Genomic DNA, 1113051 nt, shown 5'->3' on the forward strand with positions numbered 1-1113051 from the left:
AAGGTCACCCTTGTGTAAATTAGATTATTTTAAATTGTGAAAGATTGCAGTAAAGTGTTTGATAAAGTTAGACTGGAATTATCAGTGTTTGAGTGAATTGTGGCAAGTTACATTCAGAGCACATTTTTAGTATGCAAGTTCACCTTTTTTGTTAATTAAAAAAAGACAGGTGGATATTATTTTTATAAGCATGTTACTCATCATAATTTTTATTGGACAATTACAAATTTCCAATTTCCATACCGAATAAGAAACAATGGAATTGAATGAAACAGATTCATGTTTAAAAGTAAAATAATGGCAAGATAGTTATCCAAATTTTGAGCAAGTACACAAAAAAACCCAGCCATACTCCAAAAAAAAAGGCTAGAAAGAAACAGATGTTGAAAATGCTAATACAATTTCAGTGACTTTGAAACTAAAGTTCACACAAGTCAAAGTTCAACCAAGAATTTTGGTATCCTTGACAACTGATATTAAACAAATATTGTTCTCTGTAACAAATACCATAAAGGTTGTTAAATGCTCTGGTTAGAATTTGGTTTTAAGTCCTATTAGCAAAAAGTGTAATGCAAAACAATTCCTGAGATTAAGCAGTCCCAGAAAGGTGATCCCACTGATGGCAATGAGAAAGTCAATGAAGTACTTACATTTCAATATAACAATTACAGCACGGAAACAGGCCATTAGGCCCTTCTAGTCCGCACCGAACCAAACACCCCTTTCTAGTCCCACCTCCCTGCACAATGCCCATAACCCTCCATCTTCTTCTCATCCATATACCTGTCCAACCTTTTCTTAAATAATACAATTGACTCCGCCGCCACTATTTCTCCCGGAAGATCATTCCACACGGCTACCACTCCCTGAGTAAAGAAGTTCCCCCTCATGTTACCTCTAAACCTCTGCCCCTTAATTCTTAACTCATGTCCTCTTGTTTTAATCTTTCCTCCTCTTAACGGAAATAGTCTATCCACATCCATTCTGTCTATCCCTTTCATAATCTTAAATACTTCTATCAAATCCCCTCTCAACCTTCTACGCTTCAAAGAATAAAGACCCAATCTGTCCAATCTCTCCCCATACTCCAGATGCTTAAATCCAGGCAACATTCTGGTAAACCTTCTCTGCACTCTCTCCACTCTGTTTATATCCTTCCTATAATTAGGCGACCAGAACTGCACACAGAACTCCAAATTAGGCCGCACCAACGTCTTATACAATCTCAACATCACCTCCCAACTCCTATATTCCATGCAATGATTGATAAAGACCAGCATACAAAAAGCCTTCTTCACTACCCTATTCACGTGAGTTTCTACCTTCAGGGAACGATGTACCGTCACTCCTAAATCTTTCTGCTCTTCTGTATTCCTCAATGCTCTCCCATTTACCACGTATGTCCTATTCTGATTCTTCTTACCAAAATGAAGCACCTCACACTTATCAGCATTAAATTCCATCTGCCATTTTTCAGCCCACTTTTCTAAGCAGCCCAAATCCCTCTGCAATCTTTGAAAACCTTCTTCATTATCCACTATTCCACCTATCTTAGTATCGTCTGCATATTTACTAATCCAATTCACCACCCCATCATCTAGATCATTAATGTATATAACGAACAACAATGGGCCCAATACAGATCCTTGAGGCACACCACTGGTCACCGGCCTCCAACCTGACAGACAATTATCCACTACCACCCTTTGGCCTCTCCCTTTCAGCCAATGTTCAATCCATTTGACTATCTTAAAATTTATACCTAAAGACTGCACCTTCCTAACTAACCTTCCATGTGGTACCTTATCGAAGGCCTTACTGGTCCATATAGACAACATCCACTGCGCTACCCTCATCCACATTCCTTGTCACCTCTTCAAAAAATTCAATCAGATTGGTCAAACATGACCTTCCTCCCACAAATCCATGTTGAGTGCTCCTGATCAGACCCTGTCTATCCAGATGTTTATAAATACTATCTCTAAGAATTTTCTCCATTAATTTACCTACCACAGACGTCAAACTTACAGGCCGATAGTTGCCAGGCTTCCTCCTTGAACCCTTTTTAAATAACAGAACCACATGCGCAATGCGCCAATCCTCCGGCACTATCCCCATATCTAATGACATTTGAAAAATTACCGCCAGAGCCTCTGCTATTTCCTCCTTCACTTCTCTCAATGTCCTGGGGAAGATCCCGTCTGGTCCCGGAGACTTATCCACCTTTATATTCTTCAAAAGCCTTAAAACTACACCTTTTGTAATCTCTATATATTCCCCATATTTACCCAATTTGCTTTTTTTATCTCACATCTCCCAATATCCTTCTCCTTAGTGAATACCGAAGAAAAGAAACTGTTCAATATCTCCCCCATTTCTCTAGGCTCCACACACAGTTTTCCACTCTGATTTTCTAAGGGACCAATTTTGTCTCTAGCTTTCCTCTTACCATTAACATATTTGTAGAACTCTTTTGGATTAGTTTTCACCCTGCTTGCCATAGTTTTCTCGTACCTTCTTTTAGCTTTCCTAATTCCTCTCTTAAGATTCCTCTTACATTCAATGTATCTTTCAAACATCTCCTTAACTCCATGCTTCTTATATCTAATGTACGCCTCCCTTTTTCTTCGAACCAAGTTTCCAATATTCCTTGAAAACCACGGCTCTCTCAAACCTTTTGCCCCTCCTTTTAACCTAACAGGAACATAAAGCTTTTGCACTCTCAAAAGCTGATCTTTAAAAGACTTCCATCTCTCTACTACATCCTGCCCATAAAACAAATTGTCCCAATGCACACCGTGCAAGTCCTTTCGCATCTCCTCAAATCTAGCTTTTCCCCAATCAAAAACCTCAATCCTTGGCCCTGATTTCTCTCTTTCCATATGACATTGAAGCTGATGGCATTATGATCACTGGACCCGAAGTGCTCGCCAACACTAACCTCCGTCACTTGACCCATCCCATTTGCCAACAGTAGATCTAACACTGCTCCTTCTCTGGTCGGCACCTCTACATATTGTTGTAAAAAACTATCTTGCACACATTTCACAAACTCTAACCCATCCAGTCCTTTCACAGAATGTGTTTCCCAATCTATATGTGGAAAATTAAAATCTCCCATAATTACAACCCTGTGCTTATCACAAATATCTACTATCTCCCTACAGATTTGCTCCTCTAGGTCTCGGTCCACTCCGGGTGGTCTATAATACATCCCTACAAGTGTAACCTCTCCTTTCCTACTCCTCAGTTCCACCCAAATAGCCTCCGTGGATGTGCCCTCTAATCTATCCTTCCTAGGCACCGCTGTAATATTTTCCCTGACAAGCAATGCAACCCCACCTCCTCTTGCCCCTCCGACTCTATCACACCTAAAACAACGAAACCCAGGGATATTCAGCTGCCAATCACATCCCTCCTGCAACCATGTCTCACTAATCGCTACCACATCATACTTCCAAGTATCAATCCACACCTTCAGCTCATCCACCTTTTTTACAATACTCCTGGCATTAAAATATATGAATTTCAGGGATTTCCCAATTTTTAATCCCTGTTTTCCCTCATCTTTAAGAACAACATTATTTACTTTTCCTGCCAATTGCCCTTCATCTTCTTCCAGAGCATTTCCCTTCTCTATCACCTGCCCATCCATATTCAAATACTTACTACAAACTTTCTTTGTTTGCATTCTAACCTTCTCCTTATTGCTCTGTACTATTTTGTTCCCTCCCCCCAACCATTCTAGTTTAAAGGATCCTGAGTAGCCCTAGCAAATATCTCTGCCAGGATTCTGGTCCCCCTGGGATTTAAGTGTAACCTGTCCTTACTGTACAGGTCACATCTCCCCCAAAAAAGGTCCCAGTTATCCAGAAACTTAAAACCCTGCCCCTTACTCCACCCCTTCAGCCACGTGTTAATCCTCCACCTCATTCTATTTCTATTCACACTGTCACGTGGCACAGGGAGTAATCCAGAGATTACCCCCTTTGCGGTCCTTCTTTTTAACTCCCTACCTAACTGCCTGTACTCACTTTTTAGGACCTCTTCTCTAATTCTCCCTATGTCATTGGTACCTACATGTACCACGACCTCTGGCTCCTGTCGCTCCCACTTTAGGATATCTGGGACACGAGCAGCAACATCTCGGACATTCACATTTAATCTTTGTGTTAATGCTTAGACAGGATAATCACTAGCCCTTTTTCCACTGCCACCCCAGTTTAATTGGCCATGCAGTGTCCCAGGATAGGAAGCTATCCTGTGCTGTTCCCTCTGGGCCACCTTTAACCTGGACACTGACTGCTTTTCCATGAACGTAACTCATCCCCAGGTATCAGAGAGTCTATCTGATTGTTTTCCTTTTCCGCTGGACCTTTAACCAGTTAATTCCCTGTTAATTCCTGGGACGAGGTACCAATGGAAAAGGGACTACTGCTAGTAGCCTTAAAGTTAAAAACTCAAGAATAATCTATCTTCGGTACAGTTCCACTCAAGTGAAATAAAAGTCTGCAGACACTGTGATTGTAGCAATAATACAGACGCTGGAGGAACTCTATGCTACGAGACCGTCACAATCCCACCTAAACCTTCACTATATGAAAACACCCCCTGATAGACACTGCACATATCCGAGTCATCACCAACTTCCAACCAAGAACAAAAGGAGGTAACTGTGTCTACAAATCCCCACGCCTTTTGAATACTAGTCACAGAAGGAAGCCCTCTGGAAAAGCCATCCCACTTTCATAACTACCCCTGCTAGTACATTTCAGGCCCTGATTGTTCAGGATGCAACAGTTGGCCATGTTATCTTTTGTCATTCACTTTCATTTTAGTCCATTTCCGACTCCTCCAAAAAAAGAGGGATTCTCCATATCTACAATGACTGGTTTCTCAAAGTGTAAAAACACTACGCATTTGTCCCAATAATTAAAACATTAATTCCACAAAATACATGGGCACAGTAACTACTGTAAATTTTCAACAAAATGCCACAGAGAATTGACAACAGTGGGCAAAGAAAGAAGAAACAAGAGGCAAGTTCAAGGGATTGAAAAATACAAGTTCAAGGGAGTCTGAATGAGTGAATGTTTCCTCTGTAGAAAAGTCTAGAACTGGAAAGACCAAACTTAAAAAATTTAACAATTCACCTATTTACAGCAGACACTGCAAAATTTCCTCTTATTGGCCTTGATGCATTGGGAGTGTTCTTTAAAAGATGGTGGAAGCAATCTTCAAATATTTTAAGGCAGAGGTTGGAGATACTTGATAAGCAATGGAGGTGAAAAACCAAGAGTGCAGAGTAAGGTTGCAAATAGATCAGTCATGATTTTATTAAACTGCAAGCTGACTTGAGAAACTGACTAGTTTACTGCTCATTGGTATGTTTGAACCCAAATATTTTTACCCCCACTTTGAGAGGCAGTGGTTAAAATACTCTGTTTTCAGAAAGTCCTGAATCACCTTGCTCAATAGTGCTTCCCACAGCCACCTTATGTTACATCCAATAATGTACAATTAGGATCAAGTTCCAACATTGATAACTATGTGCTTGTAAAAAGGAATAAAGTGTAACCCAGGTATTTCATCAAAATAGGCTTACACCAATTTCCCTCAACTTAATCCAACACACAAATGACTGGCAGGCCAGAGGAGAGAGAAATGGGGTGCATCTGCGCCAAATATACCAGCACTGAGAGCATGTGGAACCTGTTGACTGGATTCCTACCAGTGATTTAAAAGGAGCACCACTTCTAAACTCTCAATTTCTGTTTAACCTTTCCCAACTGCTCCAGAAAATATTTGTCACATGCCTCAAACGCTCCAAACTAGATCCCTAGTAATGGGTATTTAGACCTGATGGTGAAGAGGACGGAAAATTGGTTGGGCAATTATCAAAGAACAATGCCTGCTGACATTTATCCATAGCTTGATGAATGGCTCAAGCCTGAAATGTTGACGGTACTGCAGGCATGTCCTCACTCGGTTAGGCAAGCTGGCCTGCCTCTGTACCTGTAGCCTCTCCCCATAAGATCCCCTAATAAAGGCCGAGAGCCCTAGTCTCCTCCCTCATACCTGCCTTGGACTTGAGCCAGCAGCATGTAGAAGCATGTCTGGGTCTTCTGATCAATAAAACCTTTGACTCTTGCTTTGTGTCTGTGAGTGGTCATTGATCTTTATCTTTGCTCCATAAAGTACACTGTTTGCCCTGTTGAGCTTCTCCAGCATTGATTTTTTTTACTCGCGCTTCCTGCAGTTGAATTGGGCCCTAATGCTGACCTCAGAATGATTGCAGTTCCCAATCAATCTGTGGTCTGATCCTGGACCTGAGGAGAATGCAGTGATGCTTTCTGTGTATAGGAAGGCTTTGAACTGAGAGCCTCCTCCACCTGACATCATCATCCCTTTCGTGCTTGCCTGATAGACTCAGCAAAAAGAATACACAAATAAGATAGGGTAGAATGGGCAGTCATGTCTTACTCCCAACTTAATGATGAAGTTTATTGGTTTCTTTCCCTTTGATTTGATCTGTACTTTGAATGCTTGTGTTAGGAAGTTGAATCCAGTTCCTGATTCCCTCCCCAAAGCTCATTTTGAAAGTATGTCCATTATGTATGTCAAACACTCAAACACCTTCTCCTAGTCGAAGCAAATAGGCAGATGCCACCCCTCTGCCTTGCACATAAGCAATGATATCCCTGAGGAGCGCAAGGCTGTCAAGGATTTCCCTACCAAGTACAGCATTGATTTGATTTGGGGTTTATTTTTCTGTGGAGTGTAGGAGGCTGAGAGGCACTCTACTGAGGTATATAAAATAATGAGGGATAGAGATATGGTAGTCTTTTGCTTGATGGTTGAGATTTAAGGAAATATTTAAAGGAGACCTCCCAGAGGGAGGTGGGCATGTGGAACCAGCTGCCAGTGGCAGAGATGAATACATTAACAACGTTTGAATGAGATTTGGATGGATATACGAAGGATAGGTTCATAGGGATATGGGCCAAACACAGGTAAATGGGACCAGTTCAGCAAGGCAACTTAGATGAATTGGGCAGAAAGGTCCATTTCTGTGTTCTATAACTGATTCTAGGAGATCCACTTCCCTTGAATTTAATTATTTTTATTGAGCTTTTTTCCTCACATAGCTTGCTGGGACCATATTACCTGCCTGTGGTACACCCACCACCCTCCCCTCCAATCCAATTTTGTTTTAGGTGAAGTAAACATTAGAAAGATCACTAATCAAATGTGGTTTAAGATTTTATCTTCCCAGGTAATCAGATTGTTAATCTGTTTTTTTAAAAACATTTCATGAATCAATCCTTTTGCCTTAACACTTGAGGAATAGCACAAGCAATGTGCAGGGAATATTTGGAAGAAGTATCAGTTCATTTGGGGTCACATCTGCTGATCAACCTCCTTCTCATTTATATCAATCTTGACAATGGGATGGCTATAAGAAACAAATAATGTGATATTTAGGTTGGAATGGGATGGTAGGTGGGACTGTGTGGTTTTTGCTGCATTGTCACAGTCAACAAAGTCAGGATATTGCATGATCTCAAGTTAAATTATAAATTCAGATTGATTTAGGTCAGGGGTTGCCAAAGTGGTCGATATCAACCCCTGGGGGTGAATGGAACTATCCAACGGGTTGATAAATACTTGGGGGAGTGGGGGTTGTAAAGAGGTCAATAAATGCTGGGGGAAGGGGTCATTTGAACTTTTGCAGTCGAAAGCAGGGGCATAGCTACAGAAGATAGTGCCAATGGCAGGGGTGACCAATCTTTCACGAGAGCTGGCCTTGGTGGCTGCCAGGTTGTATTTAGCTTGGATTTTTAATAAGTTGAGAGCAAACGGGAGGACGAGGGAGGGTAGATGGAGTGGAGACTTTAGGAGGGCCTTGGAGGACCATGCTCCGCTGACCATTGACAGCTCTATCATTGAAGTCATCATGAGTATCAAGTTCCTTGGAGTCCACTTGGTGGAGAATCTCACCTGGTCCCTTAACACGAGCTCAAAACCCAAGAAAGTCCAGCAGCGTCTTTACTTCCTGCGAAGGCTGAGGAAAGTTCATCTCTCACCCTCCATCCTCACTACATTCTACAGTGGATGTATCGAGAGCATACTGTGCAACTGCACCACCGCTTGGTTTGGAAACTGTACCATCTCTGACCACAAGTCCCTGTGGAGGATAGTGAAGTCAGCAGAAAAGATAAGTGGGGGCTCTCTCCCCACCACCAAGGACATCTACAACACTCGATGCAGTCGAAAGGCAATAAATATGGTGAAGAACTCCACACAACCCTTACGTAAACTGTTCTCCTTCTGCCATCTGGTAGGAGGTACCATAGCACTCGAGTCCTCAAGTTGTTTCCCCCCCAAGCCATCAGGTTCTTAAATTCCCAGAACATAGGTGGATAGTGTACCACATAGTGGACTTTTACTGTATATGTCTTAATATTTTATTGTGTTTAACTTTTATTCCAACATATATTTATGTAAATATGCTGTGGTCCTGGAGAAATGCTATCTTGCCTTTACCGTGTGAGCATGGTAAGAATGAAAAATAAAGGTGACTTGGCTTGACTTGAGAAGAAGTGTGTCGATGGGAGGGTGGGGGATTCCATGCCTGGGGATTAATGAAGGATCAAGGATTTCTTGATGGTCTAAAAAGTTTGGGGGCCCCTGATTTTGTAACACATTATTCATTTCTCATTTTCCTCATGTCTTCTGCCTGCTCTGGACCTTTATATTTCTAACTGCTGCTGTGACATCAATTGCATTGACTTTACCACTCCCCTCACTCATTCCAATCTCACTCTCTCAGAACACCTGGCCCTTCACTCTCCCTGCACCAATCTTAACCTCACCATCAAACCTGCAGACAAGGGTGGCACTGTTGTGATCTGGTGCACTGACCTCTTTCTGGCTGAAGCCAGACGATAACTCTCAGTCACCTCCTCTTACTTAGCCCTTCAAAAGAACCCCACCAAAACTCATCAAACCACTGTATCATGCACCATCTCTGAACTCATCACTTCTCCTCATCTCCCTGGCACAGCCTCCAACCTTATTGTTGCCCAATCCACTCCACCCATTTCTACCTCCTACCTAAGATCCACAAATCCAATTGTCCAGCACTCATCGTGCCTCCATTGTCCTGCCCCACCGAATTGGAATCTGCTTACCTCAAATCTGTTTGGTCCCCGAGTCTAGTCCCTCCACACTTACAGCTGGGACACTTCACAAACCCTCCATCACTTCAGATTCCAGTTTCCTGATCTTAATGACCTCATATTTACCATAGACATCCAATCCCTATACACCTCCATCCCCTCTACCAAAGGCCTCAAAGCCCTTCATTTCTTTCTGGACAATCGACCCAACCAGTCCTCCTTCACCACCATTCTCCTCCAGCTGGTAGAACTTGTCCTCAACCTCAATAACTTCTCCATTGACTGATCTCATTTTCTCCAGGTCAAAGGGGTTGCTATGGGCCTCAGCTATGCCTGCCCTTTTGTTGGCTGTGAGGAACAATCTATGCTAAAAGCCTACACACACAAGGGTCTTCAACTCTTTTTCTGCTACATCGACAAATAATTTGGTGCTGCCTCATGTACCCATGGTGAGCTCATTGAATTTATCTATTTTGCTGCCAAATTCCACCCCTACCTCAAATTCACTTGGTCCATCTCTAGCAACACTCTCCCTTTCCTCAAACTCTGTCTCCATCTCAGGAAACAAACACTCAACACACATTTTCTACAAACCCACCAACTCTTCTACTGCACCTCTTCACACCCTGTTCCCTGTAAGAATTCCATTCTCTCAATTCTTCCTTTTCAGTTGCATCTGCACCCAGGATGAGGACCTTCATGCCAGATCATCAGAGATGTTCTCTTTTTTCAAACAACATGGCTTTCCCTCTCCCACCATCAACTCAGCCTTCACTTGCATATCCTCCTTTACCTGCACATCTGTATTGGCCCCTCCAGCCCCACATGCAACAAGGACAGGATTCCTCTTGCTCTCAACTATCATGACACCGGCCTTCCATCCAACATATCCTCCTCTGCCATTTCTGCCATCAACTACGTGATCCCACGAGATAAATATCTCCCTCTCTGCTTTCTGCAGGGTCCACTCCATCTGTGACCCCCTTGTTCACTCCTTCCTCCCCACCAATTGTCCCCTTGGTACTTACACTTGTGACCGCAGGAGATGCTCCACTTGCACCCACACCTCCTCCCTCATCACCATTTTGGGCCCTAAACAGTTCTTCCAAGTGAAGCAATTCATTTCACTTGTGAATCTGCATGGGTCATTGACTGCATCCAGTGCTCCTGCTGGAGAGACTGAGAGATCGCTTTGTGGAACACCTCAGCTCTGTCCGCCACAATAATGTGGATCTCCCAATGGCCACCCATTTCAATTCCCGATCCCATTCCCTTGCTGACATGTCTGTACATGGTCTCATGCACTACCAAATTGAGATCACCTGGAGATTGGAGGAACAACACCTTATCTTCTGACTGGGCAACCTTGAACTGGATGGCAATAACATCAACCTCTCTGGCTTTCATTAAATAACTCCTCCCCCAGCTTCTTCTCCATCGTTTTCCCAACTTTATCTCTTTCCCTTTTCCATCTGTCTCCTTTCATAGAGCCAAAATCAATACTCACCTTTCCTCTTATAATATCCAATTAATACCTTTTGTTGGTCTGGAGCCCCTACCCGCCCAGTCAGCACTGTCTCTATTCTTACCTTTCCTGTTCTTTGCTTATTCTTTAATTATTCCTTGAAGAAGGGCTCAGGCCCAAAGCGCCAGCAATTTTTTCAGATTTATTTCATATTTATTGTGAGAGTACATACATGACATCACATACAACCCTGAGATTCCTTTTTCCTGCGGGTGCAGCAGAATTACCACTCATTGGTAGTACAAAAAATAAACTGTACACAGTGTAAACATATAAAAGAACTGTAAACAGGTAATGAATGTAAACAAACTGACTGGACAATACAGAGGACAAAAGAAAATCAATAAAGTGCATAAGTAAGAGTCCTTAAATTAGTCTCTGAATTTGTCATTGAGGAGTCTGATGGTAGAGGAGTTGCAGATGTTCCTGAACCTTGTGGTGTGAGTGTTGTGGCATCTATACCTCTTTCCTGATGGCAGCAGTGAGAACAGAGCATGTGCTGGATGGTGTGGGTCTTTGATGATTGCTGCTGTCCTCTGATGGCAGTACATCCCTGTAGATGTACTCAATAGTGGGGAGGGTTTTGCCTGTGATGTCCTGGGCTGTGTCCACTACCTTTTGGCAGGTTTTATGCTCAGGGCTATTGGTGTTTCCATACCAGTCCAACTGGTCAGCACACTTCCCCCACACCTCTGTAGAAATTTGCCAAGGTTTCTGGTGTCAGACCAAATTTTGCAAACTCTTGAGGAAGTAGAAGTGCTGACGTGCTTCCTTCATTATGCCATTGATGTGTGGTTTCCAGGAAAGATCTTCTGATTTAGTGACTCCCAAAAACCTAAGTTTGCTCACCCTCTCCACCTCTGATCCCCCAATGATCACTGGATTGTATACTTCTGGCTTTCCTTTCCTGCAGTCAACAATCACTCTTTAGTTTTAGAAACACTAAGTGCAAAGTTGTTGGTGCACCAGATAAAGATAATCTCCTATTGACGCTGTAAGACTGGCTGAGTTCCTCCAACACTTTGGTCTGTTTTTACTGTAATCTCTTATCCTCAAATAAAGGTTTTCACCATAGACTAAGAAATGTTTTATTTTTTTGTCCTTTAACTAAAAATCCCACATCAAGTTTATGTTTTTAAAATTAGTACTTTTGAGACCTAAAAACATTTGAAAGATGATTTAAGACAAATGCTTAGAGGGGAATCATTCTCAAATTTGTTGCTAGAATATTTAAAAAATATAAACACAACGAATGTACACTCAAGAAGGAGAATAAAACCAAAAGTTACTGCATCACAAAAGCAATACATTTTGTTTGGAGTCCTATAATATTGGAATCTTAGAATATGCACCAGTTATAAAAACAGAAAATGTCATCGATATTTATAATTATAATAATACTGAAACATTAACTCTATCTTCATAGATACTGTCTAATTTGCTGAGTATTTCCAACCATTTGCTTATATTTCCAGTTTTCAGTACTGCAGTTTTCTACATCTAATAAACATTAGTGATAGAACAACAAATATTGCACAACTAGCAAAGAAAAATAAAACATCTTGAGCTCAATACTTCAATGTATGGAATGATCACATTTATTTATAAATGCATATAGCAAATGGCAGTGAAACCAGCCACGGAATGGGAATGGAAAAATAAGTTTTCAGTTTACTGGGAAATACACATTTTTTGAAATTACAAAACTCCTTTAAAACAAAATGTACTTATTTTCATTTGGATTAATTAATCTTTTTTAGACTCCCGTATTTTAAAATGATCTTAAATACAGGACATTCCTTTAAGAAATGAATTCAACCTTGTTCAGATGGCATTTCTATATTTACACCAAAGAAAGCAAAATTTACAAGTGTATGGAATACATAATTTGAAGATTCAGTATTTCAGTAGAACAAAATGGACATATATATTTAAAATGTATGTACAAACCAAAAGTAATACTTTATTCACAGAAGTTTCACATTTTATTTTGCCACACATTATCCACTATTTTCCTCCATCTCAAACCTTTCATCACTTTGCCCACACCACCACCAAATTATAAAAACTACTTAAGAAATCTAACACCTAGTCTGACTTAAAGACTCATCAATTTTCCTTTGCTGTTCCTTCCATATCCCTTTCCGCAAGATACACATCCTCAATTCCTTTCTTTAAGTTACATTCACACTGTCTCCACTAGAAATCTTTTATATCAATGATTATTTGCAATCAAATCTCAAAAATGGAGCAAAAAGACATTTTCTTCTACTTTGTTTTCCTATATTAAACCCAGGAATCTGGGGATCCTGGGTACTGATCTGCTCTGTAAGGCAGCCGTGTTGTGGAATACAAGTCAACATAATTAGTTGAAGATTTTAGTCCACGAGGTGATGCGTAATCTGTGACAGGTGGATAATGAATCTGGTCATCAAAATAAGGGTCTTCATAACTCTGAGGAGACTGCATATACAGTCTATAAGCATCATAATTTCTTCTGCTTGAGTCATCTTGGCTATAGTACATCTGTGGATGCTGATAAAATGTTAAAATTAACAAAACTGAAATAGAGCAACTACATATGAACACCAATCAATAATATTTAATAGAGCTGAATAATAAATATTAAAATATTTTTCAGTAAATGCTACTAGTGACATAATATGCAAGTTGTATATGACACTGACCTGGTGCCATACTTGCAAATTCCAAAAATTTGTCTTCCCCTTTCCTTTGTTTTAAAATACATTCAAATTATAAGAACAGTTTTCCTTACAAACTGGTACTTCAGTCCTGCATTTTTAGCTCACAGCCAAAAATAACATTTGACAGTTCTCAAAGTTTTTGAAAATGAGGTGGATTTATCTTCAAAACTTGATCTGATTTCATCTTGTCCAGTAATTTTGATCAACTAGCTATTACACATTCTAAGATAAGACATACCAGGTTAAGTGCAAAATTGAACAGACAGCAGATATTTTTCAAAGAATGCACTTTTGCCAGTGGAAAAACAAACCGAGGGAAACACTTCAGAGATTCAAGAGGTTTATGATAATGATATTTCATAATGAAAATGGGAAAGATCGCCAAAAATAAGAGCTCACTGTTTGATGAACTGCATCGAGGGTCATATACTGAGAGCTTGGTAGAGCATAACAACTAGAAAAGGGAGGGTTGAAATTATGAGAAATTATACATGAAGAAAAGGTATGCTGACAGGTAAAATCAAAGAAAACCAAAAGAAGTTTTCTAAGTTCAGAAAGACCAACAGCATACGAATAGATTCTCATTCCAATGTTTATTTCTCCATAGATGCTGCCTGATAAGCTAAATATTTCCAGGTATTTTCTGTCAGTAAATAGATACACTTAAGGATTAAATAAGGAAATGGGGAGGAGGGGTAAAATTCTGAATGAATAGTTTACAACCCTCTTCAATAAAGGGGGTGATGCGCATAAGTGGCTATGAGAGAAAGTGTGTGAAATTTTGGATGGGATAAACATGGTAAAGGAGGAAATATGAGGGAGCTTAGCATTTTCTCAAAAAAGGAATATATCCCAGGCTGTTAATAACAGAAGGGGAGAACTATGGAAACCCGCATGGGTCTAAGCTCTGGACCAGCCATTCTCAATGAGGGGCCATATGGCCTCCCTGGGGACCACAGCACATTTAAGGAGGCCACGGAATAAAACCAAATTTAAAACAAAAATGCGGTTGGTAGGAGATAAGTGTAGAAGAAACCAACTAAACTTGACTGCTTCACAAGGAAGGGGGCCCATAAACTAAGAGTGCCATCGCTAAAGAATAGTTGAGAATGGTTGCTATGGACAGTCAGGAGGGCGCAGATGCTGGAATCTAAAATAAGTGTGAGCTTTGATAAAAGATTTTAGCGCTAAACATTGACCATATCTTTTCTCACATTGATGCTGCTTGACCTGCTGAGTTTCACCAGCAGAGAGAGGGTTAAGCTTGGATCCAAAATTGACTGTCACTTCATGGATTATGTGCAATGGCCCTTGTTTCAATAGTATGGAGTGATTCGCTCACCTCTTTTTCCAATTGCTCCTTCCTGCTCTCATCCAATACCTACTCCCTTCTTAAGGCAACCACAGAAGGAATGCCTGCCCTTTTACCCTTTCCTTTCTCACCACCAAACATTCTCTCTTGGTGAAGCAAAAATTTATTGTACCTCTTCCAATTCAGTGAACTGCATTCAGTTATTACCACAGGTTCTTCATTAGCCAAGGCACCTCAGTGGTTATGAGGAGAAGGCTGGGCTGTGGGGCTGAGTGGGAATATGAATCTGTGGGGCAGATTCAATGGGCTGAATAGCCTATTTCTGCTCCTATGTCTTATGCTCTCATTAGCAAAAACAAACACAGATTGATCAATTTTCAATGATAACTGAGATTTGTTTAGACTTTGGCCTCAAGCTGTTCAATTAAAACTTAACACAAGCTCAAGAAACAAAATTGCAAGATAACTAGGCTTGTAACAGCCCTGTAGTCTTAACTTAAGAGTTTAACAATTTCCAACATTTATCAAGACTGGCCAATTCTGATAATAGATAATTAACCTGCAATATTAACTGTATCTTTCTCCATAGATGCTGCCTGATCTGTTGGGTGTTTCCAGCATTTTCTGTTTTTATTTATGATCAGTGTCAGCGATTGGGACCTGTGTTCGAATCCCGTGCTGTCTCTAAGGAGTTGGTATGTTCTCCCCATGTCTATGTGGGTTTCCCTTGGTGACTCTGGTTTCCTCCCACCATTCAAAACATACTGGGATTGTAGGTTAATCAGGTGTAATTGGCCGTCATGGGCTCGTTGGCCGAAATGGTCTGTTACCGTGCTGTATGTCTAAATTAAAAAAAATTAATTTCTTTATCCAGAATATGGAGAATCTCTGATAGTTTCAACCCAAACTGTCCAAGGAGATTCAGTCATGCAAGCATATTCAATGCTGGGTTCAACAAGTCAAGGTATGTAGAAAATTATGGCTAAGGAGGTTAATGCAGAAAAATGAAGCGAAATTCAAAGCTCCGACACAATCTGACTGGAATGTAGAACTGGGCCAAAGGGGAAATAACCTACTCCTACTTCATTTTTAAAAATCCTTATAATGGAGTTTGCAGATGATAAAAAAACATGTCCTGGTGATCAACAGTGAGGAGGATATTTTCAACAGCAGGATATCAATTGATAGGTCAAATGTGCAGAAAAGTGGCACAGAATATAATCCATAAGTGCAAAGTCATGCAACAAAGCAAGGAAGTTACTGCAAGGTATGGAAGCTCAGAGATCTTGTAGCACGACAATTCAATAAAATGGTTATTAGAGTACTCTCTTCTATTAGCAAAAGTATATAATTAAGAGCAGGATGTTTATGCCAGAATGGCAGTGTAAGTGAACAAATCTGGTCATCTGACTATCCAAAAAATGAAGAAGTGTAGAGGAGATGCAACATATTATCAGGGTTAGAAAAATTATGGCTGAAGGAGAATTGGATAGGCTGAAATTGATCAGGAGTTGAGGCAAGATTTAATTGAGGTGTCTAAAATTATTAGGAACTTGGATAGAAAATAACAGAATGACTTGTATCACCTCAGCAAAGATATCAAAAATCAAGAGACAATGATTTTATGTAATTGGTAAAAGGACTGGAGGAGTGAATGCTTAAAGAGGACATCCACCTCAGACATTGAGAAGTGTCAATGCAGAAAGGCAGGTAAAGGCAGAAATCTTCATCACATTCAGAATGTCCTTGGATGTGCATTTGCAGAATAATTAACAAGATTGGGATTAAAATGGTAGATCTTTCTTGATCAGCATCAGCACAATTGATCAAAAGGCCTCTTTCTACAATTGTAAATGTTATATGATTCTGTTCTTTGACCCTAAATAATCTACATTTTTTATATGCTTAACCTTGATTCCTAATTCATTCCTACCTCAATTCATAGAAGTCTCAGCTGCTTTAAATAAACTTATTCATCTATATTGGATACAACCTCAAACAAGATGCATCTCTATTTTCTGTAAAGCCATTTCGAGATTATACTCAGAAGTAGAAATTTTCTATTTTAATTTTCCCAATCAATACTTACATGAAGCCGTCTTGATTCCTCCTTTGCTGGTGAAGAATAGGAACCTATGTAAATTGGCGATAATTTACTGGAACCTATAAATCAAGGCATTGAAATTAATCAGTAAAAAAAATTATACAATAATTGTGATATTTCAGCCAAAAACAAGCATGGAAAGTGAAATACCTGGACATGGAAGAGAGGAAAATTTTAAAATTGATTTGTTTTTAAATATTCATCTGGTAAATAAATTCTAAGACCAACAGTACATCTAATAATGACTTATTGTAGGTGAAAGAATGGTATGCTGTACATTAAGAAAGAAAGGTAGCAGAGAATTGAGAATAAATTTACATAGAAAATTATTATAGGAGAAAACAGAACAAGATATTCTGTGTAATTATAACAAATTAATAACTATTTCCCTGTCATACACTATCAAAGTAACAATTTAAAGACATTCCTTTTCACTCCCATGGAGAACAGCAAAATTCTGATAATCCGCAATGGAATTGTTCCCAAATCCCAATGGTTTGACACTGGCTTACCAGGCGCCTTCTCCAACACTCTAATATATCAGGTCCCATTCCCCAAGTTCCCTTTAAATGCATAATTGCCTATGTGTTCACCTCCCTTTAAACTTACTACATTCACTGTAAAATTTATTATGGTGCTGTGTAAAAGTTTTAAAATATGAATTAGAAGGCTTTTTCACACTTGCATCCAACTAACTTGGCCATTCAGTGTCCCGGGATAGGAATGGGGATTTGGCTTTTCACACTTGACCACTCCTAACTGGGACACTGAACCCTTTCACACTTGCAAGGAGCCATCCCCAGGGTTAGGACTGTTCCAACTTCTACCAGTGACGTCAACACAGATTGAGTGATGGACCTGCCCTAAATCCTGATCAATGTATTATAATCTTATATTATAACATAATTAAGCTTTATGTACAGCACAGTATGAGCCTTTCAGCCCCTGTTGTGCTGACCTATATCAACCTTTATAAGGGACAGTGGGAAAGGGCTACCAATAAATAAAGATGAAAAGGAAGGTATAAACTTCGTCATGGGAAAGACGCAGCAGGAGAGAGAGAGAGAGAGTGACAATAATAGCAATAGCGGACAATTTTTAAACAGCGTGAGAAAGTTGGTAGCGCTATAGTGCACATTTTATACAGCGTGGGAAAGTTGGTAGCGGTATCGTGTACAATTTATAAATACCTCGAGGAAAAAGCAATGGTGGACCTGCCCTCCCATAATGCCTGCACCAGAGAAAGGGATGTGTGCATGGCTGGATGCACAGAGTGCTCATGGAAAGGTTTGATGTGATACTTTGCTCTTTCATACACTGCTCCAGTGAAGCCCAACATAAGCTTGAGGTCTCTCATCTTTTTTTTTTTACTAAGAATGCTGCAACACTGGAGACTTGATGTTGAATTCAACAATTTCAGATAAATCTAATTTCCTAAATGTGTCAGATCTGGTCATTTCTGATGCAAGGTTATCCACTGGTAACATAATCTTAAATTTTTCCTTCTCCACAAATGCTCCCTGTTTTTATTTCATCATTACCTTTATTCTTCTTTGGCTTGGCTTCATGGACGAAGATTTATGGAGGGGGTAAAAGTCCGATTTACACTCCTTCAAAGATTATACCCTTGCCCTCTCTCAGATACACCAACTAACTGTAAACCGAAAGGTCGTGTTAGGTAAATTGTCGGGATTAAAGGCAGATAAATCCCCAGGGCCGGGTAGTTTGCATCCAAGAATGCTTAAGGAAGTAGCCCAAGAAATAGTGAATGCATTAGTGATAATTTTTCAAAACTCTTTATATTCTGGATTAGTTCCTGAGGATTGGAGGGTGGAAAAAGTAACCCAACTTTTTAAGAAGGGAGGGAGAGAGAAATCGGGAAGCTATAGACCAGCTAGTCTGACATCGATAGTGGGGAAAATGCTAGAGTCAGTTATTAAAGGTGCGATTGCAGCACATTTGGAAAGTGGTGATACCATCGGACAGAGCCAGCGTGGTTTTATGAAGGGAAAATCATGTCTGACTAATCTAATAGAATTTTCTGAGAATGTAACTAGTAGAGTGGATAAGGGAGAACCACTGAATGTGGTATTTCTGGACTTTCAGAAGACATTTAATAATGTCCCACACAGGAGATTAGCGTACAAACTTAAGGCACACAGTAAGGGAGATATGGTATTAAGGTGGATAAAGAATTGGTTGATAGACAGGAAGCAAAGAATAGGAATAAATGGGTTCTTTTCAAAATGGCAGGCAGTAACTAGTGGGGTTCTGCAAGGCTCAGTGCTTGGACCACAGTTATTTACAATATATGCCAATGACTTAGATGTGGGAATAGAAAGCAACATCTCCAAATTTGCAGACAACATGAAGCTGGGTGGCAGGGTTAGCTGTATAGAGGATACTAGGAGGATGCAGGGTAATTTGGACAAGTTCGGTGAGTGGGCCAAGGCATGGCAGATGCAATATAATGTGAGGTTATCCATTTTGGAGGAAAGAACAGGAGAGAAGATTATTACCTAAATGATATCCGTTTAGGAAAAGCAGAGATCCAACAAGACTTGAGTGTCGCTGTGCATCAGTCATTGAAAGTGGGAAAGCAGGTAGAGCAGACAGTGAGGAAAGCGAATTAATTGTATGTTGGCATTCATAGCAAGATGATTCAAGTTCAGGAATAAAGCGGTTCTACTGCAGCTGTACAGGGCCTTGGTGAGACCACACCTGGAGTATTGTGTGCAGTTTTGGTCTCCTTATCTGAGGAAGGACATCCTTGCTATGGAGGGAGTGCAAAGAAGGTTCACTAGATTGATACCAGGGATGGCAGGACTTACATATGAAGAAAGGCTGGATCGACTAGACTTGTACTTGCTGGAATTTAGATGTTTTTTGGGGGGGGGGGGAATTCTTACAGAAATGTATAAAATTTTTAAAGGATTGGACAGGCTAGATGCAGGAAGGTTGTTCCCGACATTGGGGAAAATCAGAACCAGGGGACACAGTTTACAAGTTTAGTTCCGGGGACGGCAGGATTGACATAACGCTGAAAGTTTGGAAAGATTGGGCTTATATGTGATGGAGTTTAGAAGGATGAGGGGAGACATGATTGAGGTATATAAGATTATCAAGGGTCTAGACAGGGTGAATTTAGATTACATGTTCCTAATGTTGGGAGAGACTAGGACTAGAGGGCACAGTTTAAGAATAAAGGGAAGGCCCTTTAGGACGGATATAAGGAGAAATCTTTTTACCCAGATAAGTGTGGATCTGTGGAATGCTTTGCCGCAGAGGATGGTGGGGGCAGATTCGCTGGATATGGTCAAAAGGGAGTTAGATAAGGCTCTTGAAGGCAGGGGAATGAAAGGTCATGGGGATAAGGCAGGGAATGGATACTGACAGAGAATGATCAGCCATGATCTGAAAAATGGCGGTGCTGGCTCCTCCAGCTCCTACTGTCTTTTGTCCATTATTTTTTAGGACTGAGATGAGAATTTTATTTTTTCTCTCAGAGAATGGTGAATCTGTGGAATTCTTTGCCACAGGAAGTAGTTGAAGCCAGTTCCCTATCCATATTTAAGAGGAAGTTGGATTTGGCCCTTGTGGCTAAAGGGGAGAAGGGAGGTACTGGGTACTGAGTAGATGATCAGCCATGGTGGTGTAGGCTTGAAGGGCCAAATGGCCTACTTCTGCACCTATTTCCCATGTTTCTATGTTTCCAGATGTTGTCACCTGGATAACCTTGTGAAACACAAAAGTCTGTAGACGCTGTGAAGAAGGGCTTAGGCTCGAAACGTCGGTTTATAATATATTTTTCTCCTAAGGACACTGCAAAACCTGCTGAATTCCTCCAGCATTTCTGTGTTTTTACCTGGATAGTCTTGGTCATTACCCTTTCAGAGACATTCTCTTTACTCTCTCCACCTCTTCTCAATCTGCAACTTAAAGCCAACTTCTCTCCTCATTTTCCTGTTCGATGAAATGTCATCATCTGGAATGTTAACTTATTTTTTTAAATCCATTATTTGCTCTGTTGTGTATCTTAGGACTTTTTCCTTTTCAGATTTCCAGCATCTGTTAGTTTCTTTACGTTCAAGTACTATGAAATGGGTTTGATTTTCCTAAATCTGGAATAGACTGAAATCTACAAGAGTATTCTGTGATGTGTTTTAACTCAAAGATGCAAGCAACATAAATAGTTGTAAAAATCATGAAATGGAAAGGATGGAAGAACTCAGGAAAGTTATAACTCAAACTGCTGGAGTTCTAGGTAAATAAATCTCTCAGCCTAATAGACGTCATTTATGGGCATTATGAGTACCTAATGAGAAAACAGAAGTGTTGGTTTTAATTTTCCAAAATTCCCTAGATCTTAGGGAGTTTCTATTAGATTGGGAAAAACAAATATAAGTCCTTTATTTTAAAATGGAGGGACATAGAAAGCAGGAACCTACAGGCAAGCTACTTAATATCTGACAGAGGGAAAATGTTGCAAGTTATTATTAAAAACATTATAGAAGAGCATTTAGAAAAATTCAAGGTAAGCTTGCAAAGCCAAGCCATAGAAATTTACAGCACAGAAACAGGCCCTTCAGCTCAACCTGCCCTTGCCAACCAGCTAGTGCCATTGGCCAATATCTCTCTAACCTTTCCTATCCATGTACCTGTCTAATTGTCTTTAAAACATTACAATTATCCCCACTTCTACCACTTCCTCTGGCAGCTTGTTCTAAGTACCCACCAGGCTCTGTGTGAAGGAGGTGCCTCTCAGGTCTCTTCAACTCACTTTAAATTTATGTCCTGTACTTCCCTGGGGAAAAAGGCTATCTTTCTCCGCCAACCCCCCCACCCCACCCCCCCACCCCAGCCATTTCACCCAGCAGAAAAGTCCCAGCCTCTTAATAATTCAAGCCTACCAGATCTGGTAATATTCCTGTGAATCTTTTTTGCATTCTTTCCAGCTTAATGGTACTTTTCCTATAAATGGATGACCAAAATTGAACACAATTCTCCAAGTACTGACTCACCAAAATCTTGTACAGTTGTAACATGATGTTGCTGACCATGTACTCAATAGCCTGACTGACTAATTCAATCATCTTCTCCACCACCCTATCAACCCGCTTCACCACTTTCATGGATCTTTGTACCTGTACCCCCAAGTCCCTTTGTTGTACACAATCCCCAGAGCCCTGAGTATGTTCTGCCCATATTTAACCTATCAAAACGCAACATTTCACACTTCTGCGAGTCAAATTGCATCTGCCATTCCTTGGTCCTCTTTCCCAGTTCACCTCGATACTCTTGAAATCTTAGATAACCTTCTTCTGTGAAAGGGAGTACATTCTGACCATTTGTTCCGTTTTAAAAAAGTAATGTAAGGTGTAAATAAAGGGGGATTGTTTTTTATATGTAATGTATGAAGGTTATTGTGAAAAATAAAACAAAGTATAGGAGATTATATATTGACATGGATCACATATTAGCTGGCTAAGAGGAAGAGTAGACACAAATGGGTCTTTTTCTGGCTGGCGTGATGTGATGAGTGGTACATGGGCTTCAAATTTTTTACATATAGGATGAAGACATCAAAGGAATGGTTGTTGCTTGATTTATTGATGACACAAAGATAGGAAAATAAGTTGTAAAATGGAGGTTAAAAGGCTGCAACGGTAGGTTATGCGAATGGAGAAAGATCTGGTAAATGGAGCACAATTTTGGAAAAAGTTAATATTTATGGCAGGGAAAAAAAACATGTGAATGCTGAGATTGTAGAAGTCTGGGTGTCCTAGTACATGATTCACAAAATGCTAGAATGCAGAAACATTAACTAGAAAAGTTAATGAAATGTTGTTTATAGTTAAGGGAATTGAATACAAAAGTAAGGTTATGCTCTGGAGAGACCACATGTGGAGGTGTGTACAAGGTCTTGGTCTTCTTAGGATGGATTATTAATGTGTTGGAAGTAGTTCAGAGAAATGTACCAATCTAATTTTTTTATTACAGAGGACCATAAATCTTTTCAGTTCCTTTCCTTAGAGAGCAATAGAAGCACTCTTTGAACATTTTTAAGGCAGAAGTAGGTGCATTCTTAATAATGCAAGTAAGAGGTTAGCACGGAGACAGGAATGTGAATATGATTTTATTAAATAGTTTAACAGGCTTGAAAGGCTGAATGGCCCTACTCCTGCTCCTATTTTATACACTCATATGTTAACTATTATGCCAATCACCATAAAACTCCAGTACTTGAAAAGAATGCTAATTATTTTAATGAATTGAAATTTACAAAGTACACTTCAAATTTCTCAAATAACCTTTTCAGACCAAATTTCAAAAGCTCCTGCAAGACAATATGTGAAACATTTTACATTTATGAAAAAAAATGTTTGTTGTATTCATTCCTTTTCTTACCCATGGTCAAATCCTTGTGTTTTATATTGTCTCCTTGGCTGTTGTAATATTGCACTGAAGCCTTTGTTTTCTCATAATTAGATTGTTGATCCTTGATTCCCAAGAGTGCTGGTGAAGAGGTCGTGCTAGCCACTGTAAACAATACAATAATATAATCAGATTGAATCAAAACTTGCAATTATTTATCAATATTCATGACTTTGACATTGCAAAACACTTTATAGCCTATGTGATATCATTCCAAATGGAAACACATTGACCAAATTATATGTCAAAGTGTAACAGTAACTTAGATACTAGTTTGGGGGGCATGGTTGACGTAGTGGTGAGCGCAATGCCAATACAGCACCAGAAATCGGTTTCGGGTTTGAATCCCATGCTCTCTATAAGGAATTGAACATCCTCCCCGTATCTGCATGGGTTTTCGCCGGGGTTAATTGGGTGGCATGGACTCATGGGATGAAATGGCCTGTACGTCTATATTTTAATAAAATTATAATGTCTTTACTAACAGAAAATTAAAGAGATAATTGTTGAGAGATAACTTTGTCAAGTCAAATAAATTGTTTGAGTAAATAAAATCAAATCAGCAAGCGCACGGGAAGGCAGTGGCCATGAAGGGAACGTAGTGTCAAGATTCCAGATCTCATTATTAAGCACGTTAGAGAAAAGAATGGCGGAAATTTCCTACCTCTAACATTTCCATTTGGCTGAACATATTTACAATTTTAACAATCGTTCCTTTAATTTTCTTCAGATTATAGAGCTGCAATGGGAACCCACATATCCTAACTAACTGCTCTTCATCAAAAATAGTCATGCTTTAAGAAGTAGAAAGTTGTGATAGTAGGAGATTTTAACTCACCACATATTGACTGGGACTCCCATACTGTAAAAGGGCTGGATGGCTTGGAGTTTGCCAAATGTGTTCAGGAAAGTTTTCTAAATCAATATATAGAGGTACCAATGAGATGGGATGCAATACTTGATCTCCTATTAGGGAACCAGATGGTCAGGTGACAGAAGTATGGGAAGTTGAACATTTTGGGCCAAGAGAGCATAATGTTATTAGTTTCTCGTTAATTATGGAAGAAGGATAGGTCTGGTCCTCGAGTTGAGATTCAAAATTGGAGAAAGGCCAATTTTGTGGAAATGAGAAAGTATCTAGAAAGAGTGGATTGGGATAAGTTGTTTTCTGGCAAGGATGTGTTCGGTAAAAGTGGCAGGCTTTCAAAGGTGAAATTTTGAGAATGAAGAGTTTGCATGTTCCCTTCAGGATTAAAGGTAAAATTAACAGGCATAGGGAACCTTGGTTTTCAAGGGATATTGGTGATCTGGTTAAGAAGAATAGAGAGATGTATAGCAAGTATAGGCAACAAGAAGTAAATGAGGTACTAGAAGTGTACAGAAAATTTAAGGATATACTTAAGAAGGAAATCAGGAAGGCAAAAAGGAAAATGAGGATGTTTTGGCAGATAATGTGAAGGTAAACCCTAAGGGTTTCTACAAGTATATTAAGAGTAAAAGGATAGTAATGGACAAAATTGGACCCCTTGAAGATCAGAGTGGCCATCTATGTTTGGAGCCTCAAGAGATGGGGAAGATCTTAAACAGTTCTTTTGCATCAGTTTTACTCAGGAAACTGGCATGGGGCATAAGGATGGGAAACAAGCAGAAGTGTCATGAAGAGATGCTTGCTGCCTTACAACAAATTCCCTGGGCCTGACATGATATTTGCTCAGGCCTTGGGAGACTAATGTAGAAATTGCAGCAGCTCTGGCAGAAATACTTAAAATGTCCTTAGCCACGGGTAAGGTGTGGGTAGTTCATGTTGTCCTGTTGTTTAAAAAAGGCTCTAGAAGTAAACCAGGAAATTACAGGCCAGAGAGCCCAATATCAGTAGTAGGTAAATTATTGCAGGGTATTCTGAGAGATTGAATATACAAGTATTTGGACAGCCAAGGGCTGATTAAGAACAGTCAGCATGAATTTGAGCGTGGTAGGTCATGTTTAACGAATCTTATAGAGTTTTTGAGGAGGTTACCAAGAAAGTAGATGAAAGAAAGGCTGTGGATATTGTCTACATGGACTTTTGTAAGGCCTTTGACAAGATCCTGTAAAGGTTAAAACGTTGTGTTTTTGATTTTTGTTAATTTTATGACTATCCCCTTAAATTTGTTTTTGTAGATTTACCATAGTTACTATGATGTCAAATGTCATAATATCCGGGCGTACAGGGAGCTTGTGTTCAGTCTTCGAAGAACCATGGAAGAGGCGTAAGCATCAAAATACTTTTCTTTGAATTCGTCTTATCTCGTCGTCTTATCATCTTATTAGTTTTAATCATTTCTTATATCGTTTTGCCTTTAAATATAATCGAATGCTTTCTTAACTCATTGTTATGAAAATCTGGATGCGAAGTTATACAAAATGTTTATTTTAACGAATTAGAGGCTACATAAAGCTGCAATTACGAAGTTTGGTTTATTGAAGTGATAAGATTGTAATTCAGAATATGGAGAGGTTGTAAACTGGATTTGAAATTGGCTGAATTGAAGAAGACAAGAGAGTGGTGGTGGATGATTGCTTCTCAGACTGGAGGTCTGTGATTAGTGGTGTGCCTCAGGGATCGGTGTTGGGACCATTGTCTATAAGAATGATCTGGATAATAATGTGGTAAATTGGATCAGCAAGTTTGCTGATGACACTAAGATTGGAGGCCTTTTGGACAGCAAAGGTGGTTTTTAAAGCTTGCAGAGGGATCTGGACCAGCTGGGAAAATGGGCTGAAAAATGGCAGATGGAATTTAATGCAGACAAGTGTGAGGTGTCGCATTTTGGAAGGACAAACCAAGGTAGGACATGCACAGTAAATGGAAGGGCACTGAGGAGTGCTGAGGAATAAAGGGATCCGAGATTACAGATACACAATTCCCTGAAAGTGGCACCATAGGAAGAGAGGGTTGTAAAGAAAGCTTTTGGCATCTTGGTCAAAGTAATGAGTATTGGAGTTGAGATGTTATAGTGAGGTTGAACAAGACATTGGCGAGGCCAAATTTGGAGTATTGTGTGCAGTTCTGGTCGCCTACCTACAGGAAGGATAGCAGTAAGATTGAAAGAGTGCAGAGCAGATTTATTAGGATGTTACGGGGTCTTCAGGAGTTGAGTTACAGGAAAAGATTAAACAGGTTAGGACTTTATTCCTTGGAGTGTAGAAGAATGAGGGAAGATTTGATATATGTTTTCAAAATTATGAGGGGTATAGACAGAGTAAATGCGAGTAGGCTCTTTCCACTTAGATTAGGAGAGATAAATACGAGAGGACATGGCTTTAGGGTGAAAGGGAAAAGGTTTAGGGGGAACATGAGGGGTAACTTCTTCACTCAGAGAGTGGTGGGAATGTGGAACGAGCTGCCATTTGACGAGGCAAATGCGAGCTCACTCTTAGGTTTTAAGAATAAATTGGATAGATACATGGATGGGAGAGGTCTGGAGGGTTATGGATTAGGTGCAGGTCAATGGACTAATGGAATAACATTTTGGCACATTCTAGAAGGGCAGAATGGTCTGTTTTCTGTGCCGTGGTGTTTTATGGTTTCCTTCTTCTCATCCTACTCAAGATCACTTTTGGTAGTTCACTGTGGTGTTGCTTTCCGTTAAGCCCCAGAATTTTCTTTTTATTCCATATTTTTGGAATTGGCAATAGTGGTTGATAATCCCAACAAATAATTAAGTTTTTTTGCTTCCCAGAACCTTTCACCCAACCTGCTTCTGCATTGACATTACCTTCCACCAGCCACTTAAATCTCACTTCGAGCATATTTTTAAGATTTATATACATTTAAATAAATTTTTTTGAAAAATTTAAATGTCGACATACACGGTTACTGGCCATTTCGGCCCACAAGTCCGTGCTGCCCAATTTACATCCAATTAACATACACCTCCAGTATGTTTTGTATGGTGGGAGGAAATCGGAGCCCCCAGGAAAAGCCCATTCAAACATGGGAAGTACATGCAAACCCTCAGACACCGTGGAATTCGAACCCCAGTCCTGATTGCTGGCATTGTAAAGGTGTGGGCTAACCGCTACGCCAACCTCTTGCACTCTTCTCCCAGTTTTGGATTGGAGTTCTACCCATGATGATTTTGTATATTCTTCCATCCTCTGCCTTCTCCTCTTCTCCAATTGCAGCAGAAGCAACATCTGCCTCTTGTACCACTACTCGAAATAATCCAAAACTGAATAAATAATTTGACTATTCTGCTTAATACTGTGCCCGATGTGTGGTTTATCTGATTCAGGAAAACCAAATGCAGATTACAGTGCAATTCTCAATGAAGTGTAAAAAAATTGTTAAAAAGTAGAGGGTATAAATTAAATTGTGAAAATCAGGCACAATATCAGGAAATTTCTTCCCCTGTGGTGGGCAAGTTGATGGAAAGTGTTCTGAGGGATGCTATTTACAAATTTGTGGAGGTACAGGGATTGATAGGGAGTAATCAGCATGGTTTTGTCAGGGGTAGATCATGCTTGACAAACCTGATTGAGTTTTTCGAGGGGGTTACAAAAAAGGTTGATGAAGGGAAAGCTGTGGATGTTGTCTATTTGGACTTTAGTAAAGCTTTTGACAAAGTTCCCCACAGGAGGTTAGGAAAAAAGGTGGAGGCATTAGATATAAATAAGGAGGTAGTGAAATGGATTCAGCAGTGGTTGGATGGGAGGTGGTCAGAGAGTAGTGGTAGAAAATTGTTTGTCCAATTGGAGGCCGGTGACTAGTGGAGTTCCTCAGGGTTCGGTCCTGGGTCCACTATTATTTGTTATATATATTAACGATCTGGATGTAGGGGTGGAGAATTGGATAAGCAAGTTTGCGGATGACACAAAGATTGGTGGTGTTGTGGACAGTGAGGTAGATTACCGTAGATTAAAAGGTGATTTAGGAAGGCTGGAGGTGTGGGCTGAGAAATGGCTGATGGAATTTAATACAGATAAATGTGAGGTACTACATTTTGGAAAGGCAAATTTAAATAGGTCATATACATTGAATGGTAGACAATTGAGGAGTGCAGAGCAACAAAGGGATTTAGGAGTTATGGTAAATAGTACCCTCAAGGCTGATACTCAGGTAGATCGTGTGGTGAAGAAGGCATTTGGAATGTTGGCCTTCATAAATCGGAGAATTGAATTCAAGAGTAGGGAGGTTATGATGAAATTGTACAAGGCATTGGTGAGGCACAGTACTGTGTACAGTTTTGGTCACCAAATTACAGAAAAGATATAAACAAAATAAAGAGAGTGCAGAGAAGGTTCACGAGAATGCTGACAGGATTTCAGGGTCTGAGTTACAGGGAAAGGTTGTGCAGACTGGGGCTTTTTTCTCTGGAGCGTAGAAGATTGAGAGGGGACTTGATAGAGGTGTTTAAGATTTTGAAAGGGACAGATGTGGATAGGCTTTTTCAATTAAGAAAGGGGGAGATTCAAACTAGAGGACATGGTTTAAGATTGAAGGGGGAAAATTATAAGGGGAACATGAGGGGAAATTTCTTTACGCAGAGGGTGGTGGGAATGAGCTTCCGGCAGATGTGGTCGAGGCGGGATCATTGGTTACATTTAAGGAAAGACTGGATCGTTACATGGATAGGAAGGGACTAGAGGGGTATGGACCGGGTGCTGGTCAGTGGGACTAGGAGGGTGGGGATTTGCTACGGCATGGAGTAGTAGGGCCGAACTGGCCTGTTCTGTGCTGTAAGTGGTTACATGGTTATATCTTTTGCATGGAATGGAACTGTGATCATGCCCCAAGAAAGGATTTGACAAAAGTAAGTGGGAAAATGTTGGTACAAATTTAGAAAGCAAAGCTCATTTAAGATATATGAGCAACTATTTTAATTTTCCTTAGTTAATAATGATAAACTTACCAGATTGAAGTATAGGTGACATATTTTGATTAGTTGTTGGTAACATTGGGTGAGAAGTGGAAAATCGTTGTTTGTCACGTTCCAGAGTAGAAATTGGTGTAATAAAATGGCTTTGATTCCATCCATCCTGTAAAAAAATAAAGAAAGTCAGGAAGTAAACACAATAATTAGATTTCAAACCAAAAAATAACCTCTCTGCATTTTTGGTTACCTTTTTATAAATGCTCCGAAGGTCACGGTATTGCCATAACGTATTGAGGACTTGAGCTGCTGCCTTAACGACTTTCAGTGAATATCTTAAAGAGATACAAAATTTAGTGCAAATATAAAATTTGTCATTAATCCGTGACACAAGAACATGAATGCAATTCAGCCTAGAATGATTCCCGAAGAAAATCAAATAAAGATATGTAAAATGGAAGGTTGACTGCATTTTACTTCGTTATATAATTCCTGAGATTAAGATGGCTGTCCTATTGAGAGATTTGATGGAAAATACCAACATAACATTTGGAAAAATTGCAAGGTTATCTCACTGAAAATGTTAATGGACTCAATATTCACGGAGCTGTGTTTATTTCCCTTGCCTGGAAACTATCGAACAATGAGGCTTCATCCACTTAAGATTGAGAGGAAAGATTGAGAACCTGGAATTATTTTCCATCAGAGGGATACTCAGTATTGAATGTAATTGTTCAGCAAGAGTGTAATTGGAGATACTTATGCACAGTAGGGATCACAGGATATGAAAATGGGGTGAGGTACTAGGGCTGAATGTCAGAGAAGCCTCAAGAAGCTACTTGAAAAACACCAATGCTGGGTCTTTTTGATGTGAAACTTTAACAGGATTTGCTTTTTCATTTTGTATTAAATTATCAGTTCTGTCCACATAAAATGCAGTCAATTCCAATTTAACATGCATTGACACTGAACTTCCTGTCACATACCATTTGAATTATCTGCATTACTTCAATGCTGTCCATGGTCTCCAACAAAGTTCAATGAACAGTGTCATCTTTTATTTGGGTATGTAATTGAACTTAACATCAATTTCGGACCAATCAATGCTTCCATTTGGTATTAAATCACGCACGAGGCAGCACAGATTTAAAAAGAAAGGGGAAAATTTAAAAAGGCCCTTATGGGAAACATTTTCACACGGAGGGTAGTGGATATTCGGAAAAAGCTGCCAGAGGCAGATATAATTTTCATGTCTAAAATATATTTAGATAGATACATGGACAGGAAATATTTTGAGGAACATGGGCAGAAAGCAGGCAATTAGGACTAACTTGGCTGGGCATGGACATGTTGGGCTGAAGGGCCTGTTTCTGTGCTGTATAACTCTTACGGTTGGTAATATTTCTCATCTTGCCATTTATAACTTGGAGGCCTCTCTCTTGTTCTTTTAGTTGTTGCAGTACCATTCTCCTCTGTCTTGGCACAATCATTTCTTTTGTCAATGAAAGCACTCTTAATTAAAACACGTTGTACAAGTCTCCTTCAGTTTGCAAAGAGGTTAGGTTCTTAGAGAACCATTTGTTATGTGAAAGTTGACGGAGCAGGAAGTACAGTAAATCCTTAACTGTAGCAGGGCATACCACCTGTTGTGGATGGTGAGAAAAGCGAGTCAATCTTCACCCTATAAAAACTGCAGTAAATCAAAAACAATCTGCTCTTGTTTTGACAAGCTGTAACATGCCAGCTGTGGCTTGCACATTATTCATCGGATAGCTACTGTTACCAGATTAAAGAGCACAGGTTCCCAAGAGAATAGTTTTCCATTTTAAATAGCTTGTTTATTTCAGACTCTTTTCTATTATCTCACTCAAAAAGACTGTTAAATATTACTTGTTTTCACAGTTGTGTGTTCAAAATACAGCTTCCAAATGTGTCTCTTAACTTTGTTGCAGCAAATTAGATTTTTGTTAAATGACAACTGAAATAATGCCCTTTGTTAGAGTGAAGAATCCTTGAACAATGTTCATTAACCTGGCAGAGCTATATCAGCAACATTTTCCAGTTTTGAAAGGTAACAGGTTTGAAAGGTCGACCCTTGCTTTCCCACTCTCTACATATAAAGTTTGACCGACTGAATATTTCCAGGATTTTGTACTTATTTTAATATTCTTCCTGTTTTGGGTGAACATTCCCCACATCAGGTTGTGAAGCAATATGGTGGATAAATTATATTTTCATGCCCTTTTAAAGTTATTCTACAGGTATTAAATATTGCACCTTCATTAAAAAAACAAATTGGTTTTCAGAAGAGCTTTCAGTTCAATCCCATGCACTTAATTGATTCTCAAAAGCAGCTCTCTCCACTCATTCAAACTTTTCTTTTAATAAACATTATATTCAGCTTTTACTACCATCTGCAGCAGACTATTCTATGATGTTAACATTGCTCTGCATAAATTTATTCCTGCTAACCTCTGGAAAAAAAAGTTCAGGTAACTATCTGAAATGTATGCTCTGTTCAGTTACATTTCAGAGTCCAACAGAATCCAACCCATATTTTAAGAATGACAGGCAATCTTTTAAAACATAAAAGAAGGCTTGAGAGGGCAGGTGCTGAGAGGATATTTCTTCTCATGAACAGCCCAGAACTTGGTGCTATAGTTTCAGAATGACAGGTTGCCTATCTAAGACAGAAATGAGAAGAAAGTTCTTTTCTCAATGAGGAGTGAATCTTAATAACTCTCCTATATAGAGGTCAAGTCATTGAATATATTCAAGGTTGAGAAAGATAGATTTTTGAACTTAAGTGTAATTGAGAAACAGCCAAAAATCAGATCAACCATGATGTTCTTGAAAAGTGGCACAACAAAAATTAAAAAAAAAGAAAAGTGGCACAGCTAACTGGGTCATGTGACCAATCTCCGCTCAAATGAGAAAGGGAGAGATATTATGACATAGGGAGAGAGATCATGAGAGGAAGAGATTATCAGAAAGAACAAAATCATGAAGGTGAGATCGATTGTGACAGAGCTCATGATGGATCATGTGTGCATATGAGTGTTTGTGTGTGCGCACGCACGCACGCACGCACGCACGCACGCACGCACGCACGCACGCACGCACGCACGCACGCACGCACGCACGCACGCACGCACGCACGCACGCACGCACGCACGCACGCACGCACGCACGCACGCACGCACGCACGCACGCACGCACGCACGCACGCACGCACGCACGCACGCACGCACGCACGCACGCACGCACGCACGCACGCACGCACGCACGCACGCACGCACGCACGCACATGGAGAGAGAGTAAGATTATTTATCTTTAAAATGATTAAAGTATCATAATTATTAAAGAACCATAGAACATTACAGCTCAGAAGCAGGCCCTTCTAGTCTGTGCCAAACTTGTCCCACTGACCTGCACCCAATCCATAGCCTTCCTTATCCTTCTTCAGCTCTTCATCTGGCAGCTCGTTCCACCACACTCTATGTGAAGAAGTTCCAGCTAATGTTCTCCCTAAACCTTTCCCCTTTCATCTTTAACCCATGACCCATGGTTTGTATCTCACCTATCCTCAGTGGAAAAAGCTCACCGACATTTACTGTGTCTATACCCTTTTATAATATTAAATACATCTATTAAATCTCCCTCATTCTTCTACGATTCTGGGGAAAAAAATCCTAATTTTCCCTGAAATCCAGGCAACACCTTAATAAATCTTCTCTGTAGTCTTTCAATCTTATTGATATCTTTCCTGTAGTTAGGTGACCAAAATTGCACACAATACTCCACATTTGGCCTCACCAATGTCTTATACAACTTTACCGTAACATTCCAACTCCTAGACTCAATACTTTGATTTATGAAGGCCATCTATGAAACTATTCATTTATTCATTCATTTATGAAATTCTCCTTACAGCCCTATCTATCTATGATAGCTTTCTGTTCTACCGCACTCTTCAGTGCCCAACCATTTTCTGTGCATGTCCTACCTTGGTTTGTCCTTCCAAAATGAAACACCTCACATATGTCTGTATTCAATTCCATCTGCCATTTTTCAGACCATTTTTCAGCTGTTCTAGATCCCTTTGCAAGCATTGAAAATTTTCATTGCTGTCTACAACACCTTTGTGTTATCTGCAAACTTGCTGATCCAATTTACCACATTATCATCCATAGATGACAAACAACAATGTTCCCAGCACTGATCCCTGAGACACACCATTAGTCACAGGCCTCCAGTCTGAGAAGCAATCACCCACCACCATTCTCTGGCTGCTCCCGCATGGCCAATGTTGAATCCAGTTTACTATCTCACCATTAATACCGAGTGTCTGAACCTTCTGGACTAACCTCCCACATGGGACCTTGTCATAGGCCTTACTAAAGTCCATGTAAGCAACATCCACAGCACTTCTTTCAACTCTCCTGGTAATCTCCTCAAAAACCTCTCAGATTGGTTAAACATGACCTACCATGCACAAAGCCATGTTGACTATCCCCAATCAGTTCTTGGCTATCCAAATACTAGTATATCTGATCTCTTGGTACACCTTCCAATAATTTACCTACTACTGACATCCAGTTCGGTGTCTTATTATTTTCAAGGTTACTTTTGGAGTTTTTTTAAAATAACGGAACAGCATGAGCTACAGACAATCACTGTTCCCTCTAAGTTGTGTGCGTGTGCATACGTTTTGCAATCACCACAAAGGTTAACTACATAAAATAATGTAGTAATTAATAATTACACTTATTGAAAATAATCTCTTAGCTAACTGTTTCTGTTGACTTGTCAGTTAATTTATTTAGACATTACATCACATATAAATAAGAAATGCTCACTGATGTTTTATTTAATAGAACAACAAACTGAACAAAATAGTTCAAAGGATAGAATAAAATCTTAACTAAATACTGTACATTATTTCAAAGAATCCAATCATACTTGTATTATATTAAAACAAGCCAATACAGTTTTATTAGCCAGGCTGTGCCAAAATGATCTGGAAACAATTTCAAGTTTATATTTGTACAAGCATTCAGTCCACACATACGTGTGTCACGGGAAAAAAATTTGCGCAACATGAGATTTTTTTCACACACTGACTACTAAAAAATTAGAAGGATCATTGTCGCCAATCCTCTGGCACTCCACCCATGGTTAAGGACATTTTAAATATATCTGCCGGAGCCCCTGCAATTTCTACACTAGCCTCCCTCAAGGTCTTTCACTCAGGTAAATGTTTAAAATTTGTGACTGATTCCAAAATGAGGGAAAATTAATATCCTTTGACCTTTATTCCATAACAGGAAGAGGCATAAATATTCACTGATGCAGGCACAAATGTTCATTGAACTCTTCACATAGTGAAGTTGTCTGTATCTGCTTGTAACATGACCTAGGCTGCATATTGGCATATGATAAATGATAATGAGATTGTTGTAATATACATTGTTCAATGTACACATGCACTGAAAGTCTTACTTGCTGCAATGAAAAGATGGGTTCACCGTGCCCATATCAAATAAATGAATACAGGCTTCTTAAAAGGCCCATTTAAAATGAAGAGGTCCTTCAGAGGTTTTTTGATCACAAGATCTCATGATGAATCTTACGAACGCAACTAAATCGAGCAGAGCCACTGGAATTCACAAAGGAATTTGTACTATAATTGTAGCAAAGAGCAGTACTGTGGGGAACTACAAAAAAAACCCTTTACTTTGGAAAAGTGCAAGGAACAAGTGTTCCTGTATCGTGCATTGAAAACACAAATTCAGCAGGGCAAATCAGGAATTTAGTTATGCATCATTTTTATTAAATGTGATCTGCTTAAGAAGAGGGGTGTATAGCAGATATAGGCAACAAGGAGCAAATGAGGTACTGGAAGAGTAAAGAAAATGTAAGAAAGTACTTATAAAGGAAATCAGGAAGGCAAACAGAAGTCAGAAGCTTTGGCAGATAATGTGAAGGTCAACTCTAAATGTTCCTACAAGTATGTTAAGTTCAAAAGGATAGCCAGGATAAAATTGGACTTCTGGAAGATCAGAGTAATTGTCTATATATGGAGCCTCATGAGATGGGAGAGATCTTGAACAGTTTTTTGGCATCAGTATTTACTCAAGAAATTGGCACAATGTACAAGGAAGGAAGGGGAACAAGCAGAAGTGTCATGAAACATGCAGAGATTAAAGAGGAGGAGGTACCTGCTGCCTTACAGTGAATAGAGATAGATAAATCTCCAGTTCTTGACATGATATTCCCTCAAACCTTGAGGGAGACCAGTGTAGAAATTGCAGAACCTGGCAGAAATATTTAAAACATCCTTAGTCATGGACGAGGTGCCAGAGGATTGGCGCATACCTCATGTTGTCCCAGGAAATTACATGCCAAGGAGCCTGACATCAGTAAATTATTGGAGGGTGTTCTGAGATATTGGTTATTCATGTATTTGGACGACAAAGGGCTGATTAAGGAGAGTCAGCATGAATTTACGTGTGGTAGTTCATGTTTAACGAATCTTATAGAGTTTTTCTAAGAAGTTACCAAGAAAGTAGATGAAAGAAAGGCTATGGATGTTGTCTACATAGACTTTAGTAAGGCCTTTGACAAGATTCCACATGGGAGGTTAGGTCAGAAGGTTCAGACACTAAGTATCCATGGAGAGGTTGTAAACTGGATTCAAAATGACTGAATTGGAGAAGATAGAGTGGTAGCAGATGATTGCTCCTTAGTCTGGAGGCCTGTGATTAGTAGTGTCCCTCAGGGATTGGTGCAGGGACCATTGTTGTTTGTTGTCTATATCAATGATCTGGACAATAGTGTGATAAATTAGATCAGCAAGATTGCTGATGACACTAAGACTGGAGGTGTTGTGGACACCGGGGAAGGCTTTCAAAGCTTGAAGAGGGATCTGGGACATCAGTGGAAATAAACAGACAGAGGACAATCTTGATGGGGAGAAAATTCAATCCTCGGAGTTGCAGAGACCTGGGCATCCTTGTGCAGAGTAATCTAAAAGTTAATACCCAAGTAGGATTGGTAGTGAAGAAGGCAAATGCTATACTAGCATTCATTTCAAGAGATATAGTGTTTAAGAATAGAGAGGAGTTAATGAGGCTCTATGGGGCACTGGTGTGACCTCATTTGGATTCTGTGTACAGTTTTGGGCCCCTAACTTAGAAAAGATGTGATGTTGTTGGAAAGGATGCAGAGAAGATTTACCAGGATGATTCCTGGAATTCAGGGGCTGGCGTCTGGGGAATGTTTGGCAGCTCTTGGGTTGTACAGGAGAGTGAGGGGGGATCTCATAGAGACATTTTGAAAATTGAAAGGTTTTGACAGAGTGAATGTGGATAACATGTTTCCCTTGATGAGCAAGTCTAGGACAAGGGGTCATAGTCTTAAAATTAGAAGTTATCCAATTAAAACAGAGAGGAGGAAAAACTTCTATAGTCAGAGGGTCATGAATCTATGGAACTCACTACAGCACAAAGCAGTGGAGGCCAGATCACTGGGAGTATTTAAACAGAAAATGGATAAGATTCTCATTAGTAATGAGATCAAGGGATATGGGAAAAAGGCTGGTAATTGGAACTAGGGGTGAGTTTAGTTTAGCTTAGTGCATACTCACGGAACAGACCCGATAGGACTAGTGGCCTGCTTTTGTTCCATTATCCTGTGATCTGGAAAAATGGGCTAGTGAGTGGCAGATGGAATTTAATGCAGACAAGTGTGAAGTTTTACATTTTGGAAGGACAAACCAAGGTAGGACATATAAAGTAAATGGAAGGGCACTGAGGAGTGCGGAGGAACAAAGGGATCTAGGAATACAGATACATAATTCCTGAAAGTGGTGTCACAGGTAGACAGGGTTGTAAAGAAAGCTTTTGGCATCTTGGCCTTCATTAATCAAAGTAATGAGTATAGGAGTTGGGATGTTATGGTGAGGTTGTATAAGACAATGATGAGGCCGAATTGGGAGTACTGTGTACAGTTTTGGTCGCCTACCTATAGGAAGGATATCAGTAAGATTGAAAGAGCGCAGAGAAGATTTACTAGGATGTTACGGGGTCTTCGGGAGTTGAGTTACAGGAAAAGATTAAACAGGTTAGGACATTATTCTTTGGAGCGCAGAAGAATGAGGGGAGATTTAATAGATGTTTTCAAAATTATCTGGGGTATAGACAGAGTAAATGTGAGAAGGGTCTTTCAACTTAGATTGAGAGAGATAAATACAAGAGGGCAAGGCTTTAGGGTGAAAGGGGAAAGGTTTAGGGGGAACATTAGGAGGAACTTCACTCAGGGAGTGGTGGGAGTGTGGAATGAGTTTCCTTCTGACGTGGTAAGTGCAGGATCAATCTTAAATTTTAAGAATAAATGAATAGATACATGGATTGGAGAGGCCTGGAGGGTTATGGACTGGCTACAGATCAATGGGACTAGCAGAATAATGTTTTGGCACAGACTAAATGGGTTGAATAGCCTGTTTTTTGTCCTGTAGTGGTCTAAAATTCTATTGTGGCAAGATCACAGAGTGAAGGGATCCGTGGAGAAAAGTGAATTTCAATGTTGTCTCTTTATATAATCTGCAGTAAAATAAGGCTTGCATTGGTCAACGGTACAACCTTCTCCATTTGCTCCCAATTATCTTAAACACGAATGCTTCTCATAAACCGTGGTGAAGCTTGCCAGTGGAGACATAAAGAATTCAGGATACTTAATCTATTCAGTTTAAAAGGAGGAAAAAAAATGCATGACAACTGTAACAATATGTTCAGCTGCAGGAACTAACAAAGAATCATATGCATCATGTGACTTGTAGCTCACAGCTTAATTAACCTGTGTATGTAAGGGTGCGTTCTGCGAACTATCTGACAGATAGATAAGGTAGTAGTCTGGGTCATATAAAAATATTTAACTCCTACTGAAATAGATTGAATCCTTCAATCACTCCTGGCTGTCACTTTCTGGTTAACTATCAATAAATAGGTGTCAATAAATCCCTCAAGACAGTGTACAAAAATTTCATACAGGTCACAGAAAGGGAAAATATTTTTTAGCATGAAAATCAATGAAATGTAGTCAACCTCTATCATAGGAGTTGCTACAAATAGTCTTATTACATTTAAAAATAAATAATAAATGAAATAGAACATAAATAATAAGGTGGAATATTTGTTTCCCATTTGTCTACTTGCCTTTCTCCCTTCCCTTTTGTAATGTTAACGAGTTTCTCAACTCCTCCGGCATCAGCTAATGCTTTGGCATTCTCCATATTCTTTATCGTAACCTCGTGTAAAGCACAACACACTGCAGCAACAGTGGCATCAGAAAGCATGATTAGTGTTGGGCCTCCTGGAAGGCGATGCACAAGATCCCGCATTGCATATTTGCCTGGAGGAAGGAAAAAGTTAACATGGAGTTATTAACCAATGTTAATTTTATCAAGCAACTTTGTGCTCAATTACACTGAGATGCTTGATTCTTTCAATTGTAGATATATTTTAAGAAAATGACTTCAATAGTGATGAAACAAAAAGTCACTGTATATGTGTGAAAAAGAAATAGTGTATATCATGGCTAATGTGATTTATGGTGTGAAAAATAAAAAAAAAAATGGGAAAAAAAAATAGTGATGAAACAGTCCAAAATTCTATTAAATCGATATACAGTAACTTTTGTATGTAGTTTCACAAATAAGTAAAGGCTTGTTTGTATGAAGTTGTGTATGATATGGTCTGATTATGTGGTATGTATAGGAAAAGAATTGTGAAAAGAAAATGAAGACTACCCCTCCATTTTTATGACAGGAAATATAAAGTCCATTGCATATAATATTTAAATATTTTGCCAAATCTGGTTTTTTTTTTCTTCCTTCCTTGGAAGGAACTCTTCCACCAGATTGTGCTTTGCTCCAGATTCCAGCATCTACATCTCTCATGTGCTGCCAGAGAAGCTCATCATATCTGAAATCCCCAAACTGCAGTAATACAACTGATACTTTCAAATTAAAAAAAATCTGTGGCTATTAATAAACTCAAAGTAGTCACACGCACATTAGCAGGATTGGAAAGCAACTGACATATGAAGCTAAGTAAAATGTGAAATGATACATTTTTCAAATGAATAGGCAGACACCATGTCAACTAAGTGGAACAATTCCAACCAGGATGCAGAACCAGTGGAGCCTGGGTACAAATCAATGAAGTGGGCAGGATACGTTTAGTGACAAGTAAAGCATATGACATTCTAAGATGTTTAAATCGAAGCAGACAATAACAAAACAGTTATGTTGAACTGATAAACAGCCGTGGAAATTAAAGCTGGAATCCAGTTCAAATATAGGAAGGAAGTCAATATTCTCGAGAGAGTGCAGAGAGAAAACACTATAATACTTTCCAGGATGAGGTATTTCAGCTACAAGGTAGTTGAACTAGAAGGAGAAGTAGATTTGATAGGGGTATACGTTAAGTTAATAGAGGGACAGATTTAAGAGTGGATGTGGGGAAACTTTATTTTTTCCAAAAACACAATAGTTGTAATCTAAACTCACTGTCTGTAACAGTGATGGAAGCATTATCAATTAGGACTTTCAAACGGGATTGTTTTCCCTCAAAAGAGAATTGGAGAGGCATTTGGAAATAATTATCAGGACTTTAGGGGAAAGAACAGGAGAATGGGATCTAAAATATTGTTCTTAGATAACCAGCATTAGTTACATCCTTTAAGATGTCTGAGTCAAATGTGTGGTGGGTTCAAAAAGAAAGGGTTAGATGGCTGGCAGATCTGCAGAATAACCCCAGCTAGTTGCAGTGTGCCACAAATGGAAAGTGTAGCTGCAGCTGATGTCTTGTTTTACCCAAATCAAGTCCAACAGCAGTTTTATAACTTACTGGATCATGAGCTGAGTGTACTGTACATTCCATTTTGTGTCAGCTGTAGCTTGTATCTCTAGCTGGGTGTATCTATCTCTAGCTGGGTGTATCTATCTCTAGCTGGGTGTATCTATCTCTAGCTGGGTGTATCTATCTCTAGCTGGGTGTATCTATCTCTAGCTGGGTGTATCTATCTCTAGCTGGGTGTATCTATCTCTAGCTGGGTGTATCTATCTCTAGCTGGGTGTATCTATCTCTAGCTGGGTGTATCTATCTCTAGCTGGGTGTATCTATCTCTAGCTGGATGTATCTATCTCTAGCTGGGTGTATCTATCTCTAGCTGGGTGTATCTATCTCTAGCTGGGTGTATCTATCTCTAGCTGGGTGTATCTATCTCTAGCTGGATGTATCTATCTCTAGCTGGGTGTATCTATCTCTAGCTGGGTGTATCTATCTCTAGCTGGGTGTATCTATCTCTAGCTGGGTGTATATGCTTGGCTGAGGAGACAATGGTATGAGCCATGGGATTATATCAGAATGTTTCCAAGATAGAAACCCACATAAAATATGTAGTTCTATTCACTTGAATGAGATTACTGACCTTCATTAGAAAAGTAGAATTATCTAGACTTTATGTTTATTTTATTTCACTGTTTGTTTCTAAAAAATAACAGTTGAACATATTTAATTATTTTTTTAAGATATATCACATTGATTTCAAATGTCTGGATTACTGAGCCTTAAATGGAACAGCAATTACCAACCCACCAAATCAAATCTTTTAGATGTTTTTCAAGATAGTGACATAGCACATATTACTGCTGCCTCAGTTCAAATGATTTGGGTTCAATCCTAACCTCTGATGCTTGTGACAACACTGATTTAACATCGCTTACAAACTTGCAGTCTATATGACATATGCACAATTACCTTGTGAATGTACAGCTTTCCCTCTAATCCCCCAATATCTAAAGTGATCAAGTGTGGAATACAAGTGTGGGTGGGCAACAAGAGCACCTACTGGGAGAGGGAAATACAAGAGGAGAGGAAGGATATGATAATACAAAATAACAAAAAGTTGTAGTGTGTTGTGAGCGAGCGCAGCGAAGAGACTGAGACCACAGGTTGTGAGCTCTGGTATCACAACTACTTTATTTTGAATTCTGCGCTGCAGCCTTTAAGCCCGATCTAGGTCCCGCCCCTTATGTCCTGGGACTTGCATCCTGATGCCACAAGCAAAAATGCAATCTTCCGGTCTGGAATGGAAGAAACAGTCCTGCCGCGGCTGCCCTGCCAGTTCGCTGCTACAAGCGTGTGTCGCCACACAAACCACCTCCCCCCCGAGAACTGGCAGTCGAGGGAGAGGTGTGCTGTTTCAGCGGCTGACCTCTACGCACTGCTGGGGGAGGATCTGTACTGACTGGGACAAGTCCACATGAGCTGGTTTTAAACAGTCCAGCGTGAATAACTCCTCCTTGCCCCCAATGTCAAGGGTGAACATTGAAGCTTTTCTGTGTAGCACCCTGTATGGACCTTCATAAGGTCGTTGAAGGGGAGTCCTGTGTGCGTGTCTGTGCATGAACACATACTCACAGGAATACAAGTCCAGTGGATAATTGAAGGGCGGTTGACCATGTCGCAATGGCGGGGGTGGTGCGATAGATCCCAGTTTGTCACGCAGCCTCTCAAGGACGATGGCAGGTCGGCATCCTGTTTAGATGCTGGAGGGAGGAATTGTCCAGCAACTGCGATGGTCTCTCCATAGACTGAGGAGGTCCCGAGGTCGTCTTTTGGCATTGTGCGAATGTCCAGGAGCACCCAGGGCAGTTTGTCCACCCAGTTGGGCTTATCGAGGCGTGCCATCAGCGCTGATTTGAGGTGGCGGTGGAAACGCTCGACTAGCCCATTGGCTTGAAGGTAATATGCTGTGGTATGATGCAGCTGGGTGCCGAGGAGTCTGGAAAGTTGTGACCATAGGGTGGAGGTGAATTGTGCTTCCCGGTCGCTTGTAACATCTGCTGGGACACCGAAATGGGAAACCCAGGTGGTGAGGAAAGCCCCTGGCGCACGTCTCTGTGGAGGCATCCGGCCAGTGAGTGAATCTGTCCATCACCATGAGGAGGGAGCGGGACCCAAAGGAGACAGGTAGGGGTCCGACTATGTTAAGATGGACATGTTGGAACCTTCAGGTTGTGGTGTCGAACTGTTGGAGTTGGTGCCTAACAGTCTGTGCAGTTTTTCACCCACTCCATGACTTGTTTACGCAGGCCATGCCAAACAAACATTGCAGATACTAGCCACACAGTGTGCAGATGGAGGGGTGCGATAAACCATGGTTTAAGTTGAAGGCCGTTTTCCTCCACTGGGTGGGGATGAGAGGGCGGGGCTGGCCAGTGGAAACTTCGCAGAGGAGCGTGGTGTTGTTGGCGTCAAGCGGGAGGTCTTGGAGCTGCAACCCTGTGATTGCCTTTCTGAAGCTGAGTGACTTGGGGTCGTTCCATTGTGCCCGAGTCAGATCATGGCAGTCGATGCCCTGTGACATAGCGTTGACTTCAGGGATGGAAAGAGCATCAGCAACCACGTTGTGCTTCCGACAGGTGTCAGATAGCAGTGGTGAATTCAGAGACGCAGGATCTGTCATTGGGCAGACTGCAGGTCGGAGGACTTCGAGAAGGAAAAAGTAAGCGGATTGTGATCGGTGTAGACAGTGAACGGATGCCCTTCCAGGAAAGTGGCGGATGGCAAGGTAGAGGTAAGTAGTTCCCTGTCAAATGCACTGTACTTCAATTTGGGCAGCCGCAGGTGTCAACTGAACAAAGCAAGGGGTCACTATGAACCATCAATTAACTGTTCCAGGTCAGCGCTTGCGGCTGTGCTGGATGCGTCGACTGTGAGGGCTGTTGGTACATCCATCTGTGGGTGTTCCAGCATCGTACTATGGGCCAGGGCTTCTTTAGTTTGTTCAAATGCACTGTGAGCCTCCTCTGTCCATTTAAGCTCCTTCGACAAGCCCGACATTAACGTGAAGAGAGGGCGCATAACCTTGGCTGCCGCAGGGATGAACCTGTTGTAGAAATTTACCATGCCCACAAATCCCTGAAGGCCCTTCAGTGTTGTCGGTATGGTGAACTGCTGGATGGCATCGACTTTGTCTGGTTAAGGGGTGGTGCTGGCTGGGGTAATTCTGTGGCCCAGAAAATCTATTTCCGTGAGGAACTGGGATTTTTCTGGGTTTATGGTGAGGCTGAACTGTGTGAGGCGAGTGAATAGCTGGTGGAGGTCACCATCCACATCGACTCATGTGCTCTTCAGGCAAGCTGCGGCTACCAGGATGTTATCGAGGTAGATGAAGAGAAAAGGCAAGTCTCTGCTGACCAAGTCCATTAGCTCCTATGCATGCCGCATTTTTACAAACCAAAAGGCATGCATAGAAACTTGAACAGGCTGAACAGATGATGATAGCAGTCTTTTGGATGTCATCTGGGTGCACAGGGATTCCCCAGATTAGGTCGACTTTGGAGAAAAGCTGTGCACCGTGGAGATTCGCTGCAAAATCCTGGATATGGGGATTGGGTAGTGGTCCAGTGTCGTTGTGTTATTGAGACGTCTGTAATTGCCACAGGTTCTCCAGCTGCCATTGGATTTAGGCACCAAGTGAAGGGGTGAGGCCCATGGGCTATCAGAATGATAGATGATGCCCAGCTCCTCCATGCGCCTGAACTCTTTCTCGGCGAAGTTGAGTTTGTTTGGGGCCAGGTGGTGGGCACGTGAGTGCAATGGTAGGCGGCCAGTGGTAGCAATATGGTGTTGGACGCCATGTTTGGGCATGGCTGCCATGAACTGTGGGCGCAGAATGGAGGGATAATCTGCAAAGAGGTGGCTGGACTGGCCGTGTTTGTTCTCAATGGAAATGAGCTGGGTGGATGGTTCACTGGACTTGCCGAGGGGCACCGTGTGGAAAATCTCAGCGTGGACTAGCCGTCTGCTCAAGAGGTCGACGAGTAGGGTGTGTGCCTGGAAGAAATCTGCCCCGAGCAGGGGTTTGTCCATTGAAGCCAGCGTGAAGGAACATTGGAGTGTGCTATCGCCGAAACCTTTTTCCAAAGGTTTGGATGTCAGTGCTATTCGCAGCCTGAAGGGAAGAACCATGGGGTCTCGTGTGCATCTTGAGTGTGGTAGAGGGTATGATTCTAATATTCACCCCTGTATCCACAAGGAATCTGCAACCTGAGATGCTGTCCCAGATGTGGAGAAGGTTATTTGGTCAGACAGCCGCTGTGGCCACTAACAGTGGCTGGCCACATAGTTTCCTGGGAACGAACATGGCTGGCGATATCTGCGGGTGGACGCCCCCCAAAGTTGGTGATAGAAGCACTATTTGGGATATAACCTCTTTGTCCTCTGGCAGGGTGGGGCCTGCTCACGTGGTGGACTAGACTTGGGCATTGTCTTCAGTGGTGGCTGTGAAACACGATTGATGGAGTCTATGGCTTCGCATTTTGAACCGTAGAGAACATTTGCATGCGCCACAATCTTGCGGGTCGTTGAAGTCCGCATCGGCCAAGAAGAACACCTGCTTGAACATGAGGCAGGGATGTGCCCTTCTGCCAGCGTGAGCATCTCATCCATGAGGGCAGAGGGGGCCCTATTGCTAGGCCATCCAACTGGCTGCTCCTTTGCATTGATAGAGGCCATACATGCTAATGAGGAGGTTTTTGGAGCCATGTATATACCTTCCTCCGGTGGCGGCTGAATGAAGTCATCAACTCATGAGGCAGTTTCTTGGTTGAGCGAGCTGACAACGTAGAAGTATCTTGTTGAACTGGAGGTTATCTGTTTTATCTGGTCCTCTACTTGGCCCAACCAAGTGTGGGGCCTCTTCATCTAGAAAGTTGGCAGCTTCAATGCGATCGCAGCTACAGCTACTTGTTGCATCGTGTCGAGTCTTCAGGACGTGGAGACTTGTCAGGGTCACCAATGTAGCATGTTGTACTCGAGACAACAGGCTATGAGTTCCAGTATCACAGCTGCTTTATTTTGAATTCTGCCTTGCAGCCTTTAAGCTTGATCTAGGTCCTGCCCCTAACATCCCGGCACTTGCGACCCGATGACCTTCCGGTCTGGACCGGAAGATACGGTTCCGCGATGCCATTGTTGCTGCAGGTGCCCCACTGACCGTGCGTGACATGCGGGGCTGGTTTGCTGCTACAAGTTTGTGCGTTGCTGGTTTGTGCGTTGCCACAAAGTTATATTTTTTCACATCTTTAATACACAAAGAGAATTTCTGATAAAAATCTACAAGTTAAATTAAATTTTCTGAGCTACAAGATGCTTGATCACAATTTTTACCAATCACACATCACTACAGGTACACAATCCTTTATGTGGCCATCTAAAATCCGGATAGCTCCAAAAACCAGCATTTTTTCTGGTGCCGGTACAGTGGAGAGAGAAAGACAGCAGCGCGATTAGGTTGGGCGGGGGGTGGGGTTGTGATGGCAGCACGACTTGGATGGGTGAGAGGGCAGAGAGACGGCAGCGTGACTTGGGTGGGCAAGGGGGGAAGAGAGACAGTAGCACGATTTGGCCAGGCGGGTGGGGGGTGTTGGGAAGAGAGGAAGAGAGATGGCAGCGCGCCTAGGGCGGGCGGGGGTGGAGAGAGACGGCAGTGCATCTCGGGCGGGCGAGGGAGGGGTAGAGAGATGGCAGCGTGATTTGGGTGGGCATGGGGAGGAGACAGACACCAGTGCAACTCGGGCAGCTGGGGAGGGGTGGGGGGGAGAGACGGCAGCGCGACTAGGGCGCGGGAGGAGAGAGATGCCAGCGTGACTTGAGCAGCTGGGGGGGGGGGGGGGGTGGGAGAGAGATGGCAGCGCGACTCGGGAGGATGAGGGGGAGAGAGACTGCAGTGCGACTTGGGAGGGCGAGGGGGAAGAGAGACTGCAGCGTGACTCGGAAGGGCAAGGGGGAGAGAGACTCCAGTGTAAATGGAAGGGGGTGGATATGACAGCACAATTTGGTGGGCTTAAATCTGGGGCAGCTGTCTTTTGTTCTGAAATACAGACTGTCCCCCAAGGGCTCCGGATAAAGGATTGTGTACCTGTAGTAGTTATGTAAAGGTCCATGATGTTTTTTATGAAAGTGAACATTGAGCTTTTTGGCAATATACAATTCTACTGCAGTCAATCGAGAAGTAGGATAACAAATGATAGCTGCTGGATTTCCAAGTTTTCATGGTGTTGACAGATTCACCTTTATTAAACCAAAAATCTGAGGGCACACCTTTTGACTTCTGAAATAACGTTTGTCACATACCTATAAGTTCTTTATTTCGTACATCGAGGGCCATATTCCTCAAGGCCGTAGCAACAGAACATACAACCCGATCATTATCCATTCTTAGTAGTTCTACAAGGATGGGTAGACCTTTCTCTTTTCTGACTGCAGCGCGTATATATGCTGCCCACTGAAAGAAGGAAAAAGAGTTAGACTCAGAAAATTCTCCTTTATACCATTCTAATCTCAGTTTCTTCTGAAACAGTTTATATGTGAGTATCTCACTTTTTTATTTCTATATCATTTTAACTGTATTATATTCAGGTAACAACTAGAAAAGACTTTTGATGATTGACTTCAGCTTAGTGTTTATACAATTATATTCTAGAGGATGGTGAAGCTATCCTTGATGGGACTCAAAACCCTCTCTGTAAGTGGATTCTGGACTTCCTAAAGAAAAGATCACAGTCTGGGTTGGCAGCAAAGTTACGCGGAGCACTGGCGCACTTCAGGGCTGTGCCTGATCCTGTTCACACTATTGACTCATAACTGTAATGCCAGATCCAGCTCCAACAGAGTTATTGTTTGCAGATGATGCAACAGTAGTCGGCCGCATCAGCAAAACGATAAGTCGCACTACAGAGAAGAGGTGGAAAATCTTGAGAAATGGTGCACTAATAACAACCTGAGTCTCAACGTGGACAAGAGAAAAGAGATGATTGTGAACTTCAAGAAGACCAGGGATGACCACCCTCCATTACACATTAATAGCTTGGTAGTGGACAGAGTAGAAAGCATCAAGAGTCTACTTAAGTAGAGATCTAACCTGGACACACATCTCATCACTTCCCAGGAAAGTGCAACAGAGACCACACTTCCTTAGAAAGCTGAGGCAGGTAAGGCTACCGGCCACCGCTCTGTCAACTTTCTAAAGGAGCTCTATTGTGAAACTCCTGGCTGTAGGGCATTGGATCGGAGGTCAATCCACAGGACCATAAAAACACTGCGCTCTCCCTCCCCTCATTGATATGATTTACAATTGTTTTCTACAGAGGGCTTGTAAAATCATTGAGGACCCTTACCACCCCACGTGCAGCATCCTCCAGCTACACCGTTGGGAAAAAGATACAGAAGTATTGGAGCCAGATCCACCAGGCTGAGGAACAGCTTCTTCCCATAGCAGAGAAACTGCTGAATGACTGTTGAGCTACTAAAACAACACTCCACTATTTATTAATATTAATTTTAAATGTATATATACATTGAATGTACTTGTCTCTATCCGGGACAATGCACTGCACTGTTTTGCTCTATGAACCGAAGAATGTTGTTTCATTGGGTTGCACTGGTACTGGATGATAAATAAACAAACTTTCCATGCCTCCATTCAGCTTTTCAAAGGAATTATTTTGAATTGTCGTGACATGTTCCATGCCACATAGAATGGAAATATAAACTCTTAAGCTCTCTTGTTGTGTGAAGCAGAGCCAATCAACAAGTAATTTTTCCAGCATAAATCCCATGTGATTTCAGTGAACAGTCTGCCAATATATTTAGTGAAGCTTGCTTACATGTCAACAGGTAAATATTACTTTTGTAATTTTGGAGTAGGATAGAAGCAATGAACATGGAAGAAAAACAAATTATAAAATAAAGCTGTAACTGATTTGCCACATGATGTCCTTCCATGTTTTTAAATATTAGTTTTATTTAGTGTTGTCAAAAATCTGAATGTAGACACATATCAGAAATCTGCCATGGGACAGTGGGAAAGCTTACAGCTTTAGTGATATGGGTTCCATTCTGACCTGTACTGCTGTAACTCTATGGGTTTCCTGTTTTTCTCCCAAATGCCAAGTAGGTTCAGGTTAGTTGGTTAATTGGCCTTGTGATAGCATTTGGGTGAAGGTGATAATAGGGAGAAGAAAATGAATGGATACAGGTAATCCCACATTACAGAAGGGCTGTGTTCTTGTAAATTGGCCCGGAACATAATTTTCCTAACACAAAGCCATATCATTAGCATATGTCGAGAAAAGAGATGAAAAAAAATTGCATTAAGTTCCATAAGAGCAATGTTATTCTGCATTTTAATTTTTTTTCTGTTGTAATTCATGAATTCTGCAAGGGTGCATTTCCATTATCTGAACAGCTGTAATATGGGGTCACCTACACTTGCTATGGACTTGGTGGGTTCATGGAACTCTTTCCAAACGATATGACTACTGTATATATTCAAAATAAATTTTCTATCAAGGTGTGATACTCGATTTCAGTCACTAGGTGTTGTTCATGAGGCATATTGTAAACAGTGTGTAATTTGGTTCAGAAAGGGATGTTAATTTCATTCATCAATAAGAGGCAACTGGTTTCTGAGGTTAATGTTTTCTACTGGACCAAGAATTAAATCAGATCAGCACATCTGTAAAGTGATTGATTAAGCCATTAGGAAAATGCATTCTTATACAAATACATTTTGAAAAGAACACCTTTTGTAAAGCCTGGACAGTGCAATACTTTAACAAATAATGGGGGTGAGACTGGATGGGAGGCCTCACAAACAATGGATGGGGACTAACTACAAGGGCCATATTAGTGGCAAGAGTGCTCCATTGCAAATTAGAGGATTAACATTACAATGTATATACTGTATGAATTTGGTACCAAGGATGCCAAAATACTTTGCACTATTTTCACTTGTATATAGCAGAGGCCCACTGACCCCTTTATGAAATACTTGATCCATCATTGACCCCCATGCATGGAATCCTGGCGCTGGACCAGGGGTGGCCACACTGGACAAGGGAAGTACAAAGAACATATACATCTTTTTCTATGCTCAGACTGTCACAAGAGGTTGGCCACCGCTGCCATAGGAGCTATTTTCTGTTGATTTGCCCATGCTTTCCACCGCAAAGGTTCAATCGATTACCCCCCCTCCCCCCTGACCACCATTCGAATCCCTAGCGTTTATTGACCCACTTGGATAGTCCCATTGACCCCTTGGGGTTGTATTGACCACTTTGGAGACCTCTGGTATATAATGTCATTGTAAATAAAGTTTATTTTTGGAAAAAATCTTTGACAAATTACTGCTTCATAGCTCAGACCAAGACAATGAAACGTGGTACATCCACCAGTGCAATAGAATAAATTAAAAAAAATAAAACCGGCAAGATTCTAGATATGTGTCAAATCAAGAAGAATTAGAAATAACTTTAAAATTACTGGGACAGCTAGAATTATAACAGTGTTAAGGTTTGGCATATTTAGGAAGACTTGCAGATACATAAAAATATAGAATGATGTAATGGGATGAGAGGTTTAGACTTTGAAGACAGACAGATTGTTTTGTGAATGCAGAGCTTGAATTGAAGCAAGACTTTGATAAGGTAAATCCTGCAATATTGTTCACAAGGTTTACAACCATCATTAAAAAGAATTATGAGAGGAACAATGATTATTTTTTCTGCTGGGTGTCATGTGATGCAAAATTCCAGAAATACGCTGGAATAAGAGTCTACAATTACTTTTCCCAAGGAAATTACGTTGACTTTAGTAGTACAAAAACTTCATGATGGCCTTATCGCTTAACATTAGCATTAAAAATTGCAAGAATGATAAATGAAAGACAACGTTGTTGCAGAAAGAAACCCCTTGCAGAACAGAATAAAATTTTTGGCAAAATAAACTTTAAGCTCTTATGTGAATGTACCAAACCAAAATGAATTAAAATCTTCAGATACTAAAATAGCAGGATCTCAAATAGTGGTAAACGAAATGTAATGTGTTATAGAAATGACACCATTCACTTTTGATCATTTCAAACTTACACAATAAATAATTAACTATAAATGGAAGTTTGTATTGTAATTCTGGATGTACCTTCCAGGTTCCTGCAGATAAATTCTGTAAGGACCCAGCCGATCCTTCCAATGTAGCTGGGTTTGAACTTTCAGCAAGAAGTGTAAGATAGGGTTTCACTATTGAAGGATGCCACAACATTTCAACTCCCTTAGGAGATTTAGAAAATCCAGGGATTGGGCCTACTCCATCCCACTGAAAGAAAAAGCATCAGTGTGATCAGTAAAGATCGGCAGAATTTCACTTCATCCAATAATGTAGTTATCTTGTATTATTTCATACATTTTTTTATGTGGCTTAATTCAAATTATTTCTGAGTTTTATTCTTATTAATATTAATTGAGAAATCAGGATTACATTGTGGTTGCCATCAGTAACACGTCTATTAAACCTTCCATTGAAAATACCTTCTGGAATAAATTTAAAATCACAATATGTAAAATTTGAGACAATGCACTGAGGTTTTCCATGATTTTTCTTGCAAGATCCTTGTGACGTTTTATATCAAAAAGAAATTGAATTTAGACATAATTATTCCATCCTTCAGAATTTACCATTTAATTCTTTTTGTCTAACTACTCCTTGAGGTAGCGTAAACCACTTTCTTACACTATTTTGGACGAAGTATTTCTCCTGAAACCACTGGTTAATTTATTAATGACGGTCTTACATTAAAGGCCCAAATTCTCCCACAATTCAAAACATAATTCTCCGTGTCTACCCTCTAAGGACTTAGAAAATAGGTCAACCTACCTCAGAGCATTCACTTTTCTAAAGAGCCCCAGCCTTCTCAAACTTCCTAATATATTCCCTCAGCACTGATATAAATTCCTGTGAATCATTTTGCAGTAAATTCAGTCTTTGCTTACTTCAATAGAATGGACATCAGAATTTTGCATATAGGTTATTCAAGCTTCAATATGCTTATTGGACAATCTCTGCTCCTCATTTCCATTCCTCTGGCAATACTTTTATAAGGCTAATTTCCCATGTCTCTTAGATTAAAATTGTCTACCACGACAACATCTTTTTTCTGAACTCCATTTAAATGTTTCCTTCAAATATGAAGCTTTCCATTGATTAACTAGTTTCATATCTATTTTTCACATTTATTGATGCCATTTTGTACTTTGTTGCATTCTTCCACAACTCCCAGAAACTTTTTAGATCCCCAAGGATGCACGAGACAGCAGATGCTGGAATTTAAAGCTTAACACAATTTGTTGGAGGAACTCGGTGAGTCAAGCAGCATCAGTGGGGGAGGGGGCAGGGGGAAACTCGAAACATTGACTATTCTATTTCTGGGTACTAGTCTAGACTAACAATCCAAAGGTCCACTTTCATATCCCACAGTGAGAATTGTGGGATTTTCATTCGTTAAGAACAGCCAGTCAATGATATTGATGACCACTGGATTGTTTTAAAAACCCTTCTTATTCCTCATGATAGCAAATCTCTCATCCTTACTTTGGCCCATCTATGATTCCAGACCCATAGCACTGTGTTTGACTCTGAAATGTCCCAGCCAGCTAATTGGATCAGGGTCAATTAGGGACAGACAACAGATAGTAACTGCCTGCATCCTGAAAAACAAGGAGTTGAAATAACTAACATTGGATAAGAACAACATCAGGAAATTAGAGTTTTATTGACAAACAGTGACAACTGCCCCAAATATTGATAATTGGTGGAGACACTCTCCCATTGTAGCCAGGCCTGCTAAATCAGTGAAAAGAGATGATAGAATTGTTAATTTTCCAGGTCTGATTTTACCACCATGTTGATAAAATTCTTTCCAAACAAATTGCATTCTCTAAAATGGATGACAGCCCGACCAACATCAAGAATTTGCAAATTTTCTGTTAAGTAATTAGATCACAGTGGAGTATTCTTGGAAAAAAAAAGTGAATATGAAGGTCTACAGATTGGAGACACAAAAGAATTCAGATGCTGCAATCTGGAACACACAAACACGCACACAACAAACTGCTGGATGAATTCAGCAGGACGGGCAGCATCTCTGTAGGCTGGTGTTGCATTCTGAAACCATGACCATCCCTCTGCCTCCACAGATGCTGCCTGACCTGCTGTTCCTTCGGTAGTTTTTGCTCAACGTCTAAAAACTCCAGTGGTTGAATCCTTGATCATATTTGGGACTCTAAATTGTATCTAATAGCTTCAGTGAATAGTTAGTTACCTGATCTTCCTGTGGTTCTTTCTTCTTTTTTCTCTTCTTCTTACCCCAGCAACTGGTCTCAGTATCTTTATTGGGAGAGTCATTACCAAGTAATCCATCAAGTTCACTTGTTCCCATCAAACGAGCCTGTGGAACTTCTAGTTCCAAACGATACGACAGGTTTCTCAGGATGCAAACACAATTTTCAACCGTCTAAAATAACAAACATTTCACAGATGTCACAAATTTATTGTATTTTAATTAACTCAATTTTTATTTTCAACAAGCATCCTGAAGGAAAGCAAAAACTCAAGGCAATGGGTTAATGTGGCAACATTTTGACAGCTGATCATGACTCACCTCCACAGACGAGTTTTGCTGTTTGAGCTGGGATAGTAATTGAAGGGTTCTATGGAAACTCAGACCTTTGAGTGCCAAAGTATGAGAGGAGACTTAATGGAGGTATGAGGGGCTTAGATAGGGTAGACAAACAGCATCTTTTTCTCAGGGTGACAACAGAAAATACCAGAGGATATCTGTTTAAGAGCAATGTCAGAGTTCAGATTTATTTACACACAGAGTGGTGATGCCTGAAATGCATTGTTGGGGGTGGTGGTAGAAGGCTAGTACAATAGGGACATTCAAAATCTTAGATAGGCACATGGAAGTAAGAAAAATAGAAGGATGGAAGTGTGAGGTAGGGAAAAATTAGATTGTTGTGGAGTAGGTATACATAGGTTGCACAACATTGTGGGCTGAAGAGTCTGTACTAAGCTGTAATGTTTGATGTTCCCTGGTCTGAAAAAGTACTATGACTACAATGCCATCTATAAAACGACTGTGACCTGGCTAGGCTACAATGAGTGCAAGTCCAAAACTTGTGCCTTTACTACCAAGGTTAAGCACTGCTAGTACAGTGCACTTCACCAAACTGGAAATATTTTGTTGTTTCTTCACTGTCCACTAGTTTCAAATCCTGAACCTTTTACACTAAGAGCATAGTTGAAATATTTTACTAGATAGGCTGCAGTTGTTCAAAAAAGCATTTCACCACCACTTTCTCACAGGCAATTAGGGATGGAAAATAAGTGCAGGCTTTGCTAGAGATGCCTGCTACCTGAAAAATGAATGAGTTTAAAAAAATAGTTCAAGAGGAAATGTATCTATCAGAATGGGCCACTGGTACTTGTAAAAAAAATGATCCTTCTTTTGTCTAGGTGATGAATCTTTGTGGCCAGTACAGGCTCAGGACTGTACTTCCTGTTTGAATTACACTGGACAGTGAAGATTTTGCTACCTGAACATTTTTGGGTGTATTTTATGGATTTTTGGCTGCTGATCACAAAAGAAAATCACCTTAAAAATTTTCTATCATGTACTGTTTTTTTTAAGATATCATCTATTTTTGTGATTTCCTGTCATATTTAAGTCTACTAGTATATTGCCCATAAAGCAAGCTATTTTAGTTTGATCTAAAATGGTTGCATTGTGTACCATCTACAAAAAGGCATTGCACTTACTGCTCCAGGCTACTCCAATAGTACTTCCTAAATCACAGAGCCCAACAATCATGCAGGACAAAATCTGTAAGTGCACAGGACACCATCACTTGTTGATTCCTCTCCACTTTGTGCACCATTTAGAGTTTGAAAAAACTCACCAGTCTTTCATTGTCACCAAGTCCAATTCCTGGAATTCCCTGCCCAACAGCACTGGGGCAGCTGGGCAATTAGGTACAGGAAAATAAAGCCTCTCCAGTACCACTCAGACACTAACTTTTATTCAAAAATCCAAAAACCATGCATCCCGAAAATCCTGGGACAGTGACCATTTGTATTTGGCAATCTGTAATTAAGTTTCAACATTTTCTTTAGCACTTTTATTTTGCTTTAGTGTGGCAAGTTCCAGGTCTCAGGGGTAATGGATATGACAATTAAATTTGTAAGTTTCAATGTGAATGAGATGAACGGAGCAATAAAGAGAGAGTTTTGGTACACCTAAAAATATGTAGGCAGATATACTATTTTTACAGGAGACCCACCTTACAAATCAAGGTGGGTGGGCAAGGTGGCAATGTCCTCTTTCAAATCCAGACCCAAGGGAAAGGCTATCCTGATAGAAAATGTTCCAATGGTGGTCCAGGGTGTGGTCGCTGATCCAACTGGGAGATTTGTGATGATGCATGGTCAAATATACTCTGAATCATGGACACTTATGAATATATATGTCCCGAATATTGATGACAAACAATTTATACAAGATAACAGAGGTGTGAGAATGTCTTGATTGGGGGGGATTTCAATTTTTGTCTGGATCCAGTCATGGACAAGTCAGCAAAGAAAATAACAAGGGGCAAGGTGGCTAAGTCTGGAGAAGGCAGAATCCGAGAGAGAGCGATTATTCCTTTCACTTAAGACTACATGATTCCTGCTCTAGAATTTATTTATATTTTGGCATCAGCCCAAATGGAGGGTAGGATAGTGAGTACACTGCTTGATGACTGTCTGACCATTCACCCATGACTCTGTCCTTCATAATGCCCGATAAGCAGGATAGACAGCATCTTAACTTTGGAAAACTCAAATTTTGTACTTTGTTAGACCTCAGATAGAATTGTTCTGTGAGACGAACTGTCCCTCTACTGTCAATAACTTTCTAATATAGCTGAAAGCTTATTTAAGGGGCAAAATAATTGGATATACCAAAGGTATCAAGAGGGGCATATGAAAGAAATTAACAACTTGGAACAGGAAATAGCCCAATTGGGAAAAAGATTATCAAAGATTAGGTTTGGAAGAAAAATACAAGAATTCAATGAATAAAAAGCTCAAATATAATACAATGCAAACATACAAGATAAAAAATTTGATCTTAAGATCTAGACAACAGTATTAAGAGCTGGGGGAAAAGGCCCATAAAATCTTGTCTTGTTAGCTGAGGGCGGAGAAGGCAAGATTTCACACAAACCAAAGGAAAAAAATTAAACACTTAGAAAGTTCTATAAAGAACTGTATAAATTAGAGTTGGGGGTGGGGGGGGGGGGGTGGGGGAGGGGCTCCAGCTAAATTAGATGATATTTTGCTTACATTGGTGTGGTGAAGTCTGCCAAGCTGCCTGTCTCCCCCCTCTGGCGAGCCTTGCTGTACTAACCTTGGCTGTGCATTATTTCTACTGTTAAGGACACTACCCTCGGATATAACTATATATGTATCTATTGTCTTGTACCATAAATTTCTGCTAATAAAAGTCATAATTATTGTTTGACCATATTGTCTTTGTCTACTTCATCAAATGGCACTTAAATTGGAACGACTAAATTTAGATCAGGAGGATCAAGAGGGGCAGAGTGCCCCTTTCTTTAGAGAAGAGATTGAAAGAACCCTGAGTTCTTTGCAGGCTGGTAAATCACTGGTAGAGGATGGTTTCCCCGTTGAATTTTAATGAAGAGTTCAATGATCTCTTAATGCCCCTTCTTATGAAGGTGGTGGATCAGGCTGCAGAGACACACCCTCTCGGAGTCTTTCTCAACAGCAATCATTACAGTGTTCCCAAAAAAAGGCAGGGACCCATTGAAGCCCTCCTCCTATAGGCCCATTTCATTATTTTTAAATATATTTTATTTATTATAACACAAATATAAAAAAAATGATTTCATACATGATGAGTTTTTTTAATCCCACCTCAAAACCCCTCCCTCCCACCCAACCTCCCCCTGAAGCAAAAAAAATGTATAGATTGATAAAACATAAAATAAATTCTAGGTATAAAAAGAGAAAGTAAAAGAAGAATCTTTGGATTGCAGAGAGATGTCGTGCAGGACAACTCATCAGTTCTAACATAAACATACAGAGGAGAATTCTGTAGGGCTAGAGGGATAAAAAGGATATCACTACAAATTGAATTCCATTATTTGAGTGTACAGGCGCCAGATTTGTTTCTGAATTTATAAGTAATTTTTTTCCAAAGGTGTACAAATTTGAATTTCAGTGTGCCACCTTGGCATAGTTAAAGGTGCATCTTATTTTGAATGCGGATTATAAAATCATAGCAAAAGTATTGGCCAATAGGTTGACAGAATATTTGCCAAATTAATGAATCCAGACCAAGCTAGATTTGTAGAAAAGAGGCAATCAGCAGACAATATAGCTATATTGCTTAATATAGTACATCTGGCACAGTCAGAGGTGGATCCATGCATGGCCGTAGTTCAGGAGAGATTGGAGTGGGACTTTCTGATCAAGGTACTGGAGAAATGTAGATTGGGACAAACATTTATTAATTGGATTAAGACACTATTATAAACCTCGCGCTAAAATTATTACAAACGGGCAAATATCTCCAATATTTCCACTGAGTAGGTCCAGTAGGCAGAGCTGTCCACTGTCCCCAGCGCTGTTCATACTGGCCATTGAGCCACTGGTAGAAGCCAGTCGACGGGATTTAGACATAAAAGGGTTCAAAGTGGGCCAGGAGGAGCACAAAAATCAATATATTGGCCAATGATGTGTTAGTATATTTGACGGATCACACTGTAAGGATTATGGGAAGAACTCTATGTATAAGATAAATTTAGACAAGAATTAAATTATGCCTATGATAAAGGGGGAACCAACAGGGAAGTCAGTTCAAATGGCCACAAGAAGGCACTAAATATCTGGGGATAAAAGTAAACAAGGATTTATGCAACTTATACAAACTCATTTATCTCCCTTTGCTCTGGAAGATTGAAGAGGACCTCGGTTAATGGAGAACTCTGCCTATAACTTTGGTGGGTAGAGTTAACTGTGTTAAAATGAAGGTGATGTCACGGCTGAAATATCTACTTCAGTTGTTTCCCATTCCGTTGTCCCCAGGTCCTCCAAGGGGAGGACCTGGGGACATTCTGAAAAAAAATTACAAAGGTGGATTTTCCACAAGATCCAGAAGTGTACCTTCTGGGAGACATTGGGGAGATGAGTTTTAAAATGTCCAAATACCAAATTCAGTTTGTGAAGGTCATTCTGTCAGTAGCCAGGAAGTGTATAGCAGTCACATGGAAGTCTGACTCTTAACTAAAAATTACACGATGGAATACAGAAATGCAGAGTTGCATTCCGCTGGAGAAAATCACGTACAATTCGTTAGAGTGTTGCAACCTTATCTGAAACACATGGGTATACAGATATAATTTCAGCCCTTCAGAATAAAGGAAATAAAACAACCCATCTCAGCAGGGAAATGACTGGAATCAAACAAGTGCGATGTGGTGCAGTTGACGTGATCTTTTTTTTGTCCTTTTCCCCATTTTATTTAAGTACCTGGGGTTTTTTCAGTTTTTCGCAAGGGTTGTTGACCTCAATAGTATTTGTGTTTCTTTTAGTATTTGTATAATTTATATCATCTTGGGGCATGGAGAGGAGAGGGGGAAAAATGGATTCTGTATGTTCTACATAAGTGTTGAAAAAAGTATTGTCTGAATCTATGAGTCTTTGAAAATCAAAAATAAAATATTAAAAAAGTGTGGCAAGTTCCTGTTTCTGATGTAATATCGCTGCAAGTTATTGTCTCTTTAATTGTCCATGGATGCTTTATTGTGACAATAGCAGCTCCTGTTTCTTATGGGCAGTTCACTGACCACTGATTTTCCTAGTTTATTTTGTTCACGTGGAGTACTGTTTTGTGATCAGGTGAAATATTACATCTGGGCATGGCAGAAGCAGATTCAAATTTCATACTGAAAAATAAAATTGACTCTAAGGATAGTATAAGGAATAGGTGCCAAGATCCATGGCCACACATCTGAAGAGATTCTCTTTTTGCTTCTCTTTCCTGTTTTAATACTGGCCTGGCATTATTTGGCAACCCTTTGTTTGCCTTTGCAGGGCAAGCAAAACAAAACTTTCTATGTATCTATCTTGTGTAGATGACAATAACTTGAATCTGGTCAGATTAAAAATATCCAGAGAAATGGAGGCACAAGGGAATAAACGCATGAGAGTACTAAAGAACCAGCAGAGGCACAAAGGCTGAAGGCCTCCTGTGCTACATCACTAGGCCTCCTAAAGTATTCTAACAATGACTCTCCAAAAGTAATGTGGCTGGTGAAATCAAATCAGCAACATGAGGGCCTCAGGAGAGGATGTACTAGCAGAAAAAACTGAGAACTATGTTTCAAGTGCTTTAACAAAATTTTATTGAAGTTCAATGACTGCTTGCAATTTCTCTGCATTTGAATTATAAGTGCAAATCAAAGTTACAAAAACAACATGCTGTTCAGGGAACAGAAATCACAAACCTTGCTATCATAATCTGCAGTGTTTACACACATCTGGATTATATATAGTAGGGAATCCACCAAACCCTCACAAGATCGAATTTTCCTTCGAGCCTCTTCACCCGCAGAACTAAGATTTCTGAAAGAAGACACGTTTAGTAAAATACAATTTTTCAATATACAGTTCAAGTAAGTATATTGAAATTTGGTTTAAAGTTAATTGGGCAGTTTTTTGCTGTCAGTGTCTGTCGACAACTGTAGTCAGAGTTATGGATGATAAGAGCTAAACACTCTCAGAGAAAATTAGTGAAAAAGATACATAAATATTTTGGCTTATTGTTTAAAAAAGATTAAGCAGAGATTATTAATAATTTTATTTTAATGCCTAATATTTAATAAATGGGTTCCCCATGTAACGAATGACTTTATACAAATTCTTCAATACATTTTAAAAGCATTTGTCAAAGCTGATAATAATAAAATGATTCAAGGTATTAATAAATGACTGGATATAGTACATATTTCATGAGGTGATGATTATGATTTATTTATGGTTAATTTATATCAAGTGATGATGTTATAATAGAAAATGGGTGTTCTGACATGAGAAATTGGCTTACGGGCAGTTCTCAAGGGCAGGACCCTTAGAAAACTCAGGAATTGCCTGTACTTGTTTTAGCCGCATGGCTTTTACATCAAAGCTATGTCTATGGAGTCGAAAGGATACACGAGAGACTGCAGATGCTGGAATCTGTGGCAAAAAAAATCTGCTGGAGGAACGCAGAGGGTCAAACAGCAGCAGTGGCAAAAAAAAATGTCAAGTTTCATGTCTGACCCTTCATCAATACAGAGTGCTGAGGGGAGATATGCAGTATAATGGAGGCAGGGTGGGATGGGTTGGACCAGGGCCTGTCACGGATTGGTGAACCAAGGAGTGATGAAGGATGAGAGACAGATGGAGAGGTGGAGGCAGTTAAATGGAGGATTGAATAGGTAATGCATTTACCTTAGACATCCAGTAGTATTTCGTAATACTAAGGAAGAATGGAATTTCACTTTCCTGTCTTCGTCAAAAGAAGAACTGCTCCATCCAGAATGAGGTATCACAACACTGTTTGTGAGAATTGTTAGAGCATCACGAATAATTGGCATCTTCACTGCATCACACGAAGACAAATTCCAGAGGACTCCTTCAAAAATAAAAGTGTCCATTCATTTTTTCATATGTACAGGCTATATAACTGCAGTTTCTTTCTCAGGATTAAAATACATTCAATCATTCAAAAATGCTTTTAGGTGGCTGAAGTATTTTTCTTGATATACAAATTATCTTCCTTGTCAGGGACAGGCTGGATAAACCAGTAGGTTGTTTCCTATCATTGTTTACACAAATGTTAAAAGTAATTTAAGTTTGTCTTTTGTTATATAGGGTTAAGTGACTAGATCTTTAAGACTTCCCCCAATTCTTTTCTCTCACAATGATGGACAATTTGAAATATTCTTGTTGAAATTATTGGCAACTACTTTGAAATAAGGTTTCAACATTTAATTTGTCATCTTTTCAAAACTTCACTGTGATCTCTGGCTACAAATATTATCTTAAATTAAAAAAAAGGAAATCCCCCATCCAATTTTGCACACAAATCAATTTAGATTACAATTTTATTTTAAGAGTTCTACATTAAATTCTTTAATATCTTTGTAATGCATTCCTAAATGTAACTTAGTTTTTAGACTGGATATATCTGCCACTGTCAGTATCAAAGAGCAATTATTAACTTCAGTCTTCATCACACATTTTGAAACTCAGGTAAGAGTTATCAACCCAAAAAGAGAAATAAACTTCAGTTTCCAATTGACCTCTGAGTGCTTCTGTAAAACTACCTTTCCAAAAGCTTTGCCTTTTCCACATGACAGTACCTTTCAGTAACTTGCCTAAATTATCATTGTTAATGTTTGAACCTAGATAACAAGCATCAATATGAATTAAAAACAGAAAATGCTGAAATTAACACAGCTGTTGCCTGATGAACCAAGAAGAGAAATACAGAAGCTACAGTTTTGGTTGAAGACCTCTCTGGAGTATATATATTCAGCATTTTAATTTTTAAAAAAATTTGGACCCAGCAGGTTTTTTTTATGGCCATTTTAAATACATGGTCTTCAACTGATGTACAATTTGTGATTGCAGACACTGTGTTTGAAAAAAGGTGTGTCTGGTATAATGTCCCATAGTTCAACGTGTAATCCTACCATTCAAATCTAAATAAATCCACATTTAGTAAAACACAGACTAGTGTTTTAACTGAAAAGCTTTGGATCCCGAAGTCCTTGAATTGCCATGGTTATTTCTTTACCCTGGATCATTTAAAGAGGTTTATGTGAAGGGATATCACATAAAAGCATAACGATTGAGCAGAGAAGAAAACTATTTAACCTGCTTCCTCTGCAGGAAATACTGGAACCAATTTGGCATATGTGTTCATGCAATTCATCTTGCTTTCAGTGGGATTAGAGTGCAGATAGAAACTAAAGAATGAGGAATAAGAAAGTTCTCAGTATTGGCAATAATGGCTTCCGTATATCAAAGAAATAGAAAAACAGAAAAAGGCGAGGGGTTGTACATAAGAGAAGAATCTTGTATTTTGTCAAGAAATTAGAAATAAGTGCTGCAAGGACCTCGTCTGACAAGTATGTAAATAATTAATAGAATTAGGCTATATTAAATGTTGACAGATTGTAAAGGGAAAAGTATTTGATGTGATAAAGGACACAAGAGTGAAAAATCCATCTGAGCCAGGAGATACTGAGGTCAGAATCCTGTTGAAGAATGGCTAAAGATGAAGACACAAAAAGGCAAAAGGAATTGTAATTGGTTGGACTGGTAAGTGACAAAGACATTATGACATTTGTAACCTATTTGCAAGATATATCAAGAAACCTTTTTTTAGCATAATGGCAAGTAAATTAATGGTTGCCATTTAAATGATGTAAAAGTTTAGGCCATAAATTAGCAAAAAATCAATTTTATCTTTAGACTTTTTGTAAATTAGCAATTTTAAGATAATGATCATATTCTGCTTCTGCCAAAGAAATCCTGAAACAAAATCATTCACATTTCACGATGGACAATGTATAATGTCTGTAAGATGTATTTAATTTCTTAACCAAAAGCACAATGCAGATCTACATCTTGTTCAAGAAGCCATCTGATAATATCAATTTATAAGAGGCATTTTCTGTGTTCTGAACAATACTAATAACATTTTGGGGCATGAAGATTTTCAATGAACATTAAGGTTAAGAACAATAATTAAGCACGTCCTGTTTGCTTCATTAAAACTGCCTTCTTTGAGTCTTTGAATGCAGACATGTATTCATGAATTTAAAATTTTTAATTTGTTAATTTTCACCTTTGAATCATCAATTTGACTTTGTTAAGAGATCTGACTAGTACCTTCTGAATGATGATATTGAAACATTACAGTACCATTCTCATAATTGGGAAGTTGGATTCAAAACCAAAGGAACTCTCCTCACCAAAAATTTAAATGTAATCTGTCTTTTAGCAGCTTCAATTTTCTCACAGTGACATGGAGTTTTACACGATAAATTTATTTGGGTTTCTGCTAAAACGAAAACCATGAACCGTACTTTTTAAATAGGGATATCAATCCATTTTTTCAAACTATCAAAATAATTTCATGCCAGAGATAAGCAAACAAATGATTCAAGGATCACAAACTTGCCCTCCTTATCTGGCCAGGTGGAGTATTTGATACACGGCATCTTTTTTTTTATAAAAAATGAAAATTTGATTTAAGTTTGTGACAGGACTAACCATTCTTTTTTTTTTTTTTCCGAAACTTTATTTATTAATTTTAACATATGAAGAAAGTAAGTAATTCACGTACAGAAAAAATACAAAATAAAGTAATACAAATACAAAGTAACATAGTTAATACAATACCAATCTCGGCATCTCCCCCTAACAACTAAAAACTAAGAGTAAAAAAACCTATTTTTAACCCCTAAACCCCCCCTCCCCACCCCCACGATAAAGAGTGAAGAATTAATACTATTAGTATAATAAAAAAAATAAAAAATATATATCTTAAAAAAAAGATTGATATATATAAAAAAAACAAAAAAAAAATTAAAGTATTAATTATTAATCAAAAAAATTTTTATTATATAAAAATATATATGAGGACTAACCATTCTTCACTTGACTTTGTAAAATAAAGATATATGAAAGGATTTCAGGTGGATAAAAGTGTAGAGGCATAAGGCCATGGGCTCAAGACAATGAAATGATGTAGCCAGACAGTAAAGGGATGAGATGTTCTGGGGACATCATGGTAAAGGGTGCCAGATCATGTTAGTGCTGAGAAATGATGTGATGGGGGTGGGGATGAGGGGTCAGGCAGGGAATACCTCACGGAGACTGCAACCCTTATCCAGAAGGGAAAAGGTAACCTACTATTCTGTACTGAATCTGAGATTTAGCAGATTAGAAATGATACAACGCAATTGCTGGAATTCAATGGAATCCAGGACGTGGAGTCTACTCTTGGAGGTCCACAGCATTCTCCAACAGTACCAGAGCACCATAGGGCTGTGTTCTCAGTCCCCTGTTCATCTCATAATACACCTACGACTGTGTGGCTTGGTATGACAATAATACTATCTACAAATTCACTGACTATATTCACTGGGTTGTATAAAAAGGTGCGATGAGTCAGCATGCAGGATGGAGATTGAAAACTTGGCTGAATGGTGCACCAACAACCTTGCACTCAATGTCACAAAAACTAAGGAGCTGATTGTTGACTTCAGGCAGGGAAAACTGGAGGTATATAATCCAGTGGTCATTGGGGATTAGAGATGGAGAGGGTGAGCAAATTTAAGTTCTTGGGAGTCACTATCTCAGAGGATCTTTCTTGAAGCCAACACACAAACAGCATCGTGAAGAAAGCAAGTCAGCGCCTTTACTTCCTCAGGATTTTGCGGAGGTTTGTAATTATATTGGAAACTCTGGCAAATTTCTACCGCTGTGCAGTTGAAAGTGTGCTGACCGGCTGCATCACGGTCTAGTATGGGACACCAATGCCCCTGAGTGTAAAGCCCTGCAGAAGGAAGTGGACACAGCCCAAGACATCATGGATAAAACCCTCCCCACCATCAAGAACATCCACAGGAAACACTGCCGTTGGAGAGCAGCAGCAATTATCACCATCCAACAACACACTCTATTGTCACTGCCACCATCAGGAATGTATAGGTGCCACAAGACTCACTCCACCAGCTTCAGGAACAGCTGCTACCCCTCCACTATCAGACCCCTCAACAACAAACTCAATCAGGGACTTATTTAAGGACTCTTATGCATTTTATTGATTTTTTTTTCTCTATCTCTGTATTGCATAGTTTGTTTACCTATGTACATTGAGTTAGTTTTTTTTGCACTGCCAATAAATGGTAATTCTGTCTCACATGCAGGAGAAAGAATCTTAGGGTTGTATGTGATATCATGCATGTACTCTGACAATAAATCTGAAATCATTAGAAATTACACTCCAATCTTTTGCAAGGCCAGGACTGAGAATAAAGTAAGAAATCAAGGGCAAGACAAATGATATTTTAAATTATTAAATTATTTTCTTAAATGTAATGTCAATTATTTTTACACTTAAAGTATTTTAATTAATTTAATTTTTGTGATACATTTTAGTAATTACATCAATTGTAATTATTTTTAAATGTTACCAACACAAGCCAAGTTCTTTCATTCAACTTTATTTTTGCTAACCAAGCCATGAAAGACCCCAACAATGAAGACGCTGTTTACATCCGGTACCGCACGGATGGCAGTCTCTTCAATCTGAGGCGCCTGCAAGCTCACACCAAGACACAAGAGAAACTTGTCCGTGAACTACTCTTTGCAGATGATGCCGCTTTAGTTGCCCATTCAGAGCCAGCTCTTCAGCGCTTGACGTCCTGCTTTGCGGAAACTGCCAAAATGTTTGGCCTGGAAGTCAGCCTGAAGAAAACTGAGGTCCTCCATCAGCCAGCTCCCCACCATGACTACCAGCCCCCCCACATCTCCATCGGGCACACAAAACTCAAAACGGTCAACCAGTTTACCTATCTCGGCTGCACCATTTCATCAGATACAAGGATCGACAATGAGATAGACAACAGACTCGCCAAGGCAAATAGCGCCTTTGGAAGACTACACAAAAGAGTCTGGAAAAACAACCAACTGAAAAACCTCACAAAGATAAGCGTATACAGAGCCGTTGTCATACCCACACTCCTGTTCGGCTCCGAATCATGGGTCCTCTACCGGCACCACCTACGGCTCCTAGAACGCTTCCACCAGCGTTGTCTCCGCTCCATCCTCAACATCCATTGGAGCGCTCACACCCCTAACGTCGAGGTACTCGAGATGGCAGAGGTCGACAGCATCGAGTCCACGCTGCTGAAGATCCAGCTGCGCTGGATGGGTCACGTCTCCAGAATGGAGGACCATCGCCTTCCCAAGATCGTATTATATGGCGAGCTCTCCACTGGCCACCGTGACAGAGGTGCACCAAAGAAAAGGTACAAGGACTGCCTAAAGAAATCTCTTGGTGCCTGCCACATTGACCACCGCCAGTGGGCTGATAACGCCTCAAACCGTGCATCTTGGCGCCTCACAGTTTGGCGGGCAGCAGCCTCCTTTGAAGAAGACCGCAGAGCCCACCTCTCTGACAAAAGGCAAAGGAGGAAAAACCCAACACCCAACCCCAACCAACCAATTTTCCCTTGCAACCGCTGCAATCGTGTCTGCCTGTCCCGCATCGGACTGGTCAGCCACAAACGAGCCTGCAGCTGACGTGGACTTTTTACCCCCTCCATAAATCTTCGTCCGCGAAGCCAAGCCAAAGAAAAAAAGAAGAAAGAAAAATTTTCTGTCAAGGCCTATAAGACCATTCAAAGGAGGAGCCTGGTAGCCTGGATCAAAGAAGATTCAGTCCCATGTACCAAAACCTGCTTCTTTTGAAGCCAATCAAATAATTTTGGAGTGAAGAACTTAAATGACAAACGTACAACATCACTTTGTAAAACATATTGCATTGTTTTGCTCGTTCACTAAAAATTCTGGCTAGATTATAGCTCAGTGTGGTAAATGAAAGAAAATTCTGTAGAAATGCACAAAGTTATCATCCAAGTTTACTAATACACACTGACAGGGGGCACTACACTTTTTTTCCTCCCTCCATAGCTTTCTGAATATATATTTTAATTATTTGAGTTATTTTCATCTTACATTTCTTATTGATTTATCTGTTACTGTTTCAGCATCTTGAAATATACAAATAGAATTTGTAGATCATACAAATATTTGTAAAATCTATTTAATAAACCTGTCTTGCAACCCTTACTTGAACCAAACAAGCCTACCTTTCAAAATTGCTACGAATGCAGTTAAAATATTGCTGATACCTTTTGATTCATATTTGCAAGTTGCCTTTCTAAGGTCCCACAAACTCATGTTTGTCTTTGCATGACTTCTGATTTAACTGCATCTTAAGTGCTATCGAAATTTTTTTTTTTGAATGTAGGATTTTTTTGTCAGTCTAATTTAATTTAAAGTTTTTATTAAAGTTTATTCCCAATAACCATTCTATGATTATAAAATATTTAAAGTTAATTCTTATTTTCCTTCCATAAATTCTTTCTTCATCCAAATGTTTCCACTTATCTCTTCTTTAATTGCACTTTGAAGTTTACTTTAATTGGCAAAAAAGTAACTTGTTTAAGAAACAGATATAATTTTCAATGCAATGGTACGAATATTAAGATCAATGTTCAAAATGAAGTTTGATGCAATTTGTTAAATCAAATGCTGCAATTTCACTTGCTACTGTAGAAGAATCTATTATTAATGATTAAATGTGCATAGGTATGATAACAATTTACATTAAAATATCAAAATGATTAAAAGCATTGTTTTTTCTGATACTTGGAACTTTTATAATGATGGTTCCTTTAAAATTCCATTTCATGGATAAATTTTTTGCAGTACAGATTGCAATTAGACCATTGTAGTTCAAAAAATGACATCTAAATTCTTTCACTGAAGACAGTCAAATTAGTGTACAACAAAATCAGAAAAAAAATTTGATGATTTGATGCTGGAGAATTAATGAAGGCTTACAATCTCGATGGGAAGTCACTTGAAAAACATCAGTTAAAAAGTTGTTAGCAATCTTTTTTTAATCATTATTTATGTAAAATCAACAGTCATCCCCTTTTTCCCTTTGTTAGTTACTCTTTTTTTTCTTGAATGATTTAAACTACAGGACTGACCCGTTAGTTACTCTTCATCACCATTTATATCTCCATTATATCCCATTACTTTCATGTGTAAGTTGTTACTTTAGCATTGCTCGTTTTATTGGATGTAACCAGGACAGGACAGCAGAGCCAACAGCAATGATCTAAAGCAAAGGCTAGTGAGTTAAAAAATATAGCTAAATATAACTGGGCAGTTGAGGTGAGCAGAGAGCTGCAGAGAAATAATGTTGAGCTGAGGCAGTAATAAAAAGCAGGTAGCGGTCACAAGCACAAGCAATGTGCCACAGATTACACTGACCAGGCATCAGAGAGTGTAGCATACATAAAATATATGTTAAAAGATAGATAAAATTAAAAACAAAACTTACCAGTTAAAAAGGTTGAAAAAGAAAATGTCAGATGGGCTAATGCTACCTATATGGGAGAACTGAAAGGCAATGAAAGGTAAGTATAACAGTAATGCAAGCAGGTGTTACAGCATGACTTATTAATTGTAATGTAAGCAGGTGTTATATCAGATATTAGCAATTATAGCAAGTCATGACAAAATCATTATAAAGGATGTGTGACATCAAGGGAAGTGTTCAGTTATAGATGCAGAAATAGTTGAAGCAAAAGTACGTGCAGCAAATCCTGGAAGCACTCGAAGTATGGGTTGCAAACACTGGCTGCTAAGGGTAGAAAATCCATCAGGTGAAGAATCTGCACAATTTTTAACTGGTCTCACTGACACATCACATTAGGTACGCTAAAGAAGACTCCTATTCTTCCAACTTTGTTAGCTGCTGCCAATCGAGCAAAGAATTGACAATGGTTCTGGGAAATTTCTATCATTGCACAGACAAAACCAAAATTTACAGAAGACAATAGAATTATGCAAGATATTTAATTTGTAAGTGGAAAATGCTTAATGCTTAGAAAATAAACTTCAGCAAAACAAAGCAGGCAAGGTACAATTTCCTGTCAAGTGCATTCTTCTGGGCAAAATGCATACCAAAAAATGAAGCCATATTCAAATCATACTACTCAACATGAAATCTTGTTTTAATCAATATGCCCACTGAAAACAAAAATTGGAAGGGTGAAATTCCCTCTAGACCCGAAATTGTTTCTTCTGGGAAATTTGGCAATTATAAAAGTTAAAAGTTAGGTGTTAAAATCACTAAGAAATTTAAAGATTTCTTTAAATTAAAAATGTTCTCCTTTATTAGATTTTGTGAAACAATATTTTACAAGATGGTCCCCATTGACTTTGTCTTTGGTTGGTCATATAAATGCTGTTAAGGTGATAATATTACCTAGATTTTTATACCTATTTCAAACTGTCCCAATTTTTATTCCGAAATCTTATTTTGATAATATTGATTCTAAGATTTCATCTTATATTTGGAATGCTAAGGGGGCCAGATTGAATAAGCTTCACTTACAGAAACCTAAGAAGGATAGTGATATAGCCTTACCAACTTTGAGATTTTACTTTTGGGCAGTTAATATTCACTATTTATTTTTGGATTTATTAATTTGATTGTCCACTCTGGGTAGATTTGGAATTGAATTTTTCCAGAATAATTCCTTATCTTCTTTTTTTGGACAAGCATTACCTTTTAGACCATCTAAAATCGGTAAGCATATTTCTAAATCAATTACTAAATATTCATTACATATTTGGTTTCAAGACTAAAAATGCTTTTTAGACTAAAAAAATTTGCCTTGGCTAATATATATCTTATTTTTTTTACATCATCTGGTCTTGACTGAACCTTCCTTATTTGGAAGATTAAAGGAATTATCTCTTTTGTAGATTTATTCGCTGATGGTGTTTTGATGTCTTTTGAATAACTTTGTACCAAATATAATTTACCATATATGCATTTTTTTTAGATATCTACAGATTAGAAATTTACTGAATATGGTAATATCTAATATTACAACAACCAGATTTACGACACTTTGTTCTGGTTAAACCCCTTTCAGAAGGATTGAATGGGTACTATTTATACTCTTATATTAAATTTGAGATTAGTCCCTAGGGATAAAATTCGACAAACATGGGAATCGGAACTTCAACTAACATTATCTCCTGAAACATGGGCAAGAATTACTAGACGAGTTAATACTTCTTCAATATGTGCACGTCATTCTTTCATACAATTTAAAATAATTCATAGAGGTTATAGATAAACTAGCTCATATCTTTCCTAATACAAGTTCTATTTGTGATTGATGCAATTCTGATGTGGCTTCATTGACTCATATGTTTTAGTCATGTCCTGCATTAGAAAAATTTTGGAAAGATATTTTTAAAACTATCAATGATAGTGGTTATTCATTTAGAACCTAACCCCTTAATTGCTCTTTTCAGAATTACAGATGTAGGTTGTTTACATAGTCCTGCAAATGAAGTTATAGCTTGTTCTATACTATTAGCTAGAAGAGCCATTTTACTTAAATGGAAAGACTGATTCTCCTACATTATTTCAATGGCTTTCTCATGTCATGTTTTTTTTTAAATTGAGAAAAAAAATCAGAAGTCGTACTTTAAATACAACTACTAAATTTGAAGAAATATGGAAACATTATTGATTACTTTAATGGGATATAATTGGTGTTATTCTATGAACTAGCTCTTCCTTTCCAGATGTAATATAATTATTGTCGTTTAGTTATCTGTAGGTGTGGACCGGAGCTATGTTTTAAACTATGTGGCAGATCCTTGGGATAGGCCACTCAGTTTTTTTTTAAATTATGATTTTTTTAAAGTAGATTAGGTGTTTTTTAAAAAAATCTTTGTTTTCTTTGTTAGGAGAACTATTTCTAATATGTCACATTTTCACTCTTTGGAATTTTATATATGATACATATATTATATAGACATATACCAAGTAGACTTGGACATACCATTTAATTGTGTTATTTCTCTTCTCCATATGTTTATGCAGTGTATATTATGAAATATTAATAAAAAGATTGAAAAAGAAAGAAAAGTTAACTTCTCCAGAAGTAAATCTAAATTTATTAAAATTGCGTTGTCAGTAGCCAGGAAATGTATATCAGTAACATGGAAATCAGATTCTCTACTTCACACTGATTGCTAGAACATGGAAGTGCGAAGTTGCATTCCCCTTGAGAAGATTACTTATTGTATTAGGAATAGACATAGTTTGTTCATCAAAATTTGGCAACCTTATTTTGATTAATACTTAAATGCCCAGATTGTATAATTTATTTTGATATTTGTCAATTAGTACACTCCTTATTAGAAATGTAAAACTTTTAAAATGATGTGACTTTGAGATGTTGAACTTTGCTCCTGTTGCTTTTACTTTTCTATTTTCTTTTGTTTTATCTCCCTCTATTTTCTGCTGTCTGTCCCCTTTTCTTTCAAACCTGGAGAGGGGACGCTGGGAGAAGAGAGACTCTCCTTTCCTTTTATTTTTTTCAGACCTTATGAATGGTTTCTATGATTTTATATTCAATATATTATTGTTATATTAATTGAGCCCTATGTTCTGTATTTTCTTAAGACTTAAATAAAATATTTAAAAAATGCCCACTGAAATTTACATCCATGTCTATTCTGGAATGACAGCCCTATACTCCAAAAATATCACATTTGACTCCTAAAAACAAAAAAGTGAGATTTTTGCACTGCAACTTTCCCACACAGAGGTTGTCTGCTACCACAGCAACCTACAAAGAATATTTAAAAATTGAAGCAGAATTAATTATTAAAAATCAAAACAAAACGATTCTGTAAAATTCTGGACCATCAGATACCAATAGATTTAAAAGCCACCATGTCTACATTCTTCTACGATTCGAGATCACTAAAGTAATATTATAAATAACATGAAATCATTTTTACCATTACATTTTAATTGATTACTTCTGCAGTAGAATTATGGAGCATTAACTACAGGTAGTGGTTGATTTAAATATTATATCACTGCTAATCAGTAACTCGTTACCAATTGATTGAAATGAACTGTACGAGAGATAGTTATTGGAGTGAAGGAAAGAGAAGTCAGTACATCAAATAAATTTAACAGTATTGTTTTTCTAATGTAATAATTAGATATTTTTTTAGATTCAAGAAGAGAACTTCGCATCCATAGATCGTTGCCACTCTAAAATGTAATACACACAAACTGCCTCTTAAAAATATAAACATTATTGATTTACAACCACCTTTCAATGGCTCAGAAACCATTTCTTGGTACAGAGCCACAAAAAGTTACTTAGTTTTACTTTATTAACATAGTCAAAGAACTTTTAATAACATACCAACACTTACCAGTAATGAGCTCCCTCATTTCAGCATCGACAGTTTTTCGTAACAAGCGCAATAGAGCTGGGATTCCACCAGCATTCTTCACAGCTATTTTATTGTCATCAGTTGTTCTTCCGTAAACTAGATTGCGCAGGGCACCACATGCATTCTTCTGTACTTCGAGGACTTTATGATCCAGAAGATTAACTAAGTATTTAATTCCACCCAATAAGCACACCTGGGCAAATAAGTTATATAACTCACTTTAAATATTATTGTCAATAGAAAATTAGTTGATATTTCAAAGATAAACCATTAATATCCTTCTAAATCGACATTATCAAACACTCACCATATTATTTAGATCAATGAGAAAGGCCACAGAGTCCAAAATTTAACATTCAATCTCTCTGACCAGAAAATGTAAAATTCATCATTCAGCATTGAGACCATATTCACTGAAATTACTTGAAGGATCAGCAAACTTGGCAGAGTGATTCACTTGCTTGTTTTAGAAACAAATCAAAGAAATTCAGCCTCTCCATGGAAAGGATATAGCTTGTTTTACTTGACTGATAGCAGTCTGATACTTGGGTTGAAAATTGAAAATTATATTTACATGTGTTTTAGTTTATTTTCACATTCTCTCATTCTCCTTTCTAATTGGTTGCATGGTCCAACCCCATTTAGTGATAATCTATTTACATTTTCTTTTCCAAAGCAATAATGAAATAAGCTTACTAGGTAGGGGCCATTAAAGAGCAGATTAATTCATCTTATCCTGACAAACTTTGTCAGAAACAATAGCTTTTACTGAATAACAAAACTTTCCACATTTGGTGTGAGTGATGTCAGAAATCGGCACTTTTGCCCAAAAATATTAACTATTTTATTGAGACTTCTTCAAGCAATCATAGACGGTTGTTTGATGAACAATTATTTTACAGCTAGTGATGTGCTCATTAAGAAGTTTAAATTACTATACTTAATATATGCCAACAGTTATGCTTCAAATATTGTAATGCTGTGAAATAGTAATTTTACTAGGATTAATTAAATACATCAATTTCAAAACTATATTCCCTTTCACCAAATAGTCTATTAAAAAATATTCAGTTTGATCATCCACATGACCAGGAGACAGTACATGGAAAAGGATTAGTATAACTATGCACCATTTCCATTTCTATAGAATAAAAGTAGGCAAATATTCTATATGGCTTCATATTTTTTTTTAACATGAAAGCTTCTTTATAGCATCATTTCAACATATAGAAAATTGAAATGCCAGTCATTCCCACTAAATTTTTTAATGCCAGTAGGTAAATGTTTCAACAAAACAAACCAGTTCACATATTAAAAGGCATGCAAAAATAATTTTTTCATCTGCAAGTGAATAGAGGCAAAAAATTATTTTAAAAAAAGATTTAAGTTGCATAAATGGCGTTACTGTTTGCTTCAAGTTTTAACTTGTAAATTTGTTCGCCCATCCTTAATATAAACTTTAATTTGTAGTGGTTGAACATGATCTTCAGCTTGCCTAAATTAAGTATAGAAGTCAATTTTTGCTAGTTCACACATAAAATTCACTTGATTGCAGCATGTTTATAATAATGTGTAAAAAAAACCCCACCCCTATTTAAAGCAAATAAATTGTATTAACTTCAGCCATGTTTCTTTCCTGTATCTTCCAGGACATTATAAAATCTTAAGATATTAAAATTATATATGTCCAAATGCCAAACAAAAAAATGTTTAATGCAATTTTCCATTTGCCATTAATAACACTGCCAATATATTTTAAATATCCATTACTTTCACAGATGTGCAAGTACAATGAACACAATTTTGCAGCTTTGTTTCAAAGTCTCTCATTATTACAAATTTCAATTTCCTTCAAAGGAAAAAACATGAGGAAAAACATCAAAATGCTATTGCCAAGACGGAACAGGGATATTCATTCCTATCCAGCCAGGATGCTGGTCAATTCCTGTCATTGTACTTGATTCACTTTGGATGGACAGCATAATAACAAATTAGGATTGATCCTGCAGTTTTATAATCAGGGATATCAAGATTGGCAAAAACAAAGCTATAGTTTTTGGTGTCAATTATAAACTCTGTACCTTTTAATCATGATTTTTCATCTTTAAACACAGAACAACCTCTTTTAAATCGTGATGCAAAGAGGGGTAGATTAATGATTTATCTAGCATTTTACAATCATGCAGAATTTTATTCCATCACATTATGCAACTGATGCATTCTTTACTCCTCAACTCCAGCCATACGACTAACTTTTGAAAAAAAATGTTTAAGAACTCGGCATGCAAATCAGAATGTATGTCAAACAGGTAAATCAAAAATCAACATGTATGAGAATCATGCAATTCCACATGTAAGCAATCCCACAATGAGCTCTGTAATTGAAACATTCATCCAGGATGCTGATTATCAGAACTGAATGTCTGACAACCTGCCTAACAGAACACAGGTTGTACACAGATTAGAAGATAGACCTGGGTGTCCTCCAAGTTTAGCGAGAACTTGATCCCTCATCTTCAAGTAGTTGACAAGAAGAGAACAGAATGAACCAAAGAAAGTATGTGCAAGTGGATAACAGAAAAAATCATTTTTCTTGGTTTTATTTTCCCTGAACCCACGTCCTTTATGTTAAAAGCCTACCTAAATGGATGTAAATTAATAAAGATAATTAGCTAGCATGCATCAGGAACATTCTCAATTTACAGAAAGTTTTAATTTAAATTTAGGAACTAATATTAGTAAAATGAAGAATTTTCAGTGGTAAAGACTGAAATTATAATTTGTAGGTGTCTTGCAGTGCACATTGTTCAAATTGCACGAATGATGGTTTGTTTATAATTTAAGTGTTCTATATCTCACTTTGTCTTTTATACCTTGTGTCCTGAGAATTAAAACAGACTCATACCTCTGTTTTCACTTTGTTATCTCCAAAACAGAGGTGCTGTAAATAGGCTGCTGCATTAGCTTGAACTGAAGGAAACTGATGTTGGAGCATATGAATCACTTCTGGTAACTCTGGATCTCGCCAAGCAAACTCCCTGATTTAAAGACATAAACATTAGTAAACTTCTTCTATCAACTTTTACAAATTAGGCAAAATAATCACTTGGTACGACAAAGTTCTTCCTAGCCTCCCATACTTCATACTCTATTGGAATATAAAGTAACATTTTCTTTTCTGATTTGAGGATAACTGATTCTGCAATCTTTAATAATGATCTTCTTGTTCATGGCAAATTGTGTCTACTTGTAATAACTATATAATAATTATTATTTTAAATATATAGTCATTCAGGCTTCTGTAATTTTGATTGGTATTTTTGGTTCAATGTTCCATGTTTAAAAATTCATCATATTCTAAAACTACAGATTTGATAAGCTTGTAGTGAATGCTACAGCAGGGCATTAAAACAAGACACTGATATGAGATGAGTACAATCGATACTAACTTTATTGACAGTTTGCCCTGCCTTTATATAGGCCCACTGGCCTGGTTGTTACGCCGCTTCCGGCAGAAATGATGTCACCGGCTTTCCGGCCATGGATAAGCTGGGGTTCCTGTTGGTGCTCACTGTTTCCTGTAGTGTGGCTGGCAGCCGTGAAAAAAGCTGATTTAGTCGGCGTGGCCTTGCAGGATTGCCACGTTCGGAAGCCAACTTATGTGTTGGGATGCTGCGGGCTGCTACAAGCTTACTTTTCATGCTTTTAAAAATATTTTTATTGAAATTTACAATTACACAAAATTAAACTGCACGGTTATATTTTAAGAAAAAATTGCAGAAGAAAAAAAAAGAAAAAACCATTTGGTCAAAACCTCTTCCATTTAGCAAAGTCAGGAAAAAAAAACCTAACACGTGGATATCAAATGACGACAACTCGGAAACCGACAACACAGCATTAAAGTTTAGATCAGTCTTAAAACTTCAGATTATGGTCATGGTCCATAAAAGGACCATATGTCTTTAAGAAATTAGTATTTGAATCTTTAATGGCATATCTAATTTTTTCCAAACTTAAACAGGATATATCATTCAACCATTGTGTATATGTAGGTGGAGTGTTATCCTTCCATTTGATCAATATTGCATGTCTGACCACCAATGAAGTAAAAGATAAAATTCAGTTTTGAGATGAAGTCAATAAAACATCATCATCATGATTATCCAAAGAGAGCAATTAAAGGGCAAGGTTCCAATTTAACTCAGAGTGTGTGGAAAAATATCTTTCCAAATTTTTTCTACATTAGGGGAAAACCAAAACATGTGAACGAAGGAAGCATCCACAATTTACATTTGTCACAGAGGATTTATATCAGAAATAAAAATAAGCTAATTTAGCTTTAGATAAATGTACTCTATGATTCACTTTAAATTGCAATAAACAATGTTGTGCACAAAGGGAGGTCGTATTAATCAAATTACAAATGGAATCCCAAACCTCCTCAGAAAATTAAAGATTCAAATCCTGTTCCCAATTGCTCTTGATCTTAACTAAAAGGGCTGTTCTTAAATCAAGTAAGAACAATTTGAGAGAAAGTGGAAATCCAAAAGTAAATCAAAAGAATTTGCCTTAGGAAAATTGGAAATCAAAATTAACAAAATGTCTAATTTTTAAATGTCTAAAAAATGTGTATCTAGTAAATTAAATTTTGCCACTAATTGTTCAAAACAAGCAAAACTATTAAGAATGAAAGGTCTTTGAAACATTTAATACCCAACCTATGCCATTAAATCATTAAAAACTGTGTCTTGCAAAGAAGGTTAAAAAAAAAGTGATTAGATATAATGTCTTCTTTGGCTTGGCTTCGCGGACGAAGATTTATGGAGGGGTAATGTCCACGTCAGCTGCAGGCTCGTTTGTGGCTGACAAGTATCGAAATCCAAAAAACCTTCTAAATTGCGCCCACATTCTCAAATTATGTTTATTTATTGGATTAATACTTATCTTATATAAAGAGGAGGATAAACAGGAACCTAAAATTGCTAACAAAGAAGTATTCTTTGTGAAATTCAATTCTATTTCTATCCATAAAGGGCAGTCAACCAAATTATCAAACTATAATAAAAATTACTTACGTACAGTGACCGCCCAATAATACAATTGAAAAATTGGGAAGTGCCAGTCCACCATTCCTTTTAGCTCTTTAAAGATGAGCTTTATTTAAGTGGGGGGGGGGGGGGGGGAAAGCTACATTTAAATTAATGCATTTTTCTTTAAATAACAAGTACTATCCAGAAATATCTTACTCTTTCATCAGCTCATTAAACTCTCAAGTCAAGTTTATCGTCATCTGATGAAACAGCGTTCTCAGGTCCCAAGTGTGAAACATGCAGACACACCACCGGGCACAACACACATGCAGACAAATAATACATATGCAGGACAAGTATTTTAATCTATAAAAAGAAATAAATATTGTTTTGTACAATTGAGAGTCTCGGATGGTTAGTGTGAGCAGTTCCTTTGTTTGTTCATAATTCTCACTGCCTGTGGGAAGAAGCTACAGATTACTCTGGAGAAAATTGCTCCCTTATTTCCTTTTCCAATACTTTGGAAGGCATTAGAGCTACCTCTTACTTTCATTAGATAGATACATCAAATGGGCTTGGTCATTTATAATGATCTTGTGATACACTTGTGTTAAGTTGAGAATGTCAGTACGGCTGGATTTACTGTATCTTCTAATTCAGTCACTGCTATTTATTCTAAATGAACAAATCAAATATAAACGCAATTGTAGTTGGTAAGATGTACATTGTCCCACGTATAGTTCAATAATTCAATCCCAATTACACCTGCCTTGGATCCTTCTGTATGCTGTCAATTGATGGGGATCTTGTTGTAGTTTCATCAGCTGGAATGTTATAATGAAGTCTAGAATAATTAGATTCAGTTGGCCGGTATGGAACTACTCTGTATGGATCACCATAATTGCCCATTGAATTTAGAGCAAAGTTACTTCTTTGGTAAGTCATTGTGCTACGTTGACTGGCTGATCGTTGCAAATTTCCAATGGCTATAAATAAGAAAAAAAATTTGACAAATTAAACTTTTAAACACTGAACAGATACGCCTAAACAAACCAGGATTGTAAACTAATTTTCGACAAAGCAGGAATGTTAGATTACTATTTCATGAAGTGATTAGAATGTATTTAATACATAGAACCAGTTTACAATTATGGCTAATTTGGTGGTGTGGTAACAAGCTACATTGCATGAACTATTTTTATTTATTGATAGAAATTTAAAATCCCCACTTATATGAGTCCTAGATTTCAAAATATATTTATATTTATCATTCACTAATGTATGTCAGACACACTAACAAAGTTCGACATTATCCCAAGTTCTCCAGATGCTACTACAACTATTCTTAACAATGATGAAGTAAACCACATTAATGAAAATACATTCAGCTTGTATCTTTTAAATCCCTTATTTAATTCCACACTGGTTTAAAGACTATTACTGAAGTATCTACTTAAAACACATTAAATTTCAACTGTTTACTCACCAATTATTTGCCTTTGTTATTAAATGCATGCTAGAGTCCAATGCACAAATTCAATGTGCAATATTATATTTGAGAAAAAAAACATTATTCCCTGAATACAATTCCAGAAAAAGTGCAATTTTTCCTGAGCAATATTACACAGTTCTTGTTAAAATAAATGCATTTAATTAGCTAATTACTTTAAAAGAAATTTTCCAACTACAAAATGTTTAGTGATTTTACTTGGAGTTAACTTTTTAAAGAATGTACAGCAATTCCATTCATTTTCAACTTCAGACATTACGAAAGAACAGATGCTGACAGTATTGATACCCATATAGACCCATAAGCCTTGGCCTGGAAAAGTCTATCCCAGGACGTCGTGGGAAGCAATGGAAGAAATTGTGGGTGTACTGACAGAGATATATGCATCTTCCTCAGCTAGGAGTGAGATACCAGAAGGCTGAAGTAATTTACCTTTAGTTAGGAACAGCTGCAAAGACAAGCTAAGGCATAGTTTAAGAATGCAGGGAAGGCCATTTAAGACAGAAATGAGGAGAAATTTTTTTACCCAGAGAGTTGTGGATCTGTGGAATGCATTGCCACAGAGGGTAGTGGGGGTGGATTCGCTGGATAGATTCAAGAGAGAGTTGGGCAGGGGAATTAAGGGTTACGGGGATAAGGCTATTGAAAGGGAAAGATCAGCCATGATTCGATAAATGGCGATGCTGGCTCAACGGGCCAATTAGCCTACTCCAGCACCTACTGACTATTGAATTAGATAGAGGTTACTGGAGGGGATTCTGAGAGACAGGATTTATCTTCATTTTGGAAAGCAAGTACTGATTAGGGATAGTCATCATGACTTTGTGCATTGGAAATTGTTTCTCACAAATTTGTGTTTTTTGAAGAGATTGATGAAGGCAGTTCAGTAGACATTGCCTACATTGACTTTCGAAAGGCTTTTGACAGAAGTTCCATGGGGTAAGGTGGCCTGGAAGGTTGGATCACATGGGATCCAGAGTAAGTTAGCAAAATGAATACTGGCTTTGTGGAAGGAGACAAAGAATGGAAGCAGAGGGTTGTTATTCAGATTGGAGGTCTGTGACCAGTGATGTGGAGCAGGAAGCAGCACTTGAACCACTATTATTTGTTAAATATTTTAACAATCTGCACAAGAATGCTGAGAATGAGAATGAAAAATGTGACTTTCAAAATTACTTTTGGAATATGGAGTTTCCTGGCAAGGTTAGTACTTGGCCCAGCCACAGATATCTGGAGAAATGTATGTGTCGTATAAGATGACTCTGTATAGGATGACCCTTGGAATTTCCACTTAAAACGTTTGAGTGATACCCTTTGTATATGACGCCCTCCCCAAAAAATCTAGCACTTACCGCTGACTAGTGGATGCTATTAAAAGCAAATAACAACATTTTAATAGCTAATTATCATGCAAAGGTTTAAATTTTATTTGGATAAACGAATTTCAGATCCTATTACAGACCATTTATTAGCCTGTGCAGAGTCGACAGCAGTTAGACCGGGAGGTTGGACCCTGTGGAAGAGTGCTGAGACTTCCCCAATAACTAATGGGGCAAGTGCGAGATTGCTTTGGAGCTGCAGGAAGATAGCAGTGGTGTTACAATTTCAGCATCAAGGTAATTTTAGACCCTTTGTACTGGATGACCCCCATTTTAAGTTTAAGATCATTCTACACAACGGCATATATAGTACAATAGCTTACATGGCCACTTCAGAGACAGTTTGGCAGGAATAACAAAACCTGAATCTTGGAAGAACTCATGAAAAATCTGTGCTGGGGAAAGGCATGTAGAACCAAGAACATTATAACATAGAAACAGGCCCTTTGGCTTTTCTAGTCAGTGCTGAACTATTATTCTGCCTTGTCCCACTGACCTGCACCCAGACCACAGCCCTCCACAACCCTCTCATCCATGTACCTTTCCTAATTTTTCTTAAATGTGAAAATTGAGCCCGCATTTCCCACTTTGGCTGGCAGCTTGTTCCACCCTCCCACAACTCTCAATGTGAAGAAGTTTCCCCTAATGTTCCCCCTAAATATTTCCCCTTTTAGCCTTAATCCATGTCCTCTGGTTTGTGTTTCACCTAACTTCAGTGGAAAAAGCCTACTTGCATTTACTTTTTGTATAGCCCTCATAATTTTGTACTGTATATCAAATCTCCCTGCATTCTCCTGCACTCCAGGGAATAAAGTCCTAACCTGTTTAATCTTTCTCTGTAGCTCAGTTCCTGAAGTCTGGCAACATCCAAGTAAATCTTTTCTGCACTCTTTCAATCTTACTGATATCTTTCCTGTAGTTAGGTGACCAAAACTGCACACAATACTCCAAAATTGGCCTCACCATAACATCTCAACTCCTATACTCAATGCTTTGATTTACAAAGGCCAAAATGACAAAATTCCTCCTTCTGATCCTATCTACCTGATGCCTCTTTCAGGGAATTAGGTATCTATACTCCCAGATACCTCTGTTCTACTACAGTCATCAGTGCCCTACCATTTACTATACATGCCCTACCTTGGTTTGTCCTTCCAAAATGCAACACCTCACACTTATCCGCATTAAATTCCATCTCCTATTTTTCAGCACATTTTTCCAGCTGGTTCAGATCCTTCTGCAAGCTTTGAAAGGCTTCCTTATTGTCCACAATACCTCTAATCTGTAAACTTGCTGATCTAATTTACACATTATCAGCCAGATCATTGATATAGATGAAAAACAACAAGAGATCCAGCACTGATCCCAGAGGCACGCCACCAGTCACAAGCCTCCAGTCTGAGAAGCAATCATTCATTATCACTCTCTGACTTCTCCTGTATAGCCAATATCAAATTCAGTTTACTACCTCACCATGAATACAGGACCTTCCTGATTAACCTCCCATGTGGAATCTTATCAAAGGCCCTACTAAAGTCCATGCAGACAACATCTACATCCTTTCCCTCATCAACTTTCCTGGTAACCTCCTCCTTGCGACAACTGCTGACATTTGGGGTTGAGACACTACCTTAGGATGTTTTATTGCTTGCTCAGGGCATTGGAATAATTCTGGGGGTTTCAATGATGTAAAACATTTCAGAAATTCAATTGAACACCATACCAGGTGTGGTGACTGAAGCTCCTCCTGAAAATAAACATGCATGTTGAGACAGTGGTCAAGAAGGCAAATGCAATGCTGGTGTTAATTTCAAGAGGAATAGAATATAAGAGCAGGGATGAGATGTTGAGGTTTTATAAGGCATGGGTGAGAGCTTACTGAGTATTGTGAGCAGTTTTGGGTGCCTCATTTAAGAAAAGATGGAGAGAAGGTTCATTGGGATGATTTCAGGAATGAAAGGGTTATCATATGAGGAGCATTTGACAGGTCTTGGCCTGCATTTGCTGGAATTTAGGATGAGGGGGAATCTCATTAAAATATTTCAAATGTTGAAAGGCACAGTCAGAGTAGATATAAAAAGGTTATTTCTCATGATGGGAGAGTCTGGAACAACAGGGTACAACTTCAACATTAAAGGGTGTCCATTTTGAACAGAGATGTGTAGGAATTTCTTCAGCCAGAGAGTGGTAAATCTGTGTAATTTGTTGCCAGAGCCAGGCCATTGGGTGTATTTATGGGCTTAGAGTTACTACACACACTCTATTATCCAGACTGCATAGGTGAACACCAAAACTTGGTTACCATCAACAGTATTTAGGCTGGATTACTCGCTCAAACAAAGGCCAAGTTTTTCTGTAGTGTCTGTCACTTGTACCTCAGCAATTTCTTAGATTTAACCAAGCTCTACAAATATACATCTGTCTGTTTGACATCGATTTTTTGTGAAAATTAATAATTTATAATCTATGTTAAAGGTTACACTGCTCTTAAGCAGGCCCTAAGAAAGATGATGAACAATATGATGCATTAAGTCAGCATTGTAAACAACTTGTCAAACAAATGACGCACAGCAATACTTCTGGTACAATAGTAAATTATATTTCCGTACAAATAAATAATACTTCAGTAACATATAGGGGTTGTATTTTAATAGCCTCAGCTAAATCTACAATTTCAGCACTAATTTGTTAATAGAGCACATAACAAAATAGGTACAAGAGTTAGCTGCCTGGCCACATTTTGCCTCCACTTTCGAGTCAACATACATTTAAATGACTAGCTTCTAAGATTAAAATTGTTTTCTTCAGTAGCCCACATTATTGAGCACAAAAAAGAAGAAAAAATCTCTACCTGAGCCTGCACGAAATACTGCAGTTTGAGTCCCGTGGTGAAGCTCCACACCTGCATGAGTGGGGCTGCAAAAAACTGGGCTTTGAAGTGTTCTTCCTTCATAGATGGGAGTAATATGCAAATCAGGTGACATAGCAGATCGCAATTCATTTCCCATTTGACTATGCTGACTGGCATATGAACTACGTAATCCTGTAAAACAACAGAATCAACAATGGATTGTTCAAGTAGATTTCATTTGATATACACAGATGATTAAACATGGCCTAATCCTCATTTTGATCAGTACTGTTGTGTCATACAAAGTAACAGACAGTAAATGGGCCTAAACTATAAATAAAATGTTTCTTATCATTAACAAAATATTAGCTAATAAAATACTATGTATCAATGCTAATTGAACTTTACTCTCACGACCAAAAGTTCATGAAACTCAGGAAAAATCCAAACCATCTGATCTGTAAAATGGTCTTCTGACGTCCATAAATTTAATATGGAATTCACGAGAATGTGGATAGCTGAGGCCAAGAGTATTGATAAAGTTAAGGGGAAGTTGAAAGACCCAAGACAAAAAGGAATAGATGACTTAGATGAAGAGGGTGTTACAAGAGACTTGTGTAAATATGAGTCAGCTTTGATCATTTCGCCAATTTCTAAGATGATATCCTAGAAGATATAACTGACATTTGGATTAGTGATATTTGGTGAATAAACTAGAAGGAATACCCCTACTTGAACTTCATCACACTAATCAACAGTTCTTGTGGAGAACTCTATCCTATTATGTGGGATTACAATCTTTCTATCCGGGGTTGGATTCAAAGTAGGGGTCTATGAGGGCTCCATGTTAACAATTAAATATTCACAAAAAAAACTTGTCATGCTAATCTGCCCCAGCTGTTGATCTGCAAGGCATCTGTGGAATCCCCAAAATAGTCTTAGACCTTTATTGTGAGTGTGTGTGAACAAATGGGGTGTCCCTAAATAAGACTGAGAATGACTGCTCTTGAGAGTTGTAGATTTGCAAGGTTATGGCCCTTTTTAAAGGTAAGATGGATAATAAACTCATTTAAATATTGTCATTCAATTAATGTAAATAGTGAGAAATTCAGAAACAAATTAATCAATGTAACTTAAGCAAAATTAATTAGCTTTTAATTAACAAGGGCTAATTAGTTAAAACTAAAGAAAAATTCCACTACAAGTACCAGAGGATTGATTTACAGTCATTCTCAACAGGGGGCCATACATCAAGACAATCATAGAACCACAGAACTACAGCACAGAAACAGGTCCCTTCAGACCTTCTAGTCTGTGCTGACCTGCACCCAGTCCATAGCCCTCCATAACTCTCCCATCCACATACCTGTCTAAATTCTTCTTAAATGTTAAAATTGAGGCTGCATTCACCACTTCAGCTGGCAGCTCATTCCACATTCCACCACTGAGGGAAAAAGATCCCCCCTCACGTTCTCTCTAAACCAGTGGTTCTCAACCTTTTTCTTTCCACTCACATACCACTTTCAGTAATCCCTATGCCATCAGTGCTCTGTGATTAGTAAGGGATTGCTTAAGGTGGTATGTGAGTGGGAAGGGAAGGTTGAGAATCACTGCTCTAGACCCAATTGTTACAGAAATATTTTGCTTTAGAAAAACTGACATTGGTCCATTTCCTTTGGAGTTATGAAACATGCTCATAACAAGTCAAATAGGTATGATTAAAACAGTGATTTTCAAACTTTTTCTTTCCACCCATATACCACCTTAAGCAATCCCTTACTAATCGCAGAGCACCTTTGGCATAGGGAATACACCTATGTAGCAGAAAAAAAAGGTCGAGAACCACTGCCCTAAACTTTTTCCCTTTCACCCTTAACCCATGTCCTCTGGTTTGTATCTCACCTACCCTCAGTGGAAAAAGCCTACCTCTCCTACCTATATTTATTCTATCTATTCCCCTCATGATTTTAAATACCTCAATCAAATCTGCTTCATTCTTCTACACTCCAGGAAATAAAGTCCTTTCCCTTATAACTCAGTTCCTGAAGTCAGGGCAACATCCTAGTAAATCTCTGCACCCTTTCTATCTTTCCTGTAGTTAGGTGACCAAAACTGCGATATATCTCTGAGGGTGACATCAGAACATCATTCAAAAGGGTAAACTCTCGCAAGGCATCAGGCCCTTATGGCGTATCTAGCAGGGTACTGAAAATCTGCGCCAACCAACTAGTCAAAATGTTCACTGAAATTTTCAACCTCTCATTGCGGCAGTCAGAGGTTCCCACCTGCTTCAAAAGAGCATCAATCATCCCGGTACCCAAGAGTAGTGTGGGCTGCCTCAACGACTACTGCCCAGTAGTATTAACTTCTACTGTGATGAAATGCTTTGAGAGGCTGGTCATGGCCAGAATTAACACGTACCCGAGCAAAGATCTAGACCCACTGCAATCTCACAGTCGCTCCACAGAATATGCAATATCACTGGCTCTCCACTCAGCTCTAGATCACCTCGAAAACAGCAATTCATACATAGGGTGGCTCTTCATTGACGACAACTCGGCCTTCATTACCGGTCAAGTGTTGGTCAAGAAGCTACAAACTCTAGGCCTCTGAACCCCACTCTGCAATTCGATCCTTGACTTTCTCATTGGAAGACCAGTCAGTATGAATTGGAAACAACATCTCCTCCTCACTGATTATCAACACTGGCGCACCCCAGGGATGCATGCTTAGCCTACTGCTCTACTCGTTATGCACCCATAACTGTGTGGTCAGACACAATTCCAATGCCATCAACAAGCTTGCTGATAACACAACAGTTGCTGGCAGAAATGCAAACAGCAATGAGGAAGCATACAGGAGGGAGAAAGATTAGCTTGTTGAATGGGGTAACGACAACAACCTTGCGCACGTCAAAAAACAAAGGAGATTATTGTGGATTTCAGGAGGATGACAAGAGAACACGACCCAGTCCTCATCGAGGGCTCAGTAGTGGAGAGGGTCAAGAACTTCAAATTCCTGGGTGTCAACATCTCCAAGGACTTGTCCTGGAGCCTCCACATTGATGCAATCACAAAGAAGTCTGAGGAGATTCAGTATGTGGCCGAAGACTCTTTGTAAACTTCTAAAAGTGTACCGTGGAGAGCATTTTGGCTGGTTGCATCACTGCCTGGTATGGAGGTGCCAACTCTCAGGACCAGAAAAAAACTCCAGAGGCTTGTTAACTCAGCCTGCGATATCATAGGTACCAGACTTCACTCCATCGAGGACATCTACATGAGGCAGTATCTTAAAAAACCAGCCTCTATCCTCAAAGATATCCACTACCCAGGCCATGCTCTGTTCACTCTGCTACCATTGGGAAAAACATATAGGAGCCTAAAGACAAGAACTCAACAGCACAAGGACAGCTTCTTCCCTGCTGCCATCAGATTCCCGAATAATCAATGATCCAAAGACACTGCCATACCTTTTGTGCATTATCATTTTTTTATAGTAATGTTGTAAGATGGTTATAATATGAATATTTGCATATGACGTTGCTGCAAAACACTGAATTTCGTGACTTGTTTAGAACAATAAATTCTGATTCTGATAACTGCATACAATACTCCAAATTTGGCCTCACCAATGTCTTATACAACTTCCCAATAACATCCCAACTTATATGCTCAATACTTTGAATTATGAAGGCCAATATGCCAAAAGCTCTCTTTACAATCCTCATCACTTGTGACGTCACTTTCAGAGAATTATGTATCTGTATTCCCAGATCCCTTTTGTCCGCGTTAAATTCCATTTGCCATTTTTCATCCCATTTTTCCAGCTGGTCCAGATCCCTCTGCAAGCTTTTAAAACCTTCTTCGCTGTCCACAACGCCTCCAATCTTAGTGTCATTTGCAAATTTACTGATCCAATTTACCACATTATCATCCAGATCATTGATGTAGATGACAAACAACAATGGTTCCAGCACTGATCCCTGTGGCACATCACAAGTCACAGGCCTCCAGTCTGAGAAGCAAACATCTACCACTACTCTCTGGCTTCTCCCATCCAGCCATTGTTGAATCCACTTAACTACTTCACCATGAATACTGAGCATATGAACCTTCCTGACCTACCTTCTTAGTAGGCCATTGTCAAAGGCCTTAGTAAAGTCCATTTAGATAACATCCACAGCCTTTTCTTCGTTAACTTTCCTGGTAATCTCCTCGAAAAACTCTATAAGAGTGGTTAAACACAACCTGCCATGATGTTCCTTCACAATGTCTGCTAAAGGAACCTTGTGTCTTCTTTTGGCCTTCCTAATTTCTTTCGTGAAGTTTATCTTGCTTTTTGAAATGCTCCTCAAGTACCTTATTTGCTCCGTGTTGCCTATACCTGCTATACACCTTCTGAGACAGATCCCCAATATCCCTAAAAAAACAAGGTTCTCTCTGGCAACTAACTTTGCCTTTAATCCTGAAAGGAACATACAAACTCTGTACTCTCAAAAGAGTGAAAAACAAAAGTCTGCAGGTGGTGTGATTGTAGTAAAAACACAGATATGCTGGAGGATCTCAGCAGATCTTTTCAGCGTCCATAATAGCAAAGATATATTAATGACTTTTCTTCAAGAAATAAGAAGAATGAGCCAGAAGAAGTAAATCTCAGAAAGTCTCAGAATTCAGTCAGTGCTGGCTGGGAGAGGAATCCAGACCAACAAAAGGTGTTAATTGGATATGATAAGGGATAAGAAAATCTTAGTTTTTTTTGGATGCTGAATAGACCAGTCAAGTTCTTCCAGCATTTCTGTATTCTGTACTCTCAAAATATCAACTTTGAAGGTCTTCCACTTACCTTGCACTTCCTTACCCAAAAACAACATTCTCAATTCCTCAAAATTGGCCTTTCTCTAATTTAGAATCTTAACCCAAGGCCCAGACCTAGCATTCTCCATAATTAACTTAAAACTAATGGCATTATGATTACTGGACTCAAAATGTTTCCCTACCCACACTTCTGTCACCTGATGTGTCTCATCCCCTCAAGGGATATCCAGTATTGCACTCTCTCTGGTCAGTACCTCTATATATTGACTCGTGGGCTGAAATGGCCTGTTACTGTGCTGCAAGTTTAAATTTAAAACATTTAATTTAAAAAAAATTTAAACTTTCCTGAACATATTTGATAAACTCTAAGCCATCCAGCCTTTTTACAGTATGGAAGTACCAGATAATATGTGGATAATTATTTTCCAGAACTCGATAGACTCAGGATTAGTACCCATGGATTGGAGGGTAGCTAATGTTACCCCACTATTTAAAAAGGGGGGTAGAGAAAAAGCGGGGAATTATAGGCCGGTGAGCCTTACATCAGTAGTGGGCAAAATGATGGAATCCATTATTAAGGATGTAATAGTGGAGCATATGACTAGCAGAGAAGGGATCGGACGGAGTCAACATGGATTTACAAAAGGTAAATCGTGCTTGACAAATCTACTGGAATTCTTTGAGATGGTGACAGGTAAAATAGATGGGGGAGAGCCAGTGGATGTGGTGTACCTGGACTTCCAAAAGGCCTTCGATAAGGTCCCGCATAAACGACTGGCTTCCAAAATCAAGGCTCATGGGACTGGGGGCAAAGTATTGATGTGGATTGAGAACTGGCTGGCAGGTAGAAGACAGAGAGTTGGGATAAATGGCTCGTTTTCTGAGTGGCAGGCGGTGACCAGTGGGGTACCACAGGGATCTGGACTGGGACCCCAGCTGTTCACAATTTACATTAATGATCTGGATGAGGGGATTGGATGTAATATCTCCAAACTTGCAGATGACACTAAGCTAGGAGGGGTTGTGTGCACGGAAGAGGGGGTCAGGAAGCTCCAGTGTGATTTGGATAAATTGAGGGACTGGGCAGATACATGGCAAATGCACTACAACGTGGATAAATGTGAGGTTATCCACTTTGATAATACAAACCGGAGGGCAGATTACTATTTGAATGGCAATAGATTAAAAGATGGGGAAGTGCAGAGAGACCTAGGGGTACTTGTACATCAGTCTCTGAAGGCGAGCATGCAGGTACAGCAGGCGGTTAAAAAGGCAAATGGTAGGTTGGCCTTCATATCAAGAGGGTTTGAGTATAGGAACAAGGATACCTTACTGCAGCTGTACAGGGCCTTGGTGAGACCCCACCTGGAGTATTGTGTGCAGTTTTGGTCACCTTATCTAAGGAAGGATGTTCTTGCAATGGAGGGAGTGCAGAGGCGATTCACCAGGCTGATACCTGGAATGGCAGGAATGACTTATGAGGAAAGATTGCGCAAATTGGGATTGTACTCGCTGGAGTTTAGAAGATCGAGAGGGGATCTCATAGAGACATATAAAATTCTGGCAGGACTGGACAGAATGGATGCAGATGGGATGTTTCCAATGATGGGAAAATCCAGAACCCGGGGCCATGGTTTGAGGATAATAGGCAAACCATTTAGGACCGAGACGAGGAGGAATTTCTTTACCCAGAGGGTGGTGAATCTGAGGAATTCATTGCCACAGAGGACAGTAGAGGCAGGTTCATTAAATATATTTAAGAGGGAATTAGATATATTTCTTCAGTGTAAGGGTATTAAAGGTTACAGAGAGAAGGCGGGGACGGGGTACTGAACTTTAAGATCAGCCATGATCTCGTTGAATGGCGGAGTAGGCTCGAAGGGTCGAATGACCTACTCCTGCTCCTATCTTCTATGTTTCTATGTTTTTAAAACCTACCATCACAACCTTGTGTTTCTTGCAACTGTCTGCTATCTCTCTACAGATTTTCTTCTCCAATTCTCATTGATTACTGGGCAGCCTATAATACAACTCCATGAGTGTAATCATACCCATCTCATTCCTTAGCTCCACTCATATAATCTCAGTAAATGAGCCCTCTGGTCTGTCCTCCCTCAGACCAGCTGTGATATTTTCCTTGATGATCAATGTCACTCCTCTCCCTTTCATTCCCCCCCCCCAACCCACCGTTCTATTGCGTCTGAAGCAACGGAATCCTGGAACTTTGAGCTGCCAGTCCTGCCCCTCCAACAACCAAGTTTCACTAATGGTCAGAATGTCATATTTTCATGTACGAATCCACACTCTAAACTCGTCTGCCTTTCCTACAATACTCCTTGCCATGAAATAGATGCGCTTAAGAATATTTCCACCACGTACAACCCATTAAATTCTAATGTTACATGTAATTTTCACATAATCTTTTCCCTTCTCCACTCCTCTATCTGCTCTGACACTCTGGTTCCCATCCTTCTGAATAATTTCGATATATACATGGATGGGAGTGGTATGGAAGATTATGGATGGGTGCAGGGCTTTGGGACGAGGCAGAATAATAGTTTGGCACAGACTGATGGGCCAAAGGACCTGTTTCTGTGCTGTAGTGTTCTATGGCTCTATGATTAATCTGAACAGATAATTGCAGTGTATAAAAAATGCATGTTACTTATGCAATGAATAGGTTGGGATATGAATGCATTCAGGGACATTTTGAAATGATCTGTCAATTCAGGATTCTCATTATTGCACAAATCAGAAACGTTTAAAAATATTCTTGAACAGCTTGGGACAGCCTCATAGTGAGTCTTCATGAACTGCTAATAGACAAAGTAACAGAACAAAAAGAAGAAAATAATATACAGCAATGAAGAGAGAAGGAAACTGACTGAAATTGAAGATGGATATATAGCTGTGTTGCAATGAAGATGCACATTCCAAATAAATGACAGAAAAAACTCACATTGTTCAATAACTGCAGTGTAGCTTTGTCCCCTGTCTGAACAATTCTATCCCAAAAGTACTGAGTTGTTAAAAAGATTATAGACTTAAAAGCCATTTTAAAAAAATGTTATCTTTTTTTCTCACCCCCATACCAGTAAAATAAGTTATCAAATAAAATGATCCACAGATTCAACTTTGGGAGGGTACAGACTTTAACTGGGAACAGGAATCGAAAGGTAAAGTAAGGGAATAGGTGTCATTTATTTAATTAAGATTTCAGATCATTTAACCATCAAAATAACCTCCTGCCTGAAATTGATGAGTTTTCCTTTCATGAAAACAGACCTGCAAGACTGTCTGGCCGTGTTGGTACCATCCTCTCATAGATTTCTGGTGACTGGAGACAATAAAAGTCACCATCCATGGCATGAGACCTTTGTAGAGGTGCCACCATTCGTTGTGGGACAGCAGTCATTGTGGATCTTGCTGGAGATGACGATCCAGTTTGAGCTTGGGGTGAAGAGTTTCCTCTTGTTTGTAGTGCTGTTAAGGCAAGAGGTGAACCCATTCTCAATGAAGATCCCAAAGTTTGATATGGTGATGTTGCTCTGCTGGAATTACTGAGCTGTCTTGTAACTGAACCAATTCGCCTGATTGTAGCTGGTGATGTTGATCGCTGTGTAGAGCGTGGAGAGCCTGCTCTTTGGGCTGGCAATGTTGAGGAGAAATACACTGCAGAACTGTTGGAGCGAGGTTCGGTTAATGCTGGTGAGCCATAGGCACTACCAAGTGACGTTCTAAGAGATCCCCTTGATGGTGACATTCCTGTACCATAAGATGGTGACTGGGTTCTGGATGGAACCGAGCTAACCCTCCTCATTGCCCTATTTGTGGCGGCAGAGATATTCAATGGACCCTAGTTGAAAAAGAAGACACCAAATATTTATTCTGAGAAAACAGATAAAAGCATGCACCACACAGCTGGTCAGAATTAAACAGTGCTTTTATGAGCATATACATTCTATCTTGTTTACACAAATCATTCTCTCTTTGTGCATCTTTCCTTTGACAAGTGCTTTTGGAAAAAATGGATTAAGGGTTTATATTTTATAGTTATTTTATAGAATAGTAATTCAGGGATTAGCAAAGGCACTGTTCTGGAACCTTTTGCATCTCAATTGCTTGTCCAAAGAAGATGAAATTTAAGTGCTGCTTGAATTATGGTGTAAATTATATATCCCTCATGCATATTTGGTGTCCAAATTAGCATACATCATCCAGACTATTTTGCTCAAACATCCCATGGTCTCACCAGTGGTTCTCTCAACCTTTTTATTTCCACTCACATACTACCTGCACATAAACTTCAAAGTAAGCACTTACTTGAAAAGCAAAAATCAGTGCCATTTACACAAGCAATACCACAAAGTGCCAGGTGAAAGTCTAAATCTCAGTTCTGCCAAATTCCTGATCTTACTGTCCTCCCAGTAGGAAGTCACCAACTGAAGATGACATTATTTCACAGGACAACAATAAAAAAAAGACAGAAACGAGGCTGCTCCTCCCAAACAGATTGACAGCACCATTGAGAGAATGCTTAGATGCGTGGAGATTCTGCATGCAAATTGTAAACGACCAAAGTGTAAAGGTTACAATTACAAATCAGTTGAAATCCTCAAAGTTGCTCTTGCATGTCATAAGATTTGTCCAAAACTTTAAATGACTAATGAAGCATTATCAATTCTACATTTTTTTTGTAAAACAAAAACTGCAGCTTCACCAAGTCCATACTTAATTATAATTTCATTCAATGACACACTTTTCGAAAACACTGTAAATGAAGAGCTTGGAACTTCGTCTGTTCTACTCAATTGCAAATAGAACATCCTGTTCACACAGTATTCACTGACTATTTATGATTCTCATCACAAAATTGATATGGCCTGGGGAAAGAGTTCTGAAAATGAGTCTTCAACCAAGAAAAATAATTTGCTGGGTGTTTCCTACATTTTCTGGTTTTATTGCAGATTTACAATATCTGGACCTTTTTTTGATTTTCAATCACTTGAAAATCAGATTTAGTCAACAACTTATATAAATTCATAAAACCTCAAGATGTATGAGGTCCTTTTGGAATCCCCCCATTATGTTGGTTGAAATCAGGTATGATGCTTATAAATTGGTGTTCATCTCAGATATGTTTGACATTGGATAACTTGCCACTTTCTGTTCCAAACATGCTTCCTAGATCAGAGATGGCATAATTGGGAAGAATTCTGTTGGTAAAATATTTACTCACATCTGGCTTGGAATGTGCCCAGTGCCATTTGTATCCGGTAAGATATACCAGGATGCAGAAATCAAAGGGAGAGATCAGCTGGCAGAACCCAACCAATAGGATCTGGGGCTTTCAGAGCAATTGATTTTTCACTCACAAAAATTGACCTGTGTACTTATTTAAATCTTTACTTCATTTCAAGCTATCATGTTTTAACAGAAGCTCCTTATAAGCAGATTGCAGATCATTGGAACTTACATTTCACCTGGGTATGTCTGCAACTTTTAAAAACACCTGCAAGAGCAATGGAACTGAAGTAGCATCCAACTTGAGCTATTATTATGTTTAAAACTATTGTACCTGGCCAACTGTCTGACCCTCTGGCCTAGAATTTCTTATCAGGTGATTACTGTTGATGTTGCTATGAACGGATTCCTGTATATTTCTTGGGATAGCTTTGATCAAATTCTGGCTGCTGTAGTAACTGCTAGTATCCTGGTAACCACTATCAGAATAGGAGTTCATTTGTGTGGAGCTTCGTGAGTTTCCAACAGATCCTGCACAGTTAAAGCAGATAAGTACATTTGGTTATTATAAACATGATCTTGGGAAAATACAGAACTATATTTTGTGGTAAAAAGGATTAAAAGTATGAAAATGCTGACAGACTCGATATTTAAAATTCATATACAACAGACCCTCACTTTCATGCAGAGATGTTTGTTCAGTTCCGAGAATTGGCAATTGTTCACGTCCTGTTTCAATATGAAAAGATGGGGCATGTGAGCTTTCTGAAACTCTGCATTGATTAATTCCTTCTGTTGGTTCTTCTGCAAGAAAAGATGCAAGTTAGAGCTCTTTAAGAATAAACACTTTGCAGAAATGCACCAAATGCAGTATTATTTTCATTCATCAGACTGTATCCTGATAATTTTTTATTGGCCTATTCCTATGCAGAAATGCACCGACTGATAAAGCTCTAAAACAACGAGGAAGGAATCAAGATTAAAAAAAAACTCCATCTACTTGGCCCTACCACCTCACATGTAACATGAAATTCTATGCTTTTTTTTCCTGAGCAGCCTTCAGTAATGTTTATACTGTGCAGCTGTACAAAATACATTTCCAATATTAGCATGCTTATTCCACCTGATTGAAGACAAAAATTGGACCAGATTTCAATGCACCCTAATTAAGTATTTCAGTGAGGTTTCTGCAGGTTGAGGTAGGATTTCCAAGAAGTACTATTTATTTATTAATTTACTTACTTATTCACAACATAATAGAAACAGATTCTAGCTATTGAAACCTGTCCCATCCAATAATACCCAATTAACCTACCAACCGCATATGTCTTTTTGGAGGATGAGAAGAAGCTGGAGCATCTGGGGAAAACCCACGCAGGTCAAGAGGAGAATATACCAGCTCCTCACAGGCAGTGTCAGATTCAAACTGGTGCTGTAATAGCATTGCACTAACTGCTACGCTAAATGTGCTGCCGTACTCATGGCCATCGAAAAATAATTTTGGCCAGGTTTCCAATGTAATTTTGAAAACAGACTCTTCTTAACTTCTTTCTCACGCTAAAAACTTAAATAAGAGGTCTATGTCAGGTAACAAAATCCCTCTCATCAATTGAATAAGATAACTCTCAACTTTTATACCTACAAGTGCCTCATATGAATGAATGAAATGCTACTGTAGTCACTTCTGTGTGCAATTTCCTGAGACAAGATTTGAAAACAAAAGAGAATTGATGGTGCAGGCAAGACATGGTTTGGGAGACAAGCTTTCCACTGATATATACTACAAACCCTCCAACTCCCACAACTACCTGGACTACACCCTGCCCTTCTCTCAATTTCTCCGTTACCGCCACATCTGTTCCAAAGATGAGGTCTTCCAGTCCATAGTTTCTGAAATGACCACCTTCTTCCTCACCCACATCCATTTCCTGTTCATCTGTCCTGGCCCCCTCTGCCCCCAGATGCAACAAACCTAGAATCCCCCTCATCCTCACCTACCACCCCACCAGCCTTCTCATCCAACATGTCATCTGCCGGAATTTCCGACACTTGCTACAGGATCCCACAGACACATTTTTTCCTCTCCTCCCCTCTCAGCCTTCCACAGGGACTGCTCCCTCCGCGATTCCCTCGTGCACTCATCCCTCCCCACCCATCGCACCTCAGGCACCTTTCCCCTGTGACTGTAGGAGGTGAAACACTAGTGCCCACACCTCCTCCCTCATCATGATTCATTAAACCTGCTTTTCTTTTCTTTCCCCTCTCCCTTTCCTGTCCAATTCTTTCACCCATACAACCCTACCATCACCTCCTCCCCCTCATGCTGTTGTCCCTCCCTCCTTTCTCTTTGCTTTTGCTACACGAAGGACACTGTTTGACCTGCTGAGCTTCTCCAGCATTTTATGTTTTTACTTCCACCATGGTGTCTACAGAAGTTTGTGATTTACCTTTGGTTTCAATAGCATGCCAACTTCACCGGAGGAGAGAACACCCTAGATCGAGTGTCCCTGGTCCTTACAAGGCTGCCACTCACCTCCACCTTTGATTCTTGGACCACATAACCATCCTGTTAACTCTGGCATATGGACCGCTAGTAAAGTGAATGAAGTCAGTTTGCAGGGAGATCAGGAAGTGGCAGGGGCAAGGTGCCATAGCAGCATGAAAAACTGCGTTGAGACCATGGACTGGAGCTGTTTCAGAGAGGTGGTCACCTACAATGGCTACGTAAACATCAACGAGTGCATGAGCTCAGTGACCGGCTACATTAGGAAGTGCTTCGAGGATGTTATGGAGATCAAATGCTACACCACCATGGGAACTACGCACGGTTCGACGAGAACAGACTGACTCAAAAGCTCTGTCTCTCCCTGAAGAACAGGCCCCTTGCATATTCATGGCTGAGGCAAGGAGTATCCTTTCCAGGGTGAACCCACATGAGGCAGTGAAACCAGACCATAGGCCTGATTGGGTACTGAAGGACTGCACAGACCAACTGACAGAGGTCGTTACGGAGATCTCCCAGAGCACTGAGCCATTTCAATTTGCCTACAGATAGAACAATGCTATAGCCTTGTACCTTCACTTTGTCTTGACCCACTTGGAGAACAACACCACATACACTAGGCTACTTGCTTGATTTCAGCTCAGTTTTTAATACAATCATACTCTCGGAGGCTGGTGGAGAGGTTGTCCTCGTTGGGACTCAACACCCCTCTCTATAACTGGATTCCCTAACGGAAAGAGCACAGTCTGTCTGGGTTGGGAGCAGAATCACACTGAACATGGTGCACCTCAGGGCTGTGTACTCAGCCCACTCCTGTTCAGGCTGTTGACCCACAAGTGCATTGCCAGATCTAGCTCCAACAGTTATCAAGTTTGCAAATGACACAACAGTAGTTGGCCTCATCAGCAACAATGATTGGTCACACTAAAAGAAGAGGTATAAAATCTCATGAAATGGTGCAAGAATAACAACCTGAGTCTCAACCTGGACAAGACAAAGAAGATAATTGTGTACTTTAGGAGGACCATGGACGACCACCCTCCACAGCACATTAATAGCTCGGAAGTTGAGAGATTGGAGGGCACCAAGTTCCTCAGAGTCCACATAAGAAGTGACCTATCCTGGATACATATCATCTCCTCACTTGTCAAGAAGGAACAATGGTGACTGAACTTCCTTAGAAGACTGAAGAGGGCAAGGCTACTGGCCACCATTCTGTAAATTTTCCACAGGAGCTCTATTGAGTGCACCCTGGCCAGCTGCATCACAGTGTGGTATGCTTGCTGTAGCGCATCTGATTGGAGGTCAATCCGCAGTACCATAAAAATGCTAGAGGTGATCACCGAGCTTCCTCATTGATGTGATTTACTGGGAATGTTGTTTAAAGAGGACTCAGAAAATCAAGGAGGACCCTACCCCCTTCATGCAGCATTTTCCAGCTACTCCTGATAGGAAAGAGATACAGAAGTATTAGAGCTAGAACCACCAGGATAAAGCACAGTTTCTTCCCACGGCCAGTGAGACTGCTGAATAATTGTTGAATATGCTTCAATAATTTTACGAGACTACTGTTTATTAACAATATTTGTATATTATAGGTCTCTCTCTATATAATTTGTGTCTATATGCACGTTTGCACTGTTAGCATGGTGGACCGCAGAATGCGGTTTTGTTGGGATGTACTAGTACAATCATGATAAATAAACATGAACTTGAACAGTGGAAGGAACTTTCCTGTCTTCTTTAAATGGTGGTAATAGATCCTTGTTATACCATTCACATCTAATTAAAAAGCTGGCTCCTCCATCAATGCCTGTGGCAAAATTAATTTCAGTAGTAATCGGACGTTCAAGATGTGGTGAGGAGTATCAGTTAAGAGAGAGTTTAATGTCAAAGTTAATTGCTTTTGTCTTTTCAAAATTTAGTTGGAGGGAGTCAGATGTTGGACATGCAGAGCAAAGTTGATCCTGGGATCTTGAACAAAGAGGAGCTGGAGAAATTCAGTGGCTCAGACAGCATTTTTGGAGAGAAATGGGTCAGTCAATGTTTTAGGTTGTGATGCTTTCTTGAGACAAAGGTAGGAAGGGGCCAAGTAGTGATAGGATACTGGAACTCCCAATGACCAGCCTTTTTAATTCTTCTCACCATTCTCACATTGACCCACCTGTTCTCAGCCTCATCATTGCCAAAGCGAGGTCAAACCTGAAGAACAGCACACCATATTCCACCTGGGTAGCCTCCAACTAAACTGCACAAACATTTAAATTTCCAATTTCAGGTAACCCCACCCCAATCCATTTCTATTTCTTTTTTACTTGTTACTATTTTCCTGGTCATTCCAGCAACATTACCATGAGGAAAAAATAAATACTGTAGCTCAAGAACCTGAAATGTCAAATCTTCTTTCTCGCAATAACCTGACATACATCCCATCAGGATCATGCAATATATCTACGTTGAGATGTAAAGCTTTTAAACACTTTAATCATGATTTTCTCATTTTCAAAGTCGATGACAAGTATTTTTTTTTTAATGTGGCAACATTCTCTTCTCAACTAAAGGGAAATATGAAGTATTCACTTAATACCTCAGACTTAATTCTTCCTATAACTAACATTTTATTGTGTATTTGTAAGATTTTTTTTAAGCTTTCTTTTATGTTTGTCACTAATTTATTTTCATATTTTGTCCCTCACAGTCTCTTTTCAGATCAGGATCGCCTTTTGCTTCTTACGGTACTTTCTGTACTCAGGTTGGTCTGAAGGCTTCCCACTATTTAATTATTTTTAACCACTAAACACAGACTAGATTCCTTTTCAACTGCTCTATTTAAGGACTTCAATGCCTCTTCCTGTTTTCAGTAATCATTTTCTACCGCACATTATTTACTCTGAAATATTCCTTGCATTTGGAGTCAGAGGATGTGTTTGGATAAGGTACTAAATAAGTACTTTGCATCTTCATTCACTAATGAGAAGGACATTGAGGACAGCGATAGGGAGCAGAGCGAAGAGAATGCAAATGTATTGGGACATTTATAGATCGAGAAAGAGATTGTGCTCAGATCTTTGAAGAGTATTAAGGTGAACAAGTCTCCAGGGCCTGATGGGATACATACCAGGTTATTGAAAGAGTCAAAGAAGGATAGCGCTGGGGATTTGACACAGATCTTTGTATCCTCATAGTAACAGGCATGGTCCTGGAAAAATAGAGAAGAGCTAAAGTATCATTGTTCCAAAAGGGAAATGGGTATAATCCAAGAAATTATAGACCGGTGAGCCTCACATCAGTAGTTGATGAACTATTGGAGAGGAAACTTGGAGAAAAGATTTACACACATTTCAAAAGGCATGGTCAGATTAGGGACAGTAAGCATGATTTTGTGAAGGGCAGGTTATGTTTTACAAATTTGATACGATGAGGGTAGGTCAATTGACGTTGTCTATGTGGACGTAAGGAATTTGACATAATACCTTATGGTAGGCTGATCCAGAAGGTTCATTTATTGTATATGGGATTCATGGTGAATTGGCTGGGCCACAGAAGACACAGGATAGCAGTGTTATGCGGGTGGGAGGTCCGTAACCAGTGGTATTCCGCATGGAGCTCAGTTGTTTGTAATTTATATAAATGACCTGATGAGCAAGTATGTGGATGGGTTAGTAATTTAGCAGATAACACCAAAATTGGTGGAGCTGTGAACAGAGCAGAGGGTTGACAAAGAATACAAAATATAGATCAGTTGCAGGTATGGGCAGAAAAATGGCAGATGGAGTTTAATCCAGACAAGTACAAGGTATTGCTCTTTGGGGGTCAAATGTAAGGGAAACATACAGTTAATGTCAGAACTCTTAAAAACATTGTTGTGCAGAGATATCAGGGGTTCAGGTCCATAGTTCCTTGAAAGTAGCCAAGCAAGTAGAATGGTAAAGAAGGCATAGGCATGATTGCCTTCATTGGGTTGAGCATTGAGTATAAAAGTAAGGAAGTCATGTTGCAGCTGTACAAAACTTTGGTTAGGTTGCACTTGGAGCATTGTGTGCTGGTCATCCCACTGCAGAAAGGATGTGGAGGCTTTGTCTGGATTAAAGTGTGTGAACTTTGAGGAGAGGTTGAACAAAGTTGTGTTGTTTACACTGGAGCACCAGAGACTGACACGTGATCTCACTGAAGTTTTTAACATTATGAGTGACATTGATAGGGTCGACAGAATTTTTTTTCCCCAGGATCAACATGCCACATACTGGAGGACATACATTTAAGGTTGGGGGGGGGGGGGGGGAGAAATAATGGTGTGGGAGAGTTTAAAGGAGAAGTGGGTAAGTTTTTTCTAAACACAAGATGGCAGGTGCCTGAAACAGGGCTGCTAGGAGCCAGATTCAATATATGGAATTCTTTGAGAATGACAGTAAAACCCTCGGTTTCTGACACCTACAGGGATTGTGGACACCAGATATGCGAATACCAAATAAAGCTGAGAGACTACAGAGCTTTGAGAAGCAGAGAAATTTGGATGTGCAAGTACATAATTTGCAAAGGCTCAGTTAATAATTAAAAAAAGGTGTCCTTAATTTAATTAGGGAAGGTAATAGAATATTATTATACACTAGTAGATGAATTGAATACACAAGTAGGGATATTATGTTTTAGTTATGTGCAACATTAATGAGACATGTGGTGTACTTATTTAAGGATGTTAATACATTGGAAGCAGTTCAGACTTACTGAATGTCAGCTGAAATGGGCAGGCTGTCTTATGTGGAAAGGTTAGACCAGCTGGGCTTGAAACCATTGGAAATTAGAATACTGCAAGGTGACTTGACCTTAATGCAAGATCCTGTGCCATCTTGACAGAATGGATGTGGAGAGAATGTTTCCTTATGTGGGAGAATCAAGAACTAGGCAACACTCATTAAAAATAAGGGGTGTCCATTTCAGCCCAATAGAAAGCAAATTGTACTTTCCTCTGGGTCACAAAACTTCCTCAAAGGACAGAGGTGCATAGGTTCTTGAAAGGGAAAGTGGTGAGAGGATATCAGAGATGGGTCCTCATGATCTTAACAAGTGACAAAGCATTCTTTAGTGACAAAGCAATCAATTTCTGCTTAAGTTCCTAATATCCAGTGTCCTCAATAAAAGTTGGGACAAATACACATTTTTCCTTTATTTGTCCCTGTGCTCCACAGTTTTTACTTGTAATCAAACAATTCACATGATTAAAGTACACATTCCAGATTTAGCACTTTTTACATATAGACCCCTCATTTCAGGCACCATAATATTTGGGTCAAAGAAACGATATGTATATTAAAGTGGTCATGTTTAGTATAGTACTTTGTTGCATATCCCTTGCATGCAATGACTGAATGAAACCTTTGATTCATAGACATCACCAGGTGCTGAGTATCTTCTCTGGCTATGCTCTTCCAGGCCTCTATTGCAGCCATCTTCAGCTCCTCCTTGTTTCGGGGGCTTGCCCCTTACATTTTCTCTTCAGCACAAGAAAATTGGATTTAGATCAGGTGACTAATTTTCCAGTTTTTTGCTTTGACAGTATGCTTGGGATCACTGTCTTTGTTGTCGGATGAAGTGCCGTCCAGAGTTTGGAGGCACATGCTTGAACTTGAGCAGATAAGATCTTTCTACACACCTCAGAATTTATTTTGCTACTGCCATCAGCAGTTTCATCATCAATGAAGATATGTGCATCAGTACCTGTGCAGCCATAGCACCTCTACAACCATGTTTGACAGAGGAAGTGGTATGCTTTTGATCTTGGGCAGTTCCTTTATGCCTCTACACATTGCTGTTGCTCTCACTCTGATATAGGTTAATAGGTCCTTTCACAATGACAAACTGCTAAATTACGGGGACCAACGGTGTTACTGTCGACGTTACTCATCATTATCACCCTAATTTCAATCTGGCATACAAAACCAGGGAATATTTTTAAGCAATTTTTTTGGGGAAAAACTGGTGGGTCTAACATGCTGTGAAATAAGGCTTGCTGTGCAAAAAGGCACACTGACCCAGAAAAGTGCCCGCTTTGTTCATTTCAGTGCAATCGACCGATGCCAGCATATCCAAGGCTCTTCATATCAGAAAAAAATCATGCAAATCCTGTGTAAAAAAAACATATTTTTTGCTCTTTCCATTCCCTTCCTCTTTAAGAACCTCCCATGCCCGAAAGAATGGTACCAGTGCGTCACTAATGGGTCTGGGTCGCCTATTCACATTGGAGGCGATTTGAAATGGATTGGCAAAGATACAACTTCCCTAGGCAGTTAATTCCCAGGTCAATCAGTTCAGGAGCATTTACACTGGTACATGAAGTGGTAAATTGCCGATTAATTACTGGGTTCAAGTGCCAATGTGAAAGAGGTTTTGGTCTCATCTGCCCACAAGACTTTTTTTTCCCAGAACTCTGCAGGCTTTTTTAAATACTTCTTGGCAAACTTGAACTTGAGCAGAGGCTAACTAATGGTTTGTATCTTGCAGTATAGCTTCTGTACTTCTGCTCATGAAATCTTCAGTGGACAGTAGTTATTGACGCATCAACACCTGCCTCTTGAAGTGTTTCTGATTCGTTGGCAGGCGTTTGGGGATTTTTCTTCATTATTAAGAGAATTCTTCAGTTATCAGCAGTGGAGGTCTTCCTTAGGCTATCAGTCCCTTTGCAATTACTGAGCTCACCAGTACCAACTTTCTTTTAAATGATGTTCCAAACAGTTGATTTTGGGCGCTGTCTCTTACTGTTTTATTCTTATTTTTCAGCCTCACAATGACTTCTTTGACTTTCATTGGCCCAACTGTGGTCCTCGTGTTGAAAAATGGCAACGACTGACTCCAAAGTTGATCAAAAGCTTAGAAGCAAGTCTAGCTCTCTTATACCTGCACCAATGAAGCAATTAAACAGACCTGAGTAATCACAAATATCTGTGAAGCCAAACATCCCAAACATTATGCTGCCCTGAAATGGGGGAACTATCTATAAAGAGTGCTGTAATTTTTACATGGTCAAACCAAGATGTATACAAATAACTTTGAATAAAATCTGGAATGTGCACTTTAATTACATGTGAATGGTTTGGTTATGAATGTAAAACTGTGGATCCAAATAAACTTATACTGGCATCTCAGAAAAAAGTTTTAGTTTTTACTGTGTTGATAGCAAGACGAGCAATTTTATTGAAATGGAAAGATGAATCATCCCCTACTCATATATGATGTAATGTCCTCTTTAAGTTTAGAGAAAATTAGATATAATATTAATATAATACGCAATTGTGGAGCCCATTATTAGAATTATTTTATAAAAAGTGGAGATGAGTCAGCATACAAATGGACGATTGAAACCATGGGCCTCTCCACCCCCTCTGCAACTGGATCCTTGACTTCCTCATCAGAAGAGCACAGTCAGTATGAATTGGAAACAATGACTATCAATGACTCCTCAATGACTATCAACACAGGATGCTTGCTTGCCCACTGCTCTACTCACTATACACCCATGACAATGTGGCCAAACATAATTCCAATGTTCTCTACAAATTTGCTCTGCCATCAGATTCCTGAATGATCATGAACCAAAGATATTGCCTCCCTTTGACTTTTCGTGCACTACTTTATATTTATTTCTGTTAGGTGGTAGCTACGAATCTTTGCATTACATGATACTGCCGCAAAACAACAAATTTAGTGACTTGTTCATGACCAATGACTGTCGGCAGAATCACAACCAGCAATGAGAAAGTGTACAGGAGATGTCACACCAACAACCTTGCGCTCAACATTAGCAAAACCAAGGAGATGATTGTACACTTCAGGAGAAAGTCAGGAGAAAATGAACCAGTCCTCATCGAGGGTGGAGAAGGTCAAGAACTTCAAGTTCCTGGGTGTTATCATCTCCAATGATCTGTCCTGGAGCCTCCATGTCGACGCAATCACGAAGTAGGCTCGCCAGTGGCTAAGCTCTGTTAGGTGTTTGAGGAGATTAGTTATGTCATCAAAGACTTTCAAAGAACTACAGGTGCATCGTGGAGAACACTCTGGCTGGTTGGATCATTGTCTGGTAGCCTCCAGAGGGTTATTAACTCAGCTTGCAACATCAAAGAATTCACTCCATTGAGGACATCTAAAAGAGGAGGGGTCTTAAGAAAGCAGCATCTATCCTCAAGGACCACCACCACCCAGGACATGCTCTCTTTGCTCTGCTACCAAAGGAAAAAGGTACAGGAGCCTACAAATTGATCAATGAACCAAAGATACTGCCTTACATTGTCTTTTTGAGTATTACTTTATATTTATTTTTGTTAGGCAGCTTATATAAATCTTTGCACTGTGATGCTACCACAAAACAATAAATTTTATGACAATAAATTCTGATTCTGCTCAATGACTTCAACCACCTTATCAACTGAGACAGTACAACTCCAATTATCCGAAACCCTTAGTTATCCAAAATTTTTTGGACAAAGAAGTGACATCATTTCGCCTCCAAAAATTTTTGGATAAATGAGGATAGATGAAACAATCAGAAATCCTCAGTTATCTGAAATTTTAATCGGAGCTGAACTGACATTACAGGTTGAAAAAAATGTTAAACCCAGCATGCTCATGTGCATCACTGAGACATCATTTTGATTCCAACGGAGCATTTGAGAGTTTTGCACTAGCAAAGAGGTCTGCAGATCGTACTGTGGATGTGACTAAAAATAAAAAGAGGAAATGTTGATATCTGTCCATACAAAAGAAAGTGAAGCTGCCATTTTTTTGGTGAGAATTAAACACTATTTCATGCTTGAACAGGCATCCCTTGTTGCTTTTTGTTGTTTAAACACTGATACAAGTGACTTGCTGTTGCTATTGGGCTGTTTTTAAAAAATGACCAGTTATCCGAAAATATCATTTATCCAAAATAGGCCTAGTCCCGACCATTTTGGATAATTGGAGTTGTCCTGCACTTTATTTCCAGAATTCACTGTTCTATTCGTATTCATCATGGTCAACAGACTAGAGAGGCTGAATGGTCTGTTTTCTGTGCTGTAACATTCTATGGTTCTATAGCCCTTTTCACACTGGCCAACCAGTAGATTGGCAGTTCAGTGAACCGGTGAAGGAAGCTGTTTTTGTCTTTCACACTTGACCACTGTTAACTGGATCCTTGTGCCCTTTTCTATCCTCCACCGGCGATGTCTGAGTGACGCATCGAGTGATGGTGGACCTGCCCTAAATCCTGATCAATGTATTATGATCTGGTATTTAAACATAATTAAGCATTAAGTAGAGCACAGTATGAGCCCTTCCGCCCCTGTTGTTGTGCCAACCTCTTATAAATCTTTATAATTTTATAAAAGACAGTGGGAAAGTATAGCCACACAATTTATAAACACCGTGGGAAGAGTCCTAGCAGCAATAGCGCACAATTTATAAAGACTGTGAGAAAGAGTGATGGTGGACCTGCCCTCCCAGAATTCCATGAGGCAGGGAAAGAGCTGTATGCACGGAACATCCATGGAGCACTCATGGAGGGGTTCTGATGATGTATGTGTATGTGCTGATTAAAGAGCTTTCAGACTCGGCTCTGAACCAGTAGATTGGCTATCAATTACTGAGAAAAGGTGCCAGTGTGAAAGGGGCTTATGGTTCTAGGTATCGTGCCCTTCATAATGTTTGGGACAAAGACACTTTTTTCCTTTTTTGCCCCTGTGCACCACAGTTTTTAAGTTGTAATCGAACAATTCACATGTGATTAAAGTGCACATTCCAGATTTTATTCCAGGTTATTTGTATATATTTTGAAACAATGATCCCAAACATTATATGCTAAAGCAACAAAGGAGTTTTTCAAAGCTAAAAACTGGAAAATTCTTGAATGGTCAAATAGTCCAATTGAGTAAGCCTTCCATGTGCTGAAGAGAAAATTTAAGGAGCTGAAGATGGCTGCAGTAGAGGCCTGGCAAAACATCACTAGAGAAGATAGTCAGCACCTGGTGATATGTACGAATCAAAGACTTCAAGCAGTCATTGCGTGCAAAGGGTATGCAACAAAATAGTAAACATAACTACTTTAACATATGGTACATACCATTGTTATGTGCCTGAAATGAGGGGACTATGTATAAGAAGAGTTGTAACTTCTACAAGGTCAAACTGAAATGTATACAAATAACCTGGAATAAAATCTGGAATGTGCACTTTAATCAATGCGAATTGTTTGATTACAAATTGAAAACTGTGGAGCACAGGGGCAATTAAAAGAAAAATGTGTCTTTGATCCAAACATTATGAAGGGCACTGTATCTCTTTGAGCTTGCCATCTTGAGTGGCCTTGCATCACACACAGGGAAGGCCATCTCTCAGTAGTTTTTTGTGCTGCCCTTAATCCACATACCCCCTGCCTCTCCAATTTTCTTTTCTTCTTATCTCGAAAAATCTCACTGAAACTTCATGCAGAAATATATTTCCAAAACCAACAATTCCACTCTTGGGGAGGAGATGAACCCACACAAAGCAGAGGACAGATAACATACCTGGTCAGGTGATGAGGGACGGTGCGGACCAGCTGACTGAGGTCCTAAAGGCATCTTCAATACCTTACTCCAGCAGTCCATTATTCCCATAAGATTCAAGATTCAATTTATTATCATAGTAATAAAACAATGTCACCAGGAATTGACTAAATGCCTCTTACAGTCTTACAGTCAGAGAGAAACAAAAGAGTCCCTCCGAGTCACCGAGTGTCTATAGATTTAGTCTCCAGTGTTTCTGCAGCCCCTGCAGCCACACAGAGTCCAGTCCAGACCATTGGCAACCCAAGCTCCAGATCCAAACCTCCAACACCGTCAGGACCACTGGCACCACCTCACATCCCGGTTCCGATATCTAGAACCCCTCCAGCCAGTTCGAAGCAGTCTCCAGCAGTCCACAGCCCGGCGTGAGTCTCCCGTCAGCAGTCTCCAGCAGCCCAAGGCTTCAACAGGTTCCTTGCCATGAGTTTCCAGCAGCCTGCCGCAAGCACTGATTCCTCAGTCGCAGAGCCCCCTCACTGGTCCGCCGCCGTGATCACCATCCTCACGAGTTGTCTCCTCCACTTCTCCTTCTCAGACGGTGCGTAATCTTCCCATCCTCTGGTGCCCTGCTCTAGTTTTCTACTTCTGCAGACCCTTGTGGCTGCTACCAATTAATAGGCACCACCATCTTGAGTGCAGACCCGTGGTCACAGGATTTCAACCATAATCACTGCCGGCTACCTCAATGGACCATTCAAAGCCTGTATAGAGCCATTGGCAGTTGACTGGTTGGCTAGACCTCACAGGAGCACTGCATCACTGCTCCCCGCAGGCCCGCACCAGCGGCAGCGCTGCCGCTACAGCGGCTTTGGCAGAGTTGCCATCTTTACATCAAGGCAGCCACCATCATCGTGGTGTCAAAGAGAGTGACAGTAGCCACTGGACTACCATCCTGTGGCACTGACTGCTAGGATCATGATTTGATCGCGTATAAAAGCACACCTACCAGTGACAATGGACCCATTCCAGTTTGTCTATTGGACAAACTGATCCACAGACTATGCAATAGCCCTGCCCCTGACCCTCCACTCTGTCCTTACCCACCTCATACACCAGACGGTTGTTGATTGACTTTAGCTTGGCATTCAACATAATCACACCTCAGAGGCTGATGGATAAATTGCCCTCATTGGGATTCATTAACCTTCTCTGCAACTGGATACTGGAGTTCTTGATTAAAAAACCACAGTCTGTGCAGATTGACAGCAAAGACTCACACTGAGCACTGGCACACTACAGGGCTGTGTGCTCAGCTCGCCATTGTTCACGCTGCTATATCAAGACTGTACTGCCAAGTTCAGCTCCAGAAGAATCATCAAGTTTGCAGATGATAGATAGCCTAAATGGCAACAATGATGAGTCAGCTTACAGACAGGAGGCTGAAAGGCTTGCACAGATGTACAAGAGCAACAACCTGAGTTTCAACGTGGTCATGACAAAGGAGATGATTATGGTCTTCAGGAGGACGACTAACACCTTCCTATTTCATATCACTGGCTCCGTCATAGAGAGATTGGAGAGCACAAAGTTCCTTGACATCCATTGAAAGGATGACCAATCCTGCACCATAAATACCTTCTCATTAGTCAGGAAGGTGCAGCAATGCCTACATTTCCTAAAGAGCACAATCGAGTGCCTTGGCTGGTTGCATCATAGTGTGGTGTGGTAGCTGCAAAGCATCAGATCAGAGGTCAGTATGGAGAGTGACTATCACTGTGGTCCCCATTCCATCTATTAATAATATCTACAAAGAGTGATGCTTATAGAGGGCACTATCTTCTAGGAAGAGGTACAAGAGCATAAAGACCAGGACTGCCAAGCTGGAAAACAGGTTCTTCCTGGAGGCAGTGAGACTGTTAAACAATCCTAGAAGCACATTTAAGTTATTTTGTATATTGGATTGCTATTGCTATGTATGTATGGTGTACTGTGCGTCTATGTGTTTTCACTATGGTCTGGAGGCAAGCCGTTTCGTCGGGATGTATATTCATATGTACAATCAGATGAAAATAAACGAACTTGATTTGTGAACTTCATCCTCACCTCTGCTTTTAATGACATTATCTTTCACCTGTGAATCCGCAAGGTACAATAATTCCCTGTTCCCTTTAATTCATGAAACAAAGTGAATGGATATGTTGGACAATCAATTTCATGGCTGGAGCTGGATGGCAACAAGCACTTAACCCTCCCACCCTCCAAAAAGGTAGTAGCCTGTTCTTCCACTTTCAGTTTGAGCACACATATCTTCAAGTCCTGCAACTTTAATAAAGAACCGTATTTAATATACATTGACGTTCCCCATTTTACATTACATTTTTCCCACAATAAACTTAATTTCTCATTCATCTATTGATATAGGGACACCATTATCCCTGAGCATAAAGCCCTCCAAAAAGTCATGGACACAGCCCAGGACATCACAGATAAAACCCTTCCCTCTATTGAGAGCATCTACAGGGAACACTACTGTCGGAGAGCAGCAGCAATCATCAAGAATCCTCATCACCCAGCACATGCTCTGTTCCCGCTGCTGACATTAGAAAAAGGTATCGGTGCCACAAGATTTACACCATCAGGTTCAGGAACAGCTGCTATCCCTCCACCATCAGACTCCTCAGCCACAAACTCAATGAGGAACTCATTTAAGGACTCTTACTTGCGCCCTTTATTGATTTTTTTTTTGCAGAGTCAGTTTGTTCACATCCGTTATCTGTTTAGTTCTTTATTGTTTACATGTATACATTATGTACAGTTTTTTTTGCACTACCAATGTGCTAATTCTGCCTCGTCTGCATTAAAAAGAATCTCAGGTTTATATGTGACGTCATGTATGTACTCTTGACAATAAATCTGAAATCTGCCATTAGAATATAAACCGGTCTGTTTATATTCGGCTCTAATCAATGCCTCCTTCACAATTAAAATTTTGTCATTGGCAAACTTACAAACTGTGGCTTCCCCACACTCCACCAAACTCTATCTAAAAACAATGGCTCTGTGACTGATCCCTGGAGAACACCATTATTCACCTTTATCAAATCCAAAGGGCACAATGCTCCACAACTGTCTCAGTCTACTGTTTGTTACTTGACCCATTTCATTTCCACGCTACCAAAAAAAAGTGAAATTCAAAATAAAAGAATAAAATTATAGAGCTCCTGTGCAATGAGAAAGAGTTAAAAGTTAAATGTTAATCTTTCTACAGATGCTGCCTGATTTGCTGAGTGTTTTCATCATTTTTGTTTTATATAATTTATTTGGTACCAATGTAACTTGTTACATGGCTCATATCACAAGCGTTTTGAAAGTCCACATACACATTAACCACCTTACCCTCGTCGTTTTTTTTTAACTTAATTATCAAGATGGTTAAAACACAAGTTGGTAAGCCGGAGTACATCCATACCAACTTGCCTTCTGTCTCTAAGAAGGGTGAAGGAGATTCAAAGAGCCTTTGTATTAATAATGCTTTTAAGGTCATACTTGAATACTCTGATATCTAGAAGAGTTTTGAGGAATGAAATCTACTGCCTTTATAATGGTCTAGTTGAGCTGTGTGTGGAGATTAACAGCAATGTGAGTTAGCTTGTAATTGGTCTCTGAAATAGCCTTGTAAGACTTTCCGATATACCAGAAATCCTAAATTAAAACATGGTAAAAAATAAAACCAGATCATTACCTCTAGTATTCTTCCCTCTTTCTATCTTTTGAGCATATATTCCCCATTAGAAACATTTGATAATAGGTTGGTTGCATTACTATATCAATTGGTTTTGCTCTTCCTATGAACCACTGCACACATGTTCTCTATTACCTCAATGTTCAAATTGCATGTCTTATACACAGTACTGGATGAAAAACAATATTTTCAAATTAAATATTGGGAACGTTTCAAAAATTAATTAGTAGTGGCCGATGTGATGTTCTCGGTTTTCTAAGAGTAAACATACCACAACACTGTAAATTATTTTTAAAAAGTTGCAACTGAAATTGCTGAGTCATTGGAATAGTCTTGACTTGTTCACACAAGGTTATCTGGTATGAGCTCTTTCACGCTGCCACTTAAACGTGGATTGGACCTGGGAATTTAGCAGTTCACCTGTCAGTGTGAACGCTCTGAACCCGGTAGGATACAAATCAACCTGGAACTGATACCACCAAGGAGGTTGAATGGGCCAATATGAATGGGCCACCCACTATGCCAAGTAGCATTAGTCATGTCCTTGACTGCGTGCTTGCATCAGCCTGGTGGGAAACAGTCAGTCTGGCCAGATTGTTTGGAGGGAAGGTCAGTGTTTCAGTATAGTTAAGGCTAGTGTTCTGTTTTTAAAGGTTTTCAGTGTAGCCGTTAGTTTAGTATTGACATGACATGATACATATAGTGTTAGTGTAGTTTTTGTATTAGTGTTCTTTTTTCTTCTTTGGCTTGGCTTCGCGGACGAAGATTTATGGAGGGGGTTTATTGGAGGTATTAGCGTGTAGTACTAGTGTAGTTTTAGTATTAGTGTTGGGATAATGGTGGCCAACTGGGGGGGGGACCAGGAAGTGCAGGAGCTCCTATCGATAAGTGCTGAAGAGGAAATCTCCAAACATGTAACGGGCACTGTGAAGGATGGTTCATTATATGACAGGGTCACCTATAGGTTCAAGGACCTAGATTTGACACTAGGTTTGCCAGATTGTGAGGGAGCTGGTCTGTGAGTTTGTCCTCAGTTTGGACCGTCTGAAGCCCACTGCAGTAGATTTTCCCATGCTCTTTTAAAAATTGTGTGCATATTTTATTAAATTGTGCATGTATTTTCCCATGCTATTTTATACATTGTGTATGTATTTTCCCCACGCTTTTATATACATAGTGTGCTTATGTCTTATTGAATTGTACTGTGGCGATGCACAAGTATGCCTTGACGAACTGGCCCCACTTGTTACGCACGGTCAGCAGGGCAGTTGTGGCAAAGATGGCGACGTACTTTCATCTCTTCTAGTCCAGGCTGGAATTTGGTGTGCACGCTTGAGTCACCATGACGCAAGCCGCAGGACATACGTGTGGTCCGACTGGCAGCCTAATATGCAAGCGCGCGAAGTTTAAATACACATTCTGTTGTGATACCTAAACTAGCAGCCTGTGTCTCCAGTCTGTACAACCGCTCTCTCTCTCAATGAAAAGGACCCCGCAGCGGTAGGCGCCTAAGTGCTAAAACTGCTGACCTTCTGGATCAACTGGCCCCGCACCTGGTTCGGCCAAGCGGAGGCCCTGTTCCAGATTAAGCACTTCCGATTCAATGAGGTATTTCTACGTCGTTAGCTTACTTGACCAAGATACTGCCACCTGCATAGATGACCTCATCCAAGCTCTGCCGGAAGAGGGTAAATATCTTGCCTTAAAAAACCTCCTTATCAGCAAATAAGGCCTCTCCCGGCGTGAGAGGGTTGCTAGACTCCTGCATTTGGATGGCCTGGGGAACAGGATGCCATCTGCACTTATGAATGAGATGCTTGCGCTGGCAGTCGGCCATAAGTTCTGCCTCATGATTGAGCAAGCCTTCCTGGAACAAATGCCAGAGGACATCAGACTTTTGCTCATCACGCCGATTTCAGTGACCCCTTGCAAAGTTGCAGAGAAGGCCGACGTCCTCTACTGCACCAAACGCAAGGCCCACGAGACGGTTAACTGAGTTACTAAGCCAAGCATGAGTCCACCCAGAAGAAAAGCACCCCCGTCAGAACGCCGCCTCTAAAACCAGAGCCAAGCCCCTATGGATCAACACCTGTGTTTCTACTACCTACGCTGGGGCACCGAGGTATGCAAATACTGATAGCCCTGCTCGTTTCAGTGGCCATGGTAGCTGGCTGACAGAAAAGCTATTTCATGTGTGGAACAACATCTCAGGCCGTAGGTTCCTTGTCGACACAGGAGCCGAGATAAGCGTCATTGCACCAACTTCCCTGGAGATGTGCACGAGCTCACACAGCCACACCCTACAAGCAGTGAACAATTCCACCATTAGAACCTTCGGTCGGAAGTGCATACCCCTACATTTTGGGGAGACGAGCGTTCAGTGGCAGTTCATGCTGGCGGCAGTGGACAAACCCTTGCTGGGCATGGATTTCTTTCAGGTGCACTTGTTACTGGTGGACCTGCATGGCAGACACCTGGTCCACACAGAGATGTTTCAGACAGTACCTCTCGGTTCTTCAACCGAGCCAACCACCCGTCTAACCTCTATACCCGTATGTTTACTCTTGAGGTCTCCCTCAAGCAACCTCTACACCCGCCTGCTCAGAGACTAATCCACCACCATTCTACACCCACAGTTCCCCTCAACACAACTGAGACACGGCGCCCAACACCACATCGTGACCAATGGACCTCCCATTCACTCGTGAGCCCGTAGACTGGCGCTGGACCACTCGAACTTGCCAAGGAGGAGTTCACACGCATGGAGGAGCAGGGCATTGTCCATAGATATGACAGCCCATGGGTTTCACTCCTCCACAATGTGCCCAAAGCCAATGGCAGTTGGCGACTGTGCAGCAACTAATGCCATTTGAAGAGGCTACAGTTCCGGATGACTACCCAGTGCCTCACACTCAGGACTTCACAGCAAATCTCCAAAGTTGACCTGACGTACAGAAGACAGCCATCATCACTCCATTTGGCCTTTTTGAGTTCCTGACGATGCCGTTTGCCTGAGGACCACCGTACAGACATTTGAACAGTTGATGGACACGGTAAGGTGAGACCTACCTTTCTTTTCATTTACCTTGACGACATCCTGGTGGCAAGCAGCACGCAGGAGGAACACGTGGCACACCTACAACAATCCTTCACCTGCCTGACACAGGTCAGCCTCACCATCAACCCCACAAAGTTTGAGTTCGGCTGCGAGGAGATTGATTTTTTGGGCCACTGCATCATCAAAGATGGCACAGCGCTACTCCCGGACTAGGTAGAGGCCATCCACCAGTTCCCGAAGCCACCCACATTCAAAGGCCTTCAGGAGTTCGCGGGGATGGTCAACTTTTACAATAGGTTCATTCCTGAGGTGGCCAACATCATGCACCTCCTTTTCAACCTGATGAGTGCCTCCACCAAAGACCTTCACTGGACCGACAAGCCCTCAGCCACTTTCGCAGCTACCAAGGAGGCACTAGCACGTTCAACCATGCTAGTGCACCCATGGATGGACGCACCTTCAGCACTCACGGTTAACACATCTGGGACGAAACATGGAAGCCACTTGCATTCTTAAGCCATCATCTCCGACCACCTAAACCCAAGTACAGCACCTTTGACAGGGAGCTGCTTGCCCTCCAGCTTGCGGTTCGACACTTCATTATTTTCTGGAGGGCTGGACCTTCACGGACTACGCCAACCACAAGCCGTTAACCTTCACCTTCCACAAAGCTTTGGATCCATGGTCCGCCCACCAGCAGAGGTACCTGTCATACATTTCCGAATTTACAACCTCCATTCGTCATCTCTCCAGAAAACACAATCGTCACAAGACAACCTCTCCAGTCCTGCAGTGTGTTCCCTTTCACGGGGCTTTGACTTCTACGAGCCGGTCTGGGCCCAACAATCCAACCTGGACACGAAGTGTTTTCGCATGGCCATCATGGGCCTACAACAGCAGGACCTGCCCTTGGACGATGGCACTATCACCCAGCCAGTGGTACCAGCAAAGTAGCAGAAAACAGTCTTTGACCTCATACACGGTTTGTTGTACGACGGTCCAGATGATTTCCACCCAGTTCATCTGGCATGGCCTTTGCAAAAGGGTCACAGAGTGGTCGAGACCTTGCCTGGACTGCCATATGGCAAAGCTGTAGATGCACACATGAGCGTCTATCCAGCAGTTCGAGCCCGCCTCGCGCAGATTCGAACATGACCATGTGGACATAGTGGGCCCCCTATCTGTCTCGAGTGGTTATTGCTACCTGCTCACCATGGTGGACAGATTCACCTGGTGGCCAGAGGCGACCCCTCTTCCTGACAAGGGCTTTCCTAGCTACCTGGGTCTCCTGGTTCTGTGTCCCCCCCCCACATTACTATTGAGCGCAGCGCGCAGTTCACGTCCACCTTATAGAGCAAGCGGTCCAAACTCCTGGGGACTGAGCTCCATCGTACAATTGCCTTTCACCCCCAGTCCAACGGCCTGATGGAGTGGTTCCATCAGCACCTAAAATCAGCCCTCATGGCACAACTCAAGGGCCTCAACTGGGCAGATGAGCTCTCTTGGGTCCTCCTGGGTGTCTGTACGGCCTCCAAAGGTGACTTGCATGCCTCAACCGCTGAATTGCTTTACGGAGAGGCCCTCGCCGTCCCGGGTCATTCCTTTCCCCCGCCACCAACTCAACACCAAGAGAGCACACTGGAGTGCATAAGGGAGAAGCTGAGGCTCTTTGCCCACCCCCCCCCCACCACCTCCACCCTCACATCACTCATGTTCCCCACAATTTAACATCTTGAGCTTATGTCTTTGTATGCAGGGTAGGTAACAGAGCACCTTTTCAGCATCCCTATGAGGGACCCTACAGAGTGTTCTGCAGAACGGGTTCCATCTTTACCTTTGAAATCTGGGGCAAGAAGGAGCTTTTCACTGTGGACTGTCTGAAGCTCGCACACTTGGACGAAACCCAGTCCCAGTCCAGCAGCCAGCAGCCAGCGTGCAGAGGCAGGCTGCCAAAGGAGCAGGACAGCACTGGTGCTGGCTCTTGGTTTTGGGGGAGGGGGGGGGGGGCGGCGTGGTTGTGTGGCAACACACAAGTATGCTGTGATGAACTGGCCCCGCTTGTTATGCGCGGTCAATGGGGCAAGCGCAGCAAAGATGGAGGCGCACATCCATCTCTTCCAGTCCGGATCGGAAGTTGGTGGGCACGCTTGTGTCAGTGTGACACAAGCCTCGGGGTGTACGCACAGTTCAACTGGCAGCCTAATAAGCACCCGCGCAAAGTTTGAATAAACATTCTGTTGTGATACGCGAGCTTGCAGCCCGTGTCTCCAGTCTGTAAAATCGCTCTCTCACAATGCAGTACAGTGCGGGTTTTTCTCCACTCTCTTTTATACATTGTGCTTATATGTCTTAAATTGTGCATGTTTTTTTCCCCACGGTCTTTCATAAATTGTGCATGTGCTTTATTTCCGTTACGATTTCACTGCATTGCATGTATGCAATACATTACTCAGTACATCACTACTGGAGGTTGCTCCTCAATACCGGACCCGGGATTTCATGGCCCAGTGTGATTAGCCTACCCAGTGTTTCAACACAGATCATTCACACATCTAGTTAGTGGGTTGGCAGTGTGAAAGGGGTTTTTGATTGTGAATTACTGAATGCTGCAAGGGTAATAAAGGTATTTGGAGTGTTAATATTCTGCTAATTAAGCGCAAAATACTAACAGGAATTATGAATTAAATCAAAATTGTGTATAATTACAACATATTTGTAGCCTAAATACTTATAAACACCAAAAACATTTTTTTTTGTTCCAACAATGTGTCAGAAGATGAAATAACTTAAAATCAGAAAAAAACGATCACCATTCCTTCACCTATTGCCCACAACCATCTGAAGAGTACATTAAACTTTGCAAACTACTACTGTACTTAGTTAAAATGAATGCCTGCAAAGTTCCAACAATGCTAAATTTATTATGCAAAGTTATATATTTATATATAAATATACTCCAAGCAGAAAGAAAAACTACAAATTACACTTTGCTAATACCTGTTGGCCTCCAATGGAAGGATTTTTCAGTTGAGCTGCTGGTAGAGGTTGGGGGTAGCGGGGAGAAAAAAAGAAAAAAGATTCATTCAAAGTACATTAAGAGTCGTATTATGGCACATTAACTACACATATCTACATTTCATTATATTGAACAATTTTAATAAGAATTTCTATTGAACAATAAAATGAAGGCTCATTTTGAACATTCAATGGTCTTTTTTGGGATCATTAGGCTTCTACGTCAAGGATTTCAATCATTTTCATTGTTATTCTACATTTGTAAATAAGTACTTCTGCATAATTACAGTAACTCAGAACAATTTAAAAAAAAAATTCCAGAAAGTAAAGTCACAACTTTTCTCCATTTTGCCTTTCACATTTTTGTCACTTGATCTCTCCTCACTTCTATTCAATCATTTCCTCTTTGTACTTTAGGATATGAGAAAAATATAAACATGGAGAAATCCTCAACTTAATTAATGAGAAAAAAACCTGTTGTCTATTCATTAGTCTTTCCTTTCCTCTCTGCATACTCAAAACATCGATTTTTACCTGTTCGAACAAAAAGGTCAACAAACTCTAAACTTTTTTAGCTGTCTAATCAAGTATTTTCTATTTTTATATCAGATTTCAGCATCCACAGTTCTTTGCCTCTATGGCAATATTTTAATATAATTAATTATGTTTAGCAAAAAAATCTATCAAGTGTGGTTAGACGGGCACATATGCAATAGGTCAAAGGAGGAGAGATTTAACAGAGGCGGAGAAAGAAAACCCAGTTGCCAGGGAGCCAATTAAAAGTAAATCAAGTTCAGAGGCTTGATATTGAGAGATTTATATGTAAGTGGTGGGCCCCTTGAAGGTGATAAGCTGGAGAAGGCAATTCCAGAGACAGTAAGGAAGTCAGAGTTTGGGTGTAGAGGAAGATCCAAACAAGAATGAGAGATAATTACTGACTATAGGGCACGAAAGACAAAGTCAGAATAGTAAAGCAATGGAATAAAACCAAAGTGACCATGGGAATAACGAGTAAACAAGATTATCAAATCAATAAGTGAATGGGGAGTATGAAATCAAACAAAAAAATGTCAGAGTTGTGAAATACCGAGTAGGAAGACAACCTAACAGATCAGCGTGAACATATTCTCTACTCCCTGAGGATTCTTGATACTGAATTTTAGATGATGATTTTTGTCTTTATCAATTGTATATTGGTGGTATTTGCCCAATCAAGGAGATGGCAGAGGGTCTCAGCAGGTCAGGCAGCATTTATGGAAAGCAACATTTTCCTCCTTTTCTTGAAGTTTTCTCCCCATCTCTCTCTCCCTTTCCCATGAGGGGAATTCTGTGTAGTTCACAAGATCACAAGATAAAGGAACAGAAGCAGGCCACGGCTCATCGAGTCTGTTCCGCGACTCTACCCTCAGCTGAACTAATATTCACACCTAGTTCCAATTGCCAGCCATTCCCCCATATCCCCTGATGCCCCCCCGATCAATGAGAAACTTATCAATCTCCTGCTTTAACTCTCCCAGTGATTGGGTCTCCACTGCTTAATGCGGCAATGAGTTCCACGAATCCACAACCTGCTGACTAAAGAAGTTTTTTTCTCATCTGTTTTAAATGGATAACTTCTAATTTTAAGACTGTGGTCTCTTGTCCTTGATTCACCCACCAAGGGAAACATCTTATTGACATCCACTTTGACAAAACTTTTCAAAATTCATAATGTTTCTATGAGATCCCCACTCCTATACTCCAATGAATACAATCCAAGAGGTGCCAAATGTTCCTCATATATTAGCTCTTGTATTCCTGGAATCATCCTATGAATCTCCTCTGTATTCTCTCCAACATCACATCCTTTCTATGATAAGGGGCCCAAAATTGCACACAGTACTCCAAATGAGGCCTCATGAGTGCCCCACACAGCCTCATCAACACCTCTTTACTCTTATACACTATTCCTCTTGAAATGAATGCCAACATTGCAAACTTTTTTTTTTAACTACTGATCCAACTTTTAAGTTTCCCTGCACGAGGACACCCTTTGCACTTCCGAGGTTTAAATTTTCTCCCCATCTAAATAGTTCTCTGCCTGTTATTTTCACTACCATAATGTAGAACCATACATTTCTCAACATTGAATCTCACCTGCCATTTTTTTGCCCAGTTCCCTAAACTGTCTATATCCTTCTGCAACTTCTCGGTTTCTTCAACACTTCCTGCTCCACCATCTATCTTGGTGTCTTTTGCAAATACAGCCACAAAACTATTCAATCGACAATCCAAATCATTAATATAAATTGTAAACAGTAGAGGCCCCAAGACTGACTCCTGCGGAACACAACTTGCTACAGGCAGCCAACCTGAACTGGATCGATTTATTTCAACTCTTTGTTTCCTGCCTATCAGCCAATTTTCTATCCAATCTAATATTGTCCCTGTAATTCCATGGGCCCTCATTTTATTATGCAGTCTCACATGTGGCACCTTTCTGAAAGCCTTCTGAAAATCCAAATATACAACATCCACAGCCTCCCCTTTGTCCATCCTACCTGAGATTTCTTCAAAAAATTCTAATAGGTTGATCAAGCAGGATCTACCCTTCAAAAAACCTTGGTGACTTGGACCTATCCTGTCATGCATCCGTAGGTATTTCATAACCACGTCCTTGAGGATCGACTCTAATTCCTTCCCAACCACTGACATCAGACTAATAGGCCTATAGTTTCCTAAGGGGGGCTTTCTTAAACAGCGGAACCACATTTGGAACCTTCCAATCCTCTGGAATCATGCCAGAGTATATTGACTTCTAGAAAATCATCACTGCTCCCCACCCACCACCCCCACATTTTCATCTACTCGGCTTGATGACCACATACTCACCAAGACATTGTGAAATGTTACTCTGTAAATACTGCCAGACCCACTGAATCCTTCCAGCTTCTCAATGTTTGCTTAAGATTCCAGATTCTGCTGTTTGTGTCTGCGATATTGGCTCAGCTTGTTTGTGCTTTTTTCCCCCTTTTATTTCTTATTTCTTCCTCTGGAAGTGGAAGATTCAAGACAATTCAATGTATTTGTAATCATTTATTGACAAATTTCAAAGAATCCTTGCTTGAACATTTCAAGAAAGCCAATATTGATTTTAGAAAATGTATGTGCCACCAGAGATCAAGCCCAAAACAAAGCAATTAACTGCACAGCCATTGTCATTTCTTTCCTTTTCTCAGGAGCAAAGTGATGGATGGACAAGAGCTACTGAACAAAGCAGTTTTGAGTCCCATCTGATAAAAATTATATACCAAATGGATTTAAAAAAAATACCAAATTTTGGAAAATGTGCAAAGCTTAGTAATGAGTTGACCTGCAATCTAATTTTTTGGGGGGTAAGAAATAAATAGCCTTCAGTTTTGACTGAAAATAGCCTACCATGAAAGAGATCTAAAGAAGTTGCACGACATCAGATGTTTTGGGTGACAGAAAACTGACAAATAAATCAAAGCAGAAGAATACAAGAAAACACTCATCATACATAATACAACTAAGGAATGAAACTAAAGGAAAGATGCATTTCAATATTTGACATTCAACACATTAAACAAAGTGCAGTATTTAAGGTCAAGAGGAATGTGAAGATGTATCCAAAACAGCTCCAGGGTTCGTCACAGAAGACTTCAAGTATCATGTCCAGTTCTAGGTTCCAAGACTAGGGAGATATTCTAATATTGAAAGCTATGTAAAAATCAAATGTAAAACTCTGTAAAAAGACAATTTGATAAACTTTATTTTTTAAAATCTTGATTGGGAAAATTCTGAAAACATGATCCAAAAGATTCTCAAGATTATTACCAGAATTCTTGAAAAATCTATAAATTGATGGTAAATTGCAATCGAAACAAATATCAAGATATTTAATTGCACCCAGGGTTCATCATATAGAGAGAGTTTTTACAGCATGGAAGCAGGCCCTTTGGCCCATCTTGTCCATACTGACAAAGCTCATCCAACTGCCTGTGTTCAGCCCATATCCTTGTATACCTGTCCTCTCTATATATCTTTTTAAAATGCTTTGGAACAGCACAATTGTCCTCACCTCTACCAGGTGAGTCAACGTTGCATGTGACGCATGACGTACGTGTGACATCCGGCGTCACTGCGTCGACATCGCCAGTGACGTCATTCACCTGCATCCGAAAAAGCCCCAAACAGAAGGGCAAAATGGCTGTAGATCCACAGATCCTGTTAATGCCAGCATCTCTCCAATGATTCAACATAGTGGTTGATTGCTGCTGGCAAGTAAACATCACTTTGCTTCACATTTAAATCTCTCGCATTGCAAAGTCGCGAGCTGAACACGTCATTGCGCATCATCATGTACATCATAATCATTAGCCCACCGTTGTGGACCACCTGCAATTCAGTTTAGACTGCAGGCAGTCCGCAAAATTGTCTAGGGCTGCCACCGGAAAAATTTCAGATCAGGAATGAGTCACTCATTTCTGTTCTGTACTTTTTACACAGCCTGCATTGTGGGAATTTTGCAAAAATTTCCCGTTATGCAGCAGCTTTGTAAAATCCATAATTGACTTAGATGCCGAAAATTGGACCCAACACCAATCTCTGTAGCACACCACTAGGCACAGGCCTCCAATATGATTAACCATCCTCCATTGCCACCCTATATCTCCCTCTATCAAGCCAATCTTGCATCAAATTGCCGGCTTAATTTGGATCCCATGTAATTTAACCTTCCAGACCAGCCTACCGTGAATGACCTTGTCAAAGGCCTTTCTGCCTTGCCCTCAACACTTCTGGTCATCTCTTCAAAAAACTCAAATTTGTGAAATGCAGAGTGTCCCTAATCAGTCCTTGCTTTTCTAAATGCAAGTGGATCCCATCTCTCAGAATCCCCCTTCAGTAACTGACATTAAGTTCACTAGCCTGTACTTCCCTGGCTTATCCTTGCAGCCTTTTTGATATAAAGGCACAACATTAGCCACCCTCTAATTTTCCAGCACTTTACTCATGCTCAACAATACAAATATCTCTAGAAATAGGGATGAGGTCATGAAGAGGGAATATTGTACTTGAACTGGAGAGGGACCAATATCCTGGCAGGCACATTTGCTAGAGCTGTTGGGGTGGGGGTTGGGGGGGGGGGGTGGTTTAAATTAGTTTGGCAAGGGGGTGGGAATCAGAATGTGAGTGTAGAGATTAGGGTAGATGGACAAAAGCATGATGCTTCTGAGTTGGTGAGGAAGGACAGGCAGGGGACAAAGCATAAATGTAGCCAGTTAGAAGGGTTGAAATATGTCTATTTCAATGCTAGGAGTATTAGGAATAAAATGGATGAATTTAGAGCATGGATCAACACATGGAGCTATGATGTTGTGGCCATTTGGGGAAGGGCAAGATAGGCTGATGCAGGTAATGAGGTTTAGGTATTTTAAATGGAATAGGAATGGAGCTAGAAAAGGGGTGGGGTGGGGGCAGTAGCATTACTTGTCAAGGGTAGTATCATGGCTATAGAAAGGGAGGACACTGCACAGTGAGTTGGTGTGGGTGGATGTCAGAAATAGGAAGGGAAATATCACTGTGCTGTAGCCCTCACGACAATGAGGAGCAAATAAGCAGGCAGATTTTGGAGTGGTGTAGGAAATACAGGGTTGTAGTTATGTGTGATTTCCCTAATATTGACTGGAACCTCCTGATTGCAAGAGGGATGGATGGGGCTAAATTTGTCAGTGGTGATCAAAAAGGATTCCTGACACAGCACGAGAGGAAAAGTGATTCTGGATCTGGTTCTGAGGAAGGAACCTGGTCAGGTGGTGGACCTCGGACCTCTTGGTGGGGGAGCATTTTGGTGAGAGTGACCATATCTCCCTTAGCATCAACCTGCTTATGGAAAAGGATAAAAACAGACAAAAAGAGGAAAGTGCTTAAATGGGGAAGAGCTAATTATGAAGGGATGAGGCAGGAATTAGTGAGAGTAAATTGGAAACAGATATTTAAGGATCAAAGCACAGAAGTAATGTGGAGAGAGTTTAGGGACCATTTGTGCAGGGCTCATGATAGATTTGTCCCACTGGGACAAGGAAAAGATAGTAGGAAAAGGGAACAGTGGCTGGCGAAACAGGTCAGGCAACTAGACAAGAGGAAGAAGGAAGCATATGTTAGAATTAGGAAGCAGGAAACAGGAAGGGCTCATAAGAAATATATGGTAGCCAGGAAGGAGCTTAAGAAAGGATGTAGGAGATCATCAGAAGGCCTTGCATGCAGGATTAAGGAGAACCCCAAGGCGTTCTATGTGTATGTGAAGAACAGAATGATGAGAATGACAGTGGGGCCACTGAAGGATAAAGGAGACAACATGTGCCTGGAGGCAGAGGAGGATAGGATGACACTTCATGTCATTATTCACAAGAGTAAAGGACCTTGATCATGGTGAGGTAGAAATTGAACAGGCCTGTGTGCTGGACAATGTAGAGATTAAGGAAGAGGAAGAGTTGGATCTTCTTAAAAACATCCAGGACTGGATGCTATATACCCCAGAGATAGCTGGGATGGTAGATATGATCTTTGAATCCTCTTTGGGTGTAGGAGAGGTGCTGGAGGATTGGAGAATGGCAAATTTTCTCCCCTTGTTTAAAAAAGGTAATAGGCAGAATCCTGGGAATTATAGACTGGTGTGTAAACTATTGGAGAGGATTCTTAAGGATAGGATCTATGAGCATTTGTTAAAGTACAGTCTACTCAAGGATAGTCAGAATTTAAGGGAAGGTCAGGCTTCATGAGCCTAACTGAGTTTTTTGAGGAGGTAACAAAAGAAATTGATGAGGCTAGGGCGGTTGATGTGGTTTACATGGATTTTAGAATGGCATTTGACAAAGTCCCATAAGAAAGACTAATCCAGAAAGTCATGAGGCGTGGGATCAGTGGAACCTTGACTGTATGGATAAAACATTGGCTTGTAGGAAGAAAGCAGAGAATAGTAATGGAAGTTTTCTGCTTGGAGTTCAGTTGCTAGTGGAGTTCTGCAATGATCTGTTCTGGGACCCTTGCTCTTTGTGATTTTTATATATGACCTAGATAAAGTGGAAGAAGGATGGGTTAGTAAGTTTGCAGGTGATACCTAAGTTGGAGGAATTGTGGATGGAGCTGAAGGTTGTTGAAGGTTACAAGAGGACATAGACAGGATGCAGAGTTGGGCAGAAAAGTAGCAGATTAAGTTCAATCCGGATAAATGTAAGGTGATACATTTTGGAAGGACAAACCAGAAGGCTAAGTGCAGGGTAATGGCAAGAATGTGGATGAACGGAGGGACCTTGGGGTTCAAATCCATACCATATAACAATTACAGCCCTTTTAGTCCACACTGAACCAAGTACTCTCCTCTAGTCCCACCTACCTGCACCTTTCCCATAACCCTCCATTCCCGTCCCATCCATATACCTATCCAATTTTTCCTGCCACCACTACTTCTCCTGGATGATCATCCCATACAGCCACCGCTCTCTGACTGAATAAGTCCCCCCCTCATGTTACTTAACTCTTAACTCATGATCTCTTGTTTCAATCTCTCCAACCCTCAAGGGAAAAAGCCTATCCACGTCAACTCTTATCTCCTTCATAATCTTAAATACCTCTATCAAATCCCCCCTCAACCTTCTACACTCCAAGTAAATTTTCTCTGCACTCTCTCTACCTTGTTGATATCCTTCCTATAATTCGGTGACCAGAACTGCACACAGTATTCCAAATTTGGCCTCACCAATGCCTTAAACAGTCTCAACATCACCTCCCAACTCCTGTATTCTATGCTTTGATTTATAAATGCCAGCATTCTAAAAGTTTTCTTCACCACTCTATCCACGAGATTCTATCTTCAGGGAATGATGCACCATTATTCCTAGATCATTCTGCTCCACTGTATTCTTCAATGCCCTCCCACTTACTGTGCATGTCCTGTTTTGATTATTCCTCCCAAAATGAATCACTTCACACTTCTCAGCATTAAACTCCATTTGCCATCTTTCAGCCCACTCTTCTCGGCAGTCCAAATCCTTTTGCAATCTTTGAAAATCTTCTTCATTTTCCACAATTCCACCTATTTTAGTATCATTCGCATATTTACTTATCCAATTTACCACCCCATCATCCAGATCATTAATATAAATGACAAACAGCAAGGGACCCAATACAGATCCCTGAGGCACACCACATGTTACTGGCCTCCAGCCTGACAAACAATTATCCACTACGACTCTCTGGCATCTCCTTTGAATCCATTTGACTATTTCAAAGTTAATACCTAGTGCTTGAACTTTCCTAACTAACCTTCCATGTAGAACCTTATCAAAGGCCTTACTGACGTCCATATCGACAACATGCACTTCTTTCCCCTCACCGACATTCCTAGTCACCTCTTCAAAAAATTCAATGATTGGTCAAACATGACCTTCTACGCACAAACATGTGCTGAGTATTTCTGATCATTATGATCTCTAAGAATGCTTTCCATTAACTTACCAACCACAGATGTCAAATTTACAAGCCTATAATTGCTAGACTTTCTCCTTGAACCTTTTTTAAACAAAGGAACCACATTATCAATGCGCCAATCCTCCGGCACTATACCCATCTCGAATGGCATTTGAAAAACCACAGTCAGAGCCACTGCTATTTCCTCACCAACTTCTCTCAAGGTCCTGGGGAAAATCCCATGGACCTGGAGACTTATTCACCTTTATATGCTTCAAAATCTCCAGTACCACCTCTTTCTTAATCACTACATTTTCCATAATTACCTTCTTTGCTTCCTTTACCCCACACAATTCAATACCCTTCTCCTTAGTGAATACCAAAGAAAAGAACTTGTTCAAAATCTCCCCCATCTCATTTGGTTCTACACACAATTGTCCCCTCTGATTCTCTAATGGACCAATTTTATCCCTCACTCTCCTTTTTCTATTAACATATTTATAGAAACCTTTTGGATTTATTTCCACCCTGTTTGCTAAAGCCACATTGTACCTTCTTTTAGCTTTCTTCTTTCTTAAGATTCTTTTTACATTCAATGCATTCTCCATGCATGGCCTTTATTCCTTGTTTCTTATATTTATTGTAGGTCTCTCTTTTTATGAACCAAGTTTCCAATATCCCTTGAAAACCATGGTTCTCTCAAACTTTTGACTCTGCATTTTATCCTGACAGGAACATAAAGATTTTGTACTCTCACAATCTCACCTTTAAAAGACTTCCATTTCTCTACTACACACATGCCAAACTCAGCCCCACGGGCCAAATTTGGCCCGTGATATAATTATATTTGGCCCGCAAGATCATATCAAATATGTATTAGAGCTGACACGCTGGCCGCCGCGCCAGTATAGCGCATGCACAGCTAATACTACAAATCCCAGAATGCTTTGCAAATGCATTGGCGCCGGCCCGTCAGCCTGCTAATCGCCCCCACCTCCTCTCTTTACTTTCATTAGCATCTGCAACCTGTCGCCCAACTCACACGTAATAAACCCCTTACGAAAAATGGCCAAACGAAAGACAGAAAACAGGACCTTTCAAGACAGGTGGGAGGCAAACTCTGACCCCAGAGTTTGATGAACTTCCATCTAAGAAGAGATGCCAAGTATCTGGTTTAGACCCAGGTACATCAGAGTAAATCACAGTGTAGCAAGCTAAGCTTGGATTAATATTTTCTTTGGTTAACTTTCGACTGTTCATAGTTGAAAGATTGGATTTACATTGAAGCAAGTTGTTATATTTTTGACTTGTTGGCTTGTGAAAAAAATACATTTAAAAGGAGCTTAAAGGCTATAGAGAAATATTATTTATTGAATATTTTATTTCTCATTTGTTAATGCTTCTTCTGGAAAGAGTTTAACCAAAACTATTATTAAACATTTATTTTAATAAGAAAAAATTTAACATTACATATGATGAAAGAAGAGAAAACATGCAGATGTTGTTCAAAATTTTCAATAAATATTTAGTTTGGCCCACGACTTAGTCCAAGTTTTTAATTTTGGCCCTCTGTGAATTTGAGTTTGACACCCCTGCTCTACTACATCCTTCCCATAAAACAAATTGCCCAAATCCACTCCTCGTAATTCCTTTCTCATCTCCTCAAATCTAGCTTTTCCCCACTCAAAATTCGCAATCTTAGGTCCTGGTCTATTCCTTTCCATAATTTCATTGAAGCTAATGGCACTATGATCACTGGATCCAAAGTGCTCCTGAACACATACCTCCGTCACTTGACCGATCTCATTCTCCAACAGATCCAACACTGCCCCTTCTCTAGTCAGAATTCTATGTATTGCTCTAAAAAAAACTATCCCACACACAATTTACAAATTCCATTCCATCCAGCCCTTTCACAGAATAGGTTTCCCAATCTATATTTGGGAAATTAAAATCTCCCACTATCACAACCCTATGCTGATTACAAATATCTGCTATCTCCCTACAAATTTGTTTCACTAGTTCTCCCTCCCAATTATATAATCTATAATACACCCCTATAAGTGTGACTACCCCTTTCCCATTCCTCAATTCCACCCATACAGCCTTCCTGGACAAGCCCTCTAATCTATCCTGCCTAAGCACCACTGTAATATTTTCCCTGACAAGCAATGCTACACCATCCTCTCTTGCCCCTCCAATTCTATCACACCTAAAGCAACGAAATCCAGGAATATTTAGCAGCCAATCTCATCCTTCCTACAACCATGTTTCACTAATCGTTACCACGTCAAACTGCCAAGTGTCTATCCACACCCTCAGCGCATCCAACTTCCTTTCAATGCTCCTAGCATTGAAGTATATGCATTTCAGAGATTTCCCACTACTTATTCTTTGTTTGCCCCTATCTTTACAAACAACTCTACTATGTTCTTTTTCTATCCTCTTCCTTCTCTATCAACTGCCTATCAACTCTCAAGGTTGCCACATAAGTTGATAGGATAGTTAAGAAAGCCTATGGGGGAGTAAGTTCAGGAGTAGAGGGGTCATGTTGCCACTCTATAAATCTCTGGTATGACCACATTTATTGTGTTCAATTTTGGTCACCTAATTATAGGAAAGATGTTGAAGATTATGGAGAGGGTGCAGAGAAGATTTACCAGGATGTTGCCTGGATTGGAAAACAAGTCTTCTGAGGCAAGGTTAGCAAAGCTGGAACTTTTCTCTTTGGAGCATGGAAGGATGAGAGGAGACTTGATAGAGGTCTACAAGATTACGAGAGGCATAGAAAGGGTGGCCAGCCAAACAGCAAACACCAGACGACACATGCACAAAGTTAAGGGAGGGAAGTTCAGGCGAGACATCAAGGTAATTTGTTTTACAGTTATGGATGCCTGGAGTGCCTTTCCGGGAATGGTGGTGGAAGCTGAAACATTAAGGGCATTTAAGAGACTCTTAGACAGGCACTTGAATGAAAGAAAAATACAGGGTTTAGCACTTTTTTAAAGGAATATATGGGTCAGCACAATATTGAGGACTGAAGGGCCTGTACTGTGCTGTAGTGTCCTAAGAGTCCTCCAATTTTTTTCTCTAAATTTCCATATCATATTACTACTTGAAAAATCTTAATCATCAATGCAAAGGCAGCCAACAAAGCAGTGGACCTTCCTGTTGAATAAACCATTGGCTTTGCTTGCATAAGACAATGAAGATTTTTCTTCCTGAACACTTCTGGGTGTATTTTATGGATTCTGGACTGCTGATCACAAAAATTACCTTAAAGGTTTCCCATCACATATCTTTTTTTAAATGTAACCTAATTTTGTGATTTCCTGTCACATTTTAAGTCTACTTCAAGCAGACAAAACCATGAAGTGCAGTGTGTCATTGAAAATTCATTCTCTGCATTCGTACTTAGACATCTTCCCTGCTGATCTTGGTGCAGTCAGTGATGAACATGGTGAAAGGTTTCACTAGGACAATGCAATTGTGTCAAAGTGGTATCAGGGCAACTGGAATCCATCAATGCTAGATGATGGATTAACACACACCTAAGCAGAATTAACATGTACATAAGTAAAGATCTGGACCCACTCCAATTTGCCTGTCATCACAATTGCTCCACAACAGATGCAATATCATTAGCTCTCCACTCAGTTCCTGAAAACAGCAATTCATACATACAGCTGTTCTTCATAGACTACAGCTCGGTCGGTCTTCAATATCATTATTCTCTTAGTGCTGGTCAAGAAGCTACAAACTCTAGGCCTCAGTACCCCACTCTGCATATGGATCCTTGACTTTCTCATCGGAAGACCACACTCAGCACGAATGTGTCCTACTTACTGATTATGAACACAGGTGCACCCCAAGGATGCGTGCTTAGCCCAATCTTCTACTCGTTATACACCCATGACTGTGTGGCCAGACACAATTCCACTGCCATTTACAAGTTTGCCAATGACACCACAGTTGTCGGCACATAAACAGTAATGAGGGAGATAGATAAGCTAATTGAATGGTGTAACGACAACAGCCTTGTGCTCAACATCAGCAAAACAAATGAGATGATAATGGACTTCAGGAGGAAGTCAGGGGTACACGACCCAGCCCTCATCGGGGACTCAGTCGTGGAGAGGGTCAAGAACTTCAAATTCCTGGGTGTCAACATCTCTGAGGATCTGTCCTGGAGCCTCCACATTGATGCAATCACAAAGAAGGCTCGCCAGCAGCTATACTTTGTGAGGTGTCTGAGGAGATTCGGTATGTCACCAAAGATTCTCGTAAACCTCTACAGATGTACCGTGGAGAACATTCTGGCTGGTTGCATCACTGCCTGGTATGGAGGCACCATCTCTCAGGACAAGGATAAACTCCAGGTACCTGTATTATAAATGTTAGAAAAGTATCCCAATCCCAAAACAGAGCAGGTATTTGTTCACTAATCTATACACATGTCAATTGAATGGCATTGAACTAACTGACTGAATTAGCTGTTCTTTAAAATACAAGTCTGAGAAAAAAATGTGGACTGCAGATCTATATATAATTAAAGAAAATATAAAAAATAAAAATTGAAACTACAATCTCAGGGTAGAAGCATTAAAAAGTAGAAATTGAGCATATATGGTCTTGTTGTACAATATTGGATCTCCCCCTACCCCCCCCCCCCCCACCCGCCCATATCCACGAGAATAGCCTGACCCGTTGAGTATTTCCTACAACTTGGGATTTCACAGCTTTTACCTTCTCTAACTGCTATAGTTAAGCAATCAACTAAACAAATTCAACAGCTTATAACCATGGCAATCTTGGCTTCGCTATCAAGGGCACACAAGACACTGAAGAAACTGGAGCAAAAAAAAAACAATCTGCAGGAGGAACTTAGTGAGTCGAGCACCATCACTAGGAGAAAAGGAATGGTCAACATTTCTGGATTGAACTCTTCAAGACTCAAGCCACTAAGTTCTACCAGCAGACCGTTTCGTACTTCACTAATAGGGATGCTCCCTTTGTTTTATCCATCTCTCCTGCAAGCCAAACTTATTTAATCTTTCCTAGTTCTGATGAAAGGTCTTCCACCTCAAATATGATCCCTCTTGATGTGCTGAGTGTTTCCAGCATTTTGCTTTTAGTGTGATATAATGTGTGATAAAGCGAAAATTTATTGTGATCTTGAAAATATTGATTTTTACACTATTCCATTTACATATCCTACAAACTGACATCTCAGAATCCCATTAGACTGAATTTTTAAAAATATAAATTTAAACTTAAAAATCAGCTAATGTAGTAAAAAAGAATTGCACATACTGCAGGTGAAAAAAATATTTAAGAACAAAAAAAAACATTTCCCAAGAGGATACAAAAACAGAAAATGCTGAAATACTGTGATCCTGTCTTGTTTGTCGGAAGAGCAACAAGGTCAACTTGCAGGCTGAAGATCCCACATCAGAATTAGGAAAGAGACAAAATTAGCTTGTTAATCAGCAGGGACAAGGGGGGAGGAGCATGTCCCTGAAAGAGAAAAGCTAGGATAACCATGGAGATGAACTGTAAACAAGGTCATCTGGTGCATGAGTAAAATGGGGGGGGGGGGGGGGTTGGATTATTAGAGAGCATAGGAACCTTGTAGTAGATCAAGTGGAACTAGTCCTTCACTCTCAGAAAAAAAGAAAAAAACCAAGCTTAGCCATCTTCATAGACGGACAAACTAATGCAATCAAATTAACTAAAGTTATAAAATCCAATATTAAAACTGGAAGGCTGAAACTTCCCTAAACAAAACACAAGGCACTGTTCCTCATGCTCAAGTTGGGCCTCAATGTAACAATACAGGAGACCATAACTGATAGGTTGGTGAGGACATCAGAATTAAAATGGCAAACAACAGAAATCTCAGAGTCAATCCTGTGGAGTGAATGCAGCTATTCTACAAAGTGATCCCTCAATCTGCATTTGATTTCTCCATTTGGAGATTATATCGTGAATACCAATGCAATCCTCTTGATTGGTAGAAGTTTACGTGCTTAGCAGAAAAGACGGCTTGGGCTTGTGGCTTGTGGGAAGGGAAGAAGTGAAGAGATAAATGTTGCATCACCTGCAGTTGCAAGAAAAAATGCTGAGAGATTGAAAATAGGATTCTCAACAAATGGTTATTAAAGTATCTTACGAGGTACAATGAATGTCACAATTTAAACACACAGGTTTTCATTCTGGTCCAAATCTCAAATCTCAAGAAAATTACTTGGAAGCAAACAATTACGATATCACTGAATGAAATTATGAGGCAAGTTTAATAATTCTGGATATGTTTTTTATTTCAAGATTCAAGATTCTTTTTATTGTTATGTAATAAAACAGAAAATATAATATTACTCAAATTTCCTCACCATTAGTATTGCCTGGCACCCCATACAGTAAGAGAGAAAAGGAAGCAAAAGAAAGTCCCTTCAGAGACACTGAGTGTCCATAGATTTTCCTCCAGTGCACTTGCAGTCGCACAGACTCCTATTCAAAGCATCGGCAATCCAAGCTCCAGGTTCAAACCTCCAATATGATACCTTCAGGACCTCTTCTTGCCCTTAGCACCCTCTTTAATCCTGGTTTGAATACCTGGTCGCCATGAGCCAATCACTAGCAACCCATAGTCTGCATGGGTCCTTGAGTCTCTGGGCCCCTTCCTGGTCTTCTCCTCATTTCTGGTGTCCTACACCAGTCTACTGCTCCCACAGAGTCTGGCCACTGCCCAGCATAGGCGTTGCCAACTTGGGCAGAAACCTTGAGATTGTAATATTTTTTAAAAATCCCATCAGCTTGCTCCTTTAACAGGCCATTTAAATCCTGTATGGAGCAGTTGTTAATTAGGAATGGGCCAATGGATCCTGTGGAGGTGTCCTGTGTTTCTGCTCCCTGCATTCCCCGGGTCTGCATCAATGGCAACTCTGCGTTTACAGAAGCGCCACAATTGTTTTTCCCTTGAGAAGGCAAACAGATGGAACCTATTAAAAATTGCCTTGACCAGTTGGATACTTATGCATACCATCTGCTTTATGATGCTGTTTTAAAGAATGGGGACTGAGGAACTGATGAAAGGTGTAGATTTAAGGGATTCTGCTCATGTGAAAAGCCAATCCATCATTTTCCTTGGTAGAAAGTCTTACACTTAAATATGCAATGAAATGCAAACATTTTTCAACCCACTTACTCCCAGATTTGGAATGCTGAAACCATCAGATCACTCTGCACTAAACGCCCCATGAAGTCTAGTGGCAGAGTTCAATGTTGTCTAGATTTCTTAGCCATTATGTAGGGAAAAATAAGATCCAGGATCTCCAAGCCTGTTGCATTCTGTTAAATGCATTCTATTTCTGATTCAAACATTTTTGACAGCTTCAGACATTTCAAAGCCTGCATATCTTAGACAGATGGCAAAATTGGGGCAAGGCTGGAGTCTGGGATGATTTAGGTGAGCTTGATAGGTCCTCTGCATTTGGATCTGCTAATTGTGGGCATGGTGAGACTGTCAATAAGCTTTGGGAATATGATTCTGGACTGTGGTATCAGACAGATTCAAATGTTATTGTTTCAAAATTTGTTTGTGCGAGGAAATACAAGATCCCCTAAATTTCTATTTGACTTGGGGTTAATAAAAAGTACAGTACTAAGAAAATTCATGCAATTGGTGCATTACATACGGTAGAATTTCTTCTGCAGAAACCTACAATAAACACACAGCTTGCCATCTGGCAGTTTTGGATCTGTGTTATGGCTGTTGTGCACACCCTTTAGTCATGCAAAGTATTAAGTTCTGCATTAGTCAATGGCAGTTTAATCTTCATAACAAAGTATAATTCTACATCACAAGTAATAATGCATGGCAAATATTTTACAATGACTGCCAGGCACTTGGCTAATAAGAGTTACAAGAAAATGCTACTAACTTGTCAATGCTCCTTTTGTTAACTGTAATGCCCTTTAGAAGCACCACAAGCCCCATGTAAGACTGTTTCACATTATAGTTTAGGTGTTCAGTTGATCAGTTTTTGCAAAGGACAGGTTTTAATTAGATAAGATATGTTTTTTGGGGTGACGATTCTCAGGAGAATAAAGTCAATTATTTGTATGGTCTGGGGTAAGTAATGTATTTGCAAGCAATTTTCATTCGCAAAATAAGAGATCATTTATAGTGTTGCTTTTAAAATCTGTCTAAACCAGATTTTAAGATGGATGAAATTCTGTTTAAGCACCTCCATGTTTCCCCTACACTGGAATATTCATTACTTAAAAACAAACAAGATCATGACTTCTGCTCAGAACTCAAATTTATTGTATGAGTGATGGGTTAGTATCCTATGTATGGTGAATTCAAATTGATAGAAAACTATTCAGACAATTAAAATTTGACTTTAACAGTGGTAACATATGTAGGTAGTGATATTGATGCAAGATATTTTCCCCTTCCCTCGCACCCCTGATGAAAGTGAAAAATGAACCAAAAATATTGTTTCTTTTGACACATGACTTTTACAGGGAAGAATCAATCAGTGCTGGTACACTCAGGCATCCAAAACGCAATAAAACAAAAACAAAGGCCTGTACCTGATACTGACGCCACTTGGTGATTCAGTTCCCAGCTTGCATCTTTCGAGCTGATTTGCAACAATCTGCCGTTCCAACTCAAGCTCTCTTGTAAGCCTTTCAAACTGGAGCTCCTGCAACAAAGAGAAAAAGGTAGTAAGTTCACAGAGCTACCAGATAAAATACAAATTGATTTGAACCTTTTGTATGCCTGAAAGAGTTTAGGTTTTATGTACTTCAATGGCTGCATCCTACTTTGTCGATGTGAAAACAGTTTATTCCCATTTTGCGCCTCCTCCTTGTTTTGCCTGTGGCAAAATAAATCTCTTCAATAACTTAATTTCTTGCATGCGAATTTTGAGATCAGAGGAAAAGATCAACTATTTCCTATCAATCCTGCTTATATACCTCTCAGTAATCATTCACAGTGTTCCAACAATCACTAGTACTGCATCATGCAGTATATGACATGGTGGCTTGAACGCAGAACTCCTTCAATTCTATCTTTAAATGGAGGAAAGATAATAAATACATCATCCATGATTCCCTAGTGATTTTCCCCATATTTATAGCAATTCAATTTTATCTTATTTCCATGCATAAATTAACTGACATGCCTTTACTTATACCACTGGTGTAAGCAATTACTGTTTTTAAAACATATTTTGACTAGAGGGAGAGAGAGAGAGAGAGAGAGAGAGAGAGAGCAGAGAGAGAGAGAGAGAGAGGGGCAGAGAGTGAGAGAGAGAGAGCAGAAAGAGAGAGAGAGAGGCAGAGAGAGAGAGAGGCAGAGAGAGAGAGAGAGGCAGAGAGAGAGAGAGGCAGAGAGAGAGAGAGAGAGGCAGAGAGAGAGAGGCAGAGAGAGAGAGAGAGAGAGGCAGAGAGAGAGAGAGGCAGAGAGAGAGAGAGAGAGAGAGACCAGAGAGAGAGAGAGACCAGAGAGAGAGAGAGAGAGACCTTTAAGCTCTATTGGCCAGATTCAGCAGCATAGCTTTACATCATAATAGTACCCTTCCCCAAAGCTGATCACATGTAAACTGGGCTTGGAAAAGGCAAATACATAGAATTTGCCATCAGAAGGCACTATTTATGTTTAGTGCTAAATGAGAAGACAATGTGCATAATTTTAATTCATTTTTCAAGAATCTGGTCACATACAAATAAAACTAGGCTTTGGCTCATTATTTAGTAACATTCTTACTACTATTTTTTTGACATGCTAGGCATTTTCATATACATACAAATCCTGGTTACAAATATACGAACATGCAAAGACCAACAACCACAACTGATTCAAGACTAAAATTTAAATTAAATTAGAATATTTTTACTGTAGGCATTTCTTTATTCAGATGATTGATGGGGATGAGAGGGCTGGAATATACCTGGTCTCACCTTTTGCCAATATCCCTGTTACCACAAAAGTGTTTGCTAAGGAGATATCACAAAGTCTGGCTGTGCTGAAAGTAATCATGTCACCCAGTCTAGTTGGAAATCATCTCAATTTGCTTTGATGATGGGAAAGAAATTCCACATCAGACCAATGGCTTGACATTTTATTCCAAATGTCCGAGAGTGATGATTCCAGAGGACAGGAAAAATTCGACAAGTGACACCTTCAACTACAAAAGTTTCAAGAGTATACCAGCGAATTATGGCCAACTTATTGGATGCAGTGAAGAATTATTAGGATTGGAAAAAGTTTGAGTTAAATCAAGGAGGGCCAGCATGAATTTATTAAAGTTTGTTTGATATTTTGTTGAGGTAACAGAAAAAGCAGTAAACGGCATTGCTGTGGATTTTCAGAAGGCATTTGACAATAAAAGTCTGGTTAGGATATTTTGGCTCATGAAAGTGTGATAGCATGGAAAGACAGTTGGCAGGGGAGAACAGACCCTACTGGGGCTTCTGTGAGCTAGCTAACTGTGGAAGCGGGATCCAGCACACAAGGTGAGTGGGTCCCACCCACTCTTGTCTATGAAAAATTGTAAGAAGAAAATACACCCTGAGTAAGTGAGAGCAGGGGCGGAAGATAACTCGTCGGCAGGTAACCTGGTAACTGACACATGGATGGAACAGACAAGGAGTTCGGCAGATAACCCAGTAACTGACACAAGAATGGCCCAGACAATGAGTTGGACGATCAGCATACCCAAGGCTGCAACAGCTGCAGTAGGATGCCAGCTCTAGAGTTGCATATGTGGCTTGGCGAAAGTTACTTCCACTAGAGGCCTGAAAGAAAGGGCAACAGGGACCTCGCATCGACAACTACTTTTTGAGAAGCAGGTCGAGCCAGTCGACTGAATTTCAGCAGCAGGACAAAACCCAAAGTCTGCAATGACATCAATACCCCTGTCCCAGGGGTTGTCATGTGATGACGTAGAGGCAGGATGCAAAATCTTGTTCTCTTAAAAAAGGTTGAAAAAATGAAAAAAAGGGCTTAACTCATTTAAAAGATTGTTAATAGTCTAGAGAAAACAGTTAAGATGTCTCCAAAAAAGGATAAAGACAGTGAAGAAACAACAGAGAGAATGCAAGAAAAACAAAAAGAAAAAGAAGGACCTACCTTGATGAAGAAGCTGGGACCTGAAGTGAAGACGTCTCTTTGCAAGAAGAGAGCCTCCAGGTTGGCCTCCCAGTGGTCAGCAGTGCCTCTACATCATCGATGAACCCAGAAGGGGAAGGTCCCAACTTCGATGCACAAGGAGTTGTACATGCACAGTAGGCAAGAATTGGGGGGGGGTGGCTTTGACGAAATGCTCAGAGGCTCTTCCAAATGGGCTATGAAGACATCGGAAATAACATCCAAGAAAGAAATACAAGAAGAAATTGAAGGGAAAGATGATGAAGGAGACCCAAGCTCAGAAGAATAAATAGAAGGGATAGGAAAGAGAATTTAAAAAATAAGTAAATTTAAAAGCCCTGTTAAAATGATTATGGAGAAGTTAAAATTAATAAGACAAGATATTAAGAGGTCAGAGTTAAAGGTTAATACAGTGTGTGAAATAGTTAAAGAAATAAAGAGAAAACAACAAGAGATGGAAGAAAAAGTTCAAAGTATTAATATGGAGTCTCCAATTTTCAAGAGAGGATGGACAAGATGGAAGATAGTTTGGAGGCAATGATGAATAAACAATTATCTGAGAAAGTAGATTCATTGGAGAATTTCAGCCAAAGAAATAATGTTAAGATTATACACCTAAAAGAAGGGGGTGAAGGTAAAGATATTAAACAATTGTTACAGTGTTGGATCCTTGAGATTTCTGGGCAAAATTATTTTTAAGGAGACATTGAAATAGAAAAGGCCCATAGAGCTCTAAGGCCCAAGTTTTCACCAGATCAGAAACCAAGACCTATTTTGGTGAAATTTCTCCAATAAGAGAAACAATTCTAGAAATGGCAGCAAAGCAATCTAAGGAAAGAAAAGCTCCACTGGAGTTTGGTGGAAAAAGATATTTTTTACCCCAAGTTTTGAACTATTAGAGAGGTTTAATCTGGTTAAAAACACACTGTGGGGAAAAAAGGGTATAATTTTATCTTACATTACCCTGCAACTTTTTTTTTAAATTTTTTATTTTTCACACCATAAATCACGTTAGCCATGATATACACTTTTTCTTTTTCACACATATACAGTGACTTTTTCTCCCCCCCCTCCCTCCTCCCAAGCCACCCCCCCACCCCCCCCTCTCAAACCTGCAACTTTGAAAGTGTTTGGGCAAGGTGGTCCAAATAGATTCTTTACTGATCCAGAAAGTGCTCAAAAATATGCTGACCGGTTACTGGATAGAAGTCATGATTTGATTCAACGTGTAGACACTTGAGAACATTATTATTTTCTTTGGATGAAATATTTGAAACATTTTCAATAAAAATGTTAAAACAAGTTTGAACTTTTCAGGGGAGCCAGAGTTAAGTTGATTAGTTTCTGCCGAACCGTGAGCGTTTTTTTGTGTGGCTTCTGCTGCAACCCATAAAATGAAGGGGGGAGGAGGGGTAGCATTGTCTGGGAAATTCAGGGCAATGTTGTTTTTGTTATGTTGATGCCAGGGAGCGGTGAAGAGAAAAGATGAAAGATAGCAGGGATTTTGGAACAACAAAATGAGTAAAGGGCTAAATTTTATAAATTTTAAGGTAAATGGGCTTCAGAATCCAATAAAGAGGAAAAGTTTTAACTAATTTTAAAAAATTGAAAATGGATGTTGCTTTTCTTCAAGAGATACATTTAAATGAGGAGCATCAGAAACTAAAGAGGGATTGGGTGGGAACAGTAATAGCTTTGCATTTTGATAAATAAGAATTTTCCAGTTAGAATACAAAGTGAAATTCTGGATCCATTTGGTAAGTTTGTGCTGATAAATTGTCAAATTTTCTCTGAACAATGGATATTACTGACTATATGTGCACAAATGTGGTGATGAAAAATTAATGTGAGACTTTTTTTTTAAAAACATGGGCAGTGGAAATGAAAATATTTTAATAGGGGAAGATTTTAATTTTTGTCTAGACCCTATTTTAGATAGATCTACGAGAAGTGTGGTCAAGTCTAAAGCGGTCAAAATAACTATATCATTAATGCAAATTTAAATTTGATAGATATTTGGAGAAGGATACATCCTAGAGAAAAAGATATTTATTTTATTCTAATAGGCATGATTCTTATTTTAGAATTGATAATGTTTTATTGTCAGCAAGATTACAAGGAAGGGTACAACAGATTCAATATAAAGCAGGACTTATATTGGATCATTCACCTCTGCTATTAACACTGCTTTCAGAAGAAGCATATTATAGATGGAGATTTAATAGCGTGTTATTAAAAAGATTTTTGTCAATTTATTAGAAGATAAATAAGACAATTTTTAGACACTAATGTTGATTTAAACGTTAATAAATTTGTTCTTGAAGGCTTATATACGTGGACAAATCATGTTATTCTAAAAATAAAGAAAGATTATACGTGTAAAATTAATAAACTGGAAGGGGGAATAACTAATTTAGAAAAAGAATGACAAAGACAAACATCAGAGGACAGAAGAGGGATACTTATGAATAAGAAACTTCAATATAATACATTACAAACTTATAGAACAGAAAAGACGGTTATGAAAACTAAGCAGAAGTATTGTCTTAGCCAGGCAGTTGAAAGCAGAACAAGAATCTAAAACTATTATTGCATCTAGAGATGAATCAAATTCTATTCCTTTTAAACCACAGGAAATAAATGATAATTTTATTTGAAATTATATAAATCAGAATTGTTACAAGATGAAAATGAAATAGATAAGATTTTTATCTCAAATAAATTTACCCAACTTAAATTTGGAAGATCAAAGAACATTGGGAAACCTTTTCACAGTAAAAGAGATTGAACGAGTGATAGCTACATTACGGTGGGTGAACGGCAAGGGTAGTGATCCCAAAATGGCATTGGCCTTGCTGCGCAGCCAACAGACAGGGACAGAGTGCGGGGAAGGGCATTGTTATGCAGGAAAGTACCTGTGGGCGGGAAACCCACTTTTGTTACGCATGTTGTGATAAATAGGGGTATGGACATTGTGGGCCAAGTGCAGCAAGGGCGGTACCAGTGCAAGCATAAAAGTCGGGCCTGAGTCCTAATAAAACTCAGAGTTTAACCTGACTACACTATATGTGCGCGTCTTCTTTTGAGTAGCGCGTGGCTACACCTTAAGAATTTATCTACAAATGGAATGATAAATTATTAATTGGAGAAACAGACACAAGTTTTAAAACATTTGATGAATATATGGCATAAAACTCACATGCAGATGGGAATTAGGAATTATGGGATAATTAGAATGCCTTTATTATAAAATAAACTGATCCCATTTGCATTGAATAATATACATTTTATTAATTGGTCAAATAAAGGAATTAAAACTATTAAAGATTGTTATCAAGGGAGAAATTTAATGACATTTGATCAATTACAAAATAAATATGGGTTACAAAACAATACAATCAATATCAGTATCAGTGTACTATCAATTAAAAGCAATTTTTTGCGAGAAAAATTGATGACACCATATCTATAACCTAAACAGGATGAGACAGAGACATTGGTATTGAATATAAATATAAAAGAAATTTACATCAGCTATGTATTCATTATTACTAAAAGGTACAAAGAAAGGTTTTCATAAATTGAGACAATCCTGGGAAATGGATTTAGGTGTAGATATAAATGAAAAGAATTAGTCTGAAATTTGTTACGATAGTATGAAAAACACAATAAATGTTAGATACAGTACAATTATTTACATTCATTATATATTACACTGCAAAAACTTAGATTGAAATCTGATTTGTCAGATAAATGTTTCAGATGTAATCAAGAAGTTGGTACCTTTTTATATTCTACATGGTTATGTCCTAAATTGAACTTTTTTTGGACAAATTTAATAAAATTTATTGAACAGATAATAAATATTTAGCTTCCACAAGACCCTATGTTGTTTTTACTAGGAAACAGCTCAGGGATTAAGTCGAAATGAAAAATTAATTTATTTCAGAAAGAATTTCTTAAAATAGCTGTAGCTAGGAAATTTGTAGCAGTTGTGGAAACTGGACACATATTTGGATTTGGATTGATGGCATGGAGAAATGCTTAATTGTATTCCTCTGGAAAATATCATTATAATTTAAGGAATAGATAAGATAAATTCTTAAAAATTTGGTCTCCATATATGCAATCTATTGGTGTTATAAATATATGAATATTATATAATTGTAGTAGTATATAATTATATAATTCATCTTGAACTTCATCTACTCCTTGATACAAAATATATATACACACATGTAGATTTAGAATTAGTTGTTATATTTATATAAAATTAGAGTTAGTCATTATATACTTAATTATATGTAATTAGAATTGGTAGGTATATATACTATAAATTTTAATTTTAAACTGTTGAGGAAGCTGCAAGAGAACATCGAGCAGATTCGGATGAAGATCAAGCCGAGCAAGTACAGAAGCATCTCCCATCATTAAGGGGAAGCTGGTAGATCAATGGTTCTACATGGGCAATGAGACAATTTCAACAGTCCTCGAAAAACCAGCGAAGAGCTCAGGTCAGTCGTATAATGCATCCCTCAAAGATACAGAGCAAGAACATCAGTTCAGGATGCCATCAGTGGCCTTGAGAGCATTGACAGAACTATATTACCTGGCAAGTTGAACCTCTGGTGTATGCAGTTTTGGCTCTTTCCAAGCCTCATGTGGCCACTAACTCTGTATGAAGTTCCAGTCTCAAGCATAGAAAAGCTGAATAGACTGATAAACTCATTCGTGAAGAAGTGGCTTGGTCTTCCCAGAGGCCTCAGTAGCATAGGGCTTTATGGAAAAGGAGTCCTAGAGCTATCCATTTCTAGTCTTTCTGAGGAGTATAAGTGCGCCAAAGTAAGACTGCAGATGATGTTATCAGAGGCGAGTGATCCATTTATAGCTCAAGCTGTTGTCATCCTGGATACAGGGAATAAATGGATTCCATCAGAGGGAACTAAGCAACCAAAGGCAGCATTCAAGCATATGGACATTGTGGGCCAAGTGCAGCAAGGGAGGAACTGTCTTGTTGTTGGGGCAAGTACACTAGCCTGGAACAGGTTGCTCTGTCTCAGAGACCTAGGCTTGTGAATGAGGAGATACTTCAGCAGGAGGCGGTGGCAAGATGCACAAAGGCCATCGCTCAGGCAAAGCAAAGGCAATGGAATGAGGTGGGAGGGGGTAGAGAAAATGAAGATCTCCTGGAAAGAGCTGTGAGAGATGGAGACATAAAAGCGAGCTTCACCATCAGGATTACAAACAATGTCTTGCCGTCTGCTATGAATCTCAGCCGGTGGTATGCTCCCTCTGCCTAACTTCAGCAACACTAAAACACACTTTGGTGGGCTGCAAGACCAGCTTCATTCAAGGCCGATACACCTGGCATCACAACCAGGTGCTACGGTATCTTGCAGCAGTGCTAGAAAATCAGTTGATGAGTGACAATGCTTATCCCATGCTTTATCCCATTGGTTGTTAACAGCATTTGTCCGGGAAGGTGAGGGTCAAACTGGAATCACCACATCAAGATCAGATTCCAGGCAGCTAGGTGGGGCACTTGATTGGAAGATGCAGTGGAGAAGGCCTACGAGCACAAGAAACTGAGGTAAACTGAGTTTGCAGCTGAAGTATAGCAATATGCCTGGAAGGCAAGGGTCCAACCAGTTGAAGTAGGCTGCAGAGGATTTAGAGCCGCATCAACATCAAGGCTGCTCCGGGAGTTGGGAGTGCAAGGAAAGAAGCAGTTAAAGATCTCTCCAGAGCTGCTGAAAAGGGTAGTCAGTGGCTCTGGATGAGGAGAAAGGATTCCCACTTGGGCACCCAAGTTAATGAATGGCATCTAGGGGGAATGTCCGGGAAGCCGGGATTCACTGCTGAACCCTCCGGAGGTGTCGTGGGTATATCAGCAAAACACTGAGGAAGGAGGATGCCCACTTGATAACCCAAAAGATGCTACCACTCACCACCCTGCAGATTCTAGGCAGCAAGTCTCAGGAATGCAATAATGGATATGAACATCTAGTCCTACATAACATACATGGGACATGGGGCAGATTCATTCAAGTACTATAAATAGGGAAGAATTTATCTTCAGATTGGTGGATGATGATAGGAGGACTGTCAAAAAAAGCAGTGGTGCACAGCTCTTGCAGAAGAGCCAAATTTATAAATCAAACTACTTCTAAGAGACAAAACAAATTTTAATCATCACAAACCAGATAGATCTACGACAAGTGTGGTCAAGTCTAAAGCGGTCAAAATAACTATATCATTAATGCAAATTTAAATTTGATAGATATTTGGAGAAGGATACATCCTAGAGAAAAAGATATTTATTTTATTCTAATAGGCATGATTCTTATTTTAGAATTGATAATGTTTTATTGTCAGCAAGATTACAAGGAAGGGTACAAACCGATCTTTTTACTTAATGTGGATGTTAAGATATTATCAAAAGTTTTAGCATATCGGTAAGAGAATATCTTACCAGGAATAATTAATTTGGACTAGACAGTTTTTATTAAAAACAGGCATTCCTACTATAATATTCATAATTATGAATGTATTTTTATCTTTAGTAAAACATAATTTTGGTCCAGGTTTTATCCATTGGATAAAACTTTTATATGCACCTCCAATGGCCTCAATTCACACGAATTCCCAACAATCCAAATTTTTAAATTACAATGAGACATGAGACAATGGGCTACCATTGCTTTTCGTCTTAGTGCTGGAACCACTAGCTTTTTCTTTGCGAGAAAAATCAGGATTTTACACGTTTGTTTTGAGGACCCATTGAACATAGGCTATCCCTATATTTCTACCCTGAGATATCTATATCAAGCATATTGCTGTTACTTCTGCATTTTAGCAGGTTCGCAGTTTATAAACTTAACCTACACAAGAGCAAACTACTACCATTGAAGGGCCAGCTGGTCTTCTATTCTAACTATCCATTCAAAATAGTGAATGAACAATTTAAATATTTATTTAGGTACTGTATTACAATAACCAAGAACCTTAAAAATCTTTTCAAAGAAAATTTTGCAGTCTTAGTTAACCAAACTAAATTAATTCTTACCTGATGGTCATCAATTTCTTTGACTAAGATTAGTCGTATTAATTTGGTTAAAATGAATATTTTACCAATATTTTTTTTATTATATTTATTCCAATCACTACCTATATTTATTTATGTCCTTTTTTTAAAAACACATTGGAATCAATCATTATATCATATATATGACAAAAAAGAAACCTAGACTGAATGAAATACATCTCCAGAATACAAGAAATAATGAAGGTGGGGGGGTGGGGGGGCCTGGCGTTACCCAATTTTAGATTCTACTACTGGGCTATGGACATAAAGAATATGTTATTGTTATTGCAATGTGAAATGGATTGAGATGGAATTTAAATCTCTTAAAACACTTCTTTATGGGTAGTTTTGGGTTCACTTATACCTCTCTCTATTTGAAAACGGACAAAGAATTGAATAATGATACATAGAGTGAAGATTTGGAGTCATCTTAGAAATTTTTTTGGAATTACAGGATTTATAAGCACAAGTCCTATCCTATCTAATCATTTATTTCAACCTGATATTTTAGACGCAGGTTTTCAAGAATGGAATCTTTCAGGAATTAAAAGTTTTAAGGATCTTTTTGGACAACAAAACTTAATTTCTCTACAACAATTAATGATCAAATTTAATCTATTGTAGCCGACCACCACAAAGAAACATGATAACCTCACTCCTTTATTAGCTGGACCATAGTCCTGATTGATGCGTGTGCCAGCCCGTGGATGGAGTTAAAAACTCGTTGCCTCCATGCCGTTGGGACAATAGGTCGAACCTGCCCGGTGGCCACGTCACACAGGAGGGTGGTAGTACCTGTGCCGACTGAAACGTCCAGAAGCCGAAGACCTGTGACAGTGGTCCTGTACTGCAGGATCTTGTCGTCTGGCTGCTGTGCCTCTGCCAGGGCTACAAAGTCCAGACCGTTGACTAGGGAGTGGATGCTGTGTCTTGACAATTTGTTTTTGCCCAAGATGTGCTAGATGTCGGTGGTGCACTCCGAGATGTAAGACAAGTGTCTCTGTTGGTGGGGTGACCAGGGTCAGAGATTTTAGCCAGGGAGAAAGTTGGTGGTTTGTGGTCCGTGAAAGTCCTTCCCTCAAGAAAGTACCGGAAGTGGCAGATGGGTAAGTACAGCGCCAGCAGCTCTCTATCGAAAGCACTGTACTTTAGTTGAGGGGGCCGCAGATGATTGCTGAAGAAAGCTAGTGGGTACCAACTTCCTATCTGCTGCTCTAGGACTCCACCAATTGCTGTTCCTGAGTTATCGACTGTGAGGGCCGTGGGTGCATCTGGTCTGGGGTGGGTCAGAAGTGCAGCTTTGGCCAGGGCTTCTTTGGTTTCCACAAACGCGCGTGTGGATTTGTCGTCCCAGGTCTGGTCCTTCTTGCTAGACATTGGGATGAACAGAGGGTACATCACTTGGGCAACTGCTAGAATAAACCTATGATAAAAGTTTATCATCCCCACAAATTCTTGCAGACCTTTGGTTGTACTGGGCTTCAGGAAGCTGTGGATGGCTTCTACCTTGTCGGGCCTAGTGTGACCCCATCCACTGTAATCCTGTGGCCCAGGAAGTTGATGGTGTTCATGCCAATCTGGCATTTGTCCAGGTTGATGGTGAGGCCGAACTCCTGCAGAAGACTACAGAGATTTCTGAGGTGCTGAAGGTGTTTCTGTTGGGTTCTACTTGCCACGAGGATATCGTCGAGGTAGACGAAAGTGCCATCCAGGTCTCGGCCCACTGCGTCCATCTGTCGCTGGAATGAATGTGCTGCATTTTTGAGCCAGAATGGCATCCTCAGGAACTCGAATAGCCCAAATGGAGTAATGATGGCTGTCTTAGGGATGTAATCAGGATGCACTGTGATCTGGTGATATCTTTGCACGAGGTCCACTTTTGAGAATATTGTTGCCCCGTGTAGGTTTGCCGTAAAATCCTGGATGTGTGGCTAGGGGTAATGGTCCGGGGTGGTGGCCTCATTGAGCCAGCGATAGTCGCCACATGGTCTCCACCCCTAATTGCTTTAGGCACCATGTGCAGGGGTGAGGCCCATGGGCTGTCTGACCGTCGAACAACACCCAACTCCTTGAGCTTGAGGAACTCCTCCTTGGCCAGTCGGAGCTTCTCCAGGGGAAGTTTCTCGCCCTTGCGTGGAAAGGTGGGCCCTTGGTCAGGATGTGATGCCTGACGCCGTGTCGAGGCATCTCTGCTGTGAACTGAGGGGAAAGGATTGCTGGGAATCCTGCTAGCACCTTAGAGAACTCATCCTCCGAGCTGTGGATGGAGTCCAGGTGCATTGCCAGAAATCTAGCGCTCCTCAGTGTGATGGTCTGATAGGTCTCAGTGTGGATGAGCCACTTATCCTTGAGGTCCACTAGGAGGTTGTGGGCTCGCAGGAAATCCGCTCCAAGGAGTGGTTGTTCCACTGCAGCCAGCGTGAACTCCCACGAGAAGTGACTGCCCCCGAACTGCAGCTCGGCCCTACAAGTGTCATAGGTCCGATACTGCGGTTGTTGGCAGCTGTCAATCTGGGTCCCGCTAGTCTGCGCCTAGTGTCCAACCCTGTTGGGGTTATCACTCTGACCTCTGCTCCTGTATCCACCAGGAAACGTCTGCTGGACAGGCAGTCCCAGACATACAGGAGGTTCTCTTGGTGGCCATCAGCAATGGCTGCTTTGTCATTTCCCTGGAACTCACAGGGGGACTGGCATTGGTGGGCCTCGGTGCCCCATCTCTGGTGGTAGAAGCACCATTTGTCGCTGGACTCACTCCTGCCTCTCGTCTGCTGTTATTTGCTTGGGACTTCTCTGGTCTGATTGCAGGACATCTTTACAAGCCCCACGGTAGCTGAGCACTTCTGGTTCTGTTTCCACAGAATGTCTGCCCGTGCTCCAATTTTCCAGGGGTCGGTGAAATCCACATCCGCCAGGAGCAGTTGGATGTCTTCAGGCATCTATTCCAGGTACGCCTGCTTGAACATGATGCCAGGCTACTCATCTCCCAGGAGGGCCACCATCTTGTTGATAAGTGCTGACGGGGATCTGTCTCCAAGACCATCCAGGTGGAGCAAACATGCTCCTCGCTCTTGCCGTGAGAGTCCGAGTGTCTCGGTTAATACTCTTTGAAGGCAATGTAAGTGACTTCTGATGGTGGCCTGTGGATGAAGTTGGCCACTCTGTCTGCAGTCTGTGGATCCAGGGTGCTGACCACATGGTAGTACTGGGTGTTCTCTGTTGTGATGCCCCTTATCTGGAACTGAGCCTCCGCCTGGTCGAACCACACGCCGGGTCGAACGGTCCAGAAGATCAGGAGCTCCAGGCCGACTGCACTGACTGCTGCCCCGTTCTCCATCGCTAGGTTTAGATTCCTTCTAAACTGTCGGGGTCACCAATTGTAGCTGACTGCCACACACCCACACACCCACACACACTATCAGGGCTGGAAAGGCTATACTGTTCAAGTCCCTGCTGTTTTTGCTGATAGACACCCTTTTCAGGTATTATCAAATTCGACATTTTGTTCATACCAAGCTTTCAGCATTTCTAGTCCTTCCAGATCCAAATTTTATTGAACTTTTTGAATTATAATTCCCTCATAAAGCTATAATATCTGCTCTATATTAAAAATCATTGAATATGAAAACAATTTTGCTAATTGGGATTAAAACTAAATGGGAGAATGATCTTAATATCTCTTTTTTAGATGAAGATTGGATGTCAATTTTGGGCTTGATTTAAGACTCATCATTTTGTGCTAGGCATAGTCTGATTCAGTTCAAAGTAGTGCATCAAATACATTTTTCCAAAGTTAAACTTGCTCAGATTTATCCAGATACCTACTCAGTCTGTGATAAATGTAAAATTTACGACACCACTTTGATACACATGTTTTGGTGGTCATGCCCTAAATTGCAAAAAAAATATTTGACTGATACTTTGCGAATTTTCTTCGACCATTTTTTGGGATTAATTTGGATCCGTGCCCGGTAATTGGAATGTTTGGCTTTTCCAGAGACAAACACAAAACTCTCCTCTAATCAAAGACAGGTTTTAGCCTTCTCCACTTTACTAGGAAGAAGAGCAATATTGTTAACATGGAAACAGACAATGGCTATTAGACATTATGTTCCTTTTAAATTTGGAGAAAATTAGGCATAATGTCATGAAAATCAAGATTTCCTTTGATAGGAGCTGGGGTCCATTTATGGATTACTTTCACAATTGGACTAATTAGGTGCGATAATGGTTGTAACTGGGTGTGCTTTGTTCAGATCTCCTGAGGCCATTGCTTGATGTTATCTCTACTTAAAATATGAATTACAACCTTGGTTGGCATTGGTTAGATTTTTTTTCCCTTTTCTTTTTATACAATTCTATGTATAAATACATATTGGATTGGGATTTAAGTCCAAGTACTATTATCACTATAGAATATGCTATTATCTTAAATGTGTAATAGTTTCAATACCATGGATTTATTATACATGTTTTTTTTCTGAGAAAAATTAATAAAAGTAACATTAAAAGAAAGAGAATCCAAATACTGAATACACATCCACTGCAGCTCCTTTGCTTGTCACCACCTCAAAGAATTCCAAAAGATTTGTCTTCAGGTACTCCATTCCCTCATCCTTTACAAGCAACTCCAACCACTGATGTAGGCTAACTGATCTATAATTTCCCTTCTGCTACCTCCCCCCCACCTCCACCCTCCACTTCTTGAATAGAAGGATGACATTTCCAATTTTCTAGTCCTCCAGGACAATACCAGAATTGATTGATTGCTGAAAGATCATTATCAGTGCCTCCATAATCACTACCTTCTTTCAGGACCCAAGGGTGCAATCCAACTGGTCCAAGAGACTTATCCACCCTTAGACCATTCAGCTTTCTCAGCATCTTCTCCCTTGAAATAATAACTGCACACAGAGATAACTTACCTGATACCCTTCAGCATCTAGTATGCTGCTCGTGACTTCCACAATGAAGACTGGTGCAAAATACTCACTCAGTTCCTCTGCCATCTGTCTCCCATTATTATTTTTCCAGTCTCAGTTCTTGTAGTCCTGTATCTACTCTCACCTCTCTTTGAAGCTTTTGTATCCACTTTTATATTATTTGCTAGCCTACTTTCATATTTCATCTTTTCCCTTCTTATGATTTTTTTTAGTTACCTTCTGTAAGTTTATATCATCTATAAGTTAATCATCTATATTCCCACCAATTTTTATTTCCTTGTATGCCTTCTCTTTTGCTTTCACATTGGTTTTGACATCCCTTGTGATACTTTTCCATTTGACTATTTCCTCTACTTTGGTATGTATTTAATCTGCACCTTCCCTATTTCTTGTAGAAACCATTCATTATTGCTCTGCCGTGTTCCCTACTAGTGCTTCCTTCCAATCTACTTTGGCCAGTTCCTCTCTCATGTCGATATTCCTTGGAAATATCGACACATCTGACTGTAGTTAATCCTTAATAAATTTCAAATTGAACTCAATCATATTGTAATCACTGCCCCCTAATGGTTCCTTTACTCTAAGCTCTTTAATCACCTCTGGTATAATGCACAACACCCAATCTAATACAGCCGATTCCCTCATGGGCTCATCTTGTAGGGTTTCTACAAACTGTTTCCCTGAGATCCAGTCCTAACCTGGCTTTCCCAATCTATTTGCATGTTAAAATCCCCCATGACTACCATAACATTGCCCTTTTGACTCACCTTTTCTATCTGCTGTTGTGTTTGTTGTCCACATCCTGGCTACTGTGTCAAGGTCTCGAAAATAACAGCCACCAGTATCTTTTTACCCTTGCCATTTCTCAACCTACCATGATTTTATATCTTCTGATCAAATGCCACTTATTTCTCATGATTTCATCTTGTTCCTTACCAACAGAGCCCCTCTGCTTTCCTGCCTATCCTTTTGATACACTGTGTATCCTTGGACATTCAGCTCCCAATGACATCCATCCTTTAGTCACGACTCCATGATGACCACTACATCATAGTTGCCAATCTGTAACTGTACTGCAAGGTCATCCATTTTATTTCTTTTGCTGTGTACATGAAAATGCAAAACTTTTTGTCCTTTATTTGTTATATTTGATTCTGTTTCCCTGTTGCATTGCAACTCATTTCTATGGCTGCAATTTTCCCCCATCTGCTTGACCTTTCAGACAAACTTCTACCTCCTGTTCCTACTTGCATGCTAGCTGCCTCTTTCTCCTCTATCCTCACTCAAGTCATCCTTCTGTTCTTTATGTCTATAGAGGATTTTTGTGCACTCTTCTGGCTCACTTTCTTAAGTTCCTCCCTGGCTACCTTATAATTCTCATGAGCCATTCCTGACTTATGCTTCTCAAACCTTACACAAGCTACCTTTTTCCTTTTGACTAAATGTTCTACCTCTCTTGTCAACCACAGCTCTTTTACCCTACCATCCTTTCCCCGTCTCAGAGGGGCAAACCTATTCAGATGCTGAAACTTAATGAGTTAGGCGCTAAACGGTGTCTGGTCATCATATTTTAGGTAATATAAATTATCCCAGAGTGTGCAATAAAGGTTTTCTGGCATAGTGCAGTGATTCCAATTTCATGGAGAGCTGGACTTGCTTTCCTAAGTGCAAAGAGGGTTGAACAGAGATTTTCTGGAGGTGTGCAATATCATGACAGACTCAGCTAAGAAATATAGAAAGCTGCTGCTTTCATTGGCAAGTGGTTGAAGGGACCCAAAGTTCAACTGAACATCAAGATACTGCAAATGACAAGAAGAGAAATAATTTCAGAGCTAGTGCATGGCTACTGGACAGACATGGAGCAAAAAGTGATATATCTAGAATAAAAGAAGGATAGCAGGGAAATAGATTTTACTCTACATTGATAAAATGAATCACCATCTTGCTCTGCACAATACTTAATTGCCTTGGATTAAAAGGTTCACAAATGGTTTTATAATCCCACAATCGTATTTAAAGTGCAATTGATTTTTGGTGTCTTCTAAATGGAGCTTGTAACTCCTCAATGCTTTTCATTAAGGTGACATTGAGAATATTCCCTTACTTAGAACTATCCAAACCATTTTAGAAACAGATTATTTTGTTCTATCTGAACACATTAAGTACTTAACAGATAGTAAATTTCATGCCTACAATTAGAAATTTAAATACAGCAAATTACCAACATGGAATTATTTTAGAAGCAACATCCATTTGCAACTAATTGATTTAACTATTTTAATCACATTTATTTTCTAATTACTATACAACAATTACAGCACAGAAAAAGGTCAGTTTGGCCATTCTAGTCCATGCCGAACACCTTCTTCCTCCTCATCCATATACTTATCCAACTTTTCCTTAAATATTAAAATTGAGCCTGTATCTACCACTTTGGCTGGAAGCTCATTCCACACTCCCACCATCATCTGAGTGAAGAAATTTCCCCTCATGTTTCCCCTACACTTCTCTCCCTTCAATCTCAATCCATGTCCTCTTGTTTGAATCTCCCCCATTCTCAATGGAAAAAAGCCCATCCCCTTTTACTCTATTTGACCCCCTCATAATTTTAAATAACTCTTTCAAATCACCCCCAATCTTCTATACGCCAGGGAATAAAGTCCTAGCCTGTAACTTAAATCCTGAAACTCAGGCAACATACTTTAAATCTTCTCTGCACTCTCTCTATTTTGTTGCTATCCTTTGTATAGTTTGGTTACAAAAGCTGCACACGGTATTCCAAATTTGGCCTTACCAATGCCCTATACAACTTCAACATTTCATCCCAACTCCTGTATTCAATACTCTGATTTGTGAAGGTCAACATACCAAAACTTTTCTTCACCACCCTATCCACATGAGACTCCACTTTCAGGGAATTGTGTACCAGAATTCCCAAATCCCTTTATGCTACTGCACTCCTCAATTGTCTACCATTTAACATGTATGACATTTGCTGTTTATTCCTACCAAAATGTAACACCTCACACTTCTTAGTATTAAACTCCATCTGCCATCTTTCAGCCCACTCTTCTAACTGGCCTATATTCCACTGCAAGCTTTGAAAACCTTCCTCACTGACCACAACACCACCAATCTTCGTATCATCTGCATACTTACTAATCCAATTTACCACCCTATCATCAATATATATGACAAACAACAATGGACCTAGTACCGATCCTTGAGGTACTCCACTAGTCATCAGCCTTCAATTTGTCAAACTATTTTTTTTACCACTACTCTCTGGCATCTCCCATCCAACTATTGTTGAACCCATTTCACTACTTCAACATTAATATCTAATGATTGGATCTTCCTAACTAACCTCTTATGTGGAACCTTGTCAAAGGCCTTACTAAAGTCTATATATCCATATAGACAACATCCATAGCTTTCCCTTTATCAACCTTCTTAGAAACCTCCTCAAAAAAATTCTATAAGATTTGTTAAACATGATCTACTATGCACAAAACCATATTGAATACTCCTAATCAGTCCCCGTCTATCCAAATAATTGTATATTCCATTTCTAAGAACACTCTCCATTAATTTACCTACCACTGACATCAGACTCACAGGCCTAAAATTACCTGGTTTACTTTTAGAGCCTATTTTAAACAGTGGAACAACATGAGCTACCCTCCAGTCCTCCGGCATCTCTCCCATGGCTAATGACATTTTAAATATTTCTGTCAGAGCCCCCACTAATTCAACACTAACCTTCCTCAAAGTCCTAAGGAATATCTTGTCAGAACACGGAGATTTATCCACCTTTATTCTCTTTAAAATAGCCAGTACTACATTCTCATGAATCTGTATATTTTCCATTACCTCACTACTAATTTTCCTTACTTCACCTGACACAATATTCCTTTCTTTAGAGCACAAATACTAAAGGAAAAATAATCATTTAAAATTTCCCCCATTCTCTCCGATCAAGGGACCCAACTTCATCCCTTGCAGTGAGGTGCTACACACAGAGCAAATGGAAGAACACACAGACACCACTGTGGGTGGTGCAAAATTTTTTTTATTTTTTTTAAAAAGGCACCACTTTTAAGTCACTTCCTGTGCCAAGCTTCTCAGCTGTAAGTGACATCATTACATCATCCCAGCATTCCCCTGTTTGTAGTCTTTCCGGCCATTGAAGAAATAGACCCAGTGCCATCTTGAGCACAGCTCCGCCCTAACTCTGTGTCTGACATTTTGACCAGCAGTTCGCACGATAGCGGTACCAGTGCCATTACATGTTGCTGTGCCACTACACCCTCACTATTCTTTTACTTTTAATGTACCTATAGAAAACCTTTGGATTTATTTTTACCTTGCCTTCCAAAGCATCCTCATCTCTTCCTCCAAATCAAATTCCAATATCCCTTGAAAACCAAAGCTCCCTAAATTTTCTAATTTTTTTCTTTAATCCTCACAGGGACATAATGACTCTGTACTCTCAAAATTCCCCCTTTGAATATCCTCCATTTATCTGTTGCATCTTTCCCAGAAAATAAATTAAGTTCTTTTGCATCTCCTTGAAATTAGCCTTGTTCCAATCAAGAATCTCAACCTTAGGCCCAGTCCTATCTTTCCCCATAATTAAACTAATGATCACTAGATCCAAAATGTTCCCCAACACAAACGTCTGTCACCTGACCTATCTCATTCCCTAACAGGAGATCCAATACTGCACCCTCTCTAATCAGTTCTTCAATGTATTGATTTAGAAAACTTTCTTGAACTCCAACCCATCCAGCCCTTTTACAGTATGGGCATCCCAGTCAATATGTGGAAAGTTAAGATCTCCTAAAATCACCACCTTATGTATGCATATACTCATATGCTATCTCCTTTCAAATTTGTTCCTCTAATTTCCTCTATCCATTCTTCTTTGGCTTGGCTTCGCGGACGAAGATTTATGGAGGGGGTAAAAAGTCCACGTCAGCTGCAGGCTCGTTTGTGGCTGACAAGTCCGATGCGGGACAGGCAGACACGATTGCAGCGGTTGCAAGGGAAAATTGGTTGGTTGGGGTTGGGTGTTGGGTTTTTCCTCCTTTGCCTTTTGTCAGTGAGGTGTCCATTAGCACGTCTATAATACACCTCCATTAGTATTTTCAGGTATTTCCCATTCCTCGCTTCCCCCCAAATAGCCTCACTGGATGAGCCCTCCAATCTATCCTGCCATAGGACCACTGTAATGTTTACTCTAACAAGCAATGCGACTCCTCCACCTTTTATCCCCCCCTATTCTATCACACCTAAAACAATGGAATCCTGGAAAATCCTGCCAATCATGCCCCTCTGGCAACCAAGTTTCACTGATGGCTACAATATCATATTTCCATGTGTCAATCCATGCTCTAAGCTCAACCATCTTACCGTGCTCCTTGCATTGAAATATTTCACTCCTTTGAACACCATCTACTTTTATTACCGCCTCTCCTTCATTAATTTTAACAATCCGATTCCTCTCTCCCTTCAAATATAGTTGTCCTTCTACCCTAATTTCCATATTCTCATTCTGATTTCCACCATCTTGCCAAACTAGTTTAAATCCTCCCCAACAGATCTAGCAAACCCACCTACCAGGATATTGGGCTCCCTCAGTACAGGTGCAGCCCATCCTTTTTGTTCAGGTCAGACCTTCCCCAGAAGAGTTCAAAATGATCCACAAATCTGAATCCCTGGTCCCTGCACTAACTCTTGAGCCACGCATTCATCCACCACATCTTCCTATTCCTACCTTCAATAGCGTGTGGCACAGGCAGCAATCCCGAGATTACCACCCTTGAGGCCCTGCTTTTTAAACTTCATCCCTAACTCCCGATATTCTTCCTTCAGGACCTCATCCCCACTTCTATCTATGTCATTGGCTCCCACATGGACCATGACATCTGGCTGCTCCCCCTCCCCCTCCAGAATGCTGGGTACTTGATCAGAGATGTCCCTGACCCTGGCACCTGGGAGGCAACATATCACCCGATAGCCTCGATCTCATCCAGTAAACCTCCTATCCACTTGTCGAATCAATGTGTCCCCAATCACTATTGCTCTCCTCTTCTCCCTCCTTCCCTTCTGAACCAGGATGGGGGGGGCAGCCTCTGCACCAGAGACATTACCACCTCGACTTGTCACTTGTAGGAGGTCCCCATCAACAGTATCCAAATTGGTATACTTCTTGTTGTTGGGAAAGGTCACAGGGATACTCTGCACTGTCTGCATCTTCCACTTCCCTCTCCTGTAACTAAGCTACCTGTCTCCTGAATTATAGGGACCACTGCCTCTGCCTCCTTCAAGATCTGCAATTCATCCAACTCCTGATCCAGTTCCCTAACTCAGTTTATAAGAAGCTGCAGCTGGATGTACCTTCTGCAGGAGCAGTCATCAGGGACAAGTACGCTGTCCCAGATTTACCACATCCCGCAACTGGAGCAACCCACTGCCCTAGCTGACTCCATTATTTAACTTTAGTTAAAGGATTAAACTACCTCACTTGGCCTTACCTCTCTCATGGCAAGCAAGCTACCTATTTCTCAGCCTCTGCTCACCAAAGCCTCAAAGATCGACTCCTATACTGAGCCACACACCAGGCTGCTCCACACTGGCCATTCCTTTAGCTACCCCTCCTTTTATTGGTCCCTGCCAATTAATTTAATTACCCAATTACTCACTCCCACAAATCAACATTAATTTGGCTTAACTGTTTGCCCTCGGTGCCCTTTTTAAACCATCTAAGTCACTGGTACTCACCAATCACTCGCCTCACCTCCAAGTCTGTGAGTGAAATGAGAAAGCCCAAGTCCCACAACGCACCTTTTTAAAACTTTCATAATTCGCTGAAAGTGGTGTCACGGGTGTATAGGGTTGTAAAGAGAGTATTTGACATATTGGCCTTCATAAATGAAAGTATTGAGTCTAGGAGTTGGGACATTATGGTAAAGTTGTATAAGACATTGTTGAGGCCACATTTGGAGTATTGTGTGCCGTTTTGGTCACCCAACTACAGGAAAGATATCAGTAATATAGAAAGAGTGCAGAGAAGATTTACTAGGCTGTTGTCCGGTCTTCAGGAATTGAGTTACAGGGAAAGGTTAAACAAATTAGGACTTTATTTCCTGGAGTGTAGAAGAATGAGGGGAGATTTGATAGAGGTATTTAAAATTATGAGGGCGATAGAAGAGTAAATGAAGGTAAGTTTTTTCCATTGAGGGTACGCAAGATACAGATCAGAGGACGTGGGTTAAGAGTAAAAGGAGAATGCATTCCATCAGGATCAAAGTTATCTTTAGGCCCACTAGTTTGTTCATAACCATCTCTATAGTGATGGTTATTGTATCAAGATTCTCACCAATTGTATCCATACCATCACTTTTGGCATATTTAAACATGTCCTCCACTGTGAAGACAGACAAAAAAAAGTCGCTCAGTGACTTGGCATTACACAAGTCCTCCTTCTCACCTTCCAAAGGACCTGAGTTCACTTTTGCCACACTTTTCTGTTTTATACAATTACAAAAAACTTTATTGTCTTTATATTTTATGCAGCTTACATTCATAGTCTATTTCTCCTTTCTTAACAACAGGTATGTGCCGCTTAATGTCCGCAATACGTTCTGTGAAAGTGGGAGCTTAATGTCCACAATACTTTCTGTGAAATTGGGCATTATGTGAAGTGGATATTGTGCGAGCACCCTATTACTGGATATACTTAGCAAAGCTATATGGGATACTGAACTTTCGTTAAATTAAACGGTTTAATTTTCACTTTTTAAAACTTTCCTGTAATTTCTTTCTTAGCCTGTATCACACACAATTTAACAAAGAGGATCAGGATCATCCACGTCACTATTCTCAACTTCCTCAGTGTTCCACTGGAAGAGTTTCAGGTTGAATAACCTCCATTGATGAACCTGTCACTCTGTAATGCCTGAAGGACCTGACTGAGGTTCTTCTTGGGGAGGTGTTTGGCTTCTTCAGGAAGATGTCCCGTGTTGTTTGCCTCATTTGCTGTTTTTCTTCATAAATTTCTTTATATGCAGCAAACACTGAAAAGTGAAAAATGTTCAGTGTCTGGATCCATCTCTTCAGCAAGCTGTTAAGGTCTGTAAAGAACTTGGCTAACCCCTCAACAGTGAACCTCTTCTGCACCTGTTCTGTTCTTCTCCTTCTGCCGTTTCCTTTTCCCTTGCCTCTTCTTCAGCTATTCACTCTTGCTCCAGCAAATCTTCATTTGTTAGTTTCTCAGGAACCACCTCTAGGAGTTCTTCAATGTTCTGATCATCTATGTCTTGGTTCAGGTTGTTGTTTACCATGTTGACAACAGCTCTATTGCAATCTCATCTTTTTCAAATTCCTTAAAGTCATACACATACTGCTTCAATTTTTTTTTTCCATATGCCAATCATGAACTCTTTGGTCATATCATCCCAGGCTCAAGCAAGGTTCTTTATGCAGTAGAAAATGTTGTACTCCTTCCAGAACTGCATCAATGTCTTGCCAGTGTCGTCAGTTGCAGCAACAGACTCGGCAAAGGTCCTCTACAGGTAGGCCTTGAATGCTGCAATAACCCCTTGAAACATTGGTTGGATTAAAGAGGTGGTGTTTGGTAGGAGGGACACCACTTTGATGTTGGGGTAGAGGTCACCAATGAAAGGGCCGGGAGTGGACGTCCTGGAGCATTATCTACAATTAGCGAAATCTTGAATGGTATTCCTTCTTCCAAACAGTGTTTCTCCATTTCACTGGCATAGCTGTTGAGAAGGGAATCCTGAAATGGCATTTATGTCATCCAGGACTTTTTATTGCTCCTGTATTAAACATCGAGTCCACGCTGCTGAAGATCCAGCTGCGCTGGATGGGTCACGTCTCCAGAATGGAGGACCATCGCCTTCCCAAGATCGTGTTATATGGCGAGCTCTCCACTGGCCACCGTGACAGAGGTGCACTAAAGAAGAGGTACAAGGACTGCCTAAAGAAATCTCTTGGTGCCTGCCACATTGACCACTGCCAGTGGGCTGATATCGCCTCAAACCGTGCATCTTGGCGCCTCACAGTTTGGCGGGCAGCAACCTCCTTTGAAGAAGACCGCAGAGCCCACCTCACTGACAAAAGGCAAAGGAGTAAAAACCCAACACCCAACCCCAACCAACCAATTTTCCCCTGCAGCCGCTGCAACCGTGTCTGCCTGTCCCGCATCGGACTTGTCAGCCACAAACAAGCCTGCAGCTGATGTGGACTTTTACCCCCTCCATAAATCTTCGTCCGCGAAGCCAAGCCAAAGAATAAACTGGTAAGGTGTTAATGTTCTTGAAAGCCCTGGGGTTTTTCACTATGCCTAATAAGAAATGGCTTTAACTTGTAGCCAACAACATTATCTCCGAACCATACTGTCACTCCTCTTTAAAAGCCTTAAAGCCTGGCATCAACTTGCCCTCCTTATGGATGAAGGTCCTTTCAGGCATTTGTTTCCAGAGTAAGGAGGTTCCATCCATATTAAAAATTTGCTGGGTCAAATAACCTCTGCCTCTAATTAGTTTCAACAAATTCTTCTGCTGCCTTCACATCAGCACCGCAGTCTCACCCCTCACTTTCACATTATGCAGCAAAGAAGGTTTTAAGTGCCTGAACTACCCAGATATTGTAGTCTGGTCCTGATTTTCCTTTCAGCATCTGGAACAAGCTTTGTGCCTTAGCAATGGTCATCAACGTGTTGAGAGGGACTCGCTTTTGTGTTTGGTCCTCAATCCACTTCATTAGCAATTTCTCCATATCTGATATAGGTCCCGCTCACATTTTCATTAGCCTTGTAGCTTTCAGTGCAGCCAATCATTTAACAGTTTGGAGAATTTTTTCTTTGTTTTTGAGGATCATCGTTATTATTGAGTGCAACATGCCTAAATTGAGAGCAATAACAATCACTGTTTTTCCACCTTTGTGTTGATTAATAACCTTTTGTTTCACATCCAAAAATCGATACTTCTCCTTTGCCTCATGCTGCTGCTATCACTAGCACTGGATTTGCTGCGTTTGGGAGCCATGTTAGATAGAAAGTACAGTACCTATATACATAAGCCTTTGTATACAAAAGACATGAGATACAGATGTTGCATGCGGGAAGTTGTTACGTAGGTCTAGTTATGTTCACTACATCACGTCCTTCAATTGGGATTTCTGAACTCTATTAAAACCTTATGGGACCACGGATGTATATGCAGTTGGACATTGCCTGAATGGACGTTAAACAGTGTATACCTGTATTTACTTCATGGTTCTTTGCTGCTTTTTGAAGTTTTCTGTCTTCCATTTTCCCACTTTTATTGGTGACTTTATACACACAAGCTTTTTTTGCTTGAAGCCTGCCTTTATTTCCTTTGTTATTCAAGGTGGGTTCTCCCATCCTTACTGTCCTTGCTTTCAACTAGAAAATACTTTTGTGGGGCACTGAAAAATCTTTTTGAAAGTGTTCCACTGTTTCTCAACTGTCTCACCATATAGCCTGTGTCCCCAGTCCATGCGAGCCAGTTCCTTCCTCATCCCATTGTAATCTCCTTACTTTATGCTTTTATTGGTTTTGGATAGATCTGTTGGGTGGTGCAGGCTTGTGCGTGGGCTGGAAGGGTCTGTTACATGCTATATCTCTAAATCATTATACCCTCCATTACAAAAATTCAATCATACGGTGATCATTCTTTCTGAGAGGATCCCAAATTACAAGATTCTTAATTTTACCGGTCTCATTGCACAGGACATACAACATAGTCCCTTGTAGGTTCAGTAACTTGCTACTCAATAAAGTGATCATGGATGCATTCTATGAAGTACTCCTCAAAACTGTCTTAACCAACTTGACTCACCCATTGTGTAAGTTAAAGTCCTCCATAACAAATGCAACAGGTATCTCTTGCTTTTTGCTGTTTCACTGTAATGTTATTGGTGACCTATATATACATATCTAGCAGTGATTTCCCCCCCCCCCTCTTTATTATTCCTAATATCTACCAAGATGGATTCAACATTCTGTTTCTTAGATCTTGTACAAAAAACTCAAATACAAAATTAAATGTAATTGAGAAAGTGTACAGTTGTAGCGTCAGATCTAAATCTATTTGTCATTTCATGGCAATATTTTTTCATGCAAAGTGGAAGATTTCAGTAAAGTAGTTCTGGTGACAAGTCCAAATTATAGCCAAATATTATAAAACAAATCCATTGGTTGACCTGTGAACATCATGAAATACCAGCTTGATCATTTAAAACACAATTCTTGTTCAAGGTAGCCAGAGGCAGAGCAGAAATAGAATTCTTGCATCTTTATCACCGATTTTAGTAGCTCTGTTTTTTAAAAAAAAAGAACTGGTGAGAACAGATTCTTGTGAAGTTGCCTGTGCAGAAGGAACTGGAAATGAGAAATAGCAAATGTATTGATGCAGCCTCTTAAGATAGTATTTCAAGCTAGGATTTTGTCAGAAAATAAACTCTCCATCCAGCCTATATTTTTAAAATCAGAAAAGCAGCTTCAAAAAATTGATAATATTAGATTAAAATACCAGCCAAATGTATTTGTAAACTGATCAATAATCAGATACAACAGAAACATAAAAATGTAAGTGAATATAAACACATGTTGGCACCAAACTGTAGAATGCTTATAAATGCTTATGGAAGAACAATGGTAAACAACTGGCAGAGGTAGAGACTTCTTTAAAAAGACCAGTTGTGAAGTCTTTATCCAGGTTGGATGAATATTGAGAAGACAAACATTTTTTCTAAATATTCTTCCAACATTTCTCTATTCCTCCATCCAAAGAAGTCTCAGTTATTTTCTACCCCAGATTTTGCCATCTGCATAGTGTAAAAACAAAGTGTTTGTGAGGGCAAAAACAACAAATGCCAAGTTGTTTCCATGAAGTCACACCCCACATATCCCACCAGATCCATTTTATTGTTTGTATTTAATAAAAGCACACAATATTTCAGGTAAATTTTTCCTTATCATTTGGATGGATCATATTTAAAATACCATGTGTTATCATTAAAATGTAATGTGCTCATTGCCATTTTGTTTCATCTTCCAACATCAGTGTTCAGCACTTGCTTATCGCAATTAAAACATTCCTTGCAGCTAACATGCAGATAATGCGTTTACAGTTAACCATTGAGATAACAAATAAGGACTTTGATGAGCATTGAAAAAGCACAGGGCAAGGTAGGTGCTTGCTTAAGTTTTTTTATTTGGCTAATTAGCTGGAGCCAATAAAGGGAAGAGGAGCTTAAATGGAATGGCCAGTATTAAGAGTGGGTCCATAAGAGCAGGGGTTGAGGACAGAACAATCCTACAAAAGGCCTCAGCAAGAGGGTTTAGGTAAGGGAAGATATTTTTCTCCCTCTATTTCATGGATAGTGGGAATATCAACCAGGGAAGGGATGTGCTCCTTTTTCAGAATGTGGATTGTCAGGAAAGCTAACAATATCCCTGATGACGTCATCTGTGAGAAGTACATCCAGCTACAACTGTGCTAAGGAATTAGAGCTGACATTGGAGTTGGATGAACTCTGGAATATTTGGGAGGCTGAGTAGACAGGAAGTACAGGGAAACAATCATACCTAGGAGAAAGAAAGAAGATAGCTGGATGGGAAAAGGAACAGAGTCATTGCAGGGTGCCTGTTAATAATACAATCTCTATCAGTACCAGAGCATCACAAGGGCTATATTTTTTGCCCTCTGCTACTCACTTTACACCTATTACTGTGTGTTTTGGCATGACAATAACACCATCTACAAATCTGCTGATGACACAATAGTAGTGAGTTATATAAAGAAAGACAATGAGTATACAGGAGGGAGATTGAGAACCTGGCTGAATGGTGCTCCAATGACCAGCTTGCACTCAATGTCACCAAAACTAAGGAGCTGATTGTTGACTTCAGGAAGGGAAAGCCAGAGATATACAATTCAGTGATTGTTGGGGAAATCAGAAGTTGAGAGGCTGATTAAATGCAAGTTCCTGGGAGTCACTATCTTGGTGGATCTTTCCTGGTTCCAACATACTAATGATATCATGAATAAAGTATATCAGCACCTCTACTTCTTAAATCCAATACCTGAATTGTTTAAAACTGCATTAAATAAGTTATTCCAAAAAGGATCTTTGCTTCCATCTTCATATAGGCCAATTTCATTATTGAATACAGATTATAAAATTTTGTCTAAGATATTAACTAGCAGATTAGCTAAATATTTACCTAAATTGATTAATATGGACCAAACAGGTTTTATTAAGAATACAAGATCAGCTGGCAATATGGTTAGATTTTTAAGTTTGTTAAATATGGCACAGAAGAGAAAAATAACATTAGTAGCTTTGGCTTTAGAAGCAGAAAAAGTATTTGATAGATTAGAATGGGACTATTTATTTAAAGTATTGAAGACTTTTGGCATTCCAATAAATTTTATAAACTGGATAAGAGCATTATATAATTGCCCAAAAGCTAAAGAAATTACAAATAGACAAATGTAAAAATCTTTTTTATTGGAAAGATCATCTAGTCAAGGATGTCCACTATCTCTTTTTAGCAGAGGTGATTAGAAGATATAATGAGATTGAGGGTTTTAAGATGAATGATAAAGAACATAAAATTAGCCTTTTTTCATATGATGTAATATATCTTACAAACCCTGAAAGTTCATTAAAAAAATTAAATGTTCGATTGGTGAAGTACAGGTTAATATCTGGTTATTAAGTAAATATTGTTAAAAGTGAAGAAATGCTAATGAGTGAGACCGATTACACTCAAGAGAATTACAAAATTTAAATGGCAGAAGGAAGAGATCAAATATGTAGGAATTAATATCGATAAGAATTTCCATCATTCAAGCTGGAGGTGCTGAGAAACTGGAGAATCTGTCCAAGTTAACAATCATTGTAGCTGCTCTCAGTACTCAATGTCTTACAATAATTATGATAGCCAGGATGTAGCACTGAACCCTGTGTCTCAGAGTTTTCAAAAGCTGCGCTACTCATCACAGCCCTCAGGTTGCCTCTCCACAAAATAGGAACCTGGGCTGAGTCCTTGCCCTTTGGTGCTTGCACAGCAATGAAATAATGATCCTATTGCTATACAGTTCAGTGCTGAGGAGAATCACCATTGTGATGTCCCTCCCTCATTTAAAATTCATCTTTTACCTGCCACATTATTACTACCCAGTTCTGCCTGGTTTGTTCTCGACTCTTTCCCACCCTTCCTCCCACTATATTTTGATAGCTCCAAGAAGTACAATTTGCTATCCAATACCATAGTTTCAAAACAGTACAAGGCTATTTGCTTTCAGAACCAAGAATCCAATGACAGATTTGTAAACTGTCAAAACATTCTTGCCACTTAATTTTCACGCATTAACTTTGCAATAACTTGCATAGCACTACAATGTTGCACATCTATTCTCTGAACATGACTAAATTTCTTGCTAAACTTATTTTCTATAGCAATATGCTCAGCTGTATCAATGTGGTTTAAAAAATTGAAAGCCAGATTATGACTCTGGGTGCTATCTGGAAGACTGAGGAATCACTAGCAATGAGATTCACTGCATAATTTTTCTGTAAATCAGAATTTATTGTCATGAACAAGTCATGAAATTTGGTGTTTTGCGCTAATAACAGTGCACTAAAAGTAAGGCAGTGTCTTTGGTTCATTGATTATTCAGGAATCTGACGGCAGCAGGGAAGAAGCTGTTCTTGTGCCACTGAGTTCTCGTCTTTAGGCTCCTGTATCTTTTCCCTGATGGTAGCAAAGTTAAGTGGGCATGTCCGAGGTGGTGAGGATCTTTGAGGATAGAGACTGCTATTTTAAAAAAAGGTGTCCTTGGAGTGAAGTCTGGGCGTGTGATGTTGCAGGTTGAGCCAACAACCCTCTGGAGTTTATTGATATCCTGAGTGTTGGAGCTTCCATACTAGGCAGTGATGCAACCAGCCAGAATGCTCTCCACAGTACACATGTAGAGGTTTACAAGAGTCTTCAGTGACATACCAAACTGCCTCAGACACTTCACAAAGTGTAGCTGCTGGCAAGTCTTCTTTGTGATTGCATCAAAGTGGAGGCTCCAGAACAGTTCCTCGGAGATGATGACACAGGAATTTTAAGTTCTTAACCATTGCAACTACCGAGTCCTCTGAGGTCTGTGTCATGCTCCCCTGACTCTTCTGGAGTCCACAATCATCTTGATTTTGCTGACATTCAGAGCATGCTGTTACACCATTCAATGAGCTGACAACTATGGTGTCATCGGCAAACTTTTAGATGGCATTGGAATTGTGCAGGGCCACACAGTCTTGGGTGTATAATGGGAGTACACCTTGGGGTGCTTTGATGACCAGGAGATGTTGTTACTAATTTGTACTGACTGTGGTCTTCCAATGAGAAAGGATCCAGTTGCAGAGTGTTATACAGAGGCCTAGAGTTTGTAGGTTCTTGACGGAGGGAATAAATTATATTGAAGCCTGAGCTGTAGTCTATGAAGGGCAGCCGTATGTATGAATTGCTGTTTGAGGTGATCCAGAGGTGAGTGGAGAGCCAGCAATATTGCATTTGCCATGGAATGATTGTGACCATAGGCAAATTGCAGTGGGTCCAGATCTTTGCTTATGCATGTGTTAATTCTGTCCATGACCAGCCTTGAACCATTTCATCATAACAGAAGTTAGTGCTATTGGGTAGCCCAAGCTACTCTTCTTGGGTACCAAAATTATGTCCTTTGGAAGCTGTTGGGAACCTCTGTCTGCCACAATGAGAGACTGAAAACATCCAATGAACACTCCAGCTAGTTGGTTGGTGCAGATTTTCAGTACCCTGTCCCTCTAGTATCAGCCTGATGTTAGCCTGGGGCAGAATCTACACTGCAACCAGAATGATGGTGGTGAACTACCTCAGCAGGTAGAATGGGTGACACTTGATCGCCAGATGTTCCAGGTCAGGGGAGCAGAACTGGGACATGACAAGTCATGTTGCTGCTCCATGATTAATTGATGACACCAGACTCTGGTGTTCAATCAGCGTGATGGAGGCTGTAGCCTTGGGCTGCAGTGCCGTGCCTGATATGTCCAACTTTTGCCATGTTTCCGTAAAACACATCATGCAGCAGCACCCCCTGATCTTGAATTCTGGCTTGGAGTTCATCAATTTTGTTCTCCAAGGACTGTACGTTGGCCAGGAGGATGGTAGAGAGCAGAAACCTCAGGTCCCAGCTTGACCTTCCAGCCTTTGCCACTTCCCACCCCTCCACCCCACATCCTCAATTAATCCACGTGGTTGGGTCTGTGGGTCTGCTGCTGGAGTTGTTGTACCTGCTGGAGCTGTTTAAAATTTCGGAATTGCTGTTGTAAACTGCAGAGTTGTTGAACTTGCGTGAGCTTTTTAAAAGAATCCTCAGGTTGACAGAGATTGCAGATTCCAAGCAAACTTAGGACCACCATACTGTTAGACAAGTTTGATTTTATGTTTATCATGTTTTGTTTGATTTTTAGGAGTTATGAATGGGAAAATTTGATTATTCCCGTCAGAGCTGCTCGCCATGAGTTGCCACTGTAAGGTGCCATTTTGGGGACTTTTTCACAAAAGTTACTTTGAAATTCATTGGATTAAAATCATTCAACAAATTAGCTTCTAAGAAAGCTGTTGTATTGTCCACAATACCAATTCTAAGTTTTAAACCCAAAAAATTCAATGTTTCAACTTTGCTTGGAGGTGGAGGCAAAGTCTACTCAAGTTCAATTAAGCCGATCATTCTGTACTTGTAATGGTGATGGAGGAGTTGGAGTGCTTAGATGTGACACTGATCTCTTTATCAGGATGATTTCCAATTTCAGATTTTTACATTTACAATAAATGAATCAAGTCCAATGCATCAGGTTCACCAATTCTCATAGTCCAGTCTCAGAAGTAGAATGACCTTTCCTTCTCTTGGCTTGGCTTCGCGGACGAAGATTTATGGAGGGGTATGTCCACGTCTGCTGCAGGCTCGTTGGTGACTGACAAGTCCGATGCGGGACAGGCAGGAGTTGCAGCAGTTGCAAGGGAAAATTGGTTGGTTGGGGTTGGGTGTTGGGTTTTTCCTCCTTTGTCTTTTGTCAATGAGGTGGGCTCTGTGGTCTTCTTCAAAGGAGGTTGCTGCCCGCTGAACTATGAGGCGCCAAGATGCACGGTTGGAGGCGATATCCACCCACTGGTGGTGGTCAATTTGGCAGGCACCAAGAGATTTCTTTAAGCAGTCCTTGTACCTCTTCTTTGGTGCACCCCTGTCTCACTGGCCAGTGGAGAGCTCGCCATATAACACGATCTTGGGAAGGCGATGGTCCTTCATTCTGGAGACGTGACCCACCCAGTGCAGTTGGGTCTTCAGCAGCGTGGATTTGATGCTTGCGGACTCTGCCAGCTCGAGTACATCGATGTTGGTGATGAAGTCACTCCAATGAATGTTGAGGATGGAGCGGAGACAGTGCTGATGGAAGCGTTCTAGGAGCCGTAGGTGATGCCGATAGGGGACCCATGATTCGGAGCCGAACAGGAGCATGGGTATGACAACGGCTCTGTACATGCTGATCTTTGTGTCTTTCTTCAGGTGGATGTTTTTCCAGACTCTTTTCTGTAGTCTTCCAAAGGCGCTATTTGCCTTGGCGAGTCTGTTGTCTATCTCGTTGTCAATCCTTGCATCTGATGAAATGGTGCAGCCAAGGTCGGTAAACTGGTTGACCGTTTTGAGTTCTGTGTGCCCGATGGAGATGTGGGGGGGCTGGTAGTCATGGTGGGGAGCTGGCTGATGGAGGACCTGTTTTCTTCAGGCTGACTTCCAGGCCAAACATTTTTGCAATTTCCGCAAAACAGGACGTCATGCGCTGGAGAGCTGGCTCTGAATGGCCAATTAAAGCGGCATCGCCTGCAAAATGTAGTTCACGGACAACTTGCTCTTGTGTCTTGGTGTGAGCTTGCAGGCGCCTCAGATTGAAGAGGCTGCCATCCGTGCGGTACCGGATGTAAACAGCATCTTCATTGTTGAGGTCTTTCATGGCTTGTTTCAGCATCATGCAGAAGAAGATAGTAAAGAGGATTAGTGCGAGAGCGGAGCCTTGCTTCACGCCATTGTCAATGGAGAAGGGTTCGGAGAGCTCATTGCTGTATCTGACCCGACCTTGTTGGTTTTCGTGCAGTTGGATAACCATGTTGAGGAACTTGAGGGGGGCATCCGAGGCGCTCTAGTATTTGCCAAAGCCCTTTCCTGCTCACGGTGTCAAAGGTTTTGGTGAGGTCAACAAAGGTGATGTAGAGTCCTTTGTTTTGTTCTCTGCACTTTTCTTGGAGCTGTACGAGGGCAAAGACCATGTCAGTAGTTCCTCTGTTTGCGCGAAAGCACACTGTGATTCTGGGAGGACATTTTCGGCGACACTAGGTATTAGTGTATTAAGGAGAATCCTAGCGAAGATTTTGCCCGCAACGGAGAGCAGCGTGATTCCCCTGTCATTTGAGCAGTCTAATTTCTCGCCTTTGTTTTTGTACAGGGTGATGATGATGGCATCACGAAGGTCCTGAGGCAGCTTTCCTTGGTCCCAGCAGAGCATGAAAAACTCATGCAGTTTGGCATGCAGAGTTTTGCCGTCAGCCTTCCAGACCTCTGGGGCGGGGGGGGGGGGGGGGGGGGGGGCGGGGGGAGATTCCATCCATACCTGCTGCTTTGCAACTTTTCAGTTGTTCAATTGCCTTATATGTCTCTTCCCGGGTAAGGACCTCATCCAGGTCTAGACTCAAGGGCTGTTGAGGGAACTGGAGCAGGGTGGATTCTTGGACTGAGCGGTTGGCCTTTATTAATGACCTTTATCAATGTATTAAATAATACAACTTGCCTATTCCAGATGTGCAGAAAATGGCAAGGGTATTTATACATCTGAAAGTGAAGGCAAGATTGAAACAAAAACCTTAGCATCAAAACAAATAATTAGGACACAATCCAAAACAAATTATAAATTGTATTTTGACAGATTTGATCAGCAAAAATTCTATCCATTATTAGTCACACTCCTTCATGCATTCAACTTGTTGGATATGTAGAAAACATTTGAAGAGCATTACTCTTTTAACCAATAGCTGAAAGGCAAATATTTATAAATACATACTCTCCTGAACGTACTCAAATACATCTGAAGAAAAAGATATTTCACTGCTATTTTAAACATGTTCTAAATGGAGCCTCAAATGCCTGCTTTTCTTTAGCCAGAGCTCAATTAATAGAAAGCCATTTCACCAGATACTCATCATGTGTCAAGTTAAACAATGTTGCTGCAGGCTCTAAATTATGGTAATGGAATAAATTTTGTTAAAGTGCTACAAATCAATTTTGATAATTTATGTGAACTAGAATGGTTAAAATAATTACATGGAATTTGCTCAATGTCGGTGACACTAAACCTCTGACAGAATATAAATATGTTTTTGGGAGATAAATTGGGGCATACTACAGAGGGGCTGCAGACCTAAAAATCCATTTTACAATTTTCTGTAACCAACACCATTTCCTGTTGAATCCTATTTCATAAGAAGTTATTATGGGATGCTCTCTTCAACTGAGAGGAATTTTCTCTGATGCACATGGTTCACGGATTTTGAAAAGGTTTCAGAAGTGGGATAGAGAGATGGGATGAAGATTGGGGTTCATGGGAGAAAGGTGTTGCTGCACAAGTTCACAGGAGTAATGGGTTAAAGCGTGGTGGCTCAGCAGAAGTAAAGATCAAGGGAAAGAAAGGACTCGGAAGTGACTGCTTAACCAACTGACATAGTATCCACATAACAATGTCCAACCACACGGTGACCAAAAATAAAAATGGACAAATTGTCATTTCTTTAGCATCTTTTATTGTTTTGGAAAGCAACAGATGAACAAACTCGGAAGATTAGGTCCAGAGCCGCAGTCTGAGTGCAGTTGGCTGTTCTAAGAGGGTCGGGTGGTTTTGCAGGTGAGGGCGAGGATTCAGTTCTACAGTTAGGCAGTATTTTAAGTTTTTTGGGGTAGTGATTTGTGAATTCCATAAGGGTGAATTTCTGTTATCAGAATGGTTGTACAGAGGAGTTGCCTGTCCTAACAAGTTCATGGGTTCAAAAGCTATAACATGTACAAGATTCAAGATTCCTTTGTTGTTTTGTAACCATGCATTACACAAATGCATTCTGCCTGCTGTAAGGCAAACAATTGCCATCAGTGTCTCTTGGCACACCTTACAGCAAGAAAGATAGTAGTAAGCCCTTTCAGAGTCACTGAAGGCCTATGGATTAGCTTATAGCACTCCCGCATCCTCTGTGGCCACACAAGCTCCTGTTTGATTAATCGGCAACCCGAGCTCCAGATCCAAACCTCAGCCCCCTCTCAAATTCCAACTCTGACATATCTGGTTCCTATAAGCCAGACTCCAGCAGCATGAAGCTTGTGTGGGGTCCTCTGCTTCTCCCTCTCCACTTGGGAGGTATTCTTCCACTTTCTGGTGCCCTGCTCCCCAGAGTCTGCAACCTCTTGTGGCTGCTGCTGAGCTAGGCACCGCCATCTTGGGTGCAGACCCCAACGTTGCAAGATTTTACTGACAAACACAGGCTTGTACGGAGCTGCCGCCAGTAGGACCAGGCATCCGAATCTTTCATAGCTGCTCCTTCCCTATAAAAAGAGGGAAAGCCCCCCCCCCCCCCCCCCCACCCCCCCCACCATCTTGACATTTTACAATTGAAAATGTCATGTTTAGCTTCTTCATTACGGGGTATGGTAGCGGCAGTGTATCAATCCAAATGTCAAAACAGAGGATCATTCAAACAGCCAAGGTCACTGGAGTCTCTCCTTCTTCTACTGATGACATTGAACAGGTGTATTACTTAAACACAGGGCTCAAAGAACAATCAAGGATCCCTACCATCCAGCACAAAGGATCTTTGACCTACTACCATCAGGAAGTGGTATGGGAGTATCAAAATTAGAACTGTCAGGCTGGAAAATAGCTTGTTTTAGGTAATGTGACTTGTGAATGGTATCCTGTGGTTTTGTCTCTTAAGATTGAAATAAATAAATTATTCTGAAATATTTGTTTTCATTTTATTATATTTTTATCTGTAATTGTCATGAGTTATGTGCACATGTCTAGTCAGATGATAAACTTGAACAGTGACTGAATTTAAAACAGGAAGATTCTGCTGTAATTGGGGTATTGTTGCTCCAGTGTATTAGTAAGGCTGCACTTGGGAGAACTGTTGACAGATTAGGTTATATTTTTATTGTATATAGATAAATTTTAAAGGAGATAAATTGTGGCAGGTTTTAAAAACATTTTTTTAAAAAGTGTAGGTCACGTACAAACATTTCAAAACAGATCTCATTTAAAATGCCAGAGCTCTGCTCAAGCCAGACAGTCCCGGCTTCAGGTGCCTTTGAAAAATGCCTACAAGGACTTCTCAAGCAAGTTAATTGGACATGCTGTGGTGTAATGGATTATTGTTTTGGAAAGCAACAGATGAACAAACTCAGAAGATTAGGTCCAGAGCCGCAGTCTGAGTGCAGTTGGCTGTTCTAAGAGGGTCGGGTGGTTTTGCAGGTGAGGGCGAGGATTCAGTTCTACAGTTAGGCAGCAGCAGCTGGGACTGGAACAGGACAAGCTGGCAAGCTTGTAGAAAACCCCCCATTTTGAAGACAGGCTGCGAGTTCTTACTTCAGCCTGGTCAAAGCCCCTGTGGTCCATATAAGGGAAACAGAAAAGAAACTCTATGGTGACCTGAAAGAAAGAGGTCATCATCTGGAAAACCCTGATGGGGAAAGTTTCTTCCGCAAGACACTGAAATGGCTGATCAGAAGGAATCAGTTGTAGGTGTCCAGTGAGCAACAAATCTCTCTCTGAAAACCGACCAGAACCCTCCTGAGCGGTCACCAAGCATCAAAGCCTGGTGAAATTCATAAATGTTAAATTCTGTGCACAACACAAGAATTGCCTGCAACCAGTAAACTTGGAGGAGTGAGAAGTGAGATTTGTCTGTAAATCAAGGAACTTTTCTAAACTTACATAAACGTGCACTTAGAATTAGAAGGGAGTTAGGTTAAAGTTAATAGTCATAAGTTAGAGTTTTATCCTGTTTTCATGTTTAAAGATATTAAAAGCAACTTTTCTTTAAGTAAACATATGTCTTGGTGAATTTCTATTGCTGCTTGGTTTTGAGGTTCTCTAGGCTCATAACATTACTGTGTGCAGTTCTCATCCTTACTTGAGAAAAGGATATATAGGATACCCTGTATGTTCCAAGTTAGTTCAGTCCTATGGAAAACTGCACTGTTCAAACAACTATTACAATGTATTTTAATGTAATACGTTCCAATCCTAAAAAGGGATATATACAAAAATGATCTTTATTGGCAATAAGTGAACATAATTTATTTAAGAAAATATTAGTCTAATGTAGATTTGCATCAAATCACCCACGTGGCTTCCACTAAAATAAGATCAGTACCACCATGGGATAGTGCAGCCACTTAACTCTATCCTGCAGAAAATTCCAGGGGTTCCCCTCCATACAAACTGGCATTGTTCAGTGGTTTGGAAACTCACTGGTTTGCCACATCAGAACAGAGAGCTGCATGCTGCAGGATGATACAGGGGCAGCAATAAACTTTCAACATAGCCACTCACTCTCTCTATACCTCAGCACCTATACTTCAAATATTTGAAACTAGAGTCTTGCAAAATATTATTAGGTGGTTTAAATAGCAACTTTAATGTTGCAAATTAAAAACTGTGGGTTAGAAATTTCAAACTGTTATAGTAAGTACTTTATTTTCATTGTGTAAAACAATTAATAAGTGCAATTGCGGTGCTCCACAAATACAACAACATACAAAACAATAAAAAAGCAGCATTAAAATAATTGGCAGAGTTTAATTCTCGAATAGCTCTGGGATCGAAACTGTTCTCAAGTCTGTGTTCATCCATGGACCTATATTGTCTGCCTGAGGGCAAATGAAAGCCTGGGGTTTTCAAAATCGTGTTATACAGTCGAGGCTATGCCTGTACAGGTCTTGGAGATTGTGCATAGATGGCTCACCGGGTTGATTCTGGACCATACGTTAAATGGCAGGTGAAATTTAATACAGACAAGTGTGAGTGGTTGCAATTTGGAAGGACAAAACAAGAAAATATATACACAGTAAATGGTAGGGCACTGAGGAGCGTGATAGAACAGAGGGATCTGGGAATACAGATACATAATTCCCTGAAAGTAGCGTCACAGGTAGATATGATTGTAAGAACTTTTGTTATATTAGCTTTCATAAATCAAAGTATTGAGTATAGGTGTTGAGATGTTATGATAAAGTTTTACAAGACATTGTCAAGGGCAAATTTGGAGTATTGTGTGCAGTTTTGGTCACCTAACTACAGAAAAGATATCAATAAGATCGAAAAAGTGCAGAGAATATTTACTAGGATGTTGCCTGAACTGCAGAAACTGAGTGACAGGGAAAAATTAAACAGGTTAGGACTTTATTCTCCAGAACAAAGAATGAGGGGAGATTTGATAGAGGTATTTAAAATTGAGGGGATAGACAGAGTAAATAATAGGTAGGCTTTCTCACACGAGATACAAACCAGAGGACACAAGTTGAGGGTGAAAGGGTAAGTTTAGGAGGAACACAAGGGGGAACTTTTTCAGAGTGGTGGAAGTGGTGCCAGCTAAATTGATGAGTGCAGGCTCAATTTTAACATTCAAGAAAAAAATTTGGACAGATACACGGATGGGAGAAGTATGAAGGGCTATGGACTGGGTGCAGGTCAGTGGGTCCAGGCCAAAGGGGCCTGTTTTTATGCTGTAAAGTTTTATGGTTCTAAATGAGGGGTAGCATTCAGGGAAAGATTAAACAGTCTTTGTCTATAAGAGGGGATCTTATATAAACCAAAAATTATGAAAGGAATAGATAAAATAGAAACAAAGTCTTTCTACAGGTAGTCAAGATTAGAACTTGGGGACAAATCTACTTTCCAGAATCTTGAGATATTGCTTCTTCTAAAGAATAGCAAATCTGTAGAATTCTCTGATAACAATAGTTGAGGTAGTCTCATTATATGAGAGATTTACAATTAAAAATTAAGGGTTTATGGGGGGGGGAAAAGGCAGCAGGCAAGTGGAGCTGAACCCATGGTCAGATCAGCCATGATCTTGTTGAATGGCAGAGCAGGCTCAACTGGCGGATGGCCTTCTGTCCAATTTATATCCTTGCATTTAGAATTAAATACAATCAGAATTACATACATCTATCATACCTGTTCTTTGACTGAAGCCAAAATGGTAGTTGCTGTAGTCTCAGGCTCCATTATTAGATGAGTGGGAGACTTCCCACTTGGGATGCTGTCCCTATTCCATCAATCGTAAGTGGTCTAGAGCTGGCATGTTACCTAAACATAGGAAACAAATTCATTTTCAAACAATCTCTTTTCTTGGTTATAATTATTCACCAAGCATATTATTTTTAGAAAAAGTTATTTTTCCTTCTTGCAGTTGCTTCCCAGCAATATCCATTTCCCAAGACAGACCAAAACAAGTGCCAGTCTGCAGTAATATCCACTTTATTGACATTTCTCTCCCTTCCTCTCTACCCTTCCTCCACCCCATTACAGGATGTTGCTCTCACCAAAATGAACCTGACCCCTTTCTCAACTCCAATTGCCAGGGTCAGTGATAAGTCAACAACCAGAGCAATTTCATCTGCTGAAAAAGCATTCCAACTGGTGAAATTATTTGGAGCACTGTATCCTCGAGTGCTGTCAAAGTTCCAGTCTGGAGCAGCAGTCATGTTTTTAAGTCAAGATAATGTACAACTTGGAGGATAACTAGCATGTAATTATGTTTCCATATGCCTACTGCTCCTGCTGTTCTGGTGAGTGAAGTAACAAACTTTTGTTGGCACTGTCAGAATTAGCTTACTGCAAATGCAACACAAGTTATAAGCCGCTTTTAGGTGTCCCAATGAAGATTACCCATCTGCAGGCGCGGCTAACGGAGTTCAGCTGGCACGTTTAGGTGGCCACTGAATGGACGGCTTTCTGGCACCTAAACGTGCCAGCTGACTGCTAGTCATCTAGCAGCGAAAGCCGGCTACTTGGGACAGTTGCCTAGTCCCGCCCACGCAGCCCTCACGTCATAGAAGTGCGTCGGGCTGATGCACAGAATCGGTAGTATGGAGGACAGAAGGGAAATGTTTATGGGGATGTTGTCTGCTTGTGTGCACGTCCAGGACGAGATACGCAAAATCCTTGAGATCGTGAAATTTGTTGAGGGTTTTATCAACGCCATGCGATCTGAACACGAGCAAGTGAAATCAGTGTACACTTCCTGCAAAGGTTATTGACAAGAGGCAGCAGATGGAGGTGGAAAGGCTTGCGGAGCGTAGGCAACGCAGATGGAGGTAGATATGAATGCTTCATCTCACTCAGCTGGTCATGATCAAAATCAGTCTCTGTGGAGGTTGAACAGATCCCAGGGGGCTGCATTCTGGAGTAATGTCATCACCAAATTTGATAATGACGAGTGGAGGAGGCACTTCCGTATGACGCGGAGCACCTTCAACTTCGTGCTGGAACTCACTGAGCTTCACCTGCAGCCTCATAGACCAGATGGGCTGAATCCATTGGTTCTGGGAATTTGACTGGTTGTGGCCCTGTGGTGGTATGCAACCCCTTGTCAGTATCGATCCATCAGTGCCATCTTCGGGATAGGCATCAACACTGTGTGTAGGGAGGTGACAGGAGCCTTGAAGGGCATTCTCAGTAAGCGTTTAATCTCCCTGCTAAGTGGAACACTCCTCCAGGAGACAATTGATGACTTTGCAGAAAGGGGTGACCCAATGTGTGCTGGCACCATCGATGGATCACATATTCCCATTATCACCCCAATGTGGATCCCGCGGCCTACTAGAATCGCAAGGGTGGCACTCAGTAGTTCTGCAGGCAGTTGTTGACCACAATTTCTGGTGAGTTGCAGCCTGACCTTTTTGCATCACACTTGTCCACGTTCACTGGTACAGGCTACTTTATTCGTTATGTTGCAGCTTCTCGGATGTGCTTGTGGGTTGGTTGGCCGCACACGTGATCCACTCATGCTTGCCAACTCCCGTGTACAGAAAGGAGGAGGAGCAGGGTGTGACGTGACCGGAGTGATAACCCTTACATGCTAGTCGTGGTGACGTTGTTCATGCCTCGTGGGTAAACAGGCAGGTCAGTGAACTAACTTTTGTCTCCACAAGGGTCCTGAAATGTTGGAGTGAAGGTCCCAGCTCATCTTGTGGGAGATACAACATACCCCCTTAGAACCTGGCTGATGAAGGGCTTCACACAGCAGAGTACTGGGTGCAGACCAGCGAAAATTTAACAAGGCACTGAATTACGCTAGGATAGTGGTGGAGAATGCCTTTGGCCACCTAAAAGGTTGCTGGTGATGCCTGTCCAACCATCTTGATGTTGCAACTGCTTTCATCCCAGATGTTGTGTTTGCCTGCTGCATGCTGCACAATACATGTGAACTCCACAAAGCCATTATGTCCATCCTGTAGGGGGGTAGATCTCAGGGGTTGCCCGTGCGACGCAGGTATGTCTTCCACACCCTCCAACCCAACTCCCACCACCCCCCGCCCAAAGGCTGTGACAGGATCGAGCTGCCTGGCCCCAAATTACAGACTTAATGTTTGATCAGAGCAATTACAAAGTAAATGAAACATGTATTTTTTTTTATATAAATGAAAAAATTTGTCAACAACACTTGTAAATTTTTGTAATATACCCGAGATAGATAACACGCCGTAAACATTAAACTTAGTGCAAAAGACTTGCTTTTGTTGCATGGAATGGGGAAAAAACAGTGCAAATCCACACCATGCAGAAGGTAAACAACTAAAGGAGAAAAAAAAACTTTTAAACAACTATAACTTCACTACCCGGCACCCATTAATTCACATTACACTTTAGAGTATTGACAATTTACCATTAAAAGTTACTGGTGACTGGGGGCAGCATTAACAATACACGCTGACACACAACTCATTCCATAAATGAGATGAATGAATGAGGAGGGGGGAGGGGTGCAGAAACACTGCTGCACCCCAACATCTCCAATCTCTCCAGGTGGCCACAACCATGTGATGGTGTGGAACGATATTGTGGTCCACCATCAGGGGGGAGGTACATGGACTGTGATCCATAGGGGTGTGGATACTGGGGTTGACAGGCAGCCATTTGGAAAAAGAAATGCTGCAAGGTGGAGGACTGCCTATCTAATGCTGCACTGAGGTGCTCAATCATGGATGACAGGCACTTCGCCACCTGCAGTTGACTGTCACCCTCTGACCGCTGAACAGCATTTTCGTGGCTCCTCAATTTAGCTACCGACTCTCTCTGCTGCTCCAGAACCAACTCTGCTAGTTGGCAGTCCCTCTCTGCCTCCTCCTGGTCCATTGCTGCCACCATTCTCTGAAGCTCCTTCCCAATGACCTGCACCTTGGATGGCCTCCTCCTCTTGCGTCTTGGACCGGATACTGAGGGTCAAATCATGAAAAGTGCATCAGTACTTAAATAATGCGGTTCAAAATAAACAAATCCTCTTTAATGCTACTATAACCGTGTCCACTGGTGCGAGTGCCGCCTCCCTACTTGCACGGTCAGCGAGTGGTGAATTGGTGACCTGGGTGCCATCCTGGGCTGTGCCACCCGTGTCTTCCACAGACTCCTGCACCTCCTGGGTCTACATCTCCAGTGCCTCTGCAATGCCTCCTGAAGCCTGAGATGCCTCTGCGAAGAAATCCTGTGAAAAGGGACTGTCCATGGCACTGGCAATGCTTATTGGTTCAGCTGAGCAGCTGGACCCCCAGATAGATTGGCATTGCTGGAAGTACTTCCAGTCCATTCTTCCCCTGCCCCTCCTGCGATTGTGATCCAGCACGGCATAAAGTTTTTTTCTTAGGCTTTCATATGTGGGACCATCCCTCACAGTCCCAGTCAGCTCCTTCTCCTGTGCCTCCTGAGTTAAATTATCCAGAAGAAGTCGGACCTCCACATCAGACCAGTTGGAAGCCACAGCTGGTTATTATGCTGGAAAAACTAAACTGCACTGATCACCAAGAGTCCCCAGGCAGCCCGAGACGCTTTCAGCTGCAACAGACGAGACTCCGAGCAGGATATTATACCTCCTGGAGGAAGGTTAGGTAAGTAGGCCTCCTGGCCGGCTTTTCTGGTTTCAGATGGCCACCTGACAGTCGCACAGGAGTATAATGTGCGGCTTTACAGTCGGGCATTCTGGCCATCTGAAAGCGGCTATACTTAGTTGACACTGTCGCAAGGATGCATCAATGAAGAGGAAGCACTGTACTGAATTGGCACCAAATACACAGGCTGCTAAATGCTGGATGGTGTTGAACTCCAAGCAAGAAACAAAGAATTCCACAGCATTCCTGACATGCCTCTATGGAGAGATGTCAGGTGAGTGATTTGGCACAGAATACCTGCACCTCGTCTTCAACTTGTTCTTGTCACTGCAGTCTTAGGTTGAAATAACAAAACTGCTGAAACTACTTAGTTGCCATGGCAGTATCCAGACAGATAAAAATCATTATTCAGCTAGATATTAAGTTAAAATGAAGGAAAACGCATTAATCTGAAAATTTTAATTCCTCTTCCCTCTACAGACATTACCTAACCTGAGTATTTTTCACATTTTGTTTTTATTTCAGGTTTCCAGGATCTATATTTTGCTTTCAAAATTTTTGTGTAATTTAACTTTTGGTTAATAATAATCTTCTTTGAAAGTTAGAGGATTAAATAATGATAATACCATGGAACATCAAGTGATGATATTTATCTTGTTCACAATTACCACTACCTGACACTCTAGGCACAAATGCGGTTTCTCATCTGCCTATACTCCAACGCTTGAGTAAAACTACCTGGATGCATCACGACTCCTTCGAGATACCAATACAAACAAATTACATGTAGTCATGTGCTATTATCACCTTACTTGCGAAGATAACAGAGAGGTAGCCCGAGAACACCACCTTGGAAGCAAGTTTACAACCAAAACAGCCAACAACCACAACCATCTTTCTTTGTCTGAAATCATGAATCCTGCCATCTTAATCGCTCACTTCCTTTGGAAGTCTGCTCCTTGTCCAATTTTGCACAATGATTTGCAGTCAAGTTTTGGCAAAATCAAAACAGATCATTGATGATTAGGTTTCTGTTAAGTTAATGCATCATGTTACAGTCAACATCACATTCCATCATTAAAATGTATGCAGTCTACTGTGTTTTTTTTTAAAATGGGCCAAATGTAACTGAATATTTTTTTTTCCCCTGTTTTGTAGATGCCAGAATTGTAATTCTACAAATTAGGCTAATTGTGCCCATTTCTGGGATGCATGTCTACAGCAGCCATTCTCAACTTTTTTTTGGCTATGGCTCCCTAAGGACTCTGCTCAAAGTTTATGAACCCCCTTCCCTGTGAAGCAGTCAAGTTTAGTTGTTGTTCCCCCCCCCCGGTACTTCTGACTATACAAAAGGAAAAAATATTTAGAATTTCAGTCTGTGGCCCAATCTTCAATGTATTGTGGCACATGGTAGATTTACTTCAAAGAAAACAATATTTTGCTGATATTTAAAAAGAGAAATTATGAATAATCTTTCACAAATTAGCATTAAGCTTCAGCTGTAGAGTGCGTTTAAAAAGTTGTCAAGGCTTTAGAACAATGCCAGAGATTTAAAAAAAAACAATTAAATAGAGATTGGAAAGCCAGCACTGTTCAAAGCTCTAAATGAAGGAGAAATCTAATAATATTTAAAATTATATTGATTCAACAAGCTACAAAACTGTAGTCAACCTCCATGTGCCGATGACAATGGGAAGTAGAACACCAAACGCATGTTGACTTGCTCGCTGAAGGACCATCTTTATGACAAGAGGTCCTCTGCCAACCAATTCCTGCTGCATCACACTGCATGATACTCTAAAAATCATGGAATACTTCCCATATTTTGGTAGCAGTATCTTTGAGGTATACATTCATGATGAAATTCACTTCAAGGAACCAGGACAGCATTTGATCAATCGAGGAAACATTTAAGATCAAGACTTCAGTTGCAACAAATAAATCTACTGGGTTGCTATCTGGCAAATCAGATCTCCAGCCTCTGCCACGGACCTTTCAAAATTACTTCTAAACCTGCAATGCAGTGTCTAATTTAAGCCCTCCTCGACATCACTTGTGTATTCCATTTAGGCATACGACATATAGGGAACATTCAATGTATGTGAACAAACCCCCTCATTTAAGAGTTTGGTAATGTAAAGAGTTATCAAGGCTGTTGTATCCAAGGCATTGTATTTAATCAAAACAGTACCTTGGAACTAATGGCAAAGAAACTAAACAAGGACAAAATTACTCTCACTGTTAAAAAATAAAGTGGATATCAAATATACAAATTCATCAAAATTTTTCAGAGATGCATACTACTGACATGCAAAGATTTATATTAAAAAAGTGGCTTTAATTCCATGCAAAGATGCAGCTCTTACTGCATTACAAGTCTCCTCCAAGTTTATTTTACAAGTTATCAGAATTAGAATTGCTTCATTTCCTGCAAGGTACCTGCATTCTTTTGGTTCACAATAGAAGTGAAAGAAATTAGTTAAGTAAATTCTCCAACCCAAGACTTCATTGGATAATTGCAAAAGTAAATCCATGTGGAAAAAACTGATTTTACAATTCAATTGGAGTCTGACCATCAAGCATCTCCACCTATGCGATACAAACAAAATCCTCTTACCAGTCTTCGCATTAATATCCAATAGACTTCTAAACTCTTGATTCATTCTGCCAAATCCTCTTGCATATTTAAAAAAACCTTTTGAAGTGCAAAAGTATTTCGGCAGCAGGGAAGAGAAGCAAGGAATAAATGGAAGACTAGTACAATTCTTAAAATTTATTCATTCAGCAACTTACTACCACCCCACCTCCCCTCACATTGTAAAAATAGCAGTAAAATATTTCTTGGCAAGATTGTTTTTTTGGTTTATTGCACACAAATTTTGAAATAAATTTTCTAATTTAATGATTTACTTGTCACCTTAATTCCAAAGATATTTGCAGTTAATTGACAAATATACTTGATCAATTATTAACTTAAAAAAAGATTTTTGGAAGGATAAAAGCAAATTGCTCTTGGATTCATGTGATTTATTAGTAATATTAAGCAAATCAATTTTACTCCCAAAAGTACCTACAGTTTAAAAAAAAATACATTACTCTGTATCAGTCATATCTTGCAATGGCAGATTCATTGCTTTGTCAATTTGAACCACCTGTTTGGAGGCATTAAAGAAGGGAAGGGAAGTAGAGGAACTCCAAATATTGCTCAAGGATGCTTTCAATTCTTATAACCATATAACCATATACAGAACAGAAATAGGCCAGTTTGGCCCTACCAGTCCATGCAGGAACAAATCCCCACCCTCCTAGTCCCACTGACCAGCACCTGGTCCATACCCCTCCAATCCTCTCCCCTCTATGTAATTTGCAGTCTTTCCTTAAATGTAAATAACGTCCTTGCTTCAACCACCTCTGCCGGAAGCTTATTCCACATCCCAACCACCCTTTTCGTGAAGAAATTTCCCCTCATGTTCCCCTTATAATTTTCCCCCTGCAATCTCAAACCATGGCCTCTGGTTTGAATATCCCCCACTCTTAATTGAAAAAGCCTATCCACGTTGACTCTCTCTGTCCCTTTTAAAATCTTGAACACCTCTATCAAATCCCCCCTCAATCTTTCTCTGTAACTCAAACCCGGATATCTTGTCAACATTCTCGTGAACTTTCTCTGCACTCTCTCTATTTTGTTTATATCCTTTCTATAATTTGGTAACCAAAACTTGGCCTCACCAATGCTTTGTACACTTTCATAACATCCCAACTCTTGAATTCAATACTCCGATTTATGAAGGTCAACATTCCAAATGCCACTCTATCTACCCGAGTATCTACTTTGAGGGTACTATTTACCATAACTCCCAAATCCCTGTTTCTCTACACCCCTCAATTGTCTACCATTCAATGTATATGACCAATTTAGATTTGCCTTTCCAATAGACAATAGACAATAGGAGCTGGAGTAGGCCATTTGGCCCGTCGGGCCAGCACCGCCATTTTAGATCATGGCTGATCATTACCATCAGTACCCCTTTCCAGCCTTATCCCCATAACCCTTAACTCCATTACCCACAAGAGTCTTATCTAACTCTCTTTTGAACATAGTCAGCGAATCCGCCTCTACCACCCTCTGTGGCAGAGCATTCCACAGATTCACACTTCTCTGGGTAAAAAAATGCTTTCTCATCTCCGTCCTAAAGGGCCTACCCTGTATTCTTAAATTATGCCCTCTAGTCCTCGTCTCCCCCATCATTGGGAACAAGTAATCAGACTTCACCTTGTCTATGATTTTGTATACCTCAATCATGTCCCCCCTCATCCTTGGATACAAGGATACAAGTCCAGTTTTTCTAGCCTTGCTGCATATGACAACCCTGCCATCCCTGGAACTAACCTTGTAAATCTGCGCTGCACACCCTCTATAGCTAGTATATCCTTCCTCAAGTTTGGAGACCAGAACTGGACGCAATACTCCAGGTGGGGTCTCAACAGGGCCCTGTATAACTGCAGAAGGGCGTCTCTGTTCCTATACTCCAATCCCCTCTTAATGAAAGCCAACATTCCATTTGCCTTCTTCACAGCTTTCTGAACCTGCATGCTAGCCTTCAGTGACCGGTGAACAAGTACACCCAGATCCATTTGCACTTCCCCACTCCCTAGCTTGTCTCCATTTAAATAATACTCAGCTTTCCTATTACTTCCCCCAAAATGAATAACCTCACATTTGTTCACATTGAAATTCATCTTCCATTTAGCCGCCCACTCCTCCAGCCTGTCCAAGTCCCTCTGCATTTTCCTTACATCCTCCTCACACCCCACACCGCCACCCAGTTTAGTGTCATCTGCAAATTTGCTCATGTTATTTATAATCCCCTCATCCAAATCATTAACATAAATTACAAACAACTGAGGACCCAACACCGATCCCTGAGGCACTCCACTCGTCACATCCTGCCATTCTGAAAAAGACCCATTTACTCCAACCCTTTGTTTCCTATCTCTTAACCAATTTCCTATCCATGTCAGCACCTTACCTCCAATACCATGCTCCCTGATCTTGCCCACTAGACTCCCGTGCGGTACCTTATCAAAGGCCTTCTGGAAGTCCAAATACACCACATCCACTGGTTCTCCCGAGACCACCCTCTTTGTCACATCCTCAAAAAATTCCAGAAGGTTAGTCAAGCATGACTTACCCTTAAGGAATCCATGCTGACTAGCCCTTATACTATTATTACTGACTAAGTGTTCTGCTATTTCTCCTTTTATGATGGACTCCAATATCTTCCCCACCACTGACGTCAGGCTAACCGGTCTATAATTTCCCGTTTTATCCCTCCCTCCTTTCTTAAAAAGCGGCACCACATCAGCCACTCTCCAATCCTCAGGGACCTCCCCGGAATCTATGGAACTTTGGAAAATGTCGACCAGTGCCTCCACAATTTCCATAGCCACCTCTTTAAGCACCCTAGGATGCAGCCCATCAGGCCCTGGGGATTTATCAGCCCTCAGTCCCAACAATTTACTCATAACCTCCTGCTTCTGGATCCGGATATCCATTAGATCCCCTACCTCCCCAGTAAAGTCCCCCAAGTCTCTTGGTACCGCATGACCACTACCCCCTAACTGACTATAACCTATATCCTCCTTGGTGAAGACAGTTGCAAAGTATTTGTTAAATTCCTCTGCCATCTCCTTGTTTCCGGTAATAATTTCACCCTTGCCCATTTTCAAAGGGCCAATTTTAGACCGAACCAATTTCTTCCTCTTCACATACTTAAAAAAGCTTTTGCTATCCTCCGCAATATTATCTGCTAATTTCCTCTTGTACTTCATTTTCCCGTCTCTTATGGCTTTCTTAGTTACCCTCTGATGTTCTTTGAAGGTTTCCAAATCCTCTAATTTCCCACTCCGCTTCGCTATCTTATAATTACTCCCTTTGAACTTGATAATGCAATTGATTTCCTTAGTTAGCCAGGGCTGCCATTTGCATCTCCTAGAGCCTTTCCTCCACTTTGGAATAAATTTGTCCTGAATCCTGTGAAAAATGTCCATAAAAACCTACCATTTTTCCCCCGTTGTCCTCCCAGCTAGTGTATCTTCCCATTTTATTTTGGATAGCTCCTCCCTCCTCCCTCATAGCTGCAAAATTCCCTTTATTTAACTGAAGTACAGATGCTTCCGACTTTCCATTTCCCTTTCTAATTGCAGCTTAAAAGTAACCATACCATGGTCACTATTCCCTAATGGCTCCCCTACATCAAGGTCACTTATTAAGTCTGCGTCGCTGCACAGCACCCAGTCCAGAATCGACTTCCCCCTGGTAGGTTCCTCCACTAGCTGTTCCAAGAAAGTATCTCGTAGACATTCTATAAACTCGCTCTCTTGTGTTCCTGCCCCCGTCTGATTATCCCAGTCCACCTTCATGTTGAAGTCCCCCATAACTACCGTATTGCTACCACTTTGACATGCCACTCTTAATTCCTGATTTATACTACTACCGATATCGGAGCTACTTTTCGGGGGTAGTGGTCATGCGGTACCAAGAGACTTGGGGAACTTTACTGGGGAGGTTGGGGATCTAATGGATATCCGGATCCAGAAGCAGGAGGTTATGTAAATGACCCCCATTATATTCCTCTTGCCCTTGCAATTTCTTAATTCAATCCAAACAGACTCTACCTCACCTGTTTCAATGTCCTTCCTTTCAAACGCCTGAATCTCATTTCTTTCCAACAGAGCTACCCCACCTCCTCTTCTTAACTTTCTGTCCTTTCTAAAGGACGTGTACCCTGGAACATTTATTTCCCAATCCTGCCCTTCCCGCAGCCATGTCTCCGTTATTCCGACAATGTCATAACCTCCCATCGCCATTTGCGCCTCAAGCTCATCCATTTTATTCCTTACACTCCTTGCATTCATACACAATACCTTGATGCCATACCTCCTTTCTCCCTCCACCTTGGTTCTTGGTGCATTCGTTCTTATTCTCCTATCACTTTTAGCTCCCTTATTCCTTATTGTTTCACCGTCTATCGGAACCACCCCTATATTCTCTCTCCTATCTACTTCCCTATCAGTCCTGTTCCCTTCCCCCTGCCAAATTAGTTTAAATCAGCTCCGACAGCTTTATTAAACCTAACTGCATCAGTTACTAACTGCACCAAAATGCAACACTTCACACTTTTCCGTATTAAGTGTTGTAACTTGTCACGGCATTTCCTTCTGAACAAAGTCATCTATTACTTTCTTATTTCAGAATACATTTTTATTTCACTTCAATCAATGACCCATTGCTTTTTATTTGGAAAATGTAAATCAGCACTAGATGGAGTTGTGAAAGGGTGCAATCAAAGGGTTGCAATGTCAAAGCATTATTCATCTGTCCATTGCTAAATTTTAACTGTTTATGTTTCAACTATTTAATGACCAGGCCAGCAGTTGTCTCCATTTACTCAGCCAGTAGTCAAAAAGTCAGTGAGGTGGTTTGAAGAGACCAAGTCATAATTATCATGTTCAAATCCTAGTTACAAAGTGATTCATAAAAAGGCAGCATTTTCTAGCTTCATCCAGCTTCTTCAAATACCAACCATCTTGTAAGCATTTAACTGATAAAGTATTTTTCTTCATCACATGGACTCTTCTTTTCTCCCACCCACCCCCACCCTCCACTTCGGATCCTCTTTTCTATTTGTGATCTGGAGTTGGTAAATGTCCTCTTTTGGTCATCATCTTGTTCATTTCATTGGTCTCCCTTGTTGATTTCCTTCCTGAGATTTAACATGGAGCTTTTGGACATTTACTTAAACAAGTGAAAATTAAAACCCAAAAACTATAGATGCTGGAAATCTGAAGAAAAAAAATCCCACAAAATGCTAGAAACAATGAAGTTCAGACAAGGACTTCCAGATTTGAAACATTAGTTGTTTCTGTTCCACAGACGCTTCCTGGTCTCGAGTTTGCAGCATTTTCTTTCTTCTTCTTCTTCTTTGGCTTGGCTTTGCGGACGAAGATTTATGGAGGGGGTAAATGTCCACGTCAGCTGCAGGCTCGTTTGTGGCTGACAAGTCTGATGTGGGACAGCCAGACACGGTTGCAGCAGTTGCAGTTGCAGGGGAAAATTGGTTGGTTGGGGTTGGGTGTTGGGTTTTTCCTCCTTTGCCTTTTGTCAGTGAGGTGGGCTCTGCGGTCTTCTTCAAAGGAGGTTGCTGCCCGCCGAACTGTGAGGCGCCAAGATGCATGGTTTGAGGATGGAGCGGAGACAACGCTGGTGGAAGGATTCTAGGAGCCGTAGGTGATGCCGGTAGAGGACCCATGATTCGGAGCCGAACAGGAGTGTGGGTATGACAATGGCTCTGTATACGCTAATCTTTGTGAGGTTTTTCAGTTGGTTGTTTTTCCAGACTCTTTTGTGTAGTCTTCCAAAGGCGCTATTTGCCTTGGCGAGTCTGTTGTCTATCTCGTTGTCGATCCTTGCATCTGATGAAAAGGTGTAGCCGAGATAGGTAAGCTGGTTGTAATGCCTCAATTTTACTTAATGTACTTTTTGTACAAGTCAAAAATCCTTCAGTACCACAATGTGATCCTCTCCTCTCCAGACTAGACCCTTTGTTTGTTTACAATTTCAATCTCAGGGCTTTTCCAATCTATCTTTGAGATTATGGATCCTCTTCTCTTGCACTTGGCATTCAACATTTGTCCATGAAATATCATCACTAGTTTGAAAAGTCAGTCAAAACATCTCCAAATTTAAATTTCAGCAGCAATAGAAATTCACCAAGACAGATGGTTACTTAAACAAAAGTAACTTTTAATTATCTTTAAACATGAGAATAGAATCAAACTATTACTTATCTCTATTGACTTACTTAACCTAACACCCCCTTCTAATTCTAAGTGCATGTGTATATACTGTGTATAAGTTCAGAAAAATTCTTTGATTCACAGTCCAATTTCACTTCTCACCTCTCCAAGTTCACTGGTTCCAGGAAATTCTTGTACTGTGCACAGAATTTAACATTTATGAATTTCACCAGGCTTTGATGATTAAAAGGTAAATGATTACCACTCAGGAAGGTTCTTGTAGTTTTTCTAGAGAGAATTGTTCCAGGACATCCACAACTGATGTACTTCCCATCAGTAACCTCAGTGTCTTGCTGACGAAACTTGCGGCGTCAGGGTTCTCCAGATGATAACCTCTTTCTTTTAGGTCACCACAGAGTTCCTTTCTGTTTCTCTTATTCCAAGTGAAACATAAGACAGCCAGTCCTCTTTTCTTCATTGAGCCACAAGGTCTTTGACCAGGCCATCTTCCAAAAAGCTTTCCACAACGTTACCAGCTTATCATATTCCAGTCCCAGCTGCTTCTGCTGGCTGTAACATTGTACAAGTGATCTGTGTGTCTCTCTCTCTGTGAGAGAAAGCCTGCTTGACTCTCTGCTTGCAAAACCACATGACCCTCTTAGAACCACAGTTCTCTTCCAGACAATCTGCAGCTCCAGCAAGATCTTTCATCTGTTGCCTTTTGTTTAAAAATCCATTAGTAAAGTCTCTTGAGCACTCTTCAAAGCTCTTGCAAAAGCTGTGAGGGCCCGATAGGTCTAGCATTAGCGGAGCTCCAGTATTTCAAATAAGATCAGTTTTAAAGTGATTGTATGTGGCCTACTCTAACAAACCTTTCCCAATTTATCTCCCAAAACATATTCATATATGCGCACTATTTGCACACACTCACTCTGTCAGATCCCCCCCCCCCCCGTTTGTTTTGGCGGATGAAGTACGTGTAAACACATTGTACATTGAGTAACAGAGTTGAGGGAGCAGTGTTCGCAGGCAAAGGAAGTAGTATATAATATACGTATGGGCAATAACTATCATGTGCTAGAGAGATTGGTGGAAGGAGAGACCCTGATAGCATTTAAGAAGTGCCTATAGAAGCTCATAAATCACCCAAGCATGATTAACGGATGGGTACCCACTGGTCAGTGTGAAAATGGTGGCACCGATGGTCCATTTTCATGGCCCAATGTAATCTCAATAAACAACATTCTGTATCAGAGTGTTGTAGACTCTGTATATTGCATTCTGCAACTTCCATCTGTATGAACTGGCTAATTTCACTACAAAGTTATCAATCTAGGATGCTGGCTTGAATTTTCCTCTCTCCAATAAGAGCCTAACCTAAACAGTCTGATAGTCCTGCATTTCATAATATTTATACTCCTTTGCCAGTAAACACTAACTGCTGTTATTAATTTATCTATCCCCAGCACTTATCTCAATGGCTACCCAGCCTCTCCCCATGACAGGTTCATTGTACAAGCCATTAAATCTGAACAGAAGACCCTGAACAACACTTGTTGCACAACAATATTTAATCAGCCCTAACGCTTTGGAAAATTAATAAATCATTAGGCATGGCAGTAACAAGCTATTTGGACTGCAAAGTTACTTCTTCTGACATCCGGTTAGGCAAGTTTTAACTTCTTAATGAGCAACAGCCTGGATAATAGAAATTTTGAGCCACAGATTTCAATACAAGACATTGAGTATTTGCTCAAGGCCGGTCTGGCAGAGACTTTCACATCATCTGCTCAGCCCAGAACAGGTAGCAATTACATTTAGCAACTCAAACAAATTTAACACTTCCAAGATAAATATTTCCTGCACACACACTTGCACTGACAAGACTAGCTTTCAGAACACAAGAATTATATTTTCTTGGCAAAAGGAAAATTTAGTATGGCTGTTTAAATTCAAGACTCATTCAAGTATGAGATTATGAATGAATGAACTTCCTGAACTACTTTGTCTCAAACATCAACCTTCCTTTCAACATTAACAGAATGATTGTTTTTCTTCTTTGATATTGATCATCTGCTATGTTGCAACTTTTAAATGACCAACAATTTTGTTTCAACTTCCCAATCAAAGTTCAGAATATAATAGAACATTTGGATGGTAGTTAGTGCTTCTGCCCTACAGCTCCAGAGATCAATGTTCAATCCTGATACCAATTGCTGCTTGTGTGGAATTTATATACCAGAGAGAATTTGTGACCAAGTGGGTTGCCCTCAGGTGCTCAGATTTCTTGCTGCATCCTAAAGGCATACTGGTTGGTCAAATGGCTACTGCAGATTACACCTACTGTAGCAAAGTGGTCAAAATGTCAAAGGAACATTGGGGGAAAATGAATTGCAGGGTCATAGGGAAATGAAACCATGGAGAATGGTTTACTGGAAGTCAGTATGACTCCATAACAAGACATTTATCACTCATTTAGCATTCTGAATTTGCCATAACAAGTTGTTTTAAAATCGCAGCAACTCAAATTCCTGGGCAATTAAAAAAAATCCCAAAGTTTATGTATTACAGGCTTCCTCCTTTTCCCTCCAGAGATACAGTATGGAAACAGGCCCTTTGACTCAAAGTCTGTGTTGACCATCAGCCGTTCATTGCTCCTGAGGGTGGTTGCATACCTAACCACTTTCCACTCCAACAACTTCCTCCCATCACAAAAATGGCATGAAAATAGTTAAACACGATTGAAAAATATTTCACTGTTTTTAAATAGCAATCAAAAACACTGAAGATATTGGACATCTTAAAAAAAAACCTGAGGTGATACAGTTCAGGCAACATCTGTGGAAAGAATTAATATTTTGCCTTTCTTCTCAAGGTCATCATCCTGAAACTAACCCAGAGGTGTTAATTTTGCAGTTTTTACACATGCTTCCCATCTGATAACTCAGGAATTTTGTTTTATTCTATTTATAACTTGTCAGCAAATTAACACTTACATGCTGAAAGACCAGATAGAGATAAATGATAATTGCCAGGCAAAGGCAAACTTCAAGAGAATTTCTGTTTCTTTCTCTTTCCATCTTTTTATTAGTCATATAGGTAAACAATATACGAGAATAGGAATGCATATCAAGGAAAAATATCACTATATTTACCGCTGACTGTTGAGGAGCTAAGACAACTGACACTCATTCAAGTAACTGCCAAAATGTTTAATCTTGAGCTACACAGCCTTAAAACATTTCTGGCTCAGATGGCCCAAACCAGAAATGTCATCGCGTTATCTGACACTCCCCACAGTTCACGGGCTTTTCCTTTGAGAAGGTGGTCCAGCGCCATCTTTGAGTTGGTCAAAAGTGGCCCCAGAGACCCATCATAACAGGTGACAACTCTGTCTCAAGTTCTCCCCCACTTCTGCCAATACAGTCTTTTTCTTTCCCACCCCCCCCCCCCCCCAGAATTGACATCTGGTTGTACAATTTCAATGTTACTGTTCTTTGGAGGGCGGCCCAGCATTTGGGAGACAGTACCTGCATGGGCTCAAATTTCCACATGTGGGTTTAAGCCTAAATCACACAAACAACTCCTGTGCCCCACCAATGTCCAGAAGCATCGTGGAACTGTTGTTGCGCAGGACCTTGTACGGTGCTTCGTAAGGTTCTTGTAGCAATGTAGCGTGATCGGGCAACGGACAAAGACAAAAAGAGCAGAGTCGAGAGCAGCAGGAACATGTGTAGGTGGCGAACCATGACGAGTGGCTAGTATTGGAATGAGTGAACCCATCTGGTTGCAAAGACACCTCAATTCCTCTGCCATGGAGGGTTTGTCAGAGGTGGATGAAAGGGGAATGTCAGCCGGTACTAGTAGGGGTGCGCCATAAACTAGTTCTGCTGAGGAAGCTTGCAGGTCATCCTTTGGCACTGTTCAAATTACCAAAAAAACCCATGGTAATTCATCTGCCAACTGTGGTCCAGTAAGACTCATCCACAAGGCTTGTTTGAGATGTCAGTGAGATCGTTCTACTACCCCATTGGCCTGCAGGTGATATGCCGTTGTGTAGTGCCACTGTGTACCGCACAGTATCGCCAGATTGAACCACAAAGCTGAAGTGAATTATGCCCCCTATCGGAAGTCAGGTGAACTGGTACTCCAAATCTAGCCACCCAGGTAGCCAGGAAAGTGCGTGCAAGTCTCCGAAGTAATGTCTATCATTGGGGCGGCCTCTGGCCAGCGGGTAAAATGGTTGATCATAGTCAATATGTACCGCTGACCCCAGGACACAGGTAAAGGGCCAACAACATCAATGTGAACATGTTGAAAACTTTGTGTAGTTGGGGGAAACTGCTGCAGAGGGCCTCCGGTGCGGTGTTGAAATTTAGACGTCTGAAATTTAGAGCTCTCCAGCTCTGACATACCAAAAGTAGCGAGTAGGTGTGCCTTGAAAGCGTCATATTGTCCTTTCGTGGGCAGTTTATTAATAAACTCATCTATCTTGGCAGCAGAGAGTTCATCCAGCAAGGCCATCACGTGCCAGTATTTAGTGGCAGCATTGGTAATGTTCCCTAAGTCGAATTGAGCCTCAGCTTGCTGGACCAGAAGCTGCAGAGTTTAACTGCTACTGCCTCACTCACACTGTGCTATGGAGCGGTGCTCTGTTGATGGGGCTCAATTAATGTTGAGCACCCCATCGGGGTCACTAATTTAGCACTGACCTTTGAGGAGCTAAAGAAAGAAGACTGACAATCATTCAAGTAACTGCTAAACTGTTTAATCTCAAGCTACACAACCTTAAAGTCACTTCCAGTTCAGACAGCCCAAACCAGAAATGATGCTTCCACAGTTCATAAAGGTGGCCCAATGCCATCTTTGAGTTGGTCAAAAGTGTCCCCAGAGACCCACCATGACAAGTGGTAATTCTGTCTTCAGCTCTGCCCCTACACATTATATGATGTAACATATTGCATTATCCCACAATTAACAAACATATTCTCATCTCAAACTGAAATCTTAAAATTTATTACTGTACACAAACCCCCACCTAATCTAAAGACTGGGCAGCCTATCCTGAGAATTTAATGAAAATTATTCATCTGGTCTTCAACAAAAATAAATAAAATTAAACATAGTCCAGAAGGGAATTATACTGTCATGTATCAAATGTACGACTCCTAACTTTCTCTAAACTTAAACAACATAATTTGAGAAAACCATTGAGTCAAAGTAGACAGATTAGACTCTTAAATAAGAGAATTTTAATCATCCATATTTAACAGCATCATCATTTCAACACATTTGGAGTTGGGGGGGGGGATGCAGGGACATTTGGAGTTGGGGGGGGGCAGGGAAGTCAGAGTCAAAGTCTTACAATACGAATACAGGCCCAGCCCATCTGGAGGCTGCAGAAAATTAACTACTTGCCACACAATATTTCATTGTAAGATATCATCAGGCCAGACATCCTGTGGTGAGCAATTTACTTCATCTCAGAAACTTTCCAGCATCTACGAACCAGGAGCAGGATAGAAAACTCTCCACGAACCAAGGTGAGTACAGCCATTAAATAATTACATTATGCAATATTCCCTCCACCAGCACCACATCCCCAGAGGACATGCTCTAAAAAATGTAATTAGAGTAAAACCCTTGGTATCCAGCACCTATGGAGATTGGTAGATGCTGGATAAGTTGCTTGAGACTCACTCTTACAATGCTCAATACGCTTACATTAAGAATAAACAGTTAAAAAAAAACTATACTGTACTGGCACTAAAACTTCACTTGCATGAACCTTAAACCATTTTACTTTCACTCACATTCTTTGAAAACATTTAACCATCACTGTATCCTCCCCTCCATGGAGATGGCTGGAAAGCAAACAATAACGTGACAGAACCACCCCCCCCCCCACAAATTTCACAGATAATGCTTACTAATAAACTTAATTAAAACTCTTACTAAGCAGAGAGAAGGAGAGTCACCCCATCGACAAGTGGCATCAACCAGCTCTTCCTCTAGGGCAATGGCATTTTAATCAAACACAATTTTATTCAAACAGCTGATATGAACAAAGCACAACCAAAATATTTTCTCCCCTCTTCCAAGGTTTGTGTTACTTCAGAAAACATTTATAAATTTAAACTTTTTGCCAGTTACTTGAATTCCAGACAACAGGGGGGGGTTTACTGTATTTATTCCAACAGCAATCTTTGCAACAATCAAAGTCAATGGATACAAGCAGTGTGGTTAATATAATGCACATGGATTTCAGTAAATCTTTTGACAAGGTTCCACAAAGGTGACTCTTTCAAAAGGTTAGAGTCCAAGGGATTCAAGATAAGGCAAAGGCAAATCCAAAAATTGGCCCACCAATAGTATGCAGAAGGCAATGATGGAAGGTTAGATTTGCAAATGGGAACCCTTTGTCCAATTGTGTACAACAGGATTGGCACCTTCATTCTTCTGGTTTGTTATACATATTAATGACCTGGATGTGCCTATTGGAGATACGAGTTCACAGATGAAATGAAATTCAGTAGTGGTATACAAAGTAAGCAGGGCAATTTTCTATTGACCAGTTGGCACAATGGGGCAGAGCAACTGCATATGGGATCTAATCACGTGTGGTGAAGCATTTTGTGAGGACTTACATACATTGAATAGTAGGGCCCTCAAGAACATTAAGGAGGGGAATTGCTAAGAGACATGAGGAATAATTGGGTTCATTAGCAGGAACATCGATTAGTGACAGGAAAATGGCACCACTGCCAGAGTTGCTATAATGACAGGTGTTGACCTGGAAGAGTAGGGAGCAGAGATAGAGCACGACTTCACAGGGTCCTACTGCCTAGTCTGAATACTGAAGGCTCCATACACCTTTAAGCTGCCTATTAAAAGAGCCAATGGTTTTTTTTTACTAAAAAGATAAATCCTGCAACCAAGATGGCAGCACATCTGCTGGTTGCATACCATGAGCAGTTTCAGACTCCGGAGGAAGCAATGGACAGGTGCAGGCCATTAGAAATGGAGAGAACACCACGGTTGAGAAGCACAAGAGATAATCCAACAGAAAGATGAGCATGGCATTGGACCAGCAAGGAACTCAGTGGCTGAAGAACCCACACAGGCTGCAGGGAACTGGATCATGGGAACCAGGACACAAGAGGGTGTTGATGGAAAGAACGGCTCCCAAAGGGTCTCAGGCACTGAAGGCATCTGATTGTATCAGAGGTTTGGATCTAGAGCACGGGTTGTCCATGGTTTCAACTGGAGTTTGTGCAGCTGGAGGCAAATTTATGGACACTCTGAGGGACTCTGACTTCTTTATTCTATTGTTTGGGATGCCAGCAATGCTCATGGCGACTGCCTTATAGCAGAGGAAGATTGTAATATGCATTATACATGGCAATAAAATGAACCTTTGAGGCATCATCAGACAAACTTATAAAGCATCGGTTAGACCATAGACAAATTATGTTCATCTCCAATCAGTGTAAAAATGAGAAAAGTGCTGCTGCACTAGAGAAGGTGTAGAGGGATCCAATAGAGAATGCCTTAGGATAGTGCTGCAGTTGTGAGAGCCTCAATAAGCAGAGATGGTTTTTCTTGGAGTACAAGAGGCTGGGTAAGGACCTGAATGATTAAGGAATATAGAATTATATGAAGCACAATTGGGACATAGCAAGAAACTTTTCTTCATGGATTTAAGGGGTCAAAGATTCAGAAAGGATCAGAGGAATATTTCTTTCAACCAGAGGATGGCTGGAGTTTGGGTATGCAAAGGAAACAGAGACACTCAACATTTAACGGGCATTCAGAGAAACATTTAAATCAGCAAGGCATAGAAGACAATGGGCCAAGTGCTGGAAAATAGGATTATACAAGAGTACTTGATAGTCAACACGGATAGGACAGGATGAAGTGCTGGCTTTTGTGGTGTTTGACTCCAAGAAAAAAAACACCTGCAAGTTACACACATTTTGACTTGATGAACTCCCCATTGGTTCCCACCCAACGGCACTGAAAATGCTTCTGATCTATTAGGGGTTTTTAATGCACAAAAGCCACATCATCCCTTTTTTTTTAAAACAAAAGGCAAATTTACCTTTTATGCAGAGGACGGAAAAGGCCGATAGCACAGTCCTCTTGTGTAGGTAGCCCAGAGAAGCATACTGGCTTCTCAGCAGCACAGCCTGGCAGCTCCACCAGCCACTCTGTGACAGCGGGCAAGGTAATAGGGTTGTCAATGTGACATCTTGCCTTCCTGTTTGGAGCCACTTTCAACAGTAATCCTTTTATACAGGAGGTGGAGCGACTTCAATCCACCTCTTTGTGTACCCCACTAGGCAGATGGAAGCTGGAGCAAGTTCGAGCAGACAGTCTGCCTTCAGATCTTTTATGGTGACAAGTGCAATGATGTAAAGACAGAGCATCTTTGTATTCACTTTTTCTTTCCCCCTCCCCTTATAAAAGAGCCCACAATGTTCGAGATCCCTCATCAGAAGGACTGTCAAAGTTCAAATCAGCAGCTTTTTAAAAAAAAATCTTTATTGGCTTTTATAGGAAATACAAGGGAACAAAACTGAAAATACAGCATCAAACATCCATATAAAACTTCAAACAATACAAACTCAATCTCCCTTCACTGCAATGGGTGAACAGGAAAAAAACCCCCAAAAGTATTGTGTGAAAAACCCTCCTAACCTACTCTAATAAAAAGAATCAACAAAAACAGCTGAGCAGCTTATCCTAAGGGTATCATATATTTTGTAGTTTTTGTTTCCTACCGTAAATAAAAAAGGTAAAACTATATCTCATCTGGAAGAGTAAATACATCTAATCACATTAGAAATATTTACATCATTAGACATAAAAGGTTGCCATGTATCTTCAAATTTCCCTAATGAATCAAAACAAGACAATGAGAAAACCATTGAAATACTGTTGGAGGTCAGTAGTGGTTCTCAACGTTTTATCTTTCCACTCGCATTCCATTTTAAGTAATCCGTATACCATCAGTGGTGTGATTAGTAATGTGGGTGGAAAAAAAAAGTTTGAAAATCACTGTTTTAATTGTACCCAATTGACTCATTATGTGCACGGTTTCATAACTCCAAAGGAAATGGGTCAATGACAATTTTTCTGAAGCAAAATATTTCAGTAACAATTGGGTCTAGAACAGTGATTCTCAACCTTTCCTTCCTACTCATATACCACCTTAAGAGCACTGATGGCATAGGGATTACTGAATGTGATATGCAAGTGGAAAGAAAAAGGTTGAGAACCACTGGTCTAGAGTCTATCCTATTCAAATGGAAAGCTCTTCTAGCCAACAATGTAGAGAAGGCCACAGGCCGCTGAACAAGCACCGAAAAATTCCTCGTGTCTGGGTCAATAACCCCGAAAAGAGCAGTTATTGGACTGGGTCATACTTCCACCTGGAGTATAGCTGAAAATATATTAAAATTTTCTTTCCAATAGTTATTTAAAAAAAAGACCAAAACATGTGTCAATGTAGCAATTTGAGATTTGCATCTGTCAAATATACGGTTAATATGAGAAAAAGTACCCAATTTATCTTTGGACATGTGAACACTTAGAGCAGCAGCTTACTATAGTCCAGAGAACTATAGTATTTACCTGTTGGCACACTCATCCACACAGGTCTTGATGAAGTTGGTGACATCTGTTGCATATTCATTCAAGTTTATGGAGGAGTTCTTGAATATGTTCAAGTCCAGCGATTCAAAGCAGTCTTGCAGATGCTCCTCTGCCTCCCTCGACCGCACCTTCATCATCTTCACCACTGGTGCTGTGGTCTTCAGTCTCTGCTTGTACACTGGGAACAAAAGTACAGCCAGGTAATCAGACTTGCTTAAGTGCGGTCGTGGTATGGCTCGGTATGCATTTTTCATGGTGGTGCAGCAGTAGTCGAGTGTGTTGGTTCTCCTGGTCTTGCACATGACGTGTTGGTGGTAGTTTGTCAGAGACTTCTTCAGGTTGGCCTGATTGAAGTCTCCCACAATGATTAGGAAGGCATTCAAATATGCGGTCTCATGTCTGTTTATCAGTGCTATAATGATTATAATATTTTGGTAGAATTTGGTAATATGGTTATATGGGGAGATTTTGGTAAAATTTGGACTAGGTTACATACGTACACACATTTTTAAGCAGATCTTATTTGAAAGACTGAGGAATTCACATTGCAGGATCTCTGGAAAATATTATCCACATTTCACAAGTAGGTGCTAATGGAAATGGCTCATAAAATGCATGACCATTGTCAGAAGGAAGAACTCCTGTTGTTTGCTGGAGAAGGTGGAGGTTTTGCAAGTCACATGCTTTTTACTGAAGTCTCAATTGGAGAGAGAGGGAGGGAGAAAAGAGAAGCCTTCTCAGCTTGTGTGTGAGAGACAGTGCAAGCCAGGAAGAGCTGGTTGAAACTGATGAAAAGTTCCAAAAGCAGTGGATGGCTCGAAGTGTTATCTGACTGATGTTTCTCTTGGAATAAGAAAAACAGAGTGGAGCTCTGTGGTGGCCTAGAGAAAGAGGTTACCGTCTGGAAAACCCTGATGGGGCAAGTTTCATCAGCAAGACATTGAGGTGACTAGTGGTGGTACCTCAGTTGTGGAAATCCTGGAACAACAAATCTCTCTCTGCAAACCCTACAAGAACCTTCCTGAGAAGTAAACATTTACCTTTCAAGCACCAAAGCCTGGGGAACTTTCTGCATGTTAAATTCTGTGCACAGTGTAAAAGTTGCCTGCATCCAGAGAACTTGGAAGTGAGATTAAACTGTGAACCAAATAACTTTTCTTAAATTGACACACATATTACATACACGTGCACTTAGAAATAGAAGGGGGGTTAATTTGGGTTAGTGGAGTATAGAGTTAAGTTAAAGTTTGATTCTATTTTCATGTTTAAAGTTGATTAAAAATAACTTCTGTTTTAAAAACCACTTGTCTTGGTGAATCTCTATTGCTGCTTGGTTTTGGGGTCCTTTGGGCTCGTAACAGTGCTCAGTCCCTCTAGTGCTAGCCTGACATTAGCCTGGAACGGAATGCACACTGCAGGTAGAATGGGCGACATTTGATCGCCAGATGTTCCAGGTCAGGGGAGCAGACTTGGACAAGACCATCACGCCAGTGCACCACAATGAAATGATGGCACAAAAACTGCCTCCCGTGATTTTTCTAAATGCCAACGCGATGGAAGGTATAGCCCTTGGGTTGGAGTGCCGTGTCCGGGATGTCTGCATTTAGCTAGGTTTCCATAAAGCACATCACACAGCACTCCCTAATGTCTCTCTGAAGTTGAAGTCTGGCTTGGAGATTTCCTTGATGTAGTGAAGTCTGGTGCCTGTGATGTCACAGGCAAAGTTAATTCTGGTCTTGAGAGTTGGTGCCTCTATACCAGGCAGTGATGCAATCAGCCAGAATCCTCTATGGTACACCTGTAGAAGTTTAAGAATCTTTGGTGAATAATAAATCTCCTCAGACACCTCACAAAGTATAGCCACTGGCAAGCCTTCTGTGATTGCATCAACTTGGAAGCTCCAGGATAGATCCTCGGAGATGTTAACACCCAGGAATTTGAAGTTCTTGACCTTCTCAACTATTGAATCCTCAATGAGGACTGGGCAGTGATCCCAACTTGCTCCTGAAGTTCACAATCATCTCCTTTGTTTTGCTGACGTTGAGTGCAAGGTTGTTGTCACACCATTCAATAAGCTGATTTCTCTTCCTCCTGGTCACTTCCTCATTGCGGTTTGTGATTCTGCTGACCACGGTGGTGTAATTGGCAAACTTGTAGATGGCACTGGAATTGTGCCTGGCCATTCAGACATGGGAGTATAATGAGCAGTGAACTAAGCACATGTCCTTGGGGTGCACTGGGGTGATCACCATTGAGGAGGAAGGAGACTGTTTCAAATTCATACTAACTGCGATCTTCCAATAAGAAAGTTAAGAATCCTGTTGCGGGATGTGGGGGAGTGGATACAGAGGCCTAGAGTTTGTAGTTTCTTGACCAGCATTTAAGGAATAATGGCATTGAAGGCCGAGCTGTAGTCTATGAAGAGCAGATGTATGTATAAATTGGTGTTTGAGGTCACAATTTCACAAAACTACAATTTCAACCACAGATGTAAGTTTTGTTCACTATAGTACATACATTGCACAGAAGTCAATCCTGATTATTTCAAAAAATCTTACCAGCAAAATACCTGGCAATATTACCTTATTTGATATTTGTATGGTTGGCACAAAGAAATGCTCAAAATGTGTACCACAAGCTCCAAAAACTGCACATGTTAATTTTTCTAAACCTTCTAAGCACATTTCTAGTTTTGCAGTGTTTCTTGGAAAAGCAGCAAGCTGAAACAGGAAAATCTGAATTTGATTGTGGCATGCTTGTACCTGCAGCCACATTCCAGGCAGGAACGTAGTGAAGGGCAAATCCACCTCAACACAAATCAATTTACAACACTAATTCACCTTAGAACATCCAGTATCAAAATTTAACCCTCAAAATAAAATAGAATAAAGTGCATAAAAAGTTGTCACCTTGTCATTTTATTTACAAAAATGGTAAAATGGATCATTTTATTGATGATATAAAGTAGATCACACAATGTTATTTATGACATTACTTTGGGTTTTAAAAAAATGCTCCCTCAAGTTGAATTTGGATTGGAGATTATGCACATTCATGGGGTACAAAAATGGTTTCAAAAGCAAATCTTGAAATGAATCAGACAGACCTGCAGAATTAGCCAAGGAAGACAATTATAATCTATCATTGGGGAAATTGCTAGACTTCATTATTAAGGAGTAAGACCTTTAGAAAATATAAAGTATACAAAATCCTGATAAAAGTATATTAAATTATGAGAAGCATAGATAGGAGTCTTTTTCCCCAGGGTGGACATATCAAATACAAGAGGTCACTGTTTTAAGGGGGTGGTGGGAAGAGAAGGTTTAATGGATACATGCAAGGCAAGTTTATTTAGGTAGACAGAATGGTCGGTGCCTAGAATTCATAGCCAGGGAGGTGTAGAAGCAGATAAAATAGTAACATACAAAAGCATTTAGACAGCCATGTGAATAGGCAGGGAAATAGACAAATGGGATTAGTTAGGTCACACATGTCAAACTCTGGCCCGCGGGCCAAATTTGGCCCGCAAGATCATTTCAAAAATGTATTAGAGGCGGCCCGCTGGCCGCCGCGCCAGTATAGCGCATGCACAGTAATACAATAAATCGCAGAATGCATTGGTGTCAGCCTGCTAATCGCCCCCACCTCCTCTGTTTACGTTGCAGAGTCTCACCGTGGACTCTGGTTTTGGGGCCTGGCCAGTGTCAGGAAAAGCCAAGGCCGCTTCCCAGCGCCCGGAACCGGAGGCCTCGGACCTGACCTCGCCAGGACCGTTGCCCACTCCCCCTCCCTGCCGCAGGCCGATCCGCGACTCACGGTGACGGGGCCACTGATCCGCCGAGATGCCGCCCTGCAGCGGGAGCCGATGCCCCCGCACTGTCGTTGTCCAACCCGATCGCCCGCAAACCCCGCCCTCCCGCACACAGGCCTGAGTAAGTATTATGAACTTTAATCTCAGGATAAAACGATCTTCCAATAGTTTCATGTCACAGTGATAAATATATTCCTGGTTAAAAATGGTCCTGCACCTGGATACAAGCTCATTAGGCATAAAACTTGAAAAGTGTATAAATCAAAGGATATCTGTATCAATGGAAAAAGGGCATGGCAAATAACCCTGCTAGAGTTCATGCCCACAATCAGTCACCCATTTGATTGTTTCAGGAATCATGTTCTTCTTCCACATTCTCAATAGCCCTCAGATTTTACTATTCGACAGCACACTAGCAACATTTGACAAATCCTCTATAGAGAAATATTATTTATTGAATATTTTATTTCTCATTTGTTAATGCTTCTGGAAAGAGTTTAACCAAAACTATTATTAAACGTTTATTTTAATAAGAAAAAGTTTAACATTACATATGTTGAAAGAAGAGAAAACATGCAGATATTGTTGAAAGTCGGTCCTCGACTTAGTCCAAGTTTTTAATTTTGGCCCTCCGTGAATTTGAGTTTGACACCCCGATCTAAATTGAATCTTATTTAATTGAAGACAAATTATTGGCTTTCCTTAAAGTACTGCACCTGTTTAGCCATAGGGAGTGGGGAGAGGGAATAAAGGGTGAGAGATACAATACCTTAGCCTCTTTTTATAGTTCCCTCAATCTCTTCCCCCTTCTGACCCAGTCTCATACCACTATCTCCTCTCCCTAGTTTTGTCTGCTTCTCCCAACCTGCTTTCCCTTTCATGCATTCTTTTCCTTTCCCAAAACAAGAAAACCTGTAAATACTAAGATATTCTGCAAAACACAAAAGGACTGGAGAAACAAAGCAGATCATGCCGTATCTACAGGTAGCAATACAGAAAAATGCTGGAGAACAACTCCAGAGAAGTCCAGAAGGTTTACAATAATGATCCCAGTGAAGAATGGATTGAACAATTGAGGAGTAATTCATGGCTCTACACCTGTCCTTGCCAGAGTCTATAAGGGCAATGGGGGCAAATCTCAGGGAAGCCTAACAAATATTCAAAGGGCCTGATTCTGTGAACATGTTTCTAGTCATGGGAGAGTCTAGGACCAGAAGGCACAGCCTTAGATTAAAAGGATGTATTTAATAGAGATAAGGAGAAATTTCTTCAGCCAGAGGGTGAAGAATCTGTGGAATAAGTTGCCAGAAATGGTTGTAAGGCCAAGCCACTGGGTACATTTAAAGCAGAGGTTGATAGGTTCTGGATCAGCAAGGGTGTAAAGGAATACAGAGAAAAGGCAAAATAATGGGGTTGATTAAAAAAGCCTCAAATTGACTGGCAGAGCACACTCAAAGGGCTGAAAGGCCAAATTCTAGACCTGCATCATTTGTCTTGCATAATTGGACCACATTACATAGCTACATTTTTTTTATCCATCCTGTCATAGCCATAGAAAAGTCAGCGAATATCTAGTCTTTCCACTTCCAAACCTCATGCACCCTAGGGGGCAATGCTTGACTGTCTTTTTACCTCGCCTACAAGCTACATGCTGCCTGCTGGTAATGTCATTACCAGCATTTATTTGCATATAATGAAACTTTGCTCTACCACACTGCTTTTAATCCTTCCAATTTTTCCAGCTGTCAGATTTCTTATTAACATCCAATAATGGAAGAGCAGAAATTTCTTAAAGCCAAATACTGGGGAAGATCACAAATTCCATCCTTTTCTCCAGCAGTTAGAAACCATTGCATCCAATTTAATTTGTGTGTCATTTTTTGATATATTGGTAGCATTGTGGTTAGTGCAATGCTACTGCAGCACCAACAGCCCAGGCTAAGTTCCACCATTGTGTGCAAGGAGTTTGTATGTTTGCCCCATGACTGCATGGAATTCCTCTGGGTGCTCGGATTTCCTGCCATGTTCCAAAGACAAATGGTTAATTGGTCACCTGGGTATAACTCGGGCAGCACAAGCTCATATGTTGCATCCCTAAATTGAAATATCCATGCCATCACCAAAATTGCCCATTTCCAAAGTCCACCTGTAACTGAAATGTCATACATCTTTACTGACAATTACAATTCCCACACATTTGTGGAATGACATTTTCATTCTACACCAAATTCTAGTAAACTAATGCTGTCCACACCCTAAAGTAAAACACAAACTTCTGTAGACACCATGATTTGAAGTAAAAAAAACAATGCTGGAGAAACTCAGGTCAGATAATATACTTTTTACAGGAAAGATGAAGTGTACGTAACACAAATTAGGATTACCTTGATGAAGGGCTCAAGGCAGAAACATTGGTTAAGTTCTGCTCATGATTTAGTTGCTTAACTGTTAGCCTGAGATTTTTAAAAATTTTCATCCATCATCTGATAATCTCTCCACATCCTTGTCCCACTCAATTTTGTGAAGACCTATAACCAACTGACATCCACTCTTGACAAATTTTAGGCCATTAATCTCGCCTCAGCAGCCATTCCTTTATCTGCCAAATCTCATCAGTTCTTCTTTCCATTCTCATGAAAATGAATTTGACCCTTTTGACTATTCACCTTTTTTATTTTGAGGAGTGCCGAATTAATGTTTGAAAATTTTCTATAAAAAGCCTTTGGACATTTTGCTACATTTAAAAGACAGCATATAAATTAAACATCATGTATAATCAGAATTATAACAACCCATGAAATTACAATTTATCATGGTATAGTGGCCATGTTATTGAATTAGTAATTCTGATGCCTGGTTAGTTACCTGGAGATATATGATGGCAAATTCATTCTCGAGCAATTAAAGACAATTAAAATAATCTTATAACCAAACCATAAAACTGCCCAGATACTATCAAAATACAATTTGTTCATTAATATTCTCTTTCTTTTTAAAATATTTTTATTGATTTTAATTAAGTACATATAAAAAGGTACAACTAAACAAGACATTCCATACAACACTAACAAAAAAGGTACAAACTAAACAAGACATTCCATACAACACTAACAAATTGTAAATCATATCCATAATACATATTCTAAATAGTATATACTTTTTAGAAAAAAATAATGCAAAAAAAAAAGGAAATGAGAAAACAGTAAAGGAGAAATACTCAAACCCCTTACCAGATGCTATATATAATTAGCATTAAAAGAAAATCAAAGGTTTTAAATACAAATTTTATTATGAGAACTAGGAAAGGATACAAGTCAATGTAATTATATTGGAGTAAAATTGTAAAGCAATATATTGAGTCATAAATGACCCCCCCCCCCATAACTTCCGGTATCTTGTATCTGAATTATTAATTGAATAACAAATCTTTTCCAAATTCAAACAGGACACTAGTTCAGCTTCCAATTTGAAAGGGGAAAAAATGATATCAGGTGTGCCAATATTTCTGTGGAACAAAGGGAATTATAGTGGTACAAGAGAGGAACTGGTTCAAGTTGACTGGAAAAGCAAGCTCGATTTGGGAGGGGGGGTGGGGAGAATGGCAGAACAGAATTGGTTGATATTTCTGCAAGAAATAAGAAAACATAGGATAGGTATATTCCAAGGAAAAGGAAAATTATGAATGGTACAATGACACAGATGTAGATAACAAGACAGGTTAAAGTTAAAACAAAAACAAAAATTACTGGAAAATTTTAAAAAACTTCGAGACAAAGCCATTAGGAAAGATGAACTATGAAAGGAAATAGCCAAATAACATACAAAAGGATACGAAGAGTTTCTTCAAATATATAAGTAAAAGGGAGACAAGGGTAGATAAAGGGCAGATTGAAAATGAAGCTGGAGAAATTATAATGGGTAACAAAGAGATGGCAGAGGAACTAAGTGGATATTTTGCATCAGTCTTCACTGTGGAGGACATTAGCAATATACCAGATATTCAAAGGCCTCCAGGAATAGAATTAAGTACAGTCAGGATTACAAAAGAAATAGTGCTTAGTAAGATGAATAGTCTAAAAGTAGACAAGTCTCCAGGACCAGATGAGGTGTACCCATGGATTCTAAAGGTGGCAGCCTTAGAGATTGCAGAGGCATTGGGATTGATTTTCCAGAAATCAACAGACTCAGGCATGGTTCCAGAGGATCGGAAGGTCACAAATGTAATTGTGTTTAAGAAAGGAGGGAGGCAGTAAAAAGGAAATTATAGGCCTATTAGTCTGACTTCGGTAGTTGGTAAGATATTGGAATCAATCCTCAAAGACGAAGTTATGGAATACTTCGAGGTGTATGGCATGATAGGTTCAAGCCAGCATGGTGTCATGAAGGGAAGATCCCGCCTGACCAACCTAATGGAATTTTAAAAAAATTTTCACATTATGAACCATATTAATTAAAATACACAAACATTTCCCTCTTGAATATACACAGTGGCATTTTCTCCCCTTTCTACCCCCCTTCCTTTCTGCCCACCCCCCTCCAAATCCTTTAAACATTCAACATATACAATACAATAAACCCATTAAATAATGTCATCACACAATGAAAATATACAAGAAAATTGTGTCATCTAATTTTACACACTGGATTAGATCATTTTGTCTTCTTCTCATTCTACCATTTTAGGGGGTGGAGGTCTGCGGAGGGCCTTCTCTTGTGTTCCATGTACGGTTCCCAAATTTGTTCAAATAATATGACTTTATTTTTTAAATTATATGTTATTTTTTTCCAAAGAAATGAATAAATGTATTCCAATGTACCATTGCTGTACTCTCAGGCTCACTTCTGATTTCCAAGTTGACATTATACATTTTTTGCTACAGCTAAGGCTATCATAATAAATCTTTTTTGCGCTTCATCCTGTTTGAGGCCTAATTCCTTACTTATATTACTTAGAAGAAAGACCTCTGGATTTTTTGGTATATTGCTTTTTGTGATTTTATTTAATACCTGATTTAGATCTTCCCAAAACTTTTTCACTTTCTCACATGCCCAAATTGCATGTACGGTTGTTCCCGTTTCCTTCTTACAGCGAAAAAATCTATCTGATAATGCTGGATCCCATTTATTTAACTTTTGGGGTGTGATATATAGCCTGTGTAACCAATTATATTGTATCATGCGCAACCTCGTATTTATTATATTTTTCATAGTTCCAGGGCATAACTTTTCCCATATTTCATTTTTTATCTTATGTTTAAATCTTTTTCCCACTTTTGTTTGGGTTTATAGCTTATTTCATCATTTACTTTCTCTTGCAGCTTGATGTACAGGTTTGTTATAAATCTTTTAATTATCATTGTGTCTGTAATCACATATTCAAAGCTGCTTCCTTCAGGTAATCTCAATCTGTTTCCCAATTTATCCTTTAAATAAGCTTTCAATTGATTATATGCAAACATTGTACCATGAGTTATTCCATATTTGTACTTCATTTGCCTAATGGAATTTTTGCGGAAATCTCAAGTAGAGTGGACAAGAAAGAGGTTGTGGATGTAGTGTATTTGCATTTTCAAAAGGCATTTTGATAAGGTGCTGCATAAGAGGCTGGTTAATAAGATGAGAATATGTGGAATTACTGGAAAAGTAATAGATTGGGTGGAGCATTGGCTGATAGGCGGAAAGCAAAAGGTGGGAATAAATGGATCCTATTCTGGTTGGTTGCCTGTTACTAGTGGTGTTCCGCGAGGGTCAGTATTAGGGCCACTTCTTTTTAAACAATGTATATTGTTTATGGATTGAATGGTTTTAGGCAAAGTTTACAGATGATACCAAGGTAGGTGGTGGAGTACAGAGTATAGAAGAAATCAAAAGCTTGCAGAGACACTTGGACAGCTTAGGAGAAGAGGTGAAGAAATAGCAGATGAGATACAATGTTGAGAAATATGCAGTTGTGCATTTTAGTGAGGAAATAAGTGGTCATATTATTATTTGGATGGGGAGAAAATTTAAACCTTAGAAGTACAAAAGTAACTTGGGGATCCTTGTGCAAGATAACCTGAAAGTTGACCACCAGGTTGGATCAGCAGTAAAGAAGGTGAGTGCTATGTTAGCATTTGTTTCAAAGGGGATTGTGTACAAGAATAAAAAGGTGTTGACGAGACTCTATGGGGCACTGGTAAGACCTCATTTGGAGTACTTTGTGCAGTTTTGGCCCCCATATCTTAGAAAGGATACAACAAGGTTGGAGAGGGTACAGAGGAGGTTTACCAGAATGATTCCAGGAATGAAAATGATAACATATGAGGAAAGCTTAGCAGCTCTTGGACTCTATTCATTAGGATATAGAAGAATGAGTGGGAATCTCAGAAACATTTCAAATAATGAATGGATTGGACAGAGTAGATGCAAACAAGATGTTTGTCCTGGAAACGCCCAACAGAGGAAGAGGGCACAGTCTTAGAATTAAAAAGTACCAATTTATAAAAGAGATAAGAAATTTCTTGAACCAGAGGATAGTGGATTTGTGGAATTTGTTGCCACATGAAGGCTCATTAGGGGAATTTAAAGGGGAAATTGATAGGGTATCATGGGATATGGGAACAAGGCTGGAACTTGGAGCCAGAAAATTTTTAGCTTCGGGAAGTTTCACGAAGCAGACCCGATGGGCCAAGTGGCCTGCTGTTCCTTTTTCTTGTGAAATTATGTCATGCAACCACAGATCATGATTAGGCAGGCCAGCGATCTTTGATTTAAGTAAAATCGCATGCCATATCAAAAGAAACAGCGCGACTGAACCAGAGATTTAAAAAAAATAATTCCCTCCCATTGTACCAAAGGGTTCAGTGTTAAATCTATGTAGAAAATTTTTGAGAGCAGGATAAACCTCTCCAGTATTTTTATAGACTAGACAAGGCCAGGACATATGAATTAATGATGCTTCTCTGCTCTTACACCTGTCACACCAAGGATTCATATCGGAATAAAAGCGAGACAATTTAGCCTTAAACTAATGTGCTTTATGTACCACTTTGAATTGTAATTGACAATGTTGAGCACAAAGTGAAGAGCTACAAACCAAGAATTGTGTCCCAATCCACATCCAATATAGTCAAATTTAAATCCTGTTCCCAAGCATTTTTGATTTTAACTAACGAAAAATGATTTAAACACCTCATGGACACCGTGGGAAAGGACCTAGACTTTGTGTTAATCTACCTGGATGATATACTGATTGCCAGTCGCCACCGCGAGGAACACAAAGCCCACCTCCGCACTCTGTTTGCTCGGCTGGCAGATTTCGGCCTTACGGTCAATGCGGCCAAATGCCAGTTCGGCAAGGAGTCACTCCAGTTCCTAGGGCATACCATTTCGGCGACTGGGGCTGCACCGGCGCCAGAGAAGGTGGCGGTCATGCAATGTCTCCCCCAAACCCTCCACCCTTAAGAGCTTGCAGGAGTTCATGGGGATGGTGAACTTTTACCAACAGTTCATCCCCGGGGCTGCCCGTACCACGCGCCTATTGTTCACGTTGATGGCCACCAAAGAAAAAAACCTGATCCTGGCCGGAAGAGGTGGACAAGGCGTTCGTGGTGACGAAGGAGGCCTTTTCCAGTGCGACGCTGCTGGTGCATCCACAACCAGAGGCGCGCACAGCACTCTCCGTGGACGCCTCAGCTACAGCTGTCGGGGGAAGGGGGGGGGGTTCTGAAACAATGGCTTGAAGGACAATGGCACCCGCTGGCCTTTTTCAGCAAGCAGCTGCGACCGCCAGAGCTCAAATACAGCGCCTTCGACCGGGAGTCCTGGCGCTGTACTTGGCCATCTGCCATTTTCATTACTTCCTGGAGGGCAGGCCTTTCACAGTCTTCACGGACCACAAGCCCCTCACCTAGGCACTGGCGATGCCCAAGGACCCGTGGACCGCCAGACAATAGTGCCACCTCTCGTACGTGTTGGAGTTCACTAATGACATCAGGCACACGGCAGGCAAGAACAATGTGGTGGCGGACACATTCTCGCGCCCAGCCATCAATACGCTCGCCCCCGGGTAGGACTACACACAACTAGCCCAGGCACAGAGACTGATGCAGAGACACAAGCCCTGCCAACTGCCATCTCAGGCCTCGAACTTAAGGATGTCCAAGTACCCAACAGCCCGGGCATGCTGCTCTGCAACATTTCAACAGGTACGCCACGTCCGCTAGTCCCACCACACTGGAGAGCGAGAGTCTTCAGTCTGATACTTGACCTCGCTCACCCCGTGGTAAAGACAACAGTGTGTATGGTCACAGAACGGTTCATGTGGCATGGGCTTAAGAGGTGGCAGAGCTGGCCATGAACTGTACCAGGTGCCAGACCTCCAAGGTCCACCGGCACACACAAGCTCCCATCTAGGACTCAGTGGCTCGCAGGTTTCAGCACATCCACGTAGATGTCGTTGGCTTCTTGCCAGTGTCCAGGGAGGCACGTTACCTACTCACGGTGGTGGACTGAGCCACGAGATGGCCTGAGGCTACCCCCACCAAGGAAACCTCTGCAGAGAAATGTGCCAGGACCCTGGTCAGCCAGTGGATCGCCCAATTCGGGGTCCCAGCGCACATAACCAGCGACAGGGGTGCCCAGTTCACATCTGCTCTGTGGACCCAAATAGCCAAACTCCTGGGGGTCAAGCTCCACCACACCACAGTCTACCATGCATAGTCCAATGGATTGGTAGAGATGTTCCACCAGCACCTTAAGTCCTCGCTCATGGCCAGACTCACCGGCCAAGGCTAGGCAGATGAACTACCCTGGGTACTCCTTGGGATCAGGGCAGCACCCAAGAAAGACCTGCAAGCCTTGAAGGTGGAAATGGTATACAGCACACAACTCTGGCGAGTTCTTCGGCCCAGAACCCAACACCGCACCCAGGGACACGAACCTGCTGGTGGACCTCCACAAGAGTCTGGCCTTCCTCCCTCCCCCCTAGTGTGCCATGGCACTCGGTTGGCCCACCTCCCCAAGGAACTCTACTCTGCCCAATTCGTGTTTGTTCGGAGACGACCGCTACAGCGCCCATACAAGGTCCGGCGGAACCCTCACATTGGACATTGGGGGAAGGGAGGAACTTTTCATGGTGGACCGCCTGAAGGTGACCCATCTGAACTTGTAGCAGCCGGTACAGATGGCCAGGCCCAACCGACGGGGCCGCCCACCCAAGTGGCGAGATGAGGCTGGTTCTGGGAGGGTGGGGGTGTCGTGTGGCGGAGCACTCGCTCGGCGAACCAGCCCGCTTGTAACGCCACGTGGCAGGGCAGCCCTGGGAAGATGGTGCCGTTGGGGGCTTCTTCCTCATTCAAACCTCCCGCATGGCGCGCATCCCGGGCAGCGATTGTGACCTCATCACGCAGATGGTGACTGAACCAACACTGCCCTTAAAGGGGCATGCGCCAAATTTAAAAAATCCCAGCTATTAACGACCTTCAGCGAGGTGGCTGTGCTCCTTACACTGCTCACCCGCTACACATTCATTATGAGCAAAACTAAGGAGCTGATTGGGAACTTCAGGAGGGTGAAATCAGGAACACAAACCAGTCCTCATTGAGGGGTCAACAGTGGACAGGGTTAAGAACTTCAACCTCCTGGATGTCAATATCTCCGAAGATCTGTCCTGGGGCTTCCAATTCAATCATAAGGGAGGCTCACGAGATGGTTATAGTTCATGACGAGTTGGAGGGGATTTGTCATGTTACCAAAGACTCTTGCAAATTTCTATCTGAGGCACTGCAGAGAGCAATCTGACTGGTTGCATCACAGTCTGGTATGGAGGTGTCAATGCCCAGGACAGGAATAAAAATTAGAGTGATGAACTAAACAGAGTCTTCACTCCATTGATGACATCTGCAAGAGGCAATGTCTCCAAAAAAAAAAACACACTATTGGGAAGGAGGTACAGGAACCCAAAGACAAAATCCTAGCAGCAAAAGGGCAACTTCTCCTCTGCCATCAGATTTCTGAATATATAATGAATCACAGACACTACCTCACTTTCTCTTATTTTGCACTAATTATTTTAAAAATTAATTTATGGTAATATTTGCACTGCATTGCTGCTCCAAAACAATGAATTTCATGACATGTTCAGGACCATAAATTCTAATTCTGGTGTTTCCCTTACTATTCTGGACAACAATTCAGCAAAGTGGGTGACCAGCAAGGTACCTGTACCAAAAATGTCTGTGTTAGTCAATGCCACAGGTTCAAACAAGATACACCAAGCCCTCAAAGCATGTCGAGTCTTCATTTGGTGCCTATGGTGTCTAAATAGGAGTGACTAATCAAGCAAAGTTGAAAAAAGCAGCAACACTGAAAACAGAAAGAGCGTACATAATCCTGAAGAAGACCAAGTTATACTGTTACACTCAAGAGGCATTCCATTACCTCAAGTTAAAAAAGGATAATTCAGAATAGGGTCCAGTAGTTCAAAAGTGAGAACCCAAGGTGATGCTGTGACCAAAACAGATTTGAGTGGTCAAGTTCAGTTCCGTAACAACCTACGACTATGTTCTAACATATTATTTGCTCAAAATACCTGTCCTTTTATGCTCAATTTTCAAGCATTTACAAATTGCACTCTCCATATTAATTTCTATTCAAGCCTTCTGACCAACTCTAGTTCACAGACAGAAGATCACACCAATAGCAGAAGATCCAGCTTTATTTTTTGACATTATAACACATTTGCTGCTAAGCTCGGAGTTTATTATAGTTGTAAAATTAAGTAGATTGGCCACAAAACTTTAAGAACAGATTAGAAGGTTGCCTGATTTCCCTACATACAAGATACATGTGACAATACTCTCCAGCTTCATACAGTAGATGAAACTTCAAGAAAAAAAACAACCCATCAGACTGCAGTATCATCCAACACAAACTTTCACAAATACCACAATTACAAAATTCACACTGCAGTGTACTTCTACAATGGCAGTTCAGAAACACAAGTAATATTCAACCTCTGCCAAATCCAAAAAAGTTAGGATTAACAGACACTCAAATAGATATAAAGTGTCAAAAATCTTAAGACTACAGAAAGAACAAATTTTTATGTCACTTCACTTAGATAAGGGTATTTGTTAAAAACGATCATCTCTGTGCAAGGTCTAACTACTGACCTGTAAATTCAGAGACAGGCATACAACACAAAAACAGGCTATGCTGACAATCAACCATTCATTTACACTCACCCTACAATAATCCCATAATCCCAGAAAAATTTGGAGTACCCAAAGGAATCAGAGAGAAATGCACAAATTCCAGTTAGGGGGACCCATTGATCTTGGATCGCTAATCCTGTCAGACAGCAACTCTACTAGATGCTCCACTTTACTTTCAAAGTGCCTCCCCCGCCTACCATAGCACTGCATTTAAGCCTCTAACTCATCCCCTTGTAAAATAAAATTTATTGTTATTTTTAGTCCTATTCTTAACAATCCTCACTCTACGTCCCCTAGTTCTTGATCCACCTACAGTCCACCTTCTGTGTCCAGACCTCATTCCATCACACAATTCAAGTTCATTATCCCAAAAATATTTTGGTAAATTTCTTTTACATCATCTGTAATGTTCTAAAGCCTTTGTTTCTTTCCCAGAGTGTGGCTCACAGTACAGAACCGAATACTCCTGCTGTGGCCAAAATAGTGTTTTCTGAAAGCTTGCTCATTTACTTAATACTTTTTATAAAGTGTTTTAAATGTATATGGAATTCTAACCACATCTCCTAATCGGTTTCAGCACATTCGACAAATCACGCAGATACTTGGATCGGTTCTTGAACTTGGGACGCAGTTCTGAAAGTTTATTTTCCCTCTCATTCTGCCTATGAAATGCAACATTTCTTATCATTAGCTTTCATTTTGTATTTATCCGCCCGTTCCACCAACATTCCTCCAATTCTATCACACCAAGTCTTTTGTCAAATTATTGAGGATTGTGCCAAGGCTATATACAGAAAGACCTGTATGCAGTACACAATAAAGAGTGAATAACTCATCTTTGAAATGATCATACTATGCATTCCAGTCCATTGATCATGGGATCCTTTCCTACATTTCACAACCAACTTCAAAATTTTGCGTGGAGGACGTGAATAGTTGAGGAACACCAGTTCTGTCTTTTTTAAATTATATTTCCTCTTGATGACATTCATAGGGTATCACATCTGCCCAAACTGATTTCTGTGCAGTTAAATTGAGTAGAAAAGTTGACCTGTCCGTTGGCCTCTCTCCCCTGGGTGATCAACCCAATGACTGATCATCCTTTCTTTCTCTGCAGTTGTTAACCTTTTTGAGAGGAAAGGCCGAATGCACAATTAACCCCCTTTGCAATCTGATCGTCAGAAAGGTACATTTTGAATATATTTATTTTCAACCAATTAAAATAAGCCAGACAATATTTCGTGCGAGCAACTTACTGAGGATACCTGACGAGCAATAAATTACAGAGGGTTCATGTAACTCACGGGTTTCAATAGATTTCCTGCAAATGACCCTTTTGGATTTGAGAAATGACATTTTATTCAATAGTCTAAACTAGAAATATCATTTCAATTAACCCACTCAAATTAAATGACAGTCACTTGTAAATTTAAAAAAATACATTCGACTTGACATTGAGTTCTACACATTGAAACGTTAGGTAATATCGGATTTTAAAATACTACCCAGATAAAAGTTAACCCCCACCCCCGCTGAGATTTGGTAACACCCAATTACCGCACCATTCCCAAGCAGGCATCTCATTCTCGACAGACCAGTCGAGCCAATGCAGTGCACACTAGCGCAAAGGCGCACCACATTCCACAAAGTGATACGAATAGGCGCTCAGATCGCTTCCAGCTGCTTTTTTTTAAAAAAAAACAGAGTGTGTACCTGGGGATCCCGATCGGGGAAGATAATTAATAGGAGAAAACGACATCGAAATGAAAACAGAAAGCCTTGTCGCCACACCTTCACTATCGGAGTGGGCAATGGGGGAAAACCCTTTCCCTTTGCCATTCACTCGGAGAACAATAGAGAATCAATGGGGAGAGAACGGGAAACATTCTTTCTCTGGGGGTGTGGGGAAATAAATAATCACGAAGGCGGGGAATGAACTCAGCAGCCCCGAGCCGGTCTCCCCTGCACTTCCCACCCAAACCCATTGCTCTGCCTCCATTCCACCGGCCCGGGGGCATGAACACCTGCCCCCACCCCCAACCTTCGCCCGCGACCATGCCCACCGCAACACTTACTGCTCTGGCTAACTGTGCAACCGGAGCGGATTTCGCAAGGCACACCACGACAGGCGAGGGAGCAGGAGCAACAACCCCATCCAGCTCTCCCGTGCTCAGAGCTCCCGGATCGCAGCCCGAGGCGAGCCGATGCCGATGCGTCACCGCCCTGGTGCGAGGCACGGCCTGCCCGCATTGGTCAGCCCGTCGGCTCTCCTCCTTCCCCATTGGCCAGTCCGTAATGCCACAATCAGCCAATGGGGAAGGGTGTACTTGGTTGCTATCGCGGCCTCGGCTGTCAACAATCCGCCGCGCTGTGATTCAGTGCCCTGGCAAGGTGAAGGAGGCCGCCATTCCTCCAGCACCAAACCTCCCCCGTGAAATCGACGCGGGCTTCTCTTCTCTCCCTCTCGTCCGTGAGTTGAAATTGGGCTCATTTTAAACATTGAAGGGGATTTTTTTTTTGCCGGTGAATCCCGTCTCTAAAATTGATTAAAGGATGCGATCATTTGAATTTAAAGGCTCGTTAACTCTTAATAGCGTGCCAGCAAATTGATTAAAAGAAGCAGGAGTTCTCCTCATTAAGGTCCCGCTCGCTGAGCTGTTCCACACGGTTGCAATCACTGACATAAAGTTAAACCCAGGCTGTGATTGTAGCTTGAACTAGGAAAGTGCTGGCAAGGTTCGGGTCATTTGACTTTTCGGGGAATTGTGATTACTCGGGTGGTTTTATTGGTGCAGGCTTGCTTCTAAGCTTTTAATTATGGTTGGGGTTTTCATTTTTCAACATGAGGACCCGAGTTGTGCCAATCAAAGTCAAAGAAGCCACCATGAGACTCCTGCTTGTTTGGGGGGCTTGCACCCCCCCCCCCCCCTTAAGTTTTCTCTTCGGTATAATGCTCAATTGGATTGAGATTGTGTGACTGACTTGGCCATTCAGGAATTTTCCAGTTATTTTTTAGCTTTGACACACTCCTAAGTTGCTCTATATAATATACAATAACTTTTTTTTATATAAAACGTGTGGTGTATTTTGGTTGGCATAGGCGTTGAGCCAAAGTGCTTGTTTCCACCCTGTATGACTCTCATAATTGCATATTCCATCATGAAAGAATACGTATGTTCACGATAAAAGTTTTGTAATAATATGTGCCTTTCACTCCTCCGTAGGAACGATGAGTGGAAGAGATCTGAGAATTTTCATTGCAAATCACAGAGCAGAAGATGCAGGTTGTGTATCGCAGTTTCTCCCCTCTACCGAATGATCCGTTATATTTCCAGGCTGCATGTACTCTGTGCTAAATTTAAACCACTGCCATTGTTCTTTTTAAATTCAGCTTTCCCTTCCCTGTTCACTATCTGATGTCATGTTCTTAAACTGCAAATATATAGATAAATTAATCGATTTAAAATGCTTTTACAAATTAAATTGGGCAATAAAAATTGTGGCGGAACTTTTAGGGAGGATGATTAGCAACATCCTTGGAAGAACAAAATTAAGTGTGAAAATTCGTTTAACAAATCAGGAGATTTGATCTACATCTTTTATATCATTGTGTGGATAGCTTTACTAATGGGGATGATTGCTGAGCTCCAGAGATTGGAGGTCTTAGGTTTGAATTTCAGTTCAGTTAAACAATCATGTCTAGAGGGATTATAGGCATTACATTTGGCTTGAAGCAAAGCAAAATTCACTTCAAGTGCTTGCTCCAAATAGCTACAGAATACTTCCTCAAGAAAGTTCTGAACTGCCTGCGTTTTAAGGAAACTTATTTTTCAAGTGTTGCAAAATATAATAACATTCGGACAACAATTTTTTTCAAAAGGGTTCCTTCCTGAAAACAAATTGGAGATTACGATCGATAACTTCAACCTGAACAAAACCTAATTTCAGATTTGCTGCATCACATAGGAAGTTGGAGAAACATTAAATTAACTTTTATTGAATTTAGCATAATGATGCTGACACATTGCATTAGTTCAACTGACCTAAAAAATTTGTACACAGCTTCTGATGCCATTCATGTCCTTGTCCAACAATAGTTGGCCAGCATTGATAGATTCCAGTTGCCCTGATAACCACTTTTCCATGGTCGCATTGTCCTGGTGAAACCTTTCACCATGTTTGTCACTGACTGCACCAAGATTAGCAGGAAAGAAGTCGAAGTGTGAATGCAGAAAATTAATTTTCAATGAAATGTTGCACTTCATGGTTTTGGATGTTTGAAGCTGGACGTAGTTTGGTGCTCCATGCTCTGTAGTCACTAAGAAAATTCTCAACAAGCAGCCCAGGCCTAAGACAACATTTGCTCAGCACCTGTACTGAGTGCAGGCCCAGCCATTGTTGGACTGACCAAAACAGCTTGCTTTTTGTGGGCAATATACTAGAAGACTTAAAATAAGACAGGATATTACAAAAATAGATTATATGTGATAGGAAGATTTTAAGATGATTTTTGTAATCAGCAGTGCAAAATCCATAAAATACACCCAAAAATGTTCAGGAAGCAAAATCTTTGCTTTCCAGTGTAATTATACAATGTACATATGCACAGAAAATTCTCATTAGCTACAGTTGAACAGATTTTTTGTTAAAAAAACCAACCACAATAGTATATGTCGTGCTGGGTTCAGACATGCTCATTATAAAAATGACCTTGAGCCTGGAGTCGCGTTAGAAGATTGCTCTATTTTACCATACACTTAGTGAATATCTACATGCACAGGCTTTTCCCTGCTAGTCCTGAGCCTCTCTCTCCAAGATGCGGAAGTTATTGGCCTGCTTGATGTCCCACTGATAGTGTTACGCAACATCTGATACTTTGTGTTCGAAGCCCCCTTTTATGTGGCTTCGCCCACTACCATCACTACAAGTCTTTCTTGACTCTGGGTGTTTTACAGACTCTACAGATTCAGTGTCTGTGGTCTCTACTTCTCGTCCTGACCTCATTCTTATTATGGTCGGGCGAACTCTACATTTCAGTCGGCAGAGTCTCTGGACCTAACTTTGCAGGAGAGTCCATTTTCGGCAAGTGCTCTTGTTGCTTTTCACCTGGAGACTCTGGTATGGGAACGAGATGTTGGCGATTACATCTCAGTGTCCCTTGTGGTCTGCTAACCATGTATGACCATGGTCTGTGGTGCTCGTAAGTTACTGTACCTTGCTTTTTTGCATCGGAGATCCACACCTCATTTCCTGGTGCCAGCTTTTCCAGGTCGCTTGTTCTATTTCTCTCATTATACCACTTTGCATTCTTAGACCTCTTCTCCCTCTCCTCATTCTGGAGTTATAGCAGGTCTGGGGGTTCCAGCTGCAATCTCTCTGCAAGGGTTGGTAGAGTCACGCGAAGGCGACGTCCCATTAGCAATTGGGCTGGACTGCAGCCGTTGCTCAGCGGTGTGGCTTTGTACGCCAGTAGTGCACTGTAAGGGTCTTTTGCTTTCTTGAGCAGGTTCTTCACCGTTTGTACTGCTCACTCTGCCTCATCATTGCTTTGTGGATACTTGGGGCTACTGGTCACATGTTCTAACCCATAATTTACTGCGAAGGTTTTCATATTTTCTTCAGAGAATTGTGGACTGTTGTCACTTACTAACATCTCTGGGATGCCATGGAAACAATTACATTGGTAGTTCGTGTCAGGCTGAGTGTGCTATTCCTATAAATCTAGAGAAATAGTCCACCACTAATAAGTATGTGTTCTCTCCAAGAGTGAATAAGCCTGTGCCAAGTTTTTGCCATGGCCTGTCAGAATTTATTTGGCATCATCGGTTCTCTTTGTCCTTTCTTGGATGCCCTCTCTGCACCTCAAGACAATCTCATTTATTTGATTTCTCCGATCTGACCACCACACTGTTTGATTGGCACATTCCTGGCACTTTACAACCCCCTGGTGACCCTCGTGTATTTTCTCGTGTATCTTGTTCTGCACGTTAGCCAGAATAACTAATCTCGTACCACACAGTAGTAGTCCATTGTGCAGACTCAGAATGGCCCTCTCTTTCCACTAGTGTTTGAGTGGTCCTTGTAACTGGTTTCTGTCTGGACAGCCTTCAATTCAGTATTTCATGACCTGCGCATACACACTGTCAGCACATAGTTGCTCTCAGAGCTCTGTCAGGAATCTGTCACATGTTGGGAGGTTTTCAATCACTGTCTCTACTTAAGTATTGGTGTCCTCCATGAGATCTTTGTTAGCACTCGTGGTTCTGACTTGTAGAGTGTGTATCGCAGTTGTGTGGTTCTTCCCAGGTGTTTGTGAGATCGTGTATGAGTATCTCATCAGCCTCATCCTGAACCTCTGTATCCATGGTGGCAGTGATTCCAGCGCTTGCCCACCTAGCAGAATCACAAGTGGTTTGTGGGTCATCTCCAACTCGAACTGTAGTCCAAAAATAAAATAGTTGAATCTCTTGTAAGCCCAAGTCAGTGCCAAGCCTCTTTTTCTAGCTGCACGTACCATTGCTCTGTTCCTGTTAGTGATCTGGAAGCATAAGCGACTGACGACCAGTTGTCTCCATCCTTCTGTAGACGTACTGCTCCCAATCCATATGATGAAGTGTGGGCTGATATTTTCAGTTGCCTATTTGGATCATACAACTGAAGTACTGGTGTGGATGATTGCTCTTGCTTGAGGTTACTAAATGTCCTCTGTTACTCATGTCCCCAGCTCCACTGATTTTTCTTGGACAACAGGTCTCTCAGTGGTTTGCCCTTTTCAGCCAGGTTTGGTATGAACTTCCCTAGTTGGCTCACCATACTGAGGAAACTTCTGAGCTCACTAATATTTGTCAGCTCCTTCATGTCCTGCAAAGCTCTTGTCTGGGTCTGGTCTCATGCTGTCTGCTAAGATGATGTACCCCAGAAATTTTACCTGCCTCCTTCCAAACTCACACTTTGCCACATCAAGAGTGACACCTGCCTTTTCTGCTCATTTTAGGATTGCATGGACCTTTGCATCGTGTTGGTCCTTCATGGTCCCTAAAATGAGGATATTGTCCTCTATTAACTCTGAACTTCTCTATTCTTTCAAGCTCTCTCTTCACTTTGCCCATGAATGGCAATGGGGCTTTTCGAGGTCCCTTCAGTGAAAATGGTTTCACATCAGGCTTGAGTTTAATGATGTACGGCTTCTGTACTAGCTTGAGTCATCACAAAGTTTGGGGTATGTCTTCTGACCAGCTCTTGGTCTAGGGCAGGGGTGTCAAACTCAAATTCACGGAGGGCCAAAATTAAAAACTTGGACTAAGTCGAGGGCCGAACTAAATATTTATTGAAATTTTTCAACAACATCTGCATGTTTTCTCTTCTTTCAACATATGTAATGTTAAATTTTAGGATACAACTTTAGGAGGATAATGTTACAGGTCAGGAGTAGGTAGCTCAAGTTCACCCTTTGCTTGACCTGAGGGAAACCTATTTGGTCCCTGTGGAGATGTAGTCAGCATTCACAGGCTGTGTCCATTTTGGCCTGCATCAGGACTCAGCATTTCCTGCTCACTCCTCAGGCTCTAGGCCTCTATTCACCCTCGACCCACCATCCCTCTACCTGACCAGTCCTTTACATGTTTGACATGTGTGGTCTAGGGTGTCCAATGTGGACATTACCTGGAGTCTCTCCAAAGCTGGTCTGCTCAACAGCGCCGCTTGTAAGTCTCTCACCATGTACACTTCTTCTGTGGTGCTCCTCTCTCTGTATGAGAGTGTTTCTTTTGCCGATTGCAGGACCATCAATTTCACTTCCCCTGGACCATAGAGTGGCTTCTGTATTTTTTTGTAGCTTGCCGTCTGTGGGTATAATTCTTATAAGCATTTTCTCGGGAATGGCTGCAACATTGGCCGCTGTGTCGATTTTTGAAGACTACTTTGCTACCTCATACGTTAATGTCTGCCATCCAGGGCTCCTTGCCTGATGCTATTTCTCCAAGGAACAATCTGTCCACGTCCTCTGCTATCTCATCACCATGCGGGTTGACCTACCTGTGATGTCCTGGGCTGCCTCCATTACCTTTTTGGAGAGTTTTATGCTCATAAATATTGGTGGCCCCATACCAGACCATGATGTAGCTAATCGGCATACTTTCCACCACACATCTGTAGAAATTTGACATGGCTTCTGATGTCATACCAAACCTTTTCAATAGAGGCCCTGATATGCTTTCTTCATGATGCTATTAGTAATTCCCAAGAACTTAAATTGGATTACCCACTCCACCTCTGATCACCCAATGATCTCTGGATTGTATGCCTCTAAAGTCAACAATAAGCTCCTTGGTTTTGGTGACGTTGAGTGCAAGGATTTTTAAAATAACTGAGTGCAAGGTTTTCTAAGATAAATGTTACAATTTCATACTATTCTTTTTAAATCTAAGCTAAAGAATTAAATTGAAATTGTAATAGGACAGTATTAATAATGTTTGTTCTTGTAGTGGGTTGTGCGTAAGCGTAGCGAAAAGACTGAGACAACAGGCTGAGAGCTCAAGTAACACAACGACTCTATTTTGAATTTATGAAAATATATATATATATATTAAATATAAATATAATTTTTAAACATCGATGGTTTTGTGAAGCGTCATGGGTGAGGTCTGCTGTTTTGGTGGCCGAACTCTACATACTGGTGGGGGAACCTATACTGGTTGGGACAAATCCAGGTGGGCTGGTTTCAAATGGTCCAGTGTGAATAACTCCTCCTTGCCCCCAATGTCGAGCATAAAAGTGGATGAGTTTCTTTGCAGCACCTTGTAGGATCCTTCATAGGGGGCTCTGAAGGGGAGTCCATCGAGCACCCCTTCGCACGAATACATACTCACAAGAGGACAATTCAGGGGGGTAGCTTCAGGGTGGCAGACAATGTTATGATAGTGGTAGTGGTACAAGGGAGTCCAGTTTTTCTTGCAGCCTCTCTAGGATGACTACGGTGGCTGTGTCCCAACCTATTGGACTTGGGCGTTGTCCTCAGCGGCGGCTGTGTAAAGTGGTTGACTGAGTTTATGGCATCATGTTTGGAATGGTAGAGAATGTCTGCTCATGCCACAACCTTGAACAGGTCGCTGAAAACCACGTCAGCCAATAGAAGTCTGATGTCTTTGGGCATTTGTTGAGGAACACCTGCTCGAACCTGAGGTATGGCTTGTGCCTTTCTGCCAGTGTGAGCATTTTGCCCATAAGGGCGGACGGGGTCCTATTGCCTAGGCCGAGCAAGTGAAGGAGCCTGGCGGCTCTCTCGCGTTGGGAGAGGCCATACTTTCTAATGAGGAGGTTTTTAAGAGCCATGTATTTACCATTTAGTGGCACCTGAATGAGGTCATCAACCCGTGAGGCAGCTTCCTGGTCGAGCGAGCTGACGACGTAGAAGTATCTCATCAAATCAAAGGTTATCTGTTTGATCTGGAACTGGGCTTCTGCTTGGCCAAGGCAGCAAAGTAGCTTCAACGCAAAGGCACCTATGACTGCAGGTCGAATCTTCAGGACCTGGAGACTCACCAGGGTAGCAGATTGTGCGTGAGCACAGCGAAAAGACTGAGACAATGGGCTGAGAGCTCGAGTAACACAACTGCTTTACTTTGAATTATGCATTGCAGCCTTTAAGCCCATCTGTGGTCCCGCCCCCCCCCCCCCCCCCAACTAATGTTCTGGCACTTGTATCACAATGATGCAAGCGGGCATGCACCCTTCCAGTCTAGACTGGAAGAGATGGTCCTGCGACGCCATCTTTGTCGCGGCTGCCCCACTGACCGTGCGTGACAAGCGGGGCCTGTTTCCTGTTTGCTGCTACAAACGTGTGACACCACAGTTTCAACATTCTTTAAATCAACATATCTCTCAATGTCTGAGATAAAGTCATTACCGAATAATTTGACTTCTTAATAACGTACACCAGAACTTTGCATAATTCATACAAAAATATTAGTTACTGATGATAATTTTGGATTCATTTGAATATATTATCGACATTGAACAAAGATTCAAGATTCTGTTATTGTCATGTAAAAGTACAGAACATGCAATATTACATGAAATTTCCTTCTGTCTGCCATAAGGCAAACAAAGAGTTGGCATGAGTGTTGGCTGGCGCCCCTTGCACTGTGAGAGAAAGAGAAGCAAAAGAGTCAGTTCAGAGTTACTGAATGTCCGTGGATTTGCGTTCAATGCTCCTGCAGCCACACAGACTCCTCTTTTATCCATCATAAACTTAAGCCACAGATCTAACCTCCGACAGGATCAGAAAGCCTTGGCACTTTAGGAGCCCTTCTTCTTCTCAGTGAGGAGTGTTCTTCCTGTATCTGATGCCCTATGCTGGTTCGCTGCTCCTTGGAGTACGCAACCCATTGTAGCTGCTGTCAAGCATAGGTGCCACCATCTTGGCCTCAGACCTATTGTTGCAGGATTTTAGTTTAAAAACACTGTTAGTTCCTCTAACAGGCCATTTATTTTCTGTATGATGCTGTCGGCATTAGGACTAGGCTGTTGAACCCTTCAAAGCATCGTTCTATCTCTGTTCTCTGCTCTTGTGGGTCCATATCAGAGGCAGTGCTGCCATGTACAGCACCTCTGACAGCTCTACCATTTTTGTAAACAAAAAAAAGTACTATTATTCAACAATATAATATTTGTTCCAACTACATTTAAAGTACCCTTAAGTATTTTAACATGAGTTCACGTTTTTTCTTATTCTGCTAGTTAAACTAAAGTTGTTTCTGTACTTATATATTTTACTTCAATTCAGTATAAATTACAGAATCGTGAAATAAAAATAGTTATGTATAGAAATTAATTGTCAAGGATATAAATCTATATATTTTTGGTCTAAATACAGAGAGTTTTGAACATTATGTTTAATTTTTTTCCTCTTGGTGGAAAAAAATACTGCATTTCAATTGGACCAAATAAAACAATGGATTCAGAATTTTCCTGTAAACTTAATTAGATTATATTATGGCAAAAACATGTCAGACCTATGTACTTTTTATCAACAATAAAGCAACAAATAAATAATTTGTCTCAGTCAATACAAGACTGAATATCATACTATTATTTTTCTAGTTTTTCTACACAAGATATTCCCTTGCATATCTAGGAATGTATTCTGAATCTTATTCTTCTTATCAATTATCCATTAGAGAAATTGGTTATTAGAATAAAGAATGGTCTTGGAAATCAGAAGTACAAACCAATTGACTACCAACAACTTCAAGCACTTGCTGAATCCAAAAGAATGGCATGTCTTGATACTGACCATAAGGTAAATCAAATTTGATCATTAACCAATATTTTCATGCCAAGCTTGAATGTGATCAAAAAATTAATAACAATGTATTCTCAAAAGTTTTATCATCTTTTGTGGTTTTTAACCATTTTACCTAGGTTTACATTCTTGTGTAGTTTATTAAGAAATTATGGAGTAGTCACCTACCTGCAATGGAGACTATCTCAGGCCGTTCTTGCATATATCCAAACATTTACTTTCAGCAAATAGGGTGCTAGCTTGTCCTTAGCTTGAGAATTTTGCACAGTACTAGATTAAGAGACAAGGATGTAAGTGAAAGAAAAATAAAGTGCATAACAGTTGCAAGAATCTTAATTTCAAACAGACTTGGTTTTTGCATCTTGCTGACTAATTTCATGGAACATAAAGTCTCACGTGAAGTGTTTGTAGAAACTTGAGAAGCATGGGATCAGGTGTAATTGATTGAATTAGTTGACGGAGAAGAAACACAGTAAAGAGTGTAGGATAATGAATGATTTACAATGTGATAAGGGGCAAACTTCAAGGATCAATGCTTGGGACTGAATGTAATCTCTTCAGGCTTGAAATTTCACTGAAATACACAGAATTCTAATGCCTGGACTGACTGGAAACTGAGAAAGTGTGACCCTAGATGTGAAATCTAAAATAAGGGGTAAAAACACAGAAATGCTGGAGTAACTCAGTCAGTCTTGCAGTGTCCATAGGAGGTACAGATATGCAGGTGTATTAGAAATCTAGAACATTAGAGCACAGAAACAGGCCTCTCTGACCCTTCTAGTTTGTGCCAAACCACTTTATTTTTGCCTAGTCCCACTGACCTCTCCCATCTCTTTTGGCTCCATACAAAGCTGACCACTCTGATCTTCAAGGGGACCAATTTTGTCCCTTTTTGCTTTTTTTTTTGAATATTTTATTTCTAATAAGCACATGCAGAAATACAGTTTTCCTATATCAAAGCATTATATATGATGAATGATTAAATACACGTTAATTTTGTATAAGGAAAGAAAAAGAACTAACTAATACACCCTCCCACCCCCCACCCCCTCCCCAAAACCCCCACTACCAAAAAAAAGATAAATTGGCCTTTCTCCAATTTAGAATCTCAACCCGAGGCCCAGACATACCCTTCTCCATAATTAATTTGAATCTAATGGCATTATGATTGCTGAACCCAAAATCTTCACCTCCACATACTTCTGTCACATTCCTTAATAGGAGATCCAACATTGCACTCCCTCTAGTTGGTACTCTATATATTGATTTAGAAAACTTTTCTGAACACACTTGACAAACTCCAAGCCATCCAGCCCTTTTACAGTCCTAGTTTTAACATGTGGAAAGTTCAAATCTTCTACTATTACAACCTGATTTCTACAGCTCCCCACAGATTTACACCTCCAATTCTTCCTGACTATTGGCTGGTCTATAATACAATCCCATGAGTGTGGTCATACCTTTCCTGTTCCTCAGCTCCACCCATATAACCTCAGTAGACGAGCCCTCTGGTCTGTCCTGCCTGAGCACTGCTGTGATATTTTCCCGGTTGAGCAATGCCACACCTCCCCCTTTCATTCCTGCCCCACCCCATCCCCGTTCTATTGCATGTTGAGCTGCCAGTCCTGCCCCTCCTGCAACCAAGTTTCACTAATGGCCACAATGTGCCAATCCACGCTCTAAGTTTGTCTGCCTTTCCTACTATACTCCTTGCATTGAAATTGATGCACCTGATAGCATTTCCACCACATTCAACCCGTTGACTTCTAATGTTGCTTGCAATTTTAACATCATTTTCCTCCTCCACTCCTCTATTTGCTCTGGCATTCTGGTTCCCCTCCCCCTGTAAATCTAGTTTAAACCCACTGGAGCAGCACTAAAAAACTTTCCCGCAAGGATATTAGTCCCCTTCCAGTTCAGATGCAAACTGTCCTGCCGTAAAAAGGCCCCACCTTCCCTGGAAGAGAGTATATTATTATGTGTAAACTTGGGGGAGGGGATATTAATTACAACAGCGGCATGGTTATCATAGCAATGCTGTTACAGTGCCAGTGACCAAGGTTCGAATTTAAATTTTGTAAGTTATGGAAATTAGCTGATTTAAAGTGACATCAATTAATTATTTACATAACTAAGGGCTACAATGATTTTTTTTCTCCCCAAATTACTTTACATTTTGCCTTGTCTTGTGTCTTTCAAACTGAATGCAGGTGTATTACTTGGGCAACTGGAGTCTCAGGCAACTGGAAAATTTGCATGTTCACTATACAAAATCCCTGCAAGTGCGGAACACTGGGGTGGGGTGGGGGGGGGGGGTGAGAGGGAGGGTCCTTCTATCAGATTATTAATTAATCATTTTTCCTTTGTACTTTATTAGATATTAAATAGCTTGTTTCTCTATGGTTATCTGACATACTAAACTTAAAAAAAAACATATCATGGATTTTGTGATTTATTACAAATTTGGTTGCTAGACCAATGAAATAAAATCCACTCTGGCTTGGCAATACTGTTGTTACCCTTCACCTAAAATGTTTGTATCTTTTGTAAGATTATTTGGTTTTTTTTAATCACATCTTAATTTTCCATCTATCTTTTCTCAGTGGCAAACTTAGATATGTTACTCTATTCCCTTTCCAAGTCATTGATATACAGTATATTATGTAGCTGAGACCTTGAAGTGATCTGTGAAACATCTCTGTTGTTGGAGCATTCCATTCTGATAAAGACCCATTATTCCAAGTGCTTTCTAATAAATCCTTTGTTTAAATTTCATTCATTCCCCTACCAGATCCTGCATAGTAATCTTTAATGTGACACTTTATTGCATGCCCTTTAGAAATCAAAATTTGCTACGACCACTGATTCCTCTCTATACTAGTTGCATGTTCAATGAAATGTAATAAATGTATCAAACACTATTTTCAAGTTATAAAACCAGGATAACTCTGCCTAGTCTTGTGATGAATTTCTATGTGTCTTGTCACCATACCATTCATAAACAGATTCCAGCATTTTCCCATAGGCTGATGTTGCAAACTTTTTGTTTGCTCTTTTCTTCCTCCTTTATTCCTTGAGCCTTGTATTACTTTGGAACATCCATTCCAGCTCATCCATATCAACTAAGTTGGTATTTTGGGCTAGTCCCATTCACCTGCCCATTCAAATAGTTCCATTTGGTCCATATCCTTCTAGTCTGACCCTATCCATGTACCTGTTCAAATGTCTTTTAAATGTGGTACCTGTATCTCTGGCAACTCATTTCAGATATGGACCCCCCTTTTAATGGAAAAAAAAATGTCCTTCAGGCCCCTCTTAAATTTCTCCCCTCTCACTTTAAACCTATGCCCTCTCTTCTGGAATTTCTAGCTGGGATTTAAAAAAAGACTGAGCATTCACTTTAACCATGCCCCTCATGGTTTTGCAAAACTCAATAGGGTCACCCCTTAATAATCAGTTAATCATATTGCTTTCTGAGGATTATGGGAGGAGGGAGATATAAAATACAAAATAGACTTTCACCTGTCTATTTGTACTGCCAGAGGTATACTGAGCTAAGAGCAGCCAAACTATTCTTGAATAACTGGATAATTCAGTCAGTACTCGTTCATCACTGAGTAAGAGTAGGACAAGCAAACTGAGGTTACTTAAATATCACAATGTAAATTTCCAGAGAAACACAAGAGCCTGTAGATGTTGAAAATCTTGAGCAAACAGAGGGACTTTGCAAGTCGGACAGGATTCCTGGAGAGAAATGAGTTAGTCAACGTTTCAGGTTGGGACTCTAGTGGACATTAAAGTGGGAAGGGAAGATAACATGCATATGAAGGTTTGGAGTGGGGGAGAGTCCAAGAGGAGAAAGGATATGGAACAAATGAAGGTGTGAGAGGTGGAGACCGATAGGGAAGGTGACGACCACTTTGGGAGAGAGGCAGAAAGGATTTGAGAGAAAAGTGAGGACATGCAGGACAGATGTAAACAGTAGAATTGGATCAGGATGGGGTTAAATTAATTTGGAAAACCCCATGTTCATGCTGTTTGGTTCTAGGCTACCCAGGAGGAATATAATGTGTTGATCCCTAAGTTTTCATCTTGTTTCACCCTGAAAATGGATCAGGATTAGGACAGACACATCTGGGAATGGGAATGGTGAAGGAAATTATAATGTTTTACACTGGGAGTTCCAGCTTGCGCTGAACAAAGTGCTTGACAAAGTTTTTTCCCAATCTGTGTGTAGTCTCACTTATGTTAAGGAGGCCACACTGAGTGCAGTGGATTATGCAAAAATGGATTGGAATACAATGGGTTTCTATTTAACTTAAATTATTATTTTTGATCTGTAGAGCATGGAAAACAGCAAAAAGCATGTAAGAAGACTTAAGTTCATTTAACCAATAGGAACCAATGAACCAATAGGAATTGATGTGTCTTCCAAGACCACTTTACACAGCCAGTACAACTCTGAGTTTGCATAGTCAGCTAACTCACAATTATATACTCAAACTACTCAAATCGCTTTGTAACTTCCAAGTATACATTCTTAATGAACTATGTTTGATCATTCTGTGATTATTCATTATTCTCTGGCTAGTAATATTAAATTCATGGGTTTGTATTTTTCTGCCTTTTCATATTTTCTTTTCTGGAACCCCTTTTGTATAGAATTGTATCAATATGCTATATTTGCCTGTTCTGCAAGTTTATTCACATTGTCATGCAATTTGTTACAATGCTTTTTCATTTTGGTTATTAATTGTTGTTATCTACAAATTTAGGCTTTTTAATTAATTTCCTATTTTGAAGCATTATTACAATAACAGGAATAGCACTGATCCTTGCAGAACACTGGTACCCACCTTCTACTTTGAATAGTTGATCTTCATTTGCACTGATCCTTGCAGAACACTGGTACCCACCTTCTACTTTGAATAGTTGATCATCTTCATTTCTACTCCCAATATTCCATCTTATTTTTTTGACATCTAAATCAGCCATTCTCAACGGGGGCGGGGGGGGGGGGGGGTGTTCAGGCACACTGAAATTATAACTTTTTTAAATTTTTATGTAGTCGGTAGGAGAGAAGTATGGAAGAAACCAACTAAACTTGTCAACTTCACAGGGAACGGGGCCCATAAACTTTGAGCAGAGTCCTAATGGAGCCATAGCTTTAAAAAAAAAAGTTGAGAATGGCTAATCTAGATAAATAACATTCAGTGCATTTTCGTATCCTACTCACTCAGGTACTGCGTTTAAAAAAAATTCAATAACGCTCACCTTGCAAGATTTCCAATATTGAAGTCCATGCAAGCTATTCATTTTACAAATTTTTATAGATTTTAAAAATTCCCTCTTTTACTGAAGATTCAATTATATTTCCTACATCCAACATCAAGCTAACTAGATTCTAATATCCTAGGTATGCTTTATTCTCTTCTTAAACACTGATGCCATGTAATTATACACCAATCCTTTGAATTGATTTATCTCAGCCAGTGCAGCCTCCACTGTCATGTCCACCTTTTCCATTTCCCTGGTAAATCACCAAATGAAATAATGATCTTATATTTCTACCACTCCAGTTATTACCTGTAGATTACGAGTCTATCCCTTCATAGCTCTATTCCCATCTCAATCTTCCTTCTTTAATTGATATGTCTGAAAAAATTTCACTTTGCGCATGTTCCTTGGCATTTTCCAATTCTTCTGAGGTGTCTATATGATGTGATTAATTTATTTTGTCACTCAGTATTAATCTTTGAAGAGCTCAAAAATTCTTACTGACTTCGTATCTGTTCTTTTGATTACATTTTTGTAAATAATTTAAAGCTTTTATCTCTTGATTTTTAATTTCCTATCCTGTCCAGGAAGTCCTGAAGTTGGTTTCCAATTCAGCACCATTTAAAAACAGTGATCAAAAATTTTTATATCAGTACAACTGTTTTTACCCAAAATACAGAAAAGCATTTTATATATTTAATTATGTCTTTAGATTCTACTGACCAATTTTCTTATGCCCTTATGAGATATTGATTACAATTGTGGTTTTTGCTTAAAGAACTGTTTTCATCTCCAATCTACACTCAATTTCTACCGAATTGGGATCTACATTTTTTGTTGAGCTGCATTTACTTTGTAATACTTTTTGTTTTCAAAACATGAAATGTTTATTTATTTGGCTCAATTGATACACTTTCAGGAATCTATGCCCCTTTCCAGAGGTCCAGAGTTTTAAAAGTGATGCTGAAAAATTATTGTAATGATAGATGGATTATCTTTAAAATAATCTTTGGTCATTTCAGCATTCTCACCACCTACCGGTGGTGATAATACTAAACAAACAAAGGAACTGCTTGCACTAACCATCCAGGACTCTTGTATGTACAAAACAACATCCATCCACCCATCCCATCCCATCCCACCTCATCTCATCTCATCTCATCATTTATTTGTATGTATGGCTGAAATTCTTATCCTGGAAATATTTGTCTTTATGTGTGTATGTCATGTCTGGCTGTGTCTCTGCATGATTTGCACTGAGAACTGGAAAACACTGTTTCGTCAGATTTTACTTGTATAATCGGATGACAATAGATTTGACGAATTAGATATTAAACAGTGATCTATCTGCCCTCTCACATGTAAGTAAAAGATCTTGTGATGCCTTTCAAAGATGTGCAAGGATGTTCTCCTGGTTTCCAGAATAATGTTTAAAGTTAACTTAAAAATAGATAATTTCTCTTGCCATGATTGCAAGACCTTGTTTTGTGTAAATTAGTAGCTGCACTACTGTACAATTATGCAACAATTTGTAAGCATATTTTGGTGAGAAGGTATCTTTGAATACTTAGAAACTGATATTGCATTCTTGCTTTGCTGTTAGTAAAACTGCACCTCTTTGTTGTTCTTCCTGATTGTTGAGGTACATTTTTGTCACGGTTTGGAGGTGCCTCTTTTCTCCTTACTTAATGAAAATATTTCTTTGTGGTAAGCATGTTGAATAAATAGAAGCTAGATGTGTTGATGAGGCTATTCTGCACAATTCCTTAATCTGTTAGGCTAAATCACTTTTGATTCAGTTTTCTGATAGTAAGTTGCTCCAAGATTTAAAAGCTGTCAATAACTCATTATATTTCTCTGATGCATTGAAAGTTTCCCTCTTTGATAGGCCAATTCAGAGAGACTTCATCATATTTGGCAGCATCTTTTGATCATCAAAGAAATATAAAACCCAATTGTGTGATAATCAAAATAGTTCTTTATATGGGTTAAAGGTGTGTATTTTCAATATGCTGCCGAAATCTGTGGTTGATGCATCTAAATTACGATGAACTGTCACATTAAATAACAATTGGAATTTTGCTTTTCTTTGACTAAAAGGTTCATTTTTTCTACTTCATTCTAACTGTACATTCAATCCATTAAATAATGCTGATACCATTGATGTTATGAACAAAATAAATTCTGATAGCTGCCAAAATAGTGGGCATAAATATATATCATTCTGACAGACTAATTCCCAAGACCATGGAGTGAAAACCCTTTTGGGATATGACATTGGAAGAGTATAGCCAACCAGGTGGAGAGTTCCACCTGATCATTAAACTATTGATGGTGTGATTTTCTTGAATAAATAAATGAAATTCCTGGCTTGATCAATTGGTATTATCTACCACCAGCATAATGCACCTACATACTACTGGTTGTGAAAATTTAATTATATGACTGTCACGATATGACAGTCACTGGTAGAGCTATTAGAACACAAGAAAGAGAAAATTGAGTAGGCCGTTTAGTCTTTGAGTTGCTTTAAAGAGACCTGAGTGGCATCTTTTTCACACAGAGGATGGTGGTATATGGGACAAGCTGCCAGAAAAAGTAGTAAAGGCAGGTACTATTGTAAATTTTAAGACATTTAGATGTGTACATAAAAAAGATTTAGAGGAATATAGACTGATTGCAGGCAAATAGGACCTGCTCAGGTCTTCTTTGGCTTGGCTTCGCGGACAAAGATTTATGGAGGGGGTAAAAAGTCCACGTCAGCTGCAGGCTCGTTTGTGGCTGACAAGTCCGATGCGGGACAGGCAGACACGGTTGCAGCGGTTGCAGGGGAAAATTGGTTGGTTGGGGTTGGGTGTTGGGTTTTTCCTCCTTTGCCTTTTGTCAGTGAGGTGGGCTCTGCGGTCTTCTTCAAAGGAGGTTGCTGCCCGCCAAACTGTGAGGCGCCAAGATGCACGGTTTGAGGCGAGATCAGCCCACTGGCGGTGGTCAATGGGGCAGGCACCAAGAGATTTCTTTAGGCAGTCCTTGTACCTTTTCTTTGGTGCACCTCTGTCACGGTGGCCAGTGGAGAGCTCGCCATAGAACACGATCTTGGGAAGGCGATGGTCCTCCATTCTGGAGACTTGACCCATCCAGCGCATCCTGCTCAGGTAGACAACTGGTTAACACGGACAAGTTGGACTGAAGGACCCAATTTTATGCTTTAAAACTCTACTGTATTTTCCAGCGCTATCCTCAGATTCTTTGATTTCATTTATATTCAGAAATGGATTAAGATTGTTTTTGAATAATGTCAAAGTTTGTCTCTTCATAGACTTCTGGAGTAGATAATTCCGAAGATTAATCATTCCATTCCAGTATTAAATGGCCTGTCCCTGAGATGTGTTAGAGAGATAGGAATGTGGATACAATCACATGAGTAACAAGAGGTTCACTGGCCTATACTCCTGTTCTTAATGCATTTGTTTGTAAATTTAAAATACCTTTTAACCAGGTATATTAAACACCCAATATTGACTTGCTTGGCTCTATGGTTAAATAATGGTATCTTAAGCACTATTTTGCTCTTGATTCTTTGAAATTTATAAATACTGGTATATAATTATAGTATATAAATTATCTGGACAAAGTATCCACCTTGATGCTATCTTTCTCATGTCATTTAAATTGAAAAATTTCAGATTTAAGATTTATTGTCAGAGTACATGCATGACATCATGTACAACTCATGAGATTTCTTTTTTGGGTGGGTGCGGCAGAATTATTACTAGTTGGTAGTGCAAACGTTAACTGCACACAGTGTAAACATGCAAACAATCAAAATAACTGTAAACCGATAATGAATGCAAACAAACTGTGCAATACAGGGAGAGCAAAGAAAATCAATAAAGTGCGCAAGAGTCCTTAAATTAGTCCCTGATTGAGTTTGTTGTTGAGGAGTCTGATGGTATGTATCATCAACATTATCTGCATCTTTTAAGTTTGCAAAGCTAGTTTGTTCATCTGGGTATAGTGCCACAAGCAATGCTGGGATTAATGGAACCTTCCACTTACAATTTACCTTTAACAATACTTGTGCATCTAATGACCTGTGCCTATTTATCAAATGCTAAAACTTGATTAATGTTTTCTTTGGCCTGTGACTTCCTGAGTATGATTTATTGACACTTTAATGACTCAAAGTAGTTTTGAAGTTTTAAATAACAACTTAGATAAAATAACTTTGTTTTGCACTGTCTTTGTATAATGATGGTAGTTAATGCAGTTGTTTAGTGCAAAGAGGGTGTTGTAGGGCAACATTTGTTGGAAGCAAGTATGATGTTATGGCGACGCACTCGCTCAGGGCGAACCAGCCCTGCTTGTAACGCCTCGTGGCGGCACAGCCCTGGGAAGATGGCGCTGTCGGGGCTTTCTTCCTCAGTCAAACCTCCCATGTGGCATGCGCCCCAGGCAGCGTGGTGACATCATCACGCATGTGGTGACTGAACCAACGCTGCTCTTAAAGGGGCACACGCCAGATTCAAATAAAACAGTCGTTAACCCTCAACGTGGTGGCTGTGCTTCTTACACTGCTCACACCGCCACAATGTCACAGTTTTGAGTTGTACAGTATATAAATAGGAAAGTTTTTCAGTCTACCATGAATATATTCCCTATTGTACCTATCTACACTAATCCTATTTACCTGTTATGAGAATATCTGCTTCCTTTACCTCTTCAGGCAGTGCATTCCATTCTCCAGGGGAATGTATTTTCTTAAGCATTGTACCTCTTACCACAAACCTCTGCCCTCTTGACGAGATGCCTGTCACTTGAACTAGTTGATCCTACATGATATTAAACTATTTTTAAAAATATTTTATTTTAGTTTTCACAGACTTACAAAATCAATTAAACAAAGCCATTCATATACATATGCATACCCAAAGTCCGTATTTCTCCCAAACACCCCCCCTCCCACCATAGTAAATACATTCCAAAAACTTCTCTCGATCCCATTCATCATATGGCACACGACCCCAATCAAGATGTGTAATGAAAAAAAAACTCACAATGGCAATGCCATTCAAAGAAAACACTAAAAAAAGAAAGAAGCTTAAAAGAAAAAGAAAACTAAGGACCAGGAAAGAAAAGGGCAGGTGCATCGTCTGCACCAAGTCCTATTGACATTAAACTACTTGAGTGCTTTTGGAGCTTCACTTACCAAAGCAAATTGTAGAAATTCCATTAGCTGCTAACTTGTAGATGCAAAAATCAAATATAAAGAACGGTCAGCAGTGCCACCTCACGAGATTTATTTGTAGAACTGATGGTATCTCACACACTTGACATGTAGCAAATGTTGATGCAACCTGCTGTTATTTATATGCACAATGAAACTGGACCACAAATTTCTAATTGCTTATTATTCCTGGACCCTTGGGTTTGGTGAGGAAAAACTCTCTGCAGATCGAAAATGAGGTGGTAGCCATTTTTTTTGAATATTCATTCTGGGTGTGGTAAGTTTACAAACATTTCTCTTTAGTTTTGAATCAAACTACTTTAGGCAATTTGTGATTATTGCAATTATGGTGGATAAGTGATTGCAATGTTGGGCATTTCTTTCATTGTCTTTCTGGTAATAATTGCTTTGTGAGGTGTGTGTGTGTGGAGTGGGTATGTGTGGTTATGTACGGGGTGCAGAATTGAAATGGTTGACCCTGGGAGATCTGTCACTAATGCGGACAGAGCAAAGATGATCAGCTAAGTGATTTCCCAGTCTGTGTCCAGTCTCTCTGATGCAGAGGCCTGAGCTATTGGTCAGGAATGTGGAGTTGTTCTCCAGCATTTTTCTGTATTGCTACTTGTAGATACGGCATGATCTGCTTTGTTTCTCCAGTCCTTTTGTGTTTTGCAGAATATCTTAATATTTACAGGTTTTCTTGTTTTGGGAAAGAAAAAGAATGCATGAAAGGGAAAGCAGGTTGGGAGAAGCAGACAAAACTAGGGAGAGGAGATAGTGGTATGAGACTGGGTCAGAAGGGGGAAGAGATTGAGGGAACTATAAAAAGAGGCTAAGGTATTATATCACTCACCCTTTATTCCCTCTCCCCATTCCCTATGGCTAAACAGGTGCAGCACTTTAAGGAAAGCCAATAATTTGTCTTCAATTAAATAAGATTCAATTTAGATCAGGGGTGTCAAACTCAAATTCACGGAGGGCCAAAAGTAAAAACTTGGACTAAGTCGAGGGCCGAACTAAATATTTATTGAAAATTTTCAACAATATCTGCATGTTTTCTCTTCTTTCAACATATGTAATGTTAAACTTTTTCTTATTAAAATAAATGTTTAATAATAGTTTTGGATAAATTCTTTCCAGAAGCATTAACAAATGAGAAATAAAATATTCAATAAATAATATTTCTCTATAGAGGATTTGTCAAATGTTGCTAGTGTGCTGTCGAATAGTAAAATCTGAGGGCTATTGAGAATGTGGGAGAAGTACATGATTCCTGAAACAATCAAATGGGTGACTGATTGTGGGCATGAACTCTAGCATGCCCTTTTTCCATTGGTACAGATATCCTTTGATTTACACACTTTTCAAGTTTTATGCCTAATGAGCTTGTATCCAGGAGCAGGACCATTTTTAACCAGGAATATATTTATCACTGTGACATGAAACTATTGGAAGATCGTTTTATCCTGAGATTAAAGTTCATAATACTTACTCAGGCCTGTGTGCGGGAGGGCGGGGTTTGCGGGCGATCGGGTTGGACAACGAAAGTGCGGGGACATCGGCTCTCGCTGCAGGGCGGCATCTTGGCGGATCAGCGGCCCTGTCACCGTGAGTCGTGGGTCGGCCTGCAGCAGGGAGGGGGAGTGGGCAATGGTCCTGGCGAGGTCAGGCCCCCCCCTGAGTTTCTGCCGGACCCCCCTTGACCTGCTGAGTTTCTCCCGGACCCCCCTTGACCTGCTGAGTTTCTCCCGGACATCCATTGACCTGCTGAGTTTCTCCCAGACCCCCCTTGACCTGCTGAGTTTCTCCCGGACCCCCTCCCCTTGACCTTCTGAACTTCTCCCGGACCCCTCCCCTTGACCTGCTGAGTTTCGGACCCCCCTTTGACCTGCTGAGTTTCTCCCGGATCCCCCTTTGACCTGCTGAGTTTCTCCCGGATCCCCCTTTGACTGCTGAGTTTCTCCCGGACCCCCCTTGACCTGCTGAGTTTCTCCCGGACCTCCCTTGACCTGCTGAGTTTCTCCCGGACCCCCCTTGACCTGCTGAGTTTCTCCCAGACCTCCATTGACCTGCTGAGTTTCTCCCAGACCCCCCTTGAGCTGCTGAGTTTCTCCCGGACCCCCTCCCCTTGACCTTCTGAATTTCTCCCGGACCCCTCCCCTTGACCTGCTGAGTTTCGGACCCCCCTTTGACCTGCTGAGTTTCTCCCGGATCCCCCTTTGACCTGCTGAGTTTCTCCCGGATCCCCCTTTGACTGCTGAGTTTCTCCCGGACCCCCCTTGACCTGCTGAGTTTCTCCCGGACCTCCCTTGACCTGCTGAGTTTCTCCCGGACCCCCCTTGACCTGCTGAGTTTGTCCCGGACCCCCCTTGACCTGCTGAGTTTGTCCCGGACCCCCCTTGACCTGCTGAGTTTCTCCCGGACCTCCATTGACCTGCTGAGTTTCTCCCAGACCCCCCTTGACCTGCTGAGTTTCTCCCGGACCCCCTCCCCTTGACCTTCTGAATTTCTCCCGGACCCCTCCCCTTGACCTGCTGAGTTTCGGACCCCCCTTTGACCTGCTGAGTTTCTCCCGGATCCCCCTTTGACCTGCTGAGTTTCTCCCGGATCCCCCTTTGACTGCTGAGTTTCTCCCGGACCCCCCTTGACCTGCTGAGTTTCTCCCGGACCTCCCTTGACCTGCTGAGTTTCTCCCGGACCCCCCTTGACCTGCTGAGTTTCTCCCGGACCCCCTTTTCTTTCCGTGCCGGTGTCCCAGGACCTTTCCAGGGCAGTCTCCGCGCTCAGGAATGTGCTGGGATCCCGGTCAGCGGTGGAGGAGCAGGTGAGCGCAGCTAATCCCGATCCAGCCCACGCCACTCCCGAGATTGGCGGGGGGGTTCCACCCTACCTGCCCGACCAGCCTCGCTCTCCACGTGTACTCCGGGCACCCGCCGCTGGTCCGGTGGGAAGGCGCAGGGCGGCCAGCGCCCCCATCGCCCGGCGGGGATCCCCGATCTTCCCTCCGGCGTCCCGACTCCATCTGCAGCTCTAAGGAACGCTGTGCCACTGGGGTTCCGGGCGCTGGGAAGCGGCCTTGGCTTCCCCTGACACTGGCCAGGCCGCGCTGCGGTGGGGGGGGGGGTGGGTGGGGGGACACGACAGCGTGTTTATAAAACCACCCACCACTACTTTTCAAGGATCAGGATTTTTTTCTCTCTCTCTCTCACCCTGGGACACTGCGGTTACTGTGCATGCGCTATACTGGCGCGGCGGTCAGCGGGCCACCTCTAATACATTTTTGATATGATCTTGCGGGCCAAATATAATTATATCGCGGGCCAGAGTTTGACATGTGTGGTTTAGATAATGGCTCAAGGGACTTTATCAACTGGCTTTTGAACGTTGATATAAATAACATACACTGATGTACCCCTCCCTGCTCACTGCTTCATTTGTATTCAAGTAGATTTGCCAGACACAATGTTTCCTTTATTAAGCTGCATCAATTTCTCAGGTAAGAGTACTTGAAGTTTTGGTTAGGCCATTCTAGAGTATTGGTTTTTCTTTTGCCTTGCATCCATACACAGATGAAAGGAGCACTTACTTGCGATCAAAACCTTTTTAACTATCTTGTTTTCCCTTTCATCTTGTGTCATTTATAAGGATTTTATTGTTTTCTGTGATTATAAGTCTTAATAATGACTTGATTCAGTCAGGTTCTAAGTTGTGCATGTACTCCGTTCCCAATGAGAGATCTTACTTTTTTCATTATAAATATAGATACAGAAAATTTTACAAGTAGCAAAAGTTAACAAAGAGAATACAATGATTAAACAACATCAACAGACATGGTGGCAGGAGCAATCAAGACTATGGAAAGCTAGGTAAGATTTGTACATGAAATGTTCCTTTGAGAGATATTTGTAATTGAAACAAAAGTATATTACAATAAACATATTTATGTCCTTTGATTTATGATACAATGTTACTGAGTATTATTTTAAAGTACATATCAATAATCTCCCACTGTCTGAATTCTGAATTGTCAAATAGAAACACATTTACTCAGAATCTATTGGACTATTAAAATGAAACCAGGTACAAATTTACACAAAATCTGAAAATTATAATCTTGGAAATGAACTATTTCAAATATACAAAACAACAACTCCTAACATAATAATTGGGGTTTTTACATGACTCTTCCTTATTCATCAGAATTAGGTTATACTAATTCTATTTTGTTTTACTTTATCTCTTTCAACCATATTTTCTGTCATTTTTATCAAGGAAAACACAATCTTTTGATTTCTTTCATACATGCAGATTTTTGTTGGTTGTTGACTATGTAATTTAAGTGTATATCATTTCGAGATGTATGTTGACAATTAGTCACTGTGTGTTTTATAAACTCAACCAAAGCAGCAAATGTGGGAACTAATTTTTTTTTTCTCATTCCACTCTGGAGTGTTTTAAATTTAAAAAAAAAATATAACATGTGGATATTCTATGGCAGGTGATATGGTTCTGAATGTTAAACTGTGGAGTTTCAGTAGATTATATCCTGTTGCTTCGACAAGTATATAAAAGGAAAAGAAGACAAATGTCGATCCCTTATGGTCAGAAATGGGATAATTTATCATGGGGGGCAAAAGAATGGCAGAAGAATCAAGTAATTACTTTGGTTATGTATTTAAAGAGAAATATACAAATAACCTTACAGATATGCCAAGGAACCATGAGCCTAATGAAAAGGATAAACACTTTGTAAGTAAAAACACAAGACAATAAGACATTGGAGCAGAAATAGGCTTTTCAGTCTGCCCTGCCATTCAATCATGTGCTGATCCATTTTCTCATTCAGCCCCACTACCTGGCCTTCTCCCCATCATCTTTGATGCCCTGGCTAATCAAGATGATGAAGAAATTAAAGGGACTGAGAGCCAATAAATCTCAAATGCCTGACAAGATGCAGGTCGAGTGCTAAAAGAATGAGTCAAGGGAATAGAGAAAGATTTGTTTGGCATCTTTCAAAATTCAATCAATTATAGGACCATTCTTACAGATTGATGGGTGGCAAACATAACTACTTTATTTGTGTGTGGGGGGGGGGGTGGGAAGGAATAAAACAAACATTGATCAATTAATCTAACGTTGGTAGTAAGAAAAAAACCTGGCAAATATTATAAAGCGGGGTGGGCAACCTATGGCCCACAGGCAGAATCCAGCCCACGATCCAAATTTATCCGGCCCGCAACCCAATGCAAAAGTCTTTTCCTGCGTTATCACCTGTCAGTGCGCATGTGCACCACAGCCAAGCAACAGGGCTCCTACTATTTTGCAAGGGTATAAACAGTAGAATGGACGGGCAGGCAGCTGCCACAGCTTTGGCAAGTGGCAATGTGGGCTGTCCGAGCCCAGCTTCAGCAGCGCTGGAGAAAATCACCTGGAAAACCACGCCAACCTGGCTCAATTTCAAACTGCACAATTCACTGATAGATTCTCACAGACTTCTGGAATATTTTATTACAGCGTGGATGCCTTTTGCTTTAACTTAAGTTGTTAATTCTTTTAGACAAATTGTACACCGTGCCGGGGATTTTGTACTTCCTTCAGCACGAGTGGGCATGTTTCAAGATGGAGTAAGTGCAATAGGAAGCGGGAAAAGCCAAGCCGCAAGTAAGCAGGGGGAGGAGGGGAAAACATTGAAAATAAACTGCCCTGATGCACCCTGGCTTAACCCTGACCTCACAGGGGATCGATTGCTGAGGTAAAGCAAGTTTAAAAACCTATGTTATGCAGAAGAAACACAGCAGTATATTTTTTTTTACCTTCTATTGTGGTGTGCTGCCATCTTGAATTTAAAGATGCCTTCCCCTGGTTATGTCATCAGCCAAAAGACCCCAGGCAAGAAATCATTGAAATTACTGTTTTTTAAGTTATTGGTACCATCAGTATGGCCTGCTGTTTAACCAGTGACACACCATTCTGCCCACATATGGTAAAAGGTTGCCCGCCACTATTATGCAGGATGTGATAACAGGACATTTAGGAAGCACCAATAGGATTAGACAAAATCAAAGTTTAAAAATGAAATCGTGCCTAATAAGTCTACTGAGGATGTAACTAGCAGAGTAGATAATAGTGAACAGGTAGAATAAAATATGGATTTTAAGAAGGCCTTTGGGTAGGATATTAATAGCAGCACATGAAATTCAAATTAATAGTCTGTTATGGATTGAAAACTAATCGATGGACAAAAAAAAAACAATGTGCAAATAAATGGGATTTCTTTGTGATTCTCATGACTCATTCTTTTAGTACTCTGACCTGCAGTGTCAGGCACTGGGGATTTTGATGGATATTAAAATCTCTAGTTCAGAAGAAGAGAGAAGTGTATAGCAGGTATAGGCAAAGTGGGGATACAAACACAGGGGCATCAAGCAAACAATAAGGCAAACGGTTGTAAAGCATACTCTCTGCAGACGATGCCGCTTTAGTTGCCCATTCAGAGCCAGCTCTTCAGCGCTTGACGTCCTGTTTTGCGGAAACTGCCAAAATGTTTGGCCTGGAAGTCAGCCTGAAGAAAACGGAGGTCCTCCATCAGCCAGCTCCCCACCATGACTACCAGCCCCCCCACATCTCCATCGGGCACACAAAACTCAAAACGGTCAACCAGTTTACGAGATAGACAACAGACTCTCCAAGGCAAATAGCGCCTTTGGAAGACTACACAAAAGAGTCTGGAAAATCGACCAACTGAAAAACATCACAAAGATTAGCGTATACAGAGCTGTTGTCATACCCACACTCCTGTTCGGCTCTGAATCATGGGTCCTCTACCGGCATCATCTACGGCTCCTAGAACGCTTCCACCAGCGTTGTCTCCGCTCCATCCTCAAAATTCATTGGAGCGACTTCATCCCTAACATCGAAATACTCGAGATGGCAGAGGCCAACAGCATCGAGTCCACGCTGTTGAAGATCCAGCTGCGCTGGGTGGGTCACATCTCCAGAATGGAGGACCATCGCCTTCCCAAGATCGTGTTATATGGCGAGCTCTCCACTGGCCACCGTGACAGAGGTGCACCAAAGAAGAGGTACAAGGACTGCCTAAAGAAATCTCTTGGTGCCTGCCACATTGACCACCGCCAGTGGGCTGATATTGCCGCAAACCATGCATCTTGGTGCCTCACAGTTCGGCGGGCAGCAAAGAAGACCGCAGAGCCCACCTCACTGACAAAAGACAAAGGAGGAAAAACCTAACACCCAACCCCAACCAACCAATTTTCCCCTGCAACCGCTGCAACCGTGTCTGCCTGTCCCGCATCGGACTTGTCAGCCACAATCGAGCCTGCAGCTGACGTGGACTTTTACCCCCTCCATAAATCTTCGTCCGCGAAGCCAAGCCAAAGAAAGAAGAAGATTATAACAAATGTTCACTACATTGATTCTTGGAATGGCAAGACTGTTGTATGTCCAAATCTGTATTCATTTGACTTTAGAAAAATGAAAAAGAATCTAATAGAAACATACAAATTTTAGACAGGGGTTAGCAGACTGGGTGATTTCCCTGTCTGAGGGTCTACAATGTGAAGATCGCAGTATTAGGATTTGGAGCAAGGAAATTATAATTTTGTGAGGGAAAAATTTCTTAATTCTTCAGGTGACGAGTCTCTGACATTCTCTGCCACAAAAAGTGGATGGAGCTAATTTAAGGTATTGTTGTATACACTTCTGTACAAATGATTGGGGTGAGAGTGGGAATATGGTACTGAGGTAGATGATCAGTTATTGTACAATGGAGCAGGCATGAAGGGCTGAATGCTCTGTGCCTGTTTCTATTTTGTGTTTATAATTCCAGGTTCCATTTTATCCTTTCTCTGATTTCCCTCATTTTCCTATTACTATACAAGTACTTTCCTTGAAGAAAATTTTTCTGTGATTGACAAAATATGGCTCAATAGAGCTGTGAATTGTTTTAGTATGAATTGTTGCCTGCATGAACAATTGCACTGGTGAAAGACTGTGCATTTCATCCATCAGAAGTCTACAAAAATGAGATGTGATGCTTATCACTGATATTAAAACTTACATCCACTTTACTTACGAACAGAATTTTTTTCCTTTGGATGTACGTGACAATGGATTGCAGCTAGAGCTGGACCATGGCAAACAATCAATTCAGCTGCACAGAGCGGGATCAGGAACATCGACGGAGCAATAGTGATTGGAAATGCCACTGAATTTTTCCCATTAACTGGGAGAAAGGTGGCTACCAAAGTCAGTCCTCTGATTGGTATTGGGTCATGTGCAAGAGCAGAAGGTGGCTGATGGAGTATATTTGATGTCAAGTGTGAATTCTGACCTTCAGGAAGTTGATGGGATAGTCATCAACAAGCTGAAGAATTTTAGAGACTTCAGTCTCTGTTTGGAAATGACAAATTGGATAGAGGTATTTAGGGTAAATAAAATGAAATTAGTGCAGCATTAGTGCTGATGGTGTTTGATCAGCATGGTCCAAAAGATCTTCTTCCATGGTTTTTGATCTCTGTGACCAATCCAACCATACTGTATTGCTTAAAATTCCCCAGCTCAGTCTTTTTACTCTTATTTTGTACTGGCTATGTCACAAAACCACATTAGCTACCATCTTCAACAACACCATGTGTCTCTAACTTCAGTATTTTGTATCTCCAGGTCTTTGATAAAATGTATTATTCTCTTCTTCACCACTGCTTCTCCATGGGAACTTAAACAGGATGACAAGGGAGTGAGAAATATGAATAGATGTGAAAGAGAACAAGGGATTGTATTTTTTTAAAAAAAGGAAAGCAGGGAAGTCAAAGGCAAGCGACTAGTAGGACAAAAGAGAAAAAAAGTAAAATGATTAAAAATAGCAAAAACATTAGCCAAAAGACTTCATAACTTCAGACTTAAAACAATAATGAGATAAATGAACTAATAGAAATAAACTGATAGCCATTGTATTAACATGGTTTCAAAAGAATTAAAACTACGATCAGAATATTGAGGGATACTAAGTATAGTTATGAAAGATGATGTAGGTTCAGAAGCTGTTGATTCCAATTTGGAGGAGGTTAAAAAATAACAAGGAAAAAAAAGACACTGGTGGGAGTAATAGATAGACTCCTAACAGAAATTACATTGTTGGGAGGAGTATAAATCAACAATTAATGAGAGAATGCAAACAGAACAATGCAATAATTATGGGAAACTAATTTTCACATAGATGGGATTAATCAAGTTGAAGATGGCAGCTAGGAATGAGTATATATATATATATATATATATATATATATATATATAAAAACAATTATGGGGAGCCTGTAAAAAATAAAATTGGGTGATTTTAATCTTTGTGTAGATGAGGATAATGAAGTTGAACAGGATAGCTGTAAAAACAAATTTACAGAGTGGATTTGGGATCATTTCCTAAAGCAATATGTTATGGAGCTCACCAGGGAATAAACTGTCTTGGATCTGATAATGGGTAATGAGGCAGGTTTAATTGATGCCCTCAGAGTAGAGCATCCCCAAAGAAGTAATTGTAACAAGGTGCAATTTTGTATTCCGTTTGAGAAAGAAGTGTTTAACTTAAATAAATGAAATTACAAAGGCATTCAAGTTTATTGACACATGTACCAAGGTGAAGTAATAGAGACTGTTGATGAGTATTGTGAGATAGTGATTCATGAGTGGAGTCTTGTCTAAATGGACAGCAGAGTTTGGTAGGAAAGCAGTGGTAGACATTTAAGGAGGCAATTCAAGACACTCAGCAACAATATATCCCAATCAAGAAGAAAAGATTGGAAAGAGGGATGAACATACAGAGGCATGAAAGTTAAGGAGAATATTAAGTTGAAAGAGAAAACCTATTAGATGGAAAATGTTAACAGTAAATCTGATGACTGGGATAACCTAAGAATCCAAAAAGGTCATAAAAAGAGAGAGAGAAAATAAGCAATGATGGCAAACTGGCAGGAATATAAAAAGACAGCAAGAGTTTTTTTTAGAATATTAAATATTACGGTTCAAGTGAAAATAAGAGAGTGAGCCTTGGGAAATAAATATGGGGAACAAAGAAATGGAAGATGACTTAAACATATCAGAAGATGCATATCCATGTGATAGAAGATGAGATGCAAGAGTCTTAAAGTATATTTAAGTGAATAAGTCCTCAGGATATTGTGGGGCATGCTGGGAGAAATTGTTGAGGCCCTGGCAATGATTTATGCATCATCTTCAGTCACATGAGGTACAAGAAAACCAGATAGAGGCTAATATACCTATTTGTTGGGGCTGCAAACACAAGCCAAGGAATAACAGACCAATAGTAGGGAAATTTGCTGGAGGGGATTCTAAGAGTCTACCAGGATTTGGTTATGAAAGGATTCGTTAGGAATAGATACCATGGATTTTGCTTGGGAAGTCATGTTTCATGGATTTGTGTGAGTTTTTTAAGAGATGACCAAGTCAATTGATAATGCCATAGCATTTGACATTGTCTACATGGATTTTATCAAGGCCTTTGACAAGGTTTCGATTGCTAGACTGATCTGGAAGGTGAGTTCCCATGGGATTCAGGGGTGTGCTAGTCAATTGGATTTAAAATGGACATGAAGGAGTCAGAGGGTGGTAGTGGAAGGCTGTTTTTCAGATTGGAGGCTTGTGACCAGTGGTGTGCCATGAGGTAGATGCAAACCCTCTGTTGTTTGACCTATATATTAATAATTTGGATGACAATGTACTTAATGTGGTTAGTAATGTTGCAGATGAGTAAGTTTGGTGTTATGGAGCCAGATAGCTGAATTACACAGAAACAGACCCTTCAGTCCAAGTCATCCATTGCCAATCAAGATGTCTTCCTAGGCAAATTCTACTTGCATTTGGCCCATATTCCTTTAAGCCCTTCCTATCTGTCTAAACAACTCTTAAATATTGTAACTGTACCTACCTCTATCACTTTGTTTGATATACCCACCATCTTCTATGTGGTGGGGGGGAGGGGGGGGGGAAACTTGCCTCTCAGGCCCCTTTTTGAATTTAGTTTTAGACTCCCTACCCTGGGTAAAAGACTGACATTCTCATCCATCTTATTGTTTCCCCTCATAATTTTATAAATCTATAAGGTCACCCCTCAGCCTCCTTCACCTCAAGGAATACAGTACCAGCTTATCCTGTCTTTCCTTATAGGTTAAGCCCTGGAAACATCCTTTCCTGCACCCTCTCAAGCTGAATCAGCATCAGCAGGTGTATGGAATAATAACTACTTGTCTGCATTCTCAGGCAGGTCAATGCTATCCAGGAGGGGGAAAAAAAAGGTTCACACTCATGCACTCCACTATCATATTTTGGCTGCTTTCTCAATGCTTACAAGTTACACTGCCTGAATAACTGCAGCTCAAACCACATTACTAGAAGGACAAAAATAGCAGTCAGAGCATCAAGTACAGAAGTTGTCCTGTTTTGAGTTTGATGTCTCTCTACAACAGGCCACATATTCCATGTACTTCGGGAATGACACAGTCATGCCAGTACCAAAGAAGACCAACAATGGGCCTGATATCCAGCATCATGAAGTGCTCTGAGAAGCTCATCATGACTCGCATCAACTCTAGCCTTCCAGCCAGCCTTGACCCACTTCAATTTGCCTATATATATATCCATTGCAGGTGCCATCTCCCTGGCTTCCTATTCATTGTTGGAACACTTGGATGCCAAGAACACCCAAGTTAGATTACTGTCCATAGACTACAGTTCTGCCTTCAGTACCAGAGTTCCTAGTAAACTCTTCCCCAACCTTTAGGATCTCAGCACATTTCCCTTCTCTTCTTGACTTCCTTCCTACAATCAGTGAAGATGAGTGTAATGACGTCTCCTCCATGATCACATTCCACACCGGTGGCCCTGAAGGATGTGTACTAATTTCCCAACTATACTCCTCCAACACCCACAAATGTACAGCTAAATACTGTTCCAACCCCATCTTCAAATTTGTCAATGACACCACAATTATTGGCCATGTATCAAATAACAAGATGGAACACAGGAAAAAGATTGGAAGTCTAGTGGCATGGTGCCAAGATAACCTGTTAATGTGATGAGATGATCATTTACTTGAGGAGTGGGGGCAGAAACCACATTAATGGTGCAGAAGTGGAAAGAGAAGATTGCTTCAAGTCTTTGGGCATAAAAATCTTCAATGACCTGGCCTGAGATGAGCATGTTGACATGATCGTCAAGAAGGCACATCAATACCACTACTTTCTTGGAAGGATACGAAAATTAAGTATGCCCTCATCACTTCTACAGGTGCACCATCGAAACCATTACAGGGTGGTATAAGGATTGCTCTGCTCAAGATTTCAGAAGGCAGTGAATGTGGCTCAAACCATAACGAGAACTTTCTTCCCCCTCCTTGGACTCAACTGCATCTCCTGCTGTCTAGGAAAGGCAGCCAACAAACAAGCCTATCACAATCTGGATGCACTCTCTTCTCCCTCCTCCCATTGAGGAATAGGCTTATGAGTATGAAAGCATGCACCAAGAGACTTAAAGATAGTTTCTTTCTTGCAGCCATCAGGATCCTGAATGAATCTTATAACAGTGATGCCCTTGCTTGGTGCTAATTGATCTTTCTTTTCATTGCAATCATATATTCCGTAAATTGTGCTGTTTATATACTGTACAAGTGTTAGTGATAACACTTTTCTGCTCGCAGAAAAATACTTCTCACTTTACTGGCACTAGATATTTTGTGATAAACTTACTAGAAGTTGATGTACATTAGTGACATTTTTAGACCAACAGGAAAATAGGTGGGAAGGCGAGATGTGATAAGATACTATCATGTTACATGTACTAATTAACTAGAAATATCTTCAGCAAAAAGGGAGACTAAGAAAGTGAGCACATAATGTAGCACAAAATTGAAGATTAATGAAATGTTGGCCTTTGTATTTCAAGAGGTTGTAGAATGACACACTTGAGACTACATTTAGAGTAGTGCAAGAAGTTTTGTTCCACCTTTTCAAGGAAGTGGGCTAGAAAAAGGTTCACTAAGATGGTTGTGGCATGGGGGATGTCATGCAAGGAATTATTACATGAATTGGCATGACTCATTGGAGTTTAGTAAAATGAAAGATGATCTAATTGAAACATAGACAGTGATGAGAGAATATTTGCTTTCATGGTAGATTCCACAACTGAGGATTTTGGCTCAGAATTAAGACTTAAATGAAGAGGTATTCCTACCCCCAGAGGATTTTGAGTTCTTGGAACTCTTTGCCACAGAAGGCTGTAGGGGGAGGGACATGTATGTTTAAGATTGAAAAAGATAAAATTCTAAACAGTAAAGAAATCAAGGGTTTGGGAGAAAGGGTAGAAGTTGGTTTGAGGATTATCATATCAACTGTGATCATCTTGAAAGATGGAGCAGGCTTGGCTTGAATGTCTGGCCCTGTTCTTACTTCCTTTCATTTGAAGATAGTCTTTGGAGATAATGTTTCCATTAAATCTGTTCAAATATAGATAGCATAAGCTTGATATATTTTTGTTACTTGCCTGTATATTCACTTCCACAATCCACGAGTCCTTTTTTTATTTGACCACTCCTAATCCTCATTGCTGGTTCCCAGCAATGTTGCAATAAAATTGTGAGTAAGATTCCTATGTATTCATGCCTCTCCAATCTTTACTTTATGCCACTTGTGTTGCCTGACTAGCCAAATGATTAGTTGGTCAAGGACATTCCTTTAGTTGACCATACCAAGTAGAATCTCAATTTCAGGCTAAACATTTTGAGTGTTTCATGATTAACCTAAGGCTGACTTTCAACTCCAAATCCTACAAACAATAAAGATTGCATATCATTTTAGCTTGGCTCGCCTTGCATAATTCTTGCTTGTTCTTGCAAGTTAAGAATTGAAAAGCATGTTTTGAACATATAATCTAGGCCTGACTCTTCTGCACAATATGAAGGGAGTGCTGCACTTTTGGAGATTTTGACCTTTTTTTCTGGATTAAAAAGTACACAATTGGTCTTTATAAAATGCAGTTGCATGCTTTAGCGTAGTACACAAGTTGTTTTTTATTTTGGGTTTTCTTTGAATATGGTGCATATACAATTAGTCACAGTTATGCAAAATGTGACCAAGCTTGCAAGTTGTATGAAAGGGTCCTTGCTTTGTGGACACAGTATTGGCTTGCCCACATAAGGCAGAGGGTGGTTGTAGATAGTTTGAGTTCTGCATGGAGGTCTGTGACCAGTGGTGTTCCACAGGGGTCTGTTCTAGGATCCCTCCTCTTCGTGATTTTTATAAATGATGTGGATGAGGAGGTGGAAGGGTAGGTTAGTCAGTCTGCAGATGACACGAAGGTTGGTGGTGTTGTGGATAGACTGGAGGTTACAGAGCGACATTGATAGGATTCAGAACTGGGCTGAGAAATGACAAGTGGAGTTTAACCCAGAAAAGAGCGAGGTGGTTCACTTTAGGGATCAAATTTAAAGGCAGAAAATCATGTTAACAGGAGGACTCTGACGATTGTGGATAAAGTGAGAGATCTTGGGGTCTGTGTCCATAGGACATTCTAATAGTATTGTTAAAAAAAAAAGCAATTTGATTCATTTAAGCTGGATGCATATTGATTACCAACCAAGAGAATATTTATCACCAAGAGATCATTCACACATCTGAAATTCTTCTTTTGTTCTAATTTTTTCTAAAAGTTTCAAAATCTTTCTTTTCATCATCTTGCTATTTCTTGCTATGCTCTTTTACACAGTTCTCTTCCATTTACAGTTTAGGTTGCTTTCTATTTTGTGTTAATTTTATCTACTCAATAATGGTATAAATGTTACTATTTAAACAACTAAATTAAACTTAAATAAGCTTTCAATATTTGTTCTGTTAATAGGGAAAAAATAGAGCTACATCTTCAGACCTTACTTGAAGGGGGAAGCAATGAAAATGAATTCCGTCTTGAAATAAAAAAATATGGTGCGTATCATCCACATGTGGTTCATTTTGTTTGCGGAAATTTCTAGAACCAGAAAGTAGCGGTTACTGTTATTAAAGCATTGTTTTGAAATTCAATGGAACATTTAATTTCTCACTGGAATTGTGGTGAGAAACGTGTAGAATTCTTTAAAAAATGTTAAATATTGCTGAAAGCCAATAGAATCCTGTATATTTAAGGTCCTATTCACCTTTTTGTTTCAATTTCATTGGTTGATGTCTTAAAACAAAGTGCTAATTCTGGTAAGGGCTCAGCAATATTATGTTATGAATGGATAACCTAAACTGACCAGAATGATCTTTGCTCTCTGATTCTCAACTACAGGTATTCATTTGTTCTTACTCAGTAATTGATATAAAGCTTTAACTTCCTTATTTATTCCTGAGAAAGAGTGAGTGCTTTGTGAACTAGCACCTGAAAAGTTAGAGCAGAGGGGTTGAAACTAATTAACAAATGAAATTTGAATACCACAGTCATGAATGGAGAAGAACTTGCCACCTGATTGGATCAGGCGTGTCTCCAGTGTACTGTAGCATTGACTTGAAGTATTAACTAATCTTGAGTAATAAATGCAGCCTTCCAGCTTTACATAGATCAAAGTAATAAATTATATTCTTAATGAGAAGTCAACATTATAAAATTTCACTTATGAAGAACAATCCTTTGAACAAGGTTCTAGAAGATGACTCGTACTGTATCCGTAAAAGCAGAGTTGTGTGGGGGAATGCAAAGATTGTGGGGAAAAAAAGCTCAACTGTTATCAGTTAGTGAGGGGAAAATTTGCATGATTTACTGCTCATTTCCCTTCTCCACTTATCGATCCTGTGACTTTTAAAATGGGAATGGCAAGGTGTCGTAAACTTGTATGGCATTAGTATTGCAATGCAAATTCTGATATCATTGCTCTTAGGGTGTAATATTTTGGGGTGTGGAAATAGATCAGAGTTTTGTCCAGGGACATGTTATCAGGAGTGATTTATCATGAGTGCATGCCAGAACAATGTAAAATTTTGAAAATAATATTTAAATTGGGATTTCACACTTGGTAGAATACTTTTACTAAAATTGGTCAATATTATTATAAAACTTTGGCACTGTTTCAAAACCTATATCCACTATAAACTTTAGTACTGAGCCCAGCATTCAACGTGACAAAAGTTTAATGATGAAGTTTCAAAGGTGTATGCTCACCTTATGGGTATTTTGTTTTCTGACTGTAACTACCAGAATGTAATATTGATGGTGGAGAAGAAGACCATGTCGAGGGCTAGACTATTTTTGGCTGATTTACAAACCAATGCATTGTTGCCTTCCATGATCTGGGGAGATTTCTGTGGATTCGAAGAATGAGCGCTATATTACATCGAGCCAACCTCACACGTCACAGCTCTGCCTTTGTGCACTATTTAGCTGTCTCGGATAATATTAAAAATGTACTCCAGTTTGAATACATCATGATAGCAAGAGCATGATCAAGACAGAATACTTTTTTTGAAAATGAACAGAGCAATGAAAAATAAGATTGCACTAGATTTTTACAAGCAGGTTTTATCTGAGAGGAAGTACTTTGAACCTTCTCAGTCTTCAGTTCAGATTTCTGGCATCTGCAGTATTTTCCTTTCATATTTTCTTTCGGATGTTTTTTGTGATTGAGATGATGTGTAAAATGATAAAGAAATATATTCCTGTTTTATTCCACAATTATAAAATAATTATGGGAAGACGGGGAATGTTTTTTGAATAGTGGTTTGGACAGAGGTTCAAGTTAAAATGTATTGTCAGGGTATATACATGACATCACATACAACCCTGAGATTCTTTTTCTTGTGGGCCAGGCAGAATTTCTACTTATCAGTTGTTTAAATTGTACTCAAAAAAGATGCATACAAAAAAAAGAGAAATGTAAACAAAGAAAGAAATGTACACAAACTGCAAACACAGAATATATTCAGTCATAAATAATGTGCAAAATAAGAGTCTTCATTTGGGTGTCTGTTTGAGCTGTTTAGGAGTCTGATGGTGGAGGGGTAGCAACTGTTCCTGAACCAGGTGGTATGAGTCTTTTTGCACATGTACCTCCTGCCAGATGGCAGTAGCGAGAATGGAACGTTGTGGATCCTTGATTGCTGCTGCCCTGCATCAGCAGCGTTCCATGTAGATTTTCTTGGTGGTTGGGACAGTTTTGCCTATAATTTACTGGCCTGTGCCTTTTACCTTTTGCAGGGCTTTAGGCACAGAGATATCTTGATTATATGTATGTCAATCAACTATTTTTTTTTCCCCATTGTGTTACACCAATGGCCAAAGAGTTAAGCTCTTGGGTATTTACTATTTCTGTTAGTGTTCTGATTGGCAGCAGAATTAATGCCCTGAGGGCTTTCTGCTTCATGGAAGGAAGAGGATCTCATACCATCGATCAGCTGCTCCTGGGCCTCCAATAGAATCTGCTGCACTGTCAAAGCATTCTCTTATCATCTGTTTATTCTCAGAAGTTAATTCCAGTTTAAAAAAATTTTTTAAGAAGTACCAGTGGCCTTAAAACAGTTTAAAATAAAGTCTGATTCCCGTGGCCTCAAAAAAAAATACAGCCCAAAATTAACGCAGAGTAAATTTGGCTTTAGACTCAATTGCACAATACCAGAGATTAAACAAACTGGAATATAATTTACAATCTTTTTCATCTGCATGTCCAGTTTTGGCTTGATTCAAAATATATTTTTGTTATTTTATTCTCATTCATTTCTGAGGTGTTTCAATAACTAGGATTGCTCTTTAATAAATAAATTGATTCAAATGACCTGTGTTTTACTGAGGGTCTGATCTTGGCCCTTTGGTACCGCTCAGAATTCAGAACTTTGAGGCCATTGGTGACCCAAAATCCTCAGTCTAGGCTAAGAAAAATAACCACATTTACCTCATTAATGAGACTGGGAAGTTACTGGCATGCATGATTCTTCCAATTTTCAAGTTTCTTTTTTTTTGAGTCCATGTCAAATTTTTGAATTAAATTTGCTTAATTCAATGTGCACATAATTTATCATGGTGTGGCAGCTCACCACTAGGCAGGCGAACCAACCCCGCTTGTAAGCCACACGGCGGGGCATCCAGCCAAAATAGCGCCATTGGGGTTTTTCCCTTCCTCCCAGCCCGGGGCTCAGAAGCCCGCGCTGGCGGACCACGTGACGCCCGGGTGACATCAGTGCCCTCCAGCGCGGTTCTCAGCCAGGTCCAGGCTGGGAGAATAAGTGCAGCCCAGCAGCCTGCAATAAACGAGTCTGCTCACTGGGCTCAACCCATCTGGTTGTGTGTGTTATTACAGGAGCAGAGTAGCTGCTGCTACAATGGAACAATTATGCATTGGTTTATTTGAATGATTAGATCTTAGGATGACAAAAGAACCCCATTCAAGATTCAATTTATTGTCATGTCATTAAAAAATGTCATATCACACAAAATTGCTTTTGTCTGGTGTAAGGCAGATATTCGCCATTGACAAAATTTGCCTGAAGCGCCTCTTACAGTCAGAGAAAGAGAAGCATAAAAGAGTACCCCCATAGTCACTGAGTGTCCATTGATTTCCCACAGAGCACCCGCAGCCTCCGCAGCCCACATAGAGTCCAGTCCAAACCATTGGCAACCTGAGATCCAGATCTGAACCTCTGACACAATTAGAAACCCTTCAGCACCTTTGGCACCTCTTGCATCATGGTTCTATACCTGGTATCTTTTTAGCCAGTTTTGAGCCAATCTTCAGGAGTCCAGGATAGGATTTTTTTTAGAAAACATGCAGATCTATTTGCGAGGTAATTTGTTTTGTATATAAATCAACAACATGTGACATAATTCAATAAGACTTGACATTAAAAGAAGGTGCCAACTTGTAAAATAGGATACAATGGGGTTAGGCACAAAGGACTATTAACAAGTCAGTGAAGATGTCAGGCATCAAAATAGTGGGTCATTTTTTCCCAGTCATCTGCTTTCTGGAGTGAAGTTGAAAGTACAGTTCTGATGTTCATAGACACCATGTCCTATCCTAGCATTCTCTGATAAGGCATTGGTTTCTAATACTTTCAAATCTGTGATTCCCAATCCAACATCTTAATACAGAACAAATGTTCTGGTCTCCTAAAGTCTACAGCAGCTCAGGCCATTAAAAGTAATTTCAAGTGCTGAAACTTAATTCCATTTGGTGCCATAGCTGGTGTCTTGATAATGCTAAGAAATAATTTAGATTCATAGCAACTTTCATATCCAAGGGTTCTCAGGAAGCCTGCAAATAGTAGATTATTTTTTTCATTTGGCTATTATTGTGAGGTAGTCATATGTGATAGGCAATTTGTGCAGTACAATAAAAAAAAATCTGATAAATTCATGATCATTTCACTAGCATTTGGGTAAATAAGAACAGAGATGTGTGGTATCACAGAGGTTAAAATAAAAGGTGAAAAAGAATGTCTTAAAGCATGACACAATGGTGCTACTAATACAGCTGTTGCCTTACAGCTTCAGCTACCTGGGTTCAATCATGACCTATTGATCTGGAGTTTTCAAGTTTTCCCAATGAACACATGGATTTCTTCTGTGTATTCAGGTTTCCTCCAAAGACATACTTTTCTTCACAATAAATTCCTGTATTTGTAATATTGTTTGCAATTGACGCACAGTATTAGATGAATTTGATTTAGCTTTGTTTTGGTAATTGTGTTTTAAGGAGAATAAATAACATTCCTGAGGATGTACAGTTTCAAAAGAACCAAAGGACTGTCAGAAAGAGGGTTGTGTTGGGAAATAAAACAATAATCAATTGAGAAATTATCAGGAATATGTGTTGATGGTATGTTGACATCCGATGAGAGAATAGAGAAAGGCTTGTACCCAGGGGATGATGGGTCCTTTAATATGTTGATTCTTCTTCGTAGGCAGCAGAGGATGTAATGTAGACAATGGAGGAGAGAAAAATAAAAATCCTGAGATAGAAACTTGACATTGTGTTCTCTTTCAATTTCTATAAGGCTGAAAATATTTAAAAAGCTGCAGATGTAGGGAAATGGAATTAAAAATGAAATAACTTGAAACATTCTCACTTGTGAGGTAGTGTCTCTGGAAAGAAAAACAGAGTTAAAGTTTCAGAACAACATGGAAAAGTAAGAGAAATATTTATAAATTGTAGGGAAAGTAGGGATGAATAGGGCAAAGATACTATCTCTGAAACTTAATATCAAAGTCCTGTAGCACACTTTTTCTGTGTCAAAATGGTTTGTTCTACTGTAAGACTATCCATCCATAACATTTAGCTCTTCAGATAGACTGCTGGACATTTCCAACATTTCTCTAAATCAGCATTAGCCTGCATTTCACAAGTTTCAAATGCCCCTTTGCTTTTCTCTCTCTAAGCACCATTATTAATCCATCAATCAAGTAGCTTAGTAAATGGCCTTTCACTACAACAACCCAGCCTTACCAAGACATATTCCCAGTGAATTAAAACAGCTTGCAGCTTGAATGGATGTAGCAGACGCTGTGGAGATTTGTGGGGGGAGTGGTTGGTGTGGGTGAGGTTTGAGATGGGGGTAGGAGGAGGGGCGGGAAGATTCATTCTGCTTGTACACTGTCCAGTTAAGATAACTCTCCTCCCTTATTTTCTAGTAATTCATTATGTAACCTATGTGTAAATGTTGCTTGGCAGAGGCTAGTTATTGAAATGTTTAGAGGAAATAAATATTTGAGTTGTTCCTTTTACATGGAGTTTGCTGATGCTTTATTATGGAGTGATAGGGTGTAAATTGAAGGGCTCAGTACTAAATAAATTACTTATAAATCTTATGTTTAAACTTTATTTTACACTGCAGTGTATCAACCTTATTATTTTTAAAAATAACCTTATTTATTTGATATTTATTAAATTTTGTTGGACACAGGCATGTTGTTGCAGAGAAATCAAGAAGCATTTAAAATGGCTGCAGTAGAACCGATCTTACAGTTAAAAGAAGATTTAAATCTAAAACAAATTGAAATGCAGCATTGCCTTTTACAGCAAAACTCCAAAAATGGCCAATTTAATTCCGATCAGATATTACAAGAGGTATGAAAATGCTTCATTTGACTGTTTCCACTTAAATCTTCATATGATTTGAAATTTGTCAAAAAACAAGAAATTATTTAATCAGCTTCACAGACATTGGTTTCCATTAATGTCTATCTTTTGTATCATCTAGATTGATACTGAGAAACCATGCAATAAAATAATATTCTAATTACTCAAGCTCAAATGTGACACTAAAATACAGGAGTCATTATTATTTAAATGGGTCAATTGATGTCTATTTGGTGATATTATTGACGTATCACAGTACTACAACCCACAAGGATTCTCTTATTGATTCCTTTCCTGTTTGCAATCATTTAAGTGCCCTTTTGCCATTTTTCTTGCAGCTTAAAGTCCTTGATTAGCTTTCTCACCTCAGCATAACATTGCTTTTTGTTAGAGACTGGTTCCTAAAGTTGATGATCATACTTAAACCTAATCTTCAGCATGTATTCATAATGCATTTGTTGTATTCCCTGCCATATCTTATCATTCTTCAGTTTTCAATAATGCACCCACTTCATTAATCGTATGATGTTCATCTTATTAATACTTCCTTGAGTGGAGCTGAATATTGAGTATCATAGTCCCGCTTCAATTATTGTTAATGATCTTGTACTGCATAACTCCTTTTTTAAAAAAAAAGTTATCACCATCTCAGATTATTCAAACTAATTGGATTAGTTATTTTTGTGTGAAGGATAAATATTTGCCAGAACACTCAGGGAAATTCTATTGCATCACGATTTTTTAAGCCACCTGAGAAGGCTACAAATTAACAAATTTTCTGAAAGGCAGCATCTTTAATAATTCAAATATCCATTTAACACTGTAATGAAATATCAGGGTAAATTATGTGCTCATCCCTAGAGTAGGATTGAACCATTTGTCTTCAAATTCAGTTCTTAAAGGCATTTATTAAGATCAATATAAAAACATGATAAAAGGTAATCATATGGTTTTTTTTAGAAACTAATTATCTGGAAGAGATAATGATCTTTCTGGACTTTGATGCTATTGTCCTTGAGAGAAATTTTACTTTTTTATATCACTAGTGAAATCAGAGCTTGATTACTCTTAACTGCCAAGTCCTGAGGTTAGGACCTGAACTTTCTAGAATTCCCAAGCGTGTTCCATCACTCAATAAAATCAATAAAAGAGCTCGTCGAAAGAACCAAAGACTTGTTGATCCAAACCAAGGCTTTTATTAGCAAAAGACAGGAGCTCTTCACAGGTGGCCGACCTGTCCGGAATGATCCGACCTGGCTAGGGACACAACCCTTTAAGGCCCAGACAGTAGGCGTGGCTAAGCTCTCAACCAATCGCTGTAAGCACAGTCATTACACTCTAGATACTGTAACTATATACATTGGTGATAGGTCTGTACTATCACACTCCCTCTCCCACTTCACATCATAACTCTTGAAAACTTCCAAAAATATATTAATCTATGACCTAAAGATTTAAATCATTTTGCACTATTTGAATGAATGCTTGGTCATATTTCAACACAAAATGCAAAATTCTCTCAAATAGAATTTTTAATGGATGTGTTTCTGTAACTGGTTTCATAACAAATTTACACATTCCAGTTTGTACTTGCTTCTGTACTATTAATTTCACAATCCATAATCTCACCGAAGACTCGATTGCCCTATTCACTCAGTCCCAAAAGCCTAATTTCCCTTCATGTACTGTTAACAAATGTACTGTTAATAAAGCACACAACAATTGTTAAAACCAAAATGAAGAGCAAGTTTAAAAAATCTTCATCTAATAAAGAGGTCTTAAATATCAGGAAGACTTTACCAAGTTTACTAAATTTCCTATAAAATATTGCATTTTACATGATCCCGAGGGGAATATTAAACATTTTAAATATTTAATATTCTTATACTATTTGCACAATTTCTATGAAATCAGGTGGAATACATGAAAAAACAACAGAAGGGCATAACAGACAAGCTTGAAGAAGAGAGACAAGCCTTAGAAGAAGAAATAAAAATGATTGAATTAGAGGTAAATGATTTTTCAAATAAGAGTATTAAATTGCAAAAATCTACCTTTAGGTTTCAGAATTGGCACTTTTCAATAGAAAAATTGTACAAAATTAGCAGTAAAGAGATGTTTTGATATGCATGCCATTTCTTTGGTGATTGCCAGTTTTCCTCAGTTACTGTCATTATGCATGTTGTTAGGTCTGCTTTGTTCATGAATGAGTGAGACAAACACCAGACTGAGTCGAAATCAGGGTTCTTTGTTCTTTATTACCGGATTGTAACACTTGCGACTAACAATGTTAGTCGGAGAATGCATTCTGCCGTTATCAGCAAAATGGTGATTTTTTATACCCTTGGATACATGCTTAGAACATCATCATATCATTACTTGTCCAATGACTAAAACTGTTGCTATCCTTTCCCTGCTAGCTTCCTGCCTCTCAATCCATCAATGTCTCTCTTATCTTGTAAGTACAAGGATGCATTCACATCTTGTTACAGCCCTGTACAGGGTAACTCCTTACACATTCCCATCTCATGATGTTTTACCTTACAATGTGGGGAACTGCAAATAATGGGTGGTGATGGAATCTTTGGCTCATTGCCACATTTAAGACAACCTTGCTAATCTACACTAATCAATTTGCTTTCATTGGGTTCATATCCTTCTATCACTAGCCAATTTGAATGCCTGAATAATGTCTCTTAAATGTAGTGATTGTCTCACCACCTACTCTGACAGAAAGTTCCAAATATGTGCATTAAATAAAACCTTTCCCCTCAAATTCCCTTCAAGATTCTTTCCTCTCGCAGAAAACCAATGCCTTCTTACGTATCATACCCCTATCATGGGAAAAAGACTGATTATCTGCTCTGGCTATGCCTCTCATAATATTATATACCTCTATTGAGTCCCCTCAACCTCCTTCTTTTCATGGCCAACAAACCCTACCTAAACAGCCTCTCCTTATAGCTAAACTAAAGAAAACCTGGTGAAACTGATGCAGGATCTCAACCTAAAATGTCAACAATTGCTTTCCCACAGATGCTGCTTGACCCACTGATTCCTCTAGCCGTTTTTACCTTCCAGCTTCCAGCATCTGCTGTTCTCTTACCACCTCTCTTACCCCCACTTTTATCATATCAATAGCATGTGTATCCTGGAAAACTGAACTGTCAGTTACCCCTCCTCAGCCATGTTTCTATTATGGCTATAATATCGTAGTTACATGTACCACTCCATATCTTTAGTTCCCCTGCCTTGCCTGGGAAGCTTCATGCATTAAAATAAAAGTATTTAAGTCTACTGGATCTCCCTCCTTCCCTGTCTTGACCCTGCTGGTCCTGACCACTGAAATAGCTAGCTTTAATTTCTATACTTGCTTATCTGTAGACCTCTTAGCTCCCACTACCCTGCCAAACTAGCTTAAAATCCTTCTGAGAAGCACCAGCAAATCTTCCTATCAGGATGTTGGTTCCCTTTCAGTTCTGCCCCCAAAGAGATCCCAATGGTCCAAGAAACTGTATCCCTCCCACCAGCACCAGCTCCTCAGCTTTGCTGCCTCATTCTCCTATTCTACCCTCACTAACATGTGGCACCATAAACAATCCAGAGATTACAACCTTTGAAGTCCTGCTTTGTATCCTCCTGCCAAACCATTTATGATCACATTGTAGGACTTCATCCCTTTTTCTACCTTTATCATTGGTACCAATGAGTATAATAACCTCTGCCAGCTCACCTTCTCCCTTGAGAATGTCCTGAAACTACCCAGATTTCCTTGACCCTATTACCTAGAAGGCAACATATCATCCTGAAGTCTTGATTGCAGCCTGTCTTCCACTGAAACCCAACACTCACCAATGTCCACAGTTTGACTTCTATAGCCGCACTTTAACTCATAATCGTCACAAAGTGGCCAGACTCGTATGATGTAAATGAGTTTAACTGTTTCACTTTGTAATTAACTTAATATTTGAAATTTTTTTGTATATTTTTGATTTTATTCCAGACTCCAGCAAATCCAATAAACAAAATATTACATTCTCTCTCCAAATAATATGATGTACAGTCCTTATTACCCCCTCCCCTCCCTATCGCTTAAATTACACAAATACCAAAATATAAAAAACAAACAAACATGCAAAACCCACCTAAATACCAACAAGACAACAATCCTCCTTGAAGCTAGAGGACCTCAGGTTAGGGCAAAAACATACGTCAACTGCACTGCCTTCCCCATTTCATACTTTTAATCCTTTAACTACTGGAACAGATTGTTTCTTTTCTCTTATTCAGGTGGGGAAAAGGGGGTGTGAATTATATCTGTGCACCTATGTGCCTCAGATATGGTTGCCACACTTCAACGAATAGGTCATATCCCTTCCATAAATTGTAGGTGATTTTTTCCAGGGGAATGTAACACTGTATTTCCATATTCTATCGTGCGATATTTAGCTGGGAGTTGGACTTCCATGTAACCACTATACACTTCCTGGCTACTGACAAGGCAACCTTCACAAACTGAATTTGATGTTTGGACAGTCTAAACTGTACTGCCCCAATGTCCCCTAGAAGGTACAACTCCGGATCCTGTGGAAAAATCCACTTTTAATTTTTTTTGTGTTCCCCAGTCTTCCCAGAAGGATCTCACCCTTGTACACAACCAGGTGGAGTGGACAAAAATTCCTACTTCCTTACTGCACCTAAAGCACATTTCTGAAATTTCTGGCTTTGACTTGTGTAATTTTATTGGTGTGAGGTATAAATGATGTATGGAATTACATTGCACTGGCCTGTGTCTGGCATTTACAATGCTCATCAGGCTATTCAAACATAAATGTTCCCATCATCGTTCATCAATTGTTATGCCCAAGTCCAACTTCCATCTTTCCCTTGACTGATGTAAGCCCAGTTTCGAGCCTTCACTGTGGATTATGGAATACATCCTAGAGATAAATTTACACACAATTCCTTTTTGAATTAGAGTCTCCATATCACTACAGTCAGGCAGAGTCATTGTTAGTCCCAGTTTTTCCCTTTGGAAAGATCTTGATTGCAGAAAGCAGAAGAATGTTCTATTCGATAACTTGTATTTAGTCCTCAATTGTTCGAATGACATGAGCTGCCCTTGATAGTAATAATCCTCGATACACCTGATCACCTTCCATCAGCAGGTATCCAGGATCTTATTGTCTGCAGTCATGGGTATTAAATTGTTCTGGGTCAAGGGCGTTTTAGGAGATAACCCCACCTTTAATCAAATACATCAATTTATTCTTTGCCACGTTTGGCACACATTTTATTATGGGGTTAGGGTTTTCTGGAAACTAATTTGGCATCCCATTTGTATATAAATTCTCCTGATACCTTTTCTCCTACCGCATGTAACCCAATTTGTGCCCAAGAAGGGGGAACCCCCTCCCTCAAAAAATGATGGCCAGTAATATTTTTAAATATCTGGCAATTTATAAGCCCCTCAATTTATATTCCCATGTTAACTTTTCCATGGAGAGTCTGACACATCCATTGAGCATTTTTTTTTAAATACTGGGAGAATGAAATGGGCAGTATTTGAAAAAGATATTCTAGTCTTGACATCACCTTCATTTTTAAACAGTAAACTCTGCACATCAATGTTATGGGCAGAGTTTTCCATCCAGCTAGACCTTTGATAATCTTTTTCCAATTGAGCTATGTCCTGTTCCAAATTATTAATTTCCTTCATATCCCCTTTTTATCCCTTTAATGTATCCAATTATCTTCCCCCTTAAATAAGCCTTCAACATGTCCAAAATTTTTTTAAAAATTGTTATCAGTAGAGGGGCAGTTCATCTCACAGAACAGTTCTGAGTTCTGACAAAGCTGCAAAATCCCGGCTTTCCCAACAGCAATGGATTTAGGCACCATCTATATGCCGTAGCCTGTTTATCTGGCATTACGACGGATAAAGCCAGGAGTGAATAGTCTGACAGCAGCTGAGCCATGTACTCTGTCTCCACCATCTTACTTTCCAACTTGGCTGATGCCAGAAAAAAATCAGTTCTAGTGTAGGAATCGTGTCGCCTCGAGTAAAAGAAATAATCTCTTTCTCTCATCCATCTCTAAGTGTCTATGAGATTAAAATCTTTCATGAAGGCCAGGGTGGATTTAGCTGCCTCGGACCCCGTCATCTTCTTGGCTGACCTCTCCATGACTGGGTCCAGACAAAAATTGAAATCCCCTCCGATCAGTATATTCTCACTCCCCTCAGATATATCGTATAAATTTTTCATCATAAAAATTTAGGGTGTATATATTCATAAATGTCCAGGATACTGAGTATATTTGACAATGCATCCTCACGAACCTCCCTGCCAGGTAGTGACCACCCGCTGGACCATTACTGGAACATTCTTTCCTATTATGATTGCCACTCCCATGGATCTACAATTGAAGGAGGAAGCTGCTACCTGACATACCCATCCTCTTTTCAATTTGGAATGTTCCTGGTTTGTCAGATGGGTTTCCTGCAGGAACATTAAATCTGCCTGCAGCTTCTTAAGGTGTGCTGACTCTTTTTCTCTTAATCTCCCCACTTACATTAAAACTTATAAACATAATTGTTTTATCCATCTCACCAGTGCCTCTCCATCTTCCCCTTCCCTCTCCCTTCCTGTCCTCCAATACTTATCTTCTGTCCCTTTTGTCTTGTGTCGACTTCTGGTGCAGATGCTCTTGTGCAAAATGGAACCTAAACAAACTGACAAAACCAAAACCAATAATTCAGAAGAATACATAACCCCCCCCCCCCATGATCCTTTCTCCTTCCCCTCTTTCCCCCACTCCACTCCTACCCTTCCTGGCACCCTATCCCCTACACAGGTGCCAATTCCCCCTCCAATCTGGAGCATGCCTGTGGCATCCAAACTTCCCACCTCCTCCACCACTTCAAAGCTCCCTACATATCTTTCCTTTTTAAACTTGCAACTTTTGTGATAAATGTGTAACCACATTTTGCCCCTTTTTAAAAAAAATAATATAATTATTGTATATAATATACACACACACATACAGCCAGATCCCTTCCTATCATTGACCCACCATCTCTATCTTCCTTAGGAATCCTCCTGGGCTGTGACTAGATTCTTAGCAAACCTCACTGCCTCTTTAGCTTCTGGGAAAAACTTCTCTTCCCCCACCCGATCCTGCCACCACAACCAGGGACACTTTTAAAGTCGCTGGTCATAGTAATGCGAACCCAATACTTTTATTTTTGTAAAGGTTTTTTTGCCATATCAAATTCCTTCTGTCTTTTCACCAATTCTACCCTTATATTTGTGGGGGGGGGGGGGGGTGATAAATAACCTCTTCTGCCCTCAATTTCAAGCAGGGCACCTCTTTGCTTCGCACCTGTCACCACTGCGCGCAGGATTCGTTCTCTATCTTGGTATCCCAGAGTCTTATGAGGTTCGAATGGGGTCTCTGTCCCAGTCCTGGTTTGTGGAAGGGGGACTGATTGGCCCCTTCCACCTGAAGTTTCTCTCCTCCCCTTTCCATTTCCAATATTTCAGGGATCCATCTTTTAAAAAAAAATGGAGTGAGGTCTTTCCCCTCCTTAAGTCCTACAATTTTTATATTACTTCTCCTATTAAGATTTTCTAACATATCTAGTTTATCTCAAATCTTATATATGTCCTTTACCCTATGTCTCTATCATTCTCTAACCTTCCTACACTGTCCTCCATCCCATTCACCCTTTCTTCCACTATATTCACCCTTCTAGATACCACCTCCATGACCCTCCTGAATTCCCCTATTTCTGATTTTAAATTTTTTAAAACATTCCTTAGTCTTTTTTTGGTCACAACCACCATTGCTTTCTTTCTCTCCTCCCAGTTTTGTTGCTCACTCTCAGTCGACTGCTCTTCCTTTCTCCCTCCATGTCGCTCCTGACACATTGCCACCACCTCGCAGCCACTGCTGCCTCCAGGATGCAGGTGAGGCCATTCTCCTGGCACACCCTGATCCTCCACCCCCACTTCGGGATGCACGGACAGAGGTCGCCCACCTTCTCCACAGTTTCTCCCGCACTGCCTCTCTCCACCCACTGCCCGAGGGCCCCTTTGCCAATTTCACTGTTGCTGCCCCTGTCCTACAACTTGGCAGCTTGAGCAGGTAGGTCGTCCTTCACACAGGTGCCTCGAACAGGCCCCGCCATTTTCTTTGCCACGAAGCCGCCTCTCCTGATCTTCATGGTGCACTGGGGTCAGTGTTTCTTTTTGAATTGTTTGATTTTCTTTCTTCCCCATATTTATGTTTTAAACTTCTTCGAGCTGTTTTCTTTGCCACTTTTCTGTCATTTTTCTGGCTTTTTTAAAACTATTTTCACTTGTTATCTTGGGAACTCTACGTCACGTGACTTCCCTAATATTTGAAACTTGAAGAATTGAGGAGAAACAAAATTACAATGTGTTTGTATATGGTTAGCAGTGAGGCAACAAAAAAATATGACGAGCAATTCATCCAATCCTACCTCACTATTTAGTGTAGTGATTGCCTGCCACATTGACCACCGCCAGTGGGCTGATATCGCCTCAAACCGTGCATCTTGGCGCCTCACAGTTCTGCGGGCAGCAACCTCCTTTGAAGAAGACCTCAGAGCCCACCTCACTGACAAAAGACAAAGGAGGAAAAACCCAACACCCAACCCCAACCAACCAATTTTCCCTTGCAATTGCTGCAACCATTCCTGCCTGTCCAGCATCGGACTTGTCAGTCACCAACGAGCCTGCAGCAGACGTGGACATACCCCTCCATAAATCTTCGTCCGTGAAGCCAAGCCAAAGAAAAGAAAAAAGATGTTGAATTTCTATATTTATATATCTATGGGGGTGGATAGACAAGTGGTTGAGAAGAAAAATGATCAGTACAGTGATGGAGGGGAGATGATTGAAAGAAATAATAGAGTTGACTGTAAAGATAGGAACAAACAGAAAGATGTGTGAAATCTCTGAAATGCATTTACTTTAATGCTAGGAGCAATGTAAGGAAGGTGGACGAGCTGAAGGTGTGGATAGACACTTGGTAGCGATTCATGAGAGATGGTTACAGGAGGGTTGTGACTGGCAGCTAAATATACCTGGATTTCATTGCTTTAGGTATGATAGAATTGGAGGGGCAAGAGGGGGTGGTGTAGCATTGCTTGTCAGGGAAAATATTACAGCAGTGCTGAGACGAGATAGATTGGAGGGCTCGTCAAGGGAGGCTTTATGGGTGGAACTGAGAAATGGGAAAGGAGAAGTTACACTTATAGGGGTGTATTGTTGACCACTTAGTGGGGAGCGAGAAATAGAGGAGGAAATAGCACAGGGTTGTGTTAGTGGGAGATTTTAATTTTCCTAATATTGATTGGGAAACACATTCTATGAAAGGTGGGATGGATTGGAATTTGTAAAATGTGTGCAGGCTGGTTTTTAGTCAGGTACTGACTAGAGAAAGGGCAATGTTGGATCTACTGTTGGGGAATGAGATAGGGCAGGTGATGGAGGTGTGTTTGGTGAGCACTTCGTATCCAGTGAACATAGTGCCATTAGTTTTAATATAATTATGGTCCAAAGATTGAAGTTTTTGATTGGGGAACAGCCAGATTTGAAGAGATGAGAAAGGATTTGCGAGGAGTGGATTTGGATAATTTGTTTTATGGGAAGGATGTAGAGGAGAATTGGAGGTCTTTTAAAGGTGAGATTTTGAGGGTACAGATCTATATGTTCCTGTTAGGTTAAAAGGTAGAGCCAAAAGTTCGAGAAAGCCATAGTTTTCAAGGGATATTAGAGAAAAAAAAGAAAGAGGAAGGATATTAGAAATTTGGTTTGAATAAAAAGGGAGGCCTGCATTAAATATAAAAAATACAGTGTAAACAAGATGATTGGAAAATACATTGATTGTAAAAAGAATCTTAAGAAAGAAATTAGGAAAGTGAAAAGAAGGTACGAGGTGGCTATAGCAAATGGTGAAAATAAATCCAAAGGGTTTTTACAAATATGTAAATAGCAAAAGGAGAGTGAAGGATAAAATTGGTCCCTTAGAGAATCAAGGCAGACAACTGTGTGCGGAAGATGGGGAAGATATTGAACAAGTTTTTTCTTCAGTATTCACTAGGGAGAAGGATATTGAATTGGGCAGGATAAGGGAAGCAAAAGGGGTAATTATGGAAAATGTAGGGATCAGGAATGAGGGGGTATTAAGTATATTAAGGTGGATAAGTCTCTAGGTCCCTATGGGATTTTCCCCAGGACCTTGAGGGAAGTCAGAGAAGAAACAGCAGAGGCTCTGACAGTCGTTTTTCAAAAGTTGTTAGAGAGGGCCATAGCACCAGAGGAATGGTGTATTGCACATGTGGTTCCTTTTTTTAAAAAGGGTTTGAGGAGTAAGTCTAGCAATTATAGGCCTATAAGTTTGACATCAGTGGTCAGTAAGTTAATGGAAAGTATCCTTAGAGATAATATATATAAAGATCTAGAGAGACAGGGTCTGATCAGGAATACTCAACATGGGTTTGTGTGTGGAAGGTCATGTTTTTTTCAAATCTTGTTGAATTTTTTGAGGAGGTGACTAGGAATATTGATGAGGGTAGAGCCGTAGATGTTGTCTATATAGATTTCAGTAAGGCCTTCGATAAGGTTCCGCGTGGAATGTTAGTTAGGAAGATTCAGGCATTAGGTATTAATTTTGAGATAGTCAAATGGATTCAACAGTGGCTAGAAGGTAAATACCAAAGAGTCATGGTGGATAACTGTCTTCAGGATGGAGGCCGGTAACAAGCGGTGTGCCTCAGGGATATGTTTTGGGTCCCTTGTTATTGTGGTAAACTGGATTAGTAAATATGCAGATGATACAAAGATAGGTGGAGTTGTGGATGATGAAGAAGGTTTTCAGAGATTGCAGAAGGATTTGGAATGCTTAGAAGAGTGGGTTGAAAGATGGCAGATGGAGTTTAATATTGAAAAAATTTTGGAAAAAATCAAAACAAGACATGCAATAAATGGAGGGGGCATTGAAGAATGCAGAAGAATAGAAAGATCTAGGAATAACGGTTCATCGTTCTTTGAAGGTGGAATCTCACGTGGATAGAGTGGTGAAGAAAGCTTTTGGTATACTGGCCTTTATAAATCAAAGCATAGAATATAGGAGTTAGGAAGTGATGTTGAGACTGTTCAAGGCATTGGTGAGGCCAAATTTAGAATACTGTGTACAGTTCTGGAGACCAAATTATAGGAAGGATGTCAATAAATTAGAGAGGGTGCAGAGAAGGTTTACTAAAATTTTGCCTGGATTTCAGAATCTAGATTACAAAGAAAGATGGAATAGATTAGGTCAATATTCATTGGCATCTAGAAGGTTGAGGGGGGGATTTGATAGAACTATTTAAAATTATGAGAGGGATAGATAGAGTAGATGTGAATAGGCTCTTTTCGTTGAGGGTAGGTGAGATTCAAATAACAGGTCACGAGTTAAGAGTTAGGGGGCAAAAGTTTAGAAGTAACGTGAGAGGGAACTTCTTCACTCAGAGAGTGGTGGCTGAGTGGAATGACCTTTCGGAAAAGGTGGTCGTAGTAAAGTCAATTTTATCATTTAAGGAAAAGTTGGATAGGTATATGGATGAGAGGGGATTGGAAGGTTATGGGCAAAGTGCAGGTAGGTGGGACTAGAGAAGATCACTTAGATCAGTACGGACTAGAGGCGCCGAGATGGCCTGTTTCCATATGGTAATGGTTATATGGTTATATCAATTTAATGAACAAGCATTTATCAGACTCTCCCTTGTTTGTTAATCAATTACCTTTGAATTGCCTTAAATCTTGTAGTATATGAAACCTGGCAACAATTTGTATGCAGCAAACTCCCACAAACAACAATATGATACCAACTGAATAAACTTTTTTTTGTTATGCTAGTTGAGAAATCAGTAATGGTCAGTCCACTTGAAATAATTTATCTTCTTCAGTATAGTGCCCTGGAGAAACACCAGTTAATTTTATTTTACTGCCAATATTTTATTCTTTAAATTTATTTTCAAATACTCCATGCTTGATCTATTACTCATTCTGAGAAAATAAACAAAATTCTACCATTGAAATGGTTTTGTTAAAATAAAGCCTCAGGTTCTGTGACTTCATGGATGTCTTTGGTTTAAAACTTACCAAGGTTGAAGAAATGGAGTTAACATCAGCAGTCAACACAAAATAGGAAATTACCATCACCAATTTTTCTGTCACAATGCAAATAAAGCTGTATTCTTTCAACCATTCTGAAAGATTTGCCAGGAAATCTGATTTGTTGGAGATCTGCAGTTTTTCAGCCCTTATTTACAGGTTCTGAGCTGATCACATTATAATGAGTTTATTTCGCATAGTATTAGACATCGGTGTTATTGTGAGGAAAATAAACACCGAAAATATTACTATTCATTATTTTTCAATTTAATCAGGAAGAAATTCCCCCTCATCTCTATGAAATTCCAGAAGATATACATCATTTGGAGTGTCCTTATCCTGACTTAAAGGCCTCTGCCCTAAAGGAGTTCCAGAATATAAATGCAAAGTACAAATCACAGCTAGAAGAACTCAATCATCAACTTGTGTTTGGAGACAGGTAATTAATGAATATTCAAATAACTTGTCATGAAGATAATCCACAAATAATCTTCCTGTTATATGAATGGTTAATTCATGAAAATGTAATGGATATCATTTTTTTTTAAAAGTGAAATTGGAGTCAATTTTCATTTGCCATTTTGGTTGAAGACAAGTCCATTGTTCAACTTTCTTTTAAAATCTCCTCCAGATGTTCTAAAGCTTCTACTTTAAGATAATTCCAATATATACAGTATTTAATTAATGTCTTACAATGAGTTTTGTATTAGGTCTTCAGAAAAATGTAACATTTGTATATTGCCATATTTTTATGTATTTTTCTGAAGATGTGGATAAACTGGATGTCATTTAAAGAATTCAAGATTACTTGGTACTATTAAAAACAAAACAAAATACTTGCCATGTTGGATTTGTTGACACTTGAAATAATATTTAATTTAAATAAAATACTACAAGGTCAAAATAGAACTTGAAAACAGCCATAAAGTAAATGGCAGTTTCAACATGGTGAAGAAATACAATATGCAAAAAAAAAAAGCAGCTGTATCACTGTAAACATGCAACAAATAGAAAGTTAATGTTGGGATTTTAGAAAGAAGTCAATTAGTCTCTAGCATATTCCACATAATATCAACAAATGGCTGAGAGCTCTGGCTATTTGGGTGGAATTGAAGAATGGGAAAGGGATAGTTACACATGTAGGGGTGTATTGTAGACCACTTAATGGGGAATGAGAACTAGAGGAGCAAATTTGTAAGGAGATAGCAGATATTTGTAATAAGCACAGGGTTGTGATTGTGGGAGATTTTAATTTTCCAAATATAGATTGGGAAACCTATTTTGTCAAAGGGCTGGATGGATTGGAGTTTTTAAAATGTACACAGGATAGTTTTTTACAGCAATACGTAGAGGTACCAACTAGAGAAGGGGCAATGTTGGATCAACTGTTGGGGAATGAGATGGGTCAGGTGAGGAAGGTATGTGTTTTGGAGCACTTCGGGTCCAGTGATGATAGTGCCATTAGCTTCAATGTAATTATGGAAAGGGATAGGTCAGGGGCTAAGGATGAGGTTTTCAAGTGGGGAAAAGCTAGATTTGAGGAGACGCGGAAGGATTTACAAGGAGTGGGTTGGGACAATTTGTATTGTGGGAAGGATGTAGTAGAGAAATGGAGATCTTTTAAAGATGAGATTTTGAGGGTACAAAATCTTTATATTCCTGTTAGGTTAAAAGCAGGGGCAAAAGTTTGAGAGAGCCTTGGTTTTCAAGGGATATTGGAAACTTGGTTCGAAAAAAAGAGGAAGATCTGCAATAAATATAGGAAATGAGGAAAAAAGAAATGTTAGGAGAATACATTGAATGTAAAAAGAATCGTAATAAAGAAATTAGAAAAGCTAAAAGGTACGAGATGGCTATAGCAAGCAGGTTGAAAATAAATCCAAAAGGTTTTGACAAATATGTTAATAGCAAAAGGAGAGTGAAGAATATAATTGATCCCTTGGAGAATCAGAGCGGACATCTGTGTGTGAGCCTAAAGAGATGGGGGAGATCTTGAACCATTTCTTCGGTATTCACTAAGGAGAAGGATATTGAATTGTGCAGGGTAAAGGAAGCAAAGAGGGTCATTATGGAAACTATAGTGATTAAGAAAAAGGAAGTAGTGGAGCTTTTGAAGCATATAAAGGTGGATAATTCTCCAGATCCCGCTGGGATTTTCCCCAGGACCTTGAGAGAAGTTGGTGAGGAAATAGCAGAGGCCCTGACAGTGGATTTTCAAATGTCATTAGAGCTGGGAATAGTGCCGGAGGATTAGTGTATTGCTAATGTGGTTCCTTTGTTTGAAAAGGGTTCAAGGAGCAAGCTTAGCAATTATAGGCCTGCAAGTTTGATGTCTGTGGTAGGTATATTAATAGAGAGCGTTTTTAGAGATTGTGTGTGTGTGTGTGTGTGTGTGTGTGTGTGTGTGTGTGTGTGTGTGTGTGTGTGTGTGTGTGTGTGTGTGTGTGTGTGTGTATATATATAGATATATATCTGGAGACAGGGTCTCATCAGGAACACTCAACATTGATTTGTGCGTGGAAGGTCATGTTTGACCAATCTTGTTGAATTTTTTTGAGAAGGTAACTAGGAAAGTTGATGAGGGTAGAGCAGTGGATGTTCTCTATATGGACTTCGGTAAAGCTTTCGATTATTGAAAGGTTAGTTAGGAATGTTCAGTTGTTGGGTATTAATTTTGAGATAGTCAAATGGATTCAACAGTGGCTGGAAGGGAGATGCCAGAGAGTCGTAGTGGATAACTGTTTGTCAGGCTGGAGGCCGATGACAAGCAGTGTGCCTCAGCGATCTGTATTGGGTCCTTTGCTGTTTGTCATATACATTAATGATCTGGATAATGGATTGTTAAATTGGATTAGTAAATATGCATTTTAAAATAGGTGGAATCGTGGATAATGAAGAAGGTTTTCAAAGATTGCAGAGGGATTTGGACTGCTTAGAAGAGTGGGCTGAAAGATGGCAGATGGAGTTTAATGTTGAGAAGAGTGAAGTGCTTCATTTAGGAAGGAATAATCAAAACAGGAATCGCGTAGTAAATGGGAGGGCATTGAGGAATGCAGTGGAGCAGAAAGATCTAGGAATAACGGTGCATCGTTCCCTGAAGGTAGAATCTCATATGGATAGGGTGGTGAAAAAGGCTTTTAGTATGCTGGCCTTTTTAAATCAAAGCATAGAATACAGGAGTTGGGAAGTGATGTTGAGACTGTTCAAGGCATTTGTGAGGCCAAATTTAGAGTACTGTATGCAGTTCTGGTCACTGAATTATAGGAAGGATATCAACAAGGTAGAGAAAGTGCAGAGAAGATTTACGAAAATGTCACCTGGGTTTCACAATCTAGATTACAAAGAAAGATTGAGCAGATTAGGTCTTTATTCTTCGCAGCGCAGAAAATTGAGGAGGGAATTTGATAAGAGATATTTAAGATTATGAGGAGGATAGATAGAGTTGATGTGGATAGGCTTTTTCCATTGAAAGCAGGAGAGATTGAAACAAGAGGTCATAAATTAAGAGTTAAGGGGAAAAAATTTAGAAGTAACATGAGGGGGTACTTATTCAGTCTGAGAGTGGTGGCTGAGTGGTGGCAGTGTCCATTTTGTCATTTAAGGAAAAATTGGATAGGTATGTGGATAGGAGGGGAATGAAGTATTATGGGCATGATGCAGGTAGGTGGGACTAGAGGAGAGTACTTAGTTCGGTGTGGACTAGAAGGGCCAAAATGGCCTGTTTCCATACTGTAATATTTATATGGTTATTCAGCAAAGACTGTAGACCAGACATCATTCCCAATTTTATTCTTGAGATTTCTCCTCCAGAATTAGCAATGACTCCAGCCAACAGTGGCATCTGCCCGACGATGTGTAAAATTGTTCAAAAATATCATGTTAACAAAAAGCAGGACAAATCCAATCTGACTACTTACAATCCCCATCAGTCCAATCTGACTACTTACATCCGCATCAGTCCAATCTGACTACTTACAATCCCCATCAGTCCAATCTGACTACTTACATCCCCATCAGTCCAATCTGACTACTTACATCCCCATCAGTCGAATCTGACTACTTACAATCCCCATCAGTCCAATCTGACTACTTACATCCCCATCAGTCCAATCTGACTACTTACATCCCCATCAGTCCAAACTGACTATTTACATCCCCATCAGTCCAATCTGACTACTTACATCCCCATCAGTCCAAACTGACTATTTACATCCCCATCAGTCCAATCTGACTACTTACATCCCCAGCAGTCCATTCTGACTACTTACAATCCCCATCAGTCCAATCTGACTACTTACAATCCCCATCAGTCCAATCTGACTACTTACATCCCCATCAGTCCAATCTGACTATTTACATCCCCATCAGTCCAATCTGACTACTTACATCCCCATCAGTTTAATCTGACTATTTACATCCCCATCAGTCCAATCAGACTACCTACAATCCCCATCAGTCCACTCTTGACTACTTACAATCCCCATCAGTCCACTCTTGACTACTTACATCCCCATCAGTCCAATCTGACTACTTACATCCCCATCAGTGTGGCTGGAGCCATACATTGCATGGAGAAAGGTAGTTGTGGTTGTTGGATGTCAATTATCCCAGCCCCTAGATATTATTAAAAAGCACCCTCAGAGAGGTGTCCTCAAGCCCAGCCATCTTCAGTTGTTTCATCAATGACCTTGCTTCCATGATAGGATCTGAAAGGGGTAGGGTTCACTGATCATTGCAACTCCTTTGCGAATGAAGCAGCTCATGTCAGCATTCAACAAGACCTAGCTAACAGTCAGGCATTTTCTGACGAAGGGCAAATAACATTCACGCCAAAAAAGTTCAAGGTAATGATCATTTCCAATAAGAAGTTCAAGGTAACGTTCATTTCCAATAAGAACATAAGATAAAGGAGCAGAAGTAGGCCACTCAGCCCATCGAGTCCACTCTGCCACAACCTCATGAGCTGATCCATTTCCCCACTTAGCCCCACTCACCTGCCTTCTCCCTATAACCTTTGAAATCTTGACTATTCAGATACACCCAATGAAGGCAGTGGTAATAAATTCCAGAGGTTCACTACTCTCTGGCTAAAGAAACTCTGTTTTAAGTGGGTACCCTTCAATCCTGGAGTTCTGCCTTCTTTTCCAAGAATCCCCTACCATGGGAAACAACTTTGGGACATTCAAGATTAGAACAGATCCATGTTGTTGCTCAGACAAGAGCTGCTATGCTTCAACACCAATCTCTCAAAACACTTCACTGTGGATGTGAGTGCCACTGGTTGATAGTCATTTAGGCACTCTTCTTGTGCACCAGTACAATTGAAACCTGTTTGAAACAGATGGGTACCACACCCTGCCTGAATGAGATGTTGAAGATATCTGTGAATACATTGGAAAATTGGTCAGTACATGTTTTCAGTACTTGGCCGGGTACTCCATCCAGACTGGATGATTTCCTTGGATTTATTCGGAAGGCAGCCTGCACATCATCCTTGGATATTGACGGTCGAGGATTATCAGGGGACATAGGGGTGCTCAGTGGTTCTACCTCGTTCTAGTGGTCAAATTGAGTGTAGAAGACATTATGTTTATCTGGGAGTGATGCTTTGCTGTCTCCTATCACACCAGATTTGGTTTTGTAGCAGATTATGTCATTTAGGCCCTGCCACAGCTGATGGGTATCCTTCGTTGTTTCCATTCTCATCCAGAATCTCCATCACCCCTGAGTTCGTTATTGTCAGAGTACATACATGACATCACATACCACACCAACATTCTTTTTCTTGTGTAGTGATCTGGATCTCTACAGATCTCAGCAGATCTAGATTTCATTGTTCATCCAGGGCTTCTGATTGGGAAAACACCAAATGATTTGGTGGGGACACACTTGTTCACATCTGTTTTGATAAAGTATGTAATGGCCCTGAAGATCTTTAGCTGTGTTCTTGAACACCACCTAACCGTAGAACCATAGAATGCTACAGCATGGAAAACAGGCCATTTGGCCCTTTTAGTCTGTGCCAACCATTACTCTGCTAGTCTCAATGACCTGCTCCCATTCCATAATTCTCTATACCTCTCCCATCCATGTATCTATCCAATTTATTCTTACAACTCAAGATTGAGTCTGCATTCACCATGTCAGATGACAACTTGTTCCACACTCCCCACTCTCTAAGTGAAGAAGTTCCCCCTCATGTTTCCCCTAAACCTTTCCCTTTTCACCCTAAAGCCATGTCCTCTCATACTTATCTCCCCAAATCTGTGGAAAAAGCCTACTTGCATCCATTCTGCCTGTACTTCTCATAATCTTGTAAACCTCTATCTAATCTCCCCTCATTCTTCTTTCCAAGAAATAATGTCCTGACCTGTTTAATGTTTCCCTAGAACACAACTCCTGAAGACCTGGCAACATCTTAGTAAATCTTCTCTGCACTCTTTCAATCTTACTAATCTTCTTTGGCTTGGCTTCGCGGACGAAGATTTAAGGAGGGGTAATGTCCACGTCAGCTGCAGGCTCGTTTGTGGCTGACAAGTCCGATGCAGGACAGGCAGACACGGTTGCAGCGGTTGCAAGGGAAAATTGGTTGGTTAGGGTTGGGTGTTGGGTTTTTCCTCCTTTGTCTTTTGTCAGTGAGGTGGGCTCTGCGGTCTTCTTCAAAGGAGATTGCTGCCCACCGAACTGTGAGGCGCCAAGATGCACGGTTTGAGGCGATATCAGCCCACTGGCGGTGGTCAATGTGGCAGGCACCAAGAGATTTCTTTAGGCAGTCCTTGTACCTCTTCTTTGGTGCACCTCTGTCACGGTGGCCAGTGGAGAGCTCGCCATATAACACGATCTTGAGAAGGCGATGGTCCTCCATTCTAGAGATGTGACCTACCCAACGCAGTTGGATCTTCAGCAGCATGGATTCGATGCTGTCGGCCTCTGCCATCTCAAGTACTTCGATGTTAGGGATGAAGACGCTCCAATAAATGTTGAGGATGGAGCGGAGACAACGCTGGTGGAAGTGTTCTAAGAGCCGTAGGTGATGCGGTAAAGGACCCATGATTCGGAGCCGAACAGGAGTGTGGGTATGACAACGGCTCTGTATACGCTAATCTTTGTGAGGTTTTTCATTTGGTTGTTTTTCCAGACTCTTTTGTGTAGTCTTCCAAAGGGGCTATTTGCCTTGGCGAGTCTGTTGTCTATCTCGTTGTCGATCCTTGCATCCGATGAAATGGTGCAGCCAAGATAGGTAAACTGGTTGACCGTTTTGAGTTTTGTGTGCCCGATGGAGATGTGGTGGGGGGCTGGTAGTCATGGTGGGGAGCTGGCTGATGGAGGACCTCAGTTTTCTTCAGGCTGACTTCCAGGCAGTTTCTGCAAAACAGGACGTCAAGCGCTGAAGAGCTGGCTCTGAATGGGCAACTAAAGCGGCATCGTCTGCAAAGAGTAGTTCACGGACAAGTTGCTCTTGTGTCTTGGTGTGAGCTTGCAGGCGCCTCAGATTGAAGAGACTGCCATCCGTGCGGTACCGGATGTAAACAGCATGTTCATTGTTGAGGTCTTTCATGGCTTGTTTCAGCATCCTTCCTGTAATTAGGCATCCAGAACGGCACACAATATTCCAAATTTGTCCTCACCAATATCTTTAAAAACTTCAACATAACAGTCCAAACTCCTTTTTCTACACTAGTCTCCCTCAGGGGCTGAGGGAATATCATATCCGGCCCAGGGGATTTGTCTACTTTTATTCGCTGTAAGGCTGCAAGCACCTCCTCTTTAATTTCCATATGTTCCATGACACTTCTGTTTGTTCCCCTTCCTTACTTATGCACTATGCCACTGACAGGCAAATCCTGTAATAATTCTTCAGCTTCCTGCAGCTGCCTTCAACTCTCCTGATCTCTGAGACCTCTCTTTTTAGGTTCTCTCTGTATAAAGAAAGAAGGAGCACAGCCTGATGATCTGACTTGCAAAAATGTGATCTTGGGAAAGAAGGATAGGCCTTTCTTATCTTAATGTAGCAGTGATCATGTGTGCTGGGACCTCTGTTACATAAAGTTACGTGCTGGTGGTAATTGAGCAGGGTTTTCTCGAGACCGGCCTGGTTAAAGTCATAAACTATGATTTGTAGTGTGTCAGCGTGGCCATCTCTTTTTTTACTGACCACATCATGCAGTTCCACAAGTGCCTGTTTGTTATCAGCTTCAGGAGGGATATAAATGGATGAGAATCGCTGATGAGAACACTCGAGATAGATAAAAGGGTCTGTATTTAATTGAAATGTTCTCTAAAGCCATGGAGCACAAAGTCGACATGACCCCAACATCTGTGCACCAGCCAGTGTTAACTAAAAAGCGCACACCACCGCCCCTTTGCCAGATCCATTCTGAATAGTGAAACCCTCTGGTCTGATTGCAGCGTCTAGAGTGTTCTCTGTTAGCCAGGTCTCAGTTCAGCAAACAACCGTGATTTGTCTCACCTGTCTCTGGTAAAGCACCTTCGCGCCAAAGTCATCTATTTTCCAATGACTGAAATTGGCCAGTAGTAAGGATGATAGGGGAGGTCTCCGCCCCCGCCCCCGCCCCCGCCCCCGCCCCCGGGCTTCAGGTTTGGATCCTAGCCCTTGTACCACATTTCTGGCTTTGACCTTGGTGGTGGCCTGGCCTTTTAAGGTGTCTGTATTCCAGCTGGCAAAGATCATTAATTTGGTTCAGCTGCTGTATGCTGTTGATTGCAGTGAAAGGAGGTCAGAAGGTGAGTATTTAAAGGAAGAGATAGTATAGATGTCTGCAGCCTGCGGAAATTCACTGCTGATTGCCGGTACCATTTTAAAAAATGCTATCCAATCATTAACATCCAACGTGAAAAGAAGTGGCCCCAACATTGACCCCTGTGGAATACCAATGATAATCAGTAGCCAATCAGAACCAGATCCCTTTTTTCCCCACTCTGCTTCTGGCCAATCAACCAATACCATACCTATGCTGATATCTTTTTAGTAATTCCATGGGCCCTCATCTTGCTTAGCCACCTCATGCGTGGCACCTTGTCAAAGGCCTTTTGAAAATCCAAATGTACAACATCCACTCCATCTCCCTTGTCCAGCCTGCTTGTGGTTTCTTCAAAAAAATTGGAGTAGGTTTGACAGGCAAGGTTTTCCATTTGCGAAACCATGCTGACTTTGACCTATCTTGTCATGCACCTCCAGGTACTCCGTAACCTCATACTTGATAATCAACTTCCCAACCATCCATATGAAAGTGACCTTTTCAATTTTCCACTCCTTCAGAACCATGCCAGAATCTATGAAATCTTGGAAGATTGTTATTAATGCCTCTACATTCTCTATCGGTACTCCTTTCAGAACCCGAGAGTGCACTCTATCTGGTCCTGGAGACGTATCTACCCTTAGACCATTCAACTTCCCAAGCAATTTCTCTCCGGTAATCATGCCTGCACTTGCCTCTCTTCCCTGACACCCTTGAAAGTCTGGTATATTGTGAATTTCTTCCACAATGAAGACTGGTGCAAAATAGTCATTCAGTTCCTCTGCCATCATCTTGTCTCCCATTATAAATTTTCCAGCATTATACGAAGTTCATATTTTCCTTCCTACTGGCTTTCCTTGTTGTCTTCTGTACGCTTTGAAATGCTTCCCAGTCCTATCTCTTCCCACTAATTGTTGCTTCATTGTCTGCCCTTACTTTTGCTTTTACTTTGGCTCTAACTTCTCTTGTCCGTCACAATTCTCTCATTTTATTTTCCTTTCAAATATTTCTTCATTTTTGGAATACACCTGTTCTACATTTTCCTTATTTGTCACAGAAACTTCAGCCATTGCTGCTCTTCCGACCTCCCTGTAAAGGTTAAAACCTGTGTTTTGCTTCTAGCAAATTTGTGCCTATCCCTTTAAGGAATAAGAATTGCCCGTAGTGTTACTATAGTTACTATATCATCTTAATCATCTCTTATTATCATTTTATATCATTATGTTATTTAAAGTAGCCAAATGCTTTGTTTATTCATCATTATGAAAACCTTGATGCAAAGTTACACAAAATATTTATCCATTTATATCAATGAGTTAAAGCTATATAAATCTGCATCTACAGAGTTTGATTTGTTGAATTGATAAGATGGTAATTTGGAATATCATCGCTTATGTTTCTGTGAAGATGACATGTTTTGAAATTAGCAAATAATATAACATGGAAAGTATCATCTATACTCCCTGCTAGTATGCCTTTCAAATCAACTTTTTCCAGTTCCTTTCTCATAGCCCTCATTATTTCACTGGTATACTGACACATCTGATTTTACGTTCTCCATCTGAAACTGCAGAGTGAATTCTATCTTATTCTGATCACTGCCTCCTAAGGGTTCCCTTGCCTTCAGCTCCCTCATCAACTCTAGATTACTACACAATACCCAATCCAGAATTACTATTTCCCTGGTTGTCTCAGCAACAAGCTGTTCTAAGAAGCTATCCTGATGTCATTGGATAAATTCCTTCTCTTGGGGATCCAGCTCTAATCTGATTTTCCAAATTAACCTGCATATTACAATTCCCCATGATTGTTGTAACATTGCCCTTTTTAAATGCCTTCTCTATCTTCCTGGCCACATCCTGGCTACTGCTTGCAGGTCTGTATACAACTCCCATCAGGGTCATTTTGCCCTTGCACTTTCTTGATTTTACCTATATGGATTCTCTATCTTCTGATCCAATGTCTCCCCTCTCCAAAGTTTTAATTCCATTATTAACCAGAACAATCCTACCCCTTCTGTCTATCTTCCTGTCCTTTTAATACACTGTGTATCCACGTTATTTAGTTCCCCACTATTGCCTTTTTTCAGCCAAGATTCAATGATGGCCACAATATCATACCTGCTGACTTCCAGCTACTCTACTAGATCATCAATCTTATTTCTTATATTGTGGGCATTTAAATACAAGACCTTCAGTGCTGCATTCATCACCCTTTTCAATTTTGTTTCCGAAGTATCCCCAGTTAAACCTTTAATCTTAAACTTACAGTTTTGCCCTATTAGCTGCCCATTCTTCCTCACAGTCTTGCTGCATAGTGTATCTACTTGTGTAGTTTCTGCTCTATTCACTGCTCTGTCATTCTGGTTCCCATTCTCCTGCCAAATTAGTTTACTACCCCCCCTACCCCTCCAGTTATAGCAAACCTGCTCACCAGGATATTTCTCCCCCTACCATCTGCAATCCTCCTTATTGTGCAGAAGAGATCCCAATGATCCATGAATCGGATCCTCCTTCCCTGCACCAAAAAAAGGAAAGTGTGTCCATCTATCCTTGACATTCAATGGTTTAATCATTGCTCAGACTACTAATGTCACCATTGAGCAGAAACTCAACTGGACTAGCCACATAATTACGGTGGCTGCAAAAGCAGGTTAGGAGGCTGAGTATCTTTCTGATTCTCAAGGGTTGGGATGGGCAACCTTTTTTTAAAAACTCACATTCCACCTTAAATGTTCCCTATGCCATAAGTGCTCTGTGATTATTAATGGATTGCTTAAGGTGGTATGTGAATGGAAAGAAAAAGGTTTGAAAACCACTATTTTAATCGTACCTAATTAATTCATTGTGGTATGGTTTCATGACTCCAAAGGAAATGGGCCAAAGACAATTTTTCTCAAGCAAAATATTTCAGTAACTATTGGGCTCTTAACCTTCCCTTCCCACTCACATACCACCTTAAGCAACCCCTTTACTAACTTACTAATGTGAGTTTTTTTTAAAAATAAGGTTTGCCATCCCTGCTCAAGGGCTTTCAATAGGTTTCAATTCCGGAGCATAATGGAATACTCGGTGCTTGCTTCGATGTGTGCAGTTCCAACAGCTACCACATTCAGGATTAAGCAGTAAGCTTGACTGAGATCCCACAAGTGCTCCTTTCCACCCCCCACCCCCCAACCAAGCATTAATTCCCTCTACCACCAATGTAAAATGGCTGTGGTGTGTGTAATGATCCATAGTACAATGTTCTCAGCTAATAGGATGAATAACATTGTTTGTGAAATAGAGAGGTCATTGCTAAAAATTACCACTGAATTTAGCAGAAAAAAGCATTGTGCCATATTTGTAGATTTAATGCAAAGGTAGTTTATTGATCTTTGCAGAGAAGAAAGATGAAGACTTGGCAAGTTCACCCTATTATGTTTATGTGCATTATCTAAAAGCCACACTTTGTTAACCCTTCTCCAGTAATCGTTTTATGCATTCATTCTCTGTTTGCCCTTTAAAACATCTTCATCTGTTCCCCTACAATATTGGCACCTGTCAATTTCTTATAATGTCATGCTTTTTCTCATGATTGTTCAGTGTGCATTAGTACTGTTACTCAAGAATCTCTTTTCCTGTGCCTTATGGAAAAAGATAACTGAGAAAATGAGGGAATGCTGAAGTCCTTGAGATCGCCCTATCATCTGTTCAGAGGAGTGGCAGTGGACATTACTGGAATGTTACAGTAGAGACACATGAGATTGCAGATCCTATAATCTTGAGAAAAAAAATCAAACTGCTGCAGAAACTCAGGGTCCCAGGTAGGATCTGGTTTGGCAGAAGGATGGTTATGTTTTAGATTGCATCAGGAAATTTAGATTACTTGCCTGTCAGAGGTGAAGAAATGGGGATCTATCTGATCATTAACTGATAGGTTATACAGCATGTAATCAAGCCCTTCAGCCTAACTTGCTTAGGCTGACCAAGGCATCTTCCTGAGCTTGTCTCACTTGCCTGCATCTGACCCATATCCCTCTTAACCTTTTCCATCCATGTACCTGTCCAAATGCCTTTTAAATGTTATGACTGTACCTGCACTAGCACTGGTATCTTGTCCCAAATACTGAGCACCCTGTATGGAAAAGACTTGCCTCTCAGGTGCAAACTGGTGTCCTTTTTCCCTGAGTCCTGAGAAAAAGACTGCAACCTTTCACCTTATCAATGCTCTTTATGATTTTACAAACATCTATAAGATCACCATGATAAACAGTCCCAGCCTATTCAGACTCTTCTAACAATCCTGGCAACATCCTTCTGTATATTCTATAGGAAATATTAATAAGGAAAGTGAATGGGAAGTTCATTTATGATGCAATTATATCAGTACAACCCAATGAAACAGCGTTCTCTGGTCCTCAAACAAATGATACATATGCACAGTACTTGTATACAAATATTTGTATAAGCAGTTCATCTGTCGTTCAGCAGTCTACTGTGCGTTGAAGAAGCTGTTTTTCAGCTTGGTGTTCTCTCTCTGATACTCCTGTAACTTTTTCCCGACGGGAGTAGATGAAAGATGGTGTGAGTGGGTTGGTAAGAACCCTCACTGATTTTGCGAGCCCTCTTTAGACAACAATCCCAGTAAATCCCATTGATAGGGGGCGGGAAGGGAGATCCTAGTTACCCTCTCTGCGGCTCATAATCCTGTGGATTAACCTCCAATCTGATGCTCTACAGCAACTATACCACACTGTGATGCAGCCAGCCAGGATGCTCTTAATAGTTGACTGGATAGTAACTAGTAGCCTGCTTGTCTTAGTCTTTTCAGGAAGTGCAGTCGCTGTTGCACCTTCCTACCAACTTAGAAGATATTTTAGGTCATTTCTTAAGTGGAATCTGAAGAACTTGGTGCTCTCTACACTCTCCTCTATTGAGCTGTTATGTGTAGTGGAGGGTGGTTGGCCCTGATCCTCTGTGTTGAATCCCAGCAAGAACAGCTTCTCCATGAGATTCAGGGGTAAGATCGTATTAAACGCCGCACTGAAGTCAATGAAGAGCATCCTGCTATATGTGGCACCTTTCTCCAGGTGGGACAGGATGGAGTGGAGAAACAAGGCAAAAACATCATCAGTTTTGTCTATAAGTGAATTATATGGGTCCAGTGCCTCTGCAAGGTGCATTTTGATGAATTCCACCATAAGACGCTTGAAGCATTTCAGAATGGTGAAGGTCAGTGCCACTGAGTGGAAGTCATTGAGGATTGGTACTGTCACCCAGGATAATGGTAGCTGTCTTGAAACTCCCAGAGACTATGGTCTGCTGCAGTGACGTGTTACAGATGTCCATAAGGACTTCCATGAGTTGGTCTGCAGAATCCCACAGTACCTAACTGGGTATGTTATCTGGTACTGCTGGCTTATGGGGGCTTACCTTGGATAGAGTTCTTACCTTGGCTATGGCTATGCATGGAGCATGTTCATCAGGCGGAGATGAAACTTACATTGGCTTCAGCGTGTTCTTCACAGGCATAGAAGGTGTTCAGTCTGTCTAGAAAAGGGCATCATTGTCTTTGAATCACAAGGTTGTCTTGTGGTCTGTTATGGTCTTGATCTCTTGCTGGTGTTATACAACTGAATATGGATCTTCTGTGCTTACTGACATTTTGCCTTCCAAATTACACAAGAGAGTTCAGCCCTAGCTGATCTTAGTGCCATCTTGTCTCCTGTTCTGTGTCCAACGGTGGTTTCTGTTTAGTCTTGGTCATGTAGCATTTAATGTTCGTGATATCCTTGATGCAATTGTTAATGTAGCCAACACTAAGCTCATGTACTCCTTGATGTTTATGTGGCCATTGTAGGTGGCAAGTCAATAAATTTAATTGGTGTTCCCATTGTCCAGATGTAGTAGATAAGGTTGTCCATTATCTCCAGCCCTTTTCATCCTGGCTATTGAACTATTAGCTGAATTTATCCACCAAGATCTAGACACAAAATAATTCAGGGCTAACCAGGAAGGACATAAAATCAATATTTTTGCTGACAATGTTCTGAAATATATGATAGACCCAGTGAGTTCATTACAAAAATTGCTATCTAAATTGGAAATTTTTGGACTTTCTCAAGCTATAAAGTTAATTGGGATAAAAGCAAAGTTATGTCATTTACAGGTGGGAATTATGATCATGTTAAAAGAGACTCAATTTAAGAGGACCCCAAAACCCAGCAGCAATAGAAACTCACCAAGACAAATGGTTACTTAAACAAAAGTTGCTTTTAATTTTCTTTAAACATAAAAATAGGATCAAACTTTAACTTATTACTATTAACTTAACCCCCTTCTAATTCTAATCACACATGTATGTAATGTGTATATGTTCAGGAAAGTTCTTTGCTTTAATCGTTCACTTCTCCAAGTTCACTGGTATCAGGCAATTCTTATACTGTTTACCAGAATTTAACATTTATGAATCTTCACCAGACTCTGGTGCTTAAAGGTAAATGGTTACTGCTCAGGAAGGTTCTTGTTGGTTTCAGAGGAAGATTTGTTGCTCATTGGACACAAACAAACTGATTTCCTCCAATCAGTCACTTCAGTGTCTTGCTGAAAAAACTCGCCCCATTGTGGGTTTTCCAAATGATAACCTCTTCTTTCAGTTCACTACAGAGTTCCTCTTGTTTCAGGAGAAACACTATAGCCAACCATTTCCTCTTGTAAGGACTACAAGGATTTTGAACAGGCTGAACTCAGAACCTGTCTTCAAAATGGAGTTTTCAACAAGCCTGCCAGCTTGCCATGTTACAGTCTAAAAAGCTTCTGCAGAACTCTGTTCTCTCTCTCTAAGAGAAGAATCCTGTTTTCTTTTCCTGTTTTCTTTCCTCTCTCTCTCTCTCTCTCTCTCTCTCTCTCTCTCTCTCTCTCTCTCTCTCTCGTAAAAACCAGAACCCCTCCCAAGGCTCAAAATCTCCAAATCCAATCCTTGAAAGATCTTTATCAGTACTTGAGCCTGGACTTTGTTCCATTTGCACCTACTTCTGAATTTTGCAAGACTGGTGCCTGCATGTCTAGCTTTAGCAAAGCTCTTGCATTTTAAATGAAATGTGAAGTATAAGTATCTGTTTGTGAAGTGACCTACACTAAATTCCCCACAATCTATCTCTTTTAAAAACATTTTTATATAATATATAATATTACCTGTAACAAATGGGATAAAATATTTAAGTGTTAAGACAAAATTTATACAAGTTGAATTATCTTCCCTTGCTTTGGAAAATTTAGGATGATTTAAATAAATGGAAAACTCTTCCTATTACTTTGATTGGAAGGGTCAATTCTATTAAAATGAATACATTGCCTAAATTACAATATCTTTTCCAAAATCGACCTATTTTAGTACCACAACAATTCTTTAAATAAATTTATTAAGAAGTTTCCCAGTGTCTCTATTGATAAATTAACCTGGAACTGGTCCCAGACTTTAAAAAAAATTATTGTCTGCATTTCCCTCTTGATGCATGTTCCTTTCCCCATACCTGTTAATTTTATAATTGTTAGATTCTGAGTGTTCACAGTATCTTGCTCTTTGTACTATCAAAATATGCAATTTCTAGGAACTTGAATTAATTACAAACTGCACACCATTAACCTGATGGCAGATTTACGTGACTATGAACCTCTAAAGGATTTCTATTTTCTTACTTCTAACATGTTCAAGTCACATCAGGACGTGGTCAGAGGAGTCTCTTCAAAAAATAATCTTATGAGGCTTGAGTTAATTGTCAGCAAATGTACCTTTAACTCATGGTAAATAGCCCTGACTAATATTTTTATCTCAATATGCCATAAGGAATTGAGAACTTTGAAATTAATATTCCAAATAGATGGTGAACTGAAAGGAAATGCTGAAGAAGCAGTTAAATACAAATAGAAACAAAATGCAGTTTGAATGTAACTGTATTCTTGCTTTCTGTGATGTGTATCAGTATGATTTATAAGCCAACATAATTTTTTTGAATTGGATTATTTATTGTCATGTGTTATAATAGAGTGAAAAACTTTTTTGCATGAGGCTTGAAGTGAAATTATATTGTCATGGTAAATATCGGTACATGTGTTTTATAAAGGTTTTCAGAGAATGAAGCTATTATGAAATTTCAGCACCTCTTGGTTAATTTCCCTGACATGTACAAACTCTTCAATTGCTGCTCAGCTCTCACTGGTTGGTTTCATAAAATATGTGGACTGAAATTGAATCATAGAATCTATGTTATGATCACAATACCCAAATGATTAATATATGGTACTGTAGTCTTTTTATGAAATATCTGTTGCCTGCAGCAAATAAGAATATATATATATATATATATATATATAAAATGACAATGAACTTATAACAATTGGTACAATCTATGTGACAATAAATTATGATTGTCATATTAGAATTGACAGCATGGTACAAACATTTGATGGCTGGAACATTTATATTGCTTCAAGATTTGTCTTGGACCTGGTATAGGGCATAACATCTCTATTGTAACAGGTGCAAATTTAGAGCAGTCAAAAAAACTGATTTCTGATATTCTTTGCATTGAATAGATGGACCTTGGGTACTGATACCTAACCTCTTATTCATGAATTAGGGTAACAATTAAAAAAGAGCCCTCCAGAAAATTAGTGCCTCTTTTATTTCAAGAAGTTGAATCAGAGATTTGGGCTGAAAGCCTTCCATTAGCAACAGATTGAAAACCCTGGTTCTGCTACCATTACTGCAGCACAAGTTGAGTTTCTATGTTCTTTCCCAGATTAAAGACCTTATAATATAGTTGGCATAGACTTGGGTTACAATAGATCTGGGTTAACTTACAACTCCAAATGAATCCATTATTTCAGGAACAATGTATATATTAATATGAGACATTACAATTGGAAAAATCTAATTCAGTGATTTTCAAACTGCCCCCCTCCCCGCCCAAACTCACATTTGCTCACAATCACTAAGCCATAATTGCTCTGTGATTAGTAAGGGGTTGCTTAAGGTGGTATGTGAGTGGAAAGGGAAGGTTGAGAACTACTGCTCTAGACCCAATTGTTACTGAAATATTTTGCCTGAGAAAATTGTCATTGGCCCATTTTATTTTGAGTTATGAAACCATGCACATAACGAATCAATTAGGTATGATTAAAACAGCGGTTTTCAAATTTTTTCTTTCCACTCGCATACCGCCTTACTAATCACAGAGCACCTATGGCATAGGGAATACTTAAAGTGGTATGGGAGGTTATGGGAGCAGTTTGAAAACCACTGATCCAATTTATCCATCCTGCCTCCAAAAATTGTGTTGCTTTTTACATTCTTAAAATCATTTTCTGCATTTGGAAATCAACACTCAAAAAAGTTGATTTTTTTTTGTCAGAAACTTTTATCACCTCATGGTAGCCCCTCTGCCCCAAACAACCAAGCATAAATCTTACAGGGCAAAACAAGAAAACTTGAATCTTGAGGATTTTGATTGATCTCTGCAAATTTTTGCAGAAGAAACTTGGTAGTCACTTCACTGGAAGATTAAAAATGTGTGAAGGAACCCAAGCAAAGTTTCTTAGAGACATACAGGGATCAGAATTAACTGAGAATCTCTCTGTGGAAAATTTTGCCGATTGTCCCATGGCTCCTATTTACTAAAAATTGAGAAAGTACACGTTGATTGTTTTCTTTTGCTATGTTATAGTTATAATTAAGTATCCTTTTGCATTTACAATAATTAGCATATCTGTATTTTAGGAATTGCGGTTGGAATGAAGAAGAACATGGGACTTTTCAAGTTGTTGTGAATCAGTATTCTCACGAGACACAGAATCGAAACGTGCTTTATCTGGACATGATGATGAGGCTGCTACCACATAAATCTAAACAAGATATGGTTAGTCGTTTAGGAGAAGGAAGATATCTGTATGGTTTCAAAATATTATTTAGAAATAGTTTTCTCTTTATTTGGGTAAGCAGTATGCAATTGCTTTAGTTCCCTAAATTGTCAAATTTTCAACAAATGACTAGATTGGAACACAGACACAAGAGACTGCAGATGCTGGAGTCTAGAGCAAAAATCAAACTGCTGGAGGAACTCAGCAGATCTGTGGAGGAAAAAGGAATTATCAAAGTTTTGGGCCCAAACTCCTTGTCAGGACTGAGAGTGCAGAGGGAAGATGATCAATGTAAAGAAGTTAGGGGGATGCAGAGACTAGTAGGTTGAAAAGTGAAGACGAGGGAAACTCTTCTGATTGGAAGCACAAATTGTGAGAGTAGAAGTCCTGGAAACAGAGGAAATGCATGAGAAGGCTTCTTTGACCATGTTTTCTGAAAAAGGAGGACATTTCAGATGTCCTGGAATGGAGGGCTTTGAGATCAGATGTGCTAGAGATGGAAAAACTGGGAGAAATGGATGGGATTCCAACAAGAGATAGGATAGGATATGTAGTCTAGGTTGCTGTGGGAGTCTGGGTTTATTGTAAATGTTAATGCACAGTTTGTTTCCTGAGAAGGATGCAGAAACATCCAGAAAAGGAAGAGAAATGTTCAAAATGATCCAAGTGAATTTGAGAGTGGCATGGAAGTTTGTAGTAAAGGTGATAAAATTGCTGAGTTCCACATAGATGCAGAAAGCAGCACAAATGCAGTTGTTGAGTTGGAGAAATGGTTAGGGAATAGTCCCAGAGAAGATGGTTCCACATAACCAATGAAAAGACAGGCATAGCTGGGGCAAAGTCATTGAAACTGAAGAAGCAAGCAAAGATCTATAAAACCAAATTGGCTTAACCAATTGTGGATGAAACTCTAAAGTGGTATAAAAAATAATAAATAGTGATATAAAATTGCAGTAAATGATTTTGAGAATAAAATCTGGAGGTTTCTATCATTGCAGCATTTTAACAATTTCACTGTCTCCAAACTGTTGCCAAGCACAGGGATCGTGAGATTAGCACCATTTCTAAATTCCAAGTTGACAAGGAAACATATAGCTGTTCATTCACCTTTGCTGGATCTGAATCTTGAAATGCTGTGAGAGGGCTTTGAACAGCAACAGTTGAAAAGACGGTTCCTCATCACCTTCCAAGGGCAACTGGCTTTGGGCAATAAACAATGGTCTTGTGGCAACATTTGTGTAAAATAATTTTAAAAAATCAATTTATTACTGGCCATATATAATGGAAGATTTATGTCAGAACATTAAATTAGAGCTTACACATTGTTTAAATCACCCTTTGACGAGGTGTGCAGTTTTGGTCACGAAGATACAATGGGAGATGGAAATTCGGAAGATAATGCAAACCCTGATGCTAAGACTTTCTCTTTTCATGGTTAAGTGGGTCAAATGAGCATGTTTCATCATTTGCTGAATATAATAGTTCTTATGACTATCCCTAATCTGAAACATTTGAACCCTCTTTTTGTTTTACTGATTGTTGCTGTTGTTTCATTGATAAATGTATTGCAACCATATCACATCTTATTGGCTGACTGAATGTTTTCGAAGGCATTTTGTCACTGCACTCCTTTATCATCTGCATGTAGCCTGGTTGCTTAATATATTACTAAAGTAGTCCTGGATAATGTCTACTGTAGTGATCAAAGGATTGTTATACCTGATCTGAGCATGTTGGCATGCAAAGGCTCTGAGAGAACAGGATAAGAAGGCAGAATTCATATTTACAAAAGTAAAATTTGAAACTAATCTCAAATTGCAAATGTATTTGGGAACACTAAAAAGAAGTCTTGATTCCTTTTAACATGAAATTTGCTGTCAAAATGACTGTGTTCTTTAAAACCTCTAAGTTGAGGCAGCTAATTCCTACATTAGCAATATCTATTTTACATTATTATATCATTAAATCATAGAATTGTTCTGGCATGGAAGATCATTGATGGTATCAATGTCAGCTGGGAGAGGTAAGCAAGAAAATCTGCAAAAGGTGGGGGTCTAGTGCAGACGGACTCAGGCCTGAAATATTGACTGCCTATGGATGCCACGTGACCAACTGAATTTCTCCAGCACCTTTGTGTATTGCAGCTCCTGATGGAGCAATCCCATCAGTCTTATTCTCCCTAGTCCTAGGAGTTATTTTCCCTCAAGTTCCTGTCCAATTACTCTTTGAATGCATTGATTAATTATGTTTACACCACCTTTGCAGGAACTGATTTCCAGATCCTATTACCTTCTGTTAACAATATATCCTCACATCTACAATATCTCTTTGTCTAGAATTTTAAATTTGTGTCACCTGGACTTGGTTATAAAAGGCCAAGAATCCCCATCCATGATAAATTAAATGCTTTAAGCCTGTGCAGCAATCTTTGTTTCACAGTTGGTTTGTCACTTTATTAGCTAATGAAGTTAAAAAATGGCCTGTGTTTTTACTCCTGGAAAGCTCTGCAATGAATTTATGAAATGAATTGATAGACAGAAGAGACCAAGATAAGGCTAGTTTTCTTTGTAGTGGCATAAACTGGATCTGATATGTAGTAACATAATGTGGATCTAATCTCCAGTGCTCTATTTATAATCTATGATCAGGATTGAATCCAGATCACTGGAGGTATGTGATAGCAGCTCTTCTTGCTACACCACTGAGTACAATGTGCAGCAGATACATGGTAGACCACAGGTTTTGGGCTTGAGGTCTTGATTTCTGGACATTCTTTTCCTCAGTTGTGCTTGTTCAATTGAGGCAATGGTGAATTCCAGATATTCAGTGCTCTCTGTGGTTGGGGTTGGGGGGGGGGGGGAGTGGGGCGGGAAGGGGGGCAACCTCCACCCAATTTAAATATCTCCTCTCTCACCTTAAACCTGTGCCCTCTAAATCTAGAAACCCGTACCGTGGAAAAATAATTCTATCTATCCTATAATTTTATAGATCTATATAAAAACACGCTTCCAGCCTATTCATCCAATATGTAGATTCACTCCAGCAAGAAACCTATTGGAGGTGAGATACAATAGTATGTTGCAATAAAATTTGAAGAGGATGGAGTGATTTATTTCACTGAGAGGTGAGTTTTATTTGATTTGTCATTGGGAAGATTTGGTCTGTAGTGCCATGCAGCAGAAATTGAATGGTGATTAATTTTTTTTAAAAGGATGCTTACAGTTCCTCCTTGGTTAAAGAATATTTTGTAAGATCAAATAAAGGCTATATATTGTTAATGCTGGTCCCTACATTTTCCTTGGAGTTTTTACATGGTGGCAATCGTATTGATGGTCCTTTTTGATGGATGGAATCCATTCTGCAATTTGGAGAACAACTCTTTAACCAAAAGGAGGTTGTTGAAGAGGATCTTGGTTATGTTTTCATTGTGGCAGATGACAGGGACTTGGTATAATTGGAATTGTCTCATTTTTGGAAGGTGAACAGCATTATACAATCTCAGGCTTCCCAACACTTTTCTCTTTGCAGTAATAGGGGATAATGTGAATTTATGATTGTCTAACAAGTGTTAGAACTTAACCAGGAATCCCATCTGCTCTTGAGGCCTTCTTATTTGTCAGTTAACATTTTGGTTTGTAAATCTAGCTTGTTATAAGATGAGATTGGTTAGTATGCTGTGAGATGAAATCAAGGACAACTTCATCCAAGTCAGTGTCTCAGCTGGGGAATGTTTCTCATTCCTTGATAAGTTCACTCTGTTTTTGGCTCACAGTGGGTTGGGGCCTTGGTTGCTTGACCACAGACCTTCACAGCACTGGAAAATCTTCACGTCATATTTATCAGAGATTTGCAGGATCTTGAGTGTTCTTTCCACCACTATATTTTCATTAGGTCACTGTTGTTTGTGATTGCGCCTGAATGTTGCCGAGGTCATGCTGTTTCTAGATATACTGCCTCATTTTCTGAGGAGTTGCAAATGAAATTAAACTTTGCATAATCATCAACAAACCCCTCAGCCCCAAATTTATGATGAAAAAAACGTTGAAAATACTGCTGTCAGTTGTGTCTTGGGGCTATTATGATTGACCAGCAACAACCATAATTATCTATTTTTTGTGTGCATTATTTTCAATCATTGGAGTGTTTTCCTCGATGCTCATTGATTTGGGCTCCTTGATGTCAAGCAACGCCAACTGGTGACTTGATGTCCAGACCAATTACTCTTATTTCTCCTCTACAATTTAACTTTCAGGATAGCCTACACTTCCTAAGGTTGGTGAGGAGGGAAAGACTACCAGCACTCATCTTTACAAGGGTACAATTGAAAGTGTCCTGTCTGTCTGCAATATTGTGTAGCTGCGAAGCATAAGACTGGACATTTGTACAAAGGATTATTAAAAAAGTCAAGTGGATCCCTTTCCTCTTGATGACATTTACTGGAAGTGTTATCTAAATAGGGCCCAAGGAATTATTGAAAACCCTTTCCATCTAGCGCATTGTATCTTCAACCCACTACCATCAAGAAGAAAGTACAGGAGTATCGAAAGCAGGACTATATATATATATATTATTTGAATAAAGCACAATAGAAGTTGTCTATGAGCTGAACCAACAGAAATGTTTAATGGAATCTTCACAGGAGTTTAAATAATGGCAGTTGGTGTGCTATCACAATCACCCGACCTCCAAATGTCACACACCTCTCAGAGTTCTCTGTGCTCCCCGGCCACTGGGAACTCCTGATCCTATGGGGGGACCACAACTATAGATGCCAGTTTGCTAATGGAGTGGTGTGGTTCACCACATAACCCCCCCCCCCCCCCCCGCAAGAATCAGAGTTCTGAGTTGACACCACAGTCTCACCTATACGGCTAGAATGGGCTGGTGGATCCCCCCTGCACCGGGAGCATACCATCCATACTGGCTGATCTAGGTCCACATGTGCCGGCTTAAGGTGATCTACAGAAACTGTTTCTTGGGTGCCGCCAATGTCTATAACAAACATGAAGCCATCATTCCATACCACCTTGAAAAGACCTTTATATGGCCATTCCAACAGCGTTCTATGCATATCCCTGTGCAGGAATACATAAAGATAGTCCTTGAGTTCAGGGAGAATGTATGAAGTTGTAGACCCATGCCAGGTGACTGGGATAGGCACCAGTGTACCCACCTTTTCCCTTAAGCATTTGAGTACTAAAGTGGGTGATTCCTGCTGCTCAAGTGCTGCCAGAACCAATTCTACGGAGGACTTAGCTGGATCTTCCTTTGGTGCAGTACGGATACCTAAAAGTACCAGATCTATCCAAACTGGTCCCTTAAGATGTGTCATGAGAGCAGTTTTCATATGCCGGTGTAAACGTTCCACTAAGCTATTGGACTGGGGATGATAGGCCGTTGACTGATGCAATTGCGTGTCCAGCAACTGTGAGATTATTGACCATAACTCAGACGTAAACTGAACTCCTCTGACAGAGGCATGGGTAGTCCGAAAAGTGCTATCCAATTGGCAATGAGGGCTCTTGCACAAGCTGAGGTGGAGGTGTTGGAGAGTGGGACATCCTCTGGCCATCTTGTGAACATGTCTTCTACTGAGAAGAGGTGAGTAGCGCCCTTGGATGGGGGCAAAGGGTTGACGATATGCACATGGATGTGATGAAACCTACACTGTGTGGATGCAAAAACCTGTAGTGGGACTTTGGTATGGTGCTGAACATTTGTGGTCTGGAACTAAATGCATGATCTTGCCCAGGTGCTGACTTGATTGTGCAGGCCATGCCACATGAATTTACCTACCACGAGCCTCGTTGTCATCCTAAATGAAGGGTGAGCCAAACTGTCTATGGCATCAATTACTCAATGTCATCATGCAGTAGGTAGAATGGGCCTCAGTTGGCCAGTGGATACATCACAAAGTAGGGAGGCATTTGCTGGACCAAACTGTATGTCCTCCAATTTCAGTCCTGATATGGCAGTGCGATACACAGCCATCTCTTCATTTTCCTGCTGAGCTGTTGCCAAAGCCGTGTAGTCTATACCGGGAGCAGGCGAATGGAGGGAAACGATGGTGGTGTGGGATAGCATGCCGGCAACCAGATTGTTCTTCCTGGCATTGTGTTTTATTGTGGTTGTAAACGCTGAAATGTTGGAGAGTTGTTGTTTTGCTGATAATGGATCTGACATCTTGGCGAAGGCAAAAGTCAGCGGCTTGTGAACCGTATCAACCATGAAGCCTCTGCCCTCTAGGAAATAGTGAAAATGCCATATGGCCAAGTAGAGGCCAAAGAGCTCCCTGTCAAAAGCACTGTACCTTTGCTCCGGTGGTTTCAAATGACATTTAAAGAAAGTTGGGGGTTTCCAGATGTCATTGATGAGCTACTCCAGGGCCCAGCTTACCGCAGTGCTTGACACATCCACTGTCAGAGCTGTTGCCACATCAACCCTCAGGGGCTCGAGCTTAGTATCTCTTGCTAGCGCTTCTTTGGCAGTCTCGAATGCAACCTCAGCCTTGTCATTCCATTTTAGTTCCTTGGGATGTTCAGACAAGAGTTTTAAAAGAGGCTGCATAACTTTGGGCTGCAACTGGCATAAAATGATGGTAAAAGTTAATCATGCCAACAGACTCTTGCAGTTCTTTAATGTAGAAGGTCTTGGAAATTTGCAAATGGCCTCAGCCTTGGAAGGTAATGGAACCACTCCATGCTGATATGGTGGCCGAGGAAATCGATTGATGTGAGGCCAAACTGGCATTTGGCCAAGTTGATCGCTAGCCCATGGTCATCTAGCTGCTGACACAGTTAATGGAGATGGGCCCAGTGCTGCTGTTGTGAGTGGCTGGTGATAAGGATGTTGTACAAATAAACAAACACAAAATCCAGGCCACAGGTAACTGTGTCCATTTGGCATTGAAATGCCTGGGCTGTTTTGTAAATTGGAAGGCATACAGAGGAATTCAAATAGCCCAAATGGGGTAATCAAGGCAGTCTTAAGAATGTGGTCTGGGTGAAATTGGATCTGATGGTACCCAAGCACCAGGTTGATTTTGGAGAAAATCTTAGTGCCATGAAAGATTGCAGAGAAATCTTGTATATGGGGAACTGAGTAGCGATCTGTCACAGTGATGTCTTTCAGTTGCTGATAGTCCCCACAAGGTCTCCACTCTCCAGATGCCTTGGGTATCCTATGCAGCAGGGTTGCCCAAGGGGTGTTGGAGTGAAAATCCCCATTTCCTCCATGTGTTGGAATTCGTCTTTAGCCAATTGTAATTTAGCTGGAGGTAGCCTGGCGATTGAGCATGCATGTGACGTCTATGAATTGGAATGTGGTGCTGTACTCCATGTTTCGGCTGGGCCATCGAGAACTGCAGAGTAATAATGCTGGGAAATTCTACTAGGATTCTGGTGTATTCAAAGTCTGAGAACATCACCAAGTTGAGGCAAGTGTGGGCTATGCCGTGGGGTGCGAGGCGAGGTACTCAAAAGTCTTCAAATTAACTAGGCAGCAGCCCTTTGAGATCTACCAGAAGGGAATGTGGTTGCAAAAAATCATCTCCCAGGAGTGGCTGTGATACATCTGCAATGGTGAAGGACCAGCTGAACCATGACGAGCCGAAATTGAATAGCATTGTCTGTGATCTGTATGTCCGCATGCAGCTGTTGTTGGCGGCCCTGAGAGGAAGGGCCTTCTTTCCTGAATGTGTGTCTGGGCCGGAGAAGGGAAACACGCTAACCTCTGCTCAAGTGTCGACTGAGGACCAACAACCTGAGTGTTGATCCCAGAGGAAAAAGAAGTTGTTCTTGTGGCTGGCTGTCACTGCCACTACCAATGGCTGGCCTCGGCATTTCCTGGATGCGTGTAAGGGGAACAGCAGCGGCAGGCTGCAGGACCCCATCTCTGATTGTAATAGAACCACTGCTCTCTGCGCTGCGTCCGGTCAGGTCTGTTGCCGCACCACTATCCGGAGTGGGCAGGGTTTGCAGCCTTTGCTGAAGGACCGCTACATGCCCAACTGAAAGTCTACCATGCTGCTTACTTGTCACAACTCATCAGCACGGGCTGCTAAGTGACAGGGGTCTTTAAATTCTTCATCTGCAAACAGCAAATAGATGTCATCTGGCATTTGCTTGAGGAAAAAGTTGCTTGAAAAGCAAACAGGGCTTGTGTCCATCCATGAATACCAGCATCTTGTTCATTAGTTTGGAAGGAGTGCGGTCATCCAGGCTGTCCATCTGGAGAAGTCGTGCTGCCCTGTTGCATTGGGAAAGACTGGAAATACATATGAGCAGGACTTTGATAGCTTCATACCTTTCGTTAGCTGGAGGCTGGTGAAAGAAATCAGCAATGCGCCCCATGGCGGATTGGTCCAGGGATGCAATGACATAGTAGTACTTACATCAGAGGTAATCTGGCATAAATGGAACTGGGCCTTGACCTGCTTGAACCAGACCTGTGGCTGTGAGGTCCAAAATACTGGACGTTTGAGCACAACGGTGTTCTGTGCATCCATAGTGAAGTCCAAAATGTTGTTTGGATCGTCAGCGCCACCAATGTAGCGAGTGGTGCAGTGAATAAAGCACAACAGAAGTTGTCTGTGAGCTGAACCAACAGAACTGTTTAATGAAATCTTTGCAGGAGTTTAAATAATGACAGTTGGTGTGCTATCACAATCACCCGACCTCTGAAGTCACATGCCTCCCAGAGTTCATTGTGCCCTCAGCTGCTGGGAACTCCTGATCCTGTGGGAGCCCGCAACGATGAATGTCGGTTTGATAATGGAGAGGTGCAGTTCACCACATGATCATTATTTACAATGTTTTATGTTTTTGTGTGTGCATGTGGTTTTTAGAGATGCTGTTTCATTGGGTTGTATATGTACAATCAGATGATAATGAACTTGAACTTGTCATGATGTCTGAAGTTAAATGGTCATGGTGAAACTAGCTTGAGCATCAGTGAGGAAGTTGGTGGTGAGTTAGTGTTCATGGATAAACTGTTGATGGCATCTATTGATGGAATGAGTGGGAAAATAAACATTTTAGATTTATCATACCTTCTGTGGATGGATTGTAACTGTGCAATTTTTCAGTCTCCTATAGATGCCAGTTTTACAACTGTACTGGAACTGTTTGCCAACAGCCATGGTTAGATTTAGTGGCAATCTTCAGCACCATAGCTGATTTATTATTTAATCCCACAAACTTTGCTGTATCTTGTGCTCTCAGATTTCTCAATGTGACATTAAATACTAATGAACAAGGCATTAATTTTTCCCTCAATGCCTGTATGGTAAACTACTGTTGCATATAATTGTCTGGTCAGGCACACCTATTGGCCGATTGTACCTAGGGTCCCTCCCCATAGACTCCTGTATAAAGGTGACTGTCCCACAGCCCCCTCCTCAGCGCAGGACAGTTGAACAGAATGGATGTGCCTTTGTTCCTAAGTGAATAAAAGCCTATTGATTTCTCAACATCAGTCTTTCAAGTAATCGATGGTGCATCAATTTTATTCACCCAAGAATTTTTTTTATAATGAAGCAGATCCTGAATCCAGAAAAACTAGAGATTGACCTTCAATTGCTTGAGGCATCCACCAACTTTGAGCTCTGGCTGCACTGTTCTGAAGTATTCCTACAGGCTTCCTCTACCATTGTATGATTTGAGACCAATAAGCTACAAGTACTACACTCCTGGGTTAGCACCCTGATATATTCCATGATCAGTGATTCTACATCGTACCAGGAAACCATGGACATACTTAAAGGACAGTACATGCTTAAGATTAATGTAGTCTATGCCAGGTACCATCTTGAGACCCACAAACACTGAATATTTTCGGGCCTTGTGAGCACTCAACATAATTTTTAAAAATACAGGAAGATTTAGAGAGTTGGAAAGAACTATTGTTAACTTTAATAGGAAGAGTAAACTGTATTAGGATGAATGTGTTCCCACGAATAATATCTATTCCAAACGTTACCAATTCCCCTGACAATTTTTTTTTGCAAAACTGAAGAAAATAGTACGGAAATTTTTATGGAAAGGTAAGAAATCAAGAATAGTGCTAGAAAAATTAACATGGAGTTACAAACAAGGGGGGCTACAGCTACCAAACTTCAAAAAATTACTACAGGGTAGCACAGTTAAAGTACTTATCAGACTTTTATCAGAAAGAAGAAAACCCGGTCTGGACTAAGATAGAATTAGAAAAATTGGGAGAAAATATCCCAGAACATGTACTTTATAAATGGGATGAAGAATTGGTGCAATACAACAATTCACCAGTACTACATCACATACTTAAATTATGGAAAAGATTACACCTGGAAGAAAAAAAAGATAAATTATCAAATACCAAAAATCTTATTGGCCCAAAATCCATTAATCCCCTTTCCAATAATCATATAACCATTAACGGAGCGGAAACAGGCCATGTTGGCCTTTCGAGTCCGCACCGGTTCACTGATTTTGTGCGTTGATAAGTATAGTTGGGAAGGGCTTGCGTATTGTAGTTTGAAATCAGCTTTTGAACTTGTATAGATAATTTATTTTTCAAGGAATAGGATAGAAAAGGAATCAAGAAAATAGAAGATTGCTTTTTGGGAAATAATTTATTAACATTTGAGCAAGTAAAAGATAAATATTGAATAACACAAGGTACAATGTTTACATATTACCAGTTGAAAACTTATTTAAAAGATAAACTAGGAAATAGCTTGAGATTTCCAGAAAGTAGCAGCTATGAATATTTAATCCCAGGCACAATGATAATTTAAAATTTATTACCCACATGTACATCAAATTGCAATATAAGGAAGAAGATGAAACAAAGTATAAACTGAAACAAAGTTGGGAGAAAGATTTAAACATGGAAATAAAGAACAAAACATGGGAGGAGCTATGTATAGGAACACGATAAATACTAGATTGCATATGATACAATATAAGTGGCAACATAGATCATATATTACTCCTCAGAAATTAAAAGAGTGGTATCTAACACCATCGGATAGATGCTCTCGCTGTAAACAAGAGACTGGAACAATACTACGTGCAATTTGGACATGTTCAAAAGTAAAAACTTTCTGGGAAGATCTAAACCTAATATTAAACAAAATCACAAAAAATAATATACCAAAGATCCAAAAAAATTTCTGTTAAATAATATAAGAGACAAAAAATTAGGACTAAAATTAGACAGCGCCCAAGTAAGATTTATTACGATAGCACTAGCAAAAAAATGTATATGACAACCTGGAAAATGGAAACAAGTCTTAAAATACAACAGCGGTATACAGAAATGAACAAGTGTATTCCATTAGAAAAAATTACATACCATCTGAAAGACAAATATACATTATTCGAACAAATGTGGGAACCAGACATAAAATATGTCAGAATGCCGACAACAAACCTCCATCTCTTAAAATGGCATGATTATGAGCACAGTAAGATTTAAATATGTGAAAGTGGACAATACGAATTCTTTGTTTTTTGTTATTTCTTTGTTTTATGTGTTTTATTATTTATTGGTTTTTGAATGGGGTGGAGAGGGGGAGAGGGATGAAAGTGGGAAAAGGGGGGAAAGAGGAAATGTCAATGTTGTTATTGATATGATTCATAGTGCAAGAAATAAAATTATTTTTTAAAAAAAACAGGGCCTATGAATACAAGGCCATGTCTGCCGCAGAGTACACAGGTCCTGATCCGGGACACCTACGTCACACAGATCAGATTGAACTACATCTGACAGAGACTCTTGGAGCACGGGGAGCTCAGTCTGCAAAGAGAAGACGAGCTGGCAGGTATGCTGGAGGTGGCTCTCTAGTACATAGAGGCCTACTCGACCGACAATGCGGCCACCTCCTGGTTACCGCGGGTGCTGCCATCTTTGGATGCACTGCTACCCTTTTGCTCCATTAACGACTCAACCATGGCACAGTGCTCTGCCATCACCTCCCACCGCCTTCATCCGGCTCAGGTGACGACCTGTCCACAGCCACTGTGCTTAGGGAGCATCCAAAATGCTACTTCTGTGGCCTTGGCAAGCATCAGAGGAAAGGCTTCCCAGAAAAGGATGCAACTTGCTCCAGCTACAGGAAGAAGGGCCACTATGCCAAAGTATGTAAGTCAAAATCTCTTCCTAGCAGTGTTGCATCACCTGGGTCTAGCAGCGCCATGTGCAATCCGTGGGGCTCGTGATCTTGGGTGGTATCTTCAGGACCCAGCAGTGCTGCCTGCAAACCACGAAGGCTGCCATCTTGGGCATCATCTTCAGGATCCAGCACCGCTGCATGCAGGTCCTGGGGGCCACCATCTTGGACACCACTGCCATTCACAACAGCAGTGTGCAGCAACCCGATACTGGCCTCCATCACACTCGAACAGGACAGCCCACATCAACTTGCCAGGTCGATGATGGATATTCAGATAAATGAGTTGCTTATTCGATAGCGGAAGTATAGAGAGCTTCGTACACCCAAACATAGTGTGGCGCCTTTCCCTTACAGTATCGCTGGTGAACCAGAAAGTCTCCTTGGCATCTAAGTCACACACAGTGGACATCAGGGGCTTCTGTGCAGTAACTCTTAACAGTGTGGGGTACTGAATATAAAGACTTTAGACTGATAGTAATGTTGCAGCTCTGCACATCTCTGCTATTGAGACTGGATTTTCAGTGTCACCTTAAAAGCTCAACGATGGAGTTCAATGAGCCCCATCCACCCCTCACTCTATATAACTGGCAAATTTTGAACCAACAATCCAACCGCTCACCACGCTTGTCCTGCAGGCTCTCCACACTTAAAATTACCCTCCATCGTTATTCACTAACCTCATTCCTGACTGGAAACCCATCGCCACTAAAAGTAGGATGTACAGTGCTGGGGACAGGGCCTTCATCTGGGCAGAGGTACAGTGTTTATTCAAGGAGGGGATTATTGTAGCCAGCACCGGTCCTTGGAGAGCGTAGATAGTGGTAGTAGGAAATGGGGAAAAGAATTGGATGGTCATTGACTGCAGTCAGACCAGCAACAGATACATGCAATTGAATATATACCCCCTCCCGCACATCGCTGACATGGTCAACCAAATTGCCCAGTATCGGGTCTTTGATCATTGACCCGAAGTCGGCATACCACCAGCTCCCTATCCACCAAGAGGGCCACCAGTATACGGCATTTAAGGTGGATGGCCACTTCAACCACTTCTTGTAGGTCTCCTTTGGAGTCATAAATGGTATCTCGGTCTTCTAGCAGGAGATGGACCACATGGTGGATCAGTATGAGATGTGGGCCACTTTCCTGTACCTCGATAACATGTGGCCATCACCTGTAGGACCATGATGCCAATTTCCAGAAATTAACCTTACATATAATAAGGCCTGTCTGGCCATCCTTGGCTGTTTCAATGGAGTCATTGGCCTGGACCCTGACTGCATGCAGCCGCTCCTGGATCTTCCCCTTCCACACAGCCTCAAGGCCCTGAAGAGGTGTCTTGGGTTCTTTTCCTATTATGCCCAATGGGTCCCCAATTATGTGGACAAGGCCTTCCCCCTCATCCTTCCCCCTGGTGGTGGAGGCTTGTGCAGCCTTCAATCACATTAAGGTAAATATCGTCAAGGTCACAATGCATGCTGTGGATGAATCCACCCCATCTCAGGCAGAAAGCAATGCATCAGACTTCATCCTCACAGCCATCCTTAACCAGACAGGCCAGTCGGATTTTTTCATGTACCGTGCAGTGCCCCGTGATTCAACACTCCTTGGTTGAGAAAGAGGCCCAAGCCATTGTAGAGGCAGTGCGGCACTGGTGTCATTACCTCGCCGGTAAAAGATTCACCCTGCTAACTGATCAACGTGCAGTTGCTTTCATGTTTAACAATCAGCAGCGGGATAAAATAAAAAATGACAAAATATTGAGGTGGAGGATTGAACTATCCACCTACAATTACAATATTTTGTACCGGCCAAGGAAACTTAATGAGCCTGTCCTGCGGGCCCTGTGCCAGTGCACAGATCGACCAGCTGCAAAACCTCCACAACAATCTGTCACCCTGGAGTTGCTAGGTTTTTTTCATTTTGTCAAAGCACACAATCTATCGATAAAATTGGGTCCATGGAAAAGAACTGCCAGGTCTGCACTTAGTGCAAGACGTTCTCCTACTAGTAAGATAGGGCACAATTAATTAAAGGACCCCTGCCCTCCACTGATTCCAATGTGCATTTTCTTAACATCATTGATGAATACTCTTGTTTTCCATTTGCCATTCCCTGCTCGGACATGACTGCTGCCACACTCATCAAGGCCCTTTACAGCCTCTTCACTCTGTTTAGCTTTCCCAGTTATATCCACAGTGACCAGGGGCCTTCCTTAATGAGCTGTGCTAGTACCTGTTGGCCAGGAGTATTGCCATGAGCAGGACCACTAGTTGCAACCCCTGGAGTAACAGGTAAGTAGAGAGGGACAATGCTATGGTTTGGAAGGCAGTCCTCCTAGCCTTGCAGTCTAAGGGCCTTCCAGTCTCCTGCTGGCAAAAGGTCCTCCCAGAGGTTCTCCACTCAATTAGGTCCCTGTTATGTATTGCCCCAAATGCCACATTGCATGAATGTATGTTTTCCTTTCTCAGGAAATCTGTGACGGGGACCACACTAGCGACGTGGCTGATGTCCCCAGGGCTCGTCCTCCTCCAAAAGCAAGTGAGGAGCCATAAGTCTGACCCCTCTGGTCGAAAGGGTCCACCTCCTCCCTCAATGTGCCTACATGGCAAACCCTGACTGACATGAAGACACTGTCTCTGTCAGGGACTTGGTTCCCTCAGGGGCCCTGGAGACCACAGTTGATCATCTCACATCCCCCTCACCTTTGAACACACACTATGCACCTGACCCCTGGGTACTCTGCCTCTGCCATGAGGGAGAATACACCGGCCTCATTGGCACCTACCCACCAGCACAACACTGATGAATCCGTACGGGGGCTCGAGACTGCCCAGGACCCTGCCACTTCAACCAGTACTACAATGGTCCCAGCGAACGACCAGATAGACTGAATGTATGACTTTTGAATTTGTAACTTTGCTGGACTCTTTTTAAAAACAAGGGGTGAATGTGGTAAACCACTGTTGCATATAATTGTCTGATCAGGCACGTCTATTGGCCAATTATACCTGTGGTCCCTCCCCACAAGCTCCTGTATAAAGGTGACTGTTCCACAGCCCCCTCCTCAGAGCAGGACAGTCGAATAAAAGCCTATTTGTTACTCAACAACAGTCTTTTAAGTAATTGATGGTGCTTCAACCTGTGCACTGGAAAATCTCATGAATAAATTCCCCTGCCTCCAGCCTTTTTTTTTGTAAGTGGTTATTTGCTCTGATTGAAATCTTCTGCAATTCATTCACTAAATCAGCTTCAGTGAAATTGGCAGTTTTGGTGTGGTGAGCATAGGGCAAAAATGACCCTAATATGATATTACTTAACATGACTTGTAGAAAATATTAAATTTTATGTGGTGTTATAATACAGCTTTTCTGGGAGTGGGATCATATTATTGAAGTAATGTTAAAGATATCTGACCCTGGGTGAAATACTACAAGTCATTATGTATTATCGAACTTCAACCCTAATTAATGACCTGATTTCTAGGTAATTCAGTACTGTGTTAATGTATCCCTTTAAGGTATTATTTTTATTTTTGCATAACAGAGTTTACAATAATATCAAGTGATGAGGGAAAAATAGTGAGGTAAAAGTAGAATTTTGCTGGGAAAATAATGAAATGTTTGTTCTAGATTGATCATTGGAGATTATGGGATGCCTTTCAATATAAGAGAGAGCGCTGGAAGATCCTGATACAGAGTTGGGCCCGAGACAAGAAAGACCTGTTGATAAAGATGACAATTATATTTGCTGAAGCCTGCATTGCTCATGAGGCTGAGATGATACAAACACATGACAGACAGAAGCAGCAGAAAATCTGTGCAGAGTTAAATCAAAAGGTGAGTCAAAATATTGATTGAAACATCAAAAATCTGGTTATAGAGAACTAAACTGAGAAATTAGTGTATGTTTAGTTTACAAAATTGTGCAATATAATTTTATTCTCTGGTTTTCTTGTCAGTGTGCCTCCCAATTCATCATTCCTTCTGTAGTGGGAGGGCTTAACTAGGCAGGAATGCTTACAATTCTTGCCTTCAGTGTTATGATGGCTTCTTAATGGTGAATAATCAATAAGGTTTTAATGTCTTTAATTTTAATATTATCAATAAATATTTATACCTGATATGAAATAAAATACTTGGTTTAGAAATTCCTTAGCACATCTCTAAAAATAAATAATGCTGTGCAGGAGAAAATTGACTTAACATGAACCAAACACTTTTTTTCTGGGTATATTGGTGCTTCATAGGAAATATGTCTTGACTTATTAGCAAGATGTTCATTTGTACAGATATAATTTTTCTGATATAAACCTTGCCCTAATGATGACAACACAGATTAACAATAAAAATTTATCTCCAGTATGATCATAAATTTTACAAATCTGAAAATGACAGTAAACATGTCTAAGTACTATAGGAGAAAAGTAATTTTATTTTTTTAAACAATATAGCACAGTGGAAGGTCCTTCTTGCCCATGAAAATCATGTAGCCCAATTGCACTCAATTAACCTACCAACTTCATATGTTTTTGGAGGGTGGGATGAAACCTGAGCACCTGTGGAAAACCCATGCAGATCATGTGGAGAACATACAAACTCTTTACAGTCAGTGCTGGATAACATGCAAACTCTTTACAAACAGTGCTGGATTGGAATCCAGGTCACTGGCTCAGTAATAGCTTTGCACTAATTGTACCGCCATTTGTAAAATATTAATATTTGAGAAATTCATGTGACTGAGAGGTAATAAATTCTCATGACGTGATTTGATAAGTTGCATCCTTGGACTTTGACTGTGGAGAGAGTGCATCCACTGGCTATCACCTTGCAAAATTTCATAGATTCAGAATAGTTCCCATAGGTTGGAAGATAACAAAAATAATCCAATTGCCTTAAAAAGGAGGGAGAGAGAAAATATGGAATGACTGAGCAGTTAGCCTGGCCTCAATAGTATGGAAAATACTTGAATCTATAATGAAAGAGTAGCAAGACATTCGGAAATGTATTTGGTAGAATCAATATATATTTATGAAAGGAAAATCAGTTTTGACTGATGTTCTGGAATTGTATGAGGCAGGAGCTTGCTGAAAAATTGCAGGTAAAGCAGCTGATGTGGTGTATCTAGATTTTTAGAATGGGTTCAATAAAGAGCACATTAGAGTTATTGAACTAATTTTGATTGCATGGTATTGTATGAACGAAGAACTGGTTAATGGTCAGAAAACAGTGACCATGAATAAATATTGTATATATGCTTGTGATAGTTGAATTTTGTTGACCAATTTTTAGGCTAAAATTTAAGGAGTTGACTATTACTGTGATAAGTACTTGTGTCGTTCAAGGCATCAGGAGCTCGGCTAGGCAGGCGGACAACTGGGACCGAGTGGCAAGTTGGCTCTTGGGGCTTCATGAGCTGTCAGCTGGGCAAAGTCTAGGTGAGAGTCTGTGGGAATTCGGATGGGCAGGAGGCTGAGGTCCACGTGAGAGCCCACGGATGGGGCTCGGGAGCTCGGATGGATGGTGGCCGGGGACCAGGAAAGAGTCCACAGTTGGAGCTTCAGGAGCTCAGATGGGTGGGTGGCCAGGGCCTAGGTGTGAATTTTCAGCCAAGGTGTGAGGAGCTCTAGTGGGTGGGCAGCTGGGGCCAAAAATAGGGGGGTTGGGGGATGGAAAAATGGCAGCAGAAGAGGCGTAGTGAGGTTGGAGAGCTCCCTGATAAAAGATTAGAAAAGAGAGGTTAGGGTATAAGAATCCACAGAGGATAGGATAGTTTAGAAACCAGTGAAGTGACAGAGAAATGGGGAAAAAGACAAAAGTAGCATGAGGAGAGAATGAAAAGAGCTTACCTTGTGGCAGAGAGAGCAAGATCAAGTATGGGCCTGCCAAGAGGCGCTTGAATGGTGATGGCTACAACGTTGGCAGTGACCTTCCATCAGGAGGAGAAAGGACAGGAGGAGAAAGCACAGGAGGAGTTAAGTGAGGGCAGCCTGAGAGAGACTAGCCCAGGAAGGCACCCAATGAAGACAGCGACTGAGGAGCCGGAAGTGCTGTCGGGCTGGAACGGAGAGGTCGGCAACAGAGATAGTGGTGGCCTCGGTGAGGACAGGGAGCCTGGAGGCTCAAGGTAAGGGGACATGGGCCGAGAAGGAGAGGGCAGCGGTGGCAGGAGACGCAGAGACACAAGGGCAGTGGATACAGGCCGAGGTTGGGATAGCGGCAACGACATCAGTGGAGTAAAACCTGGAGGCATGACTGAGGTGGAGTCCGCAGTGCATCAGCAGTGGCGAAGAAAAGGAGTCCACAGGCTGGTAAGAGAAGTACCAGGGAAAGCGAGGATGTACCCTGTAAGATTGCTCCAACCGGCAGGCACAAAGAGGTCAGGTCCAAAGCGTCAAATGACAAAAGAGACAGAAGGCTTGATGTCCTTTACCAGGGAAGTACTAGAGGCCATTGGGAAAATAAAAAAAGACTTTGAGTACACTGGTGGTATGGCAAAAGGCAATTAAAGAAAGATTATACAGCTTAACATAAAGGGTAATGGAAACAGAGGAGGTAATTGAAATGGTAGAGGAAAGATTGGATGGGGGGGGGAGAATTAAATGGTTGCATGGGAAAGGGATAGGGTAAAGATGTGGGAGAGAATAGATATGTAATAGAAGGAATATGATTAAGTTTGTGGAGGTGAAGGAGGGTAAGGAGGAGAGTTCCTACAAAAAATGGATACTGGGTATATTAGTGAGGGGAAAAATTGGAAACAGTTTGGTAATAGCGTGGCCCACTGGTCTCTTGCCTCATACCCAGGGCTGCACCAATGGCCACGCTCTATCCTGGTGAGACTCCTGTGCCATCAGGATACAGAAAGGATTTTGAGGTCAGCAGTGCTGGGGGCAAAAGCAAGGGGTTCCAGTGGAATATGAGGGGGGTGGGAGGTCATATTCTATCTGGACATAAGGGCGGCGTTGTTGAAGCACAGGAGGGAGTTTGATTTGGTTTAAAAAAAACAGTTTGGAAAATAAAAGGAATTGAATTGACCTTTTTTCACCTTGCAACATTGAAAATAGTAAGGGTGAGAGGGGAAAGGAGTTTTTTAAGGGGCAAAAGGAACCAATGTACTTTGTCACTACTACAAGAATAAATGTAAATGTAAATAAATAAAAGAGAAAGAGGGATTCAGGGGAAGAATGAAGTGTAAATATTGAAAGTGAGGGGACTATGGGAGGCCTATGTTTTTTTTATATAGCGTTTGAAGGGGGATTGTATATGTTAAATAAAGAAGAGATATGAGGAACTCACAGGAAGGGAGGGAAGTATAAGTGGAAGATTGAAGTGTTGGGGGCACTTCTCAAAATAGGGGGAGATTGGTGCTAATAGCTTGATTTTTGGTACCAAGGTGGGTAATGGCAAATGGGGGGAAGTGGGAGGAGGAAGAAGAGGATTTTGTTTCCTGGAGGTGTAGCAAGGTGCACTGATCCACAAGTGAACCAGGTCATGGAGGTGTAGGCTTGCACTGGGCTGACATCATAATGGTCCTGGTGGGAGGAGACAAAAAGGATTATGGGAGTTGGGAGTGGGGCTGATAAGATCTTGGAGACTTTCAGTAGAGTCATTTGGTTTGTTCAACTCACTCACAGTTTCTGTGTGTTTTTTTCTATTGTTCGCTGGATAACACACCAACCACAGAGGGCTTTTTGTTTGGTTTTGGAATATGGATTTTTGTTCTGTTAATTTATTTAGTTTTTGTTTGGAGCATAATTGCCTGTGCCAAGGACCTATGGAAGAGAATCAGGATGGAGGGTAAGTATCAGGGGAGAAGAAAGAGGGAGAAGGGCATAATGGAGTAGTCCAAGGATAATGGATAAGTCAATTAAATTCATGTTTTAATATAAATGGGATAAACAGAACGATTAAGATAAAAAGAGTCTTGGCTCACCTAAAAAAAATGCAGATGGACCCATCTTATAGAACAAGTGCATTTAAAATTAAAGGGGGGTGTGGGTGGGTCAGGTGGTGATGTGCTCCTTCAATTCCAGGGCCAGAGGAGTGACCATTTTGATAAGAAGGAATGTTCCAGTGGTGGCCAGGGATATGGACTCACTGGAGAGATTTATAATGATACATTGGTAAATATACTCAGAATCCTATACATTTATGAAAGTATATGCTCAGAATTTCAATAACGAAAAAATGTATACAAGATATATTCTTGAAACTAAGTGAAGGGTGTAAGAACATCTTGATTGGAGAAGATTTTAGTTTTTGTTTGGATCTAGTCATGGACAAGTCAGCAAAAAAAGAAACCAGGGTCAGGTCAGCTAAGTCTACCCTGACTTTTATGAAAAAGTTGAATCTCATCGATGTCTGGAGAAGGGTGAATCTGAAACATTGATTTATTTTTGGCGTCAGCCAAATTGGAGGGTAGGATAGTGGAAACCGAGTAAATGGCATGGCTAGTGTTGGACCACTCTTCCTTGATTTTATCCAATATAATACCAGATAGGCAGGCTACAATGTATAGATGGCACCTGAATAAGCTGCTGTTGGGAAAACTGGAATTTTGTAGCTTAGTCAGGACCCAGATAGAATTGTTCTGTTACACATATTGCTCCTCTACTGAGGATAACTTCCAAATAAGGGGCATATTACTTACTTACTTAAGGGGACATATTAAATACTTACTTAAGGGGACAGATCATTGGATATACCAAAAGCATTAAAAATGGGCACATGAAGGAGGTTAACACCCTAGAACAGGAGGTGGCTCAATTGGAAAAGGATTATCAAGGAGCAGGTACAGAAGAAAAATACAAAAATTTGGTGAATAAAAAGCTCAAATATAGTACTTAACAAACATATAAAACAGAAAAGTTGAGTTTAAGATCTAGACAGAAGTATTATGAGCTGGGAGAGAAGACCCACAAAGTCTTATCCTGGCTGGTGAGGGTGAAGAGGCCTTGAGAACAATTAATGCAATTCGAACAGAGAAGGCAAGATCTTATAGAAACCAAAATAAATAAATGATACATTTGGGAGGTTTTTTTCACAAAGAATTGTTTAAATAGGAATCAAGGGATGATCCCACCAATATAGACAATTTCCTGCTTTCATTGGGCCTACCAAATTTGGATCAGGAAGAGCAAGAGGGGCTGAATGCCCTTTTCTCTAAAGAGGAGATTGCAGAGACCTTGAGCTCTTTGCAAGCTGGCAAATCACTGGGAAAGGATGATTTCCCTGCCAAATTTTATAAAGAGTTCAAAGATTTGCTAATGTCCTTTCTTATGAAGATAGTGGATCAGGCAACGGAGACGCATACCCTCATGGAGTCTTTCTCAACAACATTCATGATGATGATACCCAAAAATGGCAGGAATCCATTGAGCCCTGCCTTGTGTAGACCCATAATAAAAACATTATAAAATCATTGGAAAAGCATTAGCTAACAGCCAAAATTAGCAAAACCAGATCAAGCTTAATTTGTAGAAAGGAGGCAGTCAGCAAACAATAGCAAGACTGGTACAGTGGGGGGGGGGGGGGGGGGGGTGGGGGGGGTGGATCTGGGATGGTCCATATCTCTGGATGCAGAGAAAGACTTTAACAGACTGGAGTGGGACTTTTTGTTCAAGGTACTGGAGAAGCAAAAATTATTACAAATGGGCAGATGTCTCCAATGTTTCCATTGAGTAGGAAGGGCTGTCCATTGTCTCCAGCGCTGTTTATACTGGCAATTGAGCTGCTGGCAGAAGCCATTTGGCGGAATCCAGACATAAAGGGGGTCATGGTGGACCAGGTGGAGCTCAAAATCAACCTTTTTGCTGATGATATGTTAGTGTATTTGACAGACCCCGAGGGGGTCCACACTGGAGGATTATGGGAAGGTCTCGGGGTATAAGGTAAATCTGGACAAAAATGAAATTATCCCTTTGATGGATAGAGATTATATCAACAGGGTAGTCAGTTTAAATGGCTGCAGGAAGGAAGTGAGTATTTGGGGATAAAAATAGATAAATTTACACAACTTGTACAAACTTAATTATCTCCCTTTGGTCTGAAAGATTGAGGAAGACCTTGATAGATGGTGGCAGAATTATCTGTGTTAGAATGAGGGTAATACCAAGACACCAGTATTTTTTCCAATCGTTTCCCATTTCATTGTCACAGGGTTTCTTTAAGAAGGTTCTGGTGGAATGATAAGGTGGCTAGAATCTCCATGTCATGGGATTACATTTTGAAGGGTTAAAATTACCAAATTTCAAAAAGTGTTATTAGGAAGCCCAGGCTTCCTAAAGAATATCGCCACATTTTTTGACCCCCTCCCCTGCCCTTCCTGGGCCTAAACCGGACTACCCGCGGTAGGTGAATAGATGGCAGGAGAATGTATATATAAGTGGGATACAAAATTAATTTTAAAGAAAACAGATATACTAAAGCATATACTTCAGATATGACAAAGAATAAATCAATGTATTAGATGGAAGGTGGGGATATCTCCTAAAATGCATTTGACCCAGAATGTTAATACCTTTGACTCTGGGTAATAAGATTCTGGGCATCTGGTGCCAGAAAAGGATCAGGTATATCGAGGATTGTTATAAACAAAGGCAGCTCCTGTCATTCGAGCAGCTGAGGAACAAACGATTTGTCCAATAGAACATTCTTCTGTTATCTGCAAATAAGTTCTTTCTTAAGGGGAAAATTAGGACCGTTTATGACCCTACCTTGACATAGTAATGTGGAGATTCTAATTTGACTGGGGAATGTATGTAAATTTATTTCTGGAATGTATTACATTATTACATATTCCAAAGTGAGGGCCTGAAGCCAGGCTTACACAGGTTGAGGGAGAGATGGCAGTCAGATGTAAACATAACAATCAATGAAGAGTGGTGGAAAGACATGTGTCTGGACAATGTGACTGGGGTCATTAACAACTTCTTACACCAGCTGTACCTCACACCACAAAAATTACATAAATCAAAGCCAGAAATTTCAGAAATGTGCTTTAGGTGTGGTGTGGAGATTGGAACCTTTGTCCATTCACCTGTACAAAGGTGAGATCCTTCTGGATGGACCTGGGGGACATTCTGAAAAAAATTACAAAGGTGGATTTTCCACAAGATCTGGAGTAGTAGCTTTTGGGAGATATGGGGGATGTGAGTTTTGGACTATCCAAAAATCAAATTCAGTTCATGAAAGTTGCCTTGTTGGTAGCACTATAGTGTATAGCGGTTATGTGGAAGTCCAGCTCTCAATTCAATGCCACACAATGGTATATGGAAATGCAGAAATGCATTCCCTTTGGAGAAAATCACTTATAATCTGAGGAGGAAATATGACACATTCGTTAAACTGTGGCAACCCTATTTGAAATGCATGGGCATCCAGATTGACTAGTTCCTCCTCGCTTTGAAATATGGACAATATAAAAATCTGTCCCAGCAGGAAAATGAAGTGGGTCATGGCACAGGGGACATGCATTTTTTTAATTTAAATTTTTAAGTTTTGTTTTTTAGTCTTTTCTTTTTATTCCTTACCTTTGTTATTTAGTTAGCTAGGTGGTTTTTTCTTAGGTTTCGATGGGGGCTGTGAACCCCACTAGTATTTGTATAACCTGGAAGAGAAACTAATGGGACTAAAGCCAGACAAATCACCTGGTTCTGATGATGTGCATCCAAGGGTTCTGAAGGAAATGACAGAAGTTATAGTTGATGCATTGGTGGTCATAGACCAAAATTCCTTGGATTCTGGGCAGGTCCCGGCAGACTGGAAGACAGCAAATGTCACGCCACTTTTTAAGAAGGGATGTAGGCAGAAGACTGGAAATTATCAGCCAATTAGCTTGACGTCTGTAGTTGGAAAAATGCTTGAAGCCGTCATTAAAGATGAAATAGTGAAACTTTTGGAACGTAAGGGTTCAATCAGGCAGACGCAGCATGGTTTTAGAAAGGAAGATCTTGTTTGACAAACTTGTTAGGGTTCTTTGAGGATATAATGGGTGCAATGGATAGAGGGGAACAGGTTGATGTTGTATATTTGGATTTCCAGAAAGCGTTTGATAAGGTGCCACACAAGAGATTTATCAGTAAGTTACAGGAAAGTGGAGTCCGGGGAAGTATATTGGCCTGGATTGAAAATTGGTTGTCTGACAGGATGCAGAGAGTTGGGATAAATGGGAGTTTTTCAGGTTGGCAGAGAGTGGTAAGTGGGGTGCCGCAGGGGTTAGTGTTAGGCCCACAACTGTTCATCATTTACATTGATGACTTGGAGGAGGGGACAAAATGTGGTGTAGCCAAGTTTGCGGATGACACCAAATTGAGTGGAAGAGCAAATTGTAATGAGGATGTGGAGAGTCTGCAGAGGGATATAGTTAAGCTGGATGAGTGGGCAAAGGTCTGGCAGATGGAGTACAATGTTAGTAAGTGTGAGGTTATCCACTTTGGCAAGAAAAATAAAAGAACTGAATATTATTTAAAGGGTGAAAAACTACAGCATGCTGTTGTGCAGAGGGACTTGGGAGTGCTTGTGCATGAATCGCAAAAAGTTAGGTTGCAGGTGCAGCAGGTTATTAAGAAGACAAGTGGAATGTTGGCCTTCATCGCTAGAGGAATTGAATTCAGGAGTAGGGAAGTAATGTTGCAACTGTATAAGGTACTGGTGAGACCGCACCTGGAGTACTGTGTCCAGTTCTGGTCTCCATATTTGAGGAAGGATATACTGGCTTTGGAGACGGTCCAGAGGAGGTTTACTAGGTTGATCCCTGGATGAAGGGGTTGACTTATGATGAAAGATTAAATCGTCTAGGATTGTATTCGCTCAAGTTCAGAAGAATGAGAGGAGATCTTATAGAAACATAGGATTATGAAGGGTATGGATAGGATAGATGTAGGAAGGTTTTTTGCGCTGGCAGGGAAACTAAAACGAGAGGACATAGTCTCAAGATTCGGGGGAGTAGATTTTGGACAGAGATGAGGAAAAATAGTTTTTTCCAGAGAGTAGTGAATGTTTGGAATTCTCTAACCAGGGAAGTGGTTGAGGCTGCCTCATTAAACATATTTAAAATTCGGTTAGATAAATTTTTACATGATAGAGGAATTAGGGGATATGGGAAAAAGGCAGGTAGGTGGAGTTAGGTCATAAATTAGATCAGCCATGATCGTATTGAATGGCAGAGCAGGCTCGATGGGCCATTTTTGGCCTACTTCCTATGTTCCTATGTATGATTATATATTTAAGGGTAACAGACTCTATATGTTACATGAATGTTGAAAAAGATTGCATGACTGTTTGAATTGCTTTCAGTGTATAAAAAAAAAACAAAATAAAATATTCAAACAAAAAGGGGTCAACTTTTACACATAATAAATGGAAAAGAGCAAATTTTGGGGTCAAAATTTTGGAGCCAAAAGTTGGGGTCAGCTCTTACAAGGTAATGACTATTGCACACATATGGTAGGTGCTTTTTAGACAGTGCTGTGATCAGGCTGCAGGGATCAGTGTTGTGCCCTCAGCAGTTCAAAATCTACATCATTGATTTGGATAAAGAGATCAGGTGTCACATGTGTAAGTTTGTTTTTTTTTAAATTTTTTATTTTTCACACCATAAATCACATTAGTCATGATACACACTTTTTCCTTTTCACACATATACAGTGACATTTTCTCCCCCCCACCTCCCTCCTCCCAACCCACCCCCCCCCTCCCATCCATTTTAGGTATACAATCTAGGATACATTAAACCAGTCAGACAATGTTGTCACTCAACAAAAATACACCAGAAATTCTACTGAGTCCATTCTTTTCTTTCCTTCTCCTTCCATCAACTTAGGTAATGATTGTTCCCGGTAGGTTTTCGCTATTGTATTTAATGTAAGGCTCCCATATTTGTTCGAATATTTCAGTATTATTTCTTAAACTATATGTTATTTTTTCTAGTGGAATACATTTATTCATTTCTATATACCATTGTTGTATTTTCAAATTATCTTCCAATTTCCAGGTTGACATAATACATTTTTTTGCTACGGCTAGAGCTATCTTAACAAATCTTTTTTGTGCACCATCCAAATCAATTCCAAATTCTTTGTTTTTTATGTTACTTAGGAGAAAGATCTCTGGATTCTTTGGTATATTGTTTTCTGTTATTTTATTTAATATCTGATTGAGATCTTCCCAAAATTTTTCTACTTTCTCACATGTCCAGATTGCATGAATTGTTGTTCCCATTTCTTTTTTACATCGAAAACATCTATCAGATACTGTTGGGTCCCATTTATTTAACTTTTGAGGTGTAATGTATAGTCTGTGTATCCAGTTATATTGTATCATACGTAGCCTCGTATTTATTGTATTTCTCATCGTTCCAGAACATAATTTCTCCCATGTTTCCTTTTTTATCTTTATATTTAAATCTTGTTCCCATTTTTGTTTAGTTTTACCATTTGTTTCCTCATTCTCCTTTTCTTGCAGTTTAATATACATATTTGTTATAAATCTTTTGATTATCATTGTATCTGTAATCACATATTCAAGGTTACTTGCCTCTGGCAAACTCAAACTGCTTCCTAATTTATCCTTCAAGTAGGATCTCAATTGGTAATATGCCAGCGCTGTATCTTGAGTTATATTGTACTTATCTTTCATTTGTTCAAAGGATAAGAATCTATTTCCTGAAAAACAATTTTCTATTCTTTTAATCCCTTTTTTTTCCCATTCTCTAAAGGAAAGGTTATCTATTGTAAAAGGGAGTAACTTGTTTTGCGTCAATATTAGTTTTGGTAATTGATAATTTGTTTTATTTCTTTCTACATGAATCTTCTTCCAAATATTGAGGAGATGATGTAATACTGGAGAACTTCTATGTTGTACCAATTTTTCATCCCATTTATATAATATGTGTTCAGGTATCTTTTCCCCTATTTTATCTAATTCTAATCTCGTCCAGTCTGGTTATTCCCTTGTTTGATAAAAATCTGATAGGTATCTTAATTGTGCGGCTCTATAATAATTTTTTAAGTTTGGCAGTTGTAAGCCTCCTTGTTTATACCATTCTGTTAATTTATCTAGTGCTATCCTCGGTTTCCCCCCTCTCCATAAAAATTTCCTTATTATTTTCTTCAACTCCTTGAAGAATTTTTCTGTCAGTTGTATTGGCAATGCCTGAAATAAGTATAATATCCTTGGAAAAATGTTCATTTTAATACAGTTTATTCTTCCTATTAGTGTTAGTGGTAAATCTTTCCAATGCTCTAAATCGTCCTGTAATTTTTTTCATTAGTGGATAATAATTGAGTTTATATAGTTGGCCGAGATTTTTGTTTATTTGTACACCTAGGTATCTTATTGCCTGCATTTGCCATCTAAATGGAGATTCCTTCTTAAATTTTGAGAAATCCGCATTATTCATAGGCATTGCTTCACTTTTATTTACGTTTATCTTGTAACCCGACACTTCTCCATATTCCTTCAATTTCTTATATAATTCTTTTATTGATAGTTCTTGTTCTGTTAAGTACACTATAACATCATCCGCAAATAGACTGATTTTATATTCCTTGTCTTTTATTTTTATTCCTTTTATATTATTATCTATTCTTATCAATTTTGCTAGTGGTTCTATAGCTAACGCAAACAATAAAGGTGATAGTGGGCATCCCTGCCGCGTACATGTGTAAGTTTGTTGATGAAATAAAGTTTGTTGATGAAATAAAATTTGGTGTCAGTGTGGGCTGTGGGGAGGATGCAGAATGGCTCCATAGAGGATAGATAGGCTAAGTGAATGGGGAAGAATATGGGAGCTGGAAAACATTGTCAAAAATATGAGATTATCCATCTTGGCAGAAAAAATGAAATGGTTTAAAATAGTGTGAGATTGAATGGTGTTTGTATTCTTGGGTGTCCTTCTCCATGAGTGATTGACTGAAAGTTAATATTCAGGTTCAGCAATTAATTAGAATGGCAAGTGGTATTGTGGCTTTATTGGTTAATGACGAGCTTAAGAGCAGAGTTCACAAGATCACAAGATATAGGAGATGAAGTAGGCCCATTGAGTCTGCTCTACCATTCTAATCATGAGCTCATCCATCCGCCCATTCAGCCCCACTCCCCAGATTTCTCCCCGTAACCCTTGATGCCCTGACTAATCAAATACCTGTCAATCTCTACCTTAAATACACCCAATGGCCTTACTTCCACAGCTGCCTGTGGCAATAAGATCCACAGACTCACGACCCTCAGCCTAAAGAAATTTTTCCATCTGTGTTTTAAATTGACACCCTTTTTTCCTGAAATTATGCCCTCTTGTCCTTGAATGACCTACCATGGAAAACATCCTTGCCATATCTACTCTGTACAGGCCTTTCAGCATTTGAAATGCCTCTGTGAGGACCTCCCTCATCCTCTATACTCCAAGAGTACAGCCCAAGAGCTAACAATCAATTCTCATATACTAACCCTTTTATTCTTGGTATCATTCTAGTAAATCTTCTCTGAACCCTTTCCAATGCCAGTACCTTTTCTCAAATACAATGCCCAAAGCTGTACACAGTACTCCAAGAGAGGTCTCACCAGTTCTTTGTAGAGTCTCAGAATTCCTGCTCTTGTGTGCTATCCCTCTAGAAATGAATGCCAACATTGTATTCACCTTATTCACCACTCACTTAACCTGGAGATAAACCTTTGAGGTCTCCCAAGTCCCCTTTCACTTCAGAATTTTGAATTTTCTCCCTATCTACATAATAGTCTACCCATCTATTTCTTCAATGAACATACATGACCATACACTTTCCAACATTGTATTTCATCTGTCACGTCTTTGCCCATTCTCTCATCTACCCTTTCAGTATCTTCAATACCACTTCCTCTACCACCTATTTTGGTATCATAGAACCATAGAATGCAGAAACAAGCCCCTTCGGCCCTTCTAGTCTGTGACAAACCTTTTTTGCCTAGTTCCACTGACCTGCACCCAGTCCATAACCCTCCATACCTCTCCCATGCATGGACTTTGTCCAAATTATTCTTAAATGTTAAAAATGATCCTGCATTCACCACCTCAGCTGGCAGCTCATTCCACACTCTCACCACTCTCTGTGTGAAGAAGTTCCCCTTCATGCTCCCCTTAAACTTTTCCCCTGTCACTCTTAACCCATGGCCTCTGGTTTGTATCTCACCTACCCTTAGTGGAAAACCCCATCTACATTTATCTGTCTATCCCCCTTATAATTAAAAATACCTCTGTCAAATCTCCCCTCATTCTTCTACACTCCAGGGAATAAAGGCCTAACCTGTTTAACCTTTCCCTGTAACTCAGTTCCTGAAGTCCGGGCAACATCCTAGTAAATCTTCTCTGTACTTTTTCTATCCTATTGTTATCTTTCCTGTAGTTAGGTGACCAAAACTACAAAGGGTACTCCAAATTTGGCCTCACCATTATCTCTGTTTCTTTGTGTTTTGTGTTTATCATTCTTTTCAGCTTCTTTTCTGTGACTGCAATTCCCCTCCCTCCATTTCTTATTTCATTTCAACTTTTTCGCTATTGCTTTATTTTTCTTTTTTGAGCAGCTTCTAGTGTAGCTATTTTCTTGTGGTTGTCAATTCCCATATACATATACAGGAGGATAATTTTAAGTCTGTTTTTCTTTCTCTCTCTTTCGCCTCACAAAATGCTTCCTGACCTGCCGTAGTGTTTCTTGCATTTTCAGTTCAAGTTCACATTTCCAGTATTCTATCTGTATTTCTTTTGATTTTCAATAACTAGTAAGCTTATTAGAGAACAACAGTATTATTAACTTCACTATGGATAAATAATGATCATATGTAATTAAGATCAACTATAAAAAACCCAGGATAATCTATACATTCTATACATTGTACATCGAAACATAATTACTTACTGAATTTGAAGGAAGGTGTCATAATCTCTGGTTATAAAATGCAAATATGCAATTTCTCAAATCACACTTGAACTGGTGACGTACCTTTGATGCTGTTTTTTCCCATTTGCTGAATTCAAAATTGAGAGGAAAGTGATTTTTAATGTGAACAGTCAAGGTATGTCCATATAATCAATATTGCTGTTCATGACAGATATTATTGACTGATATTTGTATTATCAATAGTACAATGGCAGTTCTCTTCAGGTTCAACAGATGCGTGCACACCAAGAAGAAATAGCACGCCTGGAAGCTGCTATTGCTGCCCAGAAAACAGAGAGAGAAATAGAGCAATGTAAAAAAGAAGCAGAACAGGAAATGTGCCGTAGAGCCAGAGATAGAGAAAAGGTAGGTGATCTATATATTGCAAATTATTAATTGGCCACCGTGCTCCTTCCTTCCATTTTTGTCATTAATGACAATAAACTGACATGCAGAGCCGGTTTCAATGTGCATCTTCAGATAGTTAACGTCCACAATATCTGAGTATTTCAAACCATTTATCAAGAATGATAAACTAAGTTGTTTTTATCTGTTTGCAACTCAGCTCATGTTTCCATTGTTTGTAGTCCCTACAAATTGATATAATATTTCATGCAGTATTTATACACTGAAAGACGAGGGAGAGATCCAAACATTTTTAGACATCTTTTTTATTCAGGAGGGTTTTCACTTTTTTTGTAAAGAAAAAAATACTTCATCTTCCTAAAATTAAAAGATCCATTATTTTGCCATTAGATAAACCAGTGCCATACTGAGAAGCAACGTAGGAGGGAAGAGTTAGAACAAAGGTACCAACAACGACTAGAAGAATTGAAAAATGAAATGGCTGAGCAAGCAAAGAAGGACAGGGAGCGGTAAGGATGAATTTCATTTCTTTTAAAAATATTTTTATTGATTTGGTAAAGAGAAATATTACATGTATATATTGTGTACATATTAGTTACATAACTTTTATATAATGCAATATAGAATATGAATCAGAAGTGATTTATATATTGTCTTATATACAATGCTCTAATAAAACGGAAATTCCCTTATGTCCATTCAAACACAAAAATGCAAAAAGTGGAATGAAAGAGAAAAATAAATTGTTGGAAATACTCAGCAGAGCAGATGGCGTATCCAGAAAGACAAACATATTTGATAGTTTAGATCAAAAGATCCTTCTTCAGGGAGGGAGCAAGAGGATATTCTAAAAGAAAAGATAGATAAAAGTAAAATGTGTCCTCTTTTTAAAACAATAAACAACCAATATAAAAGAATAATTAAAATGTGAAGTGGTACAGTGGCACAACTCATATCTGTGTTGTCTTACAGCTCCATGATCTCCAGTACTCCATGTAAGGAGTTTGCTAGCTCTCTCTGTTACTGCTAGTTTCCTCTGGGTACTTCATTTTCCTCCCACATCCCTAGAATATGATAATAAGTTGATTAGTTAACTACTGTAAGTTTAATTTTAATATTGAATTTAATTTTTAAATTTAGAGATACAGCACGGTTACAGCTCATTTCGGCCCACGAGCCTGAGCCGTCCAATTAATAACCTCCAGTATGTTTCAAACGGTGGAAGGAAGCCACACAGACAGGGGTAACGTACAAACTTCTTTTAGACAGTGTGGGATTTGAACCCCGGTCTCGATCTCTAGTGCTGTGTCAGCATTGCGCTAAATGTTACTCTAACCAGGCTGCCCCTAGTGTTTTGATGAGTGATAGAATTTTGGTCAATGAGTGGAAATGTGGGAGAATACAATAAGTTTGGTTACTATTGGTATAAAATTGGTAAGTGCAGATGTTTTGCTGACAGATTTGTCTCCCATCCTTCAATAATTCAATCATTTTTTTAAATAGGAGGTTGGCGGTATTTAAGGCCTATAGCATTTATTTGCGCTTGTCCTTTCGCTGGAAGTTTCTATAAAATTCAGAGGCTTATTAAAATGAACACTGTGAACTTACTACAATAATTGCAGCCAACTTTACTGAAAAAAAATCCAATCTATTGTTTGAAGCTGTCAATAGGCTATGAGAAAACATTTTGGAGGCTGGTACTACCCATCACAACTAGGCTCCTTTGATCAATTTCAAATCCAGTAGAACAGCTGATTGGTAATGTAACTATTGCCATGTTAAACATCTAACATATATTAACAATGGTTTATTTGTTTACACTATTTCAATAGTATGCTGTTCTACAATTCAGCCATTGTGTTGAGATTTTTTTTTAAACTCCCTTCATAATAACTCACCACAAGAAGGGATTTGTGTACAATTGAAAGTAAGAGAAGACAATTTAGGCATCAGCTCCACACTGGGAGAGGGCAAATAGGTCCAAGTGGCCCAAAGCACTGTCATTAACAGAAATAAATAAGAATCATTAGATTTCATCTGACAGTGCTACTTTCTGACAAAATATTAGCAATTGTTTTTATCAGACTGGAGAGATGACATGCATATTTTACAAGTAATAAGCTTGGAGACATTTCCTATAAACAGAAACAAATGATCAGAGAAGGGGGAAAAAGTAATAAATAGTTATTCCTTTTGTATAATTCCTGTATCTCTCCTTCCTTCTGATGATTGTGTTAACTGTTATAGATTTATTTAAATTTAAACTAAGATTGTAATTTAGGTTCTATTAGCTGACATTAGTTCATCCTTATTCTATCCTTTGGGTCTATGAGGTGGGTTAGCTGTCTGCTCTAAATCTGTTATTTGTCTCTTCCATTTTCTCTAATTATGGTTTGCATGTGTGATCGTTTATTTAGTCACCCCTCCTTCCATATTCATTACTTGCTCTGAGGTACTGTAAGCCGGGTCCCTGTTGAAACCTCTGGTGCAATTTGAGATTGTTTTGCACTCTGTCTTTTGGAGGATCCTGCAGGCAAAGAAGAGCACAAGAAAATAGTGTACCTACACAAATAAAGAAAATTAACCTTTTTGTGAAATGTATGATAATATTGCAGTTGCAAATTGCAGTTCCTAGAAGTAAATATTAATGATCCAAATGTCCAAATTTGCATTTTATCCTTCTGTTTATACTCACATAATTATCTACAATTCAAGCCATTTTAAAACTATTTTATCTTCCACAGTGGGATTATTAATAGACTACAAGTGTAGACTAAATGTTGGATTGTAAATAGGGTGAAGTACAGACAAGAGATGTTGCAGGCACGTCTCCAAGAAAAGAAGGCAATCATTCTGAAGAAAATGCAAGAAGCCGAGGAACATCAGAAGCATCTGGATGCTTATTGGCAAAAGGTATGATGCTTAAAGGTAATTCGTGACCATATAATTAGGGTTAGTGAATTTTTTTGTGAATTTTGTTTCATATTTGAGCCATTAAGCAATGTTGTGCAGAATTTAAGCTGATTAATTTTTAATAAATTTTTAGAAATCATTCGTTTATTCAGTGAAGCATCATTAAGGAATTAGTAATTAATTTAAATATATTAATAGTTTTTCTTTGATCTAAAACATTCTAAAATACCCAGTTAATGCTATTCCACTCTTGTAAGTCTGACAACAGTTTCAATGAGCAATAGTGTTTCAAGAATTTTACCTAGGATAATTCTGCTGAGTGTGACCAGTATATCAACGTGTGGAAAACAATGTCAAGCCTAGCATTTCCCTGCTTACTATTTAAATTTAAATTTAGACATACACACAGCATGGTTACAGGCCATTTCAGCCCACGAGTTTGTGTTGCCCAATTTACATTCAATTAACCTACATCCCCAGCACATTTTGAATGGTGGGAAGAAACTGGAGCCCCATGCAGAAACGGGAAGAATGTACAAACTCCACAAAGACAGTGCAGTCCCAATTGCTGGCGCTGTAAAGATGTTGCGCTAACCACTATGTTAACCGTGCCATCCTAATCAAATAAATGTATTATTTTAGGTTTTATGATTTGGATCACTTTAGCAATCACTGTACACTGAGGAACTCTGACCTCAGTCTAATTTGGCTGTCATTTGAACCATAAATCAGCCTCCAATTTCCACAAACAATAAGCCCCATTATTTGCTCTGGAGGGCACATAAAATGAATATTAGGCACATAACCAAAGTAATGTGCACACATTGGATTGAATATTTGCTTATTCCATGCCGCATTGAATCCTTCATTTGAAAACATTTCCTCTGCAGCATTATTATATGGCGAAATCAAATACTTAAGGACTTAAATGAATAATATTTACCATCGAGACAATTCTCTTAAACTTCTGTATTTATACAACATCATACTAATCTTAGACATTTAATTTTATCTTTTGTGCTTATTTCATAGTTTGCTGTTACAGTGGAGGCTGATCCTGTCAGGATGATGGGTGACACAGAAGCATCCAAAGCTCGGTTTGGAGTTGCAGCACAAGAAGACATTTTGCTCCAAAAGCCACCATTTCATTTATCTACATACACTGATAAACAGGTGCGATGTGAATATATTTGCTTCATATTAAGGTTTAAGTTTCAATCTTAATTGTCACTTTATACATAATACAGTGAGAAGGGTTCTTCATTCAGCAGACTATCAGGTTGTCTTTAACATTCGTACAACCCTGTAAATAGTCTAATTTACACAGTCTAGGATTTCAATGAAAAGAAAGATCAATTAAACCCACAGCAAGGACACAATGTTGTGATGTTCTTTCAGGAACATGATGGCTGAGCAGAAGAAACTGTCCCTAAGCCTGTTGTGATATGTTTTCATACCCTTAAGCTTGTCCCTGATGGGAGGAATGTGTACTTCATTATGTTGGCAGCAGAAAATGTAACTGGGATTCATGGAGAGAAGGAAAGTTTACAATATTTTATGAGCTACATTCACTTCTTTCTGTAGCTTCTTTTTGACCTTGAGCAGAGTAGCTCCAGCATCAGGTGCACACGTAGAAGTTTTTCAGGAACAACCGGAACATACCATCTTCTAAAAAGGTCTAGGCGTTGGGGCACTTTCTTTACCGTATCCATTATGACATTATGCTTGTCCCAGATCAGGTTGTTAGAGATTCTTATTCCCAAGAACTTGAAAGATATCGATGCTTTCCACTTTAGAGTCATTAATGTGGAGAGGATGTATTCTAACCTCTCTGCTGAAGGAAGTGAGAGTTAGTTATCTTCAGACCATGCCACTTGACTTCCAATCTCTTGTATTCTGTCGTCTTGCTATTTGATAACTGTGGTATCATTGAAAAATTGAAGATGGAGTTGGGACACTATTTAGCTCTGCAGTTATGGTTATAGAGGGAATATAGTAAGGGACTGACTACACATTCTTTTTTTTTAAATTTTTAAAAAATTTTTCACACTATGAACCATACTGACCAAAATACACACAAACAGTTCCCTCTTGAAAATACACAGTGTCATTTTCTCCCCTTTTCCCCCCCTTCCTTCCCTCCCTCCTTCACCCCCCCTCCCCACCCACTCAACGTTCAACATATATAATACATTAAACCCATTAAACAATGTCATCACACAATGAAAATAAACAAGAAATTTTTGTCTTCTACTTTTACATACTGGGTCAGTTCATTTCGTCTTCTTCTCCTTGAGGACAACCAGTGTTGAGTAGGATCAAGGAGGATAAGTCATTACCCCTCTTCATTGATTGTGGTCTGTTTGACAGGAAGTCAAGCAACCAGTTGCAGAGGGGTGTGATGAGGTGTCGGTCCTTTGCTGAAGGCTTCCTTTTCCTGTGGGCCATTCAATAAAAATAAAAACGGGTATTGTTTTCAAAATTTTGCAGTGTTTCTTTTTCATGGTATCATCAATTTGTTGTGGTACAGAGGCTAGATGGCCCATCAGCCTATTCTGGTTCCTGATAAAGAAATTCTGCAAGTTCTATTCCCTTCTCATTCCCCGAGAAATTATTTTCTCTCAAATGCACATCCTATTCCCTTCAGATGATTCTATTTTCACCAGTCAGATGAGAAGGTAGAAGTAATGCCACAGGCCGATTTAAAAGGGAACAGTGAAGTGGATGAACATCTTCATAAGAAGATGTAGATAAGTGTACCACTGTTTACACATTTCCTAATCTAACAAGTTTATTGAACTTTCTGAGATACTGAAACTCTGGAGCGCAAGATCACGTACCTGCTTTTGGGAACCTGGCTGACTTCTGAGAATCTTATTCCTGGTGCCAGCTGCAGGCTTCTTCCTCACACTAACTGGAAGATTATCTTCTTGCATGTCCTTTTAACCTCCAGCATATTGTGAGTTATTTGTGAAATGGGTGGCAGCATTGATGCACCTTCCATTTTGTCTTCTACTTTGCAGTATAATTACTGTATCTCCAAAGTTAATCAAATGTAATGCTTGCATTGTGCTTTTAAATATGTGTGCCCTTTCTTCCTAATTAATCAGGCCAGGAACAAATATGTTAGTAAAATAACTACATTAAAGCCATTCCAAAAATTAAAAAAACCCCAAATATTTGGCCTCCAATGCTCAATTGACTGCCTCCCAATCCCACTCCAAATGAATCAGAGTTAAAATTCAATCCCAAGTTTTGTTTTCTATGAAATAGGCTTTTTGCACTGTTATGTACACTGGTAAATACTTAAATTCAATGCTAGATACATGGCATATTTATGATTGGATGAGAAGGTGAGAGGTCAACTTAAACATACAATCATGGAATTGGCTAATATCACCATACATATTATGTATTCAATATTATCACTGCGTTTAATTACCATAGACAGAGCTTCTGTCTTCTTACTGTCCTGTGATACATCGTGGCCATTTTTGTCTGTGTATATTTAAGCACCTAGATGTGCCAGTAGTAGCATTTGTCAACTTCATTCAAGTGAAGTGAGTCTCCACTGACCTGATAGATGCTGCCAAGATCTTGCTCCATGAATTTATGACTCAAATCATTCTTTGGTATTATTCCAACTTTAATATTTAATCATGAACCAAAATAAATTTATTTCTGTGCAGATAGTAGCTGATCCTCGTGTTCGAATTGAACATGCACTTCGAGAAGCAGGACTTCACAATACTTTTTATGCAAGAGAAGTTTTATCAAAGATCCCTCCAGCAAAGCCTCCGAGGAGAGATATGGAATCTACTATTTTTAAGGACTGATTTTCCTTAAGGTTTGCCTTTACTTTCAGCCTAACCATTTTACTACACAAAATAGAAGTTTGTAGTTTTTTACTTGAGTTAAACACAATGAATTATTTTGTAGACTGCAAGGAAACAAAATAAATGGAATTTAATGGAAATGTGAAGCTAGTGGGAGAACAGAAAACAAAGGATAGAGATAAATGTTGCTATTAATATGGAAGTGTATAGCAATTAATTTTGTTTTCTTTTTCATAAATAACATAAAAATTTTCCTATATATATAGATATAGATGGATTATAGATAGATATAGATATATAAATAAAACCTGATCTTTACAAAAAAAAACAACCCCTGCCCCCTCCCCCTCCAAAACTGTCACATTATAAATCACACCGTCACATTCATGCTGAGAAGCGACTTGCATTTATCCTACAGCAGCATTTATTATTGTTCCTTTTATTATTGTATTTATAATTACAATTTGTCCCCTATATGATCTGAATGTGGCTGCAAAATATTAATAAATTTGTTATATTTGTTCTTTAAGTTGTAATTTTTTCCATAGGTGAACAACTATTCATCTCAGCCGTCCATTGTATTATTTGTCGAGAGGAGTCTGATTTCCAACTAATTGCAATACATTTCTTAGTCATTGCAAAGGCTTTCTTAACAAATGAAATACGGAATTTAGTTTGTTTATTAATTATTTCAATAAAGTTGCCCAAAAGATAAAGCTCTGGGTCACCTGTGAAGGCCACCCCTGTTATTTCTGTTAATATTTCAGTAATATCCTGCCAGAAAGGTCTCACCTTCATACACAGCCACCGAGTGAAAAGCCCTGCAAAAGGCCGTGGACTCAGCCCAGTACACCACAGGCAAAACTTTCCCCACCAGAACATCTGCATGGAACACTGCCATCAGAGAGCAGCAGCAATGATCAAGGATCCACACCACCCAAAACATGCTCTGATCGCTCTGCTACCATCAGGAAGGATGTACAGGTGTCAACCAGACTCGTACCTCCAGGTTCAGGAATAGTTGCTTCCCCTCAGTCATCAGACTCCTGAACATCAAACTCAATCAGAGACATATTTAAGGGCTCTTACTTTGCTCATTATTTATTACTGAACATTTATATTCTCGTATATGCACAGTTTACATTTTCCAGTAATTAGATATTCTTCCTGGCCTGCAGAATAAAGAATCTTGGGGTTGTATGTGATGTCATGTGTGCACTCTGTTGTCTTTACCCAAAATGTGCCTTATGTCGGTGGTGCACTCTGAGATGCAAGACAAATGTCTTTGCTGGCGGGCTGACCAGGGGTCGGAGACCTTGGTCAGGGCTTGTGGTCCGTGAAAGGCTTTCCTTCTAGGAAGTACCGGAAGTGGCAGATGGCTAAGTACAGCTCCAGTAGCTTTCTGTCGAAAGCATTGTACTTTAGCTCAGGAGGCCGCAGATGTTTGCTGAAGAAAGCTAGCGGACACCAACTTCCTTCTGTCTACTGCTCTAGAACTCCACCAATCGCTGTTCCTGAGGCATCAACCATGAGGGCTGTGAATAGATCTGTCCTGGGAGTGGGCCAGGAGTGCAGCATTAGCCAGGGCTTCCTTCGCTTCCACAAACGCTCTTGCAGAGACATTATTCCAGGTCAAATCCTTCGCCTTGTCAGTCATCAGGGTGAAAAGTGGGTGCTTGGTTCGAGCCGCTGCGGGGATGAATCTGCAATAAAAGTTGACCATCCCCACGAACTCCTGCAGTCCTTTGGATAGCTTCCACCTTGCTAGGTAGTGGTGTGGCCCCGCATTTTGTAATCCTGTGGCCCAGGAAGTCAGTCGTGCTCAGTCCAAATTGGCATTTAGCCAGGTTGATAGCAAGGCTGAACTTACGTAGGCTTTGAAGGTGTTGTAGATGTTCCTGCCAGATTCTGCTCGCTACCAGGATATCGTTTAAGTAGACAAAGGTGCCGTCCAGGTCTCGGCCCACTGCGTCCATCAGTCATTGGAAAGTCTGTGCCACGTTCGTTCTTGAGCCTGAATGACTTCTCAGGAACTCAAACAGCCTGAATGGAGAGATGATGATTGTCATGGGGATGTCGTCAGGGTGCACCGCAATTTGGTGATACCCTTGCAGCAAGTCCGCTTTGGAGAAGATCATCACTCCGTGCAGGTTTGCCGCAAAGTCCAAGATATGCGGCACAGGGTAACAATCTGGAGTGGTGGCCTCGTTAAGCTGACAGTAGTCACCACATGGTCTCCAGCCCCAAGATGCTTTAGGCACCATGTGCAGGGGAGAGGTGGACCCTTGGTAAGGATGTGATGCCTGAAGCCATGTCAGGCCACCTCCACCATGAACTGAGGGGAAAGGATTGCCGGGAACTTGGGCAGCACCTTGGAGAACTCCTCGTCTGAGCTGTGGATGGAGTCCAGGTGCAATGCCTGGAGTCCAGCGCTCCTCATTGCGAAGGTTTGGAATGTCTCCGCGTGCACAAGTCTCTTGCCCTTGAGGTCTACTAAGAGGCCGTGAGCCCGCAGGAAGTCTGCTATGAGGAGTGGCTGTTGCATTGTGGCCAGCGTGAACTCCCACGAGAAGTGACTGCCTCTGAACTGCAGCACAGCCATACGCGTGCCATAGCTCTGTATGCTGCTGTTGTTGGCAGCCCTCAACGCAGGGCCCGCTTGCCTACATATAGTGTCCAAACCTGTTGGGGGAATCATGCTGACCTCCGCTCCTGTATCCACCAAGAATCGTCTACTGGAAAGGCAATCCCATACATACAGGAGGCTCTCTCAATGGCTAGCCACCATGGCCATGGCCTTGTAATTTCTCTGGAACTCACAGGGCAACCACCATCAGTGGGCCTCGGTGCCCCATATTTGGTGGTAGAAGAACCACTCGTCCCTGTCTCTTGCCTGCCTTGGTCTGGTTGGAAGACTTTGTGATGAGCCCTATGGTAGCCGAGCACTTCTGTTTCTGCTTCCACAGAATATCTGTCCGTGCTGCAACTTTCTGGAGTCACTGAAATCCTGCGTCAGCCAGGAGCAGTTGGATGTCCTCGGGCAGCTGCTCTAAGAATGCCTGCTTGAATATGATGCAGGGCTCATGGTCTCCCAAAAGGGCCAGCATTTTGTTCATGTGTGCTGATGGGGTTCTCTCCCCTAGCCCATCAAGGTGGAGCAGCCATGCCCCTCTCTCTTGCTGTGAGAGCCTGAAGGTCTCAGTTAATAAATAGCTCTTTGTAGATGTAAGTGCCTTCTGATGGTGGCCTGTGGATGAAGTTGGCTACTGTCTTCAGTCTTTGGATCCAGGGCGCTGACCACATGGTAGTACCGAGTGGACTCAGATGTGATGCCTCAAATCTGGAACTGAGCCTCAGCCTGGTCGAACCACATGCCAGGTCGAACTTTCCAGAAGGTCAGGAGCTTGAGGCCGACTGCGCTGATCGCTGCTTCGCTATCCATTGCTGGGTTTAGGTGCCGTCGGGGTCACCAATTGTAACCTACTGCTACAAAGAAACACATACACACTCACAGTGTGAGAGGTTAAGCTCTGAGATTTATTGAGGCTGGAAAGGCTCCTTTTATATAGTTGGTGTTCCCGCCGTTTGTTTGATTGGTTGACATCAGCTGCATGAATAACAATAGCGGGCAGGAACATTCTTGCATATGATACCCTTCTTCCCCAGCCTGTTATTGATCTGTTAGCTGGGCAGCCTGGCCAGTGCCATTTTAGGGCTTGTACTGTTCCAGCTTTCAACTGCGCCAGTTATGCTGCTGCGCACATGATATGCCGGCACGATTTCCGCAGTGGCGGACCACCACAAATGCATCATAAACTATCCAATCAAGATAAATTTAATGAACCATTTGATGGAGAGTACTGAAAACTATCAATGAATTATAGTAATACCAAGTAGGTACAATTAAATGGGAATAAAATTAAAAATTATTTTGTATGTTAAATATGAAATTTCATGTGTTGTTCGTGGAATCTTAAATTACATTTTGAATCATATTATAAAGTAATACGAGGCTATTCCATTTATCTGACAAAGTTCATAGAAAGCTGGAATTCTATTCTTGTAAATTCTTGTAAATGATTTACTGTCTCCTTATACTGACATACTTCAATTCTATTTTAAAAGCCCAAGCTGTTTCTGGATGAACATTGACACCATTTTCTTTGGACACATCTGGTACTCGAACAGAACTTCATGTGGTCACCATCAATCTAATTTAGTAAAGTCACACATACAATAGCAGACAAAAGGGAAAAATAAATTTAGTAATATGCATCTCACTTTTAAAATGTTGACTTTCTCAGAAGGTAAATGTGGAATATATTTGTATTATTGATGTAAGCAATTGATCATTTTGAGGCTTTGCTGCTTCTGGGTGAATTTGAGTCATCTGAGTTCAAAGTTAATGCTACGGTAAACCCTTGCAATTGTGGACTGTGGTGCTGAATGCAATATCTCTCAAACAGATCCTGCAGGAGGTGCAATCAAGAGCTGGGGATAATTGCAAAGGGTCGACTACAGTCGCAGAGTCTCATGGTAACAGGCTTCAGTGCTGCACCAAGAATGTTGACAAAGACCTTCTCCGATCCTAGCATCTATCTGTTGGAAAATGATAAAGCTCTACTGTTGGCAGACAAGGGCTCAGCAATATGTGATGTGTTGCAGTGACCTTCAGAAGACAGCAACCTTCAATTCGCCTTGCCCCTGCCAATTCTTCAGCTGTTACAGTGTTAAGAGCAAAATGCTTCAGTTAAAATTCCAGTTCTTATCTGCTGCTATGTTAGACATTCTGTGCTCATGATAAAAATATTCCACTGTATAACAAATTTGTACCAGGAATGTGGCACAAAGGTTAATCAGCTGACACTCTTTACATTGTCTGCCTGAACATCATGTGCTTCTGAATAATTCTTCTGTGACACAATCTAAACTTTAGTAAACAAATATTTGATAAATATAGAAAATATGTTCAATGAAAGCATTTTACAAAAAGGAATCAAAAGATATTTCAGATGAAACTAAATGTAAATCCCCAATTTAAGTGTACATCAATACATGAACATTTTTACGCCTACTTCAAAGGATGGAAAAAGTAAAGAGCAAAATTCCTGTTATCTGAAAGTATCACTCTTTAAGATGTGTTTTGCATGAAACTCAGGGTCCCGTAGTACTTTGGTATTAGATGAACCAAGCTCTTTGAATTTTGAGATGAACCTGAAGCTCAGTGGGAAACAATTGCACAAGCCAGCCTTCCCAATTCTCAGAGCTTCCTGTCTGCAGTGCACATACCCACCTGGAGTGCAACTAAAATCAACCTTCATGGTGATGTCAGTAATGGTGAAGTCAAAGCTTCAGTTGCAGTTGTTCAAGAGCCAAACTAAAAATTGCTTTAAATTTAAGTGTGCAATTAGGGTTTCTGTTTCCTCCAAGGATGATTTTCACATTTCCTTTTGATCTTTGGAATTAAATTTTCACTTTGATTTAAATTGCTTTTTCTATAGATTGATGTCAATGTAACAACAAATTATACAGGAAGTTTTAGATGTTACAATCACACTGTTCTGTAAAATAAAACAATAATAATTTAATGAGCCGTTGAATTGGAATTGAGGAAAAATTAATCACCAAACAAGATTTTTTTAAAAGTGCGTTTACAAGAATTTAAATATGATCATCTTTAAATATTTAGAATGTAAAGTTTATTTCATTTTCTTGAGATAGCAATTAAAAATGTGCCATCTTATTCTTACAAATTTTGTACCTTTAATTTCACAACTATGGCACATTGCAGCAAAGACAGTGGACTCCATTTCTATGTTTTTAACACCAGCTCTATAGGCTTTTCTCAAATACTCCAGTTTCTCAATTTTTTTTGCATTAATGTGCCTGTCCAAGTGTCTTTTAAATGTTCCTATGGTACCAATCTCCACCACCACCCCTGGCAATGCATTCCAGGTACCCACAACTCTGTGTTTTAAAAAAAAACAACAAAACTTTAAACTTTAGACGTCCTCTGGCATTTGCTACTCCTGCCCTGGGAAAAATGCACTCACTGTCTTACTTATCTATGCCTCTCATAATCTTGTAGACTTCTATTAAATCATCTCTTATCGTTCTTCATTCCAAAGAGAAAAGCTCTAGCTCTAAGAACTTTTCCTCATAAGACACATTTTCCAATCCAGGAAAATCCTAGCAAGTCTCCTCTGCACCCGAAAGCTTCCATTTCCTTCATGTAATGAGGCAACCAGAACTGAACACAATATTCCAAGTGTGGTCTAACCAGAGATTTAAAGAGCTGCACATGACCTCTCGACTCATGAACTCAATCCCCCTACTAATGAAGGCCATCATACCATAAGCCTTATTAACTACCCTATCAACCTGAACAGCCACCTCGAGAGATCTATGGATTGTCCCTAAAGTCCCACTGTTCTTCCACATTATTAAGAATCCTGCCATTAATCATATACTCTGCCTTTGTTTGATCTTCCAAAGTGCACCATTTTACACTTATCTGGATTAAACTCCATCTGCATCCTGTCTTATATCCTGTTGCAACCTACAAAATTCCGCTAGACACTGACCTTCAGGCAGAATACAGTCCATCTACTATTGCCCTCTGCCTTCTGCAGGCAAGCCAATTCTGAATCCACACTCTCAAAGTTCCATGGATCCCATTTCTCGTGACTTTCTGAATGATTCTATCCTGGGGGGGGGGGGGGGGGTGGGCGTCCTTGTGAAATGAAATGCCTAACTACAATCTGTATACACCTTATCTACCACCTTACCTTCATTAATTTCTTTTCTTACTTCCTTAAAAAACATAATTAAGCTCATGAGGCATGACCTGTCCTTCACAAAGCCACGCTGACTGTTCTTGAGCAGACTATACTTCTCTAAATGCTCAAAAATTCTGTACCTAAGAATTATCGTCAATAATTTGTACACCACTGATGCAAGACTCACTGGTTTATCATTCCCAGGATTCTCCCTATTACCTTTGTTACTAACTAACAACCCTCTCAATTTTGTTAGGGACTAAAGAGACTTCAGGTTATGGTAAATTCAAAATAAGTTTTTATTAAACCAATAATAACATGACATTTCTTACTTGTCTGTAACTTAAACCCCCATTATGCACAATTGTGTATGTGTCTTAAAATCCCAAACTCTCAAAAGTCAATTTTAAAACGTCAGCATCATTTTGGTCTTGCTTTAAAATCTTAATTTTTCAGTTCAGAAATAATTATGAAGTGCCTTTAAACATCATATCTTCAGGACTCATTAACTCAATTCTTTTGATGATTTGTCTTTTTCAGAGATTTTCTTCACACGAACATTTTCTTCTCTTGAATAAAAACTTTGGAATCTGTGTTCCAAATGATAAAACTGCCCTCTTTATCTTAAAGAGACAGTCAGAAGTAGGCTTACTTATTCTGTGTTCCCCATTTTCAGGAGTAACATAGGAAGCTTTTTCCCCCTCTGCAGGAAATATTCCTGCTTTCAATCCTGTCTGAACAGGACGAGGAGTTCCCTTAAGCTGCCTCTCATTTCGATAATATATTTCTTGCAAATCTCTCATGTCACATGGTATGTGACATCATTTCTGTCTTTGAAGTTCATAATGTCTCTTCACACTTACATGCTAGAAGTCTCTGTCCACTTACAGATTCAAAGTAATTAACTTTGTTTGAAGTTTCTCCCTTGTTTCCAGGCTGTCTGGAATTTACAAACAAAATGGCTTCTTGTATACTCAAGTAAACAATCCATTGTTCCATTTATCTCAAAAACATCATAAAAATCTTTCATCTCTTCACCTTGCAATGCAACAGCAGACTCTTCAGCTTTCAAACTGGCTTCTGTGGTCAATGGTGTTTAAAATGAAAATGCATTTGTTGATGCTGAAGCCAGCTACTAGCTGCAAAAAAAGCACGTGTGTCTGTAGAATGTAAATGATCCCTGTCCACCCAAAACTAACTTTTACATATATGAAATATAATTTTAACATTAGACTAATGATTAATCATAGCACATACGTCACACCTTTTTTTAAAACAAGGGGCCTACATTTGCCATTCTCCAATCCTCTGGTATCTCTCTGTGGGCAGGGAGAATGTAAAGATTATTGACAATGCACCCTTACTTTACTGTAGTAACGTGGGATATTTCTCACCTGATACCAGGACTTATCAATCCTAAATTTTTAAGAAGCTCGTGCATGTCCTCCTCCTTAACCTCAACTTGCTTCAGCACATATTGACCTTATACTGACCTTACATTATCCAGGGTCCCCCTGTCTGATGAGAATGGAAGTATTCATTTAGGACCTTCCCTACCTCTTTGGTTTCCAGGCACACATTGCCTCCTTTATCCTTGAGCAGCTCTACCTAGACGCTAGTCATCCTTCTGTTCTTTGCTTATCCATAGATAAGCTTATCCTTAATCTTACTTGTCAAGGCTTTCTCATGCCTCCTTCTAGCTCTCCTAAGTTCTTTCTTCAGATCCTTCCTGGCTGCCATTCCTGTCTTTTGCTTTCTATACCTTATGAATGCTTCCTTTTTCCTCTTAACTAGTTGTCCTACCTTTTTTGTCAATCATGGTTCCTTTTTCATACTCTCTTTTTTTCTGTCTCAATGGGACAAATCTATCCCAAACTCCACCCAAGTGGTCCCTCAACATCCTCTGCATTACTTGTATGCTTTTGCTGAGAAAATATCTGTTCCCAATTTATTCTCCCTACTTCTTGCCTCATTCAATCATAATGAACCCTTCCCCAATTAAACACTTTACCATTTTCTCAACTCCTATCCTTGTCCATAGCTATTCTCAAGATCAGGGAGTTGTGGTTACAGTCACTGAGAAAGAAGTCTGTCACCTGGCTAGATTCATTACACAGAACTAGATTTAGTATTCTCCCTTGACTCATCCCACTTTCTCCAAGTCAAAGGAGTAGATACAAGTACCTGCATGGGTCTCAGTTATGGCTTTTTCTTGGCTTTGTTGAGCAATCCATCGAGTAAGCCTACACAGGCAAGGGTCCTCATCTCTTCCTCTGCTACATTAAGGATGACATTGGTGCTGTCTCATGCACTCATGATGAGCTTGTCAACTTTATTCACTTTGCTGCTAACTTTCGCTCCAATCTCAAATTCACTTGATCCATCTCTACTAGATTACTAGTGAAATTGTGCTAGGTAAATTGAATGGATTAAAGATTGATAAATCTCCTGGACCAGATGAGGTACACCTGCAGGTATTGAAAGAGGTGGTTATGGAGATTCTTCCAGAAATCAATAGTCTCTGGCATGGTTCCAGGGGATTGGAAGGTTGTGAATGTGGTTCCATTGTACAAGAAAGGTGGGAAACAGAAAAAAAGGAAACTATAGAGCTATAAGTGTGATGTTGGTGGTTGGGAAGATATTAGAGACGATCCTCAAGGATGAATTATGAAATACCTGGAAATGCATGACAGGATAGGTTCTAGTCAGCATGGTTTTTTTAAAGGGTAGATCCTGCCTGACCAACCTATTAGAGTTTTTGAAGAAATCTCAGATAGGATAGACGAAGGGGAGGCTGTGGATGTTGTAAATTTGGATTTTCAAAAAGGCTTTCGATAAGGTGCCTCATGTTAGGCTGATAAATAAGATGAAGGACCATGGAATTACTGGGAAGCTATTAGACTGGATAGAAAATTGGCTGATAAGCAGAAAACAAAAGGTTGAAATTAAGGGATCCCATTAAAGATCGCAGCCTGTAACAAATGGTGTTCCGCAGGGGTCGTTTTTGGGGCCACTGTTATTTACAATTTCTATTAACAATTTGGATTTTTTAGCCAAATTTGTGGATGACAACTACGATAGGTGGTGGAGCAGGAACTGTTGAAGAAACCATAAAATTGCAGAAGGATATGGACAGACTAGGAGACTGAGCAAAAATATGGCCGATGAAGTACAATGTTGAAGTGTTCAGTTCTACAATTTGGCAGTGGAAATAAACAGGCAGAGGACTATCTGGATGGGGACAAAATTCAATCCTCAGAGGTGCAAAGAGACCTGGGCGTCCTTGTCCTTCTAAAAGTTAATGCCCAGGTGGGATTGGTAGTAAAGAAGACTAATGCTATGCCAGCATCCATCTCAAGAGATATAGTATATAAGTGTAGAGTGGTGTTAATGAGACTCTATGGGGCACTATTGAGACCCCATCTAGAGAACTGTGTACAGTTTAGGGCCCCCTATCTTCGAAAGGATGTGATGTTGCTGGAGAGGTTGCGGAGGAGATTTACTAGGATGATTCCTGGAATGTAGGGACTAGTGATTAGGGAGCATTTGACAGCTGTTGGGTTGTATTTATTGAGGGGGGGGAGGATCTCATAGAAACATTTTGAATATTGAAAGGTTTTGACAAAGTGAATGCAGATAAGATGATTCCTTTGATGAGTAAATCGAGGACAGGGAGGTCATAGTCTTAAAATTAGAAGTTGACCAATTAGAATAGAAAGGAGGAAGAACTTCTTTAGTTAGAGGGTCGTGGATCTGTGGAACTCACTGTCGCAGCGGAGGCCGGATCACTGAGAGTATTTAAACAGGAAATGGATAAGTACCTCATTAGTAAGAGTATCAAGGGATATGGGGAAAAGGCTGGAAAATGGAACTGGGTGTGAGCACAATTCAGCTTAGTGTAGAGTCGCAGAACAGACTCGATGGGCCTTATAGCCTGCTTCTGCTCCTTTAACTTGTGAACTTATGAATACCAACAAGTTTGTCAAACAAGACTTGCCCTTTCCGAATCCATGCTGCACCTACCTTTTTGAATGCCTTCATTCGAAATTACTGTCATCCTTAATGACAGCTTTAAGAATTTTCCTGATTACAGATGTTAAGCTAAGTGGATGATAGTTACCCACCTTCTGCCTACATCCCTTTTTCAAAAGTGGTGTGACATTTGCTGGCTTCCAATCTGCCAGGACCTGCCCAGAGTCCAGAGAATTTTGGTAAATGACTCCTCCCCTCTCTGCCTTCCATAGGGAATGCTCCCTCTGTGACTTTCTCATCCATTCATCCTTTTCCACTAATCGTCCCCTTGGCTCCTTCCCCTGCGACTGCAAGAAGTGCCATGCTTGTGCCCACATCTTCTCCCTCACCACCATTCAAGGCTCCAAACAGTCTTTCCAAGTGAAACAACACTCCACTTGTGAATCTGTGGGAGTCATCTACTCTATCTGTGGCTCCCATTGTGGCCTTATCTACATTGGAGAGACTGGACACAGACTGGGTAATTGCTTCACTGAGTACAATAACAGGAATCACCCAGTGACCAGCCATTTGACTTCTGTGCCCCACTTCTGCCCCATCATGCACTGCCAAACCAGGGGCATCTGTAAATTGGAGGAGCAACACCTAATATTTTGTCTGGGCACATACCAATTGGATGGGATTAACAGTTTCTGCTGGAGAAATCTACATTCACCCACTGTTTTCTATTCCTGTGTTTCCTTTCCTCCAGCTCTCCACACCCTTCCCTCTCTGTTCACAATGGTATCTCCCCCCCTCCCCCACTATTTTCTCTTGTGCCCTCCCTCCCTCCCTTATCCACCTATTACTTCTTGCCTGTGGGCCTGTGCTCTTCCCCCTGTCCCTTTCTCCCACCATTTATTTCAGGTGCTTGCCTACATTTTACCTTTGAGGAAGGGATCAAGCCTAAAATATTGGTTGGTATCTTCAACTTTGCTACATAAAGTACATTATTTGACCTGCTGAGTTTCTCCAGCATTGTTTTTACTTCAGTCACGACATTTGCAAACTTTCGTATTTTACTCAATATATCTTTTGTATTTTGATGTAAAACTTGTTCTCTGGTAGAAACTTCAACAATCCTGCACTCTCAGAATTTCAGTGGTTGCAGATTGGCAAATTTTGCAGACAATTGGATGTTATTCCCTTAATTGTCTAAGACATTTTTACTTCATTTTAAAAACAAGCCTACTTAAGAGAGTAATAATTTTTTCCAGTGAATCCAATACGTTTAAAAGGGATACAGGAAATGGCCAATTAATCTGGGGATGTGAGAAACATCACTTAGTAAATTACGCGATAGCAGATTATACTATAAATTTCGAAAGACTGCCAACATATTTTAATGTACAGTACCTTCATAAGAATCATGTGTGCACATGGTGTTTCCAATGGATAGTTAGCAATCCCTCTACCACAGTTTAATAATTCTTGTGCCAGATCCTTGTCCAGTTCGGTGCTTCGAGTAATTACTTTTCCCAGAACAACTTGTTCAAACTAGGCCTCAAGAATGAATCAACTACTGTTCATGTTATAACCACTCTTCCAGGATCTAACCCTGCAGAAATACATTAATTCTACAATAAAATGTCATACATGTTACAGTTAATATTTCAAGATCATTATGTCATATAATTTCCACAGGTTCAATTTGTTCTCCATGACAACCCCCTCTAAAAAAGAACATTGCTCAGAGGTAAATTGTTTCTGTTATCTTTCTCTAATCTCAGGAGCTTCATGCTATGTGCTTTGCCTAAAAATTATTCTCATGTTTTGTGGGGTAAAAATCTATCTCTTAATATCACTTGCTCAGGCAAGTGTCTGTCAACAAATTACAATTTAAGTTGTCATTTTAATACAGTTTTCTGTCAATATTTAATGCAGATTTCTTAATGTGAACATCTACCATTTAATATTTTGTGATAGATATTTGCCTGTCATTATCTTGAGTGGTTGAATCACTCAAAATATTAAAATATCCTCAACATTTTCACTTTTAAAATTTATGGTCCAAAATAAGGATGTAAACATTAAAGACAGCTTATATATATTTGCTGGGGCCAAATGTGAAGAATTGTGTGCAGTTTTGGACACCTAACTACAGGAAAGATATCAATAAAATAGAAAGAGTACAATGAAGATTTTATTAGGTTGTTGTCCGGACTTCAGGAACTGAGTTACAGGGAATGTAGAAGAGTGGGGGGAGATTTGATAGAGGTATTAAAATTATCAAGGGGATAAATAAAGTAGATGTAGATAGGCTTTTTTCACTGAGGGTAGGTGAGATACAAACCAGATGACATGGGTTAAGAGTTAAAGGGGAAAAGTTTAGGGGAAATTTCTTCACACAGAGAGTGGTGGGAGTATGGAATGAGCTGCCAGCCAAAGTGGTGAATGCGGGCTCAATTTTAACATTTCAGAAGAACTTGGACAGGTACATGGATGGGAGAGATATGGAGGGCTATGGACTGGGTGCAGGTCAGTGGGACTAGGCAAAAAAAAAGGCTTTGGCACAGACTAGAATGGCCAAAGGGCCCGTTTCTGTGCTGTAATGTTCTATGGTTCTAATTTTATAAAGCAGTGATTGTAACATATAAAATATGAAAATTCAGTGTTTATTTATTGCCTTTTTGCTTTTCTGTGATGTTCCCATTTGTACCACCAGCAGCTGCGAACACTCACCTTACAGTCAATACTTTTCATTGTCAGTTGATATATTTAGAAATTTGCAGACATTATGAGAGATTGGGTCAGTTGAATGATCCATTTAGCCCTTTCAGTCTAGACCATCTGAAGAATAGTTGTGCAGGCATTTTCTAGTTCTTAGTCTACAGCCTATGGTTCTTGAGGTACATTTAGAAATACACCCAAAAGCTGGTGCGTGGCCCGAATTCTATAACCCCATTAGCCATTGAATGAGAAATGTATTCAAATAATTATATTAACTATTTAAAATCTATAACCATCTATTATTAAGATCTTTATTGATATCTTTCTTATCTAGTTATTCCTCTCTTAAATCTTCTGTTGACCTCCAATATGCTTAAAAAAATATTCTTAGCTTCTCGCATTTTCTGTCCTGGCATTAAATAATTGTACTCGCCCAAAATGTTATCACACCTTTCCTACAAGCTGATGACCAGACCTGCTTGCTTTCGTCTAACTCAGTGGTTCTCAACCTTTTTCTTTCCACTCACATACCACTTTAAGTAATCCCTTTGCCATAAGTGCTCTGTGATTAGTAAGGGATTGCTTAAGGTGGTATGTAAGTGGGAAGGGAAGGTTGAGAACCACTGCTCTAGACTCAATTGTTACTGAAATAATTTGCTTGAGAAAAATTGTCATTGGCCCATTTCCTTTGGAGTTATGAAACCGTGCACATAACAAGTCAATTAGGTTTGATTAAAACAGTGGTTTTCAAACTTTTTCTTTCCACCCACATATCGCCTTAAGCAATCCTTTTCTAATCACAGGAACACCTATAGCATAAGGAATACTTAAAGTGGTATGTGAGGAAAGAAAAAGGTTGAGAACCACTGGTCTAATTAATAATTTATAATGTTCTGGTGTTATATAATTTATAATGTTCTGGTGTTATATTCAATGCCTCAGATAATAAAACATACCATTTCTTTTTTCTATCTATTTGTCCATTTCATTTTATTAGCTTGTGGATGTTCTCTGCCAGGCACCTCTGTTCCTCTACATTTCTCAGTATTCTAACATTTAGTGCATGTGTCCTTTCATATGTCAGGATTATTTTTCCTCTCAAGTCCCAGAATTGGTTCTGATGTTACTGCAGTCTCCCTCTATGGTGTGAATATGGTGCCAGATTGACAGACTGCTTAAGAGACAGTAGGGACCTAGTGCTTGACTCAATGGTCAAAACCCTTTATCAACATGTAGCTCTGACCTTCTCAAGTCTCAAGTCACTCTTAGTAACATCCAGAAATTGATAACACCCTATTTTAATTAGAATGTGTACTTCTGCATAAGTATATGGTCAGTATTAAGGATTTTCTCCAAAACTTAGCTCTTTCAAAACTCCAGACTGCAGATCTGTAGGATTTATCAGTGTTGAATTTCATCAAATACTCTATTAGGGTTTTTTGACTATTAATTATTTCAGTTCCTCATTCTTACTAGATTACTAGAATGTTGGTTTTCAACTATATTTAGCATAATTAGGGTTTCTCCTGTAAAGACAGATGCAAATGGATTTTTTAATTCCTCTGTCATGTTCTTATTCATGTCTCTTATATATTTTGTTACCTATTTTAAGAAATGCAAGATTCTCTAGTGGAGCATTTCTTGCTCTCATAGTTCCAACAATTTCATGGCCTTGGAGTTTATTTAGGCTTTTCTCTGACATTGTGAGAGATTGGCTCAGTTGAATGTACTGGATCCACCTTCTGTCCCATTGACTCACAGGTGACTTTGCTCTCTGTTGCATGATAAATTTCATCTATTTTCTGAAATGTCAGGTTAGTTTCTTCAAACCAATTGTTTTACAGTCTTGGATCTGCACAAACACGTCTGTCTCATGATTTCTTCTGGCATTACTGCATGAAAGTTAAATGTTTGATGAATTGTCACTTCTACTTTGATCCAATGATTCAATAGTATCTTCATTTCACATTTTCAGTTTGGACCCTTTGAAGGAAATGCTTTTTCATATTTGGCAGTATGAAAGAATTAATAATAACTATCATTTATTTATTTGCCTCTTCAGCTCCTTCCATCCTCATGACAAAGGTTTTCAACCTGAAATTATCCCTGCTTCTTTATCCATTGACGCTGCCTGACCTGCTGAGTGTCTTAAGTGTTTTCTGTTTATGCTTTTGAGTCAACTTAATGTGTTTCTACCCATTTTACAATAAGAAGTGTATCTTCCAGGGGATTTGTTATGATAAGGATTCTATGTTTATCATAATTTTACCAAGTGGAGCTAGTATCCTCTGATTCTCTGAAGTATTTCCCTCATGTTTTCTGACAATTTGTACTTATTGAAGCCATCATACACAGATTCTTGTTTCGGAGCAACTTTCATACAGTATTATCAGCTCCACATTGTTTACAAAAAACAAGAGTTGCTTTAAGGAATAACCTCCCACCAGCATGTATAAATCCCATTTAATCCATAAAGATATGCAAGATTTATATGAAAAAGAAAGCCGATTTTTTTTGCATGGAATGACCCCAGTGCCATACTGTTTATCCCTCCCAGAAGGGTGCCTCATTTTCAGCCCTCCTGAAGGAGGGCTCAGACCCTAAACTTCAACTGCCTTTTACATCCTATGGATGCTGTGTGACCTGCTGAGTTTCTCCAGCACTTTTACGTATTCACTAGACCCCAGCATCTGCAGATTTTGTTGTTTACCTCAGATGGATAACTTGGTCTACATGGATGAGATGGCTGAAGTCTGCAGTTGCTGTCACTTTGGTAAAAACACAAAGTAGCTGGAGGAACTCAGCAGGTCTCACAGCGTCCAATAAAAATATATTTACCTCCTATGGATGCTGTGAGACCTGCTGAGATCCTCCAGCATTTTTGTTTTTTTTTAACCAATGGGCATAATAGCCCAATATTTAACTCTGACTATAGCTTTATGAGATTGTGATCAATTGGGACTTATTGCCAAATATACAATCTTTTGAGGCTAATAGTTTAGTGGAGGAAATTGACATTTTCAAATTTAAATGGAAATCAAACTAATTTCTGGCATTGATTCTGATATCAGGTTAAATATTAAGAAAACCAAGTGACCCAAAATAATATTATGACAGTGTAAAAGGTAAGAAGATTGCCTGTAATGAGATAAGAGTGAACCAGGCAAGGACAATTCCACTAACCACAATGATGGATGAGAAACAATACATGGTTGCCTTTACGGAGGCTGAATAAAGTGAAAGTCAGTCAGAATTGTAGGGCAATAAGTACTGATGTGGGAAGAGTCAAATCCAAAAAATTTGGAGTGAGAAGAGAGGTTGGAGATGGGATTGTCGTCTGCAGTTCAGGCAAGAGTTGCAACCTTTGAGGAGCTTGAGTTTAAAATGAGCAGAATGATGAAAAACAGTCATACATAACAGTCACCTAACATGGGAACAAAAGAGATAAAGTGTGGTTGTTGAAGGAACAGTTGGCTATCATGGCTGTGAATGTAGATGTAGATGTTTGAAATTGATCACTTTTGTTGGGATATGTGAAATGCATACATGCATAAAGTTTAGGTTTAGTATTCATCAGGTTGACAACACTGCCGTGGGACACACACTCCTGCATGAGTTCTTTGCATTCATTCCTGTTTAGAATTAACATTGGAGAAGAAAGGACAGAAAGCTTGAGATTTTCTTTACATACCTATGCCACCCGATGTTCCCACGAGTATGAAGGCGACATTATGATACTTGGCATGGTAACTTGAGTTTATGAGCATGGTTGATATAGATGGCATGCCCATTCTGTGCTGCCACAAACAAAAAAAAAGAATGAATCCATGTTATTTCTGGTATTGTTGGTCTCAATATTTGTCTGACATTAGCATAATCCAGCTACTGGCCTGGCTGGAAAACCTTTTGTGTTATCCAATAGTTGAGTCTAGATAAATTGACAATGAAACGCCATTTATATAATGCTGTCCAGAAGATAAAATGTGCCTTTCCATCACATGATCAAACAGCAATTCTTTTTGGAAGGTTGCATGTGAGAAGGCACTTTGTATCAGACAAGTTGCTTTTTAAGATGTGATCTGAAGATGCATGCTTACACATTCAATATAGTTCCCCACTGGAATTTTAATCCCCAGTACTAATTGGAAAATGCCCTCCTGTGTAGTTCACAACTGAACACACAGCATTTCCTAAATTTACTGACATTTTCTCCAAATAATCAGTAAACACACGTTGAGGCTATTTTTATTGAGCCCATGCATCAAAATACCCAAATTAAATTTGCCCTGCTGACTTATTTCTCTTTACATCACAAAATAAAACAATAACTTTTCTGCAGAAAGATCTATTGGTGGCTCACCAAAAATCTCTCATTGAATTGCAGCTTCATAAGGTAGCCATGGCTTAGGGTCACAAAGTAATCCCATCATGATGTACACACATGTTATAGCCTATTTGCCGAATCAATTTCCCAAATACAAAAACCTTAAATATAGTAGACACAACAAACACCACATCGGACAATAAATTCATTTTTACCTTGGTTGCCATGGAAATATCACTAAAACAATTTAGAGGCAAAAGATATCTGGTCTCCTGACGACAATTGTGCCTAACATAATAGCAATATAGTAAAATAGAATGGAGTTATTTATATAGTCTGAATGGGCAAGGATGTATTTCTATTAGGAGCCATAGACTGGTAATTGTTCCCATAGTAGTCAGGTCAAAAAATACAAGGAATGCCTGAAAACAGCCTAAAAATATGAAGTGAAACAGAAAATGATGGAAGTAGTTGGAAGTCAGGCATCATTGTGAGGGGTAATTATATGGAGTAAAACGCCAAAGTCTGCAGATGCAATGATTGAAATAAAAACACAATGCTGGAGAAACTCAGCAGATCACACAGCAAAGATATGCATGATCAAGTTTTGGGCTTAAGCCCTTCATCAAGGTATGAGAAAAATGTAGGTCAGTGCCTGAATAAAATGGTTTGGGGGTGGACGCACCCAGGCAAGAGGAAATAGGTGGTTAAAGGAGGGAAAGCACATCAGAAAATGGGGTGGGGGGGGGGGAATAGCTCTGTGAATGGAGAGGGAGAGGGGTGGAGAGATGGAGGAAAGGTGACAGAGGGATGGGGAAGAGAGGGAGAATGGGAAGTGGTCGAGCAGAAACTGAAGACAATGTTAATGCCATCCAGTTGGAGAGTACCAAGACGGAATACTAGGTGTTGCTCCTCCAATTTACGGATGGCCTTGGTTTGGTAATGCATGAGGCCATGGACAGACATGTCAACGCATGAGTGGGGTGCAGAATTAAAATGGTTGGATCCAGGGAGATCCCTGTCAATGATGCGGAAAGAGCAAAGGTGCTCAGTGAAGCGATCTCCCAGTGTCTTTGATGTAGAGAAGGCCTCAACAGAAACAATGTAGTTTCTGTAGTAGATATAGTAGATGTGCACATTCACAAGTGAAGAGTTTGCTTCACTTGGAAGGACTATTTGGGGCCTCGAATGGTGGTGAGGGAGGAGGTGTGGGTGCAAGTGTGAAACATCTTGTGGTCACAGGGGAAGATGCTAAGAGAGCAATTAGTGGAAAGGGATGAGTGGACAAGGGAATCACAGAGGGAGAAGTCCCTATGAAAGGCGGAGAGGGGAAGATGTGTGGTGGTGGGATCATGTTGCAGGTGATGGAAATTGTGGAGGATAATATGTTGTATGTGGAGGCTGGTGGGGTTGTAGGTAAGGAAAAGGGAAATTCTGTTTTTGTTGTACCTAGGGGCAGAGGGGTCAGGGTAGATGTACGGGAAATAGAGGAGATGTGGAAAAAGGCTGAGTTCCAGATGGTAAAAGGAATATAATCTTTACAGGTGACTGGGTGTGAAGTGTAAGTGAGGTTCGGGGTAATTACATCTATCATTTTGAAAATTGCTTAAAATCATAATTCCTGTTACAATTTTTGCAAATAATTTTGTCAGTATTTAACAATAAAACTGACTTTGTGAATAGTTTGTTTTCATATTGCCTAAATTACACAATTTTTTTGAAGTGATTAGTCACCATGTGGACTAATCAAATAGTTTGGTATGTTTTTTTGCATGACCAATAATTGAAATTTCTTATGTTCAAAGCAAAATGTTAAACCTTTAAAGTGCCTTTGCCAAATTAAAAACTGAAATCATAATTTTAATTTCAATTTTATTTTACACATGAACTTTCAAATTCATTATTTCAAAGTTCAAATTTATTGTCAGAGAACATACATGACATCACATACAACCCTGAGATGCTTTTACCCACACACCAGGCAGCATTTCTACTGTACTCATGAAGAAAGATATCCTAACAAAAGAAAAATGTAAACATACTGACACTGCAAATACAGAAATATAAATATTCAGTAATAAATAATGAGCAAAGCAAGAGTCTTTAAATGAGTCTCTGAATGAGTCTTTTGTTCAGGAGTCTGTTTGTTGAGGGGTAGCAACTATTACTGAACCTGGTGGTACCAGTCCTGTGGCACCTGTACCTCCTTACTGATGGCAGCAGGGAGAACACAGCATGTCCTGCGAGGTGTGGATCCTTGATGATTGCTGCTGCTGCTCTCCAACTGCAACATTCCAGGTAGATTTACTTGATGGCGGAGAGAGTCTTGCCTGTAACATACTGGGCTTTCTGCTTCGAAGTATTGGTTCTCCCATATGAGGCCATGATGCAGCAGGTCACCACACTTTCTGCAATACGTTTAAAGAAGTTTACCAAGGTTTTCGATGGCATGCCAAACCTCCACAAATCCCTGAGCAAGCAGAGATGCTGACATGCTTTCTCCACGATGACGCTAGAATGATGAGTCCAGGCAAGATCCTTGAAGATAGTGGCTCCCAGGAATTTAAATTTGCTCATCCTCTCCACCTCTGATCCCCTAGTGATTACTGGATTGTACACCTCTGGTTTTTCTTGGTTTTGGTGACATTGAGTACGAGGTTGTTGTTAGTATAACATCCAGCCAAGTGTTTAATCTTTGTCCTGTATGCTGAATCGTAGCCCACTTTTATACAGCCCTTTTTGGTGGTATTGTCAGCAAATTTGTAGATGCTGTTGTAGTCATACAGAGCCATATAGACATAGGTAAAAAGCAAGTAGAGCAGAGGGCTAAGAATGTAGCCCTGTGATGCTCTGGTTCTGATGAATATTGTGGAGAAGATATTCTTGCAATCTAAACTAACTAATCTGGACATGAGGAAATCCAGGATTCAATTCCACGGTGGGATACTGAGACCCAGGCCTTGGAGTCTGCTGACTTGTTTTGAGGGAATGATGGTGCTGAACCATAAAGACTATCCTGATGTATGCATCATTGCTGTCCAGGGCTTTGTGTTGATCCAGTGAGATGGCATGTGCTACAGTAGGCAAATTAGAACAGATCCATGTCACTACTCAGTCAGGAGCTGATATGCTTCAACACCAGCCTCTCAAAATACTACATCACTGTGGATGTAAGAGCCACTGGTCGGTAGTCATTTAGGCAGGTTATCACTCTCTTCTTGGCCATCAGTATGATTGACCGCCTGTTTAAAACAGGTGGGTGCCACGTCCTGTTAGAGTGAGATGTTGAAGATATCCCTGAATATATTAGCAAGTTGGTCAGCACAGGCTTTCAGTACTCGACCAGGTACTCCATCTGGATCTGATGCTTTCCTTGGATTCACCCTCAGAGGGCAGCCCACATATCATCCTCAGATATTGACAGTAGAGGATCTTCACTGGACATAGGGGTGTGCAGCTGTTCTTCCTTATTCTGGTGGTCAAATTGGGTGGAGAAGGCATTGATCTCATATGGGAGTGAAGCTTTGCTGTCTGCTATTGCACTGTATTAAGGTTAGTAGCAGGTTATTCCATCTAGGCCCTGCTATAGATGTCGGAAATCGTTTGTTGTTTCCATTCTCTTCCAGATTCTCCTCTTCACTCAGATCACACAGAACCTGCTCCATGTATAGTGTTCTTGATCTGGCTCTCAGCAGGTTCCAAATTTCATGATTCATCCAGAATTTCTGGTTGGGGAAAACCCTGAATGATTTGGTGGGGAAACATTCATCCACAGCTGTTTTGATCAAGACTGTGGCAGCCCTGGTGTAATCATTCAGATCCTCAGCTGAGTTCTTGAACACCACTAACTCAATGCAATTCTGTCATCATTCTCCAGCCTCCCACAACCACCTTCTGGCTGTCGAGATCCCTGGAGCCTCATTTTTTAGGCACTGTCTAATAGCAGGAGCACTGCCAATTGATCTGACTTACCAGACTGTAGTCTTTGGAAAGATCTATAGGCTTTCCTTATCTTAATGTAACACTGATCAAGTGTGATGGGACCACTGGTACAGGAGGTTATGTGTTGGTAGTAATAGGGCAGTATTTTCTTAAGCAGGCACATCATGCAACTCTGCCCCTCTCTATTTGCCAGAATTTCTTGCAAATAATGGTACTGGAGTGATCTATGGCAAAAACGTTTTTAAAACCCTTTTGCTTACTGCAAGTTAAATCATAAATCAAAGTAAATTAATTAATTCATACTTTTATCTTTGCAGTGAAGAAAATGTCTGTCAATTTGAGCTGTCTTTTGAATATGATCACTGCAATAAAAATTATGGAACAACTAAACCATGTTTATTTTCCAACCTTATGCAAAAGATACATTTCAACTATGCTTTGGAGAACCCTTCCACGTTTCCTGATCCCAATAGCTAACTGGTCTCTGTTTCTAGATTTCCAATACTAATTCTCCTGAAGTTAACACTGGGCCATCTTTTCATGTGCTCCAAGCACCCCTGGGATCTGAGACCCCCATTTGCTACAGGCAGTACTCTTAGATAACGCTGCATCCTCTGATCCTCATGACCTGAACAATACCACACAGAACAAAACTATCATTGAAGTTATCTACTTCAATGTCCCGGTTTCATTAGCTTTGTATCACCCAACGTTTGCTTCCCCTGTCATTTTTTATGCTCCAGACTAATCAATCTACTACTTTCTAAATGTCAATATGTTTTGCTATTTAATTATAAGTCGTGGAGAAATACCAAAAATAAAATCTAATTTAGGAAAGAAATTAACTCTAGATGTTTTGTTTCAATTCATTATCTGAAAATTAATTATGCAGACCATTAGCTTATTTATCCATGACCATCAGCTAATACCAATGTAAACAGATGAATTGCCCAAAGAAAATACTTTCTCTTCCTTCTTCAAGGCCAGTGATTCAAAATACAGGCTCTGCAAATCTTAAATAAAACAGAAAATGCAAAAATGATCTGAAAGTCAAGGAGCATCTGTTGAAAGAGAATCAAGGTTTAATTTTTCAGGTCAATGCTCTGAATTACACATAGACTGAAGTCAGTGGAACTGAAGGCTTTTATTCGCAAGAGATGGGCAGCATCCCTTATGTTGTTGGCTTTCCCTGACCCGGACTCAGACTGGGGGCAGGATTGTGGCATGACAGCCTTTATGAGAGATAAAGAGGGAGTCATGAGCCAGCCAGTGAGAGCAGGGACAAACATAAAAGGTCATATCATTTATAAATATAGACAATAGAGGTTTTTACCACATGGCCTTCATCAGGGTAAGTGATAGATGGCCATTTCTGGAGAGCTGTAGAAACATGAGGGAATATAAAAAAAGCTGATTAAACATGGAATTTAGGCAGCAAATATACTTCTTCATTACTCACATTTTACCAGCACAGAAAGCCAGAAACAGCAAGAAAGATCACCTGCACTATCTAATCTGTATTACTCTGTATACTTACACTTGGGACCACATAGGACCAGTTTTGGACATGCTAAATCTGTCCGTTCCTACATAAATGTCCAGAATGCCACTCCCACTTCCATGTAATCCAAGTTCTGTGTGCATAAACTGTGTAAAAGCTTGGATCAGATTTGCACCTACTGTGAACACAAACAAACGGAAAGATACAAGTTACAGTGCAGATTTTCGATTATGTTCATTGGATATTATTGTCGTTCAACTCCACTGATAATTTCCTTGCTGCCAAATGACTTGGTACATTGAAGGACCTATGTTCTGACTTCATTCTTGGACAGGATTTCCAGTGCCAGCATCTGAGTGTGAAATTTGAATATGGAGTATAGACAACACTTTCCTTATTATAATATCCTAATTTCAAAGTATCATCTTCCAAAGTGTGAGCTGCAATATCCCAAATTTCTATCTCTTTAATCCAACAAATCAAACTCTGTGGCTGTACCTTTATGTAGTTTTAATTCATTGATAGAACAAATAAACATTTTGCATAGCTTCGACACAAGTCTTTCATAATGGTGAATAATAAAGCATTTACTGTGTACAAATACAAAGATATATAAAAATATAAAAAGAATATAAAGATACAAAATCTTAGAGATACAAAAATCCAAAGAAAAATTTCTAGTTAATGAAAAAGCAGGATATTTGTCCATTTGTCACCAGTTTAGCAGAAGGATTTTTATTCAGTTTTAAACCAACCAATTGATCCAAATCCAAATTTTTCTAACACCTTAAATAAATAACTCCATTCTAATCTATCAAATGCTTTTGCAGCATCTAATGATAAAACCATTGCTAAATCGGATTTCTTCTGAGAAATATGAATTAAGCTAATTAGTTTAGCTATATTATCTGCAGAATATCATTTTTTAACAAATCCAGATTGATCTAAATGGATTAAATTCAGTAAATATTTAGTCAATCTATTTGCTAAAATTTTAGCTACAATTTTATAATCAACATTTAATAATGAAATTGGCCTATAAGATTCAGTCTTTAACAAATCTTTATCTTTCTTAGGTTTTATTATTATAATTGTATTAGAAAAGGATTGCTTGTTTCAATACCTCCATGAATGGAGGTGTTAACAAATCTTTAAATTTCTTATAAAATTCAGATGGAAATCATCTTCACCTGGATACTTACCATTTTGTGTAGTATTGAGGGCATTAATAACTTATTTAACTGTAAATGAGGTATCTAAATCTTCACAATCTTGACAATTTAAAGATGAACTTCAGATAAAAAAACATTAATCTTTACCTCATCATTATTGGATTGAGATATACATAAATTAAAATAAAAATCTCTGAAAGAATCATTTATATCTTGAGTTTTATAAGTAGTTTTTGCATTTCTTTTCATAGCATTAATAGTTTTTGAAGTCTGTTCTGTCTTCAATTGCCAAGCCAATGCCTTATGAGCTCTCTCCCCAATTCATAATATTTCTGTCTAGTTCTCTCAATTAATTTCTCTGTTCTATAAGTTTGTATTGAATTATAATACATACTCTTATTTATTAAATCTTATTTTTCCTTTCAGACAGGACTTTCTGCAAAATTTTCTTTAAATTCAATTTACTCCAATGTATCTACTTCTTTAAGATAAACTTTCTTAATTTTAGTAGAATAACATTATTTTACCTCTCAAACAAGCTTTTAAAGTGTATCATAGAATAAATTTATTATCAACTGAATCAATATTAATATCTAAATATTCCTGAATTTGATTTAATATATAATTACAAAAATTAACATTTCTTAATAATGAAAAATTAAACTTCCATCTATAAAATGAATTCATTTTTTCAGAATCTGAACATGAAATCAATAGAGGTGAATGATCTGATAAAATCCTGGCTTTATATTCTGTGTGTATAATTCGTTCTTGTAATTGAGCTGAAATAAAAAATCTATTCTAGAATAAAAATCAAACCTAAAAGAATAAAATAAATAATCCTTTTCCTTCAGATTTAATTTTCTCCAAATATCAACTAAATTTAAATCTTCCATCAAAGTTAAAATTCTCTTTGCAGTTTTTGTTCTAGTTAATGATTTTTGTGATTTATCCAATAATGGATCTAAGCAACAATTAAAATAACCATCAACTATCACATTATCATGTGCTTCTGCAAGATAAAAAGAATCCTGAATAAATTTCTCATCATCTACATTATGTACATAAATATTCATAAGTGTCCAAAATTCTGAATAAATTTGACAATTCACTAAAATAAACCTCCATGCAGCATCCATGACAGTAGATTGTAATTTAAAAGGTAACTTCTTATTAATTAAAACACCAATGCCTTTTGCCTTAGAATTAAAAGATGAAGTGATAACCTGACCTACCCATTCTCTTTTTAATTTTTGATGTTCTTTTTCAATCAAATTAGTCTCTTGTAAAAAATGCAATATCAACTTTTAATTTTTTTAAATACAAGTTAAAATCTTCTTTCTCTTGATTGTGTTATTGAGCCCATTCACATTATGTTACAAAATTTAAATTATTTAGCTCCATGTTATAAATCTAAGAATAAATAACTCTCGCTACTTATCCCGCCAGATCCCAGCTTCACAGCAGTTTCCAAAAATAAGTAACATCACCTAATGAAAGATAGTAAGAAATTCCTAAAAAAAAAGAAAAATTACACCCCCACCAAAATAAAGTATTGATTAAAAAAAATACCAGTACTACTTCCTTCTATTATTTGGGAAGTGGCCTTTGCCACTAAGTGACATGTGGCTGCGGAAGCAGAAGACAAAAAAAGTCTGTCTCCCCCGGAAAGAATATAAAATCATATTTCATTAGTCCATCAAGTATGATAAGCTTCTTCAAGATCCTTGTTTACTTGATCATCGTCAATCTCGATCGATTCTCGAAGCTCCCGCATCGGAGATCCATCTCGAATTTCATCTTGACTCAATTTAGTTTGATGAAAAGAATAGCTTTGAGTAGCATCTTGTTTATTCTAATATATCCTAATTTCAAAATATCATCTTCCAAAGTGTGAGCTGCGATATCCCAAATTTCTATCACTTTAATCCAACAAATCAAACTCTATGTAGTTTTAATTCATTGATAGAATGGATAAACATTTTGCCAAGCTTTTCCACAAGACTTTGATAATGGTGAATAATAAAGCATTTACTGTATAAAGATACAAAGATATATAAAGATATAAAAAGTATATAAAGATACAAATATCATGCTGACACTTCCTTCACATCTTGTAGAAAAAGCCGTTAGCCTGCACAGGCATTACAACATATTACATCATGGTCACAATGGCGACACTACAAACAATAGTTCTCTTAAAGAGACAGGCAAAAAATTAAGTATAAAAAACACAAGGTTTTAACCTTTATACAGAGGACCCTTGACTGAATTAATTGTGAATGGTGGCGATCATTACTGTGCACTGACAGGAGCAAAAATAGAAGAGCCATCCCTTTCTCCAAACTTATCACCAAGCTGTAACCAATTGTCAAATCAAGATGCTTTGGCAAAGATGATCAGGACTTCATTGCAGAGGAAATTTGGCAATTACTTTTAGAAGGCATAAATGAGACGTGCATACAGCAGCAAAAATAGAAGAGCCATCCCTTTCTCCAAACTTATCACCAAGCTGTAACCAATTGTCAAATCAAGATGCTTTGGCAAAGATGATCAGGACTTCATTGCAGAGGAAATTCGCCAATTACTTTTAGAAGGCATAAATGAGACGTGCATACAGCAGCAAAAATAGAAGAGCCATCCCTTTCTCCAAACTTATCACCAAGCTGTAAACCAATTGTCAAATCAAGATGCTTTGGCAAAGATGATCAGGACTTCATTGCAGAGGAAATTTGGCAATTACTTTTAGAAGGCATAAATGAGACGTGCATACAGCAGCAAAAATAGAAGAGCCATCCCTTTCTCCAAACTTATCACCAAGCTGTAACCAATTGTCAAATCAAGATGCTTTGGCAAAGATGATCAGGACTTCATTGCAGAGGAAATTCGCCAATTACTTTTAGAAGGCATAAATGAGACGTGCATACAGCAGCAAAAATAGAAGAGCCATCCCTTTCTCCAAACTTATCACCAAGCTGTAAACCAATTGTCAAATCAAGATGCTTTGGCAAAGATGATCAGGACTTCATTGCAGAGGAAATTCGCCAATTACTTTTAGAAGGCATAAATGAGACGTGCATACAGCAGCAAAAATAGAAGAGCCATCCCTTTCTCCAAACTTATCACCAAGCTGTAAACCAATTGTCAAATCAAGATGCTTTGGCAAAGATGATCAGGACTTCATTGCAGAGGAAATTCGCCAATTACTTTTAGAAGGCATAAATGAGACGTGCATACAGCAGCAAAAATAGAAGAGCCATCCCTTTCTCCAAACTTATCACCAAGCTGTAAACCAATTGTCAAATCAAGATGCTTTGGCAAAGATGATCAGGACTTCATTGCAGAGGAAATTTGGCAATTACTTTTAGAAGGCATAAATGAGACGTGCATACAGCAGCAAAAATAGAAGAGCCATCCTTTTCTCCAAACTTATCACCAAGCTGTAACCAATTGTCAAATCAAGATGCTTTGGCAAAGATGATCAGGACTTCATTGCAGAGGAAATTCGCCAATTACTTTTAGAAGGCATAAATGAGACGTGCATACAGCAGCAAAAATAGAAGAGCCATCCCTTTCTCCAAACTTATCACCAAGCTGTAACCAATTGTCAAATCAAGATGCTTTGGCAAAGATGATCAGGACTTCATTGCAGAGGAAATTCGCCAATTACTTTTAGAAGGCATAAATGAGACGTGCATACAGCAGCAAAAATAGAAGAGCCATCCCTTTCTCCAAACTTATCACCAAGCTGTAACCAATTGTCAAATCAAGATGCTTTGGCAAAGATGATCAGGACTTCATTGCAGAGGAAATTCGCCAATTACTTTTAGAAGGCATAAATGAGACGTGCATACAGCAGCAAAAATAGAAGAGCCATCCCTTTCTCCAAACTTATCACCAAGCTGTAACCAATTGTCAAATCAAGATGCTTTGGCAAAGATGATCAGGACTTCATTGCAGAGGAAATTCGCCAATTACTTTTAGAAGGCATAAATGAGACGTGCATACAGCAGCAAAAATAGAAGAGCCATCCCTTTCTCCAAACTTATCACCAAGCTGTAACCAATTGTCAAATCAAGATGCTTTGGCAAAGATGATCAGGACTTCATTGCAGAGGAAATTCGCCAATTACTTTTAGAAGGCATAAATGAGACGTGCATACAGCAGCAAAAATAGAAGAGCCATCCCTTTCTCCAAACTTATCACCAAGCTGTAACCAATTGTCAAATCAAGATGCTTTGGCAAAGATGATCAGGACTTCATTGCAGAGGAAATTCGCCAATTACTTTTAGAAGGCATAAATGAGACGTGCATACAGCAGCAAAAATAGAAGAGCCATCCCTTTCTCCAAACTTATCACCAAGCTGTAAACCAATTGTCAAATCAAGATGCTTTGGCAAAGATGATCAGGACTTAATCGCAGAGGAAATTTGGCAATTACTTTCAGGAGGCATAATTGAGACATGGTGCATATCACCATGACAAGCCCAAGTGGTAGTAGGGAAGGATCCTACACAAGAAGCGAATGTGTGTGGATTATTCACAATCAATCAATCAATACACTTAATTGGATGCTTACCCCTTGCCAAGGATTGACAAAATGGTGAATGAACTTGCAAAATGTAATGTACTCTCTACCTTTGACCTACCACCAAGTGTCACTGAAGGAGTCAGTTAAGTATATGTCTTTTGAAGCTAATGTACGTTTATACCAATTTTGTAGGATTCCATTGGGAGTCACAAATGGGGTAGCTGCCTTCCAGCAAGTTATGGACAAGTTAGTTAGAGAAGAAAAACTGCAAGTTACTTTGCTTGACCTTGATAATATCACTATTGGTGGACGTGCACAAGAGGGACATGATCAAAATGTAAAGAAATTCCTAAAGACCATTAGTCAGAGGCACCAAACACTTAATGATTCAAAGACTGTGGAGTCTGTGAATTCCATTTATGTCCTTGGATACTGTGTGGGGAATGGTATCACTATATATAACCATATAACAATTACAGCATGGAATTAGACCATTTTGGCCCTTCTAGTCTGCACTGAACTAAGTACTCTCCTCTAGTCCCATCTACCTGCATCCTGCCCATATTTCCTCCTATCCATATACCTATTCAATTTTTCCTTAAATTACAAAATTGACCCTGTTGCCATTACTTCCCCCAGAAGCTCATTCCATACAGCCACTACTCTCTGGGTAAAGAAGTTCCCCCTCATGTTACTTCTAAACTTTTGCCTCTTAACTCTTGACCTCTTGTTTCAATCTCTCCTAATTTCAATGGAAAAGGCCTATCCATAACAACTCTTATCTATCCCCCTCATAATTTTAAATACTTCTATCAAATTCCCTCTCAACCTTCTACACTCCAAAGAATAAAGACCTAATTTGCTCAATCTTTCTTTGTAATCTAGATCCAGATCCTGAGAGACTTCTCCCACTATAAGATCTTCTTCCATTAGAAAATTTATAATCCTTAAAAAGGGCACTTGGGATGTTTGCCTATTATACCAATTGATTCATGGATTTTCTAACAAGATTCAACCAATGGTAAATACAGAGGTTTCCGATGGAGGAAAAGGCCCTCAATGCCTTTAACTCACTAAAGAGAGTTGGTGGAAGCCACCCTGCAAACAGTGGATGAAAACTTACCCTTTGAGGTAGAGTGTGATGCATCTGAAGTGGCTCTTTCTGCTGTCTTTAACCAAGGAGGACAGCCTGTTGCATTCATGTCAAAGATGCTACAAGGAAGTGAATTGCACTACCACATTGTAGAGAAAGAAGTGACTCTCATCATTGAGGCAGGGTGCAAATGGAGCCACTACCTGGCATGGTGCCACTTTAGCTTGGTTACTGATCAGAGGTCAATGGCCTTTATGTTCGACAGTAAAAAGTGTAAAAAGATGAAGAACGCAAAGATTTAGATTAGAGGCTGGAACTTGAAACACAATAAAGTACCGTCCTGGGAAAGAGAATGTTGTCCCTGACACATTTAGTTGTGTGCACACTTGTTCAGCCTTTACTACCTCCACACTGGCTGACATTCATAATGGACTTTGTCATCCAGAATAACTTGGCTGCTGCATTTTGTTAGAGCAAGGAATCTCCCCTTTTCTACAGAAGGTGTCAAGAAGACTTGTGTTTCATGCAGCGTCTGTGCTGAATTAAGGCCTCAGTTCTATCACCCACCAGGAGGAACTCTTATCAAAGCAACAAAACCTATGGAGTGGCTTAGTATTGATTACAACTTTGCGTAACCCATATCTACTTACAGTAATTAATGAATACTCACATTTCCCCTTTGCCTTTCCATGTCCCAATATGCATACTACATCAGTGATCAGATGCCTGGATCTGCTATTTAGCCTAAGCAGAATGCTAAATTACATACATTCTGATCTAGACACCACCTTCATGTTTAAGAATCTGAAAGATTATCTCTCCCTGAAGGGGGTTGCCACAAGTCATACTACCCCATATCCTCCAATTGAGAATGGACAGGTAGAGAGATTCAACGGCATCATATGGAAGGCAGACCATTTGGCCCTCAGATTATGTAACCTCCCCGAGAAGCATTGGGAACTGGTGCTTCCTGAGGTACTACTCTCCCAAAGATTGCTGTTGTGTACAGAAACAAGAACCACACCCTATGAATGTATTCCAACGCTACTCATCCCATGAAAATTCACTGCCCTCCCTAGACACATACTACTAAGAAGGTTTGTGAGGAGTAACATGAACGAACCACTTGTAGATCAAGTTGAACTCCATGACAGTAATCCAACATATGCAAACATCAGGTACCCAGTCTGTTCATGACTTGGCACCATGTCCAGAAGCCAGACAATCCTCACATCTCCTATTGTGCAACAATATTAAAGAAATTTGGTGGTACCAATACTGGAGGAGGAAGAAGATATGACAGTGTGAAAGATGGTGAAACAGTAGCTCCACAAGATCTAAGGAGATCCGGTTATGTACCAAAACCTCCCACTTGATATGGATGGGAATAGTCCCCGAAAGTGTTGCTTGATACCGCTTGTGTTTTCTTTTAGGAGGGAAGAATGTAATATTACAAAGTTATTATCTAATTGTTAATGAGCTTGTATTTCTTATTTAGTTGATCCTGGCTTCTGCTGTTCCTCTGGTCACCTGACCACTCTTGCTCCTATCAGCTTCTTCCTCCAATAAGCTTTTAGCTGCTACCTTGTGTCTTTTGAAATTCTAACTGCAGCCATACTATTATCTTGGAAAGCAGCCACCAAGTTTTTCCATTCTCACAACAATCTCATTCTTGGTGTGCAGGTATTGAGCCCTGTGCCACCTCACAAGCAGTCTGCTGATCTGAATGCATTTCTGGTTATTGTTAGTTATAGACTGGGCAATTTATTCAAACTCAGCTAAAACAAAAGATGTATTTTGAACAATCGTTGAATGTATATTTGGGATCTGAAATTTGCAATGATCAACCAGTGTAAATTAATGCTGTCATTAATTACCAATTAAAAGCAGAGAGCTGGAATACCATGGGGGGGTGGGGGGGGGGGGTTGTTTTCTGGTTGGCAATCAGTGGTGAGCATTGTGCCACAGGTGGGCCGGCACCTGTTCACGATATACATAAACAATATGGGAGGGGACAGAATGTAGTGTATCTACATTTTCTGATGACAGGCAGCACTCTTAGATTTGATCATCCTAACCCTAAATTGAGTGGAAATGCAAATTGTGCAGAGGATAAGGAAAATGAGCAGAGAGATTATAGATAGGTTAAGTGAGTGGGGAAGGGTATGGTAGATGGAGTACAACATTGGTAAATGTGAGGTTATCCACTTTGGAAGGAAAAATGGAAGATCAGCGTATTATCTAAATGGCAAGTGATCACAGCACACTGCTGTGCAGAAGGACTTGGGAGAGCTTGTGCATAAATCACAACATGTTGTAGCATACTATCAAGAAGGCCGATGGAATGTTGGCCTTCTTTGCAAGAAGGATTGAATTTAGGAGCAAGGAGGTTATACTGAAACTGTGCCAGGTTCTGGTGAGGCCACATCTGGAGTACTGCGTGCAGTTCTGGTCTCCTTACTTGAGGAAGCCTCAACTGGCTTTGGAGGTGGTGCAAAGGAGGTTCACCAGGTTGATTCCAGAGATGAGGGGATTAGCCGAGGAGGAAAGATGGGATTGCCTTGGAATTTAGAAGAATGAGAGGGAATCTTATAGAAACATAAAATTATGAAAGGCATAGATAAGATAGAGGTTGGTAAGTTGTTTCCATTTTTACATAGCAGGGGATTTAAAGGATATGGGGAAAGGCAGGTAGGTGGAGATGAGCCTAATATCAGATCAGCCATGAATGGCAGAGCAGACTCGATGGACCAGATGGCCGACTCCTGCTCCTATTTCTTATGTCATTGTTGGCATCGGCAGGAAATATTTGTCTGTACTGTAGTTATCAGTCACTGTAATTTCATTGGAATCAGTTATTTTTCTTTGGCTTGGCTTTGCGGACGAAGATTTATGGAGGGGGTAAAAAGTCCACGTCAGCTGCAGGCTCGATGCGGGACAGGCAGACACGGTTGCAGCGGTTGCAGGGGAAAATTGGTTGGTTGGGGTTGGGTGTTGGGTTTTTCCTCCTTTGCCTTTTGTCAGTGAGGTGGGCTCTGCGGTCTTCTTCAAAGGAGGTTGCTGCCCGCCAAACTGTGAGGCGCTAAGATGCACGGTTTGAGGCGTTATCAGCCCACTGGCGGTGCTCAATGTGGCAGGCACCAAGAGATTTCTTTAGGCAGTCCTTGTACCTTTTCTTTGGTGCACCTCTGTCACGGTGGCCAGTGGAGAGCTCGCCATATAACACGATCTTGGGAAGGCGATGGTCCTCCATTCTGGAGACGTGACCCATCCAGCGCAGCTGGATCTTCAGCAGCGTGGACTCGATGCTGTCGACCTCTGCCATCTCGAGTACTTCGACGTTAGGGATGAAAGCGCTCCAATGGATGTTGAGGATGGAGCAGAGACTAGTCATCATGAAAACATCAGTTTAGTTTCCCCCCCCCACTGTGGCAGAATACTTTGCAGGTCTGGCAGCAACTTGGGGAAAAAAAACAAGGGTGTAGCCAGGTTCTGAAGTCAGGGAGAGCCAGAGCACATTAAAAAGGCAAGCACTATCGGGATTGGGGGGGGGGGGGGGTGGGGGGGGTGGACAGTTATAGGTAACAAAGTTGTAGATACTGTAAGGTAAAACATCATGAGATGGGAATGTGTAGGGAGTTACCCTGTACAGGGCAGTAACAAGAAGGGGAGGTGTCCTTGTACTCCTGTTAGGTAAAACATCATGAGATGGGACCGGAGAAGGAGTCACCCAGTACTAAGGAGTAACAGAATGCATCCTTGTACTTACAAGATAAGAGAGACATTGATGGATTGAGAGGCAGGAAGCTAGCAGGGAAAGGATAGCAACAGTTTAAGAGAGACATTGATGGATTGAGAGGCAGGAAGCTAGCAGGGAAAGGATAGCAACAGTTTTAGTCATTGGACAAGTAATGATATGATGATGTTCTAAGCATGTATCCAAGGGTATAAAAAAATCACCATTTTGCTGATAACGGCAGAATGCATTCTCCGACTAACCTGGTTGGTTGCAAGTGTTACAATCCGGTAATAAAGAACAAAGAACCCTGATTTCGACTCAGCCTGGTGTTTGTCTCACTCATTCATGAACAAAGCAGACCTAACAATACATAGAAATGATATTAAGAGAATTCTCTCGTGGCATTAGTGTCCCAGAGAAGAGAACTGACGTTGAAGATTAAAAGCGAATGTTAAGAGAGGATCTGGGAGAGAGCTTCTTTTGGTTGTAATCTGATATGCGCTGCCTGAGGAGATGATGGAGGCAGGATCTCTCAGTTTATTTAAGGAACTTCTGGGAAACAGTTGCATTTTCAGGAGGTTGCTGGCTACGTACCTCAAGGAGGCAAGTGCGATTAAGTAAATGTAAACAAAGATGGAGACAGTTTTCATTTGCTGTAAGACTCAGAGATTTTCTGAGTTATCATGAATCCATAAGTGACATTATATAGACTTACTAGGGCTTCAGAGACAATGCAGAAGCACACAGGGTGGAGATCCAACCAACAGCATACACACTCAGGAAGGAGGGTGCCCACTCCTGCCCTCCAAACCCCAGAAATCCAACTCCAGGCTGTCGCAGAGTGACAACTCCATGGAAGTGAAGGCAAGCAGGGTGATAAAGAAGATCAGGGCAGTGATGATCAACTTGGGCACAGGTTACTGCAAAGTTGGCTACACTATACCAGGCTTCCCCTGCCCTCAGTGCTGCACCCCTTGGTGGTAGGCAGACCCATGCAGAGGAGCATCATATCAGGCAACAACCACCAGGAGAACTTTGTGGAGGAAGACCTAACCAAACTGGTGTCCACGCTGGGGCTGGTCAGCCTGCTGAGGCACGGCATCGTGGGGAACTTGGACGGGGTGGAAGCACTCTTGCTTACATCTTCCAAAGGGCCATGAGGATCCTCTACAAGGAGCACGCCATGATGGTGGCTGACCCTCCCAGCCTGGCCAATAGCAGGGAGAAGATGGCCAAGATTCTCCAAGACTTTCAGCACCTCCACCATGCATATCACCTACCAGTCTGTCCTCTCCATCTACTGGCTTGGTGGTGGAGTGCAGCCACGGAGTCACCCACATGGCGCCCGTGCATGAAAGCTCATCATGCATCGTAACGGCCAGGGCTGACTACGGTGGTGCTGACCTCAAAGACTACCTCCTGAAGCTGATCAATGAGACAGGCCAACAGTTCACTGAGAGCGTGGTCCACATCATGGAGGACATCAAAAATAAATGCTGCTACAGGTCAGTCAGCTTCGAGGAGGATCTCAGCCTGGATGTGAATGAGCACCTGGTGGAGTATGACAAGCTCCTAGATGGCTACATCATCATGCTGGGCCAGGAGAGGTTCTGCTGCCCAGAGGCACTCTTTAAGCCCTCCCTAATGTGCTCCAAGGAGTCCACTCTCTGGTTTTGCACAACTTGGAAACATGCGACAGCAACCTCAAAGGCAACATTTACAGCAACATCCTTCTGTGCAGGGGCTCCACCATGTTGGACAGCTTCTCTGATCACCTACAGAAGGAGATGGACAACAGAATGAACACCATCATGTACTGCTGAAGCCCTGGTGCTTTGTCAGGAACCGCCAAGGAAGGACCAACTGGGCTTATTGCAGCCAGTGGCAATAAGGGGGGGTGCAGGGGGAGCACATTTTTTGGCGGGTCAGAATGGAGGGTAGCAGCAGCAGAGTGGGGGGGGTGGAGGGAGGTGCCACTTTTGCAAAATGTGCAGTCTCTCCCCCTGAACCCATCCCCCCCCCCCCATAGTTAAGTCACTGAAAAGAACAGTCAGCATTTTGCACAAAGGTCTCCAGGCCCTGGCAGCTCTGATGTATGCTGCAATTGTATTAATGCTTTCAATATCTGTCAGTTACCATTAGGCTTGTATTCTTAGAACACCACTGAAAACCTGGGAAATTTAATCTCACCTAGAACCTCTACAAAATACCATGATAGCAGTGAGTGAGGAATGCACCAATGTTACCTGTCCATTTTATTTGTGGCACGAGCTCCATCTTTGGTTCTACAACTTATACTGTCTAGGGCTTGTTTTCATTATTATGTTCAGTGGAGTGGAGTAACCAGAGGACCTCCATTAACCTGGAACTGTATGTCATCATGAACATTGTTTTCAGTGGAAGAGGAAAAGGGAGATACCTGGCTGTGAACGGGGAGTGTCAGTTTATCAGTAAGTTAGAAATACAAGCAGAGAAGCAGTCTATTCTAGATTATTTTAAAATTAGTTATTGAATCTAAATGAATGAATTAGCCCATCATTTGAATTAAGTTATCCTAGTAACATAATTGTCCAAATGTAGTGCTAAAACACAATTGAGAAACACAAAAGCTGTGAGCAATTCTTAGTCTGACTAAAATATAATTAACAGGTGATTTGAATTAAGCAATCATACATGAAGACAAATGGACTATTCCAGAAAGTAAAAGTTGCACTTTCAGGAATCCAGTGCAAATTCTTACAAATATAAATTAATCTTACACGGAGAAGTTAATGGTTGGATAGTTTACATCTGTGCCTTTTAAATTCTATTTCAAAAACTGCAAGAACTACATTAAATAAAACAAGAAAGCATGGCTGGCATACAAGAGTAGCATAATCAATGTTGAATTAGAAGTTCTTAGTAATACTGATTAGGTGAGAGATCACAGTTGTCATCTATTTTTCTCTTGTACTTGACTTTGTCCATTCATTATAAACCATGGATTTCTTTAGTCATTCTTCATTTAATAAAACATTAAGGAAATGCAAGCTTTTTTTTTACTGCCTCTGCAGCCAGCTGTATTCTTGGCTCTCCAAATAACTCCCTACCTTTACATCTTCAAACATTGCTTGAAGGTCATGTGCTTTTGTTCAGGCATCAGGCCAGGTGAGGATTTTCAATTCACACAGTCCCATTTCTGGATTATAAAAAAGCCTCAGCTCATAATTTTTAATTCTATCGATACATATTGGAAAATCAGTGCATTGCATTTTTTAGAATTAACCGTTTCACAGCATTGTTTAGCTCTCCATAATTTGATGATTTTATTTGCCATTTTAGGGCAACTTCAAAAATGAGAAAATATTCTTTCACTTCAGAATGATTTGCAACAATTGATTCCATCCTGAAATAATCTGCAGAACTTTAAAATCAAAATTTACCAAAACAAGGGCTTAAAGTACATTGCTTCTAAATAGAAAAGTATAAATGGTTCAAAATGAAATAATTTGCAATAATCTCCAGTTATCAGATCAGAACATAAAACAGTTATTCAAGTACAATATAAATGTAATGTTTTAAACTTCTGGAGTTTGAATTCTGGATGTTCTTCCTTCCTTTAAGGGTTAAAATTTCCCACTACATCTTCTCAATAATATTATGATAGTAATCCACTCAGTGAACTTTGCTTTGGTAAGTTGGGTTTTTTTTCTACTGGCCACTTGTGTTTTCTTGAATATGTGGACCTGGTAAAGACTGACAGGTCCATGGCAGACAATTCAAAATAAGCATATAATTTCATGTGTAGTTGAGAAAAAAGTATCCAATGTAATTACCATCAGGTTTAATTTTAAAGTTGTACACTATTGGAAACAAGGGCTTCAGCCCTTCGAGTCTGTGCTTGCTGTAGTCAAACAAATAGTCACTTTCCAAGTTGACATTATACATTTTTTTGCTACTGCTAAGGCTATCATAATAAATCTTTTTTGCGCTTCATCCAGTTTGAGGCCTAATTCTTTACTTCTTATATTACTTAGAAGAAAGAGCTCTGGATTTTTTGGTATGTTTTTTTTTGTGATTTTATTTAATACCTGATTTAGATCTTCCCAAAACTTTTCCACTTTCTCACATGCCCAAATTGCATATACTGTTGTTCCCGTTTCCTTCTTACAGCGAAAACATCTGTCTGATACTGTTGGATTCCATTTATTTAACCTTTGGGGCGTGATATATAGCCTGTGTAACCAATTATATTGTATCATGCGTAACCTCGTGTTTATTGTATTTCTCATAGTTCTGGAGCATAGCTTTTCCCATATTTCATTTTTTATCTTTGTTTAGATCTGAGAGTACAGCAATGATACATAGAAATGAATAAATGTATTCCATTGGAAAATAATAACATATAATTTAAAAAATGAAGTCACATTATTTGAACAAATTTGGGAACCGTACATGGAACACAATAGAGAGAGGCTACCGCGGACCTCCACCACCTAAAATGATAGAATGAGAAGAAGACGAAATGAACTGACCCAGTGTGTAAAAGTAGATGACACAATTTTCTTGTTTATTTTCATTGTGTGATGACATTGTTTAATGGGTTTATTGTATTGTATATGTTGAACATTTAGTGGGTTTGAAGGAGGGAGGGAAGGGAGGGGGGAAAGGGGAGAAAATGACACTGTGTATATTCAAGAAGGAAATGTTTGTGTGTATTTTGGTTAATATGGTTCTTAGTGTGAAAAATAAAAAATTTAAAAAAATAGTCACTTACATTAATTTTATCTTAATTTTTAAAAATTCTTACTTTTTTAAACTCTGCTCAAGAGTCTACTACTACCTATCTACCTACACATGGGGGGAAATTTACAATAGCCAATTAACTGACCAAACTACGTCTTTGGATGTGGGGTGAGACTGAAGCTTCAGGAACAAACCTATGTAGTCACAGGGACAATATACAAACCCCTCACAAGTGTTAAAACACAATACTGCAGAAACTCGCAGGTCAAACATCGAACAATACAGCACAGTAAAGGCCTTTCGGCCCTCGATGTTGCACTGACCCGCAAATTCTTTCCAAAAAAAGTACTAAGCTCTCCTTACCCCGTAACGCTCTATTTTTCCTTTCATCCATGTGTCTGTCTAAGAGTCTCTTATATACCCCCAATGTTTCAGCTTCCACCACCATCCACAGCAAGGCATTCCAAGAACCCACAACTCTCTGTGTAAAAATAAAATTACCCTGATGTCTCCGCTAAACTTCCCTCCCTTAACTTTGTACATATGTCCTCTGGTGTTTGCTGATCCCGCCCTGGGAAACAGGTGCTGGCCACCCTATCTATGTCTCTCAAAATATGTCTCCTCTCATCCTTCTATGCATCAAAGAGAAAAGTCCCAGCACTGCTAACCTTGCCTCTTAAGACTGGTTTTCCAATTCAGGCAGCATCCTGGTAAATCTCCTCTGCACCCTCCCCATAGCTTCCATATCCTTCCTATAATGAGCTGCCAGGAACTGAACACAATACTCCAAGTGTGGTCTCACCAGAGATTTGTAGAGTTGTATCATGACCTCTCTACTCCTGAATTCAATACCCATGAATGAATCCCAGCATCCCACAGGTCTTAACTATCCTATCAACCTGTGCAGTGACTTTGAGGGATGTATGGATCTGTACCCCAAGGTCCCTCTGTTCATCCATACTCTTAAGTAACCGACCATTAACCCTGTATTCAACCTTCTGGTTAGTCCTTCCAAAATGCATCACTCCCACTTATCTGGATTGAAAGCCATCTGCCACTTTTCTGCCCAACTCTGCATCCTGTCTATATCCTCATGTAACCTTTGACAACCCTCAGCTCCATCCACAACTCCTCCAACCTTCATGTCATCCACAAACTTACTGACCCATCCTTCTGTCTCTTCATTCAGGTCATTTATAAAAATCCCAAAGAGCAGAGATCCCAGACAGATCCCTGTGGTACTCCACTCATCACCGACCTCCAGGCAGAATACTTTCCTTCCACTACTACTCTCTGCTTTCGTCCTACATCAAGCTCGACACATTACCTTTGCCCACTGTTTCACCTGCTGAGTTTCTCTAGCATTTTGATTTTACTTCAAGCACAGTCTGTAGACTTTTGTGTTTTACTCCTTACAGAACACATGAAGTCAGGATTCATCCTGGGTGTCTGGTGCTGTAAGGCAGTAGTTCTATAAGCTGTGCAACTGTCCCAAACCACCTTTGTACGAGACCATGAAAATAGGATCACTTGACAAGCCGATGGTCTTGTATTTCAGATCCTTGAATGTGCATTGGATAATTTTAGGTGGAGCTAAATGAGAACATGCGCAGGCATTGTGATTGTAGTAGAAACACAGAAATGCTGGAGGATCTCAGCAGGTCCCACAGTGAATAATGGAGGATGTAAAATATGAGTCTGAACCCAAGAAAGTATGTAAAGTTCAAAATTTGTAAGACTTTATCTTTGTGAAATGGGAAATCTAAATGATTTATGGTCCCTTGCGTGTGCTTGGGCCAATTGTGGCATTCTGAACTCTCATTTGGTCTGAAATCATCTATTTATTTGACAACTTATGATAAACAATATGTTTTAATGAGCAAGAGTAGCATAAACCTATAATGAATATAAAAATTATCTCAAAGAAAAGGCTCATTAACTGTTCCAGAATGAGAGTTTTAGTCTGTCAAAGCAGCCAATTTGATTTAGAATTAGCAGTCTCGATATTTGCTCATTTGAATAAAAATTCAAAAACAGTAAAATGATTAGATGCTGGCTAAAGAGATAAATCCCATGCACGCAGTTTACATAAAGAACATAAAGCACAAACCAGAAGCAAGCTTTTAATTTACGAGAGTTAAGCTTTTCATTTCTGATCTTTTTGGAGGATGTTGTGTATTTGGATTTTCAATAGGCCTTTGAGAAAGTGCCACATAATAAGCTGCTATGGAATTACAGGAAAGATATTAGTTTGGGTGGAGCATTGGCTGAGAGGCAGGAAGCAAGGGGTGGGAATAAAGGGATCCTGTTCTGGTTGGTTGCCGGTTACTAGTGGTGTTCCGCAGAGATCCATGTTGGGACCACTTCTTTCTACAATGTATATTGATGATTTAGATTATGGATCAAATGTTTTTGTGGTTCAGTTTGCAGATGACACCAAGATGGATGGTGGAGTAGAAAGTATTTAAGAAACCAAAAGGTTGCAGAAAGACTGGGACAGTTTGGGAGAGGGGGGGTGGGGGGGAAGAAATGGCAGATAAGATACAATGTTGAGAAATGTACAGTTGTACATTTTGGAAGAAAAAATAAACAGGCAGATTATTATTTGGATGGGGAGAAAATTCAAAATTTGGAAGTGCAAAGGGACTTAGGGGTCCTCGTGCAGGATAACCTAAAGGTTAACCACCAGGTTAGATTGGCATTAAAGAAAACGAATGCTATGTTGGCATTCAAAAGAGTGTATAAGAGTAAAGAAGTTTTGATAAGGCTCTATGGGATACTGGTGAGACCTCATTTAGAGTACACTGTGCAGTTTTGGGCCCCTTAGAAGGGATGCAGTGATGTTGGACAGAGAACAGAAAAGATTTACCAGGATGACATATGAGGTCTTGGACTGCATTCATTGGAGTATAGAAGAGGGAATCTCATAGAAACATTTTGAAAGTTGAAAGGATTGGACAGAGTGGATGTGAATAAGATGTTTCCCTTGGTGGGTGAGTCCAGGACAAGAGGGTACAGTTTGAGAATTAGAAGTACCCATTTAAAACAGAGATGAGGAGAAATTTCTTTAGCCAGAGGGTCATGGAATTTGTGAAATTCATTGTCACATACAACTGTGGAGGCCCAATCATTGGGAGAGTTTAAGGGGGAGATTGATAGGTATCTAATTAGTCAGGGTATTAAGGGATATGGGGAAAAGGTCAGAACTTGGAACTAATGTGAAAAGTTTAACTCAGGGTGGAGTTGCGGAGCAGACTCAGTGGGCCGAATGGATTACTTCTGTTCCTTTTTCTTATGATCTTATGAATTAGAAAAAAATGACCAGTGTTGATTCAGAAGATTAAGGCATATGGGATCCATGGAGACTTGGTAGATTGAATTCAAAATTGATTTAGCCATAGAAGACAACAGGATGCTACTCTAACAGGAAGTCAGTAACAAATCATGTTCAGCAAGTTTGCTGGGACCTCTGTTATTTGTAATTTAGATAAATTATTTGATTGAAAATGTCTGATTAGTAAGTTTGCAGATGAATTGTGGCTAGTGAGGAAGGTTGTCAACCAATTCTGCAGTGTGTAGATCAGTTGGAAATATGGGACAGAGAAGTGGCAGATGGAGTTTAATCCAGGCAAATGTGAAGTGTTGCACTTTGGAAGTCAAATGGAAGGGGTAAGTATTCGGTAAATATGAGGACCTTTCAGAGCACTGATTAGAGAGATCTAGTGGTGTAAGTGTATGTTTCTCTGAAGGTGCAAAGCAAATAGATAGGGTGGAGAGAAGGCGTAGAGCACACTTGCCTGTATCGGTCAAGGTTTTGAATATAAAAATTGGAAAGTGTTAGGTAAAAACATCATGAGCTGGGAATGTAGAGGGAGTCTCCCAGTGCTGGGCCGTAACAAGATGCAGTTGTGACCTTGTACTCTCAAGATAGGAGTGGGGATGACAAATTGATGTGCAGGAGGCTAGCAGAGAGGGACAGCAACAGTTTATTCATTGGACAATGTCACGGTATGATAATTTACTAAGTACGTATCCTAAGGTATATAAAAAACACCATTTGCTGATAACGGCAGAATGCGCCTTCTCCAACTAACACTGTTAGTTGCAAGTGTTACAATCCGACAATAAAGAACAAAGAACCTTGATTTCGACTCAGTCGGGTGTCTGACTCACTCATTCATGAACAAAGCAGACCTAACAATTGTCATGTTGCAGCTGTATAAAAGTTTAGTTAGGCCACGTTTGGAGTATTGTGTATGGTTCTGGATGCCCCCATCTTAGAAAGATGTGGAGGATTTGGGAAGAGTGCTGAAGAGGTTCATCAGGATGCCTGGATTAGAATTAAATTAGATAGAGAGGTTGGACAAATTTGAATTGATGGATGTTGATGGGCGACCTGGATAGAGTACGTAAATTTATGAGACATAGATAGGAAAAAATACTCTATCAGACCTATGTGACAATATCAAGAATTGGAGGGCATAGGTTTAAGGTGAGTGGGGAAAGTTAAAGGTAGGTGACTACAGTATGCTGTCAGGCAAAGTGGTGAAAGCCTTTATAACAATGGTTAAAAACCATTTAGACTGTCATATGAACAACAGGGAGTGGAGGGATATAGATTACGTGCAGGCAACTTGAATTAATGTTAATTGGCATCATGGTCAGCACAAGTTTTGTGGACAGAAGGGCTTGTCCCTCTGCTATATTGTACCATCTTCTATGCATATTCTCTCTCTGTATTGCAGTTGGTTTTACATTCGTTATCTGTTTACATTTCTTTTGTTTACAGGTACTCCCCGACATATGACCGTAATTCAGACCGAAGGATCAGTCATATCTTGGAAAGGATGTATGTCAGAATTGTGTACTTACCTTGTTAGTCAGTGTCCTGAGGTCCATAGGCTGGGTGTGGCCATCTTGATTCCTGTGCCCATGCGCAAATGTTAGGTTGGCGCATATGCGGTGGGTTCACATATTGGAGTTCGGCTGGCGCACGCATGAGAGTTAAGTGTCCTTACGATATTGAATTCACAAAGGAATCAGAATGGCTGCACTCAGTCTACGGACCCCTTGCCGAATAACAAGGTAAGTACTTATATTTTAGCTCTTACATGCCCTGTATCCCTGTTAGAGTTTGTCAGATACTACACAAACAGCATAAATTTTATACTTTTTAAACAATTTTTCGGTCATATATGCGGATGGACGTATGTTGTATAGATTGCAAGTCAGGGAGTATCTGCACATGTTTACGCTGTGTACAGATTATATTTTGCACTACCAATTAGAGATAAATGAATCTCAGGGATGTCATGTATGTACTCTGACAATAAATCTGAAATCCTCACATTAAATTAGACCTGCTGTTTTCTAACACTGCAACTTTATTTTCCATGACTTATCATCAATTCTACTTTTATGGTTAGAATTTATGATCTTTTTTCTTACCAGAGTGATCCAACTTCTGTTTGAAGAAATTAATTGCATATCAAGGCATTTAACTGGTTGTCTATTCTGTGGTATGTGCCTTTCAGTCTTGAGGTAAATACAGCATGTCATATACGTGGAAATAATAAAGTCCATAAGCAAATGCTTTCTCATAGTATTCGCTGCTGACATTTTGAGTAGAATAAACTCGTTTCCTAGAGATGATTGGGGGAAAAAAAGCATGTTTAAAAACAGTTGTCTTTTAATATCTATACATTTTTTTGCATTATAATTTTTCCTTTGTCTCCTTAGTTCCAAATTAATGTTCTATGAGTCTCGCTAACTGGACCTGCAAAAGTGGGCATTGTTCAGTTCAGCTTGGGTGGTGAATGAAAGACAATTTAATCAGATGAAATTTGTTGCCCTGATACTCTCCTCACCTGATTTCCCATTGAATGCACTTGCAACACATTCAACTGAAAAGCTTGGGGTATGTTTTTTTCTTGTATTCTGCCTAATGGTGTGTGTGCTAATGGAGTTTTTAAAATTAATTATATGATTAATGCCAGAATTAATCATTTAAAGCAGTGGTTCTCAACCTTTTTCTTTCCACTCACACACCACTTTAAGTAATCCCTATGCCATCAGTGCTCTGAGATTAGTAAGGGATTGCTTAAGGTGGTATGTGAGTGAGAAGGGAAGGTTGAAAATCACTGCTCTAGACCCAATTGTTACAGAAATATTTTGCTTGAGAAAAATTGACATTGGTCCATTTCTTTGGAGTTCTGAAACCGTGCACATCACGAGTCAATTAGGTACGATTAAAACAGTGGTTTTCAAACTTTTTCTTTCCACCCACATACCACCTGAAGCAATCCCTTACTAATCATAGAGTATCTGTGGCATAGGGAATATTTAAAGTGGTATGTGAATGGAAAGAAAAAGGTTGAGAACCACTGATCTAAAGCATCCAGATGCATAAATTATAAATGTTGAGGTCATCTTTACAGAAGAGAGCCTCTGGGTGAAAAAGACTAAGTTAGATCCTAACAGTTGTCACTCCTCTGATTTGGTTTGAAAGGAAACAACATCCTTCTCACATAGTCTTTGGAAAAGTTCAGAATCTCCATGGTCTATAAATTGAGAGGTGCATTTATCAGTGGTCAGCATACATGCTGCAATGCTTTACATTTGGAAAAATTAGAAAGAAATCCATGATTTTATTATTATGCAGAGCTCCCTTTAAAACTCTTGAATGTTTGACATTCTACCTATTGATTCTCAGCCAAAATACCATCCTGGGAACAGTTGCAAGTAATGAAATCGATTCTCGGAGATTGCAAAGGAACTCTGGCTCAATTAACTGGTGAGGAAACAGTTTGAATCAATTTAGTATAGGACAGTAAAAATGAGAAGTTTTATCTGAAAGTAGAATGATATAGATTTAAGTGGAAATCTACCTGAAGTATTGAAGATGAAAAGGAGCAAAATTAATAACATGCTGGCAGGATCTGTAATTAGATTGCCCACCTCTACAATCTAGGAAAAAATGTGTTCCTTCTCTAAAGTTGGCATTCAATGTTTGTGCTGGACTCCTCTACGCAATTTGAAATTGCATACAAGATTTCTGACAACCTACCCTTATTCCAAGCATCTTACTGTGCATAAAATGGCGGATTTATTGATTCCCTAATCGGAGTTGTTTGCAGCAGAGCTTATGTTTGATCTTGCCCTTTGCAGAATTGATATCTAAACTACCCTATTACCTGAGTTGGTTGTAGGCTTGTCATACCAGGTAAATGATTGAAGATCTTACCTCTTCAATGTTTGCAATGTCAGTAACAGGGAGACCATAAGAGCCTGGGCTGTGGTTTTTGACTTCCTGAAATTAGAAAAGTGTGGACCACTGCAGGGCTTATTGTTAGGCTACAAGAAATAGATTTCAAAAAGTAGATCATTCATCCCCTTATGCCAACCAATTAATAAGCTCATAGCCTATGTCCTTTGATTGTCTTAATATATAAAAATTTGTCTATCTCAGGATTCTCTGTTCTAAGTGACTTTTGGTCTGAAAGTTCAGAAGTTTTATTATCGTCTAGGTGAAGGAATTTCTTCTCAACTTTATTTTGAGACTGTTAACCTTTGCTCGAGTCATCCAAATCAAAGGAGCATCTTGGGAGAAAATCCTGTTCCTCCATTATTACATTCATTAATTATGATCAAGCACTTGGGATCATTACATTTATGGCATCATATTCAGGCCTTTGGATTGTGACTGTGGATATTGACTATCAAAGCACTCTCCTCCAACTGGATTCATACAGTATGTCTGGACAGTGTTCTGGATTTGGGTGGAAATGGGCCATCTTTCATTCTTTCTTCTTTGAAATTGTGAAGTCAGCTCCCTCCCATGTAAGAATGAGTTCCACAATATCTCCCCCAGTGTAGATTCACTGTAGCATTATTGCTGATAATAAACAGCGTAGCCAGTGTGAGCCGAATAGATCATCTTGTAAATGCAACACAAAGATAGTCTGTGGCCTGCAACAAAGGCAAAAACCTGGATTAATCACACATCATGATTCCTCCACTTATTTTTTAAATGTCCATTTTAACCTTGGTATTTCAAACTTGAAATGCTGCCTTAGATACTGTGCTCAAACTACTGTTTGGATCTTAAATTCACTTGATCTCAGTTGAAAAATAAATCATATTAGGTATGTTCAATGTGTACTTGAAAACTTCCTGCCAATGTGGCAAATGAAAATTGAATGCACTTTCTTTTGACAGAGCTGCTACCTGCTGGTATAAAATGAAATCTTTGTATGTGTAATATGACTCCTGGGGTGAAGCAACTTGGTAAAAGGGTTTTACTGTTGCACCTGCAACATTCCTTTCTGTTTACAGCATTTTGTAGCTTTAAAAGCTTTGTAAAGCCTGATGCCAAATTTTATTTGATATCTTCCTGTCGTGGGATATTAAAGGCACGATATACAGTGCCCTCCATAAGGTTTGAGACAAAGAGTCTTTTTCCTTTATTTGCTCTTGTGCTCCATAGTTTTAAATTTGGAATGATTACAATGTATATTCCAGATTTTATTCAAGGTTATTTGTTCACATTTTGATTTGACCATGTAAACAAATAACTTCATTTCAGGGCACCATAATATTTGAAACAGCAACGCATATTAGTCATGTTTTGTACTTTGTTGCATATCCCTTGCATGCAATGACTTGCTTGAAGTCTGATTCATAGACATTACCAGGTTCTGAGCATCTTTTCTACCAGCCATCTTCAGCTCCTGCTTGTTTTGGGTGAGCTCGTCGAAAGAACCAAAGACTCGTTGATCCAAACCAAGGCTTTTATTAGCAAAAGACAGGTGGCCGACCATTTCGGAATGATCCGACCTGGCTAGGGACACAACCCTTTAAGGCCCAGACAGTAGGCGTGGCTAAGCTCTCAGCCAATCGCTGTAAGCACAGTCATTACACTCTAGATACTGTAACTATATACATTGGTGATAGGTCTGTACTATCGCAGGGATTGTCCCTTTAAGTTTTCTAGTCAGGAGAGGGAAGCTCAATTGGATTTAGCTCAGGTGACTAACTTGACCATTCAACAATTTTCCAGTTTTTAGTGTTGACAAACTTCTTTGTGCCTTCAGCAGTATGTTTGGGATCATTGTTTTGCTGTGGATGAAGTGGATGAATGAGTTTGGAGGCATTTGCTCCAACTTGAGTAAACACCTCAGAATTTTGCTACTGACATCAGCAGTTACATCATCAATGAAGATAAGTACACCAGTACCTATGGTAGCCGTACATGCCCAAGCCACAACACCTCACCACCATGTTTCACAGATGTGGAGTTATGCTTTGGATCTTGGTCAGTTCTTTTACTTCTCCACACTTTGCTCTTGCCATCACTCTGATACAGGTTAATCTTGGTCTCATCTGTCCACAAGACCCTTTCCCAGAATTCTGCAGCTCTTTTAAATACTTCTTGTCAAAATGCAATCTGGCCATCTTATTTCTGTGGCTAAGCAATGGTTTGCATCTTGCAGCGTAGCCTCTGTATTTCTGTTTATGAAGTCTTCTGCAGATGATGGACATTGACACATCCATACCTGCCTCCTGAAGGGGATTTCCCTGATCTGTTGGACAGGAGTTTGAGGATTTTTCTTCATTATGATGAGAGTTCAATCTTCAGCAGTGGAGATCTTCCTTGACCTACCTGTCCCTTTGCAATTACTGAGCTCAGCAGTACAGGTTTTTCTTCTTAATGGTGTTCCAAACTGTTGAATTTGGTAATCCTAAACTGTCTCTTAATGTTTTATTCTTGATTCTCAGCCTCATAACGGCTTCTTTGACTTTCATTGGCATTACTCCATTCCTCATGTTGAAAAATTGCAATTACAGACTCCAAAGATGATCAAAAGCTTAGAAGCAAGTCTTGCTCTTTTACTGCACAAATGAAATAATTAAACATACCTAAGTAAATACCTAAATGTCCAAAACGTTATGACACCCTGAAATGGGGAGGATTATGTATAACAAGTGCTGTAATTTCTACATGGTCAAACCAAACTGTATGCAAATAACCTTGAATAAAATCTGGAATGTACATTTTAAATCACATGTGAATTGTTTGATTACAAATTTAAAACTGTGGAGTACAGGGGCAAATAAAGGAAAATAAGTATTTTTGTCCCAAACATTCTAGACAGCACTGTAAATCAATGCTGCTGTACATTTCAGTCTGAAGGAGTTGTGGTGCAATATATAAAACTGCTAGATAATTTTTTTTTAAAAAGTAGGAGAAAATCTATTTCTGAACAAATTGTTCTATCCCTAAAAAATTAAGGACATGATTATTGTGGGCTGATCCAATTAATTGGAATCCTTCTGTATTTTTGAAATATTTAAGTGTTGCACACTGATATTCACTGCCAGGTGTATTTGGCTACTGTCTATAAGTTGAATAATTTAATAAACTCAGCAAAGCGATTGCTGAGAAATAATAATCCTCTCATGACTGTCATTAACCTTTTGCAAAATAGTTGGAAGGTTAAAAAAAAATCTGATGGGAATTATGATTCTCATAGTTACTGATATATGTAAAACAACATTTATTTTCTTTTGAAGGCAATTTGATTATAATTAAAAATAATCATTTAGTTGAAACACTCTCATTGATTACATAGAGTCTTGTTTTACTTGAAAAGTTGAGGAATCCATGCAGAGTAGCAGAGCCTACCTCACTGACAAAAGGCAAAGGAGGAAAAACCCAACACCCAACCCCAACCCACCAATTTTCCCCTGCAACCGCTGCAATCGTGTCTGCCTGTCCCGCATCGGACTTGTCAGCCACAAACGAGCCTGCAGCTGATGTGGACTTTTTACCCCCTCCATAAATCTTCGTCCGCGAAGCCAAGCCAAAGAGAAGAAGAGCAGTGAGTAATCGAATTAAAACTGAAATAGAGCAATTTTCGAAGCATCACTAAGGATACGTGGAGAATGATGTTGAACCAAACTTAAAAGAATAAATTATTCACCATTCATTGATGCAAATTCATTCTTTGCCTTAATATTGTTGTCAAATTAGCAAAGGATGTACTTTTAAAGAAACTTTGGCAAATACATTATGGTAACAAGAAACATGAGGCACATGTGGCAGTGTATTTAAACCATAACTGACATATAAGTCAATCTTGTAGGTTAAGTGATAATGATACCTTCCTTTCTGACAGGTTGAATACCTTCAACATACAGGATGATGAGGAAAACTAGGTCTCCCCCTGAAGAACAGGCACCTGTTGTGTTCAAGAATAGTTTTGGCAGGTTCAAAGAAAATCAAGGCTGGACACGTTATGAACAAATAATGGTCTTTATTTACACACAGAGGAATTCACAAAAAGGGCACACACTCAGACTTACACCCACCACCACAAGCACGGTATACCAAAAAACAAGGGTTTAACTTGTTCAGCAGCCACCACCCACAGGCACAGTAAACTGAGAAATGAAGGAAACATAAGGTTGTGATAGTAGGAGATTTTAACTTTACACATATTTGACTGGGACTCCCATATTGTAAAAGGGCTACTTGGCTTGGAGTTTATCAAATGTGTTCAGGAATGTTTTCTAAATCAATATATGGAGGTACAAACAAGAGAGGATGTAATACTTGATCTCCTATTAGGGAACCAGACAGGTCAGCTGACAGTAGTATGTGTAGGAAAACATTTTGGGTCCAGTGACCATAATATCATTAGTTTCAAGTTAATTGTGGATAAGGAGAGGTTTGGAAAAATGGCAATTTTGTGGAAATGAGAAAGGATCTAGGAAGTGTGGATAGGGATAAATTGTTTTCTGGCAAGGATGTGTTCAGTAAGTGGAAGGCCTTCAAAGGCAACATTCTGAGAGTTCAGAGTTTGCATGTCCTTGTCAGGATTAAAGCAAAGTTAATAGGTGCAGGGAACCCTGGTTTTAAAGGGGTATTGGCGATCTAGTTAAGAAGAAGAGAGAGGTGTGTAGGAGCAAATGCCATGCTAGAATAGTCTAGAAAATGTAAGAAAATACTTAAGAAGGAAATCAGGAAGGCAAAAAGAAAACATGAGGATGCTTTGGCAGATAATGTGAAGGTAAACCCAAAGGCTTTCTACAAGTACATTAAGAGAAAAAGGATAGTAAGGGACCAAGTTGGTCCTCTCTAAAAGATCAAAGTGGTCATCTATGTGTGGAGCCTCACAAGTTGGGGAGAGATCTTAAAGAGTGTCCTCAGAAACTAGCATAGTGGACAAGGAAGGAATGGAAACAAGCAGTAGTGTCATAGAATATATAGAGATGAAAAAAGAGAAAGTGCTTGCTCCCTTACAGTGAGTAAAAGTGGATAAATCCCCAGGGACTGACATGATATTCTCTCAGACCTTGAGGGGGACTAGTGTAGAAATTGCAGGGTGAGGTGCTGGAGGAAATGGAGGGTAGGCCATGTCATTCAGTGGTTTAAAAAGGCTTAAAAATAAATCAGGAAACTACAGATCAGTGTGCCTGACATCAGTTAAAGGTAAATTATTGGAGGGTGTTCTGAGAGATTGGATATACAAGTATTTGGACAGCCAAGGGTTGATTAAGAATAGTCAGAATGGCTTTGTGTGTGGTAAGACATTTTTAACAAATCTTTTGATGAGGTTACCATGAAAGTATATGAAGGAAAGGCTGTGAATGTTGTTTACGTGGACTTTAGTAAGGTCTTTGACAAGGTCCTACATGGGTTAGTTCAGAAGGTTCAGACACTAGTATCCATGGATTCAAAATTGGCTGAATGGGAGAAGACAGAGAGTGGTAGTGGATGATTGCTTCTTAGACTGGAGGCCTGTTATTAGTGGTGTCCCTCTGGGATTGGTGCAGGGACCATTGTTGTTTGTTCTCTATATCAATGATCTGGATGATAATGTAGTAAATTGGATCAGCAAGTTTGCTGATGACCTAAGATTGGAAATGTTATGGATGGTGAAGAAAGCTTTCAAAGCTTGCAGAGGGATTGGGACCAACTGGAAAAATGGGCCAGAAAATGACAGATAGAATTTAATGCAGACAAGTGTGAGGTGTGAGCATTTTGGAAAGACAAACCAAGGTAGGACATAATGGTGGGGCACTGAGGAGTGCAGAGGAACAAATAGATCTGGGAATACAGATATATTCCCTGAAAGTGGCGTCACAGGTAGTCAGAGTAGTAAAGAAAGCTTTTGGCATCTTGGTCTTCATTAATCAAAATATTGAGTATAGGAGTTGGGATGTTATGGTGAAGTTGTACAAGACATTGGTGAGGCCAAATTTGGAGTATTGTGTGCAGTCTGGTCACCAAACTACAGAAAGGATATCAGTAAGATTGAAAGAGTGCAGAAAATATTTACTAGGATGTTGCCAGGTCTTCAGGAGTTGAGTTACAGGGAAAGATTAAACAGGTTTGGAGTTTACTCCTTAGAGCATGGAAGAATGAGGGGAGATTTAATAGAGGTTTACAAAATTATGAGCAGTATAGACAGAGTAAATGCGAGTAAACTCTTTTCACTTAGATTAGGAGAGATAAATATGAGAGGACATGGCTTTAGGGTGAAAGGGGAAAGGTTTAGGGGAACATTTCACTCAGAGAGTGGTAAATGCAGGCTCATTCTTACGTTTTAAGAATAAATTGGATAGATATATGGATGGGAGAGGTCTGGAGGGTTATGGACTGGTAGCACATCAATGGGACTAGCAAAATAATGTTTTGGCACAGACTAGAAGGGCTGTTTTTTTGTGCTGTCGTGTTGTATGGTTCTAACCTGTTCCGCAGCCACCACCCACAGGCATGGAATACCAAGAAACTAAACGAGTACATACTCATGAACCTGATTTCCAGTGTCACCGCTGCTCAGGATCCAGGATGGGCCCATTGCAGTCAGCCCTCTGGAGCTGCCCATGGTTCACAGTCTGGAGATTCAGGAATAGTCATAACTAATGAACACATAGAGAGCAATAATGCACAAATAACTACACACAGATGCAAATAAATCATGCTAAACAATCTCAATTCCTGATTGGGAACATGAAAGCTAAACACACAGTATCCACCTACTCTCTCTATCTCTAGCAGACACAGCACATTAACAAACAGTAAATTAATGACAAATAACAAGTATATCAAATTAACCTAGTTTCCAGCATTGCCTATGGCTCAGGATTCAGAACAGGCCCATTGTACTTGGCTCTCTAGAGCTGCTCATGTCCGGAGTTCAATGATGGTCTCCATGCAGCAGCAAGAGAGTGAGAGTGTGAGTGTGAGAAAGAAAGAGAGAACCTGCATGTGCTCGGCTTTTATCAATGCAGGATCCATCCACTTGACTTGTGAGGACTGCTCACCCATCACCCTCACCTGTGGGCAGTTCTAGAACCATTGATTGGCACCTGGAGGACCAATCACACATCAGCTGATAGGGACAATCATGCATCAGTCTCAGAGGTGGGCAGGTCTAATCTTTGACTGCCAGATGAGGTGACGTCTGACTATGCTCCAGCCAGAAAGGTCACATGACTCTCCACAATCAACATTCCCTCCAGATTCCTGACAGAAAGGCCACATGGCTCTCGACAATTCACACTCCCACCAGGTTCCAGATGGAGAGGCCACATGACCCTTCTCAATCCATACTATAGCACCCTGAATAGCTGCAGTTGAACCCACAAAAAGTAGCAGGTCCAGATAACATACCTTGAAATTCAATATCCCCAACCCAGAAAACTAAATGAGACAGTAACGGAAGGTCAGTAGGAAATCTTACTTGAAACTAGTCTCCCTAAAATCAAAAAATTGAGGCCATTTAAACTCCTTAAGACACTTGAATGGTTGTATTTTCCCTTAAATATTACAGGAGTATCAGCATTCAAAATGATATTCAATTAAATTTAAATCATGTTTATTAAGGACATTCTAAATACAATTTCTTCCATATGTTCATGCTCATGTCAATATTCTTGTATTTTAGAGAACCCTGATGACAAATTATAGAACACATACATTCCTTAATGTCTGTTAAAGCAGGAGGAAATCCATGTTTTTATTACTGAATTCAACTTAAATTGTTCGAACAATTTTCACAAAATAATCATACTTTAATCAAACATTTAACAATGCAATAAAAATTTTGTATTTAATGAATATATTCAGTTCAAATATATAGCTGATATTACATCAATAGATAGAACTTGAATTAATTATTCATATTTATATATTATTCACTTATTTGAAATATCAATCAGATGGCAACCCTAAAAAAATCTGTATTTCAAAAATATGAAGCACTTTTGCATTAATTTACTCATTATCTACCATCAGAGTCCTTCACTTTTCAGGCAAGAGCAATTTCAGATTGCACACGCTTCTCCACGCTCCTTGGAATATCTTTAAGCCTAGCATGCAAGAATAAAATGTTATAAAACTGAGCATCAAGAATAATTGCTTACCTTAAATAATGTTTTAGCAAACCGAGCTTCATATTTAGTTCACATACCCTTTTTGAGCCTGGATGTAATTCTGCTTCTTCTTCTTTCCCTGCCTTCCCCAAAATAACAGGATGAATAGTTGGCTAATTTATGTTTTTTTGTTGACCACATATAACAGCACATTCTTGAAGGTGTGACAGACACCTTGTGAACATATTTATATAAATTTAAGATGGTACAACATTACTCTTTAGCTGTTCAATTGTCTATGGCATTTATGTGGCAGAACTGCAGAGGTTTGATTTCATCAATGTGTTATGGGAGCACCTAACTCCTCTTCCTGCTTTTTGTCCCCTTTGTTGTCTGGGCTGTTTTGTTAGATTGCCATCAATTTTTAGGAAAGCATGATGCTGCTCTTGATGTGTACTTCGCACTAACCCATGGTTTGTCTGCTTCCTGACTTGATGGTATTGTCAGGCTCAGGAAAATGCTGAATAAAGAGGTTACAGATTGAAGTGAAATCCAGATAATTCTGCAGTTTTCAGTGCTGAATTCTAAATTGCCAGACCTTTCCTGAATTCACATTTAAAAAGGTGGGGTGGATCAAGATTTTTATTGAAATCCTTTTGAGTCGATGGCTAACCAGACTCAACCATAAATAATAATTAGATAGGAAATTACCTGAGAATATTTGGCAGATTGCATTGCACACATTAAACAAACATGCAACATTAATGTAACACAACATGATGGCAGTGGCATTTGTATTTAGACAATTTTATTTTTAAGGAGTAAGTAGTGGCCATTTGTATCACTGCTCTTATAGAAAGATAAATGTGCCACAGAAACAGATACCCTGCTGAAGACAAGATCAAATGGGTTATTCCTTGTGTTGGCTTACTTATCTTGAAAAACTTTGCCTGGCAGTAGGTCCTAAAGGAGTCAACCATCTTAAGTTTGTGATGGTCCCATCAAGCTGCTTTTAGTGCTGGATTTTGAGTGCCCAGCTCACAGCAAATTCTGTGCAAGTTTCATAAAGGAAATTTGCACAAAACCAACTTGAGCGGGTGCATCAACAAAACATAAACAAAGCAGGAATTTGCCAAATTGTGCCCATTCTGTCTCTTTTCTCCCAGTATCTGGATACAATTCTTAAATATTGGTTGTTCAGAGATAAACTTCTCACATTTATTCTGTTTAAATGCCAGAAAGTTTGGGAAGTATGCTATTTTGAAGAAATCCTGAACATTCCTAAAAGGATTTGGACCTGAATCTCTTTGCTTGTCCTACATGGGCTCCCATGATGGGGAATGGACTTGCTGATATTTGCTAGCAGTAATGCTGTGGAAAATTCTCACATATCCAGTTCCTGGTGGAGGATCCGAAATGTCATTGATTTTATTGATGTAGGATTATAGTGGCACCTGGATGATAGAATTGAGCCAATTTACAAGGCACAATTACCTCAGAAAAAGGATGACAAAGAGAAATTGAAATTAATTTGATGAAAGAGACCAACACAGAAGTCTTGTAATTACAACTGCTAGTTTTGTTCAAGTACTTAGAGATTGATCTGTGGCTCAGCTTGGGTTCAAAACCAAGAGAGGCTGGTCCAGATACAACACATGCCCAAGAACTAGTGATTTTTTTTTCTGGACCCTACCTGACCCAAGCAATGTTTCTCTCCCTGACCCCAACCATCTTCTCTCAAAGACTTACACTGCCTACCAACCCCTTTCTTTGCATGGCACATCTGCATCCAAACCCAATGAATATAGTTGGGTCCCCATAAGCTTCAATTGGGTAACCAGGCTCTGCAAATACTGACAAATTCATTACTTTCAATTGTAATTATAGACTGATTTTTAAAATAAATATTTACAATAAAATGATAATGTTTTACTGTATTATCACATTTTGCAAATGATTTTTAGAAGTTTATAATTTTAGATTTGTGGAAATATTTAAATAATGTGATGGAATATTTGTAGATGTTCTTAGGAGATAAACTGGTAAAATTAGAGTAAGTTACATACATATACACACTTTAAAACAGATCTTATTTGAAATACTGAAGAATTTATATTCAGTAACTTTACAGAAATTATGGAGAATGCTATGCACATTTCACAAGTAGGTGGTAATTGAAATGACACCATTAAAGCAATAAACAGGAGACACTCTGGCTGTTGAAAGCTCTTTGCAAGGAGTTTGACAGAGTGCACAGAAAGCTCAATCCTGGGTTTTGTTTACCAAAAACAACAGATGGGAGCAGAAGACTAACTCCTATTATTTGCTGGAGAAGGCCAGGGGTCTTGCAAGTGAGAGTCACATAGCTTTTTGGCAGTTGGTACCTCAGAAGAGAGAGAGAGAGAGAGCTGAACAGTGCAAGCCAGGAAGCTTGTTGGAACTGAAACAGGAAACTCCAGAGGGGCAGATAGCTGGAAGTGCCATCTGTCTGATGTTTCTCTTGGAATAAGTGGAACAGAAAGGAACTCTGTGGTGGCCTGAAAGAAAGAAGTTATCATCTGGAGAACCCTGATGGGGCAAGTTTCATCGGCCCCAACACAGACCCTTGCGGAACACCACTAGTAACCGGCAACCAACCAGAACAGAATCACTTTATTCCCACCCTTTGCTTTCTGCCAATCAGCCAATACTCCACCCAATCTAATATCTTTCCTGTAATTCCATGGGCTCTCATCTTATTAAGCAGCTTCTTATGCGACACCTTCTAGAAGGCCTTTTGAAAATCCAAATACTCAACATCCACAACCTCTCCCTTGTCCATCATACTTGAGTTTTCCTCAAAAAATTCCAATTGGTTGTTTAGGCAGGATCATCCCTTCATGAAACCATGCTAGCTTGGACCTATCATGTCATGCACTTCGAGGTATTTCATAACCTTGTGCTTGAGGATCGACTCCAATGACTTTCCAACTGCCGACGTTAGACTAATAGGCCTATAATTTTCTTTTTTCTGCCTTCCTCCTTTCTTAAACAGCGGAACTACATTTGCAACCTTCCAATCCTCCAGAACCATGCAAGAGACTCTTGATTTCTGGAAAATAAATTCCAATGCTTCCACAATCTGTAAAATCACCTCCTTCAGAACCCGTGGGGGAATCTCGTGAGTTGTGAGCGATCTGTTTCAAGGGAGGCTTTCTTTTTACCAAATGGATAAGTGAGTCGTCATGTATTGGCTGTCATACCTGAAAGAGAAAGGGCAAAGAAAATGAAAAATATGGGCCTAAACCATGACAACTTTCCTGTAGAGAGGGGGTTAGTTGTACAATGGTGTGTTCAGTGTGACATTTTTCAGTTCAAAATTATTTTGAATTGACTGACCTCTCACAAGAAGGGGGATTCTATCAACAGTCAGTTCGATATATGATCCTCTAGGAATATTGGCACCTGAATGCCAAGAAGATCCTGCAAGACTTATGCAGGAAAAGGATTGGTTGGGATGATGAGATAACAATCCATTGTGCAAGAATGGATGTGTTGGATTCAGGATCTTCGTAAGATGGAAGACTTCAAGATTGACAGATACTTCAAACCCACAAATTTTGAAATGTGACATCTGCTCAATTGGATAATTTTGCTGATGCATGTGAAGAGAATTATGGAACTGTTACTTATTATTGCATGAGAACCAGGATCAGATACATTGTGGATCTGCAGTGGAAAAGTCCAGAATGGCTCCATTGAAACCAGTTACTATCCCTTGAATGGAGTTGACGGCTACTAAGATAGCAAGCAGAATGTTGAAAAGAGAGTTGCAGATGGAACTAACAGTCTCCATATTTTGGACTGATAGCACCTCTGTGCTTAAATACATCAATAATAAAACCACAAGGTTTCAAACTTTCACGACTAACAGAATCACTGAAATTGATAAAGTCTCACTTCCAATACAGTGGAGATATGTTAACGCAGTTAACAATCTTGCATATCTGGCATCCCGGAGTTTGACAGTCAAGTCTTTTATAGAGAAAGAAATGTGAGTGTCCAGGCCTCCATTTATTCTATAGCATCAGAAGGAGTGGCCTCAAAATCCTGATAAATTAAAAGAAATTGTACCAGGAGACCCTGAAATCAGGAGTAAGACTGCAAATGCTGTTCAGATAATGTCTGAACAAATGGATACAGTTACCTGCTTAATCCATTATTTCTCATTCTGGAATTGTTTGAAAAAGGAAACTGCATAGATGTTCAGACTTAAAAGACTGCTTTTGAATTGTAGCAGAAAGGAAAAATAAACAAGCAATGTTTCTGCTCAATTTCAATTGGATCTAACACAAAAAGAGACAGGAAATCTTGAGACTCAAGAAAATGGTGGTCTCACAGTTGAAGAATTGGTTAATGCTGAGAAAGAGATAATTTGCTTTTGCCAAAGGAAGAGTCAAGTCATCTTTAATTGCCATTCATACCATAACTGCTAATGTAAGGGCGAGATAGTGTTTCTCCAGGATCATAGAGCAAATCATAGAGCAAATAAGAGTTAAATATTAAAATACAATAAAAATCCATGATGTACTAGTGCAAGTATGTTTTAGGAATTGAGGAGCCTGATGACTTGGGGGAAAATATTGTTGCACAATCTGGACACATGGGCCTGAATCCTATGGTACTTCCTTCCAGATGGCAGAAGGGAAAAAAGTTTACAAGAGGGCCGTGAAAAGTCCTTCACAATGTTATTTGCCCTCCGCATGCATCATATGTTGTAGATATTCGTCATGGTAGGAAGAGAGGCTCCAATAATCTTCTTCGCTGACCTCAGTATCCTCTGCAGACTCTTACGGTCTGAGATGGTACAGTCTCCAAACCAGCCTGTGATGCAATTACTCAGAATACTCTCAATACAGATGGTAGCTTTGCCCCTGGACAGATTCTCTCCTGATAAACTTCCATTTACATATGTTGGAGTTGATTATTTTGGACCCTTTGGAGTAAAATGTGGAAGGAGTGTCATGAAATACTATAATGTTATTTTCACATGTTTAGCCATAAGAGCAATTCACATTGAAGTGGCATTATCACTTGACACAGACTCTTTCATTAATGCCCTGTGGTGTTTTATTGCCAAGCATGGTCAGGTAAAAGAACTATGATCTGACAATGGTAGTAACTTTGTGGGGGCTTAAAATAAATTGAAAAAAGTACTTTTGGACTAAAATCAGGATTAGATTCATGTTGAACTACTCCAGAGAGGAATCAATTGGATCTTCCATCCCCTTCTGGCTCTCTATGGAGGTATATGGGAAAGATTGATTAGATCAGTGCGAAAGGATAAAAACCTTTATGAGGGTCTATGTGAAGTTGAAGCTATGCAATCATTAAGACTTCTACAGATCCAAATGATCTTGAAGCACTTATCCCAAATTACCTTTTGCTTCTTAAGCCTTTGTTGCCACCGGGGCAGTTTCAGTAGAAAGACTTATGCATGCCACAGGTGGAAGTAGGTGCAATTTATATCAGATTTGTTCTGGAAAAGATGGGTTAAAGCAGTGGTTCTCAACCTTTTTCTTTCCACTCACATACCACTTTAAGTATTTCCTATGCTATAAGTGCTCTGTGGTTAGTAAGGGACTGCTTAAGGCAGTATGTGATTGGGAAGGGAAGGTTGATAATCCCTGCTCTAGACCCAACTGTTACTGAAATATTTTGCTTGAGAAAAATTATCATTGACCCATTTCCTTTGGAGTTATGAATCCATGCACATAACAAGTCAATTAGGTATGATTAAAACAGTGGTTTTCAAACTTTTTCTTTCCACCCACATACCACCTTAAGCAATCCCTTACTAATCACAGAGCACCAATGGCATAGGGAATACTTAAAGTGGTATGAAAGTGGAAAGAAAAAGGTTGAGAATCACTGGGTTAAAGAACATCTTCCATTGTTGCAAGAGCAACGGAAATGGTCTAAGACAGGCACAATTTCATGCCCAGGGATGTCATGATCATCATGGACAATTCAGCACCTCGAAATTCCTGGTTGATGGGGAAGATTGTTGAAACCATCCAGGACAAAGGAGGACTTGTACGTCAAGTTCGGATCAAGACTAAAACTAGCTTTCTGAACAGACAAATTACCAAAATTACTCTTTTACAAGAGGCAAAAGCTTTGATAATTATATTTTATTTTATTTTAAAATTTAACCTATGTTTGATTTTTTTTTCTTTGTAATGTTAATTATTTTTTTAAACATAATAATTAGGGGCCAGTATTTTAAGGGTTAAAATGGATTGCAAATTTGCAAGCAGACCTGCTGTGGCTTTTTAGTTTTGATGCTGTCCCCTAGTAACATCTTAGATCCAAGGTTACAGCTGGATTCTTGACCATGTTAGAGAGATTACATGTGTTAGTTCAGTTCTTTTGTTCTGTGAAATGGACAGATCGGAGAAGTTCTGACAATTTCTATTGACCATCTAACAAAGTTTTAATGGCTTGTAACACATAATAACAACTGATAATAACATTAACAATGTTTAATATCATTTAATAAACCTTGGAAAACTCAACTCAACTTTAGTACAAATTTGTTTGAACGAGTCATAGACAATAAATTTTCTGATATCCTCAAGGCGACTATAATGGAAAGTAGTCGCTTCATCGTGAATGGTCATATGACAGTTTCCTGCTTCCATTTTAGGCTCTCTTTACTTTACCCATCGCAAGCTTATTGTATCAGCAAATCCATCTTGAATGCTTTTTTTTGCCACAATAAGTCAAGATGAAATCTGCATTAGCGATATCATGCTATTTATTGTCATCTGTAGGCCAAAGAGAGCAGGCCATTCTTTACCTTCAACCTACAGATTCATTGTGTTCAATGTTGTTGGCAAAGAAGAAAGACCAGTACAATAACCCTTTCACAGTAGACTTGAGAAGTGTAAACCCACTTCAATTCACCTCACATAACAATGTGGCTCTGACAATGTCCTGTATGATAGCCTGAATATTTGAACCTTAAAACCAGCTAAGTTTAATTAAGACATAAGTATATCCCATACACAAATAACAGGACAAATTCTAAATGATTAGTTTCATTTTTAACTCCTCTGATGTAAAGGGATCAATGCTAACATTTTACCCTGGAATTAAAACAAGGGTTGTGTTAATGTGGGCATGTATTATTTGTGCTTGTTTTTTGTGGGATTCAACTAGAGAAAGCCAAACATTCTCTCCAAAATCTTTGAATGTAAATCTGTCAATTTTTGTTGTTAAAAAAAATGATAAATGACAGCACGGCCACTCCCAAACAGCTCCTTCAAAATGGCCATTCTGCTACATCTACTCTCCTTTTATTAGCTCGTTACAAAGAACCAATCACACTCTAGGTCTGCCTCCTCTCTGCCAGAGGTTTAGATGGGACAGAATTTGTTAAGTGCATCCAGGAGGATTTCTTGATGCAGTAGATAAATAGTCCAATCTGTGAAGGGGGCCATACCAGACATGGTATTGGAAAATACCATGTCTAAAGATTTGAGATAATTATGAATAATGAATGAGCCTAGTCCTCATGGGAATATACTAAATTGGGCAAGGACGAATAATGACATTTTTATGCAAGATCCAGGGAGAATTAATTGGGAACAACTGTTATGAGGCATGTTCACAAATGACAAGTGGTTGTTGTTCAAGGACCAACTAATTATAGTCTCGGACTGGTATGTTCTAGTAACAAAGAAGGACAGGATGCAAGGATAATGAGAGAAGTCATGAGTCTAAAAGAAAGGTAAACATATGCAGGATTTAGGAAGCTAAAATTAGACAGGGTCTGGAGGAATGTAAGGACTGCAGGAAAGAGTTCAAGCAGAGCATTAAGAATGCTAAATGGGGACTTAATATAATTGACAAGGATTTAAGAGAATACAAGGCATTTTATATTTTCATGAAATATAAGAGGACAACTAGGGAAGGGAAGGATTACTCAAAGACAGGTGACATACTAAATGAGCATTTTGCAATAGCATTCACCAAGGAGAAGGGCATGGTGAATAATGAGAGGTAGCATAGTGTGTTTGGGCATTTTGATATCGTGAAAGAGAAGGTGCTGTCTTTTCATGGGCATTAGGATTTTAAAAAATTCCCAGGGCCTGATGGGACCCTAGGTTATTGGAAGAGGCAAGTTAGTAGTTTTGACAAAGATCTTTTTATCTTCATCAGCAATAGGTCCTAAAGGACTGGAGAGTGGCTAATGTTAAGGAAAATAAGGATAATCCAGTAATGGTTAGGTTGGTGAGCCTTGCATCAGTGGCAGGGAAACTATTGGAAAGGCTACTTGGGGATATTACGTGCGCACATTTGGAAAACCCAGTCAGCATAGCTTTGTGAGGGGAAGGCAATGTCGGAGTTTGAGTTTTTTTGTGGAGGTGACAAAGATGTTTGATGAGGGCAGGGCAGTGGATGTTGTCTACATGGAGTTTAATAAAGCATTTAACATGGTTCTTCATGGTAGGCTGATCCAGAAGTTACAGATTCATGGGATCCATATAATTTGATAGTTTGGATTCAGAACTGGCTGGCTCAGAGAAGACAGAAGGTAATGACCATAAGACTTAGCAGGATTAAGCCATACACCCCATTAAATATGCTTTGCCATTCAAATAATGGCTCAGACTTTTTTCTTTCAACCCCATTCTTTTGCCTTTCCTCAGGAACCTTTGACATCCTTACTAATCAAGAACATATGAACCTCTGCTTTAAAGTGGTGAAAAGGTCTTTTTCTTGTTGAGAGCTGTGAGCAGTAGTCTTCTGCAGGGATCAGTGATAGAACTTCTGTTATTTTTGATATATGTAATGACTTGGATGAAAAAGAAGGTGTGTAGTTGAGTAAGTGTTTAGATGACACCAAGATTGGTGGAGCTATGGTTAGTGTCGAGGGCTACCAAAGAATACATATCAATTAGTTACAGTTACGACAGAGAAATGGCAGATGGAGTTTAATCCAGACAAGTGGGGAGATCAAATGTAAGGGGAACCTATAAAGTTAATGGCAGGATTCTTAAAATCATTTTTGTGTAGAGAGACATGGGGTTTAAAATTCATAGATCCTTGAAAGTGGCTACGCAAACAGATAAAGTGGATAAGAAGGCATATGGTATACTTGACATCTTTGGGCAGGGTATTGAGTATAAAATTAAGGAAGTCATGCTTTATAAAACATAGGCCAGGCTGCACCAGGAGTGCAATTCTAATCACCCCTTTACAGGAGAGATGTGGAGATTTTCAAAGCACGCTGCTTTGAATAGAGGGTACAAGGTATAGGGAGAGGTGAAACAAACTGGGGTTGTTTTCTTTGTTGCTTTGGAGGCTGAGGGGTGACCTGATGGAAGTTTATAAAATTATGAGAGGCATAGATAGAGAAGATAGTCAGTCTTTATGCTAGAATCCCAGACTTATCACATCCTACAGGACACAAGATTGGGGGGCCGGATTGGAGGTGGGGAGGAAGAATTTGAAGGCGATATGCAGGGCAATTATTTTTTCCACACAGTGGTAGGTGATAGGTGCCTGGATTATGCTGCTTCTAATGGTATTAAGAGGCTTCTAGATAGACATCCAAATATTCAGGGAGTAGAGGGATGTATATCATATGAAAGCAGTAGAGTTTTACTTTAACTTGAGCATCTCATGTTCAGCATGGACACATGCTCCTGTGCTATACTGTTTTATGAAAAATTTAACAGAACTTGCCACTGTGGGCTTGCTTCATCACTACCCCCTGCAAGTTTAAAACCTTTCAATATATTTTGATGAATCTCTCTCAGGAGCAAAGACCTGATGATTAACTACATCTCTTACGCAAGCTAAAATCATTACCTACCCCACAATTTGTCTGAAGATTACTGCTGAGGTGGGGGCAAATGCTGCCAAATTGCTTTTCTTGTGTTGAGCTGACTATTGGCGCATAACACTGCCAATTATAGATGTTGCTAATTCCTAGTGATCCTCGGGCACATTCATTCAATGCAAACAGCTCTTGCATCAATTGCTGTTAAATGTAATTGTAATGTGAAGAAATTGCTTTCAATTAGATTGATCTGCTAGTTTTGAATTGCCAGCAATTTTGTCGTATCATACTTCTATTAATATTCGAAAGCCACTTATCAATGCGAAGAGGACTCAGTGACCATAAAGAGACATTGTGGGACAAATCTGATTGGGAACACTTCCTAGTTTAGGGAGGCAATAAACTCGAGCATCAGTCACTGAATGGAAGTTTTTTCAGGAGTTCGAAGCTATTGATTGTACTTGTGATAGATAATTATATGGGATTGTTAATTTGCTTTTTCTTCTTTTTGCATTTTTATGCTCATTATCTACTAGATTAATTTTTACCTGGGGTGAGTCTGATGGAAGGTGGTGTTTGAGGTTAAATGGGATTGAATGCTGATAAAATAAATGCTAGGTAATTTTTTTTCTAATTAAAAAATTGAACAATTTCATTGTTTCTTGAATTTATCTGGTTAATATCAACAAATTAGAATTGTAATTGTAATTTTTGAATTTGCATAAAATTAATTACATGGAAATTTCAATTGAGGTTGAATGCATTTAATGGAACAGAAATTACCAACAGATCCAGCTGAGGTTTTGTAGCAATGGGAAATCTCATCACACTTTAAAATGCATAATGCAAGTATGAACAACTAAGCAAGTGAGATTTCCATGAATATTCTAGTCCCATCACCCAGTGGAAGCAACTTTCCTGCATCGATATTATCATTTCATAATTTTATATGTTTCTATAATATCTCCTCTCATTTTTCTGAATTCCAATGAGTATATTCCCAAGTGACTCAACTCCACATAGGCTAACTCCCTGACCTCTAGAATCAACCTGGTGAACTTCCTCTACACCATCTCCTGTTCTTAAAGACGGGATCTTGCCCGTGGCACAACACTAGATCATGCTCTGAATCTGTGCCTTGACATTAAATCATGAATTTTTATGACTGCTGAAGCAAATGACTGGTTCATTTGGAATTGATAATGAGACCAACATGCATTTTGAAATATTTAAATGCTGAATTCAAAATGATATAGTCTTCGAATGGCATTATCTTTCATTGTCCCCAGATTGCTGACTGTTTGCTTCTTGGCTGCATTGTTTGCTTTAGCCTGACCCAAAGCACAGCTTTCAGCCACATCCCAGCTCCCAATACTTTTACATAGCCCAGCATAGCATAGGGACTGTCTAATACTTGCAGTTGGCTGGACTATGAAAATATTTAGACAGTAGAGAGGTTTCATTGTCTGGTTCACAGTCTATTAAAGTTGTCATTCTGATTGGGGGGCTTGTTGAATGTTTATGAATGATTTGGACATTCAAATACACACAGGAACATTTGGATCAAACAAATAAAATAACCCTTTTTAAAATAAAAGTATTTATAATGGCATCCACATACTAAAAAAAATTGAAATATAAAAATAATAAATGCATAGCCACTTATTTTTCTCCTGGGGTAATGTCTCCTAATCATTTGAATAGGGCTGACATGCTTGTGCAAGGTTTAAAGTGATACAGGCTGAGCAGAGAAATTTCCCAGCATGGAAACTGGGACACCTACAAAACTCTGCAGAAGTCAACACACTGGACACAATGAAGGGCTTTTTACCAAGATATGCAAGTAATTTCCATCTTTTTGGATTGACATTAAGGTTGAATATCTACCCCCATACCTTTGAGATACTGCAGAAGGATACATCAGAAAATGAGAAAGATGGAGAAGTTGGCATGTAGTGACAAATCAATGCAAATTGTACTTAAACACCTAGAGTGGCTAATGCCAGTTAGGCTGGTCAGCAATAATCAAATTCAGTGTTGAATCTCGAAGGCCAGGTTCTCTTTGACCTAAATTATGCTGGAAGACATGACACGGCTGGTGATTTGGAGCAAATCCTTAAGACAAAGCAACAACCTCCCGTAGAAGGCTGACACAGTAGATGCCAATACCAGCATCCAACCCGTAGGACGTGGATCCAGCACAGGAAGAAGTAGTCACTTCCTATGCATGGTCTATGTAAATGAAAACAACTTCACTTCTTAGCATTAAATGTGCCACTAAGTTTGGAAATAATAGCTGAGAATTTGCCATCAGTCACTTTCCCATGCTGAAAGGTAACATCTAGACTTCATCTGAACATTTTGTTTCCATTTTTAGTAGGGATCTTCTTGGTGAAAGCAGTCATATCTTCAGTGAAGTCAATAAAGCAGCAAGCCGTCTTTGTGAATCACGAGCATGGGAGAGCAGTGCAAGCCCAGCCCACCAAAGAGCAAAGCAACATTTCGAGAAGTGGCTGTGGCACAGTTTTGGACTTAGCAATATGTCAAAATCATTAAAACTACTTCAAATCCATTAAAAATTAAATAATTTAAAAACATTTAAGGCAATTAAAAAATTAAAAAACAATTAAAATATGTAAATTTTCAAAGAACTGAGAACCTAAAAACATTGAAATAAACTTAACTAATTACAGCAAAATCTAGAAGTACTAAACCTTACCTTAATTCCATGCAGCAGACCTTGTCTGCTTACATTAATGGACCAGATCTGACAAATACAAATTGTAGTAGTGAATCCTGCATTGTAAATGGTTTGGATATGCCCCCATTTTATGCTCGTCTACTGAAATTCACGTGGAACCAACGTAGAAGTGTAGTTGCAAAAACCAAGTTATTTACTGCAAAATCTAGCCTTATGTTCATATGTCCCTTTGTACACTCATAAAGTACACCCAGTTACAGGGTTCCAATATTGCTATTCATAACTCTTGTTTTACATCAACTGCTAATTAATCAACTATGGCAGTCAGATCATTCGCTCCATTTGTCTGTACTTATACTTAAAAATAAATGACAAAGCTGGCTTTAACCACATTTGCAACTGTATAATTGGAGCGCTGTCACAAAAATAAGCATGTGCATACTTTGCTTGACAAAGGGCTCAGGTCTGAAATGTTGGTTATCTCTTACTTCCTGTAAATGCTGAGTTTCTCCAGCACTTTTGTGTGTTTAAACTAGTTAGTTAGTCATCAAGAATTAATCTCATGTTAGTAATATTTAGTAACATTAATGTTAAAGATCTGACAAAATAAATGGAGAAAATATTTTTCAAATTTCTTAAATTTTGTTACAACAAATTTACATTGATGAGATTTGAAAGCCAGAAAAAGCACATCTTTTCAATTGTAAAGTTTTTGGGTTTTACGATATAGCTTGCCTGTGTTCGCCAAAGATTTTGAAGAAGGATTCACTTTCTGGAATAGCTTTGTTCTTCCCACATGCTCTGATCCCAGTCATCCTTTTCCCTTGATATGTGGGATGATTTCCCTCAAGCAAAACGTCTTCTTTCACAGCAACCAAATGCTCTTTTTAAAAAAAACAGATCCAGAGATTAGGAAGAATATAGTTTGCTGCTCAAATATTGCACATTATGTTTAATATTTATGCAATTTTTTTAATGCTTGAAAATGAAAATACATGTAGTAGGGGAAAGAATTTGTCTTTAGAATTTGAGAAAGTTTCCTCAGCTTCTCATTGCAACTCTACTGGAAATGCAAAGAGAAATGGTTACACCTTCATCTCCAGGAGAGGTTCTTGAAACATCAGCTGAGATTCTCCTCTTGGGAGTATTGAAGCCAGATTAATTTCAAACTGTGTTACTTCAGCTATGTCTGCCTTTTTGTTTGCTACGTGGAGCAATCCATGCTACAAACCTACACAGGCAAGGCCCCTCAAGTCTTCCTCCGTTACATTGACAATTACTTTGGTGCTGCCCTCATGCACCCATGATGAACTCGTTGACTTCATCCACTTTGCTGCTAATATCCACCCTGACCTCAAATTCACTTGGTCCATCTATAGCAACACTCTCCCTTTCCTCAATCTTTCTATCTCCATCTTGGCAGACAAATTCTCAACAGAAATCTTCTACAAATCCACCAACTCCCACAGCTACCTCGACTACACCTTTTCACATCCCGTCCCCTGCAAGGATTCCATTCCATTCTCTCAATTCTTCCGTCTCTGTCGCATCTGCAGTCAGGATGAGGACTTCCATATCAGATCACGAGATGTCTTCCTTCTTTAAACAATGTGGCTTTCCCTCTACCACCATCAACTCGATGCTCACCCGCATATCCTCCATTACCCACACATTTGCCCTGGAGCCCCTCTGTTCCCACGCACAACATGGACAAGATTCCTCTTGTCCTCACTTACCAACCTACAGATCCAACACATCCTCCTCCACCAATTCCACCACCTACGATGTGATCCAACTACTAGACACATAGTCCCCTCTTCTCCCCTCTCTGCTTTCCACAGGGACCGCTCCCTTCTTAACTCCCTCGTCCACTCCTCCCTTCCCACCAATCGTCCCCTTGGTAGCTACCCCTGTGACCACAGAAGATGCTCCACCGGCGCCCACACCTACTCCCTCACCACCATTCGGGGCCCCAAACAGTCCTTGAAAGTGAAGCAACATTTCACTTGTGAATTTGCAGGGGTCATCTACTGCATCCGGTGCTCTTGCTGTGGTCTCCTCTACATTGGAGAGACTGGGCACAGACTTGGAGATCGCTTTGTTGACCACCTCAGCTCTGTTGGCTGCAATAGCATGGATCTCCTAGTGGCCACCCCTTTCAATATCCCATCCCATTCCCTTGCTGACATGTCTGTCCATGGTCTCATACACTGCCAGACTGAAACTACCTACAAATTGGAGGAACAACACTTCATCTTCTGACTGGGCAACCTCCCACCTGATGACATTAATATTGAGTTCTCCAGCTTTCATTAAACCCCTCCCCACCCCACTTCTGAAAGCATAGAATATGACAGTTCTTGCACATCCACTATGAAGTTCCTAATTATGGAAATATATTTTCACACGACTGATCAATTTTGATACTGTACCCACCCATATTTTGCTCTTTGGTGTTTTTCGCATCCTGGCATTCGGAAAACCAATCGTCAGCATAGCCAAAACGAAGCAGCTTCTGCATGTCAACTGGTGGTTCCTTTCTACGTGTAAATCTATTGCTTAAGAAAATTAAAGACAGTATCATTACAATACAGCTTTCACTAAAGAAGATATCTTATAGACTTGAGGCAAAATTAACTTGCATGCTTTTCAGAGTCCATTTTAAAAGTACACTTTCTGCATAAAGAAATCATATAACAGCTATTGACATTCCATTTATTTTCCAGTCTCACAGTGGCTTGTCACATTGCACAAGATCAAGCACTTTGTAATTGAGTCGACTATAACCATTATGCATATTTATTTAACATATAACAACCATATAACAATTTACAGTACGGAAACAGGCCATATCGGCCCTTCTAGTCCGCACCGATTTACGTGAAACTCTACTAGTTCCACCTACCTACTCCCTTGGCCATAACCCTCCAACCTCCTCACATCCAATGTACTCATCTAACCTCCTCTTAAATGACAGAACTGACCCTGCCACAATTACCTCTTCCAGAAGATGATTCCACTCAGCCACCATCTCTGGGTGAAGAAGCATCCTCTTATATTACTCCTAAAGTTATGCCCCCTAACCCTCAACTTATGACCCCTTGTTCCATTCACATCTACTCCCTTCATAATTTTAAATAGCTCTATCAAATCCCCTCTCAACCTTTTACACTCCAATGAATAAAGTCCCAGTCTACTCAATCTTTCTCCGTATTCAAGATACTGCAATCCAGGCAACATTTTTGTAAACCTTCTTTGCATTCCTATTTGATTTATTTCCCCTACTTATTTCCTTGTGATCTATTCTCTCACATTTGCCCATCAGCTGCACACTTATCCATGATTCTGAATAAGTAAACTTGTAAATAAAATTTTGCAAAATTTCTAAAACGAATAAATAGTGCTGCTGAGTTCAATGATACAGCACAGTAACAGGCCCTCTGGCCCAGGAGCCCACGATGCCCAAATACATCCATGTGACCAATTGACCTACTCATCCCATACATCTTCAGAATGTGGGAGTAAACCAGAACGTCTCGAGGAAACCCAAACGAATATAAAAAAATACAAACTCCTTTCAGACAGCAGCAGATTTGAACTTAGGTCGCTGGTGCTGTAAGAGTTTTAAACTAAACACTACACTAATTGTAGAAGAGGAGATGCTGGAGTTCTTAAAACACTTGAAAGTAGATCAATCCCTGGGGCCTGATCAAGTGCATCCCAGTATACTGTGGGAAGCTAGGGAAGAAATTTCAGGTGCTTTATGTATCATTGTTAGTACCAGAAAATTGAAGGATGACTAATGTTGAACTTTTATTTTAAAAATGCTACAAGGACAAGCCATGTAATTTAAGTCATGGATAGGTAACTGGAGGGGATTCTCAGGGAAAGGATCTACATGGATTTGGAAAGGAAATGAGTGATTAGAGACAGTCCGTGTGGCTTTGCTCATGAAAAATTGTGTCTCACGCATTTGCATTTTATTTTAACAAAGAGGTGACCAGGAAAATCAACAAAGGTAGGGCAGTAGATATGATCCACATGGTCTTTAGTAAGGCCATGGATAAGAACCTTAATTGTCTGGAAGATCAAATCACGTGGAATCCAGGGTGACCTAGTCACAAAATTGGCTTGATAGTAGGAGTCAGAAGGTGCTATAGAGAGATGTAATTCAGATTGGTGTGGCTCAGAGATGTGTTATTTGTTATCTCTATTAACAATTTAGAAAGTTATAAAGTTAGGGTTATAAAGTTTGCACATGACCCGAAAAATTGGTGGTATAGTGGACAGTGAAAAAGGTCATCTAAGATTACAACAGGATCTAGATGAACTGGGTAAGTGAGCAAAAGAATGACAGATGGAATTTAATACAGACAAGTTAAACCAGGGCAGGGCTTACACAATGAATAGTGAGGCGTGGAAAGTGTGGTATAACAGAGACTTGGGAGTATAGGTACATAGTTCTCTTAAAGTGGCACCAGAGAAAGACAAGGTGGTGAAAAAGGTGTTTGGTATCCTTTGATCGGGTCATTGAATATAAGAGCAGGGATGTCATGTTGCTACTATACAAGACACATGGAGTACTTTGTAGATTTCTGGTCACCTTGCTATAGGAAAGATATTAATCTGGAAAGCATGCAGAAAAGACACATAAGAATGCTACCGGATCTGATGGTCTGAAATTATAAAGAGAGGCTGGATAGTTTGGGACTTTCTCCCTGAGGCATAGGAAACTGAGGGGAGGGCCATATCCTTTGGCTTGGCTTCGCGGACGAAGATTTATGGAGAGGTATGTCCATGTCTGCTGCAGGCTCGTTGGTGACTGACAAGTCCGATGCGGGACAGGCAGGCACGGTTGCAAGGGAAAATTGGTGGGTTGGGGTAGGGTGTTGGGTTTTTCCTCCTTTGTCTTTTGTCAGTGAGGTGGGCTCTGCGGTCTTCTTCAAAGGAGGTTGCTGCCCGCTGAACTGTGAGGCGCCAAGATGCATGGTTGGAGGCGATATCAGCCCACTGGCGGTGGTCAATGGGGCAGGCACCAAGAGATTTATTTAAGCAGTCCTTGTACCTCTTCTTTGGTGCACCTCTGTCTCGCTGGCCAGTGGAGAGCTTGCCATAGAACACGATCTTGGGAAGGCGATGGTCCTCCATTCTGGAGACGTGACCCACCCAGCGCAGTTGGGTCTTCAGCAGCATGGATTCCATGCTTGCGGACTCTGCCAGCTCGAGTACTTCGATGTTGGTGATGAAGTCATTCCAATGAATGTTGAGGATGGAGCGGAGACAGCGCTGATGGAAGCGTTCTAGGAGCCGTAGGTGATGCTGGTAGAGGACCCATGATTCGGAGCCAAACAGGAGCGTGGGTATGACAACGGCTCTGTACACGCTGATCTTTGTGTGTTTCTTCAGGTGGTTGTTTTTCCAGACTCTTTTGTGTAGTTTTCCAAAGGCGCTATTTGCTTTGACGAATCTGTTGTCTATCTCGTTGTCGATCCTTGCATCCGATGAAATGGTGCAGCCGAGGTAGGTAAACTGGTTGACCGTTTTGAGTTTTGTGTGCCCGATGGAGATGTGGGGGGGCTGGTGGTCATGGTGGGGAGCTGGCTGATGGAGGACCTCAGTTTTCTTCAGGCTGACTTCCAGGCCAAATATTTTGTCGGTTTCCGCAAAACAGGACGTCAAGCGCTGGAGAGCTGGCTCTGAATGGGCAACTAAAGCGGCATCGTCTGCAAAGAGTAATTCACGGACAAGTTGCTCTTGTGTCTTGGTGTGAGCTTGCAGGCGCCTCAGATTGAAGATATGAAGGTTTATAAAATCACAAGAGGAAGAGATAAGTGAAATTGTCCTATTCTTTTCCCCAGTTTAGGGAAGTCTAAAACTAGAGGACATAGATTTAAGAGAAGAGGGAAAAGATTTGTAAAGGGACTAAGAGCCATCTTTTGTTTCTGTACAAAAGGGGGTGGTTATATTGGAGAAAGTTACTCGAGTAAGTGGTACAAATGTAACATTGAAAATACATTCACACAGGTAGATAGATAGGAAAGGTATAGAGAGCATTGAATGAAGGCAGGCAAATGGGACTATCTTGGGTAGGCATCTTGATTCATAAAAAGAATGATTTAAATATTGCATTACTGATATATTTTTCCATTTACTAATTGTTGGATAGCAGTTTTTGAGTTATCTCTAAGGGAAGTGACTCATTCCAAAAATAATCCACGAGTCAGTAAGTCTTTGATACATAATCTAATCACTAACTTTTCACTTGTTAGGGCCACTGTTCTAGCTGGATTTCAGAAAGGTCCAAGTCCCCCCACATCTGCACCAATCATGAAAAGTTATTTCTGACTTTGTTTAACCAAGAATAAAGAGTTCATCTTAATTATTTAAGAATGAACACGACCCATCATCCTCTTCATATTGGCATCCATGCTAAGTGCACTAATATCTGAATTAACACTTCAACTGATGGAATATTCTACATAATCTGACTATTTGTCAAAAGCTTAGAACAGGAAAAGGACTGCTTAGTAGTACCCGTTATGGTTGCTATGACAATAAATTTCATGTACAAGGCTTCTTCCAAGAATTTGTACTCTGCTTTTTTAGGGTTGCATTCACTCTTGCATTTCATTTTGATAGATTTGAATACATTAATTTTTCTCTTGATGAAGCAAGAGTTGCAAAGGTGACAAGTATCCCATAAAGTGGATGGGACTGACCACATGATATTGGAGGACATTGCATGTAAAATTAGAGAGGAATCACAACTGATAAAAATTTCTGTTCCCCTATCAAGATTACTGGATGTTAAAGTTATTCACTGACCACATGCACCAAAAGACAGCACATGTAAAACAAATGCTTAATTGCCCCTTGTGAATGCAGTGATCAGTCACCTACAACTGAGTCACTTACTAGGCCATTTCCAAGGACAGTTTGGTGTGGGTCTAGAATCACAAATAGTCCAGATCTGGTATGAATGTCAGATTGTATTAGTAAACTGGGAGGGGAGGGGTGGGTCTATGCATCAAGAAGGGCTCCCAAAGGGCCTCAGGCACAGAAGGGTTCTTGATTAGAGGCTTGGACCTGGAGCTTGGCTTACAGGAGTCTGTGCAGCTGCAGCGGCTGTGGGAGCACTGAAGGCAAATCCGCAGACACTCAGTGTTTCTGAAGGGACTCTTTGGTTTCTCTTTCTCTTAGTGATAGGCCTGAGTTAAAATGAAAGATGGGGTGGGGGTATTGGCAGAAAGTGAAGTTCATACGACTCCCTTCCTCAAATTACCCACCTCTTTCCTTTCCTTTCCTATGCTATTTTTCTCAGCCCTCCCTCCACTCCTGCCATCAACCTCTTTATTTTCTTCCTCTTCCAACTTGTATTCACCTCCCACCTGCTAGCCTGTACCCCTCCCCTTCCTCCCACCTTCTTATTCAGGAATCTGCCTCATTTTTAGCACACCTGAAGAAGGGCTCTTGTCCAAATCGCTGAATTTGCTTTCCATGGATGCAGCATGAACGGCGTGAGTTTCTCTCCAGCACCTTTTGTGTACTGCATATGGTTTTCTTTACTTCCTACACCAAAGCTTCCAGCCACATGGTCGAGGCCACTGTCTTCTATATTCTGTAAAGTGCTATCATTTTCACAGTGAGTCGTAACCTTCATTCAATCGGAACTTGTGTTAGCCAATTTCATAAATTAGGTCTGTGCTGAGATACTGACCTATTCAACAACAAGACTAAGTTCTGAAGTTATTGTAATAAGCAAGCTACACAAATGTGTTATGCTATTTGGAAATGCAGCAGGTTAATCAGACATCATGTTCCCTACATTCATTTTCTTGACTGCTTCCTTTTAGATCTATTATTTCTAATATTATATGCTCCCTCATTTGTTATGGAACTATAGCTGAGATTATATCTTGGAATGTCTGGGGATTGAAAATATATGATCATTTGACTCAGAAGTGAGCATGCTATCACTGAGCTAAAGTCCATACTTTCACATTTTAATTTTTTTTCTCTTGTTCTTTCTTTATCAGATTCTCTTTGGAAACATTCATTCTTTAATTTTTCACTTGGATACTTTTCATTTCAAACATAATAATAAGTGTTGGCTTTATAATCTCACAACTTGTATCAAAAACAATAAAAGCAATTGAAAATATGTTCTTTTTCTCATTCCTCAAAACACATATCCCTCTCCTTCAGCAATATTACCAGAGTAACAGAAACATAGGAATGAAAAGGAATGCTGTAAAAAAGGACAAATTGATCAACAATTGGACTTGCCAAAATTATGGATGTCTCCATCTTCAAAATATTTGTTTAGGATTTTTTTTTACATGTATACTCTTCCATTAATAAAAAGCAGCTACTGGGATATGAACTACCAATATAAACAAGCATGGTTATGCAATATGCCAGATGACATGTTGCAATACTACTTTTACTGAAAAGTGAAACCACTGCACTTAAAAAGACAATGAGGGGTACCACCAACAACTTAAGAACCCCACCTGACCACCTGTGATTGCCATCCCTGAGTCTGTTAACATATACAGTAGGGACTGTAATTATGGGAGATTTAAAAATCATCTCAAAAGGCTGGTCATAAAATATTGTTTCTGCTCGTTGCTTCAGATTATGGAAGCACCATTCATCCATCCACCTCTGCATATCTTGTTTTCAGTGAATGAAATGTTACCCTACTTTGGTGAACCTCCTCCAGCAGAGCTGCTAACCAACTGCCATCTACTGCTGCAGCAGTTATTAGAACAATGTGAATAATTTGACAACTTACTTTGCTACAGCTGTAACTTGTCTTTTAACTTCTCTGAATCTTTCAGTTTATGCCCTGCCTCAGTTTTGAAATGGTTCTAATCAATATCATTAATAAGATTGTCTGTCATGGTGACAAAATTACTTCATTTCTTATTGATATTCTCAACCTACCTTTAGAATCAGAATCGGAATTTATTGTCATGAACAAGTCATGGAATTTTACTTTTACTGTTTTACTTCACGAAATTCATTGTTTTATGGCAGCATCACAGAACAAGCACCTTACAAAAATAATTAAAAATAATGTACGAAAATTCAAAGTAAGGCAGTGTCTTTGGTTCATTGATCATTTAGGTATCTGATGGCACCGGGAAAGGGAAGAAGCTGTCCTGATGCCACTGAGTGCCCTTCTTTAGGCTCCTGTACCTTTTTCCTGATGGTAGCAGAGTGAAGAGGGCTGCTTTCTTAAGACACTGCCTCTTGTAGATGTCCTTGATGGAGTGAAGTCTTGTGCCTTCAATATCACAGGCCGAGTTAACAGTCCTCTGGAGGTTTTTATGTTTGTTCTGAGCATTGGCACCTCTGTACCAGACAGTGATGCAACCAGGAGAATGCTCTCCACTGTACACCTATAGAACTTTTTGAGAGTCTTCAGTGACCTACTGAATCTCCTCAAACACCTCACAAAGTATAGCCTTTGGCAACCTTCTTTATGATTGCAAATGACATGGAGGCTCCAGGACAGATACCTGGAGATGTTGACACCCAGGAATTTGAAGTTTTTAACCTCTCCACTACTGAGCTCTCGATGAGGGCTGGTTCTTGTTCTTATGACTTCCTCCTTAAGTCCACAATCATCTCCTTGATTTTGCTGATGTTGAGTGCAAGTTTGTTGGTGTGACACCATTCAACAAGCTGATCTTTGTGATTCTGCCGACAACCATGGTGTCGTTAGCAAATTTGTAGGTAGCATTGGAATTGTGCCTGGCCACACAATCATGGGTGTATAGTGAATAGAGCAGAGGGTTAAACACGCATCCTTGAGGTGCACCTGTGTAGATAGTCAGTGAGGAGGAGACGTCGTTTCCAATTCGTACTGACTGTGGTCTTCCGATGAGGAAGTCAAGGATCCAATTACGGAGGCCCAGGGTTTGGAGCTTGTTGACCAGCACTGAGGGAATAATGGTATTGAAGACTGAGCTGTAGTCTATGAAGAGCAGCCATTGTGTAAGAGTGGCTTTTTTCGAGGTGATCCAGAGCTGAGTAGAAAGCCAGTGATATTGCATCTGGTGTGGAGCGATTGTGACCATAGGCGAATTGCAGTGGGTCCAGTCCTTTGCTTTGGCATAGTTGACTATACCATCTTCCTTCTTTTCCAATGCTCCTCTGCCATTATCACGTTCAGCTAGACCACACATGCCTGAGACTATTCTTATCTATCCAGTGGTAGTCAAATAATTACCAGGAATAGATCATCTTCCTGAGTTATTTGTTATTATCATTGCTCATGTCCTCAAGGGATCATTCTTTGGAGTCTAATTATTTCTCATTTACTGTTTGAAAAATCATCCAAAAACACAGCATCAGTTTCCTCATCCATGCTGATGATACCCAGTGCTACTTTACATCCAACTTTAATCCCTCCATGTGTGAATCCAGTGGCGCAAGATAGATACTAAAAATATCCAACATCAAATGTAACTAATTAAACTATCATTGTCCTTTGTTTGTGCCACCAACTCACATTTTTTTCTGGAAAATGTCTGGAACTAAATTGAATCATTCACCATCAATTAATGTTCTCATTTCTATGCCTTCTTTAGAATCTCCAGTAATGTCACTATTCCTCTCCTTACTTAGCATATTTGTGGTGGAAACCTCTCCAGACTGGATTCTTAACACATTAATAGCTGATTCGAACCCCTGAACTGTCTTTAATCTTCTATCCTACCCCTTCTCCCCTTATTCTACCCTCTGTGAATCTAGTCATCCAAAATTCTGCTATGCTTGTCCTAACCAGCATTAAGATTGTTTTTCCAGAGTAATTTTGTTTATTAGATGTCCAAACTCAGATCAGTGTCTCATGTTACATCGCAGACCAGCAGCAATAGAAATTCACCAAGAGACCATTATTGTTTTTAATTTAAAACAATATATTTATTAATAACCACTAATAATAACACCTTAATTAACTTAACCCCAAATGTGTGTGTGAGTGATTGAGTGAGATAGATAGATACTCAAATAATTTCAGCTTGGGCACATTTCTGGAAAGTTAGTCCAAAGTTTAGTCTTAGAAATCCTGTGTTGAAACGCACTCTTAAAATGATGCACAGAAGTAATCACAAAGGTGGTGGGAGAGACTGAGGAACCAGACTGCTGAAAACCCAGGAATCCTTGACGAGTTGCTTGCTGAGAAATATACATTCAGACGAATGGTTGTCACAACTCCCCTCTTCCTTGCTTAGGGGAAATGAAAGATGTGACTTCCACTATGCTTCCAAAAACCCCAGCACGGGTCTGTCAAAGTGATCTTTCCTTTGGTCATGGTGGGGTTCAAGAATTCCCCTGACAGCCAAATTGTCCATTTTACACAGATTTGCTCCAGCCCAGTGTTCATAAGATGACTGCTGATCACCAAGTGTGCTGTTCCTTTAAATGTTTCTCTCTCGCCACCTGTCCCTGGATAAAGCAACAAATGTTCTATCGCTTCCTCCAGAGGATCAACTTTGGGCACAGTCTGAACTTGGTTGTTGCCATTCAGTTCTCTCCGCAGTGGTGAATGGTCGCAGCTGGTACTAGTCCTTAAAGTGACAGTCACTAAATGAAATGGGAGCTCATAAGACTCATAATGCATAATATTTATTCTTCCAGCATCATGACATGCGCTTTGCAAGTAGAAAGTAATACATCTAACTTTACAGTCATTCTCTTTTTATTCTTGCAAGATACAACTTTCCTTTCTCTTTTGAAATAAATGTTTTTAAAATTTAACTGATGATCCATTTGTTAATTAAATGTAATATTCATATTGAAAAAATCTACTCACAATATTAAAGCAGAATATAACCATATAACCATAACCATATAACAATTACAGTCTGGAAACAGGCCATATCGGCCCTTCTAGTCCACACCAATTTAAGTGAAACTCCACGAGTTCCACCTACCAGCTCCCTGCCCGTCACCTCCATCCTCCTCTTAAATGACAAAATTGACCCTGTTGCAACCACCTCTTCCAGTACATCCCAAAGTTGTTGGCTGTCGTCATTCTGTTCATGATGAATTTCTGCATTGTTTTGTTGCTATCAATTTTGTTAGTTTTGTTGCTGTAGATATTTCACCCACTGCTTGAGTGAAACCATTGCTAGTGTTAATATTTCCTATTCAATCAGCTTTGATACAGGTCAGAGATTTGGTTTCTGATGACTGTATCAGTCTGGATTATGTACAATCTTGGCTATTAACTTCACTGCTTATTTAAAGTTGCTGCTTTTTTTCCATAAATGAATATTGATGTCATGGTTGCTCCTTGTCACAACTTGGGTAATAATTTAGTTGAAAGAGAAACAGGAAGGACTTAGCAGGTCAGGCAGCATCATTGGAGAGAAATGGACAGTCTATATCTTCTTTTTCTTGTGCATCTTTCAGTTGCTATCTGACTTTGTTGTCTTACATGTTGCATCATTCAGTGGCTTGGCTCTTTATTTCAATTCTCTGTTAACTATCAGATCCATTTAATCCATGCGCATGTTTGGCTGTGATATATAGTTTGTATCAAACTCTGCTATCTTTCATGATGTCTTTGTTCTGGTTTTTATTTGTTTCTTTCTTCACATTTGTTCCTCCATTTTTTTTTCCTGTATTTTTTGACTTTTAATTTGTACCATTTTTGCCCAATGGCTAAACTGCTACGTAATCTGCAATTTGATCTGGATGCAGGACAATTCTTTGTTCATTGTGAATTTATCTGCATGTGGTGCATAATCTTCTTTTAGTCTTAACCTTATTCTTTTTATTGGAAAATCAAACAGTACCTCACTAAAGCTGGTGTAAACACAGCACTGTTGCTGGTGCGGACCCTGGGGAGGAGACATAGTGGCCCCGCAGGGTCCTACTGCTCTATACAGGCATTAAATGGCAAATAAAAGCAGCTGACGGTATTCTATTTATCTTTCTGAGGTGTATATAAACATCATATCTGCTCAAGTTCGAGCAAATGTCTCCAAAATCATTTTCATTCTACAGCAAGACAATGATCCCAAACACAATGCTCAAGCAACAAAGAGTATGTCACAACTAAAAATTGAAAATTCTTGAATGGCCAAGTCAGTCACCCGATCTAAATCCAATTGAGGGTGACTTCCACAAGCTGAAGAGAAAACCTAAGGAGACAAGATCCCGAAACAAGCAGGAGCTGAAGGTGGCTGCAGTAGAAGTCTGGTAGAGTAGCACCAGAGAAGATGCTCAGCACCTGGTGATGTTTGTGAATCACAGACTTCAAGCAGTCATTGCATGCAATGATATGCAACAAATATGACTACTTTAATACACATACCATGGCTATGTCCCAAATATTATGGTGCCCTGAAAAGAGGGGACTATGTATTAAAAGTGCTGTAATTTCTACATGGTGAAACCAAAATGTATACAAATAACTTTGAATAAAATCTGGAATGTGCACTTTAATTCCATGTGAATTGCTGGATTCAAAATTTTAAACTGTGGAGTAAAGGGGAAAATAAAGAAAAAAGTGCCTTTGTCCCAAAAGTACGTGAGCTATTTCACCTTGTATTTGTATGTGTGAGTTCTGAAACAACACATGGATAAAGGAAAAGGTTCTTTGTTTTAAAGTTGTTGTAAACAGCACCATGAGGCATGCCATGCGCCTGCAAGCTCCCCTGCTGGCAGCCAAGTATAATCAAACAGTAATTATAATCAAGGCCTTGCTAGTGGCTATGCAAACATGACCACTATCATATCTTCCTTTCTTAAAACAAAAGTAGTTTACTTTAACGAACATGTTTTATTTGTATAAATCTGCAATTTTAACTTTAACACCAGGAACTTACATTTGTATCATTATCAACACGGTTAACATGTTTTAAACTTGTTTTGTGTGTTCACATTTATATACACTAAAACTTGAAGTGCAAAAAAGATAAAACTACTTCATTCTACAACAGGAATCTTTAAATTTGCTCAATGAGTCTCTTAGGAGGATTCACGTGTCTTGACAATCTCCTGATTGATTGTCCTTGAATCTGAGTTGTTGCCTCAGATGATCTCTTCTCAGATGTGTATTCAGGTTATTCAACTGTACCCGTCTTTCCATCTACTGTGGCTGGTCTCATTTGAAGATTTTGACGATTTCTTTGCAGAACAGCACCTTCATCTGTCTGAATGGTGTATGATCTTGGTTGGACTTCACTAAGGACAGTTCCCTTCTGAGTCCATAAGTTTGTTTCATCTTTTAGCCTTACTTGGTCACCAATGTAGACATCTGGTAGATTTTTTTGTTCCTCTGTCAAAGTAATATTTTTGCTTTTCTTTCTCTTTTTCTTTGAACTTCCTCACTTTCTCCCCCTCTTTTGTTTTTAGGAGATTCTCCTGAATGGGTAGGTTTGATCTTAGCCTACATCCCATAAGGAGGTGTGGCGTTTTGCAGTATGCTAGCATGCTCTGGTAGAAGTCTGTTCCACTGTCTTTTGCCTTGTTCATCAGTCTTTTCACTGTCTGTACTGATTTTTCCACTAGACCATTGGACTGTGGAAAATGAGGACATGATGTGGTGCGTACAAAGTCTCACTCTTTGGCAGACTGTCAGAACTTTGGATTGCAAAACTGGGGTCCAATGTCTGTGAAGACCTCGCTTGCCATGCCATGACTGGAGAATTGGCTTTCATACCTGTTATTATAGCATCTGCAGTAGTGGTGTTCAGTCTACACACCTCTGTTATAGGGAGTAATAGTCTGTGACTACAAGATAGTCCTTCCCTTGACATTTGAATAGGTCAGCGCCTACCTTCTGGTAAGGTCTGTGTGGTGCAGGGTGTGGTTTTAGTGGTTCTGCGGGATTGCTTGTTTGATATTTCCAGCATATTGTATAGTTTGACACTTCATTTGTTATATCATTGTTGATTCTTGGCCAGTACTCGTGCCCTTTTCTTACACTTTTCAATTCTGAGATGTCCTTCATGGATCCTTTTTAGCATCTCTCTTCTCGGAATCTTTGGGATGAGGATTTTACTTCCTTTATAGATGATGTCTTCAACCACTGATAGTTCCACCCTGCAGTTCCAGTACTTTGCAACGTCAGGTGAGCAGTCCTGCTTCATGTTGGACCATTCATCCAAGATGTTTTTTCTCAGTTGTCTCAGTGTTTCATCTTTGTGTGTCTCTGTCTTTATGAACTCCATTTTTGCATCTGATATGGGCAGTGCACTTGTGATCGTGTCCACGAAGGCGTTCAAGTTTTCATCCATGTTGGTGTTTGCGGGCTCTCTCATGTCAACAGCTCTAGACAACGTGTCTGCTGTGTACATTAGCTTACCTGGAGTGTACACCACATTCTTTGTATTCTAAGTGGACATTCATTTAATGACTTTTGGAACAATCAAATCGAGTGTTAATCCTTTCAATGATTGCTTGTCCTAACACAAACTGATGAAATTTTTCACAGGCGTATGTGATGCTGAGCAGCTCCTTTACAATTTGAACATACCGCGTCTCCGCGTCTGTCATTGAGCGTGATGCATATGCAATGGGCACCGAGCCCACAATGTGATGCATCTGATGATATCTTGATGGGTCTCGCTGGGTTGTAAAACCTCAGAACTGGTTCCTCTGTGAGCAGTTTCTTTAGTTCCCTCCATGACTTTTCATGCCTATGATACCACTCCCATTCTATGTTCTTTTCTGTTAGTCTCTCAATGGAGCCATCTTTTCTGAGAGGTTGGGTATGAATTTACCCATATAGTTGAGCGTTCCATTAAATCTCTGTATGTCCTTTTTGCCTTGTGGCCTTGGCATGTTCCCAATGGCAGACACCTTTCTGGGATCTGGTCTGATGCCCTTACTGCCAATAATATCTCCTACAAATGTTAGTTCTGTCACCCAAACTGGCATTTCTCTCTTCAGCTTCATGTTTGCTTTCCTTGTTGTTTCCAGCTCTTTCCTTAGTCTCTCATCATGCTCCATTCTTGTGGTTCCCCATACTATGATAGGCAATAGATGCTGGAGTAGGCCAATTGGCCTGTTAAGCCAGCACCGCCATTTTTCAGATCATGGCTGATCATTCTCCATCAGTTACCATTCCCTGCCTTATCTCTATAACCCTCAACTCCTCTGCCCACAAGAACCTTATCTAACTCCCTTTTGAACATATCCAGTGAATCTGCCCCCACCACCCTCTGCAGCAAAGCATTCCACAGATCCACACTTCACTGGTTAAAAACATTTCTCCTCATCTCCATCCTAAAGGGCCTTCCCTGTATTCTTAAACTATGCCCTCTAGTCCTAGTCTCTCCTAACATTGGGAACATGCAACCTGAATTCACCCTGTCTCGCCCCTTGATAATCTTATATACCTCAATCATGTCTCTCCTCATCCTTCTTAACTCCATCACATACAAGCCCAGTCTTTCCAACCTTTCAGCGTATGTCAATCCTGTCATCCCGGGAACCAACCTTGTAAATCATTGAGGTGTCAACTCTGTCCAGGTGCTCATAGTTTTGTGATACTCTTCAGGAGCTGAGGCAATTCTGAATGGTAACCTTAGGAATCTGTATCTGCCAAACGGACTATTGAACGTGAACAGTCTTGAACTTGTTTCATCCAATTTTAACTGCCAAAATCCTGATGATGCATCTAACTTGCTGAAAAACTTTGCATTTACAAACTATGACATAATTTCTTCATGTGTGAGAAACTTAAAGTGTTCTTTCTTTATTGCTCTGTTTAGATCTCTTGGATCCAAGCAAATACTTTTTGTCCACAATGATGAGTGAACTCACCCACTCCATTGGCTCATCTATCGTCTGAATCACGTCCAGGTTTCCATCCTGTCCAACTCTGCCTTTAGTGGCTTTTGAAGTGCAAAACTGTTCTCCTTCCCTAGGAGTTCGGCATCGGGAACCATGCTGCTGGTCTGGCACTTCTCTGCAGACGTGTTAGGACCCACAAGGCGAACCCACTGGTTGAGGAAGTGTATCTTCTGCATGCAAACCCCCTGTACGCCTACGTACAGTACCCTGATGGGCAAGAGGACACAGTGTTCTTCTGGAACCCATTTCAAGAAGGGGCTCTGGCAGAGGAAGTGCAGCCAGAAGCCCTTGTCAGAGACCAGCTGGTCCCTTCTACTGTCCAGACAAACGACCATTTGAACCCACCACCACTACCCCTTCAGCCTCCACCCTCACCACCCCTACAACCACAAACTGAACCACCAACACACCCACACCCCCCAGAACCCATTCGGACCAACACAGTTCAGCCCCCAGACATTCAGCACTCTATACAGGTCACCGTCCCACAGGAGCCAACGACACAACTGGCATTCTGGTGATGGCAGCAGTGGATAAAGCCATCAGGCCAGCTGAATCTATGAATTATTAAAGACTGCATGACCAGGAATGACAGACACCGTCCTGCTTTACCCCTCCAGACTTTATCTAAAAAGGAGGGATGAATGTGGTGGAACACGGTAGTGCCAGTGTGACCTCACTAGTCTGTATAGGCTGACCTGTCTCTAACCCTGTATCTCCTCCCTGTAGATAGCCAATAAAAGCTGATAAGCCTTAGTCTCCTCCCTCCATACCAGCCTTGGATCTCGGCCAGCAACATGTAGAGACAAGCCCGATTTTTCTCTATATTAAAGCCTTAAATCATTTGCTTTGTGTCTGCTTGTGGTTATTGATCCCACCACAGACACTACTCAATGAGCTGATCTATCTCCCTCCTGTACGGTCCCTTGTTGCCGTTTGTGATTCTGCTAGCAATCACAGTGTCATCAGCAAATTTGTAGATAGCATTGAAATTGTGCCTGGCCACAGTCATGGGTGTACAGTGAGTAGAGCAGTGAACTAAGCTCAGATCCTTGAGGTGTGTCTATGTTGAGAGTGAGGAGGAAACTTTTGTTTCCAATTCGTTCTGACTGTGGTCTTCCGATGAGGAAGTCAAGGATCCAGTTGCAGAGGGAGGCAGAGAGGCCTAGAGTTTGGAGCTTGTGGACCAGCACTGAGGGAATAATGGTGATGAAGGCTGAACCGTTATCGATGAAGAGCAGACATAAGTATGAGTTGCTGTTTCCGAGGTGATCCAGAGCTGAGTGGAGAGCCAGTGATATTGTGTCTGCTGTGGAGCAATTGTGGCGATTGGCAAATTACAGTGGGTCCAGTCCTTTGCTTAGGTACATGTTAATTCTGGCCATGACTAACCTCTCAAAGCATTTCATCACAGTGGATGTTAGTGCTAATGGGCAATGTCGTCGAGCCTCTGGAATTGCCACTTTTTTTTGCAGAGATAGCCTTCCATAGGTCGTACTTGGACTGCTTGTAGAGGTCGGGATCCCTGACCTGAAATGCCCTTGATCTCGCAGGTTGACCTCAGCAGGTTGTGAATCCTCTAATTTATACAGTGCTTCTGATTGGGGAACTCCCAATATCTGTGCGTGGGCACACACTCATCTATGCAGGACTTGATGAAGTCAGTGATCCCCAATCTTGCAACATATCAGACATTCATGACAGTTTCGTCTTGTTGCTGAAACACATTTTATGAGTGGCCCATACTCCTCAATTCCAGTGAAAATAATGCCCAACAGGTTTGGAGGTTTAACTGTGATCAATTGTTATTTTTGGAAGCATTTGGCTATTAAAATCCAATGCAATATTTTATACAGCAAGATACTGCAGCAACATATTTCCCCCAAACATACAAAAGTACCTCCAGTTTCACCAAAATGGTGCCACTGATTTGAATATATACTAGTTCAGATTTTGCCAAAAAGAATGAGGGAATTTACATTTTAAAAAAAAATCACACTCTTAGATTGGTATCTTATTATTCAGTAATAATCTATTGCACTTACTTCATTTGGTTAACTGGTATGGGAGGCTGCGTCATTTGTTGATTTGTTTCAGTACTTAATGTCATGGTCTCCATCTGAAGCAGAGATGGTTTATTTCTATCCCGCTGCCTTCTAATATCAATTTCAGGGGTTCCTGACTGAACACCAGAGAAAAAAAAATGCATGAATGTTCTTGGAAATGACATTGGTGTTCTTATTATATTTGTAAATGTAAACAATTATTTTATATTAAAAACATAGTATCTCATATTGAATGCCTTTACAACTTGCAATGCACAAAAATGCTGGTAAAACTCACCAGGTCATGCAGCATCTTGAAATAAAGGATGACCAATATCTGAACCCTTTGTCAAGCAAGGTATGAGCAAAATGAAGGCAGGTATCTGAACAAAAAGGTGGCGGTGGAAAAAGGAGAAGGCGGTAGGGAGAGCAGCACAGGCTAACAGGTAAGAGGTAATAGGTGGATATCGGGGAGAGGGGAGAAAAAAGAAAAAACTGAGGTGATGGGGGAGGGGGTATCTCACTGAGTGGAGAGGGAAGGGGTTGGGGAACTGGAAGAGACAGAAGAATAGGAAATGAGAAATACTTAGGGGAGGGGTTTAACAGAAACTTATAAATGCAGTCTAGTTGGAATAGAAGGTGCCTTTCCACTAAATTGTGGGTGTCCTTGGTTTGGTAGTGCATGGGGCCATGGATAGACATGTTGGTATGGGAATGGTGGGTGGAATAAAAATAGTTGGCCCTTGGTAGGTCTGTGTTATTGCAGCAGACAGAGTGAAGGTGCTCAATGAAATGATCTCCCAGTCTGCATCCAGTCTCTCTGATGTAGAGAAGGTCACAACAGGAGCACTGCTTGCAGAGATGACCCCTGCAGATTAACAAATGATGTGTTGCTTCATTTGGAAGGAATGTTTGGGGCCCCAAATGCTGGTGAGGAAAGAGGTGTGAGCACAAGTGTAGCATTTTTTTCAGTCACAGGGGTAGGTATCAAAGGGGCAAATAGTGGGAAGTGATGAGTTGAAAAGCAAGTCCAGGAAGGAGTGGTTCCTGTGGAAAGTGCAAAGGGGAGGGAAGGGAAGATGTATCTGTTAGTGGAATCACATTCTAGGTGGCAGAAATTGCAGAGGGTAATATGTTGAATGCGGAGGCTGGTGGGATGGTAGGTGAGGACATGGGATATCCTGCCCTTGTTGCATCTCAGGAAGGAGGGGGCTCTTTCATCTTGTATTCATATGTGAGTTCTTAGACAACACATGGATGAAGGAAAAGGTTATTTACTTTAAAGTTGATGTAAACAGCCACCATGAGGCTGCAAGCCTCCATTACAGATCGCTCCTACAGCAGTCTCCCCTTCTGTGTCAGCCCCTGCTGGCAGCCAAGTATATTCACATAGGAACTATATCCTTAAGACCTCACTGTATATGTGTGAAAAAGAAAAAGTGTACATCATGGCTAATGTGATTTATGGTGTGAAAAATAAAAAAATTTTAAAAAAAAGACCTCGCTAGTAGCAAATGCAACCATGACCACTATCATATCTCCCTTTCTTAAAACAAAAGTAGTTTACTTTAACGAACATGTTTTATTTGTATAAATCTGCAATTTTAACTTTAACACCAGGAACTTACATTTGTATCATTATCAACATGGTTAACATGTTTTAAACTTGTTTTGTGTGTTCACATTTATATACACTAAAACTTGAAGTGCAAAAAAGATAAAACTACTTCATTCTACAACAGGAATCTTTAAATTTGCTCAATGAGTCTCTTAGGAGGATTCACGTGTCTTGACAATCTCCTGATTGATTGTCCTTGAATCTGAGTTGTTGCCTCAGATGATGTCTTCTCAGATGTGTATTTAGATTATTCAACTGTATCCGTCTTTCCATCTACTGTGGCTGGTCTCATTTGAAGATTTTGACAATTTCTTTGCAGAACAGCACCTTCATCTGTCTGAATGGTGTATGATTTTGGTTGGACTTCACTAAGGACAGTTCCCTTCTGAGTCCACAAGTTTATTTTGTCTTTTAGCCTTACTTGGTCACCAATGTAGACTTCTGGTAGAATTTTTTGTTCCTCTGTCAAAATAATACTTTTGCTTTTCTTTCTCTTGTTCTTTGAACTTCCTCACTTTCTCCCTTTCTTTTGTTTTTAGGAGGTTCTCCTGAATGGGTATGTTTGATCTTAGCCTACATCCCATAAGGAGGTGTGCTGGTGGACATACCACACATGGGCGGCGTTTTGCAGTATGTTAGAATGCTCTGGTAGAAGTCTGTTCCACTGTCTTTTGCCTTGTTCATCAGTCTTTTCAGTGTTTGTACTGATTTTTCCACTAGACCATTGGACTGTGGAAAATGAGGACATGATGTGGTGCATACAAAGTCTCACTCTTTGCAAACTGTCAGAACTTTGGATTGCAAAATTGGGGTCCATTGTCTGAAAAGACCTCGCTTGCCATGCCATGACTGGAGAATTGGCTTTCATACCTGTTATTATAGCAGCTGCAGTGGTGGTGTTCAGTCTACAGACCTCTGTTATAGGGAGTAATAGTCTGTGACTACAAGATAGTCCTTCCCTTGACATTTGAATAGGTCAGTGCCTACCTTCTGGTAAGGTCTGTGTGGTGCTGGGTGTGGTTTTGGTGGTTCTGCAGGATTGCTTGCTTGATATTTCCAGCATATTGTATAGTTTGACACTTCATTTGTTATATCATTGTTGATTCTTGGCCAGTACTCGTGCCCTTTTCTTACACTTTTCAATTCTGAGATGTCCTTCATGGATCCTTTTTAGCATCTCTTTTCTCAGACTCTTTGGATAAGGATTTTACTTCCTTTGTAGATGATGTCTTCAACCACTGATAGTTCCACCCTGCAGTTCCAGTACTCTGCAATGTCAGGTGAGCAGTCCTGCTTCATGTTGGACCATTCATCCAAGATGTTTTTTCTCAGTTGTCTCAGTGTTTCATCTTTGTGTGTCTCTGTCTTTATGAACTCCATTTTTGCATCTGATATGGGCAATGCATTTGTGATCGTGTCCACGAAGGCATTCATGTCTTCATCCATTTTGGTGTTTGCGGGATCTCTCGTGTCAACAGCTCTAGATAATGTGTCTGCTGTGTATATTAGTTTACCTGGAGTGTATGCCACATTCATGTATAGCATTCTTCGTATTCTATGTGGATATTAATTTAGTGGCTTTTGGAATAATGCAATCAAGTGTCAGTCCCTTCACTGATTGCTTGTCCTGACACAAACTGATGAAATCTTTTAGACGTATTTGATGCTGAGCAGCTTCTTTACAATTTGAGCGCATCACGTCTCCTCGTCTGTTATTAAGCGTGATGCATATGCAATGGGTTGCAGAAGAACTGCTCCAAGACCACAATGTGATGCATCTGATGATATCTTGATGGGTCTCGCTGGGTCGTAAAACCTCAGAACTGGTTCCTCTGTGAGCAGTTTCTTTCGTTTGCTCCATGACTTTTCATGCCCATGATCCCACTCCCATTCAATGTTCTTTTCTGTTCGTCTTCTCAATGGAGCCATATTTTCTGAGAGGTTGTGTGTGAATTTACCCATATAGTTGACAGCTCCATTAAATCTCTGTACGTGCTTTTTTACATTGTGGCCTTGGCATGTTCCCAATGGCGGACACCTTTCTTGGATCTGTTCTGATGCCCTTCTGCCAATAATATCTCCTACAAATGTTAGTTCTGTCACCCCGAGCTGGTATTCCACTCTATTGAGCTTCAGGTTTGCTTTCCTTTGTCTCTCATCATGCTCTATTCTCGTGGTTCCCCATGCTATGATGTCATCCATTGAGGTGTCAACTCCGTCCAGGCGCTCATAGACTATATGGATAGTTTTGTGATACACTTCAAGAGCCAAGGCCAAATGGACTACTGAATGTGCACAGTCTTGATTCATCCAATTTCAACTGCCAAAATCCTGCTGATGCATCTAACCTGCTGAATAACTTTGTGTTTGCAAATTGTGACATGATTTCTTCAGGTGTCAGAAGCTTAAAGTGTTTTCTCTTTATTGCTCTGTTTAGATCTCTTGGATTCAGGCAAATTCTAAGCTTTCCATTCATTTTGTCCACAATGACAAGTGAACTCACTCACTCCTTTGGCTCATCTATCTTCTGACTCACGTTCAGGCTTTCCATCCTGTCCAACTCTGTCTTCAGTTGCTTTTGAAGCGCAAATGGAACTTTTCTGTATGGATGTATTATCGGTGGCACACGTTTATCCACTCTGATCGTGTGTTCTCCTGGAAGGCAGCCTAGACTCTGAAATAGGTCATTGTACTCTTTCGTGAGTTCATCATAGACGGTCTCTCCTTCACTTTCCACAACAAGGACTTTTTTTTTTTTTTTAATCAGATTCAGTTTCTCACAAGGCTGTTAATCCTGGTGTGGCCTGTACATCTTTTGGTACCACGATGAATGAGAGCATGTTTGCCTCAAACTGTTCAATTATTTTTTTTCCAATTTCATTTTGTCTCCTTCAGCAGCAAATGTGAAGTTATTATACACCACCAGAGCTTCATCACCCACAGCATGTAAGAAAACTGATGCTTTCACTTTATCACTTTTCCCGACAGCACTGATTGCAACTAAATACAATTCAAAACATTGTTTAAATCTGTTCCAATTTTCACTTCATTAGTTTCTCTTCACTGTTCAGTTGCTGATTTTAGATTTTTCCTTTCAAAATATTTCCTTCATCCTACTTCTGACACCATGTTTCATCTTTTATTCAAATGTGTGAGCTTAGACAACACATGGATGAAGGAAAAAGTTCTTTACTTTAAAGTTGTTGTAAAAAAAGCACCATGAGGCTTGCCATGAGGCTGCAAGCCTCCATTACAGATCTCTCCTACAGCAGTTTCCCTTCTGTGTCAGATCCTGTTGCCAGCCAAGTATAATCAAGCAGGAACTATATCCTTAAGACCTTGCTAGTAGCAAATGCATCCATGATGACTATCATGACAGGGGCCAGGGCAGATTTACAGGAAAGAGGGATATGGGCCATGGCTGTGTTGACAGCTGTAGAGGGGAAGCCACAGTTTTGGAAGTAGTAGGATATCTCGGATGTACTGGAATGGAAGACTTTATCCTGGGAGCAGATGCGATGGAAGAATTGAGAGAAAGGAATAGAATCCAGGGCGTGAGGAGGTTCAGTTGAGGTAACTGTTTGAAGAAAATAGCTGCAGAGAGTTTGTCTCCCGAGATGGAAACAGAGATTAAGAAAGAGGAGAGTGTTGCCAGAGATGGACCAAGTAAATTTGACATCAAAATGAAATTTGGCAGCAAAGTGGACAAAGTTGACACAAGCTTATTAGGACAGCACTAATGTGGACACTGATGTAGCAGATGAAGAGTTGAGGAGCCTTCCTGAAGACTTATATCATGGATTGGTCCACATAGCCAACAACAAGGCAGGCATAGCTGGGACCCATGTGTACCCATGGCTATCCTTTGGCTTGGAGAAAGGGGGATTGGTCAAAGGAGAAGTTATTGAGGATGAGAACATATTCTGCCAGGTGGAGGAGTGTGGTGGTGGAGGGGGACTGTTTGGGTCTTTTACTGAGAAAAGACATAGGAGATGAAGGTATAGAGAGATTGGATGTCCATAGAATTAGAACACGTTTCATTGCCATTAACACGTGTCACTAAATTTGTTGTTTTGCAGAAGCAGTATTGTACATTACAGGGACAAAATTGCAATAAATTATGGTTCTGTAAATACAATATTTAAAAATAAATAGTGTAAAAAGAGAAAAAAAGTGAGGCACTGTCTGTAGGTCCATTGTCCATTCAGAAATCTGATGGCAGAGGGGAAGAAGCTGTTTTTGTAATGTGGGTATGCAAATTCAGGCTCCTGTACCTATTCCTGATGGTAGCAGTGAGAAAGGGCATGCCTTGGGTTGTAAATATCTTGATGATAGAGCACTGCCTCTTAAAGATGTCCTTAATAGAGTGAAGACTCTATGACTCTATTGCCATGATGGCAATGGCCAAGTTTACAACCCTCTGCAGCCTTTGCTTGTCCTGTGCATTTGCACCTCCATACTCTATACCAGACAATGATGCAACCAGTACACCTATAGAAATTTTCGAGTCTTTCGTAACATAGCTAATCTTCTCAAACTCCTCAGGAAGTGTAGCTACTAGTGAGCCTTCTTAGTGATTGCATTGACATGGAGGCTCCAGGGTAGATCTTTCAGAGATTTTGACATCCAGGAAATTGAAGTTCCACTGCTGACCCCTCAAAGAGGACTGGTTTGTGCTCTCCTGATTTCTCCCTCCTAAAAGTTTTGTTGATGTTGAGTGCAAGGTTGTCGTTGAGACACCACTCAACTAGCTGATCAATCTCACTCCTGTACGCTTCCTCATTTCTGTCTGTGATTCTGCCAACAACTGTGGGATCAGCAGCAAATCTGCGTATGGCATTTGAACTGTGCCTAGACACACAGTCTTGGCTGTAGAGAGTAGAACAGTGGGCTTGAGTGAGGTGTGCCTGTGTTAATCGTCAGTGAAGAGGAAGTTCTGTTACCAATCCACACTGATTGTGGTCTTCCAATGAGGATGTCAAGGATCCATTTGTAGAGGTCCTGGTTTTGAAGCTTGCTGATCAGTACTAAGGGGATAATAATATTGAAAGCTGAGCTATAATTAATGAAATACAGCCTGATATGTGTCTTGCTGTTGTTCAGATGACCCAGGGATAAGTGGCGAACTAGTGAGATACGAGCCATAATGAAAATGTCGCAGTCTTGTCCAGGGAACTGGTAATTGTTGGTGATGGAGAGCTATGAGGTATTGTAGGTGTAGGTAGGAAGGGTCTGGACAAGGGGGGGGGGGGGCAAAATGGAGATAAGATGAGACCAGTTTGATGGAGCAAGAGCACGAGGAAACAATGGGTCTACTGCAATGGTTCTCAACCTTTTTCTTTCCCTATGTGAGTGGGAAGGTTGAGAATCACTCTGCTCCAGACCCAATTGTTACTGAAATATTTTGCAGGGTAAAAATTGTCATTGGTCCATTTTCTTTGGAGTTATGAAACCGTGCACATAACAAGTCAATTAGGTACGATTAAAACAGTGGTTTTCAAACTTTTCTTTCCACCCACATACCATCTTAAGCAATCCCTTACTAATCACAGAGCACCTATGGCATAGGGAATATTGTGGTATGTGAGTGGAAAGAAAAAAGTTGAGAACCACTGGTCCACTGGGACAATTGGATTTGTGGATCTTAGATAAGAGATAGAACCAGCCGGTGTGGGGTTGGGAAACAAGGAGGTGTAAAAGCTATGGGATGGAGAGAACCAGAAGTGATGAGGTCAGTGATGGTGCATGAGACAGTGGCCTGATGTTTTTTGGTGGGGTCCTGTTCAAGTAAGAGGAGGTATCTGAGAGCTGTCATTTCGCCTTGGCAAAGCAGAGGTCAGTGTGCCAGACCACAACAACACCACCTTCGTCTGGTAGTGAAGTTGTGCAGAGAAAGTGGAGGGTAGTGCATTCCAAGGGGGTAATATCTGAATCAGTGAGGGAAGTGATGAAATCGGGACAGTTAATGTCTTGGCAGAGGTTAAAATAAAAAGATCTAGACCAAACAGGAAGGGCAGAACAGGTTGTCCAAGAGGAGGAAGAAGGATTAAAGCGGGAGAAGGGATCTTGAGTGGGGAATGGAGTATCATAGTTCAAGAGGTTGGTACACAGATGACAGAATAAGAGATGTGGCGTATTGTGACGTGTGGAGAACTAGAGATGTGGGTGAAGGGGGACAAAGGCGAGGCTTCTACCGAGAACAGAGCATTCTGTTTCGGGTTGGGGGGGGGAATGTCAGAGGGGAAAGTGAAGATCTTGCAGAGGTTACCATGGAGGATGTCGAGGGGGGTGGGGGCAGAGGAGGGTTTGGAGAATGGGGGGGGGGAGATGGAGGGAATTTGAGGGTTGAAGAGGGTCAGAAGATTGAGTTGGAAAGTTTTTACAACTTAATCTGTTTCTATCATTTTTAACTTTCTACTCCATGTATTATTTTCATTGAAAAAGGCCATGAAATTTTGTTCCCAAGTGGTTGAGGATAACCACTCAATGGATGAATGTTAGAATTTGGCAGTGGCCTAAAACAATTGATTTTCATTCATTACCAGTATGAATTGTACACAAAAAGTACAGCTAAAATCTGAAAACAATTCAACAGGAACAAGGACAGGAAATACTGGCTTTAAATTTCTTTTTGGAGCAGATTCTCTATTTTAGCTGAATTGTTTAAAAAAATTGAAAACAGTATTTAGTTTAAGTACACAGCTCTGAAAAGGACTACTTGAAAGGAGTTAGTGAGGTGCTGGTATAAGGGACAGTAGTAGCTGAAATTCCAAAGAGATCCGAGGCATCTCTTGATTGTATCTGAAAATAAAAAAGATATAGATGCTGGAAATCTGCAATAATAATAGAAACTGCTGAAAATTTTCGGTCAGAACTCCACTAAGTTTTTTCTCGCATTTTTTCTTTTGATTGATAGCTGTTTTGATTGGACTTTAAGGCCTGTTACTTCTTGGGATACAATTTCCAGTCAGAACAATCAACAACCTACCATTTCTTCTTCTTTGGCTTGGCTTCGCGGACGAAGATTTATGGAGGGGTATGTCCACGTCTGCTGCAGGCTCGTTGGTGACTGACAAGTCCGATGCGGGACAGGCAGGCATGGTTGCAGTGGTTGCAAGGGAAAATTGGTGGGTTGGGGTTGGGTGTTGGATTTTTCCTCCTTTGTCTTTTGTCAGTGAGGTGGGCTCTGCGGTCTTCTTCAAAGGAGGTTGCTGCCCACCGAACTGTGAGGCGCCAAGATGCACGGTTGGAGGCGATATCAGCCCACTGGCGGTGGTCAATGGGGCAGGCACCAAGAGATTTCTTTAAGCAGTCCTTGTACCTCTTCTTTGGTGCACCTCTGTCTCGGTGGCCAGTGGAGAGCTCGCCATAGAACACGGTCTTGGGAAGGTGAAGGTCCTCCATTCTGGAGACGTGACCCACCCAGCGCAGTTGGGTCTTCAGCAGCATGGATTCGATGCTTGAGGACTCTGCCAGCTCGAGTACTTCGATGTTGGTGATGAAGTCATTCCAATGAATGTTGAGGATGGAGCAGAGACAATGCTGATGGACATTTATAAAGAATATAAAGAACAAGGCATCTTTTACCGATTTTTTCAATCCTCTCATTTTTGTTTTCTAAAGTAAAATGTTTTCAGATTTCCATGTTGCTATAAATTCAATTTTCATTGTTCTCCCACAGGGATGGGAGACCACAACTAATTCTGCTAATGAGCAGTTGCATTAATTTAAAAGAAATGGTATTGCTTTACTTTGAGACAGTGATATGAAATAGGCTGACCAAATACACAGCAATTCCCAAACACACAAAAACAATAATGATGAACACTTCAGTGGAAAGTAATATGATGAGATAAGTGCAGTGAACTGGGATTCACTGGTAATGAGTTGTGCTGATGGCTGGCTCCGATCCCATCTGCTCACATATAACCCTGGTTTCCCACCTAAACCCAGAACCCTTCCAAAGACTACTGTGAAACTCTACCCATAGTTATAAGCTAATAAAAGCATTTGTTCTCCCTCCAGTTGTGAGAGCTTTTAATCTCACTACAATTTTATTAGCTTATTCCCTAAACGATGGAAGTGCTTCTCAAGCCTGCAATGCTACTGATGGACCCTCTGTCCCTCGATGCGGTTGAGGAGTTCACGTACTGGCTCGACTGCTTTCAGGCCTACCTGAATGCAACCAGAGATGTCTACCACACTTATGAACTCAGGAATTCCGCACTCACTTCGAGGGTAGGAATGAAAGGATATGCAGTCATCAGGGACTGCACTACATATGATGCTGCCATCAAGGCGCTGATGGCAAGATATCTGAAGTCGCAAAACGAGATCCTAGTGAGGCACCGACTCGCTCTACGTCACCAATGGCCAGGAGAGACCGTCCTGCTGGATCTGTGGACGTTTGCCAAGAAGAGCAGGTACGAAGCAGGTATGCACCACGTTCATGAGAAATAATAGGTTCAGGACACTCTAATCGCGGGGGTCCACACAAGGTCATGGTCCACACCATGAGGCGGTAACTCCTTGAGTCGGGAAAGAAGGTCCTGGCTAGTCATGTTGAACTGGCCAAATCGTTGGAACAGGCCAAGCTCGAGAACGACTATCACAAAGCCAGCGAGCTCGCTCACCCAGGTGACTCCTTCCAAGGACCGGCTGCTCCTGCTATCCCAGCCCTAACGGCTGCCACTACCCATGCAAGGTAGTGCTTTTTCTGCGGCAAGAGCTAGCATCCCAGATTTTGTTGCCCGGCTAAAGACTCCGTGTGTTCCAGGTGTGGCAAGAAAGGGCATTGGGCGAGGGTTTGCTGCGCGAGGGGAAGCTTGGGGAAGTCCGTGGCCTGCACTGCTCCCGGAACCGATTCCAGCCCCAAGCCATCTGCCCCAAATTCACGCGAGCTCACTTGCTGCAGGTACACGCCAATGGAGGGTGACAGTGGCAGTGATGAAATGGCATGAAAAGGCTTGGTGGCCATCTTGCCATGATCCAAATTCAAACTCGGCGCCATTATCACCATCATCAGAAGAAGGAGGGCGGCCATTTTGCCATGCCACGAGGTCGATGCCATCTTACCCATGCAGGGCAACCCTGGACAGTGGGAGCCACTCAAGTGATGAGTATGGAGTCTCCGGGGTCCTAGCCTTGATGGTCCTAGATCAGGACAAACCTCACCAGCTCAGTAACTCCATAGTGACTGTGAAGGTAAACAGACATTCCACTAAATGCCTAATCCATACAGGGTCTAATGAAAGCTTCATAGACTCATAGATTGTGCAAGTGTACAACCTAAAGATGTATCCTTCCAATTATTGCATATTCCTTGCATTCCATTTGCATTCAACAACATTTTATGGTACATCTGTTGTTTCAAGGGGAGGAATTCTGCAAATTTCACCTGTATATACTTGATGAATTGTGTGCTCCGGTGTTGTGTCTGGCTGGTAGGAAATTTACACTCCTCACTGACCAGTGCTCGGTCGCATTCATGTTTAATAATGTCAAAAGGGGAAAATCAAAAATGACAAGATTGCTAGGTGGAGGATTGAGCACTTATGACATTGCCTATCAGCCATGAGCTCTTAATGACCCTCCAGATGCCTTATCCAGAGGAAGTTGTGCCTCTGTACACACCGGCCAACTGCGGTCTCTGCATAATGAGCTCTGCCATCCAGGGGTTACCCTCATGGCTCATTTTGTCAAGGCATGCAATCTGCCCTACTCCATGGAAGACGTCAGGAAAATGACCAGGTTTTGCCAGGTCTGCACGGAGTGAAAACCGCACTTCTACTGCCCCACAAAGGCGCACCTGATCAAGTCATCCAAGCCCTTCGAATGGCTCAGTGTTGATTTTAAGGAACCTCTCCCCACCATGAACGGGAACAATTTCTTTCTCTCTATCATGATGAGTACTCCGCTTCCCGTCCACCATCCCACGTCCAGACACGCCCACTTCGTCAGTCATAAAGGCCCGAGATTTGATTTTCAGCCTGTTTGGGTATCCCAGTTATATTCATAATGACTGGGGCTCATCCTTTATGAATAACGAGCTATGTCAGCACCTGCTGGTGAGGGGCATTGCATTCAGCAGGACTACTAGCTACAACCCCCAGGGAGAATAGGCAGGTTGAAAAGGAGAACACCAAGGTCTGGAAGGCTGTCAAACTGGCCCCGAAGTTAAAAGGCCTTCCAGACTCTCACTGGCAGGAAGTCCTCCTTATGGTGCTCCATTCCATCTGGTTGCTACTATGTACCGTGACCAACACTACTCCTCATGAGCTCTTATTCAATTTCAAAAGAAGGTTGGCATCAGGAACTACACTCCCAATCTGGCTCACCATTCCTGGTCCAGTCCTTCTCAGGAAGCATGTGAGGAGAAGCAATCCCCCCAAAACCCCCCAGCGGTGGAAAGGGTAAAATTGCTCCACGCCAATCCTACATATGCCTATATGGAGTACCTGGATGGCAGGGAGGATATCGTCTCCATCAGGGACCTGGCACCTGCCGGAACAGAGGGTCCGTTGCCTCAAGTGCCCTGTGAGCCACGGCGCTCATTCTCACCTCTGGGGATCTGGTTTAGGAGGAAAGTGCATCCCCTTCCACCATTGAGCCATAGACCCAGCCTGCCTCTCCTCCCTCACAAAGGGAGTAGGAGACCCAAGGAATCTAAGGTCCCCCGGTGCTAAGGCACTCCACCAGGATCTCAAGACCCTCAAACCACTTTAATTTGTAAATAACTATATATTTTTCAACTTTTTTTCTGAACCCATGTTCTCTGTTTTCATTCACAGACCCTAAATTCTGCAGGAAGGGATGAATGCAGTGAACGGAGATTCACTGGTAGTGTGTTGTACTGATGGCTGGCTCCGCCTTCATCTGCCCAGATAGAACCCTGGTTTCCTGCCTAAACCCAGAATCCTTCTGAAGACTACAGTGAAACCTATCCATAGTTATAAGCTAATAAAAGTGCCTGTTCTCCCTCCAGTCGTGAGCTTTTATTTGTGCTATAATAAGTTAATCCTACAGATAAAATAATAGTAATCATAAACTGAAGATACATTTAAAAGTTATTTACAATAAGTTCCTGTTTCCAAAACCTTCTGAACCTTGAAATACTTAGTCCCAAGTGAAACAATGAAATCCTAGTCTGTGCAGGATGTACTGTGTAGTAGATGAACATGAAAGAAAGAGTGATGTTAGATTATTGTAAGTGATTTCAGTAGAAGTGACTCGATACCTGTTCTCCAAGGATAATTTAAAGTGTCATCTCTTGTTTCTCTCTGTTGTACTTGTAACAGATCGGTGTTAATATTAATCCTTAGTTTAATGTTGAAACTATATTTTATCTAGATATGGTTTAATAAGTTATGGCTTATTTGCATGCTGACGTGGACTTTTACCCCCTCCATAAATCTTCGTCCGCGAAGCCAAGCCAAAGAAGATTTGCATTCTACAGACACATGGTCCTTTACAGCTGTTAGCTGGCTTCAGCATCAACAAGTTTATTTGCATTTTAAACATCAATGATCACAGAAGTCAGTTTGAAATATGGAATGGCTGCTGATTGCAGATGAAACGGAAGAGATTAAAGGATTTATGATGGTTTTTGAGATACTGAAAATAGATGTTATTTCAGAAGCACCTGTATAAACACATGGCCATTTTTCCCTTGTGTGAGCAGACATCATGGAGGCAGAAGTGAAAAGACATTATGAACATCAAAGACAAAAATGATATCACATGCCATGGGACATGAGATCAAATTCAGACATTTTTAATCAGTTTCAGAAGCTATAACCTGTTGGAGCCTTGTGAAAGACCAGGTTGAACTACAGTAACCAGAATAGGTGTTGTTATGTGTTACTCCTAATAGAAGGAGAATACAGAAAATAAGTAGATTTCAAAAGGGAAATTATTTTTGAAAATAAAGAATGGAGCTTCATCGTGGAAGAAAACTCCATGGCTTAAGAAAAATACTGAAGAAAATTTGGCCTCCTGGAAAGAAAGGACTGTATTATCCTATTCACAGAAGATACAACAGAAGTGGCTTTTAAATAAAGACCGCTTCTCATTTGTGGCCAGAAAAATGGTCACTCCTAGATGAGGGAAAATCTCTATGAAAGACAGCTCATCAAGAGAACCATGAGTTGAAAGATATCTGAAGATATGATGCTTCAAAGCACTTTACAATTATTTCTGAACTGAAAATTTAAGACCTTCAAGGAATACCAAAATGAGGCTGAAGTTTACGTTTGCGGGTTTGGGACGCACACGCATGCATGCACACACTTGTGCATAGTGGGCTTTCAGTTAGACTTTAAGTTCGAGATGAGTAAGGAATGTCATGCTATTATAGTTGAATACAAACTATTATTTTGAATTTACTATTGTCTGGTGAATTTTCCATTGCTCTTCCTTTGTTAGTACTAATAGTCTCTCTAGTCCTGAACAAAATTAAGAGGTTGTTTCTTCGTGACATACTACTTTTTCTTCTGAGTTTGGGCTTTATACTTATACAAGTGATCATGCCAATCTTTTTTGAACCATTCTAATACTCTCATGACTTGCCATTTGCATGTTGATTGCATTGGATTAATTATGTGACAGATGGATAAGATGGCAATATTAATGAAAATCTAGTGGAAATGTATTCTTTCCACATGGCCATGGCATGACTGGGTTACAGCAATGTAAATAGTATGATGTTTCAAATGGAATATTAAATTGAGGGCTCATGACTCAGAAGGATATACTGTAAAATATCGATGCTTCAGTCGAGTTCCCATCATATACTGGTCAATTCTTATTTCTCAAATAATACCAATACAACGGATTATCTCAACCTTTACCTTAGATGCTTTATCCAAATTGACAGCTGTAGCTTCTTGCTTTACAATTTTAAAGGAATTAATTAAATAACTAAGAAACCCTTTCCCTCATGATATGAAAAGTGCAGCATCTTTGTTTTCACTTCATGTATCGCAGGTGGAATCAAACTTAAATACAAGTGCTGGTGATCAAACCTGGTCCGAATTATGTCCAGATTGTACGATAAACACAATAAATGTAAGATACAGATTGGAGCAATGTAACTTTCCACACCAGCCATATCTAGTATCACAAAAAAATAAATAAATAAAAATCAGACATTTTGGATCAACGCTTTAGGTGCAGTGAGGAGATGGGAACTTTTTTTAACCTTCAATTTGGGCATGTTTCAAGGTAAGACCCTTTTGGGAAGATCTGGGAAAACTCAGAGCAAATGATCAGAATTCAATTTCCACAGAACCCAGAACTATTCTTACCGGGAAATATTGCCAGTGTAAGACCTAAAATGAGATTGTCCCAACATCAAACAATATTTGTCAACATCGCATTGGCAGTGGCCAGAAAATGTAAAGCGGTTACTTGGAAGTCTGATTCATATCTAGGTATAGCCCACTGGAATGCAAATATGCATAGCTGTGTTCCCCTTGAGAAGATTAACTATAACATAAGAAATAAGTATGGCATGTTCTTAAAACTATGGGAGCCATATCTCAAAACATAGATGCAAATATTTAATTGTGCCCCATCTCACCCATGAGTCCTAAGCTAGCCTCCCTTCGAGATCCAAGTAAATTTTGAAAATGTGAAATTTGTGGGGTAGATGATGAATCCCTGACAATCTCTTTTTCTCTCTTTCCTTTCCTTTTTTTCTCTTTCTTCTTCTCTTCATCTCTTTTCTTTGGGATTTTTTTCCTTTATTAACTTTTCATGGGAGGGTGGGGGATTATAGCCATCATGTATCATAGATCGTTATTTTTACTCTGTATTCAATTTTCTTTTGTTTTTGTTGATTGCATGTTTGGCTTTAAAAATGTAAATAAATTTTAAAAAAAACATAGCATGTCTTAATGGTCATAATTCCAGCGAGCTGACACTGAAATAGAATTTTAGGTAGCTACAAAGCAGATGATGAGAACCAACATGAAAGTGGAACATGAGACCATATCTGGAAATTTAAAAAAAACTTTAAATGCTCCTTTCTGGCTTTGGATTGTTTTTCCACTGTCTTATTATGGCTTCCATGTTCAACTCATGGTTAAAATTAAAGTAAGCACTGAAATTATCTCTATTTTTGAATAGAAATGCTGGAGGCTCCAGTTTGTCTACTCATTATCTGTTAAAAAGTGCAGGTTAAAACATCTGCTTTACATGCCAGTGATGAGAGAATATAACAATAAACTTCTTTGCCACAGAATCCATCTTTTCAACATTGATCTAGCATTAGAATCAAAGCCATATCAGCTCAATGATATGAGCTCAAATGATATAGGAGACAGACCATCCCCAAAAAATTGAGTTGAGAAGGTATTACATTCAAAATACTATTTATGAATTTCAACATAATTATAAATTGCATTATAACCTTAATGTTTTGTGACTCTCGATTTTCTTCCTTTTCACATAACTGTTGGTCAGCTGCCTCAGTGGGTGAAGAGTTGTAGTTTCTGCCCTCTGATTCATCTTGGCTTGTATCTTGAGAACTGGAATCTGAAAGCCTTTTCTGTATTATCCTGCAAGAAGATAATATAATGAGCATTACCCCAATCTCTGCAAGTGCATTTTGAATGGAGATCACAGTGTCACGTTAAGTAGCTTTGTAGCTCCTCAAATTGGGTTTAATCTTGATCTACAGTGCTGTGTGTGCGGCGCTTGGATTTCCCCAAGTGCTACAATGTCCTCTTACATTCCAAAATTGTACTGCTTGTTAGGCTCATTGCCCAGCTCCAAGAAAAGTGCAAAGAACAAAACAAAGGTCACCTTTGTTGACCTCACCAAAGCCTTCGACACCGTGAGCAGGAATGGGCTTTGGCAAATACTAGAGTGCATCGGATGCCCCCCAAAGTTCCTCAACATGGTTATCCAACTGCACGAAAACCAACAAGGTCGGGTCAGATACAGCAATGAGCTCTCTGAACCCTTCTCCATTAACAATGGCGTGAAGCAAGGCTGCGTTCTTGCACCAACCCTCTTTTCAATCTTCTTCAGCATGATGATGAACCAAGCCATGAAAGATCTCAACAATGAAGATGCTGTTTACATCCGGTACGGCACGGATGGCAGTCTCTTCAATCTGAGGCACCTGCAAGCTCACACCAAGACACAAGAGCAACTTGTCCATGAACTACTCTTTGCAGATGATGCCGCTTTAGTTGCCCATTCAGAGCCAGCTCTTCAGCGCTTGACGTCCTGTTTTGCGGAAACTGCCAAAATGTTTGGCCTGGAAGTCAGCCTGAAGAAAACTGAGGTCCTCCATCAGCCAGCTCCCCACCATGACTACCAGCCCCCCCACATCTCCATCGGGCACACAAAACTCAAAACGGTCAACCAGTTTACCTATCTCGGCTGCACCATTTCATCAGATGCAAGGATTGACAACGAGATAGGCAACAGACTCGCCAAGGCAAATAGCGCCTTTGGAAGACTACACAAAAGAGTCTGGAAAAACAACCAACTGAAAAACCTCACAAAGATAAGTGTATACAGAGCTGTTGTCATACCCACACTCCTGTTCGGATCCGAATCATGGGTCCTCTACCGGCATCACCTACGGCTCCTAGAACGCTTCCACCAGCGTTGTCTCCGCTCCATCCTCAACATTCATTGGAGCGACTTCATCCCTAACATCAAAGTACTCGAGATGGCAGAGGCCGACAGCATCGAATCCACACTGTTGAAGATCCAACTGCGCTGGGTAGGTCACGTCTCCAGAATGGAGGACCATCGCCTTCCCAAGATCGTGTTATATGGCGAGCTCTCCACTGGCCATCGTGTCAGAGGTGCACCAAAGAAGAGGTACAAGGACTGCCTAAAGAAATCTCTTGGTGCCTGCCACATTGATCACCATCAGTGGGCTGATATCGCCTCAAACCGTGCATCTTGGCGCCTCACAGTTCGGCGGGCAGCAACCTCCTTTGAAGAAGACCGCAGAGCCCACCTCACTGACAAAAGACAAAGGAGGAAAAACCCAACACCCAACCCCAACCAACAAATTTTCCCCTGCAACCGTGTCTGCCTGTCCCGCATCGGACTTGTCAGCCACAAACGAGCCTGCAGCTGACGTGGACATTTACCCCCTCCATAAATCTTCGTCCGCGAAGCCAAGCCAAAGAAAGAAAAATAAACTGTACACAGTGTAAACATGTGAACAAATAAAAGAACTGTACACAGATAACAAATAGAATCAAACTAACTGCGCAATACAAAGAGAATAAAAAGAAAATAAATAAAGTGCACAAGAGTCTTTAAATGAGTCTCTGAGTTTGTGGTTGAGTCTAATGATGGAGAGGTAGCAGTTATTCCTGAAGCTGGTGCTTTGAGTCTTGTGATACCTATACCTCTTTCCTGATGGCAGCATCAAGAACAGTGCATGTGCTGGGTGGCGTGGGTCTTTGATTATTGCTGCTGCCATCCGTTGTACTCAATAGTGAGGAGGATTTTTTGCCTGTATTGTTCTGAGCTGTGTCCACTACCTTTTGGAGGGCTTTATATTCAGGGTATTTGGTGTTCCCATACCAGACCCTGTTGCAGCCGGTCAGCACACTTTCCACCACAGATCTGTAGAACTTTTCCAGGGTTTCTGGTGTCATACAAAACCTCCACAAACTCCTGAGGAAGTAGAGGCGCTGACATGCCTTCTTCACGATGCCAATGGTATGTTGGGTCCAGGAAAGATCCTCTGAGATAGAGACTCCCAAGAACTTATATTTGCTCACCCTCTCCACCTCTGATCCCTGAATAATTACTGAATTGTACACCTCTGGCTTTCCTTTCCAGAAGTCAACAATCAGCTCCTTTGTTTTGTGACACTGAATGCAAGGTTGTTGTTGGGTCCAGGGAAATAAGCAGAGAAATGGGAGAGAAGGGATTGTTCTGAGAGCTATTGGCTTGAGTGGTCTCCTTTCATGAAGTATGAGAAATACAAGAATGGTTCAAGTAACATTTCTTATGGTAAACCGAGTGGCCGAACCTCTCGTGCAATCAGGAAGGCAAAGTGTGGAAAGCTGTGTGACATTGGCAACACGAGGCGCATGTGGCAAGGGATCAAGACCATAACGATCACAAGATAACTTTGTGAGTTAAATACAATGGTGCCTTCCTTCTGGACAGACTGAACTCCTTCTACTCACAGTTTGATGAAAAGAACAGCTCCATATTCCCCCTGAATAATGGACCCCTTGCATAGCTGTGGCTAAGATGAGGAGAACCCTATCCAAGGTGAACCCACACAAGGCAGTGGGACCAGGAAACAAACCTGTTCTAGTACTGAAGGACTGCACAGATCAACTAGCAGAGGTCCTTACAGACATCTTCAGCATGTCACTACTGCAGAACATTGACCCCACGGGTTTCAAGACAGCCACCATTATCCTGGTTCAGTAAAAGGCCTCAATGACTATCGGTCCATGTGTTACAGATTATAGATATGTTTTTGGGAGATAAATTGGGGCAGGCTTTTTAGTGTAGGTCACATACAAACACTTTAAAACAGATCTTATTTAAAATACTAGAGCTCTGCTCATGTTAGACATGTTGTCTGTGTACAGTTGGCTGCAACCAATGAACTTGGAAGAATGAGAAGTGAGATTGGACTGTGAATCAAATAACTTTTCTGAACTTACATTACATACACATGTGCTTAGAATTAGAAGAGGGTTAAGTTAGGTTAGTTAAGTCAATAGTGATAAGTTAAAGTGTGATTATGTTTTCATTTTTAAAGATAATTAAAAGCAACTTTTGTTTTAAGTAATCATATGCCTTGGTGAATATCTTTTGCTGCTGGGTTTTGGGTTCCTCCGGGCTTGTAACACGTGTCATTAACCTCCACTATTATGAAATGCTTCGAGCGTCTGGTGATGGATCACATGGAAAAGCACCTTCCAGAGACAATGGACTAATTTTAATTTGCCTATAAATGAAACCATTCCACTGATGATGCTATAGCCTTGTCCATCCACTCCATTATGACTCAGCTGGAGATTGACGCCTCATATGCCAGACTGCTACTAATTCCCTTTAGCTCTGCCTTTAATATGATAATTCCCAGAGTCCTCACTAGGACTCATCATCCCTCTCTGCAACAGGATTCTGTACTTTGGAGCAGAAAGACCACTGGGTTGGCAGGAGAACATTGAGCACCGTCATGCTGAACACTGACTGGAGAACCTCAGGGCTGTGTGCTCAGCCCACTCCAGTTCACGCTACTGACCCACGAGTGCAACACAGATCCAGATCCAACGTAGTCATCAAGTTTGTAGATGACATAACAGAAGTTGGCCTCATCAGAAACAATGATGCATGACAGAGAAAAGGTGGAAAATCTTGTGATATGGTGCAAGAATAACAACCCATATCAAAATGGACAAGACAGAGGAGATGACCAGGAAGGAATACCCTCCACTACACATTAATAACTTAGTACTGGAGAGAGTATACAGCACCAAGTTCCTTGGAATCCACTTAACAAGTGACCTATTGTGGACACATAGCACCTCCCCACTTGTTAGGAAGGCGCAGCAGCAAAACTGCACTTCCTGAGAAGAATGAAGCAAGGAAGGTTATCAGCCACCTTTCTAGAGGAGCTCTATCGAGAGTATCCTCGCTGGCTGCATCACAGTATGGTACAGTTGCTGCACAACAATGGATTGGAGGTCAATCCAAAGAACCATAAGAGCAGCAGACAGGATCACTGGTCTCCTGCCTGCCCCCCTCAACCTACCTGCATCGTTGTATTAAGAGGGCATACAAAATTGTTGAGGAACCCTACCACCCCACACAAGCATCTTTCAGCTACTCCCATCAGGAAAGAGAGTATCAGAGCCAGAACCACCATGCTGAGAAACAGCTTCTTTCTATGGGCAGTGAGACTGCTGAATGAACTGCTCACAGTAAACCCTTCAAGTTTCTAGTATTTATTGAACAATATTTATTTATTTTTATATATGTACTGCATATGTATTGCTTGCCAGTATGTGTGTTATGTCCGGTTGTGTGTTTGCATGTTTTTGTACCGAAGACCGGATAATGTTGTTTTGTCAGGTTGTACTTGTACAATAGGTTGACGATAAACTTGAACCTGACAATCTAACATTGAAAGTGGCAACCAGGTTCTCACTGGAGCAATTGGTAAATTTCTGAAGATATTAGAGGATAAAATGGTTTGGGTAGTAAGAGAAGTATGATGCTTATTTGTGACCAGATTACTCAATGGAAAAAAAAGAGCAGGAAAAGGTGAGTGAAAAGTTTCAAATATGTAAATCTGAAGGGTGAGTTGGGGCTTGAAGTATCACAGATATTATTTGGTCTCTGATGACAATGTTTAGATTTTCAAAAACGCTGTAGGCATGGATGAGCAATTTTTAAAAATAAATTGAGGCAAGAATAAGTGCAGAAATTGTACCCGTGTGAGCTCATATCGCTTTAACAAGAATAAATCACAAATCCATCACAATAATATGGCATGGTTGAAGATTACCTCCTATTCTGATAGAGGAGTGGTGAAGAGTGAAGGCAGGAAAAGGGAGCATTGCATAGAAACTAATGATTTTGGAACAGGACTGTGCCATTCTGCTTGAATCTCAATCATCATTTAGTAGTTATCTCCAACCAACTGTAACATCAAACCATATTCTAATCCACCTATTTGTTCATTAAAAATCTGCCTTGGAAAAACATTTAAAGGCTCTTTCTCAAGATTGCAGATAGCACGGAGTTCCAAAGACTCTCAGAGCAAAGATTTTACCTCATGTCTCTTAATTTTGAGCAATGACCACTAGTTCTAGATTTCTCCACAAGAAGAAGCATCCTCCACATCTGACCTGTCAAGATTTTTGAGGTCCTACATTTTTCACACAAGTGTCTTCTAAACTTCAATGGATAGGTTTATCCTCTTCAACCTTTTCTTCGAAGACAACCTGCCTTTTTCAAGTCATGGTCCAGTGTATTTTCTTTCTTTTAACTGTTTCCAATGCTTCAAAATCCTTCCTTAAATAAGGAGACCAATACTATGTACAATAATAGATGAGGTGTCCCAGTGTCCTATATAACTGAAGTATAGCATCTCTATGTATGTTTTTTATTTTCCTAACAAAATGTTATCATTTATTGTTGGGTAAAAATTAATATATACATAGAAAAGCTATCCTTTTCATTAGCTTAAATAATTACTTTGCTGTACCTGCACACTAGACTTTTGCAAACATGCTCCAGATGCCAAGATGTGTGAATGTGTCTCAGAGCTTGTCAATTTCTCTCCATTTAGGTAATATGCTTCTTTTTTCATTTTTCTTGTCAAATGGACAATTTCACATTTACCACATTACAATCCATTTGCAGATTGTTTCCCGCTTATTTAATCTAATAGTATTACTTTGCTGCTTTCCTGGATTCCTTTCAAAATCCATTTTTCCTACCTATCTTTGTGTAATGAGTGCTACAGATCTAAGCAGGGGAAACATATCCCTAACATGCAGGTAATATGTGTGCATCCCTTTTTCAGCACCATTTATTGCATTGTTTTTTGGGAAAATTGGTACTTCATTTTCATATTTAAAATCATATGTTAGAAAACTTATCCATGGAAGGATAACAGAAACTACTGCCAGAATGCACTGCCTAAATGGCTATTGCCCAGTAACATTGACATTAACTGTGGTGAAATGCTTTGAGAGATTTGTCATGGCCAGAATTAATTTGACCCAAGACCTGGACCCCAACAATTCACCCACTATCACAATCACTCCACAGCAGATGCAATCTCACTGGCTCTTCTCTCAGCTCTGGATCTCCTTGAAAACAGCAACTCATACATCAGGCTTCTTTTCATCAACTACAGCTCAGCTTTCAACACCATAATATCCTTAGTTCTGGTCAACAAGCTTCAAAACCTGGGCCACTGCACCTCTCTCTGCAACTGGATCCTTGACTTCCTCATTGGAAGACCACAGTCAGTACGAATTGGAAACAACGTCTCCTCCTCACTGACAATCAACACAGGCACAACTCTAGAGTAAGTAAGGCACAGGCTGTACTCGCTCTAGACCCATGACTGGGTGGCCAGGCACAATTCAAATGCCATCTATAAATTTGCTGATAACACCATGGTCATTAGCAGAATCGTAGACAGCAATGAGGAAGTGTGCAGGACCACAACCTTTCACTCATTGTTGGCAAAACTAAGGAAATGATTGTGGACTTCAGGAGGAGGTAACCAGGAGATCACAAAACAGTTCTCATTGAGGGGTTAGCAGTGGAAGTTAAGAACTTCAAATTCCTGGGTGTCAATATTTCCGCAGTTGTATCTTGGGGCTTCCATGTCGATGCAATATCAACAAAAGTTCACCAGTGCCTATACTTTGTGAGGAATTTGAGGAGATGAAGTATGTCACCAAAGACTTTTGCAAATTTCTACAGATGGAGAGCATTCTGACTGGTTTCATCACTGTCTGGTATGGAGGTGCTAATGCACAGGACAGGAAAAGAATACAGAGTTGTGAATTCAGCCAGCACCATCATGGGCATCATACTATACTCCACGAAGAACATCTATAAGACTAGGTGTTTCAAGAAAGCACCCTCTATCCCCAAGGACACTCACCACCCAAGCCATGACCTCCTCACAATCCTACCATCAGGAAAGAGGGACTGGAGCCTGAAGACACCCCACAGTACAAAATCAACTTCTTCCCCTCTGCCATCAGATATCTGAATGGATAATGAACCACAGACACTACCTCACTTTCTCTTATTTTGCACTAATTATTTTAAAAATTAATTTATGGTAATATTTGCACTGCATTGCTGCTCCAAAACAATGAATTTCATGACATGTTCAGAGGATCATAAATTCTAATTCTGACATTTGTGTAGATTCACATTGAATATCAACAAGGTCTTATGCACAGCAAAACTCCTGTAATATAATAAATCTTTCATTTTCATCTCCATTCATTTTTGCAGATTGGGAAAATAATGGGTCTCATGCATGAACACATTGTTCAGCTACTTACTGCCTGTTTCCTTGGAATGAAGATTCAGAAGTCAGCCAGTCTGGTCTGCTGAAGGAAGCACATGTTGGCTCTGTGGACACGTCACCAAAAGTCAATAAGTCTGAAGTGAAAATGACAGAAAAGCATTTAACTTGGTGTTATGATTATTGCCAAAGTATAACTAAATGAAAAAAAAGATTTTTCTCTCCTGTTGACAATTTAGCAATGAAGCAGATACACTTCTGCATTTGCGAATTAGGAATAGGTCACTCACTTCAGAGTATTGTTGGATCATCACACCTGATAGTTTTGTGTTATTAGCTAGTCTGATTACCAAAAGGACAGGAATTAGCTGTCAAAACACCCCTAATTGCTAGGGTGACTATTACAGCATTTTACTTACAAATGCACAGCACAGAATCACTGACTAAAAAAGAAATAACTTATGTCTTAAGTGTTGTCAATTGGTAAAGCAGAGATGGAATGAAAGGTAGAGAAGAAAGGATGAGAAGCACGTAGAGGGAATGAAAACACAAAACACACAATGTGGTTGCTAACAGTTTTGTATGGAACAGAGCAAGATTAATTTAAATGGAAAATGTAACAGTTGACCAAATTAATTGAAATTTGCTTCTGAGAAATTTACCTTGGACAAACAAAATTATGAGTAAGATACTTCGACCTTGGTTGCCTCCACCAATAATTTCATATTCTAGAAAGTCCCTTATTACAGTTCTGAAATACATTTATACTATTTTGACAATGGTGAAAAAACTCAATTGTTGCATTTCTCCTCCATGCCACACAGCTTGCATAATGTTAATGAGACATGTCAGGCCATACATCCATTACGTCAGACTGAATGACATCACAAGTCAGACTGAATGACATCACAAATCAGACTGAATGACATCACGTCAGACTGAATGACATCACGTGGTTCTGCTAGTTAGGCCATGGTCACCACATTCTTTATCTGTCCAACAAAAATTTACCCAAACCACTACACTATACTCTACAACATTTCCCAGCAGTTGAAAAAGCTCAGTCATTAATTTTCAGAGGGAGTTTATTATATCCATCACTCTTCTGCAATATGCTATTCGTTAGGATACTTTTGTACATGTTTTTAAGGTGCTTTCTCTTTCTAATCAACCATATCACGATAAATTATCATCTCCATACTGCACCTAGTTATAGGTTATTTGCAAGTCTAATACAGATTGACATTATGTATTTCAACTGCAGAAAGTAATAGAGAGTTGTATGACAACAAAAAGCTTGGAACAACTTCCAAGGGGACTGTGGTTCAGAATATAGAACACTACAGTACAGTCAGGCCATTCAGCCCTCGATGTTGTGCCAACCCATATATATATATATATATATATATATATATTCCTTAAAAAATACTAAACCCTCCCTACCCTGTAACCCTCTATTTTTCTTCTGTCCATGTCCCTATCCAAGAGTTCCTTAAACGCCCCTTATGTTTCAGCCTCCATCACTATCCCTGTCAAGAAATTCCAGGTACCCACAACTCTGTAAAAAAAAACAAATCCCTGATACCTCCGCTAAACTTTGTACATACGACCTTTAACGTTTTTGCTATTCCTGTCTTGAGAAAAAGGAACTGGCTGCCCACTCTATCGATGCCTCTCATAGTTGTGTAGACCTCTATTAAGTCTCCTATCATCTTTCTAAGCTCCAAAGAGAAAAGTCCAAAATCTACCAACCTTGCCTCATAGCATATTTTCCAATCCAGACAACATTCTGGTCAATATCCTCTGCATCCTTCTTATAACGAGATGACCAGAACTGAACACAATACTTAAGTGTAGTCTCACCAGAGATTTGTAGAGTTGCAAAATGACCTCTTAATTCTTGAACTCAATCCCCCTATTAATGAAGCCCAACATCCTATACACCTTAATTATCCTATCAATTTGCGGCGACCTTGAGGAATATATGGATTTGGACTCCATGATCCCTCTTTTTATCTACACTTTTAAATAACCAACCATTAACCCTGTACTCACATTTATTGAACTCCATCTGCCACTTTTCCGCCCAACTCTTCATCCCGTCTATATCCTTTTGTAACCTATGACAACCTAAAAACTTGTTGACCCATCCTGCAAACTTACTGACCCATCCTTCCGTCTCTTCATGCAGATGTAGATGTATGTGGAGGAAGTGTGGCTTCCCTGCCTATTGCTGGTGGTCATGTGGCCTCCCTTTCTGAAACTCATTTGGAAGTAACATCATCTTGATAATTACAAAAAAAGTGTTATTTTTCTTTCATTGAAAAGAAATAAAGTTACCAGCTTCAAAACAATCTTCTATCATTTTAATCCCCATTTGATCCCATATCTTTAAAAATTGATTATTAACAGTAAAAGGAAAAAGTTTATTTTGATATAAAGGTGTTTTACACAAAATCTTACCTTTCCCACCTATATAATCTATTTTATTTTACAATTCAATTAAATGTTTCAGTATAGGTGGGTCCTTATTACCAATAATTTCTAGTATAGATTTTTCATCTATTTTAGTTAATTCTATCTTAGCTCATGTTAAAGATTTATCTAAGTCAAACATTCCATTAATAAATTTCAAATGAGCAGCTTTATAATAATTTTTGAAACAGTGGAAGTTGTAAACCTCCTAATTCAACTTTCTAAGTTAATTTCTTTAAACATAATCTTACCATTTTACCTTTCCACAAAATTTTCCTAATTATTGACTTTAAATCTTAAAAAAAAAATAGAGGTACATTACAGGTACACAATCCTTTATATGGAACCCTTGGCAGGACAATGTGTTCCGAATTTCGATTTTTCCGGATTTCAGAAAGCCAGATTTAAGCTCACCTGAATTGTGCTGCCTTATCCACCCAACCCCTTTCCAGTCGTGCTGCCAGTCTCTTCCCCACACCCCCCTCCGCCCACCCGACTTGCACTGCTAGTCTCCCCCCTCGCCCGCCCGACTCGCACTGCCGGTCTCTTCCCCTCGCCTGCCTGACTCGTGCTTCCGTCTCTCTCCCCACTTGCCGGATTTTGGAGCTTTCCAGATTTTAGATGTCCGGATACAAGATTGTGTACCTGTACAAGGAATAGATTGAAAGATATTGAATCCTTGGGAAAATATTCATCTTAATACAAATCACTCAACTTATTAAAGTTATAGGTAAATCATTCCATCTATTCAAATCCTCTTTAATTTTTATTAAATAATAGTAAATAATTCAACATATAGATTTTCCTAGACAATCTGAAGTAGAAATTTTGCTTATTAAAGGAGGTATTAATAAATTTATTTCAGAAATGTATTAACTACTTCAAAGGAAAATGTCCAAATTAGATATTCATAAATCAAGATTAAAGTGGGAAATTGATTTAGGTAGAAAAATAGATCAAGATGATTGGAGAATATTATGTAAAGATAATATGACTAAAATTATTAGTGTAAGATATAGATTAGTACAATATAATTTTTGTACCAATTATATTTAACACTTCAAAAATTAAAAAGATTTATTTTAATTTCTTCAGAGTTATGCTTTAGATGCCATAAAGAGCTTATTTTTTTCACTCAACATGGCAGTGTATTAAGGTTAAGTCATTTTGGACACAAATCAAAACATTTTTGGAGAAAGTGTTAAAGGTTAAACTTCCATTGGATCCAATGTTATTTTTGTTGGGAAATATTAAAATGTTTAGTTTAAAATTAAGATTAACCATGTATCAAATTGAATTTTTAATGATTGGCTTTAGCTGTTTCAAGGAAATCTGTAGTTATGACTTGGAAGTCTGATATGAATTTGGGGATGCAGAGATGGCATATTGAAATGACATCTGTATTGCTCTTGAAAAAAAAAATAACAGTTTATGTGATAAATACCACTTCTTTTTGAAAATATGGAGCCCATATCGACAATATCAAAAAGGTTTGAAAATTTAGACTCTCAATCGCTCATCCTGGTGGCGGTTGTTGGTTTCATGGCGGTTAATTTGAATCTATATATTCATTTGCAATCTTCTTTCTTTCTTAGGGGTACTTGGGAGGGAAGGGGAGCTGGAGAGGGAGGGGGGAATTAGGTTGTACACCACATATATTTTCTTATATATAATTCATTACTAATTGAATATATTGTGGTTTTAAAATTTTAAATAAAATATTCAAAAAAGGAAGTAACATCACCTGTCAGTACATGGTGTACATTTTATTTCACTCAAAGTTACAAAGTTGTAGATAAAGTTATGGTTCACAGGTGGAGTGTCAGTTAAGATCGGGCTCAGACCAATCTTAACTGACACTCTACCTTGCCATTGGCTTGTTCAAATCACCCAGCATCCAAATTGGCTAGAGTCCTATATTTAGCACCAGAACAAAGGACAATCGCTCTCTCTGCCGTGTGGTGATAGCCCCGGACACTGCTCCATGCCAGGTCACTATTGCAGACACCACTTGGAAGGGTCGTGGGTAAGGTGCACAGTGCACTGAAGTTGAGCCGTGGTATTGCTATAACTCAAATTGCTATAGATCAATATTGGCAATAGAGTTACCGCTCTCAACTGAACAGGGGTCCAAGAGCATGCGTATACCCCTGCATGTACAATGGTACCAGATCCACCTCCTCTCATTCAGGGGTCCGGGAGGGTGTGTGTAACCCCTGCTTATAGTGTGCAAATATCTGCATCACCTGTGTGAATTAATGATTGTGTACTGTTCAACATTCTCCCCATTTGTTTCCCGTCACAAATTTTCCCATGTTCTTTATTAATTGTGCGCATGTTATGATTCTTTTCCACGCTCACCTATAAATTGTGCACATCTGTTCCCATGCTCTTTTATTAATTGTTGTGTTAAAGTTATATTTGATTACAAATCCTTGTATCCAAACTCGTCTCTCTTTGAACCCACTGAACCTGACACTTTATCAACAAATATTTGGTACTGTGAGCAGGGTTCACTGGACACGCGTGGAGTTTTAACCATGTTGGAGTGGGAGGGTGGTTTAACTGGTGGAGATTGTATTGATTACTGTCCTATCAGGTGAATGATCTATTGTGTACCTGCTCATTAACATGGGTAGCAGCAGGCGACCCACAATTAGGAAAGGGACCCTGGGGTCGGAGTATAATATTCCCGGGTGGACCGATGACCGACAGGAATTCGGTGGATTGGCGGTGTAACGCGACTGAGAACACTCAAGACCAGAATAAGAATAGCACGCATGGTCTTTGGACTGAACTGGCGTTTTGGCAGGGATCCAGGGTTTATATCAGGATATGTGGGGGTGGAGTCAGGGGAGGAGCCAGTCCTTAGAACACCACACCAGTAGTTGGCAGTTGTTGGTCCAGTCAGGTAGATCCAGTATGGCCTCTCCTCTTGTCGGCTGGTCCACATACTGTGTAGGAATCCTTCAACGCACCGGACACATTCAGTCCCATCTATCCCACTTGCCATCAGGAAGTGCCAGTCAATATCAGAGAAGCTAAAATCTCCCATAACAAAAACTCTATTTCCTGCACCATTCCAAACTCTGTCTGCTTGTCTGCTCCTTGGTGTCCTGGAGGCTATTTGGGAGCCTATAAACTACTTCTAGTACAGTGATTGCTCCCTTCTTATTTCTGACTTCCATCCACACTGTATCAGTAGACATTCCCTCTGCATGATATAGAATCTTCCACCAGAGCAGTTGGAAATACTTTCACCAAGTTTTCAAGACTTAGCATGTTCTATTTGACTTATGACCCTCTCCAAGTCTGTACTCAATGGGATGAGATTAAAACAGACAACATTCAGGAGGTCAGGTGCCATCTGTGTGATGAGAAAAGGAGTTAACGCTTTAGGTAGAAAATCCTTCCTTGCAGAGAAGGTGAAAGGATACATAAAAATTGGATTTGAATCGTGAATAAATTGAATCTTAAAGGGGATATCAATAATTGGGTGAGGCTGGGGATAGTTATGTAATGTCGATGGTTAATAGCAGCAGTCACAGCATGTATGTACAGACAAAGGAGTGGAAAATATCGTGGAATACAGGTATATTGGATATACCTCGCTTGTCAGACTATTGTTAATATGCCTCGCTTGTCAGACTATTGAACAAATAAACTGAGCTAATATCACAGGTTGATGGCTTACTGTGGAATTGGACAGTTCTGACAGATGCAGATGGAGCAAGTTATTTGCAGTCATAGGATTTGATATTAAGACCGCAAGACTGCAAAATGCCCATTCGGAAGATAGGCTATTGTTTCTCAAGCTTGTTTTGAGCTTCATTGATATAATGCAGAGAGCCATAAACAGACAGGGCATTGTAACAGTGGAATAGGGAATTAAAGTGACACAAAACAGGAAGTTCAGCATTGCACCTACATGCTCAATGCAGATACTCCACAAAGTATTCATCTGGTTTCTCCAATGCTGAAAAGACCATGCTGTGAACACTGAATGTAATACATTATGAATGAAGTCTGCCAAACCTATACGTCCTCCTGTGTATTTCCAGTATTTTTTGATTTTCATATGTCCAGCATCTCCAATTTTTATTTATTGCCAGTGGGATGCAAATAATTTTTTTTTAATGTACAGCAAAGTAATAGGCCCTTCTGGGCCATAAGCCTGTGCCACCCAAATACACGAATTAACCTACAAACCCCTACATTTTTTTCTGGAGGGTGGGAGGAAATCCATGCAGACACAGGGAGAACATTCAAACTCCTTACAGACCGCACTGGATTCGAACCTGGGTCTTTGGCATTGTAGTAGTGTTGTGCTAGCTGCTATGCTAACCATGCTGCTCTGTGCTAAATTATTTTATCCTCATGACCATTTGGCTTCTGAAAGGCATTGATCGTAGTGCAACTATAGTAATATTATTTTAATACAAGAGCAATACCTGACAGGCCCCCTCTCTTTGCCAACTTCACGTAGTCAGAATCAGAGTCAAAAACAATACTTCGTCGTCCTCTGAATCTTTCCTCTCCAGTTGACATGTAGCCAAGACCAGGCATCAGTGAGGTTTCCCTTTGTTTATTATTAGAATTGTCTTCTTTTACATGCGACATTGATTTTAATTGATCTGTACAAAAAAAAGCAAAGCACATTTTCAAAAAGCTTAAAATGTTAATCATGTGACATTTTGCTTGTCAGTTGCTTGGCTTAAAGTTACACATAGCATTTATAATCTAGCAAAATTCCTCTGAAGACTGGATTAAACAATAACAGTATCCAACTTTTCTGTTGATATTTAGGCTGGATTTAAAATTTTTGGGAATCCTTCTTCAGTGCTGGCTGATTGAGAAGTCTACCCAACCAATCCCTGTGTATCTGTGATTTAAATAACTGCCTATATTGGGAAATACACTCTGGTCAAGTGAGAAAATCTTCAAAATAGATTTTAGGCAATTGGAACTGCATAGCAACTGCATGCAAGAATCCTTTTCTCTTCATAATTGCAAATTCATTTATTAAAAAAAATAAGTTACCTTTAATTACTTGAATAGTTTGCTAACACTCTAATCATTAAGGATGTAATAGATATTAGTATGGTTCATGGGTTGGTGCCAGATTTGCAACGATACATGGAACAAATAAGACATTTTAGTTATTTGACCATGCCTACACAGATTTGGGTTATACATTCAATATCTACATCTAATCACTTCCAATTGAAATACCCAGAAAATATCACAGGAAGACAGCACAACAACATCAAACAAATTAACAACATGGAACATATTTCCAACCTCATTCTGCTAGACATGGGAATAGGAACATTAATGTCATTTAGAATGGCCTTAGGGGTGAAACAACAAAGTGCTTTCAACTCCTGTGTTAATTATTCATTCCAGTAAGATAATATTATAAATGGGGAAATCAAAGAGAAAAATAATGACATTAAATACACAAACTTGCAGTCTATTAAATAGTTCATTTTGTGGCTGAAGTGATTTGAATGTATAGCAAAATTATGAAACCCCCCAAGGAATTCTTTTATTTTTATTACATTACTATTGTTTCCTCATACCCATATTAGCTGTTAGCCGGAACTGATGTCAAGAAACCCATTTCATTCACTGGATCTATATGCGGAAAAGGAAAATGCTGACTTGCAAGTAATGACTGAGCAGATTTTCAATACTTGTAAATAAAACAGATTTGAAATGAAAGAATACTCAACTTACTAATTCTCCCATTGATTGTCAGTATAAAAAAAGACTGATACAATCAGTGGACAGCAGCAAAGAAGACCTAATATATAACATGCAATCTAATCAAAGAACATTACAAAATATAGCTTTTCCTGCTGACTTTACTGTAGAATTTGGAGTTTTAAAAATCAATTGGGACATGGATGGTTTATTTTCTACTTACAGGGATGAGGGCCTGGCTTTAGAGACTATAAATTCCCAATGCTCATGAAATTCTGAAGCTTTGTTTGTACTCCAACAGATTATAGCATATACCAATCTAAAAGATGGGAGAACAATGACACATTCTCTCACAAATAATGTGAACAGTCTCTTTTTAATGCCTGGATTTGGATAGTCCAGTCCAGGCACCACCAACAATAGAAAATAAGTACACTGTCAGCACAGTGACTGTGTTGTTTATGGAAAATAGTCATCACAGACACTTGCCAATTTTACAAAAAAAAATTAAAAATTAAAAGTTAAGAATTACATTTGTTTTAGTTCCAGTACAATTTTCATAACATCAGAAAACAGAAACACATGGTACAAAAAGAAATAAGAGCAGGAATAAGCCATAATTCCCCCTTGAGTCTACTTTGCCATTTAAAGGGTCAAAAGAAGCTGGCGCTGGCTCAAATTTTGAAGGTTCCCAGCTGCTCCTAGGTATGTAAATCCAAGACATGCAAATCTAGGAGCCATACATGCAGGATTCCCTAACATTACATTCAGAGGCCGACAAATTCCACACACTATTGTGCATTTTGAAAGTGGATTGGAAAGCATGTCCAATGCCTTGCAGCTTTCATTGTCTCCATTCTTTGTACTTGTGAAGATGTATGCTTTTACCTCTCGCCTGTTTGATACTGTGAGATAAGAGATATATTAGGTTAATGTAGTGGAAATATAAAGTGGGATTCATGCAGTAACCTCATGACTAAATACTAAAGGCAGATGATGAAAGGGAGGATGTCATTTCCATACTTACTAACTTCCCTGTCTGGGCAGAGAGGTTGCAGAGGGATCCTTAGGAGAATCTCCAAACAATAAAATTGGCACATCCATCCTGCCATCGACAGCTGTCAACCATTTCCTCCTCCTATCTGGTCATCCCTATCCTCCTTCCGTAAGGCATCGAGCAAAGATGAGCCATCCTAATGACAAGCTTGTGAGTATATAACAATGATAAAATTTCCAACCTTCTCTAGAGATTATGGCCAACAATCTCTGGGCTATTGCAGGGACTCATTTCCATGTTGTATCTCTCTATGGGAACTAAGTTTGAATCTCAAGATTATTCTCCAGGTGGTCCTGGTAGAAACCATTAGAAAGGAGTTCAATTGCATTTGGTAGAACATAGAATCAGGAAGGAGACAAAAGATTTTATTCTCCAAGATCCCACCATCCATCCTCACATTTTCATTTCCAACAGACCAGTTTTTGAAATATGATGGGCAATGCAGCCTGCCAAAAAAACAAATTATTCAAACTTCCCTTGTTAATGGCATTGACCATGAAAGAATTTTAGAGTTTAGTTACATGCAGAATTAGCAATAATCTTTGAATTGATGTACAACTTTATGTCCTTAAAGGAGCCTGTGGAACTAAATGAGTGCAGCAGCCAGAAGTTAAAGGCTTTGAAGGCTGTAGCTGACTGTGGGTCGATATCAAGTTTTTCTGGCCGAGTTAAACGCTCCATCCCTTTCAAAAAAAATTCTTTTTGCTAATAAAATTGTAGAGCTCATCGAAAGAATCAAAGACTTGTTAATACACTATTATGTATTAGCAAAAGACAGGAGCTCTTCACAGGTGGCCGACCAGTCCAGAATGATCCGACCTGGCTAGGGACACAACCCTTTAAGGGCCAGACAATAGGCGTGGCTTAGCTCTCAGCCAATCGCTGTAAGCACAGTCTAGATACAGTAACTATATACACTATGTACATTGGTGATAGATCTGTACTATCACAATTATTCTATGAGCTTTCACAAAATCTGAACTTCTCAAAAACTTGTATTCCTGCTCAGCCTCTTTTCCCTTGAGACAAAGTCTTTTCTCTTTGAATTGAGAACAGTAGTTTCCCTGGTGCTGTGATGTACAGCAAATTATTAAGTAGATCAGTTATTGCAATCTTGAATGATCTAGAAGAGACTGAAAAGAATTAGGTGAGAGTGACCTTGACCAAAGCTGTCCAGGCATAGATGCCTTCAAAAGCTAGCAGATTTCTGTCACCACGGTTTTAGAAAATGCTTGCTTGCAAAAGCATGCATTTCCTCAGAGAGATGAAGATAGCAGATTTGTCCCTAAGCAAAAGGATTGTGTCTACAGACATAAAATGGACTTCTCTTCCCTTGGAGATCCCAGGCCCAACTGTGATGGCTCCAGCTCATTGCGCAAGTTCAACACAAAACTATTTCTGTCAATGTTAAGAAATGGTAGTACACCTCATCCAAAGCAAATGAAGCACTTAACAAAACTTTCTGAATGACCATTTGGATAATTAGCATCAAATAACAGAGAAACCCTTTAAATAGCATGCTCAATCACTGAAATTTGGTCCTCAGTGTCGATCTTTCTGAAACAACACATGTCTAATTCAACTTGTAAGACTCCAAGCGAGCATTTCAGTCTGATAAATGCACAACTTATGCATTAAATTTCTGATGCCTCCTTGTGCAAAGCACAACTAAAATTCCAGTGGAATTTTGCAAACTGGTGAATCAAGTAGAATAATAATGTTTTGGCTATTTAATAGAGTTGCATGACCAAATTTCTAGGCATAAAATTGTCAAAACAAAAAGCAAGAAAAATTGAAGAGGTAATAGTTTAAGATATGTCGTGGATAACTTTTGCTTGGTAGTCACCATGAAAATTAAACTCTGCTGAGGCCGATGTCAGGAAGAAGGAAGCATGAATGTAAAATCTCCAAACAGCTACATTTTATATTACTGGATTTACTGTAAAAATACTGTATGGCTAAAAACAAAGCAAAGGATTTTTTTTTTGAAATGTCAATTATAATGGCATCTTTTCAAACCTGCTGAAATTTAATTATTATGACACTTCCTCTCCTAGTATTAGTATTAATCCACTATTAAACAAATAAAGGATTAAAGGCTAATTGACAAAATATGATAATTAGAACATTTACAAAGTTAATTAATTTTTTTAAATGTTCTATTTTATATCAAATTATGATACAGTACAGATTTACTCATTCCAACAAAAATTGATTCACTGCAAATTGTTAATAAAACTGAAATAGATATATGAACTACTGAATTCTGACACTACCCACCAGATTGGTCAAGGTTTTTACTTATTCATTATTCTCCTTTAGTTTTTTTTTTAAAATTTACAACACATCACAACTCTGTAGTGGAAAGAGTGGAGAGCACCAAGTTCCTTGGAGTTCACTTAACTAGTGAACTATTGTGGTCACACATCTCCCCATTGGTCAGGAAGGCATAACAGTGACTGAACTTCTTGAAAGAACGAAGTGTGCAAGGCTACCAGTCACTATTATGTCAACCTTCTGCAGCTCTGTCAAATGTAGCTACACCAGGACCTTGAATAATTGAAGCAAGATGTTCTATTCACATATTCAAATTATCTTGTAGTGAAGGCCAGTTTACCATTTCCCTTTCAATTTTTTGTAATATCTTAGAGGTACATGCACACACACAAAAAAAATATACCCATCTGAATGCTGTTTGCGGTTTAAAAAGATTCCAGTTTTCTATGGTTTCTAACAAAGCATGATACTCCACTTTCCATTTTCTTGCCCATTTTACTTAGCTTGGCTATATTCCTCTGAAGCATCTCCGTATCTTACTCACATCGCACACTGCCACACAGTGTTTTATCATCAGAAACTCTGGATATATTTTACTTTAATTCCTTATCCAAATCATGGATATGGACTGTAAACAAGTCAAGATCCGAATACTAATGAGCAGGAATCTATTAGTCGGAGCTTCCTAATCTGAAACTTACCCATTTAGTCCTACTCTCTGTTTTCTATTAACCAGTCCTCAATTCACACTGGTATTAAATCTCAAATCCTTTGAAGCCTCGTTTCATTTAATCACCACTTGAATAGCAGCTTATTGAAGTTCTTCTGAAAACCCAAATTAACTATGCTTTTTATTAATTTTCTGTATCTGGCTAGTACTGGCTAGGCCACCTCTTATTGTCCATCCCCAATTACCCTTCAGAAAGTCGTGATGAGCTACCAACCCAAGCAGCTGCAGTATTTCTTGTGAAGAAAATCCCAGGGTGCTTTTGATTTTAGAACCAATGACAACAAACTTAGAGGGGAACCTAAATGTATTCTTGTGCATCAACTGTTCTTGTCCTTTTTTTTTTTAAATTTTTCACACTATAAACCATTCTGACCAAAATACATAGACATTTTTCTCTTGAATAGATCAAGGGTTGTATTGTTGTCAGAATAGCTTGGGCAAATAGCTGCAGAACATTTTACAGATGATACACAATATGGCCAGCACATGCTAGTGACAGAAAGAATGGTGGATTGTGGATCGTACCAGTTAAGAAGGCAGCTTTATCCTGGTTGATGCTGAGGTGTTTGAGAGTTGTTGAAACTGCATTAACAAGCAGAGATGAGAATATTCCATCACACTACTGACTTGTAGATGGTGGAAAGGTACTGGAGTGTCAGGAGAGCCACTTACCTTAGGATATCCAGACTGACCTGCTCTTGTCAGAGTATTTACAGTATTTGGCTAGTCCATATATTTATGGCCACTAATAATATGTACAGTGAGGGGGGGCGGAATACAACAATTGTAATGTTATTGAATGTTATGGGGAGTTGGTTAATCTCTGTTGGAAATTATGGTTAGGTGGCACTTCTTTAAATGATTGTTACTTGCCATGCCTACATTCCATGTAGGTCTTGCTACCTGCAAGCAAAGGCTGTTTCATTTACTGAGGGGTTAAAAATTGCACAATTTTAATCTTTTGATGAAAGGTGCTGAAAGAGGTTTACCATAGGTGATTGCACTGAGGAGCACTTGCAGGGCTAGAAGGATTGACCTCCAACAGCCATCTTGGCTTGTACAAGGTGATGACTCTGACCATAGAACACTGCAGCACATTTAATTCATACCAAACTATTCTTCTGCCTTATTCCATTGACCTGCACCCAGACCATAGTGCTCCATACCTCTGCCATCCATGTACCTATCCAAATTTTTATTAAATGACAAAACCAGACTACATTCACTACTTCATCTGGCAACTTGTTCCATACTTTCACCCTGAAGAAATTCTCACTTATGTTCCCCCTAATCATCTCAACTTTTACCCTTAACCCTTGTCCTCCAGATCTTGTCTCACCTAACCTCAATGGAAAAAGCCTGCTTGCATTTACCCCTCAATTTTATATGTTGGGTATAAGCCCGCCCTGCTGCACATCATGATCTCCATGTCATGATGTCACCCCTTTCTTATGTCAGTAGCCATGTTAGCCTGATCATATTAAAGAATGAGAAGCACCACGTCACCAAGTCCTATTTGTGTAAGTGCTTACGCAACAGTAGCGACAAGGAATGAAACGTACACGTGCTCCATGCACCAACCAGGAGAAGGAAGCAAAAGGATAAAGGTAACAAGCTCCACGAGTTCCTGCCAAAAGATCAAAGTGAAAGCACACCAAGATGGTGGAGGGAAAGTTTGGAGAATTCAACGAAGCAGATGAAAGTTGGGGTAATTACGTAGAATGGTTTAACCACTACTGAATAGCCCATAATATTAATGAAGCCCTGGTAAACTGAAAACGTGCCCTCTTCCTCAGTATAATGGGCAGCAGAACATTCGATCTCCTTAAAACCTTGCTGGCCCTGGAGGACCCTGGGACAAAGACATACACTGAGTTATGCACAGCACTGGGGAACCACTTAAGCCCCAGACCACCAATTATGGCAGAGAGGCAGCAATTCTATGAAAGGAAACAAATGTCATTAAGTGAATACCTGGCAGCGTTGCGTAAACTGTCCAAACACTGTTATTTCGAGCAGTTTCTAACCAAAGCACTAAGAGACAAATTGGTGAGGTTGACAGACTGCCAGGCAAAGCAGAAATTACTGGCAATGAATGACGAAGTAACTCTCAAGATTGCTTATAGAACTGTCTGCAGTTCAGAAATGGCAGACAAAAATTTAGATGTGGGCCAACATGACCATCTGGTCAGGAGATCTTCCCACCAACAGTGTTTCCGTGGTGGGAAGTACAACCAATCTCCCAGAAAACTGTTTCTTCAAAAATTTCAAATGCCACTGTTCAAACAAAAAAATACCAAAGCTAGATGTCTGCCAATTAAAGTAACAGTAAAACGCAGGTGGACTCCAAATCATGAAAAGCACCCAGCCGAGGTCAAAGCACTGGAAGAGATAGAGAGCAGCCATAGCAACAAGGATAGCAACAGCTCTGAGGATGACAAAACAACAACTGAAGTCTTACACATTCGAGAGCAATCTATATTCAGCTGAAAATAAACAACGAACCTCTGAAAATAGAGTTTGACACAGGGGCTGAAGTGTCTCTAATGCCATTACACTTAAAGCAACGCTTGCTACCACACCTTCTGATGAAAACAACTGGAGTAATACTGAGATTTTGTCTCTCGTAACAGATCTAAGTGTTTGGAAAATGTACCGTTAAGGTACAAGCACAACAACCAAAAACACTATCTCTCTACATCGTGAATATCCAGGGACCAGCACTTTTCAGAAGAAACTGGCTACCACACATTCCCCTAGACGGGCTGGAAATCAATTCAATACTAAATGTAAACCACGAAGGCAACACCCAGCCAGAACTCAACCAAATCCTCAACAACCACACAGCAGTTTTCCAACAAGAATTGGGAAAGATCAAAGGGGTTCAAGCCAAACTGCAATTAAAAGAGAATGCGAAACCAAAATTCATCGAAGCCAGACAGTTCCATTTGCAATGAAAGGAAAAATTGAAACTGAGTTAAATAGACTAAAAGATGAAGGCATATCAGAACCAATAGAACACAGCGATTGGGTAGCACCCATCGAACCTGTACAGAAAGCAAATGGTGAGATTTGCATTTGCAGCAATTACAAAGTCACCATCAATCAGGCACTAAAAAAATACCAGAATACCCCATGCCCAAAGCAGAACTATTCCAAGCACTAAATGGAGGGTAAAAGTTCACAAAATTAGATTTGTCACAGGCATACCAACAAATAGAGTTGGACAAAGAATCAAGAAAATATGTGACAATCAATATCCACCTGGGACTGTTCACCTATACACACATGCCATATGGAATCTCAGCAGCACCTGAGATTTTTCAAGCTACAATGGACAAATTGCAACAAAAAATAGCAATGGGATAGTACCTTGATGATATCATCAATCATGGGCTGAAACGACTACAACAAGCCAATGTACGACTATGACAAGATAATTGTGTAAGTGCATATACAACATTATATACCTCTATCAAATCTTCCCTCATTCTTCTAAACTCAAAAGAATAAAGTGATAACCTGTTTAACCTTTACCTCAAGTCCCGGCAACAACCTTGTAAATCTTCTCTGCATTCTTTCAATCTTATTGAATCTTTCCAGAGGTTAGGTGATGAACACCTCAACAGCAAAGATGTAAACATCAAGGTGTTTTTTTATTGACTACAGTTCAGCATTCAACACCATCATCCCCTCAAAACTAATTAATAGGCAAACTCCAAGACTGGGCCTCAATATCCCAATGACTGAATGGATCCTAGATTTCCTCACTTCTACCACAATCAGTGAGGATTGGCAAGAACATCTCCTTCATAATAGCAATCGGTACTGGTCCACCACAGCCCTCTGCTCTACTAGCATTACACCCATATTATGTGGCTCGGATGTGAGAGGGTGCCTGTGGCACTGAAGGGTTCCTAATCACGTCAGATGTTAGGATCTGGACCTCAGGCTGATGATGGTTTGGACTGGACTCTGTGAGGCTGCAGGACCACTGGAAGTGAATCCATGGACACACAATGACTCTGGGAATTTCTGCCAATGGCGAATCTGTTGTCTTACAGCAGACAAAAACAAATTTTCTGTGATGTTGCACTGTCTTTACTTGACAATAAATTGAACCTTCAATCTCTTGATACAGAAGGAATGTCCACATATACATTAAAACTCCTAGTATCTATAAAGATTGGTAAATGCTGGTTAAGTGTATTTTCCAGTTGCTTGTTGCACGAGGGTGTAAATTTTAAACTTTCAGATTTTTTACCTATTTATTTTCTGCAATATTTTTGCCGGTTGCTTGAATTCTGGGGATTTTACTGTATTCATTTTTATTTTTACTAAGTTTGATAATATCAACTCCTATGGATGGCTGCTCAACAGCCAACCAGGCTTTTCCTCTGTCATACTTCATTGTGATACAAAGAATAACATGATGCTAGGACTTTCTTATCATTCTCAGGCTGACCCTGTTTTAGCAATGTTTATATTGCCACACTAAAAAATGTGACAGCAAAGTAAGAAAATTAGAGAGGCTGGAAGAATAAGAAAAAGGAAAAAAGGTGCAAACTAGAGAGTGCACACATTAGATTGTTATGATTGCCTCAAATTGTCACATAGCAAATAAATCAAGTAAGTAATTGAAGCTGCTTTGTTACATCTAATTACAATTACCTAGACATTATTGTTTCCTGTGGTGGAACACTATTATTGATAATACATTGTACTGGTTGGTCCGCCCCTGATACTGCAACTCCTTCCCCTCCTGGATTCCTAATACAGGAAGTATTGCCCAATCCCCACCCTCAGTACTGCCTTGGAATCGGGCCAACAGCATGCAAGATATGACTGGAAGTTTATAGTGATTAAAGCCTATTAATCTGGTCTTTCGGGTCTAATTGATAGTGCCACATTACCAAAAAATACCTCTTTAATGGGGATTAATAAATCCCATGGAAAGATGAAAATGTAGCCAAATAGTATGCAAGGACATAATAAAAATGAACATAGTTTATTTGAAATCTATATTTCTTGAGATGAGATCTACAACAATAGCATTATTTCAAAAGCAAAGATACAGCATTTTCAATACAAATGTTTTATTTTAGTTTAGAAGGCAGAAATTCTAATTAGCACAGCTTGCATAAGACACATACCCTTTACCTTTCAACACTATTTGTGCACAGCCTTCAACCCACAAAATGTGTTGAAATAAATAACGCAGGAATGTTACCCCAAGGTATTAACCACAATATACATAAACATTATTTTCTTAACCCTTATATTCATAGGGCTCAAGTAATATTTTATTATTTTCTTGGTTAAAAAGTACTTCAGTGTACCTTGTGTTCCTCTTAGTGAGACCCGCATATTCCATTTAATCAGAGGCATTTTGAAGAAGATGGTGCCATCTATCAGTAGAATGTTTTAATGCAATATATTTGGCAATACAGATTAGTATAGGTATTGATATTACCCCAAGTAGACTAATTTTCTGCAAGACCATTAAACTCTTAATAATTTCTTGCTAATTAGCCATTGTTCCTAAACATTCTAGATATTAAAGTTCATGAGGAAGGTCACAGCATAAAGCATCAGCTTGGTAACACAGAAGAGAATGCATTTTAAAATGGTTATATGGTATAAGAAAGGTGCAGATAATTGGTGTTTTCACTTGGAAGATTGTCAAATTCTTTACAGAAATCTCTGCACAGAGGATTGCTTGATTTCTACCATTTTAGCCATATGAGTAATATGGAATATGAAATAAATAATCTGGTCCTGTTTGTTTACCACTAATGGTCACTCTGTTTGCCTTATGACAGGTAAAAGTTAAAGTATATCATAGATGTTAAATATATATTGTGTGACCAAAAAAAAGGAATCTTGAGCAAGTTAGATTGAAATGATACCCTTGGCCAGTTTTAAAACCTGGGTCTGTAATTGTGGTACCATCTGTACACAGAACTAAAACAGGGTAGGCTGTTAAATCCCACAAATGTATAGACTTTGAGACACTCACGCATGAACAAATAAATAATATCCATAAATAGTATCCTATCTGCTACTTCTGTTACCTCTTCATTAGTTTCCTCAGCATGATTTACCTTGGTATTTTGAAGGGGTATTGCAGTGAAAATTATTATATTTAGTAATTTCCTATTTACAGTATTATGTGATCACCAATAAATTAAGGCAAAAAACACACTTAACAATCTTTTAGCTGTACCACCAATAAATGTGTTAATTTTTTTAACCATAAATGGTTTTAAATTCATAATATATTACTTATATAAAAACTGTTCAAAGTCTTTTTGCACTCTTGGTGTTGTATCCATACATTTCCATCACTGTACTTTATTACATTAATTTTATATTTAGCAGCATTGCCACCACTGTGGCACTTTGTTGTCACTCCTCCCTCTGTCACTTAATGTTCAGTAATGGGACTCTGAACTGTGGTAGTTCCCCACAGCACATTTATGTTGGCTGCACCAAGCCTCAGTCCATCCCTCAGGATGTATTACTGCAGCCTGGAATATGCCAGTTGGCAACATTCCCAACAAAATACTGAAAGACAAAAAGATGCAAGAGCAGGAGCAGGTTTTTCAGCCCATGATTCCGCTCTGCCATTCCATCATGAGCTGATCCATTCACCCAATCAGCTCCACTCCCCTGCCTTCTCCCAATAACCTTTCATACCCTGACTATTCAGATATCTGTCAAATCGCTGCATTAAATACAACAACCTGGCCTCCACAGATGCCCTTGGAAGCAAATTCCAGAGGTTCATCTCTGGCTAAAGAAATTCCTGGGTATCCCGCACAAAGACTTCCAGGTCCCTTTGCACCTTTGAATTTTCACCCCATCCAGATAATAGTCTGCCCTTTTATTGCTGCTATGAAAGTACATGACTGTACACTTTCCAATATTGTATTTTATTTGCCACTTCTAAACTTTTAAATGATAATTTGTTATTAAAATATTGCAATTTACTTTTAACATCAACTGGTCAGCAGTAAGTGCCAGATTTTTGGGGGTGGTTGGGGTGGGGGGGGGGAAAGAGGGGGGAAAGAGTTGTCTCATACCAAGGGTATAGCTCAAAATCATAATTCTAGGTGAAAATTTCAGGGTCATCCTTCATGAGTCATCCTATACAATGGCATATAGGGTACTTCTTTCAGAACCCAACAGTGCATTCCATCTGGTCCAGGAGACTTACCTACTCTTAGACCTTTCAGGTTTCTCTGGTGATCGTGACTGCACTCACTGCTCTTCCCTGACACCCTTGAAAATCCGGTATGCTGCTAATGTTTTCCACAGTGAAGATTGATGCAAAATTGCTTTTTTGAGATTGGTTTTAGATATGGCCAGAAAATGTTTGGCAATTACTTGGAAAAATGAGTCTAATTTGAGTATTCAGAGATGGCATTTGGAAATGAGATATTGTATTCCATTGGAAAAGATAACATATAATTTACGTAATAATTATTCTTTTTTTGTTAAAACTTGGAGCCCATATTTGGATTATATTGGGTTGAATTATTAATCCCCTTCCCACACATTAGAAGTGTTGTTCTGAACCATGGTAATTAATTGATGAGTTTTATGTTATGTGATCTCCTCTTCTTTTTTGAGGGTAGCTTAGAGGGGGGTTGGGAGGGTTGTAGGGGTTATTATTTACATTTAAAAAATCATGTATGTATTTTGTTTTTGCCCAAGCTGTATTTTTTCATTGTATGTTTTATTATGATCAATAAATAAAATTTTCCAAAAAAAATGATGCAAAATAGTCATTCAGTTCTTTTGCCATTTCCTGGTCTCTGATTACAATTTTTCCAGCATCATTTTCTATCAGTCCTATATCTACTTTTGTCTGTTTTCTTTACTCTTTCTGTATTTTAAAAAAGATTTTGGCATCCTTTTTGATATTATTTCCTAACCTCCTTATAAAGTTCATTTCTTTCCGAATGACTTTCTTGGTTGCCTTCTGTTTGCTTTCAATAGCTTCCAAGTTCTCTGTCTTTACACTAATTTTTTGCTTCCTTGTATGCCCTTCTTTGATTTTATTTTGTATTTGACTTCCTGCTCAGGTACAGAATGTCTCTTGAGCAGGTGCAGAATATTCTTAAATGGGAAGGTGAGCAGCTAAAGGTCATGGTACATATTGTTATCAGTGACATAGGTAGGAGTGGGGTAGAGATCCTACAAAGTACATATAGGGAGTTAGGAAAGGGCCTAAAGAGAAGGACATCCAAGGTAATAATCTCAGGATTATTCCTGATGCCACAAGCTAGAGAAGATCGGAATAGGAAGAAAGTGCAGACAAATTAATGATTGAAGAGATGGTGCAGGGGGCAGGGTTTCAACTTCTTGGATATTGGAAGCTTTTCTGGGGATATTGGAAGCTTTTCTGGGGATATTGGAAGCTTTTCTGGGGATATTGGAAGCTTTTCTGGGGATATTGGAAGCTTTTCTGGGGATATTGGAAGCTTTTCTGGGGATATTGGAAGCTTTTCTGGGGATATTGGAAGCTTTTCTGGGGATATTGGAAGCTTTTCTGGGGATATTGGAAGCTTTTCTGGGGATATTGGAAGCTTTTCTGGGGATATTGGAAGCTTTTCTGGGGATATTGGAAGCTTTTCTGGGGATATTGGAAGCTTTTCTGGGGATATTGGAAGCTTTTCTGGGGATATTGGAAGCTTTTCTGGGGATATTGGAAGCTTTTCTGGGGATATTGGAAGCTTTTCTGGGGATATTGGAAGCTTTTCTGGGGATATTGGAAGCTTTTCTGGGGATATTGGAAGCTTTTCTGGGGATATTGGAAGCTTTTCTGGGGATATTGGAAGCTTTTCTGGGGATATTGGAAGCTTTTCTGGGGATATTGGAAGCTTTTCTGGGGATATTGGAAGCTTTTCTGGGGATATTGGAAGCTTTTCTGGGGATATTGGAAGCTTTTCTGGGGATATTGGAAGCTTTTCTGGGGATATTGGAAGCTTTTCTGGGGATATTGGAAGCTTTTCTGGGGATATTGGAAGCTTTTCTGGGGATATTGGAAGCTTTTCTGGGGATATTGGAAGCTTTTCTGGGGATATTGGAAGCTTTTCTGGGGATATTGGAAGCTTTTCTGGGGATATTGGAAGCTTTTCTGGGGATATTGGAAGCTTTTCTGGGGATATTGGAAGCTTTTCTGGGGATATTGGAAGCTTTTCTGGGGATATTGGAAGCTTTTCTGGGGATATTGGAAGCTTTTCTGGGGATATTGGAAGCTTTTCTGGGGATATTGGAAGCTTTTCTGGGGATATTGGAATTGACGTAACCTGCACAAGTGGAACAGATTGTACTTGAACTGCAGGGGAACCAATATCCTGGCAGGGAGGTATGCTAATGCTAATTTCAGAGGTGGGTGGGAACCAAAATGAAGAGGCAGAAAAAGAGGTGTTTGGTAAACAAGAAAAGACTGCTGTTAGGGAGTTTTTGCACATTGGGCACAATTGCAGCCATTGGGATGAGTTGCAATGCAAATGAGACACAGTTAAAAAAAACTTAATATAGGGCTAAAGGTTTTGTATATAAATGCATGTATCATAAGATATAAAGAGGAGGATCTTGTACAACAGCTACCGATTGGTAGGCATGATGTTGTGACCATTGTGGAGTTGTGGCCAAAGAATGGGTGACATTGAGAGCTGAATGTCCAAGGATCCTCAGTGTATTGAAAGGGCAGGCAGGTAAGCAGAGGGGGTGGTGAGGCTCTGATGGTAAGGAATAACATTAAACAATTAGAAAGAGGTGACTTAAGATCAGAGGAAAAATAATCATTGTGAGTTAAGGAATGGCATGGGTAAAAAGACACTGTTGGCACTTATATATAGACCAAACAGGAAATGGAAGAAGGGCAATGTTATGTTAGTCATGGGGAATTTTAACATGCAAGTAGATTAGGAAAACCAGGTTGGGACTGGATTTCAAGAGAGAGAATTTGTAGAATGCCTACATGATGGAATTTTAGAGCAGCTTGTTGTTAAGACCATTGAGATTGGCTATACTGGATTGGGTATTGTGTAATGCACCAGAGGTGATTAGAGAGCTTAGAGTAAATGAACCATTAGGGGACTGTGATCAAAAATGAATGTGTTTAATTTGAGGTTTAAGGAGGAAAAACTAATGTCAGAAATGTCGATATTTCAGTGGGGGAAAATATTGCTTGACAAACTTAATGGAATTCTTTGAAGAAGTGACAAGCAGGCTAGATAAAGGAGATGTGTACAGGGTTGTGTATTTGAATATTCAGAAGGTCTTTGACAATGTGCCACACATGAGGCTACTTAACAAGAACCCATGGTATTACAGGAAATATACTAGCGTAGGAAGAGCATTGGCTGATTGGCAGCAGGAATCAGAATCAGATTACCAGGATCATATTCAAGTTGGCCACCAATTGCTAGTTGTTGATCCGCAGAGGCTGGTGTTGGGGCAACTTCTTTTTATGTTGTCTATTAATGATTTAAATTATGGAAGAAATAGTTTTGGGTCAAGCTTGCACATGATACAAAGAAAGATGGAGGAGCATATAGTGTTGAGAAAACAGGGAGGCTGCAAAAAGATTTAGACCGATTACGAGAATGGGCAGAGAAGTGGCAAATGAAATACAATGTCGGAAAGTGTGCAGTCATGCATTTTGGTAGAAGAAATAAACGGGCAGACTATTTTCTAAATGGGGAGAAAAATGAAAAAACCCAGATTCAAATGGATTTAGGAGTCCTTAAGGTAAACTTACTGTAGATGTTGAATCAGTGATGAAGGCGGCAAATGCAATCCTGGCATTCATTTCACGAGGAAGCAGAGATGGGATGTGGAGGCTTTATAAGGCTCTGGTGGGATCTCACTTGGAGTATTGTGAACTGTTTTTGGTGCCTCATTTAAGAAAAGATGTGTTGGTGTTGGAGAGGGTTGAAAGGAAGTTTCAGGGAATGAAAGAGTTATCATTTGGGGAGCATTTGATAGCTCTTGGCCTTCACTCATTGACAATTAGTATGGGGGGGTCCTCATTGAAACATTTCAAATGTTCAGAGGCATGAACAGAGTAGATGTAGAAGATTCCCTTGTTGGGAGAGTCCAAGACAAAACTCTAGGACCAAGGAGATGATTGTGGACTTCAAGAGGAAGTCAGAAGAACATGATCTAGTCCTCAATGAGGGCTCAGTAGTGGAGAGTGTCAAGAACTTCAAATTTCTGGCTGTCAACATCTCCAAGGATCTGTCCTGGAGCTTCAATGGCAATGCAATCATGAAGAAGGCCCGCCAGCAGTAATACTTTGTGACGCATTTGAGGAGATCGGTGCATCACTGAACACTCACAAAAACTTCTACAGATGTACCATGGCGAACATTCTGGCTGGTTGCATCACTGTCTTGTACGGAGGAGTCAACACTCAGGACAAGAAAAAAAAACTCCACAGGGTTGTTAACTTGGCCTGCGATATCACGGGCACCAGACTTCACTCCATCAAGGTCATCTACAAGAGGTGATGTCTTAAGAATGCAGCCTCTATCCTCAAGGACCCCCCCACCATCTAGGCCATACCCTCTTCACTCTGCTACCATCAGGAAAAAGGTACAGGAGCATAAAGACAAGCACTCAGCAGCACAAGGACAGCTTCTTCCCCACTGCCATCAGATTCTTGAATGATCAATGAACTTTGTCTTTTCGTGCACTATTTTGATTTATTTTTATAAATCAAATGAATGTTTGTACTGTGATGCTGCTGGAAAAAATGAATTTTGTGACTTGTTCAGGAAAATAAATTGTGATTCTGATAAATTTATGGAATTTGTTGCCATAGGTGGTTATGGAGGCCAAGTATTGGGTGTAGAGATTGATAGGTCCAAGGCATCAAAGTTTAAGGGAAGGCGGCCAGAGAGTGGGGCTGAGTGGAAAAATGAATCAGCTCATGGTTTAATAGGAAGGCAGACTCAATTAGCTTAATAGTCTACTTCTGCTCCTATGTCTTATGGTCTTGTCAGCTACAGTTGCGCCATTTTTTGCATTAAAGTGTTTTCTTTGGAATATTCCTGTCCTACATCTTTCTCATTTCTTGCAAAAACTCCAGCTGCTGTCTCCTTCTGCTGAGTTTCTCCAGCATTGTGTTTTTACTGCTGTCCTCCCTGCTAGTATGCCTTTCTAACTAACATTTGCCAGTTTCTCTCATACCTCTTTAGTTCCCTTTATTCCACTGGCATACTGACACCTCTGATTTTAATTTCTCCCCCTCAAACTGCAGGGCAAATTCTATCATTATGATTGCAGCCTCCTAATCATTCCCTTATCAATTCTGGTTCATTGCACAATATCCAATCCAGAATTGCCATTTCCATGGTTGGCTCAACCAGAAGGTATTCTAAGAAGCCATCCTGAAGGGATTCAATAAATTCCTTTTCTTGGGAGCTAGCACCAACCTGGTTTTCCCAATCCACCTGAACATCGAAATCCCCCCATGGCTATTGCAACATTGCCACATTTGCATGTCTTCTCTACCTCCCTCTGTTGTTTGCACACCACATCCTGGCTATAGTTTGGAGACCTGTATACAACACCCATCAGAGTCTTTTTACCTTTACACTTCCTTAATTCTACCAACAGGGATTCTCTATCTTCTAATCCAATGTCTCCTCTCTCCAAAGAACAAATTCCATTTTTAACCAGCAGAACCACCCCATATCCAAGGATATTTACTTGCCAGCTGAGATTGGTCATTTTACAGCCACAACTAGATGATTGCCACAATGCCATAACAGCCAACTTCCAGCTGTGCACAAGATCATTAACCTTATTTCTTATATTATGGCCATTTAAATTCATTGCAGTATTCATTATCTTTTTCATTGTTGTTTCCAAAGTATCCCAAGTTAAATCCTTCACCTTACACTTGCACTTTTGCCCTATTGATTGCCTGCCCTTCCTCACAATCTCGTCACACAGTGAATCTACTTGTGAATCTTCTGCCCTATTCACTACCCTCTCATTCTGATCCCCTTCCCCCTGCCAAACTAGTTTAAACCCTCCCCAACACCTCTAGCAAACCTCAATGACATGGCACTGGTAGCAATCCAGAGATTACTGCCCTTGAAGTCTTGCTTTTTAGCTTCCTTCCTAACTCCCTATATTCCCTTTTCAGGACCTCATCCTTTTTTTAATCTATGTCCTTGGTACCAATGTAGATCACAACATCTTACTGCTCACCCTCTCACTTGAAAATGCTATGGACTGGATTTGAGAAGTCTCTGACCCTGGCACCTGGGAGGCAATGTACCATTTGTGAATCTCAATTTTGTTCACAGAACCTCCTATCTATTCCCCTATTGAATCCCCAATCACTTCTCTTTTCCTCCCTTCCCTTCTGAGCTGAAGGGCCAGACCGTGTGCCAGAGACCTGAACACTATGATTTGTCCATGGTGGATTGGTTCCAATAGTATCCAAAACAGTGTACTATTGGTGAGGGGAATGGTATTAGGAATGCGCTGTGCTGACTGCCTATTCCTCTTCCCTCTGCTTACAGTCACCCAGTTATCAGTCTCTTGCCTCTTAGGTGTGACTGTCTCCTTATAGCTTTGGTTTATCACCCCCTCTGCCTCCCAAATGATCTGGAGTTCATCCAGCTCCATGTTCCCTAACATGGTCTGTAAGGAGCTACAGCTGGATGCATTTTTGAAGATGTAGTAATTTGAGCAGTCCCAGATTTCATACATGCTGCAAATACAGCATACTACTGCCCAAGCTGCCACCTTCACGCCCGACTCTGGGTTATTCCAAAACGATCTTACCTGTACATGTAAGCACATCCTCAACTGCTGCTCGTTGAAGCCACTCGAGCCAAAGCCTCAAACTCTCCACTCCTACACTGAACTTGAGCCAAAGCCTCTAACTCTCCACTCTTACACTGGACCACTCATACACTTGGTGCTCTTTTCTTCACTTTTATTTGTTCCTACTAATAAAGCAGGATTTGACCGGTCTGCTAAAGTGCCGAGCCCTGCGAACACTTCTTTAAAATCTCTTCTCCCTGATATGTTGATGACTCTTTCTCCGAGCAAATAATCGATTGGTCCACTAAGACCAACAAGTTTCTGGGAGCCCAAAGGATGTCTTTTACCTAGTTGATGGTCTTCCAGCAGTTATGACTGTCTGTTTCTTTGTGCATCCCCAAGAACAGCCAGTAAATCAGGGAGTCCTCTGTCACGTTGCTGCTGGGGATGAACTGTGACAATGACCCTTGCACCCTTCTCCACACACACTCTATTCCAGTCATCTCCGGGACAACTCGCATTGTGGGTGATGTTCCGGTTCTACAGAAAGGATCTGAACAGGAAGGCTCCTCTCACCACCAGCCATGCTAAATCCTGCTGCTTGTTCGCAAACATTGGCGATGAAGCATTCCGCCAAATGACCTGGGTGGTCTGCTCAGGAATCCATCCCACTTTGTTCATCGAGTCCTCATCTCTCAGTGTCTGTCAGACATTCTGTGCTGACCACTGCCTGATAGACTGGAGGCCAAAGTTGCTCGAGTGGAAAAATGTTTCCACAAAAGATAGGTGGTGTGGCAAAGACCAGCTGACTGAGACATTGCACAGCAACAGGGTCAGGCCCATCCTTTGCAACACATGTACCAAGTAGAAGTGCATAGCGGCACCTGGTGCTCTCCTACTTTGGTTCCAAGAACAGTCTGATGCAACCACACACAAACGTTATCATTAGGATGAGGGCTACATTGTACACACGGTTGCCCCTGTTGTATGGTGACTTGTAGATGGTAACCCTTCAGAGTCTGTCTTGGATCCCCACATAAACCAGAAGACTGCCCTGATGACCACCAGGGCAGAAGTGAAGCAGATAGGCCACACCTGCATTACATGCAGCATTACCTCATTCTGTATATAGCATTACCAAGAGCACCTCGCACCTGATGACCAGGTTCTTCCCTGCTACTGAGAGGGAATGCCATGCCCACACACCCAATTTCTGATGCACCTTGGCAATCCCCTCCAACCATTTTTTGTGTGTGCCTCAACCCCTCCATGCCAGATCCCCAAAACCTTCAGGTAGTCAAAACTGACTGAAGGAGAGGGGTAGACCATTTGGACCAGAGAGCATTGACCTGGTGGTTAGTGTAGTGGTCCTCGTCACGTTATGACAGCACCAACGACCAAATCTAGCACTGTCTGTAGGAGTTTGTTTGTTCTCTCGGTATCTGCTCAGGCTTCCTCCTGGTGCTCTGGCCGGGGGAGGGGGGGGGGGGGGTCTAGGTCAATTGGGAAGCACAGGCTCAGACCATGCTGTATGTCTAAATTTTTAAAAATTTAGACAAAATTGGTCCAGTTTACAGTCTCAATGGACTGATCGGGTGTCTGTATGGATGACATACAGGAAGACTTTGTTCTGAATGCCTCTACCCTCGTCTATCCTGATAGATTGAGCAAAGTGCCCTATGCAGCACGTAGACCTCTGAGAGGTCTATGACCAGTGAGAGGCTTTTAGAGATTTTTCCTGCCTGGAACCGTGCAGGTTTGGTCTGGGTGGACCTCCTGTCCCAAGGCAGACTGGATTCGATTGGTATTAGCTTTGCACAGGCTCTTGTAGTCCATGGGATGGGCTCCCCAATTCCGGACCTCTCCCCCTTCGGTTTGGAGACGACGGCGTGGACTCCCTTCCTCTTGGAGTCTGGCCATGTGGAGCCGTGTTCAACTCGACCGCTAAGACGTTGCTTCCAGGAGTTCGACTCCACCCAAAGGAATGGATCGAGCCCATCAGCTTCCCCGGGGCAATTGGCTCATTCCAGCCGTTGTAGCTTTTTAACGCAGATAATCTCGGCCCATCTGCTGACAGCTCGCTTGCAGCTTCCTCTCTCCAATCCCCAGTCCTCGATTTAAATGCCAAACTTTGCACGGACCCCACCCCCTCCTTAAGGGCGAGAAAGCCCCCAAGCCCCAGAAAACCCCTCATCCACGGACCCCGCACAACCGACTCAGAACAGGCTCAGAGGCCGGGCTTTCTCGTCTCTCCCGTTTAGGCCGAGGGTCTTCCCACCGCTGGAGAGGCGAATGAGTAACGGGGCCTACCCATATATGAGCGTCCGCCTCCCTTGGCTGAGCAATCCGGCCCAACGGTCGTCCGCTCTGGGATCTGGACCGACGACTTCACCCAAGCTTTTCACGGGCAACGGCGCGGGCTGTCGCCATGGCAACTCCCAAACCGTGACCTAGGCAACCAGAATCCATTTACGCCGCCGGCCGGATCACGTGGTTCGCTCCCTCTCGCGTGAGGTGATCCGGGATGCTCAACGTGAGATGAATGAGGTGCGTGCGTCCCCTCCCCCCTCAGCTCGTCCCCTCCCCCTCACCTCGTCCCCTCCCCCTCACCTCGACCCCTCCCCCCTCACCTCGACCCCTCCCCCTTCACCTCGACCCCTCCCCCTCACCTCGACCCCTCCCCCTCACCTCATCCCCTCCCCCCTCACCACGACCACTCCCCCCTCAGCTCGTCCCCTCCCCCTCACCTCGTCCTCGACCCCTCCCCCCTCACCTCGACCCCTCCCCCTCACCTCGACCCCTCCCCCTCACCTCGACCCCTCCCCCTCACCTCGACCCCTCCCCCCTCACCTCGACCCCTCCCCCCTCACCTCGACCCCTCCCCCTCACCTCGACTCCTCCCCCTCACCTCGACCCCTCCCCCTCACCTCGACCCCTCCCCCTCACCTCGACCCCTCCCCCTCACCTCGACCCCTCCCCCTCACCTCGACCCCTCCCCCTTCACCTCGACCCCTCCCCCTCACCTCGACCCCTCCCCCTCACCTCGACCCCTCCCCCTCACCTCGTCCCCTCCCCCCTCACCTCGACCACTCCCCCCTCACCTCGACCACTCCCCCCTCAGCTCGTCCCCTCCCCCTCACCTCGTCCCCTCCCCCTCACCTCGACCCCTCCCCCTCACCTCGACCCCTCACCTCGACCCCTCCCCCCTCACCTCGACCCCTCCCCCTCACCTCGACCCCTCCCCCTCACCTCGACCCCTCCCCCTCACCTCGACCCCTCCCCCTCACCTCGACCCCTCCCCCTCACCTCGACCCCTCCCCCCTCACCTCGTCCCCTCCCCCCTCACCTCGACCACTCCCCCTCACCTCTCCCCCTCCCTCAGGTTCTCGGTTTTTGGCCTCACTTAACTCTCTTTTAGTGTGAACACATGGTGGGCACTTAGTCCTTGTGAGAATAATGGAGATCTTCTTTTACAAACAAGGTCTTGGGGTAAACAGAGCATCTTAGTGAATTAAACCATTCAGGATGCAGCAAAACATAGTGAAACATGAAAGTCTGCAGACAGCGTGATTGAAGTAAAAACGTAGTAGCATATTTGTCTAAGACAATGTTGTCTTAAGTGGTAAGTCACATTTTCACCTGTGCCACTGCCAAAGGAGTAATTCCAACCATCTATCTTTAGTATTTAATTTCATTATTCTCACCAAGTCCCCCTGGGGATCAACTTTGAATTTAAATTCAATTAGATTAGCTGTAGCGGCTGTGTAGCGAACCATCGCTAGTTTGGCTCACCAGCGAACATGTAGAACCACGGGCCAGACCGCTATGCGCTTACCTGGGTAATGGACCACATACACGTGGTACTGTGAGCCGAGCAACGGCATGCTGGATTGATATGCCTCCTTCTAGAGGCACGGGACTCCCACAATGTTTACTTTAAACCCGCCAGCCCCACGGATTGGCGGCAAACACTTAGTGATGTCACCACCCTGTCCCGTGGAGGCCAGGATGGGAGGAATATAAAAGAAGCATGGCAAACTCAAATGAAGTCTGGTTGACTAACCCCGAAGTGTGAATCTGTGAAATGCTCTGCCACAGAGGGTGGTAGAGGCAGATTCGCTGATTATGTTCAAAAGAGAGTTAGATAAGACTCTAGTGGGCAAAGGAGTTAAGGGTTATGGGGATAAGGCTGGAAAGGGCTACTGATGGTAGTGATCAGCCATGATCTGTAAAATGGCGGTGCTGGCTCGACGGGCTGAAGGGCCTACTCCAGCTCCTATTGTCTATTGATTATGAGTGTTGATTTGAAAGCTCTACCGAAGTACAGCTTCAATAAGTTGTGCCAGGAGAAGCAGAGCAGAAGTTAGGTAACCTGCCACAAGAGATTAAGCTGCTGATGCATCAAAATATTCCCACCATCTTGGATAGACCATACTGGAGCATGATAGAATACTTTCCACCTGCCTGGATGAGTGATTCCAGAAAGTTTACACCATGAAGATAAAAACAGCTCATTTAATGGGCATCTCATCCTTCACTAAATAGTCATATCATCCCTCGATGCAATGCTACTCCAATAGCATTTCACAACCTCTACAACTGTCACCATTAGGAAGAACAAGAGCAGCAGGCACACAAGAACACCACACTGCAGGCTGCCCATGTCACACAGGACCCTGACTGGAAAATGTTTCACTGTTTCTTCATCATTACTAGCTCCAAATCCTGAAGCAAAAGCTTTGTTGGAGTGCCTTAGGGTTATGGGGTAGGGAGGGTTTAGTACTTTTTAAGGAAGGGATATACAAGTCGGCACAACATAGAGGTCAAAGGGCCTGTACTGTGCTATATTGTTCTATAACCTTAACCAATAGTTCTGCACCAACATCAATGGCAATTAGGGCTGGAGCTAGAAATGCTGGTCTTGTCAACAGGTGCTTGCATCCTGAAAAATAAATTACAGAACCATTGGTATATGCTGGATTGTAATGATTATCAGTTCCAGCCAAATGCAAAATATATCCACTGTAAAAAGTAAAAGCATGTGGCATTCTGAGTAGATATATAGAATCTCAATATTTTAAAATTATGTGGTGGGATTTAAGATGACTTTAGCACCAACCCTCTTTTCAATCTTCTTCAGCATGATGCTGAACCAAGCCATGAAAGATCCCAACAATGAAGACGCTGTTTACATCCGGTACCGCACGGATGGCAGTCTCTTCAATCTGAGGCGCCTGCAAGCTCACACCAAGACACAAGAGAAACTTGTCCGTGAACTACTCTTTGCAGACGATGCCGCTTTAGTTGCCCATTCAGAGCCAGCTCTTCAGCGCTTGACGTCCTGCTTTGCGGAAACTGCCAAAGTGTTTGGCCTGGAAGTCAGCCTGAAGAAAACTGAGGTCCTTCATCAGCCAGCTCCCCACCATGACTACCAGCCCCCCTACATCTCCATCGGGCACACAAAACTCAAAACGGTCAACGAGTTTACCTATCTAGGCTGCACCATTTCATCAGATGCAAGGATCGACAATGAGATAGACAACAGACTCGCCAAGGCAAATAGCGCCTTTGGAAGACTACACAAAAGAGACTGGAAAAACACCCAACTGAAAAACCTCACAAAGATAAGCGTATACAGAGCCGTTGTCATACCCACACTCCTGTTCGGCTCCGAATCATGGGTCCTCTACCGGCATCACCTACGGCTCCTAGAACGCTTCCACCAGCGTTGTCTCCGCTCCATCCTCAACATCCATTGGAGCGCTTTCATCCCTAACGTCGAAGTACTCGAGATGGCAGAGGTCGACAGCATCGAGTCCACGCTGCTGAAGATCCAGCTGCGCTGGGTGGGTCACGTCTCCAGAATGGAGGACCATCGCCTTCCCAAGATCGTGTTATATGGCGAGCTCTCCACTGGCCACCGTGACAGAGGTGCACCAAAGAAAAGGTACAAGGACTGCCTAAAGAAATCTCTTGGTGCCTGCCACATTAACCCCCGCCAGTGGGCTGATCTCGCCTCAAACCGTGCATCTTGGCGCCTCACAGTTTGGTGGGCAGCAACCTCCTTTGAAGAAGACCGCAGAGCCCACCTCACTGACAAAAGGCAAAGGAGGAAAAACCCAACACCCAACCCCAACCAACCAATTTTCCCCTGCAGCCGCTGCAACCGTGTCTGCCTGTCCCGCATCGGACTTGTCAGCCACAAACGAGCCTGCAGCTGACGTGGACTTTTACCCCCTCCATAAATCTTCGTCCGCGAAGCCAAGCCAAAGAAGAAAGAACAAAGAGCAATGCAGTATTTTAATTTTTCAAATTATCTTGATTCTTATCAACTCCTAACTAGGAAAAGCTTCATTTGTTTTTTTTTGGCAAATACAAATACATTTTATTCATTAATGTAGTTTGTTGCTTCAGCAATTCTTCCTGTAGTTCTTCACCAAAATTAAAAAAAATTGTATATTAAGTAAAAATAAAACCAAAATATTGCAAAATTCCACATCTGAAATACTAAATTGTCACTTGCCTTTAGACAATGTTCATGACTTATGCAGGAAGAATACTACCTTTTTATTAAAAAAATATTTACCTTAAAGGACCAAAAATAAATTGGTTAATTGAAAGGCAATGTTTAGATTTCTGTTCACTGTATGGAATGCAGGAAATGGCGACAGTTGGAGATGTCTGAATTCAATGCAGGAAAAGGCTTCTGTTGAATGCTTGTTATCAGATTCTGGATTTAGATAAAATCTCCTATCCTTTACTAATCCTTTATAAAAATATAGTTAGTTTGTAAATATCCCATTTTCTTAGTGAACAAAATAAATAATACAATTGTTCATTCCCTCATCTATTCTTGAAATGTTGCTGCATGTAGGAAATTTGCATCAAGATTAGATATACAGCCACTCCCTCCATCCTATTAACATTTATTGTTACTTAGAAACCACCAGCTCTAAAAGAACTAATTGACAAATGTAGTGATCTCTTAATCAGTGAGACACAAGTGTTTTAAAAGATGCATTTGAATTTTTGTTCTAACACAAGGAAAGTAAAATCTTCATGCCCAAAATGAATCTGGTAACCTGGTACATTAATTCAAGGGAGAGAAAGCATCTCTTCTGGTTCATAGTTGTTGCTGACCTAAAGCTATGCCGTTGCTAACTAGCAGACGGTCCATCCCTGTTTCATTTATTATTGTATCATTGATTTCTTCTCAGGATTCAGGATTACTAGTTTTCACTCAAGTATTGTAGGTTCTGAAGTGGCTAATGAGGCCAATGCAGGAACTGCTCTCACTTCCAAAGATGTGGCGGGAGGGGGCTGGCAGCTGAGCATGTGGGTAACGTGCATTGTGGTACATGCCAGTGCTACATACATAGAGCTTCTGTGTGTTCTCAGTATCATCTTGAGTGCCCCTTCACCCTGAGCAGATAAACCAGAGGTTCTCAGAAATCAGTGGGAATGTTTCACATCATGAAGCTTCTCTGTCCATTAGAGCTTGAAGAAGAGTCTGATTTGGGAGTCTGGTGTTGGGCATGCAAATAATGTGATCAGCTAATGTGGTGAACTACAAGGGCTGGGTGTATTAGCCTGGGACAGACAAATCAAAAAGGCCCTATCCCATCAAAATTAACAAGGTCTTGAGAGCAAATTGCATCCCTGCAGAAGTGCTTCAGAGAGAAATCCACAATCTCCTCAGAATGATATACCAGGGAAGCTTGCATCGCAAACACAACAATCTTCCAGAAAAGAGGCAAGTCTGACTTAACTACAGAGTACTTCTCAATCATCTTCTCCCTTGTTTGTAAAGGTGCTCCCCGAATCATGATGTCGATTCTGTCATCTAGAGGTGTAGTGAACATGAGCTTCATGATATTACAACTCCCCAAAAATGCAGGGAGCAGTAGTAGCTACTAAATATACCCTTGATTTCACCGTAGCCTTTGATTCCATGAATTGGAATGGGACTGTGGCACACCCTCAAATTTGGGTCTCCCTAGAATTTGACATAATTTTGTGTTGCTCTGCAATCACGTGCAAGCTAATTTCCTTAAAGATTCCTGTCAAATGCTATATACGGTAAATACCCTACTTTTCTCACCTCATTGTTCACCTCACTTTCAATAAACTTTCTATGGGAGTAGAGCTAATCTTCAGAACTACTGGGAAACTGTTCAACCTGCAGCATTATATCCCACAACTAAAACCTCCTAAAGTTCAGTCGTGGAGCTGCGTTATTTCCATTGACTCTACCTGTCAGCCACGTTATCCTGCAAAGAATTCATTAATGTCTTCTTCAACCTTCAATTGCCTCATCGACTCTTCTCAAGAGTTAGTTAACAAATTATTGTTCAATAAATTATTTCCTGTAATCCTTTTCAATTTCCCCACACCAATTTAATTATCAAAAAAGCACTTCCAATGTACGATTTTGAATGTGATTTGAAGGGTGTTTAATAGATTAAGAATGCATGCTTCTGAACATCAGTGACATCATTCATAATGAATAACTGTCTCTTAAAAAAATCTACTCTAATTTCACAAGTTCACTTTATGAATTGTTCCCATCAGCAAAGGATTTCATTCCAGTTTTGAGTGGATTTCCTCATTTATCCTTTTCATAATAGTGTGCCCTCTTGTATAGTCATACATCATTTTTATGATTCATAAACCTCAGAGAGAATCTTACCCTAATACAAGTAGCAAATCCCAGCAAGTTGGAGGTCAATGCTTCAAAGTCATCAGGACTTTAACTTCCAGTTCTTCCTCACTCTATGACAGTCATGGCAATTTCAACAATCCTGCCCTGCTGAACTACTCTGAATCCAATTTCAGAGCACACTTGGAAACAATTTAACACAGTAAGTTCTGGATTTCTTCATTTGTGTGTGCTCATGCATGGACTCCAAATTCAGACATCTCCAACTGTCGCCATTTCCTGATGCAAAATCCACTAACAGCCACAGTTGTCTCATGACAGGAATTTGTTTTTCTTCGGTTTTGACAAACACACCAGCATCTTCATTCAAAACAAATAGCTCATTCATCAAAAATAGCATTACAGGCTACATTCAATGTATTTCTGGTGACATTTTATCCACATACATTCCAATTCGATGGAATAGCTCACAAATTGGAGCAACACTGCTTTGCACCCGCATTTCCCTTTCGGACAGGTTGTACCCATACTCTCAACGCACAGTTCAATTTTTAAAAATGTTACGACATCAAGGAAGGCCCCCTCTCTCCCTGAAGACCAGCCACCCTGTATAGCCATGGTTGAGCTGAGGATGATTATATCCAGGGCAACCTACACATTTAAAAAAAAAATCAGGACCAGAGAAAATACCTGGTTGGGTGCTGAAGGACTATGCAATCCAGCTGATGGAGGACCTATGGACATCTTTATAAGTCACTGCAGCAGTCCACTGACCCCATAGGATTTAAGGCAGCCCTCTATCTGCCAAGTGGTACTGACCTCATCAATCATGAAGTGCTTTGTGCAACTGGTAATAGAATGCATCAAATCCCACCTTACAGTGGCATTGGAACTGCTGCAGTTTGCTTACAATCCAAACTGGTCCACAGTTTTGACCCTTCACTCTATCTTGTCCCATCTAGAGAATGATATGCCATTGACTTCCACTTGGTGTTCAACATGATCATTCCTCAGAGGCTGGCGGATATACCATCCTTGCAGGACTCAACACCACTCGCGGCAATTAGATCTTTGACTTCTTGATTGAAAGACCCACCAGTCCGGGTTGGCAGTAAAATCTCAAGAGTCATCAAACTGAGCTCTGGCATCCTCAGGGCTGTGTGTTTAACCCACTGATATTCATGCTACTGACTCACAACTGCATTGTCAGATTCAGTTCAAACAGAACCATCAAGTTCGCAGATGATCATACAGTAGTTAGCCTCCTTGGCAACAAAGGTGAGTTGCCTTACAGAGTGGAGGGTGAAAGGCTCATCAAATGGTGCAAGAACAAACCAAGTTACAACACTAACAAGACAAAAGAGATGACTGTGGACCTCAGAAGGATGAAGGCCGACCATTCACCACTGCAGATCAGTGGCTTCATCATGAATAGAGTTGAGAGCACAAAGTTCCTTGCTATGCATATAATGGAAGGACTATCCTGGACTTACAACACCTCAATAGACAGGAAGGCACAGAAGCACCTACAATTCCTGAGGAGGGAAAGGGTACTGGTCCCATTTGACCACATTTTGCAGGAGCACAACTGAACATGTCCTGTCTGGCTGCATCATTGTGTGGTACGGTAGCTGCAAAGCATTGGGCCAGAAGTCAACATAGAGAATCATTAAAATGGTCGAGAAGATCACTGGGGCCTCCCTTTCTTCTATTGATGACATTCACTTAAATAGTTGCTTAAATAGGGCTCAAAGAATTTTTGAGGATCCCAACTATCCAGCACACAGTTACCCACTACCATCAGAGAGAAGGTACAGGAACATCAAAATCAGTACTGCCCAGTTACAGCTTCTTCCCGCAGCCTGCGAGATTGAAGAACAGAATCCTGCAACTGATTAAGTCAACCCAAAACATATTTTAAATTATGTACATTTGTGATAATTGTGTTGTGCATTGTGTGTGTATGGACCATGGTCCAGAGAAACATTGTTTTGTCTCATAGTATACGTTAACAAACTTGAACTTGATCTCTGCAATCTCTTTATTTTGCATTAAAGTCTTACAAATAGCCCTGAATAAAACAGCTATAAAAAACCAAACCCTAACAGCTAAAGGAAAACATAAAAAGTTAATATATTTGTTGTTTATAAAAAAGACCAATTTCCCTTATTGCAAGTAACCACAATTGTGTAACTCCAGTAAATATTGCCCAGTGGCAATACTGAGCTCCCCCATGTGGCAAAGATTTGACCAAACTCATCATACACAATTAAAAGAAAATTAAAGAACTGTAGATATTGGAAATCTGAAGTAAAAAACAAAATAAATGCTAGAAATACCCATGTGAGGCAGAAGTTTGGGAAATAAAAATAATTTTAGTTCAGGTCTAAGACAAATTTTGAGAAAAGATCTTGGACCTGAAATATTAACTCTAGTTTACGCACGATAAGCCATAAATGAGGGAAGAAAAAAAAAGACTACTCAACTGCCTAATTCCTTTTTCATCATTCTGTCCTCATTCTTTTATGAGTAAAACCCCACAGAAATGCTGGAGGAACTCAGCTGGTCTTGGAGCATCTATAGGAGGTAAAGATATATTAACGATGTTTCAGGCCTGAGCCCTTCTTCAATGAATAAGCAAAGAACAGGAAGGGTCAAGAGAAAAGAGACTGAAGACTGACCAGGGAAGAGTCCAGGCCAACAAAAGGTGTTCAATGGCTATGATAAGAGGAGAGGTGAATGTTGTGTATAACCCCACCCTGCTGTCCAATATGTCATCTGTGTTTCAGTAGCCACGTTAGTCTGATGGTATTAAAGAATCAGAAAAGCACCACATCACCAAGTCCTATTTGTGTAAGTGCATACACAACAGTGGCGACGAGGAATGAAACGTACACGTGCTCCATACACCAACCAGGAGAAGAAGGAAGCAAAGGGATAAGGTAAAAAGTGACTACCTAACAAGCTCCACAAGTTCCCGCCAAAAGATTAAAGTGAAAGCGTGCCAAGATGGTGGAGGGAAAGTTTGGAGAATTCAGCAAAGCAGATGAAAGTTGGGGTAATTATGTAGAATGGTTTAACCACTACTGAATAGCCCATAATATTAATGAAGCCCTGGTAAACTGAAAACGTGCCCTCTTCCTCAGTATATTGGGCAGCAGATCATTTGATCTCCTTAAAACCTTGCTGGCCCTGGAGGTCCCAGGGATGAAGACATACATCGAGTTATGCACTACACTGGGGAACCACTTAAGCCCCAGACCACCAGTTATGGCAGAAAGGCAATGATTCTATGAAAGGAAACAAATGCCAGGGGAGGCAGTAAGTGAATACCTGGCAGCGTTGCGTAAACTGTCCGAGCACTGTCACTTCGAGCAGTTTCTGACCCAAGCACTTTGAGTCAGATTGGTGATGGGGTTGGCAGATCACCAAGCAAAGCAAAAATTACTGGCAAGAGACAACAAAGCAACTCTTGAGATCACTTATAGAACTCCCTGCAGCTTGGAAATGGCAGACAAAAATTTGGATGTGGGCCAACAAGACCTTCTAGTTGGGAGGTTTTTCCGCCAACAGTGCTTCTGTTGCAGAAAGTACAACCATCGCCCAGAAAACTGTTCTTTCAAAAATTCCAGATGCCATCACTGCAGTAAAAAGGGACACATCAAAGCAAAATGCCCATTGAAAGAAACAGTAAAATGCAGCTAGACTCAAAATGCTCATAACCACCCAGCTGCGGTCAGAACACTAGCAGGGAGAGAGAACAATCCTGACAATGACCATGGCAACAGCTCTGAAGAGGACAAAACAACAGCTGAAGTCCTACATATCCAAAAGATAAACAAAATAAACACAGTGATTTATATTCAACTGAAAATAAACAAGAAACCTCTGAAAATGGAGCTCGATACAGGGGCTGAAGTGGCTCTAATGCCATTACATTTAAAGCGACGCTTGCTACTACACCTTCCGATGAAAACAACTGGAGTTGCACAGATCTGTTACTGGAGACAAAATCAAATTGTTTGGAAAATGTACAGTCAAGGTACAATACCAGCAACAACAACCAAAAACACTATCTCTCTACATTGTAGATACCCAGGGACCAGCACTTTTCAGAAGAAACTGGCTACAACACATTCCCCTAGACTAGCTGGAGATCAGTTCAACACTGACTTTAAACCATGAAGACAACACCCAGCCAGAACTCAACCAGATCCTCAGTGACCACGCTGTGATCTTCCAACAATGGTTGGGAAAAAACAAAGGGGTTAAAGCCAAACTGCAATTAAAAAAAGAATGTGGAACCAAAGTTCATCAAAGCCAGGACAGTCCCATTTACAATGAAAGCAAACATTGAAGCAGATTTAAATAGATTAAAAGATGAAGGTGAAGCGGCAGCTACACTACTAATGTCTTCTCTTCTTTGGCTTGGCTTCGCGGATGAAGATTTATGGAGGGGGTAAATGTCCACGTCAGCTGCAGGCTCGTTTGTGGCTGACAAGTCCGATGCGGGACAGGCAGACACGGTTGCAGCGGTTGCAGGGGAAAATTGGTTGTTTGGGGTTGGGTGTTGGGTTTTTCCTCCTTTGCCTTTTGTCAGTGAGGTGGGCTCTGCGGTCTTCTTCAAAGGAGGTTGCTGCCCGCCGAACTGTGAGGCGCCAAGATGCACGGTTTGAGGCGATATCAGCCCACTGGTGGTGGTCAATGTGGCAGGCACCAAGAGATTTCTTTAGGCAGTCCTTGTACCTTTTCTTTGGTGCACCTCTGTCACGGTGGCCAGTGGAGAGCTTGCCATAGAACACGATCTTGGGAAGGCGATGGTCCTCCATTCTGGAGACGTGACCCACCCAGTGCAGCTGGATCTTCAGCAGCGTGGACTCGATGCTGTCTACCTCTGCCATCTCGAGTACTTCGACGTTAGGGATGAAAGCGCTCCAATGAATGTTGAGGATGGAGCGGAGACAACGCTGGTGGAAGCGTTCTAGGAGCCGTAGGTGATGCCGGTAGAGGACCCATGATTCGGAGCCGAACAGGAGTGTGGGTACGACAACGGCTCTGTATACGCTTATCTTTGTGAGGTTTTTCAGTTGGTTGTTTTTCAAGACTCTTTTGTGTAGTCTTCCAAAGGCGCTATTTGCCTTGACGAGTCTGTTGTCTATCTCGTTGTCGATCCTTGCATCTGATGAAATGGTGCAGCCGAGGTAGGTAAACTGGTTGACCGTTTTGAGTTTTATGTGCCCGATGGAGATGTGGGGGGGCTGGTAGTCATGGTGGGGAGCTGGCTGATGGAGGACCTCAGTTTTCTTCAGGCTGACTTCCAGGCCAAACATTTTGGCAGTTTCCGCAAAACAGGACGTCAAGCGCTGAAGAGCTGGCTCTGAATGGGCAACTAAAGTGGCATCATCTGCAAAGAGTAGTTCACGGACAAGTTTCTCTTGTGTCTTGGTGTGAGCTTGCAGGCGCCTCAGATTGAAGAGACTGCCATCCGTGCCGTACCGGATGTAAACAGCGTCTTCATTGTTGAGGTCTTTCATGGCTTGGTTCAGCATCATGCTGAAGAAGATTGAAAAGAGGGTTGGAGCGAGAACGCAGCCTTGCTTCACGCCATTGTTAATGGAGAAGGGTTCAGAGAGCTCATTGCTGTATCTGACCCGACCTTGTTGGTTTTCGTGCAGTTGGATAACCATGTTGAGGAACTTTGGGGGGCATCCGATGTGCTCTAGTATTTGCCAAAGCCCTTTCCTGCTCACGGTGTCGAAGGCTTTGGTGAGGTCAACAAAGGTGATGTAGAGTCCTTTGTTTTGTTTTCTGCACTTTTCTTGGAGCTGTCTGAGGGCAAAGACCATGTCAGTAGTTCCTCTGTTTGCGCGAAAGCCGCACTGTGATTCTAGGAGAATATTCTCAGCGACACTAGGTATTATTCTATTTAGGAGAATCCTAGTGAAGATTTTGCCTGCAATGGAGAGCAGCGTGATTCCCCTGTAGTTTGAGCAGTCTGATTTCTCGCCTTTGTTTTTGTACAGGGTGATGATGGTGGCATCACGAAGGTCCTGAGGCAGTTTTCCTTGGTCCCAACAAAGCTTGAAAAACTCATGCAGTTTGACATGCAGAGTTTTGCCGCCAGCCCTCCAGACCTCTGGGGGGATTCCATCCATACCTGCTGCTTTGCCACTTTTCAGTTGTTCGATTGCCTTATATGTCTCATCCTGGGTGAGGACCTCATCCAGCTCTAGCCTTAGGGGCTGTTGAGGGAGCTGGAGCAGGGCGGAATCTTGGACTGAGCGGTTGGCACTGAAAAGAGATTGGAAGTGTTCTGACGATCGGTTGAGGATGGAGATCTTGTCGCTGAGGAGGACTTTGCCGTCTGAGCTGCGCAGCGGGCTTTGGACTTGGGGTGAGGGGCCGTACACAGCCTTTAGAGCCTCGTAAAAACCCCTGAAGTCGCCAATGTCCGCGCTGAGCTGGGTTCGCTTGGCGAGGCTAGTCCACCACTCATTTTGGATATCCCGGAGTTTGCGCTGATGATGGCTGCATGTGCAACGGAAGGCTTGTTTCTTCTCTGGACAGGACGGCTTTGTAAGGTGAGCCTGGTGGGCAGCTCGCTTCTTTGCCAGCAGCTCCTGGATTTCCTGGCTGTTATCGTCGAACCAGTCCTTGTTTTTGCTGGAGGAGAAGCCCAGTACCTCTTCAGTGGATTGCAGTATGGTAGTCTTCAGCTGATCCCAGAGGGTTTCAGGGGATGGGTCCATGAGGCGGATTGCATCGTCGAGCTTTGCTTTGAGGTTTGCCTGGAAGTTTCCTCTCACTTTGTCTGACTACTAATGTAAGAACACACAAATAGATGGGTTGAGCTCAGTGAGCAGAATTGATTTATTTCAGGCTGCTGGGGTGGACTTGTACTCCCAGCCCAGACCAGGCTGAGAAACGCGCTGGCGGGCGCTGATGTCACCCAGGAGTCATGTGGTCCCCCAGCGCAGTCTTCTGAGTCCTGTGCTGAGAAGAGGAAACCCCCGACGGTGTCAATTTGGACGGCTGCCTCGCCATGTGGATTACAAGTGGGGCCGGTTCGCCTGCCTAGTGGTGTGCCGCCACACAGCCCCCCCAAAACCGGTGCCAATGTCCTTTTTAGCTGGGCGGCCTCGCTTCTTGCACTGGGCCACAATCACTGGTTCGGTGGGGTCGAGGTGCGCTGGCTTCAGCCTGTCCACAGTAAACAATTCCCGCCTGCCGCCGATGTCCAGCATGAACGTAAACCCTGAATGCTGGACAACCTTGTATGACCCCTCGTAAGGTCTCTGCAGAGGTGCCGTGGACGGGCCCCACCGAATAAAAACGTACTATGCAGAAAGCAGCTCGCTGGGGACGTGAGATGGCCATGTGCCGTATCTGGGTGGCGGTAGGAAGGAGTCCAAGTGGGCCCGGAGGTGGGGAAGCAGCTTGTGTGGCGACCTCTGGGGGTTGTGAGGCGCGTTGATGAACTCACCAGGAAGTGCCAGCGGTGTGCCGTAGACCAGCTCAGCTGATGACGCCTGCATATCCTCCTTGGGCGTGGAGCGGATGCCCAGGAGCACCCAAGGCAGTTAGTTCACCCAGTCAGAACCGGTGAGGTGGGCCATAAGTGCCGAATTAAGGTGGCGGTGCAGATGCTCGACCAGCCCATTGGCCTGTGGGTGATAGGCCATGGTGCGGTGTACCTCGATCCCCAACCTGTGGAGTGCAGAGGTGAACTGGGTGCCCTGATCGCTGGTGAGGTGATTCGGAACACTGAACTGGGCGACCCAACAGCGTAACAGCGCTCGGGAGAAGGAGTCCATGGAGGTGTCCGGCATCGGGATTGCCTCGGGCCAACGAGTGGTGCGGACCACCACCGTGAATAGGTAACGGTTGCCGCAGGAAACGGGTAAGGGCCCGACTATGTCCACGTGAATGTGGCTGAACCGTTCCCGGACATGCTCGAACTCTTGCACAGGCGCCCTGGTGTGCCTGTGTACCCTTGGACATTTGGCAATGGGTGCATGTTCTGGCCCAGCCTGCGATCCGCTTCCGCAACCCGTGCTAGACAAACCACTCTGCCACCATCTGGACCATGGACCTGATGGATGGGTGCGAAATGTCATGGATGTGATGGAAGACTTGCCTGTGCCACTGCTGGGGAAACCACTGGCCGTGGGGTGCCCATAGAGACATCGCACAGGACAGTGCTTCCGCCGCTCGGAGTTGGGAGGTCTCAGAACTGCAGGCCCGTGATGGCAGTCCTGAAGGCTTGCATCTCCTCATCGGACTTCTGGTCCCGGGCGAGCTGGTCAAAGTTGAGGCCAGGCATCAGCGCGCAGATGGCATGTCGCGAGAGTGCATCGGCAACCACGTTGTCCTTTCCCGTCTTGTGCCGAATATCGGTGGTAAACTCTGACACGAAGGAGAGGTGAGGCTGCTGGCGGGCCAACCAGGGGTCCTTCGCCATCGCGAGTGCTTGGGTGAGGGGTTTGTGGTCAGTGAAGATGATAAAAGTCCTCCCCTCCAAGAAATAGCGGAAATGCCGCACCACCAGGTACATGGCCAGTAACTCACGGTCAATAGCACTATACTTGCGCTCTGGTGGGCGGAGAAGCCGGCTGAAGAATGCCAGCGGTTTCCATTGTCCATTCATCTGCTGCTCCAGGACGGCGCTGACGGCTGTGGCAGAGGCATCGACAGAGAGCGCCATATGCAGGTCGGTGTGTGGGTAGGCAAGCATGGTAGCCTTCGCGAGGGCGTCCTCGAATGCACTCCAGGCCTCTGGGGTCCAGGTGAGCGATTTGTGCTTGGCTGTGATGAGGGCGAATAGCGGCTTCATGATGCACGCAGCTCCCAGGGATGAATCGGTTGTAGAAGTTGACCATACCCACGAACTCCTGCAGCCCCTTGAGATTGTCCGGACATGGGAACTCCTTGATAGCGGCAACCTTCGTAGCGGCGAGCGTGGCTCCCTCGGCCGTGATGGTATGGCCTAGGAACTGCATGGACTCTTTCCCAAACTGGCACTTGGCTGGGTTGATGATGAGGCTGAAGTCGGCCAGCCGTGAGAAGAGGGTGTGCAGGTGGGCCTTGTGTTGCATCTGATCCCTGCTGGCATCGAGGATGTTGTCTAAGTAAATGAAGACTAAGTCCAGGTCCCTGCCCACTGAGTCCATGAGGTGCTGGAAGATCTGAGCGGCATTCTTGAGCCCAAATGGCATGCAAAGGAATTCGAACAAGCCAAAGTGGATGATGATGGCTGTCTTGGGTATGTCCTCAGGGTGCACTGGGAATCTGGTGATATTCGCACATCGGGTCAACATTGGAGAAAACCCTTGCACCATGCAGGTTGGCCGTAAAGTCCTGTATGTGAGGGATGGGGTAACGGTCAGGAACTGGTGCCTCGTTGAGCTGTCGATAGTCTCTGCAGGGTGCGCCAAGGCTTTCGGGACAAGGCGGAGCAGCGAGGCCCATGGGCTGTCAGACCACCGAATGCTCCAACAGATGCAAAAACTCCTCCTTCGCTACCTGGAGCTTGTCAGGCGGGAGCCGGCATGCCTTGGCGTGAACCGGTGGGCCCTGGGTGTGGATGTGGTGGAACACCCCGTGGTGTGGTGAGGCAGTGGAGAACTGTGGCTTAAGGAGGGTTGGAAACTCGACCAGGATTCACTGGAACTCATCTCTGGGCGTGCTGATCGTGGTCACCTGTGGCTGCTCTGTGCAAGAGGCATCAAGGCAAACGGCCTGGAAAGTACTGGCATCCACCAGGTGCTTACCCCGAATGTCTACCAGAAGCCTGTAGGTGAGGAGGAAGTCGGCACCCAGGACGGTGGTCGGAGGGGATGTGATGGTGAACCTCCACGAGAACTTTCGTCGGCCGATCTGGAAGTGGACTGTCTTGTCTCCATACGTCCGGATCTCTGTTGCATTGACCGCAAGGAGGGGAGGTCCTCGAAGTCGATTCCTGGACTCTATGGCCGGGATGACGCTGATCTGGGCCCCATTGTCGACGAGGAACCACCGGCCGCTGACTGAGTCCCACAGGTAGAGGAGGCAGTGTCCTTGGCCAGCCGCCGCAGCCATTAACAGCGGCCGGCCTGATCATTTCCCTGGAACGAGCAGAACTGACGACCCTTCCGAGCCTTGGCTCTCCAGCGCTGGTGGTAGAAGCAGAGGCCTGGAGCGGATGACGTGCCCCTGGTTATGCTCTTGGTGGCCCCTGTAGGGGCCAAATGCTCTACCGCAGCACTAGGGGTGGGCTTGGTGTGGTCACGCCCGTGCCTCATGACCTGCTGGACTGCCGAGCCCTCCGGGAATCGCTCGAGCCATAGATCTTGGGCCTTCTGAGCAACCTTCCTCGGGCCAGTAATGGCCAAATGGCCAGATGTCCTCAGGCAGATGATCAAGGAAAATGCTCTCGAAGAATGGGCAGTTGGTGTGATCACCCATGAACTACTTCAAGCACTAAATGGAAGGCAAAATTTCACAAAACTAGATTTGTCACAGGCATACCAACAAATAGAGTTGGATAAGGAATCAAGACAGTATGTGACAATAAATTCTCACCTGGGACTGTTCACCTGTACACACGTAGGCCATATGGCATTTCAGCAACACCTGCAATTTTATAAGCTGCAACAGACAAATTACTACACGGAACACCAGTGAATGTTACCTTGATGATATTATCATCACAGGCCGAAATGACAGAAATCCTTGAAAAGCTCCTAAGCAGACTACAACAGGCCAATGTACGATTTGAATAGGATAAATGTGTCTTCATGCTGCCCTCAGTGACATACTTGGGATTTACAATTGACAAGGAGGGGGTACGAATGGATCCGGCGGCCACAGAAGCCGTTCACAAAGCTCCATCTCCAACCAACAAGTTGGAATTAGTCTTTTCTCGAGCTTATCAATCACTACCGGAAACATATCCCTGACATGTCTAAACTATGCAGATCCTTAAGCCGCTAACTGAAGAAAGATCAAAAATGGCCCTGTGATACGGAAACTGAAACCACAGTTGGTCGACTAAAAGAAATATTAACTTCAACAGACGCGTCCACTACAACCCAAACAAGGAAGTGGCTCTAGCCGTTGATGCTTCATCAGTAGGACTGGGAGCAGTATTATCCCAAATCACAGAGAAGGGTGAGCAACCAGTGGTGTGTGCTTCGCAGACATTAACTGCAAGTGAACGCAATTACACACAACTGGTAAAGGAAGGAGTAGCAATAATATTTGTGTAAAAAGATTTCACCAATATCTCGACGGAAGAATTTTCCCTGACAACACACCTCTAAGTTTGATTCTGGGCCCCCACAAAGGAATACCAATATTAGCTGCAGCCAGAATTCAAAGATGGGCCATGCTACTAGCCGCATACAACTCCGAGGTAAAACATAAACTGGGAACACTCAACAGCCATCTGGATGCCTTCTCATGCTTACCACTACCCAAAACAGAACAAAAAGAAGAAATTATTAAATGGACTGCAGAAGCAGCAGCTATCAACCAAGAACCAATACAACAACTGCCCATTAGAGCCCAGATGATCAGCAAAGAAACCCAAAAGGAGGCAACATTAATGTCCAGTAGTGTCGCATATGAAAAACAACAAAACCAATTCTACAATTGAACTTCTACGGGCCACGTTTGCCACATACGGATTACCTCATGAATTGGTCACGAACAATGGACCCCAGTTTACATCAGAACCTTTCAAGAAATTTATGTGCGACAACAATATCAGACCTATTTTGTCGGCACCCTATCACCCAAGTCCTAAAGGATCGACAGAATACTTTGTGCAAACATTCAAAAAGGCAATGAAAACCAGAAAAATCCTAAATGCCTCCTGAACTCTCAGAATTGCAGATTTCCTATTGGGGTACAGAAACACACCACCTTCTACCATAAAACTCACCCTAGCAGAATTGATGTTTGGCTGCAACCTGCAGACGAGGCTATCCACAGTTCACCTTGATCTGGGCCTCCATTTAGAAAAATCCACATCACCACAAACTTCACCAAAACACTGGAGGTGGGTGAGAGAGTACTGGTACAAGATTACAGACAAAATAAAGACCCATGGGTGGTAGGTGTGATCCTACAAAAGTTGAGCCCCTACTCATACTCTGTTATACTGGGAGACAGACTGTGGATATGACACATTGGTATCAGACAATGGCATCAAAGTCCACAAACTACCTCATGACCCATAGGAGGTAGAACCAGACCTGCCACAGTGTTCCAGTCTGCATCCAGTCTCTCCAATAGAGGAGACCACAATGAGAGTAATGGATGCAGTAAATGACTCCTGAAGATTCACAAGTGAAATGTTGCTCCACTTGGAAGGACCATTTGGGGCCCCAAATGGAAGTGAGGGAGAAGGTGTGGGCACAAGTGGTGCATCTCCTGCAGTCATAAGGGGTAGGTGCCAAGGGAGGGAGGAGTGGAGGGAGGGAGCACTCCCTGCAGAAGGCAGAGAGGAGAGGAGAACATGTGCATAGTTGTGGTATCACATAGTAGGTGGCAGAAATAGTGGAGGAGAATATATTTAGTGCTGACATTTATTAGGCCAGAGGCATTGTGTTTTGAGCCCAGAGGACCCCAAAACTCAGCAGCAATAGAAATTCACCAAGACAATGGTTACTTAAACAAAAGTTGCTTTTAATTTTCTTTAAACATACTAACAAGATCAATCTCAACTTATCCGCCTTCTAATTCTAACTAAGTGCACATGTAATGTGTACATGTTCAAGAAAGTTCTCTGTTTCACTGTCCAATCATTCACTTTTCACTTCTCCATAGAATTCAACATTTTTAATTTCCACCAAGCTCTGGTGCTTAAAGTTAAATGGTTACCGCTCAGGAAGGTTATCGTTGGTGTAAGATAGAAATTTGTTGCTCATGGAGGAAATCAGTTTGTGTGTCCAATCAGTCACTTCAATGTCTTGCTGAAGAAACTTGTCCCATCATGGGTTTTCCAAATGATATCCCCATCTTCCAGGTCACCACAGAGTTCCTCTTGTTTCCCTTATTTCAGGGGAAACACTCTAGCCAGCCATTTCCAATTGTAAGGACAACAAGGGTTTTCAACAGGCTGAACTCTGAACTCACAACCTGTCTTCATAATGGGGTTTTTCTTCAAGCCTGCCAGCTTGCCATTTTGCAGCCTCAACTGCTACTATAGAACTGACTTCTCACTCGCTCTCCAAAAGAGAAATTACCTGCGTTTTTCCTCTGCTTGTAAAATCCATACGACTTCTTACAGGGCTCCAAACACAATCTTTGAAAGATCATATCAGCATCTGAACCTGGACTTTATTCCATTTGCACCTCCTTGTGAAGTTCTTTCCAAAGCAGCTCCATTGTCTCTGCAAAGTCACTGGTGACACAATGTCTCACCTCAGCAAAACTCTTGCATCTTAAATGAAATGTCTTTTGTGAAGTGTTACTCTGTGGTGTAACCTAAACACCCACAATCTCTCTCTTTTAAAAGACATATTTTACCCATAACTATTCTAACATACCACGTAACACTCTCCCCAACAAAGTAATTTTAATTCTAGAGTTAAAATTCTGTTATAACTAAACCGACTTTACAATCAATAGTGATAATACACATGATAGAACACGATGCCACACAGTGCAACAATGTGTCCCAATCTTGAGTTTATATTTTTACATGCTCATTTTTAACATCTAGACAATCTGCTATTACATTATTTGTACCTTTGATATGATTAATTTGCAGATTACATTCTTGTAATATTAAAGTCCAGTTTAACAATCTTCTGTTTTTATTCTTCATTTTATTCAAAATCATCAGAGGATTGTGGTCAGTAACTATCACAACTAGTTCATGAGTGGTTACCCAGATACACATCAAAATTCTGCAGAGCAAGTATTATAGACAACAGTTCCTTCTCAAAAGTATTATAGACAACAGTTCCTTCTCAAATGGAATAGTTCCTTTGATGAACATTGAATTTTTTCAAAAAGTAGGTAACTGATGGTCAATTTCATCCTGTTTCTGTAACAAAACTGCTCCTGTTTCCCCCTCACTGGCATCCACTGCTAAATAAAATGGTCTGTCAAAATCATGAGATTTTTTTTAAACAGGGTAAATGGCATAGCATCTCTTTCAAATTTTCTAAAGCTCTCTGACAAAATTTCGTCCACACAAATTTCTCCCCCTTCAAACGTTAAATGTTTAGGTTAAAGGAAGAGCAACTTCCACAAAATTTCTTATAATATTCCTGCCATTCCTAAAAACCTTCTCACCGCTTTCTTGCCATCGGGAATAGGAAATTCAGAAATTGCATGAACTTTAGCCTGATTAGGTGCAACTTTTCCATGACCATTTACATGTCCTAAGTATGTCACAGTAGCATGTCCAAATTCACTTTTAGCTAAATTGACAGTTAAGTTTGCTTTGGATAATCTTGCGAACAATATTCCCTCAGATGTTCTTCTCATGTGTCACTTTTTGTGACAAGTCATCATCAATACAAGCATCTGTATGTGTCAAACCTCTGATTACCAAATTTATCATCCTTTGGAATGTTGCAGATGGTGTCACAAATTCAGAAATATCCCTTCCACCTAAGTAAGAAATTTTATTTTCCCAATTTCATCAATACAATCATCAATTCTAGGAATAGGATAAATATTCATTTTAGTTACTGAATTAACCTTCCTGTAATCTGTACAGAACCTAATATTTCCATCTGTTTTAGGTACCAGAACAAAAGGAGAACTCCAATCTGAGTTGGAAGGTGTAATAATATCATTTTTCAACATGTATTCCACTTCCTGATCCATGATTTTACTCTTCTGAATGCTTATTCTATAGGGTGTTGTTTTATGGGACTTGCTTCTCCCATATCCACATCATGACAAACCACTGATGTCCCTTTTGGCACATCAGGAAACAAATTAGCATATTTCAAAAGCAGCTGCTTCAACTGCTTCTGTTCTTGTGATTTAAGATGGCCTAACTTTTCCTTCAGATTTTCCAAAATTGTTGAGTTAGATAGGTGCACAGGAACTATGGTTTCTTTAAGGTTACCCTCACAAGATTCTGTTTCAATGATCTTATGATCAATAACTTCCTCAACCCTGTCAACAACTAACACCTCTGATACAGACTATTCTCCACTACCTTTATCATCATAACAAGGTTTCAACTTATTAATAATAAAAACCTGAGTTTTGGTGTTTATCACATAGTTAACATCATTCAGTTTTGATCTCACTTCATATGGTCCAGAAAATGTTGTTCTAATAGGATTATCATGTGTTGGGAACAAAATTAACACTTTACTTCCTGTCTTAAAATTCCTCAACTTGAGCTTTCCTGTCAAATAATCGCTTCATTTTACTGAGCCATTGTTAAATTATCTTGAGCCAAAGACCACACTTTTTGTAACTGATCTTTAAATTTAGAAACATGATCCAGCAAGTCCAAATGTACATCCTTATTGACCCATTGTTCTTTTAACATTAAAGGTCCTCTAACCTGACGTTCATACACAATTTCAAAAGGGCTGAAACCTAATGAATCTTTCAAAGACTCTTTTGCTGCAAATAACAGTAAATGAACACCTTCATCCCAATCTTTCCCATTCTCCAGACAATAAATCCTCATCATATTTTTAACAGTAGAATGAAATCTTTCCAAAGCTCCCCGAGTTTCAGGATGGTACGCAGATGAAGTGATCTGTTTAATTCCCATCTCATAAACCAACTGCTGAAACAACTCAGACTTGAAGTTAGTTCCTTGATCACTCTGGATCTCTTTAGGCAACCCAAAAACTGAAAATTTTTCCAAAGCTATTAAACCACTGCTTTTGCTTTCATATTCCTCAATGGTAATAGCTTCTGGAAATCTGGATGCCGTACACACAATTGTTAACAAGTACTGATTCCTAGCTTTTGTTTTAGGCAGGGGACCCACACAATCCATAATAAACCTAGTGAAAGGTTCTCCAACAGGAATAGGTCGCAAGAGAGCTACTGGCAGATTCTGGTTAGGTTTCCCCAGAACCTGACAAAGATAACATGTCTGCCACCAATTTACAACATCCTTCCTCAAACCAGGGTAGAAAAATAGTTTCAAAATCTTATTCATGGTTTTCATTACACCAAGATGGCCACCCAAACCTGTACTGTGGGCTAGATTTTAAATTTCATTCCGGTAAATTCTAGGACCTCTGACCACCTGATGAATAACCGCCCACTCTTCATTTGCAGATGTGACTACCGCCACTGTCATCAAGTCCTTGCATAACCTTTTCATCCTCTTCAGGTATCCAAGTTACATTCACAGTGACCAGGGGGGGGGAGTCTTCATTTATGAGCGAGGAGTTGTGCCAATACCTGCTGGCCAAAGGCAGCCACAAGTAGGACCACCAGCTATAACCCCTGAGGAAATGGCCAGGTGGAAAGGGAGAACAGCATAATTTGGAGGGCAGTCTTCCTGGCCCTCATGTCAAAAAGGCTGCCCATCTCCCAGTGGCAAGAGGTCCTATCAGAGGTACTTCATGCCACCAGGTCCCTCTGTACAGTGAGAAATCTTTCCCCAGGAGATTGGTGTCTGGAACAACACTGCCTGTCTGGCTGATGACCCCAGACCTGTGCTACTCCAGAGATACACCAGAACCCACAAGGCAGACACCCTGGTTGAGAAGGTCCACCTCCTCCATGCAAACCCCCAGTGTGCCAGGATTGGCAAAGGGACACTGTCTCTGTCCAGGACCTTGCTTATCTGGAGGCCCTGCAACTGAAGCACTCGATGAACCAATCAGCACACCACCCCCCCCCTTCCTGACAACTAGCAGAGACACAGCCCATCATCAGCACCGCCCTAATCTCAACCCACACCCCCTACTCTGAACCAGCCCCAACTGATTCTGTTCAGCCATCTGAATCACAGCTGATCACACAGAGCACTGCCCAGGAGTCTACAGCCGGCACTGCAATGGTCAGTTCAACAGACAAAACCACCAGACAGGCTGAACCTGTATATAGATTCTGAATGGACTCAACACTTCACCCCACCAAACTTTATTTCAAAAGGGGTGAATGTGGTGGAAAACTGTATTGCAGTCATTGCACTGGTTGGCTTGCACTGGTACTGTGAGTTTATAGTTAGTAAAGTCTGTCGGGTCTAATTGATAGCACTACACCAAGTCAATTGGATCTTAAAGGTCTGAGAAAATGTGTGGTTCTGCATCCAATACCTTGAGTCCAACGGTAACCACCGATTCAGAGGCAAGATTGCTATCATCTAGATCAGTGGTTCCCAAACCTTTTCAGGCTGCCACTCCCTTGGCCTCCAGGACATATCCCATACAACAGCACTGGGGGGAGGGAGTGTTAGCGGCAAAGTTGAGCAGGGGTTTAGGTGGTGGCGCTGAGCAGGGTGAGGAAGGTAGATGACGGCACTGAGCAGGGTAGATGGTGGCGCTGAGCACAGGGGCGGCTGTGGTGGCACAGAGCGTAGGGGTAGTGACACTACTACAACATGGAGGACACCAAGACTAGCTCCTTGCCACCATTTATTTTGCTCACTACTGCCACCTCCTTTTCCCTTACCACCACCTTAGATCTTTCTACCCCCCACTTTGGGAATCACTAATCTAGATAAAACTGACACACATTTATTGTTAATTTAATCCATTTACATTCCTTGTATGTTTGATGTTAATCTATTTCATGATTAGATATTACAAGAACTTAGAAGTATATTTTTCTGCATCATCTACCTATCCCAATTATAACTAGGTGATTTTCAGAACACTGCAGCAATTTCACAATACAACTCTTACAGTATATCTTGATATTATTGCATACTCTATATTCAAATACAGATAATAAATGTGAATCAGCACTTATGTAAATTCTTGTATCTCATTTTGCCCTCATTGTGTTATAACAACAGCTAATTTAGGAAGTGCAGGCAGGCAAAAAAATATATAATATCATTAGTGCTAATTGTATTTTGCCACTAAATTAACTTAAAATTATTTTCATGTGGAGAAATAAGCTTCCTAAGATTCACAAGAAGTTTGAACCATCTTACAACCAATAAATTATTTCAACTATTTTGGTAAAACATTTGACATTTTTGCACAAGGGCAAAAAAAATCAAATGAATAAGGGATGTTGTAGCAGTCCATGCTCGGAGATGCAGACCAGCCTACAAAATAGCCAGCAATCGTGGCAACTGCATGGACCTGGGGGTGACACCGGCCATCGTCCTAGGTGACCACCTGCATGGCTAGAAGATGGTGAACTGTGGTGGGAACACTGGTCAATCCCAGGCCAGCACCCTGATGACACTGTGCCCTGACGTCAGTGCTTGGGATACATATAAACACAACAGCCAGTGCAATAAACTAGTCTCGACTTCAAGGCTTTGGTGTGAGTGCCGTTCTTCTCCACGCCTGCGTAGCATGAACACTACAATGTTCTAAATAATCTGTTTTTGGTAATTATGGCAATGGAAGGAACTCTTTTAAGAGACTGCAAGATCCTGTTTTTATTTTTAAAAATGGGTGCAAATGTGATAATATTAAAATTGATGGCAATTCATCTATGCTTACCAGATAGATGCTGATTTCTTGATTCAGATTAGGGGGCAAGTGACCCTAGAACCTGCAAGTATTCAATATCAACATAATTAAACTAACGAAATGTATACATATGAAAAAATGTTTTGTTCATGCCAGTTTATAAAGCGTAGCTGTATAATTTAAGGTTTTTTCCCCATTTTGCAGAAACTTGATATACACTGTGTAGTGAACTGGGATACACTAGAAGTGTGCTGTACTGACGACTGGTCCCGCCTCCTGGCTCCTCCCCCTGGGGCCCGTATATAACCCCGGTTTCCCGTCTAAAGCCAGATCCCCTCTGAAGCCTGTTCATGAACCCTACCTGTGTTGTAAGCTAATAAAAGAGTGTGTTCTCCCTCCAGTCGAGTGTGAGCTTTTATCTACATTACACAATGTTATATCTATAGAGACATTTAAATTTAGACATACAACATGGTAACAGGCCATTTCGGCCTACAAGTCTGTGCTGCACAATTTACATCCCATTAACCTATATCCCCAGTACATTTTGAAAGGTGGGAGGAAACCTGAGCCCCCCCACCCGAGTAAATCCACACAGACACGGGAAGAACGTACAAACTCCTTACAGATAGCACAGAATTTGAACCCAGCAGTCCCAATTGCTGGCGCTGTAAAGACATTGCACTAACCACTATACTCACCATACTGCCCAATGTTTGATGATAAAGTCAGGATCCAAAGTCACTTCCCAGAAAATTCAGTGACAGGAAAACCTGCACAGTTAATTGAGCATTGCAGGGATTTGATTGCATTTGTGGCAACAGTGAAGGAAAATTCACATGGCTAATTAAAATATAGGATGTGTCCTATTAAATACTGCAAGAGGCTGTTGTAGACATTTTTTGCATAAATGGGACCTCAGATGATTTGAAGAGTATGTAAATTCTTGTGAATGTAGTGGTAGTCTCGAGGGGGAAGCGAAAGAATGAGACTGCACACTGTGAGTCAGTTTTGCTTCCAAAGGTTTAATTCGAAAAGCCCGCACTGCGCCTTACAAGGTGGACGTCAAGTCCCACCCCTGCATTGGCGGTGATGTAACGACGCAGCCGAGTGCACGTGCGCGGCCCCTCTGCCCACGAGGGAAGCAAAACCCGGTAGCGCCATCTTGACGTGGCTGCTCCACTGCCATGACAAACACAGAGGCAGTTTGCCTGCATTGCGATGTGCGCCACCACACAAACAAATCCCCCCCCCCCCAGACTGGCTCTAGTGTCCCATTGTCCATGAGCACTGTGGGGTCATAGCTTTAGGTGGTTACCCCCAACCTTTGGGCTGTGCTCTGCTGCTGCAGCCATGACAAACACGGAGCTGATTTGCCTGCGTCTTGATGCACGCCGCCACAAGTATGTAAATTCTTGTGAAGTAATGGGGAACCAAAAGATTGGGCAGTGACTGTGGAAGCAAAGATTTAGTTGTTATGCTACATTTGCAATGTGTTAACCTGCTGCAGATATGGAACCCAATACATACAGGTTAAGTAAGTATAATATATCACTGGCACTCAATCCCTAATGATATTGGACTTCTTTGTCTTTTCCCTGTTCCAGCAGATGGGGTGATGATTATTCATCATTTTATATTTAGTAAATGCAAGGAGGAACAGCTTCAATATTAATACCCATTCATTGACAGATGGTTCAGGGATGGAGAGGAAGGTTAAATAATAAATGAAATCTCATCTCAACTCAACAACCAACTTCTTTCCCCACCCCCCACCTCCACTTCAGCCTTTATAGGTGGTCAAGCATCATGTGTCCAAATGAGTAGGAATTGTGAAACAAATGCAGTTCCTGATTCTTCATATTGAATGACGCTTTCACTAGTTCAAGTGGAGCAAGATTTTAAAATTTAGACATATAGCATGGTAACAGGCCCTTCTGGCTCATGAGCCTGCGCTACCCAAATACCCCAATTAGCCTACAACCCCATAGTTTTCTCCACAGGCTCCCAGTTCTTTGTCCCTCTTACTGAAGTCCTCCCAAAGACACCAGGGTATGACTTCCTGCCATCAATGTTCACTACAGCTTGCTCATTCATCAATCTGACCATTTAACTGGCTGCTGGGCAGGCTAAGAAAGTTCAGAATGTTGATAATGTTTTGAGTGCTTCTGGCCTTGCCTAGTTCTTTGATAATTTACAACACAATTCTTTACAATTATTGGAGCTTTTGTTTTTGAAAATGAGGATTTGGGCAGCAAAAACATAATCAAGTTGTCTGCTAGTTGGAATTGAAGGCTTCAATTCACCTGTAAATCTGAAGAGGTTGTCTAATTGCATCCAGTGCTCCCATTGTGATCTCTTATACTTTGTAGAGACTGGATACAGACTGGGACATCGCTTCATTGAGCACCTCAGCTCTGTCCACAGTAATAATGTGGATCTCCCTGTGGGCACCCATTTCAATTCCCTTGTTAAGACTTCTGTCCATAGTCTCAAGCACTGCCAGACTGAGATCACCTATAAATTAGAGGAACAACATCTCATCTTCTGTCTGGGCATCCTCCAACCGGAAGGCATTACATCAAATTCTCTGGTTTCCCCCCTAGCTTCTTCCCAGTCTCCTTTCCTCTAGCACATGGATGCGCTCTCTCTCTCCCCCCCCCCTTCCCATTTGCCTGTTTCAATGCTCAACTTTCCTCTCATCATATCCAATTAACACCTTTTGTCTGTTGGTCTGTACTCGTCCCCCTCCCATTCGTCCCCCTCCCATTCGTCCCCCTCCCATTCGTCCCCCTCCCATTCGTCCCCCTCCCATTCGTCCCCCTCCCATTCGTCCCCCTCCCATTCGTCCCCCTCCCATTCGTCCCCCTCCCATTCGTCCCCCTCCCATTCGTCCCCCTCCCATTCGTCCCCCTCCCATTCGTCCCCCTCCCATTCGTCCCCCTCCCATTCGTCCCCCTCCCATTCGTCCCCCTCCCATTCGTCCCCCTCCCATTCGTCCCCCTCCCATTCGTCCCCCTCCCATTCGTCCCCCTCCCAATCGTCCCCCTCCCAATCGTCCCCCTCCCAATCGTCCCCTCCCATTCGTCCCCCTCCCATTCGTCCCCCTCCCATTCGTCCCCCTCCCATTCGTCCCCCTCCCATTCGTCCCCCTCCCATTCGTCCCCCTCCCATTCGTCCCCCTCCCATTCGTCCCCCTCCCATTCGTCCCCCTCCCATTCGTCCCCCTCCCATTCGTCCCCCTCCCATTCGTCCCCCTCCCATTCGTCCCCCTCCCATTCGTCCCCCTCCCATTCGTCTCCCTCCCAGTCTTTAATCCAGAGTTTTGACTATACTTTGCGGAAGGGCTCAGGTCCAAAGCGTCGGTAATACAGTACACCTTTACCTCCATTGGACATGGCAAGTGTGGCCAAGTTCCACTAGCATTTGTGATTTGAATAGATTTAATACACCTAGCTGTCAGAGCACTCCTGATAAAACAGCTCCATCTTTAATCAGAAATAAATGTATTTGTTCACCTTTGGAATGCCCAAAAAGCCAAGGTCTTGGATGTGCATGCGTGGATGCCATGTTGTTGTTCTGATGCAAAACTGGATACTCCATCAAATTTTCAGGTCTGTGTTTGACAAGCATCAGGTTCAGTGTGTTCACAGAGAGAGGAATCTGGACACAATTATTACAAGGAAAGACAAGTTTATTAAACACATGGGAGACAAATAGGGGAAGATGTCAAACAACACATAATAATAATCACGTTGATCCCAGGTTGAACTCTGATACCAGTGGCCATCTATCTTCTCTATGCTCTGGCTCATGTACACACTTCACAGTCAGTAACTTTCCAACACACTCCCAATTCTTTGTACCAACAGGGACTTTCCAACATACTCCCAATTCTCTGTACCAACAGGGACTTTCCAACACATTCCCAATTCTCTGTACCAACAGGGACTTTCCAACATACTCCCAATTCTCTGTACCAACAGGGACTTTCCAACACATTCCTAATTCTCTGTACCAACAGGGGTGCGGCTTTCTGCCAACACTGCAGTACTACAGCTCAACTTAAGTGTAAAGCACACCATACCCATGATTCTTCCAGCAATGTCTACAGTAGTGACTTGGTGTGGAGAGATGTCTGGGACATGGACCAAGAGGCAGAGAGAAAGAAATGTGGTATGCATCGATGTTTTACACTGTTCTCAGCTTGGCGTCTGCCCAATGAGGACACTGAATCATTTAAATGAGCCAGTGGCAAAGTGTGTACTAATGGATGGCCAGAGTTCAACCTTGATTGGCAGGTGATGCAACTTCTGAATAAATTTCAGACAGGGAGGTCATTTGGCCCTCCTCAATCCACAATGTTCCAGACAGGGAGGCCATGTGTTCCTCCACAAACAACATAATAGGATCTACCTGATGACCCCACTTTATTACTCCTCTTGCAAATTTGTTCACCTCAAGTTCTTCTATTTCCCATATTTCTCATGTACATATTGCTCTTAAATTACATTTTTCCAAAATATTTCAGATTTAACATAAACTAGCAACAAATACTCTATCTGTGCCACTTGAATTAGTCTTATTTGCCATATAATTCAGTACTGAATATGTAAAAACTTCCTTCAGCTTTGGAATGCAAGAGGCTATTTTACCTTTTGTTCATTAGACCATCGATGTTCCTCCACTCTTCAAATATTGGTTGATGTATTTTTCTTCTCAACTCTATTCTCTTCCCCATAACTTTTGACATCCATGTCCCTGCCATGAGCTCTGTTTCCTGGCCTTGCAGTCTATCCAGATCCTGTAGTTTACCATTCCATGAACTACAAAATATTCATCTACTCCAACATCAAAGTACCCTACTACTATCTCCAGATATTGTTGGGTTTTATTTCAGCTGATCTAGTGTTGAAAGCTTCACCCAATATCTTTACTAACTCTGTGCAACTATACTTTTGGTCACCCAGTCCATCTCACATCTTCTACCAGATGTAAATCTGAACTTATCCAAACTCTGATACTGATATGCTAACTTTAAACAAGTCACATTCACCCATTTGCTTACAGGTGTACATTATCTCCTCAGCCAGCTTTCTCCAATGTATTTCCCCCTCTCAAGTCTCTTACCCCTTCTAGCCCAAATTTCTCCAATGTATTTCCCCCTCTCAAGTCTCTTACCCCTTCTAGCCCAAATTTCTCCAATGCATATCCCCTCTCAAGTCTCTTACCCCTTCTAGCCCAAATTTCTCCAATGCATTTCCCCCTCTCAAGTCTCTTACCCCTTCTAGCCCAAATTTCTCCAATGCATATCCCCTCTCAAGTCTCTTACCCCTTCTAGCCCAAATTTCTCCAATGCATTTCCCCCTCTCAAGTCTCTTACCCCTTCTAGCCCAAATTTCTCCAATGCATTTCCCCCTCTCAAGTCTCATACCCCTTCTATATAAACCAATGAGATGTTTGTGCCGTCAGCTGTTCAGAGCATGAGATTTGCAATTCACCCTGTCGCCAATGGATTTATTGTCAATTGTTCAGTAACTTTTAGCTCTTTATATGTGGAAAATTTTAAGTGAATCAGAGTCTGATTTGGTGTTCCAGTAGAGCATCTTGCTCCACATTACATTGTTTTAGTTAAATTCAACATGTATTCAAGCTCTTGATTTTTTTTCCCTGTTGAATATCCAGTCATGCAGGTATGCACTTTTCTAAGTTCATTTAACCCTTTTTTTGTTACAGTGCCTCGAGTTCTAATTCATTTGTTATTGCCTCCAGCTGTTCTAGTTTCAAAAACCCCATTACAGTATTTATTCCATTAACCATTTTGCATTCTTATCTTCTCAGTCTCAACTGCTGTTAAAACCTAGAATGTCACCAACAATATGTGTTAAGTAATCCAAAGTAGGCATAAAAAGTCAGTGGAACAAGTTGCATTATATTCAAGTTCAGTTTCCCTGCAACAGGATTGTTTGAAACAGAGTAAATAATTGTATAACCAGTGAATGTTGATTGAATGACTATGTTTGCATTGCTGCTGAAGCTCCAAAACCCGTCATTAAAGCATATGCACAAGTGCTAATGCTCCTGTTTGGATAACTATTTGACAGTCTACAAATACATGAGGTCACTTATTGTTAATGGAGTGCTATTTCATTCTAGTACGTACATGGGGAATTAAAGTCATTTCTGAACTTTCTCTCTTAATGTGGTAGCTGAGTATTTCAATTGTTAGCACAAATCAGATCTACCCATTCATACAGCATAGTAAACAGAAAAATTAGAGCTGTATACTTCATCTAATGCTAGATGCACCCTTCACCTAATTTTACTGTGAAATATTTGTTGATTTGTAAACATTGTTCAGGAAAATTTTGAAATCTTAAATTATAATTTATTCAAGGTGGTTAAAGCCTTTCTGACTTTACAAATAAGATTATGGAATGTTTGATTTTATCTAACGGATCAAATCTAACACCACTAACATTGAAACCACCGACACCACTTTCCTTTCTAGATGCATGCATTTCCCCTCTAAATGCCTCCGTTATAATGGGCAGACGTTACCTTTTTACCCCTCCACAATTTCCTTCAACATTTTCCCCCCACAGTTGACTGCACACTCTTTCCTCCAGTACACCAGAAGGCATTCCTCTCCTCTTCCTTTGTCTAAAGCAGAACTACTGACAGCTGCTGCCTCCTTCCCGATATGTCTGTTTTCTTTGGGTGAGGAATTCCTGAGAATTAGTGAGATGTGTCTAGACCAGGAATTTCTATTTGAAGAACTTTGCAACACAATTCCAGAAGGATGCAGAGTGGCTATCTACCATGCAAGAGCTATCAATTAAGTATCATTGATTTATTTGTGCAATTATTTGCTTTGTTGACTGTTTGAAGCTCCAGAAGAAAGCAGGGGATATAGCTCTGTCTGGCTAGTCAGAGTTTCTCCCTCATTACTTTTCTGTCTTGAACTTGATTGCTGATGCGACTGAGAGATTCAATATCTGACAGATTTTCCACAAGCCAGTCATCCCATGAAGTTACAAATAATAAACCCCAAAAAATAACGTGGCCATGTCTATTTTTTGCAGCATTGAAATAGCAAGCAGCAGAACATCCCTGTTTTGGGTTGAAAAGTCAGATCGAGGGATTTCACATCATTGGGTTTGGGGATGAACATTTGTTTGAGGGGCCCATTGCGACGCAGGTTTGTATGAAGTCAATCAGTTGATGATTTTATTCTCAACCTCAGTCTCCATAGCAGCTTTTGTTTCTCATTTGCATTGTCTCTGATCTCAGCCTCCTTATGCATCTACCTGCTTATCTACTGGATCTTGCTGTCCTGTCACACATATCTAGAGATCACTTAAATCTTTAGAATCAACAATCTGGACATTAATTATTTCCTCAACTGCCTTTAGCCACTTCTCCTAGAGAGCAGCATAAAACCTTTATCAGTCAAATCTCGATGCAAAAGTTTTATAATATTTTAAAGTGGTTATTTTCAAGTGCACACTTCTTTCTTTTATGGAGAGGGGAAATTAATATAGTAAAAGTTTTTTAAAAAATCAAGATATATAAATTCATTAAAATTCCAAAAGTAACTATTTCGTGATAGGACACAATCCAAGTAATTTTGTATCTGCTGTTTTATCTGAATTGACATTTCATGAAAGCAGAACATTGTTAACTTTGATGATTTCATGAGATCATTTTTTGGCACAAAGTTAGTGTTCCAGAAATATTTTAATCTTTATGAAGCAATCCTCTTGGCGTCACGATCTGGTTTATGCATATCATTAAAATACTTCTTAGCTACTAGTGAGGAGAATTTATTTCCAGACCATTTTCTCTCTCAACTATGCTGATTCCCAACACTCCCCACTCATAGGGCAGCCAGATTCTATGATGCCCCACACAGTCTTGTCAAATGGACATATCTCTTTGTGCAACCAAATGCCGGTGCTTGCATCCACATTGGTTCAGATGCTTTGGATACCTAACATAGCTTGGCTAAATAGAAGAAACAAGCAGGAATTCTATTTCTCCATTTGCAGTAATGGCTTTGTTCAATCACCCTACAATCTTCCTCCTCCAGTGTTGCTAAAGAGCTAATACTCTTCATCTTTATTCTTTGGAGCGTAGAAGGTTGAGAGGGGATTTGATAGAAGTATTTAAGATTATGAAAGGGATAGACAGAGTGGATGTGGATAGACTATTTCCATTAAGAGGAGGAAAGATTAAAACAAGAGGACATGAGTTAAGAATTAAGGGGCAGAGGTTTAGAGGTAACATGAGGGGGAACTTCTTTACTCAGAGAGTGGTAGCCATGTGGAATGAGCTTCCGGGAGAAATAGTGGCGGCGGAGTCAATTGTATTATTTAAGAAAAGGTATATGGATGAGAAGAAGATGGAGGGTTATGGGCATTGTGCAGGGAGGTGGGACTAGAAAGGGGTGTTTGGTTCGGTGCAGACTAGAAGGGCCTAATGGCCTGTTTCCGTGCTGTAATTGTTATGTTATGTTTATGTATTTTGAACTGTGGTAAGGAGCTGGGGTAAAATGTGAGTTTGTAGTTATTCAAAGCCATTGGTTTACAGAAAGAACGAGATAGCCACTGAATATTGATTTATACAGCTGACAAAAATCCAACAATACCATATAATAATAACACAAATTTGGCTTAATAAGGCACTATATCAATGGCCTGCACTGTAATAGTTACAGACTGAAGTAAATCACCGTGATTGAAGTAAAAAACCCCCACACAAAATGCTGGAGAAGCGCAGCAGGTCAAACAGCGACCTTTATGTAGCATAAGATACATAACCGATATTTCGGGCTTGAACAGTTCATCAAGTGAAAACCTTTATTGCTGGGCAGGCAATAATCCGGGATATCTGCCAAATCCCACAACTATTAATCAAGCATTCTTGCAAACAAACCATCACGGATGTTAGTTTTTAAAGTTAGTTCTAAATAATCAAGCACGTTTCACTCAGTTTGAATACTTCATGCTTGGTTTAAATAAAAGCTTCCTACTACCTTCAGGCACCTGAAGGTATCGGACTGGAATATTTGAGGTTGAAAAGTTGCGTCTGGATTAGCTTGCTGAAATTTGCAACAGAGGTGGAAGGTGCCGTGAAGTCCGAAGAGATTTAATTGGTCCGAGATCTCAGTCCCCATCTTCCTCACCCCAGGTGTCTGTATCGGGGATTTGGACAAAGAGGAAATGCTGTGGTCATGTTAATTATAGTCTAGGAGGGATTCGATTCTCTTATCAAGAAGGGGGGTGGGAAACAAACCCATTGGAGGGTGGGCTTGTCAGCTTTTCATTGCTTCACTCGTGGAGCCACGCAGTGATCGCCATAACCGCTTCCAAACTTGGAAGAAGCAATGCGGGAGAAATGTAGTTGATCCAACTGCTTCGCACTGTTTCAGGCGGCCGGCTTGTTCGTCTTCGATGGTCGAACGGTGTTTTCGGTGGTGGTAAAGCTCAGTTGCAGGGCTTGCATTAATGCCGGGGCACTTCGAAGAGGAAAGTTGACCTCCGAAGAGGTAGGTAAAAACTTTGTAATAAATCCGATTTCTAGGATTGATCGCGACTGGGGGCACCGAGAGATTTTTCACTTAATCGCCAGGTAACTTGGAGGCGATTTATTTTTGTAACCGGGTTGTTGGAAAACAAGTTATTTCCACCCCCTTCCCCCATTCTGATACCGTGGGGTGGCTTTAAAAGCTGGAATGCTGGTTTACTTGTAGCAACTCCAGGCAAGTGTGGACACAGCTGTTGCGCATTACAATGTCTTCAACGGGGTGGCTGAAGGAGCGTGGGGACCATCGGTGATTTTCTCTCTCTCTCTCGTTTAAATGGCAGGTTGAGGTGTTGGATTACATTTACTTGCCCTTTCTATTGCAGGGCTCGAAGTAAATGTCTCCTCAGACCAGGTCCAACGTCTCGTCATGAATTATTGACTTTTCCATGTTTTATTTTTGTACGTAATATCACAGGCTATTACTACACACTGTGATTAAATAACATGAGCCTTGATAGTGGAAGCAGAAGGCAATTTTTCATACTTTTTCTCAAGTTGAACAAAAGTTCTCGCTTGAAATATTCACTTTAAACAAACTGAGCCTGCTTTGGTCGGTTTCCTCTCCATCTGTCCTATAAACATACGTTTCTGTTTCTTGTCCAGGGGCTTCAAGTCCGACCTCGATAGCCTTAGTTTGCACCGCGTTCTGAATTCAGTACCGCTCAGTTCAAAACATACCCCTGTTCTCAGACAGCAATCCCGATAATAAGTTAATGTGAGAATTACTTCCCAGCTGAAGTTTCATGGAACAGCACCTTCTTGTTGGGCCGAAGGACCATGATTCAAAGCCACTTGGCCATTTGTGCTGTGGGGAGGATACAAATGTGGAATGTGTAGTAGGTTGCGTGTGTGGGCAAGAAAAATTCTGATGGAATGCCATGTGGCAAAGTGCAAGGGCATCCTCCTTGGTAAAAGAAATAGAAGGGCAGATTTTTTTTGAATGATTGAAAATTACAAGATATTGGTGTAAAAATTGACCTTTTTTGTATGTCAATCAGTAAGTGTGAACAAAGAGGGCAGAACAATAGAGCATAGGACAGGCCTTTTGACTCTTTTGTCTGTACCAAATAAGATATCCAAATCAAACTAAAAGGCTGCTGCTCGCACCTGATAGATATCTCTCCATCCCCTTCATATTCAAGTTGTCAATTTGATTTGCTGTTCATACCATGCTCACACGGTATAGATGAGATAAAGTTTCTCCGGGACCACGGAGCATATTTACGTAAATATAAGTTAGAAAAGAAGTTAAGCACATTAAAAATATTAAAACTTGTACAGTTACAGTCTATGATACCCTATCCCCAAATGTTCTGGGAGTTCAGGAGTCTGGCTTGAGGAGACGTAAGGGCCCAAGTGCTGCAGTACCTCCTACCAGATGGCAGAAGGGAGAACAGTTTACTTGCGAGGTGTGTGGAGTCCTTCACAATGTTTATTGCCTTTCACCTGCATTGAGTGTTTTAAGTGTCCTGCATGGTAGGAAGAGAGCCCACAATGATTTTTTTGTTGATTTCATTGTTCTTTGTAGGATATTGTGGTCAAGGAGGGACAGCTTCCAAACCAGGTGGTGATGCAGTTGCACAAGATGTCGTGAGGATGGAGGGTGGGTCTATCTGGAAGCCTCTTAAATGCTAGTATTATATCTGCTTCCACCATTACCCTGGCAGACCATTTCCAGGCACCCAGCACTCTGAAATACTTGCCCTGCACATTTCCCTTAAACATTCTCCCTTTCACCTTAAAACATGACCTCCGTTATGATGCTTCAACTTGGGGAAAAAAGATTCTGACTGTTCTCCCGATTAATTCCTTTTATGATTTTATAAACTGCTATATCCATCCATCCGTCTCCGCTCCATCCTCAACGTTCATTGGAGCGACTTCATCACCAACATCGAAGTACTCGAGATGGCAGAGGCCGACAGCATCGAACCCACGCTGCTGAAGATCCAACTGCGCTGGGTAGGCCACGTCTCCAAAATGGAGGACCATCGCCTTCCCAAGATCGTGTTCTATGGCGAGCTCTCCACTGGCCACCGTGACAGAGGTGCACCAAAGAAGAGGTACAAGGACTGCCTAAAGAAATCTCTTGGTGCCTGCCACATTGACCACTGCCAGTGGGCTGATATCGCCTCAAACCATGCATCTTTGCGCCTCACAGTTCGGCGGGCAGCAATCTCCTTTGAAGAAGACCACAGAACCACTGACAAAAGACAAAGGAGGAAAAACCCAACACCCAACCCCAACCCACCAATTTTCCGCTGAAACCGTGTCTGCCTGTCCTGCATCGGACTTGTAACATAAACAAGCCTGCAGCTTACGTGGACATTTACCCCTCCATAAATCTTCATCTGCGAAGCCAAGCCAAAGAAAAGAAGAAACTGCTATAAGGTCTCCCCTCAGTCTCCTTTGCATCAGAATAAACAGACCAAATTTGTCCAATCTCTCTCCAAAACTAAGACAATATTCAAACAACATTCTGGTAAACCTTTTCTTTACTCTTTCCAAAGCCTCCACATCATTCATGTCATTGCACAGAATTCCAACTGCAGTGCAACCGAAGTTTTGTATAGCTCAAACACCACTTCCTTACTTTTGTACTCAGTACCCCACTCATTCACATACCATTACCATTCATGTACCATTCACCTTCCTTACCACCCTAGCTACTTGCATGGCCACTTTCAATGAGAAGACTCTGTCTTTCTTAGACAGTTAAAGAATTTCATGTATGTTACATTCTAAATGTAATATTACAGGACAATAATGGAACTTTTACCTCTGCTTTTTGTAATTGTGGCCTTTCTGTTGTGTTGATGATGTTCTTTATCTGACCTACTCTGCAATGTTTGGTTCCTCTATTCTTCAACTGTCCTTTTCACATTTTTAAAACAGAATGTTATAACTAGCACTTTTAACCAAGATGTGTGATCCTCTTCTAACAATCTGTAGATTGCAATCTGGACAGAAAATTCTGGAGATACTTACAATTAGCCAGGATCTGCGGGGAGAAAAAGGGAACCAACATTTTGGATAATTTTATTAAATGGTCATCTCCCTGAAATTCTTTACCATTCATTCAACTCGTGAATGTCGTAACGTTTTCCCAAGATGTACATCATTTGTCACTTTCTTGTATATGTGTTTATCCCATTTAAATCCCTTTGCAGATTTTTTTGATGTCTGCATATAGGTCACTTATTTATTTGATTTATCAAATTGGCAACCTTTCGCCTTGATTATCAAAATAAATTGGGGATAAATTGGGACTCAGTTCTGTATATCCATTTATAACAATGTGACATGCTGAGAATGACCCTTTGGCTTTGTTTTTTAACAGTCCTGTGTCCTACCCATAAACTGTGTCAACCCTTTATGCAGAACAGCTTTTATAGGACATTATCCCAATACCTTTGTTGATATCAAGATTTTCCCAATTTATCTCCCAAAAACATCTCTATATACTCTGTCACACTACCGTTAAAATTCAAGGAGGAAGCTATAAGGTTTTTTCCTGCTTTTATGTACCCATGATTTTCCCCAGATCTTTAGTGACATTAATTGAATTCTTCACTGTCATTAGAACCTTGGTTCTCATCCACTTTTAAATTATCTCCGCAGTAATCCAAGATATTAAATATTTGTTTGATGTTTCATATCTTTATTTCCCATTTTAATAATCTCAATGAAATTAGTTTTTTTTTGGTTTGCGGCTCTTGATATTTCATGTAAATTTACTTTTATAACTTTCTCAAGATGGGGTCTCTGGAATTCTCTTTCTCCCCCCACTGCCAATGAGTTGTGGAGGCTGGATCATTGGGGATATTTAAGGAAGAGCTGAAAATTATAAAACAATTGGCAGTTTAGGCAGCATCTTTGGGAAGAGAAGTGATTGAATTTTCCAGTTAATGACACTTTTGTCAGTCCTGGTGATCCATTAACACACTTTCTGGATTGATTTGTTCAGCATGAAATGGCAATGATGTATTTCCAAAATATTTTTGAAAATTCTGGGAATTGAGGGCAATAATACAGAAGAGGAGCTGAGGCCCAAGGAAGGTTAGTCATGATTATTTTGAATAGTGGGGCTGGCTTGAGTGAGCCAGGTGGTCCAGTCCTCCTTTCTGTGTGTCTGTGTGTACCAGGCTATTTGGCTTGACGTACATATTCTATTATTCTGTAACATCACAATCCCACAATACTGCATTAAATCCTTGCCTTTTAATGAGTAACTTGTCTGTCTTCAGTATACAGGTGTACCCTTTTTGCGAAAGTAGAGCGTACCTATGAAATCTTTCATAAGCCAAAATGGCATAAAGCAAAGACCTATTCTCTACTATTGAAGGCTATTTTCATAAAAGCGAAAACCCATTCAAATTTCTTTTGGATAGTGAATGCGGGATTCTTCGTAAAAAGCAAATTTGCATAAAATAAGTATTTGTAAAGCACGTATACCTGCACTTGGTGTTTTAGCCTCCACGGCTCTCTTGCATTATTTCCAGAGATTCACTATCCAGTGAAATTTCTCCCAACTGATCAGCATGCTATTTTTGATCTGAGACTCTATAGATGTTTTATATACCCAAGCCAGATGGAAACAGTTCTTTATTTGCCCATTATAGCACCATAAGAACTTTGTGCATTTCAGTATGATCATTCTTACAAGTGTAACAGAGAAACGTAGAAGCTGCAGATGCTGGAATCTTGAGCTAACAGAATTGATGGAGGCACTTGCGAGTAGAAATGATCAGTCAACATTTTGTGTGAATTTATTGAATATAAAATAGGTGACAATACATCTATAAAGAAGCTGGCTGGAATAGGGGCCCAGAGGTGATAGTATAGGACAAGAGGAGCAGAGACAAGTAGAGGGAGAAACTGAGGATATATTCTGCTTCATTTCTCTTGGGTTGGCAAACCTTTTGTCTCAAGAATAAATCTGGTGAACTCACTCTTTTGCCAATAGGAAAAATAGATCTCCAGTATAGTCTCAACAGCTCTCAATATAATTGAAGCAAGTGTCTTTACTCATCCTGTTTTATTAAAGGCCACTATAAAATTAATTGCTTACTGTATGTTCTTATTAACCTTTAGTGATAATAGCCAGATTGCTCTGAGCATTAACTTCCTTCAATCTCACACAATCCCCCTTTTTATTTTTTTTCTACCAAAGTGGATGAGATTGTATTTTTTCACCTTCTAGTTCACCTGCCTACATCTCATCTAGTCTTAGCATTTTCCTTGCAGTCCACACCGGTCTTCAGGTTTGCACTGTGAGCAAACTTGGTTATCAATGCTTGATTCCCTCATCCATATTATTGATGAACCTGAATGGCTGTGGACCCAGCGCTGCTTCCTGCAATACCTCATTGGTCACAACCTTCCATCCTGTAAAAGACCAGTTTATTTCCACTATTTTTCATCTGTTAACTAATTTTTAATTCATGCCAGTATATTAACCCCAATGAGCTTTTAAAATCTCTTTGTGGCACCTTCTGCAGAAGAACTTGTGCAAGTTCATATAAATCGCAGCAAATAATTTGTTTTTATTTCTTCAGTAGGGTATAATGTTTTTAGATTTTTGTCAAACTTGACTTTTTTCCTTCTGTAAATCCTTGTCTCTGCTCAGTGCTCTTGCTGTTTTCTGTGTGTGCCATTACCTCCTACTTCATGAATTCCAGCATTGATATTAGACTAACCTATTTGTAGCTACTTGCTTTTCTCCCTCCGTCTTTAAATTTACATGTGCTATCTTCCAATTTGTGGAACATTTTTAGTATGAAGGAAATTTATGGATGCTGATGTACCCATCATTTCCCACGGCTACCTCCCTCAGGATTCACAGAATCATGGATTGGATCCTGAGAATTTATTTCCTTTTGGCCCTTCTAATTTCTCTTTACGCTCCATTCATGTAATCTATCAGTCTCTGCCATTTCCAGTGAAATTTCTCTCTCTATGAAGATGCAAACTATTAATTTCTCTGCCACTTCTATATTCCTTCGAATCAATTTCTCTGTTTCGGACTGTAGGAATCTCAGGTTAACCTTATTAGCTAATGTTTTCCATGTTTGGGTATCTATAGAAGTTGCCTTTGCTTCTTGCAAGACTGATCTTGTATTCTGCTTTCTTCTTGCTTAATGACCCAAAAAAGATGCTAATTGAATCCTTTTCTCTGTTTTTATTTCTGTTTTTCACTGTATTTTGGCAAATATTTTCAATCTAATTTTACACTCTATCGTGACCATTGCATCTTTTGTATTTATACAGTTGATATTCTCATTGCATAAAATTCTGTTGTAACGTAATCAGCCTTCCCTCAGGAATCACTTTAATGAAATTGCTAATTACATTCCATGAGGTCAAAGATAGCTTTATCTCGTTTTTGGAACTTGCTCTTCTTACTGTCACCAATTTGATTTGCCAATCTATATGAAGATTGTAGTCCTCTGTGATAATTGTATAACCTTTACTACAAGCTTTTTATTTCTTGTCAATTGTTTTATGTAGCTAAAGTGGCTGGTGTGATTGGGAGGGGTTTGTTGTGAACCCTTCCAATTAATTTATTTTTGATCCTGGTTATCCTTTCATTTGAATGCCTACTGAATTTTAATACAGGTAGTTTGTCTGATTAAAGACAATTACTCATTATGAGTATTAAAGCAGATGTTCTAAATCTGAATTAAAAGCTGAAAATTATAAAACAATTGGCAGTTTAGGCAGCATCTTTGGGAAGAGAAGTGATTGAATTTTCCAGTTAATGACACTTTTGTCAGTCCTGGTGATCCATTAACACACTTTCTGGATTGATTTATTCAGCATGAAATGGCAATGATGTATTTCCAAAATATTTCCAAGTTTATTACCCATAACGTTCAATATGTAAATTCACATGATCACAACTATTTTGAAATCCAGTGTTTTACTAATTTCAATCATGTAATTTTACTTAAACATTTAGCACAATCAACTCAGTGATTAAAAGTGAGAATGCTTCAGGAATTTAATCCAAGTTATAAATAGTATTAAACACTATTTACATTTCATAGGACTATTATTACCATTTACTGAACTCTAGCCTTCCTATATATATATATATATATATATATATATATAGTTAATCTAAGTAGCATTATTATATCTTCCAACAATTTGGATATGTTTACAATGTCCTACAAATACATTTAGCTTTTGATAGATGGGGGTTTTGATTCTTTTTTATCAGACTGTTATAAGAGTTTGGTTGAGTTTTTTTTGGCAAATGCTTCTCAACAGAATAATTATTTCCTGACAAGTTTAAGACCATTTTCAGCATTTCTATTTTTTTTTTGTATTCACAACAATTATTCTTGCTGTAAAAGTTTGTGATCTTGGTTCTTGCATGATCATAATGTATTCCATACAGAGAATTGTTGTTTAATTTTGGTTAAATTATTGCAGAAATATTCTCAATCTCAAATACCTTGTTGATTGTGATTAACTTTGAAGTGAAATTGTATTATATTTCAGTACTATAAATTTGTATTACTTTCATTTCAGCCTATAATCTTAATATCTTTATCCTTTCTCAGCTTTTGGAAAGTGAGTATGGCTTTGAAGGGTTGCATGAACTAGTAGAGTATAATTATTTGTTCAGTGCCCTGATCGAAAATTGCATTATTTCATTTCATCCTTGTAAATAACCAATGGCCATTGAATATCTTCTCTGGTGGGGGTGGCGCATTGGGAATGTTGATATGGCTTTCATATATTCTTCATTTCAAGCAATATAACTTCATTTCTACAGGAATGCTTTTGTGAGGACCAACAAAATGATTAACCCATTTTCCCGTCGCACCATTTTCTAAGTCTGTTAAAGAATTAGTCTGGAATTTAAAAATTAAGAATAACCCATGTACTGATCATTAACTTCAATGCTTTCCAGTCTCCTTCCTACATGATTAAATGTGACCAAGCTTCAATTTCTCAAGATAGTGTTTATCTGTAGATCTTTATTGTTTATTTTTGTCTAGGGCTATGTTTGTTCAATTCTTCTTAAGATGTAGGAACTATTCTGTGTCTAAATGTTGACGCACTGTTTTTGCATTTAAACATGTATTTACTTCCCATCACAAGTGCTTAAGCTTCATATTGTACACCAATTATGAAGCAGAAAAGATTTGCCATTTCTATGACTACAAGGTTAATCATCAAGATGGATGCAAGTGACTGCAGATGCAGTTATTGAAAGCAAAAACTGCTGGATAAACTTGGAGGATAAGGCAGCATCGGTGGAGGCAAAGGGCTACCTTGACAAAAAGCTCAGACCTTTGCTTTCCGTAGATGTTGCGTGACCTCCAGTACATTTATGTATTGCACTCGACCCCAGCGTCTGCAGGCTTTGCTTATCAACAAACATTTGTTACCATTTAGGATTGAGGCAGAGTTCATCCAGCAATTGGTTAATAAAAATATATAAGCCAGGAAAACCCTACCATTGATAAAACATTAAGCACAAAATTGAAATACAAAGTTACAAATTATACAACTTTACTACCAATCAACCACAATCAGACAGAGAGTTGTGATTAATAGGCTTTAATCACCTTAAAGTGTCAGCACAACTTGCATGTTGCTGGCCTGCTTCCAAGGCAGGTACTGAGGGAGGGGTTTGGTCATGACACCCTTTATGGGGATATTTGGAAAGGAGGAGCCACAGGTTCAGTGGGTGGGCCAGCACATAGATACATCTATACACATAGTGGTAGCATCACCACAACTTTAATTATTTCGGGAAAAGACTACTATGCAAATTTTTGGGAAATAGAAGCAAATGGATTACAGGGACACTGGTAAGTGAAATGATTCTGAGATTTATAAATGATTTTCTCACAGGACAGAAAAATACAGTGACCATAAAACATATTACAGATTTTTAAAATACGTGTGTGATGGATATTTTTATTTGAACATGGGATTTAACAAGCTGGTAGAGAGATGTTGATTGTTGTACATGATTTTGCCATGAACCTTTGTGTTTCATGGAGCTGAATTCCCATATTTTATGGTTTGAGAATGACAGGCTAGGTTAATGGAAGAGAATAATGATCTTTGGATGTGACTTAGCCAGAGGTTTGTGATGTGGAGATTGTAATAAAACAGAATTGTAAATCAAGTTGATGAATATAGAACAGTACAGGCCTTCCGGTCCTCGATGTTGTGCCAACCAATATATTCCTTTTTTAAAAAAAAATACTAAACCCACACTACCCTGTAACCCTCTTTTTTGTACATCCATGTGCTTGTCTAAGAGTCTCTTAAATGCCCCTAATGTTTCAGCCTCCACCACCATGCAGGCACTCATAACTCTGTGTTTATATTAAAAAATCTTGGCTTGATTCTCCCCTAAGCATCCCTCTCTTCACTTTGTACATGTATCCTTTGGTGTTTGTTATTCTTGCCCTGGGAAGCAGGTGCTGGCTGTCCTCCCTATCTATGGCTCTTATCATCTTGTAGACCTCTATCAAGTCTCCTCTCAATCGCCAAAGGGAAAAGTCCCATTTCTACTAATAAGACTTGTTTTCCATTGTAGGCAACATCCAGGTAAATCTCCTCTGCACCATCTCCATAGCTTCCACATCCTTCCTATAATGAGGTGACCAGAACTGAACAATCCAAGCATGGTCTTACCAGAGATTTGTAGAGTTGCAACATGGCCTCCCTACTCCTGAACTCAGTCCCCCTATTGATGAAGCCAAACATCCTATAGGCCTTCTTAACTATTCAATCAATCTGTGTGGTGACCCTGAGGGATGTATGGATTTGAACCCCAAGGTCCCTTTGTTCATCCACATTCTTAAGTAACTGACCATTAACCCTGTACTCAGACTTCTGGTTAGACCTTCCCAAATGCATCACCTCACACTTAACCAAATTGAAGTTCATCTACCACTTTTCTGCTCAACTCTGCATTCTGTCTATATCCTCTTGTAACGTTTGAAAGCCTTCAGCTCAATCCACAACTCCTCCAATCTTTGTGTCATCTGCAAACTTACTGACCTATTCTTCTGCCTCTTCATCCAGTTCATTTATAAAAATCACAAGGAGCAGGGATCCCAGAACAGATCCTTGTGGCACTCCACCTGACATTGACCTCCAGACAGAATACTTTCCTCCATTATGACTCTCTGCTTTCTTCCTGCAATTTTTTTATCCACACGGCCAATGTTCCACTGATCCCATGCCTCATGACTTTCTGGATGAATCTCTTGTGGGGGACATTGTCAAATGCCTTGAAAAATCAATGTAGACAACATCTCCCACCCTACCCTCATCAATTTATTTTGATACCTCCTCAAAAAACTCAATTTGGTTAGTGAGGCACAATCTTCCCTTCACAAAGCCATGCTGATTATCCTTGAGTAGACTCCAAATGAGCATGCTCATAGATCCTATCCTTCAGAATCCTCTCCAATAGTTTGCACAACACTGGCATAAGATTCACCAGTCTAGAATTCCCAGGATTTTCCTTATTACCTTTTTTAAACATTTGCCATTCTCCAATCCTCTGGCGCAGTCTCTGTAGCCAAAGAGGATTTAAAGATCGTAGCTACCGCCCCTAGCTATCTCTTCCCTCACTTCCCACAGCAACCTGTAGTATGTCGCATCGGGCCAGGGAACTTGTCAATCTTGATGTTTTAAAGAAGATTCAACCCTTCCTCTTCCTTAATCTCTACATTATCCAGCACATGGGCCTATTAAATTTCAACCTCACGATGATTAAGGTCCTTTTCTCTTGTAAATACTGAAGCAAAGTATTCATTTAGGACCTCCCCAATCTTCTCTGCCTCCAGGCACATGCTACCTCTTTTATCTTTTAGTGGCCCCACCTTCATTCTTGTCATCCTTCTGTTCGTCACATACGCATAGAATGCATTGGGGTTCTCTTAAATCCTACATGCCAAGGCCTTCTCATGCCCCTTTTGAGCTCTCTTAAGTCCTTTCTTAAACACTTTCCTGGCTGCCATTATTTTTTTTTTTTTTTTTTAAATTTTTTATTTTTCACACCATAAATCACAATAGCCATGATATACACTTTTTCTTTTCCACACATTTACAGTGACTTTTTCTCCCTCCCCCCTCCCTCCTCCCAAGCCACCCCCCCACCCCCCCCCTCTCATCCATTTTAGGTATACAATCTAGGTTGCATTAATTCAGTTAGACAATGTTGTCATTCAACAGAAATACACCAGAAATTCTACTGAGTCCATTCTTTTCTTTTCTTCTCCTTCCATCAACTTAGGTAATGTTTGTTCCCGGTAGGTTTTCGCTATTGTATTTAATGTAAGGCTCCCATACTTGTTCGAATATTTCAATATTATTTCTTAAACTATATGTTATTTTTTCTAATGGAATACATTTATTCATTTCTATATACCATTGTTGTATTTTCAAATTATCTTCCAATTTCCAGGTTGACATAATACATTTTTTTGCTACGGCTAGGGCTATCTTGACAAATCTTTTTTGTGCATCTTCCAAGTCAATTCCAAATTCTTTATTTTTTATGTTACTTAGGAGAAAGATCTCTGGATTCTTTGGTATATTGTTTTCTGTTATTTTATTTAATATCTGATTGAGATCATCCCAAAATTTTTCTACTCTCTCACATGTCCAGATTGCATGAATTGTTGTTCCCCTTTCTTTTTTACATTGAAAACATCTATCAGATACTGTTGGGTCCCATTTATTTAACTTTTGCGGTGTAATGTTTAGTCTGTGTAACCAATTATATTGTATCATACGCAGCCTCGTATTTATTGTATTTCTCATCGTTCCAGAGCATAACTTCTCCCATGTTTCCTTTTTTATCTTTATATTTAAATCTTGTTCCCATTTTTGTTTAGTTTTACCATTTGTTTCCTCATTCTCCTTTTCTTGCAGTTTAATATACATATTTTTTATAAATCTTTTGATTAACATTGTATCTGTAATCACATATTCAAGGTTACTTCCCTCTGGTAAACTCAAGTTGTTTCCTAATTTATCTTTCAAGTAGGATCTCAGTTGGTAATATGCCAGCGCTGTATCTCCAGTTATATTGTACTTATCTCTCATTTGTTCAAAGGATAAGAATCTACTTCCTGAAAAACAATTTTCTATTCTTTTAATCCCTTTTTTTTCCCATTTTCTAAAGGCAAGGTTGTCTATTGTAAAAGGGAGTAGCTTATTTTGCGTCAATATTAGTTTTGGTATTTGGTAATTTATTTTATTTCTTTCTACATGAATCTTCTTCCATATATTGAGGAGATGGTGTAATACTGGAGAAGTTCTATGTTGTACCAATTTTTCGTCCCATTTATATAATATGTGTTCAGGTATCTTTTCCCCTATTTTATCTAATTCTAGTCTCGTCCAGTCTGGTTTTTCCCTTGTTTGATAAAAATCTGATAGGTACCTTAATTGTGCGGCTCTATAATAATTTTTGAAGTTTGGCAATTGTAAGCCTCCTTGTTTATACCATTCTGTTAATTTATCTAGTGCTACCCTCGGTTTCCCCCCTCTCCATAAAAATCTCCTTATTATTTTCTTTAACTCTTTGAAGAATTTTTCTGTCAGTTGTATTGGCAATGCCTGAAATAAGTATAGTATCCTTGGAAAAATGTTCATTTTAATACAGTTTATCCTTCCTATCAGTGTTAGTGGTAGCTCTTTCCAATGCTCTAAATCGTCCTGTAATTTTTTCATTAGTGGATTGTAATTGAGTTTATATAATTGGCCTAGATTTTTGTTTATTTGCACACCTAGGTATCTTATTGCCTGCGTTTGCCATCTGAATGGGGATTCCTCCTTAAATTTTGAGAAATCCGCGTTATTCATAGGCATTGCTTCACTTTTATTTACGTTTATCTTGTATCCCGACACTTCTCCATATTCCTTCAATTTCTTATATAGTTCTTTTATTGATAGTTCTGGTTCTGTTAAGTACACTATCACATCATCCGCAAACAGACTGATTTTATATTCCCTGTCTTTTATTTTTATTCCTTTTATATTATTATCTCTTCTTATCGATTCTGCTAGTGGTTCTATAGCTAGCGCAAACAATAATGGTGATAGTGGGCATCCCTGCCGCGTTGACCTGCTTAAGTTAAATTGCTTTGATACATGTCCATTTACTGTCACTTTCGCTAACGGTCCCTTATATAATGCTTTAATCCAATTAATATACTTCTCCGGTAAACTGAATTTTTGCAATACTTTGAACAAGTAATTCCATTCTACTCTGTCGAAGGCCTTCTCTGCGTCTAAAGCAACTGCTACTGCCGGTGCTTTATTTCCTTCTACTGCATGAATTAAGTTAATAAATTTACAAATATTGTCTGTTGTGCGTCTTTTTTTGATAAATCCAGTTTGGTCTAAATTTACCATTTTCGGTACCTGTTCTGCTAATCTGTTCGCTAATAGTTTAGCTATTATCTTATAATCTGTGTTTAGCAGAGATATTGGTCTATATGACGCTGGTGAGAGTGGATCTTTCCCTTGTTTTAGTATCACTGTAATTATTGCTGTTTTACATGAATCTGGTAAGTTTTGTGTCTCATCAATCTGGTTGATTACATCCAGGAGGGGCGGTATTATTAGGTCTTTAAATGTTTTGTAGAATTCTATTGGGAGTCCATCCTCTCCTGGTGTCTTATTATTTGGTAAATTTTTTATTATCTCTTGTATTTCTACTGTTCCAAATGGTTCTGTTAATTTATTTTGTTCCTCTATTTGTAGTTTTGGTAGTTCAATTTTAGTCAAAAATTCATCTATTTTCCCTTCTTTCCCTTCGTTTTCGGTTCGGTATAATTGTTCATAGAATTCTCTGAAGTTTTCCTTAATTTCTTTTGGATTATATGTAATTTGTTTGTCTTTTTTCCTTGTTGCCAATACCATTTTCTTAGTTTGCTCTGTCTTAAGCTGCCATGCTAAGATTTTGTGTGTTTTTTCACCTAGTTCATAATATTTCTGTTTTGTCTTCATTATATTCTTCTCCACCTTATATGTTTGTAATGTTTCATATTTTATTTTTTTATCCGCCAATTCTCTTCTTTTGGTTGTATCTTCCTTTATTGCTAATTTTTTTTCTATGTTTATTATTTCCCTTTCCAACTGCTCTGTTTCCTGATTATAGTCCTTCTTCATCTTGGTTGCATAACTTATTATTTGCCCTCTAATGAATGCTTTCATTGCGTCCCATAGTATAAACTTATCTTCCACTGATTCCGTATTTACTTCAAAGTACATTTTTAATTGTTTTTCAATAAATTCTCTAAAATCCTGTCTTTTAAGTAGCATGGGGTTTAATCTCCATCTATACATTCTTGGAGGGATGTCCTCTAGCTCTATTGCCAATAACAGGGGTGAGTGGTCCGATAATAGTCTAGCTTTATATTCCGTTTTCCTAACTCTCCCTTGAATGTGGGCTGATAACAGGAATAGGTCTATCCTTGAGTATGTTTTATGTCTAGTCGAGTAGTGTGAGTATTCCTTTTCTTTTGGGTTTTGTTTCCTCCATATGTCCACAAGTTTCATTTCTTGCATTGATTTAATTATAAATTTGGTTACTTTGTTCTTCCTGTTAATTTTTTTCCCCGTTTTATCCATATTTGGATCCAAATTCAGATTGAAATCCCCTCCTATTAGTATGTTCCCTTGCGTATTAGCTACCTTCAAAAAGATATCTTGCATAAACTTTTGATCTTCTTCGTTAGGTGAATATATATTAAGTAGATTCCAAAGCTCTGAATATATCTGACATTTTATCATAACATATCTCCCTGCTGGATCTATTATTTCCTCTTCTATTTTAAATGGCACATTTTTGCTAATTAATATAGCCACTCCTCTTGCTTTTGAATTATACGATGCTGCTGTTACATGTCCTACCCAATCTCTCTTTAATTTCTTGTGCTCCAATTCAGTTAAGTGTGTTTCTTGGACAAATGCTATATCTATTTTTTCCTTTTTCAGTAAATTTAGTAGTTTCTTCCTTTTAATTTGGTTATGTATTCCATTAATATTTAGAGTCATATAGTTCAGCGTAGCCATTTTATATTTTGTTTATCTTCTCTTTCCATTTTTCCATCATTACCTTTCCTCCTTTTCCATTTCTGTTTTCTTATTTTCAACTCTTTACCAGACAACATTCCTACAACATCCAACATTTTCCTTATTCTCCTATTTCTATCTTCTTTATCCCCAATCTCCCCTTCCCCTCCTGAGTTGCCCTTTATCCCTTGTCGGACAACCACATCTCCCCTCTCCATTTGGATTTGCGAATCCACTCGCAAGCGTCAACTGATTTTGCAGTGGCCGCTCTTTTCCCCCACCCAGCCCCCCCCAGAAAAGATTTCGCTTTTTATATGTCACAAAGGTCACTCTTTTAATTCCCTCCTTATTCTCTCTATTCCATTACCTTCTCTTATTAATTCTTGTCTATACTCTCTATGTTTTCCTCTAATTACAGATACTTTCACATATGCCCATTGTCTCTATTCACTCTTATACCTCTTTACCCGCATACATATCAATCGTGGTCATTTTTACCCTCCTTACCCGTCTTCATCCCTCAGTCTATTTTTGTCTTTACCCACATACATATCAATCGTGATAATTTTTGCTCTCATTACCCGTCTTCATCCCTCAGTCTATTTTTGTAATTGTTCTGCAAATTTTCGTGCTTCTTCTGGATCCGAGAATAGTCTGTTTTGTTGTCCTGGAATAAATATTTTCAATACCGCAGGATGCTTCAGTGTAAATTTATATCCTTTCTTCCATAAAATCGCTTTTGCTGTATTGAACTCTTTTCTCTTCTTTAGGAGTTCAAAGCTTATATCTGGATAAATGAAGATTTTTTGCCCTTTATACTCCAGTGGTTTGTTGCCCTCTCTTACTTTTTCCATTGTCTTCTCCAGTACCTTTTCTCTTGTAGTATATCTTAGGAATTTTACTACAATAGATCTTGGTTTTTGTTGTGGTTGTGGTTTAGGGGCCAATGCTCTATGTGCCCTTTCTATTTCCATTTCTTGCTGTAGTTCTGGACATCCTAGGGCCTTAGGGATCCATTCTTTTATAAACTCCCTCATATTCTTGCCTTCTTCATCTTCCTTAAGGCCCACTATCTTTATGTTATTTCTTCTGTTATAATTTTCCATTATATCTATTTTTTGGGCTAGTAATTCTTGTGTCTCTTTAGTTTTTTTATTAGATTCCTCCAATTTCTTTTTTAAGTCTTCTACCTCCATTTCTGCTGCTATTGCCCGTTCTTCCATCTTGTCCATTTTTTTCCCCATTTCTGTTAAGGTCATATCCATTTTATTTATTTTCTCTTCTGTGTTGTTTATTCTTCTTCTTAAATCATTGAATTCCTGTGTTTGCCATTCTTTAAATGACTCCATGTATCCTCTAACAAGAGCAAGTATATCCTTTACCTTGCCTTTCCCTTTATCTATTTCACTGTACTCTTCCTCTTCTTCTTCCTCTGGGTTGACCATCTGTTGTTTCTTTGCTGCCCTTTCCTCCTCTTCTTTCTTGTTTCCATTGTCTTCTGTGGTCTCTTCTTGCTGCAGGTGTTCTGCAGCTGTCGTTGCCGGCTGTGGAGATCGACTCCCCAGCTGGTCCCCCCTCCCGTCGGTGTGTTTTTTTGCATGCGCATCGCGCATGCGCGAGGAGTCGCGCATGCGCGGTTGCGCACTTTTACTCGGCTCTGTGAGCCATTGTTGTAGTTCTTTTTCTACCGACCTGAGGTAGTGGGGCCCTCTCTCCACAGCGGGCCTCTTCGGACAGGTAAGGCCTTCACCTTTTTCCTCCGTTGTCTTCTCTTCCTCTCTTCTTTCCGTTGATTTTGATTTTTCTCCTTTTGTCTCCATCTTCTTTCCACCTTTATACTCACTTTTCTTTAACTTGTATTTCTGTGCCTTTGTATTTTCTCTTGTTTTTCCCGACTTTTCTGGAGAGGGCTGGAGTTCACCGTCCGGCCACTACTCCATCACGTGACTCCTCCCTGGCTGCCATTATTTAAGTGAAATTATTTCAGTTCAAAATTTGATCCACTTCTGCCGAATTACCCAGTCTTGAAATGGAGAGCAAACAGCAGAAATTATAGATACAGAGAAATTTGGGTGAACAGGAAGTCTGCAGATGCTGGGGAACTAGTACAATGCACAAACCTGCTGGAGGAACTCAGCAGGTTACTCAGCATCCATGGAAAGCAGAAGGCAGGCAAGTTTTTGGGGCTTGATTCTTGTTAAACATTCACCAGTGCAGGCTTTTGTTTTTGCCTCTTTCATTTGTTCTCTTTCCTCTGAACATGCACACCCACAAAATGACATTTAGGCTTTTACAACTATGAACAGGAGGACCGAATTGGTGGTCAGATTTTTGAGCCTGCATTCAGGCTTAATTTTGTTCCAGAGGACTGAATCTTTTGAACTTTTGAGTTAGAAGGTTGTGGATACCCTTTTGTTGATTATATTTAACTCTTTTTCCCTTGCAACCGCTGCAATCGTGTCTGCCTGTCCCGCATCGGACTGGTCAGCCACAAACGAGCCTGCAGCTGACGTGGACTTTTTACCCCCTCCATAAATCTTCGTCCGCGAAGCCAAGCCAAAGATTTAACTCTGAGATTGAATACAGTAGCATGGAGGATATGGGGAATTTGACAAGAAATTGAAACATCCATATCAGTCATTATGTGGAATACCATAACAATGAACACCATGTTTCTTGCTGCTTTGCTTTCTCGTATTTTGTTAGGAACAATACTAGTTTCATTTTAATTTCAGCATGAGTACTTTAAGGTGAAACATGATTGTCCTAAGCTGTTAGCTTGCTCTGGAGTTTGAAGATTAGATGTGTGCAGTCGGGGTGGGGGGTGGAATACTGAAGAATTGTGGTTTCGTATTATTTGATTGTAGCCTTTTTTCAGGAGGAAGGGAAAAATGTGTTCACAGCATAATGTGGTTAGATAGAACTGTTGCTAAAAGAGTGAATAGGCCTACTGTACTTGTCTGTACAATTTGTTTTTGAATGTGCATTTAAATTTTTATAGCTTGATAGTATACAAACTATGCAGTCTTCATTTCAAAATGGTTTTCATGGCCAGGTAATCCTCCTCCAACAGTGCTAGGTTCTAATGTTCAGGAATATCTGGCCCTTTCAGTTCTGTTGCTGATAAACAATACCATTTCCTGACCAATTTTGCGGTTGAAAGTGGAGTTTGCGTGATTTGAAAAATAACTGGTTTTTGTCTTTTTTAAAAAAAAAAATCTTTAATCTGTATTTTCAGATTGGATTATGTACAAGTCAATGGAACAGTGATGTGTCCAAAAAATCTGCGCAGAATGATTTAATAAATGGAAATTTTAGGAAGCTCTTTAGATCATAGTTCTAAACTTCCAGACAACATTGTTCGTGACACAAATTATAGAATAATTTGTGAACGTGAGGTCAGTAGTTTGTAGTGTATTTTTGGACAGGTGAAATGAGCTTGGCCCTCTAACCTCATTTTGTACCAATCACATATACCAAATGATCTTTTCCAATATTTTTTGTTTAAAAAGTGAAGCATTCAAATTCTTCTTAGAACCTCCAGCCCCTCAGTTCAATGAAAATGAATGCAAGTCTCCACTCAACCATGGGGCCCATTGCAACAGAGCCTGAATTTTTTGCATTTCAGAAAGTTGGATAGTAATTGTTGAGTAGTAGGTTTGAATCTTGCACCTGCTAGACAATGAAATAATAATATTAGATTTAATTGTACTTTTTGTGTCCTCATCCTGAAATATATTTTTCCTGAGTAAAGTGAATTAGTGTGATCTCCTGACTTCAATATGTTTATACTTATTTTGAAGAATTTTATTTAAGTAGTATCTTTTGATGTAGGAAAATGCCCCAAAAATTGATACAAATTATGTAAGAATGGCTTACAACTTGATGGAAATGACTGAATCTATTGAGGTTTTTTTATTAAAGATGAGAATATTAAAATTAAAATATTAAAATTAAAATGTTATAATCAGTGGGCCAGAAATCATTAGCGAAATAGGGTGAGCATGGAAGTGGGATGTAGCAGAGTCCTGAGTGAGTTATCAGGGGTACAAGATGAGAGGGGGTCTTTAAGGTAACGAAGGGTGACTAAAGGCTTCTGTATGGGATCATTTGAGGTAGGGGCGGGGTTTGATGCTATAGAGAGATGTAATTAATGTAGGTGGTTGGAGTCTGCTTTAGTTTTGGAATCTTGTTGAGAAGATGGCTGGATGAAGTACAGGAATGGTATTGTTTATTGACAACAGAAGCTGAAGGGCCAGATGTTCTGTGATTCCCTACCCCCTGTGTTCACCAGTCGACTGTCCTGGTTTTTTTCCAATTTTGTTGGGTATAGTCCTCACTCATGGTTTGATGATTCTGACCCTTTACTCCTGGGAGGGCCTTAACACTGAGTAAGGCTTTGTCCTCATGATTGCCAGCTGTCATCTAAAGTGAATGTTTTGAACTAATTAAAAAAAAAAAAATTTCAGCAAGACCAGAACTCTTATTTATTTTTTTGGGCGGCAGGGTTAGCGCAATGATCTGGGTTCGAATCCAGCACTGTCAATAAGGAAATTAATTTCTCCTCATTGTCTGTGTGGATTTCCTCCCACTCATTTAAAAAAAAAGTCCAAGGGTTGTAGGTTGATTGGTTGTAAATCAGAATTAAATTAAACGTAGGGCTGGTGCACATAGATATTTGCACATATTTAAACTTTCAATAAGATGAGGTTTTCTTTCCTCGTATTTCAGTGGGCATTTTGTATTTTTATCAGGTTCAGAGGGCACTTTTCCTGATTAGAGCTGTGAAACCGAAGGGAGCACATTCTGCTGACCTTTCTTAACACTGAGGCATCACCAGTATAGATGCCCTGTGGATGTAGTTTGCTGTGGTTGAGGCAAATCCCAGATAAATTGATGTTTTTTTTAAAAAAAGTTAAGGCCCGCCTCAATATCTTTGGACTACTATTATTTAACCTTGCTTAACCAGAAATTTCTGCATATCAGTGTGAGATGTCACACATAAAATTAGATGATTTTTTGGCATGTATAAGAGCACAGAAGAGCTCCTGTTAACCAATGCCTTGAACACAATCTATTCTTTTGTAACTGACCCTTTTTGCTAATGAAGATCTTGAATTATACTGGTGTTGGAAGTACTACAATAGTTGTTTAATTCAATGGGATTTGAAATGAGTTTCTCTTTTCAAGTCCTGTGGTTTTTTTAAATTTTTAAAAAATTTTCACACTATGAACCATATTAATCAAAATACACACAAACATTTCCCTCTTGAATATACACAGTGTCATTTTCTCCCCTTTTCCCTCCCTCCTTCCCAACCCCCTCCAAACCCATTAAACGTTCAACATATACAATACAATAAACCCATTAAACAATGTCATCACACAATGAAACTAAATAAGAAAATTGTGTCATCTACTTTTACACACTGGGTCAGTTCATTTTGTTTTCTTCTCATTCTATCATTTTAGGGGGTGGAGGTCCGTGGTAGGCCCTCTCTGTTGTGTTCAATGTATGGTTCCCAAATTTGTTCAAATAATGTGACTTTATTTTTTAAATTATATGTTATTTTTTTACAATGGAATACATTTATTCATTTCCATGTACCATTGCTGTACTCTCAGGCTCTCTTCTGATTTCCAAGTTGACATTATACATTTTTTTGCTGCAGCTAAGGCTATCATAAATCTTTTTTGCGCTTCACCCAGTTTAAGGCCTAATTCTTTACTTCTTATATTTCTTAGAAGAAAGATCTCTGGATTTTTTGGTATGTTGCTTTTTGTGATTTTATTTAATATCTGATTTAGATCTTCCCAAAATTTTTCTACTTTCTCACATGCCCAAATTGTTCCCATTTCCTCCTTGCAGCGAAAACATCTATCTGATAATGTTGGATCCCACTTATTTAACTTTTGGGGCACGATATACAGCCTGTGTAACCAATTATATTGTATCATATGTAACCTCATATTTATTATTTCTCATAGTTCAGGAGCATAACTTTTCCCATGTTTCATTTTCTTTCTCTTGCAGTTTGATGTACATGTTTGTTATAAATCTTTTAATTATCATTGTGTCTGTAATCACATATTCAAAGCTGCTTCCTTCTGGTAATCTCAGTTTCCTTCCCAATTTGTCCTTTAAGTAGGTTTTCAGTTGGTGGTATGCAAACATTGTACCATGAGTTCTTCCATATTTGTACTTCATCTGTTCAAATGATAATAAATTATTTCCCAAAAAACAATTTTCTATTCTTTTAATTCCTTTTCTTTCCCATTCTCTAAAGGAGAATTAATCTAATTAATCCAAATTAATCTATTGTGAAAGGGATTAGTTGATTTTGCGTCAATAATAATTTTGATAGTTGGTAATTTGTTTTTTTACTTTCTATGTGAATCTTCTTCCAAATGTTGAGTAAATGGTGCAGTACTGGTGAGCTTCTATATTGCACCAGTTTTTCATCCCACTTATAAAGTACATGTTCTGGTACCTTCTCCCCTATTTTATCTAGCTCTGTCTTGGTCCAATCTGATTTTTCCCTTGTTTGTACCATTCTGTTAATTTATCTAGCGCTATCCTCTGTTTTCTCCCCCTTTCCATAAGAATTTCCTTATTATTCTCTTTAGTTCATTGAAGAATTTCTCTGTTAAGGGAATTGGTAACGATTGAAATAGGTATTGTATCCTTGGGAAGATATTCATTTTAATGCAATTTACCCTTCCTATCAGTGTTAGTGGTAAATCTTTCCAATGATCTAAGTCATCTAGTAATTTCTTCATTAGTGGCTGATAATTTAATTTGTATAGATGGCCTAGCTTATTATCTAGTCTAATACCTACGTATCTGATTGCTTGTGTTTGCCATTTAAATGGTGATTCTTTTCTAAACTCTGTGTAATCCGCATTATTCATTGGCATCGCTTCACTTTTATTTGCGTTGATCTTGTTCCCCGATATTTCTCCATATTCCTTCAATTTCTTATGTAATTCTTTTATTGATAATTCTGGTTTTGTTAAGTATACTATGATGTCATCTGCAAATAAACTGCTTTTATATTCCTTCTCCTTTATTTTTATCCATTTATTTTATTTTCATTTCTTATCAATTCTGCCAAATGGTTCTATTGCTAAAGCGAACAGTGAGGGAGATAGTGGACATCCCTGCCTAGTTGACCTGCTTAATTTAAATTGGTTTGATATATATCCATTTACTGTCACCTTCGCCATTGGTCCCTTGTATAATGCTTTAATCCAATTAATATATTTCTCTGGTAGGTTGAACCTCTGTAATACTTTGAATAAATAATTCTGCGTCTAAAGCAACAGCCACTGTTGGTGCCTTATTTCCCTGTACTGCATGGATTAAGTTAATGAACTTACAGACATTGTCCGTTGTTCGTCTTTTCTTAATAAATCCAGTTTGATCTAGTTTTACTATTTTTGGTACACAGTCGGGCAATGTGTTTGCTAATAGTTTTGCTATTATATTATAATCTGAATTAAGTAGAGATATTGGTCTATACGATGCTGGTGTTGGTGGATCTTTCCCCGTCTGTAATTATTGCTGTTTTACATGAATCTGGCAAGTTTTATGTTTCTTCTATCTGGTTCATTACTTCCAGGAGAGGAGGAATTAATAACTCTTTAAATGTTTTATAGAATTCTATTGGGAGTCCATCCTTTCCAGGCGTTTTATTGTTCGGTAGCTTTTTTAATATATCCTGTATTTCCTCTATTTCAAATGGTTTTATCAATTTTTATCAATCCATATATTCCACTTTCTTGTTGAGATGCTTGCCTCAGTTTGTTGGTTTTTTTTTCCATGGCTTCTTGATGTTGGTCCTCTTCTTCTGGGCTAGTTATCTGTTGGGCCTCCTGCTTCTGTTTTTCTTTCTCATCCCTACCTTTCCCATTGCCTTCCTTTTCTTCCAGCTTGGAGCCCTGCTCTCGGTCTCTCAGCTGTTCGTGCTGTGTAGGTTCACTCCACAGCTGGTCCCCCCTCCCGTCGGTGTTCTCCTTTTCCTTGTGTGCATTGTGCACATCTGTTTGGCTCACTGAGCCATTTTTGCAGACCCGCGGTCGGGAGATCGCGACCCTGCGGGGTCTCCACTAACCTCGGGGAGTGGGCTCCTCTGTCCACGGCGAGTCCCTGCTTCTTCGTGCAGATTAGGCCTTCTCCTTTCTCTTCCGGCAACTTTCCTTTTTTTCCCGTTTTTGGTTTTTCTTTCTTAGGTGCCATTTACTTTCTTTTCTCCAAACCTTTATCTTTTATTTGTTGCGTTTTGTGTATCTGGGGCTTTGCTTTTCCTTCACTTTTTTTCTTCTTTTCTGGAGAGGGCCAGTATTCTCCTACCGGCCACTACTCCATCACGTGACTCCTCCCTCAAGTCCTGGGGTTGAAGTCCCTATTTGTGATAAGAAACTAATGTATCTCTTTCAGTTGAGGTCCAAATCTAAACTCTATTTCTTTTAATAGATATACAGCACAGTAATGGGCCATTTTGGCCGATGAGCCCGTATTGCCCAATTACACCTAATTAATCTATAACGTTTCAAATGGTGGGAGGAAACTGGAGCCCCCAGAGAAAACCCACACAGAGACGGGGAGAACGTACAAACTCCTTAGACTGTGTGGGATTCAAACCCCTGTAACAGCGTTGCGCTAACTGCTATGCTAGCTGTGCCTCCTATTTGAGTTGAGACCATTTATCAATACTAGATCTACATCATTCCCGGTTAGCAATTTGATTTATTCTTGTTGACTTAGCTTTTGGAACAAATGGAAATAAGTGAAGTGACTGGATGCAGCTTGTGCTATTGAAGGGCTTGCTTGACTGCTTTTTGAAGAATAATTTGAAGTCGTGCAGCAAAAGGAATGAGCAGCTTCATGCTAATTTTTGAAAAAGCTTTGACTTAATTTCCATCTTCTGTTTGATGTGGCATATTGCTTAATATTTAAGGTGGAAAGAGGATTTTTAAGTATGTAGCTTTGCTGACAACATTTCTTCCTGAATGTTGAACTGCCTTCAAGAGAAGCGCTCTGAGTGGTAGAAAATTATTTCACTGGTTACACTCTATTCTGTAAAAAGCTAGGTTAAGTCTGAATGGGACATGGAGCATCTTCCATGGAGCAGTTTGATGAGAGGTGCAAGTTGTGATTGGCTGAGAATTTGCATTGAAATTCAATTTGCTTTTCTGCACTCGACATCCATATATTCCATTCCTTGTCCACATGGTCTTTGAATTCAAGCAGACATCAGGAGGTTACAATATAGATGTCAAATCACCCGGGATAACTGACACTTAAGTATTATGTAATGCTAATCTACCTCTTGTGTTGTCAGTCAAGTGTCTACAAAACGTATACTAGTCCAGCAAACTCTGTTCTTTGCTTTGGCCGCCTGTTCCAGACATTGTCTATCCATAGTTCTTCACCATTTTTTTCATGCAAATGTACAAAAATACAGTTTAATTTTGCATTTGAAAATTACCATAGGTCTTAACTTTGTCTTGTCAGTCATGCACGATAACACCACGGTCAACCTGGTCCTTTCGTGGCCTATACTTCTGGTTTGCAGTTTTAACATCTTTCCATTTTATTGCCTATCATGTCAAAATTCATGGGGATTTCATCCAGTTTTCTGATATTTGCCAATGCAAACTGGTGTTTCTGGTTATATATTATAAACTGGTGGAAACTTTCAACTTTATGATCAAGATCTTTTGGTAGTTTCAGTGCAATTTTTGTTTTTGGCATAATACCAGATTTTTCCTGTTCATGAAACTGTTGCACCAATATACTGTAGCCTCAGAATCATCATTAAGGTCTGGGTGTGACTTGGCCCACTGTCGTGCAAATGTTCTTATTTAATTTCAGGTGATTGTAGCAATCTTGCCTCTATTAACGTTCCCATTCTGCAATGTGATTTTCCAACTCTGGCCAACCAGTAATTCCTTTTCTCAAAAACATTGCCTTTTTGGTATTTTTCTTAAAGTCTCTTTTTTTTTCCTCCAATCTCTTACCAACTTCTCATATACATCAATTTTTTTTTGCAGAAGCACAGTTGTTGGGTTTTTTTTGGCCATTTCTATCACTTTAAACTCAAAGCTCGCTTCATATTTTTGGCACGTGTTGCATTGTGTCGATAGACCCTCCATGATAGTAATCACCTCCAGCAGATCAACCTGCATGATCTTAGTCTTAGATATTGCGATGTTTTGAGGTCAACTTGTATGCCGGTCAATGGGGCACCTCAGGCAGCCAGAAAATGGGGATCAACTTAAATGCCAGATATGCCATAAAATCCTTAAAATGAGGCTGAAAAAGGGCGGAGGGGTTGTATGCTAAAATATACGGTATGGGTTATGTACTTTCAAAATTTTTTTTCCATATTCATGTCTCAAATGGCTTTACTCACCATGTAAAATGGCAAACCTCCAGCACCTAATTTATAGCCAGGGTATTTTAAAACTGCTTCCAGATTACAAGAGTTGTTTTCATAATAGGAGTTGTTGCATTGTTTCTTTTAATACTTCAATGTTTTTGGAAGTGGTTACTTCTTATTAACTGGTAAAACTATCCTATTTACAGAATAGACAATAGCTAAAATTATAAACCCAAGTTTCTTCCCACACAAACTGATAATCCGTTAGTAGCTTCTGTTATGAAAAGATGCCTTTATTAAATTTTTTTTAATGGGTTGAATTGAAACCAGTTCTGGTTTTGTGCCTGCAGACCCTATTTTCCTTGTCCAATGTAAGCTGAAAATCAAGATTGAAACAGCTGATTTCTGCAGTTGGATGTCTATCGTGCATTGAGACCTTAACGATGATGGCCTTGAATGAACCACTGAGTTTTTGCATTTGGAATGCCAGAATGGTGTTTGACAGGAAACAACTGAGGCAGAACCTGCTTTCTGTTGAAACTTGTCAAGCCTTTGTAACAGATTTTAAACAATAGTGCATTTTAAAACAAATTTAGCCTTTAAAATAAGATGCTAAAATTGTTGTAAAATATAAAAAATATTTTATTTATTTTAATGGTTTAAACTTTAAAGTAAAATAACTTGCCTTTTCCACATAATTTTTGATTGGTATGTATAATGTGTTTATGAAAATGCATATAGTAGATGTTGTACACTTAACTATTCATGTGCTCCCAAATGACTCATGTCTCCAAAGATTATGATAAGCATTCTTGCTTGGTCTACCAGTCTACCTTATTGACCAGCACTGAAATGCTCTACAGTTGATAGGGTAAGGGAAGGCCATTCAAATGAATGGATCACTATTCTGGCTGGCATAGCTTTTAGTACTAAGACACCATTGTTGAACTGCCACATGTTGTATGTACCAGGATATTTTAATCAGCATGCCCACATTTACTGTGTAGATCTGAGAATTATTTACCTATGACTGAATGATTTTGTTCCCAGTGGAATCTTGATCTTGTCACTGTTTTGGCATGCAACATACCAATGTTTCTTTTAATAGCTTTATTTTATATTTGCACAAGTAAGTAATCCCAAGTCTCTTCTAGAATAAAAAAAGGACATTCTACAAATGGCTGTACTGCACCAATGTCTTATTATTTCATTAAAAAACCGACTCGAAGCAGTCTGTTTATTTCTGTTCTCCTATTGCATGTCCCTAATGTTGTAATTGTGTAGATGGCCATTGTAAGGGTTAAAATGAATTGCAAGTAGTCTGTGAGTAGCGATTGTTTACATATTCTTTTGAGTGCCACTCAGCGACATCTTTAAGCCAAGGATTTGTGGCTTATTTAGAGATAACACATATTAGTTTTTTTTCCTGTTTTAGGAAATGGCAAGAAATTTAGAATGTTCTGAGAACTTTTATTGCTGTTTAAGCATCATTTAATTATTGTCTAACAAAGTTTAATGGCTTGTAACAATGTTCAGCAACTGATAATAATGTTTATTAAACCATGGAAAGCTCAACTCAACTTTAGTACAGATTTGTTTGAATAAGTCATAGACAACAATATTTGAATTCCTGTAAGCAATTATAAAGGGAAATAGTTGCTACAGCCATTATGTTTAATTAACAATTGCTGACTATGCTTTTGTGAAAGAAGTTCAACATCTGTTATTGCCTCATGCACATTGCTGTGGACCTCCATTTGCAGGTTCTACTGCATTTATAGCAAAGTAGATCGTGACAAAAGCAAAGCTTTGCAAATACTTGAAATTTTTACCTGCTGCAACTGAACAGGTACTTGTAAAGAAAAGTTATAATAATAAACTAATTAAATTAAAAGGGTCAATGAATGCATAAGATAGATAATAGTAACTGTGCAAAAAGAAGTGATGTACAATTTTGCAGACAGGGCTCTGTGCTCACAGAGCAGTTCATGAATAGTGAAGCAAAAGGGAGTTCAAGAGATTGATAGGTATGGGGGGGGAGGGAAGAACTTGAACTTAAAGGTGCTGGTTTTCAGGCTTTTGTACCTTCTTCCCAAAGGTACCAGTGAGAAGTTTTGACTTGGGTGATTAGGGTCCTTTATGATGGTTCTAATTCCTGAGTCTAAAGCTGTGGTTCATCTTTGAGGAGTTGGTGCAGTACAGGAATAGAAATATGCTTCTTTGCGGGCGGGGAAATTAAAAATTAAAAAAAAAATTGCAAACCTAAAAGCTGCATTTGGTTACAGCCTCTCCAGGTTCACCCTTCCCCATCTTCAACCCCAGACAGTAGTAACAAAAGTCTAATTTGCTTTGAGAATTGAGATTCTGAGTTGGCCACAGTTTCTAAAGACTGAGTCACGTGTAGCCCAGGCAAGCACAATTGCCTTGACTTTTGACATCATGTTTCACTTGAACAACTCAATTTTCAGGATTTGTATCTGCAACAGAAAATCTAGTTGTAGAGAGTGAGAACTTGAGATTCCCACTGGATGCATTTATATAGAGCTAACCGACACAGGCAATAAAGGTTGCCTCTTGTATTAGTTTGTGGAGCTCATCAGTGACTGAGTCTCAAGTGATGTGTAATTTGAATGGAATGTACCACTGAGCTGACTGTCTCTGCTTCCACAGTTTGGCCTTGGGAACACTGCCACTTTTCCTTTTTAATAAAGGCAAGTAGGGTGATTGTACCCAGCAATGAAATGGATCTTTCTTCATCTTGCTTTGTTTTTTCCAAAGTGGTTACTTGAGGATATGTTTAAATACGTTCTAGTCTTGGCTCCATTTTTAGGCCTTTTGTGGTTGATGTTGTAAAATCTGTTTCTCTTTCAACACTTCCTCAGTCAAGTGACAACCATCTGAATGCTGACTGTTTTCAAGCCTTTGGCCAGCTTTCAGCTGTCTAAACACAGTGTTGGATGGAGCCACATAACCAATTTGAGGAAAAAATCACATTGTGAAATATGCAACTTAAAGGTTAAGTAGAATTGTGGTTTCACAAATACCCTGGAGCTAGGGAGTGTTTGGACTGCACAAATATGATGCCTATATCTATATTTGTGGATTGTGATTGATTTCTTCTTCCTTGGGCTTTTTTGAGTGGGGGGGGGGGAATCATCGCTATATAAAAGTGCTAAAATTATTTATCCTTGTAATTTGTTTTTTTTTTAGTTTTACGATGTTAACTGACAGAATGATTTTTACTGTGTTGATGACACTGGCCTTTCCAAGTGCTCACTGTGAAGGTAAGGCATAATAATTAACTGCAGTTATTAAAAGTGTATTAAGGACATGGTGAAAAAACTCACACTTAACCGTGTATTTGATCCCTCTAAATCACAGCATGTGGCTTCTAGGAGATTGGATAAACCAAGCATCATTTGGATCACTTTGTGAAGCACTTGAATTCAGTGCACAGCAATCACCCGAGCTTCCCGTTGTCTGCCATTTAAATTCTCAATTCCACTCCCACTCTGAGCTTTTTGTCTGTGGCATTCTGTGTTGCTGTAACAAGTGTGCAAGTGTGAGAAATCTGAGTATGTTGTAGCCTTCCATTCTTTATCGAATTCAAAAGCTGCAAGTCATTGGCTTTTCCTGTCAATATCAGGACTAACTATGTGTTGTAAGTAATTGATTGGTGATATTAACTTGCGCTCTCTATTAGTATACAGCCATGCACTTTTAACTTTTACATTTTATTTATATTCTCACAAACTACCTTCCATTTCATATCTTTTATTACTTTTTCTCTCTAACTGTGTTGTTGATTCTCTCACCGCTCTGCGCCTTCATCAGTTTTGATTCGAAACTCTTTATCAGGCATCCCTCGAAACATCAACAATTCTTTCCTCCTAAAAAAAAAAACAATTCTTTCCTCCTCTTGTGTTGTTTGACCCCTGAGTTTCTCAGGCAGATTGTTTGTCTTCAGATTCCAGCATTTCCAGTTACCTGTGTGTCTAGTCTCTACCACATGTCCATATGATGGCCTTGGCCTCACCTGATCAGAGGGTGTCCTGTCTCACTTTCTCTGAAACAGCAATCTAAGTTTTTTTTACTCATTCCTAATTTTTACAAAATGAAATGCTAGTTATTTCTCTTTCCATAGATATGACTGATGTGGTGACTGTTTCCAGCATTTTATTTTTATTTCTGACTAATAGCAACTATATTTGAACTTGCGCATAAGCAGATGTTGAGGATGACTTAAAAAGCTATTCAAACATAGATTTTTGATGGAAAACCAAGAGGAAAGAATGGAGTTCACTTTTTGCTAATAATTGTGGTGGACTGTATATATATATATATATATATATATATAAATAAAAAAGAATGCATGCAAATGGGCAAAATTGGATCAGCACATTTCTTGGTTGTTTATAAGGCTGGAGGATTTAAAGGGAGAGGCGTGACCATGAGGAATTGACAAAATGCTAGGCAATCTTGGAAACACGCTGCTCCTTGATGAGGAATTGACATGGATTAGCAAGTTCAGCAATGACAAGTGAATGATACTGGAGATAAATTGTGACAAGGCTTGGTTTACAGAGTAAATCAAAGTCTTGGTTTGGATTGCAGCGAACAATTACTTCTGAAGGGAAATAGAAGAGTTTGATTTTTGCAGGATAAAAGGTATTACCTGCATTTTTTTCCTTGATGTATACTTGGTTATAGAGTTCTATAGCATGGAAACAGGCCTTTAAGACTGACTTGTCCTTGCTAACCAAGCTAGATACATTTATTTGCATTTGGCTTGGATCTCTCTGAATCTTTCCTATCCAGATACCTGTCAAAAAGTATTTTATTTTATTTTAAAAATATTTTTATTGAGTTTATTGAGAACATATACATGATAGGTTCCAAAAGAACTGAATACAATATATAAATATTGATTATTGTATTATGCATTAATGATAGTGCATGAAATCTCAATCAAACCCAGAAATATTTATTGTCCTGAAAAGAAAAAAATAACTGACAAGAAAACCAATTACTCTAAACCTTCCTCTTAAACAAGATTGAATTAATAATATTAGCAGCCTTGGAATCGAGCAGCAACCTCCAGAGGTTCAGCAAAGCATACCACTCTTCCGCATCCATGTACCTTAATTATTCAAATTGTAGTAATAAAGCATAAATGGACCCCATGTCTTATCAAACGTGATCTTAATTTTCTTGACATTATGTCTAATTTTCTCTAAACTCAAAAAGCACATTTTAGTCTGTGACCATTGCAAGTGGGTCAGTGGAAACTAATCTTTCCATTTTAACAGGATTTTTCTTCTGGCCAGCAATGTAGAAAATGCTATGACTTGTCTTTGTTTATATTCTCATCCTTGGAGAAACCAAATATCGCTATTAACAGACAGATATCCTGAAAATATCCAAAAAGGTTTTAAAAACATCTGTCCAAATTTCCTAATTTGGCACATGCTCAATCCCTGTGTTTCAAAGAGGCTTCAAAAAATCTTGCATTTAGCACAGAATGGATAGATATCAGGATAAATTCAAGACAGTTTAATTTTAGAAAAGTGTACTCTATGCACCCCTTAAATTGAATCGGACTGTGTCTGGACATAGAGAAGAATTGTTGATAAGGCCTAAGATTATGGATCAATCTTCATCTGAGAAGGATAAATTAACGTCGTTCTCCCATTCACTTTTGATTTTAATTAAGGCAACTGTCTTTATATTTCAATATTTTATAATATAAAGAAGATAATTTATGTGCAAAATGTAGTTCAAAAAGTTCATCTGTAAAATTCAGATCAGGAAGACATTGAAATTCTGGAGGTCTAATAAAATGCCTAATTTGGAAATACCAAAAAAAAAGCCTATTTGGCCAATTAAATTCCATTATCAATTGTTGTAAAGATGCAAAACTTTGAATAAAAGAAAAATCTTTTAAAGGTTTTAATCTCTAGCCAATTCCATTCTTCATAACCTGCATCTAAAATGGAGGGCTGAAAGACAGAATTGGACTAGTGAACAAAAATCCCAAGATAAAAAAAAATATTTTGAATGTCACAATTGCCCCTACTCTCCTACCACTTCCTTTGGGAACTGGTTCCATTATATCCATCTCCTCTGTGAAGACTGTGCCTCTTTTAAATCTTTCCTCTCTCACCTTCATTCTGTTCTCTCTAGTTTTGTGTTCTACACTGGGGGGGGGGGGGAGGGGGAAAAAAGGTGATGCCTCCCATTATTTTGTAACTTTACAGTTCCCAACCCCCCCCCCCCCAACCTTAACCTTCAATAATCCAAGGAGAAGTCCCAACCGGTCCTTGTAACCTGGGCATTGCCCCCCAGGTGAGGTGCTGTGCCCCATATGGTCACTGTAAGGCCTGCTCCCCCCTCCCTCCTGTATTACTAGCATGTGTCAGTAGTGTGTAGTGACACTTGACGCAATAAAAGCAGTGCTCTCCTCACCTACATTGGAGAGGTGAATGGTGTTAACGTTCATTGGCAGGTAGGTCCCAGCATTCAACAGCAGCTACCACCTCCACTGAGTGAGTTTATGAGTGTTCCACTGTGCCTCCCTCCCCGCCCTTAACACTATAATGACCCTCTCTAACACTTGTTCTGGCGCTGACCCTGAGCTATCTAGTTCCAGTAACATTCTTGAGAATCTTTTCTGCATTGTTTCCAGCTTAAGGATATCTTTCCGATAGCTAGGCATCCAAAACTGCACACAACATACTCCAAGTGCAATCTCAGCAACAACTTATTCAGTGGTAACGTGATGCCCCTGCTCCTGTACTCAATTCACTAACTGATAAAGACAAATATTCCAAACACCTTCACAGCCACTCTGCTTTGCTACTTCTGTGGAACTATGCTCCTGTATCCTCAAGGCTCTTGATTCTGCGGCAGCCCACAGGGCCGTGCCATTCATTCAAAGTCCTGCCTGGTTTAACCAACCATAGTGCAATTATAAGAGTTAAATTTGCATCTGCCATTCCTTGGCCCACTTTCCCAGTCCATCTGGATCTTCTAGTAATTTTAGATGACCTTCACTGGCACTACATCAATTTTAGTGTCATCTGCAAACTTATTAACTACAATGCCACTCGGGTCATTAAGCAAGATGGCAAACAAAAGTGGACCCAGTACTGATTGCTGTGGGACACCACTTGTCATAGATCATAAATCTGAGTAGAAATCCCTAGTTTCCTACCATCAAGGCAATTTAGTATCCAATTAGCCAGCTTGCCCTGGATCCCATGCGATCTGACCTTCTGAACCAGCGAATCTGGGACACCATGTGGAACTTTGTTAAATGCCTTGCTGAATGTAACCTGGACAATTTATACACTCCTACCCTTGGTCTTCAGATTTCAGATTTATAGAGTACATATGTGACATCACATACAACCCAGAGATTTTTTTTCTTTGAGCAATGCTGAATTATTACTTGTTAGTAGTGCAAAACAAAACTGTACACAATGTATGCATGTAAACAAAGAAATATAAGCAAACTGATTGCAATGCAGAGAGGGCAACAAATAAAGTGCATAAGTAAGAGACCTTAGATGAGTCCCTGCTTGAGTCTGTTGTTGAGGAGTCTGATGGAGGAGGGGGAGCAGCTGTTCCTGAACCTGGTGGTGCGAGTCTTGTGGCACCGAGACCTCTTTCCTGATGGTAGCAGCAAGATAAGAGCATGTGCTTCATGGTGTGGATCCTTGATGATTGCTGCTCTTTAATGGCAGCTTTCCCTGTAGATGTCCTTGATGGTGGGAGGGATTTGCCTGTGATTTCCTGGACTGTGTCCACTACTTGTTGCAGAGCTTTACACTCAGGTGTATTGGTGTCTCCATTGCAGACTGTGATGCAGATCGGTCAGCACACTTTCCACCACACATCTGTAGGAATTTACCAGGGTTTCTGATGTCATAAAACAAACCTCTACAAACTCCTGAGGAAGTAGAGGTGCTGACGTGTTTTCTTCTTGGTTAGCTCATTTAAAAAAAACCTCAAATTCGTGAGACACTGTTTCCCATGTACAATGGTTTGTTTGGAATGTTGCATCATTTTTGGGTTAAAACTTTAGAAAAGAAAGACTTGAATTTGTATTTATGCAGTTAAAAATGTTCTAATGCACTTTATACCAAGGAATTACTTTGAGGTGTTATCAATATTGTTAAGTATGAAATGCAAATTTAATAAGTGAATAATTTGTAGTGGTAAAATGGTAAAGCTCTGATAATGAGGCATGCTTGGGATTTTGCTGGATTGGTAGACCTTCTGGACAATTACTTTTTACTAATGTTTTAATTCACTTTTTTTAGATTTTATTCAATATTACAAATTTACCAATGAACCAGGTGAGTAGAAAGGAACTAGGATCTAAGAGGGTGGGAAGGGAATGTAAGAACTGGGGTTGTAATACATAGCTTGACTTGTAGGTGACATTTGCCAATCAAGATTTATGAATAGATCGGTGGATTTGCAGTATAGATTAAGGGATAAATTTTGTCCCAGGGAATCATGGACAATTATCTTGTCCTTCAAAGACCATACAGGAATCCTGTGCATGTACCTGACAGCAATTAGATGTTAATTTAAAGTATGAATGAAAAGCAAGTATTTTTGTATAGTTTTATTCCCTAATGCCTCCTTGCAAACTTTGTCAATTTTTTTTTCTCAAATATCTGGCTGTGAAGCTTGAATTTCCTGTTTTCCATTTTATATTAATGGGCTAAATCACTTGCAGATAAATGGAGGAAATATCAAACTATTGCAATGAAATGGGCAGTTGAACTTCAGCAAAGGTGTTGTATTGAGCTAGACTGGATGAAATTTTATTTCAGCTATCTAACATAAAATGCTTGAGTTTACACCAGTTCTTCATTTTTAATCAAAGTTGCAGTTTAGGGTAAAAAAAAATTAGAAAATTAAAATTCACTCAGAAAATTGAATCAGTTTTTTTAACATTCTGTAAAAAGTCCAATAATTATCTTGATGAAAAGTAGTTAAAGATGTGTAATGGTGGGGATTAATATGGCAGATGGACATTATTTTCACATAAAGATTAAAAGAAACAAACAAATAATTTACACTCAGGTGTATTGGCATTGAAAATTGTCCTCGTGGTTCATTGAGATTCTTTTGCATCAGGTGCATGTCAAATGGGAAAAGTTTAGTTTCCATCCATCTTGTGTTTTATGCTCTTGGTTTATAAGTTATTGTATCCCTAAATTCTCTGTGGGTTTATATGATCACAGCTTGAAGTCTCCTGGTAGCTCACTTTGTTGAATTTTGTTTCATAGATAAGGAAGAAAAGCGCAAGACCAGTCACTATAAATGTGTGTGTGAAGGGATGTTTTGTGGAGGAGAGGACCAGTGTATTGGACAGCAGTGCTTTGCTTCACTGAGCATAAATGATGGGCATCCTGTTTACCAAAAAGGATGTTTTGAAGTATATGAACAGAGCAAGCTGACATGCAAAACTCCACCATCAGCAGATCAGACTGTTGTGTGTTGCCAGGGCTATTTGTGTAATATGAATATCACAGCTCAACTGCCTCCAAAAGGTAATACTTAATGTAATCTTTCTGTTTACCAGAATACTGATTTCATATTGTAGTTGCATTTACTTGTGCCAACATATAATGAGATCATAAGACATAAGAGCAGGTATAGGCTATTCAGCCCGTCATGTCGCCCTGCCATTTAATCATGAGCTGATCCATTTTTCTACTCACCCCCACTACCTGACCATCTCCCCATTACTTCGGATGCCATGGCTAATCAAGAACCTATTAATTCCTGCCTTAAATATACCCAAGGATTTGGCCTCCACAACTGCCTGCAGCAATAAATTCCACAGATTTACCACTCTCTGGTGAAAGAAAACTGACCTCCTTCAATCCTGAAATTGTGTCCTCATCCTAGTCTCTCCTATCATTGGAAACAACCTTTCTACAGCTACTCTGTCCATGCCTTTCAACATTCAAGATGTGTCAATGAGATGCCCCCTCACTCTAAATTCCAGTGAGTACAGACCAAAAGCTGTCAAATGCTCCTTCCTCATTGATAACCCTTTCCTTCCCAGAATCATCCTTGTTAACATCCTCCAAACCTTCTCCAATGTCAGCATATCCTTCCTTAAATGAGGAGCCCAAAACTGCTCACAATACTAAGTCAGGTTTCACCAGTGACTTATAAACCCTCAACATCATATCCCTGTTTTTACATTATATTCCTCTTGAAATGAATGCTAGCATTGTATTTGCCTTTATCTCTGACTCAACATGCAAGTTTTACCTTCAAGCTATGGGGACTCTCAGGTCCCTTTGCATCTGGGTATTTTCAATTTTCTCCCCATTTAGGAAAGTCTGCCTGTTTATTTCTTCTTGCAAAATGCATGACCATATACTTTCCATCATTGTATTTCATTTGCCACTTCTCTGCCCAGTCTCCTAATCTGCCCAAGTCGTCTTGCAGCCTCCTTGTTTTTCAGCACTATTTGCTCCTCCAATTACCTTTGTATCATCTGCAAACTTAGCCACAAAGCCATTCATTCCATCATTGATCCTTAATGTACAACATGAAAAGAAACATCCCCAACACTGACCCCTTTGGAACACCCCTAGCAACTGGCAACCAACCCGAATATTATCACTGTATTCTGACTCTGGTTCCTGTTAATTAGCCAGTGTTCTACCCATGTTGATATGTTTCCTGTTGTACCATGGGCTGTTACCTTCTTAAGTAGCCTCAGTTATGGTACCATGTCAAAGACCTTCTGAACATCCATTCCTTTATCCAGCCTGCTTGATGTTTCTTAAAAAAATTCCAATAGGGTTCTCAAGCAAGATTTTTCACTTAAGGAAACCATGGCCTATCTTGTCATCTGCCTCCAAGTACTCCATAATTTCATCCTTGGAAATCATCTCCAACATCTTCCCAACCACTGACATTAGGCTAACTGGTCTATTATTTCTGCTGCCCCCATTATCCTCCTTTATGGTCCTTTTTAAGTAAGTTGATTGGGATAATTCTGCTCTATTGATTTAATCTTCCTCTTTAGTTGGCAAGTTAAAATTCTATTGAATAATACCAATATTGAATAATACCTGAAAAAAAATAATAGTTATTTGTATCCTCATGCTCAGCAGACAAGATTGCATGTTTAAAAAAAAAATTTTTAAAATGAGCAAGATTTTCTACACTTTATCCCTGTTATTGGTTTGTCTTGTTAATGCAGGTAACCGTTCCCCTTCTGTTTCATCAATTTCCTTAGATAAGCTATATTTATTGCCTACTTTGGGTCACTAGTGGACAAAAACAACTAATTATCTGTGTGTCATTCATGTCCGTTCTGTACATCCTATTCTGGTCCCTTGCAATCATGTCAGTTTTATAGAATAATATTCAAATATCTAAATAAGGAAGCTATGATCCAATTCATGTGAATATATTTCCAATTTAAATGCTTGTGGCTTATAAATAATGTTTGCTTTGTCATCTCAACACTTAGTTTTATCAAAATATTTGTATCAGACATTCTTTACAAATATCTACTGTATATTCTCGTGTAATAATTGAATTTTGGGTAAAATTGAGGGGATCGACTATTACACGCATACTATTTTTGACCACGATAAGTACATCAGGAGCTTAAATGGGCGGGCGGCTCTGGCCAAAAAAAAGGAGTCAACTTTTACACGTTATCGACTATTACACACATGTATAGATTTAGATATGGTATACTTTTACTGTTACCTCTTTTGACTTTAACTATTTAGAAGTCTTGAGGGAAATTTTGAATGATTATTTTCATTGAAGCAAAACTGGAGAGTGACCGGAACGTTTAGAAGATGAAACCCTTGAAAAGGTGTTCATAGGAGAATAAGGATTGTGAAATGTTGAGGAGGCAAGTCCCAATGGACTAAATGAAGATGGACAAACATAAAAAGAATTTAATAGGGCATAACCTCCAGTTGGCAGTGAATTGGATGAACTGGTGTTTATAGTGGACAAGAGTCTGGTGATGAAAAATGATAATTTTTGACAGATGAACTGAAAACTTCAGCTTGGGGTAAAATACACAAATTACTCTCTTCTGATTTTAGGTTGGTGGCAAAAGTGAGGGATTAATTGATGGGAAGGGTCAGGTGTTTACACTTTAGGGAGGGGAGTAGCGACGGCTGGCTTTCATGTTCACAATGCTTAATTGGAAAATTAGATCTTTCCAGAGCTGGATGCAAAACCAACAATCTCTCAAGACCAGCTAAAAAGCAAGTTGGGTGATTGAGTAGAAGTGGGTGTCACATGAAAATGGAAACCAAGCCTAATCCGATATTAATGTTTGCAATTTTTGTTAGTTTATACTTTGCAATACTTGCATGTGTTCATGTGTAGTAATTATATCTCTCATTATATCAACATGTGGTTTAATATCTGCACAATACAGGATTCTTTAATATTTAGCAATGCCTGTAAGTATTTTAATCTTAAGGAAGGTGAATAGATCATGCTCTCTGGAGAGGAGGTGCCATAAACAAAGTTTTCAGACTGTGTAAAATGGATTCAGGGAGTCTAAGCTCACCTTTGGTATAATTGTTTCTGCTAATTGTGGTATTGGGAAGGGTTAATATTCTTTGGCATTAGTTTTACAACATTGGATTGGGTATCTCAGTCAACTCCGCTAGTTTCTGGTATTGGATGATTGGGTCTGCAGAAAAGTTATAAATTTTGGCTACATCAGGGCTCCCTAGATGTCTTGCTATCTTCGCACCACTCTATGCAAGTTGTATAATTTCTACTTCTATAAAGTTTAAGGACAATTGATGTGTAGTAGGACCCATCTTTCATAATGGTACCATTTCAAGTACTGTGTTGTGAGCTGTTTGGTATTGATCTGCATTTTGACCTAATGGGGCATTTGGTTCAACTTGCCAAATGTATTGAAAATATCAAGCTTATCCACTGAAGTGAAATACTACTCCTCTGCGACTTGGCTCTTATGTGAAGATCTGCTTCTTCCTTTGAAGTTCTATTAGCAGTTACGTTGTCTATTTTTAAAAACAACCTGGTTAGCAAGGCTATAAATTAATTGTTTATATTGTGTTATTGTAGAGATTTTAATATTTGTAAGCTAACTTGGTCTTGGAATATGAAAACCTTTGGTTGTGGATGTGCAGTTGTGGACGTGCAGCTTTTATTGCATTTATTAAGAAGGGCAAATTTGTCAAACTTTGTCATCATTATGATGAGTATTTTATCCAGCCTCCTGATTGCTCTCAGACTCCAGGCTTCTGGATCCATTCAGTTTATTGACGATGCAAATTCCCAGACAGTAGGGCATCACCAGTGTACGATTTTGCATCCTTCATTTTTCTGCTGCTTGAAGGACGTGCCATGAAAATCTAATTATGCTGTTTTTCTCTTCCCCACCTTGATTGATTTTAGTTTCCATATTTATCCTTTTCCGAAATGGGAATGTAAACTGCTGTATTTAAATTCTGCAAGCTGAAAATAAGATTGGAATATTATTGACATTGATGAGACTAGAAAATACAGGAGGATAAAGTATTGGTCCTTAGTCCTGCTCTGCAGTTCAGCAAAATCATTTACCTTGGCACAAAATCCCATATTAATCTTGTATCATTAGATTCTCTTAATATTTAGGGTGGCATAGTGTGAAGCTCAATGTTATTATAGCACCAGTGACCCGGGTTCTAATCTGGTGCTGTCTGTAAGGAGGTTGCATGTACTCCCAGTATCTGTGTAGGTTTCCTCTGGGTGTTTCGGTTTCTTCCCACCCTTAAATGTTCGGGAGGGGTTGTAGGTTAATTGGCATATTTTGGAGGCATGGTAGGGCCTGTTACCATGCTATATGTCTAAATTCTAAGTCTAAAATAATACCTTCCATATACTCAGCATCTGAGTATAGAAAATTCCAATGGCTGGTGACTTTCTATCTTTCTCATCCTGAATAGACAACATATTTTTTATTTTCTAGATTGGGACTCTGTTCTAGATGCTATGGCCAGGCAAAGCATAATTTCCCCCCACCACCCATCAGGTTCAGCCCCGTACAATTTTGTGCTTTTCCATGAAAATGCCTCTCCTGAAGTGGCTCAATCCATTCAGTACCTCTTCCATGGGATGATCCCGACTCCCCACACTAAATTTTCTCAGAACCAGAAATTAATTGGTGAGTCTTGGATGCACTTCTTCTGTTCATTACATGGGCAAAGTCCAAATTATAAATGAAGCTAAAAAGAACAATGTGAACTGAAATTCTTGCTTGCTACAGCTAAACAGGTGCACCAACAACACGAGTAAACATGACATTACCCTCTGTATTGAAAGGGATGATGATCATAAAGGATAGATGAAAAAAGTGATCTCAGGAGTACAGACTGGTCTTTTCGCGGTCCCAAGGTGGTTTAATGTTAAGGGGACATAATGAAAGGTAGCCTGACACTATTGGATTAAAAACTATCCTTGAATTTGGTGCTGGGCTTCAGTACCATCTACAGCACCGTACAGAACCTTTGGTCCACAGTGTTGTGCCAGCCTAAAAACTGGTCAGATTTTCCCCACTGTATGACCTTCCATTTTCTAATCTAATCGTCTTTTAAGAGATTCTATTGTGTATGCACCTGCCTCCACCACAGTTGCTGGCAGTGCATTTCATGCACCCACCACTTTCTGTGGGAAAAACATGCCTCTTTCATCTCACCCTTCTACTTACTCCCAAGCACCTTAAAACTCTGACCCCCTTTGTGTTAGTTATTTCAGCCCTGGGGGAAAAAGCCTCTGGCTAGCCACATGATCAATTCCTCTCATCATCTTGTACACCTCCATTAGATCATCCCCACCCTCTGACACTCTAAGGAGAAAAACACTTGGTTTACTCTGTTTATCGGCATAAGGCATGCTCTCCAATGTAGGCAATTTCCTTGTAAAATACCTCGGCACCCTATCTGCATTCACATTTTTCCCCATAGTGAGGTGATCAGAACTAATCACTCACATTCCAATTGGGGTCAAATAGAGATTTTGTATAGCTTCAGTGTTACCTCGTGGCTACCACAATTAATGAAGCCCAACACACACTATGCCTTCTTAACAACCTAGTAATATCAACCTTGAGTGCCCTTTGGACATGGACCTCCAGATCTTTCATTTTATTCTACCTTCAAATTTGTCTGCCTGAAATGCACCACTTCACACCTTGCCACTTCTCAGCCCAATTCTGCATCCTGTCAATGTTCCTTTATAACCTCTGGCAACACTCCAGACGATCCACAAACACCACCACAAACATTTGTGTCATCCGCAAACTTAGTAACCCACTCTTCCACTTCCTCATCCAGGTTGTTTATGAAAATTGCAAAGAGGAGGTGTCCCAGATCAGATCCCTGCGGAACACCTCTGCTCTCCAATTTCCGTGCAGAAAACAAACCATTTACAACCACTTTGTGCTTTCCCTGGGCAAGCCAATACTGTAACCACAAAGTATGGTCTCCTTGGATTCTGTGCCTCCTTACTTTCTGAGTGAGCCTTGCTTTACTGAAATCCATATAAACTAAATCCACTGATCTATCTTCAATGTTCTTTGAAACATCCTCAAAGAATTTAATCAATCGTAAGACACAACATTCCCCTGTCAAAGCCATACCAACTATCCTTAATCAGATGGTGCCTTTCTAAATGATTCTAAATCCTGTCACTCAACATCTTCTCCAACAGTTTGCCCACCACTGATGTAAGACTCATTGGTCTATAATTTACTGGGTTGTCTCTATTCCTTTTCTTGAATGGGGGAACATTTGCAACCCTCCAATCCTCCAGTACTTCTGTCCCCAGTGACAATATGAAGATCATCGCCAGTGGCTCAGCAATCTCCTCCTGCATTTCCCACAATAGCCATGGGAAAATCTTGTCCTGGTGATTTGTCTAACTTCATCCTTTTCAAAAACTCCAATACATCTTCTTAAAGTCAACACTTTCAAGTCCTTCAATCTGCTTTAAGTCATCCTCACAATTGCTAAGTTCCTTTTCTCTGGTGAATACTGAAGCAAAGTATTCATCAATGTCCTCCACTACCACCTCCATCTCCATGCACATTTACACTATCAGACATGATGGGTCCCATCCTCGCAAGAAGGCTGCAACCTGAAGTTACCAGTGGGAAGAAGTTGTGACCGGGGTGATGGGGTCATTTATGATGTTGGCTGCTTTCTTGAGACAGCACCTCACCCAGATGTCTTCAGTGAATGGGAGGTCTGACCTTGTGATGGCCTTGGCGAAGTTTGCAGCCTTCTGCATTTCTGGGTGGTCGAATTATCAAACCAAGCTGCGATGCAAGCAGCCAATATAGTTGTCACAGTGACCAGTAGAAGTTTGTTAGAGTATTTGACAAAATGCCAAATCTTCTCTGACTTAAAAAGTGGAGATGTTGGTGTGCCTTCTTCATAGTTGCCTCTGTGCTGGCTTCAAGAGAGTTTCTCTGAGGCGTGGACTCCCAGGAAACTGAAGGAACTAACCCTCACCACTGCTTTCCACCCTATGAAGACAGGTGCATAGTTCCTTGGCCTCCCCTTTCCTTAATGAGCAACTCTCCAATCCTCCATAGTTTTGTTGATGTTGAAAACAAGATTGTTGTTCCAGTTATATTCTTGATTTCTATTCTGTATTCTGATTCATTATTTTCAATTCTTTAGCCAAAACAGTGCTGTTTTCAATTAAGTTATAGATTGCGTTGGAGTTGAACTTGGCTGTGCAGTTATGTGTACAGGTATTAGAAATGGAGCAAGTGACCAAGGAAGATTGGTATTATCTCAGTTGTAGAATAAGAAGTGATTATTCAGAATTGTTTGTTCATTGTTAATTTTATTTTTCTGGCTGCTTGATCGTTTTGTTTGGAAAATCGCGTCCAATTTTGTGCAGCATAACTCTGTGGTCATTGAATACCATACTCCCTGCCACCACACCCGACCTTTGTCCCCTGCTGAATCGTGGAGCAAAGAATTCGCAAGTAATTTCTCAACGGCATCCTCATTGATATTAGTTAATTTGGTGTGGACTAGCATTTGGCCTCTGCTTTAATGCAGTTATTCATGGTTTATTTTGTCAAATTTGCTGTATGACTATTGAAAATGTTGAGTGACGTCAATTAATGTACATTAATCTTTACTACAAAATTATATTTTCATCTTTTTGTTCAATTAATGCATCAACTCATTTCTTCCTTCTCAGGGGCACCAATAGGCTACAGCGCGAGAACCCTGACTTTTGTCATTGTTGCTTCAATGCTAGTCCTGATCGTAGTCACCGTGGTAACAGTAATAATAATGCGAAAGCTTCAGCAAAGTCACTTGCAAAGATTAAATCCTCGAGAAGCTGAGTATGGTGCCATTGATGGACTGATTGCCTCAAATGTCGATGATAGCACGCTAGCTGTAAGGATTTTAAAACTTCTCTTGCCTTGTGTTCAAAGTACTATTGTCAAACATGACATCACATACAATCTTGAGATTTTTTTTTCCTGCAAGCCAGGCAGAATTTCTACTTGTTGGTAATGCAAACTGTGCACAAGAAAAAGGTGCATCTACATGAAAGAAATGTAAATAAACTATGTAAATACAAAAAAAAATTAGTAATAATTAATGTGAAAAGTAAGAGTCCAAAAATGAGCCCCTGAGTTTGTTGTTGAGGAGTCTGATGGTGGAGGGGTATCAACTGTTCCTGGTGGTAAGAGTTGTTGTACCGATACCTCTTTCCAGATGATAGTAGTGAGAACAGAGCATGTCCTGGGCACTGCTCTGTGACTGCAGCATTCCACATAGATTTTCCCTGGTAGGGAGAGATTTGCTTCTGATGTACTGGGCTGCGTCCACCACCATTAGCAGGGCTTTCTGCTCAGAGGTTTCGGCTCCACCATTCCAGGCTGTGATGCAGCTAGTAAGCACACTTTCCACTATGCATCTGTAGTAGTTTGCCACGGTTTTCGATGTCATACCAAACCATCACAAGTTCCCAAGGAAGTAAAGACACTGATCTTCTTTCTTTTTGATGACATTAGTATGTTGGGTCCAGGAGAGTTCTTCTGAGATAGTGACTCCTAGGAACTTAAATTTGCTCACTCTCTCCACCTCTGATTCTCTCCCCCCCTCGCCCCATGATCACTGGACTGTATTAAGTCCACAATCCGCTTCTTGGTTTTGGTGACATTGAGCGGGAGGTTGTTATTAATGCACCATTCTGCCAAGTTTTCAATCTCCCTCCTGTATACTGACTCATTGCCCCTTTTTATACATCCACTACTGTGACATCATCAGCAAGTTTGTAGATAGTGTGGATTTTGTGCTCCGCCACAAAGTCATAGGTGTAAGGCGAGTGGAGCAGGGAGTTAAGTATACAGTCCTGTGGTGCTCCAGTACTGACAGATTGTGGGGGAGATGTTCTTCTTGCCAATCTGCATTAATTTGGGTCTGGAGGTGAGGAGATCGAGGATCCAATTAGACAGTGGGGTATTGAGACCCAGGTCTTGGAGTTCGCTGATAGGTTTTGAGATTGTAGTCAATAAAGAGCATCTGATGTATGGATCTTTGCTTCCAGGTGTTCCATGATTTTATGTAGAGCCAGTGAAATGGCATCTGTCTTAGACCTGTTGCTGCTGTAGGCAAATTGGAATGGATCCATGTTGCTGCACAGACAGGAGCTGATCTGCTTCAATACCAGCCTTCTAAAACACTGGTAGAGCCACTGGTCAGTAGTCATTTAGGCAGGTTACCATGTTCTTTTTGTGCACAGATATGCTAGAGGTCTGTTTGAACCAGGGGGGTGCCACACTGCTGGAGTGAATGTTGAAGATATCCGTGAATACATTGGCTAGTTGGTCAGCACAGATTTTCAGTACTTGGCCAGGAACTCCACTTGCATTGAATTTACTCTCCTAAAGGCAGTCTTTGTGTCGTTTTCAGATAAGGACACTGTGTGCACAGTGTTTCTTCCTTGTTCTGGTGGTCATATCTATCATACAAGTTGGAGTTCACCTGGGAGTAAAGCTTTGCTGTCTCCTACTGACCCAGATTAGGTTTTGCAGGTGTGGTGTCATTTAGGCTCTGCCACAGCTGTTGGCTATCCTTCATTGTTTCCATTCTCTTCTGTAATGTCCATTTGGCCTGGAGATAGATTTCTGTAGGTTGTATCCTCTCCTTGCGTAGTTTTAAAGCATTTTCATTTGTTCATGCTTCTTCTGCATGTAAACTGGAGTAAGTGGAAGTAGTGGTAACTCTAATCTGTTTTGGGAAATTTGTGTTTTTTCCACCCACAAACTGTACATCTCATTTGTTATTAAGAGGCTTGGAATTTGCAAAGATAAAATTATGGAGGAGAGCCCTCTAATAGAGTTCTATCGACATTCACACTGTACCACTCAGTTGGTTCCAAGAAACTGTTATTTCAATGAGTTTGCAATTTTAGAACATGCATCCGAGCACAAGAAAATAAGAGGAGACCATTTGGCCCCTTAATCTTCGCCAATATTTAATGCATTTGTGGCTGATATGCCCTCGGCTTCATGTCATCTTCTGTGTCTGCATCCATAGCCCTCAATTCCCTGATATTTCAAAACTTCATCTATTTTTTTAAATGTCCCCAGTGATAGAGAGAAGACAAGTTTGCCACTCTTCATGAGAATTGGTTTCTGTATGGCTCAGGACTACACTCAAATTTTGTAGCTATGAATCTCAAATGAGGTTCTTGTGAAAACATTTTGACTCCTGCCTCTTCAGAATCTTGTGTGTTTCATGTAAATCAGCACTAAATTTTATAAACTCCAAAGGAATATTGAATTAATTTCTTTAGCTGTTCATCATTGGGAAATACTTCCCTTATGGCTTTATGCATTGCATACTTCAAGTGAATAATCTGGTGTAACTATATTTGGAGCTTTTGACTTCCTTCACCAAATGACTCCAGATTGAAAAATCTTGTTTGCCTTTTGAAAACCAGTAATTGTGGTTCACTTTGTTACATCATCTGTTTATCTCGCAGGATCTGCTGGATAATTCCTGCACATCAGGTAGTGGATCGGGTCTTCCCTTGTTCATACAAAGAACAGTGGCTCGGCAGATCACCCTGGTAGAATGTATTGGTGAGTTCCTATTTGTTTACACTGGTTGAGCAAGCTTGTATTTTGTAAGGGGAAAAGTCTTATTTTCCTCATACCATTTCCATTTGGGGTTCTGAGCTACAAAAGAAGTCAGCAGATTATGAACTTCCATGGGTGATTTTTCAGGGACAAAATGCAATGAGTTGCTTGGGAGAAGAAGTTAAAGCTCTATAGCAAATTGGAAGTGATCTTTGATGACCTGACACTGATATTTGAACATGAACCACAGCTAAAACAAAATTGATCATCTGGTTTTGAAATAATATATTTTGAAAACTTAAATTTACAAATTCCATGCCCAAGATTTGCCTTTCCGCATTCAATCTGAAGGTTTTAGTTATTTACTGGAGCTTAAACTTGTTTATGGAACCTCTCAAGTTTTAAGTTGTTTTGTTTGAGCATTAAAACTCCTAAATATTGTATTTTTTGTCAATTATAAATTTTGTGACTGGATTGCACAGTTTGAAGTACAGTACAATTCCAATTAACTGAAATGGTCAGGACAGGGCCCATTTCGGATAAATGTTTTTTTCGGAGAACCAGTAATTTTTTTTAAAAACAGCCCAGTAGCAACAGCAAATCACTTGTAACAGTGTTTAAACAACAACAAACAACAAGGTAAGGCTTTTTAAGCATTAAAATAAGGTTCAGTTTTCACCAAAAAATATTGCTGGCCACCACCGACAGTTCCCCACCGAGGACCCATTTGTGCTGTGACCCCGAGGTCCCATTCCTGCCGCCGCCAGGAGCCTGAGGTCCGCTGCTGCCACCGCCAGGGGCCCAAAGTCCGCTTCTGCCAATGTTAGGGGCCTGACATCCCTGGTCAGTTCAGCTCTGAAAAAAATGAGGATTTCGGAGAATCCAATTTCAGACTATTGGAGTTGAACTGTATTTTTTATTAGCTTATAAACTTGTTCAATATTCTGTAGGTTAGTTGAAGTAACTGATCACTTTTTTTTTGAAATGCTGAAGGAACTCAGCATATCTTGCAGTGTTCATAGGAGGTGACGATGTATAACCTCCATTTCAGGCCTGAGCCCTCCTTCAAGGTATGTTCAATTAGGGGGGACGTGGCAAGATGGCGTAAAGGCAAGACGTGTATTCCACCTTCTCCCAGCTGGAACATTAAACGCCCGACTATGTTGTTTAAAATTAGTTAAAAATAATATTTTTAATTTTTTAAACAATAGTAAATTACTATGGCAACTGATGTGAAAAAAATCTAAGGCTCAGCTCCAAAAGAAATTGCTATTTAAAAGTACAGAAGAATTGAAGCCTACCTTTACAGTGGAATCCTCTGAGTCGATTTTGGCAATTCCCAAGGCCAGAGGACCCCAGCTTGGCCGATCTTGACACTGGCGCCGACCTTGTTCCTGCAAGATGGTGCCGGCACCCTGGTGAGTTCGGCTGTTGCCGATCCACGTGCACGTGAAGCCGTGCGGACGATAGAGAGAGCAGCGGCCCCGCGATCTTGCCGGGCAGCCTGGGGTCGCGTGGAGTAGCGTCGGAAGATGACATGCCCCGTGGCTTTGCCCGGCTTCCGTGGAGCGTCACTGGTCCGGGAGCTCCTTGATAAGGTGTGGGCTGCAGGGGAACTCAAACGCTGGCGCCTCAGAGGTCAGGGTGTCCAGACCCACAGCCGCACTGTCAAGGCATCTATACTGACAGAAGAGGAATTACTTACCTTTGCAGAATACGTCCAGCAGGGGGAGCCAGCAACCTATGAAGGTAAACCTCAAAAAGTGGAACCGGAACCTGGAATGGATCCAGTGTTTACAGTTCTGGAAGGGATTGCCTATCAGATGGGTAATATGTCAAAACAAATATCAGATCAAATGAATCAAGGATTTATGGAGGTGAAAATGAAGATGCATACTTTATGTGAAATGTCAAATATGCAGCAAAATATGAATGTAGTCAAAAGTGACATTAATAGATGTATAAAATCTGTTGATACTGTACAAGAAAATTCTTAAGAAAATTGAGACAGCTTTTTCTGAGTGTCAAAGTCAAGTGGAGCGTAATAGTGAAAAATTAGAAAGAGTGGAAGGATCTTTCGTAGATTGGGGAATTCAAAAAAGAGACTTATTGAGGAAGACTGATTCTTTGGAAAATCAGAATCTGAGAAATAATGTGAAGATAGTTGGTCTTCCAGAAGATGTTGAAGGCTCTGATCCTATAAAATTCTTTAAATGCTGTATCCCAGAAGTTTTGGGTAAAGAGATCTTTCCTGAAAGTTTGAAGTTAGATAGGGCTCAGAGCTCTGAGAAGAAAACTGCTTCCAGGACAACCACCGAGAGCAGTTTTGATTCGTTGTTTAAAATACCAGGATAGAGAAATGATTTTACGTATGGCAGTACAAAAAGCACGACAAAATCAATCTCCATTAATGGTTCAAAACAACAGTGTTCTTTTATGCTGATTTGAGTCAGGAAGTTATTCGTAGACAGCAAGAATTCAATACGGCTAAAGATGTTCTGTGGCGAAAAGATTATAAATTTGCTTTTCGTTACCCTGCAATTTTGAATGTTTTTTATGAAAACTTTCAATCTCAATTTTTTTGAAAATGATCATGATGCCTTCGTTTTTGCTAACTCTCTGCCGGAATTGAGAAGAAATAGTCGTTCTCCACCTTTGTCTCCTAAAAGGAGATTAAATGGAAATGGAAATGGCAGTTGAAATGGAAAGAAAGAAGAAATACAGAATCCTCTTAATATCGAAGATCCAGAGCAATAGTTGGGTGTGGAGTTACTGGGTTGAAGATGTGGACTACTAAAAACTTTGCAAGTCATCTGCCACCAGTGGGTTTCCCACACCCAGTTTTTTAGGGTAATACTGCCTTTGGGTGGTTTTTCTTTTGAGTGTTTTTTTATTTTTATTTTGATTTTTTTTTTAAGAGGGTTTTTTCCTCCTTTTATTTTTAAAGATTATAAAGGGGAGCATTATTTTATAGAGTTTAATTTTTTTGGGTGTGTGTATTTACTAATAGTTAAAATTATGTCTAGATTGAACTTCGAAACTTTTAATCCAATAAAGAGAAAGAGAGTATTGGTATATGTAAAAAAAAAGATGAAAATTGATATTGCTTTTTTTTTTAAACAAGAAACACATTTGACTGAGAAAGAACATTTGAAATTGAAAAGAGACTGGGTTGGCCAAATTTTTTATTCTTCTTTTAATTCTAAAGAAAAAGGAGTAGCGATTTTAATTCATAAGAACTTACCATTTGAATTGGAATCTACTGAAGGGAATGCTGGTAGAGTTTTGAGTTAATTGTAAAATTTTTGCAGAATTTTGGACACTGCTTAATTTATATGCACCCAATACAGATGATGAGCAGTTTATTTCAGAAGCTTTTTTTCTTTTTAAATCAGGCTAATGAGAATATTTTAGTGGGTGGTGATTTCAATTGTGTTTTGGATCCTTTATTAGATAGAAATCTGAAGAGTATAAGGAAGTCAAAGATGGCAATACAACTTAATGCATTAATGCAAGATTTAAATTTGGTAGATATTTGGAGAAAAGTTAATCCTACTGAGAAAAATTTTTCTTTTTATTCTTCAAGGCATGACTCGTTTTCCAGAATTGATTTATTTTTGGTATCAGCATATCTTCAGGGTAGGGTATTGCAAACTGAATATAAAAGTAGAGTTCTATCAGATCATTCATTATTAATTTTCTCTTGTGAAAGTTCGGAGATAGTACATTCAACATATAGATGGAGATTTAACACAATGTTATTGAAAAAAGGAGTTTGTTACCTTTGTAAAAGAGCATATTTCTTTATTTTTGACCAAAAATATTAATTCTGTAAAAAGTCATTTTTTAGTATGGGATGCTTTAAAAACTTATTTGAGGGGACAGATCATTAGCTATTCTACGAAAGTTAAGAAACAATATATGACAGAAAGTTTACAGTTGGAAAATCAGATTGCTGAACTAGAGAAGGACTTTCAGAAAGATATTAAGGAAGATTTAAAAAAAAAAAAGCCCTATTAACGAAGTTAAAGTTACGGTATAATACTTTACAAACTTACCAGTTTGAGCGCTTAATTAATAGATCTAAACAATGTTGTTATGAGTTGGGGGAAAGGGCTCACAAGGTTCTTGCCTAGCAATTGAAAACTGAACAGGTGTCTCGGACTATTAATGCTGTTAAAAAGAATTCAATAATAATCTATAAGCCTCAGGAAATTAATGACCAGTTTTATTTATTTTATCAAAAATTATATACTTCTGAGGGGAAACAGGATAATAGTACTATTGATTCTTACTTATCTAAATTAACATTACCAGTACTCGATGAGAAAGGTATTCAGGAGTTGGAATCTCCATTTATGGATTTTGAAATCGAGGAAGCTATTCAGGTAAGTCCCCTGGAGATGTTGGGTTTCCTGTGGAATTCTATAAACTTTTTTATGATGAATTTTCTAATATATTTGGGGAAACTTTAAATTAAGTTACTGAAGATCAGAAGTTACCAAAAACGTGTTTGAGTGCTTTAATAACTGTTATCCCAAAGAAAGACCAAGATCCTTTACAGGTATCTTCATATAGACCTATTTCTTTATTGAATGTAGACTATAAAATTATGGTGAAAGTATTAGCTAAGAGACTTGCTAAATATTTACCTAAATTAGTACATATTGACCAAAAAGGTTTTATTAAGAATAGAAATGCCTCAGATAATATACTTCGATTGCTTACTTTGATCAATGCTTATCGGTGGCAACCTAATCATCCTATGGTAGTTGCATTAGATGCCGAAAAAGCTTTTGATAGGTTTGAATGGGACTTTTTAATTTAAGGTATTAGAGAAATTTTAATTTGGCCCTTTCTTTATTGGTTGCGTTAAGTCCTTGTATATGAATCTGATTGCTAGGGTGGTGACAAATAGACAGACATCTTTACCTTTTAAGTTGACTCGATCAACTTGTCAGGGATGCTCATTGTCACCAGCCCTATTTGCATTGGCTATAGAACTGTTAGCACAGGCTATTAGACAAAATGAGGATATTAGAGGGATGAGGATTAAGGATGAAGAATGTAAAATTAATCTATTTGCAGATGATGTGTTGATATATTTGACAGAACCTGAGAAATCATTGAAACAGTTACAGGAATGTTTATTGAAATTTGGAGAACTGTCCGGATATAAAGTTAATTGGGATAAAAGTGAAATTTTGCCAATTGGAGTAAAAGATTATTCTGAATTTAAAAATATTACAAAATTAAGATGAACGAATAAAATCAAATACTTAGGTGTGTTTGTGGACAATGACTATCAATCGTTATATCAATTAAATTATGTACCTATATTGAGGCAGATTAAAGCAGACTTAACTAAATGGAAAGATCTTCCATTAACACTAGTTGACGTGTTAATTGTATTAAGATGAATATATTTCCTCGAATTCAACATTTATTTCAATCAATACCTTTTTGCTTTCAAAGAGTTTTTTTCAGGCTTTGAATAAAGCAGTACGAGAGTTTTTGTGGAAAGGTAAATTAGCTCGAGTAGTGTTGCACAAACTTGCTTGGAAATATGCATTGGGTGGCTTACAACTGCCACATTTTCAAAATTATTATGAGGCAACTCAGTTGAAGTTTATTAGTAGATTGATAGATTTGGATCAACCTCCTAGTTGGGCTAAGGTGGAGATATCATGTCTACCTAGCACGGAGATGCATGAATTTATATTCTGTTGGAATTTGATTTTATTGCAGGAATATGATATGCCAATACTGAAACATTTATTAAAGATTTGGATTAAAAAAAAAATTTAGGGTCGAAAGATAAATTACCAATTTTAACTCCATTATTCAATAATCGGCTTATTCTTTTTTCAGTGTTTAAAAGTTATTTAAAGATTTTGAATTCTAAAGGTATTTTATCAGAGGGACAATTTCTTTCTTTTATCCATTTGAGAGAACAAATAAATTCTTTATTAGTGTTTAATCAGGTTTAGGGCTTTGGCAAAGGATAATTATGGTAGAGAGGTGTATTTACCTACTTTGTCGAAATTTCAACCTTTGATTTCTACTATATCAAAGAAGGGTTATGTACAATTTATTACAGGACAATGTGGATAAATCAGATTGGGAAAAATCTAAACTTAAATGGGAGACTGATTTAGTGTTTACTTTTCCTGAAGATGATTGGGCGAACATGTGTCAGGACAATGTAATTAAATTGACTAATGTAAAATACGGTATGGTCAATTATAATTTTTTATATTAATTGTATTTATATTAATTGTATTTGACCCTGGAAAAGTTTTAAAAAAAAATGGGTTTAGTAATTCAGATTCTTGCTTTAGATGTGATTTATCTATTGGTGCTTTTTTTACATGCTGTTTGGACCAGTGTGAAAGTCCAACCATTTTAGCAAGAAATTAAAATAGTTTTGGAAAAATTGTATAATTTTAAACTACCTTTGGATCCAATGATATTTTTGTTGAGAGATTTATATTCATTAAGGGGAATGGGTTTGGATGAAAGTTCAAATTGCTTTTATACGTTTGGTGTTGTCGGTAGCGCGTAAATGTGTTGCTATTTCTTGGAAAGATGATGTAGAAATTAATATATGCTGGCATAATGAATTGAAAGCTTGTATTGTTATGGAAAAAATTACTTATAATTTACATGACAATTTTTTTTTTGTTGAAAAGTGGTCTCCGTATTTGAGATATATGCAATTAGATGTATTTTGAACTGTTATTAACATTTATATATTTTATAAAAAAAATTGTCATGTAAATTATAAGTAATTTTATATATATATATATATATATATAAATTATTTACATATATATAAATATATACACACATATAATTAATTATATATATATATTTGATTTACATTTCTGGCTTCCCCTAAGGGAGCTAGTGGAGGGTGGGGGGTGGGGGAGAGAGTTTTTTTTAATTTGTTTTTTCTTTTTTTTTAATCTATAAATCTTTGTAAAATTACTTTGTTTGAATATTTATATTGTATGTTATACTTTTTACTTACCTTTTTTAAAAAAAAACTTTATTTAAAAGATATGTCCAATTAACATCTTTTGTCTATTGGTTTGTACTCCTCCTTCTGCCTATTCTTCACTCCCAGACTTTTAATTTGGGCACCTACCTGATTTTTCTTTATGCCTTGAAGAAGGGTTCAGGCTTGGATCGTTGGTTATATATCTTTACCTCCTAGAGTTGCTGCGAGACCTGCTGAGTCCCTCCAACATTTGTGTTTTTAACTACAATCGCGGTGTCTGCAGACTTTCATGTTTCACAAATTTCTTGAGACAGTTTTCAGGTCAATCTACTGGTGTGTTGAAAAGTATGTTAAGTGAAGGTCCCACTGCATAGATAGTGGTGTATCTCCTGTGTTCTGTTTCCTAGGAAAAGGGCGCTTTGGAGAGGTGTGGCGGGGTCAGTGGCAAGGAGAAAATGTTGCAGTGAAAATATTTTCTTCCAGAGATGAAAAATCCTGGTTCAGAGAGACTGAGATCTACAACAGTGTGCTCTTGAGAAATGAAAACATTTTAGGTGAGTGAGTTGTTATCATGTAATTTTCAAATGATATTATTAGAAAAAAATAATTTGGTACTGCCAATTAATAAAATTAACAACAACATCTGGGATTTGTTAATCTTAGAAACCTGATGCCTCATTGCACGATGCTCTGTCTGTTTTCACAGATGCATTAAGCCCAGAATGTGATTTATTTATTTTTTGTTATGAACTTCCATTTTCTTACCATAAAGATCCTAGGAAACATTAAACTTTGGAAGAGACAACTGCATTTTGAAGGTGTGCTGAGATATAATTACTGGGGAGTATCCAATCCAATCCTGCATAAATAAATTAACTTTACATTTTTAGTGTTGACAGAATGTCTGGACAATTCCAAGATTTAAAAATATTTATTTAAATATTACTACATTTGAGGGTTTTTTTTAGCTTGGACAGTGTGACAGGACAGGAACAGACCCATTCTGTTATTGGAATCAAAAAAATTGAAACTTAATACAATACAATCTTATAAAGCACACATGACAGAAATATTATGGAATTAGGTGATAGAGCCCTTAAAGTTTTAGCATGGCAACTCAAAGCAGAGCAATTATCAAGAACAATAGTAGCAGCAAAAAGTGAAACTGGTCAAATTACATATAAAATGCAAGAAATTAATGATGATTTTAGGAATATTTGTAAACAATTATATCAGTCAGGATCTTTAAAGGTCGAGGAAAAAAAAAGATGAATATCTATCACAAGTTACATTGCCTGAATTAAATGTCGATGTAAAAATTGAATGGTGAAACCCTCTGATCAGATCATTGTATCTGGTGGGTTCTCTGTTAGCCTCTGTGCGTACTCGAACAGTAATGACTTCATGTTGACATAGTGGAAACAGCAGGGGCGAGTGAAATTTGCCAATTACGAGTGGTTTTAACTTGTGTTCCAGTCTTGTTAGCACAAAACAGCAATGTCGCACTATCTTTGCATTGTTTGAATCCCTCATGTCAATGGTCATCATTATTACAAGACAGCAAGTGGTCTTGGTGCAGCAAACAACTTAACTTTGTCTTACCTGTTTCTGATAAAGCAGCTTTGCCCTAAGATTGTCAATTTTCTTTTCTAATGAATGGTCAGTAGTATGAATGGTAGGGGAAGCCTCCCTCCAGTCTAGTTTGTATCATGGCCCTTGCGCCACATTTCTAGCCTTGACCTTGGTGGTGGCCGAACCCTTTAAGACCTCTGTATTCCAGCCCACCTGGAGACTTGAAATTGTTAGTGCGGTTCAGTAGCTGGTCATTGAGTGCAAGACAGCTTGCTACTGATTGCAGTGGCAGGAGGTTGAAAGGTGAGTGTTTAAGCGGACAGACACCATTTTTTTTTGACTGTCCAACTAGTGGAAATAACTCAACATCTACCTTGTCAAGCCTCCTTGGATGGTTGTATGTTATAGTTCTTCTAAACTCCAAGGAATGCAATCCCAAACAATTTAAATCCTCTTAATAGGTCAGCCCTCTTATCTCAGGCATTTTGAGGTTGCAAATCATAATTTAAAATTTTTTTAAATTCAGACATACAGCACAGTAACAGCGCATTTTGCCCCTTGAGCCTGTGCTGCCCCAATTGCATACAACTCCTGGTATATTTTGAAGGGTGGGAGGAAACTTGAGCTCCCGGGAAAAACCCATGCGGACACAGGAAGAACATACAAACTTAGTGTGGGTTTCAAACCCCGGTCCCAATCGCTGGTGCTGTAACAGCTTTGCGCTAACTGTGCCTCCCTTATTTCCAATGCTGCCATCCTTTTTAGGTGGGGATTGAGGGCTAAAACTGTACACAATATTCCAGTTGTGATCTTGCCAACACACTGGTATAACTGTGGATAATTTTGCCTTTCTTAAATTCCAACCCCTCTGCAATAAATGTCATTTGTCTTCTTAACTACTTGTTGAACTGTCTGATAACTTATTATTCTGTGGAAATCTATTTTAACCATCCTTTGCTAGCTTTGAACAATGAAGTTTCTCCTTTGATCAGCTGGTCAAACTTCTCTGCTTGAGCTATTCTTTCAGAATAGGCCTGGAAATTGGAAGGCTTTCTGAACGTGCTTGAAGGAACCACTCATACAGGGAGTCATCGAGGCTGACATCCTTGGCTGTCTTCATGTGGATTTGACTTTCATTCTTGATCGCGCCAAGTGCGTGAAGCTTGCCCTTCATGGAAAAAGTTTTGCGTTTTTTAACGGTACATTCCATTTTGGAAAAAAAATCACTTCCAGAAAGGGGGGTGGGGTTCCAAAGGCTCATTGTGTTATATCCAGATTTGCGTTAAATTGGGACGCGTTAAATCAAAGTTCCACTGTATCTAATTGCTTGAATGGTCTTGTGAAACTTTGGAATTGCACGGCCAGCATTTAATCCCATTTTCTAATTGGCTTCACCTATTACAAGGACACCTACAAGCTTTGTGGTTAAGCTACTCCCTAAGTATTATAAATTGAGGATTTTGACCCAGAGACCATTTTTGAGGGGCTTTTTTGTTTTCAATAGAGATGATTGAGACCTGGAGAGAAATAAAGGGAGGAAAGTTTCAGCGAGATACGGGTACTTTTTTTTTCAACAGAGTTGTGGGTGCCTGGAATGCCTTGTCAGGGATGGTGGTGGAGGCTGAAACATTCGTGGCATTTAAGAGATTCTTAGGCATGTGGATAAAAGGAAAAATAAGGCCTGTGAGGTAGGAAGGACTTAGTTTTATTTTTGGTAAGAATATATAGGTCAGCACAACATCAAGGGCTGAAGGGCCTGTACTGTGCTATAGTGTTCTATGTAAAGGGACTTAGTGACATTATCATCTGTTACTGCTTCCATTTGTTGTTGAGGAAACCTTGGTCACTCAATAGCTTTAACGTATGGTGTTGGTGGGTAACAAAGAACGATAGATGAGGTGCCAATTAGATAGGAGTACACAAAAATCAAAATCTACTGATGAAATTATTACTGCACAGCAATGTTTTTATATCTTTTGGAGGTTTAAAATGATTGGTCTGAAGAAATGTCACTTTTTTTAAATTACACATTTAGTTTTAATTGACATGATGTCACTGCTATTGAAACTCAGTGTGGAAGTGTGCCTTAGCAATTGAAACTCCATGTTTCTTTTTTTTTCCATAGGTTTTGTAGCCTCTGATATGACATCCAGAAATTCTAGTACACAACTATGGCTAATTACACATTATCATGAACTGGGATCCCTGTATGACTATCTGCAGCATACTGCATTGGATACTGTTGGTTGTTTGCGGATATCATTGTCCATTGCTAGTGGCCTAATGCATTTGCATACAGAAATAATTGGGACACAGGGAAAAGTGGCAATTGCCCATCGAGACCTTAAAAGCAAAAATATCCTTGTTAAAGAGAGTGGGCAATGTTGCATTGCAGACTTGGGTAAGTAATTTTATTCATGTTTGTTTTCTTAATATTGCTGAGTTTAGAGATTTGTTAGTAGAGATTTTGATTTTCTGATCCATGTTGGGAATGGCTTTGTAATTTTTAAGATCTGGTATTTTTTAATCACTTTAATGATCAACAACTTAATTTTGCGCTCTTTTTGATGCACCAAACCTTTTTGTTTGGTGTTGTCATTCATTCAAGACCCTGCATTAAATTAGGTCATGCTTTAAATGTGGGGGGAAGTGGTGGTTATAGTGCAAAACATGCACTAAAACAGGACTAATTGGGATGTGGATGATAGCCAGGAGACATGCTGGTTCAATCACAATATAATCTGAAGGATATATTTTTATCTGGCATGAGAATCTCCACTCAGTCATCGTTTTAGAGCATGGAACAGATTTTTCAGCCCAGCTTGCCCTTACCTGATCTAATTCCTTTTGCTTCTGTATGGTTTATATCTCACTAAAGCTTTCCTGTCCAAATATTTTTTTTAAATGTATTTGCCCATTCCATGCATCCACCAGTCCCATTGTGAAAATGTGGCCCTCGGGTCCCATTTAAATCTTCCTACTCTAACCTTCATTCTATGCTCACTAGTTTTAGATATCCCCTACCCCAGGAAAAAAAGTTTTTGCCTTGTCTCTATCCCTCATGATTTTATAAACTTTTTAAGATCCACTCTATGTTCTAAGGAGAAGAGTCCCAGAATTTCCAATCTCTCCTTATAATTCAGGGCAGTCAGTTCTGGCAACATTCCTGTGAATCCTTTCCATGTTTAATCAAAAATGTGTATAATACTCTGCCTCCCTAAAGACTTGTATAGTTGGAAATGACATGCTTGCCATTTTACTATATGCCCTGACTGATGAAGGCAAGTGTGCTAAATGCTGCCTTCACTACCCTTGTCTACCTATGTTGTCACTTGTAGAACTGCACCTGGTAACCCTCAGTCTCTCTGTTCCACAGCACACTCCAAGGTAAACCCTGCCCTGTTTCAGCTGACCAAAGTACAGCATCACACACTTGTCAGAGTTGAGTTCCATCAGCCATATCTTGGCCCACTTTCCTAGTTTGATGGAGTAATACACAAATTTTGTATTTAAAAAAAAAAAAAAGTCTGAGGGATGCATTCTGTGAAAGTCAGTTCCATCTGATCAGTGCAAGTGGGATGTGTATTATTAAATGTCTTTTGAGTTACTTTGCCAGATTATTGGTGGACCATATTGATAATCATGGACAAGAACAACTGGGTTCCTTTGACTGATTTCGGTCTCCTTACTGGGCACAACTGTCCATCAAAGTTCTATGCCCTTTGTGGTCAATCCCTGCCACGTGGATAATGTGTAAGGACATCAGTTGATAACTGTCCTTGAGTTTTGTTGTCTTTCTATTGCAGCAGCTGTGGCCTTTGAATAGGAGTGTAGCAAATTGTAAACCACAATTAAGTCTCTTTGTCATCTGGGTATGTGCTGATTGATTTCAGTTCAATTGATTCACTTGGTGCAAGTAATGTGGTTTTGATTGCAGTTGACCAAGTTTCCTTCAATTGTTGATCTGTGCTTCACACTGTGAAACTGCAATTTGGTGTTGGGGCTGAAGAAATAGTTGTCCTTGATTCTGCACAGACCATCTCTAGCCAGTGATGGTTGATGAAGACGTTTTGGGGTTGTCTTTTAGGATGAATACTTTTTCCTGGAAATGTGGCAATGATCATGAGTAAATTCAGATGATCCACAGTATGTGAACGTTGAGCGGTAGAAACCTTTTCTTGTTGATGGGAAATGTCTGGGATATTAATTGGAACCAATATCAGCAATTGAGAGTTGCCATTAGTTTCCTATGTGCGTGAATGATGGCAAAATGTAGGTATTTAAAGGAAGTAGATCACTTCATGGGGGAGGGGGGAAAAACGTCAGGGAATTTAGGGCTGTATGAAACTGGCATAGGTGAGATGATCTTTGGGACAGATCAACCATGATTTGGAATGGCAAAGCAAGGTTAAGGTGTTGAGTGGCCTGCCGGTGTGCCCATTTTTCTTTTTGTTCTCGTTACAGAGGTGCTAGCTGGTCATCACAGAAATAGAGACTAGATTAAATAGTTTAAATGAGAATGCAATTCTTAAGTGATAGCTTCAATTAAGTCAAGTTTATTGTCATCTGATTGCACAAGTACAACCCAATGAAAAAGCGCTCTCTAGTCCTAGCTGCAAAACATGCAGACACATACAGACGAACAATACATATGGAGGACAAGTATTCATGTATACAAATAAATAAATATTGTTTCATGAATATGAGCATCTTGGATGGTTCTTGTGAACAGTTCCTTTTGGTCATTCAGAATTCCTCATTGCCCGTGGGAAGAAACTACCTCAGCCTGGTGGTGCTGGCTCTGATACTCCTGTATCTCTTTCTTGAAGGGAGCAGCTGAAAGATGCTGTGTGATGGGTGGAAAGAGTGCTTAATGATTTTGCATGCCTTCTTCAGACAATGATCACAGTAGATTATGTTGAAGGGAGGGGGGGATGGAGAAGAGGGAAAGGCAGTGATCATCTCTGCTACTCCTGTGGTCCTGTGGACCTCTAATCCATTTCTCTGCAGCAAACATACCACATTGTGATGCTCTCGATAGAAGTCCATTAGAAGGTGGACATAATGGTGGCCGGTAGTTTTGTCCACTTCAGTCTTCTCAGGAAATGCAGTCAGCGTTGTACCTTCTCTACAGGTGAGGAGATGTTTGTCCATGTTAGGTTATTAGTAAAGTGAACTCCAAAAAACTTGATGCTCTCTACTTTTTCCCCTACATTGTTGATGTGGAGGGTGGTCATTCCTGGTACTCTTGAAGTCCACAATCATCTTTGCCTTGTCCATGGTGGGACTCGGGTTGTTACTCTTCCGCCATATTATGAGATTTTCCACCTCTTCTCTGTTGTGTGGCTTATCATTGTTGCTGTCGAGGCACAATTAATCTAGCAGTAAGCAGCAAATTGGCAAAAATAGCAGAGAATTGTTGCAGCTGCATGGAATGATCCCATGAGAAGGAGATTTGTAGTCAATGTGATGTCCTCTGGAGAGTATGGCTGGAAAAAAAAACTTCCTGCAAAATGTCCCAAGTTTTGATAATAAATTCCTAATTAGAGGGAGTCAGCTTAAATCACATCCATGAAATTTCCAAAAGTTGGCACTTCACCAGTGGCGCGACGGCCTCTTTCCTGAGGTCTCAAGTAGTCAGTCATGGGTATAATGCTATGTTTATTCTGGAGTCATCATTGAGGCTCCGGTTGAATATTTTAGCAGTTGGTTGCCAGAGAGCAGGCTCCCAGATGGGTAGAGCATGGTATAGACTTTTGGCACGTGAGCAGCCTGCATTTACCTCTTCAGTTAACAACAAATTTTCCAATGTTCTTCATGGGCTCCTTAATTGGTGATGGCAGCAAAGTTGATTCCCAAAAATGACTCTCCTTCATATCACAGCACTTCAGAAGTGATTTTCATTGTTGGAGGATGATCATCTATTTTGTGACACAATTGTTGGAGTTCCTCGAGGCAATGATCCGGCTTCTGTAAGATCACATGCTCACTGATGATGCTTGATTGCATTTCCATTCATGAAACAATCTGGAATATTTGCTATCTCCACCATTGTCAACTTGTCAAATTTTATCCAAGGTACAAAGGTTCCTTGACAGCAGCTCTCAAAACTGCAATGCCAAATACCCAGTTGAATATGTGTAATGCCCAAGTTGAACACTATTTTGCTTTTTTTTTAAATGCTTTGCTATCTTTTACCAAGACAAGGTCAAAATCCTTGAAGTCCTTCTGCTTGGGTAGGACCTCCATGATAAGGACTGCATTGCTTCAAGAAAGTCGGCCACAATTTCCTGTTAATTTGTGGATGGACAATATCCCTGTCATTAAAGTTCATATCCTGTAATGGGATTAAATTGCTTTGGGAGACCATTTATATAAAAAAAAGTATATAAAACATGGTTGATTTATTTCCATAGTAGGATAGTGCACCCTAGCTTGCAATTCCTGTTCCTGATGTTTACTATAAATTGAGGAGGGAAAGTCCAGGGTAAAGGGTAGTGATTATTTTCTAGGGAAAAGAATGGACTTGTACTATCCCATGGATATCTTTTAACTTTCAAATTAATAACGATATAGAGTGTATTTTGTATTAATTTTATATATTTTTCTTGTATGTTATCAGTGAAAACACCTATTTCATATCTTTGAGTACAACAAAATTTTCAGACTCTTAAAACCCCATCATCCCACTAATTGTCATGCTGTTATTTTACAATGCACTCCTGATAGCAGGTTTGCCTTAGAGTTAGAAAACAACGTCTGGTGTGTTTATATGCACCTTTAATTGGTTGCCAGAACTTTGAGATTCTCAATCCCCACAAAGTACTTTTTTTTAAAAGTAAGTCAATTTTGTAATGTAAGCAATACCACAGTAAATTACCTGTTTATCAATTTGTTGTTGTCTGTGAGATCAATATTGACTGAGACTTTTGGTACTTTGATTTGGTACTTTGATTTGGCACTTTGATTTGGTGCCATGGAATTTATTATAGCTGCCAAAGATGGCAAACAGGATTCTGCTAAACATCCAAAAGGAACCCAAAATATTTATTCAGTACTGCTCTGAAGTGTCAACTGGAATTGCGTTCTCTCATCTCTGCTGTGCTCGCTATGAATTTCTTATTCCTGTGACTTGATTGCTGATGGTAAGCTAAGACTGATATCTGATGATCTCTGGAGCATTCAAAATTCCATGTCCTAATATGTTAAACATGCTTCAGTTATCTCGTTTTTGTGCAACATTCCTCTTGTTCATTGGTCCCCTGACTAATGTGAACTGCTTCCTGGTTGCACACATGTTGCATCTTGCTGCCTTGTATGGATTCCAGTCTCTAATTTGTTCTGGAACAGATGAAAATTAAACCTCAAAATAGGTGATTCAGTCCAACCAGTGTACAGTAGTGGTTCTATTCCAGGCAAGGAAATGATTTCAATCATACACATCTTGTACAATTGTGATGAATGCCAGCAGATCATTCCATACCCTTCTCATTCTTTTATACCCATCAAATCTGCTTTTGATTTTTTTTAAAACCGTGAACCAAAGGGATAACTTGCAGTAGCCAATGAACTACCAGAATGTCTCATTCATTAGGATTTTGGAGGAAATGTGTGTGGTCACAGGAAGAACTTGACACGTCATTGGAGGTTGAGATCAAAGTAGAAGCTTTGAGGTAGCAGTCCAAGCTTTGTGTCAGCCAGTAACCATAGATACCAATTCTAGAGTCTTAGTACATGTGTGTGGGGAAAGCATTCAAGGTGGATGTTTTGTCAGTGGTCCCAGCTTCCAGAGATTTTGGCAACTCATAACATTTCTTAATAATGTTGGACAAATATTTCCAGTATTGTGCTAGCAGGGGAAAAAAATATATAAAAGTAGGGAATATAAAGGCTTGTATATAATTGTGTAGTTTTTGGTATTGCTCACAGACCAAAGAACCAGTGTGGTATATTTTAACTTTTTTTCTGAAGTTTTTCATGCAGTTTACTTTGTTTATTGGTGGTCACTACTCTTTAATCATTCCCTCATCTTAAGGCTGATGTCTTTGTTAAATTATTCCTCCTTTGCAGTGCGCCTGCTCTTTGGTCATTGACAAGATTAAAACGCTGACATTTTCGAATGCTGAACTGGTTTTGCTCAGCATATTGCATGAAAAACAAATTAAGCTTGAAGAATTAGACACCATAAACTAAAAATAATTTATGATATTAGTATCCCAAGAAAGTTGCATATTTCAAGTCATGAAGATTTTTGTCATGCGATTGTACAATCCAATGAAACAGTGTTCTCCGGTCCTCGGTGCAAAAGCATTGTCATAAAGCACATACAGACAAATAATACATATGCAGGACAATATTATATCCTAAAAAATAAATAACTATTGTTTTGTACAAATGAGAATCACGATGGTTAGCGGGAGCAGTTGCTTAGGTCATTACGCATTCTCACTGCTCGTGGGAAGAAGCTGTTCTGCAGCCTGGTGGTATTGGTTCTGATTCTCCTGTACTTGTCTTTCATGCAACTTTTTTGTCATTTTGCTTTTCTCTTAGGTCTTGCTGTGATGCATTCACAATGCACTAACTACTTAGATGTGGGAAATAATCCCAGAGTAGGTACCAAGCGATATATGGCTCCTGAAATATTGGATGAATCAATGCAGGTGAATCTCTTTGATTCTCATAGGAGAGTTGATATCTGGGCCTTTGGTCTAGTCCTGTGGGAAGTGGCAAGGAGGACAGTGAGCAATGGTAAGTATTTGGAAGGTACTTTGAGTTTAAATTGTTTTTTGAAGAGAATTATTAATGATTTCTTTTTTTCTTTTATGGATAGCCCTTTCAGAATCTTGTTATTAACCACTATTAACTTCAAGTGTACAAAAACACATCGAGGAAATAATTCCAAATGTGGAGAACAAAATTTCCAATGTTTCCATGTATAAAAATGATAATCTTAATTTATATTCATTAAAATACGAAGAACATGAAAATGGAGCAGAGTTAGTTGTGGCAGATTTTGAAATAACTTGGGGTAAGGATTTATTGTGGAGGTTGCAGGTTGGTTGTTGAAGGAGGTACTGGAAGTGGAATTTGGGAGATGGTGAGATAAGTGATGGGGAGAAAGTGATAAAGGTGAAAGTAGTGGAAAATATGGTGTAAGGGATATTGGTGATTACAATAAAGAAAACCACTTTGATAGGATTTTTTAACCTATATTTATATTGTTTGCATTTCTGATCCTGATCACAGTTCAGACTGAGGAACCATGATGTAAAAGTCTTCAGATGGCGGTCAACCACCATTTGTGTCCTTTGAAATGGATGAGTGGAAAGTGACTGCCCAAGAAATATAAGAATGGAATATCCTGAAATAATTCAAGAGTTGCCACAATTAAATGTGTCCCAAATATTTGATATATTCCTACATGTAGATAATCTTTTAACTGTCTTTTGGGTGTGTGCGTGGAACTAAATAATTCAAGCATTTGGGGCTCTGAAGTATGGAAATAATGAGTTAAAGCATATGCCTAAGGAGTTTGAAGTTGAGTATTATCTTCTGATGAATTCACAGAATATATATTCACCTCTTAATAATGTACATTCATATTTTACTCCCTGCAGCTATTGCACACTTTCATTTCTGTGCTTGTAGCATGGGATTGAAAATCCCAGTTTCTTATTGGTAATGCTTTTACATCAAGTATTTTAATGACCTTAACTAAAATTAACTGCCAATTTTATTCACCTGTTTCTGTTGTAAACAAATTCAACGTAGACCATTTGCCATTTTCAAATTCCGGGGAGGGAAAAGTAGGGAAACTAGAACACAAGATCAAAATGGAGAAAGTGGGTAATGAGTTCAAGAATCTCGAGAAAATAAGAAAAGGCTTTTTCCACTGCTGAGACTTTAATGAGAAGGCAACATTTTAAAATGAAAACAAAATAAAAGGTAGGGAGAATTTACTTTTTGGTAAATTTTGTTAATGATTAGAGAGAACAGAGACTGCAATTTTTAAAAGCATGGAGAATGATGAAGCAAGATTGTCTTTATAAAGAGAGCTGGCATGGGCGTCGAGTTGATGAGCTTATTTGCTGTGCTGTCCAAGTTTGAATGGAAATGACCCAGATCTTCCTGTGGTAGGGCATCTGTGTCTGCTCATAGTTAGACTTGCTCTTGTACTTTTTTTGTGTTATGTTGTTGAAAGTGCAGTCATTAAAAATTTCCATGACATAACTTAGGCATCTGAACTCTGATCAAACAAAGCACACAGTTTTATCTCCACAGAAGATTTGAGAATAGATTGGTAAGTAAATTCAATATCAAATTGAGCAGAAAATGTTTTTTTGAGAAGTGTGAAGTATGGTAAAATTTCATTTTTAAAATGAATCCCGTTCAATGGAGAGTGCATTTGTTTGATCTAAAACCAATGTGTTGTGACTAAGCAAGGTAGACTTCACGGGACAGAATGAAGAAAGAGTTGGCTAATGTAGACTGGGAACATACTTGTTGATCTGCTCTGCATGTTGCTGCAGATAGCATGCATCCTCTCTTGAATGCCCAATTTTGCTCTCAATCTGGAGAGGTGAGACTGTAGCTGCTAGAATCTGGAGCAAAAAATATATTGCTGAAAAACAGCTGGCAAAGCAGCATCTATGGTGGCAAAAAGGATGCGTCAATGTTTTAGGTGGAGCTCTTCATTGGATCCTGGTGCCTTTTACCTCCACAGATGCTACTTGACCCACTGAGTTCCTCTAGCAGTTTATTTGTTCCATGTTTTTAAAAAATCTACTATTTATCACAATGGTGTTACACACAACCTAATAGAGGATATCTTCAGTGTGATGATGGAACATATAATCTCCACAACCAGCTTTGGTTGCAAACTGCAGTACAGGCCCATGGTTCAGTAGTCCTTTTTTCTCCTCTTGGTGAATAATAGGACAGCCAAAGCCCAGCCTGACATTTGTCTGTCAGGATTAAGCCATTTTAATGTATGGTGATGCGACAGTCACTCCTCAGGATAGATATGAATTCCTCTCCTGTCACCCAGACTATGTTTTGCATTCCTGTCCTTTGGTGATTTAAAGAAAAAGTTTTGAAGCAATGGGAGAGAAATTAATAGTAATCAGAACATGGATTTGACCTGATGCAATCGGATCCAGAGTAAAGATGGTGTCATCCAGGTCCTTCTCCTCCCAAATTGTGGTCATTGAGGTATCTCAGCAAGAGGACTTTGAGTGCTGGAGTTCCTTAGTTAACCATCCTTGGCTGCTTTATGAATAGCTTTCCCTCAAATTTAGGAGAGAGAATTTTACTTTTTCTAAAGATTCTGGTGATTTGTAGTAAAATTTGTTGTTTTGAGTTTAATTTCAGTAAAGCATTCCATTTAAGGATAAACAAGACTTGAGCTGAAAATTGATTGCTTTGCCAGGGCTAGATGAAAATAGCAGATGTAAAATATTCACTGCACTGCTATTGATAGCTTTTGTGGGTTATTTCTCTGCTTTTCAAAAGTTGTGTGTTTGCACTTAACTACAATGCTTGGATGGCATTTTGAGGAAAGTTCTTTGGTTTCAGTGTTTAGCTTTTTTTAAAGTTTGTATTGTCTTTGAAATTATTTTAAGTCATTTTTATCTAGTTAATGCAATTTTGAAAAGATATTCTTGATTTGAACTATTTTAGAAGCATTTTCAGGCTTAAGGTGGTCTGTTGTTGAAATACAATGACACATCCAGTGTGGCAATTCAATTGTTACACAGCTTGTCCTATTTGTTGACAAGAATGTGACCGTGTCATTTTTGACTCCCATCGTACTGTGCATAGGTACAAGATTTTTGACCTTGTGGTGCTAAAGGAAATAACACTGGACAATAAATTCTTTCAAAAGGTTTGCTTCTGGGGTGGGGAGGGGGGAAAAGGGGGATTATGACAACTTCAAGATGATAATTTGAAATTTGCTGTATCTCGTAGGAAGTAGGAGAAACGTTAAGTTAACTTCTATTGAATTTAACATTGAATAGCATAATGATGTGGATCCAAGCTCTCGGGTTGACTGCACATGTTGCACAACAAAAGTAAAGGAGCCCAGGGTTTGTCTTGGTCACCAATGTTAAAACCGAAGTAGAGGTGGTAGGCTTTCCTAAAAAATGCAATTGTGCTGTATCTTTGAGCCTCAAGCCACAAATCTAACAATGTATTACGGCTGTTGCAACATTAACAAGACATTTCTACTGAGGTGATGAAAACAATAAATGCTATTGTTAAATGCATTCACTATGCTATTGCCTGAAGATCTTGTGCATCAACATGTGTTCAATCTATAATCAACGTAATGCATGGCATCGGTATATGAACTGCTTTTGTAGACTGTCTGCATATATTCTGACTAAGCATGCTCAGGCCAAAGACAACATTTGTATTGCACCTGCACCGAGTACGTGCCTAGGCATGCTTGGACTGACCAAAACAGCTTGCTATGTGGCCAATAGTTGAGCTAATAAAATATGACCAGTTAGATCTTAAAGATTTCCTATCGCATACTTTTTTTTTAAAAAAAAAAAGGTGATCTTTGTGATTGGCAGCTCAAAATCCATAAAATACATCCAAAAGTGTTCAGGAAACAAAATCCATTGTTATTTGAAAGTTATTGCAAAATTAGTTCCCAATACTTTTTGGATTAAGTAATTTTAGTAAAGGGTCCCAAGGTTAATTTTCCCATCAAAAGAGCAAAACAGAAAAGGAACGATTAAAATTGTTTTCCTACCTAGAATCTGTTTACTCAGCTTCACTCTTTCATCTCAGCATTGCCATTGCTTGAAGGAGTACTTTCCATTTATAAATGCCTTTTTCAAATATATTGCAGATAAATTGTCAATGTTAACTTGCGCACAAAATAATATTTTCATTTGTGACATGTTCTTGCAATTATTATTTTTGTTTAGGTATCGTAGAAGATTATAAGCCTCCATTTTTTGATCTTGTTCCTAATGATCCTGGATTTGATGATATGAAAAAAGTGGTTTGTGTGGATCAGCAAAAGCCAAATATTCCCAACAGGTGGTTTTCCGATCCAGTGAGTATTTAATAATCGAATTATTAGTTTTACATCTGGAAAATATAATATTGAGGGCACAAATTCAGTTTTTAGATGTGTATTTAAGTATGTGTTCAGTTCTAAAATGGCAATCAATGGAACTGTCCTTTTTTTGGACATTTCCAAATGCTATTTCAGTAGAGTTGCTTGTGCGTGGGAGATTGCCACATTTTCTGACTGATCAGTCAACTGATTGTTTTTGGGTCCTGATGGACTTGATCCTCCCATCCAAAAAGAAGTGTTTTTTTTTTAAAACTTGCCAAAGTTTGTGAAAAGCAAATTCTTTTTGATGCATTTACATTCATTTGGAAAAGTGTAACTATCAATGTACCAGAGGGATTGGTATTCAGGCCTCATCTTTTGACAAAGTATATTATTTATGAAATAAAAATGGGATGCCTGCTCTGCAGGAAAATTGTGGCTCATCTCCTTGATAAATCGACCTCTTAAATAAAAACAATGCTGGAGAAACTCAGCAGGTCAAACAGTAAATCTTTAACTTTGCTATGTAAAGATGCACTGGTTGATCTGCTGAGTTTCTCCACCAATGTGTTTTTACTTCAATCAGTAGTCCCTTTCACACTTGCAAATAGTCCCAGGAATTAACGGCCAATTGGCCTAAAAAGGGTCCAGTGTGAAAGGAAAATCTTCTCAATGCCAGCGTAAGGTGATGTCATCTCATGCCACGGATAGACTGCCTCGGCCCTTAGTAGAATCCCTGGCATCTGCAGATGCCAGCGTTGTAATCAGGCAAGTGTAGAACAGGCAATTGCATAGGATAGAAATCACCCAAGTTTTTGCGTGAGTGCAGGAATGTGAAGGAAGGTAATTAAAGTGAAGGTATAAATTTTGCTGTCAGAAAGTCGCAGCAGGGGAGAGAGAGAGGAAATAAATAACATTAGTAGATAATTTTTAAACAGCGTGGGAAAGTTGGTAGTGCTATAACTAACAATTTATAAAGACTGTGGAAAAAGCGATGGCGGACCTGTCTTCCCAGAATGCTGTGTAGCAGGGAAAACCCCTCCATGCATAGAGCCCATTCAGGGAGGGCAGGCCACCATTGCTTTTTCCTGTGGTATTTATAAATTATCCACAATAATGCTACCAACTTGACAATGCTGTATAAATTGTAGGTGATAGTGATATCAACTTTCCCGCTATTGCTAGCACTTTCCACAATCCCTTAAAGGTTTCTATATATTGGCACAACAACAACAGGGGCTGAAAGGCTCATACTGTGCTGTATGTTATTAGACATAATAAATTTTGTTCAAGTACAAGATCATAATACATTGATCAGGATTTAGGGCAGGTTCACCATTGTTTGATACGTCATGACATCACCGGTAGGACAGTCCTAACCTCGGGGATGGCTCCATGCAAGTGTGAACGCATGCAGTGTCCCAGTTAAGAGTGGTCAAGTGTGAACAGCAAAACTGCCATTCCTATTCTGGGACACTGGATGGCCAATTTAATGGGATGCAAGTGTAAAAGGAACCAAGTGTCTTGCGGTCTTCCATGTTTTACTTCAGTTTTAAATAAACTGTGATTAAGCTCTCAAACCTTGGGGTAGAGAATTCTTTATGCATCAACTGTTAAGAAATTTCTCCATCTCTATTCAAAACCACCTCCCCTTTTATTCTGAGGCATTAGTTATAAACTCTTCAACATGGAAGCATCAAGCTTGTCAAGCCCTGTTTTTTTTTTAAAAAGCTTCAATAAGATCTCCTGTCATTCTTCTAAAGGCTAGAGAATACAGGCCTAATTTTCAGATTTTCTTTCTATGCAAACTTGCCATTCCAGGAACTGATGGAGTGAATCTTTATTTCACCCAATCTATAACTCGCACTTTTAATACAGTCGGAGGAGACCAAAACTACCAAAACGTTCCAGGTGCAATCTCATCAAAACTCTGCACAATTGCAGTATGTCTTATGTTTTTCATTCTTTTTATAATAAAGTCTAATGTTTTTGTACCTAGAACCATAGAAAATTACAGCACTGAAACAAGCCCCTTTGGCCCTTTTAGTCTGTGCCAAACTTTTTTTTTTGCCTAGTCTATAGCCGTCTCCCATCCACAGGCCTGTCCAAATTCTTCTTAAATGTTCAAATTGAGCCCGCATTCACCACTTTAGCTGGTGCTTGCTGGTTTTCAGTGGTTTGTGTTCACATTCATCCAGGTTTCTTTTTGATCATCAGGATTTCCTAATCTTTCAACATTTATATTTAAAAAAAAAACACTTTGCTGTTTTTATTTCGTGCATTAACACGATGACCTAATTTTTCCACCCTGCAATTAACCTGCCTTGTTCTTGCCGCTTCATTCAGATTATCAATATCCCTGCTGAAGTCTCTTTGTCCTTCCATACCCACAATTTCACCTATGCCAGTGATTTGCATGAAGGTGTCAATGGTATAGTTGCTAATTTGGTAATAACTCAAATCGATGAGAGGAGGATATAAGGAGGTTGCAAATAAATAGTTTGAGTGTCAAAGATCCAGCAAATAAGATATCATGTTAATTTTTATTTTTGCTGGAATAATAAAGCATCTGGTAAAATATTATAGCTCTTGGATGCTGAGACATCTGGGTATTCAACATTCTTGTTATGACATCACATACAATGCTGAGATTCTTTTTCCTGCAGGCCAGGCAGAATTTATAATTATTGGTAACTGTAAACTGTTCTCAAGATGAAAGAAATGCATACGTTGAGAGGCATGTAAACAAACTGCAAATACAGAAAATAAATATTCAGAAATAAATAATGAGCAAAGTTTGTGTCCTTAATTGAGTCTGAGTGTTTAGGAATCTGATGATTAATGGGTGACAGCTATTCCTGAACCTAGAGGTACAAGTATTGTGGCGCCAATACCTTTTTCCTAATGGCAGCAGTGAGAACAGACCATGTCCTGGATGGTATGAATCCTTGATGGTTTCTGCTGCTCTTTGATGGCAGCATACCATGTAGATGTTCTTGATAGTGGGTAGAATTTTGCCTGTGACAACTAGCTTTTGCGGGGCTTTCTGCTCTGAGGTATTTATGGCCTCATACAAGGTTGTGATGTAGCCGGTCAGTGCACTTTAACCATATAACATATAACCATATAACAATTCCCTGACACTTTTGTAGAAATTTACCAGGGTACCTATCAAACCTGTGCAAAGTCCTTAAAAAGTAGAGGCGCTGATGTGCTTTCAGGAAAAGTCCTCAGAAATGGTGACTCCTGGGAATTTAAAGTTGCTCACTCTCTCCACTCTTTCCCCCCCCCCCATGATTTTTCCTTTCCTAATGTCTACTGTTGCATACCAGACAACAGCGATTTTTAAATTTTTTAAAATCCCAGATAGTGTTATATTTAAAATAATATTTTAAATTATTAATCAACAATAATGTAACACCTCATCCAATTTATTTTCACTTTTCTAAACTTATCTAACTTGACCCCCAATTATGTGCGAATATACTTGTGTGTGTGTGGACTACCCCAAGCCACTACAGCTCAAGGCCCAATTCTTGGAAGGCAGTTAAAAGTTCAACTTCAGAAATTCAGTGTGGCCACGGAGGATTGAAAATGGTGCAACACACAGGCTTTAGATGAAATTAGCAGTTCATGAAGTGGGTGAAAGAGACCAAGGTGACAGAATGTTGATTAACTCACAAAACCTTTGTTGTGGTGCTTCACCGAAATGCCCTTTGTAGACGAGTGCCAACCAAAACTTCCATCTTCTTTGGAGTAGGGGACATGAAGCAAGTGATGCTCACAAAGTTCCCAGAACCCTTTTCATGGGTCAGCTGAACTCAAGTGACTCTCATTCTGGTCACCATCCAAGCACAGTATTTCTTTTGCAAGTTGAACCCTTTTCATGGGTCAGTCGAACAAAAGTGACCTTCACTCTTTTTTGTCATGAAATGGTTTTCTCATTCCTATATAACAGGAGGAAATCAGACAGGTTGTCAGTGTACTCATCCATGTGGGTTTCTTATTCCCACAGAGGTTGAAGAGCTTTTCACTCTTGTGCTGCCTTCTTAAAATGGTCTCTGGAGCAAACTGCGCACAGTCTTTACAATAAGCTGGTCTCATGGTCTCTACACCTGGCTTCTCCAAGGAGTGAGTGAGGAGAGGGGCCTAACTGAAATTGGACAAGTTAATGTTAGTACCACCTAGTTGGAGAATGCCCACTTGTAGTATTAGGTGGTGTTCCTCCAATTTGTGGGTGTCTTTGATGGTGCATGAGGCCATGGACAGACATGTTGGTGTGGGAATGGGATGTGGAATTGGCCACTGGGAGGTCCACGTTATTGCAGCGGACAGAGCGAAGGTGCTTAATAAAATATCTCCCAGTCTATGTACAATCTCTCTGATGTTGAAGAGGCCACGACAGGAGCATTGAATTCAGTAGATTCACAAGCGGCCCAAAGTGAAGTGACATTTGTGTATCTACAGGGGTCATCGACTGAATCTGGTGCTCCTAATGTGGCCTCCTCTACATTGGAGAGTCTGGCTGCAGAATGAGAGATTGTTTCATTTGGCTCTGTCTGCTGCAAGAACAGGAATCTCCTAATGGCCAACCATTTTGACTCTGTGCTTGTGCAAACCTAGGCCAACACCGAATATTCCATCTGTACACTCTTCAGCCATCAGCATCTGTCTTGGTCTTCTTTCCTCCCCCATCACCAAACTATGATCTGTGCCCTGTGCTCCTTCCCCACCCTCCACCTTTTTTTCATCCAGGAGCATTTGAGTTTTTTGCTTATACCTTGACAGAGCCAAAACATTGTTTAGCTATCTTTTGATTCCTCTCGATGCTGAATTATCCAGCACTTTTGAGTATTGCAGAGAGGATGCAGATAAATAAGATACTGGAGAAATCACATGTGGACACTTCACCTTGATGGTAACCTTGTTTTAGGAAAGATGTTAATGCAGTGAAACAAATTCTGAGAATGTTTACTGCCTGAAAAGGTGTTGTCTTGAGGCAAGGTTGTAAAGGTAGGCATGCATCCACCTGAAGATTGAACAGGAACTTGATGGAATCTAAGATCTTGGGGGATCCAGAGAGGGTGAATGTGGAGAAGGAGGAAAACGAGTTGCCCATTTAACAGCTAGGGTTTTCTTTGTTGAAAGTTTGTGAAACTTTGTTTCTACTTTTCTTTGATTGTTTCTACTCAAGGCAAAGTTAGGTCAGTGCTAAACAAGCTGCTGGAGGAACTGAGCAGGTCAAGCAGCATCAATTGGGTTGGTCCTTGATTAGCAAAGGGGCAAAAGGTTACTGCAAGTAGAGTGCAGCGTTGATTTGAGGTTGTAGTTGTGATGTCGCTCAGTGCCATTAACTGTTTAACTTTTAGTTCGTATTTAGTATTTTAAATTAATTTATTTTAAATCCTCATGTTTCTGAACATTCAAAATTTGAAAATAGTTGGTGAATCATGAGTTTAACAATAGACTAAGTATATAACACTGCTGTGAGACCAGCTGTCAGTTTTTCATGAGTGGGACTTGTTCAAGCCTACTCAAGTCATGGCATTAGCCTTATCATCTACAGTCAAATTCCTGGCAGCAAGTTAAGTCTGGTGGATCTAAAAAGACTAGCTTGTAATTAAAACATAGTTCAATGGGTTGCAAATTTTGGCTCAATAAATTCTGTCTGTATTTTCTACCCTTAATGCTTGTGTGTTCTGCATTAATTAGTCATGGCAAATGTAGTTTGGTAATTTGCAGAGGTGTTTTGATGAGGCTTAATTGTTTGTTCAAAATTCCTCACCCTCTTATTTTTTAAAAATTCTAATTCTGTTGTTTTTATTCACATATTGGTCTTAACTGTTCATAGACACTGTATATTTGGAAATGTATTGTCTGATATTTCATAACTGGATTTTTACTTCCACTTTCTTTTCAACTGAATTCAGATATTTGTGGGCAATTTTGGGTTTGTTTTTTTAAAAATGAAGTTGGAATTCAGTGATAAAGTGCATAAAACAAGCCGGCTTCCACTGAACAGACCACTAGGACATTGTAGGGTGTGTATCTGGGGAAAGAAAAGACCACTAGGACATTGTAGGGTGTGTATCTGGGGAAAGAACAGACCACTAGGACATTGTAGGGTGTGTATCTGGGGAAAGAACAGACCACTAGGACATTGTAGGGTGTGTATCTGGGGAAAGAACAGACCACTAGGACATTGTAGGGTGTGTATCTGGGGAAAGAAAAGACCACTAGGACATTGTAGGGTGTGTATCTGGGGAAAGAACAGACCACTAGGTCATTGTAGGGTGTGTATCTGGGGAAAGAACAGACCACTAGGTCATTGTAGGGTGTGTATCTGGGGAAAGAACAGACCACTAGGTCATTGTAGGGTGTGTATCTGGGGAAAGAACAGACCACTAGGTCATTGTAGGGTGTGTATCTGGGGAAAGAACAGACCACTAGGACATTGTAGGGTGCGTATCTGGGAAAGAAATGCCATTTTATATTGGAAAAACTATATCTGAGAACATGAATCAACATTATCACTCAATTCATTTTCCTTTTTCATGCAATAAATCACTTTTTGGGAGCAAGAACATTGTTTTAAAGTTATTTGCAGAATCACTGATGGAGTTTGAGTGAAATGTAAATTTACTTCCAGTTTAAAATGTCATTCATGTAAGCATGATTGATCATAGTTGTTCTGTCAAACAATTTAACTTGTTTCTAGACAGTCATAAATAAAAGTTAGTACAAATATACACAATTTATCTCAAAATTGTAACCAACCATCTTTGAACTAAACTTGAATCATTTTTGGCCAAATAATTTTTCAGTTTTTATCATCCAAAATTTCCCTAACCTGCAAGATTAGTATGGTTTTGTTAACATTTGAAGTTGTAGAGTGAGAAAATAGTATGGAGTAATTGTCACTGGCTTCAGAATGCTCTGAAGAACATGAAAAATGTTTAATGATGCTCTGCCACCTTTCTCAACAGACATTAACATCTCTTGCAAAGCTGATGAAAGAGTGCTGGTATCAAAATCCATCTGCAAGACTTACTGCACTACGGATTAGGAAAACTCTGTCCAAAATTGACAACTCTTTTGATAAGTTTAAAATAGACTGTTGAATATAAACTGCTTAATAGGCATGTTTGCACGTAAAGTGATTCAGTGGACCACAAAAAATAGTTGCAGTTTCTGGGTTGCAGCTTTGTAAGACGCGAAACAATTTGATACAGAAAATGCTATTGGAAGATGAGATGAACTTTTTGGATGTATACAGTTGCCAGTCCATGTGTCCTCGAAAGATACTTTCATGGAAAAAATTAATATTGCATCAGTAACAAGGTTGATAGCTAGTGGAAACTATGGAGAACCAGCATATTATTTTAGCTGATTAACTTGTAACCAGAAAGGAGGCTGAAGATAATTTAAAAATAATAATTGCAAAAGAAATATTGGGTCAGTGAAAGACAAATTTACCCACTGCCATAAAATCATTTTTCTTTGCTTTTATGTTTCCTTGGTGTAATATTTATATTGCATATGCTATTCTTTTTTCCTTTCCATTATTATTTTGCACTAGCAACTTTTATTTTCCTCGTGAACACTTAAAAAAAAAAGGTTTAAATGCCTAAAACAACCTACAAGCCAAATTTTAACTCCTAATTGATGGCAATTGTGTATTTTAAGTGTTGAGCTACAATTAATTGTTCTTGCTATGAGTATATGCAGTTTGCACTGATGTTGCCCACTTTCAGATCCAAATAATTCACACCTAATTTTGCAAGTTTGTTATTTATTGTAGTGAGAGTACTAACAATTTTTTCCTATTGTAAAATGATACAAAATTTTGATTTTTGTACAGGTAGATTATCTGTACTCCACAATATTTTTGGAAATATTCTGCCTGAAACCTAGATTATATATTATCAAAGCCTGTATTTTGTGCTTTATGCATATTATAAATGCTGTCTCAGAAGCAAGAATAATTTAAGTGCACTAAACTTGAATTTTTTAAGTGATGCAATATCATTTTTTGAAAGGTTTGTGGTATAAAGTGTTATCTATAAAATCTGTTGTAAATTTTACCAGAGTATTAACTACTGTATATTATTGTATCTAAATTTTATACGTTTTCAGTCACTTCTATAATTTAATTAGAACATTTGCAAATCCAGTTGCATGATGTTTGTGGTTATTTTCTTATGGTACTGGTTTGCATTGCTCTTTTTTAATCTATGTTCTGCTCCATGTGGTACAGTTGATTAGAAATTGGAGGATGTCTACCATAATGTGACTTGCCATGTGTTCTTTTTCTCCCCCCTTTTTTAAATCTTTTACCATATTGGTTCCAAGTGAGGAAAAAAAATCAAAGGCTTTGGTTTACTCTAACATCTTTTTGCTTTTTTAAAACTTATCATTATGGAATCCTTCTTAATCCCCAAATTCTATTTTCAAAACAATGGCAGTAGTTTTTTTTGTTACAATCCCATTTCTGTCAATTAGCATGATGAACAAGGAAAAAAATCCTTTTGAGTCCTCACTACTTTTGAAATTTGTTGACTAAATCAAGGGTAATGCAAATAGGATTGCCTTCGAATGCCAAATAGACAAATTTGGCCCAGAGTTCTTTAACAATTGCTAATATAGAAGGACGTTTGAAAGCAAGTTGGGAGCATTTTGCCACTTGAGATCTATTCCCTTTCATCTTGGTCCCAGTATTTAAATTTTGTTTTAGATTTGCATTCACAACCTTTTTTTGGTTTCCAAACAGCAGGCTGATGATAAATAAGTTAGCAAATGTCAGAAGATCATTGGATACCAAAGCTTGAACTCCAAGCTTACTATATTTTTAGTGCGAGTTAGTCCAGAGTCAAAATGGAAACTTGGGACCTTGTGATGTACTGTGTCCTCTGGAAATGAATCATAACCAACTGTATTTTGTACAAGCAATATATGAGAGAAACAAATTTGCATTTTAATGCTATTGTTCAAACCAAGAATGTTTAAGTGATTTGGGAGGAAAAAAAGTGTTTGTAATTTACAGATCCAAAATCTTCATTCACTATTTGAATAAATAGATTAACCTACCATGTTTAGCCTGGCCAGTTGGGTAACAGAAAGTTCATTTGTTTTGAAGTATTGCACTCCTTTTCCCATGAAGGGCAACTTGTTTTAGGTATCATTTCCATGTGATTTATTCTATTTCAGCAACATTTAATAAATATAATCTTTTAAAAACCCTGGTCATGCTTTTTAGAGTTGTTTACTAGTGAGCTGCCATAAGCTATAAATATGTCAGTGCAAATCTTTAATGTTAATTTTTGATTCCTTTGTCTCTTTGGAATATCTTCTTTTTAATCCTAATAGATGGAGTATATTATTTCTGTTTAAACATTTTAAACTTCAGTGATTATAGAAATATACAAAGTTGTGAAGAGGCACTTCTTACACTTTTCTTTTCTGGATACTTCATTAGTGTAACTAGGATGTGGAAGCTCTATGGTAAAGGTGTAATTTGGTGCTCTGTACAATTTGTAATCCTACAAAAATTGCAAGACAACACAATTGTGCAGCTTGCAAACTTACTCCCACATTATCTTTGTATCTGCCTGATTCATGACCTTTCCCAATCCTCAGCGCCCAGAGACCAACTCCACAGTGGCACTGCTGAATGCCATCCTGCGAGTAGTGCTTGATAGGATGCAATTAGTGTTGACTTTGGTGAGGAAAAGAAGAGGGGTCACTTATGCAGATCACTATTTCAGTGTGACTTTACATGACCTGGATTGTTTGGTCCCAAGATGGGGATATGAGACCTGGAAATATTCCAGAGGTTGGCATTCACTAAAGACTTAAACTATTAAAATTTCTATTGACTTCTATTTGAGAAGTTCCAGAATGGGGGGGCGGGGGGGGGGGGGGGCGTGGTGGAATGCTTTATAGTTTTATTCCAAATTGCATACCTATGATTGAAATTTAATATGTGAAAATTAGATTTATAAAATCTTGACAAACACAGATAAAGTAAATATATAGTCTTCTTCCTCATGGTTGATTATTCCAGAGGTTCACAGTGAGAGGAAAAAGATTTAAGAAGGGCACTCAGTGGTCTGTATCTGGAGCAAGTTTCCAGAGGAAACTGCAGAACTGGACGCATTTCTGATTTCAAAAGGCATTTGGACCAAATGCCTAGATCGGAAGGGCCGTCGAAGGGTATGACCCGAATGCCAGGTCGAGGTAGGAAGGGCCGTCGAAGGGTATGACCCGAATGCCAGGTCGAGGTAGGAAGGGCAGTCGAAGGGTATGACCCGAATGGTGGCAAATGAGACAGCCCAGTATGCTAATTTGGTTAACGTGGACAGGTTGGGTTGAAGGACCTGTTCCTTGTTGTATGACTTGATTTGCCCTGATCAGTGCCATTTGCCGCAAGGAGTCTGAAACAAGGCTTCTACTCAGCAAAGCCCCACCGAAGACTTGTTCTCCTGAAGTCCCACAGGCAACACACCTTCTGAATTTAAAGTATAGTGAAATTTAATATGATTAAAAATTCTTACCTTAAATAATGTCAACAAGTTGAAGTTGAAAAATTCATTTTAAATATAGAAGAAAAGAGCAGATAAAGAGTAATTGACCTGAAATGCTAAATGTTCCTCTCTTCATTAATGGCAGTGGTTCTGAATGTTTCCAGGATTTTCTGGTTTAATTCAATTTACATGAATCAACTGCAAGGAGAACTGCAGGAACCTAAGTTTTGATTATTACTTCCACCAATATATATTCTGCTCTTTTTGAATATGCAAGTGACCTGGAGGTCTTGGGTCACGCAAAGTCCCTGATCATCAGAGCCCAGATGCGGTGGGTGGGGCACGTCATCAGAATGGACGACCATTGTATGCCTCGCCAGCTGCGCTGTAGTGAACTTAAGACTGGAAGGAGACCGCAAGGTCACCCACGCAAGCACTATAAAGATGCTGCGAAGGAAACCCTACACTACTATGACATCCAGCCAAGAGAATTAGAAGCTGCTACTACGGACAGATCCCATTGGCGAGCCCTGTGCTATGAAGCCTAGACCAGTTTGAAGACCGATGCTGCCAAAAACTGATGGAAAACCGCAGAGCAGCAGCTACACTTATTACAGAAATGGGCTTCCAGTGCCCCCATTGTGCTAGACTCTGCGCTTCCAGACTGGGGCCCTTCATGTCCACTTCGAGCCGAAGGATGACCAAAAATAATAATAATGTTTATCAATGCATTTCATTCAGTTATGCTAAACTTGCAAAATATTGTTTATAGCTTTCAGCATATGATAATATCAAATTGTCAAGACTTGTATGCGGCACAACATTTTTGGGATCTGCCTGTTGCTGGTAAAGCAGTGCCCCTAATTGCCCTGGTAATGTGCTGTTGCTTTCCTTAAGCTAAAAATTAAAACCATTCATTTGCATTTTTAAACATGTAATTTAGCCTATTTTTAGTTTTCTGTTACAAGAATGCAATTGCCATTTCAGTCCAAGATCAAAAGTTCCATAGTCATTTTTTAAAAATAATTTGGTTACATAAATCTGCACTCAGATGTGATTTTAAAAAGTATGATTGTAGACCAGTTCGTAGTTGTGTTCAGAAGAATATCAGGTTCGGAGGGTTCACAGAGAGATGAGTCTAGATGTGCTACAATCACAGGTAACTTTAATGAACACATAGGAGACAAACAAGAGAACATCAAACCATACACGATTTCTCTATTACTAAACAACACTAGGCATTCACATCGGATACCAGTGGTCGCCTATACTCGCTCACACCTGTAATGGGGGTGCGGCTCTCTGCAGATACTGATCTATCACAGTACCACAGCTCAGCTTAAGTGTAGTGCACACCTTACCAGCAACACTTCAGCAATTTCTACAGTAGCGATCTGGCGTGGAGCAATGTCTAGGGCTCTGATCACAAGACCGAGAAAGAATGTGCTCTGCATTGATGTTTTATACAGTTCTGATCTGCACATCTAACAAAAATGGCCCTGGGTGATTTTAAATTAGCCACAGCAATATGTGCACTAATGGGTGGTCAGAGCCCAACCTTGATTGACTGGTGATGTAACTTCTGAATAAATTTCAGACAGGATGGACACGTGACCATCCACAATCCACAATATTGCAGACAAGCAGAGAAGCCATGTGTTTCTCCACAATCTATATATAATATTCCACCCCTCAGAAGCCACATCACTGCAATCACTACGAAGACCATCAATAACTGGTCTCTATACAGTCCGAGCCCCAGACACCGCTCCATGCCAGGTCGCTACTGTGGACGTCACTTGGAAGGGTCGTGGGTTAAGTGTGTACTGCACTGAAGCTGAGCCATAGTATTAATATAAATCAATACTTGCAGTAGAGCTGAACCTCCCAACGATCAGGGGTCCAGGAGTGTGTTCATGCCCCTGGAGCCACCTCCTGATGGTCAGGGGTCCGGGAGGGTGTGTTTATATTTTAAAAAAAAACCCCTGCTTATAGTGTGTGAATGTTTGCATCACCTGTGTGAATTAGTAATTGTGTACTGTTTAATGTTTTTCCACACCCTTTGATAAATTGTGCGCATGTGCTATAAATTATAGTGTTAATAAAAGTTGCATGTGATTACAAACCTTTGTGTCCACACTCATCTATTTATGAACTCACCGAACCTGATACTCTTTCTCAACACAATAATTGACACTGTGAGCAGGGTTCAAAGAGTTAAGACTGGACACACGTGGAGCCTTAACCATGTGGGATTGGAATATTGTTTTAACCGTGGGTAGATTATATTGATAACTGTGTGGGGGGTCCTGTCGGGTGCATGGTTTATTGTGTATCTGTTCACCTCTGGGGGTAGCAGGAGGTGACCCACAAGTAGGAAAGGGAACCCAGGGTTGGAGTTTAAAATCCCTGACTGTACTGATGACTGTCAGGGATTCAGCTGATTGGCAGTGTTGCTGGTAAGCCAAGCCATGCCAGTATATTGGAATGACAGGTTGGACCCCCATGGGCAGAAGATGGGTGTGATGTGCTGTGATGCAACAAGCAGCCACAAAATCACGAGAAGACTACTACAGGCTTTAATCAGCTTAAACTCTGTACACTCCAGTCTTAATATCTTTGCTGGCTCCACATGTCTGACTGACCCCGGGAGGGGCCAGCTCAAGTCTATATACAGGCTGGTGATGACAGCTGGCCAGGTGGGGCTAGCCTCCCAGGTTGCCCCCTGCAGTAGGCTGGTAGGAATGTGGCCAGCATAATAGTTGTATCACTACAATGGGGCACCATGTGGTCTCTCACCTGGAGTTACTTGGCTTTCCTGAGGCCATGGGGGGGGGGGGGTGGTGGTGGGGGTCGTGGGGCAGCCCTATGTTTACTGATATCCCTACTCAGGCATCCGTGGGATATCATGTCTGAGTTGTACTCCAGTAGTTCTGGATATCAGAATGTCTGCATCACTGATGTGGGCTAGGTGGAGGCCTTGTTTCTGATTTGACTCCTGCAGATTTTTTATTCATAATACTGGAGGTGGTTTGTATTCAACAGGAATCTCAGTTCAGCTTTGCAGGAAAAATAAATTAATTCTCTGAGCTGTGCTAATTCCCCCGGAGCAACTTCAAATTCTTTACTGTGCTTCAGTTCCTGCTTATCCTATTGTTTATTCATCCTTCAGGAAATGGATTGACATTGTCCAAATCATTTAATACGATGCCCCCAGAATTGATGAGCTCAAACATTAATTCCTAAATATACAGTACCTCCAGGGCAGAAAAGTGTAAGGTTATTGGATAATTCTCTCCACTACATAATTTTTCGTCTTGGCATTGGTGCGAAGTCTGATGTTCTCATATCATTTCATGATAGAATTTGATTCATCAAATGGTCAGTTTTCTTTGATTAAGTAGGGAGCTAGGATAGGAAGTGAGAGAAATTTGGAGAAGATCTTCAATTTTTCTTTCCTAATTCTCACCCAACCAACACTGAATAAGTTGTTTTTTTTGCCTTTCTCAGAATAGTACATGGAGCTAAATTGGAAGGGATTGTTTTAACTTTACAGTATAGGCATTACCTCTGTATGGAACGTACTACATAAACCAGTTGGCCTTTTTCTTTGAATCCTTTGTCCATTTGTTATATTAGTTAATTTTCATTGTGTTAGGTCTGAAATACTCACACTAGTTTTGTGAGAGAAAAATCACGTTCAAACAAATGGCTTCAATCACTTTATTCATGGTAAAATTGAACGCTGTAAGATCTGTTTACATCGGCCAGTTCAAATTCCCGAACCATCTGCTGTGACACCAGTTTTGCAATGATATTGATCTATAGCAACCCTATGTATCTTGCTCCCAGATTTAAAAATCAATTTGGCAGATATGAATTAGCATAGTTGCATTTTACATGATTTTATTTAATATGTAGGATTTATTCAAAGATTTGCATAATCTGCTTTGATTCTTATGCTTCAGTTTGAGTTGCCTATCTGCTGTTTTGTAGAGATTTTTTAAAAAAATCCTTTCCTACCTTAATTTCAGAGGGCATCATCTTTGAATAAATCCCTAATGTGACTGACTGGCAAATGCAGAAGATGGATCCACCAAGTAACATTGCCCTTTGGAATCTGCTGGTGTTAACTGGTGTTATTAGATGTGAAAGAGTGATCAGTCTAAGCTTTAGTTGATGTCAGGGGTGGCCAAATGCGGCCTGTTGCCCATTTTTAAGTGGCCCGTTAGAACATAGTCTCTAACAATCAATTGCACTTAAGTACATTTCACTTCTTTGTTTCAACACTAGATGTCGTTACCATTTTGAACAAGTAAAGAGTTTTATCGTACTTTTGAATCTTGACCATGGATCGTAGGAACAAGCTGCTAGTGAGGGGGGAAGCAAGCAGGTTCCAAGCAGTTAAATAGGCGGCAGGATCGGTAAGTGTTCTTTAGGATCTCTCCACTGGCCAATGAGCTCCAGCCAATGAGATAAATTTAAATTAAATTTGCAAAGGGATGGGGTATCCGTGTCAGAGTGCATAGGGGAATGGAGGAGGAAAACCTTGAAGTGAAGATTGCAGGTAACGTCCAAAGTCAAAGGGTTGTGCGTGGTGGAGATTTTCTATAGCTGACAGCTACAGGAAACAAAGTTGTGATAGGAGGAGATTTTAACTTTCCGCAAATTAACTGGACTCCTATACTGTGAGTCGGCTTGGAGTTTGTCAAATGTGTTTAGGAAAGTTTTCAAAATCAATATATAAAGGTACTAACTTGAGAGGCAGTAATACTGGATCTGTTATTAATGAATGAGGCAGGACAGGTGACAGGAGGGTGTGTCGGGGAACGTTTTGGATCCAGTGATCATGATGCCATTAGTTTCAAGTCAATTATGGTGAAGGATAAGTCTGGGCTTCAGTTGATATTCTAAGTTGGAGAAAGGCCGATTTTGAGGAAATGAGAAAGGATCTAAAAGTGTGGATTGGAATGTTGTTTTCTGGCAGGGATGTGTGAGGTAAATGGAAGATCTTCAAAGGTGAAATTTTGAGAGTACAGGGTCACATTAAAAGCAAAGTTAACAGGCATAGGGAACCTTGGTGCTTAAGTGATATTGGGGATCTGGTTCAGAAGAAGTTTTGAGGTTCCTTTATTGTCGGGTAATTAAGACAGTGCAATATTACATGGGTTGTGGCAGTCGGATTCGCTTATGGGCAGAAATTCTCTGAAGCATCTCAAAGAAAACAAAGAGATTCCCCTCAGAATCACCGTGTGTCCATGGATTCACCTCCAGTGCTCCAGCAGCCACAGAGTCCATGATCAGGAAACTTCGGCAACCTGGTTCCAATACTTGGTTTCCCTTCAGCCAATCTTGAGCCAGTCTCTTGCAGTCCACAGCCTGATGTGAATTCCCCCTCGACTGCAATTGCCCGCAGCCTGCATGGGTTCCTCACCTCGAGACACCAACAGCCCATTGACTGTGTGGTCTCCAGCTGCAGATCCCCTCACTGGCCCGTCAATGTGGTCACGGACCCATGGGCCATGTCTGCTTCTCCTTCTCAAGTGGGGGGTGCTCTCCCTGTTTTATGGTGCCCTGCACCAGTCCTCTGCTTCCCCGGCATCTGCAACCCTACGTGGTTGTTGCTGATCAAAAACACCACTACCTTGGGTGTAGGCCCATGGTCACAGAATTTATTAATAAAACCACCATTGGCTCTATTAACAGGCCATGTGAAGCCTGTAGGGAGCTGATGGCAGTTGGACCCAATGGGACTGCGGTGTCTCTGCTCTCTGTGGGTGTCCTTCCATTACAGCAGCTCCAGCATCTCCACCATTTTTTCTGAGAGGGGTATAGCAGGTGCAGGCAGCACGGAGCAAATGAGGTACTGAGGAGTATACAAAAAATATGCAAGAGAAGACGTAATAAATCAGGCAGGCTAAGAGAAAACACAAATGAGAAGGAAAATCCTAAGGGTTTCTCCATGTATATTAAGAGCAAAAGGATTTTAAGGGGCAAAATTGGACCCTTGAAGATTAGAGTGCTCAGCTGTATATGAAGCTAGAAGAGATGGTGGAGATCTTAAATGGGTTTTTTGCATGACTATTTACTCTGGAAACTGGTACCGAATCTAGGGAATTAAGGAAAACAGGCAGTGAGGTCATGAAACCTCAACAGTTTAAAGAGGAGGAAATGCTTGCTGTCTTAAAGCAAATAAGGGTGGATAAATCTCCAGGGCCTGACAAGATATTCCCTCAGACCTTGAGGGAGGCAAGTGTAGAAATTGCAGGGGCTCTGGCAGAAATATTTACAATACCCTTAGCCACGAGTGTGGTGCTCAAGGATTGGAGGGGAGCTCATGTTGTTCTGTTGCTTTTTTTTGGGGAAAAAAAAAGCTTTGAAAGTAACCCTGAAAATTATAGACTGGTAAGCCTGACGTCAATGTAGGTACATTATTGGAAAGTGCTCCAAGAGATTTATGTACTATGAATTATGAGCAACATTTTTGTTTTCATTTTTCTGCAGAGGCTGTGAGATAGTCTGTGTTACTACCCCATGATTGAAGGTGCTAATTGGCTAAAATTACTAACCTTAAAGGTGATGGGTGCCACTGTCCTTGCGTTGCTTGACCGCCTCGCTCTTAGCTTCACCCCCCCCCCCCCCAAAATCTAGCTCCTGATGTTGCAGCAGAGTTCACCGGAGCACCACTCTGGCATCTGATTGGGCCGCTTCACAGCGATGGCTCAATACTGATGCAATGGCCGTCTTTGTTACCCATAATCCCCCATGCAGCAGGAACCACTCTACATTTCCCTAGTGCTGGCAGAGCGGTTCCCGCTGCATGGGGGATTATGGGTAGTAAAGACGGCCATTTCTCCTGCATTGAGTCAGCCGCCGTAAGTACATTTTGTTTTAACAAAGTGTGCAAGTACTTTTTAACAGGGAGGGGAAGGGGGCAATTTCAGTGCATGTGCAAAATGTGTAAGTAAGCTTTAACGGGGGCACAATTTCAGAACTTGCCATAGGCACTAGTTCCCTATGACACTGGTAACACTGAATATATAGTGATCTGAGCAAGCTAGCATCATTTTGTTAAGGATAATTAAGACTTTCAAACTTTCCAAAATGGACACGCAGAGCTAGCGTCGGAAACACAGGGGTGGGTGGGGCTAGTCACTCTTCCATCTCATTGCACAAGTGCCAGCTGGCACAAGTTAGGGCCCCTTTGAAATAAATGCTACGGGCCTCGCAAGACCTTAATCCGCCTTTGGGTGGAGTGTTCAAAATAATGAGTGCCTGGTTGAGAAATTCCTCCACATTGTTTCTTTTGTTAAAACGGCGGTGTGGTTCAGCCAAAAGCTGTTTGTGAAAAGTCGTGTGGGATAAGAATTTTAGTGTTGCCTGACTAATGCCATGCTGAAACTGAGGTGGTCAGTTTTCCACTGTGGAAAATTGTACAATATGATCGTGTTATGCAAAGTTGTGAATGAACAGAGCCACTAGAGGGCAGGTCATAGTCACTGCAGAGAAAGAAAACTTCAAGTTCTTACAAACCCGTTTTATTATTAGTGTTAAAACGGCATTATGATAATGTAGCTGAATATGTTTATTGTGAAGACCATTTGAAGATCTCAATGGCAGTGCAGTTTTTAAATTTTCATGTTTTGCTCAAATCTAAGCACAGTTGAAACAAAGAAAATCTTGCATAATTTGTATATACTGTACGAAGCAAACATGTATGGCAGTGATATTAAACGGTTAATCTGTTTGGAACTGACAACTTGGAGGGGGGGGAAGCAGATTCAGAAATCAAAACTGAAAAAAATGAATTAATACTTGAAGTCAAAGGTTGTCTAGAACTGACGGTGCAGACATGGAGAGGGAGTATCTTTCTTCTCATGGGCGAATCTTTTCTTAAAAAAACCTGTTCAGTATTTGATGAGGTGGATTCCTTTCCCTGAAAAGGCAATTACTCTTTGGAGCTGCCTCGAAGGTTAGGAAAAACAGACTATGTAAGGATTGTCAGAGTTATCCAGTGTGGAAACAGGCCCTTTGGCCCATCTTGTAAATGCTGATCAAGCTATCTGCCTTCCTTTATCAGTCCAAATATCATTTAAACCACTTAGACTAATCTAGAAAATATATTCTACTAATTAATCGAATAACATATGGAAAATGCCTTCACCCTGCACTGTCCTTTCAAGTCTGCTGGGGCTCCATTTTGACTCTTCCCTTTTGGGTTTCCTTTGTGCATCACCCTGGCATCTCCCTTTCAGATCCGGGAGCCTTCGCCTTGCACGATCCATTTAATTTTCACCCCTTCGGGTATGCTTGCGTGCCTTTCACGCCTGCGAGGCACTCACCCTGTATGGTCCACTTGTGCACCTCCATGGCTTGTTCCTCTCAGATCTGTGGACCTTCACCATTTCAGGTCTGCTTGTACACCACCCTGGTGTATTCCTTCCAGGTCTGCAGAGCTGAACTCTCCAAGGCTCATATAGTCTTTCCTGTATATTTTTGTGAGGCAGGGCTAAATTAGCAATGAGATAATAGATTACTGGGAGGAAGTGGAGATGTTGATTACAACCACAGTCTTATTGAACGGTGGTGCAGGCTCAAGGTGTTGAATAACCTGTTTCTGATCTTCACTGTAGGTATTTAATATAGGTATTATTGGAAAGTCCAGAATTTATCAGCCCAAAGTGGTGGTGAGTTGCCACTGCAGTTGATGTGGTGTAAGTAATCCAAACAGGGCAATTAGATATATTGAAGGAGTAGTAATATATTCCTGAGGCCTTTACACCTGTTTTAGTTGGTAGAGTTTGTGTTTTGGAAGGTGCTCGCAAATGCTGTGTCCTGTAATCATTGGTAAGTGTTACTGACCTTGCATTATTTTCATTAAACTTTCTTTTTAATCTGTCATTCTATACACTGCACTTTTGTTTTATTTTGTTCTTGAGTATGGGTTGACTAACCCAGATATCATGCAAAAAAGATTTTCACTGTTTCTCGGTACACATGACAATAAAGGAATCAACAGTTCAATTGTTGCTGTACATTTTGTTGATGGTGCAAAGGTGCCTCTCTACTTGCGATGGTCTGGCATGATTTTTCAAAGTTACGATAATACAATAGCGTGACTGTCATTATGTACTTTCATGTAATATGTCAAAGTAATCGCAAGCATTATGGATTTTTCCAATAAATGCTGATAATTCCTTTCAGGTGAATTCTTTACAACCTCCTTGGTCAATCAGTTAGTTCAGTCAGAAACATTGCAGGGACTGATACAGCACTGTCAGGAGAGAGCGAGGCAATGAGATCAATGTGGGGACTGGTAGTGCTGTCAGCAGAGAGTGGGGTGGTGGGATCAGTGTGGGGATTGATAGAGTGCTGTCAGTGTTATACAAGATATACCTGTATTCTTTTTTGACTAGGTTTGCCAGAACGCAATCCTATTGTAAGTTGAGGAGCACCTGGATTGCATCTATACAGCTAACAAATGCTCAAGGTGGTTGATCAGAATCAGTAGATTTGACTGCTTGGTCTGGAGGGTGTTGAATTTCTTGTTAGAACTGTATATACTTCAAAGGAGAGGATGATACTTTGCAGTCAGCTGCCTCTACAAAGAGCTCAGCCTTGTACCTGCTTCAGTAATAATTGTCTTTTCACTATTGACTCCCATGATATTGATGATGAGGAATTCAACTATAGTCTTGATATGTGGTGACACGATTAGCACAGCAGGTAGCGTAATACCACTACAGTGCCAGTGACTTGGATTTGAATCCGCCACTTGGTGCTTTTCAGCTACAGCACCCAGGTAGCCCTCCTGGGATCCAGGTGCAATTAGTGGGGCAAAGGTGCCTCCAGCATCTTTTAAGCTGAGGGGGGGATAGCCCCAGTAAATCACCAACCCGGCGATTTAAGGAGGATCCCACCCCCAAGATGATGCGGTAAGTGATGCATCACGCAAACTAGTCTCCCCGTGCCCCCACCAGCTGTCGGTCACCATCAATCATACTCCTTTCTTCTTCCACTTCTCTCTCCCCCATGGCAGTGACCTCTCATCACCACCCCCCCCCCCCCACCACTTCTCCACCCTGGGCTCTGGCAGCGACTCCCCCCACCCCCAGTCACCACAGACACTTCAGTCTGGGTTTCCCTGTGATGCCAGGAGTAACTGAATTGGCTATTTGCTGTTCAGGCTGCAGGTTGACGTGTCCTGGGTTCCCTGACTACCTCCGAAGTAGGGCAGGGACCTGGTTGACATTGGATGACCAGGTCAGACTCTTTTAAGCTGCCTTGTGAGTGGGACGCTAACTGGACAAATTTCCCCATTTTCCAAGGCAGTTTGAAAGCACCTACTGTCTGGAAGGGGTTTGTACGTTCTCCCCGTGAAGGGGTTTCCTTTGGGTGCTCCAGTTACCTTTTGTATTCCAAAGTCATACAGAGTTCATCAGTTAATTGGTTATTGGGTTAATTGGTTATTGGCTTGTGAGCTTGAAGGCCTGTTACTGTGCTGTATCTCTAAATTAAATAAAAATAAAGGAAATGTGTTTAGACTTGCCATTTTGATAAGGAATGATTTGTACCCTACTGAGTAGATTTAGCAAATATAATAACAAAGAACCTTAAAGTGCATTTTCTTTTTTTCTCTGAGAGAAAAGCATAAGAATGGATTGAGCTCAAGATCCATGAAACTGTGAAGTTCGCTCATGGAGTTCCTGTGCTTGGCTCTGTTGGTGACAGTTTTATTGAGACAATACTGTGCCTGTGTGAAAACAAAGCATAATGAAGATGCTGGCTGGAGGCATTTTACAGCAAGGAGCACAAATTTACAAATCTGACGGACGCTTTGGGCTCTGGTAGATCGATAATGGGTTAACCATAAGAAAATTTTTGTGACACACACTGCAATCCCCTCTTATGTAAATATTTTTCTAATTTTTTTTTAGTTAGTTAATTTTTTCAATAATTATCTTTGGATCTCATTTCAAAAACTGATATTTTCCTGTGTTCAAGGTGATAGTTACTAGTGGGCTAAATGGGAACAAAACTCTTGTCAAAATAATTTCATAAAATGATCACACCTCTGAATTCTGTGCAAAGTTGACTGGTTTTGTGAATAGATATGGCTAAGATAATATCCTCCAATGAATGCAAGTTTACTTTTTATTTTCTGTCAATAATTTTTTATTTGTGATCATCTGCAGTAGATTTCACCATGAGAATCTTAATCATCTTTGGCTTGGCTTCGCGGACGAAGATTTATGGAGGGGGTAAAAAGTCCACGTCAGCTGCAGGCTCGTTTGTGGCTGACCAGTCCGATGCGGGACAGGCAGACACGATTGCAGCGGTTGCAAGGGAAAATTGGTTGGTTGGGGTTGGGTGTTGGGTTTTTCCTCCTTTGCCTTTTGTCAGTGAGGTGGGCTCTGCGGTCTTCTTCAAAGGAGGCTGCTGCCCGCCAAACTGTGTGGCGCCAAGATGCACGGTTTGAGGCGTTATCAGCCCACTGGCGGTGGTCAATGTGGCAGGCACCAAGAGATTTCTTTAGGCAGTCCTTGTACCTTTTCTTTGGTGCACCTCTGTCACGGTGGCCAGTGGAGAGCTCGCCATATAATACGATCTTGGGAAGGCGATGGTCCTCCATTCTGGAGACGTGACCCATCCAGCGCAGCTGGATCTTCAGCAGCGTGGACTCGATGCTGTCGACCTCTGCCATCTCGAGTACCTCGACGTTAGGGGTGTGAGCGCTCCAATGGATGTTGAGGATGGAGCGGAGACAACGCTGGTGGAAGCGTTCTAGGAGCCGTAGGTGGTGCCGGTAGAGGACCCATGATTCGGAGCCGAACAGGAGTGTGGGTATGACAACGGCTCTGTATACGCTTATCTTTGTGAGGTTTTTCAGTTGGTTGTTTTTCCAGACTCTTTTGTGTAGTCTTCCAAAGGCGCTATTTGCCTTGGCGAGTCTGTTATCTATCTCATTGTCGATCCTTGCATCTGATGAAATGGTGCAGCCGAGATAGGTAAACTGGTTGACCGTTTTGAGTTTTGTGTGCCCGATGGAGATGTGGGGGGGCTGGTAGTCATGGTGGGGAGCTGGCTGATGGAGGACCTCAGTTTTCTTCAGGCTGACTTCCAGGCCAAACATTTTGGCAGTTTCCGCAAAGCAGGACGTCAAGCGCTGAAGAGCTGGCTCTGAATGGGCAACTAAAGCGGCATCATCTGCAAAGAGTAGTTCACGGACAGAGCTGGATGAGGTTCCCACCCTGGATGAGACATATAAGGCAATCAAACAACTGAAAAGTGGCAAAGCAGCAGGTATGGATGGAATCCCCCCAGAAGTCTGGAAGGCTGGCGGCAAAACTCTGCATGCCAAACTGCATGAGTTTTTCAAGCTTTGTTGGGACCAAGGTAAACTGCCTCAGGATCTTCGTGATGCCACCATCATCACCATGTACAAAAACAAAGGCGAGAAATCAGACTGCTCAAACTACAGGGGAATCACGTTGCTCTCCATTGCAGGCAAAATCTTCGCTAGGATTCTACTAAATAGAATAATACCTAGTGTCGCTGAGAATATTCTCCCAGAATCACAGTGCGGCTTTCGCGCAAACAGAGGAACCACTGACATGGTCTTTGCCCTCAGACAGCTCCAAGAAAAGTGCAGAGAACAAAACAAAGGACTCTACATCACCTTTGTTGACCTCACCAAAGCCTTCGACACCGTGAGCAGGAAAGGGCTTTGGCAAATACTAGAGCGCATCGGATGTCCCCCAAAGTTCCTCAACATGATTATCCAACTGCACGAAAACCAACAAGGTCGGGTCAGATACAGCAATGAGCTCTCTGAACCCTTCTCCATTAACAATGGCGTGAAGCAAGGCTGTGTTCTCGCACCAACCCTCTTTTCAATCTTCTTCAGCATGATGCTGAACCAAGCCATGAAAGACCCCAACAATGAAGACGCTGTTTACATCCGGTACCGCACGGATGGCAGTCTCTTCAATCTGAGGCGCCTGCAAGCTCACACCAAGACACAAGAGAAACTTGTCCGTGAACTACTCTTTGCAGATCTTAATCATAACTTTTCTCAAAACCACAAACATACTGCAACCAAAAGATCTGTTGCCTTCTGCCCTTTCTCACTTTAGTGTTCTGAGACCCTTGGCTCTTTAGCCATTTCCAGTCATGCATTCATTTCCACACATTCTTTCTCTTCCATCTATGACATTCCAGTTGTTTTTTGTTATTGATTACTGCAGATTTCCCTAACTCTACACTTCATTTGCTCCTGTCACCCTCCCCCCTCTTGGTGTCTGTTCTACTGTCTTTCGATGTTTTCGACAGAACTTTAGAGTTTGAAGTGAGCCTTTATAACTGTTGTGTGATAATTATTCCTGTGTGTTCAACTTCAGGATGAGGAGCAAACTCCAATGGATGTTTTACATAAGTTTGTATCTTGTAGAATTCAACTCTTGTATGAAGACCCATTTATCCCAAAATGTTTTTCTGAATCTCTGGCTCACATCAAATTACAAGTACGTTATTCATTGTGGAGCAGCTCAGCTGCTAAATATGGGAAGCTTGTAATATTTTTAAATTGTAATCTTATTTGTAGATTTAGACTCATTTGATTTGGCTTGAGATTAGAATACTTATTAGGATTTACCCAGCATTTCAAATATCGAGGTTTTACAATTACATTGTGGTCACTGCAATGCATCTTGTAATTGCCACTGCGTCAATATGTATTGCCATTCTCTAAACATTATTTTCAACAAATCTGTGAGCGATTACCATTCTGCAGAGGCGACCGCTTTTTAAGAAGTGTCTTAATCTTGAAATGATGGCACTGCTCTGTAGCACTGTCCCTCCTCGCCTGTTTGGGCAACCGTTGTTTGAATGATGGTTTTAGAATTTTTGTCTGCTTTGGATCAAAGAGAAGTGGGTCATTTTGTAAATTCTTGATCATGGGAATAGATCATGACAAATTCCAAATGCCCCAAACCAGTCAACTTTGCACAGAATTTAGGATCATTTGTTGTTGCAGCCATATCTTGTGCTGCAGAAGTTCTTGGCTAATTTTTAAACATTTTGAATTAGATGCCTGTTAATATAGAAATCTTTATTTCATCATTCTCTTTTTTATAAATTGTTTTTATTACAAGTAATCTATATAAACCTCTGGTTTCCGTAGGTCAGATGGGAAGAGCAGTAATTTGAAAAAGTCTCCTCTTCTCAACGATATAATGATCATTTAAGCATCGTGCAGCTTTAAATATTTTAATTTTTAATGATTTGTAATTTGATGGCTAAAGAATGTATGAAGGGATGAATCACACAATGCTCTGTAGGTTAGACTTGCACACTTTGCACTTCAACCCGAAGTTTTATTTTGCCCACATAATCCTGTGGGAGCTTCTGCCTCAAGGTGTCAGAGAAGCGGGCTCAGTTGTGACTGTAGAATTTGCATATTCTCTCTTTTACCATGTTTCTTCCGGGTTCTTGAATTTATTTTTCTCTTATCCCAAGGAAATGTGGGTTAGTCGACTACAGTAAATTGCCCCAATGGGTAGGTGAGTGGTAGAACTTGGGGAGAATTGATGAAAATGCAGTAAGACTTCAAAAAATGGGATTAATCCAGGATTAGTGTAAATGGTTGGTTGATAGTCTGTCTGTGTTGTCTCTTTATAGACTTTTTCAGGTGTATTCTACGCTAAGAATGCGCCTGAAGAAGCAGAAGCGGCCCTTTAAATTGCCGTTCAGGTGGCAGCGTTTAAAGCGCAATGCTGGCCACCTAAAGGACACAGCTGTATTGGATGTGGCTCTGAGCACACTCCGGATCCCACCCAGTGTCAGCTGTGATCAGCAAGCAGCCTGACCCTTTAACATCCGCTTTCAGCCAGCTGCATTCAGGTGGCTGGGGGAGCCGCTGAGCTAATTATCCCTCTTGGAGGAGGGTTACGTAGCTCGCCTCAAGAGTGCCTCCTACATATTCAGGTGGCCTCAAAGCAGCCACATATTGCCTAAACATGTGGCTTTACATGTGGGGCAATTGGCCACCTGAAATATGACAGTTATTTGCAGGTGATGGTATTCTAAAATGAAAATGGCCAAGTCATGACCCTCAGAGTTTCACATCTTAAAAATCATAGAATATAAAACACGACCAATGTAAACCTACTCAACAACCTAAATCTTCCCTACTTCTGCATCCATGTGTTTGAGTCTTTTGAAAATCCCTATTTTACCAGCCTCTGCCACCACCCATGCAACCACTACTCGATATAATAAAAAAAAACTTTCCCCTAATGTTTTCCCTAAACTTTCCTCTCCCTGACCTTGTACAGATGTCCTCTGGTACTTGCTACTGTCGCTCTGGAGGATAAAAGGGGCTATCTGTCCACCCTATCTATGGCTCTAATAATCTTGTTCTTTCTTTGGCTTGGCTTCGCGGACGAAGATTTATGGAGAGGTAATGTCCACGTCTGCTGCAGGCTCGTTTGTGGCTGACAAGTCCGATGCGGGACAGGCAGGCACGGTTGCAGCGGTTGCAAGGGAAAATTGGTTGGTTGGGGTTGGGTGTTGGGTTTTTTCTCCTTTGTCTTTTGTCAGTGAGGTGGGCTCTGCGGTCTTCTTCAAAGGAGGTTGCTGCCTGCCGAACTGTGAGGCGCCAAGATGCACGGTTTGACCACTGGCGGTGGTCAATGTGGCAGGCACCAAGAGATTTCTTTAGGCAGTCCTTGTACCTCTTCTTTGGTGCACCTCTGTCATGGTGGCCAGTGGAGAGCTTGCCATATAACACAATCTTGGGAAGGTGATGGTCCTCCATTCTGGAGACGTGACCTACCCAGCCTAGTTGGATTTTCAGCAGCGTGGATTCGATGCTGTCGGCCTCTGCCATCTCGAGTACTTCGATGTTAGGGATGAAGTCGCTCCAATGAATGTTGAGGATGGAGCGGAGACAACGCTGGTGGAAGCGTTCTAGGAGCCGAAGGTGATGCCGGTAGAGGACCCATGATTCCGAGCCGAACAGGAGTGTGGGTATGACAACGGCTCTGTATACGCTAATCTTTGTGAGGTTTTTCAGTTGGTTGTTTTTCCAGACTCTTTTGTGTAGTCTTCCAAAGGCACTATTTGCCTTGGCGAGTCTGTTGTCTATCTCGTAGACCTCTATTAAATCACCTCTCATCCTTCTTCACTCTAAAGAGAAAAGCCCTGTTAACCTTGCCTTATAAGACAAATTCTCTAATCCAGATGACATCTTGGCAAGTCTCTGCACCCTCTCCAAAGCTTCCCCATTCTCTCTCTAATGAGGTAAGCAGAATGGAACACAATATTCCAAATGTGGTCAGACCAGAGTTTTATAGAGCTGCAATATTCCCTCTTGAACTTAATCCCCAGACTAATGAAGACCAGCATACCATAAGCCTTCTTAACTACTAATTTCAACTTGTATGGCAACCTTGAGAGATCTATGGAATTGGATCTGAAGGTCCCTCTGTCCTTCCACACTGTTAACCTTCCAAAATACATAATTTCACACGTATGTGGATTGAACTCCATCCACCACTTATTCATCCAGGTCATTTATAAAAATCACTATGAGCAGGGCTCCCAGAACACATCCATATGGAACTCCACTAGTCACTGACCTCCTAGGAGACCATGTTGCACTACTATCTTCTGCTTTCTGTAGGCAAGCCAATTCTGAATCCACACAGTCAAGTTTTCATGGATCCCATTCCTCATGACTTTCATGAATGAGTCTACCATGAAGGACCTTGACAATAGCCTTACAGAAATCCTTTTTCCGCGTGAGGGCAGAGGGGCCAGGGCAGAGGGGCCAAGGCAGATGTGCGGGTAATGGGTGAGAGCTGAGCTGATGGTGGGAGAGAGAAAGCAAAGTTGTTTGAAGAGGGAGGACATCTCTGATGATCTGTCATGGAAGTCCTCATCCTGGGTGCAGATGCGATGGAGACGGAGGAATTGTGAGAAAGGAATGGAATCCTTAAAACGGGATGGGGTGTGAAGAGGTGTAGTCAAGGTACCTGTGGGAGTTGGTGGGTTTGTAGAAAATGCCTGTCAAGAGTTTGTCTCCCAGTATTTTTATTGGGTTATATTAAGAAATTGAGTTTAGAATTAAAGTTAGATAAGTCTCGAATTGCTTTTTGAGATTGGCTCTAGCTGTGGTTAGAAAATGTTTGGCAATTACTTGGAAAAATTAGATCAATTTGAGTATTCAACGGTGGCATTCAGAAATGAGGTCTTGTATTCCATTAGAAAAAAAATGTATAATTTACGTAAAAATTATCCTTTCTTTGTTAAAGTTTTGAGTCTGTATTTGAGATATATGGGTTTGGATTTATGATTTTTTTTCCCCACAGTCACTGGCATTGCACTAAACTATGGCAATTGTTGTTGGTTGTCATGTAAGTTGATCTCTTCTATTCTCTTTCTTTCTTTTGGGATAGATTAGAGGGGGGTTGGGGTGGATGGATTAGGATTGGGTTGTCGGTTGCTTGAATTCTGGGTGCCAGAAATGTTGCTGTATATAGAAATTGGTAACAACAAAAAAAAATTGTTTCATTTATACAATCTTTTTGGTCTTTAGTATTTCCTCAATCTGTAGTGTTAACCAAGGCTTTCGATACGGTCAGCAGAGAAGCTTTGTGGAAGATCTTGGAGAAGTTTGGTTGTCTCAGCAAGTTCATCACAATCGTCTGGCAGTTCTACGACAGTATGATGGTAAAAGTTCTGGATGATGGCGACAAGTCGGAGGCCTTCCCAGTGACAAATGGCATCAAACAAGGCTGCGTTCTTGCCCTGACTCTGTTCAGTATGGTATTTTCTGTCATGCTGACAGATGCCTTCTATAACTACGAAGAAGGAATCTACATCAGGTACAGGATTGATGGCAGGTTGTTCAACCTCAACTTCCTGCAGGCAGTTACTTCTTGTTTGCTGATGACTGCGCACTCAACGCCACCACAGAGCAGAAGATGCAGCATGAAATGGACTGCTTCTTACAAGCTCACGACAACTTCGGTCTCACTATCAGCACCAAAAGGACTGAAGTTATGTACCAGCCTGCCCCAGGAAAGCTTTACCAGGAGCCACGCATCATGGTGAAGGACCAGAACCTCCAGCCAGTCGACAACTTCACCTACCTGGGCAACATACTCTCTCGCGCAGTGAATATAGATGCTGAAGTCAACAACAGGATTGCCAAAGCCAGCGCCACCTTTGGGAGAACTGTGTCAGGGCAAGCGCTCAGTCGGAGGGCATAAGAAATGTTACAAAGACTGCCTCAAAACGTCCTTCAAAGGCCTGGGTGGCAACATTAGCACATGGGAGATGCTTGCCCTCAACTGTCCAGCTTGGTGTTAATTGTACATTATATGGAGTAATGGATAATTGTTTTGGAAAGCAACAGATGAACAAATTCAGAAGATTGGGTCTGGTGTCGCAGTCTGCCATGTCATTTGCTGTTCCAAGAGGGTATGTTGTTTTCTCAGAGAGGGAGAGAGGAAATTCAGTTCTACAGTTCAGCAGCAGCAGCTGGGACTGGAACAGGACAAGCTGGCAAGTTTGTGGAAAACCCCATTTTGAAGGCAGGTTGTGAATTCTTATTTCAGCCTGTTCAAAGTCCTTGTGGTCCATACAAGAGGAGGTGGCTGGCTGTGTGGTATTTCACCTGAGATAAGGGAAACAAAAAAGGAACTCTGTGGTCACCTGAAAGAAAGAGGTTATTATCTGGAAAACCCTGATGGAGCAAGTTTCTTTGGTAAGACACTGATGTGGCTGATCAGAAGGAATCAGTTTGTGTCCAACGAGCATCAGATCTTTCTCTCTCTGAAAACTGACAAGAACCTTCCTGAGTGGTAATCATTTACCTTTCAACCACAAAAGTCTGGAGAAATTCACAAATGTTAAATTCTGTGCACCGTATAAGAATTGCCTGATAACTTGGAGGAGAGAGAAGTGAGATTGGACTGTGAATCAAAGAACTTTTCTGAACTTGCAAAGAATTGGAAGGGGGTTAAGTTAATAGTAATAAGTTAGAATTTGATCCTGCTTTCATGTTTAAAGATAATTAAAAACAACTTTTGTTTAAGTAACCATTTGTCTTGGTGAATTTCTGAGCTCATTTTAGTAAAATACAAAGCCAATGAAATACAATTAGCATCCAACCAGGAGTTTTAAAATAAAATAGTGCTATTAGCAACTTAAGAGACACTACACTCTGTCCCTTCTTCCAGATCATTAATGTATATCATGAACAATTGTGGACCTAACACCAACTCCTTCAACACCCTGCTAACCACTGATCGTCAACCAGACAAACACCCCTATATCCCAACTCTGCTTTCTATTGGTTAACCAATTCTCTATCCGTGCTAATGCATCACCTCAACTCCAGGCATCCTTGTATGTCTTTTATGCATCACCTTATTGAACGCCTTCTGGAAATTCAAGTAATCAACGTCCACCTGCTCTTTTCGATCTACCATGCTCGTTATATACTCAGAGAATTCCAAATGTTCATCAAACAGGACCTGCCTTTGCTGAATCCATGCTGCATCTGCCTGATAGATCCATTTTGCTCCAGATGCCTCCCTATTCCTTTTTCAATGATAGGTTCTAGGATTTTCCCAACTATATCCTTTTATAAATAGTGGCGTGGCATTTGGCATCTTCCATCTGCCAGGACCTGCTCAGCCTCCAGAGAATTTTGGTAAATCCTCAACTATAATGTTCCTTTTCCTTCAATACACCATGATGGATTCCATCAGAACCAGGGGACCTGTCTATCTTTAGATCTACAAGTTTGCTCAGTGTTATCTCTTGAGTGATAGCTATTGCATCCATGTCCTCACCTCCCATAACATCTGTCTTTGGCTTGGTTGACGTGTCTCCTACCATGAAAACCAATACAAAATAGTTATTCAAGGTCTCATTACCCAATATCAATTCTCCTTCTCAACCAATATTCACTTTAGTCACCCTTTTCCACTTTACATAATTTTAAAAACTTGCTGTCTATTTTTATATTTGGTGCTAATCTTTTTACATTGTTTGCTTGCTTCATGGTTCCTTGTTACTTTTTAAAGTTTTCTCAATCTTCTAGTTTCCCATTGCTCTTGAAAACTTTGTACACACAAGCTTTTAATTTGATACCTTCCTTTATTTCTTTAGTTACCAAGGCTGACTGTCTCCACTTTTAATGTCCTTTCTTTTAACTAGAATATTCTTCTGTTGAGCACCGTGAAAAATCTCTGAAAGTTTTCCACTGTTCCTCTACCGTCTCTCCACATAGTCTATGTTCCCGGTCTACCCTGGCCAACTCCTCGTAGTTTCCCTTATTTAGGCATAAAACTCTGATTTTTATTGTACCCTCCATTTGTTTGAGAAGCTCATTCATACTATGATCACTATTTCCAAGAGGATCTCTAATTTTACTTGTCTCATTCCCTTGTAGGTTAAGTAACATGCTGTTCAAGAAAGCTATCTTGGATGGATTCAGTGAAGTCCTCTTCAAGGTTATCTCAACCAACCTGATTCACCCAGTCTACGTGCATGTTAAAATCTCCCACGATAACTGCTGTTCTCTCGTTACATGTCTCTGATATTTCTTGGTTTATTTCCTGTGCCACTGTAATGTTATTATTGGGTGGCCTATAGACATATCCCACCAGTTCCCCACCATGACTACCAGCCTCCCACATCTCCATCGGGCACACAGAACTCAAAACGGTCAACCAGTTTACCTACCTCGGCTGCACCATTTCATCTGATGCAAAGATCGACAAAGAGATAGACAACAGACTCGCCAAGGCAAATAGCGCCTTTGGAAGACTACACAAAAGAGTCTGGAAAAATAACCACCTGAAGAAACACACAAAGATCAGCGTGTGCAGAGCTGTTGTCATACCCACGCTCCTGTTCGGCTCCGAATCACGGGTGCTCTACCGGCATCACCTACGGCTCCTAGAACGCTTCCATTAGCGCTGTCTCTGCTCCATCCTCAACATTCATTGGAATGACTTCATCACCAACATCGAAGTACTCGAGCTGGCAGAGTCCGCAAGCATCGAATCCATGCTGCTGAAGACCCAACTGCGCTGCGTGGGTCACATCTCCAGAATGGAGGACCATCGCCTTCCCAAGATCGTGTTCTATGGCGAGCTCTCCACTGGCCACCGAGACAGAGGTGCACCAAAGAAGAGGTACAAGGACTGCTTAAAGAAATCTCTTGGTGCCTGCCCCATTGACCACCGCCAGTGGGCTGATATCGCCTCCAACCGTGCATCTTGGCGCCTCACAGTTCGGCGGGCAGCAACCTCCTTTGAAGAAGACCACAGAGCCCACCTCACTGACAAAAGACAAAGGAGGAAAAACCCAACACCCAACCCCAACCAACCAATTTTCCCTTGCAACCGCTGCAACCGTGCCTGCCTGTCCCGCATCGGACTTGTCAGTCACCAACGAGCCTGCAGCAGACGTGGACATACCCCTTCATAAATCTTCGTCTGCGAAGCCAAGCCAAAGGATATGGCCCTCCCCTCAGTTTCCTTTTCTCTTTTTTAACTTTTGCTTTTAATTTATTTGTGCTTTTCTCTCTTACTTTCTCCATCCCTTTCTGATCTGTTGAACCCATCCCCCGACTATTTGGATTAAAGCCTTGTCCACAGTCCTAGTTATACAATTTGCCAGGATCTAGGTCCTATCACGGTTAAGATGGAGCCTGTCCTATTTGCACAGTTCTTTCCTTCCCCAATACTGGTGCCAATTTCCCATGAATTGGAACCCACTTCTCCCACACCAATCCTTGAGCCTTGTATTCTCGAATCTTCTAGACCCTGTGCCAATTTGCACGTGGGTCAGGAAATAATCCAGAGACTACCACCTTTTTGGTTCTGCCTTTCAATTTGGTTCATGGCTCCTCAAATTCCCTGAGCAGAACCTCTTTCCTGATCCTGCTTTTGTCATTGATACCTACATGGGCCAAGACAAATGGATATTTCCCTTTCCCACTCCAAATTCCTCTGCAGGTCAGATAAAATGCACCAAACCCAGGCACCTGGCAGGCAACACAGCCTTTGGGATGCTCTATCTCTGTGACAAGAGAACTTTGTCTATTTCCCTAATTATACAATCCCCAATTATCACTACATTTCTCTTCTCTCCGCCCTCTCAAGGAAAACCCCAAAGCATGAAGAACATGAAGGATAATGAGTGAAGATATGGCTGCTTGAATATGAAGGAGGGAACAAATGCCTCGATGTAGGGGAGGTTTTAAATTAATACCTTGCTTCAGTGTTTACCACACTGAAGGATCTTGGTCAGTGTGAAGTCTGTATAGAACACGTTTGTGTGCTGAAGCATGTTGAGGTTAAGAAAAAGGAAGTGCTGGATTTCTTAAAAGTATTAAAATTGACAAGTCCCTGAGACCAGATGAGATGTATCTCCGGTTACTACAGGAAGTGAGGGAAGAGATAGCTGGGGCATTGACAATGATCTTTGTGTCTTTCCTGGATGCAGAGGAAGTACTGGAGGATTTGAGAATGGTACTAGAGGTTTAAAACATGTTTGTTTTTGCCAAGGCAGATAACCAGGGCAAGTTTGATAAGATTATTGAGATGTTTGATGAACACTGCTCACCAAGGAGAAACAAAACATTCGGGAGGTACATGTTTCGCTCGCGTGTGCAGCTGCAGGCAGAGAGCTTTGATACTTTTTTAACGGACCTGAAATTGAAAGCAAGAATGTGCAATTTTGGATTGCTGCAAGATTCAACGATCCGTGATCAAAATTGTGTTCGGAATTATTGACAAGAAAGTGAGAGAGGTTGCTACAAGAGATGGAGCTTACCTTAGCTGGAGCTGTGAAGATATGCCACACCAGTGCATTAGATCTGCAGCATGCAAAAAAGTTTGGTGAGAGTGAAAGGGCCGGTGAAAATGAAGGCACAGACATAGCCACAGTGTCTGGAGGCACACATAAACAGAGAATGAGACATAGGAAACAACAAAAAGATGGAAAGACATTCAATTGTAAATGATGTGGCACTCAACATGCACCAAAACAATGCCCAGCCTATGGAAAAGTCTGTAACAAGTGTAAAGGACAGAATCACTATGCAAAGCAATGTTTTTCCAAAGGGAAACAAAACAGAAGTGCAAATGTGCCCTCAGTGATGCTTTCTTTGTGGGCATGGTAATGCAGGGAGTTTTTAAAACCAACAGACACTGAACAGCCAAGCATGAACAGAGTTGAGCAGGACAAATGGATGGTCCCTTTGCATGGAAATGGAGCCAATTTGATCTGTGAGCACGGCATCAGGGCAAGAAGATAAAGCCATACATCCATCAAAATTCTGTTCAGATCAAGGCCTACAATGGACAGTGCCTTGACACAAAAGGCACATGTAGACTCAAGGAGAAAGTTAAAGGTAAAGAGAACTACCTCATGTTTGCAGTAGTCCCAGATGGACAAGATTTACTGCTTGGTGACAAAGCATGTGAAAACATAGACCTAGTCAAGAGGGTGTGCCATATTAACAGCACCAATGCACAGAACAACGTAGAGGAAATACTGGATCAATTTCCAGACATTTTCAAGGTGATGGTGTTCTGCCATTCACCTATAAGATACAGTTAAAGGAGAATACATAGCCAATAGTGGATGTCCCAAGGCAAGTTCCAGTGCTACTAAAAGGCATGCTCACAAGGGAAATTTCCCACAGGGAATCACAATCACTTAGTTCACAAACATTGGATACAACCTGAACAAGTAATATCTATAATCCATGCTAGATATTGACACATAGGAAAATGCAAACAGTACCCACCATTCCTTAACCTAGTGCAGGTACAGCACCCAAATTAAATAAGGAAAAATGAAGCACATGATGATGACAATTAAGCAATGTGCTCCACAAAGCTTCACACCTGTTACTGGCACACCTTGGTATCGATTCTCCAATGTCGGCTCAGGCTTGTGGCCTGGAGGGGAGCTCAGGTTTGTTCTTTGGTGAGAAAAAAAGAGCCGGCAGCTCCATATGTTGGGGTTTGTGCCCCTCTGAAATCCTTTTGTTATGAGACACTGCCATCTTTTTTTAATACTTATCAATGTTTGACTTTGATTGATGTTTTGTACCAATTGGCTCATCCTGGGTTCGTTTCTTGGTCATGGTTCTCTTATCACTTCTCCTTGCGCTACACTTATCTTCTTGTAACTGGCCTGTTTCAGAATAAATCACTCACCACTACGGTTCCTCTACTTTACCCTGTCTGATGCCTCCTATCTGATTTCCTGTTACTTTCCCTATCTCATCCTGTTTGATAGCTTGTTCTTCTGGTGCCTGTAATCGCTATTATTTTCTTAGATTTGAATGTATGACCTTGATGTTTTCTCTCTGGACTTAGGTTTTAAAAAGCTAGCAGGCTTTGGAGTCAGCAAATTCTACACATACTATAATCAGCCAACTTTTCTACATACTGTGGCTGTTACTTAATTACATGAATATTTTCCTTAAACAGTGAAGTTGAAATACATTGTAAATTATTTACATAGTATTTGATTCATGAATAGTTCTATTTCCCATACCTCCAACCAGTTGACATTAACATAGATTTCTCTGGCTTCTGTTAGTCCCCCCTCCCCCCACCCCCTTCAATCCCCTTTTCTCCTTTCCTCCAGCCCTGCATTTACAGAGCCACCCCCTCCCCCAATCAATTCTCACCTTTCCTTTGCTGACCTCTCTCCGACCAATTATCAACCTTTTTTTCTGTTTGTCTGTGCTCCTCTCCTGTTCTTTCTTTCATTCTCCCCAGTTTTCTAATTCAGGTGCCTGCCTGCTTTTTACTTTAAACCTTGAAGGGCTCGGGTTAGAAACTTCAGTCATATATCTTTGCCTCCTAAGGATGCTGCAAGAGCTGTTGAGTTCCTCCAGCAGTTCTTTGGTGCTACTACAATCATGGTGTTGTGACATTTGTGTTCCACTCAGTTCACTAAATATTGGCCAGGTTTAACTAAAATATTTATAATTACTGTTTGATGTTAGCAACTCTGCACTGGGGTGAAAGGTATGGAATGATTCTGAGCCTTAGTTGTAATTTAAGAATAAATGTATCCATTTCTTGAGATACAAATTGTTTACCTATGTTAAATCACATCAATTAATTGGGCCTATATGTGTCATTACATTATAAGATCATATTCACCTTGACATTTAAAGACTGTTGATCTTGTAAGAATATACTCTAAGGCCATGACAGAAACATATTAGATCAAATTCTAAAAATGCAATGCATTATCTATTGTGTTGGCATTTTGCTTTGTACAGTAGGGCTACTTGCTGGTAATGAATCTTACTCTAGAATTTAGATCTCTGATAAACTATTGATACCGTTGTTACAGTACAACTCTGATTCACTGAAATCCTCATTTATCCAATCCAAAACAAATCAGAAATCCTCATTTATCTGAAATTTTTTGGAGCTGAACTAACCTCACAGATTGAAAAAAAAATTCACTCGATATGAAATTAGAGTGACGATTGTCCTCATATCGGGTAACTCCCTCCCCTCTCGCGTTCAATTTCTTCTTTACCTTCCCCTATTGACTTTTCTTTCCAACTCTCCCTCTAAACTGTGTGCCACTGTCTCCCATCTGCAAGTGGTCAGAAGAATCCCTTGTCCCAGCGCCATCAAGGAGAGCGGCTTCCCGAGCAGGAGCAAGACCTCGGGCTCAGTGGCATTCCCTCCCCTCCCATCCTCTTCCCAATGCCAACTCTGAACCCTCCCCTCAGGTTACTACCACGCACTCACATCAGGGAGTCCCAGTGTGCACTAATAGGCCGAGGGGAAGGCTCCGACTCGGGAGCTCCGGTAACTGGGGAGACAGGAGCCGGCCGACTCACCAGTGTGTTTTCCACTGGCCTGGGAAGCCTCCCTGGGGATCAGGCATCAGCAGTGGGGACGTTTTGGGGAATTGGCGGTGGTGGCTGGGAGGTCTCGGTGATTGGCGGTGACGTTGTGGCCATCATTTATTTTTGGTGAGAATTATATATATTTTAAAGCTTAAAAAGCCTTCCCCTGTTGTTTGTTGTTGTTTAAAAAGTGATACAAGTGATTTGCTGTTGCTACTAGGCTGTTTTTAAAAAGAAAATTGACCAGTTCTCCAAAAAAAAAGTTTATCTGATATAGGCCTGGTCCCGACATTTTGGATAGTTAGAATTGTACTGTATCTAGAATCTTGGGTTTAATTGTCACAAATTACTTTGTACAGCAAGAAGGATTTGTATCAATAGGCGAACATTATATCTAACAATCATACATCCAATTTGTGGAGTCTCAGACTGCTATGAGAAAGGAAGATCAATTGGCACCAAGGGGAGCATGTTGACACTGTTGTGAGGTTCATTCAGGAGCTTGATAGCTGCAGGAAAGAAACTCGTTCAGCCTCCCAATTCATGCTTTCACATTCTTGAGGCTTTTCCCTAATGGGAGGAGAGGCTGGGGTGTGATGGGCTTTTTCATTATGTTGGCTGTCTTTACTAGACAGCGGGAGATGTAGATGGAAGGAGCAAAGTTCTGAACTGCATTCACTACCTTCAGTAGCTTCTTCTGACTTGGAGCAGAGCAGCTCCAATGCTACACTGGGAGGCATCCTGCAAGTGTCCTTTCAAGGTTGCACCTGTGAAAGGGGTTGCGGGACAAAGGTGACATACTGAATTTCCATGCTAAGGAAGAAGGGGCTTTGGTGTATTTTCTTGACCATTGCAACAACGTGCTTGTCTCTGAGCAGGTCATTGGAAATATTTATTCCAAAGAAGCAGCTATTTACTTTATCCACTTCAGGGCCATTTAATGTGGACAGGGATGTGGACTCTGCCCAATATTGTTTCCCTTTTTCTGATGTTCTGTTATTTGATACCTGGGCCTCTACTATCAGTGACAAATTTGAAGATGGTAGAGTGAGTATAGTCCACGTCTTTGAGCGCTGGTGTTGAGAGGGATCATGGAGGAGATCTATTATTGCTCAGTTTCATTAGACAGAAAGTCGTGGCTCCAGCCTCGAATGAGATTAAATACCGTAATAGATTAACCAATAGATTTTATTATGTACTTGAAACAAAATGGTTGTAGGTTCTCTTTCATATGAACACTGCTTGATCAACAGATCAAAATCTATGTGTGAACCACATTGTTCACTTCAACAAAAAACGTTTTAAAAGGCACCAGCTGTTTTTAAGAAATCATGTGTTAGAATAATTTTCATTTGTTTTCTCATTGTCAAGTGACAGTTGCTCTACACTAAAATGGAGTTGACCATTTTGCCATTGTCATCAACCACACACCCAACTTTTAAATGGCTCACATATTGTGATATCTGCTCAGGTAAATAAAATCATTTTGTGACGGTTCATTGAAGATCTTACATTTGTGATAGCATGAATGCATTTTACCAAAAATTGCATCTATGATCTAAATACAATGCATTTTGCTTCCAATTCCCTGTGTTTAAGCTGCCATACAGGTTGCTTTAATACATATACTATATTTTCATATTATTCATAATTATTACACTCAGCATTCTTCACAAAGAAGTAAACCAACCAAAAAGAGTGTTGAAAATTGTACAAAATCATCCCGACTTAACCAATGGATTTTATTATGCTCTTGAAACATGATGGTAACCAGGTTGGAGTTGCAGGTCAGTAAAAAATTCTTCAGTGAAAATTCCTTGGCTGGATAAACTGATTGTGTATGTTCCAATAATAGGGCAAGGCAAGGGTTGGGAAAATCCTGTAAGTTGCACAGATTTACCATTACACAGGTGTGTAGGGTACAGACATACCCTTGCCACTGTTTGTCTCTGCAGAGGAGATAAGGCAGTGATGCATGGAGGGTAGGATTACTCTGTTAATTGTTGGATGTGCTGACGGAACTTTTTATTTCCCAATCTTCAGTGTGGTTATCAGTGAACTCTGGCTTTTTGCCGTTAAAAACAGACTTTGCACAAGAGTCTACTTAGGTTTTTAAAAAGACCCTTAACCTCAAATACAGTTTCATAATTTCTCTAGGTCTAACCCTATCCCCCTCCACCCCCCAAATGAATATGTCTAAATAGTCATTTTCAGAATAATGTTTCAAACATGTTTCCCTCCATTTGGAAGAATGTGGATTTAACCCTTCCTGACCACACTAATTTTAATTAATAGATCAGTGCATTAATGCTGGTGTTTGGTGCTGTCGTTTGGATAAAATGTTCAACTGAGATCCTGTCGCTTTGGTGCATATTTACTTAAGGAAACAACTGAATGTTTATTTCCAAAAAGGTAAGATCACTAGGATGGGGGTTGTTGATATGTTAGTAAGGAAAAGGTTATTTAGTAGTCAGAAAACAGTAATTTCTGCACTGTCGTGTGGTGGAAATCAATTAAAGATGAATAACCTTAGAGCTAAATACAACTTTTTCATTTTAAAAAGGTACATCATTACTGAGGAAAATACTTTGTTTTATTTAATTATTGTGATCTTAAATTGTTAGTGATTAGTCTTCACCAAAAAGTAAATGGAAAACAAAACAATTTTCTGTTTTTATGCTCTGGGTGTGTCCTGACCACACACTTCCTGTGTGAGCTGAGCAGAAGCTGCAGTGCTAAACCTGAAGAGGTTCCATTGAAATAAGTTTTAAATCCTGCCTCATTACTTTGATATTGGTAAAGATACAAGTTACAATTTCTGTATCAGTGTTTTGCTAATTGAAGCATATCTGGAAATGCAAACCCTAATGATTTGGGAAACAAATTAACTTCTTCCTTGTTGTTTAGTAAACAGAAATGGTTGTGATTTGCTCAGTATATCCTTTAAGAATAAAACCATAATGGTATGAAATAAAATAAATAATTTCTCACTAATCAGGATGTGAATGTATCCCTATGAACTCTTCCCCAATTCCTTAAGGAGCTGTAGACCAGAGAAATAGTCCATAAATCTATCTGCATTAGGCCATTAAACTTCTTTCCTGAACAAGTACCTGCCCAAATTACATTTAAAATTGTGATGGTTAAACTCCTCTACTCTGGTGGGGAGAAGGATTCTATCTATGCCTAATATAATCTTGTATATCTCCATCAGGCTACCTTTCATTCTCCTGCGAACCAGTGAGAACAGACCCAACCTATGCAAGGTATATAAAGCTCTCCATTCCAGGCAGCATCCTGGTGAATCTCTTCTGTCCTCTACTTAATAACCATATAACCATTTACGGAGCGGAAACAGGCCATGTTGGCCTTTCGAGTCCGGACCAGTTCACTGATTTTGTGCGCCCTCTTCAGGCATTGGTCCCGGTAGATCTTCATTCAATAACGATGGGCGAATTCAATGCAGGTGGAATCAGTCGTAGAAATGTTTGTGAAACGTGCAGTTCAATACTTCTGGGCACATTCAATACAGGGTCAACTAGTCCGAGAAATGTTTTGTCAAGGTGTTAAAATTGATTGTGTATAAAAATACTTTCAAAATTGATTGACTGTATTATAACATGTTATATATATATATTGTGTATTTTCTCTTTAGTGATTTTTAAGACATGTTAGTTATAACTGAATTTTAATTTGAGTTAAAATTCCCTTTAAAGGAGGAAGACTATTTAGAGTTAGCATGCAGGAATTGCTAGAGCAGCTTGCACACACACCTTTTGCAAATACATCTGTCCTGTAGTGTGATGACCAGAGCTATATGCATTTGATCTGCAGCTATGCATTGGGCAAAAGACTTCTAATTCTATAACTGGCATCTTGCATCAGTGGAGTTCTGAAGTTCTGCAGACACTGGTTTAAATGGAGAAACTCAACAGGTCACACAGTATTGATAGGAAGTAAAGGGTACTTTTTGTGTCTTTTGTTTATACCTTGATGAAGGGCTCAGGCCTGAGCTTCTCCAGCATGTAATTTTAAAGCAAATAGCTTTAAACCAGCAGTTTTCAAACTGCCACCCCTAAACTCACATTGCACCTTATGCAATCCCAATACCATCAGTGCTCTGTGATTGGTAAGGTGGTATGCGAGTGGAAAGGGGAGGTTGGCTCTAGATCCAATTGTTACTGAAATATTTTGCTTAAGAAAAATTGTCATTGGCCCATTTCCTTTGGAGTTATGAAACCGTGCACATAACGAGCCAATTAGGTACGATTTAAAATGGTGGTTTTCAAACCCTTTCTTTCCACTCATATACCACCTTAAGCAATCTCTTAAGGTAGTATCTCACTGGCGGAGACATCGCTGCGACTGATCAGTCGCGGCAACTCGGCGACCAAAACATGGTTTGCGTTCTCACCAAGGCAACGTCTCCATCAGTTGCGGCGACTAATATTGTCTGCGACTGGGAGACGTCTCTGCCACCTCTCCGCGATGTTGCCGCGACCTCTCCTCAGTCTCCTTGGTCTCCAGCAGGTCGTGGCGACGTTGCGGAGACATCACAGAGAAGTCGCGGAGACGTCTCCCCAGTCGCGGACAACATTAGTTGTCGCGACTGATGTAGACGTCGCGGAGATCTGCTGAAGACTGGAAAAAGTCTCTAGAAAAATTGAACATGTTTGATTTTCTGGCGACTCCCCAGAGACCCGGCTAGTCACCAGGAGACGTCGCGGAGACTCGAGTCGCCAGCAGGTCTCCACCTAGTCTCCAGGCCAGTGAGATAGGCCCTTTACTAATCACAGAGCACCTATGGCATAGGGAACACTTAAGGTGGAATGTGAGTTTAACGGCGCAATTTAAAAACCACTGATTTAAAAAAGATTGTGCAATGTGGTGATGGATTTCTTTATCACCATTCTCTCCCAAAATGCTAAAGGTTGTCTTTCAATTAGAAAATAATAAAATAATTTTTTGATGTGTATGCCTTAAATTTAAGATCTACATCAGAAAAGCATTTGCTTATGTGAAGGTTTCAAATTTAGTCAGTCACTAGGGCATGAGCTAATGATTTTAAATGTGATTATTGTTTGTGGCTTCATTTACTGGAAAAGTTGTAATTTCTTGTTAATTTATTCAGCAAATTCACATCCAATCGACAGATGTAAAACTCCTAGAACAGGAAATTAAAATTACTGTGAAACAAGTCAAATTATTGATATACTTCAGTATTTCTAAAGCCAACTTTAATTTTTCTTGATTTATAATTAAGGGTGCAGAAGGCCATGTTGTCTTGAGTATCATCTGTGCAAATACTTTTTATTGTCTGTTTGTATGTTTAATGATTCCATTTCTCAATAAATATTTATCTTAATATTGGTGTGTAGGTTGAACAATTTCTCTATTTAAATTTGAATTGAATCTTTAACAAGAATCCATAAGAGCAGAATTAAAAGCAAATTGCTGAAGATATTCAGCAGGTCAGATTGCACTTGTTGTGAGAGAAACTATTTCAGGTCAATGACCTTTTATCAGAATTGGAAAATTGACGAACCCTGTTTTTCTCTTCACAAATGATGCTTGACCTCTTGAGCATCCCAGCTCTTTTTGCATTTTAATTAAATTTCTCATGTCTGCAATTTTTGATTTTCAACCATAACAGCAGCTGGTGGATGATTTAACATTGTGTAGATAGGGCTTCATACTTGGCTTCCTGTTCTACTCGCTTTACATCTACGTCAATGTGGCTTGGTGTGGGTGGGGACAAACACTATTGAGGTGGTGCACATTGAGATGCAGGAGAAACGGCTCCCCACTGTTATGGCCGTGGCAGCAGAGCACCCGTGTCAAGATGGCCCCACCGAGCGCATCCTCTCCCGCGCATGAACTCGGCTTTGCCCGTGCGTGGGCAGAACTTATGGGGGCTTATAAGGCGCAGCGCGGGCTTTTTAAAAAACAATTGGAAGTGCGAGTGACTTGCAGTGTGTAGTCTCCTTATTTCACTTCCGTTAGTAGCTACCGTTACAATCGGTGACCCCGACAAGCCCAGACGATTCTGGACTCTACACCATGGACGCTGCAGCAGTCAATGCAGTGGCTATGAAATTGCCAAACTTTGGGATGCTTTGGTTTGGGCAAGCGGAAGTGTAATATCACCTCCAACTCGACAATGTTTTAGCATGCTGTCATCTCCCTAGAACAAGAGACTGTAGCCAGAGTGGATGACCTGAAACACGACCACTGGAGGAAGGTAAATACCCAGCTCTCAACTCCTCCTGAGTACTTTTGGCCTGTCCAGAGGACAGTGAGCTACCAGGCTCGTGCATTTAGATAGCTTAGGTCACAGAGCACCCTCTGCCCTTGTGGACGAAATGCTCACACAACCAGAAGGCCACAATGTTTGAGCAGGCTTTCCTGGAACAGATGACATATAACTGTTGTTGGTCGACGAAGATTTCTCAGACCCACGTAAGGTTGCGGCCAGAGCAGATGTTCTGTGGCACACGAAACGCAAAAAGCGAGTCCGCCATGAACCAGTTGACTCGTCCCCACCCAGGTCAGCAGGCCGAACCCCAACTCAATTGAGCACAACCGCGCCCCAGCAAATCAGCAGAGGAACTGAACACTAACTGGTGTTTTTATCACCAACGCTGGGAGGCGCAAGCACGAAGATTCAGGCAACCCTGCTTGTTTTCGGAAAATGCCCAGGCCAGCCATTGCTAATGTCTATGGCAGCTGGCTACACCTATAGCCTATTGCACATCACCGACAAGGCTAGTGGCCAATGGTTCCTGGTTGACACGGGTGTCATCCCGCCAACCACCCTGGAGATATGAACACGCCCAAGAGGTCCCACTCTCCGGGTGGCAAACAATACCACAATCAAAACCTTTGGCATGCGCAATGTCCAAATAAATCTCGGCAGAGAAAAGTTCCGGTGGAATTTCACACTAGCTGCTGTGGACACCACTCCTTGGTGCAGATTTCCTACGAGCACACAGCCTGCTGGTGGACGTGAAGGCCAAATGCCTGGTCCATGCTCAGATATTCCAGACTGTCCAACTCAAAGCAACCAACGCTTGAAATACAAGTGTGGCCACGATAAGCAGCCCAAAGGATGAGTACAGTTGCATCCTGGACGAATTCCCATCCATCCTCAGGTCACAGTTTACCTCCATTATGCATACATCCTAGCCAAGGTCTCCCACTCCATGCCAAAGCCAGAAGGCTCCTCCCCCCCGGATAAACTGCAAATGGCCAAAGAAGAATTTTTTCGAATGCAATAGTCCAGAGGTCCGACAGTCCATGGGCATCGCTACTTCACGTGGTCCCCCAAGTCCTTAGGCAGGTGGCGGTTCTGCAGAGATTACCACCGCCTTAACAATTCCATAATGCCCTACTGCTACTCAATCCTGCATATACAAGACTTCACAGCAACCTGCCAGGTGGGAAGGTTTTGTCAAAGGTCGGTCTAGTGCATGGCTATCACCAGATTCCTGACCACCTGGACGACATTGGGAAGACGGTCATCATCACTCCAGTCAGACTCTTTGAATTCTTCCCCGTGCCATTTAGCCTCAAGAATGCGGCACAAACCCTCCAGTGCTTGATGGACGCAGTGGGCAGAGACTTGGACTTAGTGTTCATCTACCTGGATTACATACTTATTGCCAACAAGGACCATAAAGAGCACTAAGATCATCTCCGCAGACTCTACACACGCCAGTCTGACTTCGGCTTCATGGTCAACTTGGCAAAGTGCAAGTTCGGGAAAGACTCCATGCAATTCCTGGGCCACACTATCACTGCAAAAGGGAAAACACCATCAATGGTAAAAGTCACAGCCATAATGCCAGTTTGCCCACACTAACAGCCTCAAAGGCCTCTAGGAATTCACCAGGATGATTCATTTCTACAACTGCTTCATCCCAGGGGCAGCATGCATCGTGCACCCCTGTTCGCCATGATGTTGGCCAAATGCAAGATTCTAGCTTGGACAGAGGAGGCCGATACGGCTTCACTGCAACTAAGAATGCCCTGGCCAACACTACCTTGCTGGTACACCCCAGATCAGAGTGCCCACGGCCCTCACCATTCAGCAACAGCCATTGGGGGTGTCCTCGAACAATCCGTCAACAGTCAGTGGAGGCCATTAGCCTTTTTCAGTCATCATCTGTGCCCCCCAGAGCTTAAATGCAGCACATTTGACAGGGAGCTCCTGGCATTCCACCTTGCCATTAGACATTTCCGCTATTTTCTGACCACAAGCGCCTCACGCACACCTTCTCTATGGTCAAGGATCCCTGGTTAGTGCGCCAGCAACGCCACCTATCGTACATATTGGAGTTCACCACTGCCATCCGGAACCCCTTCAGTAAGGACAACATTGTAGCCGACACCCTCTCTCGACCCACCATCCAAACCTTGTGCTCCGGGATGGACTACTCCTAATTGGCACAGGCCTAAAAAGTGGATGGAGAAATGCAGGTTTTCCACACAGCCATCAATGGCCTCCACTTCGAAGACACAGCCTACCTGGCACACTGCTGTGCAATGTTTTAACTGGCTCACCACGTCCGGTTGTACCACAGGAATCCTGTAAGATATGACTGTAAATTTGTTGTGATTAAAGCCTATTAATCTCAACTTCTGGCCTGTCAGGTATAATTGTAGCGCTATCTTACATGCTGTTGGCCCGATTCCAAGGCAGTACTGAGGGAAGGGGATTGGGCGATACCGCCTTTATTAGGAATCCTGGAGGGGGAGGAGTTATAGTATTGGGGCGGGCCAACCAGTACGACTGCAATACAGTGTTCCACCACAATGTACAGCATGATGTAATTCTTGGTGTTGTTGAATGCAGTCTAATTGCAATCTGGGATTGGCAGTATCAATCCTCTACATTTTATTTTCCTTGCATTAGCAAGGATTTGTCCTTTTTCTTGAATCTCTCCCAAGAGTTAATGCTACTGCTAATAAAGGGAGGGGAAAATGATGCAGCAAGGAGATCTAAATGATACTACCTGGAAGGCTGTAGGTTTGTACATTGAATGACAGTCTGGATTGTCATCGTAAACCTAGTTCCATCCGTACCCAGGAAAGCCTCACGATCACAAGTGAAAAGAGAATGGGCAGAAATTATTTCTGATTATTCATATTACAAGTGTATCTTCTAAAGAGTTATTTCTGCTGTTCAGAGGAGGGTGCAAAATGTAATTTGTGTTGATTTCTAACTGTATAAATCCCAATTGAATTGGCAATGTATTTATTGGGCATTTGCCCTGTGTCATCGTGACAACTGAGGTCAGCAGTTTGCAGGAAGTTAGCAGAATGCTTCTTCAGTCAGCAACCTGCCTAGCTGTGAACTCCCGAGTGATAGAGATGAGATACAAAATGCCCACAAAACCAATTCACGTGACCTGAATTTCCGACTTGACACTTACTGTGTAGGATGCTGAAGGTTTAGTTTTGCTCAGTTACGAAGAGGTAACTTTGCTGCAATGAGACTCAGTGATCTGACAGTTTAGCCGTGATCTTCTGAAGTCCTCTGTCGCTGAATGGTAACATAAGTTAAATGGCAGCGAACTCTTTGTTACCCTGTAATGCCTCCTATTGTGAGAACTCCAACTCTGGAGAAATAGACAACAGGCAGCTAGACTCATGGACTCTGTCACGGAGGCACAGACAGGTAAGTGGGCATCTCCAGGCACATTTGCAGTTCAGTTTTCAGAAGTAGTTAAAGCAAAAGCCTTGCTGATATTTCAGTATTATTGTAGTAACAAGTATTGTTCTTGGGATTTTCCTTCTGCATGGTTATGGTTCATAGAATATAGTTTTGAATTTTTAACTTGCTTCCTGTAGAATCATGTCACAAAATACAAAGTTGACAAGATAATAGGGTATTGAACAGTATTTCAGTATGTGTTTGTCTTCATTAAATAATTCAAGTTTCTAGAAATGGAAAAAAGTTGAAAATTTCTACCTGTACAAGATGAAAGGGACTTTGGTTAAACTACTAGTGACCTGGTTTTGCTAAGTGTAATAAATTAGATCACTTACTATAATAAAAACTCAAGCTTTGAAGCGAACAATAACATCCACTACCTCCTTTACAGCTTGCTTTGACCAGATCAAACTCTTTGGCAGATGCTTCAGATTTTCAAAAGTAAGATAGATTTATCAATTCCTTGTTTAGAGATGTTAATGTTAGAAAACAAACTGAACCCTGGAGTTGAAGAGTGTCTTGGTATTGGAAAGAAAGTTCACATTGCTAAAATTTATTTCTATATTTATGTCTATATATGGGTATATTTATTTTTAAAAAGTAATATAAATCTGTAGAAGAGAAAATGAGTTCTAAAAATGTCTGCTATATTTTTCATGTGGGAGAATGGTGAAATCTTTCCGAGAGGTCCATTTGAATAATATAAACAGATGCTGGAAAATTTAGCAGATCAGGCAACCTCTGTCAAAAGAGATATAGGTTTATTGTTTGAGGTCAGTGTTTTCAACCTGAAATATTAATTCTATTTCTCTATCCACAAATAAATGTTTTCCACAATTTTTAGTTTTATTTCAGATAATACTTGCATGAATGTATTTCATTTTAAAAAGAATATAATCAGTAAAATAGTATTAACGTCTGTTTTTTTTCCCCCAAGTAGAACAATGATTGTTATAAATAAACAAGATAATGAATCTTTTGGATTTGAGATTCAGGTGAGGAATTTATTGTACAACGTATATTTTTGGAGAAAAAAATGAAGACAAATGTTTAGATTTTTTTTCAATAATTGCCATTATTATGGTTTTCTTTAGACCCTTGGAATGAACCAGCAAAATGCTAATACAGCGGAGAGGTACACCTATGTCTGCAAGGTGCATGGTAACAGTCCATCTGACTGTGCAGGGTTGAAGACTGGTAAATAATCACCTCTTCTCTTGATCTATTTGGTTCTGCAATTATTTATTGAAGGTCATTATAAAGTTTCCTATATTTGGGACAACAACATTCTGAATTTGAATCATAGGTGATATGCTGATAAACATCAATGGAACAAATGCTGAAGGTTTTAGTCACCAAGAAATTGTCAATCTAATTAAGTCCTCTGGCAACACATTAAGGTAAGCATCAAATGTAAAGGATTTTTCAAACTTTCAAGGACAATTTACCGCTTCTGTTACCAACACCAGCTGCAATTTTGCCCTCCGTTCCACAAAGCAAGCTCCGCACCAATAGTACCATAAGAATGAAAGCTGATGTAATTGTGGTTGCTGAAGTTAGCCATTCATAATCTTACTCAGTCTGTTAATCTCATGTACTAAACTCCTTACCTTAAGCTAAATTTTGAAGTATCAATAGGACTGATAATTACAGTAGGTTACCTTCATCTTGGTAGATTTCATCCACATCTGTTTTCACATTCTTTTCTGCCATTGTCACTGCACATGAAGTTTTCTTCTTCAACTCTCCAGCAACTGGCAGCAATCATAATTTACCATCTGCTCCACTCGCTAATTCACAACAAAATACACGATCATTCACCTTTACTGGCAGACTTCTGAATGGTTGACACTGAAAAGTCACAATAATATCCTCAATATTCTCTTTCTGTCACGGAAAGTGTATTTGCTTCAGATATTGCATACTTTCAAAATAAGCATATCACGTTTCCTTTCACTGCCATTCGGTTTCACCATGTGTCTTATCAATATGTCACACAAACTTGGCTTTGTGGTGATACACCACCGGCCTACTGCAGGGAGCAACCTCTGTACCTGCAGGAATGTAAGGGGACAGAACAACACCTGGCTGGCTGTCAATCAGTCGACCTGAATGGATCAAGCCCCACCTGGTCGGGTGTCGATCACCCTCCAGGATATAAACCTGCACCGTCCACCCAAAGCCTCACTCAGAGTTGCTGCAGCCACAGCCAGCCTGGCTCTGTGGAAGTCTGTTGTACAGTCCTTATCTTTGTGTGTGTCTGATTCTGGCTAACAGTGCACCACACTCTTGAATGATTAAAGATACAACCTGTGCATGCTTTGATCAAACTACTGGCTTACTTCTATCTATGAAGGTCTCTTGGGGAGTATAGAGTAGGTGTAGAGAACTTACACTGGAGAAGACTCAACTGGGGAAGACTCAACTCAAAAAAGTGCAGCAAATGTGGTGCTTTTACTCCAGAAGGGCAACAGGTGTAAACCTGATAATCACATGCTCCTGAATCTAATGTCAATGGTAGAGAACTATTCCAAAATAATTCTGAGACAGAATTATTCTAGACTTGGAATGATAGGGATTAATCAGTTATTTAGAATGGCTTTGCTAGGGTGAGAACCTGTCTAAGAAACTTGATTGAATTTTTTGAAGACAGTAAGGCCTTTGACAAACCCCCAATTGGGAGTTTATTTTAGAAAGTTAGATGCTATGAGATTTAGTGCCAGTTGGCAAATTGGATCTAAATTTGACACGATAACAGGGTAGAGGGTCAGGTTTGTGCTTGGAAGCCTGTGATTGGTTATGTACTGAAGACATCAAAGTGCTATGATCCTTTCTGTTTGTTAGATATAGAAATATTATGGATGTAAATGTAAGAGGTGTGAGAGGTTTGCAAATGACACAAAAATTGGTAGTGCGTTTAATATGGAGTTTAGTTTATTGATATTGGGGAACTACATCAGCTAGAATTTAACTCTGATGAATGTGAGGTAATGCATCTCGGTTGGCCTAACAAGGCAAGAGCTTTCGTAATGAATGGTAGGGTCCAAGGAACTTGATGTATAAGATCCCTGAAGGTGGCAGTACATCTGACAAAGAATGTAAAAATTAATTAGAAACAAGTTGTACAGCACAGAATCAGGCTCTTTGCCTCATGTGCATGCCAACTATTGAATGTCTATTTATAGAAAGCTCGTGTCCAAATATTTGGCCCATCTCATTTGGCGCCTTGGCAATTCAAATGGTCATGCTGATATTTAACTCTGCCTTAATTGCCAGTCTCCGTCAAGGCATTTCAGACTTGTCCTCTCCAGGAGGCAAAAAATATTCCATGCCATTCTCTGGCTGCAGAGTGTCTTGCTCAGATTAAATTTAGAGGTGGAAGAATATTTTTCATCCCAAGGGTGGTTGGAATCTGGAATGTATGATCTGAGGGGCTGATTGAAGCAAAGACCCTGACATTCAATATGAGCACTGGAATTGCCAAAGCATTGAAGATTCCAGGCTAAATGCTTGAAAATGTGATTTGTGTGGATGAGTACTCAATAGTTGGCATGGATTTAATAGTTGGAAGGGGCTGCTTCTGAGCGACATGAATTTGACTCCTGTTTCTGGATTATATTCCTTGTGAGATGGACTGGTATTAAATCCATCTATACCCAGTGCCACTACTTTGCCGATACTTTACCACCACATTTACCCTCATGGATGGAGCCACTTGTACTTGAAACAGCTTGAAACAAGAAGCAATTTCATGTGGATCATGGTTCCAAGGTTCGACCTGTGGATATGTCCACAGAAATGCTGATATTTTATGACTTGTAATATAAAAGGAGGTCATTCAGCCAGCTTCCAGAGCAATTCATCTGACCAATACTCCATTAACCTCCCTGGTATTAGTAGTTCAGAACCAAACCTAGGTTATACCCTCCCCTGCTATACAGAACCTGTTGTGCTATCACTTTCCATGTCTAAGTTATTGTAACTACAATCTGTAACTCTGGTGTGAACTGGTGCCTTTTTGAGCTCATCTGACCAGTTGTTTGTCTGCCTAGGACTTATATGAGTGGCTGTTGGATCTCTTCACGGCCCAATGACATGATCCTTTCACAAATCATGTTCCCTTAGCTTTATCAAGCATCTGGGAACATTAGGCGTGGGCCTAATTAGCTCTGTGGCCAACCCACAGATTGGTGGGCCCTTCCTGCATATGTGCTCAAAACGTATATTTTGCACTACCTCAACAGGAAGTGGTTGAGGTATTTCTGATTTACAGAAGATAGTTCAACTTACTGTGCACTGACTTGCCGTCAAAGTTGATGTACGTGTTATTTTCTCAATCAATAATTATCTTGTCATCTTCCTCAGTCGTGCGATGGATGTTGTTCAGATACCCTTTTTTTTTTACCCCCTGTTGTCTGACTCTAACATGTGTATGATACCCTCAGTGGGAGTGTCATCATTCTCAGTAGTTATTCCCTTCAGTGACGTGGGCCTCCATAAAATATACCCCTTCTGGTGACAAATGTAGCTCTAGCTATCTTGAATGAACATTGTGTGCTGGTCATATCCCTGGTAACACACCTATCTTCACCTTCCACGACATCCAACCTCCACTCCTTTAGGAGTCAGATGAGCTTTTGGTCCCCATCTGGCCACCCATTCCCAGCCACACCTGTTGCCCATCTCTGAAAAAAAAGTTCAAACCACCATTGCCGCTTCTGTGAGCTTGATCCCTAATTGTGCCTTGCAACTTGTCTGAGGGAAACTGCTTGCTGATGTCTTGTACTTCTCCAGGCCCACTGCTAGCAACAGAAATTACTTTCACACCTTCATTGCTCTATTCTGTTGTCCTTCCCTGTGAACTTGTAAGCACCATTCTCCCTCAGGGACAGTTCCCCTTCCCTTATGCGGGGCATATGGTGGAGACCACTTGAATCTTGCGAGTTAACCATTGCCTGCCATCATCACTGTTCTACCTGGGGAATCCTGTTTTCTATTATAAATTTTAAAAATAATGAAAAGTGTCATCACCTCAGGCATTACCAGCACAGTAAGAGATGGAAACAACGTTTCAGCCAGTGGCCTTGCCTCAGTTGATGAAAAGTCATCAACTTAAAGCAATAAACTATTTTTCCCAGATGCTGTGTGACCTGCTGAGCATTTCCAGATTTCTCTTTTTATTTCAGATTTTGAGCATGTGTAGCTTTTTGTTTCACTTCTCTATTAACTTTGCATTGGCTTATTGCCAAGCAACTCCCTCATATAACAATGTCCCAAACTGAGCACATGTGTACTATCTCTTGGTTCTTTAGTGTTTCAACTTACCATGGTACATTCCATTTTTTTTACCACTTATAAGCCAATTTCTGAATGTTACCTTGATTTTGATACATGCAGGTATGGACTCTTTCATTTGTTAAGGAGTTTTAAATTTAAATTTAATTAATTTTTTTTTACCACATACAGCACGGTAAAAGGTCATTTCAGCCCATGAGTCCATGCCACCCAATTTACACCCAATTAACCTACACCCCTGGTACATTTTTGAAAGGTAGGAGGAAACTGGAGCCCCTGGGGGAAACCCATGCAGACTCAGGGAAAGTGTACAAACAGCGCGGGAGTTGGACCCCAGTCCCGATCGCTGGCGCTGTAAAGGCATGGCACAAACCGCAACACCAACTGTGAGGCCCAGTTGTAGAATGGAATTAAACTGTAGAATCATGAGCAAATAACCCCACTTTTGAACCTGGGATGGAAGTGATGAAGCAGCAAATTACTGCTTTGATGTTCTGGGGTGAGGATGATTGACTTGAAACTGCCCTCACCACCTGCCTTTGTGTGAGGAATAATGGGAGAGTGTTTTCCCCTTAGCATGCATTGACAGCCATTTTATCAGTTTTCCTTGGTTCGAGACTCCGTCAAATGCTCAGTTGTGGCAAGGGAAGTCACACTTGCAACTTGTCCCTGAAATTCATCTCTTTGTGTGTACCATGTGATATGGTCTGGAGAAAGGTGTTGGCAAAGCCCAAAATCGGTGAGAAGGTTAATGGTGAGTGCTGTTTGAAAGAATTGTTGACGTCCCTTTCATCATTTTGATTAGGCAGCCTGAGAAGTGAATAGCTGGATTGGACTTATCTGACTTTTTGTGGACAGGCTAGAGCTTCCAGATCAGCTGATAGAAGATGGTGTTGTAACTGTACTGATTGAGGGTGACTAGAGGCAAGACAAGTTCCAAAGTAAGTTTCATTTTTAGAGTTAATTGTTTTCAGCTTCCAGAGCCTTTGCTGAATCCATGGCCCTCACCTACTTCTGGGTGAATTGAATTGGCTGAAACCTGGCATTAAATTAGGTGAGAAAGCCAATATGGATCGTGCACTTAACAATTCTGGGCTTGCATTTACACACTCATTTTGGGCCCAACCATTGTTGAGTATAGGGATGATCTTAGAGCACACATGTCAAACTCTGGCCCGCGGGCCAAATTTGGCCCACGATATAATTATATTTGGCCTGCAAGATCATTTCAAAAATGTATTAGAGGTGGCCCACCCTGCAGCGAGAGCCGATGCTGTTTTTTGGTAATGTCACTCCCACCATCCTCCCCCTTCATTGCACATCCTTCCCCATTGTAACACGAGAAATTGTAACACGAGAAATCTGTCGATGTCATCAGCCGGCAAGCCAGTTGGAACCAGTCACTTCTCCCATCTGTCGAGCGGTGCGGCGGATTGGCGAGCGCCTGTGATTTCCAGTCGGCGCAACGGGCATGGCAGGTTGCGCACGGCCCCCGGGCAGCGCGAGACCCCGCACGACTGGCACCGGACGGCCCTTCCACAGTGTGAGCGCACTTCTCCCGGTCGCCACGGCCTTCAGCGCTTGCACCCTCGCGGACCCCAGGAACGGCTGATTCGGCCCTGCACATGAAGAGAGAGATGGTGGCTGTCTGCAAAGGCTGATCGGCAGGGCGCTGGGCCTGAGTGGGTGGGTAAGCAGGGGTGGGCAGAGGGTGTAGGTGAGGAGTAATGGGCAGGGGAAGTTATGGTGGTGCGAGGGGCAGTTAGAGGGAGGGATGAGTAGAAGGAGGGGTGGATAGGGAAGAGGTAAAAGGGGAGGGGCAGGGCGAGTAGGGGAGGGGTGATTAGAGGGTGAGAGATGGGTAGAGGGAGGAACAGGTTGAGGGGAGAGGCAGTAGAGGGGCGTGTATAGGATGGGGTGGGTAGAGGCAGAGCGAGTGGAGTGAGGGGTGAGTAGAGGTTGGGTAAAGGACTGGTCAGGTAGAGGGATGGTGGGTCGAGGGTGAATAGAGGCCTAGAGCCTGAGGAGTGAGCAGGAAATGCTGAGTCCTGATGCAGGCCAAAATGGACACAGCCTGTGAATTCTGACTACATCTCCACAGGGACCAAATATGTTTCCCTCAGGTCAAGCAAAGGGTGAACTTGAGCTACCTACTCCTGACCTGTAACATTATCCTCCTAAAGTTATATCCTAAAGTTTAACATTACATATGTTGAAAGAAGAGAAAACATGCAGATGTTGTTGAAAATTTTCAATAAATATTTAGTTCGGCCCTCGACTTAGTCCAAGTTTTTAATTTTGGCCCTCCGTGAATTTGAGTTTGACACCCCTGTCTTAGAGCATCTTCGTCCTGCTGGCTGTTTAATTTTCTGTCACCAAGTTGAACTGGTGGGTTTTGATCTGATCCATTAGTTATGGGCTGCTTAAAGCTCGGTCTCTTAGCATGTCGCAGTTTCACCAGATTGGGATTTCATCATTAGATATATCTGGCATGCCCTTTCTTGCTCACGAAACCAGACTTGGTCCTTGCCTTGAATATTATCGCAGCGTCAGGCTTGAGAGATCATGCTTAGATTAGTGATAACAAGATCAAATCTATACTGTCTCTCGTGACAGACAGAGATACGTCTTCACCATGATCTAGCATGGTGTTGCGAAGTTTCTCTTGATGCAAGGTCTTCTTCCCAAAGTACTTTTTGTGTCCTTCAATGAAGTGTTGATAACTAATATGAATACCAGTGCTCCCTTTGTCCTATCCGTTCCTCCTACATTTTCTTTGCAACTTAAAACTAACTTGTGTTCTATCTTTCCTGGTTATGACAAGGAGACTTTGACTTGAATTATGTTAACTCTGTTTCTCTTTACTCACTTGTTTCCTGGTCCACTGAAGGCCAGAAGTTTGAACCTGTAACAATGACCAGTCTCAAACAGGATAATTCTGCTTCATAAATATATTTGAACATGATGGTGTTCCTTTCCTGTTTCAGTTTTTTTTCATATACTATTGAAGGGACTGCTTCATTGCTTCCAGTAGAATGTGTACATTGGGCATTAGATGTCAGTGATGACGTGTACATCTTAAGTGCAAGATCGCATCAGATAATGGTGTATTCACACTTAAACTTTGGGGTTTTTTTTTGCAGCCTTGTGACCATCAATAAAAACGCTGTTAAAAGATGTGAACTGGAAACAAGATTGTATTTTTTAAAGGTATTTTTCCCAATCTATTGCCATTAGCTGAGTTATGAAATAAGTAAATAGTTAATTCAACAGGATGTTTATGATATAAAAACTGAAAGCTGCATGAGTTAATCTTCTTTGAAAAGTCAGAGAATGTGTGAAAGACAGACAATTTAAATATTTTTTTGACAGAAGGGTCACTTAAGTTTAACTTTCCTGTTGTGTTTCTTTTTCCTGTTAAAATTATTCTGAAATAAGCCATCCATTCTGCAATTGTTTGAGATCAGTGATTTTCAAACTGCCCTCCCTAAACAATCCCTATGCCATAAATGTTCTGTGTATGGTAAGGGATTGCTTAAGGTGGCATGTGAGCAGGAAGGGAAGGTTGAGAATCACTGCTCTAGACCCAATTGTTACTGAAATATTTTGCTTGAGAAAAATTGTCATTGACCCTTTTCCTTTGGAGTTATGAAACCGTGCATGTCTATTAAGTACAATTAAAACAGTGGTTTTCAAACTTTTTCTTTCCACTCACTTACTACCTTAAGCAAGCCCTTACTAATCACAGCACCTATGGCATAGAAAATACTTAAAGTGGTATGTGAGTTTAGGTGGGCAGTTTGAAAACTACTGTTTTAGAAAATACCAAAATACTCTGAAAAGCAGAAAATACTTAAAAATTGTCCTTAATTTAACAGTGCCATGTGAAGCTGACCTTCCACTGTTACATTTGATGCTAAAGATGTTGAACATACAAAAATAAAAATGCACGTGATGGAAATATAATCAGAAAATTAATAGGAACACTAAATGGGCAAGGCAGCATCTGTGGAAGGAGAAGAACAATCTGTGCTTTCAGTTGAACACCCTTTGACAGTGTTGGATGTGAACCTTTAACTCCGTTTCTCTTTCGACAGACAATGTTTAGCCTGCTGAGTATTTCCAGCAATTTCTGTTTTAATTTAAAATGAATTTTCTATAGTTTTGAAGCTTTAACATCACATTATTGTTTTTGTTAGCTTGTGAATGATTTAGAGTCATTTTAGCACGTTATTTTGTCATGTTTTCAATAGCTAAGCTTCAGTCATTAAATAACCAGTTAGGATGTCACCATTTGGTAGTTCTTGGAAAATTACAGAAGCATCTACTGAAGCTGTGATGCTGCAAGTTTAAAATAACATTACAATTCAGCCTCCCTGTAGATAACTGACATATTTCTAGTATTTAGTAACTGTCTTCCTGTTTCTCATAGAAAACACTTCAAGAAAAATGGATGGAGTACAAATCACTTTCCTTACAGGAACAACGGCTAGTTCACGGTAAATTTGTACTGGGAAACCACAATGTAACATAATTCTAATTGTAGCATAAATTTTAATTCTGCATTGAAACCATTTTATTGAATGAGATATTTAAATTAAAAGATTAGAATATTGTGGGTCAAATCTCGTCTGTATTTTTATTTCTGATGAATTTGAATTGAAGATGGGGGATCTCCACATTGATGAACCAGCAGGATTTCACCTCTTATGGAGTGTGCAATTTGTGCATCTCAACAGGCACATGGATGTAAAAAAAGAAGAGGATTAAGGGTATGAGGTCAGGAAAAATTGAATTGTTGTGATTTCCCTAGATTGCAGAACATCATGTACTCTACTGTTATGTTCTATAATCTAGCATAATCCCTAATATTAAAAGCATAGGTTCATCAATCTTCTCTTACAATGTGACCCATCTCCAGACTTTCAATAACACTGCTCTTGGCCCAATTTCATCAACTACAGATTTTATAAATTATATAGTTTATAAATCTATAAACTCTAGATTTTATAAACTATTTTGCTCACTAATTGCCGATAGGTAAAACCTGGCAGGATGTGTGAGGAATTGTATAAACGTTTTACCCCCAAATATTTATCAGCTGGAGATGGTGCTATTATTTGCATTAGATTAAAACTGAGGATCTACAAATAAAAGAATACTTGTTGCCCTTTTTATGCCCTAAATTCGTGTTAGTGTGGGGTATGGAGTGATTTCTTGATTTCCATGACAGTTTTGTAAGTCTCCTGTTTTCTTTAAACTATAACCGTAGACAATTTAAATTGTTTTCAATTAATTAATTTATCATATTTGCCTGCATAGTATTAGGATTGGCATCTGTCTAATTCTAAGTATTAATGCGGAGATTCACAGCTAACTAAAAGATCGAGAGCGGTTTGGATTGCTTTCTTGAAGAGATGTTTTCCATGTGAGTGATGTGATGCTGCAATTTAATAGCTTTCATATTTCTGCAGCTATGAATAAGTGATGGGAGGATTGAAGTTGAGCAAAAATGTACTTTTTGGATCTTTAAATGTGGGTTAATGAACGTAAGGCAATACTGATTAAGTTTAATAATATATCTACACTTCTATTTTTAGGATTCTTGAGGAACAGGAACACAACAGAATCTTCCAACTCTTTTCTCTATGATGATGTAGCAATACTTGGGTCAACAGCACGAAACCAGGAAAGGTTTTCCAGTGACAGTAGCTGCAGGAGCCATCTTAGCCTAATGACTGACGACAGCGAGGATGGAGTCTTCCATCCTGAGATGTTTAATGACTTGACCATTGGCAGCCATTGCAGACGCAGCAGTATGGATGAAGATTGCGTCTTCCACAGAGATATGGAAACTTTTACACCAAAAAGCCAACTGAGTAGGAGTAGGAGCATGAGTATGACCAGCAATGGGAGTGGTCAAATGTCACCATCGTGGGACTTGCACCAAGGCTGTGGGACAATACCTCGAAAAACCAGGAAACCAAGTGTTAGGAAGCGCCTCATGAAATTCATTCCAGGTTTGAATAGAGCAATGGAAGAGGATGAGAATCACTTTTAGATTTGCATATAAATCATCCAATAATGATCCTGCTAGCTTCAAAATAGCATTAAGGAGCAATAATAAACTGTGGCATTAAATCATTCAACTATTTCTGGTACAGACTGGATTTGTGTATTTTAAAGACATTTAACAATTTCTCAAACAAAATGTATTGGAATTTAGATTCTTGGTTTTATATATTTCTTTAGCCAGCAATCGATTTGCATTTCATATGAAGCAGGAACTCTAAATGTGTGACTTGAGAAATCATGAGCTATGGCCATATTGTAAATATACTGCTATGCTCTATTTACAACTACCTTTAGTTTCAGAACCTTAAAACACTTTTCCAGGGATCTCTTGAAAACCGGTTGAATGATCAGTTAAATAACACAAAACTACTGCACACATCAATGTGCTTGAGAAGAATGACCTGAAAAACTGATTTTGATAGATATGAGTGAATTGAACAAGTTTAAAATGATATCAAAAATTCAAATGATTTCCGGAAAAACATCTTCATTGTCACTAGGTGCTGCGAGGAATTCTGGAAATATATCATTCATATAAGCACTGCTTTTATTAAGCAATAACTTCTCTGAAGTTTCCAGAAGCACTGGAGGAAAATTAAAAGTCTGGCTTGGAGACGATGGTTGCCGGAACCATACAAGTGCATCGATAACTGTCTGCTTCAACCATGCAGAATATCCAGCTCTTCATAATCAATAGAACATTTTGGGCTAGAAACTGGAGAAGAAAGAAAAATTTGAGGCTTGTTTGCATATATGAATCATTCATGAAAAACATTCTGCACATCTCTTTCCGTTAGGATATTGGACAAGGTACTTCCTACAGGCGCTCACTCAAACACGAGTGTCATTTCTCATTAGCATTTTGTCCTGAAGATAATGTCATAATTGTGTATATTTAACTTGCAGAAATTTGATTGAAAGATTGAGAGACCTTCAACCCACATTTATCACCCCTTGGCTAAGTAGGAATGAGGTGTAAAGTGTTCCTACTGAGACATGTCTATCATCCGTGAGTCCCCAAAAATGTTGTCTTGCTTGCATTTCAACAAACATAACTGAAAAGAATTACTGCGTCTGTGCACTTGAAGACAAGGTGATGTTGATGGCTAATGGCTCCATCACATAGCATCCAAATGGACTGCCTTTTTAGAGCATGGGGACCCTATTGCACATATAAACACCACACTCTATATTTCCTCCTCCTTCACTGTATTTTGTATCTGTGTGTCCAACTGCATGTTTAAGAATTTGATGCATTGTTGAACCAGACGTTGCCACTGGTTGGAAAGTTTGTCTTCAATAAAGGATGATTGCAACTCTCCTTTGAGTGTGAGATGGCCTGTGATAAGTGGTGAGCCTCAGGGATCAGTGCTATTTGTTTGTTATCTATATCAAAGATCCGAATGATAAGGTGGGAAATTGGATCAGCAAGTATGCCGATGACACTAAGACTAGAGGTGTTTTGGACAGCGAAGAAAGCTTTCAAAGCTTGCTGAGGGACCTGGACCAAGTGAACAAATGGGCCAGAAAATGGCAGATAGAATTTAATGCAGACAAGTGTGAGGTGTTGCGTTTTGGAAGGACAAACCAAGATAGGACATACACAGTAAATGGTGGGGCACTGAGGAGTGCAGAGGAACAAAGGGATCTGGGAATACAGACATGTAATTCCCTGAAAGTGGTGCCACAGGTAAACAGGGTTGTAAAGAAAGCTTTTGGCATCTTAACTTTCATTAATCAAAGTATTGAGTTCCGGAGTTGGGATGTTATGGTGAGGTTGTACAAGACATTGGTGAGTCCAAATTTGGAGTATTGTGTGCAGTTCTGGTCACTAAATTACAGGAAGGATATCAGTAAAATTGAAAGAGTGCAGAGAATATTTACTAGGATGTTACCAGGTCTTCAGGAGTTGAGTTAAAGGGAAAGATTGAATAGGTTGGGACTTTATTCCTTGGAGCGAAGAAGAATGAGGGGAGATTTGATAGAGGTTTACAAAATTATAAAGGGCATAGACAGAGTGCATGCGAGTAGCCTCTTTCCACTTAAATTAGGGGAGATAAATATGAGAGGACATGGCTTTGGGGTGAAAGGGCAAAGGTTTAGGGAGAACATTGGGGGAACTTCTTCATTCAGAGAGTGGTGGGAGTGTGGAACGGGCTGCCAACTGATGTGGTAAATATTGGCTCACTCTTAAGCTTTAAGAATACATTGGGTAGATACATGGATAGGAAAGGTCTGGAAGGTTATGGAATAGGTGCAGGTCAGTGGGATGAGCGGAATGATGTTTTGGCACAGACTAGAAGGGCCGAATGGTCTGCTGTAGTTTTCTATGATTCGATGTTGCTGCATGAAGAGTAGGAAGGTATTGATGGTGTGAAAAATTACGAGAGAATCCTTTTTTTTCAGTAGAGCAGGCTGTGGCAATGGTTTGTGTGAAATAGTAATCTCTGCCAATTTCCTTGTATATGGAATGACTAGAAATATTCTAGTACAGAAGCAATGAAAATTGGTAGTGGTAGCTGTCAACAGTGGAGGGAGCCTCATTGGATGAGACTGCACAATCCTTGACTATTCATCGTCTCTGAAGGGATTTTAGTTCTTTATCCTTTTGTCCTTTTTTTAGTAAAATGGCACTGGATTGTCACGACTCCTTTAGCCTTAGAATGGCAGACAAAAGAAAGCTTTTCACTACATGTGAAAATAATAAAACAGTTGATATTGTTAAGGTCCTGAGGAGAGCTCAGAGTAGGGCAACAAAAACTATGGGCAGGATGATTTAAGAGCATACAATGAAAACCTAATAAATATCTTGTGCCATGACACCAGGAGGGACTTTCAAGTAGTCTTTCCATCTGCCGAGACGGTTTACTGGGGTGTGGCCACTGCACGTGCTACAGCTACTTGGAGCCACGGATGAGAATTGAGCATCAGGTGGGGACCAAAGGTGGATGAGCTGCCCGAAAAGGCAGTCGAGGTGCTACCTCTCCCTAGACAACCCAATACACCCCATTCAATAATAAAGATAATATTTTATGCTGATAATCTTTTGTCAGAAGTGCTTTGACTAGTCACTAACTTGAAGCCGATTCCGAACTTCCTTTGTTCGCAGATGCTGCCTGACTTGTTGGGTGTTAAAATGATTCTCTGCTTTCATAAGCTTAGTCAACGAGGACAAAATGGGCCCAAGGGCATGTTTCTGTGCTGTAAACTTTATCAATCTGTGATTCTGAGTTCTAGCATCTATGTAGTTTTATTTTGGCTTCATTGACAAAGTTATTTTTGAAGTCACTATCTTTGCACAATGTTATTTAAATTAGGACATGGACTGTAGTCTCAATTGAAAACAGGATGTGGTGAATGTGGGTTTGCATTCTCAGGTATAGCACCTTTTTGCAATATAAAGCTTAAGATGAACTTGCTTTTAAGACCTTTACCATGAAAGAAAGAAACCCATGAAAAATGTAATTTTATAACTAGCAAATGTGCCTTAATGTAAACAGTTAGCCTTTGACAAGAAAACAACAAAGCTGAGAAAGGTTCAAAAGTTAGATCAAGAAACAATAAGCTTAATCTCAGAATTCTACAAAACTTGGTAGTTTAGTTGCCACAATGCAACTCAATTTTTGGAATAAACTTGAAGAAAGTTCAATGCCCTAAACTCCAAGATCCTAAATGCTTGATTTGGTATAATATGAATAACCAAATAAGAAATGATTCTAGCTGTTTCAAGCAGCATGGATATTGGAACTTCAATAATCAATAGTTTAATCATAAGCTGATTTTTTTCAAGTTAAAATTTTGTCATAAATTATTCTGAGAAAGGTCATTGACTTGTAGTATTGTAGTAACCCTTTCTTCTCTGATATAGAAGTGTTTCCAACAAAATTTATTTAAATGTCCATCTTGTCTCTTACTCCTTTGATTCATTTGGTTTTGACCTGTATCGTGTCAAATTCAAGTACCTGCAGCACTGCCCCTTGAGGTTAAACAACACAGAGTTTAATCAGGAAACAATTCTGCTGCTGACGGAAGTTAATACTATATAATCATGCCCCTCCTGATCTTTCTCTTTTTACAGTTTTGAATGATGAGCTATGGTTTGAATCCCACCCTTAGAAGGCCTTCTGAGTTCTGAATTATATTAGATGAAAAATTACCTGTTTGGACTTTTGGTGCATTTATATATTGTACAATGTATATGACAATAAACTCTATCATTATCATTTTCATGTGCAGTGACATCAAAAGAAGGGAATTGTATAGATGTCTGTAAAATTAGTTCCTACAATAAAGGCTCACAGGTGCAAAGACCTGCCACACCCTTTGCAAGAACTGAGGTCTATTTTTATTCCCTTAATAACCTGTTCTTTTATGTTCTGTCTTCAATTCATTCATTGACTGACCCTCGATACTTTCCTGGGACAGAGAATTTCAAAGAATTCAGTACCGTCAAGGAAGAAAGCATTCCTCAGTCCTAAATGACCTTGCCTTAATTCTGAGACTATGACCCTTGGTTCTAGATTCAGGCTGGAGAAATCTCCTCCCTTCATCCACCTTGTTTGGTTCTGTAAAAATATTGTCAGTTTATGTGAATTCACTTCTCATTCTTCTAAACTCTAGAAAATACAAGCATTCATGACAACTCCCTTCTATAATCTTTCCTCGGATTGGCAGATGAGATATGTATAGCATATTCCAAATATGGTCTGATTGGAGCTTGAAGTAGTAGATGTACACCTTTCCCATGTATTCAAATCTTGTTGAAATAAATGCCAACGTGCCATTTACCTGCAACTGGATCCTTGACTTCCTCATTGAAGACCACAGTCGGTACGGATCAGTAATAACCTCTCCACCTCTGTGACAATCAATGTTGGCTCACCTCAAGGATGCGTTCTGAGCCCACTGCTTTACTCTGTCCACACTCATGACAGTGGGCTAGGCACAACTCAAATGCCACCTACAAATTTGCCATAGTTGACGGCAGAATCACAAGCACCAATGAGGAACCGTAAAGGACTGAGATAGATCAGGTGGATGAGTGGTGTCACAACAACAACCTCAAAATCAGAATTTATTGTCATGAACATGTTACAAGATTTCTTGTTTTGTAGCAGCGTCACAGTACAAACAATTACCTTACAAAAACAAATGAATATAATGCATGAAAAGTCAAAGTAAGGCAATGTCTGTTGTTCATTGTTCATTCAGGAATCTGACTGCAGTGGGGAAGAAGCTGAGTGCTCATCTTCACACTCCTGTACATTTTTCCCAATGGTGGCAGAGTGAAGAAGACATGGCCTGGGATGTGATGGTTCTTGAAGATAGAGGCTTACTTAGCCTCTTGCAGATGTCTTCAATGGAGTGAAGACTGGTGCTGTTATATTGCAGACTGATATAACAACCCTCTGGAGTTTTTTCTTGTCCTGAGCATTAGCACTTCCACACCATGTGGTGAGGCAGTAAGCCAGAATGCTCTCCACAGTAAACATGTAGAGGTTTTCAAGAGTCTTTGGTGACATAATGAATCTTCTCAAACTACTAACTAAATATAGCCGCTGTCAAGCCTTCTTCATGATTACATCAACATAGAGGCTCCAGGGCAGATCCTTGGAATTGATCCTCTCCATTGCTGACCCCTCCATGAGGACTGGTTTATGTTCACCCCATTTTCTCTTGAGGTCCACAATCATCTCCTTGGTTTTGCTAACATTGTGTAAAAGGTTATCGTTTCTTACTTTTCTTCAGTCCCTGGGAAGATGTCTTCCTCCTCAACCCTGTCAGCGTTGTCTCCTTCCTCTTTCTCTGTAGAAATCGATGGTAGTTCCATCTATTTGCAGGTTTTAGATCTTTCCCTCAATGATCCAGAATTGCTGAGCCAAGAGAGATCAACCCACCTTGTGGGATGGAATGAACTTTGCACAGCGCACATGCGCAAAGTCCCTCCTGGTCTGGAGGAAGATGTCTTTGGGCTCTGGCGCCATCTTCCCCCATGCTTCTTATGAAGTAAATAAATTAGAAAGGGAGATAGAATGTTTAGAAAAAGATTTACAACAGAATTCAACAGAGACTAAAAAGATACAATTGATTAAGAAATTACAGTGTAATTAATTACAAACTTATACATTTGAAAAATTGTTACAAAGAACTAAACAAAGATATGATGAGTTAGGGGAAAGAGCCCATAAGGTTTTAGCTTGGCAATTAAAGATGGAGCAAGTTTCAAGAACAATAAATGCTATTAGAAAAGATTCAAAGATTACATATCAACCTCAAGAGATAAATAATGTGTTCAAGGAATTTTATGCAAAATTATATACAAATGAAGTGGTAAAATATAAAGTCAAAATTGATAATTTTTTTATCTGAATCACTGTGGTGAATGTCTGACAAGCTGCCTGTCTCCCCTCTGGCGAGCCTTGCTGTACTAACATTGGCTGAGCATTATCTCTACTGTTAAGGACACTCCCCTTGGGTATAACTGTATATGCATCTATTGTCTTTCATTATTGTACCATGAATTTCTGCTAATAAAAGCCATGATTATTGTTTGACCACATTGTCTTTGTCTACTTCATCAACTGGCACTTCAATTGCATTAGTAGAAATGGATGCAGCATTCAAGCCAGAGGGGCTGATAATCGACCAGTCTGCCCCGAGGGCCAGAGAAATTTTCAACCACTGGATTGTTTGTTTCGATTACTACATGGCTCGAAACAATGTGGTCGATGAGGTGATACAGTGGGGCCACCTGAACTCTCTGCTGGGTGAGATCCCTTTTGCCGTAACGCAAGGAGCTACCACTCTGGCCATAGCCCGGGAATGTCTGACTGCTAACTATGGAGCGCCACGGAATGTGGTGCTTGCTTGACATCAGTTGCTGACTAGACGCCAGAAACCTGGGGAAAGTGATGCTGCCTATGCACTGGCCTTCGACGCACTGGCAAACGAATGTGATGTTGGGGCAGTCAATGTGCTACAACACCGCAATGCCTTGAAGCTGGATGCTTTTGTCAACAGGATTGACTCCAGTTACATCCGACAGAGGCTGCTGGAGACGGAGCCTTTAACCTGCGACCGTGTAGTCACTCGAGCCAAAACATTGAGAAGTGCCATGCAGTCCAGTGAAATGCTAGAAACTGAAAAGGAAACATCCAGGAGTGCTAGAACCCCGAAGGAAAGAAAAGGGCAAACTCCTGAAAAAATGCTACTTCTGTGATAAGAGCTGGCACCCCAGACAGAAGTGCCTAACTTGATTTGCCATCTGCAGCTATTGTGGGAAACTCGGCCACTTTACTAAAGCGTGTAAGGCGAAAAGTACTCCCACTGATAAGAAGAATAAGAGAAGCACCAAGAAAATGCATCCTGGAGCTGCAGGAATGGAAGACAACTGTGAAAAGGGGAAATCTTCAGACGAGCAGGCTGAATCGACTTCAAGTGACGGCGAGGTGAGATCCTCTGTGATAGCTCAGTTGACTGTAAAGCTTGGGGGATGTTACGGACTGGAACGGTCGACTATGAAGGGGGAAGGTGAGTGATGAGACTCTTGATTGACTAATAGACTTGGGGAGTACTGACAGCTACATCCACGAGAAAGTTGCCAGAGCCTTAAATTTGCGGACATATCCAGCAAACCAAAAGATATCGATGGTTTGTAGTGAACTTACCAAAACAGTATGGGACAAGTGTAAAGTTACTTTGAATTTGCAGGGACATTGCCTTGCTGATGTGTGCCTCTTTATTATGCCAGAGCTCTGCGCCCCTGTGTTACTGGGGTTAGGTATTCAATTTCAGATGATCAGTGTAGTGTTAAATTTCGGCGGGCCACTACCCACACTTACCATCCCCTGTGCTCGTTACTGCCAACTGTCTGCATTAAAGATCAAAGTTCCTTCCCTTTTCAGTGACTTACCCTGAGTGTCAGCCAATTGCCACTAAGAGCTGTTCTTACAGCAAAGAGGATCGCGAGTTTATCAAAGTGGAGACCCAGAGACTGCTTAAAGAGGGAGTAATTGAAACTATTAAGAACCTGTGGTGGGCCCAAGTGGTAGTCGTGAAAAATCACACTAAGAGACGACTGGCTATTGACTACAGCCATACAAATAACAGTTACACTAACCTGGATGCCTACCCCCTGCCACGCATCAATGAAATGATTAATCAGATAGCGCAATACAAAGTGTACTCCATTATCGACCTCAAAGCAGCTTATCACCAAATCCCCATTAAGAAAAGAGAATGGCCCGATACGGCTTTTGAGGCTGATTGGGGGTTATACCAGTTTAAAAGGGTACCTTTTGGGGTCACTAATGGTGTGTCCGCGTTTCAAAGGGAAATGGATAAGATTGTTAGGATGTATGAATTACAGGGTACGTTTCCCTATCTGGATAATGTCACTATCTGTGGGAAAACACAGGCTGAGCACAACAACAACTTAAAGAAATTTTTAGCAACAGCTAAAGAACTCAACCTTACATTTAACGAGGGCAAATGTGTGTTCAACGCGACAGAGCTACCCATTCTGGGCTACATTGTCTGCAAGGGCAAAATCCACCCTGACCCGAAAAGAATGGCCCCCACTTAAGAAGTTACCAACCCCAGACTCAGCAAAAGCCCTTGAACGGTGTATGGGATTCTTTTTCTACTACTGCAAATGCGTTCCAGACTACGCCACGAAGGCATGCCCTCTGACACTAAATCTTTTCCTCTCTCTCCAATTGCCTTGAAGGCTTTCGTGAGAATTAAAGCTGATATTGCCAAAGCTGCACTCTCGTCCATTGACGAGGATGTCCCATTCCAAGTGGAAACTGATGCCTCAGATTGTGCCTTTGTAGGAACCCTTAATCAAAAGGGCAGACCTATGGCATTCTTCTCCCACACGTTATGCGGACCTGAACTTAAACATCCTGCCATTGAAAAAGAAGCCCAGGCTATTATTGAAGCTGTTCACTACTGGAGACACTTTCTAGCTGGCAGAAAATTAACTCTTGTCACTGATCAGAAATCAGTAGCCTACATGTTCAGTACTAAACACAAAAGTAAAATCAAGAATGATAAGATGGCACGCTGGCGAATAGAACTCTCAACTTATAATTATGAGATCCAGTACAGACCGGGCAGGTTAAATGATCCCTCTGACGCATTGTCACGATCTGCTGCTGGTGCTCAGCTGGAGGGGCTAAAAGAGATCCATAGCAGACTGTGCCACCCAGGAGTCACGAGGTTCTTCCACTACATAAAGGCTAACAACCTTCCTTACTCTCTGGAAGAAGTCAGGAAACTGACTAAAAGCTGTCCTATTTACACAGAATGCAAACTGCAATACTTCAAAGCTCCAGAGGCCACTCTCATCAAGGCAACCCAACCTTTTGAGAGGATTAGTTTAGATTTTAAAGGACCGTTACCTTCCAATAACAAAAATGTATGTTTCCCTACTGTAATTGATGAATATTCCAGGTTTCCCTTTGCAATACCCTGCCCTGACGTCTTGTGAGCGTCTGTCATTAAATGATTTGACAGAATTATCAGCATTTTTGGTTTTCCCTGCTATGGAAGGGGATTGCCACCAGCTGTACCACAAGCTATAACCTGCAGGGCAATGGGCTAATGCTACACTCTGGAAGACTGTTAATCTTGCTTTAAAAACACATGGTTACCCTGTTACCCAGTGGCAGGAGGTGCTGCCTGAGATGCTACATTCTATCCGGTCATTATTGTATACTGCAACAAATCAAACATCTCATGAACGTAAGTTTGCATTTCCAAGGAAATCAGGAACTGTGATGGACTGGCCAGCCTGTTTATCTGAGCCTGGAACCGTGCTGCTGAACAGCCACACTCAGGTGTGTGAAATAGACCCCCTAGTCCAACCAGTTCACCTACGGCATACCAACCCCAACTACACTCATGTTAAATTCCCAGACAGGAGTAATGACACTGTACCCCTAAGAGATCTGGCCTCACCTGGTTCACCCCTTCCTCACACCCCTATTCAGAATGTGCCTGAGAGGTTGGACTCACACCCCCCCCCCCCAGCCTGTGACCCCTAGTAAGCGTTCAGATGGCCATGCTGAGGCTCCACTGCCTCACGCCTACGATTCTGAAGCAGGTCCAGAAGCCAGTCCTTCCCACACTACAGACCGAGGAACTGTACCAGTTCCCAAGCTTGCAAAGGAGCCACCTGTTTTGAGAAGAAGCACCAGAATTCGTAAACAACCTGATAGACTGACATATTCCTAAAACATCTAATTATATTTCGATTGCTTGCAAGATACTGGCATAATTTGGCTGTCAGAGTATTCTCAATGCCAAACATGGTATCCAAGTATCGCTTGCTTCAGTCTTTCCTAGCAGTGTTCTTTTGATTTTAACCCTTCTTCTGCTGGGGGAGACGGTGGTGAATATCTGCCAAGCTGCCTGTCTCCCCTCTGGCAAGCCTTGCTGTACTAATATTGGCTGTGCATTATCTCTACTGTTAAGGACACTCCCCTTGGGTATAACTATGTATACACCTATTGTTTTTCATTATTGTTCCATGAGTTTCAGCTAATAAAAGCCATGATTATTGTTTGACCACATTGTCTTTGTCTACTTCATCAACTGGCACTTCAATCAGTTACCTTCTTTAAGTAATCGGGAAAGTAAGGAATTGGAAACGTCTTTTACTTATAAAGAAATTGTAGAAGCACTTAAATCAATGCCTAATGGTAAATCTCCAGGTGAAGATGGGTTTATGTCTGAAGTTTGTAGGAAATTTCAAGATTTATTGAGATCTTTATTAATTGAAGTGCTTAAACAAGCCATTGAAGTTCATTCTTTAGCAGAATTTTTTTTCTCAGGCAGTTATTGCAGTTATTCTTGAGAAAGAGAGACCCTTTGAAAACAGGTCTTATAGACCCATCTCTTTGTTAAATGTTGATTATAATATTGTAATGAAGGTTTTAGCTAATAGATTGGCAAAATATTTACCATCTTTGATTTATGTAGATCAAGCTGGATTCATTAAAATCCATTATTCTGCAGATAATATTGCAAAATTGATTTATATTTCTCTGGAGAACTCCAACTTACCAATGGTCTTATCATTAGATGCTGAAAAAGCATTTGATAAAGTAGAATGGAGTTTTTTATTTAAATTATTGGAAAAAAAAATTAAGTTTTGACCAATATTTATTAGTTGGTTTAAGGTTTTATATAAAAATCTTACTGTTAGAGTTGTAACAAATAGACAGATATCATCATCATTTATATTAGATAGATCTACTAGACAAGGTTGTTCTTTGTCACTGGCACTACATGCACTAGCTATTGAACCTTTGGCTCAATTGATAAGACAAAATAGTATTATTAAAGGTATTAAAGTAAAATCTGAGGAGTTTAAAATTATCTTGTTTGTGGATGATGTTTTGATTTATTTAACAGAACCTCAGGAATCCTTAAAATGTTTATTTGACAGGTTGGAGCAGTATGAGAAGTATCTGGTTATAAAATTAATTGGGGAAAAGAGTGAAATTATGCCATTGATTGATGCCGATTATATTTCTTGGAAGAATATTGTTCAATTTAAGTGGTCAGATAAAAATTAAATATTTAGGTATTAAAATAGATAAAAAAATTTGATCATTTGTATGAATTAAATTATTTTCCTTTATTTAAAACATTTAAATGATTTGTATCAATGGAAAGATTTGCTGATAACATTTATAGATAGAGTTAATTGTATTACATGAATATTTTTCCCTGATTACAATACCTTTTTCAATCTATTCCTTGTAAAGTTCCTCCAAAATTTTTTAAAGATTTGAATTTTAAAGTCAGTAAGTTTTTATGGAAAGATAAAATGGCAAGAGTGTCTTTACAAAAATTAACTTGGAAATATGAATTAGGAGGTTTACAACTTTTGAATTTTCAAAACTACTACAAAGCAGCATAATTAATGTTTATTAATAGAAGTTTGATTTTGCAAATCTATTGATATGGGCAGATATTGAATTAAATGAAATTAATAAATGGAACTCTAAGTTATATTGCATTATTATAATTCACCTATTTTGATGCATTTAATGGAAGTATAGAATAAGATAAATGAGGAAATAGGTATACAAGGGAAAATTTCAAGTAAGAAACCATTATATCAGAATAAATATTTTCCTTTTATGTCTAATAATTAGCTTTTTGAAAATATGGGATCTGAAAGGAATTAAAACTGTACAGGACTGTTATGAGGCTGGTTATTTTATTTCTTTCCAGAGAATGAAAAAAAATATGAAATACCATCAAATAGATTTTTTTGTTATTATCAAGTTAGGGCCTTGTAATTGGATAATTTTGGGGATACTTTAAGTTTACCAAGGCAGACCAAATTTGAAATTTTACTTACAGAAGGTGGGAAGAAAAGGTTTATATCTGAAATGTATACATTATTACAGAATAAAATGCCAAAGTTAGATTTACAAAAATCTAGATTAAAATGGGAAAAAAGACCTAGGGATATCAATTTCTCAAGAAGATTGGAGAAACTTGTGTAAAGATAGTATGACTAAAATTGTCAATGTGAGATATAGATTAGTTTATTTTATATATATATATATTTGACTCCTGAAAAGTTAAAGAGATACAACTTAATTTCTTCAGATTTATGCTTTTGATTTCAGAAAGAAATAGGTTCCTTTTTACAAAGGAGTTAAGGGTTATGGGGATAAGGCTGGAAAGGGGTACTGATGGTAGTGATCAGCCATGATCTGTAAAATGGCGGTGCTGGCTCGACGGGCCAAAGGGCCTACTCCAGCTCCTATTGTCTATTGTCTATTGTGACAAGGTAAAACCTTTTTGGACATGGCTTAAAGAATTTTTAAAGTTAAATTTTCAATATTTTTGATAGGTAATATTAAAAAGATATGTTTGGAATTAAGATTAACTAGATTAGAAATTGCATTTTTGAGATTAGCATTAGCAGTAACAAGAAAATGAATTACTATTATTTGGAAAAATGAAACTGATTTGAATTTACATAGGTGGCATATGGAATTAAGATCTTGTATACTAGTGTAAAAAATAACGTATAATTTACATGATAATTATCTTTTTTTATTGGAAAGCTTGAATTCTTCAACCATGTTGTGGTGTTATTGGTCCAATCCATGGTAATTAATTATGTTATTGTAGTTTATATCTTTTTTTCTTTCTTTCTTCTTTTTCTCCTTTTATCCTCTTTTTTGGGTGGTAGGTTAGAAGGTTAGGTGAGGTTTAGGGAAGGGAATATGGGGAGATGGTGTAGAGGGGGAGGTTTGTAATGATAGTAGGGTGGATTAAGGGGGTTTTGTGGTTATATACCATGTATTCATTATTGATAATATGTATTATTTGCTTTTTTTAAAAAATGTATGAACCATGGTTTTAAAATTTTGAATAAAATATTAAAAAAAACCAATGAGTGCAAAGATGTTGTGACACCATTCAACTAGATGATTTATCTCCCTGTTTGTTTCCTCACTGGTGAATGAGAGTCTGCTGACAACAATAGTGTCATCAGCAAATTTGGAGATAGCATTTGAATTGTGCCTAGCCACACAGTCATGGTTGTAGAGTGAGTAGAGCAGTGGGCTCACCTTGCACTCAATGTTAGCAAAACTAAGGAACTGGTTGTAGACTTCAGGAAGGGAAAACCAGAAGAACTCAAAGTAGTCTTCATCGAGGGGTCAACAGTGGAGAGGGTAAAAAACTTCAAATTCCTAGGTGTCAACACCTCTGAACATCTATCCTGTGGTCTTCATATTGATGCAATCATGAAGGCTTGCTAGCAGCTAGACTTCATTAGGAGTTTGAGAAAATTTGGTAAGTCATCAAAAACTCTTGCAAAGTTCTCCAGGTTTACTGTGGAGAGCATTCTGACTGGTTGCATTGCTGTCTGCTCGGGAGGTGCCAGTACACAGGACAAGAACAGGGTTGTGAACTCAGCCATCACCAACATGGGCATTAGTCTTCACTCCATTAAAGATGTCTACAAGAGGTGGTATCTCAAGAAAGCAGTCTCTATCATCAAGGATACTCACTACTCAGGCCATGACCTCATGGCTACCATCAGGAAGGAGGTTCAGGAGCCTGAAGGTGAGCACCAATGTTACAAAATCAGCTTCTTCCCCTCCGCCATCAGATTTCTGGATGGACAACGAACCACAGACATCACCTCACTTTTTCTCTTCTTTTGGTCTAATTTATTTATTGTTTTTAAAATAGTGTATTTACAGAAATGTAATTTATCACAATTTTTCATACCTGAAACACACTGTAATGTTGCCAAAAAAATGTAACACGTCTTGGTAATAAATTTTGCTTCTGACTTTTCTCATTGTTTTCTGAACGAACGTTTAACGATTTGTGTAAAAGGTTACCTAAATTCCTCTCAATCTTTTTTTTAAATAGTTTACTTAACTTTTTTTGACTATAAAATTAAAAATTGCAAGTACAAATGCAAATCCAGTATTTACTCCATGATGATTATGCCCCAACCCCCACCCACCCAAGTAAAAACCCTAAAGAAGAAAGTAGATGCAAAAAAAAAAGGAAGAAAAGGAGAAAAAGTTAAAGAAAAATAGGAGGAGGAAAAGAAAGCAGAAAGGATTGCTGAAAAAGTGCCACACACTCCACGGATCATAAACTGATGTTCTATTTAATTTTCTTTGGAGAAGATCTACACAGGTCTCAAGGGTGAGGCAGAACACAATTAAAGATTTACATCTGAAATTAGTAAAATATGGATGCCAAACTTGTAAAAATATGTCGTACTTATTTCTTAAGTTCGAGGTAATTTTCTCACAGGGAATACAACTATGTATTTCCGCAATCCTTCGTGTCATATCTAGATGTAAATCAGACTTCCATGCAACTGTTATGCATTTTCTAACCACTGCCAATGCATTTTTAACAAATTCTCTTTGATATTTAGATAGGTTCAATTTAGATTTTATCCCTATCACAAGGACCTCTCAATATGTCACTTTTGCCGAAATGTATACCACTTTTCTCCAGCTTTTTTTTACTAAAATGGATGTAGTGCAATCAATGACCAACCACAGACACTAAGTCAGGGCCAAAGGCTTTATTGATCTAAAGATCCAAGCATGCTTCAGCATGCCGCTGGCTCAAATCCAAGGGCAGGTATGAGGGAGGAGACTAGGGCTCTTAACCTTTATTAGGGGTCTTAGGGGGAGGGGCCAGCCTGCCCAGCCCAGTGGGGAATGTGCCTGCAATACCATGTTCCACCACAATGGATGACCTCTTCATATTTCACTTGCTAAATTATAAGAAAATTTACGATTCTCATCCAAATAAATGAAATTAGTTGTGAGTAACTGGGGTCAACATATACTTTTCTATGGCATTCCACTGGTCATAAGCCTCCAACCTAAAAATTACTGATTTATTTCTACTCTCTCAACACAACTATGCACATTAATTTTACTTAATTATCTCTTGTGTGACACATTTCAGAGGTCTCTGAGTGTACAAATATGTCACGTTATCTGGTTCATCTTTAACCATGTTTTTTTTTTACTACCTCCTTCCTTAAGGAGTGGGGTTACATTTCCTATGTTCCAAGTTGTGGGAACTATGCTAATATCTGTGACATTTTAGAAAATATCTTCCAGGTCTATCCACTATCTCCACAGTCACATCTTTCAAACCTCTGGCATGCAAGCAATATTATTTGTGGATTTATTGCCTTGCAGTCCCATTAATTTCTCCAAGACTAGTTTTTTTTTTGCTAATGTTAATTCATTTGAGATTCTCATTCCCTTCAGATCTCTAGGCCTCCACTATTTCTGGGAGTACATGACTTCACATACAAACCTGAGATTTCTTATTCTTATGGACCAGGTAGAATTTCTACTTAACAGTTAGTGTAAACTATACTCAAGAAAAAGATACGTATACAAAAGGCAATCTGTGGCAGCCTGCCACCGCAGAGATCGAAGCGGAACATCGCGCAGTGCCAGTGGGAGTAAAGAGCAGCATTACACACTATTCTTTGGCTTGGCTTCACGGACGAAGATTTATGGAGGGGTATGTCCACGTCTGCTGCAGGCTCGTTGGTGACTGACAAGTCCGATGTGGGACAGGCAGGCACGGTTGCAGCGGTTGCAAGGGAAAATTGGTTGGTTGGGGTTGGGTGTTGGGTTTTTCCTCCTTTGTCTTTTGTCAGTGAGGTGGGCTCTGCGGTCTTCTTCAAAGGAGGTTGCTGCCCGCCAAACTGTGAGGCGCCAAGATGCACGGTTGGAGGCGATATCAGCCCACTGGCAGTGGTCAATGTGGCAGGCACCAAGAGATTTCTTTGAACAGTCCTTGTACCTCTTCTTTGGTGCACCTCTGTCTCAGTGGCCAGTGGAGAGCTCGCCATAGAACACGATCTTGGGAAGGCGATGGTCCTCCATTCTGGAGACATGACCCACCCAGCGCAGTTGGGTCTTCAGCAGCATGGATTCGATGCTTGCGGACTCTGCCAGCTCGAGTACTTCGATGTTGGTGATGAAGTCGCTCCAATGAATGTTGAGGATGGAGCGGAGACAGCGTTGATGGAAGCGTTCTAGGAGCCGTAGGTGATGCCGGTAGAGGACCTATGATTCGGAGCCGAACAGGAGCGTGGGTATGACAACGACTCTGCACACGCTGACCTTTGTGTGTTTCTTCAGGTGATTGTTTTTCCAGACTCTTTTGTGTAGTCTTCCAAAGGCACTATTTGCCTTGGTGAGTCTGTTGTCTATATCTGTAGTAACGTTGCTCTAACCACTATGTTAACCATGTTATCCTTAGAAACTTTTACAGTCTCTTTTGCATGTTTCTTGCTCTTGTATTCCTCTTTCCCTTTCCTTGTAAGTGATTTGGTGCTCCTTTGCTGAATGCCTCAGGCTTACTCTTTTTGGTGGCATTATTTGTCTTTTCCTTTGGTTTAATATTTTTAATAGCTCATCATCCATAACTGGATATCATCTCCAGTATTTGTTTGAACAGAGACATATGTCTGGTAGACTTCTTTACAAGTTAAACATTGTTTACTGTCCTGCCTTTTAATTTACTAATCCAGTGTACCAAAGAAACCAATCCAATGTGATTTGCTTCATTCAAATTTAAGGTTTCAAATTAAAATACCTTTTCTTTATACAAATCTTTATATTATTATGATTATTGTTTCTTAAAAGTCTTTTTAGTACCAGATTCTCAATTAACCTTTTTATTTCGTAGAATAAAATGATCCCTTCCCTCAATGCTTCTCCATTCAGATCATGAAAACACCTCATCATCTCAGTGAACTGATCCTCCACTCTTACTTGCGATTGTTCACTCTGTGCAAATTAAATTCCCTTATGATTATTATATATCCTTTTTTACACGTGCCTCTCATTTGCCTCTCATCAGCACTACTCTCGAGAGGCCATTACACCACTTTACTGCCCATTGCTGTTTCCTTCCTTCACAAAAATTGATTCTCTTTGCTTTTATGAGCTATTTTGGTGGCTATGGATTGGTCTAGGTCACTGGCCAGGAATGGGAAGGGGCGCCTGCTGTTGTATTGTGACGGGGGGAAACTTCTGAATGCAGGATGAAGGTGGGGAAATTTTGAGATCTGCCAGTGGATGTTCCCCCTAACTGGACAATTCTGGAGTGGAAAAACACAAAGACTGAAAATGCTGGAATTTTAAGCAAACAATGAGAAGCTGGAGGAGCTCAGTGGGTCAGACAGCATCCATGGTTAGAAATGGTCAATGTGTTGGTTATTAAGATCAAAGTAAAAGGGCAGTGATTTGTGTTTATAAAGTGAGAAAGAGGCTGGGGGAGGGACCAAGAGGGTATTGGCCACCTTGTACATTTTAATTGATTAGATCTCTTCTTGCTTTATATGAAAAATTATTCATATATTTGAACCTGATCAGCAGAAGAAATAAAACTTTAATGGCACAAATTTGCCTGAATTTTTTTTTAAAGTAAAACTCAACAAATTGTTGTGGTGCACAGGGAATGTATGACTCAATAATAGAGTTTAATTGGAAAAAATATGACAGAAAATGTATAGCTTAAAATAAATGAGTTGCAGAAAAGGGATTTGTACAAGACTTTAACCAATTTAGATATAAACTAATACGCAAATAACACAGATAAAATATTCCACTCTTTTAATGTGAAATTATTTTATTTAAAAGAAAATGTAAAATCAATTATTAAAAAAGTTTTTGTTGAGAATGTATTTGGATCCTAACAGATCTCTGAGGAGATCTTATTAGATTGAAAACCATTAGGAATACTGCTGACTGCAAGGGAGTTTTAACTAATCTTTAGCTCAGATTGCAAGAGCCATCTAATATCAACAATTGTAATAACATAATGCCAAGCAATTATTCAGCTTGAATTTTTTTTTCAGTTGAAAATGAGAAATAATGAATTAGATAGAATTTAGAGCATAAAACCAGTCTGTCCGGCAACAGTACCGCATGACTTTCTCTATTTTGGCCTTTTCCATTATATTTAATTCAATTTTTTTTTCAATATTTAATTTTTTTCTTGTTTTAGTTTTAAATTGTTTTTATTATTTAGACATACTGCTTGGTAACAGGCCCTTCAGAGCATGAGCCCATGCCACCCAACTAACCTACAACTCCCCTATAATTTGAATGGTGGGAGAAAACCAGAGCACCTAAAGGAAACTTATCAGACACACGAAGAACGGAGAAACTCTTTGCAGAAAGCACTAGATTCGAACCTGGGTTGCTGGCACTATAAATGCATTGCACTAACTGCTACACTAACCATGCCAACCCTTCTCTTCTCCTTGACTTAACTATCTGCTTTATCGTAATGATTTGAATGATGGAGTGGTAAATTGAGTGAGTAAATATGTGGACGATACAAAAATTAGGGGAGTTATACATAGTGAGGAGGGTTTTCGGGGACTGCAGAAGGATTTGGTCTGCTTGGAAGAGTGTGATGAAAGGTGGCAGATGGAGTTTAATGTCAATAAGTGTGAAATACTTCATTTTGGGAAGAATAATCAAAACAGGACATATGCAGTGAAGGGAGGGTGTTGATTAATGCAGAGGAACAGAGAGGTCTTGGGATTATGGTTCATTGTTCTTTGAAAGCGGATTCTCATGTAGATAGGGTGGTGAAGAAGGCGTTTGGTATGCTGGCCTTTATAAATCATAGCATAGAATATAGGAGCTGGGAAGTGATGTTGAGACTGTTCAAAGCATTGGTGAGGCCAAGTTTGGAATATTGTGTGCAGTTCTGGACTCCAAATTATAGGAGGGATATCAATAAGGTAGAGAGGGTGCAGAGAAGATTTACTAAAATGTTGCCTGGATTGCAGTATCTAAAATACGGAGAAAAATTGAGTTGACTGGGTCTTTATTCATTGGAACGTAGAAGTTTGAGTGGGGATCTGATAGAGGTATATAAAATTATGAGGTGAATATATAGAGTAGATGTGAATAGGCTCTTCCCCTTGAGGGTAGGATAGATTGGAAAGAAGGGTCATAAGGGTTAGGGGGCAAAACTTTAGAAGTAACTAAGAGGAAGCTTCTTCACTCAGAGTGGAGGCTGAGTGGAATGACCTTCTGGAAGAGGTGGCTGCAGCAGGGTCAATTTTGTAATTTAAGAGGAGGTTGGATCAGTATATGGATGTGATGGGGTTGGAGGGTTATTGGCAGGGTAGGTGGTACTAGTGAGGTTCACTTAAATCAGTGCAGACTAGAAGGGCCATATTGCTTGTTTCCGTACTGTAATTGTTATATGGTTTTATATATATAGTCAATGTTTGTGGTGGATGTACTTCTCAAAATTCAACGTGGGTATGTATGTGCTATTCCAAGTACGATGACCAAAGTGCACACAGAACTTGGTTATGTTTTGCTTGGTTAGATTTGTAGTTGAAATTGCTTAATATTTTTCTGCTTATGAGTATTGTGGATTCCTAACATGGAATTAGGCTTTCATTGTGTTACTGATATCCTAATTAAAGGAATACTTGGCTATTTCTCACTTCCACATTGCTTTGGAAACTGCCTGAGGGGCTTAAATCCTGCTTCAGTGACTTGTGGGTGATGACCTATCATTTTTCCAATTATTACTTCTTTGGCATGATTGGATGATATAGGATAGATTTTAGAGGGTGGAAAAAGCTGCGTTGGGATATTCAAATTGGTCTTGGAGTATGTGCAACAGAGATTTACCTGGATGACATCTTGATTCCAAGGATTAAACTATGAAGTGAGATTATATGAACTCTATTTATATTCCTATGAATTTAGAAGGTTAAAGGGCAAAATTATAACTACCAAGATGCCAAACAAATTATTAGATCCTCTCTGTGTTCTATTTCTATCAGGTGAATTCATCTAAAGAAATAGAAGCCAGGTCAATTTGGAGTTCACGTCAGTACACAAGTGTGTAGTGGAAGTTTTCACATCAGTAATCAACACATTTGTTCTAACCAAACATATCAAGGGATGTTTTCCAGAGAAAATTCAAGGCAAAAGTTGCAATTTAGTTTTCATACAAGATAAAAACAAAATAGTTGATTACTGAGGGATTCAACCTCAATGATCTGACACAAAGGTTTATGGACAACATCAGCAAACAAAGTAAACTTCCCACAGAAATATAGGACATTATTACAACGTACTTTTGAATCTACCTAAAGCAAGACCCCATCAGCAGCCTGTGATAGGTACAGATTCTATCACCAATGTGTATATGTAGATATGTACAGATTGTAGTGTAGGATGACTGTGATTGGCTGAGAGTGTAGCCACACCTACTGGCAGGCCTTAAAGGATTGCTCCTAGCCAGACCAGGTCATTCTGGACTGGTCGACCTACTTGTGATATGCTCCAGTCTTTTAGTTAATAATAGCCTTGGTTTGGATCAATAAGTCTTTGGTTCTTTCGACGTGCACTACACAGCCACATCTACTCTGCCACACACATTTTCTGCCTTCCACAGGGACCATTCACTCCACAAATCTCTTGCTTTTATTTTGAATATTTTATTTGTAGTTTTCAAAATTGAATTCAACAGTTTACACACGGCATTAACAGTTTTTACAAATCTATGGGAATTTTCTGTCAAGTTCAAACCTAACACTCCTTCCCTTTTCTCCCTCCCCCCAGCCCATTCCTTCGACCTCCAACACTTAACACTTAGACAACCAAAGAAAAAACATTTAAGACATTAAAACGTGCAAAATACAGGAATTAATATATTGTGGGTCTAGCCTGGCCCAGCAGCCAGAGATTGGGCTGATTTTCCTTTGTTTTCCAGACTTTTCCTGGCTGGACTGAGGCAGACCCCTGTTTTCCCCTCCCCCCCACCCTCCAGAGATAGGGGAGGAATCTGGGCGAACCGGGCCCCGAGGCAAAGTTATCTCTTTCACAACCATGCGCCTCCTATATGGCTCAGGTACGGTTGCCAAATTTTTTCAAAGGTGCCGTACCTTCTCCTCAGGTTATAGGTAACTTTCTCCAGGGGAACACATCTCCTTGGTCCATTGTGCAATACTCAGGCAAGAGTCGGATTTCCAGGTAACCGCTATGCACTTCCTGGCCACTGCCAATGTGATCATAACAGATTGAATTTGGAATTTGGACAGCTTCTTTGTAAGTCTTATTTCCATCATGTTACCCAACAGGAACAACTCAGGATCCTGGGGGAATTCCTTACTTACGATTTTTGTCAGGCAGCCTGGGACCACAACCTCTTCCAGAATGGAGTCCTTCTGCTGGGCAGGCTGTTCTTTTGAAGTGGTGGTTTCTTCTTTGAAATTTTCTTTCCTTTAATTTTCTCTCTCTTTCGGGAGCTCTGGGATCATGCCTTCTACCCTCTCCACATCACATGCCCTCCCATGACTCTCTTGTCTGTTCATCCCACCCTACCCATCTCTCCAACATCACAAAACTTCTCCCACAGGTGCATAACGTTCAACACGTGAACTTGCACTTTCTCCCTCACCACCATCCAGGGACCTGAATAGCCTTTCAAGGTGAGATAGAGATTCATATGCACCTTTCTAACCTCATACACTGCATTTGGTCTTCAAATAGGTAACTACAAGCACAATCTTGCCAATCATTTCAGAGAGTACCTGCATTCAATCTGCAATGGCCATCCCAAGCTCCCAATTCATCTTTTACTTATCTATCCTTGGTCTTCTCCACTGGCAGAATGATGCCTAATGCAAAGTTGAGGAATAAAATCTCATATTCCACCTGGATGGAATATGAACATTGAATTTTCCATTTTCAGGAAACTCTCTCCCCTTTCCATTTCTGATCTACTTCTGGTCCTTCATCTTTTATGTCCCCTTTCCTACCACTCCCCCAGTCTTCCTTTTTCATCTCCTCTTCCTTCTGCTTCCATCTACCTTGACCCTCAAATTTAGCCCACTGGATCCCTTTCCTCTTGTTAGTCTGGTCCTATCTCCAGATGGTTTCCATTGCCACCATGATCACCTTCTTTACTACCTAGATTCTAGCAATGGTCACTGGTAATCTTTGTCCCAATTGTCACCCACCACCACTTGTCTGAACCTTCACCTTCTTTAGCATATCTTGCTGCACCTCTTTTTTTTCCATAATCTCTCCCTCTCCCTCTTCCTGGGCCCCATACCATCATCTGCCTCTTGTCTCCCAACCCCACCTTTCATTCACTCCATTGGTCCATCATTTTTCAGCCCTCCTGGTTTACCAATCCCTCACAGGCCCTTGTATCCACCCTCTCATCCTCGTTCTCTATATTGCCTCCACAATAGCTTTTTTGACCCAAAATATCAACTATTCCCCCCTCCCCCCCACTGATGCTGCTTGACTCATTGAGTTCCTCCATCAGTTTGTATTTTTGCTTCACAAGCTATTATAGAACATAGAATACTACAGCACAGTACAGGCCCTTCAACCCTCAATGTTATGCCAACCCATATATTCCTTACAAAATAAAACATACTAAACCCTTCCTGTCTCGTAACCCTCTCTTTTTCTTTTATCCCAAGTGCCTGTCTTCATTTCCCTATACTCTCCTGCTTTTTCCTTCCCACTCACACCCAATCTAATCTATATTCTTTTCCAGATTCTTTGTTCCCTCTTTGCAATTTGATAACCTACCTACTGGGTACTATCAGTAAATTTAGCTGAATTGTACTTGGTTCCTTCATCCATTAATATAAATTATAAATACTTGAGCACCCAGCATTAATCCCTTGACACCCAAGGAGTCGGATTGCCCATCTGATAATGGCCCATTTCATTATCTTGACTCTGCAAAATAAAGCCAATCACTGTCCTATTTTCTGTAACTTGAGGTACTACATTTTATTACTTGAAACATGCTGAGTTTTTTTTCTCTGAATGACGGCAATTGGTATTCTGAGCAGTAGTAAGTCTGAGAAACTATCTTTCTGCATTGGTTATTTCACCGTTCGCAGGAAGTTTGTGGTCATTAGAATGTTGGTAAGATTGAGGAAATCTTGCACTATCGTGAAGCCAAAATTTCCATTGCAGAAAATTGATAATTGCTGTCTCTTTTAAGACGTTAAGTAAAGCGATGTTCTAAAACTACCATGCTTTGATTCGTCAATTTTCATGCTTCACATTGCATTTAGTTTGCAAACTATCTGATATGCTTTTTGAAATAAAATCTGAAAATATTCCAGTCATTTGATTATCTGCAATTATTTTAATACATATTTGATGTTAAATATAAAATAAAATATAAAATCTAATACTATATTACTAAATACTGATTAAACTGCTTAAGTTAACCACAGGGATATTGTAGAATTTTGATGAGTACTGGTCATTTTGAATTAGTATATTTCTTTTATAAATAGCTGACTTATTGTATTCACAATTCATTAAAACACAATTGTAGTTGATTTTAGGGACATGTCATTCCCTCTCTAAATCTTTCAATCTGTCTTCTTCTATAAGAAGCTTTTTAAAATTGGTTAAAAGGGTTGTTTCATTTGATTATCTAATCCATTATCACCTTACTATGCCTGGTGTCAAATTTTGTTTGAAAATATCCATATGAAGTTCCTTGAAATATTTAACTAAAGACTTAACATAGTCATTTCTTTGATTTCTATCACAAATTCTGATATTCCAATATAGATATTGCTTGCAGTTTACAGAAAGAAAGATTTGGATTTGTGCTACAGGCAGTTCCAGGTTTTAAAAAAAATAGTTTTGTTACCTAGGTCTGACTTTAATTCGGATTTGTATTTAAATCGGAACAGGTACATATGATCCTTATTTAGCATCAATTAGTCAACATCGTATGTATTTTACCTTTATATGCAGATAAAACACTTCCCAATACACTAAAACACTTCCCAATACACTAAAACATCTCAAACTTAATAAGGTAGTACATAACAATAAAAGTAACATACAGTCATAAGATCATGATTAAAGGTTAACACGCACAGGGGAAGATGTTGAAGAGATAGCTACACTCTTGCAATGCTGGATGATGACAGCACCCCCAACCCCAAGGCCCTTCCGCATCTTTGCTCCTTTCAATCCACGCCCGGCTCCTTTGCTCGCTCCCTCCTCCTTCCCTCTCATTCGCACCTTCCTCCCTCTATCTCTTTTGCTCGCTCCCCTTCCCTCCCTCTCGCTCGTCCCTCTGACCCTCTCGCTCGTTCTCTCACTCCTCCTCCCTCTCGCTCACCCCTCCCTCCCTTCCTCTCACTCACCAACCCCTCCCTCCTTCTCACTCGCTCCCCCTCCCCACTTGCTCACTCCCTCTCCCCTCGCTCGCTTCCTCCCTCCCCTTCACCTGTTCCCTTCCCCTCGCTCACTCCCTCCCTCCCGCCTCCCTCTTGCTTGCTCCCTCCCGCTCACTTCCCCCTCCCTCCCACCTGCTGGGTGATGGCAGCATCACGTGAGAGTACTATACAGCATAACCATGCTCAGACCGGAAGTTCACGGCATTCTACTTCTGCTCAGATTCTTGGTATGCAAGTATCAGTTCTTCATAAATTGGGAATTTTCAAACTGGCAACTGCCTGTAGTATGTTCCTTCAGCAGATTTGAAACATGGTATTATGACTATCTTCCTTTATAATCACTTGGAGAGACTTGAATGTCGTTGTTCATGACTTGTTCAAGAAAAAGTCTGTACTAAAGTTGAATTGAGTTTTTCCAAGGTTTATTAGCTACATTATTACAACTTGTTATACAGGGTACTAAAACTATGATAAAACTATTAAATGATGCTTAAAATGATGAAAACAGTCAATAAAAGTTTTTGGACTAATTCAAACCCATCTATCTTCGCAGAACAAAGAAAACCAAACTAAAAGTTATTTCAAAGTATGTAGAAAGTTAGCCATTATCCTTGAAGCTGGCTGTTACTAGGAGACACTCAAAGAATGTGTAAACAATATCTACTAGCTGCTTGCAGAATATGCTTGAAAGCCCTTACAATACCAATCCCTAATTATTATATCTAAAAAATTAATTACCATTACAAAGAAATAAAAATCAAACATAGTAGTGTAGCGGGGTCACTACAGTTATAGCTTGAGGGATAATGGGTTATAGCTTCAGGTTGAAAGAAGACATGGACCAAGGGAGTGTAATCGACATTGGCTTCATTGGGCTGTGGCTCTGCCTTTTATCGGCACCTGGCTGTGTCACCACTGGGGTGTGGCTTCAGTGAGGCCAGCTGCTGATTGGCTGTCCCTGATATGTGAGCCCAGATTGGACCCCCCTGTGATTCTCTGGCAGTGATTGTCAATTTGACCGCTATTCTAGCGGCCTATGGAAGCAGGCGTCTCATCCCGTGTGCTGTCTACCCGGCCATCATGTTTGATAGCTGTCTGCTATGTCAGCCCACGGAGCGGGCCGCGGGCTGCTACATGACCTTCAAACCACCCCCCCCCCGAACCGGTGATTGGGACACTGTCTTTTGGCAGCTCATCCCTGTCCCTGTGAGTAACTGACTGGTTATTGTTCAAGTGGGCTGGTTTCAGCTGGTCGACGGTGAAGGTCTCCTCCCTGCTGCCAATGTCCAACATGCTGGTGGAGCCATTGTGCCTGATGATGCATTATGGCCATTCATAAGGCCGTTGAAGAAGTGGCTGGTGGCCCAATGTCAGACAAATATGTAGTGACAATCTGCAAAGTTCTTTAGGACAAAGGATCTGGCTTGCCTGTGAGCTCTAGGCTTAACTGGGGCTAGCGAGCCCAGGCCCTCATGCAGTCAAGACAATGTGGCCGCTGGTAACTCCACCAAGTCCTCGAAAGCCACCATGAATTTGCCTAGGATGACTAGGGGCATGCCATAGACCAACTCGGAAGAGGATTCCTTGAGATCCTCTTTTGGGGTGGTGTGGATGCCTAGCAGGACACAAGGGAGTTTATCGGCTCAGTTCGGTCCAGTGAGTCGGGCCATCAGAGCTGTCTTCAGGTGCTTGTGGAACCTTTCCACCAGCCTGTTGGCCTGTGGGTAGTATGCTCTGGTATAGTGGAGTTGAGTCCCCAGGCCATTTGCTAAGGCGGTCCATAGGCTGGAGTGAATTGCCCCCCCCCATCAGATGTTAAGTGTTTGGGGACCCCAAAACGTGACACCTAGGTGAACAGTAATGCCTGTGCACATGTTTCTGTAGAGATTTCAGGTGTTGGCACTGCCTCTGGCCATCTATTCATCCAGTTGACCATGGTCAATAGATAAGGTGCCCCATAATGTCTATGTGCATGTGGCTGAAACAGCAGTGTGCTGGTTTGAAAAGCAGCGGAGGGGCTTTTATGTGGGTCTGGACCTTGGATGCTTAGCCCTGAGTACATGTTTTGGCCTCTTTATGGAGGCCATATCAGACATACCTGTTGGCCACCATTTTAACTGTAGTCCTGATAGTGGGGTGAGCCATATTATGGACCGAATTGGAAACGCGCCTCCTCCATGCGACTGGAATGATAGGGCATGGTTTACCAATTGAGGTGTCGCAGATCAGCGTGCGGTTACCTGGAGTAATCTGGATGTCCTCTAGTTGCAGGCTGGTATGTCAGGGTCTGACTGCTGCACATCTGCTAGGGCTGCATAGTCGAATCCCAAAGTGGGATTGTGCACTGCTAGGAGAGTCGGATAGGATAGGACATCGGCTACCACATTGGACTTGCAGCGATATGTTCAATGTCTGTCGATTATTCAGATATATAGGGCAGGAGCCACTGTTGCCTGGGTAACCACAGTCTGACACCTTACTGAAAGCAAAGGTAAGTGGTTTGTATAAATTTTGAACTTCCTGCCCTCCAGGAAGTAACGGAAATGCCGAATTGCCAGGTATAATGCTAACAGCTCCCTATCAAAGGCACTGTGCTTGAGCTCTGGTGGCCTGAGATATTTACTTAAAAATGCCAGTGGCTGTCATTGTCTGTTAACCAGTTGCTCAAGTACATCCCCAATCGCTGTGCTGGAGGTGTCTACCGTGAGGGTGGTCGGGGCATCTCTCCTGGGATGCACAAGGAAGGTGGTTTGGCTAGGGCATCTTTGGTTGCTTGGAAAGCCTCGGACACCTCCTGTGTCCATTGAATGTCTTTACTGGGCCCTGTCATGAGGGGAAATAGCTGCAGGTATGAAGTGATGACAAAAATTGACCATACCTGCGAATTCTTGCAGTCCCTTCATGGTCGTTGGTCTGGGGAAGGAATGAATAGCATCCACTTTTGCAGACAATGGCCTGGCCCCATGTTGGTCAGTGCGATGACCCAGGAAATAAATTGTCTCTCGGCCAAACTGGCACTTGGCCAGATTGATGGTGAAACCGAACTCACAGCCTGGAGAACAATAGTCTAAAGTGAGCAGCGTGTGGCTGTGTGGCTAGCTATTAAAATGTTATTGAGGTAGACAAAAGCAAAGTGCAGATCCTGGCCTATTCCGTCCATTAACCTCTGTAAAGTCTGAGCCGCATTTTTCAGCCCGAATAGCATGAAGAGAAATTTAAACAATCCAAAAGTGGTTATAATGGCAGTTTTGGGAATGTCAACGGGGTGGACTGGGATCTTATAAACCCCTGATGAGATCCATAAACCCCATATAACAATTAGAGCATGGAAACAGGCCATCTCGGCCCTTCTAGTCCACACCGAACCAAATATTCTCCTCTAGTCCCACCTACCTGCACGTTGCCCATAACCCTCCATTCCCTTCCCATCCATATAGCTATCCAATTTTTCCTGAAATGTCAAAATGGACCATGCTGCCGCTACTACTCCTGGAAGCTCATTTCACACAGTCATCACCCTCTGAGTGAAGAATTTCCCCCTCATGTTACTTCTAAACTTTTTCCCCTTAACTCTTAACTCATGACCTCTTGTTTCCATGTCTCCAACCTTCAAGGGAAAAAGCCTCTCCACGTCAATTCTATCTATCCCCCCTCATAGTCTTTAATACCTCTATCAAATCCTTTCTCAACCTTCTTCACTCCAAGGAATAAAGACCTAATCTGCTCAATCTTTCTTTGTAATCTAGATTTTGAAACCCAGCTAACATTTTTGTAAATCTTCTCTACACTCTCTCTACCTTGTTGATATCCTTCCTATAATTCGGTGACCAGAACTTCCCACAGTATTCCAAATTTGGCTTCACCAATGCCTTGAACAGTCTCAATATCTCCCAACTCCTGTATTCTATGCTTTGATTTAAAAAGACCAGCCTTCTTCATCACCCTATCCACATGAGATTCCACCTTTAGGGAACGATGCACCTTTCTGCTCCACTGTATTCTTCAATGACCTCCCATTTAATACGCATGTCCTGTTTTTATTATTCCTCCCAAAATAAAGCACTTCACACTTCTCAGCACTAAACTCCATCTGCCATCTTTCAGCCCACTCTTCTAAGCAGCCCAAATCCCTCTGCAGTCTTCGAAAACCTTGTTCATTATCCACAATTCCACCTATTTTAGTATCATGAGCATAATTACTTATCCAATTTACCACCCCATTATCCAGATCATTAATGTAAATGACAAACAGGAAAAGACCCAATACAGAACCCTGAGGCACACCACATGTTACCAGCCTCCAGCCTGGTAAACAGTTATGCACTACGACTCTCTGGCATCTCCCTTCCAGCCATTATTGAATCCATTTGACTACCTCAAAGTTAATACCTAGTGCTTGAACCTTTCTAACTAACCTTATCGAAGGCCTTACTGAAGTCCATATAGACAACATCCACTGCTTTCCCTTCATCTACATCCCTAGTCACCTCTTCAAAAAATTCAACCAAATTCGTCAAACATTACCTTCCACGCACTAGCCCATGTTGAAATTCTCTAAGAATGCTTTCCATTAACTTACCTACCACAGATGTCAAGCTTGCAGGCCTATAATTGCTAGGCTTGTTCCTTGAACCCTTTTAAACCAAGAAACCACATTAGCAATATGCCAATCCTCTGGCACTATACCCATCTCTAATGACATGTGACAAATCACTGTCAGAGCCGCTGCTATTTCCTCACTAACTTTTCTCAAGGTGCTGTGGAAAATCCCATCATGATCTGGAGACTTATCCATCTTTATGTGCTTTTTAGACTGCGTCAAAAGAATCAAAGGCTTGTTGATCCAAACCAATGTTTTTATTGACTGGAAGACTGGAGCGTATCACATGTAGGTCGACCAGTCCAGAATGACCTGGTCTGGATAGGAGCCACCCTTTAAGACCTGCCAGTAGGTGTGGCTACACTCTCAGCCAATCACAGTCTGTACATATACACATTGGTGATGGAATCTGTACTATCATATGCTTCAAAGTCTCCAGTACCTCCTCTTTCTTAATCACAACATTTTCCATAATTACCCTCCTTTCTTCCTTTAACCCCCCCCACATCTCCATCGGGCACACAAAACTCAAAACGGTCAACCAGTTTACCTACCTCGGCTGCACAATTCTATATCCTTCTCCTTAGTGAATACCAAAGAAAGTAACTTGTTCAATATCTTCCCCCATCTCATTTGGCACCACAGCTAGTTGTCTGCTTTGATTCTCTAATGGACCAATTTTATCCCTCACTTTCCTTTTGCTATTAACATATTTATAGAAACCTTTTGGATTTATTTCCACCCTGTTTGCTAAAGCTACCTATTACCATCTTTTTGCTGTCCTAATGTCTTTCTTAAGATTCATTTTACATTCAATGGTTTCTCCATGCATCTCCTTTATTCCTTGTTTCTAATATTTATTGTAGGCCTTCCTCTTTTTACGAACCAAGTTCCAAATATCCATTGAAAACCATGGCTCTCTCAAACTTTTGACTCTACCTTTTATGCTGACAGGAACATAAAGAATTTGTACCCTCAAAATCATCCCTCTAAAAGACCTTTCATCTGCAAAGAGTAGTTCACGGACCAGTTGCTCTTGTGTCTTGGTGTGAGCTTTCAGGTGCCTCAGATTGAAGAGACTGCCATCCATGCAGTACTGGATGTAAACAGCATCTTCATTGTTGAGGTCTTTCATGGCTTGTTTCAGTATCATGCTGAAGAAGATAGTAAAGAGGATTGGTGCGAGGGCGGAGCCTTGCTTCACGCCATTGTCAATGGAGAAGGGTTCGGAGAGCTCATTGCTGTATCTGACCTGACCTTGTTGGTTTTCGTGCAGTTGGATAACCATGTTGAGGAACTTGGGGGGTGGGGGCATCCGAGGCGCCCATTCAGAGTCAGCTCTCCAGCGCATGACGTCCTGTTTTGCGGAAACTGCCAAAATGTTTGGCCTGGAAGTCAGCCTGAAAAAAACTGAGGTCCTCCATCAGCCAACTCCCCACCATGACTACCAGCCCCCCCACATCTCCATCGGGCACACAAAACTCAAAACAGTCAACCAGTTTACCTACCTCGGCTGCACCATTTCATCTGATGCAAGGATCGACAACGAGATAGACAACAGACTCGCCAAGGCAAATAGCACCTTTGGAAGACTACACAAAAGAGTCTGGAAAAACAACCAACTGAAGAAACACACAAAGATCAGTGTGAACAGAGCTGTTGTCATACCCACGCTCCTGTTCGGCTCCGAATCATGGGTCCTCTACCAGCATCACCTATGGCTCCTAGAACGCTTCCATCAGCGCTGTCTCCGCTCCATCCTCAACATTCATTGGAGTGACTTCATCACCAACATCGAAGTACTCAAGTGGCAGAGTCCGCAAGCATTAAATCCACGCTGCTGAAGACCCAACTGCGCTGGGTGGGTCACGTCTCCAGAATGGAGGACCATAGCCTTCCCAAGATTGCGTTCTATGGCAAGCTCTCCACTGGCCAGCGAGACAGAGGTGCACCAAAGAAGAGGTACAAGGACTGTTTTAAGAAATCTCTTGGTGCCTGCCCCATTGACCACCGCCAGTGGGCTGATCTCGCCTTCAACCGTGCATCTTGGTGCCTCACAGTTCGGCGGGCAGCAACCGCCTTTGAAGAAGAGCCCACCTCACTGACAAAAGTCAAAAGAGGAAAATCCCAACACCCAACCCCAACCAACCAATTTTCCCTTGCAACCACTGCAACCGTGCCTGCCTGTCCCGCATCGGACTTGTCAGTCACCAACGAGCCTGCAGCAGATGTGGACATGCCCCTCCATAAATCTTTGTCTGCGAAGCCAAGCCAAAGAAAAGACCTTTATTTCTCTACTACATCCTTCCCATAAAAAAGTTGTCCCAATCCACTCCTCCTAAATCCTTTCTCCTCTCCTCAAATCTAGTTTTTCCCTACTCAAAAACCACAAACTTAGGTCCTGAACTATCCCTTTCCATAATTACATTGAAGCTAATGGCACTATGGATAATCATGTTGAGGAACTTTGGGGGACATCCGATGCGCTCTAGTATCCAACTGCACGAAAACCAACAAGGTCGGGTCAGATACAGCAATGAGCTCTCTGAACCCTTCTCCATTAACAATGGCGTGAAGCAAGGCTGTGTTCTCGCACCAACCCTCTTTTCAATCTTCTTCAGCATGATGCTGAACCAAGCCATGAAAGACCCCAACAATGAAGACGCTGTTTACATCCGGTACCGCACGGATGGCAGTCTCTTCAATCTGAGGCGCCTGCAAGCTCACACCAAGACACAAGAGAAACTTGTCCGTGAACTACTCTTTGCAGATGATGCCGCTTTAGTTGCCCATTCAGAGCCAGCTCTTCAGCGCTTGACGTCCTGCTTTGCGGAAACTGCCAAAATGTTTGGCCTGGAAGTCAGCCTGAAGAAAACTGAGGTCCTCCATCAGCCAGCTCCCCACCATGACTACCAGCCCCCCCACATCTCCATCGGGCACACAAAACTCAAAACGGTCAACCAGTTTACCTATCTCGGCTGCACCATTTCATCAGATGCAAGGATCGACAATGAGATAGACAACAGACTCGCCAAGGCAAATAGCGCCTTTGGAAGACTACACAAAAGAGTCTGGAAAAACAACCAACTGAAAAACCTCACAAAGATAAGCGTATACAGAGTCGTTGTCATACCCACACTCCTGTTCGGCTCCGAATCATGGGTCCTCTACCGGCACCACCTACGGCTCCTAGAACGCTTCCACCAGCGTTGTCTCCGCTCCATCCTCAACATCCATTGGAGCGCTCACACCCCTAACGTCGAGGTACTCGAGATGGCAGAGGTCGACAGCATCGAGTCCACGCTGCTGAAGATCCAGCTGCGCTGGATGGGTCACGTCTCCAGAATGGAGGACCATCGCCTTCCCAAGATCGTATTATATGGCGAGCTCTCCACTGGCCACCGTGACAGAGGTGCACCAAAGAAAAGGTACAAGGACTGCCTAAAGAAATCTCTTGGTGCCTGCCACATTGACCACCGCCAGTGGGCTGATAACGCCTCAAACCGTGCATCTTGGCGCCTCACAGTTTGGCGGGCAGCAGCCTCCTTTGAAGAAGACCGCAGAGCCCACCTCACTGACAAAAGGCAAAGGAGGAAAAACCCAACACCCAACCCCAACCAACCAATTTTCCCTTGCAACCGCTGCAATCGTGTCTGCCTGTCCCGCATCGGACTGGTCAGCCACAAACGAGCCTGCAGCTGACGTGGACTTTTTACCCCCTCCATAAATCTTCGTCCGCGAAGCCAAGCCAAAGAAAGAAGAATGGCACTATGATCTGTGACAGAGTATATAGAAATATTTTTTGGAGATACATTGGGAAAGATTAGAGTAGGTTGCATACAAACACTTCAAAACAGATCCTATTTGAAATACTGGAGAATTCATATCCAGAGCGACTTTACAGAAACTTTGAAGAGTGCCTATGGAGACTTCACAAGTAGGTGTTAATTGGACTGATGTTGTGGAATAAATGGACTATTGTCTTTTAAAGCAACAGAGGAGACATAGAGGCTTCTCACACCTTCTTGCAGGAGCTTTGACGAGTGTTCAGAGAGGTCACTGATGGGTTCTTGCTTACCTAAAAGCAACAGATGAAAGAGCAGGCTGGTGCCCTATTGTCTACATAAAACTTGCTGTTGTAAGAGGGTCATGTGTTTTGCAAGCAGAGGTAGTCAAAAAGGTTGTCTCAGTCTCAGAGTGTGTGTGTGTGTGTGTGTGTGTGTGTGTGTGTGTATGAGAGAGAGAGAGAGAGAGAGAGAGCAGAGTCAAGCAGCAGAAGTTGCTGGAACTGAAACAGAAGCTCTACTAGTCTCAGCCCTTGTGGTTCATGCAAGAGAAGAGGACTGGCCGTCCAATGTTTCACTTGGAATAAGAGAAACAGAAAGGAACTCTGTGGTGATCTGAAAGAAAGAGGTTATCATCTGGAGAACCCTGATGGGGCAAGTTTCATCAGCAAGACACTGAGGTGACTGAGGGAAGTACCTCAGTTTTGGATGTCCTGGAACACAGGTCTCTCTGAAAACCAACATGAACCTTCCTGAGTGGTAACCATTTACCTTTCGAGCACTAAAGCCTGGTGAACTTTATACAAGTTAAATTCTGTGCACAGTACAAGAATTGCCTGCAACCAGGTAACTTGGAGGAAATGAGAAGTGAGATTGGACTGTTAACCAAAAAACTTTCCTGAACTTGTATACTCATTACACACACGTGTGCTTAGAATTAGAAGGGGGTTAAATTAGGTTAAGTAAGTTAATAATAGATAAGTTAAAGTTTGTTTCTATTTTCATGTTTAAAGATAATTAAAAGCAACTTCTGCTTATGTAACCATTTGTCTTGGTGAATATCTATTGCTGCTGGGTTCTCTGGGCTCGTGACAGATCTCTGGATCCAAAGTACTCCCCAACCCATACCTCCATCACCTGACCTATCTCATCCCCCAACAGTTGATCCAATACTGCCACTTGTCTAGTCAGTACCTCTATATATTGCTCTAAAAAAACTACCCTGCACTCATTTTACAAATTCCATTCCATCCAGTCCTTTTACAGAATGGGTTTCCCAATCTATATTTGGAAAATTAAAATCTCCCACTATCACAACTCTGTGCTTATTACAAATATCTGCTATCTTCCTACAAATTTGCTCCTCTAGTTCACACACCCCACTAGGTGGTCAATAATACACCCCTGTAAGTGTAACTACCCCTTTCCCATTTCTCAATTCCACCCATACAGCCTCCCTGGACAAGCCCTCTAATCTATCCTGCCTAAGCACTGCTGTAATATTTTCCCTGACAAGCAATGCTACACCACCCCCTCTTGCCCCTCCAATTCTATCACATGTAAAGCAATGAAATCCAGGAATATTTAGCTGCCAGCCACAACCATCTTGCAACCATGTTTCCACTAATTGCTACCACATCATACTGGCAAGTTTCTATCCACAACCTCAGCTCATCCACCTTCCTTACAATGCTCCTAGCATTAAACAGAGATTTCCCACTACAGGTACATAATCTTTATCTGGACATCTAAAATCCAGCAAGTGGGGAGAGAGATGGCAGTGCGAGTTGGGGAGCGAGAGATTGGCAGTGCAAGTCGGGCAGGCAAGGGGGAGAGACCGGCAGCGCAAGTCGGCAGGCGAAAGACCGGCAGCTCGAGTTTGGTAGGCGAGGGGGAGAGACCAGCAGTGCGAGTTGGGCGGCAAGAGACCGGCAGTGCAAGTCAGGCAGGCAAGGGGGAGAGTCGGGTAGGCAAGGGGGAGAGACCAGCAGTGCGAGTTGGGTGGCAAGAGACCGGCAGTGCAAGTCAGGCAGGCAAGGGGGAGAGTCGGGTAGGCAAGGGGGAGAGACCAGCAGCACAAGTCGGGAGGGTGAAAGACCGGCAGCGCAACTTGGGCAGGTGAGTGGTGGAGACTGGCAGCACAAGTCAGGTGGGTGAGGCGAGGGAGGGGGGGGGGGAGATGGCAGCGCGACTGGAAGGGGGTGGGAGTGGTTATGGCAGCACAATTCAGGTGGGCTTAAGTCTGGCTTTCCGAAATCCAGAAAAATCCGAAATTCAGAACACATTGTCCCCTAAGGGTTCCGAATAAAGGATCGTCTACCTGTACTTGCTCTCTGTTTGCCCCATCTTTACGAACAACTCTATTATATTCTTTTTCTCTCATCTCCCTTCCATCTTCATGCAGAGCATCTTCCTTCTCGATCACCTGCCTATCCACTCCCAAACATTGTCTACAAGCTTTCTCTGTTTGCAATCTAACCACCTTCTTGCTGTTCTCCTTTTCTTGGTTCCCACTCCAACCATTCTAGTTTAAAGTCTTCTGAGTAGCCTTGGCAAAATTCCCTGCCAGGATCCTGGTTCCCCCTGGGATTCAAGTGCAACCTGTCCGTTCTGTGCACCTTAGAGAATAATTGTGCCCCTTGCAGATTAGCGGTGAAGTCCTGGATATGGGACACAGCCTACCTGTCAGGCATAGTGGCCTCATTTAGGAGGCGGTAGTCTCTGTACAGTCTCCAACCTCCCGCTGCCTTAGGTACCATATGGAGGGGGGAGGCCCATGGGCTATCAGAGAGCTGCACAATGCTGAGTTCCTCCATCTTTTGAAACTCTTTTCTAGTCTGGTTGAGTTTCTTGGGGGGAGGTGGGAAGATGCCATACCTTGGCATAGAGGGGAAGGTCCTCTGTAAAAATTTGTTGTCTCTCCCTGTGTTTGGGTTTTACTGTGTTGAAATGGGGTGTAGTGATGGAGGGGAATTCCACTAAGACTCGAGTGAATTCGTTGTCAGCAGTACTCAGTGCGTGTAGATGGAGGTTAGTAAGTCCGGTGCGAGAGTGTCTGAAATGTCTGGCCGTGTACCAACCGACACACCTTAATGTCCACCAGTAACAAGTTGGCTCTCAGGAAATCGGCACCCAGGAATGGTTGTTGTACGGCCATCACGAAGAAAAGGTTGGACAGGTATATGGATGAGAAGAAGATGGAGGGTTATGGGCATTGTGTAGGGAGGTGGGACTAGAAAGGGGTGTTTGGTTCGGTGCGGACTAGAAGGGCCTAATGGCCTGTTTCCGTGCTGTTATTGTTATGTTATGTTATGTTATGTTAAACGTCCAGGTGAATTGTCTGCTCCCAAAGTGGAGAGGAATTGTATGGGTGCCAAGTGTCCAAATGTTGAAGCCATTTGCTGCTCAAAAGTCTTGGCCCTCTCACTGCTGCTGCAAGCCTCTATGCTGGATGTGATGGGGGGTGGGGGGCGGGGTGGGGGGGGGAGAGAGAGAATGTGTCGTTATTAACTGTACTGTGCCTTGTGTCCAACAAGAAAAGTTGGCCCAACATGGAGTTTTGGATGTGGAGGAGGCTATGCAGTTGGCTGTTTGTCACAGCCATCAATGACGCTAACCTTAGCATTTCCATGGAATATGCATTGATGGCCCTTAGTATCCCACCATTGATGATGGAAACTACTGCTCACCGGTGGAGTCCGTTGATCGGTCTGTCAGATGGACGGTTGATTGGTGTGCTTCCTGGCTGGGTGTTGCTGACAAGATGCACAGGTGTCCCTCTTCGCCCATAGCACATCTGCTCGGGCAGCCATCCTCCTGGGGTCATCAAAGTCTTCCTCCATGATGAGCAGCCGGATCTCTTTAGGCAGCTGCTCCAGGAAGATTTGCTGGAACAGCGTGCAAGAGATGTGGCCATCATTGAGACCGAGCATGTTGTTCATGAGGGCGGAGGGGCCCTGTCCCCCAAACTGTTAATGTGCAGCAGTCAGGCCGCACGCTTGCACCTCAAGAGCCCAAATGTGTGGGTTAATAGCTTCTTGATGGCCACATACTTCCCTTACTCGAGAGGCTTCTGGAGGAAGTTGATGATGCGGGCTGTGGTGTCTTGATGGAGGGGTCTGACCACATGATAGTAGTGTGTGTCTTCTGCAGAGATCCAGCAAATGGCGAACTGTGCCTCACCCTGCTGGAACCACACCTGTGGCCGTGACATCCTGAACCCCGGCAGCTTTAACCCTGCAGTTTTGATTGTAGGGTGTTCCTCAATCATTGGGTCCAAAATGCTGTTTGGACCAGTCAGGGTCACCACTGTAGCAGGGTCACTACAGTTATAGCTTGAGGTTGAAAGAAGACTCACACATCAAGGGAGTGTAATCGACACTGACTTTATTGGGCTGCAGCACTTCTTTTTATAGGCAGCCAGCCATGTCATCACTGGGATGTGCCTTGAGCGAGGCCGGCTGCTGATGGGTTGTCCTGGATGCGTGGGCCCGGATTGGAACCCCTGCGATCCACCAGTCAATCCAACCGCTATTCCAGTGGCCTATGGGAGCGGGAGTCTCATCCCGTGTGCTGTCTACCTGATCGTTGTGTTCGACGACTGTTCGCTGTGTTGGCCCGCAGAGTGGGCCGTGGGTCTCTACAGTAGTCTGTATTGGTTAAATTTTCAAAAGAATGGAAAAGTCAATTATCATTGCTTTCTGCTTCTTGAAAAAGACAGATTTTGGTAATTGGTCTGTTCAGAAAGTCAGTTTTAATCTGCTTGCAAATTTGTCCCAGCCCTATCCAGTACTTGAACACAATTCTTCATTTCCAAAGCATTGACTTTTCTGAGGGCATAAGATGGATCTTTTTTTTTCCCTGTAGCTTTGGATACAATTTATTATCTCTTGTGCACCTTGTTGATCCAGCTTTGGTTGGTCAAGTGTGGCATATGATACTCATGATTCCAATAGAATTTAACCTTCACAACCTTCTTTCTCTCCTGTGTCGTTATTAACTGGGCTTTCCTGGTACATTCTTGATTTCCATAGTCTGTTGTCTTGTGTTATTAAATGATGACTTGTTCTCTTACAAAAAATGCATCTCCTCTTCCAACTTGACAAGGCTAAATCCTTTTTTCTTCAATAACTACTTTCTTTTCTTCCGCTTGGTTTTAAAAGTTCTATTTACAATTAACTCCCAATTCTTGTTAACTGCTCTCTTTTTTTTCCTTTTTGTCACTTTCAAAACTGAAGAATCATCAGATTCATTCCCATTTTTCTCAAATTCAGTTTTATTTCCAAGTGCAAAGTTAAAAACCTTTTGGTCACTGTTTTCTGGAATATCCAATATTTTCAAGTCCTTTGTCAGCATTTTGTACTCTGAAGTTAGTTCCACCATATTGTCAATGAAATGCTCCTTTATACCATCAGTGCAATTTTCTGTGTTGGCTTTTTTTAAACCACACTGCACGATTTCTTCATTAATCTTGTTTGCTGGTGCATCTGGACTACAAAAGCTACTTCCAGATTTGTTCCCAGACATTTATTTCATTCCTGCCCCGAATTGAGCTTTGCAGAAATAATCTCCAGCAGCATTTGCAGCATCTTCTAAAACTTCATTTTCATCCATTTTTAAAACAATTTATTTAAATTTCTGTACATGTATTAATATCCAAATTCAGAAAATAACAATCATCTATTTCAAATCAGTTATACATACTACATATTATGCCCCAATGAAATCCACCAAACCCCTTCCCCGAATAATAATTCCCATAAAAGAAAAAGCAAAAGAAATTAAAAAAAAAAGAAAAAGATAGAAATTAGAATACAGAAAAGTAAAGAAAATGAAAAACAAACCTGGTTACCAAAATATCACCACCATTCACAAAACTTTGCCTTCTCAATATCATAATTTATTTATCCCAAGGAGTTAGCAAGGTTTCCTGAGGTTCAGGGAAAGCTCTTTATAAATTAATACCTATAGTACATAAGATTGGGCACCAAATTTTCCAAAAAGTATCATATTTATTCCTTAAATTATATGTAATTTTCTCAAGGGGTGTACATCTATATATTTCTGCATGCCATCTTTCCATTCTTAAATGGGAATCTGATTTCCATGTCACTGCTATACATTTTCTTGCAACTGCTATTGCAATTTTCATAAATTCCTTTTGGATAAAATTCAACTTCAATTTTAATCTTACCACCAAAATATTATTTGAATTCATTTTTGATGAAAACAATTCCTTCTTTACTGGTTTAGAATCTTTTGATTTATTTTTGTCAGCAAGATTTTCTAAGTACTCTTTGTATTCTTTCAGGGTTTGTTTGGCCATTATTGAGGTGTTCTGGAATGCCTGTCTTGAATGGTTGTTTCAATGGTTTGTTGAGTTTCACAACAGATATGATATTGTCACTTGTTGACTGCTTCGGAGCAATATCATTCTTTCTTCCTAATGGTCCATTGATTGTCCATCCAAGCATAGTTATCTGCAATAGCCCCAGAAAGACCATTTGTCAATACCAAGGCTTCAGCACTCTTTTCATCTGCTTCTTTCCTTGTCACTAGTTCCTTTTCCATATTCTTCTTTTCCTGGAGGGTATGTAGTATTTTGGGATGCTTTCAAATACATATGTTGCCGCTGAGTCACTCCTCGCACATTTTGCTAATGTGTCCTTTACACAGACAGCCAAACATACTCCATTTTCCTTCAAAGAAGCGATTTTCTCATTAGGCGTCTTCCTTTCCATCTGTGCACACTTTTCCAAATCATGTTTATCATTACAGAACAAATATATCTTTACAACGATGTGCAGTAAATTCACCAAAATCAATTTACTGATGGAAAATTCAGTTATGTCAATTCTCTAATGAAGTAAATCACCAACCAAAAAGTTACCTCAAAATACTCAGAAAGTTAACCATAACCTTGAAGCTGGCTTTTACTAGGAGACACTCAAAGAATGGGTAAACAATATCAACTGGCTGCTTGCAAAATATGCTTGCAAGTCTTTTTAATTCGTACACATACTGTAGCTCACAAAGTACTTGTGATACAATGTAAGAAAATGTAACAACCAATGTGTGCATGAGAGTCCCCAAGTAACAATGTGATTATAGATAACTAATCTGTTTCTTTAAAATATTGGTTTTGGGAAATAAATATTAACTACTCTGCCAAAGTAATGCCAAAGGGAGAGATTGCTGGGCTCCAGAAGAGATTTTTACATCTTTGATGAACAGACGTGGTGACAGGAGGATGGCAGGTATGGTCTCCCTTTTTAAGAGGGGAGTTGGGAAAAGCCTGCTAATTACAAATGTGTGAGTCTAACAACAGTAGTAGAGAGGTTATTGGAAAAAAAACTGAAGGATAGACTTAATGATCATTTGGAAATCAAGGACTGATCAGAGATAGCTTGCGTGCTTCGTCAAGGGCAAATGTCAGGTAACTCTGGCTGAATATTTGAGGTGGTAACAAACTGTGCTGATGAGGGCAGTGCCATAGAAGTGATTTCCAAGGAATTTAACAAAGGCTTCAACAAGTTACCAGATGGAAGACCAGCTCAAAAAGTTATAGCCTATGTGACTGAGGATCCAAAATTGCTTTGGCAAAAGGAGATGGTAGAGAGCTGTTTTTGTGGCTGAATGCTTGACTCAGATCAGTGCTTGGATCCTTCCTGTTTTTAATATATGCGAATGAATTGGAAGTGTCTGTAGGATGGATGATCTGTAAGGCCAAGGATGACATGAAGCTTGATGGAATTGTTAACAGCATGGAGGACTATCATTGGCTAGAAGGGGATATTAATAAATTGGTGAAATGAGCTGAGAAATGGTAGGTGGAGTTTAATCCTGGTTAATGTGAGGAGATATATTTTGAGAGTACTAATGAGGCCAAGGAAGCATTTAGAAATACACGAACCTCAGCATACAAGTCCAAAGATCCTTGAAGGTGGCAGAAGGGGTGAAAAAAGATGGCCTTCATTAGTCTGGGTTGATCCCCTATAAATCTTTTTACCCCTTAAAGAGATTTAGAGGGGATCTAAAAGGGAGTTTTTTTTCACCTAATGAGTGGTGAGTACCTGGAAATCATTGCTGGAGAGACTGGTGAAAGCAGTGTCTCAACGAGCATCACATAAGGCAACAGTCAAGTTCTGGAAGGTAGGATTAACATGGATGGCAATGATCAACATGGTCAAATATCCTGTTTTCATGCAGTATGACTGAATCTATATCTTTATTTGGGACCTTTGCCTTCTGCTTGATCGAAGCCATATTTTCATTTTAATATCTCATCCAAAAGTTGACATCACTGACAGCGTAGTAAATCCCTTTCTACTGCCCTCGAGAATCAGTTCAGAGTTTTATCCTGAGGTTTGGAGTGCAACTTGGACCGAATTGCCAATGTGGAGCCAAGATTCGGTCAGTTGAATCACCTAAAATTTCTGTCACTTCTACAGAACTTGCATCACTTGAGAGATCTTTACCTACCCTCCCCTTTCAGTGACTCACTTTTTCATCTACACCAAACACTTTTTCTCACATAGATGCAATGTCTTCTCTTTTGCCTCGTCCTTCCTACCACCCAGTGGCCCTTTCAGGTAAAACAAATGATTAATTCTTACTTCTTCCAATCTAGTGTCATAATGTGGTCTCTCTTATAATGAAGAATCCAAATGCAGACCATGACGTCCTTGTGGAGCATTTTCATTTAGTCCTCATGAGTGATATGAGCTTCCATTTGCCTTGCCCTTTAATTTTCCACTCAACTTTCAATCAGAAATATGTCCCTTTAAACTATATGTCCAATAAAAGCCATTTTAGATGGAAGACCAATGCACTCAAAGATTATGTGAGCAAAAAAGCTTGAAATTTTTGTTGATAATTCTGTAGTTTAAAATTTTGAGTTACAAATTATTTTAATTAACCTTTGTTTTCATTTTCCAGAACTGTATGTACTTTAAATTAACTCAAAATGCCTGGAAGAAGCGATGTTAATAATCCTGAAAATCAATTATGAACTAGAATTTATAATCATTTACGCAGATGCAAGTTCTGAAGGGATCAAATGTTAAATGAGATAAATAAGTGTTCATGAATAAAATAGTGAAATGTGGTACAAGTGAATCCTGTGCTATTCCTAAGAATCCTGGATTGTGCAGAGATTGGCAAGGCTGCAGATCATTTGTTTATTTCTTTGTACCAGGAGCGAAGAGAAGCAAGCAGACACTATTAAAGTGCCAGGGTCCCAGGTTTGAATCCAGAGTTGTCTGTAAGGAGTTGTATGTTCTCCCTGTAACGTGTGGGTTTTCCCCGGGTGGCAGTTTCATTCAACGTTCCAAAACGTATGGGGTTATAAGTTAATTTGGTGGCACAGATTTCAATGACTGGAGTTGGCTTTTACTGTATTGTAAATAAATGTCTCTTGCAGCATCTTACTGAGAGTGATGGAGAATTATTACTGCCTCGTGCCCCATACTGTGATCCATGGAAGTCCAAAGCAATAATCTAGTGGATCTATTGATTGTGAAACAGATAGTGAAGCAAGGAAGAGTACGTTAGTCAATTTGCGGATGACATGAAGGTTGGAGGAGGTGTGGATAGTCTAGAGGGTTGCCAGAGATTACAGAGGGACCTTAATAGGATGCAGACCTAGGTTGATAAATGGTAGATGGCATTTAATCCAGAAAGGTATTAAGTAGTTTAAGTTGGTATGTCATAATCCTTTAGTGTTTTTGAGTAAAATGAAAAATAAAAATAGACGATTGTTAAACTGGAGTTTAATTTTGCAAGAATATAATTTAATTATAACTCATATTACAGGCAAAGATATAATTGTTGATTGTCTTTTAGATGTTATATTTGCAATGTTGCTGAAAAAAATGTTATTTTTCTGTGTTATATCATATAAATTAGAATGTGATTTCTGCAAGAAAAAATGTAGATTACAATTTAAAATTTTGTTCTAAAAAAGATCAATTTTTCTCCTTTGGAAGGAGGTGTTACAAAATTCAACATGTTAGAACAGGGGGAATAAAAGGTGGAGGAGCTGCATTGGTTATTGGAGAGAACATTACAGCAGTGCTGTGGCAGAATGGTTTGGTGGGATCATCCAGCGAGGAATTGAGGAATGGCAGAGGCATGAATACATTAATGTGGGTGTTATAGACCACCAAATGGGCTGAAGGAATTAGAGGAACAAATTTGTAAGGAGATTGTGTATATGTGTAATAAACATAAGGTGGTAGTTGTGGGAGATTTAACCACATTAACTTGTATAGACACAACTAATTCTGATTTAATCAAGCATATTTCCACATTAAAGTTCCTGTTTAGTTATTTGTAGACTAAAGCTAATACAGGGTTCCAAAGGTCAGAATATTTCAGAGTCCTGGGTTAATAAAGGATGAAAATAATGTGTTCGATTACACAGTTCTTATCAAAGAATGTGAATTACCACTCCGTTGGGGATGCTAATAAGAAGACTGGAGTTCTACTAATGCATGAATGGCTGGGAATTTTAATCTAGTTTTTTTGCCCAACACTGAGATACAAGTGGTTACTCATGAGGAATTAAAGATTTAGAACAATCACAGCATTTTTCAGGGGTCAGGACACAAAGAGCCATTATAGTTTCCGTGAAGGCTGCTGTTTACCAATCGGTGCAGTGAGGAATAAGAACAACCAACAGGCGAGACCTCAACTCCTAACATTGTGCATTAATTAAACTGCAAAATGAATCTTTCGGCTCATTGTGCAATCTGATGAATATAATTAGGCATGTGATTGACGATTGGCTTCTTTGTTCCCAGTGAGAAGAGAGTCCTTCACTGGGTGGCCTTTTACCTATCAGTCTCTGATAGGATGGACAGATTTTAAACAACTTGGCATACTTTGGGATCAAGCTTCTTTTTCTAGCCTTTGAATTTGAAGAAAACACTCAAAAAAGGTGAAATTTGTTTCCAAAGGGGAGCAGAGAATGGCGGAACAAAACTCCTGTTCGGTTGAAACTGATAAAACAATAATGAGTGTACATCAACCAGAAGTGGTCGATATTGAGGCGGTCACAAGAGATAATGTTCCATTAATGGAAGAAAAAATCCTAACAGGTGTGGGAGGCAACTTTCTTTCACCTGAAGATGTTACATCCAGTGAAGGACCAAAATCAATCAGAGAAGAAAGTAATTCACCTTCAAGAGAGATCATTACAAGTGGCAAGACCATTACAAGCACTGAGGAATCGATTCCATGCACAGGAGAAACCATTTCACAGAGTGAAGAGAATAGTTCAACATTAGAAATCATCCCACGTACTGAAGAATCTCGTTCAGCTATCAAACAAGTTATTTTAACTGCTAAGGAAACCTGTTTATCTTCAGAATTGGCCTTGCCATCTGTCCAGCAAATTCATTCTACTGCAGATGAGACCATGTCTTTTCACAACCAAACCAATGTTCCGAGAGAACAGACTGTTGTTACTCCACAGAAAACAATTATATCAACCGAGAAAATACATCAGCCCTCAGAGGAAACAATCTTAGCTACAGAAAATGTTACATCATTCACATCAGGAACTGTTATTCCTGAAGTAATATCTATTCAGAGTTTGGGTCCAGAATTTGAAATAATATCTTCAAGTTCTATGATAGAAGAAGAAATAATACCACAGAGCAGTCCATTGGAAAACTCGACTGATGGTGAACTAAGTGAAGCAGGTAAAAGAGATCACAGTATTTATCTTTTGTTTTTTTGAGTTTTAGTTCATTGTTTATACTTTTGTTTTTCAATGAAAATATTTGAAATTATAGCATTTTCACTGTGTGAAGAGTAGTAATTATCAGTGAATGACATTGTATTTAGAAACTGTTTCTTTCTTACCTAGATTAAATAATTCAAATTTAAGACAAATCCACTATCTTAATGCAAACTAGTTCAACAACCAGTTAAAATAATTCGCACTTTTGGACAGAGTGAGCTGGAATATATTCCAACCAACTATCTTCTGTTTTCAAAGAAACACTAAACATTTTTTATGTGGCAAATTTAGACTGGTTATACGCAGGTTCACGAGAATGTTGACAGGATTTCAGGGTCTGAATTACAGGGAAAGGTTGTGCAGACTGGGGCTTTTTTCTCTGGAGCGTAGAAGATTGAGAGGGGACTTGATAGAGGTATTTAAGATTTTAAAAGGGACAGACAGAGTCAATGTGGATAGGCTTTTTCAATTAAGAAAGGGGGAGATTCAAACTAGAGGACATGGTTTAAGATTGAAGGGGGAAAATTATAAGGGGAACATGAGGGGAAATTTCTTCACGCAGAGGGTGGTGGGGATGTGGAATGAGCTTCCGGCAGACGTGGTCGAGGCGGGATCATTGGTTACATTTAAGGAAAGACTAGATAGTTACATGGATAGGAGAGGACTGGAGGGGTATGGACCGGGTACTGGTCAGTGGGACTAGGAGGGTGGGGATTTGCTACGGCATGGACTAGTAGGGCCGAACTGGCCTGTTCTGTGCTGTAAGTGGTTACATGGTTATATGGGTATGGACCGGGTGCTGGTCAGTGGGACTAGGAGGGTGGGGATTTGCTACGGCATGGACTAGTGGGGCCGAACTGGCCTGTTCTGTGCTGTAAGTGGTTATATGGTTATATACTGCCATACTACAATAAATGTTTTTTTTAAAAAAAAGCACTATGAATACAAACATCAGAAAAGGAATTTATTCCCCTTCTTATTACAAAATTGTGTAGTATCACATTAATTGCCTGTTGTATACCCTGTCAATTATTTTGTTTAATCAAATGATGTAGATGGTGAAGCAATACTTCCCATTTTGTGCTTCTGTACAAGATGAATACCCATTCCAATATATACTTGCAAAAAATGAACCAAATTTTAAAACTAAAATTCTCATTTCTTTGATCGATATTTATGTATCTCGCACATAAAAGATTAGATTAGATTGTGCCAAGTGTGACAGATTATGTTATATTTTATATTGTATATAGATATGCTTTATAGGAGATAAATTGTGGGAGGTTTTTTTAAGTGTAGGCCATATACAAACACTTCAGAACAAATCTCATTTAAAATGCTGGAGCTCTGCTCAAGCCAGACAGTCCAGGCTCCGGGTGCCTTTGCAAAAACTTTGAAGAATGCCTATAAGGATTTCACAAGTAGGTGTTAATTGGACATACTGTGGAGTAATGGACTATTGTTTTGGAAAGCAACAGATGAACAACTCAGAAGATTGGGTCCATTGCCACAGTCTGAGTACAGTTTGCTGTTCTAAGAGGGTCATGTGGTTTTTCTCTGACTGGGGGTGGGGTGGGGGGGGGGGGGTGGTGAAGAGAGAGAATTCAGTTCTATAGTTCACAACCAAACCAATGTTCCTAGAGAACATTGCCAGCTTGTGGAGAAACCCCATTTTGAAGACAGGTTGTAAGTTCTTAATTCAGCCTGGTTAAAACCCTTGTGGTCCATACAAAAGGAGAGGACTGGCTGCATAATGTTTCACTTGAAATAAGAGAAACAAAAAGGAATTCTGTGGTGACCTGAAAAAAAGGGGTTATTATCCTGATGGGGCAAGTTTCTTTGGCAAGACACTGAAGTGGCTGATCTAAAGGAATCAGTTGCGGGTGTCCAGTGATCAACAAATCTCTCTCTGAAAACTAAGAAGAATCTTCCTGAGTGGTAATCATTTACTTTTCAAGCATCAAAGGCTGTTGAAATTCATAAATGTTAAATTCTGTGCACAGTATAAGAATTGCCTGCAACCAATAAACTTGGAGGAGTAAGAAGTGAGACTGGACTGTGAATCAAAGAACTTTTCTGAACTTACACACATATTACATACACGTGCGTTTAGAATTAGAAGGGGGCTAAGTTAATTGTAATAAGTTAAAGTTTGATTCTGATTTCATGTTTAAAGATAATTAAAAGCAACTTTTGTTTAAGTAACCTTTTGCCTTGGTGAATTTCTGGGCTCATATTAGTAAAATAGAAAGCCAATGAAATACAATGAGCATCCAACCAGGAGTTTAAAATATAGTGCTATATACAAATAACTACATGCAAAACAAGCACACTCAGTAAGAAGATAATTCTAGAAGTACTAACAGTACAACGTGAGTGCAGTACCACTCAGCGCTGTGATTTAAGGTTCAGCAGGGTCACGGGCTTGGGGAAAAAGCTCTTCTTGAGCCTGTGGGTTCGAGAGCGAAGGCTCCTACAGTGCCTACCGGATGGAAAAAAGTGTCCATAGTTCGGGTGTGATGTATCCTTGATGATGCTCTTCGCCCTGCCCAGACAGTGTTCCTGATAGATGTTCTCAATGGTGGGGAAATGAATGCTGATAATCCGCTAGGCAGTTTTCACCACCCGCTGAAGTGCTTTATGGTCTGATACGAGACAACTGCCATAACACATCACTGAGATGCCATAGGTAAATAGGCTCTCAATGGTACAGCTTTAAAAATCTATCAACATCCTGGAACAGAGGTGTACTTGCTTCATGCTCCGCAGAAAATAAAAGCGCTGTTGGGCCTTTTTGATCAGGATGGAGGAGTTCAGGGACCAGGTGAGATCATCAGAAATGTGGACACCAAGGAATTTAAAGCATAGATACATAATTTAATGAGCGTTACAACTATGTGAGTACAAGTTAGATGAGCATGACTTTATTCAGATTTGTGAAGGCATTCTTGCCCTTACTGGATAAATAAAATGCAAAGATATTACAGGTATACCTCTCTTCATGAAAGTAGAATGTTCCTATGAAATGTTTTGTAATCCGAAATGGCGTAAAGCGAAGACCCACTCACTACTATTGAAGGCTATTTTCGTAAAAGCCAAAACCTATTCAAATTTCTTTCAGATAGCAAACACAGGTTTCTTTGTAAAAGCGAATTTGCGTAAAGTGAGTAAAACAGGGTATACCCGTATAGCTAGTGGATTACCTATTAAAAGTACGAGCATCTTGGCTCAAGCAACCAGAATCCATGAAGCATAGAGGTTCCAAATGTCAGAATTTTTCAGAACTCTGGCTTAGAAATAAATGCTGAAAATAACGTGTAAGATCACGCAGTTCTTCTCAAAGGTCGAAAAAACAACTGAAGGAATAGCTATTTCTCTATAAAGGTACACTGGAATAGAACTTTTTCTTGGGAATTAATGTATCATGAGGTTGGAGAAGAGTGGAACAACACATTGGCAGCCAATAATAATTTCCACCAATAATTTGGTTCCACAAATTTCAACAGAGCTAAATAATGAATAGGATGTATAACAGAGTATACTACATGTTTTATGTTCATGTCCAAAGAAAATTTCTATAATCTGTCTTTAGCATACATTTGAGATTAGAGCAACTGATTTATAAAAATATCATAATTTTGTCTGTCTCATGATTAACAAGTTAGCACAACGAAATATGAGAATCAAAATTATACACACAAAAACATCTATCAAAACATTAATATTTTATATTAATTTATCTATCCTTTTACATTTGTCCCTTTTTCTGTCTTTTGCCATATTGTGGTATGCATATTTATTGTTGGTATATTTTGCATTCCTATGTGGCTGAAGCATATAAGAATTTTGGTGCATCTGTACATTGTACTTGTGTGAATGACAATAAACTCTCTACACATACTCAAGCATTATAAATATTAATTCCTTCAGCAGAGCAGGGGATCCTGTTACCACCTGAAGCAGCCTTTGAGAAGGAAGGAGAAGCAGACAGAAATGTAAGAAATAACAGAACTAATAAAAATGATGATGATATGGAGGCCGATGAAGAAATTTACTTAGAAGAATTCCAACAGAGAAATGACTTGGAGCCACCTTCAACGAGTCCCCTTCTAAGTTGTCAACCAGAGTCACCAACTAATACCGAATGTGCTGAGGAACAATTAAGATCTTCAAAGAGATCTGAAATAACCAAGCACAGCTATTCCAGGTACAATACTGTCTCTTATCGCAAGATTAAAAAAGGAATTACTAAACAACGTATTGATGAATTTGAGTCAATGTTACAAACAAATTAAATGTAACAACAAATTTGAAATGATATTTAATGTCTCATCATTACATTTAATTGAATTAATTGGCCTAGAAATTGAAGATTGGCTGTTAGAGCATGGAGTGGTATTTGGTTGGACAATAAACATTTTGCTTGAGGGCCCACCATTGTGTGGAATGAAGCCAGAGGAATTTTAAATTTGGACATACAGTATGGTAACAGGCCATTTAGGCCCACGAGGCTATGCCGGCCAATTAACCTACACTCCCGCTATGTTTTGAATGGTGGAAGGAAACCAGAGCCCCCAGGAAAAACCCACAAAGACATGGGGGAACATACAAACACCTTACAGACAGCATGGGATTCAAACCCTGGTCCCAATCGCTGATGCTGTAAAGACATTACGTTAATGGCTATGTCCACCATGCAGATTAAGCCTTACATTTGCACATGAAATTGGATAAATTCTGGAATTGGATAATGGTGGGGCTTCTGAAGGAGGTAGCTATGGGGGGGACTCAGGGAAAGATTTGAAAATATGATGGGAGACTAGTTAAGTTCTCGGGTTGGGATCTGCCAAAATAAAGCACAAACCTTATAAGTGTGGTGCAGTTCTGCTTTAACATGAGAGGCCTTTGCCATCTATTGGTCTTATGTTTTTGATCTAGAATCAGTGATGCAGCATTTGGGCTGAAGATTCATTTAAAAGATAACCATATAACCATTTACGGAGCAGAAACAGGCCATGTCGGCCTTTCGAGTCTGCTCCGGTTCACTAGAACAACTCCACTAGTTCAAACCTCCTGCTCTCCGCCAATAACCCTCCAACCCCCTCACCTCCATGTACACATCCAACCTTCTCTTAAATGACAGAAGGGATCCTGACGCAACTATTTCATTTGGAAAAATTGTGGATTTGTAGAAAGTACACTAAATCCTTATGAATGAATTTTTTAAAAGAAATTGAATAGTGTAAAGCAGAAAAAAACTGGATTGTACAATTCAATTTCTAGGCCATTTATTTCACTTTTTATTCTATATATTGCAACTTATAATAACTTAATTGCAAGAAATAAATTGCTTATTGAATGAAAACTATCAATGAATAACATTATTTACAGCAGTAATCCAATGAAAAATGTCTCTTGTGTTGTCTATTTTTAACTTTGTAGTTTATAATTACATTTTTGTGTATCACAACTACTTTCATTAGAGGCTGGACAACAAAACTGCCTTTTAAAGGAAAAATGCTAAATTAATCCTATGGACTAAACAAATGATTTATGAAGTAGTGAATGGCACATTAAGAATCAGTATGTTTCTGAAAGTTCGTGAACAACTGTGCTTTATGCTAGTGGATAATCTGAATTAAACCTTAGTCATTTCATGTGACCACCATTAATTAGGTCAAATGGATATTGTGGTAATCACTCATGTTGTTTATTAAAGTTTTTATATTTTGATTTGTCTTTATAATCTTGTACTTTTTTGTGAACAAGACTATTGCAATTAGTAATTTAGTAATTATTATTATGTGTAATTACGAGTTGGTATTTTGCTTTGATGTTTGTTTTAGATTTTGCTCCCCTTAAATAATAAATCAATGCACCAAAAATCTTGAACAATTTTGTTGACCTTTAATTTTTGGTAACATCCTGCTTTCATTGAATTATAAAATGAAGATCCATTGATATTGTAGTGCTAAGAATTTCAACATGTGTTAGTATTAAACAAACTTGTTAAACACACATATTGTTATTGAAAATGTTTTTCTTTTCTGTCAAAACTTTGTTCTATCAAATGGCCTTAGTGCAATGAGTTTATTGCAGGAAAATGCTTCAGTGTTACGTGGATCAGCTGTAGGGACTTGTGCTGCTATCTCAATGGCACTTGTTGGTCAGGCACCTTTAGTTCTCTGAAGGTTTGGTGCTTATGAGCTCATAAAGCTGTTTACTAATATTTAATCATGGGTTAAAGTTTTAAAATGAGAAAGGAACATATTTTGCTTTCAAAATTAAATAAAAATTTAAGTTTAAAACCATTTGTACAATCATTTTTTCTTTTAAAAGTTCAACCCATACTGAGTTTTTTGAATTATATTCAAATTGGTGACATTTCAAGGCCCTACCACTTAATGTTTTACTTAATACAGTAGCTGTGTTGATGCATATAGTCTACATAGCTCTAATATAATGTATCAAAGACTGCTTATCTGGTAATAATAGACTAAATGTCCTTGAGAATGTGGCGATGAGTTGCTTGATACTAAATGTTCTTGAAAATATGGCAATGAACAGGTGTAATCCTTCTGAAGAAGGTATGACTGTTCTTTGGAAAGAAGGTCCAGGATGAGATCCAATGGTGAAGGAATAGGCAGTATGCTTCCAAGTCAGAATGGTGTGTGAGTGATTTGGAAGGCAATGTCACAGAAATTAACTCAAAGTTGGAGACTTTAGATTCGCTCTGAGTTTATTAACTAGATATTGTGGAGAGTCTGCAGCAGGTTTCACTGGCATCAGAACTCTAAATTGCAGCAGCTACCAAATTCATTATTTATACAGGAAAACCGATAAAATGTGATTCTTTCTTACTTTTCCTCATTCAGTTTCCAATAAATCTTTCAATATGTACCAGAATGGTACCAGAGTCTTTTAGCACAGTTTAACAATTTTTTTCTAATCTGTGTTATCAGGATCCAGGATGTACTCCAGACACCCTCTCTTCTGGTTCCCAGAGACATCATGCCCTGTTTACTTTGATCTCTTGACCCCGCGTTTAAATTCAACTTGCTTCTGAATGGTCAAGAATTCCATCATGCACTCATTTAAATCATTTCTACCACAGGCAAGTTGTAGAGTTTTGAAGATGGTTCCTTGGATTCTGACTTTACATGGATGTGACCAACAAGCTCGATTAGAGCAAAAAAAAAATTACATTGACCCGTCTTTTGTGAAGAAATTAACATTTCATTCCAGTATTTCTCGATTCGGAGTCAATCTAGTGGCTTGTGATTGTACTTGCTTATCATTCTTCATTTAGAAATGTTTGACTATGTTCTGTGTAAAGCTGTGCTAATCTTTCACTTTGCATGCTGAAGAATCTGGATGAACAATTCACACCAGATTCGGTCTGTCACAAGAACACCGCCTCTATTCTGTTGGGGACTTATGTATCAGATAATTTCAAATTTTGTTTTGCAGTTTTAGTTTGTAAATCCTTAATTTGTTTGTAAATGTTCTTAGTTTCTTAATTTTAATTTCTCCCTCACAGGTTTAATAAATTGATTGCTTTGGAAGGCTCATAATGCTTTGAATATTTTTAAACATCAAGAAACATTTACTGTCTTTGATACCTTCATCACCAGGCTAAGCTGGCTGACTCAACTTAAATGCATGCCAAAGTCTTGCTTGATATTTTGGCAGTAAGGGTTCGTTCGGCTCTTCTTTGGGTTGGAGTCGTGCCTTGAAAGGCCTTGTTGCTGCACAGGACTCTGCTGAGAGGAATGCAGGCATTTCCATACAAGACATTTATCTTCGGCAATCTGAACTAGGCAAGTTCAGAGCAGGAGTCCGGGATACATTTTGTGTTTTTTTTAAAAAAAGAATTAATTTTGTTGTTCAGTTATAATTGGTACTTGGCTAAATGGTAACTACCATTTTGCACTTAACAATCTACCACCAATGAAGTTATTAACCAGTTCTACTCCATCTTATTTATATTTTTAGTTGTTGGAAAAAAATACCAGTTACCATTGCAGGTGGACTCTTTACTCTCTGAATATTGCTTGTCCTTGGATAGGTAATATATTGGCAGTGTAGTTTATACATGTGTGCAGAAAGAGGTGGGAAGATGACCAATATTCAAATTTCTGAGTATGTCATACCACTGGGGATAATGTAATTTTAAAAGTAAACTTGAGTCTACTTAGGTAAGGTTTCTGAATTTGGAATGCCCAATTTCTAGTAAAACATGGCTCTCATCACATCATTTTATGCACACTACACATTGTGCATTATGTGCAAACAATTGATAGCTTAATTTTATTTCAATCCTGAACAGAATCCATTAATAATTTAATTTACACCCCCGCTATCAGAAAATACAACATTCCTATGAAACCTTTCGTAAGCTGAAATGGCATAAAGTGAAGAAGCAGTTACAATTAATTTATATGGGAAAAGTTTTCGAGCATTTCCAGACCCACAGGCTGCTCTCAATCCCCACGTTAATCCCGTTGCCCCGCACTCTCCCAACAGCCCGCTCTCAGTCCCCACACTAACCCCATTGCCCCGCTCTTCCCTGACAACCCACTGAACACTATTTTCACTTTTGCCTTTTTTTTTGTAAAAGCCAAAATCTTCTTCTGATTTAGTTCAGCTCGCAAGAAAAGGTACTAATGTAGGACTTTCATAGAAGCGAAGAGGCCTAAAGCAAACTTTTGAAAAGCAAGGATACTTGTACAGTGAATTTAAGTCATAATTTTCAATTTAAGAAGGTTTATTCACCGCCAATATGTACGTTGGGTCAGAAGTTTGAGCTCGTAATTCCCTAGGTGGCAGTTCCCAATTTTACTCTCAGTGAGGGTAGATTCTTGACTGTTCAATGCCTTTCCCAATGGTAAATTTCAACTATCCAAGACAAATGCCCTTCGTTATGATGCTGCCTCCAGAGTAATGACAAAAGCTTGAAGCATGCTCTTTGCACATCACTTGAATGAAAACAATTTAAGATGACAAAAATTAATGATTTTGTAAAACCATTATTGTCTAAAAAAACACCAATGATCAATGATCCTGACAATTTGAATCAGTTTTTTTCCAGATTGAATGACAAGAATACATGAAACACAATAGCAGTCAAAAATAAAGTGGGACTCAAAACTATTTTCAACTTGGGGCTTGAAGTAGAAAAAAGTATGTCCTGACTAAAATTTTAAGCAAGGAATCACCACTGAGACATTTACTGTTACATATCAAACTATTTATTTATGAAACAAACTCTTTTTGTCTCAAATCCTCCCAAATGAGGAGTTTGTTTAGTATGAAAGCTGAATCATTAACTCCCATTTAATTTTGTCCTTTTTTCTTGCCAAGATAAATGAATCTGTTCTCTTGTAGAATAATCATGTGAGTCATTTGATCAGTCGAGGAATTTACAATTTAAAGCAACTAAATTAAATAAAAGTCTTTTATTTCACAGCACTGCCAAAATATCTAAACATTGGACATTACTCTGTAGGCAATGTGGCTGGATAGTATTTGTAATTGAAGGGTGACCTCCTCTGGCATCCAAAGCACATAACCACAAATCGTGCTGGAAGCCTGAAGTTCTTTTGTAGTTTTTTTTTGCTTAATTCAATTTTAAACTATCCATTATATGTCATTTGTGAATATCAAAAGTAAATACCGGTACTTATATAACAATTTACTGTGGATTAAGTGAAATAACCCTTAATATTTCTTCTAAAGTGTAGCCTAGTCTGAGCAATATCTTCTCATCCCAAAAATCAATGCCATAATTTACAAAATTTTGATATTCCATTTCCTTCACTGTTATCAATCCTTTTGTTTGTGACAAACTGTTCCTGTACTCATTAATTTGATTACTAGTTTAAATTATAAGTTGCATAGAGCATGCAGGCCTGCAGTTGATTTCCAAACTTTTCTAATGAAAATTCCTCAAAGTATATTGTTCAAAATACTTGGACTCTTATGTTTAAAAAAAGTTTTTTGAAGACTGAGAAACCAACATTTTACAGTAAACTCAAACGGAATGTCTTTTTCATAGTTCAACTAAACAAACAAAACAAAAACATAAAAATCTAAAAGTTATTTTCGCAGATCACCCCATCTTGTCACTTAGTTGAATATTTAAAAGCCATTTACATTTTCAACATTAAAAAAAAAAGATTTAGACAAACAGCACAGTAACAGGCCATTTCGGCCCATGAATCCGTGCCGCCCAATTTATTCACTAACCAAGTGGTTAGTGAAGCCCCCAGAAAAAACCCACGCAGACATGGGGAGAATGTACAAACTTCTTACAACAACGCGAATTCGAACCCCGATCCAGTCCCAATCACTGGCGCTGTAAAGGTATTGCATTAACCGTGTCGCCAACCGTGCTGCCCTAATAGATATTAAAGTATAATTTTAAAAACATTCAATATCATTTGAAAAATGTCCAAATTACATAATTTCACAAGTGATTTGTGTTTTCTATTTTGATAATAAATTAATTTCCACAGTTTTCTTAAAATAGGAAAGAAATTGCATCACATTAGATGAAACAAAGTAAGGTTTAATTTTTCTGTAAGAGCAGAAAAATATTATTGTTCATGCGTGAAGCCAAGTATTGCTTTTTGCCCTGTATTCTAGTTCTTTCTAGTGCCCACTTGGAAACATTTATCTTTAAAACTTGTTTTCAGGTTATTGACAGTGGACTTGCATGTTTTTTGTTCCATGTGATTGGTGTTGGCACCATCTCAAACAAATAATGTTTCAGTCAGCCCCTTAAAATGCTTGGATCACCACAGGCTGCATTAAAAAGTTACTTCCATCAATCCTTGTAATAGTTGGTAAATTTCCATTTCTGCCGGGGATTAGCTGGATCACAAGAGTTTAGCATCAAGACTTTTCCAAACAGATTACCTTCTAAACACAAAGGAAATTGAGAAATCTCCCAAATGATATGGTCCGTCTATAAAATAAAAAAAAAATGTTTTACTTGGCATGTATGACTAACGCAGGACTTATTCTGTACTTTTTTTTTAATAACACGAAGTTTTTGAGATTATATGCATGCATTGCTTTGTTTTCCACAATTTTTTCCAGATCAGCTCTATCTTTCCTAATGTTTTATCTTACAGTGCAGGTAAAAATGGGATTAAAATTAAAGGAAAAAGGGATAAAGCTAATTGTAAACATGTCAAGACTTCTTTCAGACTACAAGGTGGACCAATTAAGTTGGAGTCACCCGTTTCAGAGCTGCTTGTAACTTTTGTAGTCCATGTCTCATGAAAACCATTTTCCCACTGAGTAGCTGCTCTGTTCGTACTGAGCTAAAAATTAAACAGATGCTGATACAGCAAACTGATATTTGAAAATAAAATTGTGGGGGTGAACTTCCCTCCAGACCCAGAATTGTTTCTCCTGGGGAAATTGGCAGTTATAAAAGCTAACTTGCCCAGAAGTAAATCTAAATTATTAAAATTGCGTTGTCAATAGCCAGGAAATGTATAGCAGCAACATGGAAATCCGATTCCCTACTTCACATTGATTGTTAAAACATGGAAGTGCAAAGTTCCATTCCCCTTGAGAAGATTACTTACAGTCTTAGGGATAGACAGCAAAATTTGGCAACCTTATTTTGATTACTTAAATGCCCAGATTGTATAATTTATTTTGATATTTGTCAATGTCAATTAGTGTACTCCTTATTAGAAATGTAATACTTTTCAAATGATGGGACTAAGGTGTCGAACCTCATTCCTGTTGGTTTTTTTCTTTTCTATTTTCTTTCCTTTTATCTCCCTCTATTTCCTGCTGTCTTTCCGCTTTTCTTTCGAATCTGGGGAGGGGCGCTGGGGAAGAGGGACTCCCCTTTCCTTTTTATTTTTTTTCAGACCATATAAAATTTTTTCGATGATTTTATATTCAATGCAGTATTGTTATTATTTTAATTGAGTCCGATATTCTGTAGTTTCTCAAAACTTAAATATTTTTAAAAATTGATATTAAAAATATTTAATGCAGATGAAATACTTAATGCAATCATGAAAACTGCACTGCAGTATTTACAATTTTTTTTATCTATAATCTACGTCTGTGTACTTTCATTTCAGCTTTGATTAAGTTACTGAAGGACATAATATGAAAGGATGGCAAGATTCTACTTACATTATCATTTATTACAATAAGTTAATTCACTTTAATCAAATAGAGTGTAAGTGATTCAGATTTCAATTTACCTAATGGAAAACAACTTCACAGTATTGTAAGTACTTACTAGTGTTGATTCAGCTGTAAATGACTGATGGAGCCACCTCAAATTATTGCTCTTTTTATCACAAGGTTTCATCCCGATTTCCTGTTTCATGTCCAATAAAGCAACGCACAAGTCCATGTGTTGAATTAACCTTAACCATGAATGGCTAAAATGCCGACTCTGTCAAGAAAATAGATATTTAAAACTCTTTTTCACAAGAGGTCCTTCAAGCCTTTTGCAAAGCTTTAAATCTCCCCCTTCCACCTCGAGTTTTTGCCCTCTTGTATTTGACATTCACCCCTGAAAAATTTATGCCTCTCATAATTTTACATAATTCTATCGTCAGCCTCCAATTCTCCAGAGAAAACAATCCAAATTAGTCCAAACTCTCCCAATATTAGCTAATACTATCCTCCAGACAACATTCTGCTGAACCTCGTCTGCACCCTTTCCAAACCTTCCACATCCTTCCTGTAATGCAGTGGTTAGAAATGCATGCAAATATTCCAAGCATGGCCCAAGCATAGTTTATACAGGATGACTTACTAACATCTTATGCTTATTGTCCTGACCAATGAAGGGAAATATGCCACATGCCTTCCTTACCATTCTATCTTCGTGAGTTGCCATTTTCAGAGAACTATGGACATGTACTTAAAGGATCTTGCTATTTACTATATGCTTTCCTCTCACATTTGACCTACCAAAGTGCCACACCTAACCATCTGTTTTTTTAAGATGATGCTTCATCTGCCATTTATTTGTCCTCACTTCCAATTCATCTACATTCTGCTTACAACTTTCCATCATGTCCATAATTCTGCCAATTCTTTTGTTGTGTGAAGGAATATAATCATCCCATCTACAGTTCTGTCCATATCTTTCATTTATAGGTGACAAACAACAGAGGCCCCAGAATTGATCCATGCAGAACACCAATAGTCTGTCTGGTCAGAGTAAAATCCTCTCACCATGACCCTTTGTCTTCTATTGTCACAAAATTTTATATTCAATCTACCACATCACCATCAATTTAATTTACCTTAATCTTTCAGACGGACTTATCATGATCTTTCTCAACTTCAAATTATGTGTATAGTCTCCAAAATGTTTTAACTATATTATTGCCTTTGATGAGACAGCTTATGGTCTCAAAAACACAAAAATAAATGCAGCAGGTCATTATAGACTAAACTAATAAATTACATCATAGAAATATAGGAAATAAACAAACTGCACTCATGACTTGGTTCCATTTTTTGAAACAACAGCCTTATATCTAAAATCCTGGTTAAATCGATTTCTCTTTGCAGAGATATTGCCTAACTGGCTGAATACTTTCAGGATTTTCTGTTTTTATTTCAAATCTCTACTATCTTCAGTTTTTCTGATTTTTATCAAAAAAATCTTCAACCTATTTTATCAAAATAACTTGGGTAATGTTACTTTACATCTTTACATAGATCCAGAAGAAAGCTTAAAAGTAAATTCAGAAATATTAATATTGGGGGAGTGGCAAGATGGCGTAGAGTCTAGACGTGTAATCTCGACCTCTCTGGCCTGACTTTTAAGAACCCGTTTTTAATTCTTTGTTTTCAGGTTTAAATTTTTTTAAACATAGTTTAAAGTATCAAGGAATTGTTATGACTATTAATGGTAAAAAGATTAAACTTCAAGTACAGAAGAAACTACACTTTCGGAGTGTTGAAGATTTAGAGCCTAAACGGCCTCCTACGACTTCAGGTTTAGTTTCTTTCAAGTCTAAATCATGGAGATTGCCTGTGGGAGCTGAAAAAATGACTACTACTCACCAGGAGAAGGACATCACTGGAATTACCCGTTCTCAGGAGGAAGGTGCGTGTGCCCCTGATGTGCATCCCAATCCTGGCAGCCTGCCAACTTTAACTTTAATGGAGGGGGCACGCAAGAAGATGATTCCATTGTCTGAAATACCCCAGGATATACTTAAATCTGAATATTTTGGTCCTTTTTGTGAGTTTTTCCAACAACAACGGGTTGCGGGGGGAGACCAGCGTCGACTCCCTGAGGAAGTCGGGGTGCCGTCGCTGGGAGTCCAGACTTGCAGTAAAACTGTTAAACTGCCTGTTGTTGAGATGCAGCAGGAGCTGCGGTTACCTGGTTCTGCCACTACGTTAGAGAAAGCAGGGCTGAGCTTTTCTGAATTACAATGTAAACAGCTAAGCCTTATCATTCAGCCTATGTTGAATGAAATGTCTCAAAGGCTCAGTTTGGGAATGGATACAGTTAAGATACGTTTGGAAGCAGTTTGTGAGGATTTTAAACAATTTCAGGCTGCTTTTTTGAAATGTCAACAGCAAGTGGCTTCTAATACAGAAAAAGTGTTGGAGGTGGAAGAATCCGTTAAAGAATTGCGAGAACGTGAGAGGGAGTTAGAGAGGAAAGTGGATTATTTGGAGAATCAAAGTAGAAGGAATAATGTGAAGATTGTTGGTTTGCCAGAAGGTACGGAAGAGCAAGATCCTCTTTGTTTTTTTACCAAATGGATTCCACAAATACTGGGGCAGGAATTTTTCTCTGGAGGTCTCGTATTGGAAAGAGCTCATAGAGCCTTAAGAAGAAGACCACCGAAGCCCATGATAATTCGATGTTTGAATTACTTGGACAGAGAAATGATACTTCGTTTAGCAGTGCAAAACGCGAGACAGCGACAAGCTCCATTAATGATTCAGAATAGTAGAGTTTTTTCTATCGTGATTTGAGTCAAGAGGTTATTCAGCGTCGGCGTTGATTTAATTCAGTTAAAGAAGTTTTGTGGCGTAATGGTTATAAGTCTACTTTTCGTTATCCGGCAGTGTTGAAGGTGTTTTGTGGAGACTTTCAATCTCGGTTTTTTTGAGAATGAGCGTGAAGCAATGAGTTTTTCTGACTCGTTGCCAGATGTAAGAGGACAAAGACGTAGCCCACCATTGTCTCCTAAAGAAAAGTCTGGTTGTTCTGGAAATGGAAGAAACGGCAGAAATGGGAATGGAAAGAGTCCGCTCTCTTGAAATGGGGTCGCTGAGACTGGAATCCCTTGGATGAATAGAAGAACTTTTTTATTTTTACTTTCCTTTTATGTCATTATGATATTTTGTTGTTATTCTTTGTTTGGCTGGGGAGGGAGAGATTTGCTCTATGTTCTACTAGTCATCAGCCACTGGTGGGTGATCCACACCCAGTTTTTGTTTAGGGATTACTACCTTTTGGTAGTTTTTTTTGGGGGGGGGGTTTCTTTTTCCTTTTTATCTCTTTTTTATTTTCATTTTATTTAGACTTTAATTTGTGGTTTCTTTTTCTCCTAATGGAGGGCCTATTTACATTGATCTGAGTCTTTATATATTGATATTATTAGCTTTTAGTAATATTAGTGGATATGTCAAATTTGAAGTTAGTTTCTTTTAATGTCCAGGGTTTAAACAATCCGATTAACCGTAAGCGTATTTTTATTAAGTTCGATCTTTGGTAAAACATGTGTTCGGTAGAGATATGATTTTATTTGAAATGATTAAATTTGAGAATTTTCTTATGAAGGTACCAGAGAAGGGTTATATTTTAGTTATGTATCAAATATTGCAGGATGGTATGGATAAAAAGGGTTGGGATAAATCTAAAGGTAAATGGGAAGTTGATATTGGTTTTATTTTTTCCGAGGATCATTGGTCAGATATGATTTGTGTTCTAGATGTGGTAACGATGTTGGAATTTTTTTTCATGCGGTTTGGGATTAGATAAACTTTAATTTGCTTTTGTGTATTTGGTGCTATCTGTAGCGAAAAAATGTATTGCTAGTACGTGGAAAGATATGAATATGATTGATATTAATAGATGGTATAAATGGTATAATGAGATGAAATATTGTTTAATAATGGAAAAAATACATGGGTTTCGCGGATAACTATAGTTTTTTTATTAATAGGTAGTTGTTATATTCAGAATATTTACATTTTGATTTATATTGACTAGATTTTAATTTGTATGCTTTACTTTTCTTTATTTTTTTCTCTCTTTTCTTTCTCCTTAGGAGAGTTGGCTGAAAGGGGGGGCGGCTTTCTTTTTTTTTTCTTTCTTTTTTTATATATATATATATATATATAAAATAACGTTCATGTTTTGTTTATTGTTTTATATGTTACTTATTATCTGTATTTTGAACGAATAAATAAATTTTTAAAAAAAGAAATATTAATATTGTGGCGACTCGCCCACACAACTGGCAAGTCCGCAACAGATCTGACTGTGAAAGCTCTGGGTGCAGGGAAAGCCCACAGCCTGACATCATAAAGGTCCCGGGAGTCGTAAGCGTTAATGGATTCAAGGGGATTTAAGCGCACGTGAGAGTTCTATTAAAGTCAGTTGCTTCAACTCACTTTTGACTCTGCGTGGTTCTTTTGCTCACTGCGTGCCTAGTGTGACTATATTGATGACCCCGACAGTCTAATCGGCATTTGGACCCAGTGATGACCGACCCAAGCAGCAGAATGCAGTTTCACTGTGCAGGTCTGGTTTGAAGAGACCAAAGCCCAATTCTAGGTCAGGCAAATCATCTTGGATGCCACAGAGTACTACCATGTGGTTGGTTCACTCGACCAGGAAATAGCAGGCCAAATATTGACTTCTTACACCAGCCACTGGCTGTGGACAGGTATGAAACAATCAAGGCACTCCTAATCTGTACATTTGGTCTCTCCTGCTGTGGGCACACAGGGCAGTTGTCTCATATGGACAGTATAAGTCACTGTGCACCATTGGCCTTAAATAACGAGATGCTGGAACCAGTTGACAGCCATAAGCCATGTTTACTGTTCAAACAAGTCTTTCTCAAGCAGATGCCACAAGATATCCACCTCCTCATCACTGACTACAATTTCAGTGACCCACGCAAAGTTGAGGCCCATGCAGATATCCTGTGGCACACCAAGCAACATGGCAGGGCCTCCATCAACCAAGTTGCTGCATCTCGCCCCAAGGCCTAGGGCTTCCCCATGCCACCAATGGAGACGGTGATGCCCACATCAGGAAGTGGGACAGTTCAGACCATTGGTGTTTTTAACCACCAAAATTGGGGTTCATTTCTGGGAAACGTCAGGGCCAGCTGTCGCTAATGGCTACGGTGGCTGGCCACCGTGATAGCCTCCTTTACTTATGGGTCCGACACTCTGAGTGAAGGTTTCTCGTAGACATGGGTGGAGGTTAGCATTTTTCCCCCTTTGAGCCATGATACCCGTGCCAGGAAGTCAGGACCAGAGCTTACTACTGCCAACAGAGCACATATGGTTCCATCCCACAACAGTTTGGTTCCAGCTGTTTCACCTGGTCATTTACACTGGCAGCAGTCTCAGTCTTTATTGGGTGCAGATTGCCTCCAGGTGCACTGCCTCCTAGTGGACCTCAAGGGTCAGCACCTTGTGAATGCCAAGACCTTCTCGCTCAGCAAAGCCAACTTACCGGCCCCATACCTGGACTCTGTGACTTTGTCAGGCAACGAATTGGCCAGAGTACTAGTGGAATTCCAACCATTATTATGCCGCAGTTCTCCACAGACAACCCTAAGCATGGTGTACAACACCATATTCCCACTCAAGAACTACCGCCACATGCCCGGCCATGCAGCCTCCCACTTGTCAAACTCCACCTTGCCAAGGAGGTGCTCAAGAAAATGGAGGAGATGGGGATCGTTTGGTGCTCAGACAGCCCATGGGCCTCTCTGCTGCACATGGGGCCCAAGTGGGCTGAACAATGGAGGTTATGCGGTGACTACAGAAGGCTCAATGATGTCACCATTGCTAACCACTACCTAGTGCCCCACATTCAGGACTTTATGGCCAATTTGCATGGGCCACACATCTTCTCCAAGGTCAACCTGGTCCACGGCTATCACCAGATTCCCGTCCACCCCAGTGAGGTCCCCAAAACAGCCCTCATCACCCCATTTGGACTATTCAAATTCTTGTGGATACCTTTCAGACTCAGGAATGCAGCACAGATGTTCCAGAGGCTCATGAACTCAGTGGGGTGTGGCTTATTTCTTCATCTACTTAGATGATATCCTGATTGCCTGCTGCTCACACCAAGAGCATTTGACGCACCAGCACCAACTCTGCCACTTCCTGAGTGAAGATGGCCTGGCCATCAATCCTGTGAAGTGTCAGTTTGGTTGTTGGCCATTGATTTTCTTGGGCACCACATAGACCAGCATGGAGCGGTTCCCTTGCTGGTGAAATTCGAGGCCATACGCCAGTTTGCCAGACCCAGTACAGTCAAGAACCTACAGGATTTCGTGGGCATGATCAACTTTTACCACTGATTCCTACCCTCAGTGACTCAGATCATGCGACCCCTGTTCAGCCTATGGTTGGCACTGGCACAGTTACTTGGGACCCAGCTGCACCACCCCACGGCAGTCCAAAGGCCTGGTAGAGCGTTTCCACAGGCACGTAGTTGGCCCTGATGGTGAGCCTCCAAGACTCAGATTGGGTGGATGAGTTCCCATGAGTGCTTCTTGGCATCCACACAGCTCCCAAAGGAGACTTAAGAAGACTTAAGCGCATGTGAAAGTTCTATTAAAGTCAGTTGGTTCAATTCAGATTCAACTCTGTGTTGTTCTTTTGCTTGCTGCATTAGTGTGGCTACAATATCTATTTAATTAAAAACATAATTTTTTGAAAACTCATTTGCCTTTTACTTTTCCTTCAACTTGTGTTCAAATTTAAATTATAGCAGCATAAACATGCAAGTTGGCACTAATTGCATTGATATTTTACTTGATTCATATCTAACAATGCTACATATTGAGCATATTTACATCAAGTAAAGAATCAATGATCATAATCAAGTATATACAAAGAGATTAATTTGCTTCAGTGGTATATACAAAGAGTCCACGCTGCTGAAGATCCAGCTGCGCTGGGTGGGTCACGTCTCCAGAATGGAGGACCATCGCCTTCCCAAGATCGTGTTATATGGCGAGCTCTCCACTGGCCAACGTGACAGAGGTGCACCAAAGAAGAGGTACAAGGACTGCCTAAAGAAATCTCTTGGTGCCTGCCACATTGATCACCGCCAGTGGGCTGATATCGCCTCAAACCGTGCATCTTGGCGCCTCACAGTTCGGCGGGCAGCAACCTCCTTTGAAGAAGACCGCAGAGCCCACCTCACTGACAAAAGACAAAGGAGGTAAAACCCAACACCCAACCCCAACCAACCAATTTTCCGCTGCAACCGTGTCTGCCTGTCCTGCATCGGACTTGTCAGCCACAATCGAGCCTTCAGCTGACGTGGACTTTTACCCCCTCCATAAATCTTCGTCCGCGAAGCCAAGCCAAAGAATTTGCTTCAATGGCTGCACCACAAAATCAAATTGAAATTCTGTAGCTCATATTGCTAGAAATATATAGAAAATCTTTGTTGGAAGTTGCAGACATCAGTCCTCAGAAATTGCATTAATTCATGAATGATTAATTAGAATCATTCCGAAATATAGAACAAATTCAGAAAAAGTAGCATGCAGAATTAATAAGGCTCTTGGCCAGAGCCAGAGAGACAATCAAACTGCTGGTTGAGTTTTAAACTTGACAGGCAACCTATGCTTTTCTGGTGTCTATTTCAAGCTCCCAGCTGGTAAGGGTGGGAAATCTAGAGGTCTAAAAATGAGTTAAACCAGAATAAGATGAATTTGGAGAGGAGGGGGTGTCAACAGCAGACATGGTGCAGTGCAATCCATGGAGAATATAAACTACCTCAATCTAAAAAATTGCTCCAAGAAGCCTGCAGAATCCATGTAGTTTCAATAGTTTCCAAATGGTAGTTTGACTATGTTACACTATGCTGTTGGGATGGGCCTGATGTCATTGGAATTATGGCTTGCATAGTTTGATCACCATTTATTCATACAAAATTCTATTGGGATTCTGTGCAACAGAAGTTATGGCACCACAATTTAAATACATTAGTGAGCTCCTTCTATGAATGCAAAAGCATTGGTCATTTACTTCAAGACTTGCTCCAAAATAGGGGCAGGTGTAAAGAAAGTGGGAATAAAAAGATACTTTCTAAAAACAGGATGATGCAAAGTTTCATGTCACTTAGTGAATGTCTTACCTTTTTATTAATGTCACATATTTCAAATGAAAACGTGCCATTCTCAGAAGCAAGACATTTCCTTGTACCCACGTTAAACAGCTAAAAAATGATCACAAATGTTAATCACATACAGAGAAGGAACCATATTGTTAAAGTGCTGTTAATATACGGTAAAACATTAAAATATTAATTTTCACCTATCTATATTTTAAAAGTACTGCAGTGACTGCAAATGAGAAATGCACTAATGTAATTATCAACATGAGGTTGCACAGTTAATCTTCAGAAACTTTTGTCACAAAGTGAAAACTAAAGACCTCTTTGGTGATGAGACAAACCAAAAATTCCCCGATTATGTAACTACCCTAAATTATGCAAAGATATCTTACTTGAAAGAATTGGATGACATGATAGTTCCAGACAAAAAGTATAAAAACCTTTGTCAAATTACATCTGGTGCAGAATTTTAGAGGTATAATTTCTAATAAACCATATAACCATTTACTGCACAGAAACAGGCCAGTTTGGCCCTACTAGTCCGTGCCGAACATCTTTTCCCACCTAGTCCCACTGACCCACATTTGGCTCATAACCCTCCACCCCTCTCCATTCATATACCTATCCAACCTTTCCTCGAATATTAACATCGATCTCGCTTCTACCACCACTGCTGGAAGTTCATTCCATACCCCCACCACCCTCTGCGTGAAGAAATTTGAATATATAATTTAAAATAAGAAACAAGGTGCCAATCAAAAAAGTGTTTTCCTACTTCAGAAGAAATCCATGATGCATGCATGTGGTATTAATCTATAGTACTGTAAATTTTATATCAAGATTCAAATTAATTACACAACAATCAAATACAGAACCACTGAAAATATTTTTAGTCATTTTGCTACACATTTTGTTTTCTATCTAATAGTTTTGTCAGCATTTCCTGCACTGTTACAACATAAAAGACCTAATAAATATTTGAGAAGCATCATATTATCTTCTTCTGGGCTCATTGCAGCCTTCAGATCTCAATATTGAATGCTCCAATTTGGGTAACCTGCTCTTCCTTTTTGTCCATACCTGAACAGCTATTCTATTTTCCTCTTTGCATAGTCAACATATTACACAGAGTTACATAATCTGCTACTTAACTGCCAGATTAAGTCATTTGGTCTCTACTCACCGATTTCTCACTTCCTCTGCAACTGGAAGCCAGCATCGAGCCTGCTCCGCCATTCAATAAGATCATGGCTGATCTAATTTATGACCTAACTCCACCTACCTGTCTTCTCCCCATATCCCCTAATTCCTCTCCTTTCCTGATGAAGGAAATGTAACCCATCTCTTTCCACATATTTCAGTTGTTTAACAAGCAAAAATTAGAGGAATGTGGACATCTTGAAGGGTTATAGATAGGGACAACGTAATAGAGGAATTTTAAAACTGAGATAGTTCTGAACCAGGCCAGGAAATACAAGTTGATGAGGAAATGGGATGATGTCATTCACTCATGGGCAGCAGAGTTTTTGATGAACAATAAAACCAGTTCAATTCCATTCAGAAGTGGGGGGGGGGGGGGGGGGGGGGGACTTGGAGGAGAAAGGCATTTATCGCAAAGGTTGCACATAGATTGTTAAGAATGAGATGTTCTTTTAAGATAATTCTATCATCTGGTGTGCATCTCCTGCTCCAATTTAATTATGTCACCATTGGAGGATGCTTAGGTTACATTCCTATAAAATTTCATTAAAAGTCTAGATAAGAACCGTTTTAGTTACAAGGCAGACATAAAAACACTGAATTCCAAGGAAGTTGAGCATGAATTTGAATCCTACAAATTATATTAGCTTTCGTGTTTTCTTAGATTTCTTAAATTTATAAGGAACATTTTTTCATAAGAACTTACCAATCCATCAGACCTCACTAAAGATATTTGTATATCAGGATATATGTTTTCTAAGTACCATTTGAAGCTCTTGCATTGAAGTTTTTTCCGGAGTTCTTTTTGCTTGCTTAAGTCTCCAATTTTAAATTCTATATTATTTGTGTTGAGAAGATGGTGGTAACCGTGACCATAGAAAACATCAACATATTCATCCAGCCAAACCTCTGCCACACGAGCCAAGTTCCGCTCTACTGTCTTGATTCTATCCTTTGGAAATGTATACGGATTACCATCACGAAAAATATGACCCACTCTTGAACAAGGGATAATCTCAATTTCTCCTCCACACATCCAAACCTACACCAGAAACATGAAAAAAAAAACAATGGACAAGTAGATTTATTTCAACAAATATATATTCCAAATCTGAATGAGTTTTAAGTTAAAACAGATTATGAACATTAAAAAAAACTTCAGGAGTAATTAGAAAGCATTTAATGCAGTGTCAGAATTTTCCTTTGAGTTAACATTGTTGAAGAGTGTTAGAGCAAGATCACTACTCCAAATGACTCTGGCACCATTCCTGGTGAATGTTCCAAAAAGAGCAAAATTAGAACAATGAACAATTCTTCTGACCACATAAGGTAGTAAACGGGACCTTTGATTTTAAATACCCACATCAGGTTTAAAGAACATGTAATTTTTGGTAGTGTCCTTAAAAAAAGAGGATGCAGGCAATAAAGCTGTGCCAAGAGGCACAATTAATAAGGCTGATATTGAAGGCCTTCTGTTGAAGGCCATAAGTGAAAATGTGAAGGGAAAAGGATAGAACTGAGAGGTCGGGAATAAATTGAGGGATGAAAATGTTAAACAGTAAAATGATGTGCAAGGGGTTCCTCCTACACTCTGATCAGGTCTCATGATGTGATTGGCCTGGTGCCATAATGAGAATTGGGATTAAATGTGACCTTCAGCAGGACAGCTAAGGGAAATGAAATGGAGACTAAGTGATGGTAAAAATCAATTTCTTAGCAGGGGCACATTCAATCACAAATTGTTCCAGACTTTCTGAATGATTTGCTTCTGGTTTTATTGTGAATGAAAAGCAACGTTTGTAGATAGTAATATACTGATCCACTTTCTTACAGTAAACCAGAAAGAAATGCTATGCATGTCTTTAAATGGCCTGAATAAAATGAGACATGTCTCATTTTCTGACGGCCAGGTTTTCTGACAGAAATGGCACAAACACTACCAAAAGTGTGCAAAATGGTTTTAATTAAAGATTTACAAATAAACAACAGGAATAATTTTTCCCCAAATCCAATTTCTAGTTTTCCCACATCCTGTCCAGTTTCCATCGCTTATCTCCATGTTCTATGCCATGAATAATTCTATTCACCCTTATCCACTGGAAGCTCTACAAGGGATACAATGGGGCATAGAAATCATAAGTTTTTTTTTATTGATAGTTGTGTGAAAAATAATCCAAATTGTTGAAGCAATTTAAGTGATGGCAAAGCAGTGGTAGTTTCTTATTTGTATCTGCAGAAAAGCAGGAGACTTACGATATATTGAATGTCGGCCCAGAAACAAAGATACTTGGATATTGGTGGAAATGAATGTTCAGAGATATTATTGGAGTTGATTCCTTCTCAAAAATTTAAACAAAAAATTGTATCACAGAATTTTCATCGTCCCAAATTTCTTCACTACAACAATGCAAACATTTTACTCAACCATGAACTACAGGATTTATTATCTTGATTTTACATAGCAGAAACATTTTTTGAAAAACTTTATTAAATATTTAAAGCATAATCTTCCAATTTTCAATCCATACTTATTGAATTTTAACAAGCTGCAATTTTCCCAGGAGTCTTTCATTTCCAGGTCTTATAGCTTTTTTTAATACAATAAAGATATTATTGCAAATAATCTAATATAGTTGATGATTTACTAATGTTAGATTGTTTTGGTGCAATGATTATCATTATTGCTAGCTTGTCCTTGAGCTCATATGCTGAGAAATTGCTACAAAAGAGAAACGACATGGATTGACCATACCATAGTTTTGTAGCAACTGTGTCGTAGTGCGAAATGAACAAGAAAATGATCAGACGTAGTCGAGGCGAAGTTCAGTAAAAGTAGTTTACTCAAAGTCATCTGGAGCTTTTGAAAACCCCACATGTTCCAAATGATGTCATTGCACTGTGACGTCATATGTCACTCGGAATCTTCCGAGCCGGTTCGATTAGGTCTCTGGTGAACACCCTCTCCACCCCACCCAGAACCGGTGGTAAGGGGCTAAACCTCTGGTGCCAATACTGACCACTGGTCTCAGGTGGTCGTCTGCGCCATCACATCAGGGGTTGTGGCAAAGGCCAGTCAAGATCGAGATGAGCGTCCTTTAGTCAGTCAAGTGTAAATGTCTCTGGATGTCCCCAATGTCTAGTACACAAGTTGTACATTTGTTTTGTAGCATTCTGAAGGGGCCCTCACATGGGGTCTGTAAGGGTGGTCCATGTCCACCTCTATGCACAAGCATAAACTCACAGTCCTAGAGTTCCTTTGGGATGAAGGGTGTCATTGTTTCATGCCCTGACGTGGGAACTGAGGTCAATTTTCCAAGACGCTCCAGCAGTCTGCCTAAGATTTCAGTTGGTGGTACCTCCTGTCCACGGGCTGTGGGCATGAACTCTCCAGGTACAACGAGCGGGGCTCCATAAACCAACTCGGCTGATGAGGAGTTGAGATCCTCCTTGGGTGCTGTTCTTATTCCCAGGAGGATCCAGGGAAGTTCATCTGCCCGATCAGGTCCCTGGAGATGGGTCATCAGTGCAGCCTTCATGTGCCTATGGAACCGCTCCACCAGGCTATTCAACTACGGGTTGTAGGCTGTCGTTTGGTGGAGCTGCATTCCCAGCAGTCATGACAAAATGACACAGATTGTGGAGGTAAACTGTGGGCCTCTGTTGGAGGTGACTGTGTGGGTAGGACAAACTGAGATACCCAGGCTGAAATAAAAGCTCTGGCGCATGAATCAGTTGATGAGTCTGTCATAGGAACCACGTCTGGCCACCTAGTGAATCTGTTGATGACCATTAACAAGTACCTAAATCCTTGTGATACCGGAAGCGGGCCGACAATGTCAACATGCACATGGTTGAGTAGCTGGAAAGGCTAAAGCAGCGCCTTCACGTGCCTTTGCACTTTTGCAGATTAGCGGTCTGTGCATGTCTTTGCCCAGTACGTGGCCTACTTTTTGAGTCCATGCCATACAAAATTGTCGGCTATCAGGCAGTTCATTGCTCGAATTGAGGGGTGGGACAGTCCGTGAATGGCATTGAAAATGCAATGTCTCCATGCAGCAGGAACGATAGGGTGAGGTTGACCTGTAGAAACATCACACAGGAGAGAGGTACTTTGCAGACCAAAGGCTATATCCTTGAGTTGCAGGCTCATGACAGCAGTTCTATAAGCCGGGAGTTTCCGTCCTGATGTTGAGTTTGGCGAACGCCATGTAGTCTACACTTGGAGAGAGGACATGAATTATTTGACCGGAGGAGCGGGACAAGGTATCAACCATCACGTTACTCTTACTGGAGATGTGTTTAATCCTGGTTGAAAATTTGCATATGTAAGATAGGTGGCATTGCTGGCAGGCTGACCAAGAATCTGATAACTTCATGAAGGCAAACATTAGTGGTTTGGGGTCAGTAAAAACCATGAAGTCCCTGCCTTATGAAAAATAGTGGAGGTGCCTGACCACTAGATACTGCGTCAACAGTTCGCTATTGAATGCACTTTATTTTGTTTCCGAAGGGCAGAGGTACCTACTAAAAAATGCTAGAGGCTTCCGTTGTCCATTGGTATACTGTTTCAAGAGCCCGCCTACTGCCACATCAGACACGCCTATCATCAAGGCAGTTGGTGCATCCATATGTGGATGGACCAGCAATTTTGCCTTTGCTAGGGCATCTTTGGTCTGCTGGAATGCTACTGTCAACTCCTTTGTCCACTTGAGTTCTTTGGCATCGCTGGACATGAGGTCGAAGAGAGGTTCCATATGTGCTGCAGAGTGTAGTTAGCGACGATAGAAATTGACCAGCCCACAAATTCCTGGAGTCCTTTGATTGTATTGGGCCTCACAAAATTGAGGATGGCTTCCACCTTTGCTGGGCAATGGAACAACACCCCGACCGCTGATCTGATGTCCCAAGAGGACTGCCCAAATTTGCACTTGCCAGGGTTCACAGATAGCCCGAACTCCTGTAGGCGGCGGCAGAGTTAACACAGACGAATTTGTTGTCCAAGTATACGAAAAGGCTGGATTGTTTGAGCAGCATTTTTGAGCCCTAAAGGCATTCTCAAAAATTCAGAGGCTGAACAGTGTTACGATGGCAATCTTGAGCACATCCTCTGGGTACCCACGGAACCAGGTCAAATTTAGAAAATATCCCAGTCCCATGAAGATTAGCTGTAAAGTCCTCTATATGGGACACAGGTTAGCAGTCTGCAATAGTAGCGTCATTGAGATGCTTGTAATCCCTGCAAGGTCTCTAGCCTCCTATGACTTTGGGCTCCATATGTTGCGAGGAAGCCCACGGACTATCAAATCTGTGAATAATTCCAAGTTCCTCCATTTTGTGGAACTCTTGTTTTCCAAGCCGCAAATTTTCAGGCGGGAGGCATCAGTCTCGGGCATGTAGAGGAGGTCCTTGGGTGAGGATGTGGTTTGTGAGGCCATGTTTGGGTGTGACAGTGGAGAACTGGGGAGTGACAATGTCCAGAAACTCTCCATGGCGTCTAAGTGCACGGCAGGTCGTTTGGGTTTTCCAAAGCAGAAAGTCTGGAATGTTATGTTCACCAATCGGCGCCCTTTTAAGTCCTCCATCGGTGAGTGGGCTCTGAGAAAGTCGGCAGCCAACGACGGCTGGGACATAGCAGCAAAAATGAACTTCCATGCAAACTTAATGTTGCCAAATTTCAGGGGTATAGTCCATGTGCCGTACATATGAATTGAACTGTTATTCACCGCCGTGAGCGTCGGACCCTTAAGGAGGAAAGATACTAACCTTCGCACCCTGCTCGACTAGAAATTTGCACTGGGAGAGTTCATCCCAGACGTAGAGTAGGCTGTTAAGGTGGCCAGCAACCGTAACCATTATCACGAGGTCATGCTTGCCTGGGAGAATGTGCGCCCTCGTCGCCGGTACTCGTGGAGCCTTGGTCTTAGGGTGTGACGCAGCACTAATTTCAGTGGGCCTTGCGACTTGCTGTTTCATGTGCCATAGAATGTCTTCATGTGCTGCTACTGTTTGAGGATTATGAAAGTCCTCGTTAGCCAACGTGAGGCAGCTATCTTCTAGCATATGCTCTAAAAACAACTGCTCTAAGAGCAAACAAGGCCTATGGCCATCTGCCAGCGTCAACATGTCATTCATTATCTCTGACAGGGCGCGGACCCCCAGGCCATCTATATAGGAGCCGTGCTGCCTGCTCGCATTGTGAAAGCCATAAATCCAGAGAAGGGGGGCTTCGTACTTGCTGAGAAGTGCAGGGTCCCAAAGGAAATCCACTTCTCGACCAGCCATGTCTGGTCGAGGGAGCTTACCACATGATAGTACTTAGTGGTGTCCACTTCTGTTTTGTGAATGCAGAACTGTGCCTCAGCCTGCCCAAACCAAACTTCAGGTTGAGTGGTTCAAAAGACAGGCAGCTTGTGCAAAATCGCTGCATTGTCCATGTTGGGTCCAGAATCCACTTGGGCCTGTCGGGGTCACCAATGGAGCAACTGTGTCACAGTGTGAAATGAAGAACAAGAAAATGATCAGACATAGTCGAGTCGAAGTTCAAATAGTCACACGCAGCTTTTTAAAACCCCATGCGTTCCAAATGACATCATCGCATTGTGACGTCATGACATCACTCGGAACCTCCTGAGCTGGTTCCATTAAACCTTCTGAAGGCTGCTAAAATTTCCTGAATCTGTGAATACTAGAATTGCTCCGTATTTAAATATTTATCCTTCTCCAGTCTATGATATTTTAGGCTGAAAGCTTGTTGTATATTTAGCTAATATTCTAGTTGTCAAAATAAGAAAAGCATAATTCTTATGAAATTTTAGCAAAGTATTTTCATCTCCCCAAAGTTTTATGAGTATTTCTAGCTCCTGATTTAAAAAAAAACCTGTGAAAATACCTTAAATGACAGCTCCATGTTTTCGCCACCCCAGACTTCCAAGCCTGTATCGTAAGTACCCAGTTCATAAAAGTATTTCTTATCAATTGAAAATAATCCTCCTGCCATTATTGGACATCTAGAAAAAAAGTTATGAAGTATCAATAGAAAATGCTGAATCAGAAATCAAAGCTTAACTTTGGAAAATACACAAATAGAACATTTAAAGCAGTGTTCTAGGAAATGATTTCAATCTAACTTGGGCTATGGGATTGTTCCTAATTTATGGCTAAAATGTAATTGGAACAAAGTAATCCTGATGCAGTAAATCATTGAATTAGGTGAGAAATTGATCATGTGGGTTGGGAATAGATCTAACAACCTAGATAAACAGAGTAATAACGACTAGTACCTGTAATTGAAGGTCAAATGCACTGATAATTTTACCGTTGTGAACTATCGTTCAGCTACACAAAACAGGCCAATAAACTCATATCAGACATTCAACAAGTAAAATAGACAATATTCAAGTAAATTTTTATTTCTAAATCAGATTTGAATTTTTGCTATAAATATAGCATAAATTGTTCATATACATGCAAATGTGTATTTATTAACAATAATAATCTTTTGTAAGTCAACTCACTTTATTGGGTCCATTTCTGTTAGATTGTGTTTTTTAATAATTTCATCAGGTATCGTCTTCCATCCAAAATTCATGGGCCAGGTAAATACTCCTCGTAAAAAGCCATTCACCCCAATATAACTAAATTCAAAACAAACAGTTTCAAACAATTGCAAGTATCAATTATATAAAGCGAAGAAATTTCCAGAAAAAATATTCAATAAGCAGCAAATATTCTGAAGTTCACAAGAGGTAAGAATTTAGGAGACCATAAAAGATGGAAGGGAAAAAAAAAACTGAGGAAAGAGAAAAGAAAAATGATGGGAGGTGAGAGAATGAGAGAAAAGGTGGGACGGGGAGGGGGGGAAAGAAAGAGCAATCATGACCAGAAGAAAGACAAGCTATTTATCTATAATGCAGCAGGAGGAAAATAAATTTTTGTAGTTAAATTGCTTGGAGTTAATTACTGTTATTTTATAGTACACAAGTCAGATTAGTCTTCCTCAGGATGGAAATACAGCTAAGAGGATGAACTTCTGGTATGCCGAATACCAAAAAGTCATCAGGATTGTGTAACAGTTGATTACAAATATAAGTCATCTGTGCCTCGGGATGCAGAAGTTCAAGGTAATTTAGCTGTTAAGTGAACTTGATTACTAAATATTATGACTGCCTTTCAGTCATGATTCCTTAAATTTGATTCTTTTCTTTGGCTTGGCTTCGCGGACGAAGATTTATGGAGGGGGTAAAAAGTCCACGTCAGCTGCAGGCTCGTTTGTGGCTGACAAGTCCGATGCGGGACAGGCAGACACGGTTGCAGCGGTTGCAGGGGAAAATTGGTTGGTTGGGGTTGGGTGTTGGGTTTTTCCTCCTTTGCCTTTTGTCAGTGAGGTGGGCTCTGCGGTCTTCTTCAAAGGAGGTTGCTGCCCGCCAAACTGTGAGGCGCCAAGATGCACGGTTTGAGGCGTTATCAGCCCACTGGCGGTGGTCAATGTGGCAGGCACCAAGAGATTTCTTTAGGCAGTCCTTGTACCTTTTCTTTGGTGCACCTCTGTCACGGTGGCCAGTGGAGAGCTCGCCATATAACACGATCTTGGGAAGGCGATGGTCCTCCATTCTGGAGACGTGACCCATCCAGCGCAGCTGGATCTTCAGCAGCGTGGACTCGATGCTGTTGACCTCTGCCATCTCGAGTACTTCGACGTTAGGGATGAAAGCGCTCCAATGGATGTTGAGGATGGAGCGGAGACAACGCTGGTGGAAGCGTTTTAGGAGCCGTAGGTGGTGCCGGTAGAGGACCCATGATTCGGAGCCGAACAGGAGTGTGGGTATGACAATGGCTCTGTATATGCTTATCTTTGTGAGGTTTTTCAGTTGGTTGTTTTTCCAGACTCTTTTGTGTAGTCTTCCAAAGGCGCTATTTGCCTTGGCGAGTCTGTTGTCTATCTCATTGTCGATCCTTGCATCTGATGAAATGGTGCAGCCGAGATAGGTAAACTGGTTGACCGTTTTGAGTTTTGTGTGCCCGATGGAGATGTGGGGGGGCTGGTAGTCATGGTGGGGAGCTGGCTGATGGAGGACCTCAGTTTTCTTCAGGCTGACTTCCAGGCCAAACATTTTGGCAGTTTCCGCAAAGCAGGACGTCAAGCGCTGAAGAGCTGGCTCTGAATGGGCAACTAAAGCGGCATCGTCTGCAAAGAGTAGTTCACGGACAAGTTTCTCTTGTGTCTTGGTGTGAGCTTGCAGGCGCCTCAGATTGAAGAGACTGCCATCCGTGCGGTACCGGATTACAACATCCTCAAAAGCATACGTTAGAGCAGAGCCATGACATTATTGAGAAGCAAGGAAAACAAGATGCAGCCATGGTGGCAGGGAGAATGGGGGAGTTTTGTGCTGATTATGGACAAAAAATTGAGAGATCTAGGTTATATCCTGCCAGGTTGTCTCCTTCTTCAAGTACTTTGGCCAATGAAGAGAAAATCCCATATGAAGAAAAAAAATCTCATATGCCCAGATAATCCTAATTAATCATAAAACCATAAATGAGATCTTGTGGTGAGGTCACTATGGCTACAGCTGGGTTATAGCTCTTGGTGATAGCCCTAAGGCTGTAGCTCGAATCTGAGGAGAAGAAAGACACACACACCAGTAGAGTGTATTCGACACTGAGTTTATTCAGCGGCAGCTCTGCCTTTTATAGTCAGGTCGGCTGCATTACTTGAGAGGACCAGCTGCTGATTGGGCCCCTTGCAATCCACCGCTGGTGATTGGCCAGTTTCACCGGTCTGTCGGTGGCGTATGGAAATGGGTGTTTCAGCCCGCACGATGCTTTGCTGGTTGCAGTGTTCGACGGCCATTTCCTGTGTTGGCCCAAAGCATGGAACGTGGGCCACTACACGACCGCCCCCCAGAACCGGCAATCAGGACACTGTTTTTTAGGAGGCCGACCCCTGCGCCTTGGGGTCGGGTGAGAGATGGGCTGGCCAAACTCCAAGTTTGAACTGGTCAAGTGTGAAGTCTCTTTGCTGCCGCCAATGTTCAAAACACAGGGGGAGCCGTTGTGTTTGAGGACATGGTATGGCCCTTCGTAAGGCCGCTGTAGAGATGGCCGGTGAGCCCCGTGCTGAACAAACACATATTTACAGTCAGTAAAGCTCTTTGGGGCGTAAGTGGAGGGTTGGCTGTGTGTCTAGGTTTAGCAGGGGCCAGGGTGCTTAGGTGCTCACATTGTCAGGACAATGTGGACGCCGGGACCTCCCATAAGTACTCAGGGGCTGTCATTAATTTGCCTGATATAACTAGGGGTACGCCATAGACTAACTCAGCAGAGGATGCCTCGAGGTCTTCCTTGGGTGCGGTGCGGATGCCTAACAGGACCCAAGGGAGTTAGATTGGATAATCTGTGCCATTAAGGCTGCCTTAAGGTGTGAAGCAGTGATAAAAGTTGACCATATCTGCAAACTCTTGCAGTCCCTTCACTGTCAATGGCATGGGGAAAGAGCGAATAGCATCCACCTTAGTGGGTAACGGTCTGGCTCCACGTTGGTCAATACGATGGACCAGGAAATCAATAGTTTCTCGGCTAAACTGGCACTTGGCTGGGTTGATGGTTAAGCTGAAATTGCTCAGCATGGAGATTAATTGTTTTAAGTGGGTGGCATGCTCAGTGTGGGTATGGCTAGCGATTAAAATATCATTGAGGTAGATGAAGGCAAAATGCAGATCCCAGCCCACTGCATCCATCAGCCTCTGGAAAGTCTGAATTGTGTTTTTTTTTAATCCGAAGGGCATGTGTAAAAATTGAAACAATCCAAGATGGCAGTTTTTGGGATGTCTTTGGGGTGCACCGGGATCTGGTGATAGCCCCTGATGAGGTCCATCTTTGAGAATATCCGTGCCCCTTGCAGGTTAGTGGTGAAAAGTCTTGGATATGGGGCGTGGGATATCTGTCCGGTATGGTGTCCTTGTTAAGGTGGCAGTAGTCTCCACACGGCCTCCAAACACCCGCTGCCTTGGGGACCATGTGGAGAGGGGAGGTCCAAGGACTATCGGAGTACCGCACAATACGGAGTTCCTCCATTTTTTTGAACTCGTCCCTGTCTAGGTAGAGTTTCTCAGAGGGAGATGGCATGCCCTGGCGTGGAGGGGAAGGCTCTCTGTAACGATTTGGTGCCTCGCCCCATATTTGGGTTCTATCGAATGGAAGTGAGGTGTGGTGATGGAGGAAAATTCTGCTAGTACTTGAGCAAATTCATTGGTGGCAGTACTCACTAATTACAGGTGGGGGCTGGTGAGTTCAGTGCCCTTGAGTGAGAGTGACTGAAATATCTGGGCGTGCACCAGCCATCAGGAGAGAGTTGGCCCACAGGAAATCTGCAGCGTGTCTCCAGGCTGGTCGGGGAAATGACGCTGTATTTGTGCCCCAGTATCCATCAATAAACATTGGCCTGACAGGGAGTCTTGAATGTGTAGCAGGCTATGCAGTTGGCCGGTCATCACAGCCATTAACAATGCCTGGCCTGGGCGTTTCCCAGAATGCACAGGGGGAACGGCACTGACGGGTTCAGTGATAGAAACAGTACTGCTCACAGGTGGGACATGGCATTCAGTTGGTCAGTCGGTCATATTTCTGGCTGGGCGCTGTTGATGCGGTGCTGTCACCTTCTCGAGCGAAGTGCAGACATCTCTCTTCACCGCTCATAGCAGGTTTACTCAGGAAGCCACCTTCCTGGGGTCATTGAAGCCTTCCTCCACGATGAGCAGCCAGACATCCTCGGGCAGCCTCTCCAGGAAGATCTGCTGGAACAGCGGGCAGGATGTGTGGCCATCGTTGAGAGCGAGCATGTCGCTCATGAGGGTGGAAGGGGCCCTGTCCCCAAAACCGTCGATATGCAGCCCGCAAGTGCGGGTTAACAGCTCTTTGATGGCCACATACCTTCCTTGTTCCGGTGACTGCTGGAGGAAGTCAATGATGCGGGCTGCGGTGTCCTGATTGAGGGCGTTGACCACTTGGTAGTAGCGCATGTCGTTGGCGGAAATCCGTCGAATGGCGAACTGCACCTTGGCCTGCTGGAACCACATCCATGGTGACAACATCCAGAAGCTGAGCAGCTTCAATGCTACAGAGTTGATTGCAGGTTGCTCTTCCATCTTCGGGTTCAAAGCACCGTTTGGACCAATCAGGGTCACCACTGTAGTGAGGTTGCTATGACTATTGCTGGGTTATAGCTCTCAGTAATAGCCTTAAGGCTATAGCTTTAATACGCAGGAGAAGAAAGACACACACACACCAGATGAGTGTATTCGACACAGTTTATTCAGTGGTAGCTCTGCCTTTTATAGTGAGCTTGGCCGCGTCACCACTGGGGCATAGCTTGAGGGGCTGGTTGCCAATTGGTTACCTCGGATGCCCGGGCTCCATTTGGCGGTGATTGGCTAGTTTCACTGCTCTGCCGGCAACCTATGGAAAAGGGCATTTCAGCCCACACAATGCTTTGCCGGTCGCCGTGTTCATTTCCTGTGTCGGCTAGAGTCATGGGTCACTACAATCACATTTTTTTTCTGTATTTACTCAGGAAGCAGGCACAGTCCCTAGGGAAGTGTGGCAAATAAACAGTGAGGTCATGAAACCTATACAAATTAAGGGGGAGGAGATGCTGGCTATCTTAAAGCAAATAAGGGTGGATAAATCCCCAGGGCCTGATAAAGTATTCCCTCGGATCCTGAGTGAGGCCAGTGTAGAAACTGCAAGGGTCTAGCAGGTGTATTTAAAATGTCCTTAGCTGCAGATGAGGTGCCAGAGGATTGGAGGCTTTTCCAATGTTTAAAAAAGGCTCCAAAAATAACCCAGGAAATTATTGGTCAGTGAGCCTGACATCAGTATTAGTTAAGTTATTGTAAGGTGTTCCAAGAGATTGGATATTCAAATATTTGGATATCTTGGGGCTGATTATGGATAGTCAACATGGCTTTGTGTGTTATAGTTCATGTTTAACCAATCAATGAGGCTACTGGGAAAGTTGATGAAGAAAAGGCTATGGATGTTGTCTATGTGGACTTTAGTAAGGTCTTTGATAAGGATCCACGTGGCAAGTTAGTTGAGAAAGTTTAGCTGCTCTGTATTCATGGTGAGGTAGTAAACTGGATTTGACTTTATGGGAGAAGCCAGAAAACAGTAGGGGATGACTGCCTCTCAGACTAGAGGCCTGTAACTAGTGCTATGCCTCAAGGATCAGTGTTGTTTGTCATCTATATCAATGATCTGGATGATAATGTGGTAAATTGGATCAGCAAGTTTGCAGATGACACAAATATTGGACGTGTTGGGGACAGCGAAGAAGGTTTTCAAAGCTTGTGGAGGGATCTGGACCAGCTGGAAAAATGGGCTGCAAAATGGCAGATGGAATTTAATGTAAACAAGTGTGAGGTGTTGCAATTTGGAAGGACAAGCCAAAAAAGGACATACACGGGGACTGGGGAGTGTGGTAGAACAGAGGGATCTGGGAATACAGATACATAATTCCCTGAAAGTGCCCTCACAGGTGGATAGGGTTGTAAAGACAACTTTTGGTATATTAGCCTTCATAAATCAAAGTATTGAGTATAGGAGTTGGGATGTTATGGTAAATTTGTTTAAGACATTGGTGAGGCCAAATTTGGAGTATTGTGTGCAGGTTTAGTTACCTAACTAGAGGAAAGATATCAATAAGATTGAAAGAGTGCAGGGATGTTGCCAGGACTTGAGGAACTGAATAACAGGGAATGGTTATACATGTTAGGACTTTATTCTCCGAAACATAGAAGAATGAGCGGAGATTTGATAGAAGTATTCAAAATTATGATGGGTATAGATCGAGTAAATGAAAGTAGTCTTTTTACACTGAGGTTAGGTGGGATACAAACCAGAGGACATTAGTTAAGGATAAAAAGGGAGATGATGAGGGGAACATTAAGGGAATTTCTTCAGAGTGGTGAAATGAGCTGCTATCTGAAGTGGAGAATGCGGACTCAATTTTAACATTTAAGAAAAATTTGAACAGTTACGTGGATGGGAGGAGTATGGAGGGATATGGACTGGGTGCAGGTCAGTGGCACAGGGCAGAATAATAGTTTGGTACAGACTGAACAGATTTAAAATATGTGAATACTCTGAGTTTTAAAATGTCACACAAAGTTTGGCAACTTTAGATTTACACAAAGAGGGAAGAGAGATGGAGAGAGAGTGAATGAAAAAGGATATTAAAAGACTTTGGATGGTTATCATCTCTGCAGGCAAGAAATTTGGACCAATCCTAATTAAGTACCAGGACACAGGGCAAAAGATATTATTAAATGTGAAATAAAGTTGCAGGTCATGATGTTTTAAGGACAAAAGGGTTAAACCAGAAAGTCTGCAGACACTGTGATTGCAGTTCAATACACAAAAGTGCTGGAGAAACACAGTGTCCTTTACATAGCAAAGGTAAAAATACATAGCCGATATTTCCAGCTTGAGGCCTTTATCAAGTGATGCCGCTTTAGTTGCCCATTCAGAGCCAGCTCTTCAGCGCTTGACGTCCTGCTTTGCGGAAACTGCCAAAATGTTTGGCCTGGAAGTCAGCCTGAAGAAAACTGAGGTCCTCCATCAGCCAGCTCCCCACCATGACTACCAGCCCCCCCACATCTCCATCGGGCACACAAAACTCAAAACGGTCAACCAGTTTACCTATCTCGGCTGCACCATTTCATCAGATGCAAGGATCGACAATGAGATAGACAACAGACTCGCCAAGGCAAATAGCGCCTTTGGAAGACTACACAAAAGAGTCTGGAAAAACAACCAACTGAAAAACCTCACAAAGATAAGCGTATACAGAGCCGTTGTCATACCCACACTCCTGTTCGGCTCCGAATCATGGGTCCTCTACCGGCACCACCTACGGCTCCTAGAACGCTTCCACCAGCGTTGTCTCCGCTCCATCCTCAACATCCATTGGAGCGCTCACACCCCTAACGTCGAGGTACTCGAGATGGCAGAGGTCGACAGCATCGAGTCCACGCTGCTGAAGATCCAGCTGCGCTGGATGGGTCACGTCTCCAGAATGGAGGACCATCGCCTTCCCAAGATCGTATTATATGGCGAGCTCTCCACTGGCCACCGTGACAGAGGTGCACCAAAGAAAAGGTACAAGGACTGCCTAAAGAAATCTCTTGGTGCCTGCCACATTGACCACCGCCAGTGGGCTGATAACGCCTCAAACCGTGCATCTTGGCGCCTCACAGTTTGGCGGGCAGCAGCCTCCTTTGAAGAAGACCGCAGAGCCCACCTCACTGACAAAAGGCAAAGGAGGAAAAACCCAACACCCAACCCCAACCAACCAATTTTCCCTTGCAACCGCTGCAATCGTGTCTGCCTGTCCCGCATCGGACTGGTCAGCCACAAACGAGCCTGCAGCTGACGTGGACTTTTTACCCCCTCCATAAATCTTCGTCCGCGAAGCCAAGCCAAAGAAACTTCAAAGAACACTGTTAGACCTGTTGAGTTTCTCCAGCATTGTGTTTTTACTTCAATCATGTTGACTACACAGATTTCTGTGTTTTACTTAAAACAAACCCAGAATTTTGTTTAACCTAGAATTTTGTTTTCCCCGTTTTAAGTGTACGTTCTTTTGTTTTTCTTATCTCCCCCCCACCCTTGGTTTGAAACTTCTAATTTAATATAAAACAATTATAATCTGAAACATTATGAGAAGACACATGAATTGAAATTCCATATATTAAAAATGGCAAAAATTTCCCACAATATGAAATTTCCATTGACTAAAAATGGGCAATTAGTGAATTATTTTAAATGGTATTTTGGGAAATAATGCATAATTTGGTGTAATTACAAATATTATTTTCTTCAGTGGTCTTAAATTAACAATGAACTGCCAATTATAGTTTCAAATGTTATTTTCAATTTCGGACTCAAAGTATTCTTTGGGTGAGTGGTAAAAGTAAAAAAACACAATGTGAAAGAATATTGTATCGTATTCATATTCACAATCCATTTATTGAAGTGCTTCTACAGTGGTCGCAGTTGCAAAGAAATTAAATGACAACTGTTGTTTAATTTTTTTTGATGGTGATTAATTGAACTCCTGGACTCTTATGTAGAGTGAGAATATACACTGTTCTTTATAAACAAAAAATAATGGCTTTTGAACTGTAAGAAGTTCAATGAGAGATCCAGAAGCTGTAAGAATTTAAGTACTGGTCTGAAAACATCATATGTAGCCAGTATCTTCATACCTTGGGTGTAGTCAGTTTCTCAAAAACTGTTCCCCTAAAATGTTGAAACCAAGCTTGAGCTTTCTCCAAGAGAAAATAATTAACTGTATATTTTAGACATTTCAACAAAATCAAACCATGGCTGTTGGTGAATTAATACATGGATAATTTAGTGCAAATTTTAGAAAACTTATGGAGTAGCTTCTCTGATTATGATTGAAAATATTCGAAGTGTGGCCAAAGTGGAAGCCACATGCCACTTCCCCAGGCTGGCCATGGAATTTGTGGGTATCGTCAATTTTTACAATCACTTTCATTCCAGCTGCTGCTAAGATCATGTGGCTGCTTTTCGCCATGATGGCTGTGATGAAGAAAGACCTAGTATGGGACGACGAGGCCTTCCAACAAACCAAACACACTCTGGCCAATGCCACGTTACTTGTACACCCGAGGACGGACATTCCCACCACCCTCACAATCAATGCATCTGCTACTGCCCTCGGTGGGGTACTCGAGCAGCTAGTAGACAGGCATTGGAAAACTCTAGCTTTCCTCAGCTGCCATTTGAGACCACTGAAACTCAAATATAGCATTTTTGACAGAGAACTGCTAGCACTTTACCTCATGGTGTACCAATGAGGGGAGGCCATTCATGGTATTCACTGAACACAAACCCTTAATGTTCACCTTTTCAAAGGTTTCAAACCCCTGGTCAGCAGTGCTACGACTTACATCTTTGAATTCACCACAGACATCCGACACCTGTCCAGCAGAGAAAACATCGTGGCGGATGCCCTATCCAGGTCCACAGTTCAAATGTTAGCACCAGGCCTAGACTACCCAGAACTTGCACAAGCACAGGAAGCGGATGCCAAGACTTGCACTCTGCGCACCATTGTCACTGGCTTGCAACTACGGGATGTCCAACTGGTGCAGAATGGAAAGATAGTACTCTGCGAAGTGTGGGGGTGGGCAATCCCCCACCTGGTGATCCCTGCTCTATGGAGGCGCAGGGTTTTTAACTCAATTCATGGCCTTTCCCATCCCTCCATCAAGACAACAGTATGCATAGTTGGTGCTCGTTTCATCTGGCACAGCCTGTGCAAGCAGGTCAGTGAGTGGGCACGAAAATGTGCGCACTGCCAGACCGCCAAAATCAACAAGTAAAAAAAGGCTCCCATTCAGCTGTTCAAGACATTGAGTTGCAGGTTCGAACATATAAATGTTGACATCATGGGGCCCCTTCCAGTCTCCTGGAGTTATCACTACCTCCTCATCATTGTCAACTGCTTCACAAGATGGCTGGAAATAGCTCCCATCAGTGAGACCACAGAAGACGCCTGTGCTAGACCACTGCTCTCCGTATGAATATCCCACTTTGGAATCTCCACACATTAGACCGAAGTACACAGTTCAATTCCGCCCTATTGTCAGAGTTGGCTTGCCCACTCGGCACTAAACTGCACACACGACGGCCTACCACCCACAATCCAATGGCCTAGTCGAACGTTTTCACAGGAACCTCAAATTGGCTCTTATGACCCAGTTGACAGGCCCCGGACGAACTACCCTGGGTCCTCCTCAGGATCTGCATGGCCACAAAGGAGGACCTCCAGGTATCATCAGTCGAGATGGTGCATGGGTTCCCCCCACCCCCACACTTCCAGGCAAATTCCTGCCACCAACAAGCGACCAGGAGCCAGAAAGCACCTCGCACCACCCCCACGTGTCCACCACAGTCAGAGCGCCTCCTCCGTACCCAACGACTTAAAAAATTCTGAACGTGTTCATCTGCAGGGGTGCCTACAACCCTCCCACCCCTACAATGACCTTATGAGGGCCATTACAGGCTAATCTGCAACAATGGCTCTACATTCACTTTGGACATCGGAGGTAGAGAAAAACATTTCACCACTGATCATTTGAAACTGGCCCAAGTGCAGGGGCAAACCCCCCCCAAATTAAAGGCCCCTCTATGTATGTACACTGACACTGGGGGGGGTGGGAGGGGAGTTGTGTGGTGGTGCACATAATTGATAGACAGGCGAACCGGCTCCGTGTCACACACTTGTCAGTGGAGCAGCCACATCAAGCATGGCTCCACGTGTTTGTCCCCTCTGGTGGAGGCTCTGGGCCCGTATACGAACAGACTGCGTGATGGCATCACAAGAACGCAGCTTCTGGCGTAAGGCCGGGACCTTAAGTGACCTTGAAGCATAGTGCACGAAAGGAAAATAAACGTTTGAGTGAAGACGAGCCCGCCGACTGCTGGTCTCTTTTGTTCACTTTGCTCGCGCCCCGTTACAAAAGTACTATTTCATTTTATTCTGAAGCTCCTAAAAAGGTTATTGGCTTATACAGTATTTCCATGACACCTTTAAAATTTGTAGTTGCTAGCAGTTACCTCTGACAATTTAAATCTGAAAATACCTTCATGTGTCTCATTTCACCATTTAAAAGCACGCTACTGAAGAAACACACAAAGTTCAGCATGTACAGAGCCGTTGTCATACCCACGCTCCTGTTCAGCTCCGAATCATGGGTCCTCTACCGGCATCACCTACGGCTCCTAGAACGCTTCCATCAGCGCTGTCTCTGCTCCATCCTCAACATTCATTGGAATGACTTCATCACCAACATCAAAGTACTCGAGCTGGCAGAGTCCGCAAGCATCGAATCCACGCTGCTGAAGACCCAACTGTGCTGGGTGGGTCACGTCTCCAGAATGGAGGACCATCGCCTTCCCAAGATCGTGTTATATGGCGAGCTCTCCACTGGCCACCGAGACAGAGGTGCACCAAAGAAGAGGTACAAGGACTGCTTAAAGAAATCTCTTGGTGCCTGCCCCATTGACCACCGCCAGTGGGCTGATCTCGCCTCCAACCGTGCATCTTGGCGCCTCACAGTTCGGCGGGCAGCAACCTCCTTTGAAGAAGACCGCAGAGCCCACCTCACTGACAAAAGACAAAGGAGGAAAAACCCAGCACCCAACCCCAACCCACCAATTTTCCGTTGCAACCGTCCCTGCCTGTCCCGCATCGGACTTGTCAGTCACCAACGAGCCTGCAGCAGACGTGGACATACCCCTCCATAAATCTTCGTCCGCGAAGCCAAGCCAAAGAAAGAACTGCTGGTCTGAATTAAATAATTAATCTTTGATATGTTGTAACACCACAGAATTAACTTTAAAAAAAAATCAAGAATTGATTATTAGCTTAGACTACGCCTTGTGTGTTTTGTCCCAGAAAATGTCTTTGAAGGTGTTAAGTACAATCTCTAACTGGCAAAGCCTTAAGTTCAAATTTATTACTCTATTTATCTGATGTTTTTAGACCAGAACTTAAATTCTTAAGGCTCCTAGATTCTCATCGTACTTCTTGCAGTTCAAAAGCCATTATTTAATACCTACGTAAGAGTCCAGGATGACAATTAATCACCATCAGAAAAAATATTCAAAATTAAGTAAGACGTACAAAACAGCTGTCATTGAAAAGGGTTAATTTCTTTACAACTGTGACCACAGCGGAAGCATTTCAATAAATGGATTGTGAATGCGTTTTTGAATTTTACCACTCACCTAAAGTATACTTCTGGAATCCTCCCAAATTGAAAAGAACATTTGCAATTTGTAATGGGGTATAAACATTTATGAAAAAACACTGAATGATTTTTTTATGTGTCTACTTTTGCAATGAGAGTTTTTAATTTTCTTTGTTTGCTTACGTTACTTTATTATAGAAACTATCACATGATGCAGTAGTGACCAAACCTCGATAATACTAACTGAAGAGTGGTGAGTGACAGGGCATTTGATGGGATAATAGCTGTACAAATTCAGTGAATGTCTTGAAGCAACCAACAATGCAGATGGCAACTGATTCACCTAGATAATCAATAAACATTTATTAAAGCTAACCAACCATCATGGCAGTGCAGTATGATAGAAAATTAGGAATCTGAATGAAAATTTCAAAATAAATTGTGGCTATTGGAAATCTGAAATAAATCCAGAAAGTTATGCAAGCGCTCAGAAGATTGATTGGAAATTGTGAAAAGAAAAAGAGTGTTAAAGTGTCAGATCAAAGACCACTCAAACTGAAAAATTAATTTTGTTTTTCTCTCCACAGAAATCTAACTTGGGTCCATTTGAACAAATATGAATGACATGATAGATTAGGAAGCAAGGAGGGATTTTTAGCTGTATCCCAATGGCTGGTCCGAGTAGAAGAATAAACCAAGCAAGAAGGATGTGTAATGGAAGATTTAAACCGTGTTTTTTTTACTTTTGCACCCTTTGCTTCTGCAAGGCTGAGAACCTGCGTGTTTTAGAATCAGCAGACATAAGCTAAATTCCACCGATGGGCCAGAGATGCTGTTATCTGACGAAAGGACATCTGTGTACCAAGAACATTTAATCTTCCTGCTTGTTTTGGTCACAGACTGTCAGAGGCCTAGCCTTAATGCAAAATAAACCATTGTATTCAAAGTGATAAGCTGAAAATTACGTTATTCGATAGCAGCCTAGGCATGCTAGCTTGCTCGCTTATCTTTCTTATTGTGCTGGGAATAGGTGCTTGGGTAAGCAGTTTTTGGGTAATATATGCCATGGTCCCGCTGCTGAAGTTTGAGACTCTCCGAGGGGGTGGCAACATCTCTCAGCAAGAAGAAGAACTTCTAGAGTCCAGGCAACGTCCCGGTCGGGGGAGGTGGAGAAGCTGCTACCGGCGCCCCGACACCTACTACAAGTGTGCAGTCGTTGCCTCGCTTCGGCAGTTGGGACCAGTCCAGGCATTGATAAGTATAATTGGGAAGGGCTTGCATATTGTAGTTTGATATCAGCTTTAGAATTTGTAATAAAGATTTGTATAAACTGAAGTGCTCTCAGCATGTGTGTCTGTTTTCTTTCATTAGCTCAAACACTGTGACCAATCTAAAATGAACAAAGTGAGAGGTACAAGTTTACCCAGGACAAGATGTAGCATGAATGTGATGGACTGATCTACCACTTGATGTATACAAAGTCATATTTTGTTTTAATTGAAATGAGGAGAGAGTGAAATGTACCACAGAAATTTCAGGTGCAGCTCCAATTCAGGTTTATTGATATTTTCAATGCACTCTGTCTTTGGCCACCACCTCTTTAATTTGTTTCAGCTACAAACTGTGGAATGCTACTTAATTCTAATCACTTCTCTCATTTTCTCTATCATAAAGGTTGCCTTTTATTCTAATATCTCATGATCTCCCTGAATGAAACTGTATTTGGTTATTTTTCTGTCTAGTGCCTTGGGACATTATTGTGTTTAAAGCATGAGATGAAAGAAGCATATCCTCAAGCATATATTTCAAACATTATCATCAATTTTAGTTTTTATCATTGTAAAAACTGAAAATACTAAGAATATATCTGGCAATTAATCTTCAGCAAAAAAACTCAATAAAGTTATGAACATCATTAAATGTATTAAATTACATCATTTTATGTTTTATGTTTAATTTGGGATGGAATCTGGCCATACATGTCAATTAAGATTAAAACGGAGGTTTCGTAAAAACTAAGGATAAGGAAGTCAGAGCACAAATTGAATATAATTCACATGTGGACTACATGATTAACAGGTATAACGTAAGGTCGTTTCACTTGTAAAAATATCCAATGTTGCAGCTAATTCTAAATTTAATTTTAAAAATATTCATGGCAGCTGATTGGGAGAATGCCTGGGGAAATTCCCAGAGCCATATTCTAATACTGATTATACTAACTTTAGATTACTGAATCAAGCCAAAGTTAATGTACTGTAAATTATGATTATGTGAATTTACCTCATATCCTCATCACTGATAACTTCTATCACTGGACAAGCTACTTTTGTTCGCTTTAAATGGATCCTTTCCAAGAGTGGCTCCAGCCAACCAACATTGCATTCAACGTGAGAATCCAAAAATGTTAGAACGTCCCCTAAAAATGAGAAAAAAATTAGTTTTACATTCGAATGGTGCCTAATTTCAGCCAATGTGCAGGCAATTAATTGTATAAAGGTGATCTCGTTCTTTTATTGTTGCCCCACCTCAAGTAGAGCAGAAACATCCTATTCACACATAAATTGGCCTTAGAAAATGGTTCTGATGAAAAAATGGTGGTGGAATGGCCATTTCCTGATGATATCATTAAATGCAAAAATTTTAAATGTATGTTAGTAATTCAAAAACAACTGATATAGAAAGTTTTAACCCAATTACTGTTGGACTTGCCGTCCTTTTCTAAGTTTTCTGTTTCTACTGTATACTTATTTTATGCAAATTTAGAAAAAACTAAACATCTTCTTTACAAAATTATTAAAGCTATGCCTATACTTTAAGCTTATGTTTACTGTGCAAACTAGGATGAACGAGGTAAACTGCAAATTTAGAGAGATATTCTGTGGATATACATACTAGTTTGTCATTATTAGGAGTCCACCTGCATCTTCATTAGGCTTAGTTGGCAATTTTTTTTAACATCACTGTAGAAGTTGATTCTGGGCTTTGAAACATACCGTCCGGTTACACTCAATTCATCTTCAATCTCATACATTTTGGAGGGTGAGAGGAAACCAGATCACCTGGGGAAAACCCAAGCAGGTCATGAAGGGAACGTACAAACTCTCTGTAGACATTACTGAACTCAAACCTGGGTCATTGGCCTTATAATAGCATTGCACTAACTATGCCAAATTTTTGCTCACAAGACAACACAATCCTCTTTTGGCACAGTCTTGTGCAAATGGTAAGGTAATTGAGAGTGTTAAAGGGTGTGGATGGGAAAGGACTAGAACCATTTCTTGTTGCTAAAGCTAGCAATGTTTCTAACATTCAGAAGGGTTCAAATATGTTGCAAATATTTCACTTCAAAAGTATTATCATTGTCCATTATCAGAATTCCCTATTGACTGAAAACAATTGATCATAATTTTGTGGAAAGTGATACCTGGTACAAGTTGTTCAAGTGGATTCTTCATAAATGTTGTTGGGAATTAATCTTTTTGTCTTTATTGTTCTATGATGAAATCCATCTATCAGAGGACAAGGAACCTCGAAGAAATGTTACTAAGTGAAGTGATTTCTGCATTCATGCATCAGCAAGCAAAAATCTCAAACCCGATTGCACTTTGGTAAAGGGAGACAAGGAGATGGCAAAGGAATTGAAGAGGATGGCATGATCACCAGGTGAATGATCTAAGTGTAGATAAGTCTCCTGGAGCAGATGGAATGCATCCTCAGGTTCTGATAGAAGTAGCTTTATAGATTGTGGAGGCATTGGTAATGATCTTCCAAGAATCAATAGATTCTGGCATGATTCCAGAGGGCTGAATAATTGCAAAAAATTGCGGAAAATAAATTATAATCTGTTATCCTAACATCGGTTGTTGTTAAGTTGTTGGAGTCAAGTGTCCAACCTGGAGGTGCTCAATGAGATAGACCAAAATCAGCATAGATTCCTTAAGGGAAAATCTTGCCTGATAAACCTGTGCAATTTTTTGAGGAAACCACAAGCAGACTAGACCAGCCAAATTGCTTTTGTGGTTAAGTTTGCAGATGATATATTGATATGTATCTGAATATCAAAGGTTACAGGAAGAAGGCAGGGAAGTGGGCTGAGTGGAAAAATAGATGAGTTCATGATGGAATGTCCTGCTTCTGCTCCTATATCTTATTGTCTATTGTCTTTTACAGGCAAATTGCTTTGATTATGTACAAATCTGCAGGCATTTCTCAGAAAAAAAAAATTGATTCAATTAATTGAATCCATCAAAGAGGAGAAAAAAAGACTGTTGCAAACTGCCTTTATTCTTACGTGGAATTCAGCTCTAGTTTCACACAGAAGAGCAAGTATACAAATGAAATAGATTAGGTAAGGGAAGAGCCATCACATCATACCTGTTGCATTTGCTGCCCCCACAAGTCTAGCTCGGATTAAACCATGGCGCTCCTGTAGATGAATAACATGAACTTTTGGGAACTGCGACATATATTTGTCTAAATTTTCTTTCAGATATTCTATATAGCAAAAAGAAAAGTAGAATTTGTTAACTTGATTTTTCCAATAAATAATTATCTTTACATCAAATAGATATTAAACAATTAAGCCTTGGATTACACTTAATACATGTTATCTTACTTCAAAAGGTGACACATAATCAAGGTTTGAACCAGTCAGTAAAAAGATAGAAACTAATTATATTACTACATCTTCTTCATTAACGGCCAATGCAGGCAGGGGAGTGGCAGTTCATTACACTGCATATATACAGAACAGTACGATACTATTGTAATGGATCTTAAATCTTTCACACACAACCTCTAACCATTCCAAATATTTAGTAGAGATTTCTGGGTATTCCTTAGAATAATGCAAAAATGGAACCTTCATAGATAACTGACAAAATGTTCCCAGGAAAAATTCTAAGTTTTGCACAAATGCAATCAAATTTTTTTTAATAACATGAAATAGAAGCAGGAGTAACCCATACAGTCTTTCAACTACTCCTTTATTCATTGGAATCATGGCTGATATTCTTCAAGGGGTTCAACTCCACATTCTTGCTTACTCCCCATAACCCTTGATTTCCCTGCAGTTCAAAAATCTGCTCTTCAGTCACCATAGCTCTTCGGTGTTATCCTTCTCCTATAAGCTCATTGAAAATGTGATATCCACTGTCCTGTTCCTAAAATATGACAGTAGTACAGAAGAAAGGCAAATGCACTCAATTTTATTGCCATCAGCCATGCCACAATCACAAATTGGTATATACTGTAAATGATAGTTTTATTTAAAATATTATGCACTAAATGTACACATTCTTGTATTGTATCCAAGATTAACAACAGAATTTTTCTGAAGGCCGAATATTTTTAAATTCTGAGATACAGCATGGCCCACAAGCCCATGTCACCCAAATACACCAATAAAACTTACAAACTTCGAATGTTTTTGGAGGGGGTGTTGGAAACCAGAGCACCCAAAGGAAACCCATGCAAGTCACTGGGAGAACATACAAACTTCTTACAGACAGCATTGGATTTGAACCCGGGTTGCTGGCGCAGCCGGCATGTTGCGTTAACCGCTACGCTAATTGTGCTGACCTACAGTCAATGTGAATTAATGATGTTAAATGGCATGAACAAATATTGTTGCATCCAAATTGAGGAGCTACAATGGTTTAGAGTCCTCTACACATGCTGTTCTCACACTCCCATCAATGTTTATGAACCATTGGATTTCTGATCTATATTTCCAGTGCTTCAGGATGCTATTGCCATCCAAAATACTGACCTGCATGGTTTTATATCATTATCAAGAGGGAAAGCATAAGATGTACAGGGGCATCTGCTGTCCCCGACCTTCCACCTGGTGTTGGCGGACTACGAAGATCGTATCAACTGTTGATCTCTTTGCCCTGATGCCGTACTGAGATTTGGGGGAGATGCGATCAGTGAGGGTTTGCAGTCAGGTTGAGGCAAAGATGATGCAGTTTGAATTCTCTTTCCAGCATCTTGTAGAAGAGTCCAATTCTTATGCACCAAGCATTACACTGCTCCAAAATGGTCTTATTATTCACCATGGCAAACTCTGTGCTCAGCTGAAAAATAGTATTAATAAGAGACATTGATGGTGCTCACCGACCAATTTCATTGTTGCTTTGCCTCTTCCAGTCTTTTTAATAATAAACTGGATAGATACATGAATGGGAGAGGTCTAGAGGATTATGGAATGGATGCAGGTCAGTGGGACTAGCTGAATGATGATTCAGTACGGACTAGAAGGGCTGAATGGCCTGTTTTCTGTGCTTTAGTGTTCTCAGGTGGACTTTGATGATGAGGTCAAGAGGGGGTCATGTTGTCTGGGCGGCGCAAGCCCTCCTTACACTTTGCCCTGGCATGCGCCCTGGAGAGGTCACTCTAGTCTCACCATGCAGTGAGAGTGCAAAATGAAAGACAGCTCTTACAGGTTCTAAGTCCTGTCTCAACTGGCATAGAGTTGGACACCATGGGTTGTCTTCATCGGGTGGAGGGGCCATCGCGACCCACCTTAAGCCGAGCTGCCCTTGGCCAATAAGGTGGTGACCTGCCATGATCTGCCTATTTCAGTGGGTGTCTGAAGCTGAGAGTCTCAGCGCGTGACAAGCAGATTGCCAACCTTAAACCAGACAAACAACAAAAGAAAACAAATTGCAAGCTGGAACATGAGAACTATGCGTCCAGGATTGACGGATGACCTCGAAGCAATCAATGATGTCCGTAAAACAGTGGTTATTGACTTTAAGCTGCACAGACTAAAAGTGGACATAGCAGACTTGCAGGAGACCAGACTCCCTGACAGCAGTACCCTAAAGGAGGAACACTATGCCTTATTTTGAAAGGGAAAGAGCACAGAGGAGTCCAGAGAGCACAGTGTTGGTTTCATCGTAAGGAACTCACTAGTCTGTATGGTTGAGCCTCCAGCAAATGGAACAGAGCGAATCACCAGTCTGCGTCTCTCCACCACACAGGGACCTGTGAACGTCATCTGTGTTTATGCCTCCACACTGTGCTCAGCAGCTGAAACCAAGCACTAGTTCTACGAGTCACTTGGTGTCAAGGTCAGTAGCATTCCCAAGTCAGAGCATGTTATCCTCTTGGGTGACCTGAATACAAGAGTCAGTGCAGAGCAGGAATCTTGGCCATCTGTTCTTGGACATCATGGAATGGGGAAGATGAATGGAAATGGACAGAGATTCCAGGAGTTTTACTACTACCACAACATGTATGTCATCAACATCTTCTTCCAGAACAAGGCATGCCACAAAGCTTCATATAGACACCCCAGGTCAAACCACTGGCACCAGCTGGACCTGGTCATCATCAGACGCGATTCACTGAACAGGATTGCCAGCACCAGAGCATGCTACAGTGCTGACTGCCACGTGAATCACTTCTTCATCATCTTCAGGGTGAAGTTCAAGCCAAAGAAACTCTACCGTACCAAACAGAAGGGCCAGCTGAAAATCATCAAATGGTATCCAGAGAAAAATCTAGAGTTTATTGAGCTACTTAACCAAACTCTTCCCAGGGACAGAGATCAGAGTGCAAAGGCAACCTGGGCCTCCCTTTGTAGTAACAACATATGGTAAAAAAGAGTGGAAGAACACTGATTGGTTTGAGGTAAACATCACCGAATTGCAGCTAGTAAATGAAGCGAAATGGACCGTGCTGACCAACTACAAGTGTGATCACAGCCAGAAGAATTTGCAGGCATTAAGAGCTGGTTGCAACAAGGTCCAGTAAATCACGTGTTGCTATGCCATCAACTACTAGCTACAGCTGTGTTCAATGAATCAGAGCACCTCTGACACTGGATACACCAGAGGCAAGTACAAGGGCATCAAGTGAACCACTGGAATACCAGCGAAGAAGTCAGCCCCACTGAAGACCAAGACAGAACAAATCATCATTGATCAGGAAAAGCAGATGGGGGGATGGGTTGAACACTACCTGGAAATCTACTTCAGAGAAAAATTGATCAGTGAGCACCATCAATGTCTTTTATTAATACTATTTTTCAGCTGAGCTCAGAGTTTACCATGGTGAATAATAAGACCATTTTGGAGCAGTGTAATGTTTGGTGCATAAGAATTGGACTCTTCTACAAGTTGCTGGAAAGAGAATTCCAACTGCATCATCTTTGCCTCAACCCGACTGCAAACCCTCGCTGATTGCATCTCCCCCAAATCTCAGTATGGCTTCAGAGCAAAGAGATCAACAATTGACACGATCTTCATAGTCCGCCAACACCAGGTGGAATGTCGGGGACAGCAGATGCCCCTGTACATCACCTTCATAGACATCACCAAGGATTTTGACCTCGTGCGCAGGCATGGACTATTCCAGCTGTTGGGGAAGATTGGCTGCTCTCTAAAGCTGTTCAGTATTATTACTTCCTTCCATGATAACCTGGCCCATTAGAAAGCAAAGAGCAAGACATGGCGGGCTCTCATCAGAAAGCACTACCCTCCCACACAGAAGGGCAGCTACAGGGGTTGATCGGAAACTTTGCCAAGACCTGCCAGGAGTTCGGGCTGACGATCAGCATCAAAAAGACCAACGTGATGGGACAAAATGTTGCGATCCCACCAACAATCTGCATTAGAGATGAAGAGCTTGACATCACTGACAGCTTCACATACCTGGACTCCACCATCACCAGCAACTTTCTCATTTGATGCTGAAATCAACAAGGCTGCCACTGTGATGTCCAAACTAAGCAAAAGAGCGTGGAACAACGAACAACTTACAGTCAACACTAAGCTCAAGGTGTATCAGGCATGGGTCCTCAGCAGGCTGCTTTATGCTAGCAAATTATGGACAATGTATGCCAGGCAGGAGAAGCGGTTTGAGAGCTTCCATCACCCATGCCTTTGACACATCCTGTAAAATGTCCTGGCAAGACAGACTCACCAACAGAGAATTTCTGGATAAAGCTGGTTCTCTCAGCATGCACCTCCTGCTGTGTCAGAGACGAATTTGGTGACTTAGCCATGTACACCACATGGAGGATAGCTGCATCCCAAAATATCTGCTGTACACTTGTCTGGCTGAAGGATCTTGACCCACCAGCCAGCCACAGCTGTGGTCCAATGATGTCTGCAAGTATGATCTGAAACTTGCTCACGTTGATGTGGTCAACTGGGAGCCCCTTTCTGATGACCGTGGCCACTGGAGAAGTGCTGTCAGAAAGAGTGTGAAGAGCGATGAGGAAAAGTGGACATGCCAGCTAGAGGACATGGAGGAAGCAGAGACAATGGAGCCAGTCAACAACAGCCCATTGTTCCAACTTTATCTGCAGCAAGTGTGGCAGAGACTGTCAAGCCAGAGGGGAGCTTATGAGCCATTCAGGACGCTGCTCTGAAACCTACTGACTATCCATGGCATTACCATGTCTTCCAAGACAAAAGGATGCCTACTATTCTATATTTCTAATGGTGCCAAGACATGAAAAAGACTATCTTTCATTGACATGATTATCTTTTCTAGAGGAAGTTCAAAGAGTCAGAAATGCATGCTAGTCTTTCTGAACTGGAACAAATATCACAGATTGTTAACAGACAATTAATAAATATATCACTAGACTTAAAAGATCTCACCACAAAAAAAATGGTAAGAATGTCATATTATGGTATTTTACCAATGATTACATTGTCTCTTGAGGAACTCTAAAGAAAATATAAATGGCATTAAGCTCATCTGCCCTTTAAAACTGTTCCATCATTAAATAAGATAATGGCTTATCTTTTACCACTGCACCACTTTCCTCATTTCCTTAGTAACCAAAGAACTATCAATTTCTGATGAATCAACTCAGTGACTGAGCCTTCATGACACACTTACCTTAAGAATTTCATTGACTAACTATGCTCCAGATGAAAAGATTTCTTCTCAACTCTGTTCATAATAGCTGAATCTGTTTTTTCATACCATGAACTTTGGTTCCAGATATGTCAAATAGAGAAAATATCATCCCTGCATCGAACCTACACACATCATTGAGATCGCCTCTTATTCTCAACTCAAGATAGCATAAGCTCTGTCTGCATAATCTCTCTTCACAGGTCAGACCCCAACCCACCGGCCCAATTTCAGGAATCTATCCAATGAACCAGCATTGCATTCCCTCCATCACTAGCACATTCTTCCTCATGCAAGGAATTATATACTTTTCCAGATTTCAGAAGGCTGAACATATTGCAGTAAAAGGTCTTTACTCTTGTAGTCAAATCCCCTTACAATTAAGGCCCACGTGCTATTAAGTAATTGGAATACTAAAAATTTAAAACAAAAAAAAAGTTGGAAAACACTGCAAGTCAAGCAGCATCTGTGGGGAAGAGGGTGGGGAGAAATAGAATCATCAATCCTCTGATTTCAAATTGTTTATTTTTTTTCTCTTTAGTCTCCAGTTATTGGGTTTAAAGTAGTTGTTAGTTTGATAACTTATGTCTCCAGTTCCTTCATTTTTTTTTTCCATTTCTCCCTCTCTGCAACTTGTTTTCTCACTTTTTTTTAGGTTTACAAAAATTCTTCCTGATCTCCAAATCTATAATTCCCCAAGAAAGGGTACTCCATTTCCAGGCAATCATTGATTTCAAATGGAGTTTGAGGTGGAGGAAAGATACATTAACATCTATTACTTAACATTCCTAGATTTACACAGGGTCCACACCCTCCTGAGAATGGCTGATCTCCAGAGATTCCCTCCAGAACTGCAGATCACAGTTAGCACCATTCAGTCCAAAGACTTGCATGAAAAGAAAGAGTGCAAAGCACATTTGATGACACAAATGTCAGGGGAACAGGAATGTGAAATGATGGAAGGGGTGGGTAGTTGATGGAGAAGTGAGCTACGAAGATGTCACAACAAGCTTAAGTGTGCAGATAGATGTGATACACACTTGCAGGATGAAAAAATGTATTTTTTTTTAAAAAGGCATGAAAAGATGATACTGAGATTTGAGGAAAATCAGAAAACTTGGACTGAACAAAATGTCTAACTTGTAGATATCTAAAAAAGTTACAATTAGAAAGATTAAAATTGGTTGATAATTGTTCGAAAGAGGCAAAGTTATCTTGAATAAAAAGATCCTTAGAACTTTGGATACCTAACCCATCCATTCCTTGAAAACTATGTCCAACAAAGACAGCTGAAAAAATGAATATCTATAATGGGACTTTTTTCTTCTTTGGCTTGGCTTCGCGGACGAAGATTTATGGAGGGGGTAAAAAGTCCACGTCAGCTGCAGGCTCGTTTGTGGCTGACAAGTCCGATGCGGGACAGGCAGACACGATTGCAGCGGCTGCAGGGGAAAATTGGTTGGTTGGGGTTGGGTGTTGGGTTTTTCCTCCTTTGCCTTTTGTCAGTGAGGTGGGCTCTGCGGTCTTCTTCAAAAGAGGTTGCTGCCCGCCAAACTGTGAGGCGCCAAGATGCACGGTTTGAGGCGTTATCAGCCCACTGGTGGTGGTCAATGTGGCAGGCACCAAGAGATTTCTTTAGGCAGTCCTTGTACCTTTTCTTTGGTGCACCTCTGTCACGGTGGCCAGTGGAGATCTCGCCATATAACACGATCTTGGGAAGGCGATGGTCCTCCATTCTGGAGACGTGACCCATCCAGCGCAGCTGGATCTTCAGCAGCGTGGACTCGATGCTGTCGACCTCTGCCATCTCGAGTACTTCGACGTTAGGGATGTAAGCGCTCCAATGGATGTTGAGGATGGAGCGGAGACAACGCTGGTGGAAGCGTTCTAGGAGCCGTAGGTGGTGCCGGTAGATAATGGGACTAGCCAGGGAAAAACTATTAACCCCAAAGAATTTTCAAAATTGAGCCCCACATTCTCATTAATGGATTATGTTTCAATTTAGAAATGGTAAAAAAAAAGATCCTAAAATTGCCAACATAGAAGATTTTAGGAAAACTTCAGTTCCATTTCTACCCAAGAGGGGTGATTCCCCGACTTATCCAAATGTAATAATAAAAGTAAGTTACGTATATTCATCGTCCAATAATAGAATTTAAAATCTGGAAGTGATGACCCTCCATTCCTTTTAGAATTTTGAATGTTCTGGAGATTTGCTGTCTGATGCCTGGAGGTCGCTATCCAATCCATAATTTCCCATTTCTTTTTTGAAAGGTTACCTCGATTAGAGGGAGGGGGTAGATTAGATTTAGTTTTTAAAGTTTTTTTTTCTCTTTTTATCAATTTTCATTTGGAAAATATGGGTTTCAACATGGTTTTCATAAATTCATTCAATAACTTGTTTCTCATGTGGATTAAGGAACTGTCTAATGCATCCTTTTTTGTATATTTTAATATATATGAGATGGCTTGTTATTTGGTTTCCTTAAATTTTGTATGCAAGTTTATATGTTAATAAAAATATTTAAAAGAAAAAATATGATACTAACATACAGGGTAATTATGGTTCAGAAGGAGCAAAGAATAAACAGCAGATGCAGCAAGAAATTAGGAAGGGCAAATCATGTTCGATTTAAACTTTAGGAGATAGAGATTTATCTAGAATGGTTTATCGGTATTCCTCGCAGATACTGATGAAGCTGAAGTTACTTTACTTAATACTCTAAGAGTTAATGAATTTGATAGAGGTGTTCAAAACACCAAAAATCTAATAACAATAAATATAGAGAAGATGTTTCTAGAGGAATAAGTGTTGGAATCTACCGATTTAAAATTTTAAAATTTGGTTATCTGTACAAATGAACTGAAATACATATCATTTTAATATTGTATTTTAAGCAACACCTTCAGAGCTTAATAATGACATTACATTTTGAAATGCCCTAACTGTAAATTGTTTGGAAAACAATTTCAGTTTTACTGAAAGTGTTTAGGTTATTAAGAATGCATTGTGATATTTGCCACGAGAGAGATTACCTACAAAACTTGAACAACTGCCTCATTTTGATGGCACGTACCAATCTCTTACAGCTACTAAATTAATATTTTGTTCAATGTATTTTCAGATTGCTGACTCACTTCTTGCAAAGATAAAAAAATTTTCTACTGATGGCTTCAAATGATAAAGGGTAAACAGCCTAAACCTTTCTTTTGGCTACGACCCCCTCAGGATTCAGCTCAGTTTCCTGCAAAGTAGTCAAGTTTAGCTGGTTTCTTCCATATTTTTCTCCTACCAACTACATAAAAAAAATTAACATTACATAAAGTGAAAGGAAGGCTTTTACTCTGAGCATAACAACCATGGTTTGTGATTCCAGAACAAATAGGAAATCCTTCTTATTGAACATATAGGAGAGAAAAACAAAAAGAACATACATACTACAAAAAAATTTAAATAGGCTTCTTAGAATCAGAATTTATTGCCATGAACAAGTCATGAAATTCAGTGTTTTGTGGCAGCATCGTAGTACAAGCATTCATATTATAAGCCATCTTACAACCATAAAAATAAAAAAAAATAATAGTGCACGAACTATGGTTCTTTATCTATTCTAGAACTTGATGGGAGTGGGGGAAAAGCTGTCCCTGTTTACAACGATATACACCAAATGAGTCATGAGGGTACCTTAAGTATAAACTCAAGGATGTGAACATTTAAAGAAAAACTATTTTACAAATATAATTATTTTAAAATGAAAATTTAGTGAGACCCTTGAGCTTGATGTCCCTGTGCATTTTTTGAGGTCAGGCTCCAAACTGGATAGTGATTGTCGAAGATCACCTCTTGTGATATCAAGTCCATTTCTGGATTTTGTCATGGAAACTACTTCGCTGAACTCACATTCATCTAAGTACGTTGAGGGAAAGGCAATGAAAAATATTTCGACCTTGGGGACTCCCCTTTTTCAGGATTTCAGTCCATGCCACCCTTTAAATGTGCTGTATCCCCCGGGGGGTGGGGGAACCATATGGACCTCTTTTGAGAATGGCGGGCCTGTGCAACTAGTGGGATTTCAGTCCATGGCACCCTTTAAGTGTGCTGTATCCCCCAGAGGGGGGGGGGGGAAAACCATATGGTCCTCTTTTGAGAATGGCAGGCCTGTGCAACTAATGTGAAGAGCCACGGTCTACAGGGAATCTTCAAATAAAGTTCAAGATTGAGAAGAACTTTTATTTTCTTTCCCTCCCTGGTATTTTGAAGTATACATCCACAAACTCCCAGGACAGCTAATGCTGTGCAGTTTTATATCTCAGGAATCAAATGAAAATGTATTTACCCTGAAGATTAGTTCACATTTGCAAAAGTTATTACTTTTCTGTTAATCCCACAAGAATAAAGAAGAAATAAATTGCTTACTTAAGAGACTTGCTACTTTAAGTTTCTGGCTGTGGAAAATTTAAAAGATTTCAAACTGGTTTTTCTCAATAAAAATTCAATCTGGATATCATTCACAAAAATAAAAGGAGAGTCAATAGGATCTTATGGATTTATAAGTAATGTACTATGTTATGAGCCAATTTGAAAAGTCAGTGCATCTAAATACAGATTAAGACATTCCAAATGCAAACATCCGCTTGATGTAATAAATGGCACAACAGCTGACGGTGCCTTATTTAAACAAAATCCAAAGAACTAATTTGAACATTCCAAGAGAGGGGAGAGTAATAAATAACTGGTCTTATTGCTTTCAATTATGATCCAATAGCCCCCTCTACACTTGTGTTCCAGTAAATCAACTGTTCAGTGTCCAGGGATAGGAATGGCATTTTTTGCTGTTTACACTTCACCACTCTTAATCAGGTCACTGCATGCATTCACACTTACAAGGAGCCATCCCCAGGGTTAGGACTGTCACCTGCTACCGGTGACGTCATGACACATCGAGCAACGGTGGACTTGCCCTAAATCCTGATCAATGTATTTATGATCTTGTATTTAAACAAAATTAATCATACCTAATTATAATATAATTAAGCTTCATGTACAGCACAATATGAGCCCTTCAGCCCCTGTTGCTGCTGTGCCGACCTATATAAACCTTTGTAAGGGATCTTGGGAAAATGCTAGCAATAAATAGCAATAGCGGACAATTTTTAAACAGGGTGGGAAAGTTGGTAGCGGTATAGGACACAATTTATAAAGACCATAGGAAAAAGCAATAGCAGACCTGCCCTCCCAGAATTCCGGGCAGCAGAGAAACCCCTCCGTGAGGGCTCCATGCATGCAACCATGCCAGAGATTAGTGAATTTGTGGAATTTTCTGCCCAAGGAAGCAGTAATAGCTGTCTCTTAAATACTTAAATAAGACAGTTAGTTAAATTTTGCATAGTAGTGGAATATGGGGAACTGAATCCACAGACAGATCAGCAAAGATTTTATTGAATGATGCAGCAGGCTTGACAGGCCAGATGGCCTACATCTGCTCCTATTTCTTATGTACTTAATATACAACTTTTAGCTACTTAGCTGCAAAGTTGTCACATATTATGAATTACCCTTCTACAGCTTGATTTTTCTTACCCTTCAAAACACAAAAGAACTGAAGATTTGTCGTTCACAGAAGACGGCATGAAATGAATCGGAAGAAAAACAAAAGGAAGATGCAAGGAGAGAAATCTTAGGAATTTGGCACAATGGCTTACGGAAAAAGAGGGAGCTGCTGTGGCAAATGACCATAGAGCCTCAGTGTAAATTACAAGGAAGCTATGAGCTGCTGAGGTTTGTAATTATTTTATTTATACATTTCAAACCACAGTAAAAGTTATATTACATTCAACTTCAAAAATTATTCCTTAAAAATTATACATGCGGTATATATAATCCCACCCTGCCACCTCCCTTCCCCCAACCCCTAAAAAAAAAGAAAAGAAAAAAACCAGAGGATGCCAAGAGATTAAAACATTTATACCATAAAGTCTATATTGGAGGTTACCAAGAAGTGAGGTCTTCAGAGAGTCTAAACATGCAAACCCAAATTTTGTAAATATGGGCACCATATTTTCCAAAAGACATGATATTTATCTCGCAGGTTATAAGTAATTTTCTCTAATGGTATACAACTACGAAGTTCTGCATGCCATCTTTCCCTACCTAAATCAATTTCTGACTTCCATGATATTGCTATACATTTCCTAGAAACTCCTTAAACAATTAGCACAAATTCAGTTTGAAACATACTTGATTTTAATTTTGATCTTATAGTCTTGAATATTACTCAATAAAAATAGCATCAGATCCTGTGGGAATTTGACTGCCATAATTTGTTCCAAAAGATTATCTTCCCCTAACCAAAAAATATCTAACTTTAGGACAATGCCAAATTGAATGCAAGGAAATTCCAATCTCAGATTTACAACTAAAACATAAATCAGATATAGCAGGGTTTAATGTTTGTGGATTCAAATATTATTGATGTAAAAAATGATATTGGAATAACCTATATCTTAGATTTATAATTTTAGTCATATTACTCTTACATGAACTCCACCCAATCTTTTTCATTTATTTGTGCCCATAAATCTACCTCCTATCTTAATGTTGATTTACGCACCTGAATTTTGGGGTTTACATTCAAAGTAAATGACATGTTGCTGAAATAAAGTTATTTACAGTAGTATTTGTCGGGAATTCCTTTGAGATTTTTCTTCAGTTTGATATCATTACTTTGGTGCAAGACAGGAAGAGAGACAAACAAGGCACCCAAATGTGCTTTTGGCAAAATACATTGTTTCTGATAGTAGTTTGGTTATCCAGGAAATAGAAAATAAATCAAAGTAACCTTAGATGTAGTCAAATAAATAAAAGAATTTATAATTTAAAGGTGGAACTTAAAAGAATCATATATAGAATAGCACTTCATTCAGGTTACAGGACAAAATAGACTTTTTTCTATTTCACTCCTATTTGCATTAAATACTATACAAACATTTCAAGAACTCATGGGGATTATTGATACTGATAAAACTATTCTGTTCTTACCTCTAGTGCTAAAATCATCTACAAGGATAACTTCTTTAATGAGATGAGCAGGTGATCTGTTGAAGATGCTGTGAACAGACCTTAAAAGTGTAGACCACACTTCATCCACAAAGCACAAAATAATGCTTGTTGTTGGAAGGTTGTTATGAACCATTTGGTTGGGACACCTGTAACACATACACAGAGATATAAAGATTAAACATTTATGAATCATAGCATATGCAACGTTGTTTAAACTATAAATGCATCTTGCACATACCGGGTTTATTTTTACATTCCTCAACTTCGTTTGAGAAATGGGGAGCATTGGAAGGGGTAATTGAAGTACAGAAAACTGCAAATGCTAAATATCCAAAGCAGAAAATTCAACTGGATCAGCTGTATGAATATTGAGATTACAAAAGTAGACCAGAGACTTGTTATCCTGCAGTAACGAACTTGGCTCCTGACATTCTAAACCTTGCCATCATCAACTATGTGTCAGGTGTGTGAAAGGAACACTTTTGCTTGAATGAGTGTAGCTTCAACAATACTCAAAAGGCTCACCAGCATTAAGGACAATGCATATCACTTGAAATCCCATCCACCAGAATAACCATTCATTCACTGCTATACTTGTCTGTGATATACTACATCTAGAAGATGGACTGCAGCTTCTCAACCATGGCATATGCAACAATGAATAGAAGTCCATTTGTGCAGGGAAGGACTACTACTTAAATATTTCTTCCAAAACACACGTGGAACTATAGAATTATTTTCCCTTCTGTGACTGGATCTAGATCCTGGAGCCTGTTATCTAATAGTACTGTGGGAATAAGACCCACAATCATTTGCCATGTTCTTATGGAAATTTGGACATACCATTGAAAAGGTTTGAACAATGTTGAGCAAGGGTTTAGAATAGACCAAATTGTTTACTTTTCCTCCCTCCACAAATGTAGTGTAAGCTGCTATATATTTCAAGGATTTTTTTGCCTTGTATTTTGAGGTATTGTCATTTTATCCAATGCAGGCCTTCCATACTCAAATTATTGACCCCTGGGTGTAAGAATGAGTTGCAATGTTTGGGGTTGGATCAAATCAAGCAGAGTGGGAGCACTGAGCACACTCATTCGCTCAGTCATCGAGTCAATGAGATTCACTGGTGGTAACTCTTCCCATGATGCCTGCTCACTCCGGTATCAGTTCCTTCTGTTATCTTCTACCACCCAGCTTTTATTTCAGGCTTATGAAAAATTTGTGTTGCGAATGGTTTTCAGATACGGAACTCTTGTAACTCGAGTACTGCCTGGACTTTCTCCTACTTATAAATCTAAATTTCTTAATGATAAAGTAGGTGTGTGGGTTAGAAAGTGTGCAGTTGACACATAGAATGGTGGACTTGTAGACATTGTGAAGGGCTATCGAAGAATACCACAGGATATAGATCGAATATGGGCAGAGAAATGGTAGATGGAGTTTGCTCCAGGTTAAGTGTGAGGCATTAATTTTTAGAGGTCAAATGTAAGAAAAGAGTATACAGTTAATGGCAAGACTCTTAAAAGCATTGATGTGCAGAAGGATCTGGGAGGGTCCAGTTCCATGGATGTTCAGTATGATTGCCTTCAGGCTATTGATTACAAGAATAAGGAAGTCAAATTGCTGCTACATAAACTTTGGTTAGAGCACTTGAAGCATTATGTGCAATTCTGGTTGCCCCCATTGCAGGAAGGACATGGAGGCTTTGAATAGAGTACGGAAGAGATTTACCAGGATGCTGTCTATGGTGAGAGGTTGGACAAGCTTGGGTGGTTTTCTCTGGAGCTTTGGAGGCTGAGGGATGACCTGATAGAAATTTATAAAAATATGAGAGGCAGAGATAGGGGAATTTTTTCCCAGGGTAAAAATGTTGCATATGTGAGGGCCTGTGTGTAAGGTGGAAGGGGTGGGGGGGGGGGGGGGGAGAAGGCAAATTATTTAGTTGTACTGTTTTATGTTCCCTGGATTATGTACATAATCAATATGCCCTATATCTATATGACAAATGAACCCTTGTCTTTATTATTCGCTGGACAGTTTATTATAAAGTGACTATTGTTTTATAAGGAACTTGAGTGCATCCTGACCATATTTAGGCTTTTCGTTAACAAGATTAGCTTTTCTATTCAACTTTCTCTGCAAATATTTTCTCACAAATCTGCACAGTGTACAAAATATAAAAAGGAGAGAACTGATTACCAGCAAATACAGGCGATGTTACATTGACACGGATAAAGACTGGCTGGCTGACTGGAAACAGAGATACCAGGTGCTTGAAACTTCAGCCTTTTCCACGTGATGCAAAACAAAATTGTGGCACTGCCGGAGCACATGCAACGGCAGTCCTACTGATGATTCGGACCTGGGAAATCGGAGAGCACAGAATGGAGACATAGGACTGCCCTGCAGAGTCCTACTGCCCATTCCACATCTGATGGTTATTGTTACGAGTTCAGAGAACCCCATATACCAGCAGCAATAGATACACCAAAGCAATGGTTCCTTAAACAAAATTAGTCTAATTCTCTGAGTATAGAACAAGATCAACACTTAACTCATCAACACTAAGTTATTTACACAATCCCTCCCCCCAATCTAATCTAAGTGCATGTGTGTAATGAGTTTTCAAGAAAGTCCTTTTTACTGGTTAATCTTCCACTGTCCACGTTTTCAAGGCTAGTTTTCAGAAATCTTCAATCCTGTGCACAGAATCAAACAGTCATTGCATTCAAGCAAACTTCAGTGCTTTACTGAGAATTACCAGGTAGGAAAGTTGTGGAGGGTTACAGAGAGATGGTTGTTTGTTGGACACCCCAAACAGGAGTGTCTTCCAGAAGAAATTTGTCTTCTTTCCAGGTTCTTCTCACAGAGTTCTTCTCTTCGCCACACTGGGAAGACTAGCTGCCACTCCTGATTTCCACAGAGACTGCACTCAGGCTACCATATTAGAATTCTGCCCAGACTTGTAAAAGGAGCCTTTTCAGCAGACTCCTCTTCTGTCCAGCCCCCTCTCAGACTGCCTCCTGCTAACTCCTTCTCTCTCATTCTCTGCCCCTCCCCTCCTGATGTTCCAGCACTTCTTTTTGGTTTCAGTTTGCAAATATTGCAATTTCCAGGCTTTACAAAAAACACATGGCCCTAACTCCCTGCAAATGTTTCAGTTTCTGGGGTGTGCTTGCAAATGTTGCTAATGCCCAGAACCTTCTGTTTGTACCTGCCCTTGGACTTTACAAGGTACTGTTCTGCCTGTAAAATGCTTGCAACCTAACAGCTAACCCAATTCTAATCCCTTTTATAAGCATTATTTAAATAACTCATTGTGTCACACTATGTAAGGGTTTTTATCGGCCTATTTAAATCCTGTAATCTTATGGTCTGTGTACAAGATGGTCTGTGTTGGGCAGCAGACCATGAGGGGTTGCAGACTCTCGGGGAGTAGCAGACCAGCGCAGAGCACTAGAAATGGGGAAAAAAGAAGGAAAAGCATAGGAGACAATCCTACAGGATGATGACCACAGCAGTGGGCCAGCGAGAAGCTCAATAGCTGAAAAACAAAGCTGCGGGCTGTTGGCAGCGTGATCAAAGGACTCACACCTTGCAATGGGCTGTTGGAGACTGGCTCATGGGAACCAGGTATCAGAACCAGGATTCAAGAGGGGTCCTGAAGGGCCTTAGGCACTGATGGCTTCCTGATCGTATCAGAGGTTTGGATCTGGAGCTGAGGATACTGATGGATTGAACTAATCTGTGCGGCTACAGAGGCTGTCGGAGCATCTGAAGGGAATCACATTTGCTTCTCTTCCTCCTATTGTTAGGGGCATTGTGCAATGCTCATGGCGACTCTGTCTTACGGCAAACAAAAATTAAAGTTCATCATGTATATTACATTTTTGATGTATTATTACTTGACAATAAAAGGAACCTTTTAACCTTTAATGGGTGGTGTGCCAAAGGGACTGGTCCTGGGAGTTCTCAATTTGTACACTTTATGCAAGTGAATTGACTGAAGGTACTTGTCAGAAATAAAACTTCTCACACATGAGTCTCTTTAAAACTGATGACACGACAAGCTTTATTTACAAGTCTGCAGAGTTGGACTCAACCCGATACATACAGTGCATTGATTTTTATACCCTTATTGTTTGCCCTTCCCCTTCTTATTAATACTGTTTTAATTGGTTAGTATTGCAAAAGCATTCTAAGTATAACTGCATTTTTAATTATCACGTTCGTTACGTACGCTGCGAACTCTACATACACTAAATTCTGTTTCTCACCCTTCTTATCAATCTTTTGTCTCCTGCATGTCTCTCACTATGACCATGAAAAGATAGGTTTTAAAAAAAACATATCCAGCTGAACCTTTTGTCCTTGGCTGCTAGTAAGCTCCCTGTCCGTTCTGGCTTCCCTTTTTATGATTAATCATCACATTTTAACTTAAGTCATTTTAACCTAAATTCTCTATATAACAATCCACCCCTTTCTCTCTTTAAAATGTGTGTATTATATATAGATATGAATGGCGATTTTAACCTGGGGAAGAGAAACGTTTCATGATACATTAATCTCGTGCTGAAGTAAAATTCTAACGGGGTCTCCCAGTCCCCCTGGTTGCATAGCCTGTTGGACCATGGAAATCACCAGGCTGCGTAGACAGGGAATAATACAGGGCAAAACAAGTAGGAGGAATAAAATACCTCCGATGACCCACAATAAGGTACGCCACCAGGTTCCTCCAAACCATTTGTCTATCCAATTTAATTTTGCAAAAGGATGCCAGGTTTGAACCGGTACATGGGACAAAGTACGAATATTATCAGCGATTTTTCGAATGGCTTGGCCATTATCATCAATCTGTAAGCAGCAGTTAGTCAAATTAAGCTTTCCACATACACCTCCTTCCGTGGCTAGGAGATAGTCTAGGGCCAGACGGTTCTGATACATAGCAGAGCGCATTTGACCTTGCTGGGATGCAAGTAATTGCAGGGCTAAAGCTGTTTGATTTGTAACAATTTCAAGGACTGCTTGCAAGCGAATAATGCGATTTAACATATAAATAGGAGTACGATAACCCCAGGATCCATCTTGAGCCCATGTAGCGGGACCATAATATTGAATTATGCGTTCTGGAGGCCAATCATCTCCTCATTGTACCAAATGTACCGTGCTAGAGCGGGGCTGACGGTGTAATGTATCAAAAACCTTTACTCCTAATTTATGACCGTGATCGTGGGGTAGGAGGAAAAATTCTGGGCGGATTATTCCTAGGAAACAAGTTCCACTCCACTGTAAGGGGAGACGAGTATAAGCTTTATTACCACATACCCAGAATAATCCATTTGGGGATACTCCATACCCCCTTTCCCAAACTCTTTTAAGAACGGGGTAGACTTGTAAATAAAGCTTGTCGTGTCATCAGTTTTAAAGAGACTCATGTGTGAAAAGTTTTATTTCTGACAGTACTGATAGTAATATTGTTAAATTTGATAACAGTATTAGCTAGAAAATGAGGTTAGAGTGCATTAAGAATATATCTAGGGATTAAAAATTAGGTTAAATAAATGGGTAGAGATCCGTCAAATGGATTGTGACATAGGAAATTGTCCATTTTGTTTGTAAAATATTTTAAACAGTATATAATCCAAAAAAGTTATAGATTGCAAACTTCTGAGATGCAGAGGGATCTTGGTGTCGTAGTAAATGAATTAGAAAAGGCTAACGCAGGAGATAATTAAGAAAGTTATTAGAGTATTATCATTTACTGCAAGGGTAAATTAAAATATAAGAACAATAAAACCCTGGTATGTGGCAGCTCTGTTGATAAGTGAATTTTCCGGTTGTTTGAGATTGACGAACTAATGGTGAGGCATGCCAATTTTAAACTTCCGTATTTTTTACCTATTTACATGACACATGGAGGAAGCCACACATTCGCACCGAGAAAATGCAAACTTCTCACAAACAACATTCGAGGTCAGGGATTGAACTCGAATTTCTTGTGGGCTGATGCAGCAATTTAATTAGCACCAATTTGTAGGTCTGTATGTTCATAGTAGAGCAAAGGAACTTCAGAGAAAATAAAATAAAATTTCTTTTCACCTGAAGAGGCCTTCAGCATGGGCTTCAGAAGAAAGTAATACAACAGGAATTAATGTATGCAGTTTATTCCAAGCGGTTGATAAAACAGATCAGCTGGATTATGAGATTAAAAACTCTAAATTAGTTTTGAAATTTAAGAAAAAATAAGATAAAGCAGCATATCAAGAATAATTTGAGAATATATTTTGAATCAACAGTACATTTGTTGTGTCAATGCATAAGCTGACCATTGAGATCTAATGTTTGTATGTAGATCTGAAAGTTTGAAATGTTAAAATGTAAAAAAAAAAGTAGTTACTTGTATAAGTGGAAACTGTAACCATTTAATGTATTGACTGAGGTGAAATCTGGCTAGTTCCTGACTTGTCTTACATAGATCGTAATTCAAAGAAAACTCCAGAAATACACAGCAGGTTAGTCAGAACTTTTGGAAAATACAGGTTGATACTTTAGATTAATGGTTCCCAAATCTTTTCAGGCTGCCGCCACCTTGGCCTCCAGGCCACATCCTGAGTCCCCCCCCCCCCTCCATATAACGGTGCTGGAGGAAGGGGGGGTTAGTGGCGGTGCCAAGGATGGTAGTGGCGGCGCTGACAGGGTTGGAGGGTTAGTGGCAGTACTGAGCAGGGTTGGGGGGTAGTGACAGCACTAGTGGAGTTAGGGGGTAGTGGCAGTGCTGAGTGGAGTTGGGGGGGGGGTTAGTGGCGGAGCTGATGGGGTGGGAGGGTTAGTGGCAGCACTGAGCAGGGTTGGGGGCTAGTGGTGACGCTGAGTGGGGTTGGGGGGGGTTAGTGGCAGAGCTGAGGAGGTGTAGCAGCGGCATTGAGAGGCGGTGGTGGTGGCGCTGAGAGGATGGTAGTAACGCCAATACAACATGCTGGCTACCGAGACCAGCTTTCGAGAGAACGCCTTGTCACTGTTTATGTTGCTCACTACTGCCACCCAGAGACTGGACAGAAAATTACTGCACTGGCTTCTTCATTATTAATATCAAGATGGAAGGATCAGACCACCTCCTTTTTTCTCACCACCCCCTTGGATCTTTCCACTGTTAACAGGGGAGGGGGGGCAACAGTGCCCACTTTGGGAATCACTACTTTAGATGCAAGACTTCAATTCAGAATTGTAACTAAAGATCAATTGAAAATAAAGAGGAACAGAATGAGTTCATTCTCACTCACATGTTTGGGTGTTACAAGGCTCTCTATGGAAAGTATTTTTTTAGTTCTCAGGATGTAATTCTATTTTATAATGCCCTCAATGTTACCCTGCAGAGATATTCTAATGTGATTGCATACTCCAAAATTTGAGCAAAAGATGAGAAAAGATAATGGTGTTGATGACAGATGGGGATGATTAAGCTTTTTACATCTTTTGAGATTCTTGATCTCATCCTACTATGCGAGCATGGTATGAACGATAAATAAAGTTGACTTGACTTGTTCTAGACTTGCCCATAAACGGTGGCAGAACTGGCCTTCAATCACCAGGCATAGCCAACACAACTTGGAATTTCAAGTGACAAGTTTGATTTTGTGCACTGACATGAACATGGAGTGTTCATGGACATTTTCAATCTCTCACTGCTAGTCAGATGTTCCCAGAGCCTGAGCTCTCTCAATGATCGTCATCCAATAGTATTCACATCTACTGTAATGAAATGCTTTGAGAGGTTGATCATGGCCAGAATTCCTACCTATGCAAAGACCTGGACCTATTGCAGTTTGCCCATTACCACAATCGCTACACAGCAGATGTAATCCCACTGGCTCTCCATTCAGCTCTGGGTTACCTGGACAACAGCAAAACCTAAATCAGGCTGCTTTTCATCAATTATAGCTGCGCAGCCCTCAGCACCCAACCAGATAAGGTGCCTGGTCCCGCTGCTTTGTGTGGGTTCACCTGGGATGGGGTTCACCTCACCTTGGCTGCATTTATGCAGGGGGCCCATTCATCAAGGGGATTTGGAACTTCCTTTGGTGTCAGCCTGTACTTCTTGTCAAACCATGCTTAGATACTCAGTCTATCCAGAAGGGAGGCATTTTTGGCTTTGACTTGCAAGATTGTCTTGTGGTCTGTTATAGTTTTGATCCCTTGCCACATGTGCCTTGTACTTACAAAATTATAAGTAAATAAAGTTATAGCAATTATACACCTTGTTCTGCACAAAACTGCTGCCACAGAATAACAAATTTCATCCACATATTCGTGACAATGAACCTGATTCTGATTCCAATTCTGACATCTGATATCAAACAATGCCCATCTCCATCAATGTTTCATTTTTTTTCCCTCAAAGTGCAACAGTACTACCACTGTATACACAGCAATCATCCAATTTTTGGGGCCAAAAAAAAGAGGGGGTCAACTTTTACACGCGTCATTCAAAACATCAGGAGCTTGGATGGCCAGGACGGGGTGGTAAGTCCGTTGGAAGCTTGGATGGGTGGGCAGCCGGGACTCGGGAGTTCAGGTGAGTGGGAAGCCTGGGGAGGGTCTGCTGTTGGAGTGTCGGTAGCTCGGATGGGTGGGCACTCGGTCCAAAAATAGGAGGGTCGACATTTAAATGGGTCATTTAAAAAAAAAGATTTTTGGAACAAAAGAAAGGCGGGGGGGGGGGGGGGTCAACTATTACACAGTATTAACAATTACACAAGTATGTATGGTACTTTGGAGAAACATTGTGAACTAGAAGGGCCAATTGGCCTGTTTCCGTCCTGTAATTGTTATATGACTTGATTTAGACTGTAATAACATGGACAAGTCACTAAAATACCAGGTTTGAAGCAGCATGTTGAATTCATCAGTGATATTATGATCTAATTTCTCAGCAAAGTCATTACTTCATCTCTGATGCTCAAATCTATATATGAAAGATGTTTTATAAAACTTGAAAGCTACCAATATGTACCCCTGTCAAAAAGCAGAAACTGTTACATCACTGAATAAAATTGCATAAAAACCAGCCCTTTGGCTCAGCATATCTATAACATTTTACCTATCTATACCAGTCATGATTAATAAGACTGTGAGCCAATTGCAAGTAAATGTTGTGAGAATACTGCTTCATTACATATGCAGGCTCCACATCTGAGACTTTGTATGAGAAAAAAATCTTCTTCACTTACTCTGTAAACTTCCTACAACCTACATCTTACCTTATTCTTATGTTCTCCTGTTTTAAACATCCTCATCATGCAATCTATTACCCACATAGTTTTGAATAACTCTATCAGACTTTGAATACCTCTATCACCCTGCTGTGACATAGGGTGTTACTGCCTGTTGCTGAAGTAATTGGCTCCATACAGGCTTTAACCAACCTGCTAAAGAAGCTGATGGCATTTTAAAAAAATCCTGCAACCAATGAGGATTGTGCACAAGATGGCAGCAGACCATAAAGGGTTGCAGACTCCAGGGAGAGGCAGACCGAAATACAAGAAACGAGAATATCCCATGTTGAGAAGAAGCATGAGAAGTGACCAGACAGAGGAGATGAGCACAGCAATGGACTAGCAAAGAGCTCATAGGCCTGCGGGCTGTCGGCGACTTGCAATCAAAGGACTCACAGGCCGTTGGCGATGCGACTGAAGGACTCACAACAGGCTGCGGGCTGCTGGAGATCGGCTCATGGGAACCAGGCATCATAACAAGAATTCAAGAAGGTGCTGAAGGGCTCCAAAAGAGCCTCGGCCGCTGAAAGCTTCTTGATCAAAATGGAGGTTTGGACCTGGACTTCAGGTTGCCAATGGTCTTGGCAGTTGCAGAGCCTGTGGGAGTGCTGGAGTTGAATCAACAGACACTCTCTTTCACTTCTCTTTCTCTTATTGTTAGGGTCGTCAGGTAATGCCCATGGTGACTCTTTGTTTGCCTTACGGCAGATAGAAGTTTAAGTATATTACATTTTTATGTTATTATTACATGATAAGAAAGGGACCTTGAAGTACTAGCCCAGGACAATGCTGTTTGATATCTACAACACAGCATTTTTTAAATGTCATTTGGAAATGTACTCATCATATCTCTTACATTCATATCCATGTCGGTAATGTTCCCAAATTGTTCCAAAAAGTACACCATGCTTATAATTATCAACACCACTACACTCTGTTTCCTATTACCAATTTCCCAGCTTGCCTTGCATCCATGGGCTATCATCTTTACGACTAACCTAACATACAGTTTCTTAGGCCAAAATAAAGTCAATATAGACATCTATTGCATTACCCTAATCAATATACTTAGTTACCTCTTTAAATAAAATTTATCAAATTAATGACCATCTAATTTATGACTGCATCCTGACCAGAATAATTGAAGTCCAGGGCTGGTCACAAAAATCATTCAGAACTATCGTGACAGTTTATTATGTAATGACAAGAACTTATGAAGCCCTGCCTGTAAGACGACTGTCAGCTGAGAAAACTCAGGATATTTCTTCTTTTCTCATGTGTTTGGTGCATTTCTAGAAAACTGTCCATATATTGATTTTAAATAATGAAAACTTACCAAAAAAATTGACACAATTCTTTTTCTGTCACACTTTGTGTTTATCGCATTACATTTTTTTCACATAAATTCCATAAAGAACAATTTTTAAAATCCATATCTCTAATTTATGGATGTGATTTATGATTTCCGTAAAGGCAAATCTCAATTACCTGAATTGCCTTAACAGGGGTAACACTATATTTCTTTATTGATCTGTTTGAACAATGCTCAAGTTCCCTTAATAGAGGTCTGGAATGAGGTTAGAATGGAAATATGCAAGCTCATTTAATATTCTTCTCCCTTTGAAACCTATACCCATCAGCATAATGAATAATGAGAAACTACTTCCCAGTACTTAGTCAAGAGAAATTAGATTCTCTACACTGGATCCATTTCTTGTTGATATCCCTTTGCAAGCATCATTTACATTAGTCTTTGTTTACAGATTGCTCTATCAGAGGGCATTATCTGGTTCCTCCAGAGCAGAATTGGTGGAGCAAACTCATCCTCCAAGAGGGTGTACAAGTTATTCTTTCTTGACCTGATTACATTCCACTTCAAGTGTGGGGGTCCCTCATTACATTCAGGCCTCAAAACCTACACTGTGCACTCTTGTACAGTGATGACAGAGGAATGAGATAAAGAGGTCTGCATTTGAATCAAATGGAATAATACTGGAGTTTTAAAAAAAGTAGAGTTCATAGGGAAATATTTCAGGTGAGCTGACTATTGGATTTGCAATCCTCCCATGCTGATGGACAATACAACTATTGACCCTGTAATCACACAAGCACTAGAGCCTGAGAGATAGGAAAAAATATGCTGCTTGTTACTACAACAAAAAAAATAGTGCCGGCAATCAACAATGATTTTCTACAGGTTGCAGAGATTCCTACTACCTTCTAGCTAAATACTCACCTTCCAACCTCCTTGCCATAGTTGTAAAAACTCCTAATTCCCCTTCAGAATGACCACTAATGCAGAATTGTCAGAGAATCATGTAAATGTACAATCGAGGAGCCCATCTGGCTCCTTGTAACAATGCTATTTCCTGGCTCGTGGCTCTTCAAGTGGGTGTCCAGTGACTTCTTCAATGTTCTGAGCATTTCAATCTCTCTCCTGCAATCAGCGGCATGCACTGTTCTTCAAAGAACAGCTTCCGAAATGCATGACAGTCTTCAAATCTCCAGGGCCAACGGCTTAGTGGGGCTGGCTGAAGTGGGCCAGGCCACCACCAAGGACAAGGCCGGAAATGCGGCGTGAAGGCTGGGATCCAAACCAGCCTGAAGCACAGGAGACTAAGATCTCCCCTACTGCCCATACTACTGGCAAACGTCCAGTCATTACAAAATAAAATTGACAGCTTCAGGACAAGGCTGCTTTATGAGAGGCAGATTAGACAAATCTCAGTTGTTTGCTGCACCGAGACCTGGCAAACAGAGAATAAACTGGATGTGGTTATCCAACCAGAGGGTTTCACCATTCACAATGGGTCAGAACTTGGATTCTGTCAAAGAGAGAAGGGGTGGTGTGTGCCTTCTAGTTAGTTTAGTTTTAATCCTGCTGGTGCATGGATTTTCGATCATATCAGCCTCCTGCTCCACTGCCTTAAAGCAAGCCTTGATTCAATTCAGACCTTTATATCTACCCCGAGAGCTCTCATCACTGGTTCACACCAGAGTTTACATCCCTCCAAATGCTGATTACAACCAGGCTCTTGTGGAGCTGCATGATGTGGTCAGCAAACAAGAGATGGCCCACCCCAATGGACTACAAACCAGGTCTGTCTCAAGAAAATCCTGCTAATTACCACCAGCATGTAACCTGCTGTACCACAGGTACCAGCACACTTGATCACTGCTATACCAAGATAAGGAAGGCCTACTGTTTTTTCCCAAAATGGCATTTCAGCAGATCAGATCACCTGGATGTGCTCCTTCTGCCTACCAACAGACAGAGACCAAACAGAGAGGCTCCAGATATCAGGACTGGGAGAAGGTGGATGTGGGAGGCTGAAGAATGATTATAAGACTGCCTCGATAGGGCAGTTTTCAAGAGAAAATCAGGGCCTTTACAGAATTTATCAAAACAGCTGTGGACAAGTGTATCCAAATCAATTCGTTCAGGGTTTTCCCTAACCAGAAGTGTGACAAATAATGTTATATTTTATATTATATATAGATATGTTTTTGGAAGATAGATTGTGGGGTTTTAGTTGGTTACAAACAGATACAAACACTTCAAAACAGATCTCATTTTAAAATGCAAGAGTTATGCATAAGGTGATGCCAACAAGTCTGCCAAGACAATAGACTCCTGTGCTGGAGATTTTTTCACAACGAGGTGCAAATGGAAGGGCCCATCTCAGGAAACTGATAAGATCGCTCATGAATTGATGTTGGAAGACAGAAAACTGTTTTGGTGGAGTTTGCAGTTTTAGGAAGGTCACGTGGTTTTGCAAGCAGAGAGAGTTAAACAGGTTTTTCTCTGTGACAGAGAGAGAGAGAGAGAGAGAGAGAGAGAGAGAGAGTGTTGGTTTTCTGCAGTGGCTTTTGGAAGCTTTTTTGAAACCCCATTTTGAAGATGGGTTGTGAGTTCTGCCCGTTCAAAATCCTTGTGGTCCATGCAAAAGGAGATGGCTGGCTATATAATGATTCACCAGAGATAAGGGAAATAGAAAAGGAACTCTGTGGTCACCTGAAAGAAAGAGGCTAGCATCTAGAAAATCCTGTTGGGGCACGTTTCTTCGGCAAGATACTGAAGTGGCTGATTGGAAGGAATCAGTTTGTGTGTGTCCAACGAGCCACAGATCTCAAGACAAGAACCTTCCTGAGTGGTAACCGTTTAACTTTCAAGCACAAGAGTTTGGTGAAGATTCATTAATGTTAAATTCTGTGCACAGTATAAGAATTGCCTGATACCGGTAAATTTGGAGGAGTAAGATGTGAAATTGGACTTTGAATCAAATAACTTTTCTGAACTTATATACACATTACATACATGCGCACTTAGAATTAGAAGGGGGTTAAGTTAGGTCAAGTTAAAATAGTAATAAGTTAAAGTTTGATCCTGTTTTTAGGTTTAAAGAAAATTCACAAGATCACAAAATAAAGGAACAAAAGCAGGTCCCTAGGCCCATTGAGTCTGTTCCATGACTCTACACTAAGCTAAACTATCTTCACACCTAGTTCAAATTTACAGCCTTTTCCCCATATCCCTTGATACCTTTACTAATGAGATACTTATCCATTTCCTGTTTAAAAGTAACTTATGTTTAAGTAACCATTTGTCTTGGTGAATTTCTCTTGCTTTTGGGTTTTTAGGATCCTCTGGGCCTGTCACAGAAGCCCAGGATGAACAATGAAATCCAGAACCTGCTCAGAGCCAAATCACAGGCTTTCAAGTCTGGAGATCCAGAACATTTTACAAGAAGCAGGTAAGAACTATGAAAAGTTTACTAGAACAAGAAAGAGCTACTGTGCACCCCCACATCCCCAGATGATCCTCTACTGTCAGTATCTAAGGATGACATGCAGGCTGTCTTCAGGAGAATGTATCCAAAAAAAGCATCTGGTCCAGACAGAGAACCTGACCGAGTACTGAAAACCCGTGCTGACCAACTTGCCAATGTATTCATGAATATCTTCAACATCTCACTCCAGCAGTGTGAGGTACCCACCAGTTTCAAACTGCTCTCAATTGTACTGATGCTCAAAAAGAGTATGGTAACCGGCCTAAATGACTACTGACAGGCACATCCACAGTGATGAAGTGTTTTGAGAGTCTGGTGTTGTAGCATATCAGCTCCTGAGTGACAACATGAATCTGTTCTAATGTGCCTACTGCACCCTGGAACACTTGGACAACAAAGACACCTACATCAGGATGCTCTTTATCGACCACAGTTAGGCATTCAACACCATCATCCCCTCAAAGCTAATCTTCAAATCAAGACCTGGGGCTCAATACCCCACTGTGCATTTGGATTCTGGATTTCCTCACCTCCAGACCACATCAGTGAAGATTGGCAAGAACATCTCCATCAGTATCAGAACACCACAGTGCTGTGCTTAGTCCCCTGCTCTACTTGCTTTACACCTATGACTGTGTGGCTTGGTACAACAATAACAAATTTACTGATGATACCATGGTAGTGAATTGTTTAAAAAGGGCCAATGAATCAGAATACAAGATGGAGATTGAAAACTTGGCTGAATGGTGTCTCCAACATTAAGGAGCGAATTGTGCACGATAAGAGGGGAAAACCAGAGATGTACAATCGAGTGATCATTAGGGGATCAGAGGTGGAGAGGGTGAGCAAATTTAAATTCCTGGGAGTCACTATATCAGAGGACCTTTCCTGAACCTCAGAGGATTGCAGAGGTTTGGTATGACATCATAAACCTTGGCAAACTTCTACAGATGTGTCGTAGAAAGTGCTCACTGACTGCATCACTACTTGGCATCACCACTGAGCAGAAAGTACTGCAAAAGTTAGTGGTCATAAGGAAAACTCTCCCCACCACTGAGAATATGTACATGGATTTGCTGTCATTTGAGAACAGCAGCAATCATCAAGGATAATTCTCACAAAGAGTACCACAAGACCCGTACCACCAAGTTTAGGAGCCATTCCACCATCAGACTCCTGAACAACAAACTCTATCAAAGACTCATTTAAGGACTCTTGCTTTACACATTATTTATTATTAAATATTTATTTTCTGCATTGCAGCTTGCTTACATTTCGCTTTTTTATATACGCATCTTTTCTAGAGAACAATTTTTATGCACTACAAATAAGTAGAAATTCTTCCTGGCCCACAGGAAAAAGAATCTCAGTGTTGTATGCAATATCATGTATGTACTCTGACCAAAAAAAATCTGAATTTAGAATTTACTATTGCAAATAATCTTCTCCCAGAAAGTGCAATATGAGTATTTTAATGTGAGTGGATTAAAATGCTATTGTGGCTAAGTAGTTGCAAGATGTGCGTGAATGATATAGCCTTTGAAGATAAACACAGAATCACAGATTGATTACAGCATGGACAAGCCTTTTTGGTTTAAGGAATCCAAAGTGTGTGACTGCATAAATGGTTTTTGCAACAGTTTGGATTCTGCCAGCTTCTACAAACTCAATCACAAATCAATATTCAAATATTTCTTTAAGAAATAGAATTAGGTCCACTGCGCCCTGGTTTAGGTGCTGATCTCCCATGCTGGGTTCATCTCAGCTCAAGGGGGATCTCCATAACCTCCTTCTTGTGCACCCCTGATGGCTCTTGACCTCATCAACAAGAAATTGAAGATTGATAGACAATATCAGGGTGCAATACCAGGTATTCCTCTCAGTAATATTTCCTATATCATAGATTTGGTGGTCGTCTCTGTCTTCAGCAATCAGTGAGTACTAAACAATGTCAACAAATACATGATACTCATGAGCTTATTTTAATGTTAGCTGTCTGAATTGATGCTCCACGACCTAATGAGTCCAGAGGGAAATGAACAGCTTGATTTAGTCTTCAAATATGTGGAATTGGAGGTCCCTAATCTTGTTGAATCAACTGATCTCATACACAATGCAAGCACTGACAAACTGATGAATCCTGTGTGAAGATGTGTTAGCCAATGCTGAGATTCAGTTTATTATAGAGATGTTGCACATCTGATGTTGTGCAAGTGTTCAATATCTAGACTTGACATGAAAATTATTTTCACGAAGTATTAAAGAACTGCACATATAAAAAGCTATCCCATGCCTATAGATAAGGCAGAGGGGTTTCGAAAAGATACACTATTTTTATAAGTAAGAGCTACAGTAAAATATAAAAAAAATGTTTAATTTGATGAAGAGTTGGATTTTAAATTTGACCTGGTTTCTTTACTTTTTACTTTGGTTTCAGACAGGTAGTTGACTAGAAATTTCTAAACAGTGGTTATTAACATTCACACGTGACAGAAACTCCAACAAGCCCAGCCCAGATGTCTTAATGGTTTCCAAAATAGCTTCCACAATAATGTCTTGTCTGAAGTATTAGGATCTGTCAACTTTTCACTTATCCCAGCCTAATTTTAAAGATGACTAGCAATTTCCCAATCTTGTTTCTTCCTAATCAAAATGTTTGTAAAAATTATGAACATTCGTGACCTCATCTTTAATCCTTGTGGAACATCCATGTAGCCTAAACCCTTTAAACCTCAAAACCATTTCTTAATTTGCTATCCATTCTGTTTCTGATCTATCAATGCATGTTCCAATCCAAGACATTCACATGTAAAGTATAAACATTATAGACCTTCAGTGAATCTACATTTAATATGTCTCATGTCTAACTTTGCCTACCTTATCTGATGGTTTTATAACACATTTTTTGTTCAGTATCCCAGATCTTTGCTTTAATATTTCATGCTGTCTCCTTATTCTGGATTCTCCACTGAAGGAAACACCAGCATAAATGATTTCTGCTTGGCTTATCAAAATGCTTGATCATCTTAAACACCTCAATTATAGAACCCCTTTAATTTAGAGTTGTGCTATCCTTGTTCACAAACTATCTTAAGTATTCCTTTACTTACAGTGGACCACCAGGTAGGGAGGGACTGGTGAACTCAAGCTCCTTTCCAGCCACTAAAAAAAAAATCAAATTTTCAACCTTGTTTTACATATTACCTGAGAATTATATCTATAATATTTGTATTCTCTGCATCAGGGCAGACTACCTGTAACAGTAGTCTACAGACCACAAGTTGCAAAATACTCTCTTCGTTTACTATACCCAAAAAAATATGTCTTAATAGCCTTTTCGCCAAGTATCGCAAACCTCCCTTGTAAATCTTCATTTTGTTATCCATTTCTTCAAAAGTAACTCTCGACTCCACCATCCTTGTAAAATACTGTTCCATTTCTCATACACCTTTCGTTTCCAAAAGTCCTTGCTCTCAAATTCATCTCTAACTTACCCATTAGTCTCCTTATTCATATTTCTGGTCCTATCACAACTGTAGCAGGGTTCTCATAAAAGTCAATAACGGTATCCTATACAACTTTGTCAGAAGTATTCCAACCATATTTTCCTTTTCCACCAACGTCAACCACAATTGTTTGGGTAATTATAATCAATCTACCTAAAAGCCAGGTAATCAACATGCACAACTGTGGATATCTTCAACCTCTTATTTCTCTTCTATTGCTGCTTCTCAATAAGCTGATAATACTCCACTTGTACTGATGACATTCAGCCCTGTCTATCTCTCCTCCACTATCTAAATGCTTAGATTGCTCATCCAATGTACATTCCTGATGCCCAGAAATTTCTTCCAACTAAACATCAGAAAGCAAAAAGCAGAGGTCTTTCATTTTCATTAGATTTTCAGATTTATTGAAAGAGTTCATACATGATATCACATACAACCCTGAGATCTTTTTTCTGCAGGCATTAATTGGTAGAGCAAAAAATAAACTGTACACAGTGTAAACAAGAACTGTAAACAAACTGACTGTGCAATACATAGAATAAAAAATATCAATAAAGGGCACAAGATAGAGTCCTTAAATGAGTCCCTCATATGAGTTTATGGTTGAGGAGTCTGATGGTGAAGGGATAGCTGCTGTTCCTGAATCTGGTGGTGCGAGTCTTGTGGCACCTAGACCTCTTTCCTGATGGCAGCAGCAAGGACAGAGCATGACCTGGGTGGCGTGGACCCTTGATTGCTGCTGCTCTCTGATGGCAGCGTTCCATGTAGATGTTTTCTAGAGTGGGGAAGGTTTTGACTGTCATGTCCTGGGCTGCGTCACTACCTTTTGGAGGGCTTTATGTTCAGGTATATTGGTGTCCCCATACCAGACTGTGATGCAGCTGGCCAGCACACTTTCCTCTACACATCTGTAGAATTTGCCAAGTTATCTGGTATCACACCACATCTTCACAACCTCCTTAGGAAGAAGAGGTGCTGACATGCGTTGATTACAATTAGTGTTTTGGGTCTACGAAAGATTCTCCAAGATAGTGACTCTCAAGAACTTGAATTTGTCTACCCTCTCCACCTCCAATGATCACTGGATTGTAAACCTCTGGCTTTTCTTTCCTGAAGTCAACAATCAGCTCCTTAGTTTTGGTGATAATGAGTGCAAGGTCGTTGTTGGAGCACCATTCACCTAAATTTTCAATCTCCCTCCTGTAGGCTGACTCATCACCTTCCTTTATATAAACTACTACCGTGGTATCGTCGGCAAATTTGTAGATGGTGTCATTTATCATACCGAGTCACACAAACCTTCTTTCCTAGCAACTAATTTCATCACATGACTATTTGCACAAGCCTGAACAAGTTCGTTTGCAACTCAGGTGTCAAATTTGACCTGAAAATAAGCAACATCAAAAAAAAGTATCTGTGTCATGAGAAATTTCCTCCATGATGTCATCCAATGACATTTAATTCTTCAGTGAGTGAAACACTCATTCAATTCATCACTTCACAACTGCAATACCTTGCTGCTTTCCCCTTTTCAAATAAGTAGGTTAAAACTTCTACGTTTGCCCTAAATCATAGAGTTGTATCCGTCATTATCGTTGCATTTGCTGCATTACAGCAATGCCTCCTGGTCAAGCAATGGCTCAAATTACAGAATTCTGATATGTTTTCTCATTTTCTCCATCTTCATGTTCTCACTTCCCTTTGAATGGTGTGTCAGGTTTCAGAAACTCCTCCCATTTTCTCATGTTTACATTCTTCTATGTCCTTGATTCTACCTATATTTACAAACTCACCTGAAGTGGGGAAAAAAGTGAAGATACAACAGGTATTTCATACTTCCTGTCCTAACATAAACTGTCTCTTTTGTTCTCTCCTTCCTTTTACCCAGAAAAGGTCTGCTGAAATATTCAACAGGGCAGTCACAGAAATTGACTATTTCAAGATTCCAGCATCTACAATATTTTACTCCTGCAAGATAGAATACACAACCTTTTCCAAAGAAAGTCTTTGGTCATGTGAAAAAAAAGCATACCTCAAAAATTATTCACTTTTGGTTATACTCTCTTACTTCAGTTCAATTCTCACCAGGGAAGGTGCATTGCTGGTATGCTCTGAAGTAAGATTATTAACAATAAGGCTGTGAAACAATTATCAAATTCAATGACATATTTCCACCATAAGATGTAGAATACAAATATAAATATCCATGGTTTTTTTTCCCTCTATATTATCTGTAGAAGCTGTAACAGAAAGCCACATTACACGTGTGGCAAACGCATCAAGGTGAAAATATGCATGGTTCTGGCCATGTCCAAAATGTGTGCAAAAGTTCTAATTTTAAGAAAGGTGTCCTTATTTCTGGATTTATTGTTACTTATGATTTATGCATCTCATTTATTTGTCAATGCAGTTGCAATACAGATTCATTTATATAGCTTAAGAAATTAGGAGTGCAATGATATTAATGAATTATTGTTAATATTAAATTCCTCCCTATCTTCAAACTAATTTGTTAGCATGGAAAAAAAGTGTTCAAACAAAGATTGTCACAGGAAATTAGAAACACAGAAAATAGGTACAAAAGGCCATATACTCTAAAAACTCTCTCATGTTCAAAACTCTCAGAATACCATGATTTTACTTGTGGTAATAAGCCAGTCTATTTCTAACCTTACTCAAAAGTTAAATAATGATCATTAGTACCAGAAACTAGACAAAAGAACAAATAAAATGCAAAATGTTTTATGACCATAGACAATGAATGACTTATTACCAAAAAATGAGAGCACTGTTATAGAAGTTATCTCACTTAGAAAATTATACACAAAAATATTTATGCAGAACTTTACTGCTAATGGTAACCTCACCCTTTTGGCCTTGTATCTGGGACACCCCTATCCAGTGGGATCATGTTACTGAGATGTACATTAAAATGACCCTCCTTCCACTTTTCCTTTGCTCGTTCTTCTTGTTCCTTTGGCACAGCCGCTGGCTGTCCAAATTGACCGGCGGCTTCGGGGTCACGTGGAGATAGAGTCCTGTCAATGGACAGAACTCGATGCACTCCGACAGCGGATTCCAGATCAACGACTGAACGCTTGGAAACGTTGCCATCGGTCCGCTGATCATTCGTTGCATTGCTTTGTGCAATGATATTTTTCACCAGATTCACCGAAAAGCCTCTTTTCTCAGTTGCGCGTGTCGCGTGTTTATATTCGGAGTTGTTTATAGCCGTTTTGAAGTTGATCCCTCCGTTGGCCAGGTTGATTAAAGACATATCATTAACTGTGTTTAGTTTTAATCCAACATTCTTTGTGTTAAGAGCATCGACAAGTTCACCCGGTGTTCCCTTCCAAATCTTACTACGGACAGAAAATTTATTATCCGCAATGTTGCCAAGTTTGCCTTTTACTCCAGTCCCCGCGTTGTCACCGACAGGAATTTTATTATCCGCAATGTTGGCAAGTTTGCCTCTTACTCCAGTCCCCGCGTTGTTACCGACAGGAACTTTATTATCCGTAATGTTGCCAAGTTTGCCTTTTACTCCAGTCCCCGCGTTGTCACCGACAGGAACTTTATTATCCGCAATGTTGGCAAGTTTGCCTCTTACTCCAGTCCCCGCGTTGTCACCGACACGAATTTTATTATCCGTAATGTTGCCAAGTTGGCCTTTTACTCCAGTCCCCGCGTTGTCATCGATATGAACTTTATTATCCGCAATGTTGCCAAGTTTGCCTCTTACTCCAGTTCCCGTGTTGCCACCGACAGGAATTTTATTATCCGCAATGTTGGCAAGTTTGCCTCTTACTCCAGTCCCCGCGTTGTCATCGACAGGAACTTTATTATCCGTAATGTTGCCAAGTTCGCCTCTTACTCCAGTTCCCGCGTTGTCACCGACAGGAACTTTATTATCCGTAATGTTGCCAAGTTCGCCTCTTACTCCAGTTCCCGTGTTGTCACCGACAGGAACTTTATTATCCGCAATGTTGGCAAGTTCGCCTCTTACTCCAGTTCCCGTGTTGTCACCGACAGGAACTTTATTATCCGCAATGTTGGCAAGTTTGCCTCTTACTCCAGTTCCCGCGTTGTCACCGACAGGAACTTTATTATCCGTAATGTTGCCAAGTTCGCCTCTTACTCCAGTCCCCGCGTTGTCACCGACAAGAACTTTATTATCCGCAATGTTGCCAAGTTTGCCTTTTACTCCAGTCCCCGCGTTGTCACCGACAGGAATTTTATTATCCGTAATGTTGCCAAGTTTGCCTTTTACTCCAGTCCCCGCGTTGTCACCGACAGGAACTTTATTATCCGTAATGTTGCCAAGTTTGCCTTTTACTCCAGTCCCCGCGTTGTCACCGACAGGAACTTTATTATCCGTAATGTTGCCAAGTTTGCCTTTTACTCCAGTTCCCGCGTTGTCACCGACAAGAACTTTATTATCCGCAATGTTGCCAAGTTTGCCTTTTACTCCAGTCCACACGTTGTCATCGATAGGAACTTTATTATCCGCAATGTTGCCAAATTTGCCTTTTACTCCAGTTCCCGCGTTGTCACCGACAGGAACTTTATTATCCGCAATGTTGCCAAGTTCGCCTCTGACTTCCCTCCAGACTTCATCGATCAGCACGGAACCAACCCTCCCACCGACTGCCCTGTGAGGAGTCCAGGTCCTCCGTGCCGCCTCTCCGCCCGGCGGGGACCCCCGCGAACCATCTGTCGGCCGGACAGCGGCGGCCGACGTCCCTGCCCGCTCGGTGCTGCCCTTGCTTTCGGCCGCTTTCACGCTGTGCTCCCGTTTCTTTCCTGCCCACCCGGTCCGGTTCACGCCATGCAGCGAGGCGCCGATGCCCGCCCCGGCCCCGCGCACTTTCGCCGGGCCCGCCGAAACCATCCGCCCGCGATGCGCCACTGTTGCCCGGCCGGCGGCGGCTCGGCCCGCGGGCTGGAGACTGCGTCCCTTCGAGATGATTGCAGGCGGGTGGAGGGCGTCCGCTCGGGTGCGGGGCCCGAAACCCCCCGGCTGCCGGCTGAAGGTGGCCGCGACCCCCCCGGCGCCGGGCCTTCTCCGGAACATTTCATGCAGCCCTTCTTCGTCCTGCAGCCCCTTCGACCTGAGCCGCTCCCGCCGCACGGATCCCCCCCTGGAAAGTTTGCTGTTGATCTCGGTGAAGGAAAACCTCAGCGCTGCCATATCGAAGACCAGCCAGATAATCGAAGCCGCAAAAATCAATCCGAGGATCCTGCCGCTGCCTCGAAACAACTTCCTTATTTTATTCATCGTGTCTCCAGCGATTTGCCTTTTTGCCGGCGCTCATTCCGCCCTGCCCGATGCTGCAGCCGCTCCTCGCTCCGCCGGCCCCGCACTCCCAGGCAAGTGGTGACCAAGCCGGTGCTGCCTGCGTGGCATCTTCTGCCACGGCCCGGAAAAAAACTTCCCCGGACCCATTGTGCGAAGGGTTCGCTGATCACGGGCCACCCCGCACCTCCAACCCAATGAAAGATTGACTCACTCTTGGCTTTGTTTGCCCTTTCAGGTGCGCCGCGCGTCCAAGCCAGCGTGGCATCCTGCGGGGCGAGCCCGGCCCTCTCGGGATGGACTCAAACTTTGGTATCTTTATCAAAACTGTGACTCGAGTTGATTTATCAGTGGCAATTTCATCAGTGCTGGTGTTACTTGCAACAGAGGTTCAATGATCAAGTCCCCAGGGAAATTGATGTTTTAGATTCCGTGCATTAGAGTTTTAATTTATTAATCCAAGACAATTGCAGACATAGAAAGACTTTTCTTATTTGCAAAATCTTTCAAAATAACTTCAAAGTCAGTGGCTTGAGTAATGTCATTTTCCAAATTGTTTAGCCTCCCTTGTGAAATGGTGTGAGTATGTTTTAATCAGTTTTACTTTTGAAAAACGTCTTGTACCCGATGTTAAGGGCATTGTTAAGCAAATCCTCAGAGCAATTAAAAAAAAAACACGAGGAAATGCTGTGAATCGATTGTTTACGACCAGGTATTCCAACAGAGCTTGAGGCTTAGCGACACTGAAGGGAAGAAAAGTTTTCAGAGCTTCAAATTCTTCGGCCTACATCCACGTCTTTAGTTGTTGCAGTAACGACCCCTCCATCAGTGCTCTGTTTTAGTATGGTGTCAGTTAAAACTGCTTCAAGGTCTGCAGTGAGTTTCCTTATTTCCGCCTTTTGTAAGCTCTGAACGTTATTAAAAAATCCAAATCATTTTACATGGCTTTTAAGCTGCTTAAATCTAGACTCTAAAGATTGAATAGCTTTGTCTAGCACTAAGCTGAAGCACTGAACTCTTTGGATCATCTAAAGCTTGATCTTTTGCCTCACGTGAAAACATTCTCTTCCTTCTACGTAGTTTTTTTTTCTTGAAATTGTCTAAGCTCCAATGGTAATTCAACAGCTTCAGCCAATTCATTTGCGCCTATTCATTAAAACTGCCCTCTCTATAAATTCTTAGCCATGATAATAGTTTTTCAAATGACTCTATGCCTTCATCAATGTCCTTTGCTTCACCTGGTAGTTCCTTGCTTAAATAGTTAACTTTAAAAAGTACTTCATGCCAAAATATCAAAGAAACTAAAAACTTGTAGTCTTTTAGCTGGTTTGCTAAAGATTCAGCTTCTGCTTTTACCTTGAGCTCATCTGTTACCTCTGATATTTCCACAAGTGCATCATATACTTCTCCAACCTGTTAACGAATAGCTTTAACACTATCAATCTGACACTCCCACCTTGTGTTGCTCAAGGGTTTCATTGATAACCTGGGTACATGTTGGTTAAAAACTGCCCACCTCTTAGTTGATGCAGAGAACAATATGTAGATCCTTTGCAAGATCTCAAAAAATGTTATAGCTTCTGGACAACACTTGGCTACATCTCCGAGTAAAAGGTTATAATTGTGACATGCACAGGGTACAAAGAAAGCTCTTGAATTATCCTTGAACATTCGTGCTTGTACTCCAGATATGTGACCTTTCATGTGGCTACCGTTGTCATAGCCTTGGCCTCTAATGTCCTTCATCTCTAAATTTAATTCCTTCAGTATGTTTAATAATGTTTTATATAAATCTTCTCCTGTGCTGCTTTCAAACTGCATAAACTTTATGAAATGTTCATAAACACCTGAAGGAGCCAAGTTACCATCAGACACATACCTGATCGTTAGAGACATTTGCTCTTGGTGACTCGTATCAGGTGTGCAGTCTAAAATTATGGCGTAGTACTTAGCTGCTTTTACGCGTTTCAGTATCTCATTCAAAACAGCTGTAGCCATAATGTCTAGTAGTTCATTCTGAGTATCTTTTCCTAAATAGTGATTATGAATTTCATGGGTTTTGACTTTTCGCAAATGTTCTTCAAGAACAGGGTCAAACTTTCCAAACAGCTCAACAAGACCTAAAAAGTTTCCATTGTGTACACTCTCATTCCCAACTTTTTCCTCTGTTCCTCTAAATGCTAGATTGCTACTATCCTTTTGAATACTTGTTGCCAGTGCTTTGCATGTTCATTGACGATTATTTCAAGTTCTTTGTTAATTGTCTGTCCACTACAAAGTCTTTGGTGTAACTCCCAGAAACTCCATGTGGCTTCCAAATGGTTTTTAGAATTTTCATGCTCACACAACCTTGTATGAAGATTAGACCAGTTGTTGAATCCACTTGTTGATAATGCACAGGTTGTGTTCTTACTAAAAAGTTTACAATAAAAGCAATAAATTCTATCAGCAGACTGAGAGTATATAATTCAAGGCCTTTCAACGCACTCCCCATTTGAAAGTTTTCTCTTACAGTGAAATTTTGAAAAACACACTCCCTTTTCATTTTGTGGAAAGTTGTTCACTGTAAGAGGACTTTTCATTGTTAAATAATCTCTTACATTTTGATTTATGTATGCTAGCCAGTTGGCTGGGTCATCATAAATGTTAATTACAACTGTACTCATGGATGATCCATCATTGCGTGATGTTTGGGCTTGGTCTTTTTCGACTATAAGTGGACTTTCTGTTTTGGCCCTGTCTTCTGGTGTATTGAGATAGTCTTCAATTTGATTCACAGCTGCGTCATCCTATTCTAACTTGTTATCAATTTCAACATTGTATTCAACAACTGTAATTGGACTCAAGGCTGTATTGTCATTTTCTGAATTGTTTTTGTTTTCTTCATCCTCAATACATGGGCACTTCAAAGATGGAGTGACAAGGAATTTTATGATATCCCCTCTATGTTTTTCATTTTCACCTACCTTAGCCTTGGCCAGTGCTCGTTTCTGGTTGCCGCTTAAATACTTATGCCCTTTGTCTCTATCTCTGCTTGTGCTTGCCATGTAAAATAACATACAAATTTTAAGCTGCTAATTCTTTGGGCTATATTTTTAAGGTAAAAAAAAGTATATTTTAAAATGTTTAGACTTAAAATTACACAAAAAACTTGACATTAGCAACTTGTTATAAAATTGGACTCGACATCCCTGATAACGTGTCTACGTTGATCCAACAGTGGATCAATGTTGTCACCGTCGTTGGTCCAACGTAAGAAACCAATGTCAATCCCACGTCATTTTGCTCGTTAGCTTTACATTGTTCCAACGTCAGTTGCTGACCTTGGATCAACGCACCCAACTCTCAACTTGTGAACGCCACAGAACAGCAAAACAAGCGACCGATTCTGGATTTGTTGAATGACGACAACTTCGAATAAGGTAAGAAATGCCTTTTTTTTAGTAACAGTTAGGTTAGTTAGTTAAGGTTACATTCCAGAATGGGGGGACGCACTTTAATTTTGCCGTTTTGTTTAGCTGATTTTCTAGTCAAATGTCTAGCGTTAGTTTGTCGCTAAATATTTGACTAGAAAATTGGCAGAAAAACTGATGCGTGTAATGGATGAAATTTGCCCCTGAAGAAAACAATTTCAGCATGGTTAAGCTAAACTGCACCTGTTTCAAATCACCAAAAACATGAAATAGGCTATATTAAGCCCTGTCAGTGGAATAGCATAGTTACTAACAGTAGCCTAGTACTATTTTGATACTAAATCAAACCACTGCAAAATTATGAAACAATAACAGAGGCAGCTTTGCTAAGAATATCTGGATCTTGTAAAGTTGAGTAACCCCGAGATGTACAGTACATGCCCCTATAGCTGAATAACCTTGTAAACCAGCTCGTAAAGATGTAGGCTATAACTCCCACAGAAACCTAGCCTAGTAAAGATCAACTTAAACTAACCTACCTTCGGGGTTATTCATCTTTACAAGACCCGAATATCCTAACCAATTCCATCTACATTTGCTAACATTATCAGAAATTCTACGCTTAGGGCTTAGGCTATTTACGTTCAGACTAACTGCTTAAGCCTAGGTTATAGGCTAGGCCCTAGGCTAACATGAAGCTATCTCAATCTCATATTAAAGTACAAGTTCTCTTATTGACTGGCCTATAGCCTGTTTTATCTTGATAATAATAAGAGATGCTTCATCAGCTCCGGAATACATCTATCTTACTGGGTCAAATGAATACGAAACATGAAATTTTTGGCTAGGGAGACAAAGGAGGCCTATAGCCAGTAGTTTAATCGGAGACATATTTCCTAAAAGTATTTCACTGAGATAATACGATCAATTAAGGGCAATAACTTCACGAGTTCATTGACAAATCCCTCAGTTTATAAGACCTGTAGTATTATTATTTTCTTACCAGTTTAAACGAAGTCCGTCACAGTGTTCTCTGCTCAAGGCCTGGGCTCAAAAACGTGCGCGGGGCCCCCTTGAGGCGCAGGGCCCAATTTGATCAAATTGGCTTAAAACCGGCCCTGGATGCATGCAAAGTATCCATTTACTTTCCCATTCAACTGAAACATGCTCGTGGATTGATTGGCTGCAACATCAATAAAAAGCAACCCACCCGGAGCCATAGTGCAGTATCATTGGTTGTTAGTTGCATCTTCACGCCAATCAGATTTGAGCATTTGTTCACTACGGTGCTGGATCTGCACTGATCAAGTTAGAACATGCTTGTTCTTGATTCCTTCTGAATGACAGCACTGGTTCAAGATTCCTTTATTGTCACGTACACAAAATGCCTTTTTCCTTTGCCCTTTAAAGGCACACAAAAAAGACTCCAGTGACCCTATCAAGCTGAGAATGGGAAGCAAAAGGAGTTCCTGGAGAGTATCCATTGATCCTGCCTCTTCTGATGTTTCTTCTGTTGTCTCCCTCAGTCTTTTTATTGAGTTTATATTACAAGCACACATTGTATTAGAGAACACAAGGTTAGAAAATATGAAGAATATTAGTACATTTCCAAAAAAGTACATTCTATGGTTTAGTGATAAACCATAGAATGTTGTCAGGATGACAAAAAAAAGGACTCTTACCCCCACTACCGAAAAAAAAAAAAAAACTGGGATGTTTTGACATAAAATTAAAGGTAATATAGTTTTGCTGAATCTATAAAACATTCTAACTGAGGGAAAAACCATGTACATAAATAAATACATTCAATGATCAAGACAGATTTAATGAGCATGAAAATAGTCCATAAAAGGACTCCAAAAATTTTGCAAATTAGTGTTAATATGCAATGCAGAACACCTGATCTTTTCTAAATTAAGGCAAAACATGACATAGCATAACCACTGAGCACTAGTGGATGGAACAGGAGCTTTCCATCTAAGTAGGATTGCTCTCCGTGCCATGAGTTGTAAATAGTATGACAACGATCAGATGAGGAAAATAACTTGTTAATGTCATCTAATGCTCCAAACAAAGCCGTTAAAGGATGAGGTTCGAGATTAATATGTAATATTATTGATAAAACATGAAAAATCTCCCTCCAGTAAGGTTCAAGAGCTCGACAAGACCAGAACATATGTATCGAGCCACTTCCCTGTTGTTATATCTGTCACCCCAGGGATTTAGATCAGGAAATATATGGGATAATTTGTCTTTAGACATACATATAACCTTGAACTGAATAAGAGAATGTCGAGTACATAGTGAAGAAGTGTTAACTAATTTAAGAATCAAATCCCAATTTTTGTACGAGATAGAAAACTGTAGATCATGCTCCCATCCTCTTTTAATCTTATCGAGGGGGAGTTGTAATTTGAAAATTACATCCAGCATGTTAGATTCACAAACCATGGGAAAATTTAATAATTGAACCAGTAAAAAATTTCTGATCTGCTAGTATCTAAAAAAAAAATGTGAATTTGGTAAATTGAACTTCGGTGATAACTGTTCAAAAGACATAAGACAACTGCCAACAAACAAGTCTCGAAAACACTTAATACCATTATCATACTAACTGCCAAACATTGAATCATTTTAAAGAAGGAGGAAATACATAATTATATGATATAAAACTTGACAAGGAAAAAGCTTTTAAATCGAAACTTTTCCTGAATTGAAACCAAATACGCAAGGAATGTTTTATTACAGTGATGTATATCATTCTGTTAACTTTAGCTAAAGAAAATGGAAGTGCTACTCCTAAAAAGGATAAAACTGAAAACTTCTCAGCCAACTTCAATTCCAAAGAGACTCAAAGTGAGCGGACCAATCCATTAAAATATTGAATTTATGTAGTGTGTATAAAAGCTTTCACAAGTGGAAGGAGAACATGCAATTTTATTAGCTTATAATTGAGGGTAGGGTCTTACAGCGGTCTTCAGAAGGGCTCAGGGTTTAGGCGGGAACCAGGGTTATATATGGGTAGATGTGGGAATGGGGGAGTCAGCCATTAGTATAATACACCACCATTGAATCTCAGTTCACTGCATTTACCTCTTACTGCACAATTTAGGGTCTGTGGATGAAGACAGAGAACATTGATTCAGAAAAAAAATCAAAAGATATACAGTTATTAAAAAATTTAAGTGATCCTGGTGGAGCGCATAAGCATGGGAGGGCCATGGTCTCGGTGAGTCTCCTAGTCCCCTTGTGAGGGAGGAGTGGCGTGCGGGGTCTCCTTCTCTACGGTGGAGGGGGATGCACTTTCCTCCTGAACTGGATTCCCTGAGGCCCTGACTGGGAGTGGCGAGAATGAGCTTCACGGTTCGCAGGACACTTGAGACAATGGACCCTCTGTTCCAGCAGGTGCCAGGACCCTAGTGGAGATGGTGTCTTCCCTGCCATCCAGGTATTCCACATAAGTGTATGTGGGATTCACATGGAGCAGTTTCACCCTTTCCACCAGGGCTTTGGTCTTGCTTCTCCTCACGTGCTTCCTGAGAAGAACCAGACTAGGAGTGGTGAGCCAGATTGGGAGTGTAGTTCCCGATGCCGACATTCTTTTGAAATTGAATAGGAGCTCAAGAGGAGTAGCGTTGATCGCTGTACATAGTAGTGACCAGACCAGATGGAATGGAGCATGAGTCTGGAAGGCCTCTTGACTTGAGGATAGTTTGATGCCTTCCAGATTGTAGCATTTTCCTTAAACCCAATAATTAAATTAAGATTATACCAAATATTTATTATATGTTGTAAAACAGGCAATTCGAATTCTTGTAACAATAAAGGATTCCATTTATAAATAAAATGCTTAATATTAATTTCCAAAATCTGATCGATCTCTATCTTTGCCCACCTAGGAGATTGTTCAGTATCAAATAATCTATTCATAAATTTTAACTGTGCCGCTTCATAATAATTGTAAAAACAAGGTAATTGCAAGCCACCTAATTGATAACTCCAAGTCAATTTTTGTAAAGAAACTCTTGATAATTTACCCTTCCATAAAAATAACCAAATTGCCTTATTTAGTTCCTTAAAAAACCTTTTTGGTACTATACATGGAATAGAAAGAAAAAAAATACTGTACTCGAGGATAAATATTCATCTTTATACAATTCACTCTTCCAATTAACAACAATGGTAAATCTTTCCATTTATCTAAATCAATTTTAATCTTATTTAAAAAAGGTACATAATTTAAATTAAACAATTCATGAAAATTTTTATTTACAACTACTCCTAAATATTTAATTTTATTTGACCATCTTAATTTAGTAATTTGTCTACAATCTTTATAATCTTCCTCCGCTATTGGTAAAATCTCACTCTTTTCCCAATTAACCTTATATCCTGATAATTTTCCATATTTATTCAATAAATTTTGTAATGACTTTAATGAGACTTTTGGATTAGTTAAGTATATCAAAACATCATCTGCAAAGAGACTAATTTTATATTCATTTTCCTTCACTCTAATTCCCCTAATACCCAAATCTTGTCGAACCGCCTGAGCTAAAGGTTCAATCACTAAAGCAAATAAAGCAGTGAAAGAGGGCAGCCTTGTCTTGTAGAATGAGATAAATTAAAGGATTTTGAAATCTGATAATTCGTTAACACCATTGCTGTAGGTCCCGCATATAAGGCCTTAACCCAACCTCAAAAAATGGGCCAAAATTAAATTTTTCCAATACTCTAAACAAGAATTTCCACTCAGCACGATCAAATGCCTTCTCAGCATCTAAAGATACAACCATTGGTTGATTATTTTGTTGTTTTGCTGCATTAATTAATGAAATCAACTTAACTCTGTTGTCTGCTGAATGCCTACTTTTAACAAAACCTACCTGATCAATATGAACCAATTTTGGTAAATAATTCACTAACCTATTAGCCAAAACTTTCTCCACCAGTTTATAATCAATATTTAATAATGATATCAGTCTATGTGATGATACTTTTAAAGGGTGTCTATCTTTTTTTGGTATAACTGTAATCAGTGCTCTTGAGAAAGATTCTGGAAATACACCTGTTTCATTTGCTTGTTTCAAAACATTACAGTAAGGAAATATACATTTTTGTTGTTGGAAGGTAATGGCTGTTTAAAATCTAAGCTAATCCTCTCAAAAGGTTGGGTTGCCTTGGTGAGAGTGGTCTCTGGAGCTTTGAAGTATTGTAGTTTGCATTCTGCACAAACAGGACAGCTTTTAGTCAGTTTCTTGACTTCTTCCAGAGAGTAAGGAAGGTTGTTAGCCCTTATGTAGTGGAAGAATCTCATGACTCCTGGATGGCACAGTCTGCTATGGATCTCTTTTAGCCCCTCCAGCTGAGCACCAGCAGCAGATCGTGACAGTGCGTCAGAGGGATTATTTAACCTGCCCTGTCTGTACTGGATCTCATAATTATAAGTTGAGAGTTCTATTCGCCAGCGTGCCATCTTATCGTTCTTGATTTGACTTTTGTGTTTAGTACTGAACATGTAGGCTACAGATTTCTGATCAGTGACAAGAGTAAATTTTCTGCCGGCTAGAAAGTGTCTCCAGTAGTGAACAGCTTCAATAATAGCCTGGGCTTCTTTTTCAATGTCAGAATGTTTAAGTTCAGGTCCGCGTAATGTGCGGGAGAAGAATGCCACAGGTCTGACCTTTTGATTAAAGATTCCTGCCAAGGCACAATCTGAGGCATCAGTTTCCACTTGGAATGGGACATCCTCGCCAATGGACGAGAGTGCAGCTTTGGCAACATCAGCTTTAATTCTCTTGAAAACTTTCAAGGCCATTGGAGAGAGAGGAAAAGATTTAGTGTCAAACAGAGGGTGTGCCTTTGTGGCATAATCCCGAACCCATTTGCAGTAGTAGGAAAAGAATCCCATACACCTTTTAAGGGCTTTCGCTGAGTTTGGAGGTGGTAACTTCTTAAAGGGGGCCATTCTTTCCGGGTCAGGGCGGATTTCGCCCTTGCGGGCAATGTAGTTCAGAATGGGTAGCTCTGTCGCGTTGAACACACATTTGCCCTCGTTAAATGTAAGGTTGAGTTCTTTAGCTGTTGCTAAAAAAATTCTTTAATTTGTTGTCGTGCTCAGCCTTTGTTTTCCCATAGATAGTGACATTATCCAGATAGGGAAACGTATCCTGTAACTCTTACATCCTAACAATCTTATCCATTTCCCTCTGAAACACTGACACACCATTAGTGACTCCAAAAGGTACCCTTTTAAACTGGTATATCCCCCATCAACCTCAAAGGCTGTATGGGGTCGTTCCTTTTTTTTAATGGGGATTTGGTGGTAAGCTGCTTTGAGTTCGATAATGGAGTACACTTTGTATTGCACTATCTGATTAATCATTTCATTGATGCGTGGCATGGGGTAGGCATCCAAGTTAGTGTAACGGTTGATTGTTTGGTTGTAGTCAATAGCTAGTCATTTCTTAGTGTGAGTTTTTACAACTACCATCTGAGCTTGCCACGGACTCTTACTGGGTTCAATTACTCCCTCTTTAAGCAATCTCTGGGTCTGAGCTTTGATAAACTCATGATCCTCTTTGCTGTAAGAATGGCTCTTAGTGGCAATCGGCTGACACTCGGGGGATAAATCACTGAAAAGGGAGGGAGCTTTGATCTTTAATGTGGACAGGCCGCAGTAACTAGCACGGGGGATGGTAAGTGTGGGTTGTGGCCCACCGAAATTTAACACTACACTGTTCATCTGAGATTGAATATCTAACCCCAGTACCACAGGGGTGCAGAGCTCCAGCATGATAAAGAGCCACACATCAGCCAGGCAATGTCCCTGCAAACTTAAAGCAACTTTACACTTGTCCCGTACAATTTTTGTAAGTTCACTACAAGCCATCGATATCTTTTGGTTCGCTGGATATCTCCGCAAATTTAAGGCTCTGGCAACTTTCTCGTGGATGTAGCTGTCAGCACTCCCCAAGACAATCAAGAGTCTCACCATTCACCTCCCCCTTCATAGTCGACCGTTCCAGTCTGTAATGTCGCTAAGCTTTAGAGTCAATTGGGCTATTACAGGGAATCTCACCTCGCCATCACTTGAAGTCGATTCAGCCTGCTCGTCTGAAGATTTCCCCTTTTCACAGTTGTCTTCCATTCCTGCAGCTCCAGGATGAATTTTCTTGGTGCTTCTCTTATTCTTTTTCTTATCAGTGGGAGTACTTTTCGCCTTACACGCTTTAGTAAAGTGGCCGAGTTTCCCACAATAGCTGCAGGTAGCAAATCGAGCCAGGCACTTCTGTCTGGGGTGCCAGCTCTTATCACAGAAGTAGCATTTTTCAGGAGTTTGCCTTTTTCTTTCCTTCAGGGTTCCAGCACTCCTGGATGTTTCCTTTTCGGTTTCTAGCATTTCACTGGACCACATTGCACTTCTCAGTGTTTTGGCTAGAGTGACTGCTTGGCCGTAGGTTAAGGGCTCCATCTCCAGCAGCCTCTATCGGGTGTAACAGGAGTCAATCCCGTTGACTAAAGCATCCAGCTTCAAGGCATTGCGGTGTTGTTGCACGTTGACTTCCCTGACATCACATTCATTTGCCAGTGAGTCGAGGGCCAGTGCATAGGCAGCATCACTTTCCCCTGGTTTCTGCCGTCTAGTCAGCAACTGATGTCAAGCAAGCACCACATTCCGTGGCACTGCACAGTAAGCAGTCAGACATTCCCGGGCTAAAGCCAGAGTGGTAGCTCCTTGTGTTACGGCAAAAGGGACCTCACCCAGCAGAAAGTTCAGATGGCCCCACTGTATCACCTCATCGACCACGTTGTTTCGAGCCATGTAGTAATCGAAACAAGCAATCCAGTGGTTGAAAATTTCTCTGGCCCTCGGGGCAGACTGGTCGATTATCAGCCGCTCTGGCTTGAGGGCTGCATCCATTTCTGCTAATAAAATTGAAGTGCCAGTTGATGAAGTAGACAAAGACGATGTGGTCAAACAATAATCATGGCTTTTATTAGCAGAAACTTATGGTACAAAAATGAAATACAATAGATGTATCTACAGTTATATCCAAGGGAAGTGTCCTTAACAGTAGAGATAATGCTCAGCCAATGTTAGTACAGTAAGGCTCTCCAGAGGGGAGACAGGCAGCTTGGCAGACATTCACCACAGCTGCCATCTTGATTATAGTGCTGTCCCATGTGCCAATACAAATCTCCACCACTTTACGAAGATTGTAATTTCTTAAACGTGCTCTTCCTCAGTTCTTGTCTTTGCACTGCTCTCTTCCTCTTCAACCTTTTTTTTAACTAAGACTCTCTACCACAGTCACATGACCTTCCTCAGAACTTGTCTTTGCCACATGAACATTGAATTCTCCAATTTCAGGTGATCTGAAACTCCTTGGTTCCTTCCTTCCTCCCACTTATCCATCCAGGTCCTCTCAAACACACCCCTCCCCCTGGCCACTATTACCCAGTTTTCTTTCCCCTAACCCATGAGGGTTCATCTCATCACTCACACTCTCCTCCCACTGTTTCTCCTATATCCCCACCCCTACGTTCCCATATGCCAACCATCTCTCCCTTATCTTGAGCCTCTCCCCCATCACTTCACAGCCCTCTGTGTAGGATGTTGACATAGATGTTTTGCAGTGAACTCGGAACTACTGCTCTCAGGCCTTTCATTATGATTCTGTAATCGATGAGTAATTCGTCTCAGAATGTGAAGTAGGGTTGCACTTCAGGTGGTCGACTGCGTTGCTTGTCAGGCCAGCCTCCCTTGATAAAAGTGCTTAGGGTCCTCAAAGTTGTATCTTCAACCGTGTGCTGTATCAGTTCATCCAACCTGGAGGAGGAGATATGTATTATTGTCATTACATCAAATGTGTCAACTTCCTCAGCTTGTTGGATCGTGCATTTTCTGGGAACACGAGATAGCGGATTGCCTAAGAGCATTTTTTTCTGCATTTGTAATCTAAAGTCACATTATATTTCTGAAGCCTGAGCATCATTCTCTGTAATCGTGCAGGGGCTTAATAAATTGACTTCTTCAGAAATGTGACCAGAGTTAAGTGATCAGTCTCTATTGTCACTGGTTTGCCATAAATGTAGTCATTGAATTTTGAGCAGGTAAAAATTACTGCCAACAACTCCTTCTCTATTTTGGTCTCTGTGGTGCTGAGTGACCTGGATGCGTAGGCCACTGGTTTTCCATCCTGCAGGCATGCCGCACCCAGACCGTACTGTGATGCATCATAGGTTAGCATGACTGGTCTTCGTACGTCGTAGTACAATAGAACAGGTGGGCATGACACATGCCATGACCAAACCATGTCTTTATGCATCAACTGCCTTAGCGGGGCGGTAAGATCACTGGTGTTCGGAATGAACTTGCTCAGGTAGTTGACCATGCCCAGGAAATGTGTAGTGCTGTCACATCTCTTGGAAATGGCATTTTACTAATTACTCTAGTCTTTGAAGGGTCCACCTTCAGGCCTTCTCCTGTGAAAACATGGCCTACATAACCAACCTGGTTCAGCCGAAATCTGCACTTACGGGGTTGAGCTTAAGATTAAGCTTCTGGGCTTTGTCAAGTACCTTTTTAAAATTTGTGTCATGTTCTTCCAGTCTTTGCCACCTACAAGTATGTCATCAACAATGATACCCTGCAAAGATTTGCTCTATTGATCTTTGAAATACTTCGCTGGCTGAATTGATTCCAAATGGCATTCGCAGGAATCTGTATTGGCTGAAACTCGCGCTGAATGTGGTCAGCAGTGATGACTTGTAATCAAGTTTGATTTGCCAGAAGGAATTCTTTGCATCCAAAACTGAAAAAATGCTTGCATCAGCCATCTGCGCAGTAACTTCCTCCACAGTACGCATTGGATGGTGTGGTCGTTTTAAAGCTGTATTGAGGTCTCTCGGGTCGAGGCAGATCCAGATCTCCTGTCTGTCTTTTTTCTTAGCAGCCACCATGGAGGACACCCACTCAGTGGGCTCGAAGACTGGGGTAATCACACCCATGTCCTGCATCGTGTCCAGCTCGGCCTTAACTCTGTCCTTCATTGCCATCGGTATATGGCGTGCTGGACGAACCACGGGCCTCACTTCTGGGTCAAGCCGCTTGGAGTACGTCACAGGCAGTTTTCCCAGTTCTTCCATAATAAGGTCACTGTACTCAGAAAAGATTCTGTGCATCAGATCATCTTCAGCTGGATTTATCTGTTGTACCTCTCTGCTGAATAGAACAAGACCTATGTCCATGCTTGCGCTCAGGCCCAGCAGAGGCAGGACGTTTTCTTGAACTATGATAAAAGCTAGCACGTGCAGCTGTCCTTGAACATAGCACTGCAGTCACACTGTGCCATCGGTTCTAATATGCCACTAGACTTGTGGTCTTGGAGCACGGTATGACCCGTTCTGACTTCCTCAGTAGGTTAAAAATTCTCCGTGACGTGACTTTGCACTTGGCTCCAGTGTCAACTTTCATGTCGGTTGCTTTACCATTGATCTTCATTGTTACAAATGCTTCCTTGATCCTTCTGATTGTTGTTGGGTCTCCTGCCATCTGCAGAGTCAATCCATCTGAGTTGGTTTATCCTTGCTCAGGTTCCAAATGGTCAACCATCCTTCTGTATCTGGGTCTCGGGGTGAGTTGCTGCCAGGCTCTGCAGCATCTACTTAAATGGTTCCATTTCTGGCATGCTCTGCTTTGTTGGCCGAATCCCGGGCACATCTCGTGTCTTGCCACATGGTCACCGCCGCAGTTGTCACACTCTGTCCTGGTGAGAGTGTAGCAGGGGTTGGTTGGCTTCGTCTTCTTCTGGCTTCTGCCCACTGCCTGTTCGCAGGTCCTGCCTGGACTGTGTCTGTGCTTGCAAGCATTCTGCTGTTCTCTTCCCATGGGATGATAGGGCGAGGCTGACCTGTGGAAATGTTGCACAGGAGAGTGGTATCTTGCAATCCAAAGGCTATAATCCTTGAGTTGCAGACTCATGACAGCAGTTTTATAAGCTGGGAGTTCATTGTCCTGGTGCTGAGATTTGCCGAGCGCCATGTAGTCTATACCTGGCGAGAGGGCACATACTGTTTGAATGTTGGAGTGGGACAGGGCATCGGCCACCACATTACTGTTACTGGAGATATGTTTAAGTTTGGTTGAAAATTCGGATACGTAAGATCGGTGGCATGGCTGGTGGGCTGACCAGGGATTGATGCCTTCGTGAAGGAAAACATTAGCGGTTTGTGGTCAGTAAAAACTCTGATGTCCCTGTTAACGTGCCCAGAGGAATCCAAAACCCGGCAGCAATAGATATTCACCATGACAAATTGTTACTTAAACAAAAGTTGCTTTTAATTATCTTTAAACATGAAAACAGAATCACACTTTAACTTATCACTATTAACTTAACCCCTTCTAATTCTAAGCGCACATGTATGCAGTGTGTGTGTAAGTTCAGAAAAGTTCTTTGATTCAAAGTCCAATCTGACTTCTCATTCCTCCAAGTTTACTGGTTGCAGGCCATTCTTATACTGTGCACAGAATTTAACATTTATAAAGTTCACCAGGCTTTGGTGCTTGAAAGGTAAATGGTTACCACTCAGGAAGGTTCTTGTCGGTTTTCAGAGAGAGATTTGTTGTTTGCTGGAAACCCACAACTGATTCCTTGTAACCAGCCACTTCAATGTCTTGCAGAAGAAACTTTCCCCATCTGGGTTTTCCAGATGATAATCTCTTTCTTTCAGGTCACGACAGAGTTCCTTTTTATTTCTCTTATTTCAAGTGAAACATTAGGCAGCCAGTCCTCTCCTCTTGAATGAACCACAAGGGCTTTGACCAGGCTGAACTAAGCCCTCACAACCCGTCTTCCAAATGGGGTTTTTCCACAAGCTTTCCAGCTTGTCCTGTTCCAGTCCCAGCTGTTGCTGCTGACTGTAAAACTGCAAAACTGAATCTCTCTCTCTCTCTCTCTCTCTCTCTCTCTCTCTCTCTCTCTCTCTCTCTCTCTCTCTTAGAGAAAAGCCTGTTTTGCTCTCTCTGCTTGCAAAACCACATGACCCTCTTAGAACAGCAAGTTCCGCTCCAGGCAGCATGCGGCTCTGACAAGTTCTTTCATCTGTTGCCTCCAGACTCTTGGGCACTCTCCAAAGCTTTTGCAAGGGCTCTTGGAACCGGCCTGTTTAGCATGAGCAGAGCTCCAGTATTTTAAATAAGATCTGTTTTAAAGTGTTTGTATGTGACCTACACTAAAAACCTGCCTCAATTTATCTTCCAAAAACATATCTATAATCTGTCACATCCCTGCCTTTCAAAAGATAGTGGAAGTGTTTGACTGCTAGGTACAGCGCCAGCAGTTCCCTATCGAATGTGCTGTATTTTGTTTTCGATGGGCAGAGGTGCCTACTAAAAAATGCTAGAGTCTTCCATTGTCCATTGGTGTACTGTTCCAAGACCCCGCCTACTGCCACATTGGATGCGTCTATCATCAAGGCGGTTGGTGCATCCATTTGTGGATGGGCCAGCAATGTTGCCTTCGCTAAAGTGTCTGGTCTGTTGGAATGCTACCGTCATTTCCTTTGTCCACTTGAGTTCTTTGGCATTGCTGCAGAGGGAAGAGATCAACGATAGAAACTAACCATCCCCACAGATTCCTGGAGTCCTTTGATGGTATCAGGCCTCATGAATTTGAGGTTGGCTTCCACCTTGCTAGGCAATGGAACGACACCCTGGCTACTGATCTGATGTCCCAATAACTCGATAGAATTTGCACTTGGCAGGGTTCACAGTTAGCCTGAACTCCAGTAGGTGGCAGCAGAGTAAACAGGGATGCTGCAGGTGCTCTTTGTGAGAGTGGCTGGTGATGAGTATTGTCATCCAAGTATATGAAAAGGAAGTCCATGCCATGCCCCACTGCATCCATCAGTCACTGGAATGTTTGTGTGGCATTTCTGAGCCCTAAATACATTCTCAAAAATTCAAAGAGGCCGAATAGTGTTATGATGGTGGCCTTGGGCACAGCCTCTGGGTTTACAGGTATTTGGTGATACCCATGCACCAAGTCAATTTTAGAAAATATTCTGGCCCCATGAAGATTAGCTGTAAAATGCTGTATATAGGGCACAGGTTAGCAGTCTGCAGTGCAATCTATAATCCCCGCAAGGTCTCTAGCCTCCCGAGGCTTTGGGCATCATATGTTGCAGGGAAGCTCACGGGCTATCAGACCTGCGAATGATTCCAAGTACCTTCAATTTGTGGAAGTCTTGTTTTGCAATCCGCAACTTGTCGGGCGGCAGCCATTGAACTCGGGTGTGTTGTGGTGAAGATGTGTTGTGTGACGCCATGTTTGGGAGTTCCAGTGGAGAACTGGGGAGTGACAATGTCCAGAAATTCTGCAAGGAGCTTGGCAAATTCATTGCTTGAGTACTCCACTGTGTCTAAGTGCGGGGCAGGTAGTTTGGTTTTTTCGAGATGGAAAATATAGCAACAGTGCGAAATGAAGAACGGGAAAATGATCAGATGTAGTCTAGTCGAAGTTCAGTAAAAGTCATTTACTCAAAACAGGTTTTCAAAACCCCATCATCACATTGTGATGTCATGACATCACTCGGGACCTCCTGAGCTGGTTCAATTAAGCCTCCAGTGAGCTGCTACAATATCTTTTCTTCCTCTTCCTTTGACTTGCCTGACAAGGTAGTTTTGATTTTAGGATGTTGTCTTTCTGTTCATGGCCATCGTCGAAGTATAGATTGGCTGCAAAGATTCCATTTTGGGCACAGAAAGGACACCTGTTTAACTCTGATTTCTTTCCTTAATTAAAATTGATGACAAAACTGCATTCAACACCCTACAAGACTGCATATAATGGAATTTCTCTTTAAAAAAAACCATAAAGAGAATTATTCTTGCTGGATAGAATGGGCTCATAATAGTGCATTACAGTCAAAGAATTACACAGCACAGAAATAGGCCTTTCAGCCCAACTTGTCCATGCAAAGCAAGGTACCAATTGAAATTAATCTCATTTGCCTGTGTATGGCCCATATCTCTATAAACCTTTCCTATCCATGTTCTGTCCGAATGTCATTCAAATTTTGTAATTGTAACGCTTTCTGCCACTTCCTCTGTTCAAGTTAATTATCATCTGCTTGTACATCTACAACCTGACAAACAGGCCTTCTAACCTACTGCCCATGATCCATATTTATCTGGCCGGTGTGCAGCTGCCCCCTCGGTGGGAGGCCCCCTCCTGTGTGCACAGCTCCCCCTCTGTGCATGACTCCCACCTTCGGTGTGTGGCTCGCTCACTCTCAGTGCACGGCTCCCCCGCTGTCTGTGTTGGAGACCCCCCCCCCACCTGCCCTCTGTTATGGATACACCCCCCACCCTCTGCACTGCACACCCCCCCACCCGGGTCCCCTGCACTGGAAACTACCCCCCTGTGCTGGAGACTCCTGTCCTCTACACAAGATCCCCCCTGTGTCATTCTGCACCCCAGAAAATGTAATCTATAGAGGAAAGGAAGAGCCCCCAGTGATCCTCTCAGCTGTTTTAATGATCCTCTGTATCGCCTTAGGTCTGATACTTTGCAGTTATCATACTAGACAGTGATGCAGCCAGATAGATCACTCTCCATTGTGCTCCCTTAAAGGGTTGTCAAGATGGGGGCCAGTAGCCTAGCGCTCCTCAGCCTCTCAAGAAGAATAGGTGCTGCTGTGCCTTCTTGAATAATGAGGAGGTGTGAGTCAAGGCTAGATTGTCCCTTATGTGCACACCAAGGAAGTCGGTGCTATCCACTCTTACCATATGGAACCGGGGATGTGTAGTGGAGAGTAGTTGAGTTTTGTTCTTCTGAAGTCCACAGTCATCTCCTTTGTCTTTCCATGTTGAGACTCGGGTTGTTGTTTGAGCATCATTTTAACATCTTCTCTGTAATACGACTCATCATTCTTGCTGATGAAGCCAACTACTGTTGTAGTATGACAGCTTGATCCATATACACATCAAAAACGAATCTCTCAGATCCCCTTTGAATGTTTCTCGTCCAACTTAAACATATGGCCTCCAATTTTAGACTCCCTGACAATGGGAAAAAGACTGTGACTGTCTACTCTATCAATGATTTTCTAAACTTCTTTAATGAAAACATGAAAGTCTGCAGACACCATGATTGAAGTAAAAACACAATCTGGAGAAACTCAGCTGGTCAGTTAGTGCACTTTATGTAACAAAGATAGAGGTACATAACCAACATTTTGGGTTTGACCTCAAGTCTGAAATGTTGGTTATGTATCTTTATCTTTGCTACATAAAGTGCACTGTTTGGCCAGCTGAGTTTCTCCAGCATCTTGAATCTTTTCTTCACCATATCTAATGTACTCACATTCTTTCTATTCTTTTTCTTTCTTTGGCTTGGCTTCACGGACGAAGATTTATGGAGGGGGTATGTCCACGTCTGCTGCAGGCTCGTTGGTGACTGACAAGTCCGATGTGGGACAGGCAAGCACGGTTGCAGCGGTTGCAAGGGAAAATTGATTGGTTGGGGTTGGGTGTTGGGTTTTTCCTCCTTTGTCTTTTGACAGTGAGGTGGGCTCTGCGGTCTTCTTCAAAGGAGGTTGCTGCCCGCCGAACTGTGAGGTGCCAAGATGCACGGTTGGAGGCAATATCAGCCCACTGGCGGTGGTCAATGTGGCAGGCACCAAGAGATTTCTTTAAGTAGTCCTTGTACCTCTTCTTTGGTGCACCTCTGTCTCGGTGGCCAGTGGAGAGCTCGCCATAGAACTTGATCTTGGGAAGGCGATGGTCCTCCATTCTGGAGACTTGACCCACCCAGCGCAGTTGGGTCTTCAGCAGCGTGGATTCGATGCTTGCGGACTCTGCCAGCTCGAGTACTTCGATGTTGGTGATGAAGTCACTCCAATGAATGTTGAGGATGGAGCGGAGACAGCGCTGATGGAAGCATTCTAGGAGCTGTAGGTGATGCCGGTAGAGGACCCATGATTCGGAGATGAACAGGAGTGTGGGTATGACAACGGCTCTGTACACGCTGATCTTTGTGTGTTTCTTCAGGTGGTTGTTTTTCCAGACACTTTTGTGTAGTCTTCCAAAGGCGCTATTTGCCTTGGCGAGTCTGTTGTCTATCTCGTTGTCGATCCTTGCATCACATGAAATAGTGTGGTCATAAAAACTGTTCATAATGTTCCAAGTGTGGTCTAATTAATGTTTTGTCACCACTGTAACATGTATCCCAACTCATGTCTCAATGTCATAGCCTATGAAGACAATACATCTTCACCAGCACATCTACCTGTGTTGCCACTTTCAGGCAACTATATACTTGTACCCTGAGGTCTCTCTGTTAAACGGTACTCCTCAGGGCCAAGGATCCTGCTATTCTGGTACCCAAAAGGAGCAAGATGACGGCCCTCAATGACAATTGGCCAGTTGCATTGAGGTCTACCGTGATGATCTTTTTCAGGCTTTATGGAATGAATTGCCTCCTATCTCAGGAAGGACCAAATTCAGTACATTTGTCATCACAACAGGTTAACAATAGATGCAATCTCAATGGCCCTTTATCAAGTTGACAAGTAATTCAGGGTGAGTCACACTGATGTAACAGAAAATGGCGGTGCTGCCGCTGAAGCAGACCTAGAGAGTGTGAGGAGCAGAGCACAGCGCTCCTCCGCAGGGTCCAATCACCCAGTCCTAATGCCGGTGGCTCCGTACTAGCTTTAAATTGCCTGTTAAAGGAACCAACAGTGTTTTTTATTTAAATCCAGCAACCACAGAGTCTGTACCCAAGATGGCAGCACTCGTGCTGGTAGCGACCTTGAAGTGTTGCAGACTCTGGGGGATTAGCGGACCAGTATAGGGCACCAGAAATGGGCAGAAACACCCCCCCCCCCCCCCCAGTTGAGAAGGAGACGAGCATACAGGATGGTGACTATGCCAGTGGCCGGCAAGGGACTCAGAAGGACTTATATAGGCTGTGGGTTGCCGGTGACTTGCAGCTGGAGACCAGCTCATGGGATTTAGGTACGAAACTGGGATTTGAGAGGGTGCTGAGGGCAAGAAGGGCTCCCGAAGGGCCTCAGGTGCTGAAAGCTTCCTGATCGTATCAGAGGGTTGGATATGGAGCTCGGGTTGCCAACGGATAGAAGTGATGTGTCCCTGGTGCTGCAAAAACTGCAGGAGGCCTGGATGAAGATTCATGGAGACTCAATGACTTTAAAGGGAAACTCTATTTCTTTCTATAAGGGGCCCTGGGTAATGCTAATGGAAACTATTTGACTGCCTTATGGCAAACTAAAGGAAATTTCATGTACTATTACATTTTCTGCTTTATTGCATGGCCATAAAAGAATCTTGAATCTTAATTACGATATCCAACGAAAAGTCCAATTAACCAGTACCCATAATGCCAGTAAGAATGTTACCCATTTTTTAGACTTGTGACATCAATTGGATATATTCCTTTCTACATCTCAAATGGATGAAACACCCATATTCTAATTATTCTGCAAGACCAAAATCACTCATCTTCTAAAGTTCAAAATTCAGATATATTGTCAGAGAACATACATGGCATCAAATATAACACTGAGATTCTTTTCCTGCAGAATTTCTATTTGTCGGTAGTGCAAAAAACTGTTCTCAAGAAAACAAAATGCATATAGAAGTACAGAAAAAATTATTCAGTAATAAATAATGTACAAAGTAAGAGTCCTTAGATGATTTGCTGATTGAGTTTGCTGTTGAGGAGTCTGATGGTAGAGGGGTAGCAACTGCGCCTGAACCTGATAGTACAAGCCGTGTAGCAATTGTACCACTTCCCTGATGGCAGCAGCGATGACAGAGCACGTTCTGGGTGGTGTGGGTCCTTGATAATTGCTGCTGCTCTCTGCTGGCAGTGTTCCGTTTAGTTATTCTCGATGATGAGGAGAATTTTGCCTGCGATGCCTGTGTGACTTTGTCCACTACCTTTTGCAGGGCTTTTTGCTCAGAGTATTGGTGCTCCCATACCAGCCCATGTGGCAGCCAGTCAGCACATTTTCCTCTTCACATCTGTAGAAGTTTGCCAAGGTTTTCGATGTCATAGCAAATCTCCACAAACTTCTGAGGAACCAGAGTCGTTGATGTGCTTTCTTCATGATGACATTAGTGTGTTGGGTCCGGGAAAGGTTCTCCGAGATAGTGACTCACACAAATTTAGATTTGTTCACCCTCTCCTCCTCTGATCCCCCAATGATCACTGGATTGTACACCTCTGCTTTTTCCCTTCCTAAAGTCCACGACCAGGGCCCAAACAGGAACCTCATTTCTTTCCCTTTCCCAAGAGAATGACATGGAATCAAATCACAATCCAATCTCCCCACTCTCTGAGACTGGGTCTTGATACTTGAGATCTTCATCCTCCATATCTGGGACCCATCCATCTACAATGCAAAATTTTTTAAAATTAAAATAAAAAAAAATTTAGACAAACAGCACAGTAACAGAACTGTGCCACCTAATTACACCCAATTAACCTACAACCCCTGTACGTTTCGAATGGTGGGAGGAAACTGGAGCCCCCGGAAGAAACCCATGCAGACACGGGGAGAACATACAAACTCCTTATAGACAGCACTGGATCTGAACCCTGGTCCTGATCGCTAGCGCTGTAACAGCATTGCACTAACCGCTACATTAACTGTGCTGCCTTTGGGCATCATCAGTCAATGGGCAGAAAAACAGAGACAGTGAAAAATTTAGAATAGTAAATGTTATATTACGTGTCACTTTAAAAGTTTTGCATTATGGTAAATAATTCACTTTTAATGACTGAAATTATTTGACTGTTGGTGTGCATTGAATAGCCAATATCAGAAGCCATTGCCAGGAGACAGAAGGAATGAACTGTTGGATTGGAAACATAGTGGGCCAGTATTCCTTCTTGATGGTTACACGTCATCCAGATACCATTCTAAGAGACACACTCATTTGTAAAGCTTCCTTGATGTCGATAGCTTGGAGAGCAAGAACCATTTTGTTATTTTACTTGGTGATGAACATTTCTTTGGCTTTAGCCACTAATCTCAGACAAGTTTCTTAAATGGTTTAGGCTGTACTGCTGCTAAAGCCATGTATTTATTTCCATCTGAGGCCCTCGCACTGAAACAGTAACCCATTGTTTCCCACTGCATTTTCCAATGGAACATTCTGGGTTAGTTTTAATGCACTTTATAAAGTATTACTTAACCATATGTAATATACTGCATAGTTGTGTATTGAGTGCATGTAGATTGCTTGAGTATATCCTAATGAAGCCTCTTTAGCTTCTCTTTTGCCTAACCAATGTTTGTCAACATATGCTCTTCCCAGTGGTTATTTCTATGTTAACTCAGGCACAGAAACAAATCACTGCCTGCCTTTGTAATAGTATAGCAATGAGAACTGAAGAATTGGACCTGCTCTATGACCTACCATACTTTTAGTTTAACAGTAAGGGCAAGCATCAAGGTGGACTTTTCCTTAGTAAAATTAGGGGTCCACGAGTCTTTATAAATAGTTAATTGAAAACAATAGAATACGACAAACTTATGATTAGAAGTCATTACACTCTGTCACAAACTGAAAAAGGCTAGAAAAAAGGCAGAATTGCAGTGACTGAGGAAAAAAAAAACCTTTAAAAGCCAATAGTTAAGGAATTGCTTTATTGATTAAACAAGTAGAATTGAATGTCAGTGTAGATTCTTTGTCTCTTGTTTGGTTCACAAATTGACGATTAATGGATCATTCATGGAACACATTTTCCACATTCATAATGCAACCATGTTCAACTCTAGATAACCCCGTGCTAAACTCATTCTTTTGGAGGAATTCAGCAGATTAGGCATCGTCAGGATGATATTTCAAGTGAAACTTTTTATGGTAAAATGTAGTAGAAAAGCCAGTGTAAAGAGGACAGGGTGGAGGGATGGGACAGAGGCCTCATGTGGGATGGGTGAACCAGGTAGAGGCGAAACATGATGTAGTACATTGGCCGATGCCAGACAAAGGGGGAGCGAGGCAAGAAAAACAAAGGGTTAAGGTGGAAGAAGATGAGTCAACAAGGCGGAGTGGATGATTAGAAAGCAAAGGCTGCCCATGTTGGAATCTGATAAGGTGAGAATAGAGGTATAAAGAGAGACCAGATAGAACCAATATGGTTGAGGAGGTGGGGGAAGAGAGTGGAAAAATCCAGTGGGAGAATGGGGATGGAACCAAAGAGGATGAATAATGAGGGGACTGGATGGGAAAGGGGACAAAGAAGGGGATAATGGGGAAGAGCAGAAGGAGTTCAGAAGAATTGAGAGAGAGAACTTATGACCTGAAATGAGAAAGTTCTGGTTCATACAATTGGGCTGCAGAATTCCTCTAGTTTACGTTAGGCCTCACTCTGCCAGTGGAGAAGCTCTAGGACAGGCAGTTTGTGTAAAATGATTATTTAAAAATGTTAAAAATTAAAAAAACAAGAATAAAAAGGTGCATATTAAAATTTTGAATGCAATTATATTGATTTCTCTCACTTAATTCAAGGTGTGCTTTGTGCCTCTGAGGTCTAATCTAGGACAGATTCAGCAGGCCCAATACTCATTCTGGGAAATGTCCATTTGCAGGTTATTCTGCTGGTAAACCCAGAAAACTTGAAGATCTGCCCTAGTATATGCCTGCAAATTAACTGAACACTAGATGGCTAGTAGAATATTCTAGCAATTACACTTCATAAATTCCAATGATACTGAAGGAAAGGATATTCTGGAAAATCTGGATGTTAAAGCCATTTTTATGCTCTCATCAATTCTCAGAGTTTTATTGGCAGAACATTGTATCTTACTTTGGCCAAACAGTAATGGCTCGCTATAGTCAGGAATATTTTGAAATTCATCTTTATGTTTTAAATCGCTTTCAAATAAAGAAAATAGGGATTAATGGTCTTAGAATTTCACAGGAACTTCCTTTCTCCAGAACTAGCAATAAGTATAGTGGGGGGCTTCTGGGATGAGGGAATGGACCCCAGGAACCAGTGGAGAACATTTTAAGATAGGGGGTTAAAGTAGAGCAAAACTTTAAAATACTTTGGCTATGTTATTTTCCATGATCTAACCAAATGCATTAGAATAAGGCAGTAGTCTGTTTAATTAATTATGTCAGCAAATGTGTCAAACCCACCATGACTCTCTGCCATGTGTGATTTTGGTGAGTAAACCCACTCTTAGCTGAACTGAATTTCTTTAAGCAAATTTCTCCAGGTAAATCAGTTCCAGAGTTGACTGGTGTGGCTTTCCACAATGCAGACTGCAAAAAACACACTGCTTCCACAGAATTACTTTGAGAGCTGGTTAAAAATGCTTTTAGCTTAACTGCAATCAATTCTGTCACAAATATCAAATATTACAAATAATTTAAAAAGTCTCTTTTTTAGAATTCCCAAATTTTAAAATAAAGTGTAAAACTCTTAAGATACCAGATATTTATGAGGATTAACACATAAAAAATTCAAAAAAGTAAATGACCTTATGCTTCCTTAACTTTTTCTTTGTAGCTATGCCTTTCCATTCAAGTGTGAACTTGTTAATCTGCACCAGATTTGACCTGCTACAGTAGCAGCATGCACATTTTCCAGCATTCTTGTGCAATGGTCCTGTATGGAAATTGTCAACTTTCACCTTGCTGCACACTTGTGGAACTTGCAGACCTGAGCAGTGGTATGAAAATAAATAGTCTTCTATTGAATTTTCTATTATCAACTCAGTCTTTTTTAACTTTGGAAAAGTTGTCTCTGCAGTGAGTGACATCGGCCGACTATTCATTCTGGTGTCCTGGTCATACCCTTGGTGCAACCCGACATACTAGTGTCCCAATCAGGTCCTCAGCACGCCTTCCTTGTGCTGACAACCAGACTCACCTCCACGCTAGTGTCCCAGTCAGGCCCTTGGTGCACCTTCCCCACACTGACGACCTGACTTACCTCGACGCACCTTCCTTTCATTTCGAACCCCATTCACGAGTGCTATAATACCATTGCACTAACCACTATGTTAACCGTTCCATAGTCATAATAAACCCCCCCCCCACCCCACCACCCGCCGCAAGCTCACTAAAGCCGTACTAATATACTTAATACTATACTAATAAGGACAAAGACTCTTACCAGGCAGGGATGGGGAGACACTTTGGGAGAGTCACCCCAACGGCAAGTGGTACCGTCTGACTCTTCTTCCTGGGTGCTGCCATTTTATTCAAACATGACTTTATTGAAACTTTATTCAAACAGCAGACAGGGCACAACTAGGGCTCTCTGCTGTCTCAGTGTTTGCTCCCAAGGGGTTGTGTGTTGCCTCGGAGAACATACACTTTTACAATTTTAAACTTTTATTTAAAACTTAATTTTAAAATGTTTTTATTATTATTTATTTATTTCCTCAATTTTCTTTTTGCTGGTTGTTTGAGTTTGCAGTTCATTGAATGTCGGATAATGGGGATTTTACTGCACCCCAATTAATCTACATCCCTCGTACATTTTTAAAGGGAAGGAGGAAAGCGGAACACCTGGAAGAAACCTACACAGGCACGTGGAGAACATACAAGCTCCTACAGACAGCTCTGGATTCAAACCCCCCCCACTAGCACTGTAACAGCATTGTACTAACCTCTACGCTATCTGTGCTGCACAGATTTGTATTATGAACTCTATTGGTCAGAATATACGCACACTATTTGTTGATAACTTTGTAATTTTAATGTTACAATTGTGTTCTAATTCCATTATTTATATTTAATTTTCTTTTAGAAACGTAGCATGGTTCCTGTCCCCAATTAACCTACAATCCTTGTACATTTTTGAAGGGTGTGAGGAAACCGGAGCACCTGGAGGAAACACATGCATACATGGGGAGAACATGAAAACTCCTTACAGACTCGACTCAGATTCAAACCTGACTCTTTGATACTGCGATAGTGTTGCACTTAACCGCTTCACTAATCGTGCAGGATTAGAATGAATCTTCCTAGGACGATACAGTTAATGGGTTGGAATTTCTTTGAGTTTGTTTAACTTTATAGTAAACGTAATAAAATCTCTGTTTACAGCACTTTCGGAGAATATATGTGGTAATGTGGAACCAGCATCCAGTAAACTGCTTTAATGCATTGCATTAAATTCTGGGTCCAGTTTGGAGTTCATTTAATTATTTTGTCACACACAACAATTTAATGGAAAAGAGTGTACTAATAGATAAAAAAGTTAAAACCGAATAATTGTAAACAAAGAAATGCAGCCTAAAGACAAACAGTCATTAAGATCAGAATTTAAAGCAGTCTTTGCAACCTTGTAAATCTCAAAGGACGTTGATTAATTACTTCAAAGTGCCATCTGAGTACAAGTATCTGGGGGATACAATATTTAGGGAAATGCCACAATACAAAGTTTGTTCACTTCTGTCCGTACTGTGTAACTATTATGATTTTTTCACTGCCCTTTTGTTCCGGGACATTTTCTCCTTTTTTCTAGAACGCCTGCTGTGTAGAAAGCACTGAGACGGAATGGGGGAGGTCATTCCAGCCCTGTCTTTTTTCCACAAAGGGACCTAGTAAATGTAAATGGCACTTCTGTCATTCCGGGACCAACTCAGGTAAGTAATGTGATGTTTTGTAGTGTTAAATGCGCAACATTTCTGTGGTGATATGCTGCAGTACATCACTCGGCCAACAGGTGGCCTAGAGACACAGCACCTGGCCTAATGACTTTCCACCACCCGGTGGGCCCAGAGGCCCATGGTATAAAGCCGTGGTCTCAACCATGTGCTCTCTCTCTCTCTCTCTCTCTCTCTCTCTCTCTCCCCCCCCTTCTCTTCCATTCCCCTCCCCACTCCCTCTCAGCACAGCTAGCAGCCAATTAGATATTTATGTGAGTGAAATAAAGCTGTGTTTCCCCAAACAGTATTGTGCCTGTGTTTTCCTTTGGTGCAGCCTGCCACAGTTTTATCGCATGATTTGAAAATTTGAAACCAACAGTCAGTCTGTTCTCAGCATCCAACAGCCAACAGTTAACTATCAGTATCCAATGACCACGATATTTTCCAAATGGAGTGATTCTGAGATCCCCAAGCTCCTCGCCACCCATGCAAAGAACGAAATAAACCACCACATGATGGGCACGGTGAAGGATGGGCCGATATTAGACAGGGTAGCTCAAAAAATGAGAGGTACATGATTTACTCAGGGCAATTCCCAGATCATTGGCAAAGTGAAATACCAACAGCTAAATGACCACAAGGACAGGGGGCTGGCTGTATTTTGAACTGTGCTATGCCATCTGGGGCACAAGCCATTCAGCACACCTAGTTGCACTATGGTGTAACATGGAGGACCCGTCGTCCCCTGAAATTGTTCCAGCTGCATTCCCCCTCCTCCAGCACCAGTCCTGATGCTGGAGTCCCGTATGGCATGGAAACTGAGCCCAGCAATTCAGGACCTACACCTCATGAGCAATCAGGTAAAAACTTATTTCTTTTGTAAGTGTGTCTGCCCATAAGGAGTGGTCTTGCTGACGTAGCTTGTGCTCCATTGCTTGTGGTACCAGCTGCCTAATAAGAGTCAGAGACCTACCAAGGCACAGATGGTGACCCTGGAAATGAGGGAGATACTGCACTTAATGGACCGTGATGATGTGGAGAGGGCCCATGAGGAGAGAGGCACAGTGAGGTGGACAGATATACCCGGTCAGAGGAGATGACAGGGTTGCACAGATGGTGACCCTGGAAATGAGGGAGATACTCCACTTAATGGACCGTGATGATGTGTAGAGGGCCCATGAGGAGAGAGGCACAGTGAGGTGGACAGATATACCCAGTCAGAGGAGATGACAGGGTTTGGACAAATGTTCAAAGATTTCCTACAGGAAATGCAGATCTAGGCCTCACTCATGAGGGAGATGATTACGCTAATGTCATCCTTTGCTTGGCAGCATCAAGCTCCCACTGCACTGTAGCAAACTCCTGTATGACACACCACACTCAGCAACCTCATAGCCAGTATTTCTCACGTGTACCACCGCAGAATGACTTCATGCAACACTCCGACAAGGCATACAAGTCTTTTTAACCACCTCCTTCCTCCAGCTGCTGGAGTGATGTGACTTTTGTAAAAGGTTATTGCACAGTTGTAAATAGTTAAATGCAGTTGAATTAAAAGTTTTTATTTTCATTTACGTCTCCTGTTCACTACTATTCTTTGACAAGTGCACTATATACATTTACTAAAAGCTGTCATTTACTATCTTAAATTGCTTACAGAAGGGACCTAATTGCCGCACGGATTGCCTGGTGACTGGGCTTGTGCACCCTGATAAGCAACCCGATCAGGGTTCAGGGTAGATTAGTGTTCCACTCAGGCAAAAAGTGATCCTTGTTGATCTCACATGCATTGTGTAGAACACAGCAGGCAACAACAATGTCTGATACAAAAGTGGTACAAATATCAAGTCACTTGGCCAGGCACCTCCAGCGAATCTTGGAGACGTTCAAAAGCATTTTCCACCACCATCCTTGCCAAATTCAAATGGAAGTTAAAGCTACACTACCATTGATCGAGTGCGTGATGGTTAGAGGACCCCTTCGTCTGCCTCTTCCTGAGGTGGTAAGTTGGGTCTCCAATTAGATGCATGTGGATTTTCACTCCGTTAATAATTTTGGATTTCTGTAGGCAGAGCAATGGAGCCTCTGAGAACGACACATAAATCACTTTTCAGTGGGGTATATTAACTTACTTCATCTGAGAAGAGGTCCCTTCCCCCCCCCCACTTGATCTCGGGCTTTCTGCAGATGGGCGAGTTGGTGTGACCAGGCCAATCCAGGTACATATCTATGAAGCTGGAACAACAAAAAGTCTGTGTTTAGATAGACATATGAAACACATTAATTGATAAAATGCTATAATTGTAAATCAGGGCATGATCCTTGCCAGTAGTTGTGGTCTACAACAGCCTGAAGAACAATGGAGTGCCAGCCTTATCAACTGTAGTAGGTTAGAGGGTCTTCATAGGGAGCTTTGATGGGAATATCTGTGCCATCAATGGCACCAGCATATATTAGATATCCCCGTTCTGCAAATTCGTCCATTGTCTCCACTCAGCAGGTCAAATAGGGTTTAAATAGGGCCCTCTTCGATGCTCCAGTAACTTGGCGTACCTACACACATACAGTCGCCACCCTGACACCAAAAATACAATCTATGGATGGATATTCACATGGGGTATCATACCACCACAAAGCAATGGTGAGTCTAAGCTGAGCTTCCTAAGGCTGTCACCAGTTTGTTATCTTGCATCTCAGGTGTGGCTCAATGAGTTCCAATACAAAGTCAAAAGTGTCCTGACATACAGAAATGACCCCTCCATTCATCTTCATTAAAATTGTTTAGGGTATTAGACCAGAAAATGGGCCCGTGTCATCTCCTCCATATTTTTCTATCTGACAGCAATGTGAATTGACACACAAGAACAAAATGTCTCCGTCTAAGGTCCGCGTCTCAAACTGCTCCCCGCTTCTCTTCAAATTTTCCTCCAATGTGTTTCTGATCACACAAATACGTTGTTCACAAAGATTCATTAGCCTGCGCTCAAAGAGTGGTATACATGTTCACAGCGAGTACTATGAGCACATCAAGATTAACCGCCATTTTATTTTGCTTTGAAGGATATGTCCGATGTGCATGTTATACCTCACAGTAGATCGAAGCATTGGAGTTGCATGTCCTGCCTCTTTTGCTCCCGCAATGATGGTTTGCTATGTAAAAAGCCACACTGACCGAGAAAATTGCAGGATTTGCTCATTTCATTGTGAACGACCAAAGCGAGCATATTGACGGGTCTCCATTACGGAAATATCGTGGGATTTCTGTGTAAAAAAAACATATATGAATCTGTTTCTTTACCTCATTAAAAAATGCCAAATGCTTGCTCTACCTCTTGGTTGCCAGAAAGTGGCAGTATAGTTATGAGTTTTATTGGTTGCAACATTTGATCTGTCTGCTTTTACTGATATATTTTTCTTGGAAAAAGTAAAAATACCAAGTCCCTATTTTCATTTGACATTTTCTGCTATATAAAACCTTTCAACTTAAAGGACCTATAAGATGAACAAAAATTGTGCAAAATTCTGAAATTAGGAATGCAGACAACAGAATATTTCCACTTTTGTCACATTCGCCCATATTTGTTGACTTATGACTTTGGGTGTAAGTTTCAAATTAAATCTGAAATTGTAAATTGTATTGAGATTATTCAGGTCGGAGAGGTAACAGGGTTGGTATAAATGGTCCTGTTTACATTATGATCATAATAATGACTTTGTATTATTAGTTGTCAATTTAATTTTAACTGAAGGTTAACACTGACAATGAAGTGAGGGATAAAATAGCATCATAGGAATATTTTACTTATTCTTACACTCATATTTTGTGCAGTTATATCTGAATTTTGATTATTCTGCTAAATGGAGAATTCTAACTTAAGAAATTAAAGCACTTCTTCGTTAATAAAAAAATACAAGTTAAAAAGTTACTTTTGATCATTTTAGTAGGAAGATAAGTTATTCATATTTTGTTTACAAGAGAAAAATAGAAGTGAAAATAGTAAAAAAAATTCAAACTGGCACTGACAAGATTTATAAAAGACACATTAAACACAAAGGGCTAATAAAATGCAAAAAAAAACAACAAAGAAAGGGGAATATATGTGAACAAGCATTCTTATTTCTTCCAATAATGATATTATTTTGGATATAATGTATAACCATTAGTCTGTTAGCTCATTTTGGGATCTAGTGTAACATCTGCTTTCACCAAAAGCCATGCTGTTTAGAGGATATTTGATCCTCAAAAAGAATGTGAATTCCTGTGACCTTAAATACAACTTCACATGCATGTCTTGAATGCTTTGCCCATTGAACCCCAAGTCACAATCACAGTCAAATTTTTCTTTCTGAATAAATGTTGTGGGATCAACTGAACATTTCCAGCATATTTTAAAGTTCCATCAGTAGCAATGTTTTGCTTTGCACCATTACATTCTTTTTTAAAATTTTTTAAATTTTTCACACTATGAACCATACTGACCGAAATACATACAGACATTTTTCTGTTGAATATATAGTGTCATTTTCTCCCCTTTTTGCCCCCTCCCTCCCTCTCCCCCCTTCCCATTTATTCAAAGTTCAATCTATAAAATACATTAAACCCGTTAAATAATGTCGTCACTTAATAAAAATAAACAAGAAATTTTTGTCCTTTACTTTTATATATTGAGTCAGTTCATTTCATTGTCTTCTCCTTCTGTCATTTTAGGTGGTGGACTCTTAATGACCTTCATCAGTCATGTTTGCAAGTTTAAAATGGCGAACCATGAGTGGCAGCTGAAATCCTGCAATCCTGATGCAAAGAGGTTACCATTTGGATATAAGATCATGAGCAGCAAAACATAAGCAAACCACATGAAGATTTCTAACGGTCAAATTAACAGAGCCTCTGGGTAGGTTCGGGGAAACAATAGAGGGATGAGTGGGCTGAAGACCCACTGCTGGGACCTGATGAGAAATTGATCAGATCTCATGGTTTAGCTTTTAATTGAAAGTTGCTGCCACTATGTCTTATATCTGTAGTTGCTGGGACCAACTCTGAGATATGGTGAGATTTTTGAGGAAACCATTAGCAACAATCATTGTTGAGAAACCATTACTTACAGATGAGTTACCAGAAAAGTTTAAAAAAAAACATAATGAAAGCATGAACAGTAGCATGGAACTTGGAAAAATTCAAGGTAATCAGGCAATGTCAACTTGGTGAAAATTAAGTCATGTTTACTGATTTATCGGAGGGCTTTGCATAAGTAATATTTTCTGTTGATAAAAGGAAACTGGTACATGTACTACACTTAAATTTCCAGAAGGCATTTAATGTAATGGCATAGCAAGGATCTTGGTGAAAATAAAAACCCGTTCTGAAGTAGTCGCGGAACGAAAATTGGCTGGGCCAATGTGAAACAAAGAATAGGCACAAATGTTTCTTGTTTGCAAGACTTAATGATTGGCATGCACGGATTGGTGCCAGAGCCTCAAGCTTTACAATTGATATTCAGATGATTTGGATGAAAGTACCAAAGTTTAGTTTCTAAATTTGCTAACGACAGGTCTTTTGGAGTGTGGGAAGTAACTTGAAGAATGCTTTTTAAAAACACAATAGATCACTTGATATGGTTTTATAGTTTATGTGAATAATACATCTTCAAAAGATTCACAATCTTTCCATTTTCAATTTATGCTAATAACAGCTTGCTTTCAGGTGTTTATCCCAAACCATCACTTGCATTATTTTACATTGCTTAAAGGCACATGCTATGGATCTATAATTGCATTTTCGGAAGATGCACATCATATTAGCCCATTTAAAAAAAAACTTTTCAGGTAATTCATCTGTAAGTACTGTTTTCACAAAAATGAATGGGCTTTGTAAATCTCAACCATAGTAGTAGTCAGAACTCTGGGAAAAAATATCTGAGGTTTTTATTTTGCTTTTCACAGATTTGGCTGCACTTGCAACAAAGGGATCACTTTTATTTGGGATATCTTTGGATGGAGAAGGCATCTTGTTAGTGTTATCATCTGTGAGTACCTGGAAAAGGTTGACCTTCTTTGGCTTGGCTTCGCGGACGAAGATTTATGGAGGGGGTAAAAGTCCACGTCAGCTGCAGGCTCGTTTGTGGCTGACAAGTCCGATGCGGGACAGGCAGACACGGTTACAGCGTAAAATTGGTTGGTTGGGGTTGGGTGTTGGGTTTTTCCTCCTTTGCCTTTTGTCAGTGAGGTGGGGTCTGCGGTCTTCTTCAAAGGAGGTTGCTGCCCGCCAAACTGTGAGGCGCCAAGATGCACGGTTTGAGGCGTTATCAGCCCACTGGCGGTGGTCAATGTGGCAGGCACCAAGAGATTTCTTTAGGCAGTCCTTGTACGTTTTCTTTGGTGCACCTCTGTCACGGTGGCCAGTGGAGAGCTCGCCATAGAACACGATCTTGGGAAGGCGATGGTCCTCCATTCTGGAGACGTGACCCATCCAGCGCAGCTGGATCTTCAGCAGCGTGGACTCGATTACTATACTATTATTTAATAGCTTAATAGACCACATCTTCAATTTCCAAAGTCTTTTTAAGATTTTCACCAGTTCTCCGCTGCTCAGCACGTTTTGTGCTGTAAGCTTCAGCTATGTATTTATCTTGCTCTCAATTCTATGTTCTTTTGATCATCCCTGTATTAGGATTTTTGATTCTAGTTATTTATTCAAATCAGCCTTTCCTTACCTTTCTTTGTGTATGGCAATAAGTTTTTATTTCATTTTTAATTTGTCTATCCATTATAGATCATGGTGGCTTGACAGGTTCTTCGTTTAGAAATTTGCTGAATACTTTTCATTAAAATAATTTCATTTGTCCTTGGACATTGAAGGAATACAATGCCATCTACTTTTCTCTTTCTTGCCTGGACAGTTTATCAGTGTTCAGAAGGCTGTTATGTATAGTATTTGAATGGGAATAGTACTCAGATATCCTTATAGAAATTTGAACTGATCTATCAAAGGACAGTATTTACCAGAAGCTGTGACATTTTTGCCAACAGAAAACTTTTTCCTGGAATCAATCATATGCTGCAGTTATTTTTTTCATTAATGATGTGCTGGGGGTGGCACAGTTGGCATAGCGGTTAGCGCAACATCTTTACAGCGCCCGCAATCAGGACCCCGATTCGAATCCCGCACTGTTTGTAAGGAGTTTGTACATTCTCCCCGTGTCTGCATGGGTTTTCCTCGGGGGCTCTGATTTCCTCCCTCCGTTTGAAATGTACTGTAGCTTAATTGGGTGTAAATTGGGTGGCACAGACTCGTGGGCCAAAATGGCCTGTTACTGTGCTTCAATGACCTCAGATTAATATGCATATTTAAAATGGAGTAACCTCAATTTTCCATCAGTTGTATATCTTCTCTTCTAATGTTAATAATTATTATCACATTGCGAATCTATAATTTGAAATGATTATGATAATGTTTATTATTATTTAATATTGTACAATGTACATATGCACCAGAATTCTTACTTGCTGCAGCTGAACAGGTACTTTGTAAAACAAATACTAAAAAACAAATAAAATAGTTTACTTAATTGAATTAAAAAGAGACAATAAATACAAAAAAAAGTAATATCTCAATAGTGCACACAGTTCTTTTGTGGTGTCATTGTAGTGTAACGAGAAGGTTCAAGAGCATGATGGTTGGTGCAAAGAAACTGTTCTTGAACCTAGGTCTTCAGGCTTCTGTATCTTCGACCCAAAAGTAGTAGTGAGAAAAGGTTGTGTGTGGACTGGGTGACGGGGGATCTTTACAATGTTGCCTGCCTTCTTGATGCAGCGTCTCACCTAGATGCATTCATGGATGGGAGGTCGGAGCCTGCCATTCATTTTTATTTGGAAATAAAAACCTGTGCAAAATAACATCTGCAAAAATTATATTTAAATTAAATTATTCTATTTTACTTGCAAAGTCAACAAACTGAGGGAAAGTATTGTTGTATGCTTCCTTCAGTCATCAAATAGCCAACCTGAAATTAGGTTAACCTTTACTTCCATTGGATGCTGAGTTTCTCCAGCACACCAGCATCTGCAGACTTTATTGTTTAACTCTATTACCGGGGTATTTATGCTAATGCTCCACTGGTCACTGAGGCATGGTTGATGAACTGTTCTTAACTTTCAGTGGAAGAATCTGCAGATAGTCTTAGAGAATGACCTCTAATTCTCATTCATAAGAGCATTTATGGATGGCCTGCTCTCTTCCTATCAGTTCATGTCGAAACACAGAAATGCTGGATGAATTCACCAGGTCTCGCAGCTTCTGTAAGAGATAAAAATATATAACTGTCATTTTGGGCTTGAGCTCTTCTTCAGGGGATGATTTCTATTTCAGGGTACAATCAGTTCATGTTATCTCCAGTGGTGTGTTTCCTTTATTTCCTGAGTGAGAAGGATACATTTTATGAAGTACCAAACAATATCTTGGAAGGTATGGTTGTGTTGGGCACTATCAGTAGCCCCAATAATTGCAATGACAAAGACTTGAGGGGAATGATAAGCTTTATTGTATAAAAGACTTGAGCTGGCCCGGATCCAGACTAGGGAAGGGAAAGGTGGCCCGACTTTTATGGCCTGGGTCCCAGGGGAGGAGTCCAGGTAAGAGTGTCGTCAGGGGGTGGGCCAGCCTGAGCCAATTAGCATATACAATCCATACCATTACAGGTTGATTAACAGGAAATTGGTGTAAGCTGCTAGATTTGGGAGTGAGGCTTGCAACAATGGCAGATATATGAAAGCAGGCTGAAGCATATGGATGTCAGCATTGAGTCTTGTCTGGAAGAGATTATTGTTGGATGTAGATGGGTTGTGATATGTTGGGCACAAGGCTGCAGGTATTTCTTTTCTTTGGCTTGGCTTCACGGACGAAGATTTATGGAGGGGTATGTCCACGTCTGCTGCAGGCTCATTGGTGACTGACAAGTCCGATGCGGGATAGGCAGGCACGGTTGCAGCGGTTGCAAGGGAAAATTGGTTGGTTGGGGTTGGGTGTTGGGTTTTTCCTCCTTTGTCTTTTGACAGTGAGGTAGGCTCTGCGGTCTTCTTCAAAGGAGGTTGCTGCCTGCCGAACTGTGAGGTGCCAAGATGCACGGTTGGAGGCGATATCAGCCCACTGGCGGTGGTCAATGGGGCAGGCACCAAGAGATTTCTTTAAGTAGTCCTTGTACCTCTTCTTTGGTGCACCTCTGTCTCGGTGGCCAGTGGAGAGCTCGCCATAGAACTTGATCTTGGGAAGGCGATGGTCCTCCATTCTGGAGACTTGACCCACCCAGCGCAGTTGGGTCTTCAGCAGCGTGGATTCGATGCTTGCGGACTCTGCCAGCTCGAGTACTTCGATGTTGGTGATGAAGTCACTCCAATGAATGTTGAGGATGGAGCGGAGACAACGCTGATGGAAGCGTTCTAGGAGCCGTAGGTGATGCCGGTAGAGGACCCATGATTCGGAGCACGCTCCTGTTCGGCAGGTATTTGTATTGTTGTTTAAAATAGCATTTGGAAATGCATTTACTTACCTTGAACCTCTTGTAACACCACAACCAAGTATTTGGGATTTAATCACATAATAGATGATTCAACTGATTGAATCCACGTTTACCAATTAGCTATGTAGTTAGTAGCATAAGATTCATATGAATATGTATTCTGAAAATTGATGTAAATGAGCCAGAATAGCTCAACCCAAATGGAGATCAACCACCTATTTTGCTGACTGGAATACTTTTAATATTATTACAGTAATAATAAAGTATGTCTTAGTTTAAACAATTGGAAACAATGAACTTGAAGTTAAATAAAAGCATATTGATAATCAACTGATGTTAGAATGATTATTCATAGTATAAGGATTAAGCCGCAGTCCATTTAATTTATTTTCTTCCTGATTTTTGCTGAAAGTAATTGCCCCCTGAAAGGGAATATGCATTTAGTAACAGATCTTTTTCTTGTAACTGAGTCGATCTTTCTGCTTGTGTCCATTTGACTGATCACAAATACTTGCTATTGACAGTGGTAAAGTGTATGCATTGACAGTCTTTCTGTTGCTTGATCTTCATGCACATTGTTCTCACTTCCTCATTGTCAGTACAATCTCCCTGTCATGAGTCATATTTAGATATGACAGTAGTTCCCTTAATAGCTGATAAAGTAATTTAATATTAGTCATGTGCAAACAGTGTTCAGGAAAAACAAACATCTGATAAGTGGATACTGAGGAAGTATCAAGGAGGCGAAATCTCCACGTCGAGACCAGGTACATCCGGGAACATTTGTAGGAAAGCAGTAAGGATGTTGTTGTGCCCTTGTTGACATTTTTTTAACTCCTCACTAAGGACAAGAGACGTTCCAGAGGACTGGAGGATGGCAAATGTGGACCTGTTATTTTAAAATGGCTGTAAGCATAATCTGGCTAATTACATCCCTATTAGCCTGATATCAGTGGTAGAGAATCTGTTGCGGGTCTTCAGTTCAGCATTATTTTGGCACATCTAACTTAGACCAGAACTTCTCGTCACTATATCAATCCCAATATTCAGCAGTGAACTTAAAAAAAACCAGGAAAATATGAATCTATGGTAGATTATGGCTTCTATCAATCCAACGGAATAGCACATCGAGTTGAACAAGGTGGAAGAAGGATTTTGTTTCTAATTATGTACAACAGACTTAAGACACATGGGCCTGATCCTGTTGTGTGGACCACCCCTATTCAACCTTTGACCTGTGTGATGAGTACAAATTTATCTTTTTTAATTGTGAAATGCAAAAGGATTTAAAGGATGGAGCTGTGTCGGGATAGGGAATCAATAAGCCAATTTTATGAAAAGACTGCTGTCTTTCGCTCAACTGATAGTCAAAATTGCGAATACTTCCTTGAAATAATTAAACAAAAAAGAAATAGAAAATTTAAACAATTAACAGCATTTAACTTTAGCGTTATTTTAAAAAAATGTAATTTTAATGTAATTATTAATTTAAACGGACAGCATAGCAACAGGCCCGAGTGGAACATGGAAGTCTGCAGACCCTGTGAATGTAGTTAAAACATAGAAATGCTGGAGGAACTCAGCAGGTTTTGTAGCGTCAATAGGAGGTAAAGATATGTTACCAATGTTTCGGGATTGAGCCTTTCTTCAAGGTGAAACGGTTTTACTTCCCACTGATGCGACTTGACCTTCTGAATATTTACAGTTTTCTGTTTTTGCTTTCATTATCTGTTTTTGTTTAAATTTTCACTTATGATTAAGGACTGAAGTCATCTCTTATCTTTAGTAACAATTAAACAGTAAAGAATATGTTATTTCAAAGAAGACTCCTGCTGGAAATTACTACCTTTCCCTTGGCTGGACGCATTGAGGTATGTACAAACACAGTGAATCTAACATGAACAGTGGCTTTTTGTCACTAGAAACCTGCCACTTAAAAGTCCATGGTGTAGTGAGTGGTTCAATGAATAAACCACAACCAACAGAGTAAAGCTGAGCCAACTGAACTGTTTAATGGAATCTTCGCAGGAGTTTAAATAATTACAGTTGGTGCGCTATCGCAATCACCCGATCTCTCAAGTCACGCACCTCCCAGGGTTTTTTGTGCCCCCCAGCCACCAGGAACTCCTGATCCTGCGGGGGCCCGCCCACAATTACAGATGCTGGTTTGATAATGGAGTGGTGCGGTTCACCACATATCCCCACTACCACCCCCACCCCCCCCCCCCCCCGGAGTTCAGAGGTGACACCACAGTCTCACCTATATGGTTAGAATGGGCTGTCGGGTCATCTGTACCAGCTGATTCAAGTCCACATGTACTAGCTTAAGGCAATCTACTGAAATCATTTCTTGCCTGCCACCAATGTCTATAACAAATCTTGAGCCGTCATTCCATATGACCTTGAAGGACCTTCATATGGCCATTGCAACAACGTCCCGTGCATATCCCTGCACAGGAATACATAAAGGCAGTCCTTGAGTTCAGGTGGAATATATGAAGTTGTAGACCTATGCTGGGTGGCCGGGATAGGCGCCAGGGTACTCACCTTTTCCCTTAAACATGTGAGTACTAAATTGGGAGATTCCTGCTGCCCATGTGCTGTGGAATGAAATCCACTGGAACCATTAGTGGGGCTCTGTAAACCAAGTCTGCGGAGATACAGCTAGATCTTCCTTTGGTCCAGTCCGAATGCCTAAAAATACCCAAGGCAGTTCATCTATCCAATCTAGTCCCCTAAGACATGCCATAAGAGCTGTTTTCATTTGATAGTGAAAACGTTCCACTAAGCCAATGGACTGCAGATGATGGACCATAACCCAGGTGTAAAGTGAGCATATCTGAGGGGATATGCATGGGTAGACCAAAACGCAGTATCGAATTGGCGATGAGGGCTCTTGCGCAAGATGAGGCAGAGGTGTTGGAGAATGGGACAACCTCTGGCCATCTCATTGTGAAGAAGTGAGTAGCGCCCTTGGACAGGGGTAACGGGTTGATGATGTCCACATGGAAGTGATCAAACCTGAGCTGTTTGGGTGCAAAATCCTGTAGTGGGGCTTTGGTGTGGCACTGGACGCATGTCCTTGCCCAAGCGCTGACTCGCTTGTGCAGTCTGTGCCATGTGAATTTGCCCGCCACAAGCCTCATTGTTGTCCTAATCGAAGGGTGAGCCAAAATATGTATGGCATCAAACACCCAACATTGCTATGCAGCAAGTACAATGGGCCTCATTTGGCTGGTGGATGAATCACAAAGTAGGGAGGCATTTACTGGACCAAAATGTGCATCCTGCAATTTCAGTCCTGAAATGATAGTGCGATACGCAGTTATCTCTTCATCTTCCCAAGAGCTGTGTCGTCTATACCAGGAGCAGACGAATGGAAGGAAGCAATGGTGGTGGGGGATAGCATGTCGGCGACTAGATTGTTCTTCCCTGCGATGTGTTTTATCGTGGTCGTAAACTCTGAAACAAGTCTTCGCGGACGAAGATCTGGGCAAGAGCAAAGGGGAGGCGGCAGCCCCGGCCTCGGTCGAGTGAGGCAGGCGCAGGTCCCGGTCCGGGCAGAAAGTTGGAGGTGGCGGCCCCAGTCCGGGCACAGGGAAAGCAGCGGCGGCCTCAGCCTCGGTCCGGGCAGAGGGTAGGCGGCGGCGGCCCCGATCTGGGCAAGAGCAAAGGGGAGGCGGCGGCCCCGGCCTCGGTCGAGTGAGGCAGGTGGAGTCCCCGGTCCGGGCAGAAAGTTGGAGGTGGCGGCCCCAGTCCGGGCACAGGGAAAGCAGCGGCGGCCTCAGCCCTGCTCCGGGCAGAGGGTAGGCAGCGGCGGCCCCGATCCGGACAAGAGCAAAGGGGAGGCGGCGGCCCCAGCCTCGGTCAAGTGAGGCAGGCGGAGGTCCCGGTCTGGGCAGAAAGCTGGAGGCGGCGGCCCCAGTCCGGGCACAGGGAAAGCAGTGGCGGCCTCAGCCCCGGTCCGGGCAGAGGGTAGGCGGCGGCGGCCCCGATCCGGGCAAGAGCAAAGGGGAGGCGGCAGCCCCGGCCTCGGTTGAGTGAGGCAGGCGGAGGTCCCGGTCTGGGCAGAAAGTTGGAGGCGGCGGCCCCAGTCTGGGCACAGGGAAAGCAGCGGCAGCCTCAGCCCCGGTCCGGGCAGAGGGTAGGCGGCGGCGGCCCCGATCCGGGCAAGAGCAAAGGGGAGGTGGCGGCTTAGGCCTCGGTCGAGTGAGGCAGGTGGAGTCCCCGGTCCGGGCAGAAAGTTGGAGGCGGCGGCCCCAGTCCGGGCACAGGGAAAGCAGCGGCGGCCTCAGCCCCGCTCCGGGCAGAGGGTAGGCAGCGGCGGCCCCGATCCGGACAAGAGCAAAGGGGAGGCGGCGGCCCCAGCCTCGGTCGAGTGAGGCAGGTGGAGGCCCTGGTCCAGGCAGAAAGTTGGAGGCAGCGGCCCCAGTCCGGGCACAGGGAAAGCAGCGGCGGCCTCGGCCCCGGTCCGGGCAGTATGGACCGACCTAGGAGGGGAGGCAGACCCCTCCAGCCCGGGTAAGAAACCTGCATAGGAGAAGGCCACTCCGATATAAAACCTACGACCCAAGGACCTCGCTGCCACGTCCCAGCTTGCTTGGCCACGGCACACGAACCATGGGTGTAAAGGGTGGGGCCAGTACTGCGCGCACTGCACTCCACCTAAAAGCTCCTTTGCGCAGACCCGAGGACAGGTCCATGTCCTCCCCCTCCACGTCCTCCCCCTCCACGTCCTCCCCCTCCACATCCTCCCCCTCCACATCCTCCCCCTCCACGTACTCCCCCTCCACGTCCTCCCTCTCAAACAATGCTCACAAACTTAAGCTAGCATGCTGGAACATCAGAACCATGCTAGACAAGGCTGACAGCCACCGACCTGAACGTCGGTCTGCCCTCATTGCACATGAACTCCTCAGACTTGACATCGACATAGCCGCTCTCAGTGAAGTCCGCCTGGCAGATATAGGCAGCCTCCAAGAACGTGGTGCGGGCTACACACTCTACTGGTCTGGCAAGCCTTTGGATGAACGATGCCTATCTGGTGTAGGCTTCATGGTCAAGAACTCCATTGCCTCCAAACTCGAAAACCTCCCGACAGGCCACTCGGACCGGATCATGTCCATGTGACTCCCCCTTCAAAACAAACGTCGCATCACCCTCATCAGTGTCTATGCTCCAACCCTCCAGGCGGAACCAACAGAAAAGGACAAGTTCTACACTGACTTGCGCAACCTCATTCAACACACCCCTACAGCCGACAAGGTTGTCATCCTTGGCGACTTCAACGCTTGCGTCGGCAAAGACTCAGAAAACTGGCCAGGAATCCTGGGCAAGCATGGTGTCGGCAAATGCAATGACAATGGGTGCCTCCTGTTGGAGCTCTGCGCAGAACAGTGGCTTGTCATTACAAACACCCTTTTTCAGCAGAGGGACAGCCTGAAGACTACCTGGTTGCATCCCCGATCCAAACACTGGCACCTCCTGGACTACGTCCTGGTGCGAGAAAGAGACAAACGAGATGTGCTCCACATCAGGGTCATGTCCATGTGTCAGAATTTGTCTTTAGCCAATCGCAATTTATCTGGAGGTTGCTTATGCATTCGAGCAAGCAATGGATGCCCATAAGTCAGAATGTGGTGGTGTACTCCATGTTTCCATCGGGCCATCGAGAACTGCGGAGAAATAATGCTGGGGAATTATGCTAAGATTCTTTCATATTCATAGTCTGAGAGCGTCACCTAGTCGAGGCGAGTGTGGTCAATGCCGTGGGGTGCAAGGAAATTGACTCGAAAGTCTTCAAAATAACTAGGCACTGACCTTTGCGATCTACTAGAAGGGAGTGTGCTTACAAAAAAATCAGATCCCAGGAGTGGCTGTGAAGTACCATCTGAACCGTGATGAGCTGAAATTGAGTGGAATTGTCTGACCCATACATCCGGATGCTGATGTTGTTGGTGGCCGTGAGAGGAGGGCCCTTATTTCCTGAACGTGTGTCTGGGCTGGAGGAGGGAAACATGCTAACCTCTGCTCCATTGTAGGCCAAGAACTGACGGCCTGAGTGTCGATCCCAGAGGAAAAGGAGATTGTTCTTGATGGCTGGTCTCAGCGTTTCCCAGATGCATGCGGGGGTATGGCATCAGCGGGCTGTAGTTCCCCATCTCTAATGGTATAGCATCACTGCTCTGTCTGCACTGCATCCGGTCGAGTTTGATGCCGCACTGCTAACTGGAGTGGGCAGGGATCATGCCCTTTGCTGAGGCCCAACCATGCTGCTTAGTGTGTCAAAACGCATCAGCATGGGTTGCTAAGTGTCGGGGGGTCGTTAAAGTTTTCATCTGCAAACAGTAAACGATGTCTTTTGGCACGTGCTGAAGAACAAGTTGCTCGTCTATGAGTGGCAGTATCTCGTTCATTAGTTCGAAAGGAGTGTGATCACCCAGTCCATCTATCTGGAGAAGTCGTGCTGCCCTGTTGCGTTGGGAAAGGCCGAAAATACGTATGAGCAGGACTTTGATGGCTTCATACCTGTCGTTGGCTGGAGGCTAGCATAAGAAATCGACAATACGTCCCACAGTGTCTTGGTCCAGTGATGTAATGACATAGTAGTAATCTGGCATAGATTGAACTGGGCCTCAGTCTGCTTAAGTCAGACCTGTGGCTGTGAGGTCCAAAATACTGGAAATTTGAGCGTAACGGCATTCTGTACATCAATAGTGAGGTCCAAAATGTAATTTGGACCATTGGGGTCTCCAATGTAGTGAGTGGTGCAGTGAATAAAGCACAACAGAAGTTATCTGTGAGCTGAACCAACTGAACTGTTTATTTTTAAAAACTTTATTTAAAAGATAAGTAAAAAGTATAACATACAATCTAAATATTCAAACAAAGTAATTTTACAAAGATTTATATATAAAAAATAAGCACAACAAACATTAAAAAAAAACAAAAAAAAGAACAATAAACCCCGCCCACCTACCCCTTCAACTAGCCCCCTTAAGGGGAGCCAAAAATATAAATCATATATATTTTAAAAAATATAAATATTAATAACAGTTCAAAATACATCTAATTGCATATTTCAAATACGGAGACCACTTATCAACAAAAAAAATAATTATCATGTAAATTATAAGTAATTTTTTTCCATGACGATACAAGTTTTCAATTCATTATGCCAGCATATTATATTAATTTCTACTTCATCTTTCCAAGTAATAGCAACACATTTACGCGCCACCAACAACACCAAACATACAAAAGCAATTTGAACTTTATCCAAACCCTCTCCCTTCTGAAATAAACCGCTCATCATCTGTATTGGGTGCATATAAATTAAACAGTGTCCAAAATTCTGCAAAAATTAACTCTTAAAACTCTACCAGCATTCCCTTCAGTAGATTCCAATTCAAATGGTAAGTTCTTATGAATTAAAATCGCTACTCCTTTTGCTTTAGAATTAAAAGAAGAATAAAAAACTTGACTAACCTAGTCTCTTTTAAATTTCAAATGTTCTTTCTCAGTCAAATGTATTTCTTGTAAAAAAGCAATATCTTCTTTATATACGCCAATACCCTCTTTCTCTTTATTGGGTTATTTAACCCCTGAACATTAAAAGTTGCACATTTCAATCTAATAATTTTAATTATTAGTAAATACACACACTAAAAAGTTAAACTCTATAAAATAATGCTCCCCTTTATAATCCTTCAAAGATAAAAAAAAGAGGAGGAAAAAAAACCCTAAAAAAAAACAACACATGCAGAAAAAAAACCACCCAAAGGCAGTATTACCCTAAAAAATTGGGTGTGCGAAACCCACTAGTGGCAGATGACTAACAAAGTTTTCAGTGTCAGCCACCCACCCCCACCGCCCCCCCCCCTGTAGCCGGATACATATTTATGATAGAGATAAACACATTCAAATATAGTCTATGTCTTCAACCCAGTAACTCCACACCCAACGATTGCTCTGGATCTTAGATATCAAGAGGATTCTGTATTTCTTCTTTCTTCCCATTCTTTCCATTTCCACTGCCATTTCCATTTAATCTCCTTTTAGGAGACAAAGGTGGAGAACGACCATTTCTTCTCAATTCCGGCAGAGAGTTTGCAAAAACGAAGGCATCATGATCATTTTCAAAAAATTGAGATTGAAAGTTTTCATAAAAAAGATTCAAAATTGCAGGGTAATGAAAAGCAAATTTATAATCTTTTCGCCACTGAACATCTTTAGCTGTATTGAATTCTTGCCGTCTACGAATAACTTCCTGACTCAAATCAGCATAAAAGAACACTGTTGTTTTGAACCATTAATGGAGATTGATTTTGTCGTGCTTTTTGTACTGCCATACGTAAAATCATTTCTCTATCCTGGTATTTTAAACAACGAATCAAAACTGCTCTCGGTGGTTGTCCTGAAAGCAGTTTTCTTCTCAGAGCTCTGAGCCCTATCTAACTCCAAACCTTCAGGAAAGAACTCTTTACCCAAAACTTCTGGGATACAGCATTTAAAGAATTTTATAGGATCAGAGCCTTCAACATCTTCTGGAAGACCAACTATCTTCACATTATTTCTCCGACTCTGATTTTCCAAAAAATCAATCTTTTTCAATAAGTCTCTTTTTTGAATTCCCCAATCTACGAAAGATCCTTCCACTTTTTCTAATTTTTCACTATTACGCTCCACTTGATTTTGACACTCAGAAAAAGCCGTCTCAATTTTCTTAGAATTTTCTTGTACAGTATCAACAGATTTTATACATCTATTAATGTCACTTTTGACAACATTCATATCTTGCTTCATATTTGACATTTCTTCACATAAAGTATGCATCTTCATTTTCACCTCCATAAATCCTTGATTCATTTAATCTGATATTTGTTTTGACATATTACCCATCTAATAGGCAATCCCTTCCAGAACTGTAAATACTGGATCCATTCCAGATTCTGGTTCCACTTTTTGAGGTTTACCTTCCTAGGTTGCTGGCTCCCCCTGCTGGACGCATTCTGCAAAGGTAAGTAATTCCTCTTCTGTCAGTATAGATGCCTTGACAGTGCGGCTGCGGGTCTGGACACCCAACGCTGGCACCCCGACCTCTTCGGGGCGCCGGGGTTCGAGCTCCCCTGCAGCCCACACCTTGTCAAGGAGCTCTCAGACTTGTGACGCTCCACGCAGGCCGGGAAAAGTCTCAGGGTGTGTCGGAGCATCTTCCGACGCTACTCCGCACGTCCCCAGGCCCCCTGGCAAGATCACGGGGCCCCGGGTGCCTTTGTCGATCATGTCATCCACACGCATGTGAATCGGCAGTGGCCGTGCTCACCAGGGTGCTGGTGCCAACTTGCGAGAACAAGGTCGGCACCTGTGTCAAGATCGGCCGAGCTGGGGTCCTCTGGGCCTTGGGAATTGCCAAAATTGACTCCGAGGATTCCGCTGTACAGGTAGGCTTCAATTCTTCCGTACTTTCAAATAGCAATTTCTTTTGGAGTTGAGCCTTACATTAGTTGCCATAGTAATTTACTATTGTTTAAAAAATTAAAAATATTATTTTAAACTAATTTTAAACAACTTAAAGTCGGGCGCTTAATGTTCCAGCTGGGAGAAGGTGGAATATGCGTCTTGTCTTTACGCCATCTTGCCACAACCCCCCCAACGCAGAAAATGGAATTTTCGCAGGAGTTTAAACAATTACAGTTGACGCGCTATCACAATCACCCGACCTCTGAAGTCATGCACCTCCCAGAGTTCTTTGTGCCCCCGGCCACCGGGTTCTCCTGATCCTGCGGGAGCCCGTAACGACGGACGCTGGTTTGCTAATGGAGTGGCGTGGTTCACCACAATGGATCAATTCAAGAAGAAAATGCTAATATTTTCCAATGAACCATTTTCGTTCATATTAAGAAATTAATTATTGAAAAAAAAACTGCATTTATTTATTCTTACACAAGTCAAGAAAAATGCCATTTAGTGAGTTATATAATACAAAGAAAATCCCCAGAGAGCACTCTTATAATCAAAGGTATCAAGGGAACTCCTCTGGCTCAGAAGAGAAATAACTGTGAAATGAAAATCTCTCCTCAAGGTGGCAGTGTGATAAGAGAGTTACCCTTTCAACAATAATGCCACTTCAAGAAAGAGGCTGGACCACTCTGACTTGTTTGCACGAGAATGATGTAAGCAAGGGAATGCAGTTCATAATTTGCAAAGTAAAAATGTATTTTCGACAGCTTAAAATTTTAATGTTAAAAATGTAATATTTTAAAAACCATTTTAACATTGAAAATCACATGACAATAACCTCCATATAAAATAAGTTCATAACCCTTTTCTTGTTTGAAAATGATTGCCTCAGGACTAATTATAGCTGAGTATGTATTCACTTGTGCATCATTTAATAAAACGTGGCATTCTGCATTTACAGAATAAATACAAGAATCCTGAAGAATTAAAAAAAAATTAGTTGAAAAACTGTGGATTGAAGTTGCATCCTTTGATCAAAGATCTTTGTACCTTTACTTGATGGCATAGAGTGCACAGAAGGGAATCTTTGAAATTTACAGGCTTATGATGTTGCCAGCTTGGGCAATATCATCTCAGGAATATTTCAAACGAGTGTTTGAAGCACGATACACTCAGATTTACATGAAAGGAGCAGCAAATAAAGAAGCTGTGACTCAGGACCTGCCTGAAACAGCATAAAATCAAGATAAATGATTTGATTTTGTTACTTGTAATGTTTTCTTCTATTTTTATTTATGGAGAATTGGGGGACAATATTTCCTGCGACAGGCCTTCCAGTTATCCACTACAGTCATGAGGGTGATCATGGAGCGATTGTAGAAATTTATTTTTTTGGTTCCTAATGTTCCATAAAATGGAGGGATGTGGTTGCAGTTTTCTTCCAAAGGCCTGTCTGCAGGGCAGGAAAAATTATCCTTTCTCATCATTTGCTCTCTTCATATAGTCTATGCCAGTTTAGATCCAGTGCTTTTCCTCCCTTTCCATCTTTACATACCCATCCTTATTTAGAATGGATCACTTCATATCTCTTTGTGCTTGTACATATATGATCAAAGATGGCTACTGTCCCACAGCTATTTTCTCCTATGGGCAACAATTACTCTCATCATTTATGGTCCTATATGCAATGCTATGTTACCTCATTAGCTTCAGAACCCTCAGCAGATCATATATTAATCCGCTGAATCATCTTATTGCAACAAAGGAAGAGACCATTCAGGCCATTGGGTCAATGTCATCCTTAGCAGAGCAGTCCTGTAAATCCCATTGCTCCTCTTCATATTTTCATTTATTCTTGTAATTTGCTCTTTTCCATTTGATAATCAACTCCCTTTTGATCTTTTTGCCTGCACTGAGTGTATTTAACACTAGTGTATCTTTGACATGTGAGAGGAAACCTGGGTTGAGTTGTAACTGCAATGTCAACGTATTATTAAATGGCTACGCATTTTCCATTACTTTATGATGAAATCTAGAGGTAGAGCTCCAGAAATGTAAGAAGGATACAAAGATTGGGAGGTAGCAAGGAAGATAGCTGATTGATAAGTAAGCAAAAGGGAGTGTTGTGTCAAAAGGAATCATTAACATTACCCTTCATCAGGACAAATAGAAGTGCATTCATTTTGATTGAACATACATAGAAATATGTTCATGCATTCTCCTTTATTGTACATGTATGGCACTTTTATTCATATTCAGAGCATCCTACAACATTTTTATCCAATGTATAAACAGATTAACACAGAACCAATTAGATAGTGATGAACATGCTGACATTGCTGGCTCTATGCGCCTGTAATCCTATTTTCACCAGGGTCTAGGTCCAGTTCAATGGGAATAGAATGTTCTATGCAGCCATGATTGAGTGCTGTACCAGAAAAAGGCTAGCAACGCTACTCTCAATTTCCTCACAGGGGCCTTGGGAGTTTTGTTTTTACAAATACTGGGCTCTGCTTTTGGGTTCTGGCACACTGACCCCTATCTGGCTGAAGCCAGACGACAACTCTCAGTCAGACACCTCCTCTTTCTTACCCCTCCAACAGAACCCCACCAAAACTCATCAAACCACTGTATAACGCACCATCTCTGAACTCATCACTTCCGGTCATTTCCCTAGCATGGCCTCAAACCTTATAGTTTTAAAAACCCCATACTACTCATTTCTACCTCCTACCCAAGATCCACAAGCCCAATTGTCCCAGCAGAACAATCTTTTCCACATGGCCCTGCCCCATCGGCTCCTTTTTGTTCCTCCTGGTCCAGTACCTCCCCACCTACAACCAGGATACTTCACATGCCCTCCATCATTTTGATAACTTCCAGTTCCCAGAATTTGACCGCCTCATCTTTTCCATGGTCATCCAATTACTATACACCTCCATCACCCATACCAAAGGCCTCAAACCCCTTTGTTTCTTGCTCAACAATAAACAAAACCAATCTCCCTCTACCTCTGGCTGGCAAAACTGATCTTCACCCTCAATAACTTTTCCTTTGATTCATCCCACTTTCTCCAGGTCAAAGGGCTAGCCATGAGTACCTGCCTTTTTGTTGACTAAGTGGAGAAATCTATGCTACAAGCCTACACAGGCAAGGCCTGCACCCATGATGAGCTCGTCAACTTTATCCACTTTGCTGCCAACTACCACCCTGACCTTAAATTAATTTGGTCCATCTTCAGCAACACTCTCCCTTTTCTTGATCTCTGTGTCTTCATCTCTGGAAACAAACTGTCTATAGGCATCTTTCACAAACCCACCAACTTCCATAATTCTGTTCCATAGTTGGTTACACCTCTTCACACCTGGTCCCCTGTAAGCATTCCATTCCTTTCTCATAATTCCTCCATCTCCGTCATATCTGCTCCCAGGATGAGGTCTTCCATGCCAGATCATTTGAGATGCCCTCCTTTGCAACAAGGACAGGATTCCCCTTGTCCTCACCTACCACCCTCTAAGTTCCGCATCCAACATATCATCCCCGGTCATTTCCGCCACCTACCATGTGATCTCACCACCAGACACATCTTCCCCCCCTCTCCACCTACCGCAGGGACCACTCCCTCCATGACTCCCTCATCCACTCCTCCCTTTCCTACCAATAGCTCCCTTAGTGCCTACCCCTGTAAATGAAGGAAGTGCTGCACTTGTGCCCACACCTCCTCTCTCACCATCATTGGGGGCCCCAAATAGTCCTTCCATGGAAAGCAATAATTCACTTGTGAATCTGCAAGGATTGTCAAGGATTGCTTCCGGTGCTCCCATTATGGTCTCCTATACATCTGACCTCTGCAATAACGTGGATCTCCCAGTGGCCACCCACTTCAATTCCTGGCCCATTCCCATGCCAATGTGGCTAATCATGGTCTCATGCACTGCTAGATGAGACCACTCAAAAATTAGAGGTGCAACATCTCATATTCTGCCTGGGTAACCCCCATCCCCCCAACTGGATAGCATTAACATCGACTTCTCTGATTTCGATAGCAACCACCCCCACTCCCTATCCCTATTTTTCCATTGTTCTAGCTCCATCTCTCTCTCTCTCTCTCTCTCTCTCTCTCTCTCTTTCTCTCTCTCTCTCTCTCTCTCCCTCTCTCTCTCTCTCTCATTCCTTTTCCCTCTGTATCCCTTCCTCCAGCTCTGCATTCACAGTCACCCCTTCCCCTGATTAACTCTCACCTTTCCTCTCCCATCTTCCTATGTCCAATTATTATCCTTTATATGTTGGTCTGTGCTCCTTCCCCTGCACTTTCTTTCCTTCTCCCAGCCTTTTAATTCAGATGCCTCCCTGCTTTGTGGCTCGCACGTTGAAGAAGGGGTCAGGCCCCAAACATCAATTACATATCTTTATCTCCTATGGAAGTTACGAGACCTGCTGAAGTTTTCCAGAATTTCTGTGTTTTTACATCCCCAGTAGCTGATGGTTTGCAAAAAAAAACTGGTGAAAGAGACAAGAGATAAAGTGGAGTAATCTTCCAAAAGTCCTGATTTTGGAGAAATCCCAAACTGCCAATATAATTATAGGCATTTTAACCTAAGGTATATTATTGAAAAATGTTAAAGTTAATTATCAGCAAGGAAATAATAAAACATTTGAAAAGTCATTGTCTGATCAAACAGAATCTACATGACCATGAAGGGAAGTCATAGCTGTCAAATTTATTAAGAGCTGTTTCAGGAACTATCAGTCAGAATGGATAGCGAGGAATCAGAAATATATCTGCATTTATAAAAAAAAGTTTCTTCACAAGTTAGGAGCTCACAGTGTTATATTAGCATAATTAAGAGAACTGGCTAACTAGGAGGAAGCAATGAGTAGGTATAATAGGGTCCCTTCAAGGTTGAAACCTGGGGGTGCCATCGTGCGTGCAGGGTGGAAGGGGTCTTCCATGATTTTGCGCACCCTCTTCAGACAACGATCTTGGTGGATCTTGTTGATGAGGGTGGGGGGGTGGAGGGGAGGTGGAAGGAACGCCAGTGATCCTCTTGGCCACTCTTATGGTCCTGTGGATTGACCTCCAATACATTTCACTGCAGCAACTGTTCCACACTGTGATGTAGCCGGCCAGGACACCCTTGATAGAGCTCCTATAGAAGGTTGACATAATAGTGGCCAGAAGCCTTGCCCATTTCAAACTTCTCAGGAAGTGCTGTCAAAGTGGTCGCTGCAATCTCGAGCACTACCATCCTGATCTTTATTGGGGGTTTAGACGAATGACAGATAATCTTTTTTGAATCTAAGATTCTTATGGACTTTTCTTCACAGGATAAATGCTAAGAATATTTCCTCTTTCAATAGTGAGATGATAAGATTTTTATTTCATGGTAATTGTTAACATTATTGTAGTTTGTAGGTGAAGGCTAGTGACCATGTTACATACAAAAAGTACAGGTTTTGCAGTAAAAGGAGAACATGTGGTAGGAGCTGGAAATGTAAATAGACCATAGAAAAATCTCTGAAATTAGCCACACAGATTAATAAAGATCAAAAAGAAATCCAAGGTTTAGTTCCAACTTTGAAAAATTGAGGTGATGCTAGATATGTATTGAACTTTCACCTGATCACTGTAAAAAGAAAAAGGAAGAAATCTAAAAGGATGCAATTAAAGATCCATAATGCTAATCCGGTGAAATTCTGATTAAGAGCTGTAGGCCTGAAACGTTGACTATTCCCCTTTCCATAGATGTTGCCTAACTTGCTGACATTTTCAGATTTTGCTTCAGCTTTCCAGAAACTGCTTTTTTTTTGTTTTTTTAAGACAGGATCTCCTTTCTTTTCAAAGTCAGGTTGACCAAATAGATGTATTTGTGATTAAGTAATATTTGAATAAGGTATATGCTTGAGGAAGTATTCCCGCATGGGAAAGATGAAAGCTACAGACTATCAATATGGTGTCAAAAAATCAAATAGGGACTTAGAAATAAACTTTCCAACCAGAGTGTTTTCTGGAAAATGGTGAAAATATGGAATTTGCTGAGAATGGGAGTACAAATAGATATATTTAACAGAAAGCTAAAAAAGGAGAAAGGAATTGAGAATTACCTTTACAGAGTTAGACAACATTTTAGATTCTTTTTCCAAATAGCATCCTTGTGAATTTGTATAGAACTTTCTCTGAAACCTCAAATATCTCAAAAGCTCACCTACAATAAATGATCACTTAACAAATGGAGTGCAATCATACTCAATAAATATTACTAGAAATATCATTAAGAATACATTTTACGGTATTTAATTTGATGAGGAGTTTTTCCTCACACTGTCAACTTAAAACTTCAAATACTCATGATACAAACATGAGGTGAATTTTATCCTTCAGCATTAATGAACATTTTTTTGGATATCTAATCAATGTCTGAATATCTTGGGGAAGAAAGAGAATGAAGTGACACATTCTTAATTCTTCACATCTTTTCTGCTTCAGAAAATACATTCTAACAGTGTCCCCACAGTTATTCCACCCCTCCCTGAGTTCTGTTGTTGCTGCACGTACTCCACTAAGTAAGAGATAGAAACGGCGTAATTTGCATATATCTTTGCAGTTCTTTGAAAAGTCATCTTTAATAGGCTTATTGCCATATGGCATGGAAACAAATCTTTCAACCTAATAATTCCAAACTGACCATCAAACACCCTTTTAATCTTCCCCTGAACCCACTTTATTCTCCCCATCTTCCCATCAACTACAAATTATAGAATTGATCTATATCAAACTGGTTACTTACAAAGGCCAATTAAACTACCAACCCATGTATCTTTGGGAGAAAACTGGAACACTCAGAGAAAATATATGTGGTCACAGAGAGAGCTTGAAAACTCTAGGCAAGTATGTGGATAGAAAAGGTTCTGAGGATGCGGGCCAAAAATAGGCGAACGAAGGTAGATAATTTGTTGAAGCAAATCACGAAAATCTGCAGACACTGTGATTGTAGTAAAAACAGAAAAATGCTGGAGTAACTCAGCTGTTCTTGCATTGCCCTTAGGAGGCAAAGATATATTAACAACATTTCAGGCCTGAGCCCTTCTTCAAGGTATGGGTAAAAGCAAGCAGCGCTTGAATAAAAGAAATTCAGGGAGTGGGGTACAGACTCTCAGACCAAAGGTGATAATTATAAATGGAGAAGAGGCCAGGCAAAAAGAAAAGTGAGAATTGATAAGGGAAGGTGAGGAATGACACTGTGAATGCAGAGCTGAGAGAGAAACAGCTACAGGAAAGGCAGGTTCGGCACCAATGGGGGGCATCCACAGGCATTGCCCCCCCCCCCCCCCCAAACGAGGTGCTGTTCCCCCTCGTAACGTCACGGCCATCCTTGGCTGTCAGACCTGCACCACTCCCTCCCGTGTCAGTAGCATCTAGGTTGAAGCAAGCTAGCGACTCTCCACTCGCCCCTGGCCACTTCACTAGCATGTGTCAAGCTTGACGCAATAAAAAGAGCGCCCTCTTGGCCCACATCAGAAGGATGGCCTCAATGACAGGTCCCTGCCAGTGTTGTTTAAAAAGAGTGGAAAGGATAGCCAAAACAATTGCAGGCCATTTAGTTTAACCAGAAGTGGGTAAATTATTGGGATCCATTCCAAGTGACAGAATAAATATTTATTTTGAAAAATCACACTCTAATCAGTAACAATCATCATGAATTTGTTGAGAAAAGGCCACACATATTACAATTGATTGAATTTTTTGAGAAGTTAGCAAGGAGAGTTGATGAGGACAGTGTTTGATGTAATGCACATAAATTTTAACAAAGCTTTTGTTGAGGCCACATATTGCTGGTTAAAGAATGTAATTAAATTCTATTTGATCCAGGGGAGAGTAGGAAATTGGACCAATTTTGATTGTACCTGGTGCATTCTTAATAGAGATTATATCTAGTTGAAATTACACCAGATGTGAAACTCGATCAGGTGCTTCTGTAATCTATGTTGGTGCTCCAGAAAGTTTCCAGGTATCAGACAAGTCCCAAATGATTTCATAATTCATGTACTTTGAGTTTTTGTCAGTACTAACCTCAAATGGAGCAGAAATCTACATACTACTGTTACAGAGTTAAAATGGGTTTTAATAAGTTCTATTCTCAATTCTGTATTTGTGAATTTTATCTCAGTGACTTACATGTATTTACTGCCATTTTAATAATCTTTCCAGTAGGAATAAGTTCGGCTGGGCACACCTCTTGTGCACCTCCTAAGACCCTCTCTTCCTGTCTCTCACACTGCTTGTTACCTTGCTAAGAGAGAAAAATGAGCAGAAAGGGAAGAAAACTCAGAAGACGGTGGTTGTGTTATTTTGTCTTCTAAAAGGGAACGAGTAAATGCTGGAAAACATCACCGTGAGTTGTCCCTTTTTCTATGTTACAGTGCCACCGTTGTGGAATATTCTAAGTAGCATTGGAACATATTATGCCAGATTATTGTTTTCTTCATTTTTTAAAGGGACACCTTACTGATATCAGGAGACCTACCTATGTACTCTAAGTTACAAGGATGGTTTTTGGCATTTAACTCACTCGAAAACTGCCTCATAACTGTCAATACTCTTTACGAGAGGCATCGTTATGGCTCTCCAGGCCTGTCACTGTGGACGGCCTTGGAGATATTGCTAAAAACATGGCCGTTAGCATAGAGATGACCTTTGCCAAAGCCGTCATCACATGTGGTACTGATGAAAGACCTTTATCCACACTCCCGTTCCTGGATTTCGGTCTCCAAAGATGTCCAAAACAAGTTGATTTTGAACATTTGTCACAGAATAATGATGATCAATATCCCTGGAAAGAGATAAAAATTGGTTAACAAAATAGGAAATTCTGGAAAATCTCAGCAGGTCAGGCAGCATCTGTGGGGAAAAAAAAGCTTACATTTAAGATATAATAAGAGTCTTTGTTGGAACTGAGAAAGAAGAAAAGCAAGTTATTCTCAGTGGCAGAGATTTACAAAGGTTATGTGTGGAACAAAGGGAATGTCTCAAAGGGAATATTTGCAAGGGAATGAAATGATGTAGTCATTGAATGGACAGGTAAACATCTCTGTCTATGTAATATACAGTATTGCCAATGTTTTGCAGTTTGGGTTTTGTTGTTTTGTCTGGCTCCCTGGTACATGGTGAGCAGGCCAGAATATATATACAAATGAAAGAAAGAAGAAATAAGGAGGGCAAGCACAATGACAATCCTGATACAAACAAAAAGAAAGAGCAAGTTCTCCGAAGTTGAAGAATTCCATGTTGACTCCTGTAAGCTGTAACATGCCTGACAAAAAATGTGCGCTGTTCCCATGAGCTTATGCTGGGCCTCTCTGTAAACGTACAGGAGATCACAGACTGACAACTCAGCATATGAGTAGAATGGTGTTTGATATAATGTAAAGGGTAGATAACTGAAAGCCCTTGCAGACTGAGCATAGGTGAAACGCAAATAATGTGATCGTAGTAAAGACACAGAAATGCTGGAGGATTCCTGTCCCCCACAAGAGTGGGGATTTCCCAATGGCCTCCCATTTCAATTCCCCATTTCATTCCTTCACTGACATGTCTGTCCGTAGTCTCATGCACTTCCAGACTGAGTTCACACATAAGATTCTTTACCCATCCCCACATCTGTCCCCATGTTTTCTTTCCTCTAGCTCTCTCTCTCTCTCTCTCTCTCTCTCTCTCTCTCTCTCTCTCTTTTCCCTCTGTTTTTACTCATACCTTGAACAAAGGCTCAAGTCCGAAACATTGGTTATATACCTTTACCTCCTATAGATGCTGCGAGACCTGCTAACTTCCTCCAGCATTTCTGTGTTTTGATTGAGAGCAGGTGTTCTGTTATGGGCCCAGAGGACCCCAAAACCCAGCAGCAATAGAAATTCACCAAGACAAATGGTTACTTAAACAAAAATAATTTTTAATTTTCTTTAAACATAAATACAGGATCAAACTTTAACTTATTACTATTAACTTAACTTAACCTAGCTTAACCCCCATCTAATTATAAACGCACGTGTATGTAATGTATATAAGTTCAGAAGAGTTCTTCGATTCACTACTCACTTCTCCAAGTTCACCGATATCAGGCAATTCTTATACTGTGCAGAGAATTTAACATTTATGAATTTTCACCAAGCTCTTGTGTTTACAAGTAATTGGTTACCTCTCAGGAAAGATCTCGTTGGTTTCAGAGAGAGATTTGTTGCTCGTTGGACACACATAAACTGATTCCCTCTGATCAGCCAGTTCAGTGCCTTGCCGAAGAAACTTACCCCATCAGGGGTTTCCAATTGATAACCTCTTCTTCTGCAAGTCACCACAGAGTTCCTTTTTGTTTCCTTTATTTCAGGAGAAACACTGCAGCCAGCCATTTCCTCTTGTATGGACCACAAGGGTTTTGAATAGGCTGAACTCAGAACTCACAACCCATCTTCAAAATGGGGTTTTTAAACAAGCTTCCAGCTTGCAATGCTGCAGAAACCAGTCTCTCTCTCTCTCTCTCTCTCTCTCTCTCTCTCTCTCTCTCTGCTTGCAAAACCACATGACCTTCTGAGAACAGCAAACTGCATTCAGACCGATTGCGGCACCGGACCCAATATTCTGAGTCCGTTCAACTGTTGCTTTCAAAGAAAAATTCCATTACTCCACATGTCCAATTTACACATACTTGTGAAGTCCTTATAGGCATTCTTCAAAGTTTTTGCAAAGGCACTCAGAGCCTGGACTGTCTGGCTTGAGCAGAGCTCTGGCATTTTAAATGAGATCTATTTTGTGAAGTGTTTGTGACCTACACTACTCCCACAGTCTATCTCCTTTCAAAAGCATATCTATATTCAGTATAAAATATGATAAAATCCTTCACAGTTCTGCAAAGCCATCACCCAACCTAGTTTTGGTATATCCAGTGTGGAGAAAACCACATTCTGAGTACAGAACATAAAACATAAGACTTGAAGAAGTACAAGTCATCACTTTCTCTGCCACAAACTAACTTGTTTTCATTCTTTCTCAGTTCTGAGGAAAGGTCTTCAGATTGGAATGTTAACTGTTTCTCTTTCCACAGATGCTGCCTGAACTGCAATTTCTGTTTATATTTCTTTTTTTTCTTTTCTTTTATTATAAATAGCTTAGAAGAGTGTGCAGAGATCTGTCAAATGGGATATAATGTGAGAAAATGTCAAATTGCTTATTTTGACAGGACATATGGTGAAAAATTGAAGAGCTCAGATACAGAGGGATCTGGGTATCCTGGAGCATAATTTTCAAAGGCTATTGTGGAAGTATTTGGAGAGGAAACAGCAATATCATTTATTGTTTTGGGAATCGATTTCAAAAATATGGTAGTTACACTTCAGTCACTTGGGACACTGGTGAGCCAAAGCACCTGGAATAGTTCCAGATCTGATTAAAGTAAGAGTGTTAACATTTCGGAAACAGTTCAGCATAAGCTTATTTGTACAGTAATACCTCTGGTATCTGGCACCTATGGGGATTGGTAGATGCCGGATAAGTGTATTTTCTGGTTGCTTGAGACTCACTCTTACAATGCCTAACTAATAGACATAGATTCAGAATAAACAGTTTAAAAACAAAAATACTATCCTGTACTTACACTGAACAAACTTCCATTGTATGAATATATAAACGTTTAAACATTTTACTTTATTTTCAATCACATTCTTTGAAAATATTTAACTGTTGTTGCATCTCCAGATTCCTCCCTCTCCGTGGAGCCGCCTGGAAGAGAAACAATGACATTATAGAAAATTAACCCCCCCTCCCCCCCCCCCACCAAAAGTTTGCAGATTAAGCCTCTGACCGAGGTGATTTTGGAAACACTTTAAAGAGTCACCCAATGGCAAGCAGCATCAACCACCTCTTTATCCTGGGTGATGCCATTTCTGTTTCACACAACTTTATTCACACAGCTTCTATAAGCAAAGCATTACCAAGGCCCTCTGCTGGCTGAATATTTGCTCCCATCTTCACCAAAGGTTTATTTGTTACTTCAGAGAACATTTACTTTCACAATTTTAAACGTATAATTTTTACCAATTATTTCCTTATTTTAATTTTTTAAATTTATTTTCCTTTTTTTTTGCCAGTTGCTTGAATTCAGGATACCAGAGGTTTTACTCTATATGCAATTGACAGGCTGGTTTATAAAGAAATATTGGACAGACTAGGCTGGTATCACAGGTGTAAAAGAGAACTTATTTGAAACATATAAGATCCTGAGGCTCTTGACAAGGTGGATGGGGAATGAATGTTTTCCTTAGTGGGAGAATCTAACTACATGGATCTCTTTTAAAAAGGAAACGGGTTCCTGTTCAAGATTGAGATGAAGAAAATCATCTCTCTCACACGGTTGAGTCTTTGGGATTTACTTTCTCGAAGGGCAGTGGAAGCAGTCTGAATACTTTTAAGGCAGAGTTAGATAGACGAGTAAAGGTGTGTAAGGTTATTAAGGGTTGTGAATACCATCAATTTAGCCAAAACCTTATTAAATGGTGCCATAGTGTTAAGGGACTGGGTGACTTGCCACTGCTTTTTATTGATATATTCTTATGTTTATGTGTATTTCAAGCGCTTGTAGCAGATTTTTTCCATCTTTCCCAATATGCTGCTTACTTCGACTCCAGAGAAATTACCCACGAACTCTGTAGGCAAAAGAGTGATGAAGTAATTTCATATACCTTGCTTTCAGTGAGCATCAGGTGAATTGAGCACTGAACTTGCCTGAATTGTCTTCCTGAGTGTGACCTCTATTTCTCATTAGAATTTTTTCGTAACCCACGCCCTTTTGTGAACTCACTCAGTGCGTTATGGATTACAATAATTTCTTCATGAGCACATGACCCTTTAATCTTGTATGTGGTCATGTTGCAGATGTTTGCAGTGATCAGAATTATCCAGGAGGATGAATCCTGGGGAATAAGAGGCATCTGCTATATCCCTGGCTCGCAAACCTCCCTATACTACTGTGACCCTAACTGGTACTTCCAGAAGATCAATTTATACCATTGAAATGCCACCTTTTTTCCTGGACTAACTGCAACTGTGAATATTTATCTATCTTTTTATATTTATTATCTCTTTTTTTCTGCCTCGACATGTCCTAGTAATTTAATCTGTATTATTGTAGTTTGTGTATCTTACATTTCTGTATGGCTGGAGCTAGTAAGAATTTTGGTACTTGGTACAGATGTACATGACAATACACTATCATATACAGTCTTCAAACTAGTATGCTCTCTAAACACTAGAGCTAAAGCCGCTTTCAGGCGCTCGGACGCAGATAATGTGCCGGCAGATGCGGCTGGGGGAGTGCAGCTGGGACGTTCAGGTGGCCGCAGAGAAGACGCCTTTCTGTCACCTGAACGTGCCGGCTGAAGCGAACACGACTCCTGTGGACTGTGACCGTGGTCACTGCTGCATTCCCTTCCCCTCTCCAAGCCCTGTATCTCTTTTGAGATATCTTCAGACCTTTAATTTTGACCTCTTATTTATGTCAGCATTTAATTGTGCCAACTTTGGCAGCCCTGCCTTCAGCTGTCAAGGTTCTGAGTTTTGGAAGCAATGTACTATTTTTTACCGAGCTTTTGGTTATGTAATCTAATGCCCCAAAGTAGTTTTATTTAAAACCGAATAAACGCTTTGCGACGTTAGTCACTAACTAAACATAAGGTGCTGTTGTTAAATTGTTACCTACCTGATGACAAGCGAAACAATATTTAATAGGATATTAAATCTTATATTAAATATCTTGGAAGGATTGTGTCTTGGGCTGCATTCACAATGCTGCGTTCAGACACAATGGGGGATGCTCCGAGCCAGAGAATATACCTACCCGAAGAGGGGTAGGTAAGTGCTCCTCAGGGCCGGGTTCTCTACTTTCAGGTGGCTACCTGACAGCCGCATTGGGGTAGAATAGGCGGGTTTACAGTCAGGTATTCTGGCCACCTGAAAGCAGCTCAAGTAATGACACAACATGAGCCTCACATACTTGAGGACTGCAGATGAAAACACTTGTCAATTTGCTGGAAATGAAATATTTTTGTTGTCTGAATCATTCCAGGGTTGAAAGTATAACCAAATAGATATGCTGCCTTCATGGTAGACTGCTGCATTCTGTGCAATATTGCTACTCAAAGATAGCGCCAGCATTGTAGGAAGAGCTTAATTGTCATGAAGCAAAGTTTAGAAATAGCAGAAGCACAAGGGAAAGAATGAGAAAGCCACTATGGTTAGTCACCAGAGGGTAACCTTCCTCAATATCCATAGCCACATCATCCAGTTAAACAGAGGAGGTGATTCTACTATTGTGATAGTACAGGATACTATCACCAATGTATATTTATATGTATTTGCTTATAGCTGTTGTGATTGGCTGAGAGTCGTAGCCACGCCTACTGGCAGGTCATAAAGGACTGCTCCCATCCAGACCCAGGTCAGTCTGGACTGGTCGACCTCGATGTAATACACTCCAGTCTTTTGTTGATTAAAGTCTTGGTTTGAGCTAACAAGTCATTCGATGTGCTACAACTATAATGAAAGAACCCCTGCTCCAATTAGTTAAATGCTTTGTTCTTCTTTCTTTGGCTTGGCTTCGCGGACGAAGATTTATGGAGGGGGTAAAAAGTCCACGTCAGCTGCAGGCTCGTTTGTGGCTGACAAGTCCGATGCGGGACAGGCAGACACGATTGCAGCGGTTGCAGGGGAAAATTGGTTGGTTGGGGTTGGGTGTTGGGTTTTTCCTCCTTTGCCTTTTGTCAGTGAGGTAGGCTCTGCGGTCTTCTTCAAAGGAGGTTGCTGCCCGCCAAACTGTGAGGCGCCAAGATGCACGGTTTGAGGCGATATCAGCCCACTGGCGGTGGTCAATGTGGCAGGCACCAAGAGATTTCTTTAGGCAGTCCTTGTACCTTTTCTTTGGTGCACCTCTGTCACGGTGGCCAGTGGAGAGCTCGCCATATAACACGATCTTGGGAAGGCGATGGTCCTCCATTCTGGAGACGTGACCCATCCAGCGCAGCTGGATCTTCAGCAGCGTGGACTCGATGCTGTCGACCTCTGCCATCTCGAGTACTTCGACGTTAGGGATGTAAGCGCTCCAATGGATGTTGAGGATGGAGTGGAGACAACGCTGGTGGAAGCGTTCTAGGAGCCGTAGGTGGTGCCGGTAGAGGACCCATGATTCGGAGCCGAACAGGAGTGTGGGTATGACAACGGCTCTGTATACGCTTATCTTTGTGAGGTTTTTCAGTTGGTTGTTTTTCCAGACTCTTTTGTGTAGTCTTCCAAAGGCGCTATTTGCCTTGGCGAGTCTGTTGTCTATCTCATTGTCGATCCTTGCATCTGATGAAATGGTGCAGCCGAGATAGGTAAACTGGTTGACCGTTTTGAGTTTTGTGTGCCCGATGGAGATGTGGGGGTCTGGTAGTGATGGTGGGGTGCTGGCTGATGGAGGTCCTCAGTTTTCTTCAGGCTGACTTCCAGGCCAAACATTTTGGCAGTTTCCGCAAAGCAGGACGTCAAGCGCTGAAGAGCTGGCTCTGAATGTTACAGCACTTGTGTAGTTCAAGATGGAGTGACATATCACTTAAAAAAAAAAATTAAGTCCTCTGAAGAAAATATTGTTTTTCCTTGACGATGTGCAGAGGTGCAGATCATTATGACTTATTTTGTGACAACATCATTTTTTTTTCAGCTCTGGTCGATTTTGTGGGGATTTTTACTCACAAAGAAGACTGCTGTGGCCACATTCTGTCAGGATCTTATTTTGGTTGTCCTGGTAAGACTCCTGACGCTTGGCTTCCTCCTGACAATTCTCTCATTATCAGGACATGCATACCCCTTTGATAGGGGAGTTCTTTTCCTGCTCACCATTTCCTCCATGGCAGGCAAAGTTCCCATGGGTAGGCCTTTTAGAACCATAAAAGAACTGAAGCATAGAAACAGGCTACCTTGGCCTATCTAGTCTGTGCCAAACCTTTTTTTGGCCTAGTCCCAAAGATCTACACCCAGCCCTCCATACCTCTCCCATCTATGTACCTATCTAAATTCTTAAATGTTAAAATGGAGCCCGCATTTTCCACTTCAGCTGGAAGCTCATTCCACACTCACACCACTCTCTGTGTAAGGAAGTTCTCCCTTATGTTCCCCCTCAAGTTTTCCCTTCTCCCTTAACCTCTGGTTTGTATCTCACATACCCTCAATGGAAAAAGCTGACCTACATTTACTCTGTGTATCCCCCATATAATTTTAAAGACCTCTATCAAAACTCCCCTCATTCTTCTACGCTCCAGAGAATAAAGTCCTAACCTGTAACTCAATTCCTGAAGTCTGGGCAACATTCTAGTAAATCTTCTCTGCACTCTTTCCATCTTCTTGATATCTTTCCTTCAGTTAGTTGACCAAACCTTTTAGAGCTGATACTTTCTCTGTTGCAAGGTGAGATTCCTGGAGGTGCAGTTTTACTGTTTATTTCAGGGTACAGATAACCCTAAAACCATTCTAATCTGTATTTTGTCCTATTTCATGATTTTTGCAAGATACCCAATTGGATGTTTCTACTGAAAACAGCACACCAAAAAAATAGGCATATCTCAGTTGTGTACTGTATAAAAACCCTCTAAAGCTATTTTGAGGGAATGGATGAAAGTTATCCCTTGAGTTATGGTCAACACTCATTCAAAATTATTTCAACAGACTATCTCATTCACTCCTTCGGCTTATTCCCATGCCTTTCAAAAAGTTAAGAAATCAAAAATAATAAACACATGTAAAAATCCCCCTCTTATTTCCTTGTAACCCTGTGATTTATTCTCTCCCAACACCCATCTATTTGACCGTGATTCATTTGCCATTTACCTTTGCCAAGGGACCATTTATAGTAGTCATTTTATCAGAGTTCCATTTTGTGGTATGGAGGAAAGTGGAGCGTTTGGCAGAAATCTCTGCAGATACATGATCCTTATTGGGTACTTCAATTGTAAATTGTTTCTGGTGTAAGTGGATGGTAGGACATTGAAGGAATTGATGAGAATGGGTTACATGGAAATTTACTGGGAGAAAGTTGTTTCTTTGTGATTTTGCATAGACTCCATAGGCTGAATGGCCTCCTGGGTTACAAGGAAATATGAAAATATGGGTAATTTATTTTTATGAGATCTTACTTCATACAAATGGATGTTGGGTATCATATATTACAATTATGGAGGCATTTCAAAAAGTACTTCATCACCTCAAAATGAGTTGAGAGATGCAGAGGTTAAGTGTTGTGTAACCTAGTGACACCAGATTGCCTGAAGTCTCCTTGCAGCTTCTTATTAATGAGATGAGTGAGAAGAGGAAGATTTCATATTTCAAGACAAAGCCCTCAAGACCATGGTAAAATACTGGAAGTGTTTCAGTGAAACAGTAGAGGAATGGATGGAAAGATTAGTAGCCAGACAAGCCATATAAGCTTTCCACCACCTCTGCTGAGCACAGAGGAGGAGCACCTCATAGAACCATCTGAGTGGATAAAACTTCTATTAAGGAAAATCTTCAAGTTCTTTTTGACTTCTTGTCACCTCTTTGGACAGCAATGAAACAACTGACTCAAGTCAAGAGAACATTACTTTAATGCACTTGTGAACTGCAAATGGAACAACATGAACAAAAATATGGGCCAATTGAACAGTCGCTGGTAAATGTTGATCTCCTGGTTTATGAATTAGTTGGTCTAGCTGCAGGATGTTGTGTTCTTTAAGGTAGGCAAATCAAACTCTACTCTTCTTTGATCTTTTAGAAAGTGGACTATCAGCTCACCTTTCTGAGTACGACTATTGCCAGGCAGCTCGTTCTCATCTGTGGTGCCCTGTGCCAAACTGCTGTAAGTCCAGGCCGCTGTTTGATACCAGTCACCTGAATGTGCTTGGGACAGTCTCAGCTTCTTTTGTAAATGGATTCTGATAACTTTATTTTTTCTTGTCCACTTCCTTTTCATTGGGTTTATAGGATTAACACCAGAATTTTTTTATCTCTATGTGACAGGTATTAACAGGAGAATGTGAACATCCCTGATGTTTGGAAGTCTCTGTTTATGGATCTTGATTTTGTTGATGAAGTATGTGCAGATGAATCCCTTCTGCTGCTTGTAGGTGCTATTCATTGACATAACATTAGTACTATCCCTATTTACCAATGTTAATATGAGTCTCTTAAAATTCCTCTTTCAGAGCAGAATCCTCTTTTGATTTCAAGTTTAGGGTAGTAACATTTCTCTATGACATTCTTTGAAATTAGAAACGAATCTTAATTCACACATAGCATGGTGACACTGCAAACTCCCTTTTCCACTGAGCTCTATAAATTCTGAAAATGAAGTCTCGATTTGTTACGGCATGGACTAGTAGGGCCGATCTGGCCTGTTCTGTGCTGTGTGGTTATATGGTTATATGGTTATGGAGTCCTCCTCCTTGAGTTGCACGCACAATTCTAATTTGTAATTTAGCAAACAACAAACTTGGATAAGTTGTTTTGACACTACATTTGGCACTCTCACTGATTTGTACATATCTTGATTATAACTTTGAAATTACTACGACATTGATAGTTTGTCAACAATTCAAATTTCTTCCATGTCTTTCAAATTTTACTTGTATATTTTGCATTAAACTGTTGTGTCATTTAACATTTAAACAGCGTTTTACAGATTTGTTTCAACATTACAATATATTTACTGTATGTTCTTTTTCTTTCTTTCTTTGGCTTGGCTTCGCGGACGAAGATTTATGGAGGGGGTAAAAAGTCCACGTCAGCTGCAGGCTCGTTTGTGGCTGACCAGTCCGATGCGGGACAGGCAGACACGATTGCAGCGGTTGCAAGGGAAAATTGGTTGGTTGGGGTTGGGTGTTGGGTTTTTCCTCCTTTGCCTTTTGTCAGTGAGGTGGGCTCTGCGGTCTTCTTCAAAGGAGGCTGCTGCCCGCCAAACTGTGAGGCGCCAAGATGCACGGTTTGAGGCGTTATCAGCCCACTGGCGGTGGTCAATGTGGCAGGCACCAAGAGATTTCTTTAGGCAGTCCTTGTACCTTTTCTTTGGTGCACCTCTGTCACGGTGGCCAGTGGAGAGCTCGCCATATAATACGATCTTGGGAAGGCGATGGTCCTCCATTCTGGAGACGTGACCCATCCAGCGCAGCTGGATCTTCAGCAGCGTGGACTCGATGCTGTCGACCTCTGCCATCTCGAGTACCTCGACGTTAGGGGTGTGAGCGCTCCAATGGATGTTGAGGATGGAGCGGAGACAACGCTGGTGGAAGCGTTCTAGGAGCCGTAGGTGGTGCCGGTAGAGGACCCATGATTCGGAGCCGAACAGGAGTGTGGGTATGACAACGGCTCTGTATACGCTTATCTTTGTGAGGTTTTTCAGTTGGTTGTTTTTCCAGACTCTTTTGTGTAGTCTTCCAAAGGCGCTATTTGCCTTGGCGAGTCTGTTGTCTATCTCATTGCCGATCCTTGCATCTGATGAAATGGTGCAGCCGAGATAGGTAAACTGGTTGACCGTTTTGAGTTTTGTGTGCCCGATGGAGATGTGGGGGGGCTGGTAGTCATGGTGGGGAGCTGGCTGATGGAGGACCTCAGTTTTCTTCAGGCTGACTTCCAGGCCAAACATTTTGGCAGTTTCCGCAAAGCAGGACGTCAAGCGCTGAAGAGCTGGCTCTGAACGGGCAACTAAAGCGGCATCATCTGCAAAGAGTAGTTCACGGACAAGTTTCTCTTGTGTCTTGGTGTGAGCTTGCAGGCGCCTCAGATTGAAGAGACTGCCATCCGTGCGGTACCGGATGTAAACAGCGTCTTCATTGTTGGGGTCTTTCATGGCTTGGTTCAGCATCATGCTGAAGAAGATTGAAAAGAGGGTTGGTGCGAGAACACAGCCTTGCTTCACGCCATTGTTAATGGAGAAGGGTTCAGAGAGCTCATTGCTGTATCTGACCCGACCTTGTTGGTTTTCGTGCAGTTGGATAATCATGTTGAGGAACTTTGGGGGACATCCGATGCGCTCTAGTATTTGCCAAAGCCCTTTCCTGCTCACGGTGTCGAAGGCTTTGGTGAGGTCAACAAAGGTGATGTAGAGTCCTTTGTTTTGTTCTCTACACTTTTCTTGGAGCTGTCTGAGGGCAAAGACCATGTCAGTGGTTCCTCTGTTAGCGCGAAAGCCGCACTGTGATTCTGGGAGAATATTCTCAGCGACACTAGGTATTATTCTATTTAGTAGAATCCTAGCGAAGATTTTGCCTGCAATGGAGAGCAACGTGATTCCCCTGTAGTTTGAGCAGTCTGATTTCTCGCCTTTGTTTTTGTACAGGGTGATGATGGTGGCATCACGAAGATCCTGAGGCAGTTTACCTTGGTCCCAACAAAGCTTGAAAAACTCATGCAGTTTGGCATGAGTTTGGCAGCGACAAGATCTCCATCCTCAACCGATGGTCAGAACACTTCCAATCTCTTTTCAGTACCAACCGCTCAGTCCAAGATTCCGCCCTGCTCCAGCTCCCTCAACAGCCCCTAAGGCTAGAGCTGGATGAGGTTCCCACCCTGGATGAGACATATAAGGCAATCGAACAACTGAAAAGTGGCAAAGCAGCAGGTATGGATGGAATCCCCCCAGAAGTCTGGAAGGCTGGCGGCAAAACTCTGCATGCCAAACTGCATGAGTTTTTCAAGCTTTACTGTATGTATACTTTCTGCATATAAATATCTGTAAAAAAAAAGTCAACAAAGCTTTGAAAAACAATGCTCGAGAGAATCTTGAGACTAATTCAGCGTAAGTATTGAAATAAATTCTGCTTCATTTTTGGCAAATGTTGCAACATCTCATTACAGCAGGTTTATTGGTATATGAATTCTCGACATTTCACTTTTTTGTTAGATTACCTTATTGAACATTTATTAAATGAAACGTGTGAAATGTTGATGAATGACAATTAAATCTTTAACTTTTTGGATGATAACTTCTATTGCTAACAACTACTGGATGAGAACGTTCCCCAAAAAATGGAACCAGAATGCTGGAGGCTTACATATATCTTGTTTTTCCACAGATGAAAGCTTTGCCTCCTATGAATTTGGGAGGCTTACATATATCTTGTTTTTCCACAGATGAAAGCTTTGCCTCCTATGAATTTGGGAGGGTGCAGCATGGTATTTAGTATTTTATTTTATAATAATACTGAATTATAATATTCAAAATGATATTGGGATATTTGAATCCAGATTTCTAATTTTATACATTTTGACCATATTTACAGAAACATAAAAGTGTCTGTGATGCACGTCGAAAGAATCAAAGACTTGTTGATCCAAACCAAGGCTTTTATTAACTAGAAGACTGGAGCCTATCACAAGTAGGTCGACCAGTCCAGAATGACCTGGTCTGGCTAGGAGTAATCCTTTAAGACCTGCAGTAGGTGTGGCTACACTCTCAGCCAATCCCAGTCATCCTACACTACCATCTCTACATATGTACATATACACCTTGGTGATAGAATCTGTACTAGTTGACCTACTTGTGATATGCTCCAGTCTTTTAGTTAATAAAATTGTAGTGCAGGTCGAAAGAACCAAAGACTTGTTGATCCAAACCAAGGCTTTTATTAACTAGAAGACTGGATCATATCACAAGTAGGTCAACCAGTCCAGAATGACCTGGTCTGGCTAGGAGCAATCCTTTAAGACCTGCAGTAGGTGTGGCTACACTCTCAGCCAATCCCAGTCATCCTACACTACCATCTCTACATATGTACATATACACCTTGGTGATAGAATCTGTACTAGTTGACCTACTTGTGATATGCTCCAGTCTTTTAGTTAATAAAATTGTAGTGCAGGTCGAAAGAACCAAAGACTTGTTGATCCAAACCAAGGCTTTTATTAACTAAAAGACTGGAGCATATCACAAGTAGGTCAACCAGTCCAGAATGACCTGGTCTGGCTAGGAGCAATCCTTTAAGACCTGCCAGTAGGTGTGGCTACACTCTCAGCCAATCCCAGTCATCCTACACTACCATCTCTACATATGTACATATACACCTTGGTGATAGAATCTGTACTAGTTGACCTACTTGTGATATGCTCCAGTCTTTTAGTTAATAAAATTGTAGTGCAGGTCGAAAGAACCAAAGACTTGTTGATCCAAACCAAGGCTTTTATTAACTAGAAGACTGGATCATATCACAAGTAGGTCAACCAGTCCAGAATGACCTGGTCTGGCTAGGAGCAATCCTTTAAGACCTGCCAGTAGGTGTGGCTACACTCTCAGCCAATCCCAGTCATCCTACACTACCATCTCTACATATGTACATATACACCTTGGTGATAGAATCTGTACTAGTTGACCTACTTGTGATATGCTCCAGTCTTTTAGTTAATAAAATTGTAGTGCAGGTCGAAAGAACCAAAGACTTGTTGATCCAAACCAAGGCTTTTATTAACTAAAAGACTGGAGCATATCACAAGTAGGTCGACCAGTCTAGAATGACCTGGTCTGGCTAGGAGCAATCCTTTAAGACCTGCAGTAGGTGTGGCTACACTCTCAGCCAATCCCAGTCATCCTACACTACCATCTGTACATATGTACTATCACGGTGTACATATATCATTAGCCATGAGATATGAAGTAGTTGTGCTTTACCACAAGAAGAACTACAGTTTTTAAAAGTGTCTCACTAGAATGTTATTTAAAAAGTTACATTTTTGAATCAAACTATTTCTTATATATTTCCACCTTTTCTTAGTAAGTGACAAGAAGTTGAATATGTATTTGTTTTGTGGCAAAGGAATGAATAAAATGTATTAAACTTAAATATATTATTCATCTTGATTGTTCTTTTCATGTTATAGGACTTTGTTCATAGAGCTTTAGTATTTATGATGATTCTATCGTATCACATGGTGCAGAAGTATGATATGGTAATTTAAAATTGGATTTAAGTTGTAGCTCAGTGTGAATTTTATGGAATTTCTGCCTTTGGTATCTCAATGAACAAAAGACAGTAATTTAAAAACAGAGAGTCAGCCTTAGCTCTAAATGAGCACTTGTAAGATTATTGTCTTAGGATTATACAAAAAGCCGCTTTACAATAGGACAATATCATAATGATTTGTAAGAAACTGACAGCATCAACTTAAAGAATAAAGAGTTAACTAATTCCCATCAGCTTCTTTGTAAAGATGGTCTATGAATAATTTTTAATTCATTCACATTGACAGAATAAAGACACAGGATTTAAAGGTTTGCATGATTCAATTCTGTCAGATAAATGTCAAAGTATCCAGTTACAATCCACAAAAGTAGAAGAATACGTTAATGACCTGTAAGTGCTTGCAGTTACATTCGTTTGGTTACTGTATTATTGCACAGAACTATTCTTTGCAGATTAGATGAGTTTCAAGCTTTCATCTTTTAACTCCTGCTTAATGTCTCTAGCATTCTGTAAAATATAGTTTTGTTCCACATTCTTTGACATCCTGATGACTATACAATAAAATATTAAAGTTACAATGAGAATAGTATATTGAATGGTCACATATAAATAATACGAAGATACAGAAGTGATGCAAAATATTACCCGTGTAGTCCAAGTTAGGATCACTAAATTGATACCTGTATTAGATTTTCGAAGGATATGTATAAAGCTCCTTTTACGGTACATCTAGTGTTAACAGTAGTGACTGTTGGGGGACTGATTCTGAAAGAAAATACTCAAGCTTCTTTTGGAGAATATCAGTCATAAAAATTTAACCAATACACTCTTCACAGAAAGTTTCTATTGTATTTCATAGGAATCGTTTGATTAGATTTAACAGTTCGATTTGAACTCTGCAACATCCTGTAGATCGAGAAATCATTATTACCCATATATTTTATACTGTGAATTCTATACTGTTAATAAATAAGTAATCCTGATATCTGGTATATGCAGAATGTTAAATTTTCATAGTTTTTACAGTATGTATAGTAATGACTTCAGTTTTATGCAGCTTTTTTAATATGTTATAAGATCACACAAGGATGTTCAATAGTTGTGTGATTAATTCCATCACAGGGAGCTTAGGAACATGCTAATCAGTGTCTAGAATTAAAATAACAACAGTGAATTGGTGTCATTTGCATAGAGGTCATGTTTTTTTCGAATATCTGTCTTGTAGTAACAGTCAGCATGTAAAAGAGGCTGGTAAAATTTGACCCGCTGACATTTTTAAATTTCAAATTATGCATAAAGTGTGCATTAAATTAATTAGGGAATTCATTAAGAAATAAAGGTACAAGAAACAGACTAGCAGCTTGTAATATCTTAGTAATGTAAAGTCATTTAGTATAATTGTTGAAGTCAAATTGTTTCATAAAAAATTGTTCATTGTTAAATTATTATATTAGTCTACAATTTATGAAGCTGATTAACATTACTATTAATTACTAGTTAAAGAAGACAGTAGATCTATTAGTGATAATAAAGTGTTCAGCCAGATGGTTAAAATTACAAGAACATATTCATTGTAAATGTGCCCACATAGTAATGTAGTGATAGACTGCAATATGGGAAATTCACAATAATAGTTGTCTGCTTTTCTTGTTTTAAATATTGACCATCATCTATTTGTTATAATTCCAGAAAGATTAATGGGAGCATAACAGGGGCAGGTATATTTTGCAGAAAATGACAGAATAATTGGCATTGAGTAAATACTGCGATTATCAATAGGTCAAGGCATTGGATTAAAATAATTATTACATGATCACAGATCAGACCGTGACATCCATAATGATCAGTTTAACTCGTACAACATTTGTTTAGATGTCAAATTCAAGAATACACATCAGCCGGGAGAAAAAAAAGTTTTCCACTGCTGCCATTTATTTCAGTATTGTTATTATATGAAACGAACTAAAGTATTTTGAAAAATATGCTGATAAATAGGATTTTGAGTAGGCAATGAAGGTTGGTTTGCAATTCCATACAATTGCTTTCTCTGATACAATGACATAATGAGCAAGGAAGTTGATGACTGACATCAGACAAAGTTGCTGTGTCCAACCAAAGCACTTGAGCTCTGGCTCTCCATAATTCTATTCCCAGATAAACTCTGTAGTCATTAAGGTGCTGTACTTTTTTTCTAATTATGATCTGTAAAATTTGGGATTTTAAGGTGATATCCTTGAAAATGCCTGGTTGAATGAGATAGTTTCCCACTAAAAGGTTGCTAGAAAATAGTAGAATTTTATTGTTGTAATAGAATAACCACTTGCTCAAGGAAGGTTCTTATGCAGAAAAAAAATAGGATCTGGAGACTTTGAAAATTATTTCTCTTTTCTAAATAGGTACCAAGGGGATGTAATCTTCCCAATGAATTGAAAGATGCATTGCTATTTTGAAGCTCCTAGGTGTAATTGAAAATCCAAAGCAACCATAAAATTTCTTCTTTAATGTTGTTGGCAGAATTTTAATGATGCATTGTTGCTGTGTTTAATTTTTTTAATCAATTTGCTAGTTCAGCCAGTTTGATTTTTGCATCACTGCAATTTCTGATTTTATTTCATTTTACTTGTATAAAACCTTTTTAGTTTTAAATGTTCTATTCCTAGGATATAAATGTTAATTTTAGCAAGACATACAATATAATCATTTTATCTCAGTTAACTACTTAACCAACTAATAATCTAATAAAGACAATCTTATTGTCTGGAAGAAAATTAATGTTTAGTTCTTTGGGTGAGTACATTTAAGAAAATTGCATGCTAACATTTTCTCATTTGAACGATTTTGCAGCTATTAGTTTGTTTTCAAGTTTTACGTTTTATCATGTTCCAAAGTATAGTAAGAAAAGTTCACTTTGCATCCAATCCCGCCAGTCAAACTATATGTTGTCATAGAGTCATACAATGGAGAAACAGGCCCTTTGGCCCAACTTGGCCATGCCAATCAAAATGGCCCACTCGCACCAGTCCTACCTGCCTGCACTTGGCCTTCATCCTTCTAAGCTTATGCTAAACATGTATCTGCCCGAGTGTTTCTTAAACATTGCAATAGTACTTGCCTCAACTACCGTCTCTGGCAGCTTGTTCCATACCCATCATTGCTCTGAGTAAAAGGACAAAGAAAACAATAAGTACACAATACCGAGTTACAGAAAGAAATAAGTTGGAACCGAGTAAGATTATTTCATGAGTGTGAGGTTTTATCAGGAGCCAGATAACAGCAGGAAAGAAACTGAATGGTGGCGAATGATCTCCTATTCATGAATATTTATCTCAATGAGAGACGATGTGGCCAGGGCAGGATAAGTCTTTTGATACGATGGGTGCTTTTCTGAGGTAGCGGAAAGTGCGGATGGAGTCGATGGAGGGGAGGGGGATTTGTGTGATGACCTAAGATGAGTTCACAACTCTCCACAGTTTATTGCAGTCTTGGGCAGAGCAGTTTCCATTGTTTGCAAACTATAAAATTATCTCTTTACCTTTTCAGAAATGTATTTTCTGAAAGGATATTGATGTGAAGATATGTATCACTTCCTCATTACCAAGGAAATTAATTAATGATTAACTGTACTTTCTGGAAATTATTGTAAACATTAGCCTTTTCTGAATAATCAGGTGATAATCATGTTTGTAGCCACCCAGAGCACTGAATAAAATCTTGCATTGACCAAAAGTTTACTTTATTCAATGCACCTATTTTTGGACAAATGTTTAAATTGTGTGATTGAATCAAAGTTGGCATTACACTTTTATTTTTGAAATTCATACTGCTTCCCCATTAATTAAGGCAATGAAAACCTGGTTTACCTGGTTTAAATGCTCATTGATCAGTTGTATGTTTGATACTTCAACAATGAAGCTGATTTAATATTGGCAGTATATTAGCTGCTGTGAAATGAGATTGATGTATGACATCTATTGCGAAAGAATTTAGAAGATAACAACCAAACATTGAATTATAATTTGAAAATGTTTATTGCTTTTTTTGTTCATGTGTCACTTTAAAATGTTAGCTGTCTTATGAATAAATCAAGGAAGAAGGACTTTGTTTGAAAGTTGAATGCTTTTGTTAAATTTGTATGAAGGGAATTCACAAACAAATGATTTATATTATCTCATTATTACAAAAGGGAGCTGAAACGATACTATTCAGATTAACTTTTTCACAAAATGAAATCATTCTTTTCTTTATGTTACTTTCATCTGGCTTTGGTCTTGTTGCAGAATCTTTTTTCTATTTCTCTTGCAGTCATTTATTGTGCCCTTTCCTTGATCTGATAGCATTAAACATATAATTAAGTCATAAAGGAGTGAACTGATGAGTATAGCAGATGGTAATTGCCTCCTACATTTGAATTAAATGATATGCATTGCTACAATTTACAGCCCTTGCCTCATATTTTATTCAGCAAACCTTTTATCTCTTTTCCTGCAGAATTATTCTGCAATAAATTTAGACCATCTTATCAATAACTCTACTGATAACTCAGCAGTAGAAATTTAGCATAACAGAAAGAAAAATGGAACCTGTACATTATAATGCTGGTTTAAATAATTTTCCATAATAATTGAATTATCAACAGATAGAAATCTCAGTGCTTTTACCTTTTGAGTAGGCTGGGTGGAATAAAGAAAGGAAGAGAATTTTTTTTGCTGCAATTAAAATTGAGGAAACAACATTAACATTACTTTGATGTTTTGTATTTGTTTGCACACACTGGGTGAATGTTGTACTTTATATGTTTTTTATTTAAAATCCTACCCATGGGAACTTCTCACTCTCAAATGATGCTTCCAATAAATAATATAAGCAACTTAAAGCAGGAGAATGTTAAGGTGGATGTCGTCTTGTTGACTGCATGCAACAAGAGTACAAATCAGAATCAGGCTTGAAGATCGACAAGAAAACAATTTGCCTTCACAGACTGTTCTCAAAAATACGTAACATAGGGCAAAATTTGGAAATATTATTAATAAAAAGTAGAGTCACAGTGAGTTGTTTTAGCGTCATTTAGCAGCCTCGCTGCCCGTGGGAAGTAGCTGTTTCTTGGCTTGGAGGTTCTGGCGTTCTGATACTTCTGACCAATGTGAGCATCTGAAGTATTTAACAGTATTCTCATCATAAGTAAGTTCACAGCATATACTATCTCAAAGTTATTTTTAATATTGACAAATCATCATGATCCAGGCAAAATAAATCACAATAATGTTCAGGTTTGTAGGTCATAAAATCATTCATTGGACACACACTATTGTTGTGATCGTCTCCAGTATTAGAGCATGCAGGGGAGCAGTGGGAGTATATAATTTGCCTAGAGAGCAGGTGTTAACTAAATAGATTTAGAATCCATTCAATACCCAGAACTATTCCAAGTGTCTGCAGAAATTTTTACTATGATGCCTTTAACCTTAGATTATTATAAACTTTCTTAGAAGCTAAAATATCTGTAACCTTGAGATGTCGCTTAAAAGCTTGGAATTCACTATTACATTATAGAAATAAAATTCAAATAACACCATGAAACAAATAAGCGATGTGTGGGGAAAGTAAAATGATCCTCTGAACCAAATACTCTGGAGTTGCAGATATTTAATGAGCATTCTTAATAATTTTAATATGGTGCTGTTATGCTATTGATTTGTGATAATGTTCACATTCAAGTATTAAGGGTGGTGAATCCATTGCAGAATATTTATCCAGAAAAAAATGGAATTCAATGTCTGGGAAATTCTCCAGCATATATTAAATGCCTACAACTACTTCCCCTGTTCAACTTGATTTAGTTAGTTACTTGCATGTATTTTGGTATACTCCCAATGGCTCTCATAAAGAGTTATCCCAGGCATATTTTGTTGTTCTATTCATATTTATGAACAAAGCAAAAAAAATGTATTTCTTTGTCCTTCTCTGTTTTGTTTAACATGCCTTTTCCTGAGCTGTCTGACTTTGAACATCAGGAGTGCCATGATATTGGACCACAAATTATGTTAAATGCGCTGGCACTGTACCAGTTTTGTGCTTTGAGGAAGAGAGCAGATAGTTGATTAGAGGTTAGCAGAGGTGAGCTAAATTTTCTGTTGAATGCCCTATTCAAGGAAAAATGTTTCTACGAAGAAGATGGTAAATTATAATGAGGAATTCAACTGGGGAATTATCACAAATCAAGGAGGCAAGTTGCTTTCTTATGGACTGGAATCTGTAATTATGCGGGCAAGATATGTATATACAATGAAAATCCTATTAGCACATCACATGACTGCATCTTTCACCTACTTTAAAAAAAGTCGAAGATTTGACCTTTAGTCTTGAAGACACCTTTAAATTACTTCTCATGTTACAGCTCAATTGACTAACAGAAACATTCATTCTAAAAGGATTCCATTGTATATTGTGAATTTATCATTAAATAACTTGAGTTAAGTTATAATAGAAAATGCTCAATTAGCAACAGATATTGGCCTTGTAGTTCATACTTTTTTACCTGCTTCATTGGCTGATTTTTAGTATAAAATTGATTATGAACTTTCAACTGCACATTTCTTTGCAAGTAGCAAATCTATGCATGAGCATATAAAATAATGCACTGGATAACCTAATCCAAATGCAGGGTCCAGTTGATATGTGCCAAATGATTTTCACAAATGCATTGAATTACCAATATGGATCAGGGACAGAAAACAAGGGTGAATAGTGGGGATGCCTGAGTGTTTTTAAAGGGATGTACCTATTGCATGTTGATTATTAATGTTGAGAAAAGATCACTTTTTTCAAGAGGAATGCATTCTGGAAATTGAAGTCACAGACAGAATTTGGTAAACACATAGTTAAAGCTGGCTTTTAATTCTAATGTATTTGAGAGCATTTTTTAAGTAGTCCCACCAAGGCAAGAGTGTAGGAATAACAGGCAAGGCAGACTTACCAGAGGAAGAGGAATAGATGGATTCTAGTTAGTAATATCTTACCCCTCTCACCTTAATGTTTTAGATTCCCCAAGTCTGGGAAAAAGATCATTGCCTTATTCATGCCCGTCATGTTTTTATAGAACTCTAAGGTCACCCCTTATCCAAGCTGAAATTCTGCCCTCAGATCATTTGGTGTTAATCTTACAGCGCACTTCAAAGAGCGTTCTCATACTTAGCTGTCATTTGTATTGTCCATAGTCTGGCTATTTGAAGAAAGGGGAAGGCAACAAATTGCATCAAAGGTAAAATTGTGAGACTATTTGAGAATCCATTCCACTGACTCAGGGCACAATGAAAAAGACTATCTGTATTTAGATGGGGAATGATCTTAAATTTGGACATGGAGTGATATAAGGCATGAAATCATTGTGCCAAGCAAAGATGGTAAAACAAGAATGTCTGCAGACACTGTTATTGTTTTTAATATAAAAAAAGGTGATGGAGAAACTCAGCAGGTCCCACAGCATCTATAGGAAACAAAGATATATGACAAACTTTTCTGCCCTGAGCCCTTTGTCAAGTTATAAAGAAAAAGCAGACAGACACCTGAATAAAAAGGCAGGGGAGTGAGAGAAGAAGCACAGGCCCACAACCAATAGGCCAGGAGAGAAAAGGTGAGAATTGATCAGAGGAGGGGGTAGCTCTGTGAATGCAGAGCTGGAGGAAAGGAGGCAGAGGGAGGGGGGAAAGAGAGATAGGAGGGTGGGGGAGGGGGTAGCCTAATAAAAACTGGAGATGTTGATGATAATGCTATCTGGTTAGAGGGTGCCCAGATGGTGTATGAGGTGACATTTCTTCAATTTGTGGGTGTTCTCAGATTGGCAGAATATGAGATCATGGACAAACATATTGGTATGAGAATGAAGCGGGGAATTGAAATGGTTGTCCACTATTGCAGTGGACAGAGTGAAGATGCTCAATGAAGTGATTTGCCAATTTGGGTTCAGTCTCTCTCGTGTAGAGAAGACCACAATGGGAGCACTAGATGTAGTAGATGACCTGTGTAGATTCACAAATGAAGTTTTGTTGTGGACTTCTTGGGACACCGAATAGCATTGAGAGTGGATGTGTAGCATTTCCTGTAGTCACAGGGGTATGTACCAAGGGGGCGATTGGTGGGAAGGGATGAGTAGATGAGGGAGTCACTGAAGGAAATGTCCCTGTGAAAAGTCAAGAGGGGAAGTGAGGGGAAGATGTGTCAGGTGGTGGAATCATCTTGTAGGTGGTGGAAATTGTAGAGGATGATATGTTGGATGTGGAGGCTGGCTAGTGGGGTGATAGGTGAGGACAAGGGGAATCCTGTCCTTATTGGGTCAGGGGTGGAGGGGGCCAGGGCAGATGTGCAGGAAATGGAGAATATGCAAGTGAGGCCTGAGTTGATTGTATTTGAGAGGAGGCACAGTTTTTGAAGGAAGATGACCTTGCATGGAAGACCTTATCCTGAATGAGCAGACTGAGAAAATGCAAGAAAAGAATAGAATCCTTACAGAGGACAGGGTGTGAAGAGGTGTAGTCGAGCTAACTGTGGAAGTTGGTGGGTTTGTAGAAAATGTCTGTCAAGAATTTATTTTCTCAGATGGAGGCAGAGAGATTGAGAAAGGGAAGAGTGTTTCTAGAGATAGACCAAGTGAATTTGAGGTCAGGGTGGAAGGTGGCAGCAAAGCAGATAAAGTTGACAAGCTCATCATGGTAGCACCAATGTAATTGCCAATGAGGCAAGGAAGAATTGAGGAGCCTTCCCATTTACAGCTGTAGCATGGATTGCTCTTCAAAGCCAACAAAAAAGCAGGCATAGCTGGGGTCCATGCGGGTACCCATGGCTACTCCTTTAACTTGGAGAAAGTGAGATGTTAAAAGGAGATGTTATTGATGGTGAGAACAAGTTCTGCCAGTCAGAGGAAGGTGGTGGTGGAGGGGGACTGGTTGTGTCTGTTATTGAGAAAGAAATGAAGGCCTTTGGTAGGGGTCTGGAGGTGTTTAATGATTGGATGTCCATGATGAAGATGAGGTGGTAAAGTTCAAGGAATTGGAGGTTGTTGAAGGGACTAGGGACCTGTGACATATCACGGATGTAGGTAGGGAGGGACTTGATCATGTGGCACAATCAGAGTCGAGGTAAGCAGATTCCAGTTCAATGGAAACCATGAGTCTACTGGGACAATTGGATTTGTGGATCTTGGGTAGGAGGTAGAACCGGGCAATGTGGGGCTGGGAATCGATAAGGTTAGAGGCTATGGAAGGTAGATGACCAGAAGTCTGCACCTGCCTCCTTTTTGCTCATACTCTGGATGAAGGACTCAAGCCCGATACATCAGTTATATATCTTTGGCTCCTATGGATGCTGCTGGACCTGTTGAGTTTCTCCAGAGGTTTCGTGTATTGGGCTAGCAAAGATAATTTGCTCTGACTTTTTTAATGGACATTTTGGAGAACTAATATTGACAATGCATCTAATACCATTAGTTTGTGTTAAACATTGGTTCATACATTACTGTAGTAAAACATGAAAGTCTGCAGATGCTGTGATTGAAATAAAAACACAATGCTGGAGAAACTCAGCAGATCAAACAGAGCATTTTATATAGCAAAGATAAAGATATATAATCAATGTTTTGGGCTGAAGCCCTTCAACAAGGTATCAGCAAAATGAAAAAGTGTTAATTGATATTGGGAGTGCATGATGTGGCTGCCAAGGATGAATGATGGAAGTGTGGAACTTGTGGGATTAGATGTGGATTGGGGTGGTGCTATTGTATGATTGTAGAAGTGTAGCAATGCATAGCTTGGTAGTTTTGAGCTCATCTCCTTAGTCACCTCTTCCCATTGCTCTTGTTGAATTATCCCTTCTGTAGGACTTCCCTTTCTGTGACAGCTAGAGGTTAGCATCAGTGAAATAGGATTCCCACTCTAGGGCACGTGTAACTGTGTCATTGGCCCTGGAACTATTTAAGCCCCACAATTACTTCCAACACAGGCCGATCGAAAGGTCAAGAAGTGCAATATGTTGTCAATGGGCACTGATAATTTTTAGTAGGTGCATAGGAATCTTGAAATCCTTCACTCAATGTGAATACTTTTGGGGAAAAGATCATAATTGACAGCTCCTGAGCATACAAGTTCTTGAATGAAACATGCACTCAAAAGTCATACATTCACAGTACGAAGGGAACATTTCATTATTCATCAATGTAGTGTGGGCATTGCCACTCCAATAAGCATTTGTCGCCATCCTTAAATGGTTAATTATACCTGAGGAGGTAGTAGTAAATCAATTCATGAATATGCTGTAGTGAGTGTGGTGAAACTATTGCCACCCTGTTTTGGGTAGAATTCCAGAATTTTTACACAGTGATGATAAAGAGACAGTGATATATTTCTCAGTCAGGATATTAAGCGATGGCGTGTGGAATGTTTTCACTCCCTTTCTGCTCCTGCCTTTTGCAGTACTGGAGGTTCCTTACTTGGAAGGTTAAATTTTAATTTATTTTTAAAAATTTAGACATTCAACACAGTAACAAGCCATTTGACCCACAAGTCTGTGCCGCCCAATTTATGCTCCATTAACCTACACCCCTGGTGAGAGGAAAACTGAACCCCTGGAGAAAACCTACGCAGACACAGGGAGAATGTACAAACACCTTATGGATAGCGCGGGGTTCGAACTCCAGTCCGCTGCTGTGAAGGTGTTGCGCTAACTGCTACACCAACTGTGCTGCCATAAAGATGCCTTGGTATGTTGTTGCATTGCATTTCATAGATAGTAGACATTATAAGTATTGTACTACAAAGATCAAAGGTCAGATTTACTGATAGAGTACTGTTATGAGTCCAGAGGACCCCAAAACCCAGCAGCCATAGAAATTCACCAAGACAAATGTGTACTTAAACAAAAGTTACTTTTAATTTTCTTTAAAACATAAAAACAGGATCAAACTTTAACTTATTACTACTAACTTAACTTAACCCCCTTCTCATGTATGTAATGTGTATATGTTCAGGAAAGTTCTTGGATTCACCGTCTAATCTCACTTCTCACTCCTCCAAGTTCACTGGTATCAGGCAAATTCTTATACTGTGCACAGAATTCAACATTTATGAATTTTCACCAGGCTCTGGTGCTTAAAGTTAAATCGTTATCACTCAGGAATGTTCTTGTTGGTTTCAGAGAGAGATTCATTGCTCATTGGACACACACAATCTAATTTACTTTCATCAGTCACTTCAGTGACTTGCCAAAGAAACGGGCCCCATCAGGGTTTTCCAAATGATAACCTCTTCTTCCAGGTCACCACAGAGTTCCTCTTGGTTTCCCCTTATTTCAGGAGAAACACTCTAGCCAGCCATTTCCTTTTGTAAGGAACACAAGGGTTTTTCAACAGGCTGAACTCAGAACTCACAACCCATCTTCAAAATGGGGTTTTCAACCAAGGTTGCTAGCTTGTCATGTTGCAACCTCAAAAGCTACTGCCGAACTGAAATCTCTCCCCCCAAAGAATCATGTTTTCCTCTCTCTCTCTCTCCCCACATGACCCCCAAGGCTCCAGACCCAATCTTTGAAAGATCTTATCAACCTCTTGAGCCCAGACTCTTCCATTTGCACCTGCTTTTGAAATTCTTTAGCAAAGCAGTTTTATTGTTTTTGCAAAATCACTGGTGCCTGAGGGTCCAGTTTAAGCAAAGCTCTTGCATTTTAAATAAGATCTCTTTTGTGAAGTGTTAATATCTGTTTGTGAAGTGACCTACTCTAAACCCCCACAATATATATCTTTAAAATACATATTTTAATATATAATATAAAATATGATATAATCTGTCACAGTGCTTACATATCATCACATGAGATTCTTTATTCTGTGGGCCAGGCAGAATTATCTGTAACTGTAAACTGTACAGTGAAAGATGGTGTGAATTTTTGGAGTGGAAGCTTTAGTGTCAATCAATTTAGAGTATTAGCTATCAAGGGATTTGGTTTTGGTGCAGTGAAGTAAAAGATTACCAGTCATTGAATGATGGAGTGGGGCACAAGGGGTAAAATCTTCATCTTCTATTTCTTACATTCTTATCTGGGCCTCCTTCTTCTCGTCGATGTTGAATTTCTTGAATGTTGGAGCTGTACGCTTACAGGCAAGTGCAGCATATTCCATCAAGATCCTGACTTTGTTAGATAAGTGGTGAAAACATTTTTGGGAACTTGGAGATGAGAGACTCTCCCATCCTCTAAGCTGCTCTTGTCGCCACAATATTTATGTAGTCAATCCAGTCAAGTTTCTATTCAATAGTACCTATTTACTTCCAACACATACAAGACACTGAAGATTATTAAACATAATGCATAGTCATGTTTAATGCAGAGGGCAGTAAGTTTGTGTTTTCCTTGTTCAAGATCATCAATTTGGTACTTTTGTGACGTGTTACTCATCACTTATTGCCCCATTTCTGAATGTTTTGGGTTTGTTGCATGCAGGCATTCGGTGCTTCATTATCAGAAGAATTGAGAAGTGAACTGAAGCAATCATCACCATAAAACCCTGGCTTTACAAATGGAATATCAGTGGTAAAGCAACAGAAAATGGTTGGACTTTGGGCATAGCGATGAGAAATTACAACATCAACATCCTGGGGCTGATATAACTGAACTCCAACAATGCAGATCATCTTTCTCTATACTTGGTGGGACTCCAGCTGGTGAAGAGTTTCCTCTTGAGTTCTATTGACCTCAGTTTTACTAAGGCTACTGATGCCACCCTGCTAGCTTGATGTCAAGGGCAATTACTCCCACTTCAATTCTTTGATTCATATTTGATCCAAGGGTATAATAATGAGGTTGGGAACCAAATAATGAGGTTGGGAACCAAATGCCCTCTGCATTAAACATGACTATGAAATCGGAACTGACTATCAGTGACAAGGCTATTGTGAGCAAGTGTTAGTTGATAACGCTCACGACAAATATATTAGCTTGCTGCTAATTAGGACAGAAATTTATTTTACGAGGCTTGGCTTTATTTTTCTGTCCAGGACAGGATACATAATTTTCTATATTCTCAGATAGATGGCACTGTTGTAGTATTACTGACATGCTGTGACTGCCCTCTGCATATTTTAGAATATGATTTCATGGGCCAGGATGTCTTATTGCATTAATCATTTACCCGGTAGAAGAAACTATTTTCCAGACAAATCTTTCGGATGAAAAATACCATTGAAAAATAAGGCCAAAAAATAATCTGGAAATTAAATTTCTTAATGATTTTTTTCAATGTTTTAAGCATTTAAAAATAGTTTCTTTTCCAGGGTGAAACATTCAGTTGTGGATCACTCCTGTAACCTTTGAGCAATTTCCACATTGGAATGTATGTGATGATCTCATTCCCGTCATTTCAACCATCTTCATTTCCTCCATCCCGCAATTATATAACAGGTCCAACTCCCAATCCTATTTCCTAGGCTGTGGATGATCAGGAGTAGAGTACGAGGTGACACATTTGCCTCTGTTGCCTTGCCATTGACTCACAGGATCTGTGTCCCTCAGGCTTGGAGGAACAATAATCTTCTCAGATGATGGAGATTTAAGGATTTTTTTTATCCATTGGTCAAGTTGCTAGAAAGTCAAAACTTTTCGGGGACCTGCTTTCATATTTTTTACTTTAAGCAACGGTAGAATTTTCAAAATGTGTAATGATTTGTCTTCTAAAACTTGCTTGAGCAAAATTCAAAACTTAGAATAATCACAAGCTTCCTACATAAAACAGAATGCTTTTGCAAACATAAGTAATTAAGGAAAAAAAATCAGACAGTAATCACCTTGATTAATTTAACTATGACATTAGTTTGAGAATAAACATATAGTATAGAACAAGACAACTTATTTCTCAAGGATATTGTGAATGTTTAAAATAAGATGTATGGATATAAGTACATAAGAAATAAATGTAAGAAATCAGAGGGGCCGTGATGTTTAAATGTCAAAATATTAAAAACAGTTATTTAACAAATGTAGAGAAATATTTTGAGTGGAGTCCCTGAAATTAGATAAACATGAGTTGGACAGGGATAAGTGGAAATCTGAAGGATACATAATAATACCAATGTAAGTGGTCAAACTATTTTAGATGTAGGCCTATTAGTTGATTGCCAGGTTAACACATACAGTTTGTTTATGGATTAGAGCCCATTAGTTTCAATTCGACAAAGCAAGCAGTGCCTCCTACAAGTAGCAACAAGCAAGTGCAAGTGATTTTAATGACACTGCTTAGTTACTGACTTCCTGGTGGCTTTGCTCTGGGACAAGGAAGATGGTGGACCATACATATTGAAGAATTATGGGTACTCTTGGCTTGGTTGAAAAAAGTGATGTAACATGGATTAGTTGATGCAAAGCTTTAGAAGAACTAACCTGATATATATGTATCATGGAATCAGATGCTGCTCACAGAACTGTGCACATATAGCCTGCCTCACCCCAACCCCCATCATCCTACCGTAAGGAATTGTTTGAACTCACTAGCCATCACATGTCAAGGAGCGTATGGAATCGAAGTTTCTTGAATTATTCAACTTGGATACAGTAATTCCCAGAAGGAATGGTACAAACAAAGTCTAAAGACAAGGGAGTGAGAGGGAGGAAATTGTTTCTAGACACGAGTTCTTAGACCTTCGCTTTCTGAGTGGCTCAAATCTGATGACAAGGATTAGATGTGCACCAGAAGAGAGGAAATTAACCAGAATTAATTATTTTTACAAGCAAGGACAGAAAAAAATCAGGAAACTTTAGGGCAAATGGATTATTATTTATGGTGACAGAACCTTTGGAATCTTTTATCAAAAATAACATTATTACACTTTAAAATAAAATTAATCAACAACTACTAATATGTGCAGTATTTCAATGTTGATGTATCCGATGGTGGGGAGGGCAGGGAGGGTGGCCCCAGTGATTCTCTCTGCCACTTTTATGGTCCTGTGGATTGACCTCTGACCCAAAGCTCGACAGCAACCGTACCACACTGTGGTGCAGCTGGTCAGGACGGTCTTGATAGAACTGCTGTAGAACATTGACAGAATGGCAGTCTTGCCCATCTCAGCCTTCTAAGGAAGGGCAGTGGCTTTTGTGCCTTCCTGACAAGTGAGGTGATGTTGTGTGTTCAGGATAGGTCAATTCTTAAGTGGACTCTGAGGAACTTGGTGCTCTCCACTACCAAGCTATTAATGTGTGGTGCAGGGTGGTCATCCCTAGATCTCCTGAAGTCCACAACCATCTCCTTTGTCTTGTCTATGTTAAGACTCAGGTTATTATTCTCACACCTTTTCACAAAATTTTCCAGCTCTTCTCTGTATTTCGACACATCGTAGTTGCTTATGAGGCCACCTACTGTCATGTCATCTGCAAACTTAATGATTCTGTTGGAAATGGATGTGGTGATGCAGTCATGGGTCAGTAGCATAAACAGGATCAGGCTGAGCACATAGCCCTCAGGTGCGCCAGAGCTCAGCATGACGCTGCTTAATGTTTTGCTGCCAACCCAAACAGACTGTGGTCTTAGGAAGCCCAGATTACAGTTACAAAGAGGAGTGTTGAGTCTTAGCAAGGGCAGCTTCTCCACCAACCTCTGGGTAATGATTGCTTTAAATGTCGAGCTGAAGCCAATGACGTCTGAGGCATCATTCTCCAGGTGAGTCAGGATGGAGTGGAAGGACAAGGCTATAGGATTGTTAGTGCACTGGCAAATTGAAATGGGTCCAGCAAGGTGCACTTTGAAAATGTTCCATCACCAGATACTCGAAGCATTTCATAACAGTGGAGGTCAGTGCCACTGGGTGGTAGTTGGTGAGGCCTGTTACTATTGCCCTCTTTGGTAATGGGATGATGGTGGCAGCCTTAAAACTCCTGGGAACAATGGACTGCTGCAATGACATGTTGAAAGTCTCCATTAGAACCTCCATCAGTCGGTCTGCACAGTCCTTCAGTACCCTTGTTATCCATATCCTTCTATTTCCTGCATATTCATGTATCTTTTGAAAGCCTCTTAAACCCCATTATAATTTCTTCTTCCACCAATACCCCGGCAGATAACAATCTTTTACACTTTCCCCTTCCCACTTTAAGTGATCTGACTGCTTACCTCTAATATGTCTCCCATAACTTTATAAAATTCTATCAGTTTCCCCTTAGCCTATGATCCTCCAGGAAAAAAAGTAGATGTGCCACAGCTCAGTGTTTGAACTAATGGCTGGAATGCCAATCAAGTGAGCCATTTTGTCTTAGACGATGTTGTGTTATTTGAATGATTAGAACATCACCCATCTCGGCAAGTGAAGAATATTCCATATCACACCTACTGACTTATCAAGTGGAGTTGAAAATGCTTTGGAGAGTCACTAGGTAAATTGTGTCTGCATCCACAATATTTAAGAGGCAGGCCCATTTTTTGTAATTGACTTGGAAAATCAAGGCGTTAAAATCTGAAGAAGGATAGATGTTAGTTGTTGTTAACATGCTGACCATATTCTGGACTCATTCTCGACTCCCTCGGACAATTGTCTTCTTTTGTCAGTGGCCTTTTATATCTGCCTTCATACTGGAGGAAGGGGAGAGATCAAGCTTGGAAACTTCATCCTTATGGCTGAATGGGGTTTGCCAGAATTGTGGCACAGACATTTTAGACATTATTATATTTAATTTTTGAGTGTATTGATGCCATATAGAAAAGTACCAAGGATAATAAATCACAACATTTAATGGGCCATCTGTAATGAATAGATCCAAGCATAATAAACTGTCCTCTATAAACTCCTTTCCTTCTCGAAAAATCAAATATAGAGAAACGCTGTGGTGAATCATGTTGAGTAATGTAACTTATCCTCCACAAGAGGCAGATAAAGAGGGAAATGGAGTACAGGTTGGTAAAAAAAATTAATTGTTATTAGTCAAGAAATTGTACTGGAGAAATTAATGGGATTTTGAGTCGGCAAAACACTGGAGCTACAGTATGAGCTGAGACACTGCCTATCTCTCTACCTCCTCGGATATTGCCTGACCTGCCAAGTTCCTCCAGCAGTTTGATTTTCACTTCAGAAATTATTGGGTGTACAACATCTGCAGACTCTTGTGTCTCAAAACTAATAGTCTTAAACTAATAGCCTGTCATAAATCATGAAGAAAAGGTGAACTGTTATTTTCCAGAATTCCTAGCATTGGAAATGCTCCCCAGTTGTGGTGAGAAAGCAAATTTATTATTGCAAATGAAATTATAAACAGAGAGCAAGAGAAAATAGGCCAATTAGACAAACACGAATATTAGGAATGTTACAACAATATTACACAGGAAAGCAGCAAATTAGGGGAAGAGCAACCACGAACTTAAGAAATGGAAATTGTATATGATATATCTGATAAGAGTTACGCCGCCAGCAGAATAGTTAGGGGAAAGTCTGTGGATGTTGTGTACTTGAATTTTGAAAAGCATTTAATAATATGTATAATTGAAGATAATATAGCTGCATGGTCTGAAGGTTGGTTAATGGACTGAAAATGCTTTTGCATGGGAAGTTGTGACTTATTGGATGGCGTAAAGGTCACTTTTAACTAAAACTTTGTGCCACCTTACATCAATGACTTGAGTATTAAAGTTAGCTAATAATAGAAAACTATGAGGGAGAGCAACTTCAGAGTGGGGATGCAAATTGGTGCAAGGTGACCAGGCAAAAAGTGAGGAAAAATATGAAAAGTCACCCTCTTTGATGGGAAAAATCAAAAATCAAAGAAGCTTTTAAAGGTGAAGTGCTGGAGACATTGTAACTGATGCTGACATGAAGAGATATTTGGATCTGTACACCTCTACATTTGAAAGAGGAACCTATACATGAATCACAGAAAATTACATGTCGATGCAACAAGTAATTGGGAAAGATGATTTATAAGACTCTTTATTAAACTCTCATTAATAAAGAGATCAGAATGTACATATAAACAGAGAAAACTGTGCTAAAATGAAATGGTAGAGAAGGGCCACATCAATTTCCACCAGGGCTGGGGGTAGAGACTTTTATCTGGACAACATGCAAGCAGGCATGCTTTCAGTATTGCAAATCTCAGGCCTCAAGCATATAGCTGATTTAAAACTGATAAATTAAATGATGAGTGTGAAAAGGACTATTCACTGAGAATGTCTATTTGGGCGTAGAAGTAGGTTCTCCATAGCTCCTGTGTGAGATTGGATATTGTGGCATTGAAGTTGTTAACTAGGGAAGCCAAAATAGTTGGCAAATCCCACAAAGAAAGTAGAAGATCCACCTGAAGCATCAAACATCTGTTCATCAAAGGTTTATAGTCTTCTGTGGATCAGGTAAAATAAAAATGTTTAAAATTATACTCAGGCTGCTTCTTTTTAATAGGTCTGCTTCTCTGACATGTGTGCATGTACCAACATTGCAATCTTATGTTGTAAACTTCTGCATGCTTGACAATTTCTGTGTGCAAAGTTGAAAAATGTATGGAAGCCAGCAATTGAATTTGATCATGATTGCAAGTGCTTTGCAATCAACACTGTACTTACTTTCAGTCTCATAACAAACATATAATGACATATAATTGGTTGTCTAGGCCAAGGTGTGCCATTTATTATAAATAACAGGGACTTGTTGAGAGCATACCTGGAACACTACGTTCAGTCGTAATCTCCTTTCCCAAGGAAGATAATGTGCTTTAGAGGAAGTGCAATAAAGATCCACAGGACTGTTTTCTGAGATGGTGTATTTTTTTAATGGCGTGATTGAGGTAAATGGCCCTTTATTTCCTTAATTTTACAAGAACATGAATCATACATGAATACCTAATATCCTCAACATTGCTAGTAGCTGGCAACTATACCCCGGCCTGGGACTTGAACTAGTATGCCGTCTCAGATAAAGGGTAAACTATTTAAGATTAAGATGTGAAGAAATGTCTTCCTTCAAAGAACTCTGGATTTTGGAATTTCTTGCCTCAAATGTCCAATGGATGAGTATTTTCAATGCTAAGAATGATAGATGCTTGGATACTAAAGAAATTTACATAGAAATAATACTGGAAGCTGGAAGAGAAATAGATCATGAATGATATTGAATGGTAGAACAGGCACAAGGGGCTAAATGGCCTGCTGCTATCAATTTGGAATGTAAGAACTGAGATAAGTAGAAATTCTGCCTGGCGCACAGGAAAAAGAATCTGAGGGTTGGATGTGATTGTATGTACTCGAAAAATGAACCTGAACTTTAAACTTTGAGATATGTTTTGTTTTACTCTGTGGATACTAACTGTACTTATTAAGAAATTGGGTATCTGAGCTAAATATAACCAAATAGCTCATTGCAGGCTTACCTTCTGTTTAGCTATTTCAAGAAAAATATATAGTTTGATAGTGTGCTAAATTTGGACAATTTTTCTCCCTTGTACAAAATATCCAATTGGGCTGATAATAAACCAACATGAATGAATTGTATTTATTTCATGCAAACCATTTTCTTGAAAAAGTACGATGCATTTTATTTGGGTTAAACCTTTTATTCAAGGTCAGTTTCACAAATCATTTAGTATAGAAAGGCATCTTCTCAGTAATTTTCCCCCCACTTTCTCTTGCCATATAGGACTCATTTTCCCAGGATAACCTTGTTCATTTAAATTTAATGTTATTCAAGCATTTTGGATCTTTGAAATGACATTGTTGAAGACAGGGAATGGAAGGGGAGGTGGATGTGTTTGTGTTCTATACTTTCATTTTATTGAGCTCCCAATTTATTCCTCATGATTTTACTTCACTCTTTGTTTCTGCATGGAAAACCTCATTACAACACCGTTTAAAAAAAAAAAAAAAAAAAAAAAAAAAAAATAGATAAATAAATAATGATAAAAAAAATATATATATATGCTGAAATTTCAATACCTGGAATCTCTCAACTTAAAATGTCAACTAGTATAATATATAGTATAGAAATGACCTAAAATGACAATGAGATCAGAAGAAAAAGGATACTGCCCTTCTGTGCACAATGTGTAAGTGCAACTTCATTTAATACTCTTTAAACGACTATACGTATCACCTGGACATGAAACTCAAAAGACTGCAGACACTGTGATTGTTGGAAAAGCATAAAATTGCTGGTGGAATGAAACACAAAAATCTACAGATGCTGTGATTGTAGTAGAAGCACAGAAATGCTGGAAGAACACTGCAGGACTTGCAGATCCATAGGAGGTAAAGATACACAGCTTATGTTTTAGGCCTGAGACAGAGGGAGACAGAGCAAGAGGAAAATAAAAATAGGGAAAGGGGAAGGGAAGAGACAAGGAAGGGACTAATAGAAACTGAAGAAATCAATATTAATGCTAGCTGGTTGGAGGAGCTTCCTCCAACCCCCCCCCACCCCGCCGTCACTCCTCTTCACCTATCCCTAGGTCTCTCGTTCCCCTTCCCTCTGCCTCTCCAGCTTAGCATTCACAGAACCACCCCTTATGATATCAGTTCTCACCTTTCCTCTCCTGTCCTCCTATCCATGTCCAATTATCACCTTCTGTCTGTTGGCCTATGCTCCTCCCCCTGCCCTTTCTTCCCTTCTCCCACAGCCTATTTATTCAGGCACCAGCCTGCTTTTTGCTCATACCTTGAAGAAAACGTCAGGCACGAAACGTCGTTAATATATCTTTAACTCCTATGGACGCTGCAAGACCAGTTGACTTCCACCAGCATTTCTGTGCTTTTACTATCATCTGGCCATGAACTCATTCAAATTGACACAATGACAGCTGCAGTAATCAAAATGGTAAAATGGGACACTATACTGGTAATTACAGTAATACCTTCAGATTAATCCATTAGATTTCAATAAAGCAAAAGTTATTACATGAGAATTTAATTGCATTAATGGCGTCATAATCACTGTCGGCCTTTGCACTGTGGCCACAGGAAAAAAAATGTTTTTAGCTTGATCAGTCTGATATTTGCTGCACTTAGGTTGAAAAATGAATAAAGATCGATAGGTCAGGTACTATAGATATTAAAATAAAACTGGAGCAATATTCATATGATCTTTTGTGCTCCAATTTAAAAAAAAATAAAATATAAATCTTTGTTTCTGGTTTGTAATGTAGTTACGGGCACATAACTGCATCAATGCTGTTAAATTATATTGCTTAGACCACAATCATACCTTGTGTATGGGATGGGCAACACAAAGAATTCTAATTTTATAACGTGTATTTTCTGTGGCATAATTCCTGGTCAGCAGCTTAATTGTAAAATATGCAGCTTCTTAAGCGGCTTCTAAATAGACACTTGAACATGCAGAGAATAGAGGGATATGTATCATGTGGAAATTTGGACATCCTCTTTCTTGCAGACACACGAGTCGAAGGGCCTGTTCCACTGTTGTACTGTTTTGTGAACACTATATCGACCTTTTACTGTTACTGACTGGGGATATATTTTTAGGCAATCATTTTGTCCTTCAAATATTAATCTACTCATCACCATCCACCCTTGTTATTTTCTTTATCTTTCCTTCCCCTACCTGGCTTCATCTACCCATTAGACCCTCCTCACGGGAGTGGGAATTAAATAATCCTGACATTCTATTTATTAAGATAGAGAGTAATGGGGTAGAGTGGAATGATAGCAAAGGATTCTGTTATAGCGCAGGAATGTGAAGGGAATTGTGCTCAGACACAGAACACGGGCGGCACAGCTGACATAGTGATTAGCGCAACGCCTTTACGGTGCTAGCAATCGGGACTGGGGTTTGAATCCTGCGCTGTCTGTAAATAGTTTGTATGCTCTCCCCGTGTCTGTGAGGGTTTTCCCCAGGATCTCCGGTTTCCTCCCACATTGGAAAATACCAGGGTGTAGGTTAATTGAGTGTAAATTGGGTGGCATGGACTCGTGGACTGAAATAGCTTGTTACCGTGATGTATGTATGTATTTATATTTGCAGACGAAACTGGGAAGTCAGTACATAATCAATGGATAAAACCAAGATAGATGTGTTCAAAATTTATTGCAAAAACCAAGTGAGCAATAATATTAAGTGATTTTACACAGGCACACCTCTGGCATGCTTAGCCCATTTCTCTACTTTCTCTACACCAATGACTGGGTGGCTAGACACAATTCAAATGCTATCTACAAATATACTGATGGCACCACGATTGTTGGGTGAATCACAGACGGCAATGAGGAAATGTACAGGAGTGAGTAGATCAGCTAGTTGAGCGGTGTCAGAACAACAACCTTGCACTCAACATCAGCAAACCTAAGGAACTGATTGTGGGCTCCAAGAAGGGAGTCCAGGAGAACACAAGCCAGTGCTCATTGAGGAGTCAGCAGTGAAAAGGGGAAAGACTTCAAATTCCTGGGTGTCAACATCCCTGAAGATCTATTTGGGGTCTTGAAATGTAATCATGAAAAAGGCTTGCCAGTGGATATAATTCTTTAGGAGTTTGAGAAGATTTGATATGTCAAAGACTCTTGCAGATTTCTATAGGTGTTCCATGGAGAGCATCCTGACTGGTGATATCACTGTCTGGTATTGAGGTGGCAATGCACAGGACAGGAAAAGGCGATGGAGGGTTGTGAACTCAGCCAGCCCCATTATAGGCATTAGTCTTCACTCCATTAAGGACATCTACAAGAGGCTGTGTCTCAAGTAAACAGCCTCTATCCTCAAGGATACTCACTACCCAGGCCATGACTTCTTTTCATCAGGAAGGAAGTACAGGAGCTTGAAGATGAGTACACAATGGCACAAAAACAGCTTCTTCCCCTCTGCCATCAGATTTCTGAATGGCCAATGAACCACAGAAATGCCTCACTTTTTCCCTACTTTTGTATTTAAGGAAATGCAATTTATAGCAATTTTGCATCTGTAATGCACAAAAATGATGTTGCAAAACTGCATTTTCATGACACATGTTCATGACAATAAATTCTGATTCTGAATTTTGATTCTTTTAACTATTTCTGTATTCACTCGATTAAAGGAAACAAAACAACTCGGGATGTGAGGGTTTATTGTTCTTTTAAATTTGTGTAGTAAAGTGGTACTTTTAACAACTGATCTGCAGATTTTCTTATGTCTCCTCTCTCTGCCATTATCGGTCTTTATTCAGATGCCTTCCTGTTTTTTGCCTACACTTTAAAGAAGAGCTCAGGCCCAAAACATCGGTAATATATCTTCATGTCCTATGGATTCTGTGAGACCAGCTGAGTTCCTCCAACCTTGTGTGTTTTATTAATATCTGGGTACTTCCAGCATTTTATCCACTGGTAATTGTGGAATGGTGATCCTTGTCCAAATCAGGATGATTTGAAACCTTGAACATTTCTGAGATTCCCAAGAAATTGTTTTATTCCCAGGCACTTGTTGATCCTTGTTCTTCATAAGGAACCCGAATGGATGTCTTTGCAGTTATGTGATCAAGAACAAATTCAAAATTTGAAGTATTAAACACACAGCCAAATTCTCATAAGGATTTTTTCACTCTTTTTGAGAATTTTATAAGACAATGTATAATTTATATATTGTTGCATTATATAAAAGCTATATAATTAATTAATATCTACATATATGCTTGAAATATTTCTCTCTATCAAATTAATAAAGATATTTTAAAAAGAAAAGAAAATCAAACACACACCCACATCCACCCACACACAAAGTAAATTGTTCTCAATCGTATATAACGGGGAGGAAAATGGTAGAATAGTTGAGTGCAAATAAAATATGAAAGAAAGAACTTCATATGAGATAAAAAGCAGTCTGCAACATGATAAAAGAATAAAAACAAAATGACAGAAAATTGGTGAGGCAGCTTCTGGTTCTTCTTTCCAAAGGTGTAAAAGGAAGGGAACAATAATGTTCGCAGAGGACAACAGTTGTGGACATGGTGCAAACTCATTTAAATTTAGTTCTGTAAATTAAGAGATTCAGGACAATAACAGGCTCCTCTAGCCCTTGAGCCTGTGACATCCATTTGCACTCATATGACCAATTAACCTCCAAACCCATGAACCTTCGGAACATGAGAGGAAATCAGACAATCTGGAGGGAACCAACATCCTGGGAAATCAGTTCAGGTAGGTCCATTTTAGCAAAATGTTGACCTCTTCTGCAGTTCTCTCTCTCTCTCTCTCTCTCTCTCTCACTCTCTCTCTCTCTCTCTCTCTCTCTCTCTCTCTCTCTCTCTCTCTCTCTCTCTCTCTCTCTGTCAATCTCCAACAGCATCCTAGTCACAAAACTACCTATTTTAATTGCTGGCCCTATTCCCAGAGCTGAACCTATAACCACATCCTCCGGCACTCCCTGAATTGTGCACCAAATCCCCTTTTGAATCTTCATCCTCTCTCTGCAATGGCAGAATAAAGTTGTCTGAGTATTAATGTTCAAATTTTATTCTTTAACACTCAACGACTTGAGCCTTTTGTGCTGCAGAATAATGCACTAGGTTGCTCATTGGTCCACTCTGCACCATTGATTTATTGTGCTTTTACAGGTGACAAAGATTTTCTAGGCCACTGAGTTGGATTCCGAAAGATAAAAGAAATTAAATTTAAAAATTGATATTTTCTTATGAAATGATAGAGGAGGTGTGAATGTAGTTATAACGGGAGAGGAATTGGATTAATTGATAGAAGGATTTGATTATAAATTGGAAAATAATTAGCAATATTCAAAGAAAATAAATCTGGGACTTAATGGCATGCATTCTCGCTGTTAAAGGAAGGCAGAAAAGAGGTAACAGAAGCACTGGTCACTATTTTTCAATCCTTCTAAATTATGCAAATTGTTCCATTGAATTGGACAGTAGCCAACTAACACCTTTGTTCAAGAGGAAGAAAAGCTCAAAATGGGTAATTACAAAACCTGTTAGCCCAATGTCAGTTGTAGGAAATTTTGTAGAATCTGTAATTCAAGAGAGGTTAGCAAGTAAGTTAATCAATTGTATGACATTGGTGAGGGAAAGTGATGTTTGGCAAATTTGAATCGTGGAATATATAAGTGGAATGAAGGATACATTAAATGAATTTTAAATGTAATAAGATATTGCACAAGGGAGTCTGTTGGATATAAACAGGAAAGTAATGTCATGGATAGCATTTGTCTTCCACTCCACCCCTCTACCCTGCACCCTGCTCCACCATCCTTCACCTCTCCTTGGTCCACCATCACCTACTGGTCCCTTCCCCCCTCCCCACCCCTCCTGCAAGTACTGTCTTAAATCCTTTCCCCCACAGATACTATTCGTCCTACTGAGTTCCTCCAGCAATTTGCTTTTTGCTCTAGGTTCCAGCATCTGAAGTCTCTTATACTTTCATGGACAGAAAGTTTGATGCTAAGAGATTAAAAAGGGCAACTGCATTCAATACTGCCTGAAAACAGTGTAGGGAAGCTCACGGACAATTAACCCGGATTCATAATGTTCAATGAAGGTAACAATTTTGTATCGCTTTAATTGTTTTTTATATTTACAAGAAAGATACATTCCTGTGAAGCAATTTGTTATGCAGAATTTTGCAAATTGATAAGAATGGGCATTTTACTACAATATATTTCAAAACGAAAAGAGTAATCTCATGATGAAAACTATTGATAAATCAATAATATATCCATAGGATCAATGGAATTATAATTAAATTCTGCAAATACGCCCCATGATTGCTGTTTCAACCAGTGCTGGCCAAGCACTTTTTTTGGTTGAATGGCTAAGCAGTGGCTCAACATTGTGAAGGGTTGGCACCACTTAAAGCAGGTCTGCACTACATAAAAGGGAATGCATTGTAGCTGAAGGCATTGCTGGCAAGCATTATGCAACTGGAGCAGATTTGAGTAAATATAAACAATTTGAGACCAAGGAGGAGTGAAAGATGCAAGACAGGTGCAGAGTTGGAAGACAGTGTCTATTCATGACATTACACTTCTGTTTAGATCCAATAGGGTTCTTCTACAATATTTTATTATTTTTAAAATCCATTAAATATATCTCTTGTACATTCAATCTTTCAAATTTGGCAAACATCTTGCCAATGTTATACATTGATTAGCTTGCTTGTTAACCTCTCTTGAATTAGAGATTCAACTAGATTTCTTACATCTTAGGACAGGATCTGGCTTTTCATGGAATCACCTCGGTGCCGGAGATGGAATGTATGAGATCTGTTCTTTTTCTGCACACAACAAGGCCTCTCCAGTCAAGTTGTGCAAAGTAAATGGAAGAACGTAAGTTCAGTACTTAGTGGCAGAATTCAAGCCACAAGGATTTGGACATGGTATGACCAAAAGTTCAATAACCTCTCATGTGCTCAAGGCCATATTTTACTTATTTTAGCTTCAGGCATTTTTAGTGCACAACATCCTCATTACTACCTATACCTTGTCCACAGAGTGCAGTAATGAGTTTTGTTAAAGATATACAAGTTTGACAAATAATGAGTGTAGAGCACGTCGAAAGAACCAAAGACTTGTTGATCCAAACCAAGGCTTTTATTAACTAAAAGACTGGAGCATATCACAAGTAGGTCGACCAGTCCAGAATGACCTGGTCTGGCTAGGACCAATCCTTTAAGACCTACCAGTGTGGCTATGCTCTCACCCAATCACAGTCATCCTACACTACAATCTGTACATTTACACATTGGTGATAGAATCTGTACTATCACAATGAGGTTGTGAAATACTTTAGGAAGGTGGGAGACATGAGAAAATTGTATAGACAGAGAATTACATTTAATGTGGGTAAGTGTAAACATACTTTATACAAGACTATTAGCTTAGAAATATAAAACACAAGAACTCAACAGAATAAGAGCAGGATAAGGCTGCGGCCCATCAAACATGCCCTGCCATTCAAATATGATAATGGCCAATTTATTTTAGGTCTTAACTCATTTTGTCTGCCAGTTCTACGTAGCTCTCAATTCCTCAATCTTTCACCAATTTATCTACCTTCATTTTATGTACCTCCAGTGACTTAGTTGTCACCTCCTTTGTGGTCCCCATGTAGTTTATGGTTTGGGTAGTTTGGAGAGGTTCAAGAGCTTGATCATTTTTGGAGGGGAATAAAAGTTATTGAATCTAAAGTTGCCTGACTGCAAAGTACCTTCTGCTTAAAGGGAGAAACAAGAAGATGTTGTGTCCAGGGTGATGGGGGTCCTTTCTGATGTTGGCTGTCTGCTTGGATGGCACACCAGTAGCCACGATGGACTTGGTTACTTGAATTTCCAAACCTTTATTCAACCAATCAGTACACTTGAAGAAATTTCCAGTATTCTAAAAGAAGGATATCTGAAAATTACACTACTTTATTCATTGGGAGGATCCCAATCTTTAATTAAAAAAAATAATTTACAGAACTATCTTCATATTAGAATCAATTAGAATTTTTGCAGGAAAAAAATTATTGAAAACATAGATACTCAAAATGTTAATCTTTATGGCCGTACTTCAACAAATCATTGTGGCTTCCAATGTTGTCGTTCATGAATATCATTTTTCCATTGAACAGTTCTTTACCCTTTAGGTTTCTGGTAAAGTCTCAACAATTATTTAAGAGCAATACTTTCGCTCTTCACTATGTTTGCTTTATGAGAAAAATAGATAAAGGGAAACACTTTCCTTATTACAAAATATCTTCTTTAAAAGATTTTTAGAGTTCAACCGCTCAAAGTTCAGATTTATTATTTTACATACATACTTTTCTTTGGCTTGGCTTCGCGGACGAAGATTTATTGAAGGGGTAAAAGGTCCACGTCAGCTGCAGGCTCGATTGTGGCTGACAAGTCCGATGTGGGACGGACAGACACGGTTGCAGCGGTTGCAGGGGAAAATTGGTTGGTGGGGTTTTTCCTCCTTTGTCTTTTGTCAGTGAGGTGGGCTCTGCGGTCTTCTTCAAAGGAGGTTGGTGCCCGCCGAACTGTGAGGCGCCAAGATGCACGGTTTGAGGCGATATCAGCCCACTGGCGGTGGTCAATGTGGCAGGCACCAAGACATACATACATGACATACATGACATTACAAACAACCCTGAGATTCATTTTCCTGCGGGCCAGGCAGAATTTCTAATTATTGGTAACTCCAAACTGTACTCAAGACAAAAGAAATGCTAATAAACTTACTGTGCAAATACAGAAAATAAATATTCAGCAATAAATAATGAGCAAATATGAGTCCTTCAATTAGTCTATTATTCAGGAGACCAAATAACAGACACATTTACGGGCTATTCCTGAACCTGGAGGTACATGTTCTGCGGCACTTTAACCTTTCTTGAAGCAGCAGTGAGAATAGAGCATGTCATGGGTGTTGTGATTCCTTAATGATGACTGCTGCTCTCTGACAGCAACGTTCCATGTAAATGTTCTCAATGGTGGGGATAATTTTGCTCGTGATGTACTGGGCTGCGTCCACTACCTTTGGCAGGCTTTCTGCTCAGGTATCGGTGTCACCAAATCAGGCCACGATGCAACCAGTCAGCGCACTTTTCACTACACGCTGTAGATGTTTGCCAAGATTTCTAAACCTCCACAAACTCCTGAGGAAGTAGAGACACTGATATGTTTTCTTCAAGGTGGCATAAATATGACCCAGGAAAGATCCTGTGAGATAGTGACTCCCAGCAATTCAAATCTGCTCACCCTCTACCTCTGATTTCCCTCAATGTTTCATGCACCTCTGGTTTCCTTTCCTAAATTCTACAATTAGCCCCTTTCAAATTGTAGCACCTGGGTAGCCCTCCAGGAACCCGGGTGTGATTACTGGGGCAAAGGTGCTGGAAGCACCTTTCAAATCACCCAGTGATTTAAGGGGAATCAATGATGCGGTGTATAACGCACTCACCGGAAGTACTGCCGGAAGTTAAGAATCAATGTCCAAATGGCAAACAGGAAGGATGTTCAAATGCTGGCTGCCACAGTGACGCATGCACTGACGTTACCAGTATAAGCAGGTCGGTCATTTTCCTTTACAAATTGGCCATGGACAAAGCTTAGATTTACTGGGTTCCTTAAGGTTGGTCTGGGACCTGGTTGGGATCTGACAGGGTTGACCCAGATGGACCCTTTCAGACTGCTGCATAACTGGGGCACTAACCATGCAAACCATTCTATATGGCAGTTTGAAAGGGCCTAGCGAGTTCAAGGTTGTTGTTAGTACACCGTTTTCAATCTCCCTCCTGTTTGCTGACTTATAGCCCCTTTTAATAGAGCCCACTATGGAGCTATTATTAGCTTATTTATATATGGTGTTGATGTCTCACCGAGACATACCAATTGCACAGTGGGTTATTGAGGCCCAGATCCTGTAGTTTACTGATTAGTTTTAAGGAGATGCCAAACTACTAGCCAATAAAGAGGATCCTATGTATGCATCTTTGGTGTGCTAGGGTTTTGTGTAGAGCCAGTCAGTTGGCATCTACTGTAGACCTGATGCTGCAGCCGGCAAAATGAAATGGATCTATGGAATGAATTTTTACCACGCAATTCCAAATTTAGGACATTAAGTAAAGAGAAACCTGAAATAAATTGTAGTGTTATGGTGCACTGTTAGCCAGAATCAGACACTCACAAAGATAAAGACTGTACAACAGGCTTTAATCCACAAAGACTTCCACGGAGCCAGGCTGGCTGTGGCTGTAGCAACTCTGTGTGAAGCCTTGGGAGGCCGGCACAGGCTTATATCCCAGAGGGTGATTGACACCCAACCGGGTGGGGCTTGATCCATTCAGGCCGACTGATTGACAGCCGGCCAGGTGTTGTCCTGACCCCTTACACTCCTGCAGGTACAGAGGTTTCCCCCTGCAGTAGGCCGGTGGTGTATTACCACATTCACCCCCTTCTTTAAAATTGTCCCGGGGGGGGGGCAATAACAAGGATCACACCCACTATGTACATACAATATTTACAGGTTGAGACAATCCGGCGGCTGCCGGGGTCTCTGTAACCGTTGCAGGACTGGCTCCTGGTCACTGGTCAGCGAGGAAGTGGGTGGGCTGGCGGCGGAGGTGTGTGTGGCTGGTGTGGTGCCACACGGAGGGGTGGCTGGGGGGGCGGGGTCGACGTATGTGGGTTGTATTGGATGGATGGGGGGCGGGTTCGTCTCCTAAGGCTGAAGCGGGCCCCTGGTGGTCAAGGAGGCCAGGTGTGCCCCATAGCTGCCTGGGGACAGGGATGTATGCCTGATCAGTGTCATCCTGGGTTGGAGGGTGGCATGGTATGGTGGGTGCTCCTGCTGGTGCCAGGTCCCTGGTTGAGATGGTGTCCTCCCTGCCACTGCCGAACCTAACGTAAGCGTAGTTATGGTTTGCATGAAGGAGGAAGACCTGCTCTACCAGGGCTTCGGCCTTGTGTGTCCTTACATGCTTACGCAGAAGCACCGGTCCCGGGGATGTGAGCCATGCTGGGAGGGACATTCTAGTCGCCAACCTCCTGGGGAATGCGAACAGATGTTCTTGAGGGATCTTGTTGGTAGCTGTGCACAGCAGTGACCGAATGGCATGAAGCGCCTCGGGCAGGGCGTCCTGCCAGTACTCAATGGCCCATCCTTTTGACCTGAGAGCCAGGAGGACTGCTTTCCAGACCACCCCATTCTTGCGTTCCACTTGCCCGTTGCCTCTCGGGTTATAGGTTGTTGTGCGACTGGTCACGATGCACCTCGCCGTCAGGTACTGGCGCAGCTCGTCGCTCATGAAACTAGACCTTTGGTCGCTGTGGATGAAGGCGGGGTAGCCAAACATGGTGAAAATCTTCCCCAAGGCCCTGATGATGGTGGCTGTGGAGGTGTAAGGACAAGGGATGGCAAAAGGGAAGTGTGAGTACTTGTCCACTACCGTGAGAAAGTAGACGTTTTGCTTCATGGAAGGCAGGGGCCCTTTGAAGTCCATGCCGAGACGCTCAGAAGGCCAAGTAGCCTTTATAACGTGGGCCTGGGGGGGGCAGAAGAATCAGGGTTTATACTCCGCACAGACCCGACAGGCCTCGGTCACGTCCCTGATGTCCCTGATGGTGTACGGCAGATTTCAGGACTTAACAAAATGGTACAACTGGGTGATGCCCGGATGGCAGAGGAACTCTTGCAATGCCTGCAACCTGTTGTCGTGTATAGACATGCAGGTGCGAGAGAGGGCATCATGGGAAGTCGTTAAACTTACCGGGGCAGTACTAGATGTCATAGCTATAGGTTGCCAGCTTGACACTCCAGCGCAGGATCTTGTCGTTCTTGATCTTGTTCTTGTGGGTAGTGTTAAACATGAATGCCACAGCCTCCTGGTCTGTGAGGAGTGTGAATCTCCTGCCGGCCAGGTAGTGGGGCCAGTGGCGGACCGCTTCAACAATCGCCTGGGCCTCCTTTTCAATGGCGGAGTGCCCTAGCTCAGAGCGGTGGAGGGTCCTGGAGAAGAAGGCAACAGGGAGCTCCCCTTGGTTGAGGGTAGCAGTGAGGGCCACCTCGGAGGTATCGTTCTCCTCCTGGAAGGGGGAGTCCTCATCCACAGCCTGCATTGTGGCATTCATGATGTCTTGCCTGATGCGGGTGAAGGCTGCCTGCGCCTCAGGTGGGATGGAAAAAATTGTGGCTTGGGCCAGTGGGCGGACCTTGTCCGAGAAACGAGGGACCCACTGCGAGTAATAAGAGAACAGGCCCAGGCACATACAGACGGCCTTTAACGTGGGGGGGAGGGTTAACTCCATTAATGGGATCATCCTTTCCAGATCTGGGCCGACGACTCCATGGGTCATGATGTACCCCAGGATGGCAAGGCAGGTGGAGCTGAACACACACTTCTCCTTGTTGTAAGTGAGGTTCAGCTCCGCGGCCGTCTGGAGGATTTTTTCCAGGTCAGCATCGTGGTCCTACTGATCATGGCCGCAGATAGTGACGTTATCCAGATATGGGAACGTCGCCTTCAGCTTGTGCTGGTCTACCATGCAATCCATCTCCCGCTGGAAGACGGTGACCCCGTTCGTGACCCCAAAAGGAACCCGGTGGAACTGGTACAGGCAAAGACGGTGTAGGGCTTGTGCTTTGGGTAGATAGGGATTTGGTGATACGCCGACTTCAGGTCAATCGTGGAGAAAGAGAAAACCCGGAAGCGGGCTATCTCATTGACCATGTCGGCGATCCTCGGCAGGAGGTAGGCATCCAGCTGGGTGTACCGATTAATGGTCTGGCTGTAATCCATGACCATCCTCAGTTTACTTCCCCCTTTGACCACCAGGATTTGGGCTCTCCCAGGGCTGTTACTGGGCCCTATAACACTTTCCACCAGGAGTCGCCGCAACTCCGCCTTGATGAAGTCCCTGTCTGCAGTGCAATAGCGCCTACTTCTGGCGGCAATCGGCTTGCAGCCTAGCACAAGATGTGGGAAGAACACCAGTGGGGTGATGCGCAGTGTGGAGAGGCCGCAGGTTGGCCGGGACTAGTAGGTTGGCGTGCTTTGCAATGTGAGTGGAGGTTGGGGGCCTCGAAGGCAAGGGTGACACTCTGCAGGTGGCACTGGAAATCTAGTCCCAGAGGAGTGATACGCAGAGTTTGGGCATGACCAGGAGCCTGAATTCTGTGTAAGTCTCCCCTCCCACTGCTATATCGACCGAGCAGCTCCTGAGGGTACCAACAGTCTTATCCTTGGCGGTGAAGGCAATTGAGCAGGTGGTGGGGTGGAGATTTAACCTTAGGGAGTGGGCCACGCTTGGTGAATGAAGCTTTCAGCGCTGTCACTATCGAACAGGCACTTTGTTACCTGCCCATTGACTCACACTTCCATTATCGAGCGCCTGAGGTCGTGGGGGATGTCCCCGGTCAGCGTGGTGGTGGCCAGGACCATCTCGGAGTTGGAGTTGTTGCTATCCGGAGTGTCGATAGGGTGGCTTGGCCATCACCTGTGATGACCACGTTGACATCGGTTGTGAGGTGCAGCGTGCGGTAGCTGATGGCCTCCGTAGGTGTGGGGAGCGTTGGTAGGACATCCTGGTCATCGCCCATGTTGACCATTTTGTTGTTGGTCGCTGGGTGCGGCATGCGGCAGCTGATAGCACCCAGAGGCGTGGAGAGTGTCGGTAGGGCGGCTTGGTCATCGCCCATGTTGACCACATCGTTCTCAACGTCACAAAGACTTCCACAGAGACAGGCTGGCTGTGGCTGCAGCAACTCTGAGTGAGGCCTTGGGAGGGTGATTGACACCCGAATGGGTGGGGTTTGATCCATTCAGGCCGACTGATTGACAGATGGCCAGGTGTTGTCCTGTCCCCATACATTCCTGCAGGTACATAGGTTGCCCCCTGCAGTAGGCCGATGGTGTACCACCACAAGTGTGGACTGACATTTCATTATCATTGAATTATAAAGTTAAATCATTTTCCCATACATCTCATTAGATTTCATTTTTCATAATTATTAAAATAACCCTTTAACTCATTGACAAGATAAAGAATTTTCATTTTTCATTATGCTCTTCAATGGGGTAATCTCAGAGTTTTTTTTAACCTACAAATAAGTCTTTCAATATTTCTAAATTATTTGTATTTCATGTTAATTAATTACAAAATAAAGAAAACATCATCCATTTCTTTGCCAATCTCAGAAAGAAAAATGCAGTCACTGAAAATAGAAGTCTACATTTAGATTATGCATTTCACAACCTTTATACTTGACAATAAAATTATTTTACCAGCACAACTTATAAAGTAGGAAACAAAATTGCATTCAGTACAGTTACACAATCAGCAATATAAAGATGTCAAGTAATCTGGAGGAATAGTGAAGTTGTTGATGGATAAGTATTGGCCAGGACGCTGGAAAAAATTGTTCTGCTCTTTATGAAATAGCGACATGGAATCTTTTAAGTCAACTGGGGAAGGCAGTTGAAACATTCGTTTAACGTTCAACTGAATGTCTCAGATATCAGAGGGAACTTGAACATGTAACTTCATGACTCAAAAGTCAGAGGACAATTACCGAGTCAAGACTGACACTGGTTACATAGGACAACAAAGATTTTTCTTCCTAACACTGTACATAGGACAACAAAGATTTTTCTTCCTAAACACTTTTGGGTATTTTATTTTGTGGATTTTGGGATGGTTTTCACAAAAAAATCACCCTAAAATTTTTCTATCATAACCTATTTTTGTGATTTTTAATATGCTTCAAGCATACAAAACGATGAGGTACAACATGTTATTGAAAATTTATTTTTTGCCTTCGCACTTGGACGTCTTCCCTGCTGATCTTGTAGCAATCAGAGACAAACATGGTGAAAGATTTCACCAGGACATTACGACCATGGAATAGTGGTATCAAGACAACTGGAGTCCATCAATCCTGGCTGGATATTGTTGGAAACTGACAGGAGGGGCATCAATACAAGCAAAAATGAGCAGCAAAACATTTTTAGGTAGTTGAACTAATACAGTGTGTCAGCATCGTATGGCAATTAAATGTACTAAATCAATAAAAATTATTTTAATGTTTCTCCAACTTCCTCCATGATACCAGCAAATCTGAAATTATCCTCGTGTACGTCTTGAAGTTGTCTATCATAATCCTCTATTTTTCAGGAATTAAACTTAATGGGAAAAAAAATTGTTTTCCTGTGTTATTTTTCTTGATGCATTGGCTCCAAAATTCTGGTCCCTATATATAAATATGTGCCTTGGATCAAATTAATCTCATCCTGCTCTTACTTTCTTGTGCACTTTAGCACTTTTGCTACTCAGTCATCATCCAGAGTGCATCACCTCATTCTGCTTCATCAATGTGAGAAGAACTGCCCTTGGACTCATTCCTTTCCTAAATCCATCATTCTGTGTCTATAAAAATAATTCATTCTTTGGTGGCTTTCTCTGCTTCTGGTTTTATGTTAACTTACATGATTTAGACATGGTTGAGCAAAAGGCTTCTGATAAAATTTTGAATTAGGCATGCTGCAGGTAGATGTAACAAGGCTGACATTCATTGCTATTTTGACAAAGATCTCTTCTGGTTCATTGAAAGAAATGCAATGTCTATCTGCCAAATTTTGTAATTATCATGGATAAGTATTAAAACCCCAACCATCACCTCAAACATTCGCTAACTTTTCCATTAGCATAATGCAATCTTCAATCATACAAGATGCACTGCACATCATTTTCAAAGCTTCTTCAACAGTACTTCACTTTCCGACCACCTCCAAGATCCCCTTTGGTCAGATTTAGAAATACATCCTCATCCCTTCATTGACACTGAACCAAAATATCAGAACTTATTGTCAACAGAATCTTCACACTAGGAACTTCAGCAATAAAAGAACATGTCTCTGTTCTGACAAAATCAATTTCTCTCTTTTAATTACATTAGCTATCCTCTCAGAGTGTCAATTAGGGTCCATTTCCTGCCTTGCAAATCTGCCTTAAGCATTGGGATTGGGGTGGTCAACATGATTGTTGATGCTAACTGTTTTGTTGAGAATAAATTTGTTTGTAAATCAAAGGTGGAATCCATCCACACCATTTTTAACAGTTAATTAAAAAAAAAGTGTAGACATCGAGCACGGTAACAAACCATTTCGACCCACAAGCCCATGCTGCCCAATTACACCCAATTAACCTACAACCCCCAGTATGTTTTGAACAGTGGAAGGAAACTGAAGCCCCCGGGGAAAACCCATGCAGACGTGGAGATAATGTACCAACTCCTTATAGACAGGGCAGGATTTGAACCCTGGCCCAAATTGCTGGTCCTGTAAGAGCATTATGCTAACCACTACATCAACAATGCCGCCCAGTTGTAGTTGAAAATCTAGTTATTCCAAAATGTGATTTCAGTGTGACTATATCAGGTGACAAACCCGTCACTTTGATCATTACCCTTTCATTGTGCTCTGAGACTGTTTACATGGAAGGTTGCTCTGTCTTGTGCCACTTGTCACTTGGATGTTGTACCCTCTGTGAAGTTTTCCTTAAACATTTCACCTTTCACCTTAATCCATGTCCTCTAATTCTTGGCTCATCCAACCTCAATGGAAACATTCTGCTTGCATTTACCATATCTGTACCCCTCATAATGTTGCATGGATCTCACATTATTCAAACATTACAGGGAATTTCCCAGACAGCTATTTTTCACAGTGGGAATTAAAGTGAGCCTGAGGCTTTTAATCTCCAGGCACAGTCTAATGTCTATTTATGCTCCAAACTCCATTCAATTGCTCGGCTTCGAGATCTCTGACCAGTGGGACTCTTTCTCCCTGGATATATTAGCCCTAATGAACCATAGAACACTACAAGCACTTTGACCTATGTAGTCCATGCCAAACTATAATTCCACCCAGTCCCAACAATGTGCACCTGGATCATAGTCCTCCATAATCCTCCCATCCTTGTACCTATCCAATCTTCTCTTAAATGTTGAAATCAGACCTATATCTACCACTTCCACAGGCAGCTTGTTCCATACTTTCATCACCTTCTGTGAAGTTCCCCTCAATGTTCCACAAACATTTCACCCTTCACCCTTAATCCATGCCCTCTAATTCTTGTCTCATCCAACCTCAAAGGAAGCACCCTGCTTGCATTTACCGTATCTTAAGTCCTTATAATTTTGTATACCTCTATCAAATCTCCTCTAATTCTTCATTGCCCCAGGAAATAAAGTCCTATTCAACCTCCAACTTGCAATATTTTAATTCCAGGACCAAATGTCAGTAGTGTCTGGAATCTGACATTGGAAGCACATCTCTGGTATAATACAATAGACTAAGTCAAGTCAAGTTTATTGTCATCTGATTGTACAAGTACGACCCAAAAAATCAGTGTTCTCCTATCCTCAGTACAAAAACATGCAGACATACAAACAGACATAACTTACATACAGGCAAACAATACGTATGCAGACAAATATTTAATCCTTACAAATACATAACTAGATAAATGTTGTTTCATGAACATGAGAATCTCAGATGGGTTAGTGTCAGCAACCCCTTTGGTCATTCGGCATTTTCGTTGCCCGTGGGAAGAAACTGTTCCTCAGCTTGGTGGCGCTGGCTCTGGTTCTTCTGCATCTCTTTCCTGACAGGAGCAACTGGAAGATGCTGTGTGCAGAGTGGAAGGGTCCTAAATGATTTTGCGCAGCCTTTTCAGACAACGATCCTGATAGATCACACTGATGGCGGTCAGGGAGGCTCTCTGCCACTCTTATGGTCCTGTGGATTGACCATTTCCCTGTAGCAACCATACAATACAGATACCCCTCCATGAGTTCTACCCACCTCAATTCACAATCTCTCATCCTCATTGATTTTCTGGTTGGCGTGCTCAGCTGATGATTATCTGCCCAACTTTGTCACAACCACCAATTTCCCACAGGGCTACCCAAGTTTGCTTGTTCCAAATCCCAGATGCTGGCTCCCCTAATGATGCTTAGCACTTGATACCATCGCTTTCTCTGCCCACTGAAATTTTTACTAATGGGAAATGGATTTATATCATCACAAAAAACAAACTGGAAGAACTCAGCAGGTGGAGCAGTGTCTAAGTGGGTTGAGCAGTGACTGTACGGGGAAAGAATTGTTCATGTTTCAGATCAAAATCCTGCTTCAGAGACTTCTGCGTATTTGTTAATAAAATGATAGAACAAAAACTGTTGTTAGGATTTTTAAACATCCTCTCACATTTTTTTTTAACTTTTAATGGCTTTCAGATAAAGCATTGCATAATACGGGTGCAAATGTCAAAGAAGAAGCTGTCAGTATGTTTACCTCAACCAATCAGAATAAACGCTGGAGGCCAACAGACAGAAGTAAGTTCAACAAATCACAAACAACCTTAAAAAATATACATCATGACAAAAGGCAAGTTCCAATTGAATTCTGGGTAGAATGTGGCAGTTTGACATATCCGATTTTACAATTCAACGTTGTCACCAATCACTCTGGTCAAATTATTGTTCAAAATTGCTGAAGAAAAAATGAGAAGCGACTCTATGATTTGTTTTTTATTTTATTCACTTCATAATATCAAAATTAATTGTCAGTGAGGAACTACCAATCAAATGATATTACATGCCAAATAAAATATGTCAAAAAATAGCTGTGTTTTTTACAATAGATGTTCTGGTTAAATGGGATTCTTTTCTACAGAACATCTTTGACATCAAAATTTAACTAAGTGATTCTAAAGATGATATTGCTTCATCTTGAAATGAATGATCTTTCATAGAGTGGAATTGTACAAAGATTTCTGGACACAACCATTGCATTAATATATTTGCAAACATAGGAGTGGCTGAAACCCTGTGAGGAGTTAACGGAGAACAATACAACGATACATCATGTGGCATTCTTTCTTCAGGCAATTTCTTTCTGACTTTGTTAAGATCTTCAGTGGTCTAAAAGAAAACCAAATAATATTAAGTAAATAAGACCACAAACAGGTTTTTACAAGTACATGCAGAATTTTCATTATTATTGATGCTTGACAGCGTTTCTTTTCTCGTCGGTAATAGATTGAAAAATGATAATGTGACTTATTGATCAGTAAGAACAAATTTCATTTGTAAATTCAATAATGGTTTACATCTGACAGACCTTAAGGACAAAATTTATTTTTTACCTTTGAGTTAATAAATGTTTTTAGTGCTTGGCAGATGTAAAGCAATTCTAACAGTTTTTTTTGTTACTTCAGGCACAGATCACATAGTATTGCAAACAATCAGTACTTAAAGTTAATATATAGCACACAGAATGCCCAGAGGTTACACCTGCCAAATGGAACCAGTTTACAGCTTATTAAAAGGTAGCATATTGGCTAGTCTTTGCTTTGTTTCTGTGCCGATAATGAACATTTCAGATATGGTTAAATATATTTATTATTTTACAATTTAATCCATTACTAATGTTAGCATTATCTAATAAAAAGCTCTTTAAATCTCTGAATGAATCATGGAAAAAAGACCATTCCACTTGGTGGTTCCCAACATGTGGATTATATTTAAGGATATTGCAGTACAATAATTTACAACTTTAAAGTAGTCTGAAGTATTTTATTGCTCAAGAACTAGCTTATGTCAGAACTCAGAAATGCAGTGCCAAAGTCCATGATAAAATTGGCAAATTGCAGAAGAAGAAATACTTTATGGATTAACATGGTAGACCTCTATCATTATGCAAATCCATTTACTGGAATCAGTATCACAGTTGCATCCTTATAAATGAGCAATTTGTGTTTGAAGCTCTTTTGTTCATTGGAATGTCTTTGAAAGATGTTTTGGTTAGCTATTTGGACAGGAATCTTTCCATTAACTGTTGCTACATTGACCTAATCATGTAAAGTTATACATGTTTTGCAACTCAAAGGGTATGTTGGGACAAAGACAGAAAATTACTTCTCGGGAATACAAAATCTTTATTCCTCAGATGACTATGAGAAGCAATTCTCCAGCTACCAACCAATAGTAGGAATGGCAAGGTAAGCATAATGGTTAGCGCAACGCTGTCACAGCGCCATTGATCGGAACTGGAGTTCGAATCCCATGCTGACTGTAAGGAATTTGTACGTTCTTCCCCATGTCTGCATGGGTTTTTCTCACAGCTCTGCTTTCCTTCCACTGTTCAAAACGTACCAGGGCTTGTAGGCCAATTAGGTGTATTTGGGTGGCATGGGCTCTTGGCCTGAAATGGCTTGTTACTGTGCTTTATATCTAAATTTAAAACGTTAATAATTTTGATGGAATCTCTTGCAGTAATGTACCTGAGATCAAGACAACACTCAAATCACAACTTCTATTTGTACAGAAGCATTAAAAAAAATCAAAGGTATGTCTTAAAGATATTGTTAGTCAAAATCAGTAGTGAGTTGTTAGGATAAGTTTGCCCGGAAACTTTGCCTGGGAGGAAATCTTCAAATCTGGGTGTTTTTTAAATCTTTCCCTAAACCTTCCATCTCATCACCCCTTCTTATTGGTTGAAGGGAGAATGAAGCCTTAAAGGAGGAAGAGGTGGTGAGATGGTTACAGGATCTTGTAGTTCCAAATGAAACATGCTCAATTTGGCTAATATTTGTTGCAGACCAATAACGTAATGGCTTAAATTCATTCTCCCCAATGACAATCAGAGAGCAGTTGTACACCATGGCTGCCATGAAGAACAGAGAGGCTGCAAGAGATATGGAAACAGAGAAGGGAGAGAGGATTCAAAAGTCTCTCACAGAACATGATGATGACAGTTTAATGTCATTCACCTATGTACAAAGGCATTGAAATTCATCTTGCTTGCTGCAGTTGTACAGGCACGAGGAATATACTTCAATTATACTTAAGTATAATTAAATGACCGCACAAAAGAAAAAAACTGATAATAAATATAAAAGGATAGATAAATATCAAAATAGATAGATAAAGTGTAAAGAAAAAAGTTGAGCCAAAGACTAAGTAGAGTGTCCAATATGTCCTGTATGACAATGAGATTTGATGTTAAGCCTGTCAGGAATTGGCCAAAACAGTCTTCTCCCTGAGCAAGAATCTTCTATACGATTGAACTATGGAGCAGCCCAATAAAAATGCCATAACCTTGTTATGTATTATAAGGTGACCTCCAGACTAATATCCTGTCCTCTCATACTTATTTTTAAATGCCTGCTCCACTAACACAGACATTTAGATGACATAATTGATGACTTTGTGGCCAAGTTTGCGGTTGATACGAAGATAGGTGGAGGGGTAGTGTTGAGAACAGGTTGAGAGAATGGGCAAAAACGTGGCAGATGGAACAGATGTAGGAAGAAAGAAGTAGATTATTTTCTAATTGGTTAGAGAATGCAGAAAACAGAAGTCCAAAGGGACTTTTAAGTCCTAGTGCAGGATTTTCTAAAGGTTAACTTGCAAATTGAGTCAGTAATAACAAAGGCAAATGCAATGATACCATTCATTTCGAAAGACTAGGATGTAAAAGTAAGGATGTACTGCACATGTTTTATGAGGCCACATTTGGAGTGTTGTGGGTAGTTTTGGGCCCTATATCTAAGGAAGGATATGTTGGTGTTGGAGAGGGTTCAGAGAAGGTTTACAAGATTGATCCCAGGGAAGAGAATGTTTGACGATTCTGGGCCTGTGCTCGCTGGAGTTTTGAAGGATGAAGGAGAATCGTATTGAAGCCTACCAGGTATCGAAAGGGCTGTATAGAATGGATGTGGAGAAGATCTGTCCAGTAGCAGGAGAATTAAAGAATCTTGATAGGGTGGTGCATATATGGAGGTTGAAATGTTCTTGATTAGTAAGGGTGTTGAAAGTTTTAGGGAAAGGGCACAAGAATGGGGTTGAGAAGAAAATACATCGGTCGCAATTAATGGGCTGAAAAGCCAATTCTGCTGCGATGACTTCTTGTTTTCCATGACACATAAGTATTTAAATCTCACAAACATACTTAATCTCTGTCTGTCTGCCTGTGTCTCTCTCTCTCTTTCTCATTCACACACACACACACACACACACACACACACACACACACACACACACACACACACACACACACACGCACACACACACACAAATTTGGGCAGCATCCATGGAAAGAAATGGTCAGTCAATATTTAGGATTGGGACCCTTTATCAAGATTAAACTGGGAGAAGGCAATAACAAGGTTGGGGATAGACATTTGAAAAGTTGCTGAACTAGTTGAATTGCGTGAGTGCTCCACCTTTGCCTTTATGGTTCAACTGTACAAGTTTAGCAACCAGAATCAATACTCAAAACAGTTGGGGACTTTGCCACAGACTTGAGATGGATTGCTGACTACCATGGGGATGGTACAAGATTGGGTCTTCTGTTTAAGATGGGGATGGTGGGAGGGTTTGGAATATTGTGTGCATTTCTGATCACCACACCATAGAAAGAATTGTGATTGTATCAAGAGGATGAACTATTTCTGTTATCAGATAAAAATGGATAAGGTGGACTTTTTTCCTTGGTCTAGAAGAAGCTGAAGAGGAATGACACAGGAGGAATAGATAGAGAAGATACTGATAAATTTTCCCCAATAGCATAGGTTTAAGGCATGGCCAAGTAATTAAAGTTTTAGAAAGATTTATTTTCATTTGGAAAATGGCATGTAGATTAGATTGCTGTCCATTTAGGATTTGTCAACCTACTCAGGTCCAAGTTTGGAGGTTGGTGTGAGTGCCTGCAGACTAAGGCACCCTTGTCCTGGGTATTTGATTTCTGAGAACCATCTGGAATTCAGCTTGAGAACATTGATGTCTCCCTTCTTCAATGCACATCACTCTGGTACCAGGATTATGGATGCATCTCAAGCAATCATCCCAGAGTGTTCCTTAAATTGTCTATGAGCAGTCATCTCAAGGCAGACAATTAAAGGGCTTTTCTCTATCAACTAAAACTGCAGATTCAAAGGAAAATATAGCAGCTTTCCAGCAGATGGCAGCCATGTGGTGGTGAGGAAATAGTCAAAATTCAATTGAAGTAAAAAGGCACTGAGTTTGCAAGTAAACATTTTAAACATGCAAAATCAAAATTATTTCCAATATTATATATGTTTTTCTATTGTCATGAACAATTCTGAAAACATGAACCTTTTGACAAGTAGTCTTATTTAGGGTGAGTCATTTAATTAATCATAAAGAGATAAATGACAAGTGTGGCTGATTCTGCCACACCACAGCTACATAGGTAAAGGTTCCATTATTGTCACATAATTCTTCATGTAGAATGTATCATACATGAAATGAAGTACTAATGTGGTGCTAGCAGTGTCACCACTGAGGTACACTTGGAATAAGCACGTCAACAACGAAATGCTGGAGAAAGCATCCTCTTTAAATGTTAACATTTTAATCCATGGGTATTAGAGCAGCCTGCTTTAGGTTCTGAAACTGCCAAATGAAAATAAGCAAAATTTCTCTTCAATAATAAAAGCAAGAAAGAACTGTTGTCTCGTGTGAGCTCAAGATTTTTTGCAGGTTCTTTGAGCTACAATTTCGTAATGGCGGTGAAGTGTATTACAGGAATTAAGAATGAAAGACAAACTGTCCCCAGTTTGGGAATTATGATGGCATTAGATGAATGTCTGATGATGGAAAAATGTGAGGCACACTAATGTGTTAAGTAGATTTTTGTACAATTCGTGCTTAGAAAATAGGCCTAAATTATCTTAATTTCTAAGCATGAGTGACATGGCTGACTCATTGATTTATTTTCAAACTCACTTTGCTTGATTTTGTCCAATGAATGGCATACTGGGCATATCATTTGTGTTATTAACTAATGAATAAAATCAATCATTATCAACATTCAAAATTAATAATTAGAAATTACAAAATCTTGTTGTAAAATAATATTAAATCTTTATTTAACTGCAAGTTGAAAGAAAGTTATAAATGACCTCTACATTTTCAATGTTATTTTACCACAGAAAAACCCTATTTCAAACCATAGTACACAACAGATGGTATAGAATGTCTCTGCCAGAAATGCATTAAAAAATATTTTTTTATTAATCACAGGACTTGGTGCCAATTATGTTCCGTGAGCTTGGACTTGTGGGCTGTCTCCTTTCTCTGCTCCATTCAAGCAAGTGAAATGTGCAAAATCATCTCAATTCCTGGTGGGTAAGGACTCACACCTCTGAACTTTCCTTGCAAATTGACAGTTTCACTTAAGAGAAGCTATTTATGCAATCCATTTAACTCAAGAAGGAGCTGGACTGAAATGACCCATTGGCAGACAGGTCTTTTACAGCTGATTGAAAGTGAAGACATATTCTTTATTTTTGCTGTTGTTGGGTAAAGTGTTAATAGTTATGAAGCAAAGATGTGTGATAGAATTGTATGAGCAGTGACAGAATTGATAGGTAGTAAGGGACCAAAAACTGTTCTCGTTCCAACATTAGCTCCTATTGTATCACTGATTTTAAAAAAAATGTATTGCTTCTCTCCTCTTCTTTTTACTTCATTTTCCCATTTTTGTGTCTTTTGAAAGTACTGTCCATCCTTTAACCTTTGTTACTGATGAAATATCACCCAAAATATCTCAGAGGGTCAGATATCTAACAATGGTTCTTTTACTTATGGGAAAGATCTAGGGGCTTATGGGTCAAGACTGAGTAAAGTGGAAACAGCTCAGGTAGACATCCTGGTCAGCATGGACGAGCTTGGTTGACGCCCTGCTTCTGTGGTGTATAACTATAATTCTCTCCCCACTTTTCTTCCTCCTCTCACTCTGGACACCTTTTAAAAAATGATTGGTGGCCACCTATATTAAAATGAGAACAATCTGAAAGTCAAGGCTGTGGCTGGCTCAGCTCACCAGCTAGTGTGACACATGTTTCTCTGTCAGTCTTCCTCTTTCTGTTCTATCTTAACCAGATACTCAGGAGAATTTCCCTTCGTATCTCAATCCACCATCTTCAGCAAGGTCTGTTTCCCGATATCACCATTCCCCTGGCCACTGCACAGCTGAAATAAATCCAATCTTCATTGACATATTGTGGTTATATTTGTGGCTTCACTCAATCATTGTCCTGCTGCCGCATACTCATCTCGACATTGCATCATGAAACAGTAATGGAAAATGCTAACAGTTTTAGTTCCATGTTCTATTCTCCTCTGCTTTTCTCCCTGTAATTTTTATACCAATTTTACAATGTACTTTTATTTGTATGCATTTATTTTTTACTTTAAACATGCTGAGTAAAAACATTTTTGTATCATGTTTCAGTATTTTTCTCCAATTATGTGCCTTTTCTGCTTTTACCTTGTGTCTTTATTGTTTTGATAGTCTCATTCATATTCAACTTTCTCTATTTGTTTATCCTGTTGGAATAGCTTTTTTTACAGTGACTCTAAAGCACTTTCAGCTGGCCAAAATACCCTGATGCAAAGCCGCTTATTCTACCCCTATGCGGCTGTCGGGAGGCCACCTAAAAGAGCAGGAGGTGCCTCCGAGGTGCACTTTCCAACCCTCCTCCGAGAGGAATAATCACCGGAGCACTGAAGTCCCCCTAGGCACCTGAATGAAGCTGCCTGAAAGCGGCTGCTAAGGGGATGACAATTAGCTGGTGAGCACCTGACAGCCCCCCTCCCGGCTGCCCCTGCCCCCCGGAGCGGGACGTCAGGGCAGGGGCAACCGGCGTGGGCTGACAGCTGTTAGGTCTGCTTTGTTCATGAATGAGTGAGACAAACACCAGACTGAGTCGAAATCAGGGTTCTTTGTTCTTTATTACCGGATTGTAACACTTGCAACTAACCATGTTAGTCGGAGAATGCATTCTGCCGTTATCAGCAAAATGGTGATTTTTTATACCCTTGGATACATGCTTAGAACATCATCATATCATTACTTGTCCAATGACTAAAACTGTTGCTATCCTTTCCCTGTTAGCTTCCTGCCTCTCAATCCATCAATGTCTCTCTTATCTTGTAAGTACAAGGATGCATTCACATCTTGTTACAGCCCTGTACAGGGTAACTCCTTACACATTCCCATCTCATGATGTTTTACCTTACACAGCTCTGGGGTGGCTGGCGCGGGATGTCAGCGCTGGGGCAGCTGGCATGGGATGTCAGCGCTGGGACGGCCGACGCGGGATGTCCGCGTTGGGGCGGCCAGCATGAGATCTTGCACACCGGCCGCCCCAGCGCCGACATCCCATGCTCCGAGGCGCCTCTCCTGCAGCTGTCTCTTTCAGGTGGCCAGCGCTGCGCTCTTAGTGCTGCCACCTGAACGACCATTCCACAGGTCTGAATCCGCTTCTGCAGGCGCATTCTTGCTCGAGAATGCACCTGAAAGTGGCTTAAGAAGAGATGCTAGGGACTCTGATAAATTTCAGTTAAGGCAAGTTTTACTGGGAGAGGGAACGGCGTTATGAATTGATATAGGCATTGCCTGAGAATGTACTTTTTCGTTTGTGCATTTTGTCTCTTGGGAATTGGATAATTACATCACATTTAGGCGTGGGAAGAGACATTTGGGAATCATGAAATATAGGGGTAGAAAGGTGAGGAATTGTGTAACTGGAATTCAGCTTGGTCACAGGCCCCATGATGTGCATTGTACTGTAGGTTGAAAGAATATTATGAGGAGATGGAGGAGTTGTTGTTGTTGAAGCCCTGGTTTTAAGAACTTCTCTGATCATTTCTAGAAGTGTGTAGTGAGCTGGCTGAAGAAGATGTTGTGATGGTTGTACCTCAGGATCTTTTTTTTGGATGTATGTTATTAATATGGGATTGTTCTCATGTAATATGGAGTAGTGATCAACTCTGAAACAAAACTGAACAAGATGACTAATGAAAAGTTTAAAAAAATAACTAGTTAAAAAAGAGAAAAAAATACAAAGGCTAAAATACAAGAAATAAAGAGAAAGAAAATTCACCAATGACTCAATTGGAGAACAGATTTGTCAGCTCAACAGTTAGGACAGAGACAACAGACTTAACAGGTACATTGTTTACAAGATATTCCATTACTAAGATACATATCTTAGTCTTTCTGTCAAGCAAAGAGAGATTTTGCAGCAACAAATCAAATGTAAACTATGGCTGAAAACTACAGGGATTATAATAAAAGTTTTGCTGTTGCCACAGTCTATCAGTCAAATACAGCAGTCATTTTCACAGTGGGCACTGAGGTCACTTCAGAACTGTGCAGCCAAAGTCACCTGAACGTTATGCGTTTGGACAGTATTTTTACAGCAAATAATAAAAAGCAAATCAGATTGCCACAGGCCTGGCTTTTGAAAATGGTGTATCACATTATTAATTAAAATACAAGTCAGCTTTTTGCAGCGGTTGTAGCCTGTGGGTATCCAATGTACTGCAGTTGATTGAATCAGGTCCTGGCAGCACAGGCATTTTCTGTTTTGTGCTTGAAGGGAAAAGAAATTTAGAGCTGTGTGCTGTTACTTCATTTGTAAAGAGAATTATTTTTTTTAAAATGTGAAGTTGAAACATCCAAAGTAGGAAACAAGTGTAATCTAGAATTTACAACAAATAAATCCTGTGTGAATCTTAATTATTAAAAAGGTCAATATAGTTCATTTCACTTAAGGGTACACACCTCATAAATCTATACAGTTTGAGGAGGGAAGAAGGAGGTCAGTGAAAAACCTTTTCTAGCAAAATGCTCAATTGCTGCCAATAGTTTCGATGCATCAGTAACATCTCTAAGATACTAATGTCATCAGGATTTCAGAAGATAAATAAAATGTACATGAACTGAAACTGGATTTGTTCAGAACCAGTAAACCAGCTTTCCCCAACTCCCATGGCTGGTCTGCATTGATCACCATTGTCCACCATCAGTTATTATCCCAATTATTTGACAAAGTCCCAAGCAAATGCAGTCTGGATTTTCCAGACTTCAACCCCACCCCATTGTGTAATTGTTTTGTCCAATTGTCCGAATCATACCTACCTATATGCCCTCAGAGCCTCTAGGCCTGTCTGTGATAGGCAGGATATCGATTTAAAGAAGCCTTGCAGTTAAATTTAGCACACCACATTCAGCTTGGTTTCCCGACCTCACACAATTCCTTTAGATAGAAACAGTATCCAGATTAAATATCCAGGATATGGTTTGTAATCCGGTATGATATTGAGGGAAGTCAGCAATGCTCAACAGATGGCTTTCCAAACATTAAAACAGATCTTAGGAAAATCCTAGAAAGTTCTCATGCAATATTTTAATTTGGATTGTCAGTATACAAGGCTTACTTAAGCTTATCAAACTGATCCAAGCTAAGCAATTTTGGCTACAGTTAAGATGTACAATTGACATCTCTGATCAAATTAAGTTTAAAATCAGGTATTTCCTCAGACTTCAGATTTATTGTCAGAGAACATACATGACATCACATACAACCCTGAGATTCCTTTTTCCTGTGGGCATGCTAGAATTACCACTAATTGGTAGTGCAAAAGATAAATTGTATGCAGCATAAAACAGACCATGTGCTGGGTAGTGAGGGTCTTTAATGATTTAATCTACAGTTCCCTGTAGATGTACTCAATAGTGCGGAGGGTTTTCCTGTCCTGGGCTGTGTCCACTACCTTTTGGGGGGCTTTACGCTCAGGGGTATTGATGTTTCGTTACCAGACCGTGATGCAGCTGGTCAGCATACTTTCTACCACACCTTTGTAGAAATTTGCCAGGGTTTCTGGTGTCATTACCAAAATTCCAGAAACTCCTGAGGAAGTAGAGGCACTGACGTGCTTTCTCCACGATGCCATTGGTGTCTTTGGTCCAGGAAAGATCCTCCAAGCTAGTGACTCCCAAGAACTTAAATTTGTTCACCATCTCCACCTCTCTTCCCCCAATAATCACTGGATTATAAACCTCTGGCTTTCCTTTCCTGAAGTCAACAATCAGCTCCTTAGTTTTGGTGACATTGAGTGCAAGGTTGTTGGTGCACCATTCAGCCAAGTTTTCAATCTCCCTCCCGTATTATGACTTATACCCTTCCTTTATACAACCCATTGCCGTGGTATCGTCAGCAAATTTGTAGATGGAGTTATTGTTGTACCGAGCCATGCAGTCGTAGATGTAAAGTGACTAGAGCAGGGGGCTAAGAACACAATCCGGTGGAGATTAGATAAAAATCTGAACAAACGAGAGTCAGCTATTCTTTACAACGCTCTTCCATGGCCATGGCACCAGTGGTAACCTACTTCATGAAGCTAATTATTCTTATTATGCTCAGATGTAAAATTAACTACTATCAGTGCTGAACAGGTATACCAGAACAGTTTCTCCCACTATATCAGATTACTAGAACCACCGTGCATCTTGGCGCCTCACAGTTCAGCGGGCAGCAACCTCCTTTGAAGAAGACCGCAGAGCCCACCTCACTGTCAAAAGACAAAGGGGGAAAAACCCAACACCCAACCCCAACCAACCAATTTTCCCTTGCAACCGCTGCAACCGTGTCTGCCTGCCCCGCATCGGACTTGTCAGCCACAAACGAGCCTGCAGCTGACATGGACATTTACCCCTCCATAAATCTTTGTCCGCGAAGCCAAGCCAAAGAAGAAAAGAAGATCCACACCTACTGCTAAGACTTGCCATAGAAGCTGAACTCTCTCAATTATTTAGATAACAACCTGTGAGAAGCTGTGACATGCGAGTAAGTCACTGGGGTGAATTTGTGAATTTAATTCAGAAGCCACCAAGTATTTCAGTTTCCAATTTTCTTGGAGGACACTAGAAATGTGCATACTTATACATATAGTACTGTGGAAAACACAGTTCTCATTTTTTTCCAAAGGCTTGTGCTCTTTATAAATGATCAGTTTGTTAATTGATAGCATTTTTGCATCCTCCTTTTCATGCATGGCCTGGGCAAGTGTCAGCAGAAAAGCTGCATGCTGAAGTATTGAATTCAAGAGTAGGGAGGTTATGATGAAATTGTACAAGGCATTGGTGAGGCCAAATTTGGAGTACTGTGTACAGTTTTGGTCACCAAATTATAGGAAAGATATAAACAAAATAGAGAGAGTGCAGAGAAGGTTCACGAGAACGTTGACAGGATTTCAAGGTTTGAGTTACAGGGAAAGGTTGGGCAGACTGGGGCTTTTTTCTCTGGAGCGTAGAAGATTGAGGGGGGACTTGATAGAGGTGTTTAAGATTTTAAAAGGGACAGACAAAGTAAACGTGGATAGGTTTTTTCAATTAAGAGTGGGGGAGATTCAAACTAGAGGACATGGTTGAAGATTGAAGGGGGAAAATTATAAGGGGAACATGAGGGGAAATTTCTTTACGCAAAGGGTGGTGGGGATGTGGAATGAGCTTCTGACAGACGTGGTCGAGGCGGGATCATTGGTTACATTTAAGGAAAGACTAGATAGTTACATAGATTGGAGAGGACTGGAGGGGTATGGACCGGGCGCTGGTCAGTGGGACTAGGAGGGTGGGGATTTGTTACGGCATGGACTAGTAGGGCCGAACTGGCCTGTTCTGTGCTGTAAGTGGTTATATGGTTATATGGTTAAGTTTGAGAGCCTATTGATGACATCCAGACAGCTAAAGAGTGCTTCAGTCCGTACTTGATATGTAGGCTCAAGACAAGAGCTTGCCACGTGGCTCATTAAGTTATACAGTGTGCAATATTTCACAACAGCTCGCAACAGTCCGCTGCTGCAAGACACCGAATTTCATGACTTGTTCATGACAGTAAATTCTGATTCTGATATTATTTTGCAGTTATTTGACAATTATTCCAGTTTTATATTAAATATCCACATCCTTTTTCAGTTTATTTTATTTTCAAATGATTGTTGACTTTTTTATGTAGATGCATGTCCATTCTGACCACAAAACCTGAGCAGAGCCCAAGTGTTGGTTATACGTAGGTGCAGTTTAATCTGTTACGGTTTCAAAGGTCAGGAGTATTTATTTAGCAACCAGCAGAGGGAGCGGTTGTACCTAGGCTGAACTTTCCCTACAGCCAGAGTAACACTGCATTCCAAGACCGTAGGATATAGTTAATGTGCATTCTGTTTCTCAGATCTAAATGATACATTTTACTTTTAGCTAGAATCTAATGTTAGGGAGAAGTCTTTCCAGACATTACCTGCCTGATGATTCATTGATTCAAACAATGACATGGGGAGAAGTAGGTCATTGGCTGAAGAAGGAACTCTTCTTTACCCTCTCCTGTAAATTATGTTCTTCTGTTTTGATTCTTGTCACCTTTTTTTCCATTCAAACAGTGAGTACCTTTGATCTGGAATGCATAACATGAAAGGACGGTGGAAGCAAATTAAGTGGTAATTTTCAACCGGAAATTTGCTAAACATACAAAAGAAAATAAGTTATGGACTATAGCAGTGGTTCCCAAACTTTTGCGGGCTTCTGCCACTTTGGCACCCAAGCCACATCCCTAGCGATCCTCCCCCTCCCCCACACACCACACATACATCTCTTTCTTGGTATTAGGTCTACTGCAAATTTAAAACAACTGTTGTGTCTGTGGTGAATGTCTGCCAAGCTGCCTGTCTCCCCTCTGGCGAGCCTTGCTGTACTGACATTGGCTGTGCATTATCTCTACTGTTAAGGACACTCCCCTTGGATATAACTGTAGATGCACCTATTGTCTTTCATTATTGTGCCTTGAGTTTCTGCTAATAAAAGCCATGATTATTGTTTGACCACATCGTCTTTGTCTACTTCATCAACTGGCACTTCAATTTTATTAGCAGAAATGGATGCAGCACTTAAGCCAGAGCGGCTAATAATCGACCAGTCTGCCCCGAGGGCCAGAGAATTCTTCAACCACTGGATTGCTTATTTTGATTACTACATGGCTCGAAACAATGTGGTCGATGAGGCGATACAGTGGGGCCACCTGAACTCTCTGCTGGGTGAGGTCCCTTTTGCCGTAACGCAAGGAGCTACCACTCTGGCCATAGCCCGGGAATGTCTGATTGCTTACTATGCGGCGCCACGGAATGTGGAGCTTGCTTGACACCAGTTGCTGACTAGACGCCAGAAACCCGGGGAGAGTGATGCTGCCTATGCACTGGCTCTCGACTCACTGGCAAATGAATGTGATGTCAGGACAGTCAATGTGCAACAACACTGCAATGCCTTGAAGGTTTTTGAGAGAATTAAAGCTGATATTGGCAAAGCTGCACTCTCGTCCATTGATGGCCACTCTCATCAAGGCAACCCGACCTTTTGAGAGAATTAGCTTAGATCTTAAAGGGCCGTTACCTTCCAACAACAAAAATGTTTATTTCCTTACTGTAATTGACGAATATTCCAGGTTTCCCTTTGCGATACCCTGCCCTGACGTCTCGTCAGTGTTTGTCATTAAGTCACTTGACAGAATTTTCAGCATTTTTGTTTTCCCAACTACATTCATACCGATAGAGGTTTAGCATTCATGAGCGCTGAAATGCGGCGAGCCCTGCTACGAAAGGGGATTGCCACCAGCCGTATCACAAGCTACAACCCGCAGGGCAATGGGTGGGATGAAAGAGCTAATGCTACAGTCTGGAAGACTGTTAATCTTGCTTTAAAAACACATGGCTACCCTGTTACCCAGTGGCAGGAGGTGCTGCCTGAGGCGCTACATTCTATTCGGTCTTTATTGTGTACTGCAACAAGTCAAACACCTCATGAACTTAGGAAATCAGGAACTGTGATGGACTGGCCAGCCTGTTTATCTGAGCTTGGAACCGTGCTGCTGAAGAGCCACGCTCGGGCGCGTAAAACAGACTCCCTAATCCAACCAGTTCAGCTACTGTATACTAACCCCAACTAAGCTCATGTTAAATTCCCAGACGGGAGTATTGACACTGTACCCCTAAGAGGTCTGGCCTCACCTGGTTCGCCCCTTCCCCACAACCCTACTCAGAGTGAGCCTGGGAGGTTGGACTCACACCCCCCAGCCTGTGACCCCTAGTAAGCTTTCAGATGGCCATGCTGAGGCTCCACTGCCTCACGCTGGCGATTCTGGAGCGGGTCCAGAAGCCAGTCCTTCCCACACTACAGACCCAGGACCTGTACCAGTTCCCAAGGTTGCAAAGAAGCTACCTGTTTTGAGACGAAGCACTAGAATTCGTAAACAACCTGATAGGCTGACATATTCATAAAACACCTCATTATATTTCGATTGCTTGCTAGATACTGGCGTATCTAAACATGGTATCCATGTATCGCTTCAGTCTTTCCTAGCAGCTGTCCTTTTGATTTTAACCCTTCTTCTGCCAGGGGGAGACAATGGTGAATGTCTACCAAGCTGCCTGTCTCCCCTCTGGCGAGCCTTGCTCCACTAACCTTGACTGTGCATTATCTCTACTGTTAAGGACACTCCCCTTGGATAAAACTGTAGATGCATCTATTGTCTTTCATTATTGTACCATGAGTTTCTGCTAATAAAAGTCATGATTATTGTTTGACCACATCGTCTTTGTCTACTTCATCAACTGGCACTTCAGTGTCTCACCCTTGAACTTATAGATAGAGAAGACATCACCTTGTTAATCGATGTGCCATGTCTGCTTGTCAAGATATGGGTGGTAGGTACTGATTGTATGAACCCACAAATTAACAATGGTATCGATTCGTAAACTTGTATCAGAACATTACTGGATTGCATGTGGGGGGTGGGGTGTGAGGTGGTGTGTGTGTCTCCTGTTGTGTAATGGTGTCTTGTGTCAATAAAGTTCACCATTTTGTACTGACACATAGCGAGGATTGTCACTACTTGAACCCTAAGAACTTGTTTTCCTACCACAGATTGACACTATGAGAATGGTTCAAGGGAAAACAACCAGGCAATTGGGTGGGAGTGATGTTCTGGCAAAAGGCTAAAATGAAGGGCCCCACATGTACAGGTGACAGAGTATCATGGTCAATTCAAGATACTGCTGGGTTCAACAGTTTGGGCAGCTGATGGAATGGTCAGATAGTGTGAACTTGTAAGGGGAGGAGATTGGCCAAATCTTGTGTTCCTCCTTAAATAATCGAAGTTCACGGGATGTAAGGGGTCATTAGGCTGCTGACAGCCTTCCTGCGGCACTGACACGGACTTGTGATGAAAGGAACGTGAGGTCACCTGGTTCAAATCTGAGGTGTAAACACTAGTGTAGTTTTGCTCCCAGATGGGGAAACCTGGGCCAGAGAGAATAAAGGCACAGAGCTAGTGTGTAGGCTAGTTAATGAACTGTAGTTTGAGCTGTGGCCACATGGTGGCTCCAGATATGGGACGCAGTTGGTACCAGAGTGAGCATACCCTATCAGAAGCAGGTATCTGGGTGGGTTGTCCAGTCAGGGTGTCCATCTGAGGCTGTGAGGGTAACACATCCCTGTGGGTCTGGGAAGCTGCTGCTGTCCAGGTGACAGGTTCCTCCTTGCTGCAGTGGGTGTTACAGTCGTGGGCAGAGTGGCATATGGTAGAGGATGTAATTGAGGACCTTAATGACTGGGCTCTAATTATTGAACTACAACTGGTGCTTGGGCTCCCAAAGGAGTTGTTGATTGCAGACAAGTTAGGGGAGTGGTTCTCGATGGTTTTTTACCCCACTCCTATGCCACGGATGCTCTGTGTTAAGTAAGGAGTTACTTCAGGTGGTGTGTGGGTGTGAAAAAAGGTTGAGAACCACTGGATGCCTGGCAATGAATCCCCTGAGGGCTTTGGATTACCACCACAATGGTGGGACACTTGGTTATCACCTTCCTTCACTATCTGTAGGAGATTGTGCTGTCTTTAATCTGTCCAGCAGTTGGTAAGATGATGAGGGAGACTGCTGGAAGGGCTGGAATACTTGGAGAGGGCTGTGCATGTTCGGGCCTGGAAGGTAGAAAAGAATGTGGGGCTAACTTATGACCGGATCAACGCAATATTCACCTCGCTCTGTATGTAATCTGGAAGGAGCACTGTGCAGGGTCAATGAGAGTTAGTTGTAGACCCTAACTCAGTGGTGCTCAACCATTTTTCCCACCCACACACCACCTGAAATAACTCCTTACTTACCACCGAGCACTTGTGGCATAGGAGTGGGGGGAAAAAGACCATCGAGAACCACTGCCCTAACTAGTCTGTGATCAGCAACTCCTTTGGGAGCCTAGGCACCAGTTGTCTGGTTAACCACCCAGACTAAGTGCTGTTTAAAGGGGCTGTCGACTGGTTACTGATCTGTTAAATGATTGTTGTTGGGGAACAATCTACTGGTTAAGTATTCAAATTCATAGCTAGTTAACCAAATAATGCAATATTAGATGCATGTTGGTACAATGTTAAATATATGTGTTATATACAGTGTATATATTAGTGACTAACAGATTAAACTATTTATAAAATTAGCAAATGGTTATTTGAAATGTAAGGTTTGGTGACTTCCTAATTACATGAAATTTACAGACTTTTTTGTGGAAAGGTTACTAACCAGTCAAACACAAGACATTGATAAATTAGATTTGGTTGATAAATATGAAATTGGTTAATACTTTTGATATATTCACATAAAATTGTGGTTGTTGAGAGAATATGCTAATGTCCCCCGCTGTCTCTAAGGAGTGTGTACGTTCTCCCCGTGTCTGCGTGGGTTTTCCCCGGGGACTCCAGTTTCCTCCCATCGTTCAAAATGTACCAGGGCTGTAGGTTAACAGGGTGTAATTGGGCAGCATCGGCTCATGGGCCAAAATGACCCCCATTACTCTGCTGCCTGCCAAAAATTAAATTTTAAATTTTAAAAAGTGAGAGACTTTAAATAAAGACGTAACTAATTGCACACTGAAACCTAATAAATTACAGCTGGTACATAAGGGTTATCAAGACAACTGGGCATGTTATTGCAGATGTGAACTCCATGGAAGGATTTGGTGGGACAGGACTTGATCGCTCTTGCTAAAGGGTAGTAAATGTTGTCAGGTAGTTGGAATAAATGCAGTTGAGATCTCCGATCGGGCTGGAGGTATCTATCCTGTATTCTTTTCCTGAAAAGAAATACATAAAAATGTATTATTGAATGTTATTTGTCCAAACATCAAGACAGGAGTTTCTGCCGGCACATAGTGTTGTCAAATAAAGGAAACTGTTCCTTTAGCCTGACCAGTTTTCTCTATGTGAGAAAATAATCCTAATTATATTTTCTAACCCAGTTTCTTCAATCCTCTTCTCCATCTGCAGATCTTTTCCACTGAATGGAACACACTTACGTCAGAATGCAAGTACAGCTCTTACTTGTTTTACCAAAATATAAGATTGAATTGAGTTGCCACATTTTAGCCCTTTAGCCCATCCAATTGCAGATTCCTTTGATCTTCTAACTAGTTGACATTATTTTTGGCATAATTTGCAACTTTCATCATCTTTTCCTTTTGATTTACATTCATATGCACAGAGGTGGTCCCAGAACAGAATCGCATGAGATGTTTCCAATCACTCTTTACCTCTTCAGAATCAGAATTTATTGTTATGGACAAGTCATGAAATTCATTGTTTTGTGCCAACATCATTGTGCAAACATACATTATGACCGTCTTATAACATTACTGTAAAAATTAAAATAATGTAATAACAATAAGAGAGCACGAAAAGCAAGGCCGTGTCTTTGGTTCATTGATTATTCCGGAAGCTGACGAAGCTGTCTTTGTGTCTCTGAGTGCTCGTCCTTAGGCTCCTGTACCTTTTTAACCGATAGTAGCAGAGTGAAGAGGGCATGACCTGGGTGGTGGGGGTCTTTGAGCATAGAGGCTGCTTTTTTAAGACACCACCTCATGTAGATGTCCTCGATGGAGTGGTCTGGTGTCTTTGATGGAGTTTATTCTTGTCCTGAGAGTTGGCGCCTCCATACCAGGTAGTGATGCAACCAGCCAGAATGCTCTTCACAGTACACCTGCAGAAGTTTACAAGAGTCTTTGGTGACATACCGAACCACCTCAGACACCTCACAAAGTATAGCCGCTGGTGAGGTGATTGTATCAACATGGAGGCTCCATGACAGATCCTCAGAGTTGTTGACACCCAGGAATTTGAAGTTCTTGATGCTCTCCACTACTGAGCCCTCGCTGAGAACAGAGTCGTGTCCCTCTGACTTCCTCCTGAAGTCCACAATCACCTCCCTGGTTTTGCTGACGTTGAGCGCAATGTTGTTGTTACACCATTCAATGAGCTGATCTGTCGCCCTGCTGTTCGCTTCCTCATTGCCGTTTGTGATTCTGTTGACAACTGTTGTGTCATCAGCAAACTGGTAGATGGCATTGGAATTGTGCCTGGACACACAGTTCAGTGGAAAAGATCTTCAGATGAAGAAGAGGATTGAAGAAACTGGGTTAGAAAATATAATTAGGATTATTTTCTCACATAGAGAAAATATATCCACAAAGACTGGTCAGGCTAAAGGAGGAGTGGGCTAAGCACACGTCCTTGGGGTGCATCTGTGTTGACGATCAGTGAGCAGGAGACGTTGTTTCCAATTTGTGCTGAGTGTGGTCTTCCAATGAGAAAGTCAAGGATCCAGATGCAGAGTGGGGTACAGAGGCCTAGAGTTTGTAGCTTCTTGACCAGCACTGAGGGAATAATGGTAATGAAGGACGAGCTGTAGTCTATGAAGAGCAGCTGTATGTACGAATTGTTGTTTTTGAGGTGATCCAGAGCTGAGTGGAGAGCCAGCGATGTTGAATCTGCAATGGAGCAATAGGCGAATTGCAATGAGTCCAGATCTTTACTTAAGTATTTGTTAATTCTGGCCATGACCAGCCTCTTGAAGCATTTCATCACAGTAGAAGTTAGTGCTATTGGGCTCTGGCAGCTCACACTTCTCTTCCTGGCAGCTCACACTTCTCTTCCTGGGTACTGGGATGATTGATGCCCTTTTGAAGTAGGTGGAAACCTCTGACTGCACAATGAGAGGTTGAAAATGTCTGTGAACACTCTGGCTAGTTGGTTGGCATAGATTTTCAGTCCCCTGCCAGGTATGCCGTCAGGGCCATGACACCTTGTGTGGGTTCACCCTCCTGAATGATGTTTTTACGTCGCCCTTGGAGACAGATATCACAGGGTCCTCAGCATTTTCAGGGATTTTTGTAGGCATTGTTTTTAAGCCAAATTCTACACCTCTTTACCTTGTTTAATTACTTTAGGGCATGGGTTTCCTGAAATTCATGTACAATCCAGCAAATAATATATTTTTCCTTGAAGAATTTGCTCTTTTTTAATCTTTAAAACTGCTATAATTTACACAATTTTAGATTTTTACCCTTTAAATTTTCTTTTATAAAAACATGCACAATCTTTCATGCCAGTAAATGCCTCCAATGCATCTTAGCTACCAAACTCATTGGCATCTGGTGAAATTTAACCAGAGGATTTCATGGGAAATGCTGGCATTTCCGACTGGAATTCATTGCACATCCCTGCATAATTTCCAGTACATGCAGATGCAAAAGCTCAGAGATTGCTGGATCTCAGGGTGTTTATCAGCAGGACTGGAATTTGTGTCGATGTTCTATCACTAATAGTGGGGTAGCCACTCAAACAATATGTGTGCCAGGTAGTCCTGGCACAAGGGATTCACCTCCAGTAATTTCAGTGAACGAGAGCAATCATGAGGGATTAAATGCTTTGATTTTTTTTTGTAATCATAAATTTACTTGAATGTTTTCAAGCATTTAAAGAGTTTACTATTTCCTTGACTATTGATTTTCCCCATATTTTTAAAGACCAGTTCATTTTTAATACCTTAAAATGCCTTTGAATGTGTTTAAATGTAAGAACATGGCTTCATCAACAGTCAGAACCTTTCTCCATTTTTGTGGGTGGGGTTCGCTCTGGCTCCCGTTTGACAGAAGGCCCTGCTGCCTCACAAGAAATGCTACATTGCTTTACTTAAGACATTCAGTAACAGGCCATTTCAGCCCACGAGTCCGTGCTGCCCAATTTACACCCCTGGTACATTTCGATTGGTGGGGGGAAACCGGAGCCCCCGGGGAAAACCCACGCAGACACAGGGAGAATGTACCAACTCCTTACAGACAGCGCGGGATTCGAACCCCGGTCCCGATCGCTGGCGCTGTAAATGCGTTGAGCTAACTGCTACACCAACTGTGCTGCTTTATCCAGCAGTTTTCTGCAATGGAATGAATGAAGCTAAGTTGGAACTCAGTCCAGTGACCTGTGATGAGTAAGGGTGGTTTTCTGCTGACTGAAAACTCCTTGAGAATGGATGTCCCTTGCGAATTGAATTCTGGTGACCCCAATTTAAAGAGAAATACTTCCATATCTGAGATGGTATAAAATTGGCATAGGCTTTTGTTTCTACAGTCTGTTTGCATATTATCTTGTGTAACCATTTCTAAACCATTTTCTGAAGCCAGCGCCTTTTTCCCAGGGCGGGAGTAGCAAACACCAGACGACATCTGTACAAAATAAGGGAGGAAAATTCAGGGGAGACATCAGGGGCAAGTTTGTTTACACAGAGAGTTGTGGATGCCTGGAACGCCTTGCCAGGGATTGTGGTGGAAGCTGAAACATTAAGGGAATTTAAGAGACTCTTAGACAGACACATGGATGAAAGAAAAATAGAGGGTCACAAGGTAGAAAGGGTTTAGTTTTTTTTGGTAGGATATATCGGTTGGCACACCATTGAGGGCCGAAAGGCCTGTACTGTGCTGTAATTTTCTATGTTCTATATTAACCTTATTATCAGAGATTATGAAAAGACAATCACTAACTTTGTCCCAAATAGGGTCAGCGATGGAGTTTGCTGCATCATACATATTATCAAAAGCACATTTGATGTCTTAAAAGATAATGCAACATTAGCCATTATTTTGCTTTACTTAATTCTAGCCAGCAGACTGAAATAAAATAATTGTATAAAGAATTTCAGTAATATTCAATTGTTGGGGATCATATGGTCACAATCCCTGCCATCAACCTAACACTTCTAATAAAATTAAATGCTATTTGAGATATTGAGATCAATATATTCTGAAAAAAGGCAACCTGATTTTACATTTTTATTCACCGCTAGGCTCTGTGATGAACATAAAAAAAAATAATTCTTATAATTAAGATACCATCGGCAAGACATAACTGCCAGTAACTTTGATTAAAACCAATAATTTACAAGTCTACTCGTAAAACTCAGGAAGATGGGCTTTGAAAATAGGGGTAGGCAGTTAAGTAAAATGCACCAATGCAAGTTCAATCTACTAACCATTTAGTTTTATTAGCAACATATAAATATTTACAATCAATGTTGTATGTAAATTCTGAACTGATAATATTCCCTTTAAATCAGATTTTGCTGAGGGTGAAAGGATGTAGGCTAAAAGATGCAGGCACTTCCATTGGGGTTCAGTTAATGCGTTAACTCATTCTCTGCTGTTAATGTCTTGTGGTAAGAGACTTTGTGGTTCATCATCAACTGAATATACATGGTCATGGTGTATACCTTTTTAGCTGACTCTTCATTCTCATCTGTTATTTCCTAAGAGCACATAGTTTGGCAATTAATTAATATTTTGAAAGATTGTTTCATGTCATTCTTTGAGACTTATGTGATGTGGGTGATTAAAGTGTAAAAAATGGAAAACTGCAGGAGAAGAATAAAAAGCAGGAACCATTATTAAAATGACAAATTGCATATTGTCCTATTGGATTACTAACAGGCCATTCCCCTTCAAACCTGGCCACAGGATTATAAGATAAACTTGGACAATGCCAGCTGATCGCTGGCAATACCACTTATTGTTAAAGCTGCTGAAGGGTGAACTTCAACTTTGTGTGCTCTTCCTTGAACCCCAGGCCAGTTACAGCACAATCACCAAAAACTTTCCAGTAGAATGGATTTGCACATATAAGTGATGTTGACACAGTTTCAACATCACTTATACATGCCTTTCCTCAGACATGTATGCCAGCATATATCACAGCGTGTAGAACTAATGGTCTTGTAATGCATAAAGGACATCCACGAGGGTATAAGCAATGCTTATAATATAGAATGCCCAGGCAAATTAGCAAGCCTTGCCATGAATCAATGGTGCAATTGTGTTATGGTTTTCATTCAGTGTTATCCAATTATTCCCCCTTCCTAAACTGTGGAGCCCAGAACTGACTATACGAATGAGGTTCCTTTGAAAAATAACTGAAATTAAAGCAGTTGATTATTTTCTTTATCAGTATTTTTATGAAATTATTTTGTTTTTATTTAAGTTTAACTTCTTTTAGAAGAGCAAAAACTTGCTTGTGAATCAGCAGAATCAAATGAATGCATCTGTTTAAAGTCAACAGTAATTTTACATAACATTGAATTGAATGGAGAATAAAGCTGGTTAATTCTTTGAATTTAGAATTTTGTAAACTCCTACGATGGTAGAAGAAAAGGCATTTTTCATTGAAGTTAGAAAATGATTGATTTCGAATATTAGTACAAACTGCATGTACTTCAGATAATTAGCAATTCGATATGCCTTAGTCTTCTTGCAGTTTGATGCTAAAATACGAGGATTATCAGCTCAAATCTCAGTGTCAACTTCCACTGAAATTCATTGTCTTTACTTGCAAGAAATGCTCTCGATTCCTGGGGAGGCTTTCATTTGCTTGGAAAAAAGATAAAGGTGATTGTGTCTGTTTCTTTGTTGGCTGAGAATGTGTCAGACTGAAGAGAGGGGATCTGATTAATAATTAACAACATGAGAAGATATAAATGGAAAAGTGTCCATGACATAAACAGTTTATGGTAATTGTAAAACATGACATCATGTTTCCATCATTGTTTGTAGTTGGGCACCATCTTCCCTATTTTCTCAGATTGATATTTTTATCCAGAATAAAAATACTATTATTTTGCAAATAATATATAAATAAAATGCATATTTTAAAAATGGACACAGAGCAGTGGATCTAAAATTCAGGGGAAATCACCTTTTGGAATATTAGAAAAAATTTTGGGTTAATTCTTCATTAATTATCTTTCCTTTTGGGATGAAGTGAGTAAATTCAGCTGTCACAAGTATTGAATTGACTTTATTGCAGCAAAGAACTGTTTCAGGGATAATTTTCAATGGTGTCTGTGATGCAATGTAGAATGGCTTCCAGGAATATAGTGAGGCAGAGAAGGTGTGAATGCCCTGCAACTGGAAATTTAGGAATTGCATTCTGACACAGTTAGTGTAGCGGTTAGTGCTATGCTGTCACAGCGCCAGCGACTGAGACCAGGGTTGGAATCCCGCGCTGTCTGAAAGGAGTTTGTACTTTCTCCCCATGTCTGCGTGGTTTTTTTCCCACTGTTCAAAACATACTGGGTGTAATTGGGCAGCACAGGATTGTGGGTCAAAATGGATGGTTACCATGCTGTACGTCTAAATTTAAATTAAAAAAAATTATAGTGGACTTGTCCAGGAGGCTAAGTCATGTTTCTGAAACTCATATCTTGAATGGCACCATTTATTTGGAGACTTGTAACTTTGAAATGATTCAAACTCTGATCTCGACTAAAGTCAAAGTTGACTAGGTTTTAAAATGACACTTTGCTTTTTATGCCGACCTTGAGAAATAATGTCAGTTTTGCATCCAAATGTACCATGAAAATTGGGTTCTTTAATGTGTAATCTCTGCAGTAGAAGAACTACAGGAATTGTTCTATATTGACTGGGTGTTTAGATTTGTAATTTGCTACCAACAGGGTAAAAGATAGTGTGCATCTCCATGTTCACCTTTGGGATTTCACCAGGAGTCATTCAAAAATCCACAACTCATATAACCATAACCATATAACCATTTACGGAGCGGAAACAGGCCATGTTGGCCTTTCGAGTCCATACCGGTTCACTGATTTTGTGTGTCCCGTTCTTCTTCTTCTTAACCAAGGTCTCAATATCTCTTGAAAACCAAGGTTCCGTACACCTTCCGTACATCTTACCTGTAATTCAGATCCTTTATATAAAAAAAGTTAGACAGAGTTTAATCATTTGCATTCTTTCAAGCAAAACGCTAAGAATAAAACTGGCAAAGTCGATCAAATAACATCATTATAACAATAAAATTCTATTCAACTGGTACTTATTAAAAACACAAATAGCACTTCTCATAACAGTTGCAATATGTTTAATCTTTAAAAGGAGTGAGAAAATAAACTAACTTTGCACAAGATAAAGATATGAATGATTTGAGGAAAAGGAAGCCTACCCAAATTCCTATATCAGTCCAGTAAACAAAATTCATATTTATACTTGGTGTAGGATCAATTCAACTTGCGTAGATTGGGACTAGGTCAAAATGTTCTGGGATTTCCATCATCAAGGAATGAAACAATGCATAACTGAATGAAATTCTTTAAACTGATGTTGAGAAAAGAAGTTTGCAACCTCCTTTAGAATAATGCATTTTTTCATTTTGTCTAACTGGTGAGAGACAAAAATGACCTGTTAAAATCAAGTCTGTAACTCAGTATTGCTTCCTCATTTTTTGGTCAGTCCTGTTCTTTTCTTTCCTAATTATATTGATATTTTGTTATTTGTCTGTGTGCATCATAGCCAAGCAACTAAGTGCGGCTTTGGTCTTCACATGTAAGGAACCTTCTATACGTGGAATAGGATGATGCCAAAAAAAAGCTCGAGTTGCCTTGATGAAATGGCCCTACTGCATAGCTGTGGCCGAGGTGAAGAGAACCCTATCCAAGGTGAACCCACACAAGGCGGCAGGACCAGACAACATACCTGGTTGGGTACTGAAGGACTGCGCAAACCAGTTGACAGAGATCTTCACAGACATCTTCAGCACCTCACTGTAGCAGCCAATCATTCCCATAGGTTTCAGGACAGCTACTATCATCCCAGTACCCAAGAGAGCGACAATGACAGATCTCAATGACAACTGCCCGTGGCACTGACCTCCACCATTATGAACTGCTTCGAGCATCTGGTGATGTAATGCTTTAAAGAACACCTCTCAGGGATGCTGGATCCATTTCAGTTTGCCTATAGAAGAAATCATTCCACAGATGATGTTGTAGCCATGTCACTTCACTCCGTCCTGGAGTAGCTAGGCTACTGTTCATTGACTTCAGCTTGGCGTTTACAAGAGCCTGGTGAAGAAGCTATACTCGCTTGGACTCAACACCCCTCCCTGTAACTGGATTCTGGTCTTCCAGTCAGAAAGACATCTGTCCAGGTCAGTAAAAGAACATCAAGCACCATCACACTGAGCATTGACTGTGCGCTCAGCCAGCTCCTTTTCATGCTACTAACCCATGACTAGATCACCAGATCCAGCTCCAACAGTGTCATCAAGTTTGTGGATGACACCACAGTAGTTGGCCTCATCAGCAACAATGAAGAGGTGAGAAATCTCGTGAAATAGTGCAAGCGTATAAACCAGAGAACGTGGACAAGATGAAGGAGATGATCGTGGACTTCAGGAGGACCAGGAATGACCATCTTCCACTACACATCAATAACTCTGTAGTAGAGAAAGTGGAGAGCACAAAGTTCCTTGGAATTTACTTAAGAAGTGACCTCTCCTGAACACATAGCATCGCCTCACTTCTCAGGAAGTTGCAACAGAGACTGCACTTCCTGAAAGGACTGAAGCGGGCAAGGCTACCGGCCACCATTATGTCAAGAGTATCCTGGCTGACTATGTCAGCGTGTTGTACAGTTGCTGCAGAGAATTGGATCAGAGGTCAATCCACAGGACCATAAGAGCGGCAGAGAGGATCACTGGATTGTCTCTTTCCCCCCCCCCAATCCATGGATCTGATCTACTGGGATCATTGTCTGGAAGGCATGCTAAATCATTGAGGACCCTCTCCACCCTGCACAGCACCTTTCAGCTGGTCCCATTGAGGAAGAGATAATGGAGGATCAGAGCCAGCACGACCATGCTGAGGATCAGCTTCTTCCCATGGATAATGAGAATGCTGAACGACCAAAGGACCTGCTCACACTGACCATCTGAGATTCTAATTTGTACAAAGCAAAACATTTATTTATATGTGTAGATGTATATTATTTATATATGCATATGTGTTATTTGTCTGTGTGTGTGTATTGTCTGGTTGTGTGTCTGCATGCTTTTGCACCTAGGACCAGAAAACGCTGTTTCATTCATTTGCGCCTGTCCAGTGAGATGACAATAAACTTGACTTGATAGATTCACCAGAAGATAGATATCAGAGATGAAAGCATTGATGAATGATGGTTGAAGGCTCATCCACACACACTGGAGTTAGAAGAATGAAAGGAAATCTCATTGGGACGTAAACAAATTCTGAGACGGATTAGCAGGTTAGATCTCAGGAAGATTACTTATTCATGTGACGATTCTAGAAGCATATAATTGAAGCACGTGAAAATTGATCAGCAAAGTGGACAAAAACTGAATGGTAGATCAATCTTGCCTTCTAATTTTTAGGATTTTATTGTTCTTTTAAATCAGATGGCATCTTACGTGACTGCTTTGAGTTGATAGATTTGTCCTTATTCACAAACCCATCAACCAACCTTAACGAATAAACCACCACTGTCACAAACTCCATCAGCAAGTAGGTGGAGAACTGTATGTCACATCGAGCAATCCATGTGTTTCCCAACAGGAAATTGTGGCTGTACATTGAGTTCAATTCACGACTAAGGCCAGGAATAAGTCAGGAGAACCAGGTCTGTGCAAGAAATCTGGGTATAACCTGCTCCAACAGAGATGGCTAGAAGTACCGTAGATGGAACCAAACTTCAGTCCCAGTTGTACCTCACAGATGCCAGTTGCTTGTGGTAGGGCATGCGTTCCATCACAGGCTGTAAAACAAAACTGAGCGGAAGACCAAAAATCGGGGTGCCCCTCCTAGTGAATTTCTTCAATGTTAGGAGCACCCACATGATGGTCACCACTGCAGACTCAGATCAGCATTCCACAGAGTAAGCTAATAAAAAGCAACTGACCCAGATGGAGTCCTCGATGTTATTCATGCCTGTGCAGACCACTTGGCGGGAGTACTCAGAGATATCTTCAACCTCTCTCTCCATCATCCTGTTTCAAAAAGCCACCATCATCCCTGTACTGAAGAACATATTGATGGGCCTAAATGGCTATTGGATGGGTTTCTGATAAGAGGCTGGTTAAGGGTCTCATTAAATCCAGTCTTCTGGTCACCCTCGATCCACTTCAATTAAATTCAGTAGACTCTGCTCTGACAGGTCTACACAGATCCCTGACTTTGTGTTTTTACTACACAGATGCCGTCTTCCTGACCTTGTATCACCTGGACAACAAGGATATCAACATCAGACTACTATTTATTAACTATATCTCCACCTTCAACACAATTCACAAGATTAACAAGACAAAGGAACAGAAGCGGCCACTAGGCCCATCGAATCTGTTCCTAAAATCTACACTAAGCTACTCTACACTAGGTCCAATTTCCAGCCTTTTCCCCATATCCCTTGATACCTCACTAATGAGATACCTCAAATACTCCAGTGATCTGCTGTATGCGGCAGTGAGCTCCACAGATCCACGACCCTCTGGCTAAAGAAGTTCTTCCTAATCTCTGTTTTATATGGATAACTTCTAATTTTCAGACTATGATCCCTTGTCCTCGATTCCGTCACCAAAGGAAACATCTTATCTGCATCCTCCCTATCTAAACCTTTCAAAATACAAAATGCCTCTATGAGATCTCCTCTCATTCTCCTATACTCCAATGAATACAACCCAAGAGCTGCCAAACGCTCCTTAATTGTACCACCAAACAATATTCAAGATTCTTTTATTGCCATGATACCATCAGCATGTAGTAAAGCACGAAAGTCAGCGGATGCTGTAATTGTAGAAAAAAACACACCGAAATGCTGGAGGAACTCAGCTGGATTTGTGGTGTCTGCAGGAGATTTATTGCCAGTATTTTGCTCCTGAGCCCTTACTCAAGGGAAAAGCAAAGCCCACTGAGTTCCTCCAGTACACTTGATCTCTTCTACACCAAGATTAGGAATGTGTACCGTTCTTTCCCAAGACTGCATTCTGGAAAGTCAGATCACCTGGTTGTACTCCTTCTGCTGCCTTCATACTGACAGTGCCCAAAAGAGAGGCTCTCGAGATGAGGTCAGCGAGAAGGTGGGTCACAGGAAACTGAAGAACGGTTACAGGACTTCCTCAAGTCAATGGATTTGGCGGTGTTCATGGACTCATCTGAAGGTCTGAATGGTTACACCAAGGCTGTCACCGACTTTATCAAAACAGCTGTGGATGTATGTTCCCCCACCAAATCATTCAAGGTTTTCCCCAACCAGAAGCCCTGGATGAACAATGGAATCTGGAATCTGCTGGGGCCAGATCACAGACATTTAGGTCTGGAGATCCAGATCACTACAGAAGGAGCAGATATGATCTATGGAAAACTATCTCCCAGGCAAAATGAAAAAAATGAAGGATATCCGACAGCTGTGGCAAGGTCTAAATGACATATCCTGCTACAAAACAAATCCGATGTGATAGGAGACAGCAAAGCTTCACTCCCAGATGAATTCAATGCCTTCTCTGCCCGATTTCACCACCAGAACAAGGAAGAACCACTTCACACTCCCATGTCCCCTAATGATTCTCTCCTGTCCATACCCGAGGATGATATGCGGGCTGCCTTCAGGAGAATGAATCTGAGCAAAGAATCCAGTGCCCAGCCGAGCATTAAAAACCTGTGCTGACCAACTTGCCAAGCTATTCACGATATCTACAACATCTCACTTTGGCTGGTCATGGTACCCACCAGTTTCAAACAGCTGTCAGTCGTTCCGGTGCCCAAGATGAGTGTGGTATCCTGCCCAAGTGACTACCTATCAGTGGCACTCACTTGAAAGGTTGGCATTGAAGCATATGAGTTCCTGTCTGAGTATCAACATGGATTCATTCCAATCCGCCTATCGTAGCAGCATTTTGGAGCAAAGGCAACATCTCACTGGCTCTACACAAAATCCTAAAAAACCTGGACAGAGAAAATGTATACATCATGATGTTATTTATTGACTGCAGTTCAGCATTCAACACCATAATTAACTCAAAATCGATCAGTAAACTCCAAGACCTGAGATTCAAGACCTCGCTGTGTAATTGGAACCTGGATTTCCTCCCCACCAGGCCACCATCAGTGAGGATTGGTAAGAACGTTTCCTCCACAATCTCCATCAGTACTGGAGCACCACAGGGCTGCGTTCTTAGCCCCCTGCTCTACTCGTTATATACCTATGGCTGTATGACTTGGTAGGACAACCACAACATCTACAAACTTGCTGATGATACCAGGGTTGTATAAAAAGATGCAATGAGTTTTTTCTTTACAGGCGTACATTGAGTACAGTTGTTTTTCACTACCAATAAGTGGGAATTCTGCCTCGCCCTCAGCAGAAAGAATCTCATGGTTGTACGTTCTCTGAAAATAAATCTGAAATTTGAATCTGATTTTCTATTCCACAAGTTGCAATCTGTGAGAATTGGTGGCAACACCTCCTCCATGATCATCCTCAACACCAGGGCTCCGTTGTGAACTCAGCCCCCTCTATTCTCCCTTTATACCCATGACTGCATGGCCAATTTCACCTCTAAATTCACAGATCACTCCCTCTTTGGCAGAATCTCTAACAACAATGAGTTGGAGCGCAGAAGGGAAATGGCAACTAGTAGCTTGTGGCCACAATAACAAACCTCTTCATCAATGTCAGAAAGACCAAGGAGCTGCTAATAGACTTTGGTAAGAGGGGTTGAGCTTGCTCTCCTGTCCAATTTAACAGTGATGAGGTGCTGATAGTCGACAGTTATAAGTTTCTACCTGAAAACATCCCCAGTTATTTGACCTCATTCACCCACGTTGGTTCAAGGGCCAAGAAAGTGCACCAGTGCCTTGATTTCCTCAGAAGCCTGGGAAAATTTGGTATGTCACCTGCATCCCTTAACATCTTCTATAGCTGCATCTTTGAAAGTATCCTGTTAGGCTTCATTACTGAGTGATACGGAAACTGCTCTGCTCATGATCGCAAGAAGCTGCAGAGGGTCGTGAATCTTAGGCCCATCATATATATCTGGCCCTTCCCTCTATCAGCACCACATCTGTACCTCCTGATGCCTTGGAAAAGAAGAGAATATATTGAAAGACTCATTGCACTCTGGCCACACTCTCTTCATCCCCTTTCTTTGGGAAGATTTCTGAAGGTGATATCACGTAGCAATGGATTCAAAGACAGTTTTTTTTTCTGCCTTTATCAGATTCTTGATGAAGCTTACAATGGTAAAATTATGTCGTCTTTGCTCTGAACCATCTGATCTCTCTATAACGCTGCACTTCGGTACAGTACCTTACTTGCTGTATTATATATGCTGCACTATGTATGAGATGTCTTGCTGGACTGCTTGCAAAAAAAAAACTATCACTGGACCTTGGTACATATATTTATAAACTTGTACTTGAACTTCATTGGGATCTGGGAATTGCCAGAAAGACCAACAATAATTTGTCCATCACTGATTTCTCTTGGGAAGCTGTGGTGAGCAACCTCCTTGATCTATTACTCTAGCACTGTTGGACAAGGAGATCCAGGATTCAGATGCAGCAATTATGAAATATTGGTACTGGCAACATATTAGCAAATCAAGATAGTGTGTGACTTATTTAATTAAAAAAATTAAAAATGCAGCACAGGAAAAGACCCTTCTGGCCCACGAAACCCATGCCTCCCAATTACACCTACAAACTCCATGTGTTTTCTTGGAGGGTGGGAGGAAACAGGAACACCCAGAGTAAACCACATGCAGGTCATGGAGAGGAAGTATAGACTAGAATCAAACCCTTGTCATGTTGCCCTTGACATTTTTGATAGTAAAGGCTGTGGTTGTGAGAGGTGCTTTTGGAGGAGCTTGAACAGGTAATTGGAGCACATTTTGTAGACAGTGTATATTACAGCTCCAATGCAGCAGTGACAGATGATATAAATATTTAGGTAAAACACAGGATTCTGTTGACCTCGTGGTTAAGTGAAAAAAAACATACAAATGCTGGAGAATCTAGGCAGGTCAAACAGTCCCTTTATACAGCAAAGGTGAAGATACATCACCAACATTTCTGGCTGGAACCCTTCCCTTTATATAGCAAAGGTGAAGATACATCACCAACATTTCTGGCTGGAACCCTTCCCTTTATATAGCAAAGGTGAAGATACATCACCAACATTTCTGGCTGGAACCCTTCCCTTTATATAGCAAAGGTGAAGATACATCACCAACATTTCTGGCTGGAACCCTTCCCTTTATATAGCAAAGGTGAAGATACATCACCAACATTTCTGGCTGGAACCCTTCCCTTTATATAGCAAAGGTGAAGATACATCACCAACATTTCTGGCTGGAACCCTTCCCTTTATATAGCAAAGGTGAAGATACATCACCAACATTTCTGGCTGGAGCCCTTCCCTTTATATGGCAAAGGTGAAGATACATCACCAACATTTCTGGCTGGAACCCTTCCCTTTATATAGCAAAGGTGAAGATACATCACCAACATTTCTGGCTGGAACCCTTCCCTTTATATAGCAAAGGTGAAGATACATCACCAACATTTCTGGCTGGAGCCCTTCCCTTTATATAGCAAAGGTGAAGATACATCACCAATATTTGGGGTTGTGGATGGATGTGGTTAAGTGAGCTGCATTTTTCTGGATGGTGTCAAGCTTCTTGAGAATTGTTGACATTGCATATGTCCAGACAGATGGGAAGTATTCCACATATTCCCACAGTCAGAGTTTTACAGCACAGAAATAGACCCTTTGTCCACACTAACCAAGTTAATCCTATCTACCTGTTCTTGGCCCATATCCTTTAATCCTTTTCTATGTGCCTGAATAACTGTATTTTAAACAATGTTATTGTAAATCTTTTCTGTCCCCTTTCCAGCTTAATGACTTTTTTTCCTATAGCTGGATGAGCAAAACTGCACACATTACCAAATTGCTTCAAGTGCGGTCTCACTGATGTACAATTGGGACATGATGGTCCTGTTCCTATATTCCAGTCCTGACTGATGAATGGAAGTGTCTTCTATGTATTTGTGCTCCTACGTTTCTCTATTGGACAAGTCTCTCCAGAGCTCTAGCATTTATTGGATAAATCCTGCCCAGATTTAACCCAACAAAGTGTAACTTCTTGCAGTTTTCCAACTTAATTACCATCTGCTATTCCTTAGCTCACATTCCCAACTAGTCCAGATCCTATTGTAATCTCAGATAAGCTTCTTCACTATACACAATATCACCAATATTGGAGTAATCTGTAAATTTACTAATCATGTTAACTACATTGTCATGTAAACTGTTAATATGTGAGCAGTGGACCCAGTACCAATCCTTATGACACACCACTGATGATGGGCCTCCAACCTTCCACTATTACCTTATGACTCCTAACTTTCAAGTCAATTCTGTATCTAAGTGAGCTGCTGGATCTAATAGAGTTTGACCACCCGGACTAGTCTACTGTGTTGATTTATACCTTGGATAAGGAATTGGGGTACCAGGTGATATTCAGCCTCTAACCTATTCTTGCATATGTGACTGGTCCAATTAAGTTTTGTGTCAATTGGGAGTTCCAAGATATTGATGCTGGGGAACTCGGTGATAATAATGCCTTTGAATGTTTAGAGTAAATGGTTGAACTCAATAAAACCCAAATTAACTTCTAAGATCAATTGTTAACCAGATGGTTTTTATCTTTTGTAAATTCTATGAACATAAAGAAAAGTGCAAATGAACAAGATGTAAAAAGCAAGTTAATTCATCTCTTCAGAACTGAGGGAAATATGTTATTATTTTTGCCAGCAAGCGGGGACAACATTTATTTTTAATTCAGCTCTGGTCTGAGAAAACAAATGGGACTTGGTTTTACTTGTGAGAAATGCTTCTCTATAATGCTGAGCTTGCAAAATAAGCACATTTTTTAAAAATCATGTACACAATTTACTGTACATCGGTCATGCTGAAGATTGTAAACAGACGTTCAAATGAAATAAGAACAAGGCATTCCTTAATTCACTGTATTCTTCGAATGGAAAAAAATACAATTGTGCTGTTTCTAAAACATTAATGCTGCCATCAATAACAGAATATTGCTGACAGTTGGAATACCTGCATCATTTATAATCAGTGGCTGAACATTTTACCCCTCACTTCTATTGTCTTGAGCAGAATGGCTTGTAAGTTTAAAGACTAATACTCCAAGATCCGACAGAAAAAAAAGTGAAACCAAACTTTAAATTGTTCAAAATTCCCCAACTCAAAATTAACTTTTGCTGGCTTATTATCTAACGTTGATTTTAATCTTGGCATATGAGTTTTGGAAATAATCCCACCATAAATGTCACGCTAAACTGTGTCTCACCCATTTAGTTTTCTAGCTGGTATAAAGGAAAGTGCCAAATTTGATTATTCGTTCATCATTATTTTTTCAACACTTTCTGCATCATGACCTTTTTTAATACAGCACATTATTTCTTTTTAATTTTCTGAATTGTTCTGTATATTCCATTAACACTTATTTTAAATCAAGCTTTGGGATCTTTACCTGTTTCATGATCACATTCTTTTATCCTATATGCATTATGTCTCCCACACCCTGGTGCCACATTTAGCATAGTGGTTAGCGCAACATTTACAGCACCAACAACTTGGGTTCGAATCTGGAGCTGTCTCTAAGAAGTTTGCGTGTTTTCCCCCATGTCTGCGTGGGTTTCCCCCGGGTGCTCCAGTTTCCTCCTACCTTTCAAAACGTACAGGGGGTGTGGGCTGAAAAGGCCTGTTACCAGGCTGTATGTCTGAATTTAAATTTAAACTTTGGCCTGAGCCCATCAACAAGGTTTGAGCAAAAAACAGACAGGTTTCTGAATAAAAAGTTGGGGTGAGGTGTTGGGCAGCGAGGGAAGAGAGGAGAGGAGGGAGGGAGCAGGGGGAGGAGCACAGATTAGTAAGTAAGAGGCCCGAAATGTTGGCTACCCTTTACTTCCTATAGATCAGGGGTATCAAACTCAAATTCACAGAGGGCCAAAATTAAAAACTTGGACTAAGTCGTGGGCCAAACTAAATATTTATTGAAAAATTTCAACAACATCTGCATGTTTTCTCTTCTTTCAACATATGTAATGTTAAACTTTTTCTTATTAAAATAAATGTTTAACAATAGTTTTGGTTAAACTCTTTCCAGAAGAAGCATTAACAAATGAGAAATAAAATATTCAATAAATAATATTTCTCTATAGCCTTTAAGCTCCTTTAAATGTATTTTTTTTCACAAGCCAACAAGTCAAAAAAAAAACCAACTTTCTACAATGAAAATCCAATCTTTCAACTATGAACAGTCCAAAGTTAACCAAAGAAAATATTAATCCAAGCTTACCTTGCTACACTGTGATTTACTCTGATGCACCTGGGTCTAAACCAGATACTTGGGATCTCTTCTTAGATGCAAGTTCATCAAACTCTGGGGTCAGACTCTGAGCTGAGGAAATCCTCAGGACTGAATGAAGGTGCTCGTCAGTAAGACGACTACTGTGTGGTGTTTTGTTTATCTTCATCAAAGAGAAGTTGTTCGCCGAACATTGACAGCATTTGAGCAGCTTGTGCACGGAGTTGGGGCAGTGTATCAGGAAGGAACTCTGGGAACTGCACAGCACCGACAGAGTCATACTTTGACTTGAGCATGTCATTACACTGGAGCTCAATCAGCTCCATTTGGAGGTTGGTTGGAGCGCTTGTCACGTCAACCGCAAATAAATTGCTGAGTAAGTTCAGATCTGCATTTCTGGGCTTCAAAGTCAGCAAATCATCAGGAAAACGGCAGGTGAGATCTGTTCTTTCATAATTTGGCAGCACAGAAAATGAGCCATGTTTCCCTGCAGCATCTGAGTCTCCCACAAGCACAACTTGGTTCTAAAAGCCCTCACTGCACTGTACATGTCTGTAATGACGGGCCCTCGTCCCTGAAGCTGCAAGTTTAGCGCATCGAGATGGCTCACGATGTCACACAGGAATGCCAGCTCACATTGAAACTTTTTATCCCTGAGCTCTGTTGTGTCTTTGCCTTTGCTCTCCATAAACAGACATATTTCTTCACGCAGCTCAAAGCATCTCTTCAGTACTTTTCCTCAGCTAAGCCATCGCACCTCTGTGCGATAGGGCACGTCTCCGTATTCTGACCCTAACTCCTCCAGAAAGGACTTGAACAGGCGGTGATTTAAACCTTTGGCTCTTATGAAGTTAACTACTCGAGTTACAGTGTTCATAATGTGCTCCATTTTCAAGGCTTTGCCACACAAGGCTTCCTCGTGGATTATGCAGTGGTAAACTGTAAGCTCACCTGCGTGATTCCCCCGCATCTTCTCCCGAATCCTGCCCATCGGTCCACTTTTCTGACCGCACATCGCGGGCGCACCATCTGTCGTTAGTCCCACAAGTTTATCCCAAGGCAGCATCATTTCATTGAGACATTTGGACACCTCCTCGAAGATTTCTTTTCCTGTGGTTGTGCCATGCATGGATTTTAATCCTAAAAGTTCCTCTGTAACGGAAAGTTTCGTGTCCACTCCACGGATGAATATTGATAGCTGGGCAGTATCTGATGTGTCGCTGCTCTCGTCTACAGCAAGTGAGTATGCCATAAAATCTTTCCCCTTCTCCTTCAGTTGTTCTTGTAGATTAGTAGCAAGCTCACAAGCACATGCAACCACGGTGTTTCTGCTCAGGCTCACATTTAAAAACGTTTGCTTTTTATCTGGGCAAATGACATTGCAAACTTTGAGCAGGCACTTTTTCACAAACTCTCCCTCCGTAAAGGGCCTGGCTGATTTGGCGATGTCTACGGCCACAATAAAACTTGCCTTTGGGATTCTGCTTTGGTGAACATAGTTTGCTGTAAAACCAGACTTCTTTTCATCTCCTCCACCTTCTGGAGCTTTTGCTTCTCGTTCAGATCCTTATACCTGTCCTGGTGTTTCGTTTCAGAGTGTCGTTGTATGTTATATTCTTTAACTACAGACACGCTGGCTCCACACACAAGACAAACGGGTTTGTCTTTTAAAATGATGAACATAGAGTCTGCCTCCCACCTGTCTTGAAAGGTCCTGTTTTCTGTCTTTCGTTTGGCCATTTTTCGTAAGGGGTTTATTACGTGTGAGTTTGGCGACAGGTCGCAGATGCTAATGAAAGGAAAGAGAGGAGGTGGGGGCGATTAGCGGGCTGACGGGCCGGCGCCAATGCATTTGCAAAGCATTCTGGGATTTGTAGTATTAGCTGTGCATGCGCTATACTGGCGCGGCGGCCAGCGGGCCAGCTCTAATACATATTTGATATGATCTTGCGGGCCAAATATAATTATATCACAGGCCAAATTTGGCCCGCAGGCCTGAGTTTGACATGTGTGCTATAGATGGTGCATGGCCTGATGAGTTTCTCCAGCACAGTTACCACAGTGTCCTGCAGCTTTTCTTCTTTAATTTAAACTGTGACAAGATTACAGGAAAATGCAAATGCCAACATAAATTGGATACCACTAAGACCAGTTGTGACTGTGTAATTCCTAGGAGTACGCTAAGATTTATTTGACTGTCACAACATGTGGTCAGAAGATGAGATGTATGTCGATGATTACCAAATTCAATTCATAACTCTTTAATTCATGAGGTTACCTGTGTCTGCATGTAGCAGCTAGGCAACATTCAGGCATGGGCTGTGACAAGTCACATTCACACTGTACATGTGCCAGGCATTTGCCATGTCCAACACATGATGATGCTGGGTGCTCAGTTACAGTAATAGCCTTTGAATGCTAAAGGGACAGTTGTATTTCCTTCAAGGATAATATGGTCTGCTTTGAAGAAAAATTGATCAATGTTTCAAATTTAAACTAACTCAGCATTATTGTTCACTTTTGCATTACTATTGACAAATGGGAACAACACACATAAATGCCAATAAGTAAGCATTGGAGGAGTTAGAAACTTATTAGATTTATCAGACTTTCAAACAACATCGAGCATATTATCAAAGGCAATCGAATGTTGAACTGTACTTACAACCAAATTGTGCAGGCAAAGGAAGGTGTAATCAAGCTCTACGTTGCCCTTATTGGACCATGTTTTTTTTCCAGTGTCCAGTTTTGGCAATCAAAGTTGTTACAAACTAACAAATTTTGTTACAAACTAACAAAAGCACAGCAATGGAAAATTCACCAGACAATGGTAAATTCAAAATAATAGTTTTTATTAATAACATAGCATTTCTTACTTAACTCTAAACTTAATTCTATCTTAAATCCCACTATGCGCAAATGTATATATGTGTCTGTGTGTGTGATTAAATCCCAAACTATTACAGTTTAAACTTGATTCTGAAAAAGTCAATTTTAAAGTCCAGTTTCAAACTTGTTATTGAAATTGAGGATCTTTTTAAATTGTGGTTCAAAAGTAATTATGAAGCAAGAGTGAAGCATTTGATTTCTTTTAATTGATACTCAAAAGCAATAATAAAGTATTTTGAAATATCAAATGATTAGATTTCTTTAAAACTCACAAATTTATTTTGTAGAGTTGTTTTCAAAACAATTTTCCTTCATATACAAGCAATTTTTCAATCCTCCAAACGAGTGATTTTCCACAAACTTCCTCCTATTTTACTCTGTATCTTTCACGATGATTTCAAACTTCTTAATCAGAAGTGACCATTCCTCTGGACACAAATGAGGCTGCCTCTCTTTCCTTAAAAGAGCAGTTGGAATGGTAATTTTCTTTTAAAATACCACTGGTGTTCCTTCTGTTAATAAGAAGAACACGTATCCTTTTCAAAGGATTTTGAAGCTTAACTTCTTCCCTTGACAGGAAAAGCAACCCTGTATTCACAGGAGGTACAATTTCTTCCAACCAACCCAAAATGTCTGATTTCTTCAGTAATATCCTTTCTCAAAATCATGTGACATGACATCATCACTGATTCAGTTTCATTTCCTCAAACACATCTGACCTTATCTTAGTCCAAAACTATAGGTGGGTGTTTCCAAATCATCTGCACAGACCTCTCAAATGGGACTTGAGTTTTGAAACAACTGTCAGCATAATGCTGAATGTACACAAAAATGCCTTTAAGAGCCGCTCATAGTACTAGAGTTTTCAATTAAGATCACTTCAATTCTTCTGTAGCTCTGCCTTTCCAATACATGTCAACTCTGAAAATGACCTCACTTCTGAGTGTATTGCAAATGTGATGTGACTTGTGTTTGACCCTGTATCCAACTCACAAACTAACTTTTCTAAGAAATATATATCTTATAACTAGAGATGAACCCAAATCGATTACAAAGCACGAGTCACACAAAAAAAGCCCAACAACTTTGTGTTGTGGTCCAGGTTATGATTTTTGGAACATGACTACCATGCTTTTAAAACAGTTATATGAAAAGTTTTTGTCTAATTTCCACTTGATTTCTGCCGAAGGCTGTTGCACAGCCCATCTGATTCAAATGAGAGCTATACATGCAGATGAAGATTCAATATAGTCTGATAGATCCTATTAGGATTTCAATTTCTAATTTAGGAGTGAGCCCATGGTGGATAATTAATCAGTAAAATATGGAATAGAAAAGAAAAATCATAAAATAAGTCATAAACCACATGTTGGTGATGTTACAGATAGGAAGGAATGTTATCTCAGGCTATAGAGGGATATAGATCATAACAGAGAATGTTAGTAAGTCATTTTTCATGAATGGTGTTGAAAAATGATAAATCAGTACTGATGTGATTTCCAGTCAGCCTCAGAACAGGACTGGTAGATAAACTACTCCATTAATCTGGTAATTGGTCCTTGGAAGTTTCACACTGGGTATTTGAACCACTTCCCCTTTTGATGGGACAGATTGATCTGAATAATCGACATTGGGTGTTTTAAGGGATATCTGAAGAAAAACACATTTCCCAACAATCATGTCTTCCAGTTTCATTGATATGAGTGTGAAAGAGGACTTGGGAAGGGATTCTTTTCACTGTCTATTTTTGAAAGCAGTTGCTATGTGCTTGCATTCTTTCCAAGTTGCTACCCCAGTGCTACTGCTCTGTAAATCAGGCCACCAGCATTCTTGAGAAGGTCCTTTTAATATGTTAACATGTTGGTTAGAGTCAACTGAGGACTGGCTTTTAAAATTGTGATGACCTATTCACCATTGAACTGGGTTACCCAGCTGGCCAAGGGCAAATTCCCCAATTGTGTCTGTGTGAAATAATAATTTCTTGCACACCAGCTATGCTACTGGGTGCTCTGAATAGGCAGTAGGATTTGGGTAATCTCTCTGTCATCCTGCTGGTACATTATTATCTTCATTTTAATAACAAAATTGTCTACTTTTTAAATGAAATTATACTTTAATGCAACATTATTTCAGTTTAAGAAAATTGACAATAGTCCATTGTATTAGTGAACTTAATCTCACTCCTAGTTGTTTGATTGTTTCCTTAGATAATGCTAATTTATAAATGGTCTTCCAAATGGGATGGGGGAGGGGGGAGGTGGATGGGTGGGGAGCTAGGGGGTGGTGGAGGGGGTGGGGAGCTAGGGAGAGGGGGTGGGGAGCTAGGGAGAGGGGGTGTGGGAGGGGTTGGGAGTAGCAGGTGGGGGAGGTGGAAGGGTTGGGGGTGGGGGAGTGGGTGGAGGAAGGGAAAAGGCCAATTTAGGTTAACAAAGACCGATTAAAAAAAAGTTATGAAAAAATTGTAAATTTTTATTGTATATTTACTTTAAATGAAGTACAGGGAACCCAACTCACACAAATTTATTATTTAAATAGTTAAGATATTGAAAACATTTTCAAATTACATGATTACTTTTTCCAACTTGTGCAAAGATGAAATCCTGCATAGATTAGGATTCAAACTCATTTATGTTTCCTGCATAGTTAATGATAGTTCAGTTTGTCATTATTTTCCAAGGAAAATAATTGTTATTATAATTTTTTTGATGACTTGCAGTAATTGTAAAATGTTAAAAAATAGGAAGATGTAGCATGAAACAATGGGAAAATCACTTTCATCTGTTTGCAAAACAGTAAAGGAAAATGCTGAGATAATTGTTGGAATCTGAACCAAGCTATGACATCTGTATTAATTTGAAACCACTGGAAAAAGTTTGTGTTCTGGCAGGAGAATCTAGGGGACTCTCTTACGTCAAAGAAATCCTTCAAATTGCAATCCCGCCCAGCGTCAGGGTAGGAGGCATTTGATGTGTCATTGTTTGCCATAAAATACTGGAAGAAATTCTTTTCTTGATGTTAGAAAATGTTAATTCCATGTAAGTCATTTTATAATATGAAACATACCAAGCTCTTGCATCACTTCAACCAACAGGAGTGGATTAACTTTTAAACTGGGAAGTTTAAACCAATGTTGTAAAGAATGTCGGATATGCACATAATTTCTAGCAGCTGAACTGAAACTATTTGCCTTGTGGCTCAATTAAACGTATGAATTAGCTGTTCAGCTTGTTAAAGGTGGAAAAATATGGATAGACATCACACTAACTCAAAACAAAACATTACAAAACACTTTTTTATTAATAAAAGTTTACTTGAGAATCCTTCAAACATAGGAATTTTGCCATTTTTCCTTATCACTAGTTAAGACTATATAGTATGCAATTTGTCATAACAATTAAAGGAGAAAATAATAGATTTAAATTACTACTATTATATGCTGGTTAAATAATTCAGCCAACGTGCTAAAACTAAAATGTCATCGAAACTTTTGTTTCATGAAGTTAGTTAGATATATCTTGTAGTGAAGTTATCAATGTAAACTGCAACTAACGTTGACGAAGAAAGGTAAATGAATATTATGCATCCAGGAATAAACTTGAATTTGTTATTTGAAATGATCCTGGGTCTCCATATTTATCATTGTTATCTAACAATCAATCATATATATATCAAATTCCAATTAATAAACATATTATGTTGATTTATTGTGATTACCTAGCCAGAATATTTTAAATCAAAATGTTCTTTGTTCAAGATGTATATCTAAGAATGTGTTAATGCTTCTTAATTGTCCACCTTCTATGAGGCACACAAGAATACATTGTAAATTCTTGAGGATGACTTGTGCATCTTGGATCTCACAGAATTAGTTCAGTTCTATTACAAAATTAGTGTGGTAAACAGCAGGGATATTGTTATTATTGGACAGATAATCATTTATAGTCGTTGAATATTAGATTCCAAAAACCTGGAGTGATTGCACACCCACTGTGTAGCTGCTATCAACAGAAGAGGTACAGTTGTGACATGCATTTGAATGCTCATTAGTAAGCAAAACCTTCTTTGAAACTCCATGCAATTTACCCCAACGCTGAGTACAAAAGTTACTAGATGACGCTAAAGACATGACAATTAAGGGCTGGATCAATAACCCGTCGTTATGTCTTGCAGCTGCAGAGAATTATCTTAATAGGAAAATTGAATGCAATCAGAGGAATACTGAATCACAATATAATATTTTCATGCCAATGTCTGCTTAGTCAGTTCTAAAAGAAAGTGAACATTCATGAGTAGGTGACATCTATTTGCATGGCCTCCATGCTGCCTATAGATGAAAGCTTGTTGAACAAGAATCTGATTAAAAAGCTCTGTAAAATATTAGAAATAAGCACTGGTTAAAGTGTGCATAAAGTAAGTTAGAACTGTTCCCAGTAGGAAACAGCTTAATGCATGATCTGTATTGAAGATGAGTGGCGTATTAAACACCAGGCTTTAAGAAATTAAGTCAACAGTAAATTAGAGGAAACTTTAATTTCCAAAATGTTGGGTGCAGGAGCAAGTGGGTGTAGCACAAGGGGAGACCCAGTTCATATCAAGATGCAGTCATACATGGGCAGCGACTCATCCACTTGGAAAGAGGTTCCAGGTGGCAATCACTATATAATACTGAGAATCCTGGAGATTGAGCCATTTATATTGTGTTTTTTTTTTGGTGTGTTTCACAGCAATGGAAGCTTATTTCAGTGCTCTACATTTTGTTATCTTTCCTAGATCTATGGGGAGCTCCTTAATTTATGCAATTAAAATATATTCAGGAAAGATGAGTGGAAGAACCAAAGAGGCCCTCAGAGGAAAGTACTAAATTATTTTTATGGATCCATGAGGAGCAGCGCTCCATTTGGATAAAGGTAATGGTAAAGGTTCCATTATTGTCACGTAATACTACATTTAGAATGTAACATACATGAAATTCTTTAATTTTGTCTACCATAGGGAAGTCAGTCATCACTTTGTCCAGTGCCCCTCACAGAAATGTGGCCCCAGCAAGGAACAAACTCACGACCCTTGGTTTACAAGACCAGTGTTCTAACCATATAACTGTAAATCCATATAACAATTACAGTATGGAAACAGGCCATCTTGGCCCCTCTAGTCCGCACCGATTTAAAGGATCTCCTCTAGTCCCACCTCTGTGCTCCTTGTCCATAACACTCCAATCCCCTCACATCCATGCAGTTATCCAACCTTCTCTTAAATGACAAAATTGACCCTGCTGCAACTACCTCTTCCAGATGGTCATTCCACTCAGCCACCACTCTCTGAGTGAAGAAGCTTCCTCTCATGTTACTTCTAAACTTTAGCCCCCTATCCCTTAACTTATGACCCCTTGTTTCCATCTCATCTACCCTCCAAGGGAAGAGCCTATTCACATTGACTCTGTCTATCCCCCTCATAATTTTAAATATCTCTATCAAATCCCCACCTCAACCTTCTACGCTCCAATGAATAAAGACCCAGTCTACTCAATCTTTCTTTGTATTCTAGATACTGCCATCCAGGCAACATTTTAGTAAATCTTCTCTGCACCCTCTCTACCTGGAGCTATCAGAGCCTCTCCATAGATAATTTAGTTTTCCAAACTCACCCCTCAATGTGATCACCAGAAACTCTCATCAAGCCTCTGACTCCTAACAGACCAGTGCCCTTCAATCTTTTTCCTAGCTGCGTAACTGACTTTTGCTCAATAATGCCTTGGCTTGAAAAAGTCTTTCAAGTTGTTCCACAGTCATTCATCTCATTGTACTTTGATATCGTCCTCCAACTCTACAAACCTCTGCCATCTTAATCATCTTCCAATTCGAGCCAGTGCAACCTCCATTTTAACTGCTCTTTTATTGGGATCAGTGCCTTCAGAACCTGTCTAGCTCCCTCACTAAATTTCTCCGCTTCTCTGTTTCTTTTAAAATCTATCTTTATGACCAAGGTTTTAATGTCATGTACTAATTACAGAGGTTGGTGGCAACATGTCCTTGTGAGTGTCTTACTGTATTAAGGATGAACATTGTTGTACCAGGTTACCACGACGATATTTTATTCACAACACAGCAAAAATACAGCTAAGGTTCTTTTCCAGTTATTTAATCATGTCTGCATTAGTCACATTAGTTATTTATTTATAAATAAGGAAAGTGACTGCGTCTCAGCCATACTTCTTCTGCAGCCTGCTATATGCTAAAGCTGCTTTGCAAAGCAGCCAACGGCAATTTTGAATAGCTTGTGCTGGCTTGTACCACCATGCTCCCCAATTGGCTGAGGGACCTTGATTATCACTTGAGACTGTTGATGGTCTATTCAATCTCAAGCTTTATTATTGTCACTCTTCAGCTCTTGTCCAGGGTTCCTCAATGGAAGGAGTAGCTTTGGCTACAGTGGCTGATGTCATTTAGTATCAATTTATTCAGTCCTTGGGCACTTCTAATAATGGTACAACCAGAGATTGTCATGGAATGAATTAATCATGGTAACTGCCAGGCGAGCTTAGAGTTAGGTGTATGATTCAGTACCTGTCATCGCAGACCAGCTGCACATTAATAGAGTGGAATGTCTTTCTGTTCATGAAAAGGGTGGCACAGGAGGCAGAGATCAAATATACGCCATCAATTATGCACTGCACTTTGGGAAATCCAGCCAGACAGGCCACAGAGAAATTGATAAATTGAAAGGTCCAAACAAACAAGACTCTTATGTGACTTGTTTGATACAAATATATATTTCTGGCTTGGAGATTTGGCAGACAATTCTGGCTCTTGGTAACATAAAAATTGATAGCCACCGTGACTTTAACAATGTCAGACACCACTATCAATGTGGTCAAATTCTTCTGCAGGTCTGACTGCAGATGTGCGCACAATATGGGTAAATCACAGTCTCTGCGTGCAAGTTTAATTTGGCATGCTTAAAAACAGAGAACTAGTCATCTTGTGCTGGCAATGTAATGGCAGGTTTTCATTAATTTCTTAAGCTAACTAACCTGCCCCCTTTGATCCTCTTCTATAAACTCCATATATATAAGGGACAAGCAGAGGGGCAGCCATGATCCTTCCTCGGAATAAAATAGAATTAACAAACAACTTTAAGAAATCCTTAAACATCATCAAATGTTTTGTAATCTTTTTTTTTGACCAAGATAACAATATAGCATAGAGCAGTAATTTATGATTACATGATCTCATGGAGCACGTAATTTATTGGCATCAAACATCTGGATTACTCTTCAGTGCTCTCCACTTGAACATAAAAATATGCCCTTAGACTCATTGTTCAAGATCTTAACAAGCCAATAGATCACCAACTTTAAAATTGACAAATTGGTCTCAATATAGTGAATGAGGTGAGAAAACCTACAGCTTTGGTTATGCCAGCTACCATTTTTATAAAGGCATCGATAACACACTGCTGTGGTACTATGGTAGGTGATTATTACTATAAACTTTTACTTTACTGACTTTTTCCAAAGAACAGCAAGAAATCTCGCAGCCAGAAATGCATGCTTTTATTTGGTACTGTTGCCAGTAGGTAAAGTAAGTAGTTTCACTGTGCAAGACTGATTCGTAGCTAAAAGAGAGTTCCTCACACCAGTTAAGTCTTTCCTATCCTTACAACCCTGAACATGCTTTCAACAGTAATATTTTAAAAGCAATTATCAACTATTTCCAGATTTTTTTTATTTTGATTGTCTCTAGCTACTATTCTATAGAGGTTTAAAGTTTTCTGGGGAAACAAGAAGTGCAGAGGTTAGAATCCTGAACAAATCATGAAAGTTCTGGACCCATTATCCAGATCCATGTGTTTGAATTCATCATAGCAGCTGAGGGATTTAAGTTCAAATAATTAAATACATCTGCATCTTAAAAATAAATCTAGTCACAATAACAGGAACCATGAAGTTACCACATTCTTGGAAAAATCCAATCCATGGAATGCGGTTTATAAACTGACATGGATTGAAAATTGGTTAATTTCTTTTTATCTCAATGCCTGATCTCTTATTTTGAGCTTGCAACCGTTGGTTCTACAAATGCCCGCCAAGTGAAACGTTATCTCTATATCTAAGCTGCCAAATCTAGTAAGTATTTTTCCACTTGCAGTGGGAATATCTCTTATTTTACTAAATACTAGAGTTTATGTATAGACTGTTTGAACTCTTCTCAAACTCCCTTCAAAGGACTTTCTCTCCATCTGACAAATCAATCCATGCAATTCCCTTTATGGCACCCTCTTTTTGTCTAGTATATTGTTCCTTAGGTAGGCAGACTGGACCTATGCATAATTTTCCAGGTGTGGACTCACCTGAACCCTATTCAACCCTATGCCAAGGTGGATAACTTCCCATTTTCCATCAGCCATGACTTTGCCCATTTTTTTAGACTGCCTATAGCTTTTGAAGGTATTTGCATCCTGAACACACACTGCCATTCGGCTTTGTGTCATAGATTTAGTTCCTTCTTATCTAAATCTTTGATATCATTGATCTTTGCAGCACCGAACTGTTGATAGAGCTTTTCACCTTCCTGATGTTTCCCAACTAGAGTACGATCAATATCCTTGCTATTTTCAGTACATTTTCAAGCATTTGTCAACAAACTGGATACCTCACGAGTTCAGAAGCCTGTTGAGAACTCAAGGAAAGTGTGCTGTTTTGACTTTGAATGAGCCACATGGAGATGGAGTTGTTGATGTGAGCATTCTTTATCAACCTAGGGCAGCACGGTTGGCATATTTCAGCACCAACGATCAGGACCGGGTTCAAATCCTATACTGTCTGTAAGGAGTTGGTACATTCTCCCCGTGTCTGTGTGGGTTTTCCCCAGGGGCTCTGGTTTCCTCCCACTGTTTGAAACATACTGGGGTTGTAGGTTAATTGGGTGGCACGGGCTCGTGTGCTGAAATGGGCTGTAACTGTGCTGTATGTCTAAATTAAAAAAAAAATTAAAATATAAAAATTTTAAATTTAATTCAGGAGGAGACTTAGTGGAGGACTTTTCTGGGAAAATCCCACAGTCATATTTCTGGAGAATCTCATGGAAATCAAAGTACATTGAGGTTTTATATTCTTTATGCATTAATCAATTTGGGTTTGGCCAAAATGGTCCATAGAATTAAATATTTACAATAGAACACATGTCATTTGACAAGAATACCTATATTCAAGTGACATTTCTGAGGAATTCAGACACACAAGTAACTTTATTTTGCTTCTGTACTGCTCTTTATGCAATGATGTGTATTCATGGAGCTATCCTGGCCATAGATTGATTTTTAAAAAATGGGCAGATACATGGATAGGGTGGGTTTAGAGGGAGTTCGACAGTGACAGGATTTTTAAAAATTATTCGACTTTAAATTCCTTGGGATTTTTGATGGGATTTGAACACATGGCTCTGGACAGTTGTTCTTGATCTCTGAATATTCATCCAGAATCTTAACCAGGAGCAACTATTTTGTGTTTGGTACAGGGTAATCCACTCAGTTTTAATCTTCTTCACTTATAAAGTTGTGTTTATGATGTAAAAAAATGTCTTACTAAGTCAATTCAGAACAACTTTTAAAGTCATAAATTCCCCTGCCATATATGTAATTTCACCTTTTATTTCAGTCTTGATAAAGGGTTCCTACTCAAAACATTGACTTTTTCTACCTTTGGATGCTGTCTGACCTGTTGAGCTTCTCCAACAATTCTTTATCAAACATTAACAAACTAGACCTGCCCTGGACTCGTGTATCCTACCCGTGTGGGCCCCTGCAGCCCCTTACACACTGAACCCTAAATTGTCTGGTTGAACAGTGTCTGGGCAATTTAAGGGTGCTCCCGTCCCTTTGGTGACACAGTGAGCGACGTGTCACCCAATCACTGCATCGCCAGAGGCCCCACAAGGAATCCCTGTTCATTTTGTTGACTTCCAAAAGGTAAGTGGCCGAGGCGGGTGCGGAATTGGGGTGGTGCGGGGGGGTGGGTTGGTGTTGGGGCCGGGGTGAGTGCAGAGTTGGAACACTATCAGGACAGGGCAAGGAACGCAGATACGTGGCCGGGTGTGTGGGGGGGTGTGGAGCAGAGTTGGGACAGGACCAATGACCGTCCATCTTACCGTAATTCCCCATGCTGCTGGAACTGCTCTGGTGTTCCAGCGGCATGGGGGATTATGGGTAAGGATGACAGCCATAACATGCAAGCGCTGACATAATTTCGACCTAGGTAGCCAAGATTGCTTACAAATTGACTAGCAGCAGCTACATGGTGCATGTACACAGGTCAGCAATCCACCTCCAAGGTGGTTTGCCTACCTGTGCAGTTTTTAAAAATCCTACCCACTAATTGGCCTGTACATGGGCAGAAAACCTGCCAAATTAGCAGATTAAACTAATTTTACAATCAATTTATAAATCCCTAGTGGTTGTATGTTGGGTGCATGCATGTTAAGATCAAGTTTCTCCCTGCTTCTGACTCAAGGATTCATTCTGTGTTGGTGCTGGACTCTGCCCTGCCCCTTGACAAATCTGCCAATGAACACTGCAATTCATTTTCCACTTCATATGAGTCATCTGCCGAAAGATTCACAGCTCACTTGCATGCTACTGAGCTGACACCTGCATTATTCTTCATGCCTCTTGGCTGCAGTCCACTCTTAATACACATTCAAGAAATGCAGATCATGTCATCAAATGAATTACGCCAAGAGCTGACAAATGAAAATGTCAGTGAGTGGCCAGGTACCTTCACTCTTGTGTTATTCTTTCACTACCACATTATCGAGATCTGAAAGAGAAAAGCACAAGGATAGGGTTTGCAGCATTTGGAATTACTGTGGTATGAGGAGAAAGTAAGATGTTCACAGAGAACTAGGTATGAGAATGCTATCAGCTTGTTTTTTTGTGTATTTGGTCAGTCCAGTGATGAAGAGCACTTCTCTTCTCCACGGATTAGGCTGATGCTCCCTTGTCTATGGTCAAAAAGGTGAAACCGAATTGTCTATCCCCTACTCTTTGTGTGGCCCTTGGTGCATTTACTAACAGAATAAGAGGAACCACATTTCAAAATCTAATGCATTGTATTATTTGACCATTGCTTATATTTTTAATAAAATATTTCTGTCTACAAATGTTGTTTTCTGAGCATGAGGAGCATTTTCCTGTCCATGTTTTAGAACTCCAAAACATCTGCAGTTTTCCTCTTTCAAACAAATGTTTCTTTATTATTTATTCACTCCCCCCCCCCCCCCACCACCCCCCGAAACCTGACAATTGTATTCCATGAATGCACACTGTTTAAATTTAATGCCACTCCTCATCTGGAATTTCTCTGAGATGCACATCGATTTAGACTTTTACCCTTTGTCCATTCCTGTCAATCTGAACAAGGTGGCAGGAGAAAAGTGGGGGGATGTGATAAGCAGTTGAAATCAATCAGAAAAAGTGTAGGAAACGGAGTGGAAGAAGGTAGTGGGGTGGGCTGTGGTATAAGTGTTTCTGCTTCCACCAGCACAACTGAAAATTTAATAATTTATTTACAACTCTGTAGAAACCAATTCAGGCCGTTGAAGCCCATACTGCCCAATTTCATCATTGTGGTCCCACCTCAGCAGAAGCATGAGACAAAAGTGATCCAGGTTTCACTTGCATACTCAAAGTCCATTTCCTCCATAACCTGGGAATAATGTCAGTAATACTGTTAGTGGTGGGTGTCAAAGTTCATGAGTATGATATTTAGAACAATGGTAACAGAACACAAGAATTAGGCTTGAGAACATAGAACCATAGAACTCTACAGTACAGAAAGCAGGCCATTCAGCCCTCCTAATCTGCCAAAACATCATTCCTCCAGTCCCACTGTCTTTGTCTTATTAATAATATACAAATATTAAAAACCTGGTACTCCCATAATGAAGAACATGCAAAATGATGCTAATTTGGGCATCTGACCAGTTCTTTCTATTCCTGATGAAGAGTTTTTGGCCCAACACAACAACTATCTATTGTTTTCTACAGGTGGAAACAATGAAGGACACCCAGCAGCTGTGGCAGGGCCTAAATGACATAACCTGTTACAAAACTAGATCTGGTGCAGTAGGAGATGACAAAGCTTCGCTCCCAGATGAACTCAATGTCTTCTACGCCTGATTTGACCTTCAGGACAAGAAAGAATCACTGCACACCCACATGTCCTCTAGTGTCAGTATCTGAGGATGACGTACAGGCTGCCTTCAGGAGAGTGAATCCAAGGAAAGCATCCAGTCCAGACAAAGTACCTGGCCGAGTATTGAAAACCTCTGCTGACCAACATACCAATGTATTCAATGATATCTTCAACGTCTCACTCAGGCAGGGCATGGTACCCACCTGTTTCAAGCCAGCCTCAATCTTACTACTTGTTTCGTGTGATCAAATCAGGTTCAGTGGGTTCACAGAGAAATTGACTCCAGACACAGGCTAAACAAACAAAGGATGATTTTTATTGCACATACAAGGAAATAGTAATGGGAAAGACACCAAACAACACTCAGTACTTTAAATAATGTAAGTAGTCACAATGGATACAGTGATCTCCAATACCAGTGGCTGCTCACTCACACCTGCGCACTAATATCTAGTAACTAGCACACGTTACTCTACAGGGACTTCAACATGCCCTCCCAGTTCCCTTTTTTTTTAACCTCCTATCCTCCCCCCCACTTCCCCTCCCTCATCTTTTTACTCAGGCATCTGCTTGATGTTCCACATTTCTGGCCTGCCTTTCACACGGGAACACGGATTCTGTGTGACGTGCTGTGTTTCTCCAGCATTTTTGTGCATTGCATCTTCTTGTGTGAGATTGGTTGATTTAGAACGGTCTCTTTTTTTAAGGCTTGTATGAAAATAACTCCTCAGTCCTAGAATGGACTAGATTCCCTCCAGGCCTGCTTTCATGCAGAATTGATGTCACTGGTTCCTAAAGACGCAATAATGTTGGAAAAACTTGTGTTACAGTTCCAACTGGCAGGTTTCCGGTTTCCCATTTGGAACTTTTGTGCTTCAGCAACCCTGGTTCAGTTAGTTAACTGAGGACTGAATACCAGAAAACAACTATATAGGCAAGGGGAACAGTGAATAAAGTTCCAAGCCAAGGATTTAAGGCACTCACTTGAAGAAGACTCTGTGCTTTTGGAATGAATATAACCAAAGGATTATAACCACTCTGGCAGTTGACAGCTTGATTTGATCAATGTTCTTAAAGAAAAGAAGCCAATTTTCATCAAATCTTTCAATCTATGCAACTGTCTCTTGGCGATCAATTTAAAGCTCCCGAATAAAGCCTCAACAAGATGAATTCAGATATTATTGGTATAGTGTAAGTCATACTTGTCTAGTGAATAATCATTAAGGAGAAACCACTGAATTTAAGGTGGTTAGTTATATAGAAATCATGGACACACAGAATCAAGAAACAAATTAAAACTGACAACCCTTCAACAGGTCATGATCTGCTCTGATATAACCCTTTGACCTCCAATTATTTGAAGCACCTCATCTCTGATCTTGATCTCTCCTGCACACCCCAGTCTCACAGTGCTTGATTCAGCTTCTCAACCCAAACACGTGTCAGATCTCTACAGCCAACACTTACCTGATCTTTCATGGCTTTCTTTTTAGAAGTCATTCCCACCTCACAGGTGTGCACACAGTGTTGGACAGGCTAGCTGCAATACAGGCAATCATCTTTCCTAAAAAATCATTACTTGGAGTTAAAGGTTCATGGCATTCACCTGTAATCTTCCCTGTAGCTTCAGCAAATAAATATTGGAATCCATGATATTATGGCCTAGTACTGGACTTTATGGTGCTCTTCGAGTAGCTGAATCACTCCATCACAAGCTTCAGACTCCGGACCTGCATTAATCATGACCCTTTTAAACAGCAGGTGCAATACCTCTCCTGCATCACTCCCAGTATCAGTCTGCCTCCTGACTGACAAAAAAGCCAACTCAGGAGTGCAGGGTGCTGTAATATTGCCCATATTCAAGAAAAGAGACAAGTCCAACTATGGCAAGAACAGAGTGGGATTTGAGGATCTATTTGAAGTGGAGAAATGGGCAGCACAGTGATTTCACCCTCCGCTGATTCTGCCTGACCTTCCCTCAGCTACAATATCACTCACATGCTGAAACCAAAAGACCCTTTTTCTTTTGTTGTAGAATCAAATAAATTCTGGACGATCACAACCAAGGCATCACCAGCCCCACATGACACTTAAATCATTCTAAGCTTTTATCCCTATTGCTTTGGAGAATAGTGCAATGGCAAAGGTCCTTCAGCCTAACAAGTCTGAGATGATTATCAAGCACATATTTACACAAATCCAACAATAATCCCATCAACTCCTTCCCAGATGTGGAGGATGACTCTGTGGGTGGCACAATTTCATAATGTCATTGGGATGCTGTCTCCTGTGACCAGGTTATTTTGGAGTGGGATATATCCTACTTGTCAGTCAGGGCCAGAAGTCTGGGTGAATAGGTTGAATGGGAGTCCAAAACACTGGCATATGTACATACATGGTGGCTGAGGAGATCATCAAAGTTTTTCTTCCAGCAGATATTCTCTGTCTTTTTCTGTCTGTCTGTCTGTCTGTCTGTCTGTCTGTCTGTCTGTCTGTCTGTCTGTCTCTCTCTCTCTCTCTCTCTCTCTCTCCTGAACTGCCTCCAGAAGGAATCTCAATGCACTGGAAAAATACCATGAATGGTGTCACCACAAAACCCTCCTAATTCAAATGAAGGATAACAAACCAGGTGTCAGCATCCTCTCCGAGGCCAACATCCCCAGCATTATGGCTATGCTGCACAAGCCATATTGTCTCCATGGCTGACAGTAGACTCCTGAAACAGACAGTCCATTGTAAAATCAGTTGTGGAGGAAGATTGCCAGTGGATAGAGGATGCACTCAAAATCTACTGAAAGAAGTAAAATATCTTCACGTACTTCTCGGAACCTGGAGAGAGAACATTCAGAATGGTATTGAGAAGCTCAAGACAATGCACTGAAAACACACTGAAGCCCTGCAAAGAGGCAGAATCAGCCCTCTGCCCTATCTATGGAAGAGTTGGTGGTTCCCACATTGACATCAGAACCCACAAGATAAAAGTGAATGCAAGTCATCCTTGATCCTGGGTAAAGGAATAAGAAAAATCCCACAATTTCAGTCCATTCTTCCATTGTGAAAACAGGCACAAAGAGGTTGAAATTGTAACTTGCAGCAAGTTTTGGTTTTTGCCCCATATGTGTCTTTATTTATGTGCTTTAACTTCTTGTGGTGTTGAACTGTCCTATTCTGTATGCAAGAAGGCACACAATTAAAGTAGTGACATCAGTTTCTGAATACCTGTTTTTGACACCTTCCCTGGTACAGTGAAGTGGTAGCACATAAAGTACATAATGACGACAGGACAGTATGAACATTACTCAAACTTCATTGTTATCCTAAAGTTAGGATTATGATATGTTTAATAAAGCTACAGCACAAAGTAATATTCTTCACCTTATTGTCATTTTAAATCTACTGACTAGTATTTTGAATAAGTATTAAATGAACTGAAAATAAGTAAAGCTAAATTGAAATTACAATTTAAACATAAGAATAATCTTCCTTTACCATTTTACATAAATCAGACTCATCAAGTTTTTTTTTAACCACAATATCTATCATCTGATGACATCTTCTCTCGATTGCTTGAAGGTGTTAAGTGTTCTTCTACATTCAGCTGGAACCCCAGAAGAAGTCATTGCAATAATGTGATGAGCACAGTTGTCTCAAGATACTTCTCAAACGTTCAAAGGATTAAGAACCTTTATAGTGAAATCCAAACGTGGTTCTTGTTGTACACTTTATTTATGACATAGGACATGGTTAGCGTAGCGGTTAGTGTAATGCTGTTACAGAGCCAGCAAGGAGTTGGTATGTTCTCCCCATGTCTGCATGGGTTACCTCTGGACACTCCAGTTTCCTCCCACCATTCAGAATATACTGGGGTTGTAGGTCAATTGGATGTAATGGGCAGCAGGGGCTCGCTGTGAGCCAAAAGGGCCTGTTACCATGCTGTGTATCTAAAATTAAATTTTGAAAAATTAAGGCTATTTGACTCAACAGGTTCATGTCAGCTCCTGGGAAGGAATCCCATTAATCCCATTCCCCCTCTTTATTACTCCTGCATCTTATTTTTACACTCATGCTGTTAAATTCCCTCTTTGATTAACTGTGCTAGTTAATCAATTTAACTTTGGAATGTGAGAGCCAACCAAAGCATTTGGAGGAAACCCATGCCATCAGAGAATGAGCTTTGCACAGGTAGCAGCCGAGGTCAGGATTGAACACCTACTGCGAGAACTCATGGATTGATGCAATCCCAGCTCATTGGCATTGATATACTGTATCTGTGGAACTGTCACCTCAGATGGACTGAACCAGTTTTCAGGTTCTTTCACTGCTAGATTTCATTCTTTTCAGTATGTGATTTCATTCCATCAATGTAGTGAATCAGAAGCCTGGCTTTGCACACTAGATAAGACATCTTAGATTTTGTCGAGGTACCTAGACATAGCATGGTGCACATTCCAGAAATTAACGTAGTTCAGTAACCCAGCAAGATTATTGCTGCTTTTGCTTCAGTGTCTGCTACTTCCTGCACAAATGTGATGAATCTCCTTTTCCGAATATGGTTAGATTTATTGATAGTCATTCTGATCAATTAGCACAGAGGGAAAGGCACACGCTATTAATTGCACACCATTGGATTTGGTGCTGAAAGTAAAGGATTAGTTAACCATAAAAAAATTAACATTGCTTCTATTCTTTCCACAGATGAAACATTATTGGGCAGTCTCAATAATAAATGAGAAGCTTTGAGTGGCTGCATGGGCATGGCTGAGTTCTGTGGGGATCAAAAACAGTGAAAATTGGTATAAAAGTAAAAGCACACATCATTCCAGCAGTAAATGATTGTGATCTCAAGTATTGCACGATCCTAACCTTGAACACCATTTCTTGCCTTCAAAACTCTACAAGGTGTCAGTGCCAGGAGCAGAGCACTCAAATTAAAAGGGATGCACTGTCAAATCCCTTTGAACCTCACTAATGATACTTCCTGTTGATTTATCACAGATGAGATTTGATGGCACTCACTGGAGACATTTGCTCGTTATGGCAGCTGGCCCTCCTGGCTAAAAGAAAGAACATAGAGCAGGTCGTAGCCATGGAGATCAAAACCAAAGAAATTAGAAGGAACCATAAATGTAGAAAGATAAACTATTGGACTCAAGCAGTCTCATGAGTTTGATTGAGGCCTCACAAATTTGAGTTATTTGAAGAGGTGACCAAGAAGGCTATAATGAGGGCAGTGTGGTAGATATTGTCAATGTGGATTTAGGCAAGGTCCTGCATGGTAGGCTGGTCCAGGGGGCTAACTCAATTAGAATTCAGAGTGAGTTTGCCAAATGGATGCAAAACTGACTTGCGAGTAGCATCGGAGGGTTGCTTGTTTAGATTGAAGCCCTCTGACAGTGTTGCGCTGCAGGGATTAGTGATGTTTTCACTATTATTCAAGTGTTGCTGGCACGGTTAGAAAATTTACAAATGACTCTAAAATTGATGGCCCAATGTGCAGTGAAGAATGTCATCTAATATTACAATGGGATCTTGCTCAACAGCTTAAGACTGATGGAATTTAATTCAGATAAGTGCAAGGTGCTGCATTTGGTAAGTCAATCCAAGGCGAGACATATATTGTAAATAGTAGGGCCATATGTTGGACAATGTTATAGAGCAGAGAACCCAAGAGGTGTAGGTACATAGTTCCTTAAAAGTGATGGCATGGGGTGTAGAGTGATGAAGAACTTAGTTGACACACTTGCTTTCATCAGTCAGGGCAATGACCACAGAGTTTGGATATCACATTATAGCCAAAAGGATGTTGCTATTCGGAATATTTGTGTAATTCTGATTGTCCTACTATGGGAAGGATGTCTTTAAGCTGGAAAGGTACAAGAAAAGATGAATGAGTATGTCACTGAGAGTGGAAGATTGGAGGACAGGGGTTATAAGGAAGGTTGGATAGGCTCGGACTTTTTTCCCTGGAGCATAAAAGGTTCAGAGGTAACCTTGAAGAGGTGTAAAAAATCAAAAGGGGCATGCAAACATGAATAATCATAGTCTTTTCTCCAGGATCCCTTGGACAGAGGGTTCTAAAACAGAGACCATAATTTAAGGTCAGAGGGAAAGATGGAAGTGAATATAAGCAACAAGTTGCCCGAGGAAACTGTAGAAGTGGGTATACCTTTTGAATAGGAAAGGTTTAGAGGGATATGGGCAAAATGAAGCCATATGGGACTAATCCATATTGGTTGTGATTGACCAACTGGGCCAAATGGCATGTTTCTGTTCTGTGTGGCTCTATGGCTCTACCTAAGAGTGCATCAATGTTTGAACCTTTTAGGGTTTTTTTTTCTCCACACAGGGCATCTCCTTTGGATCTCCATGGTTAATTCTTTAATTTAATGTCTCTGGACAATTATTCACTTTAGCTTTGATTGGTTAAGACAACATGGCACCTTGGTATACTCAACAATGAACACATTCTTGCTGGTATCAAAACTACTTCATGCCAGATTATTCCACATGAATTAGAGGCTGATCTATTAGTTTAATATGTAAGATAAACAGTATGTGTTATGTTTTTACCTGGACTTATGGGTTGAAATCTCAAGGAGTTCACTTAAGCAGCATAATGAGGGGTTATAAAATAACATTCCTTAGTACAGTATATGTTTATGATGCTGCAGGAGGTGGCAGCATGCATCGTGCCTGAGGCATTAATATCAATTCATGTTCCCTTGCTCTAATTTTGCATGTTGGTGGTGGTGGTGGGGGTCATCATAAGAGCAGCAATTATTTAAGATCTAGGCCATCAAATTTTCTTTAGTTTCCCATGTAAACTAAATACCTGTGATTGTATATTCCAACTGGTTGCATCACTTTCTGGTATCGAGTTGCCAATGCACAGACCAGGAAGCCAGTGCCACCATGGGCTTTGGTTTTCACTCCATCAACAAGAGGCGGTGTCTCAAGAAAGCAGCCTCTATCAGCAGGGCCCTTTACGACCCAGACCACACCCTCTTCTCACTAATACCATCAGGAAGGAGATACGGGAGCCTGCAGACGAACACCCAATGGTACAAAAACAGCTCCTCCCCCTCCGCCAACGGATTCCTGAATGGATAATGAACCACAGACATGACCTCATTCTTTTTCTCTTCTTTTGCTCTGTATTTTTTAAATTGTGCATTTAAGGAAATGTAATTAATAGCAATTTTTTTCACCTGTAATCCACAAAAATGCTGCTGCAAAACAACAAACTTCATGACCCATGTTCATGACAATAAATTCTGATTCGGATTCTGTGGAGTCTGAGCTGCAATAGCCCTTGGCCAATAACTTACATTTCAATTCTGGATCAAGTTCATTAATTTAAACTTGACTAACCAGTGATCTCTGTGCGCTAAGGTTGATATGGATATGTGCACCTCAGTAAACAGATTACTATAATTAAATTTAGTTAACTTTTAGATAGCTAAATAAATCATTATTAAATCTCCACGCTTCAAGATGTCATCATGAATGCATTTTTAAGTTTGCAAATGTGACATTTAAACCGTTGTAAAAAGAGAGACATTTTAATCTCTTGTAACCAAAGGCAAATGATAAGCAGAAAGTAATGAATCATTATATCAGGGTGTGCCTTTGTTAAAATATTTAATCAGGGTAATAAATAATAGAGTACCCATCTCAGATAATTGTTCTTCTAATATGTAAGTAATTGGTTCAATTGTAGTTGGAAACTCTGGGGAACTATACAAGATTTCAGTTGTGTTAAACATGGATCATCCATTGTCTACAAAAGTAACATCAGGCAATGACATTTTTCAGGTACAGGTTATACCTGCAGCAAATCTGAAGCGACATTTAAATTTATCTAGGAATAGTCTGAAGCGCACACACGTGTGCATGAAACTGAATAATGAAGTGAAGCTTTTCTTTTACAAGAGGAGAGGTTGTGATCTGTTGTAGATTTACAGATTCGATCCTGGATTCCTAGGGGAAATAACTCCAAAAGATAGCAAGTTGGAGAGTTAAGTCTATAGTGTTATAATTCTATAATTTGTGACTTCTTTGAATGTGATTCCTTATTACCAAGCACATGGCCATTGAATTGCTCTCAACAATTAACCAACATCATTTATAATAAAATTCACTTGGGTGTCCCCTCTTTTTATACACACAGAGGTCACTGGTTACACAGGATAACAAATGCTTTACAAAAGGTTTTACTTTAAAAATTTGTTTTTCTGAAAACAAATCAGGGATTATGATAGACAACTTCAAGATGAATACAAAAATAATTTCCGATTTTCTGTATCATGTAGGAAGTTTGAGAAAGTTTAAATGAACTTTTATTGAATTTAACATGTTTAATTGCATAATGATGCTGACACCTTGCGAGGTTCAACTAGCCTAAAAATGTTCTGCTGTTGATTCTCATTTGTACTCAGCATCTGATGCCTCTCATGTCAGTGTACGACAATAGTCAGCCAGGATTGATGGATTGCAGTTCCCCTGATACCACTTTTCCATGGTTGCAATGTCCTGGTGAAACCTTTCACTATGTTCGTCACTGACTGCACCAAGATCAGCAGGGAAGACGACCAAGTGCGAATGCAGAAAATGAATTTTCAATGACATGATTCACTTTATGGCTTTGTATACATGGCTTTGTATACTTGAAGTAGACTTGAAATATGACAGGATATCAAAAATATAGGTTATATTTAAAAAATGATAAAAGATATGAAAACTTTAAGATGGTTTTCATGATCCGCAGCCCTAAATCCAGAAAATACACCCAAAAGTGTTCAGGAAACAAAATCTTCATTGTCCACTAATTGGAGTGCACCTCTACATGCTATTCATATAAACACATTGAAAATTTATCTAACCATTATCATGCCAGAAGTCAGGTTACAACCAGTTCTGCACAGTACATCACAGGCAAAATTCTCCCCACCATCAAGAACATCTACATGGAATGCTGCCGTCGGAACGCAGTCAGTATAAAAAGATCATAATGGGAATGAGAGACTCATTCTCAATCCAAAATTTTACCTCCTCTGCCACCCCTAGATATTTTTATAGAATGCCTGCAGTCTAAACTGAACTGCAGGTGATCTGCAGCAATGGGCTAATGAGTAGGACATATTGATGACATGTAAAGTGCGCGATAATGCAACACTCTTCTGTCTGCAGGATAGTTCACTGTAGGTTATATGTCATGGTCTATGTTGATGCAATGGCGTCCCACGTCCAGCCTACGTAAATACTGCATTCTGTCTAAACTCATGATGTGATATAGATATTTGGAGTTTTGTGTGAACAGCCACTCAGAAGGTAGGGAGACATTTCAGAACGGAAATAAAAACTTAAGTTCTATGTAAAAAACATTAAGGATCCAAACCACCCAGGATATGTTCAGTTCTCACTGCTGCCATCAGGAAAGAGGTCAGATACCACAAAACTCATACCACTATGTTCAGGAATAGCTGCAACTCCTCAACCATTAGACTGATGAATTAATAGACTCATTCAGAGACTCATTTAAGGACTATTCCTTTGCTCATTATTTATTACTGAATATTTATTTTCTGTATTTGTACAGTGTGTTTACATTTCCTCCTTCTGTTTATTTTCCTGTTTTTTGTATACACCTCTTTCTTCTTGAGTATAGTTTACAGTTCCTGATAATAAGAAATTCTGCCTGGCCCGCAGGAATAAGAATCTCAAGGCTGTATGTGATGTCATGTACGTATAATGACAATAAATTTGAACTTCGATGTTCAAGATTTCTTTATTGTCATATAAAAATACACAACCACAACATTCGTCAACTTTTGCTTGCTGTAAAGGCATGCAAAGAGATGCCACTAACCTAGCATCCCCACCAACAAGAGGAAGAGGACCAAGAGATAATTCCTTCAGACTCATCATGGATTCACCTCCAGTGCTTCTGCAGCCTCCTATCTGCTGCTTCATCCAACCCAAGATCCTAATTCGGCCCGAGGTCCTTCAGGAACCTCCTCATCTTCAGCATCCTCACAAATCCCAGTCCTGAGACCTGGTTTTGGCAGGTTGTACTTTCTTTCTGTGACTGTCTGAGAAGGAAAGAAAGAGCAGAGGAGCATAAACCAACAGATAAAAGGTGATAATTGGACATCGATAGGAGGACAGGAGAGGAAGAGATAGATGGGGGGGGGGGGGGGGGAGGAAACCAGAGAAGTTGATGTTAATGCCATCTGGTTGGAGAGTTCCAATATCCAGATGGAATATGAAGCGTTGTTCCTCCAATTTGCGGGTGGTCTCAGTCTAGCAGTGCATGAAACCATGGACAGACATGTCGGCATAGGAATGGAGTAGGAAATTGAATTGGATGGCCACTGGGAGATCCACACTATTGCTGTGGATAGAGCCAAGATGCTCAGCGAAGCAACCTGCCAGTCTGTGACCAGTTTCTCTGATGTAGAGGAGACCACAACAGGAGCACCGGATGCAGTAGATGACCCCTTTAAGTTCATGTGAAGTGTTGCTTCACTTGGAAAGACTGTTTGGGGCCACAAGTGGTGTTGAGGGAGGAGGTGTGGACTCAAGTGTAGCGGGTCCTGCTGTTGAAGAGGTAGTTGCCAAGGGGACAATTGGTGGAAAGGGAGGAGTGGACAAAGGAGTCATGGAGGGAGTTGTTGTTCCCAGCAGGATGAGTAGCAGGAACAATGGTTGCAGGAAAATAATGAAGATTACAGAGGCTACCCCAGCATTACACTGGCAGCATCATCTCTAAGTAGATTGGTTTGACTCCGTGGGCAGCACGGGATTCTCTGTTAGAGAAATGTGGTTCCTAAACAGCTTGCAGATTTATAATTTTCAACCCAACAAAGTGTCCCTCTCCACACTAAAATTATTAGCATGAATAAAAATCGGCCTGGTGAGCCCAGATGACGCAGTCGTTCCTCACACCAGACTGTGCAGTATCACTTGCACTCTATAAAAAAAAACTTGGACTGAATAATTTCCTGACCAACTCATTCCAATGGCTTGAGATCAATGATCTACATTTCTTGATTATTGGCAACTTGCTTAAACAACTGTAACCTCCACACACAAAAAAAGCACTTCCTTTCGATTACATCATCTCTGCTGATGCAAACATTGGTCACGCTATTGACCAAATACCTTGGTATCAAAATCCAGAACAACCTACGATGGAATGATTAGCTGTATCGTACAACAAAGGCTTAAATTTTCTGAGATCCAACTTCCATCATTGTTCATCTTCTGAGAAGGAGAGGTCGTACATCACCCTCGTCAGACCACATTTGGATTACGCAGTGGCTGCATGGGACCAACACACAAATAGAAACACTACTCCCATCGAACGAGTCCAGACACAGGCAGCCCAATTTGCCACAAATATATATGGAAGAGAAGCGAGTGTTACAAAGCTCTTGGATTCATTAAAATGGAGCTCCCTCCAAGACAGACATGAAGCACACCGCCTGACCTGTTTTTTTACAAAATGCTAAACTGCCCGCTCGATATAGACTAACGATCCTACACCGAACCCAAGCCTACTAGGAGCAGACGAGGGCACACAACCCAATTTGTAGAGCCATCTTCCAAGACAGATGTGTACAGTAATTCATTCTTCCCCCGTACAATTAAAGCATGGAATAATCTTCACCCTATCATACACACAACAATTAAATCTCCTCCTTACGTACACTCTCCAGTTTAAATTCCATACAAAATATTTTCGACGATGAAGAACCAATCACCAAAAACTGCCTTTATTGGCTCATCACCAATGTATCCACAACATCTGAAATTAATCTACCTCACAACATAGTGATTCGATTGTCAAAGGGCCCAATCATTTGGAAGTTTTCATGAGACTCCAACTGAGGTTCATATTAAGACACTGCACCAGGTTCATGGATTGGGTATGAAGTAGAGACACTGCTTTTCAGTCAGTGTGGATAGTGGTGCGGCCTCACACCTCTTGAGCCTGACTATGTTTCTGGCCTTGAGTATTGTCTGTGCAGTGTTTGCATATTCTCTTTGTGACTGCAGGGGTTCCTCTGTGTTTGTTTCCTTGTTGTTTAATTGGCGACTGTAAATGACCGTTTAGTATATGAAAGAAATTAAAAGAGATGACATCCGTGTACACGAGAGAGGGTAAATCATGACTTGCACTTGACTTGGATTAAAGTGAGGGAGAGATGCGCAGGTCATCAGCCTCACTCTCTCACCCTGGCCTATCTGGACCCAGTGGCAAGACATAGACGAGACGGCTGGAGACAGGTCAGGATGCAGTGGATGGCCAGCAATGTTCTGTATGTGTCTCACTATGCCCTCTTAGCACTCCACGGCGCATTGCTGAGAATCACCTTTCTGCCCATCTAACCAGTGTGATGGTTTCTTCCGCACAGTGCACCAAATCCAGGATTCACACGCTAGGTAGACAAGCCCTGAGTGTTGTGGGTCCACGGCAGTTCTTGCGGCATGCTCACAAGCCTCCCTACCCATTGTTGGGCATCCTCATCCACCTTTGCAGTCGTAGGGAGATGTTTCCTTTTCCGCCTGCTCCGCCGTTGGGATGATCACCTAGTGATGTAGTAATGACACCACCCCTTCACTTGTTTTCGCTCGCTAGCTGAAGCGGTTTCTACGGTATGGCACAAGGAGCCAACAAGTGAGATATTTTGGAGATGAGTGAGGTCCAGTGATGCCTACCATCCCCACATTAGTGAGGTGCAGCTATCAGCACCAAAGGTACTCCCTCTCCTCAGAGCTCCCTACATAAGAGAATGTGCTATAGGAATGCTGGAAAATAAGAAGAGAGGGAATGGAACAAATGAGAATGTACCCAGGAGCCAGCCTGGACTTATTGGGCCAAATGGCCTGATTCTGTGACATTGTAAATATCAAATAAGAAATAGATCTGCCAATGTAGTTTAATACTTAACTGCACTGTCGATTTTACCCATTCTCCATAACCTTCAATATTTGTTCTTTTCAACTAATTAATTCTCATTTAAAAAATTGGACATCAGCAATAATTTGTGACAAAGAACTCAAAGACTAGAATTGAAAATGAATTTCCTGAACAATGAAGTAAGAAATCCAAGGGAAAATGAGGCATTGAAATAAATCTCTTATTTTTTTCATCGATTTATTAAAAAAAGCAATTTATGCACGTCCAATTGCTTAACTGCAACCAGAACCATCAAATTGGGTATATAGGACAAATGTTCAGTTCCAATGGATAGCTTTCACCTTGAGAATGTACTGCAGTGAACCCCATTCTTTACATCTATGACTGTGTTGCTCGGTACAACAATAACACCATCTACAAATTCGCCAACAATACCATGGTAGTGGGTTGGAGGAGAATGAAAACTTGGCTGAATGGTGCACCAACAATGACCTTGCACTAAATATCACCAAAGCTAAGGAGCTGATTGTTGATTTTGGGAAAGGAAAGACAGAGGTATATAATTCAGTGATCATTGGGGATTAGAAGTGGAGAGGGTGAGCAAATTTAGGTTCTTGGGAGTCACTATCTTGGAGGATCTTTCCTGGAGCTAACCAACCAATGGCATCATGAAGAAAGCATGTCAGTGCCTCTACTTCCTCAGGAGTTTGCAGAGGTTTGGTATGACACCAGAAACTTTGGCATATTTCTACAGATGTGTGTTAGAAATTGTGCTGACTGGCTGCATCACGGCCTGGTATGGGAACACCAATACCCCTGAGCGTAAAGCCCTCCAAAAGGTAATGGACACAGCTCAGGACATCACAGGCAAAATCCTGCCCACCATCGAGAAAATCTATATAGAACACTGCCGTCGGAGAGTAGCAGCAATCATCAAGGATCCACAACATCCAGGACATGCTCTGTTCTTGCTTCTGCCATCAGGAAAGAGGTAGAGGTACCACAAAACTTGGACGAGGAAATAGCTGCAATTCCTCAACTATCAGACTCCTGAAAAGCACTCATTTAAAGACTCTTATTTTGCACATTATTTATTCCTGAGAATACTTCTTGTTTCTGTATTTGCACAGATATTTTAGAACAATATAACCATGAAACATTACAGCACAGAAACAGGCCCTTCACCCCTTCTACTCTGTGCAATCCATTTTTCTTCCTAGTCCCACGGACCTGCACACCATACCTCTCCCATACATGTACCTGTCCAAATTCTTAAATGTTAGATCTGTAGCCTACGGCTACAAAGAAACACACACACACACACACACACACACACACACACACACACACACACACACACGTAGTCTCGTAGTATGGGAGGTTAAGCTCTGAGATGTATTGAGGCTGGAAAGGTTCCTTTTATACAGTTGGATTCCCGCCATTTGTTTGATTGGCTGACATCAGCCGTACGAATAATAATAGGGGGGGGGGGCGAACATTCTTCCCCAGCCTGTTATTGATCTGTTAGCTGGGCAGCTTGGCCAGTGCCAATTTAGGGCTGCTGGTCTTATCCTGCTCCAGCTTTCAACCGCACCGGTCTGCTGTGTTAAGGGACGCTGCACCATTTCATCTGATGCAAGGATCGACAAAGAGATAGACAACAGACTCGCCAAGGCAAATAGCGCCTTTGGAAGACTACACAAAAGAGTCTGGAAAAACAATCACCTGAAGAAACACACAAAGATCAGCGTGTACAGAGCCGTTGTCATACCCACGCTCCTGTTCGGCTCCGAATCATGGGTCCTCTACCGGCATCACCTACAGCTCCTAGAACGCTTCCATCAGCGTTGTCTCCGCTCCATCCTCAACATTCATTGGAATGACTTCATCACCATCATCAAAGTACTCGAGCTGGCAGAGTCCGCAAGCATCGAATCCATGTTGCTGAAGACCCAACTGCGGTGGGTGATTCACGTCTCCAGAATGGAGGACCATCGCCTTCCCAAAATTGTGTTCTATGGCGAGCTCTCCACTGGCCACTGAGACAGAGGTGCTTCAAAGAAGAGGTACAAGGACTGTTTAAAGAAATCTCTTGGTGCCTGCCCCATTGACCACCGCCAGTGGGCTGATATCGCCTCCAACCATGCATCTTAGCGCCTCACAGTTTGGCGGGCAGCAACCTCCTTTGAAGAAGACCGCAGAGCCCACCTCACTGACAAAAGACAAAGGAGGAAAAACCCAACACCCAACCCCAACCAACCAATTTTCCCTTGCAACCGCTGCAACCGTGCCTGCCTGTCCCACATCGGACTTGTCAGTCACCAACGAGCCTGCAGCAGGCGAGGACATACCCCTCCATAAATCTTTGTCCACGAAGCCAAGCCCAAGAATAGTGTGTAATGTTGCTCTTTACTCCTGCTGGCACCGCGCGATGTTCCGCCTCGATCTCCGCGGTGGCGGGCTGCCACAGATTGCCTTTTGTATACGTATCTTTTTCTCAAGTATAGTTTACACCAACTGTTAAGTAGAAATTCTACCTGGTCCATAAGAATAAGAAATCTCAGGTTTGTATGTGAAGTCATGTACATGTACTAAGACAATAAATTTGAACTTTGAACATGCTGGGCTGAATGCAAATGCACCTTCAGATGTTACTTGTGTTTTCACCTGTATTTCTAGGCAGTAATTATTCATGTGAATCATATGATGACTGGCAGCATCCAACCCTGATGTTTACTCTGATCTCTGTGCCACCTTCATCTCTCTATGTGGCGGCTTGCTACTCATCCATAGCTCTGCACGATAGAACAGTGCCATGGTATTATAGGACCAGCCTCATAGGTTCAAATCCGCTGCTGTTTGTAAGGAATGTGTACATTCTGCCCATATCTGCACAAATTTTCTCCAGTTTTCTCCCGTGTTCCAAAGATGTATGGTACTGGTAGGTTAATAGAGGTGATAGGATAGGCTTGTGGGGCAGAAGGGCCTGTTACATTGCTGTGTCGCTATGAAACTATGAAATTTTTAATCCATTTAAACAAGCAGATGCTGGGATTGAGTGCAATTCACAAATGTGCTGAAGAAAGGGCCCAGGTTGGTTACCTTTCACTTCCTGGGGATGACTGCCTCTTACTACCTATGGATGAACTGCTAAACACTTTTATGTATTGTAGAATTTCAAATGCACTCACCTTTATTGCGGCATATTCCAAATTGATTTCTTCCTCCTTCATCCGAAGGCTCATTATCCTTTTTCCCTGTTTTTGCCTTCTCTTCAATGTCTCCAATTAATGGATGCCACCCAAGAATATTTAACATACTGTAGCTCACTTTCCTTTCACTTCCATTTGGTACTCTTGTTTTACCCCTTTCCAGTTCAGAATCAGAATCAAAATTTATTGTCACAAACAAGTCATGAAATTCAGTGTTTTGCGGCAGTGTCAAAGTGCAAACGTTCATATTATAAACCATCTTACAACAATAATATAAACATTAAAAATAATAGTGCACGAAAAGTAAGGCAGTGTCTTTGATTCACTGATTATTCAGGAATGTGTTGGCAGTGGGGAAGAAGCTGTCCTTGTGCCATTGAGTGCTCCTTTTGAGGCTCTTGTACCTTTTTCCTGAAGAGGGCATGGCCTGAGTGGTGGGGGTCTTTAAGGATAACGTTTTAAGGCACCTTCTCATGTAGATGTCCTTTACATGCTTTTATTCCACTTTTTTTTAACATTTCTCACCAACACTTTCAGTTCCTCACACCTTTGTTCAGTGCATTGTAAAACTGACATGCCTGAAGAATAAGCAATGAGCTCTTTTCACACTGGCCAACTTGTAAATTGACAGTTCAATGAACTGGTTAAACAAGCCATTTTTGCCGTTCACACTGGACCACTGTTAACCGGTTCTCTGCATCCTTTCACACTCACCACCAGGCATCCCCGTGGAGAGGGGTGCCTATCCTCCACCGGTGACATCTGAGTGACACATCGTGCTATGGCGGACCTGCCCTCCTGGAATTCCATGCAGCAGAGAAACCCCTCCATGAGTGCTCTGTGCATACAGCCCTTTCTCTGCTGCATGGAATTCTTGGAGGGCAGGTCTGCCATTGCTCTCTCTCTCTCTCTCTCTCTCTCTCCCTCTCTCTCTCTCTCTCTCTCTCTCTCTCTCCCTCTCTCTCTCTCTCTCTCTCTCTCTCCCTCTCTCTCTCTCTCTCTCTCCCTCTCTCTCTCTCTCTCTCTCTCCCTCTCTCTCTCTCTCTCTCTCTCCCTCTCTCTCTCTCTCTCCCTCTCTCTCTCTCTCTCTCTCTCTTTTTGTCAGTCTCTCTTTCTCTCCCTTCCCTTTGTCTCTCATAGACATATCTTTCTCTCCTTGATTGTTGTATATACCCACTTTGTTTTGTGTGTATATGTGTGTGCGTGCGCGCGCGTGCATGTAATTTCATCCCACTACCACATTCCCATGGTCCTTTATAAATTTTTTAAGGTTTATATATAGGTTGACACAACAACAAGGGCTGAAGGGCTCATACTGTGCTGTACACAATGCTTAAATTATGTTATAATTAGGCATGATTAATTTTGTTTAAATGCAAGAACATAAAACGTTAATTGGATTTAGTAAATTGAATACAAAGTTTATACCTTCTTTTTAATCTTTTGTTTCCTTCACATTCCTGTACTGACACAAAAACATGTCACTCCTTTGTCCCTGGATAGTCCATGCCCCTTTCCCATGGGTTAATCAGCATGCAGGCGTCAGATGGCCCTGGGGATGATACACCCTACCTAGGCAGTCCATTCCTGGGGTGATTTTATGCCTGTGCCAATTTGCGAGTGTTCACACTGACCATTTAACTGGTATATTGGCCATTAATTATTAGGATGTGGAGGCACACCACTAGGAAGGCGAACTGCCCCTGCTTGTAATCCACGCAGTGGGGCAGCCAGCCAAAATGGCACCGTCGGGGGTTTCCCCTTCTTCTCAGCACAGGGCTCAGAAGCCTGCGCTGGGGGACCACGTGACACCCAGGTTACGTCAGCGCCCCCCAGCGTGGTTCTCAACCAGGTCTGGGCTGGGAGTATAAGTCCAGCCCAGCAACTTGCAATAAATCAGTTCTGCTCACTGAGCTCAACCCGTCTGGTTTTGTGTTCTTTCAGTAGCCGCTACAAGGATAAGGTGCTAATGTGAAAGGGGCTTTAGAGGACCATAGACAAGACGGGTTCAAATAGTAAATCATGGTAAGAAAACATTACACATCTTCTGTGCTCTCAAGCCACTTTGACTGCCTCTCCCAGTCTCTTAATAATTGTGAATAAGCCTGAGCCTGTTTCCCTTGAGCTGAACATTCTTTATAATGATCACCATAATGTTCATAATCTAATTAGCGACTGTGCAAATTGCCTCATTCTCTCTCCTGCCAACAAGTCTTCATACATTTGAATACAATGTCACAAGATATAGGAGGAAAAGTAGACCCATTGGCCAATCGAGTCTGCTCTGCTGTAAGAGATATGTTTTTAAACCTGCGGATTCTGGAAATCTAAAACAAGCAATAGAAAATGCTGGATATACTCAACCTGTCAGACCACTTATGTGGGAAAAGAAATAGTCAACATTTGTCAGAATTGGGAAAGAGACAGGAGAAGTTCATTCACTGCAAGAAGGATGGGGGAGGGGTGATGTCTCTGATAGAGTAAAAACAAGGTGATCATGGCGATAAGCTGTGAACGAGATTATCGGATCAATGAATGAATGGGATATTTTAGAGAGAGCAAGACCATAGACAAAAGAACACAGAAAAAAAATCTGCAGATGCTGAAGATGTGGAAATTACAAAATGCTGAATGACATACCCAGTAGCTTAAGATGAGAAAAATAAAATGAAGAAAATTGGAATAAAAGCAACAAACAAGCTGAGCCAAATTCACAGAAGGACGACTGATACCGACAGAAGTCAAGCTACACAAAATTGGAGATCTCAATATTAAATCCAGAAAGCTGCAACATACCCAAACGGAAGATGAGTCAACTGTTCTTGAGCTAAGCCTGTATTCGACATCATTAGTCCCTTTTATAGAGAAAAAATGGTGAATGTTGCTGTAAATGTGCCAAATGTTTGAGCTGTGCATGCATTGTGTGGAATACAAGCTTCCACCTCATTAGACCCTGAGAGAAACGACTGACACCAGTGTTCTCCCAAATCCAAAGAACGAACCCTTTTATTTACAATTAGAGAACTATTTATAGTATTTACAATGCCCTTGGTCCCGAGGGAACTCTCGTGAGCCATCTCACACATGTAACTGGATTAGTTGATTGATGGCTCAAGTCCCAAGAACTGCTAATGCCCACTCCTGGCGATGATGGGGGAGTCGCTCTGTTTAGGGCATCCTAGCACCTCCATTTCCATTTGCTACCCATGGTAAGGAACTTGTTGAGTAGATGATGGTTTTTATTCATCTCTGGCAGAAATGAAATGACCCAGGAGTAGTGTGGACACATCTCTGGGTGCAGACATGCACTTGATAGCGTCAGTGTTTTGTGGATCTGGTACGTGTGCTCCCATTACCAGGATGTTATCTAGGAACACTGCAACTCCTGGATCATCGTTCAACATTGTGTCTATAATCAGTTGAAAGATAGCTGGAACCATCTTCACTCTGAAGGGTAGATGTGTGTATCTGATCCATCCATGGTGTGTGTTGATAGTTAGCAATTCCTTGGATTCATCATCAACCTCCAACTGTAGATAAGCCTCTGCCAAGTTGATCTTCACATTTGCTACCATTCAGCTTAGTGAAGAGGTCATGGGTGTCCAATACTGGCTTTCAAACCATTTGAGAAATCAGCACTCAGACGTATGGAGTCATTTGATTTTTTCACCACCATGATAGGTGCAGCCCATAATGAGTAGTTGACCTGTTCAATTACTCCTTCATGTGGCAGCCATTCCAATTCTCGCTCTACTTCTTACAGAGCTGCGTATGGGTCAGGTCATTTTGGCTTGAAAGTTGGTTTCACGTTTGGCAGAAGACAGAGCTGTTTCATCTTGTATTCATATGTGTGAGTTCTTAGACAACACATGGATGAAGGAAAAGGTTCTTTACTTTAAAGTTGATATAAGCAGCACATGAGGCTTGCCACAAGGCTGCAAGCCTCCATTACAGATATAACATACTGCAGTGCCCTGCTCTGTGTGTCAGCCCACTGCTGGCAACCAAGTCTAATCAAACAGTAATGATAATCAAGGCCTTGCTAGTGGCCATGCAAACATGATCACCATCATTACAAGGGTTTTGCCTTCATTTTAGTGTGCACCGTCCGTAGCCTTCAGAAAGTACCATTGCATGGCATTGCTTTAGCTGTACCAGCAACTTTTTCTTCTCGCTGTTTAAGCTGATGAAACAGTCAACTGAACCTAACAACTCCAGGATTCCCTCATAAGCATTCTGTGCCATGTTTCCATTTGGAGTCACCTTTGGCTGACCAATCAATTCCCCCATTTTCTTTGAAGCCTCACTGTGATGCCATTCATTTGGACTTTCACATATTTCTTGCATTTGGCATGAGCCACCTTGAAAGTCGATGTAACAGGTTTCACTTTTCAGGGTGAACCGAACTTATCAGGTGTTTTCCATCTTCCAGCTCTACAGCACTCTGCTGTATACCCCAGGCACTTGCATTTACTGCAGCATTGACATCTGTACAGGCCGTGCCACTCACTGCAGTTCCAACAGGCGCTGGGTGGTTGTGCTGGGTGGATTGGCTGGGCGGGTCACTTTTGTTTTGTCTAGTGTAGTTTGCTGACTTGATTGTCTGGACACAACCACTTGAAGATGAGTGTGCCACTGCCACCATTTTGCTGACGTGCTTCAGATTAATTAAGATGTTAATCTTTGAAGAGTCATATCTGACTCCTACTCAATCTTAGCTAGCAAACGTGTTTTGAGGTCAGCATCTTGGTGCGACTGCATTCACGCTACAAAAACTGGACACTTAAATTGGTCTTCAGTCGGTGAAGGGAGTTTAAAACACTCGCACTGTCGATTCACCATACCCGCGTATGTCACAAAATTTTCCATATCTTTCTTAGTCATTTTGAGGCACTGATACTGAATATTGAACAGTGATGTTTGCTCACCGAATATCTCTGCCAACGTGTTAAGTGTTTCGCTGAAGCTGAGCTCACGGGGAAGTTTGGCAGAATGAAGTTTGTGTAGTGCCTAACATCCTCAACAACAGCCAAATTTTCCACACATCATTGAACTTGGCAAAGTCAACTGCAAATAACTCTTCATACTTTTTGAACCAAGTTTTAAATGTGCTTGACTCTGGGTCAAATGAGAACTCAGTGATAGAGCTCATTAAAGCATCTGCTGAATTTGAATGAACTTCAGGCTCACCTTCTACAATGGCTGGAGTTCCAACGGACATTTTCTCTTCCAGCTGGTATTACTTCAAAGTTTTTCTGCTGCTGCTTGAGGCCAGCCTGCAAATGTTCCATTGTGACTGACATTGTTACCTCATCATCAAGATGTTGTAACTGTGCCGAATGTTTGTGCTGTGCATGTGTTGTCTGGAATACAAGCTTTCACCTCGTTAGTCCCAGAGAGAAACGACTGACACCAATGTTTTCCTAAATCAAAAGAACAAATCCTTTTATTTACGATTAGAGAATTATTTATAGTATTTACAATGCCCTTGGTCCCGAGGGAACTCTCATGAGTCCTCTCACACGCAGGTGACTGCATTAGTTGATTGATGGCTCAAGACCCAAGAATGGTGGGGTGCTCTGTTTAGAGCATCCTAGCAAATGTAAAAACAGATATTCTCCAACTTTACATTGCTGCACTTACCTCCATAAAAGGTCTGAAGGCAGATGGATTGCTGGAATACGGTCAGCTTCCATTTGCCTAAGGAAGTACATTTAAAGGTGGAGTGTAGTCTGCAAAGCGGCTGCAAAGGGGAGGGCTGATGATGTCATGATGACGCTGTCACGCCGTGACCCAGGAGTGCAATTTAAAAAAACCCATACTGTCAATAGAGGCTATTACATTGTGTAGGAGATCTGCCTGAATCTTAAGACTGTTGCACAGATCTCCACTCGTGCTCTTATCTGCTCTTTGGTCGCCATTGTTGAGTATAGGCCGCTTTCCCATACATTTGATGTCACGGTGGCGGGTGGCGCTACTGCATCTCTTGCCCCGTCTCCTTCAGCTCTGGAAACCGGCTCCCGACTCAGATCTGCATAAAGGCACTGCAGGATCCTCATTATAGGTTGTCACCATAAAAGGTAAATTTGCCCTGTTTGTTTTTTTAACTTGAGATGGCTATAATGTGGAGTTTCACCATAAAAAAGGCCTATTGCTATACTAGGCCGCAGACTGATAACCAACGTGGGTAAGGGAAGGAGAATTAAAGTGGCAATATTTGTCAGAAATATCATTTTCTGGTTATGTTTACCACTGGCAAGATTGACCTGTGTTTGCCAGGAGTGAGAGAACATTTTCTTGAAATGCTTCTTTATACATATACCTGACAAGCATACAGGATCCACCTTACAAAGACCTTGGGAATCTTATCACTATCTTAAGCTCAGGAGAGATCTGGGTTCTTGCTCTACATTCACAGTGACTCAACCATCAGGAGGTATGTTTTCTCCCTCCTAGTGGGTCTCCATTCCAGTTTTCCTTTGATACGGAATGGTAACAAAAGTAGGCAAACAAGGAAGAATTAAGCTGTCAGCTTTTTAAAAAATATGCATATAACTTAATTGTCAAATTATTTTGATAAAATTTATTGTGGCTGTGTGGTACTTTTGGAAAGACCATATTTCTCTTTGCTTAGTTCTTTCCATAAATAAAACTGTGTAAAAAGGTTGCAGGCAAATTTAATGAGATTATATGATTTTGTTGCTGCTGGTGGTTTCCTTATCATGTTTGCTTCAAGACTAATCAGGGTTGACTGAGCTCCATGTTCAATATTCAGCATCGCCCTGGGATCAAACAATGAATAAGCCATGGACGTAACAAAACTGAGAGGGATACATAAAATGTCACAAACTTCATGTTGTTCAGACTAACTTGGGAGAACCTGGATTTGTGGGATATTCATAAAGTCAAGAGAAGTAAATGATCTCACTTAGGCTTTTCTCTTCAAAGTCATAACTCAGATGAATAGATAAGTTTTATCTCCCCACCAATTGTTAAAACTTCCCAAGATTTATTCTGCAAAAATCTGATCCATTTTAAGAGGACCACAGGGAAAGGTAGTAAACAGCAAAATAGCTTTTGTTAGTCTAATGTACAATTTTTTTTCAAGTATTAATACTGACTTTTCATTATAAATAAATAGATGCAAATTTTTCAAGATGCTTTAAGGGTGCTCCTTTCTTGAGCAATTTCTAAAGCACCAAACATAAGGGACAGAAATGTTTATCCATTAAAAACAATGAATTAGTCATACTTAAGTGAAAACACTGGAGACGTGCAACTGATTTCAAATTTCAGATTTATTGTCAGAGTACATACATGACATCGCATAAAACTCTGAGATTCTTTTCCTGTGGTTGAGGCAGAATTAGCACTTAATGTGCAAAAAAAAATTATACACAGCATATACATGTAAACACATAAAGAAATGTAAATGGATAAAAAGATATGTAACCAAAAGACAGGAGGAATGTGAACAAAGGAAAAAATGTAAACAAACTGAATGTGCAATACAGAGGGAATAAAAAATACCAATAAAGTGCACAAGTAAGAGTCCTTAAATAAGTCCCTGATTGAGTTTGTTGTTGAGGAATCTGATAATGGAGGAGGAGCAGCTGTTCCTGAACCTGGTGGTTTGAGTCTTGTGGCACCTATACATTTTTCCTGATGGCAACAGCGACGACAGAGCGTGTGTTGGGTGGGGATCCTTGATGATTGATGCTGCTCTACAACAGCAGCGTTCCTTGTAGATGTTCTTGATAGTGGGGAGGGTTTTGCCTATGATGTGCTGGGTTGTGCCCACTACCTTTTGGAGGGCTTTATGTTCAGGGGTATGATTGTCCCCATACCAGACCCTGATGCAGCTGGTCAGCATACATTCTATCACACTCTGCAGAAATTTGCCAGGGTTTCTGCCGCAAACTCCTGAGGAAGTAGAGGCACTGATATGCTTTCTTCACGATGCCTTTAGTGTGTTCAGTTCAAGAAAGATCCTCCAAGATAAAGACTCCCAAGAACTTAAATTTGTTCACCCTCTCCACCTCTGATCTCCCAATGATCCCTGGATTGTATACCTCTGGCTTTCTAGACTGAAGTGAACAATTAGCTCTTTAGTTTTGGTGACATTGAATGCAAGGTTGTTGTTGTTGTTGCACTATTCAGCCAAGTTTTCCATTTCCCTCCTGTATGCTGACTCACCACCTTTCTTTATACAACTCACTACTATGGTATTATCATCAAATTTGTGGATGATGTTATTGTCGTACAGAGCCAACAATCGTAGATGTGATTTGAGTAGAGCAGGGAGCTAAGAACACAGGTGGAGGGGATGTTCTTACCAATCCTCATTGACTGTAGTCTGGAGGTGAGGAAATCCATGATCCAGTGGGGTGTTGAGTCCTGGGTCTTGGAGTTTGCTGATCAGTTTTGAGGGGATGATAGTGTTAAATGCCAAACTGTAGTTGATAAAGAGCATGCTGATGAATACATCTTTACTGTCCAGGTGCTCTAGGGCTTTCTGTCAAGCCAGTGAGATTATATCCGTCAAAGACCTGTTGCGACAATAGATGAACTGGAACGTATCCATCTCACTGCTCAGACAGGAGCTGATCTGCTTCAACACCAGTCTTTCAAAACACTTCATCACTGTTGATGTAAGTGCTACTGGTCGATAGTTATGAAAGCAGGTTACTATACTCTTGGGCACTGGAACAATTGGCTCCTGTTTGAAACGGATGGTATCACACCCTGCTGAAGTGACATATTGAAGATATCCCTGAATACGTTGTAAATTGGACATCACAGATTTTTAGTTCTCCACCTGGGCTGGATGCTTTCCTCAGATTCAGTCTCCTGAAGACAGCATACACGTCATCCTCTGATATGGACAGGATGGGATGGAGAGTGTCATCAAATCAGGCTTGGAAGGCATTGAGTTCCTCTGGGAGCGAAGCTTGGCCATCTGCTACTTCACCTGATTTGTTTTAGTAGCAGGTTATGACATTTAGGCCCTGCAACAGCTGGCGGGTGTCCCTCGTTATTTTCATTTTCATCCATAATCTCCTCTTCATCTGGGAGATAGCTTTTCGCAGGTCATACATGCTCATTCTATATTGATCTGGATCTCTGGACTTAAATACCTGTGATCTGGCTCTCAGCGGGTTCCAGATTTCATTGTTCATCCAGGATTTCTGGTTGGGGAAAACCCTAAATGATTTGGTGTGGACACACTCATCCACGCCTGTTTTGATAAACTCTGTGACAGCCCTGATGTCCTCAGATGAGTCCTTGAACACTATCCAGTCTGCTCACTCAAGGAAGTCCTGTAACCATTCTACAGTCTCCTATGACCACCTTCTAGGTGTCCTGATCTCTGGAACATCTCTTTCTAGACTCTGTCTGTTTGAAGGCAGAAGGAGCACAGCCAGGTGATATGACTTGCCAAAATGCAGTCTCAGGAAAGAATGGTAGGACTTGCTTATCTTATTTTAAAATTTTTTTTTTCACACTATAAACCATATTGACCAAGATACATACAGACAATTTTCTTCTTAAATATTTACAGTGTTGTTTTCTCCCCCTTTTTCCCCTCTCCCTTCCCTCCCTCCCTCACCCCCTTCCCCATTTATTTGAAGTTCAATCTATCAGATACATTAAACCCATTAAACAATGTTGTCACTTAATAAAAATAAACAAGAAATTTTACTGAGTCAGTTAATTTCGTTATCTTCTCCTGTCATTTTAGGTGGTGGAAGTCCATGGTAGGATTCCTCTATTGTGTTTCATGTATGGCTCCCATATTTGTTCGAATATTGTAATGTTATTTCTTAAATTATATGTTATTTTTTCTAATGGAATACATTTATTCATTTCTATATACCATTGTTGTATTCTCAAGTTATCTTCTAATTTCCAGGTTGACATAATACATTTTTTTGCTACAGCTTGGGCTATCATAACAAATCTTTTTTGTGCTCCATCCGAATTGAGTCCAAATTCTTTGTTTCTTATATTACTTAGGAGGAAGATCTCTGGGTTTTTTGGTATATTGCTTTTTGTGATTTTATTTAATATCTGGTTTAGATCTTCCCAAAATTTTTCCACTTTCTCACATGTCCAAATTGCATGAATTGTTGTTCCCGTTTCCTTTTTACAACGAAAACATCTGTCTGATACTGTTGGGTCCCATTTATTTAACTTTTGAGGTGTTATGTATAACCCGTGTATCCAGTTATATTGTATCATGCGTAACCTCATGTTTATTGTATTTCTCATAGTTCCGGAGCATAGCTTCTCCCATGTTTCATTCTTTATCTTTATGTTTAGATCTGTTTCCCATTTTTGTTTAGGTTTACCATTTGTTTCCTCATTCTCCTTTTCTTGCAGTTTGATGTACATGTTTGTTACAAATTTTTTAATGATCATTGTGTCTGTAATCACATATTCAAAATTACTTCCTTCTGGTAACCTCAGACTGTTTCCCAATTTGTCCTTCAAGTAGGTTTTCAGTTGGTCGTATGCAAACATTGTATCATGAGTTATATTATATTTATCCTTCATTTGTTCAAAGGATAATAATTTATTTCCCAAAAAACAATTTTCTATTCTTTTGATCCCTTTTCTCTCCCATTCTCTAAAGGAAAGGTTATCTATTGTAAAAGGGATTAGCTGATTTTGCATCAATATTAGTTTTGGTAGTTGGTAATTTGTTTTATTCCTTTCTACATGAATCTTCTTCCAAATGTTGAGCAGATGATGCAATACCAGTGAATTCCTACGTTGCACCAATTTTTCATCCCATTTATATAGTATATGTTCAGGTATCTTCTTCCCTATTTTATCTAGTTCTAATCTGGTCCAATCTAGTTTTTCCCTTGTTTGATAAAAATCTGATAGGTATCTTAATTGTGCGGCTCTATAATAATTCTTAAAGTTTGGTAGTTGTAAGCCTCCTTGTTTGTACCATTCTGTTAATTTATCTAATGCTATCCTCGGTTTCCCCCCTTTCCATAAGAATTTCCTTATTATTTTCTTTAACTCCTTGAAGAATTTCTCTGTTAAGTGTGTTGGTAATGACTGAAATAGGTATTGTATCCTTGGGAAAATGTTCATTTTAATACAGTTTATCCTTCCTATCAGTGTTAGTGGTAAGTCTTTCCAATGCTCTAAGTCGTCTTGTAATTTTTTTCATTAATGGATGGTAATTGAGTTTATATAGATGGCCGAGGTTTTTATTTAGTTGTATACCTAGGTATCGCATTGCTTGTGTTTGCCATCTAAATGCCGATTCTTTCTTAAACTTTGTGAAATCCGCATTATTCATTAGCATTGCTTCACTTTTATTTACATTGATCTTGTACCCCGATACTTCTCCATATTCCTTCAATTTCCTATGGAATTCTTTTATTGATATTTCTGGTTCTGTTAAGTATATTATAACGTCATCTGCAAATAGACAGATTTTATATGCCTGTCCCGCATCGGACTTGTCAGCCACAAACGAGCCTGCAGCTGACGTGGACTTTTTACCCCCTCCATAAATCTTCGTCCGCGAAGCCAAGCCAAAGAAGAAGAAGATATTCCTTCTCTTTTATTTTTATCCCTCTTATTTTATTTTCTGTTCTTATCAGTTCTGCTAGTGGTTCTATAGCTAACACGAACAGTGAGGGTGATAGTGGACATCCCTGCCTTGTTGATCTGCTTAAGTTAAATTGTTTTGATATATATCCATTTACTGTCACTTTCACCAATGGCCCCTTATATAATGCTTCAATCCAATTAATATATTTCTCTGGTAGGCTGAATTTTTGTAGTACTTTGAATAAATAATTCCATTCTACTCTGTCAAAGGCCTTCTCTGCGTCTAAAGCAACCGCTACTGTTGGAGTTTTATTTCCTTCTACTGCATGAATTAAGTTAATAAATTTACAGATATTGTCTGTTGTTCGTCTTTTTTTAATAAATCCAGTTTGGTCTAGATTTACTATTTTTGGTACATAGTCGGCCAATCTCTTTGCGAATAGTTTAGCTATTATCTTATAATCTGTGTTAAGTAGAGATATTGGTCTATATGACGCTGGTGCAAGTGGATCTTTCCCTGTCTTTGGTATTACTGTAATTATTGCTGTTTTGCATGAATCTGGTATGCTTTGTGTTTTATCAATCTGGTTGATTACTTCCAGGAGGGGAGGAATTAATAAGTCTTTAAATGTTTTATAGAATTCTATTGGGAATCCATCCTCTCCTGATGTTTTATTGTTCGGTAGTTTTTTTAATATCTCCTGTAATTCTTCTATTTCAAATGGTTTTATTAATTTATTTTGCTCCTCTGTTTGTAATTTTGGTAGTTCAATTTTAGTTAGAAATTCATCTATTTTGTCTTCCTTCCCTTCGTTTTCAGTTTGATATAGTTGCTTGTAGAATTTCCTGAAGTTTTCATTGATCTCCGTTGGATTATATGTAATTTGTTTGTCCTTTTTCCTTAATGCCAATACCATTCTTTTAGTTTGTTCTGTCTTAAGCTGCCACGCTAGAATTTTGTGCATTTTTTCTCCTAGTTCATAATATTTCTGTTTTGTCTTCATTATGTTCTTCTCCACCTTATACGTTTGTAGTGTTTCATATTTTATTTTTTTATCTGCCAATTCTCTTCTTTTAGTTGTATCTTCCTTTATTGCTAATTCTTTTTCTATATTTGTTATTTCCCTTTCCAACTGTTCTGTTTCCCGATTGTAGTCCTTCTTCATCTTAGTTACATAACTTATTATTTGCCCTCTGATGAACGCTTTCATTGCGTCCCATGGTATAAACTTATCTTTCACTGATTCCGTATTTATTTCAAAGTACATTTTAATTTGTCATTCAATGCATTCTCTAAAATCCTGTCTTTTAAGTAGCATGGAGTTTAATCTCCATCTATACATTCTTGGTGGGATGTCCTCTAGCTCTTTTGCCAATAACAGGGGTGAGTGGTCCGATAATAGTCTTGCTTTATATTCCGTTTTCCTAACTCTCCCTTGAATGTGGGCTGATAACAGGAATAGGTCTATCCTTGAGTATGTTTTATGTCTACCCGAATAATATGAATATTCCTTTTCCTTTGGGTGTTGTTTCCTCCATATATCCAAAAGTTGCATTTCTTGCATCGATTTAATTATAAAATTGGTTACATTGTTCTTTCTGTTAGGTTTTTTTCCAGTTTTATCCATGTTTGAGTCCAAATTAAGGTTAAAATCCCCTCCTATTAGTATGTTCCCTTGCGTATCTGCTATCTTCAAAAAGATATCTTGCATAAATTTTTGATCTTCTTCATTAGGTGAATATACATTGAGTAAATTCCAAAATTCTGAATATATCTGACATTTTATCATTACATATCTCCCTGCTGGATCTATTATTTCCTCTTCTATTTTGATTGGTACATTTTTATTGATTAATATAGCTACTCCTCTGGATTTTGAATTATATGATGCTGCTGTTACATGTCCTATCCAATCTCTCTTTAATTTCTTGTGTTCCATTTCAGTTAGATGTGTTTCTTGTACGAATGCTATATCAATTTTTTCTTTTTTCAGTAAATTTAACAGTTTCTTCCTTTTGATTTGGTTATGTATTCCATTAATATTTAAAGTCATATAGTTCAACATAGTCATTTCATACTTTGTTTATCTTTCCTTTCCGTTTCCTCATCACCACCTTCCCTTCTTATCCATTTCTGCTTTCTTTTTTTGAACACATTATAAGACAACATTTCTAAAACATAAAATATTTACACTATTCTCATATCTAAAATTCCTTTAACCCCAATAGTCCCACCCCTTTCTGAGTTGCCCTTTGTCCCTTGTCGGGCAACCACATCTCCCCTCTCCATTTGGATTTGCAAATCTGCTCGGAAGCGTCAATTGATTTCGCAGTGACCGTTATTCTTCCCCATCAGCCCCCCCAGAAAAGATTTTAATCTTCATATATAACGAGGTCACTCTCTTAATTCCTTCCTTACTTCCTTTCGTCCCTTTCTTTCCCTTCTTAGTTCTTACCTATATATATATATATATATATATATATACACATACATATATATACATATACATATATATATATACATATACATATATATACATACACACATAGTTTGTTGTCATTTTTGTTCTTGTTACATCTCTTCATCTCTCTGTCTGTTTTGTAGTTGTTCTGCAAATTTTCGTGTTTCTTTCGGATCCGAGAATAGTTTGCTTTGCTGCCCCGGAATAACTATTTTAAGTACCGCTGGGTATTTGAACATAAATTTATAACCTTTTTTCTGTAGGGTCGTTTTTGCTGCATTGAACTCCTTCCTCTTCTTCAGGAGTTCAAAACTTATATCTGGATAGAAAAAAATTTTTTGACCCTTGTTTTGGTCTTCTCTTATTTTTTTCATTGCCTTCTCCAATATATTTTCTCTTGTTGTATATCTTAGGAATTTTACTAGAATGGATCTTGGTTTTTGTTGTGGTTGTGGTTTAGGGGCCAATGTTCTGTGTGCCCTTTCTATTTCCATTTCTTCCTGTAATTCTGGTCTTCCTAGGACCCTGGGATCCATTCTTTTATAAATTCTTTCATATTTTTGCCTTCTTCATCTTCCTTCTATTATAATTTTCCATTATGTCTATCTTCTGAGCTAACAGCTCCTGTGTTTCTTTAACTTTTTTTATCAGATTCTTCTAATTTCTTTTTTAAGTCATCTACTTCCATTTCTATGGCTGTTTCTCATTCTTCCACCTTGTCTACTCTTTTTCCTATATCTGTCATGATCATCTCTAATCTATTCACTTTTTCTTCTGTACTTTTTATTCTTCTTTTTATTTCACTGAATTCTTGTGACTGCCATTCTTTTACTGTTTCCATATATTCTTTAAAAAAAATATCCATGTACTTGCCCTTCCCTTCAACTTCCATTTCTCTGTGTTCTTCCTCCTCTTCTTCTGAGTCCACTCCAGGATCTGTGTCCTTTACCTCTGTCTCTTCTGGTTTTCTTGTTGGGTTGTTTGTTTTATTTTGTTGGGTATTTTTGGTCTTCTTATTTTTATTAAAAGTGTCTTGGTGTTGGTCTTCTTCCTCTGGGTTGGTCATCTGTTGTTTCTTTGATTTCCTATTTTTATTCTCTTCCTTCTTGTTCTCGTTACTTTCTATGTTTTCCTGTTGAGAGTCTTGCTGTTGTGTTGTAGTTGTCTGTTTCAGCTGTGGAGATTTACTCCTCAGCTGGTCCCCCCTCCCGTCAGTGTTATTTTTGTCTTGCGCATCGCGCATGCGCGAGGATTCGCGCGTGCGCAGTTGCGCACTTTTGTTTGGCTCCGTGAGCCATTTTTGTAGTCCCGAGTTCGGGGTTTCCACTGACCTCAGGGAGCGGGCTTCTCTCTCCACGGCGGGCCTCCTCGTACCGGTAAGGCCTTCCCCTTCCTCCTCCGACATCTTTCCTTCTTCTTTTCTTCCCGTTGTCTTTGGTTTTTCTTTCTTCGCTGCCATTTTCTCCACACTTTCACTTTCACTTTGTTGTGGTTTCTATCTTTGTGCCTTTGTTTTTTCTCTATCTTTTTTTTACTTTTCTGGAGAGGGCTGGAGTTCCCCTACCGGCCACTACTCCATCAGTGACTCCTCCAGGACTTGCTTATCTTGGTGTAGCAATGATCGAATATGCTGAGACCTCTGGTGATAGTTGGGCAGGGTTTTCTTGACATAGGCCTGGTTAAAGTCTCCCACTAAGATTTGTAGTGCATTGGACTGGGCTGTTTCTTGCTTACTGACCACATCATGCAGCTCCACAAGTGTCTGTTTGTAATTGGCATCGGGAGGGATATAAACTCTGGTGAGAATCGCTGATGAGAACTCTTGGGGTAGATAGAAGGTTCTGTATTTAATCAAATTTGCTCTAAGGCAGTACCGCAGAAGGTCAACAGAACCCCAAAGTCCGTGCCCCACCCAGTATTAACAAAAAAGCACACACCACCCCCTCTCCCTTTTCCAAAATCTGAGTTCTAATCCAGTTTAGGGTATGGTGAAACTGTCTGGTCGGTTAGTGGTGCCCGGTGTGTTCTCTGTTAGCCAGGTCTCGGTGCAGCAGACAACTGAAATTTCTTCTTTTACCTGCCTCTGATAAACCAGTCTTGCCCTCAGGTCAACAATTTTACTTTCCAGTGACTGGACATTGGCCAGTAATATGGACGGTAGGGGAGGTCTCAGATCCCTGCGCTTCAGTCTGATGAAAACTCCATTTTGTTTGTCATATTAATAGTCGCTGGCCAACATTTATGTTTTCACAAATGTGTGGAAAATGATTATATATGAACAGGAGAAGATCTGATTTTAACACAATACTTTGCTGGAGAACAGGCTTATATTAACATTCTTGCTGAAAATTAATGAAAATTTCAGACCAAAAATTATTTGAAACAGATGTTGCATGGATATGATTTCATAAATTTATGAAATCATAAATTCATAAATGTCAGAGATCCTTTTCCTGTGGGCCAGACAGAATTTCTTCTTAACAGTAGTGCAAAAAATAGTAATTTATCCAAAATAGAGAAATGTGAACAAAGGAAAAAATGTAAACAAACTGTTTGCACAATACTGACAATAAATTCAGTAATAAATAATGTGCAAAGTCCTTAGATGACCCTCAAATTCAGTTGTTGTTTAGGAGTCTAACGGTGGAGGGGGAAGAAACTGTTCCTAAACCTGGTGATACGAGTCTTGTGGCACCTATACATCTTTTCTGATGGCATCTGCGAGAACAGAACATGTCCTGGGTGGTGTGAATCCTTGATGATTGCTGCTGCTCTCCGACGGCAGTGTTCCATGTCCATTTTCTCGATGCTGGGATGGGTTTTGCCTTTGATCTACTTTGTGCGGTGCTTTCCACTCAGAACTATTGGTGCCCCCATACCAAGCCATGATGCAGCCGGTCAGCACACTTTGCGTTATACATCTGTAAAAGTTTGCTAAGATTTTTGTTGTCACACTGAACCTCTGCAAACTCCTGAGGAAATAGACGTGCTTTCTTCAGGAAGACATTATGAATCTAAATTAGAAGTATTTGAGTATTTGGAGCAATATAAAACAGACAATAGTTAGCCTTGGCCACCAGAAATACTATTTCCATTTATTTAAATCAGATTTTTCATTAAAATTAGAGACAAATAGAAAATATAGGACTTTTTGATGGCTGTTTGGCTGTTTGGTAAGGCAAGTAACATTCTTGTTCAAAGGAGTATTTCAAAGGAAAGCTTCTTCATTGAAGAAGAAAAGCATTCAATTAAAAATAGTGACTCGCACAACAATGTACCAGAAGTCATATCATTCAATACCCATAGTTCTTGAAAGTTAATGCACAGATAGAAATACTATATTGATTTTCTTTTATTAAACAAAATAACAAATTATTCTGGCAATGACTAAACACCTATGTTATTTCATACATTATATGGATTTTCCTATTCTGTGATCCCTTAGCTTGTGAGAGAGGGTGTGGTGGAACCACTGTTAATGCTGTTAGTATGTGTATGGCTAGCCTGCCCCTTGCTGATTGTACCTGTGGCTCCTCCCCCTTGATTCCCTTAATAAAGGGCCATAACCTCTCCCCCAGAACAAGCCCGGGTCTCAGGTCATGAGACGTGCCTTCTGTTTATGGTAATAAAAGTCTATCAGTCAGGTAACTTCTAGTCTTTGGAGTTATTGATAATGCATCAGAAGGTTAGTTCTTTCAAGTTCTTGGAGGTTCTTCCTGGAGCCCATATATCAAAGCAATCGTGACGAAGGCACCTCAATGCCTCTATTTTCTAAGGAGTTTGCGGAGATTGGCAGATCATTGAATACTCTATAAAATGTCTACTGATGTATTGCGGAAAGTAGGCTGACTGGTTGCTTCATAGCCTGGTTTGGAATGTGTACCCAGGAATGCAGAAGGCTACAGAAAGTGGCAAACCTCACCAAGTCATTCAAGGGCACCAACCTCCCATTCAGTGAATACATCTATGTGAGATGGTGCCTCAAGAAGGCACCCAACATCATAAAAGACCACCATCACCCTAGTCACATCCTCTTTTCTCTGCTACCATCAGGCAGAAGGTACAGAAGATTGACATTCAGCACTTCAAGGTTCAAGCACCATTTTTATCCAATAGCTACCAGGCTTTGAACCTTCCCATACTAATCTAAACCTAACCATGAAATAGTCCAGAACTGCCAAATGATCTGTTTGTACTATTGAAACATCACCTCAACTGTGAATATTTATCCATCTTTTTTTCTTATTATCTCTTTTTCCATAGGCATATTTGAATCATTTAATTTTTACTGTCATAGTTGGTGTATCTAACATACCTGCTCAGCTGCAACAAGTAAGAATTTTGGTGCATCTGTATACTTCTATATCTGTCAATAAATTCTCACTACTTATTACTCCCCAATTGTAAGTGTTCCTGAAGCCTGCTTCAATGGATTATCTTCATCTGCAAGTTTCACAACTACTTGATTTTGGTCTTCATTGCCTCCTAATCCATTTTATATCCCACAAAGCTGAAACATAGAACCATCTCCCTTACTTAAATTCAGGCGTCCCCTGTGCTTCAGCTTGGAGCCTATAAGCCTTGTTAGGTGCTATCTGTAGTCCCAATAACGACACAGACAAAGACTGAGGGGAATAATAGGCTTTATTGTTCTAGAGACTGCTGGCCCGGGTCCAAGGTTAGGAAATGAGCAGGAAGGAGAGGGGACTCGACCTTTATGGCCCAGGGTCACATGGGCAGGACCAGGGAGGAGTTAAGGACAGGGTGACACCCGGAGTGTGGGCCAGCCAGTGCACATAATCATGTCACCACAAGCCTGTAATTGTTTCTCACCCCACAGCCATGGTTTCTGCTGGGTAATAACTTGCGAAGATGACTCAATCTACTGACTGAACCAAGTAAATAGTAGGAGTAATGCCAAAACCTTTCCACAAAAGAGCAAAGGTTTTTAACATTAGTTGGCTTTTCTGTATCCAGTAAAACCTTCTTCACCATTACCTGTAATGGGTTTTATCCATTCTAGTCAAACCTAAAGCCCAAATTTAAAAAAAATTTCCAGGCTGCATAAATATACATTTGTTCCATTTCAATTTAGTATTGTGGTGCTCCAGTCAACTAAATATTTCTTCCAGAACTTTCAGGTGCTTACGTTTGGAGGACTTGATTGCCTATGTATCTCAGAATCCTGACAACATTTTGTCCCTGATTAACTTAAAAATGTTTGAGGTTGACAATTTCTTTCGGTGACATTGTAACCCCTTACTTTTCTTAATGACGTTTAGGTGTGTGAGGCAATGGGACAGGCCCAACTCACTGAAATATTGAGAAGTTTGCCAGAAAATCTTGTGGACAGCTGCTGCATTTTATTGTCAATGGTTCTCGTCGGAGAAATCTTATTCCTCCATAATTCCACTATCTTCACTGCTCTGGTGACCATCAGCAATGGTGTTGATCAGACAATATGCTCAGCCTTCACCAAAAGTCTATTCTCTTCTAACATGTATATCTCCTCACTCACACTACAGATTGTAAGTTTGAGGAATAAAGTTTCAGCCCGAATGCTGGACTAAAATGAATGTAAGTCTTGCACCCAATAATGAGTTGATGAATAGGTGCTCAAACTATGTCAATACTGTGAGTCTCTGAGCATATGTCATATGTAGCCTGTTCTAGGTAATGATTTGTTTCTTCATTAATATTTGCCAGGTTGAATAATTACCCACAATCGTTTTTATGTCCTCTGCCAGACAGTGCATAACAATTTATTCAGAATTTGCAGAACGCAACACAGAGCTACAGCTTCTAATGGACACATGCCAGTCAACTGTTCATATACAGTATATCACAACTGCATCCATGTGAACAACTGGTCTCTAGTGATGTCCAATTGGTTTTAATCACCACTTGGCAGTAGATCTACACCTCCAGCTGTGAATACACAGTTAATGTTTGGGGATACCAGATTTGTTTGCCAAATCCCAGCCTCTGGGGCACTCCTCCACGACTGCCTTCTGCTATAGTTGTCCTGGTCTTTCCTGCCTCTGGGGCTCTTCTAACCTTTTACTTTTCCACTAAAAACATAAAATGCTGGAAACACTGATCAGGTCAAGCAGCATTTGTGAACAGATGTTTTAAGTTGAAAAACCTTTCATTTTGGATTATTAGCAAATATAAATTTATGATTTGGCACGAAAGTAACAATGTTGCAAAGGAAAATACAATGTCATGACCACTCTGTTGCATGGCTGACACTGGATTACATAAAACTGCCTCATATTTAAAAGTATCATATCCATAGAAAAAACCAACATAAAGCCCTCTGCATCAAAGATCTTCATCTGGATTCTCTTAACATCCAATCCACACATGAAACAATCCCATACTTCTTGATCTTAAAAAATCTTGAATGACATCTCTTAAGCAGTGTTTTTAGTCTTCCACAAAGTCATTGATGATTTTAAACCAGATGGGATTTTGAGTAAGGAGAAGTAAGAGAAGGATGTTGAGATGCTTCAAGGGGATATAGACAAATTTAGTGCGTGGGCAAGGAGATGGCCTATGGAATCTACGTAGATAAAACTGAGATCTTCACTGTGCACAAATTTTTTAAAAATAAGAGTATTTTTTAAATGGCAAAAGATAAGAAGAGACATTTTTAAATGGTGAGAGATCTTGTAGGGTTAATAGATGTGATGCATTTGCTTTTTTCAAACCAAAACACAGGTTCAACAAGTGATGAGGAAGGCAAGTGGCATGTTAGCCATTATTATATTTAAATAGAGGAGTAAGGAAGACTTATTGTATTTATACAGAGCATGAATGAGATCACAAAAGGCGTATTGTCAAAATGTGGTTTCCTTATTTAGAAAGGATGTACTTGTCATAGAGCGAGTGCAGCAAGGATTTGCTAAATTTAATGGTAAGTTTGCCTTGTGAGTGGAGATTTAGTAGAATGTTTTCCAGAGTTTAGAAGAATGAGAAGCAAAAATCTCACTTAAAGACCTTGGATTCAGGGTGGATGATTCTATTATCTGAGGACTAATTAGAAGAAGGATGAGAAGAACATTTACACTCAGAAGATGGAGAATCTTTAAAATTCTCTAGCACGGAGCCCATGAAGGCCCAGTTGTTGTGCATTCAAAACAGAGATTGATAGATTTCTGGATATTAAGGGGAAACAAAGAATATAGGGATAATACAGGAAAATGGTGCTGAAATAGCCGATCAACAATAATTTTGATGGATGAGAGCAGTATAGAAGGCTGATGGCCTACTCCTACTTCCTTATCTGTTAAAATAACTACTGGTTTAATTTCTGGATATGACTGCTAAATTGGTGCCTCTCAAGAATCTCTAAAGGTTAAATTGCCCCTTCAAACATTAACAATATCCTTGTATGACACTTCATGCTTTGTAATGGTAGCAAATTTGCCAAATGTCTCATTTATATCTGTGGTGCGCTGTTAGACAGAATCAGACACACACAAGGTAAAGACTGTACAACAGGCTTTAATCCACAAAGACTTCCACAGAGCCAGGCTGCAGTAACTCTGAGAGAGTCTTCGGAGGCTGGCGCAGGCTTATATCCCGGAGGGTGAATGACACCCAACCGGGTGGAGCTTGATCCATTCAGGTCAACTGATTGACCACCGGCCAGGTGTAATCCTATCCCCCTTATACTCCTGCAGGCAGAGAGGTTGCCTCCTGCAGTAGGCTGGTGGTGTGCCACCACAATATTAATATCAATTATTTAAATTAAAATGTCAACTATCCACATATGACCTCTATAACCTCACACTTGACGCCTGCCTTGCTTCTTCATCCAGAATGCACCACTGTAGCAGTCAAGGCATCTTTTACCTTGCTGTTCCCATAGAGCTTCCAACTCAACATGCTTTAAATAAGTCAAGCAACATTCAGTAAACAGCAGCAACTAATACTCAAATGATCAAATGTCATAGCACAGGGTCCCTGCACACTCATGGACATGGCCGCATCCTCACAAGAATATTTGCAGCATATGATTTTCTTATAAAAATAGCAAAACCATTTTTTTTAAAAAAAGAACGTTCGTCTGGTTTGATCTTACTTTGCATGTTATGAAATGAGACTTGCTGTTTGATGCTTCATGGAGTATGACTTCAATTCAGTGTTTAATAGGGTTTAACCTTACAATACTGTAGGTTGGGTTCGTTTCATCCCTATTTATTCATTATTTCAACCACTCACACACATCTCCTGAAGAAAAATGCACAATTTCAGCTGGACAGCAGTCAGGCAAAGTAAAGTTTCTGTCTGGCTAGAATTTAATTGGTAGTGACTTGTCTTTGCAAGTGTGCACCAAAGTTATAGCAAGAAACCTTGGATTAAGGAAAGGGTGATTAGGTTGACCAGTGATATTTCTATAAACGATAATAGAAAATTTTAATTGAATGCAATTAAGTTGAACTTTCTGGAGAGGAAGCTGAAACTTCTCATGGACTTCAAAAATAAGCTTGTAAAGATAACCTTTCATTATAGAATATCTTCCCTGCCAAATAGTAAAAGGTCTGCCCTCAAAAGAATTTTATAAATCACAGTTTCATAACTTCATCTTTAATATTGAGAGTAATTTGTTTTGTTAAATTGTTTGCTTTTGATTTGACTTGTCACTGGAACTCAGTGCAATGTTGTAATCAGAATTATTATTTTTGTGGCATTACACATTGATAAGCAACTCATCCACTTGAAACACGAAATAGAAAGCCACGCAATCTCGATTTCAGACGATCATTTCTTCCAGGGTTGGGCATCCCCAATTCTTAATTTCATTAAAAAAGTCAATTTCTTTCAAAATGGCAGTTTCCTAAAGGTATAAAACTGATTCTGTGAGACACAGCTCTTTACATAAATCATCCAGTTTCATTTTTTTAAATCAAAAACAATGTTAATCATGGATGCACCATGAAAAATGAAATTGTTTTCTGTTTAGGTGTGGAGTAGATGTGTGAAGTAAATTTGTGGCTCCCAGGGCCTTCAAGTGTTGGAGATGAAGTCATTCCAATGAATGTTGAGGATGGAGCAGAGACAGCGCTGATGGAAGCGTTCTAGGAGCTGTAGGTGATGCCTACGTTGGCGACTAGTGTCATGTATAACATACTGTATTTGACGGCATGTTAGACTCACATTTCTTTCCTAAAAAATGGCCAGTTAACACACAACAATGAATAGAAGAGCGTGGCAGGAAAATAGTAGTGGGAATAAAGCATACACGAGCACAATTCATAAAGGAGCGTGGGAAAATATGCGTACAATTTTACAAAGGAGCTTGGGAAAATCTGCTGCAAGTATTGATCTAGAGCAGTGGTTTTCAACCTTTTCCTTTCCACTCACATACCACTTTAAGCTATCCCTATGCCATCGGTGCTCTGCGATTAGTAAGGGATTACTTAAGGTAGTATGTGAGTGGGAAGGGAAGGTTGAGAATCACTGCTCTAGATCCAATTGTTACTGAAATATTTTGGTTGAGAAAATTGTCATTAGCCCATTTCCTTTGGAGTTATGAAACCATGCACATAACAAGTCAATTAGGTACAATTAAAACAGTGGATTTCAAACTTTTTTCTTTCCACTCACATACCACCTGAAGGTTAGAAAGACTGGAGACAGATAATGAAAGATAAAGTTGGGGGCTTTAGCCTGTTCAAACTGAGGACAAACCCACAGACCAGCTTGCTAGCAGCACACTTGAGGGCACTTGAGGGCAGCTGAGAGTGGGGCTGTGGGGTCAGTTGGGGGCTGGTCTTTTATCACAATGCCACTCCCTAACACTAATCTCCTCTCCCTTAATATCTGAACATCAATGACCGTCTTTTTTTTAAATTTAAAAAATTTTTCACACTATGAACCTTACTGACCAAAATACATACAGACATTTTTCTCTTGAATATATACAGTGTCATTTTCTCCCCTTTTTCCCGCCTCCCTTTCCTCCCTCCTCACCCCCCTTCCCATTTATTCAAAGTTCAATCTATATTAAACCCGTTAAACAATGTTGTCACTTAATAAAAATAAACAAGAAATTTTTGTCTTACTTTTATATACTGAGTCAGTTCATTTCGTTGTCTTCTCCTTCTGTCATTTTAGGTGGTGGAGGTACGTGGTAGGATTTCTCTATTGTGTTTCATGTATGGTTCCCATATTTGTTTGAATATTGTGATGTTATTTCTTAAATTATATGTTATTTTTTCTAATGGAATACCTTTATTCATTTCTATGTACCATTGTTGTATTCTCAAGTTGTCTTCTAATTTCCAGGTTGACATAATACATTTTTTTGCTACAGTAACATTCACACTCTCCTTCTGTAGAGTTCAGATTCAGTACCCTTTGATACATACTTTTTTTAATCTTCAAGCCCTATTTTGAAAGACCAACAGGCATCCCACATCTGTTCTGTCAAAACCATGAATTATATACTTGTGAATTAAATCATCTCTCATTCTCCTCCCAGCAACACATCAGTGCTTCACCCACATAACAAAATGACGAGTCAAGTAGAGGATGTATCACTATTTGACCACCATCTCCTGCTCCAGCCATTCCATCTATTGCTCATTTCAGACTTATGCATTTATGGGAGCATGCACAGACATCCGAGATGGACTAAACCTCAAGTGTCTGCCGGTCAGGTATTCCCTAGTGAACTACTCGCTGTCAGCCAGATCGACTCTGCCTTTTACCTTTGCTGTATAATTGCAGCTCAATCTGGCAGACCTAGGGTCAAATCAATGATGAACTGGGAATGATATCTTGCTGGGTTGGTGCTGGACCCAGCCACATTTGTGATTTCCCTCACCCCTCTCCATGAGCGGCACAAAGCAACAAAAAGCAGGCAGTGGGCCACCAGGAGAGAGCCGTCAAATACAGTATGTTATACATGACATTAGTCGCTATTATTACTATAAAGATTTTTCCTGTTCTCCTACTTGCATGTTTTGTCCAAATTTTAAATGCTTACCAGTAAATGCACCAAAAAAAATACAATATACAAACACATCCATTCTCATTATGGTGCCGGAATGGCAGATCGCCCCTTTTACACAGATGCCATTCTGGCACCATAATGGGAATGGATGTGTTGTGTATTGTATTTTTTTTCAGTGCATTTACTGGTAAGCATTTAAAATTAGGGACCCTACCATTCAGTGTCGGTGCTTTTTAGGTGTGGTGTAAAAAAAAGACGCAAATATCCCGGCTTGAAGTGGTTGTGTAAATAGCATAATTTATTATCCTGTTCCTACTCTTTTTTTTGCTTACACCACCATCCTTTTAATACCTTGCACAATAAACCTAAGTTATTTATTACTGATGATTGAGGGAGAAGAAGGATCCTTTTCGTGTTACTGATGAATATAACCAAATAACCATATAACAGAACAGAAACATATCGGCCTTCTACTCGGCACCGATTTAAGTGAACTACACTAGTTCCACCTACCTGCTCCTTGTCCATAACCCTCCAACCCCCTCACAACCATGTACTCATCCATCCTCCTCTTAAGTGACAGAATTAACCCTGCTGCAACCATCTCTTCCGGAAGGTCATTCCACTCAGCCACCACTCTCTGAGTGAAGAAGTTACCTCTTAAATTACTTCTAAAGTTTTCCCCCTAACCCTTAACTTATGACCCCTTGTTCCAATCTCCCCTACCCTCAAGGGGAAGAGCCTATTCACATCTACACTATCTATTCCCCTCATAATTTTATATACCTCTATCAAATCCCCCCTCAACCTTCTACACTCCAGTGAATAAAGACCCAGTCTACTCAATCTTTCTCCGTATTCTAGATACTGCCATCCAGGCAATATTTTAGTAAATCTTCTCTGCACCCTCTCTACCTTATTGATATCCTTCCTATAATTTGGAGACCAGAACTGCACAAAATATTCCAAACTTGGCCTCACCAGTGCCTTGAACAAATCAAATCAATCCCAAATACTGACCAGAATATTATGAAAAATCAACTATTTACTAAATTACAATTTACTAAATAAAATGCAATAAAATAAATTCAAATGTAACCCCAAATGGGTGCATCAAAAAAAAATCAATTCCATAAGGTAACAGTGAAATGGTTAAATGCTTTGAGATAATTAGGAAGCCGAGGTTTATAACTAATGCGAATGAGAATTTCTATGGAGTAGATAAGGAGATAATGAAGTATTTCTACACAGAGAGCAAAGATGATTCATTGTTACTAACTGTAATAGCTCTAATACTTTAAATTAAGTTGCAAAAATTAAACAACTTTATTTTTGTCATGCAAATATTTTCTGAAATCTTCTTTTAAATTATGCATATCAACTTTCTCTAGCTATGAAAAAATATCCTCTGACTTGCAGCCTATGGACTGCTGGTGAGCATTCTATCACAAATACCACTTTGAACTAGACGTCAGAGATATGAACTTATCAATGTCACCTTTATGTCAGCAAACAGGTTAAAAGCTTATAATATCCAGTATATAATGGCATTCAGCACTGCAAAGATCACATTTGTGATAGCATATTAGATACAGTTGTAAGCTTGTGAAGAATAAGACTGCCTAAGAGAATAGTCTTTTTTTTACTTTAAACACAATCTATTTTCCAGTGTAAATCACTTGTCATTCTATGGCAAACGTAACTGTGTTATAATCTGGAGAAAAAAGAAAAAAGTATAGATAATCTGTCTGGTTATTTCACTGGCACAGTCACACATCTGAGACTGACAGGTCCTTGATTTGAGTGACAGGTGTCCTTTCAAATGCCTGTGAATCAGTGTCTGTTCATACTGTTGAAATGCATATTTGTATCCTTATCATAAAGGCATGGATGGCCCAGATATGTACTGTTAACATTGCAAATAGCTCCAGAATTATTCATTGTCGGCTTGAGGCAAAGAATAGGGGAAAGTTTTATTATTCACGACACACAATAGAGGATGCTTAATGATTCTCAGTTACCTTGGCAGAATTGTCTGTCGACTTCAGGCTCCAGCGTTTAGTGACACAGGTCCAGCCAAGTGTTAGAGCAAGATCATACATTCCAAACCTATTTTAATTTATAATACATTAATCTTTCCCTCACAGATGCACAATGAATATTCCATGGTCTCTTGTTTGTCAGAGGCTGTCTCTCTTTCATCTATTCAGGTGGTTTCATTGACTGTGAAAGACTCGTAAATAGGCCTGATCAGTCAATGACAACTGTCTCACAATAGCATTGAGTAATGTGGCCCTTTTTTCCTTTCAGGCATCTGATAGACAACTTTGACACCTGGTCTCAGGGGACCTGAAGGAGTCACTCACAGTCCTTTGGAGACTACCCTTACTTTATCATTCTGGAAAGAATTGTTGCAGGTGAATGTATCGCAGTTTCTCAGGAACTGAACTCTAGCCCCTCTCCATCGTATATGCACCCTGGGTTCCATACCTGAATTGCAATGGACTGAAATGGCTTAATGCTATGTTACAAGTGGGCGGCAAACAGCTTGCTATTCTTTTTTTAATTTTAAGCCATTGTTCGGTGTTTTAATTGCCATTGTTTTAAGCTTATTATCCCATCTTGCACATTGCTGCTAGTGAGGTGCTAATGCATGTAAACGGTGGCATTACTTTTGCATATGGTGACCTAAATGGTTGTTAAATGTAGTCTATGTCATTGTGTGACAACAACCCCTCTGTTCAGCAACTCATTCTATTTTTTTTTATTTACTTCTACCCCAACTCCCAGAAAATTGCTCAAATTGCAGTTCTGATATTTAAAATGTTGAATTGCCTTTCATATTTTATTTCATTTTACAGGATTGTCGCCCCAACCATGTGTGCTCATCTGCAATTCAAATATTTTACTGGCTTTTGACCAAATAGTAATAAAATTCAAAAAGGTAATGTACAGAAATCAGGCCCAGCACAGTTAACAAAGGAATCTCCCAGGTACGTAGAGGAAGATAATACAGATGGATTCATACCTCATTTAATTAAATACACATGCAGTAGCAGTGACATTTACAATACTTAACCTTCTATCTATATTTACAGATAAAGAGTAAATTCTGAAATAAAATCAGAAAATCTTGAAACATACCACAAGCCTGCTGGTAACGATAAAACAAAAATACGGGTTAACATTTTCGTTGTAAATGTTTCATTAGAATTGTTCAGAGTTTGTTTAAAAATCTGCATTTGCCAGTTCTCACAGGGAATCAACACCCTTCTCTGTAACTGGATTCTGGACTTCCTAACGGAAAGGCCACAATCTGCCTGGGTTGACAGCAGAATGTCGAGCACCATCACCCTGAGCACCTTAGGGTTGTTTGCTCAGTCCACTCCTGTTCACGGGTGAAAATCTTGAGAAATCGTGCGAGGATAACAAGCTGAATCTTTGCATGACAAGACTAAGGAGATGATTGTGGAGGTTGGAGGACCAGGGACGACCATCATCTACTGTACATTAATAGCTGGGTAGTGGAGCAGGTGGAGAGCACTAAGTTCCTTGGAGTCCACTAAACAAGTGAGGAATCCTGGATGCTCATCTACTCAGTTGTCAGGTGGATGCACATTCTTGGAAGGCTGAGGCAGGCAAAGGCTACCGGCCATCATTCTGTCGGCTTTCTGCAGGAGTTATATTGAGATCGTCTTGGCCAGCTGCATCTCAGTGTGTATGGTTGCTGCAGAGAAATGGATCGCATGTCAATATCGGAACATAAAAGTGCAGAGAGGATCACTGGGATGTCCCACTCCTTCCCCAAACCCCCCTCCATCCCATCAATATGATTTGTTTAAAAAGGGCTCACAAAATCAGAGAGGACTCCTACCACTCCACAGAAAGCATCTTCCAGTTAGTCCCGATGGGAAAAAGTATTCGAACCAGGACCACCAGGCTGAGGAACAGCTTTTTCCCACAGGCAGGGAGAATGCTGGTGACTGTTAAAACAACTCTCTGTGTCTCTAATATTTATTATTGATATTCATTTTAATATATGTACAGATGTAGTGTGTATATGTGTCTTTGTCTGTATGTGCATTTGGCACTGTTCTGCACCGTGGACCGGAAATGCTGCTTCATTGGGTTTTTATGGTACAATCGGATGACCAATAAATGAACTGAACTGAACTGTTGTCCTGAAGTAAAACACGAAAATATGCAGACACTGGGCTTCAAGTAAAAACACAAAGCTGGTGAAGAAATTTAGCAGGTCAAACAGTGCACCTTATATAGCAAAAAATTATGGATAATATACAGATTAAGGTAGTAATGGCTATTTTAAAGAGAAGTGGCTGGTCTATGTCATTACCTGCAACTTCCCTTGTATGATTCATAAAACTCCCAGACATCTCAAAGAAAGCTACGGTTTTTTCAGTCCCAGTGGTCGATCTCTCCCGAGACTCATCCACTTCCAAAGGCCAATATCCACCAGCACTGACTGGTGATCTCTTCCCTCAGTCTTAATCAGAGATCACTCTGGAGGTGGCAGGAGCCCACTATATATAATTCTAAGTCTCAGGCCCCAGCCAATGGTTTCTGATGTGACCCATACTGACCAGGACCTAGGAATAAGGAATCATCAGTTTGGTCTTTCAAAAAAACTCAAGGGGATAGATAGGCCACTCTTCATCGACTACAGCTCAGCTTTCAACACCATTATACCCTCTGTTCTGGTCAACAAGCTCCAAAACCTGCATGTTTACAATCCCACCCCCACCCCCCCAATTGGATCCTTGACTTATTCATCGGAAGACCACAGTCAATGTAGGTGAATATCAACATGTCCTCCTCATTGACCATCAACATAGGTGCACCTCAAGGATGGATTCTTAGCCCACTGCTCTACTTGCTGTACAACCATAACTGTGTGGCTAGGGACAATTCAAATGCAACCTACAAATTTGCCGTTGACACCATAGTTGTCGGCAGAAACCACAGATAGCAATGAGGAAGTATTCAGGATTGATATACTCAGATAGTGGAGTGGTGCCACCACAGTAATCTTGCACTCAACATTAGCAAAACGAAGAAATGGATTGTGGATTTCAGGAAGCAGAAACCAGGAGAACACAAACGGTCTTCATTGAGAGGTCAGCAGGGGAGAGGGTAAGGAACTTCAAATTCCTAGGTGTCACCATCTCTGAAGATCTGTCCTGGGGCCTCCATATCAATACAATCAAGAATACTCGCTAGTGGCAAAACTTCATGAGGAGATTTTGCATGTCACCAAAGACTCTCAATAATTTCTACAAGTATACCATGGAGAGAATTCTGTCTGGTTCCATCACTGTCTGGTATGGAGGAGCCAATGCACAGGACAGGAAAAAAAACTCCAAAGAGTTGTTAACTAGGAAAAAAAACTCCAAAGAGTTGTTAACTCAACGAGTGACATCATGGGCACCAGTCTTCACTCCATTGAGGTGATGTCTTAAGAAAGTGGCCTCAAGGACCCTCAACACACAGGCCATGCCCTCTTCACATTGCTACCATCTGGAAAGAAGTACAGGAGCCTGAAGATAAACACCTAGCGGCAAAAAAAAGAACAATTTCTTCCCCTCTTGATCATCAGATTTCTGAATGGACAATGAACCACAGACACTACCTCACTCTCTCCTCCTTTTGCACTTTTGTTTTATTTTTAAATGTAATTTAGAGTAATATTTGCATTGTACTTCTGCCAGAAAACAAATTTTGTGACATGTTCATGACAACAAATTCTGATTCGACTGTGAGAAACCATAATGGAAATGTCCAAAACCAAAAGCCTTGGGTTTAAGGCGAGGCAAAGGAGATTAAGAGGGGATTTGTGGAAGATTATTTTTCACCTAGAGCATGGTTAAAATCTGGAATGCACTGTTGGAGGGGAAGGTGGAGGAAGAGACATCTCAACATTCAATAAGTACTTAGAAGAGCACTTAATACCCCTGAGCAGATTGCTGGAAATTGGTCTGCAGGGTCACTATAGGCCAATGAGTTTATTTCTGTGCTGCACGACTCTGTAATTCTCCACATTATAATTTCATTTCATGTAAACATGCCTGTGGAGCCAAAGTTCCTCCTGGGAATTTCTGCTGCACAATGTAGGTAGTTGCAGTCCTGCCTATAAACTCTGTTCAGAGCAAGATCTAAGTATAAACCCATCAAAGGTGCCACTGTAGTAGGTTGTATAAAACGGGGCGATGAATCAGCATATGGGAGGGAGATTGAAAACTTGGCTGAATGGTGCATTAAAACAATCTTGCACTCCATCTCACCAAAACCAAGGAGCTGATTGTGGACCATGGGAAGGGAAAATCAAGGTGTATGATCCAGTGATCATTGGGGCATCAGAGATGGAGAGGGTGATCAAATTTATATGCCTGGGAGTCACTATCTCGGAGCTAACTCACTCATGACATGATGAACAAAACACATCAGTGGCTCTACTACTTCCTCAGGAGTTTGCAGAGGTTTGGTATGACATTGAAAACCTTGATAAATTTCCGCAGATGTGCAGTGGAAAGTGTGCTGACTAGCTGCATCACGGCCTGATGTGGGGGAACCAATAACTGAAAGCCCTGTAAAAGTTAGTGGACCAAGCTTAGAAAATTATAACATGCTTTTTATACCATTGCAATGAATGAACAATGCTAAAATGAAAGCTTCGCGCAGGGATTCAAGATATCATCTGACTGAGCATAATGGTATTACAGAGTATACATGGCAGCTCAAGGATCAAGTCTGAGCATTTCGTTCTATGCTGTGAAGATGCTTCGGGAAATGACACACCAATTACGATGGGACAGCTTATTCACACCTTGCATGTTGCAGTGTATGCGGAAAGCAGGCATTAGTCTGGATAAGTGTGTCTCCATGATGTGTTACTGGAAAGAAAATCAGGAACCAATTAAAATTGACAATAATTCTCCACATCGAAAATGTTCAAGTAGAAAATAAAAAGAACCAAGATTATTTTAATTATTATTATTATTTTATTTTATGACAATTGCTTATAACATGGTTAATAAAAAAATAGAAAAATAACATTCCAATGGAATGAAATGTTGAATCCCTGAATGAACAAAAGTAAAATGCCCATGTGCACCTAGATTTTTAACAGTTGGAAACATTTTATTCCTTTGTTGCTTATATCAACATTTTTAAATAATCCCCTCTTTTCAGTAAGTATTCTAATACTTCACCTGTTACATGGTCTTAATGATATCTCAATTACTTCACCTGTTATATGGTCCCAAGGCAGTCTTGATGGGTATCTTCTGCCCCATTATCCACTCCTCCTTCAGTGAGTCTACCTCTTCTTGCCTTAAGACTGCTGCCAGACCGCAGCTCAATCAACGTCCAGTGTATCATCCAATAGATGCTGAAAAGACCATCTGAGTTCCTCCAGTATTTTGGCATGTTTTTATTACAATTGCAGCATCTGAAGATTTTCATGTTTCACCTCGTGCTTCTGTCATCCCTTCAAACCAGAGTGTTATCATCTGAGATAGTATCAAGGGTATCAGACTCAACGATGCGCCCTGGCCGTAGTCATTATCAACATTATCGCTACCCTCCTTCCCTTCCAACATCAGATCCTGGTCAACATGCATCTTGTTTATTTTCTCCAGAACACTGCTGAGAGACAAGATTGCAGATCATTCCAAGTACCAACTACTATTCTAGTGAAGCAGCACCACAGATGGTCATGAGAGCATCTATTGCCAATCAGATCAAAGGGGATGTAGAAATCACAAGCAATCATTATTATTGAGTAAGAGAGGAGTGGGGAGGATGGAAAGTCTGTGTGTGTGTGTGTGTGTGTGTGTGTGTGTGTGTGTGTGTGTGTGTGTGTGTGTGTGTGTGTGTGTGTGTGTGTGTGTGTGTGTGTGTGTGTGTCGGTGCCTGTGCATGTGCGCGTGTGCACATGTGCTGTGTGTGCATGTGTGTTGTGGGTGCGTGCGCACATGTGCGTGTGTGTGCTGATGTGCACATGTGCATGTACGTGTGCATGCATGCGTGTGCATGCTTGCTTGTGTAATTATAATTATTGGTTGGTGATATAACATCAATAATCACAAAAGGTTGATACTGTCAAACTAACAAGCTTTTATTATCTAAAGACTGGAACAACCATCAACCTTATTGACTGATCAAAGCAAAGAGAAAGGGGAACATTCAAGGGACTATGAGTAGGATCGATTTAGGGAGACGTGTCCAGCCGACAGCAGCCAATCATGGCATAACAGTGGTTTGCCACATTCACCCCTCCTTTTTAGGAAGAGTCCTGCGGGGTGAGAAAAAAAGAGAAGTTGAAGCAATTATACAGGTTTAGTCTATCGGGTTTGGGGGGGGGGGGTCTCCTCTGCCACAGCGAATGACATGGCAATGGTTGGGGCACTGCTGCAGTGACCTGAGCAGATTGTAAGGTTGGCCTGTTAACAGTTTGTCAAGGGGTGGGAACAGATGGGGTGGTCGGGGAGTGTGGAGCTGGTACATCATTGATGACAAGAGTGGCCAGGGATAGGGGGTGGTCAGCTACAGGTTACAGGACCCCTAAGGTTGAAGTTGAGGGTGTCTGTTGAAATTCAGAGGTGGTTGGGGAGGTCCCTGATGGAGCAAAGTCCCAGATCAAGACCGTATCTTCGTGCCCATCAGGGAAGGCAACGTAGGCATACTGGCGGTTTGCATGGAGAAGGCAGACCAACTTGGCCAGCATGTCAATCTTAGATTACCTGACATACTTCAGGACTGGTCCTGGGTAAGTAAGCCAGGCGGGCAGTGTAGTCCCTGATGCAGACTTCCCAGGGAAAGCAAACATCTATTCATGAGGAGTGTTGTTAGTGGCCGTATATATGTGACTGTCCGGAATGAAGTGTGCCTGGGAAGAATTCTTGCCATTGGGAGATGGAAACTCCATGACCTCAGTGTCAGGAGAATGGCCTTCCATACTATACAACCCACTACCGTGATATTGTCAGTGAATTTGTAGATGGCGTTGTTGTTGTACTGAACCACACAGTCATGGGTGTAAAGCCAGTAGAGCAGGAGGTTAAGAACACAATCCTGTAGTTCTCTGGTACTGATGGAGAATGTGGAGGGGATGTTCTTACTGATCCTCACTGGAGATGAGGAAATCCATGACCTATTTGCAGAGTGGGGTATTGAGTCGCAGGTCTTGGAGTTTGATGATCAATTCTGAGCAAGTTTCCAAGCTGTTAAAGTGTTATATTTTTGACTTTTTTTTTCAAATTACCACTGACATTGCATCTTAGTCTTGGATGTACAGATTTTCCTGAGGCTGATCTGAACTGACAAAACTGTTTAGAGTGTTTGAAAGAAACTGACTGGAGCTAAAACAATCTCCTGGAGGAACTCTGCAGCCCAGCAGCGTCATAGTTAGAAGAACAGCTGATGTTTCAGCTTGTAACCCTTCATCAAAGAATGCAAACTTCATTTAGAGTACATTAATAGGCCCTTCTGGCCCATGAAGCTGTGCTGACCAAATACATCCATGACCAATTATCCTTCCAACCCCATACATCTTTGGAAACTAGATGAAACTGGAGCACCCGAAGGAAACCCACGTGGCCATGAGGAGAGTGCACAAATCCTTTTAGTTAACACAACAGACTCGCCAAGGCAAATAGCGCCTTTGGAAGACTACACAAAAGAGTCTGGAAAAACAACCAACTGAAAAACCTCACAAAGATAAGCGTATACAGAGCCGTTGTCATACCCACACTCCTGTTCGGCTCCGAATCATGGGTCCTCTACCGGCATCACCTAAGGCTCCTAGAATGCTTCCACCAGCATTGTCTCCGCTCCATCCTCAACATCCATTGGAGCGCTTTCATCCCTAACGTCGAAGTACTCGAGATGGCAGAGGTCGACAGCATCGAGTCCACGCTGCTGAAGATCCAGCTGCGCTGGATGGGTCACGTCTCCAGAATGGAGGACCATCGCCTTCCCAAGATCGTGTTATATGGCGAGCTCTCCACTGGCCACCGTGACAGTGGTGCACCAAAGAAAAGGTACAAGGACTGCCTAAAGAAATCTCTTGGTGCCTGCCACATTGACCACCGCCAGTGGGCTGATATCGCCTCAAACCGTGCATCTTGGCACCTCACAGTTTGGCGGGCAGCAACTTCCTTTGAAGAAGACCGCAGAGCCCACCTCACTGACAAAAGGCAAAGGAGGAAAAACCCAACACCCAACCCCAACCAACCAATTTTCCCCTGCAGCCGCTGCAACCGTGTCTGCCTGTCCCGCATTGGACTTGTCAGCCACAAACGAGCCTGCAGCTGACGTGGACTTTTACCCCCTCCATAAATCTTCGTCTGCGAAGCCAAGCCAAAGAGAAGATTCAAACCCAGCATGTTGGTGCTGTAAGAGCATGGCACTAACCACTATTCTATTGTAATTTTATGGACTTGGACCACTGATCCGCAGAGCGTATGGCAGCCAAATAATTCATCCATGGTGGACGACATCATCCAGTGCTCTTAGATGCCATTTCCATTGGCAATTTTATATGAAAATTCAAATGTTCCATTTCCCAAGCTTTGCACAATTTGTTCGTCTATTAGTCCACACAATAGCCTATTTTGAAGGGGATATTTACAAAAAAAGTACCAAATTGAAACGCATGGATAAATTCTTCACTATGTCTGATTTTTTTCATGTTTTATAAACATTCAACTATCCTGTACAGCTTTTTAAAAAATGTTATCTTGCAGTTTTTGTGGACTGTTTTGAAACAAGACTTGTATGGTGTGAGAAGAATTGTCAAGGTGCTGAATTGTTCTAGCCATGAGTTGGACAGTGTTTTTATGCTTGTGCATCATTTTGCTGTGGATTCCTCATTACACCCACGGACTTTCAAAGCTGAAATTCCAGGCAAGTAACTGTATAAAAACTCAGTAAAAAAAAATTAGTTATATTGCTCAAAATCACCTAAAACTTGCAACCAAGTGTCATCCTGTCCCTCTGCCCTGAAAGAAGCACTACTAAACATCTTATTCCCAGCGTCAATTTATGACAAAAATTATACATCAGAAGTGCCTTTTCTGCAAGGGTGAACACTTAACCCATAAACATTAAATTTTCAACGTTTATTGTACAAAATATCTGAGTCTGCATTATATTGCTGAAAAGCAGGCACGTCACAGGGCTCTCCCCTGTTCAAATGGATCACAGTATTTCATTACCTCCCCATAACCTTTATATTTTGGCACCTACGTGCAGGGTCAGAGCCAGAACGAGTGTTGGGGGGGCATTAGGGTAACTGGGGATGGGGGGGGACATCTGACAGTTGTAAACTTGCTCAGCAGGGGTGGGGGGGGAAGTGCTAGTGGCCTCCCTGCTGAACAGACGTAAACTTCCTCTGTCTCTCTGACTTTTAGCAGCCGAAAGCACCTCTTTTATTGCGTGCAGAGTCACAAGTGTGCGCTTGTGGCGTGGGCTCGGGTGAGTCTGACGGCAAGCAATGGCCGCGAACGTATATGTGGGGGGGGGGTGCAACACCTCATTTGGGAGGGCAATGCCCATTCATGCCCCCTCTTGGCACCAAACCTGAGTTTGCTCATACCATGATGAAGGGCTTAGGCCTGAAACTTTGGTTACTCTTTACGTCCTTATAGCCACTGGGTGACTTGCTGAGATTTTCCAGCACTTTTTTGTATTGCACTACAATCCCAGTGTCTTTAGACTGGAGGTTCTGAACCTTTTATGCCCTAGGACCCACTTTAATTTTTCAAAAATACGTACGCCCCACCATTAGCGGAAAAAAGTTATATAATTCAAAAGAAGTTTTAATTAAATCATTTACTGCAAGTGTATTTCAATGCAATTAACATTGGATATACACTGGAATACATATTCTTATTCAACTACTACTTCATTATATCAACCATTTCAAACACATATTCAGCAATTGTCGTCACTTCAGTGGGAACCTTGCCCCTGACGCTGGTTGCAGATTTTTTTGATTAAAGGGACTAATTTTGATTGTTTCAATCTTAAATCTCCACGTTTTGTAATTTCCAGTCGGTTTCTCTTAGCTTGTAGCAAATCACTAACGGCACTGACGCCACATTCTAGTAAATAAGTCGATGGAAAATGTATCAATAGTTCTCTTGCTAAAGTAGTCGAGTTTGGGTATTTCTTTTCGATCTCGTTAGACGGCCACATCGTGGTTCCTTTAATTTTGAACAGAATTTTCACAGATTATGGGTTTTTCCAGACTCTTTTGTGTAGTCTTCCAAAGGCGCTATTTGCCTTGGCGAGTCTGTTGTCTATCTCATTGTCGATCCTTGCATCTGATGAAATGGTGCAGCCGAGATAGGTAAACTGGTTGACCGTTTTGAGTTTTGTGTGCCCGATGGAGATGTGGGGGGGCTGGTAGTCATGGTGGGGAGCTGGCTGATGGAGGACCTCAGTTTTCTTCAGGCTGACTTCCAGGCCAAACATTTTGGCAGTTTCCGCAAAGCAGGATGTCAAGCGCTGAAGAGCTGGCTCTGAATGGGCAACTAAAGCGGCATCGTCTGCAAAGAGTAGTTCACGGACAAGTTTCTCTATTGTCTTGGTGTGAGCTTGCAGGCGCCTCAGATTGAAGAGACTGCCATCCGTGCGGTACCGGATGTAAACAGCGTCTTCATTGTTGGGGTCTTTCATGGCTTGGTTCAGCATCATGCTGAAGAAGATTGAAAAGAGGGTTGGTGCGAGAACACAGCCTTGCTTCACGCCATTGTTAATGGAGAAGGGTTCAGAGAGCTCATTGCTGTATCTGACCCGACCTTGTTGGTTTTCGTGCAGTTGGATAATCATGTTGAGGAACTTTGGGGGACATCCGATGCGCTCTAGTATTTGCCAAAGCCCTTTTCTGCTCACGGTGTCGAAGGCTTTGGTGAGGTCAACAAAGGTGATGTAGAGTCCTTTGTTTTGTTCTCTGCACTTTTCTTGGAGCTGTCTGAGGGCAAAGACCATGTCAGTAGTTCCTCTGTTTGCGCGAAAGCCGCACTGTGATTCTGGGAGAATATTCTCGGCGACACTAGGTATTATTCTATTTAGTAGAATCCTAGCGAAGATTTTGCCTGCAATGGAGAGCAACGTGATTCCCCTGTAGTTTGAGCAGTCTGATTTCTCGCCTTTGTTTTTGTACAGGGTGATGATGGTGGCATCACGAAGATCCTGAGGCAGTTTTCCTTTGTCCCAACAAAGCTTGAAAAACTCATGCAGTTTGGCATGCAGAGTTTTGCCGCCAGCCTTCCAGACCTCTGTCTAATGAGTCACAAAACAACATCTCTTCTTGAAACCCTTCCTGATCAATATATCTCACGTATGCCAATATATCTCACTGTCCTGTATGGTAGATTCATCCAAATGTGTTGAGAACTTTTGTGATTTCAACTTTTCAATAAGCTGTTTTTCAACATCTTGATCCATGTCATCTATTCTGTTGCAGACAGTACTATTATTCAATGGCATTGCTGAGACTGTCATCCATTTACAGAACTGTTTTGAGAAACAATGATATTGTGGGTTTAATCAATTCATCCCCAATCGTATGATTCTTCTCATGTTTTTCTATCGGCAGATCAGTTTCATAGCTAGCTTTAGGGGTACGATTCAGGTCTGTAGTTTGTGCAGTGAACAATGAAATGATTGTTGATATAATTTCAAACTTTTCTTTCAGTGATTTAAAATATTCCAGTTTCAAATTGACATGGTTGGGATGTTTTACCCTCAAATAAGCTTCAAGATGGCCTGTGTGCATTAATTTATTTGTCGAAGTCTGTTGGCATAAAAGGCAAAAGGGTGAACAATCATCATGTTGCAGATATAAACCCAAACTTCAAGAACCCCACTGAATATTGACGAACTTTCTGCTTGCTTCATCTGCTCAGTTTGAATATACAACAGCGCGAGCTCCTTGAAACAGATTAATACAACAGCGCGAGCTCCCTGAGGAACAGATTAAAACCACAGCGCGAGCTCCCTGAAACAGATTAATACAACAGTGCGATTTCCCTGAAGCAGATTAATTCATATTTAATTATGTCTTAGAATTGAAAAATGTAATAAAAGTAATGATCGAATCAAAGGAAGAAAACTGACCCTAAAATAAACATGAAAATAACCCTAGCGCAATTTCTGACATTTTTTTCTTGCCAAGAGGGCATCAAAACTGCGCTAGCCTCATGCTTTACTTTCTGTGGTCTCTATTTTTTTTTCTGATTTTGGCGTGCCTCTCAGGTTGGCGCCTGGGGAGAACTCCACTGTACCTTCCTCCCCATCAATACGTTAGTGCACAAAGATACCTACAGATACAGGTCTCACTTACCACTTAACCTAAAAAGTAAAGGGTAACGGACCCTTGAGATAATTTGAAATCCACCTCGCCAATGAGATAATTTGGAATGGATGATAATAAGATTGGTCAGAAAAAATATAATTATAATGTTAACCAAAGATGACAACAGTTAAAATAAGAGAAACAATGGTGAAACAACAGAGAAACATCAGAAGAGCAAAACCACATGCTATGAAAATAGAAAGAACAAAGTGATTTTACTTGCAAGTTACCACAATTGTGTTGGCAAGTCACATCTTTCACACCAACATTACGACTTCATTTTTTCGAGCCAACTTTTTAATTATTTCCCAAAATATTCCAACACTCCACTAAAATAAGCCCCACACCCCACCAAAATATTCCCATGCCCCGCCGGTGGGGCGTACACCCCACCTTGAGAATCTATGCTGTAGATTTTCTTGTTTAACTTTTATTGCCCACCTATTTTTTTCTGTGTAGGGGTCAACTCCAATTTCTTAGTGTTGAATCAGATTGTCACTTTCAATTCAATGTGCATAGAACGTTGGATTTTTATTAATATGTTTGGATTGCAAAGCAAGCTGAAAACACTTATACAAGTTACTTTGCCCTTAAGGCAATCAATTTGAAGTAACACATCCAATTAGATTTGTGTTTAGCGTTTATTAGGTGGCTTAGACTGAATTCAGGTTTTGCTTCTGGTATGAACTGCAATCGAGTGGCAGAATTTCTGACTGCAGGGGATGATTCGCAAAGTGTTTCTGTAGAAGAGATTGATGGACTGCTCTAAGCCTATTTCATCACTCATCAAGATGCAGATTTAAAGCTGTCATGATTTGGGCCATGGATTATTCAGAGAGTTAAGAAAGCAACAAATGAAAATGCCGGTGACAATTCATGATTTTCAGTCACTGCATTCCTTTCAGATTAGCAGATATCATACATAAACCAAACAGAGAATAGATGTCTGGTGAAGTCCACTCTGAATCTGAAACCTATGTACTGCACTACACAAGTTACACAGATTTCCACCTTACGCTAGCAGGACGGGATTTTAATAGGTGCTGCAGATTTCGCACTGAATGTTTCACAGCGATCTCATTGCCAAAAAAGTAGTTACATCAGGTGCGTGGACATTGGCTTTGATTCCTCAAAGAAATGAAAGTCGTAAGATATTAAAACGATAGTTGGAATGAAAATGAGTGCACAGTAATTTTTGGAAGTTATTTATGAGTTTAAACATGTTACATTTTAGACATATCTGAGTTGATCAAGAGAAAAGAGGATTAGAATTTTTGATAGGCCTCATGTATCTAATTTTCATTATTTCCACCTTTAAACTGTCCTTGTGAATTTGTATCGGTTTGAAGGGCGCAATTTGTTCAGATTCATTTATCAGAGTGTATGTACTTTGTTAAATAGTGCTGCTAAACTATGATTCCTAGTAGATTACAGTCAATTCATAAAGCCTTTATAACTTCACTATACCATATCAAAAGAATTAGAATGTAGAGCATAGGTCAGTACAATAAAGAAACAGCCCCATCAGCCCACAGGGTCTGCATCAACCAAAATACAAATCTAAATGAATCCCGTCTACTGGCACATGGTGCACATCCCTCTTTCCCTGCCTGTTCATGTGTATACCTAAATATCTCTTAAACATTGCTATCTTGGCAGTGTCATAGGATTTTTCAGCAAAGAAAAAAGTACAGAAACAGAGTTTTATAGCACAGAAACTGGCCCTTCAGCCCAACTTGTCCAATGTTGACCAAGTTGTTCACCCAAACTAGTCTCAGTTTTCTGTGTTCAGACCATATCCTTAAATATTTCCTATCCATGTATCTATCTCAATATCTTTTAAATATTACAATTGTACCTACATCTACCACTTCCTCTGACAGCTCCTTTCTTAAATTTACCACCCTCTGTGTGAAAAAGATGCCCCTCAGGTTCCTTTTGATTCTTTCCCCTCTCAGTTTAAAACGCTACCTTCTAGTTTTTGATTCCCTACTGTTAGGTCAGCTTTGTTCGAGAATGAGTGAGTCAGACACCAGACTGAGTCGAAATCAAGGTTCTTTATTACTGGATTATAACACTTGCAACTAACAGTGTTAGTTGGAGAAGGCGCATTCTCCTGATATCAGCAAGTGGTGTTTTTTTTTATACCTCAGGACACGCACATAGTAAATTATCATACCATTACATTGTCCAATGAATAAGCTGTTGCTACCCTTCTCTGTTAGTCTGCTGCACATCATCTTGTTATTGCCACACTTATCTTGAGCGTACAAGGTCACACCTGCATCCTGTTACTCCTTAGTACTGGGTGACTCCTTCTCTGGTCCCAACTCATGATGTTTTTACCTTACAATCCCTCCTTTGTCCTCTTTAGAGGACAATCTTGCCCTGACTATGCTACCACCGCGTTACATTAGTTCGCCTATTATTGCCAAGTTCTATACGGGTTCTGTTCACGGGGTTTTTTGGCTGGTGGGCGAGGGCTCCCCCCAACCCTCTTTAGCATATACCCCCCATCCGTTTCCCCGATCCCATTGCCCGTTTACAAGTTTCCTCCCCGTTTTCCCCCAAGCAAATAACTGGCTATCCCTTCTAAGCATTTGTAATTAGTTAAGATAAAAGTTAACATTTGTGCTACAATCTATTTTATAATATTTGTTCTACAATCTATTTTATAATCCCTCCTCCCTGTTGCATTCTCCATCAGACTCCGGATCGATCTCAGCATTTTTTGACGCCTCCTGTGACGTGAGATAGTCCCGCTCCGTAGCTTGTAGAGCTTGATATTTTGGAGGCAGCTCATCGCGGTTGGCAAAGGCTCTCTCAATGGTCCTCGTGACCAGTGTTTGAATGCATGGAATACAACAACAGCGACAAGTGATAAAAATGGATACAGAAATGAACAATCCTAGGAAAAGTTGTCCCATTTCCCAAACACTCCATGTAACCAGGACAAAACAGGGTTAGAGACTCCAGATTGGGCTTTTAATTCCTTCGCCAATGCCTTAAGTTTTGTCAGCCCCTTAGTGAGTGACCCATCTGGCCCTGTGTTATTAGAGGAGATAGAAGTGCAGCATAGATCTCCAAACATGGCACACACTCCGCCTTTTTCCGCCAGGACCATATCAATCTCTATCCTATTCTGAAGCGTCATAAGGGAAGTTTCTGACTGTTGTTGGTGTACTGCCTCAATAACGTCCCTGGTCAAATTTGTAAGGCGCTGGACATTATAGTAAATTAGGTTGATCCTATTTACGTTTTTTTTGCTGTGATGGGAAAGATTGCACTAAATATAGGAAAGTTTTCAAACCCAGCTGCAATCTCATCAGCTAGTTTAAATTCGTCCGGTATATTCCGGGCTTGCCCAATTGCATCAATCCACACCCTGTCAGGGTTCCTTCCTTCTGGCCCCAGGAGTCCAACACTCCTTCTTCTTCTCCACATCCAACCCCCTGTGTGGTGTAGATCTAGGGCATCCTTGTCCCCCTCCTGCCTTTCCACAATCAGGACTGGCGCATTAAGCGTTACTAAAGCACACCGACCATTCCAGTTAGAGGGGAGCCATTTATACAGCACTCTACCTCCCCAAAACCACCAAATATCTGCCCTAGCCTGGGTCAATTGGGTAGCATTTCTGCTGCCCGTGAGATCAACATGAGTCCTGCACGAGTCACTGGGTAGCCAACCCCTGTGGAAAGCATGTGCCGCTGTGTTGTTATTGGCGAAGCTAGTAACATTACTTATGCCCATGGATCTAAAGATAGCGGGGGTCACATTGGCCGGAGCTATGGGAAACGCCTGTTCCCATGTCAGACACCTATTCAGTGGGTTAGACTCTGACATTAGGTTCAAGGCACAGTCCATAGCATCTGTCTCCTCAAAAATCGATCTGCTCATCCGTAACTTTGGCCTTCCCCGGGCACAGATCCAGCAGTTTCCATACCTTGCCTGATCCGCATATTTACCCATCTGTTCTATCCAGGAGTTTGTCTCATCTATACCTGTCTCAATTGCTATCTTCTCTCCCCTGGACAGCTTCTTACTATCAAATTTTCGCACTACCTCCTCTGTAGAAGTGGATTTGGGTATGTCCTTTGTGTAGGTTTGTCAGTCAAACCTCACCACTCCCCAAGGGTCTCTTCCACTTCCAGACACTCTAATCATTAGGTAGAGGAGATCTCTGACTCCAGGTTCTCTCCCTGTGCCCCCCTCGCATGTCTTAGAGCTCCATCCCTTCATATTCCACGGATTGTTCAGCCCCGCTTTTATTGCCAAAATCAGGGGATTTTTGCCTTTCATAGTATGGGTAACAGCACCACGTATCAGGGAGACCTTAGTGAAAAAATTATAAAGGGGTCTGCTGGACCCTTTGTTAAGGGGCTTTCTTATCCATCTAGTGTCAGGTCCTGTCCACCACCAAACCTCATCCCAGGACGGACATACATGTAGGCCCCACTCCGGATATCCTCTCTGAAAGTTACACATGTACACATCATATCCTCTCCAGGACGCCTCATTCCTACCACACGCTATTACACTGCATAGATCGAACTGGAAGGTGCTATCCTTGTCTTTATCTATCTTCAGAATAACTTTGGCCCCGCATGGATCCGAACTACTCTGTTGGCTTCTTTGGCAACCCATCAGCAGGAATGCCCATAGGGCCCTCGGCATTGTCCACATGAGTCTCATCATATTTTCCAATACTCGCTACTTGTTGTTTTGCCTTGGAGCAAAAGGCAAAATGATGCCAATTATTATCCCCTGGTTTGTCAATTCTTACCGACCTATCTGTCACGGTGGTAACAGTGTATGGTCCAGTCCATCTAATTTCAGTCCAATGTACCTTTCCTGGTTTACGGATATACACCAGGTCTCCCTCCTTCATTGGAACTCCTTCAGTGTCCGGGTTCTCCTTATTTGCATTTGCCACCTGTTGTGAAACTAAAGCAACCCTATTACCCAGCATCTGCATATAATGGTCCAGTTCCACTTCCCTTTCTTCCCAATTCTTTACTCAGGCTGGATCAGTCTTTGGACCGGGCATGGGTCGACCCGTTAGAATCTCGTGTGGTGACAGGAAGGTATCTTTGGCCTTCTCTTGTCGCATAGACATCAGTACTAATGGTAATGCCTCGACCCAATTCAACCTGGTCCCACCCAAAACCTTTCCTAATTTGGATTTTATCGTCCTGTTTGCCCTTTCTACTAGCCCCTGGCTCTCAGGCCTATAGACACTACCGAAATGGTGTTTGATCCCTAAGTATTCTTCAACCTATCGGATCAACTCATTCTTAAAGTGGGACCCATTATCAGAGCATATTCTGCAGGGGACCCCGTAGCGGGGTATCAACTCTCGCGTCAGCCAGCCTATTACACTATCCGCATCCTCCCTCTTCGTTGGGACAGCCTCCACCCACCGTGAGAACCTATCTACCGCCACTAAGAGATATCGGTATCCTTCCTTTGTCCTAAGGTCAGTACCCATATCTCTATAGTCAATATAGATCTCTTTCCATGGGGCTGTCGGTACTGTAAATCGTAAAAGCGGGTGGGGTAAGGTGATCCTTTGGTTATGCCCATTGCAGATAGTACATTCAGCTCTAAAGTTGTCAATGTGCTCGCGTAAGTGGGGATTCCACCAATGTTGTTTAAGCGTATTATAAGTTTTGGTGGCGCTAATGTGAGTCGGCCCATGTGCTTCTTCAAATAATAGCGGAAGTAATTGGCGGGGGGCAACTATCGTACCTATCGGGGAGCGCCAGACATGTACTGTCCGATTGTCATAGATGATCTCCTGTTGTGTAGCACCGCGTTTCATCAATTCCTCTTTCTCACTTGGGCTAGCTTTTTCCTGTATTTCTATCAGGTGTTCAATATTTGGTGGGGGTCCCTCTCCCTCCTTCTCTTTTTGGTCACTCAACTTACTACTATTTTCTCTTCTCTCTAATTCCTCTTTTTTGCCATGGGACCTCAGAATCATCCCCTGTATAGGTTCTTGATATCCAGTAACCCGTTTGGCTGCTCTGTCAGCCGCCGTGTTTCCTTTCCCTTCCTTTGTGTTTTGTAGGGAATGGCCTGCCACCTTAATTAGGCTTAGAGCCCGGGGAAGCATGACTGCCCTGACAAGTCTCCGTAAAACCAGATCATGTCGGACGTTTTGTCTGGCTGCAGTCCGAAAGTCCCTTCTTATCCAGCCTGGTGCTTCACTATGGACTGCACTCCAAGCATACGCAGAGTCAGTATAAATGTTAACCGATTTACCTTCGCTCAGCTCCAATCCTCTTATGAGCCCTATCACTTCTGCCAATTGTGCTGATGCCGGTTGGGGGATGATAGAGGACTCTACTAGATAGGGTGCATCATCCACCCATCCTACCACTGCATATCCCGCCACATTACCCTCTGAACTTTTATGGCAACTTCCGTCTGTAAATAACTCCCAATCCACCTCCTCCATGGTTTCCTCAAATAGCTTCTCCCTCAGCTTGGAATCTATCTTGACTCTTGCTACACAGTCATGCGTCTCCATAAATCCCGAGTTCAATCCTCTAGCCATGTTGGAATAGTTGTCCCTTGGCGACCTGAAGGTGATGTGAGGACCCTTAAGGGCGTCCTCCATCTTAATAGATCTGTTGGCCGAGAAGCTGAAGGCACTAGACATTAAAAGGGCTGAGACACTGTGGTCTGTATTAATAACCAGGGGATGACAGAGGACAATATGTGCGCTGTTTTGTATCGTTCTAGCTACTGCTGCGAGATATCGGAGACATGGGGCCTTTCCTCTTTCTACATTGTCTAGTCTACAACTATAGTAACTCCATACCTTCCTTCGTCCTCTATCCTTCTGATACAGAACTGAGCTAACAATGCCCCCAGTTTCAGCCACGTCCAAGTGGAATTCTTTACTATAATCCGGATTAGCCAGGCTGATCGTTTTCCCCAATTCCTGTTTAACACGCAGGAAAACCGCCTCGCGTTCTACATTCCACCTGACTGGTTCCTTAAGCCTTCGGTGACCTATCTCCATGACCATTTCCCTCAAACCCTGGGTCAAACTCACATATCCTGGGACATAAGTTCGACTGTATCCACAGAGCCCTAAAAATGCTAACATGTCTTGTACTGTTGTCGGTTTTCGATAACCTAGTATCGTTTCCCGATGTGTCTTGGACATGGCCGTACCATTTTTACTGACGAGTCTTCCTAGGAAAGTTACCACCCTCCTTCCGATCTGACATTTCGACCTCTACTTTAAACCCTGCCTCACCTAGGCCCCTGAGTAAAACTGCTGTCCCCATTAGGCACCCATGTGCCGTTCTTCCTGCTAATAGCAGGTCATCTACATACTGAATCAGCGTAACATCTTCTGGGAGCTTCAATTTCACTAGGATTTCACTAAGGGCCTGATTGAACAGTCCTGGACTGTCCTTATAACCCTGAGGTAATCTAGTATATGTGTACCGATTCTCTTGGTAAGTGAAAGCGAACCAGTCTTGGCATTCCTCGGCTAATTTTAAGCAAAAGAATGCGTTTGCCAGATCAATGGACTCAGAGCCCTAAGTGCAACGTATGGGTCTGGGACTGGTCTCCCGATGGTCTTGGTAGCAGAGTTAATTTCCCGGAGGTCGTGTACCATCCTCCAGTCTTTTCTACCTGGTTTGGGGACAGGCATGATGGGCGTGTTCCACATGCTGTCTGGTGCTGCCCTTAAAACCCCCGACTCCATTAACCCTCCTTTCGTTCCCCTAATACCCTCCTCCTGGCTGGGAGGCAAACGGAATTGTTTTTTCCATATCGGTTTCTGCCTGGGGTTGGCTAATTCCAGAAATACCTCCCCTTTTATTGCTCCCACATCATAAGGCCCCGTTGTCCATATCTGTGGGCTCAGATCAGAAAGATATTTGTCTGAGTCCCCGTGATCAATATTTTCTCTTTCTACTTTTTCATTTACTTCCCGGTCCCATGCGTCAATATTCAGTCTGACAAATTTCCCTCCCTCCGAGGTGGAATATCCCGGGACTTCCGTCTGCCTGTATTCACACCCCATTGCCTCCTTCACCATCGGTCCCAACTGTCGGGCGTGGTGATCTTTGGCAATTCCCAAGGTTACATGCGGTACACTTTCTACTCCTAAGTGGGACCACTCCATTTGTTCTTCCGACAAGATAACCATAGCAGCTATTCCCTCCTTTCCCACAAAGATAAATGGACAATGTATCATTTCTGTCTTCCCTTCTTTTAGAGAGTCCCACCTCTCCTCATACTCCAGGTCCGGGTGGATGGCATAGTTTAATGTTACATGCATGGGATCCAGTGGGTATTGGTACTCCCCATACTGGGGAATACTGGCCCTCCGCTCAAAAAACTGTTTAATCAGACCTGGGCCTGGTTCTTCTTACAGTAGTCGACTTCAGAAAATAATAACCTCCGCAGAGTCTTCTGAAGCATTGGTTGGGGTCATTAGTACAAACTGTCCTTCCCTCTGTATTGTGTCCCCTGGGCATGTTAACCGAAGGCCCTTCTCAGAACATTGTCAGAGGGTCAGAGCACTAGGACAGGTGCCTGAATGTTTTGCCTGAATATGTGCTCCCTGGGGGTTGTTTAATTACGGTCGTTACTGCTGCCCCTGTGTCAATCATAAATTCAATTTTTTCTCCATTCACCGTCCCCCAAATTTTCGGTGGCTCCCAGGGAGGCGTGATTTTTGATTCTCCAGGGCCCCGTCAATACTCTAATTCAGCACCTTCCCAAATATCGTCGTCATACTGGGGTGCCTGTACTTGTTGGTCACTCTGCCATCCCCCAATTTTCTGGGGCCGATCGATGTGTCCACCCCTACCCCTTGCTTGTCCTCTTAAATTTCCTCCTCTTCCTCTATTACCTCTAATAGAGGGTAATCCTATGCCCCTTCCTCTGGACAGTCCCACTGGTAGTGTCCAGGATTGTGGCAGTGCCAGCATAGGGTATGTTCTCCTCTATTCATGGTACTTAGTGGTCTTTCCCAACCATTCCTTTCTTGGGGTCCCGGATTTATCACTGGCCCCATGGCCTGTGGGACTATCTGTTGGGCCGCTAGTTTTATCCCTATTTGTTCTATGACTTTCATCAATTTATCGGTTGTCTTGTCCACTCCCTTCTGGGATGCACTTTCTGACTTAGCCTGTTCTGATTGACGATGTCGTTTGAATGCATGTGTCAGGTGTCTTTTCCACAAGTCCTCTGGCATCGTCTCTAACCCCACAATGTCCCTTAATTTTGCTTGAACTGGACCAGGTAGTCCGTTTATTGTCCCATTTCGAAAATGAGCATTTCCTAGGGGGCTATGGTCCGGTCTTTCTCCAGTCCCAGTTTCCCATAAGTCCCACGCTCGAGAGAGGTACTCATGCGCACCTTCCCCTTCTTTTAGTTGGAGGGTTACCAAGGCGTCCAGACTATAGGGTGTAGGGAATGCTTCTCTAAGTGCTCCCCAAAATCTATTTCGAAGTGGGTCAAATTCTATTTCATCCCCCAATTTTCCGCTTTTGAGTGTTCTCTCTATTTGCTTCAGGGCTCCTTCTGCCTTCATTTTTATCATGATAGTTCTGACATCTGCAAGTGCTAATTGTTCCTGACAGGTTTCTCGCTCGAAACAAGAAATCCATGGACCAGCCCCATTACTTAATGGAGGAAGTCTTTTCATTAGACTCCCTAAGTCCATTCGTGACCAGGGTACATACTTTTGATTTCCCCGCCCCGTGATCAGCAATGGGCATTGATATCTCAATTTTGGGGATTTCTGTTCCATCTTTACTCTTGGAATACATCTATTTTGTCCTCCCTGTTCAGACACCTCTTCATCACTACTGTCACTGTCCCCGTCAGGTCCTGATGTCTCAGAGTTGGAGGTATATCGTTCACGCTTGTCTCTAAGATAATTTCTTCGGTCATTGTCTAGTGGTTTCACGTCTTTCTCTTTCGTCCTAACTATGTCCAGGCGGGCATGTCTACTCTTCTCCTTCCCGAGTTCTCTTGTGCTACTTCCCTCCCATGGTGGGCCGTATCTCGCTTCCTCATCTGTACTACACTTTTCGTCCTTTGCTCCTATTACTGTTCCTCCAGCTTGGAGTCCTGCTGACAGTGTTGGAGTTATCTTTTCCATTTCTCTCAATACATCTACCATTAATTCATTTTGTTCCTTACTTATCTGCCCTAGCACAATCGCATCTTTGTTTAAGTTTTCAACGTTATCCTGAACCTTTTTCATGTTTCTTTTCTGTGTATCTAAGTCTTCTTCTATTTTCTTGGATCCTGCGGGGGTCTCGATGTCTATTAATCCCCCTTTTATTTTAAGTAAAGGGGCCTGTATCTTGACTGACGTGTCTCCATTCCCGATGTTCCCGTCATGTCCCAGTGTTTCAATATCTGGATATAAGGGACGTGACTCCTGGGTCCCATCTGGGGTGTCAGGGGTACCTTGTGACTCAACGTATGCATAGGGTGGGGGTCTACAAGCTATTTCTACAGGGGCCATAATAGGTGGGTTATCAGGGAGACTAAATTCCTCGAATAGAGCTAGGACATCGCGGTAACGCATCTCCTTGTCTCTCATCTTTTTTTGTGCAGACTCTCGATTAAAGATTTTCCTTTCAATGTCTCGTTTTGTTTCTTCCAGCTTATCTAAGACCCTACGCTTTAGAATTTTGTTTCCCTCACCTGTTGGGAACATCTCGGCGCTCCCGGGTAACCACCCCATCTTCCTCCAGTGATCTACACATTTTCGGAGAATTCTTTGTTTCTCCAATGCCTCTTTACTGGTATTTCGCTTCTCTAATTCCTGATTAATTTCCCTAATAACTTGGTCAAAGGTCTTAGCAGGCAATTGTGCAGCCATTGCTGCGGGGTCGCTTCCTAATGCCTCTCTTAATTTAGGTTCTTGTCCGTTTAGAGGATCTATGTTAACAAAAATCGCCTTTAAAAATGTCTCTTTGCAGGCCGGATGACAAAAGTTTTTTAGTGAAAGAGTCTCCAAGTCTGGTCCTCCGGTGGACCTCAGACTGTCCTGTATACTCTGATTGCTCATCTTCCACTCTCTGTTTTCCCAAAGAAGTCTGAAAGTTAGGTTACAACTAGTAAACCAAGTTTTTGGGCTATATTTTTGTCCAGTTTCCCTATACCAATCTATGAATTTACGTAACTTTATCTCCTTGGTGATGCTGGGAATACCTTCATTTAACTTGTCAAAAATATTTCGAATAAACCGTGTGTCTCTTAAGATTCTGTCAACTTTTTCATTGATATCTCCTACCTGATCCGGACACAGCTTTTGCAGTCTTTGGTCGTCGCCCTTGTTCACCAGGCAGGCATCTCTGAGTACTCTTTTTGTCGTCTCAAGGTCTCTAATGTCCGCTGTGGTATTCCACCACGGCGAATTTGGGAAATAAATTCTTAAGTTTTCAAGTGTACAGACATTATCATACCTACCGGACATTTATAAGCGAGTCTTATACAATGGAGACCAATAAGCCTGAACCTTTGTTTTCTTTCAAAGCCCAACCTTCACGTGGGAGATTTCTCTTCTTAATAACCGGTTTAGGGCAGAAAACTCAGGTCCCTAATTGTTCTTAGACCACCTTCTCACTCTATTGGACTTTGCAACGTCACAATAAAGAGTTTTTAAACTCTAGTAGTTTGTCGGCGAAGCACTTATCAAATGTCACTAAAACACCTTAAGGACTTTTATAGTTTTGTCTGTAAACACTTACGTGTTACAATCCTGGCAGGTGACGACCTTCAATTATGATCGTCTAACTTGTCCGATCTCCAGTTCTTACTGACAATCATAAAGATTTTAAGAGAGAGAGAATTTTGTTAAAACAGGCTTCTCTGGACCTTTTTGTCCACCGGCTGAGATGATTGTCAAGAAAAACAGAAACCGTCGTCTAGTGTCCACTCACCCATCACGTCGGGGTCACCAAATTGTTAGGTCTGCTTTGTTCGAGAATGAGTGAGTCAGACACTCATTGAGTCGAAATCAAGGTTCTTTATTACCGGATTGTAACACTTGCAACTAACAGTGTTAGTTGGAGAAGGTGCATTCTCCTGATATCAGTAAGTGGTGTTTTTTTTATACCTCAGGACACACACTTAGTAAATTATCATACCATTACATTGTCCAATGAATAAGCTGTTGCTACCCTTCTCTGTTAGTCTGCTGCACATCATCTTGTTATTGCCACACTTATCTTGAGCGTACAAGGTCACACCTGCATCCTGTTACTCCTTAGGATTGGGTGACTCCTTCTCTGGTCCCAACTCATGATGTTTTTACCTTACACTACCCTGGTTAAAATCTCTGACTATTTACCTTATCCATGTCTCTCATTATTTTAAAAACTTTTATAAGGTCACCCCTGTAGTGCGTGTCGAAAGAACCAAAGACTTGTTGATCCAAACCAAGGCTTTTATTAACTAAAAGACTGGAGCATATCACAAGTAGGTCGACCAGTCCAGAATGACCTGGTCTGGCTAGGAGCAATCCTTTAAGACCTGCCAGTAGGTGTGGCTACACTCTCAGCCAATCACAGTCATCCTACACTACCATCTATCACTACATTGGTGATAGAATCTGTACTATCACAACTCCTAGGCTTCCAACATTCCAAGGAGAAAAGTTCCAGCCTCTCCTTATAGTTCAAGACCACCAATCCTGGGAATGCTCTTGTGAATCTTTTCTGCACCATTTTCAGTTTAATGATGTGACCAAAATTGCCCACAATAGTCTAACAGTGGTCTCACCAAAAACATGTACAATTATGACATAACAACGGTAACCATTTATCTATCAACGCTTCAATGTTCTGCCCAATGTGGCAAATGCCTTCTTCACCACCCAGTCCATCTGTGTCACCACTTCCATGGAACTATACACCTATACAGACCACATGCCATTAATAGCAATAATCAAGAAAAATTACAATGAGAATCCAAAGATTGATGATGAAACTACAATGTTATGACTTTGAATTGGTGTACACACCAGGGAAACTTATTGTGTTAGCTGATGTGTGATCCAGGGCAATGATGCAGAGTGAAGCACATAATGAGAGTTCCACAGAGACAGATGTGAATCTCCACGTGAACCTGATCACTGAATCTCTTCCCATGTCTGACATGAATCCAAGCAGATCACAGCTGAAACAGAAAAGGACACAGTTCTATAGAAGGTCATCAAGAATCAGAATGAAGGATGGCCTAGAGGTAAATGTCAGCCATACTACAACATTAGAGCTGAGCTGAGTTTTGTCAATGGTCTTCTACTGTGACAGAATATGTTGTGTTTTGTATTGTATATGGATATGATTTTGGGAGATAAAGTGTGGCAAGTTTTTTGTTAGTGTAGGTCACATATAAACACTTCAGAACAGATCTCATTTAAAATACTGGAGCTCTGCTCAAGCTAGATAGGGGGCTCTGAATACCTTTGCAAAAGCTTTGGGGAGTGCCCAAGAGACTTCACTAATAAATTGTTGTTTTGGTAAGCAACATATGAAAGAACTAGAGCATTTGATTCGGAGCTGCAGTCTATCTAAGTGCTGCTTGCTATTCTAAGAGGGTCATATGGTTTTTGTAAGCAGAGAGAGTAAAACAGGATTTTCTCTGAGTGGAAGACAGAGAGAGAATTCAGTTCAGCAGCAGCAGCTGAGATTGGAACAGGACAAGCTGGCAAGCTTGTGGAAAAACCCCATTTTGGAAGACAGGTTGTGAGTTCTTAGTTCAGCCTGGTCAAAGCCCTTGTGGTCCATACAAAAGGAGAGGACTGGCTGCATAATGTTTCACTTGAAATAAGGGAAACAAAAAGGAACTCTGTGGTGACCTGAAAGAAAGAGTTTATCACCTGGAGAACCCTGAGGGGGCAAGTTTCTTCAGCAATACACTGATGTGGCTGAGTAAAAGGAATCAGTTTTGTGGGTGTCCAGCGAGCAACAAATCTTGCTCTGAAAACCTTCTTGAACAGTAACCATTTATCTGTCAAGCATCAAAGCCTGGTGAAATTCATTAAATCTTAAACTCTGTACACAGTATAAGAATTGCCTGCAACCAGTGAACTTGGAGGAGTGAGAAGTGAGATTGGACTGTGAATCCAAGAACTTTTTTGAACTTACATACACATTACATACACATGTGGTTTTGCAAGCAGAGAGAGTAAAACAGGCGTTTCTCTGTATATGTGTGTGTGTGTGTGTGTGTGTGTGTGTGTGTGTGTGTGTGTGTGTGTGTGTGTGTGTGTGTGTTTGAGAGAGAGAGAGTGTGTGAGAGAGAGAGAGAGAGTGTGTGAGAGAGAGAGATGGACACAGAGATCAGTTCTACAGTGTTTCAGTCAACAACAGCAGCTGCGACTGGAACAGGACAAGCTGGCAAGCTTGTGGAAAACCCCATTTGGAAGATGAGTTGTAAATGCTTTGTTCAGCTTGCTCAAAATCCTCTTAGTTCATGCAAGAGGAGTGGACTGGCTGTCTAATGTTTCACTTGGAATAAGAGAAACAAAAAGGCATTCTGTGGTGACCTGAAAGAAAAAGGTTATCATCTGGAGAACACTGAGGGGGCAAGTTTTGTCAGCAAGACACTGAAGTGGCTGGGTGTTCAGCGTACATCAAATCTCTCTCTGAAAACTGACAAGAACCTTCCTGAGCTGTAACCATTTACCTTGCAAGCACCAAAGCCTGGTGAACTTTATAAATGTTAAATTCTGTGCACAGTATAAGAATTGCCTGCAACCAGTGAACTTGGAGGAATGAGCAGTGAGATTGGACTGTGAACCAAAGAACTTTTCTGAACTTACACACACATTACATACATGTGCGCTTAAAATTAGAAAGGGGTTAAGTTCGGTTAGTTACGTCAATAGTTTATAAGTTAAGGTGTGATTCTGTTTTCATATTTAAAGATAATTAAAAACAACATATGTTTAAGTAGTCATTTGTCTTGGTGAATATCTATTGCTGCTGGGTTTATGGGTCCTCTGAGCTCGTAAAGAAATGAATACTGTATTAGTGTGTCATGTTGTTAGATTAAACATCTCAAGGGAAGGTGATTAAATGGTAGAGTGCTAGTGTTAATCCTGAGCACTAGAGGAAGTCAGAGATGATTTGTTGCAGCTATGAGGAGATTCAAAATGGATGCCTCCATGAGGTCGTGAGTATTGTAGCTAATAAAATATAGTTGTTACAAAAGAACCCAAGTTTCTTTATTACAATAAAAGAAATGTCACAATATGGACAAGGCATTTATGTACATGGCTGATCCAGTAAAGATTTTGACCTATGAGATTTGATGGCCAAGGATTTGGTAATGGCAATGTCATTGACTGTCAAGGTTAGGTAGTTGGAATTTTTCTTGTTGGAGACAGTCATCACCTGTCATGAATGTTACTTGCCACATTTGCTCACATCTGAATATTTTCCAGGACTTGCTGCATTGGGACTGTAATGGGCCCATGGTATGATGGATGCCCTGCCATCGCCAGTGCTATATCCTTCCACATGATTAAGGATAAGCTTCACTGGGTTTGCTACCCATGATGATAGTTTAATCCATAGAGTTCCAGTCATTGAATTCCTCTCTCATATTTTTACATCACAGCTGAGGCAGAAATGGATTACCTTCTTTTCCCTTCACAGGTACTGATTGGCTCAGAGGCTGCTTAGTGCCTTTTAAGTGCATACAGATCATTAATGGTGGAATTATTATGTTCTCAATCTGACCTTGCTTGAGTTTTCCTCCCTCCACCTCTCCAATGTATCTGGGATGTCCTTGGATATCCTGCTGCTCACCATAATTTGCTTTATGCTGCTGTCTGAGTTTACCATGGGAGGAGAACATGCTCTTCACTGGCTTTGTGGTAACCCCAATGGTAGGCATTGGTAAAAGTCTCACATCCAAGAAGAGCAGAGGATTTCTCATTTCTTCATTTAAAAAAATTAATTTGTAGAGATAGCAAGAGATCTTTTGCAAAAGGATTCCTCTGGAATATGTTTGATTTTATCTTCATTTTGTTGTTTGGAACTCTTCAGGGGGAAATGTCCTCTCTATCTCAAGTCTACTAAAAGAAATGTTCCATCTGATGATAACTGTTTTGCCAGTGTAGGACACATGCGGACACTGGGAAATTTCTGCTAGGTTTCTGTTGGACGAGCCTCGAATAACAAATAATGTAGCTCGTTTCAGTTTTAAAATGGGTGATAATCTTTCCTGTTTTGTTTTTGTCCATCAAATTCAGGCAAGATGCACAATCATGCTTGTTGGGAGAAAGCCAAGGCAGTTGGTTCTGCACATCTGTAGAGACAGACGGAACCAGCTCGGAAGAATATTGTTGGCTATTACCAACAGTTAGCAAAATCAACTGAAATTTGATAGCTTCACTTTGAGCTTGATTGAGAAACCAAAATGTATAAAGAAAGCATTTGCATATATAACTGGAAATTGTGTTTGTGCAATTTCTTTCCGACCGTTTACTACTTCTTCCAAGACCGCTTGCTCATTTTCTCATCTTCGTCTACTTTAAACATCCCTTTGGAGGAAATTGCTTTTTGACTTTTTGAGGTTCCTCCTGATGAAATAGGTGGCTCCAGAAAGATAAAAGGTAAACAGAACAAGGTGAAATATCACAGACACTCATAAGATGACTGAGAAACAACAACAATAACCCCTTTCACCCTTGCAAGTGGTTCCAGGAATTAACGGCCAATCGGCCTAAAAAAAGAAAAATTTTCTCAATTCTGGCATTAAGTAACATCATCTCATACCGGGGATAGACGGCCTCGACCTCTAGTACAATCCCCGATGTCTGCAGACGCCAGTGTTGCAATCAGGGAAGTGTAGAATAGTCAATTGCACTCTTGGATAAAAATGACCCAAGTTTTTGTGTGAGTGCAGGAATATGAAGGAAGAAAAGATTAAAATGAAGGTATAAACTTTGCCATATGAATGACGCAGTGGGAAAGAGAGAGAAGAAATAACTAGCAGGAAATAACAATAGCAGACAATACTTAATGCGTGGGAAAGTTGTCAGTGCTATAGCGCACAATTTATAAAGAACATGGGAAAAAGCGATGGCAGACCTGACTTCCCAGAATTCCGTGCAGCAGAGAAATCCCTCCATGAAGGCTCTGTGAATGCAGCCGTGCATACAGCCTTTTCTCTGCTGCATGGAATTTTTCCCACTGTATTTAAATGTTGTGCTTAATAGGGCTACCAACTTTCCCACCCTGTTTAAAAATTGTTCATTATTGCTATTCATTGTTAGTACTTTCTCATGGTCCCTTATAAAAGTTTATATAGGTCAACAACAATAGGGGTTGTTGACCTCATACTATGCTGTACATAAAGCTTAATTATGTTATAATTTGGCATGATTAATTTTGTTCAAATATAAGATCATAATACATGGATCAGGTTCACCATCACTCGGTGTGTCATGACGTCACCAGTGGAAGGTAGAACAGTCCTAACCCCCGGAGATGACTCCTTGCAAGTGTGAAAGCGTTCAGTGTCCCAGTTAAGAGTGGTCAAGCGTGAACAGCAAAAACGGCATTCCTATCCTGGGACACTGAATGGCCGATTTAGTGGGATTTAAGTGTAAAAGGGACTAATGTTGTGCTGTGGAGTAATGTGAATTGGAAACTGGATCAGGACTGTTTAGTATATGTTTAATTTTTAATCATTCTTTGGAAGCTCTAGGAATAGAAGATCATAACTCACTCAGGAATTCATGGATTCAAAACTTTGTCTCTAAGGTAATGAAAATCAAAGAATCTAATACCGAAAATCTGAAATAAAAATACTCCTTCCAAGTTCTGACTAAAAATCTTCAACTTGAAACATTAACCATGTTTCTCTGACTATTTTACACTTCATAACCTGCTCACTTTTCCTCTCAATGGTGAATTATTTTTTGACTGCTATGACACCCACTTCCTAAACCAGTACTTTTCCAATGTTATGAAAGCAGAACATAAAACCAAAGGCACCTTTAGTATATGATGTTCTGCACGTGATTAAATGCCACTAATCTATTAAGTATTTCACAAAGCCAGGATACATGATTTGTTATGTATGGTATTGTTTTCTTTAAATGTTTCTCCTTTTAGATACTGTACTGCGTGAAGTGGTCCTTGGACAAAGGGTTTATTTTCTGTCATTGGGTCAAAATACTTGGCACTTTTCTTTTTGCTGTGCACATTGTAGTTAGAAAGGAAGCTGAAACTTCAAAAAATATTTTCATGGATATAAACTGATTCCAGCCATTTAAACCCATGTTACCCTTATACCTAAATTAACCTGTTCATTTTTGGAGGGAGAGGAGGAAACCGGTGCAACCAGAAAAACTCACGAAGACATGGAGAGAGTATAAAAACTCCTTCCAGATAGTGTCGGATTTGAACATGGGTTGTTGGTGATGTTATTCTTCTTCTTTGGCTTGGCTTCGCGGACGAAGATTTATGGAGGGGGTAAAAAGTCCACGTCAGCTGCAGGCTCGTTTGTGGCTGACAAGTCCGATGCGGGACAGGCAGACACGATTGCAGCGGTTGCAGGGGAAAATTGGTGGGTTGGGGTTGGGTGTTGGGTTTTTCCTCCTTTGCCTTTTGTCAGTGAGGTGGGCTCTGCGGTCTTCTTCAAAGGAGGTTGCTGCCCGCCAAACTGTGAGGCGCCAAGATGCACGGTTTGAGGCGTTATCAGCCCACTGGCGGTGGTCAATGTGGCAGGCACCAAGAGATTTCTTTAGGCAGTCCTTGTACCTTTTCTTTGGTGCACCTCTGTCACGGTGGCCAGTGGAGAGCTCGCCATATAACACGATCTTGGGAGGGCGATGGTCCTCCATTCTGGAGACGTGACCCATCCAGCGCAGCTGGATCTTCAGCAGCGTGGACTCGATGCTGTCGACCTCTGCCATCTCGAGTACTTCGACGTTAGGGATGTAAGCGCTCCAATGGATGTTGAGGATGGAGCGGAGACAAGCGTTCTAGGAGCCGTAGGTGGTGCCGGTAGAGGACCCATGATTCGGAGCCGAACAGCAGTGTGGGTATGACAACGGCTCTGTATACGCTTATCTTTGTGAGGTTTTTCAGTTGGTTGTTTTTCCAGACTCTTTTGTGTAGTCTTCCAAAGGCGCTATTTGCCTTGGCGAGTCTGTTGTCTATCTCATTGTCGATCCTTGCATCTGATGAAATGGTGCAGCCGAGATAGGTAAACTGGTTGACCGTTTTGAGTTTTGTGTGCCCGATGGAGATGTGGGGGGGCTGGTAGTCATGGTGGGGAGCTGGCTGATGGAGGACCTCAGTTTTCTTCAGGCTGACTTCCAGGCCAAACATTTTGGCAGTTTCCGCAAAGCAGGACGTCAAGCGCTGAAGAGCTGGCTCTGAATGGGCAACTAAAGCGGCATCGTCTGCAAAGAGTAGTTCACGGACAAGTTTCTCTTGTGTCTTGGTGTGAGCTTGCAGGCGCCTCAGATTGAAGAGACTGCCATCCGTGCGGTACCGGATGTAAACAGCGTCTTCATTGTTGGGGTCTTTCATGGCTTGGTTCAGCATCATGCTGAAGAAGATTGAAAAGAGGGTTGGTGCGAGAACACAGCCTTGCTTCACGCCATTGTTAATGGAGAAGGGTTCAGAGAGCTCATTGCTGTATCTGACCCGACCTTGTTGGTTTTCGTGCAGTTGGATAATCATGTTGAGGAACTTTGGGGGACATCCGATGCGCTCTAGTATTTGCCAAAGCCCTTTCCTGCTCACGGTGTCGAAGGCTTTGGTGAGGTCAACAAAGGTGATGTAGAGTCCTTTGTTTTGTTCTCTGCACTTTTCTTGGAGCTGTCTGAGGGCAAAGACCATGTCAGTAGTTCCTCTGTTTGCGCGAAAGCCGCACTGTGATTCTGGGAGAATATTCTCGGCGACACTAGGTATTATTGATGTTATAGCATTGCACTAAATGCTAATTTAATCCATACGCTTCATATATTTGAATTAATCTATCAATACAGGGATTATGTTTACTTTTTGAAGAACAAAGAACTAAATGTGTTTCACTAACAGTATAACTTTGTTTAACAGTTGAATTTCTCCCTTTTCTGATGTACTGAACAAGGGATGCATATGACACCCGAACAGGAAATAGTGTCATTATCCAAGTTGTGTTAAAGCAAATGCTATTGTTGTTCGCAACCAGAGTATGCTTTGAAATGAGACTTGCGCTGTTTCACAATTTGTGCAGCTGGAAATATTTTGTTGCCCACCCACCCCCCCCCCCCATTTGGAGAGGGGCACCAACCCCTCATGTCGCTGTGGATGAATGTTGACGTGGTGGGTGAGCTGCCAGGAAGGGAGGTGACAGGCAGTATGAAGGGGCCCATCTCTCATCCCAGACATGAACCATGAATCCATGACCATCAACCCAGAGGGCCTGCAGGTTTCTTTACTGGGGAATTGGGAATAATCCTTACATCGGGCAGATTGGCTCCCAGTGGAGCTGTCACCACAGTCCCATTCTCCTGCAGCTTCTTCTCTCTAACATGCCCATTAACTTCCTTTTGACTGTTTTTGCTACTTGCCTACATTAAGAGGCAATTTACAGGAGCTAAACTGGAACACTCAAAGGAAACCGACAGAGTCAGAAGATGAACGTGCTAACTCCTTGCAGACAGCACCTGAGGGCGGGATTGAACCTGGGAACCTGGAGCCACATCATAATGTTGATGGCCAATTCAGCTAAAAGCTGGCACAGAGCCGTAGAGAGGCTCCATGAAGTCATGTTTCTTTTACACAGCTTCACCATAATCCACTTTTGGGTCCAATCACTGGTATCTGGGAGTGGGTCAAAGCTCTTCAGGAATAGAGATATGGTACCAGGATGAAGCATGTCATGAACAGACTTTATTTCTCAGAACATAGGTTGCTGTCTACGAGCAGTTTGCAGTTCCACAGGAGCAAAGAATCCCACATGTAAGTAGCTTGCTGTCCCACTTGAACAGAGCAATGGCACATGAGCATTTACCCTCCTGAATAAACAGATGGAAGCCAGCTGGGATCAGATTAAATTCCAACAGCGTAGATAAATGGATTATGGGTTTCTGACTTTTTTCCACAGGTGCAAAAACCTGCTCAGCATACACCTGATCCTCATGATGTCAAGCTGAGTCTGTGCAGATTATGGAGAGAGGTGCCGTTTGTTCTGACCAGACACTTTTCCTTCAGGTCTGTTTAAGCAGATCAGGACTGAGTCTGGAAGTAGCATCCCAGCAGGTCATTGCACCAGTATCTTGAGAAGTTTGCTGGTGCGCAGGTTCAGGATATTGAAATCTTCCTTCACAAGGCCACAAAGTAACCTCCCATCACAGATTCCCTTACAGTTCACATCCATGCCACACGCTGGTTATTCCAGATGCTCCCTTAATTTCTAATTCATTGGGAAAATAGTGGTGAACTACTGGATCAACCCACTGCTGTCCTTTTGGAGAGGGTCTCCCAGGGAGCCTACAAGTCTATAAACCTATAAGCAAATGATTTATGACAAGTGATGATGAAGAAACGGTAGTATAGTTCTCATTGAAGATGGTGCAATTGGCTGTGGGCAGGAGTTTTAAACTAGTGCAACAAAGAAAAGAGTTTCTTTTAAGCCATCAAAGACATTCAAACAAATTTGGGAACCGTACATGGAACACAACAGAGAAGTCCTACCATGGACCTCCACCGCCTAAAATGACAGAAGGAGAAGAAGACGAAATGAACTGACCCAGTATGTAAAAGTAGATGACACAAATTTCTTGTTTATTTTCATTGTGTGATGACATTGTTTAATGGGTTTAATGTATCATATAGGTTGAACGTTGAGTGAGTGGGGAGGGGGTGGGGTGAAGGAGGGAGGGAAGGGAGGGGGGAAAAGGGGAGAAAATGACACTGTGTATATTCAAGAGGAAATTGTTTGTGTGCATTTTGGTCAGTATGGTTCATAGTGTGAAAAATAAAAAATAAAAAATAAAAAGACATCAGTGGAGACTCAAAGGAAATGGGAAGAGTTTGCCAGGAAAGAAAATCACACTGTTGTAATTCAGTGAGAGAGCAAAGAACCAGGAAAAGTGTAAAGATAATTTTTACAGAAAAATCTTTTGATTTTTATTGTTTGAATTGTTTATTTTTTTTCTGTTATAAATGATTCTGAAGCTACTGGAGATGTATTCACATCTGGGGCAACAATCAAGAAAAAGATCAAACATTAATGTGCAGAGGTAAAATGATATTGGTGTGGCAGCTGCTGGAATTTGGAGGCACTGACTTAATTTAGCATTTCAATTAACAAATTCGGGAAATCAGGACTCCATCTATTCTATTGGTCGTCCTTCAGTTCGAAAAAGGCACATTTCATCTGTGGACACGAAGGCAATGTTGCAGTCCCTGTCTGGAAGCGCAGAGTCTAGCACAAGGGGGGCACTGGAAGCCCATTTCTGTAATAACTGTGGCTGCTGCTTTGTGACGCTATTCATGGTTTTCCATCAGTTTCTGGCAGCGCCTGTGTTCAAAACTGTGTAGGCTTCATAGCACAGGGTTCGCCAACGGGATGTCAGCAGCGCAGCTTTGAGTTCTCTTGACTGTAGTGTAGTGTTTCCTTCACAGCATCTTTATAGCATTTGCATGGACAACCTTGAGGTCTCCTTCTGGTCTTCAGTTCACCTTAGAGCAGATGGCAAGGCATACAGTGGTCATCCATTCTGATGATGTGTCTTACCCACTGCATCTGGGCTGTGATGATCAGGGACTCAATGCTGGTGAACTTTGTGTGACCCAAGACCTCCAGGTTGGAGACATGATCTTGCCAATGAATGTTAATGATTAAATAGAATTTCTCTAGTTGTTTGAAGTGACATTGGTACAGAGTCCAGGTCTCACGTGCCTATAGGAGAGAAGGGATGACCACAGTCTGTAGACTTTCAGCTTTGTGGAGATGCGGGTGTTGATTAAGTTCTCTAATTTACTGAATCCCCAGAGTCTGGCTGGCCTTGCTGATCCTGGAGTCAATTTCTTGCCCAAAGACCCATCACTTGAGATGATGCTCCCCAATTATTTGTCAGCTGGGTGTCGTCAACAGTGATTTTTTTATTTAAACCATAGATCCTTAAGATGGGGTGTGCAAATATTTTCGTGGGGTGTGAGGCTTAAGAATATTCTAGTGGGGTGTAGGAATGTTTTGGGAAATAATGAAAAAGTTGGTTTGAAAAACTGAACTTGTAATGTTGGTATGAGAGATATGACTTGCCAACAGAATTGTGGTAACTTCTAAGTAAAATCACTTTGCTCTTTTTAGTTTCATAACATGTGGTTTTTCTCTTCTGATGTTTCTCTGTTATTTCTCCATAGCTTCTCTTACTTTAACTGTTGTTATCCTTGGTTAACATTATAATTATATTTTTTTTCGACCAGTCTTATTATCATCCATTCCAAATTATCTCATTGGCGAGGAGGATTCCAAATGATCTCAACAATCATGTGACTGTCCACACCCCTTCACTTTTACAGTTCAGAAGTCAGTGAGACCTGTATTTGTAGGTATCTTTGTGCACTGACGTATTGATGGGGGGGGGGGGGGGGGGTGGTGGTGTGAGAGGGACACCAAAATCAGAAAAAAAATAGGGACCCCAGAAAGTAAAGCAGGAGGCTAGTGCAGTTTTGATACCCTCGGTGAGAAAAAAATGTCAGAAACCGCGCTAATGTTTTTTTCATGCTTTTTGTTTAGAGTCAGTTTTCTTCCTTTGATTCAGTCATTACTTTTATTACATTTTTCAATTCTAAGACATAATAAAATATTGATGAATCTGTTTCAGGGAGCTCGCGCTGTGGTATTAATCTGTTCCTCAGGGAGCTCGCGCTGTTGTATTAATCTGTTTCAGGGAGCTCGCGCTGTTGTATATTCAAACTGAGCAGAAGAAGCAAGCAAAAGGATCATCAATTTTCAGTGGGGTTCTTGAAGTTTGGGTTTATACCTGCAACATGATGAACATGCACCTTTTTGACTATTATGCCAAGAGACTTGGACAAGTGAATCAATGAAAGCAGGCTGTCTTGAAGCTCATTTGAGGGTAAAACATCCTAACCATGTCAATTCGGAATTGGAAAATGTTTGAAAATAGATCAAAAACTACTTCATTATTCGCTGTGCAAACTACAGATCTGAATTGTACCCTTGAAGCTAGCTATGAAATTTCTCTGCTGATAGAAAAACATGGAAAGAATCATACGATTGGGGATGAACTGATTAAACTTGCAATATCATTGTTTCTCAAAACAGTTCTGTAAATGGATGACAGTCTCAGCAATGCCATTGAGTAATAGAAGTGTCTGCAACAGAATAGATGACATGGGTCAAGATGTTGAAAAACAGCTTATTGAAAAGTTGAAATTACGAAAGTTCTCAATGAAACTGGTTGAATCTACTGTACAGGACAGTGAGGCTCTGTTATTGGCATATGTGAGCTCTATTGATCAGGAAGGGTTTCAAGAAGAGATGTTGTTTTGCGAATCATTAGACACAACCACTACTGCAGTTGATATCTACAGCAAGCTCAACAATTATTTGGATGAAAAAGAATGAAATACTAAAAGGAAACACTGTATCTTGTGCTGCAGAAGGTGCACCTGCTATGATGCGTTAAAAAAATCCAGGTTGTTTAAAATTAATGAAGGATGAAAATTCAGTCATGTTGATTGTGCATTGTGTTATCCACTGAGAAAACATAGTCGCCAAGAAAGTTTCCTGTTCCACACGAGATACTGCAGGCTGTCTTGAAGCTCATTTGAGGGTAAAACATCCTAACCATGTCAGCCTGATCAAGTGTATCAATGCCATCAAAGGTAATGCCAAATATGAACACTGTTTAAGCAATTTTGTGTCAATAAAAATGCAGAACATGTGAGATTATTGCTTCACACTGGTAAGGTGGTTGTCAAAGGGAAACTGCTTCATAAGGTTTATGGAACAGTTTGATCTCCTCAGCGAGTTTTTGAATCCCTTGTTAACAACAAATTTCAAAGCTTATATGAGTTATTTGACAGACATATTTGAGAAACTAAGTACATTGAACAAGCAACTCCAAGTAGCAAATATGATGCTCATTAATGCAAGAACAAAGATATTTGGATTCATGACACTTCCAGAATTATGCCAAAGGAATATTTTGCAAGAAGTTTGAATATTTTTGCAAGAAGTTTCAGTCAATTCTATTGGTTGAGTAAATGGGAGGTAACTAATGCTGCTTCAAACATCATTGTTGACCATTTGAAAATGTTGATTATCAACTTCAATGATAGATTTTGTGATTTAAAGGCAATGGATTTTCCCTCTTGGTTAATTCAGCCAACATCTGAAGCTCCAGGGCAATACCAAGAGAAGTTATCTGAGTTGTAAAATGATGAATCTGTGAAAATTCTGTTCAAAATTAAAGGAACCACGATGTGGCCGTCTAATGAGGTCGAAAAGAAATACCCAAACTCGACTACTTTAGCAAGAGAACTATTGATACATTTTCCATCGACTTATTTACTAGAATGTGGCGTCAGTGCTGTTATTGATTTGCTACAAGCTAAGAGAAACCAACTGGAAATTATAAAACGTGGAGATTTAAGATTGAAACAAATAAAATTAGTCCCTTTAATCAAAAAAATCTGCAACCAGCGTCAGGGGAAAGGTTCCCACTGAAGTGACGACAATTGTTGAATGTGTGTTTGAAATGGTTGATATATGAAGTAGTAGTTGAATAAGAATATGTATTCCAGTGTATATCCGATGTTAATTGCATTGAAATACACTTGCAGTAAATGATTTAATTAAAACTTCTTTTGAATTATATAACTTTTTTCCGCTAATGGTGGGGCGTATGTATTTTTGAAAATTTAAAGTGGGGCCTAGGGCAAAAAAAGGTTGAGAACCTTTGGTTTATACACATGCTGTGAACTGTGATTGTCTGATTGTGCATTCAGTACATTTCATGGCTATAGAGTCTCTTTCAGTGGGTACAGGTGTGATGAGTAGCAATGATGTGTTCAGTTCTGGTCACTTCATTATAGGAATCATGTGGAAGCTCTGGAGAGGGTGCAGAAGAGATTTACCAGAATGCTGACTGGATTGGAAAACAAGTCTTATGAGGCAAGGTTAGCAGAGCTGGAGCTTTTCACTTTGGAGCATAGAAGGATAAGAGGAGACTTGATAATGGTCTACAAGATTATGACAGGCACTTGTTTCCCAGGACAGGATCAGCAAACACCAGAAGGAAAATTAGGGGAGACATCAGGTTAAGTTTTTTTACACAGAGATTTGTGCATGCCTGGAATTCCTTGCCGGGGATGGTGGTGGAGGCTGAAACATTGGAACATTTAAGAGACAGACACTTGGATGAAAGGACAATAGAGGTTATGGGATAGGGAGGGTTTAGTTTTTTTTGGAAGAAATATATGGGTCGGCACAACATCGAGGGCGGAAGGGCCTGTACTGCGCTGTATTGTTCTATGCTCTATATTTTCACTTGGTTAGTCTGTGGGTGTTCTATAAAGGTTGAGCTCCTGGTAAAGAAAGAAATGTGTGATGTATGACTTTGTATATGATCAATGCTGGGAAAATGTCAGATTTGCCATTATGCTCTTGGCCCGATGGCCCCAATTTCCCTGCTGTGTAAGTCTGCCGATGCTGGAGAACTGGAACAATACACAAAAGTGATGGAAGAACTCAGCATGTCAGGAGTGAAGTGTTCAGGCCCGGAATGTCAACTGCCTATTTGTTTCTGTGGGACGCTACATAACCTGCAGAGTTCCGTCAACAATTTTGACTATGGTGTTTTGGTCCACACTGTGTAGAACTGCTTCTATGTACCATTTTGCTGGCAGCACAATAGCACAGCAGATAGTGTTCCTGCTTCTCAGGTCCTGTAACCCAAATTTGATTCTGACCTCTATATGGAGGTTGCACATTCTCTTTCTGACCAGATAAATTTCCTCCAGGTGCATCAGTTTACCGCATGTTCTAAGGACATGCTGGTAAATTGGATGCTGCACATCTAGTGTAGGGGATGAGAGGATAATTAAGGTGCAGTCACGAGCATCTAAGAGAAAGAATAGGTTATAGAGAAATGCATGTGGCAATGGGATTAATCCAAGAGCCAGCATTGACAATCTGAAAACCGAATGCAGAGCAATGGAAAAGAAGTTCCTTTATTTTGCCTTTACTTTAAATATGATGAAAAATATATCTGATAGCACTTCAAATTCAAATACATAATTTCCATAAGAATGGAAACCACTGAGTCCATGCTGACCACAATTGCACTGATCCTGCACTAATACATTTTATTCTTCCACATTCCCATCAACCCTCTCCAGATTCCATTGCTTACCAAGACATTAGAAGCAATTTACAGTGACCAATTCACCTAAAAACCATACATCTTTGGGATATAGGAGAAAACTGGAGCAGCCAAGGGAAATCCATGCAATCAGAAGGAAAAGATGCAAACTCCATGTTGACAGTACCTGGAGTGAGGATTGTTCTAAGATGATTGGAGCTGGAAGGCAGTGGCTCCACCTGATCTGCCACGGTGCAGAAAGAAGCTACTGTATTTCACTGGTGCACAACTTCCCTCAAAGGAAAACAAATGAGTTTTCTGAGCTTGTAGTTGATCCCAATTTTCCAGAAATGGGACATGAAAATCTACTATTTGGATACAAGGAAGGCCATCTTGCAGATCAGTCACAAATGCCCAGATCTTCCTGACATGTTATTCCTTGCAGAATACCAGACTGTCAATCACAGCTTCATGCTACATTATCCTTCCTCAGATGTCTTTAGTTTGAGATTGATTGTCATCATCTAGCCAGGATGCTTTTCCGCTTAACAGTGGAAGTAACATGTTGAAACAGATTAGATAGGCACATTGTCAGATTGGACTGTTAGTGCAAAAGTGCCATGCATTCAGTGTTATGGGTTAAAAATACCATCACTTATCTTTTAGAAAAATGGAATATTCAAGAAGCAATGCACAAGTGTCTTGGAGAAACTCAGCAGGTCATGCAGCATCCATAGGCAGTAAAAGGCTTCAGGCCTGAGCCCTTCTTCAGGAGTGTCGAAAATCTGGCAGGCATCTGAATTAAAGGAATGGGGGGGAGAGGGGAAAGGGTAGAAGAAGGGGGAGTTCATGAAGCTGCCACATTCTTACAATTCTTCAAAAGTTAAATTGAAAAAGGTTCAAAGATTTCTTGTGAGGAAGATGCTTGATATGAAAAAATATAGAATGAATTCCTCAATTACTGATTAATGGTAAAGGTCCTATCTTTGTGACATATATGATAGATAAATTAGCATTCTATTGCTCTTGGGGTTTATGAGTTTCACCTTGTGCTATTATTACAGTTTATACAGCAACTTCTTTTCTCTAATATATACAATGTGCTGAAAGAGCAGGTCGTGGCTGATATGTTTCACACAATGTGATTTTAATCAATACTTTTTCTCCTTAATAATCAAATGCTAAAGCAGGTTGGCTATTTACCTCTGGAGTTTTTGTTCTGTTCTGACTTAGACTGGTGGGATGAAAGTCTTGTCTTGATGATTGTCAGAATTCTAATCAAAATAGCAGTCTCAGTCCAGCTCCACGTAGGCACGAATTCACAGCTCAAAATTGCCCACATCTTGGCACTAATTGGCACTGAATTGGCTGACACACTTAGGGAAGTCACATTAATGGCTGAATTGGGAAGTGAAAATGCAATTCTCAATGCTCTGTTGTGAATGCAGCAAAGTAAAAGAGCTTTGTTCTGGATCTAACTTACATCATCACTGAATTGGGATTGTTCAATACTGGCCCGAGAGAACTAAGCTTTAAAAAAATCCAAGTATTGATATCACCTCCCTTGATAAGCTAGAAAAGGTCAACTAAAGTAAATAACCTGTATCAACATGACTGTTTAACAAACCACAAATCACTAAGCCATTGAATTTTCATACGGGCAATATTAAAGATGGAAATCAGAGGATTGGTTTTGTATCCCCGGTGAGAGCAGGGCAATGTGTGCTGTGTACCTGTGTGGGAGTGACATCAGGATGCTCAGCCAATTTTAATGGCAAACCTTTATTAGCATGCCTCTTCCTGATTTCCAATCAAAAATTCTGAAAAGCTGGCAATAAACTACAGTCTGGCCTTTAAATTTATACAGGCAAAATGTGCTGCCAAGGCTCCCCAGCACAAAACCCAGAGCCAAACTGAGGTAGATGCACTTTGATACTCTAACACCACATAATTTAATTATCAACTCTCTCTCCAGTCTTCAATCCTGACTCCCTTCCCTCTCCTAAAATTGAAGACAGCCCATTGGGATGGATACTAGTGTGTGTGTGTGTGTGTGTGTGTGTGTGTGTGTGTGTGTGTGTGTGTGTGTGTGTGTGTGTGTGTGTGTGTGTGTGTGTGTGTGTGTGTGTGTGTGTGTGTGTGTGTGTGTGTGTGTGTGAGACAGAGACAGATAGAGAGAGAGAGAGAAAGACGAGTATATAAATTAGCAACACAAGATAAAATTGTTGGCACAGTACTCAAGAAATGGAGTAGACCACTGGTAATCAGAGCTCATTGCAGTATTTTCTATGACAAATGAAATGAAACACAAATTTTTTGATAACCAAATAAAGAATAACAGAAGCACCCAACAGAATTGACACTTACGAGCTGAATCAACTTGTTGGTATGAGATGGAGAAGGTGGTAGGAAGTGAAGGGAAGGGGTGTATTGAAGGGCATATTTCAAAGGAAACAATGAATTGACAGGACATTTCTATTGCACTCATCTTGATGCTAAACATGCTCTATTCTTCCTACAGAGGGCAATATTGTTATGCACATTTTCAAATAAATAGCGGCCCTCCCATCACAATATTGACTGCAAATTCCTTGTTAACTTTCCTTCTTTGATAGATCTCAAAACAGAATGGACTCAAAATACTCATGAAAAATTAAATTCTGCCCCACCATTCAAAACCTTAAAAATTCTCGTTTTCTGGTTGTCCTGCATCACATGGACTGAGCAGAAACGTCAACTGCTGATTTGCTTTTGGATATGGTACATTCAGAATCCTTCATCAAAATATTTTCGGGTGGGTTACTCATTCATATTGTTTGAAAGCCTTATAAGGAATTGTAGATACGATGCAACTGGATCTAATTGAATATATTCTTCATTTCTCATAGCTTGCTTTCAACAGATTCAATTTTTATATTTTATACATCCTCTTTTTTACAAATACTGTAGTTGAGAAACATTACTCAAGGAAAAAAAATACTCTTTTGAGTATTTATTTTATCTTTTAAAATGCAGAAAATCAATATGGAGAATATTTGAAGACTTATCTATGTTAAAGTGGATTATTTTTCCAGAAAGAAATCCATAGAAAGATAAACTAACATAACTTTATTGCTCAGAGTAAAGAGACCTTAATAAAATCATTGAAAAGAATCACTATAAAAAGGGAATGAAGAGATTCACTAAAATGCAATTTTATAAATTAATTGTTTGTAAATTTTGGTTACTTGCTACCCAAATAATTAGCTTTGTTTATTAATATAATACAATGAACAAATCAGTATCATTAAAAATACATATTAACTTTAAGGAATAATTAATTTAATGGATATTAACCCTTCAATTAACACCTAATATCAGTAACGAAATTTGCAGAAATTTCTCTGTGTGACCAAGGAAATATAAAAGTAAGGCAACAGCTGTTAGCATTTATGTACCATGTGTAATGATGTAAAATATCCCAAGACACTTCACAAGGGTAGGCTTAAAAATATATTAGACCCCAAACCATAAATGACAAAGACGGGTTTTGTAAAGATGGCAGGCAGTGGCATCAGGCCACGTGGAATATCGATTTGACACCAGTAATGCCATTTTGAACTTTAGCTTGACCCCTTCTCTTCAAATCTATCAGGTTTTTAAAACCATTTTTGCAAAGATGCAGATTTCACATCAAACCTGCACAGTTGAACGCTAATCCAGCCACAAAAAAAGTCAATCACCCTCTTTCAGGTTGGTTGCCGGTTGGAGCAATTCTATTAGTGGAGAGTGCTTACAATATTTTTTTTGAAGTTGCAGAAAAATTTGTAGAGAATAGAATGCAAGCTCTGACAGTCCTTTTTCCTGAAATCAAGGTTTCGAGACAAAACCATTCCTCCCATACACGAACACCTTGGTGGGCATTCCCCTTGGAATACACTCTTTGGTGGGCATTCCCCTCGGAATACACTCTTTGGTGGGCATTCCCCTCGGAATACACTCTTTGGTGGGCATTCCCCTCGGAATACACTCTTTGGTGGGCATTCCCCTCGGAATACACTCTTTGGTGGGCATTCCCCTCGGAATACACTCTTTGGTGGGCATTCCCCTCGGAATACACTCTTTGGTGGGCATTCTCCTCGGAATACACTCTTTGGTGGGCATTCCCCTCGGAATACACTCTTTGGTGGGCATTCCCCTCGGAATACACTCTTTGGTGGGCATTCCCCTCGGAATACACTCTTTGGTGGGCATTCCCCTCGGAATACACTCTTTGGTGGGCATTCCCCTCGGAATACACTGGTGGGCATTCCCCTTGGAATACACTCTTTGGTGGGCATTCCCCTTGGAATACACTCTTTGTGGGCATTCCCCTTGGAATACACTCTTTGGTGGGCATTCCCCTTGGAATACACAGTAGCTGAAAAAAATCATCACAGGCCACATGAGGTCAGCCTGGCTGCTGAAGTGGGAACTAAACGGAAGGAAGAAGAGTTCACAGCAACAGGCTATGTCCATCCATGTTATTCAGTCAGAAAACTTCTGACTTGAATGTAAGGAAGAAATCTATGCATTTAAATAAGGGCATCCTCTCTGAAATCTGCCACCACTACAGCTTCAAGTGCACGGTGAGAACTACATTGAATGTGTTTGTGTTGGTAACTGTGGCAATGACTATTTATGTGTCAGTCATGCTCTCTTCTAATGAGCAAGCAGTGCGAAATTGACTGCATTGCAATCAGTGACTGAGGGTTAATTATGCATTGTAATCTCTGCACCCATTTATGCACATGTCAGATTTAACCCTATACCAAGGAAGATAAGTCTAACAGCATTGGATAATGTTATACATGGGTTTAGAAGAAAAACGATGTCCGCCATAGCAGCATTTGTTTACAACTTTTTGCAAGAAAATGTAACTTATAAGTATGTCATCGGGAATTTAACCAAAATGGTTTTGAATTTCAATCTATGCCTTTTTAAAGTGGTTTTTGGAAGCCCTGATGGATTTGAAGATCTTTTCAAATGAACTAAAATTTGCATTCTGAAATCCAATGAATCCTTGCCTTCAATCGCATTAAAAGTGCATTTAGGCATTTCATATAATGTATTTTAAGAAATAAGCAGTTTAATTTACATGCTTGCAATGCTCCAACATATTTAATAACACAATAATTTTGAAGTGTAGCTGCATTGTCATGTGGTTCCTAAACAGAGTGCTTAAATGAAACTTCCTTCTTATGATATAGTCACAGTGCTGTTACACCACACAATGGCCCCCATGCTCAAGTCGTCCATTTGTCCATCTACATGTATCCCACTTGCCTGCCATATCCTTCAATAACTTACCATTTAAATGCCTTTCTAAATGTTTATTAAACAGAGTGATTGTGTCGACTCTATCGCTTCAATTAGCAGCAAGTCCAGATGTGAGCCACTCTGTGTTAAAAAAAACTCCCCCTCAGAAGCCCTTCCTCTCACCTTTCTTCCAAGACGTAGAGTACATTTTTAAGTCATGCATTGTAACTTTTGCCCATACATTTCAGAAAGAAAATCATTAATTTCTCTGACTTTTTAATCAAGGAGTATGAAGCAAATTGAATTGACTGAGAAACATTTGCTTCTGAGGTGGAAGGATAATTTTTTTTACTGCCAACATAAAATTATCCTTTGGGATTTCTCATTTGTAACTTTTTATTAATTAAAATCTTATTTTTGTAATATTCTGTTTTATGAATAACTGTTTCAAAAGATGCCGTGACAATTTAGCAGGATGACCTTGATCAGCATAAGTAAATGTAAGATTGTATAAAACATCAATAGATTGCATTTAAAAGCAAGCTTTACACTCAAGTAGTAATTATCAGGCAGGTGGCCAAACTTGTGGTGAAAGAGTAACGTTCTAAGGAATAACTTCAGAGGAGAGATAAAAAGATGGAAAATTTCAGAGCTGAAGGAACATTTGCTTTTTGTGAAGCAAGTAAATGCTAAGGGATAGTGAAGAAGCCAGAATTTGAGGCTCGTAGATATTCAGCAAGATTGCAGGGCAGGAAACCAATATGGAGAGGTTTGGGCCATAGAGAAAATTTTTTCAAAGAATGTTAAAACTCAGGCAACGCCTAGTCAGGAGTCAACATGGGTCATCCAAGACTGGAGAGAGGGAAAACACAACTTAGGTTTTAGGTGGCCTCAAGTTTATGTAGGGCAACTGGTGAAAAGAGAGCAAGTAGTGCATTAGAATAATCAACTATAATTACAGGTTGAAATTCTCTTATCCAGCATCTTGGGAGCCTGACTGGGGCCAGATCACAGAAAATTCCGACCACAAAAATTGCCTCTGATCATCCTTCTCTGAGCAAGAGCAATGTTGTTTTTATTTATAGGCATTATCAGGTCATGTAGGTGCCCATAACCCAAAGTTTCTGAGTTGGAAAGGCAGTCAGTGCAGATCACTGTTCACTGAGATCTTAAAAATAACACTTTATCTGATCCACAATTTCCCTTTTCTTTTACAAAGGTTACCTTGATTAGGGGTATTGATTAGAGATATTGGAGAGCTGGTGAAAAGGAAGGGCTATATATACAGTATAGGCAACAAGGAGGAAATGAGCGACTTGCAGAGTATAGAAAATGTAAGAGAATGCTTAAGAAGGAAATTAGGAAGGCAAAAAGAAGACGTGAAGCTGCTTTGGCAGATAATGTGAAGGATAGAAAGGAACAAAATTGAAACCCTAGAAAATCAGAGTGGTCAACTACGTGTAGAGCCTTGCAAAATGGGGGAGATCTTAAACAAGTTTTTTTTGCATCAGTATTTACACAGGAAACTGGCATAGTGAATAAGGATGGAAGGGAAACAAATAGAAGTGTCATGGAGCGTATGGAGTTTAAGGAGGAGATGCTTGCTGCCTTACAATGAATAAAGGTAGATAAATCCCCTGGACCAAATATGATATTCCCCTGCACCTTGAGGGAGACAAGTGCTGAAATTGCAGGGTCCTTGGGGGGATATATTGAAAATGTCCTTGGTCATGGGGGATGGGGGAGGTGCTGGAGGATTGGAGAGTTGCTCATGTTGTCCTGCTGTTTAAGAAGGGGCTCCAAGTAAACCAGGCAATTATAGGCCAGTGACCCTGACATAAGTAGGATGTAATTTATTTGAAGGATTTCTGAGAGATAGGATATATAGATATTTGGACAGTCAGCACGGATATATGCATGGTAGGTCATGTTTAACTTTTGGCATCTTAGCCTTTATAAATCAAAGAATTGAATATGTAAGTTGGGATGTTATGTTGAATTTATTTAAGCCATTAGTGAGACCACACTTAGAATATTGTGTGCAGTTCTGGTCACCCAGAAGCAGGAAAGTTATTAATAAGATTGAAAGAGTGAAGAGAAGATTTACTAAGATGTTGCCAGGTCTTCAGGAGTTGAGTTACCAGGAAAGCTTAAACAGGTTAGGACTGCACTCCTTGGAATGAAGATGAATGAGGGAAGACTTGATAGAGGTTTTTGAGGAAGTTACCAAGAAGGCTGATGAGGGAAAGGATGTGGATGTTGTTTATATGGACTTCAGTAAGGCCTTTGACAATGTTTCACTTGAGAGGTTAGTTCAGAAGATTAGGACACTAGCTATCAATGGAGAGCAAACTGGATTTGAAATTGGCTTGGTGGAAGAAAACAAAGGGTGGTGGTGGATGGTTGCTCCTCAGAATGGAGGTTTGTGGCGAATGGTGTGCCTCAGGGACTATTATAGTCTATTATCTATATAAATGACCTAGATGATAACGTGGTGAATTGGATCAGCAAGTTTTCTGATGACACAAAGACAAGAGGCATCATGGACTGTGAGGAAGATTTTCAAAGCTTGCAGAGGGATCTGGATCAGCTGGGAAAATGGAACAGTAAATGGCTGGTGGAATTTAATGCAGATAAATGTGAGTTGTTGCATTTTGGAAGAGCGAACCTGGGTAGGGCGTACACAATAAATGGTAGGCCACTGAGAGTGTGGAGGAGCAAAAAAAAGGTGGTGTCGCATGTGGACAGGGTTGTAAAAAAAGCTTTTGGCATCTTAAGCCTTTATAAATCAAAGAATTGAGTATAGAAGTTGGGATGTTATGTTGAAATTATTCAAATTATTGGTGAAGCCAGACTTAAAATATTGTCTGCAGTTCTGGTCACCCAGCAGAAGGAAATATATTAATAAGATTGAAAGAGTGCAGAGATTTACTAAGATGTTGCCAGGTCTTCAGGAGTTGAGTTACCAGGAAAGATTAAACAGGTTAGGACTGCATTCCTTGGAATGAAGAAGAATGAGGGGAGACTTGACAGAGGTTTATAAGATTATGAGGGGTATAGACAGAGTTGATATGAGAGGTCATAGCTGTAGGCTGAAAGGGAAGAGGTACAAGGAGAACATTAGGGGAATGTTTTTCATTCAGAGAGTGGTAGGAGTGTGGAATGAGCTGCCATCTGATGTAGTGAATGCAGATTCAATCTTGAGTTTTAAAAATAAATTGGATAAATACATGGATAGGAAATGTCTGGAGGGTTATGGAATGAGAGTAGGTCAGTGGGATGAGCTAGTTTTATTGGTTGGCACAGGCCAGAAGTGTCAAATGGTCTGTTTTTCATTGCTGTAGCATTCTATGGTTCTATTGAGGGTTAGAATAGATTTCATTTTTAGGTTTTTTTGTTTGATTGCTTTTTCCTTTTTATCAATTTTTATTTGGATTAATTTGATAAATATGGGTTTCAACATGGTTTCAATAAGTTGTTTCTCATGTGGATTAAGGAATTGTCTAATGTAGTTCCATCCGATTTTTTTTGTACTTGGATGTATATGAGATGACTTGTTATGGGTTTTAATAAAATTTTGTATCTAAGTTTATATGTTAAACTCAATAAAAAATATTTAAAAAGAAAGAAAAATAACACAGGTTGGTTAATTAGTTACAGATTAGTACAGTTCTTTGTTACTTTTAGATCTTTGGCAGTTAATTAGCATAGATCGAGTTAGGGTGAAGGGCCAGTTACGTGTTGTGTGAGTCTGCATGAACAACAGATTCAAAACCCATCGGATTACAAGTTGTTGGATCTACAATGTCAAAAGAGAGAATTTCAACCTGTATAATAAAGGAATGAATGAGAGTTATGTTTTGGATGAGCAGATATGGTTATTTGGAGATGGAATGCTGCAATATCACAGAATTAGGGTGTGTGTGTGTGTGTGTGTGTGTGTGTGTGTGTGTGTGTGTGTGTGTGTGTGTGTGTGTGTGTGTGTGTGTGTGTGTGTGTGTGTGTGTGTGTGTGTGTGTGTGTGTGTGTGTGTGTTTCTTACTAGAGTATAAGAACAGATAGTGAGGCGGGGAGAACAAAAGTCATGTGACGACTGCATGTATAGAAAGAAATCAAAGGTTTGTACATGATAGAAATCTTCTCAGGTGTATTTGCTTCAATGCAAGGAGTATTGTAGGAAAAGCAGACTATCTTTGGCTGTGGATTGGCACATGGGATTATGACATTATTGCTATTAGTGAGGCTTGGTTGCAGGAGGGGCAGGGCTGGCAGGTCAATATTCCAGGGTTCTGTTATTTCAGATGTGATAGATGGGGAGGAATGAAATAGGGAGGAGTGGCATTGCTAGTCAGGGAAAACATCACAGCTGTGCACAGACAGGACAGCCCAGAGGGTTCATCTACAGAGGCCATATGGTTAAAGGTGAGGAAAAAGAAAGGTGTGACCACACTGATAGGATTGTATTATAGACCACCCAATAGTCAGAGAGAATAGGAGGAGCAAATCTGCAGAGAGATAACAGACCGATGTAAGAAACAGAAAGTTGTGATAGTAGATATTATAACTTTCCATATATTGACTGGGACTCCCATGCTATAAAAGGGCAGGATGGATTGGAGTTTGTCAAATGTGTTTAGGAAAGTTTTCTAAATCAATATATAGAGGTACTAATGAGAGAGGATGCAATACTTGATCTCCTATTAGGGAACCAGACAGGTTAGGTGACAGAAGTATGGGTATACAAACATTTTGGGTCAAGAGATCATAATGTCATTACTTTTAAGTTAATTATGGAAGGATAGATCTGGTCCCTAAGATGAGATTCAGAATTGGAGAAAGGCTAATTTTGTGGAAATGAGAAAGAATCTAGGAAGAGCGAATTGAGAGAAGTGGTTTTCTGGCAAAGATGTGTTCTGTAAATGGAAGGCCTTCAAAGGTGAAATTTTGAGAGTGGAGAGTTTGTATGTTCCTGTCAGGATTAAAGGCAAAATTAACAGGTGTAGGGATCCTTTGTTTCCAAGTAAAATACTTAAGAAGGAAATCAGGAAGGTAAAAAGAAGACAAGGTTGATTTGGCAGATAATGTGAAGGTAAACCCGAAGGGTTTCGACAAGTATGTTAAGAGTAAAAGGATAGTAAGGGACAAAATTGTTCCTGTAGAAGATCAGAGTGCCATCTATGTGTGGAGCTTCATGAGATGGAGAGATCTTCAACAATTTATTTGCATCAATATTTACTCAGGAAACTGGCATAGTGTATAAGGAAGGAAAAGAAACAAAGTGTAGTGTCATGGAACATATGGAGATTAAAGTGGAGGAAGTGCTTGCTGCCTTATGACAAATAAAGAGATAAATCCCCAGGGCCTGACATGATATTCCCTTGGGCCTTGAGGGAAACTAACTAATGTAGAAGTTGCAGGGGCCCTGTCAGAAATATTTAAAATAGCCTTATCCACGATGAGGTGCTGAAGGATTAGTTCATTGTTAGTTCTGTTCTTTAAAAAAGGCTCCAAAAGTAAACCTGGAAATTATAGTCTGGTGAGCCTGACATCAGTAGAAGGTAAATTATTGGAGGGTGTTCTGAGAGATTGGATATACAAATATTTGGACAGCCAAGGGCTGATTAAGGATAGTCAACATGACTTTGAGTGTAGTAGATTGTGTTTAATGAATCTTATAGAGTTTATTGAGGAGGTTAACAAGAAGGTAGATGAAGGAAAGGCTGTGGATGTTGTCTACATGGACTTTATTAAGACCCTTGACAAGGTCCCACATGGGAGGTTAGTTAAGAAGGTTCAAACACTAGGAATCTATGGAGAGGTTGTAAACAGGATTTGAAATTGGCAGAATTGGAGAAGACAGCGAATGGTGGTGGATGATTACTTCTCAGACTGGAAGCTTGTGATTAGTGGTGTGCCTCAGGGATCGGTGCTGGAACCATTGTTGTTTGTTGTCTGTATCAATGATCTGAATGATAATGTGGTAAATTGGATCAACAAATTTGCTGATGACACTAGGACTGGAGGCGTTGTGGACAGCAAGGAAGCCTTTCAAAACTTGCAGATGGATTTGGACCAACTGGCAAAATAGGACAGAAAATGGCAGATGGAATTTAATGCAGACAAGTCTGAGATGTTGCATTTTGGAAGGACAAACCAAGGTAGGACATACACAGTAAAATATAGGGCACTGAGGAGCGCAGAGGAACAAAGAGATCTGGGAATACAGATACATTATTCCCTGAAAGTGGTGTCTCAGGTAGACAGGGTTGTAAAGAAAGCTTTTTGGCATCTTGGCCTTCATTAATCAAACTAATGAGTGTAGGAATTGGGATGTTATGGTGAGGTTGTATAAGACATTGGTGAGGCCAAATTTGGAGTATTGTGTGCAGTTCTGCCCTCCAAAATACAGGAAAGATATCGGTAAGATTGAAAGAGTGCAGATAAGATTACTAGGATGTTGCCAGGTATTCAGGAATTGAGTTACAAGGAAAGATTAAACAGAAACAGACAAATTCAGCCCTTCTAGTCCATGCTGAACTCCTTCTCCCACCTAGTTCCATAGACTCACACCCACCCCATAGTCTTCCTTACCTCTCTCATCCATATACCTATCCAACTATTCCTTAAATATTAAATATTAAATACTACCCCTTCGGCCGGAAGCTCCCAATATGTTTCCCCTAAACTTTCCCCCTTTCAATCTCAATTCATGTCCACTTGTTTGAGTCTCCCTCACTCTCAATGGAAAAAAAGCCTATCTACATTTACTCTATCTGTCCCTCTCATAATTTTAAATACCTCTATTAAATCATCCCTCAATCTTCTATGCTCCAGGGAATAAAGTCCTAGCCTATTTAACCTTTCCCTGTAACTCAAGCTCTGAAGCCCAAGCAACATTCTTGTAAATCTTCTTTGCCCTCTCTCTATTTTGTTGATATCTTTCCTATAATTCGGTGATCAAAATTCCCCCCATTCTATCACCCCTGGAATATTTAGCTGCCAATCATGCTCCTCCTGCAACCAAGTTTCACTGATGGCTACAATATCATATTTCCATTTGTCAATCCATGCCCTGAGCTCATCTACCTTACATACAATGCTCCTTGCACTGAAATATCTACACTTGGAAGAATGTCCCCCACACACACTCTTTTGATTACCATCTACTTTTTCTACCCTCTCACCTTCATAATTTTAACAATATGGTTTCTCTCTCCCTTCAAATCTAGTTGTCCATCTACCCTAGTCTCTGCACTCTCATTCTGATTCCCACCCCCCTGGCAAATTAATTAAAAGCCTCCCCAACTGATCTCGCAAACCTGCCCGCCAGGAATCCTGGTCCCTTTCCAGTTCAGATGCAGACTGTCCTTTTTGTAGAAGTCAGACCTTCCCCAGAAGAATTCCCAATGATCTACAAACCTGGGCCCCTGCCCCCTGCACCAACTCTTTAGCCACACATTCATCTGCCACATCTTCCTATTTCTACCCTCTCTTGCATGTAGAAGAATGCGGGGAGATTTGATAGTGGTTTACCAAATTATGATGGGTATAGACAGAGTAAATGCAAGTAGGCTCTTTCCATTTAGATTAGGAGAGATAAATATGAGAGGACACACTAATGCTGGAGAAACTCAGCAGGTCAAATAGTGTCTTTATGTAGCAAAAAAGATGCATCACCAATGTTTCAGGCTTGAGCCTTTCATTAAGGTGAAGGAACCTTGAATCTTGAATCTTTTGAAGACATTAAAAAAAAACAATGCTGAACATGAAATGGCAATTCACAAGGATCCAGGGATTAAAGATGTCAATTTTAGGATGGGGTGATGACAGCAGATTTAAGGAAAAAGAGACAAGGGGGGGAGAGTGAAAGCCATAAATAGTATCAGTCAACATGACCAAGTAAGGAAAGTTGAGAATTGGTTGAAGGAGCATGGGTGAGACAAGATTAGCGAAAGCATGTTGAGAAAGGTGAAAAACTTCAGAATTATGCTTGAGTTTGATTCTACAACTTGTGAAGACTAACTGAGATATGTTTAAATTTGTACTCTCACACCTTTGAAAATAGTTTCATTTTACCTCCACTCAAAAACTTTCTGTAAGCTGAGGATTCCAAGATGGAAGTCAAGAAAATATGTCAGGATGTAGAAAATAAAGCAGTCACCAAGTAACTAACATACTTGGATCATATCCTTAGTATATAATTAAGGGTATTCACTGTCATTCAAGTAATTTTCACATCTGCATGACGTATAATATTTATTAGCATGTTGTCTTTCAATATGTTTTTCTAATGACCTGGTTGAGTCTTTTTCAATATATTTGGATGTGCATTTGACCTAACCTTTCTTTACCACAAAGAGCTTATGTTATGTAGCAATTAAACTCATGAAAATGTTTCACATCTTGAACAAAGCAAGAACAAGCCTTAAAACAAATAGCTTTAGTTCATTGTTAATTCTGGGTTACATAGCCAGAGCAGTTACACTTCATATGAGTTCTCATTTACTTACTGCTTTTAACCATCAGTGCCTTGTCATTGCAGTTTAGATTAATTATACATAACATTATCTTAATGGTTCCTTACTATCCATCAGAGTAAGTTGTTTGAGAGTCTGCAGAGCAATTTTGCAATAGTGACCAAGTATTACATCCTTAAGAAAGCAATTGTCAAAATGCGAGGAACTATAAAGTTGGGTTTATAAAATGAAAAGTAAGGTACAGGTTAAAAGCGCTTTGTACTGAATCATGTTTTGAATAAAAGCGCAACACTGTGCGTTTGCACTTCATGGTTTTGTGTCAATGAATGGATTTGACCCTGTGACTTTCTAGATGGTGAGTTTTCTACCTCTGTTATATAGCCAGGGGGGAAATGTAAGAGAGTCAGGGATAAGTCACAGCAGATTGTTCTGTGCACCAGACAGGGAAGTACTATTAGTGGGGACCGACAGCCAGAGAATGACTTCACACTCTAAGCAGGGAATGATATGTGGTACGTCCTAAAGAAGCAACTGGAGAAAGAAAGGAGAGAAAAAGTAATTGAGATAAATAGAAACAGAAATCTAATCAAAATGTCAAACTACGATTTTAAACAGCTAGTCATAGAGTTCAAACATAAGCTTTTCTTTTTCTGAGCAGCCATTTTCATAGCATTTTTAAACAAGCCTGGTAGAAAATGAAATATTGATATAATTTCTCATTCTCATTCATCGGGATCAACTATAGGCTAACACCCTCAAGGTTATTGCTCAATATCTATTATTTATTCTGTAACATGTGCTAGATATTAACCAATATCTTTCCACTCATGTGAGAGGGCCTTTGTTTTGATTTGCTTTGTTATATTTTTACATCAACAGGCAAGTTAAAAGGCAGGCTGGGTTTAATGAACACATGCAAGAATTTAAAATAAGGAATGACTTAGTAACTGATGAAGCTTACACTCAGATTTCATCAATTCATTCCATAGTCTCTATTGAGAAATTACATTGTATTCAACAATTATCAGAAAAACTTCCAGTGTTTGTATCTTTAACTCACTGCAATTAAGTCAAAATGTATTCACACAGGTTTGCTTTCTTACCTCAAACATCCATTATTATTAATTTGCTTAGTGGGCAGTCCACACAGTCACCTTCATGTGTATACAAACCTGGAACGAAGACTCCCGCCACCAAAGAAAATATGTTCGGTTTTCTGTCTTCTCATTTCTTTCGAGAGGCCAATTCCCCAAAGACACAGCACAGAATTTGGAAGACTCTGTGATTCATTCTTCTGTACTCTAGGCTGCAGCACTATTTTTCCAAGGGTATCTGCAAAAGATAGAGGCACAGTGGAAAAGATTTAAACAATGCAAATATGTTTCTGTACTTCTCCTGCAATTACACATTTTCAAAATTTACTTTTGTTCTTTAAGATTCATATTATGAAAGACAAAGGTGTCATCTTAACAATGCTGAACTCTTTTCTAAAGTCTGAAGGAAAATATTTTTGTGCTGTGATCTAAAGCTTTTATGATATTTTAGAACCCTATGATGCCTTGTGCATATTTTGTAATGCATATTATTTTACAAAAATGTATTTTCGATTATGAGGTTTATCTAAAGTTTGAAAATTTTCAGACCTGTCTAATCTCCCTTCTATAAAGAATTGATTGACACCATTGTTCATAGCTATGGAGATGTCATACACTCAATATATCCAGGCTCTCAGCCTGTATATCCCACACAAAAAGAAATGATATTTCAGTGTTTCAAATGCTTTCCGAATAGTGATTACATTATAATAGAATTTTATGTCAGAGGATTTTTTTTTACACCCCTTTCAGATCAATACGTTGGCCATGAATCTCTCCATCTTTAATGCCCCAAAGGATTGTCTGGATGGGGTGTGCTCTTTGGTTGCGGGCCATGCTACAAGTTTAACCAGACTTGGCATTTCTCTCAATAATAATTGCTGCTCCTCGATTTGCATTGAGGATATGTATGAACTAAACTCTGAATATTCAAACCCTGGACTTAATTATTAGGTGCAGATCCTAAAACTCAGATGTTTCACCACAGAATGCACAGGCTGTATCAGATTAGCAGATGACAGCCTTTTTAGATATTTCTCAATGGATTGGTAGTCAAGGACAACATGTGGTCAGTTTCTTGTGGGCTGAAGCTTCCAGAGCTGCGTGTAATCCCAATGTTCTCCTTTTATGCCATTCACAATTTCTAATTAGCTTTCCCAGTGGAGAAGAAGATGGATTATATTTTAATAAAGTGTCCTAAAATTAGTTTATATTTTACTAAGTTAGCAGTTCCTAGCAGTTGATTTACTCTTGAAGCCACAAAAACCTTGAGATTGCAATTAATCATAGTTTGGTCCTTTTCAATGAAAATGGCCAATTTTTTTCCCCTGGCTGAATCACAATAAAATAAGGAGAACTATAATATCATCTTACACCATTTACCTGATCAACATTGAGCTGCATTTTCAAAGGATGTTCTTTATTGGAAAATTAAATTATTCAGGCAGATAATTCAACACCCAGGTGGCCAAACAGGGAAGGAGTCAGAATAATAATAGCTAGTGTTACCATTTTTACTGACAAATATTTCCTGTGTAAATTTACAGGATTAATATACTAAAAGTTTACATTTACTTTCAAATATCCATTTGAGATCACAAAATTCAAATTCCTGCAGAGTTGAAAATATATATTTTAGAAACTCTTTACTAATAACCTTTTAAACACTTACAATAAACATTGTCATGAGCTTGCCTGCTCTTTTCTGTTACATCAAAATCTGTAAAATGATGGTGTGTGGGGACAGAACATGTTGTGCCTTTGTAAGTAGGTAGTTGTTTTATCTTAAAATTCAAAATGATGAAAAATGAATTATTTGACCTATCATATACAGTCAATGTTTCCCTGAGTTCACTGATTCATGGAAAGCTATCTTGGCTTCTATCAATTCCAAATTCTTTAAAGTTGTAACCAGTGCCTCATGAGGTCTGGTGTCTCAGGACATATTCTACCTACAGTCACCTGACCAGACGGATAGGAGGTTTGCTCTATTTCACAGGCCAAGGTTCTTGAAAATAATCCGGTGAGCAGCTATCCCCACTCTGGCCCAGCGCAGTATTCACTGATTCAGGGAGCTGCCTGGCTGGCGTGGAGGTGGATTAGGGAAGGGTGGAAGAAGAACATGTGAGGTGGGGGGGCGGAATATGGATAGCCACTTTTTATCCTCTTAGCTCTGCAATCATAATTTTTGTCTTCTGACCTCTTCTGTGTCTCTTCCTCTTGTAAATCAGGTTTTACTAAGCAAGTTGCCCTCCATGGAGAGGCACTGCTTAACAGCTATTACAATTCTATCAGGATTCTTTTCTGAGGACCTCCCAATGCTTAGTCAACAGTCTTGCCACAGGAAATATAGTATTTGGCAGGTTAAAATTTGGGCAATGCAGTGAATGCAGCCAATATGTTTTGGACTATAATCGCACACTTTCCATGTGTTTGATGGCTACAAATAAGGGAAACGGTATTCTCGTTATATTAAACATTTGTCATTTTAATATTTTATTTGCTTTTTTTAAAAACAACAGTATTGGGTGGCTGATATACTTTTCTGGAGTTTTTGATTATGATGTCAAATTGTTTCATGAGTCTTTCTCTGGAAGAAATTTTTAGTTCTATGGCCGTAGAAAATATGGCCATAAATTACTTGTATAAATAAATGACTCAACCTTTTGTTCTTCATCAGAATGTGCATTTCATAAATCCCATATTTGCTGATTTCATTGTTTTAGGGAATAAGTAAATGCTTTTTGTGACTTTTCCATCTGGAGTTGCATCGTTGATAATTCACCTTCCTGGTCGTTTGCCCTATTAGCTCTCCCACTAAACTAATCTCTTGACAAGACCTGGAAATCAGCTATTCAGCTGTGGGTTATCAGTCACACACTATCAAGTACTTATCCAACTTTTCAACACACTTTCCAGCAGAGATTAGTGGCCATTTATTGGAAGTGGAAGATTCTGGCAAGTAATTTCCTTCCCCTCTTCAGAGAGGTAATTGCAGACAAAGGGAAGTAGTGTCTGCCTAAATAAAACAACTCCAATACAGATCAGAATCAAGTAATATTATTATTAACTTAAACACTAATTAGAACCCTTTTTATTTATTGAGTTATTTATTTTTGCAAAGTGAGTATTAACTTGTTTTTTGTTGAAAGACAAGTTATTTTCAAGTGGTTATTGACAATCCAGTTCTATTGCTGCTTGAAAAGACCAAAAGCGTATGCTGTGTTTTCAATCAAATCTCCCTGTTTTCTCCATCAGAATAATACTGAGAGTGATAAAATGGAAAAGATTATGTCTGCCACAGAGTGGAAAACTTAGCCGAATTTGTAGAGTGACAATGAACAGGAAGAACCTCAGATTTTCTTCAGCGAAATAACTGAATGCAAACTAGATATATTTAAGCCTTATTATTTCTCTCCAAGGAGGCCAAAAATAAAACATTGTTACGTGTGATATTAATAATTTTACATGAATAGACACTAATACTGATTACTCTTTAATAAGTTTGATTTATTTATGGAAAACATGCCCTTCAATCATGACATTCAGAGACAGCAGATACATCTACATCCAGCGCTGCCAGATCATAGAAATCAGGCAGTACAGCTTTAATGGCTGAGAGACGAAACAGAGTGAAAAGTAACTATAAGTGTGAACACACTGTTCTCATTATTCTGCTCTCTAACAATGGAAGGAGTGCACGCCGTAGCTCTGCCTGATCAAGCTGCATGCTTCATTGCTTTAACCTACTGAAGACATGTTTATTTGGAAATCTTGGATCAGTTGGTCGGGTAGAACAAGATACATCAGGGGCTTGAGCAAGCAGATTTCATTCACAGGAGATTCAGTTGCATTCATTCACTCACAGAAATGCAACACTAGCATTTATGATATATCTCTAATTGCTAGGCTGCTTCCAAGGGGCAATTAACCACTCTGGTGGTTATTCGCTTTGGTGGCGATAACAAGTGGGCAGCTCACTAATTGAAGGGAGACAAATTAAGAAAAGGGGAGGTGCAACAAGACCTGGTGTCAGAGTGCATCAGCCACTGAAATGTTATAGAGTGGCTCCAGGGGTAAAATTTAATTTCCTTCAGAAATGCATCTGATCTGAAACACTATCATATTAAAAAATAACTGTGAGGAAATCAACAAGTGGAAGATTCATAAACATTGAGTACTTTGTTTATGAGTTTATTGAGAGGTTATACACACCTGCTTCAGATTTAGTCTTGCCTTACCTACAGGACATGCAAGGCTCAAATTTTCTGGGTTTTTTTTACTTTTGGTTTAATTCAGGGGTGTTTTCCTTAGTTTTTCTGTGTAATTAGCAAATTTGGGTAGTTTTCATTATACAAACATTATTTAATAGATCAAATTTTAGTCTTTATAAAATAAAACTATAAAATCATTACTGCAGCAACTCACCAACATGCCGTCATGTTCAAAACAAAATTTACTGCAAGGTGCAACATCACAACACCACCTCCCAAGCCATCTAAATAAACAAACTGGATTAAAGATCATTGGTACGTTTTGGAAGCTACTTACGGCATTCTTGAAGCCACATGATGAAAATTCTTCAAGTTGGTCCATTGTTGCCAGCAATTAATTTTATCATTAAAAAAATATATCTTTTCTAAGTTGATTTTGTTTTCTGTTCTTATCAATCAAAACTGAAGATGTCATACATATCAAACTAAAATTTAGTTATATAACTTCCTACAAGGCATAGACTGGTCAGAATAATTTTCTAATATTAGTGCCATTTCATTAATTTTCGAAGGCACCAGGGTATCCTGTATTTTATATATATTAGAAATTTAAAAATATTAAGTATTATAGGTGCTGATTATCTGTGTCATAAGTTTTTGAGCTAATCTTTTTATTTATTTTGCTGAATTTGTACAATCAATAAAGAATTTAAATTCTGATCTACATTTCTCGCCATGAAGTAATTCTTGAGGGCTGACAGAGGACAGCAAATACTAGCTAAAGCATTGTCTGGAGAAAACACATGAAGCCTAAGAACCAGTTTGATATGCGTTTTCTGGTCTCCAGGTCTGGGTGGAGGTGAGTTAGGTACAACTCGTCTTTCAGCCTCATTAATCATCCAGTGCTCTCCGCAGCTACTGCCAGCTTATTGGTGGACCCTCTCTTCATTCTAACAGGCAGACCTTTGGATTAAACAGAGCCCAGCAAAATGTCAAACCAAATCTGAGTCTTGATGCAGATAATCATTTCAATAATATTTCTCCATTTGTGCCCAAACACCCTGGGAATAAAGCTTTTCCGCTGTCAGGTAGTGCAAGACTGCAGTTGGTGTAAATGCTTGACACAAAGCCAGATGGCTTAGCCATGCTTCAAACATATGTTCAACAAGCAGGCTCCACACATTGGAATTTTATTAATTTGAACTGAGGATGCATGCATATTTATTTACTTGACCCCTTCTGTGTCACTTCAGTATTAAAAACAATCAGTTCGGAGAGAGCTGACTTCAATCGGCTGTGGCCTCAGTTCCTGTGATGCTGTCAGTAGTACATCACTTTCTTGCAGTTCTTTAAAACAGACTAGCTGTCGCACTTTCCACATTTCACGACCATGTATTATGGATGCTAAATGTCCCACTTTAAAACAAACAAGTCAAAATTACACACAAAATAGGAGGGAATGTAGAAAATATGTCACACTATCAAAGTGTTTGGATTGACATCTTTATGTGGCGTTAAAAAAGCACTTTAACCCTTTGTTTTCTGATAATCCTTGGAAATTCAAGGGCTCGTGATTTTTAGCTGGAAACACTTGCAACAGTAGAAGGAATAGTCTCCAAGAATCTGAATGATGTGATCAATGTGAACACTGCTTATTTGTGGGATCAGAAGGCCCGTGTTCAGTTAATGCCACTGGATGACTGTCATGCTGCCATCCCTGCCTGTGCCAGTCATCACCACAATTCCATTTGTTGGGAGAGGATATGGGCATGACTGACATCACTTAAAGACAGCCAGCAGAGCATGTTTCAGAAGAAAGCACAATGCTATTACAGCGCCAGTGATCCAGATTTGAATCTTGCACTGTCTATAAGGAGTTTGTATGCTTTCGGAGTGATTTGTGTGGATTTTCACCAAGTGTTCGTTTTTCTCCCACCCTTCAAAATTGTACAGGGTTGTGGGTTAATTGGGTGTAATTGGGTAGCACGGGTCTTAATGGATGGAATCAGCTTCTACTGTGTTGTAAATAAAAATAAAATGTAATGGCTGCAAAGCCAAGTCCAAGGGCAGGTATGAGGGAGGAGACTATGGCTCTTGGTCTTCATTAGGGGTCTTAGGGGGAGGGGCTACCAGTTCTGGAGGCAGGCCAGCCTGCCCAGCTCATTGCGGAACGTGCCCGCAATACCATGTCCCACCACAGGTTGCCTGCAGTTGCTAGATACTGGCTAGAGGGAATCAGGTAGCGGAATGGGACTTGTGAATTTTCTTCTAAATTATATCAGAGATTCAGCGTAATTAGGTTAGAGGTTAGCGCAATGCTGTTATAGCACCAGCTACTTGGATGGGGGTTTGAATCACACGCTATCTGTGTGGGTTTCCTCCAGGTATTCCAGTTTCCTTCCACCCTTCAAAATGGTGTACCAGGGGTTGTAGGTCAATTGCGGATAATTGGGCAACTTGGGCTCGTGGGCCGAAAAGGGCTGTTACAGTGCTGCATGCAAATAAAAAAGAGCCAGGGACCGAGGTGGGTAATTTGGATGCCCGGAGCTTAGGTTCACTGTCAGAGCAGCCAGGAGGCTGTGCTGATACAGAGGTTGCAGGAGCGCACGAGGCAGTGATATCTGAGGACACTTGTGATCCACAGACACACAATTTTTCTGGGTAGGGACATAGGATTAATGACGGCAAACAAAAATAAATCAATTTTGTATATTATGTACATGACAATAAAGGATTAACCACTTGAAAGGCTGTTGGCAGAGTGGGGGAATGGATCCTTATGTAGTCCTGAACTAAGGAGTCCAGGCAGGTGGGTGTGAATGCAGAATGATGGGGTCTCACAGCTGACAGTTCACCTCAGCACGAGAAGATGCATCAAATTTGCTGTGCAGACACAGGCATCCATCTCAATGTGGCCATGAAGTGCCACGGCTTTACACAGGACCTTATTTATACAACAGGAAGCAATTAGGAATGCAGCCAGGAGAGACCAACCCAATCTGACAACATTGCATATCTGGTGAAGGGGAGATATGTGTCATCCTCCTAGTTTGTCCAGAACTTGGAAAACTTAAATAACAAGATCAAATATCTAATTTTACAATTCCTCTATGTCCAGATCCATAACAGAAATCCTTGTAAAACCGACTCTTTGTATCACTAGACCAACATTTGGTTTATTGTTCATTGTCAGCCCGATAGATTTCCAGATGAGGATGGTCAAGCACTGCTGTCATTTTCATACTTGACCAAGCGATTAGTTGGTGCAGAGAACAGACAATCCTGTTCGCAGCAATCAATTCTTCATAGCATGCCTCCTAGCACTCACAGACTTCTTTCCTATACTTAATGTGAATTTTTCCCCATCCTTGATTTTGGTGGAGTGACCCCTTGGATGGTCTTGGCAGTGTTAAATGGCACTAATGTCATGGTTATCAATGAGTTGCTGCAACTCATGTGCTGTCAGCCCACCAGGTGCCTATAGAGCTGCTTCTTTTCCCTTGAGATCTGATGGAGTTTTTAATCCAAGAAGGCACAGCTTCATATGAACCCTAGAAACTGCCCTGATTCCCTTGCAGAAACTCATGAGGGTTTTCAGCTGTGGACCCAGAGTTGGTAGCTCAAAATCTCCTGTGAGTAGATGGATCCCTTTCTACATTAGGAGCTAATCCAGAGAAGAAAGGGAAAAGTGTTAAACCTCTGTCTCTCCTCTTCAAAACTTAGGCCACTGGCTTCAATTGTCGAATTTTAGTTCACAGATAACTCTTGCTTATTTTCCAATTGAACTTCAAGTTATGCTGCTTCAATTACTAAAGTATACAAGAGAACAGACTTTATGTTTAACATTTGGAAAGCAAATACTTATTGTGAATCAGCTACTGACAAGAAAGGTGCACGGTAAAACTGCAAAATATGAATCATCTCTCAGTGAAGGAAGACATCAGTAATGAACTTCACCTCCACCCCCAATGTACCAGCAAACCCATCAACCCTCTGAGGTAAAAGAAATTGTTGGACCATCAAGACCTGTAGCCTAGAACAAACTCCATGCCCATGGCCACCGTGATCCCTGTCTTCCCAAACATTTCTGAGTCATGCGAACACTTAGAAATGCTGAAGTCTTATAGCGGCCAAAAGAGGTAAAAATATATTACCAACATTTCAGGGCTAAACCTTTTTCAAGATACAAGCAGAAAACAGGAAGGTATCTGAATAAAGGCTGAAGAATGTCAGGGGAAGGAGTCCTGACCAACAGTCAAAAGGTGTTAATTGGATATGATAAGAAGGTGAGCATTGATTTTGGTTCAATTATTTGGAGATAGAAGGAAAAGGGAAGAGAGAGAGAGAGAGAGAGAGAGAGAGAGAGAGAGAGAGAGAGAGAGAGAGCTGGAATAAAGGGGAAAGGGGGAAGAAGAATGGGGGAGGAGGGTTTAAGGAAAATCAAAGGCTAATGTTAATGCCATCTAGTTGGAGGGTGCCCAGACAGAAGATGAGGTGATGTTCCTCCAGTTTGTGGGTGGCAGTGAGACCATGGACAGACTTGTCAGAAGGGGACAGGATGGGGAATTGACATAGATGGCTTCTGGGAGATGCACACTATTGCGGTGGACAGAGCCGATTTCTGAGTCAAGCAATTCAAAGTTCTAGACAATACCACCTAAATTTCCCTATAAAATCCTACGCCTATTGGTAAAATAAGCGCAACAACAATCAGTGGCCTCTCCCAGTTTGAAATCTCCAACACTCGAGGCTGCATATTCCTGTACATGGCTTTGATGGACAGGCCACTTTGATCATTTAAAGTGGAGAAGAAGCATCCAAAATGGGAACCTTGAACGTCTTAGTTGCGAGTCTGCTAAAGTCTATCATAACCACCTCCAAGTTGCCTCCCCATTTATCATGTCGAGAACTTTCATCCCACATCTTGCCAGTATTTGTGGACCCTGTAATGACCTCATTTGCCCCCTCAGAACCAAGAGAACTGGTAGGCCATCCTTGATGCCCGGGACTGACTGCCATCAATCCTCCGTCCAAAAGTTTATTTTTCCTTAATCCCTTTCTATAACATTTGTTTTCTATCTGAGTGATTTAGGTGGGCAGAAGGACAGCAGAATTGACACAGGCATCACGCTGCATTAAGCTCCAGTGAACACAGATGGGCACACTGCTGGTTCCGTCATTCATTCTGGCTGGGCTGTGGAAGTCTGGTAGATGCTTAGTTTAGACACTAACTTCAGTATTCACCACATTCAGTAGATTTGTGCTGAAATTCAAGCTGCAGATGTGTGAGAATCAAGGGATAGGACCCAGCAGACGTAGAGACTGTGCAGTCAATCATGTCTTTGTGTTAATCTTGTGTTTTTTTTATTGGATAATTCATTCCATGTCAGACCTGAAGAGATGTTCACATGTTTTTGTTCTTCTTTTCCTTTCATTGCTTTCTAATATTGTTTTTTATCTCCCAGTGTAGTGTAGTGTCAGAACTTGGACAGGTTCCCTTCTGCTAAAACATCTGTCAATGGTATTCTAATCCATCTGAAAGAAAAAAAATGTTGGTCTCTTCCATTTCCTGAGAGGAATAAGTTAATTTGTGATCATGATTGGTTGACAACATAGGCTTGGTAGGAAAGCACAAGAACAAAAATTCATACAACTTTCCTGCAGTATAATGGATTTGAGCTGAAGGATAATATAAACCTCGTATAAAGCATTATTAAATGAAATTATAAAAAGCCACAGAGCAAATCTCAATGAGTTGCATAGAGTTGCGCAAATACATTCAACAATTTATTGTTATTGGTTGTAATGCCAGATATCAACTTCAAAGTTCAAGGTTCAGATTTCTTGTCAGAGTATGTACAAGGCATCGCATACAACCTTGAGATTCTTTTTCCCATGGACCAGGCAGAATTTCCTCTTATCGGTAGTGCACAAAACCGTACTCAATAAAAGATATGCATACAAAAGAGAGAAATGTGAACAAAGAAAAGAAACGTAAACAAACTGTGTAATATCGAAAAAAAATCAGTAATAAATAATGTGCAAAGTTCAAGTCCTTAAATGAATCGCCGACTGAGTTTGTTGTTGAGGAGCCTGATGGTGGAGGGGTAACAACTGTTTGTGAACCTGGTGGTGTGAGTCTTGTGGTACCTTTCTCCTGATGGCAGCAACAAGGACAGAGCATGTCCTGGGTGGTGTGGATCCTTGATAATTACTGCTGCTCTCTGACGGTAGTGTTCCATGTAGATTTTCTCAAGGTGGGAGAGTTTCGGATGTGACGTACTGGCCTGTGTCCATGACCTTGTGCAGGGCTTTCTGCTGTGTGGTATAAGTGCCTCTATACCAGGCCATGATGCAGCCTGTGAGCACACTTTCCACTACACATCTGTGGAAGTTGCCAATGTTTTTGATGTCATATCAAACCTCTGCAAACTCCTGAGGAAGTAGAAGTGCTGACGTGTTTTCTCCACCATTACATTAGTGAGTTGGGACCAGGAAAGATCCTTTGAGGTGATGACTCCCAGGAATTTAAATATGTTCACCCTCCCCATCTCTGATTCCCCCAATGATCAGTGGACCATACATCTCTGGTCTTCTCCTCCTATAATTCACAATCAGAGCAGACCCAATGGGCTGATTGACCTACTCCTGCTCTTATATCTTGTGAGCTCCTTGGTTTTGGTGACATGAGTGTGAGGTTGTTGCTGGTGAACCATTCAACTAAGTTTTCAGTCTCTCTCCGGTATGCTGACTCAACATCCCTTTTTATACAACCCACTACTGTCATAATATTAGCAAATTTGTAGATGGTGTGGATTTTGTGCTACGCCACAAAGTCATAGGTGTAAGGTGAGTGGAGTAGTGAGCTACATACTTAGCCTTGTGGTGTTCCAATACTGACAGAGATTGTGGAGGAGATGTTCTTGCCAATCTGCATTGATTGGGGTCTGGAGGTGAGGAAATTCAGGATCCAATTATACAGTGGGGTATCGAGGCCCAGGTCTTGTATTTGGTGATCAGTTTTAAGGGCACGATGGTACTGAATGTCAAACTCTAGTCAATAAAGAACATTCAGATATATGCGTCTTTGCTGTCCAGGTCTTAATGGGCTTTATGTGGAGCTGGTGAGATGGCATCTGCCGTAGTCCTGCTGCTGAGGAAGGTCAATTAGATTGGATCCTTGTTGCTATTCAGACAGGAGCTGATATGCTTCAACACCTGCCCCTCCAAACACTTCACTGTGGATGAGATTGCTACTGGTCAGTTGTAATTTCGGCAGGTTACCACAGTGTTCTTGGACACAGGTACAATTGAGGCCTGTTTGAAATAGGTTGGTACTATGGTCTTGATGGACCATCAATAACTCCAAAAGACTGGAAGTTATGCAAAGTTGACAGGTTTTATTCACAATAGAATGGAGGCACGTTCATGCTTGTCGACTGTCCTGAACTGGGGAAGGGGCTGTGGAACAATCTGGGGGCTCATTGAATATCCTGGGCCAGTGCAAGATATTGGAATTGTAGGTGGAGAGTTCAATTCTCCACCTCAATATCTTGTTATTTTTGATTTTACGTCACTGCTGGTTATTGAACATGAACACAACAGCACATTGGTCAGTCAGCAAGGTAAATCATTTACCAGCCAGCTGTACCACTTTGACAATGGCTTGGGTCTCCTTCTCGACACAGGACTGCCAAATTTTGGGACCCAGTAGGGTGTAAGTAATGAAAGCAACGGGACTGCCCATGTGTTCAAGTGTGGCAGCCAGGGCGAAATTGGATACATCACTTTCCACCTGGAACCGGGTGGGTTCATCTTCGGTGTGCATCATAGCCTTGGCAATGTCTGCTTTGATGTGGCTGAAGGCTGCACAGGCCTCTTGTGTTAGGGGGAAAGAGGTGGATTTAACAAGGAGGCAGGTCTTGTCTGCATAGTTTGGGACTCTCTGGGCATAGTAAGAGAAAAAGCCCAGGCATCGTTTCAGGGGTTTAAGGCTGTGAGGGAGGGGGAGTTTGAGAAGCGGCCACATGCGGTCAGGATCAAGACCAATGACTCCGTTCTCAATCATACAGCTAAGGATGGCAAGGCGGGTTGTATGAATTACCTATTTATCCTTATTGTACATGAGGTTAAGGAGTCTGGCAGTCTGGAGGAATTTTTGGAGGTTGGCCTCATGGTTCTGCAGGTCATGGCCACAGATGGTGATGCTGTCTAGATTTGGAAATGTGGTATGCAGTCCATATTGGTCTACTGTGCAGTCCATCTCCTGCTGGAAGACCGACCAAGACCCCACTGGTGACACCGAAGGGGACCATAAGGAAATTATATAGGTGGCCATCCGCTTCAAAACCAATCTGTTAGCTGTCCTCTGAGCAGATGGGGAGCTGATGGTAGGTAGACTTTAGGTTGATGGTCGAGAATACCTGATGTTGCGTAATTTCGTTCAACACGTCAGATATAAGGATGAGGGGGAATGCGTCCAGCTGCATGTAACTATTAATGGTCTGACTGTAGTCAATAACTATTCTGCTTTTCTCCCCATTCCTCACTACCACCACTTGTGCTCTCCAAGGGCTGGAGCTGGCTTCAGTGATTCCCTCGTTGAGCAGCCGCTGCACCTCCACCCTAATAAAGGCTCTGTCCCTGGCATTGTACCATCTACTTTTGGTAGCAATGGTTTACATTTGAGGGTGAGATTGGCAAACAGCGGTGGAGGGCGGAGAGTCCCCAGGTCATGTGCACTGGCCGGTTAGGTTGTTGGCTGGAGGGGGTGGGGGAGGCTGAGGGGTAGTTGTGGTAGAGACCTATTGGCTGTTTAAAAACTGCTGGTCACAGACAGTAAGGGGTGATGAGACCCATCATATTCCATCACCAAGTCTTTAAGGTGACATTTAAACTCCAGCCCCAGTAGCATGGCAGGTCATGGCTGCAACATCACTAGAAGTTTGAAGTCTCTGTAGTCTGTGCTCTGCATGGTCAAGGTCATGATGCAGTATCCGTGGACATCAGCCATATGGGACTTTGAGGTCAAGGAAATCTTTTGGCTCACTGGCCTTACCATGAGGGAGTAATGCTGCGCTGTATTGAGGTGGATGAAGGTCTCCCACTATCGAACAGGCAACTCATCACATGGCTGTTTACCTGACTATCCATCATTGATCTGGCGAGTTGATGAGGGCTACCATGGTCCTGGGTTTTGAAGATGGTGCCAAAGATAGCAGCCCCCACGACTTACACATGGCACTGTTGGTTCCCGGGGATGGCGGCACCAAAAATGGCGGCCCTGCAGTCCGCAAGCAGTGCTGCTGGGTAGAGGTGGTTTGAATCTACACACCTTCGCGTAGTTCCCCTTATACCTGCAGCTGGAGCAATCTGCCTCTTTTGCTGGGCAGCATTTCCTCGGGTGCTTGCCCAGGCCTCAGAAGTAGAACTTTGAGTGTGGTCGGGTCACTGGTGGGACGTGACAGTGCCTGCGCGTCCCATTGGCAGCGCCCCGGGCAACCATGAGGCAGCCGCTTTGTCGGGTGAGTAGACCTCCATATTGCCAGTGTGCCTGACAATTTGACCACCCTCTGTAAGTTGAGCTCACCTTGCTCTTATAGTCTCAAATGGATGTTATTGGACCTGATACCTGCAACATAGGCTTCTATAATCAGGTCCCCCATGTTCTCTGCGACTGTTATGCCCTTGCATTCGCAGGCCCGTCCAAGGGTTTGCAGGGCCCAGAGATACTTGGCTCTCGATTCCCTGGGTCGCTACTTTTGGGTCATCAGGAGGTGTCTTGCATAGACCTCGTTTCCCTTTCTCAGGTATTGGCCTTTCAAGATGTCCATCGCCTCCAGGTATGATCACCGAGTACACCAAGGGCCTGATCCAGGAGTGCAGTACCTGTAGTTTGACATTCTCTGACTGAACGATTGCCAATTATGCCTGCAGGAATGCCTCAAAGCAGTGCAGCCAGAGTTCAAAATTGGTAGAGAGGCCTCAAGTGACTGAGGGTCAATTTCCTGCTTCTCTGGCTTCAGAATTTGCTCTATTGTCAAAATGTATTGTGAATAAAATTGATGTACCATCAATAACTCCAAAAGACTGGAAGTTATGCATGATAAAATAGAGGCACGTCCACATTGGTCGACTGTCCTGAACTGAACTCCCCCACCCCCTCCAGTCACCTTAATTAAGGAGTCTGTGGTGAAGCCACAGGTACAGCCAATGGGTGTGCCCCAACAGATAAATATACAAACAGTGGTTTACCACATGTACATGTTGAAGATTCCATGAGTACATTGGCAAGTTGGACAGCAGAGGTTTTCAGTACTCAGCCGGGTACTCTGTCCGGTCAGGATCCTTTCCTTGGATTCACTCTCTTGAAAGCAGCCACATCATCCTCAGATATTGACAGAAAAGGATCATCAGGGGTAATGGGGATGTGTAGTGTCTCTTCCTTGTTCTGGTGGTCAAATCCAGTGCAGAAGGCAGTGTGCTCATCTGGGAGTGAAACTTTGCTGTGTCCTACGGTACCGGATTTGGTTTTGCAGCAGATTATGTCATTTACACCTTACCGCAGCTTCCTTCGTTGGTTCCATTCTCATCCCGAATCTCCACTTTGTCCAGGAGATGGCTTTTCATAGGTTGTACCTGCTAATTGTGTATTGTTCTTGATCTTTAGACTTCAATGCATATGATCTAGCACTCAGCGTGTCCAGGTTTCATCGTTCATCCAAGGCATCTGGTTAGGAAAACCCCTGAACAATTTGGTGGGGACACAGCTATTTTGATAAAGGCCATAATAGCCCTGGAGTAATCATTCAGATCCTCAGATGACTTCTTGAACACCGCCAAATCCATTGACTCGAGGCAGTCCTTTAAATGTTCTTTAGCCTCTCGTGACCACTTTCTGGCTGTTCTATTCTCTGGAGCCTCTCTTTTAGGCTCTGTCTGTATGAAGGCAGTAGGAGCACAGCCATGTGATCCAACTTACCAAAATGCAGTCTCTTATTTTGCAAGAATTGCAGTATACATTTAGACCAGTATCCTTTGACTAAAATGATAAATGTAATTTTATATACACACTCTATATAAAATTTCATGACTGTTCATAAGGAGAGTTACGCTTTTGGCGAACAGTTTGTTGCACTGATTCAAAATTCAAGATTATTTTATAGTCATGTAATAAACAGAAAATGTGCTATTACATGAAATTTACTTTAGTTTACCAGAGGGCAGACAAAGTTTTGCAATCAGCAGAAAAAACCCCTTCCAGCCAGAGAAAGAAAAGCAAAGGAGAATTCCCCAAAATCACTGAATGTCCACAGCTTTGTCACCAGTGTTCCCGTAGGCTCAGCAGCTACACAGCCTTCATTCCAAACCATCAGCAACCCAGGGTCCAGATGCAAACCTTTGACATGGTCAGGAAGCCCTCAGCCCCCACTCTCATCTCCTTCTCATACCTGGTCAGCCAGTCTCCAGCCAGTCTCCAGCAACCAGCAGGCTTGTGTGAGTCCTTTGACCGCAGTTGGCAGCAGCCCGTGGCCTGCATGGTTTCCACACCTTGAGTCACCAAGTGCATGCTGACGGTGTATTCTTCAGCCTCAAAACCTCTCACTGGTCCACCACTTTGGTCACCGTCCCATGGGGTGTCTCCTCTGCTTCTCCTCAAACGGGGGGGGGGGGGTTGTAGGCTCATTTAACAGGTATTTTAAAGGTTGTACAGAGCTGATGGCAGTCAGACTGATGGTTGGACTCCTTAGGCGAGCTCTTTGTCTTTGCTCCCTGCTTTTTAAAAATTTTAGGTTTTAAGAAAATACAAAATATAGGACTCAATTAATATAATAACAATAATATATTGAATATAAAATCATAGAAAAACATCCAGGATTTGTCCTGGAGTCTCCACATTGATGCAATTACAAAGAAGGCTCGCCAGCATCTATACTTTGTGAAGTGTCTGAGGCAGTTCAGTATGTCACCGAAGACTCTTGTAAACTTCTACAGGTGTATCATGGAGAGAATTCGGGCTGGTTGCATCACTGCCTGGTATGGAGGCGCCAATTCTCAGTACAAGAATAAACTCCAGAGGGTTGTTAACTCGGCCTGCGACATCACAGGCACCAGACTTCCCTCTATCAAGGACATCTACATGAGGAGGTGTCTTAAAAAGAAAACAACCTCTATCCTCAAAGACCCCCACTACCCAGGCCATGCCCTCTTCACTCTGCTACCATTGGGGTAAAGGTAAAGATGAGCACTCAACAGCACAAGGACAGCTTCTTCCCTGCTGCCATCGGATTTCTGAATTATCAATGAATGAAAGACACAGCCTTACTTTTCGTGCCCTCTTATTGTTATTATTATTTTACTTTTTATAGTAATGTCACAAGATGGTTATAATATTTATGTTTGCAATATGACGCTGCCTCAAAACTGAATTTCATGACTTGTTCATGACAATAAATCCTGATTCTGATTCATAATGTCTGAAAAAAAAATTCCACCTTTTCCCAGCATCCCCTCCCCGGATTCGAAAGAAAAGTGGACAGACTGCAGGGAATAGAGGGAGATAAAAAGAAAGAAAATGGAAAAAAAAAAGCAACAGGAACAAAGTTCGACATCTCAGAGTCACATCATTTTTAAAGTATTACATTTCTGATAAGGAGTAACAAATATCAAAATAAATTATACAATCTGAGCATTTAAGTTATCTAAATAAGGTTGCCAAATTTCGATGAACATACTCTAAGACTATAAGTAATCTTCTCAAGGGGAATACAACTTTGCACTTCCATGTTCCAACGACCAATGTGAGGAAGGGAATCCATTTTCCATGTTACCGCTATATATTTCCTGGCTATTGACAACACAATTTTAATAATATAGATTTACTTCTGGAGAAGTTCACTTTTATAGCTGCCAAATTCCCCATAAAAATTTTTTTGGGTGTAGACCAATGGTTCTCAACCTTTTTCTTTCCACTCACATATCACGACTGCTTAAGGTGAGTGGAAAGGGAAGGTTGAGAGTCACTGCTCTAGACCCAATTGTTACTGAAATATTTTGCTTGAGAAAAATTGTCATTGTCCCATTTCCTTTGGAGTTCTGAAACCGTGCACAAAACGAGTCAATTAGGTACAATTAAAACAGTGGTTTTCAAACTTTTTCTTTCCACCCACATCCCACCTGAGGCAATTCCTTCCTAATCACAGAGCACCTATGGCATCGGGATTACTTGAAGTGGGATGTGAGTGGAAATAAAAAGGTCAAGAACCATTAGTCTAGAGGGAAGTTCACCTCCACATTTTTGTCAACACTTCCCCCAATTCTATCCAAAAGGGTCTTAATTTTGTGCATAACGAGGTGGAATGTAGAAAGGTATCAACATCTAATCCACGCCTAAAACACCTATCAGCAAATTCTGATTTATTTTTATGTCTATTTTGAGGTGTGAGATATAATTGGTGCAGAAACTTATAATGAACCAGTCTATATCCAGAATTAATTAAGGTTGTCATACTATCTACACATAGATCTGACCAGCATTCTGGATCGATTACAATGCCAAAATCCGATTCCCATCTCTCCTTTGATCCATGTAGTCCATATTTTGGACTTTGATCTTGGATCAGAGCATATATATTAGAAATAAGTTTGTTGCATTCCCCTTTTGGATTAGAATTTCTATGTCTGACTACACTTGTAGGACCATTGATGGTCCCTATTTTTCCCTCAACAAGATCGCAATTGGAGATAGCAGAAGAACGTGTTGTTTGGTAAATTATTTTTATTTTTAAGTCCCTCAAAAGACATAAACTGCCTCTGCTGATCAAAACCATCTTCAATGCACCTGTTGCCATGTTGGTACCAGGTGGCCAAGATTCTATTATCCAAAGTCATGGGTATTAAACTGTTTTAAGATAGAGGGATCTTTGAGGATCATCCCTCTTTAAACCCACAAATTGTTTAATTTTATCCCAAATGTAAATTACACGTTTCAACAATGGGTTATTTGTTTTCCTTTTAATTAATTAAAAATTCCAAATAAATCCTTCTGCCATCTCCTCTCCTATCACGTGCAAGCCCATTATAGCCCAGGAAGGAATCACCTCATTTAAAAAAAGCAGCCACAAAATAAATTTGTGCAGCTAATTAATATATATTTTTAAATCCAGTCATTTTAACCCTCCCAATTTATAATCCCAGGTCAATTTATCCATAGAAATTCTTGAAACTTTACCTGACCAAAGGAATGAATGAATATGTCCATTAAGAATTTTTCAAAAAATGATTAGGTAGTGGGATAGGTAAGCATTATAAAAAAGTATTGAAGTCTTGGCATTTTTACCAAATTTACTCTGCCCAGTAATATGATAGGCAGGTTTACCCACTGATGGAAGTCAGACTAGTGATTGGACTCCTCAGGGGAGCTCTTTCTCTTCATTCCCTGCCCTTGGCGGGTCCGCAAGAGTGGCTGCACTTTGCTCCAGCGGCGCCACCTTCCTTCAAGTGAAACATCTTAAATATAATCGTAAAGATAAGTGTCTTCATTTCACATTAATGTAGACATTTGTGATATAACTATTAAGATTGTAAATAAACAGCAAGTTGCTAGCATTGGAATTTAAGCTCCAGCATCTCACCATTTGAGTTGCAAGCTCAGCCATTTAATTGTCTGTGTTCATTGAGCTAGGCTCGTCATAACTGGGAGAACTGCTATGTTCCAGTTTGATATTATAAAGAAAGGAACGAAAATTATGTGCCCTCCACAATTTTCAAATGTTGCTGCTTACCACACTCATTACATAATTCATAGTATCTTTAAATTTAGAGGATGATCAATTAAATTCTATTTGTCGATGCTATTATTAATGTTTAGCTCAGTTTTGGATAATTCCCTGCTTTAGCTGGTGTTATCAGTAATGGCCGTTTCCTCACAGCTGATTTCTCGTCCTGAAAATGCAACAAATAAGGCAATTTAACCCAAGTGAATCCTGCAGGCAATCCCATCAGATCTGAGGTCTTCCCCTTGAGTAATAGGTCACCATTTCATAACAGGGTGTTACAGTTTGCAACCATTCTAAAATAAATTGCTGCTTTGTGGACTAAAACTAAAATTGCATTCAATAATTTATTATCGGTAGTAAATTTTAAAGAAAATGACAAAAGAAAACAGGAAATTGCATCAGGGAAAATCATCAGTTTATAGATTTTAAAGTTTATAAAGTAAATGCTCTCAACACAGATATTGCAGTTTCAGCAACAAAATTTATGCTTTGCCTCAGAGTTCAGACTCTCCATTAAAGCTTTTTCCATGCAATCTTGGGAGTTCTTACCTTTGTGACTTATGATGTTATGGAAGGGATCGTGCGTGGAAAATGTCAATAGAAATAGTAACTCTGAAAGAGAAGGGACTCCTAATTAGTCCCCATTTAGATTTTATGACGGCCTTGAGATCTGCTCATCCTGACAGTACGTATTCCTGTTACATATTGTCTTAGCCTAAGGGAACCATAGGAAAATGCAGATTTATTGTACCTATCATACCAGCATATTTCATTCACCATTATGTGAAGCCATCATACAACGATGCAGGACTATTTATTACAGATTAAATTGTGGAACCTAGATGGTTTAGTCAGGTTCTGGAGGTATCATTTGTGTCATTAACTGACTCATTATCAGGTCTGCAAATCTCACATCTTTCAGCAGACTCTGAAATGAGGAAGGAAGTAATGTTCCTGCAATAATTTTTAAGCTGAAAGGTTGAAAGGCTTCTGTCTTACATTATATTTTGATTATATCAGGATCTCCTTTTTCTCACTTCTCTCCTTGACTATTTGCTGTATTTACTCTTTCGCATTGCTTTCTCATCAAAACAAGGGGGTGACATTTAGTTTTTGTACAGCATGATGCCCGTACACCTTGTAGAATTGCTCCACATTGAACCTGGCTGAAAATTCTCTCCTTTTGCCATCTTCTTCATCCAGCATTAATATTCCTGATTGACCGCAACTCTCTATTGTACATCTTCCCGTGTTTATTATACTCTTCATTCTTCATCTCAGCCCTTCACTTAGCTTTCTCATTAAAAGTTATGTCAAATGCAAGTACACAGTAATGTCTGCTTTTTGCTGTAAGAACTATCTCCATGTTACTTTACAAATATTTAATAGCTTCCTGCATTTACCTTCCTATATCCAAGATCTAAATTGGAAACAGAGAACTATTGTGATCAATGCTATGTATAAACAGACCGATACAGTCAGAGAGTAGCTCCCCCATAGAAGTGTAGTTTTGAAGCTGTTCTGCAGAATTTAATTTGATGGTAAATTGGATGCTTTCCTTGTCTCCTCTCCAGCTTCCTGTCTCGTGGATCAAATCAGTAGGACATTTTTTTGGTGAAGGTGTGGCTGATTGATTTTTTTTTTGTTGTCTGGCAGAGAGCATATCTGGCACGCACCCAACCAGCTCCAGGAAATTCAAATTCAAATTCATTGGCAGGTCCAAGAGGGTCAAATACTGGTCCAAATCTCACACTGAAGGGCTGCAGGAAGGGCTCAGGGAAGTGATGGCACGAGGAGCCAAGTCCAGAATCCCTTGTATCTACATCAAGAAAAATCACAGATGTGAATTTTATCTTTTGCCCACCCTGGGAATAGTTAAAACTGAACCTACTGTGATTAGAAAGTGGATAACTACATCTATTTACTTCATCATTTGCTGTTTATGAAACCTGTTCGCAGCTTTTAGCATAAATTACAACACTGTGACATGTTAATTCCATTCCTTTCCGTTGAGGAAGGACATTATTGGCAGCTAATATAACCAAGAAGCTGAAGTACAATGATGGTGGTTTTCTGTTCTTCCTTGGGCAAGCTACATACGATTTAAATACTGTGTAGGTGAAGAAATTCCCAAAGAATTTTCTCAACAGCTCTATGGGAATACCTTCACCTGAAGAACAGCAGCAGTTCAAGGCAAAATACCTTTTTAAGGACCATTCGGGTCAGGCAATAAGAGCCTGTGATACTCATAACTTTTAAAGGAGAATAATAAGAATGTGGTAAATAAACTTAAGGCAAATGATTGGAAAGAGTAAAAAAAATTTTTTATAGATGGGATGAAAACTAGACTTAAGGTTGCCCTAAAATTGTAAGGCAGTGATGATCTAATATTTCAAAGTTTCATGGTTCTCAAATGTTTTCCAACAGAGTAAGATGTCAAGATTGTCCAATCAAGGAAAGGTCCGATGTGCTTTTACCAAACCTGTAGGAGCCAAAGGCATGTTGTTCATGGTTGCTGGTCTGGCTGTGGGCGTTGGCGGGGTCCCAGGGTCCGGAGGCTGCTCGTGTTCTGTCGCTTCGGGTGCGCAAACGCTATTCACTATGAATGGTTGGCACTTGCGCATGGGTTTTGCGGGGTTGGATCTTCATTAACCCACATTGACTAGTATGATGGGATAGATGGTAGGTGAGTATTTTCTATTGACTGTTATTACACTATTCTAGGCATTATGAGTCATTTTGTGTTAATTAATAAACAGTTTAAAACTCATCTTGTTTTGAATTTGTTTGAACGCGTCACATGAAAGAGCCCATTTTCCCTCTGAGTGGCTTTTTTATTGATAGCAGTCACTACATTTTAGTCAACAGACAATAGCTGCATCTATGACAGAACTGCAAGGACGTAAGCCTTGAATCTCGGAGTATTGGATTGAATGGCCATTGTTGGAACATTTGGAGGGGAAACAGTACTACCGTTCCTCTTCGGTTTGGAGCGATACTGAAAACAATACGGCAGCCATGTTGGAAATGCCGAGCATCCTGACACCAATTCGCCTCCATCGGTCTGGGCATCAGCCACAGAGGGATCCAGGGCTTCTAACCCTAGAGCAGATTGTCTTATAGAAACACATTGGCAGAGTCATTTGCCAAGAACCACAGGGATATTATTGACTGCTGCCACGGTGGAAACTCACTCGTTGACAGCAACACATCACAGCCATCAGAAGCAGTAGGATTAGGTTTGTGGATTCCTTCTGTGTACTTGTGCAAGTTTGTACACAGCTTGGATATGCTGCCGCTTGTCCGTTGGGGACTGTTGATTTTGGGCTTGTGTCTTGCATGCTTGCTTGCGTGCTTGCTGTTTGTTTAAAACAATATTGAACGGTGAGGAAAGTTCATCCACCAGAAATTGGCCCTGAGGTAGAGTTGTTGATTAGCTCAGATGTACCAAAGACTCTGGAACCACTAGGTGCAATACGGAATGTGGGAGACGGACCTTACGCTGTCAAAACCATGCTTGGTTGGATGATTAATGGATCATTAGGAAGAGAAAATTATAATTCTCAGGAACAGTCAATGACAGCTGCCAACAGGATGTTAATTGTGAAACTTGATGAGCTGTGGGAACAGCAGTTGAGGACCAACTTTCCTGAGTGCTTCAGTGACGACCAAGAACTTTCAAAAGTAGACAAGCATTTTTTGGATTTAGTCTCAAAATCTGCCAAACTAGTCGATGGTCATGATAGCATCTTTAAAGGAAAGCAAAATATGCATGCCTGACCATGGAAGTGTTGCTCAACAACGTGCACTGAATCTAAGGGAAAATCCAAGAGGGCTTCTTCCTTTCAATCAGGCTACACCAACTTCATGTCTGACATGATATCGGAAGGCTACACAGAGAAAGTACCAGATGATGTCTTGGAACTGAGTGATGGGCAGAAAATGGTATCTACCACACCATGGAGTTTTGCATCCACAAAAGAAAAAAACTTCAAGTGGTGTTTGACTGTGCAGCAACATTTTGTGGAGTTTCACTAAATTCTCACCTCTTGCAGGGGCCAGACCTGACCAGTACATTGATGGGAGTCTTGGCTAGATTCTGTAAAGAACCTGCTGTCAGCGCTGCAGACATTGAAGCAATGTTCCACCAGTGAAAGTACCAAATGAAGACTGGGACTTGTTACAGTTCCTCTGGTGGCCTGATGGAGATGACAGTCAGAATATGGTGGCGTACAGTAACTTCATCTCCAAGCTGAGTGAACTTTGCCCTTAGGAAGTGGCTGAGGACAATATAAAACAGCTTAGCCCTCAGGCTGTCAGCACCATCGTAAACAACTTCTATGTAGATGACTGCCTCACTTCAGCAGCCTCAGAAGAAGATGAGGCAGCTCTTTATCATGAGCTACAAGAGATTTGTTTCAAGGGAGGCTTCCTACTTACCAAATGGACTAGTAACCTGAAACAGAGAGAGCAAAGGAGAAGAAGAGTCTGGACTTGGACCATGACAACCATCCTGTGGAGAGGGTGTTAGATGTGTTCAATCGGACATTTTTAAGTTCAAAATCATCTTGAAAGACTGACCCCTCACAAGAAGGGGGATTCTTTCAACAGTCAATTCAATATATGATCCCCTAGGAATATTGGCACCAGTAGTCCTGACTGCCAAGAAGATCTTGCAAGATTTGTGCAGGAAAATGATTGGTTGGGGTGATACAATACCAGAATCCATTGTACAGGAATGGATGTGTTGGATTAGGATCTTCTTAAGCTGGAAGACTTCAAGGTTGTCAGATGCTTCAAACCCACAAACTTTGGAACGGTGACATCTGCTCAACTCCATCATTTTGCTGATGTGTGTGAGGACAGTGATGGAACTGTTAGTTACCTGTTACTGCATAATAACCATTCTTGTGCACATTGTGGGTTTGTGATGGGAAAAGCCAGAGTGGCTCCATTAAAGCCAACCACTATCCCTTGAATGGAGTTGACGGCTGCCACCATGGCGAGCAGAATGGACACAGTGTGGAGAAAAGAACTAGCAGACTCCATTTTTTATACCGATAGCACCTCTATGCTCAAATACATCAACAATAAGACCACAAGATTCTGAACTTTTGTGGCCAACAGAGTTGCTGAAATTGACAAAGTCTCACATGCACTTACATGCACTCGCTAACAATCCAGCAGACGTGGGTTCCCAAAGATTTGAAAGTCAAATCTTTTCTGAAGAAAGAAATATGGGTGTTCAGGCCTCAATTTCTTCTTCGGCCTCAGGAAGAGTGGCCTCAAAATCCTGATGGATTGGAAGAAATCTCACCAAAGGAATCAGGAGCATTGCTGGAAATGTTGATCAGGTGACATCTAAGTGGATCCAGTATCCCGCTTAATTAGTTGTAATCCTGGACTCATTTCAAAAGTGCAGTAGCATGGATGCTCAGACTTAAGGGAGTGCTTCTGTATCGTAGCAGAAAAAAGGAAACAAGCAAGCAGTGTCCTTGCTCAGCTTCATCCAGATAACATCCATCAAGGAGATCTACCACAAAAGGAGACAGGAAATCGTGAGGCTCAGGAAAACAGTGGTCTCACAGTTGAAGAACTGGCTAATGCTGAAATGGAGATCATCTGCTTTTGCCAGAAAAAATAGATTTGCAGATGAAATCTCAAGGCTGTAAAAAAAGGAATGAATGTTAAGGGGACTAGCCACATTCGTAAACTCCTCCCCACTCTGGAAAATGATGTTGGTGGGTGACATAGCAGAGCAGCAATGCCAAAAGAGATTAAACATTCGGTCATACTGGAGAAAGATTTTCACATCATTGATCTAATTCTTCGACGAGTTAATGAAGAGGTGGGTCATGGTGGTCGCCACTATATGTTATCCAGACAACGCCAAAAATATTGGATTCCAGGTGCCACAGTGTCAATCAGAAAAATGTGTCATTTGTCAGCATATAAATGCTGCCCCTGGACAACAGCAGATGGCAGATTTGTCCCTGGACAGAGTTTCTCATGATGAACCTACCTTCAAATATGTTGGAGTTGATTATTTTGGACCCTTTGGAGTGAAGCATGGAAGGAGTGTTGTGAAGTGCTATGATATTATTTTCACATGTTTAACCATAAGAGCAATTCACATCAAAGTGGCATCATCACTTGACACAGACTCTTTCATCAATGCCCTTCGGCATTTTACAGCCAGACATGGACAAGTGAAAGAACTACGATCTGACAATGGGAGCTCAGCGTGAGTTGAGGGAGACAACTGAAAGCTGGAATCAGGGTCAAATCCATAATACACTGCTCCAGAAAGGAATCGATTGGATCTTCCATCCCCCTGGTGGCTCACACCATTGAGGTATATGGGAAAGATTAAATAGATCAGTGCAAAAAGTTCTCAGATCCACTCGAGATGTGCAAAGTCTTGATGAGGGGGGTGGGGTCGCCACACAGTTGTATGTGAAGCTGAGGCTATCCTCAACAGTTGTTCAATCACCAAGGCTTCTACGGATCTAAATGACCTCAAATCACTTACCCCAACCACCTTCCACTCCTCAAGATGATACCATCAATGCCATCAGGGCAGTGTCAGAAGGAAGACATATATGCTCGTCACAGGTGGAGGCAAGTTCAGTATATGTTGGATTTGTTCTGGAAAATATGGATTAAAAAATATCTTCCCCAATTGCAGGAACAACAGAAATTATCTAAAATCATATGCAACTTCACACCAGGAAACATGGATGATTCTCAATGCCTTGAAGCTCCTGGCTAACTGGAAAAATTGTTGAGACCATTCTGGACAAAAAAGGAGTCGTATGTCAGGTTCAGATCAAGACCAAAACCGGCTTTCTGAAAAGACCCATCACTTTCTACAGGAGACAGAGGAACTTTCATAAGCCCAAGGTGACTTCATTTTGCTGTGTTTTGTATCTTGCCCCTTGCCCACTACACAGACTACAGACTTTACTGGTCCAGAGTGGTGGTGAAGATCACTCTTTTTCAAGGCTATGTGCTAGCAACCTCTATCCTTATGAAGAATGAAGAAAGAAGATCGATAGAATTATACTGTGTTTGATTGTCATTTATAATTGTGTAATTATTATTAGGGGTTGGTATTGTAGGAGCCAAAGGTGTGTTGTTCATTGTTGTTGGTCTGGCCTGGTGGTGTCCTGGGGTCCGGAGACTGATTACATTCTGTCACTTCCCGTGCGCATTCACTGCTTGCGTGTGGGTTTCGCAAGGATGGATATTAGTTAGCCCGCATCGACTGGCATAGCGGGATAGACGGCAGGTGAGTAGGCCTCCGATATTTTCTGTTGACTGTTAGACGTGTATTACCATATTACAATAGATGTTTTTTACTACACAATTATAGACATTACGAGTCCTTTTGTGTAAATTAATAAAGTATTCTGGATTTTGTCATGAATTCATTCAAACACATCAATTTAAAGACCTCAAAACCTTCAAGCGGACTTTTTATGGATAATAGTTGCTACAAAGCCACTGGCCTTCTTCAGCCTGTCAGGCTCATTAGGGGCATGCAAAAGCATTCACTATTAATTATTATATAACATTAAGGGGATAAATACATCATATAATTGATTATACAACACTGGTATCTTCATTGTGCTACACATGTTTGGGCTCTGGCTGAGAAATTTTGGAGTTCAGCAGACCAGTTTCTGTGCTGGAACCAAATGTGGCAGAAAAGCTGATCTGTGCAAATAGAAATGATCCCAAATCAATGCTAAAGTTAGATGCCTCATTTGTACCAAATGAGCATATGTATTCACTTTCTGTTTCAAGTGCAAGGTTTTGAGTCTCAAGTTTATTGTCATGTGCCCAAAGGTAAATTTACACATATATCAAGGTTACAGGCTACATGAAAGATAATAATAAGAGCGAAAGAGCTCAGAGAAGATTTCCTAGGATATTGCCTGGACTTCAGGAACTGAGTTATAGGGAAAGGTTAAATAGGATAGGACTTTATTCTCTGGAGTGTAGAAGAATGAGGGGAGATTTGATAGAGGTATTTAAAATGATGACGAGGATAGAAGAGTAAATGTTGATTGGCTTTTTCCACTGAGGGTAGATGAGATACAAACCAGAGGACATTGGTTAAGAGTGAAAGGGGAAAAGTTCAGGAGGAATGTGAGGGGGAACCTCTTCGCACAGAGAGGGGTGGGAGTGTGGAATGAGCTGCCAGCTGAAGTGGTGAATGCGGGCTCAATTTCAACATTTAAGAATTTGGACAGATGGGAAAAGTAAGGAGGGTTATGGACTGGGTGCAGGTCAGAGGGACTAGGCAAAAAAAAGTGGTTCGGCACAGACTAGAAGGGCAGAAGGGGCCTGTTTCTGTGCTGTAGTGTTCTATAGTTCCGCCCCATGGACCCATGCCCCCCAAATACACCAATTAACCTACAATCCCTGTACATTTTTGAAAGGTGGGAGGAAAGCAAAGCATCCAGAGGAAACTCACGCCAACATGGGGCAAACACACAAATACCTGACAGACTGGATTTGAATCTGGGTTGTTTTAATGGCATGGTACTAACCACTACACTTACCAGTAGCACCCATTATGGTGCAGTGAGAAAGTTTGTTTTACATGCAATCCAACCAATCATAGCAATAAAAACCAAATACACAATGCAGAGTGACAGAGAAACGTCAGTCAGAACAAAGCAAAGGCAGCATTATTTTCTGAGTGTGGATTTCATTCAGGCATCCAATAATAGCAGGAAGAAACTGTCCTTCAATCCATTAGTGTGTGATCTCATTGCTTTCTTACAAAAGGAGGAAGCAGAGTGAGTGGCCAGGTTGGGATGGGACTTTTCATATGTTAACAGCTTTACTGAGTCAACAAAATACTGGATGGAATTGAGAGAGAGAAGGAGGGTTTGTCTGGGGGTCTGAGCTGAGTTCACAACTCTGCAATTCCTTGCGGTCTTGGACAGAGCAGTTTCCAATGCAAGCAGTGATGCTTGCTCAGGGGATACTTTCAAAGGCGCACCTGCAAACATTGTTGAGTCACACAGGTAATGTGCCAAATTTCCTCAGCTGTTGAGTCTATATAGGCATTGGTGTATTGGTGCATCGATGTGGTTGGACCAGCAAAATCACTGGAGATGTTTACACCTAGGAGCGTGAAGGTGTCTACACCTCAGCACAGTTAATACAGAGAGTGAGCTCCACCACTCTTGTGTAAGTGAATGCGTTATTCTTCCTGACACTGAGGGACAGTTTGTTGTCCTGGCACCACACCACTAGTTCCTCTATTTCCCTTCTATATTGCAACTCATCACTATTTGAGATCTGGCCTGTGTTGTTCCCAAGTTTGTTGATGGAGTTGGAACAGTGATCAGCTTTGCAGTCGTGAGTGCAGAGGGATTATAGTAGGGGCCTGAGTCTACAGCCTAGTGGGGCATCAGTGCTGAGGATAATCGCAGAGGAGGGTTGTCTCCAATGCTCACTGATTGCAGTCTGCAGGACAGAAAGTTGCGAATTCATTGGCACAGGGACATGCAAGGCCAAGATCTTAGAACCTGCGGATGTTTGTTTGACAATATGGTATTGAAGGCAGAGCTGAACTCAATGAATAGTAGTTTGATGCAGGTGTCCGTGTTGTCCAGGTGTTCCAGGGCTGGGTGGAGGGCCAAGGAGATTATGTCTGCAGTGAACTTGTGGTGGCGGAACACCAAATGAAATTGATCAAGGCTAGATAGAAATAATGTGGTCCACGACTAGACACTCAGCACTTCCTTTGGGTGGATGTCAAAGATACCAGGCAGTAGTCATTTAAGCCTGCCTCTACATTCTTCTTCAGTACCGTGAGTATAGCGGCGTGAAACAATGTGTATATCTGGAAGGAGTTGAAAATATCTGTGAGAACTCATTCTAGCTGGTTTGCATAGGCTTACAGACATGATGGGACTCTGCCTGGGCCGTCAGATTGCACTAGTGTGCTCTCAGGAAGGTGGATTTGATATCTGTGGCAGTGACCAAGGTTCCAGGAGTGCCTGAGGTTGTGGTGGTGTGCCCTCCTGTACGAAACAAGCATAGAGTGCATTAACCTCATCGGGAAGGGATGCTCTGCTGCTTGTTATTTCGCCTCATTCTTTGATAGCATGCATGTCTTGTCACATTTGCTGGGTGCCTGTGCGTGTTGTCTACGGTTCTAGTTTGGATTGGAACCTTCTCTTAGTATTCCTATCAGTTTCGTAGAGGACATACCTGTATTTCTTGTTTTGAACCAGCGTGTCTGACGTGAAAGCCTCAGGTCTGGTCTTCAGTAGTCAGTGGATCTCAAAATACCCAGATAAATTGGGCCAAGGCTTCTCACTGGGTCAGCGCCCACTATGATTGAGAAGAAATCTGAAGTACATTTCTTCTATGGCAATGAGAAATGTCTTCCAATGAATGTCATTATTCCATATATAAAAAAGGTGGAATAATTGATGAAAAATTTGAACTTAGTCATTTACTTTTTGAGGTCATATGGAGAATAAGTAGAACATCTGCAATGTAAACAGAGCAAAGTCTGTATTCTTAGCTCAAAATTTTAAGGGAATCATACCATCTGGGGATCAATTTCTACACAACATAGAGGCAAAAGGATTTACATTAGCATTAGCATGGTCTGTAATCAAATGTCATTGAGCTGTGGGTTATTACACTAATGAGTCTTTTGCTACCCATGTAGCAAGAAAAAATCTTTAGGAAAGTAAAAAGAGAAGTGTACTACTTTATAAGGAATTCGTCTAGCCATTGTTTTTCAGATTAGTGTTTTTGAAACTATTACCTGAGCAATATTCCCCCATTGCTTTCAAAATGAAAAAAAAATTATTAAATAGCCTGTTTCTTGACTTTCAATTTTACCATATATAAAGAGGTACGACAATTTGGTGTTGGATTTGTCGGTGTGTCACTGAAACAAACACATTTTTTGAAGTTATGATCGGATCATGATTGAAAATTAAACCGAGTGACACATAACCTGATTATGTCAGCTATCCATGGGGCAGAAGAGAGTAAGCATTTCCACCTAATTTCTCCTCCTGAAATATGGATTAATAGGAGTTCAATAACGTTCAAGATCTATAATGATTAGCATATCCAAAAATTCCTTAGAATGTTAAGGGCATAAAACATAAATGATATGATTCATGATCTCTTGTTTCTGAATGTTAAATGGAACCTCATTAGACTGCTTAGGCTAATGTTAGAGGTAACTTGGCATCTTCACAAAAGAGCAAGGTGTTCTGCCCATGTCCTTCATCCCGCAGGATATGAATAAATGGCCCATTATCCCATTACCATTTCTTATATCTTGTATGAAAAATTACGGGACATGCCTATGAAGGTTTAATCACTCCAAGTTAATTCATTTGAGGTACGTCACTAAATTATGATAAGGTGATCAAGTCTTTTTTGTTGTAGGATATTTTGAACTCACATATTATGTCAGACAACTCTCCATGTGATGTTCCATCTGTGCACCATTTCTTCCGAGTCCTTCAGTGTCTGTGCTTCCCAACAACTTGTTTTTCACTTGAATACTGGGAAAATCAAAGTCGCTGTTAAACTCTGATTCTCCAGACACTAATTTAATGGCCCTCTCTCTCATCATGTAGAGAAGAAAATGGTCTGAAGAAATAAAGGGAAGTCAATTCAACATTTGATATTACATGAGAGGTTATTGCCAGATATATATAAATAGACTGTAAAGATGCACCAACATTCTTACTGGGTAGAGCAACACAGGTACATAAGATAGTATGATAATGGTATGATAATGCACCATGAGACAGAAAAGGAAATAATAGATAAATAAATATCCACAGTTGCAGTTAGTGCCAAAAGATTTTTTGACATTGCAGATAGATCTTTTTGATGGTCCCGGAGAGTTTATGTCTCAAGGAGTTCAGGGAGGTCAAGAGCCTGATAGCTGTTGGAAAAAATAAACTCAAACCTGGGGGGGGGGGGGGGTGCTAGATTTTAGGCTTCTGTTCCCTCTGCCGAAAGGTAGTCGTGAGAAGAGGTTGTGACCAGCGTGAAACCAGATTGTAATAGTGTAATAGTGTTGCACTCACCACTTCACTAATCGTGCCACCAAAAACAAAGTAAAAGAGCAATGATACCAATTATTTTTATTTAAAGCAGTGGTTCTCAAGTTTTCTTTTTCACTCACATACCACTTTAATTATTCTCTATGCTATGGGTGCTCTGTGATTAGTAAGGGACTGCTTAAGGAGGTATGTGGGTGGAAAGAAAAAGTTTGAAAACCACTGTTTTAATCTGTACTTAATCGACTCGTTTTGTGCATGGGTTCATAACTCCAAAGGAAATAAGCAAATGACAATATTTCTCAAGCAAAATATTTCAGTAATATTGGGTCTAGAGTAGTGATTCTCAACTTTCCCTTCCCACTCACATACTCACATATGTGAGTGAAAAGAAAATGGTTGAGATCCACTGATTCAAAGTGTTGGTTTGATCACTAAATGTTCAATTCTAAGACTCACAACTGAAATAAAAAAAATGATTCTTTATAGAGGATGCAGTAAAAATGAATAAAATTATTCCAGACATAATTATTTCAAATGTTTGGATCAACTGGAAAAGTTGGAAAGTGTTTATTGAAACAGGAGCTGGAGAGGAGATCTGACGTAAATAGAAAAACAACTTTAGTGGAGACATTGAGAACCTTGTGGACAAAGATTAAAGAAGATTGGCACTGTTATAGACCATTCCTCTTCTAGACCAGCTACTCTTATTAAAACTGAAGCTGTAATCTGGACGTTTCAGATGTATGGCATTTTTAAAATCCAAAGAATAGAGAATATTCTTTTTTTCAAATGTGCATCATTCTTATTCTTGAATTGATTACTTTTTAATTGACAGCCAGTTGATCTCTTTGAATAAAACATGTGACTATCAAGGTATAGTTATATCATGCTCCTCTCATTTTAACTTTGAATTTTTCTGATATCCCCTTTACAAAATAAAAAGGCGACTTAACACTACTTTACTTTCAATCAAAGATTTTTTAGATTGTATGGAAAAACAAAACAATTTTTTTTTACTACAAATTCTTCCCCAACTACGTATGGGATACAATGAAAGCTTACTTCAGAGGGAAAATTATCTCTTACACAGCTAATTTTAAGATGAAGACTAATAAAGAAAGGTTAGAATCAGTTAATCAAATTAAACAAATTGATTTACAATTTGCTTAAGATAAAAAATCCAGACTTACATAAAAGGAGAGTAGAACTTAAAACTAAGTTTGACTTTCTCTCTACTTACCCTATTGAATGGCAATTGTTGAGGAGTAAGAATTATTTTTACGTTCATGGGGGAAAAATCGGGTAAGTTGCTGGCCAGACAATTAAAGGGAGTATCTGCTAAAACAACAAACTAACAAGATTCAAGTGGGTGATGGTAAGACCACTACTGAATTTTTAAAAGTAAATTATACTTTGAGAGAATTTTACTTCAACCTTTACACCTCTGAATTTAATAAAGATTATACCTTAATGTCAGACTTCTTGGATCGCCTTAATTTACCTTTGCTTTCTCAAAACAGTCGTGCAAGTGTGGAGAATCCTATTTCTCAGACCATAATCTATTGTACATAATCTGGTAATTCTCTAGGACCAGATGGTTATCCAGTTAAATTTTATAAATCTTTCTCCAAATGGTTTGTACCTCACTTAAGTTTGGTGTTTGATGATTCTTTTAAAGATGGAAAGCTTCTTTTAATGAGGCTTGTATATTTCTCATTTTGAAAAAAAGGAAAGATCCTGTCAAATGTGCTTCATATTGACCTATTTCATTACTTAATATAGATATGAAGATATTACCTAAAAATTTGGCCAGTAGATTAGAGACTATCTTACCATTAATTATTGGATCAGATCAAACTGGTTTTATTAAAAAAGTTATCCTTATTATAACATACATCGATTATTGAATATCTTATATTTACCCTCCACTTCTGCTCTCGAATGTGTTCTTTCATTAGACGCTGAGAAGGCTTTTGATTGGATTGAATGGGACTATCTGTTTGCTATTTGAGAAAAGTTTAATTTTGGTGCAAATTTTTTAGTCAATGGATTAAATTACTGTACTTATGTCCCACAGCCAAATTCATACCGATTCACAACTTTCTAGGCTTTATCGGGAAACTTGGCATCATGGGAGAGTAGAGATTTTTCAGGGATAATTAGGAATGGTGTTGAACACAAAGTTTCTTTATATGCAAATGATAATTTGCTTTTTATTTCAAATCCAGAGGTTTCTATTCCAAATATACTAACCTTATTTGCCCATATGGACCAATTTTCTGGCTATTAATTCAATTTGCAGAAGTGTGAGTTATTACCCCTAAAAGGGTCTTTTTTAAGATGTTCCAATTTCCCAAATAAGTTACAGGAAAAAAAAGTAAATCACAAAATTCTGTAGACATCGTGGTTGAAGTAAAAACACACACAGTGCTTGGAAGCTCAGCAGATCAAACAGCATCCTTTATTTAGCAAAGGTAAAGATATATAACCAACGTTTCATGCTTGAGCCTTTCATCAAAGTATGAGAAAATGCTGGAAAGTGTCTAAACAAAAGAATGGGGCATGACTGGGTGGATGGAGGAATTGGAAAAACAGGTAAAGAGGGAGGGGAAAGAAAAGGCAAGTAGGTTTAGTAGAAGGCAATAAAGTCAATGTTGTTCCTCCAATCTGCAGGTGATCAGGATGGGATAAGGCCATGGACAGACACGTGAGTGAAGGAGTGTGATTCGGAATTGAGATGGTTGGCACCTGAGAGGTCACTGTGATTGCGAATGGAATGGAGGTGCTGAGAGAAGTGATCTCCCAGTCTGCAACTGGTCTCTCTGATGTAGAGAATACCACAAAGGGAGGATCAGATACAGTAAATCAGTCCTGCGAATATGCAAGTGAAGTGTTGCTTCACTTTAAAGGCCTGTTTGGGGCCCTGGACTGTGTTGAAGGAGGAAGTGTGGGACAATTGTGGCACCTGCTGTGGCCACAGGGGAGGGTGCGGGAGGGAAGAGTGCACAAGGGAGTCATGGAGGAAGCGGTTCCTATGGAAGTCAGAGCGGGGAGGAGAAGGGAAGATGTGTCTAGTGGTGAGGTCTTGTTGTAAGTACCAGAAATTACAAAGGATATTGTGTTAGATGTAGAAGCTGGTGGGGTGGTAGGTAAGGATAAGGGGGATTCTATGTTTGTTGCATCTGGGGACAGAGGGGGCGAGGGCATATGAGCGGGAAATGGAGGAGAAACGGGTGAGGGCTGAGTTAATGGTGGTGGAGGAGGAGCCACATTTGTGAAAGAAGGCAGACATTTCAGAAGATCTGGTCCCTGAGGATAGAGGCTGCTTTCTAAAGACACTGCCTCTTGTAGATGTCCTCAATGGAGTGAAGTCTGGTGCCCGTGATTTCTCAGGCTGATGTTTTTTCTTGTTCTGAGCGTCGGCATCTCTGTACCAGTCAGTGAAGCAACCAGCCAGAAAGCTCTCCACAGTATACCTGTAGAAGTTTACAAAGACCTCATCTTGGGAACAGATACGGCAGAGCCAGAGAAATTGTGAGAAGGGGATAGAATCCTTTCAGGGGACAGGGTGTGAGGAAGTGTAGTCAAGGTTGTTGTGGGAGTTAGTGGGTTTGTAATGTGTCGGTGCAAAGCTTGTCTCCCAAGATGGATATAGATAGATCCAGGAAGGGGAGAGTGTTATTGGAGATGGACTAGGTGAGTTTGAGATTGGGGTGGAAGTTGGCCATGAAGTGGATGAAGTTGACAAGCTCATCGTGGGTGTAGGGTTGAGGGGCCATGGATTGCTCCATGAAGCCGACAAGCAGGCAGGCATAGCTGGGACCCATGGCTACTTCTCTGATTTGGAGGAAGTGAGACAAGTGCAAGGAGAAGTTGTTTAAAGTGAGGACAATGTTGTGCCTAGTGTGTAATAAAAAGAAAGTCGACTTTCTGGTGTGCTGAAAGAAATGAGTGAGTGTATTCCTTATCTGTTTTGAAAGCTGAGGAAAATCTGTTACAAGGGAATTGGGTAAATACTTCAAAGGACAAAGAGCAGAACAGTACAATTTGTTCCATGACTTCTTAAAAGCCCGTGGAAGGACAAGAAACCTATCATTTCTAAGGGGCTTCCTCTGTGCTTTTGGGACCCCAGATTAAAATGATTTGATACTGGATAGTGGTCACAGGAAGTTGATGTAGGGCTCAAGCCCAAAGCGTTGGTTAAATATCCTTATCTTTACTGTATAAAGTATGCTGCTTGTCCTGCTGATTTTACCTCAAACACTTCAGATTTTCGTGTTATACTGGAAGTTGGTACTTTTTCCACCATTCGTTGTGGACCAGCAGCAGGAATATTTGCACAAGCCTCTCGAGAAAGCCTTCGAGCTGTTATTTACTTTCACTGCAATTTCCCTTTTTTACCCCCCAATAGAATCTCTTTCCACTCCCAGGATTGTTGTTCTTCCCACTGACGCCTTCAGCTGGCTTCTGAGGTATTCTTACGGTGGCACCATCGTGCACCAACTCCTCTAGCTGTTGCCAACCTTGTCAATCTGGATGGCAGATGAAAGAAGTACTCGCCCTCCATAGCCCCAACTTACAAGATGTTTTTGCTGACTTTTGATTTCCTCTGCACCCTCCTCAACTCCATATAATAACAAGACTCAGTGATCCTCGGTTCTTTAATTTTTTTGTTTGGCCTTATTTTCACTCTGTTGAAAATAAAAGTGGTGAAGAAAAATTAGGAGAGAATCCACAGATCAAGATGAAGTACATTCCTGGAAGGCGACACTTATCAATACTAAAATTCTGGGTAGAAATGTCTCCTTTCTCAAGGAATGAATGTTTGTTTTAAATAAAATACCTTCCTTAGATAAGAACATAATGAAATACTGGTCAAATCAAACGAGTGTTACGTTACTTGATGCCAGCACAGGTAGGCTGAGGATCTGCCACTGATTTTAGAACTTTAAAGGGAGAAAGAAATCTGTCAGAAAGTTGATTATCAGAAATTAAAGAAAACTGCTTGTCGATGTTGTAGATATTATTAAGATGAGCTTCGGTAATGAATTCCTACCACAGTTATATTGTCCACTAATGCATATGCCAGGAATGCCGCTGTGTAATATAGCTATACTTTGGAATTAAGTGCCCTCAGTCAATTGACTCATAAATAAATATACTCTGGCAACATTGCAAATTTAGTTAAAAAAAAGTGTAGGTTTACTTTTTTTTAATTAAGGAAATCCTCAAGAATCTCCATTCTTCTATATTTTCATTACTGCATTGATTTAAATCAAGATAAAAGACAATTCAGGCAATAAATCTTGGAAATATCACAATTTTTGCATAATGGAAGGATTCACAAGAAGTGAATATTGATGAACTCACAGAACCCTCCAGACCCACTAAATGCATTTTTGGTTTTGTATCTATTTTAATTTTGAATCTCAAAATCAGGTTAACCAAGTAACTTTTGTAAATGGATTGGTATATCCCTGACCAGTTTATCTCTACTGCACGAAGATGTGATCATACCATAAGATGAACCCAGGAGATGACATAATGCAAGTTCATGTTTGGTCAACATTATAATTTTGTACATTGTTCATATGCATGTCTCTTAACTTTTGAGAGCTGACCTATTGAACATTTCAGTTCATGAGCCCAAGTATAATTTGTGAACAAAAAAAAGTGAGAATAAATTATTTGATAATAACACCATGCATCATATCCTCTTATTAGTTCACAAGACAATGTTTTTAAACTCTCATTCAATCTTTTTTGGCTTGTATATTGACAAAGCACTTACTTTCTAAGATTATTTTAAAGTTACTTTCTTTAGCGATTATGCAGTTATGTCCCTCCCAAATACTTCTGTTCTTTCTTGTGGACAGTAAATCAATGTCTCTAACCTACTACTTTTCCTGGTTATTGTTGTTCTGGGGAAACCTTTCCTGCCAATTACCTTCAGCTGGGGTTACTAGAGTGAGCTAGTGCAATGCTTAGTGCACCTGCATTGTTGAGATAGAAATGTGAAATGCTTAATCTAGATCTAATTTGTACTCCTATCCACCTCTGTGAACTTAATGCCTTTATTAGTTAAATTTAATGCATAGAGGAAGACTTTAATGTTCCGTGCACCAAGTACAACTCACAGTAAATGAGTAAAACCAATTCCCAAAATTTGACAGGGCTCATATTATTTATAAAAACAATGTTTACCATTAACTTATGCAATTCCATGAGAGTTTGCTATCCCTACAAGTTCATTGACACATTATAGAGAAAGGAATAAGGAAATATTTTGGTTGCCTATCTGGCAAAAGTGGATAGTAATTATTCATCTAACATCAATTCATATTTAAAGTGGTTCATTTATTTGGAATGCACTGGTGAAAGAAGATAAGCTTTGGTTGCTCATCTGCTGTTTATACATACTTATTGGGTCTTAACAGACAGACTGGCCTTGGATACACTTTTCATTTTTCGGCAACTATTGGAGGATTTGTGGGGCAAAATTAAAGTCTGTCAGTATTGAAGCTTTTTTAAAAATAGTTTTCAACCCAGAATTCTTTATGATTTCGTATTTGTCTTCCAGAATCCAATTAAATCTAATAAAATAAAGAATAAATCCCAGAACAGTTACATTTATCCAATATATTTATGTGGGATTTGTTTAAGTCTTCCAAATCCTGCAGGATTTTTAAGTAGCTGTGTGTAGTTAGGTGCATCTTATGTCAGGTGGAAATTGCTGCCACTTTGAAGCTATATTTCCACAAGTTGTTTAATCCTATTATCCAGTTATTTTTCTTCCATGCTCTCCAGCGGATGGGCAAAGTGCCTGCTCCTATTCTCTGCCAAAATTAGCTTATATATACCCAAGACATTCTTTAAAGGCCATCTCAAAAAAAAGTTGATAGTATTCCAAAAGCAATTATTTATACCACAGACTAGAACTGCTAGTTATGGCATTCCTGAAAATCATTGTTGCATTAAACTGATCTGAACAATACAGCACAATAAAAAGATATTGGTTCATTTTGTCAGGTGATTTTTAGCAACAATTTTGAATTTAGATTTGAGTATTGGACAATTTATTTCGATTGATGGAAACGTCCAGCTGAAAGGAATATTGCAGATGTTCTTCAACAGCCTCCGTTATCATTTTTTGATGGTTCGTATGTCTCAGCATTCGAGTCCACTTTATTGTGGATCAAAAGTCTATGGACAGAAACTTTACTGAAGATAAAGGATTAGATTGCCATTGAGTTTAAAAACAAACCTTTGCCTCACAATGCCACTAATTGTGGTTAAATGATGTGTTTTGCTTTTGAGGTATAAACAAAATTACTAAATTATTTATATAGCATTGCAACCTCACACCTTTCAAAGGCAACTGAAAGCTTGCATGCAAACATGATCTATCAGTGTCATTGGAAACATGTGTCCTGTAATTAATAAACTCCTGTCCTTTTGTTAAAGCAATCAGGCAAGTCTTGCCAATGTGAACTTCCTTCGTTAATTCCCCTCTCCAGCATGTGTGCGCACTACTGATAATTTTAAATGTTATAAATAATTGGTTATTTTTACGTGTGGAAGCAGGGACTGGGTATTGCATCAAGAAATTACTATGTGATTGCCTGTTTAATACACACTGAGACAACCAAATGGAGAAGAGTCTATTAAGGCTTTGATTTGAGCAGAAACATAAAAGATTGAATAACATAAGTGGGTTTAACATTAAATTATTTTTAAAATTTTCTTTCCATTCTCTTTCTTTCTATTCTAAATAGAATAGTTGATTTGTTTATGAGATTTATTTGACTCAGGCTGGGGCAGGCAACATTCTCTGACAGGTAGGCTCAAGATGGTGATGATATTAGGCTTTGGGTTTCTTTTGAATGGGATTGGCTGTTTTGGTAACTTGCTCAGGTTTCCAGCGGTTCTCCGGAGGAGAAGTATTCAAAGTGGGGTGGAGAAGGAGAAAGATCTCATCTTGGAAGGAGGGGGTGTGAGGGAGCAAGTAGGGCATGATGAGGCAACGGTATAGTATTCATACTGTCCACCCAGAGGATAAACTGTTGCAGACCCTTTAGTCTGCTTGAACACTGATTGAAAGTTTTCCAATAACTGTTTGGTTATCTTTACTTCATCGCACAAATTCTCTCAAGTAGATTCACATTGTTTTATCCTAACAAAGTAATTAGCTCGATCTTGTCCTTAAACAGTAATCAAGAGAAGGATAATTTGCCATGGCTTTGGTGAGATTTTCAAAGTCTTTATCTGAAATGGATACTCACATGGACATCACAAACAACATGGAATCACTTGGGCCAAATGATCGGCTTCCATATTCTAGACATAATGAAATTCAATGAAGCTAGGGTTGCTTTGTTGTTGCTCCAGCACACTTTCTCCACAAGCCAAAAACCACCTTGTTGAAGCCCATACAGATAACTTCTACAACCCTGCCCTCATCAATCATCTTGATCACCTCTTCAAAGACCTCAATCAATGTGGTGAGGCATAATTTCCCATGCACAATGCCCTGCTGAGTCTCTCTAATCAGTGCTTGCCTTTCCAAATGCATACATAGCCTGACACTCAGAATCCTCACCAAAATCCTATTGGGGTCACTTGCCTGTAAATGCCAAACCTTTCCTTACAGTCTTCCTTAAATAATCATGTGACGTTAGCTGTGTTGTTGATGAGTGATGAGATTTTCAGGTGCTTTCATTTATCTGAACTATACCTGAAAGACAATTGATGGTTTGTCTGCACGGTATCCATGTCCTTGCAGAAGCATATCTTATGTTGACCTCAAGAAAATGACACTGTGTATATTCAAGAGGGAAATGTTTGTGTGTATTTTGGTTAGTATGGTTCATAGTGTGAAAAATAAAAAAATTTAAAAAAAAGAATGTTATTCTTGCACTGCCGTTTCAAAATACACATCAGCCACAGAGCCTTCCTTCTCTTCCCCACTTTATCTAGTCAGAAAATCTGCTTTCCCATTCTTGTCACATTCAGCCATGGCATCCAGACGGAACCCAAACCTGTGCTTGGATTTTAGCCAGCTGTTCCAGGTAAAACCTATCACCCTTTGAATTCCAAAGAAAGATTTTAATTCATCATGGTTAGGTTAACTCGGACCAAGCCACGCACACAAATGGCCTTTGTGGCGATACACAAATGGAATAAACATCACAACCAGTGTTGGATGATAGCTGAAATCAAGTTATTGAGGCTGCTTTGTGAATTGCAATTTCAGTGTCACTGGGTCAAAAATGTATGGATTAATTGTGCATCACAGTCCCAGCACCTGTTCTCCAATGGTTCCAATTTATCCCCCATTAAACCACTAACAAGCCACATACCTCTCAAAGCAGGCATTGAATAAAGCTGTCAGAATGTATAATGACTGTTGGAAAGTTATTAACATATTTATTTCTGACGCAGTGGTCAACAGTGGAAAGCTAAGAACTGGGGGGAGGGGTTGGCAAGTGAAAAGCATGTTCATTTTGTGCAACTGTTTGATTAGGTTTTCCTTATTCAGGAGTGTCATTTAAGCTTTAACAGCCTATTGGATATTTTCTGAAGGTCTCTGCCTGATGCTTGCAGTCTGTGGTACAATGTTCTAATTTATTGTTGGGCTGATTTCTTTTTGATGTATTTTACTGAACTGTATTTTGACCAACTACTGTTAATTGTCAAATTTTAGTAGGGTTTATTTTAAACATACTCCCCATAAAATTGAAATCATGCGAAGGTTGAGATTGTGCGGAAATGGGGGACCAATGTTCTGCACTCCTGATGTATTTCTACACCCCTTATACATAATTCACATAAAGAAACCATGGGAAGACAGAACAGTGGTGAAACACCAGTTTAGTTACAAAACCTAACTTAAAAGAATTCCTTGTGAAGCAAGATAAACACACATGCTTTCTTAAGTCACATGAGCAGATAATGGCCAATAAAGTGCTCCCTTCAAACAGTATGTGTCATGTGGCTGTTGTTTTATTTAGCCTGGGGATCATTTCCATTGAGTCTTTAAGTACCATAATGGACCCTTCAGCCCATCAAGTCCATTCTTCTTTTCATTCTCTAGTCTCCCTTGACCTAACCTCGCCTCTCCTTTGCAAGGATGGCAGTTTTGTTACATCTTTCTTGCCTCATGTCCTACAGGTCATGTCCAAATTTCAATTGTTCCCACTAATTCCGATATCATTCCTGTCCAGTACACAGAATTTCAGATTTATTGTTAGAGTACATCACATACAACCCTGAGATTCTTTTTTTTCCTGTGGGCCAGGCAGAATTACCACTTACTGGTAGTACAAAAAAAATTGTACACAATGCATACATTTAACAGTGGTTTTCAAACTTTTTCTTTCCACTCACATACCACCTCAAGTAATCCCTATGCTATAGGTGTCCTGTGATTAGTAAAGGGTTACTTAAGGTGGTATATGAGTGGAAAGAAAAAGTTTGAAAACCACTGTTTTAATCATACTAAATTGACTTGTTATGTGGACGGTTTCATAATTCCAAAGGAAATGGGCCAATTTCCTCAACCAAAATATTTTGGTAATAATTGGGTTTAGGCCAATGGTTCTCAACATTTTTTTCAATATCTGGACCCACTGCAATTTGCCTATCGCCACAATCGCTCCACAGCAGATGCAATATCACTGGCTCTCCACTCAGCTCTCGGTCACCTCAAAACCAGTAACTCATATATACAGCTGCTCTTCTCGATTACAGCTCAGCCTTCAAAACCATTTTTCCCTCAGTGCTGGTCAAGAAGCTACAAACTCTAGGTCTCTGTACCCCACTCTGCAACTGGATCCTTTCTCAGTCAGTACGAATTGGAAGCAGCATCTCCTCCTCACTGATTATCAACATAGGTACACCCCAAGGATACGTGCTACACCCATGACTGTGTGGCCAGACACAATTCCATTGCCATCTGCAAGTTTGCCGATGACACCAGTGGTCGGCAGCATCCCAAACAGCAATGAGGAAGCGAACAGGAGGGAGATAGAGCAGCTCTTTGAGGGGTGTCACATCAACAACTTTGCGCTCAATGTTAGCAATACCAAGGAGATGATTGTGGACTTCAGGAGGGAGTCAGGGGAACATGGCCAAGTCCTCATTGAGGGCTCAGTAGTGGAGAGGGTCAAGAACTTCAAATTCCTGGGTGTCAACATCTCCAAGGATCTGTCCTGGAGCCTCCATATTGATGCAATCACAAAGAAGACTCGCCAGCAGCTATACTTTGTGAGGTGATTGAGAAGATTCAGTACATCATAAACTTATGAGATTCAGACTCTCATAAACTTCTACAGGCGTACAATGGAAAGCATACTGGCTGGTTGCATCACTGTCTGGTATGGAGGCATCAAATCTCAGGACAAGGAAACACTCCAGAGGCATCACAGACACCAGACTCCACTCCACTCCATCGAGGACATCTTCTACCAGCAGCCTCTGTCCTCAAAGACCCCACCACTCAGGCCATGCCTTCTTCACTCTGCTACCATCGGGAAAATGATACAGGAGCCTAAAGACGAGCACTCAGCGGTACAAGGACAGCTTCTTCCCCACTGCCATCAGATTCCTCAATAATCAATGAATAAAAGACACTGCCTTCCTTTTCGTGAACTACCAGACGGGTTGAGTTCCATGAGCAAAACTCTTTTATTGAAGTCTGCCTGGCTGGTCTTATGCTCCCAGTCTGGACCTGGCTGAGAACCACGCTGGGGGCCCTAATGTCACTGGGGCATCACGTGGGCTGCAGAGTGCGGGCTTCTGAGCCTGGTGCTGAGGTCGAGGAGAAACCCCCAACGGCGCCATTTTGGCTGCATGACATGTGGGGCTAGTTCGCCTGCCTAATGGCATGCCGCCACACAGCCCGCCCCCCAAAACCAATGCCAATGTCCACTTTAGCCAGGCGGCCTTGCTTCTTGGGTTGAGCCGCGACCACTGGCTCATTGGGGTCGAGATGTGCTGGCTTTAATCTGTCCACAGTAAACAGTTCCCTCTTACCACCGATGTCCAGTGTGAAGGTGGATCCTGAACGCTGGATGACTCTGTACGGCCCTTCATACGGTCTTTGATGGGGTGTGATGGAAGGGCCTCACCTGATAAAAACATACCCTGTGGAATACAGCTCACTGGGGATAAAAGAGGCCCATGTGCTGTGTCTGGGCGGTGGTGGGGTTGTGAAGGAGTCCAACTGGGCCCAGAGGCGGGGAAATAAACTGTGCAGTGACTGTTGCAGGTTGTGAGGTGCATTGATAAACTCACCGGGCAGGGCTCGGCCGATGGCGCCTGCAGGTCTTCTTTGGGTGTCGAGCGGATGCCCAGGAGTACCCAAGGCAGCTCATCCACCCAGTCGGGCCTGGTGAGGTGGGCCATAAGTGCTGACTTAAGGTGGCGGTGCAATCGCTCAAATAGTCCATTGGCCTGTGGGTGATAGGCCATTGTGTGATGCAGCTCAATTCCCAGTCTGTTGGTGAGGTGTGCCCAGAGCGCGGCGTGGAGGTGAACTGCATGCCACGGTCGCTGGTGAGGTGGGTCGGGACGCCAAACTGGGCAACCCAAGTTGCTCAGGAGTAGGAGTCTATGGAGGCATCTGGCATCGGGATCGCCTCGGGCCAATGAGTGCTGCGGTCTACCACTGTGAAAAGGTAAAGGTTACCTCGGGAAACAGGTAAGGGGCCGACAATGTCCACATGTATGTGGCTGAACCGTTCTCGGATGTGTTCAAAAACCTGCACAGGTGCTCTGGTGTGCCTGTGTACCTTGGAAAGCTGGCAATGGGTGCAGGTTCTGGCCCAGTCCGCAATCTGCTTTCGAAGCCCATGCCAGATAAAGCGTTCTGCCACCATACGAACCGTGGACCTGATGGAAGGGTGTGAAAGGTCATGGATATGGTGGAAGACTTGCCTGCGCCACTGCTGGGGAACCACTGGTCGCGGGGTGCTCCTGGAGACATCGCACAGGTTGGTATCATCACCAAGAGGAGTTGGGAGGTCCTGGAACCGCAGGCCCATGATGGCAGTCCTGAAGGCCTGCGTCTCCTTGTCGGACTTCTGATCCCGGGCAAGCTAGTCGTAGTCTAGGCCAGGTGTCAGCAAGCAAATGGGCAGTCGGGAGAGCGCATCGGCAACCACATTGCCTTTCCCTGCCTGTGCCAATGTCAGAGGTGAACTCCGACACAAAGGACAGGTGACGCTGTTGGCAGGCCGACCAGAGATCTTTAGCCATAGTGAGCGCTTGAGTGAGGGGTTTTCGGTCAGTAAAAATCGTGAAAGGCCTCCCCTCCAAGAAATAGCAAAAATTACGCACAGCAAGGTACATGCCCAGCAACTCATGGTCGAAAGTGCTATACTTGCGCTCTGGCAGATGAAGAAGTCGGCTAAAGAATGCCAGTGGTTTCCACTGTTCGTTCACCTGCTGCTCCAGGATGGTACCGACAGTGGTGGCAGAGGCATCGATGGAGAGCACCGTATGAAGGTTGGTGCGTGGGTGGATGAGCAGGGTGACCTTCGTGAGGGCAACTTTCATGGCTTCGAATGCCCTGTTGGCCTCTGATTGTCTTGTCCTTGGCTGCGATGAGGGAGAAAAGTGGCTGCATGATGCATGCAGTGCCTGGAATGAATCGGTTATAGAAGTTGACCATACCCGCGAACTCTTGTAGCCCCTTGAGGTTGTCCGGGTGTGGAAACTCTCTGATTGCAATGACCTTCATGGAAGCTGGTGTAGCTCCTTCGGCTGTGATGGTATGGCCCAGGAACTGCATGGACTCTTTCCTGAACTGGCATTTGGCCAGATTGATCGTTAGCCCAAAATCAGCCAGTCGGGAGAAGAGGGTGCGCAGGTGAGACTTGTGTTGTGCCCGGTCTCTGCTGGTAACAAGAATGTTGTCCAGATAAATGAACATGAAATTCAAATTCCTGCCCACCGTATCCATGAGGCGCTGGAAGGTCTGTGTGGCGTTCTTGAGCCCGAAAGGCATGTGTAGAAATTCGAACAAGCCAAAGGGGGTGATGATGGCCATTTTGGGGATGTCCTCGGGTGTACCGGGATTTGATGAAACCCGCGCACCAGGTCGACCTTGGAGAACACCCTCACACCATGCGAGTTGGCCGTAAAGTCCTGAATGTGAGGGATGGGGTAATGGTCAGGTACTGTTGCGTCGTTAAGCCATAGATAATCTCCGCAGGGGCGCCAGCCACCAGAGGCTTTCGGGACCAAGTGGAGCGGTGAGGCCTAGGGACTGTCGGAGCGTCAAATGATCCCCAGTTCCTGCAGATGCGAGAACTCGTCTTTCTTTCGCTCTCTGGAGCTTATCCGGTGGGAGCCAGTGTGCCTTGGCATCGACCGGCGGGCCTTGGGTGGGGATATAATGAAACACCCCATGGTGTGGTGAGGCGGCGGAGAACTGCAGCTTGAGGAGGGACGGGAACTCATCCAGATGTGCTGAAACTCATCCTTGGGTGCACTGACCGTGGCCATCTGCGGCTGTTCTGTGCGGGAGACGTTGAAGCGAATGGATTGGAAGGTACTGGCATTGACAAGTTGCCTACCTCAGGGGTCGACCAGGAGTCTGTGGGTGAGGAGGAAGTCAACACCCAGCATGGAGGTTGGGAAGGATGAAACAGTGAACCTCTACGAGAACTTCAGCTGGCCGATTTGAAAGTGGACAGTCTTGTTACCATACGTTTGGATCTCCGTCGAATTGGCAGCATGGAGTGGAGGTCCTTGAGGCCTGTTTCGGGACTTGATGGTTGTGGCCGGGATGACGCTGATCTGGGTCCCGGTGTTGACAAGGAAGTGTCGGCCACTGATTACATCCCACAGGTAGAGAAGGCTGTGTTCTTGGCCAGCCACAGCAGCCATTAACAGCGGCCAGCATGCTCGTTTCCCTGCATCGAGCAGGGCTGATGACACTTTCGAGCCTTGGCTCCAAGTGCTGGTGGAAGAAGCAGAGGCCTGAAGTGGATGGCTTGCTTCTGGCTTTGCTCTTTGAGGCCCCTGCAGGGGCTGAGTGTTCCTCCACAGTGCTAGAGGAAGGCTTGGCATGGTCATGGCCGGGACTCGTAACTTGCTGGACTGCTGAGCCCTCTGGGAATCATTCAAGCTATAGCTCCTGAGCCTTTTGAGCAACCTTCCTAGGGTCATCGAAGCTCTTCTGGGACAGTAACAGCTGGATGTCTTCGGGCATATGGTCAAGGAAGATGCGCTTGAAGAGTGGGCAGTTAGTGTGATCACCCATGAGCGCGAGTTCTGTCCCCCAAGGCATCGAGGTGCAGCATCCGAGCAGCACGCTGGCACCTGGAGAGGCCGAGGGAGCCGGTGAGCACCCGCTTGATGACTCCGTACTTATCTTTCATGGGTGGGTGCTGAACGAGGTGCAGTGGCCTCGTCCAGGGCAGCGACCACATGATAAAACTTGGTCATATCTGATGAAATCTGGCGGAGGTGAAACTGAGCCTCTGCGTGGCTGAACCAGGTCTCAGGCTCCTGAACCCAGAAATCAGGAAGCTTGGTGACTATAGCATTGATCGAAGAGTCGTTCATATCGGGTTCAAAGATGTTTGAATCTGTCGGGGTCACCAATGTAGCGGTGGCTACTCTGCTAACTGAAGGATCGCACAACCAGAAGGATTGAGTTCAGTGAGCAAAACTCGTTTATTGAGGTCTGCCTAGCTGGTTTTATGCTCCCAGCCCGGACCTGGCTGAGAACTGTGCCGGGGGCTCTGACTTTGCCAGGGCATTACGTGGGCTGCAGAGCGTGGGCTTCTGAGCTTGGTGCCGAGGTCGGGGAGAAAGCCCCGATGGCGCCATCTTGGCTGGCTGCCCCGCTGCGTGCGTGACATGCGGAGCCAGTTCGCCTGCCTAATGGCGTGCTGCCACATTAAATAATTTATATAAATTGAACTATCTACCATTATCGAAAAATCTACCTATATTTTTAATTGTATCAAGATGAATACTAATCCTTTGCCAGGCTGAGGACAGATGTAAACTTGAGGAACAGATGATCACCTTCCTCCTGGAAAGCCTTGACCCAATGGCCATTTTAGGGAACTCCTTCTTCTCTCTGGTTCTTCCGTTGATTTCTCTTCCACCTACTTGTATTCTTTTCTCTTTAATTTTTCCCTAACTTTCTTCCAATAGTTTCTCTCTCTCTCCCACTTTTTGTCTAATACCCTATCACCTCTTCTGTTCTCCCCAGCTTCTTCAACCCCTTAATGAACTTGAGATCACCCCTTCTGACTTTAGTCTCAATAAAGGGTTTTGACCCAAAATGTTGGCTACCCATTCGCTGCATTCCTTCCAAAATCTCTTTGTTTGCATACAATTAGATGTTTGTTTACAGTGACCATTATTTTTCCTGAGGATTTGTAAGTCTTGTCCATTGTTGTATTCCACAGAAAAAAAAAGCAACCAGCATTCCACCAATTCTGGATTTATCTGCCAAGGGATATGGAAATCTGAATACACGAATGGCGTTGAAGCAAAATTCAATCACCAGCCTTTCAAAATACATCCATCAAAATATTATTGTATGGTTATCATCAAAAATATTGAATAGGATGAATTACTTTGAGAAGAAAATGGAGAATTTCATTGACACAGGAGAGTGAAAGAACCATTTAACAGATATGCAGTAAACAGGCAAGATCAAGAAAAAGAGTATCCACTCAAAAGAGATGATTGCATCAATTGAATTGTCATGGGTATAATGGTTTTATCTAAAATGAGGGAAATGGGGACAAAATGATATCTACCTGTGGGACAAAACACATTTCCATGATTACTCACCTCAATCTGAGAATAACATTTAAAGTTAGTAGGAAACACTACATGAATGAGAATGTAGTATCAGCGTGCAGAATGAGCCATTAAAGGAAAGTCGACTTGACTGATTTCAACCAACCAGGTGGGTTCAGGTTGAATTCAGAATTATGGTGGCAAAGGTGAAGGTTAACTTCAAACATAAAGTGATTTGAAGATGTTGCATTGCTTCCTGTTACAGACAGTAGGCAGTTAGAACATGTGCTGTAGGAGCTGCAAACTATTTGTAGCAGAGAACAGTCTTGGCAAAATGCCTCTAATCTATAGGTGGCCATCTAGGAGGGCACCATGGCTGACTATGTAATATCGTTATTCTGAGGCAGTCAGTGTGCAGGAGATTCTGAACACCAGAATATTATAAGAGACATCTGCTGATGACATAGCTCATGACTCTATCCATGAATTCACGGAACCATGTATGGAGATGGTGGGAAACGATTACATGAAAGGGGACAGAGAAAATTATTGGCCAGCAAAACATCATCACTACTAAATGGACTGCTTTGGAGATGATCTGCTGTAGGAGGTGCCAAAGTTTATGCAGGTCTGTAATACCCTCATCTTAGCCTCTGCATTCAGGGGGCAAAGCATTTATCACCAAATGCACAGTGTATCAGATGATGTTATATTTTATTTTGTATGTAGATATGTTTTAAAGGAGATAAATTGTGGCAGATATTTTTAGTTAGGTCACATACAAACACTTCAAAACAGATCTCATTTAAAATACCAGGGCTCTGCTCAAGCCAGACAGTCCAGGCTCGGCTACCTTTGCAAAAACTTTGAAGAATGCCTATAAGAACTTCACAAGTAGGTGTTAATTGGACATGCTGTGGAGTAATGGATTATTGTTTTGGAAAGCAACAGATGAATGAACTCAGAAGATTAAGTCCGGAGCCACAGTCTGAGTACAGTTTGTTGTCCTAAGATAGTCATGTGGTTTTCTCTGAGAGAGAGAGGGAGAGAATTCAGTTCAACAGCTGGGACTGGAACATGACAAGCTGGCAAGCTTATGGAAAAACCCCATTTGGAAGATGGGTTGTGAGTTCTTAATTCAGCATGATCAAAGCCATTGTGGTCCATACAAGAGGAGAGGGCTGGCTTTATGATGTTTCACTTGAAATAAAGGAACCCTGTAATGACCTGAAAGAGAGAGGTTATCATCTGGAAAATCCTGATGGGGCAAGTTACTTTGTCAAGACACTGAAGTGGCTGTTCAGAAGGAATCAGTTGTGGGTGTCCAATGAGTAACAAATCTCTCTCTGAAAACTGACAAGAACCTTCCTGAGCTGTAACCATTTACCTTTCAAACACTGAAGCCTGGTGAAATTCATTAATGTTAAATTCTGTGGACAGTGTAGGAATTGCCTGCAACCAGTGAACTTGGAGGAGTGAGAAGTGAGATTGGACTGTGAATTGAAGAACTTTTCTGAGCTTACACGCACATTACATACACGTGGGCTTAGAATTAGAAGGGGGTTAAGTTAGGTTAATAGTAATAAGTTAAAATGTGATTCTGTTTTTATGTTTAAAGATCATTAAAAGCAACGTTTGTTTAAGTAATCATTTGTCTTGGTGAATTTCTATTGCTGCTGGGTTTTGGGGTCCTCTGGGTCCATAACAACAGCAATTGACTGAAGACAGAAAGACAAACAGTAAGAAGGTGAGGAAGGGATGAACCATCTGGCTGGACTTTATAAATGGTGGTACCACTTAGCCAGTTAGAGACAGGAGCACACTTTAAATAGGTTCTGCCTGTCAGCAATACAAAATAGAAAACCAAGATTTCTAAACCAGATTTTTAAAAAATCAAAGGTATCCTAGAAGCTAGTGTGGCACATGATTTTAGATCCTTTCGGATCCACTTTTTACTTACGCAAGTTAGAATGGGCTGGATATATTTTTGTGTCATACTAGAGGTTGAATTGGACACATTTGTGTGCAATCCATGTTAGTACACTTGATGTTTTCCCAGTGTCACAGATGCACAAAAATTGCTAATCTTGGAACCATGAGCAAACAATGAGTTGCTGGAGAAACTCAACAGGTCCATGCTTAGAAATGGTCAATGTGTTGGGTCAGGACTCTTTATCAAGGCTAAAGTGGGAAGGGGAGATCTCAACTATCAGGGGTGGAAGAATCTGGGAAAGGAGCTAAAACGTGATAAGGTTTTGGACAGAAGGCGGGAAAGATTGAAAATACTGGGAGGGGGAGTTGGAGAGAAAGGTAAGAACATGTGTAGTTAAAGGAGGGAAAGAAACAGTGGAAGCAGACTGAGATGGAGGTAATGTAAAAGTATAAATATCAATGTCCAGGCCTTTGGATTTAAGGAGTAATATGACGTGTAGTTTCTCGTGTTTATGTTCAGCCTTATCTTGGCAATGGATGTGGACAAAGGCAGACATATCTGAATAGGAATGATGAAGTGAATTGAAAAAAAACTACTGGAGTTCAAGCTTAAACCCACAGAGTGCAGGTATTCAGTCAAGTGGCACCCAATCTACATTTGATCTCACCGACCTGCAGGAGGCCACACTAAGTACACTGAATGCAGTAGATAATGTTGGACGATGAGCTTGTAAAGCTCTGCCTCACCTGGCTGGAGATGAGGGTGAGTTATAGAGACAAGTTTTGCACTTTCTGCACTTCTCGCGGGAAGTGCCTAAGGGGGTGCAAGGGTGGGCAAGGAGAGACAGATCTCTGCACAAGAAGTGGATAGAGGTGGGAGGGGAAGATGTGACTGGGGGTGAAATTGAGCTGAAGTTGGCAGGTGTCAGAGGATAAATGTGTCAGCTGCAAAGACCGATGGGGTGGAAAGTAAAGGCCAGAGGGACTCTGTCCCTGGGAGAAGTGGGATGAGGACAGAAGTATAAGAATTGGAGATATATGCATATGGGGTTCATCAAAGAACTCAAAGAACAACACATCATATTCCTCTTCGACATTTTTAAAACCAACAGCATGAACATTGGCTTTTCTAATTTTAACCCTAATATCCAACTTGTTCCACTTTTTTTGTCTCTTTTGTAACAACTCACATTCTTACCATTCTCTCTAAACTTTCCCCCTCTCAGTGGTCCTCACCTCCCCACCTGCTGTCCAATACTTTATTACAGTGTTTCCCCAGCTTCTTCCACCCTTTAATACAGTTCCCTTCCCACCACTCCTGTCCCAAAAAATTGACAGACCATTTCCACCTATGGATGATGTTGCTAACCCATTGAGTTCCTTCAGCAGCTCATTGATGTCCCTGGGAATCCTGCAGATCCTGTTTTAGCATTTATTTCTGGATATAAATCATTCTAAGACTGTTTCAAAATACAATTCCGTTTAATTCATTCTGATTTTTAACAATTGGTCATTAATGATCAATATAACCATGTGTTAATGTGAGCATGCCACGAACAGGGAATCAGAATTTATTGTCATGAACATGTGTCACAAAATTTGTTGTTTTGTGGCAGCATTATTGTACATTACAGGTGTAAAATTGCTATAAATTACTTTTCTATATAAAAAACATAGTGCAACAGAAGAGAAAAAAATGAGGTAGTGTCTATGATTGTTGTCCATTCAGAAAGCTGATTTGTAACATTGGGTGTTCGTCTTTAGGCTCCTGTACCCCCCTTTCTGATGGTAGCAGTGAGAAGAGGGAATGGCCTGGGTGGTGAAGGTCCTTGAGGATGGAGGCTACTTTCTTGAGATCCTGCCTCTTGTAGATGTCCTGAATGGAATGAAGACTAATGGCCATGATGGCACTGGCTGAGTTTACAACTCTCTGTAGCCTTTTCCTATCCTGTGCATTGGCACCTGCATACCAGAGAGTGATGCCACCAGTCAGAATGCTCTCCACAGTATGCCAGTAGAAATTTGCAACAGTCTTTGGTGACGTACCTAATCTTCTCAAACTCCTCATGAAGTATAGCTGCTCGTGAGCCTTATTCATGATTTCTTCAACATGAAGGGCCCAGGATAGATCTTCAGAGATGTTAAGACCCAGGAATTTGAAGTTCTCTACCCTTTCCACCCCTGTCCCCTCGATGAGGACTGGTTTGTGTTCTCCTGGTTTCTCTCTCCTGATATCTGCAATCATTTCCTTAGTTTTGCTAACATTGAGTACAAGGGTGTTGTTGTGACGCCACTCAACTAGGTGATCTATCTCACTCCTGTACGCTTCCTCATTTACCATCTGTGATTCTGCCAACAATTGTGGTGTCATTGGCAAATGTGTAGATGGCATTTGAATTGTGCCTGGCCTCACACTTAAGGGTGTAGAGTGAGTAGACAGTAGGCTAAGCACGCATCCTTGAGGTGCACCTATGTTGTTTGTCAGTGAGGAGGAACTGTTGTTACCGATGAGCAGTGACCATGGAAAGTCAAGTATCCAGTTGCAAAGGGAGGTTCAGAGGCTCAGGTTTTGAAGCTTGCTGACCGGTCAATAGAATAAGGTAGATATGAATCCTGATTGAAAAGATGGTCTGAAAGAACCATGGAATTATAGTGAATGGAGTATTATGTGAGAGCACTGGTACAGTTAGTGGTATATGACATCCAAATATAGACACATTCATCTCCCTTAATAAAAAATGTTAGGTCATTTAACTTCTTGCTCACTGCCTCAGGAACACTGATGACACCAGGCATTGACCAGCATATTTTCCGGCAGTGAGATTGGAAGACCTCCAGGACCTGGTTTGTGTTCTCCTGGTTTCTCTCTCCTGATATCTGCAATCATTTCCTTAGTTTTGCTAACATTGAGTACAAGGGTGTTGTTGTGACGCCATCTCTCTTTCTGCTCCAGCTTATCCACAGTGTAACAAAGGACAATTTCCCTTCTCTCATGTTATCATATTCTTGTGTTCCACAATGAATACCATGCAGCCATATTTTACTTTCCCTTTAAGTGATGCAGAGTGGCTTAAAGTTTTGCTTAGTAACTTTAGTTTGATGTTGGGCATCACATCATTGAGGCATGTTGACCTGCAGCAATACATCTAATGGCTGGTACGCAGAGCTGTTGTGTAAAATTGCAGAAGCGTAATGCTAACAAGCTGCCTGGAGTGGATACAGCAGGCACAAGATATATTGTTGCATCTGCTTCGGAGGCTATCACTTTTAGTCCAAGCATCTCAGCAGTTTTGACTGCGGGAGTTTTAAATTTAGCTGCTACAGTGACCACATTTCAAGAGCATTTTATTGGTAGTACAGTGCTTTGGGTCATTTTGAAATCATGAAAGATACTTTATAAATGCAAGACTTTCTCCCTTTCTTCATTTAGATTTCTTACACAAATTAAATGTAATCATTATAGTAATTTTGAATGAATTGAAATTTAATTCAATTGCCAATTTTACCCAAAAATTGAACTACGAATGTTCTGAAGGTTCCTTTCCGTTGTTAAATTATTACTTGAATGGCTTTCAATAGAGTTGCTGAATTAAATCATGGTAAGTTAAGTGTTTCTGTATTAAGCTTCTCTGAGCCATCTCAGCATGAAACCTTTGCATCAGTCTTAATGGTGAGCATGTTCGTTCGTCACACTTCTTTTTAGGCAAGCCTGCACTGATCTGCACTGTTCTTGGAGCCATAGTAGTCATTAGGTTGCCATGGAAATGATGGTTGCACATAAACATGCTTATGGAGATTAGATGAGCTGCAATAAAATGTGTACTTTACCCGTAAAATAGAATGATTCTTTCAGATTTGCTGCCTTTCAGTTAAAGGAATAGACACGTCAAGTTTCATTTAGTTGCCACAGCTGACATCAAGTATTTGGCTATTTTATTAGGATTAAATATTTAAAGGTTGATAGACACTTAGTATTATCGAACAAACTTAAAAACTAGATTGGGTCCAATCACCCCACTAGAAAACTCATATAATAAAGCAGCAACAATTGAAATTTAATAACCCATCCAATATAAGTATAAAATATCCTTGGTTTATATTCAAAACAAAAACATCTAAAATCACCTTTCAATGCTCACAGAAATAGATCTCTTTCTAGTACAAAGAAATAAGAAGCAGGGTTAAGTGTCTGTTACATAACATGAGCAAATAGGCTTGGAATGGAACTAGTGATAACAAAGTAGGAATAATACTGAGGGAGTCAAAAGCTCAGCAGAGAAGTTAAGTTAATGCTAGGTTTTTTTTATTACTGCTACTGGGGTATTGTAAGCTCTTAAATACATTCTGGGCCCATCTTTTCATCAGCTTCAGAAAGGTGATTTGTGTTTGATTTATGTAAACAACTGTTAAATTATTTTTATATTTGTGGGCAAGTGAATGATATTAGATCATCAATCCTTTGAGGCTGGGATCAGGAAAAAGGCTATTACATTTCAGAAGCTGTTAAAGCGGTTTGCCTCTGGCTTATTTTATCTGCAGTGTTTGCTGTTGGTGAAAGCCAGCGATGCCTGGAATACTGGAACAGCTTAGGGACTGGTGCCTTTGAGAGTAAATAACAGCAGAGCTGCAGCCTGTGCCATATATCCCAATATCCATGCAGCAGTTAGAAGGCAACGTCTTTGATTAAAGCCAACAGCTTCAGCAAGGATGCGCCTTCACCTTCTGTTCATGCCTCCAGCTCTGGCCCCACAGCAGGCTGCCCAACAGGGCACTGTTCTGCCAGTTGTAATTTTAATTGGCCATCTGGGGAAAGCACAAACCACTGACTGGAGATTAATCAGTAAATTAACCCAGCCATAATACACATATCCCAGTAGACTGCAGACAGCTTCGGGCTGGGAGCAGCTTGGGATGTTGGAAGACTTGTACTGAAATACTGTATTTCAGAATATCATGTGACTGAACATCTTCTCAGTGTCCTGAATCTCCCTTTAGTGTGACCTTGATGGTGACCCTGATTTGTATGACAGTCACAGGGAGGTTTCATTTACAGTGTTTAAACACAGATGGCACAGGTACTGGCATTGCTGGAGATAATGTTGATGAATCAGAGATAATGACTACCTTCCTCTGGTGAGTAAATCCCTTGATAAACTAAAGCTCCAACAGGAAGAACAATTTTCTGATTTTGACCAAGGCAGCCCTTGCAAAGGGGAGGGAATAAAGCAATTTGTTTGTCAAAATTAGATTCAATAATTCATTATTATAAATATATCTATTTATCTTTGAAAATATATGTGCAAAATCAAACACCCTTAACAAAGATTAGCAATGTTACATAGGTATAGACATAGCTCAATAATATAGATAAGAGCTCAATGATATTCACAAAGGATTCACCTATTTAATCTTCTAAATATTAATTGTATATGCATTCAAATGAACACACACTATTTTAAAGGACTGAAGAAGAATCTGTTCCATGGAAGGTAAAATGATCCATCAGCGTTTCAAAGTCTTGAAGAGAGATAACCAATTTCTTGCAGAAGGATCTCTTTACTTGTTCTCACAAATAGGTAATGCGGACTGCATTTATTGTTCAATATTGTTTCATTAGCCTGAGCCATAAGCAAGTAGCACAGACAGCAAATTATTTTTACCAAAGGGAGAATTGTTATTCAACTTTGGAGGGGTAGAAGTTTTTAGTTACTCTGCTCTCATGCAGTGCAGAGCATTGAGCTGGCATGATAAAGTAGCATGTAAATAGAAGTTCTTTCTTTGCAATATAATATATAGACAAAATGAGGAAATGTTAGATGAAACAGCTGGGGGGGGGGGTTTAATTACTGTTAATCATTAAGAGAAAATGCAAATTTTAATATTCAGAATTTCTAACGTACCACAAGTACAATCAAGAAATCAATTTCTTCAGCTATCTATTAATAATTTTATAGTTTATTACAGATGAGATTATGAGACTCAACTGCAGTGTAGTTAACAATTATTTCAGTAAATCAGAAACTCTTTTGCTTTGAGTGTAATGTTAACAATTTCATCAAAACTGTAATTTATAACACCCCCTCCAATATTCAGGGCTTTCAATAACAACCCTTGTGCAGTTGCACAATGCAGAAAAGTTCAAACCTTAATATCCTAGCAGTCCAACAAATGCAGTTGCTTTGATAAATACAACTCCAGTTCCTTCTATATTAAACACAGCAAAACTGTTCGCCGTGGGTCCAAATCTAGATGTATGCTGGGAAATATTATAAATATCAATATGCAGTATGGACATGCAAATCATTTGGATTGCATCAGCAGTTTTCAGATACGAGAATAATCGTTGGAGTAATTTGGAAACAAACCAATTTCTTCAGGTACCTCATTCAAGTCTGAAAATGTTGCACCTCCTGTGCTCACAAATATTGCCTCGATTTCCAACCTTAAATACGCACCATTCTTATTCACATTATGTATTAAAAATAATTCACATCAGAGTTGATAGCAGAGGTAATTGCTAACTTTCCAATCCACACAATTAATTGGGTTCAATTTTATATACCAGAGTTGATGATGAGGGATTTCAGGCACAGAATTCAAAGAAACAAGCAAAAATCAGAAATAAATTGATAAAACAATAAGGCTGGAAAAGCTGTAAATAAATGCCATCTACAGATTTTAATCACACAATGCGAAGTCAGCATTAAAGCTTAGAATACCTGGCGTTCAATTCTCTTTAGTATTTCACGTTTCTAAAGTTTGATTTAATCTTGGAACATTCAAAGCAGTTAAGGAACAATAAGCAAAAATATAATAGAGGAGGCAAACACATTTCAAGATTTAAAAAGTCACACATTCTTTTAAGTGACAAATGATTTGAAATTAAAAAAATTATAGAGAAAGAATGGGACTTTAGGCAGAATCTTTATTAACTGATTTCTGCATTCAAAAATTAAATATTGTGAATCTAATCAATCATATTGAACACTGTTAAAAGATTCACTTAAGCCAAAATATATAGAAAGCTCCTGGGATTGCTTTTTCATGAAGTAAATCCCAAATGCACGTGCATTTTCATTGTTTTGACAGTTTCTTAATGAAAATAAAGCTTTAAAATTGATAAATCCCATTACTGTACAAGTTTCTGTTGTAGAATCACAAGAACCATATACGTTACTCTTATTAGAAACTCAGTGGAGTCTGTCAATACAGATTCACATATGCTGTGCCATGATGTGATGTAGAGCATATTTTTGATTGAGTTATTGGGTAAGTAGATGGAACACTGTTGTGAATAGTGAGTTAATCAAGTTGCTGAGATTTTATTGTAGGTTGCTCTATTTGGGTTGCTAGCCAACTCACCCAAGCATGGTTAAAAGATAGGCACTCCAGATGGTTCCAAATCCTCTATTATAATGTGAGCTTTGACCTCATATTATTTGATTCAAAAGTCATATCTATATATATATAAATGTTGCAATGATAATTTCATGAATTTTGAATAGGGACATGCAGAAACTACAGCATTAATACCCACTTTCTGTGGAAGGTTAATGATTTGTGCAAATATATCAGTAATGATTTTGTCTTGAACCAAAAGTAAACCTACAAGATGCATACTGTGCAACACAAACCTACTCAAATAACATTAAGTAGGCACTTGGGTCATCTTCCAATTGATTTCATAACAGTTTGCAATATATTAACAGAAATTGAAAAAGGTGATCTCTGCAGATCAAAGTACCTGAGGTGAGCAAAGATGAATGAGATAATATGGCTTGTTACTGAATAACTCTTCCTCTGAGTATGAAGTCTGATCCTAAATTGTGGTGAATTATTAATCCTCGACAATTCACACTTTTTTGTCAATCTACTGAAAGCCGTTTAATTTTCAAGGGTATTAAGAACCTATTATTCAAAACCTTTTATTATGTTGTATTCAATTGTTTGAAAAAAAAAACAACCCACTGTAAAAATTGCACTCTTACTTGCTGGATTGCTTGGGTCACAGCTGACAACTCTAACAAATGATATCCTCATTTTAAAATTAAAGTTCAAGTGATATATTTCTAATCTAGTGAAATCATTAATGTTAGAGGGACCTTTAAAAAAAAATTAGTGAGTGAATGTTACTGCCAATGGATTAATGTCCGTTAAGATTGAAATTTATGGTTAGGGTGAAGTAAATAAGATTATTGTGTGCTTTTGAGTTTTAAAGTATTGAAATATAAATGGTATATCCAATAGAATGTGCTTTTGTTCATCTTGCAACTTTACACTAAATTGTTATACGAAAAGAATTACATCTGTAAATAGAATATTAAAATTGGTGTGATTGAAACAAACTTGCCCACTATATGTGGCAGCTACCATTTCCTCACTGTATCATCTTCTTTCAGGGATTCTTTATCTATGTATGAAATAGAGCTAACCTTTACCGAAGCACTAAGAACAAACTGAAAATATGTGGAAGGCAGATTCCATCTCTTATTGCAGTAACCACTGCTAAATGTACTCAGCATTGTTACAGAAGTGAGATTATTTCATTGTGGTAATCTGCTAGACATAAGTTGAAAAAAAATCTACATTTTAAATCACTGGAAACAGGCCAGAGGAGAAGTTTGCTGCTGTGTCAGGTTTTAAAAAAAATCCTTTCTGTAAATTGGATTTGGTTGCATTCATTTCTTTGGATGCTAATCATTCAAATTCTATTTTAATCTGCAGGCAGTTCTGGCAGCTGAAAATGTTCATCAGTGCAGTCTATCTAGGATGAGGGAGCCATGTTTGTTTTCTGGAAATATGGTAGACACCATAAGGAAGTTTTTATGATCCACAACACACCTCTCCTCAAGGGACTCCAAGATCATAGCCCCAGTGCAAAGCAAGTGACCATCTCCAAACTCCAATCATTATCACCAATATAGTCAGGCAAGGGAGACACACACACAGACAGACAGACACACACACACACACACACACACACACACACACACACACACACACACACACACACACACACACACACACACACACACACACACACAGAGTTGTATCCAAAGGCACTGATTACAACACATGAATAAATTAGTCTAATGTACCCTGTTATAAAATTCCTTGACTGTATGACTCTCTGACTTGCAACGTCTTTGCAATTCCTGATGAATGACGTCCACCCTGAGAATCTCTACTTTGCTGGCATACAGTTCTTTCTTTGGCTTGGCTTCGCGGACGAAGATTTATGGAGGGGGTAAAAAGTCCACGTCAGCTGCAGGCTCGTTTGTGGCTGACCAGTCCGATGCGGGACAGGCAGACACGATTGCAGCGGTTGCAAGGGAAAATTGGTTGGTTGGGGTTGGGTGTTGGGTTTTTCCTCCTTTGCCTTTTGTCAGTGAGGTGGGCTCTGCGGTCTTCTTCAAAGGAGGCTGCTGCCCGCCAAACTGTGAGGCGCCAAGATGCACGGTTTGAGGCGTTATCAGCCCACTGGCGGTGGTCAATGTGGCAGGCACCAAGAGATTTCTTTAGGCAGTCCTTGTACCTTTTCTTTGGTGCACCTCTGTCACGGTGGCCAGTGGAGAGCTCGCCATATAATACGATCTTGGGAAGGCGATGGTCCTCCATTCTGGAGACGTGACCCATCCAGCGCAGCTGGATCTTCAGCAGCGTGGACTCGATGCTGTCGACCTCTGCCATCTCGAGTACCTCGACGTTAGGGGTGTGAGCGCTCCAATGGATGTTGAGGATGGAGCGGAGACAACGCTGGTGGAAGCGTTCTAGGAGCCGTAGGTGGTGCCGGTAGAGGACCCATGATTCGGAGCCGAACAGGAGTGTGGGTATGACAACGGCTCTGTATACGCTTATCTTTGTGAGGTTTTTCAGTTGGTTGTTTTTCCAGACTCTTTTGTGTAGTCTTCCAAAGGCGCTATTTGCCTTGGCGAGTCTGTTGTCTATCTCATTGTCGATCCTTGCATCTGATGAAATGGTGCAGCCGAGATAGGTAAACTGGTTGACCGTTTTGAGTTTTGTGTGCCCGATGGAGATGTGGGGGGGCTGGTAGTCATGGTGGGGAGCTGGCTGATGGAGGACCTCAGTTTTCTTCAGGCTGACTTCCAGGCCAAACATTTTGGCAGTTTCCGCAAAGCAGGACGTCAAGCGCTGAAGAGCCGGTACTGCATACAGTAGTATGCAGGTAACTATGTCAGGTCATTTGAGAGTAGGATTTTCTTTTCAGCAATCTTTCATTATTTTTGGATACAAAATCTTTAAATGACTAATTGCGTAATTTCTTGGGATAATTGGTCACCATTGTTAACTCTCCAGAAATGTTTTAATATGCCAAAAATCAAAAATCAATTTTTGGGAAGTTTCCAACTAGTGAAAAGACCTCTCTCAATCTCTCCATGATGAAAATTCTAACTTGCCATTAGCTGAAGTATCTCAGTTAATCAACAGCTTAAGGTAGTGTTTAACTGTGGCTCCTGGTTTTACTTCTTCCCAGTGAGCGCCATACATCTTCCTGAACAGTTAAGATTCAGTGATTTTTTGTTGGCAATATGAGCCTCAATGTTGCTGTTGACTTTACAATTTATTTTATTTCTTCTCCGTGTCTTTTCTGACCATGCCTGATCAGGTCACCAAGATGATGACATGCAAAAGGCTTTAGTAGGCCCGGCCTAGGAGCAAAAATCCTAAAATTTTCCTCCACTTCTCGTCTCCATTCATTACTTTCTCTTGCTGATAAGGCTGAGATTATGATTAGGGAACCATATTTATCATTTTATTTCATGCTAAAATAAGCTTTCAATCAATCAACATGATCTAGTGACACAATGGTAATGAGTCCTTATGAGGCACTATACTTTTCAAAAGTGTGCCAGATCAGATGCGGAGAATCAATCAGTTAAAATTCCACAGGCTTGCAACCCCTTTTCATCTATTATGACAACAACTCCAATATGTTATTTGTATCACTTATCAAATCAGCATGGAAAATTACCAAAAACCACTGAAATATTACATGTGTGTCATACATCAGGTCATTCAAATGGGATTTATACAGTCAGTTGGTTTGACTTCTTTTGCCTCCAAGAAAGCCCAGCTAACGTTATCAGATTTCTGACTCAATATAAGACCTTGATAGCACCAAAGGGTTCTGTAACAGATGCTTGAAATTGAATAGCCTTTGGAGTATGCAGCGAGATGTTTCAACCATTATTCTTAGTTGTAAAAGAGAACGTCAATTAAAATGGGTTCAGGATTCTCTATAATTTAAAAGAATGATTGATTTTGACTGGGGCTAATATTTATTTAATGTTATTTATACAATATTTAGTATCATTCTAAGTCACAAATCTAGACAGTTGAGGCACAATCAGCCAACAGCACCTTTCATTGGAGTTTTAAAACAGTGCTCTTTGGACACTGCAGGATCTGCGTGCGTTTCCCACATCTGGTCACAGAAGAGTCGCTCCATCGCCCTGCAGCTTGCTAATGAGATACCCCATTTAATTAATACCATAAGAATTTTAATTCTGACTGAATCAATTTAATGTGATGTGATTTTGTCAGTTCTATTCCCCAAGTAAAAAAGTGAGCCTGATGCTTATTACATACATCATTTCACGGGCTCTGCATTCCCTGCTGACTTAAACAAATTCTAATTAAGACTAATTAAAGCATCATTTATGAAAGCGCTTGTGATAGTTATGCAAACATTCTGGGTGGGTATGCTTTGCATAATAATTATCCTAGTTAAAATTACCCACAGAACCTTGGCAATTAGTTCTGAATTTAGCCACTTGCAGTCCTTGCAAGTTGAAAATAAGTTAATGCATAAGTCATTTTTATTAACTAAAGAAATAATATTGGTAGAAAAAAACTGATGTTTTAGAAAATCTGGCAGATTTCTAATTCAGAAATAGATGCTTTACTTTACAAATTAAATGTAATAAACAGCAAAAGGAAGGAGGACGGAGAGGGAATTATACATTTGCTCCATATATTGTATTCTGGACACGCAAGAAACGATAAGAAAATGTCATTAATAATCCGTTCACCTAAATTTTCATTCCATTTACCCAGTTGGTAATTCACCTGATTCTAATGTTTGTTTAAAGATCTGTTAGATACTTACAGTGCCTGACCAGCGACACCATTCTCAATGAAAATATCGTAGACCTATATGTAGAGTGTAGCTATCCAAGTCTGTCATTCAATGGTAAACTGTCATTTTACAAGTGTCTCTAGCTCCCACAGTATTTCTCCCAATAAAACTAAAGCATCAAAATGTTCAATGCACAAAATATTAATTACTTCCATTTGAGGATAAGATTTTCCGATAAGATTGTCCATATTAATGATTTTTAAAAAGAACTGCAGTGATGGAAATATTAATAAAAATACTGGAAATACTCAGCTACAATTAAAAAGAAATTACATTGAAATGTGGAGAATACAATTTTTTCTGGTGTTACATAATACTTTAGGATACATTTTCTATTAATTTGATCTGATGGTCCAGCCTCAGTTCAGATGCCGAGGACAGTAAAAAGCTGAATCAGAATGATATAGCCATGTTTTGATATAATCTTCCAACAGGCTTTCAGACTGCCCAAAGTGGCCCTACTGAAAATGACCACAAGCTTTAAGCAAACTGCTGGACAATGATTGACATTTTGGGTCAGAACTCAAACTTGAAAAGTTTGTCTCCATGACCATAACTTTATTTGAAAGTAACCATTGTATGAAATAAAGCTCCAGCAGGCCATATTTAAATCAAGTTAAAGGTAACGTGATACTACATTTAGAATGTAACATACATGAAATTCTTTAACTTTTGTCTACTGTAAGGCAGGTAGAGATTCGTCACTTTGTCCAGCACCCCTCACAGAAACCTACAGCATTTGGTGTTCTTCCCCTCCAAGTACTGACCTGTCCTGAGTCGGATTGGCTTCCGAGATCAGACAATCCCAGGCTCTTTGGACAAATATGAGATTAGAGAGGTAAAGGGCAAGTATTCTCCAACTAACAGTCAAATGAGGTAAAAAAAATTAAAGCCCGCAGGTTAGATAGCATTTGTGGAGAAAGATACAAAGTTAATGTAGTCACCAAAACCAGTAAATAGAAGAAGCATTACAGCCTAGAAATTGCTTTCCTAATTTCTGTTATTAGCTCAATAATCAAGTAAAATTGGGTTTTATGTGGAATACAATAAGCTGGCAATCAATTCCCAAAGAAATTAGATCAATCAACAAATGAGTCGGTGGTTTTTTGGCCACATTATACTGATGTATCATTCATTTCCTGATATTAGGCACACACCTAATAATGTTGATATTCTTCAAAAAAATACCCATTGCAAATGGTGCTGTCGCACCGTGCAGTGGAATATCCTGCTACTGTTGTAATCCCTGACTTGCCAAATACCGAATTTACTATAAGTTTCTCAGGACCCTCTGTGAGTCACAAGACACACTTAAGATAATAGGGATCATTCTGTCCAGCAGTGAACTGCTGTTGTGACAACAGGAATAATCTCTTGAGCCAATGCTAGTCCCTTGCCCCTCGTCTAGGATCTTGATGCAAGAAACACAGATGTGCCCATCAGCACCTTCAGAGATCTGAAATAAAGACTGAAAGATGCCAGAAACGACCAAAGGTCACTTGGAATCTGAGGAGATTCATTGGAGTGTAGAAGAATGAGAGGGGATCTCATAGAAACATTTCAAATGTTGAAAGGATTGGACAGAGTCGATGTGAATAAGATGTTTCTCTTGGTGGGTGAGTCCAGGAGAAATGGGCACAGTCTTAGAATTAGAAGGTACCCATTTAAAACAGAGATGAGAAATTTCTTTAGCCAGAGTGTCGCGGATCTGTGGAATTCGTCGCTACATACAGCTGTGGAGGCCCGATCATTGGGGGATATTGATGGGTATCTAATTAGACAGGGTATTAAGGAATATGGGGAAAAGGCTGGAATTTGGAACTAGATGTGAGAATGGTTTAGCTCAGGGTGGAGTTGTGGAGCAGACTCAGTGGGCTGAATGGCCCATTTCTATTCATTGATTCTGTGAGATAGAGTCAATACTTCAGATTGTTAAGCTGTTACTGATCTGATACATTCTAAAGAAGGGTCATTGGCCTGAATCTCTTTCTCTATCCACAAATGGTGCTTGAACAGCTGAGCATTTCCAGCAATTATATTTTATTCGAACATCCACAATTTTTTGCTTTTTCCTTTCTGGACCTCTGTGCTACAGACCTATGCATGAAATGAATGTCATCTATGAGGAATTTAATAATCTATGACCTTCAGCCACATTCCCATACTGTCCTGCTTTCTTAGTGGAGATCACGATGACCCTCATCATCTTTGCCACAGGATCATTCCAAGTGACCACCTACTCTCCTACTTCTCTGCTTGCTACTAAAATAATTTCATGTTCTTTGGTGGCATCTCAAGCATTAAAATTTGCTAACATTGCTAGTTTCCCCAAAAGTGTGGCAGCTATTGAGAGCACTCTTGTTTCCTTAAGGGCTCCCATGATGTTCTTTGACCTCATTATTAATTAAGAAATATTTTCACTGCCTCAATATGCAGCTTATTGTGAATCATGAGAACTTCCTTGTGGAGAATACCATGTTCATGAAAATTACAAAAGACATCTTCATCCTGGTAAACATTGGCAGTAACAGGAATTATTTACAAGGTTAAATCCTAGGGAATGAAAGCTTCCCTCTATTTCAGGAGTGGCCAAATTTGCTTTACATATGAGCCACAGACGATAAACTTCAGATATCTGAGTCGCAAAAAAAATATTATGTACGTTTTTACTCTTACTTGTACATTTTGTTACAAAACTTTTATATAAATATTAAAAACTATATGTATGCGATACTATTTATTAACCTATGTAGTTTTTAAACTGCTCATTTGTATGAGTTTCAATAACCAAAAAGTACATATGTACATACTAAATATTTTCAAAATCTGGACTGATTATTGTGGATCTCCATCTTAGCTGTGAATTATTGAAAATCCAGCTGATATGTTGTCAAGGCTGAATGAATTAGCTCTGTCAGGCATTGATTTGTAAGGACTGCAAGGTACAGTGTGAGAACAGTTGGGGCATCAGGAGTTTGGATGGGCGGATGGCCAGGGCCTAGGTAAGAGTCCGTGGCTGGGGTAATCAAGAGCTCTGGCGGGCAGGACTGGTCAGTAAGTCTGTGATCAGAGCGTCAAGAGCTCGGATGTGTATCTGGCCAGGGTTGAGTGGAAAAGCTGCATCTGGGGCATCTGCAGCTCAGATGGGTGGGTGGACTCTAGTCAAGAGTCCATGGCTGGGGCCTCAGATGGGCGGGCAGGACTGGGTGACAAATCTGCGCTCAAGGTGTTGGGACCTCGGATAGGAGGGTGGCCAGGGCGTAGGGAGCTCCAGAGGGTGTGGCTGGGGCTGGGTGGTAAGTCCACAGCTGGGGGGGTGGGAGTTTGGATGGGCAGCAGCCAGGGCCTAGTCAAGAGCCTGTAGCTGGAATGTCAGTTTCTCTGGAGGGCGAGAGGCTGGGGCCTAGGCAAGAGTCCACGGCTAAGGCATCAGTAGCTCCAGTGGGCAGGTGGGTCTGTCAATGTCCACTAAATTCACTGTCCACAACACAACCACACATGCTATAATCACATGATCACAAGCCACGTGCACTAAAAGTACCAATGTATGCACTGCTCATATGATTCTTGTCTCAACCAACATATTTCCACAAACTGCACATTATATGCCAAAGAACTGCATGTGGCTCGCGAGCCGTAGATTGGCCACCCATACTCTATTTCCAGAGCTGCTTGCATAAATGTGACCACGAGTTCTGTGAAAAGATCAGAATGAAGACAACAAAGAAACTGATAAAGAAAGCAAACCTCAAGTTTGAGGGGAAACCTGGATGGAACTAAAATTTCCCCAAAAGCATAAAAAGGAAAAGATTAGTGAGATGAAGTGTCGTCCCTTATAGACCCACAAAATGAAATTGGAGAATTCACAAACTGAAAAATTAAACAAATACTCTGTTTCTGTATTTAGAAGTAAAAATGGTAAAGGTTCCATTATTGTCACGTAATACTACTGTTACGAGTCCAGAAAACCCCAAAACCCGGCAGCAATAGAAATTCACCAAGACGAATGGTTACTTAAACAAAAGTTGGTTTTAATTTTCTTTAAAAATAAAAACAGGATCAAACTAACTTATTACTATTAACGTCACCCCCTTTTAATTCTAAGCGCAGGTGTATATAATGTCTATATGTTCAGAAAAGTTCTTTGATTCACAGTCCAATCTCACTTCTCACTCCTCCAAGTTCACTGGTATCAGGCAATTCTTATACTGTGCCCAGAATTTAACACTTATGAATTTTCACTGGGCTCTGGTGCTTAAAGGTAAATGGTTAATGCTCAGGAAGGCTCTCGTTGGTTTCAGAGGGAGATTTGTTTCTCGTTGGACATACTCAAACTGATTTCCTCTGATCAGTACGTCATTGCCTTGCTGAAGAAACTTGTCCCATCATAAGTTTTCCAAATGATAACTTCTTTCAGGTCACCACAGAGTTCCCCTTGTTTCCCTTATTTCTAGCCAGCCATTTCCTCTTGTAAGGACCACAAGGGTTTTCAACAGGCTGAACTCAGAATTCGCAACCCATCTTCAAAATGGGGTTTTCAACAAGCCTGCCAGCTTGTCATGTTGAAGGCTCCAAAAGCCACTGCAGAATTGTAGTACTGAATTCTCTCTCTCTCTCCAAAGAATCAATTTTTTCTCGGTTTTTTCTCGTTCTATTCGCAAAACCACATGATCCCTCTTAGAAGAGCAAACTGCAATCAGACAGATTGCTGGCACCAGAATTCGTTTCTGCTTGGGCATCTGTTGCTTTAAAGACAATAGTCCATTTACTGCACAGCATCAGTCCAATTAACACATACTTATGAAGTCTCCATAGGCACTCTTCAAAGTTTCCATAAAGTCACTGTGGACATGAACTCTCTACCTGCATAGCTCTTGCATTTCAAATGAGATGTCTTTTGTGAAGTGCTACCCTGTTTGTGAAGTGACCTACACACTAAACCAACACAATCTCTCTTTTAAAGACATATTAATATATAATATAATACATCCCGTAACGCTACATTAGAATGTAACATACACAAAATGTTTTAACTTTGTCAAGCCCCAGCAAGGTATGAACTCAAAAGCCCTGGATTACAAGGCCAGTGCTCTAACCACTGTACTATCAGAACCTCAATCAAATAACTTTCCAGAATTAAATCTATTGAGGGTGAAGAACAAAGCAAATTGATATACGTAGGAAAATAATTCTGAGAAATTAATGACATTGAAAACCAATAAATGCCTCAGGCCTGGTAATTTGCAACCTGGAGTATTGAAGGAGGGAGCAATAGAAATAATGAATGCACTGGCTAACATTTTCCAGAATTCTAAAAAATAAGGAATTGTTGCTGAGATTGGAGGGCAGCAAACATAACTCCACAAATTAAAACCATGGTCTAACAACAATAGAGGGAAATATAATCAATAGTGGTAAAAACACATGAGATGCTGGAGGAACCCAGCCATTCTTGCAACAAGAGCTGAGGAAGGCCTCAGGTCCGAAATGTTGATAATAGATCTTTACCTCCTATGGACGCTGCAAAACCAGCTGAGTTCCTCCAGCATTTACTATAATCACTGCATCTGCAGGCTTTTGTGTTTTAGTCCATAATCAAGAACGGACCACAGATGAGGGGGAGAAGAGATTAAAAAGGAGCATTCGCAGGGCTCGGCGCTTCAGTAGATCAATCAAATCGTGATTCATTAGCAGTACCAAATACAGTAAAAGTCCAAAGATCCAGATGCCAGAAATCCGGACCACCTGAGAACCCAGACTTCTCAAACTCTCGGCTTTTGCACGTGCACGTAAGCACCACAGACAGACAGCAACGACAAGCAACCATGAGGAAGTCATGGAACTGTCAGAAAAAAATTATTTGTCTTTTTTTTGTTCTTTGTATTTTACATGAAAAATGTTTTGTTAAAAAGCTATCAAAATTTACCTGTTTATTCTCCTTAAATTTGAATTTTAAAAGTACTACTCGAGAATCTGGAAAATCGAAACCGACCCAATCCCTGAGCAGTCTGGATTTTATGACTTTTATTGTAAAGGTGAAACAGGCACAATCAAGGCAGCAATTGTTGGAGCGGCCCAGTGTGTGAGTGGTCCAGTGTGTGAGTGGCCCAGTGTGTGAGTGGCCCAGTGTGTGAGTGGCCCAGTGTGTGAGTGGCCCAGTGTGTGAGTGGCCCAGTGTGTGAGTGGCCCAGTGTGTGAGTGGCCCAGTGAAGCAGTGGCCCAGTGTGTGAGTGGCCCAGTGAAGCAGTAGCCCAGTATGTGAGTGGCCCAGTGAAGCAGTGGCCCAGTGTGTGAGTGGCCCAGTGAAGCAGTGGCCCAGTGAAGCAGTGGCCCAGTGAAGCAGTGGCCCAGTGAAGCAGTGGCCCAGTGAAGCAGTGGCCCAGTGAAGCAGTGGCCCAGTGAAGCAGTGGCCCAGTGAAGCAGTGGCAAGTTAGAACCTTTGGCTCTACAACCTTTGGTGTGTAGAGGGCTTGCGGCTGTGAAATAGTTGGGGGCAAGCTCCAGTAAGGTCATTTCATAGTTGCCCAGAGTAGGTAGTGGAGATGGCAGCTAGAACAGTGGCATGATCCAATTGCAGGATGTGGGAAATCTGGGACAGCACAAATGTCCCTGATGACTACACCTGCAAGAGGTGCATCCAGCTGCAGTCCATGTTAGAGATGGAGCTTGATCTGGATGAACTCCAGATCATTCAGGAGGCTGAATAAAGAAACTCGGTCACACCCAAGAGGCAGGTGACTGAGTGAGGGAGAAGGGGAATTGGCAGTCAGTGCAGGTCAACCTTGTGGTCATGCCCCTCAACAATAAGTATGGTGTCTTGGATTCTCTTTGGGGAAAATGATCCTTCAGGAACAAATCATAGTGGTCAGGTCTCTGGCAATCAAGTCTGGTCCTTCGGCTCAGAAAGGAAGGGGAGAACTGGAGTGATTGGGGATTTGATCGAGGAATAGACAGGAGGTTCTGTGCATGAGAGAAAGGTGGGCCTTTTTTCACTACCTATGAAAGACAGTAATTAATTGCCTTTTTACTGTTACAGGTGTGACCATGGGATCTCTATGTAACAGAGTTGGGAACATCTCAGATTACATCTAGAGTATTCTCAAGTGGAGGGTGAACAGTCCGATATCAGGGTGCATGTTGGTACCAATGACATAGATAGGAAAAGGAATAAAGATCATAAGAGGAGATATAGGGAGTTAGGAAGGAGGCTATAAAGTAGAACCTCAAGGGTGGTAATCATGAGTTTTCTGCTTGTGCCACATGCCATTGAGGGCAAGAATAATAAGTTATGGCAGATGAATACAAGGTTGAAGAGTAGGTGCAGCATGCAAAGAACTTCAGATGCCTGGATCTTTGGGATCTCTTCTGGGGATGGTTGATCCTGAAGAGGTGAGGGCCTAATATTCTGGCTTGAGCTGTTGGGGAAGGTTTGACAGGGTGATGGGAACCAGAATGAGAAGGCACTGAGAAGGGCAGATTGTAAGGAAGGACAGGCAGTTAAGAGGGCAAACTTGCAAGCAAAAGATTGTACCTTGGAAACAATATTGAAAAGAGTGATGAATACAGCTGTAAATATCTTGTATTTAAATGCACATAGTCTATGAAATAAGGTTTAATGCAACTGGAAATTGGCAGGTATAACATTGTGGACATAATCGTAGCTAAAAGATCATAGCTTGGAAGTACATATCCATGTATACATACTATATGGGAAGGACAGGAGGGCAGGAGAGGGGATGAGGTGGTTTTGCTGGTTAAAAATGGAATTAAATCTTTAGAGAAAGGAGACACTGGATCAGAAGATATAGAATCCCCATGGATAGAAAGAAGAAAATGCAAGGGTAAAAATACCCTGATAGGAGTTGTTTACATGCCTTTAAATAGTAGCCAGGATGTGGTATGCATACTACAGAGGGAGATAGAGAAGGCATGCAAAAAGGGCAATTTTACAATAGTCACTGGGGTTGATTGGGAAAACCAGGTTGGTGTTGGATCCCAAGAGAAGGATAGATTCATGGAGCAGCTTGTGGCTGTGCTGAGCAGGGAGATGGCAATTCTGGATTGGGTAGCATGTAATGAACCAGAGTTGATAAGGGAGCTGAAGGTAAGGGAACGCCTTGGAGGCTGTGATAATCATTTGATAGAATTTGCCCTGCAGTTTGAGACAGAGAGACCAAAAGCAGACGTATCAGCATATCATGGAATAAAGGGGGCTACAGAGGTATGAGAGAAGAACTGACCAAATTTGATTGGAAAGGAACACTAGCAGGGAAGATGGTAGAGCAGCAATGGCTGGATTAAGGAAGGAACAGGACAGGTATATTCCAAAAAAAAAATATTTGAATGGAAAAATGACACAACTGTAGCTGACAAGAGAAGTCATATCCCAAGTAAAGCAAAAGGCATACAATGAAGCAAAAATTAATGGGAAGATACAGGACTGGGAAGCATTTAAAATCTTACAGAGGGCAACTAAAATAATTGGGAAGGAAAAGATTAACTTTGAAAGGAAAGTAGCAAATAATACCAAAGGGGAAACCAAAATCTTTTCTTAAAAAAGTATATTAAGAGCAAAAGAAAGGCAAAAGTAGATAGGGCCAATAGAAAATGATGCTAGAAAAACTGTAACATGAGACAAAGAGAGGGTAGAGGAACTGAATGAGTATTTTTCATCTGCCTTCACTCTGGAAGACATTGTCAGTATATCGGACTTTCAAGGGCATCAGGGAAGAGAGGTGAGTGCAGTTCCAATCACCAGAGACAAGGTGCTTGGGAAGCTGAATGGTCTAAGAGTAGATAAGTCTCCTTGACCAGATGGAATGTTTCCTCAGGTTCTGAAAGAAGTAGCTATTGAAATTGTTGAGGCATTAAGTAATGATCTTCTATGAATCAATAGATTCTGGCATAGGTCCAGAGGACTGGAAAATTGCAAAGGTCACGCCACTATTTAAAAGTAAGTGAAAAAGCAGAAAGGAAATTTTAGACTGTGAGAGGAACATTGGTGGTTAGGATGTTGTTGGAGGTGATTGTCAAGGATGAGGTTACAGAGTACCTGGAATTGGATGACAAGGTAGCATGGTTTCTTGAAGGGAAAATCAAGCCTGACAAGCCTTTTGCAATTTTTTTTAGAAGAAATCGCAAGCAGTTGGATTTTCCATTTGGATTTTCAAAAAAGCCTTTCACAAGGTGATACACATGAGGCTGCTTCGCAAGATTAGAGCCCAGAGTATTACAGGAAAGATGCTAGCTTGGGTAGAGCATGGCCTGATTGGCAGAAAACAAAGAGGGAGAATAAAGGGATCCTATTCTGGTTCGCTACTGGTTACCAGTGGCGTTCTGCAGGGGTCGGTATTGGGGCACGTTGCACATTAATGATTTGGATTGCAGAATAAACGGCTTTGTGACTAAATTTGTATTTGATACAAAGAAAGTTGAAGGGCAGGCAGTGATGAGGAAACTGAAGAGAGACCATGAGGAGAAGTGACAAAGAAGTGGCAATATGAGACACACGAAAGTGTTTTGCTTGCACTTTGGTTGAAGGAATAAAAGGTCAGACTATTATTTGGATAGGGTGAATATTCAATATTCGGAGGTACTAAGGGACTTGGGAGTCCTTGTGCAGGATACCCTAGAAGTTAACCTCCATGTTGAGTCAGTGTTGAAGAATGCTGGCATTCATAGCTAGAGGAATACAATACAAGAGCAAAGCTGTGATTTTGAGACTTTATAAGGCACTGGTGAGGCCTCACGGGGTACTGGGAATAGTTTTAGGCTCTTTATTTAAGATACCTGTGACAGCATTGGAGAGAGTTCAAAGAAGATTCACAAGAATGATTCCTAGAATGAAGGGATTAGAATACAAGGAACATTTGATGGCTCTTGCAATGTGCTCCTTAGTGCTTTGAAGAATGAAGAGGGACCTTATAGAAGCATTTTAAATGTTGAAAGGCCTGGACAGAATAGATGTAGCAGCATTATTTCCCATAGTAGGGTAGTCTTGGACAAGAGGGCATAACTTCAGGATCAAAGAGTGCCCATTTAGAACAGAGATGCAGGGCAATTTGTTTAGCCAAAGAGTGTTGAGAGCCCTCTGAAATTTGCTACCATGCACAACTGTGAAGGCCAAATATATGAGTCCATTTAATGTAGAGATTGGAAGGTATCTGAATAATCAAAAGTTATGGGGAGAAGCCAGGGAAGTGGGAGAATGAATCAGCTCATGGAATAGCAGAGCAGACTAGATGGGCCAAATGGCCTATTTCTGCTCCTCTATCTTAGGATCTAAAAATTCCAGGAGCTATAAAGGCAGATGTGATTTTTAAAAATGTGGGTGTGCAGAAGTCGGATTTTCAGAAAGTCCTTGATAAAGTCCCATATAAAATGTCACAGTACATTGGATCAGTGTTAAAGGATCAGCGTGGATTAAAAATTTGTCAACAGACAGGAGATTGGAAATAAATGAACCTTATTCAAGGTGGGAGGGGGTAAGTAGTGCTGTACCACAGGGATCAAAGCTTGGGCCGCAGATATTCATAACATATACTCATCATTTAATTGAGGGAGCATAATTTGAAACTTGCCATGAGTCCTTGTTTGCCATCACTGAAAGCAAATATGCAGGTGTAATAAGCAATTAAATAGGCAAATAGTATGTTGGCCTTTAATTCATGCAAGGGTGTCTTGTTATAATTACACAGGGCCTTGATGAGAATGCATTGTGAAGTTTTAGCCTCCTTCTTCAAGAAAGGATGAAAGTTTACAATAAAGTTCACTAGATTGACTCCTATTAATCTGGATGACAATCAATAGTAAACCCACCACTAATCTCTGTGGCTCATCGCTGGTCTCGGGCCTCCAATCTAAGGAGCAACCTTCCGCTACACCATCTCTGTCCTACCATCAACCCTATCCTATCTCCCATTGGCCAGCTCACCCTGCATCCCATATAATCTGGCTTTCCAGACCAGCCAACCACACAGGAGCTTGTCAAAGGTCTTGCTAAAATCCACGTGGACAATACCTATTTTCTGTCTCATTATTGGTAACCTCTTAAAAATCCTCAAACAAATTCATGAGACACACATTCCCACATACAATGCTATGGAGACTATCCCTAATCAGTTCTTGTCTTTCCAAATGCAAGTGAATCCTGTCTCTCAGAATCCCCTGCTGTAAATCCAAAGTTCAAATTTATCCTCAGGGTATATGCATACATAACATACAACCCTGAGATTCTTTTTCCTGCGAGCCAGGCAGAATTTCTAATTGCTGGTAACAGTAAACCAGTGGCTTTTAAAAAAGGTGCTCTGTGATTAGTAAGGGAGTGCTTAAGGTGGTATGTGAGTGGAAAGGAAAAGTTTGAAAACCCCTGTTTTAATCGTACCTAATTTGTTTGTTATGTGCATGGTTTCATAACTCCAAAGGAAATGGGGCAATGACAATTTTTCTCAAGCAAAATATTTCAGTAATTGGATTGAGAACAGTGATTCTCAGCCTGTTTTCGCTCCTTCCTGATGGCAGTAGTGAGAACAGACCATGTCCTGGATTGCTACACTTCCCTGACAGCAATCTTCCATGTAGATGTTCTTGATGTTGGGGAAAGTTTTGCCTGTGATGTACTGGGCAGGGCTTTTGCAGGGCTTACCCATGTCTAATGGCCTGTAGTTCCCTATCTTACACATGTAGACTTTTTTTATTTAAATAAAAGCACAATATTAGCCATCCTCCCAGCTTCTGGCACCTCACCTACTAATGATAATGGAAATATCTCTGCCATGGCTCCTGTAATATCTTCCCTTGCTTTCTAAAATGTTCAAGGATTCACTTGATCAGGCCCTGGGATTTCTCTACATTCTGGAAGGACAAACCAAGGAAGGACATATATGGTAAATGGTAGGGCATTGAGGAATATGTAGAACAGAGGGATCTGGAAATACAGATATAGTACACAATTCCCTGGAAGTGGCAACACAGGTGAATAGGGCTATAAAGAGAGCTTTTGGCATATTGGCCTTAATAAATCAAAGTATTGAGTATAGGAGTTGGGATGTTACGTTAAAGTTGTACAAGCCATTGGTGAGGCCAAATTTGGAGTTTTGTGTGCAGTTTTGCTCACCTAACTACAGGAAAGATATCAATAAGATAAAAAGAGTGCAGAGAAGATTTGTTAGCCTTCAGGAACTGAGTGATAGGGAAAGGTCAAACAGGTTAGGACTTTATTCCCTAGAGCATGTAAGGATGACGGGAGATTTGATGGAGGTATTTAGAATTATGAGGGTGATAGAAGAGTAACTGTAGATAGGCTTTTATCCCCACTGAGGGTAGGTGAAAAACAAACCAGAGGACATGGGTTAAGAGTGAAAGCAGAAAGGTTTAAAGAGAACATGATAGAGAACACCTGGTCTTAGTCGATGACTTTAGTTAGGTCTGTGTCAAGAAAACCCTGCCTAACCACCACCAGAGGCCCCAGCACACTCGATCACTGCTACACCAATATAAGGAGAGCCTGCTGTTCTTTTCAGAGACTACGCTTTGGCAAGTCTGATCACCTGAATGTGCTCCTTCTGCCCTCACATAGAGCCTAATAAGATAGGCTCCAGAGGTCGGACAGCTAGAAAATGGAGCCAGGAGGCTGAAGAATGGTTATAGGACTTTTTCAAGTCAACGGATTGAGCAGTGCTCAAGAACTCAGCTGAGAATCTGATCGAGTACACAGAGGCTGTCACATTCTGATCAACTTACCAAGATATTCATGGATATCTTCAATATCTCACTCCAGCAGGGCATGGTACCCACCTGTTTCAAACAGGCATCAATCATCAAGGCACCCAAGAAGAGTGCAGTAACCTGACTTAATGACTATTGACCAGTACCACTTACATCAACAGTGATGAAGTGTTTTGAAAGGCTGGCAATGAAGCAGATCAGCACCTGTCTGAGTGGTGACATGGATCCATTCCAGTTTTCCTATCATAGAAACAGGTCTACAGCAGATGCCATCTCACTGGCTCTACACAAAGCCCTGGAACATAAAGATGCCTGGAAGCCCCAGATGGCAAAGATGCATATGTCAGGATGCTCTTTATTGACTATAGTACAGAATTTTACACCATCATCCCTTCAAAACTGATCAGCAAACTCTAACACCTGGGGGTTAACACCCTACTGTGTAATTGGATCATGGATTTCCTCACCTCCAGATCACAATCAGTGAAGATTGGTGAGAACTTCTCCTCCACAATCTCCATCAGTAATAGATCACCAACTCCTCTGCTCTACTCACTTTACACCTATGACTGTGTAGCTCCATCTACAAATTTGCTGACAATACCATGGTAATGGGTTGCAGAGATGAAGGGGACGAGTCAGCACACAGGATGGAGATTGAAAACATGGCTGAATGGAGCACAACCACAACCTTGCACTGAATGTCACAAAAACTAAGGGGCTGATTGTTGACTTCAGAAAAGGAAAGCCAGAGGCGTAGAATCCAGTGATCATTGGGGGATCAGAGGTGGAGAGGGTGAGCAAATTTAAGTTCTTGGGAGTCACTATCTTGGAGGATTTTTCTTGGACCCAACACACCAATGGCATCGGGAAGAAAGTACGTCAGTGCCTCTACTTCCTCAAGAGTTTGCGAAGGTTTGGTGTGACACCAGAAACAGAGGTTTGGTGGAAAATGTGTTGACTGGCTGCATGATAGTCTGGTATGTGAATGCCAATATCTCTGAGTGTAAAGCCCTCCAAAATGTAGTGGACACAACCCAAGACATTAAAGGCAAAACCTTTCCCACTATTTAGTACATGTACAGGGAACACTGCCGTCGGAGAGCAGCCACAATCATCAAAGACCTGCACCACCCAGCATATGCTCTGTTCTCACTGCTGCCATCAGGAAAGTGGTATAGGTGCCTCAAGATCCACACCACTAGGTTCAGGAACAGCTGCTATCCCTCTACCATCAGAATCCTCAAAGACAAAGTCAATCGGAGACTCATTTAAGGACTCTTGCTTGTGCACTTTATTGATCTTCTTTGTTCTCTCTGTATTGCACAGTTTGTTTACATGTGTTATTTGTTTACAGTTCTTTTATTTGTTTACATGTTTATGCTACGTACAGTTTATTTTTTTGCACTACCAAATCGTGGTCATTCTGCCTCACCTGCAGGATAAAGGAATCTCAGGGTTGTATGTGATGTATGTACTCCGACAATAAATCTGACACAGAGAGTGATCGAGTGTGGAATGAGCTGCCAGTTGAAGTGATAAATTCAGGTGCAATTTTAATATTTGTGAAGAATTTGGACAGGTACATGGATGGCAGAGGTATGGAGGGCTATGGACTGGGTGCAGATCATTGAGACTTGGCAAAAAAAGTTCAGTGCAGACTAGAAGGGCTGAAGGGACTTGTTTATGTGCTGTAATGTTCTATGGTTCTAATTATGTATTTTAGGACCTCTAGTGCCACCTTTTCTGTAATGTGGACTCTTTCAAGACATTTCTATTTACTTCCTCAAGTTCTGTAGCCTTCATGTCTTTCTCCAAGATAAATATAGATGGAAAAGGCTCATTAAAGACCCTTCCCATTTCTGTGATGACATAAAGATGCCCTCTTGATCGATAAGGGACTCTATTCCTTCCCTCATTACTCTTTTGGGTTTATCATACTTGTAGAACCTCAGTGTTTTCTTTAACCATGCCTGTCAGAATCAGCTCATATGCCCTTCTTATTTCCCCCTTCCGTGATGATGGCAGCATCGCCATCGGAAGTATAAAGGACTCCTTGATAGAGAGATATTAATGCTAAACCACCTGGAAATTAATACTCCTCAGTGCAAATGAAGAGATCCTGTCTGCACTTCAAACTTAACCAGAGACCACACCAATAATCAGTTGGGAAAGACAAGATAAAAATTTCCTCACATTCTCTGTCAGTCCAACTGTCTAATTATAACACTGAACAAAGGAATTCCTGCTCCACTTATTTGCACATCTTGCTGCAACATCATTGTATTTTCAAATCAGAAGCACTTCACTTCTAGAACTCCTACCTCCCCAGGAAATATATTTTTCTATGAGGACCAACATTATGCAGGTGTAACATGTGAGAAGTACATTGATTGGTTGTATCATAGCCTGATATGGGAATTTGACTGCCCAGAAATACAGAGGCTCCAGAAAGTAACAAACATAGCCTCCCACCTTTTCAACACATCCACATTGGCACTGCCTCAAGAACCCATGGTTAGCACCACACTGCTACAGTGCTGATGACCCAGGTTCGAATTCCGCACCGTTTAAAAAGAGTTTGTATGTTCTCTGTGGCCTGCATGGGTTTGCTCTATTTTCCTCTTACCCTTCAAAAACAAATGCGGACAGCATGAGGTCATGGGACAGAAAGGCCTGCTATCATGCTGTGTCTATAAAAAAAGGCAGGCAAAATTATAAGGGTTCCCATCACCACGGATACAATCTCTGTGGATTGTTATCCAAGGACCAGCACCTCTTGGTTCACGAACGCTTTCTTTCCAACAGCTATCAGGCTCTTGGTCTGCTCTGACACCACAAAAGGACAATCTGAACAATTGTAAAGCCACTTTTATTTGCTCTAGGATTACTATGAATATTCATTACCCTTCTTTTGGATTTATTGTCCCTTTTTAATTCAATTATATTATTGTAGTTATCTATCTGTTTTATTAGGTGCGCTGGATGGGTCACGTCTCCAGAATGGAGGACCATCGCCTTCCCAAGATCGTGTTATATGGCGAGCTCTCCACTGGCCACCGTGACAGAGGTGCACCAAAGAAAAGGTACAAGGACTGCCTAAAGAAATCTCTTGGTGCCTGCCACATTGACCACCGCCAGTGGGCTGATAACGCCTCAAACCGTGCATCTTGGCGCCTCACAGTTTGGCGGGCAGCAACCTCCTTTGAAGAAGACCGCAGAGCCCACCTCACTGACAAAAGGCAAAGGAGGAAAAACCCAACACCCAACCCCAACCAACCAATTTTCCCTTGCAACCGCTGCAATCGTGTCTGCCTGTCCCGCATCGGACTTGTCAGCCACAAACGAGCCTGCAGCTGACGTGGACTTTTTACCCCCTCCATAAATCTTTGTCTGCGAAGCCAAGCCAAAGAAAAAAAAAAATTAGGTTTTTTTTAATCAGCTGCAGAAAGTAGGAATTTCATTGTTGCATGTATACATATGACAATAAACTCATTATTAGTGGCATTATGTCGTGCGAGGAAATGAACATTTGTCCACCATTGCTCTATTTTGCATAGATTATCACATTAGGAGAAGTCCACCTGTTGGCATCTTTGCACAGGACTTTCCCCTTGAACTCGTGATGTTGATTGAGATTTGCATCTAACTTTAAGTAAATCTAAAAGCTGACTTATTTTCCCGGCAGCCTCATTCTTAAAGGCATTGTCCTTTGCCTCAATGGCAAAGGATAATTTGGGCACAATGAGCTGAAAGCATTACAGTGGTGTGTTGGGAGATGTGTGAAATTGAGTGAGGTTACACAAGGACCTCCACGTGTCCCATTTTAGCACTCTTTTAATGCTCTTTTTGACAAATATGATTTTTTTTTGGGTTTCAAATTTAATGGTCGTGCTGAATGCATCATGTTTATGCATACCAAAAATAGGTGAGATTCAATTTTTTTAAAAAGACTGTTTTCAGATCCCAAGGAGGTGAAGAGACTGAAAATGATCTTCTATGGCAGGGTCAAAAGCAGGAGGCATTAAATGACAAAAGGGATGATTTTACAAGACAGAAAACTATGGTAATTAGGCAAGGGAAGAGAAGAATAGTCCAGAGGAAGTATATATGGTAATATCACAATCATCATTTGAAGCTGTCGAACTCAGTTGAGTCAGAAAGATTGAAATGCAGTTAATGAAAAGATGAAGCTCTGTTCCTTGAACTAACATTGAACAAGCTTATGATACCTGTGAAGGAGTGAGAGATGGGCAAATTAAAGCTGTATGAGATACAGATAAGAAATGCTATCTTAATGAAGGTAATGGTTGCTTTGTTAAATATGAAGGTTTATTCAGAAGTACAGGTAAGTCAACATATCAATATCTATGTATAGCAACATGACAGTAACCATTTTGCTTAGTACCAGGAGCAGTTTGAAAGATGTAAAATTGAGCATGAGAGTTTTTGTTAAGATTTCAATGCTTTGGATCAATGAAATAGTCTGATTGTCTCTCTTTGGCTTGGCTTCGCGGACGAAGATTTATGGAGGAGGTAAAAAGTCCACGTCAGCTGCAGGCTCGTTTGTGGCTGACAAGTCCGATGCGGGACAGGCAGACACGATTGCAGCGGTTGCAGGGGAAAATTTGTTGGTTGGGGTTGGGTGTTGGGTTTTTCCTCCTTTGCCTTTTGTCAGTGAGGTGGGCTCTGCGGTCTTCTTCAAAGGAGGTTGCTGCCCGCCAAACTGTGAGGCGCCAAGATGCACGGTTTGAGGCGTTATCAGCCCACTGGCGGTGGTCAATGTGGCAGGCACCAAGAGATTTCTTTAGGCAGTCCTTGTACCTTTTCTTTGGTGCACCTCTATCACGGTGGCCAGTGGAGAGCTCGCCATATAACACGATCTTGGGAAGGCGATGGTCCTCCATTCTGGAGACGTGACCCATCCAGCGCAGCTGGATCTTCAGCAGCGTGGACTCGATGCTGTCGACCTCTTCCATCTCGAGTACTTCGACGTTAGGGATGTAAGCGCTCCAATGGATGTTGAGGATGGAGCGGAGACAACGCTTTAGGTGTCGTGGCGTTGGGGGGGCAGAGGAGGCAAGTATAAAGGAGATGTGTGGGGCAAGTAGTCGGTGCCTGGAACAGGCTGTCAATGGTAGGGGTGGAAGAAAATTCAAGTCACTTTTAAGAGGCTTCAGAAAGATATGTGGATATAAAGGGGGATAGAGGATTATGTGCAAGTAGCAGAGGTTTCATTTAAATCGGGCACCATGTTTGATGCAGATACGTGGACCTATTCCTGTGCTCTATTCTTCTGTGTTCCATGAACCAAGACAGAATATTCCCTCCATACCCTCGCAACTTATTTCCTAAGGATGGTCTTCACTGAGAAATGTTCAATACAATTGCATGTTTTATTTAACGTCAAATCTGTGGAACAAAAGAAAGTCTGCATTACTGAATTATTGCCTTTCCAATAGAACGAGCAATCGCACAGATTAGGAGCAGGAGTCTTCTTGAGCCTGACTCCAAAGTCAAGAGTGGTGATTGAAAGACGTTTTAGAAGATAGGATTCAAATTCAGCTGATGGAATGAGGGAGGAGAGATGTTTGGAAGATTAGAGCCTGGGTGGAAAGGATTTAAGAGGAAACATGAGGCATGTGGAAATTAATAGACGAGATGTGAAACTGAGGATTAGTGCATTGTGGGAAATAAGGAATGATTCTTCTAACATACAACTTTTGGAACTGAAATTATCAACACAGTTTTAATTTCAAGACCTTTAACCAGTCCAGTGCCCTACTGGAGAGGAAGAGTAATCCCAAAATGTAACCCTCTTGTGCTGAGGGTAGGATGTTATTGTATGCTCTGTTGGTTGATCCTGGGTTTTCATTCAATTTTTTTAAAAATTGTCGGTGATTCCACTGAAGTACAAATTTCTAACTAAGCTTCAAAGGTTGCTATTACATTCACTTCCATTTCTTCCCCAGCAGCCTTTTCCATTCACCAAACATTCGCTGTGTGTAAAAAATAAACTTGCCTCGCACATCTCCTTTAAACTTTCCCCCTCCCACCTTAAAACCGTGGCCTTTGGCTCTTGACATTTTCACCCTTGGATAAAGGTTCTTACTACCTACTCTATGTAGGCCTTTTTTAATTTCATATACTTTCATCCGATCACCGCTCGGACTCCAGCCTCCAGAGAAAACAATCTTGTCCACACTCTCTTGGCTAATGCCCTCTAATGCAGACACCATCCTGGTGAACCTCTTCTACACCCTGCCCAAACACAGCACATTCTTCCTGTAATGTGGTGACCTGAATCGCACACAGTACTCCAAATGTGACCTCTTTGCATTTATACTTAATGTCTCATCGAAGAAGGCAAACGTGTCATACGGCTTCTTTACCACCCTATCAACTTGCTGCTTTTAAGGAGATAAAGGTTGGCACCCCAAGGTCTCTCTGTGTGCCAATGCTCCCATGTGCAGGTTGAACTCTTGATTTTGATATTTGGCAATTCAATGAAAATACACAATATGGAGGCAAAAGGGAAAATATTTACACTTCACAGACCTCCTCAGGAATTAAGGCTTTCAAGGCTTTGCCACTACATTATGTGATTGCTTGACTACAGTCACAACTCCTCATTTACTTTGTTGACTACATTTAAGTACCACAGTCTAAATTACAATATAGTGACCTTAGCCAACCATTCTTTCAAGCAGGATACTTGGATTAAATGGAGATGAAGCTATTACACATCATTTCATGCACAACACCAGACTCAACCTATTTGTGAATTACATTAAATTAAATTCTATGAATTATAAAATAGTCCTGATTGTTTGCTGCACAAACAAAATAAGCTATTCGTAGCATCTTATGTATTGCTGAAGTATAAAAATGGGCATGGTTGACTAACCCATTTTTCTTAAATTAACAACCTTGATAAACCTTGTCATATTAATCATCAAATCAAATTTGCTCGATTTACATGGTGTTATTTGTTATTCTGTGGTAACCTATCAATGTTAAATAACAGATGTGTCTACATTAGGATGCTCACCATTTCCTCAGAAATAATTTGCTTATAGAGGAAAATAACACTTAAACTATAATATTCTGGTGATAACTCTGTTGATAATATGAAGTGGGTGATGGTACACATTTTATTTTCAAGGCCATGTCAGTACTGATATATTTTAAAAAATCAGGTGTGGGAATCCAATGTTACTGAGGAAGATCTCTTTCACTCCTATTATCTAAAGTAAGAGAGCTGAAGAGTCTATCTGTGGCTGATAGATCCTGAAGGGGCTACTGATCTTCAGCCATTCCCACACGAACAGGCTCAGTCTTGCATGGGCCTGCTATAAGTAGAGGACTTTCTGAATCGGACATTGAAGCACATGTCACTATGATCACATGTCAAAAAGCCCAGACATGCTGGATTACCTGTTATCACACTGGGAAAACTACTTCTTCAATGCTGCGCTGTCTCACCAAGTGCAGAATGGGGATCTGACATTTCAATAGGATTCTTAATAGGGAGAATGGTGCAAATGTATCTCTAGTTTTACTTTAATGTTTTTAGCTTGCAGGGATTTTAATTATATTTTATCCTTAAAAGATTTAATCTTTTTATTGTTCTAAGCTCGAGAATATTTCTCAAATACCTTTGATTATAGCAAGCATTAAAACAATAACTGCACAGCTCTTGACAGATGAAGTATTTCTGCCCCCAGGTCTTCCCATTGTCAAAGATAGTCAATCATCTGGCCCTGAGCTCAGATGGACCAAATGGACTCAGGTGCATTTTATTTTTGAGTCCTCCTCAACACAGTGGCCTTGCTACACCTCAGACAACAGCTCACTGGCTTAGTAGGCCAGTGAGATCCGTTCGCCACCTCCACCTCAGCTGGGCAATGCCATGCTTAAGCAAAGGTCAGATCCAGGACAAATCAATCCATCAACTCTGTCAGTACTAAACTTAGCACAACTGAAATGGCCGATAGACCAGTTTGCTGCAAGTCAGTTGCAAATTAAATGACTATCAGAAGCTATCTTCACAAATTACTCATGACAAAGGTGCGCACTATTCTCTTTGGCTTGGCTTCGCGGACGAAGATTTATGGAGGGGTATGTCCACGTCTGCTGCAGGCTCGTTGGTGACTGACAAGTCCGATGCGGGACAGGCAGGCATGATTGCAGCGGTTGCAAGGGAAAATTGGTGGGTTGGGGTTGGGTGTTGGGTTTTTCCTCCTTTGTCTTTTGTCAGTGAGGTAGGCTCTGCGGTCTTCTTCAAAGGAGGTTGCTGCCCGCCGAACTGTGAGGCGCCAAGATGGACGGTTGGAGGCGATATCAGCCCACTGGCAGTGGTCAATGGGGCAGGCACCAAGAGATTTCTTTAAGCAGTCCTTGTACCTCTTCTTTGGTGCACCTCTGTCTCGGTGGCCAGTGGAGAGCTCGCCATATAACACGATCTTGGGAAGGCGATGGTCCTCCATTCTGGAGATGTGACCCACTGTCTTGGGTAAACTTATACCTCTCATTTTGTTCGTTTTAGATTGGTCACAGTGTTTGAGCTACCGAAAGAAAATAGACAAATCCTCATAAACCATAAAACAATATATGTTTGAGGTCGTCGAGAACAATTAATGTCAATTATTTTGAGTTTAGATTTTAAAAAAAACATTAAGTTCAACATATTTTGCTTCATTGTTGTAGTGTTTGAACTACCGAGAGCAGTTCAGTTTATACAAATGTTTATTACAAATTCAAAAGCTGATTTCACACTACAATATGCAAGCCCTTCCCAACTATACTTATCAACGCTTGGACTGGTCCCAACTGCCGAAGCGAGGCAACGACTGCACACTTGTAGTAGGTTGTCAGGGCGCCGGTAGCCGCTTCTCCACCTCCCCTGACCGGGACGTTGGCTGGACTCCAGAAGTTCTTGCTGAGAGATGTTGCCACCTCTCGGAGAGTCTCAAACTTGAGCAGCGGGACCATGACTTATATTACCCAAAAACTGCTTACCCAAGCACCTATTCCCAGCACAGCAAGAAAGATAAGCAAGCAAGCTAGCTTCTAACGAATAACATAATTTTCAACTTATCACTTTGAATACAATGGCTTATTTTGCATCAAGGCTAGGCCTCTGACAGTCTGTGACCAAAACAAAAACGAAGATTAAATGTTCTTGGTACACAGATGTCCTTTCGTCAGATAACAGCATCTCTGGCCCCTTGGTAGAATTTAGTTTATGTCTGCTGATTCTAAAACACAAGCAGGTTCTCAGCCTTTCAGAACCCAGAGCTGCAAGTTTAAAAAAACAGGTTAGACTCTTCCATTACACCCACCCAGCGCAGTTGGGTCTTCAGCAGCGTGGATTCGATGCTTGCGGACTCTGCCAGCTCGAGTACTTCGATCTTGGTGATGAAGTCACTCCAATGAATATTGAAGATGATGATATCAATACTAACTGTCAGAGCAATCCCATCCATCCCATTCCCCCAGTTATTTCCATTTCATCTCTTCTCTCTCACTTACCCAGGAACTCCCATCTGATTCTCTTCCTACTGACTGATGTAGCTTTCACTTATAGCATAAATTAGCTTACCATCCTGCACATCTTTTGAATGGGATAGGAAACCAGAGGACCGAGAGGAAACTCCATGCTGACATCATCAAGGTCAGGGCTGCATTGAGAAGCAGCAACTCCTGCTAGGTCATTGTGCGTCAATATTGATTTCAATCAGCCTGTAAGTAATAAAGTAAGTAAATCAGACCAATGAAGAATATTAAACCAACAAGACAAAACTAGCTGGGACGATGCATGCTACATTATTTTTCCTCCGAAACAAATCCTCATAAACCATAAAACAATATATGTTTGAGGTCATCGAGAACAATTAATGTCAATTATTTTGAGTTTAGATTTTTAAAAAAACATTAAGTTCAACATATTTTGCTTCATTGTTGTAGCAATGATCAAGCCTTTTAATGCTTTATTCTCATGAACAAATCAATACCTCCACGAACTCTTGCAATTATTCAGACAAATCCTAATATCCACAGGTTTAGATGAGAAATGTTCTACCTGTCTGTCCACACAAAGAGTTAAGTGCAACACTCCAAACATAATCTCATAGAAAGGAGTTCATAGTGATTCTCATTTTCTGTTATTAGACACTCCAGTTCAGAGGGTAAAAAAAAAATCAAATTACTCAAAACACAACTTTCTAACTGTATCATCGTAACATTATATTTTTTGTATTGATTTCCACTTGGTGAGTGAGTTATTTATAGTACACTCTAGGTAGGAATGCATTGTGTGGGATGGCCGTTCAAATCCCCCAAACTAATTCCAATCGAGACCTCAACAGTCAATAGAGAATTTTAAAAATACATTTGTTCATTGATTTTAAAGAGGGTTATGTTAAGAAATCTTAATTTTCTGGGTGAAAGAAGTGCAGCGTTGTTACCTGTTCACAGCTAAGCCAGGAAGGTGCACTCTTTCCTCCAGGAGGGTAACGATGGCCCGAGATAATGGGAAGCATGAAGATAGCAGAAAATACACAAGCTTCTTTCCAGTTTCCTCCTTCACCAAACGTGGGCTTCCCCAGATCTCTGAAGATCATTCATATCGAATGGTTTCTCGGAGAAAGAACATTTCAAATTAAAGATGCAGTTGCTAGTTCAAAGTGCTCGTGATTGATCCTTCCAACAACAGAGTGTGGAGTTAAAGCCAATGTTTTAAATGCTTAATTGATAATGGACAGATGTTTGCACTGTTGCCTCATTCATCCTTTTCCCACTGCAAGAATATTTCCATCCGCTCACAAAGGGGCAAAACAAATTTAGTTCAATGTTTGGTACTCTGAAGAGCAGCAGATTAATTGTGCTCTTTTGAACAGTATACATAAATAAAACAAAAGATAAGGTACAAATTCAGAAATATTGCTATCAGCTCCACAGACACACTTCAGCTACTTTGCACAAAGAACAGAATTGATAAAATGAAACTATTACAGATGTGCTGGAATCTATAACTGCATACGACATTTTTTAAATCTTTTACATTAATATTTGAAATTAAGATAAATAATATTTTCACCAATAGAATAGATGAATTGATATGATTTGGATTTTTCTTTGTCACAAATCTTGATTCAATAGTTTCAAAGCAGTTATTAGAATCGGTATGACCTTCCAATCTGCTCCAGCACAGAACTTGGCTTTGGATGACAATTATTCCATTTATGTTGATGTTTATTAAGGAATTGTTGAAGGCAACAGTAGGCTCCATAAAAAGGGGAAAGAAGTCAGATTACAGGAGGGAGATTGAAATCCAGGCTGAATAATGCACTAACAATAATCTTGCACTCAATGTCACCAAAACCAAGGAGCTGATTGTAGTCTTTAGGAAAGGAAAACCAGAGGTGAACAATCCAGTGATCAATGAAGGATCAGAGGTGGAAAGGGTGGACAAATTTAAATTCCTGGGTGTCACTATCTCAGAGGATCTATCCTGGACCCATCATACTAATGTTATTGTGAAGAAAGCACATCAACACCTCTCCTTTCTCAGAGGTTTGGTATGTGTTGTGTTGGGAAGTGTATCAGGTTCACAGAGAGACAAGTCTAGATACAAGTGTTATAATCACACGTAACTTTTATTAACACACAGGAAACAAACTGGGGAGAATGTTAAACAGTACTTGATCATTATTTCACTTAAGCAACGATACAGTCTTCGGTTGGACTCCAATACCAGAAAACCACATTCTCGACCCACTCACACACTACCAAGAGGGACTCTTACACTCACACCTAGTTCCCTGACCAATGGGGTTGCAGCTCTCTGTGAGTACCGACCTATTGCAGAACTAACGGCTCAGTTTCAGTGTAGTGCACACCTTACCCTGATACTTCCAACAATGTGCTGTGTGTTGGTGTTATATACAGTGTTAATCTGTGCTTCTAGTTAATAATGATCCGAAGTGATTTAAATTAGCCAAGTGCAAGGTGTGCACTAATGGGTGGATGGAGTCCAACCTTGATTGACCGGTGGTGACTTCTGAATAAGTTTCAGATGGGGAGGACACATGACCACCTGCAATCCACACATTCCAGACAGGCAGGAAAGCCATGTTTCCTCCAAACATAACATTCCACCTCTCGGAAGTCACATTACTTTGCAATCACTATGAAGAAAATCAATAACTCTATGTACGTGTTAGAACTATATAAAAAAAACAAAAAAAAAAAACAACCAAGAAGACATGTTTTTAAAAGATATCAATCGAGTGGGATCAATGCATACATAAGTGGCTTCCACAATATGCACAAGGCACATAATCAAATTCAATGATAACACTTCACCGGCTCCCCCCTCCCCCCCACCGACCAAACAAGATCGTTGTGTTTCTGATGGAGCAGGGTGCCTTGGGAACTGCTCCCCAGTGTCAGAGGGGAAGATAGAGAAAGAAATGTTTCTAGTCACTCACACACTGGTTTCTCTGGTTTCTCTGGTTTGGCTGGCAAATGTGAGCACCCTTGCCACCATCATCTGTGAGCAGGCAGTGCAAGGTCATCCATCAGGTGCCAGAGCCTTCTTTTGGCTTGCACATGCCCCACCTTGGCCTCACATTTCGGCGCTCCCTACGTGCAGTTTTGAGAAGGCTGTCACTGCGCTATCCCATGGTGAGGCAGGCCGGCAGACATATCAATACATTTTGTCTGCCTTTTGTCTTTTAAGCTGCTCATTCTTAATGCAGCCCCGCCCCCATTTCCCTGGGCTGCCGTCCGACACCAGGATGCCGTACCTGGTCATGTTCCCTAAATGGGTGCTACAAGTGCTTGGATCTCTGTAATGATAGACAGGTGGAGTTGGGGCTGAAAGTTGGCCAATTTGTGATTTTAAATAAAATCTCCCGAAGCCCCCACCCCATGAGGTGTTTTTCTGTTAATGGGAGAGCTGGGTGATGCTGCCATTGTCAAGTGAAACAAAGTATATACATTTTACTATTGTGTGATCAATGACATTCTACTTATAAGTTGTAACTTTGAATCTGTGACACTTATAAATTGTAACTTCAGTTCCCTGAGTGTGCTAAAAGACATCACTTCTACAGCTCAGGGTGATTAAAAAGGAGAACAAGAGCTCCATTACAAAGTCTGTGCCTGGAATGCACATAACAAAAGTTGTGATCGAATGTCCAATGCTGAGGTTTAGGTTTCTATGACAACAGCTTTTGCCCATCTTGCTGAGAGTTCTTTGCATAATAAGTGTCATGAGCTGTTTCTTGCTGGTTGGGGTAACGATGCTGTGTGAAATCCGTGACAAAATTCACTGCAGTCTGTGTTGATGAGTGTTTCATAGACACTCACATCGAAGAGAGGAACAGCTTGAGGTCTTCCCCTGTGTGTGTGTGTGTGTGTGTGTGTGGGGGGGGGGGGGGGGTGCATTGAGTGAGCTCAAAAGATAGATTAGTCAAGGGTCACATCCTGTGGGGGGAGCACCAGAGGGGAGTCTGGACCAGGTCGCAGTGGACAACGCATGGGGTTTCCCCCTGCAATGGTCTCTCAAGAGAGCGCACGTCTCTGTGAGTCAATGGCAGGGTGACATCGCCAAACTTCCCCTCAGCCCTGAAAACTCGAGCGGGAGTACCCTGATCCCCCCAGGAGGGTGACAGCTTCCCGGACTGCATTCCCGGTTGCAAGACCATCCCTATAAAGTCAGGTTGTGTGGCGGTGACTAAATAGCCCACCAAGGCACCAGCCACCTTTATGTTCCCAGGGAAGTGGTGATCGCAAGCACCCCTGTAAATAGCCATGATCAGTTCCCACTCCCTACCAACCCACATCCTAATGCCAGCAGTGTGCCACTGCTGGCGGCCTTGTGGGCCCCATTCTAGGAGGGCAGGGAACCATGACCCATTCCCACAGGGTGGTGCCATTATCAATCCATTTTGGCAGCACCCACAAGGCATTGCCCGTCATCTGTTGGTCAGACAGACCGCCCAGGGCGCTCGCTTCCCAATGAGAGAAAAGAGAATTGGGGGCTCCCTTTGTCTCCCAACTAAAGAGGTGGCATGGCTGCTGGTGGTACAGATGTTCCTCTACTTATGATGTTCAGGCATGATTTTCCAAAGTTACGGCGATACAATAGTATGACTGTCATTATTTACTTTTGAGTAATATATTAAAGTAAGGTAAACACAAGTATCATTGATTTTTTTTCCAATAAACATTGATAATTCCTTTAAAGTAAATTCTTTGTAGCTTCATTGGTCAATCGCTTCTTTTAGTTCAGTCGGAAAACTCGCAGGGACTGATACAGTGCCGTCAGGAGAGAGCGGATCAGTGGGATCAGTGTGGGGACTGATACAGTGCTGTCAGGAGACAGCAGGTTAGTGGGATCAGTGTGGGGACTGATACAGTGCTGTCAGGACAGAGCGGGACAGTGGGATCAGTGAGGGGAATGCAGCCTGTCCAACGTTTTCCTCAGGAGATTACCTGTCCATTTCAGGTATTGATCTATTATATTTTCAACATACAGTAAAACCCCTGGTCAAACAACAGGCAGCTTCAAGCAACCAACAAAAAAACAATTGAGGAATGTACATTTTTTAAAAATAAGTAATTAATAATAAAATAATAGGTAAAAAATGCACATGTTTAGAATTTTAAAGGTAAATGTTCTCTGAAGTAACACAGAAAATGTTTGGAGAAAATGGGAGCAAATATTCAGCCAGTGGAGTACCTTGGTCGTACTTTGTTCGTAGCAGCTGTTTGAATAAAGTTGTGTGAAACAGCAATGGCGTCACCTAGGATGAAGAGCTGATTGATGCCGCTCGCCATTGGGGTGACTCTCTTAAAGCATTTCATTATCCCTGCTTAATAAGCGTTGCCACAATTAGAGGCTTTATCTACAAACTTGGGGGAGGAAGGGTAATTATCTATAATGTTACTGTTCATCTTTCATGGAGGGGAGGAACCTGCAGATGCATTGATGGTTAAATGTTTTCAAAGAATGTGACTGAAAATAAAATTTCATTTAAGTGAAATTTGTTCAGTTTGCCTTTTGTCTTTTAAACTGTTCATTCTTAAAGCAGGTATATCCGTTAGGCATTTTAAGAGCAAGCCTCAAGCAACCTGAAAATGCACTTATCTTGCATCTGTACCTGATGCCAGGGGTTTTACTGTAATTATACAGTAAAAATATGGGTGGTAGCATCTCTTATCATTGCAGTTTACACAAAAATACTGGAAATCTCAGCAAGTCACACAGCACTAAAGATAAAGACGCATAACCAACGTTTCGGGCCTGAGCCCTTCGTCAAGTTCTGATGAAGGTATGCAATCATTATTGGAGTTCACGTCTTTGCTTACATAGAGAGGTACTCTCAAAGTAACCCTATCAAATATTTGCTGTGTGCTCGGTAGATAATGCCTCGTGTCTCTAAGTGACAAAGTAGAGATAGAAACAATGATGGAGTGAATGATTATGACCTGAATGTTATTGGAAAATTTTGCAGTTCATATGAGAGGTTTGATCTGAAATATAATTCTATTTCTGTTTAGAGATACTGCCTGATCATCTGAGTTTTTCCTGTAATTTTTGCTTTTATTTCAGAGTAGGAGAGATATTCAGGTTAGTCCCTGCACAATGTTTAAATATCTTGGTGCATGTGGCAAGAATCCTGATACTCTCCATTCTCAATCTCTGATTGGCCATCTAGACACAATTATTTTTGTGTAATAAAAAGAAGAATGGAATGCAAAAGACCACATTGCAGATTCTTGAGGATGAATTCTGAAGGATTTTCCTGGTCATCTGTGATATATTAAAAAAATGTGAATGGAATTTGGGATGCTTCTCCACAACTTCTATAGCTTCCTCGACAACACTGTGGCAATAGATTAGAAAGATTCCACAGAGGGAAAAAAATAGTGGTGCAACTGTAACGGGAGCTCTGCTGCTAGTGTGGTCCTGAGAGAGAGTGGGGAGCAGAGACAGGCACTGCTCCACAGAGTCCTACTGAGCAGTTGGGATACAGATGAATCAGTCCAGGCTTTAAACTGCCTGTTGAAAGAGCCAAGCCTGTTTTATTTTAAAATCCTGCAACTACAGAGGTCTGCATCCAAGGTGGAGCCGCCTGTGCTGGGCAGCATACAAGGGGTGCAGACTACAGGGGAGCAATGACCAGGACAGGGCACCTGAAACGGGGAATCACCCCCAGGTCGAGAAGGAGAGGCCTGAAAGACAACTCTACAGGGAGGTGACCACAGCAGCAGACCAGCAAGGGGCTCAGCGGCTGAAGGACTGACACAGACTGTGGGCTGCTGGAGTCGTGGACAAAGGACCCAAACAGGCTGTTGGGTACTGGAGACTGGCTCACGAGAACCATGTATTGGAACCAGGATTTGAGAGAGTGCTGAGGGCACGAAAAGGTTCAAAAGGTCCTTAGGTGCTGAAGGCCTCCTGATCGCATCAGAGGTTTGGATTTGGATCTCCGGTTGCTGATGGTTTGAAAAGGAGGCTGCAGAGGCTGTGGGAGCACTGGAGGCAAATTCACAGACACTCAGCGTCTCAGAAGGGACTCGCTTTTGCTTCTCTTTCTCTAATTGCTTGGGGCGCCAGACAAAGCTTATGATGACTGCCTTATGGCAGACAAAAGGTTAAATATATTACATGACAATAAAAGGAACCTTGAACCTTGCCGAAATTCACATCTTCAGTTTAGCATCTGAGTATCAACAAAATGTGAACTATCATTCATGGATGAGACGATAAAGAATTTTCTTATATATATTTTAAATTTCTTCTTGTCTCTAGAAAATACTGGGAAAAAAAATCACAAGATCACAGAAGGTAGGCCATTCACCCCATCGAGTCTGCTCCGCAAATCCACCCTGAGCTCTAAACTGTTCTCTCATCTATTTCCAAATTCAGGCCTTTTCACCATATCCCTTCAAATAATTGTTTTTATTAAACTATTAATCACTTAACAGTTCTCACTTAATTCTAAACTCATTTAACGCTAAGCTTGAATTGCACTACGTGCAAATGGTGGGTGGGTGTGTGTGTGTGTGTGTGTGTGTGTGTGTGTGTGTGTGTGTGTGTGTGTGTGTGTGTGTGTGTGTGTGTGTGTGTGTGTGTGTGTGTGTGTGTGTGTGTGTGTGTGTGTTAGTTAAAGTCCAAATTATTTCAGTTTAAACTTAAGTCTGAAAAGTTTTTTTTAAGGCCCAGTATTTTAAAGTCTTGTTGAGTTTGAGGGTCTATTAAATTGTAGTTCAAAATGACTATGAAACATGAAGTTCTTTTAAATTGTTGCTTAAAGAAGTAATGAAGTGTTTATTAACACCAATTCAGTCCTTATAACCATATAAAAATTACAGCACAGAAACAAGCCAGTTCAGCCCTTCTAAGTCCATGCCAAACATCTTCTCCCACCTAATCCCATTGACCCACACCTGGCCCATAACCCTCCACACCTCTCTCGTCCATGTACCTATCCAACTTTTCCTTAAATAACCCACATCTACCACTTCGGCTCATTACCACCCTCTGAGTGAAGAAATTCTCCCTCATGTTTCCCCTAAACTTTTCCCCCTTCAATCTCAATCCATGCCCTCTTTTTGAATCTCCCCCACTCTCAATGGAAAAAGCCTGTCCACATTTACTCTATCTGTCCTCCCAATTTTAAATACTTCTATCAAATCACCCACCCCTCAATCTTCTACACTCCAGGAATAAAGTCCCAGCCTGCTAACCTTTTCCTGTAACTCAAACCCTGAAACCCAAGCAACATTCTTTTAAATCTCCTCTGCACTCTCTCTATTCTGTTTATATCATTCCTATAATTTGGCGACTAAAACTGCATATAGTATTCTAAATTTGGCCTCACCAATGCCTTATACAACCTCAACATAACATCCCAACTCCTGTATTTAATGCTCTGATTATGAAGGCCAACACACCAAATGCTTTCTTCACTACCCTATCTACATGTGACTACTTTCAGGGAATTATGTACCAGAATTCCTAAATCCCTTTGTTCTACTGAACTCCTCAATTGTCTACCATTTAATGTGTATGACCTTTCCTGATTAGTCCAACCAAAATGTAGCACCTCACATTATCAGTATTAAACTCCATCTGCCATCTTTCAGCCCACTCTTCTAACTGTCCTATATCCCACAGCAAGCTTTGATAACATTCTTTACTGTCCACAATACTGCCAATCTTCGTATCATCTACATACTTACTAATCCAATTTGCTACCCTATCATCGAAATCATTAATATACACGACAAACAACAATGGACCCAGTATCGATCCCCAAGGCACTCCACGAGTCACTGATCTCCAACTTGACAAACAATTTTACACCACTACTCTCTGGCACCTCCCTTCCAACCATTATTGAATTCATTTCACTACTTCAACATTAATACCTAATGCTTGAACCTTCCTAACTAACCTCTTATGTGGAACCTTAGACTGTTCAAGCTCACAATTTTTTTTTAGCTGTTTTCTCAGGAATTGATATTTTCTTGAACTCTCACACTGGTGATCTTCATCTCCCTCTTAGCTTCTTAAGAGTTCTGGAGTTTTTTTCCAAGCTTGAGGCTGCCTTCTAATAATATAAAGAGACAGTCAAAAATGTTCTTGTGTACTGTAAAGCCACTTAGAACAGCACCTCCTCCTCCAGAGAAAACTGTCAATCTTCTTTTCCTTCTGGCTTCTGTTTTTTTCTGGGTTCAAGATGCCTCTTCCTTCGGATATATATACCCTTAAATTCATGTTAAATGACATCACCAATGAGGTCAGTCTTAATATCTGGAAAACATGATCAGTTATTGGAATTTTAAACAGTTGCCAACCCCAGTTTCTTGTAAACCATGTGATCTTTATATGTCTTGCTTGTAGACGACATGACTCTGAAAGATTACCCCATTTCTGTTTCAAAGGATTAAGTACATAACTCACATGGCTGAGTTTCATTTCTCTTGTTCAAGAGGCCTTAAGTGGTTTAGTTTAAAAAGCAAATGGCTTCCTTCAACAGTTCTTATTGAGCACTTAGATACTTCAATTTTTAATAAAGAAACACTCCATTGTTCTTGAATAATTAAGACCCACTTCAAATCCATTAGTTGTCTTTCTAGACATGTTGACTCCAAAAATGAACATTCTCTCTGAATTCAATGATGTATCTATAAATGTGATGACCTGTGTGAGACCCTGTACCAGCCCACAACTAACTTATTAAGAATTCATAAAATATTTTACATCTATAATTTACTTTTTATAAGAAATATAGCTTAACCTTAACCTAAATATTACTATTAACACAGATCATTACACTGTGCCCTCTTGTCCTGGATTCACCCACTAAGGGAAACATCTATCCAATCCTTTCAGCATTTCAAATGTTTCTATGAAATCCCCTTTCATTCTTCCATACTCCAATGAATACAATCCAAGAACCGCTAAACATTCCTCATTTGTTTGCTCTTGCATTTCAGGAATCATCCTGGTAAATCTTCTCTGTACTTTCTCCAAAATTATTACATCATTTCTAAGATAGGGGGCCCAAAAATTGCACACAGTACTCCAAATGAGGTCTCACCAGTGCCCCAAGGAGCCTCATCAACATCTCTTTAGTCTTATACACTAATTTTACTCGTATAAACTATTATCAATCCTTATTCCATAAGTGCTCTGTGATTGGTAAGGGATTGCTTAAGGTGGGATGTGAGTGGAAAGGGAAGGTTGAGAACCACTGCTCTAGACCCAATTGTTACTGAAATATTTTGCTTGAGAATAATTGCCATTGGCCCGTTTCCTTTGGAGTTATGAAACGAGTCAATTAGGTATGATTAAAACTGGTTTTCAAATCTTTTTCATTCCACTCACATACCACCTAAAGCAATCCCTTACTAATTACAGAGCACTTATAGCTTAGGAATTGCCTAAGGTGGAATATGAGTTTAGGGGAGCATTATTTGACTGATGAGAGTTCAGATCCCACCATTTCAACTGAGGGTTTAAATTTGAGTTTAAAAAATAAGGTATATCAGGAATTATCCAGTCCATATTGGCAATTGTGAAACAATTGGTTTGTTATGAATTCCAAGTTGGGTTATCAATGGCTTTCACTGAATGAAGTTTGTCACCTTTATCTGGCCTGGCATATCCATTTGGCTTCACCAACGTGGCTGTGCTTAATGACTACCTGAAACAAAAAAAGAAAATGTTGGTAACACTTGGGAGAACAGGCAGCATCTGTAGAAAAATAAACATGTTGTAACATAGAGGAGGACTGGAATAAGCTTGATCTTATCACTGGAGATTGGAAGGATGAGTTGCAGGTTAAATATGATATATTGAAAGTGGAGTTTAATGTAATTTCAGGAAATCGGGGTATGTGGGATTTAGGCAAAAAGATGGATTTGAGGAACAGATTCAGCATGTTACTATTCAAATGGGGAACCAGGCAAGAGGGACCATTGGGCTTACTCCTGCTCCTAGTTCTTAAAGCTAATGATCATTTCCAACATGTTATTGTTATGGTTTCCATGACAGGATGAAAAATATTTATTTGAGCAATAGTGGGAGCTCGACTTCCAGGCTGCCAACATTTACATGTCTTTACGATTAAAATGAACCACTTTAAAAACGCTCTGAATTAAATTCTCAACAATGGTCGAACCAACCCCTCACTTTGCAAAGCCATAGTTTTATCTCTATTAGGGAGTTTCTCTGATCAAGTTCTTTGATTAATAAAATGTTCTCGGAATCTGTAATAGTAACGCAAGATGTATGGTAAATTTTTATCCCAATTACCGGCTTCCAATCAACACAAGCACTTAACATTTACTTCAGTGTGCTATTAAATCTCTCCTCCAGTCCGTTCGACTAAGAATGGTATTGGATACTCTCATGGCTCTCACAACATTAAATTAATATGCTACTCATCCTGACTTCCTTCGGGGAATACAACCCAGGAAAACATTTTTATCATGGTACTGGCAGTTATAACAGCTTCCGCGAACATTAGTGATAAAGCATTAACATGGAAAGAATTTCAACTTTAGAATATTGCTTTATTCCCCCATTTTATTATTGGCAGATCATGGTTCAACTCTTTCTGAACCCATACATTAAAAGGAACACACCTAAAATCTTGGTGGAGGTGACCCTTGTATTAAGTAAGGTCGGTTAGGTTATAGAATTTTGCCCTTACAGGATTCACAAATCAGTACCCAAATATTTGAGACGGGGAATAAAATTTGCTCTCAGGGTATTGATGTGAAGAATAAAGTGAATAATCAACAGAACACTTTTTTTTTCAACTAGTGATGTGGTTTGGTGTTTTGGAAAATCAAGATATGGCCCAGGAACTTAACAGGCCCCTACACTGTAATATGGGGTGGTGCGGTTGGAGGTGGGGATGAGGTCACTGGTGCAGTAGAAACAGATGTCAGCCATTCAGGGTCTTGGGCCTGTTGTATCAAGCAGTTAGATCATGACTAATGCACATTTAAAACCTATTTTCACAAAAATCTGTAAGTAGAGATTGAACCTCTGCTTTTCGACCTTAAGAGCAGAAGTAGGCGAGTCAGTCCATGAAGTCTGCTCCATCATTCCATCATGTCCTGATCCACTCTCCCACTGAACCCTTCTCCCTTGCCTTCTCATAACCTTTGATATCCTGACTATTCAATCTGCCTTAAATACACCCAATGACTTGGCCTTCATATCCAGCTGTGGTAGCAAATTCTAGAAGTTCACCACTTTCGAGCTAAAGAAATTGCTCCACATCAGTTTTAAAGGGTGCCCTCCGATCCTGAAGTTGGGCCTTTTTGTCCTAGACTTTTTCTACCTACCATGGGAAACATCTTTGCCACATCTACTCTGTCCAGGCCTTTCAACATTCAAAATGCCTCAATGAGGTCCCCGTTCATTCTTCTGAATACAGTTTAAGAGCCGTCAAGTGTTCCTTATATACAGTACTAATTTCTACATTCCAGGAATCATTCTTGTGAATCTTCTCTGAACCCTCTCCAATGCCAGAAAATTCTTTCTTAAATAAAGAGCCCAATACTCTTTCTTATACTCCAAGTGAGGCCTCACCAGTGCCTTGTAAATTTACATCCCTGCTCTTGTATACTATCTCTTCAAATATGAATGCCAACATTACCTTACTATCGACTCTACCCTGATGTTAACCTTTAGGATATCCTGCACGAGGACTCCCAAGTCCCTTTGCACCTTCAAATTTTGAATTTTCTCCTCATTCAAATAATAGTCTCCCCTTTTAATCTTTCTACCAAAGTGCATGATCCTACACATTGTATTTCATTTGAGAGTTCTTTGCCCATTCTCCTAAACTATGTCTCCCTGTACCCTCCCCATTTCCTATTCACTACCTGTCCCTCCACCTATCTTTGTGTCATTTGCAAATTTAGCCACAAAGCTATTTATTCTGCAATCCACATCATCAACATACAACATAAAAGGAAATAGCCCCAACACTGACACATGCAGAACTCCACTGGTAACCAATAGCCAACTCTGTATTTCCACTCTCTGCTTCCTGCCAATCAGCCGTACCCATGCTAGTATTTTTGGTGATTCCAAGGACTTTCATCTTGTAAAGCAGCCTCATGCATGGCCCCTTGTCAAAGGTCTTTCGAAAATTCAAATATACGAGATCCACTGCATCTCCTTGTTTAGCCAGCTTGTGGATTCCTCAAATAATTGCAATAAGTTTGTCATGCAACATTTTCCCTCAAGGATCCCATGCTGACTTTAGCCTATCTTTTCATGCACCATCATGAGGTATTCCATTACCTCATCCTTGACAATGAACCCCATCAATTTCCTAACCACTGGTCTATCATTTCCTTTTTGCTGCCTCCCTCCCGGTTTAAATAGCAGAAGGACCTTTGCTATCTTCCATTTGACTGGAACCTTACCAGATTCTATTGCCTTTTGGAAGATTATTATCAATGTCTCCACAATCTCTATAGCTACTTCTTTCAGAATCTGAGGATGGATTCCATCCAGCCTGGGAGAATTATCTACCTATAGACCATTTTTTTAGTTTTCCAAGCACCTTTTCTCTGGTGATCGTGACTGTACTCACCTCTCTTCCCTGATACTTTTGAAAATTGGATATATTGCTAATATCTTCCACAGCGGAGACTAATGCAAAATACTCATTCAGCTCCTCTGCCATCTCCTTGCATCCCATTACAATCTCTCCAGCATCATTTTCTATTCTACTCTTGCCACTTTTACCCTCAACATACTTTAAAAAAAAAGATTTTGGTATCCTTTTTGATATTATTTGCTATTTTCCTTTCACAGTTCATCTTTTCCTTCCTAATTACCTTCTGGATGCCTTCTGACTGCTTTTCCTCTATTTTCCCACTAATATTTTCTTCCTTATCTGCCCTTTCTGTTGTTTTCACTTTGGCCTTGACTTCTCTCATCAGCTGAAGTTGCGTCATTTATCTATTCAAATGTTTCTTTTTTTGAAAAATTTCTGTCCCGTAACTTCCTTAATGCAGCCATTGCTATTCTACCGTCCTCTAGCATTTCTAATCAACTTTGGTCAGTTCCTCAAGAAGGATTAAGATTACCAAATTTTAAAAATTATTGTAAAGCAGCTCAATTAAGATTCTTGTCATCCTGTTATCAAATTAGAGAAAAAAACAGCTTGGGTCCAGATTGAAATGAATAAAATAGGAGAAATTAATTCTGAGCATTTTTATATAAATGGAACAATGAGTTATTGAAAAAGAATACAAGCACCGATTTAAAGCATTTGCTTAAGGTATGAAACAGAATCCATATGGAAAGAGGAATTAAAAATGATCAAATATCTCAGATGATGTTAAAACAAAATCAACTTATTCCTTTTATTTTGAGTAACTCTTTATTTGGTCCAGTAAAGGTTTACAGAGGAGAAAAGATTGATTTTTTAGGTTCCTTCTTTATGACTTTAGAACAAATTAAAGAGAAATGTGAAATACCAAATAATACAAGTTTTTCATATTATCAACTTAAATCATATTTAAAAGGGAAATTAGATGCGAATCTAAGACTCCTGGAATAAAATCAACTCAAATATTTAATTACAGATACTTTTATTGAGAAATTTATTACTAATATGCGTATAAAATTACAAAATACTATGGGGGAAGAAAAGGAATTATATAAATCAAAACAAAGATGGGAAAAAGATTTAAATATGGAAATTCAAAAAGAACTTTGGTCAAGGTTGTGCTAAGAGAGTGTAACAAATACAATTAACATTAGATATCAAATGGTACGGTATAATTTTTTTTACATCGATTATACTCCGTGGACTTAAGTCAAATTATTCCGATAAATCTTTTAGATGTAACAAGTAGGTAGGGACCTTCCTACATTCACTTTGGTCCTGTGCTAAAGTGGAAAAAAATTTGGAAAGATTTGATCATATTATTAGGACAAATTATGAAGATAAAAATATAAAAAGACCCGAGAATATTTTTACTTCGTAATATATATGAAGCAGATATAAAATTGAACTTAGATAAATATCAAGTACAAGTTTTGAGTATAGCAATAACGGTAGCAAAACAATGTGTGGCACTAACGTGGAAAATAGAAAATTTTATAACGATGGACAGATGGAACATGGAATTACAAAATTGTATTAGAAGAAATTACATAGTTTAAGGAATCAGATTCGGAACTTTTATAAGATTTGGGAACCATATATGGAATTTGTTAACAAAAGTTCATCCACTCCTCTCATTTAATAATTAGAAGATACAAAATTATGTTAGGAAAATATGATTAGTGATTAATTTATAGTTTAGATCATGTTATATGGCGAGTACTCCACTGGCCACCGAGACAGAGGTGCACCAAAGAAGAGGTACAAAGACTGCTTAAAGAAATCTCTTGGTGCCTGCCACATTGACCACCGCCAGTGGGCTGATATCGCCTCCAACCGTGCATCTTGGCGCCTCACAGTTCGGCGGGCAGCAACCTCCTTTGAAGAAGACCACAGAGCTCACCTCACTGACAAAAGGCAAAGGAGGAAAAACCCAACACCCAACCCCAACCCACCAATTTTCCCTTGCAACCGCTGCAACCGTGCCTCCCTGTCCCACATCGGACTTGTCAGTCACCAATGAGCCTGCAGCAGACGTGGACATACCCCTCCATAAATCTTCGTCCGCGAAGCCAAGCCAAAGAAGAAGAAAGAGGTGTTTTCTTTCCTTTTCTTTCTTGAGGGGGAGGGGGGTTGGAGAGAAAAATAACATTTTTTTTGTATTGAATAGTATTGTAATACACTGTTTATATATAATTGAATAATTGTTTGTCATTGATACAAGTGATAAATAAAATTTTCAGAAAAAAACTTTGGTCAGTTCCTTTCTCATACCTCTGTAGACTCCTTTATACTGACACAACTGATTTTAGTTACTCCACCTCAAACTGCAGGGCGAATTCGATCATATTATGATCCCTGCCTCCTTCAGCTCCCTTATCAACTCCGGTTTATTACACAATGCCCATCCAGATTTGCCATTTCCCTGGTCGGCTCAGTCGCAAGCTGTTCTAATAAGCCATCCTGAAGGCACTCGATGAATTCCTTCTCTCGGGATCCAGCACCAACCTGGTTTTCCTCCTCAACCTGTATATCGAAATCCCCCATGACTACTGTAACATTTCCCTTTTGCAAGTCTTCCGTAGTTTGCACGTTACCTCCTGGCTACTGTTTGGAGGCCTGTGCAAAGGCCCATCTGGGTCTTTTTACCCTTATAGGTTTTTTTTTTCATTCTACCCACAGGGATTCTATATCTTCAGATCCAATGTCTCATCTCTCCAAAGGTTTATTCAATTTTTAATTAGCAGAGCCCTCTGCCTACCTTTCAGTCCTTCAAGTGCACTGTGTATCCATGGATATTTAGTTCCCAGCTGTGATCTTCTTTCAGCCACGACCACAATGCCAACCTCCAGTTGCACTACTAGATCATCAACCTTATTTCTTATTCTGTGGGCAAATAAATATAAGACCCTCTTCAATGATATATTCATCACCCTTTTCAATTTGTTTCCAAAGTACACCAAATTAAATCCTTAATCTAACACTTGCAATTTTGGCCTATTCACCACCCTCTCATTCTGGCTCCCATCTCTCGCCAAGCATGTATACATTGGTAGCATTCTCATCTGCCACACGGGAGGCCTGGGTTCGATTCCCAGCCAATGCAACATTGCTTTCCCCCCCCCCCCCACCCCCCCCCCCCCAGATTAGCATCCGTTCCACAGCATCAGCCAAAGATCTTCTTGTTCACTCGGCAAAAACTCATTTAAACCCTCCCCAACAGCGACCAAAACTGCTCACAATATTCCAAATTTGGCCTCACCAATGCCTTATATAACTTGAACATAACACCCCAACCCCTGTGTTCTATACTCTGACTTATGAAAGTCAACATGCTAAATGCCTTCTTCACCACCCTATCCACTTGTGATTCAACTTTCAGAGAATTATGTACCGTGACCCCGAAATCCTCAATTGTCGACCATTTAATGTGCATGTCCTATTTTGATTAGTTCCACCAAAATGTAGCACCTCATATTTATCAGTATTAAACTCCATCTGCCATCTTTCAGCCCATTCTTCTAACTGTCCTATATCCCACAGCAAGCTTTGATAACATTCTTTACTGTCCACAACACCGCCAACCTTTGTATCATCTGCAAATTTACTAATCCGATTTGCCACCCTATCATTTAGATCTTTAATATATATGACAAACAGCATTGTGCTAATATACATTTTTTCTTTCTTTGTTACTTCTATCCTTATTAGAACATAGTTTCTATGTTAAAACTGAGTAGTAAGTGAAATTCTATCCGGGCCTGGGGACATTAAGGTGGATGGTGACACATCCTGGTGTGATCAAAATAAATAAATAAAAAGAAAGTACGGAAAAAGAAAGTACGGAGGCCATTCAATGACTCTGGGGAGAACTCTCTTTTGCTTCTCTTTCTCTGACTGTAAGAGGCATTTCAGGCAATTTCTCCCAGTGGCAAATCTGTCTGCCTTACAGCAGGCAAAAACAATTTCATGTAATATGACATTGTTTTATTGTAATGACAATAAATTGAATCTTGAATCAGCAAGTCGTACAACATCTTGGAAAGTAAAATTCATTTTTCAGGTCTTTCCACAGATGCTGACAGACCTGCTGAGTATTTCCATTATTTGGAGACACACGAGAGACTGCAGATGTGGAATCTTAATTAAGGGTTCGAGTGCGCATCATTAACTGATTGTTTCTCCCTCTGATGCTGCTCAGCCTGTCAACTTCCATGTTTTTATAGCATTGTCTGATTTTAATTCAGTTTTTCAGCTTCTGTAGATTTTGGCTTACATTCAATTGAATTTCATTTTGCTTATTTCCTAACTCTGACCCTACAGACAATGCTTAATTTGTATTCTACATTTAGATTCATAAAAAAGAATTTCCAAATATATATCTAAGCTAATAAGTGCACAGATAAATTCTGGTAGATATTTTTCCCGCAATCGCAATTTGGTGAAAGAATTTGTCTAAAATGCTTAAAAATTAATATATCAATCCCTCCTTAGAGTATAAATTGTGCTTTGACAGATTTAGAAGAATGTGGTGGATAATATTCCAATATTTAATTTGAGGAAATTCCTGTTTATCCAGGTGTGGAAGTTAGCCAGTCTGCCTTCTAACACAGCATCTTTAGAATCATCCTGTGAGTGGCTGGAGAAATTGACCTGGGGACTAGCTAGTGCAAGTGGAGGCCAATGTTGTGTTTTGTTGAAGTCACGAGTAACAAGTCAATGAGAATTAGGAAAAGGATACTGGGACCTCAGTAACAATTTTAACATGCTTCTGAAACATAGCTAATGTTGAATGTGGGAAATGCAACAACAGAATTTTCCTTTTTAACATTTCCACAACTAATTAGCACACAGAAAGCCTCCATTCTTTATCAAAACTAGGTAGCAACCAGATCTGTTTCTTTCTTCTAGTTGCCTGTGGAATAAATACTGATATTGTTCAAGACGATGGAGCAATTCATCATGTTGCAGTTGAGAACACAAGACACAGGATGAGGAGGGGTGCCTCAACGAGCTCCATCATTCATTAAGGCTCTCTACCTTACTTCCTTAATGATCAAAATTTATCAAGCCATGGGGTATTTTACGTTTAATCGATCTGAGTGAACAGGTGTAGTAAGGGTTTAATAAAGGGTGGTTCTAGATTAAGGACTGGATTACAAGTAAACATGGCTGGAGGTGTAACGAGAATCTCCCGACTTGATGCAAGACCATTACCCATGTTGTTTCGAGACACCAATTGATCCGGTTGACTTTTGTCTGGGCTGTTTCATGATTCAGATTTATTTTTTATGGACTTTTTAATGCCTATGATAGAGTCTCTCTCTCTCACACACACACACACACACACACACACACACACACACACACACACACACACACACACACACACACACACACACACACACACACACACACACACACACACACACACACACACACACACACACACACAATCCACCCACCCACAGTTCATTCATCTGTTACTCTCTCCCCTCCAACCCACTTACCTTTTCACTTTGCTGCCTCTCAGTGCCTCATTCTCATTTGTCTCTCAGACTCATTTTTCTAGATCTGCTAAATGTATTCAGACTATTTCACAAGAGATGAGATCTCTTTTCTTTGGAGAAAAACAATATTGTTTAAGAGCTGTAATTTTATATATTTTCACTGCAAGCAATCCCGTTTAATATCTTTGCTTTTGACAAAAGAAGATCTGGATGCAAATGAATGCATTTATCATTAGATTGTATGAACTACATATTTACAATGCACTTTATACATCAAATGGTTAGTTTGAAAAAGGAAGTAGTTAATTAATAAGCACCAAACCCACTGTTTTGACAAAGTCCTGCCTTAACTGTGCATTTCAACTCCTTGGAAAAGTTGAACAAACTTGCACTTTTTGAAACAGAGCCCCAGGTAATCTCGCGCATTAGGTTTTATATTAAGAGTGCGACCTTTTGAGCTGTTACCCTTAAATCTGTCTTAAATAAGTTCATTTAGATCTGATCCCTTATATGCGTGCTTTTATGTTAGCCAAGATATTCATCGAACTCAGGCATGCTCAGACATCCATTTGCCGAATAAAATCTGTTTTAATTACTTAAGTATTGATCCAAAAAGAAATGCAAAACGATGCAATGATGTATTTAAAAATTGAAATCTTTTTGCAAGATTTAAGTGTGGTTAACCTCTACGAATCTTGGTTTCTGACTGTAGATCTTAAATGTAATAAGTCAGTCAGGAAGAGCTATAGTATAAAGTACATGACAGATCGTGGTAACATTCAACATTTTATTAAAATTAGAAACCACAGTAAATCAAGTCTTGACCTAATAGTATACTAACTGCATTTGGACTGTGTATCTTACTATACAACCAGACAGGTGGTGCAATATTAAAAATAATATTCCCACATCTACTGAGAATTCACAGAGCGCTCAGTGGAAAACAGAAATCTACCCACTCACCATTTAGCATGTATCGTCTCCGATTGAACATGCAGATGGCATGGCGGTCCCAGATTTCATTTTAGTTAATCTAATCCCTGCACTGCTCCCACTAGAAAGGTGGGCATTAGCAGCCATATGTCAACCAGATTTGTCAGATTATTCATTACAATTAATTGCTGTTCTCACTTAGGCCTTTAAGGCTGTGAATTGCTCTGAATTCTATTGCAAACACAAAATTATGAGTAAGATTTTAGCCCCTGTCATTCAAATTTCACACTGACCTTTAGCTGCAAGATTTATAATTGGTTTTCCATTTCTTTCTTCCGATAGGTGGACCATTGGGCTGTTTGACCACAAAGAAAAAACAGGAGGCAAGGAAAACCTATGGTTTCCATCAGACACTTTTAACACAGGATGTTATATATCCAAACAGTCTCAAAACGATCTTCATGTCTTTAAGTTTTGCCAATTACTCGGGCAGCTAATATTCTTTTAACCAGGGTTTTAATTTTCTTTGGAATTCCTGTCCTAAAAATGTCCCAACTAAAACAATTCAATAAACAATCTACAGGTGGCTTATGAAGAAGTGTCTGATACAGATTGCCAGAATCAGGTTAGAATTAGAAAAAAAAATATATTAAAAATTATTGACATGTAATTACGCCCACTTAATTATCTTCAATAAATTACCATTGAAGATCAAAACAAGCATGTTACATCAACAGTATGTCAGATCCCAGCAGAAAATGAATGTTAAAATGACAAATTTACGAAAACCTGATACCAACATAAATATAACTAGAACAATGCAAAAGTAAAACGGCCGACTTCACAAGAAAATTCTCCCATCATGTGTGTTTGGCAGTTCTTTGTGAATTTCAAGCCATTATTCAAACTTGTGATAAAAGTAAACCGGTCAAGGTTTGCCCTCATAGTACATCTCACCTGAATTTGGTTGAGTGGATTTCCTTTGTCATTACCTATAGAGTTGTTTACAGATTTAAAGTCTTTTTGAAAAATCAAAATTTCACATCTTTTACATTTTAATCAATATCCAACTTGCTTAATTTTAAGTAATATTTGAACACTTACTATCTGGGGGAAAAAAATTAGAAGCTGGCCTAAATTTCTTCCTTCACACGTTTCTTTTAAGATTACCTTTAGGTTTCTTTTCCATTCTTTGGATATTTAATGAGCACTCCATCCTAACCTCATAAAATTATATTTTATAGTGATTAGATCACTAAAGCATAATGCATTGAGGAAGCAAGAGACAAAATGACATATTTCTTTCTGTTTCCAGGCAATTTTCCAATAAATCACAAGGCAATGTTCACAGCCTCACCAGGCCCACCATTTTCTCCAGCGCCATGAGCTTGCTTCATTTCAGAAAAGGCTGTAAACAGCAATCAAGCAAGATGGAATTACAACTGCTTTGTGATTTCCAGTTTGTGCGCAGGGAGTAGAGACGGAGCTGAACGAGTGAACATTAATTAACGGTGTGAGCAACAGATTAATTTTTTTTTTAAAGGCACACTCTCATGAAAATGCGCTTGCAGAATCAGAGTTTCCAGACAGCGTGTTGAAGTGCGGTCTAATGTCAATTGTGAGTAAAATAATGGTGACAAAAATGAGATAGTTCCTCCCACAAAATGACAATTGCATCTCCACAAGCATTGTTTCATGGAAATAATGCTTTTTTTTGGAATTAAGACTGGAACATCTGGGCATCCAGTTTTTTACACATGTGTGTGTTAAAAAAAGCAAAGAGCAAATAGAAATCAATAGTATCTAATTGTAAATCTTTGTTAATCCAGAGTGCAATTCCACTTTAACCTGGTTGAGTAGTTTAATATCCACCAAATGTAACTCTTTTCTGAAGTTAGGTTTTGCTATCAGCTACAGCTCAGGTCTTCTCTTCACGTGCAGATTCGGTGGTATGTTCACACACAATTAGGTGTGCTTACCTAGCTTGTACAACATTATGGGCTGAAGGGCTTGTACCACGTTGTTATGTTCTATCGTAATAGCTCTTTTGAAAAGAGTGAGGAACCAATATTCATATTGCACCAAGTCTTGGTTAATAATCAAATACCTCGGCGGCTGTTCCTCTATCATTTCACTTGATAACAATTATATTATTTGTCACGTTTAAATTTTCTCTATGTTGACCTTTGCCGATTGCTGGCATTAATTGCAACGTGTGGCAGATAATATGGCCTCGAGGCCTCTCTAGAGACCGGTGTTTTAGATTAAAAGGTTTGGGAGGTATGAAGAAGTACTGCGCTTGAGCTATTATTGCTAATGTTTTCCTCAATAAAGATAATTTGATGGTGAACCAGGAAGTTACCCTTCATGCCCTAGATCATCATTTTTTTTGTGAACTAGTATCTGTAAAACTAGTATCTCAATGGAGTGGCATGTTTGGTGTAGCGGTCAGTCAATGCTATTACAGCGCTAGCGAGCCGGTTCGAAATCCTGCTGTCTGCGAGGATTTTCTCCAGGTGCCCTGGTTTTCTCCCACCCTTCAAAGCGTCTGCCAGTTGTAGGTTAATTGGTGCATTTGGGTGGCACAGGCTTGTGGACCGGAAGGTCTCGTTGCCGTGCTATATGTCCAAATTATTAAACGATAGATTATTACGTTATTACTGTGAGATGGTTTTGGGGGAGGCTCATGTAAATTAGATGTCACGTGACTATGCTCAGGCAAAAATTTAGGTCAAATAAATTATTTGAATAATCGTATCTTATTGTTCATGACAAAAAATTCTGAACTACCATGTTGGCTTAATAAAATATTTCCTTCTGCATTTTCTTGACATTATACAATAATGCACATCACAATGAACAAATGGTAATGTTTTGACCAGTCTAATTTGGTGAAACCAACATTTTATTGGCTTTAGCAGCTTTCAATGTGGGTCCCATCAAAAAAGGAAGAGGATTTATAACAACAGAGCTCCTCGTAAAGGCATCATCTAAATTCAGAGGGAAAATATAACACCATATTCTCAACTGAGGAAGCCAATAGCTACACCAGCCAGGTAATGTCAATGACATTTCTGAATTAATCAAAATAATTGAGTCATTAGGCGTAACAATTTTGAGATGGTTGAAATGTTTTTGTTTTTTTTCCTGAGTTTCACAACAATATTTTACACTAAAATATTTGCTTTTAAAAATTAATACAAAGATAATATTGGGAAAAATGTCAAGACAAAATGACTATTTAAATGTTGGAAAATTAGTTTGTTACCAAACTGATTTTTTTTTCAATATTGCTGACGTTATATAATCACAATTTTTACTTTGGGTTCTTTTACTGTTCAGTACACAACATTGGTATTGCACCAATCTTTGCACGATAGTAAACATATTCAGCATCTGTGAGAAAGATTGGTAAAAGGAGAACATATGTATTAAAGGCATTGTTTTATAAAATTAAAATCATTACATTTTATACAATTTAATTAGCGTTTTCAGGAGGGGGAGACAGGGAGGAGGCAGGGAGGGGGAGGAGAGGGGGAGGTGGAGGGTGGGAGGGGGTGTGGGAGAGAGTAAGAATTCTGCTATTTAGTCTTTGGGACAACATTTAAGTCAGACCAGTAGCATACACAAGATTGGAAGTTTACACCCTGTTTGGCAAGTTTTGGCAAAAAAATATCAATGATAAACCAAAAGCATTTTTTTCCTATTTCTAGATCTTGCACTAATTCATTTTTAAACAATAAAAACAAGTTTCAAATTAAATTTTTTTGTTTACTTAGGGGAGCTCCAAAACTGCATTAAGATTTTACTTTGTTTCAAAATTGGATTTAAAACAGTAATGAAATTCTGGACATTAAATTCTTGACACTTTCTGCACCAACCTAAATGCTGACAATAAGTAAAATTTTATGACTGCAGCCCTTCCCCAAGATACAATGCTCTATTCTTTTCAACTTCCCTGCTTTACCTGCTGCTCATAAATACTGGTAATCTTTTTACATGGTGTGTATGTTCAATTCACAAACCAATTCTGACCAATATACATTGGCAAATGATTCATGTTAAAACTTCATGTGTCATTTTTCATTTAATTTAAAAGGTCCTGACATTGAAATAGCCTTTGATTTAAGCCAAGCTAATAATTTTGACATTCTAACACATTGCTTGATTCCAACCATACAGACGCAGTGATAGTGCGATTGTTGCAGTGAATCCTTTAATGGCTCATTTTTTGGCAGAAAAAAAGTGTTTTGTAAAGTCTGTCAATTTAAGTTCAGCAATTGCGAGTAAAGCACAAAGCTAAGACTTCTTGCCCTTCATCATTTGAACATTTGCACATTAGATTTCAATATGTTGACCACTAAAGGTCACTACCATCTGAGAGTCGAAGATGGAAAATAAAGTTTCTAATACCTGGAAGTCAGTAAACAAGAATTCACAGTTGATTTTCTGTGAACACATCATGTTCAGATCTAAGATTTCAGAATAATGTGATACAAATTGAATATGTCGTTAACTAATATTTATTGTGACTAAATATGCAATTGAATTTAATGTAAATGCAAAATGATTAATAATAATTTGGTTGACCAATATTTATTTTAGGAGTACCTATTAACTGTTTATATCATTTTAATCAAAAAAGGCACCTCTACAAACAGGCCATCGAAAGTTGATAAGGCTGTACCATAGGAATGGGAGTGTACATTCAATAAAATTTTCTTGGGCCTTGTAGGCTTTTATTATACTTTTCAAGGGTATTTGATTCAAGATCAAACCTTTATGTAATAGAAGATAAATTAAATGTGATGAAACCCAATGCAGTGCCTCTTTAAAAAAAAATTAAGGATTAAGCTCCAGGAAAAAGGCCCTGGCTATTCAAGAAGCTTTCAATCTCTCCCTCAGATACTCCTGATGACCTGGCCTCCACAAATGCCTGCGGCATCACGTTCCACAGATTACCACCCTCTGGCTAGAGAAATTCCTCCACATCTCGGAAGATGTGCCCTCTTGTCCTAGACTCCCCCATCATAGAAAATAACCTTTCAACATCTATTCTGTCCATGCCTTTCAATATTCAAAATGTTTCAATGAGATCCCCATTCATTCTCCTAATATCTAATGAGTACAGACTGTCAAATGTTCCTCATATGATAACATTTTCATTCCTGGAAGGAATTATCCTTGTTAACCTCCTCTGAACCCTTTCCAATGTCAACACATCCTTTCTAATGTGAGGAGTCCAGAACTGCAAACAATATCCAAGTGAGGTCTCACCAGTGCCATATAAACCCTTAATATCACATTCCTGCTCTTACATCCTATTCCTCTCAAAATGAAAGCCAGCGTTGCATTTGCCCTCTTCACCACCAACTCAATCTTCAGGGGAAAGTTTTTCAGGTCCTTTTTTATCTGGGAATTTTCAATTTTCTCCCCATTTAGAAAATAGTCTGCCCATTTATATTTTCTACGAAAGTGCATGACTGTACACTTTCCATCATTGCATTTCATTTGCAATTTCTCTGTCCTTTCTCTTAGTCCACCCAAGTCCTTCTGTATCCTCCCTGTTTCCTTAACACTACCCGTTCCTCCACCTACCTTTCCATTATCTGCAAACTTGGCCACAAAGCCACTTATTCTAAAATCTAAAACATTAATGTAGAAGATAAAAGAAGCAGCCCGAACACCGATCCCTGTGGAGCACCACTAGCAACTGGAGGCCAACCAAAATATGATCCCTGTCTTTTGACACTCTGCTTCCTGCCAGTCAGTCAGTGCTCTACCCACACTTGTCCTATTATAGCATGGGCTCTTATCTTGCTAAGTAGCCTCATGCGCACCACTTTGTCGAAGGTCTTCTGTAAATCCAAATATACAACCTTCACTGCATCTCCTCTCTCTAGCCTGCTTGTTACTTCTTCAAAGAACTCCCTTTCACAGTGAAGTCAAACCAAACTTGTGCACCAATACAAAAGCACACTGGATGGAAGAGTTATGCATCATAGACATGGTTGGTGTAGCACTTAGTGCAACGCCTTTACAGCATCAGCAATCAGAACCAGGGTTCGAATCCTGTGCTGTCTGTAAGGAGTTTGTACGCTCTCTCTGTGACTGTATGGGTTTTCCTGGGGGGGGGGGGGGGTTACAGTTTCCTCCCACCATTCTACACGTACCAAGGGCGTAGGTTAATTGTGTATAATTGGACACCAAGGACTCGTGGGCTGAAATGGTTTGTTTTTAAAAATAAAATTTTTAAAAATAAAATTAAAACAGAACAGGCCCCTCAGAGTAGCATTCTGCGCGAGTCCCATTTGGTCCCATATGGTGAGGTAGACTCGCCAGGCTGAATGGTCTAATTCCGCTGCTACATCACTTGGTCTTATATCTGCTAAGCCCTTTATCCGTCCAGATGTTTTTTGAATGACATAAATTGTACCCACTTCTATAGTTTTCACTGGCAACTCATTCAAAACATGGACTAACCTCCAAGTGAGAAAGTTTCCCCTCAGATGAAAACTTCCCATTTTTTTGTGACAATATGTATGGTTTCACAGCAAGGCAAATGTGAAAATTATTTTAAAATGTAATTTAAAAGAAATTCGGTACGTAACAAACAAATTATTTTATTAATTATTATTTCTCCGTCTACAAGATTAGAACAATGAATGACCATTTCACGAAGGGTGAGGGTTGAGATAAAAAGAAAGTGAGTGTTGCTGGAGTGATGGTAATGGCGTGGGCCAGTGGGCAGTGAAGATACAGCACTCCCCTGCGGGGTCCAACTGCCCTGTCCGAAGGCCGTCATGGCTATAACGGCTTTAAACGCCTGTAAAACCAGCCAACAGTAGTTTATTTTAAAATCCCACGACCGTGAGCTCAGATGGTGGCATCTATGATTGGCAGCAGCCATGAGGGGTTGCATCCTCTGGGGAAGCAGAGGTCTGGAGCAGGACACCAGAAAACAGGGAGAACACCCCATTTGAAAAGGAGAAGCAGAGGAGAGGACCCATGGGACAGTGACCATGGCAGCAGACCAATAAGGAGTCTAAGGCTGAACAACACACAGGTGGCGAGCCATTGGTGACTTGAGGCAAGAAACCCCCGCAGGTTGCAGGTGACTGTGGTCAAAGGAGTCACCGCAGGCTGTGGCCTGCTAGAGATTGGCTGAAGAGGTACCAGGTATGGCAACTGAGATGCGAGAGGGTTCCAGGGGCTTCCTGATTGTGCCAGAGGTTTGCATCTGGAGCTTGGGTTATTGATAGTTTGGACTGAAGGCTGCATGGCTGCGGGAGCGCTGGAGGGAAAGCCATGGACACTCAATGACTCTGGGGGGAGTCTCTCTTGCTTCTCTTTTTCTGGTTGTAAGGGGCACTGGTCAATTTCTGCTGATAGCAAACCTTTGTCTGCCTTACCATAGACTAAATGCAATGCAGTGTAATATCACATTTTCTGTTTTATTACACGACAACAAAATAATCTTGAAAGTCTACTGCATTGTGGAAAGCTGGCCCTCACTGACAAGCAAAGTACAAGCTGCATATTTTTTAACCTTTGCATTAACAAGTGAGCCACAAACTGGCTCAACTAATATGGACTGAAATCATGGAGGAGCTGAAAAATGATAACACCGCTTACCTTCAGAAGTTTGTCTGAGAGTACGATTGGTGTCCTTTTCAAAACAGAGGCCAGGAATGTGCATGAATCATGATGTTATTGCCTGATTCAGGTGAACACTTCAGGTGACCATGAACATTCCAGATGAAAGCCACTGGCAGATGGTTAAATGAAAAGTCAACTACAGGAGTAACTCTAAACTTTATTTATTTCTGGTAGCCCTAATCTGTATTACCATTCGTTTGAATAGCCCTTACCAAAGAGGTTGTTTTTATTCAGTTAAAATGGATCACTTATTGGAACTCTTGGAGAAGATGATATTTTACTAACTCCAATTGAATGTCACATTTTATCTTTTACTTCGTTGGAGGCCCGACATCTATTTTGATTAAGCGCAAAGATAATACTCCACCTATTCATGCACAATGGCAAAGGGACAATTTGGGAAAAATTAGATATGCAATTAAATGTTCAATTCCAAATATTCTGGGGCCCATTCATGGACTATTACTAGAATCTCTAGGTTCAGTTTTAATGCAGAATTTTGGCACCGTGTTGTCGCACTTCAGAGTGAGTGACTTTGTTTCATAAACACCAACTTTCAATCTCGTTTAGGATCAGGGCTTTGGAAAATTTAATTTTTTTTTAATGGATTTCATCCGTACTTTATTATTATGGTTGTATTTTGTATGATTAGTCTTCCAGTACGCGTTTTTTTTTCTGTAGCACATCCCCTAATTGTAATGTACAAATTTATTATTTACTGAAAGCCAATAAAAATATTTTAAAAGAAAATGGATCATTTATTTAACAATAATCAATTCTTCTTTTGTGCCAAAATTTATTAAATAATTACATATAACAAAGAGCAAACAATTATTGAAATTTCTTTTTCTAGGTGGCTGGGTTAAATGTTTTTTTCCTCAAAAAAAAACAAGAGTGTTTTGTGCATTTTCATGAGAGCTTGACTCACCATTTCATTTTTGTCTGAAACATCATTAGACTACTGTGTTTTGCTATCATGCAAACTATCTAGTTACTTTGAAGCAACTATTTTTTTTAATTGTTAGAGTAAAAATATATTCTCAATATATTCTGGTCCATTATTATTTAGCTCCAAAAAAATCCCTTCAGATAAAAGAGCAGTTCAATTGGAATGTAATAACAAACATAACCAGACAGGCAGTGATAAACATGCCTTCAAAGCAAAGGACAGGACAATTATATTTTATTATTCTGCAGCAGAGACCCTCATGTTAATAGGCATCGTTTCATTTAAAGGGAATCTTTTCTCAGCCATAGATTTATTCTCTGCACTTTCTGTTGAAGCAGTATATAAATATTGGAACTAAAACCTTTGCCTTGCAGGCTCCAAAGATTTGAATTAGTACTGATGGACAAAGCTTGCGATAAGACTCAGTGCATCCCATTTGTTTTCAAAGTCTGTTTACGCAACTGGAAGTACTGGAAAACCTTGTGTTTTTATCCCACAGATTGTAAAACACTATTGTTAGACTGATTCTGTCATTTGGTTTCCTGGGAGTAAAAGTTACGATTCTGTGGTAACCCTCATTCGTTCGATGTTATGACAATCATTGAAATTTCATTAAAACCGCAGATGCAGGGAATCCGAAATAAAAACAGAAAATGCTGGAAACACACAGGAGGCCAGGTAGGGTCTGTGGAAAGAGAAACAGTTAACATTTCAGGACAAAGACTCTCCATCAGAACTGGCAAGGCCTTTCTCAAAAGGAAATAGGGGTGTTTTGTTTATTCTGAAAAAGGTTTCTTATTCCAAGACCAAATATTTTCAGCATTTTCTGATTTTGTGACATCTGTTTAGCCTTCCAGACACCATTAATCCTATTCTACTGTCAGTGGCGGGGGAAAAAAACCTCAAATACTAATTGTAGGTGAGTTTAAAGTGCTCCTCTACATTAAAATCAACTTTAAACATTTATACTCCTTAAATAAAGATAAAAGATACTTAAAAGCAGCTCCTTGTTAATTTTATATCTACATATAAAACTATATTTTCTCACCTCAGAATTGATTCTAAAGGACCAATTGAAAACAATTGTGTACTTCCAATTTGAGAGTAAATTTTCAGAAGTCGGTTTCCTAACATCTTGAGCATAGGTGACAAGACCTTGTTGTTATAAATACATAAATAATGCATGCAATTAGATCCACTGGAACAATTTAAAGCCAAATACATTGATTCTGCTGTAGTAAGTCTTATTAATTTCATATTTGATTTATACACATTGTGAATCCAAAACATATTTGGGATGTCAATGTAGACTGACACTAAACAGCTTAGGGAATTTACACTGTTTTTTGAACTGCAGATGCTTAAAAATTTAATTGTGTTGTCCTTTGACAGGAACCCTGATACATACGATAAGAAATAGCTGCTGAGGTCAAAGTGACAAGCTGTTGTAAACTAACTGTCATGTGGCTTCTAACCAGATAGACAGTTCCCACAAGCATATCCAACTTCTGGTTGAAAAGGTTAAAATCCTCCTAAGCAGACATGTTAGCCAACAGGCAGCATACAAAAGCAACTTTTTTTTTCTCTCACTCTTCTGTCAATTATTGCGAGTTGCACGAATTTAGTCTCATATTGTACAATACTGGTACTGCTTGACAAATCTGTCATGTCTTCTTGAAACTACAATAAATCAGTTAACCATTGCTTTACCGTAATTGCTTATGTGTGTCGTCTAACTCGCATTTTGGATTATAAAAAAAGTTGTTGACAGGGAGAATGGGATTAAAGTTATTACCATAACAGTAATTAGTGGAACAAAATGAGGCAAACATGCCGTTTCCAGAACAATTACTGCCCTCTTGCAAACTGCTAGTGACGTTGTAAACAAGAGAACTTATTTACTGAGGTGGCTACAAAAATACATTAAACATAAATATACTTTCTGTGGCAACTCCATTCTGGTTTAATTATGGTGCGAGTCCTGCGTTCAAATAGTCCCTGTGAATATACCTTAACGTAGGCTCAAAGCCAATCACATAAGGTGCAAGAAGCATGACTGCATCTCACATACAGATATTATTCTGACCAGAATTCTCTTTAAGGGGAACAGAATGAAGCAGGCACTATTCAAATTTCAAAGCACATGCTAAACCTGAAGCTTTAAAATTATTTTTCTCAATAACCAGGAAGAATAATTGCACCTTTATCACAAAACATTATGCACAAAAAAATAAGTATTCTTTAATTTAAAGTCTGCTAAATAACATAAATGTGTACTTGCACTAATATATTTAATTTTGTAATGTTAGCTACAGTCACAATTGCAGAAACCATTCGTTCAGCCATGACAAATACACTTTAAACTTCAAACATCTAAATTCTCTCATCATTTTGCAGCCAGTATTGCTTTATTACCCATTTAAAGATGTATATAAAGACAAAAAAAAACTCGGAAGAATTGAAATTTTAAGTATTTACCCCACCCCCTCATCAGCTGTTCAGTTTGTCCATGAATTGCAAAGGAAATTCATTTGTCTTGGGTTAATCTGGGGAGAAGGAGTAAATTGAAAATATTTATTTCACTAAACAGATAGTGAAAGGAGCAAAGGAAGCAAAACTGAAAAATTGTTAAACCTTCTTTACAAGGGAATGCAAACATGGGAATAATTGATGAATATAACCAATCACTACGCTTTGTGAACAGTTTTGAAATTATCAGAGCAGTAACTTTCCTTACAGGTACAAATGTATTAGCTGCCTAATACATTAATTATCAATTAATTAAATGTATTAGTCACATTCACAAGTACAGCAAAAAAATCCCCAAAATTATATCATGTTCCATATGTTTAAATTGCACTTCATAAATAAATATTCACAAATGAACTCAAAGCCAAACAGAAAATTTACAACTACTTCCTTAAGATTTCTTAATTTTGCAAGAATTATGGTCAACTGCAGAAGTTTTTTTTAAAAAAATACAACTCAGTTTTGTGGCCAAAATGTTAGAATCACTTCCTTTAGTTATCAGTAGGACTTTAGTCAAATGCTTAAGTGTTCAAACAGTTACAAAGGCAACATTAACAGAAGCTGGATGTGGGCTCGCAACTAAAGGATATTTCTTCCCACTTCCACTTTAACAGTAAACAGCAGAAACAATTTGTTTTGCACTCATGAAACCATTTTTTTGCATCATAAGGCAGAACAGAAGCTTCATTCATTCTAAAAATGTAAAGTATTTTAGTTCTTTCATCCTACTAACCCAAAATCACCAAAACATTTTAAACTATTTGTTGGAAAGAAATTCTGCTCAGAACTAGTTTGCATCTATTGCCAATGCAGAAGGTAACCATTCACATAAAATATGTTTTAATTACATTAGTGCAAATGCAATATTTTACTGTTGATAACATACCCATGAAATGTAACACAGAATGAAATACATCAATATCCCCACACTTATTTGAAAGTAGGCTTAAATTTTCAACCTTGTTTAAATTGTAAGTATTTTTACAATTTAGCAGAATTCCCAAAATGTTTTACACTCCATTAAATACATTTATGATAAGCATTAAAAATGGTG

The 1113051-nt window shown here is 40.5% G+C and overlaps 7 protein-coding genes, 1 long non-coding RNA gene and 3 pseudogenes across 50 annotated transcripts; 6 read left to right on the top strand and 5 right to left on the bottom strand.

Annotated features, from left to right (window-relative positions):
• Positions 1–12282: 12282 nt before the first annotated feature.
• Positions 12283–210541, bottom strand: pkp4 (plakophilin 4). Of its 15 annotated transcripts, XM_069935454.1 has the most exons (23): positions 210379–210540; positions 193277–193475; positions 170913–171044; positions 131969–132081; positions 114881–114918; positions 92742–92873; positions 92404–92600; positions 90111–90681; positions 82012–82203; positions 77037–77257; positions 74147–74275; positions 71221–71434; positions 59587–59770; positions 58602–58719; positions 52349–52540; positions 50173–50346; positions 46327–46477; positions 38335–38530; positions 29369–29453; positions 29158–29284; positions 23237–23368; positions 16814–16887; positions 12283–13242 (listed from the first exon to the last, which is right to left on the bottom strand). In XM_069935454.1, the coding sequence occupies exons 3-23, from the start codon at positions 170961–170963 to the stop codon at positions 12994–12996; spliced, it is 3540 nt and encodes a 1179-aa protein (XP_069791555.1). In that variant the 5' UTR covers positions 170964–171044; positions 193277–193475; positions 210379–210540; the 3' UTR covers positions 12283–12993. The 15 variants fall into 15 exon arrangements, with proteins under 15 accessions (XP_069791555.1, XP_069791562.1, XP_069791563.1 ...); XM_069935461.1 differs by lacking the exon at positions 193277–193475 and having other exon boundaries at positions 92742–92798; positions 114881–114915; XM_069935462.1 differs by lacking the exon at positions 193277–193475 and having other exon boundaries at positions 92748–92798.
• Positions 210542–210635: 94 nt separating this feature from the next.
• On the top strand, positions 210636–357346 carry LOC138762114 (coiled-coil domain-containing protein 148-like). 8 transcript variants are annotated; one of them, XM_069935474.1, is made up of 17 exons: positions 210637–210773; positions 211528–211587; positions 219481–219602; positions 233869–233972; positions 245029–245111; positions 251052–251215; positions 253142–253237; positions 263688–263851; positions 281931–282069; positions 285059–285130; positions 297857–298063; positions 312358–312498; positions 312889–313007; positions 315294–315411; positions 316444–316584; positions 319101–319258; positions 357330–357346. In XM_069935474.1, the coding sequence occupies exons 2-16, from the start codon at positions 211533–211535 to the stop codon at positions 319245–319247; spliced, it is 1872 nt and encodes a 623-aa protein (XP_069791575.1). In that variant the 5' UTR covers positions 210637–210773; positions 211528–211532; the 3' UTR covers positions 319248–319258; positions 357330–357346. The 8 variants fall into 8 exon arrangements, with proteins under 8 accessions (XP_069791577.1, XP_069791575.1, XP_069791570.1 ...); XM_069935469.1 differs by lacking the exon at positions 357330–357346 and adding an exon at positions 323714–324017; XM_069935471.1 differs by lacking the exon at positions 357330–357346 and adding an exon at positions 323373–323497.
• LOC138762475 (uridine phosphorylase 2-like) lies at positions 323361–365693 on the bottom strand (annotated as a pseudogene).
• Positions 337588–354832, top strand: LOC138762476 (actin-like protein 7B; annotated as a pseudogene).
• A 6904-nt stretch (positions 365694–372597) lies between the features above and the next one.
• On the bottom strand, positions 372598–456691 carry c4h7orf57 (chromosome 4 C7orf57 homolog). Of its 6 annotated transcripts, XM_069935486.1 has the most exons (10): positions 456509–456691; positions 436208–436262; positions 435077–435259; positions 431187–431270; positions 428188–428287; positions 420546–420693; positions 404518–404654; positions 388085–388206; positions 386384–386531; positions 372598–373112 (listed from the first exon to the last, which is right to left on the bottom strand). In XM_069935486.1, exons 2-10 carry the CDS (start codon positions 436209–436211, stop codon positions 373052–373054), a joined length of 987 nt encoding a protein of 328 aa, XP_069791587.1. In that variant the 5' UTR covers positions 436212–436262; positions 456509–456691; the 3' UTR covers positions 372598–373051. The 6 variants fall into 6 exon arrangements, with proteins under 6 accessions (XP_069791587.1, XP_069791586.1, XP_069791589.1 ...); XM_069935485.1 differs by lacking the exon at positions 436208–436262 and having other exon boundaries at positions 456509–456690; XM_069935488.1 differs by lacking the exon at positions 436208–436262 and having other exon boundaries at positions 431220–431270; positions 456509–456689.
• On the top strand, positions 456384–567520 carry LOC138762115 (activin receptor type-1-like). 5 transcript variants are annotated; one of them, XM_069935480.1, is made up of 12 exons: positions 456386–456745; positions 490872–490988; positions 519697–519770; positions 524811–524846; positions 525792–526055; positions 533740–533942; positions 536542–536641; positions 544049–544195; positions 547339–547614; positions 553764–553961; positions 558152–558282; positions 565272–567520. In XM_069935480.1, the coding sequence occupies exons 3-12, from the start codon at positions 519704–519706 to the stop codon at positions 565404–565406; spliced, it is 1557 nt and encodes a 518-aa protein (XP_069791581.1). In that variant the 5' UTR covers positions 456386–456745; positions 490872–490988; positions 519697–519703; the 3' UTR covers positions 565407–567520. The 5 variants fall into 5 exon arrangements, with proteins under 5 accessions (XP_069791579.1, XP_069791581.1, XP_069791582.1 ...); XM_069935478.1 differs by lacking the exon at positions 490872–490988 and having other exon boundaries at positions 456384–456745; XM_069935479.1 differs by lacking the exon at positions 456386–456745 and having other exon boundaries at positions 490385–490988.
• Positions 567521–604182: 36662 nt separating this feature from the next.
• LOC138762117 (cytohesin-interacting protein-like) lies at positions 604183–622368 on the top strand. Of its 4 annotated transcripts, none has more exons than XM_069935491.1 (8): positions 604183–604408; positions 604836–604885; positions 605382–605439; positions 605539–605641; positions 605751–605844; positions 612883–612949; positions 614172–614238; positions 615340–622368. In XM_069935491.1, exons 1-8 carry the CDS (start codon positions 604295–604297, stop codon positions 615798–615800), a joined length of 1014 nt encoding a protein of 337 aa, XP_069791592.1. In that variant the 5' UTR covers positions 604183–604294; the 3' UTR covers positions 615801–622368. The 4 variants fall into 4 exon arrangements, with proteins under 4 accessions (XP_069791592.1, XP_069791593.1, XP_069791595.1 ...); XM_069935492.1 differs by having other exon boundaries at positions 605385–605439; XM_069935494.1 differs by lacking the exon at positions 604836–604885 and having other exon boundaries at positions 604336–604408; positions 605385–605439.
• A 33734-nt stretch (positions 622369–656102) lies between these two features.
• On the top strand, positions 656103–703344 carry LOC138762119 (ermin-like). Of its 7 annotated transcripts, XM_069935507.1 has the most exons (5): positions 656104–656227; positions 659774–660676; positions 664648–664924; positions 702253–702307; positions 702642–703344. In XM_069935507.1, the coding sequence occupies exons 2-4, from the start codon at positions 659941–659943 to the stop codon at positions 702272–702274; spliced, it is 1035 nt and encodes a 344-aa protein (XP_069791608.1). In that variant the 5' UTR covers positions 656104–656227; positions 659774–659940; the 3' UTR covers positions 702275–702307; positions 702642–703344. The 7 variants fall into 7 exon arrangements, with proteins under 7 accessions (XP_069791607.1, XP_069791605.1, XP_069791604.1 ...); XM_069935506.1 differs by lacking the exon at positions 702253–702307 and having other exon boundaries at positions 656103–656227; positions 702642–703343; XM_069935504.1 differs by lacking the exons at positions 702253–702307; positions 702642–703344 and adding an exon at positions 667680–668214 and having other exon boundaries at positions 656103–656227.
• Positions 670157–742199, bottom strand: LOC138762118 (polypeptide N-acetylgalactosaminyltransferase 5). Of its 4 annotated transcripts, none has more exons than XM_069935496.1 (10): positions 739435–742195; positions 718976–719142; positions 706432–706551; positions 704338–704473; positions 689785–689904; positions 689160–689277; positions 682977–683312; positions 681092–681172; positions 672995–673153; positions 670157–671686 (listed from the first exon to the last, which is right to left on the bottom strand). In XM_069935496.1, the coding sequence occupies exons 1-10, from the start codon at positions 741843–741845 to the stop codon at positions 671546–671548; spliced, it is 3789 nt and encodes a 1262-aa protein (XP_069791597.1). In that variant the 5' UTR covers positions 741846–742195; the 3' UTR covers positions 670157–671545. The 4 variants fall into 4 exon arrangements, with proteins under 4 accessions (XP_069791597.1, XP_069791599.1, XP_069791600.1 ...); XM_069935498.1 differs by having other exon boundaries at positions 742078–742189; XM_069935499.1 differs by lacking the exon at positions 739435–742195 and adding an exon at positions 721758–721971.
• LOC138762120 (uncharacterized) lies at positions 715039–719108 on the top strand. The gene is made up of 3 exons (XR_011356760.1): positions 715039–715124; positions 717558–717715; positions 718982–719108. It is a non-coding gene; the product is annotated as an uncharacterized lncRNA (long non-coding RNA).
• Positions 742200–870722: 128523 nt separating the features above from the next.
• On the bottom strand, positions 870723–885535 carry LOC138762477 (general transcription factor II-I repeat domain-containing protein 2A-like; annotated as a pseudogene).
• Between the last annotated feature and the right edge of the window lie 227516 nt (positions 885536–1113051).

This window comes from Narcine bancroftii, chromosome 4 (assembly GCF_036971445.1).
Source record: "Narcine bancroftii isolate sNarBan1 chromosome 4, sNarBan1.hap1, whole genome shotgun sequence".
In the NCBI taxonomy this organism is placed as follows: Eukaryota; Metazoa; Chordata; class Chondrichthyes; order Torpediniformes; family Narcinidae; genus Narcine; species Narcine bancroftii.

Coding starts and splice junctions, on each gene's coding strand:
- c4h7orf57 (XM_069935486.1), bottom strand. Junction 420,694..428,187: donor TCATTCCAAGGAAACAGGCA/GTAAGTAGCTGA, acceptor ATCTTCTTGCAG/GATAATACAGAAAAGGCTTT. Junction 404,655..420,545: donor GAGAGTCACAAAACATTAAG/GTTATAATGCAA, acceptor TCTGGTGTTCAG/TCAGGAACCCCTGAAATTGA.
- LOC138762114 (XM_069935474.1), top strand. CDS start 211,533: ATGAGTGGAAGAGATCTGAGAATTTTCATTGCAAATCACAGAGCAGAA. Junction 282,070..285,058: donor ATAAATCTAAACAAGATATG/GTTAGTCGTTTA, acceptor ATAATTTTATAG/ATCTATATAAAAACACGCTT. Junction 316,585..319,100: donor CTACATACACTGATAAACAG/GTGCGATGTGAA, acceptor ATTTCTGTGCAG/ATAGTAGCTGATCCTCGTGT.
- LOC138762118 (XM_069935496.1), bottom strand. CDS start 741,845: ATGAATAAAATAAGGAAGTTGTTTCGAGGCAGCGGCAGGATCCTCGGA. Junction 689,278..689,784: donor ACAGAAATGGACCCAATAAA/GTGAGTTGACTT, acceptor CTTTTTTTCTAG/ATGTCCAATAATGGCAGGAG. Junction 673,154..681,091: donor TATGTGACATTAATAAAAAG/GTAAGACATTCA, acceptor TTTTCTTGACAG/AGTCGGCATTTTAGCCATTC.
- LOC138762117 (XM_069935491.1), top strand. CDS start 604,295: ATGGCAGCGAACTCTTTGTTACCCTGTAATGCCTCCTATTGTGAGAAC. Junction 605,440..605,538: donor CTTTTGGATTTGAGATTCAG/GTGAGGAATTTA, acceptor GGTTTTCTTTAG/ACCCTTGGAATGAACCAGCA. Junction 612,950..614,171: donor CAAGATTGTATTTTTTAAAG/GTATTTTTCCCA, acceptor TGTTTCTCATAG/AAAACACTTCAAGAAAAATG.
- pkp4 (XM_069935453.1), bottom strand. CDS start 170,963: ATGGAGCCTGAGACTACAGCAACTACCATTTTGGCTTCAGTCAAAGAA. Junction 132,082..170,912: donor TGGCTTCAGTCAAAGAACAG/GTATGATAGATG, acceptor TCTTTGTTGCAG/GAGCTCCAGTTTGAAAGGCT. Junction 71,435..74,146: donor ATAACAAAGTGAAAACAGAG/GTATGAGTCTGT, acceptor TTATTTGCCCAG/GTGTGCTTATTGGGTGGAAT.
- LOC138762119 (XM_069935500.1), top strand. CDS start 659,941: ATGGCGGAACAAAACTCCTGTTCGGTTGAAACTGATAAAACAATAATG. Junction 660,677..664,647: donor TGGTGAACTAAGTGAAGCAG/GTAAAAGAGATC, acceptor TAATTCCTTCAG/CAGAGCAGGGGATCCTGTTA.
- LOC138762115 (XM_069935478.1), top strand. Junction 526,056..533,739: donor AGCTCAACTGCCTCCAAAAG/GTAATACTTAAT, acceptor CTTCCTTCTCAG/GGGCACCAATAGGCTACAGC. Junction 547,615..553,763: donor ATGTTGCATTGCAGACTTGG/GTAAGTAATTTT, acceptor CTTTTCTCTTAG/GTCTTGCTGTGATGCATTCA.